Source organism: Meleagris gallopavo, chromosome 2, assembly GCF_905368555.1.
Source record: "Meleagris gallopavo chromosome 2, MGAL_WU_HG_1.1, whole genome shotgun sequence".
In the NCBI taxonomy this organism is placed as follows: Eukaryota; Metazoa; Chordata; class Aves; order Galliformes; family Phasianidae; genus Meleagris; species Meleagris gallopavo.
Genome location: NC_139405.1, coordinates 36,287,378 through 37,191,696, shown reverse-complemented (window position 1 = coordinate 37,191,696; position 904,319 = coordinate 36,287,378). Strand labels below are relative to the sequence as shown.

Below are 904,319 nucleotides of genomic sequence, written 5' to 3'. Positions count from 1 at the left end.
TGTGTCAAATACCTTTAAGAAAGTATTTGGTACTTTCCACTTCAAGTAATGTCCACAGAAGCTCAGCTCTTTCTGCATTGCTGCATCATAGTAATAGTCCTGGGAAGGAGAAAAGGGGAGAGGAGGGGAGGAGAGAGGAGAGAAAGAAGAAGAGGGGAGATCCTCAAGACTGCAGGAACCATAAGTGTGTGCTAGGCATGCTTGGATCTGGCCATGGTTCACACAGTCCTTGGTATTTCTGTGATAGATAGAAGGAGGTCCTGGGCACTCCAGCCTCAGAAGCATTACTGATTACATTCAAGGCCTTCTCTGTTTTGTTTAAGGATTAAATTCTCATTTTCAAGAGTAAACATCCTAACAAAACTCCTCCTTTCCTCCATCTCTACAGCAGAGTCAATGTGTTAATCCACTTGATCAGCATGCGCTATAGAGACTGCTATCGGAACAAAGAACATAAATATTCTGACATCTGCTATATGCACAAATGGAAAAAGTTCTGCTGATTATCCCTGCTCTTAATATCTATAGCAATTTACACTAGTTAGGTTAATTGAGCAGAGGTGCATTTATCAAAGCTGGTGTATTTATTTCTGTGAATATTTACATGCACATTTCCATAGCAGCTGTGTGCGTGACAGACTGTAATCAGGCTAATAGACCAAACAGAGCACAAGAGGCAAAAAAATAGCTCTCCGTGCTGTGATGCCCTAGCAGAGCAGGACTCCCGTTGTGTCCTTTAATTGCTCTGATACTCTTCAAACGTCAGCATCTTCCAAAAAGGTTGGCACTCCTGTGCCAGTTCTTCTCAGACAACTTATGCCTGTGTACATCCCTCAGGCCAAGGCTCTCAGCAGGAGCTGCAGTGGTGCCAGCAGGTCCCTAGGGCCGTGCCAAGCCTCCAGCACATTCTGTGCCTAGGATGGTCACCTACCCACACAGAGTCTCACCACATGGGCTCACATATGGAAGAAGTGGGCTGGGCTCAGCCTCTGGTTAGGGTACTCGTCTTCCCTGACTGTCACAAGCTGTAATACCAACTGCAGGCTACACCTCTGGCTGAGATGTGTGTGATTTCACATCCCCCAAATGCAAATGCATAGACAGGAGAAGCCAGTCACCAAGCAGTACTGCTGAAGAGAGGCAGATTTAACAGCACCCAGTGGAGCTGCCTCATTAAACAGATACAGACATAATAAACAGAAGAGCTCCTAATGATCAAAAGGAGTTAAGCAATGAAAAGTTGCAGAGAGCCAAGCAGCAGTAATGAGTCTTCTTAATGCAAAAAGTAGCTACCTAGCATAGAAGCTGTTTATAAAACTAGAGAGAGAGGAAGAGACAAAATACCTTTTAAGATGATGATTTCAATGTTATTAGTAACCTCCTTTCAAATATTTTTTTTTTCTACTGAAGGTATTTATATAAGTCCTATGGATGGCCACAGAAGATGTTTTAAAAATATACTTGGAAAGCCAAGTAATCAAAAAAATGAGCGTGAACTACTTTCGATAACCCTGCCATGCTCCACAATTATTCTATAAGGAGAGCATGCAAATCTTTTCAGGAAAAGGAGAAGACCCCACAGAACCATTGCTCATGTATTTGTATGTTTGTATCTCTGGCTTCTGGCAGCCCGCAGCACTGGGGCAAGCTGTTCAGAGATACGAAGGGTCCCTCTGCCCAGAATGTCAGCAGCCTGCAGACCTGCACTGTGATGGGAGCCCACAACTGTTCTTTCCTGCCCTAGAAGAGGATGTCTACAGTGCTTCTTCAAAGGTCTCTCAGGCTCTCTATTTCCCTCAAACAGGCTAAGGTGGGACCCACATTAGCACAAACACTGCTGCTGGCTGACACAAACACAGCATGCATGCTGGAACTATGAGGAGCTGACCTGTCTTGCTGCTGCAAAGGCAGAGAGGGCATTAATGTGCAACCACCAGTATTTACGCTGTGAGTATAATGAAAGCAGCCATCTACTTCAGAGGTGGGGCTGAAATGGAAATAATGACTACATGTCATAAGGCCACATCCCAGAGCAAACTAGTTCTCTTCTTTGCCTATAGTCAATAGGATTTATTGTTTGCATAACATAAGTTTTTGCTCAACACAGCCACATGTGGACCCAGATATCTCAGAGTCAAGGTCTCTCTGGCACATGCTGTTGCTGTCACCACAGATATGGGCAAAAGAGGAAGAAATCAAATGTGCCAAAACTAGAAGGAATTTCATTCTTAAGTGACACTGAAGAAAGGACTCTCCCCAAGCAATGCTCCCCTGCCCATATCACTAGGATGATGCTAGGAGGCCCTGCATACTGCCCACTGCTGTCTAGGACTTGTCTGTGTACACATGCGGTATCATGCATCACTTTACTAACTGCTCCAAATGCTCTCTCAGTGAGATACACCATTAATAGTTCTCCTAGTCTTATTACTGACTTGGCTAACTGTGAACAGGACCACCTTTTTCACAAAGCCTTCACAAAGACTATAAAGAGCATTTAGGCACAAGAAGTGGCATCCTTCATTTCAGTAAGCCAGATCTTGCACTTCCAGGATGCAAGTGATCGGTTGCAGACTATGAAAAAGTTTTTCCATTAGCACACATGAATTAGAAATATTTAACTTATTGCTGTATACAAAATTTCAGGGGTCCTTTGGCAGTCCTTTTGTAATTAACTAAAAGATCTTTGAGGAATGAGGGGCTTTGGGTGTTGCTTTTCTGATCTACATTTTTGCTTCTCTTGTCCCCATGTGCTGCTGGTGAGGGGAGAGGTGGGTCAGCAGTCAACAACTACCTTCAGCTACAGAAAGTAAAATGTGAGCAAACATACCCAGGGAAGTCTGGTGTGAAATGGTTGAATGGGTTTTTCCTGAGGGAAGAGCACTGTGGTGGAGATAACAGAAAGTCCAGGAGCTGAGGAGTGATTTTGGAACTTAAAGTTTTAAAGGACAGAGCATAGGAGGCAAAGATGTGTAAGAAGAAGCACAGAGAGAAGAAGAGAGGGAGAGAGACAGACAGGGAAAGCAGCAGGACATAACTGGGAAAAGCAAAACATGCCCTTAGACATGATTTGGATTTTGCCCTGGCCCTCTAATCAAAGGGCACTGCCAACTGTGTTAATTGAGTTAACAAATGCTGGCTTGTTTTGAAAAGGGAACTGCATCACTGCAATTATTTCTGATAGCAGTGCTCGCTTGGAGGGTTAAGTGCCTTAAAAACAGACTCCTCGGCGTGGCACAGCTCTGACCTTGAAGGTTCTGTTGGATCTACTCTATTGAGCAGCTGCTTTGCCTCTTGCTTTAGGGGATATTTGAAGAGATGGCATAAAGGCTGCAATCTTGAGAAGAAACTGACAAACTCTTCCCTGAGAAGGAGCCTATTGCTACTTTTGACCCTGTGCTGGCAAGCCATGGGGCTGCGCTGGCACCAGAAAGTCCCAGCTGGGCAGGAGGGGGCTGGGAACAAGGCAGCAGGTAACAGGGGCACTGAGAGGGCTGTGAGGAGGAAGGAAGGCCTCTGCTTCCGGAGGCAGTGAGGTGTTGCAACTGCTTAGGCACAGCGTGCAACTTTGGGTGCTGAGAAGTGCACAAGCACTTCAAAAAATGCACAAAGTAGTCTGGGTCATGGGGAAAAAAATCACACCTTCCCCCAGCTGGCTTCAGCTGCCGCGCAACAAGGCAGTGCGTGAACTGCTGTGAGAGCAGCTCAGATTTTACGCTGTGGGCTCCATGTCAAGCCCAAGGTGCCACCATCATAAAACAACGAATAATTTGGAAACTGAAATTATCTCTTTGAGAGAGCATTTGCAGCACGTGGGCAGCCTGCCCCAAGATGAGGTGTCATGCTTGCTTCCTGTCCTGGCAGCCAGGCCTGAGCTTTGCAGAGCCACGAGGCTCCGTGGTGCAACCTGCCATGAAGCACCAAGCATGTCCCTGTAGACTTTAAGCACAACCGTGCTGAAGCTATGTTTACAATTTGCTCAGAAAGAAAAACAACAAAAATGTGAGGTTTCACAGGTGGGAAAATGAGCAGGTACAATTAAAAACTCATGCTGTATCCAGAACAAAAGCAGGTGCCTTTTCCATACAGTGTGCCTTCCTAGCCATGCACAGAGAAGGCATACAGAGCAGGACAGAATAAATAAAGTTGGAGGCAAAAAAACCACAGAGATCCTTTTTACATTGAGATGACGCAGGCAATAAAGTCATGACTCACCCTTAACAAGTTCATCTGCTAGCTTCTGACTAATGCATTAAATTATATAATACACTCATGTCCTTCCTTTTCGGTTTTCACTGAAAGCCATTTGTTGAATTACATTTAGATGTAGCAAAATGAACTGAAAAAGCAAGGCCATTTAGAGAAAGGGAAGCAATCAACACTAATGGATTTATTGTGCAAAAACCAATATGGTTGAGGAACCACACACATATATACATATCTGGCTGTTTCAGCTGTTGCTGGAGTCATGATACAGCTAGCTGATGCCAAACAAAAATCCATACTAATATCATTCTTCATTTTCCACTTATTCTGATGTAGATCTTGAGACATTAACCACAAATGTAGCAACAACAGAAAACAGCTAGAATTTCCAAGAGAAAGTTAAATTTGAATAAAGATTAACCAAAGTCCATTCTGAAGAACTTCGCTAACAGATTTGCAGGTCTCGACTACTGAGTCGCAGAGGAACCGTTCCAACATTTGCAATGTCAACAGTGGGGACATTTCCTACTAAAGGAAAGAAAGCTCTTTCCCTCTCTGAACCACAACTCTGACCTCTGCACGTAGGTCAGAAGTGCGTGTACCTTTGTACTAAGCATTATTAAACCAAGAGCACACTTCCAGCAAGTGTAATTTAATGATAAAGCGAGGGACACAGAAGTGCCAAATCTTTATCTAAAAGACCACAAAAAGAAGTTTTGAGGACAGAAAGTAGATAGAAATTATCAGAAAGACAGAAATTTAGCTTATTTATATAGGGTGAACCTATCAGTGTACCCAAACAAATTATGCTTGAAAAAGGTGCATTTAGGAAAACATTTGCTTAGTGTCTGTGAGAAAAAGAAACAATTAAGGTGAACTCTGAGTGCAGTATGTGAATGTTGCGGTGTGACTCCAGAGCTTGGAATCATTCACTTTCCCTTTGCTCCATCCATTCCGGTGCCTTGCATGCTCTAAAGCTGTCCTCTCAGTTAAGCCAGTTCAGGTGGGTTTGTCATTAATTTCATAATATTGAATTATCTTTCATAAAAGCCCAGCTCTTGCATTCATGTGGTCAATGAAGAAACTTCACTTCACTTTAAAGAATTACTCACATTCTCAGAGTCACAGATCAAAGCATGGAAAATGAAAGCCCTAAAGTCTCAAAAAACAGAAAGCTAAAAGATAAATGAATTTTTAGTATTTACAGAAACACTGAGTTTTTTAAGCAAATGTCATTATTTTCTATAGGGAGACTGATTCATGGCTCACAGGGCCCTGCTATTTATACAGAGAAGCTTAAACACTCTTCATCCCCCCAGTAGTTGTGAGCTAAATCATTCTCTGTATTCTAAGGCCTGCTGGCATTACATGCAATACAGTAGGACTTTTCCACCAGAAAGACAGCTGATGACGTGCCCATTTTCTAAAAGTAAAAACCACAAACATACATTTGTTAAAAGCTGCTAAGTCTTGAAAATATTAGGTTCATACATTTCAACCTGCTTAAACATTTGATTGTGCTTTCAAAATATGCAAGTCCTTTTTCTCTGGAATCTGTATTTCTACTTGCCAGCATTGGCTGGCAGAGGTGATCAGAGGAAAGCTTGGAGATGTCAGTCACCACTTACTGCCTTTTTAATTTAATGCTCTTTTTTAAAAATCTCATTCTTAACAAACTCAACACAGTTTTAGGGGAAAACCTTTGGAAAAAAAAAATCACTATCATTTCAAAATTAATGTCATGAAGTTATCCTGAGAAATGGTTTTAAAATGCAATGATTCCTGGCTATTTATAAACAACCCTTACAGATGGCAGTTATTCCCCTATTAGCGGTGACCACACCATAAATAAAACAGTGCCCTACAGAAAAAACAACAAGAAACACGGGAAAATTACATTTTCAATGGTTTATTTGAAAGGAAATGGCTTGGAAAACACTTTTGAAAGGGCAAGTGAGACCATTTGATGTGTTGCTTCAAACTAATGTGTGGAGGAATGTCTCACCAGCAGGCAAAGTCTGGTAACAACTCTGTACGCCTACAGAATCTGCCAGCTTTAAATCGCTATGGCACATTTAACACAACAGGACACACTGAATGAGAAGCAAGATTTATTCATTTCAGTAAAGAGTGGGCAGATCGAGATGAGTTAAATGAAGCTATGCCTCTACGCACAGCATACGTTAATTGTGAGCTCTCCTGGGAAAATAAACAAACACCCTTCTTATCTCAAATTTATGTAACATCTTTCCTCATTAGGACTTCAGTAAGTCATTGACACTGAAATCACAAGGCGGAGAGGGAGAAAAAGCACCCTAGTCCATTTAAAATTACTAATTAGCTGGGCAATCTGATTAGACATTCACAACAGCTGTTACTTTCTGAGGGGGGAAGGGGGGCTCAGTGATCAGCTGTGGAGACAAAGACATATGTAAAAAGAAAGAGGCAGCACTATTTTATTTTTTTTTCTGTGATTAAAAAAAAATCTCAAAGGTGGAAAAATTCCATGATGGTATAGAATACATAATCCTACACCATTAAAATGGTGATTGGTTTTCCTGAGAGGGTTTGAAACACTGAGAATGTCCCTTGCTTTTATGTGATTTACTTCCCTGGAGGGCACCAAGTGCTTTTCTGAATCACAGCCATGTCAGGTTTTACTGCATACTGCAATTCTTTGTTTCTTTTATAATTTTCAGATGGATTTGCATTTTTGGCCACTGTTCCCACTGCAGACAAGACAAGATACAATATTGATTTCAAGGGGATGAAAGTGTTGGCAATTTTTCCATCAATAGTCAATACACACATGTGGGCACATTCTATCTCAGGCTCCAGTTAATTAGTTAAAAATTAAATGTAAAAGAAAACATTTTTTAATTACAACTTTCCCCTGACTCTCAGTGAAACCATAACCAATAACAACACTGACTTCAGTTTCCTTCTCTTAAGACATCACCTCTTTTGCCACTATTGCTGCAGAGGACCGGATGCTGTTGTAGGTCCCGTAGAGCTACAGAATCTTTTTCATGTCGTATCTTAGTAGTAACTGGAACTAAACCACTGAATGATTCTGAAATCCCAGCTCTTCAGCAAGACCATAAAGCTGGCGTGTCACACTTACTCCAATCACCTCTAGCTAATGAGCAGGGCTGGAATCCAGGAAACATACTTGAGTGGCAAAGTTCTTCCAAAATCACAGCCCTGACCACTGATCTAACTTTCACAGAGACGTCATTTCCGTTCTCTCCTCACTGGTGAAAGAGAAGACAGAAAGGATGATGTTCTGGCATTCTAAAGACTAGTTCTTCTGTTCCAGAAGTTAGGGGCTCCAACTTTTGCAAATGAGCTTGTGAAAGTTTCCCCTGATATTATCAAACACCTTACGTATTAATTTCAGAGGTTCAGAGCACTTGCCAATCTTTTTTCTATTTGCAGTCTTGGTTGAACATTAATCATTCCACAGGCTAAAAACCTTCAAGTACTAGTTTCTATACAGAAAGAATTTCCTAGTTATTTCTGGAATGAAAGTATAAGAGCTGAGTATATTTCTAACAGAGATAGCTGTGAGCACTGTCATCCTTTCTATTCTTGACACACTTAGCATCTCTGTCTAATAATACATCTGCACTACTGTTTAGCTTTGATCTCTTCCACCTGCTGTTGCTCTGTAGGCAACATCAATGGACATCTTCACTCATAAAACGTGAAATATCCATTGATCATGACACACTTATCTCCACTCTCATCAGTTTTGTTACTGATGAGCAAGAAGGTGTACATTTTATCCTAAAAGGAAATAAGCTGATCTAAAAATGCTCCATAAGCTACTTTCTGTTATGAAGAACTCTGATTACAACAGATTTTCTGCTATAATTGCCTCTGCTGGCACCATAATCCTGTTACAAACTCAGCAGACTTTATAGTTTGTTTTACAAACACGTTTGTGTCCAGCTCCCGCCCTGTCCAGCAAAGATATCTTTGGAGTCAAAACAAAGACTATAACTAATTGGTATGAGAAGCTTTTTAAAAATTAATTATTTCTTTAAAATAAGGGGGGGGGATGGGAGCTGGGGGAAGGGGGGAAGTATTTGTTTACAATAAAAAAGTAACACAAAAGGGGGGACCAAGACCACCAATGCTGGCTGTCCAGACTGGGTCTGAGAGAGTCACCTAAGTATTTAACAACCACCAGAAACAGGACAATGAGGCAGCTCATCCCAAAAAGGAGGTCTCAGTAGGAGTAGGAGAGAGAATGGCCCCAGAAGCATTTGCAGCATTCAATAACATGATCCTGCTCAGACCCACTCCCTTGCTGAAGCTGGCTCAGGAAATGGTGCATGCCAGATCCAGGACATCATGTCTCAGACATGAACAATTCATTCAGTCACACCAAGACCTCCTGACCTCAGCTGATTCCAGGCAGAAAGAATTCTACAGATATCAAAGTTGCCTCTAAGCATAGTGCCTCAGTCTCTGCAGGAGAATGCAGCAAAACTGAGGCAATAAAGTCAATCTTTTTCTCCACAGCCCAAGATATTGTGAATCAAAAATTTTTGAAAAGAAAGAATAAAATGGAAAGCAAGACGTGGCTGCATATCATCTTAAGATACCTGGAGCCCTCTTCTCCAGGTTTTACTCTGTTAGTCATAGGGACAGATTAACAGATATTTGGGGCCTCGAAGAACCTCCCCAGTCCCCATGACATGCCCTGTGCCAAGTCTAGAAGCAGCACTGGATACTTGTAATGTGAATACCTTTCTTCCTATCTGATAGAAAAACTTTAGTAGAGACCTTAAAATACACCAAATGATAAACATCCACGAATGAAACAAAAAACATTCAAGCAGAAATAAAATTAAACCAAACTAAAAAGTGCAGACTGAATGAGAAAAAAATTTAGGCATAATGAGATCTTTGAATTTTTTTTCCTTGCTTGGACAAATAATATGTTCTTTTTTCTGAAAATAAAATTATTCTTTTAGTATTTTGGCCCAAAAACCAATTGCAGTTTCCAATGACTGAAGCAATAAATAAAGCACCTGCTCCAGAGCTGTGTGACTGTAAAGGTTCTCTCCTGGAGATTGCTGTGCTATTATAGTCTAAGGAAAAATCAGAAAACAAGTGGAAAAGTGTGAGCGCAAGGCTTAATCGAGATTTTAGATAGGCTTTAGATTAGACACAAAGACTTTCAACTGTAAATTGTTCCCTTAAGTCCTGCAAAAGTAATAGACACAATTCTTCCTCTTTGCGTACCAGCTAAACAGGAAGCCACTCACTGTATTTTACTTGATTTTGATTCTGCAGAAAACAGAGGTTGATAAACCGTGAGTCATTCTGTTTGCCTTCTGCTGTCAGCCCCAGGTGGAAAGCCTTATATGCTGAACCACCCAGAGCTTCTGAAGAGCCATGTTTTTTTAAATGTTAAACCTTAGAGACACAAGACAGTTGATCGTGGGGTTTCACACAAGACAGAGGGAGCACACTCCAGAGGGACCAGCGAGAATCAAAGGTACGGATGTGCCAGTAATGGTCTTTGTACCAGGGCAGACACAGCCAGCGCACAGTGTAGGGATGCTTATTTTGTGATGAGGGTTGTGTACTGGAGCTAAAATGCTACACACATTGCTGCAAAAGAGGAAAGTCTTGTGCTATACCACTAATGGCACAGTATATAACCTGTCATGCATTAGGAGAATGCAACCTTTAAAATGAATGACTTCAGTGCATGACTTACGTGTGAACTGCACTTTAGATCATCATGCAGACTGCCTCAATATACAGGAGATCTACCACTGGCTCCTAGGAGTTGTATTCTGTCTCTTCTCAACCAGATAAATATCAGGCTACAAGAAATCCGTGTTTCTACATGGTGAAAGCACGCAGGAGCATTGGCGTGAGCAAAGAACAAGAAAAACTTCTCCAAACCTCTCTGCCATATGTTACAGTGCAGAGAGAAAAATAAAATATATATGCTGTAAAAAGAGGAGCAAAGTCTTCCAAAATTCAGAAGGAGCAGCTTTCATGTATGCTACGTGTTATACCTATGACTAGAATTAGCTAGACCTCTGGGTGAAGGAGGATGCAAACTGAGTCTGAACAGGGCTCAAGGGCTAGACAGGCTGTTATTGGTCAGGTTGTGGATACTGTGCTTAAATGGAGAAGTACAGAACTATGTGAGATAGTGCTTTGTCTCTGCATCCCTTCGTCCATCTGAAAGTATTGATAAGTGGAGCTTCATATACTATAATTATTACAGAGGTGTCCGATAAAATAAATATTTTCATGCAGAGGAAAAGGTGTTTTTTTTTTTTTTTTCCCCCATATAGAGATTGGCCCAACTACCTTTTCTGAAGCTGGATACTGAATCCCTCTTCCACAAACACAGAGCAAAAAAGCTGCAGGAAAAAGAATGAGCTGTGCAGTGCCTTCTGCAGTGGAGGTCCCCTCAAGGGCTGTCAAGGTTCTGAGCTACTGGCAAGTGACAGCCTCCAACAACTCAATTTTCCAGTTTTCTTCTGGCCATAGTATGTCTGCAGTGTGCACATCTGCAAAGTAACCACTGTCATTGAGCAGCAAGAGCGTGGACAATGTCTTTTCTTTTTAACTCTTTGTCTCTACTAAAGGGAATGCAGAGTTGGGGTATCAAGGAGCCAACTCGTTTTGTGTAGCAGCAGGAAGCAGAAGAAACAGCCTTACACTCTGAAGTAGCAACAGCAAACACACACATAGTCAACCTCTACCACCCACTATAAGCAAACAGTGCTATGAGATAAAAACACGTTTCTGAAGAAACTCCCCATGACCTTTTTAGAAATGAAGAACTGCAATTTCTTGAAACACAACTCTTATCTTCCTCTCTCTTTCTACCTTCTACCCTATAACAGTATACATCACCACTGATATTTTGTGAGTATCTGCAAGAAGACTTGCATGCAGAGCACTTTTTACATTGAGGTTATAGATGGATATCGTAGGAAATGTAATTTTTTTTAGTTAAGAAGAAGTAAACAGATTTGAAGCACCTCATGAGAAGTACTAAAACTACAGCAAAACACAGTACTACTTAAGAAAGAACCTCTCTGTAAGGATAGGTAATAGCAAATACAGCTGCTTTAAACGAACGAGGTTTGGATCACCCAAGACAGACAGAGGTCACAATCTGGTAATAAAGAAGAAATCACTCACCCCTTTCCAAAAATCAGGGCTCATCAAAGACTTTAACAGAGGCAATCTCTGAGTACAGATACTTGCCCTGTGGCTGCCTGCCCTCCAGTGAGGTTAGGGAGAGCTGGACCCAGGTCCAGCTGGACCTTCCCTCACACAGGTGAATTGCTTCCACCTGTGCTCCCAGGGCTGACTACATCCCTTCACCAGGTGCTCCATCACTGGTTCGGGCCATGACCTAATGGTTCCCATACTCTCTCCCATGAGATAGAGACAATTTTGTAAGGACATATATAGATAAGGGGAAGAAACCTGATGCAATTCAGTATATTATCAACACATATACCATATATCCAACAACATATTTGCAGGCAGGCATGTTAAAAACAATGCGTTTTCCCTAAGAAAAATAAATACATTACATGAGTTTTGTTGCAAATTCCTATCCTGAGTAGTTTTAGTTAGTAAAAATAATCCTAGAGCCAGTAAAAAAGAATTAACTGTGTTCTTCCCTAAACCTGATAAGCAATCTATTGATATTTAGGGTAATACAAGGTAAATGTTATTGGATTTCTTTTAAATATTAGAAGTACATCAGAACCTCTGAAGAATTCTCTGTGCAGTGACTTGAATCTGGACTTCCTTCATCACTGCTCACAGTTTATTAGAGAATTACAAATGCCTTTAAAAAGCAGTGAAAGGTGATGAGATGAAAAGTTGCACATACTGAAAAAATGAATTTTCATTAGAATCTCGAACTGCTCCTGGAGTCCCACCAGGTATTTTGCACTGAAATTAATTTACAAGAATGCTCTCCTGAGTAGCTACAGTAGCTTCATAAAGAGACTATGAGTCATGTGGAGTGTGCAGCTGACTGCTCATTTCATGCACATATTTCACATTTAATCTCACAGAACCAAGCAGACATGCACAGGCAGATTTCACATCCCTACCCCAAGCAAAGTTAAAGGAAAATACATGAGCAGCTCTGGTACAGGGGATACCCACTTACCACACCGAGAAAATAAATCTTAAGGGCAAATCTGAAATGAAAAGATCAGGATTGCCCACTGGAAACTCTGAAACAGAAATCTCTCTGAGGGATGGTACTTGATGAGCCAAGTGGGCTGGAAGGAAAGGATGTAGTTCTCTGACTTGAGCAAGGGCTCTGGGCAGGGAGCCTGGGTAGCAAACAAGAAAAGTTACATGCTCATTAATCCCTTTTCCCTCATCATCAGTAAGCGTGTGGGCTGTAGCAGGAGCAGCCCATGTTTCAAGCTGCTTGGAGAGCTGCAGCAAAGCCAGTTGTCAACAGAGGAGAGGGAGCTTCTGGCATTGGCTGACCAATCCAATCAGAGGGAGAAGCTCATGAGTCATGGATGCTTTATTGATTTGGAGATTACTTGCACTCTAGAAGAGATGGACTCTCCCACAGTCTTTTCTGCAGGACAAAAACTAAGGCACGAGCCTGATGAAGAGTAAGCAGTAAGAGAGAGTTCCTCATGCAGGTGGTTGTTATAAGAACAGATGAAACTATGTGAAAGTCATTGACACTACGAACACTTTCTTAAACTCAAAGCTGTTTTTTAGTATTTGGTACCACTGACAGTTTTGATAATTCCACTTTGTTTTAGAAACAGAGGTTTACGTTTTTACTGACATATTCTACATCTTCACCAGCAGCTGTTTGTATTTTTTGGACTGAAAGTCCTATAATCATAGAATTACAGAATCACACTGTGTTGGAAGGGACAAAGACCATCTAGTTTCAACCCTCTGCCGTTCCCTGGTTGTTGTTTCTTTTTTAAACATTCCTCAGAAAAGTCCCCAGTTTCATTCTCACTGAAAACGACATGTTCAATAAACGACTTAAAACACCACAGTTTAGAAGACAGAACAGAAAAGCCTTCTGATCCTTGCCAGGTGTAGGAATAAGGAAGTTCTGGGTTTCTTTGCCTGACTGTTTGCGGTCACAGTGAGCTGGGTCAGTGTTCCCACTGACAAACGAGCAGGGGATTCTCACTCATCACGTTGGGAAAAATCTTGAAGGACAAACATGAAACGAGAAGATCACCTCCTCCAAGTTATATGTTTTAATCCTAAAAGGTGAAAAGTGTTTTAGGGATTAAACCGTGGTATAGGGATTAAATTAAACCCAGTTTTTGAAGTTCAAGAGAAGGTCATTATAGAAACGGATTATCCCATTCCTATCTATTGCTTCAGCTTCACCTGCAGCCCCCGCTGGCAGGGGTGGAACAACAGTTAAGAGACACTGAGACAAGCTTTGCACATGTGGGAAGCATTGTTTCACTAGCAACTGCTGTAAATCAGTGTCAGTGACATTATACCATCATAAATTATGACTGTCAGGCTACCTGCTTGCCTGCAGATAGACCATCTGTTTCAGTCAAGGGTGCTGTAGGCTCGAGTCATAAGCCCATTGAAATTACTGGAAAGCGTCCCATGAATCTCTGACTCATCTGTAGTTTATACAGTGCCCAAAACATCAGGCTCATAAACTGCATTCTGTAAGCACGACAGCTAAGGCTTAAACAAAATACAGTTCTCTTACATCAATATGTGAGTATTTGATCTGCTGAATCTATAGCAGAGCTAGTAATAGGGAGCAGGTAAGATGGAGAAAAAAACTGGAATGGATTCTCTGAACTGGAGTGATGCTTGGAAAAAAAAAAAAAAAAGGTTTCTCTTCCTCTTCAAGCCAGAGGAACCAGTTCTGTCTCCATACTTCTGGGCAATACTACCATCAATGGGGACAACGAACCTAGAGGAAAAATGAGAACTGCAATGCTTGAGGAAATCAAACACCTTGGAAGAGGTGGGAGGAAAAAATATCTGAAATAACACTGGGACTAGCAGAACTCAATGGGAGGATTACATAAATAGTCAACTTTAACTGCAGATTCAAGTTGCCTTCCTAAAAACAACTGAGTTTTTCTTTCCCACTCTTCTATTAAAAGGACCCAGTCCTCTGCATGGAGCTCCTTCAAGTCAACATGAGTCACTCAGACTCTCTGGATATACATCCCCAAGAGAGCTAATAATTGCATACAACATAATGAGCTTGCAAGTGAGGTTTTATAAACACCTGCCACTGTTTCATGATCTCCTGTTGAGTAAGCACAACAACCATCAGCCTAAATGACATGGTTTGATATTTTCCACCAATTCTGAAAGTAAAAAATAAAAAGCAAGTCATTATGGCACCTTTACTTTGAAAGATATTTACGGGTAAAACCTGTAGTTTGAAAAGTATGCTCAATTTAATATTCAATCTCCCTTGAGAGCAGGAAGGACTTAGGACTCTTCCATCACTCAGTGGACAAGAACAAGAAAAAGGCCCAAGTGCTCTCCTGGACTTGTATAAAACAAAAAACTCCATCAATGCTGATGGTTCAGCAGAATTCAATCAGTTGAGAAACATAAAATTTGATGGTATAAAACCAGCAGAACAGAAAGGAAGTTTTATTAAGGATAATGCTTATGTGTTGAACTATAGGTAAAAGCATCTGTTGGGCTGGAACTGAACAGGGCTAGAAATCAAGTTCATGACTGCAATCTGTCCTGCCTGCAAAAAATTTGTGTTATTTGGAGACCTCTTAAAACATGATTTTGCTTGCAGTTTAGTTATCTGAGTGATCAAAAGTGGAAGGGTTAGAGGAAGACAAAAGGAAAAGACTTCAGAGGGAGAAAGTGCAGAGGAAATTTCAAAGAGAACAGCTAATCTCAAAAAAACCTGTGGGATCGGCAGCAAAATTTTTCTGGATTACTGGCTATTTATGTACTCAGTAAATCCCCTCCTAAGCAAAACAAAAAAAAAAGGAGAAAGGCAATAAGGACCACGTGATTTTTGCAGGCTCACAAGGTTTCTGAGTCCATCGGCTGTTTTGTGCAGCCCCTACTTTAACACACTTTCTGCAAAACGTATCAGAGGAAGATGCAACCACATACCTGCGTGCGGTGCAGCTGACCCTGTAGGCAGTGCAGGCTGGCACATGCAGAGCTGTGCTTATTCAGCAGAACAAGGCAACAGTACAGACTGACTGGCTCAATGCCCATCAAAAATATTCACGCTGCCCTACTTAGTTGTTATGAGCTTTAACAACTGGACAGTTTTATCTGCTTAAGTTTTATCTTATACAGGAGCAACACAAAAATAAAGAATGCAGCAAAACTGGAACGTGGTACATTAATTGAAGAGGAAATGCAGTCAAGGACCAGGATTTCTGTAGATGTTGCCTTTTGCTTATTGTTACTTCAGGCTTAGCAATGGTAACTTGAAAAAGCAATGATGTTAACAGAACAAAGTTTGTTTTTTCTCTTCCATCCAAACTCTCTTTGGAGTCTTTCCTACGTCCACATATTCTGATGGTGCGAGTGAGAAATGACTCCAGCAAAACCAATGGATATTAATAGCAATAGACAAAGCCAGAATTAAGTTAAAAAATGCAGTAGCTGTATATACCCCTTGGAGCATCCCTACTGGAACCTCCCAAACTCTGGCCACAAGCTAGAGATCCATTCAAAATCCAGCAGGTACAGAAAAACACTTTTCCGGCTCCAGGAAACTCACTGGGCAGAGCAGGCTGGGTTATAATTCACAACTGGCTTTCTTTTTTAAAATAAATTAGCAGGCCAAAAATGTCCCAGTTTAAAAAGATTCCAGAATAAAAGTTCTGTTTAGCACTTGGCAGCAGGAATCTCAGATGCTTTGCTATGTTTGTTACTGCTTATCCAATCCATATACCTTGAAATTACCTGGGAAAGCACTGAGATCAGACATTATCTGGCCAAACTGGAAGAACTCCAGGTCCTATCAGAAATACAGCACTGGCTGCACCTAGTATTTTGTGACTGTATTTATAGGACAGGGATGTGGAAACATTTGATAAAAGAAAATGCACTCTCTTATTATGGCTTGACCAATCCAGAAATTATAGAGTCTATACTTACACTGCTTTAAGAACTGTCTGACGTGGCCTGTCTAAGGAGGAAGATGCCTTCAGCTGAATTGAGTCTGCAGCTGAATTTCCCCCTTCATCCCAGGTCTTTTGATTTTCCTCCAGCTTGCCTCCTCAGCAGAAGGGATGTAATGACATAGGACACTCAGCTGAGCCTGGCCCATCTGGGATGATGGATGATGGCAGTACTTGCCAAAAGCTTGCACACACTGCAGCAATCTTGCAGAAAAGCCCTCTGTATGAATGCCACTATGTGAGGCAATGCCTGGATAAGGCTTTTCCTGAACAGAGAAGAGCATCCTGGCTACCACAGTCAGGAAATAATGAATTCCTGCTGGAATGGATGCGGAGAAGGATGTCAGGAATCTGAGAGTGGCTTATAAGAAACTAAGACAGCTTGTTTGGTCTAGCAAAGCCTGAGAGAGCACATGATCACTTCCTATAAACATTCTGAAAAGAAAAGGAAAGATGGGTTTGAGCAATGGGACAATGTTGGCACAAGGACACATGGCTCTGAACCAGCCACATACAAATTCACAATGAATTTAATGATATTTCTACCCATCAATTATGTTCTGGAACAGACTTTCAGACAGAAAGAGTGGCTGCAAAAGAAGCCTAATCAGTTTTAAGACAAAGCTTGATAAATCCACTTACGGGATAATAAGACTGGGCTGCCTAGAACAGCAGACAACTGGACTCCATATTTTAGAAGATGCCTCCAAGTGCTGGGCTCCCAGATAAACAACCAGAACTCCTCTAAATGAGATGTCTTTTATATCAGGGATACAGTACTACAACAGGAGTTTCTCCTTGTCAGGGAAACAGAAATGCTGGAATGGAAAATAAAGTATGGCCAGCTACCTCAGTGTTCAGCTCCAGTCTCAAAGACCAGCAAAGACCCTGGAGAAAAAGGAAACGTTTTCTTTATTGAACTACATCCTCACTCAGTTGACATATTGACTAAGAAGCAATCCCTGCCTTATTGAGGAAGGTGGCTGAAATCCCAGGCAACCTGAAGAGCCCAGGTGACTGGAATGCAACCGGATTCATTGCAACAACTCCTAGGAAGGCATGCTGGGCATGCTGGCCATTCTTCCTCTCTCAGGGAAGATCTTGGAATTTTTATTTCTTTTTGAACTTAAACAACTGGAGATAGAAGATTTAGGATGTGAATCTTCTGAAAAGATTCATGTCAGATAAGCTCTATAGCTTTCATCTGACATATCTTCGCTGTGTGTGACTGAGGCTGTGGGGATGCTGGTGACCCCACGCAATGACTGCCTGCTCCCAATTGGCCATCACACAGACAGCGTGCTGGAGGGAAAAAAATCAATTTGTTGGGTTTGTTGCATGTTTTACTGGAATTAACATTTTCACAACATGTTGCCTTGCTGTAATTTTGTTTCCATGGGGAATCAGTCAGTAAGAAGCTCAGACTGGCCCTCACCTTACAGCCCTCTGTCCTCAACACAGAGTAGAGCTGAGGTTATCTCACAGATTCACATTTCTCTGGTGCCTGCACTGTCTGAATCTCTCAAGTGGCCAGATTACATCATGTTTCTGTTTGTTCTACTCTTTTGCTCTATAGGAGGCACAGAGTTCCACTCTCAGAACTCGGTCCTCTTTATGTTCCATTTTCTACAGACTTGACTTTCTGAACATCGTATGCTTCCCGGCACTATCTTTAACATCTCCAGTTAGCACACGTTTTGCTGGAAGCTTGGGAGTGCCCTGCTAGTGTAAGCACCAAAGCAGAAGCTCCACGCTTCCAGATTCCGCCCAGCCGCCCCCTGCCCGTCCCACCCGGCTGTCCCGCCTCAGGCCCGCGGAGAGGCGGGCAGTGTTACACCGCCACCTAGCGGCACCTTCCGCTCCCGTCCACGCTGCCGCACTGGGCTTTCATCGAAACATTGCAGTTGCAAAGCCCACCAAGATCACCCGGTCCAACTCCAGCCCACCCCCGCCACGCTCACTAACCACGTCCCTCAGTGCCACATCCACATGTTTTTGCAACACTTCCAGGGATGGTGACCCCACCACCCTCTGGGGCAGCCTGTGCTGCTGCCTCACTGTTCTTTCTGAAAATAAGTATTTACTAATATCCAACCTGAACTTCTGCCTGCGCAACTGACATGCCAGCTCCTCAGGCATCTCAGCTTTGTCGTATGGTTTGAGAGTGGAGCTCTGAGAAGTGCTATGGCACATGCTGGGCACATGCATGGCACATATAGGCTTTCTCGCTGCTACTGCTCTTTCAGCAGCCAACAGGAATAGCAGTACCAACTCTTGACATCACCTTTTCTTGTACATTGGCTGTCTGCCACCTTAGAGAGCCCTGCCCAGACCAACAGTCCTTCCACTGAGGGCAAGCAGCGGAGAGGGCTAAAGCTGCGTTTTGGCAGAAGCACTGCCTCAGCAGAAAGTAAGGTGGCAGCCAGGATGTCTATCTACAAAACAGATCTGACCTTTCAAAACTGCTGTTTTGGAGCAAACTCCAGTTGCACCCCTGGCTCTCCAGAAAGACACCTCATAGGCAGGACCACCTTCAGCCCATGCCGGCAACAGCAGTAGCACCCAGCTTCACAGAATGCCCCAGCTCACAAACTTACCTGCTAACAGTTAATTGGGCTGCAACCAACTCTGATAGGGCATCCAACAAGTAAAACAAGACCAATAAACTCTTTAGACCTGCACACACTGATGGTAGAACAAACAGCTCAGGCACCTTTTTTGAATTAGAGTTACCAAAGAGATGTATTTGCCCTGGCTTCTCACACGACACAGTTCTCTCAAAAGCAGTCCTACCTCTATGTTTCTTTTTAGGCCTTGCTCAAGAAGGCATGAGAAACAGACTAAGCTGAAGCCACAGTAACCTTTTATCCATTATAAATTTCTGCAGATTCACAAATGCTATGCCTTGCTCTGTTGCTGTGCAGGCTCTCAGAAACCAGAGAACAGGAAAGGCATGAAAATGGCCATTCTTTCTGCACCAGAATATAAAAGTGAAGACCAACTTGCAAAAACAAAACAAGTGTCTAATTAATGCAAAATGATACCAGATTCTGCTCCCTTTATTTGTCAGTGTGAAGTGAGAGCTGCAGAGCACTACCATTTGCAATTGAGAAGAGGTATGTGAGTTCTGACCTTAAATATTTCCTCTTTGGCTAAACTCCAGCCTCTTTGCTTTTTCTTTATTATACTGCAGATTTTAAAACTGGAAACGCAAAACAAGGGTTAACAATGCCACCAGCCAAAATATGTAGCGAAAACACCCAATAGTGCGGAGTTCTAACCTCAGCATTCCTTAGAAGGGAACAGAATTCTTTGCAAAATGCTTGACATTTTGTTTCAGCTCATTTTGCAACTCTGCGATTTTTCTTCGTTTGTTTCCCATTCTCCAAGGATCACAACCCCCTAGCTGGGACTGTAGAGTATTATGGGACGATTATTCTTTAGTAGTTCTTTATGTAAAGTATTAATGAAATGGAGACTGCTTTTTGTATATGTGAACTGCACTGTGTCTTAGAGGTCGGGACACACCACCAGCCTCCCTTCTGAAACTTCTCCCTCTGCCCATCCTGTGAAACATTCCTTTCTTCCAGTAATACCATCATTCAAGTCCATAATTAACACTGCTAAAATTGTCATCCATTGCCGTTCACCCCATGCTTTGGCAACTCTTTGCTGATCCAGATGACTCTTCTGTGTTGCCTGAACCATCACGGGTACTCTTCTCAATTATGTTTCTAAATATCCTCAACTTTATCTACTGTTGTTTGTAACCAGTTTCTTGCTCATTCTTCCAAACACTTCCACAGTCTAGTTCTACCTGACAAGAGGCAGATTTTTCCTTTTTAAACAGTGCCTCACGTTACCTTAGAAAAATCTTCCTCTCACAAATCACACTAAAGTTCTTGTGTGCTTTTGAGTTCCTCTTCAAAACCACCTTCTTCACTAGCACACCCTGCTAATTCCAACTTAGTAACAGAGGTAAGCCGTGAAATTCATGGGCACCATTTTTACCCATTTGCTTCCGCTCACTTTTTCCAGACCCAATAATTTCTTCAGGCTCTCCTGCCTACACATCTCAGCAGGATTGAGTGCACGCTCAGAAGTTTGCAGACAACACCACGCTGAATGGTGCAGTTGACACAATAGAGGGAAGTAATGCTATCCAGAGGGACCAGGACAGGCTTGAGAGGTGGGCCCGTGCCGACCTCTCTCAACAAGGCCAAGTGCAAGGTCCTGCATCTGGGTTGGGGCAATCCTAAAAACATATACAGGCTGGGCAGAGAACAGCCCTGAAGAGAAGGATTTGGGAGTGCTGGTTGATGAGACTCAAAATAAGGCAGAACTGCACATTTGCAGCCCAGAAGGCCAATCATATCCTGGACTGCATCAAGAGAAGTGTGACCAGCTGGTCAAGAAGGTGATTCTGTCCCTCTAGTCTGTTCTCGTGAGACTCCACCTGGATCACTCCATCCAGTTCTGGGGCTCTCAACACAAATGTTTAGGAGCCGTTGAAGCAGGTAGAGGAGGGCCAGAAAAATGATCAGAGAATTGGAGCACCTCCCCTATGAGGACAGGCTGAGAGAGCTGCGGTTCTTCAGCCTGGAGAAGAGAAAGCTTCAAGGGAACCTTACAGCAGCCTTCTGGTACCTGAAGGAGGATTACAGGAAAGCTGGAAAGGGATTTTTTTTATAAGGGCATATGGCTACAGGACGAGGGGAAATGGTTTTAAACTGGAAGAGTGTGGGTTTAAACTAGATATTAGAAATTCTTTACTATGAGGGTGGTGAGACTGAAGAGTAAGATAAAGTAAGGAAGTGAAATACACCTGTAACAGGTGATGATCTATTGGTGTTGGGAAAAAGCTTGATAGCAAGATACAAAGTCTGTATCACCTTCCCATGCTTGAAAGAAATAAAGCTTTTAGAGGAGAGGGGCATGAATCTCAAATTTTCTACTGTCAAAAGCAGGTGAAACTGGACAATTCTTTTTGTCAAAAAATCTTGGCAGACTTCAGGAAAAGAACTTTAGTCTATTAACAATATATAACAACTGTGTGCAATTAAGATTGTGATTTATACCTAATTTTAGAATTTGCCTTTATTCTACTGGGAAGAAAGCAACACCAGGAAGCCATACTATCAGCCAAGAGTCTCCTCAAGTCAGCCAGCATAGCCAACACAAAATGGATCACTTAACATCCTGCTTGCAGTGCATAAGCAAGAAGTTAGAAAAGTAATAGCTTATTTATAAATGGCACTAAATGCATAGCAGTTCTTTGTATAAACAGCCAAAATTAACACTGAACTGTCTTCTGCTTTTTTAGATACTACTCTCCCATAGTATCAAAACAGCAGATTGTGTGAAGTTTTAAGAAAGCACTAGGGAAAATTTATGTTGCAAATACCAAAGATACACTTTCCTTGCAGAGCTGCTCTTAAGCACTGCAGGCTGAAAAACCCAACACTTTTAAATGAGAGCAGATAAAAGCCAAAGAAACAAAACTAAAACATAAAACAGTTCCCAGCCCCTAACTAGGAGATAACCAGTTTGAAGAACATTACTGAATTCTTCACATCAGACTGTTCCTCAACAAGATAACCTGGGACAGCATCCACTGGAAAACCATTTCAGATGATAATTGCAAACTACTGACAAGGCAAGAAGCTGATATTATTTCCTGAATTTGTCAATCACTACAACTAATACATTTTTGTTCCAATTCCAGAAAGATCCTCAGCAAGAAGATTCAGTATTTTGGCCATCACAAGCACTTGAATAAGATCCAAGAACAGACTGACACAGGGCACTAATCAGCCCTTTGGCCGTGTGCCTCCAAACAGTGTCAGTTACAGGCACTGTCACCACACCTGCATTAATCAGAAAGCAGCATTCAGGTCTGCTCACTTTTACAGTTTGCTGATACTTTGGGTAAGCACTTTTCCAGCAAGATTTGGCTTTTCAAAGTCTTATTTCTGATCTCCGTAAGATCTTTAAAACTTGGAAGGAGAAGTCTTTGATGTGGGCTCTTGCATAAACAGAAGCAATGATTTACACAGTATCTAACTGCAAAGAAGGCAATGCTGGCCAGGGCTCAAGCAGTGCAAAATGTCCTCTCTAAAAGTAAGGGGAAAATGGAAACAAGAAATCCAAACAGCAAATACCATCACCACTGCTCAATCAAGCAAGCAATAAAGACAATAAAAGCCAGTCTGAAAATAAAAAATACCTTCTTGTGTGTTGGGAAGCTTCAGGTGTGGTCTTGCATCCCTCATTTGGCAGCTACAGTAAAGCCATTCTGATGTGAGGAAAATAGCAAGAAAAAGAAAGGCTAGAAAAGCACTGAATAAAAACACTCAGAGCCAATTAATGCTATAAAACTGTAAAAGTTACTTATTCGGGACCTAGACCTCAACGTGCACTGGGAAGGAGAATTTTATCCTACTTTTACTCCTCTTTTACCCAGAGAGAAGCACGTGAAACGCAACGCGCTGCTCCCCCCGCTCCCAGCTGCTGGCAAAGCGGGCGCCAGGGGGCCTCCGCTGCTCAGCATCAAGCAACGAGGGCATGGAAGTGTGGGCTGAACCAGCGCACTTCAGTCTCAGCAAGAGTAGAAACTATGTCTGCGAGGGAAAAAACAACGAAAGGAGCAATGGAAAAAAGGCACCGGGCTAATCTAGAATGAAACCTGCAGTAAAACGGCTAGAAAATGTGATTCTTTCAATGCAAGGAAAACAAAACAGCAGCAAAAACTTATTTAAATGTGTCACAGAAGGGAAAGGAGTGATTTACAGCTGAATTAATAAAGTAAAATAAATCAGCTTGAGACCTTTTGATCAGCTGATAAAGACAGGTGTTTCGAGCTGCCTGTGCTGCTCACAAAGGAAGCTCAAGTCAAAGATGAAACCCATGACTTCAGGGCAGTTTGATTGTAATTTAAAAGAGCTCTCCTTCATGTTTTCCTCAAAGCCATACCTGCACAGACAAGCACAAGTTAGGCACTTATCCTGTACGATCATTACAAATCAAAGAATCATAGAATGATTTGGGTTTAAAATATTTAAAAATTTTTAAATGTTTCAAAAGTTTAAAATGTTGCATGTATTACACAGCTTGGTGCTATATCTTCTCATCAAGGATTAAATTTGTTGACTTGCACTCAGCTGTGTTCTCCTGAATGATATCCTGGTACTGAACTGACTTTTAAACATCCCACCAGCTCATGGGACCAATGGCAACTCAGAAAGGAACCCATCCAGAATCTGAAATCCAAACATACAGAAAATAAGAGATCTCATCTCTGATCACAGCCTTCCACTACACACAACCATCTCCACATTCAGTGTGTTTTAGATTGCTGTTAAATAATTTTGTCTGCATTATACCTTGTAAGTATTTATAGTGACAGAATCATTTGTTCAAATGTTTCATAAGGTTCCCTTTCCTGTGACAATACCAATTCTAACTTCACTTCAGCATAACAAATCTGCTACATCAAAGTCCTTCTTGCCCCACTGAATTTCTGAGAAAATGTGGTGTTGAGGTCTTTAAGTCCAAAAGTGGTTCAGCTCTAAGATGTTGCCATGAGAATGCATCTCCTGCATCTTCTCCATCTTTTGAGATTTCAGAAGCTGACAAAACAAGGTCTTGAGCAATCTGCTATCAAATCTGCTCTTACAAGGAAGTTGTTCTGGCTTTGACCGGGCACTGGACTGGACATACTGCAGAGGCTCCTTCCAGTCTAAATAATCTTAAAGTGGAGGGAAAAAAATTATAGTGCTGCACTGGTCTTTTTACTTCTGTTTTGGAGTCAAGAGAATTGGGGGTCACGTCTATAAGAGCTGGGGCTTTAGGAGAAAACATTTTTCTTGATAAAAAATTTTGAATTTTAATGTGCTTCTTAATTGTTGTACATTTGTTGCTCATTAAACAATGTCTTAAGAAGTTTTTTATACAAGAACATGCAATTCTTCCCTCTGTGATTCTTCATTCTAGTAAAAATCAAGCTGAAAATGAAAAAAATACAGATTGCATAACTGTAGGAATATAAATCAGTCACAGAACTGGAGAACAAAAATGAATGCAAATTTTCTTGTTCCACTAGTAGTATAATACCCTATCAGAACAAATGTACAATTTAGAGATGTTTTCAGACCCTCGTGGCTGTCCCTGAGAGATGTCAATTCAGCAGACACATTATGAACTGATTGAGCAAATGCAAGTACTGCCAACTTGTATCCAAAAAAGTTTGGATTCCAGGAAACACCCAGTGGGGACTGGGATTTCACAGGGAACATATCAATCACTGACAGCACTTCCCCTGAGAGAAACAATTTCCTCCTCCTTGTATTAATCCATGTTTAACATTGAAAACATCTTTCCTGGCAAAATACAGTCTCCTAAATTCATAAAATTAGTCAGTAAAATCTATCAGACAGCAGAGCATAAGTCACAGACAGCCCCAGTAAGTACATGAAGACCACAGCCATCTGACACTGCTGGAAGTTGTTCCTGCCGTGATACTGTGTAGACGTGCCTACCTGGAGAAGGTACACCACACCAAATCTTTAGCCCAGGACCAAATGCATTTTAACTGCTACAGAGGCTGTACCAGACTTTCTACTTTGTCTTATTAGCTGGGTGCAACACACTACAGGCTCTAGCAAATGATGTGCCAAGATTTTGTCTGAAACAATTTAATCTTCAGATTAAGGTCAGCTGAAAATGCCATCAGGGCATGTCATCATGACAGCTGAGTCACAAGGCAGGTAAGCACAGATACTGACTGCAGCACATCAAACTCTTATTGTTTTGCAGAAATCAGTGTCATGGTCCAAGAACCTAAAAGGACCTCATGTTTATAAGAGAAAGAAATTAACTATGTGGTTTTCCATTTCCACTCGTGTATATGTTTGAAAGGGCAACAGGCCTCTGAGATAAATGATTAAAGTACAATCACTTAAAAATACATTAGATACATCTGCTCAAAGGTTAATAACCACTAAGATAGCCTTCAGTAGTCGACAAGGGAAAGAATCTCATGCTTACAAATGCATCATCAGGGACCTTTGGATTCCAGCTGCTGGAGATGCTTAGCAGATTGGTGGCAGACCATTGCTTTATTGCTCTGGCTTTTTTCTGGGCTAAGTCTGTTCTCTGCATAAAGCAGGGAGGAACCACAGTGCCTAAAGAGAGTGCTGTGGTCAGTGGGATTCTAGTGAGAAAGGAAGAGACTTGAATGGTTTCCAAAACCCACTCATTGACTCTGCAAGTTTATCTTCTTTGCCTACTGCCAGCAGTATACCACAAAAGAACCACATTCCCCATGCTAGCTGCTCCTCCTGCCTTCACAAAGATTAGCAGCTGTTGCCTCAGGATCTGCTTCCCCTTCAGTTGCCTTTCGCCACAGTTGCCCTTTCTCCATAACCTACATGCATCTCCTGAGAAGATTTCCACTGCCATCCTCAATGCCACTAAACAAGTTCCTGGGTCAGATGCACAGCCACTACGTGGCATGGCTCACCAGTATCTATACAGCAGGCTGTGTTTCTCATTATGCAACCCCTTAGTATGCCTCAAGTGTGCTCCAGATAGTGCATCGGGTAGGAAACACTGCCTGCCCAGAGCAAAGGAACTACAAATTGAAATTGTTTTTGGTGAATACTTGAAATAAAGAAGCCAAAGGCTGAAATATGCCATGCTGGCTACCTGTGAGACTAGCAGCTTTCCTCTGTTCATCAAGTCCAGAACCCTTCTGGAAAAAGAAAAAGAAAAAAAGAAAGAAAGGCATTAAATCTTACTGTAGCTCCATCTGCTTTGCCACAAAGCAGCAGGGAATTCCACTTGCTGAGCTGCAGGGGCAGCTGAGCCTCTTGTTCGTTATGCAGAGCCCCAGAGTCCTCAATATGTACATTTGTAGGAAACAGTTTTCAAATCTTTCACCTATTTTACTGACAGATTGCCTCTGAACTAATTTATCAGACAAAGGACAGATTTCAAGTGGGGCAGAATTTAAACAAAAGAAGTGGTTCAATCTCTTAACGAACAAACTGCTGCCAGATCCCCAGCTGGGGACTTGGATGCTGGAGGCAATAGGCCAAGCAGGGGGTGTCTCTCAACTGTATTCCCTGCAAACATGTGTGTTTCACAACCTTTTTTTTTTCTCCCCCAGCAAGATCTCCAAGCAAAAAGATCTCCTTCACCATGTCCTCAGCCCTACTTTGCTTCTCTGAGCACTGCTGGCTCTTGGTAGGGTTCTGCCTCCCTTGAGGCTGCCCCAGCTCAGGAACCCCCCTTCTCCTGGTCACCAATATCCCTGATCGACTGCACAACACACCTCCTCTAATTTGCATTTAACCACAGGTTAAACTGATGCACTGTGACACTGTCATTGAGGGACATTATCCCCTACTAATCATCTGTCGTTCTTAATTATATGTCTAAGAGTTAAAATTGTAATATGTTGTGACAAAATTGTGCAACTGGAGAATTGCAGAGTAAGCAGTTTGCCAACTTGGAAAAATACTGGATGTGATGCTGGGGTTCAGTAAGCCACACTGGACTTTCACCACGAGGAGAGAGTTCTTGAGTAGTTAAAAAGTGAATGAAGCAGCATTATCAAACATCCTTCAGACGGAAGGGGGGCTGAAGCACTCCATTGGTTCATCAGGAAGTCAGTATGACTTCTATAAACTGCAATTTTTTGCAACTTTTTACATCACTGCTAAACGTTTCTGTTTATTATATGTGGTAGAAGATCTGAATGGAAGTATTCAAAAAACATTTCACGTAGCTATGTAATAAGTCTTAAGTATTCTGTCTTTTGTTTAACCATTAAGTGAGTTGTTCTTTCCTGGAAAACCTGGAAATCTACTAATGTTTCATAGGAAAAGAAAAGAACTACAATTACATTTAATCAATCATCTCTTCCAACACCATAACAACAGAAACTGAAACGATTACAGTCCCAGACTATTATGATAAATTAATTTTGAAGAAATCTCATTTTCCATAGATGAATTAGATCCACGTCAGCATGAGAAAGCACAGTGTTATAGAAAGATGCCATTAACTCTCTATGTTTAGAGGGAGGAAAGAGAAAATTCATATTTGTAATGTCTCATTCAGAATACTTGCGAACATTTAACTGCAAAAATTATGATAAACACAAGACAGATGCCCTGCCATGGGCTAATGCCAAAATGTCAAAAGATTAGGTTCTCCCCAGACTACAATTAAAATGAGGAATGCAACACCATAAAACACCTTTGAGGCCAAATATTTAGCAATTCTCAATAAGGAAGCAAACATTTAGAGCAATAAGGAAACTCCAGAGCATCATGACCCAGAGCACACTCCCACCACTAGCAGCTGAGCTGGTTGTCTGAGGCCAGCTGGCTGATAGGAGGTATGAAGAAAGCCCAAAGAAACCTCAGCAGAGGCTTGTCCTCAAACTGCTTCTGAGAGGCCCCACTGAGGGCCACTCTCCTTCCCTTAGGGGCTGCTCTTTAGCTGAGGCTCTCACCCTGAGCCTTGCCAAGAGCTGTGCCACAGCCATGCACCCCATTGATCCTATCCTGGCCAAGAGACCAACTCCCCAGCTTGCCCACAGGCCTACCCTGTCACTACAGACCTGCCTGGCAATCACGGGACAATCTGATCCTGCTCACTGCATCCATATCTGACACTGGCATACTATAAGAGTAAAAGCAAAGGAGTTTAACCTCAGCATCACCACCTCCAATAAGCTGCACAGCTTAGATTTCAACCTGCAGGTACAGCACACTTAACACCACACACACAGCTCACATGCTGCAGCACCAAGTGACAAAGCACCCTGCCACCTCAAAACTCTGCACCCAGGCCATCTTTGAGAAAAGCAATGCATTCTGTCCCTCACTTACTGTAGTCCTTGCCCTGTATTTCCACTAATGCACAAGTGTTTAGTATGGTATAGCTGAATTAGGTTTACCTGACAAAGTTAAACAAAAGTTAACAACCAGTAAAAGGTCTGTGCAATCCAAGTCACAAAACAGAGGAATCTATATGTTCTTCAGGTCCTCTCGTATTTGTTTGGCATAAAAGAATCCTACTGCTTTTAAAATTTAAAAGCCCTTTTCTGTTTCATCTCAGAGGAGAAAAATCATGACTAGATAGCAGAGTTAGCTAAACCCAGACCTGTACAAGAGGAGAATTCAGACACTGCATATCACTTCCGTCTGCAGGCAGGACATTTTTTTTAAAATAGAAAACAATAAAATTAAAAAAAAACAACATTTTTTATTGACCATACTGTAGATACCTGTACAGAGTGTAAACTTTAATATTTCACCAGATATGTGAATAATTCTGGAGAAAGAATTATCAAGCACCTTCATTTCAACACATTTTTGATATTTACAGAAAGAAATACCTGATTAAGTGTATGAGTAAAATGAATTAATTGTTATAAAATGTTACACCAAAATATCTTTAAAATGTTTACATTGTTATTTTATGATAAATACACAATTAAAGAGGAAGATGTCACACATCAAGACTCAGAACTGGCTCTTTATGAAGCTTAACTGCAGCATCTGGAAAGGGAGTGAGGAAATACGGATATTAGTAGCTTACTGCTCTTATCACAGCATTATGAAGTGTACACTGACAGAAGTGTACTTGCATGTGAGCTTGTTTCCCAACACACTGTGCAGAAGCTAAACTTCACTCTTGGTTTAGTATGACATTAAGAATATACATTTTTTACTTTGCCTCCCAACTCCAGCTCACTGGTCATGCTGAAAATGTGCTTCAAGTTTGCTTTGATTTTCAGCACATTTTTTTGCTGTTACTCAGCAATGACACACAAAGGGGATGTAATACTTTTTACCTTTAAGCACCAAGACACAGCCAACCCTTTGGAAATCAGATTTTTAACTGCTATGTTTCTTATATATATTTTTTTTTTACCAAAAAAAGCATAATGTAGTTTGCTAAAGAAGAAAGATGGCTACCATAAAATTCAAAGATCATTTTCAGGCTTAAAGAATCAAATATAGAAATATTATTTTAAAAGCTCTCAGGAAACAAATATGACTCTCTCTTTCAAAAACAAACACCTCCAAATGAACCAATATCTATTCTTTGATGAACTATCAGCATCTGTGATCTAAATCTAAAAGTTTGTTTAGGAGATTTTAGGAAAATACTAAGGAATCTACATCAGATGGAAGAAAAATAAATCTCTCAAACTCCAGTAGAAACTTCAAACACAGCCATTACGCAGTCTCGACTATAAAGAATCACATGAGGGTAGTAAATAATACCCTGACAGCATGTGGATAAAGTATTTTCATAACAACAAGTCAAAAGTTGAGATTCAAGTTTCGAAAATTCAAACACTGGTAGTGGGGATGAATGCAGTTAGGCATTAAATCTGTGATATTACCAGGTGTTCTCACCTACATCTATCCATCCTTGGGACCCTCTGGCTGCTTCTCAGCTGAAAATACAGCCTTCACATATGCAAAGGGCCAAACATGCCATTACACAGATAATTGCTGTGTGTTTTGAGGTACAATCCAGTCTCAAGATCACATCATCCTTTTCTCCATGTTGTATTCAGCTGAGACACACTTTCTCCTAGCCTGACTCAGGTACAACTAAGGCCTCCACATTTTTCTTTCAAAGCAAAAACATTGTATTACAAGGATTAAGATGCAATCGGACCTAACCTGGATGGCTCTGTCTTGCCTAACTGCTACAAAACAGTCATTGCCTGTGTGTCTGCATATGCGCATTATGGCTTGCAGTCAACAGCATGCAGCACTTATCTCTAGGGCCTGATTGTGTTGATAGATCTGAATTGTTTATGGCACATTCCCAGAAGGTGCCTGCTGCTTGAAAGCTTGTTTTAATACTCAGTTTCTTTCTATACAATCCACTCCAACTGTGTTGTCAGGGCAGCGGCAAGAGCGGCCTTCTGGGGTAGCCAAGCAGAGGTGAGTACAACCACCATTATTCACTGTACAGTAGTTATGTCCTGAAAAAGAAGAGACGAAAAATGTTGAAGGAAAGCAAAAGCAAATAATATCTCCAAACAAACAATAAAATCCAAACGCATGTGCAAAATATGCAGATTCATGACTACGCCAGGGAAACAAACTGAGATTGAAAAAACTATGTGTTGGGGAAATCAAAGTCATCAGATCCCTGCTTCTGATATTCACCTCAAGGAAAGCTCCAGATATCAGGACAGAGCAGGATAGGCAACATCAAAAAATATGCTGAGAAATGTACTTCATAAATTGGCTGAGTGGTCACAGACACTAGAATGGTGATAGGGTAAGGAAATGCGAAATGCAACAAATGAGGACCAAATTCAAAATGGTACGGAACTTCATTCCCACCTTTCCACTACAAAAACACTGAGGAATGACTAGCAAAAACACAAAAATAGGGGGTTTTGGGAGGAATGCATTAACATTGAGGGGTAAAATGAAATATGAGGGAGTGCCCAAAGAAATGGATTTGAAATGAAAGACATCAGTCAGAGACAAACATCTGAAGTAAATAGGAAAAAAAATAATGTCAAGGTTTCTAAAATTACAAATATAATCTTTTAGTCACAGCACAGACTGTCATTTTGTTATACAGTGCCTATTGCAATGGAAATATCAATTATTAACTAGTAGTTAACATTATTAAGTTAACTAGTTAACCAACTAATTAACTACTAGGAATAAAATGTCTGATTTCTTAGTTATGAAATTCATATGCATACTTTAATGCTCCGAACCAGACATGCAATTAAGTTTTTACTGTACATACTGAATAACTTGAGCAAATACTCTAACATTTAGGATTTTTTTAGGCCTGAAGTTAAAACAACACAGTTATAAATCTAGCCACATAGTAATAATAAAAAAGAGAACTCTTCTAATAACAGTAATTTGAAAAGAATAGTGGAAGAACTGGACAGTGGTATTGCCTCCCAAAGAGTAAACTTATTTCAAGGCTATCAACTTTCTCTCTTCTAAGTTTCACGGGGGGGCTTTTCAGTAACGTATCTGAAAAGCTTAACATTCAACAGAGCAGAAAGATCAGTCCACCCACTCTGCCACCTGCTGTTTTTTGAACATTCCCATTTTAAAAACACCGGATCTCATTAAGGAAATCTGGAAGACCATTTTTTCTATAGTTTAAAATTAAAAATGAGTAAATAAGACCCTGTTCATAAGTATAGGATTCAATTTAGATACTGACAAGACAGCAGCTTTAGCCATGTCTAACGATACAACAAGACTCCTCTGCCTACTATGATTGGATATGGCAACTATAAAAAAAATTGTAATTTTTAATTTCTCTGAAGACTGAAATCTAAGCAAACCTTCACTAATCACCTATATTGGGTGGCAGTAATAGCTCTCACTGAAGGGCTAAGTTCATTCATGTGCTAAGATGCTGGATTGCTGGAAAAACTTGAGGATCATCTGCATTACCTCCTGGACACTGAGCAAAAGCTGTAGTGATTCCATAGAGACGGGAGCGCTTGTGAGGTTGGAAGTTGTCATTTTCTACTGAAACCATGCGATCCACAGCTACAACAGCATCCCTGACAAATACAAGAGAGAATATACAGAAGTGAGATTAATATAAGAGTACAAGACAAAACAAACAAAACAAAAGAAGGAAGAAATCTAGAATTGCTTCTTTTTTCACTATTAGAGAGTGATGTCTGAAGAAAAATCCCCCAAGACCTCAGCTTGTATGGACAACTCAAATACACATATCACAGCCCTCATCCTAGGCAGCAATGAGATTCAGTAGCAGGGAGCCAACTTAATAATTTTGGAGGTACTTCCAAACACACGTCCCTCTACAGGAACACATCTGTTAGTGGTTTTGATGCATTACATATTCTGCAATCCCGTATTTTCTGTGACACAGGCAACACAGCTATTACACATAATGATTACAATGTATTCCAGGTGGAGCCTCATATTTGGAAGGAACACTGTCAAAAAGATTTTTTCTTTCCTAGAAACCAAAGGGCAGTAACTGACACAACTTCAGCAGATTCCCATTCATCCAGAATAGCATTTCCCAGCTGTTAGGTTCTAGCCTGGGAATCCTCAAACACACTAACAGCTCTTCCTGCTGCAAGTGACAGAATCGTTTGTGAACGAGCTTGTAGATAGAGCCCACATAACTATTTACATCCAGGAAAGACAGTTAAAAATACATGAACTGGATATTTTTTCTGTAAATGCATAGTAAACTCCAAAGTCTCAATTGCATTTCAATGTTTTAGTTTACTTGCAACAAAGGAAGTGTCATCAAGATGGTAAAAATATCCTCTTATTTCTGGTTAAGTATTCAGATAACATCCAGCATAAAAAGCCTTGAGTGACTAACTTCTGCCCTCTACAATGCAGCAGCTAAAGCCTTAAGGGAAACATGTTAACTCCCACTCATTTCCCAGAAATGCTTATAGTTGTATTTTCTTAGAGGACAAATCACTATGCTAGGAAGAAAACTCAATTAAGTGGCAACATCAATAGGTCAGCTGTACAGAATCACTCTGTCCTGCAACAGCTATTGCAAGAAATAGAAAAAAAAATTAAAAAAAAAGAAGAGGAATGTGTGATATGTCAGACATGAGAAGTGCAGTATAAACTTCACTTCCTACCAGGCAGAAGAACAGAATAAAGCATTCCATAATTTCTTTAGCAGATAACATACCTTCTCCAGTCTGTGTAGTACAAATTCTTGCCATAGCTTGTAACACCAAAAGGATACTGAATTCCTTCAACAATCTTTCGTCGACCAAGCTGATTAGGGTTCATGCATTCCAGTCTCTTGGTACCTGGGTGAAGTGAAACAATTCCGTTTCTTCAAAACAAAGACCAAGAGCTCTCATGAGGAAGAAGGGATAAGCATAAACATGCAAGCACAAACAGACTAAAATTTTCTGGATGTCCTTCAGTCTGCTGCTCAGCCAAAGGCCTTCCCATGCCAAATCTCCACACGTGTCAAAGGCTGGAAGGCAAAACACTTTAGTGCTAATGTAATCAGCACAGCACCTAACTTACAGAAGCACAAATGTCCATTGCTCACAAGTTGAAACTCCAGGTACAGAAACCAGCATCTTCAGGCTGAAATAGAAGCTGATAGAAGTTCTCCTCCATTCTGGAGGGATGCTTCAACCACTATCTAGTTCTACCTCCTCTTGAAGGCACTTTTTAAATTGAGCTAGGTAAGAATGTTTGCAAAATAATTGCTAGCTTGGGCAACCAAGGCAAGACTGCAGGAAGAATACCTAATTAATAAATGCAAATAAGGTGTAAAAAGGCCTAGTTTTAAGTCTGCTACACACCTCAGGAACACTGCTAGCAAATGGAAACACCTGTAGAATTTTGTTAACTAGTGGGTTTCAAAATTAGGAGAAAAAAAGGAGAAGAGACAAGTTTGAGAATAAAAGATGGAAAAAAAAAAAGTTAACAGAGTGAGAAATGATTAAAGGCTAGAGAAAGTTTCTTACAGTGAAAAACAGAGGATGATCTTTTTTAATTTATCATTAACTTGAAAGGTGTCTTGAAGTATAAAAGCACCTCCACAGGAAGAGATCTCTGGCAGTCTACAGTGAGAAAGACAGCAAGAGGGAAAAAGAAAGTTTATATGAGAATTAAAAGCACACTTTTTGTCTTTAAGCATAATCAATGAGTCAATGGCAGAATTCATCTCTTGATCATAGTATCATAAAATGGTTTGGGTTGGAAGGGACCTTCAAGATCATCTAGCTCCAACCTCCCTGCTAGAGGCAGGGACACCTCCCAAGAGACCAGGTTACTCGAAGTCCCATCCAGCCTGGCCTTGAATGCTTCCAGGGAGGGGATGCCTGCTGTATCTCTAGACAGCTTTTTGATCAGAACTAAAATCTTTCAGCTTACACAGAACCCAACAGAGGTAGCATGAACAAATGAATTGAGATTACCAACGCCAAAAATCAAGGCGTGAAATCCAAGTTCTAGTCCAAAGAGCTAGAAATACTAAATTGGCTGTGCTTCTTCTCAGGATTGGACGTGCTTAGTATGCTAGTATTATGAAGAGAGACTTCAACACCTATTTACCTGCATCTACCCAACATAACATTGAGGAATAAGGATCAAATGTCAGCCCATTTGGCAATCCCAGATCATCTTTCACAAGAATTCTTCTGTTTGTGCCATCCATGTATGATGTTTCAATTTTAGGAGCTTCTCTGTTCCAGTCAGTCCAATACAGGTTTCTTAAGAGGAAGAAAAAGGTAAAAATAAAGACTGATTGATCTCAAATAACTGTTGTAATCAAGGAAAAAAAAATAGTAAGGATAAAAATAACACTACATCGCCAAAGTAGCAGTTACATTAGTAAGAAGCACCACATTGCCCTTGAATATTGAAGTGACAAAACATCCTGAATATATACTGAATGTTATACTTCTATTAATAACAAGAAAACAATCACACACAAGAAGAAATGCTTTCCATTCTTTGTTTAGGTTATGCGCTAGATGCCAGGCAAAAACACTTCTATTTCAGCAGTTCTGTGGACTGTTTAAAATGTACATCCGCAGCACTCCTTCCACCACCCATCATGTCTACCCAGGCTAAGCAGCAGAAACAGCAACATTTGGCACGCATCTGTGGGATTCATTCAAAATCCTGTTTTTCTTTTCAGCACATCAAGCTGTATACAACGGAATTGATCAGAGTGGTCTAAGGTCAGGGGAGAACTTCAGAGAGGGCCATTAATTCACTGACACTTTATTATTAATGGCCACTTGTTAGTAGTGTTTTTTTTGGCCTTGAATGCTCTTTGTGAGAGTAAGAATTTACTTAACCCCTCTCAGAAGCCAAGCTTTGCATGTGTATTTTCAAAAGGTGTCCATACCCTCTCACAGGATCCACAACAATTGCACGGGGGTTCACCAGGCCAGTGTCAAAAAGGATGCGACGCTGGCGCCCATCCAGTCTAGCCACTTCTATTCTATCAAGTTGAGAGTCAGTCCAGAAGATGTTGCGACCTAGATGATCTAGAGCTATCCCTTCAGGGCTTCCCAGGTCTGCAAAAGAATAGAGAAAAGTATTCATAGACATCACATTTCTTAGCAACATGCGCCTCATAAGCATTCACAACTCTTAACAGAGATTTTTTTTTTCAATTTTCTGGGTGCAGACAACAAAAGCCACATCAGTTGCAAAAGCTTAATAGCTTTTTCGCCCGCCTCCCTCAGCACATTTCCCTCCTTGGGAACACATCTTTTATATAAGCCTTGGATCTCACCTATATTGCAGACGGAGCTACAGCACAGATAGCTCAGAAAGTTAAGATACTCACTTATGCTTCACACTATACATTTTACTGGGCTAACTGTTTTACCGAGTGATAAATATAAGAGCCAAACCAGCACGCACCCCAAGTCTGCAAGTAAACTTGTCTTGAGGAGGAAAGGAAAGAAAAAAAATGTTGAAAGCAGGGAAATAAATACAGACTACGAGAATCCTACTCTAACCTCCTTAGTAAGTCAGGATCTAGAATGATTTCATAGTGTTTAATATTCCCCCTTCTTTGGTAGGTGGCATACATGGCACTCATTTGAAAACTGGATTTTTAATAAGCTTAGCCAAAGCAATACAGAAAGTATGCTCCAAAGCACTAGAGATAATACTATTAGTTAACTGATGGAATTTAGACCCTGTTCCTTGTTTTTGCACAGCAATCCTTTTTGGAATGTATTTTAGTACCGTATGTGCACTATTTGTCTTGGATAGTTAGTTGTTCCAAAAGCAACAGGAAATAACAGATAACATCCTTTCTGCTTCAGCATTAGTAATTTCTAACTCACATGAAAGATGCAAAATAAATATAAAGTTCTTCAAGGTTTAATTCAGCCACTGTGGAAAAGCTGCTTCTACACTTCTCAACATTTGTACATTCATTGAAAAGGAGTGTGAAGGCTGCGTGGGATGCTGTGAGGCCAAAGCCACTACAGATCACTTCTAGTCTGATTTCAGTTCCAAAAGAAGTAGAATTGCATGTGGTCACTTCCAAAACAGGCAGTGACTCTTCATACCAGCCAGCTGTCAAGAAATTTTTAAATTCAGATCTACACAGCACTTAAATGTCCTGCAGCAAAAGAATGTGGCTAATTTTCTACTAGTTTTCAAGTGTATTTACTGACAGCCATTAAACAGTGTGCAACACAAACGGTCCCTGTGAAGAAAAGGCATTAGTGCCACAGACGTGCCCCTGCTGCACTGCCATCAAGGCTGGTACAGTCACAGGCTCTGCTCTTGGAAAAAGACAGGATTGTATAGACATAACTAATATAATTCAAGCAATTACAACGAAGATGGAAGCTCTCCTTCCTGACCTGCCTCCACAGCTGCAGAGCTCAGAAAGCCTCCACAGGCAATACAGCTGCAAGAATAGATGGGAACTGGATGGGGCTCCACAATAAAACATGTTTCTGCGGAGCAATTCAACTTGGATTGCAAGAGCTTTAACAACAACAACCAAAAAAAGTGCATTCCACAAAAATACGTGTGAACTGAAGAAAGCAGCTGCAGCCCTCCAGAGGAAAAAGGCAAAGATCAAAACAAAATAATAAATTCTCATGAGCTTTCTAAGAGCAAGGCTTTTTCCTATTTACTGAAATTTTAAAGGTTCAGTTTTGAGTACCACAGAGATATTCAAATACTGAATATCCAACCACAACTTGTTCTGACTCTTTATCAAAGATCCAGTTAACATTTCCACGCAGGAAGTAAAGAGAAACGTTACTCAAGATCTCTTCAGGAATACCAAACACATCCTATGTGAACAACAAGACAATAGAAATTATGAGATACTTTTACATATAAAGCGTTTTTTGTAGCAGATAGAAAAAACAAGGTTCCTATGCAGCAGTGCTAAGTTTTAAATACTTCAAATTACCTAAAATAATCCAATTTTGTTGAAAGTCTTCACAATATTCCTAAAATATTTCATGTACTGCAAGGCTTTCAAGGCACTCACACACAGTCTCATTAGATAGAACAATTCATACATACACAAAATCTTTAGCAATAGCAATTCCCTTCACTTTTTAAAGTGCACAATCTGACAAAATCCTTGAGGAGTAGATCTTCAAATGGTAGAGACTGGAAATCTTTTCCCCACTGACACTGTAGTTACACATGCATATGCTTACATTATCGCTTAAAGTTTCTCTTAAATCAAAAATGCTAGGATTAAAAGGAAGTTCTACAAATTCCTCAGCCAGCAAGTTGTACAGAAATACAGTCAAGTTGTACAGAAATAGTTGCTGTTGTGGTTAGGGATGGTTAAGTTTTCCCTTAACCCTTCCCAGGACAAAAGCACAATCCAAGCTGCTCCCATCTCTCCATTGCCCCTGAGAGCCTAAATGGAGTACCAAGAAACTGGCTATCCTGAAGCATGTACTTCAGGTAGAGATATGCAACACATCCAAAGAAAACCAAAGCAAATTTATTGTAGAGTTTTAGAACTAGTTAATTATTTTGCTAAATTAATTTCCTACATTTCAATGACAATACCTGGAAAGGGTCAAAAGCAAGAAACTCTAGTATCTTGACTTTACAAGTATTCTAGGATCCCAAGGACACAAATGAGTATGTAAAAAGTGCCTCCCTCTAGCTTCTTTTGCTGTTTCTTTTTTTCCCCTCATGCTCCACATTCACTTGGTTCCCTAAACCTGTCTTTCTTCTTAACCTTTTAGGAAATTTTAAATGCTCTAGGCTTTTTATACCTCAATTCCATCATGAACACCCCTCGTTTGCTGCTACCCTTGTTACTTATCATTTATTCAGCCAATAACGAAGTGTTAGTTCAGCAGAGAACCATTTTAAATCTATTCAGAGGTTCTTTGCAAAGAACTTCACAAAAGCTTTTAAGAAATCCAGCCACACAATTCTTACTGGATAACCTTTATCTGCACATCCACTTCCATGATCTTCCTACATTAAAGAATCATCAAAACTGCAACCCAAATTGTAATGTAGCATAAATATTCCAGTGAAGTGCTACTACACAGGAAATAAATCCTTCTTCATTTTAAGTTACCAAAGCTTTTAGTGTATCATTTATGCAAATAATAGTCACTTGTAATGCTAAAGCTCAAGTAACACCTGTGAATTATTATTAAATTCATGTTTTTAATGCCATTAACAGGAAGTAGGAAGAACTTGGTGCTGTTACCCGTTCTGATGATGGTCGTTGGCTCCCCACCATGCAGGCTAGCTCTACTGATTGAGGGACCACTGATGTCTGTCCAGTAAACCATCTTGTCCATGCAGTCATAAGCAACTCCAATAATAACTTTGTCCTGTTGATCAGCAAGCAAATAAGATCAAGCAGAGAAAAGGACAGTGTGGGCAGTCACTGTAGAGTAGCTTAGAATAGTGCTTCCAATTGTAAGTTCCTTTTAACAAACAGACACTATTCACAGAGCTTACTCCAAAAAAGTACTTATGTTCATCTAAAGAAAATTCTTGCTAACATCTTACTGTATTATTTCTCATCTGCTTTTTTTCCTTTAATTCTTCCTGCATATTCATCACTCCACGCACAGTGGCTGCATTTCAGCAGTTACTTAAAATGTATCAATTGCCACAACAAAGTTCTAGCAAAGTAAGTTCATTAAATAACAGTTTTGGAAATACTCCACAAACAAATCTTTCTGGTGGAATGAACATTCTCATAGGAAAGGAAGTGATTTTTCTGGCAAAAGAAGACAGGTCTGAAGATTTGAGTTTAGAGTGTAAGCTCCTTCCAAGCAAATGAAAGGCACGTTCCAGGTAAAAGGCTAATTTATCATGGATTACTGAGTCTACCTCCTTTGCTCCTTTTGCTACTTAAGATTCTCATTCATTTGATAAAAAATGAAAGATGAGCAGCTTCTTAGAGAACTGGTCCAAAAACATGCACCAGAACAGAGATGACTTATTACTGAGCCTACAATAATGCTATAGAATACTGAACAATCTGAACGTCCTCATGCTGTCACTTCCCAAATACACAACACTAAGGCAACATTAAAAAAAACGCTAATAGCAGAGACTGAGAGTTTAATTAAAGTATTCAAGAAGAGATGTATGTTATCTTTTCTCCTTCCTGAAAATAGTCCTAAGCTAGACCAAGTAAGTAATAAGACTAGCTGACAGAGATTCAGAATTGTGTGCCTACATCATCATAATTCTAATTCTAATAATAAAAGTACTTTCTTTAAAGCGCTACTGCAGCAGAACTCTGGACAAGAGAAAAAAGCTGAGTTTCATCCTTACATCACAGTACAGTCTGTAGTACTATCTACTGAACTGAATTTGTATAATTTAGTCTGTATTTCACCTATTAGGCCAACATGATATCTGCTTTTGCTAACTATTATAAATACTCTCACTCTGGAATGAAAATAGAAATCCCATGTTTCAGGTAAAATGAACATGACAAAACTGGAAGTGGGGAGAGTTTGTGTGTTTCACAGGTAATGGAGAAGAGGTTCTCAACATCAGGGATTCATTTTCAAGGAAAAAAGATTCTCAAGACAGTAGTAAGAAGTGTGGGAAAAATATCTACCACCCGCTGGGCCTGCACATGAAAAAGGAAACAAGAAAAAGATTTTCTGTATATCTGTAGCCAAGAAATGCTGAGAAATGACTGAAGACCAGGAATAAATTAAGATGTATGACAAAAATTTGAGAGGAACAAAAAAGGGCCTCTTTAGATACTGATTTTGCAGGTCTTCTAGATTTTTACACCAATGGAAACGTGAGGTTAGGAGTATTTATACAGTCAACTGTTGGAAGCATATGAGATCACAAATATTAATTTTTTTTGTCCTATGATCTATTCTTTAAAAGCAAATAACTTTTTTCTATAGCTCAGTTATTATTTTTTTTTTTTAATAAATAGTCAGGTCAGAAATTCAGTGACAAAGTGCTGAGATACCAAAATCTTAATGAAAAATAAAAATTGAGTTTGAAACTTAAATTATCAAACAACAAAGATGACAAACAATCACTTCCGTCTGCATTGCAGCTCCTCCAAAACACACTGGTTTTTACAGTAGGTTACTTACTGGAATATGCAAGAGTGCTTTTGCACCATTTTTCTTCATGCTGTTTCCCTCCAATGGAACATGTTCAATTTTCCCACTTTGGGCAAAAAGCAAATGTGTTCCTGGAGGCAGTGGTATTGTGTCTGGTCGAACAGAAGGCCCAATAACAACAGGAGGAGCAGCTGTGCTCAGACCTTGTCCATAGAAAAAGAAAAAGATGGCAACAAAATTAGCTTGTGAAGTGTAACAAGGCTCCTTGTTACATACAGACAATAAGACAATTACAGACAGGCTTCTGTAGGGAAAGGCCTGATAAGTAGATCCTAACAACTCTAATCAGATGCAGAAAGCTTCAGATTTTTTTTAATTTTTTTTTTTTTTGCCTTCTGCCGACAGAGAAGAAGCAATTGACATAATAGATCTTTTCATGTTCAGCTCTGTAATTGCTCCTTCCTTTAAATGTTCAAAAAAGCCTATCTTATTTTGCAGTTGAAGTGATGAAGAGGTTGGAAGGAATATCCTTCATTTCCTGAGGCAGCAGCCATTTACCATACATACAGAGGTTCCCAGAGGGCAGAAACTTATAGGGGCCCCTCACAAATTCAAAGTAGGAAAGAAGTCAGAAAACCATTTCATCACAGTTGTCCAGATGCCCTGGCTGAAGGAAAAGCATAAATGGAGTCGCTGAAGGGCTGCAGCATGGGGCAAACTATCGTTGATTCAAGAGAATCCTGCATTGCTTTAATTCAGTGCTACATCTCAGGGGCCCCATGTTTGGCAGACAGTGTGCATCGGAGAAGAGACACCCAAAAGAAACAAGAGCTTCAGCCACTTACATGGTGGTCGAACTCCCGGGCCACTTCTGGTGCCATCAATCTCATTTCCATCTCTATCCACACACCAACAATATCCAGTGCTGCCATGGCACTGAGTGGGTACGTAATTCCCATGTTCATCACACTGGGGAATGAACTGACCAACTCTTATTTCTCTTTGGAAGAAAGTGCCTCCACTTCCAAGGGCTACTTCTTTCTCACGCTGGCATTTGGTCTTTACCACTCCTATGAAGAAAACAGACCAGTGAATGTTTCTGCTTTAATTAATAACTATGCTCCATTAGCAGTTATCATGTACTGACTACTTATAAAACATGTATTCTCACTATTGGAGGAACATGATACAAATTTAGAAGGTATACATCATTAGTGCTCCTTCAGAAACAGTCTGCCTTATGTAGATCTAACACATTTACCATGACTTTACATAATTTTCAATATTTTTTCACTAAAACAAAACAAGAAGCTCCCTTGCAGCTTCCTACATTGAAAGGTCATAAAAGAGAAGCTGGAAAACATTATTTCTCCTAGAAGTACATTAGCAAGAACATTCTGTCCAGCTTGTGACCTCCAATGTCTACTTGTTTGGCAAATACCCATGGACTTCAATATGTGACTAATTAGCCAGGCTATAGAGTAGACAAAATTTTTTTGTAATGCTAAAAGTCAAGTTTCCCTTCAAAGGGACAAGAGAAAAAAATCATGACATAAAGCAGGTGCTGAGTTCTCTATAGAACCTAGGAAATGAAACAACTTACTGCTCTGATATGTATCAGATTTTTAAAGTTCAGGCATCAAATTTGAGAGCTCACTTGATGCTTTTGGACTCAAGAAAGGAATGGCAGGAACAGATTGCTCAGTTCCTGGTAAGGCACACAAGCGAGGCTGTACTGAAACCTGGAATACTACTACATATACAGAGAAACATGTAATACACAATGGCTGTACATGTTAATACAGAGATACAGAAGAAATTGATTTTCCATATTATCAAGAGATCCAGGGATCAGTTTCTTCTGGTTTCAATTTTACAAAGCGGTCCGTACTGAAGAATAAATCTTCCTTTGCTGTTACATGTCATGTAATAGGGAATGTCACCTAGACAAATATATCCTTTCAGATACCAAATAGCTCAGTGAAATCAACAGAATACAATAACTTTTTCCCTCTCCTCACAAATCTATGCCATGTTGTCCTTACACTTGAGACCTGAGGGGCTCTGCGCAATGGGAGAGAAAGATGTCTAATTATGGGGGAATATCCTCTTCCTGATTTCTATAGACAGCTAGAAATACTTAACACAAACTGTCTGACAAGGAGATCAAGCTTAGATTTACCTCCTCGCTTTGACATTGTCTAGTGGGCAGTGTTAGCTATGTATGGCTCAGAATAAACCTAGTCCAGCAGAGTAAGAATCCAATCCCATCTGCTTACAGACTACTGTGGTGTAATAGTAACACAAGTATCAATAAAAAAAAAAAAAAGTTATGCAATGGAAAAGTTCTGTGCACCTGGACACAATTAGAGAAATACAAATGTCTGGAGAACAGCTCAGTCCAAACAAATAAAATAGTTGGCCTCAGCTTTAGTGTGGGTGGCGAGGAGTCCTGAGTTAAGTTACAAAATCAAACTCTGAAGGAAAGTCTACATTATCTCAAATTTTGTTGATAGCACTCAACTCACCATAGGTTAAAAAAAAAAAAAAAAAAGATAAAAATGAGAAATATTTGAGTCAATGGAAAAAAGTAATTAAGTAGTGGTATTTCTAGCAAGCTACCACACTACCCTAGTTTGGTTTTAAATTTCATTTCTTCATTAGGGCTCTGGAGGAAGATACATAGCCACAGATCATGTCACTTGGAAGAGAAATAGGACACAAAAGATGAGAAGGACAAGACCTCATTACTGGGTAAATAGAGCTCATTAAAATCAACACGCTGACTCAGGCAGTCAAATGAACAGTTACACTTGGAATACGCCACGTACACCAGTTTCTAGAGACAGAGACTTATCTTGGAAAAGAACAACTAAGAAAAGTCATCCGTGAGTAACTAACCCAGTGTGAGCACTACTCTAAATCCTGTGGGGATTGTGAGGGAGCACCACACAGGTATAGAGAAGCAGTGTTATTGCTCTGGGTGGTATTAGTAAGATACGTCAGGAAATACTGGGTCCAACTCTGGTACCCAGAGTTCAAAAGGATAGTGAGAAGTTGAACCAGCGTACAGAAGAGAGGAGCTCCTGCAGCACAGAACAGAAATGCAGACTGCCCAGGATGTGACGTTTAGCAGGCCACAGCTCACACTAGTCTGGTTCCATGGAATGGTGCATCCTGAGCTCAACTAAGTGAATAATCTTCCTCAAAAAAATAAATTTATATTTAATGTTTTCAACATATATTTTTCAGTTGTTTTAGAAACCAGCACTTGCAGCGCAGAATTTAAAACTCTGGAAAACAACACAAAACTTGAAAATAGCCTGGATACTGAAACTGGCCCAGACAAAAAAGACGCACATACACATTCCCCACATAAGCAAAGAAATAAACAGAATTGGGGTAAAAAGCAAACGAACAAACAAACCCATATGCAAACATTCAAAGTCACTTTTGGTCATAAAGGAAAGCTCTTGTAGCAGTACTGTAGAAAATCATTTATGGACTTTTCAAAAAAAAAAAATAAAAGTGGAGGTTGGGAAAGCAGGATGAGGAATTTATGGGACTTCTCTTCCACCTTGCGAGAGGGATTACAGACTAATGCACTATATCAAATTTAATCAGTTTGTGACAGCGTTCAGAATTTTTCAAAGATCTGATATAACTGCTCAAAGAGGTTTTAATTCACAAGCTGAAGACAGAGAAGTGATAATAAAGCTCTGTCCAGTACAAGAGTACCCCAAAGGGTACTTTTTGAATTTCTGGTGTAGCTCACTTTATTCCCCAAATATCACAGTTATACCAGCACTTTTAACTGCCCTTCTCAGACACTGCCATAAAAGGAAGAGAACAAAACAAAACAACACACTGCCCTTTGTCCATTCATTTTGCCTTGCAGTCCTTCACTTGCAGCATTGCCCCATGCATTTTTCATGTGAAACAAACTGTGTACAGAGCACCAGCAAATGGCTCTAACGGTCAGACCCCCAGTCCAAGAACCCAGATTTGTTTCTGTTTAGTAAACAGTGTCTGGGGTCTGCAGGGGTAGAAACACTCAGACATCTGGTTTTTTGAAATGGAAAAATGAAGCGTGAGGAAATAATGAAGTACAGACATTCTTAATAGCTGTGAGCAGTGAGACATTCCAGCATCATTAACTCTTTCATTAACCTATGGGTTTACTCCTACAACATTCACTTACGTACAACTCAAATCCATTTTATTTGTTAGTCTCCTTGCTTTGAGAGCAGCCATTCAGCAGTGGTAAAGTTCAACAGTACGTTCCATATATTAATAAAGGCACCAAACAAACAAGCAATTGAACATATTGTTTGGAAAAGGATAGCAAAAAGAACAGAGTATTCAGATGAATGAAACTTTCCATGCTATTAACAACCAGGAAAGACTTCAGTGAGTTGACTGAGGCTAATTAGATCAAAACCTTATCAGGTAGAAGGGGAAGAAAGGCTCTCTAATGACATCTGAATACAATGATTCTCATCTGGAATCTCCACCCTGAAGTAAGTTGGTTTACAAATTGGGTGCTAAAGTAAACTAAGCTGCTTTTTGCAGAGCTTCAGAAACCTGTTTGATTCCAGCCACCGGCAATGATTAGCAGTTGGATACATCCATTTTAGAAGTACTCAAGCTTTAGCAATAAGATGACGTTCCAAGAGCAGCTATTGTTCTATTAACTCTCAAAGAAGAGAGGAGTAGCCATGCTTGTTGTAAACACTGCCATTGCCACAGACCAGCAGGGCAATGCAGATACTCCTACTTTAGTCAGGATTCAGCCAACAGCAAGACTTCTCATCTATAAAACTTTTATTTCCCTGCTCAGAGAATTTCATGAGCACAATGTGAGTGTTTCCAAAGCATGTCTTCTACTCCTGGTACAAAACTGAATTAAAAAAACAAACAAACAAAGAAGATGAGAGGCATGTATGAAAATTATCAAAATCTGGCAGACGCCCACCTACTAAAACATTAGACATAAGAAAATCATCCATTCAGGTAACTGAATGCAAGGGGAATTGATGATTCAGTTATTCCGCCAGCTTACAAAGATATACCAAGCCTGTTACACAAAAAATTTACCTAGCCTCAGCCTGCAAACAGACAAGCATTCTGAGCTTCAAGCAGCTATAAGGGCCAAGGAGGAGCCAGAGGCAGCAGCACTGCTGCAGAAGAGGCATTCCACATGGTGCTGAGGCCCAGCAGTGAGGCGCCAATAGCCAAGCTGAAAAGAGAGTCATCTCCATTCAAGCTACATTTATGTTGAGTATGAAAACAAAATCAAGAAGCATCTAGGATAAGTAGAAAAATAATATAAAGCTTCAACAAAATAGTACGTTACACTTAGCAGTTGAGTAGATACACTGACAACATGTGAAAAGGTGTTCTCAACAACTGCAACAAATATGCTAGCACATACTCAGAAGAAATGAAATATGCTCTGGTAATAGAACTGATTGAATTGGATTGATTGAATTCAATTATCCATCTGCCAAACTATCTGCTTCAGCTACAAAGGGGAACGTGCCAGACACGAAAGTAGTATTTCTCATTCTGCAATCCTTCTTTAAGAACCAGAAGTCCTAAGCTTTGATTTTGCTTCAAGCTTCTCACATCAAGGTTCTCCTTTAGAAGCAATAATCCTGTTTTTATCAACAGGGTCATTATATAAATGTTTTAATCTTGGTCAGAAACACCAGGTAGTTCTCCATTCATCCGGCATTAAACTGAAAATATGCATGAACATTGGCGCATGAAAAATAAGTTGAAAACAACATTGAAAGACTGACATAAAAATGGAAAAAGCTAAAGCTTCAGAATTAAACACCACCAAACCTCCCACAATTTACCTACAATGGAAGAATCTACAAACACTAGATGATTTGACATAACATATACTGTTGAGCACCTGATGAAGTCATGCAAACATGTTCTAAAACCAGAAATCACTCTGTGATTTGTTTTGTTTTTTCTGTAAGTCATCCATCACCTCTTCATTTTGAGGCATTAGTATCCTACTATACAAGAATGTCAGAACTTCAGAATTAGGGAAGACAGTGGCGAAAGAGAAATAAAGAAGTTCAGCAACACATCAAGTAGAGATTCAGGTCAATCAAACAAGCACTTTTAAGCCAGCAGATCATTTAATAAAAAGAAAAGTCTCAATTTTGAAACATAAAGTATTTTGGACATCATTAAAACAGCGCAGAAGCTGATTTATAAAGACAGCCTCCCTCCTCAGTCCTACTGCTTTTTATTTCTTTTCCCCTTGGCCCTGTGACCTTTTTACTGTTGGCTGCACATTTTGAGTTTCAATCTGTGGAGAGGTGCAGTTTCTTTGGTCTAAGAGCAAAAATCTCAGAAGCTGAAATAGGTTCAAATGTACCAAGAAGGTAAGCGTTATTTGTTTCCTAGATTAAAGTATTCAACTGTCATCTAGGTTTTTCATGCTTTCAAACTGAAATAACTGTAACAATGCTACTTTGAGCTTTAGTATTCCTCACTACTTCAAGGCCCAAACTAGACTGCAAGAGCGGAAGTGTGGAAAGAGCTTTATGCTAACTAGAGAATAAACTGAGTAAATAAAGAAAAATCTAGGAGTTAATTAGAACCAGGAGTTAGTCCTTCTGGACTCTGGCCGACTACACTTGAAATGTAGACATCCAGTTCTTGCTGAATACAATAGTACAGATCCTTTGGTTTCATTCTTCTCTCTTCTGGTGTTCAAGGCCAGATTGGATGGGTCCTGGGCAACCTGGTCTAGTATTAAATGGGGAGGTTGGTGGCCCTGCCTGTGGCAGGGGGATTGGAGATTCATGATCCTTGAAGTCCCTTCCAACCTGGGCCATTCTGTGTGATTTTCTCCTGTACTTGTTGTATTTCATTTACATCGCCAACAGTTCCATGTGTTTTAAGATATGCGACCATTGTGTATGGAAAACAAAATTAGTGTGTGGTCAAATCATTACATAAGGCAAATTCAAAAGGTAGCATCAGCATGGAGCTGAGAACTGCCTGGGGGGGGGGGGGTTACAAACAAAACATAAAACAATAACAGAGCAGGAAAAGCAATAACAGTCAATAGACAGACACTGGCACAAGCTTGGTGTTCAGACCTCAAGGGACATGAGAAAGAACAAAGCCCCCAGTGAGACAATCTACAATTTTTTTCCAGAGAACCATATATTCTCCAATTCCCAAATTGCATTTCTGCTCTAATTTTCAAGAACTATAAAATTTTACCTCCTAACACACACTGGAAACCATCCCCACGATAACCTGCCTTACACTGGCAGCTGAAGGATCCGGGTGTGTTGTAGCAGAAAGCATCTGGATGACAGCGGCCCTGCTGACATTCATCTATATCTGTAAAATAAAAGATCAGTATTCGATAAATATTCCTCATGACGGAGAATAACTAACAAACCAGAGTGAGAATTCGAATGCAAACCTGGCTTATTACTATCAGGCTCCTATTTTAGGTCATATGACTAGAATTAAAGACTTTTGGAAGAATACAGAAATTAAAAGAAAAAGCATGCATATAATTTAGATTCTAGCTGTTGGCAAATCCTTCTACCCTGCTGTTCTCACGGGTACTAGCACAGTAAATTCATACAGTATTTTAGAAATATATGCCCATAAGAAAGGAGAAAGAAGAATGGAAAAAGACATAAATGCAAGAAAAAAGGCTGAATTTGGCCAGCAAGATTTCTGATATGCTTAGGTAAAGCTTCTCTCCCACTGCACTCCAACTGACGTGAAACACAGTATAACATTTTTACAGATTCTGAATTCTGAGCACTATGTGTCACCATCTTAGCCATATAAACCAATACAGAGCAGACAGTTCCAGCAGATGTGGATCTGATCCCCTAGATGCAGCTACCTCATCTTGGACCTTCTGGAGAACAAATATTGAGGAATGAACTTAAAAGCAGGAGAGTAAAGAACTAGAGCTTACAGTGCTTGCCTGCAGGACGTAAGGTACAAATCTTCCTATTTAAATCAGAAGTAACCATAGGAAATTGCAATGAGCAGCCAAGTTGTGCAATAAAGAGTGTGAAAAAACACAGCAAATGGTACTACTCACCCTCACAGGCACGCCCATCTCCAGAGAAGCCAGGGAGGCATGTGCAGATGTAGGCAGACCCACCAGTGTACACGCACTGAGCACGCTGAGGGATGTCGCAGCCATGTGTGCCCGTCTGGCAGTGGTTTACGGCGTATTCAACAGCTGCAGGTGAGACACACAAGAGAAGAGTGAAAGTCTGAATTTTCCTCCACAGTGTTTGAAGCTCGTAATACACTTGTAGAGAGCACAGCTGTGAAGGCACAGAGAAGAAAAAAGAAAAACAGAAATCATTTTGTTTGGGGGGTTGCAGTTTTTGTTTTGTTGTTGTATTTTAAAGCTCTTCCATTACACCAGTGTTAAAAGTTACTGATGTTTTACAAGGTATTGACTGTCTGCAACACCTCATAAATGTTTGTTAGCATAGAGTAGGGCAAAAAGGCTACAGCACCTGGATCCTACAGATCCTAGCAAGTTTTGTTTATAAAAAGGAGTCCTCAATGAAGAAATGCAAGGCATCTCCTAAAGGCACCTCACACATTGGCTGAGCAGCCAGTTAATTGCACTGGGAATTAAATATCCTGCTACACTAACCTAGCATTGACCCAGGGCTGTCGTCACTTGGCAAGAGATGGGAGATGTGACTCACTTAATTGGAGGTAAACACATTTGTCAGCTCTTGGAGAAATTTTGACCAACTGCAGCAGCTGGGGCCAGGCCTGCAGCTTTTCATGATTTTCTCATTGGTGACAGTGCTGATATGCTGCAGGCACTGCTTTACACACAACAGTATTTTAGGTAGTTGCTGGAGCTTTGCCTGTGCTTACCTGTTATGTCAGAGAACAGGAAAGGAAACCATTATATTTGAAAAAGAAAGAGGCAAAATACCACAAAAATGTTAGGGCGAGAAAAATGTGGTTTTGCAGTGAGCACATCTAGGAACAGATTTATAGCTGCTGTAAGAGTCCACTGAGGCTTTCTTTATGCGATTCCTTCCTAGGAGTTGACAGGGAACCAGGACCAGAGTCCACAATGCTCCTTTCATCACAGTAAACAGATGGAAACTACCACAGTATCAGCAGGGGAAAAAAAAAACCACAAAAATCTGCCATCATAGTCGGATCTGGAAACAGACATTTTGTTCATTTCTCTGGAGCAGATGATGTCACTGTAAGAATCATTTTTATCTGTTCTGCTTCACAGAGCAAAATTTAGATTACAAAATAATCTATTCAGAACAGCGTTAGCCTTAGAGCTGGAATTCCTAGGGAGGTCCCAAGCCCTCCTATCCCTCAGTCTACAAATAGATTCATTTACAATTCTCTTCTTAACACAGCGAGTCACACAGCTGCTATGAAAAAGCTGCAGTTCCACATCAAGCCACACAAGCACAAAGAAGGGTGCTGTTGCCCTGTCTCAGGTTCAAGTCATTCAGGGGCTGCAAACCAAGAGATAGAGGAATAAGACTGCTAAGTTTCTTCAGGATTGAAGAAAGAGATCACACTAAAGTCCTTCAAGCCAGGTAAGGAATATCTTGGCACTCTTCTTTCACAATTATGTATTTTATTTCTATGCAAAATCTGCAACTAAGTCATGGTGTAGAAAAGACAGAAGCATTCAATAAACATTTCCATTTTGTACTCAAAAACATTCTGAATGGGGAGTTTTTACGAGACAGAAAACAAAGTTCTTCAGGGACCCTCTTCAATGCCTAACAGATGGTAATCACTAACTGCAGCACAAACTCCTACATTCAACTGGTGTTAGAAGCCAGCATGACCCTAGAAGCCATCATCTGTTCCTGTAAGATAAACTACAGCCCGAAAGCCAGTGGGCAGTGCTTTTAAGTGTGAAACTCACCAACACAAGTCCGCCCGTCTGCTGCAAACTGGTATCCATCAACACACTCACATCGGTATGTTCCCGGCTGGTTATTGCAAACTGCGTTGCTGCCACATGCACCTGCTTGCTCCGAACACTCATCAATATCTAGAACATTATACAAGGATTTCTGTCACTATAAAAACGCATTTTAAGCCGACGACAGAAAAACAGAAGCTGTGTAAGTGTTAAATAATAGCAGGCTTGTGTATCTAATCCACATCTTGGATAGTCTACACCCCCTAAAAATAACTAGCAACCCGAAAATAAGTTTTCAGTTAACTGTGACCTCAGCTAATCTGCACAAAAACAAACAAACAAACAAACAAAAACCACAGGAAAGGTTTTATAGAGGAGTCAGCCAGGAAAGCAGGGAGGGAGGAGAAGCCTTTGGGAAAGAAGATGCAGGATAACTATGAACTTTAGGAAAGAATTCTCCTTCAGTTATCCATACATCAAAGCCTAACATATTAAAAACAAATGGAAGGTTGTTCTTTAGCACAGTAAATGACAAATACACAGAATTTATGTGTATTATTATGTTAAAATCTGAAGTAAATTAATATAAGGGATATAACCGTTAAATTTGGTTCTAAAACACATTTTAGATCATATAAACAGTAATTATTTTATGTGCAAAATCTTTTAATTAATTCCAAATCTAACTGTCTACTAATAAATATACATACACATGTAAGAGGTAGAGATCCCAAGCTCAGAAGCTAAAATGATCTAAGATTTTATTAAACTGTGCAAAAAAACAGATACCATCTGTAGCTTAGTTAAACTGCAGAGATTTTGCTTCACTACTTTTTGCTGCAAGCTGTGTACCTCACGCCCAAAAAATGAAATTTTGGAGGTCTCCAGCAAGAAGGCTCCTGTGAAGTTTATTCTATGAGCTGGAGCACGCAGAAGAAACTAAAATATGAAAAGAAGGAAACTTCATACTGTAAAGGTTATGATTTATCATAGGTTTTATTTTAGTACACCTAGTGACACATTTCCTTGCCAGGAAGATAACCAAATAATGACATGGAGCTTTCATTATTTGGGCAGCTCTCAAAACCCTGCCAAGTAGTACAAAGAGAAGACCGTAGACAACAGAAACACTTTACAATGCTGGGAAACGAACTTCCCTGAAAAACAAGACAAGAATTTGGACCTTTGGTCCAATAGACTTGAACAAAAGGGATTTTCAAAGCATATCCTAAAAAAGATTATTTCATTGGGTTCCAATATTCCATGCCCTGCATACATTCCTCATTGCTTTTGAGAACTTTTAACTTAGTTGACTCATATTTACCAGAGTTTGCAGAATGTTGCAGTTCTTACAGCTAAGTCCCCAAGTCTTATGAGAAGAGGAACTACGTAGGAAAGATGCTTTGTAAACTAGCAAAACATATCCAGGTTTGACTCTTCGAGACAATCAAAGTTACTTACTGTGATTAATCACATACATTAGCTACTCCAACATCCCTTTAACCTACGATTCCTCAATCTTCTTCAAAATGAGAGTCAATACATTCCAAGCAAACCAAATTATACATTTTCTAAAGAAAATCTTCTGATACCATAACAAACGTTTCCATCTCCACGGAACCCAATCGAACATTCACAGGAGAAACGATTCCCAGATCCTGCACGACATACTGCATTGGTGTCACAGTTATGGGTACCAGTGTAGCAAGGATTCCGGCTAATATCAGCAGAACCATCTGAAAAGAAAGACCATATTTAGCCATGCCAACTCTACCCAAATAATAAGACTCAGATAAGGTCCAGAAGGACACTGCAAGACATCAATCTCAAATGACAACATCATTGGTATTTTTCGTAACTTTGGCAAAGGACCATAAAAATTTAAAAGAAGAGTCACACAAAACTCACTAAAAAAAGAAAACCTAACCAAGATAAAGCATCTTCCTGAAACTAACCTAGACTCAAAATGTGATTCTTAACAGCTTGTTTTGCTAATTTTAATTGATTGAACTTTATTTTTTGAACAAACAGAAGTGAGTATCATCCCTTCTGTTCTTACCTGTTATGGATTTTCCTATTGCTCCTTTGTTGTGATTTCAGTAAACACAGAAAAAGTCTGGAATGTTCTTCTAGAAAATACATTTCAGAGGCTTCCTACCTTACAAATATTGTGCCATATATCAAGATAAACTACAGAAACTGGCTTTTTCAAAGGTAGACCTTTTTGCCCTCTTTTGCTCTTTGCTCTGACAACACACAAAACAATTGTTAATAAAGATCTGGGTATCAAGTAAAGACAACTGGCACAACTTTACACATCTAAGCAGCAATATATTCAAGCTAGTATGCTGAGAGTACTTCAAGAAGCTAGACACAAACTCCACTGGATTTCAGGAAGAGATAAATACCCTTCCCCAGGTAAAAACACCAACTGCAACAGTCTCATTTCTCTTCTTAACTGATGATCCAGATCTGCTAAAAAATGGAACTAATTAATTTAATTAATACTCAGCTAATGCAAGCTAAAAGAATACAGAAACATAGTTTTAACAACAGTAGCAACAAAGAAATTCTTTGAATTCATACATACCACTGATGGGGCCAATGGAATTGCTCATAGCATAACGCAGAATTTGCTCGTCCCTGTTATACAGAACAAATATACTGTCCACTGAGAGCTGCTGAGTAGCAGGAGCAGCATGGAGAGTGTCATCATGAATGCATTCATCAAAGGAGATGGTTTGTCGCCACTGATAGGCACCAGTGTACGTGGAAGCAACCCCATCCCTTTCAGGCTCTGTCACTGTGTACTCTCTGGTGGATGATGAAGTGATCACTGCAACACGGCAACATACTCCGATCAGAACAGAAAGCAAAAATCTCTCTTCACTGCTATGTGGATCCATTTTCAGGCAAAGGAACAGGCATTTGGTTAGACTTGTTCTGTGCTCAGCACAGTTGTAAGGGATGGGACACAATTTATTCTGACGTAATTTAAAAATTCAGCTAAAATTTGTGGGTTGCCAGGAAATGAAAGGAAAATTTAACTCAGGAAACTTACAAGTTCCTTTAGATGAATCTGCCCAAACAACTCCTCCAAATCTCTGAAGTTGTTCAGCACAAAGTAGAATCTTCCTGCTGCTTCTACCATTTCACAGCTCATAAGGACAGGCAAAGCAGCAAGAGGGGCTCAGTACCAGATACCAAGGCCAGATAGCAGATATAATGCAATGATGGAGCAACTACACCGCTTTATGCTACCTGCAGCAATCAAAGGGTGCCCCTGGAGCAAAATGCTGCCTTTCTCATATCCAGATGCACTTAGGAGCACTGCTTACTGCTTCCTCTCTGTTGCTCCTTGATGGCTGGGCTGACTGACCAGCAGGAACACTACAACATCACTTCGTTTTTGCTGGGTTGAGACATATGTTATATTATTCAGGAAGAGGAAAGTAAAGAGAGGAATATTCCACTGTAAATGGCAAAATGAAGAACTACTCTCTCACCGCATCTCTGAGACAAGGAAGAGAATTACTGAAGAGACAACAAAGGAAACTGATAATGGAATTAAGAGCCTCCTAATCTTCTAAACAGTTGTTCAAATTCTGCTCAAATAATACTGATAAATGCTTGTTACAGACATAGGGCATGGTCTCACTGAACAGGATTAAAGCCCATTTACAGACATTACTACAAATAGGTATATCCCAGCTCAGCTCCTGCTGAGAACTATGGACTCCACAAAAAGCTTTGCAATTTGTACGACTACAATGACAATGTAAAACATAAGACCAATAAAAGAGAACAGCTAGCATGAGCTCAGACTCACATTTTTTTCAATAGAAAGTTTAGGAATATTTTCACACAAAATCCACCTTCTTTTGGAACCCAATTCTAAGAGTCAAAATCATATAAACTGAAAATCACAAGCACATCCTTAAAGAAGGTAGTGATTATCCTTCTCTCCACTCTAAGAATTGTGCACTTACATGTCAATTCCTTCTTAGGGAATCTTACCAGAACTAGAGGCGTGATAGAGCTCAGTGTAAGGTTCAATATGGACTGATGCACCAGCAGGGACCTCAGGTACTCTGCCTTCCATTTCTGTGCTGATGGTAAGGTGACCATGCTCATCAATTCCACTGAATTTCTGCTTTATAACCACCTTCTCATTGTTGCCAAGAAAAGTGACTTCAGTTTGCCGTGTAAACTCTCCACCTACAGAAATAGCATTAGTTAAACCACTTAATAGTGGTTTCTGAATCCTTCTATTCACCACAACTGCTTCTACTAGATCAAATTAAAACTATTTTCTATAAGCAAGCTTTGATGTGACACAATTGTTAATATTCTGGATCCTTACAGAAATAATTTCCAAAGACAAATTGATAATGTCATAAGGAAACTCTTCTTAAACACTGAATATGCTACACTGTGAGTGTAACTGAAGAAGCAGTTAAAATAAATATATTCAGAAAAGCTAAAAATATTCACCCTTTCCCTCTTAGTGAAAACAGCAAATGAGCTGTGTATTTTAAAGAATATCTCTATTCAGAATACAGAGTTAAAAACAAACAAAAAATCCCCTACATCTGTTTCTAAATCAAAACCAGGTGAAATGTATGCTGTAAATTCTGGAACAAACTTCAAACACACACACACACACACACACACACACACACACAATTAAAATCCCCAAACAATAAGTTATATTCAAGTAGATTCATAGCATAGGGCTGTAAAAAATAAAATTTAAAAAAGAACCATGTGTTCTCCTAAGGCAGATTGAACCTACAGCTTGAATTAAAGTGCACAGACAAACAGATAATGCCCTGGACAGTTTTTTGAAGCTATATTTGTGATCTGAGGCTTCCTTCAAATAAGTTAGCAGGGTCATTTGCATTTCATACAACATTTTATCTACAAAGAATTTCAGATCTTCGAGAGATCAGACTTGCATTGCGCTTTGCTTCATTGGCATAATCAGGAAATAAACATGTTAGATGTCTTATGAATGTAGGGGCAGGGTTTTTCAGCAGCTCTGTACACTCTATAACCAAAAATCAGGTATGTTTTAATAATCTCTTTCTTGTATAGGAATGGGCCAATCTATTCTTCTCTAAGAAATTTACATGCTTGTGCAGAAGCTGTAAGATAAAAAGCCCAATATGTAAACAAGAAAAACAGTGAGAAGTTTGGTAACAAAGCAATCAATTTTCAACTCAGATTAAATAGATTTTTTGTCATATTGCTTCTATATATGCATTTCTTATCTCAAAATAGGGAAAGTACAGTATAATTTTAAAATGTAATTTTAAATTAAGAAGTTACCGGTAATACTGAATCCATTTTTATATCCTTGCTGTTCTACAGCAAACATCCACCCTATTACACCTCCAATAGAGGCAAGAGGCAGCAAAGAATAACCCAAGGCTTCTGGGATTGTGCTGATAGCAGTATAGGCACGTCCATGGTTCATCACAACATACGAGTGGAGATCAGTGTTCTCAAATGTAACTGGAACAGGGTTATTTCCTACGAAGATTCGTCCTTTGACTTTCCCGTTGACTCTCTGAGGAGAACCTGGGAAATCAGTGCAATGCATCAGTACAAAACAACAGTTCTCAAATACTCTACAAGGAATGAGAGCACCCCGTTCAAAGATATTAGTGTCAAAACAAATGGCAAAGAAATGCCAACTGAATTCAGCAGACAGGATACTGTCTACAGAGAGTGTTAGCTTGGTTACATGTGTATTGTCATTCGTTAAGCAGTCAAAATTGCCTCCAAAAGTGCCCTTTATCCTCATCAACAATTTTTCCTCCAAAGAAAACTCTATAAACAGATCATGCTGTTACAGTTTCTCTGACAGTACAAGATCACACTTCATATCAATACCTACTGAATGTAGATTTGCTCATTCCATACCAGAACCCTAACACCACTAGGTGATCAGAGCAATCAGACTACTAGCCTTCAAAGAAAAATTGTTAGAAGACTGGCAGTGTTTTACAGAAGTAATTATTTTTGGTTTATTATTTTTTTCCATATAGTTTTCTAAATGCACACAACTTCAAGTTGCATTACCTTCAATCCTTTTCTTTCTCTGAAAAAATCAGTTTTATAAACTGAAAGCTGAATATTAGGTTTTTCTTCCCCTCTTTATACAACACAAAGTTTGCAGTCAGCTAGTTTAGCTGTTGAAATGCATCTATATTCTGAGTCAAGTCACTACTAGGATTACAAGTGTATACACAAGAAATTCCTTTATGGATCTTACACAGGAACAAAGTTTAAATGGGTATCTAACAAAAATCCTGCAGATTAGCCCTTTAGTAAAGAAGCTTAAGAGTCAGACAAAGAGGAGCCATGGTCTTCATTGATTATCAGAGTTAATTTGTTCATCCCCTCTAGACAGCCCATTTCTAGAGTGGGGGACTATATCAGATTAAAAAACACCAGAACTTCACAACTAATTCTAACAATAACATTGGATGCTATATTATGAAATTATCTCAGTTACAGAATAACTTTTTTTTTCCTAGAAAGTTGCATAATTCATATACTTGGCTACTTAAACCAGTTTGCTTCATTTAAAAAGCAAAACCACCATCTCAGAAAGTATAGCTCACCTAAAACACCTCTCAAAACATCTCTAGTGATAACTCTTCCAAAAACCACGTAACCATGTCTTATTTTGACTACTGAAAATATTCAAGAACATCAAGCGTAGTAGCTGCATATGCACCCAATTTTCAGAAAAGTTACCTTCTGCTACACATTGTCTGCCATTTCCTTTGTATCCAGCAATACAACTGCAACAAAATCCATTGGGGTAATCTTTGCAAATAGCATGAACAGAACACTGGTGGCGATTGTTAGCACAGGTCTGCTGCACGTCTGTGTGGTAGCGGAACACTGTAGAAAACACCAGACATGTATACTAGATGCTTCTTATATCTCTATTAATACATTAATAGCATTCAAACAGTCATGATGAAACTAGCAGATGATCATTTTAACCTATGCTTGCTTCCAAACCAAAGCAAAAAGGAGCCTTTTCAACTTCAGAACAAAGAACATCAGTAAAGGACCCAGGAATATGCACCAAACACATGGTAATCCTAGTTGGCTCATCCATTATTAATATTTCAAGAAACAGTACCTAGGTAGTCAGTCACACTGCTTTGAATTTTCTATAAATACTTCCTTGCAAGTTAGAATTGCTAATTCTGCCACTGCAAAAATTGAGGCCATGCATCCTTACACCAGCCAATGATTTTTACAGCAATCGCTATTCTTAACCTTTATTAAATCACCCAAATTCAGTAACTCACATCAGTGAAAAGAAAAAAGCCAGGTTTCAGAAGAAATGATCATAAAATCTTTACCAGGAACAACCACTTACTGAAGATATTAAAGGTCAGATCATAACTTAAACAACAGTCTTTGATGAAAGACACGAAAAAATCAGTTTCCACTAAGAGCATGTCAATATCAGGAATACCATTATCCCTATGGGAAGCCTTCCTTAGGAGAGAGTCAGGTTCCGCAGGCACTGTGAACCTGCTCTCCTGTGAGCCAGACTGCAGGACTATTTTACTAGACTGGCAGGATGAGTCTGAGGTGACATTCAAGATAACTGTCCCAAATGAATGACACAAAATTGTTAAAGGTCCCCAGAATGTCACATCTGAAAATCTGAATCTTCTTGCTGCCTGTCTGTATTAGAACAATCCAAGCTTTATATAAAAGGCCTTACCTATACCAGTTTCATCAAATTCTTCCACATCTATGACCTGGGGTCCCTGTGGGGGGAACTGCTGGGCTGGGAACTGGCGAGGTGGAGCTTTTGCTGTCGGGAATTCTCGATGACGATAAAAAGATTCAGTCGAAGGTGTTCCTGTTACATCTTGGTATGAAGTTATAAAGTCTTCCACAGCTAACTGAGGAACACTGTATGTAACGTGCTGGTCCTCTTCTGTACTGTCTGTGCTACTGGTGACGTACTGCGGTCTTATTTCAGTGGAGCCATAGTCTGACATGAATGGTTTTGAAGTCAACTCCTGGTCTTCTTCACTGGGCTCTAGGCTCGCCAGAACATTGCTGACCTTGGCAGGCACAATAGTGTCAGATGAGCTGCCAATCTCAAACACCCAGACACCTTGTCTCCCAGCATTGCTGCTTCTATCAGAGAGATCACAGGCCAAATCAAAAAGGTCAAATGCATGTTTTGTGGTATTCCTATCCTACACAAAATGCTATTCTTCACTTAGAAATACCAGGAAAAACAGTTGATTACACGGTCTTAAACTGAGACAGGGGAGGTTTAGGTTAGATATTAGGAGGAAGTTCTTCACACAGAGGGCGGTGTCACATTGGAATAGGTTGCCCAGGAAGGTTGTGGGTGCCCCATCCCTGGAGGCATTCAAGGCCAGGATGGATGTGGCTCTGGGCAGCCAGGTCTGGTGGTTGGCGACCCTGCACATAGAAGGGGGGTTGAAACTGGATGATCATTGTGATCCTTTTCAAATCAGACCATTCTATGATTCTATTACCTTATCTACAAAGCACTAGATTCAACTATAAACCATCACTGATAGTTTGGACAGCATTTTTTCTGCAGAGGTGGAAATAGAAGGAGATACTTGAGTCACAAAAATCTTGCTAACACCTGTTAGAACTGTCTAGCCCACTCCCTTTCCTTATTGCTCATTTATTTTTCCCCACCAAAAAAAAAAAAAAAAAAAAAAAGAAGAAAAAGAGTTAATATGACATAGTATGAAGAGTTAAAGTCTAAAGTTGTCCAATTTCGTAAGGTCCATTTTTAGCAGCTCCTACCAGTGGCAACGGAACTATGGAGTTTTGACAAATTACCCCAAAGTCCTTATATTATTCAAGAGGATGAGTATCAGTAGCAGACTTAGACATTTCTAATGCAATGGCTAATGAAATCTTACTATCTCCTTCTGAGTCATGATACAATTCAGAAAAACATGCAACTTCTTGACGTTTTCTTGATAAATTAAAACAAACAAAAAAACATACTTGTGCAAATTTCTAATGCTGTCTTCATCATTAGCAATGACATTGTAGGATCCTGGATTTTCCCAAAAGTAGTAGTTTGTGGAGGCCTGACTAAAGCCAACCATCGCAGGAATCTTTCCATCATTATTCTTTGAGTATGCACTATAGAACTGCAAACCATCTTCTGGGTAAAGGAAAATAGCATAGGAACTGGAGTCAGAAGAGGCTAAAACAGCCTGGAATGTGTTCCTCTGTAGAAAAAATAAATAAATAAATAAATAATCCATTTACTCATGGAAAAACAGTCAAGATAGACAATAAAATAATTTTCTTTTTTTAAAGCACAAAGACAACATTTGAATTTCTGTAACACATAATGAATGAATCATGTACTTTACAAGGGAAAAAAAAAAATTAAAATATCAATATTATCCAAGTTTATGTTCTGTTGAAGCAGTTTTACAGTCAGCATGCATAAACATTAAGCAGAAAGCATTACCAAAGATATGTTAAATCTCTCAGGACACAGCCATAGAGGCTGCCTACAACATAATACTTCTGAGCTCAATTACATGCACTGCCTGATCTTAAAAAAAAAAGTGCTAAACTAAACTAACTGAGAAGATGTAGAAAACTGACACGAATGTATTGGTAAACAGAATATTTAAACAAAAAGAAAAACATTCAAATTTCATGATGCTGCAATTGCCTTTTGCTGTCCAAAAGCTCCTACAAAGCGTGGGAACCATCAAGACTATAGCTCAGACATCAGCTATTCATTGCTACAACAGTGCAGAGTCATTACTGTGAAAACAATGGTTGTGTCAAGTTAGGTGCAAGAAATTAATCTCTGACAAAACAAGATTTGCTAAATTGTGGTAATATTCTCAGCTCTATCCATTGCGAGCAGGCCCATCAGTTGGGACAATTATAATGCGTAGTTTACCTGTATGAGATCCCTGCTCAACAGTACCTAATATGATTCTGAAAGAGAAAATGGATTGCAAGTAATACAAAGAGTATCCCTTAACTGCTTCTTCATTCAATACTAGCTACAAAGTATGAGATTTTCTGAATGCAGAGTCATCTCTCCAAAACAGATGCTCAGTCTGAAGTTCGTGTTAGTCTTTATCAGGTTTTAGATAGTTTGGTGTCAAAATGACTTCAGAGTCTGTTGAACAATGCAAGCAAAAAGGATTATGTTCCACAGATGGAAGGCAGGAGATAGCCCACTATTTCAGTTATTATTCCATCACAGTTAACATTTAAAGCATGGCAACATCAGGAGATACAAATAAGTCAGATATTAAGATTCAAGTGTTTTCTTCTGAATGAAAACTTGTAGAAGCTTGTGTTCTGTTGCAGCCTTTTCAACTAAAAAACTCATTCTAAATGGTGTTAGACTAACTTAAACACAAAGGAATTAGTCTTCAAAACAGTAGATAACAGTGTTACGCATCAGCTGGACATACATCCGATACGTCTTAGAGCTCTCATTAACATTCACCTTTTCTTCCAAAGTAAGATCTTCTCCAGGTCCCTGGTATGGAGCCACGAGCTTCCAGGTAACAATAACAACACTGCTGGGATCAAAAGCAGCCTCAGGAAACCCCCCTTTGATATAGTCTGATGCGAGTTGTAAGACATCTGAGGATGAATCTTCTCTGTAATAAACACTTCCACGTCCATCCGTTGTATCCAGATCAGCCATAAAAGGAGCAATAGCTCCAAAACTGACTGGGAATTGGCCAAGATAGTTTTCTTCATTCTTAGGTTCATTCACTGCAATAATCCCATTTGTGGCAACCTAATAAAAAAAATGATATTGTAAGATAAATACTGCTTAAAATCATTGTCCTCCAAAGCTGTGTGATCCAGATCACAACACTTTTCATTGCACTTCTAAAAGAAATTGAGTCTGAAGTCAGCCTCATATTTGGGGTGGCCAAAAGTTTCTCTCTCTTTTAGCTGTTACTCCTGTAGAGCAGTCTCACAATGGTGTGACTGAGGACAGGAAAGGTGAAGCAAATTTTTAAGAGTTACTTTATTTGGTTAAGCAGTGATTCTTTTCTGTAGCAGATATGGGACACCCTGTAAATTCCCTTACAGCTGACTGCCCTGCCACCGTGGAAGACTGTCTCTTACTTGGGGAAAAAACAAACAAGAAAACAAAAAAACCTTAAGGGTATTAAATAAAAATGAAACTCTTGGTCTGAAGATACAGACCTAGTAGCAAGGCAGGTTATACCAGCTGCGTGAAGCCAGGCATTTACATCTCCAGAGCTGCTGCCACACATGCAGACAGCTCACCAAGGGGCAGAAGTCCCAAAGCCAACATCACAGGGTATGATGGTAAAACAGCCACCTCCCAAAGGTTTCTCTCACTCACCGTGTGTCCCAGAACAATAAACCACCACTGGATCTTCTCATACATTTAAGACAGTTATAACACTAAATGGTCTTTATGAATGCTTGGATGGGTGTGTTAATGCCTACAGCAGCTTGGGCTACAAGGCCACCCAGCCCAGCAGCCTGTACCAGACTGCATCTGTTGGCTTTTAGGTTCAGAAGTACAAGAGAAGGGCCCAGATGCACTTCTCCAGTCAACCTCTGTCCACACGCAGCTGAAGGGACTCCCTATGCCTTGACTCATCCTCGGTGGATCTCCTTCAAGTATTTGTTAAGTCTTCCTTTCCACGTATCTAAACATCGTGCTTCCACAAAATCCTTTAAAAAGGAATTCTGCAGATCCATGACTCATACCCCGACGTCTCTCCTACTTTGTTTGTTTTTAGTCTGGTTCCCTACTTCCTTTCATGGTCCCTACTTCTTACATTGAGACATATGGCCAAATTTGACCCAGCCTCTTCGCTATGTAATTTCTCCTTCAGATGAAGACCCCTAGGCTAATTTGCTCGCTATGGCATTAAAGCAAGAAGATGTGCTCCATCTTTAAAGTCAAAATCTAGAGTTAAGTTAAAGTTTTTCTCTTTCTTCTTGCTTATGTTTTCTGCATGCAAGCACCCCTACTCCCACTGCTCGGATGGATGACTTGTGTTTGAAATATTTCATACAAACTCTTTGCTCCTCATCACATTTGGCACCTGCAGACCAAGACTGCATGGTCCCCCATCTGCTGTGGCATTTAAAGTAACATTAAGAGAAAACACAATCAGGACTAGTTAATGTCCACTGAACAAAATAGAGATTGTAAGAAATGACCTAAGGTTTGGTCTTCCTCTTTTCTTCCTCTGGGGGTACACTTCTGACTATTTCCTATTGCGCTAAAAACTGAAACGTAATAAGTAATTTAATGCAGGAGAGGCAAAAATACTAGCCATTCTCATTTTGTGTTTCTACTTTATAAATGTTAAGGAGAATGTTTGGTTGCTAGTACTCTATCACCAAGAAAACATTTGCAAGCTATTAGATGAAAATAAATACACTGGCTGATCTGAATGTAGAAAAAGAACATTCAGCATTACTAAAAAATGTTTTTAGTTTTTGCATTTAGCAGTACATACATATTTGCACAGAGAGCAAATTGCATGATTTAATTTCATTTCTTTGAAGCTCACACTGATACGTTGAAGCATGAACCCCAAAACGCAGAGAGGTAATTTAAAATAAGCATTGGATTTTATTAAAGCATGATTGCAACCTGCTGTGGGGAACCTGCTTTGGCAGAGGACTGGACTGATTGATCCCCAGAGATCATCACGTGTTCTGTGATTCTCTGATCATTCTAATTCAATAGGAAAAGGGGGGAAAAGGCACCAGGTGGGCGCTGTCTAAAGGCCAGCTGTAGAGTACGTCTTTCCTTTTAGGGTATAATTCTGTTTAAACGGACAGGAACTAACACAGATTTATTTTTAGCATGTTAAACTTCTGGATTACATGCATAGCTGACATATGTTCATGATCTGTAGCAGAACAAATTACACACAGTCTATTACAAGTCCTATCTTGAGAAATTAAGTGAGGAGAAGGAGGTAAGAAGCAACAAAGTACTTCTACTGCAAGAAAAAGTAGCTAACAAAAAAAGTTTCAGACAAATGGCATTTTTTCCCTCTCCAGTCAGAAGGCTTTTTAAGGATATGAATACTTCTGAGGAAAAAATAAAAAAATAAAGAGCTTAGCAATTGAATTTATTTGTATAAAGAAGAGTCAGTAGATTTAAATCAGTAAAACTTTCTAATTAAAACATGACTAATGGTTAACTTAAGCAGCTAAAAAATTAACAATTAACAAATTGCCCCAAGCTTGACTTAATGGGCTCTGATTCCTCCCTACAAAGAAGTCACTTCCAGTCTTTCAGCTTTTCCACAGCTGTGAGCTCCACTGTGAACTGGAAAAGTCCAAACAGAAGTGTTATAAAAACAAATAGGTCAGAATGGGCTAGCAATAGGATTCAGCATTATAGAGCTCTCATAGAAAAACAGAGTATGTGAAAGCCTCATGTTTCAACTTATGTTAAATAAACATTCTCTTTTCATAGCAGGCAGAGAGAGCTTCGTTGCTGGGGATTTTATGACACATTGATAACAAACAATTGTTCCTCAGAGGTCTTTGCCTTTTTATCTGCACGTAGAAGAAGCTGGTGGGAAAATAGGGAGAATCCAATGATCCATGAACGTTTTCAACCAAATGAAAGTGAACGTTGTAAAAAACAAGCATGATCTTATCATGCAGAATCATACAGAAATATGTACTTCATCCTGAAAACACAAAAGCTGATGAAAAACATCTTTTATGTACTGTATATATGCATTTTATACCATGCTTTCATTTATAAACTTGGTAATATTCACTGTCTGCTGGAAATCCTTGAGAAAATTCTGCTTACTGAATATCATCACAGAGCTCAGTAAGCACTCACTGCCAGCATATAATAAAACTGTGTGCTCTGGGGGTGCATTTAAGACTGCTCAGTACCTTTCATGACACGCAGACTCCTTTCTCCATCCCCACACATTCTCTGCTGTGCTCCCACTGCACAATACTTGTGATGGATTAAAAACGAGACAAAAGCCTCCTGATAACACGCAGACTGATCCTAAAACACCTCTGCTGATCAGATCTGCCCACACAATCGCGCTAAAAGGGCCCAAAAGCTGATTCTGGAATGGCCTCTGCACCCACACTGCTCCTGCCAAAATCCCTGGGCACACCACAGGCCGGTACCGAGATCACCAAGCTGAGGAAACTCAGCGGTGTCACCCAACGTGCTGCTCTTTGGGAGCTCTGTCCCCTCTCTGCCGTTTATCTGACACATCACTGCTATCATCTCAATGCCTGACACGCAGGTCGCTCCGCCATCTTCCAAGAACACATCTGTGCCTTGAAAAGAGCATTTCCGTGTGAGCCGGCTAATCAATGTCCCAGCCAAGAACCTGGCAGGCAAGGCCATGAACTCGGGGACAAACTGGAGGCCGGACACCCCTCACGTGTCCACCCTTCATCTTCACCGCCAGCCTCGGGTCACAGCACCCACTTCCCACACAGGCACAGCCTGAATCCTTCAATCTTTCGGCACAAACTCGAGCACGTGGGAACTACACCCAACCTTGAATGACAGCGGCCACGTGGGGGTCTTGCACTTTCCAAGCACGGAAACTAAAAGGCACGTCCATTAGGATCGGTCCCAACCATCGGGCTCACGTTACTGTAGCCAACACTTCCAACCCCGCCCTCATGAGCCGACGCCTCCGCGCGCACCACAGCGCTGGCGTGCGGAGGCGCGGCGGGGTCTGCCTGCAGCCTCCGGCTCTCCCTTCGCGCTGGTGCTGCGAGCAGCTGCGGTAGCTCGAGAACCTCGGCGTGCTCGGAGCACAACGAGATGCCGGCCGGCCGCACGGAGCGCGCCTGCGGACGGCGCTCATCCCGGACGGGAACCGCACGCGTCGCTCTCCGGACCGCGGACCGCCGCCCGCCCGCGCCGGACGGGACTAGTGCGAGAGGCAGCGAGCGCTCAGTATCCCGCAGCCAACAGCTCATCCCCCACCCCGTCCGCACTCACGTAGAGGGAGCGGACGGCGGCGCCGTAGAAGCGCAGCGTCGTGCCCAGCTCCAGCGCAGCCGAGCGCGCGTCGTCGCCGGGCTCCAGCGCCGCATCTCCGCGGTCGGCGCCGTGCGGCAGCAGCAGTTCCGCGGGCAGCGCCAACGGCAGCGCCAAAGCCAGCAGCGCGCAGGGCGGACAGCGCGGTCGGACGCCCATCCTGACGGCTCCCGACACGGCGGCGCGGCCCCGCCGCTATAAGTGCGGGCAGGGGGCGGGCCAAGGGCGGTTCTGAGAGGGGGGAGCAGCCCCGGGACCCCACGAGGCCCAGAGAGGCAGGGTCTGGAGGAGGTCGGTGAGTGCTGCGGCGGTCTGATGACGTTCCAGCGCTTCGGTCCCGTCCCCTAGCTGGTGGGGTTGCTTTGAAACAGCTGACATACTGAAACGGAGCAAGTTAATAACTCGATGTGAAGCAAAACTTGGAATCCCTGCACCACTTTCTGGAATCACCTTGACACTATCTGCTCATTAGCAGAAGGAAATAAAAAAAAACACACAGAAAAGTGTTTTGTAAATTAACCTCATCCATGCAAGAGCTTAATCCAATTGTAAAATAAAACTCACAAAGCAGTCATAGAATCATTAACATGGTGAGAAGAGACCAGTAAGATCACCAAGTCCAATCACCAACCCATCCCCACTAATGGGGCCACTAACCACATCCCCGAGGGCCACATCTATACGTTTCCTGAACACATCCAGAGATGGTGACTCCATCACCTCCCTGGGCAGCCCCTTCCAATCCCTCACCACACTTTCTGAGAAGAAATGTTTCCTAAGATCTAACCCAAATCTCCCCCTGGTGCAGCTCAAGTCCATTACCTCTTATCCTATTGCTTATTGCTTGGGAGAAGATGCTGACCACTACCTCGCTACAACCTCCTTTCATGGAATTGTAGGGAGTGATGAAGTCTCCTTTCAGCATCCTTCAGAATGTAATAAAGTCTCCATTCTGTAAATGAAAATTCACTGATGACAGGAGTTGTACAGAAAAGAAGTATGGGGCATAGAAATAAACTCCACGCCTTCCTGTTTCACAGCCTAGTCCTGCTCCCAAGAAACACCCAGAATCAACAGAAAATGGATGAATTTCATACATTTTTCCAAAACTCTCAAGCAAAGACATCTCTAGAAAACAGCAAACCAGCAGCATTTAAGGAATATATCTTGTCAAAAATGTATGCTGTGTCATTCCCACAGAATGTTTCATCATCATCATTACCAACAGTGTGTGGTCTATTTCATGAAGGATCTGCTGAGAGACATTGCCCAACACTCTGGGATGATGAGAAGCCTCCTTTCTCTCCTCACCACTCAGTTCACACTGTACTTTCACCTGCAGCCTCCATCTGTGTATTCACAGCTTGTCCATTTGTAACTGGTGGATTTGGTGGATTACCTGGCTAAGGGCCAGGAGTTTAGGGCAAGCCGTGCTTATGGAATGCAGCTCCATAGCAAGAGAAAGCCTAAATCAAAGCCTATAACACTTCCAGCACCTTCTATATACATGCTCAAAACATAAAAACATAAAAACATAATTTCCATTGTGCCCCACTCTTCCTCGATACAAAAGTTAACTTGAGCCAGAGGAACATAACAGCATAGAAAGGAAAATCTGAGGGTGGAGTCTTCCTGCCAGATGCATATGGTTCCTTAATGTAATGTCCAGAATTTGGAGGGTAAGGACCACTGGAAAAACAGAAACTTCTTGTAGCAAATCTGAAATGGATTTGAAGGCTGTGGAGTTAACTATCTGGGCATTTAAAACAGAGTGAGAGCTATGATAAGGCAAATCCCTTGTTTGTGAGTCAGTATACTGTGATTGTTTGGTCTATTTTTAGGTTAAGAGGAATGCAGTGTTTCTGTTGAGTAAGTTTACTGCGTATGCATCTCCCACAGTGATGAGTAATGAGAACTGTCAGCTCTCAAGACTAAAAAGTATTTTGTTTAAGTTGTCCTTTTTAGATCTTCAATAAGAGCCTGAAAAAAAAAGGTAGAGAAGCAAGTTCACATCTCATCATTAATCGGGAAATATTAATTGCCAATGCCAACTAGAATGGAGAATGCAAAATAATTCAGTGAGATTTAGATGGGCAGAAATAATTCAGAGGCAAACTGGACACCAGAATATCCATCATGCAAAATCTTACAAAACATAGCCCTTAAATGCCAATAATATCGCAATTTCAGTGGCTCACGAATTAGACCTAGCAGCAGCTTACAAAACAATGTGGCTCTCAGAGCAGCCAGTGAGATCCTGCACAGTACGTGAGCAGCTTTTATCGAGTTACTCAGACAGAAGTGACCTCTTCTAAAAGGATATGACAACACCACTTTTTCCAGAGATTGCTTGGGAGATCAGAGATCTTGCAGAAGGTGCACTACTGGATACAATTTGGAGTGGAACATTTAAAAAGATTAGAGGATCTGAGGGGCTGACATAACATACATAGCATCATTAAATAATAGAACTGTGTACTTGGCTGAACAACAACAGGGAAAAGATTTGATCTCTCTCTCAAAGATATGAAGCATCTTTCATTCAAGTATCTGAAGGGTGCTGCAAATAGGGAGGAACTGCATCAGTGAGTTATGGGGAGTACAGATAAGCAAAATAACTAAAAGAAAGCATGAAACCAAATAGCAGAAGACATTTCCTTACCATAAGATCTATTTTCAGGAGAATCAGAGATCAAGCATAGTGGAAGCAGAATGATGGGAAGCTTTGAATAGACCATAGCCAGACTGATTCATTGCAAAAACTAAAAATAAGAATATACTGTCATGAATAATTCTATGTTTGATCCTGGAATGAGGCAGCCCAACAGATTTTTAAATTGAGTTTCGACGTTGATGTGGCACTACAATAGCTCACAGGTACACACACACATATTTGAAAGTTTCCATTGCCTACATGTAAGGAGATATGGAAAAGAAGATTGCAGATATGGTTTTATGTGACCACTCCAACCTCTCAGGATCTGTGAGCAGAAAAGGGGTGCCAGAGGATCCTCTGTGCTAGCTTGACTGGAAGAAGGAATGCAGTGACCAGAATCTTCATGGTGATCATCAGCTGCATCAGCTGTTCAAAGATGAGGAAGGATTGTAGTGCAGGGATCATCAAAAGACAGTAACCATTAAGAATTAAACTGGAAGGAACTGACCATTTGTGATAATGCCAGGAAAGAATAGGACTGAGGTCTGCTGAGACCTTTTTAAGAGAGAAGGTCATGAGAATCAGGTCACAAACAAAGGCAAGGCTTGCAGGAAGATGGCAAAGTGAGCATCATGAATTTAAAATGACTGTCTTAGCATTACACAGTTGTTGTTCACTGGAGTGGGAGATCATGAGACTCCCTCTGCAAGTCTAAATGAGCCTATATCATTGTGGGGGTGACAAGATTTAGGAGCAATTTCTAAAAAAAAAAAAAAAAAGAAATATATATTTTTCCAGCAAAACAGAAAGAGACTAATTCTGAAGCTCTGGTAGAAGCTTGAGAAGAGATGCACACAATGAGCAATATTAAATGCAACTCTCTACATCAGTGCAGAGTACAAAAGATCATAAAATGCCTTCATTTTCTCTCACTGGGAGATCTTACAGGGCAACAAATCTTCCTTGGGAATGCACATCCTGCTCTGGAGAGCAGCAGGGCAGCAGTGGGGATGTGTGACAGTTGGCCAGTGACCTGATCAGTACAGAAGAGAGACTGCTGGGATGTAGCAATGCATAGCAGTCACAGATGAGTAGCCATGCACAGTGAGGGAAGAAGCCTGGGAGAAATATTGGTTCTCAAGCCCCTTCCTAAGCCATCTGCTTGGTGGGAACACATTTCCAGGGTTAACCTGTTATGCAGTGAGGTTACACTCACACAGATGTATGAATACTTTTCTTCATCTCAGCCTATAATGATGAAAAAAGGAGATGGAAAATGAAATAGAAAAAAATATATTAATATAACAAATTGGCTAGATAAAAATAGCCTCTGTTCTCCTATCTGTCATGTAGCCACATGGAAAACATGACCGTTTTTATTGCTTCCTTTTTGATATTTTATCAAAATATCCTTCTGGTATCCTAAAGCCTGTTGACAGAAGAATGGAGCTTCTACTCCAGGAAAAACACAGCAATTTTTGTAGTAACAGAGTCAGAATAGGGAAGAAAAGTACCTAGTTAGCCTTCTATTTAAGTTTTGAGCACAGCACTAATTATTTCAAGTCTTACTATTCTGTCATTATCTAGAAGTTCAGCTTTGTGCAAGAAGACTCCAAACAGACCCTAAGAAATGACCTCAAGTTTATTAAAACACACAGGAGTCACAAAGACAAAATGTATGACCAGTTTTTTATACATGCAACTAAATAATTACAATATGAACATTGTTTTTAAACAATGGGAATGGGATATGGAAAAATAATTTGAATGGACAGGAAAGCAGATACGGGAAAGGTATCCTTTATCTCCTGACTACTCTGAAACTAAAGGAATAATAACCTGGTCTTGTACAGATCTTACCATGCGTGCTTCAGAGCAGAAACAGTGAACACAGAAAATTCACCTCCTTGTAATCTAGTGATGACATAGTACTTAATGCATTTCTTGTTAAACCATCACTTCAGATTAAAGTTGCATCCAAATGAATTTAGCATTGCTAAATTTTATATTCTTGTATTTTACTTGGGCAATTACTTTCACTGCAGTGAACATGGATTTCAGTTGGATGTGGGACACAAAAAAAGGAGTGGCATGGAGTCCCAGCAGCAGAGCTTCTAGATGGCAAGCAAGAAGGAAGGAGAGGCCAAGCACTGCTCTGTTGCTGGCAGAGGCTGGAAATTCATTGACAAATGGTTAGTACAGAAGGTCAGCCTTAGCTTCTCTATGAACATTCAGAAGTGCTAGAAAAGTCAGACACTCAGGCACAGTTTCTCACAGCAGCCAAGCTATTTAAGAGTACATGATTTCTCAACTGAGTCTAAATACTCACGACAAGTTAAAAACGAAATATAATTCATTCTTCTCCACCACAACCTGGTGATCCCTTTTAGAAGGAAGAGGGCTTCTTTCTGAAACTTATTTAGTAGTGGAATCCATTGCCTAAGGCAGCAAAACTCAGCAGGGAGGACATATTACCTTGAACAGTTGTGAATAAAACTGAAACCAATTTTCACTAAGAGTAAATGGTGCCTTGGTACAGCAAAAACCAACAGTTTGAATCACTAAAAAAAAAAAAAAAGCACAGCACAGCAAGAGTGGCTGAGGGAAGAAATAGTTAGCACATTTAGCACCTATTCTCATTAAGGGCAAAGTCTCAACATTGGACTGTAATTCACCTTCACATGTAAAGATAGGTGAGAAAGTGAGAAGGTCCAGCACAGATGGAGAAACATTCATCCATGCTTGACTAGACCGTACATTAAGTACCGAACTTATAAGCAACCTCTTCATAAGCAGTATCAAGAATTCACTGTATATTTTTAACCTAAAATTCTAGTTTGTGTGCATGAAGATGCAATGTTTTAAATCAGTTGAATATAATGCCTATAGTCAGCTGCAACATATCATGCATTTCATCTATAATGCTGAAAAAAATATTTTTTTTTCTTTTTATAAACTGTATAAAGCCCGTACATTTTCCTCTGGCCTGAAACAGTCCAGACCCTTGAAAACAGGACTAGTTCCATGAATTACAGCTATTTATTCTTCCTGACCTAAGGACATACACTGCTGTTCACTCCGCTTGGAAACTGCAGACTAATGTAAACAATGGCCCACTCCTTTCTTCCCAAACATAGTTTAGAGTTTTAGCCTAACACGTAGCACTCTAGCTTTGTCACAGAACAATAAAAAAAAAAACCCATGAGGATCTGCACTAAGCAATTCTGCACAGAAACAAGCACACTGCCTGTGAGAAGAGGCAGCACTTGCAAACTGCAAGGTTGATGTGATAACTTATTCATTGAAGAAGCGACAGGACAGGAGCAAGAGTGAGAACTCTTTTTCAGCAAAAGGCTGCTGAGAGTAGTTGTGCTTGCAGCCCATACTCCCAATTAGAAGAAAGAAGGGGTGCAGTTCCTGAGGCCACATGGCAAGGGTTGGTTGTGTCCAAACAGTGTGTACACATTGAGGCCTAGGCTAACCCCTAGGCTTTTCCCGCTGCGTCCATACTAGGTAGCCCTTAGGCTGGGACCTCTGCTGGGTTACAGTAGCTCTAAGACACAACAAAATATTTTTATTTTTCCCCTCAGAACATGGTGTCAAAAATAAAGCAAACCATTATACACCAGTGGTCTAGTTACAGCACAAAACTGTCATGTCTTCCCTGATTCTTAATGCCCCGTGAACTCTCTGAACCAATCATAAAATCCTACTCCTCTACTTTCCCCCCCAGCAGCTTTCAGCTCCGTACCACTATGTCTCTTCCAGCTTCCTTCACAGTCTTTTTCCAGAGCAGGCTTCTATAAACCTTTGGGGAGCCCAGGGCTGACCCACTTCATGGCTCATTGACCAGTTCTCATTCCTTGAGTTTTTTCTCAGAGAAACTCATGTGCCTCTTCCTTTAATTGCAAAATCTTTTATGATTCTCTTAAACTTCCTGCCTGAAAAACATTTGAAAGTTTTCCAGCACTACAAATCTTTCAAACCCCAGTCCTGCCAGTTATGGGCTACTCTTACTTAGGAGTAAGGGCACTAAAATAAAGGGAACGATTTAGGAAAGTATTATTTTAAATAAGACAACTTAAATCTGGTCCTTAATTCTCTGCTTTCTCATTAAATGCATTAATTTCTATAAGTGCATAAGATACATTTAATGCCCTAGTCTCTTTGAACAATGATCTGATCCAGCAGTCCCACACATCTTTAAAGCTATTAAATGCTACATGAAATGGCCGTGTAAAGACCCATATTCAGCATGCATACACAGCTTTAACAGTCTGAAAATACTTGGAAACATTATTAATAAAACCAACAATGTGGGGGAAAAAAAAAAGTATGTTCTATGAGATATGTTTTAATTTATAAAGAAAAATTGGGTTTTGTGGATACTGGTACTTATGTTTTTATTCTCCGAGCAGAGAACCCAAGTTCTGAAAAAAGAGCCACAGCCTTTGAACAAACAAATACATTGTGCTCTTCCTGAGGGATATCTACTGCCCTCTGCTTCTTCCATGTCAGTAAGTACAGTTCAGTCATTGAAGTATGTGGCACTGGACTTTTCCTCATCCAAAAAAGTCAGTGTTTGCTCCAGCTTATTCCCTGCAGCAGAGCTCAATTCAAAGCATATTTTCATACAGCAATCACAGTTTTATAGTGAAAGCACTTCACGATTACTGTGTCAAGTCACAGAACCTCTCCCTTTCACCTGAGGAACAATATTACTCCACAAATAGAAAAATAAAAGCACCAAAGGAACACAGCTGGTCCACCTGGCAAGCCAGAAGACAGACAGGAAACTCAGCAGAGGTTTCCTGACACCAGAAGCAGCTTTCAGAGGCAGAGCAGATCGTGTTTCTTGTCAAGGCAAATGCCAGTTGCAACCAGTAACTCTCTCTGCAGGGATCCAAAGCCCAGCAGCCTCAGGAGAGCTCACCAATTTCACATATTTAGGGGGCTACCGCATGGCAGACTGCGTGAGCAAAAAAAATCACAAGTAAAATATAGAGACAGCTTTTTTTTTTTTTTTAAAGTTGAATATGTAATTGTGTTGCTAGCTGACAGCCTGACCGGAGGGGCATATCGTAAATTACAATTCAGTAAGCATAGAAAGACAGAACATTTGCAGCAGTTCACATTTTGGGAGGAGGAATTAAGAGGCTGGTCTTAGATATCTACAAGCTGTTTCTGATCACTACAAATTGTGCCATAACTTTGAACACAGGAAATATGTTTCAGAGTGAAGTAAAACAAACAGGCTGAGTTCACACAACAGCAGCAGCACATCTCCTCTCCAACAGCACAGTATTTCTCAAACATCCAGCTGTCCAAAGACAACAGAGCACAAATACAGAAGCATTAGAGAGAAGCTTCCGCTTGGAACGATTCTCTCCCAAATAGCACCTTGACATCAAGAACATTTCACATGGCAAACTATGAGCAAACCCAACTTCATGTTCTTGTTTGCTGGTATTCACTTTCACATACCCACCAGCATGCCCTGCACATTTTATCTGAGTGTTCTCAAAAGCCTGGGAACACTCCTGCCTGAACGTTTGCAACCTCAGGCCTAGTATTTATCTCTCTTATGCGTTACACTCACAGAAGAATGTAAAAGTATGTTACTCTTATTATTTCACTGCCACTAACTCTATTTTTTTTTTTTCTTCTATTTTCTAAGGTTTTTGAACATTTCCTACAGTGTAGCATTCTCTCAGTTTCTGACTTCAGCAGAAATCCCATCAAATCACCAAGACCTCTGTCATTTCCAAAGAGTTCATCTTTGCTAAAGGTGCTTTTCTCCTTTGGTAGCAGGCAGCCCCAGATGTCACATGCACTGCCTCAGCGGGGTGGCTGAGCAGTTACTGGGTTACTGTCCCAGCACCAGAGCCAGATGCAATGAGCAGTTGTTGGTGTGGTGGAGCTGGGAAAAGGAAGCCTGTCACTCCTGACATTAAGGACATCTTTTTCCAATTGAGAAGGAATGAATCAGGGTGGGGAAAGAGAGGATTTTGAAGAAGAGTCAAATGAGAATGGACAAAGATGGTGGGAAAGAGGACCTTCACTATTTAAGTCAGAGGATCCAAAACCAAACCCGGACATTGCCAGAATTTGTGCACGCAAATTACTCTATTCACTTTAAAAGGGTGGATCGCACAACAACAGCAAGCAGGAGAAAAAATGTGGGTATCCAAGTCTGCACAAATTCCCAGTACTACTCAAAAAAAATCCTAGTGTTTGCTGGGTCTGCTGGTCTTCAGAACCTGCATGAAATATCTTCCTCCTCTCCCCCCTTCCCCCCCCCCCCCCCCCCCCAAAAAAAAAAAGATAACCCACCCAACCACTAACATATCTCTTCTCTGAGTATCTCACTTATCTTCAGCAAGAAAAGTGAATTATCGAAATGAGCACCTTTGGCTGTGAAGGAAGAAATGCTGTGAGCCAAGTACAAGGACAGGAGTTTGAGGAAAGAAAAGGGCAGGCATCCCTGACTCCTTAGACACAAGAAAGGCACTGGTGCCATCCAAAGTGCAAAAACTGGGTCAAGTTAGAGCCAACAAAAAAGACAGAGCAGCACACAGGAGGCTTAAGGTGCGTATTTAAGAGTTACTTCTTGCTGAGACTGACTTCTGCTTCATGTAGTTTCATGTAACTTTTTTTCTATTTTCAGAATCCACTCAGTGAATGTTAAACAGCTCTCAGCACTGCAGGAACTCAAACTGCATTTCTCTCCAATCAAAGATATAATGAAGCAGACGCTGAGGGCTCCAGATGATTTTCCCATCAGAGGACCCACAACTGTGAAGTCAATCATTAGGGCTCCAAGCAAATGCTCTTCAATATGCATGAGCTACAGTATGGGAAACTTAATACTGCATATCTTGAAACCTCTAAAAAGTGACTTTTCTAAGTTGGCATAGGATTGCTTGAGAACAGCCAAGCAGCTACAACTAGCACAAAGGAAGCAAAAGCTCACCACAAAGGATGCATCCATGCAGCCAAGTTTATGCTACAAGAGGTAACCCCCCACTCCGCAGCTTTGCAGATATACTGCAGCACAGAAACAGCACAGACAAATGCAAACAATTAGCATAACAGACCGAGTCCAGGGGCTGATGTTTCCAAGACTTACACACAGAAAGTCAGACAAACGACCGATTTCTACCAACTTTTTGCTGCCGCAACCGGGACAGAGAAGCAGCAGCAGCACCCTCCGCTGGTGTCTGCCGTAAATGCAGCAAACGAGCCGGTGGGAGCCGCTGCTAGACCTGTTGTTACATTTACAGAAAGAGAGCTTTTCACTCAGCATACCGATCGAGCACTCCCTCTGTGCGTGGTCTGCAGCTGTCTCCAGTCGCTACAGACGTGGGTTTTCTCAAAAGCAAGAGCAGCGATGTGATCGGTCAAGCACAGAACAAGCACATAGAGTTACTAAGTAGTGTCAACTCTGCTCCATACGTGAAAAAGGTACATTCCCCAAAAAGTCAGAAGCTAAATAGCACTTAGAGTAACAGCTTTATCTGGGAGCTTGCAATAACTGATTTAACTTTTCCTTATCATCATCAATTTTCCTTCCTCTGGATTTCAGACCATTTGATATGCATAAAATTCCAATAAAAATAAGACAACCTAAGCAACTGCAGTCCTTATTGTGCCTAAGGAAGACATGCTTAAGAGTTAACTTAAGTGCTCTTTCATTTGATCCAAAAGTAGACAGCAACTCTGTGCTTAGCCACATTCAGCACACACCATCTTGTTTCTTCTTTGAAGATCAGACTAAATTACTGAAAATTATTAAAAACTCATTTTGTATAGCTATAGTAAATCTTTAGTCACGTGGACGTACACAATAAAAAAAGACAGGTGAAGATATGGGGGTGGAAAGAGAGTGAAAAAGCTCCAGAAAGCTTTGAAGCTCTGTGATTTCCCAGGAGAGCTGTGTATTGGTAGAGAACAGCCCAAGTTGCCATATGTGCCCAGATTTGGAGGAAAAAAAAGTAGTAGTAGCTAAAAACATAGCTAACTAAAGTAACTTAAATTTTAAATTGGTCAGATATCTCCCCCCCAATGAGGATATCTTTAATGAATTTCTCTCAATCTGACTATGAGGTGATACACATCTCAGAATATTTCATACACATTTATCAGACTCAAATTCAGCTGCTTGGTTTCATTCATTAAGGTATTTTGAAACTGCGTATATTTTTACATTCATTAATCAAATGACTATATTATATTTACTTGAGATTTACTTTAGTTTTTAAATCTGAGCCATCAGGATGTGAAAAATAAAAGGCAGCAATTCCAGTGTAACATCCTCCATATGGCAGAGTTCAGAGGAAATACAGCTACATACAGAAGCACATCTCTTAAAATGTTTTAACAGCGAAAATGATTGAGGTCCTTTTAGGACACATTGTTCCATAAGAGGATTGGAAATCTGCCATTATATTACTCGATTTTGCTCCAAAATAAACTAAAGCCAGCACAGCTGGAGGTGACAGAAGCATGTCCAGGGTAAATACCTACTCCCTGCCCTCCTTCCCAGCTGTTAAAGCATTCTGGCCCTGCTGCTTTCACAGCATGTAGCACTGGACTGCTTCTACCCTCTCTTCTCTGTAAAGCTCCTCAGCTCTCCTCATCCTCTGCATACTGAAATCCCCCAGATGATGCTCAGGCCAAGAGTCCCAAACATCCTGCAGTCACAAAGCCCTCAGGTGCCCTTATACAAACCCTTGTTTTACCAACCTACACTTCTCTTATATCTTGTACCCTACAAACAACCACATCACTTCCCAACAGGCTGGTTCCTCCCAGAACACTTGTGGTACTCCCCACTCTCATCGCTGAATGAAGCAAGGATCCTGTGGGCAAAATTGCTGAAGGTAACACTGAAAAGCACTTGCAAAGGGGTTCGAAGCAAGCTTGCGCTGACAACCTTAATTCCACCATCTCTTAAGTTTTAAAAAATTAAATTAGTAAAATTATTGTTACTATGTAAGGATGCCTAATTAATATAACAAACTTATATGAATACAGGTTTATGAAAAGAAGCAAAAAAGACAAAGGTTTTGGTATGCTGGAATCTTCAAACAACTTATGAGAATCATACAGACAACTCTCCAGAGCTTAGAGATCTTCACGGGACTTCCTTTCTTCAAGCAGAAGTTTTCTTTAATGTAGTTCCTACAATAACATCTGAAGCTCCTCTTCTTCAAACTCCCTTTTTTTCTTTCTTTCAGTATTCCATTTCTGTTGGTTTTTTTCCACGCTTCTACAGTTCCCTGCTCTGATCCACCCACTGAGCCAAATTTTCCAGCTGGGCCATCTCAAGTCTAATGCATTCAAAGTTCTGTCACGGTATAAACAAGCATAAATAGTCTGCACAATCATCAAACTCAAGGAGCAATCCTTTTTTCTCTTACTGTGGTAGGAGCAGCATTAGCTCTGTTTGGAAACATGATATATTCTTGGCACTCTTCCCCCAACAAAAGCAACACTTTGTTAAACCTGCTCCCGTCAACTTTGTCATATATTTTGATGATTTCAGGGCAGAGTTCAATTTCTGCCACCAAGTCAAAAACTGATGAACAAATTAATTCCTTTAGAAGTGCACAGAACAAAGAATGGGGCAATCCTGGTGACTGCTTTGCAACAGAACCAGCTTGGAAGAGCTGCTGGTTGAGACAGGAAGCCGCCTGTCTGCACACAGCTCGAGGCAGAAGCCTGTAACTGCTTCTGCATCTCTTCCAGGAGAGCTTTATGGAGAAAGCAGACATCTCCAAAGTCAGTACAAAACAAAACAACAAAAAAAAAAAAACAACCACAAACAGATGTTGTTAGGACACACTGAGACAGAGGAAGGAAAAAGAAACTGTGACCTGTCTCACTCTGATCAGTCCTTCTCAGGCGATGAGCAGAAGCAAGCCCACTGCTTCTCCGGGCTCAGGGCTCCTACACAACCCCAAATGTTGCACGTACACGTGGATAACCCCAATGGCACCAACCGCCCTCGGGGCCGGGTTACGCTCCCCAGGTGCGTCCTCGTCAGTCACAGCCCGCTCTTCCGTCGCTAGGGGGCGCTGTGGTACCGCAGCGCTGGCGGCCCGCTGAGCCGGCGTCGACATTTTGGGGCTCTGCTGTAGGGAGAACTCTCTTGCATGAACGTCATGGACGAGTGAACGGCAGCGGGCCCTGCAAGTCAGCCGGCAGCAGGCGGGTAACAGCACAAGCACGTACCTATTAGCGTGCCATACTGCATTCAGAAAATACATGCGCATGAGGTGAGGTGGGTGCTGTCGGCTGAGTCTTTTCTGTTAGGTGCTGAACACACAGCAGCTGAGAAGTGTTTGCTCCTTGGTTTCAGTCCTGGAGTTGCATGTTTCTCAGCTCCTTGCAGATGCCTTACGTACAGATTCACCTGTAAACAAAGCCGCCTCATCCTGCAGGAACTCACTCCTGAGCAGTAGGTTAGGTTTGACCGGTAGTTAAACAGTTCTCTATCCTCTGCAGAGCTACAGCACATTGGAATTCCAGGCTCCATCATCTGCTGCCAGCCAACCTGGTCATCCTTTTCTGCCTTTTTTTTTTTTAAATATCCCAGAAAAGCCATGCTGGAGCTCTGTAGGCCTCTCACTAACAACAACAACAACAACGTGTCTTTATCACTACTCCAAGGGCAATTCTACTGCTGAAAAGTTTCTCCAGTGTCAATCCAGAGGGCTCCCTTGTCAAACACAGCTTCTGAAGGCAGAAGAAACATGAGGCTGCTCCCTAGCATTGCACAACCTTCTGAGCTCACCTGGCTGTTAGTACTCCTTAGAGCAGCTTTAGGATATTGAGGTTAAAAGAATACAAAACCTTTAGGCAATAATTGTAGAAGGAGTGAGCAAGATTCAGGTCCTTTTCTTCCAGAGTTTATCTCCAGCTGTCTGAACTGGCAAATAATCAGGGCTGAAACAGATAATTTCTAACACGTGGGACTTTGTTAACTGGGAAACAGATGCTTCATATTATCTAATTATTAGAAACCAAGGGAAGAAGATAAATTAATTTCCTTTGTTGGTTGTAACTAAAAAATCATCCTTGCTTAAATAGGCTTTTCTTTTTTAAAGACTTTTATGAAGAGAAGATGTTCTCTGCCGGGATGTGTTGTAGGTTATGGGAAATGCCAGACAGAGCAGTGCTAAGCATTGCTTACTCTTCTATCTCCCCCTTTTTTTCAGGCCACACCTGTTCTCTCTTTTCTAGTCACCTCATACCCAACTAACTGAAATATCTAAGGGAATTCCCACTTTAGAGAAGTACCTAGTTTCTATAGTTCCTCTTTTTGGTGTCTTTCCTATGGGGGGAGGGGAGATTGCAAAGAATGGGTAAATCCTAAGGCAGAGGAAGTGCTGAAGGCTAGCAGAGGGGAGGATGTATATACTACTTCAGCTGTTGAGGATTTAATGCCTCTGAGTTACAGAAGCATTCAGGAAACTGAAAGCTGGGAAGAACTACTTAAACAGTTTCAGGGCTTTTTAGTCTTACCTCTACAGATTGTTGAGCCTTCTATTAATCTGCAAGGAATGTACAGCATGGACAGAAATTTCAGAGTTTAAGACTCCTTACTAATATGGAATGAAGAATTCATCTATGAGATTGAGTCTGCTTTTATTGCATGTTGTGCAATAGGGAATACTGCAGAAGAGAGCAAAATCAGTTTATAATCAGCTAATAGAGGCAAAAGTCCAACATAAAACAAAGGCTTTAAAGTTCCAATGCATCTAGTTCATTGAATCGGTCCCTTTCTAGTTTCTACTTGTTGAGTAACATGTTTAATTCTCCTAGAAGTTTGTTTCTCTGGTCTAGAACCAAATGAAGTTATCAAACCACATATTACTTGCTTCAGAGCTACTTTAATTACTCTGATTAGTATGTGAGGGTGAGGTCCTGCACTTGGTGCACAGGCATTATTTCATTGGAAGCCAGTTGAAGTGTTGGCTGCCTTAAGGATTATAGGTTAGAACCCCACATTTGTACTGTTGTACGCCACTGTATGACCTAAATGAGATTAGAATAATAAATCCTGATTTATTATGAGGGCTTTATTTAGATATATTTTGAGTATGAGGGTCTGCGTCAGGATTAATTATGAAATCTAGCGTGCCCCAGCACTGAGAAAGCTTAACAACACAAGGACATTTTTTCCCTTGAGAGCACTAGTTCCCAGCCCTCTCTCTGGCTTTCGTCAGCATTGCTAAGTGTTGAATGGCCCAGAGATGCTGGATCCCAAAGATAGTGACGTAGTCTGGGATTTGGAGATAAGCCCACAGTGAGTGAAGGATGGAAGTATCCCATTGGCAGCCTGAGTAATCATCCTCTGCAATGCAGTAACATTCAAAAGACATCCAGTAAGGTTTTCAGAAGTCAGAAATAAATGAGAAATTACTGTTTCAGGATTTATGTGTTGAGCAGACATTAGTTGAGGTACCTACCCTGTAATTAAGGCAGGTTCCCTCACCTTTTGCAAAGGAAAGTCCCTTCTTCTCAGCTTTGTGGCCCCAGCTCTCATCAGGAAACCTGATACCTTGCTGATACCTTGTCATACAGCACACCAAATTGCAGTAGCCTTAGTATTTGACACAGAAGGTGTGTGCTTGCACAACAGTTAAATTTGTCCAGCTTAATAGGCGTACTACTACAGGCTTAAGAGGAATTTGCCCTTCCAAGTAGTAATTTAACCAGAACGGGTAGGGGGCGGGAATTAAAGTTAGTGAACTTCAAGAGCATGGGACACAGACTGAAGAAAGAGAAGTTTTAAGTGCTGTGGTAAAGCCAGGTGCATTCAATCAACATGAATTACACAGTATTTTTACTTTTCTCTAAATCTTAACACTCCCAATCTCTATCAGCTGGCTGACCAATCTGTCTACAGTAGATTTCTATTCCGCTTGTTCAAAGATTCTTTACTCCATTCAAGATTTAAACCACAAGAACCAGGTACTGGAAGAAATACAATTTGAGAAATCAAGAAGCCTCAAAAGGGTGAAAAGCCTTCCTGTGTAGCTGAGGACAAATTCTCTGGGTTACCACATGCTATGATTGGAAGGATCAACGTGGTTGATATGGCACTACAGGAAGTGTAAAAACAAAGCAACTAGTGAGAACGGAAAGGTGTTACAAAAGAAAAGTAAAGGTGCTCACCTGTTGCCAAAGATAAAGGCTAACAGAGAAAACTCCACAAAGGAGGAATCTCCAACCAGAGATTCTTCCCTAGTGGTAGTCAGCCCTTAAATGAGGTCTAAGAGATGTGCAGCTGAGCTCCACCCCTTCCGGTCACAAAGCTGAATTGCCTTCAGCTGTGCTCCCAGGGCTGCCCAGGTCCTTTCCCCGGTAGTTCAGGCCGTGATTCAAAGGTTCCACACACCACAGTATAGAATCAAATATGAAGGTGGTTCAGGATCTAACAAAATGTTGAATTACTTTTTTTTCTTCACTTCCTAGAGGTGCTCATTTCTGCCAAACCCCTTTTAAAAGGCTTTTTAATTCTACACACAACGTGGTGGGAGTCCTTGGGTGCATGGTAGCACACAGTGATTCACTCACAGTCTTGCCAGCAAGTTCGTTAAGTCCAAGTGACATCAAAGACAAGAACCTTAGACCTCTGCACAGGAGCAGAGCAACACTTCAACTTGCAGAATCCAGATGCTTTGTTATCTACTTTTGATCATTTCAAGTCAAATGGCAGCGTGACAGCCTGGCTTAGCAACCTTTTGAACCCTCAAGCTCCACTCAGGTTTATTCCTTTGGACAGTGACCTTTAGAAAGAAAATAGTACGCAAACAGATCCTCTGGAATTGCCTAACATCCCTCAACTGCAGTGGCTGAACTTTTAAAGGGCTGGAAGGCTGCATGGGTAGGCCTATGAAGAAGCTTCTTGTAATGTTACACAGAAGTTTCTCAATGAAGTTTCGGTCAACTGCCAGCAAGGACACAAGTCTGTGACACTGTGCGACCACTGCTCTTTGCTGTCCCTTGACAACTCCTGGCAGGGAGCAGCAGCTGTCTTTATCCATTTACATCATGCTGCTCCTGGGTTGTGAGTGGGCAATCATCTCTACAGGGGCACTAAGGGAAACCAGTGCTTTGTTGACTGGAAACATCTTCCAGCTTCTCTGTACATTTTATAGTATATTTCAGACACGTGTGTGATTCTGAAAATCTTGGTGTTTTGCTGATGGAGTGTTACGGAACCCTCTACCTTCATTTAGCAAGTTAGAGTCTTAGGGCACAAGCTGTTGTTATAAGTCACTGATAAAAAGCTGTAGAGGGCTCATCACCACCATAGCAATATTAGCCACAAATACAGTCAGAATGTTTGTGCTGAGTGCAGGGTAACCTGCTGAATTTATTATCACTGAAGTCTGGCCCCAGATAGAATGTGCATGTGCTGGGGTTGTAGAGACAGATGTATGCTTATGGCAGGCCTATCAGCAGAACTGGGAAAGGCTAGGAAGAAGCTTTCCTTTTTTTCTAGAAGGAAGTATATATCAATCTAGGGGAGATGTTTCTCTGGTCTGGGACACAGAACCTTTCCAGTTTCCAGTATGTAGCAAAATAACTTTTTTATTTTTTGTACTTACTCTGTCTGTTGTACCTGTTGTCTAAACTCCTGTCCAGGCTCTTTATTTTCCCCACCTTTGCCTAATGAGTACAGATAGCTTTGTTAACAAGCTTGCTTCAGTAACAGCTTTGCTTCCTGTGATCTAGACTGATACTGAGTCAGTTTTTCTGTTTTTGTTTTTTTTTTTTTTTTTTTTAATCTGGGTAATATACAGGATCTAGGAGCAGGTGCTAATTTAAAACAAAGCCCAAGTTTATTTATGTTGAAGTTGTAAAATTCTCTTTCCATGCAAGCTATGACATATCTGTAAATGTACGTGATTCTCAGTGTTTTGACACTTCATATCCTCACTCCTCTTTCCTGTCACTCACTGTGTGCTCTGCGTGTTCCTGTACTTTGTCCAGCCTACACAGCCACCTGGTGCTGTGAATCCCACTGCTTCCAGGGGCTATTCATCCAGGATTCCCAGAGCTGACTCCTCCTGGTAAGGGTCTTCAAATCTTACCTAGGCACCTTAGTAGAAATGACCTAGTTGACAGAAAGAGTGAGAACCCACAGATCCCCTTCCTGTCAACAGGAGCTGACTTTGCTTGGTACCTTTAAAATCGAGCCACTTGTGTTGCAGTACATAAGCATGGGTTTTGGGACATAATCTTAAGTGTTAGGTGTGGATGTTTTTAGGGGAGGATGAGCTTCAATGGAAGATCTTTTTAAGGCATTATCCAAACTTATATACACTGTATTTATATTAATAAGCACAGTTATAATAATTGTCCTTTTCAACAAAACAGTACTACTGAACTCCTTTTGTGGCGAGGCATTAACAATTTGTGTAATTATCATAGTTATTGCCCTGTGCCAGTACCAGCATCTCCGTGCTTTGTGTTGAACATTGTGTTAGTCCTTCCTGCACAAGAAACTCCTCACTAAAGGAATCTGTTCTCACTACTCACTAGAAAGGCCAGGTCCTCCCCAGAGATTGTTCTAGGTAAGAAATACTTCTCATAAGCAGCTTGCTATAAATGGTGGAACAAAACACGACAGTGCTCCTACCATACAGCTAACATCTCTCTCTCAAAAAAAAAACCAACAAATCACCTTGTTATTCAGTGATATGTGTGACCTAGAGATACATTAAGCGTTTCCATCGTGCTGCAAATATCTAAACCACCAAGTTTCAGTTCTCACTTCTCACCCCCATGAGTCAAAGCCAGCAGACTGCCATAGCACCTATTCATGTATAGATTTAATCCCAGGGGCACGTCTGCACACTTGCAAGAAGGAGTGTCTGGTCAGCTGTTGCCACAGTGATAGCACACACAAGCAGCAACCAAGAAGAGAACCTGTAGCTGCATGTATACTTCGGTGAATTTGGATGTTTAGGGGGATTATTTCTTTCTGCATGCAATGTATTTGGAAGCCTTGATGTGCCTTTTCTTCCATTCTAGTGAGAAATCTTGTGTTAGAGGAAAAAAAAAAGACAGTAAATGTGTTAGGTTTGTTATGCAAAATTTTGTTATGAACGCAAAATTATCTGCAATGCAGAGCTGAAATGCTTATTACAATAATTTGAATTTCGTGAGCAGTTGAAGGTGCTTAAAATTGTTCCCGCTGAAGCGCAGCTAAATAAAGTACTTGTGGAACAGGACAAAAAAATCATACAGAGATCCAACGTGGCTGCCACTGGGGAAATGTTAGGTACCTGCTTCTTACAGAAAATAGAACATGACTTAAATAATTTAAAATCCAGAATGTTTTCCAAAGGAAAAAAAAAAGGCAGCTGTAAACCATTTCAGTCCTTCTGCATTTCTTTGTTTCTTAAGGATGGTGGGGATCCGTGCACAAACATCAGCGAAGGGCAGCGTTCGGAGCTGTTCCCTGCCAATTGCTGACAAAGGCAGTCCTAATGAATCATTCTGAATTGTGATCATGTGCTACCAGCCCACAGCGAGCTGCCAAAGAGGAAGTGCAGCTTGTTTTCTTTCATTTTCTTGATTCCCGTGCTGTAGGAAGATGAAAGGAGAAGGAGGAGGAGGAGGCAGCAGCGGCAGCCAAACTTAATAAATAATTCTGACGATTCCTGATATCAAATGGAGGCCCCTGAGTGGGACCCACTGAAAAATGACACCCTTCCACCGACCCTGACGCCAGCTGTCCCTCCGTACGTGAAGCTGGGCCTGACCATTGTATATACTGTTTTTTATTCACTGCTTTTTGTGTTCATCTACGTCCAGCTCTGGCTGGTCCTTCACTACAGGCACAAGAGGTTCAGTTACCAAACTGTCTTTCTGTTTCTGTGCTTGTTTTGGGCCTCTCTTAGGACTGTGCTCTTTTCATTTTACTTCAAAGACTTTGTCACAGCAAATTCTCTCAGCCCCTTCATCTTCTGGCTCCTCTATTGCTTCCCCGTCTGCCTCCAGTTTTTCACCCTGACCCTGATGAATCTTTACTTCACACAGGTAAGCAAGATATTTGATTAAATCTGACAGAAGGATAAATTATTGTTTTGTAAGATCTGTGAGAAGGATGTAATTTCCTAATGTACTTTGGCAAAGCAAAAAGCAAATTTCAGACAGTTTAGTTTGGAATTGTAACGTTTGATTTGTGTGCAAGCGATCAGTGTTACAGAGAACCTGGAGCCTGCGGTGATCATTTTGGGAATGGCAAATAGTGTCTATTGTCTATGAAATGGGTGTCGTTTAATTTAAAGGGAGGGAAAAAATATACAGGAGAGTTTGAAGGCTCGATGTCCAAAATACTGTTCTGTTATTATTCTTCACTATTGTTGTTACTGCTTAGCTTAGGCATCGTAAGCCTCCCGGCTTAACAGACCTCAATCTCAATAATTTTGCAGGCATCCCCCTGCTCAGATTTTTCGTAAGTCAGCTGAGATAGTTCTCAGTGGGGAGATTTCTATTCTGTATTGACAACCAAAATGCAGATCAAGTCCTACTGCAGAGCCAAGTTCCTATAATGGTCTGTGTTACACAAAGCAGTGAGTGTGGGCCCCAGTACGTGCTAGGTGCTGTACAGAGGTGTGCTCTCTGATTCAAGGACTCTGTGATGCAAAGGTAAATCAGCTGTGTTATGAAGGAAGCAGCATCCCTGTGTCAGAAAGACACCTTGAGAACATATCTGTGCTGTGGACAGCTAGGAATCCAGATGCATCAGGCTGTACAGAGCTCTGTGTTGCTGCAGTTATACTTGCTTGGAAGTATTGCTGGTAAGCTTGGGTATATCAGCACCAGGTTGCAGGATGAGATGTCAGCATGCTGAGGCACAGAAAGGCTGCTAAGCTTGCCTGAGATCTCACAGGAAGCTTGCAGGAGAGCAGGGACTGAATTCTCTGTCTCTTCCATCCCACTACAGTGCATGCAGGAGGACACCTAGCTCTCGGATGATTCTTGCCAGAGGCAGCTTTTCCAGTGCAGGGACAGCTGGCAAGGGGAATCCTGGGCAGTGCTCAGGATGCTCTGTGCGTAGCTGAGTGCCCTGCTTGGGACCAGCTCAGTGCCTTGCTCTGGGTGCTTTTATTGTGCCTACAGTGCTTACAGTGCTTTGTAGCTGTGCAGGGCTGTGAACTCAGAACAGCCCGGCTGCAGAGGTCAGGCTGCTTGTGAGAGCTGCCATTCCAAAGCTGAAAAAGCAGAGCATGTAAGCATGAAAGCTCTAAGAGGATCATTTTTGTTGCAGAGAGCATTACTTAGGACCACGTACGTAGTTTTGCACTTAGGTTTACTTCTCTGGATTCAGTGCCTTAAATGCCTGCAACTCACACCACTCCACTCCTCAGGACTTGAAACATATTAAGAGATTAAGGAACCTTTCATCTACATGCTATTCAAATCCAGCTCAGGCATTTAATCACCTGTGCTTGATCCCATGACATTTGATAATGATGCAGTTCTCTTGGGGCTAATGTACATCATCACATAGTCCATCACCATCACAGCAGCTGGGAATAAACTATACCCCTAGGTGAGATTCTTCCCTCAGACACACAGCAGGGCTGCCATGGAAGGCTAGAAAGTGCATCATCCTGGGTTATAGCCAAGAGAAGTCGGGGCTGAACACAGAGCGCGCATTTGAGCTGTACTCTGCAGCATTTGTGCCAGTGCTCAGAGGCTATGTCATCAGTAACTGATTCCTCTATTTAAGGGAGGTGTAAAAAGAGAGTATACAGAATGTGTGCATCTGTCCTTTTAACTTATTTTTGGCACTGCTGTCTGATATCACTAAGGAAGTACAAGACATTGGCTGGAAACACAAATATTGTAAGGCTATTGGCTCTGCCTCTTGCATGTTTTCTGCTTTGTCACCATGAGTCCTCCTGATCTTCCTCTAAGCCTCTCTTCAAAGGAGCAGCATGGTTACCTGTCTTGAAGAGCTGCTATGAGGATTTTGAAACATTTACACAGGACTTTCAGAGCTTGTGATGTATGTCATAATCTCTAAAGATTGTGAGCCACTGTAGACAGGCATATTATTAGTGGTGGTGTTTGCTTTAGAGCTAGTTGCTCCCAGTGAAATCTCATCTCAAACATCTCCCTAACCACAGTGAAGTCTTAAGAAATAACAAGCACAGCCATTGTAGGAATGTAGTGTAAAGACACAGAATAGGCGCATGTATTTTTAATTCACTGTTATTTACTTCTGGCCATTAAAAGGTGGTTTGGCTTGAAATTCAGCATCTTCTTAAGTCTGTATTTTTAATGTGCATCTAGCTTTCCACAGCAGGCAAGCAAGAACTAGCGTGAAAGGGGTGGGGAGAGAAAATTTTGTTTTCAGTAATGGCTTATAACTTCACAGACCTGTTCAGAAGCAACATTTATGCTTCTTTCTCTAGAAGGAAGGAAAGGAAGATCTGCAGCTGTGTCTCACTGCATGAAAACCATGCTACCTAACTGGTGCTTAGCTGTAGGGAAATGAGTGATCTGTGCAAAGTATGGGAACAGAGGATGTGAAGACCTCATGGAATTGGCAGGTGTTTACCTTCTGTCCGGCACTCAGCACTTCTAGAAGAGACACTGCCTTTTAGACACAGAGGTGAGAAAAAAAAGTGATTCCAAAAATACTGCAGATCTTCCTGGCCCAACAGAAAAAAAATTCACTCGGCAAGTGCCTGAGGGCATTTTTCGGAATAATAAGCACCTTTGAAGTTGACAGAAAGTTAGCCACAATTATTCTGTTTCTAATTGGTATCCCAAAGCAATGAGGACATAAATTTGGACTCTCTCTTACGTGTAGCAAGGCAAATAAGCCACAATGGTGTCAGCTCAGCAGGGGTTATTCTTGAGCACTGCCATCAGCAGACACAGCGGAAGCTCTGATGCACTGTGACATATTGCTAGACCAGAGAACCTGTGGACAAAAGAAAAGCTACAGTCAAAATAGTTTTGAGTCAGAACCGCTCCTGAGAATTGCTCTTTGAGTGGGGAGGTATGGTCAGGGTGGTCTTGATGGCAGAATAAAAAGGGTGCTGTAGGTAAGTCTTATGTAATTTACCTTCTTTCAGAAATCAAACACTGGGAAAAATACATGCTATTTCTAATGAGGAAGCTGAATTTCCTAGAATTATTTATTTATTTATTTATAAAGTCTTTATTCAATCTCCTGCCTTCTAAAGGAGAACATGAATGCTAACTTCCCTCTCAGGTTAACTTTCTGTCTTCAACCTAACATCTGCAAATACCTGCATTGTACCAGACCAGGACAGCTCCCAGGTCCATCCAACAGAGAGCTGCAGTGTACGTTTCCACCCACTGAAACAAAAAATCCCATAGATACATCTGCATCTCTCTTGCTCAACAAAGCAAACACCGTACACCAGCAAAAAACGTCTTGTACTTTAACTGAATGCAGACAGCAAGGACCCCAGGAGTCAGGAAGTCTGTTATTTATGTCTTGATTTCCCAAATCTCCCACTCTTCCCAGCCCAGAGAGGGGCCTCAGGCCTTATTGTCAGTTCTGTGGGCATAAGTTTAAATAAGCCTTGGGAAATAAAATAAAACATTGCCCTTTTTGGTAGAGAGGTGGGAAGAGAAGGGTTTGCTTCATTTTGTCCTGTTTCAGGCTTTACATTTCACTGGGGAGCAGGATGCAAGGGAACGAAGAGGCTAGGATGTAGGGCTACCGGCTCAACAAAGTCAAGGCCAAAGAACATGAGCCATTGGGGATGCTGGAAATCCCAGTCCTCCTCTGCAGGCAGGCACAGTGAGCCACTTATTGTGCTGTGGGTTTAACCACAGGGTTGGGAACTCCTCCAGCATCTGGGGAAGGTGGTGCTGAGTTGAAGAACTGTGAGGCTGTATAGGTGGAGAAGGGCTGCTAGGCAGATTCACCTCTCTTTTTTCCTCACTAACCATATTCCATTTTTTCTCTGGCACCCAGACTGAGGAACTTACCCTGCCTCCCAGGCAAGGCTGATAAAATCAGGGACTTTCAAATGAGGGAGAAATTGTGCAGAGTAAGGCAGTCAGACAGTAGTTGGCCATGCTGGAAGTGCCTGGCAGGGCGGGGAGAAACCAGCACCAGGCTTTCAGGGAGGCTGCATTTATCTCTGTGGAGCTGGAGTACATGTTATCTGTGAAGGAAATTGAGAGATTCTTATCCTCTAGTTAGTCTGGCCAGAATTTTAACAGTAATACTACCAATGAGAGAATAGAGAGGGTTTGTTTACAGCATGCTTCATACGTACATAGAACTACAAAGGAGTCCAACTATGGGTGGTAAAGCATCAGCATATGAATTTGACTTTAAACATTGCCCTCTGTATTAGATCTGTAGGAGACAAACTGAAATGGCAGACTGGCTGGCTGTTAGCATCTGACATGAGAAATGACATCATTTGCTTTGGAAAGTAATTTGACAGGAAGGCTATGCATGCAAATTTAGCATGGCCCTGCAATAGCCCTAGCCCTTGTTTTTGCCAAGCTGCACAAGGCTGAGTATGGCAGATGGTCATAGTAGCCCATGTCAGTAGGCTTCTAGGGCATAGAAGGATAAAGTGGGCATACTTGGGAGAATCTGATCCAGGCATGAGGGAACATTTTACAGGAAAGAACAAACATGGAAGAAGGAGAGAAAATAGTCCTGGGACTAGAAAATACACAGGAAAGGAAAGGTGATGGTGAGGGGCTTTGGGCCTGCATGAGGCTGGGTTGTGTTTTTAGGGCACAAAGACTAGTTTGCATGGAATGTGACAGAAGAGAGGGACAATGTTGAGAAGGATTGGGAAGGGAAAATATGCTCTGTGCTCGACATACAGCTCTTTGAAATGAGGACTGGTAAATAAAGCTGAACCTCATTCCTCTGCAGAGGGCCAGCTGGACAGGTATGAGAGCACTTAACACATACCTGAAGGTTTTGGTAAGCTGAGCAGCCAGTAAAAGTGAGTTGAGCCACCCAACACAGAGGTATTCTAGAAGTTCGTGCCTGGATTCACATCAGTGCAGCTAAATCAGACTTAGATTGAAAGCTTCTCCAGTGAGATTTTTTTTTTTTTTTTTTTTTCCTCTAAGAGTGTGTGATTTGGCCCTTACACCTGTTTCATTGATCCTAACATGGACAGGATGTAACTTTGATAACCACAGCTGTAACCCCCATAAGTCATAGCAGCCGGGCCCTGCCTGCCTGCCCTGCTCTCTGCTGAGGCACTGCCCTCCATCCCCACCTCTCTTCTGCTGGGGCTGGTGAAATGCCTTTAAGGTCAGCTGTTTACATCAGTTCCTGAAACACAGGAATTTTCCCTGGCTGTATCTAAGTCTTTTTTGGAGTGCTTTTGTACTGCTGCCCTTTTATACGCCAGACATATACCTCAGGGGAGTGGAGGAGGGAGTGTGAGAATCTTATTTGAGGTTTCCAGTGCTTCAGCAAAAAGAAAGTCAAAAACAGAATAGTTCTCCTTCAGGAAGAAAAAAAAAAAAAAGTGAAAGGGGGAAGAAATAAGGAGGAAAAGCAACCCTTTGCCATTAGAAAAAACAGCAAGACATTTCACAGAGTTTTCCTCGTTGCTATTCCCCCTGGGTTTCTCTGAAAGGTCTCTTTTAAGAGGTCTGCCTTCTGTGAGCTGTTTGGTCTATTCTTAGGAATAGCTGCTTTGCTTTGCTCTGGTTTGCTGGAAGCCTTGCTGAGATGACTCAGATATTGACTGGAAGCTTTCTCAACACTCTTGCAGGGAGGGGCCATTGGGCAACCTTTTCTTTCACGGCTCTTTGGAGTTAAAGAGCTGCACCCACACATCTGAGGTATATTGAGCTCAGCTTCAGACACCCTTACTCCCCACTGAATAGCTCTTTATTCCATGCCAATCACATCGCTTCCAGTGAGGTTACTCATGAAATAAGGCTGTAAAGGCAGCAGAATGTGGCTGCCTGTGTCTCTGTCAGGCAGTCAGTTTGCACGAGTATCCACGAGTTACATAAGCAATGTCCCTCCACGTAGTGTCCTTTTTCTGTGCAGTACTTTCGTCATGGTTATTTTGCTCTGACAGAATTCAGAAGCGTTTGTCTGTTGGGGCAACTCCACCAAACCCAGCATCCCCACACACAGCTGCTTCAGCAATCCCACACTGGGAGATGTGGCCCTGCGTTGTACCAGCAGCAGGAACGTCATGCGTGGTTCTTGCTAAATTAGCTGCGGGGATTCTGCTGAGTGGGGCAGCCTTGGGCTGTTCGATGTGAAAGCAGTGTTCTGTGACATTATGGGGGTGGCTGCAACCTTTTAGGGGAAGTACAGGAGTTGGCATTGAGGAACAAGTGAATTTCCCAGGCTTTGTGGTCCCCGCACAACTCATGAAGCTCTTTGCACAGGCTCTGAACACCTCTGTTCCGTGCTGCTCCTGAAAGCTGTCAGAATTAATGGTACAGCATGTGAGTACTGCTGCTGAGGTCAGCGTTCCCACACCTCTTATACCTGCCCCCTAGGTAGCAAGTAGGTAAAGCAACATGAAACTTGTTCCTGATTTCCTGTGGGAATTCATGATCTAAGAATTTGGAGAATGGATCACAAAGATCTTCTCTACGGGATACTGCCAGAGATGTTATCTACTGGGAAATAATGTCAATGGCTGCAGAATATTTTTAGAGATTTCCACCCTTGACGTTTCCATTTTATTTTCAGCTGTTACTTTTCTAAGGTCTGCTGAGAGGCTCAGTGCTCTCTGCTTGGTTCCGTTAGTACTAAGCAGACTGATGTGTCATAAAAGTAATTTTCAGTTCAAGGCAGCTGCTTCTGGTGAATAGCAGCTAAATGACACGTTGTTCCAGGAGCGCTGGAACAAATGAAGCCTGATTTTCTGCAGTTCTGTGTCTCATGCTTGACTTTGAGCTGTGTCTGAGGCTGTTCCCGTGACGGGGGCATTTCTCCTGGTACTTGCCTGGGCAGTATCTCTCAAATCAGGGGATATGTGGGGCAATTCTGTGGGATTCTCCTCACAGAGGTCATATATCAGATGCATTTCAAGCATGCCTTACTTCTGTTGGGACACTGATTTTCAGGAGGGTGACAGAAGGGTCGTGTCTCTGACTCTGAGTACTTTGGTGACCAGACTGTTTTGAGTCTCCTCTCCTCTGGGCTTAACAACCAAAGAGATTTCAGCCTCTGCTCATACATCTTGCCCTCCAGAGCCTTTGCCATTTTTGTCACCTTTTTTTGGACAGATAAACATGCTGACAAGATGGACACATGCCTGTTATCTACACAGTGATCATATAATTCCTGTTTCCTTGACACAGCATGATAACCATACTAGCTGTTATGGAAGTTACACTAAAGGACATGCGATACTAAGTGAAATGGATAAAGTGGGATGACTTGAGAAGAAATCAATTGGGAAACAACCCTAGGGAACTGCCACGCAGCATGTTATTTTGTAATACTGGTAATCAGTTTGCTTCAGTGGTGGGTGACTGCTGAGTTAAAAAAAAATGTATAAAGGTTTATAAGCTGAGTGTGTTTAGTAACCATGTTAACTTATGAAAAAGCAGTGATACTTCCCTAGATCATTTTTAATAAACAAAATGCAAATTATGCTAATATATTTCTGTACAGTTTCTGATGGTGGTTAAACACCTGTGACTGGTACTACCTGCCTACATTATGTGTTTCAGTATTTTTTTTCTTTTCAGCCTGGTAACTATTGTGCCTGAGTGCTCTCTCTGTAAAAATATATATTGTTCTGTTTGTGAACAGCCAGCCAGTAGAAGCTAAATAAACCTCAAAGTAAAGTGATTTCACTGGCATCCTTTTGGGAAGCAATATGGATGCAAACTGACATCCCCAATTTCAGGCCAAGGTACTCCAGCAAGCTTTACATATGCATACAGCACCAAACCCAATGTGCCAGTATGAGCTGGTTTGTATGAGAGGCATGTACTTACTGGATGTATAAGAACCTAATAATTATTTATCTCTTGATTATACAAGCTCTTGTGAATACTGATATAAAATCTTATATCAGTATGTGATATAAGTGAAAACAATGGTGCAGACAATTTGTATAACAGTATGTGATCATCTCTTGCTGAGTGGTTTTAATACTTTGTTTATATCTTGCCTACCATGGACAAGACATACTGGTGAATCTATCACTACATTTCATTGACATGCGAGACAGGATTCCTGTGGACACAGCATTTTTCTTTACCCATGTGTCCTATGTCTGATGCAGTATTTTTCTGTTTTGCAGGTGATATTTAAGGCTAAATCAAAATATTCCCCAGAGCTACTGAAATACAGGTGAGAACTGTGAAAATCTTTGGAGTGGTGAAGAAAAATTGCCATGTACTTTGAGAAACACTGATAGTTTGTGATGCTCATATCTCTGCTTCTCATATTTAAATACCGGTGTTTCGTGACAATGATTCTGAGGCCAGCTTCTTCCTATTATGTTTCAAAGTCCGTGTCATTTCCCAATACAAGCGCCATTTTTAGACATTCATGTATTTCAAAGGGAAATATTTCAAATGCAAGCAGAAAGCACTGACCTTGCTGGTTTGTCTATAGGTTCATAAAGGACCTGTGGGTGCTAGGTGAATCCAGGCCCAGAACTTCAGTAAAGGTAGCAGGGTGACATATTCGTTGCAACAGGAAGAAGTGGGACTGGATATGTCTTAACCGAGAAGTGAAGTAAGCAGTAATAAAAGGTTCTGGGGAGCTGAGAAAAGAATTATGAAGGGAAGGAGCTAGAGGGAATAGATTCAAAACAGTGGTGTTTTGGGAAGCTTATAGATGATTTACCGTAATTCCATAGAGCTGAGATTATGATGGCTTTGCATTTAGGTGGTAAGATCTGTTTAAGGTCTTGTTTGAGCAGGAATGATTGTCAGGAACTACTTGAAAACTCCTCAAAAGGCCTAGATGTCCAGAAAGTTGAGGAAGAGATCAATAAATTATTTTTTACTGTGGCAATGCCTAAAACCATCGGTCAGGGGAAATATTGCTTAGATAGGGCAAGAGGAAGATAGAGAGAGGTTGTCTTATTTCTAAATAAGGAAACAATCTGAAATCAGGATAGGAAAGCAAAGTAATTTGCATCTGAAATCTGACCCCTTATTTACTGACTATTCAGGAGAAGCTGGTACTGTATCAACAGGTGGAATACTAATATTGTCTGTGCCCTGTGCCCTATCTGGCTAGGTTTTGATGCAGCTGGAGCAGCAACCACCTGGAGCTAGTGCTTGAGAAACCTCATTTGGTAAAATGGCAGGACAGTGAGAGTGGGCTTGGGCTGAGCGGTGCTTGGACCAGTGACCAGTGAGGGTATGAGACATGGTTGGGTACTCCATGATGATAAGCAGCTAATGCGGAAATTCTAAGGATGGAATCAGAGAGGCTGCGTCTGTTTTGGTGGCCCCAGGAATGCTTTGAAGTTAGTTGGTCTATGTGCATACTTTGGCCACATCCCAAATCAAAAAGAGCAAGAGCCAGATGCTCGCTGATGAACACTGTGACATACAAATACATTCTTCCCCCTTTGGGCTCTGGTTTCTGTGGGAAGGAAATCTAGGAGTGTGGGTTGGCAGACAAATATTGCACACACTCACCAGGTCCCCAGCCAGCTCTGAATGCAAGTGAGAGAGTGTGCCTGCCCCTGATGGTACACTAGCCAAAAGGAAGGAAGAGGTTGTGCAACACCTGAGCTGCAGGTAGATCATGGTGTAGGGAAAGTCTATGAACACATTTCCGGTTGGCATTAAAGGTGAGAGATAGCAGCTATGAACCTTGTACACTACTGGCATTTGCGGCAAGGCTTTCTTCTTAAAAAGTGCTTGAAACATGCTTTCTTCACGCAGGGAGAGCTCATGAGCTTGTGATGTTTATTTAACATCTGCTAAGTGAGCACATACTACCCTCTCCTCAACATTTCTGTGTTCATCTAGACTCTTGCCTACTGCATTTCTAACACTGATCATCATTGTTGGATCTGATCCAGCCTTATCTTTCATATTTAGCTCTGTTGGTAAAGGACCACAAGAAGAGTTTTGTTTTAATATCTAAAAGTATTAGTAGTGGTTAGCCTGTGTGAAAGAGCCTAATAAATGAAGCTGACCTCATTTCAGGGCAGTTCAAGTGATGCAAATATATGCACACCTGCAGCAGTGGTCCTGTGTCTTAATTGTACCAGGCTAGTGAAAAATGGATGATTTGGGCCTTCATACAGGGGTTGGGGCCTACACTTAATGAATTCGATTTTTCTTTTCTAAATGTTCAGGGTTTGGATTTTTTTTCCTGTTTTTGTTTGTTTCTTATTTTTAAGGAAGTGTGAGATGTATTACCTGGTGTTATTTCTGCATCATGGCAGGAATGGATGATGGTAACATAAACAGATCAGCAGAGAGGTAGGACTGTGGTCTGTGTATTACACAGGTCTCATAAACCAGAATCATTTCAGATAAGGAAAAAGTCCTATCAGGGTCAGAATCTTAAGTAAACTTTTCTCAGCATAGTCTTCACGATATTAGTCATTGTGGCAAAAAGAGCTCATGGCCAAGTCTGTACCAGCCCAGCTTCATATATAACAGTCTGGGCTTAGGGATTTCTTACAGTCACTGGGTTCGGTTGAGGCTTACTGTGCTATGTGTTTATGCACACAAGCCTCAGACAGTGTATACTTTCTGAGGAACCACACACAAAATGTACTAGTTTCACACATTTTCTAATTAATCAGGGCAAAATTCATTGTGCTGAGTATAAAGCTCAAAGAAAATCTTACTAAAGAGATGCATCCAAGCCTGACAGAAAAAAGGAATGCCTTGGTATGTGCCTTCTCTGCCAAGCCAGGTTACACATAGCTCCTTCTAAGGGACTCGCCCCAAAATGGGAATAATGCACAATAGGCTGTTTGAACAGTTATTGGTGTAATGTGGAAGCACTTCTCCTGACTTGCTTTCTATTTTCTGGAACAAACAAACAAAAACTGTTTATTCATGCTGTATAGGTGCCTGTGTAGATGAGATGTAAGGATGCATTCTGCTTTTAAGTGAGGCTGCAATGCTTTCTGCAGCTGCAGAGACCCTAAAACTGCCATGAGAGACACAGTCTACATCTCCATCAGTGCTTATTCAGAACTCCAACAACAATGCTTCTTTTGTCAAAGCAGGCAGCAAGCAGGCTGTCTCCCCAGCCACATCATGTTAATAAGGGGGTTGGGAGCTCGTTATGTGAAGAGCTGTCATGGCCCATCACTTGTGCAGCTCACACTGGCATACATAGGAGTGTGTGGGCAGGAGAACTCAACAGTGCTTTTTATTTTTATTTTTTGGGATAAACTCTGTCAAGGAGGAGCCTGGCTGGTCATGAGATAGCATCAAGAGCAAGCAGGCTGCATTGGAGCAGAAGTTTCTTCTGACTAAGTTGAGCAAAAAGAGAGTGCATACTTACTGTCCTGCAAGTAGACAGTGTGTAAAATATCACCAGAGCATTTTACTTAGTTACACTAGAGTGAGGGTGCATATGAGCAACGTGGATGGTTGTGAGGCTTTTAAGTCGCCTTTGGAAGGGGAAGGAAAGGAAGACACATGACCATCACATAAAGACTTATGAAATATTAATAGAATCACAGTATATCCTCAATTGGAAGGGATCCCCAGGGATCAACGAGTCCACACAGCACCACCCCAAATCCAAAACCTATGTCTGAGAGCGATGTACAAACGCTCCCTGAACTGCAGCACTCAGGGCCGTGCCCTGTGCAGCCCGTTTCATGCCCACCACCCTCTGGTGCAGCACCTGTCCCCAACCCCCACTGCCCTCCCCTGACACAGCTCCATGCCGTTCCCTCGGGCCCTGTCGCTGTCACACAGAGCAGAGCTCAGCGCTGCCCCACCGCGCCCTGTGAGGAGCTGCAGCCGCCATCAGGCCTCCCTTCAGCTCCTCTGTTCTACTCCAAGCACACCCAGGAGCCCTAAGTTGCTCCTTCACTATGTTCATAGCCTTCCTTTGGATGATCTCTAATAGTTTTATATCTTTGTTATATTGTGGTGCCCCAGACTGTAAAGATAAATACAGTATTCACACTACAAGTGGGAACTGCATCCTCCAGAGGAAGCTGTGTGAAAGAGGAGCTCCAGGACTGCAGTGCTTCTACCATTAGGCTGTGAGGTTTAAAGGAGCTGCCTCTAGCTGCTTATTCTAAGGACGGAGCCCTGCCCTGGAAGAATAAGAATGAGCACAATCTTCCCCCGGAGAGGGAGTTTCCATGACCAGCAAGGAAAAGACAGCAGTCTTGTTTGCTGCCAGATATAGCTGGAAAGAAGGACATTAATTTGTTGACACAAGCAGGCACTCTGAGGCTTCCAGTTTTCCTCATTATGCATCTAAATGTTCTCAAAGGTGTAACTCTTCCTTTCCTGCCCTCTGAAAAGAAGACAACTAGTCTTCTATTTTGTAGTTGGGTAATGTCCTAAAAGGATGTAAACATATGCAAGAAATCTATCACCATGAGGTAAAAGTATTTTTAAACAATCCAAATTTGATTCCTCAGAGACAGTCAAATTCAAAATTAACATCAAACATGAAGGATTTGGGCCAAAACCACTTGTTCTGTGACTGCAGATTATAAATCCTATCAGAAATTGCCTCGGACAACAAAGATAAAGCAATAAGCAAACACTTGAAATGAAAATAGTTTCTTTTTATTTGTTTGTTTATGGAAACCTCTGCAGCTGTGTGTAGGAGTAAAGAGAAGCAGTCTTCCTTGGGTGTATGGCTTAGTTATGTTGCAGGTATCACTTCTGGGTGGGTGGGAAAACAAACCAGTCCAGCTCCTGGGCTTCTGTCACATTTCTGTTCCAGCTCTGCTCCTGTGATTGTGCAAACAAACCCTTTATGTGGCACAGATGGCAAAATGCCAAACCAGAATCAATGTGCATATTTACATTTCTTGATGGTTCTTTTAAGAGGTTGCCCATGACAAAAATATTTAAGAAAAGGGACAGAGAACGATGCTGGGGAGCCAGTAATTCAGAATTTTCCTATGCTTAGGCGCTTCCCTAATTTAATATGAAGTCTGATTGCAAACACTGGTAGTCAGTGATGCTTTTCATGGCAGTAAAACCAGGTTCAACAACAGTCCTTTCCAACCAGCTCAACCTTTTGCAAGTTTTATCCTGTCAGCAAATAGCCGGATGGTTTGTGCCATATATGAAGCGCATGTTTTAAGAAAGTACATGTGTATTTTAAATGATTTGTAAAAACTGGGCTGTTGTATCTCTGCTGCACTCTTCCAAATTTTATTGCGTGACATTAGTTTTTTTACTTACTGCTTATTCTGTGACTGTAAAAAAAAGTCCGAAACTAGCTCTGTTCATCTCTCCAGCAATCCAGAGTGCTTAGATTTGGCTGTGGGTCACTGGTCAGTTGTGGCAGCCCAATATGTGCAGCTTCCATTACTCAGAGTTGCAGCTTCCATCTTGTGACTGACACTTGCTGAACAATGTCGCTAAAACTGTTTTCTCCTCACTCTCCCAGGTTACCCCTCTACCTGGCTTCTCTTTTCATAAGTCTCCTCTTCCTCTTGGTGAACTTAACATGTGCAGTATTGGTGAGGACACAGAATTCAGAGAGAAAAGTCATTGTCTCTGTCCGGGTGGCAATTAATGACACATTGTTTGTGCTCTGCGCTGTTTCACTCTCCATCTGCCTGTATAAGATTTCCAAGATGTCTTTAGCCAACATTTACTTGGAATCCAAGGTAAGGTACATTTACATTTTCAGTTCCTTTTAAAGTACCTTCTGAGAGACATGTGTAATGCAAGGCAGAGGCACATGGTTCTTCAAATCCCCCAAGAGCTTAGAGGCCTTAGACTTCACAGCTTGCACTTGGTTGTACATCCTGCTCAATAAATAAATACTAAGGAGTAGAAGGGGTGCTTTTGTCTAACCCCACAGACCCCAAAATACATATTTAGGACAGAGTTTACAGAACTTCTGGCTGGAGCTCCTCACAGCTGTTTTTAAGCTGGGTGCCACCCAATTACATTTCAGTACTGCTTCAGAGAAGTGGTCTTTACTTCAGTTTGTCAAATTATTGGCTGATTATTCTAAATGTTTAAGGTAGCAGTGTGCTGAAGGTAAACCAGGAAAAGGAATATGAATATCTTTTATAAATTTGCATAGTGTCCAATAGATAATAGTTTTTTTGAAAGACTTAATGTATTATAAATTCATCCAAACAGAGAGAAGGGAGAAAAGGTCTCTCCTGTTAATCTACAAAATATTCCTTCAAGAAATGTTGTTTGCTTCACAGCTTTGCTGGAAGAGCTGGGTCTGCAGGTATCGTAAAAGCTAGCTGTGTTTGTCTTAAGTCAAAATGTTTTGTATCTATACAAAATGAAACAAGGTTTTCAAAGGTCTTTGTATTCACGGTACATGGTTAGATCTTAAAGCAAATGAGTTCAACCAATAGTGCATTACCATTATCACAACAAGCATTCCAAAAATCTAAGTTTTAACTTCCATTTTGAAAATCTTATAATAAAATCCCTCCCTCCATTTGGTTAATCAGATGAAACGAATACTTTTCCTGTTTAATCAAATCTGGCTGTACTGCACAACAACTAAAAGTTCATGGCTGAACAGAAGATTTAAAAACACAGCTTAGTTTGTTTTGCTTCTTTCCAGTCTGTCATTTGCTGACCAAAGGGCACAGGCAGTGGATTATTTTTACTGTTGAGAAAAGTTTATCTACTGCTGCAAGTCACAGAAGTGTAAATCTCTGTAACAAAGCAGTGTTGGCCTACATGAGGCTTTGGTGGATTACTTCGTTCTGTTTCCTCCTTCTGCAGGAAACCTTATCTCCTTTACTTCAAGATATTTCATGAAAAACAAAGAAATTCGAGTGTTATTGCAGAGAGGAAAAGACAGGCCATAGCGCTAATGAAAGTTTGAATGTGTAAACAAGAATTAAAGAGCACTGTACTTCTTTCTGCTGACCTGAAATAGAGTCCCTCTGGGGACTTCCAGTAGGATTTGGCTGCACATACTTAGGGATACAGAAGGCTAGAGCCAGCAGTGAAATAACATCCTGGTTTAATCTGCCACTGCTGTGCTGAAAAAAATAGCTAAAGTTCGGTCTTTGCAGTGATACAATAGAAGCAGCATTGGAGAAAATGTGCATTCTGTGTTGCTTGGAGATGGGGATCAGTGCTGGCAGCCTTTTTATTTGCATTTCCCATCTCATGGCACGTACTCTGTGACCACACACGGAAGTGCTGGCAGACACAGTATCTCCTGCAGGATCTGGTGTGTGGCCAGACGTGGTCCTGAGCCGTGGCCCAGGCAGCATCAGGGAGGTGCAGAGCCCATCCATGAGTGTTGGGCCAGAAACATCATGCACTTGGTCCTGCTACCTACTCATATAGGGCTCCCCTCTTTTCTATGAGCCTGAAGAGGGGATCCTTCCAAGCTTGTTGAGCTGCATTCTGCTTTCCCCAGGTCACCTGACTAGATTTGACTGGCAGTGAAAACAGAACAAGTTTAGTCCCTTTTTTTTTTTTTTTTTTTTTTTTTTATTTTGTGGCATTAGAGTTTGTTAAAGCTGCAGCATATTGAACTATTAAAGAATGACAGCTTTCTGGGGAAACTGGCATGGGGCAGCACCGACCATGTGCTGCTCCTCGCTTCTGTTTTTAAGTGCTGCTGAAGTGGGACATGGTGTGTGCTCATTAGCAGCTTCTCCCTGCTCGCTCCCCTGGGTTTCCATGGCAGCCCTGCTGCTCCTACAAAAGGAGAATGGGGAAGTGTTGAGTGGATGTTTCCCCTTTTTGGCACTTCCTGCTTGCTGCTCTCACTGCTGTGTGCTGGGTGTCTGTTCCAGTTCCCACACGGCAGCCCCCTGGCTCACTCCCGCCATAGCTGCAGGTTGGGCCTGGCTGGCGGTGGTGTCTGCAGCAGCACTGTGAGAAGGTCATCAGGCAGAGACTGACGGCACTGAGGGTTTCATAATACTCCTGAGTATTCAGGCTGTTCTCTGAAGCAATATTATTTTTTGCAGGAATGCAGGCAAGCTATAGTTTCCTGACGGCTTTTTTGATGAGTCTCTCTTTATTGCCTCTGGCCATGGAACACACAGTGTGAGGTGTCTGCTAGGCATTGCCACAGGACAACAACCACCAGCATGTGTGAGCAGCAGAGGGGCCTGGTGGGCTCCTGAAGCCAAGGCGTCAGGGCTAGGGCTAGGGTTAGGCAGGGCTTCGGAATGTGGTGACCTGGTGGCTCGCCCTGACCCATTTTGTATCTGTGTTCTGCCTGTCTGTGCCTGGGGCTGCCAACCTGCTAGCCAAGTACCTGAGTGGGGGGAGAGGTGTAGACCTTGCCGGGGTATAAAAGGTTCCGTGAGGGGGAGCAGCTTCCCTCTTGGCTTATCTGTATCAGCTAGACGAAAAGAGCCCATCTGCATCGTGTAGGTCTCTGCCTGGAGAAGGAGGGCAGGGCTAGTGAAGCAAATAGCTGTATTGTGCTAGCCTAAAGCATGGTTCCTCAGTGCATTTCTCCTTTGGCTATCATAAACACCATTCCAGAGTGAACTGCACAGCATTTGAGTTTCTTCCTTCAGAGCCAGCCTCATTTTGTATGTAGGCCTGCCACCATGACCAGACTCACAGATCCCCATAGCCATGCCTCCTGGACTCCTCTGCTGCCATAATTCCTGTGCTGATGCCTCAGTCCCCTGATTCCAATAAGCAGTGGTCAGGAGCTGCCCTTGTTCCTCACACTAGTTGAGGCTCTTTCCCCTGCACTGTCTCTTTTCTTCTCTGGGCTCTAGGAACTGTCATGACTTCATGCTTTGCAGTCTCATTCCTGCCCTGGTGCTGAAGGTCCCACTTGCATACTACCCAGCCGTGGTCACTTTGCCTATAGGCTGTGCCTCCGCTTTGTCTTCTCTGTGTTGACTTTTAGGTGAGGCAGGATGTTCTGTTCCTGTCTGCGCTGTGTTTAACTGCTGACTGTTGTGTTCTGCTCCTTAGTTAGGAAATAGGTGCACAGCAAGCAGTTATAAAAAGATGCAAGGTTGCATCTTGCCAGTAGAGAGAGTCTGAGATAGGATGCTCAATAGCTGGCATGCAGCTGAATTCTCTAGCTCTATCCAATACTAGGTGTTCTCAGCTGCTTTCATTGCTGTGAAAATGGCACTTGTGCAGCAGTGACAGGCGTTAACAGCAGCCCATCTTGGTAAGGTTGGAACCGCTGCCATTCCACTGTGTAGTACAAAAAAGTGCAGGATATACTGATCAAAGAAGGAAAACATCAGTCAGTAACATTAGTCAAAGCACCATAACAACCCCCCAGACTCCATGCAAAGAAATATTCTTGTCAACTTCCCATGTGACTAATAACCTGTGTTCAAATCTTTTCCAGGGATCATCTGTGTGTCAGGTGACAAGCATAGGAGTGACTGTTATACTACTTTATACCTCACGCGCCTGTTACAACTTGTTCATCTTATCATTTTCCCAAACCAAGAAAGTCAATTCTTTTGATTATGATTGGTACAACGTATCAGATCAGGCAAGTATGAAAATATTTGCTAATGAGAAAAACTCATTCTCATGTGACAGCTGATTTCCTAAACATTATGACAAAAGGCATTAGTATATTAAAATTCAATGTTTTTTTTCTTTTGTTTAATGCTATGAGATTGATTTGCTCCAGGAATACAAATTCCTTGCAATAATAGCAGAATGGAAAGCAGAAAGGGAAAGGAAAAAAAAAAAAAAAACCGCACTGAAAGGAAAACATAACTGATAATTAAACAATTTTAAAATATCAGTCTTTTAGTTAACATTTAATTCATTTTTATTTTACTGTTAAAAACAACATTCAAAAAGACAGGTGTTTTGTTCATTGGAAAGAATGTACTATAGTCGGAGAGCAGAAAAACAGTTCTTGATGCCCCTGAAATGCAAAGTTCCAAGTTCTGAAGTCATCATCAAGTCTCCCATTGGCATTTAGTGTAGAGGAGTTATGTACCTTAATTCTATCAGTAGCATATTTTCCCTAGTTTTAGGATCAGACTGTGATTTTTCACAACTTTTCATTGCAAGTTACAATTCAGATATTGAGAACTAGCAGTGTTAGAAATGCTAAGGGAAATAAGCAGGTAACTCTTACTTGAATTTTATGAAATTTGGGCATTCAGCTCCTTTCTCTGCTTTGAAACACACAGGTCCCAGTAGTTTTCAAGCTAATCAAGGCTTGGAAAAATGGCAGGCCTGTGTTTAGAGCATGAGTAAATATTTTTGGGGCTCAAAGTCCCAGATACACGATGCCTCCTCACCACCGAGCAAGCACTTGCAGAACAAACACAGAGTTCCTAGCTGACCAGGCAAGTGCCTTGTAGTGTCAGGCAGGCCAAGCAAACCTAGAGCCGTTCTCTGTTGAGCAGCAAATAAAATTAGAAATAAGAAGCAGGTAATCAGCAGGATAAGACTGCCCAGAGGATCTCTTTAAGAGTTGTTAGAGAACAGTACGTTAAGGACCTCTAGTCCCCCCTGCTGCAGTGTGGATAGGAGTGCAGCTAGGTGATACCACTGTGCAATAAGAAGACACATATTTTAGATGGAAGAGCAGTACACTGTGATTCATCTCCTGAATCCAACATTTTCCCTCCTCCTGTTGAAGCCTGGAGCATTGGTGGCTGCTGATGGCCTTGCAGATACTAGAAATTTATAGCCAGAATATCTGATCCAGTTTCCCACCTGGAGCCATGATTGTTCATAGGGAGCTGACTGGAATGCTTTAGGACTTGCTGTGTTACTACCTCAGGTCACTCTTCAGAAACATTTCCCTTTTTTGATTCCACACAAAAGATATAAAAAGACAGGACTGCCCTCTGCAAATATGGCAAACAGCAGAGGGGAAATCTAGAGAGAAGTTAGTTCAAAGCTAACGCTAGAGAAACAGTGTGGTTATTCAAGATAACGAAGTGCACCAATTTGAAGAGTTCCAAACCTTAACTTTTAAAGATTGTGAGCAACAACCTTGAAGACCTGGGCATTGACTGTTCTTTCATGTATTATTCCCATCTGAAAAAGGACCAGAAAGGTAGTTTCTCTATAAGTCCATTTTATCACATTCTTCCCAGCCTAAGAGCCTGGCAAGCATCCACTGAACTTTGACTTTGCTGAAGGAAAGACAGAGGATGAGAAAGAGGGAGGAGAGAGAGTAGAAGGAAAGAGAAGTCATGTACTCAACAACATAGAATATTGATTTATTTTTTTTAATATGCCTTTAATCATTAGCCAGGTTAATCCGACTTTACTGGAAAGAGTTTCTGGACATGTTGTCAAGTTTCAGCCAATTAAGTATAGGGCTTCGTAAGAAGACATGTTGGCTCTTGCACTAAGAAAAGAAAATGCCATTTTCGTTTGTAAATATTTTTCTTTTTGACTTTTCAACAGGCAGATCTGAAATGCCAGCTGGGAGATGCAGGTTACATAGTGTTTGGAGTGATCCTTTTTGTCTGGGAACTCTTGCCTACTTCCTTGGTTGTGTATTTCTTCCGTGTTCGAAATCCTACCAAAGATCTAGTGAGTGAAATCTGCTAGTACATTTGTTAATGGGATGTTCTGGCAGGTCTGAGGGGCTCAGCATGCAGGGGAGCTTTTGCTTCTTTACATATTATCTTTTTCAATGTGTCCTCAGCAGAAAACCCAAGTCAATGACCTTGTTATGCTAAGTGCTTACAAAAGAAACTCATCATATTTACCCAGAAGAAAGACAAGTGTGTGTCTCAGGCAATTATCTTAAGAACCAGTAACCTTAAACTTAGGGACATGTTCCTTGTGGGTTAATGTGGCACTATACTGTAGTCAGTTTGTTCAAACACAGAGTTTGTTCATAACATAGAGAGCAGTGAAATGATGGTGTGCTAACTGTTCCATGGCATATATGAATTCTTCAAAGAAATCTTCCAGCTTTGTGTCCATTGAATTGTTTCAGTGCCAAAAGCTAATAGCTGTAATAAGCACTACCTGACATTTTTGCTTGCTGAAATAGCAGAGCACAGATTCAAGTGGGAGTTGTAACAATAATCCTATATATCCTTAATACAAGGCAGTTAATAGATGGACATGAATCTTTTAATGGCTGTAAGCAGCACTTCCAGGCTAGGATATGCTGGTTGACAGGACACAGATTTATCAGCCTTGCACGAGGATTACCTGGGTAATCTGTGGGTCAAACCCAACTAAAGCTAGTATTCCTCCAAGGAGGATGGAAGCAGTAAACTCACCAGAGAAGCAATTCATAGAACACACTTCTAGAGAAGACCATGATTTTTGTTCTCATACACACATTTGCAAAGGCAATGAGAAAGTTGAACTTGGTAAGGAAGTAATAGACACCAGTTATGTGAAGTCCTTCTTACAGTTCACCTGTGATACCTGATATCACACTAGGAAACCTACTGATGTCCATCAAATTGAATGCATTAAAATAAGATCTCAGCCCTACTCCTGCTTAGGAATTAACCAGGATAACTGTAAAGACAAGAAATGAAATGTTTTTAAACAACAGTCTGGTGATGCTGTTCTTCTTAGAAGTGGCTACAGAAAGATCTCATTTTATTTGAGGTGATTTTAGTACAGCTAGACATGCTCTTAAATTCAGGGTGTTAGATTCACAGAAAATGGAAGTAAGAGCTGTGATCTAACCTCTGCTTTACAAAACTGATCACATAAACACTTGGAGTCTTACTCGAATGAGGGTCAGGCAGGCAGCATTCTCTTGCAAGTCAAAACACACTATGTTAACACACAACATTATGTTTTGCATTGTGACTTTTAGAAAGCCTCAAATCTCAAACTGAAAGATAACAGTTGAGGAGTCATTGGTGTCATCACTACTTTCATGGCGAACTTTCTATGGACAGACATTATCTATCATAGTGAAAAAATCAGATATGATTGTTTCTACACAAGATAAATATTTATGCCAAACCACTGGCTGTAATAGGAAAACTGGAAACAAGGATGTAAGAAAGGCAACTGTAGCAAGGCAAAACTGAACTTCAGTGTAAACATGCCACAAGAGGGAGACTAAGGGCCACAGTATGCTCATTAGACTTAAAACAGTTGAGGAGTAGAAAATAGTCTACCCGTAGAAAATACCCATAAAGCATGGGATTGGAATTAAAACAAACTCTTCTTTAGTTTTTAAAAAATCTTAACTCTCATTTATTAAAAATCCAGAATATTCTTCATTTGCTATAAGGAAAAATTCCAGGAAATAGTAACACTTTGGTTTGACATTTCATTCAGGACTTCAGAATGAGAAAGTTTGAGTAGAGGCAGCCTGCATGCAGCACAGTTCAGAGGTAAAGCTCCACGTGGCAGATGATACTACCTGAAACAAGCAACTGCATACTTTGGTGCTGACAGAGAGTAACTGCAGCACTTGGGCCTTTGTTTTGCCATAGCTTCAACAAGACAAATGTTAGAAATGGGGACAGAAAAGGGTATATTTTTTAGTTCATTGTTAAATAATAACTTTAGCAACATCTGAAAAGATAATGAGAAGTTAAAGTGCTCTCCTACCTAAGGCCAAGGAGATGCTGCCATCCTGCCTTATCCACATATACTGGGAATCCCATTCCCTACACACAAGCATTGAATAAGTCAAAGGAGCTCAGCTGGTTCCCAGATGTCTGAGCATTGTGTCCAGACTCAAATAGGTTTTCTGAATCTTGTCTACTCTCCATTTTCAATCCTATGAAAGAAAATGCTCTGTATAAATGAAGGTGTTACATGGGGAAATACTGTTAAGATATGAGATCATCTCTATGCCAGTAGAGCAAAAAACAAACAAAAAACAAACAAAAAAAACCAAAAAGATTTTTGTTGTCTACAGTATATGTAAAATAGCCTGTTTTGTTTTGGAAGTCAGGACCTAAGTATGCAGTGACTTCTTTTGGAAGTCACACACCAAGCAATTTATCTGCTGCAAGTACTAACTCAAGTTTAACCTTCCCTCAGGCCAGTGCAGGAATGGTCCCAAGCCACGGCTTCAATCCCAGATCTTATTTCTTTGACAACCCTCGCAGATATGACAGTGATGATGATCTGGCATGGAATATTGCACCCCAAGGAGCACAGGGCAGGTAAGGTCCAAGAGCTTACTTCCCATAACAGAAACAGCTGGAGGAGAGGGAAGGTGCATGCTGCATAAGAGCAATGAAAATTGTTTAAATTCAGTTGCTGCCTAAATGATAAAGGATGGGGAGGAAGCTAATGTAGCAGCACTGCAGAGCCTCATAGAAACTACAAGGACAAAAGAATGAAAATGGTTACATTATTTAAGAACTGTCTTTGAAAAAGGCAGGTCAGATCTTCGGATTGCATTTCATCCTCTACTTCTTCCGAGAGTAGAGCAAGACATGTCATTTAATAGTTCAGTGTGTCAGCAAGGCACCCTACAATGTAGCTGCTTACCCAGCTTTGAGAAGAGCAGGGTAAAGCTTGAGACTGCAGGCAGGCAACTTGCCATGGTGGTAGTGACAAAGCCTGTCCTATAACATGGCTTAAACATCCCAGGGCAGCTCACCTGAAGTGAAAGGGATACTTACTTGCCCATTTGCTCAAAGTGGATGCAATTCTGCTTAACTTTTGAGATCCCACACAACTCAGAACTGCCATAAGAAGCCTATTTGTGTGTGTGTGGATTTTTTTCTTCTTCTGTGCAACCATGAGGTTTATAAGGATTAACTCATCCTTCCAGGAAGGTAGAGTTCACAGTAAGAACAGCACCTCACTCAGAGGAGGAAAGGCAATGCATCATCCTGTCCTGAGAGGAAGTTGCTGTGCGTTACTTATCTTCTATTCTTGAATCTACAACATGCTGGTATTAGATCATTATAAGTTACCTGAAGATAAGATGCACTGACAGCATCGAATGTACCCAGATCTAGTTCCTTTAGTTAGACAGTCACTCTAGACAATTCCTCTAGTTATAAAGTCACTACTTAGAGTTACCACCCTACTCCTGCATTAGATTTCCATGTAGTAACTCATCCCATTGAAGATGCTGCAGATGGTGCACTCCAGCCACTACCCAGCCTATAGCTAGAGATGCTCTTCCTTACAAAAGTGTGAAAGAATGAGCCACATTAGCACAGCTCCCAGTAGAAACTAAACCAACTGATTATGAGAGTACAGGCAGTACAACAGAGATGTTCATCAAATCCATGTCCCTTCTATACAGATGCAGGGAGGTTCAGATCTGTCACTGACAGCCCATTGCTGTCACAGGATAAGCAAAACACCAACTCTAGCACTCAGATGTTCAACCACCTCCTGGATCAGCAAAGCAGAGAGAGAGAAGTCTTTAGTGAACTAAAAGAATCAGGAAAAAAGTAATGAGTCATCTCAGTATGAGAACCACAACTGTGCAATTGCATTTTGCCCACAGTAACTAACCAGCTATGTACAGAACCAACCTGCCACTCACTAATTCTGTTTCCTTCTCAAGTTTCTCTCCAGATTACTATGACTGGGGCCATCAGAACAACAGCTTCATGGCGTACATAGGATCCCTCCAGCAAGATCCAACATTGGACACAGACAGGCCAAGCCCTATATGACTTCAGTCAACTACGTAGGACATTCCAATATTAAAACAATTGCTCTGAAAAACAAAGCTTAGCAAATTTATTCACTCTTTGGTTTTTAGAAGTGTTCCTATGCACAGATAAACGAAGAACTTGTCTTTGCCACAAGCTTTTCATAGTTTAAGGAAAAGTATAAGCTAATGATTTAAACTTTTAAGACTGTTCTAATTATACATGTCGTTCCAAAAGCAATGCCTCCTCTTTATTTCCATGGAAACTACTACAACTGATACAGAACACAACAACACTATCTGATAGACTAAATTCACAGCTACAAAACACTATTTTTCAGCACAGTCACCAACATTAGTTATGCATTTTCACTGGTGATGAACAAGAGCCTACATGCCACACAAAAATCTGCATAAGCAGAGGTGACCAGCTATCACCACTACTATAACACACCACCCACTGCCTCACTGTGCTCACATCCACTGTTTTGTCTCCAGAAATATTCAGTAATTGTCTGTGAATGTCAATGGATGCAACTTTTTCCACATGGAGGAATTCAACAACACACCTTTGCTTCATACGTACTTCTAAGTCAGACACCATTCTGTCAGACTGCCTCTCTGCTGCCATTTCTCACACAGCAACAAAATGTGACAGAATATTGCTGGGAAAGTTCAACCTCTACTGCCATACCACCACCATCCACCTCTGACACCGTGGGCCAACATGATAAAAATAGGAGGCATTATTTTTGGAGCAGCCCTCATACCACCTTATTTTAAGCCATGGCATTTTTGGCTTTGAACAGAGTTTTCAGAAGGTATAATTTAATCACTTATGCTCATTTTAAAAGAGCAAATTCTGTGAAGTAAAATGGCAATTATTTTCTAAGTATTTTTATTTTTACACTGTGTATTAGGTTAGAAATAGAAGATTATAATAAGTGTACTGTAAATACATGAAAATGTTACTCGAATGCATGACAGTAAGAGATTCTTACGTGCACGTAACAGCCTGTAAGGAAAAAATGCCAAGACCATTAAATATTGTCTTTCCAAGTTACTGCTACATTCTTGAAGCACAATCTCCTGTGGATTGTTGCTAATGACACAGCACAGCAAGATAGTTGGAGGCTAACGCATCTCCTATGCATTAGTTACCATCTGAAAACACACGCTGCATTCCTCTAAAAATAAGAAAACTATCTTCTCAGCAGCCATAGGGACAGTCTTCAAGCAGAAGAGATGATCACCTGCTCAGGCTTGAACAGCAAAACAGGCTGAAAACCTGTAAGCTTGAAAGAATAAAGCTATATGATAATTCTGTGAATCACTTCTAGGTATTTCTTATAGAAGAGTAATTAAAATGGCTAGTCAATGACCAGAGGGATGGATACATAAGGTTCCTTGATTCAGTGGGAGGAAAATGATTCCAGACTTATGCAAGGCTGTTCTGTCACACCTGCCCCCATACCTTGTGACTCTGGACACCTGAAGTCAAGCCTTAAGCATGCAACAAAACCACCTCTGAACTACTGCTACTGTTGATGAATTAATAATACTAAGTATATTAAGACACAGCTGTTCTTAAGGTATTATGCTGTTGCTGCAGAGAGAGAACAGTTATCTGAGACAAGCTGCAAATTGTTTAGGTGGTGGACAGACAGGTGCTGCTTCCTGCTGCAGCACCGCTTGCCTTTTAGTGAGGATGTTCTCTCTTCCTCTGTGAATCAGAAGCACTCCTGGTTATTTAAGATGCATTAAAAACCTGGATTTCCCTGGAGGTGGATGTTCTTCCAGGTTGGAAAGGGAGCCCTTCGAATTCTGCCATGTCTGAAAAAAAAAAAAAAAAAAACAACTTTGTGCAAGAAAATCTGCAGGATCTACATTTTCTTCACAGTAGATAAAGCTGCACTGCAAAATTTTAATTAGGAGAATTCTGCACTTTAAACAAGCTTAATCCTTACACTGCTGTATATATGCATACAGAAAGTGGAATTATAAGGGACTATAGCCACAACAACAAATTTCTCTGGGATACATCAGAGTTATAAGACATCTTTAGAGGAAACTAACTTTAAATTACATTGTTATCATCTGTGTAACAAGTGCAGGTAAAGTGAGGGGGAAACATACACATCAATAATCAAATATGTATCGAGATATGTTAAATAGGTATACCAAATGAAAAAAGAAAAGTTGAAGCCTCTTAGAGGGAATAATTTCACCAATCACAAGAAAAATAATTCCTAAATTGTTTTAAGAAGCTATGCTGAGAAAGGGACAGAACAGATCAGTGTAAGCTTTTTGCCTCTTCCCCTCACACAATAGGACCTAGCTAGTGGCTATATTTATCCAACTTAATACAGAAGCATTTTAATTCTGCCATACAGACTGATGGATGTGCTGGAATATGGAAACAGCAACTGATATGCAGCAGCATGTCTATGAAAAATCCAAAACTGCCATTTATTTTTGGAATTCTTGCCTGTCATTTTAAGCATAAATCACAGAGTGACTGACATGTAAATAATTTAAGCAGCATGACTTCTAAAGCACAGTTGAAACCTACATGAAAATAAACCACATAAATTCAAGAGGTTATAGCAGAAAATACTTTAATTTGTATCTCATAGATTCAAACGTAGCAAAGAAGTGTTCAGATTTCAGTAAGCAGTTCTAACATTGATTTCAATAAATATTACATTTTAATAGCCAAGATAAATGGAGAGATTGTAAAGTGATGAGTTGCTGATTGCTAGTTTATAAACATAAGCATCTAGATTATTTACAACATAATACAGATCACTTCCCAGAAAAGCACAGAGCAAGGTCAGATAAAGACCCAATCATCAAAACACAACTCAAAGTGTGGCACAGTGTATTTCATGCATATACAATGACATAACAAATCACCAGCTGAAGTAGGAGAACACATTATTCTAGCTTAAGTCTGTATAGTTTACTTTTTAAACTCTGTATTCTCACCTTCTTCCTCTGGCACTTAGGAGCAAGTATGTTCAGCAACAAACATTTTAGCTATGTTGTTTGCATCAACTCTTTTAACATTTCGCTTAAGTCTTCATGACTTTGTCTTCTTGCTACCTACATGATTACAATCATTTTGTCATTTGTACAGGGAAATGTAATTTTAATCTGAAATGAATGGCAGACAACGTTGACAAGCTGATCTCCAATACGGAGCTAGAATTTAAAATAGTTTACAGCTCGTGGATAGTGTAACTAACCTTGTTTTTTCATATAAAAACAGATCTGTAAATTTCTAAAATTTAAGTTCACGTATAAAGAAGTTTGTCATCCAACTCACAGAGCAAAACCTCATAGGCAGCATAGTCAAAGACTTGACATCAATACAGTAAAAAAAAAAAACAAAAAACAGATGACAGGAAAATCATTTCAACTCCATTAAGCCTTCAAATGCAACAGAATCTCCCTATACATAGAATTACCTTGTTCAGCTGCACTCATATTTTCATGACACAACAGAAAAAAAGACATCTCTATGTCCTTATCCTAAGGACCCTGCCTGGATTGCACCAACAAACAAGCTTAATCCTTACATTGCTGTATACGTAGATACAGAAAGTAGAATTATAGGTGACTACAGTCACATTAACAAATTACTCTGGGATACATCAGAGTTATAAGACAGCTTAAAGAGCAGGTATGTCCCATAAAGAATTACATGATGCCAGACTGATGCTGCTTCAATGTCCACTGATTTTGGCCAGGCACAGATGGAAGAACAAAAACAGCAAGTTGAATCCCTAGAAGGTTGGAAGCAATTCACTTTCCCCAAAAAGCAAAGTAAGGGAAAAAAGGAAGAAACAATTTTGGGGCAACACAGACAACAATTTGTTTTTCCATCAGAAAATCCTGCCTAAAGCTCTTTAGACACTGCAATATATAATAGCAATTTAATCTTAGCTATACAAGATTTTTCACTTGAGTGAGCCTACAGATTTCCAACCCTTCCTGGTCAATCCAAAAGGGGAGGAATTAATGACCAACTGAAAAAAAGAACACACACAATAATCCAGAAGACTTGAATACTCTGCATTTAACTTATTTGATCAAACACAGCTATATACATTTGAGCTGGTCATCTAAATTTTCAAGTTAATGGAGAAAGCAAACTCTGGGGTGCAAGTTACTGAATCCCAGAGTATGTCAAACCAACCGTGGAAAAGGCCAGGTGAGTTCACCTTGATATCATCTGCTCTCCTCCATTAACTAGAAAGGGAGCCTGTGGTGACTTGCTCAGACAGGTGCCCACAAGCAAGAGAGGTTGTTGAGTTGCATTAGCTTTCACTAACACCACGTTAATTTATTTACTGGCTTAAACAGGAAATAAGGACTGGAAACCAACTGTCAATTTGTGCAACTATTACCAATTTCTTTTTTTTTTTTTTTTTTTTTTTTTAATTATTTCACTTAGCTTACCCCAGTTTGACTCAAGAAGGTTTTGTTTCTCAGGAAACAATACTTTCCTAACAAGGAATGTCAACAGGAGAGCTCATTTCCAGATGATACAAGTTAGAGTCTAGTCTGGAAACAAAGGACAGAGCATATTCCAGCTTTCAGGAATATTTCCTCTGTAAAGGATGATGTTACAGAAGCCAGTATTACTACATTAAGTAATATCAACAGGTCAGTAAATATCCAGTAGGGTGAAAAATGTTTAAGAGCACTTTGTTTCAAGAAGATTTGTATCAACAGAAGAGATGTATCTACACAATACCAGCACTTCCTACATTCATAACTCCTAACTTCATTCTGTAACACAACGGTTTAAAAAAAATCATTTTAAATTTAAACCACATTTGGTTGCTAATAGTCAGTAGTGCTGTTCTGAATTGTGTTTTGGACAATGATAAATTCCATTGACATTTGTGGACAATGATACACAAGTAATTTCTTATTTTATGAAGCTCACATTATTAACATACCCGTTTTATTATGCTGAATATCCTTTTAAAGAAGGTACAGTTAGGGATTGCATAGATACAATATGCAGTATTAAATGTCAGTGTGATTACGAATTCTAAAAAGCATTTTTTTCTTAAAGTGACTATAAAAACAAGTTCCTCCTTTTTGATTTTCTAACACCATTAAAATATAACCCATTACAAGCAAATCCATTTCCAGTACTCAGAGAGCAAAATGTGCTGCTTCAGTATCTTAGACATTAAAAAGGACAACTTCTGGAAACTGAACTGGAACAAACCAAAAAATAAAGTGGGCTAGACACAAACTTGATTGAAAAAAACTTTCCAGCTAGCCATGCTCCACTAACCCTCTTCTCCCCATTCCCTAGCCCTGATCCCTGAAGCAAATGCAGGCTGCAAAAGGGCTGCAGAAGAGTCACGACTGTACTGTGTAATAGAGAAGGTGGTTATTTTAAAGAAAGTAAGAACTTCTGAAAAGCAGCATGAAAGGGAAAAAAAACAACACTTTGATATCAGCATGATGTAAAGGAGCTTGATACAAAGTAAAATTTTCTGCTTGGTAAAATTAAATTTCATATTACAGTAAGAAGACAGGACTCAGCAAGAGCCTTATTTCTTTTTCTGGTTTACTTCTAGACAGCTAGAATTGGCATACCCAGTCCTCAGAACATACTGATGCTCAGCACTTGGGTGAGGTGAGGGGTGAACCATCTCTTGCGGGACAAGCCAAGTCAGGATTGAGGTACATATGTTTTCATATAAAACAACTTTCTCAGAAAGACAAGAAGATGAAGAAAACGTATGGTGTATCAGTACAACAGAACTGTGAGCAGAGAACTTAAGATAAAACAGATCAGCATAATTTACACATTTAAAAACTATATACTTCATTCATAAATATCTTTTCTAATTAATAACCATTCCTAGTTTAAACATAAATATTCAAGTTGGTATTTGATTTTACTTTTTATCAGTTCATGAGAGTCCTGTAAGGATCAGTTCCTTCTGCTCAATGCAGTCGTGTAAATGGTCTTCACTAAGAGGCTGCACAAAGGCCTTCATTACCTTGTTTGCTGTAGTAAAACTTTAAAATTCTGCAGCTCTTTTATACTTGTGGAAAGCCTGCAAAACAAAAACCCCCAAAGTGCTGGTAAGTAAACTGTGCAAAGAGAAGTGCAGATTTTGGCTTTCATGGAGACTTGATTTTTGTTCTTTTAAATTAGAAAAAACAACTCTGGAAGACAGTTGTGTTGTTTAACACTTGTTACTACTTTCTCACAAAAGATTACTATCTAGCTCTCCATCACATTCATATTACAGGGATTAAAATTTACATGCTATGTATGTTAAATATCTAATCATGTGTAATAATGTTTATCCAATTTTAAACAAGAACTGATCATTACATTCAAGATTAGAAGCACCAGCATGATGAAAGACACAAACTTTACTACTCTTTTAAAGCCATTAGGAAGCTATATATTGTAACTCAAACACACAACATTTTTGCTGTATCATGAATTAATCAGAATGGAAGTTTTAGTAAAAACATCTACATCAAACTTCAAATCCAAAAGCCTAAGGGCTAAATGACAGCATTGAAAAAAATCATGTGTTTTCCTTCCTTCTCACGTATACGTATTTAAAGAGAAATACAAAATGTACTTCTGTAGTTAGTAGTTAGAGTACAAGAAGCAAGAGATGTATCCAAAATGTAATGTTTAAAACCATTTAAGAGGTTTATAGAATGAATGAGATTTAAGATAGAGAGGAATTACATGCAACACAGAATGATGACCAAGGCTAATAATCAGTGCCTCACAGACTCCATTTGATGGCACAGAGTTTATCACTAATAATTGTTTAGCCTTTAAAAGTCATAGTTGCACGCACAAGTCTTTTCCACAGACTGTGAGTGCTGACACTGAAGTTTTACTAGTGTGTATTTTTTGTTTATCTGGTTGGTTTTTTTTTTTTGCACTACACAAATTACGAAAATCTTACCTTCCAAAGGCATTTACTAGAGCAACTATTTCTTGACGTGTTAGTTGAAAACCTTTTGATGGGCTATTCTCAGGAAGGTTCTGTATTTCTTTCTCAGAAAATAAAATCTTCAGAGCAGTTCCTAAGCCTTGCGTCTACAAGAAAAACCTCAATATTTTAATGTCAATAAAGTCAATGGGTAAGGTCACTTCTTCCAGCTCTCAGAAAACAAACAGAAAAGCTTTAAGCAAAATAAACATAAAAATACTAACCCATGCAAACTGTAGTACCGATTCTTAGAAGCTGATACTCCTTCAACCCAAATAACTGCACACAAACTAAGATGATAATGCAAACACATGCCATCAATTCACCAAGTTAATTCACTTAAGAATGTGTCTCCTCAGATATACTTACTCTAAACCCTCATGTTTTTAATCTCTTCCTTTCCCATTTCTTTTCTTCTCAGCCAGACCAGATGCATATGAAAGCATGAATGTTACAACACTTCCAGTTCCCTCCCTGCTACAGTACAGATGCCTCAGGAGCTGTGGATCAGATCTCTGCTTTCCTTCTCTCCTCCCCCTACCAAGTCAAACTACGTTTTTAGTATGAGGTGTCACAACACTTCTGCTTTCTCCATCTCCAGTCCCAGTGGAAGACATTGCAGTTTCAGTTTCAACCCCTATTTTATATACAGAAATAGAACAGAAAAAGCTATTCTTATTCCCCGTTTTAATCAAGCTGGGGAAGCAACCACTGGATTTTGATATAGTGGTTGAAGCTGGGTGCAAGACAATTTTGTAGGTCAGGAAATCTGGCCCTAGTTAATTTAGCATAGGAAAAGGCAATAATAGATCAGAAGTATGAATGATACAGAGTAGGCAGAACTCTATATAAACTCAGCAGGAACTACTACATTTTTGCTGCTATGAATTTATTCGAAACTTTAACTCTGATAAGCTTAATGCTGTTGTCAGTCTGGATTTAATGTTAGCATTGAGGGTTAAAATCTTGCTCTCAATAAATTCTCCAGAACCCAGGACTACTTTTCAAATCTTGGCTTTACAGTTTACCTCTTGCAGCATTTTATAATTGTGAAAATCTGAGTCACTTTATTTTTTTTCCCACTTATGCTTCGATTTGTGGAGCTAAATCTCATTAAGCAAAAGTGCATTATTTCTAGAAAGGCTTCCCACTGCTGATTCCACAAAACTCATCTGCTCACTGAATACTCAAAATACTGACTGGAAATAAGACTTGGTCTTGGGGTTACCTGGTCTTTTTTCCCCAGAAAATATAAGCTACATCTTTTAGTAAAAAAAAACACCGAGTGAACAAAATTAAACAAAGCATACCAGTTTAATTGTTAAAAAGCAAACTAAACATAAGTCTATTTTTAATACATACGTAAGGATATCGAAGACAAAACTATACCTGCAGTTTGCCCCACAGCCTGCATTTATCACATCCAACACAATCCATTATGCGGGATATGTTCTTGAAATGCAATCTGAATTCTTCCTAGCAATTAGAAACAAACAAACAAAACGTTTAGCTTAAATTGCCTCTTAGCTTTAGCAAAATTCACTTAGTACCACTAGAATATCAAATTGAACGAAACCACTACCATCTGGGGTCAGGCTATAATAAAGATTCACACAAACCCAGAATCTTGTTTCCAAGCCGTTGCTAATTCTTGACTTGAAAAGTAGGACACAGAATAACACTTGTTATACAGTTTCCAGAAACTTGCTCAAAATTTTGAGCTTTAACTACTTACCTGTTCCCCTATGCAATTTTAACTCAGTTGTTCAAATTCTTTTTGAACCAACCTACATACCCAACAAACCAGCCAAACAAGTGCCAATTCACAAACGACATTTCCCAACCAAAACTGTGGGCAGACAGCTGCTTTGCAGTTTCAGAGTGGAAGCAAATACAATACAGAATTGAGTAATGATTAATTAATAATTATCTAATTCAGATCATTCAAATAAAATATTTCAGGTCAGAAAAGAAACACTGGCTGGGCTGATAAATTACTGGCACCTTTCAAATAGTATTCTTTCTAGTGCGGATGAAATTCTGTATAATACTAATTTCAATAGTAGTAGGTACCAGTAAGTATTAAAACAGATATTTACTGCAATGAAGCACAGACCAGTTGTGGAAATGTAGTGCATACCAATCTGAACAACAGTCTGGTAACACTGGCAGTTACTACATAGTAACAGCATTCACAGTAGGATCCTGTGTCCAAGAACAGTGCCTTCCTAATGTTAAATTCATATTCTATTTCATTGAATTGTGCTTTATGTATGTACTAGCCATGGGTATTTTAAGCAAATGCCACTTCCTGGAGGGGTGGGGAGTGTCCTATGTGGAAGTGATACTATATTAAAAAATATATATTGCTTATACCATTAATAGAAAAATCAACACATTTGTATTAGCACACTCCTGATGGCAAACAAAGCACTAAAACAGAGATTCTAGTCTGCACAACTCAGCATAACACTTTGCGTTCATTTACAGTGAACAAGATTGAGAGGCTTCAGACAACTCCTTAAGTTTTCATCCTTGTCTTCTCTAGTCTACCTCTCAGAAGTATGTTGCTGAGAAGTTCCCTAAAATAACTACTTAATTCTGAAATGAATATTTCAGATGTTAATCAGAAAAGTAGCTTCACCTTCAATGACTTGGCTCCTTTTTTATCTCCAGCAAACATGGACTTCTCATCAAAGTGCATATGGAAGGACCTAAGAAAGACAGAATGGAAAAAAAAACCACAAATGTGGCATGAACTACAGCATAGCTCAAGCTTGCACCGCAGCTGTTACAGAGTAAACACTCTTTCTAATTGTTTCAGATGAAAAATTTCTCCCAAGTTTCACATCACTGCTCTTCAAAAGCATGCTGTTACCAGATGTTTTGCTATTCAATCACTATATCCTGAAACCTGGTACAGTTTTGCTGAGAATTCTCTTCATTTCCATTGATCAAGACTTCTTAAATATACAAGAATGCCTTAATACTTGGCCTTTCCATTGTCTGAACTTCATATTTGTCATCTGAACACATCCTAAACACCTAGCGTGACTGAAGCCACACAGCATGCAACTGATCACAAAAAAAGATGACAAAGAATTGGACTGAAGAGCCTTACAGAGCAAACATTCTTTCTTCTGTTAAGACTATGGTAAAAGCTGGATTACTCACTGGATCATTAATTAAAAGAATATACGTACTATTTTCTTACTCAAAATAGATCATGTATTTTACACTGAAGAATCAGACAAAAGAAACAAAGAGGGAGAAGCCTGGGGTGCTATTTTTTTTTCTCCTTTTTTTGTTTTTATTTAAAAATATAAGTATTCAAGCCTTGGAAATATTTTTTTCTTTCATTATTTTGCTTTCTCATGCTACTCTTCCCTCTCCTATTCAAAAAGGAATTTACTCTCATTCTCACTTGAGAATATAATTGAAAGTTTCCAACTGTTGAAAACAAAAAAAAACCAACCTAACGCCTTTACGCCTTACTTTGTATCCCTGAAGATTTCTAGTAAGAGAGCTTTAGATTCAGCATCCTCATGGCCATTTCCAGTGTAAAGGTCAACAACGGAACGCTCAAAGTACGGTGCAACCTTTGACAAAGCCCGCAGCTCTATCAAATAAAGGAAATACAAGTTTTTCAGCCTTCTTGGTCCTTCTCCCTTGGTTTCAATGGGATCAAAACGACGAGTGAACTCTTTCACATTTGGTCCCCAGCGAGGTTTCCCCCAGGTTTCTACACAAGAAATAAAAAAGTGGAGGGGGAGGAGGTTAAAAGCATGTATTTTGAAAAAAGCTTTTTTGGTAAGAACCAAATATACATAAAGTTTGGGGAAAAAAAAAAATACATTTCAGATAATGTAGTGTTTCATTCAGTAGTTTTACTTCAACTCAAATTACCTTCAAGAAGATAATTGGCACACAGGTGTAAATTAATGCTAGCATGAAGTCCAGAAATAAGTTTATAAAACACCCTTTTCTCAAGGCAAAGACCTGTTGAGGAAAAAAGAAAAGAGACAAGCAAACCTCAGCCTAGGTATTCAAAACAATGCATTAAAATTAGCAGACCTTGACATTTCACCAATATAAGTCTGCACCATTTAACTGTCAAGAATTACTGTTATAGTGCCTCATCATTAATTTCAGCAGTATGTTTTGGAAGCTATTATATTCATAGTAAAAAAAATATATACCTCTTATTTTTATACATGAAGTATCACCAAGAATGAAGTTTGACATTTCTTAGTTGGTTTTTCAGTGTTTTAATAAATACAGTCCAATAAGCATCCAACAAATTGCTACATGAAAGTAAAATTGTTTACGCAACGGACTTAAAATAGTCTTGAATTTTGACTATCTGGAAACCAGAACTCTAGTGTGACCTATCCTAGTTAGAATTAAAGCTATCATTACTTTAGAGTAGTGTTCTTACAAAAACATAAAAAAATCCAGAAAGCCCTACGGCCCTGGAAAACAGCCAAAAATGCTTCTTCCCAGCTGTACTGTAAATTCACTGAAGATTTAAACGCACTGAGCAAAGCCCTAAAAACATGACTTTGATGAATAAAGGCTTTCACAGCATAAAAAGAAATGTAGTGGCAATGGGTGGCCAAAATATAATTTGTATGTAGAAACTGCTTTGAAATACAGCTTACCAAGAGAGAGACTACATTTAGAATTTAGGGGTTTGCTTCCTTCATAAATATATGTTTGGGTGATTCCCCTGTCACTCCAGTTTCTACAAACAGAAGAAGGAAGAGCTGATGGGGAAGCCTGTGAGACTGAGATACAGCCTCATTTACAGCCAGCATATTTTAAGAAGCATGTGAACATGTGCTTTTCTACAATAGAACCGATGAAAGCTTTCTAACAATAGTAGATTTCTGAAAGGCATAATGAACTAAGTTGCAAATTAAGTACATTTAATTCATTTACTTTTTTTCCACACCCTACAAAACAGGATTTTGATTTCTACCACTGTAATAATTTCATTTAAAAATAAACAAATTGTTACACATTTTGAGAAGATCTCTTACACATATGTATTAGCCACAGAACCATTAAAAGCTTTAATACTTTTAAAAGTAGTTTTAAAATACAACTAATAATATTTCTAGCATATGCAAGGATGCATTGCTGTCTAAAGGAGCTGAAAACTCAGTAAGTAATATTGAAATGAATTTCCTCTTTACAAAAGCTGAGAAGTTAGAGTTTAAGGAATTCATCACATAAGAAAAACTCTTCAAATACCCTCAAGGAAGAAAAATGTTCTTTGAATAACACTCAAGTTCTGCACAATTTATTAGTAAGCCTACACTATGAAAAACATTTGGAGAGAAGAAAAAGTACTACCGTGTTCTTCCTAGTGAATTTCAATTATATTAATCCATCTGAAAGAACTTACCTTCTAGCCATGTGTAGAAGGATTCTCCTGTAATGTTAGAAAACACTATTAAAATAAAGAACATTCATTTTCATCACTGAAGTACCTTTATATTAGTGTGTGTACTAACATTAGCTGCCATCTGGACATAAAACTAAACAACTTAGCTACTGAAGCGAGAACAGGCACTGACATCGTTGATCTTTGAAAACACTTAAAATCTGTTGGGGTCAGAACAGGAGAAATACAAGAATAAACATGGCTATGCTACTAGTAAAGTTTATGAATACACTTGATTAAATGCACTAGTGATTAAAAATGTGACAGGAAAGAATAACTGAGAAAAGAGGCGTATGTGTGGAAAGACATTTCACGTACATTTCCTGCAACCATCACTGTTACATATCACAGCAATCACTTATATAACAACTATTTCCAAAAGCAAAGAAACTACTGCATTCTGGAATCTAACAGCAAACTTAAGGTTTGAAGAATGACCCAGGATTCTAAATTACACATTGCCCAGGTACATCAGTTCTTTACTGGATGTGTTCTTAGATTCTAAACTCACAAATACTTCATGCTTATACTATGTTTCACATGGGTAGCCCTTCTGCACTGCACAACCTTTAAGATGATCAGCAACCAAAAATAAAGTGAATTCCTGTACTCAGATCCAAACAAAGAAATACTGAAGACATAGGAATGTCTTCTGATACAGCAGAAATCCATCCAATCAATTTCTGGTTAACTTTGTTAGTATCTGTACAAGCCCTAAAATCTCTCAATTTAAAGATCTGCTGAGGAAAACAGCCAAAAAATTTAAGTGATCAGCACAGAAAGCAACTTTATGCTAACTGATCCTAAACATCAAGGCAATGCTTTAAAGCAGTATTAGCTTTGTTTATATATAAAATGAACACTATTCATTCTATCCGAAAAAGTAAATGTTATCCACTACTACCTCTAAACTACCTTCAAAAGTCAACTAAATTCAAAGCAGAAGAGGAAAAAACCTATAGCTGACCGTTGCAAAATGACTTCTAGAAGTTCTTCCTCAATTACATGCAATAGGTAATTAATTCACATCTTTGAAAGATGAGAAGAAATCCTGTCTGCTGCTTCTAATCCCAACCAGTATAGCACCTTTTCTATAAGCAGTATGCATTTGTATCCAGAAGAGCTTCTTCAGCTCAAGAGGCCACAGGGGATCACTGGTAATCCAGCATAAAACACACAGAAAAGCAGAATAAGATGACTTACCATTATCTCCTCCTAAGAAGTTGAGGTAAAGGAGAGAATAAAAATCCATGAGCATTAAAAATCAAAGCAGTAATGAAATACAAGCTTTACTATAAAAACTGAAGAAGTACAAGAAACCTTATTTACACTACCAAAAATACAGTCTACTTCCCATCCTATTTTTCCTCCTCAAGACGGCCTGAGACTAAACACATAATAATGAAAGTCACTAAGAATTTAAAATCCTAGTACAGCTTCTTGAAAGCCATGTATTAGCTTCAGAAAGACATGAACTTCAGTTCACATTATTCAACAGTCTGACCAATACTCCTTTCTGAAATTCTAATCTCTGAGATAAACTACTCTTGCAACTATTTTTATTGTATCTGCCAGCAGTAGTTATTATGAGCAAAAGCTACACCGAGTTTCTAACATCTGGTGATGTTTTCTAACTACCCGTTGGTTAAATTGCATTTCACAAAAGAGACACACATTGGCATAGCAACACCAATTAATTTGAACACACAGTTCTGAACTTTAAATTGAAAATCTAAAGCCCAAGTCATTATGCTTGTTTGTTTTAAATGAATAACTGAGCCTTCTTAAGTATTATTTTGTCTTAAGATAATTTTATTTCTACGCTTTCAATGAACTAACCATTGTTTACAGAAAGCGTACAGCTACATTATAGTAGGATGACTATGCATTGAAAGGCTTAAATAAAATGGTCTAGAAAAAGAGACAAGGGAAGAAAACAACTGCTGGATTCATTGAATTTTAATTCCTTCCCAGCCACAATATAAAATTACTGTGACACTTGTCCACTGAATAGTTTTAGATGTCCTTTAATCTTCAGGAGGCTCCCCTGACATTACTAAGCATATTCATGTGCATAAAATCAAGCATATTTGTAATCCAACACCACAGTGTAAATATTGGCAATGGATAGTTGCTTCAACACAGGAAATTTAAAAAGCAGACAGCATGCTAAGAGACTAAAGAATATTATTTGTATTATTTGTATTGAAGTCACTATGTTAAAAGAATTGCATTAAAAAAATAAAATAGACAAAACCCACCCCTACTAGGTGCCAGTGGATTTAAAGGACGATAGACAGATCGAGGCCTAGAAAATAAGTTAGAAAACGCAAAATCAGTTCTAAGCTAAATTGAAGTGCAAGTATAAAAGCAACCTTCCTCTCCCACCCAATTACTTGAAACAGTTTTCTTCATAGATGCTGTTCCACACTCTCCAAGCAGAGGGCCCTTTGTATCCTGTGTAACGCTCTGGATTCAGCAGCAAATCCACATACTGTGCATCTGGAGATCTCTCATCTAAATAAGAAATGTTTTGTTATGTATTCTAACTGATCGTTTAAAAAAAGACTTTAAAAGTCACACAATTAAATACAAATAAGAAGTCTTGTATAATACTCTTATTTCTCCAGTGGTATTACAAATACCTTGTACATAAAAACAGCAATATACACTCTAAGCAGAAAGGTAAAGAATATCATCTCTTTCACAGTCTTATGCTGCCACCGTTTCTGCAATTTCTTACCATTTTCTATGTGGCTTCTTCACCTTCACTGTGAACACTCTACGTGCCATGTGCTTTTATGCCTTTCGCAAAGATATGAAAAGTGCTTTATTTTAGATGGGCTTCAAACTCAGGGCTTAGTCAACCACAGTGTTTGGTGTGAAGAATGAATTTTTTTTTTTTTTACAAATGGGTACAATGCAAATATGGTTCCTCAGCAAACACAAAGAAGCACATCTTGGTGGTAGAACAGTCTTTATTAGCTGAATCACTGTTATTTCCAAGATAACCTTGTACAGTTGCATACAGCATGGACCCTATTGTTAACCGAACAAGCCTTCTGTGTAGCAGAAGCACAGACTACTGCAGCCCTGCTGTAGTGATGAGCTGCTGGGATGTACTATTTAAGATATTAGGATACAATTGGATCCTTAATTCCAGTGCTTCTGTTGGAGCAGTGAATTATAAATTATTTATTGGATTACAGTTTACAATGCTTTTGGTTTGTGGCCGGACTTGATGAACTTTAAGGTCTTTCCCAACCTGAGCAATTTTATGATTCTATATTCCAGGACATGCTGTTGGTTACGGAGCAAAACATTACTGAAGCAACATTTCGGCAAATTATATCCTCATCCCTAAAGCTGACTTCAAATTCAGGCAAAACATCCACATTAAATCACTGTCTGAAAACTCGATATGAATAAAAGTTAAATTTTATGTTACAACAAGTAGAAAGCAGGAATAATTCCCTCTCCTTTTCCTCTCTGAAATTCTAGGTCAAGAGCAAATCATGCTAAAGAGACCCATGTACAGTACAGGCCAGTAATCCATACTTATTCAAAGGAATGGGCCAAGCAGCACAACTGTGCATTTCCTCAGATGTTGAAGAGATGAAGAGTGAAAACTGCTCTAAAAAGAAGAAATGACCCTGCACAAGCCGTTTAAGCATCACTTCAGCAGTAGTAGCAAAAACAAAGAAGAGAGACTGACAAGATACACAAGAACAAAGTGAGAATCAGATGGAGCACAGCTAACCAAACTAGTTCCTACACTTCCTGGTCATTTCAGCTCTCCAATTTTTGTTCTCTGTCCATTTACAAATGCGTCTCAGGGGCAGCAGAGCAGAAGGACGGAAAACTGACCTAAGTTGAGATGGTATTTTTTCCAGCTGGATCAATTTCTTTACCGAGTTTATCATTGAGCCCAACAAAAAAAGCCAGTAAAAAGTAAAACTGAAGATACAAATCTAAGCTACAGTTAAGTGAATCAAGAGGTTTGACCCTACCAGAAAGAGAGGTGAGGAAGAGGAAAAAACAGCTTCTCCCTTGTCCCTATCACTCCCAGTAAAGTCACTCTCTCATGTTCCTCTGCATCAGCTCAGGAACTCACCTAATAAGCCATTTCAACCCCAACAGTCTGTGAAATAGAAAGGAGATGTCAACCTTTCAGGTACTCAAATTGAGATTAGCTCACCATGCAGTGACAGGCATGCCAAAGCCAGTGCAAAAAGAACAGTGGAAGCACACAGTTGGGCATAGGCAGTAATCCTTTTTCAGTAGGGCACAATGTTAGAAAGAGATGGAGGTGGAATCAGGATGTACTTAAGCTAGTATTACTTCTGAAAGAAAATGCTCCTAAACTACACCTTTGCCAACTGAGTCCTCTTAGAAATAGGAATAGGCAGCTTGAAGATGGAGACAACAACAGCTTATTGAACAGTTCAGATCTACAGCAATGCTCAGTGAGTATGCATCAGAGAAACAGTTCTGACAAAATTTTCACAGAAAAGACACAGCAGAAGCACTGGAAGAGAAAAGCAGTTATTAAATACGTAACAGCTGCTTTCTCAGGTGACACCAAATATTAGCCTAAAGGTAGATTAAAACACCTTGCACAGAGCCAAGCCCTCCTAGCATGCACAGCTTTGTAAGGTACTTAAGGAAAATGATTTTTGCCTTCCTTGAACTTGGCGGAGCTCATGTTTATCTGAAACACTCCTTTAACCACTGAACATTATATGCAAAATAGAAGGGCTCACACATGGAGCAGAGGGAAGACAAACTGGCAGCCTAATGTTTTAACAATCAGAAGTCTTTACAAATAAGGGCGAATATAATACAGATTGTCTGAAACCAAGGCTACAAGAATGTAATCAGCCCAAGCATAGAGAACAGAAAAGCAGCAAAAATAATATAGTAATAAGAAAAAATTAGGTGTAAATTAATTGTGCTGGATACAAGTCTTTTGTGAGGAACAGCTTTAAAGAAAAAATGCTAAAATCCTCCCATTTGCTTTCTCTTTATTTCTGTAGAAGTCTCCTGTTCACTATATTAACAGTGAATATATATTGTGGGTTTTTTTTTTTACAAGGAGCATTTAGTTCCTTGTTTAGTTTAGTTTTTCTAAACTACTTTCTTCACATGTAAGACAATACAAACTGTCACGTGTCAATGCAGTACAAAATTAAAACTTAAAACAGTTACTTGCAGAGTAACTACAATCTTTTTTTTTATGAGATTAGTAAATAAAGCAAACACTGAAGAAGCTTAAACATCTTACCATCGAGTTCACAAAAATGATCCTGTGAATCATCGTATCTTGCCCAGTCAATGAAAGCCTCCTTACTTTGGTTGCTGAGGGGAAGAAAATACATTTGATTTTAAACTTTCAAATAAACAATGTCAGTAAGAGCTACTCAACAACACAACCCATATACAATAATTAACTTAGAATTTAATTCTGAGCTATTATACCTGGCACACTAGAATATATGGAGTTGGGGCAGAGATACAAGCAAGCACTAATTGTAGTACTTTCTTGCAGGGTAACACTGAACTGACTTCAGAAAGATTTCACCATCATTACTTATGCAAACTCTCCACTGGTAGTGACTTTTCTTCCTTCAGTAAAATTCCATAGCACACATTTTTAGCACTTTCAGAAGTACTTTGGCAGCTGTCATTACAGGAAAAAAAGTCTTTGTATTCCTTAACTCGTGCTTTCAAAGAAGTCTACAATACTTAGCCTTGCTTTTACATGGGAGGCTGAATCTCTAAAGGTTTGTTCCAAGCTAAATTACTCTACGAATATGACTCGAGTCTTTTAAGTAATAACAGTAACTCTACTCACTCTTGCAATTTCAAAGGTGCACTGTACCAGAGAAACAAGTACTTTTGAAGTTCCCATGCTACAAAACACAAGTAGTGCTAATAGCTAAATGCTTTCTTCAATGCATATGTGAGAAACAGAACTATTTCTATTTTGCTGTCAGTAGCGTGGCATAAGTGAAGATTGGGAACTCCGCTCCAGGGTGCGGCAAATTCCCCTAAAATACCAAAAACAACCCATTTCATTTTATTCATTAATCTACCAAAGCACAGTAGGAGACTACACTTAACATTCGGTGAGCCTTACAAACTTTCCTGATGTACCTCCCCACCAATTACTAGCAGGCAAGATTTTATAGTCACAATCAATATAGATGACAATGGAAGACAGCCCCAAACCAAAAGGATTTTGTAACTCTCCCAACTTTTATCAATATGCAATCTTGCAAAAGCCAGTCTCTTTAGCCCTCTGTACATATGCTAAATTACATTACTCTTTTAATCTACAGAAGCAGAAGAGAGTTAATGGCTTCTTAGTTCCTTTAACACTGAGTAAGGCTCTGCCCAGCTTGCTTTGAAATACTATACAAAATAGCATGCTACCTTTTTTTTTTTTTTTTAAAAAAAAACCTATAGTCGCTTTTTATAATGAGCCAGGACAGCATTTTTTGATCAGGTAGGACTGCTGAAATCTATGGCCAAAGGCATCAGACCTCTCCGCTAGTGATAAACTTATTTTTTATTTTTCTATTTCTGCTTTTTCAAAGCAGTGAGTCTAGTAGAATGCAAGCTTTCCTAAACTGTTCTGCTCTTTCCTACTCAAGAAAAACACCATCCTGCAGAATTTGTGCCATCCAACCTCAGCTGTGCCTATCAGTAGGCAAGACCAGGGAACTGATCCAAGCAAAAAATAACTTCACCAACAACAAAAATAATTCACAAGCTCCCAGACCTGGTTCACCAAGTGAGGACAAACAGGCACATCATTGTAACAGAGAGACCTGGACAGAACCCCTTAATTCACCACAGTCATCAAGAAAAAGGCTGATACTGGTAAAAACTGGAAAAGAGTATTTTCATTTGCAAACTTTATCTCCTGTTGCTGTAAGATTTTTTTCAAACAAATAAGTATACTTTAAAAAAAAAAAACTAGGAGCATTTTTAAGACAAGGAATCTACTTCTCACATTATACCTTCAGGTATTTCTGCATCATTTCATATTTACTTTTTAACGGGTTATGGAAAGAATGAAGAACAAAAACCAGCACGTTGCAAAACCAAGACAGACAAAAAGAAATGCTGCTCCCTTGCTACTTTATATATATGTATACAATTTTTTAATTGCTGTAAATTTCAATTTACCTTAAGGTACTGTTGACTGCTCCCAGTTTGTTAGCTTGCTCACAGTCTTCCAATTCTTTGGAATTATTTGCAGCTTTTGAATACTGTAAGAAAGGCCATATTTAATATACAAATAAGTTACCTAAAATCCACTGAAAACAGGTGACGTGAAATATATTTCTAACTTTGGCATTGAACAAGTTAGTATCAGGGAAAAAACCTTGAATTCTGGAAGTGGCAAGTAGTACTTTGGAATACTTATTTTAATTTTCTTCGCTTAATTTTATCAGGTCAATTTTACCCTGCGCATTTAACTGCCAGCTAAAATGTGCCTAAAGGCAGTCATTTGCCACCCACCAGAAACAGTCCAACATCCAGTATTTTCTGAGAGGCAAGTACTTCAGAAAGTCTGTCTACTCCGACTATTTCATGCCGAGCGTGGTGTGATGTTGCATGGAATATCTCTTCGGTTAGTTCAGATTAGCCAACTCAGCCCCTTGACCACCCCTAGCCACTGCTGGAACAGGGAAGAGGCCAGAATGAGAAACAGAGGCCTTTATGCCCTGCAAGCACTGGTCAGCAACAGCTATATTACTGGTATGTTATCAACACAGTTTGAGTCAGGAATCCAAAATACAGTACCATATGTACTGCTATAAAATTAATTATTAGCAGCAAAACCTACGGAACTTCAAAGTAGTGAAAGAGATTAAAAAAAATTTAGAGGTCACTAGAAGAAAGTCCCAAACAACCAATCATTACTCCAAAAAGAACTTCTTGCTCAATTTTCTCAAATTTGCTAGGTGTGGGGCTTCTCTTCATATCATTCATAAGGATGTTAAATGGAAAAATGCAAACAAGGAATGCATCTGTCCTAGAATTAAACAGATACTGCTGATGAAATAAAATACTGAGATGCTGAGGTAAACATTCTACATGTCTAGAGTTGCAAACCTATCCCTACCCTGAAGAGAAAAATATTACTGCCAAGATGATGATCCTAAATGTAAGTTCCCAAACAGAATGAAGTCCAAGCCATCCTTCCAGGCTTTGCTGTTCTCCAGTGTTTAACAACAGCTATGCAAGTCTATTTATTTGACCTCTGACCAAATCTGGACAAAATACTTGTTTTTGACAAAGCAGGTTCTTGTAAAAAGAAAAAGTTTCTGAAAGGAAACAGAAGTGCACAGAAAGCAAAAACTGAAGTTACATGCTATAACCTTCAGGTGCTGCATCCTTGCTTTGAAGTTTAATACACTGACTGTCGTGAGTTCTTTAGTGTTTACATATCAGGCTTACATGACACGGTTTAAGTAGTGGAAGGGCTGCAGGGGTGCCCCCTATGAGCAGAGCTCAGCAGCTGCCCCATTCAGATCAGAGCCAGCTCCAGATGTCTCCAAAAGGGACCTGCCACTGGCCAGAGCTGAGCCACAAGTGACACATGGTGTGTGGTATGCCCCTGGGAGAGCAGATTTAAGAAAAGGGGGAAAAAGATCTGCACAACAGCAGCTGGGAGAGAAAACTGGGAAAAATGCAAGAGTAACACTACTGCAGCCAAAGTCAGAGAAGGCAGGAGGTGCTCCAGGCACTGTGTAGCCCAGGAGAGGCTGACAATGAATGAAGCAGGCTGTCCCCTGCAGCCCATGGGCATCATGCAGAGCGGATCTCCTGAGGACAACCTGTGGAGTAGCCTACAGTGCAGCAGGCGGATGTGGCCTGAAGGAAACTGTAATCCCGTGGCGGGCCCCTGCAGGAGTAGGCCCCATACTGGAGCTGCAGCCCACAAAAAAGAGCCCAAATTGGAGCAGCTCATTCCTGAAGGATCGCACACTGCAGGAAAAGACCCATACTAGAGCAGTTCTTGAAGAACTGCAGCCCATGGGAAACCCATGTTGGATCTCTTCATGAAGGACAACATCCCATAGGAGGAACCTCATGCTGGAACAAGGAAAGGGAGTGAGGAGGAAGGAATGGCCATGACAATGCATTTACCAACTGCCCCATTCCTCCTTCCCATGCACAGTCTGAGGGGGAGGAAGTAGAAGCTGGGTGGAAGGAAAATTTGCTTGTTATTCACTGCTTGACTCTGTTACCACAGTTAATAAACTAACCTTCCCAAAGCACAGTTTCACCCCTAATGGTAATTGGTTGGTGAATGACTTTTCTTGTCCTTATCTAAACTCATAGGTTTCTTTTTTTTTTTTTTCCTTAATATTATCTCCTCCAGACCTTCTGAGGAGAAGGAACATGACTTAGCTACTTACCAGTATTAAGACACCATAGTCCAAGATTTTTCCACTACTCCAATGAGACAAGCCTGCAGAAAGCGAAGCTATTTTTGTGCCTCTCTAGCACCATTTCAATAAGCTTACATTGGTGCCAAGAATTTTCAAGATGTCCTCTATTGCTAACTGCCCTTCTTTCTGTGGGAAGCTGGCCTTCATGGCTAGATGACCTTCCAAAGGCAAAACTGTTCTTTGTGCAATTAATCAACAAAAACAAAAAAAAAACCCTGAAAATGCTAGAAGTTTACAAGCTATGCTCAGGTGAGATAAGTAGTAACCATGGCCATTAAGGGAGGTAGAAATTGCTGGGGAGGATGTAGATAAAGATAGGAATAAGTGTGAATTCACACACAGCCATAGCACTCAACAGTAAGAGCTCTCATTTGGGCCCTGTGGATATTATTACCCAATTCATTGCTAAAGCCCTTATTCTTGGGCACTGTGTTAGGGATTTGGGAATGGAGAAGAGTTATTTGTCACCCTGCTCTGACCCTCTTTTCTAGGTGTATATACAACTTACCTTCCTGGCTTTACTAAGATCACTTAGTGATCTAAGAAGGTTGGCTTGGACACAAGCAAGCAAAAGCCAACAGCACAAACTGACCACTTAAATGTATTATCCTTAGGCTAATGATCTACTCAAGATCAAGATTAGACAAGCCAAAATCACACATAACTTTTTCTTTTTTTTAATACTACAGGTTGTGTTTATATATGCACTGCTACTCATCTCAGCCTAAGCTTTATAGAAGGTGACCTGTACTCAAAGGTACAAAAAATTTTACTTCAGGCATTTTGTGGTGGTGTTCCACTGTCTCTGGTCATTCATCGATTCAGTCTGTACCAATTCTCAAGTTATTAAAGTCTCAGAATGATGCAATGCTACCAGCTACATTAGGAGCACTCTAATTCACAGAAGTACAAAACAACATATAGGAATTGATGTTAACAACTGCATCACTGCTAAGACTAAAGATTCACAATAAAAAGCCACACATCTACTGTAATGTTAAGATTACAAGTCAAAAGAAGCTTAGAAAATAACTGACTACTTACTTTATTAGAGCTCCCAGCTTTAATTCCAACAGGTATTTTGCTCTAAAAAACAAACAAATCTTTTTTACACTGCTCACAGACATTATTATGCTCAATTAAATTATAGCAATTAAGCATCATTCTACACAGAATGATTAGCTAGCATCTGTGCTTTCCCAACATGTTATATTTAAAAGTGTTACATCTTAGACCTGATCATTTAGAGTTATTTGTAGTATTGGTACAAGAATTTCAACTATTGATTACATTTCTTCTTTTGAAACCAAATACATTTGTCACCTTTTTGTTTAAACTTAAGTTCATTAATAGTTGGAACCTAAAATTTTTTTAGCTGATAACTGACTTAAAGTATAGACTAACCTTATCACTGAACTTTGGCATAGTTAATGAAGCCTGCAGAAAATTATGCATATAATGCCTAAGAAAAATTTAATTGTTAAACATAGCATTTACCAAAAGTCAGGGGAAGACTACCTTTTAACTGAAAATGCAGGATTTCAAACAGGCTGAGAACCAATTTGTGCCTCACGTCTTCTGAAAACCCATGCTGCACATCATACACATGCCCTGATCAGTTACTTGAATGACAATAAAGTGTCAATTACTGTCAGCTCTAGTCTCAGCCATAAAGGCTTCTTAACTAGGCTTGCACAATGCTTTGTCATGTGTAAAGGATGAGACCTATATAAATAAACTATTAGGAGTTACTGTACACTTAATATAAAGAATTCTACAAATGGGAAGCTAAGTGCCCATTCTCCCAGTCAGCTACTCACAGTATTATTTCAGAAACCTCTGGTTTTAGACTTAGATTAACGCTTGCTTAGCCTAACAGTGTACAGAACATCTTTCCAATATCAAAAGCAAATAAGTTCTAAACAAGTTTTTTTTTTAATTTAATTTTCTTATTCTTCTTTTTAGTACATAAAGGTAAATTTTAGCAGAAAATTAAAACGCAGAAAAATATATTAAATTAGTGGAAGTTAAGGGAATTTTTTTTAAAGTTATTTGTGTAATTATCTGCGAATGTGTGTAATCAATGAATATACAGATGTCATAATTAAGAAATATACAGGAAAGTTAGGCTAAACAGGTTATCACGCTAAAGAAGAATGGATGGAAAGCTTACCCTTGTCCTGGGCTCGCTGAGAAGACTCCAAGAGGAGTGATCTCCACAAGAGATCCTTCCCCAGTGGTAATTGGGGAAGTTCAGCCTTTAAATGGGGTCTAGGAGAGGTAGAGCCAGGCTCCACCCCTTCCAGTAGCACAGGAGAATTGTCTTCACCTGTGCTCCCAGGGCTGACTCATTGCTCACCTCAGGTGGTCAATCAGAGGTTGAGGCCATGATTCAGCAGTTCTCATACACTATCATATTATTATTTTACATTATATAACCATTTACTTGAGAAAACAATATGGCATAACTAGAAATGAGATTTAAAAAAACAGTCATTTCAACTTATTGAAGCTAAAAAGCAAGGTATTACAACAGACTTCAATTTTATATAGTGGAAAAGTACAATGGATAGAGTTACTCAGTGAAATTAAACAAGCTGTTCAGCCAAACAACCTTTCCCTACTGTACAGTATCTGATGCATACCTCAGGACAAGGCTCTACGTGACAGTCTTTGATAGAACAATGGCCATCATCAGCCCAGAATGGGCATGGTCTCTTTAGATTCACCTAAACATACAAAAACAAAAGGTTATAATCAATACTCTTAAGGCAACATAAAAAAAGAGAACTCCCAGTATCACAAAATCATTTCAAATTAAATAAGAGGATAAAAGGAAAAGGTTAGATTTATTACTTCAAAGCATATGGTGTGTGTGTACACACACACATATGTATTTAAGCAATCTAAGAGTACACAAGCTCAAGCTTACTACACATTGAAGTTTTTAATGGTAATAGCCTCCACAGGATAAAAAAAAGATATTATATAAAAGTCCCAATTAAATCTCTTACCATTAATATTACACCAGAACAGTAAATAACTACAAAAGAAATCAGCGAAATACAGCTATAAAATAGTCATACTTAATCAGTTGTATTAGTATTAGCAGATCAAGGAAATACATCTCATGGAAGACAGCCAGAAGTTTACTGGTTCAAATTAAGTGTTTGGATGATTTCAGATTTCAAGCAATAAAAACAGACTCATCACCACACTTCATAAATATCAAGGAAGAATGAGTATCAAAATACTAACAGTCTCAAATAAAAAAGTTGATGTTGCTTAAGTGTAAATAATGAAGAGAAACCACTTCAGAATCATCACCAGCAAAATTTGTCATGTTTTCTCATCAATGCTGATTTTTCAACAAATGGCACAATGAAATCAGAGCACCACAAGTATTTGTCTCTGCTACACAATAAGAGGCTCAAACACTTGATATAACATTTCAACTGGATTGTCAATACAAAAGTCAGTTAAAGAAAGAAAATAAATCAGTATTCTTTTGCATTAGCCTTATACATATCAGTAAGCATAGTGATGAAAGACTTCAACATCACCACTCCCACATCAGAGACTACAAGATTTCATGCACCGTCAACTACAAACATTGCAGAACTACACTACCTCGGAAAACTAAAATTACAAATAAAATGAAGTAACTATCACTATCTTTTGGGCAAAAATAAAATGAGCTCTACAACTTTCAAAGTAAAAAAAATATTGTTTTTGTTTTCCTTTAGCAGAAAATTGTAGACATTAATGACTATACACTTGAGTTTACAAATGGTATTGCTTACAACATCAAAACTATATGAAAGATGAGGTGGAATTGCACACACAGGAAGTATGATTAATTTCAGAACTTCTGAAATTAAGGTAAGCCCTACATTTGCAAGATGCTGCTGAGTTTTATACAGTCTTGTGGACCTGTTACTGCTCATCTTCAAATATTTTGGTTTGTATCTTCCTCTTGCCTCTGGAGAACCTAATTACCACTTCCACTAAGAGAAGTGGTATTCTCACTGAAGTTGCAAATATCTTATTTCCCCTGAAAACTGTATCACGTAGCAGTAGGAAATTCAAGGTGAAGCTACACTTTATTGCTTACTCAGATTACAAAGGGAAGATCCTAGAACTTCTCCTTTCCTCTCACTCATAACCCCATCTTACATTAATTTAATTCCTGCCTGATTCTAGATCAACAACTTGCTACACACTGAAAAACAAGCAAACAAAATAACATTCTAAACAATCTACCAGGTCAAAAGATTCACTGGTGTAACACACTGTAGGACAAGGCCAAGATCCAAAAGCAAGGAAGAAGCAGGGATGGCCTAGCCAGTCCGAAAGGACTGGGAACTCCTTTTGCCAGTGGTTGGTAATCATGTGATTAGCTCAGTAAAAAATCTAACTTCATTTTCAAGCTCAGCAAACCTGAAACTAAGAGTATCAGTCTTCAAAATCTTATGCTGCTCATCCAGTTCCAACAGTGAGAGAAAATCAGTGTTTAAAGACATAGGAGAGTGCTACCACTCTACTTGAAAATTGATACTTGTAGTTGTTTTTCAAAGAAATAAAATCTTCCTAGCTGGGAAACGCTAAAATCATAACCAGGACGGCAGCTGATAAGAAAAGGAAATGGTTGCAATGTTTCAAATTACCTACATTACTTAGAAGATAAGTGCTGTACAATGCTAACAAACAATCCTCTTTCACACGCAGCAGCACAAAGATATTATCTTTAAAAATACCACTTACTGACTGAATGAAAGAAGTCATCATCTACTGTCACTGACTCCAGGAGTAACACAGACTCTTACAAGTATAGCTGACAACCTGCTCTACAACCAAATGAAAGATCTGTGGGTTTCTAAAAGACAACATAATACAGCTAATCTGGTTCTGTAGTCCTCCCTATATTTTATAGATTTTATTAAAATTATTCAGAAAAAAAGTTCATTCTAATCATACCTTGTAATATCTGAAGTAATCACGTTCTTGTAGTTTCTGTATTTTGGGGAAGATCTTGAAAGTATTGAAGTCATCAATGCTTTCTATGTCACATAAACAATCATCTAGGACACCTGTGAGCTATTAAAAGAACACACGATTGATTTTTTAATCAAGAAATGAAGTGTTAACTACAGAAAAACAACTAAAAATACGGCAGTCAAAACATACCAGTGAAATGCAGTTCCACAGCAAACACTCTCATTATTAAAACACTATATAACATTTCACAATTTTGAGTAAAATAACAAATCACTTTTTAGTTTAAGCTCACTTCCAAATGCAAAGCTGAATCAATGTCTGTCAGACTAGAATTTTCAGAATTGAAATTTGTTCTTAGTTTCAACACACAGAACCTTCTACATAATGGGCAAGCTATGAATGAACATTATATTAGCACATCAGAACCACATATCAAATATTTTCCTCTTAAACACTTATTCATTGGATTTCCTAAAAAAAAATTATAAAAAAATAACAAGTATGTAATTAGCTTTTAAGTACAAAAAAATATTCAGTTTCTTTAACAGTATGGGTAAAGGGGGAGTAAGTACTTTTGTGCCCAAGAAGTCAGTAACCTCAACTAAATTGTACAATATTAGGAAAACCAGGTACAGTCACCTACACTGTATGGCTGTAAACCTATTGTGAAATTAAATCTGAATTTCCCAGGACACATCACTCTTCTTGTGCTAGAACAGGAAGGGGCTGAATTAGCCTAAGACTGTCTTTGTGGTAAGAGCTGCACACAGTGCAGAGTCACCACTGCCAGCACAGGGCAGATAATCTACAAAGTTGTTTGGCTTTAAGCAACCACAACAATTTTCCTAAGACACCAACAGTGTCTTAACCAAAAGACATTAACAGCGAAAATGTGACTCTATGTATATTTGTATAACAAGCTTCCTTATGTCCAAACCAAATACTTATAAGCATAGCTTCTCAAATATAAACGTTCTTGAAAAGACTTTCAAATGCATGTTTGAAGGCTTCAGCATATAAATAAAGAAATGAAATCAAGCACTGCTAGCTACAATTCAGTCATACATGGAATTCATCAACATAACTGATAGTTCACAAAGGAACTAAAACAGGTAAGCCTGCACATTTCATGTTTTACATGGGCTTAGAAGAAAAGATTGCATATAGAAGGAAATTTTTTCTCCATACATTTCACAGCTAGGTTATGAAATTATCTATTTCATGCATGGTAAATCACTCCGCTACTCTACAACAAAGATGTGTTATATAACCAAGCTTGATGTAAGAAAAGTCACTAGAAACTACATTGCATGCTTCTGCTCTTATGATGCATAAAGAAGGCCTGGAAAGCGGATTCCCCACCACGCAGAGACATTGAAGTGATGCTATGGCAATAAAGCATTTTAGTAGATAATTCACCTTCTGCAGCTCTTACTTTTCCTGACACACTAAACAGACTATCACAGTTCTGCAGAGTTTGTAGAACCACACAACGGCTTGGGTTGGAGAGGGCCTTAAAGCCCATCCAACCCCCTGCTGTGGGCAGGGCTGCCATCCAGCAGCTCAGCTGCCCAGGGCCCCATCCAACCCAGCCTTGGCCACTTCCAGGGATGGGGCACCACAGCTTCTCCGGGCAGCTGTGCCAGGACCTCACCACATCACGAGTAAAGAATTTCATCCTAATGTCTAATCTAGATCTTCCTCTTTCAGTCTAAAGCAATTCCTCCTTGCCCTATCACTAACATGCCATGTAAAAAGTCAGTCTCCCCCCGTTTACATGCTCCCTTCAGCTACTGGAAGGCCACAACTAAGCTTCCCCAGAGCCTTCTCTTCTCCACGCTGAAGAAGCAGACCTCCTCACTCGTCTTCAAAGGAGGAGTGCTCCAGCCCTCTGGCCACCACTTATGGTATTGAAGTAACAGTCATTTAAGAGAAGCAACTTTACCCAAAATCTTATTCTTGCCTTCCTTAATATTACTGAATTTCAAGCCTGGGCAAACAGATTGGAAAGACTACATTCACTCACATGATTTTCAAAAAAACCTCACAGCCCACATGACTACTGACTAGGAAGGCAAAAACTATGATTGATCCTTACAGAAATCAAACCTCCACATATTTTAATCTACAACTGCATTACAAAAACACAATTTTCATATTGGTCACACATGCAGAAAATAGATGTGCTATCTTTACACATCCTTACTACAAAACGAACAGCAGTACACTTTACTAGAGTAAAAAAGCCAAAGACAACTGAACATTTTACTCAAGTATGATACAACTTTACTAACAGGAGACATGGAGAACAATCATTTATTAAGATGAAATCAGAGCGAGGATAAGCTGAGAAATTTTCTTTGGACTCGAAAGAAGTAGAGCAGGAAATTATTTTGATGATCACCTCTCACTGCTTCACTGCTTACGAAAATATTTATATCATCTATGCAAAACTCAGTGTTTTTTCAGGTGCAAGTGTTCCAAATAAACATGTGGTGTTACAGTGTCAAGTACATATGGAAAAAAAAGCTGCAGTCCTTTTATTTGTCTAAGATGGTAATCTAAGTGAAGTTACGCCTTTGCCAGATACCTCTGATAACATTTTGATTCTAAGAACACCTTTTAAAACGCAGCAGTTTACTCAGAAGACTATGAAGTGCCACAAATAATCAGGACCCTCAATCTAGAACAGTTCCAAGAAATTTTTCAGAGAAAAATTAATTCAAAGTACCGAGAACAAACAAGTGAAACTCTCAGTTTCTTTCTCATAACTTTTTTTTTTTTTTTTAAAACTGGAACAGTTGGCTTCCTGCATACATAAAACAGGAAAATCAATGTTTCCTTGGAAGGAGTGCTCTAAAGTTAAACTATGCCACATTTGTAGCAAAACAGAATTTATAAAGTCATTTGACAGCACGTGTGAAAAGCCAACACTACACATGAGTGGAGTCAGTTCATCGCATGCTAACACAGCAGCAACACAGACTCCAACTGCCCCAGTTAGGGCTTTTTTATTAGCACGGCTATACTTGCTTAATGACAGAACACTAAGGAAATGTAGAAAACAGTTTCATCCCTCTTAGCACCTGTACCTCTCAGTGAGCTCTTTTTCAAAGTGAAGACATGAAAACAAGAACAACGTATTACACAGTTAAATTCTACGTATGGTACAACCTATTCCACTATTCACACAGTTGGCCTTTTTAAACTATGCTATACCAGTTAACTTGCCCCACAAAAACACAGCAAAACTGACCTTTAAGTTACCACAATTTTTATTACAACAGCCAAACATCAAGCTTAGATTTAAACTGTTGATTACTTTGAACTCTATGATAAACTCTAGAAGCGGTAACTTAATAGAATATGTGAGAGAAGTCAGACAGATGGGATTCTATTCCTTTCTTTCCAACACTCTTACTAAAGTATTTCCACGCATTGTTAAAGCTATTTTAGTTCTTGTAGAGATACCAGAGCTATATTGGAAATGTCAAGTTTATTCAAGATAAATCAACCTTTCACAAGAAAAGGTCAATGTCCAACCTGGCATCAATTTCTCCTTAAGACATCTGTAAAGCAAAAAGTATTTGGCACATCAACACAATGGAAAAAAAATGAACAAATGCATATACTAACAAGCAGCATTTTCCTACAAATAACCTTATTAGCGTTATCAGGTTGCTGTACTTTAATTGCTTCAACAAACAGAAGCCCACTTGGGACACACTGTTTTCTTTCTTAATGTTTTATTTGCCATAGCTGCAGAGCAAGAGAAAGGCTATGGGTAACATGACTCCAAGAGCTAATGGCTAGCTTATCTTTCCTTGGTACAAGTCAAACTCTTGCTGTTTAAACTCTGAGTACAATAAGCTAACAGTTCTGCAAAATAACAAAAGCCAATCTCTCTGCCAAGTACGATAAAGTCGTGACATTTTGTTAATGTCTTCATTAAGAATCACAATTACATTAGTATCCTGTTACACTAAGATAAGTACTAAATAAGGGCTTAATTTTAACCTCAGAAAACATCAACGTGTAACAAGGAGAAAAACAGAGGAGGGGCAGTGGGGCTGGGGACAGGTTCTGCACCAGAGGGCTGTCGGCATGAAACAGGCTGCCTGGGGCGGTGGGCATGGCCCAGAATGCTGGAGTTCAGGGAGCGTTTGTACATCCCGCTCTGACACACGGTCTGATGTTCTGGGTGCTATGAGGAGCCAGGAATTAGACAATCTTATAGGTCTCTTTCAACTTAGAATATTCTATGGTTCTACACACAGAAAAACTGCAGTCAAAGCTATATGTGCTAGACTAGTCACTGCCTCGGGTGGCCACTCACAATACAGCACATCACACAAAAATTTAGAAAATAACAACAATAACAATCAAGGACACAAGAGACAGGCTGCTCCACAAGAGCACAGGGCAATACGTCTGGCCCAGTTGATGCCCTCCTCTACTCGACACCAGCTGTTACTCAGCCACAGCCGTACCGATGAACTCCGCGCACCAACGCCGACCCTTCTGCACGCAGCTTACAGAGAGAAGGAACGCTCATCCTTCCGCGGGCTGACACAAATACAAACCGAGCGCGGGCACCGACCGACACACGGCCGCTCACCGACTCCACCAGCACTCCCGTGCTGCCGCCCCAGGGCTACGGGTTCTGCACACCGCCCACGGCCGCGGCGAGCTCCGCGCCCGGCGACCGCTATACGCGAGTGCCGCTGCCGGGCCCCATACTCCAGAGGCGCCCGCCGCCGGGCCCGGGCTGCAGCACGGCGCCGGCTAGGAGGACGCGGGCTACGGGCTGAGGCCCGGCTTTTGCAGCCCGCCGGCCCTCAGCCGGCATCGCGTCCCCGCTCCGCCGCATCTCCCCACCTGGGCTTCCGCGGCGAGGATAGAGCCCAGGACCGCCAACAGCCGCGTCGCCCACCGTGCCCACGCCGTTATGCTCCGGCCGCCGCCGCCGCTCATGCTGCTCCGGCCGCTCCGCCCGCCGCGGCTGACGGGGGAGGGCGGCCCACCTCTCCACTGCCACAGGAAGCGGACGGGCGAAACGAAGGCCGGCCGCAACAACTCCTCCCGGCGCGGCCGGCGGCGGCGCCGCGCTCCCCCCTCAGCCCACCCGCGCGCTGCCGACACCACAGCCCCGGCGAGTGCGCGCACTAACCCCCGCGCAGCGATAGCCACCGCAGCCCGCCGCGCGGCATGCTGGGGGCTGTAGTCTATCCCGCCTCTCGGCGGCTGTGCAGGACGAGGACTTGGGACGGCGCCCAATAGGAGAGGACCACGCGGGCTTCCAAAACAAGCGGTGAGCGAAGGGCTGCTGTGCGCTTGCGCTAGGCGGGAGGCAGCGGTGAGGGGAGGTTCAGAAGAGGTTTTTGTCTTTCAGTCTCCTATCCCGTTCTTCCTATGTTTCCGGATCCCCCCTCCACGCGCCTGGGTTGCACAGTGCCTAAGCTACTTGAGCCGCCTCGTTTATTTTTCATGGGTAGCGCTTTGCCCAGCAGCCAGCCGAGCTGACTCACCTCATGGCTGCCCCTGCGCTCCTTCTGATCCACGGGTCAAGGCACGTACCCTCAGAGGAAGGAGAGAGTGTAGGGCCACCCCCAGTCCAATAACTGCTATATCTACTTAGCAACATTTAATTCTATTTTATTGTTTGTTTAATTTTTACTGGTCCTTCAGGGCAGAGCTGTTGGCAGTCAAGGGGTTGAAAGTTTTACATGAATTGTATTTCTCAAGCTTTGCTTTGTCAATCGGTAGGACTAGTCTGAGGCACATCGCTGCTGCTGCTTCTTGACTCCTTTTTAAGGCTTAAAAAAAAAAAAAGCCCTCAAACGTTCATAGCAGTTAAGTCCATGGCTGTAATTCACTCCCAGACTTTTGGGGACAGGGGTATTTTAATAGGAAACTGTGAGTATTGCACTGATTTCATGTGCAGGGTTGCTGGAATTTGGATTCTGCTTTCCATCCATGACCAGATTCTTCTCATATTCTCTCTGTTAAAGGAGAATGCTCATTTTCTGGACTATGGAGACAAGCATTAAGATCAGGAAACTATTTCTGTGAGCTTAAAAGGTTTTCTTAAACTGGCCATGTCCCTAAGTGCCAACATGCATGTGTTTTTGCATTTTTGAGAATGACTTGAAAGAATGGTAACTATGAATCATGATGTGCAATCAGTAAATATACAGATGATATAGTATATCCAGGAGTTTAGCTGATATAATTATTATACCAGAGTAGGAAAAAAAGGACACTCACCTTATCCTAGGCTTGCATGATAGACACCAGTGGAGTGGATCTCCAGAAGGGATCCTTCCCTACTGGCAGTCAGCTCTTAAATGGGTCTAGGAGAGGTGGAGCCAGGCTCCACCCCTTCCTGCAGCACAGGTGATTTGCCTTCACCTGTGCTCCCGTGGTTGACTCATTGCTCACCTCAGGTGATTAATCAGAGGTTCAGGCCATGATTCAGCAGCCCCATACACACGGAGACCATGATATGAATAGAATCGTAGAATATGGACTGGTGGTTGGCAACCCTGCACATAGCAGCAGGGTTGAAACTAGATGATCACTGTGGTCCTTTTCAACCTAGGCCATTCTGTGATTCTGTGATGGAAGGAATCCATGAGAGTTATTGAGCCTAACCTCTGGCTCCACACAGCACCACCTAGAATCAAACTCTATGTCTGAATGCATTGTGCAAATGTTAATTGAACTCCAGCTGATTAGGGCTATGCCTACTGCCCTGTTCCAGGGCCTGAGGGCAGCAGTTTTATAGGTTGTAGTAGTAGGTAGCAGTTGTATAGTTTGCTCTCTGAAAGATGTTTGCACTTTTCTTTTCTCTCTGTAGGAAGGGCAGTAGGCATATCATTTGGGAAGGATTAAATTAGAATCTGTGCCTACTTCCAGCAACAATGGACCAATATGTTTGCTAGATATTTAAGAATAAAAGGCAGAAGAGCTAATGGTAATGTTTACCTTGCTGTGGCTGGCTCACACTATTGCTACTGCATAGTTTAAGTATTTCTCTCAAAGGCATTATTTCTGTTTGGCAAATCCCAATGAATTCACTGTATTTGTTTTCATTTTGTAGGTTTGATTTTGGAGCACGTTTTAATAATTATTAAAAACAAACAAAATACCTTAGAAATACCAGTTGTCAGCACTGTGACATGCATACGCTTTGTATTGGACCTATACTTTGTATAGGACTATACAAAGTAGCAATCTATGGGAACTGCTTAGTCATGGCCTGAAACCGCTGATTGAGCACCTGGGGAAAGGACCCAGCCAATCCTGGAAGCACAGGTGAAGGCAATTTGGCTGTGTGATCAAAGGGGTGGAGCCTGGCTGTACCTTTCTTAGACCTCATTTAAGGGCTGACTGCCAGTAAGGAAGGATCTTTTTCCGGAGATTTTTCCTTGGTGAAGTTTTTCTCTGTGAACCTGGAATCTACTGATATGGATGAGCAATTTCTTCCTTTCTTTTATAGCACCTCTATTGTGCCTGTCCTTTTGTCATTGTACCTTTGTTGTGTGATACCTTTCCCTTGTATTGATCTGCTTAATTACTACATGTGGATACAACAGATATGTGGTTGTGTGGATTCTCTGGCCAAACTTGCTTTTAGCTCCTAGGGAGGTCACAGAGGGAACTGAAATTGATAAAGTCTTGCCACTTTTCTATTAGTAGTTCAGTTATTGTCTTTTGATCAGCTCTTATTTGCTTCAGCTGAGATTATGCGCTGTAGTTGTACAGAGTTCATATGTGGTGATCTCTCATGTAAAAATGTGCCTTAGAAATGATTACAGAATCAATTGAATTGAATAAACAGGCAAAATGGAGTGGATTCACATCTCATGTTATGAGAAGCAGAGTAAATCGCAGCTGCTTTGCCGAGTTCATGAGCTAGATTTCAGTAACCTGACACATGGATTTCTGGAAACTTTTTGCCCTTGAAATTTTGCCTTATTTATTTTTCCAAATTAACAGTTGAGTGACTGATTTCTAAAATTAGCAGAGTAAACAAGGAATCAGTATGTCACAAATCCTTCTTCAAGCCTGGCAAGCACCAACAGTAAGAGCACAACCTGTTGGGCAATGGAGTATCTTCCAGTAACTTAGTTGTGAATATCTGAGGATATAGAAAGGTAACAACCTTTAGTGAACCACCTGATAGATGTAGAAAAAGCAGACATTGTGGGATATGTGAGTTCTGTGGCCTGTTAGGACTACTGTATCTAAAAAACTGGTACACTCTAAGCCCTGGGTTTTATTTGTGTGTGGGTTTTTTTTTCCCAACTGTATCATTAGACCTACAGCAATCTTTTTAATATTTCCTTGTAAGTCATACTTGCCTGGTATCTTGTTCTCAGCTGTTGAAGTCTGCTACGAATTATTTTGAAAAGTACCCAAAGTTATCTAGATAAACAAGAGAAATGTGAAGAGTATGGACTAAATGAAATAGTAGGTCAAATTTGATACAGTAATGAAAAGGGAAATTTCATATGTGAAATTTTGCATACAGCAGTGTCTTTGCAATTAGTGTATTAAAAAAGGAAAATAGAGTTAAGTAAAAATAAAGAACTGTGAAGTACAAAGAGAGAACAAATTGAAAAAAAGTTTTTGTAGGTGATGGAAAAACTAACTACATATCTTAGGTATACCCTTGTATCCTGATTCCTATGTTTTAGACTGCTTATATAGGGTGTGACTGCAACACATCAGTCAACAATACAGGTGAACTCTTTGATGTCTTACTGTCATCCTTGTAGCACCTACCCTTTTTGGAGAAGGAACGTAACAAAGAAATGAGTGTAGTGACTGCCAAACTTCTGAATATAGCAGATGAGCACGGACATAAGTAATCTGGTTTCAAAAAACCTACAACCAAACTCTAGGATTTATGCACCTGCCCTTTGTGTACATGTGCTTATTGGCCAGCAAATCTGATGGTGAGGTAGAGGTCTCAAATTATTATATGTTTCATGAAAACAAGCAGCCAGGCAGGGAGAACCTGCTAATGCCTCTTCACAGGGATAAGTTACAGCCTGAGACCAGTCATATTATGGTCAGGGTCACTATGCTGATCTAGAGAAAATGAAGTTTCGCTGTTTGTATGGCTCATGTTTGACTTGGACACTGCACAACCCCTGGAGTGGTGAAAACACTCCCATATCATGTCAGACTAAGGGCAAACAGGTTAGCCACAGACTTTACATAAGATAGTCTGTTTATGTGTCATTCCTTATATTTTCTTTAGATAGTGTTGTTTCAAAAGTCTAAATCGCAACATTTTTGTGCAACTGTAGAAGAACAAACCAATATAATAATTGGCAGAGAAAGTAATTTTAGCTTTTTAGCTACTGGTTAATGATTCCTACTCCTAAACAGTCACAGTGTTTTAAGGAATTGGTCTAGCAACGTATTGAAGCTTCTGACAGCTATAATCTACAGAAGGATACCTGGAAAAGAGAACACCGGGATATATTTCCTGACTACTGAAGTAAGTTAGGTTTATGTTGAAACAGAAATAATCTATTGAGTAAGAATTTACTGAAAGATACCTGAAATGTAAAGCAAACAAATGAAGAAGGATAAACAAAGTTTCTACATGTTACAGACAAGTCTATAGCAACCATCATTATTAGCAGTGCTTCACTGGACAGGAATATATTCTCTATGGGTGGAAAAAGGTTTCATCGGCAGCCTTGTGCTCAGAAGACACACCAAAAAAAACCACCTTTGTGACTGTAGGTTATTATTTCAAACACAAAAATAATTTGCTATGTATTACCAGATTTGTACATGCTTGGGATAAGTCTAATCAAGAGTGGGATGTTTGGTTGTTGTTTTTTTTTGTTGTTGTTGTTGGTTCCTTGGTTGGATTTTGTTTGTTTTTTATAGAACTGAGGAATGGAGAAGAAGCAAATATAGTTTTGGTTTGTAAAAACACAGTTTGAGAATATTCATTCTATTTGAGTATGAACTTAGAAAGCTTCTTTATGTTATTATTAGTTACACTGAATTTAGCAGTTTACAGAGTTGCAGCAAGGTAAGCTGGAGGTTGTGCTTAAGTTCAGAAGTTTGGTTAGAGAGCTAATCCACTGATTTAGAGAATGCCATGGCTTATTCTGTTTATTAATTTTTATGATACGGTTGTATTTTGTTTTGCCAAAATACTTTCTGTCTTTCTTGACTGGTCATTTAGTTAAGTAACAGTATCTCATTTTGTTAAGTATGATGCAAGAACAGGCATGTAGCAATCTAATTAATCTGTACTGTTGACAGTGCATTAGAGATATTTACATATAATTACAGTGTCTTTTTTAAGTACTAGGAAAAAAAAAGTTAAGTTATGATGGCTACCCAAGTTTTGAGGCAGTACTGCTGTCTAGTCTATTGACCTCTATTATAAAATTCCATTATTTTGAAGAGCTCTTTACAAATTTATTAATAAAGAAATTGTTTCAAATTGAAAAGCTAATATAGCTTACAGATGTGCTTAAAAACACATGATTTTTAAGATCATTAAACCAGTTTTGGCTGTTAGCACAAGTGTTGTTATATTAAATTATTATGTTATTATTTACTAAAATCACTTCTGAATACTAATGCAGGAAGATTTCATTTGTATGGCATTTACAACCTGGTGGCTTAACCCCTAAAACCATTAATGTTTGTTTGTGGTTTACGGCTGCCTATCTAATATTAATTCCCTTGGATATTTTGAAGGATGTTAATGGATGCATTTTGTTCTAGCATATATACATACATTTATGCAATGTTCTTGTTACTGACCTTATCTGCTTTTGGCTTTAAGAGCCTTAGTCTTCAAACAGCACACAGAGATGATAAATGTATGCAGGTCTTCAGGGCAGATATGGCATTCATTTTGTTAAGGCATAAATTTAGCAAGGTGAAAGCCCAGAAAAATTCTTCTCTGCTGTGGCTTTGTTGTTGGTTACGCTTACAGAAGAGGCTCCAATTGTTATGCCAGTATTGGTGCAGATCTGTGTTGGTGGGAACATATTTTCTCTTCACTCTAAGTCTCAGCCTGGTTATCTATCACCAAAACTGTTGCCTCTTTAAGGAAATCCTTGAGGGAAACATGGAATTGCAGTTTTGTTTCTAATTAGGCTCAGGGTCAGCCTTTGAAATTAAAAAATTCCTCCCTTCTTTGGAAATGAGTTTTGATACTAACATGGAAGCTGTCACAATCAGTCAGAACCATACAGTGCACAGCTAGACTCAAATGCTATACAAAAAAAAAAAACAACCAAGAAACCCAAACCCCATGCTTCTCCATTGTTTTTACCTGTTATGAATGGTAGAAATATTAGTAATTTGTTAGCTCTGCCTTGGAGATTAATAAACAGCGAGAGTGGAAGACTTCTATGTAAAGCTCAGTGGCAAAGCCTCTGCTTGTATTAGGTGAAATAAGGGCAATGCTTCTTAATCTTCTGAATACTGTGCCATCTCTGTCATTAATAAGATGATTGATAAGCTGTAAAAGCTATCCTTGTAAAGCCTTCCTCAGTCCTGAGAACTCATGAATTCACTACAGTAATCTTGGAAAACCACTAAAATCCTAGATATTGAAAAATTCTAGATGATAGCAAAAAGCCAGGTAGCAGCATGAGCTGTTGTATTTAATCTAAATTCTGAGTATAAGAGGAGCTTAATCCTCATCACAATTTTTTTAAAATGTGTATAATGCATTAGATGGAAATAAACTGCAAAAGCACTTGGTTGTTAATGCTTTGTGTACCAGTCCTCTTCTGGTTACTCCAGCTTTAGTAGGCTGACTGATCTGACGCTTTCCCAGTCCAGTGGAGAATTTGTCTGTGAAGTCACAACCTCCCTAACAAAAAAGAAAGGTAGTTAACACAAATGTATGGCCTGTATGATAGCAAGCTAACAACATTCAGTTGATTTCTTTTGTATTTTCCAATACATTGGTTTCTTTTGTATTTTACAACAAGTAACAACATTTGATATTTCTTATTTACAAATTAATTTCATGCATGGACCTCACTTAAGAAATCTGCAATTACTTCAAGCTTAATGAAACTGTAAGTGAAAGAATGTGGCAGAGATGGCAGTGGCGATCTAAAGCAATTATAGAAAAGAATTTGACATGATGTTTGTGTCATTAAGGCTCGGCAGGTGGTGAAAGTTCTGGAGGGCAAGAGGTGTGAGGAGCAGCTGAGGGCCCTGGGTGTGCACAGCACAGAGCAGAAGAGATGAGGGGAGGCCTGACGGCGGCTGCAGCTCCTCACAGGGAGCGGAGGGGCAGCGCTGAGCTGTGCTCTGTGTGACAGTGACAGGGCCCGAGGGAACGGCATGGAGCTGTGTCATGGGAGGGCAGTGGGGGTTGGGGACAGGTGCTGCACCAGAGGGCGGTGGGCATGGAACGGGCTGCACAGGGCTGTGGGCACGGCCCCGAGTGCTGGAGTTCAGGGAGAGTTTGGGCATACACTCTCAGACATAGGGTTTGGATTTTGGGTGGTGCTGTTGGAGCCCAGAGTTGGGCTCAATGATCCTTGGAGGTCTCTTCCAACTCGGGATATTATGTGATTCTGTTATGCTGGAAATGCCTGTAGTGTAAGAGAATGAACTTGATTTATCTGTCAAAACCAGTGCAGTGTGCGACTGTTACTGTGCAGTACTTCTGTTTATAAACTCTTTTCTTGCCATGTGCAGATATAGGTGAAACCCTAATGGAAACCACCCTTGTCTGTCTGCAGGTAGTTAGCTGGCTGTGTGAGTGTGAGCTCAGGAGAGAACAACCGATCTCCTATCGGTTAGGTGCAGACAGTAACACTGCTTGATGGATCACAGTACGCGCCGTCTTTATCTTTTTCGTTTTGTTAACGAAACACGAGTTTTCACACAGCGAAGCGTGTCCCGCCCGCAGCAGGGCCGTTACGCCCCGGGAGGCCCCACCCCGCCCGGCGCTACCTGCCGTGCCGGGCCGCGGCAGGAAGGGGGCGGCGCGCAGCGGGGCGGTGGTTCCGGGCACGTCTGCGGTCGACGCGCCTTCCTCGTGCTGCGACCCGATGGCCGCTCCGCAGGACCCGCTGCCCCCAGGTGAGAACTGCAGCGGGGAGCCGCGAGGGAGGGGCGGCGGCGGCGGCGCTCAGCCCCTGGGGGTGAGCGACGGACGCTGATCGCGGACGGTCCGTGGAGCCCTGCCGGGTCCGGGGGATCCGTGGATCTTGGGAGCCGGGCTGGGGAGCGCGGCCACGGCTTCTTTATTATTATTTTTCCTAAAAGAATGGTGCTAGTGACTGCCTCCCCAGCTCCCCTCCCCCCCATCACACACGGTAATAATTTATCATGTGTTGTGCTGATGTGATTTAGAGCAACTTGTCTTGTCAAGCCTACTCCAGTGTTTAGTGTATTAGAGTCTTAAAAAGTCTTTTTTCCCGTTTCCCTTTCCTACTTTAAAAATACTAATCGCAGGCTGCGGATGGTTTTCAACCTGTCCTACTTGTGGTGCTTATGACTTCTGAATGCTGTCTCTCAAGTGTGCCAGCCTGACTGTTCTTCCTTACCTGTCTGCTCATGCAGCATCAGAGTTCTGAGTAATTAGCAGTAAACAACTGTGTACAAGTGCTGGTTGTTGAAAACCTAGTGTTAGGTTTTTCAGAGATCTGGATATTCTAATATAATTTTCTGTACCTCTTTTATTCAAATCTGAAATTCCTGTGCTCCGTGCCAAAAGTGTTGTTTAATTGTATCTCTGATCAACGCTAGTGTAAGGGGAATCACATTGGGCTGTACTGTTAATGTGTGTATGGGAGAAGCTGTACAGGCGTGTGGCTGATTGACGTGCTGAAGGTAGGCCTGACATACACTGTGCTTTGTGAACCTCATTCTTCTTAAAGGTCCAAACTGTGAGGCCTTCCAAACCACCTACAGGCTTCCTTGCCGCACAAGGATAAAGGACAATTACAGGCTGGGAAATTGGAAAGTGTGTGCAAACACATGTAAGTGTGTGTAAACTGAGGAACTGTTAACACTGGTAAGTGCCTGTGCCATATCCCCATTAGTCGGCAGCAGTATTGAGTAGGGAGAAGCTGTGCTGATGGGCATAAGTTGGCTGCTGCTGTTGGAAACTGGTTATGCTGGACAGGCTCAGGCAGAGAAGCTGTGAGGAGGAGTATTGAGTGACTGATCTGGAGGTGCTGGGAGCGGAAAGGATCTTTGGGAGCAGCCACCTGGGGCAATTTCAGAGAATGGTGTGGAAGCAAATGTGGGCCAGTGGCTGTATGCTGTCAGTAATAGTGATTTGTTGACAAGTCCTAGAAAATGTTGTTAGCAAGCTCTCCACTGAGATAAGTGTATTTACGTGGTCTGCATTTGGGTAGTCAGTCAGGTGATAGATGTATTTCCTGTCAGCTTTTCAACATGCAAAACTGTGGGTGTTTCACATTTGAGATAAATAGAGAACTTTCCTCCCTGCTGTTTCATGCACCTGTATCCAACTCTGTGAATTGAGCTGCAGTCTGTGGGAAATACAGTGGGGAAAGAGAGAGGGGGACATAGCATTTTAATTGCTTGATTCGCAATTGAATTTTAAGGCTGTGGATCTCATTATCTAGATGACCTCTTCCAACTCAAGTGATTGTATGGTTATCCTATCAGTGGTCAACAGAACTGTGATTACTCACTGCAGGCAGTACATGGAATATTTATTCTCAAGTACAAACATTCACGTGTGTACATGCCACCTGTAGAGAATGCTGGAACTTGGTAGTACTCAGCAACCTTAAAAAAAAAAAAAAAAAAACAACAATGGGAAATAAAGAACTTGAAAACAAGAGGAAATGGATGTAAGCATAGGGAATGCAATACAGTTTTTAAGTAGTATTTTTTTTTCAGAATGTTTATTAATCAAGAAGGATGCAAAGCCACTGATTCTCAGTTACTGTGTTTATGAGATCTAGAAGGCAGCAGTCAATGAGGAATACTGCTCTGTTGCCCCTTGTAGGGTAACCCTGCCAAGTCCTCATTCCAAGTCTCCATGTTCTCAGAGCTGCTCCCATTTGTTCTTCCCTCTGGAAATTAAAGAAACCCTGTGGTGTGAGCCCCTTGCCCAGGGAACACGTGGCCTTCCTGTGAGCACAGAGCTCTGAAATGTGCAGAGGGGGGCTGGGCCCACACCTGGAAACCCAGCTTGTGGGGCTGCATCCAAGAGGCTGAAGGGAGAATGGCTCTATCCTGGTGCCTTTTCTGCCCCTCTGCTGCCACCTTTTTATTTTTGGGCCTGTCCGTTGTACTGTCTTCTCTTGTCGTAGGTTGTTCTTGTAGCTGCTTGAGGCTGAAAGCTTTCTGATGTGCTCTTGTAACGAGTGTGGAGACTTTCAGGTTGAGAGGTGACAGGAATGAAGATCCTATTAGACAATTTAAAATGCTTTTCATAGTTCTTGAAAACAACATAGTTACCAGCTGAAGAGCTCTGTGAGGAAATGTGATGAAGATGTTAAAGTGAAGGCACGGTATTGTGAATCTTGAGCACTCTTGATCAGTACTTGGCAATTGTTTGTCAATTTCACTGTGGATGCAGGGGGTTGACATTTCATGATTCACCTACAAATGCTTTGAGGATTTATGTTTGTATCCTGTTGATGTTAATATAATTGAAGTTCATTATTCAATGATATACAAATAAAAACCATTTGAGGTAAGCATTAATTATTAGGCTTTGTACTATAATCTACCATGTGTATTTGATGTACATTACAGTATATTTTGTTGCGGTGGGCTTGTTTTCTGTTCAAATTATGGCTTTAAGGGGAACAACTCAGTACTGCTACTTGGAGAACAGAACTTACCTTATAGCAGATTTTCTGGGTTCTAGTGTTTACTGCTGAATTGCTTTGTGAATGATTTATTTATTTTTTCTAAAATTAATTTAAAGTTTTCATTTAACTCTGTCTTCGATTAGCTTCAAGTTGAATTTCTGTTTCGTGTAGTTTCTCAACTGTCCCCTAGTGTCTCTGACACTTTCTAGTTTGTCATGTGTTATTGTGTAAATTAAATTTGACACAGTGCATATAATGACTGTCTAGATGTGCTTTGCCTTGGTCAGATACATAAGCAATTCATGAATTTTCAGACAGAAGAATTTTGAGGATTATGCAGTAATAAAGTCTACTTATTTCCAGCAGATCATGCAACAAAAGAGCCAGTAGAGGATACAGATCCCAGCACTCTTTCCTTAACAATGGTATGTATTTCTGTTCTAACAAATTTAAAATCATTAGACCTCTCTACAGTTATGTTATGCAGATGTGATTAAAATACTTAAGTAACTCAATTAACGTGTGTATATTCAGAGGTTTGCTTATTTGTATGACTATGGTAATTTACTCACCCTATGTAATTAAAATAAAAATAGCAATAGATCCATAAGCTATTACAAATCAAGGATTGGTGCTGGCACCGGTGCTATTTATCATCTTTGTAGGCAACATGGGCAGTGGGATTGAGTGCACCCTCAGTGAGTTTGCATATGACACCAATCTGAGCGGTGCAGTTGACACAGTGGAAGGATGAGATGCTATCTAGAAGGACATGGACAGATGTAAGAGGTGGCCACGTGCCAAGTTCATGAAGTTCAACGAGGCCAAGTGCAAGGTTCTGCATCTGGGTTGGGGCAATTCCAAGCACGGATACAGGTTGGGTGGAAAATGGGTTGAGAGCAGCCCTGAGGAGAAGGATTTGGAGTGTAGGTTGATTAAAGAATCAACATGAGCCGGGAGTGTGCACTTGCGGCCCAGAAGGCCAACTGTATCCTGTGTTGCATTAATACAAGAGTGACTAGCAGGTCAGGGGAGGTGATTCTCTCATGAGCCCCCACCCAGAGTACTGTGTCCAGTTCTGGGGCCCCCCATCTCAAGAAGGACATGGAGCTGTTGGAGTGGGTCCAGAGGGCTGGAGCACCTCCCCTACAAGGACAGGATGAGAGAGCTGGGGCTTTTCAACCTGGAGAAGAGAAGACTCTGGGGAGGACCTTATAGCAGCCTTCTAGATACCTGAAGGGAGCCTACAGGAAAGCTGGGGAGGGACTTTTTATAAGGGCATGTGGTACAGGATGAGGGGAAATGGCCTTAAACTGGAAGAGTAGATTTAGACTAGATATTAGGAGGAAATTCTCTACTGTGAGAGTGGTGAGACACTGGAACAGGTTGACCAACAAGGTTGTGAATGTTCCCCTCCTGCCTTAGAGGTGTTCAAGGACAAGCTGGGACTCTGAGCGACCCGGTTTTGTGGGGGATGTTCCTGCCTGTGAAGTGGGTTGGAACTAGATGATCTTAAAGGTCCCTTCTAACTCAAACCATTCTGTGATTCTATGTTGAATTGGGCAGCACCAGTGGGCAGCCCAGTAGTTAGCTAATAGTCATGGAGAGCCAGTAATAGCACTTTTTCATTTTTAGAAAAAAGATTTTTGCTGACATTCTTCTGTCTATATGAGTTGAAAGGGTAAGAAAATCCAATGAAGGCTTAAAATATAAATTGTATTGAGTTATTACTCTTGTACCTATTTCATCTGATGAGTTAAGGAGATAGAAAGGCATGATCAATAATGATACTGGTGCCTTGCAGCAGACATGGTAAAACCTAGGAGAGACCTGACAAGTGCTCTGTGGTGCGTCCTGGCTGAGTAACACAATTTATGACAAAGTTCTGATATATTAAACTTGCCAATATTATGCTAATATGTAATTCTGTGCAGTTTTGTAAGAGTTCTTGTTAATGTTACAATGGATTGCTTCCTCTGGGGGAAAATAACGGTGCTGTGTAGCCCAGAGAACACTTTTTTAGTCTAGCTATATAAACAGATTAAAATGCTCTGTTTTATTTTATGGATGGTGATGTAGCAGGCTATTGTTTTCCCTTCGTGTTTTCTTCCCATTTTGAAGCTTTACTAAGCAACAGGTAGGAAGTTCGCTCTCTGTTGCATAAAGGTAGGATTCATAGTGAAGGAGGTGGATGTTAGGTCTACTAGCAGGTTATAACAGATGCCTGGAAATGACTAGTTGTCTCATTAAGCTCAGTAATAATCGTTTGCTGTTGGTGTCCATTAAAAGAGGTGTTGAAATCTCTTGGTGGGGTGAGGTTCAACAAGACCAAGTGCTGAGTCTAGCACTTTGGCCGCAGCAACTCCAGGTAATGCTACAGGCTTGGAGGAGAGTGACTGGAAGACTGTGTTGGGGGTGTTGGTCAATGCTCATCTGAACGTGAGCCAGCAGTGTGCCCAGGTGGCCAAGAAGGCCAATGGCATCCTGGCTTGTATCAGAAATAGTGCTACTAGCAGGAGCAGGGAAGTAATTGTCCCTCTGTACTCAGCTCTGGTGAGGCTGCACCTTGAGTACAATATACAGTTTTGGGCCCCTCACTGCAGGAAAGGCGTTGAGGCCCTGGAGTGTGTCCGGAGAAGGGCAACGAAACTGGTGAGAGGTCTGGAGCACAGGCCTTATGAGGAGTGGCTGAGGGAGCTGAGATAAAAAGTCTGGAAAAGAGGAGGGGCAGGGGAGACCTTACTACTCTCTATCCCTACCTGAAGGGAGGTTGTAGTGAGCTGGAGGTCAGCCTCTGCTCTCATGTGACTGGTGATAGAACTAGAGGGAATGGCCTCAAGTTGCACCGGGGAGGTTCAGGCTGGACACCAGGACATACTACTTTTTCCAAGGAGTGGAATGGGCTGCCCAGGAAGATGGTGGAGTCACTGTCCCTGGAGGTGTTCAAGGAACATTTGGACGTTGTGTTGAGGGATGTGGTTTAGTGAGAACTGCTGTTAATGAGTGGATGTTGGACTGAATGATTTTGTAGATCTTTTCCAACCTTAGTCAATCTGTGATATGATGATGCATTATGTTTTCTGTATTGGTATCATTCCACTTAAAAGAAAACTTCTTTCCTCATCTCTGTAATATCTGTATTGATTAATACTGTGAATCAGGAATCCCTATTACTTTAGCATGTGCTAAGTTCAGTGTAGTTAGTAGTGTTTCTGCATAAGAAGGGCATTATTGTATCTGATTGTAGGCAGATCAACAAGTATTAACTTTAGAGGTTAAGTATAATTATGCTGTTCTTATATACTTTCTCCAGCAGAATTACACTTAAGATAACAAACATCTGTCTCTTGGTTTTTTTTCTTGTGACAGACTGAAAAATATCCTGTCCAAGACACAGGAGTACCTAAAGGTAAGCACTGTGAATTGTCTTTTAGGTCGTGTGTCACAGATCCTTTTTTTTCCTAGATGTTTGTATTTTAAATGTAGTGTCACTTTCTGTATTTTAAGGTCAATTGAACGTGTGTATATATACACACACACGTTTTCATTTTTCTGCCTAAGTTTAGTCACAGCTCTCATCAGAAGATATTGGTTCTCAGTCTGGAAGAAAAATACAATGATGCCGTCAACAGAACAGTGTTCAGAGGATAGAGATCTTTAAAAGGTGGCTTTGAGGAGATTACTGCTGCCTTCAGATTATCAGAAATACAATTTGGTAATATCTCCCTGTTCTCCTGCCTCTGATGGCATTCCCACCCCTATCACCAGTTAACTCTTCATGCTGTCTGTTACCTTGGGAAGGTATTAATACCATCTGCTTAGAAACTTAGCACATTTCTTTGCAGGTTCTGTATTGCACTGAAGTCAGTTGCTTGGGTTAGGTAGTGTCACCATCTCCTTTATGGCTTCTTTTACATATGGGTCTTTGCTTGTTTAGTGTGCTTTTTTGTAATCCCAGTTTTACCATTGGTTTTTCTCCAGGGATTATGCTGTCAAGGTCTCAGTGAAGGAACACTCTAGAGGCACTTGCTGAGAAGTGTGGGCCAATACACCACTAGGGTTAAAGAGAAGTTAGCATGTTATGCTGGCGGCTTAAATCAGCCAGCCAGAAAAAATGTGTATCTTGTTAGAAGTGTTCAGTGGAGCAGTAGAATGTGAAGGCTAATTTAAAATCATAAACTGCTTCCTGCTTATTTGCAGTCAGGTGATTTGTTCTTTCCAAGCTGTTTACTAACAAATTTCTTTGGACACAAAAACACATTACACTTTTTAATTCCATCCATGACATTTAGTCCCCCTCAGAATTAAATAAATTCCTACAATTCCAATATCATCAAATTTGTTTGAAATTCAGTATTGTATGTTTTAAATACATTTAATTTGAAAATGAAAGTTGTGAAAGGAAATGGAAATTTCAATGCTTTTTGTAGAAAGGAAGTACGCTTGGTGTATTTTTTTATTTTATATTCTGCTTCTTGTCAAATGTAAAGAGGGCTAAGTATCAATATAGCATTTCCTCTTCAGAGTAGGAGGTGATAAAAATACCTCTTAGTCTTCTGTTTATTTCTGGAATTTCAGGTTATTTTTTAATTTATTTTTCAAAATGTTTTCAATGCTGTAGGTTTTGATATCAGTAGCAGATGGTTCCTTAGGTGGTGTTTTCTCAGTTTGCTCAATAAGAATGAATTTTCATAACTATTTCTTTAAGAATACAGGCTGAGAAATATAAACCTGTGAACTAAAAAGTGTCGCAGATGTGCAGACCTGATTCTGTAACAAAATGGTTTGCTTCAGATTTAATGTTTGAATATACACTTCACTGGCCTGAGGTGGTAGTATTTTGTTCCTTTTTTGGTCAGTTAATTTACAAACCATTTTGGGATCTAGCTTACCAAAGGTCTTAGCACCCTCTACTGATGATGAATTAAAGGTGGGTTGTGTCAGCTTTTCATCTTGGAAAATTAGGCTTAATGTTTGCATCATACTTTTGACTATAATTCTGCTTCTGCTCAGATGTTGAGCAAATTTGACAGATAATGTTTTCACACAAATGAATTGGATTTTGATCCCTATAGTCACCTTTTTGGGGGATTTCTTTTTATCTCTGGATCCACAGTTGTAAGGAGAGTAGATGATCTTTAATAAAGGTTTCCCAGCTGGCAGGGGATGTTATTTGCTTTAAGTCTTCAACATAAAAGATGAAAAAGAAGAAAACTGATTTCATTTTCTTCCCTCCTTAAATGTAAGGTTGAATTCTTTGATTCAGATCATATTCTTGAGTGAGATAAGGAAGTATGTCGTCTTTCTGTTACCTGACACTTCACAGAGATAATAGCCCTTCTTTTGTGAGATCTTACCACTTGACAAACAGCAAAATGCTAAAAATCATGTTGCAGTTACGGAATGTTCAGGTGTCTATGACAGGTGTAGAATACAGCCTTTTATAAGCTCTTGCTAATGGTTAGTGAGCACCTCACCTATGGGACTTGGGCAAATGGTTTCTTAATGAGAACCTTACTAAGCGTGTACAGGGAAATTTGTTTATGTGAGGTTCACAAAGGGCTTGTGCATCCTTTATACCACGTTTTGGGGGCTGAAGTGAAGCTTGAAAGTGATCAAAATTTGGTTCATAGTGGCAGGTGTGCTTTTCAATGAACTCCCAAGGCAAATGATAAACATGTTTTTGAGACATTTCAGTGCTTCAGGAAATTGCTGTGTAGTAGAGATAAGTAGGATGAGCCTAATTCACAAAGGAGTAGAAGGTAAACATTTGTGTAGTACATATTTCAACAGTGATCATTATAAGTGTGATCTGAAGAGCAAAGCAGAAAGGATTATATTGATTTGTAATAACCGTCTTCAGCCTGCCTTGATGTATTGGCTTGGTTAATATTCTCTTGGTACTGCTCCTGGTCACCTTCCTGAAAGAACATAACTTTGGCCACAAAAATAATGTTCTGGTTGTTTTTTAAAACACTGATAGACCAGTATTTGATCTCCACAGGGATTATTTTTTTAAACACATGTATTCATGACTGTTGTAGCTACTGCCAATTTATTGTTTGGGGTTTTTTAATCCTGCCTTTCCCTGTGACTGAGCAGAATGTGGAGTTAAATTTTGCATTCTAGACATCTGTAATATATAATTGATAGTCTTACCATGTATATCTGTATTTGAGTGGAAGACCAGTGTTTCTCAATCTTTGTCTTAGATGAGGAATACCAAACAGATCAAGTTACATTGGAAATTGCATCTGTGAACATCAGGAGTCTTACGTCAGATTCTGGCCTAGTCCAGCAGGTAAGAAAAAATTGTAAATTATGTATTTAATTTACATTAATAACTTATGTTAACAAATTATTTTCAGACTCTATGTGGAAAGCACAGAATTACTCAGTAAAATAGACCAGAAATAGACTCTCTTTTCCAGAGTTCAGTGAAGTGAGCTTTTGTGGATAAAAGCGACAAAAGGATATGTAATAATTAATGTTTACTTTGTTCTGTAAGTAGGTTTTGATTAGTGTGTAGATGCTCTGGAGGAGAGCCGACAGAGTTTGTTGGCTTTGTTACACGTGTTCTCCCGCTTCCCTGATGAAGATAGAGCCAGGACAGAGAATAAGGAGGGAAAATCCTGGGTTTCGGACTCTTGTGTTTTTGCCTTAGGGAGGCATTTAATTGTTCTGCTTTGACTTTGGGACATTGCTTGATCCAAACTGAAAATACTCTCCACTGATTGTGAAATCTTACGCTGCCAAACAGTGGGCAATACTGAGCGATCCCTACCATGGTGCTCTGTAGTCAGCATCTTTCAGATGACGGTTATTTGCTAAATTTCAAATTGATTCTCTTTGGGTTGAGCAGAAGGCTTGGAGGAGATAAATGAATGAGCATTGTTCAGCAAAAAGAAGAGCTAAAAGGAGCTCCTTATGCCAGAGTCCCAGCTGACTTTCATCAAACAAACATGAGTTTGGTATGCATTTCACAGATGATGGAGGTAACTCTCTAATTTCCATCGTCAAGAAGAGAACATTATTTACAGTGACTGTATGTGGGCAACTATATTTCATCATACTAGGCTGTTAATAGTTCTACCAAGCTGGAAAACTTTCTGCTTATCTTCAGACTGTGCATAGGTTTATAGCTTTGATTAAATATGTAGAAGCTGATTGGATTTTGGTTGTAGGCAAAAAATTAGTCATGCCTTACATGCCTAATTTTATGGGCAGTGACAGTACATTGTCTTATTTCAATTACATTACAAGAATGCAATCTTGAATAATGCTGAGGGCATACAATTTGACAGAAGTATGTAATAACTGATCAGTAAAAATACCAACCTGGGAAATGGATGAATGACACAAGTAAACATCGTGTATATTTTTGTACTTATTGCAATACTGGCTGCTCCTGTTATCTTTCTTGGTAAACTGTGAGTATAGTGGCATCTCTTGAAGGTTGTTAAGTCTTTAGGTATTAACTTTAACCATACGGTTTGAATGTTCATGAGGTCACAATGTCTGGAAAAGTTTATTGAAGCTCAGAATAGCAACTTAGCTATTGCAAACTATTTGACAAATATCTGCTTTTCCTTTTTTTCCCCCATCCACCTCTGCCTTTGTTTTTGTTTGTTTCTTTATTCCTCTTCAAACGGAGGCTGATCTGTGATGGGTAACACTCCAAATAAACTCTTCTCCAAATACATTACCCTTTGGGGAATTTGTTCCTCAAGACTCAATGCTTTTCTGCTTTTAGAGGAATTTGAGGAAATTGAGATGGTGATTATAATCATCATTTTCAGATCCAATTTTTTTGTTCTTTTCTAACCAGGTCTTCAAATGATTTGGAGATAGTTTACTTTCTTTGTAATTGGACTTTGCATGTATGTATATCCAACAGATGAACTGAAAGTTTGTGTTCTATTTTTAGGGGATTTCTTAGTACTGAAGGTTTATTAGGTAGGAATATAGAGTACTTATTACACTTGATTGTTACACAGTTGACTTGTATTTGCACGCACAGCCTGCAAAATGCTAAGAAGCTTGCTATGATAGTTAGGAAAATCAACATTGCTTTATTGCAGTTATCTAAGGGGAAAATCCCCTCCTGCTTTCATCTTTAAATCCTTAGTAGAAGAAAGCTATTTCATCTGGTTCCACACCCGCATAGTTAAAGTAAGCGCAGCTGCAGTTTCCTACAGTCCTAGGATCAAGCTGCTGTCCTTTCAGTTTTTACATGTTGCTTTGTAAGTTGTAGAATTGAAGTTGCTATCTGTGCTCCACTCTCAAGCTGCTAAATATTGTCACTGTATTTAAGTAGAGTGGTGTTTGCTTCAAACAGGACAGCAGTTAGATGTGAGCCGGTAGAAATGTTCAAGACCACCTGCTGTCTAGAAAAGTAGGGAAGTTTCCTATGTATGTCAAGAAGTTTTATTAGACCAGTGGAACATTCCCTTCCTTTTTATGTTACAGGCAAAGATCTCAGATTTTTCATTACAAAGCATTTAAATCTTCTTAATCAAACCATATGACTTGTTGGACAGTTTTGTACATATCACTTAAAGCTATTTTTTGTGTACAATACTAGCAACTTTTCATGACTGTATATGGTGAGGTCATTTCATAATTGTTGGTAAATGCTCAGACTATTGTTTTTCAAATGGTGAGGGCTGTAATTGGTATTGATTTAATCATAAGTCAAATGTAGAAAACTAAGCAAGAATGAAAAACGTGGACAGGAAGAAAGAGGGATTAAGAGCAAATTATTCAAAAGATGTAACCCCATGGCATATGATCAGTAAGGATGACATTGTTCAGTAGATAAAAATGTGAATGTTGCTTTCTGAAGTAAAAACATAAAAAAAAAAAAAAAGCTACCTAAAATGGCTACGCATTGTTAGTCATTTCTCATACTAGGTAAGTACTCTATCTGATTTTATCAAGTAGATTGGGGATTCTTCTATGTAATCTTCTGACACTTAAAAATGAGCCAAATAGCTATTCTGGTGTTTTGATTTATGTTTGTTCTTTGCTTTGTAGCCAGAAGACAAAGACACTCAAAACCATTCTGAAAAATCGCTTTCAGGTAATGTCAGCTTTACTGTTCTACATATTTTATTCCTACGTTTTCTTTGAAAGGACTTTACTAAAAACTGTCATAACCTAGAAGTACCTGGGTAATCAATGCTTGTGGCACTCATTTCATTACCACTGCCTTTTATAGCTACCTCTTTTGTTCTAGAAGGGGTGGCAATCAATAACACACAGCATACAAAATGAGTAAGTTACTCTGACCAAATGCACCTAGTGCAGCTGCCTTCAAAGGAAGTCTGTAAGCAGCTATTGAGAGAGCAGAGGAGGACTGTGGAGGTTTATCACATAGTGTTTTCAGCTTGGCTGGAAGTTGGTGGCTGATACACAGCCCCGTTGATATAACAGTGAACAACTGAAAATTAACATTCTGTGAAAAAGAAAAAAAAAAAAAGCTTGTCATATAATGTAATGTTAGGATTGTGCTGGTAGGTAGGTCGTGTGCTCTGATACAAGACATCCTGGGAAAGCAGGATTCTCTGTAATGCTTCTGATAATCTGGTACAGCACAAGAAGCAGGTTGGTTTAGTTTTGTTTACCTTTAATTGTGGCCTTTGCTTTCTTTACCCCTTCTTCCCTATTTCTGTGGGAGGATAAAACATAGTCTGGCATCCTTGCAAAGCCGAGTAAGATGAAATTCAGATAGGGTGCTCTCCTGCCCTTTGAGCTCAGTCAGAACTTTTATAGGGTTACATTCATTTTGCCTTGTTTGTGTAAGTAAATCCTAATATGAGTGAGCCCAGTAAATTTTGTCTCACTTCAGTGAGAGCTTAAGATGCACGAGGAAGAGCAGAATTGCTGATATTAAGAAGTTCTTAGAGACCAGCTGTGAGGGCTGTGGAAAACCTGGGAGCAAAGATGTTGCCAGAACGTTTTTCCTTTTAAAAGGGAATCTGAGCTTTTGTATGAAGTTATTTGTCTCCAACAGTGTTGTTACTACACGTCTGAACTTGTTGAAAACATCAGAAGCTGTCTCTAGCCTGCTTAAAAAGAAGGCTTACGAGTAGCATTACAAAAATAACAATAGCCTGTTCTTCTCTTTAAAAAAAAAAAAAAAAAAAGAAAAAGAAAAAATGTTTGCAGATGCTATGTTCACCTTAGCTGCTTTAATCAGCACTAATATTCAACATGAAAAGTGACCCTTTGAAGGTCTTTCTGGAATTTTTACACAATTTAACAGTTAATGCAAATGGAGGAAAAAAAAATTAACTGATGCTGTTACCTGTTAGATTAGGTGGCACTGACTGCCAGATTTGCTCTATTCCAGGGATATAGCTGAAGTCTCTCAGACCAGCACTGATCCAGCACTTATAGATTAGTGTCATGGCTTCCATTGTCATTTGACACTGAAATACTGTCATGGTTATTTTTAATCTTTTTTTATTTATATCAGTTTTCTTGTTGTAGTATTCTTTTTTCAAAGGGTTTCATCCCAAGTAGGACTAATTACTTTGCCGTTTCAGGTTGCACGATGAGAGAGGCCAGAACTTTTAGGAAGTACTTCTAGGCTGCATTCATTATCTGCAGCTCTTTTGGATGTACCAAATTCTCCCTGCATTCAGAAAGGAGCTTGTTAAGGTCATATCTTCAGTCAAAGTACTGAAACAATGCTCTAGGCTACTGCAGAGATTTTAGTATTTAACTAGAAGCATGATTAGAAATGTTTATATATACATATTTCTTTTATAGGTTAGTAATATGTAATATATAATATACATATCTGATAGGACTGAATTGTTCTCAGTGTTAGGCAGACACTGTTGTGTGTGGGAGACCTCTAAATGGCAGTTTTTCATTTGATGCAGATCTTGGAACATATCACCACCTACTTCCATTATATTGGTATTCTTATTTTTCTCACACATGGAGGAGTATGCTCTCTTTCTTTCTGTAATATACATTTAAAATAGGCTTGCTTAGTAGAACAGAGGCAATATTATTGTAAGAGCTCTTACCAAATAAAGGAATATTTCTATCTTGCCACTGTGTTAAGATTCTCCTGGTACAGATATTTAGTGGTGTCATAAAAGCTGCAGCTCAGAAATACAAAACTTTTTTCCTTTGTCCTGCAACATATCTATACAATATGTGCATAATGTGCATGTATTGCTGTTAGTGACACATATGGGGGTCATGGCAGACTGAAGGATGTAATGTAGCTAGCAAAAAAAAAAAAGGAGGGGGACTACCCACATGTAAATAAATTACACGGTGTTTTTAGAAAAGGGTGAAATATGACACTTTCAGAAGTACTGTCCTTTTGATTATTACCCATCATAGAAAAAAAAAGTATTAAGTTAACTTCATGAATACTTCATGAGCAAAAGCAGCTGCATGTCAGTATTCTGACTTCTTCAGAAATGACTCATGGGATTATAATACTCTTCAAACTTTTATGCTTTTAAATTTGTTCCAGTTAAACTACAGCGGTAGATCCTAACTTCTCTCTGTATAATGGTTTTAACTACAGATCTCAAGAGAGCCTGCAAAGAAAATAGTACCTGCTCCTTGTGCTTATTCCGTGCACCGACCATCAGCGACATGCTCAATGACGAGGACTTGTTGTACACAGTGAGGCTAAAGCTGGATCCCTGCCACCCAACAGTGAAAAACTGGAGAAATTTAGCAAGCAAGTGGGGGATGACTTACGATGAATTGTGTTTCCTTGAACAGAAGCCTCAGAGTCCCACCTTGGAGTTTTTGCTACGAAATAGTGACAGGACTGTGGAGCAGCTGATTGAGCTCTGTAAATTTTATAAGAGAATTGATGTTGTCAAAGTGCTGCTGAAGTGGGTGGAGGAGGAATGGCCCAAGAGAGGAAAAAGAAGTTACCAGAACGACTTGTAGGTCGAAGAAAGTGTTAGTTCCTGCTTGTTAAATGTTGGGACTAGCTGCAACTAGTAGGTGGGAAGTTTCTCTTGTGACAGAGAGACAGTCTGTGCTGGCAGTCTGGATACTGTGTAAGCTTTTGTACTGTATACACATACATATGGTCTATGCCCTCAGGGTTGTAAAGGTAACCTCTCAAAAGTGGATAGAATAATGCAGGTTGTGTTTTTGAGTCTACAAACACTTATTTTCTTTGCTGCTGTTTGTAGGCTTCCTAAGCAGAAGAAGAATGAAAAAGCCAGACCAGTGGTATAATTGCAGCAGTTGTGAGCCATGTCAGTCAGTTGTGTGTTGTTGCTGCTGGGAAAACTGCAATTGGAAGGCAAGTCTCTCAGCTTTTCTGGTAGCCTTTCCACAGTTTTTATGTTCTTCCTGCTAGAAGACAAGAGGATATTTCTTTTCTTTCTAATTTTTAAGCTTTATGACACTGTATTTGGTACAAACACAACTTGATTGTCCAAGCAGCAGTTTGGATTTCCATGTTTGAATTAACTGAATGTTTGAACATTGCATTCAGGCAAAATTAAATTCTGAGTCTCTTTTTACAAACAGGACTAGATGTTAAAATAATTGCATGCATCATGGGGTATATTTCCTATGAAGAAATCATCCAATTCAGAAATACTTTCCAGCCTATAAATCCCCTTCCCCCAAACAAACTAACTCAGAAAACCCCACCACAGTTAAAATGCTTTATAGTTAAAATTAGTTTCCATAGCTTTGAATAAGCTGCTCACTCTGAGTGTTCTTTGATATTTTGCTCAAGTGCCTCTCATTTTGCAGTGTGAGGTGATAGTGAATGTCTCACCCACAGTGTATCCTTAGTATCGGAACAAGAACAACTTCCTTGTTCATAAACTGTGGTTTCCTTCACAGCCTTCCTGTTGACTGACCTGCTTTCTGTCCTATACCAAAGTGGTTGCACACTTCCATGAAAGTAGCCAAAGTTTATGTATTGATTAAAGCCAGTGTAGTGGGAAATCCACAGGTGGATTTGCCTACAGGTCTAAGTGGATGGTCATTAAGGCACCTGTTGGTTTAGACTGATATGTATCAAAGGCTGTTGATATACCGAAATACACTGTTTACAGTGAAGATATTTCTAGAATTTTGTTACCATTCTTTGGTATTCTACTGGTTTAGAAAAAAAAAATCTGAAAACTGAAAAATCAGTTGTACTGATTGCTGTAATGCCATGTACACCAACATAGTTACTAAAATATTTCTAGATGTCACCCTTACTAAAACATCTCAGATGGTACTAATATGTACATAGATGTATATAATGTAGCAGTGGTGAGCAGTATGTCAAGATGCTGGGCGAAATTACAGTGAGGCACAGACTGATGTACTGTTCACTTTGCTCAAGTAGGAATTAATGGCACAGCTGAGGCAAGTCTGTCAGATTGCAGTCTAAGTTTCAAAAGTATAGTGTAGTAATAATATAGGTACTGGCACAAAAGGTTACTGAGGAGTTAAATGTAAAGATGAACTTTTGATTTCAAGCACCAGTTCTTGGGATGATGTAAATTAGCTTTACTGCCATGTCCTCAAGAAACTGAAGATCTAGTTGCAAGGTAAGAAGAGTGACCTACAGTTGATGTTTGAGTTTTTACTTTTTTAAAGACTGTGGGAAACTGGAGTTTTGACAACTATTTGTATATAATTTTAATCGTTTCCTCAGAAAAGCTACTACTCTTCAGAGCAGTATGTTTTCTAGCTATATTTTAAAGTGGAAGATTTATTGCTCTGTTTTGAAGGAGCTGCAGCTCAAATGCTTCACTTTCATTGTCTTCTGATAGATGTGTGAACTCTTGCTGCTCATCTTCTGTCTTTAGGTAGGGGTTCTGGAATCAGCTTTAAGGATTGCTGCTGTGGCTAGGCTCTCTGCTAGTTTCAATTCATACAGAGGTATCCACTGTGTACATGCAAATTGCCCATATGCAGCTTGTCCAACATAATCCCTGTATCTTGGGCCCACCACATGCATGATTTATGATCATGTGCCTGTGTCTTAAGTTGTTCTTATGAGTGGTGAGGCTGGCATGTCTACTCACAGCGTTTTTCTCCTGTAACCTAGTACAGTTGTGTGCGTGGTAATGCAGTATGCTTTGCTGTGGATGCAGTCCATTAAGGAATCTAGCTGAAGGCCTTGTGTGATGGCTCATAAATGGGAACACACTGCAGTATCATTTCTGAATCAGGAAGTCCAACTGACATCTACTCTTTTTCCTGTTTTCTGGCTACAGTTTGTAAGCTTTTAAACAAACGCTGTTGTCTGGTGGAAGCTAGTTCTGATCCCCTGAAACTCTTGGAAAAATCAATGTCAGCTGCAAGGATTCATATTGGAAAATAAAGCTGCTTTTGAGAGTTTATATGTGAGTTCTGTGTGAATTTCGCACAGTTTCGCTGAAAACGTTAGCCTTAAACTTCATCACACACTGGATAACTCATTTGTGTACTTGAAATATTTTTCATCTTTGTATGGCATGAATTGAGGTGTACACAATTTTTTTTAGTTTTGTATCTATTTACAAGATACTGGGTCTGAGTGTTCATGTTAAGCATTCTTATCTTCTGTTATAATGTATACTAGTTTAGAAAAAATATAGTTTATCAGTAATTTTATTGTATTTGTTTTTATTTCTTACAGCTAGGAAAACAGCTGTTTTCTTTCTCATCGGTCACCTTGGAACTACTGAACTATCAATTAGTAGTGCTAAGTAAAAGCATCGTAATATGCAAAATCCATAGCTTTTTAGAGCACTTATGTTTGGAACAGATACTGCCAAGGAAGATATATTTTTCATAAAGGAAAGAGAAAAAGAGTATATTGTGATAAGATGTTGAACAAGGCTGCTTATCTAGGAAACTTGTAGTGGTTACTAAGTAAAGAGAGGTATGATGCCTACACTGGGTGAACTTTTTCTGAATTAATAATTAAACTGATAACAAAAGCTGGGAAATTACATGTACACTGTAAAGATTCTGCTAGACTTTTGATTTTATTCCATTATATCTTTCTCTTATTCCCACACTAGACTCGCTCTCCCTTCATGTCCTGTTTTTTTTCTTTTTTTTTTTTTGGCTGCCACCTATACCTGCAGGATGTATGGTGTATAGATATGACCCTTTCCACCCATTTTAGGTTCAGGAAGATGTCCAAACTTCAGTATTCTTTCCATTTCTACAGCATTAACTGACTGTGTGCATACTAACTGTTCTCCAACAGCAAAGGTACAATGTTCCAGGAACCTCTAGTTTTCTTATGAGGCCAGCTGCGGGGCATCACCAAAAAATGAGAGTGACAGAATCCAGTTGCCTTATTCACTACATGCACTACCCTCTGATCTTTGGATGAGTGTGCAAAATGAGGTTTTGAGCTGTCCTTTGGAAACCTACCATAAAGAACAGGGTAATCAGCATGGCCTCAGGTGCTTGCTTGGAAGCAGTTGTACAGAAATTCTACAAATTCTCTTCTTCCTGAAGCACTGTGTTATACTACAGAGCTGCAACTTAAGTCTATGCAGTACCTGGTACAAGGAACCTCATATTTTTCAGTCTCGAACTAACTGCCTCCCACACTTGCAAGTCAAGTGAGCAAGTGGAAAAAATGTAAATTCTGCCTTATGGTAGTGTAAATTGTGGTAACACTGTTGACATGTGGCCACACAGCTGAAAATTATCAGGCACAGCAGAATTGTTTAAGCAAGGTCAGAGAGAGTGCATGGCATTTGTAATAACTTAAAGATCAATCTGATTCTGTAGTTTTTGTAGTATGTTATGTTCTATCCATGAAGAAGTGATTTATTATAACTAATTTTAACACATTTTGTAAGTCTTAAGTTTTGAGTCAGTATTGGACAGTGGGTCAGAACACTATGAAATGAGGACTTGGGCTTGTTGCTTCTTGTGACAGAACTGCATTTCCTGGCCCCTCAGCTCAGGTAGTCCTGTTTGTCTGGCTACAGTCAGTTACAGCCTTAGTTGGGTGGGAAGGGTATGCATCTACTGGGCAAGTAGCTGAATATAAGGAGCAATGAGAATAATTTATTTGGTAAGGTGGACTCCACTTCATAAGCATGTATCTTGGCTGGTGGCATGGGATTGACTCCATCTTATAAAGAACTGATGCAAGGTGAGGCTGATAGACATGAAAAAAGCTCCTTTGTATCATGTGGTGGTGGTGGGAAGGAAATAAAGAGCCAAGCAGACTTGCTAGTTGGTTGGATCTCTGTATTTTACCTTCATAAAATGATGATTCCTGATTTCAAAGAGGTAATTGGGATAAAAAAAAACTTAGTTCCTTTCGGCTGCATCTTTCAACTTCTTGAAAAGAATGTAGTACTGCATGAGATAGGTATGCAACTTTTTTGCTTCCTTTTTTTTTTTTTGAAGAGTTTGTTTCAAAATTATGCAATACTTAGTTTGAGAATGCTTTTTGTCCTCCGCAAATAATCAGATGTTCATGTTATTGATGACAGACAAATACACAGCTATAAGATTCTTAACAGGAAAAGCAGGGATAGGAAAGAGAAATGGGCACCTAAATCCTTACAGTAGCTGTGAGTCTTTTTTCTTTCGTGTTTCATGCCTAATATATGTGAGCATCCCCCTCTCTACTCAGAATTCAGATCATTCCCAATCCTGTGAATAGTTCATTAGGTTTTGGGTTTGATACTAATTCTCTGAACCTGAGGAGTCTATCAGCTCAATAAGTACATTTGTAATTGCTTCTTCTCTAATCATTAGGAAGTACCTACCATCTCGCGGTCAGAGGTGGTATTGCACATGCTTCATTTCTCTTGAAAATGGAGCAACACAGTGGAAATGAGCACACTTGCAGCTGAGGAGACTCAGCGGGGAGATCCAAAGGTAACTGCAGTGAGGATGATGGTGTAGCTAAGTGTGAAGGTGTAGTCCTGGTGATCTTGGGTTTGATCATACTCTGGTTTGGCAGGTATAACAAAAGTTCTTTGCTTTGCACAGATGTATGATACTTCTTGTTTGTTACCTGCCTAGGATAGGAACTAAGGTGTTTATGTTTTGTAGATCTTGGTACAATCACCTGTTGGGAGGGGCAGGCAGAACAGGCATAGGTGTGGGTTTGCTGTAGTATCCATTGTGGTGAGAAAGATGATTATCCTGACTATATATCAGAAGCTCATGTAAAAGCTTGTTACTATCAGGCAGGTTGTGATTGTACGAAAGAATCCAGTTTAGCTGCTCACAGACTGCTAGTCAGTGAGCATTATATTTATCTGAACTAAGAATTCATTGTCACTATGGATTGAATTATGTATGTCCAAAAGCTCTGTTCTAATTATTGGATTGTATTCTGACAATGCTGCTCAAGTGTTACATCAGTCTCTTCTCCAAAGTGGAAAAGAAAAAGAACACATTGTAAATGAAAGTTAATTAGGTAGAAATACGGAGTTTGTAGGGATACTCGAACTCTCCTGCAGCTGGTAACTCTGGGCCAGGGACAGCTGTTAAATTTGCCTTAGCTGAAATAGTTTTGAAAAAGTACGTCTGTTTCTCTAGCAAGCAAAAATCTGCTGGAGTATGTGAAGACAGACTGTGCTAGCTGTGTGCTAGTAACACACAGTCCCAGCAATGTTTGTGTGCTTGGAAATTCAGAGGAATTGTAGTTTTGAAGGCAAATGTTTGAATTAGGACTCCAACTGTGAATATGAGGGAAGATCTTGTGATTTGCCATCACAATCACCAGCAGTAACTGGTGATAAAAGCAGCAATCAGAGGGAATCAGCAGGGAGATGACAGTCTATGAACTAGACAGCTGTACTGCAGTGCAAGGTTGCTCCAGCTGAAGCCCAAATGACTCAATGTCAAAGGCACATTAGCTCTGAGAGCTGAAAAAGGATTTTTCTGCAAATTCTATGAACTGCCTATGACTCAGCCTTCAAAGAAATGGTCAGCACATTAATCAAACTGTTCTGCTTCAATAGAGAACTGGTATGTATTTCAAATCCATTTATTTCCTTTTGGATTGTTTCTTCTCAAATGGGGAAGAACCTTGGGTCAGAAGTAGGAGCAGAATTTTACTTTCTGTGGATTTTCTAGAAATACCTCAGCTTACTGCCCCTTTCCTGCTATGTTTTATCGCTATATTTTAATTGCAACCCTTGAGTATCTCTACTATCTCTGAGCTGGACTTTCAAACCTGCTTTGAGATTGCTTTAAAATATGGAGAAGTGAGGGGGTTTCCACAAACTTGTGTTAGTCTGGATTGTCAAAACTTTGTTCTCTTCAAAATGGAATGTCTTGGAACAATAGCTTCCAATGGAAGCTGAGTGCTACTTTAGGCTCTGGGACTTCATTCTCCTTCAGCTGCACTGGAGTTATGTAGAACATTTCATAGCAGCTTTCTGCTACTGACTATTACTATCTATTTACAGACAACAGTTCTTGGTCTTCTCTTAAATCCCTCTGTGATCCTAAATGAAGCACCTTTCTCCAAGCCATTGGCTTTGCTACTCTCTCATCTTTGTTATCTGTAGTTCTGCTCAGAAGAAATGTCCTTGTCATACCTTTCTGTGAATGAATCCTTGGATGCAGATGAGCTGATGTGTCCTTGAAGCAGCTATCCTACAGCTATTACGTATGGTGTGCAATGTATTTTCTGCTTCTCTCCCAACGTGCTAGTTAAATGTGGAATAGGGAAAACTTTGCTGTTATCGCTTGCTGTGGCACATCATGCGCCTTGTGTGGGGCACAAGGCAGCACTCAGAACGGGAAAAGAGGGGATAAGAGGATAGTGAAGGCTTTGGAGGGTAGGAGGTGTTGAGGAGCAGCTGAGGGCTTCTGGGTGTGCTCAGCGCAGAGCAGAGGAGCTGGGGGGGGGGGGCCTGATGGCGGCTGCAGCTTCTCACAGAGAGCGGAGGGGCAGCGCTGAGCTGTGCTCTGTGTGACAGTGACAGGGCCGAGGGAACGGCATGGAGCTGTGTTAGAGGAGGGCAGTGGGGATTGGGGACAGGTGCTGCACCAGAGGGCGGTGGGCACGGCCCTGAGTGCTGGAGTTCAGGGAACGTTTGGACATCGCTCTCGGACATAGGATTTTGGTGTTGCTGCGTGGTGCCGGGATTTGGACTCGACGATCCCTTCGAGTCCCCTTCAACTCGGGGTATTCCGTGACTCCGGACCTGCCACCGCCACGCCACACCCCACCCGCCCTCAGCTTCCCCGCCGGCCGCAGCGGCGCGGTGATGTCATGGGCCGACGTTGGCAGCGGCCGGAGGACGGTTCGCAGCTGCGGCGGTGACGCGTCAGGGCGGGGCGATGTGTGCGCGGGGCGGGCTGGGCCCCGCGGTGTCGGGAGGCGGCTGGGCATTGAGGTGAGTGTCGGGCGGCCCGGGGGGGCAGAAAGTGGCGATAAGCCCGCGTCTGTCCGTGTGTGGGGGCAGTGGGGAGAGCGGCCGAGGTTTAAGGTTTCCACTAGTGATGAAAGCGGTCCCGGTTGCTCTGTGGCTCTGGTGTCGATGGCTTGTTGTCCTGCCGGGTGTATAGGTGGCCGGGGATCGTGGCCCTGGTTGAAGTATCTTGTTTTCGTTTTTCTTTGCTTTTTTACTTTTTTTTTTTTTTTTTTTTTTTTTCCTCAGAAGCCCTGTGTGCCCCAGTATAAAATCTAGCTGTAGTTACCGCCCCGAGCTTGGCTTTTCCTCCTGAAAGACGTTTTCTGTGTGCCGTAAGGTGCCGGTGCCATAGCCATTGGCCTTCCTTGTTTCTCACTGAACGGGCTTTAACTGCTTTGCACTCTGTGAGATAACAGCCCAGCACGCACGTCTGCATCAGTTCTAGACACATAGGCAGAAACCTTGTCTTAGTGTTGCAGGCTTAGAATTTGCCGTCATGTTTCCAGGCAGCAGTTCTGTGATGGAAGGTGACACAGGACCTGGCAGTTCTGTGCCCATCTCCTGTTTAGCTATATGGAGCCTGACATGCGGCTTCCCCTCCTTGCTGTCACCTTTCCCATAAAACTGCCAAACCAGTCACTTTGCCATATTGCCACCTAGCGTGCCAGGATTTACATCTTTAAGAGTTCAGCTGTATGACACTAAATTGTGGCTGTGGTTCTGTTCTTTGCTCTCGTTCAGGGAGACCTATTTGTGTGCCAAGGAAAGCACAGTGAGCAGGCTGTTGTGCAGCTGGCTTTAGATCTGGGAGTTGTTTCTTTGGTTTGCTGTTGGGTTTGACAGTGTTATACTCAGAACTACTTTTTGTGCTGCCTCAAGTGCCTTATTTTAAGAATGAAAATAGTAGGATTTTCCTGCTTTATCACATTCCTGTTGTGAATCTGTAGTGATATCCTCAGAGAAGATCAAAAGGGCAAAACAGGTGCACAGGGTAGGCCAGACATACAACACGGATGTTCCCTAAAATGTATTTTAGACACTAGTTCTGAGTAAGAGAGATAATGCCCTTCTGGCCCAAATTTCTCTCAAGATAAGCCAGATGTTGCAACGGGTCATGCCACTGATGAGTCATTGTAGAAGGTCACGGACTATTTATTTAGTGCTTAGCAGTTTCACACAATAGAACTTTTTCCTTTGTCTTTTTTCCCTGCCTGCCACTCTTCACCACAGTTTGCTTGTTAACTTATGTGTTTCTCCAGAATGTGCATGAAAGAACAACCTATCAGTTTTGAGGTTGGCTCATGAGCTTTGATCACTTTCTTAGAAGGTGTGCTAAAGAAATGATAATGTAGCTGGATATTCTTACAAGCTATTTTTTCTTTTCTTATTAGTTCTTTATATTTAATGCATGTTTTGTGGAGTTCTGTAGTTATTTGTGGAGTTCAGGATCTGTGTGTGTTGGGAGAAGAAACGCTGTTTAATTCCTGCTGTGTCTTTGGCCAGTATCTTTTAGCTTCATGTACGATAAAGCTGAAAAAAAGAAGTTCATCCCCTGGCACTTATTGCCAGGTTACTCAATGGTAACAACACCAAAAGCGAATAAAAAATAGCTATTTACTTTGGGAAAACACATTTGTACTGTGGATCTTTTCCTAGGCTGCAGGTAGGGCTGAGCTGCAAAAGGAGAGTAGTTAAGGTCTATTTGAGAGTTATCTGTGTTGCCCTGTGCAATGCTGGTTTTTATACAGGATTCTGTCTTGTATACATAGTCTCAGGAAGCAGCTAATAAAACTGTACCTGTGTGTGCTATCCCTTGCTAGGATGGCATGTTACTTCTCTAAGGAAGCCTTTAGTTTTGATGTTTCAAAACTTGATCAAACTTAATGGAAAGATATTTAAAATTATACTTTGGAGAGTTTAATTTCATGTAGTGCTATTTTTGCTTTTCTGTTTAAAACTTTTGGCTTTTCAAAGAGATCCACGCTTCGATGTAGCCAGATCAGTGAACCTCTGAATACGCTCTGAGAGACGTCACACAGGACTGACAGACTTGAACTGGAGGAGGGAAGATGATGTCCTTGGATGGACTGCAGAAGAAAATAAGTAACCCGGTAACTGTTATGTCAACAACTCCTCCCCTGGGAAGTGGAACTTTGTTCTTTAATATCAGTGGTTAGCAGAGCATTCCTATGGTTGGGAGTGTTACTGAGAGCTCTTGGTGTTGCATGGGTGTTTGAGGAAGAACCTAATAGGTGGCTCTAGTATTTCTCTAGTTGTGCTCTGTGGCTGTGGCCTTGCACTGGCATGAGGAATGGGCTGGAGCTGTACTTCTCATTGTCTCTTTAAAAACAGTTCTTTTGAGCCTTCAGGGAATAGATATTTGTCATAGTTCTAGCACAGAATGTTAAGAAACACTGGGTCTATATAGAATCTCTGTGAAATGTATAGTGTCACACACCTATACAGGACTTTGTTATCTCTTGTAGTTTTGCACTGATACAGTCCATTGCCCTCACATGCATCTGATTGTTCAATTCCACTGCTTGTTCATTGCTTGTGAAGAGGATAGACTAATGGGTGAGGGGGAAATAGCTTTGGCTATTTCTCTCCATCTGGGAGAAGAAGGAAGGCTGTGTGGAGATGGAACTAGAGCCACAAGGACTCAATTGCAAAAAGGAGGGAAGATGGGGGTTTTGGAGCCTGATTTTGGTGGAGAAGGAGGAGAGGAGATGTGAAGAGGAGGATTAGTAAGTGTACAGGTGGAGTTCTCTGTGTAAGGAGAAGAGGAATAGTTAGCAAAACTGAATGGCTATAAGGGAAATGATGAGTACGGTGGGTGACAAGACCAAGCTGGAGAACATAAAGAGGTAAAATTGGGGCTTAGGCATCAAGAGCCTAGGGAGGGAATAAGAGCAATTACTTGGGATTGGGAAATAGAAACAGAGGAGTGAAAGGGTGTTCCAATAAACTCAGGACAGCCTCCAGACAAAGTCTGCAAATTGATCTTTGAGGCCTTTCAAACTTGAGCTAGTGTTGGCTAGTTGGCTTCATGGGAAACTTCTGGAGGTTTATGAGAGTTGGGATGAAGAAAAATCAAGTAGCGTAACAAGCATTATATTCTTAATGATGATTTAAAATTAGCACAGTTCTTGAGAAGGAAATTACAGGCATGTGCTGTAATGCTGGAACGTCGTTAAGTCTGTAGTATTATGCCCAGGAAATGCTCTATTATGGCTATGCAAATTCCAACATAGAATTTCTGGACAAAAGATGGCCAACCTTTTCTATTAAATGTATCCTTCTGGATGTAAGAGTTTTCTTGCTACAATGTCTCCTCCAAGTATAAATAATTTTGACCAACTGGAGTATTCAAATCCCAGTATCCCTGGACTGTCTCTGCGTGTTTCTTATTGGTTCATCTTTGGAGACTGAACCAGTAATTTACACCCTGTTGTGATTCTCAAAGCTACTGCCCTCCTCAGGAGCAGTGTGTTTAAACTGTGTTACGCACAGAAAATACACAGAATATATTTATTTATTATTATTTGGATAAAATTGAGCATCTTTGTACAACTTGTAGATTAAGGAAATAATCTACTACACTGCTGCAAGTGAACAAATAAATTCCATCGGTCTGTTTGTTCTTTCACTTGTAATGTCTAATTCCATGTTTTCTTCCTCCTCTACTGCAGCTGGCTAAGCCAGTAAAATTCACAGGACTTTTAACAGTCTGGTCAGTTGTGAGCTTATAATACTTGCGAAGCAAGTCTGTGATATCTCTAATGTAGATGATGACTGCAAAGAGGTTTTGTGCAACATATGGGTAGCTGAGAAGGAAAGGAGAGAGAGAAGGTGCAAATGAACAATACTTAGGATTTCAGAGATTTTTTTTGCTGTCATTCCCACTCCACTCTCTGCCAGAGTTGTTTTCTTTCCAATCACTGTTTTTTGAAAAAGAACAAGCAAAGGCAGCAGCTGTTGTCTAGTGTTAAAAAAAAAAAAAACAACAAAACTTGTGCAAGATACCTCCTTCAAGCATCAAGGACAATAGTTAGTCCTTGACAATGACCTAATTTGAAGAGGAATTCTCTTTATTAAAAGTGAGGCAGTAAAATATTGCTATTATTCTTTTGAGAGCTAGGCATGAAGGCTGTAAATGTTTAGCTTTAATCTAATCTGGGAAGGCTGATCTTCAGTAATGGAAATCTTGGTTTTTCCTTCTGTTGTGGCAGATATTTAATGCTTTATTAATGTTTCATTTAAATAGAATGCTACTTTCTTCCTTTTAATGTGCTAGAGAACCACTTAAATATTAAAAATATTGTTTAAAAAACTATATGTTTTGCCTCCATCACAAACTGTTATTTGTCTTTTTTTCCCTCCTTCTTCTAGGTCATTCCCTATGTTGGGACAATTCATGGTGGCCTTGTTCCTGGAGAGCTGATTGTGATACATGGGAGTGTTCCTGATGATGCAGACAGGTAGTAACTACAGTATCACTTTGTGAATTATCATCAGGTGAACAAACCTGTAACGAATAAAATGTTTCCAGATGTCCTGTGTGGGATGGCAGACAAAGACTTCATCTTTAGTTGAAGTGATAGTGTCACAGAAGAATACAAGCTTAAGTCATTTATGAAAGTTTTGTGATGAAAATTGGAGGATAAACTGATTTTTGTTTTCCATTGATCCTCTCTTCTCTGGTTTTGCTTTGTCTGCTTTGACGTTATTTCCCTGTCATGTATACACATGTCACGTGGAATGAATTATCTGAAGAGGTTATCAGTTGAACTTGTACGTGATTTCTTGACACACTGAATTAAACGTAGTTTGTCTTTTTTTTTTTATGCTTAGGTTCCAGGTGGATTTACAGTGTGGCAGTAGCATAAAGCCTCGAGCTGATGTGGCCTTTCATTTTAACCCCCGCTTCAAATGGTCTGGCTGTGTTGTTTGCAACACCTTGGAGAGAGAAAAATGGGGCTGGGAAGAAATCACTTATGAGATGCCTTTTCAAAAAGGGAGGCCATTTGAGATTGTCATCATGATTTTAAAGGATAAATTCCAGGTGAGTTTAGGTTGATTCTTGTTCCAGTTATCAAATCAATAAAAGAGAGGCATTTAGCATACATACAATATAATTGGAAGCCTTGGTTTCTTTGTTACCTAGGTAAGGTCTAACTATAGAAAAGTTCAGGAGTTTTTCTTTGAAGAGATGTTAAGTAAATCACACCTCATTTTGTCCGGTTCCCTTCAAAGTTGCATGAGTAGGCAAGTAACTTTCTGCCATGACTAATGATTTTTCCACTCTTCTGTTCTTGTCTGTAAAGGAAGACCATACAATAAGCCTATTTTTGTGAGTAGCATAGGACAATCCTCTTGATGGAAATGTGTGGTGCATTTTCTTGCTCTGTTAGACTGCTAGCAGAGCAATTAGGTTATGGTGGCCACATATTATGACCACGGTCATAAGTGATCAAAGGATGAAAACCAAAGGTGTGAAATGCAAATAAATCAAATATCCCTCACAGTAATGGAAAGAAAGACTGAATTGTTCATGAGCTGAAATCAGTTGAATTTCCAGCATGCTATCTGCTTCTGTACCAAAGCACTGAAAATAGAGATACGTGCATATAGTTTGATTCACAGACTGCTTAATGTGACTTTTCCTATTTTTTCCCTGTCTCTTTAGGTGTCTGTAAACAAGAAGCACTTGCTGCTCTACAATCACAGAATTAGCCTTGAAAGGATAGATACTCTTGGAATATATGGCAAAGTGCAGATCAAAAGTATAGAGTTTGTTTCTAACGTAAGTTTTATAAACAGCTGACTTTTAAGATTCCCTTTCTCTGTCCCACTAAAGTTTAGAGTAGGATTTATGGTGAAAAGATAATAAAAAAGCAGCTATTTAATTTATCTTCAGTAATAACGAAGGCCCCTGCCTCTCAACTGCTATCTCTATTTGAGGAAGTAAACCAACAGAGAGGATGTGCAGAAAGAGCGATCTTTTCCTCTGGAAGGGTGAGAGCAGAAAGGGGAGGTTGTAAATACCAGGGAGGTCAAGAAGACAAATGCCTTGCCCCTTCCTTCTTGCTGCTCATTGAGGCAACCTATATTTCTGAGCAATACATTTGGTCTGTTCTGCCCTGCCCTCATTGAATTATGGGCAAAGCTTGGGTCTCCTACTGCCAAACACCAGGTCTATTTCAGGTCATCAGACTAATAACCTTCTCTAAAGGAAAGTGAAGGCATGGGCCTGGCCAAAACAGAGCCTGAGCTTTAAAGATAAGTCTATTCACTGATCATTTGTAAAGCATATGTACAGACTCTCTTATGAGCCCTGCCACTTGGCCTTGGGTATGTTGTGGAGAAATGATGCATCAAAGCTGTCTCTGAGACCCAGTCTTGGAGGGCCAGTTCTAAGATGAGCCTGGGGACAAGCAGGTGCAGTACATTTGTTTCTGTCCTAAGCACAAAGCAAGGAGTTGCTTTAGTCTGTGGTACTGGTTCTGTATCCTTTGAGGAATTTGTCTTTGCTTCTAGTGCATGCTTTTCTGAGGAGAAAGAGTGCTTATCCTGAAATAAACTGAATACAATATGCTGTGGATAGGCTGGAATTTTATCTGTGCATACCTATGTTGTTTATACAGTACACAGTGGAAAGCGACAGATATGGGAAGTGGACAGGAATTCCAAGTACACCCCCACCCCTCCACTCCCCGTACCACCTGTCTATGTATCTGTCCTGCTGCTACTCCTACACCAGCCAGGAAAGCTGAGTAGGAATCCTCAGATACTAATGGGTTAGGAATGCTCTGACTGTTAAATAAGGATTCAAGCTGTAAAGAGGTAGTCTTTTGTGGTTTAACCCAGCAAGCAGCTGAACGTCACGCAGTCATTTGCTTGTCCCGTTGTCCCTCAGTGGGGTGGAAGAGAGAATTGGAAAAAAAAACAAGTTCTTAGTTCTGTCACCTCTCAGCATCTTGTGCCCTTCCAGCCCCTCACAGGTAGTAGAAGCTGAGAAACTGAAACATCCTTGGCTCTGTGCAGCACTGCTCAGCAAAAACTACTTTGAAAACTTCAACATTGTTTTTCTTCTAAAGCCGAAATATAGCATCATACTAAGAAAGAAAAATCAGCTCTGCCCAGCTGAATCCAGGACATCTTTGAATATCTTGATTTGGCATCAGCAGTTGATTTTTTTTTTAAAGATTTTCCTTTGTAGGGGAGCATTTATGGGGGCTTGACAGTCTTTCTGTTCCATAACCCCTAATTTCTACATTAACAATTCAACCTTCAAAGCAACACAGAGCCGTTATGTTTCTAAAACGCCTTTATGTTCTATCGTGTTAGCAATGACATGTAAATATCTCTCTTTCTGCAGTCTGTACAAGGCTCTCAGCCATCATCTGTAGGAGTAACAAAGATAAACACAGAAAATGTACGTATGTTTGTAAAAGAATGAGTCTCCCTGTTGTCTGATAAATTACTTGTATTTGTACAATTACAAATTACAATTACATGTATTTTGTTTTGTTTTGTAGGGGGAAATGCCAGATGGTTTGCAATTTGTAAGTATCTCATGTTGACCTAAGCATGTGAAAAGTAAAAACTGAACAAAACCCTTGATTGCTCAAGGAATAAGAAAAAAACAACAATCACAGAACAAGGGAATTGAGAATCACCTGGCAAATGCTCGTCAGTGAGATTTTAGAGCAATTCACTTTGTTAGTACTAGTAAATACAAAGCTATTTGGTAAACCATACAGAAAACCCAAAGAATAACCATACCAAACATAGTATCCATAGCCCTAAGTAGAAGAATAAACTGTAGAGTGCCTTAAACTTTAAAGGAAGGACCGAGTCATATCAAAACCTTTGTTCAAACAAACATGCTTAGTTTCTTCACATTAGCGATTATTGCAGAACAACTTGTGTTTAAAAATATTTTGCAGTCCTATTAAATCAGATGAACTGATGTTAATATGTGCATCTCAGGACTTGACTGGTTACATATTCTTCCTAGTGACTGATCTGTGCTTACCCTGGATATGCCTCAGGTGGCTGGATGTAAGCATTGCAGCTTAGGGTTGGTTCTAGCTAGCACCTAGCTGGCAAGGAGCATAGGCAGAGTTAGTGCACATCTTTTTGCAAAAAATTGTACAGGAGGACAGCATGCAGGCTGGAGTAAAGACCACACTCAAATTGAAAAGGGATTGGAAGTCAGCAATAGATACAAATAGAATTATGGAGAAAGTGGACTTGCAGGGAGTGCTTTAGTTGCTTTGTCAGTTAACGGTGCCTTCCTTAGCATTCTTAAACCAAATTCTAGGCAATGTTGTCATTTACAAGTGGTGGACTTGAAAGAAGAAAAGAAACACAGAGTATTTATTTTTTTATTTTTACCATTCATTCCTTTTCCCTCATCAAAATAACTTATAGCACAGTGGAAAAGTTGGGTGGGGGTGAGCATTGCTTTGTTTGTCTTCGTGTAACTTCATCGCTATAGCGTTAATATCCTGGAATGTATCAATGGGAGTAGCTTTAGCTGTGAGCACAGATATGAAACTGTAGGCTGGACTTTGTCCTGCTGTAGTAAAACTCAGCTTGTATGTTGGGGAAAAAAAAAAAGTAAGTTAGTCATATTTTTCACTGGTGGTCTACTTCCAGGGAGTTCCTTATGTTGGGAAACTTGTTTCTGCGCTTCATCCAGGATGCACAGTTGCTATTAAAGGAGAAGTGAATAAAAACCCAAAGAGGTAAATCTTAGCGATTTTTCTGCTGTTAACTGACCTGCTCTTGAGAAGGAATAAGCTTTTCTATTGCCTTGGTATATCCTTACTGACTTGCCATTTTGCATCTGGAATCATTTGAAACTACAATGCAGTTTTCTCAGGAACCTGCAGGATGCTGCTTTAGAAAAGACTTAAAGAACAGCTCCATTGAGAAAAGTGAAGGTAAAATCTGATTGTCTTTCCTGCTAAACCTGCATCATTTGTGAGGTTGTGTGTCTGTTCTGGATTTCCATTGTACAAGGCATGCGAGCACACAAGCAGTACAAAGACAGCTTTTATTCTTAAGAGATCTGAGAGTGAGGAAAGAGGCAAAATTGGACAGGAAAATGAGTGAGATGAGTTGCTAATGTGCTTAAATGCTGGACGTTACAAGATTTCTCTGAATGCTTTTTGTTGACTTTGGGGATGAGAAAAGGTGCCTAGCTGACAACAATTGATTATAAAAGCTGATAGGGAAATATGAGCTATCATTTTGATAGCAAATGAGAAACAACAGATTGCAAAGATGTTATTTTCTCATGTAATTTAAAGAAAGAAAAGGGAGCACAGTGTGGTCAAAATAAAGTTGAGGAAATGTCCATGCTTCAGCTTGCCTTTCATTTTAAGGGTGGTTTGGACTCTGTAGAAACATGCCTAAAAATGAAGCACTAAGTGCAAATGACAAGGAGCATGCTTTTTTGCTTGTATGTGTATGCATCCTACTTCTGCTTCCTCAGAACACCTGTCACCTTTCCTGCAGCTATATGGCCCTAACAGTTTACCTTATTACTGGGACACAAGATCTAGAGATCTCGTCTACAAGTCTGAATGGACTTGGAATTGAATGGGATAATAGATACTGATATAGCACCATTTGTTCTTCTTTTGGCTTGAAAAGCTTATTAGCACACTTTAAATGCTGTCTTATATGTGTAAAGAGGCTGTTGGGTGTTAAAGTATTGTTGGGTTGTCTGCTCTTTGCATTCGTGCTTTGGATGTGTAGATTTTTACAGAATTTTGAAGTTATTTAATGCCTTTCACTCACGTCACACAACCATAAGTGTTCCTTGTTCTCTGTGAAAGAGAGGATTTGATAGCTACAAAGTGTGGCAGTTGCTACATTTCATATCTATACTAAGTGGCTCAAGGCTTTCCAAAAGGAGGAAAATGACCTGACTACTGGAGTTAATTTGGTGAGAGGAATATTCTTCAAATGCAGTGAGGTCATTGCAGCATGTTGAAGCATTCCTTTGACATATTGGTTGCTTTTTCCCCCTGAGCTACCCTCACAGGAGCCCTTTGCTGTGGAGATAATGTCAGATTGCAGGATGTTTTGGTCAGCCTGGGCAGAGCTACTCTGTCTACAGAGTAATGCTTTGTATGCATGGTGTCCCACTGATGTTGCACATGCCAGAGAGTCCTCAAACTTCTTCTTAGAATCTAACCAGTTCGTTGGAAGTACAAATATAATGTCTTTAGGTAAAAGAAAGCCTCCCACTCTCCATTGTGCAGGTATATGGAAAAGAGATAGTGGAACAAGTAGCACAGTATGTTTCTGCCTAGTGCTGTAGGGACAGCACTTGGCTCAGAACCTCCTTGCTGAGAGATAAGCAGAAAGCTGTGAGCAATGAAGCAGATGGAACACAGTTACGGTCCTACATTTGCTTCTTCAGCAGAGGTTGTGCCAAAGACAACCTGGTTAGTTCTTAGGTGGATCACAGCCCTGGCTCCAGAGCAGACCTGAGTATTGCCTAAGGGCTTGGTAAATTGTATGGACTGCTTCATGTTTATTAACTCTTGGTCTAATAAACTTATTTTTAAAAATGTCTTCCAGCTTTACAATAAACCTGAAATCAAGTGACTCAAAAGACATTGCATTACATCTGAATCCCCGACTGAAGAATAAGGTCTTTGTAAGAAATTCTTACCTTCATGACAGCTGGGGAGAAGAAGAAAAGGAAATAGCTAATTTCCCTTTCAGTCCAGGGATGTACTTTGAGGTAAGGTTAATTGAAATGCAGCATCAGAGTTGTAATTCTGCTAAAAGAACAGTAGCATTGGTGTATAAATGCCATGCTAATGCAGATTGGATTGAAACTGCTATTCTTGCATTTAAAATGCCTTAATGTTAGGATTTAATAGGATTGTGGGAAGCAAAGATTTGTATTTGTTTTAATGACAGCCGTCTCCTTGTGTTTTCTTATACATAATTGCAAGAATTCAGTGCATGCTCAGGACAAAATTTTAATTTAATGTTATTCATGTTTCACTTTTTTTAATGTTTCTTTTGCATGGAAGTAATATGTCAGAATTTGTATCAGAAGCAGGGCTTGCCCCAAGTCCATGGTAGAGTGTCAGCTTGTTTTTCATGTCTTAACTGAACTGAACTGTTCTTTCTTTTCAGCTGATCATTTTCTGTGATGCCCACCAGTTCAAAGTTGCTGTTAATGGTGTTCACACCCTGGAGTACAAGCATCGTTTTAAACAACTTGAAAAGATCAACGTACTGGAAGTCATAGGAGATGTTCAGTTATTAGATGTGAGGAGCTGGTAGTTCATTTCAGTCAGTACTAAATGAATTAAACCTATTCTTACAACAGTTCTTCTGTCAAGTACAAAGAAAGCAACTAATGCTGAGCCTGCCTTTATCTATCCAGGCTTCAGTGTTAGTCTGAGTTAGGCGAGTACCAGAACTGCTGTGAGATGAAATCCTCCACTAGTTTCCAGTATCCTGGCAAGCTAAATGTCTGCTCAGATAAATCACCTGCATTACTGAACCTAGCAATATGAAATGGTGCGTCGTACTGTGTCTTAACAATTGTGCTCAGTATGATTAATTACTACTAGTCATTCCTTAACAGTGTACTTTCAAAAAGTGAAGTAGAAATTAGATTGAAGTAGAATATGAAGATATGCCTATCCTGAAAGGGCGATGGACCAGTCATAAAGTAATTATAAGATATATCCTGCTTGATTTATATTAGTGATTATAACTTTTTTTGCCATGACTGGTTTTTTTTAAAAAAGCTGACTCATCAGTTCTCATGGAAGGCAAGGAGGTATGTGATCAACTTCTTAGCCTGCTGCTGCAATAGTACCTTCTCTGACTTCTAGGTATGTCATCTCCTGCTTGTAAGTGGCTTAAATCAAACACAGATCAGTATTTCCAGCTTACAGTTTTCCAAAGTGAAACAACTGAAAATAATTTAGCTGGTTCTGATGCATGGACTTTGGAATGCTTATTTGATCAGAAATGGCTCCCAGCTGTGCTAAGATTGCTCAGGGACTAAATTAGATGTCTGTTTTTCATTTAAAAATGTATGAACCTAGATACGCCCCTGAGTTGAGACTCAGATTCTCATCAGTAGAACAGAGAATAAATCCTTTTGCAGTCTTGCATTAAAACACTAGTTAAAAAAAGCAGTTCCTACTCAGTTTTCCTTACAATTGTCAGTCTTAATTTTTATATATGCTTATTTTTAAAAATAAGTAAGTTGCTGCTGGCTATCAGTGCTTGCCTGAGGGTTGTTTCTACTTATTTTAACAGCTACTGAAGGAGTGAAAGTTTTGAGAATAAAATGTACCTGAAAAGCTGTTAAACTACCACACTAAGTGTATAAAAAGCATAAATAAAAATAACATTTGTGAACTATGCTTTTCTCCAAATGTAGTTAAATAGTTACAATCCCTCTTTGGTCTGTTTTGTGTCATTTTACTTACTGACTTATCCTTTTCTCCAAGGTGGCCCTGACTTGAGGCCCATTTCCACTCCAAGTTACAGATCGGTAGAGCAGTCACTGTGAGTAGGCCTGCATCTTAGCTGTGCCACACACATGGCCTGGCCTTCATGTGCTGTCCTCTAAAGATAAACCAAGCTAGCTGACTGGAACAGAGAAGCCTGTAGGCAGCTCCCACTTGGTAAGGGCTGCTATCCCACCTGTACATTCTTGTCTTTATTTTTCTAAAAGTTCAGTGAAATGTTCTCATGTGAACATCAGCATGAGTAGAATTGCTTTCTTTCAGGACCTTCTTGTAGCTTTCTGTTCAGAATCTTCAGTGGGTTAATTTTTTTACTTTGTAAAAATAATGTACATTATGTCATGTGTTACCAGAATTGCAGGGTATGGGTTCATGAGTGAGTACTGTTGTAGCAGGATGGCCCCCACACATACAGCAAGTGCAGATCCCAGCCACAGGGTAGTCAAGGACAGTCTCACATGTTGTCTGTCAGTGAACAGTATCTGTTTGTAGCTTACTTTGTTTTCCTAATGTTAAGGGAAGTCATCTGATGACAAAAAAGTGAACCCTAGATCATCCAGAAGTGATAAAGCCATGTTCTTACAGTATTTTTTATTTAAAAAGTTAAGATCTTAGATCAGATAAAAATCACTACAACAATTTGCCTGTAACACAGGGCACATGTGAAGTTAACACTATTCAGACAAAGTATAAAAACAAAGAGGATAAACTTAAAAGTAACTTTGGAGTGGTTCTCCCAAAATGACTTCCAATTGCTGAATTGTTTTCTGACACTGCTGTTCAACTTCTTCACATTCATCTAGAAAAAGAAAGAAGGCAGGAAGTAAGTAGAAGAGTGATTACAAAGTTATCCTAGGAAGACCTCATCCCTCAAGGTTTGAAACTGTCTTCAAACACCAGGTCTGAAAACATTCAAAAGTATTTTGTCATCACCTCAGGAGGTAGGCAATTCATTTATACTGTAACAGTGATCTAAAATATGTGACTTGGGAGGCTCTAGCACTGAGGAAGTGACAGTAATTTAGCTAACTGAACTTTAGGAAAGGGGTGGATATGAACCATTCCAGGTTGCAACCTGCATAGTTTAAGTGACAGTATACTAATGTATGTAATTTATAGCAACTACAGCAATTATTTTGTCTGAATCTTTGAATTATAGGGACTGTGTTCATTTTGGTCACAGGCCAGTTGCCTGCCTTCACTAAGGTCATTTTAAAATGTTACCTTCCATAAGCTCAGCTAAAAATGGAATAGATTCTGGTAGCAGGACCAAGTAGTTCTCCTTCAGTTTTTCTGCAACTTCGAGCAAAGCAAGCAGAGCAGCAAATCGGACCTAAAACAAAACAATCTGTGTGAGGAAACAAACATCTCCTGAAAACACACCTAGCTTTTAAATAGACTTTTCCCAACTCAAGGAAACTATTCTAAGCTAACTTAAATCTCAGCATCTGGGCTAAGGTATTTTACAAGGAAAAAGTTGCAAGAGGTAGCTATGTTTCTTGAAGTTAGCTGACAGAAGTCTTCAACTTCCCTTTACAATGCCACTTTATTCCACTGTTTCACAATGTCTTAAGTTAGTACAAGGTTAAAAACAAGAATTTCCCATGATATAACCAGTCAAATAGGCAGGTCATGACAAACTTTTATAAAAAAAAAAAAACCCCAAAACAACAGCTCTGACATTTCATAAATAACTATCTTCCATTTTCCCCTCTAAAGTATTTTTTTTTCCTTGTAAATAAATAAATTATTCAAACAGCTACCAAGTAAAACAAACAACACCTTCCTACCACCACAAGCCAACCATATGAAGATCTTCAATAAGCGTAAGAGTAGAAGCACATGTTGCGTACATCTCTGGAACTTGGTGGTAGCATAGCACAATATCAGTATTTTAGTAGTGATTTGGCTAACCCACTTGTTTTTGGGAGACACTTAACATTTTGTAGTGCAACAGAGAGAAATATGTTCTGATAGCTCCCAACCTTAGAACAAGTGTGCCTCATTTTCAGCAGGATGTGGTAATTGAGTGGTTTCCAAAGAGAATCATCTGCCATTGCCACGGAGAACTGAGCTATGCAGGGTACCAGGTGTGCTGTCACTCTTTCCTGGAACTTCTCATCTCCTCCAAGCATGTTCTCCAGCTGTGGAAGTAAGATGTTTGTCATAGAGATCCAGGCTCAGTTAAACCTAGCTCAAAGTGCCGCTTCTAGCATAGGCTTTCAAGTACTGAAGGGATGAATCAAAGCGTACAGCAGTAGGAATGTGCTGAACAACATGCATAAACTTTGAAGACTGAAGAAGTTCAGAAAGGGGATAAAAGAATTAGTAATCCAAAGCTTTCAGTGTAACAATATCATCAGTAGCTGAAAGGCAATGAATGAATTCATCCTTTTGTGTGAAGGGGGAGGATTGAGGCCTGAGAGGTGGCTGTTGGTTGCTTTTTTTTTTTTTTTAATCCTTCAGACAGAAAAAGCAGCTGACACAGCTTGCTCTTCTGAGTTTGTAAATACCTGATCAACTAGAGGCATCATCAGGGTTTCTGCTCTTTCCTTACTCAGGAACTTCTGGGTATCAAACAAGAAGAGCTTATGCAGACAGTCCAAGGTGAACTGCAGCAGCAAACAGCTCTTTTCAGTGCTGTTCTCGGAGTCAAAGAAAGCTTCATCTGTGTATCAAGAGAGGAGCAGAAAAAGAAAAATCACAAAATTAAGAAATGTATAAGCAAGCTAGAAATACTATGAGTTGTAAACATAGCTAAATGTTGTACAATATAGCAATTATGTAGTGACCACTTACAGCAATGAAAGTGGATGCAGTATATTATCTGGTATTATCTGGCCTTTAGCTAATTCCCTAGTAGGTCTGTTTTGCAATGCACAACCAGCTGGTTGATAAAAAGAAATACTTGCAGGCTACAGGAGCAGTAGTTCATGGCTGTACCTGTAGTTATGGAGAATTTATGTAGGTTACTATAAACAAGATAGGGAAACAATTCCCCATACCAAAAAAAGTGTAGTATCTGTTTTTTGCTGGTAGGTAGCAGAGTCTAGGTGCAACAAGTAACAGTAGGCTGGCACATCAAGTGAACAATGAAAAAAACAATAACAAACAAAAGGAAGGGCAAGTGCCAGAAGCAAGTCACCCTCTTTTCACCCAGTTTCATTCTCGTGGAACTCTCTGGGACTGACACTGAAAGTTTTCCTACGTTTCAACTTTGTAACTGGCAGCCCAGAGCCTGTCACAATACAAAAGATGCTTCATTTATGAGAGAAAGAGGAAGTAAGTGAAAGATAAGTGCTGTGAAGTTAATTTCAACAGTTGTCTGTCAGTGCTTCTCTGTAGACAGTAACTGAAAACTTACCAGTTTTTGAAACATTGAGCTGGTTCAGCGTCTCAGCAAATGGCTTCACTAAGTGACCAGCAAACAGGGTAAAGAGACCCTTGAGCTTGTCTGCGATGCAGTCTGCTAACCGGTGGAATGTCAGCAGTCTGTCCTTTAGGGCACTTTCAGTTTTGGACCAGTCAAAAAGCTGAAAGTGAATGGCAGGTTAGCTCGTTCCTGTATCTGTGTGCTGGAGAATACAAAGATGCTGATACTGACTATATTTAAGCTCCTTACCTTGAAGAAAAGGGGTCTAAAAGATGCCTCAGAAAGTTTCATAACCATACTTATTAGACAATCAATAATGTACATCTCTGTTCTACCAACTTCATCCAAATCATCCTAGAAAAATTAGAAAGCACAATTCCAAGTCTGAAATGTAAGAATAAGAGCTTCCAAAACATTTTTTAACTCAGGCAAAATACCTAAACATATTCTCTACCCTCATGAATAATTTCAGAACGTAATATTTACAGCACTAAAAACAACCAACAGAATTGGCATATACAAGCTGAGCTGCCTCTGTTCATTCCCCTAACCAAGCTACCTGGGCATGATCTGTTCGGTAATCCAGGGCTTTCATGAAAAATGCTGTCAGCTCTGCTTGATGGGATATTAGGTGCTCCTTCTCCATCACGATGATGTGCTCCTTCAGAACATTCATAAGGGGACCCAGGCAGTTCTGCTGAAACAAAAGCAAGGCAAAGACAAATGTCACACTGACACAAGAAACAAATAAGGCGATCTGATTTTGAACTGCTTGCATTTACTCGTGAGAATACAAACAATAAAATCATTTTTTACTGTACTTTTTGGGGGGAGCAGTTTAGTTAGTAGTACTTCTGAAGAGAATCTGCTCTCCCCACTCCCTCCCTGGAGATACACTAGTCAAGTCGTCTGAAAGGGTTGCACCTACAGAGACAGGAGCAAAGCTTAAATGAAAGCGACTCCTAACTCATGTTCAAGGCATTTGCAGATGGGATGATCTCTGATGCATGAATAATTTAACAAGCAAGTTTCTCAAAAGGAAGCCATTTCTTGGGACTGGCTGGACATCTGTCTGCCTGTGGCAAATGACTGCTTTTGCACCGCTTGTTTCTTTTGCACTAGTTGAACTGTCTTTAAATCAACCCATTTTTTCCCCCCACTCTCTTGATCTGTCAGTTCTCTTCCCCGCCTTCACCATAGGCAAAGGAGAGCAAGTGACTTACTTACAATGCGAAAGAATGAAAAAATTCTCACCTTTCTGGTATTCGCCACTTCACTGTAACACTTAGTAACTGCAGGCAGGAGTATTCTGGGAGCAAGCTTTGTAGCTAGGATAGTTTTCAATGATGTTACACGTAAGCTTATCTGGGAAGAAGGACCAAACTCAACTGCAATCCTTTCCAAACGGACAACCTGTCAGGAGATCCATCGGAAGTCAGGCAACAACTTATTACGTAACAACTTATTTTTACAAATTTTACAAGTGTAAGCATTTTGGAATTTTGCTGCCTGTAGCATCTGGAGCCCATTACAGTGGGATATCTGTGTACAGTCTTGTTTTCAGAAGACGAAGACTGAAAATATGCATGTGTCAGTGGCAGAGGGTCAGAATCGCCTCATTAGAGTTGTTAATCAGATGCATTGATGAAATAATGGACACAGCAAAATGATCCTTCAGGATTCAGCTCTGTTCCCAGAGAGGCAAACTACAACCTATGAGAGGGAAGAGCAGACTCATATTCAGTATCTTAGTGATCTGGGTATGAACATAAGTGGAAAAAGTAACAGGTAATGAACTTCCACTTAAACGGATGGCACAGACTCTTACTTCAGTTTCAAAGCGAGAAAAAAAACCCAATCATCTCTTTAGCTTCTAGGAACTGGAACAATTTTGAAGGAGCCCTACATATCTGCACAGGTCAGATGGCTCACCTGCAGCAAACAATCTGTGAGGTAAGGACTGAGGAAGTGCGGTAATGTTTCTGCAACCTTCAGCAGAGCAGTCACGGCACTCAACAAGTAAATCTCATTGGAGATCAGCTCCTTCTTATTTTTTAAAGTCTTCAACAGTGATGGCATGAGCCTGTGAATAACCAAGCATAAATACAGAACAGTGAAACCACAGACCATTTGGAGGCACATTTAATATCTCAAAATACAACCTTTAAGCCATTAGGGACAACTTTCACATCCCTTTTTACAAGTGCAATTGGGAAAAATCAAAATTTTGTACTGTTCTTTTTCCACAGATAGTGAAGATGTTAGATTTACTTGAAAGATTTAATGACATTTAAGAAATTTCTATTTGTAATTAGAAATAAGTCTCAAGAACAACAGGTTAGATGCTTGAATTCCTCTTGAGCAGGCGAACAAAATAATAACATGCAGGGTTTTCAATGGTATTGGTTCTCGTGTTTTTAAATATAATCAATTCCAGTAGGGCAACAGAATCCCTAACAGCTATTGTAAAAGTCTCCTACAATTTGCCTGCTAACTTAGTTCCACGGGTAGGGCGTGCTTCAAGCACTACGAATGCCTTTGTTTTATCTACACAAAACACACATGGGTAGACTGCTGTTGTTCAAAAGAACCCAACAATACCTTGGAAGCTGAGGGATTGCTTGGGCCTTCAGTGTACACGTGACCTCAGCTATACAGAGCAAAGCACTTCCCATCACGTTCTTTTCCTCCTTCTCTGAAGAAACCAGATCAATGGCAGTTTTCAGAACAGCTACAAACGGCAATGGATTTTCTGTGCCAAAACCTTTGCAGAGCAGCTTGAGGCTGAACAGAGCAGTCTGCCTGTTGATGACTTGCTCCTCCTCTTCTTCCTTTCTGTTACACTGCACAATAGCAATGAGCTCAGGAACTAGTTCCAAAAGCTGCCGGACCTGAGAGCAAAAGAGAAAACACACTTCAAACACGCAGTTAGAACTCAGATCCCTAAGGTAATTATGGGCAGGTAGCCTGGATCTCACTGCCTCTCTCAGTGGGTGCCTGACAGCCTCGGTACTTGAGGTTACACAATACAAACTGTTCTACAACAATCTCTCTGTTTTTCTGCAAAAGGAATTGATTTAACCCCTTCATCTCACCTGGCTCTTCTGCCACTTTGTGCGCTGCTGTACCTTGTTGTTCAAAAGGTCCATTGCCTTACGTCTCACAGATGGGAGCTGATTTGTCATCAGTCCCCTAATTACAGGGATGAAGGTTTCTGTTGGCAATAAGGCATTGACCTGTAGGAGAACACAAACAGAACAAGGCTATGAATGCAAGTAAGGCAGACAAACTCTCAACTTATTACATGGGTTTCAGAATGAAAGAAGAGGATAAGCCAACAACGCTGTATCTAAGACAAGCAAAAAAAACAAAGGAGGTTCCAGTTACAGCACTTTAAGCATGCTTTTACTGCTAACTAGTCAATATCCAAGAGCTTCAACATTTTCTCAGCAATTTCCTTGTTCCTATATCTATCCTGGTCATTTATCCTTCCTTCCCTTAAAATACTTTCAGTGATGCCCTGTGAATATATCTCATGAAAACTCTAACATACTTCACAGGTAAGCTAAATAATCCAATCTGTTCATAGGAAGACTGAAACATTTCTTCACAGCACTGTTAATGCTACTGGGCAGTCAGCCCAATTCTACAACTACACTTCCTATCAGAAAAAGATGAGGAAGAAAAGCATACTGAACATTTCTCCATTTAAATTCCACGTGGAAACGTACAGCAATTTTTTAAGCATTAGTTAAACTCACTTTATGAGTTAACAGTGAGAAATACTGCCAAAGGGCCACTGTTCTCCACCAGACAGGCACTAAAATGTCTGCTTCCAGCCAGCAGAATACGAACTAGATGAAATAGACATTCCTTATTTCATTTTCTGCTTGTTCTATCTAAGCTGTCATAGGTAGCTGTTAAAGCTCTTAGATGAATTCAAACAACGATGCACCATGCAATCAAGATCATTACTAATCCAGCAAAAATATTTCCGTGATAGTTATAACTGTATTAAATAAAAGCAGAAATGTCCTACTGCTAACAAGGGCCAACAAGACATACTTTATCTAGCATATCATAGGACTTGTTAAGCAGAACCCTCCAAAATTTGGCTGTTGGTTTGTCTGCGTTTCCTTCCACTGAGGATGCCACTGTGTTTATATAGTGAAGTACATCTTCTAATAGCCTAGACAGAAAGAAACAATCTTTCAGTAAATAACAAGGACACTTAGGGAATCAACTTTGTTCCTGGAAAGCATAAAATTTCACAAACAAAATAGCAACAATAAAGGAAAATGAAACACCCGCTGGAGACTGGCAGATCACATACACATATTGACAAAAAAAACCTACGGCAGTAAGGAAAATTATATATGCATGTTAAAGAAATCTACCAAATTAACATCTACCTACCACAGTAGTTCTATTTGAGAACATGAAAACAAAAATAACCTGGAAATATACCATGTTTAAAAATAAGCATTTCAAATGCATCCTACATCCCTTTTCACTTAGAATAAACATAAAATGTCAGCCTCCTCAAAAGAAACCCTCAATTTTGTATTATTGGCTGCTATAACCCAATGATTACAATTGTAATCTGCATTTACTAGTAATTTTATTTTATTTTTTTTTACACCAATACAGGGACATCCATTAATTTTATTTATTTATTTATTTTTAAGAAATGAAGCAATATATCTTTCTGAAAAATCTCAAATTCTTCATCATCAACAATAAAACAATTACAGTCAAGTATGTAAATAAGCACAATCAGAAATACACAGATAGTATCTTTTAGGAAGCAAATATGCCATGTAAAAAAAAATTAAAATGTAATCTTTATGTAATAAATACTGCTTCTTGCTGAATGAAGTATTAAAAGTAGCCTTGAAAAATATTTGGGAAAGAAAAAATACACTGAAAAAATATTGCAGTAAAGGATAAGAACAGCAGGAATGGAGCAAATGTAAAGCATACCTCTGTTCCATCTTCTGTAGCTCTTCTGTTTCTTCACATCCAACTACCTTGTTTAAAAAGGAAGAATGAAAATGTTAACTATGAAAACTGAGTTCTCCACATTTGCAGTTTAGACTGTTCTAGAAGAAAATCAGAGAACTGCAGGCAATTTAGTCATAGAAGTAAATCTACGTTTCACGTTGGTGACTAACATTCAGTTGAAACAGTGGGAACCATTTCTAACTAGATTCACAGACTAATTTTTAACATTAATTTTGTCTTTTTGGAGTTCACAGTGTGAGTCCCAGACTAAAGCTGGAATTACACAGACTGTGAGTGAAACTTCAGACTCCATAAAACCAGTGTGAATTCACTGGGTCCCTTCTTTTTTTTTTTTTTTACCTACACATCAATTGCACAAACCGAGTCTATTTGCAAAGGCCCTATTAAAAAATAATGAAAATTACTGAGATGTTTCAGAGCTGTGTAAATTAAGGTGTCAGTAATATACACTGAACAGTATATTTTTTCCACCTCTGAATACAAAGTCATACTAAAAAGCAAATTAAATCTCATCAATTACAGCATCGCACAGTTACTTAATGTGATCAGTTTAAAAGCAGTCTGCCAGAATTACCTTTTTCACCAAACTCTGAGAAGTTAGAAGTTGTGACATGAAGGAGACTGACAAGTATTTGAAATGTCGAAGTTGTTTGTCTGAGTGAGACTCTACATTAAAAAGCTGCCCATCCTGGTTTTTTAGCTTTGTCTTGCATGTTCTTGATTTTTTTGGCCCAGGATCATCTATTGAAAACATTCCCAAAACAAATTACAGACAGGAAAAAAGGACATCTGATTTCTGATTACAGAAACAAAGGAAAATAACAACCAAGTGGCAATCAAGGACAGTTATTCTGCAGCATCCAAAATCATGGTAAAGTTCCAAAAAAGATTTTCTGAGAGCAGCAGTGTCATCTGATCATTTTACATTAACAATCCTTCTTCTTGGTGCTAAAGCTACAGAAACAAGAGAGGCTTCTGAGGAAGGAAAACAAATACACTATGTAACATATTTGTAAAAACTGCTTTCACTGTCCCTTCCTGCCTAGGAAAACATAAACAACAAAAATACCAAATCCTTCCTTAAAAAGAAGGAACTAATGTTCACCTCCTTCTTTATGCTTAAGCAAAATAAAAACCAAAAACCACAACAGACCAATAGGCCCACAATCATGATCATGTCTGCTATCAATAACAGCTTATTTCAGCTAAATGAATTGCTGTACCTTCTGAGTACCATTTGATTTTAAGTCCTCAAATGAATCTATGATTAAACAAACCAAAACAACCCATATCATAACCATTGGAAAAAAAAAATAAATAAATAAAAAAAAATAAAAAGGAAGAAGTCATCAGAGCAATTCTGTGTTGCCCAGATTTCTATCTAGAAGGGTAAAAGGAAGTTCATATGCATCTGCTGGCTGTTCTGTGGTTACCTTCTTTATTCTCTGGTAGCTCTGTCAAGTACTGGATTATTTTCATCATGCTTTGGAACTGACAATGTACGCTGAATTCACAACAGATGGAAATCCAAAATTCAGTGTCTGCTTCCAGCACAGCATCCTGTTTACAGTTTAGAAAGAGAGACTAGTGATTATTTCAATAATTTATAAAAGCTAAAAGGACCCCACACTCTTCAGTCAGTTTGTGAATATGCCATAATGAGCTACATACTGTGAGGGCTGGCACAAGGGATAACAGCAGCAAGTTGCTGGAGAGAACCTAGCTTCAGAGGACGGGGAGAAAGCGTCAGCCCACTCCATCTGCACTGCAGTATCAGCTTGCTCATAGAGGATAACACCTCATCTTGCTGGCATAAGTTCCTTGTCCTACACCCCAGCTGGTGACTAATGTTGAAATAATGCTTGTTTTATCAAAGATGTCTCCAGCCACTTAATGCCCTGGCTGAAAAACTACTTAAAGGAGAGAGACAAGTTACATTTCCTCACTATTTTAATCAAGTGTAAACTAGACAAAACTTAATCTTTTCTAGGCAATTTTCAATGAATAACTCAAGATATCCTACACGACGGCCAGGACTGACGTATCTCAGTAGTGTCACAACCAAAGTTCAACAAATAAGATCATAGTAACAGGGTGCTTCACCATCAGTTTCTGCTAAAGCACAAGCTCAGAGCTCACTAATTATTTTAGTGAAAACTAGGGTCTTATCTTGCAAAACTGAACAGGAAGGAAGAGATCTTCCTTTGATAAAGAAATTGATCCCAGTGGTCTTCTAACCTTGTCCGTGCTTGCTGTCACAGTCACAGTTTTGGTCACATACTGCTCAAATAGCAGCACCAGGAGAACCCAGAGGAATCTGTCTCCTCCCACTGTAGTGATCAGCTGGACCAGGATGGGCAGGCGCCGGTGCTCTGGCACGTGAGGCAAGGCATCCACAAACACACGGATGATTTTTATCACCACCTCTTCCACACCTCTTGGGGACTCTGACAAATCACTGTCTTCAGCCTATTGACAAACAGGTAGGGCAGTTCAAGCAGATTGCCAAACACAAGTTCTCTCTTGTAAATTCAGCAGATAAGAGAAAGCACATACAGTTCATTTTTTTCCAAGTCCTTTCCATTAGGAGGACAAATTTACCTGTATAAGAGCAGGAATAACCATCTGCACTGTCTTATTTATTACTTGGAATGTGTACGTGTCATCTAGACGCAAGACATTTGCTCCCATGAATGTAAAAATGGGCATGATGTTATGGAGAACTTTATCCTGACAAGAAAAAAAAAAAAAAAAAAAGATGAGATTAGTTTCTTTGAAGTGCTGCTCTGTATGTTAAACCTTAAGGTATCTCTTACTCCTAAAGATGTCACTTGATTTCTATGAAATAAAATGAGATTCATTGCTATCTTCCCAAAATTGGCAATTAACTGATTTTAAATGTATAATATGGGACTATTCCGTTCTTAGTACTATTTAGAGACCAAGATACACTTCCAAGCAAATCATTTAAGAGTAGAAATTAAGTTTAGTTTCATAAAATTATTTTACTATTGAACTCAGTCTTATGGTAGTATGACAAGCAAAAGCAGCTATAAGGAGACCTGCAGCTCCTCTCTGCCCTTTTTATACTTCTGAAACATCTACAATGATACAACAGAAAACTCAATTTAAGTTTTGGCTCTTTTTAACTACACTGTAATCACAGTATTACTTCAATAAGAGAGCTGGAGTGGTTCTGTCACTTCGCTCAAGAATTAGATTCCTACACTTTGTCTCAACTTAGAGCAAGAAGGTGTGGCAACATTTCTCTTTTGGGTTTTGTGAGCTAAAAGTGTTTTAGATTTAAAAAGAAAGGTAAGATTGATGCAAAATATTTGTTTTTATTCTGAACTTGGAAATCCTGCCAGAGTCAATATTAACGCATAATACAAGCTCAGCTTTATAGCAGGTAATAGTAGAAAGATGGTGACAAAGAAAAGTAACTCCAAAAATAAAAAAGGCAAACTCAAAGTGAAACCCAAAATTCTTCCAATAAAAAAGCTCTATCTCTTCAGGTACTACTTACAGGAAACATGCCAGCAACAGCACCAAGGAGAAGCAATGCATGGTGATGTGTCTGGGGCATTTTAGATATTCTGATGCACTGAACTATCAGTTCCACGTTGAATTTTTCTTTGTCAAGGATATCTGCGAGCAGAAGATAATTCATTAATATAAGCTCTAATGGTCAACCATGCTAGAAAAAACACGAGTACAAGCAATGGTTTCAAACTGCAGACCATACCTACAGAATCTACAAAAAAAACAAAACCAAGCAACCAAAACAAAAAACAAAAAACAAACAAAAAAAACCACCAAAAAGCCCACCAAAAAACAAACAAAAAAAAACACACACAGAAAACAATGAAGGTCCCTTGACAACACAGTGTAGACTCCAAGAAGAAAAAAAAATGTAGAATCCATTATTTAAAAGCTGTACTGTTGATGGTACCAGTAAATATATTGGGTATATTTGGCAATTTTTACCTGCTGGGATCTTGCTGCCATCAGGTGACAGTTTCTGACAGATGTTTAACAGGCAGCTGAGGATCAACTGCTTTGTATATTCCATATTTTCTTCTTCTGATGCCAGAGGTTCCAGACACCTATGCATTCAAGAACAAATTCATGGATTGAAACAAGGAGATAGGAAAGTAAGTGATCGAACAACATATTAAAATGTAAATGAGAAACTGCAATCTTTATTCTACAGAAGTTTTAAATTGAGGCTTCTAGAAAGTGGCCACTGGGTATACTGTTGCAACCAGTTTCTCATCCATTAAACAGTCCGCCCATCAAATCCATATCTTTCCAATTTGGAGAGAAAGATGTTATGGGGGACCGCGTACGAGTCCTTAGTGAAGTCCAGATAGATGACATCAGTAGCTCTGTTGTCCACTGACCCAGTTAGACCATCACAGAAGGCCACTAGGTTGATCAGGTAGGACCTGCCCTTGTGAAGCCCTGCTGGTTGTCTCGTATCATCTCCCCCTTTTCCACATGCCTTAGAATAGCTTCTAGGAGGATCTATCTGTTTCATCATCCCTCACAAAGGTGAGGCTGACGTGTAGTCATCCTGGGTCATCCTTTCTACCCTTCTTTAAAATGAGTGTGATGTTGCCTTTCTTCCAGGGACTTCACCTGACAGCCATGTCTTTTCAAATATCAAGAGTGGCTTGGCAACTATGTCAGCCAGCTCCCTCAAGGCTCTGGGATGCATCTCATTGGGACCCACAGACATGTGGATGTTCAAAGCTGATCTTCACTTACAGCAGGAAGGATTTACCTATTTGATGTATCTAGAAGAAATTTTATGTAAAAAAGGCAAACTACAGAACCTGGCAACACAGCAGGGAAAAGTACCTCATACTTCAATGCTTTACAAAGTCTGTTGCAGAAGGGAATGTTTTATAGAGACAAAATTACCGGCTCAGCAGGTTAAAAAGTGCAGGTACCAGTGCCTGTGGACGTTTAAGTTTTTTCTTGTGCTGCAGTAATTCTAGAACAAGCATAACCCTCTGCCAGCTGAAGTTGCTTGTTTCTGGTGCCAATTCTGCATCCGGAGGCTTTCTAAAAAGAGAAGACAAACAATCAGAATATACAGTTCCAAAGAAGACAGTAAAATGTTTCAGAAAATAGAGACATAAGCTAAAAAAAAATATATATATATGTATATACACTTTCTTCCACAAAATTAGTAATATCCCTTACTTTTTCTTCTGGAAAGGTGACAATATTTGTACTAAAACTCCGACATGGATCATTCTAATACGTGATGTTTGTTAAATAAGGCCAACTGAAATAAAGTAAGAAGGTAAGAACAGCTATTCCAGCCAAACCAAGAAAACCAACACAACGTCCTGTTCTAACAGTGTTCAGACAGCTTCTTCTTTATGAGAATGGAGAGAACAAACTAGATGAAGCTGCCTAAAAATTAATGATTATATTTCCATTTTAACTAAAAGAAAATGCTGTCTTTCACTTCACTACCCAACATTTTGAAGAACATTGTTAAGCTCTCTAGCCACGTGTACAGGAGTCTGCCCATACACCTTTAATACTAAAGAAGTTTAATACCAACAAAACCAAGGGCAAATGCCAACATTAAAACATCAGTAAGAGGGATTTTTTTATTTATTTAATTAAATTAGGACTACAGTTTCATCTGTTTTAAAACAGCAACACTGGTTGGTTTTCTGCTGCTGAAAGTAGCTCAGAGTTATTTTACTGAACAAGGGAAATGAAGAAAAAGATATGCATGCTTTCAATACAAGCTGTGAAATATAATGAAATTAGCCATATTTTCAAACTTTTTCAAGACATATTTCTATTTCTAATTATTTTACTTTTGTTGCTGCATCTTCTGCCTTCTAGTTTGCTGAACAGTGGCCAGACATTTGGCTTTCTCAGGAGGCTCAATTTCTGTAACGATCTGCTCAGCACACACAGAAATCTGAAACAAAAGCAATAATGTAATTGCACATGAACAATGCGTCATACCATACCATGCATCTATGGCCCCTCCTTTCTCTTTTTAAATGTGTCCTTTTCATGCACGTATGGGTATATAATCCACATATTCATATATTCAAGTTATATCACCATAATATCTGAACGTCTCTCCTATTTTTAATTCTTGTAGCATAGAAAGTGAGTGATTCAAAGTGCAAGTAATACAATAAATTACTATGTGAAAGCTATGATTAATGTATTTTGGGAAAACTCTTCTAGTAACAATAAAAAAAACCAAACTGTTCTTACCCAGAAAATGATCATCAGTGCAATAGAAAGAAGTGACTTCTACTGAATTTGTTCACATAGTGTAATGAATGACTGATGCATTACTTCTACAGAAATACCTTCTAAAAGTAGCTATTTAAATTTTTATGCCACTAACACAATTATATAACAAGTAGTTCTGACTCCTTTAGTGCTATAAATGATATAAACAATGGGCATTCAGTGTTGCAACAGGGAACCACTGCAATACGTTCAAACAAAATTCTGTGTACTGGAATTTACCACTTACCCCTTTAAACACACTGCTAATCATCTGGGCACAAAGTGGGTTCTTACAATTCAACAGTAAGTCAAACAATATTTTCAGTAGCTTTTGTTGCACCTTCCCATCTGAGAGAGCTGCAAAGAATGGTTTAGTAATCTACAAAGGAAAAAATGAAAAGACAGAGAGTGTTACTGTAAGAAGGCAACAAAATAAAAAGCAATGAAACTTGAGCACACTAGATTATGATGCACCTATCACACTACAGATTTACTTATTAGCTATTTATTTGTATACATAAAAAAATCCTTAAATTAAAACATGTTTCTGAAATACCAGAATATATTTGTTCCTTGAATTTTCTTAAATGCTTCGTCTAATGGAGGGAGTAAACTGCTGTTGCCTGGCATCTATTTCTTAAAATATAGGGTAGTATTACAGACGGAAGGTCTGAATCTGTAGATGTCCTTCAAATAAGACTTTCTTAACTATTATATTTTCTCTTGACATTTTTTTTTTTCTTAAATCAGAGAAAAAGCAGGAAGTTCCTATACCACTGGCAAAAATTAGCCAAAGGAGCACGAACACCAGCATCTGCAGGCAATCATATAGGCATTCACATTGATGCAAATACAACAATATTTCAACTCTACTTGTCCAAGTACACAAATGAAGCCAGCAGCAACATCTCCTTCCAGAAAATTTAATAGCTTTGCAGCCTGTTTAGCTGTTTCAAGGATACGATGGACGCTTCGTAAACTTGTAATGAAACAAAGACAGGTCAAAAGATATAGACTCCTTAACACAGTGTTCTTATAAAATCCAATTCTAAACACTACTATTTTCTTTAGGCACAAAAATAAATTAAAAATCTTTCAGAAAGCCAGACCTGCCCAAGTGCTGTGATCTGGAAAGGTGGAACTTCTTCATAGATTTTTGTGGCAGAATGTAGACTTTTGATAAATAAATCCAGACTCTGCTGATTCTTGCACAAGAGAGCTGCTGAGTGTTCATTAAACTTTCCAAGCATGAGGTGCAGGAGAACAACTTCATCTTTCAACACTGTCTCAGGTTCCTTCAAGACCTTCTCAAGCAACCGGTCTAGGGCAGGCAGAAGATGAGTGAGAATCATCTGCAAACAGAGGAGACTTGTAAGAATAGTTTGGTTTTTAATGCATTCTTCCTTTAACAAACTTCCAATAGCACAGCTTCATTTTACTGCAACATCTGCTTCCTGTAACACCAGACATTATATATTCTATTTTATTCAACAGCTATTAAAGAGGAAAAATATATGTCTTGTAGTCAGGTTACCAGGTATATTTCCTCAATCGCTCCTTTGCTGTTACACCTTTGCAGTACATTTCATGCTTTTGAAGAACTGAGGGCATTTTTAAAAGCAGTTTATGACTACTGTCTCCTGTAAACTCAGAACTGGGGGAGGAACACTCATCTCTATGCAGTGTACTATCCCTTCAAGAAAAAGACAACTGAATAGAATGTAAAAATTCGTAATTCCATTCATTTTCTTGAACAGTAAACTCATATATTCCAGCACTTAGAGAAGAGGAATTCTGAATATACTGGATACAATTAAGTTAATAAGTACTAATAGAATTAAATAAACAGTACTTCCTATGTTGCAATTCTGTATAGAAAACTCTACATTCACTGATATCTAACTTAGATAATCAATTCCTTCTGGAACAACCTTCTTCTGAAACAGGTGTTTTCAGTAACTTCAAAGGAGCTTTCTTAACAACTCCAACACAAAATACTGCATCCCATGCATTCCTGGATAGAGCATGAAAATATTTTGTTTATTAAATCATACTTTGCAGCACTACTGCCTATTATCGGAGTGCCAGTTTAATGCCTAATAATCTATAAATTATAAAGTTATTTAACAGCATTGCTATTACATGAAATTTGAATTAAATTAAATGATTCTTCTGCGTTTCAGTTAGATACAATAATGACAAAAGAAGTGTGAAACTATCAAGGCTGCGCTCACCTCACCATGGACTTCATGAAGAATTTTCATTAAGTTTTTTGCAACATATGATGGGCCAGTAGGGTTTTGTACACAATCAACTATGCTTTCCAAGGCTTCGGACAGTTTTTTCTTCTGGGATTTCTGTTTTGGTTGTGTCTGAAGTTCCTCAAAGAGGATTGCCATAATCTAGTTCAGTAACAAAGTGAAAATTAGGTAATCTCCCTGCCATAAAAATGCCTCAAAACAACATTTATTCAATGCTTTTGTAATAACACAATTCAGATACAAACTGAATTATTCATCTCTAAATAAACCACAGGTTATCATCTCTTGACTGATATTCTCAATTTTCTGTATGCGACACATTATTTGAATATTTTTATAGTCCTTTAAGATAAACAAATAAGAAACACGTCAAAGCTCTTGCTACATTTCCTTTTTTGCAATGCTAGTGGCTATATCAATTCTCATTCATCCAAGTGAAATCCACTGCTTTTTATTTTTCCTTCTATGCGAATTTGGCTGACATACACAGTCTTTTTCCATTTCTCTTGGTAGCCCACTGTCTAAACCATCTGCAAAAATCATATTCCTTCAAAACTGGCAACTTGACAGAAACAATGAACATTTCCAGTTAACTTGATTTCCTCTGGAAAAAATGGAAGCTCACAGCCACAGACAAAACTTGTACCAATGCACACCTTATTAGCAAAAATACCTGTGTTATATACGTAGGGTCAGATATGATCTCCTCTGTCTTTTGCCCCAGATGCTGAAGAATAGGATGAAATAGAGACTCTTTCATACTGCTCAAGGAATGGAAGCAATTGAGAGCAGCCCTTCGAACTTCACTCACAGGACTACCCAAATTAATTAGCAGAGATATCACTACTGCAAAAAGAGAGAAGAAAGGAGGAAAAGATAAGAGAATTGCATGATCAGAATTTTATTTAACTGTCTCTGAAGAGGCACTGATACTACTTTGGAATTAAAAGAGTTGTCTTCACTATAAACCTCTAGACTACAAGAAGACAGCATAGTTCTGAACTCCTTCACCACACCTCTTATATTCATGTTTAAGCTCACAGAATTCATGTATTGCTACTGACTGACATCCTTTTTCTAAACAGAAAGTAAGGTGCTGTAACTGACTTCTTCAGCATATGATCTTGTGTCTTTAACACCTTAAAGATTTAAAAATACCCTTCATGGTATAAAATACAGAAAAATGACATGAAATTTAAAAATACTATGATTAAGACTTAAGATCAGAGAGATACACCATCTTACTTACCTGGAGATGATAGTGATAACAGTTGTTTCTTCTTTTGGTAAGTCTGAGAAACAAGCATTGCATAGCCAATATACAGAGCTCGAGTCTGTAGCATTGCATTTACTTCATAATTCAGATGATTTGAAAGGCTAAAGCTGTAAGTCCATAAAACGGAAAGGAATTTGAAGAGAACTTCTGAATCATTTAGATGCACCTTAAATGTAATGGGAAAAGAGAAAAAAAGAAGAGCATTTGTTTGAAAGCTTTAATTTATTTGACCTAATATTATTCAAAACATCCAGTAAACCATCTAAATCAAAGGAGTGCAAAGAAATAAAATTAAAGAGTCAGGTATATAAATATAGTATATTTTTCCTTCTCATTGCAGACTAAAACCACATCCACAAGAACATTTGTATAATGTGTTAAGTAAGCGAGATTTTTTGTGTGAAAAATAAACCAAAATTAAGAACTTTTGATCTTCTCTTTCGAACAGCAGAAACATTTATATTGCAAATGCTCTAAGGAAGTAGCTCCTGGCTTTTTCATCTGTCATATAAAATGATTTTCAGAAATCCATAAGCCAGTATTTAAGGACTGACAGTTTATCCTCCTTGTGTGGCACAGTTGTCTCTATTGAATATTCACACTAAATGTTATTCTTAGAATTTTTTCTGGGTTTTCCGTCTAAGTGTTTTTATAGAGCCAAAATAAACCCCAAATCATACATGCATTGCTGACCTTCTCAGATACAAGCCAGAGCACACCTGCCTCCTTCCCCCAACCTCTTCAGTAGGTAGCTGCCCCAGAAGATTTGATTCAGTTTTTCACACTGAATCCACATCCAATTATTCCAGCTCCACTTTAGGACCATTCTATCAAAGCTCAATGAGGATAACTTCTGATTTTGAAGCAGTATCCCAAGTGAATTTACAGTTCTCGTTTACTACGTAGTCTGACAACAGCTAATACTCTTCCTGTCTGAAGACTGCCCTCTGGACTCCTCAAAGGTCTCCATTCATTGAACAGGAGTGCCCACTCAGCATCCAGCAGACTGAACAGAGCTTACTGGAACAAAGCGATACAGCCTTTGACATACTCTTCCCTATTGTCCTTCCCAGGATTTCACCAAAATCTAGCTTCTACTTATAGTAACTACTCTGCAGCAGGAAAAAATAATTTTCTTGACCTTTTCAAATTAAACACACTCAAAATCAGAGGTCAGCACTACTCCAGAAGTGAAAGAAGCAAATTATTACTGCAGCTGTGGCCTTCATTACACTGCAAGGACATTACTAAATCCATTCCTTAAATTCTGTGGAGTCTCTTCTCCCATCTTCTTTACTCATCTCTCTTCTTCAAAAGCTTCTGAAAGTCCTCCATTTAATTTTTGTGTTTTAAAAGCTAGCAAATCTGAAAGAACAACTGCTTGGCAGGACCAGAAGCTCTAACTCAAACTTAAGTTTGCACTGAAGCAAATCAGTATTATGTATTCACCTTTGCCCCAGTTTGTCCATTGTTTTTTTACTCTAGTTTTTTAGTACATTCAATCCTGAAGCTTAGGACTCTAATTTGCTCACAGCACTAGCATGCCACAAGCAGCACTGCATGATCAATTCTCAATTTTCTCACTTTTCTTTAAAATTATCTGTTACTGTGTAATATTTGCAAAATACTCTGCATAACAACTCAGAACAATAACTAAGAAAATAAATCTAAAAGTAATACCTTGAATAAGAGATTCATCAACGCTCTGTACTGAAAAGCATCTCTCCCCTCACTAGCTCCACAAACAAGTAGGTCAAATAGCCCCAAAAGGAGGTGCAGGTAGTCCTTGCAATCTTGATTTAGAGATTCAGGATTCCACCAAGTTTCTTCTAAAAAACATAGGTTATAACTCTGTTACAGTGAGTGCATATAACAACTTCAGGAACAATGAGGAAATAAAGAGTTAAAATAAGACAATGCATCAACAGATTTCATACTCATTTCAAACTGATGTTTAAAAGATGACTGTCAAAACCTTAATGCTTACCTTTTGGAAAGGATGGAGGAGGTTTTAGGTCATTAATGAAGCTTCTCAATAAAAACACAAATAAAGCTGACTCCTCCGCATCAACACTTCGGTCACTATTGAGCTTTTCTATATACATAGTTAATAAGCCCACTGGCACCAAACTTTCCTGTATTGCTTCAACAGACCAATTTGAGGGAGTTTCCTGTGAATGAAAATTTATTTAAATGGACACTGTCACACTCTCATCCAACAGAAAATAGAATTTAGCACCAATGTCCAGCAATATTTCACTTCTACATTCAAAATGGATATTCTTAAGAACTGAATTACATTTCTGACTTTAGATTTAAATTTGCATCTGCAGTTTTAAAACCTGTATCTGCTCTTAATACCATGACTAAGAGTGTACACAAGCAAGATAACAAAAGGGTGAAAATATAACTCTCCACAAAATATCTGTTCAAAGACACTGGGAGCTACAGCATTCTGCAGATATCCAGTTTCATTCTTACATCTAGGTCTGCTTGGGAATCATTTGAGGTAAGAAAAGCTAATTACCATGTATTGCTACATGATGTATGCAGGGGAGGTGTACACTAAGAAATATGGCCCTGCTCAAGTGGGTTTCTTATACAGACAAAAAAGAACAAACTGTTTCAGTATTTTAAAACAACATCAGCAACAAACCTGCTGGGAAATATTAATAAAAACAAAGACAGGTGAAAGATGCACAAATACTGTTTCTCCAAGGATGTGCATGAAGCTGTAATTAATATAAGCTCTTTTTCATATTCTGCTGTATTTCCTTCCTTCCCATATCAAGACACCAAACACTTCACTCAACAACTAAAAAAAACTTGCATTCCTAAGCTGAATAATGATACCACATAATACCACAAGGTAGCTGGAAAAAACGGTCCTGACTTGGTGCCAAGCTCACAGCACTGATGCACTGAACCATTTGGTGGAGCATAAGGCAAGAGCTCTTCACACACACACATATACATATTATATATGTATTTTTTTTTTTTTTTTTAAAACAAGGACTCACTGGTGTGGTAAAATGTAACAGCAACTCTTAATGGCAGCTTCTATTAATGCCGCCAAATGAAAGACTTTGCTTTGAAAATAAATGAAGGCAAGACTTTCAGTCCTTCTCAAGGTTTCTGAATTTTATGTTCTTAAGATCTAATACATTTCCTCTGCTACTAAGAAAATGCTTTCTCCAAACTGTTTACATCTTACCTCTTCAGGATGACAAGCTCTGAGGTTTCGTATTTTTTCATCTAAGAAATGAAAGACCCTGAGAGCCACTGAAAAATAGTTTTCCTTCATCGGTAAATTGCAGCAGCATTGAACAAGCATGGAACCAATTACATGTGCAGTTACTTTCTGTCTCACACTGTCAGATTCCATTTCAGCAACAAGTATCAGATCATCAACCTTGCAAATGGGAGGGGAGGAAAAAACAATGAGTCAGTAAGACAGCATGACTTCACTATGACTTTCACAGAATCACAGAATCAGAGGTTGGAAAGGATCTAAAGAAGGTTCCCTTGAGTGTTCTCCATTACTGAGGCACCCACCTCATACAGCAGTGCACCCACATTTTTCCTAGCCTTCCTTTTACTACTGACATACTTAAAGTAGCCTTTCTTGTCACTGACCTCCCTGATTTAATTCCAACTGGGTCTTAGTCTTTCTCATCACATCCCTTCATACCCTGACAATGTTCCTATATTCCTCCCAAGTGGCTGGACCTCTTTTCCACATTCCTTAGACTTGGTTCTTTCATCTGAGTTTTTTTATGAGCTCCTTGCTCATCCATGTGAGTCTCCACCTTTGCGTGATTTCTTACTCTTAGGATGCACCAGCCTTGAAAGCACTTTGGAAGGAGCAGTACTTGAATGTCAGTCAACTTTCTTGGACTCCCTTACCTTCTGATGCTCTAGCCCATGGGATACCTGCAAGTAGGTCCTTGAAGAGGTCAAAGTTGGCTTCCCGGAGGTGCAGAGTTGCAACAACTTTATGGCATGTTCAATTTGCAAGCCTAAATAAATTGCTGTTACAAATTACTGTCTGCTGTAATGGTATTCTTTGGAACCTGGGAATGGACGTGTATTTGTGTGTACTTCTACCCACAGGTAAACTTGTTAGTTATCTAGATTTGTTTTTTTCCAGGAAAAAAAAAAAAATGAACCAAATTTAATTACAAAAATAATTTGTCCAAATAGATAATAGCTTCATTTCTTCTTTTCCTTATGTTAAGACAGAAACGTGTTTTATCTAGAGTGTACTGGAGTTTGTTACGCAATATACATGTATCTCCCTAGAAGCTCGAAAATTCTTCTACACCACATCTGTTCTACTATAGTGACCACCTAGAAACTCAGGTTAGAAAAACCATACCATTTGCAATAGTAAGGAAGAGTCCCCTGAAGTCATGTTTTTAGAAAACAGCAGAATCATCTTCTTGTTGACCACTCCAACCAGTTCCGCAGACTTGCTAGATTTAATTGCCTCCTGAAGAACTACTCCATAAGAAAAACAAATCATAGAACACAGGTATACAAATCACGTATTAAATCACTGATAGCTCAATAATAAGAATTAGTCAGAAAAATACTATACAACTTCATTTTTTAAATGAGCTTTTTAAGAACTCTAATCACAATCCAAGTATGACAGCCTGTTAACAACAGCCAATCTCCCTCAATATGCATTCAGGTTCAATAAGTAATAAATTGTCACAATTCTTTTTTCATCAGATTAGTTACATTGAATACATTACCTTCTGGCCAGTCTTTCAGTAAAGGGTGTAAGGAGCAGAGATCAGATTCTGATAAACAAATGGCCATTTTCCATTCTGAAGATTTTGAATTTGCATTAGTGATCACCATAAAGGGTAACAACTGCATTACTGCCTCATCCAGTAGTTCTTTCTTCTCTTTTAAAATCTCCTCTTTGACTAAAATTTGTATTGCTCTCTCCAGAACCTTATACCTAAGAGAAAAAAGTGATGTTGATAAGCCATTTTTCCGGCATGTCTACTACACTTCTTTGTTTTATTCACCATTTTCCACAATGTTTCTGATGTTGTTTTTCTTTTTTTTTTTTTTTTTTTTTTTTTTTTCAGAATGCAATTAGCAGTGAGAATAAACAAGGAACTCACTGGAAACAATATACAAGTGAAAAATTCTATTATAATTCAGCACAGATAAAGCATTAAAAAAAAGTACTTAAAGTAGAAATTATTTTAAGCATTCTTTGCAGTTACTTTTCTATTTAATTTATACAGAGAGAAAATAGCCTGAAAAAAGACAGAAATGTACCACTTTCCATCCTTTGAAAGATCAGCTCTCTGGAAGATGCTCAGAAGGCTTGAAACCACTACTTCTGGATTTACTTGTTTCCTGAAAATCTGGAAGGTAATCAAGAAAAAGAAATGTAAGTATAATAAAATGAAAAATAGTTTATTGTTCACAGTGGATGACGTAACTGCTATACCAAGTAGAAACACAGATCAAACATCTCTAATGAAACTCCTATTGATGATCGTGTAATAAAAATATAATCGGGGTAAAGTAAAGTATAAGGCTGCCCAGTATGGCCTCTGGATATGCTAAAGTACGGAGAATTTATTAAATGCAGAAATGTTAGGTGAAACTGATAAACAAAGAAACAAGCAAAGGACTCTGAATAAGAACTGCTTTTACTTTACATCTTATCTTTATGACAAAAATATAAGATGCATTAATAAAAGATATTCAAGTTTAAACATAACCACTCACTTCTATTCCTATATTTTAGTAAGGATGAATGAACACAAAAGACCAATTATACTACTGCTAATAATATGTCCCATTACTTCTAGTAGAAGCAATAAAGACAGACCGTTACCCTTGTTGGAAACAATCACTACAATGCATACCAGAGTCCTATCCAGTGAACCTGAGCTGGCGCTCAGTACTGAGCTAATATCAACTGACCAAATGACTCCCATATGGAAAAACTCAGCTGAATATTTCTCACTAGCGCAATGACTCGTCATTGCATCATTTTCCATACGAAAGTCACTTGACATGGCTTGCATTTTTACAGAGATACAGGAGGCACACTTCATAATTAAAGATTCAAATATACTTTAATAGCTACATAAGGAAACATATAAATCCAGGCTAACTACAAACTTTGAGAAAGATGAGAATGCAGAAAACTGCAGGAGATGAGTATGTGTAACAAAGTAAACAATAGCCTCCCAAGTCTGCGCTGCTTCATCTTGTTAAAAAAGCCATATACCAAAGACAGGAGTACAAGAAGAGCAATAAAAGACAAAAGCCATACACCAAAAAGACAAATAAAAGGACAATTACAAAGAATACATTCCAGACACATATTTGGAAGCTGCTAAAATATCACCTAACTTATCAAAAGAAATACACACACCTCCAAAGCACTGAAAGCAGACATGACAACATCTCTGTTGTCATCCTTGAGGCGCCCAAAAATTGCTTCTTCTATGAATGACTGATCAAAGCCTTCCTGAAGAAACTAAAGGAAAGAAGAGCCAAGAAAAAAATACATTAGCACAATTTAATGAATTATTGGAATTGGCTTTTAATGAAGTACTGGAATTGTAGAGCAAGAGAAGTAGTAATGTTTAGATTGAATCACACATAACTGAGAGACTAAATTTCAACAAAAAGAAGAAAAATAAAAGTAACATTGACTTAGATTTTATCTCAATCTTCAAGCAGCTTAATAAATGAGAACTACATACAGACTACAGAACAAAGGAAAATGCTACCAGAAGCCTTCCAAAAATATCATGTCAGGATAACACCTGAATGGTCTAACATATCAGTGGTCTTTAACCAGTACTTCTGGCAAACAGCTTTTAGATGTTATATTTTATATGCTAAATAAGTTCTCTAAGTGAGAGAATTGTGACACAAACCTTTGATGTTTCAATAACATCTTTCAAATGCTGAAGAGCCAGGACTCGCACAGCTGGCTGAGGATGATTCAAACTAAGCAGAAGCGAAGTGTCAGAGTCTTCCAGAAACTGAAACACAGATTTCAGTTAAAAATACTTACAGTGTAAGTCAGGATAATGGAGGAAATTCTTTCTGCAATTTTTTGGAAGAGAACCTGACCAAAAAAACTTCAGAACAATGATGTCGTATAACTGCTTCAAATTTGGTCTTCCTCACTTTGGAAGACAGTTTTTGGAATGCAACCTGAATAGTACAGTAAACCAGAAATACCTTTTTGTCCTAGAAAAACGTTACTCTTATCTAAGGATTCTGAGAAAGCTCCACGACAATGTCAGTGTGACAGACCACAGATAGAAACTGTTAAAAAAGGCAACCCCGCCAGTATAATTGCCTGCCCTTATCTCACAAACTTAAAAGGCCTGAAGAGAGCCATATGCCTTAATTCTGTGTGCCTTGTTTCTTTGCTTAATCCAAGTGGTACTCCGTGACAAACTGTGAGTTCAGAAAATCAGCGCAAAAAAAATACACTAAGCACTTCTTTCCCAAAGTGACTTCACTCTTTCAATCATTAGAAACAATGTTCACAATGCTAACCATCTTTTAGTGATACAAAATAACTCAAATTACTTAAACAAATCTGTTGCACTCGTAGTTACTCTCTGTTAGTTTGAGTTTCAATTACTCTTCAGAAATGGCACAGGAAGCATTCTGTAGATACTTCATTCTTTTTTGTTACTTAATACAAGCATTCATAAAATCAAGGCAACAAATGGGTCTAGCCGTGTTCTCTCACATGCGGTGAAGTTGTCACCCTCTCAGGAAGACATGGATGACATTGACAAAATCTTTAAGTATGATGAGACCTTGCTGGGCACCACCATCTTATCAACATCAGCAAATACACCATACGTAATGGCTATATTTATAAGGAAAAAAAAGTTAATTATAATAGGCAGGTGGAAATATATAAATTTTAAACATGAAAAAAGCCAATACTCATGACTGTTCATGATGAACATGGATTTAAAAAAAATCCAACAGCTTTTGGTTTTATCACATTTTTTAAATCAACAACCTTCCCCCACTTAAGGAAGGTCATGGGCATTTGTGGGAATGGCAGAGATGGAGTTTAAAAAGAGGAAGAGAGATTAGAACTTTGCCACGACATCACTGTTCTGACAGTATAACAAAGTAAGAGGTAGGATGAGGAATTATACTTCTACCTACCTTGTATTTGCCACAGCTTAATGAAAGAGAAATAAACTGGTGAAAAATATTTTGGTTTGCCTGATCCATAGCACTTTCCAGATGCTCCTCCAACACAGAGTCTAAGGCTTTGGGATACCTGTCAAAGACAAAATTCCAAATGTTTTCCACAGGGCATTACAGAAGAGCATGTATTTTTTTAATAGAAATGCCTAGAAATGCAAGGAAAATGAATGCACATGCACTTTTACAAACCATTTAGGAAACTTTGTGAAGGCAATCAATCATTGTGTCGTAACTTAGATAGATGATATGCAGCCCACTGTGTAAATAATGACCAGAAATAAAAATAATGAGCCAGAAGGTATGGCACTGATGATAAAACATGTAAGGACATATCAGTAAAATAAAATTTAAACAATGATCAAGAGTCTGTTGTTTTTACCACATTTTTTAGGCAAGAATATAGTATTTACAACACCCAATAAGCTAAGATTGTAGTTGACATTACTAATCTACAAGCTGTAGGTCTTTCATAGGAAAATTGAGCTTACTTTCTCTCAAGAAGTCTGATAAGAGGAAGCAGCTTTTGACTGATTGCAGCCATTTTGGTGGGATTAGATTCAATCTCTGTACCATAGGAGACAAACTCTTCAAGAAACTTGCTAAAATAACAAATAAAAGAAAAAGTCATTATTTTTCAGACATGGCAGTTTTCACTAAAAACACAATGTTAAACAGGTAACAATCAATATGCATTACATATTGGAAGTACAGATTTGCTCCTGGCCTGAAGTTTCACTCTGTTCTATATTCCTACAAGTGCTAAAAGCATGGTAAAAACATGGATCGTTTGGATTACTATTTTCCAGTTATCATTCAGATTATCAGTTTCGAAATCTGAGCTTGGAGTTAAACGTGTACGTACAAGAACATGACTCTAAAAGAGAGTTGTTATTAAACCAGAAATGACTGTCGTACTCCAGGGAAAAAAATAAAAATTAAAAAAAATCAATCTAAGTTAACTTACGAAGCCAAAAGGTGATCTAAATCCTTTTCCAGTGGTATACTCTGAAGAATACCTTCAAGATGTTTGATATAAATATGATCTTCTCTCTCCTCAGAATCTTCTTGTTCCTCTAAGAACAATGAGTAATCATAGATGATGAACAACAGTTTGAACACAACCTTCTCATACTAACTAAAACAAATCGCTTGTATAGGCAATATCACCTGGTGAACCAAGCACACAGTTTAAAACCACAAGGTCCACTGATTACTTGCACTAACTCTCTGGGAGCTACTAGCAATGTTTTCCACCAATTTCACTAAAATGCCAACAGCTCTATTGCTACCAATAAGCTCAGGTATGCTATGGAATATTTCAGTTCTGTTACCACAATCTATGCCATCAACTTGTTTGAGCTTCCCTTGTCGTTAACTAAAGTTTAGTGCTTTTCAACTAAAAAGCCTTTCCAAACACAATTTGGCAGTTACAACAGTTAACAAAACAAGTAGACTTAGTAGCACAGACACAGGCTACTGCACACTAATCAGCTTCATTGTCCAGGAACATTTCCAGGCACATTTAATTTACTGGGCAAACAAACAACTTCATCATTTGAATTACATACAGAGCACTTGTAATCTATCTAAAAATGATCTATGCAGAGGATTCAAAACATGGATTTTGTGGTACACTACCTCTAACAGTCAGAAATTCAGAACATCAAAATTAAGTTACTTCTGAATACTGAAAATGAACATCTAAGTCAAAGATAGAACAATAGTCACAGTTAAAACAATACCTAAAACAGCATCTACTGTAAGACCTGGAAAAACAGGCAACACCCACACATAAAAGCTCAGCAACACCTTCACATGTGCTGGTGCAGTTTTAGAAGCAGAAACAAAAGAAAAATGATGTAGCTACAACATTCAGAACAGCTATTTATCTTTCTGTGAGACTTGGTGGAACTGTAAATACACATGCTAACTTACCTGCATCACTTTTCACGATGCTGCAGATAAAGTGAGGCAACAAGTAACGCAGAAGAGGAGAGATATCATAGCCTTCTGAAAGGCCTTGCAGAAGTGTTACCAGTTCTGGATTCTTGCAGAGATAATTAAATGGCCTGCACAACAGAATGGGGAGGTGGGAGGGAAACAAACGCATGGTTATCTGGCTTATCAGCACCTTCAAACCATTCCTGAGGATTTGGTTCTTAGAATCAGGTAACAGCATCATTGTAAATAAATGCTGAAAAGATTGTAAGGGTTTCACTTTCAGAGCAGCCCTTGCACTTGAAGTAAATGCCTTCCACAGAACGGACAGAATTTCTTTTTTCTTTAAATAACCCCAAACTTGTGCTGACGTTATTATGCTAGCATCAACTTCCACGATTCCCACTTTAATGAAAACCTTACTGACAGGCTTAAATTTTGCACACTGACAGCAATCCTGGAAGTGGCAGGAGAGAGACCAAACAATGACAATCTTGGACCACTAAGACTCTTTAGCTGTAGTGACCATAAACATTTTTGAAGAACCAAATACACCTCCAAAACTTTGGACACATCAACTACTAACATTTCTGACACGGAAGCATCCCTTTAATGAGTAAGATGAAAAGCTGAAGTGCAACCTCAGCTTTCAAATGGGGAATTTCAATTGATGTAGACTTACTTTTTCCCAAGACCGTCTCCTTTCTGAGTTTGCAGAAGTAGGTTCAGGCAAGCAACCCCTTCCCTGGCTAATGAGGGCACTTTAGATAATGTCTTGCTTATCTGTAACATCAAGGAATGCACCAAGGAGGAATCCACTGTCACTTTTACTGTCATCTGGCATATTATCATATATGTTGCAGCTCTATAATCCTGTATAGAGGACTTCAAGCCCTTGGAAAAGAGAAAAACGAAGATGTACTGTGTCTGACATGCACACTTTTATTAAAAAAGTATATTAACGTACAATTCCTTCTCATCCTTACATCTATGGAACTACACTACCTTCTTCTCCATGTTTTAAGTAACTATAAACTTAACTTTCAAGACAAAAAAGGTGTTGTGCAGGGCTTAAACATAAAGGAAGAGAGATACATAAGAGTCCTTAGAAGTGCTTATCTGGGCTGTGAGAAAGCATGATTAGACAAGGAACTTCACCTACCTAATGTTTCAAACCATCTTGAATGTTAGCAGCAGAAAATTTGTTAGCAGAACGCAGTACACTTTATCACACAGGAAGGAAAACAAAACTTTGGGTACCTTTTGGATGTAGGGGAGCAGCATGGAGACTATACGGTCCGTTATCTTCTCTGCAGCTCCAAGAGCTGAAACAATGGTGGAGGCATAAAATGCAAGAAGAACTCTCAGCTGAGCAGAGTTGCTATCACATTCTGAAAAGACCTGGAACATAGAAGAATTAGTTATTGAGACACCAAGAAAAGTGGAAAGACACATACAGCTTCCCAAAAATGCCCAAGATCTCAGAACTTCAGCACATAAATTCTAACAGCTCCTGCTGCAATAACTGAAGGCATCACTTCTCCCTAGCAGTAAACTTGGCCAAAGGTAACTGCTCCCTGTTGCAGAGAAGGTAGAAAGATATGGATGCTTTTCTTCAGCTATTATACTTGATCATAAAAAGGTAACCTAGACCATTTACTTTGTGTAGTGCTCATGACTGTGAACTGGACAGCCAAAATGCTGCCATGAATCACTGATTCTTGGCCAATTCCTCATAAGAATTTCTGTAAAGTATAATCTATATAGCCAATGATAATTTTTCAGATTGCAAATGACTTTTTAAAAGTATTCAATATACCAAATATTAATAAACATCATAATACTAACACGAAGATGGAAAAAGTCAAGTGACAACACACAAGCATTGTTCTAGAATAAAAGAACAACCTTCACAGATTTTGCCACCAGTCTGCAGATGAAATCCATGAAATCCAGGTCTTTGTAGCAGTGTGTAATGAGAGTACCTCTTGCCAGAGGGACACCAGGTTTCTTTCCAGGGTGAAAAAATAAAGTTAGAACATTCCAAGGTAAAGTGAAATGCCCAAAGTAAATAGTGAATACAACTCTATTAAATTAATCCTATAGATAAGTTAACATCCCTTCAATTGCATCTCCCTGGAATTTTTTTTATATCTACATTAAGAGAGACTATGAATTACAGATACACTATATGCATATCATCATTACATATTCACCATTACGTATAGTATATATTCAAATAAACACATTTTAGTAATTGCATACCTTCCTAGCAGTTGCAAATACTTACACGTTAAAAGCACACTTTAACTTTGTCAAAGAAAAAGTAATTATGATTGAAGCGTTCTGTAACTTCACTTAAAGAAAAACAACTAACAAGTAGGCATTCAGGCTCCATTCCTACAACTAAATCTTTCAGTATACAGTCCTACAACTAATCACATGATCAGGCAGACCATATTCTTAAATCTAGAAAGAGTCAGCTTATTATTAATTAAGTTCTGCACATTTCTCCCAGCAATGCATCTGTTAAGTACTTTACCCTTATTGGATCCAGCCAGTGCCATTTATGAGTCGGGCTTTTTATGTTTAAAAGCTGAATAACTCTCACAAATAGTTTAGTCTCATGATATGGCAGAACACAACCAATCAAACTATCTTGATTGTAGAGGTGGATATGAAATCTAAGATAGAAACAAACACATACATAAACAGTTAAAAAATAACTGGAAGTTCAAAACAAAGGCCCAGCCATGCACTTCTCAGAACATCTGGTTACTTGCTTTTATGCAAGAGAGGACACTGTCACACTGGCTCAGGCATCCAATCTGCCTACAGTCAAGAACCCAAAAGACACTCAGTCCATACATGTAGGAAGACATTAAGGAAAGTACTTCATATCATGATTTTAAGTCCCTAAGTTTCTTCTGTATTAATATTAGTATTAAGTCAAGTTACAATAATGTAGCACAAATTTCAGCACTATATGTACATATATTCAACTGTGATTCAATCTTATACCAACAGAAACCACCCACTCTTTCATGATACAAAACATTACACTTTGCAACTTGATAGGTCAATTTATATAAATAAGGACAACACCTCATAAAAGTACTTGGCTCTTTTTCTTCACACTTTCTTAAATAACCTTGAAATAAGATGACTTCTTGTTATAATACAATACATATAATATCATTCATAGTTCACAGTTTAAACTGAAAATTTGCTATGTTACACAGCTCATTATCTCAAAGTATTTTACATAAACGTCTCTCTAGGTCCTCTATAAGAGGATTAGAGTTGTGCAATTTGGTTGATTGCCAGAGAAATAAGGAATTACATTTTATACAAATTACAACGGCGTATCAAAATTTTTACAGAAATTTATCAAATGACAGAAGTCTAACTGGCAACGAATAACATTTGGCTCCACACAGACTAAACTCAAATGTATTTATATTTTTAATGTATATACAAATACAAATAACATTTCAACCTGTACTTCCAGAAAACTAAGTTATAATTATTCAAAATTATTCTTATGAGGAAAAAAAAATCTCGCATTTCTGAAAATCGAATCCACTGACATGTAGGGTTTTCAGTGGATTACCTGTGAATGAGCCATTCGAGGCACTTCTGCGCAGGCTTAAGCATAAAGTAAGGGGACAGGTGAATCAGGAACAACGAAATATTCTCATTGAGCTGCTGATTAACTGATTTAGTCTGAACACTGCGTTCCAAGCCTTTGGACATGGAACTAAACAAGCTGGACTGGAATACTTCAAAGGAAGGATCGATTTGCATCAACTCCTCTAAGCCAGTGCATCCTGTGGAAAAAAAATGGAAGAACGGTTTAAATGCAACATCTGTAACCACAGTCCATCATCACACTATTGTATCCAAGCTCTTTGCTGGTGTATACAAAACACCTCTATGCTGGTGTATACAAAACAAGGCAAATCAAATAATAAGACTAAAACTTTTGCTACACTTGAAGTATTTCCTAATGAAGAAAATTTTCATTCGGCAGTGTACTTGTTGAACAATGGAGGCCCACAGCATCTTGCTGTGTGTGCAAGAATGTAGCCAACATGCTACAGGAGCTGAACTGCCCCTTCCATTTCACTTTTCTGACACTGCATCTGGAGTAGTAGATACAATGTTGAGCAAATGAGCAAAACTTTGACATTCAGATACAAGCCCAGTAAAGGACCACTAAAATGTCTGAGTGTGAAAAATGACGTGCAAAGCAAATGACGAGAACTGTGTTTGCTCAGCCTTGTGAAGACACCACCAAAAGGAAATCTTACTACTGTCTACAACTCCTTAATGGAGTAGTATAGTTTATCAAGAAGATGGAGCCAGACTCTTCACAGAGATGTACAATGGAAGGATAGGATAGAACAATTCCAGTTGGAAGGGGCGTACAAAGATCATCGAGTCCAACTACCTGACTACTTTGGTGCTAACTCAAAGTTAAAACACCATTTAGAACATTATCCAAATGCCTAAAAAACACAGATGGGCACAGAGCGTTGACCACTTCTCTAGGGAGCTTGTTCATGTGCCTAACAAGCCTCCTCGTAAAGAAATTTGAATGGGATGGAACAGGTGTAACCCGAACACAGGAAATTCCAAGTCAAAATATGGATACATTTATTTATTTAACTTGAGGATGGTCAAACACAGACTAGAGGCCTAGTAATCAGATCAGAGATTGTGAAATCTGCTAATTACAACTGCATCTGAGCATCCAACTAGTTTTTTACCCATCTGGCCATCCTCCGAATTGAATGGAACATCGTAGCATTGACACAAAAATGTTATGGAAGACAGTGCAAAAAAAAAAAAAAAAAACAAACCAAAAAAACCCTCAAAACATATGACACGTGCTGCTCCCTCCTTGCTGCAAACCTACAGTTACACTGTCTCAGAAGGCATCCACAGCAGGCAGGCAAAGAATCATAGAATATCCTAGGTTGGAAGAGACCCACAAAGATCATGGAGCCCAACTCCCAGCTCCACACAAGACCACTCAAAATCCAAACCCTCTGAGAGTGAAGTCCAGAGGCTCCCTGAGCTCCAGCACTCCGGGCTGTGCCCACAGCCCTGTGCAGCCCGTTCCATGCCCACCACCCTCTGGTGCAGCACCTGTCCCCAGCCCCCACTGCCCTCCCCTGACACAGCTCCATGCCGTTCCCTCGGGCCCTGTCGCTGTCACACAGAGCAGAGCTCAGCGCTGCCCCTCCGCTCCCTGTGAGGAGCTGCAGCCGCCATCAGACCTCCTCCCCAGTCTCCACTTCACTGGGCTGAAAAACCCAGGGACTTCAGCTGCTCCTCATACACTTTGCCTTCCACTATCACAGACCTCTTCTGGACACTCTCTAAAAGTTTTATGTCCTTTTTGTATTGATGGAAGGACATGCCAAGGGGCTTCTGCTCATAGAACCCAGGTTCTTAGGGTGAATACAAAAGCATGGTCTCCCCTCTCCCAGAGGCATGATTTACACATAACAAATCCATGCTGACTGTTCCCAATTACCTTACTTTTCACGTGTCCAGAAATGTGCTCCAACACGGCCTGTTCCATGATTGGAACACACTGATTGGAGTGATGCTGACCAGGCTGTATTGCACTGAATTCCTGTTTTGTCCTCTTTTGAATCAAATTCACCTTTACTGTTTAATCTTCTCCAGCTGTTTTTAGATCAATAGATGATTTTTAGAATCCCTGACACGTGAAGAGCCGAACTTACCAATAGCAAAATATGTGTCCCTGTCAATAGCAGCGGCTTCCTTGCAATCGAACAGCAGCGAGGCTGCCTCAGAGCGGTTCAGGAGGCTGGGATCGCTCTGGGGAAGGGCGAGCCGCTTCAGCTGCTCCGCGAGGGACGTCATAGCTTAACCTTTTGAGGATACACACCTCAAAGGAAACCCTGCACAAAGAAACCAACAGATAAAGCCAGCATCCCACACTTCTCTCCAACGAAGAAACTCCTGAAGCCCACCCTTACCCGAGTCCCACCGCCCACCATGAGCGGCTTGTGACCGCAGCGGCCATAGGAACACGCACCCCTCCCCCCCCTTCCTTTCACCCCCTTCCACAGCGGCCGAGGCCTCGCTGCCAGCTGCCACTTAAGGGTGCACCCAGGTGGGAGCTAACCGGAGCCAGACCAGGAGAAGCACGAGAGGGGCAGCGACAGGCGGTGACACAGCCCGATCCATCCCCACGCCCAATCCCAGCGCCCACCCGGCCGCGCACCTCGCCGACCCCCACGTGTCTTGCGCGCGCCGCTAACCCGGAAACAGCCGCCGCAGCGGCACAGGAAGCTCCGGCTGCGAGGCCACGCCCCCTTTCCCCTCCCCTTCCCGGCGCGTGGGGGAGGGCTGCACAGAGCATGCGCGGGGCTCAGCTGTTTGGGAGCCGGGTGGTGAGGGTGGCTATTTGCTGCTGTTGACGGCCGTTGGTCGCCCGCGTGTGGGGGTGCATGGGTGGGGCTGGGGACGTAGCTGGGTCAGGCCGTGAGAGGAGGTGTGAAGACTAAATGCGAGCGAGTGAGAGGTCTTGATGAGGGCTTTTTGTTATGGAGTGCTGCTGGTGTTCTGCTGAGCCCAGCATAACCCCTAGGCTGAGATCTGCTACTCTATCAGGGCGTGCAGCACTTCTGTTGTCCCACATCAGGGTCTCTGCATATCTGAAGTGATTCATACTGCGGAAAATCTAAGAATCCTGAAAAAAGGGACTTAAAAGCTACTGCAGCTGCTGTGGATGAGATTCCAGCTGCAGAACCACGAAGTAATAAGGGTTGGGAAAGTCCTGGAGAAGTCATCTAATTATCCCCAAAGCAAGGCCAGTTTGCAGCATGTTGCTCGAAGCTTGTCTGCTTGTGTTTGGAGCACATTGGGGATGGAAATTCCAGAGCTTCCTTCAGACTCTCATCATCTAAGGTTTGGTTATCCTCAGGTTAAAAACATGCTCCTAACATTTAAAAAAAAAAAAAAAAAAAAGTTATCCTTTACTGGTTTGTGTTCAGGGCTGCAGCGTTTGCACCTTGAAGTAAAAGCCAGAAAGAGAATGTGTGTTGTTGCAGTCCAGGAGAAGCCTGTAAAATTTTTCATGTGAGCAGATGGACAAAACTATGCCAAATACAACAATTCCAGCACCAATTGTGCAGAATTATTCCAAATATTGTTGAGAAACTGTACACCAATGTCAGAAATAGCAAATGATAAAACTGCCCTATGTGACGATAATTTAGCATGCAGAAGAAATAATATATAAAGGTATAAATTCAGCTTTGCAAAATACTGTTTACGTGCTTGATGTTATCCGTTTATTGTTCTCTTTCTGCCTTCTGTAATGATGTAGCAGTTGCTCTTTGTATTTAGACTTCATTGTGAAATGATCAGACAGTGCTCTTCGGCAGTGTTGGTAAGGCCTTGAGGTCCCTAATCCCTTGGCCGTAGGAGCAAGGAGATTAGAGTCACTGTATTATGTATGAATGCAAGTATATCAAACTATATCAAACTAGAGAGTTAAGATTTGCTTACCCCATCTTTTCAGCTACAGGCTTGTGTTTTTTTGTTTTGTTTTGTTTTTTGTTTACTTAAACTAGTAAAGCTCAGGAGTAACTTTTGTGATGTCAGTGGAGTTGTGCAATTGTGCAGCTGATGTAACTGGAGGCAGAAACAATCAAGTGCAGTCCAGTTGTGGTTGAATTTACAGAAAAATGCAGTTCTTGTTGCTGGAACAGGATTTAAGTGAAAATAATTTTTCAGTTGGACCTGAACGGCTGGGAGAAATTTGCTTGCTAGGCATGATATCAGGCATATCATCGACTTACTGACCACTCTGGCAGGCGGTATCATGTTTCCTTGTCTTTTCTTGGAAAATGTACTGCAGCTTCCCCCAGCCATAAATTGTCATGCGTAGCTGCATTCCAGATCTAAAAATAAATAGAAACCCTCTGGATGGGCAGAGAGAAGCTATTTTAGGGATTTTACTATGTTAACAGCTTTATGATATGGTACTACCAACTAAAGGTTTCTAATGAAAATTACTGTAGAGGAGGCTTTAGCATGTTTACTGTAGCAGTGCTTCACCTAGGCACACGCAAAGAAGACGTAGGTTTGAAAGCAGTAGGCAAGGGCCACCTCTCTGTTTCCAAATTTATTTAGCCAAGATAGGTCTACCCTGTCTCAAAAACATCAGGGAGAGTAGAGTTTTTAAAAATTGAAGGAAAGAAACAGTTCTTCCATTGCTGAGCTGCTGACAAATTGTGTTTTTGATGTGTGTTGTGTGTATTGTTGTAAAAATCAGCTAGAAAGTTGGATTTTCATGACTGCACAATTGTTGTCAGACAAAACAGGAAATATCTTGTGGTTGCTGTGGTTATGATAGTTCATTGTCAGGATTTTACATTTATCAGGCTGAAAAAAAATGTTATGTTTTTATATGTTAGCTACCTACTGCTACAAAAAATATATATGCCAGGTACTTCTGAGGGAGAAGATGATGTATATCTGCAATGTAATAGTTCTGAATTCTGTTATTTAATGCACTGGGAGAACTTGGTAATCAGAGCGTGGCAGTGTGGCCTTTTGGGTCTTGGATGTAGTAAGCAATAAGGAGACTGTTGTGTACCAGACGTTTAGCAGGACTACAAATTATAGAAGAGAAACAAAATGGAAGATTGGGAGAAGGTAAAAGTGATTACTAAGAAACCTGCTTTTGAATGTAGCATGCTTTTCTTACTGCAGTGCACTGTCTTGCTATTACCACTCTCAATTGACTCTGTTATTTAAGCAAGAGGCAAGTGTTGGAATAACAGTAGATCTTGTATGGTGCAACAAGCCATTCCTGACCCGCAGCTGTTCAAATCTCTATTTACTTGCCAGCCCAGCCAGTTGCTGTTTTTTTGGTTGTGTGATTTCATTTTTAATTTTTTTATATGCTGAGATGAATCACGTCTTTTTCCCTGAAGAAGAAAAAGTTTCCAGATACATTAAATAGAAATTTCAGCCTTTCCCCAGGCCAGCTGTTGAAGCCATTGCCACTTTCACTGCTTCATTTGCCCCAGTCACTTCCAGCCTATACACCTTTTCCATATCTGATGAACATATTATTTAATCTAGAATGAGCTTGCAACTTTACATGATAATATCTGAAAACAGTAGGATCCATGTTCAGTAGCAGAGGGCAGAAAGCATATGTGTTGTTTTTGCTGCTTGATTATATTCAGTTACATCGTAGAATCATAGGATGGCTTGGTTTTAAAGGGGCTTTAAAGATCATCTGATGGTTCCAAAACCTTTGTCATGGACAGGGCTGCCACCCACCAGCTCAGGCTGCTCAGGACTCCATATAACCTGGTCTTGAATGCCTCCAGAGATGGGACACCTACAGCTTCACCTGCCTCACCACCCTCTGAGTTAAGATTTTCCTCCTAACATCTAGCCTAAGTCTCCCCTCTCACAGATAAAAGCCATTCCCCCTTGTCCTATCACTGTCAGATTGTGTAAAAAGTCGGTCTCCTTCCTGTTAATAAGGTTCCCTCAAGTACTGGAGGACTCCCTGGAGCCTTCTCTTCTTCAAGCTGAAAAAGGCCCAGCTGCTCTCCCACCTTGGGAGAGGTGCTCTGATCATCTCCATACGTTTGTTGTGTTGGAACTCCGCCTGTATGCAGTACTCTAGGTGAGGTCTCACAAGGGCAGAACAGAGGGGGCAATCACATCCCTCTCTGTGCTGGCCACTCCTCTTTTGATGCAGTCCAGGATATTAGGCTTCTGGGCAGCAAGTGCATGCTGCTGGCTTATGTCCAGCTTTTTGTCCATTGGGTCTCCCAGGTTATTCTCTCTAGGGCTGCTCTCTAGGAGTTCTCCTCCCAGTCTGTACATATATCTGGGATTGCCCAACCCAAATGCAACATCTTGCACTTGGCCTTGTTGTACCTTGTTAGGTTTATGTGCTCCCATGTTTCAAGCTTGTCTGGGTCTCTCTGGATGACATACCTTCCTCAATGTATATATTTAGTTATCCACATTGTAAGCTCTGTTTATTTTATGCATCTTTGTGCAGGAATGAATTACATGCCTAACACGGTGCCACTGTGAATACTGGCAACAATGGAACAACTTTTTTTTTTTAATATATGTATGCATGTTTACATATGTATGAGAGAGATTAATGCTAGAATATCTAGAAATTATTGGAAAAAATACATAAGTATCTGCAATTACAGAAATGCCCCCAAACTTGCTTTGTGTTTCAGTACAGTTTTAAAAAATGTTTGGGTTTCATATTTGCATTCCTTGTGCCTTGGAAACTGTTGATGCTCTTATGTGTTTTGGAGATTCCTGGCAGGGGGAAACAAATTGTTGTTAAAAGAAATATTGTATTTGTTTTGGGTATCAAGAACATGCAACTGAGTGTTACTGACAAGCCCAGATCTCTCAATCTGTTGGTTGGCTAGAGGTACCATGTTTTTAGGGGTTAAATAGTGACCCTTTCGTCTTGAGTTGATGTGAAGACTGAATGCTGCCTTTCATGACTTGAGAAGTGGAAATGCACTCGGTAACAGCTAATAATTTAATTACAGAAGTATTTCTCAGTATTTTCTCCAATGCATTTCTTACTCTCTGGCATTCTGTGTGTTTTGTATATGCCAGTGCTTGAAGAGTTCTCTGCAGAGAAACTATTTGAGCTTCTTGAGTAGAAGCTGCAGTGCTTATATTAATGTTAAGCTGCACTGGAAACATTTGTTGCTTTCCTTAAGATGTTGTCTGAGCTTTCTTCCAATTCAGAATTTATTTGTAATTATTTTCTTAATTTATAATGAATTTGTAATCAGTTATAGAGGAGATGGCTTAAAAAAATCGTTAAGATCACAAGGGTGACCCATATAATGGGGATTGTTGAGCCACAGGGAACAAATGAAAAAGTGTGGTGGTGTTCCAGAATCTCATTTGTAACTCAGTGGTCTCCCCTAGAAAAGTCCAAGGTATATTTGAATCGGTACATTTGTACTGCAAGACAAACTTTCTTCTGAATGCGAAGAGCCAGAGTAAAGCTTTGTTGTGCTGGATGTAAGGACAATGTTCTGGAAAAGGAAAACTTGTGCTTTACGTGTTGCAGAAAGAACACGTTACCTATGTTTGGCAGTAATTCATGTTGAACTCGATGCTGCCTTATACAGGACTGAATTTGCCCCATCTTCGTGCAGTAAGGAGTTAGTATTCATTTTTACCAGCTAGCAATTCATTCAAACACGTTGTTGTCTTGAGTGTGTGATTTCACTGGTGTGAGTGAAATTACATTGGTGTATCTGGAAGGAGAAATGAGGGCACAGTTACTGCAACTTGTCTGAGGTCATTCAGTGAATCTGTACCAATGCTGAGATTAAAGCACAGCAGTGTCTGATATCGAGTGCCCATATCCTGTGACCATAATCTCTACTTCATACCTCAGCGATTTAAAACCTGCCAGGTCTCCTCTGTGCCCCCATGATAATTATTGTCTGGAAACTCTGACTTAGTTGACAGCCTTTCTTTCTAGATAAATAAAGGCATGTTGTGTATCTATCCCTTATCTCACGTGTACATCCAGTTTTTTTTTTTTCCCCAGTGTGACTAAAACTAATGCTGACTAATGTCATGCTTTAAAAAAAATAATTCTCAAATCAGTTATGGGTCAAAGGCTGGCTCACTGAGGGATTTTTTTATGCTGGTAATATTACTGAAGTGCAAACTCTGTAGTCAGCTGCATAGCCCAAGTCCCCCGGTTTCTCCCTTGCTTAGTATCTTTGTGTTCTGAGGCTAAGCCAACGTGAAACAGGAATGCAGGCAGGATTCTGAGAACATGATGGTTTTTCTGGAGGTTTGTAATAGGCCGTGCTATACTCCTAGTCCTGCTCTTATATTCTCATCACTGAGCCATTTTTAAAATCCTGGCTCTGCCTCGCCATTTTTTCCAATCCTATGCCAGCACTATTTGTAGTTTCCCCACCTGTTACCCTGAGTATTACGTGGTAACCGTCTGCGTATTGCTCTACAAATTCCATCTGCTAACAGACTGTCTTGCAGCACTGCAAATAAGTTACCATATGCATTTCCCAGTTTTTTGTGTTTGGTGTTACATTTTTAATCTATGCAAAATATCTATGAAATCTTGTGGTTTTTTTTTTTTCCTTATTATCTAGTCTGCTTTTTTGAGTTGTGCCTATCCATACAAGATCCATTACACAGCAGAGGCTCAAAAGATAAGGGAGTTCACATATCGTGGGTTTTGTGTGTGTGTGGAATATTTAATAGAGAAGATAAGAGCTAAGGCTTAATGAGGGCTCTCCTCATCCCTGAAACGTATGATTTTATGTAGTGCTGCCTGGCAGTAGTCGTCACTAGAGGGTTTGTCCTCTGCTGTGCCTTATCTTTCAACGCTGACTTTGGAGTTTGTGATTATTATGTCTCACATACTACTGACAGAGGCCAGATTTTGAATGTTCCTACTGATATTTGTCTTGAAGCATTTCTGGGAGCCAGAACTATCTGCTGCACCAACTACAAGACTGCAAATGTAACTCTAGGAATTGTAGGGACATCCTCTCCAGTGTATAAGGGACCCTGAGTGCCTGATCAAGCCTGACATACTAGCTTCCCCTCAGGCATATTTGGGTGCAGACTAAACACAGACCTCTGAGACAAAAATGGACATGAGGTAGATGAAGCACATGGCAATTAGACTTGTTCTGTAGGCTCATTAGGGCTTTTTGAGATAGAAAGCCTCTGCTCCAAAGAATTTGTGATTAAGGTAGACATGAAGAACCAAAGCAAGCATTGCTGACTGTTTTAAAGATGGGAGAGTGCAGCACGACAAGCTTGTTTCTCCTTCAGTTGGTGGGATCAGTCTGACGTGCCAAGTCTTAGCTTTGGGGAAAAAATTACTTGAAGTGATTTGCTCAACATTACGTAGAACATTTTAAACTGGGGTAGATCACACAGTGTGTGAGCCTCGTGACTTTCCCTCCACACAAAGAGTTGGCAGCAGTCAGTGGTCCCAGTACAGTCAGCATTTTCTCCATACTCCTGAAGCCCTTGTGCTTTAGTAGTATCTGCCCTTCCTATAAATGCTTCTTGCTACACTTTATCCACGGCTGCATTTCAGGGGCAGAGTAAGTTGTTTCTATATATAGATGGCGAAGCACTTCGAGATCTTTTGAAGTCAGCAATGCATTTTTTTCAGTTCTTTCTCCATTTGTATTTCCAATACTTAAAAAAGAAATAGATAGTGCATACTTAGCTTCTATATGATTAATATTACCATGCATGAATTTGGTTCCCACATATATGCTTCTCTTTCCTCCTTCTGCATGTGTTCATTTCACTTGCTATATGCAAAAGGACATCTTAAAAAACAGATACGACGTGCTTTTAAAACAACAGTGCTTTACAATCCATTTAAGCTTCTATTAGTAGATTATGTAGGAGAGCACTCTGATTTTATTTTTAAGTTTTTCATTGTTGTCTTTTATGTAGTCATCCTGTTGGGTTTTTTTCACAGAGAAATAGGCTGTGCCTATGGATAGATAATCACACAACTACTTCTGATTTATAGAGCTCTCATAAGATCTTTTATCATCCTGTGGCCCTTCTGAGACATTTTTGGCAGGTGTGGGCTATTGTGTTTTTTACAGAGAAACGTTAAAACTGGCAACTAATGGTGATCACTTTCACATGAGCTGATTGTTTCACAGATGATTATTTAAGCAGAGAAATCTGGCTTGTTTCTAAAGCTCACTTGGTTCAAATAGAAGAATGATGTGGAGACACACTTGAAATTTTCAGCATTTTTGAAGTTTTTACTTAAAAGTTGAGGTTTTATCTTCTGAGAGTTTGTGAGAGGGAAGAATAAGAAATAGGCCAAAGGGATTGAAACACTGATGATGAACACTGAGGATACAGGAGAGTGATTTCTTGAAAGAATTTTCTGACAGCTTTGGTGGAGCAAATGGAAGTTAAAAATAAACTGTGAAACGGTTTCTTTTTCATTTAAAAAAGTGTGAAAGGCTGACACAGGAGGTGAAAGCTATGCTTTGATTAGTTAGAAAAGCCCTTGGATTCTCAAGAAGCTTAATGCAACTTGTGCCAGGAGACTTGCCTTGCTAAGTTGGAGCTGTGATAAGAAATACCGAGTGAGTTCCCACAGACCCGTTGCTCCTGTTTGGAAAGCTCTGGCTTTCTGCTCCTCATACGTGGAAAGCACAAATCATATCTTATGGCCCTGGTGTTCTCTGGGGTAAGCCCTTATGAAAATTGATGTTGAGGTGAACTACAACTGTATGCCTCTTGTGAAATAAAAAGTAAGAATAGTTGACAATTTAGCACTGCTGTCTCCATTGCTGATCACCTAGAGCCATCTTATTTATATTAATCTGTTTGAAAAACATGAATATTCCTTTTTATCTTACCATATAATAAGCAGTCTGTGTTATTTGTACCTCAAATCTATCTGAATCTCAAAATGTCCTGCCGTGGCAGTTTCAAATGCTTATGTGGGTCACCGTGTTCCTTTTTTCTTGCTTATTTCTGTTTTCTTTTTTCTTGGAGACATGTAGTTTCTTGCTGTGCAACTCTGCCAACTTTAGTGGAGGTAATCTTAACCTACCCAGTATGTGGGGGTAAGCTGACTGAGAGCGTTACTGCCTGTCCATGTCTGCTTAATCTGTACTACTCTGCTGGGCTCAGCTTTCCTTTCTCTAGGTGATCTGGAATGGGCAACTCCCTTTCCACTTTGAATTTGGCCTCATAATTCCATTTTGGCTCTCTTTCCACTGTGGACCTTCATTCATATGCTTCTTATTACCATCTGCACAGTTTATTTATGAAATTAAATTAAAGTAGTAAACAAAATACCAGATACTCCTGCTAATGCTCCGTCTATAAATATCTTCTCTGCCTACTCATGTTGTCTGATTAAAGGATAGTAAGTAGTTATTTAGAGAATCTAAGACAGGCCAGATTCCATCAAAGTAGGTTGTTCTTTTAAAATCAGAATATTGCATTTAGCTGCCTGTTTCAAGCTCGTCTATCTAAAAATGCGTATTGTTAAAGCTGAAGCTCCCTCTTTTGACATTTTCCCACAGAATCACAGAATGGCCTGGGTTGGAAGGGACTTAAAGGATCCTGAGTCTCCAACCTCTCCCACCAAAGGCAGGGCCATCAACCTCCCCATTTAATACTAGAAACTTTCAGAAAGGAAAAAAATAAAAATGCAACCCTGTCCATAGCAAGGGCTTGGAGCTAGATGATCTTTGAAGTCCCTTCCGACCCAAGCCATTCTATGGTTCAATGGTTTTCTGCAATAAAAACTTTTTTTTTTTTTCATTGAGAACATATTAACATAACCTGCCCGATGTGGATTTTGAAGCATTTCTCCCTTAAGTAAAATGTATGATCTTGAACTTTTGGTACTCTCAGACTACCTGAGAGATTCTGTGGTTCTAGGTGTCAGTTGCTTCGTACGATGATGATCTTTTGTTGGTTTTGTTATTAAAGTGATGCAGTTACCTAAGTACAGAGTAAACAAGAAAATAGGTCATACCTTTGCAGCAGTGGCTAGCAGTATGAGAAAAATTCAGTTATTAATATCCTTCTTTCAGAATTCTAGGAGTTAAGGGTAGATTTCCCTTTGATATCCAGAAGTCTAGTGCTAATCCACTGATGATGGGATACTCACTGTCATCATAATATCTCCATTTGTATTTCATGACACAGGCACTCTGGCCCATGTTAAATGATGAGGACCAGAAGATGAACTGTGGCTCCTCTTTGTATGAAGCTATCAGTGACTGCAAGGCTCACCTGTACTGCAAGGGAGATGGTGCAATACCATTTGATATCATCTACTTTGATCCTCAGACAAAAGAGTGCCAAGAAAAGGCTCACTTCTAATGCACTAATGCATTAAAAGGTCACAGGTCTTGTCAGCACAGGAGACAGCTCTGGGCTCGAGCATTATAGTATGTATTCTTTCATTACCTTTTTTTTTTTTTTAATTCCTACTTTTCCTCCAGAAGTTTCTCCTGTGCTATGCACAGTGAATAAGAAGGAATGGTTTTGCTGACTTCAGAGGCTTTAACAGTCCTTCAGGCAACAGGAGGTGAGCATGCCTCACAAAACACAGGTAACTTCCCATCCGTAAGCTTCACAAATTACATCAACATAGGCAGAATGTGTATATATATGTGAACATTCTGCTTATAATCACTATTAGACGTGGGCTGAGAGTTTCCTAAGAGGTGAATCATCTGCATGTAAACAAAAGCCTGCGCACAGCATTCATCAACATCTACTTCATTTTAGAGGGAAATACTATAGCAAATCTGAGAATATTGAGCAGGTGAAAAGCATGCGTTTCTGACCCTGAATTTTATTTTAAACTGTTTATTGCATGGTAGGTACACCAAACTTAGGAAGTTAAGCTTGAATTGATGTCATGAAACAGTTGTGTTGAGTCTTCTTCTGAATTCAAATTTGCAATTTTAGTGCTGCATCTGTGAAGTTTTTTGAGCTGATGGGTAATTGTTAGCTGTGTATATATCTATGTATGATCATCTGAATTGCATGGGCTTACAGGATAGAAGGCAACTTGGCAGAAAGCAGAGCTTTAACTAGTAATACAAAGTGCGAGACGTATGCTGTCTAACTGTTACTTATTCACATTGGTTTAGACATCTATGATTGCCTTTACTGAACATACTTATCCTCTTGTACCTGGCTTTGTCTTTCAGGGCTTCTGAAAGCTCAGCTTTGGTGAGCGTTTTTTCTTTCTAAGTAAGGTTCAAACTGTATCCAGTGTGGATGCTTCTGGAGAGGATGACGTTGGCTGATGGTAGGTGCAGGATGCAGTTTAGTGAACTTGCCAATACCCAAAGAAACATTTAGTTGTCACCAGGGGAGGAAGGGAGAGGAGAGGAAGAGGAAATAAGCTTGCAGTATGTTTGATCTCAGTGCTGTCTTCTCAGATTCTACCCTGTGGAAAACACAGATATTTGGTTGCTGTCACAAATTTGTAAAGGTAATGGTTCCACAGATGTTTTCATGCTCTTTATGGTGTCTGCTTTTGGGATGCAATGAGCGTCTTTCCTAGATGAAAAGTGTGTTGCTCTTCCAAGTTGTGCTTGCATACTCCTGCTCTAACTCCACACCCAATCTCTGCTGTGTTTTATCACTTGGGTGTCCTTTCCTGCGCTGGCTCTGCTGAGCTTTAATCTGAAAAGTGGCTGACCACAGCCTTCAGATTGATGATAAATAATGTTGTCTGACATCAGCAAATCATTACATGGGTCTTGAGAAATAGTATACATGAAAGTAGATTTGAAAAAAAAAAAATCTAATTAGAAAAGGAAGATGATTAGGCAGTGTGTTTTTGTAAGACTGCTTACGGGAGGCGAATCCCCCTGGTCAGCCTCCTCCTCTTGCTGTGACGGTCTGTACTCCGGACAGCAGCAGCACGGCGGTGGGTTCGCCGGCCCCAGCGCGGACCAGCGGCGCTGCTGGGCGCCTCTCGGCGTCTGCCCCGGGGGGGGGGGCGGCGGTGCAAGCGCGGGCTCCTGCGGCCGCCTCTCGGAGCGGCGCTGGGCAGCCGCCGGCAGTCACGTGACGGCCCGGCGGGGATAATAAGCGGCCGCAATGAGCAGCGCTGGGCTTCTCCGGAGGGTCGGCCGCAAGGACCTGCAGCAGCAGCAGAGAGAGCGGGTGAGACAGAGGGAGTGCGAGAGAGGGAAGGAGGATCGCCAGCCATCCGCGACTACCTGACAGTTAAAGCCTCCGCTCTTAGCAGCTCATCGATATTAACATCCTGTCTCCTTGGGAAAGGGAAAAAAAAACTACACGCGTTGCTATCTTCAACCCCTCAGCAACCATACTAAGCTTAAATATATATACGTATTTAACTGTTAATAGGCAAAGCGGTTGAAGCTGATCCCTTGATAGAATGAACAGCATGAACCAGATAGAAACAAACATGCAGTACACCTACAACTATGAAGAAGATGAGTACATGACCCAAGAGGAAGAATGGGACAGGGACCTGCTCCTGGACCCAGCATGGGAGAAACAGCAAAGGAAGGTCTGGAAATAAAGTAATGTGTGTCTGTATATGTGCTTCTTTGCGGAATTCTGGCCTCACTTGTAGCCGTGCTGCATCTGGAATTGCTGGGGCTATGCAGTAAGGTGTTCTTATTTTAGAAGAGGATGTAGAATAAGATACATATCAAGCCGTATGATAAGGGAAAAGCACTCGCTTTCTGTATTCTTAAGTGAAATCTATGTAAGATGATAGTAATTAATGAGAGTCAGGAGTGTGTTTTTATATTTTACTGGGAATAGTTCTGTCAATAGCTCTACATCTGTGTATTGTTCATAGCAATTCCAGTGGTTTTTTTTTTTAACTTCATAGGTCTTCCTTTCACAAAGTAGTTTCTGAAATGTTGTATGTGCCTGATGGCTTCTCTAAAGAAGTACATTGCAGTTATAACCTGGGTGTTGCATGAAGTGGTTCGAAATTGTGCTGAAAAACCATCAAAATTTACATGCAGTATTTCTGAGTTTTATTAGAATTTATTCTCAAGATGGACTGAGTAATTTTAGAAAGATGATGTTGCCTTGAAATATATTTAGCATAGCTTTGGAAAACTATTGAATGAGTTACATTCCCATATGCCATTCTGTGTCTGGGTGAAAAAAAAAACAAGTCTGTAAACTCCTTGGAATATGTTATTGTAGAGGAAACACTCCTCACCTTTTAGGTTTAGGAAGGCAATTGTGTTACCAATTGTGTCAGTTTCTGAACATAGGCATAGGTTGTAGGCTCTTGTTTGTTCAAGAATTGTGTGAATGTGGCACTGAAGGACACTGTCAATAGGCATGGTGGGGATGGGTTGGTGGTTGGATTGCATGATCCTTATGACCTTTTCCAGCTGTATTGACTCTGACTTCTCAGTAGTTGTAAGCCTAGCAACAGTCTTGTTAGCAGTTCGATATTTTAGTAATTGCTGCCCCTACGATGCCTTTAAAATATGAGAGAAGAAATATCTAATTTCAGAACACTGAGTTTTAACCAGCCTATGGAAGAGAGAGATGAGAAATATTGTAAAGGATTTGTTATTTCCTAATGTTGAAAGTGATGTTGAAATTGCAGCTGACAGATCTAGGATTGCAGGGTTATCTACTGGTTACTGGAAGGAAAAAAAGGGAGAGAGGAGAAAGGAGCATTAAACTATAGGGCTATATATGCTTTTTGCTATAGATGGGCAACTCCAGGAAGTTTGATTAGGATAATTTTTAGCCTGTGTCAAATCAAGAAAAAAGTGTTGCAAGGATTGTATCTGAAGTCAGAGTCTGACCCACTGTTATGGTCATGGCTTCTATATGACTGTCAAACTAAGAGCTGTTAGAACTGGTAGGGTTGATGTGTTTGCTTTTCCATAGTAATTGGTAGAGGTGATATTTTCCTCTTGTTTTCACTTGTAGCTTTCTGCTTACTGTGAGTTTTACATGATTTTGCTCATTTTCCTGCACTGATATCTGCTTAGATCCTGTTATACAAGGATGGTAATGAGAAGTTCAGCAGCTGCAACTTCTAACCAATTATTATACACCAACAGTGATGCTCATTTTAGTTTGATGCTCTTTATATAGAGAAGTATTCTTTTATGTTTTGCAGTGAGAATGACAGTGATTTGTTAATGATTAGAAACTGCTCAGCTGTAACAGGCTGTGGTTACATCTGACAAAGATTCAATTGCCTAGCATTTCAAGGAATCCTGTGTTTTCAAAATAAAGAAATAATGGACTGGTTACTAGGCAATCATCACTCTGATGCAACATTCCTTAAATACAAATAAGTAATAAAAAGGATTTGGGTTCTGTAGGCTTTCTTATGTTTGCAGTAAATCTCTGGACTATTACAGAAGAACAGAGAGGAGTTGATATGAGGCACCATAGCAAGTTTTTTTGTTTCCATTCCTCCAAACTAATAATGCTTCAGCAGAAAATCTGGTTTCTACATTCATAGATAAAAGCTTACTTCCATAGGGTAGAGAGATGGTGCCTTTGCTACTTCGTGTTGTCTATTCCCAGTACTTGTTTTTAATATTTAAATGATATCACATTAAAATAAAATTTAAGAGGATGATCCTCAATACTTGCCTTGGAAAAGACTCTGAATTTATTATGACAAGGAAGTAAGTAATTTCACATAAAGGGTCCGAAACTTTTTACAATTTCAGGGCTTCTGTATTCTAAGTAGAACTAAGACGGTTCCAGAAAGTGCATTCTCACTTTCCTTATTTATTAAGAAAAGATTGCAGATACATGGGCACAGATCTTTGTTCAAACTGGTAATATAATATAGAAAAATGATCTCAGTGGAGCCCTGGCAGTTGGCAGCATATATTTTCTGTTAGACAGTCTTGGAACAAACCAAGAAATAAATACCATTGTTTCTATTGTGGGCTGCCCTCTCCAGACTTGCCATTTCAGTGATATGCCTGGTATGAGATCTGTCAACAGATGCTGGTAACACATGATGACGTCCATAGGATTACAATGGCCGTGATGCCTAATTATAACCATAGTTCATAGAGTATTATGGTCTGCTGTTATCCAGTCTCCTTGGTGGCTGCAGGTGTTAGAATAAATATAAAGTATGTTATATGAAGGGAGTCTCGGTAGTAGCTTAGCTGTGACTCTCTGGATATGAACACCAATTTAAGTGCTTTGGTTAGGGTAATATTTAGCTTGTGTCAAATCAAGAAAGTACAGCAATTTGACTGCTGTATTAGCTGCTATTGGTAGGAATTTAAACAGGATCATATAGTTGGAAACTTCAAATGGCAGCTTTAAACAAAGACAGAACAACAGGTCGGTTTGTCTTCATTATATTTGGGACAGACATGCTGTCTTCAGCAGGAACTAGAGAACTACAGCCTTGGTGTCTTTTAAACGTGTAGAAGGAAATGATCAGATTAGAAACTTCTGAATTTTGCTGCTTTTCCCAGTACAGTTTGATTGACCATGTGTGTTTAAGCAGTTGAAAGTTAAGCAGTTGAAAGATCTGTGACAGTGGCCATTTGCTTCTTCAGTACTATGTAGAAATCAGAAAGCAGAATCTGGCTGACCAGAAGGGCTGGGATACTCTTCTTGATTCTTCTACCTTAATCAGGGTCCTTAGACTTCAGTTTTCCTGCTGACTAAAAAGATGACAAAAAAAAGTGATCATTTGTAACCAAATGATAGTTGTAGTTCATTTTATGGTATGTTAGACTAGTCATTAGCCCTGTTTCAATCTCAGCTATGCTGGACTGGAATAGAATTAAAAATCATGCTATGAGCTATAGCTTATAGAGAAAAACTTAAAATCTGGTATTTCTTCTCTCTGTTAAATTTCTCAGCTTTCTAAAAAAGAAATCATTCAACAGATTCTGCAGTTCTTTTAGTCTCATCTCAATATTTTTTGAAGGAACATGGAAAAAGTGCGATTCCCCTTAACTTAGGAAACCTAGGACAACTCTACTTAAAATGCAGATATGCTGTATTGTTCACAGCATGTTTGAAACCCCAAGATTGCTTAGTGAACTGTGTGTTAAACAGTGCTTTTTCTTTTCCCTCTTCTCTTATTAATGCAAGAAAAAAAATGGTACAGAGTACCATTGTATCACGGTATGCAGAAAGAAGGACAGGAATACAGAACAGAGACCAATTGGATGTTCTGACAGTGTTGAACTTAAGAGAATACCTGACAAGTCTAAGAAAGGGAAGGGGTGTTTTTGAAGAATGTCTAGAAATAACTGTAAGCTCATAAAGAAAAAACTTTCTTGACTTAGGAGATTCCATGCAGACACCTGTGAAGAAGTTTATACTCCCACTAAGTGGAAACATCATTATTCCCTAAGTAACAGGCAGTAAAAGTTGTTTACTGATACATTTTATTTTTAGATAACTGTTATAAATAATTTATTATAGGAGTGTATTTCTTTAAACTTTGACATCAATTTTTTTTTTTAAAAGAAGTCTTAAATCTTCAGGACAGAGAAAAGATCTGAAGATTATGAACAGGTGTGACTCCGTCTTCAGGACAGTTGTATTGTAAAGGACTTAGCTGACTCCACATTGATATCTTATATATCTCCTCCAGATGTTTGTGCATGTCTCTGACACTGTTGCACTAATGTATGGAAAGAAAGAACTGAAAACATGTTCCTGGCCTTACTGATATTATTGTAGAGGAGCGTTCACGTTCCAGCTTACTTTATGGTCCTGATACCATCACCTTGTTGATGCAGAAGAGTTTTAATGTAGGTGTCAGCACCAAGAAGGCCAGTGATATTGTGGAGTGCATTAGGAAAAGTGTTGCCAGCGGGTTGAGGGAGGAGATTCTCCCTCTCTTCCCTGCCCTGGTGAGGCCACATCTGCAGTGCTGTATACCGTTTTGGGCTCCACAGTACAAAATATATGCCAGTGGAGGGCTATGAAGATGATTAGGGGACTGGAGTATCTCTCTCAAGAGGGAAGGCTGAGAGAGCTGGAGACAAAAACACTGAGGGACGATCTTACCAATGCATTCAAATATCTTAAGTGTCAAGAGCATGGGACCACACTCTTCAGTGGTGTCCAGCAACAAGATAAGAGACAGCAGGTGTAAACTAAAACACAGGAAGTTCCACCTGAAAATGATGAAGAAACTTTTTTTTACTGTGAGAGTGACAGAGAGGTTGTGGAGTTTCCTTCTCTGGAGATATTCTAAGGCCATCTGGGTATGATCCTGTGCTATGTGATCTAAGATGACCCTGACTGAGGACAGGGAGTTGGACTGAGTGATTTCCAACCTGAGCTATTCTGCGAGTGTGATGGTCTTTTGTGATAGAATAGAATAAAGAAGACTTGGAGTATTTATTTAGCTTGATATTGCACTCTGTGGATACAAATCTTGATGACACTGAGTGCTGTGCATGAGTGATGACTTCAGGAAGGTTTCTCTAGGGTAGAGGTTGACTTTCCAGTTAAACTACATTTTTAGCATGACCTACAAGGACTTATCTGCATTACCTTATTTCACTGATAATACAGCTCCTGTTGTCCTTGCACGTCAAATGAATGAATAAATAAATAAAGCAACAACTGTAGCAAATTCTTTGGAAGGTGCTACCAGAACTGTGTATTATGGACAGAATGCTGCTTTTACTTGTGTTGGTGGAACTTAATAATGTTGAGCAGATTAAAGACGTTGATTGCAGCCTGAAAGAGAGATTGACCTTGTGTTCAGTCTGACTTCAGTGTCTATAAATAGAGTTTCAGTCAACGTCCTGGATTCACTCTGAAGTCTGTGTGGTCTTCTGTGGATGGAATCTAAATCGGTGTCTTATCAGAAACCTTTTCTTGGAAAAAGTCTGCCTGTGAATGAAAAGACGGATAAACTTGTAGAAGCAAACAGCTACATTCCTCAAACCAGGAACAGGAGAGAAATGGCCACGCTTGAATGAGTGAAAAAGAAATGTAAAGCAGAAAAGTGTTGGCATGAGAGGCTGGATGCCACCAGGAATATTCAGTGCTGTAGAATCTGTGGATTTACAGGCTCTGAAATAGTTGTTATGAGGAATATGGCTCTATCTACAGTGTGTACAGGGCATTCCAGCCTGGATCCTGCTTTTTTTGTGATGTTCTATGGAAATAATCAGTTGTGGAGTGTTCTGATAGTTTTTGTCAGACTGGAAAATTATCTCCTTGAATTAGCAGCCTTGGAGTTAAGATCTCACAGCACACAAAGAGTCCATCTGTTTTCATCTCTTGAGGTTTTTCAGTGAGGCGACGCTTCTTACGCTCAAGGATCTATGACAACCAGAAGTGAATGTAGGACTGTGGGAAATGGTGCACTCTTTTCTAACAAAGTACCAGCCTCTTATTACTCATTCCTACTGCTTTCTACTATTAATTGGCTATTAGGAAAATTGGTGCTCTGGGTTGTATAGCTCCAGAACTAATTTCAGAAATAGACTTGCTTACTTATAAATGAAACCTACCGTGTACAGAATGACTGTGTAGAGAAATCATGATACACTGAGTCCAGTACTGCAATTCTGTGTACTTTACTTTTTATCCAAATAGTTTCACATAAATGTCTTGGAATTTCTGCAGGTTAAGTACAGGGTTTTGTATTGCTAATAGAAGTTAGAAAAGCAAACTATTTTGCCTTTTTAAAACATTTTATTTTTTCTTAGTAATTGGAATAGATTACTTGGAATTGGAATAATTAATTGGATTGGTAATTAATAATCTTAGTAATTGGAATTCCATAGAAGTGCAATATGATTCCAAATGGTATATGACACCATAAGTGCTGAGATTGTGCCTCTTGGTAATGTTTTTAGTACTCCAAAGCCAAACGCTTTTCCAGGTTCATAAAGAACTTGTTTTTAAAGCAGCAATTGCCAAAAGCTCTAACATTAAGAACGCACACATGTAAAGCATACGTTGTTTCCTTTTAAGCCCTGCGTGCTTTTTAAGTGACCTTCTTGGTGGTAGATGACCCCATATAGGAGGCCACAGAACTTGGTAGTCAATGGACGGATTCCATTTTTGCTACCAGTTTGTCCTGATTTTTCAGTATACGCTGTGATTATGTTAGATGCTGATGAAACAGAAGAATGTGTAATTGCAGCGTCTCTGGTTCTATGGAGAGTTGTCCTGTTGGTAGCTGGAGTCTGTAGAGAAATATGGGATGTGCTTAAGGCTTACCCTGTACGATTGGCCTCCTAGAGATTAGCACTTGTTAAAATAGTAACATGTTAAGTTCCTCTTGCTGATGTTATTTGCCAGGAATGGTGTTTGAGAAGAACATGCTGAAAGGATAGTAGAATGATCATATTTTGTCAATGTTCCTCAAAACAAATCTTGGAAGCTATCAATGAGGTGTTCAACTGAGAGAACTCTGAATATTGTGCTTGTATATGAAGGGAAATTCAAGCAAAGCTATTATGAAATTCACTGAATGAGAAATCATTATGAAGGTTGAATGAAGATTTTATTTGTCAGTGACAAATGTGACAAATCGATATATTTTTTCTTTTTCCTGTTTAAACTCAACATCCCCTCTCTGTTTTATATTCCCCATTGTAAGCTCCGTACGCTTTTGTTAGTATTGTCAAATGGGTAATTCCTACAGTTCCAGTTCAGCTGTTAATTTCTACCAGCCCCCAAAGATCTGCTTGTAACAAAACCGTAAGCCTTACCAACCTCAGTGTAAAGAACTTCTTCATAATGTATTATCTAAATCTGCCACCTTCACTACTGCTTATCATATTGCTACACACTGATAAAGAATCTCTCCCTATCTTTTTTAGGGTCCCTTTTAAATACTTGAAGGTCACTATTAAGGTCTCCCTAGAGCCTTCTCTTCTCTATGCTGAACAATCTTAACTCTCTCAGGAACTGTTTTGTATACAGAAGCAAAGGCTACTGCCTTCCTGCCTATGCTCACAGATAGGCAGTACAGCTTTCTCTGAAACTCATATAGCAAAATGTCTGCAGATACACCAATCCAATTAGTAAGACAATAAGGATTGGAAGAAAGTATGGATCTAAGTGGGTTTCCATAAGCTGCAACGAAGGTGCTTAAGAGCTAGAGAAAAGCTGTGTTTTAAGCAGTGGGCTTTGCTATAATCTCTTGAGACAAGGTCTGCATCTTTTGCTCTGGGTCTGTGTTTGGGTCATCGAAGAGCTAAGAGCTGAGTGGATAGGAATGGAAAGTTTGGTTGGAAGAGCACTAAGGGTCCTCAGCTCTGAGAGTGCATTAAATGAGTCCAGACTTGTAAAATTTTTAGCCCTGTTTAAGCAAAAATGGGGCTCAGATGCATTCTGTAGATTAGTGAATGCCAGTAAGAAAATATCCTGATTACATCACCAGTTCTCAAATCAAACTAAGATAGCTCTGCAGGCTGAATATTGACTGCTTTTGTCAATGGGACAACACAATTGAAAATCTTCCACCAAAGTGTGTTCATCCTCTCACAAGTAAGAAAAAAGGGATTCATCACTGTGATGGAAAAAGTCAGATACTGAATGCCTAATATAAATTTAGTCACTGTTGCACAAATTCAGACACATTCAATGATGTTTAGTTTAAATGAGGCATAGCAACTGGATTTTCTTTAGTTATAAAAAGTGAATATTATATAGACAGTAAATACTATACAAGTACATTCTGTATAGATAGTGTTTACTTTTCATTGAATAGTATATAAGTACTATGCTTTATATAGATAGTATTTTAGAAATTGTACTGCAGAGTCTACTTATAGAAGGATGCATTGGGTTATGGATCTGAAATGCAGGTGGATCAGTGAAATTTCACTTGTGAAAGTGGAATACAATCAGATAAAAATTTGTGCTGCTGAGCATTGTCCCAAGTAAAAAGAAGTCTCTCCTGCATGTTATTTTATATTGTTGCAAGTAGGAAAATATGAAAATGTTTTGTACAGCTGGCAAAATCGAGTCATTTTGGATTGTTTTACTGCCAAGTACAATTTTTTTTCCCCGAGTCCTAATTTTCTGGATGAACAATGTGTAACCAACATGGTATTCCTCTTGAGTGAGTAGTGAAATGTTGCTGACTCTGAGTAAATATTTTATGGCTATGTGTTATTTATCTCAGCTAGTACTAGAAGAAAAATATTCACATCTAGTACTTCATTTCCTCCTAAATGAAATTTCATTGCAAGTAGCTCAGGGTGATTTTCAAATCTTGAAGTGTTTGAAAAAACATGATTTCATTGAAAAGCTTTGTTAAAAACATGTGACATTTGTTCTTACAATATTACTAGATTTGTTGGGTATGCCTTGTGTTGAAAGGCTGAAGCATAAAGCTGCTTGTAAATCTGTACAGGTGCTATACAATGCTCTTTTTTCCACCTAATACAATGAGACATCTATTTACAGATAGAAGTTACCTCTTTCCACATCATTTAACGAGCAAATACAGTGTAATGACCACTCTCTGTTACTGTTTTTGTACGTATTCTGTTGTAGCTCTTTGTCCTGGTAATACAAGTACTTCTTTAGTACAAATTGGGATAACGTGATTCCAGTAATCCTCAAACTACTGATGTGAGAGGGTTACAGGATAGTTGTTAATGCAATAATGGTTTTCCTCCATTATTGTAAATACTGGAGCAGAGCATCTGCAGAGATAAAGGCAGAGGAATTTGAAAGAGAGTGTTCCATTTCACTGGAAGTACTTAATTGAAGTAGTAACTTGTAGAAATGCATTTGGTTCTTCAGAGGGTGGCAGCAGGAACTGCTAGTTAATAGTGGCTTACAATGTTTGTTTTTGTATTTGGACCTTAAATGTCCATTCATGCTCCAAAATAGTGGTGGTGCTGTGTGCTGGTTTTACGGATGAAAAGTGCTAAATGTTTCTTTTACTTGATGTATATGTTCTGTTCATGTCAAAAGCTTCTTCCCAACTGCTCTTAACTGTCGGAATCTCTTCAACGTGCAATTCAGTGCCAAATCAGTCTGGCCGCTCCTTACTTCGATAACAACTAACTGAACCTAATGTAGAGTACATGGGTTCTACTCTGAGCTGCCTCCTATTAAAGCTTATTCCTCTCTACTACCGTAGCAGGAGCCTGCGGGAAGTGGCTACCCTAGACTAAAATTAGCGTCTGCGTTTATTCCTTAAGCGTCTAAGGAAACGCTCGTATTTTTATAGGTGTTGAACACCCAGGCATTTCCAATGACATCAGGAGGAACCTCTGAAAATCAGTCTGCTATTTTGGTACTCACAGAAAGGCCTAACCATCTAGCATTAAGTGATTTCTTTTTTTAAACTCAGTTTTATGTTTAATCTTGACAGCGGTGTAACTTTTCACTGCTGTGAGACTTAAGATATCACATTCTGGCCTATGAGGCTAGAAGAAAATGAGTACCCAGCTGCATTAAATGCAAATGAAAAATTAAATAAATAGTTATATAGTTCTGGGATTCTTTTACCTAGACAGGTTTCTTTAGCCAATGGAAAATGTATCATCAAAATTGACCTCCAACTGTATTACAGGATGTAGTTCTACCACACATTTTCTTCAATGGAGCAGCTGTCCACCCTTGACTCTACTCTTTTTTTGTAAATTTACAATCCCTTTTTTTTTTTTTTTTTCTGGTACAGTGATTTTAGTCTGCAGACCATATCTAATAATAGAATGGCTTGGGTTGGAAGAGACTTAAGGATTATTTAGTTCCAACTCTCTGCCTTGTGGAGAGTGATGTTGAAATTATTGGAAAAAAAAATAATTTGCAGTAATTCCATTCACATAGTTACCACTCTTTAATGCTAAAGCAATAATGCAGTTTGTGATGCAACATCACAAGCAATTCTAGCTGTACATGTATGCATTATATATAATGCACGTATCATCCACTTGGCATTAATATTAGAAGGCAAACAAAACACCGTAACAGAGGCTGAGGATTGCTTGCTTTTCTTTTTCCTGTGGTCTTCAATTCCATACCCAAGCACAGGTATGAACATAACTCCTGTTAAGGACAGACATACTATAAACAAAGGACCGTGTTCTTAATTGACAAAGCATTTCGCTTATCTCAAAATTGTCTGTCTAAACCAGTTTATGCTTTCAGCAATTTACAACCGCAATTGTTTGTTATTTACCCACCTATTCTTAGCTAAGCCATTGAGAACGTGTTAGTTAAATTTTGTATCCATTTAGAATCAAGCTATCTAAAGAACCTGAGTAGTGTTTTGGAATTTAATCTGTTTGTATGAAAATATCAGTAAAAATAATTTAGGAGCTCTGAAATTTTTCAGGAAGTCTTCTGATTTACAGAATATTTTGAATGTTTTAGAACGTTACTTTATAACTCATAAAAACATGACAGTTTAAAACATAAACCCAGTGTACTTAAGTAGTACCTTTAACAGCAATCAGTCTTTTAAAAAATGTGTTCTTAAACACAAATCAAAATTGAAGAGTGTTATTTCCTAGTCATTATGTACTGAAATTTTTGTATAGATTACAAGCGAAACTAGATTTGTTGGCATTCAAATCTACTACATAACAATGCAAAGACGTTATTTACTGTGTAAATATCTCAGGATCTGACTGTGACTTCTTTTCTCCATCATATGGTGATGTCAGAGCAATACAAAGATGTATGTGCTGGCGTATGTGCAATTCAAAAGTTTTCAAAACCTAAAAGGTTTGAAGAAAAATATGACAGATGTATTTTTATACTTATGGAAGTGTTTTTAAAAATGAACATACTTATATCCCACTTGGATTGGTGATATTGACCAGATTATAATGGATTTACTTACCTGGCACCGTGGTATATAATTCGTGGTAAAGATAGCATGGTGAAGTAAATCAACAGAGAAAGCAAGGGAAAGACATTTGAAAATCCAGTCAACTAAATCCTAGATTAGCCTACTTTAATTAATCCTTCTATTTCCAGAGGGCATATCTTCAGTTCCTTCCACACTACATGGATGCGTGAATGTTTTGTTCATCTCATCCTAAATTGATTTAGTCATTTAAATATGTATTTGCTGAAACAAAAATGTTAACCATCACTACCTGTGATAGTTCAGGAACTCTTAGGAAACCAGGATGAGGACTCAGGGGCACAGTTGGTGAGAGAAGGAATGGAGTCTTGAATGGAGAATGGGAAGTACAGGCCATAAGAAGGCTAATTTGGCACTGATATTGCAGTGGTAATACATGTTCGTTGCTTAATATGCTTAAGAGAAAGCCTCAAGCAAGATAAAGGACATACACCTCACCTTGAAAGCAGACCTGCAGATTTGTCACTCGTAGATCCACCACAGTAGTCGTGATATTTTTTGGATAACCTATGTTCCATTCTTAAATCTCACCAGGGAGTGGCAATAATAAGAGATTATATTTTTGTTTTCTAATTAGCAAGGAATTGACCGTTCATAAAGCTGGAAAAGGAGAATAGAGGGAGAGAAAAAACGAACAAGCAAACAGAAAATTGGCTGTCCTAGAAGTTCTTACATTGCTGAAAAAGTTCTCTTCAGATCTATTGGCATTTTTACTGTGAATTCCTTTGCTCAAGATTTATTGTTGATATTCTTTTAATGCAGAGCATAGAACATGGTGCTCCAGAATTAACTATTTCTGAACCACTTAGAAGTAAATGAATTTCTTTTGACTCTGTAAACTTTTGTTTTGATATTTTGGTCCTTTGATGTGCTAAATAGATTTTTTTTCTGTCCTTCTGCTTCTTAACTTCTTAAGATTTAGATCCAAAAAGTGTTCACCTAGTGTAGCTGTTGTTTCTAACTAGTATTTACCTACCAAATATTGCTTTGTTCAAAAGTGATACAGAAAGCACCAGAGTGCAAATAGCTAACTATTCTATTAACTGTGAATGTTTTCAAGTGTATCAGAATTACCTTGATTGTTTTATTCATCTGAGGTCTGTAAATGGAAACTTGAAGAGAACAGGAAAGTGAGTGCATGAAAGAGTGATGCTTTGTGAGCATGTATTGATTCAAAGTTGCAGTCTTTATTGCATGGATGATAAGAGAGTCCACTACAGCTTTTCTGGTAGAATACTCATTTGCTGCATTCAGCTTTTTGTGTTGTAAATACAGCGTCTACATCTGAAAATAAAAACGATTGACCAAAAGTAGGGTATTAAAAACTTTCAAATTGTACTGTTCCATTAGTCCTTTATTTTCTTCTTTTGTAAGCGTTACTTCTGTTTAACAACAGAAGGTCAGAATATGCTTGATTCACAGATACATTTCTTTTTCAGCATTGTTTTTTGTTTTTTGTTTTTTTTAGACTTGAAAAGTAAAAGTTCTTTTGCTAGCCAGTATTTTAAATTTGCAAAATGTAGATGAAGCTGTAAGACATTGCACAGTCACTCAATTTTAGAGGTGAAATTGAGCCCTCCTAATAATGCATTTGGAACTCTCAATCCACAGGAATGCCTGTACATTTCACCTCTACAGTGGGGTAAGGATTTTGGATGGAGGCGTAAAGAGGTTTGACTTCTTTAAAAGAAGTTGTCCAAAAAAGCTGTGGATATGTAAGGATTCTCTGAATCCTTCAGTGTCTTTACTCACTGTCTTACCCTCATTACAGAAAACAATTTAATAAGAAGGCAGTGTAACTCAAATCTGTTAGTAATTTCAGAACTAACAGAGGATACAGTTTATTTATCATTCTATAGTGCTAATCTTGTACCTTCAACATTTTAATGCATTGAATTATGGTAGATAATTAAAAAAAAATTGGAGATATAAATTCTGTTATAAAAAGAGTCACCAGGAGAAATGAATATATATTAACATATTTCTTTCTTTACATATAAGGCACAGAAAATAGTTATCAGAAAAGTAGTGTATAACTGTAAATTGTGTGATACATATTTTTACTGAAGTAGGAGGGAAGATGTAGAGGTAAGATCATTGCAAACAGAAAGGATTTGCTCCTTATTACTCATTCTAGCTAGAATAAATTAGCTATAGCTACTATAGGACTGCAACTTGTGGCTCTTGGATGAAAACTTATCAAAGAGAGTGCTCTTGGATGCTGCTTGTGACCAGCTTTTTTCAAGAATTTCTGCATATTTGAATAAAGAAACTATACTGCAAAAATAGATGTTCGCTTCCAAGAAAAAGCTGCCTTGCAAAACTCTGCCCCTTGGCACTACTTAGAAAGGTGGTGAAAACATTAATTAAAAGCTTTCCAGTCTTGCAAACCTGACTGGTTACAATATTCTGGTAGCTCCTGTATCCCAAGTCATGTTAGAAAATAGCTTTGTACTGAAGTTGCACTTATAATTTATAGGGTTAGGTTGTATGACTGGGGGGAACCTTTCTCTTTTAGGTCCCTCTTTTGAAACCAGGCCAGGTGAATAACTGACAAGGTTGCTAACACATGCGTAGTGTCTATGAGATGAGTTGTAGTCCCAGTTTAGCTCTCGAGGGCACAGGTGTCCCCATCATTTAAATGACCAGAAATGGCAGCTTCATTGGAGATGCCCAAAACTGGTCTTATTAGTGAGAGGTTGGGGCAGTGACTTTTCATTCTGGAGGTGAAAGCTCAAACAATTTCTATTTGTAAAAATGTGCTCTCAAATTGCATCTGTGGGGTTATTCACAGTCATTGCTGCTATTCTTAACAGTTCCCTGAGTGATTTTTTTATTTTTTTTTTTCCATACCCAAATGGCTGTCACATTTTATAATTCAGGAACTGTTCAAGGAAGGAAAGATAACTGGCATGCAACTAGATTTAGAGTAATAGGTAACGGGTTTGTGCTAAACATCTGACTGATTTTTTTTGAAAGTAAAATTAACTTTGACTGAGAACAGATACTGAAGATGTGGCAGTCTTTTATTTACATGACATAGTTCTATCAATTTTTTTAATCTTTCTTACTACTTTTTCTTTATTGGGATTTTTTTTCAGGATAGCATTTGAGCACCTTAAAAGCTATGCAGTAGTGTTGTGGGATATGAGGAGTTTATGATTCTCATTATCCTTGAGACATGAGACACTTAAAAGCACTCAACTACGTCTAACATCTACTCCTATTGTTGTTAAGTGGTTTATGGTCCCATATAAGAAATCATGGATCATAAAATGCTCAGCTTTTATACCTATGTGTGTTTATATATATGTTAATTCATGTAGGGTGTGATAAAGTTAGGAAGGTGATATAAGTATCGCAATTTCTTCTCCGCAATCACAAAGGCACTGTATGTACACAAGGAATATGTCATTACATCTGCTTTCATTTTAATTTGCTTTGTGTTTAACTTTCTGACACCACTCTCCAGTCTACTGACTTTGATTCTTCTTTATTCTGTTGCATTTCCTCAGCTTTATTTCTTTATGATTCTATCTTCACCCTTCCACTTCCTTTTCTTCAATTTCTCTGCCGGATCTCCCCCAGTACTGTATTTTTTTTCATAAGGGAAATTATGGGGTCATAAAATAGAAGAGGGAAGGGAGGATCACTGCAGAAAAAAACAACCTGATAGCATAGGTTTACAGCTATCTGTTACATGCCAAGTACTTGAATTACTAAATGGTAATTGTCATCTGCTGAATGATTTCTTATTTTGCAGTCTTAGGGCCTCTCTATCACAGAACCTGGAAGGAAAACTAGTTTTGACTATTCTCCCTTTTTAAGGCTGCATTGTAGATGTCAATTAGGATGGGAATCTTCCATGAACGTTGTAGGAAATATGACTGGGTGAATCCAGGCAGGCATTTAGTCTATTCCTCTGCCTTCAGACAGGAACAAGTATACTGTTCTTGACATACTTAACCAGCTTGCTCTTGAAAACTTCCAAGAAGAAAGCTGCTACATCTATCCAACTGATCTCTTTCACTACTCTGCTTATAGAGTTAAAAATTGATATAAATCTTTCTCATGCTTGTTTAAGCTCATGATTCCTCGCTAGCTTGAATGCAGAGAAATGATATATTCTCTTCTCTGTTGTGACTTCTTAAATGGTTGAGACAAGTCTTAGTCTTATTTTGAACTACTGATCAAAGATTTTTATTGGATTCTTGTCCTTTATATTTCTATATCACTTTCTTGGGTGAGGTTTTCTTATTTGAGTGGACTGAAACTTCCAACATGGAAAATAGATTTGGACCATAATTGCCCTACAGGTTGATCCTGAACACGTTTTCGTTTCAAATGGGATTTTGAACATTACATGTACTCCTACTCTTAATGTCAACGTTTCTGATTGGAGATTTGATATAAGCAGAATTATCTACAGCTGATTAAAAAAAAAAAAAAAACATGAGTAGACAATCCTATGGTATTGCTCATATTTTGAGAAGTCACATTCTTGGATCATTTAGGCACCTGCTGCTGTAAAACTTTCATAAATGATATAATCAACAGTAATGAAAAAGGAAGGAGCTTCCTGCAGGAAACAGAGCAGCAGTAGCATTATACCAGTGATTTATTGAGGTCCTGAATTCTATGAAGACTTAACTAAATTTTCATGCTCAGAACTGATTATTCTATTTGACACATTAAGGCTTTCATGCCTCAATACCTCTGTCTTTTCCAGACATGTTAGGTAATTTGATGAAGATATTGTCTGCCTGTTCCTAGTAAAGCAATATCATAACTATTTTACTCCCTTTTAAAGGCCTTATGAAACCTCATCTTCATTCCTTTCATCTTTCTTGAGGACAGTGCATGCAGAAACTCATGCTGAGTTTCTATCACATCTTGCTATCTCGCGAATTTTCTGTTTTATACCAACAAGATGATGTAACTTTTCTTTCAGAGGAGACAATGGAGAAAATGATCACTTTGTAATTACAGACTCAATAATCTTAACATTTCACGGGGTTCAGGCTTGCCGGATTATTCTTGAAGGGTTATTTACGTGCTCTGTTTGGGTTTGTTTGTTTGTTTTTAATAGTGAGCACTGTAATACAGACGTGCAATCATTCACTGCTAAGAGATGGTCACGCATTTTACAGGAAACCCTAGGCTTGCATAGGATTAGACCACCTGCTTTTTAAGGATTGAGGTTTCCCCAAGCTGTTCCATGCAAACAGAACACAGGAGAATGCTAGCATGACTTGTACTGTATTCTGTGTGATGAATGCATCCTTTAGATGATGTCACCAATGGAAAATAAACTTAAGGAACTGGCACAATATCCCTTTAGGAGCTGATCTGCTGGTAGTGGAAAGTACATCAACATATCATCTCTGACACTGTTGAGCTATACAGAGGGATGTGCTGGGGCAGGGAGGGCTTTGCTCAACTTGAGATTTGGGGATCTTGTGGTAAAGCTTCTACTAACTTTCCTTGTGAGATGGTTTAACGAGATGCTTTCTGTTGTTCATAGGAATCTGGCTTTGAGATACTGCCTGTGGTTTGAGGATTTCTTCTTAATGGCTTTTTGGAACATGCTAAACATTTCCTTCACCTTAGATTTCTGGCATTCTTCACCATACTTCCACTGTGCTTCATTTGAGTTGTTACTGTGCTTGAGTCTATTTTAGTGCAATTGAATTGTACATGGTGAGCTACCTCTCCTCTTAGAGTTACTCTTACCTCTCCTCTTAGAGTTACTCTTACCTCTCCTCTTAGAGTTACTCTTACCTCTCCTCTTAGAGTTACTCTTACCTCTCCTCTTAGAGTTACTCTTACCTCTCCTCTTAGAGTTACTCTAGCCGTCTTAATAAGATGTCCCGTGTTAGTAACATGAAACATATTTCAAACATGTACCATCTATTGCAGTGGGAAACAAGGGGACAGTTAATGATTCAAACCAGTAGGATGTAACGTTTTAGTTGTTCTCAGTTCAGGAAAATATAGTTCTGCACTAAATGAGCAAAAGGTAGAACTGCAGAAATATAATCAATGCCATATGTAGTCATTGGTTTACATCAAACTAGTTTATTAAGGCTGAACGATCTTCTGCTGTTTTGCACCTTTGTGCTCCTTTTTGTGGAAGGGAGCAGAATTAAATATTTAAGAGAATGAGGGCCAACACAGACTGTATCTCAAGCCCAGGAAGAAACCCTGATTCTGAAGTCATTAGAATGCTGTGTGGACACGAGCTAGGAGGTCATGTTGCAGGATCATGACTTATATTTTAAAACATGCATAACAGACAGATGGGCAGCTCTTCAAGGGGAAACCTCAGTCTTGCATGTGGGAATGTTCTGGCAGAGCTCCCCTAATGCTCTTACTGTGTGCTCTGAGCACAGTAATGTTCCATATAACTACAGAATGAATCACTGCATCCCATTTAGGCTGGAAGTAATGAAACCCCCCACCTAGCACAAGCAGAGAGGAAAATTGCTTTAGGAGGAGGGCTGTAAAGCACTGTCTTAAGAAACAACTCTATTAGACTGAGATAATTAGAGACAGCATGTGTGTATATATAAATATATTTATACATGCACACAAACATGTTGAATGCTTACAACTGAAACAAATTGTCTACAGGTGTGGTTTCACTCTCTGGGTATTAGACTTTAAGATCTGCTTAAAATGAGTTATACTCTTCTTTTCTTAAGAGATACAGAAATTATTAAGCTTCCTATTAATGCAATCTTTTTCATAAATTTCCTACATTAAAATTGGATTTTTTTTCTTATGTTTTCTTATGTAAAGATTGCAGAAAGGCTAGACATAAAAAACAGTTGTCTTGCTTAGGCCAGTTGTCTTTCTGGTAGAAGAGCAGATAAGCAGGAATATGCATTTTTAAGTCAATGTGATTTTTTAAAACTTATTATAGCAGTCAAATTCGTTTGAGTTTGGAAGTGTGAAAAGTTGTGTTAACCTTTGTTATGAGCTTCATATACTAAAAAAGACATGGGTCTCCAACACTTTTTTGGGCCAGATCCACTTTTGAGTGCAAATGAGTAGATCAAATAAATCTTTCTGAAGTTGTGGAAATTATCTTCTGTGCATATCCCCATGAAAGTTATGTGGTTATTTTGGTGATGTATATTTTAGATTGATTTTAGTTGGATTTAGTATCCAACTAGAAATTTACTGTATATCTCCAGCACGTGCAGCAAATTGTCTGATGATCTCATGATACAGGATAACTGTATTGAAGAGGGTGGTAACTGGTGCTGTCTCAATTGTCTTTATCCCTATTATCACAGACAGATACGAAGCTTCTTAGTATAGTGTCTTTCTGCTTTTCCTGATTTGAAGCATTATCAAAAGTAAGTTATCATTACACTCACATGAAAATGCATGTGTGGACTTTCTCAGGTGTGTAGGACAGTTGAGCTCTCAGAGGTATCACTTCTTCTGTTAAAGCACATCCTTCATTGTGCCGTATAGCAGTGTTTGTACTATGGAGCAGGCACACTGTTATTTCTTGGCATTAGCTGCAATTGACTGATAGTTAATTGGGGTTATCTTCTTTTTCTGTCCTTTGATTGCAATTCTTCTTGTAAAGTGCTTGTAAAATTAAGTGGCCTGAGTAAACTCAAGACAGATATTTTTTTTTTCCTCTGGTTTTTTCTTTGCAGTCACAGGTCCAAATACTGGCAGTCTTCACAGTGAGAATATAGTTGGCATAGAATATAAACTATGCTCTCTTTTTTAGTTAGCTTTTCCAAAATGTTCCTGTGATGGCAATGGAGTTTTAGTGCATTAAGAGGAAATTTGAGGGTCTGCAAATTTCTTGGCTTCCTGGCTTACATTCCCTCCTCTGTAGTCTCTTATCCAACGATGTCTGCTAAGTTTCTCTGGTAGTAATAGATTTAGAAAGGGGGGGTTTGTTTGTTTGTCTTTTGTAGAGTCAGCCATGGTAAATAAATTCTAAAAAGAAATATCTAGCTTTTCTAATTACTTACGGCTTCTGGTATTCAACTTTGTGCCTTCAGTCCTGCCTTATTTCTCTGAGCAATCTGATACTCCGAGATGTGTCCAGCAGAAAAAGGAATTTGCTTTGTGTAAGTCATTTAATAGCTTTTAAATCCCAGTGGATTACAAAGTTGCAGGATCCTGTGTGCTGGCTGTATCTTGATCTTCAGAACTTAAACGTGCTTTGAATTGCTTCTTAATAACTATTAATAGAACTGTTAAAATCAAAGTGGTGAGAATTCAGGTTTGGAGCAAGTGGTATCACGATGAGAAGGGAAGGATGAGGTGTTAAATGAAACGTGAATTGTGGAAAGTGTTAAAATTTGCAAGTAAAATTTAGCGGTAGCTTTAATACTTAGGTCAACTGATTGCATCACTGAAACAAATGTTATTACTTAAGTAATATTCCTATAACTATCTTTAAATAAAGAAAGTAAGCTGACATGGAAGGCACCAGGCTCTGAAGCCATACACAGAAGAGCCTGCTGTAATGTTCTGCATTTACACTTTCTATGAGACACGAAGGGATAGCAGCATTTCATAGATAGGAGTACACTGGTCAAATGATGAAAAACTGTAGTGTAGATAAAAGATCTAAATCTTTTATTTTAGATATAGAAGATAAATCTAGACTATACAAATACAGATAGTCTAAATAAAGAATTTGTGTAGAATGCTTCAGCAGAAGTTGATTTGTCTCGTGAATGGGGGCATAGTAGGTAACTCCAAGTTCATCATTCAGAATGCTACAAGTCTGATGATAAACCCCAGTATTGCTGAAAACAATTGTAAATAGTGTACAGATGTAAAATGGCAGCCAAAAAAAAAAAAAAGGGGAGTGATATAAAATTATTTATTGAAAGCAGCTTGACTGAGCAGTGGTAACATCTCTGTTTATATCATATCAATGCTGGGTGTCTTCATAAAATGATCAATATTGAGAAAAAGTGTGGAAGTGTGCAGATCAGAAGAGAAGAAATGCTCTCTAGTGATTGTCTTCTTACGTAGAGATTCCACTGAGTGCTGGAACATCCAGTGTAAATTTTTAATTTTTCTACCAAGATTCAGTGAGCTTCTGTGATTTAATGCTCTTGTTTTTCTGCACTAAATATGATGAGCAAATTTTCTTTTCTGCTGTTGGGTGTGAAGTTGTGCTTATTCTTTCTGTCACGGTGATCTCAAAAGGCTTACTGGGATTATTTGAAATTGGCACTCTGCAGTCTATCCTCTTTTTTGACTGGCTATATCCCTAGTATATTCATTACATCCTGCATTTTGTCTGTAAAATGTCAGTGCCTCACAAAATGACCACAGTTCCCATCACACCGGGGGAAAATTTTGCATTTTGGTCACTTGGTAGATGCCCAACTGATCCTTTAAATGGAATAAAGATTAGGAACCTGAAGAATAAAAAAAGCAGAGATGAAACTGCAGGTACCAGAACAATGCACATGTCCTGCAAGCTGTTCTTTATCACTGTGGGTGCTCTGAGACAAGCATCCAGCAAGCTGCAAGAATCCTCTGTGTACACTGAATCAAAGAAAACAATAATGAAAATGTTATAGATAGAACGTTTGCACTTTTAAGAGTGCCAGGGAAGGTTATAGAACAGATCATCTTGGGTGAGATCACACGGCATCCTGGCTTGTGTCAGAAACAGTGCAGCCAGCAAGAGCAGGCAAGTGATCATCCCCCTGTAGCTCTGGTGACACTGTACCTTGAGTACTGTGTTCAGTTTGGGGCACCTCACTACAAGAAAGACACTGAAGCCCTGGAGCGTGTCCAGAGAAGGGCAAGAAAACTGATGTAGGAACTAGAGCACAAGTCTTACCAAGTGTGGCTGAGGGAGCTGGGATTGTTTGGTATGGTGAGAGGGGAGACCTTTATCACTCTCTACAACTCCCTGAAAATGGAAGTTGTAATGAGATGGGAGTTGTCCTTTTCTCCCATATAGGTAGCAATAGGACTAGACGGAATGGCCTCAAGTTGTGCCAGGGGAGATTCAGATTGGATGTTAGGAAAAATGTATTTTCTGAAAGAGTGGTCAGGTGCTGGAATGGACTGACCAGGGAGGTGGTTGAGTCACTGTCCCTTGAGGTGTTGTACTAAGGAACGTAATTTAGTAGGGAAATATTGGTGGTAGGTGTATGGTTGAGCTAGATGATCTTGAAGGTCTTTTCCAACCTTGGTGATTCTATGAAAATTTGAGATAAGAATTTTGAACTCAGTGATGTATAAAATGATTGGGTGTTGTACATCCAGATTTCTTAGGCAGTTATGGAAGTTTCTGTTGCATTGTTTACTCAAATGGCTTAGCAGTTGTTTTGGAAAATGTGATGTTGATAAGATTTTAACTATTTATTTTTATTTACTTTTTTACAGACGTTTACAGCTTGGTGCAATTCCCACCTCAGGAAAGCAGGCACACAGATTGAGAACATTGAGGAGGACTTCAGAAATGGCCTCAAACTGATGCTGCTCTTAGAAGTTATTTCAGGTTGGTTAAAGTTTGCTATGTTTGCTTCTCCGTTGTTCTGAGATGTAGTTATCAAGGTACACTGAAAATGCTTCTGAATGGGAAGGGAATGGCTCACGTTCCAGACACACAATGAGGGTGAAACAAGGCTTTTTATGAGATTTTGGTGGAGAAGGTATTAAAATGATCATTCTTCGTGAAATGGAGAGTCATTTTCTAAAATAATTGGTCATCTAAGAATGTAAATTCAACCAAACATGTCAATTTATATTCTGAAATTGGCTAATTACTGCCCTGAATAAGGATGTTAAAAGCTATCAATCTTGGTCACATTTGAGAGGAGTCTACGGCTACTCTGGATAGAGTCCAGGTTTTCTTTACAGTTAGGCAAGTAATGGTGATGTCTAGAATATCCTTCCCTCTGATTGATGAAGTATTCTAAAGTAGATGGTAATAGTGAAATAGAGGTCTAGACACAGTAATCACTTGCATACTTTCCAGATGTTTTCAGTGTTCAAAGCATGCTCATTCTTGAGTTCCACTCACTTGTGTGTCTGTAGCCAAGTGTATATAACAATAAGTGCATTCATTTTGTTATCCTGTAGGGGAAAGATTACCAAAACCAGACAGAGGGAAAATGCGCTTCCATAAGATTGCTAATGTCAACAAAGCTCTGGATTACATCGCCAGCAAAGGAGTGAAACTTGTGTCAATTGGTGCAGAAGGTATGTAATAGAGCTTGATGGTGGGCCTAACTTAGGTTTTAAGCACTCGCATTGCAGAAGTCTCGATAGAGACCCTGGTTCAAACTGTGCTAGCTATCTGTGTGACTCAAACAGCCCTTAACACTGATGACTGGCTTATATCTCTGAAAGAACAAGAGATGGAAATGTGTGGACACCTGAAGAGAGTAGGGGCATGACTGTGCTCTAAGATTTGTTTCTCTCTGAGGTTAAATTGACTTGTCTGTAACTGTTTTAGTGGGTGTTTAAATGACAGTTTGTTCATTTGGAGCTTTACTTTTTTCCTATATGTTATTAAAAATAAATAACTGTTAGAAAGAAAAGGTTGGATTCTGGGCTATGCTTTATTGAATCTAAGATCTTTTTTTTTACCATTAGGAGCTGGGACTTATTTCCATTTCATTATGTGCATGGGAGGTGTGCTTCTAAGATTCAAATGTAGAGTTAAGGGAGTGATCAAAAGAAATTCTAGCAGCCTGAGAGACTGAACATATGAAGAAAGTGGGGTGGAATTTATTAATAAAGTTGTTACTTCATTGATGTTCTGCTGTGCAAGTATTAAAATAAAAACACATAGCTAGCTAAATTCTGATTAATGTAAACTGAGCAAAGGAAGGCAGGCTCTGACTGCAAGTAAACCTAGGCTTTCCATGAGATTGAAATGATGTTATAAAAAAATACAAAGGTCACAGAAGCACAGAATTGCAGGGATTGGAAGGGACCTCAAGAGATTGAGTCCAACTCTCTGCTAAAGGAAGTGCTCTACAGTAGGTCACTCTGATAGGTGTCCAGGTGGGTCTTCAGTGTCTCCATAGGAGAACCCATCACCACTCTGTGCCAGTGCTCCATCACCGTTACCTTAAGGAAATTCTTTCTCATGTTAGTACAGAACTTCCTCTATTCAAGTTTTAAGCTATTACTCCTTGTTCTATCACTGTGTGCCACCAAGAAGAGTCTGGCCTCATCCGTTTGCCTCCCACCTCCCTTTAGATATTTATAAACATTAATCAGGTCCCCTCTCGTTCTTTTTTTTTTTTTTTTTCCCCCTTTCCTCATATGGGAGGTGCTCCAGGCCATTAATCACCTTTGTGGCCCTCTGTTGGTCTCCTTCTGGGAGATCCCTGTCTTTTTTGAACTGGGGAACCCAAAATTGGACACAGTAATCTAAATGTGGCCTCATGAAGATAGGGAAGATCACCTGTCGGGCTGCTGGCTATGCTCTTTATGACGCAGTAGAATTATCTGGTCCATGCATCTGTAGAAGCAATGAAAGAATCTACTAGCATTTGATGATTCTACAACAGATTTACCTAGCCCTCACTAAAAATGTTATGGCTTTGGATCCAGTGCTCCAAACTGTGAAAGAAATGGAGTTTCTCAGGGCAGAGCATTTGGACTGTCTGGACTCACCCTTAATTCGTTGGTGTCTGAAGTGTGTGGGCCATCTGAGTCCAAAACAATGCCATCTATTTTTAGACACATAACAGGAACATTTTTGGGACTATATCATCAGTGGGTGTTGTAGTTTAAATTCATAGTGGTCAGCCAAGCTTCACGCACCCACTCTCTTGCTCCAACCAATGAGATGGGGAAGAGAATCAAAAAGACAAATGTGAAAAAACTCAGTGGGTTGTGATGGCGACTGATTAACAGGTAAAGTAAAAGCTGCATATGCATGCAGGACAAAAAAAGAAATTTGTTCACTACTTTCCATTGGTAAGCAAATGTTTAGCTATTTCCAGGAAAGCAGAGCATAATAGTTATTTGGGAAGGCAAATGCCATAACTCTGAATGTCCCTGCTTACTTCTCCTTTCCCTGTAACTTTTATTGTTTGAACATGGCACCATATGGCATGTTGGGATCAGCTGTCCTGGCTGTGTCCCTTGTGTTCTCTGCCAACTTTTTGTGCACGTCCAGCCTCCTTGCTGGCAGAGGAGTGTGAGAAACAGAAAAGACATTGACTCTGTGGGAATCTTTAAGGTCTCTTTCAACTCAAACCATTCCGTGGTTTATGTTATCAATACAATTTTCATTACAAATCTAAAACAAAAAGTACCATTCAAGATACTATAAAGAAAATTAACTGTATCCCAGTAAAAACTAGTACAGTGGGAAAAGAAAGGCAATTCCCAAAGTCACTTCAGATCTCAGAAGAGCTCTAATGAATTTCAGAAGTCCTTGTCCCCCTCCGTCAATTGTACAGGTAGCCAGGGGCAGCTCAGTTAAATGAAGTGGAATGGAAAAATTTGTTTTTCCCCTAATTCTCTGTGGTTAGGGGTGTTTTATGAATGGCATGGCATTAAGCAGAGGGTACTGAAGAGATAGTTTATGTATAGAAATGAAAATCAGACATACAGGAGCTTGTCTGATAGTCGGTGTGGAAATACTGAGAATACAGAATATAGAGCAAAAGAGTGGTAGTTTCTGTCCTGTTGTGCTGGGACTCCAGCCCTTTCTGACATAAAACAAGAAGGTAACAGAAGGTGACCTTGTGGTGCTTCTCTGATCACAGTTTGCTTAGTAAGGTAGTGTTTTCACTCCTGAATTCTTCAGGCAAGGTTGTAACATATAAACTTAGATGCATCAACTCATATCTGTTGCTGAGTGAAGCAGGCACACCCTCTGCTCTCCTATATCCATCATTTTGCTTAATTATTGCTTCTGGTGGGTGCTCAAAGTAGAGAGTTGCACGTGAGCACTTCCTGCATCATCTGAAAACAAAGCATCTGTGTTTTCTCAGATCAGCCATTAAAAAAGCTTAAGCTAATCCTGCTACTCCCCTTGGAAACTTCTGTTGTGAGTTTAGACTGTCGAAACAGGTAATTCCCTCTGGAAGGGAGGAGTGACAAGGAGCAGTAACCCATTAGAGATGCTCTGTAAGGTGATGTCCATCCATTCTTTAATATTTCTTGCTGCATGTAACAACATGCTACAATAAGGGAGAAAATTAAGGGGATGTTCTTGACTGTGCTGCAGGCTCTTATTGCCTATTTCTGGAATTCTCAATCCGTAGCAAGAGAGGATTAGAAGTAAAGCTTCATTCATTAATATTTTAAAACTATTTAAAACCTTGCATGGAAGGACAGGAGAAAAATACAGTGTTACTGTTATAGCTTACAAGTAAAGAGAAACCTGTCATTGTAAGACATTGCACTATCTCAAGTATGGCTACTAATGCACATTAGTTACATCTGTGTGGGAAGAGCAGATAGATTCGTGTGCCTTCCCCTCCTACTCTAAACAGACCGAACACAAAGCTAGCTTTGGCCGAGACACGCTTAATGCCCTATTAAGTTTACTGCATCCTTTCTGCTAAAGTTCTCTAAAGCACAGTGCTGTGCTGATGCAGCAATCTAGTCTTGCATCTGACTGGATATGGTTTCATGATGTAGGACCTCTGGCACCAGTACCTGTTTAAACATCCCTATTCCCCTTTGTCTCGCATTCTTGCTCCCACACTTCTCTGCCCTACCCTAGCACTTGGGCTGACAACTGTTTTTGTAGCTGTCCTGGGGATTGGATCAGTAACCTGATCTGGATTTAAAACACATTCCACCTCTTTTTTTATTTCGTTAGTTTTTTCAGCATTATTGGCTGGACACTCATAGTATAAGGGTGGAAAGTAATGCCAGTAAGGAGGCAGAATGCAGGTTTCTTGAACAGTGTGCATTATTATGAACATCTTAACCAATATGGTATGTGGGCTTGTCTACACCCATCAGTTTTGGCATTCTCGGAGTTACATGAATATCTGGCATACTTTTTAATTTCCAGAGCATGAAAGTTTTATATCTAAACCTGCTACAGATCAAGTTTTATTATATGAAATACTGAGTGGAGAGCACATTGACCCAAGAGGGCCAACTGGCGTTTAAAATTGGGCCCCCCCAAAAAAGATTAAGCTGACTACAAGGTTGGGGGGGGGAGAGAAGTAGCTATGAGCTTTAATTAAGTTTTGAGACTTGAAGACACTTGAGGTCTTTCAAAGCAAATGATATAGTAATAGTGCCTAGAAGACAGGCAAAGTCAGATTAGAATTCTGGAAAATGAGTGTAGAACCCAAAGAGGAAAACAGAAAAACTAGCCTTTCATTTATAAAGTTGAGTTATCACACTAACAAAGCATAAACATGTGATGGGTAAGATGTCTTCTATCACATTTGTTAATTCCATGGGTTCAAATGACAGCTTCTGTTGCATACTAGTGCGAATTAGTGTGTATCTCAAGTCCTGGGGCCACCAGCTGTTTTGTTTTGTGAAAGTTGTCCCTGGATTCAGGCAACTTAAAAGTAGCAAAGTGAGTTCAGTTCCTTCTGGCACCTCTTTTGACATTTCATGTTAGACTGAGGAAATTCTTTCTGTTCCCTCCCCAGGAGAACATCAGTGGGCCCACAGGCAGCCACAGCTGCTCTACTTCTTGCACGGGGCTGGAGGTGGCTTTCAGGCAAGGGAGCAGCTGGTGCCTTCCATGCCCCACTGCTCATTTGGTGTGACTGGAAAGACAGCCTGCAGCTCCTCTCTATCATCCTCCTACCTCCTTCCCTTCTAGTGCTGGACTCTCCTTATAGTCCACTGTGTTCTTTCAAGTTTGCAGACTGATTTCATGTTATCAACACATTGATTGTTTTGGTGGTATATTTTTTGTAGTTGAAAAACTGAAGTGGTTTTGCTATTAGTATTACAGACAAGGAGCACTGGATTCTGACTGGCTGAAGGGATGCCCCTGTATCTGCGAGAAGGGTTGGAAAAAATATATTGCTAGCACCCTGTAGACTCTAGCAGGCTTGAAACAAGTTGAAAACCCAAAAGTCATAGAATCATAGAACGGTTTGGGTTGGAAGGGACCTTTAAAATCATCTGATTCCAACCCTCTGCTATAGGCAGAATCACCTCCCTCAACTCCCTGATCATGCTTCTCTTGATGCAGCCCAGGATACAGTTGGCCTTCTGGGCTGCAAACACTCATTGCTAACTCATGTTGAGTCTTTCATCAACCAGCACTCCCAAATCCTTCTCCTCAGGGCTGCTCTCAAGCCATTCTCCAACCAACCTGCATCTGTGTTTGAGATTGCCCCAACCCAGATGCAGGACCTTGTACTTGGCTTTGTTGAACTTCATGAAGTTGGCATGGGCCCACCTCTTAGGCCTCTCTAGGTCCCTCTGGATAGCATTGCTTCCCTTTAGTGTGTCAACTGCACCATTCAGCTCAGTGTCATCTGCAAACTTGCTGAGGATGCACTCAATCCTGCTGTTGTGAGGAAAAGATGTTAAAAATCTCACTTTATATTAAAGATATATAAACGTGAATAGATATCAGTGTTGTAAGACATCTACAGTCTCATGGTCATGTTTCTTAACTGCTTGGCAGGAAGCCATGTATCTTAGTCTCTGGAGGTGCTGTGTCCATTGAACTGTTCTTCATATCTAGCTTATGGTGGTACCAAGGGATAGAATTTTCAAAAGGGTCAAAACAATATTGGTGGACTTGTGAATATCATTTTATTTATTTATTAAAGAGGTAATCTGGGTTGTAGATTTCTAAGTCGTTTAAAAATTTCTGCCTCCCTGACAAATTCTTGTTTTCTACTTCATATTGCTTATATTCTGTAGTTTCTTACAATTTGGTGTAAAAGCATTTCTTTTTCCCAGTTCTTTCATATGTGAAAACAGCAAGGCTGATAGTATTTAAGCTTTAAATATATATTTTCCCTTAGGCAATATCTATAGAAGTCAATCTGAAAGGTAACTTTCTGAGATAGTTGCAAATAGCTGGAGAACAGGCTTACAGCAGGGAAGAGATAAAGGGACCATAACCTCAGTAATCTTCTGTCCTACTGTCAGGGTAGCAGAAACACGAGTCTGTTGAAAAATGAATCCAGGTGAACTCTGTGTAGGCAATAAATTATGGTGGAAATATACTTATTTGATACGTATGTTTAGGAGAAAAAAAATGCATTTAAAAATATGATTTTATCTTTTCCACCTTAGAAATTGTTGACGGCAATGTGAAAATGACACTGGGTATGATCTGGACCATCATCCTTCGCTTTGCTATTCAAGATATTTCAGTGGAAGGTAAGTGTAATGCTACAATGTTAAACAGGAAATTTGTTTTAAAATATTAATTAGATTGTATACAAGTGAGATGAATGTTTTAAGAATTAATTATTTTTTCACAGAAAGTGATATGTCTACCTTGTGACAAAATACATTCCTGGAGGGAAGAAGTAATTACTAAGATGGAGAAGTTCTGGGCATGTCTCTCAATTATAAGAGAGATAGAAACAAGTCTACGTTCATGAGTTTCAGTGGCCTGAATCTGTGCTGTATTCTGTGTGACTGTCCTATTTCCAAAATGCTTTTCTAGACCTGTACATTTCTATCCTTTTTTGCAAATATATCTGATTATATTATATCTTTCTGTAATGTTTTTTCTCCTCTGCTTCAGGTTTTTTTCTTAACTTTCACTTCGTAGCTGTCTCTAAAAAGTGCATTGTTGTTACATTATTCTTTAAAATGAGTCTAGCCCATAAAAAGTCTAGGTTTCTAGAAATTAATCTCAGTTTTCAACAGAAGGCATGCCAATTCAAGGTTAGCAAGCTGTCCTGCCTATAATTTGTCGACTGTTAGCTGCAGACCTAGAAGTCTCATTGACTCAGATGCCTACAGCGTGCAAATAATGAGGATAATTTATTCAGAATTTATTCCTTTGCATAATGGATTGAGAGCACAAGCATATTTCATGTAGGCGCCAACTGAATCTGTTATGTTTAGTTCTATTACATTTGTATTCAGTGTTTTTCTCCAAGTATACGTTCTGCTGTCCAATTAATGTAATTTCTTAAACTCCTAATATTCCAGAAATATTATGCAGGCTAAGAGCCTGAGTTGTTCCACTTGAGCTGATGTCTCTGTCCTAATGGAGCATCTTTAGTCCATTTGCATGACAATCTATTAGGATTAAATATTAGTTTATGCTAACCAGTTTTTGATGAATGTCCACCTTTAAGATGAGAAGAAAAGAATTACTTGAGCTCTTTTTACATCTTCTTAAACTCTGGTGTCTGTTACAGAGACCTCTGCCAAAGAAGGGCTGCTGCTGTGGTGTCAAAGAAAAACTGCTCCTTACAGAAATGTGAACATTCAGAACTTCCATCTTAGGTAAATTTTCATTATTTCAAGAGGTTAGAAGCAGTCTTACATATTTTAGGTCAGTTTTTTTTCCCCCACAGTGTGTAGGCATATTTGACAGCAGAATTTCACTCTTCACTGTTAACCTGGGCTTTTCTTCAAATTCTTATGATCTGTATTCAGAGTCTTACTTTGGTTAGCCTTCTGTGTTGTTTATGTTTATTAATATGTACCCTGGTTATGTTTATTTAAAAAAATAAAAAGTCCCTACTCCACACAGAACAAACATACAATGCTATTAGATGTCTCTTGTATATGGGAATATTTAAGTACCACTGCATAATGATTTAGCAAATCATTACTTTCAAGAGAGCCATTGCTAGGTATAGACTTGTCTTGGCAAAAATACTAATGTATTGAGCACACAGATATTTCATTCTCATAATCTTTCCACGTAGATGTTAATCACAGCTCTATTAATTTCCTATTCTTTCCTTGAAAGGTAGTGGACATGAAGTCACAATGAAATGTCAGACTGCAGGCCTGATCTGTCATGTCTGTAAAATGTTTTAAATAAACTAAGATAATTTTTTACTCCATACTTTTTAGGAGCACAACATAGCTGTGTCATTAAAATTATCTGAAATAACTGACATAGAAAAGGTCAATTACTTAAGCAAATTCAAGTAAATTGAAGGTTTGTTCCCCTCTTATTTTTGCACACACATGCTGTAAGTGCAATGGGTGACTGCACTTTCTTGAATGTATACTTTGAGCTATCCTGGAAAGTCGCTTAATTTAAGCAATTAAAATCAGGGTCTGTTTTACATAATGTATACTGCCTAGAAAGTATTATGGAATCCCTAAGTGTGTATAGACAACAAAATAAATTATGCGCTGTAGGAGAAAGTGTACAGTGATGAAAGCTCAGAGGAATGGGAGTTGACAGAACATATTTGTCAGGATTTGTCAAGAGGGGGGTTCCTGCTTGATTTTAAGCTTTGAGCAAGGATGAAACTGTAAAGTGCTATGACTATTCATTACTTTTTTTCCATTCTATTTTTTTTTCTATTGTAAAGCTGGAAAGATGGCCTTGGATTATGTGCACTTATCCACAGGCACCGACCTGATCTTATTGACTACTCCAAGCTAAATAAGGTCAACAGTCTGGATGGCAGAGCATGTTGTCCTGCAGTGATTTGGCTCACTTCTTGTTTGCTCACTATGTTTTCTAAATGACAAGCTGACGAGTGCATACTAATCCTAACTAATTTTCTATGCTCACTGCAAAAAATATTATTTGGAGGAAAGGAGGCTATGACAGTCTCTTTATCTTTCTTTCTCTTCCATTACAATTATTTCAGTACTAATTGCAGAAAATCCATTTCTCAGCAGCCAGGCAGTTTGTTTTTTATGGCATGCTGTAAGGATGTTACATCAAATTCACATTTGATGCATAGTACAGGCCATTCTGCTATGTGTCCACTGTAAATAACTGTGTAGATTGCAGAGCAGTAAACAAGGACAAGACAATTAATTGTAAGATTGATTAGAACAAATTCTACCCTGAGAATATACAATTGTTAGGATTACATAGAAAATATCCCCCAGTTCTTACTTAATATTTCATTATACTTCTAACTACCCTTCCAGAAAATGCAAAGAAGTGAGATACCGTAACTTATTTAGGTAGCATCATATGGGGATTACAGACCAGTTTTGTTACATGGAAAAATGCATTTGTTCTAAAAGATACAAACTACTTTGGATTAAGAGTGAATAATGAAAATCAAGTAGTCATCTTGGAATTTCTGGGTCATTTCTGGGTATTCTTAAGAATAAAAAATGAAAAGACAGGGGCATATTGACGTTTCATGTTAGGTCTCAATAAATTCATATGTTTTTCTTCCTCCAAAATGAACATGTTTTGGATTCTTTTGTAAATAACAGTGAAACATAAAACTTAATCATGGATTTAATTTGTTGAGTGCCACTTCTAATTGGTGAGAGAAATTGGTAAATCATAGATAATATTTTTCATTCTATGCCCCTCTATGATAGATTCATTTTACTAGTGGAATCAGCTCTTATGAGAAAGCCTTTTGTGAGGGAAGAGATGACAGAAAGAAGTAAGACAATTTGAAAACTTTGTCTGCTTTACTGTATGTTAAGTTTATGCTGGGATCCTCAAATTTTAGTGAAAATTAAATTAACTTAAACACACAGTGTTTAATTTAGGCAGTTGTTAAGATAACTGCAGACCTGAATGAAAGGACAAACAATAAACTGTCAGTGCCAGATTATTCTCTAATTCTATATACATACTTTCGTGTGGATGGACAGATGCAGGGAATAGCTAAGCTACCTGTCTCTATTATGTGTACTCAAGCATGGCACAAACACGTTAGTCTGATCGAGTTTGTGCTAAGAAAAATGGAACACAGTACAAAAAACTTCTTGGTAAAACTTGTCTACATATGAGTGCTAAGAAAAGGGAATAGCTCATAAGGAGATCTGCTTCAGCATTACTATTTCCCTTTTAGAGGCTTCCAAAATAAGAACAGGTCAGGTTTCAAATTGAGGCTGAGCTCTGGCACGTAAAGCACATGCAGAAAAATCCTAAAATAGATCTTGCTTTTCTGACCTGGCTGCATTTGACTGACTACTCATTTTGGTTACATTAACAGCTGTCTTGGTGCCATGTTTCTTGGTTTCTTATCTCTTGCATGCTGTCTTTTATTTTTCTCACCAATGTGCTTTGTGTGAATTTATAGCTGGAAAGATGGCCTTGCTTTCAACGCCCTTATTCATAGACACAGGCCCGATCTTCTTGACTATGACAAGTTAGATAAGGTATTTCTCTAGTTGTAGCAGAGACTTTTAGTTACTGTGGCTTATAGTTTTGTTTAAAAGTATGGGTGATTGGGATCTTCAGAATCTGCTGATATTAAATAAAATTATTTCTTTATGGAGCAACATTTACTTATGGACGTAGTACCAGGCACATTAGGAGGTGCCCATCACCCATCTATAAGCAGAGTGTCTTAATAAAGTCAGTAGGTCTCAGATTTAGTGTATTTCTTCCCATTTAATTTCAGTAAGAGTTTTTGTATACACATTTAGTAAATGTTGTATTACATGTAGTGTCTGGTGTAACAGCAGAAATAAGTTAATGGGTTTAAAATATTGAAATATTAAAATAAGATTTCTTCTTATGTCAGTGATGCTCAAAACTGCTAAATGATGATGAAGTGAGAACTTACGATTAGAGTTTGTGTTCCACTATAACCAAATTGTTAGGGCGTTATTACTTATGTTACCTGGCATATATACGTGAAATCTAATAATTACTCCCATTTCATTATAACTAATCTTAATAAGATCATTTCAAAGTAACGAAAGAAGCATGCTTGAGTCTAGATCCTTTTACAGGAAGCTTATTCAAACAGAAGCCCTGTAAGTTCACTGCAGCAAACTTGTTAACTTTTTTCCAATCCCCTTCAGCTTCTCCAATTTTGTTTCTCTGCCCTGTGTTTCTAACCTATCTCTGTAGACATTGACATTGTTCATAGTAGCTGTGATCATTTAGCAGTTTTTGAATATAATAATGGCATTAATGTCATGAATTGCTATTTCACATAGGATATTTTTGCTCCAAGCTGATATTAGAAGCCTGACTTAAGAGCATTCCTTATCTGACATGGTCTTCTGTTGTCAGCAATTGTTGTCTGTAGAAACAAAATATGTGCTGTTTGACTGAATTTTCCTCATTGCTTCCTTTCTTTTCCTTCAAAAAACAAAATCAAAATCTCTAAACAAGAGAAAACTCTTGATTTTGAACAGCTCTAAGATTCAGCTTACACATTAATTTCAAATTTGGTTATCCAAGTCAAAACTAGGAGATTTTGCTCCTTTTGGGTAGCTGTTCTGTTTGTGGTTCCCTTTTTCCATGCATACACTGGACCAGCAGAGAAATTGTTATCTCAATAGAATTTTTATCACTGTAATACAATGTTTACTAGGTGTCAAAGTGTGATGAACTAATTTTGTGATGAACAGTTTAGTATACCCTACTGGACCAGAGACCTTGACTGTATGTTTTACTGCAATGCTTCATTCAGAATTAGCTCTTTATAGTATACATTGCATATATTATCTACATTTCTCTTCAAAATGTATTGGAATGTATATAGAATTGGAGAGTTCTAGTGTCTTATTAATGTTTACCTTTGAAAGAATAGTAATAGATCAAAGGGCCATATACCCATACTCTGCTTTTTGTAGAACAGTAGCTGTGATTCTAATTAACAATTGGGAAAAACAGAGTAAGTTTTAGTGCACCTACTGCAGTGGACTTGCTTGAAAGAAAAATCTGTATTTTTGACTTGTTGTGTTTTCTTTTTTCATGTAGGATGACCCCATAGGAAATATCAACCTTGCAATGGAAATTGCTGAAAAACATTTGGATATCCCTAAGATGTTGGATGCAGAAGGTGAGAGCTATAGTGAAGTTTGCATTACTCATAAGTAAGAGATCATAAAACTTCTGTTGTTTTGTATCTAGCAAATTTTCAACACTCTTTCCACATAAATGGTCATAAAGAAACTTTTTTCTTTGCTTTTTGAAGTCTTTTCCTTCTTGTTCTACATGTAATGAAAAAGTGCGTGGAACTATGCAATATGTCTTATTCTTTTGCTGTTGTTTGTACTTATTATAGCCCTTTGGACCCCAAGTTCAGCATATGGCTCCACTGACAAATGAGGTTCAAATATAGAATGAAAAGATAATCCTTGCCTATAAGAAAGTATAATCTATGATTAATAAAGATAATACAACTGTTAGCAGCTTAAAGCATATTCACATTTCTAAATGAGAAGACCAGGAAGAAATAGAAGTACCTTTCAAAATTTACTACTGATAACATCACTTCTGTGAAAGAGCTTGGTTGAGGCAAGCTTGTTTTCTTCATATTTAGGATCATATAATGATTTGGATTGGAAGGGGACCTTTAAGATCATCCAGTTCCCAACCTCCTACTATAGGTAGAGACGCCTCTCTCTAGACCAAGTTGATCAAAACCCCATCCAGCCTGGCTTTGAGTGCTTCCAGGAAGGGAGCATCCACAAACCTCTCTGGGCAACCTGTTCCAGTGTCTCTCAACCCTCACAGTAAAAAATTTCTACCTAATATCTAGTCTAAATCTACTCTCTTCTAGTTTAAAACCATTTCCTCTCAGCCTGTTGCTTCCTGCCCTTATAGGAAGACCCTCCTCAGCTTTCCTGTAGGTACCAGAATGCTATAAGGTCTCCTTGGAGCCTTCTCTTCTCCAGGCTGAAGAGTCGAAGCTCTCTCAGCCTATCCTTGTAGGGGAGGTGCTCCAGCCCTCTGATCATTTTTCTGGCCCTCCTCTGGACCCACTTCAACAGCTCTATGTCCTCCTTGTGTTGGGGGCCCCATATCTGGATGCAGTACTCCAGGTGGGGCCTCACTTTTGTCTTGAGGCAGCCCAGGATACAGTTGGCCTTCTGGGCTGCAAGTGCACACTTGCAGCTCATGTTGAGTCTTTCATCAACCAGCACTCCCAAATCCTTCTCCTCAGGGCTGCTCTCAAGCCATTCTCCAACCAACCTGTATCTGTGCTTGGGATTGCCCCCATGCAGATGCAGGACCTTGCACTTGGCTTTGTTGAACTTTATGAAGTTGGCATGGGCCCACCTCTTATGCCTCTCTAGGTCCCTCTGAATAGCATTGCTTTCCTTTAGTGTGTCAACTGCACTATTCAGCTCAGTGTCATCTGCAAACTTGCTGAGGATGCACTCAATCCCACTGTCTGTGTCACCTACTAACATATTAAATAAAACTGGTCCCAGCATCAATCCCCGAGGAATGCCACTCAGCACCAATCTCCAAATTGGACATTGTGCCATTGACTGCAGCTCTCTGAGCGTGACCATCCAGCTAATTCCTTATCTAGTGAGTGGTCCATCCATCAAGTCCATTTTTGGACTTGACGTTTGGACATTTATTTAAGTATAAACTTTTTGCAGGAATCACTTTTAATGAATAGCTTCATTATTTGTTTTCTCCAATAATCTTTCTATCTGTCTACAAACAACAAGAAGATACTTATTAATGTTTCCTGAATTTCTTCAAGATAAGCAGCCTTTTGTACTCCTGGCAAAAAATAGTGCAACAATGCTGGAATTTGCTTACGCTAGTTCAAAGCATTCTTCTCCAAGAGACTGCTTCTGGTGACTAGAAGTAGAGTGGTGATAACATGGCAATTATGCAAAACACACAAACTCATCTTGTCCACTTCCCTTAAAGTCTTTGGCAGGAAAGTTAGGCCAATGCAGGATGAGTTTGAAATCCCAGTTTGTAACATCGTCATTGAATATTTTTCTTACTTTCACCTGCATAATTGGTTTTAATTATTTGATTGCAATTCTCCTTTGAAGCTCCACTTAATTATTTTATTCTGAAGCACTGTGCAAAAAATAAATGGACATGATACCTCCTTACTATTGAACATCTACTGACATTCTCCTTTCACTCATTTTTCTCTTGATGTTAGATGCAGGAAAAATTCCTGCGCCTCTTTTCCCCACCCTCACACCCATCAGAATTCCTGTATATTCTAGCCCTTTATATTATTCTTGATAGTTATGTGGGGGGGAATGAAGTCATACTTCTTCTAGCACACTCATGAGTATATGTCATCAATTTTTATTCTTGTATTTTCAATGGAAATGTGTTTTGTTCTGAACCATGTGATAGTGATTCAAACCAGTAAATAGATTGGTCCTGAAGTTAGAAAATCTGTTGTTATTATTAAAATTGTCATCTCATGTATGGATCTTGACACACTACTATCTTTTCACTTCTACAGTGGCAGCAATCTGCAGTTTTCATAAGCATCATTCATCATTCAACTATAATTGTTGTAAAACCACCTTTTTCTGCCTTTGTCTGTCAAATAATCAAAAATGTCATTTTTTACTAATGCATTCATGCATCAGTCACACTCTCTCTATGCTTTTAATCTTCCCTGCTCTAATAGGGATAAAGCTATCAGTCAACTAAGCCAAACTCTTATGTGATTTGTACTGTTAACAAAAGAGACAGACTGGCTCAGGAATAGCAAAATGTCTACTATCCAAGCTTTTCTTAGCACAAAATATATTTCTGAACTGCAAGAATTCTGCAGGTTTCCAGTATGTGTCAGTACTTTGTCAGTCACAAGGATCCTTTGCTAGTGTAGTATATACTCATACTCTGTGACTGTTGATGGCTGTATTTCTTGTAGTGGAATTACTGTATTGATTTAGATGAAGTTGCTCTGGAGTGGCAGTGAATCTACTGAATCCAGTAGATCTATGAGCCATGCCATCTGCTCTAGAAGTTTCCCCAAAACAGATACTAGCAATATCTTTCCAAATAGTCTCCATCTTCAGATGCTATACCATTTCAAAGAGCCTAATATATTTTTCATTTTTGATTCCTAAAGCTTAGGTATCTTTACAATGAAATCAGTAAACTGATTCAGGATGAAGGATGATATTTTAATCCTTGTAGCACTGAGCTGGCATCATCAGCATAATCTAATGGAAGTACCTCGTATGAATTTCTGAGTAGTAAACCCTTTTCTCTCTACACAGATGTAGTAAACACTGCCAGACCTGATGAAAGAACCATTATGACTTATGTTTCCTGTTACTACCATGCATTTGCTGGTGCTCAGAAGGTGAGGTTGTAGATAGATCGGATCTCACCCTCAACCTTCTTTGTCATTTCTTTCAGCAATTTTTGTTTTCTCTCTTTTGATCTTTCCTTCACTAGTTCTTAGGACAGCATCTTAGATCCGAGCTCGTTTTCTGTTGCCTGCTTTTCTCTGCAAGACACTGTCTCTGTAGAGCTAGTGGTAGTCTATCCATTTGTTCTGTAGATACAAACTTTCCTCTTTCATCTTCCTGTATATTTACTGATAATATCCAGTAGGTTTTTGACATCTGATCACTGGACTTGGTAGGACATTATTCAATATCCTTTGAACTTTTGTGCTTTGATTAGAAGCACTTTAAAATATTAGAAGAAAATAAGCTCACAGTAATAAAGCTATTCCAATAGCAGAAATCTTTTTTTACCTGCTGGATATTATTCTTGTTGCATATGTCAAAATCTTCATAACAGATGCTCAGAAAATGAATCCTTTTCTTATGCTTTCAGGATTGTTTTTTAAAATATTAAATACTCAATGGTAAGTACAATTAGCAACATAAAACATCGCTACTATACAAAACAGGGAAATATACAGACATCTCAGAAGAGCTCTGGAATCATGTTCTAATGAGAAGTAGTACAAGTAGAAAAGGCAAGGCAAATCAGAGAGTTGGATATATTTTAGGCATTAGTAACATAAGGAGTACTGATACATAATGTTAAAGTTAAAAACTGATCCATATGTAGCTTCCAGAAGAGATTTCCCCAGATCAAAATCTAGCTTGTCTTTTCTCTGTGTTAGTCAATGAGATGTTCATGCCAATTATTATGCAGATAGTCTTTTTAAAATTAAGGTAATTTCCTCTGTGACAATACTGCAAGATCAAAAATTCCTTATTTTTGGTAAAAATTTGTGTTGAATTTCTAGAGTATGGATTTTTTTTTTCTGTCTACGCTCATTTATTTCAGCTTTGTATATTTTCCAGAGTACATCTATGTACTCTATGTTCAAAAAAACATTAACAGTGACAACTATGTTGTGCTTTTATTTATTCTCCCTATCTTCTACTCCTTGTACCTTTTTTTTTTTTTTTTTTTGTTTTCATTTCTCCCCCATAATATAGATATTGTGAACACTCCCAAACCTGATGAGAGAGCTATCATGACATATGTGTCCTGCTTCTACCATGCTTTTGCTGGAGCAGAGCAGGTATTAATTGATTGTTCCTTCAGGTTGCTGTGTTTTTGCTTGTTTCACTTTTCCACTGGTTTATATTTATAACAAAACAGAAAACAACCCCCCCTCAAAAACCCCAAACTCTCTAATTTTGTATTTTGTTGTTTTAATTAACAATTGCAAGTATTACTTGAGCACTAATACTTGTTTTTAACCAACTCTGAATGTGTTTTAAATGTTGTGTAGCAAGTCGAACCATTTTATTCTAATAGATATTTGCGATTTTAATGTTGATTGTCTTTGTTCAGTGATTGTAAAGACTCTTTCAGAAAAACTATTTGAAGATACTGTGAAATGGAATTGTTTGTTGCTACATCAACTTCTTACGCTTTTGCTGCATAGAAGCATGTTTGACTTTTGGAGACAGAGTATTCTGGAGTTACTTACTCATGCTAAGTAGTAATTTAGGGCTACCTGAAGATGTGGAGAGGCATGGAAGTTGTCCACAGCAGTATTTGCACCTGGCTCCTACTGAAGCCAGTAGAATTATTTGTAGACCAAAGTGTTAGTATAAGAAACAAGAACATCAACAGGAGATCTATCATACGGGATGGTGTTATAACAAATGTTGCATTTCCGACTGCTCTATTTCCTACATTTCTAGACTACAAATGAACACAATTCAACTTATGTAGAGAAAAAAAATGCCTTAAAGTAGTTGATGTTTTTCCTTCTTCCTCTGAGCTGAATTTCCCTTCCTATCTGGTAGGCTTCCTGTACCATATTATAGCACAGCTATGCTGTTGTGCACTCTTCCATCTGGGTGTGCAGGTTTTGCTATTAATAGAAAAGAAAGCTTCCAAATACTATTCCTAGTTGACTGGATATACTTCAGATTCACATTTACATGAAAGTATAAATTTGTGATGTTAAACTATTAATGTCAGTTTTAAATATGGCAGAGCTACAGTGCTTTCAGAAATAAATTTGGCAGGAGTTGCTGTCAGTAGTTAAGTTGTATCTGTTTCCAAGGATGTATGAGCATGTGGATCCCCTGAATTGCATCCAGTGTTTCCTATGTAGCTAACAAACATAATACCTTTTTAGCGTACTTTAAAAAATCTAGGTAACTTAAAGAATGTCCTAAATTGCTTTTGAAAGTAAATTATTTATTAAACAACTATAATGACAGTGTGAAATACCTCCTTGTATAGTAAGGCTTCATTGTATGACTCAGTGACTTCTGTACCAATCTATGCCTCATTAAGACCACCAGAGTCTGTGAGTACAGAAGGAGGGTAACATAGAAGCATAAATCAACAACTATAAACCAATGTGATTTTTATTTGCAGCTGCCGTGTTCTCTTTCTTTCTCCAAGCCTGAACCTTTCTCAGAATATTTACAAGTATGTCCTGTTTATTTGCTATATTTTATAGGCTGAGACTGCAGCAAACCGGATCTGTAAGGTGCTTGCTGTGAATCAAGAAAATGAGAGGTTGATGGAAGAGTATGAGAGACTTGCAAGTGAGGTAAAGACAGCCTTTTCTGTAACATGGTGATAATTATGTTCATGAAATACCAAAAGCTGAAAAAGATTCACGCATTGTCTACAAGATAGAAAGTGAAAATGTAATAAAGGTGAATCTCACAGTTGTAGGATTCAAAGTTCAGTATCCCCAAAATGTCAAATATCAGGTCATTCCTTTGCCACAGATTTCCTGTGTGACCTCCAGCCAGTCATTCAGTCTTGTTTTTTTGTCTTGTTTTTTCATTTTTGGGCCAAAAAGGATGTTTTGCGGACTCTTGTCAGGCTGCTTTAGGGCTAAGCTTGGTGTCTCTGTAACCTCCAATGATAGCTCTTCTTTCACTACACATGGAACATACAGGATTCTTTTACTCCAAGCATGCCCATTGGCTTTATGTACTGTGATCCTCCCCCTCTACTCTGCCCTGGTAAGGCCTCATCTGAAGTACTGTATCCAGTTCTGGGCTCCCCAGTACAAAAAAGACAGGGATCTCTTGGAAAGAGTCCAGCGGAGGGCCACAAAGATGGTGAAGGGCCTGGAGCATCTCCCTTATGAAGAAAGGCTAAGTGAACTGGGTCTGTTTAGCCTTGAGAAAAGATGACTGAGAGGGGACCTGATCCAGGTTTATAAATATCTGAGGTGTGGCGGCCATAGCGGTGAGGCCAGTCTCTTTTCAGTGGTACGTGGAGACAGGACGAGGGGAAACGGACATAAGCTGCAGCATAGGAAGTTCCGCACGAATGTGCGTAAGAACTTCTTTACGGTGAGGGTGACGGAGCACTGGAACAGGCTGCCCAGGAAGGTTGTGGAGTCTCCTTCTCTGGAGATATTCAAGTCTCGCCTGGATGCCTACCTGTGCGACCTGGTGTAGGGAACCTGCTTTGGCAGGGGGGTTGGTCTCGATGATCTCTAGAGGTCCCTTCCAACCCCTACAATTCTGTGATTCTGTGATACTGCAAGCTGCACCTGGACAGGGTCTCAGGGTGTTCACAAAACACCTGTGAACACAGGCAGCCAATGAATGATCAAGGCACACTGCTCGCATTGGTTCTGATTATTACCAGAAGATTGCTTTTTTTCAAAACACAGATAATATAAATTTTCTTCACAAAGTATATACTTCAGACTTTATGAATCAGCTCCTCTTGTCTATTCTTGGTATATGGCAAATTTATTGTGTCAGGACTGCAGATATGTAATGCACAAGTGAGAGTTCCTTTGTCTTTATAACGCACAATCTTCAAAAACATACAGAGATGATAGACACAAAGAGAGTAGTGCTGGATCGGTAAGGACTTCTGCATAAAAATATTTACGTGTCTTGAGTTACTTGATTGATGTCCATTCTGATTTATGAAGTATGACTACTTCAATACATCAATACCAATACTTTTGAAAGCAGCTAGTGATACTGGGTAACTTGTGTTTTAATTAACTGAAGTCACCTTACATGCATGTCCATGTTCATACTCTGAAAGTCAAGGTATTTCCAGAAGTATCTAGAATATCTGAGAAAGGGTTATTGTTCTGTTGAGAAAATGTTGTTCTTACTTGCCATTAGGGCCCTGACTCCAACTGAAGTTAACAACAGTAAGATGGAGCAAACATGATTGAAATTTATGCATTCAAAATCATCTTTTTTTTGGTTGCTCTTCCATTGCCTTAATTTCAGTTGTTTGTGTTGATTTGAAAGCTTTTAGAATGGATTCGCAGGACAATTCCTTGGCTGGAAAACAGGACCCCGGAAAAAACAATGCAGGCCATGCAGAAGAAATTAGAGGATTTCCGGGACTACCGCCGCAAACACAAACCTCCCAAAGTTCAAGAGAAATGTCAGCTGGAGATCAATTTCAACACCCTGCAGACAAAACTGAGAATCAGCAATCGACCAGCTTTCATGCCGTCGGAGGGAAAAATGGTTTCAGTAAGTAAAGGAGGCATCAATATTCCATTCTCCTTTCTACAGACATTCTCACAGAAATTTCAATATGAAGGAGTGACTTACCATTTTGAGCCATCCTCAGAAACTTTGGTTTGCTGTGCTCTGTCAATATCAAACCACTCTCTTAAACATCCCCTTTCTAAAATCTTTCTTTCCCTTAAGTATGCTCCTCACTCTTCAGAAACTTTTCTCAGTAGCAGACTGTCTTGAGACAGAGTTTTCTTTGGGCATGTTAGTTTACTTAACTACTTTTTTTTTTTTTTTTTTTTTTTAAGCAAAACTTTTCACTGACATTTTGCTCATCAGATACAGAGAAACATCTATGGCTTAAAAAACGCTTCTGTTTTTTTTTCTGAAGATAATAGTAGTCTTACTGTGGATCAGAACATTTCTTGTGGAATAAAGCAAACCTGTATCTATACTCTATTGTAGCACTGTACTTTTGTTGCTTAGATTTTACAAACAGATGGTTGCATCACTTGCAAAGGGTAGCTGCCATGCTGCATACTCAGAAAATAGGGGGTGTCTGACTTCAGTTTCCTTCTCATGCCTTTGAGCTTCTAAGGAAAATCACAAAACTTTGTACACTACAGAAAATGAAATGAATTTGTATTCCAGATAAAATGAGGATCAAATCTTCTTGATACTAATGGTTTTGTTATTGTCTGCTTCTGAGAGCACAGCACATTAATTCTGACAACAGACAACTACATCATAAAAGAACATGTACTTGGAACATGAGAGATAAAACTAATGTATCATGAAGACACTGAACAAACAATTTTGCTTGAAAACCATTTGTGTAGAGGATTCTTTCATGACCCTGAATTCTCTTGGTTAGGATGCTTTTGTCAGGTGCAGTTGTTTGGACTATCTAATCTCCAGAGTTGCCTGACAACTGACATTTTCTATGATTCTGGTATTTGGCAAAATCTGGACATCCTGACTTCTCTTTTTGGAGGAAAACTGTGAGCGAGTCAGAAATCTGCAAATTTGGATAAAAAAGAGATTGTGGTTTAATTCACTCTTTCTCATATATTCTCTTAACAGGATATTGCTGGCGCTTGGCAGAGACTTGAACAAGCTGAGAAAGGCTATGAAGAGTGGCTGCTGAATGAAATACGAAGACTAGAAAGACTTGAACATTTGGCTGAGAAATTTAGACAGAAGGCTTCCACTCACGAGCAGTGGGCATATGGTAAGCAGAGATGGCTTCTAACATTTTTCGCATTTTAACCTTCAAGGTTGAACTGTCAGCAATGGATGTTTGCCAGCCACGGGCACTCTAGAAATTAGCTTGGATAGCTTTAGAAAAGTAAAATGCTAACAGATAAAATTGGAGGTTCTCTTTCCTACAGTCATGGTCTTCATTTGTAGACATGTTGCTAATGAAATATAACTGTGAAAATCATACTCTTTTCTACTAAGGGAGTGGGTCAAACCTAATAAGACGATCCGAGAAATGAATAAAGGCTCATATAATGGTAATGCATTCCTATGTATTTGTATACCAATGATCCAGCAAGGAGTGCAGTGAGTACAGAAATTCAGTTCTCCATTTTAAACTCAAAAATAAACTGGGATCTGGTTGGCTAAATGTTGAATTATTAACAGCTCTTCTGGTTGGTAATAATTTGGCCATCTTGATTTTTAATAGTTCACATAAACTGCATAATAATGGACTCCCTTTTACTTTGCTCCATACCCTGGATTATGCCCCATGTGCGGCTCTGTTATTTAAAGATAACCTAACCTTAGATGTAGCTGTAACGGCTACAGGAACATCTATCATCCTTTTTTTTTTTTTTTTTTTTTTTTTGGCCCTGACAACCATTTTCCTGTTTCTGCCACACGTTTGGCTTTTTCCAGCTACAGTCTTTTCACACTGTGAAAGTTAAACTGAGGCTATCCAATAACACAGTTGCTGGAAGCATGCGTAACAGTAAAACGTTACCAAACAGATACTCGAAAAGAAACTACAGTGTTTATCAGCCCTGTGAGCCTATTTTTTGAGGATGTTCTACTCGTGATGACATGGTATGGCTACTATACAGGGAAAAATTCACATAAGACTTGTACATAGCAAGTGAAACAATAGTCCCTTCTGGCTCTAGAATCTGCAAAGCTATGTAATGTCATATGGTGAGATGCAGTTGTACAGGCTGTCTGTATAGATTATTGTCCAACTCAGGAGTTACTGAGGAGCAATATTTCAGTTTCTGATTTCTTTTATGCTTCTCTTGCAGTTATGTTGGCATTTTCCACTTAAAATTCAGTAACTGATACAAGATGGAGCTGTGTGTCTCTGATCTAATTTTGGCAGGAAAGTGCTGAAATTAATAATAAATTGAAAAGCAGAACATGAAAAAGAGTAACAGTTCCTTAGTAGGAGTGAAGCTGAGCATAGCAGTGTGATTTCTGATTTTGTAAATCTGTAATACACTCTAAAAGATTTGTCAGAATAGTTTAGATCCTTAGTTTTTGCTAATATACCACTTTCTGTCAGTTTCTCAAGTAATGCCATACTAGCTATTTTAGACACATATAATCATCTTGTGCAAGAATCAAGGGATTACTGAGAGATCTCTAAAAATATTTTATTTTCCTAATTAACACTGTTAGGCTGACAAATGGTCACTCATCTTATACATGTGCTTTTGACCATGCCTCAGCTAAAAGAAGTTGACTGAATTTACTGTTGTTCTAACCAATAAATTAGTAAAAACAGACCAATAATTTAATTTCCTGTTTCAGGCAAAGAGCAGATCTTACTTCAGAAGGATTATGAATCTGCATCTCTGACAGAAGTCCGTGCCATGTTAAGGAAACATGAGGCTTTTGAGAGCGATTTGGCTGCTCACCAGGACAGGGTGGAACAGATCGCTGCCATTGCCCAGGAGCTGAAGTATGTTCCATTTAAAGGCTTGCAGCTGCTGACATTTAACTTTGCGATAAACTCTTTCCAATGAATTTGATAGTGTCATAGGTACCAACGTAAGAATTCCAGAGATAGCTTCATAAGTATATTATCTGAGCTGGTCACTGAGACCTTTCCCTCATCTCCCCTCTACTCCCAACCAAATATAGACGTGCAACTGACCAAAAATATTTGAAAACAAGCATTTTCAAATTCAATTTGAAAATAATCTTTTCTTTCTACTAATGAGTCCATTGTGTGTTCATGGGAATGCTGGAGGTGTCTGTTTCTTAGTTCGTATGGTTTGCTGAGAGGTACTGGTTATAAATTGTTAACTTAGAAAATAATAGCAGTTAGACAAATAACTGATCAAGCATCTTCAATTTAAAATCTGGTATTTTTCCACAAGTATATTGGTCCTTTAAAAAGACTTGATATCCTTAAATTATTTTTTCTGTATCAGTATTGGATCATGCAGTGACATCTCTGAAGATCTGATTGTCTCTAGTATACTCCAAGGCAAGCAAACACTCAACCTTTCCTTCTCACTCAGCATTCTATGTCCAGAGAACAAAGCTGAGAACAATTCTACAACGTATTTAGCTATATTGACATCAGCTAGGTTGTTCAGAGGTCCTTTGTGGCAAGAGAAACCCTGCGTGTTGGTGCAGTTACTGTGGGTAGGCTCTGCCTTTATCAGTAAGTCTGTTTTTGTTTGTGGGAAAGCTGTTAATTCACATTGGCAAAGCACAATTCTGTCAGCAAAGCTCTGCCCACACTGCCAGGACTGTAGTGTTAGATAATGATGTCTCCATTCTGGTAAAGTAATTTTTATGTGTGCACCAAGCTAGATATGTATATATCTTATATATATATAAGATTTTATAATCTTATGCAGTTAACTGCAGAGGTCTTGTACTGTAAATCAGTAGCACTACTCCTGATCTTAACATCTGGCACATAATTAAATTCATTGCTCACCCACAGCACAAATCTGCAAAGTAAACAGGAACAAATGTGTGTTAGTAGTTGAAACAGGAGCCAGAATCAACTTCCCAGACTCCTCCTTGTGGCTTCAAGCCCCCAAGTTTCAGTTTCTTGATTCCTTGAATAGACAAAACAGCTAGTACTCAAAAAGCAAAAAACATATCCCTTTTTTTTTTTTTTTTTAAACTTTATGAAGGACTTTAAATCATAAACATCTCCACATTCATTAACCATTAGAAAACCAAAGAGCTATCTAAAAATGTTGTTCCTACATGGTAGCAGCAGCACTTACAGTAACTATATAATTAAATTTAATTTATTGGAAAAATCCTACTTTTAAGAATTGATTATATGAGGAAAAGAAAAGTATGGTGGGCAGAGTAAATACTGTTAGTATGTACTTACTATGTAAGAGTAGTTAGTATGAAAGAAAGCTCAAAAATACAGAGGATGCAGATTTCACTGGTTATGTCAGCTTATGAAACACCTTCTGACATATCCTGATCTGTGCTCTAAAGTTATTTGTTCCTTTTATGCTAGCGAATGTTCCTGAAACACCTAATCATTGTTAATTAAGCATTAGCTTTGCAAATGATAAAAACTTTGTGAATGTAGTATATGTAGCACAGCATCTGCTTACCAGCATTTTGAACCCTGTGTCCTTTACCTTTGCTGAGGCCAGTGAACACTGTATCCTGTCTATTTTAGGGTTGTCTCTTCTCAGTTGTTTCAGTAATTTGCTGTATGAAGTTAAACAAGATATCTGTGCCCTTGGCGCCAAAGGTGCTGAAAACCTACTGCTTTTAAGATGCTGTACTTTGATGTCTTCTCTAATCTATACAGTACAGCTATCAGTCCAGTATTTTCAATATTCAGCACTGGTTACTCCTTGAGACTTTGTAGTTCAGTAAGACTTATTGCTTATGGAGAGTACTGAATGAAAGGTTATAAATGTCATGTTTTATTATTGGCTGCAAGCAAATGGGCAGCTTCTGTTTAAATGTTGATTTTAATTATTTATCCACAGCACAGTTCTTCAAAGAGCCATTGAAATTATGGAGAAAAACTAATTTCTTTTTCCAATCATATTTTTTCATTGAAATGTTGAGCAATAATTGAATGCTAAGGAATATGCATTGGCACTTTATCCAAAGCCTAATGAAGTCAATGCAGGTATCTCATTGTTGGTTTTTTTTTTTTTGGTCACTGGATCAGATCCTTACAGGAATCATCATCTGAGTCTAAATTACAAGCCAGTACACCTCCCTGTTTTACTTTAGACATCTCTTGTCTGCCTAATGTTACTATTTGAAACTGGACAATTGCTGTGTGACCTTGAACCACAGCAGTTACTTAAAGCATTTTCTTATCTGCGCTGGTACTCTGCTGCAGCAGTTAAGTCAACCGTGAGATAAAGTTGCTAAAAATTTGTTGATTGGTGTGTGCGTGTGAAGCAGGTAATTCCAGCCAGGATGCTGCTATAGAACTATTATGTGTTCTAGCCTGTATAGAATTGAAAGTCCTTGCCAGTGAAGTATGGAAAGTCTTGGTTGGAACTGTATACAAGGCTGGAAAAAAAAGAGTCAGGGATTTTTAAAATGAGACTTGCCATTTGTGACATTGCAAATGCTAAACAGAAGTAGAGTGAGTCATAATATGAAATGCTGAATTCACCTATGGTCTTGTGTGCTCATTTCAATATTTTCAATAATCAAGATAATTTTTAGAATATCCATCACTTCTAGTATAGCAACTTATTTTCAGCCACAAAGACAACTATCTATAGTTGTTTTGAAGAGTCTTTTCGCTTCTGGAAACCTGGGCTCAAATTGTGCTTACGCGCATGATATTATAACATGAGCCTGGTTATGAAGCAGTGCTAAAGCATGGTGCTCAGCAGGTTATTTTTGTGACACTATCATGATTCGTAAAATGAGCTCATACTTAAATGCTGCTCTGAATCTGGACAAAATCTGACTAAATTTTTAATTCATTAAAGGTAAGACTGAATTATATGAAAGATAAATAAAAATAGCTTCAATATTTTTTAATTCCAAAGGCTGTAGATTTCAAATGATTAAATAGACTGTTCTCCTGGAAGTTCTGTAGCACATGTGCAGCAGCGCTTTGTTTATACTTGATAAGAAAAAAAAAATGGCAATAAATAAGAAATCCAGTGTCTTCACAGCTTCAATGCACGAATCTCCACATTCCATCCACTTAGTGAGCTCACAGCTCACATAGGATCATCACCTAATGACCTCAATATGCTAAAATGCGAAAAATAACTTCCATCTGAAAAATTCTAGCAATAAAACATCATAGCCTGTTTTATCCAAATGTCCAAGCTCCTGACTTAAAATTTCTTAAAAAAAAAAAAAAAACACCATGGTTTTGCATTCCTGGAAGGCTAACAGAAAGACTTGCTGCAGAGGAGGAAGCAAATTTTTAAGTTAAGGAGTCCTTGCGTAGTGTGTGTAGTCTTTGTGGGCAGATCTCTCCTTATACATAATGGGATTTTTTACAGTTTTGAGTTATTTTTTTAATTGCTGTGGTATTCTATTTTCACTTGTTTTTATCATTTTTTGCTTTCAAAGATCAATTGATTTCAGCACATCTGAAGCCTCTTTAAACAAAATGATCCAGATATTTCTCAGCTTTGTCACTAACCATATTGTTCCTACTGAACTTAGAGGAAAAAGGGTAAGCACTGCCCCTGGCCTACGGTGTACCTTCACAGAGGAAAACTGCCTCTGTGATTCTCTAAGTTACTGGAGGAAACAATCTGAACATTCCTCTTGCCACCTGCCTAGAGAAGGATGTTCAAAAGGATAGAACAAATTATATCTGCATTTAACATCTTGTTCAAGCCTTAGAATAAATCTTACCTTCATACTGCCGTATTGTCACATAATCACAATCTCTGCAATGCTTAGTACTGTGCAAAATGTCCTCAAGGAGCAGCCAAGAGCTAAATTCAGTGGATGATGATACACTGATAAAAATGAGCTTCTGAAGTGCCTAATACATGTTTTATTATTGTTATGATGGCTACAGCAGAACCATGGGGATTATCTGTCACTAAGACCCAAAATTCAGTTTGAAATGGTAGAATCTCATTACAGAGCTTAAAAAGTTAGTGCAGGTGGCATAGTAAGTTGTTTTCTGTCAGGAAAATAAAAGCATATTAAGTAGTTGAAAAAGCAGTGCTAACTGCTACATTCCTTTTGGGTGGACTAATTTGCACTGGCAGCAAACCTGACTGGAGATTCCTGTACCTAACCAGTTCTAGTGTGTAAGGAGTTCCTGGAGAGAAAGATGAAAATTGTTTCCTGTTCCCCAGAGTGGGCAGCCCCCATTTAAGGTGGATTATGCTTTGAACACAAGCTGAGATCTGTTTCTCCGTTAAATAAATAGGTTGCTCTGAAAGTAATGCCTCCTATTTATTCCCATGAAAACTACAACAGATACAAAGTGCATAATAACACTATTTAATAGAGCAAATTCTCAGCTACAAAACACTATTTTTCAACATAGTCGCCATCGCTAGCTGTGCATTTTCACCAGCAATGAATAAGAGTCTGCACAACACACTTGTAAAAATCTGCACCAATGGAGGTGACCTACTGTTGCTATTACCGCAGTTGAAATGCATTACCCACTGCCTCGCTGTGCTCACGTTCACTGTCTCTATCAATACTCAGCAAGTATCAGTGAATGTCAATGGGTGCAACTTTTTTTTCGCACATTGAGGAATTCAATTCCACACCTTTGCTTCATACCCACTTCCATGTCAGACACCATTCTGTCAGACTGCCCTTCTGCTGCCATCTGTCACACAGCAACAACATGTAATAGAATGTTGGTGGGAAGGTTCAATTTCTACTGCCATACCACCAACATCTGCTACTAACGTTGTGGACCAACAGAATAAAATAGAAGGCATTGCTTTTGGAGCAGCCCTTATAGTTACACAATGTGTTAGTCTGGAAAGGATTACTGGATTATTTAAAATAAAGCTAATATATTTCAGGCCATTTAGTTTAACACTACCAATCTCCAGGAACTTGATAAAGCCTCAGACTGAAGGAGAGGTTGATTCTGTTTGTGCTGTGCTTCTTGAAATGTGGCATGTTTAAATCATACATGTCTGCATGCGACACTTGCCTACCTGGAGGAGAAATATTGCATAAAAATAGAGGAGAAGAATTACTGAAGAGCAGTGGAATAGCATGCACAACTGTTCCTGTGTCTCAGAAAGCTGCTCAGACTTTTGTCTTTGCTTTCTCTTAGTGAACTGGACTATCACGATGCTGCAAGTGTCAATGATCGCTGCCAAAAGATATGTGACCAATGGGACAGCTTGGGAACACTTACTCAGAAAAGGAGAGAGGCACTGGAGGTAAACAATATAATGATGATCAGCTTAGCTAAGAGGATGAAAAGAAATGACTAAAGCAAGATTAGCAGATTTAAATTGATTTGCAGATAGGTTACAATATCAAAAACAAGTCATTTCATCTGCTAGCCTTGAAAGGCATACATCCCTTTTAATGACTGATATCAAAGTATCTTTAGTACTATTGCCGTAAAGCAAGTGGTGAAATCACTCAATTATATAATCATTTTCTTTTGAAAAAAATGAAGCATGACTTTCTTCATAGGAATGTGTATAGAATTAAGTCTTGCCTCTAATAAAAAGGAATTTACCTTTCCCAACCTATACAGAGGACGGAGAAATTGCTTGAAACAATTGATCAGCTTCACCTGGAGTTTGCCAAAAGAGCCGCTCCTTTCAACAACTGGATGGAAGGTGCTATGGAAGATCTACAGGACATGTTTATTGTTCATAGCATAGAGGAAATTCAGGTAAATGGTTGTCTTTTTTTTTTTTGGCTTAGTCATAAGAAAGACAAGAAAAGAAATTTTTCTTTCTTGGAGAGTACAACAAGGGTAAGATGTTCTATCCTGACATTTACATTGTGATATCTGTAATAAATAAAGCTATTTCTTGATGGGCATGAAAGTATTCTAAAATTGTAGAAGAACCAATAGTCTTGATAAAGTTAATGACACTTAATCTACATGTTAATCTACATGTATTATTTCATGTACATACAGATACATGTAGACAGGATGTCTGGGAATCTGAGAGAAGGAACTGTGCTTATTTATAGCAGATCTTCCAGATGCTGGAAGGAAAATTAGAGTTTTCATGCTCTCCCTCTCTGTTTCTGATTTTAGAGTTTAATCTCTGCACATGATCAATTTAAAGCTACTTTGCCAGAGGCAGATGGTGAAAGACAGGCCATATTGTCAATCCAGAATGAAGTTGAAAAAGTTATTCAGAGTTACAGCATGAGAATAAGTGCAAGCAATCCTTACAGCACTGTTACTGTGGAAGAGATTCGTACCAAGTGGGAAAAGGTAATGTATGCTAAATGCATAAAAGAATGTTGTAACATAGTATTTTGGTTTAGGAATACTGAGACTATTCAGAGAACTTAACAATAAATCTGTCAATTTTTCTAGATCATCAGATGCCAAAATGAACCAATTTCTGTTTTAAAACCGGTGGAACTGGAACAAATGAAATATTTCCTCTTAAATATATTTACTAACGTGGACAGTGGAAAGAGGTTGCAGCATAATAAGTTATCACTTACTATGCTAGAAGCATATTAAATGCAATTAAACACATTTTGCATCCATTAAGTAAAGTGAAAGTAATAGATTGTATGAGAAGCTGATGTTGAGATGAAAGAAGTAGTAAAAAGATGTTAGCTTTCTAATATATTTTGAAATATTTCAGTGATTTCATATTATGACATAGATTTCTGGTTCTGTAGTCTACAGTTTTCTTCAATCATATTTGTAGTTACATTGACAACAAGAACCCAATTGTAGAGACTGTTTCTATTGGTGTCGACAACAAAACTTTCAGATGTTTCATCTGCATCTAAATGAACTCTTTCTGTGATCAGTAGTGTTAATTAAGCTGTCTCTCTGTAATTTGTCCTATACCTCACTCCAACTCCAGTGCCACTCGTACTGTTGGTATTCACTATATATTCCTTTACAGTTTCCTTGTAGTATCTCTTACTGTTCCACCCCTAAATTACTTGGAACTTCCTACAGTATGCATTTGTTTACTAGGCTCACTTCACAATGTTTCCTGCTCCCATCACTCAGTATTACTTATGACTTCTTTTGGCTTCTTGATGTGGCAAGAAAAATGTGTTGGTGCTAGTACAGAGAAGGTGTTTGGGCAGTGGATAGGCCAGTGGTGCTTGCCAGGACAACAGAAAATGACTGAATTCTTTTTCTCAGTATAAGCAGTAGTTCATGTGTCTCTTCTACCCAGTTTCTGCTTTTCACAAAAGCTGTAAAAATCTAGCATCCTTTGGACCATTGATGTTTTGTCCAGTAAAACTGAAATGGGCTGTTACCTTAAAAAAATTACTGGAGAGGGATTAAAGAAAAACTTTATTTCCTTAGGAACCAAGACAGATCATTTGCTAAAGGTGAATGATTTTGTAGAATATACAAATTTACAAAATACCTAAACTTATGTGGACAAAGACATGATCTTTGTGGGTTATAAATACCCATGCAATAAGGACTAAATTTGGAATGTTCCAGGGAAGTCTAGAAGGATAAGTCTAAAAAGTATTTGCAGCATATGAGACACCTTCAGGTATACTTAAGGGGTGGAGGGTGTCTCATTATCCTATCTTAATGGCTCTGATTGACTGAAATATTTTCCACTGTTTATTCTTGGAACTGCTCCTTAGAGATAGAATTTTTTTCTGTGCTTCCACAGAAAAGCAAAATATCTGCTCTAGTAGCAGTTCAAGTTAAACAGTCCTCCTGAACTTGAGTCTTGTCAGAGGTGAGAAATTCAGTCTCTCTAGTCAGGATGCCCAAGACCATGGGAGCAATTTCTTATGTTAGCACAGAGGTAAATATAACAGTGATAGTTTTTCTGGCTTGCTCTGATGTTAATCTTCAGGTCAATAAGAAAAATTAATAACTGTAGAACTTATTTTTTCTATTTGTTTTAGAAGTATTCAGTCATGAATGCTCACTCTTAATGCTTTCTCATTGTAACAGGTGAAGCAGCTGGTACCTCAGAGGGATCAATCCTTGCAGGAAGAACTAGCCCGCCAGCATGCCAATGAACGTCTGCGTCGCCAGTTTGCTGCTCAGGCCAATGTCATTGGGCCATGGATCCAGACCAAGATGGAAGTGAGTATCAGACACTCATGCAGAAGCTGATGAATAAAGTGTTTTATCATTTGCTATCTTTGTTGTACGTACAAGGCATCAACAATGTCCGTGATAGTTTGCCAGCTGTTTAATCACAAAGAATTTAGTACCTGTTGATTCTTAGAACTGTAAGATTGTATAAGTGGCACCCTTGATGGTTAGTAGTACATGTAGCTTTGAAAAAAATATGACTAAACAGCTATTTTGCTTCTGCTATTTACAGAAGAATATTGGGATCACTGGCAACTCAATATTAATTCCAGAAATAAATGAGTCACGTTTTTTTTTTTTTAATGAGTTTTCTACAGTAAAATTTATCATCTCTGTATGAAGATTTTATTACTTTTGCTTCTTTGTCTGAAAATATTAAATATTTTTGTGAATGCAAGTCAAATTAGAAAATCTGAAGCTTACATTTTGCATGGTGGGGGGTGTCTTTTTGTAGGAGATTGCCCGCAGCTCTATTGAAATGACAGGGCCTTTGGAGGACCAGATGAATCAGCTGAAGCAGTATGAGCAAAATATCATTAACTATAAACACAACATTGATAAACTGGAAGGAGATCATCAGCTTATACAAGAAGCCTTGGTGTTTGACAACAAACACACCAACTATACTATGGAGGTAAGCATTTCCTCCGTTTTGTACTTGTTAGCTCATTTTGCCATCTTCTTTCCTACAACTGCATTCCCTGATCTGAAGACTCTGCTATGAAGGATGAGATTTGGCAGATTTTCTGATAATATCGTAAAACTTTTCTGTCACACATTTTATTGTCGCACATGCTGATGAGAATGGCCTTGTGCAAGACTGAGACACAAGATATTTTTAAGAGCTCTTCCTGGGTCTGGTAAAGGTGGAACAGGAATTAAGTGCTTGTTAGTGGAATGTAATTGGCTTGATTTCTGCTCTGGTTTGCTGGAAACAAAAAGTTCAAATGAAAATATAGCTCATCATGACTTGTTTTCCTTCAGATAAACAGCAGTACAGTAGTGGATTTTTTTTTTTTTTTTTTTTTTTTTTTGTTGACAAAGCAATGTTTATCTTTGCTAATTTGCTATGAGAATTTACAGTTTACCCGTGAAGGTCCCAGTGCTGCTGATATGTAGGAGGACAGTTGTTATACACACTCATGGGAGATGGCTTCTCAGTTTTAAAGAATGCTTTCCATGTTTGTCAAGTGACTTGTGAGATTAATTATTTACAGAACGTTGGAAAGTGGCTGAAATTGGTAATGCAGGAAACAATGCTGTTTGAATACAGCCTCTAACTAAAGTGAGGTGATAGAAAATAACAGCACTCAAGTCCAAGTCTTGTCATCCAGAATAAACTCAGGGAACACTTGCTTATAGTTTAAAAAGAAAAAAAAAAAAGTACCCATTTAGAAACCAGTTCCATATTTTCCTGAAGACTTTTTAATGGCCCTGAGTTATAATGTATAGTTAGTGGTATTGATAAGGCATCACAGAAGTGTTTAGAGCTGGTTTTTACTGACTGCATTTTTCATAGTTTTAGAAAAATATATTTGACTCTTTAATGAATCAGTCTTTTCTCTCTCACAGCATATCCGTGTTGGATGGGAGCTCCTACTTACTACCATTGCTCGAACTATCAATGAGGTTGAGACTCAGATCCTCACAAGAGATGCCAAGGGTATCACCCAGGAGCAAATGAATGACTTCAGAGCATCATTTAATCACTTTGACAGGGTACAGTACTCCTACCTTTTCTCATCTAGCAATATTCATTGTTCCTAAAAGCAAGTCTCCTTCCATTCCATATACAATCTTAAAAATCTGCTAGTGCAGTAACAGTGGGCTATTTTAAAAATGATTATAAAGATCAATTAACAAAGTATTTACAACCTTATGAAATCTTCGCATTATACGCATACCCTACTCTCTTTAAATGTAATGCAAATTGCAGTTCTGCTAGTATTGTTGAGTACTTGTTCAAAAAACAGACAAGATTGGATATAGTGTGTTTTGGAAAATAATGTGCCCTTTTACATTAAGGCAGTGCAGCATGGCTTCCACTTCATTAAACTTAGCAGTAATCTTGATTACAATATTTTTGTTTACTTTGAATCACAAGTTGTTGCCCTAGAAGTATATTTGTGGGGAATATAGCTAGGGTACTGATAGTTGCCTAGGAAAATCCTTTATTTTCCTGTTTGTAAGTGGGAAATAAGAGTCTATTTCATTTATCTAATAAGTAATGAATAAAAAAATAGGAATCAAAACACTTTTATGAAGAAACTTAACTCACTCTTTCTGTGATTTATACAGTATTCCATATATAGTGTTAAAAAGAGATCTATTTATAGAAACAATAGCAAAAGAATGGCTCTAATATTCTCAGTTGGAGAACCATTTTTACATGAGTTAGATCTACTAGCTCTGCACTCACAGGAGCACCACCTTCAAAACTCAGTTCACATTTCAGATGCTGAGAAAAGATTACCATAATCCAGCACTGGGCTGCTCTCTTTATTTCAGTATAGATTCCTGTAGTTATCAGACTGTGATTAACCCTTAACTTGCATTGTTATCATGAGTCAGGCTCCTTCAAATTACTTCAGGATGTAGAAAATGCCGTTTTTTTTTTCCCCACCAATATCTTATCCAACTCTATCCAAGTCCCATACTTGGACTTGATGTGTGTTGAACACTGACAGTCATCATTTAAGTATAGTTTAGAATATTCTTAACTGTTCAGGAAGAAAAGCAGAATTCTCAAGACTCTGCTTTTTTGATGAAATGCAGAAGTATAGAAAAGATAAGCCACAGAGGAATAAGGGATGGATTTTATGGAAAATCTTAATGTGATTCTAGTGCAGCATAGTTCTTTTTTGTATAAGCTAAGGAAGCTGAAGATACCATTACAGAAGCAGAAGTAGCTTTCTTGGTTAGAAAAAAATATATTAAATGGTTTCCCCAATGCACTGGAGCAGATGACTGAGAAATTGGAGTGATTAAAAGCAGAGTACCAGGTCTGGATAAATTACACATTAGTATTTAAGATACCCTATTAAGGGAAACTTGAAGATTTGACAGCTTCCTAAAGATAAGGAAGCAAGGTGACTAAATCCTGAAATAGGTTATACTAGGTAGCCATTTCTAGCATCCCTATATCTTTGTAGTTCATAGATAAATTCTCTGCCATACTGGCAGTAAGGCTAGTTCAGTCACTGAGGAGTTACTGTTGGCATCTTTTGGTACCTCAGAAGGTCCTGAAGGAAGATGCTATCTCCTACAGCAACCAGCCCTATTAGGCATCTTAATGCTTTGCAGAAATAGAAAGAATTTGAGATACCAAAGAGTACAATGGAGCAAAGTCTTATGAAAGGCAGTATTGCCTCAGAGAGGTGCTTATGTCACAGAGTGATAGTCAGGCTGGAGATGAGCCATGACAATAATATACAATGCAGAAGTGCTTCTCAGCTCCTAGATTCCTGTCTACCCACATCTGTGTCCTTCTCCTCTTTATAAGCAGAGACATGCAGAGTTTCATGCATGTGTCCTCTCCTCTTTCTTCTGTCACAAGAAGCCTGAATACGAGTCAGATTCTCAGTATATTCTACAACCTCAGCAACCTGGGCCTGAACTGCAAGTTTAGCTGCACACCTTACCTGCCCTCATGTCAGACATAATCCAAATGCCTTAAAAGTAGTCCCGGAATGTTCACATTAAGAGAAGGATGCTTTGCATATGTTCCCCTTAGTATGCTCCTCCCTACAGAGATTGGAAATTAGTCCAGGAGGACTTCTGTGCTGTCACAGTAGAGCAACTACATTCTTACAAGCATAATGTAAGTCTAAGAAAGGAAAAAAATAAGGTCTAAAACCACTCGGTCTTCAAGCTTTCTGTAAAGGACAGACAACAGGAACACTGAAAAAAAGAGAAGCTTATACTGATTAAATTGCACTGTAATTTAAAGGGCAGATATGACGTGATCTGCACAGGCTAGAGGGAGACACTGAGCGAAGATGTCTGAGAGGAGCAGGTTTGTTTTTTATTTTTGTATCCTCCTTGTTCCATTGCACACTTGAAAATTTATTGTCAGTGAAGAAAACCTGGGATGCTTCAGGGATACTTCTGAGTACACAAAATAATGAAGTCTATACTTGGAAATTGGATAGAGAGGGAAGGATTGATTTTTTTTTTTTTTTTTTTATCTTGATCACTTCTGAGAAATGAAGATGAACATAAGCACTAACATGAAAGTACTGACTTCTCCCTGTAAGACAAAAAAAAAAAAAAAAAAGCAATCATTTAGCAGTATATGTAATAATTCTGTTGCTCGCAGGAGCATTTCTGTATACCTGACATAGTTTAAAAAGTACACTGAGAGAATTAGTCTGCAATCCATACTGATGGATAGCCAGAAAAAAATTCAAAAACTAATGCTGTCCTTGACCAGGAGGCTTTAAATACATAAGCAGAACAGAGTCATTTTATGCATGCTATAGCTCTGACTTCTGTGGTGGCATTTCTCCAGTCTTAATGTGTGTTGAGGATGTCAGCAAAATACTACTGTGCAGAGAAGCTCCTTTCTCCATTGTAAAGAATCCATATTAGTACACATAAACCTAACATTTTTTTATAGAGTACTTCTAAAGACAACTTGCTTTAGTTATAAATTTGAGGAAGGATGCCCTTTCTTTCTCTCCAGGAAAGAAAGCGAATAACATGTATGTATGTTTTTTTTTAGTTTATAATAAATCATGGGACTTATTTCTGTACTTATTAGTTCTTTGAAAGATAGCAAAGTTATTGTTTTAAATGGCTTTTACATCTTGAATATTTTGCAAGTTTTTGTTTGGGGCTACATGCCTCTGACCCCTAAAGTACACTGAGTAAGGAGGCACCATGCATTGAAGAATAATAAGGGCAGAATGAGCTTGTGTTTCCTTCAGTATATCCACCAGCACAGCTGTGCTAGTACAAAAAGCCATTAAAAGTCATCTTGTTAAAGTCAAATGGTAAGTACATTATCTCCCTTGAGGTAAGGGGGCAACCCTCTAAGATCTTTTTTCAATTGCAGGCTGACACCCCAGAAGTTATTGCTGAGGGTGTTGCTGCAAGGTAACTCCTTGCTGGAGGTTATGCCTGAAGGCACAGTCTAGTTGTAGGTGTAAATATAAATCTTTAGCGATGCTGGTATATTTCTTCTCTTAATGTGTTTGCTTAGAGGAAAAAAAGAAAGTGGAACGCAATGGCTAAATCACAGCAGTTTAGAAGTGTTCAAAATGGTGCACAGATGAATAATGGTATGCAGACAAATTGGGACATTGAAATAGTTATGTTGTCAGTCACTGATTTTTTAAGTCTTTTAAAGTAGAATCCTTTTTCAGATTCAGGATATTTAGTAGATTCTAAGAAAAATTGTATAAGATGTCTGCAACTGCTTTGTGTGCAATATCCTACCGGCTGTTGATATATCCTACTATCTATTTTTGGCAAACTACAGATTTTAAGTAGGAGTCCTGCATGCAGAACAAGAGCATCCTGCCACCCTTTATTTTACTAACAGAAAAAACAACTTCCCATTAAAAAAACCACATGATCGAGCCTATACAGGCCAATTAATATTCATGAAAATGAAGCACATGTGGAAGATGTGTTACTTTCACTTAAAATCCCACTTTTTTATATAAGGACACATATAATTCATGCAGGAGGAGGAAAGGTTCTCTGGGGACTAATAACGAAACAAGGTGAGACTTCAGTGTTTTAGTTTGTATTGACAAGAAAAGATAAATGAGTCGATTATTTAAATGCTTTACAACGATAATTTCAGTACTTAATGTTGGTTTCTAAACAGTGCAAAGAACCATTTTCCAGTGAGTAATCCATTAAAGGATTTTAGTGGCCACTTAACCTAGAATTTAATAGGGACTCTTTAAAATAACTTTTCAAAGCAAAATTTATAGATCATTAATGAACTGAAAATAAGTTGTCAGGTGTAAATTTCTTTTGAATCTAGGCAATAAATCAGTTGTTCTTTTATTTGACATATGCACATTCAGTTTCTAAGTAATATCAGATTGAGAGAGAAGTAACAGTGATCGAGTGTGGAAAAAGGTTTTGTACAGATTCAGTGATCTGTTTACTGCATCTCAGATACACTGTATGGCAATAAAAAATGCAAGCAGCAAATGGTAGTTCAGCAGAATAAAAATTGCCTTATAAGCAAAAGTGTTAAAAAAAGTACCTGTAGAAGAAGCAGGATTTTAACATTGTAATTGAAGTAAAGCTCCTCTTCCACTAAGGAAAAAACTAAAGCACAAAACTACAGACGTTTCACGTTTTAGGAAATTAATTGCAGTGAGTTAACATTACGTTTCCATTAAGTTTATAAACTTACGGTTATTAATAAAAGTGTAGAATGTTCTTTACTAACCAACTAACCTGGTCTGTAATTTTTTTTCCTTCTTTTCTTTTACCTTCCAAATGCATGACGTGTTTATGGGATGCTAGGATGAATCTGACAATCTACATTCTGATGAATTTAAAGCCTGCCTCATCAGTCTAGGACAGGTTGGAAATGACCTGCAGGTAGAGGAAACTGATGTTATTCTGTTTTCAGATAGGACAATATCATACTTTTCTATTATTAATTTAAGCACCAACGTATTCAGCACAATGCTTTGAAAAGATCCTGTGCCTGGGAAGGCAACTGGGTTAGATGAACTCTCTTTCAGCATACGTTGGAGCCACATTTCTCTGACTGTGCATTTCAAACATTTTCCAGGCTGCTGCTTCTACTTGCTAAGAGACAGCTGTGAAGAACTTTTGGCACCCAGACTTCTGTCCATTTTCCTTTCCTCAGACTCAATACAAGAGCTGTACTGTTCTCTCCTTATTTAGGATTATATGATTCTTTCAAAACCACTGTATTACACTGCAAAACAGAGGAGATATTTATTTACCTTATTACTATCATACAATTTATAAGCCAGGAATGCTGCATATGAGTTACAGCTTTTAAAATTAGCAATCTCCTTTTATTTAGAGTCTTCCAGTTACCTCCTCCTAAGTCTTATAAGTCTCACCCTTTAAGCCAGTATGTTCATTTCTTTGTTATAGTCCAGGTCTTGATAGCCTATAGTCAGAAAAAGGAAAATCTCTGTATTTATTTCTCATATATCAGCAGACAGCTTTTATCATGTACATTTCCTAGCCTTGGAGTGGAGTATTTTAGTCAATGATACATTTCAGACTGTTTTAACTACACTTATATTCACTACACTGTCACTTCAAAAGACGTTGCATATCGGGGAGGCAGTTTGTGCATCTCCTGATTTTGACTAGTTTAGTAACAAATTTTTCTCCTTGCCTTTCTCTTTGTCTTCTCTGGTTGTGCTCTGTGTATTCCTATGTTCTCCCTGATCTCTTCCCTGACTTTTCTTAATGTTACTTCTTGTGTTGAAAATGTCTGTTTCCTGTGTGTGATATGTTAGTTACTTCTTCCTTCTCTAAAACTGATGATAATTCTGATGACCTGCTTGGGCAATGTCAATGAATACTGTTTACACTGGATCCAATTTCCCAATGGCCTAAATTCATCTCTGAAAATGACCGTGGATGCTTCAAATCTTCCCATCCATATTCCTTATGTTGTTTTGGTCAATAGAGGAAGAATGGACTGATGGACCATGATGATTTCAGAGCTTGCTTGATTTCAATGGGTTATGATTTGGTATGAATTTTAAGAAACAATGGCAATTGCTTACAGTTTGTAAAATTAACCAAAGCAACACTAAAGCTTATTTAGGTTGACAGAATACTAATAATACAATTTACACTTTATACTAGTTCCTTGTTTGTTTTTTTTCCCTCCACCTTCAAATGGTGAAAAAGGAAGTTAAATGTAATACTGAACAGTACAAAATTCTTTTAATTCTCACAAACTACCTTTGGACATCGCATTTGATTTCATTTATTTATTTTTATAATTTCCCCCACTCATACCAGTTTGTTCTTTGTAGTAGAAAGATCTGCGTAAATTGAACTGTTTGATATTTAGCATGAAATTTTCAGATTTTTTTCTTAGTTCTCGGTTCAGTGAGGCTGCTTGTGCCTTCCTGGGATATTTTTTCACCTCCCTGTGCAATACCCTAATTACAATGGGAACATTACTGATTTTAGGAAGAGGGTGAGAAATGAAGTGTTAAACCAAGTTTAACAAGTATTAGAATGGGAAAGAGGAGAAGTTGAAGAAAGTTAATTGAAGGTAAATGCTATGTATTTGGGACAAATAATATTTTTTTCAAAAGCACCAGGGCCATTTTACAAAAGATGAGTAGTCACTTAAGACCCCAGATTTCACTGACTGTGACATTATTGTTCCTAAGTCAGTAAGATGCTTTAGAGTCTTTGTAGCCACTGCTCCATACTGGTTCATGAGAGGTATGGGCTGTCAGAGATTGATATTACGGTGACCTTTCTGTTTTTTGTTGTTGTTGTTTTTTGTTTTGTTTTGTTTTTTGCTTGTTTTGGATTCTCTGAAAGGGCGAAGCTGAGTTTGCTAGAATCATGTCTCTGGTTGACCCCAATGGACAAGGAACCGTCACTTTCCAGTCCTTCATTGACTTCATGACCAGAGAAACAGCAGATACGGACACGGCTGAGCAAGTGATAGCTTCCTTCAGAATCCTGGCTTCAGATAAGGTCAGTCATCTAGCTGCTGGCTGTAAGAACTCAGTAGCTCTTCCTTTCAGCCTTTACTTGCAGAAAGCCTTGTACAAGGTTTTTAGTAATATTAGAGCTTTGTTTTCAACTTGTAAGGGTTCAGAGAAAGCATTTACCTTTCCTTCTTCTTTGGTACCAATTCTCTTAGATGAAATGTGTACAGAATTCAAGGATTGATCTGTATCCCCTCACATCACAAAGAGCTGACAAAATCAGACTTCTTAGACAATACTTAAACAATTTTGGTATAATTGATATATTGCACAACGAGCCTATTTCCATACAGCAGCCTTAATTAGAAGGGAACTTATTCTGCATTACAAGATGTTGTCTGGGTGTTTCAGTGTAGTTTGGCCCCGGAACATAGCCTCAGTCAATTGCACAGGACTTCACCTAATTGTGAGCCAGATTGTGACCTGACAGCTCATTCAGCAGGGTGATGCAATGTGGCATTGTCCCATCCTAGGAGGAGGAGAGCGCTTCCTCTAGTAGTTATAGGGTCCATGGAAGAAGATCCTGAATATAGCATGCTTTCCTCCTGACAGCTAGACCTACTGCTGAGTGCCAACACAGTAGCCTCTGGAGGACAGAGGGCTCCTGCTGCCAGAGAACCCATCCTGTGCTATTGAAAAATGAGAGATCACAGCAGTACACATCTATTTGCCCAGGCTCACTCTATTGATTTTCTCATTTCTGGCAGTTTCTACTGATTTTGTGATCTCAGTTATTATGGGCCACATTCTAAATTCAGGACATGTTCTCAGCACAGTTACTGTGGAACACATTTCGAATTCCAGATGTGTTCTCAATAAGTATTCATATGGAAAATGAATGCTGATGTCTCAGAAAAATACAGTTTTCATTATGTTGTTATTTTAAACAATGCTGATTCTGCTAACAACTGATATGAGTGTATCCTTCATATCATAAATGCAAACCATTAAGAGCAATAGTGCATCTTTGATAATAAATACATTAGGCTGTTGAAACAACAGAGTCTAACTGAAAACATGTTGGTCCTGTCGCTGCAGAAGCAGCAGTGAGGCAGTCTGGGGATGAGCTCCTATATTAGCAGCAGGCTATCCATGGCTGCATAGTAAACACAGGCTAACACACACAGTTACATACACTTCAGCCTGAGACTGGATTTTGACCTAATCAGTTTGTTGGTAGGATTGTTTCCTTCAACTCATCATTAAAGGTAGAGTTGACCAAGGAAAGCATATGGTTTCCTGAAAGTAGGCAGAACATCCAAGCTAATTAGTCACATAATTAATATCTTTGATGTCTCTGAAGAATACATACTGAATTTATCCATCATTTCCCCCCTCACAGCCGTATATCCTGGCAGATGAGTTACGTCGAGAGCTGCCTCCTGAGCAGGCTCAGTACTGCATCAAGAGAATGCCACAGTACACGGGCCCAGGTTCTGTTCCTGGAGCTCTGGATTACACCTCTTTTTCATCAGCACTGTATGGAGAGAGCGATCTTTGATTCTATAATTGGCTATATTCACAGTAGACACAACAAATACCACACCTGATTGGCCAGATTGCTTCTCAAAAGGTTTGACAAGCTGATTAAAAAAAAGAAGTTTTACAAGTACAGTAGGTATCTTCATTGTAAAGTTCTATTACTAAAGTAACTAGTGTATGTTAATGTGTGCAGCACGCTAGATTTCTGCAATGTTGGTTTTAGGTTGTCTGTCCTATACAATGCCAGAAAATATTTAAAGAAAAAAAAAAAGATGCAAGTTATTAACTTTGGAAATATCTATTATGAAAATAAAATGCAAGACCTAAGAACACTGAAACTGTCGATTGTTGAGAATCACAAAATATTTATCAATTTTTCAGAATGTTTCAATGCCACATGTGCTTCTTTTAACAGCATTTATAAAACTATGTTAAAATCACGCATTTTACTTTCATGGAGCAACGTTATTTTCCTCATGTTTTCTGATATTACATGCTTCTGCTGGTGAAACTTAGTAAAATGTTAAAATGAAGTTTTTCAGGGAAGAAATATATCAAACAAGTAACTACTTAGTTACTGAAACAATTAAGAATGCTATGTTTTTGTCTCTTAAAGATGGTTTTATATTCTCACAAAGAATTGTAATATAGGTAAAAAAGGCCTGAAAAGCTGATTAAAATTGCAGATTTAGAGTTATGTAAGCAGTGCTTTTCTCTTAAGCCTTTAACTTTTACAACTGAGAGAATACAACTTTTATAATCAGAAATAATAGGGAACCTAATTTTATGTAAGTTGTTTTGTTTTGAAACCCTCATTCTTGTCTGTGTTGGACAGTCTTTGTTTCTTGGTATAAGAAAGCCAGTCCCTTGTTGCATTAGTGGGCAACATTCATCTTCATTCTGCATAATGCAAAATCCCATCTTAGCAAATGTATCGTGGTTGTCTTACAGCTTTAACTGTTCAGTGCTCAACTTAGTTTGTTTTGATTTCTACTGGTTCACAGGCAGTTCAGTCTGTGTTATTGTCTTGACTTCTGCTGGTTCACAGGCAGTTCAGTCTGTACTATGCTCCTGTGCACTAGTAGTTCTGTTTTTTTTCCATCTTGAGAAATTATTAAAGAAAAAGCAGTAACTTTTTTACTTGAATCCTACTGTCACTGAGGAAATGCAATGTAATCAAACAAAACCATTTACAAATGGTGAAATGAGTTGTGCAGCCCAGTGCTATTAAAGCAATGATGTGCCTATTAAATAAAGTCTGCTTTTCAAAACCTTATGAGATTTCTGTCATTGGAATCATCTAGTATTTTCCCCTAAGGATTTGATATACATCTGAAAATTAAAGGAAGTTTGTCTGTTGAAAGTAAGAGTTCTCAAAAAAATGCTATATATTTCTATACACCACTGGAGATGCACTTAAGGCCCCATGAGGTGACATGGATCTAAGAATGAATGGGGTAGTGTTAACACTGAAGATGCTGGCATTAACATTTCTATGTATCTCTTTTTCTTCATGCATGAAAAAGCAATGGTAAGTACACAACAGTGCTTTAGTTGGGCCTTGCTTTGATATCTTTGAGTAGGAAACATTAAAAATAATCACTCTCTGTATGACTTCACTCCTAAAATAAGCATTCTGCAGGTAAGGTGCCTGTGGTGTGAGCAATTTTAAACTAATCCCAGAGGAAGACAATGACCAAATCACTCTTCCTTTACCACCTTGTGTGAAGAGGCCAGCAGATGGCTTCAGAGGGAAAATCAAGGCTAGAAACAATCACATCTTCACCAATGCAAGTGCAGCCTTGCATGTTGCCAGAAGCTACTACCTCCACTGCTGCTACTGACATGGTGCAGCACTGTTCTCTTTTTGTGATGACAGTGCCCATACAAGCAAAGTTTGGAGAGCTCCGCCTTAAAGCAATGACATTTCCACTCTTTAGTGATCTTGATTATCTAGCTGAAAACCAGTAGTGTTTGGTGGATGCCTATGTGACCATGATGAATAGGTAGGGCAGACATTGGCTTTTGGATAGGCCAAGTCCTAATAAAAAATAAATCTGTCTATCTCTAATTGTCACAGTTTAATGCAACTAGAGAGACAGTGCATACTGATGCCAAAGATTTATTCTGTCTTTCTGCTGTTGCAGTGTCTCTGAGAGCTTTTTATTTTCTCTCATTAGGATCTATCATTCCCATAAATTCTCCTGCATGCTATTGGATATGTTTAAAAAACAGGAAAAAAAGTTTGCTGTTTTTTCTTTCATCTTCTGCAAACTGATCCTTAAAGCTTTTGTTTTCAATTATTATCTCTTTATGTTTAACCTGCCAGAATTTTTAATTTCATTTTCCTCAGGCAATCCAAGATAGAGGAGATCCTACCTCCTGTGACATTAAAAAACAAACAAACAAACAAACAAAAAATCAGCAAAACCCAATCGAGTTTTAATAAACTCTTTAGTGATCTTGATTATCTAGCTGAAAACCATTAGTGTTTGGTGGATGCCTGAGTGACCATGATGAATAGGTAGGGCAGACATAATGCCGTCAGACATTAAATTGCTGAGATACTACCCGCCTGCATTTCTGTGATCCACTCAGCCTTAAGAAGACTGTGAACTCTCCAAATTCAATATCTGGAATACAAATATTTCAGAATAAATAATTGGAGTAAATATTTTTCAGGAAAAAAAACACCTAAAAGCATTCATTTATGACTGACCCCATTTGACCACCCTTCAATGCTCTCTTTTCTGGGAACTTGGGCTGATTTTTCATTAAGATGTTGCCTCTTCAAGCCAGGCCAAGGGCACAGGTTGCCCAGTTGTCCTTATTTGCACTGAACACTTGATAGGAATAGCTGCAGCAGAACAAATATTCTGTCAAAGTCCTTTTGGAATAGCTTCTTATCTCAGTGCCTAGCTGAGAGTAGTTACCCCTTTTGATGACGGTGGCATTTAAGTTAAACCTTACTCTACAGACAGAATTTTCCTTGGCAGAGGATGATCATTTGCCTTTTCTGAAGAGGCATAGCTCTTCATGCAGCTTTCCTGTTTCTTCACAGATTACTCCTTTCTTTCTCAGACACCAGCCCCTTTCTAAGATGGCCTTTTCCCACTTCTAACAGCTGTCCTTTAGAGTTTACATTTTCTTGACTGAGGATGCTAACTTAAATCTAGTTTAGTGATCTCAAGGTTCCTTGAATCTGATTTTGATGGGGGACACTTTATTTCTACTTGATCAGAAAGAAGTTATTCTTGTTTTATACAGAGGCAATAAACAAAGCATTGTTCCCTTTGGTCTTACATAGTATCCTAGATTTACCTGCTGTGCTTGGATCACTCTCTAAATTAGACCCCTTGATGGGCAGAACTGGTAGTATGCCTCTGTACTGGCTGTCCATGGAAAGGCATTAGTGCACTGTGTGCAAAATGAAGGTATAACCAGAGACTACCAGCACTTCTGGCACTGAAATCCAGTGCTTGTGGGTAGTTCAGCTCTTTGCAGCAAAGAGGGGAAAGGAGAATGGAGCCTGATTAACACTATCTGCCAGCTCGTACCCTCCTCATACCCTCCCGATGGCTTTACCCTGATCTATCTGCTTTCATGCATGTAGAAGTACAAATAAAAGAGGTAAGAAGGGGAGGGAAATACAGGATATTTTTATGTGCTATAAAACTCAGAGAGACTGTGGGCAGTCTCAAATCTGCTTTCTCTTATAGTCCTCTGAAGACACCTAGGAGCTCAGATCATCAGCAAAAACTCTTATTATGTGTGGTGCTCTACAGTGTGCTATGACAATCTAAACAACAGATGGGACACAGCAATTCTAGTTGACATTTCTGAGGAATTGTCGGAAGATCTTAGACTGCTTAATACATTGCAGACTGTACAAGTGTAAAAGCCCATAAATAAACTTTTTAGTTTTACAGGACAAAAAGAGATGCCAAAAAAACAAAAACCACCCAGCACAAGTCAAAGGGAATTACTGTACATCATAGGGTGTAGAAGAAGCTACTTACATTCACATTGAAAACTAAGCAGAGAATATGACCTGACTGTTGTAAGTAATCATAGGCTGCAAATATTAAGCCTTTAGAGTGACAAAGTACACTCACTTGGCCGTTCCCTGACACCTGTTTCAACATATGAGTAAATTCATATTAGATCAAATAACAAAAGAAGGACTTGTGCTAGAGCAGGAGTCCCTATCAGTGTCACCTGTTCATGCTGTGGTTACTGCCTGCAGATGCAAGAGGCTTCCTTACAATGCTGGGTTAGATTTAGAATCAACACCACCTGTGAGTATTTCTTCATATCTCAAGATCTGTAAGATTTTCATCATTCTGCTCCCCTCTCTATTCTCCTACCTGGAATGAATTGAATGCATTAGATGAGAATGGATAGCAATGCTTCAAACTACTTTGGAGAAAGAGGATATTGTGGCCTCCTGTAAAAAAGGGTAAAGCAAATGTCACGGCTATGACTGTGATCATAAGCAGTTTTCACAAAGGGATAAAATGATTAAATCTAGCAAGTTAGACTTTAAACTAAGCTGATGAATTGTGCAGTTTCAAAGTCCTTTTAAGGAAAGAGGATTGTCTATAAACACACTTTTCTAACAGTTGATAACATACAGGATTGTTTTTCTGTGCAAGTCAGACAAAGCTAAGTAGGACATTGGTCTTTCAAGGTGTTCTACGCACAAGAATTCCCTCTGCCCTTTCAGAAAATCTGTAAAGGTTTGAAGTTCAATGAGAGAAAACAATATTAATTGAGGTTGTGCCCCCACTGGAATGGAGCCTTGGCTGAGAGCTGGGAATAGTTCTGGAAGCTCCCTAAATCTAATCATGTTGCACAACCTGCAGGTGTCCATTTTTTCTTTGTTATGCTTTGTCTTTCCTACCAGTGCAGAATACACACAGTTGCAGTACGTATCTTTGTCTGCACTTCTCGTGTTTTCTGTTTTTATTATGTGGCCAGACCTTCCTACAGTACTCCTCTCTTTTCATGGATCTGAAGCTGTGTTGAATACAAACTGTTGTACTTGGCAGGTTGAGTGCGGTGCCATTTCTAGTGCACAGGCAGCAGGAGCATGCCTAGGCCTTGTACTTAGACAGCCCCCTCAACTGCTTGTGTCTGCACTTCTGAGCGAGCCTGTTTACGGTTAAGGCCCTAAATACACCAGTGGTCTCCAACTGCCCTGAGAATCCTCATTCCTTGCTTGTGCTATGTTGTGCATATGCTGTCTTGTATAGTCTGTGAGACTTGGCCTTGGTCCCATCTCGTGACTACGGATTGTCAGCGTAGTGTGCACTGGACCATTGGCTGAACCTCCTAGGATCATTAGAACTGCTATTTTTGCTTGGCTACTGCAGAACTGTGTCCTTGCCTGTGAGGTCGCTGCTCCTGCTTGCCTCCTGCTCCACAGCAAAATGCCTCTGAGCTCAATGTTCACCAGCTTTTCCTTGGGGCACACGTTCCGTTCTTTCAAAAGAAATAGCTTGCAAATACCTCCAAATATAGTTGAAATGCCAAAATGTGATCTGACTTGAAGATTTATTTAGATAAGGATATCTATTTTGGTTCAGAGTTAAATTCTGTTGCAATGTTAGCTGCACTGAAGTATTCCTACCACCTTCAGAAACCAGGGTGCTCAGCATGATAACAGATGTTTGCATGCATGATAGTGTGTGCAACAGATGTTTAAGGAGGGCTAACTTGGCAGCATTACATTTGGTTTTGTTAGTCTCAAGCTGACGTAGGAAGCAATTTTTGTGAAACTGCATAAAGGAATACAGCTTTGCATCACAACTCTTTGTAATCATAATATGACAATGTTTTCCCCACATGAAACAGTTAGAAAACATCATCAGTCTACAGACTATCCAAAGGAGTTGCTCCCACCTTCTTTTGACAATAGTACACTACCTTTATTGTTTGAGACGTACTCTTCCTTTTTATTTATTTATATGCTGATAGTTCAACCCAATAAATCAGATAAACTCGGGCTCTGGTGCAGAACTGACTTCAGATAAGGTATTTGAGAACTTAAGCACTTTTACAAAATGAATATTTAGTGTCACGTTTATTTTTTGCTACCCTTAAATTTGCTAAAATGAGGTCCAGAATACTTAACAGCCACTGCATTTGTTAGATTGTGTTTGGGGAATAAGCAGCTTCCAAGACCACTATATAGGTTACTTCTAAATACTAAATAATTTCCAAGAACAATGCCAAATTAAAGTTTATTTTGACTACCCATAATGCTCCTAACTCACCATCCCAAAGGGTATGCTGGAGTAGGATGCAAGATTTTCCCAGATGATGGCACCTTTATGTTCTACTATCCTTTGCCCCATTGCTCTAGCAATTCTAAGCTGCATCTGGTGTTACTTTAAATTTCAGACAGGGAAAAGTGCTTAGGCAGTCTAATTTAGCAAAATGACAACAGCACTCCAAAAGAAAAGGAAAAGCACTTTTCAAGTGCAAGGACATTCTCACTGCAAGAAGTTCTTGAAGGTTTCCTGCAAACAAACCCTGCAGCAGTATAAGGACAGTGACACACACACGACTCTTAGCACTGCTGAGTATAGTAATCACTGAAAATAAGTCAAGATAAAGGACTCAGAATCTTCCAATAAGCACCACAAATGATATTAAAGGTAATGTTTCTTCTAACTGCTCCCTTGTTGGATGATCTGGTTTGATAATCACTGCCTTCAGCCAGTCAGTGCTCTTCTGCTGAGCCTCTGGAGAGTATCTGGCATTGGTTGCACTCACTCAGTTGTCCATAAAGCACACAGATTAAGCAGAATATGAAAGTGAAGTGCTGCTGCCTTCTCTTCCTGCTACTGTCCTTTACTAGCTCTGGAGACTGTACAGCTGCAGACGAATCGGATTGGAGAACTGTTCTCACTGAAAATTGACGTTTAAGGAAGTGCTCTGTGAAGGCTAGAACCTGCGCAGTGACAGGCATGGGAACACGAGAATGGAGCAGGATAGAATTTAGGACTGTCTTTTTGCAGTGGTGCATTGTCAAACTCGCTCAAACTGCGGAGTAAACATGACTGTGTGAAATGATCCTTTTCGGGAGCACCTTCAAACTTTCTGCTTTTTTTTTTTTTTTTCCCCACTGACCTACTTTGCAGCAGTTACACAAACAACTGCATCAGCGCACGCATGGACGTGCTGATCTGTGGTGCAAAGATCCATCGCCACAAAGCAACTGTGGAGACTGAGCTTGTAAGCCTGAACTGCTGGCAGAGAAAAATCCCACAGTGTTGTACAGCATGACAAAAAGGCTGGCAATTGTAGAAAGTCAAACAAGGAAATATAGTCCCCTGAAATCACCTGATTGAATGGTGCTTAAAGTGTTGCTTATCTCCAGTAACATGTGAAAATTCTGTGTGAAAGTGGTAAAATTAACCAGTCTATAGAAGTAACTGATTTTTGTACATTAATCCACCTCCTGTGTTACACTTTTAAGAATATATGAGTTTCTAGACCATCAGTAACTTACACAAGAATTTCAGGGCACATTTTGCAGTGAGAGTTTGGGCTGATCACTGGACTGGTTTCCCAGAGGTCGAGTCTGCTCTGTTGCAAATGTCATCATTCAAAACCAGAGCATGGTCTCTACAATGCAAGTTCAACTATGTCCAGTTGATTTTTAGGCTTGACTGTATTTCTTATGAAGCTGAATTAGACATATATTATTTAATCATAAAGCTACATTTCTATATGTACTTGCATCACCGTTGACTGAAGTGAGAGCTGATTTAAGTTTCTAGATCACATTGGACTCAAAGGGTTTGTAACCAACTGGCTTTATATCTTAAAAATTTACTCTCAAAATTTGAGTGTAAATGTTTAGCCTGTAGGATTAATCCGCAGGGAAGGACCTGGGTGTCCTGGTGGACAACAGGTTGTCCATGAGCCAGCAGTGTGCCCTTGTGGCTGAGAAGGCCAAAGGTATCCAGGACTGCATTTGGAAGAGTGTTGCCAGTAGGCTGAGGGGAGGTTATCCTCCCCCTCTACTCTGCCCTGGTGAGGCCATATCTGGAGAACTGTGTCCAGTTCTGGCCTCACAGTACAAGAAAGACATGCAGCTCCTACAGCAAGTACAGTGAAGGGCTGCAAAGATGATCAAGGGGCTGGAACGTCTCTCCTGTGAGGAAAGAATGAGAGAGCTGGGCATGCTTAGCCTGCAGGAGAAGACTGAGAGGGGATATTATTAATGTGTACAAGTTACTTAAGGGAGAGTATCAACAGGATGGGGCCAGGCTGTGACTGAGCACTGGAGCAAGCTGCTCAGAGATGTTGTGGAGTCTCTTCTGGAAATATTCAAAACCCATCTGGATGTGATCCTGGGCAATGTGCTCTAGTGACGATACCTGAAGCAGGAGGTGGACTAGATGATCCCAAATGGCTCCCACAACCTCAACCAGTCTGAGATTTCTGCAAAAGTCTTCACAATTATCACACATAAGCTCAGACACTTAAAGGAAGGAAACAAATTCTGTTCTGTCCTGTTACATAGAATCTGTGGCCTCTGTATCTTCACGTACAGTACAGAATTTTCTTTGTTTGCTGAAGCTACTGAACCGAGGAAAGCAGGACAGGCTGCTCAGCAGTCTATTTTACATTCTTCCATTTTCTTTTCTTGTTTTGAAGATGGAGCTAGTTAAAATGCCAATGCTGTTCATAGTTACTACCGGCATTTGAGCTACTGACATTTGTTCTGAGTGCAGTGGTTATTCTTTTCAGTTATTTCAGCTCTTGGCAAACTTGAGCACTTCTCCTCAGCGGGACTTTTGAGAGGCTGATCTGCTTCTTTCCTTCAGAATCTGTGTTCTCAGATAACAAGCTGAAAGCTGTACTGACACAGCAGAAAAAAAAGTGGAACGCTTAAAACAAAATTAAACACGCTTTATTTGCTTTGTTCAACTGTAAAGCAAACCGTGCCTTAAGTTGCTCATTTCGTACAAATTGGTGACACACAACACGTAAGACAGATTTCTTGTCACGCGAGATGGGTTTGCTTCCTTAGTGCTGTGGAGGTCGTTACGGGCGATACAAGCGTTCTTGCCATGTTCCAGAGGTGCTTTTCCCAGCTTTCCCCAGCAGGGGGCAGACCATATCGTCGGCACGTAACGCTATGAGGACAGCCGGATGGGAGGGAGGGACACGCGGTTTCCCCATCCAGCTCCGAGCAGAGCCGCAGAGTGAAAGCAAGCCAATCCCTCAGCCTGGCTTTTAGCCCATCTGCTGCAACAGCGGCGGCCGTTGCCTCACTCCCGTGGCAGACCTCTGCCTGACCCCCGGAAAGCGAGAGGCTGCGGGCGCGCGAAAGGACTAACGGCCGCGCTAACGGTTGCAGCGGCCGCCCCACTCGGGGCGGGGCTCGCGCGTCAGAGGGTAGTGCGGCGGCCCCGCGGCTCGTGCTCGCCCGACGGGCTGCGTCGTGCCGGCAGCATGGCGCGCGTAGGCGCGGACCCGCCGGGTAACGGGCGCGTGCGCTGTGCGGGGCGGGGAGCGGCGGCCGCGGGGGGCCGCGAGGGGCCGGGGTGCGGGGCCGGACACGTGCCGTCGCTTCGCCCGCCAGGGGGCGCTGCGGCAGCCTGGGGGGCCGATGCTGGCGTGCGCGTGCCGCTCCGAGCGCTCAGCCCGGCCCTGCCCGATGGGGCCGGGTGCGTGCGGCTGCCGTGGGCGCTCAGCCCGGCCACGAGCGGAGCGGGGATGGAGCTGGTGAGGGCGCTCGTTCCGGAAAGCCATCGGCCGCTTCCGTGCGTGCCGGTGCCTCGGAGGGGCTGCGCCCAGACCTGTCCCGTGCCGCCGGATGGAGTTCGGTCGGGAACAAAATAAAAATGATGGAAAACAGAGCCCGCCTTCTGAGGCTGCCGCTTGTAGCGAAGCCTGGGCGTGCTGGCAGCTGTTCCTTGGTTCTAAGCCACAAGTCACATTTCCTGGGTTAAAGAAAACATTAAAAGCGGAGGGGAAGTAAAATCAGCCCCTTTTGGCGTTGGAGTATTTTTAGATGGACAATTCTGCCTGCCACCGCTTTCTGCTCTGTGCAGGGATGTCAGACGCTCTCCTTTGTAATCCTCAGGGAATTCGCTGTGCAACCCCCCCGTGCTCTGGGTGGTGCTGAGCAGGCCTGCCGCCCTTCTGCCCGCCGGCTGTCCGGGTTCCTCCGTCTGCTTACAGCTTTGCCACGTGCTGGGTGCTGTCAGAGCATCGCGGTCCTGCTGCTGCGGAACCTACGCGTGGCTGAAACGAGAAATGGGAAAGGGTTTTTCAGCAGCCGTGAGCTGAGTCCAACTGTATATCCAAGAGCAAGTGCTGGGTCGCGTGCTTTGGTTGCAACAACACCAGGCAATGCTGCAGACTTGGGGCAGAGTGGCTGGAGGGCTGCGTGGAGGAAAAGGATCCGGGGGTGTTGGTTTACACTCAGCTGAACGTGAGCCAGCAGTGCGCCCAGGTGGTCAAGAAGGCCCACGGCATCCTGGTTTGTATCAGAAATGGTGCAGTCAGCAGCAGCAGGGAGGTGACCGTCCCCCTGTACTCAGCTCTGGTGAGGCCACATCTTGAACGCTGTAGTCAGTTTTGGGCCCCTCGCTACAAGAAAGATATTGATGCCCCAGAGTGTATCTAGAGAAGGGCATCAGAGCTGGTGAAGGGTCTGGAGGACAAGTCTTATGTGGAGCAGCTTAGGAAGCTGGGATTGTGTAGTCTGGAGAAGGCTCAGGTGAGACCTGATTGCTCTCTACAACTGCATGAAAAGAGGTTGTGGGTCTGCTCCCGCATGACAAGAAGTAACGGTTTCAAGTTGTGCTAAGGGAAGTTCAGGGTGGATATTGGGAAGCATTTCTTAGAAAGAGTGGCAAGAAAATGAAATAAGTTGCCCAGGGCAGTGGTGGAGTCATCCCTGGAGGTGTTCAAGAAACATGGAGGTGTGGCACTGAGGGATGTGGTTAGTGGCTGTGGTGGGGGTGGGCTGACAGTCAAACTAGGTGGTCTCAGAGGTCTTTTCCAACCTTAATGATTCTATAATTTTGTGATTTGATTGTGATTATAGTTTTTGTGCTTGAGAACAGTGGCTGTTGGAGGAAAGTCTTGTTTCAGATGGAAACAAAAGCTGCCTGTGGGAATGTTTGTGGATCCACACTGCACAGTCATAAGGCAGTAGTTGATGATGAGTATATTTGGCAGTGCAGCAAAGCATGCGTGTTCTCCCTGTCTCTTCAGCAGCAGGGCATGCCACGCAGTGAGACCCTGCTTGGGTAGGAGGGGTAACAAATAGGTTAACAATAGGCTACTGCTGAGAACCTGTCTGCTGACTCTTGCTATGGTTCCTGAAACTCAGTGCTGCCAAAGGGCATCCAGCTGAGGAAGATTTAATTAATCAAACAGCAAGTAATTACAAAGTTGTCATCAGTTGTTTTTGGCAGGCTAATAGCAGGAGCGGTCTTTCTATCTGCTGTTGTCTATGGTTGGTGTTTTTCTGCATGCTATTTAATATATATACTTTTTTGAATGGTGGAGAAAGCTTGGTGAGACCTTTGTGAGTCAGTGTTAGTTTGTTGAATTAAAATACACAATTTGCAGCTGCTCTGCTGATTAGGGCAGAACCTGGTCAATCTAGTGAATGGTGTTCTAAGTATCTAAATCTCCTTGTAATTCCTTAATTCATGTTATTTCACAATAATGTCTACTTTCACAACTTGGTTGGGTATTTAAAACATTGGAAGGAAATTGTAATTCTTAATTTCTTCCCAGGAACTTGTTGCCAGATGACTTTATGCTAATAGACTTATAACACAAGTGCATAAATAATAAAAAGTACCTTTTGAGAATCATAGCAGGTATCAGGAAAAAAAAAATGTTTTAGGCAAATTGAAGGAATGTCTTGTTTCATCCCTTGGGCTGTTGAGCTGCTGCATTTGGAAATGTTAGGTTACAAATGGGCAAAGTTTATAGCTCTTAGTCACAGAACAACTGTAAAAGTAGACAGCTGTACTGGGCAAAATTACTTAGTAACATCTAGAAGTGATAAAAGTTGCTTTAGCTGGTTTCATTTTCTTTCCGGATTAGTGATTCCCTTGTTCATATGACACATCTGAATGAAGAGGGAACCAAATTTCCAGTGATCTTCATAAAATGTTTTTTTTTCCCCCCAACTTCTGGCTGAGCAATTTGAGGTAGGAATAGGGCTTGTAAAGAAAAGAAAATAATAAAAAGAAAACAGCAAGAACAGACTGATTTCCTTTGCTTAGGAACGTCTCCGAGCATTTTTTTCGTTTACTCTTTAGCCAGCTCTTGCATCCTGCCTCTTCTTGAGAGGGGAATTATGAGAGTTGAATGTTGAATGAGGAGGATGGTTCTTGGTTTAGCAGAGCTGACTGCCAGCCTCGCTTTTCTCCCAGGAGTAGAGTTCAGCACTTTCTAGCATTTTTATGAATTGATCCTGCCTTATTTCTGGGCTCTCTTTGGAGCCCAGTAGACTTTATTTCTGACCTGAAAATTGCATTGTCTGTGTGCCAGAGCATGTCTCAAAACAGTGTGGGTTTCCTAATGGATGAAGAGTTGACCTTAGCAATGCTAGGTGAAATGGATTTTAATGAACTTGAAGTTGTGCCATGCATTTGTAGCACAAAGTCTGTCTGGCAGTGGCAGCCACCATCGTGATTCCCACTCTATTTTCTGCAGCCTCTTTAAGATACTCCTGAAGAGGTACAGGTTTTACAAGCTTCTTCAGAGTAAGGCTCTCTTCAGCCTTGGGAGCAGAGATTAAGCAGAAATCTGCTGCTATGCGTAGAAGACAGGACACTAAAATAGTGTATCTTAAGCCAAGCAAGCTGTAGAGAAAGCAAAGCAGGCTGCGTGAGGTGCGGGATCCAAAACCAAAGAGATGGCTGAATGTCTGTGTGCTTCTCAGTGTGTGAGAGAGAAGCAAAAGGGTATGAGGGGCACAGGCCTATGGCATGGAGGAGGGGGAGACTGCAATGGCATGGCACAGCTGGTGAGCCTGCAGTGGTCTTCATGTTGTGTCACTGACCTTGGGACCACTTTAAAGCGAAAGCAAGCTCTCATGTGTGTCTCATTGGGTCACAGCTCTCCAGTGTGAATGAGTTATAATTCATATGAGTCTGCAGTGCAGGCATGCTTTCTGATATGCAGTATTTGGGTCTTGCTTTTGAAAGCCTTTAGATTGAAGATTTATTTTATTTTCATAAATAATTTGATAGTTTAGTATGAATAGGTTTAAGCTTTTGTATAAGAAGCTGCTAAGCCTGCCTGTTTGGTGTTCAAAATTTCAACTTGAGGGTGAGGTGTTTTTTTCCTTTCGGTATTTTTATCTTTCAGTTGCTTCATACTTGTTATAGAGCAAATTTATTTGAAAATTTTATTTGGCTTCTCTTTTTGGGAGAGATGATTTAGAGCAGTTCTTCCTTGGTTTTTGTATAAATATAACCTTGTAATACTTGACCCTGGGCCTCTATTATGCTTCACTTATCAACATGCTTGTAGAAAAATAGGTGGAGTCTAAGAGCAGGATTTGGATTACTTAATCTTGTGTTATCATGGGCAAGATATAGTTTTTTTTTTTTTTTTATTTATTGTGTTAGCTTATGGTTTTGAATTTCTGTATTATATTTGGGCTGGGCTTTCATTTAGATCGTAAAGCATTAGAATACTGTATCTTCATCTCTAATAATTGTTCTGAAACTTCAATTGTTTTCTACTTCAGTGGTAACAATGAGAAAACATTGAGCAAAAATTCTCCAATCCAGTATCTTATAATCAGCACGTGATTAGCCAGATTAGTTTTATTCTGTCATTGCTGCAGAGAAGATCTTGTTGTGGTCGTGCGGAATATTATCTGGCTCTTATCTGTTTGTGTATTGTAGCATCTGTTCACTAACACAAGTGCAAAATCATTGTTTACTATTCTAATGCAAGAAGAGGTCCTGTAACTGTTTGTGAATTTGGGAATCAGTTGAAGAATTGCTTTTGCTTGCTTCTACCTTCTAGTTGGCACTTGTGTATTACTTATAGTATGGTGTTTGATACCAAGAAGCACTTTTGCGTTGTTCAGATGTCACTCTAGTGAAAGTTATCACGCTTCTCGGTGTTGGAAACTAGTTTATATGAGAATTTGATGTATGCCCTTGTGAACTTCTCATACTGATATTTCTGTGGCCAACTCTATGCAGATGACTGTACTGAGGTGAAGGACCCATTGAGCCTAATTCTATTTAGATGGATGCAGCTGATGATGTGATTGGAGCTCTAGATGGAGTAAACCAAATAGTGTTTGATTTCAGTATAGGATTAGTTATTTTATTCTCTTTCTTAAATGAGAAGAACTCAGGTTATTCAAGTGTGTAGATCAGGAATTTCAAAGTTGCTTAAATACTGGATTTCTTTTCTTGCAGCAAATAACCGGGAAAGCGTGGAAGATGAAATTGAATCAGTTCTGCGGGAGCGCATAATGATTTTGGACGGAGGCATGGGTACCATGATCCAACAGTATGCTCTGTCAGAAGAAGATTTCCGAGGGCATGAATTTAAAGATCATTCCAAGCCTCTGAAAGGCAATAATGACCTTTTGAGCATAACTCAGCCTGATGTAATCTGTGACATACACAAGGTAGGTAGTTCAGTCTCTTGACAGCAGAAGGAAGCAGAATTTTGTCTCTGTGCTCCCCATAAGTTTCTGGCTCTCCTGTCTCTTTAGGGATTAGGGAAGTGAGTGCGAGGTAGCCAAGTGAAAAAGAATGAACAGATTTGAGTTTTCTGGTTACGTGACCACAGCATTTGTGTCTTTGTTTCTAATGTCACTTAGCGTTGTTTTAAAATTCCTTTTTGACTTATGTTGCTGCTGCATTTCTTTTAATTGTAGGTTGACTTATTTCACTATTTTTTCCTTTTCTCCTCTTCAGACAGTAGTGAAAATGCATCTAAGTAGGACAAATTTGAATTCTAGGTGCATGTTTCTGTAATTGTGTATTAAAGGGCTGTTAAATGTGGCTGCCTGAAGCAGACCTCTCCATAGGGAACAAATGGCTTTCTAATGAGCATGTACCCTTCCATGTTCTTTTTTTCCTAGATTATTAATGTGTGGCTCGGAGAATGAAACAGTTTATATGTGATCATTAGGAATTTGAAAACAGATTTTCTTATTTCCATATCTTCAGTTAGACTTAAAAAACAATAGCAACAAAACCTTCTTAAATCTTGAGTATTTCTTGAGTTGCAGATATTTCTAGGTCCTTATGCAATAATTTGAACACTTGAAAAGCACTGCAACTAACTGATATTCAGTTGAGGCCTTTTTTTTTTTTCTGGGCGTTTATTATAAAGATTTGTATGTCATTGTTTAGAATCATAATAGGTGTATGTTTGCAAACCTTAGTATTTATTCTGTATTTTTGTGTTTACATTCTGTCAGTCTTTGAATTTTAAGAAAGATGAGTTGAAAAGAATCTTTGACCTATAAAAATTTTAGGAATAAATATTTGTAAATTGAGTTCAGTCCCTAGACTGTCAACTGAGCTGTAATTGTGAACTTTGGAATTTCTGTAGGCTGCTGGGCTTGTACTGTTAATCAGAAAAGCTGGTTTAATAGTTGAATTCCACAGAATTATTAGAATGTTAGCGATGTAGCTTGAGATTGAATATTTTAGGTGAAACCAAATTTATAGTTGGATAGTCATGTAAAAGTTATGGATGTCACCTAAGAGTTAACCTGATGAAAAAGGAAAGGAGAAAAGCAATTGAGAGAGGTTATCAAAATGAAGGGCAGAATATAAAAAGGTATTTCAGTTTGCATTGATTTCAGTTTACTTCATTTGTAATTAGTCAGCCAAACAGCAGCTGAACACTTAATTATTTCATGAATATGGGTCATTAGTTAAACATTAAATGTGATCTGCATAAAACATAATTCTCCTAAACTTATATTCTGTCACAATGCTCTCTTGTGCTATAAAGTTCCCTTCGTAATGTATAAATTTTCTAATCCTCTGCTGTTGTTTAACTGCTGCCTTTCCCAGGTCTGCTCACAGCAGCTCTTGGTTGCTGATGGTGACTGGATAACTCCCTGCTTTGTCCCTGTGTAAAAATCCAAAATGTTCTTCAGGTGCTGAAATTAGTGGCTGGGGTAGTTCACTAAATGTCAATAGAATGTATGATTGACATTAGAATTCTGGAAGGTGATTATATGGAACACTTCTGTTGCTTTGGCCCCATGCCTTAAGCTGAGTAACTGCCTTGAGAACTTGATCCCCTTTGATTTGGGAGGTGATTTGTGAGTTTGTTTTTTCAACAGGTTGAGACAAAATAGTTAGGTAGCCTTTGTTCCAGCTCTGTTCTGAAAATTTTGGAGACTTACTCTCTCATGTTTTTCAGGAATACTTGCTGGCAGGTGCTGACATCATTGAAACTAACACTTTCAGTAGCACTCGAGTTGCACAAGCTGACTATGCCCTTGAGCATTTGGTAAGAACTTTAAATTAATTATATGTTAAAATGTTTTTTAATATTTTTGTCTTAGCAGCCAGAATTAACTTGTTTGCAGGGTCTGTCAACACTGTTTATTGACTGCGTGCTGTCTGTTGGGCCAGGTGGTAGGGTTGCAGCTCATTTCTGCAGAAATAGAAGGAAGATGGTTATACTCTCTCTGTGTGACAGTTGTGGTGTGCCTGTTGCTAATGGAAGCACAGGCAATAATGGTCTGTCCTAGATTTTGTTTGAGCAGTAGTTCTCAGTTCTGTGAATGTGATTGTTTGGCTTCAGTGCTTCTGAAGTATCAAGTGCCACAATGGAAATGTGTTTTTTCCTGGATGTTGTCTGCGTAGTTGACTTTCTGACCTGGAGATCTGTACAGACAGGGTAGGATTGTGTTGGTGTTAATGTGGAATTGCTTTCAAGTTTGCATATATCATACCTATTCTGTGGTATGCGTTCTGAAAATCAAAGGGATTTGCAAAAGAAAATAATTGAACGTATGCTACTTGAATAAAAAGTGAGTTTAAAAGTAGGTTAATTTTATCCTCAAAGTTCTGTTCTTTAGCTTTTGTTGACTCAGTAGGATTTAATTATTACCTTACAAAATTAAATGTTCTGATTAGCAGCTGTAGGCTGACACATGTAGGATGAGATCAGCCATCTATCTCTCTTGCTGAGATGTATAAAGCTGTTCTATCACGAAGCCTTGAAAGGAACTTGTGTGTTTAATTTGTTATAAGCAGTCTTTAGAGTGTATTGCAAACTTCAGAATGGAGGTGTTGTATTTCTTTCAGGGTGTATTACACTGTATTGAGCTCAGGATTGGTTTGTAATTGTCTGTTACTGTTCTAGGCATATCGATTAAACAGAATCTCAGCACAAGTGGCCAGAAAAGCAGCAGATGATGTAACTGCTCAGACAGGTAAACTGTACTTAAGTTCTTATTCATTTGTGGTTTTGACCTGCCTTGCCACAGCCTCTGAAATGTTACTAACCAGAGGAGGAATATAGTCTGCAGACACGAAAATTTCATTTTAGCGATAGCAACTGTTTTATATCATAATTCATACCACAGGGATTTCAGTATGTTTACAGGATCTGATACTTAATGTGATCTACAGTAAAGCTGTCTTGAGCTTGGCTGTTTTAGACTGCAGGCAATGCACATATGCTAAATGTGTTTTAGAGAAGTCAAATTCAACAGGCTATAAGTTATGTAAGTTTGAAAGGTTTAATTCTTACAGAGTTAGGATAGCTGATTATATGTGAATGTGGACTACCAATTACTTCTGGTGCAAATCTCCTGGTTTGATTCTACCCAGCAGATACTGGAATCTGCTTAATATCTAACCATCACCTGTAAATGTGCAGTCTTCTACTTTCAGGGCTTCATGTGAGAAGATTATGACTCATTTCTACTGCTGTGTTTCAAGGGCAAGGAATTTTGTCTTGTATTCTGGCATCAAATTCTATTTCAAACTAAGGTGCTGTTGCAGATGAAAATCTTACTGTTGTAATTCATCCTATGCAATAAAAATATAAGATTTGAAATACGCTTTAAAAAAAAAAAAAAAGAAAGAAACAGCACTTTTAAAATTTCATGAACACATGCCAGACCATTCAGGTCATATTATCTAATAAAAAATGCCAGGATAGTTCTATGCTGTGCATTTACGGTAGTTGAGTGAGGCTTCATGTCAGAGACAAATGATACTTAAAAGAAAAACAAATTGAGCCAATAGGTTATGATTGTCTTTTGCACAGACATTCTTCTGTCTTATATATGTGGATTGAACATCTTGGATAGAATTAAAACAGAAAAAGTTGTCTGTACTGGGTGATCTTATGTGTTAACCAAAGTTCTGGTTTAAGAATAGTTTGACAGTTCTTGATCTTTTTTTTTTTTTTTTTTGCTTTGAGAGGGCTATCATTGTAGAACTAGAGATACTGTATTTTATTTTTCTTTTTCTGCATGTTGGTTTAGGAATTAAGAGATATGTTGCTGGATCAATGGGTCCAACAAATAGGACACTTTCTGTGTCGCCATCTGTGGAGAGACCAGATTACAGGAACATAAGTAAGTATTTATAACCATTAAATTACTTGATTTGGGTGATAGATTGAAACAGATACCTCCAGGTGAAGTAAATATAATTCCTGTTTTATAGCTTTTGATGAACTGGTTGAAGCCTATACAGAACAAGCCAAAGGACTTTTGGATGGAGGAGTAGATGTCATGTTAGTAGAAACCATATTTGATACAGCCAATGCCAAGGTGAGGCTTGTGGGGAAAAAATATAAATTGGTTATACAAATACTTAATGTACTACTAAGGAAATTCAATATGGTACTTGAAAGAGCTATCAGCAACTGCTTATTAAATATGTGTCAAGGCTTCATTTGTTAGCTAACATGAAGAAAGTAAGGAAGTATTTTTTAATGATGAAACAGCCTTTTCCAGAATTTTTCTCTCAGTATGTGCTGTTAATATCTTTCTAGCTGTTTGTACCAGCTGTTCTCTTATTCCCAGGAGCTGTGCTCTATTGCAAAACATCTCCAAATGCATTTGGTATTTTTATTTTTCAGTGTAAGCAAATCTGGTATACTTGTAGTGCACATTGGAGAGGGGATGTTCAGTGTATGTGACTGTGGGAGTGGGAAAGCTTGTAAGGCAGTCTTGCTATTAAAATGTTTGGCTTTTTTTTTTTTTTTTGAGGGAACTTGATACTGCCTTCAAATTTAAAAAAGAAAAATTAGGAGTAGAGGATTAGAAGGATAAAATAGGGGGGATAAATATTTTCTTAAAATTATTCAGTGTAGTAATAGACTTGCTGTGGGGCTTAAAACTTGCAGTTCTACATAGGAAAGTCAGACTGAATAAGCATATAGCATTTCTTCAGGCTTTTGCCACGGAATGATTAATGTGCAGTGTTATGACTCATCCTTTATGGATTTGACCAGTCATCGTGGAGTTTTGGCTAGGACTCCATAGTTTTTAACACTGTGCTGAAGGAAATTCATATTCACATGCAACATTCTTATCCTAAGTAGGCAAGCAATTTTCAGGAACTTCAAGGGGTCATGTCAATCTTTACTGTTAAAAGTTGTATTGGTCAGAATTCTTTGCAAACTGTATTCTGGATAGATTCAAGAGCAGTGAATGTGTACGAAGAGTGGTACATATAACTTGTGTTTGGGGCAAGTGTTGTGTGGCAGACAGGAGGGAGAACTATGTGCTGATGTGATTTGGAGTTCAGAAACATCTTGGTCTCATTTGATTATCCCACAGTACTTGTTTTCTACTTGTTACCAAAATGTGTTTGAAAATCTAGAAGATATCAGAGATAAGGAGGAAACCTCTTGATTGTGGTGAGATTACAGGCAGTATTGGGGTTGCAAGTTGCATAAACAGCCATAAAAAATAACTAAAAATATTAATGAAAATAAAAGCTAACCCCTACAAACAAAAAATTCCAACAAACTGAAGAACCCCCCCCCAAAAACCCGTTAATATTTTTGCAACTTATTCTTCTCTAGGCAGCTCTTTTTGCACTCCACAAGTTGTTTGAGGAAGAATATGCTCCTCGACCCATATTTGTAAGTAATTTGTATAGTACTTAATATTTTACGTATATATAAGCTAGATTTGTGAACTAGATGGTAGTTCAGTAAACCCTTCTGAAATCTGTCTTGAAATGGAGGAAATCAGTGTCTCGGAAAAGTACATTTTTGTGATTGTGAATGGAGAAACTTTAATGTGCAGGGCTTTATCAAATCAGTCTTAGCTGTGTTCAACTAATTAAAATAAACCTAACCCTACTTTGGTTGTCTCATCACTTTGAGTAGACTATAGGTCCATTTGTTTTGATTTTTAGCATTTCAACCTTTTAAATTCTTGTTTTTATTGATTTAATTCTTCTCTCTATTCACTTGATAATTAGGTTTCTGGAACCATCGTAGATAAGAGTGGGCGCACCCTCTCGGGCCAGACAGGAGAGGCATTCGTCATTAGTGTTTCACATAGTAAGCCACTTTGGTAAGGAAATGTATCTTTTGCTTAGTATGTAGTTTGTAGAAGGTGATTCTTATTTTGACCCCTTGTTCATAGTAAAACGGAAGTTACACTGTTTTCAATTTTATTGCATGTATTGCTATTTAGTTCTGCTATGGTTCCCTCAGCAGAAGTTATGTTTCCAAAGAACACTGAACTTTTTTAAAACATTGCTGTAAATAATTTGGTGTGTTGTGTTTGCAACAACCTGGAAATCACAATTAGGTCAAAGCATTTTAAAAAAAAATTTCTGGCATCTCTTACTATCTCAGATTGTGCAAGAAGCTAATCTCTGGTGGGCAGAACCTACATCTTCTTAGAGGGAGGCAGTGTCAGCTCAAAATGTCTCAGGATGGATTGCAAGACGAAATAGTGAGATTTCATTCCAGAGTTCTTTTCACTGAATTTTTACAAAATTATGTTTTTCTCCAAGATGTGCATTTTGGTTTTGAGAGCTCCTGATTCCACCACTTAACTCCTGTTCTTATCTGTTGAGGCCAGAAAGAAAAAGAAAAGTATGAGATTAAGACTTACGAAGATGCATACTATAGCAGATTTTGGTCATTGTACAAGGTCTTGCATGTTAACTTGAATACTATTCCCTATTTCTCTATTCTGTGTTTCTATGCCCTTTTATACTTTTTCTTGCTTCCACTTGCTTCTTTATCTTTTTTTTTTCTTTCAGGTTTGTTCTTCTCACACAAATTTATGAAGAAAACATATGTATTTTTCCTAAGTTATTTTACTTAAAAATGTAATTGGGTGTTAGCAGTGCATACTATGCCTATTGTGATGAGCTATTGTTTGTTTTTACAACAAAATTCCAGTGAAAATGCGCAATCTGTCATTTCAGTGATACAAAAGCAGAAGACTGCATTCACAGTTTTACTGACTGCCCTTGAGGCTTCACTTTCCCAGACCAGACGGTGCTCCAGAAGTAACATATGGAGCCTCTTAGAACAGAGTGGTAGTTGACTCTTTTGCTCAGCATCACAGTTTACTGATATGTATTTGGCATAAGTCTATCTCAGATAAGATTGCTCATAACTGTCTTCTCTCTGAAGGACAGAGAAGGGCACTGGAGCAGAAATTAAGGATTTGTTAAACTATATTTCATAAAAGCTTTCTTATATGTCTGAATGCTTAGGGCCTGTTTCTCATCTGTGCAAAGACTGCTACACTGCACTGTGGCAGAAGGTTCTTAGTTGTGGGAGCAGATTGCATTTAACAGTTCATCTTGGCAGATTGATATTGAGTGTTTTCAGAGTTGAGGAAAAAGCTGATCAGGCATAGTATCCTAGGGATCATGTTCATGTTTGTAGGGACCTGTTCACATATTTCCTTTTTGGTTTGTATTTCCTGTTCAGGGTGATGTGTTGTCCTTCAATCCGTTTGGTTTGGGGTCTCCCTAAAACGTGTGTCCTCTGTATTTAGTTGACAAGATAGCAGCTGAGAAATGCATGAACTATTATTATAAGTGCTGAAGGATGTGTTGCCAGATGCTTGCTGCAAAAGAAGCTCAGGTGTAGAATGAGTTTTGTTTGTGTTATTTCTACTGTGTTACTGTTAAGACATATCCTGAGTTCAGGACTCTCATGTGGTGTTTGTTCTGGTCCCAAGGGCACTCCACAGTCCTAGCTTTCACAGAAGCTGATGTATCACTTATATGAAGCAATGAGCAAGGGAGGGAGATAACCTTCAGAACCTCATCCTGAATGTTATTACATCTTTCAGCACTGTAAACATCTTTCAGGTTTTACAGTGCTTGTAGGATGGTTTCTAGATCACAATGAAAAAGATCTCTTATGCACTTTCTGAAAGATAAATTTTCACTTTTAATATCAATATAGACACTTTGAGTAAAAACTGCATTTTTGTATGTGTGGCTGAATGAAGAAAAACATGATTGTACCTCTTATGTTGGTAGAATTGTGAGAGTTTTAGTCATGCAAAGACTACAGCAGAAGCTGTAGTACTGTCTGCATCACTAAGATGTAAGATAATGTGCTGAGCAGATTCAGTTGCCCAAACTTAGTGCTGCTTTGAGGTGTCCTAGGGGATGCACTGAGTGTCTTCCAAAGTTGACATAATTTATGTATAATTTCTAAACAGAATTATTGAGTTATTCTTGTTCTTCCAACCTTTTTTTTTTTTTTAAACTTAGAACAAGGCTCTTTTTCAGTCTGTTGTTCTCATTACACGTTTTCTTTTGCATTTAGAAAATAGGTATGTTGCTGCAGTTTGAACTGAACTTGGTAAGGAATGTTAAAAACAAGAAGGGATTCTACAGGTACATGGATCAGAAGAGACAGGCCAAAGAGAGCATACCTCCTCTGCTAAATGAGAAAGGAGAACTGGCTATAGCAGATACGAAGAAGGCTCCATATCTGAGTTATTTGCCTCAGTCTTCACTGGGAGCCAGGAATCCCACATTCCTGAACCTCTAGGTGGGAAGTGGGGCAGCAAACATCTTCCCACTGGAAGGGTGGTGACCAACTCATGAGACTGGATATGCAGAATTCCATGGAGCTAGGTGCATCCCAGGGTCCTAAGGGAGCTGGCTGATGTGGTTGCCAAGCCACTCTCCATCATGTTTGAAAAGTCCCAGGGGACTGAAAGAAGGGAACATCACTCCCATTTACAGGAAGAGGAGGAAGGAGGACCTGGGGAACTACAGGCTGGTGAGCCTCATTTCTGTGCCTGGGAAGATGATGGAACAGGCACTCCTGGAAAACATGTTAAGGCATGAGGAACAAGTGGGTAATCCAAGACAGCCAGCATGGCTTCACTGAGGGAAGGTCATGCCTGACTAATCTGGTGGCCTTCGGTGGTGGAGTGACAGTACTGGTGGACAAAGGGAAGACAACTAACGTAATCTACCAGGACTTCTACAAAACCTTTAACGTGTTCCCCTACCACATCCTTACCACTAAATTGGAAAATTTGAAGGGCATGCTATTCGATGGAGAAGAAATGGATTTGCAAGGTTGCAGTCAGAGGGCTGTGGTCAGTGGATCTGTGTCCAGGTAGAGGCCAGTAATGAGCAGTGTCCCCAGGAGTCCATCTTGGGATCATTACCCTTTAACATCTTTATCAGTGACATAGATGGTAGGATTGAGTGCACTCTCAGCCAGTTTAATGATGACACCGAGCTGAGCAGTACAGTTGATAAAGCAGAAGGAAGAGATGCCATCCGGAGGGACCTTGATAAACTCAAAAGGTGGGCTCTTGTGAGAACCTAATGAGGTTCAACAAAGCAAAGTGCAAGGTTTTGCACTTGGGTCAAGGTAATCCCAGATATGTATACAGACTAGGAGGAGAACTCCTTGAGAGTAGCCCTACTGAATATAACTTAGGGGTCCTAGTGAATGAAAAACAAAACATAAGGCAGCAGCCCAGAGGACCAATGGTATCTTGAATTTCATTAGAAGAAGGGTGGCCAGTAGGGAGTTGATTCTCTCTCTCTACTCTGCCCTCTTGAGGCCCCAGCTGGTGTACTGCATCCAAGTCTGGGGCTCCTAACACAGAAAAGATGTGGAGATTTTGAAGAGGGTCACAAAGATGATCCAGGGGTTGGATACCTCTCCTGCGAAGACAGGCTGAAAGAACTGGAGTTGTTCTGCCTGAAAAAGAGAAAGCTGCAGGGAGACCTCGTCATGGCCTTCGAATATTTAAAAGAAGTTTATAAATATGAGGGAAATCAACTTTTTACACAGGTAGATACTGATAGGACAAGGCAGAATGGTTTTAAACTAGAAGAGGGGAACTTTAGATTAGAAGTGGGGGGAAATTTTTTACTGAGAGAGTGGTGAAGTGATGGAACAGGTTTCCCAGAAAGACTGTGAATGCGCCATCCCTGGAGATGTTTAAGGCCAGGTTGGATGGGGCCCTGGGCAATCTGATGTAGTATTTCATCTAGCAGTTGGAACTCGATCCTTGAGGTCCTTTCCAACTCAAGCCTTCTATCATTCTATGCAGTTGCTTTCAGGATGTTGTCTCTTTACTCCTTGATTGTGAAACAAAATTTTGATTTACTGTTCCCAGTTCAATTCAGACTTGTCTCCTTCCTCTTTGCCCTTTTCTTGTTTCTGATGGTTCTCCTTTTGCACAGGTTTGTTTTATAGATGGTAATTAAAGAAAGGGGAGATCAGACTGGTTTTCTTGAAGATGGCTGTGCGAGTTAGTTGTTCCACTACTAACATTCATTTCTCTTGTGTGTAGTTTATCTGACATTTTAATAAAAAAAACAACAAAAACAGTATTTTAATTCTGTCTTTCAGCATTGGCTTAAATTGTGCTTTAGGAGCAGTTGAAATGAGACCATTCATTGAAACAATTGGAAAATGTACAACAGCCTACGTCATCTGTTACCCCAATGCAGGTGTGTTGTGTGTGCATGCTGCTATACTTAGAGGGGAAGAAATGGAACAATTGCATCTCATGATACGAGTTGAGCTACCTAGAGAAATTACTGTTCCTGCCATTAAGAAAAGTTTAACAATTTTCTAAACTGCTTAAAATAGCTATTGTTAGTTCTGTGACAGTGAATCTAGAATGCTCTCCTGCATGATTAATAGTCTGTGAGTAATGATTCCAAGTGTGATAAGGAATTCTAGTCTTCATATAAGTGTAGCTTTTAAAGTATGTCTTTTATGGAATGTAGTTCTGTTCTTGTGGGCTTTAACAAGTTGTAATACAAAGAAAATTTATTTTTCAAGGTCTTCCCAATACTTTTGGTGGCTATGATGAAACTCCAGAAGTGACTGCAAAGCATATAAAGGTATACAATATTTCTTGTTAAAGTGTCATAATTAATGTACTTGTAGACAACAATTCTTTGCTTATATTGGGTGCATATTTGTTACAGTACTGTTTTGTTTCCTCATTTGGCCCTGAATGTCATTTTGATTCCTTATAGACAGTTTACTGAATGATAGTGCATTCGAGATACCAGGTTAGGACAAGCTACTTAAGAAACTGAAAACTATTTTCTCTTTGATTTGAGTTGCCTTGCAGCTTTATCTGTGGATGTTACTCATTTGCGCTTCTACATGGTTATTTTCCTGTTTTGGAGTCATTCAAGAAGCTGAGTAGTTTTTATAAACTTGGTGAAGTTTTACAGAGTTGTTTGGGTAAAATATCTGATGCTTGAGGTGTTCCAGTGCAAGGTGTCTTTTCAAGTGCTACTTGATAAGTGCAGGATAGAACTGTGTGGCTGGTGTTGGAAAAACACAGTATCTGTTGCATGTTAATTCCCTTTTATGCTGTAGTATGTGTGGTCTTCGATATAAGTTTTTACCTGGGGCTACACTATAAAATAGACCAGTTTCAGATGTAGTTTCCTAAAATTAGGTATTGGAATTTCTGGCTAGTCCTGGGTGTCTGCATTTCAGAACAAATTCTAAAGAGCAGAAATAATATTTGTTTCTTCAACTATTTTTTTTTCTTGTTTCTTGTGATCTCCAGAATTGCTTAACATTTAGGGGGAAGAAGAAAAGCATGTATCTGTATACAGGTGTGTGTGTGCATATATGTATGTATAATCAATGGATATACAGATGGTATATGTATATCCAGGAGATTGGCTAATGTAATTGTTATATTGGAGTAAGGAGAGAAAGTCACTCACCCTGTCCTGGGCTCGCAAGATGCACTCCAGTGGAGCGGATCTCCAGAGGGATCCTTCCCCACTGGCAGTCAGCTCTTAAATGGGTCTAGGAGAGGTGCAGCCAGGCTCCACCCCTTCCTGCAGCACAGGTGAATTGCCTTCACCTGTGCTCCCGTGGCTGACTCATTGCTTGCCTCAGGTGAATAATCAGAGGTCCAGGCTGTGATTCAGCAGCCCCATACACACGTATAAACATATGTTTTTTATATATATATATATATATATATATTAATAAAATGCCTGTATTAACATAAAATTAAATTTTCTGTTTCCCTCTGTTTTGCAGAATTTTGCATTGGATGGTTTGGTCAACATAGTTGGAGGATGCTGTGGTACTACACCAGCACATATCAGGTATCTAATGAGCTAGGACTTAATGTGCACTGGAAATTAAATTAAATGCTGCTTCTGAGGCTACCATGGCTTCTTACATTTTTCTGAGAAGATGGATGACTATAAAAAGGAAAAAAAAAAAAAAAAGCAATACATGGAGTAGAACCTGGCTTTCATAGTAATGTCTCATGAAGAATAAGTAGAGACATGGTTCAAACAAGATTATACCTGTGCTGTTTTGTTGTCTGAAATTCTTGTTCTATAATTATTCTTCCTTGTTCACCATTTGATAGAATAGACTTCCTATCTTTTCTTCATTACTCTGTGTGTTCTTCCTTTGAGTGCTTTCTGGCATTCTTGTCATAGTAAAACTTAAGGTTTCCTTTGATGGTTGAAGAAATTATAGTGGTGTGCTGGGCGAGTGTATGAACAAGAGATCTGTTCATCTGTGTTTGTTATTCATTTGCGCTCCTACATTGCTACTTTTCTGTTGGGAAATCGTTCAGAAAGCTGAGCAGTTTTTATGAACTTGGAATTTGGAATGGGAATGTTGAATAACAGCCATGTTGATTGTCCTGGCCCCTCAGAAAGAGTGTTTCTCATCTTTCTTACTATAAGTAGGTCAGTGGAAAAACTTCCCTTTTTCACCTCGGCTTAAAAGAGAAGGGGCTCTTATGGTTTATTTTTACTTCGATAACAAACTGAGAGGCGTGTAGAGGACAGTGTGTGTCACTTCTGCCTGGAGCAAAGAGAAAGATGATAACTCACGATCATCATGAGTCATTCCAGCATCCAAGAAAAAAATCTCAGCTAAGAACAATGTTTACCACTTTTTTTTTTTTCTTTTTTTGTTTCCCTCAGCAATTATGTGGCTTTGGTAAATTAGGAATACAGTAAGTCAGCATGATTAAAGTGAGAGCTGGTGCTAATACTATAAACTTTCCCACTTGTCATAATGTCTTGCATTCCATATTTGATGGATCTTCATTTTTGTAGGTTCCCTGCAAATAGTGGTAATAGGATCTTTTAGTAGTATGTTTTTGACTTTGGCTGCACAAAGTGAAACATGCTAACTAGTCTTGTGTGCTACAGGGCTATTATCTGTCCAGTATATTATGGTTGAGTATTGGTTAGTGTTCAGTTTTAATCAAAAACTTTCCTATTTATTTTCCTCTCTCTAACACAGGAAAATTGCTGAAGCTGTAAAATTATGTAAGCCTCGTGTTCCACCTTCTCTCTGTCAAGGATATATGCTGCTGTCAGGTAAAATAGAATGTGGCTTTATAACTCATGCAGTCTTACTTTATACATTAATTAAACTGTTTTCTCCTGATCAGAATGGTACTATGAGTTTCTGATTCTAACCGAATCCAGCAAGCTTATAATGTACAAGTTTATCTAAATCGTACTTATTGCATTTTGTATAATATAATCAAGCCAACATATTTTACTCAGAAAATCTCAAATATGTTGTTGTGGTGAGTATCTTCTACTCTCCTGCACTGCAAACTAAAGATAAGCTGAGAGAAATTAGGTAATCTGACTGCAGCTGGTGGCAGATTTGGGAAGAGATCCTTGTTCACCTGCAGTGAGGCAGCTGGCCTTGGTTGCCTCGGGTGTGGGGACAGTTGTACTGGGATAGTGTTGCAGTAACACAGATCTAGAACATCTTTTGTTTTAGGTAAAGCTGAGTCTATATGTTAATAAGCCTTCCTTTAAAGTCTTCAATTTAAACAGTTCTTTCCATATAGGTAAATCACTTTGTCATAAATTAAATCATGATTGGCTCATGATTTCATCTAGTAGCCTACTCTGTTCTGCCATAAAGCTTGCTTGTCTCTGAGTTACCTGCTACCCAAAGTTCCTCCTTGGCTGGTTTATCTGAACTTAGGATTTTGGATAAGAGATGCCCTTGTTTCTCTGCCAGTTCAGTGGGCTCTTTCTCTGGTCATGTTAGTCATGAGATAATGTAGTAAGAAACTGAGGCAAGATGTGTGTGTATCTGCATATGCACAGAAGCCTAGAGAATCATTGCTTTGTGTCATTTATTTTGGACAGATTATAATCATAGAATTGTAAGTTGGAAGGGACCTTTAAAGACCATCTAGTCCAACTCCCTTGCAATGTACAGAGACATCCACAGCTAGATCAGGGTGCTCAGAGTCCCATCCAGCCTGATTTTGGGTGTCTGTAAGGACAGGACATCCACCTCATTTCTGGGTAACTGGTACCAGTGCCTCACCACTGTTATTGTATTAAATGTCTTCCTTGTATCCAATCTAAATCTTCCCTGTTCTGGTTTGAAACTATTTCCACTTGTCTTCATATGTTTTGTTGATTGGATGAATCACTGAGGAAGAACAGAAACCTTTGGTGTTTGCTGGAAGTTGCTTTGTTGTATCTCATTGCCAGTTGTTCAGTAGACCTGTGCCCTGATGTGCTGAGAAATCACTATTAAAGTAATGGAAACTTCTGATTTACAACATAGAAGAATGCTATTGTTTTTTTGTGCAGTGTTTTCTTTGTATTTTTACAAATATGTTCAAAAATATCTTTTCAAGGTCTGGAGCCATTCAGGATTGGGCCATACACCAACTTTGTTAATATTGGCGAACGCTGCAATGTTGCAGGATCACGGAAGTTTGCTAAACTCATCATGGCAGGCAACTATGAAGTATAAATTTAAACAATAATTTTAATAGATGATGTTCTCAATTTATTTATCCTTTTTCATTGTTCCACTGTATTGTGTTATTAGTAGTTTGTTTTGCTGGCAAAAAGTGCCGTTCCAGAAAAGTAAGAAAACAAAGAGAATATATTTTCTTACTGTCTTTTGCTTCTGAGTTTACTGGCTCCTAATTAATTGTGCAAGCTTTTTTTGTTTGTTTTGACAGGTGTTACAGTAAACATGACTTTACATTTTGAATTAAATTACACAACAGACTTAGTCTATATGATATACAGTGCTGTATCTAGGAGCAGATTTGCAAAGGAGAGGAAAGTGGTTGTAATCCCTCTTACTTCCAACCTGTCCAGTATGTCTGGTTTGGAATAGTTTGCAGTACTGTGCAGCCCTCTTTATTTCCGTCTAATCTCTAATCTGGTCAGCATTTTGTTTGCATCTGATCTGTATATATTTTGATCACAGGCTCCAGCATGCTAAATGAAAGTTGTTACAGAAAAAAGATGTTTAGACAGTAATTGGTATCTTGAAACAGCAGAAGGGCAGGAATGTGAAGACCAGAGGGCTCATTTTTTAAGTGTGTCAATGGTTACTGTAATATTCAAACAAGCAGTAGAGTAACATTTCTTGGCAGCTGAGATTCTGCCTTAAAGTATGCTTTGCTCTTGATGCAGTCAAAACTAAAGCCTTAGTTTGCATGTTAGAAAGTCTGACTCTTAAGCTCTTAGAAGTCTTGAGGCAGGTTTGACCTATTTAATACAGAAAGCTTCAAACACAGGTTGTCAGGGTCCATGAACAGCTGTAAAACTTTTTCTTGCCTGTTACAGTGACAAAAAAAAAGAAAAGGGAGCTGGCCAGTCCTGGATACTTGGTCTAAAGGGAAAGCTTTAGTTTCTTAGTGCTTGGTGATGATTCTGCAGTTGGAAAAAATGCCAAATAATCTCCAAAAATAAACTACTCTGTGTTATAAAAGAGTGTAGCTTGTGATGCTGAAGACCCTTATTCGATACTATCACAGTCTGTTTTCCTGTAATCATGTGCAATCAGAAGTCCTTGTTACCATGCAAATCTTAGCTCTTTCAATTACGTGTATGACCAGCTGTCTAAAATCAATGCCACATTAAATTTATGTTGTCATGTTTTTGTGAACAAAATAGTTATCCGTTGTGCTGTGCTAGCAACTTTTGTTACATTGCTGTATTAAATAAGTCACTTCCTTATTATTTTTTGGACTGTCCTATAAACTCCTGTTTTTCTTTATTTTGATAATTTGTAGATCTATGCATTTATTTTGGAGAAGTGAAATGTGATGGTGAGAATGAGTAGGCTGTATTCTGCTGACTGCTTTTTGGTTTTAAATCTCTTTTTTAGGAAGCCCTGACTGTAGCCAAATCCCAAGTTGAGATGGGAGCCCAGATTCTTGACATCAATATGGATGATGGGATGCTGGATGGACCTTCTGCAATGACTAGATTTTGTAACTTGATTTCTTCAGAACCTGATATTGCAAAGGTTGTAATGGAGTTGCTCCAAAGCACTAGAGATCACTTTGAATTGGAATTTGCCTTTCAGAAAATTTTGATTTATTATCCGGTTTAGATGCTTAACACTCAGATATAGATGTTACCCAGCGACAGAAAGGTATCCTAGTAGGGAAGGCATCTGAAGGGAATTGAGATTTTAACAGTCTGTATCCAATTTCAGCTAGGTATATGCCATTCTTTTTCATTAATTAGAGAAACTTAGTATAAGTTGCTCTTGCAGCAGTCATGAGTATAAAGAAATTGTCATAGAAATTCTTGAGTTAAACTTGCTCTGAGTTTTCTATTTAAAAAAAAAGGGTATCTACAAACACCATCTGAAAATTTGTTATTCGTAAATGCTGGTAAATGTGCGTGCATTTTTATGTCCAAATAAAGCAAACAAGATATGAAACACTACACTCATAACTTGTACGTATCCTGTTGTTCATCTTTCTGTTCTTTATAGGTGCCACTATGCATTGATTCTTCAAACTTTTCAGTGATTGAAGCTGGCTTGAAATGCTGCCAAGGAAAATGCATTGTAAACAGCATCAGTCTGAAGGAAGGCGAAGAAGACTTTCTAGAGAAAGCAAAGAAAATTAAATTGTATGGAGCAGCTGTGGTTGTCATGGCTTTTGATGAAGTTGGTCAGGTGAGTGTTACAGGAAGGCTTTTTTTTTTTTTTTTTTGGAGTGTATGTCTTCCTTACTCCTCTGCAAGACAAGGTTGTTTTGTTTCACTGGCACAGATGATATAAAGAGGTCTATATGTAGTCTTAGCAGGTGTTTCTTTTACTGGTTGTATGTTTGAGGAACTTCAAGTTCTGCTTCAAAGATAGTTCTGCTAGCACAGATATGTCTCTTGCTCTTCCACTATGCTTCCTTCAGATAATATTTCTTTTAGTTCAGAAACTGAGTTTTGAATATGAATGGAATCTCTGGATTCATTTAGTTATTTCAAAAAAAAAACATATTAAACTTCACATCAGATGGTGGAATAGGAGCATAATTATTTGTGTATTTGTTTTCTAATGCTTATGATGTTGAGACTGGGATTCTGTATTCTTGAGCCAGTTTAATTGTAAATGATTTCTGGCAGGCTTTATATTTTGTGCTGTGTGTAACTTTCACATCAGAATTCTTTTTCTTCACCAGGCAACAGAAACAGAAACTAAGATTGCAATCTGCTCCAGAGCATACCACCTCCTTGTGGAAAAAGTACACTTCAATCCAAATGATATAATATTTGACCCTAATATTTTGACTATAGGGACTGGAATGGAAGAACATAACCTATATGCCATTAATTTTATCAATGCTACTAAAACCATAAAAGTGAGTTTTAAGCTTATTTTAACTCAAAGTATTTTATTGGGATTATTTAAAGGGAAAGCAGACAAAGACTACCAGCACCACCAACAAAAATCATCACTGCAAATAACAGCCATTTTAAATACCAAGGGGACTATTCACCTGGAGAGGAGCCAGCTCCCAGTATTGCTGTATTTCCAGAAGAGTTTTAAATATTTTCATTAATATTTTTCAATCTGCTAACTTTAATGTAAATATACTATATTAATTAAAGAAAGTAATAATCATATTCATTGTTCTAGCTAAAGGATTTCTTTGAAGGCTTGCAAAGGTTGTCCTTTCAGCATAATTTCAGTTACTGTATGCAGTTTTGTGCCATTACCTGACCTTTTATTCAGCTAAAATTTGTGTAAGAAAGAACAATAATGAAGAAAATCAGCTGAACACAGCTAAGCAGCCAACTAGATCAGTCAGGAGATGCTCTGTCAGTAGCAGTCTGGGGTTTGAACACCTTCACAGGATATTTTGTCACCCTTCCTGTTTCAAGAGTAGAGGCCTGTCAGGGGAATGGGAGAGCCACAGTAGTTTGGCAGGGGGGACATCTGGAATGCTGCTGAGGGACAACCTGTGTATTTAGAATAGTACCAATGAAAATGATGGTAGTTATTCACATGTATCTGGAGTAGATCTTTCCTTTTTATTTGTAGCTTTTCCTACAGATATTTTAACTGCTTTTCATGACTTCAAATAATTAGAAGGATCTGGAACAGGGAAGAGGGTGCATAGCCAGTGCATCATCTCTGAGGTGCCCAGCTCTTTTATGACTGAATGCTGTGCTTAAGTTTCTTTTTTGGAAAGCCTTTTTTAAAAAACACTGTGTGCAATTCCCACAGGAAACACTGCCAGGTGTCAGAATAAGTGGGGGTCTTTCCAATCTGTCTTTCTCCTTTCGAGGAATGGATGCCATTCGAGAAGCGATGCATGGAGTATTCCTATACCATGCAATTCGGGTATGATGTGTGTTGGCTTCCATATGTTTGTGCTTGGCAAATGCAGTGCTGCTCTGTTTGGGAGAATTCCTGTATGGTGGTGGGTTTTTTTGTTTGTTTTGTTTTTTAGTGTGGCATGGATATGGGAATTGTGAATGCTGGGAATCTGCCAGTGTATGATGACATCCACAAGGAATTGCTACAGCTATGTGAGAATCTAATCTGGAACAAAGATCCAGATGCGACAGAGAAACTTCTACGTTATGCTCAGGTAACTTCAGATTTTAAGTTTTGGATAGTTGTTTGCTTAACACCTGGGCTTTAATGCTAACAATAGGTAAATGAACCTCTGAAATGCATGTCTGTCAATCCAAAGTATTAGAAGTTCCTGATGATACTACAAGTAGTTGCATTATTAGTGTAGAATAGAATGTGAATTCGTAACAGATTGAGCCCATCCAATTTTACAGTTTCCATAAAAGATCCAAGAAAATAAAATTGGGAATGGCCAACCCACAGCCAAATCAAATTGTGGAGGTGGAGCATAATTGGAAAGCGTGCTGTGGTAGGCAGAGAGTAAACCTATCTCACTAGAGATGATAGCTTGCTTGGATTATATGTAAAAGGTCAATATCCTGGCTTCCAGTTCAAGTTACTCATGTCAGTAAGGATCAGCTGTTAGGTAATTTTGAGATCCTGTCACGGTAGTGTTAGTAAAAGACATGAATTAATCACTTGAAGATTTCCAGTTTATAAGCCACAGGATAACTGGTTGAATTCTGTTCTGAACAGAACCTACAGCAGATATCTCTGTTAGGTGGCTTTTAAGTGTGCAAGTGTCCACTTCATTTCCTGGTAGTATCACTTCTGTGCATGGCTTCATTTGATACTTAGTTTGCACTACAGTGCCTGCTTTTTAGGAACAATGACCACAGTTTTAAAACCACTACAGGAATACTCTCCCTATCCCTTGTGCTTAGGTAATTTTATACGATGTTTATAATTTGTCTAAAGGCCTTCTTTTAACATAAAATAGTATTCGCTAGTCAGAAAGTGCAGATACTATTTTTATTTCCAATTACTGTAGTTTATTCTGCATAAAGAACATAGAATATGTTGTCCTATTTCAAGTATCATACCTCTAATAGAGTGCCAGTGAAGTTTTCTCCTAGTTCCTTTGGGTAATAGTAATGTACCTTATCAGCTGCTTGAATGCTAGACCTTTGGGGAGAGTGAAGAACTTAATCCTTGCAAATTTAAGTTATCAATTTTCATCTGAAGTTTGAGATGAAATTTTTTTTCCATAAAGCTTGTGTAGCTGTAAGCATTTTCAAACAGAAATGTCTCATTTATAGCTATTATGGCAGTTACACCACCAAACTTTTTTTTTTTTTTTTTTTTTTTATCTTTGGGATGCAGTGTAATCATGTTCTTAATGATCTGCATGTAGTTTTGGCCACTGTGGTCTAGTCTCTGCACCCTACATTTCTAAGGGTTATTTTTAAGTTGAAATGGTTCCCTTGCTGAAATGTCTGGCTAGAAGTTCAGGAGCAGTTTGTACATTCTCATGGAATAACAGAAGGGCTGAAGTGGGAAGAGACCTCTAGAGGTCATCCCTTTCAATGCCCCTGCTCAGAGCAGAGTCAGCAAGAGCAGGTTGGTCAGTGATGTGTCCAGTTGGATTTTTAATATATCTGAATATCTAAGGATGTGGACTCTACCACCTCACCGATGAACATATTCTTTCTTTCATTCTGTTTTGACAAACTAGACCTAAGAGCAAATAAGGCTTGGTAATGAGAAGCTGTGAAGTTAGCTAACATCTGATAAAATTAAAACTTGTTCTGATTTCTGTTCTTAGGAGTGAGATCTTATTTCCTTGACTTTTTTTTTTTTTTTTTTTTTTTTCCCTCATGGCTTTATCTTTAAGAAGTTGCTAATGTGCACTCAAAGGTGTAGGAGTTAATTGGGACCAAAAAATTTCAGATAGGTACTTTGCATTGTGAGGGCCTTTTGGCCTTTCCTTTATGCTCACAGCAAAGAGGAAGGGAGATGGGGAGTAAGAGGCAAAGAGCATGTGAGGGTTGGAGCCCACCTATATATGTGCATGACAAACAGTAGTTCTGTAGATCTTCAGATTGAAAACGTATCTGTGATATGGAATAATATAAACTATTGCAGCAGTAACTGAATTATGCCAAATTAATTAGGATTTTAAAGTGAAGTGTCATGTGAGGGTTAGAAATCAATGTAAATTATATTCCCAGAATTAAAACCCAAAGGATTAATAATTTCATCATTTTTAGGAGTGTGAAAGTTATTAGAACTCTTCCCTTTCCACACCTTCACTTCCACCTTGTTTACATCTTTGCTGAGGTCTGTACTCTCTGGGATATAAACGTATGGAGTGTTTGCAATACATCACATGAGTTTGCAGTGTAGTTTGCATGTATATATGAAGAAGAAACACTTCAGAATAATCTGAAATTATTTTGAGAATCAGTACTTAGTTATCTCCATTTCTTTAAAAATGAAATCCATAGATGTAGTTTTTGTGCTGATAAGCTCCTGTGGAAGTCTTTTTCTGTTCAGAATCATGCCCAAGGAGGAAAAAAAGTGATACAGACTGATGAATGGCGGAACAGCACTGTGGAGGAAAGACTGGAATATGCTCTTGTAAAGGTGAGTATGTGCAGAAGGTTGTCCTACCCAAGCAAATGGTCCATGGCTTTAAGAGATGTACAATTTCAGCTTCTATTCTATAAGGACTACTCTTGTCTTAAAAACTTACCAGCTGCTATTGTTTTAAAAATTATTAAGAATAAATACCAATTAAATAAAGTAATGAACAAAATTACTGTGATTTTTCTTTAAACTTCAGAACTTGATGTCTGTGACTTTAAAGTCTTCTGCTGATGTTAGAACATGCTTTGGGTGGTTTGGGATTGGGTTTTTTTGGTTATTATTTGTTTCTGGTAGAGGTTTTTTTGTGTGTGCAGTTTAACAAAACTGCACTGAGTTGCACTTGTGTTGAGGGAGCTTTTCATGTAAATGCGTGGTTCTGTTATGATATGGTTCAGAAAAACAAACCCACTAATACTGGAACATTCCTTGGAATAACTTTGTTCCCCAGAACTATACTCTTTTGCTTGGTAAGGAAACTTACTATAGTTACACATTTGAGTTACTCTTAAAGTCTAGAAATACCTAAGGTTATTTTTTTTGTATGTTCATTGTGGTTTTTTTTCTTTGTTTTGTTTTGGGTTTTGTGTTTTTTTTTTTTTTTTTTTTTTGGTTTGATGGCAGCTAAATATAAGTTTGGTTTTTTGTTTTTTTTTTTTTTAGAAAGATAAAAGCTTTTCTTTTTCTTACTCAGGGCATAGAGAAGTATGTCACTGCAGATACAGAAGAAGCGAGATTGAATCAGGAAAAATACCCTAGACCTCTAAATATAATTGAAGGGCCTTTGATGAATGGCATGAAAATTGTTGGTGATCTTTTTGGTGCTGGGAAGATGTTTCTGCCTCAGGTAAGGAGAATGTTATTTAATGTGTTTTCAAATTTGGCAAAAACTAACGTGAATTGTAGCCAAAACATTCTATGCTGTTTCTTTTTTCAGACATAGTACTTGAATTGTAAAAATTGAGATACTGCCAGATACAGACCCTGTTTCTTTTGTACTTTGGAACTTGATTTTTTTTTTTTATATATATATATAGCTTTGCATTTTTCTTTTCTGAGGCTTTTTGCTTTATTTAAAATGTAGTCTTAAATCTGGGCCATAATAAAGAGCAAAAGGGGAAAAAAGATCCAAGTAAAATACCATTTGATTACAAGCAGGCTGCCACGCTTAGTACCTAAATCTGGGCCTGTTTGTAGCTTCTCATTCTGTTGTGAGTGATCGAAGAGATTTCACAGCCAGCAGCCTATTACCAAACAACGCTCTGCCAAGATGGAATCTAGGTTTGCAAAAAAAGTTTTGTGGTCTAAATGGATTTTAGGGTATTCCTGTATTTTATCTTGATTTTTCTCCACTCTTCTTTTTTTCTTCTTCCATTTATCTATGCAGGTGATAAAGTCTGCTCGAGTTATGAAGAAAGCAGTTAGCCACCTTATTCCTTACATGGAAAAAGAAAGAGAAGAAAGGAGAGCCAAACAAGGCAGCTCAGAGGAAGAGGCAAGACGCAGTCCTTTGTTTAGTAACTCTTCTATAGTATGCAATGTCAAAAACTGAAATTATTTTTTGTTAACATTTACTTTTATACTGTAGAGTTGATCCAACCATATAGAAACTGACAATCTTGGCTTAATTTGAAATTGGTCTGAAGTTCATGAAGTGCAGATTTTCTGAAACTCTACTCGGTACATGCCTTACCTGTTGTCAGAGTGTATTGGAGGATGCCACAACTTTTTATAGGCCTTTTTTGCATCTGTGTAGACATTTAATTCTAGTATTATTTATATCTTCTATTTTTAGCATTGATTGTGGAAAATTTTTCCAATAGCTTTTACTGCTCATGCCCATATTTCCCTTTACTCAGAACTTCCCTCTGACCATTCTCTCAGATAAACTAACCAAACTGCATATTCTTTTTTTTTTTTTTAAAGATATGACACAAGACCTTTTGTTATGATAGAATAGTATGCTCACTGTATGTGTTGCTATGACCAAGCTGTGAGTGACAAGTGCTTTATGAAAAGTTAGTTGTCTTTTCATGTGATGATTGCTCCCGCTTTCTGAAGGCTACTTGTAATATAATACAGTAAACATACGAAGTAACAATATGGAAGCAGAAATACTCAACTGATACAAATAAAAGATAGGTAATAACTGAGTAGATAGTAAGTTCCCAGAGAAAGGATTGTGGTTGTTACAAATAGCAGGTAAGTCAACAGTGTCATATGACCGGGAAACAAACAAACAAAAAAACCAACAGAGTAGAATGTATAGAATTTTCTGCTCTACCCAGCTCATTGATAGGACAAGGAGGACAGCATCAAGTTTTCAAGGTGGTACTCAAGGAAAATATGTTAACCAGTAAAAGCATCTCAAAAGAGACCAATGAGAATGATCCAGAAATGCAGACAGTGAAATCTTCAGTGAACATTTGGGATGCATTGACCTGTGTATAAAGTCTGAGGGCAACAAAATACTGTGCAGTCTTGTTAGACGTACCTGTGGAGACTAAAGAAATAAAGTTTCTGCATCCTATCAAGAGTAAACGGATCTTAAATTTCATTGGAAAGATATTTAAGTTAGTCTGTGGAGGGAACAAAATGCCTTAATGATACTAAAGCATTGCATTATATTGCCTGTGGAAGTTAAGAGCTTTTATTCAGTGACTTACGACGTGGAGAGGCTTTAGTAGGACACCCAACCAGCTCTGTGTTTACCTGAGGCTTTGCCAGTGCCAAATAAAATATGTGGCAGTGGGCTTTGTAGTCTTGTATTGACTTTGAATACCAATTTTGCCCTCTAACATGTATTGTTTAAATTTTTTGCAAGCTGTTGTCCGTTCTACGTTTTCTTTCTATCCTTTTTTATTTTACCCATATGTGTCACGTTTGTAGTACTGTTACTGAATTTTATCTTACTGATTTTAGAAAGCTTATTCAGTGTATCAAGTCGATCCTGAATCCTACTCCTGTCCTTTCACATCCTCTCTCCCTCCCCTAATGTTGTTCTTACATTTTATAGATCATCTTAGTTACTTTGGTAACTTTGGTAATGTAGGTTACCAAATTATTTTCTGATTCTTGTAGGCCTTTCCTTTATAGCATCTCCTATTTGACAGGCAACAACTGATCTCTTTGAGATAAGTTTTATTAATTATCTGAGCATATGCCACAAGTACCTTCTTCCAAATTTGATTGATGGAATGTGTGATGGGAACACTGGAAAATGAAGATATAGGACATCTGTTCTTTCTTGGTACTAGCAAGATTCTGTGCAGTAGAAAAGTTCAGAAGAAATAGACAAAGTCTTAAAATACTCATGTCTGCTATACTGTAATTATAGGTGCAGTTTTATTGATTAAATATTTTTCTTCTACTCTTGCCTTTGTCTGACTGTCAAATTTATGTTGTGCAGCAACTTTTCTTTTGTCCTGTGGAATATTACATTGTCTTCGTGAGTTCTCAGAGGCAATAGCTTTTATCATAATCTGGTGTTTAACACAAATAAGAAAGAAGAATGGCTGAGTCTAGAGAAAAGGTGATATTTGTGTGTTTTCTTTGGCTTTTCTTTAGATTTTTGAGTGGTTTCTAATTCCTCCCTTCAAATGTTCTTACTGTATATCTTTCCATTTGCTGTGAATCTGTTGAGTGATAAGTGTAAAGAATCCAACTAATATTTTAGAAAGAAAAACAACCTGATAATTGAACGCCACTAATCTCAATGGAAGCATAGTCTTTTCTGCATGTAAAGACGGTGTCTTCTCTCTAATGTCTCAAGCAGATCTGTTCTCTTGTCATGAGTCACCTTTCTGTGTGTCATCTCTTTCCTGCTTGTGCTGTTCCTTAATTTAATGTAGATAACAATGCTGGTATTTAGTACCTTCTGGTTTGTTCTGGTGCTAATTGGAATCAGTGAAATTTGTTGCCTTCCTGGGCACTGGACTAGGACCTACTGGCACTTAATTCTCTGAGTAAAATGTGATAAGTGGAATCTAGGTGGTCCTTTAAAAATACCGCAAGAGATTGTGAGTCACTGTGTGTTCCCCTCCTGTGAGGGGGACAGGAGGGGAAAAAGTAGAGCCCCTATCGTTTTATTTCTTCCACATTCTGCTGGGCAAGGGTTTAGACTTTCTTTGTGAGTATTTTTGTCACTGGAGAGAGAAAAACCAGCTGCATTTATCCCCAAATTTAGATTTGGACTGGGACGAAAATGAGTTGCAGACTCTAGTAGCTGATCTGCCTAATGTTACCCAGGCTACTGTAACCTCCAGGATAGTTTTAGTCTCATACTGCCTGGAAATGCATTGTGTTGATAGCTACATTTGAGGATAAATAGCTGTGGCTGTGGATCTCTATCAGGATTAAAAAAAGAAGCATTTTGGATATGTGCCCAGAACTTGAGGACCTCCTTTCTTGAGACAGTTGAAACCACAATGTGCCCTAAATAGGGTTTATTCAAAGTGCTGAAATACTGTGTGCTCTGGCCCATGTTGTTTGTTGCTCAGCTCACATATTCATTCTTCTCATAGGTAATGTTTTTACTTGCATGTCAGTCACTAGTTAAATCACCAGCAGCTCCTGGGGGCAACGTTTTTTGATCTCCTAATGTTTGGTTAATTTATTTCCCAACCTTTCTCTTACATTCCAGCAACTTATTTTCAGCTGCAAAATTTGAATTTCTGTATAGAGACGGCTGACTTGCCTTCATTTTGCATTTGTAGTTCTGTGTTCTTCTGTAAAATGGGAGCACTGGGGAGATGATCTTTAGTAAGCAGCAGCATTGATAAGGATTCCCGATGTCCCAGCCAATTGTGTTAGGACCATGGGAAATGGTAAATGCTATTATCGCTCTATATAAAGCCACCCCACCCCCAGAAAATGAAACTAATTTATAGCGTCAAGGAATTTAATATGCTTTGGCCCTCTGCAAAGGATGTGATGTTCTGGCTGGGCTGGTAGGTATTTTCAAATTCAACGTGCTCAGGTTTCCACTTGATTTAAATTCTGTGCAAATCAGGTAGTCTGCTACTGGCATTTCATCCTGCATCAATGCAAACATGGCTGGAGCTGCTCCAAATGACAATATAAATTAGACCTCTAAAAATGTATCGTGAAGACCCATGTCTTACTGGAAGATTGTAGAGGAATTCCACTACTGCACTTCTGGCAGGACCCTTTGTCAGGGCTGAGTGCCACCTAACTTAGGTTCAGTCTGATAGTGCACATTCCCTTCTTCAAGGAGATTCTTCTTCCCAAGTGTTTGTTCAAACTGGGCAGTCTGAAGTAGCTTGATCAGTGCACAGAAATGTCTCTTGCTGCTTATGTTGCATAAACAGTTAGTCTTTTCTGCTTTTCCTGATTCCTCTCATGGAATTTCTTTCATTCTGCTCAACATTGCATTGGAGAAACATTGCTGTTGATGCATGAGCAGATGTATGATCATGAACCTTCATACCCTATTGTTTTAAATACTTAAAATATTTATTGCTGAGTTTTGCTCTTGAAGCAGAAGTACTTTATAGGATTCCAGTTATTGCACTGCACAGAATGCTATCCAACTCTGATTTTCTTGTGAGTGGTGTTGTTTGTGTTATTTTTCTTAACAGTTTTGAAAAACATGCAGTCAGTTTGCATGAACGTGTCTTGTGCAAGTTTTTATTACCTGCATCTTATGAAGTAGTTGTTGATATTGATTATATCACTTCTGCTGATATTGAGAGAATACTGAAGCTTATGAGTAATTGAATTCTTGTGCCATTTGTTCAACTTTCAGGATCCTTATAATGGTACAATAGTACTAGCAACTGTGAAAGGTGATGTACATGATATTGGCAAGAACATTGTGGGAGTCGTTCTGGGCTGCAACAACTTCAGGTAAAGAGAATAAACTGGGTAGTTGGGAGTATAACTGTAATAAGATAGATAATTAGTATACTAGGCCTACTGAAGCTGTGGAGGTAATAGTTAGAGATGAGTATATATTAGGAACTGTTCTTCCTTCCCATAGCAGTGACAGGAACATAGATTGTACCAGTTATTACAGATATGGAGGCAAGAGGGACCTTAGCATCTTTTTGTAATTCCTTTTTTCTAAGAAGTTGCCGTCAGAGATGAATACAGCTTAATATTAAACTGAAAAATAAGTGGGAGAATTAAGTGTTGCATGTAACATTATTTAAACGTATATATAAAGCCTTAAACATAGAAGTGTATTATCTGAAGAAACCAGACAGGACAATTCCAGAAGGCAAGAGTGCTTGTGTGTTTTGTGGTGTGCTGGGAAAAAAGGATATCTTGGTATGTTTTTCAAGTTGTTTGTCAACTACAAGGTTTTAAAAACTGACTGTGGTACATCTTGTTAAATAAGGGATGAGATTTTAATTCTGAGTTTTAAAAAGTGAAACTTCAAGAAAAGTCAGTACTTTCAAAGCCTGTGTGCATACAGGGTTGACAGCAGTGTTGGAATGAATGGTCATATTTCTGTCAGAGCCCTCTATCGATCATTGTGCGGACCTGAATGCTCTGGAACTCTGTCTTGTCATTCATTCATTTTGTTTTGATTTTGACTTGTTCTTTAAAAGAGAGCAAAGATAATTTCATCATTTTAAAACACAAAGCACTGAGGGAAGTAACAGCATTGTGTATATGCAGTGTATCCTGTTTCATTACTTCTTGAAATTGTTTTTTTTTTCTCCAACTTTCTTGATTTTTATTTTTTTATTTTTAACTTAGAGGAGTGGTGTTTTCTGTCACCATGAATACAAGTGAGACTGAATGAAGCCAGCAGGCTTGCATGGCTCACTTGAAGCAGGGGAATGGGAAATAGGTAGAGATTTTGACAATGGCTTGGGCTAATAGGAATAGAGTGCTGGCAAAGAAATAGCAGTGTCTCACTTCATAAAATGCATGATAAAAAAACAACAACAAGGTCAGTTTATATTCCTAATATAAGGTATGATACCACAAAAATGTTTAGTATTGTCTAAACAACCTCAAATAAAAATTAATCACTAAAGAACCCACCATTTTCTTATCTACTGTGTGTCATTAGTAACTTTAGCGTATTGAAATTTTTTCCAGACTCATAGGTGTTTCTATATTAGAACTCCCAACGGTTGTGTGAAGGGAAACAAACAAAAATTAATCTTCATTTTAACTCTGATAAACAGTAAGAGCAATGTGTTTGCCCCAGAACAGAACTGACTACTCTTTAAAAGAATCTTGTCATCTCACTTCTTTTCACAGAGTTATTGATTTAGGAGTCATGACTCCATGTGATAAGATATTGAGAGCTGCTGTTGAGAACAAAGCAGGTATAGAGAGATTTCATTAGTACTCCTAAATTATTTAATTTCAAACCTTGCTCTCTGCTTTTTTCAGTGTTTTTTTTTTTTTTTTCTTTTTTCCCCTGCTCATTGCATTTCTGTGCTGCCTATCATTTTATCAGACTACCTTAGGTAAATCAAAACTTTTCCATTAACAGTAATAACAGTATTTGGCTCTTCCATGAAACTTAGCACCAAGGAACTGAAACCTGCATTAAAAGGACAACTCTACTTGTAGAGATGTTTTAGTATTTGTTGTTTAGAATTTGTTTCACACATGGATAAATGGAAATAAATGGAAATTTGGAAAGGTTGACTAACTTTATGTTGGGTTTTAAATCAGTATAAGAATTTGGCCTTTCCAAAGCAAGGAAAGTAGGATGAATTATTCTAGTAAAAAAATTGAACTGAGTTATAGTTGTTGTGAAACAGTCTTGTAAAAGATGATTTGTGTGGAACACAGGTGATGAAATTGAAAAGCATTTACTGTTTCTAAGAGCAGAGTTCACAGGCTCTGAGGTTTGAAGTTTGCTAATCAGAAGTATTGTAGTTTATTATGAAACTGGAGCAGTGAGTATTCAGCAGCTGTGAAGACTGAGAAATCTCTTAAACTGAGGATTCAGAATCGCTTTCATTCTTTCTGATTTAGGTAAACCTGTCTAATCTAGAAGATATTACCATGCTTTCTATCTCAGTGTTTTCTATCTGATGCATGAAGCTAGGAATTAAAGACTTTCACTCTAAAATGATGCATAAATTTTTACAGGATTTCCTAAACCTTTTATATGTATGTGTTTGTAAATTTTAAATAGATATTATTGGTCTGTCTGGTCTCATCACCCCATCTTTGGATGAAATGATATTTGTCGCCAAAGAAATGGAGAGATTGGCAATAAAGATTCCTTTGCTGATTGGAGGAGCAACTACTTCTAAGTAAGATATCACCTTTGGGAAGATGGGGAATGCGTGTGATAATAGTGTCAACCAGGGGAAAATCTTTGTAGCCATTTCTCTCTCCCTTTTTCCTTGTTTTCTCCAGATGCACGTGCTTGGTATTTATTTACTTAAGACTATTATTTCTTTTATCAAGTACTGAAATACAGTACTACAGTGTAGTTGGAATAGAACAAATACCAGACACACTTTTTGTTTTTGCAAATGTATTTTGTATCTGGAAATACTATTGTGGTAACTTCTAAAAATTAATGTGCATATTCATATGAATATGGTTCTGTTATTCTAAACGGTAGAATGGGTAGCATTCTGAATATCATAGAATCGTAGAATGGCTTGGGTTGACAGGGGTCCCCAGGATAATCGAGTACCAACCCGCCTGGATCAGGCAGGGCCATCAACCTCCAGATCTGGTACAAGACCAGGCTGCCCATGGCCACATCCAACCTGATCTTGAACGCTTCCAGGAATGGGGCATCCTCCCTGGACAGCCTGTTCTAGCATCTCGCTACTCTCTCTGTGAAGAACTTCCCCCCGACATCCAATCTAAACTTCCCCTCCTTGAACTTAAAACCATTCCCCCTTGTCTTCTTACTGTCTACCCTTGTAACAAGTTGATTCCCCAGAATGATTCCCCAGTGTGAATGATTCTGAGACTAGAGATGGTCATACAGATATCAAGGTGCTATTATCTTTCAGGAAGTTGGTATTTTCCTGAATCATTGTACAGCACTGTGGTGACTGGGTTGAACCACCAATCCTGTTCAAGCAGGGTGATAGAGGATACATTCTAGCAGCTTGCCTTTAAGTAGCTACCATTTTGTATTTGTTAGGCTGAACTTTTTTTTTGTTGATACCTTGTTCTCTCTGATCCATTCCAATGAAGTAATGCAGCTGCTGTGATACCCTAAAGAACGGTGTTGACAGCTTGCTGACATCTAGTATGAGCATTACGACAGATGTGTTTTAGGCATTGTGTAATGGCCTTGTCATACTTTGCTAAGTGGTTTATGTACAGTATCTTTCAGTAGGTGACAGCTCAGAAGGCTGCAGAGGTCATTTCTTGTGTAACTAAAAGCTGTTAGCAGTATTACTTCCTTTAGCAGAGCAGCACATAGTCCATCAGAACCATTAGCTACATGTATTTTGTATTGTTGGCCTTAGCAAACAGGAAATAGCAGGATCGCTACCCGTCTTTATTGGTCCTATGGTTCTTCTTTTTCACAAGCCTCTTTAGCTATGACTTCTGTACTGAGAACAAACAAGGAGTTTTTTTCCTAAACAAATGAAAAAATGGATAGGGCATTTCTAAGTAGAGGGCCTTAGAGAGCCCTTTTTTCTGTCTTTTTAGTGTCTGTAGAGCACTGTGGCATAATAATTGATGTAAAATAAGCAGCATCAAACAGATCTGTAAAATTTATACGTAGAGATGAATGCAGATGGGCAGTATAAATTTTGTCCTTAAATGTAGAAATAATTAAATCATATATAAAATCTGTTTTGTATTCATAAACAATTGTACTCACATGAACTCTATATAAATATAATAGTGCACATGACTGGACACTTACAGTTTCTTTAAAATGTGTCAGATGATGGTATGCTTTATGGAAAACTAGATTAATAGTATGTATTTAATTTCACTTGCACAGCTTTAAATTTAACCTTGTGTATTCTGAAAAGTTGTGTATACATTAGAGCTTGCTAATGAAGAACTATCATTTATTCTCTGAAATAGGTAGACGCCATGATTTGTAATTGGTAGACCATGCGTACTTGGAAAGGCAGAAAATGAGGTTAGTTTGAAAGAGAGAGACTAGATTCTGACTACAGAATCTACGTAATGAAGTTTCACTTCAATTTACAGCAATGTTTGTGTTATTTGCTGTGCTACTTTGTGAAATTCAGATGTTGACAAATAGTGGTGATGGTTTTATTGGTAATGTTTGTTTAAAAAAATACGTACCTGATGATACAGTGCCTGTGTAGGATTATGCTCTGTTTGTTTACTTTTTCTGTTTCTATCAAAATGGATGATAAAGTATCTTTCTTTCTAACAAACTGAGCTGCTAATATCAACAGTGCATCACCTAGAATCAAATTAAGGTGTTCTTAGACGAATGGTTATTGAACTGTTGCACAGTCATCATTAACCTTATGTTCAAGTGTTTTTACTTTTTGATAGAACCTGAAGAAAAGAGAGGTTAGGCCTGCTGCTTACTTTTGATTGGAATATGAGTATATATTAAATAAACTGGGAGTTCTTAATTTAGGTGACTAGGCTGACATAGCAGATGCACGTCTGTTCTGTGTTATTGCCATTGGTAGAATTCCTTTTTCAGGTAAATGGAAAGCTTCTGCCTCTGAAGTAGAGCATTATAGAAATTGAAATAATCATCACTGGAATGCATTAATGTTAATCCACACACCCAGAAGATAGCATGTGGGAGGAAAAGATGTAAGATGAGCAAACAAGATTTTACCTTATTTTTTTCTATTTTTTTGTTAGTGAGAAAGTTCCAAACTAAACCTGAAATTTCTGAGAATTAACCTAACAAATTGCTGACTTTCAGTCAGCTGGTAAGACGCTGAGGAAATATAAGCTGTCTCATTACTTATAAAGCATTCTGATACTCGTTGAAGTAAAGTTTTTATGTAGCTATTATTAAAAATCTGCTGTTCATCAGTGGTTTCTTGTTTTGAAATTCTGGTCTGTGCATTGTCAGGATGTATTTCGTATTTCGCAGGGGCTACTGTTTGTTTTCCTGCTTTTGTTTGTTTCAGTTCTGAAATGCTCACTTTCTTTTTCATTTAAGAACACATACAGCTGTTAAAATTGCCCCCCGCTATAGTGCACCTGTAATTCATGTCCTGGATGCATCCAAGAGTGTTGTGGTTGTAAGTTCTAATTTATAATTTCTCATTTACGCAAGTATATATGCCCAGCTTTTCTTTCTTATGCCTCTCATCTTTCTATCTAAATTTTAATATTATAGCAAAAAATGGAAGAGATACTACACAGACCACTTCCTAAACTGGTGTTGCTTCAGCAGTTTTTTTATAGCCACTTAGTTTTCTCATCGAGCTGATTTACTTACTGTCATTGGATACCTATATTTACATGTCAGTTTGTCTAATTATCTAATGCTGGTGACATGATTCACTCTGAATCCTTGACCGTAGTTCTGAGATGTTTGAAGATGAGGAACGATGTGATTATATGTGATCTCCTGTTCTCCCTTTCGAGTATATTTGTGAGATTAGAGATATGGAAACAGGAAAACAGTACTATGAAGTGGCTGACTGAAGATTTTTGGAATAGGTGCTCACTCTGTTAGACAAATAGGTAGTCTTAGTGGGGAAAAAAAATAAAAAAGAAGTAGCTGCCTGTTGTTTATTTGACTATTCAGCCTGTAGAGACATAAATTATCCCTCTTTTGGTCTTTTGAGAGCAGGATGGAACTCTACTAATATTACCTGTGTAGAAGGGCAATATTCTCACTCATCCTATGTTTAAATATGTTTTGAATATAGTTTACCATTTAGTGGTAAGGCTTAAGTTAGTATTGTCAGATTTAATTGGGTAAAATTCACTGAAAGTAATGTCTAAAAGATAGCTTAGTCTGAAATTCATGTTGTGTTCTCATAGTATGTATTTAGTGTGTTCTCTTTCCTTTCTGCAGTGCTCCCAGCTCTTAGATGAAAGTGTAAAGGATGATTTCTTTGAGGAAATATTAGAGGAATATGAAGAAATTAGACAAGAGCACTATGAGTCTCTCAAGGTACAAATGTAAATAATCTAGTTTTTCTCTTGTTTGAAGTGGTGGGTACTTACATAATTACTAACTCTGAGTTTCAGCTCTTAATGAAGACCTTGATGTATACTTGTGCTGATTTTGAAAAAATAAATAAAATTCTAGCCTGTAGGGGATAATTCTACATGAGTCGAACATACTGCTGGCAAAGTCAAGATTGTCTGAAATGAAAACTCACTGATACCTAGGATAGCTCTATGTTGCTGGCAGTCATGTCAGCTTAACCAGTCTTCAGGAAACCAATGCTCTCCTATGGCAGTAGCTGAAAACAGGGAAATGCACTGAGGTAACTAAAATGACACCAACTGTTTTTGCTGATCCTGTTCTATTGCGTATTTCACACTACCGCATTTTCCTGTTGTGTTTGTGTTGTTTTGGTTAGGGATCTGAACAGCTTCAAAGTAGAGAACTTGTACTGCAATTTTAGGGGAGTGAAGGGAAAGCAGAGAGAAATGAAAGGTGGGGCGTGACAGTGCGTATATAAACTTTGTCTGTTTGGCTTTTCTATCTTTTTATAGAGAAACGTAGAAGCAAACTGAAAGTGATCTGACTCTTAAATAGTCTTTTGATAGACAGAGATAAAGGTTGAGGCCTCCTACTCAGAAGAATGAATCCAGCCAAGTTTAAGACTATCCATTTTAAGATCAGTTCACAAATTGAGATGACCAAGTGCAGGGCTCTCATTTAAAGAGAATTTTGTAGTGAATTCAGTTAGGAGTTTTTGGAATTGAATTTTTTTTTTTTTTTTTTTTTTCAGAATTGCCCTGTAAAAGGTTTTGACTATAATTGTATGACCACTGCGATGGTTAGACTTTGTTATAAAGATGTGTGTTTTCATAAGAGTAACCGTTTTGTGTCCGTACAGGAAAGAAGATACTTGTCTCTACAGCAAGCTAGAAGAAAAGGTTTCCATAATGACTGGTTGTCAGACCACAAACCCGGTCAGTTTATATGTTGTTGGTTGTAGAGGTGGTGATTTTCTTGTGTCTTTGTTTCATTTTATCTGTTGATTTAATTAACTGGATGATGCTTCATTAAACTTCAAGATGTAGTAGCATTGTGTTAGAAATAAGGTAACAACTTGAATAAACTCACGTCTATATGAGCAGACTTTTTTTCATTGCTTAAGTTCCATCTTGCTGATCTGTTTCAACTTCATAATTTTTCACAGTAATTTAAAAAAAAAAAAAAAAAGCAAAACATCTCAAAACAAAAATTAATAAGAAATAGGGGTAAAAATCTAAAACATAGTCACCCATAACCCCATATAATCAAAAATCAGAGTAATGCACCCTTTCCAAAATAATATTGAACTGGCTCATACTGCGAAGCTTATGTACTGCTTCTAGGCAACACTAGTTGTGACACACCATTTTATCAAATTCCTCCTTACAATTTAATGGAAAAAAAGGTAGATATTTTTTTACCTGTTTCTGTACCATTTTTGTTCACTCAATCCCACCCCAATGGGATGGGGAAGAGAATCTGGAGGATAAAATAGAGTCTCAAGGAAATGCTGATTTTCAGTTGCTCATATTAATAAAAGCTGTGTTATAAAGTAGTGAACAGCAGAGATAAAACAAGTACAAAGCTTGTGGCTGCATCATAGCAAAGATCCATATCTCTCTTTCACTTCTGATGCATACACATAACAGTGTGTGATGGTAGCAAAAGCTCTTACAAATTTCATATTAATTGTCGGAGCTATTTTACAATACCATAGCACATTATGTCTGTATAAAGAAAGTGGCATTTGTAATTACATGTGACACAGGCCTATGAAATCTTTTGGGTATGGATAGGTCGATTTTGGTCTTACGTTGAATATTTTGTCCCATGAAATAAGTAGAAAATTCAAACATCAAGTAAGAATTGATTTACAGAAAATTACAGAAGACCTTATATTTCTTATTTTGACTTTTTATGATTTTTTTAAAATTGTCTTTTAAACCCAGAGTATGGTATAACTTGGGCAGGATGTGGCAGTGAGAATTTGAAATTACTTCAGAAGAGTTTATTTGCAGAGGTGGAGGCTGGGAAGCATCAATTATGCTGCACATATTAGTGCAATATTAAATAATTGTCTTCATGTCAGATTGTACTTCTGATTCTTACAGTGAAACCAAAATTCATTGGTACAAAAGTCTTTGAAGATTATGACCTGAAGAGGCTAGTAGAGTACATTGACTGGAAGCCTTTCTTTGACGTCTGGCAACTTAGAGGAAAATATCCCAACCGGGGTTTTCCTAAAGTCTTTAATGATAAAACAGTAGGTAAGTAATGAAATTGCATTTACTTTGTGCGTATGCAGCATTCAGATTGTGAATATTTTGAAATAGACAGAAATGGTGAAAATGCATTCTGGAAGCTGGTTGCCCTGCCAATGGCAGGGGGACTGGAGCCTGATGAACCTTGAGGTCCTTTTCCAACCTAAGCTATTCTATGATTCATTGGCACTTAAATGTTACTGTGTAAAACAACATTTACTGATGTTGTCACATGAAGTAGGAAGGTGCTTAGTCATATTTAGAATTCACTGCTAAAGCATGGGCTGCTATTTTAACAGCAGAAAATGGCAACAGAGCAATTAGCACATATCCCTGTTAAGGGCAAAGATGTCAAGAGGGCTTTTCCTCTCTTTGATACTACTCTGTAGGCTTTGGAATATGTGATGAAGTTGAAGTAAATGTTTTCTATTTCTATAATTCTATTTCATTGTGGTAATGTAGGCACATGCATGCTTTCCATATTGCTCATTTCATTCTGAGTCCTCTGCCCCAGCTATGATGGTGATGGCTGTAACATTTGTTTTGAGATGCATGTTGTTACAGCTGTACAGACATTATCACACTGCTATGCTCACTGTTTGCTCTGGCTGACAGATTGCTGCAGTAGAGAATTTCGTGGAAAATGAAGCAATCTTAAGCGGTTCTTAGACTTGTTCAACTGGTTGTGAATGCTTGTCTTTTCTAAAGGTTCTCTCTCTTTTTTTTTTTTTTTTTCATAGGTGAAGAAGCACAGAAAGTTTATAACGATGCTCAAAATCTTCTGAAAATATTAATTAATCAAAAGAAATTACAAGCAAGGGGTGTACTTGGATTCTGGCCAGCTCGAAGTGTTCAAGATGATATCTATCTGTATGCTGTTGAAGAGGCAGTGGGATCTTCAGAACCAATAGCAAAATTCTGTGGCCTGAGGCAACAGGTAAAGTAACAGAATAATTTTTTTTTTTTTTCTGAGTTGTAGGAGTAGAACAGAAATGCTGTAATAAAATCTATGCAATAAATAATTGCCATTATCTGTCTGCGCTTGTCTTGCCATTTTTTTCAGTAATAACAAGATCTTGCTAGTAATGACCCAAGTATTTCTAACTGTAGTATTTGTTGTAATTTGCATTGTAATAGTTGTACAGAACGCTTCATTGACTTGACAGCTTCAAATCTCTGTTTTCTGTCTTCATTTTATTATTTAAACCGTTCTAAAGCACTGTGCTGTATATAGTCATCATGTCAGTCCTATGTGCTAAGGTAGAACCTAATAATATCCCTGGATTCCACCTTAAATTTCTGTTTGGGTATGTTAAAGATGAAAAATATTTTTAATTATAATATCTGGAAACTAAAGCTCAGTGGAGATAAATGTTTCTGGTAATCTTAGTTTTTTTTATATAAAATTCCTCATAATAAGAGACAGTTGATAATTAGTTTGCTGCTAATTTCAGTTGTGAGAATCATTATTTTAAGTATTTATGCTCGAATCATACTGGCATTTGCATTTATTTTCATAACTTGTACATTTTCAAGATATTCTGCTTCTCTTCCTTCCCTGCATTTCAGTTTGACTTCTTGATAGTTCATATATTTTGTCATCAAATATGGCAAATCTAACAAGTAACTTGAATTCCTGAAATAAATTATTCTTACTCTGTGCCAGTATTGCAAAATTGCACTGAGAAGTACATAGCTTAAAGTTTATCTACCAACTCCTGGAATAGATGATCTATTGCATGGAGACTGATCTTAGTTATCTTCAAGTCCATGGCAGAGGTTTATATAAACAGTTCTCAGAAACATTCAGGGGATGCTGTTCCAGGGCCTAACTACCTAGTTAAACATGTTGATAGCCCATGTAAATCAAGTTTACTACATTTTCTTTTCCTTCTTTTTATCTCATGTGTTTGCGATTTATTGAGGATGTCCGAGAGGTTAGGAGCATGAAACTACATTATTGTGGGTACCATTATTCTGGAATCTCACCCATTTTAGCTAAATGTATTTCAGTCTAGTGTACGTAGTGATCCAGCTTCACCAGAGTAAAATAGAAAGGAGTAATTGTCTTCTGTTTTGTATATAAAATCTTCCCCTCGGTACACAGAGTTCTCTCTATGATGTTGTCATCATTAAGGATGAGATGGAAATCTAAAAGCAGGAGATGTTTAGTATTTTCTTGTAGCTATGATCAAAACAAAAGAACTTTAAATTTAAATACAGTTTTCATCCTCAGCTTCTTGTTAGATGTAAAACTTCTTGTTAGATGCTGTTGTCAGCATTCAGTCACCTTCACCTGTTTCTATTCCCTTTTTTCCATTTTTGGGAAAGGATGTGGTGCGTGGGTCTTTCTTTTTAGCATAAACCCCCTCAAACCTTGTTGGGGTTCAACTTTTCAATAGTGATAGACAAATTTTGTTTCAGTTTGTACGTGGATCATGCAAACGTAATTCCCGGAGTACTGTTTTTTTTTTTTTTTTTTTTTTAATGCTACTGAGCATGTGGTTTGTGGCATAAGAAACAAGGAGTGTTTATAGACTCTCATAGGCATTTCGTAGTGGGAGCTGCTGAAGAATTCTGCAGTTTGCATAGTTGAGGTGCAAGCTATCAACTATCCATTTTGCTGACAAATGTGGAGTCCGAGTGTTACAGATGGAAAATTCCTCTTCATCCCCAGTGGTTGGCACAAGAGTGTTTGCTATTTTGTAATACTTTGTCTGCAGAATAAGCTGTTAAATCTTACCAGCTGTAAATAGAACCAGAACATCTCTACGCCTGTTCAGTACAGCATCTCTCTCTTTGACATTTTGTTTTTTCGGATCTAAACACTCTCAGAAGAGTAGAAATGCTTTTCATCTAATTCAAGGAGAGGAAAGCTGTTGTGGCTCAAAGACTAGTTAGGTATTTGTCAGAAATGCTCCTAGCCCTTTAGTCATAAAAATCCTGGTGTTTGGATCAATAACGCACTAATAATATATTCTTTTAATGTTCTGGCTTGTTTGTTTGTTTATTTTACTTTAGGCTGAAAAAGATTCTGCCTGTACAGATCCATATTACTGTCTCTCAGACTTCATAGCACCACTGGATTCTGGCATCTGTGACTACTTAGGCCTTTTTGCTGTAGCCTGCTTTGGTGTGGATGAGTTATGCGATGACTTCAGGAGACAGGATGATGAGTACAATATCATAATGGTAAAGGCACTTGGAGATCGACTGGCTGAGGTATGAAGTTTTATCATGTTTCCGTGCAAATTTTCTGTGTTCTAGATTTGACAAACTGCTGTCTCAAGTTTTAGTGTAGACTTAAACTGTTGCATTAGTGCATGCCCCATATTGAATCTGGAAGTGAACTGATTCCCCTGAGCTTCTCTTAAGAGAGGGTCATCTTCTGAGCCAGAAGGGAGTCTGCTATCCATACCTACCAGCTGCAAAAACTCCTCCAAGTTCTTTTTGACCGTTTTGATAGTTGATAGAATTTAGTACGTTTTTAAACAAGGCTGCTTAAACAAAACTGTCTTTAAATATTGCTTCACTTACAAGAGAATGAGTGTTCAGACCCAGATTGAAACCCCCAATATTCTTGAGTTGCTTGATATTGCACTGATGTGCTTTCAGCTTTAATGGCAGCCATGGAGATGTGTCCAGGGCACAAGTCTTTTGACTTAATGTATCTTAGACTTAGGCATGCTCTTAAAGCTGTAACTGAAGTGGTTTAGAAAGTTCTATCCCTTCTCTCCAACTCTACCTCTGTCTCCATGCTTATACTGAGTAATCAGTGTAAAATTCATAGGAACTTCAGGGCAAGTGGAATTGGCTGTAGTTGTGTACTTTAAACTATAAGGAGTTTTAGAAATTAGTATTTGATGCCATTGAAGGATGTTTGCCGAAGTGGAAATTTCTCCTGAATACAGAAAAAGAGCAGTAGTTGGTATTTACATCTGATACTAGTGTGGCCAGAATGGCATTCCACAGGTAGATCTCCATTCCACAGGAGGAGATATCCAAAATAGACCTATTGTCTTCAGTGTTATAATAATGTAATTTGATACTGCCATTACCTACTGAACTTCATCTTCTTTAGTTACCGCTTTAGATACTTATTTAGCTGTGTAGCATTTTAAGACATAATAACAAAAAAAACCCACATTATTTACCAGTAAGACAAAAAAACAAAAAGGCCTGAACTAGAAAAAGCAGCATGGTATGAGAATCTTAATGCGATCAAAGTTTTCACCTATTACAAGATCTTACTCTTAAAAAATCAAAGTGGAAACAAGGAGAAAGTCTTTATCATTGTATGTCTTCATCAAATAACTACTGCGTTTCTTTCTACAAAGAAATATATACTTTTTTTGTGGAAACCACATATATTTTTTTTCACTGTATTTCAAGGCATTTGCCGAGGAGCTCCATGAAAGAGTTAGAAGGGAATTCTGGGCTTACTGTAGTGATGAGCAGCTAGATCTTTCTGACCTACGCAAAATTAAATACAAGGGAATTCGGCCTGCTCCTGGTTATCCAAGCCAGCCTGACCATACAGAAAAACTCACCATGTGGAAGCTTGCTAACATTGAGGAAACAACAGGTAACTACATCAACCTTACTAAGACTTTTCAACTTTTTTTGTTTAATTAGAGAATGAAATGTCAATGAAACAAAGAACTAGAGTGTGAAGATCTGCATGTAAAAATGGAACTGACATGGTTCTGGAAATGGCTGCTTTTCCTCTTCCGTTGTTGTTTTTATTTTCCTCGTGCAAGGAAAAAAATACAAAATACTTCCTGTGGTTTTGCTAAAGGAGTTTTATCCTTACTTAGCAAATTACATGCAAATAGGACTTTGCTACACAGAGAGAAAATTCTGGCATCCTTATGGCTACAAGAAGACATTCCATATACAGACAAAATAAAAGCTAATTCTGCAATGTGCTTCCTAGTGCTCAGTAGCCTTGAGATGGTAACTTTTAAAAAAGAGGAAATTCTTTTTGTTTTCCTGTTATATTTTACATATTGAATGTTTCACTGTTAATTCACATCCGAAATAACTTTCTATGTTTCAAAAGCTCTAGTTAGCCATTTCATTTTCAAAAATATCCTCCCTTTTTTTTTTTTTTTTTCCTGTGAACAATTCAGTTACTCTATAGTAATGCTGTAATGGAAGTCTGCAATGTATTTGAAGTTTTATGTATTTTCTTTGGAATGGATAAGTAGATAGTAGTTTTATCTTTTTAACTCGTTGGAAAGCTTCTTAATTGTGAATTTGCTTAAAGCTGTCTGACAGAAAAAGATTCTGAACTTAGACTTACCATCAATCTGGAGAACAAGTATGTTTCCATTCTCTTTTTCAGGAATTGGTTTAACTGAATCATTAGCAATGACACCTGCTTCTGCAGTTTCTGGCCTCTACTTTTCCAGCCCCAAATCAAAATATTTTGCTGTTGGCAAGATATGTAAAGATCAGGTAACTTGCACAGTCTGTTGAGGCATTGTTACAGTAGTCAAAAACAACTTTTGTCCAGATGCTTCAAAAGTTTTTGTCAACACAAAAAGCCAGAGTTCCCAAATTTTCATTGTGTTTTGTGTTCCTTTTGCAGGTTGAAGATTATGCACTAAGAAAAAAATTGTCTGTGGCAGAAGTGGAGAAATGGCTGGGACCCATTCTGGGATATGATACGGAGTAATTGTGAGAGATATATGGGCAAGCATTTCCTTCTGATGGTCCATTTGCCAGAAGGAAGAATAAAGTGGCATCTATTCTCTTTCATCACTGCCCTTAGTATTCGTTGAAAGTGTTTTGTTGTTTTTGTCACTGTTCTGGTCCAAAAAAAGCCAAGAACCACAACTATCCCGACAAACCAAATGAATTCAAATGCAAGAAGAAAATCCTTATTATTGAGAAGTTCCCTTCCATCCAGCTCAGTTTTGGTCTTATTGTGCCTAATTTTTGATCAAGGAGCTTATATTTCAGAAGTGCCAGGTAGATGGGACCATGAGGGCATTACGTATCTTAGTCGTAGCAGTGTGCAGCTAGTTGCAGGGTGAGATGTGGAAGTTTCATTTCCCCTCTTGTCCTTAGGAAGGCTTTGAAATGAAGGCCATGTATTTGTCTCACTGACTGTGGACTGATGCTCAACAGAATTTGATTTCTGTTATTTGAATGTGTATTAGCAAGTCAATGTCATACAGAAATACAATGTGTTTTTTTTTTTTTTTTTTCTGTGAGGTCAGCAAAAGTTTTAAACTGAGTTACCAAGAACAACTGGTGTACAAACAGATCTCCTTTTCTCAAATCTGTGTGCTCCAAATTTAGGTCTTGTGTGTACTGTTGGTTGTTTTTTTTTTTTTTTTTTGGTCTAAATAATAACTCAGGTTTTAAAAATACTTTGTGATGACAACTGTAGTTAAAACTTTCAAAAGAATATAATGTGCTGGAACAATATCAGAGATGCAGTATTATGATAAAATATTAAATGAGATGACTGAGCCTGTTCAGTTGTCTCATGCTTAATTTCAGCTGACCACAGTCTGTTTCTACTCTGTATAAAGTGTAATGAGACTTTCCTGTCTTCCTATCTCACAGTTAGATTCTGAGGATTAATTCATATACAAACAATCTTTTGCTTGTGAAAAGTATGAGAAGCATAATTATTAGAATTATCAGGCATTATGAAATCTTGGAGTTGACCAGTGTTATACAAACTTCTGGCACCTTGATTTAAAAAGCAAATAACAGCAACACTATCATAAGTAACAGTTAATACTATAGGATTATTCTTCAGATTTAACTTTAAGTGAGCTAATTGTTTGTAGCTCTTAATAATCCCCTAAAGTGCCTCAAATATTATTCAAAAGTGAATGTCATAAAATATTATGGCAGGAAAGTCTCATTTTTCTGATCTCTAACTGCAAAGAAAAGACACATTTTATGAAGAAAATTTACTTTTAAGTAGTCTATCTGCAATCTTTTAAGTTATAATTTTTGAAATGTTTCTTTCTGACTTTATGCTAAAAGAATAATCTTTAATTAACAGATTAATAAAGGTTTAGCTGTCAATGCTGTTACCATTTTAGAAGTCTTTCAATGGCAGTAAATATTGCTGCAATGTGAGTAAATGATTTCAAAGTTAGTATACATGTTGTATTATTAACCTAAAAGAATAAATGCTGCTATTGGGTTCTTAAAGTAGTTGAGGGTCATGGTTTTGGCTGGGATAGAGCAAATTTTCTCTGAAGAGGCTTGTATGAATCTGGGATTTGGATATTGGGTGAAAATATTGGTGATAGTAGTGATGTTGTTAGTTGTTGCTGAGCAGTGCATACACAGAGTCAAGGTCTTTTGTATTTCTGATATTGCCCTGGCAGCAAGGAGCTTGGGGTGCATAAGGAGCTGGGAGAGTGCACAGTCAGAACAGCTGACCAGAACTGTCCAAAAGGACATTCCATGTCGTATGGCGTCATGCTCAGCAATAAAAGCTGGGGTAAAGGAGGAGGAAGACGGGACATTCAGAGTGATGGTTATTGTATTCCCAAGGAGTCACTGCATGTGCTGAGCCCAGCTTTCCTGGGAGTGTCTGAACATCTCATCTGCCTGCTCATGCGAAGCAGTGAATTAATTCCTTATTTTTTCTTGCTTGCATGTGTGATTTTTGCTTTACCTGGTAAACTATCTTTATCTCAACCCATGAGTCTTTACAATCCTTTCCTCCTCACCTGGGGGGAGTGAGCAAAGTTCTGTGATGCTGAGCTGCTGCCAGGGTTAAACCACAACACTGAGTGTGTTCTTAACTGAACGCTTTGGAATGTGTCATCCTTTAATTATTTATAAAAATAATATCTTCCTTTCTTTGCATATTAGGAGGCATAAGAAATATCCTTGTTGATCAGCTGATTCTTGTTGCTGGAGTGGTACCTTACTAGAATGCTCTTTTATACTGCCAAAATAGTGGGAGAGAAAAAAGTCATAATACTTATGAAAACTTGGCCTTGAACTATGTAGCCTATAAAAATTGAAATCTGTTTTGGTTTCTTTTTCACACATGCACCTTGTCTCCACTCCACCACTCCGTATCTTCAGCGTTTGAAGAAAAGTGTCTTATTAGTCTGAAATTCATATTGGGAACATGCAAATGTGGTCAGAGTTTGACTTGAATGGTTTGATTTTGTTTGTTTGTTTATTTATTTTCCTGAAATCAATAGCAGATCATTGAGTGAGTACAGCTTTAGTGGATTCATACTGACAAAGTAGGTCCACTTCTGTGTAACCCAATGGAGATGTTACGCTGTATTATAAGCAGTGGCTTTCAAATGCTATTCCACTTAAGTTATCCATACATTGAGAAAGATCTTCATCTTAGCCTGCAAAACTTGTCATTGTGAGAATATGTTTGGAAGAGTTACTCCTTGCTGTTATCCAAATGTTTTTAACTGGGGTGGTTTCAAACTGTCAGTTGTTATCTTGAATAAGAAATATCTATGTTCTTCTTTCCAAAGAGAAGGTAAATTATAAAGGAAGGTGGTATCGTTTTACCAATTGAGATGTTCACTTACATAGCTATACTGAAAAGATATGGTAAGATTTTACCTCTTTGAAGTAAATAAAATGGAACTTGATACTATGCAGGAAAGACGGACAACTTTAGAATGCATACAAGATTTTTTGCAGTACTTTTCTAAGTAATACTAACAAGGATGTAAGAGATGAAAAATTAAGAATGTTTTGTAAACAATTGTTTTTAATTTTCATGAATAATTTACTTTTGACACTCATATTTTGTAGTCGGACCAGCAGCGTGGTGATTAAGTTTTGAGGCAGATAAAATTTATTGGTGACTGTCAAGAGAGAATCATAGAATTATAGAATGGTTTGGGTTGGAAGGGACCTTTAAGGTCATCCAGTTCCACCCCCCTTGCTATAGGCAAGGACACATCCCAGTAGACCAGGTTGCTACAAGCCCCATCCAGCCTGACCTTGACTGCTTCCAGGGAGGGGGGGGAATGCTGTCCCTAAACATGCATCTTCATTATGAGATCTATTTCAGTGCTGCTGTTACTCCTGGGAAGATTGTAGATCAGTTTATCTTGTGTGGGAGTGATACTGATGGTGAGATGATACTATTTCTCCCTACACACCTCCCTGATTTATTTTGTATTTGAGAATATCTCACTGCTTGCTGATGAAATTTGAGAATTATTTGCATCTTTGTTAAGCATTATGAATCTTTGTTCACCCTTGCAGTTAATTTCTTTTCTGAAACATAGGTGGTGTCCAGAAACAGTAACAGTGAGAGGTGGACTTTGAGAATATTAATTGTTAGAAGTTCTGTTTTTCAGAAAGGGTCTAGTTTACTAATAACTGTGGCTGAATTTCATGAAAAATTGATTCAAATGTTGGCTGATTTTCCTGAACGTGTCTTGAAAAAAAAAGGAGTGTTATGTTGTTGGAGCACTGGAGGAGCAAAAGAAGTAGCTTTATAGTTCAGCACATTAGTTCCGTACAGAAGCAGCAGTATGTGTTCTCAGTCACAGGAGAAATTATTCCTTTGTTTTCAGTTATCATATCCTTGGCATGGCAAAGCCTGTTCAGCCCCCTACAAGGTCATTTGATTTGTTTGTCAGGCCTGTGTAGGTGCCTCTTTGAAAATTAAAATATACTGTGAACAGAATAGCAACGTGTTTTTCCCACTTTCCCACTTAATTTGTATGCTGTCCAGTGAAACACAGAACTGAAAAACCAATGCAGTAAGCCTCCATGTTCTCTTGTTCTATTAATACCACTGTGGTTGAATATCTTGAGATTTTTGACCATGCCAACATGCTTGATATAAATAGCTGTGCAAATAGAGCTCAGCTGAGATTACCAAACTTGGTGTTTTGGATTTTTGATCCAACTTGAATGGGGATGTCTAAAAGCAAGCTAGAAATTATCCCTTGTGGCCCTAGTCTGCCATGATGACTGAGAAATTAAAGACCTTGTTTTCAGGAGTTTTTGCCTGACTGCCATATCACCAGTATGGCCTTTGCCTAAAGATCCTGATCTCATGCTAGGGCAATATCTGCCATTCCTTCCTGCAAAAAGAGCATGAAATAAGTGGATGGAACATGGAAGTTTAGATATACATCATCTTAGTTTTTAGCTCATCATCTTTTCTACCTTTTTATCAAACCAGCCAACCTCTTCTGTTTTTCCTTTTTCCTTCGGGCAGCCCCGTTAACCTGAATGTCAGTTTCCTCAGACAGGATCCTTTGTAGACTCTGTCAAACTTGAACCTTAAGATGTTTTTTAAAAGTTTGTTTCAAAGTGCGAAAAGTTATCTGACCTAGGAAGAGATTTTTTTTGCTGGGAAGCATCGGACACTAAAGTCAATTGCAGTCAATAGCTCTACCTTGCAATATCTTCAAGAAATGTCTATGCAGGTAGGATGTGTACTTGTAGTAAAGGAAGCTAGAGGTGTGGGATTCACAGAAGGTAATTTAATTTCAGTAGAGTGGGTAGGCCTGTAGATAGGAGATAGAAGACTGCAAGAGTTGTAGCAAGTGCATTTCTTAAAATAGAGGTATTCTCAGGATTTATCTTATAATAAATGAAAATAAAGACTATAGCCTATATCTTCTGTCTACCATCAAAATATTAGAAATATAATTTGAGAACAAGTCTTAGGGAGTTTACTTTTATGTAATCTATGGATGAGATTAATGAGTTATAGTCATATTAATATGTGGGAGAGAGCAAGGAAGAATCTACTTAAATTGTAGCCAGCTTACATGCAAGCAGTTCTAAAAAAACAACAACAAACCCAACAAAACAACACCACTACCAACAAAAACCACCTCTTGGGAGTTGCTGGAATCATTATGTATGGGAAAGTTCTTGACAGAATGCTCATGTTCTGAGTTTGACAGTATTGTGTTAAATGAAATAAATCATCCTTCTTTTTCCAGGACTTTCAAAGATGTTAAAACTTTATGTTAGCTCTGTATCTGCACAGAGACGTTACCTACCCAGATCAGATCAAAGTTGTGATATATACATCTTCTGATTTTTTTTTTTTTGTGGTTGTTGTTTTCCTTACTCAAAGTGTTTTAAATGTCATTTTTTAAAGTGCACAAGAATGCAATTTCATTGAACGTTTTATTCTTTAGAGCTGTACTTATAGCATTTTCTCCTTTTCCTCCCCCACAATACAGGTGTGAAGATCTAACTCAGCTCTACTAATGACCCACAAGTGCCATGTGTTGTCTCTGTGTATGATTTTCTAAGACAGATTAGAAAATGTATATTACTTTTTTGTTTTTAAATTTCAGAAAGGTTCTCTTCCCTGAGAATGGATAACTGTTTTCCCTTTTAATCCAGCCATCATTTGGGAATCTAGGTTGAGCTTCACAAGTGAAGTACAAACAGAGGGTCTAAAAAGGTGTCAGCTCTCTGTGGTTGGTGGATCTTTCTGTACTTTTGTTCCTGTTATGACCTTGTGAGAACAAATATATACATATCTTTTCATATTAGGGCAGCTGTGGTACAGAAAGTAAGAAAAAGCTGCACTGAATGGTGAAGACTTATTTAGCAAACTGGTGTGTACTGTAACTATTGTCATTGATCAGGGTACATTTTTCAATTGCTGTCTTAATCTTGTCTGTGCTCAGCTGCTTTTATTTCTGGAAATCGTTAATTGTGAAACCTCATGCTTTGCTAATACTTCACAAGGTTCTCTTCGTTTAATCAGGCATTTATAATCAATGGCTTCTCATTAACTGCTGTTGTATTTTGGGCTTTCATAAACCTTTTGTAATTAAATACATTGCTTTCTTTAGAATATTGTTATATAGCAATTACATTGCTTCTCTAAGGCCCACAAGATGAGAGTTGATTATCAATATCTGATCAAACAATTTTATTCCTGGCCAAGTGTTTGCAGGCCAGTCTCATTAGTCAAGAAGTTTGCTGCTTATGAAAACATGGCCATCTTTACACAACTTATTTAGGAAATAAATGTAAGTATTTAATTTTAATATTTTAACTTCCAGATGTTGTTCCTCAAATTGCAGGGCAGCTGAAGGAACAAAAGCCTTAATTCAGTGTTACAATACTGTCTATACAAACAAGTTGAAAAGCAGTGAGACAAGAAAACTTAAAACTTAATATGATGGAAGAGTGTTCCACAAACTTACTTGAACAGTATCTTGTTCTTCAGATAAATATTAGGCAAAGAATCTATAAAACTGGAGGTAGCAGTCAGCTAAGGCTAACAAGATTATAGGCTTGCGGCGACAGGATCAGCAGCATTTCATGCCATTTTAGGCATTACTACATGCTTTGCTTCAACCTTTTGTCAGTTTCTTCCACAACAGAATCCTGCTGCTATATCCAAATCCCTGGTTATTCCACAAGAAGTGTTTGACATGGATTTTGTTGAAGATTTTGATGTGCACTTTCAGGATTATTTTTTCTGAAAGGTTTTATAGCACCATGCTGAAGATTAACATTTTAAGTTCTTGAACTTAAAAATATTTGTACTTCCTTAGAAGATTCCAGACACTGACACATTTTTTACTACTTAGTGAATGGAATGAAATAGACTGAATTTCTTTCTAGCTCCAAGTAGATTGGAGGAGGGAGTAAATAGTGAAAGGAGTTTTCATGGTAGTGTTTTACTTTCAGTCCTTGATTAGCGTATGTTTGCTGTCATAATTGCTGCCTAGGAGCTGAAGTGAGCACCTCTTAGAAGCAGTTCTGGTGTCTGATCCAGCTGCTACTGAAGTCCATGGAAAAACTGCTACTTATTTCAAACGCAACTTTGATCAGTCCTGATGCAATAATCTGGAAAGAAAATTCAGCGTTCAAGTCATGTCAAAAACACTTGAGGATTAACAGGATGTGGTTTTAATCCTCCTTTAGTAGCTCATTGAAATAGATGGCTGGGACTATGACAGTAATTTTTACTTTCATTCTAGAACACTTGTCTGAGAGAAAATGGTCCCCTGTCAGGCCAAGATCAGTCAAGCTTTTCAGCTGTGGGTCTAGTATGATCAATTGTAACCGTCCATCTCAGGAACATTTGATGGAGATTGCTGAACAAAACCAACAGCATGGGTATTTATTCTGTTTTGCAATCTCATTGATTGAAGGTGTAAAAGTGCCCTGATTCAGCAGACAAAGATTGGTAAATGCAGGTGGCTAGCATTTTGCTCCAAAAATATTTTCATGATACCAAATCTCCTGTGATTTTAAAACTTACACTGTTGAATGAGATTTTGAGCTTCGTAGTCCTTGATGCTTACTTGAAAAGTATCTTATTCTTTCTAGATGCTGTTGGAGCTTCATTTAGTGCTTTTAAAAAGCTCCTCTTTGTTAAATTTCCTCCTTAAGTGTATGTTGTTCTGAAATTAATGTCTCCTATTTATTTCCATGAAAACTACAGCAGCTACAAAGTGCACTGTGGCACTATTTGATAGAGCAAATTCTCAGCTACAAAACTATATTTCAATGTATTTTCAAAGCATTCCTTGGGTATTTCATATTATGTAATTCTGCAGATATCAATAAAATCACAGTTCTATCATACTTTTCATGCTGTCTATGTCTGCAGGATGCTGAACAATGGCAAGGCAAAAACTGTCATTATTTGCTAGCAATAGCAAACCTGCTATTGCTGGTCAATCTGAATAAATTTGAGAAACGTGCTATAGTTTATTTCCAGAAAACTCAGCATGAAATATGAAGTGTCTTGCTTTTGTAGCTCAAAAGATGTCTGTAATGATGTGAAGTTCTTAGCAACATGTGAAACATTTTATCATTTTATCTCTTCATGTATTAGTAAAATATGCCTTACTTGTAAGTAGAGTTTTAGTTCCTTCATTCACCCACAGTACTTTTAATGGCTATATACTTCTTTGGAAATAGGTCACTACTCATTTCTTGCTGCTGCTACTTCTATTCTTGCTGCTAGAGTTTTTATTCAGGTCCCAAACTGTTATCATTCTTTTCTACCCTTGCTCATTTGCTGAGTAGAGTGGAAGTCAGACGTAATCCTGATAGCTTCTGTTGGAAATGCCGCCAGTTGTGAAATGGACACTTTTCATTCAGGCTTTATTGTTCATGGGAATCTCTCTAATCCATCCTCCTACTGCACATCTTTGCCTCTATTAGCTGCTAGTTTCCTTCTTGAAGCACCACAGTAGAGGATGGTAAAAGGATTTCCTGTCTCTGCGCTACAGCTTGGTTTCACAATTCAAGTTCAGATCTACAAACAATAAGAAACAACACCCCTCTGTGCCAGGCAATCGTAAGGCAGCCATGGCAGTTGAAACGCTGGGGAGAACAATTGTTCAAGAAGCAGCAGCACTCAGGGAGCTCTTGCTGAAGCAGCTGGGAAAGTGACCTTACATACAGGGCTGGTGTCCTCCTCTCCGTTCCCTGCCTGAGGAGTTGGAGGTGCTGCAAAACTAAGGAGACAAAGTGCATGAACGATACAAACTTTTATTTCACTGAATTTTACAGAAGCCCTTTTTCCAAAAGCTTGTAGTGGTGTGTTCACTGACTGCTAGAAATGCTTGGACTGCTTTTCTATCCCTTTCTGATGTAAGAGTTCTTTACTAGAGAGCTAATAATAATTACAGGATTGGAGAAAATCAAATGTGAGACTTCTATACAATTTAAAAACAGCCCTTAGCAATATTATGTCTGAGAAGTCATGCATAATCCAAAACAAGAAGAAACAAGTGTTCTTTTTTTTTTTTTTTTTTTCCCCTGGAAACAAGTCTTACATAGGATGGTTTGTGGATCAGCATCATGACCATTCTTCTGAAGAAGAAACTTTAACCCTTTACACATCTGTTTCTGTTGTAGCCATCACAAACTTTTTAATTTTTGTGATTTTTTTTTTCTTTGCTGTAAAGCACATGCATATTGTTTGATGGGTATTATGCAGAAGCCAGTATTTAATATTTGTTATTTCTATGTAAATACTAGAATTACAGCTGTCAAGGGAGTGCTGCATACTCACTGTTTTCTTGCTCTCTCCCTTCCCTTAGTGGCAAGCTGCATGCCCTTGCTGTTGTTTGCCTAGAGATTGCTTCAAGTTGAGGGGACAGAATTTTCTCAGCTCTCATCTCTACATCTGCTGTAAGCAAAAAAGAAAGGCCCATTTATTCCAGCATCTTCGGGCAGCTCTGATATTAACTACTGTTACTAGTCCAAAAACTACCTATAAACTTTCATACATTTCATCCAAACAGGCTCATTTTGGTGATTTGTGTATTCTGGGTCTTCCTAGTTCTCTAGTCAGGAATCTGCTTCGCCAGACCCTGGAAACATTCCTGTAAGCATGGAAATATTTCTAATTAAGAATGGCAATCTGCAACTGGATTAGTGAGTGGCAGATACATTTCCATCTTTCAAGTAGAATCCTCACAGCCACAATACTTCTAGATTCAGTTTTGATTCAACGTGATGGAGAGTTCCAATTATTCTGGGGAAAACTGAATTCATTAGGGTTTATGCTCCTACTTATTTAAAGTTATAAGCCTTGAGTTAAAAAGATCCTATAACTTCAAATAGTAGATTCCAGGCTAGCCTGTGATAGTTAAGTCTAACATTTTAATGAACTGTTATGGTCTTCACCTGTGTATCACACATGACTGAATTGCTGTGTGTTTGCCTCATGATGCTGCTACAGGGGAGCATGAGCTGAATGTCAACTGCAGGGCAAAAAAAAACCAACTGATCCATTCAGACTTCCTATGGCTGTATGCCTGACCACGGAGAGGAAAGCCAAGTTTGCACAGATGTATAATTTAGGCTTCCCCTGCCTGACAGCCAGAAATCGGTGAAATCCTGTTCCCATATGAGCTATCTTCTGATTTGCTATGAATCCTAACCTGTCAGTACAGAAGCAGATTTCCTTCTAATAGTTTGCGTGATTTTTATTCTTGATTCTTAGCATTACTGACTGGCTGCTACCAGAGTGCAGCGGCTGTGCAAGTTTCATGTGCTGAAGCAACCTGTGCTGTACCGTATGCAGAGAAACACCACCAGCAAAAGGAGTGGGGACCCAGCAGCTGGATAACCACATGCCAGGGTTCTTGAGATGTCTTGCCAGCCACCAATTTTTTGTTCCAACTTGAGCATCCACTTGAGCATACGATTCATTCATTAAACATTCATGGGGAATATAGTCTGTGTAATGTTTTTCATCCATTAATCAAAGCCCAAACAGTGGCTAAACTCTAATTTGTGATAAAAATGTGATCTGGTTTAGACTACAATTGACCTGGCTTTATGATATATTCTGCTGGTAGAGTAACCATGCTGGCCTTTCACAGTAGATGAAACAGGCACTCAATTACTCTGCTTCAGCCAGATACACTGTCCTATAGTCCAGAGGAATTAATACTGAACCCTAAATTTGAAATCTGCTGTATGTTCTTTAATCCTAAAATTCATGAACCACGGATGTTGGATTACCAGACATAAAGCACAATCAAGTGTGTTATATTTCCAAAGGCATGATAATTTAGGAAGTGACTTCCTGATGGAAAAATGATGGGTAAGCATAAAATCTTTCCTGCTGTCAAAAAGATAACTGGACAGTATTTACATGAGCAGATGAGGTAAGTACGGTGTTTGCACAATATGAAAAGAGTAGACTACATAAGAAACAGTTGCTTTTGGACTGTCAACTTTGGAGAGAAGCAGCCTTGTGGTTCAGAAATATTGCAGCTCCTTAGTGTTGTCAACATCATTTAAGCAGTACCTTTTTGCTTAACTATTTCATAAATATGTATCTAGGAGCTGTGCCTTCCTACAGGCACAGCCTTACGCTCCACAAGGGAGGGCTAGAGGAGTAGAATAACTAATCATCAGTGCTAGTGCTGATCAGTATAAGCATTCTTTAGAAAGAATGAGAATTCTTTATTTAGCTTGAAAGTTTACAACTTCTATAGGCTGTGCCCTCAGAGAATAGCTAAGCATGGTTTGTAAGTTTTCAGATGCTTTGGGGAAGGATAGGGGAATCATCTTTGTTGTTTGTGAAATAGAGTACCAGCCTCTCTTGAAACAAATGTTAATGGAGAATATTTATTTTTCTACTGAGCAAGAACTTAATCAAATGTTTGATTGTCTGAAAAATCCAAGTGCCATAGAAAGAATAGGTGATTAACAAGAGATGTCATTCATACAGAAAGAACAATCTAACTTGGTTGACATTTTAATTATCAAGGTCCTTTGTGAAGAATTCCTACCATCCATCAACCAAAAAGACTCAGTTTCTACTGATAGAAACCCCAATTCTTGTTTACTTCATCATTCCTGATGTTGCAAGAAGTACTGCAAATGTATGTTATGTAGTCACGTACATGTTTAAGAAACCACTTAGCATCAGAGGGTAAACAGACCAATAAATGCATGTAATGTTGCCTGAGTAATCAGATAAACAGTTTGATTTTTTTTTTCTATTTGACTAGAAACAAAGGTTTCTTCTATATCTCTACAGAGAAAATGTTAATATTCCCCTCTTCAATAGGTACCTTATGGAATATTCTCTGCTCAGCTTTACTCTCAGATTCTTATAGTGGTTATTTCAGAAAAATACACTTTGAGTTCTGTGTTGCCAAACTTTCTCATTTTGAGGTATGCTCAGAAACAGAGATTGCATAATTTAATTTCTATGTGTGCTATTACCATAAGAATGTTCTAAAGATCTTGTACTTTAAAGCTACTTTTATTTTGTAAGTTTCTTAAAATGGAGTGCACGTGTCTACTGCACCACCATAGCTTACAGCAAAATCATGTGAAAGATCGTCCTGTAGTTTTATAGTTCAGTAGGGAAGAGAAATTATAGGAGTTACAACATCAATTAATTGATTTCTATTACCTAACATGGTACTGAGTGAGCTCTGGTCATGTTCAAATTTTTAATTTCGGTTACTTCTAGCCCCATTCTTCTCATTTCCGCTGTGTGTGATAAACTAATTAAAAGCATTAGAATAGATTGGGTAAGGACTATACAAACACTGGCAATACTGATCCCAAGTCCCCACTGCACCACTGCCTCCAGAATTTTGCCTTCTTTATTGTTTCCTACTTGAAATAAGAAGTGCTTAGCACACAATTAATGACTTTGAGGAGGTAGATGCTTTGCATGAGATGATGTGAGACTTGCCAAATGCTTATTTAGGCTATGCCAATTCACAGTAGGTTGTGCAAAGCAGAATCTTGCTTGTGGCCTATTGGTGCTGCTTGTGCCTGGAAGCTTGTGCTGTGTTGCCTGGCTCTATCCCCAGCCTCAGCTCTGATCCATGCTGCCACCAGTGCTTGTGACTGATGGAAGGTGCCCCAGCACTGCAAAGCTCACCATCTGCCCACCCTGCTTGGGAAGCCAGAGCAGCTGAAAAATAATCTTGTCTTGTTTTACTATATGGCTGCTTACTATGAATTAAGCATGCAGAGAGAAAGATAGGTAGGCGTGAAGACTGTTTTTATTTGGTAGGAGTGTCAGCTTTAATACACATTAATTTGTAGCTCAGGTAGGTTCTAAGTGGTAGCTGTGGCTCCACAACAGATAAGATGGGAAATGGGTAAAGAAGCAGTTGTCTTTTAAGCTTGAAGGTAGAACATTACTGAAAGGATGCCTAAGTTCCCTGCAGATATCTGTATTCCTCGTTTGCTGGTGATATTTTAAATTACTTAGAAATGCTTGATTGAAATGTGTGGTTATGAGATCTAGCTGAGAAGTCCACAGTTTAAATGTTGACTTTTTTTTTTGGCTAAAAGAGTATTTCACTTAAACCAATTACTATCATTCGAGGATGTTTATTCAGTACTGAAGTATAGACATCCAAGGACTGTGCTTTAGTTATGGCATCACAGTGAATTAAAATGCATAGTAAAAATATCTGTGGAAGATGAGGTTATGGAGTCTGCTGTGGAGATATTCAAGACCCATCTGGATGCTTTCCAGTGTGACCTATTGTAGGGACCTGCCTTAGCAGGGTGGTTGGACTCAATGATCTCTTGAGGTCCTTCCAACCCCTGCAATTCTGTGGTCCTGTGTGATTTTGTGAAATACTGCATAAACAAGTACTTTGGTTCTCAGATCTTTGTCACAATCTGCTTAGTCTAAGCACTGAAAAGTAGAGGCTTCAAAATTGTTGAACTGTTTAAAAGAGGAAATGCAGAAAGAACTCTTTAGAATCCACAAAATATGCTACTTTGGGAAGAAAGATTTTCTGGTAAGATCTAAGGCCAAGCCCTGCCAAAATGTGGAAGACTCCACAAGTATAGTGATTTTCACAAGAGCACGAATGTTGACACTAGCTATATTTCAGTGATAACAGTTAACAATCATCCTTTTAGAGTTCAGCACTATACTCCACAGTCCAGGTCTTAAACTGCTGCACCATGTTCCTGTGAGCTATCAACCACCTGCCTTGCTGCTCAGCTCTGGAGGGCTCTGCTTTGCACAGCAGCATAATGGAACTGCTCTGTACACTACAAGTGCTGCACGATGATGCAGCTATACCTTTGCTCAGTGATTTGTCTCCCACGTCAGTGAGGAGCCCACCTCCTCCTGGCCCTCTTGCAGAACAAGGCCTGGTCTGCAGGAGTCTGTAGATCAGTTGGCATTGAAATGATTGCCGAGAAGCAGGGAAGGGAGAGAGATATAAATGGTAGAAAGAAAATCATAAATTTTAAATAACTAAACTTTATGCAAGTCTAGATCATTGACTTTTGGATATAACCCAGATGTACTCTGTTCTGAACCTGTGTGACTTTTTGGCTTCCCAGCCAGCCATGTAAGGTAAGAGCTGCACAACACTTTCTGTCAGATCCATGTTGTTCACAAAGGTTTCAGCTGAATGCAGAACACTGTCAGTGCATGAAGCAAGACTCTCTGGAAAAGTGCACTCTATTTGCTTCAGATGTCAAAAAGGTTGTTCTGGTTGTGGGTGTAAGTGCGTGCTAGCATATGCACAAGAGCAGTCACATTGTGTAAGTTTGGGTGTCTAAATTAGGAACATAGCTGTGCAAGGATCTCTGTATTGTCTGTGAAGAGAAAAACCTTCCTTAGCGCCAGCTGAACTGTTCTTCTATTCAGCGTAATAAAAATGATGCAGTTCAAATCTCAAATAATTGTTATAAAAGGTCTTTACAGCATTAAGTAGCCTGGTAAATACCTACATTTGCGCAGAGATGTAAGATCTCTGTTTCTTTACCGCTTCTTTAGTCTATTTTGAATCTTTTAATAGGCTGTGGTGTATGGAATGGAAAATTAAAGCTTTTGATTTATGTGCTGCTGCTTTGCCACTTTAAGCCACAGTAAAATACTTACGAATGTTTGATGACAACTAATATTTAGTCATATGAGTAACTGAAGAGGCTGTATCAGGGAGCAAAGGGAATGTATAATTCATCTTTCTAATAGTTTCTATATGCTGGGAGAGACAGAGTGGTTCTGTAGCACAGAAATAAATAGAGAAGCACTCCCAGTCCCTCAATCAGTAAGGGTCAGATAAAGACCAAGCTGCTGCAAAACATGTTTAGGTGAGCAGTGCCAGCATGATGGGCACATTAAGAGTTAGTGCTAAAGTAACAGACAAACCTATGTGCATGAAAATACACATCTTTTTCCCTAAACTTATTGTTAGGCCACTTTTTTTTCCAAAAGTTTTAGCAAGCGTTCTGTTTTTTTTTTTTTTTTTTTTTTTTAAAGATTCATGTATCTTCTTTCTGAATTAGCTTTGGCCTTGTTCAAAAAAGGCAAAAGGCACTGCAGTCTTGATGATTGACTTCAGATGAGGAAAAAAAAAAAAAAGCAAGGCTTTCATGGTTTTTAAGCTGAAAAAAGACTTAAAATCACCATCTGCTCTAATCTCTTCTATAGGCTATAGAATCTTATCAGTTATTTCTGCATAATACCTTTACCTCCTCCTCGAGTTACGTCTTTCTTAAAAAGTCATGTAGGCTGTAGGATTAAAATACGTCTTTAGTTAGTGCATAATTTTTTTCTGGAATACAGAGAGTTAGATAATATGATTTTCTGTTCCTGCAGATAGAGAAACAATTGAAATCTGCAGCTAAACGTTTTCTCTTCCTGAATCTTGCAGTTCATTTCTGCAATTTATTTTCTGCATGTTGTTCTCTGAAAGTAAGGCAGGACCAGCAAATAACACTAGTGATTGCTCATTAACTTTCTCAGTCATCAAAACCTGTTCAGGGTCATTCTGAAACCACTGAATAATTAGATTTATAAATATATTAGAAGGAAAAAAAGCAGATATAAGGAAACTTCATATTCCATGTTCTTAAATTAGTTCTTGAGAACTGATGTAATCAGGTTTTTCTATAAGAATTTACATTTGCAGTGGCTTTCCACTGTGCAAGCATTCAGTAGTTGGGAAGGCATAGATGTGGTATAAAATCCAAGCAAATCTAGAGTTCATGCTTGGTGAGTATGTTTCATTAATTTGTTCTCTTTAGTAAATAGTGAAGGCCAGGCATTTTTAAATACAAACTTGAGCACTATAGTACTATATATTTAAACCAAATAACAGTGTATGTGACACTAAGTCCTCACTTCGGCCATCTCTCCTTTGTAGAAAAAAATAATCCTGTAAAAATTACTAGAGTTTGTTTTTGTATGCCAGAACAGAATAAAGTTCTCATATTCTTTCAAATTTTTATTAGTCTGAAGAATTGCTATTATCAGGTTGTTTTGGAAAATTGGAATGCAAGGAAGTCTCTAAAATCCCAGTAAGATTGTTTCTGAGTTTAGTGGGTTTTTCTTCTTTTTTTGGTGGTGGTTGTTGATTTTTTTTTTATTTTTATTTTTTAATTCAGACAATGTCTGTGAACCTGGGCACATCTCTTCAAATTAGATTTTTTAAATTGACCAAACGTCACTTTCTAAGCTGCTTGAAAAACACAGGAAAATGGTTATGAAGGCTAACTAGAGGAATTGTACTCTGAAAGCTGGGTATATAGACATCTTCTCAATTTTAGAGAAATGTGGTTGTTGATTCAGCATATTATGAGTGACTACTAATAGTAAAATTATTCCATCGTGACTTTGAAACCATTAAACCAGTCCCTAAAAATATCTTATTAACTAAAAGCAATTCTTAGTATAAGCAAAGTGCAACGATGGATTTTCCAGTATTCAGTAATGTGCATGGCTGACCACTAGAAAACAAAATTTAAGATGGAAAAAGCTAATAATAGACTTTGCTGGTAAAATTTAAACTGGAATCAGTGATGAAATTGAGTGGGAGAGCAAAGTAGGCCATCTGAAACAGTAACTGGCATAAAATACTAAACATTTTTAAGCAAGAGTTGCATTCAAGTATATGGAATTTCAAAGTGGCAGCCCTAAGAAGTACATTTTGAAAGTGGATCTCAAATGCTCTTATTAACTAGATAAGAGCTGAGATATTGTGGGACTATTAAGAAAACCAAAAAGGAAAAAAACAGGAGAGTCAACCAATTCTTTATTCATCAAATAGTCAACCCTTCAAATCCATCTCTCTCCAATTTAGAGATGAGGATATGGTGTGGCATCATGTTAAAGGCCTTGCAGAAATCCAGGTCAACTACACCAGTTTTCTAAGTGATGCAGAATTAAGTTTGCTTTTTTACATGACTTCAGATTTTTTACAAGTTCAAGTGTTTGTGTAGATAGCACTGTTACACAAAATGTAGCTGCCACCCGTGTTAAAGCGTTTTAATGAAAATAACCTTAAGTCTCAATAACATCAGCATATTTATTGTGGTTCTTGCAAATGTATCTTTCCATTGTTATATAATTGATGTGAAATAATGTATTTCTGTTAACTGGAGTTAAATGATTGCATGCTAACATGAGAAAAAAGAACTGTACTTGAGACACAGAAAAGTAGCACTAGAGCTGGACACAGCTCTATAGGTGGTTTCCAAGTCTGTATTTCTTCAAAACGTCTAAGAAACCTGTTATGTTCTCTACAGTGGATTCTGGTTTCTGGTAATTATTCTGAGACAGTGGTTACAGAACATTTTCTGCTTGGACGTTTCAGTTAGAGACCTTAGGTGCAGGATGAGAAATTAATAGTATCAGTATCTACATTGTTTAGAAAACAGGGTCAAGTTACACTCACTCATATCACTGGCTGTCCTTAGCTTAACGCTGTTTCAAGATAGTGTTGAAAATTATGGACTAAAAATATCCACTCTAACTGACAACTAAATGGAATCAGACCTATAAGGCTGTTTTATGTAACACAGAAAGGGAAAGAGAAGCCAACAGATTCAGACCAAGAAGGAAACTTTCCACCAGTTAGCATAGCAGACTTGTAGCTTTCATCTCATGAGTTTTATGTTTACTGCTACCCCTAAGTACGTGCATGAGTATCTGGAGAATATTATGAGTCAGGAGGCACATAAAATATACAAACTTTCTGGTAAGTCTAAAATAAATTTTATAACTCCTTACCTAATCAGAGCTAGGGGAAGGGCCAGAGCACAGCTAAGAGCTGCAATTTGTTTGTAGTTTCTGCACCTGTGACCAGGGCTAGGTAAGCTCAGATATCTTAAAATGTACCTTAAAGAAAAGTGGGCTATCTATGAAGGTACCAAAGAAACAAAACATTTAGAGCAGAAACCATCATGCATGGCAAACAAGTACAGTCCTTGAGACACAAAAGTAGTAAGCACGTGAATAATGAAACCCATTCTGCAAGCAAAATGTAGGTTCAGATCTTAGGGACTTTGTCCACTGATACTGTCTAACCTTCTTCTATGCATTTTTCTTTTTCCTATTACTTTTGTGTCTCCGTAGCACAGCTGTTCTTCACTGTTTTGATACATGTTGTATATAGGACCCAGTGTGTCAAACGGCACAGTATCACACCTTCCTGCTATCAAATGTCCTTTGCTTCAAGGACATTAAGTTTCAAGGACATTTCAAAGACATTTCAAGGACATCAAGTTCCAGTGTTGCTTTTTTTGATGCAAACACTGAGAATGTGAGAGTTTGTTGGTGGCAAGGAACTTCCTCCTTGCTTGTTTGTTAAACTTCTATGGTTTTTCTCTTCTCCTTTTTTGTTGTTTTTTCCTTCCAAATCTTATCAAATGAAGCTATTACTTAGTTAACTCATTAAAATATTTTGTTCTTTGCAGTGATTTTTTTCTCTAGGATATCATCTTGAGTGAACTGTGTTGTTTCCAGACACTTTGATGTTCTGGGTCTCACACTTATCTTATAACTTTTCCAGGAGGCAGGGAGTCAGGAGCTGATATAAAGGCTACAATTTCTGTGTCCATGGCACACTCACTCTCTTAATTCAGTGCTATTTAAAAAATGTCAAATTTATTCAGAATAATTGCATGTGCAATTTTTCTAGCAGATAGTATTAACTGTCTCAAATTAACTGAGTGTTGCGGTTATTAATTAACAGCTTATTACACATCTTAGAGATGCTGGGATACTACAGTGTTGAGGGAAAATACTATGTAAAAGGGATTGCTCAGAATTTGTACGGCAACACTCATATATCTAAATATTGCAAAGGACAGCCTTCTAGGATGAGGCCTTATAGATTCTGTAACACACAAAGCTAAGGTAGTTAAAAGATATTTTTCTTTTCTGGCAAATTAGGGAATGAGAGAAAGCAATGGTTGACACCAAAGGGATTTTCTGTTCATATTCCAGGGAGTAGATACACTCTAGAAGCTGTAAGTTGAACAGTAAATCATAACCTGTAGTGAGTAATGCAAACCTTTAGAAACAAACGTATTTGTGTGGGTTTTTTTATGCAAAACAGTAAAAATGGGAAGTTTGTGATTCTTTCTGCACTCTGAGGAAAATTAAAGGTAGATTAAACTGAAAGTAGAAGTGAGATGCCAGTTGATTGGCCAAAATAGGCAGTTTGCTCCACATAAAATAACAATGATGGAAAGTATTGCTATCTTACTATGGGGAAGATATTTTTCACTGAGGCATCTCAGATTTCTACTGTATCAGAGTTATGCCTATGGATGTGTTTGATCTTGCTCCCATGGACTGAAGCTCTCTCTCCCCACTGGAAATGAATACAGACCTAGGGATTTGTACCTTCCAGATATTCACTGCTAGATGTTTTGCTGTTTTGATGATGATTTCTTTCTCTAAACAGGAAAATAAATCCCTCTCTCTCCCCTTTTCTTTGGTTCTGGACTTTCCTTCATCTATGTCATTACTATGTTGCTTTATAAATGAGAAAGATGCAGTTTGAATTGCTACTGAAAGGAAATTTTCATCTCCTCACAGTTCCTCAGGTCTTGATTGGTAAGGAGACCAAGATGTTTATTTTTCACTGTTCTTGAAAGTCTGAAGTGCTTTTTTTTTTTTTTTTTTTTTTTTTTTTGGAAAGGGAATAATGCATTGCTGATATTCCCTCAGCTCTCTTGGCTCTTCTCTCCTGTGACAGTACAGTGCCTGAAATTCTTATCTTGGATTGGAAGCCTAAAAGAGCCCTTAAGTGTATTTATGCTACATAAACTTATTGCTGCTATGCTGCACTCTCCAGGAGGTATAAACCTGGTGAACACTGCTGGCCAGCCTGGTTCCCAGTGGACCACTGCAGAGCTAATTGCTAAATTTCCCTACAGATTAACTCATTTCACCCTATAGATGTGACTTTCTACTTCATCCCTTCAGGTAGCTGTGGCATTGCTTTTTTATTCTGTCATACTTTTCTTTTCCTGAGCATGCACTGAGTTTTGTTTCATTTTAGCAAATAGGCAGCAAATACAGAAAGAGGTATTTTTTTCTGCTAACATCACTGCAGATGCTAGTGTAGTCTTCCTGAGAAATCTACTTTGAGTGTATTTCACTAAATATAGTGAAATAGGGCTTTTTCACAAGTATGTAGCTCCTGTGATTCACACTATGGTAAAAAAGATGGAGCTCATCTGTGTAAACAGATTTTAAAATGAAAATAAAAGTTTATTCAATGAGGTCATCCAGTTTCTGGGCCATGGACTGTGTACATCTGTTGATCCTTGTATATTTTGTCTGTTGCATGGTAGTCAAAAAGTTGCAGACAAAAATTTTTGTTACTCATTCTGCAGAAGTTACACACTACTCAAAAGCATTCAGAGGAGTAAGAGTTGTAGGAGCAGGCCCTTTGTATGAGAATAAAATTCTAATATTCTTTCTACCAAATCCTTGGTAATAATATCTTAAATAATGCATACTTACAAGGAAAATTATTACCTTCATATTAATAAGAATTAACAAAAAATGACATTAATAAAGCAAACTCATTTCAGCTTGATAACTAGTTTTAAAAATTTGCAAGATACATGATTAGTTTCTGTGTGATGAAGTAATACTCTGAAGGAAGTGTATGGATACAAATAAACCTTGACAAAATAGTGCAGAAACGGCAACTGACAATAACATTGGATTGGGTAGAAATCTTTACTATCTCTAGATTTAATCTTCAGTATGTAAAGATTCAATACAATCAAGAATGAATCAAGGGTAAATCCTATTGGACTTTTAACTAGCAGCTTTTTTTTATACTACTGAGCAAATCTGATAGTCTAAGAAAACAGAAAAATAGGCTTTTCCACCTCTCTGAAGAAATGCAGGCAGTGACTTGCAAGATTTATGGAAATTATATGCTTGAAACAATATCTCTGCTTGTGCTGAAACATTGCCTCTAGTATGACTCCAATGATCTGCTTGCTTTTCCCTTGTTTGAATAGAACCAACCTTTTTCTTTCTACTAATGGAGAAGCAGAATGTGTTAAATATTCCATTCAATGAAAATAAATCAAAACATGACTGTTCTTTCTAAATGCATAGGGAGTAAATACACTTCCCCCCCCCCCCCCCCCCCCGCTGCATCTTTGGGCCTACACACACTGAAAATAAAGGAAAGCACAGGTGAGACTGATGGACTGCTCTCATCTGATCCTGACAGATGTCACTGAGGACAGAAAAAAGGGTATCGTCATCCTTCTGAGTTAAGCTAAATCCATGATATCAACTGGAATGTACATAATGCTCAACAGCCAGTTTTTACCATCACCTCCTATCTCATGTTGATTTTCCTTCCTTCTCTCTGTCTGTGTGTCTGTGTTTTCCTAGGAGGTGTGACTTATCTGTTTAAGACTGTGGCATGTCTTGTTTCATTGCAGTAAACCCATGACTAAAAGGGCAGCTAAAAGCAGTGTTGTAATAATCAGCTGCTGTTAGGCATTTGCCAGGTTTTGGAGTGGTTGATAAGACCACATACAGGGCCTGTCCTTCTTCAGTTGCAAATATGAGTTGTGAGTATGAGAATAGCTCTTTCTTTTCATTTTCTGTGCTTTTCTCCTCTTCCTTGTGTTACTGCCCTCAGTTACTTTTCTCTTTAATACAAAGTACAAGGGCTTTCGTTAATGAAAGCTCACTCTAAGGATTGTAGGTTAAGACAATGGAAAATAAAAATGTTTACTGTTCTGCTCAAAGTGCTTTATCTTTTCCATTTCTTTCTTATTGTTTAAGAAAAGATTCAAAGCATTTCAGTGGTGTTTCCACTGTGAAACCAAACTGACATTTTTAAACTTTAAATTTAGATGTTATATACTGCCATGCTCAAATAGATGTTTTTGACTCACCTTTTCTTTACAAATGACCAGCAAGAATTTTTTTTCTGAATACCAGCAAATACTATACAAACTTGGAAAGGAGAAATGAAATAAGCTTATAAGCATTTCCCAGCTCTAATCAGAGACCGAAATATTTTCCATCTGCGTGAAGATCCACTAATATGTATTTTCAAAACGGAGCAAATATAAAGCATGGCTTTGCTCTCCACACCATTTGGTGCATGGGCCTAAGCATAGTACACAAATTGGAGAGATACTGCTTTTAATTTGGTGAAAAATAAAGCTGTATATCATGCCATATGTCATGAAACAAGTAAGTGCTTCTCTGTGAATAAATCTAGCTTTCTGTGCCACTTGAAGTGGATCAAATAGCACTTCTCAGCTGCACTTGCACTCACAATGGGCAGAGCTCATAGGAGCTGATTATGCAAGCACTGCAAGGGAAAATAAATGCACAGAAATATCACTGCAAATAGCTGCCTCCTTGAGATTCAGTATATATTTAGTTCCTGTGTTGTCTCTTTCTTTCACCAGTAGTGAAAGATAATGAGCTTCAAGGACTTTGGGAACCAACAATTGCAGCAGAACTAAGATATCATGCAAAAACAACATTAAAAGGACAACAGGAGATCATGCTTGATGGGAGAGGAAGTGCAGGACAAGGCTTGTGACTACTGGAATGGCAAAGCTTTATGTCAGGACTTATTAAATGCTCTGCTTTGTGCTTATTTTTGTTTGCTAAGACTAATGCGTCATTTGTCATTTGTATGTTTTATCTAGCCCACAAACAATTTTTTTGGTGAATTTTGAAAACAGACCTGAAGTGAAGGGGCTAATGTGTGGAGAAGAGGCATTGGTTTCCCTTGCAGCCAAGTAACATTGAAATACAGCTGAAGAGCCCAACAACCATTGCTCATATAAGCTGGGCAGGGGAGCTTCAGTAGGGTAAGCAATAGCATTATTACTGCAGAGAATAGCAATCCTAGAGCTAATACGAGTTGATGAAGGCAAAAATTGTAGAACAGTTCACTTCCTTCAGTTTCTACTGGTCTTGAATGTGAAATAAACATAGATATGCTCCGTGGCTCAAATGGGAGCTCATTTTCTTGGCCTGTAATAAAGTACATTTCTGTAAGAGGATCAGAGCAGTTTTGGTTCTTCCATTGTGAAACTCTAGTTCAGTGAACAGTGCATTTGGTGCTGCCGTAGTTGCACTGATAGTTTTATCCTTGCTTAATGCACAATGTACTTATCTTGTATTGTAGGACAGGTCAAGAATGTTAGCATTATGCTTTAGAATCCCTAGGCAGAGACTGAAATACACTAGCAAATTATGTAATCTTGTTAGCGGGACAAGAGATGAATAATATTGCCTTCTACTAAATCAGGACAAATCTGAATGCCCCGCTGTTAATTGCTTGGGAGTTCATTTTAAGTTTTCTGTAGCAGTCAACTAAAAGTCTACTAATATTTTCTTTAAAACACAAAATCTTTATTCTCTTCTGCTTGGGTAATGTAGGTGTAAAATATTATTGCACTGTTGTTAGAAAGCTGTACACCCACTTTTTGTTGGTATCAATAACTACGCACACTAAGAGACAAGCGTAGAATCAAACCTTTAAAATAAAGTTCAATAAGCAGATTAGGCAAAGTTGTCAGAGAAAGCTGAGCACCATAGCTGCTGTTAGTGCCAGAAATCATGATGTATTGTTAAGAAAGCAAATGTTAATTGGACAATTCAAATCTCCATTTACAATATGCAAAAAAGCCTGAGGGTTCTGCTTTAAAGTAAATCTGAGTGTTTCAACTGAAAACATGCCTGCCTTGAAATGAAATGCGGAAATTTTATAAAGCTCTCATTTTTAAGTGAGTGGCTCAGTACAGTATCTCTTCCTTGTTTAGGGATATGCTGACCTGTTAGAAATGTTGAAGCTGGATGGTGCTCCATTCTTCCTGTGATTTGAGAACAGTTCTTCTATTCAGATGGAGCCATCCTGCCCAAAGCTGTCCTTTTCATGCTGTGATTACTAAGCATTCTGAATTAGACTAATAAAATCTCCACAGTTATGGAAATGAACTTGGTAGCCTTAAAGAAAAACGGTCTTAGTGTGATTTTCCCTAGGCTTTAATGGAGCAAAACCATTCAGCTCACAATTACTCACTGACAATGTTTCAATAGTTACTTCATGATATAGCTTTTATGTCTGCTCTGTCATAAAGTATACAATTATTGTCATATAAGTAGTTAACAGACTGCACGATGTCTTATTACTGGAAAAGAGCTGTGCACTAAAAAGAGTGAAAAAGGAAAATAATGAAGTGTTAACATTGATTTTACAGTTTGTTTTGTTTTGTTTTGTTTTGTTTTTTCCTAAGCAAAAGTAATGATGGGATTTAACTGATGCACACTCGCTGTTTTAATGAATATGAAATATTCTCTGCCTCTGAACCAGGAAAGTGGGAGCACCTTAGTTAAAAATCTTGGGTAATGCAAGGAAAAAATAGTCCAGGTCTTTTCTGATCCTTTATTGATGCACACCTGCATGAGGAGAATGTATCAGAATATTCCAGTTGTTTTTTAAAGCCCCATATTTTGTGAATTGCAATGGAAATTTGTTAATGACATCAATCCGAGCTACATAAATCAGAGCAGAATCCACGAACTGGGAGAGAGGGTTAACAGGAAGAATAAGGTCTGAAGGAAAATATTTATTACTCCAGAAAATTGTGAATAAGTCTCTAAAATACTAAAGTAGATATATCTGACATCTTACTGGATAGTATTATCACTTAAGAAGTGCAAAATATCTTGATATGATGGACAATTTAGTGTAGTCTTGAACTTAACAACTATTGAATTATTAAGTTGTAACTGAGATGAAAATAGAATCTTGTACAAGATTTTTAATAACATCATGTATTCCTACTAACAAAGATTTTGAATCAGATAGTCAACCACAATCAATTATTTGTGATGAAAGGAGGGGAGAACTAGAGTGCAGTAGATCATTGCTTGCTGCAGAAAGTGACCAGAAACTGGTCTTTATGGATTTTAGATCCTGTTTAGCATGGCAAACTGTATGTGTCTTTAAAATAACAACAGAAAATCCTATATACTTGTCATGGACAATCCTTATTTTCTGAGTCCAGAGTATTATGCTCTATAGATTTTGATTCAGACATGTCCAGTTTTTCTCCTTATTTAATTCAGTAAGCAGTCACTTTCCAGTTTCTAGATGTGAGGTGTTTCAAGTGCCTAAACACTATCAAATAGTGTTGTTCTGCTCTTTGTATCTGTTGTATCCATGGAGATAAATAGGAGGCGATACTTTTGGAGTGACCTACATATATTAACATTATTTTTAAACAAACATTTATTAGTCTTTTACCAATTTGTTAATGAATATATATTTTTAAAAATTATATAAGTGAAAGGAAAAATTGAATGTTGGCTACTTACTATATAGCACTGTCCAGATACCGTACCTACAACAATTAAGTGCTTGCTGTGACTGGAATGTAAGCACAGTGGTTTTGGTTCTTTGCCTCTTTCACTTCTTAATGGCTACAGAGTCTAATCTTGAATTAAGAGCTAAGCATTTTTTTCCACTGCATTACTGCAGTGGTGTTTAGATTTGTGGCTTTTAATGTCCAATAAATAAATAAATAAATATTATAGCCCATGCATTCCCTTCCAGGTAGAGTAGCTCATGCAGGGGACATTAGAATGACTTCAAGGAAGTCCACAGTGGATTCTGGAATCAAACCATCAAAATTATAAAGGAAAACAAATGCAGTACCCTATAAAATTATCATATATTTAAGAAACAAATTAACTGTGAAATCTGTGAGCCTCTGTTTTTGTTGGTCAGTGAAATAACAGTGGAAAAAATTATTGTTAGGACAGATTTTTCCTGTGAGTAAGTAGGGAACATCTATTTTTTTTTTTTTCCCTGCAGTTATCTGCACTGGGATACAAACAGGGCTATTTATGCTTACAGATGGTATTTAACAGTCATCCTACTTTGCCACCCAGTGAAGAAGTAGAAACAATACCCTGTCACTTACGTGACACCATAGACATCATAAATATTCTGAGATAAATGCCAAGTATGTATATCCCAAAATTATGGCCTGAATATTTTTTTTAACACTTATGAATAATAAAGGCATCAGTAAACTGGTTTGCACGTGAATTTTTTCACTCAGACAAGCTAAATTAATCATTTGATTACAATGAACAGTTTGCCTAGGAACAATTGTAATCCTGCACATTTGTTGTCATAGTCACAGTTCAAATGAGATATTTGCATGATCTGTAGTTGTGGATCCAAGTTTTATGTTTCAATTCTTGGTAGTGTTTTGTGTCTTACGGAGAGGCAATATTCAAGTCTTGGTATTTGTTATACATTGTTATACATTTGAAGAACTGTATTAAAAATGATAGATGAAAGGTAAAAAAATATATATATGTGGTGCCAGTCTAATGACATTCTAGTTCCCAGGTTTAATATAACAACTGAAAATACTTTAAAGTTTCCTCCTTCCCTTCATCCACTTTCTCTCTTTTCTAAACTTTTTTTTTTCTTCCTAGCAGCTTCCCAGCTTCTCCTGCTAACATCCTTGCCTCTCATAACGTCTATGAGAAAAATACATTTCAATTGCTGGCATCAAGGATATTAAATTGGAAAATGGTTAGTCCAGCTGAATTTTATAGTGATTACCAATTTCCTTTATCACTAATTCATAATCACTCAAAATAAGTTAAATATTTCTCTATGCAATTAATATTATTTTCATTTTCTCTGAAGACACAGACTTGCCAATAAGTTCCACCTTTGGTAGCCGGTATCTGATTAATACCTGTAATGCAGAGTTGATTTTCCCTTAGCAGAATTTCCACACAGTTCCCAGTGATAAATACGTATAGTTGTCCTAGCAGCCATGGAAATATTTATGTACATCTCCTCAGAGCAAAATGTGAGCCTGCTGTATTGCTGAAACTTTATTTCTTAAAAAAAAAAAAAAAAAAAAAAATAAAAAAAATCATCTTAAACAAGTTTCCTTTGAGACTGACTAATCTCTTAATCATATGAAATCATATGAGTTCATCAAGGTTCCTGGATATTAATCATAATAATAAGGGGTTTCCCTTAGTTTGTTCCAGGTTGTTATTTAGGTTCCTGGTTGTGAACTCATTCAGAACAAATCAGGAATTCTGAATACTGAGATGCTTGCTTGAAAACGTTTTGAAACATCTTGAAAACCTTACTACAACTCTTCGCAACTGTGTTGATTTTTGAGAGACTGACATAAGAATGATGTCAATTATTAGTTAAAAAAAAAATACCTTCTAATTGCTATTTAATTGGTTAAGTAATGGTGGAAATCTAATTTCAAGAATGCTAGCAGAAGAGAGCACCAATACATCTCAATTAGTCAGTAAAAACTTAAGAATTGGTTTTGTTCTTCTGTATAACCACAACCATACAGTACTATTGCATAGTTAAGGAACCTGTTAGAAGACTCAAGCCGCAAGGAAAAATTGTTTTAATGATGGTATTTTGTGTGCACTTTTAATGTATACTATTGTAAACGTAATATCACAGAATCACAGAATGGCCAGGGTTGGAAGGGACCTCAAGGATCATGAATCTCCAACCCCACTGCCACAGGCAGGGCCACCAACCTCCACATTTAATACCAGACCAGCTGCCCAGGGCCCCATCCAATCTGGCCTTGAACACCTCCAGGGATGCAGCATCCACAACCTCTCTGGGCAGCCTGTTCCAGCACCTCACCACTCTCTCTAAAGAACTTCCCCCTGACATCCAACCTAAATCTTCCCTCCCTCAACTTAAAACATTTCCCCTTGTCCTGCAGTTATCTACCCTTTCAAAGAATTGATTCCCCTCTGTTGTAGGCTCCCTTTAGGTACTGAAAGGCTGCATTGAGGTCACCCCACAGCCTTCTTTTCTCCAGGCTGAACAAGCCCAGCTCCCTCAGCCTGTCTTTGTAGAGGAGGTGCTCCAGTCCCCTGATCATCTTCATGGTCTCCTCTGGACCCTCTCCAACAGCTTCCTGTCCTGTACTGGAGACTCCAGACCTGAACACAGTACTCCAGATGGGGCCTTACAAGAACAGAGTAGAGGGGGACAATCACCTCCCTGTCCCTGCTGGCCACCCCTCTTCTGATGGAATGCCTCCAAACAAACCAAAGGAAGAAACTAAAAAAAAATCTTTTGTTCCTCCCAACAGCTTCCAGTGCATTGGTTGGAAAGTACATCAGAAGCTTGAAAAAGTAATAAAGGCTCTAAGGAGACACGAGCATGAAAAGCCAAGCAAACTATAATTCTCCGAGACCTGAAAAAGAAGATTCATAGCTCCTCCTTCATGTTACTAATTTCACACACCATAATGAAAAAAGAGACTAAAAGCTTTGAGCTTTGCCAAGATGGATGCTTCAGACAGTGGTAATTTCATAGTTTAGGGGGACAAGTGTAAATTTTTAGGCTTGGCCACTGCCACGTTCCATCCACATGGCAGTTCGAAATGAGCTCACGATGTTCAGCTGACAACAGAAGAAAAAGTAACAGAGAATGTCTCAGAAAATGGCTATTCATGTCCAAATAAAAAATGCCACTTTTTGGAAGGACTTTCCTATAATTAAACAGGAGCTTAATTTGGGGCTTGCTTTTGTATTGGCTTAAAACCGAAGCTTTTCCTCTTTTGTGAGAACTTCACTGTTATTGTATTCTTACATGAACATTTGTTTGTACAAGTGATATGTACTGATTACAAGACATACACTTAACCACAGACGTGTAGTTTATATTGTATTTTATAGGTTCAGGATGAGCACTACTAAGAAAAAATGCATCATATTTTTGAACTCCGGGGAGATTGCAATAGGCATATATATATGTGCTCTTAGTTATAATTATACTTCCTTGACCTCTGTTAATTTGCAGTGGGCATTTTAAGTTCAATGCACAATCAAGTTTACTCTTTTTGTTCATGTTTTCTTGTCACAGCTGGGATCTTAACTGGCATTGATTTTACGCTGCTTCTATTTCATTCACTTCAGTGGTATTCATGAGATAGAAGGTGGTGAAAACATTTTACTTTTACACCACGTGGAATGATATGCTTTCAGACTAGACTGATATCTGACTGATGGTGACTTCAAAGTCTGACATGCTGTAACAAACAATGTGAAGAGGAAGGACAGTATCTGCCCCATGTCATTCCTACTGGCATTGTTTTATTCTGCACTTCTAGGAAGAAAAAGTTAGCATGGCAGTATCCTCTGGAACAGGTGGAAAACCAGGGGAGCTCCCAGCTGATGTTACTGAATACTCACTGTTTACATTACTTTTATCGTGGACAGTAGACATCATATATTTTACATAGATTACTATTTTGGATAGGTAGACACAAACATATTTCTGCATCTTTTCCTAACACTGTTTCCTAATTCAGATGAATAAAAATTATGAAAAGAAAGTGCTAAAATGTGCGTAATAGTGTCAGTGCATGTTCATTTATGTCCATGCCCTTTTGGTGTATCTCAGATACACTGTTGCACTGGTGCTGCACCACTCCAAGGAAGCCATTTTCAGTAAAGATTAGTACAGGGATACAGTCACAGTATTGCTTCCTCAATAAGCTAAGACTGTAGGAACAAGAAACACTTGCTGTCCAAAAGCAAAATGAACAATGTAAATGGTGTGTCAGCATGACAATTACAAATGTGTACTGTGATGGGCAGACTTGAATAGAATTGTAAAAGAAACATGGCAAAGACAAGACAACAAAAGAAGACCACATGGGGAGAAGCAAGACACACATAATGTAGGGGAAATTATGGACTGAAAATTGGAAAGGCTACTTCTACATTGGAGGAAAAAAGAGCAGACATACTACGTGTGTTATAGGAGAACTGGTCAGCCAACTAAATATACATTACAGTTGCAAGAAATTGCAATTTTCCTGCTACATTTTCTCCTTCTTTCTTATCTTCAGGGGCTTTGTTTTCAAACTAGCAGAATTATTTTGGTAGGAATAGAAACTGTCTTTTTTCTGTGAGCATTTTTGTGTGGAAAGCTCGGCCGTGAGTAGGTGCTAATAAAAATCTTCAGACTTGTGAGAAACAATGAGTATAATCTAATGTAATGTAGATTAAAATTGAGCAAGTGAGAGTTGGGAACACAAAGTCATCTGCCATAGGATGATTGGCATCTTAAATTTGGGACTAGCAGTCCTGTAGCAGACAGCCCTTTACTTTCACATCTATTCCAAAAATGCATTTTCACCAAATTCCACTTGTAAATATCAGCTATGGCAGATATTATCTGGTCTAGAGGGAGGTGTCCCTGCCTTAGCAGGGGGGTTGGTACTGTATTGTAAAGGTCCCTTCAAACACAAACCATTCTATGATTCTATATCTGTTATTTTATTCTTCCTAGCAATTAATCTAAGCAACAATTTTGTGAACTATACATAAACTCCCAATATGATAGATATTCAAAAAAGAATAAGTTGATTTTAATTATTTAACGCAATTCATTCAACATAGCTAGTGATTAGAGTCTTACCCAATTAAACATAGCTACTGATTACAACCTCACACTAGCTAAAGTGCATTCCCTTTAAAACACATCAATCCAATCACCTGAATGTTTTAAGAACACTTCTCATCTTTCCACATGGGTAGAGTAAGGCTTCTTGTTTTGAGTGGAAAGAGATACATATGTTGTAGCTGATTGCTGTGGTTAAGGTAATAAAGAGAAAGTCCATGGCTAAAGAATCTAGTTTTGGCCTTTTTGTGCATGCACTGATTTTGTATTTTATGCATTCTCTATATTTAATAAACAGTATGTAGATGTATGCATTAAAAAGTAAGTGTGTATTGTATGTGCACATATAAACAATAGTTCCTGATGAATAATGTAATGAGATCTCCTTCCAACTACATTTGGTCTTTTTCACCCTGTTCAGAAATTCCTTATACTAATCTTTTATCTTTACTACTTCTTGCTTTGTTTCTTATGCAAATTATGTAGCCTCATGTGGCGTCTCTGTTATCCTTCAACTAACTGGAAAGGTCCAACAAATTTGACAACACGAGAATTTTCAACTGGAGTTTCTATCTTGCAACAACAAGCAGCCTAATTATGAGCTCTAAATCTGTAGGCAACCAGGTATGACCAGTTCCCGAACAAATTTCATTATGTCATAATGTTGTACTGAAAACTGTACAAAGTGTTTCAGTCAATGATGTCATAGTGAACTATTTATAGTTTTTTTGCTTTTCTTCCTTTTTTTTCTTTCTTTAATATGTCCTCACCTTACATGCAGCAAGTCAAGCAGGCATCTCATCTACCACTCACCTTCAGACCAATATAGAAAGTATCCTCCTTGTTCTATGACTGAAACAAGAACTGGATCCTATAAAATGATGTGAACTGACCTTTGCATTCATATGAAAAAAAAAAAAAAATTGCGAATTGTTGTCTGAAATGGACTTATTCTGTAAGTGGGATAAAGTGCAATCAAAAGTATTATTTGATCAGTGCACCTTCTTGAAACATGGTTTGGACTCATGGTTTCAAGATTCAGACTCAAGACTTTTCTCTTAGCAGGAGATTTTTTTAAGAAACATTTTCCAAACTTTATTACTTGGAGGAAGGGATATTTAAGAGACTAGAGTATTGTGACGATATGAAAAGCATTTTCTTGACTATTTTGTCATACTTAGAAAAAAAATATTTTCCATCAGGAACAAGTTTGAGAGCTAAAAATCTCTTGAAGTCAATGAAAGCAGAAAATTATAAAGGAACTGATTAAGGAAGGAGCTCCTTAATGAACCCTGAAGTTCATCTGTAGAACCTTTGATTCAGTTCTACAGGCCTTGTGGATCACGGCTGCATTTGCAGTTTTCAATCTGTCAGAAGAACTGTTTATCCACAGCTGCCGAGATCTGGACAGAAATTTTAGTATTCCTTTCTCACAATGCCTTAAAAGAGCATGAAGTTGAAGACAGCGAGTATGGCTTCTAAGGAACCTCTTGGTTACCACCATGCCTTCTGTTTAACAAAATTATTGTGATTTCATTATGTTTACTGGTTACAGTTCTTCAAAAGCCTTCTGCAGACATGCACCCTTCAATCACTGTCACTGATAAGATGTTCATTTTACTATTTTCTATGCTTCTCCCTTGTCCTCACCTCATGACTGTTGCACCACATGAGCAAAGCTTCTTTGCTGTGTATTTACTCCAGAGTGCTACCGATGCTGGAAGTCTTGCAGTTCTTGCAGGCTGCCAAACTCCTCTCTCTCTTGGAGGCCTGGTTTCCACACCAACAGGAATAAAGTGTGGACCTCGCAAACGCTCACTAGAGATGAGCACGCATTTACACTGGTGACCCTCTGCTGCACCCACGACAGCACGCGCTAGCCGCCCTTCGACTAAAGACAATTTTACAGCCCATCACTGACCCTTCGTTAACCGCACTCGCACGTTCAGAGGCGACGCCCGCTGAAGCCGCGCCGTGCACGCGTAGCTCCGCGGAGCAGCCGGCAAGGGGCGCTGTGCGGCGGGCTCGGCGCGCGGAGGGAGCGGGCTGCGGATCACCTGCAGCAGCGGGGGGGCCGGGAGCTCCTCCCCCCTTCCCGCGGTTAATCGCATCCTCCTCCGCCCGTAGCAGGCACTGGCGGCGCGGCGGGCAGAGCTGTGCACCTGCGGCAGGCGCGCGGGCATCCGCAGCCCGCTCGCTCCCAGCCGCAGAGCGGTGCGGCCGTGAGCAGCGTCCGGGAGAAGAAGAGAGAGAGAGAGGGGGGGAGTCATGGCCGAGGGGGGCGAGGGCGAGGATGAGATCCAGTTCTTGAGAACTGTAAGTGCCGCGCCGGCTTGGGGCAGGGGCTTGCGGGGGGAGGGCGGCTGGGGGCGATGCCCTGAGGAGGGCCCAAGGGGGGGGAGCCGGGTGCACAGGCGGGGAGGCAAGGGAGCAAAGAAGGAGCCCCGCCGGGGCTTTGCTTTCCGCTGAGTAGCCGGTGCTCCCGGCCCGCGGGCGTGGGGGTGGAGGGCGAGTAACCGCTGGCTTCGCTTAACGGGGCTGGAAGGAGAGGTGACGGTGCGGAGGCGGCGGTGCGGGGGCACGCGGGAGGGGGAGGCGCGTGCTGGGCGCCCCCATCGCCTTCGCGAGTATCTGAGCTCGGCTCCTGCCTGCCGCTGTGCTCGCGTACTGCGGATACTCAGCAGGCTGCGCTCCCGGCTTAGGGGGCTGAGACCGCGCTCCTTTTGCAACAGCAGAATTGAACAGATCGCCTCTCGAGGTGCCCACTAACTTGCAGGTGTTCTTCTCGCTGTGCGCAGACTAACACAGCTTTTCTTTCTTGGTGTGAGCATCCTTAGCCCAAAGCATGTAAAGGCGCTGGAGCATTTCTTCTCTGAGTTTAGTTAATTTGTCTGTAGTGCTGCGCTTCTTGCTTTTCTGGATTATTTTACTTCTTGCAGTTCTTGGTTTACCTTCTGGGCCATCTCCCGAGTGCTTTTTGTAGCTGCAATCTTAGTAAGTTTTGGAGATGGGTATATTTGAACGGTGCAGCATATAAACCTAGTCACAGTTCTAGGAAAAATTGCTGAGATATCCATTAGGTAGAGAAAGAGACGCTGAAATGGTGTGGTAAGGCTTATTTTCTTTTTTTTTTTTTTTTTTTTTTTAGTGCAGTCCAATGTAAAAAATGTTAACGACTAATGTGTAGCAACAAAATGTATTTAAAAAGGATGGAAAAGCAAATTGCACAGCCTGTGTGAAGCACTTCACATGCCGTTTGCAGCATTATGGAGCTTAGATCTCAATCTTCTTGTGCTTCTTTTTTTTCTTTCTTTTTTTTTTTTTTTCAATCAGAAGCTGGAAAGTAATAGACATACATCCTGTTATAATAACAATTATTATTTTTGTTTTTGTTTTGAGTTCTTGGGAACTGTGGTTATACAGGGAGGGATAAGGCTGTTATGCAACACTAGCATGAAAACTGTCAACTTTCTTTCCTCTTGGCATTATTTGATTCCTATTGTAGTGTTGTGTAACACCTGAAGACAAACCAGAAGATACTTTGTTGAAAGAAAATGTGTCAAATCAACGTATGCGTTTTTAGTGTTTGTCCTCTTACTGGAAAATGCTTTTGAAACACTTGTGCCGTCACAGACAGGCTTACTGCAGTTCTGTTTGTTAGGCTTAGCTCATGAAATGCTGTTATCTGAATACTTAATAGGGAAAGCGAAGCTGTGGACATGATAATGCTGTCGTGCACATATAGAGTAGTGCTGAACTATAGCACCTGACAGCAGCAGCATGTTACGTAAAACAGCACTCCTGATAATGTGCATCAGGCTTAATAGAATTCTGGCCAACACTGCCTTAGACCACACTTAAAAAATCTGTAGAATGTTGTACTGGTGGAAAATGACCTTGAATGTGATAAACTGAGGCATGAGGGAATTCATATAGTGAAATAATGGAAGATCTGAAAATAGCCTTTTCATGTGAAGTTTTTGAACTTCTGTAGTTATATGCAAGTAAAAATTTTAACTTCTCTTTTCCCTGTGCTTTGTGAAAGTTATGATCATAGCTTGGAAAAGTCAATTGCTTTAAGATGTAATCTCAGTGTTTCAGTTCTTCTGCTTTAAAGTTTGGTTTAGTGTTCTCTAGAGCTGTTGGATACATATGGCTTTCTGAATGATGATAGAAAGCACTGCAACTCAAATGTTACCTGAGAGTTGCCTCAGTTTCTCCTTTTAGTTGTTTATTTTTGAAAAAGTAATTGGGGACAGATGGATTCATGAATGGTTTGGTAGTTAAAATAGAAGATATCAAAGAACATCTTATACCAGCAAAAAAGCTTTCTGTGAGATGAATACCTTAATCATGACGTTTGTAGATCTGCTACGTATAAACAGTGTTCTTTGAATTTTCTTCTTTTGATACGTCAGGATAAACTCTATGAAAATGTGGGTTCTCTTTCTGACACTTCAAAATCTGTAATATCTTTAATTTTCTTTGGAATTTAAGTAGAATTTGTCATTTGTAATATTTCAAGAGAAATGTGAGACTTCCTTCAATAAAAAGATTCTTTTCATTGTAGCTAGCTATTAAACTGAATTTGTATTTGCCATCTATGTGTTGATGTATTTTTATGTGTGTGTATACATATATATAAATATATATATGTGTAAAACTTAGGTTTTCACACATTCCTGTTTGCCTAATGATTCCTCTTCTTCTGGTTCTCTTATCTTTCTTTTTTTAATGAGGTGACATCATGCATTTCCTCCTACAAATTTGCTGCTAAGGTGCTTTATGTTTCTCTTCAGAACAAACTGAGGTTTAACATGTCATTTCTGGAAAGTGAATGTAACTTGTTAATGCTCTGGACTTCTGGAAGTATCAGTCCTTACACTGGTAGGGACAGCTTCAGTTAGACTGGAATTCAGCTCTCCTTAGGAAGCCTTGTATAGTCATGTGAATGACATGCTTCTCCACTGACAGTTGTCTCTTTCATTTGCTGAATATTGTGTGGAGGTTGCTTTATTTTATATATATCCCCTTTAAGGCTTGGACATATGTTACTGTGTCTTCCCCCACTGAAGGCATACGTGCTGTGTAAGGGGAGTGAAGAGGAGCAAGTATCATGCCTTTGCTTGTATTAATCTGGGGCATGGCTGCTTTCCCGTGCAGGATTTTAAATCTTTTTTGATATTAGAAAGTAGAAAGATATGTCCACAATAAATTGTTTAGTGTTCAAGAATGTAAACAATTTGTAATTAACAGGAAAGCAGGAAAGTGATCTGCTTGTTTTCTTTCTTCACTTGCCTAAAGTTAAAATTATTCAGAGTTCCATGAAAGAACATAGTGTGCTTTTGTCAGAGTGCAAAGGCTCCTTCCATAATGTGTACGTGCAAGGAATGTGTGTGGTGGGTGTGGTTTTTTTTTTTTTTTAATAGTGCAGAACCCCCATAAAGTAAGGTCTTTGAAGGGGGAATATAAAGCTATAAAGGCAAGGATGGAATTAAACTAGGTGCACTGTTTCTACAAAACACTGCCTGGGGAGTATCTTGTACATCAGTTAAAGGTGTCCTGAGTTTTGGAGGCTATTCTGTACCTAGGAGTGATAAGAAATGCTGTAATGTAGATATTAGAGCTTCTGCTGTTCCTGATGGCAGTATGTATGGTTTTTTGGAGCTGTGGAATTTCTTCCATTAAAGACCAGTGTTCTTGGTGTTTATGGTAGGAGATGTCATCAAGGCACGTTGAAGTGAGGCTTAGGGTTACAGTCCTCTTCACAGTTACTATTGGAATACTGATGTTCTCCCTTGTGCTCTATGCTGCTGCTTTCTTTTTTCTTTTTTGTTTTCCCCCCTCAACCCTCATTTGTTTAATAGTTTCTCTTGCTCTTGTGAGTGTATTTTGTACTGCCTTATCTTCCACGTATACTTAATTGTTTTGAGTGTGACTGTCAGAGGGAAGTGTAAAGGTACTTTTCAACACTAGAAGTGTACTTTTAAGTTAAATGTTATTGAGGTTTGATGTGAAAAAGATTTTATTAACTTAGTGCTGGGATGTAGTACTTCAGATAATAAAAGAATAGAGTTCATGGCAGAGAATTTCTCTTCACTCAGAATTGAATAATGTGATTTAAATGTGATTGCATTTGAAGAACAGGAGTTCTTTGACTCTGGAATCATTTCTGTTGTAAATGTTCTTTGTTATAAACAGCGTTTAAACAAGGAATGTCACTCCAAATCTGATTAAGAAATCATATGCTTAGCCCATCACGAATGAAGATATTGTGGAACTACAGAGCAAAGAAAGATCCTGGGCAAAGAAGATGTTTAAGTTATTGTAAAATAATAAGAGTTGTTATTCTGTGCATCGGAAATGAATTTTCCTCCTTTTTTTTTTCCCCCTTTCTTCTTTCCTGGGTGCTTTTCATTGCTCATCTTTAAAGGATTTTATTGTAATATATAATATATTAGGTTCTGATGGCTGCAGTCATCGAATATACAAACATAGCTGACAGCATAGACTAAGAAGAATGCTGAAAACAACCTTGGATGTTAGGAAATTTTAGAAGGAGATAATACTAAAAAACATGTTGGCTACCCTTTGTTTATATTAATAAGCCATTCCTGTAACTATCAGTACATGACTTGCAAGGATTCACCAGGGACTGGCACAAGAGACCACGGTTTAACAGCTCATGTGACGAATGGCGTGCCTGCGATTGCAGCATCTGTACCTTCCTCTCTGAGGCACTGCACTGCAGTATGGATACTGAATATGATCTCAATTTCTATTTTGGAATTGAGCTGGACAGACAGTAGTGAGTGTGTTTTAGCTAGGACATCTACTCCATTTTTTACTTGAGAATTGTGTGAATGTTTTACATCCATATATTCTAATGCCAAAACTGTTAGGCAAGCATTTTATACCGTTATTGGAATAATATTACTGGATGAAATCAGTTGTTCTGCCTGCATACTGTCTTGTCCAGTGTTCTGCATCTGAAGATCACCTGTATCAGATACGTGAGAAAGGTTAAAGAAGCTCTGGGGTGAGCAGTTGGCCCACCAGAGAGAGAAGTTTTGTGCTGGTCTTGTGAATTGATTGACTCGTGTATTCTGATGCACAGAGAGTGTCTTTTATTTTCAGTGTCTGAAGATGCACTGATAAATGCTGCTCCTTAGTGTTTTGAAGGTCTGAGGGAAAAGCTATTCCAGGAACTTAAGCTGTGGAAAGGCTGTCAAGACAGAATTCCAATATGTACACTGGTTAACTTTTGACTGTAGATTTAATGCATCTCAAGATCTTCATCTGCCTTTGACTTCTTTATTTTAGTGCTATAGGCATTTTTTTAAAGGTGGTTTTCCTACTACATATCTGTATGGGAAGTGCACGGGATGGTTCTAATCAAGAAATGTGAAGAAATACGTAGGAAAGAAGGCTGCATCTAGAAAGTACGTGAATTAAATTGAAAATCAGGGATCTTTTCCTACTTCTGTTCTTTAAACTTAGGGATGCTTTGTATTAAAATGTGTTGTTTTTTCTCTAAACTCTACACAAATGTTTTCTTCCAATTTAATAAATTGGAACATATAAAATTAAACTTGGCTACATGTAGACAGCAAAAGAGAAGTTAAAAACTGTGTATATGTAGGCACTGAGTTTTCCTGTATTTTCTATTAAAGATCTCAGTGACATAAATTTGTTCAGTATTATTTGATGACACAATTTAAATGGGTTAATGAAAGAAGTTTTAATTTTTCTTAGCGTGATGTGATTTGAATTGTGGTTGATTAAGATTAAGGAGGTCAGCATTGTTCTTTCTGTATTGTTTTTTTTTTTTTTTTTTTGTTAATCCGTGTCCAAAATGAGTTGCCTTTCCAGTTATTAGCAAATCATTACTTGGAAATGCTATAAAGAAGTCTTGCAGAGTGCTCTGCTTAGTAGTATATATGTATGTTTGCTGCCATATGTTTGTTAAATGTTGATTTGCTTAAAAAAAATATTTAACTACTTTTTTTTTTTTAAACATAAACCAAAGAAAAATGTTACTTTTCTTTGATTTGTGATGGATCTCACAATTGCCATAGGTTAATGAAGTGTTCCAGGTCTCACAACTCAAATCCCGCTGAAGGCAGAACCGTTGACTTCAATAAAACCAGGTTTTCATCTCCAGACCTGGACTGCAGGAAGACTGGCTAGAAGTGTGTGTGTGTGTGTGTGTGTGCGTGTGTGTTACAATGTAAATGCAGATTTGCTTCTGAGAATTATGAAACTCTGGAAAAATTCAGTCTTTGGTTGGAATTGCTCCTAGCTATGACATTGTTAGGAGATTTTCTTTGTAGCTTATCTGACGAATCTTTTAGTCAGCACATCTGGGAAATAAAGTTCCGTGAATATTTGGGGATGACTATCTTTCATGATACTAAAGAGAATAAAATTATAGCAGTTCTGTTTGTAATTTGTATTAGTAAGGGGCTTGTTCTTTTATACATAATCAACAAGAATTTTGCCATTGACTGCAAGGGGACAGTTCCTTAAAAGAATAAATTGTCATGACATATTATCAGTAGGGGTGAATGAATAATAATCTCCCGCTAATAGAATTCTAGGCTTCATTTCTGAACAAAAGCATTCCTTGTGAGGAAAGTTCTGTATCTCTTAAGTGGGAGTCATTACTGGAGTATTCTAAAACTTTTAGAAGCTGAGCTCTGGGTTCGATTGAGCTACTTGGTTTCAATTTTGTATTGGAGCATTGAGTGTAGGTGAATGGAAGCAATAAGTACTTAAGTAGATTACCGAGGTATTCTGATTGTTGAGTGTGTCCAGAGGAGGGCCACAGAGATGGTTGGACATCTGAAGCATCTTTATTACAAAGATAAGCTGAGACAGCTGGGCTGCTTCTTCCTGCAGAAGAGGAGGCTGCAGGGAGACTCACTACAGCCTTCCAGCACTTAAAGGGAGCTTATGGAAAAGATGGAGAGCAACTTCTTATGCAACCTGATTGTAATAGGACAAAGGGGAATGGTTTTAGGCTAAAACAAAGCAGATGTAGGTTAGATGTTAGGAAAAAATTCTTTACTCAGAAGATGGTGAGGCACTAGTGCAGGTTGTGGAGAAGCTGTGGGTGCCCCATCCCTGAAATTGCTCAAGGCTGGGTTGGTTGGGGCCCTAGGCAGCCTCAGTTGGTGGGTGGCAGTGCTACCCATGGCAGTGGGGTTGGAGCCAGTTAATCTTCAAGGTCCCTTCCAAAGTAATGTATTCAATGATTCTAATAGCATGTGCATCGTGTCCTGCCCATGAAGGAAGGGAGGGGTAGCCAGGTTCACAAATCCATTTGGTTAGATTAAGGTGAAACAACACTCAAGGTCCAAACACAATCGTCAATTTTCGTGAGAATCTCTGTACTGCACTTAAAATTATTGGCACTCTTACAATTATATCTGTTTAAGCTGTGTGGCTAAGTTATGTGATTCTACGAGGAATCAAAATAAGCCTTGCATTACTTAACAACTTTACAAGCAAAAAAGAAAAGGGGAGAGGGAGTGGATAGAGAAGGAGATGGACAAAGAGATCAACATTCTGGTTTTCAGCTCTGGTCCAGCCAGTGGAGGGATCCTTGGTCTGTGAGAGTGTTCATCCAGAAGTTCCAAAGTCTTGAAGTCACTCCCAAGCTTCCCCAGGAGGTGCTTTTATGCCTGTTAGATTTAGGGTTTGTTAGGGTTTGTTGTCAACAAGTCTGCAGTTAACAACTCCACCTGCAGAAGGGAGTTTTCATCAGGGCAAGGCTGCCCATCTCTGTACAACTCCCTTCTCCAACCATGTTTTCAGCATTTAGTCTCTTTCTACACTGATGGTCTTGGAATTGTCTGGGACAGTCCCAGCATAACGCAGATAAAGTATTTTATTTAGGTCTGTTATAATATGTTATGCAGCTCTCTGTTTCATTTGGACTATATTTTCCTTTGTTTGTATGGATCTGCATTTATATCATGAATTAAGTAGTAGTGTTATTCCCATGTATCATAGAATTTTTTTTTTAATTGAAAGGGACTCTTAAAAGTCATATAATCTTGACTCTCCTGCAATTAACAGGGACACCTACAGCTAGATCACGTTGCGCAGAGCCCCGTCCAGCCTGACCTAGAATGTCTCCAAGGATGGGGTATCCAGTACCTCACTGGGCAACTAGTTCAAGTGCATCCTCACCCTTACTGTAAAATCCTTCTTCCTTATATCCAGTCATTATCTCCCCTTTTTTATTTTGAAGCCATTTCCCCTTATCCTGTCACAACAGACCCTCCTAAAGAGTGAAGCAGAAAGAAGTAGATAATGATATTTTTGAATAACAAGAGGACTGACCAACCTCAAACTAGTAAAATGAATGGAGGAGAAAAAGCAGGGCAGACTTTTAGTTCTAGTGTCTTTTCTGTGCTTTTTCTTGTTTAGAATAGAAAGATTTATTTCTTTGTTGTCATTGGCACAAATAGTACAACTTAAGGTCCACCACTGCCTGCAACATCAATACAGATAAGGTCACTTTAGATTTCTAACAAAAACTAGTAGAAGCTCACGCCTGCTTGTACAGCAGCATAGCTTTATGTTGTGATTACTTTTTAATAAGCCTGAGTTTTGTTAACCTGCTGTGTGTTTACATACAAAGTCTTGCTTTCTTTTCTTTTCCTTCCCTTAATAAAGATGGTGTTACTTGTCAGATTAATTAAACTCAGATATATTGTTTGTTCTACTGTCCAATAATCTGTTATTCAGCTGTAAGTTAGAACAGATGTATGTTTGAGGCATATAGTGGAAACCTTTCTTAGCTTCTTAGAATTGCTTAAAAAACATTAATGTCTATGTGTCTACTGTTTGGAAAATGAAAAATATGACAGGGTGTCAAAACAAAGTTTATTAACTTATTTGTCAATTGCAATTTCTGTTTAATTATATTGTGCTCTAATGGTCACTTTTACAGAAATATTAATGTGTTGAATATAGCTGCTACTGTGTAAGTTTCTATAGACTTTTTTAAGATGGGAACAGTCATTCAATTTTGTGAGATAATATAATTTATAATATTATATATATTATAATATTATAATAAGAATTCCCTGCCTTCCTTATTCTCTTCAAACAGTCTAATTATAGGTAATATAGCAAATTACCTACCTACTAATAAAATAGTTGTCTCAGGGAGACTGTGGCAAAAGTTGTTGAGATGCCATTCTGTACAATGTGTGGATTGATGGATGCAAGACTGTACTTATGTGCATATTCTGAACACAGTAGGACCACATAGAATGAATTACGAGGTCATTATATTTTGTGAGGTGCCTTCCTACAAGACTTAGGATAATTCTGTAGAACAACATACTTTCATTACCAGCTTGGTTTTTTTTTTTTAACTAGACCATGGGAGATAAAATCTGATGGATATTAGCTAGAAGTATTATTACAGGACAATATACTGAACACCAGTGCATCCTATCTACCTCTGTGAAAACTTCTCTAGAATCCTACTTTAATTGTTGAGTGTACTGAGTTTGAAGGCTATCTCTACTTAAATCCTTCCTCTACAGGAATGATGGAAGGAAGCAAAAAAAATTTGCAATGTCCTGTGAGTTTTCCTGAGGATTGTTAGAAAATGAAGTAGTATTAATGGAATTGAACTGGAAAGCCTGTCTCCTACAGCCCCATTTCTTCCTTCCAAACCACACGCATCCAGAAAAAAGAGCCTGGGTCTTGTGTGGGATGCATTCTTTGGATTTATAAAAGGAAGAAGAGGGAAGAGGAAAGTATCTTTCTTTAGTGAATATATCACACAATGGTCTGTATGAACTCCTTCATTCATGTGGTAGCAAGTGCAAGTTCTTCTATAGAAATTTAGATGGAGAAGTGAAAAGAATTTGAAGAGTTTGCAAAGCAGGCCTACATGATGAATGGTGGATCTGCTTCGATCTCATTTAACTGCTGTAACTAATTTACTGATTACTTGATCTTCACTCTACATGAAGAATGTAGCTGTACTAAAGATATTGAAAAATCACTTATGATATGCTTATTTTTTAGTTGTAAAGTGGAATCCCTGTTAGTAGTAGTAGAGACATGTTGAGCATGAACTAGATGCTAAGCCTCTCCATATGGGCACATGGTCTTCATCCCAATGCAGTCTTTGATAAACAGCTCAGTTCCATTGGCAATAATGGCCAACTAAATACCTACAAAGATTGATAAGAAACTTTGAGCCCTGCAACAGTCGTGAGAATACAGTGGAATTCTAATGCTGAAGGTTAGATTGAAAATATGTATAATTTACTTGATTTCCCTCCTCTTTTTTTTAACTATGTTTCCATGTGGTTTTAGAGTAGATTTTGAAACTCTAGTGCATGAAAAGTAATGTTTCTGCAGTTGTCTTGGGAACAACAGTGAGATAGAATATACATTCCCTTTTTCAACAGAAAAGTAGAAACAAAATTTCACAATGTCTAACACAGGGAAATTCTCCCTAAGAGTGAAGTGGAGATAGGAAAACCTTTCCCTGGTTATGACAAGTAACAAAATAGCATTTAAAAGAAGACTAATCAAACTTTTTAGCAGTTAAATACTTGTATTAAATGTCTCAACTGGGGCAGAAAAAAAATTATGGAAAGCAAAGACGTATTTCATGGTTTGACATATGCTAGTCAATTCAGCAGAAAGCCAAAAGACCTTCAGTATTGCATTTATGATTTGTTCATGAAGAGCTATCATAGCAGATGTGGATGAGTGCATCTATTTCTGTTATTGAAGGAAAAAGTAAAGATCAAAGTGTGCCAATAACATTTTATTAATTTGTTTGGAGTCAAATAGGTTGATGAACATTCCTGAAATGTGATTTTAATGGCAAAAAAAAGTCTGTGAAGCAGTGCTAATCCACTTTTAAGTGTGATGCTGGAATATTAAGAATAAAAAGGAAAAGAGTTGTATTTATTGGTGTGTACGTATTGGTATGATCTACCTAATTTCTTCTAGTTTTCGAATTATGTAGTACAGTCCTTCTGAAAGGCTTGTGAGCAAAATAGTAGCTATCACTTTTCTGTAGCTATTAAGTACTATGTAGGTAAAACCTAAAAAGTCCTCAAATGCTGTAAGTGTTCCATTACTGTTGACTGAATTCTATATAGCAAGCTTGTGAAATAATGGTTTGCATACTAAAATGTTTTTGAGTAAGTCCTGGCATGATGGTTTGATTGCTTGTTTTGGTATGTCAGTCCTTACTGACTCTTTAATCACACTTAAAATGTCAAATGAAGGGAACACTATTTTTAATACTGGTACTTTGATGGAAGAAGAATCTTAAATCTTACAAGAGGAAAGAATTGCCAAACAAGTCATAATTAAAGGTCTGAGCAGACCAGGAGGCTTGTAAAAACGTTCTGTAAATTTTGATTTTAATGTGAGAAGGTTTTTCCAGTCCTTTGGAAGAAATGCTCTTGCATTTTAGACAGTTCCAAAATATTTATGAAATGTTTATTTCTCTTAGTCAACATCAAAATTGTGTTAGCCGTATCTCATACTGTATTTATTCTGTAGGTTAGATGCTATCTGCAGGTTCAGTTGCATTTGCTTTTCTTCAAATATGCAATGTCTGAAGATTTTTTTTTCTTTAGTCTTACTCATTCTTCCATTTTATTGTCAGAAGCGCTGAGTGCCCTCTGTGTTTTGGATTTAATTGCTCTTCTTTATATGAAGTTTTAGACAGCTTCAACTGTCTATAGCAGAACTTGCTATTGTCTTTAGTTATGAATTTAAATTAAATTAAAACTCTTAATTTTTTTCTTGCTGTCATCCTCTTGAGAGTTGTACCTTGCAGTCTGGCTTTTCTCCAGAGTAAAATATATGTTTATGTATAGAAACTGTATTTTAATTCCAAATTTAGAGACAAGTAGAAACTTTTTTCTTTCATGGAGGAGAAAAAAGAAATTATGTTGTAAAATTAGACTTTCCTGTTTGCTGAAGGGAGGTATCCTTTTCTAGGGGAAACACGTTGCTCAATTAAAAAAACAGAAACAAATCTCTATACATGTATTTTTAATAATTGAAGAAATTGTGCCTCTTCATTGACTGCAACGAGCTGAGAATGGAGGTTTCTTGTTTTCTACTTTCATCTGTTATTTAGGAATCTTTATAGCTATGTGAATCATAGTCCGGATAGGGTTGGAAGGGACATTAAATATCATCTAGTTCCAATCTTCCTGCAGTAGTCATAATTTACTGATAATAGTTATTTGAATGTAGCTTGATAATCAATTATATAACGTGTAAGATGAACGTGTTAGGCTGCAATGCTGCCTATATGCTGCTGATATATTTTATTGATAATGTTCCAGGTGTCATTTTTCTGATTGTTCTGATTGCCAGAATTAATGTTTAGCTTTCTTTTTTAAATTTATTCTGAGTTTCCTAGTTGAATTTTAGCTTAAAATGTAGATGTCTGCTGCTATTGCAGGTTTTCTTCTTGGGTACTCCTTTAAATCTATCAGCAAAGCAGAATTAGACATTAACTGTTTTATCTCTATTTTTATTTTGCTCTCTGTTCTGCAGTTTGTTTGTTTGTTTATTTATTACTTGATAATTAGGAAGTTAAGAGCATCAGTGATTATTCTACCTTTCCAAGCCAATTTGTTTCAGGGGTTGCCCCTCAGACTGGTTTCAAGGAATCGTACTTGGCGCAGAGGTATATTCTGATTGAGAAAATGGCTAAGTGAGAGAAGCAATATCAGTTTCCCTAAAGCTTTAACCCTGTAAAGTCATTCAATTTATATGGCATGTGAGCAATGCTCAGTCTTCAGAACTTCATGGGAGAGATTTGTTTCCATGCATGGCACTTGCATTTCTGCTTAAATAGGAAGGCCTTTGTTCACTTTTTGGTTTACTAACAGATTAAACTAACATGGGACAGAACACGTTCACTGAAGGCATATATTCACTTGGGTAGCAAGCTGTGGGAGTATGAGGGCTAACAAAATGACGTATTTATGTATTTACGTGATTTCATATTGATGAGTGAGGTTTTTATGATGATTTATGTCTGTTACAGAGTTACAGTTTGACAATTGGAACCACATCTTGGGAAGCACACTTTGTTGTAGTAAGTTCTTATTCAAAAGTTATGGCTTGCTATTAGTAGTTATACCCTAGTCATTTGTTATACTGGGAAGGGCAGAGAAATAAGAAGTTCTGAGAGTTGAAATTAGTTTGTAGCAGCATTGTATACGTTTAAATAAAATAATCAGTTGAAGTAAATGCTTATGTTCCTTACAGATTTTCTACCTGGATCCCATTTTCTGTGACTAAGGAATAATAAGTCATTTAAATGAAATAAATACATAAATAAAGTAGGTTTGTATAACAAACAAAGGGCTATTTCATTAGCAAAAGGGCAGAAGAAAATATTACGGTTTGAATTTATTTTTTGGCCAGATGCTTTACAAAGTCTGCCTCAAATAAAGACATGGCTGTATTACCTATTACTAAAATTCTATTACATTCATAAGGTAAATTAATTGATTTTAATGTTTAGCAGAATAATGCATTCTGTATAGATTAAACATTTTGTGAACCAATTTGCTTGCTCAAAACTTCCAAGGGGAGACTATACGACTGTATATATGTTTCTTTAAGTCTGTTTCTCTTCTCACTGATGTTCAACATCTTTACCAATGACCTGAATAAGGGTTAAAAAGGACTCCCAGCTAGTTTGCTGATGATATGAAGGCGGGAGGAGTGGCTGATAGACCAGGAGGTTGTGCTGCTGTTCAGTGACACCTGGACAGGCTGGAGTTTTGGGCAGAAGGAAACCTGATGTGGTTCATCAAGGGCAAGTGAGAAGTCCTGCACCTTGGGAGGAATAATGACATGCATCAGTGCAGGTTAGGGGCCGATCTGCTGGAAAGGAGGACAATGGGTTGGCCATAAGCCCTTGGGGCCAAGAAGGCCACTGGTATCTTGGGGTTAATCATTCCCCTCTGCTCTGCCCTGTTGAGGCCAAGTCTGGAATACTGTATCCAGTTCTGGGCTCCTCAGTTTAAAAAAAAAAATACAGAGAATTTCTGGAGAGAGACCAGAGGAGAGCCACAAAAATGATGAGGGACCTGGAGCATCTTCTTTACAAGGAAGGGATGGGAGACCTGAAACTGTTCAGCCTGGAGAAGGTTAAGAGGTTAAGATTTTGTCAGTATTTATAAATATTTATTTAATGGATGGAAGCCAAGTGGATTGGACCACTCTCCGTGGTTCCCAGAAACAAAACAAGGGACATTTGGCACAAGCTGAAACATGGAAAGCTGTGTACAAACATGAGGAAACATACAAACATCTGAGGGGTGCAGAGCACTGGATCAAGCTGCCCAGAGAGACTGTGGACTTCCCTTCTCTGGAGGTATTCAGAACCAATCTGTATGCTTTACTGTGCAATCTACTGTAGGCAATCTGCTGTAACAGGGGGGTTGGACTCGGTGATTTTGGAGGTCCCTTCCAACCCCAATGATTCTGTGATCCTGTGATGTCAAATTTCTTCTAGACTTTAATCAAAGCAGTATCACAAGCAAGTACAATTGTGTACTGATGGAATAAACAGCTCTGAATGCACATCCTTTTCTGTGCTCTTTAGTTGTAGTTGTAAACACAGTTATATTTATCTTATTTATGTAACAAAAGTGTGTGGCCTAGTTTTTCTACAATTAGTTTTATGGTGTATATGCCTTGCTAACTATCCTTTTGAATTATTCACATCTAAATTTTGGTAAACTGTTCCAACTTTGCCATGCAGACAGTCTTGTCCAATTCAACAAAGGTAATAATCTGTCATGTTCCTCTTAGAGAAGAGAGCTAGATGGCTCTTACTTTGCAAATCTTCCTGAAATCTTTATTAATAAGCTAAATATTATTCTTCTAGAGTAGTGTCTTTTAGTGTTAGCAATGCATTTTTAAACTGTGTACAGCATAATTTTTATTATGTTATCTGTGGAACCCAAAGTCAGCTCAACTTTGGATTTGAGATTATGTATCCTGTTTAATTTGTTCAGGAAGTCATATGCTATGGTGGAGTACTGCTTTCTAGGTGCTTAACACATCTAAAATACTTTTCTTATCCACTTCTTTTATTCTTCCAGTCTAACATTTTTCTTTAAAAGTTCTTTTTCTTTCACTTTTTTTAATTAATTTTTTTTTTTTTCCTGGTCTGTATTATAAGATTGAAGACCTATCTTGTCTTCAAGCTTTTACTTTTAGGTGAGTACAATTTTTGATGAAGAAAGCTTCAATTACTCTTGAAAGTAAGCAATAATTTTGAAATGATCTGGTAATACTCATTTTCCATCATGTTCCCTGCTTGAAATAGGATATGAGTTGTATACATTTATTGAATTTTCCATAATTAAAACTGAGTCTTCTGTGAACATTTGTGTATTTTGTATCTACATTTATTTTCCTGTTGTCTAGAGGTTTCTCTGCTACTGGAAGCTGAGTATTTCAAATGATGTTTATGGTATATTCTCATTGTTATATTTAATAATAAATTTAATTATTAAAATTAATCATCTAAAATGTTGAGTAACATTTCTATTTTTATTTTCCCTAAGCACTAAAATTAACTTGAAACAGAGTAAAAAGAAGAAAATAATGGATAGCGATATATGCTTGAAAGTACACATTATTTTAGTTTTTCTTGTATATTATTGCTAATTTATGATTGTTCTTGATCTTATATATAACATCTTTATTTGCCTAAACTAAGCTATATTTGGCATCTAAACAAATTTTTAATCCTTAAATTGTTAAAAAATCACACCTCTCTTTATGAAGGGGAATGAACAATATGCACCACTGTCTTGTCTTGTAAAGGATACTGCTGAGGAAAATTGAGTGTTTATAAACACATATTTATTTTTTTAATTTTTTTTTTTACATTTGGACTTAGTGTTCTATTAAGTAGAATAAGTACTTGTACTGAAGACTTTTATAACCTGAAAAGATCAGATTAAAATACCCTAAGTTTATTACAGTATAGTTAAAAATGTTTTTTTCACTCTTTTTTTCTAGCTATGGATAAAGAATTATTTTGAAAAACTTAAGTTTTTAACACTTATTATAGAACATATGGAAATTACTTTTATGCCGTGATTAATACTTGTCATCTGAGATTCTTGTGACTTTTTTTCTCTTTGCAATTCTCTTCTTTGTGCAAGCAGTAGCGCAATACTTTGTCCTGTGAAATTGTTCGTTCTTTTTTTTCCTTGAGGCAGAAAGCTACCTCTATTCTGTAATTAGTGCTTCTCAGTAAGGGGTAGTGCAGTGTAGAAAAATCATAAATATATTTCTTATAACTGGGAACATTTTGCTGAAAGCTGTAGTGCTATTTGGGCCTGAGAACAAAAAAGAATTACAGTGGACATGGATACTTCTAATTTGGACAGTAGCCCAGAACACCTATTTCTTCCACTCCTTATGAGGTGAGGGAAACTGTTGAAAAAGAGATTTTTGTCACTGCTGTCCTGCTTGCAAGATAGAAAACAGAAAGATGAGAATCAGGCTATGTAGGTTTGGTGCTGACTTGGGGAAGAAAATCATTCTCCTTGACTTTTTATTGCAATAGTGTGCACTTTCTCAGCAGTGAGAAAAAGCTGCCATTAAATGGTTTGGTCTTTGGAAGGCAGTTCTCATTGTATATGACCATTTTCTTGTCTGTTTCAGCTGGAAATTTGAACAGTTTACTGCACTGGTAACAGAAGATTCTAGTTTCATACGTCCTTATAGCCAAGGAATAGCTTTTTCACTGGATGTATGAGAGAATTAAAATGAGAAAGTGTAGGGCAGTCAATAACGTTGTCAAGGTTTTGACTGTGTAATTTCCTGTTACTAATAAGTTTTTAACAGCTGTAGTGGAAATGCTAAGTCACAGCCTGAAGCAGTGACTGAGTACCTGGTGGGAAGGCAGAGCCAACCCACGGGGAGTTCAGCTGCATGCAATTTACCTGAGTGATTAGAAGGGGTGGAGCCAGGATCCACCCCTTCCCAGACCTCATTTAAGGATTGGCAGTGGAGACAAGGGTATTTTGCTGGAGATTCCTGTGTACCTGTGGCCTTTGAAGGTAAGCAGATTGTTTCATTTCTGTGCTCACAGCTGTTACATTTGAGCAAATCCTTGCTTTCTGCAGCCTGTGACCTTGCTACTGTGCTGTTATTGCTGTGCTTTTTGTTGTACTACAACATCCTCTCTAGCTGTGATAGCAGTTAGGTCTTACAGCTGTTAGCGTGGTATGTTCAGATTCAGTTGTTTGTGCTGAGGGTGGGATTTCTATGTGCTGTGTTCTCAGAATACTTAGTGAGCAGCGCCAAAGAATACAAAAAGCTTTGTGTTGTGTTGAGGCCTTAACGATTGCAGACAGGGATTTTTGTGGCTGAAATGTGCACAAAATCCACTATCATCATTTCAAGTGTAGTCCCACTCAAGGGCAGGGATGTGTCAATTGAAAGTGTCACTGTAATTGAAGCATTGCAATGTGATGCTCATGAACTAACTGGAGATTAAAAGAGGCTGCTGTTACAAGATTTGGAGATTATCCAGGGGGCAAACAGAATAATATTAAAGATTAGCTGATAGAAGTAACTTTCCCACCTGATTCATGGTCATAATGTCTGTGTACAGCTTTCAGTGTGGAATTCTTCTCTCCAGAGTTGTTTTAAAATGAAGACTTTTTCCTGTATAAAAGGGGTTATTTTTAGTTTGTATGATATATATTTTTTTCAACATGTTAAGTTATTAAGCTTGCTGAAGGGAACTATCAAACTGCTGAAGTTCCACTTGAAAGGCTTTCATGAACTATATATTTTTTTTTTTATTTTTTAGTTTTCTTTCTCTCCAGACTTAGGATATTAGAAATTTGCTGCATTGTTCTGGTACATTTCAGTGCATTAGCTACACAGCTCAGCTGGCAAGATTTTGTTGTTGGCAACCAGGCTATCCAGAGAAGATGAATCATCCAATTTAATATTCTTGGACCATGTAAGATCAAGAATGAAAAAGCATGTGTGTACATATATCTGTTTTCCCCTTGAAGACAATTGTAGAACATCAGAAATGCTTTACAACTGTGAATATACATTTACATTTTTTATTTTTATTCATGTATTTTTTTTAAGTAATAGGTGTTGTGATATTTGTTAGTCTTAGTTAACAAATATATCAAGAGGATTCAGCACATTATCAAAAGTATCTTTGTGACCAGTAGCTCTGGTTTTGTTGGACTCTTGGTTGTGCGTGTGAGTACAAGTTAAAGTAGAGAATGTCTCTTTTTCTCAGTGTCTTCCTGTGTTTAATGTCTGTTGAAATAATTGAAATAATGAGAGGTTTCAGAATGGATCTGACCTCTATACAGACTGGTGGTTCTTTGTTGACCTTTAGTCTGGTAGGAGTTAAAATTGGTATATACATATGGGAAAATTTAGTGTTCTATGTAACATCCGTAATTTCAATTTTGAAACATACATGTTTTCTTCCTTAATCTGTGGTCTTGAAATAAAGTAATGGTGAAAGAATATATGAATTTTGAGACAAACTATGAAGGAAAAGAATTAATTACTGTATGTTTTTTTGAAGAACTGGATGATATCTTCTAGGTATGACAGAGGGGATGAATGGACATTGTTGCTACTGAGACAAAACCTGAAGAATTACAATGTGTAATCAGTTATCAGAGGGAAGATTACAGCTGTTAGTTGCAAGAGGAACCAAGGGACAAAATCTATTAATGTTGTTATTGATTGTTTGTTTTACGTAGTGCCCAGAGGGCTCAGCTGAGGCTAGAGGCCCCTCTAATGCTGCTGTACATGCGCATGTGTCTCAGTTCCTGCCTGAAAACAAAGACTCAAATAGGCCAGATAGAGAAACACTGAGGTGAGATTAAGGGGCAAAGAACTGAAGTAGTGACACAGAGAGGGTTTGTTCTGGACTCTTCAGACTAATGATGATTTAAGATATGGGAACCTAAAGAACTGTGCCATTGAAGATGAATATACAACGTGGATATGATGTGAGAGGATATGTGATGTCAGTGCATAGATTCAAGGCCTAGTGGACAGAAGATGGAATGCAAAAAGGTGAATTTATTTGCAAATTACTGGATAGTCTTTAACAGAAATATGTTAATTATATTAAAAAAAGAATTGTCTAACTGGAAGTTCCAAATGGTGAACGCATGGCTGATTTGAAACCTACAAAGAAGTTAAAATTACAACTGAATAAATATAGGAATCCTCTGAGAATGTTTCCAAGGAGATATGAGTTGTCTTTGCAGGTAACTTTCAATTATAATGTTGTCTCTTCTGTGCTACAATAAAAGACATTTTTTTCATGTTTATAGATTTTTATATATTGTCATTTTGTATTAAAAATGTACTAACATACATGGGTGGTCAGTAGGAATTTTCTTTGTGCTTGAAAAATAGGATTATTTAACTGCCATGTCTTTGCAACTCTATTCTGTAGTTAGCTTCTGTTTAAGGAGTCGAAGCACACTGAAATTTGTTAAGATGGAATATAGTCATCCTTAGTTATGAAAACTTATGCAATGAAAAAGAACAGTATTCCATGCCATCATAATTTAAACTCCTAATTTGCACTATAGAAGCAAAAACCTAAGTACAGTAGCTAGCTGCTGTACTCCCACCCTGAGTTTTGATATATAATTGTTATTGTAGGATTTCTTGGTTAAAATAATTAAGGGGGGGTAATTCATTCTAAGGATCTGTTTATTCTGTTAGGAATGTGTACCAGTGGAAAGAGTGGGAAATCATTTTATGATTTTTTTTTTTTTTTTTTTTTTTGAAAATTAGCAACCTAAAGAGCAATGGGGATATTTTCTGTAAAGCAGTGTTTGTAACTTGAAATTAGAGTAGGGAAAGCACTTGATGGCTTAATACAATGGAACTTGTTCTTTCTGCGTGCTACTTTTTAGTAATTTTTGCACTGATTAGGATTTTCCACTTTCAAATACAGTGGAAATTGTACTTTTACAGCTATATCTACTCTCTGTCTTTTCCAAGTTAACTTAGTTTGTAGATGGCATGTCAGGTGTTAGTGGGATAGAAGAAAAATAGAAGAATGAAAGATTTAATAGTCTCAGTTCATAACCATAACTGGCATTTTCCCTGGATTTAATGACTCACCTGAAATATGAATGCATATCTGTGCTGGTGAACACAAAAGGCAAATAAAAGCAAAGATAAGCAACCTGTAATGCACTGCTTCTAAAATAAGCAGAAATACCATATGAAGTTATAATTTGAAGATTTAAGCAAAATGGGTATGTCACTCAGCATGAAGTACCAACTGTTTCCAGCTTATTTAGTATGCAAGAACATACTTATGGATGACTCACAGCTAAAATGCCTTACATAAGATTACCGAAGTATTTAGTTCACTTCAGGTGATGGAAAGATACCATAAAAATAGTAATAAAATCTTTATCTGGATGCTTTCCTTGATTTATACAGTGTTGTGTTTGTCAGACTCTCTATTACATTCATGTATATATGCTTTTATCCTCTCTATGGATTTGAATCATGCAAATAATGACTTAAAAGGAATAGTTGAAAAGTTACGTGTGGATGTAATTTTGTCTATGATTTAAGGTCACGAGTTCACCCAGCCAGGGAATTAGAAATAGCAAGCTGAAGCAGGGTTGCTTTAAAAGAAAGACTGTTCTATGACTTCAATTCTTGTGAGCATAATGTTTCAAAAATCTGTTTCTACTTCACTCTGCATCAGTACTCTAGTGAAGTAAGATAGACTTTTATCATTCATTGCAGAGCTTTTATATATTGTACCGATTTATTTACTATAGATTAGAAAAAAATAATGGAAGTAATAAAGAAGACCAGGGATTCATTTAACTCAGTATGGTATCTCCAGTAGTGTTCAATAACAGATAATGAGGAAAAAGAGCAAAAGTGCACTTTGTCCCTGCTATGTGCCATCAGCCTGTAGTGATTTGTGATTCGTGTCCTCAGCAATTAGACTCAGGAGTGGTGACACTAAAATTGGTAGCAATATGAGCTTTGCAGCTGAAATGGAGAGTGCATGAAAAAGCATTGCTCTTTGTTTTGAAAATACAAAGCTATTTTGAAGCTTTGTACAGCTATTTTGAAGCTATAGTGTTCAATAACTGATGATCCCTAGTTGTGATATGGGAAAAAGCAGTGAATCATGACTGAAAATATTACTGCATGTGTTTGTAACTACTGTACTAATTTTTGTTTCACAAGCTTTTATGCAAAAGATGCAGTATTTAAAAACAAAATCAGAAGTTTTCAATTTAAAAAGCAAAAGCCCCTTTTTTATGTTACACAGCTGTACAACAGTGACATTTTTTGAGATTTTCTATTTCCCTGTCCTTTTCTTCTCTGTGTATATTTCTTCAACAGTTTTGCATTTCCTGTCTACCTTTCCCCTGATTCTTGGTGTGCCCTTCTGTGGAAGAATTTACACTTGCAGATTTCCTGGCTTTTATAATCAGAGATACAAACAGCAAAATCTGCATGTGACCTGCATTCTGGAGGCTGCCTGACCCTTTGAGCATTAACAGCCCACTTCATCTCTAGCTGTGTTTGTTAAGAATGTTCGGGACATTAGAAGTGCTGTCAAGCACGCTCGTGATTTTCACCTGAAAGGAAATCATTGCTACTTGCTTATTGTGTTTTCATGTTGAAATCTTTTTTGTCATGGATTCAGTGCTAAGCATTTTGATCTCGGCATCTCAGCACGTGTTCATGTGGTTGGGCTGGGTGTGGTGAAGCCCACAGAAATATTGCTGTGAAGGGCACAGAGCGAGTAACTGCAGCCTTGCCCAGTTGGCTGCTGCTGCTGAGGCAGGGAAGTCCAGCATCTGTGATGACAGGATGTGCTGGGTCCTGCTCAGCTGGAGAGAATGTATGGGGTAGGGGTGAGGAGCCTTGAGGAAATGAATACGAAACTAGATGCTGTTTTTTTTTTTTTTTTTTTTTTTTTTTCTTTTAAGGCTCTGTTTCTGACCTTCCATTTGCCGCGTTTTAATGTTGCTGCTTTTGTATATTTGAGAGCCTGATGGGGCTGTGCTGTGACCAAAGAAACAGAGCTGTGGTGGGCAAATTTCCTGGTGCAGTGGTCTGGGAAATTAATGGCAACTGTGATCAGATAATTATGGACAAGTCTGCAGCCTTGTGGGCATCCAACGATCAATGTACTTTCATGCTGGCACAGGCTGGCTATTCTTCAGAGAAGTAGAATCACCTGACATCACTGTTGACAAATGGCAGGAATTTCAACCCCTAGCCTTTGTGCATGCGTAGATGAGCAGAGCAAATGGGGAGTAGGCGGCAGTTATGCAGTGCAGTGAGGAGATGGGTGACTGTGGCACATCATGGCTAATGCTCACTCTTTAATTAAGGTAGAGGGCGAACTTAAGGTCTAAACATTTTATGAGTAAGGCAGTAGAATTTCTTAAGTATCCTATTATTTTTTCCCTTCAGTAATTGTGCTTAGCAATTACTGACACCTTTTCTTTGAGTGCTGGAAAGTATCTACTAGTAAGTGCCGCTGTTCAAACAGTAAGTTTTAGAGGTAGAAAATACTTATTCCAACCATTGTAATTTGGAAACAATTAAAGCAGTATCGGTATTTTCAATTTGATTTTCATTGTAAAGAGCAAGTAGAGCTGCAAGTGGATTTTATTTAACTGTGAAAGACTGCTGGATTGGTTAATATTAAAAGTGGGTTGCTGGCTTGAAATTGACAGTAATAGGAAATAAGAATTTCAATAAAAACAAATGAAAATTAATAGTTGCTACTTCTCCATATGTTTAAAATTAATTATAGTAACTAGCTCTCTGCCTCTCAGCCAAGTAGTCAAAGGCAGGCTCTTCCTGAAGCTCCCAGTCTGAAGTTGGGAAGATGTTGAGCTGAAGGCGATTTCCTCCAGCAGCAAACAAACCAGTGTTGTACCTGCTATTCCTCACTTCCCAACCAGGCAGCAGAGCATGGTTTGTAACACCTCCTGCAAAGATTTAGAGAAGAGAGAAAGCAGCTATTTTTGTGCACTGCATGTGACAATATCTGTAAGTAGGAGGATGCACTGCATGGAAACCCAGCAGCAAACATCTTTGGACTGCTGGTATTCTGAAATGGAGGTCACCAATGTCTGGTTTTCAGTGGTAGCAGTTAATGCTTGTAGATCCTCAGGAACAGAATTAAAAAATGCGTAGCAAGTTAAAAATACTTAATTCTCTGCTGCAATTAGAAGTAAGCTTTTGGGTTCTTTCTGGTTATGAATTTAATAAAGACATGTTTCTAATGTTTGGCAATATATCCTTGTAGAAGATTTAAGATGAAATTATCCTAGAGCAACTCTATTCCATTCATAAAAGCAGTATCTACTGACCAGTATGCAACTTTTCTTTTGTTGTTGAAATTTAAATACAAGGAAAAGCAAACATTATTTTTAATGATTATAAGTGTGTGTGTGGGGGGGTGGGTTTTTGCCTTGATGTAGAAATTGTGATTTTTGAGTTTTAAAAATGAGCAAATAAATATGGACAAAGATAATAATTCCTTACTATGTGGCTTTTTTTTTTTTTTTTTTTTTTGGAGCCACTGGGCTGCATGTTTGTTTTAAGAGGAACAAGGTATGTATCCCTGAGGGATCACAAGTACCCTTTTTCTGGATGTACTCTTTGTGTCCTCAGACTAACAGGGACAATGATGCATTTACATTACTGCTCCATTTAAAGAATAACTGAAGATAAGAAATATTTCATTCCCAAATGGTGTCTGCAATATTTAGAGGCTTGGCTAGTTTTCAAGAGGGTAGGCATGAATTCAGCATGGAAGTGCTGCTGTTTCTGTGGAAAGAATAAGCTGTGCCATTTGATCAGGGACAAAATGGCTATTGAGCAATGGAGATCTTGAGGAAATAGCTTTTAATAGAGAAGAAAAAATGCAATATGTGGGTTGTCATTAACTCTGTCTGCTTGTGTAGAAATTTTCACTGGTTGCTCTGTTCTGCTGCTCGTGTACTTCCATACTAGTTTCTCAACTGGAAACGCCTCTCTTTGCATTTAGGGCCCCTTTTGTAATTTATATTTAATTTTCTTTGAAGCCAAAAAAGTATTGATTTTTGTTGTCCTTTTTGGGCTGATGGAAAGATTGTTCAGTGAACAATAGTGGGAAGTCAGTCATGCCTCTATACAAATGTAATCTTTAATGATCTTTTTCTGGTTTGATAAGGCTTGTGCTACTTGGTGCAGTTCTATTTGAAACTAGCATGATATAATGGCTCAGGCAGACGTTTTGAACTGAGCTAAGTATCAGCAGCTTGTTCAACCAGAGGCTTGTAAGGCTTGTCTCTTGTACATAAGAAGGAAACCATTCTGCACTGAGAAGGCTTTTGCTGTGCTGCCTGGTCTGTAAAGAATATACTCTAAGAATTGCCTGACAGTTAAGGCTCTCATTGACTTCTACTGAAGTGGTGAAGATAGATACGTTATGCACTCCCTAAACCATAGAATCACAAGGTTAGAAACAACCTGCAAGATCATCTAGTCCAACAATCCTCCTGTTACCATTGCTACCACAAGCCACTAATCCATATCTCGTAGCTCATCATCCAGGCGCCTCTTGAACACTGCCAGGGATGGCGACTCCACCACCTCCCTGGGCAGCTGTTTCAGTGTTTAACCACTGAGAGAAAAAGTTCTTCCTTATGTCTAACGTAAACCTCCTCTGGTACGACTTATGGTCATTTCCTCGGGTCCTGTTCGTTGCCTGGGAGAAGAGGCCAAACCCCTCTTCACCCCAACCTCCCTTCAGGAAGTTGTAGAGTGCAGTGAGGTCTCCCCTGAGCCTCCTCTTCTCCACACTAAACAATCCCAGCTCCCTCAGCTGCTCCTCATAAGACTTGTGCTCTAGGCCCCTCACCAGTTTCGTTGTCCTTCTCTGGACATGTTCCAGGGTCTTAATGTCTGTCTTGTAGTGAGGGATCAAGAACTGAACACAATACTCAAGGTGCAGCCTCACCAGTGCTGAGTACAGGGGGATGATTACTTCCCTGCTCTTGCTGGCCACACTATTTCTAATACAGGCAAGGATGCTGTTGGCCCTCTTGGCCACCTGGGCACACTGTTGGCTCATGTTCAGCTGAGCATCAAACAACACCCCCAGATCCCTTTCCTCTTCACAGTCATCCAGCCACTCATCCCCAAGCCTACTGCATGGGATTATTGTGGCCAAAGTGCAGGAAACTGTGCATGTTGTCTTTAAATGAGTGTTTCCTGTCCTAAGTCGTTCTCCTGAAAAATATCATAGCACCTGTGTTTGAATGATGTGACACATGATAGATTTAGCTCTGGCTGCTGAGGCTCGATGAGCCCACTTCTGTCCCACTTCCTGTATTCCTAGGTTTTGGATGGTGACTAGTGCTCACTGAGAGATCTTATGAGACTGAAATCAAGTGTTCGGTGACTGGAGAAATTAGTTGTGCTTGTGAATTCATCATGCCAAATTCAGTAATGTACCTTTAAGCTAAGTCATATTTCTGAAAACCAGTCTGAAACACCTCAACAGCTACATTATGAATTAGTACTTACCCTTGATAAATACGTTCCTGTGGCTAGTTACCCTCACAGTTAAAAAAAACAAAAAACAAACAAACAAACAAAACATGTATCCTTTTCCTCTTTGGCATTTTTCCCTACTTCATCCTCCAGTGCTGACTAATGATTAAAAGATAAATTGAGAGTGCATTCATAATTTAGCACGGTGTGTTTACAGTCTTCCTGTCAAAAATGACAACAGCCTAGTTCACACCTTCCTCAGGTTTAATTTTCTGCGTATGCACAGCTGATTCTTTCCTGCACAGTGGTTTAAACATAGACTGCGTTCAAATAGACTCAGTAATTTATATCCTTTATTACTTACACATCTCAGATGCTTTTGGTAAATATTTTCTACCTTGGGATTTTATTGCAGGAATATTTTCTTCTTCCTAACCACCCCTGCTTTTGATCTTCTAGTGTGTGTGGGATTTCTTTTCTGGAACTTTTTATTGGGTCTACTGACTTTTCAGTTTCTTTAGATAATTCAGAAATGTTTTTTCTTATTTCGTGTAGGTTTTTTTTTTTTTTTTTTAAATTTTTATTCTTAGGTAAGGATCACTGATGCATTGTTTTAATGTTTTGGAAGCTTAATTACTGACAACTGTTTTAAATGCCAAATATGTTTTGACTTTTAGTGTGAGTAATGCTGTATTTCTTATTTTGTTTTACTTGTTTTGTTTACAGTTTTGTTTACCTGGTTAAGAATGTGTTATTTATTCTTTCTGCATTTCAGTAGGAATTTGGTAGGATAATGCTTTTAAAAAAAAAAACAGTGTAAAAAAAAAAAAAGTCATGCACTCTTTTCTGTGTAAAGTATATATATGTTTTTGTGGGTATCTGAATATTTAAAGCAGTTTCGGGGAAGTTAATAATAGTAATAAAAAATATGTGCATTTTTTAATCTTGAAACTCCACCTGTAGATTTTTTTCTCCACGTCTTTCATGTGCTTTTGCTCTGTTCTGGCACAAGTAAATCAAAATGTATGTGTACAAATCAGTGGAAGGATAATCTACCATAGAAGCATGTGGCATTGATCTTAATTTCTAGTATCACAAGTAATCACAAGTAAGCTTGAATGTAGTGCAGCTTGTTATGTGATGTAGAGAGTGTCTATAAGAATATACATTAATGGGAGGAAACTGGCTGGGGTTTCAATTCTTTGGGGCTGAAGCACTATAATTTTTATCAGTTTATCTCCCACTGCACAGTTGAGTTGCTGTTGAATCTTATGACTTAATAAATGTGCTTACAATGGTGTTTGGTCTTCTGCTTTTACTTGCATAACCGTGATCTCCCATAGTTTGTCTCAGTGCATAGGTATCTGGAGCGCACTAGTAATCCTTGCTTGTGTCAGCTGGGGAGATAAATATAGCATATATCAGTGGAGGCAGTATATACGTAATCCTAAAATATGGAGCAACTTAAAATACAGCGTCTGCACATGAACATGTGCGAGTGTCTTGACTTGACATATACACATTATTACAGTATTTGGGTTTTTACTGTTATATTAAGAGGAGGTTGGGCTTGAAATTATGATAAAATCATCCTTTTTCAGAAATGGTATATGTTTTTGTGGTCATGTTCTTGGTTGTACCGAATTCAATTTATCCTCAATACTTGAATTTCTGTCATTTTCCTATGTAATCAGAACAGATATTAAGCCTCCGTATTTCTTAGTCATAGGCAGTACCAATAGAAGCAAGTCAACAAATACATGCTTCTGCAAAACCCTACAAGAGGTCAATTGAAATAAGAAATCTTTCATCCATTAGTTATGTTTTACATCCAATGGGACCTTCATAAACAACTTCAAATTTTCAAAAGTGTTGGAAATAGCCTGGCACCTTTTTACAGTTTCTCAATATGCTATTAGTCTTTGCCATGCTTGGGGTGACTTGTGTCTTTTTGCTTCTTTAGTTGTCAGCAACCTTGTTCAGAGGCTTCAAGGTTAAATTTAAGCTTGTTATAGTGTTTCTTCCTGTCTGAGGTAACAAAGATGTGCCTCTTTCTAATAAAGAACCTTTGTTTGCTTATGTGATAAACCAGTGTTGTCTAGCAGGAGGTTTTAGTGAAGGGTATGTTTGACATAACTTCTCTCCTGGGCTGACTGAAAATCTAGTCTTATTTTTCTTAAGACAGATATTAGTATCTAACCCGTCAATCTGCTAACAATACAGCTGATTTAAGTGAGGATGACACTTTTTCTCCATCTATCAATAAATATGAAATTAGGAGACTGACTTTTCCACTTTTACCTTGGATACAAGAATGTAGGAGGCAGATGTATGAGAGTTGGTGGCATTCAGATTTGATTTCAGAACCTGACTCATTCTCAGAAAACCACTTAATGTCGTTATGACCCCCTGTAGCTATGACATCATTCTCTGAAAATCCTGTTGAAATTTGTATAGGTGCTGCTAAAACTTCAGGAGATTTGTTTTTCTTATAATAATTAAAGATATTTTCTATTTAAGTAGATGTGAGACAAAAAATAATGAACACTCAACTACTGCCTGCTTGTAAGAAAGGAAGAAGAATAAAGTTTTTTGTTAATTGCTGACCAACCATGATCAACAGTGCTCAGTCAGACGTTTTTCTTGTCTATTTTCAGTTTGACTTTGACTAACTAATTGAAAGGAAGTATTTTAAAATATTTGATTTTAGGACCTGAACATATTTGGAAAATTGATATTATTAGTTGTGACTGCTGGGGGGATGGTACGAATATGTGCTTTGTGGACTTGGCCTCTGCAGTACTTGAACACACTCTGTTTGCTAAGACACGGCAGAATTACTGGGAAACAATACTGATTTGAGCTTTCTCTGTCTCTTAACCTAGAATTTCTTAAGTTGTAGAGTTCTCTTCATCAGCCCCTACCTGTTTCAAATTTGCTATTTCAAGAAGAAAAATTCAGTGTTCCCATCCTGCAGAAGGCTGATAACATGTGGATTTTTGTTCAGTTTTAAAACTGTCAGTGAATACATAAGCAAGTGTTGCATGTCTATGAAACTTGCCTGGGAGCTGTTGTAACTTGTCTCGAAAATTCTTTTGACAATGTTAAAATAGGTCAATCCATGAATTAATTTTTAAAATGAATATATATGAATATAAGAACAATGTTGTAAATGTTTTTTTTTTTTTCAAATAGCTAAAATGAAAATGCATCATGGATTTGTAGTGTAAACAATACTTTTTTGAGAGCAGAAGCTACATTTGCATCTATGAAAAGAAAGTAAAATTTCTTACATAAGAAGTATCTAGTACTTTGTCATGAGGCCAACACATAGTTTGCTTGCAAAATTAAAGTTATTTACCTGAAACAAAGATTTCAGCTTTTTTTTCTCAGTAGCTGAGACTACATGTTCTCAGCTTCAATATTTTTCCTCTGCTTTTTATTATCAGATTGTATCAGATTGTGTTTTATGTAGCTGTTAATAGGATATCCAAGTTCTTGATTGCTTGCTTACAGGGCTGGCCTCTTTGCAGAAAGGGACCTGGGCGTCCTGGTGGACGACAGGTTGGCCATGAGCCAGCAGTGTGCCCTCGTGGCCAAAAAGGCCAATGGCATTCTGGGGTGCATTAAAAAGAGCGTGTCCAGCAGGTCGAGGGAGGTGATCCTCCCCCTCTACTCTGCCCTGGTAAGGCCTCATCTGGAGTACTGTGTCCAGTTCTGGGCTCCCCAGTACAAAAAAGACAGGGATCTCTTGGAAAGAGTCCAGCGGAGGGCCACAAAGATGGTGAAGGGCCTGGAGCATCTCCCCTATGAAGAAAGGCTAAGTGAACTGGGTCTGTTTAGCCTTGAGAAAAGACGAGTGAGAGGGGACCTGATCCAGGTTTTATAAATATCTGAGGAGTGGCGGCCATAGCGGTGAGGCCAGTCTCTTTTCAGTGGTATGTGAGACAGGACGAGGGGAAACGGACATAAGCTGCAGCATGGGAAGTTCCGCACGAATGTGTGTAAGAACTTCTTTATGGTGAGGGTGACGGAGCACTGGAACAGGCTGCCCAGGGAGGTTGTGGAGTCTCCTTCTCTGGAGATATTCAAGTCTCGCCTGGACGCCTACCTGTGCGACCTGGTGTAGGGAACCTGCTTTGGCAGGGGGGTTGGTCTTGATGATCTCTAGAGGTCCCTTCCAACCCCTACAATTCTGTGATTCTGTGAAATTTCTAAGCTGTGACCTCAGGGCTCTGTCTATCTGCTGCTGTTCCACTGCTTCTGTGTAACAGCAATTGTGAGTCTGTTCGTTGTGATGGTCCTGTTATCCTGGATTTCCGGTGTGAACTGATTTGGAAGGATGCTGTGTTCTTATAGGTGTAACAGAAACCTCTATTAGATGCATTTCAAACTTGTAAATTGTTATTTGAGTATTTCAAATGTGCTGATTCTAGGACATCTTGGACACTTGAAATTGTCTGGCACGTTTACTTTTGCTTAGTCATGTTTACTTTTCCCTGTTTGTAAAATGAAGACAGGAACATTTTACCTGACGCTTTTCCCATTCATCTGCATGGAATTCTGCCATGCCTATGAAGCTGTGGGTTGTTGGAGCCCTGCTTTCCTATGGAGAGAGTGCTAGGCTGGGTATGAAAGTTTCCAGTGATTGGAATGGAGTGGGGTGCAATAAATATGAGGCACTGAGGCATGTATTGAATACCCAAGGACAAACTATTTAACACTTAATTCTGTGCACTGGTAGAAAACTTCATTCTGTGGGAGGAGGAGATTGCTGCTCATAAAACTATTAAGAACTACTATGCAATCTGTGTCTGTAAGACGGTTTAAAAAAAAAAAAAAAGTATTGCGATGATAAAAATCAGGAAAAATCTAGAGGGAATAATCTAATGTTATGGTAATTGTGTACATATAGAGTGGTCCACTGGAGCAATTACAGCTGTTACGTACAGCTTGGCCCTCTGAGGGTGATTCCTGAATAAGATCAGAAACTATTTACCCTTTGTTTTCCTTCACTTATTTCAGTGCTAATGCACTGCTCTGGTGCTTTCCTATCTGCCATCTTTTTTTAAAGAATACATAAAGAAAAAGTTGAATTTAATTTCTTGCACAAACCAGGATAAAAACTACATAGAGGATGTAGGCTAGAGAATAATAAATTTGCTGGTTTATGAAATAACAGAGCTCTGGAGGTGGATGCAAAACTGTCATGTGTGCCAAGTAAGTTTAGGTGTGGATCAACAGAAATGTTAGGTGAACTCTTAAGTATTTGGATAGGGGTTCTTTGCATTGCTTCCTCTGACAGTGCTTGCAGCCTTTATGTTCAGATAACTGTGTTTGGCAAGGAGAAGCTGAGTGAGATGGATTAAAGGGATAAAGCCTTCAATTCCACGATAAAACTTTTTGCCTTCCAGATGACTGCTGAAGAAACACTTTTTATGGAATAGTTTACGTAGGTTTTCCATTCCCAACACTCTAGTACACCTAAGTATCTTTTCATATTCTAGCAACTCTTATGCTGAATGACAATTAAGTCTTAGAGGCATGGTTTCTGTATAGTTACTTTAGGTCTTCCCCCTAGGAGGGAGAAATAAATCAGTTGGACAGCTATCAAATTCAAAACCTGTTGTTTTATTTACTCTCTGACAGTGTCAGAGAGAAATACACGGTAATGTAGGAGAAATTGTAGATTCATTTTTTTTTTTTTTTCTTCCTCAGAGACTCTTGACTACTTTGACTGCCTCTAGCAAGAGATCTTTAGAAAATTTTCTGCCTCCAGAAAGCTTGCTTTCACAGCAACTGTATATCTTCCAAATTGACTCATGGCAAGAAGTTGGTCTTAAAATCTTTCCAATCTGCCAGCTTCTCAATATTTTACAGGAAGCTCTTCCCAGGAGTGTAATATTCACCCTAGTGTGCTGGTTAAAAGAACTCTGGTTGTCACTGGGACATCTGCCATCTGGAATGAGGAGAGAATTACAGTCTCTAAAATGGTGACTGCTGGAGGATTTGGACCCTCTTTATGCTAGATGATTCCTTTCAAAGAAAATTAGAAAAAAACACTAGTAATCAGTCTTTAGAATGTACTATTAGAATAAAATGGATTAAATATATCAAAACTAAGGATGAAATAATAATAATAAAGCAGAACTAAGGAAATGTGTGAATTACTGCAAGGAAACTACTACAGTTAAGAGTAATGAAACGATTTGTGAGATTGCTAGCTGAGGTAGGTTGATTTTGTTGAAGAAATAATGACAAAAGCACATGAAGTAGCTTTTTACTGAAGTGGTGTTTTAATTGATCAGAAGATGCTTTTATGCTGTAAACAAACAAAAAAAAAACAACCCACAAAACAAAAAACAAAACTTCCAAAATCTGGTCAAAAGTAGATAAATTTTACGGGGGGAAAAACAACAAACAACAAAACAAAAAGCAAAAAAAAAAAAAAAAAAAAAAGCAACCCCAAAAAACAAAAACACCCTCATTTTTTGCAATCCATAGTGGTGTTTTGTGGAGAGAACAGAGTTCTGTGCTTTCTGTCTGTTTTCTCATACTCTTATGTGCTAGACTCTATGTTTACTGCCCATCTCCATTATGGATTTGGTTCTAGCTGGCAACCCAGGCAGCACAGCAAGAGAAGAGTGAAGGAGAAAAGCTGCTGCAGGAGCTACCAGAATTTTCCGGTATCTTTTGTTTTAGTTGGTTTCTGGAGGAAAAAAAAAAGATGATTTGAAGACTGATTGTTGTGGTTTAGTCCAGCAAGCTGCTAAACACTATGCAGCTTTTTGCTCACTTTTCCCACCCTCCACATGGAAGGGGAAAAATAAAGGAGAAAAAAAACCCTCATGCTTTGAGATAAAAAACAAAACAAAACACTTTACTAAAACAGAAAAAGAGAAATAACAGCAATAATAGTAATTTTATTTATTTACAAAGCAACCACTTGCCAACCAATGCCCAGCCAGTCTCTGAGTAGTGGCTGTTGCCCCCAGCAAAATCTCCTCAGTTCTGGTTTTTTTTTTTTTTTTTTTTTTTTCATGTGTTGTCATATGGTATGGAATGTGCCTTTGACTAGTTCAGGTCAGCTGTCCTGATTCAGTCCCCTCCCTGCTCCTTGTGCCCTCCCTCAGCCTCCTCACTAGCTGGACAATATGAGAGGCTCTCTACAGCACAGCTCAGCAACAACTAAATGGTTGTTTTCTTCCGAAAGCCAGAATGTAGCATACTGGACACTATGAAGAAAACCAACTCTGTCCCAGCTGAACCCAGCACACAGATCTCATTAAATGAGAGCTTGAATTCCATATGTGTGATGCTTAGAAGTAATATCCATTCAGAAATTTCCCTATTGGAGTTTTCCCAGAGTATGAAGAAAGTTGGGGTTCTGCTGTTATTTCTTGATACAGAATTTCCAGCCTTAGAATGATCAAGGAGATGGACAGACTGCTGGCACTATAACGCACCCTTCTCATTGTCTCTGTATTTTTATATTGTTTACATACTGATTTTAGCTAAGTGCATTTGTTTTGTACTTATGATTATTAGAGGTTCAATCAGAAAATAAGACGTTTGTATGATATTACTTAGTGTAGCATCCAAAAATGGTTACAAATAAAAGAGTAAACTGGATATTAAGCTTTGACTGCTTTTTAAAAATCAGAGATTTTTACAGTGTGAAAAGTAAGAAAAGTAAGAAAGTGTGTAAATTCTTAACAAGAAGGACTATATAGACAAAATGTATCAAAGTTTTCTCTGTAATAAAATTATTTCAGAGTGGAAAATGCTGACTTAATTGGTATTTGTGGCTCTCTGGAAGGATATTTCTTAACATACTTATGTTTTCAGAAGCATAAAGAAGTTTTATTCTTGCCCACCACTGATCTCAAAGTATTTATACTGTAAATAGGGAAATACAACTGAGTCTGTGTCTTGATTACATAATTGTATTGAAATGGTCATACTGCCTATCCATCATCTCTCTAATACATGAGTTTGTCAGAACTCTGATCACTGGGTACAGCCAGTCAGTGGAAAAGATTATCCTGTGATACCTTCTCCTTTCTGTATTTAATTTTTGAGGTTTTACAGCAGAGTAATATAATTCTTAATGGTGAAAACACTGGAGGATAGTATTCCATGCAGAATATGAATAACCCCTTCATTTGTTTGTGCTGATATAACATCTTAAAAAAAGAAAAAAAAAAAAAAAAAAAAAAAAAAAAAAAGAAACAAAGACCCAACCACACGTTAAGGGAAAGGAAACGTTTGTTTTCAGTAATGTAGAAAAAAATATAAGTCATAGTGGGTAATAAGAGTTTCTGCTATCAAGACATATTTATCTATGTTGTTGTGGGTGCTTTGGGGGAAATTGCAGCAGTTCTTATATTCTGGTAAATAGTGTATTATTTGCCTGTGTTCTAGTTCCCTGCAGGGCATAAATTTTCATCTTTTCCAAAGCTGTGTAGCAAAGTTGAATAAAATGGGTGTATGGGATAAAGGAAAAAAAAAAAAAAAAAAAAAACAACACCCAAATTCCAACAAACAAGCAAAACAAACAAACAAACAACAACAAAAAAAAAAAATAAAAAAACCCAACCACAGTACCCTTGTATTTCAAATCATTGGGAAGGTATAAACCTGGACAAGTACAGATTTAAGGCCTGGAGAGTATCAAGAAATCAGAATTTCTTAGGTGATGCTAATTTTCTTTGGTCTGTTCACTAAATGATGTTGATGAAGCTATAATTTCACACTGTCAAACAAAACTTTCCAACCTTCATATTTCAGTGTCTGGTATTGCAAAGGAACTTGAGTAGGTCAGTGGTTCTCCGAAGGATATGCAAAAGATGTTCTGCTTTTTCCAAATGTGTATTTTAAACAGATGCTTTCAGTATCTGTCTCGATTCCTGATTCAGAAAACACTTAGAATCTTACTTTATACTCAGCAGATTAAAGGTATTTAAGTCAGAATATACTTTAATGTTTGCTTGAATTGAGGTATGAAGAAAGTAGTGTTTTCCCCTTAAGGTCTCATTGCAAGTGCAGAAGTACATCTTTGTTAGAGTAAAAGATGCCTTAATTCTGAAGGAAGTACATCTTTGTTAGAGTAAAAGATGCCTTAATTCTGAAGGAAAGCATCTTGCTGATTTACAAAAAGCAAATGTTAATGGATTACATTCTTAATGACTTATGTACAATACGGGTAAAAAAACAAGAAGAGAAATGCTGAAGAGATTGCAGATTGATTATACCCAAAGTACATTGCTAGTCTCTTTCAGAACAGCATACAATGGGCAGGCTAACGAGAGCTCTCTTTTTCTTAATACAATAAGGTTGTTAACCAACTAGATCTGCAAGCTTTTGTGTGAGCAGTTTATGTTTGTTCAAATGGCATTACAGAGATAAAACAGTTAATTTCTTTTAGCTCCTGAAGTCATATAAGAGCCTAGAAAACTGTTGTGGATGCAGCTATTTTCAGTGATGCGTTGCTTCATCCAGCCTTAGGTCTAAATAATAGCATGAAGCCACTATCTGGCTTTTATCTCCTTTCAGAAATATGTTGCTTTTTCAAATCCCTCATAACATTATTTATGGATTGTTTAGAGTTCATTTCCTTGTTTACATCAGGTTTCAACGAAGATAATAGCAGCCAGAGACAAGACAGCAGTACTGTCTTCATGCAACACTACTTTTGTGCAGCAAAATAATCTTATTACTTCTTGGAATGACACAGAGCAGGTTAAATTATGGGCAGGCAAGTTTGAAGTAGAATGCGGGATTTTACATGTGTAAGTTTAGTGGTGATTAAAATATTTAAGTCAGTCAAAGCTGTTATCTGAGGCTGGTGTTTTTTGGTTAATATTTGTTGGGGAAGGAGTGGGGAATAAGTACAAAGGTGAGGAAGTACCTTTTAAATTGTTATGATCATTTCTACCCTCTTCCCTACCTCCCTGACTGGAAAATGTCCTCAACTCATTCTAAAATGTTTCATTACTGTTTCTTTTTATTTTATGATAAACTATTTCAATGGTCTCCAAAAGCAAAAGATAGCTTTCAGGTAGAGGCGAAAACTGCATCTTCAGATGGTTTCCTTTAGACGCAGCTGTGTCTGTTGTGCTGCCCTGCAAATCCTAGTGGCACCCAACTTCAGTATCTCACTGCTGCCTTCCTGGTCTGATCATAGTGATTGTTAGGAAGACTAATTAAAGTCCTCTGTCAAAACTTCGTGTATCCTTACTGTCTACTTCTAGTGTGTGTCTTTGTCTGATGAGAGGTTTAGGAAGCAGATGCGATGCAGTGCTTCTGATACTATTATGGTGTAGGCTGATCAGTCACTGATATTGCTTTGTGGTGGGTGAGACTGGCATGCAGATGAAGGCAGGCAAGTAACTCAGAGGAGGCATCGGTTATCAGTTTATCGGAATCAATAAATAGCCTTTGGGCACAGTATTGGATGCTGGGGCTGAGAACTGAGTGCCCCTTGCCAGCATGGGATGGGGTGGCTCCTACCTGCCACTGCACTGCAGCAGCCACTGCTGCTGTTATTGCTGTGTGGCCAGCTGGCCTGTGTTGATGTCAGAACTGCGTTTTTCCACAGGGTAGAGGATTCTACAGTTCTTTTTTTAAAGTGGCCTGCTTTTTCTTGAGCTCATTATGTCAGAACTGCAATGTACTGTTCCTCAGATAGTCAGGAGTGCTGATTCTAACTGTATCTAACTATAACAATGTGACTAACTTATTGTTATCTGAGTGCTTTTGAGGTATCTATAGGCAAGAACAGATGCTGGTAGTTCTTTGGTTTCTTTGAGGACTTTGATGTTCAAATTTCTACTAGTTTTCCCCTAACTAAATCACCATGTTTGATTTGTTCAGTCATTCTCCCTAGCCTATTGCCAGGAGCTATATACGATGTAGCAATTTATACACTATGTTCCCCAACTACATTGTCACAAATGGGAAATCATATTTGTTTGTGGCAGTCAGAATGTGCTGGATGCTGCCTTTCACTGGATAAAATACGACAGCGTACCAGTATGTTTCATCTGAAGAATGTGTTTAAAAATAGAAGGTGGTTCTAGAGAATTTCCAGGCTCCCACATAGCAGGCATGCTACAGTTTATCTCCTTTCAATAGAGGACTACTGCCTGAGTGGTAAACTGAACTTTGCTCAAGATAGTGGGGTGTTAGGATTCAGAACAATGCTGAGCTATGAGAAACACCAGGAAAGGTGATTTTTTTTTTTTTTAACATATGGGATGCTACTGAATGCACTGGTGGGATTTGTTTGTATTTAGACACTCAGTGCCCTTATGGTAAATCCAAAACAGAACTTGACTTCTCTTAGAAGTGTCTCAGATGAATTGCTAAAATACTTCTGCAATATATTTCTACTGCCTTTTCCAATCTGATGTTGCCTTTTTTAGTTTTTTTTTTTTTTTTTTTGTTTTGTTTTTTTGGCAGTGTCTAAGAACTTGTATATCACTGCGGAGAACACCTGAAGCACTGGACTATGTTATTTGCTGAAGAAAAAAATGTTTTTACCATGGCTTCTGCCAATATCAGACCCTAGTAGGTGGCATACCCTTAAATTCAGTGCAGCGACCATTCCACTGTTTTATAATCTCTTTGGTAAATCTGTATTTCACTTTAATTAGATAATAAAAATATAATTTTATGGTAAAAATTTTTGTGAAATCTATGTCAGCATACCACTTTGGCAGTGTTGTATTTGCTGGCCATGTAGGCAGTAAAAATAGAGGGTAGAGCTGATGTGATACCAGTAGATGAAAACCTCTGGCTAGTAGTGTCAGAGAAGAGGTGTGTGGTCCCAGTGCAGCTCTGGGACTTCCTAAGTCATTAGAATGTTTTATGATGTGTGTTCTGTCTTAAAGCTGCTCAGCCCTTGTAGGTATCTCAAAGCTGCTGTGTCAGTAACCACGTGTTTCACCCGCTCTTTGTATATGGAGGCTTAAATTGTTTCTTTTCCTCTCCTTTTATGAAAATTCAGTGATTGTATCTGAGGTTTATTTTATACTAATTCTGTTCATACGGATTATTGTACTGTTATTCAAACTTTACTACATTTAAAACAATATTTTTTTATAATTTTTCCCTTCATATAAGTAAAAACTGTACTACTTTGAACTTTACAGCTGCATGTATTAAGCTGTTAGTTTATATAGGTTGTGTATAGTCTTAGTGAAGGCAATTTCATCTGTCAAAGAGCCTTGTCCTTCCTTATTATTCTCAGATTGAATTTCTGTTCAGCAGATTGCAGCCAAAGGTTTGGCAACCCACAGCAAGGGGTTTGGAACCAGATGGTCATTAATGTCCCTTCCAACCCAAGCCGTTCTATAATTCTAGTTTCTAATGAAGATGAGAATATCATAACAGAACCTTCTCTATTGTGTCCTTGAATGTTAAACTAGCTGTTTTTGCTCCCTTCGTATTAACTTTGGATACGTAAGAGAGAACATTATAAATTAAAAACCTCACGAGCAACATTTCATTCTGAAATTCAGTATACACTGGATCTCTGAAGGCCAAGCATATTCAAGAAGCAAAGCACTGTGTCTGAAAGCAGCAAAATCATCTCTGGTATTAGGTATGTAGTATTTCTAGGGTGGCAGATCTTGAAAGAAATGTTTATACTTAGCAGTCAAAGTGTCTCATCTGTTAAACAGTTTCGTGTTCTACATGGTGTGTGGTAGGTTCTCATATATCTGCTGCATAAATATGGAACATATTTACATATTAAATTTCTGAGTTGTTAATGTGAATCTTAATGTAGTGGAGGAATCATCATTTTGCATCTCTTTTTTTACTACTTCCTGTATTTAAAACTTGCCTTCTTGGCATGAGTGTTACTTCTTGGTACTGTTGTAACAGGCAAAGATTTTTTTGAGTAAGGAGAGTCACCCCATGATCTGGAAAGAGAATCAAGAAATCAAGCTGATACCAGTACACAGGTAAATGTATACCATACTTATCTAACCTGTAGTTCTATATTTTTATTGATCCCTTTTTTAATATAAAAAAAAAAAAAAGTTTTGTTACTTCTATACAGTATATATTTTATATAAAGCCCCTGACAATTCCTCTTCACTCAGTATGGCCTGCGCAAGCTAGGACACACATGCATACTTTGAATTTTTAGCAGAGGGTTTTTTTCTTTATTTTAGGCACTTTCTTGCTGCAGAATAAATCAGTACAGCTGAATGAAAAAGGGCATTTACATTTTCCTATTTATGTTTTTAAATTTTGTGTTCGTACATTCTAGGTAGTAAAAAGAAGACGTGAGCAAAAGATGTCAGAGAGATGAGTTGCTTGAAACAGTGCAGCTGTGTAAAAATGCTCAAGCTATATTTTACAGTTGTAGGAAATTAAAGTAAATCTAGTTTCTATCTATATCTCTGTAGATTCAATGGATTGTGTCTATCATTCTTGAGAAAAGGATATTCTATTGTATTAAAGAAATAGTTGAAAAAAGTGATAATTTATCCAGAGTATGTTGTGTTTTAAGTATCTTTGCTCTAAGAATGAGCAGTAAGGGATTTGGCTTTTATGGTTTCTATAGATTTGGAAGGTTAGGTAATACTCTGCATAATGTGGTTTTTGCTAACATAGTATGAAACTTTACAGAGAGATATTTGAATAGCATACAGTTTTGCATTTGCCCTTCTTGAATTCTAATACGGACAAAAGAGGAAACAACTTTTGCCCAAGTTTTCAACATTTGGGAAATTTGTAGTAATTTGTCACCATTAATTAGAGGGAATTTGAGATGGAAAATTATAATGAAAATCATAACCATTGGTCTCTGAACTCTTGGCTGGCAGGGAACCCTTTTCTGCCAGACCAGAATGATGGAAATATTTTCAAGGTCTTCTGGAGAGTAACTTGCCCTAAATTGGCATCTGAATTGCTGTATCTTCCAATAGAAGTTGCTTAATTTTACTGTGGAATGTTAGGAAAAGATTATGCTACGTACCACTTGAGAAAATGTGTGAGATGAAGATGTAAAGGTGCTGAATAATTTGAGGATTATGAAATTAACACTTGAGTAAGAAACAGTGTTAGATTAGTCTCTTTAAAATACAGGGTTAAATGAGTATCCCCTTGGCCATATTTGCATTCAGTAATAATGCAGCTTGAGTTAAAGCCCTACAGTGCAGATATGCACAGCTACTGCAAATGCACTCACAAACAGGTCATATGTATGACAACGCTTACGCGGCTGGTTTTATGAACATACGGAGCTATGTCCAAAATACTTGAAAGAAGCAGCAAAATCTTTTGATCTTTTGAGAAAGTAAAGAAGCAAACTGCTTATTTTCATGTTCTCTGCTTTATTGAAAGCTTTCCATCCTGCATGAACTATTTCCTTCCATGTCTTGTGAATGTATGTAATAGTAGAGTGAAAATTCAGAAAAGGACATAGAGAGTGCTGTTATCAAAATTTCTTGGTTTAGATCTTTATGACTGCTTACCTAGCATGAGAGAACTAACTCCTAGGAAAATGAGACAACTATGATAAAGATGCATGTATGTATATGACAGTCTCTGTAGCTGCAATATTAACACAGTAGCAAAAAAAAAAACTCCTGAGGGGGGCAAAAAAAAAAAAAAAAAGCTAAGCTATAGAAATGAATTCACTTGAAATCATTAGAAAATGGTCTAGTCCATATGGGATCACATAACTGTAACTGAACTGGCTTTTCTTTCTTTCTTCTATATGACTCTCACTCTAGTCTGGGAATAAGAGAGCTAGGAGATTATGTCATGGGGACTCAGACATCCAAAGTTCTTCCTCTGGCTTTGTGGTCTCTGAGTTTTGGACGCCAATGGAACAAGGAACACCATCAGCAGATAGTAAAATGAAAGGGCAAAAAAGGGAAAAACTAAGATCTTGAAGGTCAGTGATGATACAGGCAATGAACAAGCTGAAAAGATTAGGAGAATGTCGATGAAGCTAGAGAAAAAAAAAATCTTTGGGATAAGGTGCAGGGTTAGAAAATGAAACAATAGAGAAAAGAATGAACAGAAACTGGAGAAGTTGGAAGATGCCAGGCCAGAATAAGAAGTGGGGAACGTTTCTGAGAGTGAAAGTAGAGTGTAGTAGAAAGAAGCTAATCTGGAAAGACATTCTTTATAATTTCCATTCATTTTTTTTCACAGGAGAGAAACTCTATGGTAAGGCAGAGTGAATAACCATTTAGTGGTTCCACAGCCAGTGTTGTGTTGTGTGATGTTATCCGAAATGGCTTACTATTTCTCTCTGTCTGCAGGCTTTGATGAAATGAGAATATTTGTCCAGTTAAGAACATACAGGTAGGGCTAGTGAAGATGCTTGTCTAGAATATAGTAGCATGAAACTTTCAAGAAAGAAAAAAGAATGGAAATCCTATTAATCTGCTTAATCATAGTCATTAGGTGACTATACTTTTTGTTCCCTTGCCTTCAGAAGCATAAATCAAAGCTTGAAATGGGCAACAGATGAGTAAAATGAAGAAGGTAGGAGCAGTAATACAACACTGCAACAAATAGATTTTTTTTTTTTTTTTAAATTATAGACTTGAAGGCAGAGTTCTGAGGATACTAGTGAAAACTGGTCATTATCTTCTATTTTGTTTCATTATATGAGGAAAAAATGTCTCTAGAAATGAAGTGCAGTGTATGTAGAGCATAAAAAGGGCAGAAACAGTGAGTTCCATTTTCTTGTAAATACTAATTATTTCAGGTAACTAGGTTTGAAATTAACTGCATAGCTCATGCAAAGAATTCTCAAGAGTGGACTGTTCCCTTGGCTCCTATTTGCCTTATTGCATGTTTTAGTGGAGGTAATGACAAAAATAAAAATTAAGAAGTCATTCACTCTTTAGGATTAGGAAGATCGAGTTGATTCCTTGTGGGGACAGGAGGATTGTTTTTCCTCAGTGTGTTGCGTTATACAATTGATTTAAGCTCATAGCTATTATTACATTTTGTTACCTTTCATTCTAAAGTTACTAATCAATGTAGTTGCTCTAATGCAATAAAAATTGATTTACATGATAGATATTAGCATTCATACAGTTGCTTTTTTCTTTTTTTCCCCCCCTCTCCAAATAGATCATTTATTTGAGACTTTTAGTCTTGAATTTGTGTCTTGCAAGTTTATCTGGCAATTCTTTAACTGGAGTTCAAATAATATTCAGCTTATCAGTGTGTTCAGGATGACGACTTCAATTGTTTTCCTTTTGGTCCAGATCAGAGCGTAAATGGTTTCTCACTGTTGAAAGTTTCACAACTGGAAAAAAATAGATGTACTTATTTGAAGTAGGGGAAAAGTACAGTGTTGCACGTGCAGAGAGAGAATTACATCTCTTTTTTTAGTAATGATAAAAAAAGAATAAATCGTTAACTTCATTTGTACACTTGCACATGCAATGTAGATACAGAAGAAATATTTCAAATTGGATGATTTATTTTTTGCAAAACCAGCATGAGGCATGTAAATCAACTATTCAGTGAAGCTGAGAATAAACCAGTAATGGGATGTATATGTAGCTATGAAGAAAGCAAATGAAACTGTAGAATATTCACAGAATCATATGGGTTGGAAGAGACCTCTGGAGATCATCTAGTACATGTAAGGGGAATGTAAGGGGAAGAATTTCTGGTCGACACAATTATTAATACAATTATCCAAGTTGATGAGAATTCATATTTAATGTTCCCAATTGTTCATGAAATGAGAACTTACAATAGCACTATTGAAAAGAAAGGCTGGGGACTGATTCAAGCAAATGAGAGAGTGTTCTGTGGGTTTTTGGATGAGCTGAGCTTGTTTATCCTAGGCAATAAAAATGTAGTTTACATCCTGTAGGAAACAGGAAAGAATAAGGACTAGTAAGGTTTAAAGACAATGTTGTCACTAAAACAAAAAGAGTAGAAACTGACTTGAATAAACTTAATCTGGAAATTAGAGAAGTTTCTAATTCACAGAAGTGTGAATTAGAATCTTAATCTGCAAGCAGGAGCAGAGATGAGGAACAAAAGAGAGCTGTGTTAAAAGTCTGACCCTGGTAGCTTGATAGATGCTCACAGATGATGTCTGTAGAGATAGAAGGAGTGGAAATAAAGAGCCAAGAGGTTTATTTTTTGTTCTTGTGCATAGAGAAAGACTGTTATCTCACTGGAGTGTGATAACCCAAAAGTGATATGGAAGTCTTTACTTATTCTGGAGTTGGTTCTCATCTGAGGTCTCTATTTATTCTATTTCTGTTCCAAGTCATTGAAGAAATGTAGAGTTGATAGCTCCTTTTCTTAAATTACCTAATTTGGAGTTTTTCAATTGACAAGCTATGCCTCATTAGTGTGCAAACAATTTAAGTGTACATTAGCAAGCTGAAATACTTGAGCAACTGCAGGCCCTTCTAGATGTATGAGCTGTGACTTTGCTCCAGCATTGCCACTAACAGTGAGGTCAGAGTAGATGGGAGGAGAAGCAGCAGCAGCAGCAGAGTAGGAGAGGCAAGATTGAGAACAGGCTGACTGGCAGAGCGCAGAGGGTCGTTGTTGGTGGTGCAGAGTCTGGCTGGAGACCTGTAACCAGTGGTGTCCCCCAGGGGTCTGTGCTGGGTCCGGTCTTGTTCAACATCTTCATCAATGACCTTGATGACAGGATAGTGGCCGCCCTCAGCAGGTTTGCTGATGATATGAAGTTGGGAGGATTGGCTGACACGCCTGAAGGCTGTGCTGCCATTCAGCGAGACCTGGACAGGCTGGAGAGCTGGGCAATAAGAAATGAGGTTCAACACAAGCAAGTGTAGGGTCTTACACCTAGGGAGGAATAATTGCATGCACCAATACAGGCTGGGAGATGAGCTGCTGGAGAGGAGCTCTGCAGAGAGGGACCTGGGCGTCCTGGTGGATGACAGGTTGGCCATGAGCCAGCAGTGTGCCCTCATGGCCAAAAAGGCCAATGGCATTCTGGGGTGCATTAAGAAGAGCGTGTCCAGCAGGTCGAGGGAGGTGATCCTCCCCCTCTACTCTGCCCTGGTAAGGCCTCATCTGGAGTACTGTGTCCAGTTCTGGGCTCCCCAGTACAAAAAAGACAGGGATCTCTTGGAAAGAGTCCAGCGGAGGGCCACAAAGATGGTGAAGGGCCTGGAGCATCTCCCCTATGAAGAAAGGCTAAGTGAACTGGGTCTATTCAGCCTTGAGAAAAGACGAGTGAGAGGGGACCTGATCCAGGTTTATAAATATCTGAGGAGTGGCGGCCATAGCGGTGAGGCCAGTCTCTTTTCAGTGGTACGTGGAGACAGGACGAGGGGAAAAGGACATAAGCTGCAGCATAGGAAGTTCCGCATGAATGTGCGTAAGAACTTCTTTATGGTGATGGTGATGGAGCACTGGAACAGGCTGCCCAGGGAGGTTGTGGAGTCTCCTTCTCTGGAGATATTCAAGTCTCGCCTGGATGCCTACCTGGTGTAGGGAACCTGCTTTGGCAGGGGGGTTGGTCTCGATGATCTCTAGAGGTCCCTTCCAACCCCTACAATTCTGTGATTCTATGTCGTAGGTGGTGACAAGGAGGTGAGAAGACTTCCCTCACCTCGCTGGGCAAGGTTGTGTGAAGTGGGCAGCTCTGTGTGGCCAGGAGAAGAAAAGGGCAACCTTGAAGTGGGCGAGGTGTGAATAAGGGTAAGAGAAGCTCAGAACCTAGGGCTGGGGCAATAGTGAGAGCAACAAAGTACTGAGGAGGAGGAGAAAAGTAGCTGTGAAGCAAATCCAAACAGGAAGGTGAATGGTAAGATGCTCTTGTTGCCTAGTGAGATTGAAGTTGGCTTTATGGAGAAGGATTTTTAAGAGAATGGTATCAGTTTATCTAAGGCTCCTCATTTATACACATAAACTGTCAGTGTTCAAAAAGCATAATGAAGTAACTTCTATTAACTGGTTACTTACCTTACACGTTCTTATATAGGCTTATGTAATGGATTATATAATATGAGGATTTTCCTGTAGTACCATGGTGAGATTATTATTCTTCCTACCAGTACTATTGCTCCTGCATATGTCGTGTTGCTCTCCAGGAGCTGTACCTGAGTGAATCTTTAGGGTGATCTTCAGGAAATAACAGAACAGTAATTGACTCTCTGTACGTTGGTAGAAATTGGTAGTTGAATGCAAGCCTTCTTTGTCTTTTGACAAGTATGCTGCTTATTAGTCCTTGAAAATTAACGGGGCTTGGTTTGCTTTTACCTTTGTATGCGTAACTGATAGCTGTGGCTATATGTTTATGTGGCATGTGAGTGCAAATAAGTGTTGTATAAAGCTCTGCTGACCTTTACGCCACTATGTATCTTAACACTCGAAGGCTGTGGTAGAGAATAGTGGGATAACATAATGCATTTGCTAAGGGGAACTTCGTGTTACCCAAACATAATATTTAAGACCAACACTTCTTCTCTGATGAAAGATGATGCCTGTCATGAAAAGATGCAGCTCTTATCAGCAATGTCATTTTTAAATGAAATGTATGATCTCAAAATTCCCTGATGTTATTCTGGAGCATTATATCTGTATTGATTCAGTGGGATTTCTGCCATTTGCAGAATCATAAGTCCTGCTGGTTATTAGACATCCCATGTCCGTCATGCCAAGCAGTGTAGAGAAGTTGCTGCACAGGCTTTACTTGTAGCTTGTGAGATCTGATATGCTTGGGCTTTGCTAAATAAATCACCTAAAACATATCTTAGAGCAGACTGCCTTGCATTGTGGTACTAAGAAAATTTCATCTATAAGCTCCTTTCCCCAACATTCTACAAAAAAGTTCAAGCTGTACAACCTCATTCTTACATTGCTTTTTAAAATCTTCTCTAGATTAAGGTTGAGGGAGTGGATGAAAAGAGGAACAGTAAGGGTGTAGCTCAGAGAAGAATATTAGGTTAAAGTGTTGTAGGTGTGATTAAAAGAGCAGCTGCTGAGCAAAAAACCCTAACAAAATGGAAAACAAAGCAGCAATGACAAAAGCCACTCAACCCCAAAACAAACTAGTAATAAACAAAAATCAACAAAAAAGCACATCAAAATCCAAACAAATGGAGTTGTAGGAAATGGGATGCAGCAGGATTTTATTTCTTTATTATTTTCCTGGAGATTGGATGCAGTTTCTCTGCACTGCGTGCATTGACTGCTGCTCTCATTGCTGTTTTCTGTGTGCGGAGGGAGATGTTCTTTTTGCTTCCATGAATAATGAATATCAAAAGTTGTCTTTTGCAGATGCTTCATTTAGCATTTTCCTCCATATGGGACAATCGACTACATGTGTGGGCAGATTCTAAGACAGTTCTGTAGGCTTATATTTAATGTCTAAACTTCTGCTAATGAGCAGTGTTTCCAGAATGCAATTAAAGTTAAATGGAAGAATTTCATTTGGAGGAAAGAAGGAAAGAGGTGAAATGAAAGATTTTCCTGCATGGAGTTAGCATGAATATAAAAGCAGACAACTCAGAAAAACTGATTTTCAAGTATTGGTCAGAGTCAAGATGCAGCCATGGACAAGGGTCAAGGATGCCTGGACAAGGCTGTTTCTGACTACAGTGACCAGTGATGTGATGTGAAGCAGCTCTTCCCTAGCATTAGGTTGCATTGTCAGGAGGCGGAAACCATGTGCACCTTGCTGTTGCTCAAAGGTTACCAACAAGCTGACCTACAGAGTGCCGGATAATAGGGACTCTCAGTAGCAGATGCCTAGAATGTGGAGATTAGTGTTATTTCTGTATTTATATAAACGCTTCTCCAGTGTTTCAGAAGCATGTAAAAAAGAAGTGTCTGAACATTGTAATTCGCATCTCAGGAAGATAAGCAGAACTGCGAAGGAGGTGAGATTTTTCCACAATGAGGAGACAAGATATTGCTCAAGTTTCATAACTTTCACTGTCAAATTAAAGTTCCAAATACTTCAGAGGAATCAAGAACAAATCTCAGAGTCTGAGCGCCTTGCTGCTAGTTCAGGCAGGTGGCAGAGCATGCCTAAGTGGCACAGTGCTTGGTAGGTAGTCTGGTGAATCTGGCAGCCCAGAAGGCAGAGGATGACAGGAGGCTGGAAGGCTGCTGGCTCAGCAGCTTGGCTGCAAAGTGGGGAGCAGGGGTCTTGGAAAGTGTGGGAATCCATGTGGTCCTGAGGAGTGGGACTCCTCAGTGGTGTGCAATGGGGGAACCAAGTCACTTAGATATCTCTGGGCAGAGTACAAAGTCAAATTTCCCAAGGGAAACTGAGAGATTTTTCGAGTAAAACCAAAGTTTTCAGGTTTACCTTTTATTATTATTCTAAGATACTGTGTTTTCTGCTAAATAATTATAAGATTGTATTTTAGCGCAATAATCACGTTCTAGTAGTTGAATGTTTTGACAATTTGAAAATGAGTTGTGTGTGTTTACCCTAAAGCTTTGAGAGAGTGTGGATGTATAACATAATGTACAATGAAAGTACATTTCTTTCATACATCCCTTTCCTTTGCTCATCTTTCCAGCCCAGATCACCTTCATCTGTGTTTGTTTCATCTGATGTGCTGATTTCAATTTGTGGGATTGACTGCCTTCTATTCTGTGCAGTGAGGTCTTTATCCAGAATCTCTAATTGTTGGACGTTATCTTCTATGACAATATTTCAGATAAATTCTGATGAGTAAATATATAAGAGGCTTTTAAATTTACTTATTTGTTTTAGATACATGGAAACTTAATTGCAGGGTACAATACATTGAGGTATTTCTTAGTCCATCATAAGAAAAACTTTTCAATGATTTTTCAGATTTTTCCTTTCAGTGGTCAATAAAAGGAGAAACAGCTGCAAAGGTAGTCCTGAGCTGAGCTTTGCTGCTGTAGCAGAAGTACTTTCAGTAAAGTACCAGCAGAACTTGGGGGTAATAGTGGTGCAACTGGGCTTTTTCAGAATCTTATTAGAATTGGATATGAATTCTGAAGTGATATTATTTAGTGGATCAGAAGTGAAGTGAAATCTGTATTTGTAAAGTAATTCCTATTAGGCATAGCTGCTGATCTGGTTTGTATACGCAAGTATGCATTTAACTTTTGTCAAGTCTTAAACATTTTATGTCTTTTTAATTCACAATTAAAATAAGGAATATTCTGTGGTTGATTCTCCAGCAAACAGCTTTCAAATCTCTTGGGCTGGCAGATATCTACTACCTGAACTTATTTGGATACGTAGTGTGTGTCCTTCAGATATTTCATGTGCTACACTTAGTCCATTGAGTGATTTTCCTTGTGTTCTCTCTTCAAGTTGGATACATACAACACTGAGAATATGTGCATGTGAGAATTAGGGCATATATGAATGTTTCTGCTTTAATTGGCCTCACTCTGCCTAATGAGTCTCAATAGCACAGGAGACATTTCCAAATGGTCAAATTAAGCTCCAACAATTTTTGAAATAACGATTGATGTACTACTGAAAAGAGCTTATGGTTATCTAGCTTACTGCAGCAAATAGAAGATTTTGTTTCTTTTTCTTCTGAAGTGTAATTCTATTTTCTGTGGAAAATAATTGGAAATCGATTATTTTACAAAACCATTGAGAAGTAAATGATGCTTTAGAAAGTTATGCAGAAGATGTTTCTGTTCTCACTGTTAAATACAAAAGACCTGGCCACACTGCAGTAAACAAAATAAGCATTAACTACAGCAGCAAACAGAGCACCTCATAATGTAAAATAATTATACGCAGCATGCAAATATTTTACATGGCAAATAAATTCAGTAGAGTTGAGAGGAAGTAAAAATTTTATTTTAGTTATGATAGAGTAAAAAGGGAAACAATAAAAGATTTTGTGTTTGTAGTATCTTTGATGTTTTTTCTTTCATCCTATAAGCCTTGTCTTGTTCTTAAGTAGTCATAGCTTAATCACAGAAGAATTATGAAACTTAAGTCTATATTGATGAATTCTTTCAGAGTTTTCAATAGTCAACAAATGCTCCTTGAGGTATCTTTTTTTAAAGATTTCCTAAGATCCTTTAACTACTTTGATTAACAGTTTTACAGGGTTGTTTTTTTTTTTTCTTTTTTTGTGCGTGTGTGATGGGAGAATGTTTTGTTTTTGCAGTTCTTTTTACCTTATGCTCATGCAGGAGCCAAGCTTTTTTGGAAATGCACTTAAATGATTAATTCTGAGTCTTGAAGACTCTGATCCATTTTAGTTTGATCAATCAGACACTGCTTATCATTAAAAACAAAACAAAAACCTTTACATAACTTAACAAGAGTAAGTTAGAAATAGAGTGAACAGTAGAAGTTGCTTTTATGTGATTCGCCCAGAAAATTTGTACTCAAAAATAAAATCTAAATGCTCTTTAAATCCTGTAGAGTGTTTTCTGCAACATTATTTCAAATCCTTCCTAAAGTGGAGTAAAAATTTGTAGTTTTGATGGTATCTTTCACAACACTACATTCGTTTTCATTTTGATAGTCAGCATTTGACAAACCCTTTTAAGTTCTTATCATTTAATGAATAAAATCAAAGCTGTTAGCAGGAAACAAAAGTTCAAAGGCTAAGTTATATGTCCCATCTCATACTGTGTTGCTTTGGAAACTGTGTATGGTACTGATTGGCAAGGAAACTTGCTTGAAAAAGAAACAACCTTTTTCCTTGGAAGTTAAATAGCCATTAGCTTATATATGCCCTAATTTTCCTTTGTTGTGTGTATGGTGTATACCTTCATTGAGTGTACATTTATGTTGATAGTAAGGTGCTTATTGCACTATAATTTATGCATAAAGTCTCAGATTAAAAAAAAAAAAACATTTGTATGATTTTATATAGGTAATTTTACTGTAGATAATTACATTAATGATATGATTAGAATTGCACTATTTCACATGGAAAGACCAGTCCTTCTGGCAGTTCTATAAGCTACGTGTAGCTATGTTCAATAAATTGGGAGAAACTGAGTTTTTAATTTGTGCAATATGTACAGTCATTCTGATCTCTGATCCTTTAACTTTATTCTTTATGGCTCTCCACTTCATTTATGTATCCTTCCTGTTACCAGCTTCATCCTTTGGAGCCTTAATTGTGCTTAACTTGGTGCACTGGATGCTTCTGTGGTGCTGCTCAAACTGCATTTGTGCAAATGCCTTTGCAGATGTTTGCACAAACCTTTGTTGGAAGTTGCTGCAGGACTCCTTTTGTGTTTTCCATTATTCCTGATAGTGGGTATTATATACTTGCTCTTTCCACGAGACGCAAGTCATTAGAAGTTAGTAACTAAAATAGTCTTTTTTAGGCCACCTAAGGTATGCAAATTAGTCTTGCTCTTGTCTTGTGTCATGGTATATATACAGCTTCCTTATTGCTTTATATGTATTTGTGGAATGGTTCCTGTATTACACTGCCAGCTGATGTAAGAATCTTATTCTGTTTGACTGTCAGAAGGAAATAACATGTCTCTCAGCACTAGTCATATTGCTGCCTTACTGAAGGTCTTTGTTTCACCGGAAAAAAGTGTAAATTGAGGACATTTGATATGCTCTGGATACTAGCTCAATTCTTTCCCGCTTATGAATCTCTTTCTGTGATGTGTATTTATAATATGGATAACTTATATTTTTTTCCCATTACCTTCTCTTTTTCCTTCCAACAGACTACTAACATAAAATTCCTGTTCTAGAGTTTGTTTTAGTGATGGGAGTTTTTCACCTGAGCTGGAAGCAAAAATATCTTTGGCAAGTTGTGCTTTCTGTATTAGTTATCTGTAATGTTTAATAATGTTTGCTAAAATAATTTTTGCTTGGTCAGAGGAAAAAGTAACAGTGCACAAACAGTATTAAAAATACAGTGAAAAATGTAAAGAATGTAGGATAACTAATTTACTGTTAAAAATTGCATTATGACCTTTAATCATTGATTTGGTGCAGTCTTATCCATATAAAAGAATTTCTTGTCCAAATCTGCATATAAATAGTGATTCTAGTAGTGCAATGTTTAACTATTTTCTTAATTGTCATCTAATTGCAATAAAAACATCACCTATATCAATCTTCTGCTCACTGGTATTTGATTATGTTGTTTTTTACATATAGATAAATATTTCTATTGATCATCAGAAACTGTTTACCTTTTCTGTATGCTGACAGGAAACATCAAAGGAAAGCCTGTGTTTTGTTTTGTTTTCCTCCCATTTTACCTTCGAGAGGGTATGTGACTGTATCCAAATCCTGCAGTGAGCATTCAGCATCTGAATGTATTTGTGTCAAATGGCTGCAGCAATAATAGGCTGCGGATGATGCAGTCTGCATTGTGAAGTCTTCAGGGAGTCTTGCTCTGATAAATCAAGCTTTGTTCCACTGCCGCAGTTCAAAGAATAAAGGCAGCAGAAATGAACAATGTTTTAACTTCCAGATTAAGTTGGAGATGCACAATTTATTAAAGAAGTTTATGTCCATGACTAAGTAGACAGTCTTTTATGCGTATTGTTTAAGAAAATAAATGTTGCCTCCCCTGTTCCATGCAACTTCATTTCAGGTTCAGTGACAAGGTTGTTGACTAAAGTTCTTGCCTTTTCACAGTGTTTCCAATGTGCATGAACTGTCTGTTGCCATGAAATAATTAATGTTTTTACTCTTTTGCACTGATCTGGAAAGATTTACAAGGAAGAAATCCCATTAGAAGGATTATTTTATGATAGTTTTAAGCATTGTTTTAATAGCCCAATTAGTAGAACAAGGCTTGACAAATAGTTTTAGCCATAATTATTTGCATAAATTAAGAACTAGCCTGCAATCTTTGAAATACTGCAGTGATCTTATACAGTTTCATTTTATTCCTTTTTTCCTTAGTGTATTGGAATCAACAGTCAAAAAGCTGGTTTGAGTGTTACAGCTGAGAGCACTGAAGGTGCAGTTTTACTACAGAATTGCTGTATTTGTCAATGAAACTGAAATAAGTGAATTTTTTCTTCTGCTTTCCTTTTGTTCTTGTTTTGAATGGGCTGTGAATTCCCATTTCTTTCCAATATTTTCTACCCAAAAACTGATATACCTTATATAATAAAGATAATGCAAATTACTCTAACTTTAATTAGCCAGCTACTAGAATATGGATAGCATTAAAGCTGAAGTTAATTTGTCTCTTTTCCTCTGCTGAGTAATTGCCTCGAATTGCCTACAGCAAGATTTTTGGCTTTAGCTTCTTGATGTAGCTGGGTAGGCTATGTAGCTTCTTTAAGTACTGATACAGTTCATACACTGTAAGATTTTGGCTCTTTTCTGTATATTTCTTTGAGAAAAAATAGATGGTGTGCAAACAGATGTGTTGCAACTCTGTGTAGAGACATCAAGACTCCTTCCAAGGGGTTCTTGGCTGTGTGTAAGAGGCTCGGAGTTGTGTAAGGACCTTTCTGGATTTAGAGCTTTGTTAGCACAGTGCTGTGTTGGTTTCGCAGAGAGCATGGATCTAAAAGGCTTATTTTCTGAACAGGTTTTAAGAAAACATGGTTTTTGGAAAACTTGCTCCTAGTTCTTCTGTTGAAATAAGAAGAGAAGTGAAACTTTGCCAATGAGTATTTTTTGTCTTTGTCTCATTGAGCTGTAAACTTATGCAGTTTGCTAAGTCAGATCAAGTGACCTGTACCTGCAGAAGCAGCTGTAGCAGCTGTAGACATTCAGATCTGTGTTTCAGTTTCAAGAAATACATGTAGAAAAAGTAGCTCCTGAGTATTAGATTTTTTTTTTGGTTGACTTTGAGCATTATCCTATTGCTATGTTGTTATAAAACTCTTTTTTTTCCTCTTGTGATGTTCTTTGTAATTACGAATGTTATGGGTAGAATAAATGTAAATTACTTTTTAGATTGTTTTTCCTGTGTATAATATTTCAATTTATTTCTGGTTTTTGGACATAATTTTGTCCACCAGCCTTTTATCTGTCAGATGAACTTCTATTGGAAACCTCAGTCTGCCATCTCTTAATGGTGCTTCCCATTGTCAGCACAAACAGCTATTTGTTTACAACATTCTCCTCGCATAAGAAACACACAAATTCTGTTCTTGTGATCTTTTCTTGGAATTGCCATGATAATGAAATGGAGGTGGAAAGAAGCAGTGGAATCCAAACACATTTGTATATATATACGCAGTGGGAAAAGTGAGTGTGTGGGTTGTTAGTCACCCAGGGTCTGTGGAGATACACATTAGCAATAAGCACAGCTCGCCGGAGATCTCCTACACTAGTTTTCATCACTAGCTGTTCACATTTGTTACATCTAGGCATAGATTTCTTGAGGAGGTAATAATGTAGCCTTTAAATGGAACAAGATAGCTAGTTGCATATATCTGAGACCATGATATTCTGTGTGATTTTCTGCTTAAACTCTACTATTTGTTCAGCATATTTGCTCGAAAGTAAAATTCATATAAATAAAAAGCAGAATTCAGAAGTCATGTCAAACTGAAGATAGAAGACTGATTTTTATTTTATTATTTTTTTCTGTCATTGTTTTTAAAGCAAGTTGGCAATATTGTAGATACTCTGCTGCCACTTCAGGGGGTGTATTTTTATTTATTACCTGTGACTCTCTGTTCAGTTGCTCTTCTTCTGTTTTCCAATTTCTGAGATTTATTTCTTTCAAATTCTGTATCCAGAGGGTATAATACCATTGTGATAAACAGTAAAAGAGCAAAAGGCACAGTCTAACATATTTTGAGATGTCATAGACGACATGGCCAGGAGGAACTATTGTGATTTTGTTGCCTAACCTCCAGGTTAGGAAGAACATAAAGCAAGGCTGTCTGAGCTCTGTTCCAAATTGCCTATAATCTTTGAAGTGAACAGAAATATAATCTCTGATATGAAATCCCGGTGATGAGTGGCATGTCCTAATTCTGTTACCAATGCCAGTAGAAATCTGTAGATCCATCGTTTAATATTTACAGTGGAATTGTTCTTAATATTTAATTTCAGAAGCCCTGAACAGTGAAGCTCTATGGAAGTAATGTGCTCATTAAATACTTGTATTTTTCTATTCTCTATTTAATCTGGGCATCTTTTGTAATTGCTTACTACTTTTAGTGTTTTTGTTGTTGTTCCTATTATTATTAATATTTTGCCTCCTTCCTCTAATACAGAATACTCTGAAGTAGAATTCAGGCTTTTCTGCATCCATGTGAATCCAAACCTTCAGTTACCACTAATGTTCTCTCGCATGAAACAATGGGTATGTGTAAAAATTAGCCTAGGATGTTAATTTAAATACATCTCTGAATTACATACAAATAAAATATTTTGTATTATGTATATAAAAATCCTATAAAATTGCTTAGAAATTCAGCGGTGTGGATGAGAGAACTTCAATGGATTAGTGCAGTATCTGAAATTAGAACCATAGAATACATATAAGAAACTGATTCTGAGCAGGCACTCTTAAATGGATTGCAACAGATTCAGTCTTTACTCACAATTTTATGAAGATTACTTCACAAGTTTCTATCATTCATATTGAAATATAGTTTTTATTAAAAATAAAATATTTTTCAAATGGCAAATTCTTTGCAATTAAAGACAAATGCAATCTGGATATAGCATTTGTTCTGCTACCTGTTGTGAATCATGTGAGAAAATACACTATATTCAAATATGAAGATGGTCTTATTATGACCATCTTGATAATTTTTTTTTTTCCTTGAAATAAGATAAGTGGATAGAACCTATAAGAAGGTAAACTGAATAAGATAATGTGTATCATCCACGAATATATTTCTCAGATATTTCAGATTTCAGTTTAATTCAAATAAATCAAAGCAGAGCTTGTCTGGATCTTCAGAAGCATTAAACTAGCCTGGGGGATTTAGTAGCATGATGGCAGATGAAAGTTAATGGAAGCACAAGTGAGGGACTCTTTACAATTTAGAATGTGTAATTCTGAATTGTATAGTTTTGAAAGGAAGATTATCTTGCACACAGAAAACTATACAAGAACAAATAAGAAATATTAGAAAAGGGATAGATAATCAGACAAAACCAATTTTACTAGTAAGAGTTATTTGCTGTCATTGCTGTTGCAGTACAGCATTAATGAAATAGTTTTGTGTAAGGATATGGAACAACTGTCATGATGACAGAATTTCAAGTACAATCAAAGTGCATGATATATAAAAGGCAATTTTGCAAGGGTCTGAGCACCTTTCACTCTTGATAACAATAACAATAAAATCAAAATGCTTTGCATGCATGTTCCTTAACAGGGTTGCATTATATTTAGGCACACTTTTTGAACATAAGGTGAAGGCTGATTAAAGCCTACTTTTGACATGTTGCTTACAATAATATGAAGATTCATGGAACATTAATGCATTTTAACTTTAAAAATAGCAATCCTTGCTGCATATGCTGTAGATCTAGTGATGTCTGGAATGTAAAAAGAACTGGACAGTTTCATGAACACCAAATCTAGCTGTGGGCAATTGACTTAAGTCGGCACCAAAGCACCCAGCCAACTGCTTAGCTGCTTACCTGCTCCCCACTCCGAATGGCATGGAGTGGAGAACTGGAAAAGTGAGAGGGAGAAAAGCTTGTCAGGCAACATAAAGCAGTTTAATAAGAGAAGGAAAGAGGTAATAGAGGACGGAGGACAAAAAAAATGTTGGTCACTGCCTCCCATCAACAGTCCAATGCCCAGCCAGTCTCTTAGTAATGACTACTGGGGGAAGACAGCATGCAGAGAGCATCCTGGGGGAGGCCAGGAGAATGGGCCAGGCCACAGCCAGGACAGCTTTATTGAACTGACCGAGGACATATTCCATACCATGCAACACCGTTCTCAGCAAAAACAACAAAGGGTTAGAATGAGAAACAGAGAAATCCTCGCACTAGGCAGGCAGTATTCAGCATTTCCTAGAACTGGTGTGTTAGCATAGTTCCAGTCATGTATCCAAAACACAGAACCATATAGACTGCTAGGAAGAAAAGTATCTCCATCCCAGCTAAATCCTCCATATTCATTGATCCTCTTTAAACCCATCTGAAGTACTCTCTGTAGTAAAGAAACACTGATGATATTGCGTATAGACTTGTTAACTGTGCTCTTGAGGAACAGCATGTTGAGGTTATTTGTACTACTAAACAGGTTGGGACTGCTTGCAAGAAAAGTGTTACTTTCAGCTTTATGCTGTAGAATCAGTGGTGAGAGGCATCTTGATTCCATTCTTGCTGCTGCAGTGCTGTCTACAAGATGGTGAAGCTGTCTGGGTATCGTATTTTGTAAGCTTTATATGCTTGTTACTTTGTAAGCTTTAAAAGTGCTTGTTTTATGAAGTATTTTAAAATACCATCTATTCTTGGATGAAAAATAAGGTTTTGCAATTAATGGGAAAAATTGTGGACCTCATGAAAACTTTCCTGTAGTTTTATTTTATATCTGCTCAATTTCTGCCATTTTATTATTTAAATCTACAAGAGACAATTATAGGAAGAAGCAAATTTTTTTTTAGTGAAACCATTATAGCCATAACGCTATTACAGATCTGTTAAGTATTGTTTTTAATTACAGTTCTCAAATGTTTTGATCTTATTCATAAAAGGTAGAGCGTTACAGTCAGAAAGATTAGTGCAGTGGAAAGGCGATACAGGAGTGGAATGGCAAAAGGGACAAACCGGAAAGGAATGCTCACCCATCTCTGAGGATCTAGGCTTGTTGGGAAAAGCTCCACAAGGGAGGGATCTGTAACCAGAGATCCTTCCCCAGTGGCAGTCAGCACTGAAATGAGGTCTAAGAGAGGTGCAGCCAGGCTCAATCCCTTGCAGTCACACAGCTGAATTGCCTTCATCCATGCTCCCAGTAGTTTTATTTCTAATACGTTTGAGCTTAGCATATACCACGAAATTTCCAGTGCAAAGACTTTCAGAAGTTAAAAATTGATTTTATCAATGTCTTGATAAAATGAAGCTTCTTACAGTTGATGAGGATTCAGCTCCAGTTTCTGTGGATCTGAGTGAGCCTTCCTCTCCATTGTGGTAGAGAGGAGGCCAAGTGAGGAAACACTTCAATGCACAATACATGTGTGAGATTTCCTCCTGAGCCTGAAAATAAGATCATCTAGCTAGGTGGCATGTCCTGCTAAAGGCTGCTTGGCTTTTTAGCAGGACATGGCTGGTATAGAGGGTAGCTGCAGATGGTAGCAGCAGCATGACAATTCAAAGGGAGTGAACTGTGAGCTACATGTTCTTTTGGTGGAGTCATACTGGATACTGGTATATTTTCTTAAACTTTTCTTATTTTTGTGACTTTCAAGTCTGGTTTGGAACCAACATTTTATGCTAACTTGGCGTTATAATCTGTATTCTTAAGATCTTATCTTCCTTACCTACTTCTCAGATGACTGTAAGATAAAGTGATTGTTGTAAGAAGGCATACTATTTTGTATTTGAAAAGCTATTACAAGTAGTTGCTAACAGAAATATTGACAATGTTTAGGAGAAAAAAATTTGCTTCCCGTATCCCAAATTCTGACTGTTACCCAATGTTTATTTTCAAGGAAAATTGTATCTGATCAAAGCAGGAAGGATTTTTTTTTTTTTTTTTTAAATCCTGGAATAAACTTCTTAATTCCTTAGACTGATTTTTTTTTTTTTGTCTACGATTTTTGTAAGAAAATGTAATTATTAAAAAAATATGTTTAGGTTCTTAACATACCTAAAATACATATGTACTTTGAATATTTGTTATGGATATTCTGAAGGATATCAGTGAAGATTTAGCTTGTGAGTAAAATGGGTATATGAAAGAAAAGCTGTTTTTTCATTAGTCAGTATACCAGTTTATAGGCTTGTTCTGTTAATGGCTTCCATTTGGAGACTGATTTACGGAGTTATGAGGATTGATTGAACATAAACCTCGTGGAAGTCTTGTTTTTCTTAAGTGGTGAGAAATAAAGGAACTGTCCTACCTCATATGTGAATTGTATGAAATTTTCACTAAACAGTTTCATGATTCTTTTTCACTCCAGATCTGAAGAGGTAGAAGTCTTTCTGGTAATATTTGAGGACATATAATGTATGTTATTATGTACTACTTCAATGCAGCTACCTATAAGGAAAATACGTACTATTTTGAGTGGGAGGGCAATGAAAAACCAAGGGATTTTTTTTTCTTAAAATGATTGGTGGATTTAGGAACACAAAAATGCATATGAACATCTTACTCTTTGGTGCCAGCCCCTGACTTTGGTTGAGATTTCAAAATACCAGTGGGGAAAGGGTTGTGCCTTCAACCTTCTGTTCTTGGAAATAATCATCTGTTACAGAAAGAAACTGTAAAACCTTAAAATTGTCAATCTTTTCTTTGTTAAATTTATATTAAGAGCACATGAAGTTTTATGGTGTACGATTTTTAAGACCAAGTCTTAGTTCTAATTAGTATTCTAGAGGAACACGTATTAACATTAAGGCAAATTACATCAAATACACAACCACTTCTCTTCAGACTAAATACTTTGGCAGTCAGCCTGAAGTTCCTGCTTACCTTAGTGGCTCTTGTGCCTGTTTGTGTTGCAATAAGGAGGCCAAATGTGACGGATGGTGAAGATCAATCATCTATATGAATTCTCTAGTTTGTTTTAGAGAGAAGAAACAAATGCATTATATTAAGATTCTTACTGTTATTCACCTGCTTAGGGGAGGAAAATGGCTTGCACAAAGCACCTCTATTAAATAAGCAGGGCATGTATGTTAACCTTGGTATTGACCTTAATTGAAGATTATGGTATTTTTCCCTGTCCTGAGGCCAGTTTGTGGTAGCATTTGAAGATGCAGGCTAAAAGGAAATTCAGATTATTTTCCAGATTTTATTCACTTTGATGAGGAATCAAAATGCTTCTAATCCTGTTAACTATGTATTTGTTTAACTATGGTTATGAAAATTTTCCTTTAGAGGTTAGTAGTACCTTTAAGCCCTCTAGATCCCTAAGAAGCTTACGGGTTTCTGTTAGTAATTTACATTGCAATTTTTTTAAATTTTATCAAGTACATATTGTTTTTCAGAGAGTGCTTACATGCTAAAACAAATGTATGCAGTCTGCCCAGTAAAAGTTATTTCCTTTGAAAATGACCAATCACACTGGGTGAAGTTAATATCGCCTTAATATAGTCATTTGAAATAGATCAAATGAACTGCATCGAACAAGAGCCTGTTTTCCCAGTTCTGACCAAAAGGTGACCTGCATCTGATGAGCTTAGATGTCAATATCTACACTGTAGTAGTCTGTAAGAATAATTTCATCTATTTTGATGAAATTGAGGTAAGAAATGTAACTTTCACATTTTTGCTTTTGGTAGACTTGTAATATCCCTGCAAACACATCACAGTCTTATAACATCATCTTGTTTGTTATAACTTGCTTCACTACATGTTCCCCTCATGACAATTACTGATAGAAGTGTCAAGCAGCACATACTTTGGCTTGACTGCCATCAAGGCAGCATTCAGACTAATGTTTTATAAGGCACCATGTCAGACCACTCAAAGTTCGCCAATTCTGTCAAGATTAAACACCACCAAAATTCTTGGCCACAAAGCCTTCCCCTCCAAAAGGGCTGCTGTTTTTTTTTACTTAAAGTACATTTTATTTGTGACTGGAAATAACTACTATTAGTAGTTATTAATAACAATTAGACTTTCAGAAACTACTGTCCTACACAAAATCTAGAAGTCTATTATAGAGTTTGATAGTAGGCTGATGGACACACAAACATCTCTACCACACTTTGTTCCATTGTACTTCCCCATTTTCATTTGCTGTGAATAGAAGAGTTAATAGTATGCTAGAAACGTGTATTTCTTGTTGAGCTTTCCTATCAGAATTCCTTTATTTCAAGCTGCTGTTGCATGAGGAAGTGAAAAAGAGTGTATGCTTTCTGTGGGCCTGTATATTTAAGTTTCAGACAGGGCTGGCTTCCTGCAACTTTCACTGACATAAACTGAACCTGCATGTGCCTGTCATTTTCGACAATGTCTTTTTCTTTCCCTTTTTTTTCTTGGAGGTTTTTTTTTCTTCTTTTTCAATCTAACTTGAAAAGTTACAGCATACTTTGTATCTAGGTTCTTGAAAACAAGGCGTAGGATAGAAAAGTAGGACATGATCTTTAGTTTGGGGAGAAGGAACAAAATATATTCTGATATTATTCCATTTCAGTGTAAAAGATAAGGCAAAATAAACAACTTACTGTACAGTTAAGGGACAAAAGTTAGAGCATGGCTGTGGCCCTGTGCTGTCACAGGGGTAGTTACCATGTAGTCTGAAAATTCTATGTAAATGTACTTCTGGAGGTATAAAAGCTTTCATGTTGCTGTATTCTGTTCCTGCATGTGTCAACTAGATGATGATCTGGTTATTTTATTACTTGTTAATATATTTGATGCTGTTCCAGTGTATGGTAACTAGCATTTAGACTAAAAGAGAGAATTAGACGTGAAATCTGAGAACAGCTGTGTGGCTGAAATTTTAGGTAAATAAAAGCAATTTCTTTCAGTGTTTTAGAATTGGAGTTATTTATAGCCTTATCAAAGTCAACAAAGGATGTATTTGAAATACATTTGTCTCATTTTGCAACATCTCTTACACAAGTGTAAGACTGAAATATTATCACAACTCAAATATTTATAAGTATATGCAAGGACTCCAAAGTTTTTAATTTGGTTTAACTTTTCATCAATAATTAAACATATGGAAATGAAGTCTCAGGAATTTAATAAGCCTATTCGTTCCTGTAATGGACAATTTTGCTCTGTCTTGTACTGAAAAGCAAGATTGAAAAAAAAAAAAAAAAAAAAAGAATAAATTCTGTCTTTCTTGATCTTTAAAAGGAGAGTTCTGATTCTTTCTTCCTTTCCTAGTGTGATAAACTGGAAGAACCAAAAATTATACCTGCTATCATAAGGTGAGTTTAGCATACACAGAACTGCATATTAGTATCAGAATTTTATGATTTCAGAAGCTGTTCAGATGTGACCTTTTATGAAAGATATTTAGTTTCTTAATTGCGGTTCTTATTGTTTGAACCCTTCCCTTTCAATTGCATGCAAGAATTCTTACACAAGGCATTTATATGCAATGTATTTGTTCTTTTTTTTTTTTTTTTTTTTTTTTTTTTTTTTTTTTTTTTTTTTTTTTTTTGAGAGCTGTTGGAGAGGGTTCAGAGGAGAGCCACAAAGATGATCGGGGGCTGGAGCACCTGCCCTATGAAGACAGGCTGAGGGAGCTGGGCTTGTTCAGCCTAGAGGAAAGAAGGCTGCGGGGTGACCTCATTGCAGCATTTCAGTACCTAAAGGGAGCTTACAAGCAGGAGGGGAATCAACTCTTTGAAAGGGTTGATAACTGCAGGACAAGGGGAAATGTTTTAAGTTGAGGGAGGGGAGGTATAGGTTGGATGTCAGGGGGAAGTTCTTTACAGAGAGAGTGGTGAGGTGCTGGAACAGGCTGCCCAGAGAGGTTGTGGATGCCCCTTCCCTGGAGGTGTTTAAGGCCAAATTGGATGGGGCCCTGGGCAGCCTGGTCTAGTATTAAATGTGGAGGTGTGTGGCCCTGCCTGTGGCAGGGGTGTTGGAGATTCATGATCCCTGAAGTCCCTTCCAACCCTGGCCATTCTGTGATTTAATAAGTTCATTGAAAATACTCGTCACAGAAACATGATGAGATTTCCAGGAGTACCAGCTGAGTTACTCCAGTGTCTCCTTTGTCGTTACAAGGAACATCTGATTAAGACAGTTAAGAGTGGGAAAGGAGTAAGAGATTTAACAATCTCTTTGTCAGTGGCAATTGACAGAAGATTGGGATTGATTACAGAATATTTCAAGTTTTCTCTTAAAAACTGGCCACTTCTCAGATTGTGATCAGTTGACCTTCTTTCTCATTTTCTCCATTGTGTAGCTGTACATAATGGCATTGCCTCTAACTGCAATTGTTTTAGATCTTTCATCTTTTGATGAATATATTTTCTTTCTGAGGAACTTAGCAAGATAGAAAATTTATGCAACTGCAAGTTATATTATGTTAGAACATTAATTTTTAGATTAGTTTTAATGGAGAACACTTTGCATACAAATTAACAACAGAATTCTCCAGGCTGCTGTTTGAGGTGAAAAACATAAAGACAAATCTTTTAGATTGGGATGGTTGAGTATGTTTGAAATAGACAGAAATATGATGCATTTCCATCATTTCTTTCTCTTTTAGCATCTGCATGATACTGAATTTGACATGATGCTTATTCACTACCTATTTGGCTTTATTTTTTAAGATGTTGACATCATTTTTATTCAAGTTCTTCGGCAGCTGAATAGTGCCAACTGTCTGTTTTGGACAGTTGTGGTCAGTTCTGGACAGTTGTTTTTTTTCCTGGAACAACTGAAAAGCACAAATGCTGAGTACTGTAGAAACAAAAGGAGTTAATGTTTCTTGATTAGTTAATTATTAATTAATATTTTTTTAAATCATCATTCTCTTTTGATGGTACCCCACTATTTAGTTTGTCATGTAATTATTGCTACAGGTAGAACTATCAACATCATCTACCTGTTCTACATTTAAGGTGAGTTCTATGAAAAGCTTCAGGAAGTTATTCTCATTGACAGAGTTCTGTCAGCATCCTACAATGTATTTCCTTTTTTAATTTTCATGCCACAGCTTTTCCATTGAGAAACCACATCATATGTAAGGATGATGCATATTTATCTTGGTGATTTTTTTGGTTGCTTGTTTTTTTCTTTTGTTTGTTTGTTTGCTTTAAGACATGAGCATCTCATCTAAGATGTTAACATGCAGAGTGCTTAATTAGAATTAATTTCAAATCATCCCTAGCATTAGGAAGGAATAAAAGCAAGGTTGCCTGCTTTGCACTTTTTCCCTGAACCTCATTTTTAAAAGAAAGTTTAGTCTTGATGAACTCACTCCTAAAGAAACCTGTTTTATCAGAAAATATAAACCTCACTACGTTCTCCTGTGGCTTGCACCTTTCAACAGTCAAATAAAAGCTCAAATAATTGCATCTCCATTATGTTGTGATACATTAGGTAAATATTTGATATGTTTTACATATCAAGTAAGTCTATCCAAAGGAATGCGTTGTGCAGAGCTAGAACTGCCCTCTGAGAGAATGGCCCTGTGGGTTTAGCATCCAGGAATGAGCCTGTAGGCTCCCGAAGTAACCAAGGGGAGGTAGCAGTGCTGTCCTGTAGGGGATGAGGGGCTGACCCTGTTGGTGTTGCAGTGGCTGTTCCCTCTTAGTGTTCCTTGTACACTGCTCAGTGTAGCTGCCGCACGTAGGCATGTTGTCTCTTTACATTAGTGGTGTATGCTTAATCTCGTGAGCTAAGTACTGTGTAAATTGTTCAAATGCATCAGTACACCCAGGGTGAGGTCTGTTTAAGCTGTGCTGAAGGTAAAAGTTATTGTAGTGCTTGGATGTCTGGGATTACAGTCTCAAAAATCTGTATTCACCTCACTCCTGTGCACTGCAGGTAGCTGAGCTGTGAAGGAACTGTAAATGTTCCCTGAGATCTAGGTGAATTAGTGCTTCCCAGATCAGATCAGAGTCCCAGATCAGATCAACCCATTTCACTGCTAAGCAAAGACAGTATTTTTTGCAATTCTACTGTTGAATTTTGTACTCTATTCTGTTTTTGCTTGTGTTTTACAATTATCTTCAGAAGCACTAAATGTGTGCACCTCCTGTCAGTGTCTTTTGTACCTAGTGTCTTTGAGAAGGATGATATGTGAAATTCTTGTGCTCTTTTTCCTCCCCAGATAGAGTTGTATGTCTGTAACTCTCCTGGAGTTTTAAAAGTTTGAAAATAGTTCAGAAATAATAGCTTTCATTTATTTATAACTAATGCTCACCTCATGGAAATCGGTACAACACCTTGATGTAGAAATACAGCAACTTCATACTTTGATTATTTCTATGTAACTTCATGTAACAACATACACTATTACTTTTTTAAGCTATCTGCTGTTTAGAGTTGTATTAATGGCAGTTTTCTGGGTATCTGTTGGAATCTTAGTTATTTCTGATGTTTGTGTATTTTTATTTTAATTAAGACAGGAACTTTATTTTGTCCTTGGCCAAAATTAGTAATGTTCCTTCAACTAAAATACTAAGCAACCCTGCCTGTTCCCAACCTGTGGATACTTATTACAGCATATTTTTATGTACTGTTGTATGTTGCTATTTTCTGATGGAGCTAAGTGTTTACTTAAAATCTTCTTGAACAGTAGTGTTGCTTTCAATCAACATACATCTCTTTCAAATACAAAACTGTATTTTTATTTGCTACATGGAATAAAGACAGTGTTTGTTTTTTTTTTCCTTGAAACATCTGATGTAACCTTTGCACTCTCACACTTCAGCACTGAAATGAGATGCATAATTTATGATCTAATAAACAAGCTTATAGCACTTCACAGAATTTTACTTCTTATTTGTGTGCCTTATGCACAACTGCGAGACAATGTACTATTAGTATTTTTTTAATCTATGCTTTTTATTTTTATTTTTTTCATGAGACTGGTAACAATTTTCTATGTTAGCGTTCTGGTATTCTTTTTCAAATCTTTTATACATGTTCATTAAATAAACGTGCATGTGAAAAATTGTAATATTCAGAAGGAAATGAGATATTTCTGAATCTAGTTTTTGCCCTGCAATTTTTCCAGTGAATTAATTTGGTTTCCATGTATGACATATGCTATGGCTATTGACTGGTATTGTTTTTTCCCCCTCCTCTTTTAAAAATGACTGTGGGGAATGTTCAGTAAATACTGTTCTGCAATCACTGGTCTATTAAGATGGAATGCCACCGTGCTGTTTCTATGCATAATGCTCTCCAGACTGGTTTTATGTAGTACTCTATGGTCTTTCTTATGAAGCTAGCCTTTGAAAACGTGTGAAATTAGAAGATGGGGAGCCAAAAATATGAAAGATTGAGAGTTCATTGAGCCTTTCATGCCAGACAGAAAAGATTCACTATTTTCTCCCTAGATGGAGTGAAAAAATATTTTTTAACATAGTTAATTTTGTTATCTTTTCCAAAAGCCTATCCATCGTTATCATGTTATAACTTTTAGTATAAAACAATATGATATCAGAAGACTGTTTATTTTAAAAAAATATAACATTCATCATTGTAACTGATGCTAGAAAATGTGTTAAGGAAATCAGATTTTTCTAGAAATACTGGGAAGTAGGGATGAAGGAAATAAAGCAACCTGAGACCTAAGAGCTTCTGGAGCTCAATTTAAATGTGGTGAAAGAAAAGGCAAAAATCAAATGTTCAAGTTAGTGCTCAGGCATTTTTAAGTCTCTAAAACTCAAGATTGATGTGCTGGAAAGTGTTTATTTCTTTGGATTTCGATGTTATGAAAAGAAAAAAAAAAAGCTATGTTATTGATGTATAAATTCAGCCTTTTCTGATTGTATTTTACACTGGAGAAAAAGCAGTGCTTGCAGTTAGTCAATAAACAAATGCAGAGATTTGAGAAGAGGTAAAAAAAAAGCTGTGTGAAATACTTACATTTCAAAGTAGTGATTGTGTTCTTCTGTCACAGACATTATAGTTGAGGTCATTTTGTCTCTTACGTGATTTTCAAACCTGACTGTAGATTTGGCCAGATATCAGAAAGCAGAAAAGTACTGATTGTGATATCAGTTATTAATGTAGATTTTAAATTATGAAATTATATTAAATATTAAGATAAAATCTTCCTTACTATATGAAATTAAAGGATTGCTAATCATCGTTGAGATTTCTGTTAAGAATGATCTATTTTGCAGTTTTTAAGCTGCAATTCATGTGTTGTATATATTCTATTCAAACTATTAATTTCTAAGTAGAGGAATATTGATGCTGTTGTGCAAATTGCTAGCAAAATTCCATCTGTTCAGGAAAAAATAAAACCAAAGTGGAGCACAGGCAGGGAAAAGTATGATGGAGAAATTCATTTATGAGGTAAATGAGAAGATGGTGACTTTCTAGTATTTTTTAAGGTTAAAATGGAGTGTAATTTCTTTGAGTGTAATAATATATCGGAATTATAGAAGCTGAATATTTTGATATGTGAACATATGCATTGGATTAAAGTAGGACGTAGGGCAGAAATAAAAATAAGTGTCCTAATCACCAGATTTGAGTAGCCTCCCAATACAGATTAGTATAAGAGAAAGTAAATGCACTTTGGATGGATGGAATTTAAAAGAATAGCGTGTTGTGGTATCTTTGGTAGCAGGGAACTTATTCATTTTCCCAGGAAATCCCTTGCACGTTATCTTCCTAAATGATAAGCTTTTCTATTCTAGAGCCTGTATAGAACTTAAGATTTGTTTTTAATGGTGCATAGGAGAAAGTGTAGTTTAAGCACTAGTAATAATTTCTGAAAATCTTTCATTACATTAGTGGCTTTGCCATAGTATTTCAGTACTTCACACATTTCTTAATTTCCCATGCTGGCAATGACTACTACTTCTACTAGATTTTCTTCTTAACTGTGATTTGAATGTAGTATTTCCACAGGATTCATGAGGCACTGAGAGATAAGTTTCTGAGCATTTAATTAAGTCACGCAAATTTTCCTACCTGGCTGTCTCTAAGGCAATGGCTTTTTGCTCTGCTAAAAAGTAAACAAATAACTTCTGAGTGGTGCTGGCCAATGCTTCTCTGCAAATTCACAGGGAATGTTAGAACAGTCTTCATGACACAGCGTCATGAAGCGTCTTGGTGTTTCTGCTGCCAGGGAGATGATCCACTTGGGGATTTTGTAAATCTGGGGTAACTCTACACTGCACTAGGCTATCATTGAACACTGCTAGAAGAACTGAAAAACCTGTGATAAAAGCATAAAACAACACCAATAAAAGCAAAGAAGCCTATTAAGTGATGACTCTACCGGGTCTGAGTTGAGCAGAGTGCTATGTGATAGTCTTCTTGGAATTTTAAAATGAGCAATGTTGATCAGTGACCTAAACCTGGCAAATCTGCATGTTTTTAAACAGACTTGGTATTAGATCTGCAGTTAGTATCATTAACATAATTCTCTATTCAGAATGATTCAGAAGATTTATTTGCTTTGTGTTACAAAGTTGAAGTGTTAAAGATTTCTGGAATAAAAGAAAAGAAGGACCTGAATTATAGAATCATACCTATTTCCTTTGTGTCCTTCATGTTTTCATTCTTCATTAATTGTCCAAGATGGCCAACACTTTAGTTCAGAGATGTGAAATTTAGTCCTGACTTTTGAGTCTTTGCGAAGCTATGGATAGCCTTGCTATGTTGTTTTTCAATTTATTTTTTACATTGTAGCATCACCTAAAAGTATTTTCTGAATTTATATGAACAGTTATGATTTGTAGAAGTACCCTATTGCTATCCTCATTTTCAGTTATAAGCAATAGAGACAGAACATTTGCCCAAATACAGATATTATCAGAAAAGTGAAAATATTTAGTCCATTGTCTTAGACTGAAAGCCATCATTTTTTTGTGTTTTCTGTTTCAGTTAACTACAATATTTCAGAGCTGATAGGCAGCTATCTTTTCCTCTGATACAGCATTTTTCCTGTTACTTTACACTACTTAGTGGTGAATGAGGACAAGCATCAAGCTGGGTTTTGTTCCATACATAAGGCAAGATGGATTCTGGAGTCAAGCAAGGTGCAGACAAGTGAACAGAGGAAAGATATACACATAAAAAATTGTCCATATGATTCCCTCATTGCTGTGACTGCCCAGGGAAGGAATGGATGCAACAATGGAAGATAATTTTGTCATGTATGTCTGTCACCTTTCAAGAGTAGGATGATCAGTGATAATTTTGAGGCAATGCAGCATCTACAGTAGTCTGTTTTCATTTAACTGGGCCATCTGATTTTGTGTTAGTTACATAAGGATAGTACAAACTTCATGAGAATAATTCTAATGCTTGTCACTGGAAATAGTTGTCAGGGAGAAATCCTTTACATCTGGAAGCACTGCTGACCTTCTGGAGAGACAATTATTTTGAAAATTATATATAATACAAGCTAGCTAATATCTTCAGTTTTATTACTAAGCATGACAGTCTCCAGTTATGTTCCTAGCATCACATCAGTCTTTGTTCGGAAAATGCTTCAAATATTCCCTTTCTTTTCCCAAACACAGCTGCAGAGTGATCCACTAGCAACCTAAATTGCTTACTCATGGAAAAATTAACAGTAAGGAAAGAAAACATGCTTTCTCACTTGAATATAATGTTTTGAAAAATCTAAATTATATTACTTTTATTTCTCATGATATTATTTCCCCTGTCCAATTTGCTTTGTACTTAGAATGAGATTTGAGCTGACAGTTATCTCCCACAGCTTGTCTGCCACCATGGAGTGAAAATGTACATGTGGTTGATTTTTCTCTTCGTTCTGTCTTCTTGTTCCAAAAAAATGCTGAAACTGAGAAAGAAACATGACTGGAAGCATTTGCAAAACCTAGGTGCTAAAGGGAAACCTCTTACACCAGCAGGATTTTCAGGGACTGGCTGTTCCCTTCTGGTTAAATTTACACTCTAAACATAGTAACTGTAGCCTCTTAACTTTCTTTCTTTTTTATTATTTTTTAAAAATTGGTTTAGCTTTTTTTTTTTTTTGTTGTTGTTGTTGTTTTTATATTTTCAGAATGATATAATAATGAAAGTGCCATACTGACTCAGACCACTGGTCCATCTAGCCCTGCATTCTGACACTGACAGTAGAAGATGCTAATTGAGGATGGTACATGAGCCTGGTCACTTTCTGCAATCTGCTGCCCTTATATGTCTTCAGCATCCATAGGTGTTTTGTTGGGAGTGTTAGAGGGGAGCATCTGTGGGTGTTCTCCTCAGTGTTTATGGAGAAATCACTGACCACTGGTTTTTGTAATACTTATTTATTCCCACAGACACTATCTACTTATACAGCACCCTGTGAGAAATTTCAGAAGCAACTATGAGCTGTGTTTAAAAAACAAAACCAAACTAAGGAAACTTCAGAAAACAAAGACTCAAAGTTAGGGGAAGCACTTAAGTTTTCTCTTATATCTTGCAAGGATTTCTTCAGATTTTCCTACCCTTTCCCTTTGATTTCCAGTATATTTGACCTGTCATACTTTGTGTTATTTAGATGAGCTTTCAGATTTTACTTTTTACTTTTAAATCTGTTGACTTTTTTCTTGAAGGTTGTTGCCTTTATTTTTCTCTTTGACCTTGAAAGCTGTCTGTCTGTTTGTGGTACTGTACTGTGGTAAGTGGTTTCATCTGCACATCTAATAGGGTGATTCTTAAACAGGTTAGAGGGTATCTTTCTTGATTTCTGGACTCAATTTGCCTTCCTTTTTTCCCTTTGTTTCTTTTGACAGCTTGTACCATTCCCAGGTCATGTCCTTTCTTGAAGTTAATATAATTAAAATAGAACATGGAAGCATATATAAGTTTTCCCATACTTTTTTGTTCACTGTTGCATGTGCCAGTCAGTTGGCATTGGATGAGTTTTGACTTACCTATCTTGTTTGCTCTTCAATTCCCCAGTTCGTAACTTTGACACCATCTTGTGGTTTTATTGAGACGCAACTTATTTCTTGTGCCTCATGTGGATTTGGAAATGTTTCATAGAATCATAGAATGGTTTGGGTTGGAAGGGACCTCTAAGATCATCTAGTTCCAACCCTCCTCCTGTAAGCAGAACCACCGCCCAAGAGACCAGGTTGCTTAAAGCCCCATCCAGCCTGGCCTTGAATGCTTCCAGGAGAGGACATTCACAACCTCACTAGGCAACCTGTTTCAGAATGACGTGAAGCTGCTTGACTTCAGTTTCCTACATAAGAAACTGAATGTAATCTTCAAAACATATCTTTTAGACTTGCCCTCTTCCTAAGAGTACCAACACTGCTGATGATGATGAACATTTCTCTCTCTCTCCATGCCCATCTATCTGGCAAGTCCTCAGTGTTAAATTAGGTATGTGCCAGTCTCCTTGGACTTTGCGAATGATGTCTGCCTGATTACTGAATCTGCCATTACCATCACAAGCTCTTAAGGCAGATTCCCACAGTTTTGGGAGTCTCCTTGTTACAAAGAGATGCTGTGATAATAGTTCTCAGCCCAGTACAAGCACTGCTACTGCCATGGCATTCTTCTCGACTTCATATATGGGCTTCTGTATAATAAAAAGTGATAAAGTAAAATATGCAAGGGACAGGACAGATATCATTTGCTGTTCAGAATGTGATCTGGACTTCTTTCAGTGAGCCTGTGTGAACTTTTTTTTTTGTCGTCTAACAGTATATTAATTGGAAAAATGACAAATGAGAGTGATCATTGGGTAAAGGATTTCTGTGCTTTGTAATTCTTTTGCATTAACTATTCATACAAAATAAGATGAGATAGCTCTGCTATTGCAGTGAAGAAAGTTTTTAGCCTACTATTAACAGTTTGTCTTAGATCTGAACTTCTGAATATTTAAAATGTATTCTTTTCTAATTGATACTTTGAATTCAAGGAACATTTTTAACCTATGCCAATATCACTTGTTCTGATCCAGTGTATTTGTAATTAAAGAAAAAAACAAAACAACCACATAATTTCTTCTATTTGCTGCTGCTATATGCTAATGTGTTCTGATACTGAAATGATGATTATTTCTTTATGATATCACTAATTCTAGCATCTTATTTAATGCTGAGTGTGGAAATGTCAAACGAAAATTTTTTTTTCTAAATTGCATAATGAGTGGGTGGAATTTTTCTGTTAAGCCAAGACACTTTTCTTAAGCAGAAAAATCAGCCAGAAGATGAAAGAGGAACCCCTCAATAAGTACGTTTTCTTGTGAGCATATGAGGGTCAAATGTGAAAAAAGAAATGTAGGAGTTGTAGTAAAATACCAAAGTTAGGTAAGGAGTGAGGGAGTTAAATATATCATCTGTAGTTTTCATTTTATTTAACACTGGTTCTGTGAGTTATGATTTCTCTAGGAAAAAAGAGTTAAAAAAAACGAGAAGTTAGGTTACTATAGGGGAAAAAAGCTTGTTTTATTTTCTTCATAAACCTGGAAAATATTTTGCACAGTAGAAAACCATCAGTTTTTTTTTTAATGTTTATTTTCATTATTAGAAATAATTTAATTAAATACTGTTGTCTTTCACAAGTTAGCTCCAACTGTATTTCACTACCTCTGTGCTTCACAGAATTTAACTTGCAGGTTTAAATTTTAGTTTAGTAAGTTCATTATTTAAAAATTATACTTAATAAAGAGCTTATGACTGGGCTATCATGTACAGAGAGAAAATTATCTGCATTAGTAATGCCTACATATCAGAGACTTTTATTAAAATGATTTTGCTGCCTTAAATATAAGATTTGTTTTTGTTATGCTGTATCTGGTATCACAAGTGAAATGCATTTAAAATCTTAATTGTCACTGTTCGTTGTACAACGCTGTTACAGAATCAATAAATCGTAGAATAGCTTGGATTGGAAAGGACCTTAAAGATCACCCAGTTCCAATTCCCTGCTTGGGCTGGGCTGCCCCCCACCAGCTCAGGCTGCCCAGGGCCCCATCCAGCCTGCCCTTGGGCACCTCCAGGGACGGGGCACCCACAGCTCCTTTGGGCGGCTGTGCCAGGGCCTGAACACTCTCTAAGAAAAGACTTTTCTCCTGGCATCCAACCTGAATCTTCCATCTTCTAGCTTAAAACCATTCCTCTTCATTCTATTACTATCAGATCATGCAAATGATTGTTCTTCCTCCGGTTTATAAGCTTCCTGGAAGTACAGGAAGGCTCTCTAAAGCTTCCTGTTCTCCACGCTGAGTAAGACTAGCTATCATCAAAGCGTCAAGATTTATTAGAGAAGAATTTTAAATATTCAGAAGTTCAGATCTAAGACAAACAGTTAATAGTAGGCTAAAACCTTTCTTCAATGCAGTGGTCTCTCTGGATAAGACCAGCTCCTATAGTCTTTCTTCATAGGAAGGGTGCTCCAGCCCTTTAATCATCTTTGTGGCCCTCCTCTGTTCCTGCTCCAGCAGCTCTGTGTCTCTCTTGTCCTTTGGGCCCCTGGCTTGGAGACAGTAAAGGACAGTAAAAGGACAGAAAAGATGAGGACAATCACCTCTCTCTCCCTGCTGGCCACCCCTCTTTCGATGCAGCCCAGATTACTGCTGGCTTTCGGGGTTCAGTGAACACTGCTGGCTCATGTCAAGATCTTCATCCACCAGAACCCACAAGGTCTTCTCCACAGGACTGTTCTCAATGAGTTAATTTTTTGTTGTTGTTTGTTGGTTGGTTGGTTTCCTCTCCAATTTTCTTAGAAAAGAGAGGCAGATCCTCTCAGAATCAGAATTATTTCCTAAGTCCATCTCAGTTCTTTCATCTGTACTGTTTTAAAAATCATGTTTATAGTAGGCTTTGCTTTCCAGAGATACTTGCATTTTTAATCCATACTTGGCCTCCGTGTTTAAATGTTCTCATTTCTCTTTGCCAGTTTTTTGGCTGATGGATACTGTTTTGATTTCTTCGGGTTGTCTGTTGTTTGGTAGTTAAGTATTAACAGTTTAATGTTAAATTTGCATAATAGCAAGAATGAGTTTAAGCGCTTTTGTTTCAAGGAGGAGGAGACGTAATTTCTTATGTGTGTGGAGGCATGGAAAATGTAACATCATATCAAGAATGTTTATATTAACTCAGTATCTTTATTTGGCCACTAATAAGGGTATTTTTGTGTTTTGCTATAGCAAAAGACACATTTTGCCATTAAAATGTAACTACGTTTAAGAATCTGGAGGTATTACTTTAATCTCCTCTATGTTATAAGACAGAAATGATGGAAAGAAACAAAAGCAATAATTTCAAAATGAAAAGTTTATCTTATTAACCTCAGTCTTTTGCCCTAATTAATCTATAAGCCTTTGCATGAGTTTCAGTAATTCTTAAGTGCTAGGTTTATCAGCAGACTGTTCAGATAATTTTTTTGCTTTTGTGGCTTTATGGAGAGAATGCTTAAATTATTTCTCCTTAATCTCTTATTGCGCTGAGCCTTAGAAGTTGCTACTAGCATGCTTGAAAGTCTTCAATAATTTAGTTCTGTGTGTGCCCTATTTTGTGGTTTAATTGGACCAGACTAGACATCAGACACAAAAATATTCTTTCCTTTCTGTGGTTTTTTGATCTGCTGCCCTTTCTTTAAATATTCTTAGTATCGCAGTGATTTTTTTTTTTTCCCTTCCTTGCTTTGTACAAGGCTCTTTGCAATGTCGTATTGGAGGATCCTTGATTGCAAATGGGTTTAAAGCATTCTTTGGTAAGGGCCCTGGATATTTATTATCTGTAGCTTTCTGATCTGAATTTGCGGTAGGTAGCTGTAGTTGTGGGACAGTAGTTATGGAATCCTCACAAGTCAAAAATTTTTCAACCGCTATGGTTATTTTGTGTCACTGAATTATACTATGTTTCTCTTTCTGCTGCATTCTTTTTCTCCTCCTCCATTTTTCTTCTTTATATTTTATCTCTTTTCAATAAACAACTTGTTAATCTTGTACTTGTGTTTCTCAAGCTAGTAAGTCGACAAGGGAAGATCAATGGATTTTTTTTAATGTTATTTCCTTGAGAACTATTAATATTAGTTAAAATATGAAATAGATTATTTGAACTGGGATAACAAGGAAACCACCATGACTGAGGAAGTCACTGTTTTTTTGTGATTACTTTGGTTTCCATCTAAATGAGTGGTTGTATATGCAGATTTGCAGAGGGGACAATTCTGGAACTTGCAGACATCTTTTGAGCCTGAAATAGCAAGTGCTGTAGGAAGTGTGTTGGAAGGACATGAACAGTACTTTATGTTTGGATGTTGTTTCTGTCAATCCTAAAAGTCACACTTTATTTTACAGTATATGATGCTAAATACAGTGAATTAGGAAAACTCAAAATTTAATGTTAAAGTGCATTATTTGTTACAGTAATATAGTTCATGTTCATATGAGAATTTCTGTGCTAAAATTCTAAAAACTGAGGCAATTGACTGACCGTAGAACTGAGACTGGAAAACCTGGAAATGTTTGTGCCAACTTTGCTATGGCACTCCTGCCTACTAGGAGTCTCAGTCCTCACTGACAGCACCTGCTCTGCAGATAGCAGAGAAGCTGAGTGTCAGTGCAGATTTGGTCACTGGTCTACTGGCCTCTCTAAGGTCTGCCAGTCAGGTAGACAACTGTAATGGTGTTTTTTGTAGATGTGAATGTTATCTCTGTGGAAAGCAGCTCCCTCTATTTTTTTTTTTTTTTTTGATGGCTTATAAAACAAGCATCTGAAGATAAGCATTAATTGCTGTCCTTCAAAACTGGTTTAGATAGGACCAAACATCTACAATTTCTGTTTTTCCAAAATACTGTATTCTGAACCCTGTCTTTTTTTGCACAGGAAGGCAGGAGGCCTGTCATTAATGAGTTATTACTGCAAAGGTGCCTGCAAGAATGACTGTCAGCAGGCAGATCTCGAATGTGCTATGGTGGAGGCATATTTCTCTTATTGAAATAGAAATGAAGATTGCCTGGGGAAGTTGTGGATGCCCCAAAACTTGAAGTGTTTAAGGTCAAATCGGTCCCAGGGGAGCCTGATCTAGCCTGCAGCAGCAGGTTGGAACTGTATGACATTTAAGGTCTCTCCCAACCCAAACCATTCCGTGATTGTATGATTTGGCTTTGTGTTTCTGGTGAAGAGTGTCTTTGGGATGACCTAGGGATTTGTTAAAAGAGGAAGAAAGAGGCATCAGAACATTGAGTGCCCCTGTGGGACTTGTCTCTCACCAGCCTCCATGCAGAATAGGAGTCTCCCTGCCTCTGACTGTTATCTCAGGTGGTCCACGTCTACTTGAACAGTTAAAGGGAACAGACTCATTTGTACTTGCTTTTCTGTGTTATAGCAGTTTATAGCCCAAAATGGAGGAAAATATTTGCTAAATTAGGTTTAGAAATAAAATGGTATTCATAGGATTTGAGATTTTGAAATATGCACAATAAGAGGCAGAACTTGTTAAGTGGAGATGCTTGAAGATGGGCAGTGCCAGCATATCGTGCCCAGAAGATTTCACCAGTGGTTTATGACTCATGAACTCAGAGGTGATATCCTTTTGCCTAATGCAGCAGCGTCTGCTGTGTCGCTGTGTGTGAAAGGAAGGGCCAATTAGTGCTTTTCATGTAGACAGAGCTGATATAAAGTCCAGTTCTGTGCTCACAGAAGTGGCTTGTAACTCATACAAATATATTTGGAGTGGTGACATGAAGATCATTGCCTTCCTGTTCATTACTAATTAACTACTGCTAGCACAGATAGTCCATTAGTATTGTTAAATCTTTTTCTCCATTTTTTTTAATTGAACAACCCAGATGTTGGGTTCCTGGCCTGGGTCTCTTAACAATTATTGAACTAAATTCTAATACTTACACGATTTCTTTTTAGAAGGACTTCAGAAATGACACAAAATATCTAACTGCTGAGTTATATTATTACCTCAATACAAGTACAAACTTACAGTGCAGGAAAATCAACCTCAAAGTCAAGGAAAGGCTCAACAGAACACCAAGGATCTAGTTCTAATGCAATAATCTAATAAGTTGTCAAAATCTTTATTACTAATGAAACAGGTTTTCAGGAACCTAATTTTGAGAGCTGTATGTTTACAAATCAGTAATATTTTGGTTTCTTGAGAGTCTGCACATCTTTCCTGTTTGCCCCGTTAATTCCAGTAGTTTTTAGAATTGTGTATGTATTGCTTCAGATTTCACCTATCTTATTAAATCATTAACTTCCACGGTATGATAAAGTACTGTATTTTAGACCATAGTTCACTGCTTATGTAGCTTTTGTCTTATTTCCACTTTTTGACTTTGAATAAATAAAAGCAAATAAGCTTACACTACTTTAGTAATGTAAGAAGGTCCTCAGCAGTAGTAGAAAAGACTTTATCCTAATTTTAAGTTTCGTTCATTTTCTGCCATAAATGTTTATACTCAGAGATTCAAATACAAGTGGAAGTAGCTATTTAACGTATGTGATCATAACACATAGGCCGTGCTGCCATTACCATTATTTGGTAATAACAGACCCTTACCCTGTATCCTCACTATGCTGGAAAAAGACTCAAGTTTGATTAACTGATGGAGGAATGGTTATGTTCTCCATCGGTGAAAGGCACACAGTGAGGCACTGAATATTCTTGTGTTTGTGCCTGAGCTGGCATGGGCTCATATGCTTTTTTTTGCAGTTTTAACTGTGAATAAGGAAAATCTGGTAGCCTTTCCAGTTATTACTTGATAATGGTGAGTCTATGAAGAGTGTTTTAGAAGGCTGATCCTCACAAGGAAACTGTTCCCCCATCTTGGTTCAGTGTGAGTAGTGTGGGATACAGATCTGGAGTTTAAATCTATCCCTAGGTGGCAAATCAGTGTATTCAGTGTTACTATATGAGAAGTATGGAGGAGGATGATGGGACTACATCTGCTTGTCTTTTTTTTTCTTATGTCTGGCAATACTGTAAAGTATTGTTGTAGTTATTAGAGCTCATGAAAATACCTTATTTCAAAACAAAAACAACACACTACTACCAACAACAAAAAAGCCATGAAGAAACCCACACAGCCAACAACCCTAAAAAGCTCAGTGTCTATTTGGGGTATTTACAGGACAAAAAATGGGCAACAGCAAGAAATTTTCTTACGCTGCTTGCAGTTGCAAATTAAACAATCCTACTCACTATATACATTTTCACTAAATAACTGTATTTTACCTATAGCAGGTAAAAATATGGCACAAATGGGAACATCTAAATCCAATCATCAGTTTTTTTCTGGCATCAGAAAGATTTGCTTAAATGGGCACCTGCATAGGAAAATATGCCAAAAGACAGTGGCAGTGATGAGGCAAAAATGAATCATCTCTAGTTCTTGAGAACCAGATGGAAAATTATCTTCTTTCAACTGGAGATCAGTAATATAGCTATAATAATATCAGAGCCCATTGAAGATATCCGTGGAGAAGACAATTTTAAACAAAATTACTTTTTCTGCTAAATTTTATTTTTTGTATTAACCATTTCTACGTTAAAAATTAAAACATTTATGGGACAAAGTTATTTAAAATGGCTGTTTTAGTACTCATGCATTATGAAAATGGGATCATAGACCAGATTTTAATGTATATTTCTCTTAATAATCTCCAGGAAGTATTAGCCCCAATTAATTAGGCTACACTGAACTTAATATATATATATACATATATATATATAATAATATATATGGAACACTAAGATTAAAAATGAGCAAAACAGGCTCAGTACCATTGCTACTGAAAAGAATAGAGGAAGAACTCTTTCCTTGCCAACCAAACAAGAAATATGTTGTTTTACAGCTGCTTTTATATGTTCTAGAGGGCTTTTTGTGGTAATTACACTTGTGAGAGATTCTGTCTGTGGGATTCAGAGCAGGTAAGACAGGGCTGGTGTATATTTTCTGAGTAAATAGTGAGTCCCATTTCTGTGTAGCATTAAGAAAAAAGAAAAGAAAAAAAACAACAACAACAAACAAAACCAAAAAACATAGAATAACAAAACAAAATCCAAATACCAAAATTATTTGTAAACTAATAAAGGAATTTAGAATAACAATAGGTGAATCATCTGTAATTTATCCTGGGTAAATCCTGGTCAGATGGTTAAAAATGTTGAATGTCCTAATTTACTAAAGCAGAGAAAACATTTAACCGATTATCTGGAAAGCAGAAGATATAAGCCATACAGAACAAAGCCAAGATCACTTTCTCCACAAGCCCCCTTTCAAGAGAGGGAAAGTAGCAAATACTAGCTAACTTCACTTGGTATCTACGCTGTGGTCAGTTTGTCTCCTTCTTGGAAGACTTGGCTGATTACTTGCTTTTGTCTGAGAAAACCTTCTATAGTACATTGTAACAAAGTTGAGAATATCACTCTGTTCGCTTCATGCAAAAAATAAATATAGCTCAGCCAGTCTTCCAGCTGCCTTTACCTTGCATTTGGTGTGGAATCCACAAGAGTCTTTAAAAGCTTAGCTGTTGGTGCTTTGCTGAGCAGCATCTGCATTGCCCTTTGTATCCTTGTGTGTGCTTGCTACCTTAAAGAGGAGAGAAGTGGGTTGAGCTGAAATAAGGATTTTGAGCAAGATGGGCTCCTGAAACAGAGAGGTGGGAAGCATAGTGCTCATGTAGCTTCCTCGTTTCTTCTCTAGAAAAGTTTCAGCATTTGTCTCAGTTTGAATACTAATTGTGTATACTATTTTATCGGTCCAAGATAATTAACAACTGTTTGGGAAGCATCTTTTAATTTTGAATGCGTGCTGCTCATTTGTGTGCAAAAAGCTGATGAAAACGTTTTTCAACAATTTAGAGTTCTAGGTCTTCCTCCATTTTTGAATGTGTTTTTTTCATTTTTGGTTACAATTCTGATGAGAATTCTACATAAGCACAAACCATTATTATTGTAATATTTTTGTCAATATTTATTTTCATGTTCAGATATCTATTTAAAACTTGTGTAATTCTTAGGGATCTTAATCCCCCTGATGTTCATGATGGTTCTTGGAGAGTAGCTTGTTTTCTGTCTCTGCCTTGGTGGTTGCTTAGACATTCTTAGAAAATTGTGTAAGTGTCCTGATTCTTAGCCAACAGCTAGCAAAAGTGACAAATAAAGTGGTTTGTGCTATATTTGTAGATAACCTCTTCTTTTTAAACAGGATTTATTTTAAATAGGAATATATTTACTTCTGAATACAAAATGTTTCCAGTAAATGCTAAGGATGTGAGTAACTGATAGAGCTCTGATGCAGAAATTTTTGTATTGTAGATAGTTTTCCATTTTTAGTTTTATTTTTTTTTTTTTTTAAAAACAAAAACAAAAGACAGCAAACATAAAAACAAAACAAAACAAAAAAAAAACATAAAAAACCAGACAGGCAACAAACACATAATCAACCAAACAAAAGGTCAAAACACAAAACCTGAATATACAAAAGTATGAAATGGCATAAACGTCTTTTGGTTTTAAAAGTGATTTTTTTTGTAACTTCCTGTTCAGCCCTCTTTAGGGTCCCCAGTAATCCTTTTTCTCCTTCTAGGAAGTTAAATTTCAGCTCTTCAGGGAAATAGTAAAGTAAAACCCCTGGGAATCTGTCCTCAAGGACAGGGGAGCGGAGCAGAGCTCTCAGATCATTAAGGAAGTTTTCCCTAGGGCACAAGAGATTTCCAACCCCAGATGTAGGAAGTCATGAAAGGAACACAATAGACCAGCATGGCTAAACCAGGTCAAACTGGAGAGCAAGAAGAAAATGCGCAGGCAATGGTAGCAGGGACAGGTAAACCTGCAATGAGTATAGGAATGCTGCTAGTGCTTAGAATTTAATAAGCTGTAGCATTTGTATATCATGTTTCATTTCAGCAAAACTAGCTTTTATCCACAAATAACAGTTCTGCATGCTCCATATGCCTACCAGTTTCTGGTACAGATCTGATATCCTCCAGTGCCTCCAGTATATACGTTTATTTCAGGCATGGTTGATTATACATTACTTGACAAAAAAAAGTCTACTACTGAAAGGCAAAGTTTGTGTATAGGCCGTGAATAGAGAGACACCCCAGAATCTGTTGAGATTTTGTTTCTGTTGTTGATTTTACTCCCATTTTTCAAGCTGATAAACAGAACTGAACAGATGTGTAAGTCCATCTGTGTAAATGGAACAGATGCGTTTACCAGAAGAGATTTTCCAGGCTGCAAAATAAACATGTTTTTATACTATCTTTTTGAGCAAAATTGATCTTGTTAAGACACACCTTGACTAACTTAATTTTGATATTGCCACTTTAATAATGATTTAAATCTGATTTTGTTAGGTTCTGCCAACCAGTAGCAATATGTTACAGTGCTGTATGTTTCTGCCAAAAGAAGCACCTTCCAGAATGCTCTCAGCATGTCGCTGAAGTAAATATGATCAGTCTCAGAATGGTATATTATTAATGTGTTTCTTGAGAATGCCAAAGATGAGGACTGGAATATATATGCTCTTAAATTTTTTTTTTTGTCAGTTAGTGATTCTGCCTCTGTATTCTTATTACTGCATCTATATATCTTTTAATTTCTGAGTTGCTAATGTATGTAAAAGACTTCAGGCTTTTAGGTCTCAATCATCTGGGAAGTGTTGGGCTGTGTGAGAACTATGAAACACAGAAACTTTTCTAGATTTGCAAATCATCTCTGAAATTATGTAGTCTAAGCATCTCTTCCTAGGTGAGATCTGTTTTACTTCAATATTTACATTTTAAGTAATTTCAAGCTTCTAAATCAAGGGAAAGTTGTTTTTCTGTTTTGTTCTAAGTGTGAGTATTTATACTGAATCTGCTCAAAATTGACTTTATCCACCCATATCTTTCTTATAAGAAAGATATATATTTCATTTTGTTTTGCATTTATGGTATTGAAATAAATGACCTGCTGAGCAAGGTTTATGAAATTCTCAGTGTAGCCATAAATATTCTTAAAATTTATGACACTTTTTTAAACTTTTTATGTCTAATTGTTATTTGAGGTGAACTCTAAGGGGTTGGAGACTAAATAAAACCAGAAGTTGTTAATTACAGTAATGCTGATTTATTAGTAATAAATGCACGCATAAATATAAGTGTGCATAAATCCAGTTCTATTATCTGTATGATGTATTTCTAACAATATGCTCTGGTATGCTTTTTTTTGTTATGTATATTTCTGTGTTAGTATAAGAATCAATGATTTCTGATCTGTACTTTGCAACTGTTATTTAAGTTTTATTGGCTTACATTTGCCCATAAAAACTGTATATGAAGAAAACAACTATGGTAACTAGAGGGGTTCCACAAGGCTACATTTTAGAGCCAGTTCTCTTTAGTGTTTTTATAAATGAGTAGGATACGTGACTCAAATGCATACTTCTTAAATTTGCAGATTACAAAAGGAAGAGCTGTTGACCTCCTTGAGGGTAGAGAGGCTTTTCAGAGAGATCTCAATGAATTGCTAGCTGGGCAATCACCAACCAAATGAAGTTTAATGAGATTTAAATGCCAGATTCTGCATCTTGAATGGGGCAGCACTGGCTATATGTACAGACTGGGGCATGAGAGGCTGGAGAGCAGCCTTGTTGGAGAGCATTTGAGGGTTCTGGTTGACAGCAGGTTAAATCTGAGTCAGTAGTGTGCCAAAAGAGCCAACCGTACTGTGGGATGCATAAGGACATCACTTCGACTGGATGAGGAAAGGAGTTGTCCCACTCTGCTCTGTTGCAGTCTCACCTTTAACACTCTGTGTAGTTGGTGTCTCAATATCAGGATATAAAATTGCTAGAGATCGTTCAAAGGAGGGCTATGCAGAGGTTTAGATGGTGAAGGATTTAGAGGTCAAGATGTTTGAGAAGTGGTGGAGGTCCCTTGATTTGTTTAGCCTGGAGAAGAGTAGCTGAGGGGAGGCCTCATTGCAGCCAACAGCTCCTCCTAAGGGGACCAGAGGAGCAGTGCTGATCTCTGCTCTCTGATAACAGTGACAGGACTCAAGGGAACAGCATGGAGCTGCGTCAGGAGTGGGTCAAGTTGAGGGTTAGGGAAAGGGTCTGCACTAGAGGGTGGTTGGGACCTGGAACAATCCCAGTGGTCATGACCCAAAGTGCTGGAGCTCAAGAGGCGTTTGGACAACATTCTTAGGCAAAGGGTTTGAGTTTTGGGTGCTTCTGTGTGAAGCCAGGTTTGGACTAGAGGATTATTATGGGTCCTTTTCAGCTTAGGCAATTCTATGATAATGCTGGTTATGAGAAGCATAGCACCACTTTTGACTTTCTATTATTAATTTTTTTTCTTCTTATTGTACTAGGGCCATATAAGTCTGCTTCTTAGGATATAATTAATTTGGATCTAGAAGTCTGCCTGATGTAGTTATCTAACTTCTTTTTGTAGTAAAGTAAGTTCTTGAGCAGGTCTCTTTTTCTGACCGTAAACAGAGCCCAAAGAAGGCACCAACTTACACACGGATTGCTGCAGTTAAGCTTTAGGATGTCTAAAGTTTGCAGCAATCCCACTCCTCTTCCTAGGACAACAGGGTGTGTTTTGTTGTCAAGATTTCATCAGCTTTCTTCCCTTTGTTTTCTTCAGTTCTTCCTGCTCCTTCTAAATGTTTTGGAGAACATAGAGCAGCTGAGATATGTCCTGCTCACAACTCATGTCACTTGAAGCTTCTGTGGCTGACCATCTACTGCCCCTCATCTGGGGGCTGATGGTGCTGTATGTGCGCAATTTTAAGTTAATACAAAAATTGTGGAGAACTCTTATTGTGTGACTAATGACTTGAGGTCTTCAGATTGCTAGCTGAAGTGACCAGTTAAGAGTTTGTTGTGATTATGAAGTGTTCCATGTGAGTTGGAATGAAATCCACACACCAAAGTGTACGCCTTTCCTCAGCTTTTATGTAATTTAGCTAGGCAGAGGGCAGTTCTGATTATGTGAAGCCTCAATTTCTACAGTATATTTGATTTGTTTGTTGCAGCGTAACTTTAATTATGCAAAGCTTCTATCAGTTTTTAAAAGTTTGATAATCTCATTTATTTTGAGTTAGTCTTCATGCTGCTGCTGTTTCACTGAAAACATGGGAAATTCTGTAGCATTAATTTCAGTTTTTACTGTTTGGAGAAGCTGCTACAAGTATGCTGAGCCTGAAATTCATCTCACTTGAACTGGAACATTTATGCAGTGGTCGTCCTGGCCTATGCTGATAATTGTAGAGCACATGGAGGAGAGCAGGTACTTGCACAGGGCGCTCATGTTTGTCTGAAATAATAATTTTGTGGGACAGTGCCTCTCTTTTTGGAAAATCAGTCTCTCACCACTGGCTGTAAAGGTAATTTAGGCTGAGTAGATATAAATAAATAGCTGAATGACTAATGATTGTAGCTAAGTAGATTTATTTGGGTGAATTTTAAATGCCTTAAGCTCTGTGTGATGAATCATAATCTAAGTGGTATACAGAAGCTCAGCCGGCCAAAGAGACTTAGTGCAGTCAAAAATACGAGTAAGAGCTTGTGTTTCTTAGCTTCTTTAATATAGGGCTTGTTATCTGCCTTGCTTTGCTGCTGTACTTAGTAGTTGTTTAAATTAACTCTAAAATTAGTGATTTAAGAAGGTAAATGTTGAAGTATAATTATGATCCAAGCTATGTGAAGTTGTATATGTATAAACATGTTTGAGGGAAATGTGAAGGCTTTTATGGGACTTTAAATTAACCTGTGTTAATCTGCAGTAAGTATTAGTCATAAGCATACCTGAAGGAATGGAAAACGGCAATAGAAACTGATGTTTTGTGCTTAATTTTTACACAGAATATACTCAGTTAAATAATTCAGAAGTATTACATTCAAAAAGGTTTTTTTTTTTTTTTTTTTTTTTTGTAAATACAGCTTTTTTGTCATGAACGTATGCAGGAAATTACCGAAATTCAAACCTTGATTTCCTTTGGCCAGATGAAACTACTATTCTGAATCCCCTTTTATTTTTGAAATGTTATTTTCTTTTTCTCATATTTCTTTAATTTCCAGTTAGTGTAATAGTGCAATCTTTAGTAAGAATGGTAGTTGATAAATGGCAGCCCATGAAAGCTTCATAGGAGAATAAAAGTCTTAATTTTGATCTTTCCATTCATGTAGCAATTTTAACAGATTTCTTGGAGGCCTTCTTGTAGTTTATTTATGAAAATCTTAAAATGCAGCTCATATCATGACATGATACTGTTTGTCTCAGAACTCTTAAATTACGCTGTAAGTAATGGCAATTTCTTATATATATTTCTTATATATAATATATGTAATATAAGATACATATAACTATATATATCATATAATATGTATAATATAATTTTGTATATAATATATTTATATACTATATATACTATATAATGTATATAATACAAAAGAAATAATATAATTATATATAATTTCTTCAAAAAAGAGTGAGGAAAAATGAGATCAGTGTATGATCATAAAAGCAGTATTTGCGAATTTGTATTTTAATCTGTGATGAACATACATTCCAGTTATTGTTTGTTGAATGTAGTTTTAAGTGTAATGCAAGACCATAAATTCCACTTTATAAATAAACATGGCCAAATGTTTTTGTGTTTAATTTTTGACCTTTTACTTAGTTGGAAATAAAGTGAATCCCACCTTAATTCAGTGCCATGTAGAATGTATAGAGATTAGTAGAAAATGTGTATACAGTGAGTATTTTTGCATACCAAAAATGAGTATACAAATACGAATTTGTGGTTTATAATGATTGAGTTTGTGCATAACCTTTAAGAATTTGCTCATGAAATCTAGAGTAAAAGCAGTTGAAAGATACTTCTGCTGTTATAATATTATTCATTCATTTGTGATGACTGTTGAGTTTGTTCTGAGGAAGAAACGGGAAATAAATTTAGACTGAACGTTATGCTCTGACGTATGTGAGTTAAGAAGTATATTTTTGCACTTGCTTAGTAACATATTTTTGGGACTCTGTTCACTGTGGCCTTCTGTCACTACATCTGATTAAAATCTGTGAAGAATTACCTGCTGGTGTGAAAACCAGGTGGCAGAAAGCCTCTTTACTAGATATCTGAAGATTTACTGAATTTTTCTTTGTTGTTACTGCGAAATGTATTGCATCAGTTGAATCTCACAGCTTTTCAGCTCCACAGTAATGCTCTTGAAGGACTTGAGATAAATGGCTAAAAATGAAAGAGTATCCTTCAAGCTGGGGTAAAGAGAAAATCTTTGTAAACCAGACATTTTTATTATTTCAAAAGACAGGCTTAGTGCAGATGCATCAGGATCTATTTATAGTTCTGTAAATATCAGCACAGTTTTTAATAACAAATCTTCAACTGCAGTGTGCCATGCTTTTTTTATGCAGGAATCTTCACACTGACCGAAGTAGTGTTATTTTTCATTCTATGAAAAAGAGCACAAAGCAACAACTGTTAAAATTGCTACCCATTTTTTGTAGTACTTTTTCTTTTTTCTTTTCTTTTTTTTTTTTTTCTGGAAGGGGTATTCTTTTGATATCGGGTATTGATTGAGTGGTGGCCAGTTGCAGCACTTAGTAAAGTACTTAGAAATGTAATCTGTTGACTAAAAACTGTGTTTGCTTGATGGTTTGGACCTGAAATCTGCACCAGGAACTTGAATGTTGGCAGATCCTACGTGACAGCAACAGTAATATACAAAATCTGATGTTCTATATGATCATTTTTAGGTGGAAATAATTTAGTTAGCTTAAGACCTGCTTAAGTGTTTTGATACTCTGTGTACTGAAGTTTGCATAGAGATTGCCTGTTTTAGGCTGCTGAGGATCCAGCCCCATGTAAACTTCTGTTCCAGAACTTTTTACTGTTGCCGAGAAAAATCCTTTAGTTTCAGAAACTGCTCAGGAGCCAGCTAAAACACTTGGCACCTGACAAAGTATTTTTGGGTTGTAGCACCTTGCCTGGTTGCATCTGCTTTTTTTTGGAAAACACTTTTGCCACTTTATACCCTCTAGATGTGCTCTTTTCAAAAATAATATGAGGTAAATGACACAGTTGTTGTGGAGACACTGTTGCCAAGCAAGCCCTATGATCATGGCAGGTCTTGTGATGTGTCAAACAAAAGGAAGATTTGTTAGTTCATAGCATTGCATTTTTCCTAGGACATGTCAGGGCTAAAGACTGTTGATGCAGTGGTGTGATTTACAAGCTGTGAATGGCAGGTAGCAGAATCTCACAAAGCAGTTGGATGTAAGACAAGTTTGTAAACAAAACAAGATATAAAATAGGTGACTGATTTACATGGTTAGACATCTGAAAGTGTTGGAGCAAGACTTTCTGGTCTACTTAACAGAGATTCAAAGGTGTGTAGAATAGTCTCTCCTAAAATGGAAATTATTTTTTGTTGCACAGTATGTGAAGAAGTGGCAACATGATAGGTATAATTATTTGTTTGTATATGTGATTAAGATTTGGACTTTCTTATGTTGTTATATGCTGTAATCTGGTACTGCAATTTAGTGGGAAAAGACCCCTGATTTCTTTTTCTTTGTTTTCTGTTTTTTGAATACTGTGAGGTTTTTTGAAGACTGTTGCAAGAATGAATAAAATAGTCTTGCTATCCTGATTCATCACTGGGTATGTGGGAAATGACAATGGCTATTGGCCCTCTATTCCTTTCTTCCCACTGCTTGGTGTGGCAAAGTATCTGCTAGAGTAGTCATGAGGCAGAGGAGAGTTCTTCAGCTGAAAAAGCCTCTCTGAAGTATGTCTAATTTTTTTTCTTGGTGAATGCTGTTGCTTCTTAGTCCTCACTGCTTCATTGGATCCATTCAGCATGAACAGTCAGTTCTGTGAAGTAATGCTCTCTTTATCCGCCATGATCTACTGAGCCGAAGCCCAGGTGGCAGAGAGTGGATACGGCCATCAACCGTCCCTCAGGTCCTACAGCAGGGCACACATCATGGCTTGCATACTCTTGTCTGTTCCATGGACATCCTTGCTCCTGTAGCTTTCTTCTGAAAGGCTGAAAATTCTCCTGAATGTGGATTTGACATCACTTCTTGAAGACATGCTTATGCTTACTAAACAAGCATAGGAAAGGAAGAAAGTTAAAATAAAATAAAATAAAAAAATAAAAACGTACCTTGTAAGGAAAGCTTATGCAGAGGACATCTGTGTGTTCTGATTGCCAGGAAGAAGACCTGATAGTAGGAGCAGATGTGAGAGAAGGGCAGAGAGGTACAGAGATAGATGTCAGCTCAGTGTGTCTGGGTATGGAGTAGTGGAGTTAGAGCTAGGAGGAGCAGTGTGTGTGTGTATATGTAGGATGGGAAAATAAAAGGCTGAAAATAGGAGATCACTGAAAAAACAAAAGCAAAACAAAACAAAAAAACTAAACCAGTGAGTGGCAGAAGGTTGGAAAGTGTGTATAATTTCGTGTGGAACAGAAGGAAGAGATCGTCATGCAAGTAGTGGATTATAAAAGTGAGGAAAAACAGAATACAACTGAGGATTATTTCCCAAGAGATGTCTGGAAGGCCAGAGGCAAATGTGGTGTATTTTTTTCATAGATAGTTTAAACAATAAATGAAAAACAACAAATGAAGTGTTTCATACTGAAGGCAGAATGGCAGTATGTACTTGGTGAACAGCTGCCGTATGGAGCTCTGACCTGCATCAATGTGTAGAAATCAAAATCACTAACTGTTGCTCTCTAAATACCTTGGTCTGTATTTGTCTTACTATGCTCTACTTCTTTTCTTTTGAAGATGAGAGCAATAAGTTGAATGTAGAAGCACAGAAACTTGCCAATGGTAGGTTGAATACTGGTTCTTTTAATGAGAGAAGGCCAGTTTCTTTAATGGGAGATTTAAAATCTCCTTTAGAGATAGTAGTGAAAGTAGCTGGGAATTGTCTTTTCAGTGTTATAGCTTGGATTTTCACAGCAAAATACACTTTGAATCCAGAACAGTGACGTGAAGAAATCAAGTTGGATGGTGCTTTTGTGGCATTTTAAGCTATGTAGAAAATTCATGTTAATAAACTTTTTGGAATTCTTTATGGTATGAGGAAAAAATCAATTACACATCAAAGATACTCAGAAGAGAAGTTGAGAACAGCAGTCTGAGAGAATATTTCAAAATGGAATTAAAAAGTCTAGGAAGCAAGAATTCAGAAAGGTGGTAGACTTATCATGGTGACAAGAAAGCGTCGCATGGGAAATGTGTGAAGTGAGAGGGTGAATCTTGTAACTTAGAGCAGCTTCAAGATAAAAACTGGGTAAAAATACATTGACAGAGAATTGGAAGCAGAGAGATTAGAATGAATCTTTAACATTGGTCCAGAAAAACAAAGATAACACAGTGGCAGGTAAGTATTTTTGGTTGGGAATTAGAGAGGAAAAGCTCTATGATCAATCAGGGAGCTGTGAAATATCAGTTTGGTAGAGAGCACTGAAGTGGAATGAATCAAGGACTATTGCTGAAAAAAGATTAAAGGATGAGAAAGTGATCTAGGATTGAATGTGCAAACTCAAGCAGATGGTGGTGTTACTGACTTAGCCTCCTGAATCTGCTCACAAGATAAGTCTGAGATCTGCTGAATTTATCTCATCTATTCTTGCATGAAATGGATGATACAGAGGGGAGGCGAAGCATTCATGGCATCAGTTGGGGTGAGAGGTTGTGTTGTCAACTTCTTGCTCTGTGGAATCTGTTATTGGGGTAGGAAGAACACAACAAAAGGAATGTGTTCAGTTTGAGTCTAAGTATTGCATGAACTTGGAAAAGTTGTTTTGATATATGCCACTTGCTCAGAGGAGGCTTGTGTAGTGCCTGGCTCAGATCATTAATAAAATGTTCTTGTGTTTGCCTGTGGAATCTTGTGGACACCCTTTCTAGTGTGCTGTCACCTCTGTCTTTACTGGTGCTGATATTCACACCAGTAGAATCAAATATAGCAAAGATACATCCCATGCTGTAATCATGCCTTTGATTGCAGAACAGGAAGCTTGGAACTAGTGAGCGAGGGTGTAATGTAATAGCATTCTTACTGAATTCCTAAAATATGTGGAATTACATCAGAGAGAAATTTGGCACACTGGAGCTTTTAAAAACCTGATAGCAGCTTACCAGCTGTTCTGTTTAATTTGGTAAGCATACTTTATTGCAGATGTTTTCAACCCCTCTCATCTGTCAACTGTGTCAGATACAGAGTTAGCCTCTGTTAACTATGGTTAGATAGATTATTATTAGGCACTGAAAGCTGAACTTGGAATTTTTTAGGATTGTAGGGCTGCAGAGCTAATTGGCGAGAAATAATAAAATGAGTCATCTTGACTGGAAATATGTTCATTTGCAGATATATTTTTGGTAGTAAAACTCAATCAAGAACAAATACAGTAGCACATGCAAAGGCAAGGTCACACAGACTGTGATGTTATTATGTGCCAGTGGAATACAGAGCCAGAAGAGGAAACTTTTGAGTATAGATAGTAAATCAGTTTCGGTTCTGTGCACACTTAATACCACTAGAGGGTGCTCTATTTGAGGATGTTTTTAGCCTATGCGGTTCACTGCAGTGCTCAGGTCAAATGCAGTAATTTGTTTCACAGTGCAGTAGTTCAGAGAGCACAGGTGCTCATATTACTCAGTTGTTCTGACGTAACTCATTCAGATTTGGTCTTTTGCCTTGTGATTGAGTGTTTTATTGCTGCCTGGTGGCTGTGGAAGCCATTGACTGGGATGGGCCCTGTGCCTGTGAGTCTGCTCAGTGTTGATGTGCAAGCCCTAGATAAACTCTACTCTGCCACAGCTCCTCACTCTATTTACATAGCGCATAACAGGTTTTTATTTTTGCCTTGTAGATAGGGATTTCTTTCTGACAGGTCCTTTGTATCATTGTTCTCTAGTGAAAACTTTCTGACAAGTGCTGAATATGAATCTACGTGACTCAAGGTTTTTACATATGTATTTTTAAACTGCTACATGTCTTTATTACTGCAGATCAGCATGACATTGCTGGAATCTGGCAAAATTATTTTGATGAGTAAGCTATAGAGCTCTGGGAAAGGAGGAGTAAATAAATTGGTTGCTATACTAGCAGTCTGCTTCCTGGTACTGTAGCAAGAGCTATCAGCTTCTGGTCCTCTAGAACTCCATCTATTTTGCATGGGATTTTCTGTCTGGAAGGTTCTTTCCTTTAGAATAATGTTGAATTCTTATGAAATTACTCCTCCTACAGGATAAAACTAAAACATGTACCGTAAAGTGTATCCAGACTAATTAGAATTATCTGATTGGAAGAGTCTACTCTCTTCCTTCTCATCCTACAACAAGTTAAGCTATGCATAAATCCTCCAGCATACTTCTAAAAATCTTATAATGATGAAGTTTCTAAATTGGTAGTGAAAATTCTCTGCTGTCCTCAGAAAACTTCTTACCAGCTATTCTATATTAATTGTTTTGATAAAATGAAGAACAGTGTTATCTATCCTTTATGCTGTGTGTTATTGACAACCATTTGTTTTTTGTACAGCTGCCTAGTGGTGTTGACTACTGATCAACATTTGATTCACCATAACCAACAGATCCTTCTCTAGTGCAATGTTGTCTTAGCCCTGCTTTTTATCTTGCATTGTTATGTAAAGGATGAGCACTGTTCTGAACAGTGTTTTAACACAAATTCCTGATGGCTGAGATGCTACTCAGAGGGTTGTAGTATTGTGGTTTAAGATATGATATGGTAATTAAAAGTTTGGGCCCTTTTCTTATCTCTGTCATAGGCCTCATTTGCATTCAGATGCCAGAACAACCATCCCTAATTGGATGGTATTTCAAAGAAGAGCTTGATAATAGTTTCACATTAGTTGGTCATCAAGGATAGAATTAAAAGTAAGTAGTATTAAGCCTTGAGCATTTGTTTTGTTGGTACCTCTCATGGGATTGTTCACAAGATAGTTAATCTATGTTGATAGTGATTCTTACACATTAGGAATGTAGTATTTAATGAACCCTGTGCATCTAGGTTTCTGTTCCCTGTCAGCAGGGATTTTGAGAAAGAAAAGCTCCATCTTAATGTGTTACTTAGCTTCTGCTTTGCTGCATTTTACTTTCAAAATCGCACAGAATGAAACTCTTAGGCAGTTAGTATTAAAGCTCCCATAAATGCTAAAAGTTGTCTCCAGTGCATATATTCTGATGCTTAACATTAAACCAAAGATTTTGTTACTGTTGTAGGTCATACCACAAGGGTCATTTCAGGGGACTAACTTGTAGATCCTGTTATAGCATATGTTTGACAGTAACTGTGGAAGGCTTGTACTTGATGGCTTATGGGACTTAGAATCTTTCATTCTGTTTTATAATTTAATACTTATTCCAACACAACAAAGGGAAGCTGAAGTAAAGTTTTTAAGTCAAGGAGTATTGTATGCTTTTTGTTGGTGGAAAGCAGTTTGTACAGGCTTTATTTCTAATTATAACCTACTTTTAAAGTGTTTTTGGCACTGAAGCTCATTGCAAAGTTCAGTTGCACAGCTGAGCATTAAATGGGATGTGGTGAAGCATAACGCTGCATATGTGGAGTTTGAAGAAGCTATTAAAGATTGAGCTATTAGAGTCTGTGCTGAGATCTTGATTTATAGCATGTGTAAATTGATGGAAATATTCCACTAATTGCAGTATTTGCCATATAAAACAGCATTAGAAGCAAGTTGGAACGTACAAGCAGAACTTAGTAGTTTCAACCTTTGAATACTTTATTTTGCAAATGTGACATTCAGTGTCCTGTATGCTATTTCAGAATTTGTCTAATCTCATAGAAAAGTAGAAGAACAAAGTGTAGTTGACAGAGGTAATTCTTTAATGGGTCAGATAAGGAAAAGTGCAACATTATTTAAATTAGTAGAAATTCATGTTTTACTTTACTGCATCCTCTCTATATATCCTATATATAAGATAAATAAACTAAAATAGCAAAAAAAAAAAAAAAAAAAAAAAAAAAAAAGCTTATTTTTGTCCTGAGTTGGAAGCAAAATGCAATTGTCAAGGTCATGAAGCACTTTGGACTGAAGCACAGAATTCTGAAGTTTAAAAATTATGCATAATTATTGAACATTTAAGATACTGGAACATACAGAAGGGGGAAAAAAAAACCCAAAACCTAGAAGATTTCAGAAAAATAATTAAAATGCAAAAATTTTGTCATCAAAATTACCTGTCTGTATCAAAGCAGTGCTAGCACAGATAACACTGTAGATAATGCCTACCTGTGGCAGTCAGTTTTGGTCCTTTAATAGAACTGATATCTTGAGAAGTTTGAGCATTAGTCAAAATGGACCACAGGACAGGTGTACATTTTCAAGCTTTAACAGGGCAAAGAGACCCACTGTATATTACAAGGAAATATATTCTGTGTTCAGCCATAACTGGAAATTGCCAATCCTGTAAAAATACACCTAGTCAAAACATCCCTATTGTAAAGATGAGGGCATGCTTTGTTCTTAAAAAAGCTAACCTTTTTCTTGACTGGGTAGTATGTGTTTAATGTAATCTTGGAAGGTTTGAACGGATTTCACAGGAGCGTTGAATAACCACAGGAGATGAAAGTCAGTGTTATTAAGGAGCTTTGAGAACTTGCTGTCTTAATCATGCACTGGCAGCAGCCTCATACTCTTCTGTCATTAGTCTCATCTTCTGGAATGCAGTTCTGAGCGTGTGCTTTACCAGCTTATGGTGGTGGCTGCTGCTGCTTTGATTTTAGGACACATTTTTAGCAGTAGACACTACTATGATGTGGGGAATTTATATATTTATTTATAATATATTTATTTATAGTATCTTCTTTAAGGTTTTAAACAACTCCCCTTGCTTTTCAAAAATTGGATTTGAAAACTATCAGGGCTTTGTAACATAGACAGAATCTACCTATTTGTGTAAAATGTGTTTCCAAAAATCAAAATGATAAATGCAGTTGTGTAGCTCGTGCTGTTTGAGTCAGTGCAGATAACTGACATAACATAAGCAGAATGTCTTTCTGCTGGAAGATATGTATCCTTATAATTATGAGCTGATGTACTGGCTGACACGGAAGGGTTTATTGGGATTAATGGATTTCGCCAAAACAGAGCTAGGGCAGGAGAATAGCTTTCTGACTCAGGTTATCAGTTTAGAAATCTGAGTAATGATTCTGCTATCCCTTTAGCAAACTCTGTTACTCTGGGTAGGCAGCATCATCCTTGCTCCTTACTTCCTGTTTCTGGAACAGAGATGACTGCACTTACAAATTGCGAAGTGTGGTTTGAAGAAGTTTAAATCCTGACCAGGAGAATAAATGAGATTGGTAGGAAGAGCCATCTCATATCTGCGCTAAGTGGATAGCTTTTTAGGGTGTGTTTTCTTCTTATTTTAAAGTAAGTGGAGAAATATCAGGCACCAGACTATGTGGCTGTTATGGTTAGTATCTTTCACATCTGATAATAAATGACAGTACCACTTCCTACATAGAACTTGTGGTTACTGGCACTTACTTCCTCTTACTCTCTTGGTACCATTTTTTCCTGTATCTGAAAACAGCAAAACAAAAACAAGTCAAGGCAGCATCTGAGCTTAGTAGTGAAGGCTGCTGTGGTTATAGCAAATTGCTGTGGAAATAATAAGAAATCTTCCAGTTTCCATGGAGGAAACTTGTGATGAGTATTGTAAATTCATGTGAAACTGAAGTGACGAGTATTCAGCAGAACAAGAATAACAGAACTATCTATCAGTCTGTGCAAACATCTGAAGGGCTTTTATGTCTGTGCTATTGCCATTTCTTCCAAACTCCTTTGGCGTTTTTTTTTCTTTTTCTTTTAAATATAGTATATTCCATACAATTTGCCTGTTTTGATTGTTCTGAATATGAACCTGAAAGGGCATGCCATTTTGTCAGTTACAGAAGTATATAGATACTATTTTTAATTAGATTTTGTTTAGATTGAATATCTGTTAACATCATTCCATTGAATATGACAGGCAAACACCATTGTTTATTAACATGTATTATGTTGACTAATTATGTACACTTTACAGCAAAAGAAGAAAAAAATGTTACAGAAATAAATTAGGAAAATTTGTGCATCAGGGAATTTAGGAGTTGCTCTATTCCTTTTCTTAATCTTCCAGCAATTGTCATCTACATAACGTATGTGTGCTTGGTGATAGTGTATAATTGGTTTGCAGTCAACTTGAGCAAGCAAGGTTGTGGTGCATTAGATGGTTAACTAAAATTAAGTTTGTCAGAGACTTAATTCAAAACTGAATTATATTTTTGTAGCTGTCAGTATATAGGGATTTTTGCAGGTAGGCTATGTAGAAATCCTTTCAGACTTTCTTTAAAAGCAGTCTACAGGGGGAGAGAATGGGTGTTACATAATTACGCTGATAGAGATTTACGTAGTAAATGTAGCAGTCTTGCTCTGTTGTCAGTGTTTGTCTGTGGAGATACAATGTTGGTATATTCTCCAGCAACATTTTTTTTAAATAACTCCAACATGGTGGTGTTGTTATGTACCACCATGTATGATGGTGACAAGGTTACTTGGGCTTTACATCTGCTGATGTTATGTAGGAAGAAAGGATAGGGAGAGGAAAGAAAAAAAAAAATGTTTTTGCGTAGTTGTGATCTAACACTGCTTTTTTTTTTTTTTTTTTTTTAACCTTGAAGTAAGCTTTTCTTTTTGAAGTAAATGTAATTGCTATTAGGAAATGATAATTTTGTCCTTAAAACAAAACAAAAGCAAAAACTGTTTCTGAAAAGGGATTTTCCAGTTTGTGGATATATTCCATTGTGAATATATTCTAAATTGAATTTTTTATATATATATAAAATATAATTTTTATATATATATATATATATGTATGTGTATATATGTATGTGTTTATATGTATGTATATATGTATGTATGTGTATATATGTATGTATATATGTATGTATGTGTATATATGATATATATGTGATATATTCCAATTTGGAATATAAATAGGGGTCTGCTTCTTTTCTATCAGGATTTTTAACATCTTCTATACCAATGTTACTGCAAAGATTTAGTGTTTTAACATTTGCATTTTATACTTACTGATTTTTATTACAAGGATAGGTAAACAAAAAAACCCCACATATATAGGAGTTAAAATTATTTTCATTTTTTTGCCCACTTTCTCTAATCAGAGAATTAAAGTTATGCTGGGATTCAATTTGGTTTGTGTTCATGGATTACTGCTTCTAATTTTCAGCAATGACTTTGTATATACTTCCCCAAGTCAGAAGTATAACCACTGTTCTGTGTTTTTTTTTTTTTTTTTTTTTTCCTCAAGGATGATGAAGTGGTTCTGCAGTGCACTGCAACTGTTCTCAAGGAGCAACAGAAATTGTGTCTCGCTGCAGAAGGATTTGGCAACAGGCTTTGCTTTTTGGAATCCACATCAAACTCTAAGGTACTGCTGACTATTTTATATGTTGTTTTTGGAACAAGAATATGCTTATAATGTTGCCAGCTTTGATGTATTATATACAAATCTGTATACCAGAATGGACAAAAAAAATGTACCAATTGTGTAATGAATACTTTATTCCCCTTTGAAGTTTAATCAACTCTTCATGATAGCTCTTTGCTTGTATCTTAGCGCTGTATTTTTTTGTTTTGGGCTGCCTTCTAAACTAACTAGTGTTAGAAGTCCATCTTAGCAATGTGCTTGTTATTTTGGTTACCAGAACTCAGTACAGTACTGCAGTACAAAGACGTGTTTGGTTACTCTAATTTTTAGGCCACAGGAAAGAGTGATTATTCTACTTGTGTGAGTTTTCATTCTGTGCCATTTACACTGATATGATTATTACCTTAAGCTCTTCTGACTCCAGAGTAATGATGAAAGTATCAAAGCTGTCTAATCAGTTCATTATCCAATCCTGCTGACTCTGCCATATGTACAATAGATACAATTTTTTTTTTTTTTGGGGGGGGGGGGGGGGAAAGCATAACAAAGTTTTGTATTTCACAATTATGTATGCTCAAATAAATTTCAAAGAATACAAAGAAGTGCTGCCTTAGGATAGAACTAGTTTTGTGACCAAAAATAATGATTATGCCTGGACTTAATAACTATAGGAAGGCAGGAATGTTTCTTGTTTGCTTTTTCTTCAACTACAATAAAAATATTTGGTGAGAGAATGAAATAAAGTTAGAGCATCTGAAATGACATCTAGAAAGATTTCCTTCCAGAAGTGGTGTTTTTTTTAGCTTGACAACTTCCATAACGTCCCTTTGATTCCCTGGTACATTGCAGAGTAATGCTTCATTTTCTGTCTCATCATTTTGAATGTATTATTCATCACAATAAATTTTTCACTAGGATATTAATGATTCATTGTAATAGCAGAGATCTTGATGAAATCATTCATGCTGCCCTGTTTCAAGTGAATCTTTTAAACAATAAAAATGTGCTGGGATGGAAGAGGTTGCAGTGCTAGTTGCATGTAAGGTCAGAAAAATCTATTTATTGAATTTATCATCACTTGGTAAATTTGGATGTTAAATCTACAGTCTCTCTCACACTATATAAAACTCATGAACGTTCTTGTCTTTAAGAAATACAGTGTAAATTTCATATCAGTTTCCTGTGTTTACTTGTTCATGCAGTCTTTTCTTGACATTTGGTGAAGCAGTATTCTACTCATTCTTTAGGAGCCTGGGGAAAAGAAACAAGCAAAAGAAAACCCAAGCAGCTCATTCTTGCTTTAATTTTTAAGGGCTGATTGTTCCTAGGATGAGATCATTTAAAGCGTTAGAAGAAGCAAGTACTGAGGAAGCCATAAAACTGCAGTCAACTTTGCTTTAAGGATTTAGTAAATAGGAGTAAATAAAAATGTTTTCCTCCCTACTGTCTTTGGCAATGCAATGTTACTGTTGCATTATTTAAGAGAGAGCATAGAAAATATTACAGGAGACATATGGTAATTAGAGGATCCAGCAGAGTTTTTAAGCCAGTTAAAAAATTTCTCTCACATTCTTAAGATTAATTTCTATTTATAATGGGTTGTGGTCCTCTTAATGCAGGCAGTACTGTTGCATATGAATCATAGCTAGGTATCAAAGGCCAAGTACCAATCTAAGGTCAAATATGTGTAATAGGCATTGACTATTGTCCTGGGCTTATATTTTTGAGAATTCCTTATACGATCTCTTGCTTTTCTTAAGCATCCTTCAGGATGTGACTTGCAGGGGCATACCTGATGCTTTATTAGTCCTGTATTTTGCGTGCACTTTCTTGCTCTAGGATCAGTGAATAATTCTTGCTACAAAAATAGTAGTCCATGATACTGGTCTGTGACGCTGAAAGAAAAAGACTCAGCTGTGGGCCAGCCATGTATGTGGTTTTGATGTGCTATGAATGACCACACAGTCAGTTTCACCTTCCTAATGGTATAAGATTTATTTTTTTCCCTCTTGTTTTTATGGCAGATTATAAACTGACATTCCTTAAATCCATGATGCCTGGAGGTATAGACAGAATAATGCATGTCTTTGCATCATCTGTGAATTTGGGCCAGTATTAATAGAAAGAATAACACAACTTAGCACAGTTGCATTGCCAGCTGTAATGCAGGGACTTCTTTTAGAAAAGTAAACAAAACGCATGATATCTTGCAAAGTGTAATGGTCAGTAAGTAATACTATATATATACTATTTGAGAAACACTTTTTCTTATTGTTCAGACTTTGTCTTTTGTTTGTAGCAAATATGTTCTATTCAAAGTACAAGGGCCTCTTTGAAAATAATGCCTTCTACTTTATTGTGGTGGTCCACCACATCAGAGGCAGATGTTGGTGGTACGGCAATAGAGATTGGATTTTTCCACCAATATTCTGTCACATTTTGCTTCCGTGTGACAGATGGCAGCAGAGGGGTAGTCTGACAAATTGGCATCTGACACAGAAATGCATATGAAGCAAAGGTGTGGAACTGAATTCCTCCATGTGGAAAAAATGACACCCATTGATATTTATCAACACTTGCTGAGTGTTTGTGGAGACAGAAGAGTAGATGTGAGCTCAGTGAGGTGGTGAATGGTGTGTTTCAGCAGTGATTACAGTGGCAGTGTCACCTCCACTGGTGCAGATTTTTATGAGTGCAACATGCATAGTTTTGTTCACTGCTGGTGAAAATGTGTAGTTAATAGTGATCTAAAAAAGCAGCTCTGGAACCTGAAAGACACAATCCTATAAATTTTATTGTTAAGAATTAAATGATCATAATGCTTCAAGTGATGGCACTGTATGAAAACATAGTATGAATGATAATGGGTGCATACACTGTATCTGTTACCAGCTAATCAATACAAGACAAATTTTAAATGCTCTTTTTGCTTTTAATTTTCTTGATATATTTTTCAGACTGTTTGGAACATAAGCTGTCCTACAAGAAAAGTAAACCAAAGCTGTATGGTTTTTGTAATTTAAGAAACAAATCATGAGTTGTAACTTCAGCAGTCTAATTTGCAACTTGCTTTAGTATTTGATTGTCGCTTATTAGAAAAAAAATTGAAATATTTACAGAAGCGTGACGGTGGTGTGTGTGGTGGGTGTTTTTATTTAATGTAGAGATGTATGGAATTCAAGTTGTGACATAAAGTGAATAAGATCTGAAGATCCCAGTAAATTAGTTTCCCTTTCCGACTATGTATTTCTGCTAAATTTTCAAGCCTTTCATTTTTTGAGGATGAACATATAAAAAGCAGATATTAAGCTGGACAATCTCAGTGGAGATACTGCTATGAAAATAGAAACATGATGTAAGAAGGTCAGATATGTGTGCAATCCTGTTATTGACTTAGCAAGTGTTCTGCAAGCTGTGAAGACTTATCAGTTTGCTAAGATTTATTTTCAGAATCCTAGTCTTTTCAGTACTTTTCCTTTGAAAAAGAAATTCTGTTATAATTCTGTGATGGCTTTGTTTCCAAATAGTATTAAAGTCTTTCAACTCTTAATAATCTTGATAATTTCTTAATAAACCTTTATAGAATAAGTGCTGAAGGCTGGAAGCAGATTATTTGTCCACCAAATCATTCTAATTGTACAAAAAACTGTAAGCCCTTGAAAGGTTAATAAAATGATACAAAGAGAATATTTAGACTTCTTTTGATGGGAGTTCTCATTTGCTGTATGATGCTTGTATGAGGAGAGACATAGCCAATAGTTGTCCAATATGAGCATGACCACAGCATCTCAAAGCTTGCTGCGTTGCCTTGCCTAGATGACGTTATGACACATTCCACTACTTTTTGAATATTTTCTCTGATAGACTTATAGAAGCATGTATTTTGGTTGTATAAGTAGAATAGTTGCAAAGCAGATTTTAATCAGGCTGATATTTGGTTGAGAATCTGAAAACCTGAAATAACTGACAGCTTCCCAATTCCTTATTGTTCAAGCTAAGAACACATGAAAGTACAAATGCCTATGTCAAGCCCTTTAGACAAATGTGTAAAGTAGAAGTGTTAAGTTGGCTATGCAGCTATATTCAATGCTTGAAATTATGTTATTGTTACTTTGTACTCAGCATTTTTAAGCTGTTGGGAAAATGAGTGCAACAAAAGAGTAGCAAACCATCTTTTTTTTGGGTGCTGACTTGCAAGATCCTTGTCTTTTTGACATGTGACTTTTCTTTGAAAACTAAGGACAAATATTTGTCCTTTTACATCAGTGAATGCTGTAACTTGCTATCAAGAGAGTAATTGAACCATTCAATTCAGTGTGTTTATTAATACTCTGGATTGAAAGGGGGAAACTGAGCAAGTTGAAAGGGATGAGAGGTTGAAGTTGTATGTGTTGTGCCTTCATGCTTGAAATTCAAACACTATGCTAATAAAATACCAGTTGTTCTTCCTAACTTTCTTAATGATGGCAGAAGTGTTGGGATAAACAAATACAGGTGTAACTTTAGCTTCTTAAGCAAAAATGCATTTACTCTGTTTAGTATTTAAAAAAAAATGCTAGATGATAAAAAATAACTACATGTTTAAACTGTATGTATAAATGCAAAAGGTCAGAGTTTGGGCTACTTTTCCTGAGTTTTACTTAATTTTTTTTCTGAAAGTTTGCTGTTTATTTAAAAGTCTGTATGTATTAATGGTGGACCCACAGTTGATAGCAAACCACTTTTATACCTCTAATTCTTTTTTTTTGGGGGGGGGGGAATCAACACTTATGCAATACCTGGTGGACAGGCCTAATGCTGTGGGAAATGACATGCAATGTATAGTTGCATGTTCCCATTCTATCTAATATTTCTTATAATTAATCAGCTTGAGATGTGCTTTCTCTCTCTTTTTCAGTTGGCTTTTCAAAATACCATATACAAGCTAAAAAGAGTTTTATGGTTCCCTGTGCTTCAGCACAAGGATTTTATAAAGTGGGGTTGTGTGGGTCTACTTCTTTGCTGCCTTTGCTTGCTCGTTGGGGAGCTGGGTGAGCTGGAAGGGACTGAAGCAAATGTTTTGCTTGATTAAATGGGACAGCTTTTTGTGTCTCACAGGAAGACAATCTTGTAAATATGGTGAGTTCTTGTAATACCTAATCAGTGCTTTTCAGATTTTACTCCTTAGTCCTCTCTTAACTCCCAATTATAAAGAATACTTGAAGCTTCCAGGTATTCAAACTCTTTTATTGGTATGTTTACAGAGATGTCATCCATAAAAACATTGCCTTTCTATGAGAACTGGCTTTTTAAACACCATTAAAATAAATATACAATTTGAATGTCACCGGGCTGATTTCAAGAGCCTGATAAAATTTTCTTATAACAATCCTGTAAGCTTTTCTTCTGTCCCACATCTGAATGTCTTTTAATGGTAGCAGTGAGTTAGGAATTTGAAGTTTTCTTGGCACTTCTGTATATTCATCAGTTCTAGTTGCACAGTTCAGTATTTGTACCTTGTGATAAATAAGACAGTTATCAAGGGAAATGTGAATAAAAATCACTAGCAGCCATCATTCAAATGGCTTTAGGTTACATAGGATGAATTGCTTAGGATAGTTCAGGAGACATTAAATCATCACAGCAGGGGCAAGTTTGTTTCTGTGTATAGGAGGAAAAGTGCCAAAGCTCTGTGATAGTGCTCACACGATGATCAAAATAGTTAAAAAGAAAAATGAGCATAGGCATTTGCATGAGGAGAATTAACATAGGTCCTAGAAAGCAAACAGATACTATTCCTTGCAATATGAAGTCTAGAAGGATCTGCCAAGAAATCATTTGAGTGCCCAGTGCGTACAAAACAAGCTTAGTTGTAACTGTGATTAACTGTGTGTATGGAAATGAAAAAAACCTTTATCCTATTCTTTCATGCCAGAGGCAACTTCATTAAAAACTGTCTTATCAAAGCCACGGAAGTGAAAGATGAAATTGATTAGCTGTTTAAAAACACCTGTAGTACAGCTATGCAAATGTTAATTTTTAATTCTTGTGATTATTTCTGAACCAATTTGTTATTTGAAAATTCTTCCTAAGAACACAAATACAGAAGCCATTATTTGTGACTACTTATGCAGAGTATTCTTCCTGTGCAAGAAGTGTGCCTGTTAAATTCACTGAAAATTGTCACTTTTTTTGCCTTTAACTAGAGTAATTTAGAGAAACATGGATTCCATTTCAGATACTGGTTTTAGAGGAAAATTGAAAGTTTTTGGAATCTAATTGCAATGGAAAAGCATGTGAGCATCTTTGGGAACAACATGCTTGTTGGTTACGTGTTGTACCTCAGTTGAAGGCAACCTTTAAAAGTTGCCATTACAGATTGGCTAATTTGAGAGAAAAGATGTAGATGGCTTTTGATGGGAGACTTACAAAATGTGCAGCATGGTGCAGCTAAATAATTCCTGCATGAACTTACTTGATTCTTTTTTTTTTAATTTATATGAAGTCTCATTAGATTAAATTTATTCAATTCAGCCTTAGAGATGCAATATGTCATTGCAAAATGATTTGCTTCTCATCCATCTCATGAGATACTAATGTTTTTATTGAAGGGTGATGATGATGCCTATTTAGATCAGAGGAGAAATAAGAGTAACTGTAAGCCTAGAAAAACAACTTGGAAATTTTCAAATAACTAGGTAAAGAAATAAAGCTGAAAGTAAAGCTGCTTATTTCTAGGGGTGGAATTATGTTTGCTGATAACATATAATATTCTTCAGTCCTGTACTAATCTTTATGCGGCAGAAATTCTGTTTATATTTGCAGGATCATATGGACCATAATATATGAACAAGTAATATGTTGTTGTGGGCTGTTAGCACTGTGTGATGCTCAGTGTAATGATAGGGAGAGACTGCATTTTAAAACAGCCTCTTAGTTTTGTGGTCATCATACTATATTATGCTTGTAAATAATAATTCACTGTAAACTGAAAAAGTGCATAACTGAATGCATCCAGTATCCATGATTCATATGTGGGTTGGACTACAGTTACAAATATTTTTAAAATAACATTTCAAAAGCTTTGCTTATAACACCTTTTTAATGAAGGATATGATTATCTAATTTGCAAATCTGCCTTCCATGGAGTAAAACATAATTTACTATGCAAATATTAGTACAGAAAATGAGTGTACACAGGAAGAATAAAGAATTCTAAAATTATCTAAATAATCTAGTAATTACTTCATTAATATGGAAGCTTTAATAATTTAATGTGAGGATTATTTTACTTTTTTTTAGTTTTCAGCCTGTAAGGTGCTGCTACAGACAATGATGGAGTATCAATAGAAACAATTAAAAGTAATTATTTGTTCTTCAAGCAGTCCTGAATCTTCTTTTGAAGTGTTAAGTTCAGATCCTAGTTTATGTTACGTAACTTATTTTTTATCAAGCTGTTTGCTTGATAAAGAAGATAGAAGAAGAGAATAAGATGACAAAGAATGCAGATGATCATCAATGTGCTTATTGATATCTGTTGATCTCTTTCCATTTGGTCATCCTTTTCAGTATGAATTATATTCTACTCGGAATTAATGATTAATTATTATCATTAAACTGCTGAAAATTTACAGCCGGTTACAGGTTGCTTTGATATTAATTAAAAGCATACATCAGTGGTTGGTTGTTCAACACAGAGCAAAATATTTTAAAACTTTTGATAATTTAATGATGTATTCATAGTCTATCAGAGCAATTGTAAAGCTAAGTACTTAATTACTTAATTAATCGTTAATCTTATCTGTGCATCTGACTTGTCCTGAGAAAAGCCAGTTATTGCAAACTTGTTGCTATAGCTTCCCATTGCAGCCCTCATACTATGTGGTCACTTTCAGGACTGGAAACTAAATCCACATGATTTTTCTGAAGATATTTCCTCTATCAGAAATGTTAGACAGCCATATGCACCACAGCATGTCTTTATATTAAATATTCCATTGTCTCTGAGGACAATGTGAAGGAGAACGGAGTTGATGAAGGGGGAGTGGCGTGGTTGTGATGGTTTGTTCGCTGAGTGACATGATGGGGGATTTTTCCATCTTTTAGCAGATATAAAATGTAGGGATAGTTAGTAAAAGTTTTGATAGTTTATGAAATTGTATGTGAGATACATACTATGCCAGGAAAAAAATCTTACTGTAAATGATAGCAATAACAGTTAGGAGCATAGCTACAGTGAATTTAATATAAATTAAAACCAAATGCATGTAGAAAATACAGCCTTGGCTCATTTCTGAGAAGTGTAAGTGTTTTGATTGCCAGACGAGATTGATTAAATTCTCACCAAGGAGAACTTGAGGCGAGCTGGGGCATTAGACTGTAAATTTCTGGGAGACTTTCTATAATGGGGAATTGTACTCGTGTTTATTGAGGAGAAACAACACCTTGCAACCTGCAATCTTTGAATGCTCTCTTTGCCACTTGTAAAGCATGAGATTAAGGTAGTTCTTAAGAATCTAATGAGTTGCCTGTTGGCTTACTGCTAGTATTAGGAGGAGTATTATGATACCTGAGTAACTACTTAAAATAAATAAATAAATAAATAAAAAAGATAATGAATACTTAAAGGTAAACTGGGACCTGATCCAGCCTTCTTCAAGCTGCACAATTTGCATAAATGTGCATGCTTACAACTTCATCAGTAGAAAGCATCCAGTACCTGAAATTCTGTGATTCTGTGTAAAATGAAACTGAAAAAAATGCCAATGTTCAGTAAAAAATATTCCTATACTAAAATATGCAACTAACATGAGAATGAAAAGACAAAGAATGTCGAAAGAGTTTCTGGAAGCAAGAAAAGGTGTGTAGGAGTTGCATTTTTGTCTATTAACACATGAAAAGATAAGATCCTCATATACAGTCTATTTTTTTTTTTCCTTTGTTATCTTTTAACTTAGACATTCCTATTACAGGCCTGTTAGAATTTTAATAGCAATTTCTCTGATTGTCTGGATGATTAGCTTTTGAATAGCTTTTTTTTCTTTTTCTTTTTTTCCAATCACAATAAGTTTTTATTTTTACAAGACTCTTGTTTTAGGCCAGGTGGAATAGAATATGGAGAAGCATACAGTCCTGAAAGGCTGTGAAGGTAGTGGTTGCTTAGCCTTGACACTCACTGACATATACTTCTGCTATAGAAAATTCATTTTGACTTGGAAACCATGACAAGGATGAAATTATGCTACTACTAGTAGCCTAAAGACTCAATATTGTCTCAAAATCCAACCCCTTTAGTGGCTGAGAAAAAATATGATACCAAAGAAGGAAAGCTAAAATGAGGAAAATAATTAAGACATTTCTGATGAATGATAATTAGCATTGTGAGGACGATTTCTTTCAAGTACAGCAAATATCTGAATTGAAAGGGTTGCGGACATGCACAGTGGTGTTCATTTACTAGTGGTTGAATTTTCAGTATTGTCACTGTTACTTTGTCCTTAATTTCTGCTGTTGTCTATGTTGTAATTTGCATTCAATACTGTCTCCCTTCTAAAAGCTTTCTAAAGATAGAAATGTGGTTCTTATCTTTACTTCCATTATACAATAACAGTGCCTTGCTGGTGCAATCACGGAAAAAATTTGTGTTGAAATGAATCTTGGAGAGCTCCTGCCCACTGATTAGAGCAGGTAACCTTATAAGTTGAGGAATATAAATGATTAATTATTTGAGCTCTGAAGTTAGTTGAGACTGCTTTTGGAGCTTTCGCAGATAAGTTTTGAATGCCACTGAGGGTTGAAATTTCATTACTTTTGGTGGCCTTTGACAGTGTTTTCTACTCTCAGGATGAATTTTTTTCTTCACCTAATATCTAATTGTAATTTTCTTTGGTACAACTTTACTCTGCTCCTCTTCCTTTCATGAGCATCTCCAAGAAGAGTCTGGCTTCACTTTCCCTATGAACACCCATAGACTGGTAAAGATCTGCAAGATTCCCTTTCTTCTCCTTCCATTCAAGCTTCCTCAGCCTTTCCTCTTAGAATGGGTGCTCCATCTGTGACTGTCATGGTGATCCTCTGTAGAACTCACTACAGCTTCCTGGTGTCTGTCTCATATCAGGAGGACCCGAACAGGGTCCAGCACCTCAGTGGGGAAGAATTGCTTCTACTCGCTTTCTGGCAAGTCTTAGCTGTTGCAGCCCAGTATGTGATAGTGGCCTCAGACATGCAGCAGATCTCTTGGATTTGCTGAAATTAAGAGAAATTAGGAGTTTTTGAAACTGGTGTTCAGCAGGTGTATCACTAATGTGATATTGCATTTTTGTTCTATCTAGAATGTGCCACCTGACTTGTCCATCTGCACCTTTGTGCTTGAGCAGTCTCTGTCAGTACGAGCCCTGCAGGAAATGCTGGCCAACACAGAGGAGAAGGCAGAAGGGGTAAGTTTATTAAATCTTCACTGTATTTTTTATTTGTAAAATGCAAATTTCTTTTCCACTGTAACACATTCTTTTTGACTGACACAAGCTTCTAGTGTAATGAATTGCTTACATTTAAACTTCTTCCTTGCTACAGAAATAGTCTGATTTTGTGAAGTTCTGAACATTTGCAGCTTGTGCTGGAGCTTGCCAGGATTGTAAATACCTAACCTTTTGAACGTGTTTCAGATCAATCTAGAGTTACAGGAATATTTTTATTCAGTATCCTACATTATGAGAAATATGAAGATGGATCCCTTGTTTAGAACAGTTAAGACTTTTGATGACTTCTAACTGTATCAAGTTAGACTGTCAGGTGGTTTTAAAATGACTTTTGGTATACGCTCAGGTTTACAGCTGAAAATGTAGTGTTAGTGAGTCTCAGTGGAAACTGACAAGTTTCTGCACTCTGCAGAAAGAAAAATATGGGAATAATGATAATTCTTTTTGATTAACAAATAGCTGTTTACAAATAAATCATATTAGTATTATTTTTTGTTCTCTCTTGTGTAATTCATTTGGTTTACTATGATGTAGTTTAGTGTTCCTCATACATGCTGTAGTAGTAGTGATATGAATGCTATGCTTCAATGTAGATCCTTTGAACAGTAAGCAGGGAAGAGTGACATGGGAGTTTTGGCTGTAGGCACAAGAGTTAATCATATCTCTTTCACTCAAGAAAGTGACAGGAGAGAAGCTTGCCTCTGGTTGCTAGGAATACCTTGAGAAACAAACTTTAAACTAATATACAATAGTTAGTCTCACACAATGCTAGGCACTGAGACTGAAAAAGTTATTTGGAAAAGGAAATCTATGAATGTTATCTCATGGATGATCCAAAATGTGTACTGTCCTTGGGAATTTGTTCTCCAAAAAAAGATTGACTTCATCAACGGGAGAATGAGAAGCACATTTAAAGAAGAGGTGGTCCCAGAGTTTGCAGATCAATACTTCTAAATTAGTATCTCTCTTTGTGGTTGGAAATGGCAGTTGTACTGAAAAGTAGTGATATGTGCTTACTGGTCTTCTGAGACACACATAGGAAAGATTAAGCAAAGTCTCTGCATGTATTTGGTAATTACCTTTTTACAGAGTAGTTTACTCTTAACACCTATTAAATCCCAATACTAGCAGAAAGAGCTACAGCTATATCAACCCAGATAGCTGATGTTCACTGAATAATGAATAGGTTTCTACAGCAAACTTTGCCTAGCTTCTGAACAAATACATTAGCAATCTGCCTGTGTGTCCTTTGCATACTGATGGAGGATATGAGGAGAATAACCTCATAAAGTATGGCCTGTATACTGACAAGGTCAAGTAATTGTCAGTGCAATTATTTATCTTTCTAGTAAGTCTCTGGAAGCCAGAAATCATGGTAATACTGGAATTACTGAATGTAAGCTTCCTGATAAATTAACAGAACTGACATTTGATGTGCAATTTCTATCAAAAATATATAAATGTGAATTGATATTTTTCACAGGGTAGATATTTATGTAGGCAGAATCATACTTGATTTAACATTTGATGACTGATGTAGTTACTTAAAGTTTTGTGAGAAGAAGTAATTTGTACATATATCTGAAGCGCTGTATCTTTTTGGTGCGGTGTCAGTTTTTATTTGGACCAACACTATTTTCTATCTTAGGAGAGAAAAGTATAGCAGCTCCTTGAAGAATTGTTACTGTAATCTGAATTCACTATGAGTTCAATTTTCTAGTGAAGAGAATTCTGCAAAGGGAGATATTTTCAGTCCTCCATTACTTTTCTTTACAATAGAAATCGGTCTTCTGCCTTTTTGGGGAGGGGGTAGTGTTTCTGTGTTTATTACACATTATATGTGCTCTGTCATAGAAGGTCCTACAATCTAGGTATTATTATTTTTTGTTATTTTGACTTAGCTTTTGAGGACAACCTTTTATTACTAGGAAAGCAGGTAAAATGTGAAAATGGAACTCCATGGGTTTTATAAGCATTAAAGACCAGAAAACCTCCAGGCCATCTATTCTCAGCATGATTGTTAGATTTTAGTCAGTCCTCTTATGAGCCCGGTTATTTATTTTTTTTCTTTAAGCAAAATGGGTATGAGAGCAGCCCTTCGGAAAGAAATCTGGGGGCTATGGCTGGTAGCAAGCTGAACATGAGCCAGCAGTATGCCCTGGCAACTAAAAGTGCCAACATACCCTCCAGTGCACCATGCCTACCCCTGCCACTGAATGAGGGAAGGAGTTGTCCTGCTCTGCTTTGCTCTGTGTGGCATCACTTCCTGCACTGAGTGCAGATTTGGGTGTCACAATATGAGGACGTAAAACTGATAGAGAGAGTCTAAAATTCCAACCCACTTGCCATGGGTAGGGCTGCCACCCACCAGCTCAGGGTGCCAGGGCTACATCCAAACTGCCCTTGAATGCCTCCAGGGATGAGGCATCCACAGCTTCTTTGGACAAAATGTTCTAGTGCCTAACCACACTGAGCAATGAATTTCTTCTTAACATCTACCTTAAATTTTCCTCCCTTTTGGTTTAAAGCCATCCACCCTTGTCCTATCACTATCTGTCCATGTAAAAATACTCTCCTGTTCCTGCTTATAAGCTCCCTTCAAGTACTGGAAGGACACAGTGAAGCTAAACATTCCCAGCTTCGTAAGAGTGTTGCTCCAGCCTTAAAGTGCTGTGGCTGTTTTTCAGATGGAAATACCAGATTTTGCAAAATTTTCCATCAAGCTACAAGTGTACTGTGACCGTTGCAGAACTTCAGAAGAAAAAAGGTATCAGGACATATGTGACATGGGATAAGAGCAGGTGTTTTCATAGCCTCAGTTGCTTCAAGAAATGTTTTAGACTTCTTTGTCTAAAACTTTTTGAAATCATCCTCGAGCAAAGGTATTACATGACTGGTAATCATTTAAAAAAAATTTAGAGAGATATGCAATTTAAAATGAAGGAAATTAGCCTTTATAAAGGCTAATTGTAGTAATTCTTGATGAACTATTTTTCAAATGTATTATATTTTAGAAACATCACTAGAAATGTTTTTCTTGTAGGGTAAATATGAGGATTCAAAACACTGCTACTGTCTGTACTTGCCTAAGTGACTAGCTTGAACTTTTGTTCTATTCAGTGTATTTATAATTTGAAAGAGATCAATGAAGTTTTGGAAATGATCTGAGTAAATACAGGAAATTAGATTAGTTTGGCATTAAAAGGATATTTTTCTTTCAGTGAACAATCACAAATTCTTGCATATTTTATTTTGCTTAGAACAGAAACATGCCTTTTTTTTTTTTTTTTTTTGAAACCACTTAAAGACTTTTGATTTGTAAAGCTACACTTGCCTTGGTGTTTTCTGAAATATATCCAACAGTCTTATGATATAAATAATTCATTTGCCATGGTATATCTTTTACATTCCTGCATGATAATTCTTGTAATTTAGGAGAATGAGATGTGAAGCATCTGGATTGTATGCTAAATGCCAACAGCTAGTGAATACACTTTATGTATCTGACATATATGAATACACATGGTGTGTGATTTATATTACATGATGTTATATTACATGTTTTCATTGAAGTGATAGAGAACTCATGGTATATTTGGTCATTTACAGAAGTTCTAAGTCTTTCTGTCAGCTCTCTTTTCACTACGATCTACCAAAAGATCAACGCGAGCCAAATCATCTTGATTTTCTTGTTGTATTATCCAGACAAAGCAATAGCAGGAGCACAGAGAGCAGGAGAAGCCCGTCTGGATGAGAGCTTCATCAACTCCTACTTACTGCTTTGTGCTGTGTCCTGCCAGTGTGAAGCGTGCGCATGGTCTTTTCTTGCTTAGGTATATATAGAAGAGCATGAGACTGCTATGTTTTTTTTTAATATCTTTTTTCTTTCTTTTCAATTTTAGCAGCAAAATTCATCTGCTAATGGTCAAGCTTCATACTAAATGAGCTGCTTACTAGTAACTATCACAGACATGTTGAAATGTTGTATTTCTGTGTGGGAATGGTGTGTTAATGACTTTGTCAGGAGAGATGTCCCAAATTTGCTTATCCTATATTGAGCCAGAGTTTTTTTTCTCTGTTGTTTCTGTGCCCAACTGCATCAAACAACAGCTTTTTGTAGCTTACTAGGAAGAGCATGCTGCTGAAATAGGGATCTCTTTGCATGTCATTTGTAGCAAGAATGCTAATGTATAAGTAATTTCTCTGTTGTAAATGACACCATATGCTATGTACAAGGGCTAGAGTGCAGGTAATGTCTTCTATTGTGTTATGGTGGCCCATGATGTCAGAGGCAATGTTGGTGGTATGGCAGTAGAGGTTGAACCTTCCTACCAATATTCCGTTATATTTTGCTGCCACGTGACAGATGGCAGCAGGGAGTCAGTCTGACAGAATGACATCTGACATTCAAGCGCGAAGCAAAGGTGTGGAAATTCCCCCATGCAGAAAAAAATGGCACCTATTAACATTCACTGATACTTGCTGAACATTTGTGAAGACCAAAGAGCAGATGTTAGCTCGCTGAGATGGTGGGTGGTGGATTTCAGCAATGATGACAGCAGATATTCTGAGGCTCTTGTTCATTGCTGGTGAAAATGCATTGCTGGTGGTGGTAACTATGTTGAAAAATAGAGTTTTGTGGCTGAAAATTAGCCCTCTTAACTAGTGTTATTGTATTCTTTGTATTTGCTATAGTTTCCACAGAAGTAAATAGGAGGCATTACTTTTTCGGTGACCTGTGTGTTAGAATAAGCCAGGATTCTGTATAGATCTGTAGCATATTTATATTGAGATGATTTTAAGCACGTTCAGGAAATTCCCCTTTACTTATTTTTGACCTTTGTTACATACAAGAAGTTGACTGTCATTTCTGATAGCCATTCATTTTTTTAATGGCAATTTTTTTTCAAATTTATTCAAAATAAAAGGTAGTGTTAAATCCTCTCACTTTCCTACAGATTAATCTTAGTTGCCATTCTGACTTCTGAACTCTTCTACGTGTTTTTGGTTCGTTTCTTTTTGCATTTTTATCCTTACTATTTGCATAGCAGCTGTACTTAGTAACTTTATGCCACTGAGATTTCCTAGGCACCTAGGAAAGAAATTGAGAATATCCGTACTAAAAGCACCTAGATGAAATTGAATGGTGTGCATGCATCTGCCAGTTTGATGTAGTGAGCTACCATGAAGACTGCTAAGAAATATTGGCAGAGAGATTAGTAGGGGTAGCTCAAGGTGTGCAGTGATTCTCTCAATTTGGGTAAGAAAACAAGTGGATTTTCTGCTTCTCTGGTTTTTACCAATCAGTTCCCTTAGGTATTATCCCCTTGCCATCTATAATCTCTAGCTTGTTAATATAAATGATTGCAACATACTGATGCCATTCAATAAAGATTCCCTTTGAAGTCCTGGAGTAGGTTTTTTTTTTTTTTTTTTTTTTTTTTTTTTTTTTTTTTCCATTTGTTTTGTTTTTAATACAAATTTTAAGCACAGAGAAATTGTAAATAGGTTAATTTTTTCTTAAAGAACCACACAAGTTGTTGCAGCAATATTCTACTGAATTGCATTTTGACAAAATAAAAGATAAACCTTCTCAATTCCTCCTATTTTGTTGCTGTTCCAGTGTGCTGAAGATTGTTTTGCTACACAAACCTATGTAAAGCTAAAGTTATTTTCTTAAAGCTACTGAATAATTCTCTAAATAAGTCAACACAGTAGGTCAGTCTAGCTATAAAATTATTGCCCAGCATGTGAATTCTAACTGATCATTGTATTATTGATCATTGTATTATTCCTGGTTTTATACGTTTTGATACCTCAGGACTAACTTGTCCAGGTGCAGAGTCTCAGAGATGTGCATGCACATGGTGGAAGTTATACACAGAGTGTGAAATAATGTTAGGATCAAGTCCCAGACATCTTAAACTTGACTCTCAGATTTGTGTATATTTTCATTTTAATAAATCTGTGCTTTGGAGTCTTCAGTGTATTTATATTTCATCTGGGATGTCGTAAAAATTGAATATTTGTGAGATTAGTATAATAGTAATTAGTACTGCGATTTGATGACATTTAATTATTATGCTTTTAAAACAGTTTTTTTTGGATGAATATCTGGTACAATGTTTGCATACAGAACAGAGATAATATAAAATAAGTAATCTCTCTGTTCTATATGTTGAACGAGGCAGAGTTCATATCAAAAGTGTGATGATATACTGTGGAAGGCTATGTTATGAAATAATGATGTGAATTGATTCAAATTAAGGTTTATAGATAACTTGTCATTTTCTATCTTGTTAACATTTGCTTTATTGCTAAGATTATTTTGTAAAATTTAGCGTCATTCTCTTGAAAATGCCAAGTCTGCTTTATGTTTAGGAGAAAGGATTTTTGAATAGAAATTATTTGTGGTTGTATATAATACTTTTCTGATAGTGCTTTAAGTGCAACTTTTCATTAATTACCAGATGAGCTCACAGCTGGGCCAAAGTCTTGATAGCATGCTATTCAGGCATCATATTTTCCTCATTTTGTAATGCTCACAGCTGTAATTTGTTTAAACCACACAATATTTTTCAACAGATAGTTTATAACACTATGTAAACATCTCAAATTATATATGAAAAAATATCCAAATTTACATTTGTGTTATGAAAACTTTTTTGCAGACTTTAGCTTTCTGAAATACTCAGCTAGGTTTGTGAAAATTTTCCAAAACAGAGGGATCCTTTGTCTCATTATTGAGGGTTATAAGTGAGTTTAATGTATATTCAGATGGTTGGTACAAAATGCTGTTGGTGTAGGAAATGCATAGCAGCATTACATGGGCTGGGAGTGTGGAAAATGTTAATGGTGTCTGCAGTGCTGTGTGACAAGAAAGTAGTCTGCTATCAGTCAACTCCATAGGACTTCAGAGCAACTGCATCTGGAAGATTACACAGGGGATTAATTTCTTCTCTTGAAATGTGTTCAGTGTGCTGATCCTTCAGGTGATAACATACCAATACCTTCTGTGGTGATTAGTAGATTTTCTTAATGTAGCTTTGTTTCTAACTCTCTTTCTCTGCAGAGTTCTACACCTTGGGGTGCTTTTAGTGATAATGATACTATACAGGCATCATTGGCTTACATATTGTTCAAGTTTGAATGCGTATAGTCCTCCCCAAAGGGTTTGTATTTGAATGTCAGCTACATGTGAACCATTTGAAAGAAGTGCTGGAGCTAAGTCTGTGAGCCTGAATAGTACAGGACAGATATAATTGTTCATGTTGGAAAGGACCTTTTAAAGGTCATTTAGTCCAATTCCTATGTAATGAAGAGGGACAGCTACAGCTAGCATAGGTTGCCCAGAGCCCTGTCCAGCCTGACCTTGAATGTCTCCAAGAATAGGATATCCACCACCTCTCTGGGCAACCTGTTCCTGTGCCTTGTCACCCTTATTGTATAAAACTTCTTCCTCATACCCAGTCTGAATCTCTCATCTTTTAATCTGAAGTGATTTCTTCTTGTTGTATTCTGACAGAGTGAAGAGTCTGTCCCCTTCTTTCTTATATCCCCTTTATAATCCTAAATATAGAATGGGAAGCATCAAAGTTTTGGACGAAGCAGGGATCATGTCCATATCGCTTGCGTGTATTGTCAGATTTGGTGATAAACCTGTGTGGTTTCCTGGACAGTTACCACTGAACAGTTCTAGATATCTAGATAGATAGAGGATACATGTATGTGTGTATGTCTGCAGCTCCAATGACAAAGTTTGTATCCATGGTGGCTATGTCACTAGATGAATCTTTAATGTATCAGCTAAAGTGTCAGGCCCAGTGAAAGAGAATGTTAATTCACACCTAAACATTGTTTATGAAAAAATGACGTGATGCCCAGCCATTCCTTGACAACTAGGTAGTGTTGTTTTGCTGAAAAAGTTTGTTTTCAGTTTTTGGCCGGTAGTAGTGCTGGTGAGCCATCAAATAGTTTTCTTTCAGTAGCAATGTTAAAACCAAAAGCCTCCCAAGCAGGTGTGTCAGTGCCCTTTCTGAGCTTTGTCTACTTATTTGTCAATCAGTTTTTAAAGTGAAATTTAAATCTCTGCTTTTAGAAAGAACTATCAATATGATAAGTGAAAAGGGGCATTATATCCCCTCATTCATTGTTTTTGTGTAAGGTATTTGATCTTCAGTCATAGTTTCATAGTTTCTTTATTTATTATTTTTTAAAATTTCATTGTGAAACAGTTTCTGAGCTTTTGAGGGTTGTCCTCTCTGTCCCAAGCTCTTTCCCTTTTTCCATTGTTGGTTGATTGGACAATACATTGGCCTTCATATAACTGCCATTCTCTCCATGAATATATATAGATAACATTTTTTTTTTTTCTCTTCTATGTGATGGTAGTGGAAGTGCTCTCCTTACTATTCTTTATGGAAACAGATTATGAACTAGACAGTACAGAGAAACTTAAAGGGAGCAACAGGGATGGTTTTAGGTTTCTAGCAGTATGCTTGACTTCAGTTGGGGTTGAATGTTGTCATCTCCTCCCAATCTAATTAAGTTAGGTTTTGAAGCCCTACACTATTGCACCTGATTCTTGTACTGAATATGTTCTTGTGTGATACTTGTGGTGCTATGGAATATGTCTGCAATTATGGCAGTACTTGCAGCTCCCTGTCTTCTGTAGCTGCTAGTCCGTACAGCTACTTTACAGATCTCTTAGTTTTCTTGAAAGAAAATCATCCCTAAAAATACTGTGATGAGTCACAAAAGGTAAGTGTGCATACAGGGAAGAAAGAGAGAAAAGTGGTTTAAAAAAAAAAAAAAAAAAGAAATGTAGTAAATTCATGTAACTTGGTGTCTGTGTTGGTCAAAGTTTTTCAGTTAACTTGGTATTTGTATTTCTAATAAAATTTCATTTTCATTTGTTAGCTTAAAAGCAATTTACTGTGAACAGCTCTGCTTCAGAACTACTTAAGCATTTGTCCGAACTGTAACTGTGTCAGCAGCTGATGCATACTTTTACTGGGAAGAATTTTGGATGAGGTGAATATTATAGCCCTACATTCTCTATATAAAGTCTTGATATTGCAGTCTTTTATACTGTTTGAACATAGAGAAACAGGAAACATAGGAAACACCCTTCAGTAAGGACACCTGGAGATGAAGCCTGCCCACTTAATCCATTCTCAGTCATAAGTATGCTGGCATGGATTGAGAGGAGAAAGAGTGCATATGGTAGATTACTAAGATATCTTTTGAAATCCCAGGATTACTACTATTTTTTTCCCCTAGTGAAATCCTAATCTCTTCATAGGTGATTTAAGGATTTCTTTTGGCTTAATTTAAAACAGTAGGCAAAATAATACCTCAATATAGGTATCCCTTTGGGATATTTAATAGCTAAAGTGGGGGATTAATAGAATAAACTGACCTGGTACTCTGTGCAGCACAAAAATTCTGACCTTGTGCACTAAAACATTTAGGGATTCATTTTTGACATTTGTTCTTTTCTTCCCCCTTCCTCCTCTTAGATTCTCTTGCTCAGAAAGTCTTTCAGCACAGACCACTTTGCAAACATCCTGAGGATTTGGAAGCTACAAACACAGCCATTGTTTTGAGTAGCTGGGGAAACATTTACTAAATTTTTTCTTTCATAATTATTTGGAGTGTATTTAAACCAATGTTGTATAGATTTAACTGCTTCTTTCAACAGGAATTTCCAGCCCTTTTACTTTTTAGTTTGAGCAGACTTTTTTTCTCTTCCATCAGTTTGATTTTGGTTTATTTGCTCAGTCCAGATTGTGAGCAATATTGGGCTAATCGTAGAATCAGAATAGTTTGGGTTGGAAGGGACCTTAAAGATCATTCAGTTCCAAACAGCTGCCATGGGAGATTGCTCAGGACTCCATCTTACCTGGCCTTGACTACCTCCAGATTCAGAAAGAAAAAAGCACTTTCTACTAAAAGGAGACTGGGAAAGTGATGATTTAAGGGAGTAATACGGAGTCATGACGTTCACTCATCTCTAAATGAATACTTAAGCAAATTACTAGCTAAAAGTTCAATTTGTTTTGCAGCATGATGTTAGCAACTTCTGTTGCCTCTATGAATATTTAATCAGGTTCTTAGTAGAAGAAGTGTTGCATATTTGATTATTTGTTCTTTCCAATATAAATGTGATGCATGCATTTCAATATATGATAATGGAAGACAATTTTCAGTTTCTTTTTCATTGGAATATTTTTTCTTATTTAAGGTTATTTTTATTTTGTTTCAAATTTCTTTTGATAAACCTCATTTCCTTTATTTATACTGTAATTTTTGATCTGCTCTGTGCTTTCCATGTCTGCTGGATTGATAGTTTTCTTCCTTTTTTTTTTTTTTCTCATTATTGCTGACAGAAACCTTAACTTTAGACCAGGGCTGAATGATCACTGTTCAGTCTGGTTACTGACACTAGTAGTGTCTGACTTTACTTTCCTCTGTTAGTAACGTTCTGGAATGCCCTTGTTTTGCTCTAGATGCCTGCCTTTCCACTTTTTTTTTCCTTTCAAAAATCAAATTCCTGATCCAAAATAATTATGTTAGGATACTGCGAGGAAAAAAAAAAAAAAAAAGATGAAAAATTGTTTCTAGACAACATGAGAAAATAACCATAGAACAAATACATTCATTAATTGTTAGTGAAATGTTTCAGTTATATTGTACTAAAACACTGTAATTAAATGCCACGAGTTTTTCAGACTTCTGCATTCATTAAATCCCTGCCAGATCTTATTAACTGAACACAAACATTTGGTTGCAAGCATTACGTGCCTATTCTATCTACACTGCATCTGTTTTAGAAAAAAAAATTACTTTGCAACCTCTGAGCCAGTACTTGACAGCTTCATTTTTCAGGAAAGTGTTGTCTGCAGATACCCATCAGTTACAGCAGAGTTCCAGGTAAATTGCATCTTGAGCTTATTAACTCCCATCTAATCATCCAGTCATGGCTGATTAATCATTTTTCCTGGTGCCTTATTTTAATAAAACCATTTTTCTGTGCTACTGACCAGAAAACTGCTGTCTAGTGTTGTGTGGTGTAGTCTTTGCTGAAGGATCAGAATACAACCCTCTTTCACAGATCTGAATGCCCTTGTGTGAAGGAATGATAGAATCATAGAATTATTCAGGTTGGAAGGGAGCTCAAGGATCATCAAGTCCAACTGCAGCCTAACCATAGTACCCTAACTCTAAAAACCCTCTGCTAAATCATATCTCTGAGCACCACATCCAAACGGCTCTTAAACACATCCAGGGACGGTGACTCAACCACCTCCCTGGGGAGCCTATTCCAATGTTTAATCACCCTTTCTATAAAGAAGTATTTCCTAACGTCCAACCTAAACTTACCTTGATGCAACTTGAGGCCGTTTTCTCCTTGTCTTGTCACCTGTCACCAGTGAGAAGAGACCTACCCCGCTCTCACTGTAAGCACCTTTCAAGTATTGGAAGAGAGCAATAAGGTCTCCCCTCAGCTGCCTCTTCCCCAGACTAAACAGCCCAGCTCCCTCAGCCTCTCCTCATAGGGCTGATTTCCCAAGCCCTTCACTAGCCTCGTTGCCCTTCTCTGGACCTGCTCCAGTACCTCCACGTCTCTTCTGTGCTGAGGTGCCCAAAACTGAACACAGTACTCGAGATGAGGCCTCACCAATGCCGAGTACAGGGGCAGGATGACTTCCCTCATCCTGCTCACCACACCATTCCTGATACAAGCCAGGATGCCATTGGCCTTCTTGGCCGCCATGGCACACTGCTGGCTCCTGTTCAGCTGACACACATCAGAACGCCAAGGTCCCTTTCCATCAGGCAGCTTTCCAGCCACACCTCCCCAAGCCTGTAGGGTTGCCTGAGATTGTTGTGACCAAAATGCGGGACCAGTTGGCCCTATTGAAACTCATGCCGTTAACCTTGGCCCATAGATCCAGTCTGTCCAGGTCCCTCTGCAGTGCCCTTCTCCCCTCAGGCAGATCAACACTCCCTCCCAGCTTGGTGTCGTCTGCAATCATCACATACAAGTGCCTTGCATTTGTAATTCTGTATTTCTGTTTAAGAAACAGGGAAAATTTGTGTTTCCTCCCAGAACTGAGTATGTTTCCTGTGCTGCAGAAAAGGTCTGGATGCATTTTGGGAAGGGAGAGTAACTATGTCTGCTGGATTTCTGAATAAGTCAGATCATCTCCAGTTGTGGAGCTCTGACTTCATTAATTACTTAGAGCAAGATTACACACATAGCTGGCAGCTGTTATTTTCTCAGCACGGTATGGGGAGTGAATCCATCTCTCATGAAGATGGAAAATGGTAAGCCTCCCTCTTTCTTAATAGGTGTTGATAAGCCAATTTCTCAAGTGCTTCCCCCAAAAATACTGAAAATCAGGAGTTAAATGTGCTCCTGACAATTAAAACCCTCTGGTTCACAGAAAGCTTAGTTAATAAAGTATCTGTAATCTGAAAACACTTTGAGATGGGCTCAAAATGTTTTAAAGTTTGCTAGCATGACTAGAGGTTTGAGTGCACCTTCAGTAAGTTGAAGGTGACACCAAGTTAGCAGGAAGTATTGATCTGCCTGGGGGTAGGAAGGCCCTACAGAGGGATTTGGGCAATCTGGATAGCTGGACTGAGGCCGATGGGATGAAGTTCAACAAGACCAAGTGCTGGGTCCTGCATTTTGGCTACAGAGTTGGAGCTGTTATGTCCAGCAGACAATGCCTGCGTAGCCCTACTGCAAGATTTGCTCTTCTAAACTTTGAATTTGTGTAACATAAATTCATAGTGCAAAGAAAGAAGAGGGAAAGAAAGGAGAGAAAGAAATGAAGATCAAATCATTTTATATATCTACGAGCCTTTGTATCAAGCAGATGGATGAATCGGCTAGAAGTAGAAAACTTTATGAAAAGATAATGTAATTTAGAAGCTCATTCTACTTAAAGTCTTGATTTTTCTCAGATATTTTAGAGATGCTGCAGTGCTAACAGGAGTAAAAGTTTTGAAGATACTGTCATTTTCTACTCAGTGTAGCTTATTTAGTATCAGACATGATTGTTAGCAAGCCATTTCAAAGGAGGCAAAAAAGAATAAGACTTGGCTTTGATCTGCCGCCCTTTGATCAAATGTAAGAACTGTAAGAAATAAAGGAGTGCATGCACAGTATTTTTGCATTATGTAAATCCTGAGGGAAAGGCAAGGACAGGAAAAAAATCATTATCTATTTCATCTCAAAGAATTGTGACAAGCAAATATTTCTATCCTGACATACATGCTCCCCTTTTGAGTGTGCTGTATTTGGAATGAGAATGTATTTGGGCTGAGGATGCCAGAAAGATGAACACTTTTATCATCCCAGACAAGTTTGCTGTTTTGGAAATAGATGTCAGGCCTTTTTCCTATTCTAACATAATCGTTGGATCTGTAATGTGCTTAAGTTTTTCTTCCCAGGATGATGGTCAGTAGAAGTTGACTCTGTGACAAGGAGAAATTCAATTCTTTCTTTCCAGTTAACTTTTCTGATGAATGTTGCATATGGAGTTGTTGCATTGTAAACCTAACAGGTATATAAGCACAGCACTAGAAGTATTTTCTATACAAAAACCTGCAATGGAAGATAGTCCAGAGAAGAGAACATGCATCATCAGTTACCTTGTTGAATACTAAATGCAGGAAATCAATGTGAGCAGTGAAGATAATCAAGTATTGTAGCAGAAATGAAGACCTTATTTTATCTTACTTATTCTGATTAGAGGATTTTAGGCAGAGGTTTTGCTCAGTTTCCTCAGCTGAGAAATGCAAAAACAAACAAACAAATAAAAACCCCAAAGACCAAAAAACAAACAACCCAAAAGAAACAAACAAAAAAGAAATCCCCAACCAACAACAAAATAACAACAACAAAGCCCCCAAATACATTACTTTTCTCATAAGAATTTCCTATTCCTGTTCAGAAAAATGTATATAAGGGTAGAAGAAGATGCAATGTGTGCTAGCTGGAATTCATTGGTTCAATGAGATTATTTCAGATTACAATCCCATCTGTGGATCATGATAGCATATGTGTTATAGTTTTCACAAATAGTAGGTAATGTTATTAGCCCTGCTCAGCTAAGGTTCTCCTATATAGTCTGGAACAAAGTTCCTTATTGTTTTTGCATGCTGCTCAGCAAGGTAAAAGGAAACAATGCACGAGTAGTCTGCTGAGTGAAGTTTAAAGTAGCTGACTTCCCAGCATTGTGCCCTGCTAATGAAGGGTGCTGTATGAGCCCACGTATGTGCAGTTCTGTGTAGTGTGAGCTTGCTTCATGTCAAAATGTAAAAAATGAGTCTGTGAATGATGCCTCATAGTGGTGGAATTATGCCTCTCTGTTTTGTTTTTAGCTCCTTAGACAGTAGAAAAGAGAAGTAAAAGAGCTATATTCCTGCTGTTTTAACTGGCTTTTATGTCTGGTTAATGTAACATTGGATATATGCATCTCACAGTAAAAACTGTTGGAAAACTAGTCTTCCAGATTGGATTAAATGAATATAAGATGAACACTTGGCTGGAAGACTAGAGTTGTTACATACCTCTGAAAAGAAATCAGCAAATGCAGATCACTGAAGTACTTACGAGTGTACGTAGCTAAAAGAATTTTGAACTTAGAACATCTGTTTTTCCTGATTTTTGTACACATTTGTTGAGCCTGTACTGGGAAAAGGATGGATTATAGTCCATAAATAGGATAAAATAGAATCATTTGAATTGGAAGACACCTTTAGAATCCAACTGCCCTGCAATGAACAGGGACGCTTACAGCTAGTATAAGTTGCCCAGAGCCCTATCTAGTCTGACCTTGAATATTATCAAGAATGGGACATTCGCCTTCTTTCTGGGCAACCTGTTCCAGTACCTTACTGCTCTTATTGTATAAAATGTCTTCCTTATATCCGAGCTAAATCTCCTGTTCTATTTTAAAACCTTTTCCCCTGGTCCTGTCAAAACAGACCTTGCTAAAGAGTCTATCTGCTTCTTTCTTATAGCCACATGTTAGATACTGAAAGGCTGCCATCACATCTCCTTGCAGCCTTATCTCCTCCAGGCTGAACAGCCCCAGCTCTCTCAGCTGAAGGCAGTTATCAGTGTGAAACTGAATCTGTATTTAGAGGTTCTGTGAGACATCTTTTTGCTTGTTAACTGAATTATAGGTTAAATCTAACACAAGTACTAGGATGACGTGCTTATTGTACCTTTTTGTTTCTATTCATGTAAGCTTTACACCTATTTTATCTGTATTAGATCTTGGTAAAGAGTACTTGTAGTTATTTTTAGTTGACTGTACTTCAGCAGGAATTTTGGGGCAAGAAAATACATTATCAAGTCATGCTTATGACTTTTTTCCCTGTTAGAGAATTCCAAATACCTTGAAGTTGGCATGCTTTCCAGTATAAGTTACACAGAGTAAAACCTAACAAAATTTTAATTACGTATATCACATAGGAAAGTTTAGAATTTTGGACAGTGACCTATAGGGAAGAAATGTTGTCTTGTGACTTCAGGAGTTGGAAAAGCACTCTTGTAGATGGGTAGAGAAAAGTGAGCACACCTGGTATGGGAGAGCTCTGCAGATGCACACAGCAGAATGATTGAATGTGATGAAAACTGAAAATTCAGGACTTTATCGTGGTGTGCATTGTGCTGGTGGATGACCATACTTTCAGAAGCAGATTGCTTTGGATTCGTTCATAATATTGTATTTTCATAATTACTGTAGGATTTGACAACTGTACAAAATTGGTTCATATGATTGTCCTCAAGAACTGCTGAGTGAAGGTGCCTTTGGCATATATCAGAGACTATTGATATTCCCTTTGAAGATGGATATACAAATATCTAGTGTGCATAGTTTATAAATACTTGACAAATGCTGCACTTGACTTTTGAACCTAACTAGAGCCCACTAAAATAAGCAGTCAATCGAGCAATTATAAGAAAATTCATTGTACAACTAAAAATGCTCAATGAGCCTTGAGAGGATTCTTTGTAAAACTGATTGTGGTTGAACTGATCATTTAAATTTTGGAACAGTAGCATTGTTGCACAGTCAAATTGTTTGTGATGCGTTGTTCATAATGCATACATAATTTGAACAAAAGATGTATGAAAAGCAAGCTAATAAATAAATAATGTAAAATAAGTTGGCTATTTCTTACTTTTTTTTTTCTTTTTTTTTTAAGCTATAATAGCTGCCTTCTTTGCATTAGGCTTTAGACTGTTGCCAGTTTTTCTAACTTGTCCAGATCTTACTTTTTTCTTATTACATTGCATATGTTTTAAAATACCAGATGTTTTTTAGAAGTAATTTCTGTAACTGAAGTTGGTAATTAAACTCGTGGAACTCCTGTTATAAATCTAAATGCAGTCGACATATCAGAGGAGAGATAGGAATGGTCAAATTAAAAATCCTTACAAGTTGGTATTAATTAGCTAAAAAGTCAGATGGTGTTTTCAAATCTTTGTGTGTGAGCAGAACCTACTGATATATAAATGCTTTAAAATATAAAATGTAAAACCATTGCACTTTAAGGTGTTAAAAAATGAGGAAATATGCTTTGAATAATATTATTTTTAGTAGATGAGAACTGAATTCCTTGTTTTCTATTACAATAATTAAAGAAGCATCTGGAATCCAAATAGTTTGCTACTGGTTTTGATAACGTAGTACAAATTTTGAGTAATTTTCTTCTTAAATTGTTCCAAATGTTGTATATAACATATGCTCACAGAAGGTCCATATGTACCTGTAGCAAAACCACTGAAGGCTTGATATGCTTCAGTACATTCTGTATTAAATCCAGAAAAAAAAATACTTCGGATCTAAATTTTTAGTATTTAGTACAGTACTAACTTTTTAATAGTTGAAATTTGTTCTAGTTCTACTTAGCTTTCCTGATAATATATGATGGTCTAAATAATTTTTAGAGAGAGTTATTTTAAATCAGTTTATTTAATAAGCATGAAAACAGTTTTTTTATCACAAAAACTTAAGCTTTCAGAATGGTTCTCTATTACTGAAAAATGAATGACATTTTGGTTTCAGTTCTCTGTTCTTCTATTTTCTCATGCTGCAGTCTGTTGGGTCCAGGTTTGATGTTTGTCCCCTAATTGTAGGTTTCATACGTTTAGCGTTCATTATATCCACAAACCTTTAATAGCCACCACTAAATCTTTTCAAGTAAAAAATATTCACTTTGGAATATTATTCAAGAGAAGATGGAGAAGTGTTTTTTGTAAAATTGTGTTTTGTAAATTTGTCCAGTTGCTAAAGAGTACAATGCGCAGCTAGATCAGCATCAGTCTTCATTTACTACCCCAATCTGAAATTTAAATGGACATTTTGAGCTACCAGAATTTTAAGTGTTTCTAATAAAATAAAGAGAAAAAAAAATTGAGGCTCTGAAATTTTTAAGAGAAGATGCCGAAACAATAGCTTCTATTCATACACATACATTTTCTTTAATTCTAGATACATTTCCAAGGAAGTGAAACATTAAGTTCAAAGTAGACTTTGATATGTGTATTTAAAGAAAGAGATTTACTGATTTCTTGCTTTTTCTTCCTACAGCTAGTTGATGTGGAAAAATGGGTATGTGATTCTGTCTTTTATTCACTTGATCCCAAATGTTTCATGTTGCCACTGAGTCTAATATGTCTGTTCTTATACCGTGTGCTCATGAATCTCCAACTTGCTTGGCTCAAAAAGGGAGGCAAATATAAGGCCATATAAGATCTGATCATTCCTGTATTTTCATACCAAATTTCATGCTAATGCAATGACTTCTCCCTTTAAATTAGATCTTAGAACTCTGCAATACGCTCTTGTGGTTATTGTCCCTCAGTTTTGAGCCTTGCTGTCTAGTGTTATTACTCCATTCTGTTACCCACCTTGTCTTTTCCAGTACAGACAACATAATTCTAAAATGCATGACAATAATTAATACTAATAAATAATGGGTGATACTGTTTCTAACTGCATCTATTATATGTACTAAGTATTTCAGATGTAGAACAGCTGCTACAGAATAAAAAAATCATACATCACAACAACTGAAGTCAAAGCACAGTTCTCAGATGGATGTTTTGCTCAGAGCTTTCCTAATGTGTCTGTGTATGCCATGCATATTTGTGTGGACATCCAATATAAACCCCTAGTATGGGACATGTTTGCATATGTTTCTCTCAAGTGTAATCATAATGTGCATATGTATGAGTTAGTGGTCATAAAGGCGTGCGTAAAATTGTTTGTTCATGCTAAAAAAAATAAAGGAAAAAAAAGAAGCCTCTCTGAAAGCTTGGACCGTAAAAGGCCTCTATAATTTCTTTGTATTTAATTTGCACTGCACGTGATCAAAAATCACTCAGATATCCTTTGGATTATTGCCAATTGCATTGCTAGAGCACTGGTTTTACTTTCTTTTAGCTAGTGTTTATAGAACTTTAATCTATGGCAATTACATGTTTATAGCAAGTAGTGAATTAAGTTATAGCTTGCTTGACATGCCTGTAGGTAAGTACATATTTTAAATGGTGGCTTAAGGTTTTCAGCTCACTTTCTACTGGTGTGTCTTCAGTTATCTATATCACTGTATATATAAATGCTTGTGGTATTTATTAATGAATAAATGTTGTTAAGTTAATTTCAGTTCATTATATCAGTATGCTGGCATTATTCATGTTCAGTGAATCAGATATTTTTCAAAACCAGTATGGAGTTACTTGGAATGTTTCTTAAGCCATAATGGTGGTTAGATAATTTTCTCATTTTGTCCAACATTTTAATTACACATAATCTACACATTGATTCTACATCTTTGGGTTCTGAGGTTTTATTCCTAGAAACAATTTTGCTGTAAAGAGAAAACCAGCATAATAGGGAAGTTAAATAGTGTACCAGTATATGCAGTTCTCGTGCTCTAATATAGCTTGTTTCTTGACTGAAGTACTTGAATAGTGCATTCTTGGAAAATACAATGTTACCTGAATAAATACAAGTGAGATTTGCCCTATTTTTTTTTTTTTAATTTCAGAATTTGGAAACATCAGAATCTTATCCTTAAGAAAGGCTGCTTTGCAGAAGCATGTTCTTAAACTATGCTAAAATGAGATGTTTCCCATGACATCAGAGCTAAATGTTTCTTTGCAACTTGCATGAGCTGAAGTCTTTTCTTAGTTGATCAGTTAAGTAATCCAGACAGCCTCCTATCTGATGCAGCTGAAGTGAGTGCTGGCTTTACTTCAAATATGAAATCATCTCATTTCAAGTGAGCCCTCATTTGCCCTGTAAGGCAACTCTTAGCACTCTGTAATTCCAGATGATTCCCTGGCAGTTCACAGATATACATACTGAATTAATCCAGAATGCATTAAAGGGACACACAAAACTTAAAGATGCATTTTAATAGAAGTTACTAAAAGCAGCAGAATGCTGTGTGTTGCACAGATGATATAACAGCTGATTTCTGGTCAATGAGGTTAAGTACCTTATTTTAACACAGATCTCTGTAAAACATCTTCCATTGTAGAATGTTCAAGGTCTGTTCACTTATGTCTGTGTATCTGTGGACACCCTGAAGCCCAATCCCAGAGCCTAAGTTAAGCAAATTTAATGCCAAATTAGTGACCAGATCAATAAATGAACTTACTGCAAGCAGTTTCATGGAGTTAAGCTTAACTCATCCACTTCTGGGCTGTTGCTGCCTATAAAATCTGCTAGTGAAATTTTTATAATAATTATTCCAGTTCTGCCTCTCATCACTTGAATTACTATCATTGCTTTAATTTTGTCCCCAGATGCTTATTCCACTTTAAGAACAAGAGTATTGAAGCTATTTTATGGAAGAACTAAGCGAACTTGTGATATTCCTTGAACTTCTGTTCTTTTCCTTTTTTATCTCTGTTGGTATGACTGTAAGTACCATAGGTCTGCATTAGCGCAGAATCAATCATAGAAGCATAGAATGGCTTGGTTTAGAAGAGAACACAAAGATCATCCAGTTCAAACCCCCTGCCATGGGCAGGGTTGCAACTCACCAGCTCAGGCTGCCCAGTGCTCCATCCAATCTGGCCTTGAACATTTCCAAGGATGGGGCATTCACAGCTTCTCTGGGCAACTTGTTCCAACATCTCAATGCCCTCTGAGAAGAAATTTCTTCCTAACATCTAATCTAAATCTCCTCTCTTTTTGTTTCAAACAATTCCTCCTTTGTGCTGTCCTCATCAAACCATGTAAAAATTGATTTTTTTGTCTTTAAGCTCTAAGTGTTTCAAGGCCACAATAAGGTCTCCTTGGAGGCTTTTCTTCTCTGCTGAACAAACACAGATCTCTCGGCCTTTCTTTGTAGGAGAGGTGTTCTCTTAACATCTTGGTGTCGTCCTCTGGACCTGCTCCATCAGCTCCACATCTCTTTTGTGCTCGTGGCCCAGGCTTGGAGGCAGTACTCCAGGTGGGGCCCCCATGAGGGCAGAGAAAGAGCGGTACATACAATTGTCTTCCTCTCCCTGCTGGCCACCCATCTTTTGATGCAGCCATCATACTGTTGGCTTTCTGGGATGCAAGTGCACATTGCTGGCTCATGTCAAGCCTTTCATCCACCTCAAATCTGTAGGACTGTTCTCAATTATTTTCCCAGTCTGCACAAATATCTGGGGCTGCCTTGGCCCATGTGCAACATCCTGTACTTGGCCATATTGAATCTCACTAGATTCTTTTGGGCCCACTCCTAAAGCGTGCCCAGGTCCCTTTGAATGATATCCCTTCCTGTTATTGTGCCAGCTGTGCCATTCAGCACCATTCATCTGCAAACTTGCTGAGGGGTGCACTCTTTCCCATATCTTGATAAAGATGCTAAAGACAGGCCACTGAGGAGCAACACTTGTGACTGATCTCCACCTGGACATAGAACCATTGTCTTCTGATACTTATAGTGTGGCAGACTTCATGATTTTAGATTAGGTTTTAGGCATGTGACACTAATCATTCTTTCCATCATCCTAACTCAATCATTCACTCACAAATAAATAAGCTATTTAAGTCTCTCTTGAGGACAGTAAGGATGTGGTGTTAATAAAAATATTTACAGATTTTGGGGGCTATTATACAATTTGGCTCCTTAGATTTTTGGTTTGCACTTCCAACATAAATTTCACCTCAATTCCTGGAATTCCTGACTATATGGAAAGACCATAATGACAATACTGTATTTAATCCCAAGCTATTCAGGTTAGTAACCTCTTAGTTTAAAGATTCTCTCTTTTGTACTACTGTTGTAGAAATTTGCTTACAAAGAAATGTCAGACTTTGACTCAATGCTATTAAAAAAATATGGAGAACTTGTAAACTGAAAGTGTAGACGTAGCTTAAATTCACAGTACTATTGATACCTGGAACATAGCTTGAAATTCTCAGATCAGTAAAATGAGATGCAGGAGAAATGCCAAGGCTATGCAGTTAGATACAGAGTTAGAATCCTACCGTTCAATTAAAAGAAAATTTGGTCAGATTTACACAGTTTTGCTGTGGAAAGAAAAAAGTTTTTAGAAAATGGTTGTATCACTTTCTCTAGATGGTATGAATTAGACCTGGACTGCGATTAGCATTTACTAAAATGCAGAATATTTTTGGAAATACTCATTTGGAAATGCAGATGTAATTGAAAATACAGCACTAGGTGTGTTTTTTTTTAAACAGTCTTTCTGTAGTTGCTGTATTTGCTATCGCTCTCATTAATAATCATGGATGTGCAATGAATTACTTTAAATGGCACTGAAGTTAAAGTAACTGTTTATCTTCAATTAAGGTTTGTTCATTTTTTAAGTCATGATGCAAGCCATGGAGGTAATCCTCTCGATGAATGCTCAGAGTTTAATTCCTCTGCAAGTATGGCATTTCTGTAACACTAAGCACTTACGCAATCTTTTGTGCTCCATTTTTTTAAATAGCATATGCATTTGAAAACTGAAGTTATTGAAATATGAGTATGCAGTTGTCAGTTGGATTCAGATACCAGTTCTACCTCTCAGAATAACTTTTAGAGAAGATGTTAATGTTAGAGAAATGTGTTCATATAAAACTCACAGTCTGATTTCTTGAACAAGTCATTATAGAGGTTTAATGCTGTCTTTAATGACTTCGGTCATCAGACTCGCACTGATATCAATTTGATGTAGTCCAAAAAGACATCAGAAGTGCAGTTGTTGCACCTTGCTCATTGGCTTCTAGGTGCTCAGTTGAGAAACTCCAATTGATTCTTGAATTTGTTGTAGACAGTGTAGAATTAGCAAGTTATTTAAGCTGATAACTGTAATCAAGACAGAGAATTTGAAGCTTCTGTTGTATGTTTATTTTCACCCTAAATAGAATGGCATCTTAATAAATCTTAATCAGATTAATTTTAGAAATGTCTCTCTTCCTTGACTAGCTGGAAACTATGTAATGCAGATAAATCACATCTTTATTAATTCTTAAGACTTAGGTTTCTTTTCTTGCATGTCATACTGGATATTGCATACATTTGTATGCTTTGTAAGGGTGTATATAATGCAGAATTTCAACCATAGGCATGACCAACCTCTGTTGTCAGGAGTTCAAATTCACAGATTAAGAGATTTGTGTATAGCTAAAGTTATAGGTCATCACAATTTGATCTCTTCTTTTACTTTTAGCTGATGATTGCTGACTAGTGTACAGCAATTCTTTGTTGTACTTGGTGACTGTATCAGACTGTATAATTTTAACATTTTGGTATCAGTCTTTGGTGTAAAACCTTTCAAGAGCAGTGGATGTTGGAATGACTCCAAGAAATTTCAAGTTATAGGTCTGTTCTCTCTGATTAATTTTCAAGTATGGAAACTGTGACAGCATGTTGAATTGCAAATGTTTTATGAGAAATTAATGTGCTCGTTCTTTCTGTGGAATAAAGAGCAATATGAAGGAGCAGAAAGGAAGTTCTTCCTCTACAGAAGATCAGTTGTAGCAGTGTCCTCTGTAACACTGTTGCACACTTGTAGGTTTATTTTTAGGGGTTATTTTTTTCCTCCAAACTGAAAGTTGATGTTTTTTTAAAAGTGTTGCACTTCACCCTGGAATGGATTTAATTTTAAAACATGGGAGAGTCGTCTTGTAGGAGGATGTGACATGAGTACCTGGAACCCTCTGTCCTGTACGTTTGATAATAGCTGGGCGGGTACTGTCCAGTTCATTACAGGTAGCATCTCTGGTTTACCTTGGAGTTTCATAGAGGCATTCACTTCACTTGTCATGATAACTGGCATGTAAGTGTTTGCTGTGAAGAGAAAGCATTCTTATAACAGCAGGCTAAGCGTATTTTTGCTCTGATGGTTTTGGCATTAGGTAAATAAGTAAATGTTCACAGTTACTTATCGACTGTCATTCTCTCACCCTTTCTAGCTTGGGGGTGTGACACATTCTGTCTTTAAGAATGACGTGTAAATGATCTTCAAAATTATTAAGGAGCCAGAGTAACTGAAGAACATAATGTGGCAGCAACTAAGAGATGAATATCGTTTCTCTTTCTCTTGCTACAGTTCACTTAGTAGGTTAGCAGGAGAGAATTAATTGTTAATTCTGACGTTCCAAAAAATCCAGGATAAAATTCTTCTGTATCTTTTTAGTAATCATGAGAAGAGAGAAACTATTCATGTTAATCTGACGTGAGTGAAGAAATTAGATTCAAGCAGTTAAGTTATGGAAACAGAGCCAGTCCCACGGAAGGGCTGCTGCTTAATGTACTTGTCACATGGAAAAGTAACCGTGGTTGCACGGTTCTCAGGACAAAATTTCACAGATAAATAGCAGATAGAAAAGCTTGAGGTCCTTGATGAATGTAGTCTTCTTGACTTCTTTATTGTAAGGGAAATTCAATATTGACAAATATAGGAAAGTTTTTTAAAAATTATGTAATTAGCTGATTTCTCTTTTAGTGAATTTATACACTTAAAGTGTTCACAGCGGAGCAAAGACTTCAGGTTAGCTTCTGAAGCCACTCATTAAAAGCAAACAAAGTATTGGGGCAAGAAATGGGATGTAAAATAATCTACAAATGATCACACTGCTGATTTATGCATATATTTTAAGGAATCAATTTATGAGGATGGTGGACGAGGTTCCCAGTTTTTAGTTTTGCTGAATTTATTTCCAAATGCCTGAACACTAAGTTCCTGATTTAGTGAAGAAGATTTTCCTAAAGAGAAGAATGCTTTGACGTCATTATTTTATACTGTACTCTTTTTCCCATGTATTTAATATTTATCTACAACATCATTTGATCTCTGAGAACAGATGTTTCTGTTTTAAAAGTCTGAATGAAGTGAAAGCACAGTGTTTCCTGGAGGCTACCGACTTAGACTCTTTTCATGTGAGATAGGGATTTACTGCTGGACTTCAGTCCCTAGCTTCAAAATTTCAGATATCAAACCACGAACTAATTAAGAGCAGCAGGGGAAAAGGTGACAATAGATCTTGTGCAGAGAAAGTGGGATCACTGCAAGTAACCTCTCCTCTTACTCTTAAGCATCTCTATGAAAATTAACCCCAACATTTCCATAATTTTCTAACATCAGTTATTTGGTACTTCATTTTTTTTTTTAATTAAATGCATGAAATATTAGTAATATTTTCATTTTCCTAACTTTGTCTGCACTTGTGTGTTATAAATTGTTACTGTAATAGTGTTGCTTCCCAGCATTGCTCTTTGAATGCAAGACTATAACTTGCATTGAACTATTATGCAGGCCAAGTATTTAAAGATGATCAGGTATGGCATCTATTTTGCCTATACTGTTTTATCTTTAAGCTACAAGTATTTAATTTAGTATATTATTTAAAGTAAAAAAATCTTATATAGAAAAACAATGAAGCCTTGTTCTGAGCAGCTGTTTTGCTATACAAGCTATAGTTATGCTAATTACAATGATAAATGTTCCTTTTAACTGCAATTTGTGGTTCTGTGTATCCACTCACTATTTTACAGAAAACAAGTCCCATTTTTAAGCACCTGAAAAGCAAATATTCATTTCACATTTTCTCTTTTTCCCTCCTCTCATGGCTCTACAGAAATTTATGATGAAGGTAAGTAAGTTAAACATTTAGTACTGTATTTTCTGTAAATTTCCGATATCATTTAATTTGTTATTTTTATTTTTCACATCAGCATCTAACTAGCCTTCACTGAAAAAGAACATAATGAATTTTGTAAAACTATGGATTTAGAAACTACAGTGATTCTAGCTTGAATTGAGGTTATGACTTCTTCAGATCACAAAAGCCCAAAAGTAGGCATCTGTGTCTGTGGAGACAGAGCACTGGGCCAGCACCTGTAGTTCTCAGTTCATCATTACTCTTTCTGTGAGAATGGAACACTGCCTGCTGAACAAGGAATCTTGAGACAATGAGTAAACAGCAGAATTCACTGTAGATCACTTAGGCATTTGGCAGATCAGGGACAGCATTCTCTTTCTTCTGAGACAGGGTTGCTGTTGTGAGTGGGCAGCCCATCAGGGCTCAGGTCAGAGAGCAAAAGCTCTGCTTCCTCTCTCTATTTCTCTTTTCCTTTTTTTCTTTCCTTTTTTCTTTACTACTTTATTTTTTTTCCTCTTTAACTATAAATAAGGAGTTTGGAGAGCTTCCAGGCATTCTAAATAACTGACATTTGGAATAATTGGATGTGATTTATCCAAGATGTGCTGGTTATACTCTTTTTACATTTTGCCTTCTAAAATGATTTGCTTACAATTTTCATCCCCAGTGAGCCCACACTTCTGTGATATGGTCTTGCTTGCTTCGTTGTCACTCTGAGTTGGGGAGGAATTTTGGGCTAAATAAGCAGTGCTATTTCAGGCAGTGAATTTAATAACGTCAGAGGAGTTTTCTTCATATGACTCCTCTGCTGATCCATCTTTTCTTCCCACTTGGTTGTCTGTCTTATTCTTTATCTGTAAGCTTCTTTCTCAAGTGACAAGGATGACTCACATTCCTCGTATCATACAGTAACAGAAAAAGCTTTTCCACAGTCCTTACCCTCTGAAAAATGCCTCTCTCTTCCACTTATTTAGATCTAAAATAACCAGGCAGATTTTTAATAATTTCTTCCATCTCCTCTGTAGAGAAAGAGGAGGAGGAGGAGGTGGGAAGAGAAATCTTCACTAGACTAAGGGAGAAATCAATAAATTTCCTCTTGGGCAATTTTCTTCTAAATTGCTATAAGTGCTTGAAAATAGGAGTTGATAATGGAAGCATTACCTCAGCTAGAAATATAAATGCTTATTTTACATAGAGGGCTCAAAACAGATGATCAATATTATTTATTTTTGATTTATTTCCACTGCCATGTTGGCTTTTCATTGATGTGAAGTTCACCATTGTTGGAGAAGGGTAACATAAATGTAGCACTGGAAATATTAAACACAAGGTGGAACTGAAGTGTTTCTATTTATGTGACTGATTAATCTTTTTTCCAACAAATCAATATTATTGAAATTGAGATAATTTAGTATGGTGCTGGGAGAGATGTTTGTTATCATTACCAATTGTTTCAGTTTTTTTAATGTAAGTAGTAAAATATCTGTGTTCTTAATTGAGTAAGACATAGTCATGATTTTTACTGGCCTGTTAATTTAATCAAGTGATATTTATATGAAGTATAATTACACACTGTACTTATTAGTCAACCTATAATTTAACAGAGCTCCTTTCTCTGTTCTTTGGGTTGGCATATTATAAAATAGGAGGTAAGTGCCAATTGTACTGAAAAAGTATGGAACGCCTTTTGATCTTGTGTGTTGCAGATGCCTTCTTCATTAAGTGCAGGGAGGTGGTCTCCTACTTATCTCCTGAATTTTTGCAGCACTTACTATTTTGTAGTGAATTCCTTGAATAAATGTAGCATAATGAAATAGTGATTTTAAAAAAAGGTGTGAAGACTACAATGTGTATTGCATAATATATGTATATAATGCCTTATTGAACTTTCTGTTGTTTTATTTCAGCATAGTATATAGGCTACAGTGAGACATGGAAAGAGGTTTTAAATGGTGTTGAATATGCCCTTCAGCACTGCTGTTACTTGAGATGAGAGAGGTGAAGGATTACATTAGCACAATGCTGTATGTCAGTGAATTGAGTCACTTGACATCTTTAAATTCTAAGTAGCTGCACGCTATGGGTTTGATGCCAGCCTCTGGAAATGGCAGTCCAAAGAACACAGTAATTACAGAAGGGTCTCATTAGCATTTATGTTTTTATGGTAGAAGAATTCCCAGCATCTGTGCCTGGATGTTTTTACTTTGAAAAGAAAATTCTGACATCTTCTCCTCTCCAAATATTTTTAAAGAAAACAGATATTTCTATAAGCAAGAAGAATGTGGAAAACTCCTTGGCTCACACTCCATAGCTTTGTTTGCAATCTTTTCTTCTTGCACCATTTTCAAGTTTTCCAGTGCTGCTGGAGATGTAATTTCCTAGCATTGCTATTGCAAGTGTGAATATATATTCCACTGGTTCTTCAGTTTCCTTAGGCAGAACTAACTTGAGTATTTGGCTTTTTTTAATCACTAAATTCTTTTAGCTATCCCTAAGCTGTTATTGATAATGTTGATATTAAGAGAATCATAGAATCATTAACATTGGAAAAGACTGCTAAATATCATCTAGTTAAACTGTCTACCTACTACCAGTATTTCCCAACTAAACCATGTCCCTGAGTACTATATCTGCATGTTTTTTAACACCTCCTGGGATGGTGTCTCAACTACCTCATTGGACAGCATGTTCCAGTGCCTGACCACTCTTTTGGAGAAGTTCTTCCTAACGTCCAACTTGAATCTCCCCTGCTGCAACTTGATGCTATTCCCTCTCATCCTATTACTGTCACTCAGGAGAAGAGGCCAACCCAAATTTTGCTAGAACCTCCTTTCAGGGAGTTGTAGAGTGTAATAAGGTTTCTCTTGAGCTTCCTCTTCTCCAGACTAAATAATCCCAGTTCTCTCAGTTTGTGCTTCAGATCCTTCACCTGCTTTGTTGCCCTTCTCTGGACGTGCTCCAGGACCTTAATGTCGTTCTTGTAGTGAAGGGTCCAAAACAAAAAACGGTACTTGAGGTGTAGCCTCACCAGTGCCAAGTACAGGGAGGCAATCACTTCCCTGCTCCTGCTGGCTACACTATAACTGATACAAGCCAGGTTGCTGTTGGCCTTCTTGGCCACCTAGTCTCCAGCCACTCTGCCCCAAGCCTGTTGCTCTGCATGAAGGAGACTTTCTCTGTTTTCCAGGTTAGGTGTTGCCTGGTATCAGGAGGAAGCTCTTATGCTGGTTTCAGTGTGAAAAGCATTAGACACCAGTACAATTGTGGGGTAGTCTCCATAAAGCACTTGCCTGTAGTGGTCTCCAGCTTTGGTCAGCTTGTAGGACTGTATCTTCACAGCTGGTTTTAGGTAAATTGGTCTACAATAGATGGGAAAAATGCATGCTAGTAATGGAATGAATTATTCTTATGTTCCTGTGGATGCATCATTTTGAGTATCCTCTACAGAAATGATTGGCGCATCATGTAAAGATTTGTGCGTAGATTCACATAATTATGCTTTTAGAGCATGGGACAGCCTTCCTTCCCATTCCTCCTGATTCCTTTCAGTCTCTGTCCGGTTTCTATCATTTCATTGCTAATTCTGCTGTCATGGAAGTTTTGTTCTCCTGAGTGAAAACTCAAAATCTTTCAAGATCTTTCAGCACTTTTTTTTCTATCTTGCAGGTTACTAAATGCCATCATTTAATTTACTTAACTATCAATCTTAAAGATATTTTATATAAACAGAGCATGTGTTCCTCACCTTGTACTCATAGTTTTCTTTCTAGAGAACCAGTTGAGGCTACATGCTAGCATTGGTCTCCTACTTCAAAAAGTTTTATTTGGCTTTTAGTAAAAGGTGTTGATGTTAACTGTCTTACACTTCTGAGGGCAGCTAGATTCTGGTTAGGAAGAGTGTATGCCAGAGCCTACATACTTTCACTCAGAATGCATCGTTGATGACTTTTTCAAGCCAGTACTTCTTATGAGACCCTAATTTCCAATTTGATTTCTCTTGCTAATAGATCTAAACATAATTTCAGACTGTTGACTGGTCATGTGTGGTGAATGTGATAGCTCCCACATGAGACCCAAAGAATGGAATTTGAGAGACTCTGTCAGTGGTGGCTGCAGTTTTCTGCTTGGTATTTTTATGGTTTTGTTGGTTCTGAACCAACCCCTATAAGCGTTCGAAGCAGGAAATTGAGAGGTATTCTAAGTTTAATAAAATGCTTCTACTTATGCAGTTAAATTAGTGCCTTGATTTAGATAGATTTTTTTTTTTTGCTCATTCTGCAGTTTTTGTATCAGTAAAAATATTTGTAAGATGTATATTATATAGCTTCATGAAACTTACAGCACTCTCTTGGTGAAGATGATAATGTTTTCACTTTTTTTTTTTTTTCCTAAGAGTTTTTAAGGTGTAAGGTGTCATCTGTTTGACATATTATTGTCTCCAGCATCTGCTTTTTGTGTTAGATGAACATAACCATTATAAACAATTAGCTTTTCCCCTCATTCAAACTTGTCAAGCTGATGCTTAAAAATAGGTTTGCAATACCTTTATTTAAAATTCCAAGTTGATATGTTTTAAGTCATTGTACTATTACTACATATTAGCATTTTAAGTATGTGACAAAAATAAATTTAATGCAGAACTGTTTTCTGGAATTATCTTTGGAAACAAAAGATTAATTTAAGCTTTACTTCAGGGCTTTGTTCCATTTTAATGAAATGTAAATACCTGATGCTTTAAAGGACAATGTTTTACTACTGTGTACGTATGTTATATTTAAGACTTTTAACTTCATCTTGCTATATTTGCCTTGGAAGATATTTGTGAAGAAAAATGGTAATCACGTTACTTCCTTTACTGTATAGCCACTCTCAGCTGTAATAAAATTTCATTGCCATGAAAATGGTTTTATAGTACTTTTAGAAACCTATTCAGAGTAATACCTGAATGGCCCTAAGGTTCATCTAGACCATTTGGTCTAACATCTCCTTTGGTTAGGTCTAGGGCACAGAGGAAATATTAGGCAAAGAAACTGGTTGAAATTTACCATTATTATTAACTATATGGATTGGTTTTTTTTTTAAGGATTTACTACCTATGCCTTGTAGTTTATTGTTCAACTGATTTTTAGTCCTTTTAACTTCTTTTTTCTTGTTAACTCTCTCAAAACTGTAGTTGCTTACGATCTGGTTTTTGTAATGCCATTTTCCCTACAGCGTATACAACTAATTCCATTCTGTTCTTATAGGTTCACTGTGAAAGATCTTCCAGGCAATAAAAGCTATTACACAATTCTTAATAACACTGTTTTACCTTGTTTGATTTTCTACAGAGTGTGATTAAGTTCTTATTTTGTTATGACACGTTCAGTGCTAGTGGTTCAAATGGCTTTCCTGGTTGACTAGAATTGTCTGGAACATCATATATTGATGCGAGTGCATTTCTCAGGCATTATAGTTCTGAATAGTGCAAATGTTGCAAAAGATTTGTTTGTGCATGCACAAAGCACTGGAATTACTTTCCTGTTTGAATGAACATGCTTTTTCATTTTTATCTTTTGTTGGTATGTCCCTGAAGGGTTTTTTTTGTGTTTTTTTTTTTAGTTTTTTTTTTTGTTATTTTTTTACATCTTTGGGGATTGCATGGACCTGTGAAGAAAAGATTAGCATTGGTTTGTAGTAGCATACTCTTTGATGTAATAAATCTTTTCTCTAGTAGAAATTAAGCTGTTCTCTTGAAAAGAACAAAAAGCCAATGTCTTTTTGATTAAAAATCTCTTTGAATGTCTAAGGTATTCACTTTTTGTAATTACAAAAGTTTCTCAGTACAAGTGAGAACTTGCCAGAAGGAGGCAAGTTGGAGGATAAAATTCCAAGGAGAGCATTCATATGATTGATATTTCTGAGTGGCATAGATAGTAAAAATGTCAATGGATTCAGCCCTTGATCCCAAATATATTTTTCTACATCCTGCTTTTATTCAGGGAATGTCCAACTTAGAAATGACTCTGAATTGTATGAATTAAAAGTATAAAGCAAATCAAAATCATGGTAGATAATGTGGAACATTTACTTGTAGTAGCTTGTGCAGGATAATTTTAGGAGTTGCAGGTGAAAGTCATTTTAATGAATGTCTGAAATATTTGAAAGCTTTTTACGTAAAGAAAACTTGTAAAACAAAATTTTGTTTGAAATTTCATTATTTACTTCCAGCAAGTCTTATTTTCAATGTATTCTAAAATTTCAAATTTTGAATGCTACTAGAAATTTCCTAAAACTATGATGGTGCACTTCATAGGATTCTAGAATATCCCAAATTGAAAGGAGTCAAAAAGAATAATTGATTCCAACTTTTGGCTTCAGAAAGGACTACCTAAAATTTAAACCATTTGCTTTGTTTTGGAATGTTGCATCTTTGCCATAGAAGTCCAATCACTAAATTGTATTTTGGTTTTCAATTAAGTTTCATTTGTTTAATTAAATTTTATTTTATAAGTTTACGAAGTTATAGAAAATTCAGTTCTCTATAACATTATAGGTAGGAATGGATTCTTTTGAAAATCAAAGACACACTTAGTTGACAATTATGGCCCAATAACTTCTTACTACACACTTTCTGGCATAAAAATGAGTGCTAAATATTAAGTAGATACAAAATGAGCTTTTAAGATAGAAAATTGACTTACAGACATGTATGTAACCTGGTAATCTTCAAAATGAAAGACATTTTCATTGTCCCAGCTTGCTCTTCTGTTCTGTCCTGTATTTTTCTGTGTTTCAATTTTTCATTCTCCTTCTATCTATCTGGCTTGATTATAATTGTCTCTCAGAAATGTTGAAGCAGAAGATATTGCAACTCTTTGTTTTCTGGCTAAAAAAGAGGAACAGCAAACTCCCTTGTATTTTTTTAATTGGTTAAATAATTATTCTTAGGTAACTTTTTTCAAGAGAACTAAAATAATACTTAAACAAACAAAAAAAACAAAACAGTCCCCCCATTAACTGGCATTTTTTGAGCCAGTCTTTCTTCTGATTCTGTAGAAAGGGAGTATTTAGCAAAACAGTTAACAGATAAATCGGTATGCCCCAAATAAGGGCAAGTTAACACAGCTGTGATAATTCCTACATTCTTCTCAGGTTTTGTACAACTGGCAGCAAAATCCATATATATTATGTAAAATTTACGGCTAGTAGTGTAGAATAATGGCAGAAATGTTACTGAAATATCAGGATATTTTCCATATTAGTGATTTTATTGGTTGGATGGCTATGCTTGCTGTTGATAAAGCATCTGGGTAAATCTGAAATTTTAATAAGACAGTTACTTCAGAGTGGTTTTTCTCCACTTCCTCATGCGGATATGTAGCAGATTCTCAGCTTTCTTCTTTGGCATTATGTTCCTGACATTATCAAATGTCTCTGTCCTTCCTTGTAGAAAAAGCAGCAGTAGTAATGGTGGTTCAAAGCTAAAACTTCATGTTTTACTGTCAAGACTGTGTCCATGACAAAGACTCTGACTTTTCTTAATAAAAATCATGTCAGTCACTCTTCCAGAGAGATTGCTGGAAGTGTCTCCTTGCATTTTAACTGGCATTGCAGTTTGTTCAAACTCAAAGTATACTTTGTGTCCATCAGGATATTCTCTTCTTATTAAAGATAAAAAACCATAAATTCTTGGCAGCTGCTTTCTCTTTTTTTTTTCTTTTTTTTTTTTTAACTACTAGATTTCTCACAACCTCTATATACAGGTCAATAGATAACCAAATAACTCAAAGATCAAGAAATATTATGTTAATGGATAAACGTTAAGGAAAGATGATGAGTACATGAAGAAAAGAAATCATGGGTTGTCAGCAGAGCCGTTTGGTGAGATCGATCTTCAGCACTGAAATGAAGATGCCATAGAGATTGCATAGCATGTCTCCCTCCAATTTATTCTGTAATGAATTTGATGCTTCATTCAAACACAAGGTCAGCCTGCTATGGTAAAAGAAAGGGTAGGAATGCCTCATGAAAGGAGCTAAATTAGGTGTCTTACGTGAAAGAATATTCCTTGCAAGTAGAAATAGTTATCTATGGTTGAAGAGCATGATGTGCATAATGTTGTGTGTAGTGATCAGATAAATGTGGATTTAAGCTCCTAACAGTGTGTTGTCAGCCAGTCTCTACTCCTGATTGGTGTCAGTCAGATGAATCTCAGGTTAAGGAATTTGTTGATCTTCAGCAAAACCTGGAAGGTTGCTTGTGCTTTAATGAGATTATTTGTTCTTTTGAGTGTTTAACCTGATTGTAGATAAACAGAAACTGTGATGAATGCATTGTTGGGGGGGGGGAGGGGGAGAAGCAAAAAAACAAAGTAGTTTCTTGAGATAACTTTTATTACCATAATTTATTTCAGAAAAGATTTATACTGCGCTTCTCAAGTGGAACATTTCTTTGGACCTAATTTCTGAATTTTCTGAACTCCTCAAATTCTCTTGAGTTGTCTTGGTTGTCTTTGAGCAGTTGTCTGGCCTAGCAGATAAGGAATTCTGTCTAATAGTATTTAAATGCTGAATCAAATTGTTGAAGCAATCTTAAAAATGCTGTTCATAAATGTGGTTGATAAATAATTAGTATTTTCCAGTGAAGCCAGGGGCAATACACAAGAAGCTCACTCCCTTGGGAGATCTCTTCTGTATAAAAATGAGGAAATAAAGAGAGATTTAAGACTATATAACAGCGTAGAGGGTAGTACAAAGTACAACAGAGCTGCAGTTCTCTGGAGGGTCTTCTACTTTCAGCCCAGGCAAGAAGGATTCAAATTTTATTCAATATATTTTATACCTGACTTGTGACTGGGCACAAAATACAGCATTTTCCATTGTTAGTAAGTTGAGGAACTCTAAATGGAAAAAGTCAAGAGCTTTTAGATATGCTTATCCAGATTCTACCCAGGATCTGTCCCAAGAACTTTAAATGTTCTGACTAAAGCTCTCTATATTCATAGGCAATTAAAACTAAGGTGAGAACATTTAAAAAGCTATGTTCTTGACCTAAGATTTGAGAAGGATTTTTTCAAGAAACATACTTCTCTGTGACAAGGGCAAATATAAATTGTCCAGAGATTGATTTATTTTTTTTTTTTTTAAATTATTTCATTTTTGTTTATTTTGCAAAAGGCCTGACTTTTTTCCAACATATCAGTATATTATTTCTTTTTCAGTCTGCACAAGGTGGTGGTCATCGAACGCTTCTCTATGGACATGCAATCCTGCTGCGCCATTCCTACAGTGGTATGGTATGTAACAAGATTTGATAGCAGTAATGATTTATTTGCTGTATGAAAGCAATGTTTGATTGTACCTAGACTGTTGCCATTTATTCAAGTTGGGAGAACTATTCACATCAAAGAGGCTTTTTACCCTTGCAGAAATGAAGTCCAGTTCCATACTGCTGAGTTCTCTGCTCATCAGTCTATGCTAAATTGATAGTTTTCCATTGCTTTTCCCTTGAATATTACATATTTCATAAGCTGTGACTGAATCAGAAGCTAGCTGGCAACCTATTGGAAAAAGAGTGGGAAAAGAAATTCACTCATGCATGTATATTTTGCCTTACTTTTTAGTTCCCTGAAGAATTATACAGGTTCAGAACTGCTTAACTATGAATGAGTCTTCATGGAACTGAACTTTGACGTAATCTATTTCCGCTCTCGCTATTCCTATCTCAGTGGAAAGATAACCTGGGTAAAGCCTGAGAGCTTATTTTAGAACATATATTTTGATCAAGTGTCCTTGAGAGCCATACAGATTTGCATGCATTTATTTATGTTCTTGACAATAACTAGTTGGCATCATTTAAGAATTGCTGTTGTGTAAGCAGATTTTTAGATTCTAGTGTGTTATCAGACACAAGTGCAGGCACAACAAATGATGTGTGCTTTTTTTCTGTTAGTATCTGTGCTGCCTCTCAACATCTCGATCTTCAATGGATAAGCTGGCTTTTGATGTAGGATTGCAAGAGGACACCACAGGTAAACAATAGTTTTTTAAACTACATAATGAGGAATACTTTCAATCTAAAAATCAGAATAGAGACCTATACAAACACATAAACAACATAAAAATTAAGACTATTTTAAGAACTAAAGAAGCAGAAGTTAATATTCTTGTCTTTTACGCATTCAATATCTACATTTTCTAGTAGACTTTGTAACTTATTTTCTGTGAAATAGAAGCACATCTATTGATATTTAAGTTTAAATTTATAACAGAGAATATAAGTAAAGGAAAATTTTCAAGTTGCTTTGACTGTAGGAGCCTTCTGCTGAGATTTTTTTTGAACTTGAGTTGTTTTTAGTGAAGATTCTATTAACGTTTAAGAACTTTCAGTGATATGGATTTATTTGTATTTTTGAGAGCAATAGAGCTTCTTATGCTGCCATCATTTTGATGGAGATGCTTAATTAGAAATTAAGTTTGCTCATTTTTTAAAGCATTGCTGTCGCTAAGATTAATAATAATAAAACAATTAAGTGAATCCAAAGTGAAATAGCTTATTCTAAGAAGTGCACTTTTCTTGCAAGAAGTGTATCTGAAGACAAGGTTTTATCATGAGAACAAAATTTTTAACTTTAAAACATTCTAGGGAATTACCAAGTGTCAGTAAAAACGGAAGAGCATAATTGAATTTTGACTTTTATTTTAAACATTTAGATGTTTTTTTGTGCATGTTGTTTTCCTTTTTTTTTTTTTTCTTCTCCACATAGTTGTCATAATTCTTATAATTCATATATCTTCAGAATATTTTTCCCAGAACATAGGACACCAAGAAAGTGACAGGGAAATTCTTTAGCAAGGGTAGTCTGGACTGGGTTGCAATGAAAACACAAAGAGCCTCCTTCTTGCCCAACTCCGCAATCTCTGTTGCAGAGGTCTTGTCGGCATGGTTGTATTTTTTAGGTGTTTGGCAGATTAGTGGTACAGGAATGATGCTAATTATTGAAAACACATGGACACTTGTTTTATCCAGCTGAAAACTGGGTCAAAACTTTTGGACTGAGGTAATTGTAAATGTAATAGCAATACCCTTTCATTTTCTTCCCAATTTCTTTCTCTCTTGTTACTCAACAATGATAAAGGTGAGGCATGCTGGTGGACTATCCATCCTGCTTCTAAGCAGCGATCAGAAGGAGAAAAAGTGCGTGTTGGAGATGACCTTATTTTAGTCAGTGTCTCTTCTGAAAGATACTTGGTAAGTAGTATAAGAATCTGAATGGTGCCTTCTTTATAGAAGAACAGTTAAAAAAGGTATTGCACTAAAATTTTGTTTACATTTCAATCTCCACAAAAATATAGTATGGTTTTTAAACTGGTATTTGATAACAAGTTGCAAAAAAAAAAAAAAAAGCACTGAATATCTGCAGTGAGACATTGATATGTAAATTATTTGTTTTGTTTTTGTTTAAATAATGGATAGAAGTTGAAAATTTTTCTAATGAAAGAAAGAAGAAAACTTAAAGAAATCTTCTGAGTTACATAACTGAGATATCAGTAGTCCCTATTAAAGTTGTGAAGTTCACAGCACTGTCATATGAATTAAAACTCTATACTAAATTTTTGAAATGTTTGAAATGGTTTTGAAGAGGTCTATATTCTCCTAGGATTATGAATAGTATAGCATATAATGCTACTGACATACCGTAATTAAAATGCTTAAATTGTTACTTGAATGAATACTTAATTAAATATATGAAAGTATTTTAAAACTTTGAGTTAGCTGCCTTTTATCATTGGTTTAAATAACCTTCTTCCTCATCAAAGTACCTCTTTGGCACTTTAAGATTATTTATTGTTTTGTATTCTTAGGATTGTGAGCACCTGAGCTATTCTGTCTTAAACCAAAAAACCCAACAACGAAAACCAAACCAACCAACCCCAATAACAACTATGAAAAAGATCTAAAAGTAAGAATGTCAGTCCACTGGAAGTTTCTGTAAAAATCAACCCCAGTGATTTGGTAAATGTAGTTACAAATGAAAAAGGAACTGTTAAGAGGGCTTATTTTTAGCACTGTCAAGATGACTGTTACTGTTTACTCTGACTAACATTAATATAGTCTTTACTTCATTTTTATGTTATGAAATATTTCATAGTTTCTATGGTATTTAGAAAAAGAAGTGAAGAATTCAATGAGATGTAAAGTAATGTGATTTTTGTTTTTTTTTGATAAAATTAAACATGCTCTCCCTTCTTTTGAGAAAGCATAGAAAAGTGAGGATAAATTTATAACTTCAACTCCTAAATAAATCATAGTAACTTATGTAGTGAGTTATCTTTGTAAGTGGAAATTGTGACAACTTTCTGTTCATCTTTATATTTTAAAAATATTTTTAATTACTTCTAGGGTAATTATAATTAGATTCAGCGGAAAAGCAATTTACTCTGGACAAAACTAATACTAAACAGTATTTTGGGCAGATACTTCAGAAAAATGTAACCCCTTCCAATAAAGTCACATTTAGTCTTTCCCAGAATTGTAAAGATAATTCACTGACACTAAATATATACATCAAGTTCTTATTTTCTACAATGTGCAGTTGAAAAATTGTAATAATGTATGGATCCTAAAAGTAGTCTCTTACAAAGTAAGCACAGTATTTTCATTTAAAGTGTGGTGGAGTTGAATAGTTCCTATTTTCTGTGACACTTAAGGAAATGTAGTAACAAATACCTTTCACAATTGCTAGGGCTGTGGATGGATGAAGTTTTTTTTATAAATCCAACTTGACATTGAGACCAAGTAGTTTTGATTGAATCCAATTAAGGAATATTTTTTCTCTGATGGTGAGGAGTTCCTCAGATAGATCTTTTGACAGAGTGTGAAGTTTGGCAGGTTTCTGAGGGTTAAATTTATATATGTCATGTACTTAGTTGAAAGCTGAGGAAAAGTCTTATATCCAACCTTCTATGTCATAGTGTTGCAAGGAATGTGGTTGTAATATCACCATTTCCTATTACAGTTATTCCTCTCTTTTTCTAAGCAGTTAGCTATCTCTGAATCAAAAGAAGCCAGTAAACAATCTTGAGGGAAAGACTTGCGTATCATAACAACAGATGGATAGAGTTCGTTCACAGGCCATGACAACTGCCTTTTTCAAAATGTTGCCAGAATGTATTTTAATTTGTATAATGTAGAGCAAGCAGGAGGAATACATAATCCCAAATAATACAGAGTAGAGAGATGATTTGCTATCAATAGTGCTACCACTGAAATTTAAGCCAAGTTCTTCTATTTCATTTCTTGAGGCAATGCAGGCCCAGGAACTGGTGTAATATTTCCAGCAGGTTTTCCTTTCTTGGATATATTAGCATGCAATGCTGCTCTGAGTTTTGCCTCTGCCTATTGTTAATTACACGTCATGATAGCTTTCAAAATTACCGATTTTGAGTAGTTTAGAAATTAAGTTAATTTTATTTTCAGTCAAATTTGTGAAATCTCTGGAAAACGATAGTTCAGGTCTTTTAAACATTCAAGAAAAGTTCCTCAGACGTGAAATCCAAATACAAAATGCATGATAAAAATGAAAATTAGTAGCAATAAGGTCAGTGATATTCAGGCTGAGAAGTCAGGAAAGCAGGAAAGAGAATTAATCTTTGAAACCTTTGCACTGTGAATTCAATAGGAGGCAGAAATTCCTACACTGGAGTATGTGTGTAGTTGGTATCCTGACTAATGCTGATCTGCAGCTATGCTATGCAAATGTGCACTATAAGAAAAGGCTTTAAAGCTTATCATTCTTTAACTTAAATGATTTTCTTTTTTTAAACATTGTGAACTAGTGTCTTATTTCCTTTGAAGTGAAACCTTTTCATCAAGTATATTTATTTGGTCAAGTGATGACACTGATTACATTGTTCTCATTCAAAAATAATATTTTCTCAATTGAAACATATTACTCGAAAGGCGGAGTTGATACCATCTGTTGTGAACAACTGGGCAGCTTCCTGCATGCTGGAAAGGCACTCCTTCCTCATTCACTTGTAGGGACATATTGTTTATTTCAGCTCTTAGTTTAAATTCTTTTATCAGAGATTTTGGACCGCTCCATCTCACAAATAAATATCTGAACCTTTTATCGATGCAACGGGACTAGTTAACACAGCAACGTGTGATTCCTCCCCACTTGCCCAAGTAATTTCATTTTTTTTTTCCCTGATAAGTATGAAACAGTAGCTGGACTTTGTTTTGTTATTTGTGAAAGCACAATTCCATTCAATTTATAGTTATAAATAGGAAAAATGGGGTTTTTAAATATCATTTGAATCAGCATAAGCAAACCTGAAATGAGGGTAATACAGGCAACATGAAGTTGCTCTGTTATGCTGATCACAATGCAGTTCCCACAGTCTTCATACCATTTGAAATGTTATTGTGGAGGCTGGTAGATCTTCCCCGTTATTAAGGCTGTCAAGCTGTTCTGCCTTATGAAATGCTACTGCCAAGTGCTTATAATCAAGTGCTCAAAATGTCAAAATTCACTGAATAAAAACAGTAGCATCTATTTCTTCTTCTTTTCTTTTCTTTTCTTTTCTTTTCTTTTCTTTTCTTTTCTTTTCTTTTCTTTTCTTTTCTTTTCTTTTCTTTTCTTTTCTTTTCTTTTCTTTTCTTTTCTTTTCTTTTCTTTTCTTTTCTTTTCTTTTCTTTTCTTATTTTTTTTTTTCAAACTTATCTGAGATTTTTTAATTTTTGGTTCATCCAGAAGTGGTCAGAAGACATTAAGGCTGAAGGATAAAAAATATGATTCACCTCAGTAAGAAAATTCATCAAATTTTCTTGAAAGCTTGGAGCATCTCATGCTTTACGACCAAAATATGAAATTAGAAAGGGTCATCTTGATATAGCACATGTGTTTTTTGATGACTAGGAAGGAAAAAAAAAAAAGAAAACCACCTCCCCACTGCACCTAAACATAAGAAAAGAAACATTCTGAAATACTGAAGTTTTTCCTTTAGTAGGTAAAGGTCTAGTGATTTTTTTTCCTGTTCTGCACCAGCTAGACTTCTCATTTCCCATGTGATGAAGTGTTGAAACTCCCTCCACAATGAATAATTAAATGCACCCCTACCCTGTTGAAACCAGCTGTTCCTTGTGTCAGTTGGGAAGGTGTGGATGAGGTCAGACACTGTATTGACATCTGAGAACTCGGTGCATCATGTGCTGTCACAGATCTGCTGCCAGTTGAGAAGTGTGGAAAATGTAACTATGAAAAAGTAGAAAGTTCAAAATCCAGGTGATCTAGTAGAAACAGGAACCTGAGACTGAAGTGGTAAAGAGGGAAACTGAGAGGAACTTGGTGAGAATCCCAAGTTAGGGGGATCATAGAATGCCTTATGTTGAAAGAGAACTTAAAGATCATCTGCTTCCAAGTTCCTGCTGTGGTAGAATTTTCAACCAGTAGATCAGGCTGCTCATGGCCCCATCCAACCTGGCCTTGAAAGCCTCCAGAGATGGGGAATCCATAGCTTCTCTGGGCAATCTGTTGCAGTGCCTCGCTGTAAGAGTAAGATAGTTAATCTGAATCTCCCCTCTTTTCATTTAAAACCATTTTCCCTTATCCTGCCACTATCAGATCATGTAAAAAGTTGGTCTCCCTCTTATTTCTAAGCTTCCTTTAAGTGGTAGGAGACTGCAATGAAGTCTCCTCAGCTCCCTCACCCTTTCTTCATAGGAGATATGTTCCAGCTGTCTGATTATCCTTGTGACTGGCTCTGGACCTGCTTCAAAAGCTTCACATTTTTCTTGTGCTGATGTCCCAGGTCTAGATCCGCTACCCAGATGAAACCTCACAAGGGCAGAGTAGAAGGGGACAATCTCCTTCCTTGCATGGGAAACTGAAGGAAGGCAAGCAGCAAAGGATTATTAATATGTCATATGGGACAAATTTTGCTGAAGAGAGAGGAGTAGGCACCTGCTAGTGAAAACTTTTTTAGAAATTCTGGGCAGAAAAGTTGCACCATTCTGACAGGGAGAATTGTAAGAAGAACCAGTGGAATGGGACTTGGAATGAAGAGTGGCATGAGAGATGTTCAAAGAAAGAGTGGTGTGGCTGAGCCCCAGCTGCTGCGCAGAGATGCAGACAGGAATGTCTGGGGCTGAAAGATGAGAAAGAAATTGAGAAGGAGGAATTGTGGTGAGTTTCTGATGCATGGGAAGGAGGAGGCTGAGCAAGAAAAATGCCAGAAGGCCATGCTCAGACTTTGTAGATCTGAAGGTAACTTTTTGATACAGAAGAAAATATTAATTAGGATAGCAGGCTAGGCTGTAACTTGGTTGAGAAGCTGGTTTGGCTAGGTGAATACAGAGTATTGGGAATTAAGATTTAGAGAGGAAAAGAAAGTGGCAGAGGCCTGGAATGATTAAACTAGATAGTTGCCTTCAGCAACTGTCTAGGAAACCTACTGTATTAAAGAACATCTGTCACACATGGTAGTGCTGACAACCTACTCCTCCTGGTGATTTTCTGTTAGTTTAGGTGATGTGTGCCTAAAAAGTTGTTTTAAAAGTTTATTCTCTGCATCTCATTCATGTGGGTGTTAGTGTAATGCCACCTACTATAACTCTGATGGTTTCTTTTTACTTTAAAAATAAGAAGTTGGAAAATGATATATAAAGTACAGCATAAAAATAATTTTCTTACACTTTCAAAAAATTGTAGGAGTTAGAAAATGTGAAAATACCCAGAACTAATATGTGTTATGAAATCACCAAATGTACAGTCACAGTAGCTTTGTATGGAACGCTATCTCAGTGCTGATAATAGAAGTTTAAAGGCTGTGTCAGTCCTTGGTAGCAGAGAAGCTATAGAACAAAAGACTTTGAAGATGAAATATCAAGCTGAGAATTGAAGTTGGAAATGAGCATTATGATGCTTAACTGATTGTTTTCCTGGAGAGTTAGATTCTCTGTCAGACTTTGCTGTGGAATTTACTGAGTAGATAGTCTTTTATAGCAGTCTTGTTTTCAAAGGGAACTGAGTCTTTTTTATCTTACCAGCTGGATTCCTAAGTCATGGCTCTGAGGTCTCCTTCTGCCTGAGGTTGAAGTGCCAGAGTTTCTCAGTCATTATGTCTGTCACAAATGAGAATGAAAACTGTGCCTTAAGTATTAGGGCTGCATAGAATGCAATTTATGGTGGGAATAAACTGTTTTTGCAATCTCAAATTGGGGTACTCTAGGTTAATGAAACTTTCTTAGTGTAAGCTAATGTGCATCTGCTCCTCATTGGGAAATGGTGCTATCATGCTACTCCTTTGAGGTTTTGAGAAAATGATTTCATTAGTATTTGTTTTATTTTTGAAGTGCTGTAATTTACCGTAGCAAGAGAAATGCCTGTGAGGAAATTAATAATTCTCAAGACTTTAAAAAATTGACTGTGCTGAATAAAGTGTGAGGCTACAGACTGAAGATTGAGGAGGAAACAAAATGCTAAACAGCTATTCATGAAATGAGTTCCTTTATCCTGTATTCTTCATTAATTCTATGAGACAGCAGTTCCTTGGAAAAAATCACATCGGATCATGTCATTGGAGAATGTAATACGTTGCACATACTAGAACACCTTCAGTTGCTATAGACTAATTTGATATTTCCTAATTTTTGATGCTTGCTTCTGCAAAATTAATAATGTTTAGTTAATGAAAGCACTTGTTTCTAATTGTAATACATGATAATAATTTGGAATGGTAGTAGCTGATGTACCTTAGTGGTCAATGACTCAATGTCTGGATGGAGCTCTATGACAAGTAGTGTCTCAGAGATCAGTACTGGGACCAGTGCACTTCAGCATTTCATCAGTGACATCACTGGTGGGATCAAATGCATTCTCAGCAAGTTTGTGAATGACAACAAAATGTGTGGTGTGTTCCATAAATCCAGAAGACAGGTTACCATCCAGAAAGACCTAGACAAGCTTGAGCAGTGGGGCCGGGTGAAGGCCCATGTAAGGTTCACCTGGATTGTGACAGCCCCAACTATCAATATAAGCTGGGCGATTGAGCACAACTGTAATAAAATGGTCATAGAATCAAGGGGGTACTGGTGGATGGCAAGTTGGACATGAGCCAACAACCACTTGCAACCCAGAAAACCAACTGTATTCTGGACTGAATCAAAAGAAGCATGGTCAGCTGGTTGAGGGAGGTGAACCTGTCCCAGTGCTGTGCACTGGTGAGACCACACATGGAGTACTGCATCTGGGTGTGAAGTCCTCAGTACAGGAGAGATGTGGACCTACTGGATAGTGTCAGATGAGGGCCACAGAAATGATCCAAGAGGCAGAACAGGACAGACTGAGAGAGCTGAGGGAAATCAACTTTTTGGAATGTTTTGAAACTAAAGAAGGGAGATTTAGATGTCAGGAAAAAGTTTTTTGCTGAGAGAGCGGTGAGGTGCTGGAACAGGTTGCCCAGAGAGGTTGTGGATGCACCATCCCTGGAGGTTTATAGCCAGCTTGGATGGGGCCCCTGGACTATTTGATCTAGTACTTGATCTAATGGCAGGGGGTTGGAACTTGGTGATCTTTGGGATCCTTTGAAACCCATGCCAATGTATCATTCCGTGAGTCTATTGTTTTAGTGGTTACAGCTCATAAAGTGAGCTAATATTAAGAAGGAAAATGCAGATGCCACTATCTGTTTCCTCTGGAGTCTTTCTGCTTTCCTGCCATGCATCTGGATTTTTGCCTGCTGCCAGTCATGTGTTAGTGGATTAGAGAATATGTGGTGGTTGATTTGTAATGGAAGTTTTTGTGCATCTGCGGGCTTCAGTTACTACTCTCCCACTGCTGACATTACCTTTATTCTGTGTGCGGAAGCTGAAAAGGGTTGGTAGAGTGCTGGCTATTCTCCCCTTATCAGTTGAAAAGTTCTCTGTGTTTGCAGATTTACCACCCAGCTGTTAAAGACACTTCAGAGTAAGGCAAAGAAAACAGGGTACTTTTGGAACTTTAAATTCATATGGAATTTCCTGGGTTTTTCCTGCTTTAAGACAAAATTTGGATTTCCATTTCTTTTCTGCAGTGTAATTTTGTTTATATTTGTTCGAACTGTTTAAATCTATAAATAGATGTTTCAACACATATAAATGTCTGGACACTTTGAGACATAAACACTAAAAACTAATGACAAAAATTTTGGACTGGTACAGTTTAACACTTCTGTTTCTTTCTAATAACTCTTCCTTGTGACTGGATAATTTTATTTTGACAGCATCAGTATAACACTTGGAGTTACTTACAAAATATTTTTTTTTATTGCTGAATTGGGTTATAAATTTTAATATAAATGATACCTGATAATTAGAAAGATAACATGTTTCAGGTTCTAGAGGGTGCATCATTGTAATTTTTGGTTTTTGTTGAAGCTTGCCTCTTTTTATTCTTTGTTTGAAGGTTTTTTGTCCTTTTCTAATAAAAAAGGGAATTAAATTCTTGTTTTTTCTCTATTCGTTCTTTTTTCTGTTTGTTTGTTTGTTATAGATACAGTGATGTGCTTTTTTGTCGTCTTTGCCAAGATATAAATATCTCTGAGGTAGATATCTCTCTCTGTTGCTTCGCTTGCTCTCAGGCTGTCTAAAAAAAAGAAGAGAGACGTGTGAAGTTCTTTCCCTCACTGTGATGCATGCATTCTTGTTTGTGTACCTATTATGGGAATGTATCTATTCAGAACTTGTAACTTTCCAGATGCTCTTGAATCACTGAGAAAAGGCGCTTATAATGGTGCAAAACTGAAGTCTGTACTGATCTCTGCAATCATTTTAAGACTGAGAGAAAGGGAGAACAGCAAGGGCTGTCAAAATCTGAGTACAGAGAAGAAATAGACTGAACTTCATCCTTTTCCTGGCTACACACCTGTGGCCTCCATCTCTGCAACAGCTTATGCTAACTCTTATGAAGCAGTAAGGTTGTTGCCACTGTTGTGTGCAGCAATGAGGCATTCTGGGAAGCTTCTGCCTTTTATTCAGTTCTCAAATTGTGCCAGAGAAGAAGCTTTCTCAATTATTTTTCTTTTGCTATTCTCAAATTACAAATCTGAAAATAAAGCTGAAGACATAATAATGTAATGTGCAGATAAAAAAAAAAATAGTGCTAGATGACGTGTTGATATCAATACATGTTAGCTAAGACAAATACTGAACAAAAGATTGGGTGTCTTTGTTTTCCTCTTCACACATATATGTTTTGGAGAGCAAAAATATATATATATATTTTTTCTGGCATAAAGAGTATTTAAGTTGAAATAATTTGTATTTCCAAAGTACAGCCTGTATCTTTTCTCCATGGCATCTGTGTATTCCTTTTGTGCATACTGATAGCAAAATTGAAAATACATCATCTTGTTATTTGCAGATGTAGATGCAGTTACACTGTTGCAATCATTGCTGAAGTGTTCTTATGGAAATTACTTTGGTTCCTTAGCTCCTCAGTGAGCTTGAATTTGCTGTGCTCTTCTTGAAGACTTGGGAACAGAGATATGATTTGTTACTTTTCTACAGAGCAGCATAGAGTTCATAACATGATAGCCAGTTCAGTTGGGAAACCTGTAGTATTCTGGGAGATTTTAGTCTTTGAGTTTAAATGTGAAAAACTGCACTTAGACTGTAATGTTTACTTGTGATCATAAAATGTTGTAATTTATTTCCGAAATATTATTGGAAACCTGTGGCAGGTTAAATGTTATCTTTGGAGATATTTTCACGCTGTTAGGGAAGACAAATTTAGCTTTTTGGTTAAGCTTGGACACTTGTGCAGAGAGAATAATTTTGGAGAGAGAGGATGCTGGAGAACCTGCCTCTAACAATGAAAGCTAGCAGGATTAGAATAGACTCAGGACTCCCACATCCCAAATATTTCTGCATTGAAAATATTGTTCCTTCATACCTGAAAGACACGTGCCAGAAGTGGTCCTCATAGATGACAGCAAACTGCTGCTAGATATGGAGACTGCTCAAGATCACATGGAGTATCATGTCCACATCGTGAATGTTGCATTACAGAATTTTTCTTTTTGACAGTTTTATTCTGCTGAAAGTAGCAAACCAAGCAGATAAGCTCCAAAGAAATTACATATTAAATTAATTGGGCAGCAGATTATTTTCCAACAGTGCTGGGATCCTGAAATATAGTCTGAAAATCTAGGCAATGACAAAGAGGTTGGCATCTTTTTCACTTGTTCCTTTTTCTTTCTTTTTTTTTTTTTTTTTTCCTCCTCTATACAAGTGACCCAATTGACTCCTTGGTTATACACTGACAAATTGCTTCCTCTAGAGGATCAAGGCTTCATTTCATAGTTTGCTGTGGATGGTGTTCAGGGAAAAAAATTAGAACTTCATAGTCAAAGGAATCTTTTTATGTCTTCATTTGCAAGTTGAAGGATTCAGCAACCAGTCTAGGGATGCGAGGGAGAGAAAAGAACTTCTGACATATACTCTCTAATCTACTTTGGTGGTCATGTGTTAAGAAATGTATTCCAAATGTAAAAAAAAATATATAATTCTTCACTTAAGACATCCGTATTATAATCAGAGCTGTAAATGCAGGGAAAATAACTGATAAAAATAAATGGTACTCTCATGAGAGAAGTCAGAGATGAATTTTTGTTCTATGTTCTATCTATAACACTTAGCGTTAATTCAGTTGATACCACTGTGTGTGAAAATAAGTTCATTAACAGTACAAAGCCCCTAGTTATGGTAACTGCTCTGTTGATATCAGATCTAAGTGACATGGTGGTTATCCTCTTCCTCTTCTGCTCACCCGGAATGATATGCTCTTCAAATAAAGTATGCTCTTCGACCAAGCAAGGACCAAACACTTCCTTGCTTGGTCGTGGTGTTTGAATTACTCATTGTCCCTAAATGGATTCTGTGACGTGATCTTAGTTAGACAAAATCTAACAATAAAAGGGCAGGAATGAGACTGGAGGTGTGCTGTAGACTGTAATTTCTCGGCATATTCTGCTATTGATTAAGTTTTGTAATTGTGGTAGGATGAAAGTGGTTGTTTCCTCAATAAACATCCTCTATTGCATGTACTGAGTGACACTGGTGTAGTAGAAAAAAATGGATTTGTGAGTTCTGTTACTTTGTATGTTCATAACTGTAACAGGCATAGACATGAATAAGCTGTTGTGCTATCTCATATACTTGCATGCAACCAGAAGATATGCAGCCAGGAGAACGGACTCTATGCGTGTTGTTGGGAATTACTTCTTTCTGCCCTCCATTGCCATGTTAGTCCTCTCTGTTATTAATGATTCTACCCCAAATGTGTTAATATTGGTCGGTCACAACACACAGAAATAGAGACAAATACTACTGTCTTTATGGTAGATCAATAGAATGATGTAGGACAAAGGCTTTACATAGGTGTGGTGTATAATATGCTAATGTGCCTTGAGCTTAGGACTTCTGAGACAATAATGCCATTGCAGAAGATGAAAATCACACAAACACTGAAAACGAACGAAGTTCTTAGAAGAGAATTCGCAGAAAAAGAAATGCACCAATTGAATTCTTAGGCAGTAAGCAAATCTTTCAGGGAAAAATATTTTCGGATTAACTTGTATCATAAAATATTTCTGTAAGAATATATTTTGGAAACCCCCTCATGTGCCTTGTAAAGTCTGTCATTTTATTTCTTTTATCTAATGACTTAAGGAAGCCAGCAGCCAAAAAATCTTTAAGTGCTGAGTTACACCCAAAATACAGATTAATGACACCTTATAGTATTCAGGCTTCATGGAAAATCCCATTATGTACAAAAGGAAGAGCACCAGTGTAAGATCCCTGCAGCATTTAATAATTGGTTCTTCAGAGTGTTTGCAGTTGTCTAGGACTCCAAAAGAGTTGACTGTTCTGTGTAATCTGTATCTGTTTTTTGAGGCAAATATGCTGTCTTAGTTTTCTAGCTTTATTTCCATTGTCTCCTGAACACAGTTTGTCTTTGTGACTGATTTATAGTCAGGAAAAATGCGTGTATGATATAACAAAGAAAATGTTTAATACTATTACTGTAATTGCAGTGAGATTTGTAATTAAACCCTCAGTAAAAATCTCTCCTTTACTGTTTTTAGCATCTCTCCTATGGCAATGGTAGCTTACATGTTGATGCAGCTTTCCAGCAAACTCTTTGGAGCGTAGCACCAATCAGTTCAGGAAGTGAATTTGCCCAAGGTAAGATTTACTCTAATTGTTGAAAGATTGATGGTAAATGAAGAACCTGAAGAATCAATATTTTTCTGCCAAGTGTGACTGAAATAGAAGACTGAAGTTTCTCTTACATTTATTAATTAAACTGAATATTTAAATACAAATATTCTAAAAACAGAGAGGGAGAATTATGCTGGAAAGCATACTGGTGACTTTCTGCATCATTGTTTCTAAATACTGAAGAGATAATTAAAATCTAATTTTACTAAAGTTATATTCACACAGGTTTTTAAAAGATTTGTTTTGGTCCTGATTTCAACTGTTTACTCAGATTATTCTGATAAATGCAGTCCTGATGCATTTTCCTAAGACTGAGGAAAAAAAACTCCCATTGCTCAAGTGAAAACTTAAGTATGCAACTGAATCTCTTTTTGCATCAGTACAACACTTCTTTAATAGTTAAAAATCTAGTCAAACCGTGAATCTTAAAGAAACTTGGATCATATTAAAAACAAAAAAAAGATGATAGAGCCTGTTAGATAAATTCCCGTGTCCCTCAGGTATATGATCTAAGCATAGATTTTTGAGCATTTTTAGTCTTGGACTGGTTTAGTCTGGCAAGATAAGTGCTAGATTTGATCCAGAAACCTTCGCTTTGTTTTCAGTCACAGTCTCACTGGTAGACTGCCAGATAGAAGGAGAAGAGGGAAAGTAGAGAATTCAAATATAGAAAGTTTGAAACTGAAGGATAGAGAATAAAATGAACTGTGTGTACCAAGATAGGGCAGGGGAAAAGCAGAACAGAAGGTAATGAACTAGATGCTGAAAACTATGTGCTGATTTAAAGCAATCTGTTTCAGTTCAGGGCACATAATACAGAAAAATGGTCTGTATGTAAGTGGTTGGAAAGAATAATGTGTTTGTCCTTAGCGTCTAGAAAATAAGCAATAAGAGTAGGGAAACTAGGCAGGAATGCTGTTGCTGAACACAGGATGGAGTGAGAGAAAGAGGAAAAAACCCACAACATTTGGAAGACTAGTATACCTCTTCAAATAGATTACATTAGAAAGTGGATGTGGAAGGATGCAGGAGGATAAAACTTAACTTGTTGGGCAAGAAGAGAGGACTGAAAGTAGGATATAAAATCCTAGGAACTGAGTGGGAATGGTTTTGTGAGGAACATATAGTTAAGAAGTATGAAAGAGAAGAAAAGGTGGAGAGAAACAGTATAGAACAACTTTCAAAATTTATTCTATTTAAAAGCTAGGATTTTTTTTTTTCTTTTTGATAATGTAAGTTCTGTCAGAGAGAACTAAGTTAATATTAGTTGCACATGAAGAAAAAACTCTCATCTTTTACATCCTGATTTTTCTGTAAAGCCCTATGATTTTTAGATTCTTGCAGCATAATTCCTCTTGTAATAGAATCTTACAGGTCCTTCTGTTATTCCCTGGAAGTTTTGTGTACAACTTTTTAAAAATACAAAACACTGAATCTTTACATTAGTTCTCTTTATTTTTTTTTATTAAGCATTTCTGTTTGCAATTTTGCTTGTTCAGATTTCAGAGAGAGCATGACCAAATCTCTACATACTCTCAGTGTTTTATACTATGGGAATCGTTATGCACATTCAAATCGTCTGAGGTGGCTTCTGTCGTGATAGATTATTAAAAATGCTAATGCATTACTTACTAGTATCCTCAACTACACTGGGAGAAACATTCTGTTGATGCTTTCTACCTTCCAACCTGCATAACTCCATTCTCCTTGTCTTTCCACCAGCACTTTTGTGGAGTTCATATCAGTAAGTCCAGTGTCTTACTAGCTGAGACTCAGGTTTGTGCTACATTACATCTCCCAGATTGGCAAATTTCAATATTAAGGCTTGTCTGGCAATTTGGGACACAATGTCAGAATATTGGGATGCAATGACAGAATTTTCTGTCCACAATGACAGAATATAGTAGTATGTTATGTGTTTGTACCCCCAGAAGATCGTGTGAAAATAACGTAATATCATTTCATTAGCTGTGCTTTTTCTACATTTACATTTCTGTGCATTTGCTTTTCTTTTTTGCTTTACATTTGTATTTCTACTTGTCTCAAATATAGAGCAGTATCTTGTTGAGCAGTATCTTTTTTTTTTTTTTTTTTAAGAGAAGATCAGCTAGAGCTCTGTGAGAATTAGAGTAAAATCTTATTCTAGCAAATCCAGCAAATGCTACTGTAATCCAAGATCTTTTCTTGTGATTGCTGAATGACTATGGCATTTAGTGTGTGTGATCATGCTATATATGCTTCAGTAATACAATATCCAAACTGGAGAAAATTACTTCAAAACAGAGGAAGAGGAAAATAAAGCCAATTTTGTTAGGCTATTCTAGTATTTGATCCTGTCTTAATCAAAACTTCCAATTAACAATAGATTAATAACTTTTTAGCCTTTTGCTATTCTATTTGTGTTCACAGAGAGAAAAAATGCTTTTATTCTTGCAGGACTTTAAAATGAAAATATTGTATACGCAGTCCATAAAATGAAAAAATGTTGGAGTGAGATACATAAATGAAAATGATTTCTTTTTATATGCATTTGTGCAAAACTGCTGTCCTGGTTTTGTCAGTATTTTGTATCATGACATCATATGGCAAGCTGTTTAGTAGTGTCAACAACAGTTGGCATACACAGAAGTCAATTTAACAAGTCAAAACAGAGTTTAGAGTCAGATCAAATAATTTTGCAATTTTTGTACTGTGATGTAAGCGGGGATGAGGTGGGGGGCACTTTTAAAAAACAAGAAAACAAAAAGAAAACTACTCAGGAATGAACACCTCTATATTTATATTGACAAAGTTCAATATAAAAGTTACTAAATATTATTACTGCTATCTGGATATAGCCCTCCGTGTTAAATCAAGAGTTTAAAGTTGAGAAATTAAATGCTGAGGTTAACCATATGAATGCCAATCTGATACTGAATTTAAAAGTTAAAAAACAAAGAAAACAAAAAACCGTCCTGAAATGTTTCCAGATATATATTTGGGGAAAAAAAATCTTGACTGCGCATTAGCATCAAAGTAAACCTATGAAATTTGTATGGTTATGTGTGTTGTCTTCAACACTGTTTTCCCCTACGTCTTTGTCTAACTGTGCAGATCTCTAACTTACATATTGTTTATACAGAAATAGCTTCAAATCACTATTCCAATGAAATTTATTTTTAATATTTTTGCCACAATATTTTTGCAAAGGAATTATATTCCCAAATATTGCTGAAAAGTGGAATTTAATATGAAACAGTTCTAGCAAGAAGGAAAGATGAATTTAAAAATTCTGTGTACTGTAAGCACTTGTTCAGCTGAGAAAAAACACTTGAATTGCACTTAAGAACTACTAAGACTTAGTGCTCTCCAATTACTAGGTTATGATACAATGTCTGTAGGATAACAAATTGAATTCTTTTTAAAGTCACATCTATGGAACAAAGAGGCTATTGGGAAGTCATTTGCTTTATTAATATTTTTACTGGTTAGAATTATGAATTTGTTTTCAGTTCCTGACACCAAATGTTGAGATGCTATGCTTTAATTTTAATGTGCTTTAATTAGTAAAAACATTTATCTGTCCCTGTAAACTGGAGAGCTAAGTGTTTGGCTTTGAATTTGCTTATACGGTGGTAATGTATTCTGTATAGGGGTTTATCTTCGGTGTCCCAGTAAATCATATTTGCATTTGGGACTCAAACAGAGTTTTAAGTAGATCTTTCCAGATTTTCTCACAGGAAACTTGAAAAAACAGTAAAAATAATTCAAAATTTAATGCAGGCACACACTTGTGTATTGTTAGCATTTAAACTGGAATCTGTTTCTGAAATAGAGGTCAAAAACGAGCAGATAAAGTTTCAGCTGGACCAGTCTTTTTCTGAGTTGCGCTAATTCTATATGATCCCTTTTCTGTGACTTCCTCTTGATCTGTTCTCTTTTGCTTGCTGACCTGGAGCTCTTCTCACTTGAGTCTCCAGGGTGTGGGATATCTTCCCTTTCCTCCAACTCTCTTCTTAATGTAACTTCACAGGTCAAAGAAAAAAAAAAAACACAAAAGAAAACTGATTCACTTTATTTTCTTCTCTTCATTAAAGGATATCTGATAGGTGGGGATGTTCTGAGGTTGTTGCATGGTCATATGGATGAATGCTTGACGGTCCCTTCGGGTGAACATGGAGAAGAACAAAGGAGGTAGGATTCCATCTTAGAATAGTATAGTAATGGAAATGACTGATTCAATATTAAATGTCAGTAAAAGCATAAATTTTGGAAGGATATTTTGATGAGATGAATCATTCATAAGAAGAAATGTAGTTGAGGTGAACTTTGCACATTAACTTATTGCTTTTAGTTTTTTTATTTATCAATATATTTCTGGGTGTAAAACAGTGCTATCTGTTGAAAGTGGACTTGGTCCAGCAGTATGAAACAAAATGCACTGAACACTAAGCGTCTGAACTAAACTTTTCATGCTTTTATTTTATTCTTGTTTCCTAGCCTAAAATCAAATCTAGAAAAAGTGCCTCCAACCTTTACATCTGTTATTAGTTGGGTTGTGATGTATAAAATAGCATGTGAACCCAATATTTAAGGTTATTTTCTAATTAAAAATGTTACTACTGTTGTCTGTTTTATTCTTAATCATTTATTATTTTTGATATTATTTTATAGTGATTTTTGATAACATCATCATGTTTACTGACTTAAAAATACTGTGAATGAAATATATTGTTGTCTGTACTGCTTTTTTTTTTTTTTTTCCTATACAACATATAACACCTCAGTACACTATATATGTAGATGACTGCTGAGTCCTTCAAGGCTACTACTATGGGTATCAATCTCAGGTGTACTTGATATAGTAGTGTATAACTTAATTTACAATTATTTTATTGATTAAAGGAATATAGAATGGAAGTAGGGAAGTGAGGATGACTCAGTATATATTTTCTCCTTGAGTTAATTAATAAATCCAAATGGTGAGAAGGCTGGCGCTCAGACTGCAGGTGTCTGAATACTGTGATTGTGTGGGTGAGTTAAAATGTAAGAGTAGAACTAAAATCTCTTCATTTGCTCGAATAAAATATATCGTAAACTTCAGTAGATTTATTCATGCCTTCCTCTTGAAAAATGCTAATTATTATTGTTTATTTGGCAGAAATCTGGAACTAGATGATTTTAAGGTCCTTTCCAATTAAAACCATTCTAGGAGTCTGTAATACTGCTTGTTTAATCCATCATACCGTCAGCTAGATGACTGCATTTCCATGATAAAGTACCATTCATTCTTTTTCAAATGAGTTTGTTTTGTTCTATACCTTGTAAAGACAGGAAAGAATGACTGAACAATGACATTAGGAATAGTAAGACTTGAAGTTGAAAATATGAATGAGAAATCTTCAGTTGTTTCCCAGTTTCAGTTGATGAGTTGGTGATTTTTCTGGGTTTATTTATTTGCTTATTTAAGGACAGCTCTCACTTCTCATTTTTAGACAGGAATAGATTTTAAACATAGAAGACATTTCAAAACTTTGAAAGCTTAAAATGTAATCAGCTCCTGTTTAATGTTATTTATAACGTAGTAGATCCATTATAGCATAGAATTTATTTTCGCTTTTACTACGTCCCCTGGAATATAACAGAGAGGATAAGATAAATAGGATCCTACACTGTTTGCTCACATTTCAATTCAAATCGTGCAAAAATCACATTATTAATTCACAATTGTAGTGTAATTGCACATATGTAAGATGATTAAGCACTTCAGAAATGAACTTTGACTTTTAAGAACACATGAAGAATTACTTGCAACAAGACTAACTTGCAAAAGCTGCAGTAAAAGATTGCTGAATTGCTAGGCAAGAAATAGACCATTCAATTTGCTTGTGCAGTATGTTGGATCTTTTTGTCTCAGTTAGTAGACTGCAGGTCAGTGCCTAGAAGTAGATGATTGTTCTCCCTGCACTGTCTCCCTATTCTCGTGGCTGTACAGTGCCCTGAAGCATTCAGAACACATCTATGTTGTGTCCTTAATTTTATTGAGAGTAGTACCAAGAAACATCATTTCCCAGTGCGTCATATATACCAGCTTTCATATTCTCTTGTTGTTCAGGAGCTTCATTTGATAGACTAAAAATAAAGCTTCGTTTCTTTTTTTTCTCCTGAATTCTGTCTTTTTCTGAACTTATTTTTTTTTATAAATATAGATTATTTTTATGTATAAATGTTAAATATAATCTATGACAATTTTTAATTTTACAGAGTACTTTGTGCCCCACGTTTTATGCCCTAGAATAATGGTTTTATTCTGTCATGTTGCCTGTTATCTAAACCTAGGGATGGATGAATTGTTTTGATTTGAAGGATCCTCCTAGGTAGTTTCTAAAATTAACTGCTGTTTTTCTCTATTCTTAGTATATTGGTATAGGTAAATAAATTTGAATATAAAAGTGTTCCAGAGATTACCAGAAGGCCAAAATAATACAAAAAAATACAACACATTCTCATGCTATTTATACTTTGATGGAGCAGCATCTAGCACTGCAGGGACCTACAGTACAGTGACAGTGCAAAATGTATTTTTAATTACAAGATCTAGCAAAGCTCACTTCAAGGCAAGGTCATCAAAATCTTCACAGGAAGAGGCCTAATACACTGGGAGAAGTAATCCTATAAACAGCTTATAAAATTATCTTGTTTCACAATTTGTTCTGAATATATACTTTGTTTCATCATTTAGTTACTGAGCTGGAGATTGGAAGATTTGTGTCCTAAGAAAGGGCTTCCTTGAAGATCTGCCTGCTCTGCTTTGCTCACTTGTCCTTGAAGACATTTTACCAGGGGATTTTGTTGACTAACTTCCTGAAGAGCTGGAATTTAGCTCTCCTCAAGTTTAGCATCTTGATTTTACTTTTCGTCTGTCCCATATCTCCCAGGACTGTGAACTCCACCACTGCATGGTCACTACAGCCACAGGTCACTCATATTACCAGTCGGCTCACTTGTGCTTGTGAGCAACAGGTCCAGTATTGCATTGCTCCTGGTGGGACTATTACCTGGCTCAAGAAGTTATTCTTGGTGGATTCCAAGAGCTTCCTGGATTGCCTTCAGCATACTGTGCTGCTTTTCCAGAAGGCATCTGGGTGGTTGATGTCCCCCAGCAGGACGAGAGTCTGACACCACAACACCTCTTTTAGCTGAAAGAAGAAGGCTTGACCAATAGTCTCTTCCTGGTCAGGCAGCCTGTAGTAGACAGTAACCACAGGCTGTTGCTTCAGTCTCTATCTCTTACTTTGAAAGCTTTCAATTTGCTCATAGCCATTCTTCAGGGACTTCTCTTCACATTCTATTCCTTTCTTGAAGGAGGGCAATGCTTCCTCCCCTCCTTCCTCGCCTTTCCCTTCTAAATAGCTTGCTAGCCATCAATAGCCAGTCTGGTCATGTGAATCACCCCACCAGGTTTCAGTGATGACAACTGCATCATGGTTTTCTAGTAGCATGGTACCTTCTGGCTTCTCTTGTTTCTCAAGCTGCGTGCTGGTTAGAGTTTGTTCTTTTCTTCAGAGATTTGAGATTCAGATAGCTGCTTTTTTTTGTTTCTTATATACACAGTCCAGACTGTCCTCTGCTATGTCTCTTTCTTCTTTATAAGTTCATAATAAGGTTTTGTAATTCAAAGACTTTTTCTACTTCTACCCACTCACGAGCATCTTCTGTACACTTCGTAACCTAGATATTTTCTCCACCCTATCGATGTGAATCTCTGCTAACTCTGATAGCAAATGGGAATTTTTGTTGGTTATTCACGTCGTTAATAACAATGTTGCATTTATCCTGGTAATATTATTTGATATGGTTTTTACTAGTGTCAATTTCAGAAAGGGTAAATGTGTTATGAATCATACTTCCTTTTCAGAACACATTTTTTCTCAAGATTATATAAAAAGAAATGTGGTGTATCCTATCAATTACAATTCTTATTCAAAGCAAGTATTAAGGAAGTTGGTTTGAACAATCTCAGAGCAGTTTTATACATACATTTTCGTGGAAGGAGTAAAAAGTGAATCTTAGATTTCTTATACAAAAGAAAATGGTATAAGAATGTCTTGATTATGAGTTTATTCAACTGCTGTGGGGTGAGAGTTAGTATGAATATTGTTTTGGTAAAGGCAGTGTGATTAAAAATTGAGATCTTTTACACAAACCTAACTTCTCTACATTTTTCTGTAGAGAAAGCAATATCTAGCTAGAGGCTATGTTCTAGTGCTTTTTATACCTTCAATCTTGCTTATAGAAAGTCTTGCTGCTCCATTCTTGACCCCAGAGTCTGGGCTTTTGCTTTTGCTTCCTGGTAGGGGTCCTTAATCCCAGCTTTCTCAGTCCAAGCTGTGGTATAACTGATTCTTTTGTGGAGAGACTGTCTTTATACTTCTATACCCCTTTATTCATATCAATGTAAGAGATATTTTAAGGATTCTTTTTTTTTTTTTCCTTTGATAAGCAAATGGCCTGCTTGTTTTCTTTCTTTTTCTTTTTTTCATTCTGTCATATTTCCCTTCCTTTCCTCACCTCCCGCCCCCCCCCCCAACACCTAGACCCTTTTCATTTTGTCTTACTTTACCACTGCAGTGCTTGTAAGTTCCCTTGGAACCTTGGAAATAATAGAGAATGATTAAAGGACAAATTTATGTTCACAAGAGGAGGTTTTTCAGATATTTACAATTACAGTGATCCAACTGCTGTGTATAATCCAGAGGTAGTTTCAAAAGAGTACTCAAATACAGAAAGTGGTGATAGCTTCTGGGTTTCGAATGTGAAGAAGAATTTTTTCCCTGAAAAGTAATAAAGTGTCAGTTGAAAAACGGAATACTCTGATTAATTTATGCCTGTGCTTCCACCAAATTTCTTGTATTTGTAATGACAGGAAAAGTGCTGATTAAACTGGAAAATCTTGTATTATGGTGAGTGCAAGAATTCTGAATGTGTTTTTGTCAGAGAGGTTGATATTAAAATAAACCAGAAGTAATCAGAACATGGTTAGCACAGAATAAAGTCTTATCTGATCTGCTATTGTTTAAATGTTACAAAAAGCAATCTCATCAGTTAGTTGCAGAACAACTGCAACAAAGAATAAATGCCAGGTGAGAAGAGAGTAAGTGAAAACAAATATGATTACATAGAAGATTGTTTATCATTTTCATTTTATTGTACTTATGAAGGTCAATTTCTCTAAAAAGTAAGAGTGACTTCTGTTCCCTTGTATGAGAGAAATATGAGAGGCTTACAGGTATTAATCTGTCATCTGCTATCAGCGTGTAACCAGAGTAGCAAGTGACTTATAATAATATTTGGAGAAAATACTTTCTGTGAAATCTAAGGGGGGATTTTGTACATATTTGTACATGTACTTACAATTTATTTTTAGTATATGAAACACGTTTGCTTGTTTTTGTGCATGGATCATGAATTTTTTAGTTTCACTTCACTGTCTTTTAAAAGCACTCAGATTCCTCAATATACGTACAAGAAATGAGAGGGGTTACTGTATATTACAATTTTGAAATAGGAAGCTATTAATTTTTGAGATACGTGAAGATTGCATCAGCGTACTTGTAAAAACTTCGGTGCCATGCCACGATAAGATAAAATACAGTACAAATAGGTAAATCTTCATAATTCAATGCAATAGATTGAATAGTAATTTTTATAAGGTAAGTTCTGAGAAAATACTGCCTTTGTTTAGAATAGCATGCAGTGATAATTAACCCTTATCATTTGATGATTGTTTTCTGTTAGAAAATAGAAATATTGTAATTATCAGCTTTTTGCATTTTTTGTTTTTTTTGTTTTTTTTTTCCCATGGAATCTTTGTCCTCAATAAAAACTGTAAGGTAAAGTCTAAGTGATCACCTATTATATATATATATTTATATAAATAAATAAATATATATATATATATATATAAATATTTAAATATATATATATATAAATATTTAAATATATATATAAATATTTATATATAAATAAAATATTCACAATAATGGATGGATGCTAAGGGCAACTAGATAAAAAATGCTTGAATATTTAGATCTCAAGACTTGTATGGTAAGAGCTGATTTTGAATATGATAACCTTTGGAAGTTGCAGTAGTTGTCTGTGCTATCTTAGCATGAGAGATACAGTTAAATAGACAAGAAAATATGATGGTTTTTTACCACAGAGCTGAACATTTAGTGCACGCTTTTGCTTGTTTTTCAGAACTGTCCATTATGAAGGTGGTGCAGTGTCAATTCATGCTCGTTCCCTTTGGCGATTAGAAACTCTGAGAGTTGCGTAAGTAAAAGCTGTCACAGAAGAATACTCCATTTAGCTGGGTATTTTTAGTACAGTGAGAGTGATCCTATTACATCAGAGTACAAGCTATAAAACCAGATTGATAATAAAAAATCTTCCTAAAAAAATGATACATTGCTTTCATGAAAAATGATCTTGTAGAAAGTGTAATATTGCGGTTTTTGTTAATACACTTGCTGTGTTTTTTTTCTTTTAGTTGCTATAGCTATTGATGAACTCACAATTTTCTGTTTTTATACAAATATGTGATATTGCACAGAAAACTAGTTCTGATTATAATTCATGTGTCACTCCTAACTTAAGACATTTAGATGTCTTGAAATGTAAAAAAAATTACAGAAAGAAGACTACCTTGTAAGAGTATTGGAATGATATTAAGGAGTTGTGCCTTAAAAAGAAAATGGTTTTAGGAATGCATTGTAAAATTCTATTATATGTATTTGCAATTAAATTTGTAGTGACTGAAAAACAATTATTTTTAGAGACTAAATCAGGGCCATTTAAGACAATGTTATACTCTAATGGTGCTTTTCTCTGACTGAGCATTCAATTTAATGGGATGATGGTAAACATCAGTGGTATAGCAGTGAAATTTTTGCTTTGAACAAAAGTTGGTCTTGGAAGTTTTTTAAGTGACAGCAATGAAATAGTGTAGAGGGAAAAACCCCTTTTACCTACAAAGTAGTTACTCTCTTCCTTATAGTCTGACATGTAGAATTTTACGCTTTTACCATTTTGCACTTTTATTGACTAGTAAGCAATGTAATGTGCTTTAAAACATTTTCCCCAAAAGTTAAACTCCATGTCTTGTTTAAAAAAAAAAACAAAAAAAAACCATTTCCTTGAACTTTCTTAGGTGGAGTGGCAGCCACATAAGATGGGGACAGCCATTCAGACTAAGACATATAACAACAGGAAAATATTTAAGTCTCCTGGATGACAAGAGTCTTCTCCTTACTGACAAAGAGAAAGCAGATGTAAAATCTACAGCATTCTGTTTTCGGTCTTCCAAGGTATGGAATCAGTGCAGCATTATTATAATTTATAGTAATTCCAGTATCTTTTCAATGAATAATAAAAGAACTGAGTGTAATTAATATCTAGTAAACTTCTTCTGTCATATTTCATTGGGTAAGGCTATTTTATTTTTTTTTCCTTCTGCTTGCCCATTTTTGAATGGTTTATTTATATTCTCATTTTTTTTTCTTATTAACTTTCCTGATGCTTCACTATTTATGTCTGTGGACTGACATAGGAAGCATTTACGGCATTGTTTTTTGTTGTTTTTTTTTTTTAATTTAATTAGGAAATTGTTATTTCTTTCACTAGGTATGATATTGCTATCCAGTTTCCAATTGCCATAGTTTAAATTTTCATTTGACTTTCAATAATCATTTTAAGTACAGACTAGTACTTATCAGTTTAAAATAATACTATGATGAAGTCTTAATATCGTTTGATTTATCTTACTGATGCTGAAATTTTGACAATAGCAGTGTTGTTTGTTTTTTTTAATTATCTTTAAAATATATGTACTAAGAGTCAATAACTTATATAACTACTTGTATATTTGGGATGATAAGAAATTAATATATACCTGGAAGCAAGTTTACAGACCTTTGAAGTCTAATAATGAAGTCTTTAGAACAGATTGGTTTTGAGATGCAGACCATATATGTAGGTAACTCTGAAAATAATGCCTCATTTATTTCTGTGGAAACTAAGACAGATACAAAGATCAAACTAGCACTAGCTAATAGTTTCTCAGCTATACAAATCTGCTTTTCAACATAGTCACCACCATTAGTCATTCTTTTTTTTTAATCAACAATGAATAAGAACCTGCTATTCTATGCTACTCATATTCTATGCTCATAAAAATTTGCACCAATGGAGGTGACCCATTGTTGCTGTCACAGTTACTGAATTGCACCACCCATCACTTCAGTGTGCTAATATCCACTGTTTGTATCCATAAACATTCAACAAACATAAATAGAGTGAATGAGTAATTTTTTTGGGGGGGGAATTCATAGGCACATCTATAATTGTATGCACTTCCAGATATCATTTTGTCAGGTTGTCCCTCTACTACCATCTGTTGCACGCCACCAACAAAATGTAATGGAATATTGGCAGGAAGGTTCATCCTCTATTGCCATACCACAAACATCTGCTCATGTGTATGTGCGCATATCCAAACAGAAAGGCCATAGTTAATCCATAAACATTCCAGGACAAGGTAGTACAGTTGTATTGGGGAATTCCTATTGCTTTTTTTTATATATGATAATAGTTATTCTTCTTTGAAGCAAAACGAATAAAAGAACTCATTTACTGCTGCTTAAGATGGAGTCTTTAGTTGGAGTTGCACCATAGAGAATGCAACAATGTACTGTACTCTATAGTTTTACTTCATAATATAGATGATTGCATTTCTAGCAATACTGAGAATATCAGTAATCTTTTGTTGATGTGGAAAGATGAGTGGTCTGTATTTTTTAATGAGCGTATACATATGTTGACTTAGATACTGACATTCGTTTTAAATTAAGACTTATTTAGAAGGAACTGTGGAGAAGCCTTAGATGAGTATATGGTAGTCTCTTTTTTTGCTGAAGGTGAATACAGATTATATATTGTTGAAGGAATGCTGTGTTTTATTTCATAAGGATGTTGACATTAGAAAAATGTCTTTCCTCTTAAAAAAAAAAAAAAAAAAGGGAAAAAGGAAAAAAGGTTTAAAATGAAAGATGCAAAAACATAGGCGTCATCCTCTACAGTCTTTCTATGTTTTCTTTTCCCCCAACCATGTATGGACAAACCATATAAACTGGGTAAGACGAAGTCTCTAATCTCCATGGAATACAGAACATTAATAGATTTTTCCTGAATTTGTAGTAATTTCTGCCTTTCAATGTCATGTTCATAATTCTTTCCTTCACTATCTGAAAAGTACATGAAGGTCTTGCTTGTTGTGATACAGAATGTTAGCTCTAAATAGGCAAAAAGTTAAGTGAAAGAGGAGCACCTTTACTTTAATTGCAGTGTTCCTACTCGGAGTTCATCTGTATTTTTGTTCTGTCACCTGTTCTTTTGTAAAATTTTATAGGAAATACACTATTGTCAGCTTAAAAAGCAGTTATGATTTAGCTCTCTCCAGTCAGTGAGATCTGCTAGAATTTCAGTCGTGACTTTGTGCCCAGAAGGTAAATAGTGGGTCAGAAGAAAATTTAAGAAATTGAAATGGCAAGCCTTAATCATGTGAAACTTTTTCTGAACATTGTAAGGAGTGACAGAGAAACATTAGAGTGAAATAACACATGTAAAGCTACACTTAACAGATAAATTTTGTTCAATATTAAGATAAAATAATATTAAATAATTTTGCCCATTTAGCCCACAAAAATATGGGAAGATTGGCCCGTATTCGTGTATGCATGCAATAAAAACTAGGCTTATAACAAGCATGTCCATCTGGAGAAAATGTCACATTAATCAATAAAATCTGTTCATATCCAGTACATTCTCAGTGCTTTGCATCACTAAGGCAGTTTGCAGACTGTTGCAAAAAACAATTGCTTCTTTTTATGTTCCAGTTCACCAAATGAAGATTTTTGATCTTTATTTCCGTAGAAAAAAAGCTTGCATAGTATTCAATTTGATGCGTGTCAGTTATTGTTTTCATGTACATTTTTTTTCCTTCAGGAAAAACTGGATGTAGGTGTGAGAAAAGAGGTAGATGGAATGGGAGCACCTGAAATAAAATATGGAGATTCAATATGCTTCATACAACATGTAGACACAGGCTTGTGGCTGTCATACCAGTCTGCAGATGCAAAGTCTGTAAGAATGGGTTCTGTGCAACGCAAGGTAAGGCCATAAATAGGAAAGCACTTCATTGAATTGGTCTGGTAGGGCAGCAAGGGAAAGTAAAGAAAACTACACTAGGAGAGTGCTAATTTCTAGGTTTAACCATTTGTTTCTTCCAGTGTAAAGTTTTGTTTGTTTGTTTGTTTGTTTGTTTGTTTGTTTTTTAATAATAATGAAAGTCAGATTTACATGACCTACCGAATTCCCTAACTTAAAACTGAACGAAGTACATCTACCTGCCTCTTGATATTAACTCACAAAGACTGATAAATCTGTATATGTTTGATGACAACCTGAAGTACTAGTATTAGGCAGTATTATATGTTAACACTCCTTTCTTCAATGTTTGTTGTAGTTTGGAATAAGTGACTGTTTAGTTTGAAGCCCTTCCATCTTGTGAGTGTATTACTTTTTGGGCTGGAAAATTCAATTCTTGTTTCAAGACCTGAGGAATTTTTTCTTCTAAAGAATAATAACCGTGGTTAAGCAGAAAATTATCTCAACATAATGAAGTGGGAAAAATAATCTTCTGTAACTTAATACATATTCCAGAAGCTATGTGTGTATTAGTATAGCTAATGTTCAACTTTGTGGGGAAACTTTTCCGAAAGGAAAAGAATATTTTTGCCTTCTTTTATGTAAATGAAATAAAATACAATGACATATTGGAATTCTTATCAATAGTGTGGTGTAGAATTTTCTACTACTGTTTTACATGCCACAAGTACAAAGCGGGAGTGAAATTGCTATCATAGTATTTAGGTACTTAAAATTTGTGTGCATAATACCTGTTTATCTATCTATCTACATGCATGTATTTATGTATTCTATAAGTATCTTCTACAAAAGTAGTATATGTTTGGAAGTCAATGTTTTTTATACATATATTATTAATGTATATAATTATAATTTTAATTCTAAAACATTTAAAATACGATTATATTATTGAATAATTCTGTAATTTAAGTAACAAATATTTGTGTATCGAAAAAAAGTTATCTAAAAAATGTTACTACATAGATTAGATTGAGTACTCTTAGAGCCATGGTAGCTAATTACAGATAAAAGTAAGTTATCAGTAGTGATTCGAGGTGTAGTCAGGAAACAAAACCAATAAAAGTATCAGTTTTTTTTACCTTATCTGAACTTGAGGGACCTGCTTCTGAGTAAGTGAACATCTCTTAGGTTGAGCAAAAATTGCTCCAAACCCCTTAGCCTTTTTAAAATATGTACATGTGTTTATTTGTGTGTATATATACAAATAAATAAACATGTATGTGTATATATATATACATCAAATATATTAAAATAATGTATTTTAAATAATGTATCATTCACTTCTCTGCCTTACTGTGTGAATTTTCATACCTCTTATTTATGACACGTGTTAAATTTTGCAGTGATAGCTTCTTATTTTTATACTGCAGGCAATAATGCACCACGAAGGTCACATGGATGATGGTTTAACATTGTCCAGATCTCAGCATGAAGAATCCCGTACAGCACGTGTCATCCGTAGTACAGTCTTCCTTTTCAACAGGTTTATAAGGTATACATTTAAAAAGATCATTTTGTCACTTCTTTATTTTCTTTGGTGTATTCAAAGTGACTATTAATGGTGCATTTTTAATTTGACAGAGGAAAAACAGATGAATAATTCTCAGGCTAAACTTTATGACAGTTCTTTACCAGCAAAGTACTGTAGTGGCCAATTTCTTTTCTCTATCTTGATTTCAACGTATAAAAGTACTGAAAATGGAAAGAAACCACAAAATTTGGTGTAGGCCACAAAGTGCAACATCTAGATTTTTTAGCTCTTTCTTTGCTAAGTATAATGTAAGATTAAAAAAAAAAAAAAGTACTGTAGCTTGAAGTACTTGATACCTTTGTCTAAAAAAACTTAATAACAGCACAATTAGAAACAAATACAAGAGAAATGCAAATGCTGATATGAAAGTATTCTTCTATTTTATATTGACCCACAACATCAGAGGTGCATAATTGGTGGTGTGGCAATAGAGATCGAACCTTTCTGTCAATATCCCACTACATTTTGTTGCCATGCAACAGATGGCAGTGTTGGGGCAGTCCAATAAAATGGTATCTGACATGGAAGTGTGTATGAAGTAAAGGTGTGTCATTGAATTCCTTCATGTGGAAAGAATTGCACCCATTGACATTTATCAACTCTTGCTAAATGTTTGTGGAGACCGAACAGTGGATGTGAGCACAGTGAGGTGGTGGTTGGTGTATATCACCAGTAGTGATGGTGACAGTGGGTCACCTCTACTAGCGCAGATTTTTGAGTGCAGCATGTAGGCTCTTGTTCATGGCTGGCAAAAATGCATAGCTACTCGTGGTGGCTGTTGAAAAATAGTGTTTTGTAGCTGAGAATTTGCTTTATCAAATAGTGTTATTGTGCTCTTTACATTTGTTGTATTTTCCATAGAAATAAATAGGAGGCATTAACTTTCACGGTGATATAGGTGTATTGAAAGTGTCACCAAAAGTTCTCTTAGATATGTGAGTTTATATCTTGTTTCTGCCCTCCTCCTACACATTTCCTCATTTATTCCCTTTTTCTTTCATGGAATGTTTCATTTTGCCCTCTAAGTATATGGTATTTGCATTTATTTTCCTACTCCAAATCTTCTCCGATAATACTGATGGATATTACTTTTCAAATGTTTCATAACTTCAGTAGTTGAAAAAATGTCACACTTGTGAATGTGGTTGGCAGTAGGACATCAATGATAGATAAGACTATATTTAATGAAAAGAGTTTCTTAGGAACTCATTTTTCAGAGACTACAGTATGGGAGATGATGACAAAGCAACCATGTCTTGACATGAATGCACAGTTGAAGATACAGATGTGTCAATTTATTGAAAAATGTTTACTTGAATACTTAAATAACAATGGAGAAAAACAACTGTAAGAAAAGTTGTGTGCTGTGTGAGAAAATACAAAAGAAATCAAAACCCTGGTTAGCTTTATAAATCATATGTTTTCTTAGGACCTGCTAAGAATGCAATAAAAGGTAATGAGAGAGAAAGACAATGTAATGAAGAGGTTTTACAATTCAAGGTACTACTAAATTACAGTAGAGATTTATACAAAGTGCATTGGAAATCCAACATTGTGTTTAACAATTTAGTTTTGGCAGAATGTTACTTTAAAAAGAAAAATGTGAATTGGAGAGGGTTGAAATTATACTCCATAAATGTGTAGCTCTGGAGAAAAATAGGTGACAGTTTCATAAAATATGCACATAATAAAAATTAAGTTTTTAAGATAACTTCTGCAGCTATGTTTTGAAATATTGTATTACTTAATCTAACCAATCTAAAAATCAAAGAGATTTTTATTATTCACCAGCAAATATTTCTACTAGATTTGTTTCCAAACACAGATGTTTTTCAGTTCACAATCTGAGATGAAAATACCAGTTAACATGTCAGTGTTGGTTTTTTTTGTTTGTTTTTCTTTTGTTTGTTTTTTAAAATTCAAAGTAACAAATGAATACCAAAACAAACAAACAAAATCACCCAAACCACCGCAGTTGTGAGTCAGGTTTCCAGGATCCTTTAATGCCTAATGCAGGAAATGGGGGAGATAGTGCAATGGGGTTGGGGGATTCCACCTGTGAATGTGGGTATTCTGTGCCAGCCGAAGCTCAGCAGGCTGTAGATTAGAATAAGGGAAGCACTAATGAACACAGAAAGGATCTTTTTGTTCTGTAACTAGATTATTCACAATCAAAAGCTAGCAAGGTAAACCTTTTACAATGGCAGAAATGAGAATGAGTCCAAACTGAAATCAGGAGTGTCAAATAAGCTGCCTCCTCCCTCTCTCTCCACTGGTGCTATTAGGTGGGCCCTTTTCTTCCCTGCTGCTCTTTACCCAGTGCTTAAGAGCCAGGTTGTCTCATAAGCCCTGCAGCGTTTAATAGGCATCCTCAGAAGTATATTTTCTTTTTCCTTTTTGAGGGTGGCTGTGGATCTGCAGAACACAAGTATCCCTTTTTTTTTTTTTTTTTTTTTTTTTGTGTGTGTGTGTGTGCTATGTGCAAACCCCTCTGCTCATTCCAGAAAGTTCTGGTGAGTCTACTGCTGCCTTGACCTGAGGCAGCAGTCTGCCTTGCCTGCTGCCCACCACTGCCTTCTCCAAGGTCTGTATGGCAGCGATGGCTGTGTTTCAAAAAAGATAAGTTTTAAATGGAGGAGAAAATTATTTTATTTGTTATTATTTTCTTTTTGGAGTGGGGATCTGGAGAGCACAGTATCAAAGAGAAATTGGATTACAAGCTTTGTCTGGGGTTCAGCTAAGCAAGGGTCAAGTTATACATGGAAGAGAATGGTCTGCTCTCCATTTCTGGGAGACAGTGAGCAAGACCAAGCTTGAATTTTGTATCAGAGTTAATAAAAGGCTAATGAAGTGTTGGGACAGACTGTGGGAGAGCTGGATCTCCCAGTGCCTGGGGAAACATAGTCACTGCAAAACATGCTAGAGATGCGCTTGAGATATTTACAATATCTTCTCCTTATCTTCTCTTTATCTTTTGGTCTGAAAATGCTAAACACACAGGTAGAGTAAGAAAATTTGTTTTCTGGAAATATTTTTCATGCTTCTAGTCATGGGAATGACTGATAATGACGCTATGATTGTTTGCTAGGGTTGCTTGAGAAGGAAAATGTGGATCAATAAGTGGCAAATGGGGAAGACATAAGTCACCGTTAAGAAGTTGTCAGAAAAGAAATTGAGCTATGGAATCTAAACAAAGATTACTTTTAAAATAATGAAGTGTTGATAAGGTAAAATAAATGCTTTCCCAGTACTCAGGAGACTTTGCATCTTATTTTAGGGGCCTTGATGCTCTCAGCAAAAAAGTGAAGTCTTCCACAGTAGATTTACCTATTGAGTCAGTCAGTCTGAGCCTTCAAGACTTGATTGGCTACTTTCACCCTCCTGATGAACATTTAGAGCATGAAGACAAACAAAACAGGCTCCGCGCACTGAAGAATCGCCAGAACCTCTTCCAGGAAGAGGTATCTCTGTTTTTCATTTTTTCCCACTGTTTTGTCTGCAAGTACTCTTTTATGGTGTCTGTCATATTGATGTCTAATCAGGAGTAAACTTGAAGAGTCTGTCTTATACAACTCAGACTATTTGCTATATTTATAATGTTTTAAGATCTGTTGATTTTCCTGTGTATGCAAAGAAATATATTAAACGCCTTTAAAAAAAAGTTATATATTAATATAGGCAAACACCCTGGGCTCTGACTATAATTTACTCCTTTAGTGTGAATTAGTTTCTTCTCTTATAGCTTCTTCTCTTGATACAGGATGTTATAGTTTAATAGGCAAGCTTCAACTATTATGCTTAATTATCTTATAAATACCTTATTATCTATTATTTCTCTGTAGGGATAGTTGCCTGTGATTTGTCAGATGGTTAAATGTCTTCTAGAATAGGATGCCTGGAATACTGTGTATTTTTTTTATTTTGATTATCTAATTGGTAAATTTTTATTTTCACAGCAGTTGAAAACATGCATTGGTGCTTTTTTAAAAAATAAATAAACAAATAAATAAATTACCTTTTCCATAGATATTTCTTCTTTGACTCCACCTGTCTCCTTTATTGTTGTTTCTATATTTTCTTAGATACTGGAGAATCTTAGATGTTTGTGTCTAGACAAGGTTTTATTGTTGTTGCTTTGATTTTCTCCTTCTCGTAATCTAAGCCTTTCAATTTTTAGGGCATGATCAACCTCGTTCTTGAATGTATTGATCGCTTGAATGTATACAGCAGTGCAGCTCATTTTGCAGATGTAGCTGGGAAGGAAGCTGGAGAAGCATGGAAATCAATTCTGAATTCCTTGTATGAATTACTAGGTAAGACATTCTGTAGGTTGCTTAGATTCTTTTAGGTCAAAATTGAAAAGAAATATATATCTGTTTTGGTATGGGATAAGTTGGTACCTTACAAAATGCATTGATTTTTGCATTTTTCAGGTCCTTGCATGTGGATAGGAGGAAAGTACACTGAAAACGTAACATCTGTTTTTTGCGCTTTAAAAAAAATACTTAACCGAGTAAATGCTTTTTTTCATATCATTGTGTTGCTGATGTGTCTTGTATGCTGCCCAAAAACATATAAATCAATGGTGTATGGATTTATCATTCTTGTGTTAAAGAGCCATAACATTGTGCTCAGTTTTTTTAAAGGTCTCTGATTTTTCATGTGTATGGCTGTAAAACTGCAAACTGAATCAGAAGTTTACATAACCAAGGCACCACTTATTGGTAACTTAGAATTATTGACTCCAACATTTTACTAGGATACAGGACGTTGAGGAAAGATTATTAGCTGATAGTTGCAGTATAACATGAAGATCTTGTTGAGTTGCAGTTGCTGTATCTCACAGTGTATTCTGTAAATGCTTGTTAGTGTCCTAATCAGTTTTCTATTTAGGTAGAAGTATTCAATCACTTGATTTATTTGCTCAGCAGTTTGAATTGCATGTCTTATTTATGTTCTACTATGATTAATTAAATAGAGCTATTAGTCCACTGCTGTAGCTGCCAGCATATTCACTTCTCCTAAGTTGTTGCTTACAGAAGGAAATTTAACTTCCTAAAGGATCATTTTGTCAGTTCCATGCTTCTCTGTCATCCTCAGCTTTTCTCAGTGCCATAACTAAGCCTAAATATTAACATTAATGCTGACCTTAAGTGACTGAGGACAGTCACATTAAGCATTCCTTTTGTGCAGGCTGCTTCTGTGTGCTTATGTTACTGTCAGTGTTATGCACAAACTGTAGTTGGGCATGCTTTGCTTGTTTTGGCAAAAACTTGAGTTTGGTCCAAGTCTTCTCAAAGGATTGTCATCTCACTTTCCAATAAAGCAGAAGGCATTTGGTGTGTCATTTATACTCATAAAATTCCAATCCTCAGAGAAATGATATTGCAAAGATATGTAATAGTTAATATCGACTCGATTGAAAACTCCACAACTGAATACTGTAAAATTGAGTAAAATTGTTATGAAGTGCCCATATGAATGTAGTGTGTGTAATTGGTTCTTGTGGATGTGCACTGGGAAAAATGATCGTATACTAGCTATAGGAACCATTTTTAGTATTCATTTATGATTGCTACTTAATTTTCTCTTTGTTACGAAGTGTTGTGTTTTTGAATTTTACTTATTGTGAGCCTTTTAAATTATTTTTTGGAAAATAAAGCTATTATCTGTAAGTTCCATTGCTGTTCCATTTATGATTAGTGGTCTGAATAGTTATAGTTATAATAAGTGTTCTTGAAAACACTTTTGTAATAAGGCAAATAAAACATATTATCTTCCTTTCACTGAGAGAAAGAGGTGGAGAAATTTAAGTTAAAAGACAAATAATTCTAGCTCCAAAATTAAAAGCTGTGAGGTCTAGATTTTTTTTTTTTAAATATTCAGCAGTATTTCATGTAAAGCATACTGAAAAATGGCATTCCTCCAGATGTCAGAAGTGCAGAAATAGGAGTTTAAATGACGCGTCTCACTTAAAAATAAACAGATGGTGAAACTGAACTGTCTGGCCTATGAACAAGGTAGTTTATTTGTTTATTTTATTAAATATTACTTATTTCCCTACAAGTAATTGTTTTCCTTTCCTTACTATTCAGCAGCAAAGCTAAGCAAATGAGGCTCAGGCAGACTGGAGGAACGACTGGCTTGAATTCTGAATCATTATTGTATAAGTCTTAAATTTCCTATTGACGAGACCAAAGAATCGCTTTTGTAAAAGTCTACTTGTCCTGTACCAAATATAGATTATTTCCATGGGCTTTTCTTGATGTCCCAGCCCTCCTCAATGCCTTTACATTACTTCTCTTCTTCACAGAGCTTGTCTATAATCAATAAAAAAGTCTATAATAGAAATTAGTATTCCTGAACTCTAGTGGTAGCATTTAACAATATGCTTCTCCTCTTATAATTCCCTGAAATTATTTTCAGATAATACTTGTCATGATTTTCATTAATCATGTAATATATCATGGTATAGATTTGATATAATACTTTTCACCTTACTGAACAGTGGATTGTATTGATTATTTCCATGTACTTATATTTTATGTGTCAGAATGTCAGGTCCTCAAGTAGTGCATTTTATAGATGAATGCAAACTGATTTATGTGTCTTAATTTTGTGACATCCCTCATGAAAAAAATTTAGAAAGTCATCGAGATGATATTCTAATACTTACAGGGTAATATTACAGTACATCTTACTAGAAAATTTGAGATTTGTAGCATGATCCAATACTTGAGAAAAAGAATAAAGTGAAAGGCTGGTTACACATGTTATATTGTCAGGAGAGATAACAGCAACTTATGAAAGATTCCTATTCCAATTATAGAATCTAACATGGAAAAAAATTTTCTTGCTGTTGAAGAAATTAGAAATTTTAATTGAGTTTAAGAGAGCTTAAGTTCACTCTTTCTCTTTTTTTAATTCCCCTCCTCCATCATAATTTGGGAAGAGTACTATTTCCTTGAGTTATTTTGAGATAAATACATGAAGATAAATATATAAGAGATTTTTGTGAAAAATACCACATTTATGCATGTAATTATTTTTTTTCCTTAGTTAAAAAAAAAAAAAAAGAAGGAATAAATCATGGTAGTTTTCTTCTTTCCTACTTCTCTGTTTAAAATAGGTTTGTACTGAAAAATTTTCTTCAATTTATATGCAGTATATTAAGGTATCAGCTGAACTCGAAACTCTGAAAAAGTAAATGTATAATGGAATTTTTGGTGTAAAATGTATTTCCCTTCTGTTATAAGGCCATATGAAAATCTCTCAGTTATAATTTTATCTGATTTATGATATAACTACCTTGGCACTAAAAATTAGAGGCAGAATGCTCTGATAATATTCTCTATTGAAGCAGCTGCTAACACAGGAAAAGATTTTTTTTTTTCTTTTTTTACTTTTATAGTTTATTTATTTGCTATGAAGCAATTTGATTTTGGTCTCTATCCTTGTGATGAAAAACTGTCAGTACAGTGACTTATTTGCTGTGAACTCTGAGAATGCTTTTCCACTTTAAAAGCACACTTTCATATCATACTTAGAACCTTACATAAATGAAAAAGCAAAAAACTACATTTGGGATACAATATAGTAAATTTCTTCAGCAATAAATTATAAACTTTACAGAGTGCTTTTATCTGTGTACTGTTTGAATAAGTTCAAAACAGTTCAGCAACTTTCTTAAATCAAAATTGCTGATATTTATAACTGATATATGATATGAATAACTGATATTTATAAGCGGAAATTGTGATCACCATTGACACTTAGTAGGACCAATAACATCTGCTGCTGAAAACAGCCATGGAAAATTGTCAGCAGAATTGAACAACATTCTTATGATGAGTGGTTTGCACTGTTCCACAAACCAAACAAGCATTAGTGCCTCACTATTTTTTTTTTTCCTGAGAAGAACAGGTGCTTCTCTAAGACCTTCTTCATATGCTAATCCAAGCAAATGCACATACTCCTAGACAGGGAAGTCATTTGCATGCCTGTAGAGCTCAGAGTTTTCCAGTCAGTTATACTCATCAAGTCAATGCATGTGTCCAGTCTACTTCAATCTTCAACTTAAAGCATGAGTTCTAAATCAGTTATCTCCTCCTTACTTCTCTGTTAAAATTTGAGTTTCTGGACGTCTACCTTGTTTAAGTTCTTACTTACTCTTGAAAAAATTATTGCTCATCATTTATGTTATGTTCATTTTCTTCTAGTGTTTCCTATTGTTACAAAAATGCTATTAAACAGAATTTTTTTTCCTACAGTAGCAGCTGACTTTTGTGATGATGTTCTGGGTTTCCGTACTCCATGTAGAATATTCTTCAGGGGTTATGAAATACATTAAAGGTTAATTTGATGCCAAGGGTATTCTTTAAGTGTATCAATTACGTAAGTAATTTAAATTTAACATGAAGAACATCAATAACGAAGGATTAAGAAACTAGTTTACTTGATTCAAGAATCCTTGAAAATCAGGGTTACTTTAATTCAAATGGATTTATAATTGTGAATTCTTTCTTTTTTTTTTTTTTTTCCTATTTCCCATAGCGGCTCTTATTCGAGGGAATCGTAAAAACTGTGCTCAGTTTTCTGGATCTCTTGATTGGCTGATCAGCAGATTAGAAAGACTAGAAGCATCTTCTGGTATGATTTTTAGTATTATAACTTCCTTATTTTTCCAGTTTTTCACTTGTTTAAACTTGGTGATATACTTATTATTAGTTATCGTGAAGTTTTTCCAATGGGAGAGCAAATATATTACTAAATTAGATTTATATGTTTAACACTTTTACATAGTGATTATGGTTGTAGTTTCAGTTTAGGTTCTAGTAATCTTTCCTTTCCTTGAACCAACAGATTAAGATGCAATTGGTTTGTTCAGGTTTGGTGAAACAATTCTGTGTTTTCAGTTTCTAAGTTGTTTTCTTTCTCTAATTCTAGTATGTTCCTTTCCCTTCTCATTGGAATTCTGCATGTTTTTCAGCATTTGCATCAAAGAAGCGTAACAGTCGTCTGGAGTAGATATAGTTCGTGTCATCTTGAAGGAGTGTATTTGTAACGTAGAAGTTCACGTGATTTCTTTGAATATATATCATATATGAATCTTCAGTAAATATTTGATTGTAGAAGAGTTACATCTATAATACACATATATTTTCTTTTTCATCACATCTGTACCCTGGTATCTGACTGATTGAAGTTAGCAAGAAAAAGTGTGCCTGAGACACATTTAGGATTTGAGAATCCAAGTGTCACTTCAACCTCCATTTTTTAAGCTGCCTTGTTTATTTTTATTTGACATTACCTTAAATTTGGCAATTTATTAACTGTATTTTATTATTATTCTTTAATTTTATAAAATATAGTCATATTTTTCTCATGAAACTCTTAGTTTTAATCCCTTAGCATTTCTTGATTAGCAAGATCGTAGCAGATAGAAATGTGCTCGAATTCACCTGCTTAGTGGCTCTGTGGTGTGGTTAGTGTCTGTATTGTTCAAAATTACATGTACGTATGCTGGGCTGTACTGTACTTTCCACTGAAATGGTGAACCTGGCTTCTTCCTCCTTGGAAGCAATCTGTTATCTGTAAATCTTATCTACAAACTAAGTACTTGTAATTTTAGTTTTCCAGTGGATTTTTTTGAAAATACTGGGACTAGACATTGTAAAACAATGTTTTGAACTATATTGGAAAATTATACTAGGTGTAGAATAAAAAATAAATAGCACGAACACTGCACGTTAAATTAATGTAAATAATGACTTAAGAATTTATCTTGGTGTTATGTGGCGTTGACATTGCCAACTTGATAATGTGTACCACTTTGCTGTTTTAAATATAGTTAACTTGCCTATAAAAGGATTCTGTAAAAGGATTCTAAAGGATGCTTGTTTGGATTACCACACTTAGCATGTACTTATTCTAAAAAAAAGAATTTTGTTGTTTATTTAAAGCTATTCTTTAGTTACTTTTTGTTATAGTTCTTTTTTGTTTACATGTTTATTCCTACTGCTGTAAACAGACAGTAGACAAATCTAATTTCATGAAAGAATATTTGCTAAGTGTATCCCAAAGTAATTGAAAAGTTACTGGATCTATGTTTCTGTAATTAACAGTGTTGATTTCATGGCTGATACTTTAGTTTCTTGCCCTATTTCAATGATATAAACACAGACTTTTACATTTTCCTTACATAAAATTTTACTTCACATATTTAATATCTGTTATTGGCATAATCTAGAAGCATGTCTCTCAATAGTTAACAATTAAAAAAACTTAAAGTTGCCCTACTAAAAAGATATTTTTCAGAGTTGAGAAAATTCTTTAGTGAGTCCTCTGAGAAGCATAGTAAGCTTCCATGAAACTACAGACAATTTTGTAATGCTAGCACTACTGGTTCATGTTTATCATTTCACAGCGAGTGTAGAGATCAAGGTGGATTTCAAGGATTTATTATTAATAATAGCACATGGAAGGTATATTAAATCTACAGCAGTAGATTTGGACAATGTTCCATATTTACTGTTTGCTATGCTTCAAATTTTCATTGTCTGCTTTTCTATCTCTGTAGATTTCATTATGTTCTGCTTTGTTTTGCATAATGTTTTCTTTCCATCCCCTCTTCTGTGCAGTCACCCAGTTGGAGCTATTTCTGAGTTGCAGACTAAGAAATATTCTCAAATTGCAATTATGACTTCGTTGTGTTCTATACAATATATGTTGTTGTTGGAAGATGATTGTATTGGAGTCTTTTAAACATTATCTTATACAATTATGTTACAGTAATTTCAAAACAGGAAGACTCATGGGCAAGATAAACAGCAGTGAGAATAATATAATAACCACCTTTCTGTTTGCATATTTGTAATTTTTTGCTATCATTTCTTTGTTTTAGTGCTCTATATTTTGTGAGTAGGAAGGAGCATAATCGTCTTTCTTTGAATAATAATTCTTAGTTGATGACAGAATTGTCCTTGAGAATTGCAAATGGGGAGAGTTATCCTTAAATCATTGTGGCCAAGGAATTTGACTTGTGCCTTCATTATTTTAGCATTTCACATTGACAAGAAAAGTGTGATGTTATGCAGTCATCTCTTATCTATTATTTGCATTCCATTCTCAATTAGCCCCTCCCCAGATTCAGTTCTGCTAAGCTGAATCTCTCCCCAGAGCCACTTTCTAAGTGAATGCATCTACAGATTTTAAAATTCCTAATTTTTAAGATATCTTATATATGTGGATGATGGAAAGGGAAGATGAGGTACTGTTCCAGTATAAAATATGAAATTCATAACAGTATGAAATGCATTAGAGCAACTTAAAATGCTGTATTACATCGTTACTATTATATTTAAAAGAAAAAAAAAACAACAAAACAGAACAGTCACAAGGTTAAAATCAGTCTAGACAATTAAAACGTAAATGTTTATGATGCTACAGTGAAGTATGAGATGAATGCTGTAACCAGAAATCTGTTCGCTCTGTAAGACAGTGAAGGCTTAGCATGTAATGAATCTAATAATATCATGTGAAAAATGTTTCTTTGAACTAAAAATGTTAGGAAAACAAAATAAAGGCATTAAATATATAAACAGTAACTGAGCTGGTTGTACAAATTAGACTGGAAATTGATTAAGTTCATGATCTTCACTGAAGCAAAAGTAAGAAAACTAAGATTTGTCTAAGTATAAACGTGCCTGAGAGCAGACTATGTCAGAATTGAGGTCTGACATGTGCTGAGTGAAAAATGCAATGCAAGTGCTTTTGGATGTCTCTTTCAGTGTATAAATTAAGATTAGTCTTTCCTTCTGAAATGTATTTCAGATGGGATTAACTAGTCTACTAAAATTTCAAAGGATTAAAGCCTACATGAGGAATCATAAGGAAGGCTGGTTATTCAATGTCCTAAATCAAAGATTTTAGGAAGCGCATTATCAGTTTATGAGTAGTTTTTAAGGCAATCTTTTTACTCTAGTATTCTACAGCATGAAATTAGAGAGGTCCTGAAATATATTCTGCTTTTCATGTTAGTCATTAAGAAAAAAATTTCAGCCATCTTCATCATGATATCTACATATGTTTTGTGATATGTATTTTATTCAAACACTTTCTGCTTAACTGCCTTGAGCAACTTCAAAGAAATCAAAGCAGGTCCAGCTGTCTTTAATATAGACAAATCTAAAAGTGAATCAGTCCAAACCAACATTGTATGTTTATATGCATTCTTTTTTTTGAATACAGAAAGTTTGCCCTTCAAAGCTAGTGTATTTGATAGTCAGCATTCAACCACCACAGAAGCTGAAAAAGATGCTGTGGCAGCTGAGTCTGTTTGATAGCATTCATTTATTTCTCTTGAATGTTTGCACCTTTCAAGTATTTTTACTTTCATTGTTGAAAAGATGAAAACTAGACAAGAAAAAATATTTTAAAACAGAATCATTATTATGAATCTACCTGCACAAACCTGATAAGGATGTAGCTATCACACTGACTTTATGTGGTATTGATTCATAATGGATTACTGATTTTATTCTTAGACAGCACATTTTAATCCATTTGTTTCCCTGCATTCGCAGATTACTGTGGCATATGATAAAACAGTTAATCATATTATAGTTTACCTCTCTAATTTGAGGGCTTTTAAGCTCAAGGAGGGCAGATTGGGTACCATGGGGAAATTCTTCACAGAGAGAGTGGTGAGGTGCTGGAACAGGCTGCCTAGAGAAGTTGTGGATGCCCTATCCTTGGAGCTGTTCAATAGCAGGTTGGATGCGGCCTTGAGCAACCTGGTCTAGTACCAGATCTGTAAGGGGTGTTGGAACCTGATGAACTTTGGGGGCCCTTCCAACCCGTGCCATTCTATGATTCTTTTGAAACACTTTTCTTCGGTAGGTAGTTTTAACGTTTTGAAGTGACCCCTGCCTATGTAGCTGGCACTGGGTGGACCATTTTCCTGAACACTGCATTTATTGTGTCCACTGACAAAGTCTGACCTTTTAATTTTTTGCTTTTTTTTTCATTTTACACCTGAATTTTTAGTACAGAGGACACATATGTGAATGAGCCACAATTTTGAAATCCTGAAATTTTATAGAATCATAGAATTGTTAGAGTTGGAAGGGTCCTCTGAAGGCCATCTAGTTCAACTCCCCTGCAAGGAACAGGGACTAGATCAGGTTGCCCAGGGTCTTATCCTGCCTAGACTTGAAAGTCTCCAGGAACGGGGCATCAACCACATCTCCGAACAACCTGTCCCAGTTTCTCGCCACCCTCACTGTGAGATGATTTTTTCCCTTCTGTCTAATCTAAATCTACCCTCTTTGAGCTTGAAAATATTTCCCTTTGTTTTATCCCCACAGACCCTGCTAAAGTCTGTCCCCTTCTTTTCTGTAGCACCCTTTTGGATATCAAAAGGCTGCTCTCAAGTCACCTCAGAGCCTTCTCTTCCCCAGACTGAATGGCTCCAGGTCTCTCAGCCTGTCCTCATAGGAAATTTTGTTCAGTTAGTAGTTCTTTGGAGCCTCCTCAACTTAGGTGGGCTTCCTATTACTCAGCTGTTGGCTTGGTAGTCTCTTTCTTACTTGAGATGGAGGGAAGCCTAGAGTGCTCTTACCAAGGGAATATTTTTATCTGATGCCTCTTTTCACGCTATGGGGAGTCTGCAGTGCTGTGTTTTTCTTTCATTAAAGTGTGGCAGAAGACTGCTGTTATGGATGCTGCTTTGCTACATTTAAGCATGATTTAAATACATGGATAAGGATGGAATGATACGAGATGTGTAGCGTAAATAGAAGTTACAAATATCTAGATTTAGGACTGCTTCTCAGCTTTCCCTCACTGACTTTTTTCACTGTGAAAATTGATAATAATGAATATGCTTAATACTTGTCTTTGCCAAATGTGGTAGCTCCCAAAGCAAGTGACGACTTGATCCAGCAGATGTGGGAACCTATAAAAATTCAATGATTCTAATGGCAAGGGCTGCTGCTTCACTGATACTAGAATTCCACTTAATTGGGAGGCCACTTGTGATTTAGTCATTTTTGCTTGCACATCTTAGTTTCATGTTGGTCTTTATTCCGCTGTTTCAAGACCACTGTTGGCTCCCAGCTTAACTGTTACATACACAAAGAAAATGATACAGAATGGGCCAGTATACTGGCAATTTACCTCTTTTTTTGAAATTGAAGATATAATTCTGTTAATGATTCAAATGGTTTTCTAAGGGGAGAAGCAGAAAACTGTAAATATGGAGAACATGTTTTATGTATAGAATATATATGCAGTGTTAATTCTTCACCTTTTGGGGCCATTGAAAAGCAGTTCTTTACATTTTGAATTTTTGAGCATTGATCATCACGTATTTATTGGTAAAGTTTTCAATTAATTTACATTTTTTTCCTGTCCTTTCTGACTTTTACTACGCTCGCTAATTTTGAGAAATCCAGAAGGATAATACCAATCTTGTTTTGGTTTTATCTATTGTTTACAGGACTTTCTGAAACTAATGAATTTTACTGGCCAAATATTGGAAAGTAGTATTTGTAATTATAATTTTATGTATACTTTGAATTATAATTTCCACTCCCTCCTCCTTCTTCCCCTCCCTCCCCCCCCCCTTTTTTTTTTTTCCAGGAATACTAGAAGTTTTACACTGTGTATTGGTGGAAAGCCCTGAAGCTCTAAACATTATTAAGGAAGGACATATTAAATCAATCATCTGTCTTTTGGACAAACATGGAAGAAACCATAAGGTATGCATTGAGAGGGACATATGTAGTTAAACATTTGTGAACAAATAAACCACTTGCTCTGTACAGATGTCGGATTTCAAATACTTTAAAACAGCGTTCATAGTTAGGAATTAAACTTTTTCTATAGGCAGTTTGAAGATGCAAAGGTGGAGATGTTATTTGGTTTTTGATGAAAGCATTGATACTAACTCAACTTCAAAGGAAGCAGGAAGGAAAAAACAATATTATTAAAAGAATTTCAGAATTGTTGTAAGGATATGAAGTTCATTAACACAGTAACTTTATTTTACGTGTCTTCCATTAATACAGTATAGAGCATTATATTGCCAGGAGTAACTCAGAGTGATTATGATCTCTTTAGCATGAAAAAATATTCAAGATGAAAAATAATTTATTATTTTCCAGGTTTTGGATGTCTTATGTTCTCTCTGTGTATGTCATGGAGTAGCTGTGAGGTCTAATCAACATCTCATCTGTGATAATCTCCTACCAGGAAGAGATCTGCTCTTACAGACCCGCCTTGTCAACCATGTGAGCAGGTAAAAATAAAGTCTTGTAGGCATGAACAAATCAGAATGAAACTTGTAGGTGAAAAAGAAAAAAATATCCACTGCAGAAAAAAAGTTTTACATCCAAAACTTTTAGTAAGATATTTTACTCTCATTAGGATTTTAAATACTCTGCTCAATTTTTGTTATAATCAAAATATCATTAACAGAGTGCTGATGCAAGATAAAGTTGCTCTAAACTATCTTCAATATGTGAAATTATGGAGTCCCTTCAAAAGATTATCGTCTAGATCTAGCTATACTTTCAGAGTATCATCAACCACTGTTTTGTGGTTGCCTTCTTCCACTGAAGTTGGTCAAAAACAAGAATCTAGCATCAAACACTTTTGCCAGTGTCTTAAAATAACCTTGTTAATTTAGGGAGGGCTCTCTACCTCCTTCCCAATGGAAGAATTATGAAAGTCACTTTCCAGCAGATGTTAATAACTACTTGGAATGTAACATCTTTAACCAGTAAAGTCATATTTATAAAGTAAATGTTTATCCAGAGATTGAACTTAGACTGAGGCAGAAGAATCTGGCTGCCAGTGCAGATTCATGTCGTCTTCTTCTGTTTCAAACTTATACCTGTTTGGAAAGTCTGCCATTAAGTGAGAATGAAAATTGAAACATAGAAATATTAATTATAATTTGTAGGAATTATACTTTGTAGGATTTATTAGATGCTGAGAAAAACTAAAAAAATTCAACAATTGTATATTACAAGGAGACCATTTCAGGTAAAAATAAATCTGAAGATGAAATGAACATTTTCTAGCTGACCCATTCACTTACATTTTTTTTACCCATATGTGAACTTACCCCCTCCTCTCAATCCAATACATCCAATAACACACGAACATGGAAAGATGGTGTAGTGAAAACAGTTGCATGTCAGCAATAACTTTGAGCAATTGATGAGTAGGAGGTAATTAAGACTTGTGTTAAAAATGCATGAGAAGAAATTTTAAAGGTAGAGAACTGATTGAGCTTTTGAGATGGCTTGGAAAAGGGGAGGTGGAGCTCTCTCTCTCTCAAATGTGGCTGTAGAAAAAACTTCTGTACTTAATGCAGTTTTTTGCTGTTAACTGTGAATGTGTCATGAATCAGAATATTGATATTCTTGCAGTGGTAAGGAAAAACAATTATTTTTCAAAGATAAGGAAGACCAATTAAATGTTGCAAACATTTAGAGAGAATGAAATTCGCTTGCCTTGCATCACAAATAATTGCCATCAAGGTCTCTAAAATACTGCTGTTTGACAAGCTATTTGAAAGTACTGCAAAATTTTAGTTGCTAATCACTACTTAATAAAGAGTAAATTGGATGTTTAGGTTGATTAAACTGTAGGCTCTGAACTGAGTATTAAAAAAACTGATACTGTGTTTAGTGAAAAATTTGGTAAGTGATTTTGCTAATAATTTGCAGATGATATAGCCTTTTGGGAAGACAGTGTTTTGTTTTGTTTTCTTAAAGAAAAATGTTTGCTTTGAAGAAAAAAAAAAAAAAAAAAAGAGGAGACAAAAGCAGACTTAATTTTACTACTGTTGTTTTAAACAAACACAATGAGCCCTAAATTTGAGTTGAAAAGTCTACAGTATTGCACTGTGTTCTTGAGGAGAGTTTTTAATGTCCACGTTTATACTTTCTGTTTTAGTATGCGACCTAATATTTTCTTGGGAATTAGTGAAGGCTCTGCCCAGTACAGAAAATGGTACTATGAACTTATGGTGGACCACCTAGAGCCTTTTGTGACTGCAGAATCAACTCACCTGCGAGTAGGCTGGGCTTCAACAGAGGGCTACTCACCGTATCCGGGGGGAGGAGCAGAATGGGGAGGAAATGGTGTTGGTGACGACTTGTATTCTTATGGCTTCGATGGTCTGCATCTGTGGTCAGGTACTTTTTCCTTCTTTTTTCTCTTTTTTGTTTTCTCATTATGTTACACAAGGATCTTAAGGTTGGAACTTAATATCTGCTTGGAACAGTGCGTTTTTCTCTGCAGTTAATCAAATGTTTCTGTTGACACTGGAAATATATGAAAAGAGTATCCCACCAGAATATGCTTTAAGTTGATGTTGTATCTTGGAAAAAAAATGTTTTTTACAAAGTAACACAGAATAATTATTTATGCTTCAGCATGAGAATTTTGGTAGTGATAGCTCTTGGGTTTTTATTTAAAACTTCAAATGTACAAAAAATAATTCTATCAATCAGAAGTCTAGGTTTTTAATTCCACTATGATAGTGGGAGAATTGCCTGAGAGTTTTAATTCATACAAATCTTTCTTTTTCCAAGATAATAATAATAGGTATTTGTATAAAAGGGGATTAAAAAACTTACTGAATACTTTTCTACTACAGTTTCATCTTGTCGAGGAAAAAATATTCTCCCATTTATATTTTGCGATTATTGAACCATACAACTGGAAACAGGGCAAGGCTCATTGGACAGACAGTTTGTGCCACTGTGAAAATATGAAGATCCTTAACAGATGAGAGAGACGTTTTGAAGAGTCAGCTCTATGTATGATTTAAGTCTTTGAAGATTTGAGGCATTGTGGCTTGATGCTTGGAAAAGAAGACAGTTTTACACTTCAAAAGAATTTTTCATTAAAAATAGCAAAAGAATGTATTATTAAGTAGTAATTTATCCAGTAAAGTGTCTTCTTGGGAATGTAGCTGCCACTTTTGCTCTCATGTATACTGAAAATTGCTTTGGAACAATGTTGCAATTAATGATGTCAGTAAAGACATGTCATAATCGAGTTTACCAGATAGAATCTTATTAAAGAAGAATCAGAAAATTATGAGCTAACCCAACTCACTTATGTTACATTCACTTTTGAGGAGGAAGCAAAAGGTTACTTAATATCAAAATGATTTTTCTACTCACTGGTAAATTCTTAATTAGAAATATCACATATTAAATAAATAATTATTTCTGTTTCTTTGTTCCATAACCCATCCCAGTCAAAAAATTCAGCCCCCCTTTATAAACACACGTTTTATATATTCATCTCTGTTGTGAATTTGGCTTGTAGATTTGAAAATATTTCCACCTTTTTTGATATTTTCTAAGGGAAATGTAACGCATACATCTGAAACTTTGAATTGTAAGTAGTTGATTGCGAAAAGTCATGGCTTTTCTTCTTCCTCCACAATCCCAGGCTGTATCTTGGTGAGTCTGAAACATTCTGATAATCCTTGGAGCATGAAGGATTTATGGCATTAATGAATAGCAACAATAACTCTCTGAGGTGCTGTTCTGGAATAGTCCTTTTTCAGAGTCATATTTATTTAATTTAAATTTGTTTCTTTAGTCAAAGAATTACTTTCTCAGGTACAAAGATGTGGAACTCATAGGATTTTAATGCCTAATACTTCAAAAAGTGCTTAGACAATTTTGTCTGACTGTATATAAAGTCAAATAACTTTATATGTTTATTTTATCAGCCAGCCCTTCATTGAACCCAATAACTTGTATTTGGCTAAATTCTAATATCTAAAAAGGCATCTGGTCTCAAGTTGAACGTCTTAAGGAAATAATGTGTATACTCTTTTCACTAATAGTTCTTTTTAGTGTTAAGTTATTCTTGCCATAAAAAAATAAATCATTTTCTTTAATTTGAAATTTGAAAACTAGCACTTGACTGTTGTGATGTTTTTATCTGCTATTCTCTACAGCAATCTGTGAGGTTTTGGATGTACAACTGGTAGAAGATAGTTCCCTTGTGAGACAGTTCTTACACTGTGACTTTTACGTTGTTCAGCAGTGTTTTGTGTAAATTTCTCAATTTATGAGGTATCTTCCAGGTTTCTCAGCCCTTGTTCACAGAATAGATTACTTTTAAAGCAAATGAACAAAGGGGTAGATGGAAGGGATATAGTCTTGGAAGGGGTAGATGAAAGTAGCATGAGCATGAGAAAATATTTTCCTTTCTTAACTGTACTGCTGATTGAATTATAGAAATCATGACAATTATGACCAGCTGCCTGTATGAGTGGGAACTGATTTTCCCAGAAATTCAGAGCCAGGTTTAATACATTTATGCTGAAATTAAATGCATAGGATGTTCAACAAGGTGCTTATAAGTTCTGTTGTTTTGGGGAAGACTTACCAGATAGGCATGATTCTGGGAACCAATCCTCCCAGAAACCCATTTCCTGAGGGATGCAGCAGAATAGGAGGTGCTGTTTCTACACCTTCTGAAAAGTCTTCTAGGATCAGAAAGAGAGTATGTTGGACCATTGTTTTGTGTTCAGCTAAAAATGCCTATCTTTCGGCGTTTAGTCATTTTAGATTTTAGGTTAGTCTTTTATGTTTACAGATAGTGGGAACACAGTTAAAAACTCCGTGCTGTGTTCTCACTATCCACTGTTGTTTATCTCATTCAGACATTGCGTAACTTGTCTTTGCAAAACATGTCTAGAGCTATTTAATACAACTTTAATGCTTTTTTTTTTTTTTTTTGTGGATGGTAGTAAATTTCAGAAACGGTGATTTCTAATTTCTGTGTTCTTCTCTAGTTTATTTCTCCTAGTAAACAGGTGTACTTTTGTAAATGTAATTTGATGCAAGATAAAATGATCATTTAGAATTAATACTACACATATTAGAAAAAAATACACATCGGTGAATACTTACGCTTCAAAATTGGTGTTATCTTTGATATATGCTGGAAAAATGTTGTTTCAAGATTTGATTATGAATCTTTGTGGTATCATCTTAAAGAGGTTTGCAAGAGTACTGTGATCTGGCTTGTAATAGCAAAAAATAGTTTGCTTTTCTTAAATAATTTCAAGTAAAATGTTATTCTTTATCTTGAATAATGTATTCTTTAGCTAGATTTCATGTTACACAATAATATTTGTTTTGCAGTTTGCACTTATATTGCTTGTGGGTAATGAAATTTAGTTTTTGTTTTTATTGTTTGTATCAATATTTTCACTTACATTAACTATAAGTTAATTTTAATCTCTTATGATTAAAATATCTTCATGCTTTTGCAGATGCCTTTGTATGCTTTTCTTCATCACATTGCAAGCTTAAAATTCAGATCTTAAAATCAGATATTATAGATTAGATATCTGTGAATTAACACGTGCTCTCTATTGCTTTCTTTCTCTTATTTTTAGTCTGCTGTGAACGCTTGTATAATTCTCAGAAGTTTTTCTAAATATATCTCCTTTATATCTATAGGCTGTGTAGCTCGAACAGTAAATTCTCCAAATCAACATCTGTTAAGAACTGAAGATGTTATTAGTTGTTGTTTGGATCTGAGCGCCCCCAGCATCTCTTTTCGGATAAATGGACAGCCAGTTCAAGGAATGTTTGAGAATTTCAACATAGATGGCCTTTTCTTCCCAGTTGTCAGCTTCTCTGCAGGAATAAAGTTAGTATCAAGTGTGTTTTTTCCTGGGATTCTTGTTTTCATTAGACACTAATATACAAAATTATTTCCCTGGCTGTCTTCACTCTCATTTCCCTTTCTGACATCTGCTTCTTGGGCACAGCTCCAGTTCTTAGTTATTGAAACTACAAAGGAATCCTGAAGAGATGGCTCATCTGTTGTTTTTCATCACTTGAATCAGTTTATTCAAGTGGATTTGCAGATAGGACTCAGAATGTTTTATCTTCACTACAATGCCCATAGATAGATATTAACTTTATGAAACGTATATGGGAAGATAAAAAAAATGATCTTTGATATTAAAAATGTTTGCCCTAAGACAATTGTTAGAAACAAGTACACTATCGGCACTGATCTTAAGAAATATTGGTATGCTTTCTTTCAACAGAATGGACTAATAGAAATTCAGTTAATCTGTACTCTGATTGTTGTACTGATTTTCTACAAAATTTCAAGTCCCACTTGAGGTGCTGAATTTCTACTTTAATGTTTTCAGTAGTATGAGACAGTAGTATAAAAAAAGACTGCATGAAGTTCCAGCAGGAGGATTGACTTCAGCAAAACTGACGAAAGTAGAGGGTGAAAGTTGGTTTCTGCTGGAAAGAAAGCAATGCTTTGTTAGAGATCATTCAGAAACTGTGCTAAACAGTATAGAAGCAAGGAACTAGCATCTCATTCCAGATGCAAAGTGCACTTCTTTAGACTTTGCCATGCATAATACAGTTATGGATGATAAGGTATGGTAGAATTATAGAAGTGAATGCTATTAAATGCAAAACTGTGCACCTGCATGCTTTATCTCCCTAATCAAAAAAACATTTGACAGATACTATTCACACGCTTTGGCTGCTTTTGGAAAATGTTTAGATGTGTACTAATAACAGTTTTAGAAAACACAAACACATAGCAAATATAAAAGAGGACACGTGATTCTGTTGCAAGGCTGGGGTTTCTGTTTTTTTTTTTTTTTTGCTTTTGATTTCTTCTGGTTGGAAATGTACATGATTTCATTCACTAAATTTTTCAATGACAAAAAAAAAAAAAGAATAAATTTGTTCATAATAATAAAAAAAAAAAGTCAAATTTGTAATGAGTAAAGAACTTTTCCTCCTAAGTTTCTACTAAAATGACAGGTGCATGTTTTAGAAAGAAAATAGGGGTGTTATGTTGCATCCTAAACATTTCATTTTCTGTGAGAGAAAAGGAAGAGTCATATTCTGCTAAATTTCCAGGCTCATTTCTCAAATTGTAGGAAATTGAGAATTCCCAGAGGAGAAAGTTGAGTGGTTGCTGATTGATTACTGTAGGTTGTAATCTCAGCCTCACTTAAAATGCTTTTATTGAAGTGAAAATGAGCCAAAATGAAGAAAAATGTTTAGTTTTCCTTACATTTTCTCCCGCACTTGCTCCTCCAACAGTACTGGAGTATGAACACAAACAATGCAAATAAGCTTTTTATTTATTTATTTTTTATTTATTTATTTATTATTTTTTCCCAGTAGCACTCAGTAGTTGTGAAGCTGACATACTGGTTAGGTTTGACACTGGAAGTGTTCCAGTTCTTTAAATTAACTCTGATTTTACAGGGTACGCTTCTTGCTTGGAGGTCGTCATGGAGAATTCAAGTTCCTTCCTCCACCTGGATACGCTCCTTGCTTTGAAGCTGTTCTACCAAAGGAGAAATTGAAAGTGGAGCATAGCCGAGAGTACAAGCAGGATCGAAGCTATACAAGAGATCTTCTGGGTCCCACTCTCAATCTGTCACAAGCAGCTTTCACCCCAGTTCCTGTAGATACTAGCCAGGTATTGAAACTAAAAGATCATACTTCATTTCCCAAACACAGATATTATAAATCTATGTTATTTCTCATTGGACTGAATTTAAGTGTCTCAATTTTTTTTTTTTTTCTCAGAATTTGTTTGATGCATTACACAGCTAGAAATTGAAAAATGGAAAAAAAAAAAAAAAAAAAAAAAGTGAAAGGTTCCGTGAAGTTCTTGTAGTACTCAAATATATTTTCAGTTCACAGACACTACAATGAAGACTGTTTTATCTTTAATATTAAAGTATGTAAAAAAGAGTATTTTAATTTCATGCTTCGTCAGTTGCCACTGTCTTCTCACTAGAAATTTATATTACAGCTTAATTAAAATTACTGAAGGCTTTGATTTAAGACCTTTAGACCAACTTCAGTCCTGTTCCCTTGCTGTCCTTGTAGGTTACTGAGAGTGGCATTCACTGTACTCAGGAAACAGCTCTGAAGTTGTATTCCTAAGTTTTTTCTCATAGTTGTTCTTATATTTGACCAAGTTGTTCTTGGTAATAGGATTTTTGGACAAGATCAAATTTTTGTGATCATGTTTTAACATGTTTAGGAACCTGTCCCTGAAACAGAGGAAACTGCTACTGTATTGCCAATATATGCTAAATACAAGATTCTACATGTGTCCCTGTGATTATTGTTAATTATAAATAGGGTAACACTCAGATCATTCATAGAACTTTCTATTTGGGGTCTCTGTTTTTTTTGAGACAGTATCCAACTGCAAAGTTTGGAGATGATGTCCCAATCTCTCTTTTTCTATTGAGGTGCAGTTCTCAAACTTTTATATTTGTCTGAAGTATTCTGAAGAAAATTACTTTTACTCAGATTTTTACCTTTTTTCCTTTTTTTTTTTTTAATCTGAGAAGTACTCTTAGTTTGAGTCGTTTATAGCCAGCTGTCGTGAACGTGTTCTGTGACATTTGAAGGTATTGGAATTAAAACTGTTTTCCTTTGCTGGTCAAACTCTGGGATTTGTAGATTAGGGTATGTCTTGATCTAAGAATTTTGTCTCACTTTAGGAATGATTGTTTATTATTGATTGTTTTATTGTTATTATTGTTTGTCCTTAATATCGATAAGAATGAATGATTATTTAGGATTAGTTGAGGGATGTGACTTATGTCAAGTTTGACAACTGTGGAAGTCTGTTGCTCTGTTGGGCAACTTCTTCGTAATAACATCTTTATCTTTTCTCTCTTTAGATTGTTTTGCCTCCCCACTTAGAAAGAATTAGAGAAAAGTTAGCAGAGAACATCCATGAACTTTGGGTTATGAATAAGATTGAACTGGGCTGGCAATATGGACCAGTACGTACCTTCTCTATTAATTTTCTGTTAATTACATGATATTGCTTAGCGAATCAGTTTCATTGTGCTAATGGGACTGATTGATTTATTTTTATTATCTTTCCAAGGTTATTAAGATTTTAGACCCTTTCCACTGCAAGACAGTGGGAAAATCAACAGCACTTGTATAACCAAATTTGTATATTGTAGAACAAAAATTCTGAGGTTAAAGTTGTTTGCTGCTCACATTTTCTACCAGTCTGATGGGACAGAATGCATACAGTGGGTTTTACACCTTATATTTGCTATTGGGCAAGACATTTATTTGTCTGGTAGTGTAAGTCAATAAAAACCATGATTATTGGTTCTCTTTGCATGAACTGTCTGACATCTTTCAAAAGTTCCAAACATAATATATTCATGAAAAATAAATATTTTGTATTTTCTGAGGATGGGAAATGCCATTAAATGTACTTCTTTCCATCCATGTCTCCTACTGTTCAGGCTAATATGTGCATTACACTCTTTTCTTGTCTCTTTCATACTTTTCATGGAGTATGACTAAACAATTTCTGTGATTTCTGGCTTTGTTATAAAATGCAATCCAGTTTGTTGATTAGGTTTTTTAATCAATTATAAAAATATATTTTTTAAAAATCTACAGGTTAGCTATTTGGATTCCAGATGTTATTGCTTGTGACGTATTGCTGTGGAGAACATAAAATCATCCAGTAAATGCTAGATATGTGCAAGTACAGAAAAAGAGTATAGTATTTGGCTTAAATACATATATTGGTCATCTTATATGGCTGGGCATAGGTATTGTATTTGGTGTAGCATGCTGAAATACTTTAAAATATTTGATTAATAGAGATTTGTTGACTTTTTTTTTTGTTTGCCTTCCCCACCACATCAAACAAACAACATCAAAAGTTGATGTGACAAAGTATCACATCAACTGTGAAATAAATTGCAAATACTTTCAGTGTTCCAGTACTTACCATCAGGAACCTGACTGTAATTCTGAATGCTATTTTCACTTAATTATATAAGTAATATTGAGTTAAGCAATGATAAATATGAATATGTGCAGTACAAAACAGGGTGTTGAAACTTTTAAGATGTTCTGCTTGCTTTCCCTGGCTTTACTGTTCTGCAGTTCAATGTATTCAATTGGGAATGTAACAAAATATATGCTAATTGTTTCCTGGAGACTGACTCCTTAATCATTTTGGTTTTTCACGTGTGTTTTTGTCAGTTTAAGCCAATGTAGCTATTTTTTGTTACTTGAGTTGATGCATTACAGTTACTGAGTACTGAGGCAAGGTATTTTAGGCAAGCTAGATACTAGGCTAGGTAACTCTATTAATATTGGAAATCAGAATAAAAATGAAGTCCAATATTGAAATTAGCAACACAGAACTAAAGTGGTTCTCCTAACTGGAGACTATTCTCAGACTTATTATTCATGTAGATTACTGTAGGTCTTGGAAAAAATTTGTAAGTAACATTTTTAGTGTCTGCTAAAAGAAGCTTCTTGTTCTGTCTGCTAAATGTTTTGAACAAGTTGCTTGACGGTTTAATTGCTTGTATTGCCTGTCCAAAGAACATTAATTTCATCAAGTGCAGAAAAATATCCCATTGAGATTGTAAATATTTTTCAAATGAAAACATAAACAGCTGTCTGCTGTTCAATTCGATAATTACTGTGTGCTTAGATGAAAATGAAAAAATGTGTTAGTAGTGTTAGAAAGGAGTGTGACTTGTTTTTTTATAAGATTGAATGAACTTGAATGAATAGTAACGTCTAATTTAGATTTTGTTATTAAGAACATAAAACTGAAAATTAGAATATGATAAATAGAAAATAAATTTCAATTATGAATGGTCCATCTTCATGTTCACTCTGTGGATACTCATGTGTAATTAACGTAGGACTTGAAATTACAGAGGCTTTATCAACAAGGTAAGGTTTGAAGATGACAACATTTTGATTTCCTGCTCTAACATATAGTGTTTATGTGTCAATATTATAATTGCTTTACTTTTAGATATTACCACAAATATTGCATTCAGTTTTATTTTCAGGATGCTCTAATATTTTCCTCCTAAGACATTTACAGTTAAAAAAAAAAAAAAAAGTAAAAAAAAAAAAACCCACAAAACCAACAACAACCAAAAAAAATGCAATATGGAAAGCAAGTGATATGTTTATGTGAAATATTAATTCCTTGAAAGTCAGAATTTATATGCCAGTTTATGTGCTATTGACTTTCTTTTTTAAACATAAAATCTGATTCTGTAGGTGAATAATAGATCAGGCAAAATTATTGAGAACAAATTATACCTGGTTTGATGGTACAATTTCACTGAGAAATTCACCACCAGCAGTGGTCTTTTCTCAGTTAAAGTAATTGAAAACCCATTCTGCATTCACTAAAGAAATAAAAACTGATTTGGAAAAAAAGTGGCTTTATAATTTTAACATCCCATTTACCAGCAGAATTATAATTGATCAAGAATTGTCATAATGGTATTTTTGCAATAACTTTCATTTTACATCTCTAAAGATTAATATGAACGGTGAACTTACGGTCCTTGAAATTTTGAGGGCTTCTCCAAAAGTAATGCCTCCTATTTTGTAATGTTGACCCACAACATCAGAGATGGATGTTGGTGGTATGACAGTAGAGTTTGAACCCTTCCCACCAATATTCCATTAAATTTTGTTGCTGTGTGACAGATGGCAGCAGAGGCGCAGTCTGACGAAATGGTGTCTGGCATGGGACTGCATATGAAGCAAAGGTGTGAAATTGAATTCCTGTGTGTGGAAAAAACTGCATGCATTGACACTCATCAGCACTTGCTGAATGTTCATGGAGACCAAAGAGTGGATGTGAACACAGTGATGCTATGAATGGTGCATGGAGGCATTATTTTGGAGCAATCTAAACATTGCTTTAAACAGATTGTGTGCTGAAATGCACTCCACATTGGAAACAGAAAAACATATTGAATAAAAAATTAGAACTCAACTAGTAAAGTGGATATATTTATATTTATACTATGAATACCTTCAAAAATATCGCACAACTACATTATTTTAGTATGTTAAAAATCATTTTCATGGTAGAACATGTTTTTCCACTCTTTGTTAAGTACTATGAGGACCTGCTCTGTGGCAGTAGCTTGTTATTATAGCTTGAAGCCATGGAACTGCTGCTGACCTAGTTGTCTGTGAATTACAGGCACTCAGATAATATGGTGTTCTAGTTTCTGTTTGCTGAGTGTTCGATTTTCTTGGCTAGTTGTACAACAGAGGTGCCCATGACTACATATTTCTGTAATAGTTCTGAAGCTGGTTAAGAAGTGCGATTGCAGGAGTAAATCCAATTACTATTTCTGATTACTACAGAAGAAAGAGAAAAATCTAGTTGAGGACTGCAGCACATTCTCAAAGACTAGCTTTGGTGTGTTACTTTCACACTACTCAAAGGAATAAATGCTGAGCCTTCTACTTCTTAAGTATCAACTTGTCTCAAGCTGGGTAACTGGAATAATAGCCACTATTGGAAAGGGTGTGAAATGGCCACTACCGTTGGAAAGGATGTGAAATTGAGAAGTCTGGCAACACTGGAAAAGAACATATATTTTTCAAGTCCATAAAAATGGGAAACGCTTATTTCTGTGATGCTTTTCTGTGTCTTAAACAAGAATACTCTAAGAGTACAGTTAACTGCATGTGGAGTGAGACAGCAGTAGATAGTGCCAGCTGTTACAGAAGCACAAGACTGCATGAATAGGCTTACCTCTCCTCAAGATCTGTTAAACTGCAAATTGTTTTTGAGAGCTAAAGGAATCACAAAAGCATTTCTGTAGGGTTGTGATGTCCTCTCCTGTGTTGAACTTTTCTTCATGACATACCATGCCATGGGTAGAACTGTTGAAGTGTTCCCCAGCCTATGCCTGGTGAAATGAAACAGGTTAACTTTTGATATCTTGTTGGCTGACTTTCTCTATTGAAAGCTGCAGAGGCGATACCATCTCTGTAGTGCAGCTGTCATTTGTCAAGTGAATAATAACACTGCGTATTCTGGCTGTCAGAGAGAAGGCATGCTTGGATTTATCTCCTCAGATCTGTTTTTTAAACCTTTTTTAAAAAAAAATAAGTTACAAAAAACTTCCTTGCAAACTAGTGACTGCCTTATATTTAGTTCATTATTTCTCAAGCGTGTTGTGTTTTAGTTTCAAATCTGTAAATTTGTAGATTAATTGCACTGAAGCTCTAATAACAAGTGGCAATGGAAAAAAATTACAACCTTCATTATTTTTTCCTGAATCAAAACTTTATTACCAACATTTTCATTTAAATAATTTAGTTAATATTTGCAACTAGTATATTTTTAATCAAGCCTTCTTGAAAGACATAGTCCTAGTAGATTTTGTTGGCTGAACTCTCATGGGTTGAAGATGCAAGTCTGAGAGCAGTAGAATGCTCAGCTATCTCAGCCTTTGAGGTTGCCTTTTCCAACTACGAACAAAACTGGTCTAAAACTGTGTATAGGAAGCTCTGGTTAAAAATATTTTTTATCAGATTTTGAGTTGATAAAAGTATGGGTTTTTCTAAATTACGGTAACTGCTGTTAATGCTGTAAAAGAAAATTAGTGTTCCAGTCATTTGTGACTGCTCAGTTGTTGAATTCTTGTATACCACTGAACATAACTTTGACAATATAGAGATTCAGTGAAGTAAAAGATAGACTAGATTTTTTTTTTTTTTTTTTTGAGTGGTATTCGGTTTGAGTAATGCTGACAAAATCAACCTTAAATATTTAGTATTTTGAACTGTTTTGAAATTTCAGCAAGTTTTAAAGATATACATTAATTTTTTTTACTGCCTTTTCAGGTTAGAGATGACAACAAAAGACAACACCCATGCTTAGTGGAGTTCTCAAAATTGCCGGAGCAGGAAAGAAATTATAACTTACAAATGTCTCTTGAAACACTGAAGTAAGTTGCTCAAGCTTTGAAGCTTACAGTAAGCTTTCAGCAAACCTATGGAGTTGCAGTTTCCAAGTTTATAATTTGACACGTGATGTTTCCTACTGAGTGATGTATTCAAGCTGCATACCGATCTGCGCTTCTTCCATTGAAGATTTTCATAAACGGTTAAATTATTGTGTTAATGGTGTTTTTGAAATGGCAACTCTGACAGTTTTTGTCTAGCTTGGAGGAAAGAGAACTAAATTCAAGCTCTGAAAATAACATTTACGTCTTGTTTGGTTTACTTCACTTTAGTCTAATTAGTTTTAATTTTCTGTGTTGGTGAAGCCTACTTTGATGATTTCATTGGGATTATGTGGCAAGGTTTTGGTAGCGGAGGGGGAAACTCTTCTGTGTGAGAAGAGCCCAAAATCTGTCCCATCTGGCTCCAAAACAGACCTGCCCCTGACCAGATCTAAACCTGTAAAAGAATGAGAAAATATAAGAGAAACAGCTCTTCATACACCAAGGTAACTGCCACAGGAGTTGCTCCAGGCACTGAGCAGAAGTTCCCTGCAGCCCAGCATAAGCCTATGGAGGAGGAGGCTGTCCCTCCTCATCCATTGGGCACCACATGGAGCAGATATCCGCATGCAGCCAACAATGACCTGGTTTGTATCAGAAATAGCATGCACAGCTGGGCTAAAGAAGAGATGGTTTTCCTGTACTCATCTCTTGTGAGGCTGTAGCTTGAATACTGTGTATAGTTTTGGGCTCCTCCCTGCAAGAAAGACTTTGAAGTCTTGAGCATGTCCAAATAAGGGCAGTGAAGCTTTGAAAGATCAGGATAAGAGGACTTATCAAGAGCAGGTGAGGGAACTGGAGTTGTTCAGCCTAGAGAAAAGTAGATTCAGAGAAGACAGATCACTCACTACAACTACCTCAAAGAAGGTTATAATGTGGTGAAAGTCAGTCTCTTCCCAAAAGCATCAAGCAATCAGATGGGAGGAAAAAGTTTCAAGTTGCATCAGGGGAGGGTTAAGTTGGATAGTGGGAAAAGTTGGATAGTGGGAAAAATTGTGAAGGATGGACTGCTGTGGTGTGAACCCCATATTGGAGCAGTTCTTGAAGAGCTGCTGTCTGTGGAAAGCCTACGTAGGATCAGTTTGGGAATACCAGCATCTGGTGGGAGGGAACTCACGCTGGAGCAGGGGAAGAGAGTGATTGTGAAGGTGTGGCAGATGACGACGTGTTATGAGCAGACCAAAAACCTCCACTCTCCTTTCTCCTGTACTGCTCAGAAGGAGGAGGGAGAAGATGGATGTAGGAAGAAGTTGTTTTTAGTTTGCTTTTAGTCTGTTAGTAACAGGTACTAAATCTCCCTATGCTGAGTTTTGTTTTACCCATGATAGTAATTGGTGAGTAATTTCCCCATCTTTATTTCAACCCTTGAACACTTTTTGTCTTTTGAGGAGGCAGGGAGAGAATGGTGTGGTGAAGTTCAGCTTCTCATCAGCGTAAGAACACCATGACAATTTGTTTTGAGACATGACTAACAATTAGCTATTTCTGTCTCTGTGTGTATTGCCATAGAACAGTAATATGCATTACGGATGAGCAGTTAGATGTGTGAATTTCATGAAGCTCTGCAGCTGGAATTCTAGAAAATTTTAGTGGGATGTTAATAGTTGTATCGAAATCTTGCATCTTCTTACAGTGTATTTACTTCTTCCTGTACATAATGTTAGCAAAGAATGACTTTATGCATATAATAATACCTTTCTGGGAAGATTTGTAGTATATTATTCAGAAATTCACTATCTATAGTGTTTAGAATCATAGTCCTTATATTAGGACTATGCATCTTCATACTAGAAAACTAGGTAAAATACTGTTCCTACAATTTTTTTTAATGGATTTCTTTCCTGGTGAGCTTCTCTGTGCTATTTACTGATCCACCATTTCCATAGTAAGTTATTTCGCCTGCTTCCCCAAAAATATGTTTATGAGCCTGAGTGTTAAATAGTTTCTGAAAGAATACTTTTGCATTATTTAGAGATAAAGCATTCAGAGACAAATTGAACTCCATTGGAAGCAAGAAGGAGCAGGCAGACTTCAAATTTATCTTCAGCTAGGTACTAGAATTTCAAGAAAAGCTTTTGAGTCCTTTGTGAACACAGCATTGTGTAGGAATGCAGAATATCTTCTTTTCCTATTCTGAACTTACAAAATATAATATAATCTTTATTAACAGATAGATCTGTTGCTGTATTAATCCATATAATATTACTCAGGCATCACTAAAGTCATTCTGAGTATTGACTGTACACTCATAATGCTTATTTTAGTGTTCCTTAAATGATTACTGGTTCAGGATTAATGTGCTTCTAATCTAACCCTGACATATCTAAAAATCCACTTTGCTGAATAAGCGTACGAATTATGAACATTTTCTGTTTTAGTAATTCTATTAACATAGAGCCTTTTCATTAAATGAACAGTATCCAAAAGATGAAGTATTCTGTCTTTCTGTGCATCTCAAAATTCACATGCTTACTGATCTTAATCTTCATTTTGTTCTTGTATTACTCTTTGCTTTTTTCTGAAGTTTACAGTTTTAATTTTGCAGTATCGTATCGCACTCATTATGTATATATTTGCTGCTCAGGGACTTGAAAATGAACATCATACTTATTTCATTTCTCCAGGCTTGCAAAGGTGAAAAAATAGTGCACTAATTCATTCAAGATTTTACTTAGTATGATAACTTGAATTGCAAACATTGCATTCAGGCACTTTTCAGTTTTCTTGTTTAGCTCTGAAGTGCTTCAGGTATCTTTTGGATTCCACTTTTATAATCAGTCTGTTTGAAATGTCAAGTGAAGTGTAATTAAAAGTCTAACTATCAGCCCACAACTGCCTTTTAATCCCGTTGAGCTTTCTGATTTGAATTTGCAGTGTTCAACTGGATATAAGGTTCAATGTCCTATCTTATGCTACAAGTAGGTTAGGGTTGATGGGGCTTAACTCCACTGCATTGCTTTCTGTTGTTAAATATGTTCTCTTGCTTATGTTAGTGATAGCTGCGTCAGAATCAGATATGGTTTATGTTAAATGAAGGTTTATCTTTGTTATATTTCCTCAGATTGTGTTTTGCAAGAGTTGTCCTCTGCATGTTGACTTCCTGGTATCTAGTTTAACTATCTGAGTTAAAATAGGGTTTCACATAACAATAGCACTTAATCCATGTAGCTAGCCCACTTTATGACTCTCCTTGAAACATTTAATTTGTCTGTAAAGAGATATATTGCTAGAACAGTACTTATGTCCATTTTTTTCCCTCACAGTCATATGTAAAGAGCAATAAATATAGTTAGGACAATTCCAGAAAATATTATTTTAAAGGGAGATAAGAACAAATACATTCTATCTTCCTTACGTGTTGGATGGAATTGGGATTGGAGCCCAGGCTTTACACTTGTGATTTGTCTTTCAATCTAATATATGGGTATAGCCCTCAGATTTTGGCAAACTTCTGAACTTACTCTAAAGTTCTTTCTTGAATTTTGTCATTTCACTCTCAGTATTTCAGTAGTTCATGTAGGTTTAAAGATACTAAGCTTCAATAATCCAGTATTGAAAGTATGTGCAGGAACAAATGGTTGATGATTTACAGATCAAGATGTATGTTAATAGAAATAAAAATAAATAAATATACATATAATAAATATAAATAAATTATAAATAATTATATTTATTATAAATATAAATAAAAATATAAATTTACACTACTGGATAATGTGACTGTATAGAAAGGAGGAGTTTTGAACTTATCCAAAGTCTCTGTCAACCCTGTTATGAGGCATGCAGGGACCATTTGTCTTCTGAAATCAGCTGCATTTTACAGGGTTGGGTCAGAATGTCTTTCCTGATCAAAGCCCTGTACTACATAGCACACTGAATATATCTTAAACACTTTTCTTTGAAGTGGGTCAATATCAAATATCCATATTAAGTATTACGATGGCTGTTTTGGTATAATGCTTGGTGTGTATTTTGCTGTCAAGTCTTTTTTTAATAATGTGACCTAACAAAAACAAGATACAATTGAAATCCTAGAATAACATCATCTCTTTCTGAAGATACATTCCAAGAATAACAAGTGATGTTTCCTGTCTTTTCTCCTTTTATCAGCTTAGGAGTAAATAATGTAACATAAAAAGGTTTCGATTTACAACAATATGAATACATATATAAACCATAGAAATAGGTATATAAAGCAGAAATATGTATTTCAAGGACAGGGAATCTTTTAACCGAGGTCTTGTAAAGATAGCAGACTATATGATGATTACATTTTGAAATAATCTCATATTTTTACTAAAATGTTTGAGAACACCTTGTGGCATTTTCTTACCACCATAAAGCATATTATCTATATAAATGGACAGTGTTTATTTTTCCATGTTATTTTGTCATTCTGTAGGTCTCATTTATTTGTTGTATGGTGTCATTTACATACCTGGCAACTCTGGATATAGAAACATTGGCAGTAATTTGTCTGTGATTCCTGTGTTCTAGAACCCTGCTGGCATTAGGCTGCCATGTTGGAATTGCTGATGAACGTGCTGAAGAAAAAGTGAAAAAAATGAAACTTCCAAAGAAGTAAGTTGAAATTTAACTGCATTTTTTTTTGTTAGGCAGTATAACTATATAGCATAATGGGGTTTGATTTTGTGTAGCTACTTTCGTAGATAACTAAGTATATGTGTATGCATTTATAGGTGATTAGAAATTTATACATACCTATGCTTATATTTTTCCTTTTAGATACTTACAATCTGATGTGTAGACAAAGTTGAGGTTTTCTGTGATTTTGTTGAAACGTCTGGTATTCTATTTATTATTACAAAGTTCTTTATTTATAGAGTCTAGTGCAGCAACTTTTCATTTGTTATTTACAGCAAACTTGTCAATGTATTTTGCCATGCTGTAATTTTTAAAGCAACCCTATTGAAAGTCTTGGAATGACTGTACTGGACCATCATAATAACTTGATTGCAAAGAATCAAAGATTTGCAACCGTATCCATATCCCTCTCCCTCTCTCTCTCTCTCTCTTTTTTTTTTTTTAATTTGAATGAGGACAGAACTCAACTGCTGATCAGACTAAGAAATTTCTGTTTTTGTTGCCAATATTATTATTACTGTCTCTATTATTTTAACATGTCTAAGCATACTTATTAAAAGATTGAAAAAAATTTTGAATCCTGGGCAACTCTCTCTCATTCAGAAAACTCTGTTTTGAAGGTTGTTAGGCTAGAAGTATTTCATAAAGCCTGCAGCTGAAGTGTCATAGATTTTGGCTTTAAATTTGGCAAGTCCTTATATGCTGCATGCATTAGTCTGTGCGTTGTGTTCTTTACTGAAGAAAACCTGGTCATAAGCAGAGTGGGAGATGACTAAGTCTGTGGGAACAACTTCGTAAATGCAAACAACACTTCATTCTTAGGACTGCTGAATGTAGTGAGGAAATTCTTCAAGTTGCGCTTCAGTTTTAAATATTTGCTTCTAAAATTTAAAGGTTATCTAAGGATTGAGATATTATAAAAGAAAACTTACAATAAAGGGGCTTCATGTAATCTTGAGTAATCCATTTAACCTATTCTGTTTTACATCTTCTTACGTAATAGAGAATATTTTCTTCCATCAGTAGGAGGTTTTTAGACTGCAATAATTATTAACAAGACTTCAGAGGAAATAAATAATGTTCATATAAGTATATAGATATGTAACATCTGAATCTATTCATTTAATGTGAGAAAGTACTAAAATACTTCAAAAACATTTTTAGTGCAAATCATTTTGTGTAGCTTTCATTGTTTCTGCATCTACTTCTTCCCATCAAGATACAATTACCTTAAAGAAAAAGTAACAACAAATGTTAGTACAGTATTATTATTTACATTAAAAGACAAATTATTTTTATTGATACATTGCATGCATATAGCTTCTTTCCTTTGCAGTTTCTATTAACTTTTACTTTCTGCAAAATAACTTCAAGTTCTCTGTTTTTGGACAGCTACCAGTTGTTGAGTGGATATAAGCCTGCTCCCATGGATCTGAGCTTCATCAAACTGACCCCCTCTCAAGAAGCTATGGTGGATAAACTAGCGGAGAATGCTCACAATGTATGGGCGAGGGACCGAATTAGGCAAGGCTGGACCTATGGTATCCAGCAGGTCAGTGCCATTTTCAGTCATTTGAAAAATTACTTATCTATTGAGATATTTTGAGAGATTGTTTGCAAAACTTTTGCATAAAATAAATCTGTTTTTATATAGTTTAAGGTACTTGCTTCAACTGATCACATACTGACAAAAGTACCTTTATGTGATAAAATATATGCCACAAAACATTTCAGTATTGTCTGTTGTATCTTTCTATGAAGCTATTTTTTTGTTACTTTGTAAACTATTCAAGAAATCCGTGTTCTGTATTTGTATTTAAGCAGACAATGAGACAATGTTTGTCTTTGCAGATTGGAAGTGTGCACAGTACTCTCTACTATATAGATATTGAAGAGTTTTTGGTTATGGTACAACTCTTCTGCTTAAAATAGAATTAAATTCATTCCTATTTCTGCAGCTTTAAAAAAGGGAAGGTGGCCCTTTGAAGTGCTGTTAGCATTCCTGATATAATATTAATCATGAGAAGTGTTGAAAGTGACAATTTTCTCCTCTATTGTCAACTAGTCAGAGCACATTAATTCATATTGATCCCACTGTGTTAATCCTGTGTTTATGGAGGCATTGCACAATTTGCTTTTAGAAAGCGAATCTGTCTCCAAATGCTCAAAATAAGTATGTTTGATACATTAGAAATGCACTTAATAATTTACACCATGCCTCTTGTAATTTTTTTTAACAACCAAGTCATGCTCAAAAGAAACTAAAAGAAATCCTTGTGCTCTAATTCTTTACTATATAGGTGTAGCTATATATGATCAATATTGAACAGTTCTACCCTACCAGAACAAAGATAGTTACAGGCATTCAGAGAAGAACCCAGATAATTTTAAAAATTAAAAGGTTAACAGCCTGTGAAGATGATCTCAGGGTTGGAAAGCTGATTAATTGGGGTTACAGTTTTACAATCTTGCATACTTCTGTTTTAAATAATCTATTTTTTTTTTGGATCTGACACATTCAAACTGAAGACTTTTGTGTGTTGAGTGGGGCATTGTTGATGAGCATTTACTGCAGTGGTGCTGTGAGCAGTGTCATAGTTACAGTTTCAACATTCAGGTTGTTAAAAGCAAAAGGATCTTAAGAATGTTTATGAATTTTAGGAAGCAGAATAGCAAGATTAACAGCGTACTTCATTCCTCTATGCTTGAAAGATAAATTACAGTAGTCTTATGGGTAAGCAGATAGATGATGTCCTTGAAAACTACTGATACCGTGTCCTGTGGAAGTGGGTATTTTTGCTGATTTGCTCTTAATTCAATTCTTTTTCTCTTTTCAAATAGTAAAGTTCATTTTCTTCTACAGAAATGATAGAGAACTGAATTCCAAAAGTGCATACAATGTCCAGATATCAAATGTCATTTGTATCATTCATTATAAGTCAAAAGCGAAGAGCAAAATAGCAAACTGCCTCGTTCTGGGTGCAGTGCAAATATGTTTCTCTTTCAGTTGACGTACATACAAGACGCTAGCTGCTGTCCACACTGCTCTGTGCTTTTGCTTGTCTCCAGCAAGGGTTTATTTAAGGGCTACATCTTGGTCATCCCATAAAATTACTGTGACATGTTACAGTACTGTAATAAAGTAATACTATAAACTGATCATACAGGGCTGTGAAGCAGTTTTCTAAGGAAAAGAAACTTACAGAAGTTTGAAAGTAGATGGAGAAATGACTGGAAAATACATTATATGGATTAGATCTAGTAGGTCTGTTCCATCATGAGTCCGTTGTGATTTGGGGATTATGAAATATGAAAAATAAAGAGATACTGTCAAGTAGTTCATATTTAACACTTTTTTCTGTTAGATAATCTTTGGGGAAAATGCCTTCCAAGTTCCACATATTTTCTTCCTCTAAATTCACCACTGCTTGTCAGGAATTTTTTATTTGCAAGTGATAGCTGCCATTTGTGCTACGCTGTGCGTACAGTGTTTTTGTTCTGCTGCTGCAGAGCCAGTTGGCAGAAGGGAGTACAAGTTAACTAATAAATTCTGTTCCTAGCACTGTACTGACAACTATGGTGACACTGATCACAAAGAAGTATTTTTCAGTAGGACAGAGTAGCTGTATGGATTTTGACATTACATCTTATTGTAATTCTCTGACTACCTAATTTATTTCATTGATAAGACATTTTCCGTAACAAGCTGATTGAAAAAAGCATTGAAGAATAAAACGATGCACTTGTGACTTCTTATAGTCATAAATATGAAGATATAAATCTTCATAGTTGTATGGAAAACATTCAGAACTCATGTAGATTTATCTATGAGCTTACAATATGGGTTGACTTTTATAAGGCTGCTATTGTGTGTACAGGAGCAGCCAACATTTATAAAAGTAAAGCAGAAAGGGAAAGAAAAGAAAAAAGCTCAGAGATCAGAAAACAAATAAAAACAAAGTTGTCCTCTCCCACTTCCTGAATATATGATTTTTAAGTCCCCACAATGATTTTGGGGGTCGCATCCAAAAATTCTGACTTTAACAATTGGTTGTAAAAATCAGCAACCTAAAAATTTCTTCCCACTGTGTGAAGAGCATCTTAAAAAAGGTTATCCTGGTCCTGGGGCAATTAATCAGGATGATGTTGTCAACTCAGTTTCCTCTTTGGTGCAAATTGCAATGTAAAAGATCAATCTTTTTAAGTCAGGATATTACTTTCTTTAGATTTCTCTAGAAGACACGTGAATTCACTGTTTGATTTGGAGTTGGTCTTCCCAAGATGTCTTGTGCTGCAACAAAGAGAAGTGCTTTTCTGCTAGAAGAAATAGATGTATGGGGAAAAATTGCAAGTTCAAAGCATGTCTCTTGTTTTGTCATTAAAGGTATCTGAAGAGGCATCTTGTCTTTTCAAAAACTATTTGTGTTACATCATTTTCAAATTTTACATTATTTATAATGAAGCATTAGTTCTTTCCATTTATAATAAGGGCACATCCTCCCAGACATTCTGTGTATGGGTACGGTCCTCAGTGTAGGTGGTAGAAGTTGTTCACGTACTTGCAAGGATACACATACTTCTATGAATAGAGCTGAGCTTCTAGAATGCCAGTTTAATAACACACTTTCTTCTTTGGGTAGATACATTTAGGATATTTTTTTTTTTAGCATTAACATGAATATGGTTTTGTGAGGACTTTATAGTGCTTTTGGGTTCTAATGACACTGGAGGCTTGAAGTGGCTTAATAAGTACCAATACTTAATTATTTTTCTCCTTTTTCTCCTATGAAGTTTTTTTTAATTATTATTTTGGGGTTTACGGTTAAAGGTGAACTGTCTTGATAAATGCAGAGAAGCAGACCACTGTATAGGCAGATAAGAAGTGTATGATGCGCATAAATGATCCAGTTCACAGTGTATATACCTCACATCCACACACTGGCTTACTGAGCTGCATTTCCGACAGGCTGCTGACAAGTTCACCAGTAGCAGTTATTGTTGCAGTTGCTCAAAAATCTTTATGGAAGCTCAAGATCCGCAGACATGACAGCAAATTGAATCATTTCGCAGCTATGAAGTGAGGACTTCTAATGGTGCAAACGAAGTTTGAAAAATAACTACATGTCTGTCTCTCACTTGAATATGTGGTGAAATGCATTGACCTTATTCTTGTAATTTAACAGATGTCATTAAGGGAACAAAATCATTTCAGTACCACACAGAATATTTACCTATACAGCTCTAATTCTTTAAATCATGAAAATAACAATCTCATAAAATTATGGTCTTTAATTTTTCAGTGTTTTCTTAACTTTCTCTTTGACAGGCATACTTGATATGTTTTTATGTCTTTTTGCATCTTTTATCCTGATGATATGGACTGTTATGTGCTTTGGACTGTATGGACTCTGCCACTGTTTGTCTTTAACATGACATCTGTCTTTGCAAGCTGCAGTTTGCACTAAATTAGTTATCTACACATCATGTACTCATATTCAGTTATTAAATGAATGAAGTTCTGCACTTCCCAGCGTGTTTCCTCTGTGAAATATTTTGCATCAGCATTCACTACCTGGCAGTATTAAGTCTATGTACAAGATGCCAATGTACTGAAAAAATCCATCACTCTTAGTTAATCAGCTTTCTTGATGACTTCATTGTTATTGTAAAAAGCTCAATCACTGTGTAGGATCCATTCTCTTGGTTTGCTGCACTTAAACTACAGGAGTTCAGAAGATCCTAAGTACCAAAGATTATGATGAGTATAACTATAACAGTTCTTAGTTCAATGATAAATATAACGTTCAACATATAGATGTACAAAATTTAAATAGAAAATAAAGAGGAAAATTATTAAAAGATTAATCCCGACTAATATTCATACTGCCACATTCAAGCTGCCACAGTTGTGAATTGTTGAAAAAGATGACAATGTTAAATAAACTTAGATGTAAAGAAAAGAATCTATAAAATTGAGTGTGTTTAATATTTGCAATTTCTTTCTGCTTTCTTTTTGCTTATTGTAGCTTTGTGCTTAGGCATTCTGAAGGAGCAGGTGCTATGTTTTGTTGTCATGCATTGTTATCTGCTGATTGCCCATATGTTAATGTGAATTAATGATGGTTATGATAATTACCAGGTCATTATTCTAATTGCACTCTATATCATAGATAAGAAGTGTTATAAATTTTTTTCTAGTTATTTCTGATTCAAAATTTTGAAGAAAGTATTTCAAAATGCCTTTTTGAGCAGAGTGCTTCAGAGAAAACTTATTTTTTCTTTTATGATCTTTCCAAGACCAGTAATTAAAACCACGGTGCTTCACCTCCAATGTTCATGTGAATATTCTTTTATCAGGGAAGTAATAATTGCTTATAACATTTATATAAAAGCTTTTTGGTCCTTTCTGTTTTGGAAGCATCCCTTTTCCAGATCTACCAAATGAAATATTGGAGAAAGGGGAATGTCAACTTAAAACTGTTTTGAATGAGCATGGGAAGAAGTCCCTTCAAATAGTTTATCTGTTCACTGCACCCTGACATTTTTGATCCCATTAAATATAACTAGAGCTGCTATGGCATAGTGCTTAGAAATAATACATTGCTAAAGACACTATCTTCTTGTTTGCTTTTCAGCACACAAGTAGTGTCTATCCTGTGATGTTTCTTTACCAAGAATGAAATTCACTGTTAGAAGATTTCATCAAGCATTCGATGATAACTGCACTTCAGTATTTACTCACCATAATGAACCCAAAGGCAGATAGCCTTGTATCTAAGCATTACAAAGACAACAGAAGATGTCTGAAAGTATTTTTCAAAATGGATAAATCATTATCTGCCTACAAGTACAGGTGGAATGAAGACCACATACATTCTTAACAATAGAACAGTAATGATATAAAAGACAGAAGGTACTAGAGGCACTGTTTCCTGAAAGAAGTAGACAGTATTTTTCAATTCTCAATAAGTCCAACCAAGCGTAGATTTCTCCATATATCTTTGGTCTTTGTATCCAAGTAAACAATTATTTTTGATATATTTAATTAAAAAAAAAAAGATATTATGAATAACATAGCTATTTGTATGGTTTCTGTCAGAACATGAGAATAAATTATAGATAATTGAACAGTTGTGTTAGTCACTAAAAATTTTGTAAATCATAGATGTAATCCAGTAGAACAATGTTTTCAAATGGAATAATTTTGAACTGAGGAAAACCTAATCCATGTTAGTTAATAAACTTAAAATGCAAATTTAAAATTTTACTAGTATAGTAATTTCAGTTGGAGGAGAGTCTGTTAGTTACATATTATAAAAGAACATAAAAACATTAATCATATCCTTACGAGAACCTTTATTTTGGAAAAGTAAATATTTAACATATGAAGGCATGATTTTATTTTGTTTTATTGTTTATTAAATAGTATTGTGTATGTTCATATTTTAAAAGCTTATAGATTTTATTTTGTTTATATCCTTTATCTTTTTTTGTTGTTTCGTTTTATACCTTGATTCATTCTATAATCAAAACCCATGTATTGTGCTAATACTTTCTCTCTGAGCTTTAATTAGGTACTGGCTTCTTGTGGTAGCTGCTTCTTAAATAGTGAATAAAAGATAGTCTGTTTGGCTTTTCACTCACGGCACTCTTTGCATTTCTCCATGTTCTTGTTTTAGTTTGTTTCCCTCTAAGCAATTTCTTTGATGGAAAAGCAGCATAAGCCATTTCCTTCATATTTGTATTATTTGGTTCTTGAGTAAATTCACAGTTGTTATTAGTTTCTAGGCCATTGCAACTTCTTAGTGTCCTTACTGTATATACAATATCATGATGTCTGTTGGTATAAATAGTGATTTTCATTCTACTGCTATAGCACAATTTTGTTTATATGAGAAGGTACAGTTCCTGGAATTGAATTGATTTTTCATACTTATGCAGGATGTGAAAAATCGACGAAATCCTCGCCTTGTACCTTATGCCCTTTGGATGATCGAACAAAGAAGTCAAACAAAGACAGTCTTCGGGAAGCAGTCCGCACCCTTCTAGGCTATGGATACAACCTGGAAGCTCCTGACCAAGATCATGGTGAGTAATTTTGTTGTTCTGCTCTTTCTCTTTCAAAAAGAGAAAATAATCTACTTTGCTACTTGATTTCTTGTCCCAGTGGAATAGTCTAAACATTTTCAGTGTCTCCAAAGCTTAAAACCCTTTTCTCTGTCTTATGTTGTTCATACTACCCTTTGAATTTACATTCTTTATTGTTTCCTTTTCTGTAGCATCAGATGTAGTTTTAAAATGTGAAAATATTTGGTGTCTACTGTAATTCAGACACTTTTATTCACAGGTGGTTGTTTTTTTTGTTGTTTTCTGTTTTTTTTTGTTGTTTTTTTTGTTTTTTTTTGTTTTTTTACTTTTAAGAGGAATCAGTTAAAAGCTTAAGTAAATGAAATTAGAAGTCTGAATGCCATAGAATACAGAAAATCAAGGAAACATGTATGCCATCTCAATATATGATGTTATGCTAGGAAAACAATGTCTTAAATATGTGCATAAGTACTTGAAGTGTCCAGTTCAAACTCAGGTTTTTAACGAAAAACTTTTTTGTTAGTACTAGCTTTTTTCTTTCAAGGCAGGATAAGAAGATCATACGTAAGGTCAGCGGATGTTAATTTTTTGTTTCTTCAGTTCAAGTAGTAAAGAATTCTGCAGTTAGCATACAATCCTCTATTTAAACACTTATCTTGGAAATTTTCATTTTTTAGATTTATCTGTATAAACCAATTTTTTTTTATTTCAAACTGAAAGTCCATAGAATTGGACAGCCTACTACAACATTTAAGCTCTCATGATTTTCTTAAGTCTTCAAAATTGAATAGACTCTAAATAAACTTTAAATCACTTCTTACTGATATTTTGTTTGAATTTGCACCATTGATAGTTTAAATATACTATTGATAACCAGGTCAGTATTTTCAGCAGATATGGTCTGAGATAGTGTTGTCCTGGTAAGAAAAATAAATGCAAACTTAATAATAATTTAAGAAACAAATGCACAATATTCACTTCCATTACTGCAGATTATTAAACCTTAAGTAAAATTGTTCAACAGACAATGTACAATTCAACAATAAAATGCAAATAAGACAGACGATCTACAGTTTTTGCCTTTAAAAAACTTTTCTATCTTGCTGAGATCAAGTCACAAGAGGGATTAAGTCAGAAGGATATTCTTGATACTCTGTAGTCATTCTGGAATGCTATACACATAGAAAGGAGATGGTAGCATTTGTATATTAGGTATTATCCCTCGGAAACTGTATTCTAAAATTGTCTTGGAGATATGAAAGTACAGATTAATAAAATCAAAACTGAAACTTACTTGTTTGTAATCTCAGCAGTGTGGAAAATTTGAGAAATAGTTGAAACATTATCCTGCAAATATGTTGCTGAATCAGTGGTTCTTTTTTCATGCTTTTTATAATTCCGTTGTTAAATTTGGACCTGTTTGGACCATAAATCTTCAGTAAATACTTTCTGCAGATCTAACTCATCAAAAATGCAAAAATGAACCTACCATTTTCTTTTTTTTTTTCCTTCCAAAATGCATATATTATCCAATCCTCTGCTTTTATGAGAGGTTGCTATTAAATTACATTTTTAAGTACGAGCTATTGCTATTACCGTGAATGCGTAACGGTGCAGTTGCTGAACATAACCTGTTGCTCTGCAGCGTGTATTGCCTTAGTGGCAAAATGCCATGTCCATTAAATCTGCTTGTGGTTAGTCTGGAGAGTTTAAGGCTGCAATATAGTCTTAATTTTTCCTACTCCTCTTTTGCTGAGAGAAGGAGATTTTTCAGGAGGGAGAGTACAGCTTTGCGTTGCTCTGAGAAGATGAGCTGGCTGGTGCAGGAGGTGGTTGACTCTTACAAAGCTTGATAAAGGGTGACAAGGAAAGCATACTCTTTTCCCACAGTCTTCTCCACATTCCACTGAGCAATATTAATCTCCTTAACTTATTTGCAGCTATGTGAACCAAATGTTCCTGTCTTTCCACAGGAATGATTGGGCTAGAAAATCTTTTTTTTTCTTTTTTTCTTTTTTTTTGAAACCATGAAGAGGATCCTTGAGCTACCTCAGTACATATAGTTACTAATAAAGTGAAAAGAACAAATTTGCAGTCCTTGCATCTGAAAGGTGTCATCAATCCTGTTGCAATATTCCAGGAGGAAAGAACGTGCAGAACAGTGTACTCAAGCAAAGACTGGAATTGCATTTAGTGATAGGTTTTATACTTATTTGGGAGATTTAAGTTTTACAGATTATGAGCATCTGTAGTACATCATGTCAAAAGAATCCCCTTTCATTAGCCAAAATCCATACTGTAATTAAATGATATGTAGAGCCATCTAGTGGTGTTCTGTATCTCCATTAATGAATTTTATTTTTAGCATTGATTTACTGTGCTAAGTCGCATAATTTTTATGCTTTATTGTAAATATTACTTACTGGCTACGCACAGCAGCAATGTGTTAGAGATTGTTTAGAGTACAGCAAGCCTTAAGTTACTTAGAATCCAAAGAGACAATGAATTTTCACTTGCCATGCTTTATGGTGGTTAATCTCCTGTATAGGGGAAATACTGAAGGTCTCCAAAATTGTTTTAAAACTTTCAGTTTGCGTAGACCATTGAAGATAAAATTTTACTGTAAAGGGATAATGTGTCAGAGAGTTAAGAGTTGCTTATAGGAAGTATACTGAGCCTGGGACCACAGAGGTCAAGAATTTGAGTAAGATCTGAGGGGTATGATTTTATAGGTTATTTAAGAAAAGATTGGACCTTGTTGTGGCTGGAAAAAAAAAAATAAGAGCGAGGTTCTTAACATTGGATATCATCCAGTGTTCTCAACAGACTTGAAAGGTGGGCCCATGTGAACATAATGAGGTTCAACATAGCAAAGTACAAGGTTTTGCATTGAGGTCGGAGTAATCCTAGGTACATGTGCAGACTGGGAGAAGAAGTCCTTGAGAGTAGCACTGTGAAGAAGGACCTGGGGGTCTTGGCTGATGAAAAATTGAACATGAGCCAGCAGTGTGCTCTTGCAGCTCGAATGGCCAATGGTATCCTAGGCCCATCAGAAGAGCAGGGAGTTTATTGTCTCTCTCTACTTTGCCCTCCTGAGGCCTCATCTAGAGTATTGTGTCCACATCTGGGGCCTCCAATATATAAAAGATGTGGAATTTTTGGAGAGAGTCCAGAGGAGGGCCAAAAAGATGATCAGAGAACTGGAGAACTTCCCCTGTGAAAGATAGGCTGAAGGAGCTGGGCTTGTTCAGCCTGGAGAAGAGAACACTGTGAGGAGACCTGGAGACCTCATTGAGGCCTTCCATTATTTAAAAGAAGATTATAAACAGGAGAGGAATCAACTTTTTACAAGACTAGACAGTAATAAGACAAGGGGTAATGGTGTTAAGCTCAAGGAGGAAGGCTTAGATTGGATGTCAGGGAGAAGATCTTTACTGAGAGAGAGTGGAGAGTTGCTAGAACAGGCTCCCCAGAGAGGTTGTGGATGCCCCATCCCTGGAGATGTTCAAGGCCAGACTGGATGGGGTCCTGGACAACTTGGTCTTGTCCCAGATCTGGAGGTTGGCGTTCCTGCCTGTGGCAGGGGGTTGGAACTTGATGATCCTTGGATTCCCTTCCAGTGCAAGCCATTCTATGATTGTATGAACAGGCAGATAGGATGTAGACAAGTTTGAGTTGATTAGAGACTCCACACAAGGAGGAATTACAGTAAAAAGACTAGAATAATAAATTTTTAAAGGCTGAGCAGGCTTTCAAACCTTGCAATTTTGTGGGAGACAGTCCAGAATGCTTTAGGCATTCTTTTTTCTAATCTGAGAAAATCAGATATATCCCTGGGCTGTGTGACTTGATTAACAGGAAGAAAACTTAATAGAATACCAGAGAATAGAGTAGCTGAGAGGACTTAGGGAAGAAAGATAAAACATTATTTCTTTGACTTTTTGAAAATATTTTCATCTTTTTAAAATGTAATTTTTGTGATTCCAAGCTATGATATGGCTTGAATTGTTTGTGGGGTCTTGGAATCTTGGAGGGAAGGATCAGAAACTGACTGTAGGACTGTATAATTAGTAAAGAATAGGAAGGGAGGTTTGTGTGTACTTACTTTACAATGTGTTACTTTTTAGCTATTTTAGCAAATGTTACATAAAGAAAATATGTAAAGTATGGGAAGGCAGAGTACTGAGGGAAAAATTCTGCTATTTCCAGTTTTCTATTTTCTGTGAACTTGCTGAGAGTGCATTCTGTTCCATGAAGGTCACTAACGTAGATGCAAAACAGCTTTGGCACCTGTTGTAGGCTACAGTAGCATTGGGGTACTCTACTAGTGATTTTCCTCTGAGGAGACTTTCGGGCTGACTGCAATTGTCTGGGTCTGGCTGTTTTCACCCGGGCTTTAAATCTGCTTCATTGTGTGCTTATTTAACTCGTCCTCTGTGAGCTTTTCCAGACAGTGCCAAAAGCCTTACCGAAGTCAATGCAAAAATATCCACTACTCTCCCATTATCCACCAAGCTAGTCACCTCATTGTAAAAGATTTTCGGATAGGTTATGCACAGTTTGATTCCTTACCAGGTGTCATGCCATGTCAATATTGGCACTCTTAAGTTTACCTGTAAGGCTAGACAGATACCCTGTAATCTTTCTGGATTCCCTGGCCCTGCTTTCTACCTCTTATTCACTTCCTTTTCATGTCTGAGTTCATTTAAGAGCTCTTCATTCATTCATGCAGAACTCCTGCTGCCTTCTTGCTGAATGTACAGCATCTTCTAGTTTGAAGAAAGCCTCATTTACTGCTTCTACAGCAGATACCTGTGACAACAGCATCCGTGTTGGTCTGTCCATTTGTCTTTACCTATAAACTCTGAACTGGCACCTGAATCATCTCAAGGCAGATCTCCATACTATTCTCCATATAAAGGCTACCTCTTCATCAGCTTGCACAGCCTGCCCTTCCTAAAAGACACCTATCCATCCATCGCATTGTCCCAGCCATGTGGGCAGTTCCTCCGTATCTCTCTGATTCCAGTGAGCATCATAACCATGTAACTGCACTCTTTTTTAATTTGTCATGCTGCATGCATTTGTGCAGTTATTTGAGATATCCAAGTGTTCTGATTCTCCAGAAGGGGGCAAGAGAGCCCTATAAGGCTGTTCTGCAGGCATCTTCTTTGCATGCTAACACTCAAAGAGATTTCACTTCAGCTCTTTTGCTTGACTGCTGCATCCCATCTATTCTAATCACTCTGGGCCCTTGGCTGCCTCCCCACCCCTACTTAGTTATTTTCTAAGGAATCGCATCCTCTCTTGTTCCTAGTCTAGAGCTTTTTCAGCCAGATTGACCTGCTGTGGCAAAGATATTTTTACCACATTTAGTCACATGGATCCTATCTCTTTTAATCAGCTTTTATCCTTCAAAAAGGATCCCATGATCATAGAAACTGAAACCTGTTGTCAACAGCAACGAGTTGTTGACCCTCAGGATATTTTGAGTCTTCTTCAGGCCCTTATCCCTCATTGCAAGGAGGACATCACCTGCGCCTTTTGCCACCCCCTCCAAAGACAATGCTTGATGTATCCCAAATAATTCCTGGCAGTATCACTGTTTTCTGTATGGAAGAACAACAGAGATTAGTAGTTAGAGGGTCAGATGAGCGTTGGTAACATATCCATAAGATACAAATGTGAGCACCTGGAAAGGACCAAATTCCAAATTCTTGTCCTAGATTCACTGTTAATGTCTTTGTAACACCTATCTTAACTTGCCTCAGGAATACTATGTGCAAATCTGTAGACTATATTTTGAAAAAGAGCAGGCAATCTTTTAAACCTCATGAATGTATGTATTACATTCTTTCATGCCTGAACTATATTTGGATTACTGTTTCATTGCTTTGCTGATGTGATAATAGGCCATTTGTTCCTCAGGATTTTCTTTTGTTACTACTTAATATTTTTCAACATGCTCTAAAGTCACAGCTGTATATTAATGTGTTGTTTTAACTGCTTGCATTTTGCCAGTAGTTGGATACAGTCATTTCTGCTTTTATTGCTTTTTTTTCCTTTAACTTTTTATTTTTTGATCTTCACAGCAACAAGACTGGATGTGAGCAATGGGATAATGGAAAAATTCCGGATCTTCCGCACAGAGAAAACTTATGCAGTGAGATCTGGAAAGTGGTACTTCGAGTTTGAGGCAGTTACAGCGGGAGACATGAGAGTTGGCTGGACAAGGCCTCGTTGTCTGCCAGATCAGGAACTTGGCTCAGATGAAGAAGCTTTTGTTTTTGATGGCTTTAAGGTTTGCTTATGTTTATCTATAATAATATGAGTAATTGCAAAAGTCAATTTTACATCTTATTGTATGTGCAATAGCCTCATTTACTTGCTTTCTTTTCTTTCATCTATGGTCTGTGGAATTATTTCTCTGTCTCTTTGAGGGTCTGAGTAGAATATGCAGGAAAACAGAAATGCCTAAACTATAAATTAATGTCATTGAAGAAATTATCAGAATTTATCATTTCTAGAATTCTTTTCACAGCTTCGGAAAAGAATTTCACTAGTAAAATGCGTGTAAAGCACTGAAACAGCCTTAATCAAATTCAAAATACTGGCAGAGCTGTAATTAGCTATGAATCCTTTCTTTAAATTTCAACTCAACTCTTTTCTCTGTGAGAAATCCCTGTTAGGGAATAACAATGATGAAGATTCTTTGGTGTGCGTCTTTTTATAGGAATGTGAATGTTACAAGGAATATGTTTGGTTTTTAATGAAAATCCTTACAATTTAGAATAAACTAATTGGCAATTTTTGCTCAAATTCGACTGTTCACGAAGTGGTGACAGGATGAAATACAGTACTTGATAGTAATTAACAGCCTGTTCATGGTCAGGTCAAGCTCTCTAACTGTATTTTACTCATGTATTTGGATTATCTTTTTTTTTTTTTTTCCTTAGTTTTGTGTTATAGAAGGAGAACTGAAAAACTGGTTTTATAAAATATCTATTTGGATTAAGTTAGCTACTGAATTTCTGTGTCTTAACTAAAGTATTTGAGTAGTAGTTTGCTGTCTGCATTTTGGTTTTTGACAACAAAGGTATTTTGTTGTCTCTGATTTTGGTGCTTTCTCTGCTTGGTTCAAGAAAATCTTCATCTTTTGCCTTTCCAGACTACACAGGTTTATTAGGATTTTGAAGAAAGATACAGATGATAAAAATCTAGCAGTGATGGAATATATGAATCAGGAAGATGTTTAGTTATTAGCAGCTTTGTTGTATGAACATTTATAATAGTTCTTATTAGATGTTCATTTATTTCAATTTGAATCCAAGACCCCAGCTAAGGCTACCAATCCAAAGCCCTGCAGTCTTTGACTTGGTCAGTCACACAGTGCATTAATCATGCCCTGATCTATGGTGCTATCTATGAGAAGCTTGGAGAGTTCTTCCCATCCACAGAATTCCATTCCTTCCAAAATTTGGTATGGCAGCAAGTTTAATTTATTTTGCACACACCATTTATAGAATTACACTTAAGGAAATAGTACAATTTGTTTGGAAGCGGTGAATTTATAGACAACTAAATTAAATAAAACCAATATTTTTTAATAAGTTCTTGAAACTGCTATGTAGTATTATAATTGATAGCATATTATTTTCATTATAAGTCTTTAATGCAGCTTCTGTATAATAATAAGGTAAGTTCTTACTTGTTACTAAAATACTGAAGTACAGTTTGCCCTGTCAGCTCACTTAGCAATATTTTGCAATACTGATATGAGAGGTGTTTTACAGGAAATTACTTTTTGGATTTCCATTTTGAAAGTTAACTTGCAGTATTCACAGGCATTGTTTGGGAATGATATGCTGTGGAAGTGTTAATTTCAGTGCCATGTTATTGGAGGCAGATAATTATTAGTTGTATCACTGTGTAGGAGAACACATACATTGTCACTGTTATTTTTTTTTTAAAGTTTTCAAATTCCTTTCAGGCACAGCGGTGGCATCAAGGTAATGAGCATTTTGGTCGCTCCTGGTTGGCAGGAGATGTTGTTGGATGCATGGTTGACATGAATGAACACACTATGATGTTCACCTTAAATGGTGAAATCCTGCTTGATGACTCAGGTTCAGAACTTGCATTTAAGGATTTTGAGGTTGGTGATGGTAAGTACTGTAATACATTGTGCCGTTAATGTAATTTTGTTTCAACTCCCTTTTAACTATGTATTTTCAAAAGAAGAAGAAAAATAGTGCTGGTTTAGTAGGCAAAAGACACTAGAGTTCAGTAGATCCAGCCAGCATATTACATCATTAATTATGATAACTTTTTAGGATTGCTGTGTTAAATTGACATTTATTAACTGAAGATACAGTCCCTATTTCATATCTCTGTTTTTTTACTGTATTGTGAGTTGCCCTTATGTGGAAGAAAATTGCTTTAAAACCTAGTTATAGCATTTTAAATGATTTAAATCTTTGATTTGTATTTTTCAATTCAGAATTTCTCTTATGCTGAGTGGATGCAGATCAACTCTTTGAGTCACTTTGAGACACAGTGTTAGTGAAATTATCAGCAGTCACAAGATTCTGAAAATAAATTATTTTGGATTTTTTCACTCATTTTTCAAATATCTTGTAAACTCGTTTTATTAAAATATATATATATTTATTGTCACATATTCAGTGTATTTCCAAAAACTACAAATAAGTTGATACAGTGAGAGACAGTACATATTAGTAATCTGAGTACTCATTGTTTTTCCCAGGATGCTGAAGATAAAAATCAAGAGAATAATCTGTGCTACTCAGTGTGTTAATACACTAACCTATTCCTTAAAGTTGATATCTTCCTTGTCAGTTATGTTGGTAATATGTTAAGTAAGCAAACAGCACTGTTAGATTTTACTGTTATCATGGCTTTTTCTGTGTGGCCTATTGGACCAGCTTTTGTGTTTTACTCTGTTTGATTGTTGTTGATCATTTGGAAAGGTGTCAGACTAGGTGCAAGGATGAGTAGAGGCGTTTACAGTGAATTTTCCAGCTGTCTTCTATGATTAGACTTTCTGACTCCATTTCATAGAATCATAGATTCACTCAGGTTGGAAAAGACCTTAAAGATCATGGAGTCCAACCCCTACCTACCCATACTACGCTAACTCTCTAACAACCCTCCTCTAAATCATGTCCCTGAGCACTACATCCAAACGGTCTTTAAACACATTCAGGAATGGTGACTCAACCACTTCCCTGGGGAGCCTATTCCAGCACTTAACAACCCTTTCTGTAAAGAAGGGATGTGCAGGGTTGTGTACAGGGCTTTGAATTCATGAGCTTTAACACTTCATCTGCACTTCATCAGGTTACAGCACGATATAAATTTATAAATGTACATATTTTGTCATATCTTGTATGCATCTGATATGTCGGTCTGAGAAAGAAAAATTTTCAACAGTTAAAGTCTCCTATGATGCTTTGGAGTTATTGATCCCTATTCCCATGGGAAAGATAAACACTATATCTATCAATTTGGTATTTCTCTGGTGGAATTTTAACTGCTTGGCTTTTGTCTGGTTTTCAGAGACAAAATCTAATCAGCTTCTTTTCTATATTGTATGGGGGGATACAAAGATTGCTGCTCCCTTACATGAAATACTTGATCTGTGCAGAAACATAAAACATTTTGTACATACATAGAATATATAAAATATAATATAAAGCAATATAAAAAAAATTCTAGACTTGGGAGTGAAATTGTCAGTACTCTATCATCTTAGCAGTAAAAACTGCTCAATGAAGTAGATTGCTTAGATTGCTGTGCGGTGAATTGGCAGTTGAATGAAGAGATTAATGGATATTAGCTTTATTTCCAAAATGATATTTGAGATATGGTACTTAGTGACAAATAGGAGGTGATATGGTACAGGTAACTGCTTGCTTTTATATTGCTTGGATTTATGACTTTTTAAAATTGCACTTAATTGTTTTATGGCAGTGAAAAATTATCTGTTTATATAACTCACATTTTCTTTCTTGTTTTCAGGATTTCTACCTGTGTGCAGCCTAGGTTCATCTCAAGTGGGAAGAATGAACTTTGGAAAAGATGTCAGCACTCTAAAATATTTCACTATCTGTGGCTTACAGGAAGGGTATGAACCCTTTGCTGTTAATACAAACAGAGACATTACCATTTGGCTGAGTAAAAGGCTCCCTCAGTTTCTTCCAGTGCCACAAAATCATGAACATATTGAGGTCTGTGATCCTTATAAAATGTTTCTAAACACTTCTTCTATGAGTCTGTTTTACTTACGTTTCTACTTTAGCACTTCTAGACAAAATTTCTAATTCTGTATGCTGTCCCAATTCTGTATAAATCTTGCACCTCTTTGAAATTTGTTACATTCAGTGGAGTTGATTGATAGTATTTCTTCATCCAAAAAATCTGCCATATGTGTAAACGTGAGATTCTTAGAGACAAAATGTAGAAGATGTCCTCAGCAAGATGAGCTCCTTGAGCAATAAGTGAAATATATTTGTAAAGGAGTTCCAGAAGGCAAGGATTTCTGCTTAACGAATACCATGTATTCTGGTGTGTATGCTTTATAAAGTGATTTTCTGTAACTAATTGGGTTTTACTTTAAGAAATATTTATTAGCTAGTGTTGCTAGTGTTGTGCATCTCGATGAAATTGAATTTGTCTTTTAAGTCTATCATGAAATCCTTCTGAAATTGATGAAATGGCGGCCAACGAGTATCACCCTTTGGTTTTAAAAAAAGTCTGTGTTCTTTGTCATGCATGTATACTTTATTAGTTATGGTGTGTTATTCTTGGATATGTTGGACTTATATTTTAAAGAATTGTGATAAGAATTAACATTCCCTCTGCAGTGGTTTGTGTTTAATGAAGAAACTCCTTAAAGTATTCATTTCTCCTTGAAAAGAGAGCGCGTGATTATAATGCACTTTACTGTTAATAGTGTATGGTTGCAAACTTTGCATGTCAAAAGTGTTTACTCTAGACGCATGAATTGAATACTTAACCAGGGGAAATGCATCAGCTTCAAAACAACTACATTTTTACATTTGATAGGTGATGAGAATTGATGGAACCATAGACACTTGTCCTTGCCTGAAGGTTACACAGAAGTCCTTCGGTTCGCAGAACAGTAAAACAGAAGTCATGTTTTTTCGATTAAGTATGCCCATTGAATGTGCTGAGGTGTTCTCCAGAACAGCTGCAGGAGGGCTACCAGGCACTGGTCTTTTTGGCCCAAAGAATGATTTGGAGGATTATGATGCTGATTCTGATTTTGAAGTTCTAATGAAAACTGCTCATGGTCATCTAGCAGCTGACCGGACAGAGAGAGAAAAGGATGTCACGAAACCAGAGTTAAATAACCATAAAGATTTTGTTCAAGAAAAGCCTTCACGTCTTAAACAAAGGTTTGTAGTGCATTAGATTTTTTTGTTTTGTTTTCATGCTCTTGACTAAACAAAATGCCAATTGGATCTGCAGAGATTGTTCCCTAATTCTATCTTATGTTTGAATATAAAGCAGTAAGAGGAAAAACTAACTTTCGTATATGTACATTGCTTCATATGCAAGATATAGATTAAAACTAAGCATAAAACTAGAGCTTTTTTGGTTTTATTTATTTATTTTTTCTCCCAGCTGTTAGGAACTAGTTGTTTAGTTTATTGATAATGCTTTTTTGATCATTACATGAAATGCACTATCAAAACAATATTAGTACAAAAATGCTGTGTATATATACTGACCTGTTGAATTTCTCATATATATTTTGATTTTATTTATTTTGTTACAGATTTATGCTTAGGAGGACAAAGCCAGATTATAGCACAAGCCATTCTGCAAGGCTTACTGAGGATGTACTTGCAGATGATAGGGATGACTATGATTATTTGATGCAAACTTCCACGGTATGGTAACAAAGGGTTTCTGTCTTAGCCTTTTGTATAACATGTTCTTGCTTTTAAAAGTTTCAGAAACTAATTTTTTGGTAAAAATTTTAATTTAAACACGCGTTTAATGTTTGGTTTGGTTTGACATGACTGTCAATTCAAGCCAGTTTCCATAGAGAAAACCATTAATTAAGTTGAATCTTAGTTAACTTGAGCATGTTTATTCTTTTTTTTAAAGAGATGACTGCTTTTTGGATTTTAGAGTGAATTAAAGTGATAGTAAACGAAATACTAATATTTACTCTTTTTTTTTTTATATATATATATATTTATATATATAGTACTATTATTCAGTGAGAATATTTCCTGGTCAAGAACCTGCTAATGTTTGGGTAGGCTGGATTACATCTGACTTTCATCAGTATGACACAAGCTTTGACTTGGACAGAGTGCGTACTGTTACGGTAACACTGGGAGATGAAAAAGGAAAGGTCCATGAGAGGTCAGTTACAATGTTCTTAAAAGGATACTGATTTTACCATCCTTAAAAGTAATTAACAATTTATAAGCTGTAAATCCACTGAATTTAATGTAATTGACTTGATGTGGGGCTTTTTTGTTGTTGCTTTTTTTTTTTTTTTCCACTTGTCCTCTTTTAACTTTGGTGTTCTCTCCTACTGCTTGTAAAGAAACAGAGGAATAATGGTCTAATCAAATCAACAGACTCTGAAAAAGAGAAGGGTAATGCAACTTTTATATGTAGTTTGAGTCATTCAGACAATGATCCTGTAACTGTTGGTTTTTGAAGAGGTACTAAGTGAAGCAAAATGGCCTTATTTTTGGAATGTTTATTTTGATTTTGAGAAAGCAAGAATTAGTATGAGAATGCCTTCCAGCATTTCAGCTTCTGTTCCGTATCAGGAACTGTTACGCCTAACACTTAGCAATTTAAACCATTAATTTTCAAAATTAGTTTTGTCTCTTGAAATTTTACAACAGATTTGAGTTCCTTTGTGTTTTGTCATCTTCATTTTAATTATTAAGTCTAAGTTTCATTGAATTTTGTCATTGATTAGGGTGACTGCACTTTTCTGGTGCTGTTTGTTGATTACACATGTACAAAGATCTTCTTAGCTGACTAGATCTATATCTATATCTCCATCTATAAATCTATTTCTTTTTTTGATATTCAGTATAAAACGCAGCAACTGCTATATGGTATGCGCAGGAGAGAGCATGAGCCCTGGGCAAGGACGTAATAATAATGGTCTGGAGATTGGTTGCTTAGTTGATGCTGCCAGTGGCCTGCTGACCTTCACGGCTAATGGCAAAGAACTGGGCACGTACTATCAGGTGAGTATTTTTTTGATGGTGTCTTCCAGTGTGAAGGGAAGCAACTGAATCCTCAGATTACATTTTATTAAAAAGTTTGTTGGAAGATTAGAAGGAAAAGTAAGTACCATTGTTGAAATAGTAATTTTCCCCTTTTATTTGTATTTTCTGGAGTTTTATTCAAAGGTTTTCATTTACTGGCTTTCAATATAGTTATTTTCTCTCTCTCTCCTCTCTCTCTCTCTCTCCACACACACACACACTTATATATAATGGTTTTTGCTGTCTTAAGTGATTAAATGTTTTTACATGTTTGATTGTAGGTTGAACCAAGTACAAAGTTATTTCCTGCTGTATTTGCTCAGGCTACAAGCCCCAATGTTTTCCAGTTTGAGTTGGGTAGAATAAAGGTAAGTAATGTTGGGATTTTGTTTTGTTGTTGTTGTGTTTTTGCAGGTTTAGAAATAATACGTGGTATCAGATATTGTTTTCTGTGTTTTTTTTCATAAAAGCCATATTCAATGTATTCATGGTATTGAGCTGATATTTATTATTCCAAGTGTTTGCTCTGTGTTATTTCAATTCTTAATTTTTTCATTTAAAATATAGTATATTGGATGAAAAGGACTGTAACTGATTAACTTTGAAAGAAGATATTGCAAAGTCCCATTGAAGTTTCTGAATCTCATCCTTCATGATGAAATGAAATCACTTGGATCAGGAAGGCAAATATTTTATTCTGTAAACAGAACATGGATGACCAATGTTACCTGCAGGTTAGGTTAGAGTCTCAAAAGAGTTTTGAGATATACTTAAAGAGCACACTCAATAAGACCAGAATTGTCTTTTGTGCTTTGTGTATATGGATGACTTAGAAATTAAAAGAGTTAAAAGAAGAGTCAGATTCAGATCTCTGGTCCAAGGAAGAGAACATATTCAATTGAATCCTCTCTTCCAAATATAGCTATTTAATAATATATATCTATATTGTGGAAAATGTTTGCCAACAGTTACCAATGATTGTACAAAATACTGAAAATTTCATGTTGAACTGTATTCTATTTGAATATATTTCTTGAGAAATATTATGTATTCCTTGGTTGGTAAAGATGATTAAACTGATTGTCTCTTACACTGGAATTCTCCAGAATGTAATGCCATTATCTGCTGGCTTATTCAAAAGTGAACACAAAAACCCAATCTCCCAGTGTCCTCCACGTCTCCATGTCCAGTTTCTGACTCACGTGCTTTGGAGTAGAGTGCCAAACCACTTCTTGAAAGTTGATGTCTCTAGGATCAGTGAACGTCAAGGTTGGATGATACAATGCCTGAATCCTTTGCAGTTCATGGCTCTTCACATTCCTGAAGAAAACAGGTTAACACTGTTTATATATGTATAAGTTTATCTGGGTTAAATTGGGGTTATGATGTTAGATATGTAATAAAGTTTTCTGGAGTAGAAGCCCTTCATCTCTTTTTTTTTTTTCCTCTGTATTTATAACACAAGTAAATAAAGAGTAATGTGTTTTCATTTAGATAATATTAAAAATTTACTCTGATTTTATTTTTCAAAGTTTTAAACCCTACATCCTCCTAGTTTTTCTCCAAACCCTTTAACAGATTGTATAGTTTTTGAATTAAAAAGTAATATTGTTTATAAATTATTAAGGATAATCTGCAAGGTGGGCAAAGATCCATTTCCCTTCTTAGGTTTGCAGTGTATTAGGAAAGTTGGAAACTGAAAAAGTCCATCCCTATAAATGATACTGTGCTAATGTTATCCATAGGAAGAATTCATCCTCTTAAGTGAGTTTTTTCACTGAAATATACTGTATTGTTCTTTTCTCTGCAGAACAATTGATATTTTAGAGCTGACAGAACAAGAAGAGCTGCTGAAATTTCACTACCATACTCTCCGATTATATTCAGCTGTGTGTGCTTTAGGGAACAACCGAGTGGCCCATGCTATGTGTAGCCATGTGGATGAATCTCAGCTTCTGTATGCTATTGAGAATAAATATATGCCAGGATTATTGCGTGCAGGATATTATGACTTACTCATAGACATCCATCTCAATACCTATGCAACTGCCAGGTTAATGATGAATAATGAATTTATTGTTCCAATGACTGATGAGACCAAGAGTATTACCTTGTTTCCTGATGAGAACAAGAAACATGGCCTCCCTGGTATAGGACTCAGCACTTCCTTAAGGCCAAGAATGCAGTTCTCCTCACCGAGTTTTGTAAGCATTAACAGTGAATGCTTTCAGTTTAGTCCTGAATTCCCGCTAGAAATCTTAAAGGCCAAAACAATAGAGATGTTGACTGAAGCTGTTCAGGAGGGCAGCCTCCATGTCAGAGACCCTGTTGGAGGTTCTACAGAATTTCTGTTTGTCCCCCTCATCAAGCTCTTTTACACACTCCTAATTATGGGAATCTTCCACAACGGGGATCTGAAACACATTTTACAGTTGATTGAGCCACGGGTTTTCAAAGAAGCTGTGAATCTGGAGGATGAAAGGGATCTCTCAGAGAAGGAGCTGAGTTCAGATGAATTGAAGTCAGAAGGAGAGGAAGAAACCAGAGGAGAGCAAGTGCCAAAGGAAGGACTCCTTCAGATGAAACTTCCTGAGCCTGTTAAACTACAGGTAACTGCTATGTTAATGCTCATTCCTGTTTCTTCTCAGATCCTTTCTTATTTCCCTGGTAATTTGCCTTTCAAGGAATACAGTAATCTAATAGTGGTTAACTAAATAATTTATTTCTTGAGGGAAATGAGAAGATTTAGTGTCTTTCTGATTACATGAGCTTCTTCACAGTGGATCAAACATCTGTTTTGTGAAACTGAATTACTTTCTTAATGAAATTAACAGGGTGTTTTTCATGTTTGTTCATTCGGACAGAAAAGAAGTGCATTTTTAGCAAGGAGTAAATCTATTGTCCTTTATTTTTTTTTTTATGTCCGTAAATCTCTTGCAGATAGCAGATATTTCTGGTGTAGGATGTATTGATGATCACTTCAGATGCAGTAAATAACTAAAATGAAAATTTCAATCTATTTATTTGAAAGTAACTGCTTCTGAGTAACTGTTACAGAGAAGTCTTCTTGGCTTGACTTTTACAATACTGTTTTCTCAGATGTGTCATCTACTCCAGTACCTGTGTGATTGCCAGGTACGACACCGAATAGAAGCCATTGTAGCATTTTCAGATGATTTTGTGGCCAAACTTCAAGAGAATCAGCGCTTCCGGTACAATGAAGTGATGCAGGCCTTAAACATGTCTGCTGCCTTGACAGCTAGAAAAACAAAGGAATTTCGATCCCCACCTCAGGAGCAGGTATTGTTTGCAACTGACTGTAATTTTTTTTGTTTTATTCCATGTACAGCAGAGTTCCTTTTTATTTCCAAGATTTTCCTTTAGAAATAAGTGTTGTTTGCTTTTCCTTTGTATTCTGTGTCTTAAGATTAACATGCTGCTGAACTTTAAAGATGACAAAACTGATTGTCCTTGCCCTGAAGAAATTAGGGATCAACTCTTGGATTTCCATGAAGACCTAATGACACACTGTGGTAAGTCCTGTTATTGAATGTTCTTCCTTTTAAAATTATAGTAGCTTTAGAAACCGTCTTTCTAGATAATTTTAGGGAAATAAAAGCAATTAACTAGTCTAGAGGTTGCACTATAATGACAATAAATACTGACAAATAAAAATACAGAGTGTGCAGTTAAAAATATATATGTATTCTTATCCTCAAATGTGGTCAAACTATCAAACTAGTATAGAATGCAGTACATTTTGCCTCATGAAGGAAAACATTTTGTTTTGTTTTGCTTTTCCAACTATACAACTCATTAGGAATTCATTCTGGTTTAATGTATTGAGTAAGTCTAGCTCATCTGTTTTTCAAGCAGTTCCTCTGGATCATCCCCTCATCTTTGTGGTCATATGTGTCAGTATAGGGTATCTTTGTTTTAAGAAATGGAGTATGACCATATAACAAGATAACACAGTATTAATGGGTCAGTCTTCTAAGACATGATTAAACATATATACCTGTTGAAACATACTATAAACCTGTTGAAACAGAAAAATTCAAAAGGAGCAGTTTAGTTTATGTACTTTTGATTTCTTCTCTGTATTTGCTAAATACAATTATTAAATTCCTCGCCATATTAAAATAAGAAATACGTTAAAAATTAAATACGAAAATATCAATAAAAACAAAGCAGCAAAAATCACATTTTAAATGTCAGGCTTATATCTGTGAATCAGTAATAATAGTAGTTTTATTTAGAGTATGTGTTTTGTTGCTTTGCTGTTTGAAGGATACCTATCCTTTCATTTCACTTCAATATACTACTTAAAAAGCAAAATGAAAGAGACCCTGCCAGATGGCATGAGCAAACAGGCAGCTCAACATCTTGCCTGGTCAGCTAGAAGAAGCTAGTATAGGGATGTGTGGTAATGTATATCTTAAAGTAATTCTCCTGTCAAGGGAGGAATTTTGGGTAGGAGCACCTCTGCACTTTTCCTACTGAATTTCATTCCTTACTGATCTCAGTTTATCCAGAAATAATGCTTTTAATTATTTACTTGTCTACATTAAAATATACAAATAAATAAAAACATTATCAGTATCTGACATTATAATACATGAATTTCCTCTACTGGTAGAGCAAGGACAGCTGATATCCTGTCTATCATGAGACAATTTGGTTGGATTTGATCCATGTCAAGATTGGTCTTCTGTTACTGAAAAAATTATGGACACATTAAAGTATCGAACACCACTGAAAGACTTCTTTGCAGTCTCTTTCTCAAACTAGGTTCAACAATGAATTCAGACCTGTTTACTGAGTGCTTTTTCAGTTTGGAACTTCAGAGATATTAAGTGCAGAGATGTCTTTGGACAACCTGTTGCAAAGCTTGAGTATCATAATGATGAGTTATTCTTTTTCCTTATGTCAGTTTTAGAATCTTGCATGTTTTAGTTTCACAAGTGTATCTTGTTCACTTCAGAAAGAGCATGGCTACATTGCCCTGACATCTTCCTGGTAGATTTTGATAAACAGTTATTCTGTTCTGCAGGATACCAACTTCAGTTTCTTCATCCTCTCCTTGTAGGATAGTAGTCCAGCTACTAATGATCCTGGTGGGCATTTGTTGGATGCTGTCCAGGTTTTCAGTGTTTTTCTAGTACTGGGTAGCCCTAACCTACTATTTCAGATGTTGTTTCATGGGTTCTGAGCACTGAATCATTTCCCTTGAGCTGCTGATTATGTTTCTGCTAATACAGTATATTTTTATCTCTCCTTACTCTCGCAGTGCCCTGCTGACGGGTATTTAGCATGTTGTTCAACAAGACCCCCTAGGTTCATTTGCAAAGGTTTTTTAACCACTTCAAACCAAATGTTATTGTCACACCTAGTAGGTCTGTCTAAGATGCAGAATCTTGTATTTTTTCTTGCTGAACTTCATGAGTTTCCTGCCAGCTATTCCTACAGTAGCTGAGCTTCCCTTGACCATATTCTGTGCTCCCCCTCTATTTGCTAATACACCCATAAACACTTGAAAAAAGTGTATTCACTTCTAATTAAATATTTTTATTTTGAATGGAAAAAAAAAAAAAAGAGAAAATTTATCAGTTGAGAGAAAACAAAGATGAAATAAATGTTATTTAGAAAAAACATAGGCAAGGCACGTGGACTTCATTGTTCTCTTGATTTTTCCATATTTCTTAAAGTGGAGTTATGTGAAGATGCTTTTTTAAATTTCTTGGTCTAGTTTTGTCATTATTTTTCTTTTCTTTACGGAGATTTAATAATTTGCATAATCTACAAGTAGAAGGTTAATTTTATGGGTCAGACAATGTATTACAGTTGAGTGCCATAAATTAGTCTGTATTCAAAACATGTATACTGTAAAGTAAGTTAAACAGTCAAGTCTCATGTTTGTTAGATTAGCTAAACACAGTTCATATCTAGTGAAATGACTGAGAGACAATTCTGTTGATAGTTTGCAAATCACTGAAGTACTACTACAGCTCAGGGAACATAGCAGCTGTAGGAAAACAGACATTTCATATGATTAATTTCAGAGCAGCTTTGCATTCTAACTGATAAGACATTTCAGTATCTTTACTGTTAATCTGGTTCAAGAGATTGCCATCCAAACCATTGTGTAATTGTAATTCCATGTAAAATTTGAATTTACTGATAATCCTTGGTAGTTTAATATCGGTAACACTCCTAGGACTAAATATAATAAAATAACTTCTAATGGAAATGGAACTGTACTGAATGTAAAAAAAATAATAATAATAAAATAAAAATCATGCAATTAAAGCAATGGAATCTTCGTTAACTTCTGAACTTTTATCAAAGCCTGAAAAAAAAAAAAGAAAAAAAAATCAAGCCCCCCCCAAAAATTCAATGGCATTTTTACTTCGAGCTTATTTTATCATGAGTAATGTATGCAGGTCATGCATCGTATGTATGAAAGAAGAAAGTAAAAAGTGGTATAATGATCTCTTCTGTACAAGAGAGTAAATCCAGTGAGGAACCACAAAGATGTTTAAATTCTTGGAGCACCTGTCATATTACAAAAAGCCAAGAGGGCTTGATTATTCTGAACTCTGGTCTCAATTTTTTGGAATTGTATCTATGCATAAAAAAATATGTACTATTCTATTTGAAACTAAAATATTTATTATTATCATTACTATTATTTTAATTTTTATTGTAAAGATAGTAGGTGGGACTCAAGAACATTTTGACCAAATATGTTGTGCAGTCTCCATCCTGAGAGATTCAGAACCTGGATTGAGTGGTCCTGAGCAATCTGCTGTAGTTGACCAGTTGACCCTCCTTTGAACAGAGGGTAGAGTAGAGGATCTCCAGAGTCTTGCTGCAACCTCAGCAAGTCTATGGTTCTGTAAAGCCTCATGTAATTTTTTTTCTCTTATACTTCTAGAATTTGATATAAAGTATATCACATGAAACAGTTCACTGTGGCTACTTTCTTCTGACTAGTCATTAGAAATTATATTTGTAATTCGAGTTCTGTAACTTCTGTGATTTGTTTTACGTAAAAAATCTCATTCTCTTTGCTTACTATCACTGGAGTCCTACAGTGTCTATAGACAGTATATATATATATAGTTCTGAGCACAGTTCCAAAACACAGAAATCAACTTCAACATGAAAACATCCGTAGTGAGTTGAGCAGAGAAAGATATTTGCTATGTATTTTATGTATCACAATACACAATTTCTACAGTAGGTTAATAGAATAACATGATCCTTGTCTGCATTTTCCTGCCTAGTACATATTCTTCATCTGCACTTTTCCCAAGTTAAATTTATATCAATTAAATTTATATTAAATTTATATCAATTTTTTTTATAGTTGTGGTAGAACAGAACCAGTGTAGTTCAATTTGATTGTTTCTGCAGACAAAATAAAAGGTATTGCTGCAACTTGTCTAAATGTATTCTTTGACTATTTGTTATATATTTGTGATTCCAGGAATTGAACTGGATGAAGATGGAACTTTGGATGGAAATAGTGATTTAACCATTAGGGGTCGCCTCCTATACCTAATGGAAAAAGTTACATATCTGAAGAAGAAGCAAGCTGAGAAGCCAGTTGATGATGATGCTAAGACATCCTGTAAGCAACATTAAATCACAGTTTGTGTCCGAATTCCAAATAACTAGAGAAGTGGAGAAGAAAGTTCCATTTTCAGCAAAAACTAGGTGGATTTTTAGTGAAACATCTGTGCACCTCAATATTTGTAGCTCTGACCCTAAACAAGCTCAACTGGCATAATATTTATTTATATTTTATGATAAGCAGATTTTCTTCCCCAGTGGGATGTATTGGAAATTTCTATTGTGGGTTGCTTTGTTGTTGTTGTTTTTGTTTTGTTTTGTTTTTTTTTCCCCACACACTTGATCCTCATTTTATTCATAATTTTTATAGAACATTTCTTGATTTTTTTGTTGAGTTAATGCAGACTAGTTGTAGAAAGGTCCTCTTTATGAGAACTTGCTTGTAAAATCTGCTGCAGCAGCTCCAAAATGCATGAAAGCTGCTAACTAAAAAAAGACTGCACAATTAGACCATAATTTACAAAGCTACACTTGGAGAAATTCTCTCCATCCAGCCTAAAATTAAAAACTATGATTGTTGCTTTGTAATTTTTGTCACTTTATACTTTTCCATCTTTATAAGAATCGTTACTAGTGGCATCCAAATTCTACATGTGGCAAATGCATTATGGAAGTGGCATCCAAGTTGTGCTTGCATCCAATGGATGATGGAATGTTATTTATTGTTTTATATGTCAGTTATGATTTCTTTTTATTTTTTTGGCCTTTATTATGGTCACAGTACCATGGAATCATAGAATTGTTTGAGGAGTCTGAGCCCTACAATGATCAGGAACACCTACAGCTAGATCAGGTTGCTTAGAGTCCTGTCTTTCCTGACTTTGCATGTCTACAGGGATGGGGTATACACCTCCTCTTTGGGCAACCTATGCCAGTGCTTGATCACCCTTACCATATAAAACTTTTTTCTTATATCTAGTCTAAAGCTCCTCTCTTTTAGTTTGAAACCATTTCCCTTTGTCCTATATTTCTCTCTGCTAAATAGACTGTCCCCTTCTTTTTTATAGCCCCCTGTTTAGATATTGAAAGGTATTCCCAGAGCCTTATCTTCTCCAGACTGAACAGCCCCATCTCTCAGGTTGTCCTCAGCATCCTTTGGATCATTTTTGTTGCACTCCTCTGTATGCTCTCCAACAGGTCCATGTCTCTCCTGTACTGAGGACTCCACATCTGCACACAGTAGCTCTGGTGAGATCTCATCGCTACTGAGTAAAGGGCCAGGATCATCTCCCTCAACCTGCTGGCCACACTTCTTTTAATGCAGGCAGGCATTCTGGGCCGAGAGCGCATTGCTGGCTCATGTCCAGCTTACTATCCGCCAGTATCCCCAAATCCTTTTTATCCCTTTTTGTCCCCTGGCTTGTGTTGATAGTGGGGATTGCCACAACCTTGTTGCAAGACCTTGCATTTAAATTTGTTGAACCTCATGAGATTCATCTGGGCTCTTTATTTGAGCCTCTCTGGATGGCATCCTGTCCCTTAGATGTGTTGACTGCACTCCATAGCTTGGTTTTATCTACAAACTTACTGAAGTTGCACTTCATTCTAGTGTTGATGTCACTGAAAATGTTAAAGAGCAATGGTCTAGATGCTGATCCCTGAGGGATGCCACTTGTCATTGATCTCTATCCAAACATTGATCCTTTGACCTCTACTCACTGGATACTCTCTGTTGGTTCTCTCAAATATTTTAATTTTTGAACCTGCTGTGCTACTATCAGGAGTGAACTTTTAGTTAAATATTTGGCTACTCTACTCGCAGGAATGAATTTCTGGTCTTACGGATTAATTATCCTGAGTTTGGGAGAAACTTGGTTTATTTGATGACTAAAAAGAATACCTAGGGAAACTGGACTGTTAATTTGATTGCTTAATGTTAGTGCTTAATATTATGGGCTATGATTTCAATGTGATTCTTATATAATGATTCTTAACTGCCAGATATTAGTGTTAACTTAGTGATAAGAGGAAATATTTTTCTCCTCCTAAAACTGTACTTTCTAGCTTTGCAGATTTTAACTTATTTCAGTTATCATAATGATAATTACAGACTAGGTTTAAGCAGAATGCCCCGTCCCTAGAGGTGTTCAAGGCCAAATTGAACGGGGCCCTGGTCAGCCTGGTCTAGTATTAAATGTGGAGGTTGGTGGACCTACATGTGGCAGGAGGGTTGGAGATTCATAATCCTTGAGGTCCCTTCCAACCCTGGCCATTCTGTGATTCTGTGACAAATCCTACAATTTCCTTGTTTCATTTTTCTTGCGGTAAGCTTAGAACTCTACAAAATGTATTTGTTTCTCTAACATATTTGTTAGTACAAAGACAATATTATATTGAACTAGTACCACTCAACCTATCAGAGCAAAAAAACATCCACCTGATTCTATGATTCTGTTTTTAACATGATGACTAGGCTATTTATATTCAGCATTGCAAAAAAGATACAGATCCACAAGTAACTGGGATGCAGTATTTGCATTCATTAAAATAAGGAGAGAAACTGGTAGGCTGCTCATGTTATACATCACAAAGAACAAATGCAGCATAATATTGTGTTTTTCCCTTTTTGTTATTGTTTGTTTTGGTCCTGGTACTTTCTAAAATATCGGCCAGAACACATTTCATTATTTCATTTATTTTTAAGGGCTTTTATACTAAAAAATGCTACCTGTTATGATAATGGAAATATCCAGAGTGCAGTGTTTCAACAATAATAGTTAAACTGTGCTCTTTTTTATATTTTTCCCTTACGTTGTATTACCATATAATAGCACAGATTCTTTTCTTTGTTAAACTAAATATTTTCTTCTTCTTGGTCAGTATCTTTCTTTGAGTGCATTTTTTTTTGTTTGCATTTAGAAACTACAGCTAGTTTACTCCAAATTTATGTTACATTCAACATAAAAATTTCTAATTTGAAAATATTTTCTATATTTGTGCTATATAAACAATCTTTTTCAGTACCAGAATGTTTATCTACCAGTTTATTGAACTTCAGCAGCAATTATAAAACTTCCGTTATCAAACTTTCTCTGTTGTCCACTTGATGTAGAAAAAAAATTGATTAGTTAGGTAGCTACCAAAGGCAACATTTTCTAGCGTACAACTACAACTTGAGGGTCCTAGATTACTTAAGTCTTCCAAACCTAAATTGAATTTCCCTTAAACAGGAAAAAAAAAAACAGTATTCACTTGTTTTCAACAAATAGTTTGTCTTAACTCTATGTTCATGAGTAATTTTTCTAAATCACGGCATCAAATCTTAACTGATATTATATATTTTATGTGTTTTAATATACATAACTTTTCCAAACCTTTGCAGTTGATAAATTTGTCTGATCAAGTATTCTCGATATAGATTCTGGATATGAATTTCTTAGAACTTGATTTCAAACTGCAAACATCAATTTCCCATTTATTTGATTGGAGCCTTTTCATTTATTTCTTTTGATGGTCTTTTTCATTTGGTAATAGATTAAATTCAATTGTTTCATTTTGAAAATTACAAAAATTTTGACCGGATGCGCATCTTAGCTCCATAAATAAATGATGCCGCATTTTCATTTGCCACAGTATAATTTTCCTTACCTATATAGTAATATGTATAAAAGAAATAACAAGAGATGAATTCCCTCAAAAGTCTAAAAAAGAATATATATAAATAAATCTGTTCATTTTGTGAAAAGCTTATATGTCTTCATGCTTCTTTTAGGTTATTAGATTTATTCTCTGTATTTTGATTTTAAATGGGGACTTTTGTTGTTGAGATGCTTCTGCTTTTACAGTCTGATTATACTTTTCTTTAGTAGTTTGCTGTAGAAATCCCTAGAAAAAACTGCTTCAGGGACTACTATCAGAGATATGAGAAACTAATGGTAATTTTGTGATGTATTTTCTTCACAGCTACTCTTCAGCAATTGATTTCAGATACAATGGTGCGCTGGGCCCAGGAATCAGTAATAGAAGACCCAGAGTTAGTCAGGGCCATGTTTGTACTGCTTCATCGTCAATATGATGGTATCGGTGGCTTGGTTCGAGCTCTACCAAAGACTTACACCATAAATAGTGTGTCTGTGGAAGATACAATCAATCTCCTGGCATCCCTTGGCCAAATCCGTTCCTTGCTCAGTGTCAGGATGGGGAAGGAGGAAGAGAAACTTATGATTCGTGGATTAGGGTGGGTAATGTCTCTTAATGTACAGATACTTATTAGCTGTCTCATTTATATTAATAAAGTTATGTGTGAAACATGAACGTAAGTAGTCTACATAGATGTAAATGCAGACTTTGGCATTAGTTGTGTAGGATCTTCAGTTGTAGCATTATATGCCTCAGTTTTGGAGAGTGGCAAGTGATATATCAGGCTATTCTTGTGAGAAGATTTGAAAATGTGGAATATCTCAAGTTGGAAAAAAAAAAAAAAAAGAACAAAAGAATCATAGAGTCTGACTCCTGACTCCACACAGAACTACCCAAAAATCAAACCTGAGTCTGAGAGTATTGTCCAAATGCTTCTTGAACTCTGGCATTTTGGTTTTGTGACAACTACTGTGAGGAGCTATTCCAGTGGCTGGTGAAGAACCTTTTCCAAATAACTAGCCTGAACTTCTCTGCACATGGCTGCACAGCTTCATGCTATTCCCTTGTGTCCATATGTAAGAAAAATATATAGAAATAAATATATAAAATATGTACAAAAATATGTTTTGTTGTCATATTTTAAATATTATGGCTGTGAAAATGGACAACTTGACAGATGTTTTTATGTGAATGCAGGGACTAGAAACTGTTGAGCCATACAAATCCGTAGAGCTTTCAGCAAATGGAGTTGAATATACAAATGTCTGCACATGACATCTTTCTATTGTGCTATATGTAGCTGTTACAATTTGAATTATGAAGTAGTTCATGCAGTATGATTTTTTCATAATTATTTCACTAAAATATAGCTTAATAGGATCTGCAGTTGGAGAAAACTGTATAAAGAAAGCATAATCAGCCCTACAAGCAAGAAGTTAATTTTTTTCTCACTTTTTATCCAAAGAAGCATTATCATATCAGGGATATCTGGTGAGATTAAACATCATTATGTTTTAGAAATTCCCAATCAACAGTAGCAATGACCAGAAAAGAGACTGGAAATACATAAAGAGAAGTTCTGGTTGTGCAAAAAACATTTTTCCTTTTTTTTCCCTGCTTACTGAAAATTGAAAATATGCAAATAATTTATATAAATAATTTTTGCTGTTTCATTATGAACTGCTTTGTACTTTTGTACAGCAGGTCCAATTGATTTTCCATTCAATGTACTCGGTGTGAGGCTCAGTAAAGGAGAAAGTCACCTGTTCACAGGCAAAAGAGAATGGCATTTCTATATCCACTTTTGTACTTGTAAAATTGAATTGTTTTGTTTCATTAAGCTAAGACTCAAATAAGTGAGTGATTTTTAGATTCTGATGTGGTTATGTCTGGGGTGGGGTGTGGGAAGCCAATCTCAGTAGTTTTCATTTCATATTCTGCTTTCTTATTGTTAGCATTTGTTTTTCTTACCATTTTTCTACTACAAAGGAATTTATGAGTCAGGCTGATTTAATTCTAACAGTCTGGGGATATGTGAAATTTTGATACAGGGAAAATAAAGAGGTATTTTCTGCTAAGATAGTTTTCTTGCTGCCTGTTCCTCACACCATTCTTAATAGCTTCTATCATAGTCTTATATGTCTCTTAGGTTTCGCAGCTGTACATTTGGTTCTTTTATAGTCTAACCTGAGCTCCAGCTGCTATTTAGAAATGCCAACTGTTTTACTGTGAGTGGAAGACATTCCTTTCTCTCAATTGAGAAATGGAAGACTCGCTTGTTCCTCCTTAAGAACTGTTCCCGCAGAAATGCCATTGAGTTTTTCTGAAGTATGACGTTTCATAATTAAGTCAGCAGTTATGTGCTTTCTGAAATAATGTAGTATTGCTGGATAGTCAATGGGTGATATTTTAAGTTTCTGCATTTAATTATTCCCATGAAATAAAGCTGCTTTAGACAAATAGGAATTTAGTATGCTCTGGCAGAATTCCATCAAGTTCTTCTTTCACAGTTTTCAACATTATTTCAGAAAGGAAATGTGGTATTGATAGTTTTTGGAGTCAGTGTTCATCTTTTATCATCTCTGTCTACTTGGACAACAGTATTTCCTATAGTGACTTGCTAGTCCTTTTCTACCATGACCTGTTTGTCTTTACATTTAATTCTGGGTTACGTGTGATTTCATGACTAACTACAGTTGTTAGAAATGTAATTACTTTCTAAAATACACATTTTCATTGGACATACCACAAATAAAAAATAAAATACTGACATTATAATCCTCAGGAATGATTTCTAAGTATGTAAATCTATTCTGCTAAAATATGTAGAAGATAGTCCTTCGGACTACTAATTCATGAACTAACATTAACATTGGCTAATGTTTCTGATGTTTAGAGGGTAGCTGGATCTACATTCTACTATCTTTTCTTCTTAAGCTTGAAGGCAGATGTCAAGCATTTTGAGGCTGCAAACATTCTGAAAAGAGTGCTTTATCAGAAAATATGAGTTAGTTGAATATAAACTTGAAGCTAATATTATACTTATGTCAGAAAGAAATTTTAGTTTGGGAATGGAAGTAGAGAAGCGTCATACTCAGGTGTAATCAAGTGGTGATTAGAGCAGTAGCTTTAATATGTAAAAAGAAAGGTCAAATACTCCTTTAATGTGCGTAAAGAAATGGAATATCTTGTAATGGTGGAAAAGGGGAGAGCAGAGGTAAGGTGATGAAAGGGTGAGAGAGACTGAACCTGGAGAAGTTCCCAAGGTAATTCTTCACTTTAGATGATGATGAATCACTTCAGATGGTGAAGAATTACACAGTATGTTACCTTTGCAAATAACACAATAACAATCTAGTCACAAAATTGTAATCTGTTTTTTTTTCTTTTGTTTTCCTGTAGAGACATCATGAATAATAAAGTATTTTATCAACATCCCAATCTCATGAGAGCTTTAGGCATGCATGAGACTGTCATGGAAGTGATGGTAAATGTACTTGGTGGAGGAGAATCCAAGGTAAAGCAGTTTACTCTTAGAAGACAGAGAATTTAAAATATAGCTGTTCAAAGGCTTATCCTGTAAGGTGCCAAGCACTCATTTGAGGTACTGAGATCACAACCTTTTACTAATTTTTAATAGCATAATAATTGATCATCATGTTTTTAGAAAATTCCATTCTTCTGTTCTAGAAAAAGATGGATTTAGCACTAAATTCACATGCTTTTAAGAAAAAAATATGTGAATACCTCTTCATATGTTTAATGGATTTTAAAGGGACTTGAAGGATCTTTTTCAAAATTAATTAAAAATGGATGAAATACCACTTTGTAAATCTGAACATTCACATTATTTCATGTCTGAATCTAGAATTTGTGTGAATCCAACTCTTATTTTCAAGTTTGATAATCAGATTTGCGTTATTCAGTGAGCTATTAACTGGCTTAGAGCTCAGTTGAGTTCAGGGTGAAACCTGAAAATAACTTCACTGGTATGCAATGAATACTATGCGTAAATACTAGTATGTTAAATGACTGTTACGTAAATAATCTCTTGCAACTTTTATGCTTGTTTTAGAGGTTGAGCTTTAGTCTGTTTTCACTTGATTTTTAGGAAATCACTTTCCCCAAAATGGTGGCAAACTGCTGTCGTTTCCTATGTTATTTTTGCCGCATTAGTAGGCAGAATCAAAAAGCTATGTTTGATCATCTTAGCTATTTATTGGAAAATAGCAGTGTTGGCCTTGGTAAGTAATGTGTGTGGCTTGTGACGTTGTGAACAAAAACTGTTCTTTCTCTTCTCCCCCTGCTCACATGCTTTTCTCTGTTCCTCTGTGCTTCGTTTCTGTTTGTTTGTTTGTTTTTGTCTCAAAGCTTCTGCTTTACCTAATGAAAAAATATCTTCATTAACTTTATAGCTAACTCCAGACAAAACCATAATATTAACATGGAGTTGAGGTAATATTGTATACACCTGGTGGTGTATGCTTGGACATTAAGGAAGAATTAGTATTTAGTAGAATTGTTTATGGAAGAGAATAAAACCTTCATTTTGATAAAGAGGATCATGGATGAATGTTGGCAGTCTTTAACTATGGCTCATTTCTCACTGCTGAGGCTTGCTGTACTGTTTAATTCTTTTGAGTTTTCAGTATATTTCTATGCCAGTGGGTCAAATACAAAGCTCATTTTGACTATGAGTACATAGGTGTTCAGAATTAAACTTTACAATTTTCCTAAAATGCTTGCTTTGCTAGGCTGCTGTGTTACAGTGAAGATGCTTTCTTCCTTTATTTAATTTAGCCATTTTAGTGCAGAAAGCACTAAAAGCACAAGAAAGTCCTATTTAAATATAAATACAGGACAGAAAAATAAACCAAAATTCCTTTTGGAGAGAAAATGCCCAAGTGAAATGCATTTGGAGTGTTAGAAAGAAACGATTTGCTTTTACTGATACTATATTGACTGCTGTTTTAACAGAAATAAATAACATGTTCTAATATTTTGAAGCTGAAAAATATGTTCAATTTCAGTATATTAGATAAAATGTCATTCTTTTGGACATAAAATATTTTTTAGCTTTTCCTGAAAACAAAGTAACCTCAGTTAAGAATATTGTAAAGAAAAACATCTTTAAACAAATTATGTGGTGAGAATGGGAATGTGTGGGACAGGTTTTCTAGCATAAACATCTAAGTTGTGTTTTGAATTCCTACTAATGTCACATTTCATATGAGTGCAAGATGATTATAAATTGAGTGATTTAACTGATACACTTATAATAATGTGCTAATTTCAGAATGTTATATTTTATTAAGTAGTTTTCATTATTGTACTATTAAATTGTTAGCTTCTATTAAACTACTACTGAAATGAAATGTTATTTCAATAGCCTCTCCTTCTATGCGAGGATCAACTCCTTTAGATGTTGCAGCAGCATCTGTGATGGATAACAATGAACTTGCACTAGCTTTAAGGGAACCTGATCTGGAGAAGGTTGGTAGCTACTTTATCATGCATATTTTTATACCTTCTGGAAAGGTGAAGATTCTTTTGCTCAGGCCCATAAAAAGTAGAATGGTATAATCAACATCCAAGAGAAAATTGTATGGAAATTTTAAATAACCTTTGAAGGAAGATTATCAGAATCTGATTGTTTGCTCTTTCTGCTTATGTTCTGGACGATTGAACTTTGAGATTATGGTTGTTACATGTACAGGTAAAACTGACAGGAATTGATTCAAGGGCAATAGTGGTGTCCACCCTCAACAAAACACCACTGATAAAATCTTTCTTTTTTTTTCTCTTTTGATGATGACTCTTTTGGGAAGATTATAGAACAAATCATGCTAAAAGTAATTTCTGAAAACCTGAAAGACAAGAAGGTGATTGGGAGCAGCCAGGAGGGGCTTACTGGGGGTAGATAGTACCGTAAAATTCAGAAAGGAGAGAGAACTAAAAACTACTGCTGTGGCTGTCAGTCTGAATAACAGTGATTATAAAACAGATTCATGTTTAAAAAGCAAGCAAGAAAAAAAAAGTGAAAAGCAAATTTAAAATAAAAGAGCACACCTGTAAAGTTAAATATGATGATACTTCAAAGATGGGTAGATGTAGTAGGGGACTGTCACCAAGCTGACTAATATTTAATGCTCACGATTGGAAGAGAAATGTAGAGACCAAAGCAATGATGTACAAAGAGAAAAAGTGAAAGCTTTGCAGCTTGCAGTGGTGGAAATAAGGAAATGTTGGGAAAGTGAGCTGAGAAAGAAGTTGCTCTTCTGTTTTGCCTAAAATATTATTTGGTTACGTTCACAGAATCACAGAATGGCCAGGGTTGGAAGGAACCTCAAGGATCATGATTCTCCAACACCCTTGCCACATGCAGGGCCACCAACCTCCACATTTAATACTAGACCAGGCTGCCCAGGGCCCCATCCAATCTGGCCTTGAACACCTCCAGGGACAGGGCATCCACAACCTCTCTGGGCAGCCTGTTCCAGCACCTCATCACTCTCATAGGAAAGAACTTCCCCCTGACTCCAACCTAAATCTTCCCTCCCTCAACTTCCAACCGTTTCCCCTTGTCCTGCAGTTATCTACCATTTCAAAGAGTTGATTCCCCTCCTGTTTGTAGGCTCCCTTTAGGTACTGAAATGCTGCAGTGAGGTCACCCCGCAGCCTTCTTTCTTCCAGGCTGAACAAGCCCAGCTCCCTCAGCCTGTCTTCGTAGGGAGAGTTCCAGTCCCCTAATCATCTTTGTGGCTCTCCTCTGGACCCTCTCCAACAGCTGTCTTTCTTGTACTGGGGGCTCCAGACCTGGACACAGTACTCCAGATGAGGCCTCACAAGTGCAGAGCAGAGGGGGACAATCACCTCCCTGTCCCTGCTGGCCTCCCCTCTTCTGATGGAGACCAGGATACCATTTGCCTTCTGAGCTGCAAGGGCACACTGCTGGCTCATGTTAAGCATTTCATCCATCAAGACCCCAGGTCCTTCTCTGCTCTGCAGGGCTGCTCTCAAGGACTGCCCCTTCCTGTGTGTAGATGCCTGAGATTCCTCCGGCCCAAGTGCAAAACCTTGCACTTTGCTGTTTTGAACCTCATTAAGTTCACCAGGGCCCACCTTTCAAGCCTGTTGAGGTCCCTCTGACAACTGCACCACTCAGCTTGGTGTCATCAGCAAACTTGCTGAGAGTGCACTCAATTCTATCATCGATGTCATTGATAAAGATGTTAAGACATTCAGGATAACAGAATGTTGAAGTCAAATTCAAGATGATATAAGTGGAGACTTCACTTTGAAACTTCTCTTCTCTCTCTCTTTTTTCTTTTTTTTTTAACAAGAAATATCTTTTTTTTTTTTTTTTAACTTTATCTTGTTTTATAGGTGGTTCGATACTTGGCTGGATGTGGATTGCAGAGCTGTCCTTTATTGATTTCTAAAGGCTATCCAGACATTGGATGGAATCCAGTTGAAGGAGAGAGATATTTGGATTTTCTTCGTTTTGCTGTATTTTGCAATGGTAGTATAAAAGCCTTTCAGTTTTATAACTTCCTCTAATGTCTGAATAAATACCTGCATTAAATATTTAATTTAAAATAATATTGCAAGCCAACTTATTAAGATAAATTTATGGTACAGTTAGAGTAATATTATGCAACGCATATAATGACATACATGCCCATTTCACAGTTCTGTTAGGCTCCTTTAAGCCTACTCCCTGATTGTTAGACCTATCTTTTGTCCTTGGAATGGATGCATCTCCATTGGAAGTGGAACAAAGTCTCCTAAATCTAATTAAGATAAAATTTATGCTAGATGTAGAGCCAAAGACCCATCATTTGTTTAAGATTTGAACTGTCCACCTTGTGTTAGGCAGCTATAGCACTCCTGTCATTAGCACTCTCACTTCAAATCATTCATGTTTTATAATTTTGAATAAAACCACATTATAATTAATAATATTAATAATATTAACAATTAATAATTTTGTCATGATATTTAAACAGGTTTGTATTTAAGTGTCTACTTAACCTTAGATCCTGCATTTCTGTGTAACTTTTTCTGACTGTAGATAGAAACTTAAATTTTAATATTTCATGTGATAGGAGAGAGTGTGGAGGAAAATGCTAATGTTGTAGTCAGACTGCTTATTCGTCGACCGGAATGTTTTGGTCCAGCTCTAAGAGGAGAAGGAGGCAATGGTCTACTTGCTGCTATGGAAGAAGCAATACAAATATCAGAAGATCCAACAAGAGATGGACCTTCCCCAATTAATGGATCTAGTAGAACCCTGTAGGTGCAGTGTAATTGCTTACATCGTCATCATATTTATATATCAGTTTCATAATACTAGTCATGAAATGAGTTCTTTATTTTAACATGTAAATTATCAACTAGATTCTTCCATGGAGGGTGGAGAATGATCTATCAAATACTGCTTTTCCCACAGTTACATTTAAATGGCTTTATCTAAATATTGTATCCTCTTCAGAATTCTTTTTGCTCGGTTAAGAATTTGTTCTCTGATTGACAATGAGACAGATAAATTATTACAATGGAGATGTCACAACAGTCTCCTAGCTATAAATTCCATTCTGTGCATGTCCACTAGCAGTGCACTGGATATGAGGAAGCCACCATGTAAAAGCAGCTATAAAAAGTTTTTATTTATTGCTGATGTAAAAACCTTCCTGTATTTTTTTTTCATTGTTTAATTGTTGTATCAATTAACTAATTACAGTGAAATGGAAGAACAAGAAGATGATACTATTCATATGGGGAATGCAATCATGACATTTTATGCTGCTTTGATTGATCTCTTAGGACGTTGTGCCCCTGAAATGCATGTAAGTTTTGTTTCTTCATATATTGGAAAGTACAGACAGTTTTACTGGTTGATTTTCTGCTGTTGGTTTTTTTCCATGAAAACACATGTAATTGGGTACTAAAGCAGTTTTATGACTACATAGTATTTCAGTATAGGTAATGTGTACCTTGAACAAGAACAATGTACACATAAGAACAAACAAAAGCACCAAAATAAGAAACATAAAAAAACATCAAACCAACAACTCTGATACCTGAAAGCATTGTTGTTCAGCCAGGAAGGGGAGAAAAAAATATATTTTTACATCTGAAAGTCTGCTTTTGTTTTTTATTTTTTCTTCTACCATGTGCTACATTTTCGATGCTTTGTTCACCTGTTTTTCCTAACATTCAATTCTGAAAATGGGTCTAATCTTATAACAAAACTCTTAGATTTCTAGTCTTTCCATATCTGCATCCAAAACACAGCAATTAAGTACAGATTCTCTGAAATTTACAATATTAAACATAATGAGTTTGAGAGCAGTCATTCTTGTGTACTTATGGTTTGCAAAGGTTCCACTTGATGAGCACACATACAAGGTAAAAAGAAGACCTGTGTAATATTTTATTTATCTTTTCCTTAGCTAATACATGCTGGTAAAGGAGAGGCCATAAGAATCCGGTCAATTCTAAGGTCTCTGATTCCACTGGAAGATTTGGTGGGCGTAATTAGCATTCCATTCCACATGCCAACCATAGCTAAAGGTTAGATGATTATTGTACTATTTTTCTCCCATCCAATTCTTACATTTTATGATTAGACTGTATACTGATATATATATTTCCTTCAGTATTTCATAACATTCTAGAAATTAAGCAATGTATAATTCATAATAGAAGTAAAATCATGTTTGAAACATGTTTCAAAAATGTTTCTGCATGCAACAGTTAGTAATTCTGTGTATGCTTACATCACTGATGTAAATTTATTGAAGAGATTTTATGAAAGTCTGTTAAATATCTGCAAATGTATACTTTTTTTCTGAAGTATTTTAAAAAAATAATCCTTGCTTATGTTGTTCTAACTCTACTGATTGTTTCTACCAGGTCTTACTAAGACACCAGAGTTGTTCTTCAGCAACTGTGGTGAAGTTATAGATATAGCATACATGTAATTCTGCTTACACAGAATTCCTTGCAATACTTGGGCGTAAAGTGAACATTAATATAAAATGGATATATACATATGTACAAATATATGGTTTTTTTGTGTGTGTCTTTAGAGAAAACCTGGATTGTCTAAAAACTTTCAGCACAGGAATGCCAATAGGTTACAGTAGAAATGATAAAAAAAGATAATCGTTCTATTATACAATTATTTATCTGTATTCCGACTAGTAATAATATAGATCTGAAAGTGCTATCTAAATAGCATAGCGAACAGCTCATGGATACCAAATTATTTTATTTTATTTTGAAAATGAAAATGTAAAGATTTAAAAAATACTTCTATTAATTTTTTTCAGGTATTTTGAAAATTTCCAGATAGAGAGGACTTTGTTGATTCATTGTCATGCATCACAGGTGTGCTTACCAGTGTCTAATTCCTGGGATGTTTGAGATGGAATTATTCTATTACTTTTTAATTTCTGACGAAATGCATAGGTGGTCTAGAGATTAGTTAGTATGATCTGAGTGTTTTTCATCTTGTTAGAATATCAACAGTTGAGAGTCTATACACAAAGTATGAACAAAAAAGTACTTAAGGACTTAGAGTTCTGTCAGAGTAGAATTTGCCTTATGCATTCTTTTTCAGTTAACCACATTATGTTGCCATTGTGTAAACAAAGCCACAAGGAAGATAGTTTCATATCTACAGAGACTTGAAACCTCCAAGTAGCATAAACAGCCTAGTTTGCTGTTGAAAGATGTTCCTTGTCATTGAAGTTTCATTTTTTCCTTTTAGATGGTACTGTGGTGGAACCTGACATGTCTGCGGGGTTTTGCCCAGATCACAAGGCAGCCATGGTTTTGTTCCTTGACAGGGTCTATGGAATTGAGGATCAGGAATTTCTTCTACATCTTCTTGAAGTTGGCTTTCTGCCAGATCTCCGTGCCGCTGCTTCTTTAGATACAGTAAGATTTTGAGTCTTATGTAAATTTTGTTCTTCTATCTTAATGAACACTAAAACAATTTTCACCCCTCAGAGTTATTTTTTAATTTTTTTCATGTTGCCTTCTGCAGACTGGGCTGATTAGTTTCAAGAATATTTGAAAATCAGTGAAAAGGGATTCTTCAGAATAATGCTTTGATTCACATAGTGTCCCCTTTGATACCCATATTCACTGAGAACCAATGCCTTTTTCCAGGAGAATTTCTGACCTTTTACTGTAGATCAGCTGTGCCAGTAAAGAATGTAACTGAAATTCTCTTCCCAGGGATTTTGCTCCAGGAATTCATTAGGGGCACATGCTTTGTTTTTAACAACTCCTTTTTTTTTTTTTTTTTTTCCCTTTTCACTTCTCCTAAAAATAGCTTTCTATATTTTTGCAAGCCTTTTTTCCCTCTATTTTTTCTTAGTTGGCTTGGTACAGAAAGATCAAATTTAGAAAGCTTATATGAGGGCTAAGACATGAAAATTGATTTCTCTGTCTGATCTTTAATTTAAACTTTCGTTTTAATAATTATATTTTTATTTAAGAATGGGTGAGGATCAGTTCCTTGCTTTGATTTTACTGGGTTTTTTAAATGCTAACTTTGCTGGTATTATCTGATCTCAGAATGTTTTTGTAAGCCACTGTGTGACATTCCTTAATGTAAATTTGAAAAATGTTTTGTTTTTGAAATGCTGTCTTCAGTTCACAATTTCATTATTTTGATCATGCTTTCATTCATACAACCATAAAAAAGTGCCATCTGTGAGAAGACGACAGAAAGAGAAAGAAACTAAACATTCAGTATCCAGTGGGTTTCAAATCTGTATTTGTGCTTTAAATATTTCCCCTTTTAATGGCTAAAAAACAAAACAAACAACAACAACAGAATGACAACAACAGCAACAAAAACCTTTAATTTCTGGCAAGATTGACAAAACAAAACTTAATTATTTTCTTTGTTTTGTAGGCTGCTTTAAGTGCTACAGATATGGCTTTAGCTCTGAATCGATACCTTTGCACAGCAGTCTTGCCTCTGTTGACCAGATGCGCTCCTCTTTTTGCTGGCACAGAGCACCATGCTTCTCTTATTGATTCCTTACTACATACTGTGTACAGACTTTCAAAGGGCTGCTCTCTTACCAAAGCTCAGCGAGATTCCATTGAGGAGTGTTTACTTTCTATCTGTGGGTAAGAACGTATTATTGTCTGTAGAGGAATGTGATAAAGTGACCTCCGTATAACATGGGAACACAGAACTGTGCCATCAGTAGCAAAATTAAGAATTTCTGCTGAATGATAAACATTTTAAAAATAATGGTTGTATTCTGCTTGCTACTTTATTAATTGCTTATATGTCTCTGGTTATCTTGCTTTACTGACAATGTTTTGGCATGGAGGATGTATTGCAAAAAACAAAGCTCTGGAAATGCTGAACTGTGTATTCAATGAAGTACAGTTTGAATTTTCTCAGCCTTACAGGCTGGCAATGTGGTTTATGTTCAGTAGACCATACAGTTCGATGAAGATATTTATGTATGTCGTGTTACATTTGAAATCCTACTCAGTGATCGGTATAGTCATACTTCATCAGTGACATTTGATGGAGGATTTTCATCTTCTGTCTACAAGTTTCAAAAACATTTAGTTACAATCACAGGTTTTTGTAGGCTTACAAGATCAGTGTAATGCACTGTTGAATGTAATCCTTAATGACAGCAAATCACCAGAGCTCTTTTAAACGCTTTACTGTAATTATTTTTTTATTAATAATACGTGAATTTATTCAGAAGTGGCATACAATTCAAAACTAAGAGGGAAGAACAAAAGTACCATACAAAAATTTGTTATATTTCATACTGATTGTTCCCTATTTTTCTGGAATGATTCAATGTCTTTGTCATTCTGAAATATGTATTGTATCTATTTCCTCCATTCCTCCAGTTAGCACCCACTACTGTGTGTCTGATTTAATACATCTTAAGAATTAGTGCTCTTATGCCATTGTTAGTTAATAAGATATTTTTCAGTACCTTTGAGGTATCTTGTAAGAAATTCAAATTATAGTCTCTGCTTGTGGACAGAGTGACCATAATATATAGTGTGAGAATTCAGATTTTTTTTTCCTGACTTATTACAACTCTGTCTACAGGTCAGATGTTTTACTGTGCTTTTTTAAAGGTTTTGATTATGACATTCTGAGAAATTTTTCTTTGATATGTGCTTCATTGCTTTCTTTTTGGACACGATTGTTCAATGCTGCAAGCAAAATCCCATTACTTAATGAATCTGCAACTGTGGTGATACATGCTGTTGAAATTGTCTGCTTTTAGGCAGTTGAGACCTTCTATGATGCAGCATTTGCTGAGAAGATTAGTATTTGATGTTCCCCTGTTAAATGAACATGCAAAGATGCCTCTTAAGGTAATTGTATACTTTAATCTTCAGTAGTATTCTTCTCTTGTAAGAAAGCTAGTCTGATTTGCATCCATCTTTGCATCCATCCTTGTAGAGTTATGAAGTCCATATCTAATACATCTAATGTTTATAAGTCCTTTCCCTCTGTCCCCCACGTTTGTTTTTTTTGGTTGTTGTTGTTTTGTTTTTGTTTTTCCCCCAAGACCATATGGAAACAGAATAGAAACATCTTTGAGTGAAAAAAAAATGATGTAGAAGTATATGTAACTGATAATTTGCTTTTACCTTTCGACATCTGTATTGTTTTTTTTTTTTTCCTCTTGGAATACAGACTCTTTTTCTGTGGTTTGTGCTTGGAAATCTAAGCAATATGTTTTTAATTAATCTTTCCTTTTGTTTTCAGCCCTCACCAGTTTTAACCTAAATTTTCATTCTGATTAATTGTGCACAAGAAAAAATGTTTGTTTGTTTGTTTCCTTTACAAAATGGCAAACTCTTTAAAGGTTTTTCAGATTTCATTGCTGGTTGTAAGAAATAAATAATTTACTGCCTGTCATATTGGTGCTTTTCAGCAGCCCTTTTCAATGCTTTATCACCAGCAATTTGAGTGAGATGTGATGTTGTTTCTTATTCACTGTTTCTTTTCAGTTCAAAAGCCACATATCAGGATTAATTGTATTATATATCTGTTTTGTTTGCCATAATACTCTTTAGAATTGTGCAGGATTTTACTATGCCAGTTTATGAATGTCAATGGGTGCAATTTTTTCCACCCACATGGAGGAATTTAGTTCCACACCTTTACTTCACATACAATTCCATGTCAGACACCATTTTGTCAGACTGCCCCTCTGCTGTCATCTCTTGCACAGCAACAAAATGTAGCAGAATATTGGTGGGAATGTTCAACTTCTACTGCATTACCACCACTATCTACCTCTTATTTCATGAACTGACATAATAAAATAGGAGGCATTACTTTCAGAGTATCCCTCATACAAATTGGTTGTATGTATTGTTTTCTGATTGATGTCAAGTTTAGTAAAATTTCACAGTATTGAGTGTATATTATTGATTATCAGGAAGTCCTATTTTTGTACTTCAAGGGCATGATTGTTTATTTAATACCAGTCTTTATTTCTACAAACTATATTATGAATGTCTGCACTTTTCTATGTTGTCATTTGTTTTCACTAGAAAAAAAAAGAGAGCTTAGCAGAGACATAATATTTTGCCGTCATGCTTTGCAAATTGATGTTGAAATTTTTTTTTTAAATTTTTTTTTTTTTTTTTTTTTTTTTTCTTCCTGAGGACCTGTTAAAATTAACATTGAATTAAAATTCTAGCTAACTTCTTCATAAAGAGCACCCTGTGCCTTAGGAAAAGCTTTGTTTATCCACAGATTAATTTAGGTTAGTCTAGGTTTCATACTTCAGTAATATCAGACATTAATTATCATTTGGGATTGCCTTTCATGACAGATGTCCAACTAATTTTTTCTCAACTTGTTTGTGACTCAGGGACATAGACGATCCATTAAATGTAAAATCTGTGTTGTTTTGGTTTGACAAATACCTGCTAGAAGGTCCTTGCACCATTTGATGTCTTAATAATCTGGAATTTTGTAACAATTAACGAGAAACCTGCATGTAATGAATGACAGAGAATAAAGCTCACTGCCAATTTTAAGAAAAGGCAGGAGAGTAGGCTGGTAGCAGATTTTTACAGCTCACAGAAGAGATGAGTCACATCTGTTGAATATCTTTCAGACATGTAAAGAGTAACTGGGAGCTAGATTGTATCATGATTCTGTTATCTCATCCACCCTGCAGCAGTTTTTGGGATAGCAGAATGCTGATGGGGGTGAATTCTGGTAGGGTTCTTGGGGTGGTAGGAAATATGATGCTCTGTAGAGCGTGTTTTTTGCATATGCCACTAATGTTAAAAGTAAAAACTGTTTTTCTTATGTTTTTGTCCACAAACAATTTAAATAGTAAGTGAATATCATTGCTTCTTTGTAAAAGTTAAAATTCTTATGGCAGTGCCTGTAGATGTTGAGTGCCAGAACTGGAGAATATCAGAAGTTATATTTTATTTGCTTTCAAAATATGTTCTGTTTTAGTTGCTGACAAATCATTATGAAAGATGCTGGAAGTATTATTGTTTACCAGGTGGATGGGGTAACTTTGGTGCTGCCTCAGAAGAAGAACTTCATTTATCCAGAAAGTTGTTCTGGGGTATTTTTGATGCTTTGTCTCAAAAGGTAATTCATTTTACTATCCATCTACCACTAATAAAAAATGTATAAATTCTTTTCTGTAATCTGTAACTTTTACCTATCTTTTATTAACCCAGTGTTATCCATCTTAGAGTTAATAATGCATAGTGGAAACATAGACATTAGTAGAATTTTAGTCTTCTAGTTTAAATCTTCCTGTTACATATTCAGATAGGTATACCTATTTGTCTACTCATTAAAAATAAATCTAAAAAAATCTATATCTAACATGGTAATCTTGAAGTATATCTATATAAGTCAACATTTCAGAGCCCTAAAAGCAAACTCAAGAGTCTGAAGATAGCTGAAAGCTGCACTTTTCTGCCAGAGTTGCTGTCCCTCCAAATAAACTTTACAGAGAAGGATCTGCAGGTGCTGGTCAACAGTATGCACAATATGAGCCAGCAGTGTGCTCTGTCAATAGGACAAACTGCATTTTGGGGGTGCATTAAACAAAGCATAGCTAGCTGGTCAAAAGAGGTGATTCTCCTGCTCATTTAGCAATGGTGCAGCTTCATTTTGAATGCTATGCACCATTTTGGTCTCCACAGTATAAAATGGATATTAAGGTACATGCTGTACATGCTACCAGCTGTAGTTCCATAATTTGTTTTGGGCAGTCAGTTGCCTTTATTTTCAGAAAAATTCAATTTCGCAATAAAAAAGCCATTCTATGGCTGCTTGGTTTCACATATATCAGTTTTAGCAATGATGATGATTGCTTCCTTTGACTATTCATTTTATATCCTTTGTGTGGTCTACAGAAGTATGAACAAGAACTGTTCAAACTGGCTTTGCCTTGTTTGAGTGCAGTTGCAGGGGCATTACCTCCAGATTATATGGAATCAAATTATGTCAATATGATGGAAAAACAATCTTCAATGGATTCAGATGGAAACTTCAATCCCCAACCTGTTGATACTTCAAAGTAAGAAATTATTTTGTTGTAACTACTTTTTTTCCATGAGCATATGAAGAAAGGAGTCCACTGTTGGTAAGATGTGAAATTAGTCGTGACTCTTCTGAATTCTCATTGTCTAGGTAAAATGTAGACCTTGAATTTTATATTTATTTTATTTTTAAAATAATAATAAATAATAATAAATTTCCATTTACATTACTAATCTGTTGGGAAACCTAACAGATTTTTAATGCATCTTCAGTCTGAAAATAGAGCTCTCCAGTTACCTTTGTACATCTGCTGCTGACAGCTGAGCATGGTTTTAGGAACTGGAAGCTCTACGTCATCCCTGCCATTATGAACGTGTGCTAAGATACTAATTCTATTGCCTGGGAATAGCCATGTACCTACAGAAAATGATAATGATCATAAGTTCGTATCATCTCTTTTTTACTTTGAATAATGGGGAAATAAATAGGAAGGCAGATCTTCATTCTCTCCCGACTGTCAGATTCTGCCCTTTTAAGTTCATACAAAGAATAGGTATTGGAAAGAGATTTTTTGTCCTAATTTTTTTTACCACAGCTGGGACCATGTTTTCCTTTGTATAAAATAGCCTTACAGTGGTATGGTTGTTCAGTGTAACTCAAAAAATACTATTTGTAGGAAATTTACTTCAATTGCCTTTGTGGACTTTCTTCCAGTATAGACTGGAGTGTAGGAATCACATTTGTCACCACTGAAATTCATCTATGATGTGTTTTATATATATATATATATATATATATATATATATATATAAAGATTTAACAAAATTTAGTGAGGGTATTATATTATCAGTTAATCAATCAGAGATATGACTTCTGGCATCCTTTCAGAGGAATATTGTAAATAGCCATAATATACTCAAAATCTCAGAAGATGTTCCTTAACAATACTAAAATCATTGGTCATCTCATTTCCTTAAGTCACTGTTTTGTGATGATCCAAAACAAGGAAAGCACTGCTTTCATCTGTGTCACTTCCAGCCAGTCCTTTATTCTTTTACGTGTCAATCCTGCAATCATTGCTTACCAGTCCTAGCTCTATTTATATAAAGCTATAAATAATGACCTTGTTGTACTTGTCCATTTCTTACATTTCTGAAATTATGCAAATTATTATATCACTGGTAGTTTCTTCTGAAATGCACACTTTCAAATAAACCAAAAAAACCCAAACTATTGATGATGCTGGATCAGTGCTTTCTGTCCTCTATGTGTGTTTGGGTTCTTGCAAACTGTTATTCTGCCTGTATACCACATCATTTTGTTTTACATATCTGTTTTTTATCACCCTATAAGTGAAAAACTGTGCTCTTCTGCTTTGCAGTAGATGCCCCTGTAACACAGTTGCTGCAAAATTCTTTGTTTAAGGAGGGAAGATTATGCTATTTCTAAGTGATCAGGAATGCAGATAAATACTGTTATTTGAACCATTTTTGGGAGAGGATTCTCTCTGTGTTTGTCTCTTGCTTGACGGTCCAGGACAGCTGCTTTTCTTTTACTACTTAAGAAATTTTACTTAAGGGCTAGCATATTTTTTGCATATTTCTTCTTTTATGTGTTTTTTTTTTTAATAATATTTTTAAGCTGTTCACTGAGGTGTTGGCAAACAAACCCTTAATTTTAATAGATTGATGTTCTTCAAGTATGTAATAAAATTTATAGAAATATGTAAAATTCATGATGTGTTGCAAAAAAGGACTGTTCTAGCTCTTAGTTTATTATGGATGTGTGTAATAAACTACTGCATTTCTGAAGCTATTGCTCATATTTACATATTTAATCACACACACACACACACACACACACGCACACACACAAAAAAGAAAGAATACTAGTCATAGAAATAAGTAGCAAAAAGATTAAGTGTTGGATATCCTTACTGAATTTTCCCTAAACAGTGGGTCAAAGAAATTAAAATCCTGTAACAGCTGTAGTTTTCATTCACAGTCATTAAATAGGTCAGATTTCATCTTTGATATAACTGTGTCTTGGAGAAACAGTGAGGAGGAAAACATCACAATAACATACTTCAAATTGGTGTATGCATTGCAACATTTTTTAAAAAACTTTTCATTGAGATAAGTTTCAAATTTAACATGTGTGATATATTAGCTTTTTTTCCCTTTAACTTTCAGCATTACAATCCCCGAAAAACTAGAATATTTCATTAACAAATATGCGGAACACTCTCATGATAAGTGGTCGATGGAAAAGGTAAAATCTCTCTTCCTTTTAATTCTATTTTTAAATTTTAATTTATATCCACTTAATCTGAAAAAGATTTAAATCTGAATGTTATTGGTTTTCATAATATTCCAAGTTGTTTTATAGGTAAGAAATAAACAAAAATTTTCTTGAAGTAAATTTTTAGGAAGTTAAGACTTCTGTAAACCCACAGAAATATTTCAGGATAGTTTTTCAGCATTTCATTATTTTTATTGCTGATTATTAAGCTAATATATTTGGTTAATTGTTTGAGAGTTTTGCTGACTTTTTCATTTGTAAAAATGTAAAATTTAAAAAAATAAAAAAATACAGACACTTTTTGGATTTGTATGATTTCATGCAGTTTCTGTTATTAAAAACTATTCCTCAACTGTAACATACTATTCTGCTCTGTGGAGTTATCTAGAGGAAGTCAATAAAGACAAAATATCTTGAAATGTTTTCTTCAAGCAGTTACTAATTTTCAGAAAAGGTGTTTTTTTTAATATAATTCTTTTCATTGCATGTGGATAATATAATGATTCACTGAGAAAATTGTAGAAAGGACATTTTAAGAGAACGGATTGGCAGAAGCATTCTTCCACTCCTTTATACAAAGTAAAAATAGGATTTTTCACACTTTTTCCCTCTTTGTTACTGTTTTCAGTTTGCCAATGGATGGACATATGGTGAAACGTATTCTGAATCTGCAAAAGTGCAACCATTAATGAAACAGTATAAATTACTCTCTGAAAAGGTGAGGAATTTGGTCATTCTTCTTGACTCAGGGTGACCACATTTTTTAATTTTTTAATTCCCTTTTAATGTGAAAATATCACATCGCCATTACATTGCTTTTTTTTTTTTTTTTACACCACTTTTTTTTTTTTTTTTTTTGGTCCATCCACTAGTGCGTTGTTGTTGCATTCCTCAAAATCTTAGGGAGGAGTAGTTTTTTATTGTACACTAGACAGGCCACCAGAACAATTTTCTCTCATGGTTCAACATAACTGGCCTAATTTACAGTGAAACTCAAGTGTCATAACACCAGTATACTTTTAGAGCAAGTTCATCCAGGGATGCTTAGTGAAGATTAGATTTAAATCTTTAGTCTTTGTCTGTTCTCCTCCAGCATAGAATCACAGAATCATAGAATTGCTCAGGTTGGAAAAGATCTTCAAGTCCAACTAGGTTAGATTTGAAGACTGGAAAACTTGGAAAATGGAGCAAGTTTGTATGAGCTAGATTTGTTCATCTTAGAACTTAGAAGAGTCTAACCTCAGTCTTGCATTACCTAAAAAGTAGTTGTAGAGAAAATAGTTATTTTTTTCACAGGCATGTACAGTGACAAGGTAAAACATTGGAGTATAAGTTGCTTCACCAGAAATACTTCATTCCTTGAAAATTCCTTGAATTGTTTGACTAGAGAAGTGGTAGACTGGAATTATTCAAGACATGGCACAACAGATTAGATAACTATCTAGATAACTAGATAACTTAATCTTCATAATCTTGGTTAATTCAATTAAGTTAGGTAATCTGACTTTAACATAAGGATGAGCCAGATGATCTCCAGGGTTCTCTTTTGATGTAGACTTTGTTTTTTATGATTCTGTAATTATGTTGTTTTGTTTCATCTAGCAAACACCGTATTACTTCTGATAATTAACCAGTCTACCTTTGAGTTCATATTGAGTTAAAGCCATTAAAACTCTTATTTATCCCTGTGATCATCAGGTTCTTGCCTGGCCAGAATTTTTCTCACCTCTAAAATGATAAATAAACATAAATATTTTGTAGGATTTATTTGCCTAATTGTAGTGTCCTTATGCCACGATTTCAATGCATTTCTTTTCATCTCATTATAATCAAGCAAAGGCACAGTAGTTAAGTTTTTGCTCTGCACAGCTGCATGTTAAACAAGGTAATCGTTGCCTGTGCATCCTTCTAGGAGAAGGAAATTTATCGATGGCCAATCAAAGAATCGTTAAAAACCATGCTGGCATGGGGATGGCGGATTGAAAGGACACGGGAGGGAGATTCCATGGCATTGTATAATCGGACGCGTCGCATATCTCAAACCAGTCAAGTAAGTAATTTTGTTGAAAATTTACTTTCCCCAAAAATTAATAAAAAAACATGCCATTCTTTGATTTTTATAAGTGATGAAATAGTTCTGTAGTGCCAAAATATGTGAAAGGATTTTTTACAAGGGATCATACAATACCAGTTTGGCTTGGATTTCAGTGCTCTGAAGCTTGACACTTTTTCGATGTTACAAAATACTGAGCTAACAAACATTTTAAAAAAAATTAAATATTAAACTAGGTTTTTTTATTTGATTTAAAATTTGCTAAATTATTTAGGAGTATGATTATATTGGGTATTGATGTTTTCGATTACTTTGGCTATGGATGCCTTCAAATAACTAAAGAAGTAAGTAAAGATATACATAGAATTGATTTTTGTCATTTTAAAAGAAGGAAATTGAATACAAATATTAATGTTAATGAAGCATAATGCTGACATGCATTCACAGCCAAACAATTCTGAAAATGTTAGACTTTTTTTTCCTTTGAGATGGCCTTCTTAAAATCAAAATGCTGCTAAGTCAATATAATGATAGCATTTCTCTATTTTATCTTACAGCTGTATATACTTTGCAAAGTTAACTGAATGGGGAAAGTAACTCTCTCAGTTTATTCATAGGGACAAACATGGAACCAGATCAGTGGAGGAAATAAAATGGAGGAGAAAAATCTCCACTTCTTTTCACTCTGCACAATTTGTATGCGCAAGATTGGTAGTGCACCTGTGAAAAATAAGCAGTTGAACCTGCCCCTACACTGTCTAGACTTTAGAAAGTGAATATTATGGGATTTTATATGGGATGAAGTAAAACTAAACTAAAAATTTAGTTTACAAATGATAATTTCATTCTGTAATTCTTCATTTCATTTTCTTTTTTTTGTATTGTTGCCCCCAAACACATATTTTTGTATATACTTTAAGCATAAGGAGTTATTTAGAATTAGTAGCTTTATAATAGGGGTCAAATTACTCTAAACAGAGCTTTTTTAGATAAGCTAGTCTTCCTATACTATAAAAAAATTACAGAACTATATGAGGAGAGTTTCTGAAATCTAGAACACCATAGCATTTCAAGAGTATACTATCACATTAATACTCACTGTATGTTTAAAATGTGCTGTAATCACAGGCAAAATCTAGCATTTTCCCCTGTTCAGCTGAGAAATTGTTATGGTATTTAATCAGTAATGTTAATGTAACAATTGTTTACTTTAGGAAACACAGGAAAGCAATTACCAGATTTTTTTGCTGCTTACTGCGTGTATGTCCATTGTGTTATTGTCTTCTCTATCAGAAATACGTTTTTAAATGGACAACTTCTACGTCTTGCAAATTCTCATATGTGCTACTAAATATAGTGCAAAACAAGAAGAATTCTGTTCTTTTTAAAGGAAGATATTCCTGTAGTGGACATGAGTATATCTATTACAGCAGAATCCAAAGAGGAAGGGCACAATAATTCACTTTTTTCAAGCCACATTTCCTGCAGCAATGGTTTGCCATCCAGAAAATCTCCATCGTTGTTTATCCTTCTTTGATCTTTTATCAAAGGACTTTTGAACAAGCCTGTGACAAATTTAGGCAGTAGAGAGAATGACAGATTGATGGTATTTTCTGACTGAGGAAGAGGGACATATAAAGGATCGTGTATCTTGTTTAGTAGATAATATAGGTAGAAATGGAGTTGAATAGAAAAAAAACAAAGCTTGATTTTTTTTCCTGAATCCAAGGTTTGGCCTGCTTTGTCTTTCTTTGGAAAAAATGGTAAACGCAGAGATATAAATTAAAATTTTAGTACAGAATTATTTACAGTGAGTTCATGTCTTAAACATTTTTTCAAGTGAAATTTGCTTTCAAATGAGCGATGTTTACACCTTTTCCCTACATCCAACTTCAATTTACTTCTATTGGTATTGGGCCATATAGGGAGTCCTTTTGCCCTTAGAGTGATTTTTTTTCCTATGTCCTTTCATTATTTTCAGTATCTTGTTAATGTTCACTTCTTCACATCAAGTACTTACAAATATTTGTATACAACTCCAACAGCTCCATTGTTTTCATGTTTGTCATTCAGATCTCTGTAGATGCAGCCCATGGTTATAGTCCTCGAGCAATTGACATGAGCAATGTTACCCTCTCCAGAGATGTGCATGTAAGTCAGAAGCACTTTTTAACCCTTTTGGTAGTTAAAATGGTTCTTTTTTATTTTATTTTATTTTTTTCTCACCATTGCTCTTTGATTCTCTTTTATTTTTTAAAAAAAGCAGTTCTTTCTGAAAGGCTCCAAAATTTCTTTTATTCCAGATTACTTTTCTAAGCCTTGTTGGCAAACATCATTCATTCTAAAGAGAATTCTGTTCAGACAGGTTTGGAAAATCACTTTTTTTTTTTTTTTTTTTTTCTCCTGTTTACCATTAACTTCACCACCAGCTTCTTCAAGCATTTTGTCATTGTTCATTTTTCTAAATTGAATCAGGAACTATTGATATGACTTGTAATAAGATCATGAGCAGGATTTTGACAGGTTTATCACTAGTTTGCTGTTATTTGGAATATTACTTTTAGTTGGTAAACAAACATGTTTCTGCCTTTAGAAAGTTAAATTTTGTAGTGGTATTTGATGGAGCATGGTGCCAGGTTTTAAAGTCTACTGCTTTACTCTGAGTACAGTTTCAATATTCTGTAGACATGTACTAGATAAGTTTAAATTAGGATGAGATTTGGTATCAGTATAGTGATGGCTTTGAACATGGTGTTCAAAGCTAGTTATAAAAAAACTTTTGAAATGTGGGGACTTTGCCCATGCTGAGCTCTGTTATAGTACAGTGAAACAAGCAGCAGTAATAAAGTAATTGGCTGACTACTTACTGAAGAATTCTGTTACATAGGTCCGTGAAATATAAAGAGTGAAATTTTGAGAAATTCTAAAGCTTCTTATGTTTTGTGGGTATAGAATCATGAACATAGGAGAGGAGAGTTTATGATGTTTTCTCATGCTGTGGTAGTAGTTCCTATTACTTACAGCATGGAGAGCTTTTCTGTGTCATTTGAGATATATTTTTTTAGTAGACTGCTCTGAAAAAGTTTTATAAGAAGTTTGCTGTTCTTTGTTTCCGTTATGAAGTCATTAGGAGGTTTCTTGCTCTCTTTGTTTTGAGAATCAAGTTCCTGTCTGACATACCAGTACTCTTCCTTCTCTATGTGATTCCTTCTGTTTGGTTTTAAGAGTTCTTTTTTTGGCAACCAGTCCCTAATTCCTGCCTGCTCATCCTATGGAAATGCTGTATCATGATAAAAACTCTTATTTTTTTTTAATCATTACAGTGTAATTGTATTTAAACTGCCAATACACAAAAATTGTCATTATATCAACTAGAAATTTGTCCTTCCTTGGGAGCTGACTATTGCAACTTATTGTAAGTTCTCCATTTTTCTAAGGCTATGGCAGAAATGATGGCTGAAAACTACCATAACATATGGGCAAAGAAAAAGAAAATGGAGCTTGAAGCAAAAGGTAACATGAACTATAAGTATTTACTACATTCTAAATTCTGTTTGATTATCTTAAAGTCCAAACTGGAGAAAACATATGAGACAGACTGACTGTGCTACTGCTTCTACAATACAGGAAGAAATCAAAGATCGTGAATAACTTTAAGATACATTAATATATTTTCCTTCTGATTTTTATCTGTAAGACTACTGCTGATTGGGCTCTAATTTTTTTTGGAGTACTGCTTTTTATTGCAGATAGATCTAGAAGAGTGTTTTGAATTGACAAATGAATAAATCTAGAATAGATTCTTGATTCCATGTAAAACAAACTGATTGTGATCTGTTACCTCTATTTACCAAAGGATAAATTTTGTGATATACTGTGTGACTGCTGTTTCTTCTGTATTAGATAAATTTGTTCAACTATATGTTAAAGATTGTTTTTTGGACATTACATTTGCACATGGAGGAAACAATACTTGGGGAAACAACAAATTCTAATTTGCAGATGACTGAATATAGGATTTTGTGTTATCCAAAGGGGCAAAGTATAATATTATGCAACAAATGATTTTTTTTTTTCATGTGCTGCATTTTTTTTATTTGTAAATCTCCAGCAAATTTATGGTAATTAAGATTTTATGAAAAAGTGTGTTTACTTTTCTGGCTTTCATGTTTTACTATAAAATTGAACTACATCACTTTTTTGGATTTTAGTTGTGCATATATCTTGCTAAGTTATATGAATTCTTGTGGTTTAACCCAACAGCTAAATAAGCACCATACAGACTTTCACTCACTCCCCTTCTGAACCAATAGGACTGAGGGAGAATCATAAAGAAAAAGTAGATCTTGTAGGTTGAGATAAAAGCTATTTACTAAAACAGAAAAGTGAAATGAAAATAATGATAATTACTGTCAGAATGATAGTTCTTGGTTTCAGTATGAAATTCTTGTTTATTGAAGTACATTCAGTTTCATTAAACCAAGTTGCAATGATAATGCATGTTCATAACAGTTAAGCACTTCTTCCTATTTCACTTTTTTTTTTTTCCTTTCAATAAGATAGTAGGTCTATGTTTTATCTAGATTATCATTGTCTATTCCAGCCTTAATGATTTCATGATTCCAAGTCCAACATATTTTCCTGGTTTTTGCAGCAGCTGTTTATATTAAAAGCATGTATGTAGCCATGTCTAAAGTTTATATCTAAATATTTTGCAAAAATATAGAGTGTCTTTTTTTGTAAAGAAACAGAAAAATGAATTGTTGGTACTTTCAGGCTAGACTGTACCATAGCATGCTGTGTTACTACAACAGTATTTTTGCATATCAGGTAATACTGTGTCAACAGATGCTCTCAAACTGCCTTTTAATTCTCTTGATATTCCATAGTAGGAGGAGGAAACCATCCCCTTCTTGTTCCTTATGATACACTCACAGCCAAAGAAAAAGCTAAGGACAGAGAAAAAGCACAGGATATTCTGAAATTTCTGCAGATTAATGGATATGTAGTCTCCAGGTAATAAAACTATATCCTATCATCAGCAGTGTTCTTTTTTAGAGCAGAAATATGCAGTACAAAGACAGATATATTTAGTAGGTATATTGCCCTAAGTTGCAAAATAGCTATTTGTAGACACTGTGCCTCTAACAGTGGAGTGCCAAACTGCCTTACTGGTAAAGCATAACTTCCTTATGCTCAATCATTAAAGCGAAAACCAAAGCTTATGTTGTTACCAGATTACTTACAGAAAACAAAAGCCTACATCACGAATCCATTGTCTACTGGTTAATTGTTGGTTTGTTGCAAGAAGATGAACTTTTGGAACATAGTCCAAAAGATAAAGCAAATTACAGTTTTATCAGCTCTTTTTGTTTATACTCTAATTTTTCACAAATGCTAGATCGCTGTTAAAAATTTATTCTTTACAAATAAAATTTTAGGCAAAACTCATGATGAGGGAGACTAAGTTTTTTTCTTGATTGTTTATCAACATGATTGATTAAAGCAAAGTACTTTGGCAGTTTTGAAATTCCCTCAGCCAAAAATCAATCAATGCAAGACATTAAGGCATTAAAGATAGAAATATCTTACAAATAAGGGAAAGTAATTGAGATAATATTAAATTAATCTGAGTCATGAGTTCTCTTTTTCTGTAACCTTCTACCCGAGAAACTTGAATTACATCTTAACAAATTGCTTAAAACTGAAATAAGTGTAAGAGAACTGTTTAATTTAAACAGAACAATTTGTATATTAGTGAGCAGTTTATTATTACTAGAGAAAATGGCCTCAGACAAGGTAAGACTGTTTTTATTCCTTCTGCTAAGTTAAAAATTGACTTGCTCTTATTTCAGAGGACTTAAGGACCTGGAATTGGACACACCTTCCATTGAGAAACGCTTTGCCTACAGTTTCCTCCAGCAGCTTATAAGATATGTAGATGAAGCTCATCAGTACATTTTGGAATTTGGTACAGTACTCCTTGTATAATTTTCTAAGAATTTCCAAGATGTTTGAAATCATAAAAACAACTTAAAAATTTCAAAAATAAATTCTTGGACCAGGATTTTTGCTCTAACTTTCTGCAGTCGATGATGATAACGAATTTTGGAAAGTTATGTATTTCACATTCATTCTAGTTTTCCACATTCATTCTTCTTATCAGATGATAAGTATTCAGCCAAAAATTATAATGATTTTCATTTTTTGAAAAACTAAATAAGATGTTCCCTTGAATTTATAAACAAATTGATAACCTTTCACATGTGAGCATTGGTATTTACTATTCACATCTGTTCTCTTTTTCACAGAGAAAATTAAACCAGTCATTTGTACAAATTTCAACTGTTTTTCTGGAGGAGAAACATCTCTGTGAAGGAAAAATCTGTTTTTCATAAAGATAAAGTAACAGTTTGGCCCAGAACAGATTCTTATGAGAGCAGAAAAAAGGAAAGAATTGGAGCAAGAAACAGCTTTTGTTTGTCCTTGGAATTGCAAAGCCAAATGGTACATCTTGTACCTCACGTCAGGGCATGCGTGCTGTAATTGAAAATATTAAGGCAGGAGCAGCAGAAAGATTGAATAAACCAGTGTTCATCCAAATACTTGTCTGATTTTAAAGTGGAAATTATCAAATTTATGAGTGATTATGTTTCATGATTGCCTACATTACCAAAAATCTGGCTTTCATAAATCACATGGTTACTTCCGCTATTACTACCTAATATTCATGGCTTCATTTTCTACTTAATTAGATAGATTTGACAGAACTGCAAAAGTTGAAATGAATGAATGCTGGAAAACTAGAAACACTGGTGGGACAAACGCTATTCCTGTACTTCTGTGAATAAGCAGAAAGAAGTTAATGAATAAAGGATAAATGTTTTCTGTATGCTGAATTTTCTTAAAAACAATATGCAAGTACTTTAGCAATAGGAGGAAGAGAGGTAAGCTTAATTTCTGTTGGGTAAATTTAATAATTCATTTCGTTGATTAAACAAAGTCTGTAAAAATGCAATAGATATTTTTTTATTTTGTTCTTTATTGTTTCTTTTCTTCTCATGAGGTAGTCATAAAATGTATCTTTAACTTGTATGTTCATTATTTGTAGTATATTAAATTAATATCTAAAGACCACCAATATTTTTTATCTGTATTGTACATTTTCTATGAAAAAATGCAGAGTAGACTATCTAGGATTTGTAATAGGAAATGTAATTTTCTTCTCTCTTCAGATGGTGGCAGCAGAGGCAAAGGAGAGCATTTCCCTTATGAACAAGAAATCAAGTTTTTTGCCAAAGTACAGTATATCTTTGCATATTATTTGTCAACATAGTAAGTAGTTGAGAAAGGATATGTTAGTGAACATGATTATCATTGTTTTATTTGCACTCTTCTGTGTTAACGTCATTGTTTTAATAATTGAAAGCAATAGTAATAAAAATAGCTTGAAAATACTAGAGATGAAGTATAGTCATGATAAAAATTGGAGGATTCTATTCTTACTGTTTTTATTCTCTTACTCCATTCTATGTAATTAATCATGTGATGTTATAACCTCCCTACATTTTCTGTTTGCTGACAGTGTAGTTCAATAGTTTCTTCTACAATCTTTAGGCAGCTAAATGTGAGCAATGTTTATTGGTACCAACCAGTTGTGTGTATCTTTCAGTGTTACTTTCCTTATCTGTTTCCTTGTATTAAAACAATGCTGATGTCTTCATCATAGAATCACAAAATGGTTGAGGGTTGGAAGAGACCTCTGGAAGTCATCTAGTCTAGACCTACCGCAGAGGCAGGGTCGAATAAGGCATAGTTCTCAGGACTATGTCCAGATGGCTTCTGAGTATCTCCAAGGAGGAAGGCTCCACAGCCTGTCAGAGCAACATGTGCTTGTGCTTAGTCAACCTCGCAATTGTGGTTTTTTTGTTGTTTGTTTTGGCTTAATTTGTTTGTTTTAAAAAAGAGTCTTTCCTTATGTTTGGATAGAACCTCCTGTGTTTCATCTTGCAGCCTTTACAACTCTACCTAACTCAGCTTAGGTTGCTGTTTGATTTCTTTGCAGCAGAGACACAGTTGATTTATGGTTAATTTGATGTCCATCTGGATCCCAGGTCTTTCTCTGCAGAGCTATTTTCCAGGCAGTCAGCCCTCACTATTTATTGATCCCTGGGGTTATTCCTCCCCAGATTTGTGCATCCCATTGTTAATCTTTGAGGTTCCTGACAGCCCAGTTCTCCTTCATATGCCAAGGAGAATTTAAGAAAATTTGATTCTTGCTTCAGCACTAAAAAGCTTGTCTGGAATTTTGCGTGTTCAAAGTGCCTTTTCAGTTCATTAGTGAATAGGCACAGGTAGGTATTTGCAATGTTTTCTAACCCTGTTATGTTTGCAGTGAACTGTAATCTCTTCCAGTTCTTCCATAATGTACTATTTTCTGTGCTCATTGACTTTGTCGCTTTTGTGAACCATGTACCTGAAAGGAAGCAATCATAAGAAAACTTCTGTGGACAAGCCCTTAACGAGCAAGGGTATTTTTGGAGTTTTGTTTGAGAGCATATAGTATTAAGTGCCATTAGTGTACAGACAGTTCCAAGGGATTTTTTTACTGAAACTTCCCTACATTAAAGGCATGAACAGCAATAGTTGTGTCCAGGTATGTAGCATTGAACAAATATTAAACTGTGAGGTAAAATGAAATGATGCTTCCTGTTTTATATTCCTCCTAAAGAAAACACAGATCTAGTGTAAGAGATAATGTAAATATTTTTTTGCTGCTTTTCCTGATGATATTTTAAGTATCTTGGATAATAAAGAAAATTTTTTAGAAAATAGATACTAGATAAATATATTGGGAATTTGAAGGAGAAAACATTTGAAATCTCCTGTCTGTAGTGGTGACTTACAAAGAGTAATAGAGGACGTAACTAAGAAAGCGTACTGAGATAACTGCTTCTTTCTGATGTAATTTCAGGTTGTGCTCCCTTTGATTGATCAGTATTTCAAAAATCATCGCTTGTATTTCTTATCTGCAGCAAGTAGGCCTCTCAGCAGTGGAGGCCATGCCTCTAATAAGGAGAAAGAAATGGTAACAAGGTAAATTTTAAAATGATATTAATTTGTATGCATGTAGGTATATGTCTCATTAAATGGTGCAGTTTGTTGTGGGGAGGTGAGAAGTGGGAGGCTGAGAAACATTTTTACAAAAGCAAAAATTAACCTTTTTTTACTGTCTTTTCCTTCTGAGCAAATTCATTGTGTGAAATGAGGAAGAGTCCAGAATTAAGACTATGTGATGTTTTAAAGGTAGTGATGGTGATTTTCAAATGTAGGGATCTTATTTTGTGAGAAACAATACATCTGTTGTATGAGATATATAATTGTGTATCAGTTCTCACTGTTGTAATAGGTATGTTCTGAAGCAATTATTCCTATATTTTATTTAGATTTAAAGGAAAATTTTTCAATAACTGAATTTCAGAAAGGTATCATTATTACTGTCCCCATAAAAAGTAAAATGAGAGTTATATTCTTTCTCCTCTGAAGTTATCCATTATTAGACTATCTTCCCAGAACGTTTTCACTTAATCTCATTTCTGGTTGAATTGAAACCCATTTTTCCTGTTTAGTAGTGAGGACTACAAATTTAACACAGGATCATCTTTGTAACTGCATAGTACAGGTGTCACGGATGCCCCCATGGTTGTTATTGGGTACTGAGCCAGGCAAAACTACATTGTAGCTCTTCAAAGTAGACAGGCAGTTGATCGTGGTACATATATGAGGGGGTTTGCAAGATTGTATGAATATTGAGTAGAGTTTCTAGCAGCAATACTGAGCATAAAAAGTTGCTCTTGACTGACATCTCATGAAATGATTTGGTCTGGTAGCTTGGCTGAACGGCCTTCCTCAAAGAACTAAACAATTATTTTATAATGCATGCATCTAGAGCTGCTGTATTTTGTCTATAATTTACTGGATTAGAACATTTTAGCAGTTGTTAAGGCTCTTCAATAAATCCCATGTCAAACAAGGAAATATGAACACGCTGCATGGATTCAGGAATTCTGCACCTATGCTGTCTAGCTGTATGCATGACATTCTTGAACATGTAGCTCATCAAAAGATCAGAGGTGCTGCTAAACACAATTCAGTTTTTTTCCATCTAGAAGTGTCAGACAAAGTCAATAAAACCCATGCAAATCTGGATAAATCTTGTTGAGTTTATTTCTTAACTGGTAGGCTAATACGACTGCATTATGTAATCCATTTTTGAAAGTGTTGTTTTGGGCTGTTTTAATTTTGACATAATTTTGACAACATTTTTGTTTCTCCCATGCTCTTCAGATTGTAGGAATTTTTTCAAAGCTGATTTTTGGGACCTCTGTTGAGTTTTTGTTTGGGTGAAAATCTTATCTAGACTTTCTTTGAATTAAGGGCAATTTCTGACTGCTGTCTTTTTCCAATGAAGATAAACTTACATTCTTTAAACTGTGAAGGAGTGTCATTTTGATTGTCAGCAAGTGCTACAACCATTCTTAGTTTAGCAAGCACATTAAATCTAGACTAGTTCTAGGGGAACACATGGGTCATACCTCTTTCTGAAACATCATGGAATTATCTTTTACGTATTTGTAACCAGCCTATTCAGGAATGACTTTTTTTTTATTTCTTCTCCATTATACTACCTTAGAATCCTTGTATTTTTGCAATTGTGTCAAATTAGTTCTAGACATGAGTCCAGAAGTACTAAGTAAGTACTAACCATTGGAAACTCTGGATTTTTGTACTTTTTTTTTTTTTTTTTTTCCTTTTTTTCCTCTGAACTTACAGTTGTTACACTGGAGATAACAATTTCAGTTTGATTTTGTGGAGACAGCGTCTGCTGAATGTTACAGTAAGTTGAATAGCATTTGTGTGCTGAAAGAAAAGATAGATTGGAAGCTGATTAATGTCGTTATGGGAAGGGAAACAGGATTTGTACAATGATAATATACCTCTGTAAACCTTTTCTTGTTGGACTAGATAAACCATAATCCTCATAGAAGAATATGTAGTATATGTTTGCCTTGTGATATAGGTGAACAGAGAGCCTGCACCATGCACCAATCAGAATCTTTTCTAAAACAGGGCAGTTGCTGTTGTTATAATGGATCACTATGCACTGGCTAATAAGGTGGATTCAGCAGCACATTAACCTGACCGTTCTGATTCTGGACATCAATATTTCCTTTTGTCACTTGAGCTCTCATCTGTCAATGGAACGACATGTGCAGATCTTATCCAAAGACTGCAAACATGCTTATGTGTCTTTTGCTTTTAAATCAGAGGTTGCTAACTGGCTCATATGACTGCAGTTATAAAATAATTAAATAGTAATTAAAATAGCTTAATGTGTAGGGTGCTCCAAAATCATGCCTCCTATTTATTTCTCTGGAAACTACAACAGATACAAAGAACACAACAACACTAGTTGATAGAGCACATTCTCAGCTACAAAACATTATTTTTCAACTTAGTCACCATCATTAGCTATGCTTTTTTTCCAGGATGAACAAGAATTGTGATACTGTTCTCATAAAAATCTGCACCAATAAAGGTCACGCATTGTCACTATCACCACTGCTGAAATGCACTGTGCTCACATCCACTATTTGGTTTTCTGAAACATTCAGCAGGTGTTGATGAATGTCAACAGGTGCCATTTTTTTCTGCATGGAGTAATGCAGTTATATGCAGTTGCTTCATATACACTTAAATGTCAGATGCCATGTGACAGAATGTCCTTCTGCTGCAGAGCAATAAAATGTAATGGAATATTGGTGGAAGGTTCAGCCTGTACAGCCATATCAACACCTTCTACCTCTGATGTCATGAGCAGCATAATAAAATAAGAGTCATTATTTTTGGAGAAGCCCTCAAAAACAGAGAGAGTATTGTTTGTATCATTCTAGCAGTTGAGGGTTTTTACAGCACAAAAATAGGAACAAAATTTATCATTGTTGGAGAAAATTCTCAGATTGGACTGGTTCATAAAGATTGCACTAATCTCTCCCATATTTGGAGGCCAGGCTTAATATGAGTAGGGCAGTGTGCTCCTGCTTCTATGAATTAATGCAAAATTTCATTCTTTATTGTTTAGAATGGGACACTTCTCATCAACGCAAAAAGTATTTTACACATATGAAGTTAAATCACTGATGGTATTCATTTGTGTTTACTTTTGACCACGTAAGAGGTTATTTTTCACATTGATTTATGTTGTTTTTCATGTTAAGTCATGTTGGAAAGCACTGTATTTAAAAGATTCATGCTGTGATCTCTAGATGGTGAGATCCAAGTTGGGTTAGTTAAACATTTGCCATCAAACACTTCAATTAATTTGATTTCTTTACCTTTTGTTTTCAAATTGTCAGTGACATCCTGAATAGCATCCTACCATATTTTACTTCTTAAAGCTTTAATGGTAATTTCCTTGTGGGTTTTCATATAAGATGCTTTTATATTAGTTAGCTTTGCTTTTAATTTGATTTCTTTTTTTAATTTTTTAAATTACAATATGTGCTTATTTAACCATGTTTGTTAAGGATATGCACTTAAAATCTCTTTCTTTAATACTCTGTCCCACATTCTGCTCAGATAATTGATTCTTTCTGCGTGACATCATGTTGCTTTTCCTGCTCATATATCAGCTGTTATTTTTTCTTTCTTCCCTCTTCCCCCCTTTTATCTTCTTTTTTCCTTCTCTTTTATTTTTCTTTTGTCTTCAGCCTGTTCTGCAAACTTGGAGTTCTTGTCAGGCATAGGATTTCACTGTTTGGTAAGGAGACCCTTGACAAATACTAGCATGGCCATCTCTTGGTTTTATTTGCCATTTTTGCATTGCGTTATGTGCTGCTTTGTTGCATGCTGCATGGCTGAAATGCATGGTCTTCACAGACCACTAATTGTTTAGGCTGATAGATCACAGAATTTATTAGATGAAATTGAAAAGCTTTTGTAGTTACCAGTTTTTTGGGGTGGGGGTTATTTTGTTTTCTGTATGTCTTAACATCTGGATTTCCTTCTTCCAAAAAAAAAAAAAAAAAAAGTCACTGAGTTAATTATAGTAACATATTATAATTCACTTGGAAAAAGCAGAGTATCAGAACTGCATATTTATTGGAAACTTGTTAAGGAAAATTAGTATTGGTTTGAAATGCTTAGTGATGTTCTGTGGAAATCTTAAACATTCACAGATGTGCTTTTACTCCACATACACATAGTTTGTCTACTATATCTCTGGTACTGTGTGAATCTATCAGGGTCTGGGTGTTTGTCTTACTTCATATGAAAATCACTTAATTGAAGTTAATTTGAAGTCTCCATATAGTTTAAGTACTACATGCAATGCGTGGCACAGTCATTTACTCTGCAAATTTTTCTTATGCCACGATAGTAGGATAGTTGAAATAGTGCATCCTATGACATGTAGCTTCTGTAATTAATGTGGGTGCACTGCAAAATTCAGCATTCACGCATATATGTAATTGGGTAATCATCTATCTGACTAAAATTTGATTAAGATAACATGCATCTAACTCAATTTCTACATATTTCATTCAATTTCATCAAAAAATGAAGAGAAGGAGCTAATTTGATGCAGCATTGTGGTGCATAAAAAGCTTACAAACCATTAGAAAAGCCATTAAGCTCAGAAGGTAGCGTAGAAGTTATTTGTGGACATAGCTTTTAAATATGTTTTGGGATGAACTGAGTGGTTTTTGTTGTTAAGTCAAAAGATCATAAAAAGAATTGAGTTATTTGTGCAGCTGTGTGGTGGTGTAGCTTTTTTGAAGGATGGAATATGTCACCAACCTATGTGTAAACTATGGTTCATATACAAGGTTATTTCTTCTAAGAATGAACTAGTTTAGGTATACTATTAAGTTTTTTATCAATATTTTGTTCTTGTTGTTGCTGTGTGAATTTGTTTTTCTCATTATTTTTTTCTCCTAAAATGAATGACAATTCAAGTTCAACATTGAATTCAACATAATTTCTTTGAGTACTAAAGGAAAGACTGTTTCATGTTTCAGCTTACTTAATTTCTGTTCTTGGGTTGGATTCAAATTGTAGGAGGAGTTAGGATAGATGGTGTCGGATGGTGCATGGTGTCCATCGTTTGGTTTTCAACTCAGGTTTCCTAGTATGCAGTAATTAAGTGAATACAAAACACAGAAATGTACTGTGGTTTTCCCATTAGTTATGACAAGATTACAATAAGACTCTGGAGCGTGCTTGCAACTGTGAACCTACTAACTCAAGTCAAAGTCATCTTACAGCTTGCCTTACATTGACAATTAATTAAATCATATTAGAAAACCTGATTGGATCAAAAGGCCTGTGCAGAAGAGGGGAAAATGCTTATGAGGACAGCTCAGAATACAGCTGGAGCCTAGAAGCTCCTTGAATGAACAAGAGTTGCTTGGTAATAAGCTTTTTGGATGTTGTGGAATTTGCTATTTTATTGACATTCCATACAAGTGTTTTATATTTATTGTGAATGCTGAAGATACAACTGCATATGTTAAAGTCATTGGTAAAAGTCCTGTACTGTAAACTCTGTATAAGCCTTGATAAAATGAAAAGATTAAAAAAAATATCTTCTAGAGTGAACTTAAGCATCTGATCTGATATCTAAGATTGTTACTAAAATTATAGAACTGTAATTCAGCATGGACTTATTTCTTGAATGCATAAATTAGAATTTGAAAGTAGAATTTGACCCCAATAATTTACTGTTTGTTTGAAAGCTGCAAACATATTTCTGCATCAGTAGCATTTGCATCTGAGAACTTGAATTTATATTTCTCAATTTAAAAAGCAGGTTTCTGTGAGTGACTTGATTCACTTTTTATACTGTTGAAACTGGTGGTGACCCATTATTTCTATATGAATTTGTAATTAAAAATATCTGTATACAAGTAGTGCAGAGCTATGTTACATGGAACAACAGTTTGTTGAATAAGACATCAGATGAGAATGGCCTGCTTTTGCTTCCTCATTTTGGCTGACTTCAGAAATTAATCAGAAAAGCTCCAAAGAAAAGACAGAAGGCTTTCTCTGCCTAATTAGATCCCGTATCTGTTAGGGTCCTTCCCATCCTGGCATCAATAGCCATGGCATTTTCATAGTAAAGATTCTTCCTTCCTGATATATAAAGAATATTGCTTTCTAAAATACATAGGACAGCACTTCAGATACTGCACAGTGGTGCAGTTCTTGGGATCAGTGTTTATAATAGCTGTTGGGATACATTTAACTTCAGCCTCTTGAACTTGTATTCCAGTATTTGCATGTATCCAGTCTCCACTGATTTTTGTGGATGTTAAGTTATATGAAGATTTACATTAAAGACAGCTCTTGTTTAAGCTTTTATCCTCTGAATTGTACTTATCTGCTCTCTTTTCATGATTGAAAGAAATTCTATATACTACATATTCATTTCTGCAATTGGAATATTTCCTATCAAGCTTTCAGGCTTCTGAAAATAAAAATATATTTAATAAAAATAATGTTAATTTAATGAAGGTATGTATATACACTTAAATTTTGGCAATACTAACAAAACTATTTTTATTAGAAACCGCCTAATTTCAGATCTTATAACTCAAGTTCCAAAAAAAAAGTGCTGCCTTTTGAAGTTCACTTCTGAGCTCAGGTTGGAAGCAAACTGATTCTTGGAATGTTAAATTTAAAAGGATTAATTTCTTTTTTTAATGAATTTTAAAAGTTTTACGTAAAATATACAAAAACTACAAACTACCCTTTGTTGTTGTTTGCTTTGATGAAAACAAGTAAATGCATGACATCAAACAAAAGTAAGACTCAGAATTGCCACAGAATCTAAACCTACATTTCATAGCAAGTTATATTTTCTAATTTTGTAACAAATCCTTTCTGAGCTTATAAACAAAGGGAGACGCTCCAGGAAGGAATTTTCATGACAGTTTAGAAAGGCTGATTTCAGGGTTATGTTTATAAAAATGGCTAAACTGTAGTACATCAATTTTTCATGCTCACGGAATTCTACTCTCATATCCAAGATGAACATGTGAAAGGCTTTTCCAGTTTGCTGAGCACAGTGTATGTTTATTCCTAAGAAAAATGTTTATCTCTTTTTCTTTTACAGTGGGTTAACTGGTTGCCCTCGCTTGTTTCATTAGATGAAATGTAGTATCTCATTAATTTGCCTATACCTGTCTAGCTCCCAAAATCTGCAAATTGCTAGGAACATTCAGCTATGTAAACCCACCTCTCAAACTGATTCATTTTGAAAAGTCTCCAAAATTTGCAAATTCTTCTTAAATAGGGAAAAGAGTTTGTATTATGTTGCTAAACTACAGCTACATCTATTTATGGCAGATGTAGAAACGGCCTTCAGAGCTGCTTTCCAGTGAATTTAAACTAAATGATTCCAAACCGAATGTATGGTATTTTAACTAAATTGTGGGAGTGATTAAAACTGTAGTTTGTTACCACGAAGCAAAATAATCCTAAAATTTCAGGAGATTCAAAACTGCTATTCATCTTGCTTGATGACAGTTAAGCTAGTTGTGGAAATCTTGTTTTGGGGTGAGGCACTGGAGCTGGCTCTTTGAAACGCGTTACCTTGCATAACATTGTAATATTGGTTTAGAATATATTTTTCATACCTCAATAGATTTTACAATAATTTTATTACTGGAGGGGAAAAAAAACCCAAATCCTTCAATGTTACCTGGTAACCAATCTATTTCCGGGAAATAGAATAAATAGAATAGAATAAACATCTCTGTATTCCACTGTAGCTTACTGAATATGCACACTTTGCATGACAGTTTAATTTACAGTCTATACTAGGATTGCCTTGAGTGCTTCCCTCTGACTTTGCTGTCATTACCATGGTCCTGAAATCTTTTCTTTGTCAGTGTTTGCATTCATGTCACAAGAGCAGTAAAATAATAAAGAGAAAACACAGGGATTGTCAAAAATAGGAGTTGACAAAAACCTTAATCTTTATGGGTACAGTTACTTTTTTTTGGTGTAGAATTCATTTGTGATTCCCCAGCTTTATCATTTGGTTGTTATTGTCATCGCATGACCGTTAGTGCCAGTGCAAATAGGATGGGTCTGCATGGCTGATGGCAGTCATAGAAGCTGTGGTTCAGTTTGTTTAATCTACTGTGGGTCTACACTGCAACAGTACCCCTAATTTTGGTAAAATGGGACAGCATTCATAGTACTGCAATAAACCTCCCACTCCTTCCTTGCAGCTTAGCTTTTAAAATCTTTGCTACAATGAAACAGCTGCTTCTTTAAATTTTATGTTTGCTGATATTGTCAAGTGAAATAACCACTGGTAATATAGTACAGCTGACAATATTTTCAGAAATCTATCTTAAGCTTTCAGTCTGTTTCATTTATTTATTATTTTTAATTGAGAAGCTTGAACTATAGGGAAGGAAGAAAAATTATTTTCGTTTTTGCAGTGATTTACATTTTAAAAAAATTACATAAACTGGGGGTAAAATTTTTAAGCCCAAATCTGTCCTGGATTTAAAATGTGAACTTCGAGGTGACATATAGATGCCAACATTAGAGGCTATGCATGTTCATACAAGGCATGTTCTCTTTTTACATCCTTAACTGTAATGTATATAATGGCAGAGACTGCTACTCATGTACAAAGCAGATCTGCTTCTTCTATAAATAGTTACAGTCTATTTGTAATACGGAGCTAACCTTTTTGGTGATGTTTTAAATAAGTCTTCTCTTCACGGCAGAGTTGCAAGAGCAGCGTTTAAGTAGCTTTTATTTTCCTGAGAGGAGAAAGATAAATGTTCTGATAAACTTGGATCAATTAAAACAAAGTTTATAAAATTAAATAAAAACCAGACAATACACTATAACTCTAATTAACCCCACACTTAAGTGCTTCCTTCTTGATTGCCTCAGCTATTTGATGAGAGATGCTTAACTGCCTCTACTTACTGAATTTGTGCAAACAAGGATAAGACAACAAACTGCATGTTTTTTAGCTTGCCTGTCAAAATTTTACAAAAGTTGAATTACTCTTCTGCTATATAACTTACTCATTCATTAAAATCAAAGACACAATTAGCAGACTGTAGATATGCTCTAAAGTATGCTCAGCTAAATTGGTGGGTAATTTTCCTTCCTATTTAGGAAATGATGCAACATCAATTGTCAACTGTCTTCACATATTGGGCCAGACTTTGGATGCCAGGTAATACTGAACATATTTCCTAAAGTACAAAGAGTATAACCTAAAAGAAAACAGTATCCGATCAGATTTGTGTAAGGCTACAGCATTTCAATGGTCAGAAAAGAAGTTACAGTACTGAAAATAATTTCCACTTTCAAAATAGGTTAATTACTTGTTTTACCTATCTAGATTTTGGCAGAACAGTATTTGTAAGTTACACTTCAAGTTTCAGTTCAGATCATTGGTGTCAAGGAACTGCTGACTGTTCTTCCATCTGCTTATATCATGTGATTGTCTCAAAACCACAATAACATTAAAAACATTCCTTTGTTTATGCTGCTTATTAAAAACTAAATAAATCAGGAGTTAAGTGCACCTAGAGTGCACTGAATCTGTCTCTGAGTCTGTCTTCATTGCCAAATTAATCCAGGTTGCATTTTGAGCAAATTATTCCCTGTCTTAAAAAGGATCTAAATCTTTATAGTGGAAAACCAAATAAAAATCCTTATGTTGTGCACCTATGAAACATTTTTTTTCATTAGCTTGTACTGCTATGAGAAACTCTTATAATCTTGGAAGATAAAAGATCTTTCTTCAGATCTTTGTCATCTATTTCATAGAAACCAAGTCTAGAATTTATTCCATGCTTGTCTAATGAAATATTCTGCTTCATTTTCTTTGCATGATATATACAGAACTGTAATGAAAACTGGTCTGGAGTCTGTTAAGATGGCATTGAGAGCATTTTTGGACAATGCTGCTGAAGATCTGGAGAAAACAATGGAAAATCTTAAGCAAGGCCAGTTTACACACAGCAGAAACCAGCCCAAGGGAGTTACACAAATCATTAATTATACCACAGTGGCACTCCTTCCAGTGTTGTCTTCATTATTTGAACATATTGGACAGCACCAGTTTGGGGAAGATTTGATATGTACGTATAATTTAGAAATGCTATGCAATTAATATATTCATAATATATAGTAGGTATTAATAGGCTCTCCTTTCAATTAGAGAAGGGCAAAATTTTGAGTAAAGCTTTGTGATAAATGATCTAGAACAGTCTTCAGGTTTTAGTGGACTTTCTGTAACTGTTTAGATGTAGCTATGAAGGTTTAATTTTTGTATTGTCTCTACTTATTGATTCACTGTTATTTTGTCACTGAGAAAAGTTACTTGAAGTTAATTTGTCTTTGCTCTGTTCATAACTGAGAATACACTGCTCAAGCAATGGTTTCCTGTTATACATTCCCCATCTAGCAATGTCTGTGTGTGCATCTCAGATCATAAAGAAAAGTGGAAGAAATAAGAATTCAGTTGCTAAAAAAAGGAATGTATGTAATTTCATTTCTATGGATACTCTAATTATAGCAGATTCAGTGTTATTTATTTTCCCAAACCCAATCTCTTCAGGACAAAATTTTTTAGTCTGTAACACCAGGAGATGGTGGAGTCACCAACCCTGGAGGTTTTCAAGAAACATTTGTATGTGGTACTGAAGGACATTGTTTAGTGGGAAATATTGGCGACAGTTGGACTGAATGATCTTGGAGGTCTTTTCCAACCTTGGTGACTCTGTGAACACAAAATTTTAATGCTATGTGCTTTAGGAACTCCATAGGAATTCTGCTGGCCAGTGTATGCCAAAGCAAGCTGTTCTGCTTCTGAATAGCTATCTAATTTATGGAATTCTCTGGAAAGAAGACCTTAGAAAAAAGAAGACCTTAGAAAAATCATTATTTAAAACATTGTTAAAGAATTGTTTTTGAAATTTTGGAGTTATACTAATGGATTACAATGTTTTGAGACATAAATATCCAGTTCTTTTAATAAATTATTTCTGTAAAATTCAGGAGTTTCCAACAGTATCCAGAATAAGTGATCTATTTTTAGCTATTACTACCTCATTATAAATATTGTTTTTCAAGCATGAATATGCTTTGTTTATTTTTTGTCCTTTGATATTCTGTGTTTTGGAACTTAATGATAAGCTTTTCATACTTTCTCCCTAGTGAGATTTTCTTCATTATTTATTCCACATATGTCACTTTGGTGTTAAACTCCCAATATTAGAATTCATAAACTAAGAAAACTATTAGTTTAAATTATGCCTAATTATAAGATTATTTTATTTGTAATATTCTGATGACAGGTATCTTGCCTTGGTGCTTGTATTACATTTACAGAGTAGTACATAGCATGATCATGTACAAAGGTGCATTAGTGTACCCAAGGTTGTTATTATTACATAAAAATACCTAGGTCTAAAAGATGAACAGAACTATAAACACACTGTAGTAAAGAATGTGACTATGTTGCTTTGATGAACACTCTTCTAGACTTTCCCAGCACATTATGTGTAAGTTCTGTTTTAGTTCCAAAATTTCATTCAATCTTAGGTAAAAATTATTGCACTGCGGGATAGAATAGAAAAGTTGTAAAATAAAAATATGGAAAGAATTGGAGTGTTGTCCTTGATGGTGCTTATATTATTGTGACACTAGTACTACATATTATACTGGAAACTCTTTTTTTTTCAAATAGATGTTAAGAGGAACCTCACATTTTCATGATTGAAATATTTTTAATTTTGAAACGTGATTTGGTGAAGTATTCAGAAGAACCGAAGGCGTTATTTTTCTTTTTTAATCCTTTGTTGGTCTAAAATTAAGTAGATGCTGTTAACTGCTTTCTAGGTCTAAATTTTAAAAAATATGAACTGTGATTAAAATAATTAAATACATATTTAATACCATTTTGCTTCCTCTGTGTTGTATTAAATGCACTGGTGTTACATTTGTAAATCAATTTTTAAATTATTATTATTTTTTTATGCTCTCAGGAACTTTATTTGGTTTGCCATGCAGTTTTTCAAAGTGGAAGTGCTCAAGAAAAACTAGAAAAGATACATTGATACATTTTCTATAGCAATTAATGGTTATGCAATTAGAAGTTGTTCCTACAGCGTTGCTATGCCATTAATTTCTACTGTGGCACTGAATGTTCAGAAGACTGTTTTTGTGTTTAGAGAATGGTTGCTGTATGTTGTCCTTGATAGCTTAATGTTACTAATGCAGTTGTTGGCAAAAGAATTTTAATGAAGTTTTCTCTTGATACCTATCAATTTTTCATTTCTTCAGTGGAAGATGTTCAAGTGTCTTGTTACAGAATATTGTCCAGTTTGTATGCTCTGGGAACCAGCAAAAGTATATACGTAGAGCGGTAAGATGAAAAATTTTTTCATCTATTTTTATTATCTGTATTTATATTCCGTTTAATGAATATAAGTACTCCAGAAAAGAATACAGGGAGATGTGGTTTTTGTAAACACTCCTTGACAGAAAAAAAATGTGCTCAGATGTTGAGCAGAATCTGCAGAACTTATTGCATTATACTTAAAACATTATATTATACATTTGTCAAATATATTACTTAATTCAACTAAAAATTACAGACAAAATAGTCTGATTTGATTAAAAGCATCACATGATTTATGGACCAACTGAGTAACTGTAAAAATATGACACTCAGTTCATCTATAGTTTTTATTTTATCTAAGAAAAAGTTAATTTTATCACTCAAATACAGGGATCATCATACTTGGTATCTTGACATATCAGTTTATTCAGTGAATTTTTTCTTAATTATAAAATCAGCAAAGCTGATAGGAATATAGTAGAACAAATGTCATTATTGTAATGACTTAGTGTTTTCCCTGCATATTCCTCACTTGCTTTCCACAAAGTAGTCCATCTTTGACATTTTATGTCATGACATTTAATTCATCTATTAGCGGAGTTTGCTGTACTTTTCATTTTCTATTACTTTCTTGTGTTGCTAATTTAATAATATACAGACTTATGTCTTTGAGATGAGCACCTAAGGATAAACTGAAGACTGATTTACAACTACAACGGAGTGTATTCATTCAACAAAGTGTGTAACTTTAATGATGTTTATTAACAGGCAACGATCAGCACTAGGAGAATGTTTGGCTGCTTTCTCAGGTGCCTTTCCAGTGGCTTTTTTGGAAACTCACTTGAACAAACATAATATCTACTCAATTTACAATACCAAGAATGCAAGAGACAGAGCAGGTATTTTCAGAATCTCATGTGATGCTTATGAAAACACAAATTTCACTATGAATGTTTCTTTCCTTAGTAAATGTATTTGCATAGAGTTTGTAGTGCAAGAATTTTATTTTATTCTCTTAATTGCATTCTACTTTCATAAATGAATGGGCAAATTTTAATAAAACTGATTATTCTAAATTTTAAACATACTGATATTTTCATTTGAGATACTATACCCAAAATATGACTTCAGAATCAGTTTTTCATAAGGACTTTATACATTGTTAGAAGCTCAGGTATAGTGTATGAAGTTATATATTCTGATCAATAACTAGTACCTCAGTTTTTGAATGCAATGTTGAATTCCTAAAACACACATAAAAACTTGCAATTGAAGCGAAATATCTTTGCCTGTATACAGGACAGAAGGACAGATATGAGACATTTTTGGAAGTTATAGTATCTTATCTTGCAAGTATGAACACCCATGTTTACTTACCATGTATATTCCAGCTCTTCTTATGTATGTAGAAAGGCAATAAGCTTTGTTTTCTTTGATTTTAAAAGACATTTAAATTTATTTTCCAAAATTGCATTGAGCTATTAATAAGGACACTAAAATGAGTTTGTAAAATCTATTTGAGCCTAGCAAAAAGAAAATAATGCTTTTGGAAAAATACTATATCTAGCCTTAATCTCTGTTGGTACGGTTTTATTCATTGATTGTAGGCTACATTTTCAATATATAGATATCTATCTTTCCCACTGCATATGTATATTAGGATGTCAGAGACTCGTGAGCTAATGGCTGTACTTAAAGTTAACTGTACATGAAAGAAATTGCCAGCAGGAAAAGAAAAAAAAAAAAAAGGGAAATTTCAGATCCCTTTCAGAGGAAAGAACTGACAATTAAAGGAACCTAAAAAGTCTACCATTATAGTCAAAAATTCTCCTCCAGAAGTCATTTTCCCATAATCTTTTCTATTCAGTATTTTAGGGAATGCTTCTTTTTTCTATTAATAAAGCCATGTCTCATGTTATGTGTTGTGGAGAGATATTCATTATATTAATACTTCCGCAACTGCAACGCTCACACTGATTGGAATTTTGAAATTTAATCTTTATTTCATTATTTATTTCATTGTTGAAGTTTCCATTTTTATTATAGAAAGATTTGTTATGGAAGCTTATATATAGCCAGTTTATGGCTAAATAGTGTGAAAGCACCTATCATTTTATTTTATTTTTTAGTTTTTCCCTTGGATCAGAAAAGCATAAATGCAAATGGGGGGAAAAAAAAGTGGTATTGAGTATTACTTGGAGAGAATTATTTGCTTTCTATGACTTAATGTATTAATTTATTTTTTTTTAATTTATTTATTTTTTTTAATAGTTCTTAATTTACCTACTAGCGTAGAAGAAGTTTGCCCAAATATTCCTTCCTTGGTGAAGCTAATGGAAGAAATTGTGGAACTGGCAGAATCTGGTATTCGCTACACACAAATGCCACATATAATGGAAGTGATACTGCCTATGCTTTGTAGTTACATGTCACACTGGTGGGAGCATGGGCCAGAAAACAATCCTGACAAAGCTGAAGTGTGTTGTACAGCCTTGACATCAGAGCACATGAACACTCTGTTGGGTAACATATTGAAAATCATCTATAACAACCTCGGTATTGATGAAGGAGCCTGGATGAAGAGGTTAGCAGGTAAGATTTAAAAACAAAAAGATAAATAAACATGTACATATAATTGGAATATATATATCTATTTATATGCTCTGAATTGCTCCACATTTACCCTGCTGGAGTTGGTTTAGAATAATACTCATATATTTGTTTGTTTTTTAATATGAATCTTGACAAATTAGAACTACTAAGCGTAAGGGAAGAATAGTATAAGCAGTATGTGTTATCTCTTAATAAATAATTAAAGAAATACATTAAACTGCATCTTTTTCTCATTCAGCAGTATGTTGAATGTAGCCCATTCTCATTATATACCAGGTTACCACTTCCAGGCATTAGGAAGTTTCTTGTTCTTTATGAGACCTGGATCCTTAAAAAGCTGTTCTGGTATTTCTGTTACAATGAAATGTGGAAATGCATGTCGTTTTTTAAACATGGCATTACTACTTTGTGATAAGACATTTAACTTTATTTTAATACAGTTTATTTATCAGTGTTGCAATCTTTAAGTAGAAGTCACAGTACTTCAGTGTTGTAATTGCAGTTTTTCAAATAGGCTTTCTTATCATTTTTCGATACTTACTGTAGTAGCTGGTAACAGTTTGGATTCCTAGTCTATGGAGGTCTAGTAATATAATGAAGTCTAATGATAAATTGGTACTGGATATGTTACAAATGGTTTTGCACTAATGGACCCAGACGAAGGGCTAATTTACATTGTAATTTTTATGAGTAGATTTGCAAAAAATTTTGCTAACAAGTCTCAAATGATGGGTTGATGGATAGTTGGATCAGTCTCATTTCTGTCTATGCAAGCCTTCCATCATCCTACTGTACATGAGAAATATAAGCAGGCTGTTTGAGTTGCATTGTAAATACCTGGAGCATCCTTTCCAACCCTACTTTAGTCAAGCTGAAAAGCAAGGTGCAAAAGAGGAACTAATGTCTCATAAAATTTGTGTGAACACTCTTTAGCTATATAGGTATCTACCCTTGCATACCATTAAACAATTTCCACATTGTTCAACAAAATTATGCAGGTAATTATCAATATGTTGCCAAAATATATGTTGTAAATAGGCACCTCAAGATTTATGATCTTGCAGGATTGGTCTGTTAAATTGTTTTTTGCCCCCATAGTTACAAAGTGAATTGACTGCGTGAAATCCTGACCACATTTAATTCTTGGCAAAACTTCTGCTGATTTCAATGGGGGCAGGATTTTACTCTCTACTCTAGAAATAAGACACAAGAAGGAGGGAAAAGTAGAAGTTTTGTTCATACTTTGTGGCCAGCTGTACATTATAATATTGATTGCCTTAAATAGTGTTTTCCCAGCCCATCATAAGCAAAGCGAAGCCACAGCTCTTAAAGACACACTTCCTGCCACTGATGGATAAGCTAAAGAAAAAAGCAGCAGTGGTTGTATCGGATGAAGAGCATCTAAGAGCAGAAGGCAGAGGTGACATGTCGGAGGCTGAACTGCTCATCCTAGATGAGTTCACCACTTTGGCACGGGACCTCTATGCCTTCTACCCTTTGTTGATTAGATTTGTGGACTATAACAGGTATGTGGAGAGGAATAGGTTAATAAATCGCATAAAATCTTGTTTATTGATACCATATCTTATTCTTGGTATGCCCACTACTGAATTAAAGTAGCTTTTACTCAGCCTGCAAATCTTAAAGTTGATCAAGCTGATGCTTTACAGCTCAGGATAAACTAGAGCCTTTATCAGAAGTGGAAAAGTAGTAGGTCCAATATAAATGTGATAAGCTTCAAATAGGTTTATAAGAATTTTAAAAATTCTGAAATAGGACATCAAAAAGTCACTGCTACTGGAAAGGATTTGCATGCTTGGTTTTGGTAAAATGTTGAAAATGGTGTTCAATTATAAAGCCAATAAGGATCATCAGCATTTCTGCCCTTTTACCAAATTTTAGGGCAAAATGGCTGAAAGAGCCCAACCCTGAAGCTGAAGAATTATTCCGCATGGTGGCTGAAGTCTTTATTTACTGGTCAAAATCTCATGTAAGTAATTCTTTGGTAAATATATCTTAAGGTAGTTTTTCTATTAGGCTATCAATTGTATTACTTATATTATTTGAGAAAACACAGTTAATTTCAGAGTTTAAAATGTAGCTGTGGAGGTAGTAATGACTTAATTTTTTTGATACTTCTTTTAATGTTGGCTTAGTTAGGGGGATTGATGGGTGTTTCTGAAGCATAACAATGACTGGATGTTTTTTGTGTATTGCATTATTGTATAATTACTATTAAGCTAATTCAGGCCTATCTCATTGCCATATTTTTAATCAGCTTCAAACCTGTTTTATAATCTGAGTAAATGACTGCCACATTAGAGATGTCTTGTTAAAGAAGAGGACATTTTGTTAAATTGTATAGTCTACATGCTTGAGCCTCTAGACAGAGTTAGAATAAAAATTACTTTGAAAAGATCCTCAATAGTGCTAGTAGAAAGAAGGTTTTCTGAAGGAAGTGCACAGCTCTACTTATTGTGACTTCATTTGTGTTGCAGCACAGACTTTAATAAAGGTTAAATGTACGTAATTCAATTATTAAACATAGTTCTATAGCTGGATTACATAAACATAAGCTAATAAACTGGTATTCTAAGAGCAAGTAGCAGTACATCTTAAAAGCAATCTCCAAATAAGATATTTTACTTATATGATACCATTTAATGTTTGATAAAGTTAAGTATCTCTTCTTACTTGCACTTCTACCAAATATAGAATCCTTGTTTCTCAAGTCTGATTTCTGTTGTGCAAGAACAAGGGAGTCTGGATGTAAGACCTAATCAGGCACTGTCACTGATGGTACAAAAATGAAAATGAAGTATGATTCATGCAGTTACTGGAGGAAAAAGAAGAAAAAACTCAAAACAGAAAAAGACTAAACAATTTCAAGAATTGATCTTGTTATGGACTCTTGTCTGCACTGAATTTCTTTTCTGCCATAACTTCAGTTTTTTCAAGTTTCAGAAGGAAGATGCTTTATTATTTTTGTAGTTGTGTCTGAATTTTACTTTAAGATATATTACAAACATTGCTGTACACTCTTTTCTCTGTAGATAGGAACTAGATCACCAAATTATTTGTGTATTCATAAGTTTGGAGTTTTATTTAAACTTACTTATGTATCTAAATAATATTGGATCTTGTGATGCTAAAAATTGGAATGGATGGTTTTATTAGTAAAGGAAAACCTAAACAAATTTTTATAGTGAATTAGAGATTTTTATTGTGTCTTTCATACCCAGATAAATACCACCTTTTCTCTGGTGTAGAAAAATCACAATAGCAACACAAAATTTTGAGCTGTGTAACATAAATAAAACTAGAATTCAATGCTGTTCTTGATCATCCATTATATTTTTCTGTCCTCATCTTATTTTTGTGAATTTTATAAATTTCCAATTCATCTATGCTTTTAATTTTATTTGGATACTCTCCTCATATATTGTCTGTGCTTTTAGCTGAGATCTTCTATGTGTTTCAGAATTTCAAAAGGGAAGAGCAGAACTTTGTGGTACAAAATGAAATCAACAACATGTCCTTCCTTATCAGTGACACCAAATCTAAGATGTCCAAGGTAGCGTAAATATTTGTTCTCTTTGCAAAGCAAAAGGAGACAAGAGGACTCTGGAGAAGCATTATTATTATTATTATTTTAAATGTTATTTTTTGACCACTTGTAATAAGTTAAAACACTGGGTTGAGAAGCAATATGTAGTCATTTGAGAAACACAGTTGGACTTTGAAGATGCTAATGCAAAATATTTGCGATAATAGCTATTTAGCTGCAAAGGACGTAAGGAATTTAATTTGTCAAACCAGAAATAAGTATGAAGCTATTAGCTCAACTAACTGTTTAATAATAGATTTATTTAATATTTGATATGTTGTATTTTATTTTCCATCTTTGCTTTATGATGTAGGCAGCAGTTTCTGATCAAGAGAGGAAGAAGATGAAGCGGAAAGGTGATCGGTACTCTATGCAGACCTCTCTCATTGTGGCAGCACTGAAGAGATTACTTCCTATTGGCCTAAATATTTGTGCTCCTGGAGACCAAGATCTAATTGCACTGGCCAAAAACCGATTCAGCATGGTAGGTACTCACGTGGCATTTCTAAAAGAAGAATTATTTTACTAATGAAATTTTTCATTCTTTTGCCTCACTCATTTTCACAGTATGGCACAAATACTATGCAATCTTTGTTTTCCTACAACAAGAGCACTTTGTCCGGGAAATGCTTGATCATGTTTCATGATAAACAAGGCTATATAGAAAATATTCTAGAATTCACTAAGTGTTGCTTGACATTGCTCTTTTCACTTCCAATTTCCTAGACGAAGTGTCTGCCCTCGCTATTTTCCAGTGTCTTCAGCCTAGAAAGTGAAAAATTAAGGCTAGAACTAAAGAACTAAATGTCAATTTCATTTGGTCTAGCTTCGTTCAAAGTTGTTGTGTGTATATATATTTGTATATATATGCATATGTATAAGACAATATTTTTTATTTCAAATGCAAATTTAGTCTGTTAATATGAATGAGTGGTGGAATCCAGAATTTGTTCCTGTGAGTTTTGAATATGGCTACCTCATCCAAAAAGACATATTTCCAATGAATTTTTCCTCACTTTTCCTCATTTTTTTCCTCATTGTCAATTTTAATTATCATCTAGGATGAACCCAAGCTTAATGTGTATACAGCACTGCCTTCTATGCCTGATTCACATAATTTATAATTTCTTGACAGAAAGATACTGAGGATGAGGTACGAGATATCATTCGCAGTAATCTTCATCTCCAGGGCAAGGTAATTTATAAGTAGTTTTTGTAAAGATACAATCTTTCATCCGTTGAATTTATTTATCGATACCATATGATGAGAACCTGCCTCAGTTATTTAGGATAACCTTGTAACCTCTTTTTCTCTTCAGTCAGGTAACTTTTTAATTTCAGTATTTAAATGTTTGTTATTTAAGTGCTTATGTATGCATTTTGTAATGTAGCCTGTGGCCTTTTGAATCCCTATGAACACAATTAATATGAAACTGGGCATGTAAACAAGGTCTATCAGAGTTTAAGCTCTACCTTCTAATTATTTGAGATAGAATCTGCAAATGATGTTGCCTTATATGTTTGAATTGAAAGGGAAAAGGAAGCTACTACTTTTGCATATTCTGTGAAGTAAAAAAAACCACTATGTTCTGTCCCTGTTTTTTGGCTTTTTTAGGAAAAAAAAGTATTTTTGAAGCATTGAATTCCAATCTTATCTGTAGTACTCATTGATTGATTTTCTTGTTTTAAATTGATAAGAATTGATTCTGATTTTCCTCATTGTAAATGAGTGAAAAATGACATTCTTAAATGGAACAACACTGTATTTAGCTAACAAAACCAAATAGCTGTTTTATCTAGCTTTCTTTTCTAACTTCACTTTATTTGATATCATATTGGTTCACTAACTATGAAAACCCTGGTTTTGACCTGTATGGGAATGTTCTGCCCATTTAACTATGGGCAGAACACAGTATTCCTAGGGTTTCAAAACTTCAATTTATTATTACATTTGTTAGCTTTATGTGGTTTATTATCTATTTATAAGTCACTGTTTCTCAGTCGCTTGAAATATATCTTGTCTTGAATCATTTAGTGTTGATGTATTCTGGAGTTCAAAGTAAAAATGTGTCTAATTTAATTACTTAAAGATACAATGCCTAACATTAATTTCAGTATTTCCAGACAGTTACTCTGCAATTCTCTGATGTCATTAGTATTTGGTTGCTATATCCTGTGACAGAATTGAGTACACATCAGATACAGTCAGATATCATGCTTCCTGTTAAAAAAGACAGTGCTAATGCGCAATATGCATACACTGCCCTTCTGCACATGATGCAGTTGGATATTAAAGAAATATAAGCTGAATAGTTTCAATTATTATTTAATGTTACTAGCTAATATGTGACTTTGTTGTAATGATGTTTGTGTAAGGTGGCTCTCAGAACAGAGGAACTTAACACTACAGAAAGTCTAATTTTCTTTCAAGGAGATCTGTTAGCATAGCAGTAGCCTCTCTTCAAACGATGTTTTCTTGTTGACCACTTTGGTTTCTCACAGACACTGTGTTCAGTCATTTGTATTATATGTGATTTATCTTGATTTCTTTTTGCAAACAACATTTTTTAATAACAATGCTCCTAAATCTTTAGCTTTAAATGTTGCAATGTCTATTTCATGCATTTGTCTATCTTTGTCTACATTTGTCTTCACCCTGCTTCTGTCTTTCCTTTCCTTGCATGCCTCGGTACCGAGCCTTTTATTTCAAGAAATTCATGCTGAAACTTGCATTCATTTTGACAGGGATGAAGCTGGCATCATCAAAATCTTCTTCCAGCCATTCTAATTCACACCTTGAAATGTCGAGTACTCATACCCTTAGAAAATTACCTATACAAAAAATCTGTACCTTAATAGAATGTGAGGAGTCCTCAGATCAAAAGACATCTCTCCCTGTGCTTAAAAAGTGTTTTGTGAACTATCCTTCCATGATGATACAGTCAAATACTCACAAGAATGTGGATGTGACAGTTGTTAAGAAAAGGAAAAGCCAAAAGGTGGAAGAAAAGACTGCCAATTGTAGCTTTCTAGGTTGTAATAAGTGATTATTGACTGATTGTGTAAGTTTATAATCATTCGTAAATTGTGCATTAGAAGATGTTTTGTGAAGATAAATGAGCATTATTGTCTCTTTTTAGAAACAAATCGACATCTGGATCCACAAAAATATTTTAGAAAAGTAAGGGCTGAGCTTAAGCCTTATTCAGATTCTTGGGGCTTAGTCTCCCAAGGTGTAAGTGTCACTTACACCTAAATTGCACAGTCAGGAACTGGATCACTGATCACAGCTCTCACTAAAATGGTTAATGCATTCCATTTGTCTTCAGTGCCACTGGCACAAAAAATAGTTCTTTTAATGTGTGTTTCATTGGTGTTGTATAGTAGGAGCACCGAGGAGACAAAATATATTAAAAAAAAAAAAAAAAAAAAGATGGGTAACAGTAAAATTGAGAGTCAGAGATCACTAAAATGGAGAAAAATATAAAGAGAAAAATTAGAAAGTGTTTTACTTCATACAACTTTTTATAATTTGTAGGTCAATAAGCAAATGCATCTTCAATTCATTTTTCATAAATTAGCATTAATTTTTTTAGTAATCAGTAAAAATAGGATTTTCTAATAATTGAAAATAGTTTAAATGCAAAAAACAGATAGAAATAATACTTATTTCCATGACTAATATCCAAAACTAAGTTACGAATAACAAAGCAACAATTTCATTGTTATTTATTTTAGTAACTGGAAAGTCGGTATATAAAATTCTGTCTATCTACCTCATATTCATTACTTTTCCTTAGATAGTATATTCATCACTGATAATAGTTGGCCCATGATAATTTGCTCTTTATATGATTATAATTATTTTAGTTCCTTGGAAGCTGTTAACAAATATTGCACAAATCAGTCTGTTTTGTTTCTTGTGTTCTTCCAGTGAACATAGTGGGCACTGTGTGGATTAGGGTATGGTTCAGCAAAATAAAGTGTTTCTTTTGTCCTTTGAAACAATTTCTGTGTTAATTGAAGTGTTTATCGCTCTATTTTGAACATTGGTTACGTGTGAAATTTTTTTTTCCTGCAGCTTGAGGATCCCGCCATTAGGTGGCAGATGGCACTTTACAAAGATTTACCTAACAGGACTGAAGATTCATCAGATCCAGAGAAGACTGTGGAAAGAGTTCTTGATATAGCTAATGTACTGTTTCATCTGGAACAGGTTAGGGATATTTTCCCAATTCCATTGCTTCTTATTCTAAACAAAAGTGTTGTATTTTCACCTGACATATTTAATTTTATATTCTTTTTTCTTTCATTTGATAGCTACTGTTAACATACTTTCCCTTGTGGTTTTTAATGCAATATCTTGTGGTCGTATTAATCATGTAATGGTTTTTCAGCATCTCCAACAATCATTTATTTGGAAAGGATCTAGTAACATCTATGTTTCAGATTCTTTCTGGTGTGTTGCAGTTAACAGGAAGTGATCACTAAATTGTTCCTGCACAAGGAAATGCAAGTAAAAAACAAGATTACTGAAAAAACATCTTTTTTCCCAAGATTCTTCAATTATGTAAATAACAAGAAACTTAAACTATCTATATATTTTGGAGTTGCATATTTGAGCTATATAAAGTTTTATATAAAGTTGAATAGTCAGATTTGATATACAGAGTGCTATTTACTATATACCACTTAGAAAAAAATCTAAGTGCATACTACAAATCAAAGACTACTTGAAAAATTTAGTTTTCACGTTTCACTTACTGCTATGTATTTTTCACTTTTCTGTGGTTTCAATATTTTGGTTTTTTTTTTGTTGTTGTTTTTACTACTTTGCTTATTTATTTGTTTTTCTGTGTAGGTTTTTTTTTTTTTTTTCCCCCAACTATTAATTTAGAGAGTTTGTCCCATAGCTTTATTGCTTTTCTGTAGACAATTGCCCAGGTCTAGTTGTGCTTTTTTTTTTTTTTAAGATTTGTTTTGTTATATTTTCTTTTTTCACTTGCCAAAATTGACAATCCTATGTTTTTACAATATTATTTATTATAATGAACACTGGGACTGTTTCTATGATAATCTGAGGTAGTCCTTTGTTCTCCGCATTCAGTCACTCTGACCTTATGGTACTTGTAAAGATCAGCACTTCAGCTATTTCTTCGTGTTTTCTTTCCATGAACTATTAATTTATTTGTTTTTGTTGTTTTCAGAGATCTGCTTGTGTAGGCCGAGGCTATTTCTTCTGGGAAAGTATAGAGAATTTTATAGTTGTTTGTGAAGACATTACTAATTATCTAACTTACACATTTGGATTTGTCTGACTTCTAAATTGCTAGGACTGACTTTGTTGTGTGTTTGCTGTGATTACTTTTCTATGTTTTCTCATAACAACTCATAACTTGCTTTTTATTTTTTGAAAGGAAGTTATTTTAGTATGTCGCCATTTAATCTTACAAGTGCAATTCCCCAGCTTTACTGAATGCTTTGTGGCATTTTCAGTGTGTTTAATTAAATGTTTATTGTCTAACTGTGAATTATTTTTTGTATTTCACTAAACTAGTGAAGTTACCTCTGATAACTATGTTTTCCTGTTTGAATATTGAGTGTTTATAAACGTTGTCATCACTACATATTCTAAGACAAAATATGTCACTTTATTACAAGTGAGAATCACCAAGTCTTTCAGCTAATGCTAATTTCCATTGACTGTTCTGATGTTGCTGGGAGTCAGAGAAGTTAATATTCCACTAGCAGAACTGTCCAGTTATTCAGTCAGGCTATGCACTTTAGCATGCTGTTGGTGTTCTGGACCACAGTGAGAAACAGGTCCATCATTGTATCTCTCCTGCTGAGACTGTCTACTACCTGGTCCAGGAAGTTATCCTCAGTGCATTTGAGGAGCCACATGGATTGCCTATAGCTCACCATGCTAATTTTCCAGCAGATGTCTAAGTGGCTGAAGTCCTCCGGCAGCTGGAGGAAGAAGGCTTTATCAACAGGCTCTGCTTGATCAAGCAGCCTGTAACATGCACCAACCTCAAGGCTCCCTTTGTTGCCTCAGTCTCTAACTCTCACCCAGAGGCATTTAACTTGCTTATGGCCATTCTTTAGGGACAGCTCTTCACACAATTCGTTTTTCTCTCTTCCTTCTCTCCTTCTACATCTGTCCCTTCTGAACAACTTGCAGCTACCAATAGCCACATTCCACTCATGGAAATCATGTGTGTGGTTTTCTATGATATTTATATTCATGAAAGTGATTTAGTTCTAAGTAAATCACTGTACCTATGTCTCATGTTAAAATACAATTCCTTTCCATTGTAGCTGGTCATGATAAACATTACAAATAAAAGCTTGATAGTGTTTAGAAAAATTCCCTCTGGGCCGCTGTGGAGGTGTGCACTCTAAGTATGTAAGGAGTTGTGTACAAAAGAAAGAGTGAAATTTCTTTGTACTAAAACGTAAGATTTCCTAACAGGTGGGCTTGATGACAATACCCTATCTGAAAGATCTAAGAATTAGGGTTGATTAAAAAAGGGGAATATCTATGCCATAAAAAGGAAGAAAGAGTTTGATTTGATGTTGTTTGGGTTGTCTTTTTTCTTCTTTTTAATTTGTCTCATCACTTGAACTCTGTTTAGAACACATTTTCCCATCTATAATTTTTGTTATCTTTCCAATTGATTTGTTATCTAACATTTTTGTTGTTATTGCTATGCTCAGGGAGTAGAGATACTGTGACAATGTTTATTTTTCTGTATATATTTTATATAACAGGTTGAACATCCTCAGCGGTCCAAAAAAGCAGTTTGGCATAAGCTGCTGTCTAAACAGAGGAAAAGAGCAGTAGTTGCTTGCTTTAGAATGGCACCATTGTATAACCTGCCAAGGTAAGAGCTGTATCTGTTCTATCACTGCCAAATGTGTTTATGTATGTATAATGCTATTTGGTGAGATCTAAAGGAAGAAAAATATGCAAGCAATGCCTGAGAAGGTAAGTAATAACTTACATTTTATGGTGCTTTCTTTTAATAGATCTCTTTAATATACATTTTGAAAAAAATGATGATATCATTTTAAATCTGTGGTTCTCTACTCTTGAACTTGTTCCACCTTTCTGTCCTGTTATGCTCTCTTTTTTGAAAAGTGGATGTCTTTCACAGGAGATAAATACAAAAATAGTCATATTGGGGTCACTGTATTATAATCTTTGGAGATGAATTTTCTCCTAAAATGTAGTGTAACTCTGGTTATGTACTTTTTAGGAAAGATAGGCTTGAAATGCAAGATGGTTGAGGCACTCTATGTGAGAGAGCAATTGGAATGAATCAAATTCTGCCTAGGGATGAATGATGTACAAGTTTAGAACTTATGGGTGAGAATAATGGGGAAAGCTAATACAGGTGACACCGTTGTGGGTGTTTACTACAGGCTGCCTTATCAAGAGGAGGAAGTTGATGAGCCCTTCTACAGACAGCCTCATGATTCTGGGCACTGGTTCTTATGGGGGACTTCAATCATCCTGATATTTGTTGGATAAACAACACCACCAAGCACACACAGTCTAGCAAATTCCTGCAATGCACTGAAGATAACTTTCTGATGCAGGTGGTGGAGAAGCAAACAAGGAGAGGTGTGCTGCTGGACCTTGTTCTTACTAACAAGGAAGGTCTGGGTGGGGATGTAAAGGTTGGGGGCGGTTAGGGATGTAGCAGTCATGATATAGTGGAGTTCAGGATCTTGTGTTGAAGAAGCAAAGCAATAAGTAGGACTGGAACCCTGGGCTTCGGAAGAGACAATTTTGACTTCTTCAAGGACCTATTTGGAGGTATCCCATGGGTAAGAGCCTTGTAAGGGGACCCAAGGGAGTTTGTTGATGTTCAAGTACCCCTCCTTCCAAGATCAAGATTGGTGCATCTCTAAGAATAAGAAATCAGGAAAAGGTGCCAGGAGGCTTACATGGAGGAGCAAGGAGTTCATGGAAAAGCTCAAATGAAAAAAGCAATTCTACAAAAAGTGGAAAAGGGATCTGGTCTCTTGGGAGGAATATAGAAACATGGTGGGATGCCACAAGGAAGGCTAAGGCCCACTTGGAATTAAATCTGACAAGGAAGGTCAAGGAAATGAGGCTTCTTTAAGTATGTCAGTAGCAAAAGGAACATTAGAGAGAAGATGATTCTGCTACTAAATGAGGTGGGTGCCCTGGTAATGAGCACTGAGAAGGTAGAGTTACTGAACACGTTTTTTGCTTCAGTTTTTACTACTAAGACTGTCCCTTGGGAATCTCAAATTCTGGACATGAGAGAGTCTGGGGTATTGAAGACTTCCGTTTGGTTGAGACGGAACTGATCACAGAATGTCTAGCTGAAACCAACACACAAAAATCCATGGGCTCCATCAAGATACACCCATGTGTCCTGAGGGAGCTGACAGAAGTGACTGCCAAACTGCTCTGTCATCTTTGAAAGGTCTTGGAAAAAGGAAGATGTGCCTGAAGACTGAAGGATAGCCAGTGTCACACCAGTCTTCAAAAAGAGCAAGAAGGAACTAGGAAACTACAGGCCAGTCAGCTTCACCTCCATCCCTGGAAAGGTGATGGAACTACTTGTTCTGGATGTCATCCCCAAGAAATTGGAAGAGAGTAAGGTTACATGTAGTCATCAGTATGGATTCACCAAGGGAAAATCATGCTTAACCAACATGGTAGTCTTCTGTAATATCATCACTGGCTGGGTAGATGCAGGGTGAGCAGTGAATGTTGTTTACCTTGACTTCGGCAAGGCAGTTGACACTGTTTCCCACAACATCTTAGTAATGAAGTTTAAAAGCGTTGGATAGATGAGTGGACAGTTAGGTGGATTGAGAACTGGCTGAACAGCAGAGCTCAGAGGGTTTTGATAGGCAGGGTAGTCTGGTTGGAGGCTGGTAACTAGTGCTGTTCCCTAAGAGCTGCTTCTAGGTCTGGTCTAGTTCAACATCTTCATCAGTGATCTGGGTGAAGGCACAGAGTCCACCCTCAGCATGTTTGCTGATGATACAAAACTGTAAGGAGTGGCTGACATGCCAGAAGGCAGTGCTGCTATTCAACAAGATGTAGGCAGGTTGGGGAGTTGGGTGGAGAAGAACCTGCTAAGATTCAACAAGAGAAAGTGTAGGGTTTTCAGTTGGGGACAAATAACCATATGCCTGTCTTGCTAGAAAGGAGCTTTACAGAGAAGGAGCTGGGTGTCCTGGTGGACAGCAGGCTGGCCATGAGTCAGCAGTGTGCCCTTGTGGCCAAGAAGGCCAATGGTATCTTGGGGTACATTAAGAAAAACACAGTCAACATGTTGAGGGAGTTAATCTTCCCCCTCTACCCTTCCCTGATGAAGCCACATCTGGAGTACTGTGTCCAGTTCTGGATTCCCTAAATCAAAAAAGGTTAGGATCATCTAGAAAGAGTCCAGTGGAGGGCTGTGAAGATGATGAGGGGCCTGGATCATCTTTTTTATGAGGATACACTGAGAAACCTGAGTCTGTTCATCCTAGAAAAGAGAAGGCTGAGAGGTGATCTCATCAATGTTTATAAATAACTAAAGTGTGGGAGTCAAATGGATGGCGCCAGGCTCTTTTCAGTGGTGTGCAACTACAGTAAAAGGGACAACGGACACAAACTGGAATGCAGGAAGTTCCATACAAAGACGAGGAAGAACTTCTTTATTGTGAGGGTGATGGAGCACTGGAGCAGGCTGCCCAGGGAGATTGTGGAGGCTCCTTCTCTTTAGATATTCAAGACTTGCCTGAACGCTTTCCTTCTAAATCTGCTGTAGGGAACCTGCTTTTAGCAGAGGATTTGGACTTGGTGATCTCCAGAGTTCCTGTTGAACCCCTGTGTTTCTGTGATTCTGCAGTGTCTTTTGGGAGGGTCTGTTCCAGGCACAGAGGAGAGGCTCACTGGTCTCTAGTTCCCTGGGTCTTCCTTTCTCCCTTTCTTAAAAATGGACTGTCTTTTCAGTCAGCAATGACTTTGTCTGATAGCCACAACTTTTCAAATATGATGGAGAATGTCTTGGCAACCAGATCTGCCAGTTCTTTCAGGATTCCAGGATGCATGTCACTGGACCTTGTAGAATTATGCTCGTTCAGTTTTGGGAGGTGGTGTATTGGACTTACTCTTCTCTTACAGTAGGAGAGATTTTACTCCCACAGTCCCACATAGGGGTTCACAGATATGAGGTTCAGGGAATGTGTGAGAAATGAGAATCCTGTCTGCCACTGAAGACAACTGAGGCAAAGAATTTCAGTATCTCAGCCATCTCCATTCTGTTATAGTCATTTTTTCCATCTCATTTATGAGATGAATTACACTCTCTTTGGCCAGTATCTTCTGATAAATGTACCTGTAGAATCCCTTTTTGTTATTTTTCACATCTCTTGCCAAATTCAGTTCCATTTTGTCTTGGCTCTCTGGATCCTAACTCTGCATGTCTAGGCAGCAACACCTATTCTTCCCAGACACCCATTCCTGCTTCCACTGCCTGTATATGTCATTCTTTATCTCTGACCAGCAAGTCCTTCCTCAGTCATGCTGATTTTTTTGCCTTCTCAGGCACCTCAGAAGAGTGTCCTTAAAGAGTTGCCAGGTCTGCTCTGCTCCTTTTTCTCTAAGGACAGCTTCCCAGGGGATCTCATCTGGCAATTCCCTAAACAGCTGGAATTTTGCTCTCCTGAAGTTCGGAGTCCTGACTTTGTGGTTTTGGCAGGCTTATCTTCCTCAATATTGCAAACTCAACCAGGCCATTCTCACTATAGCCTGAAGTGTCTCCAATCTTAACATCTTTCTTGAACTCCTCTGTGTTAGCTATCAGTGTGTCCAGTAACACTCATCTTCTGGTTGATTTGTCTAATAGTTGGATGAGTAAGTTGCTCCCAACACACTCTATGAGCCTCTGGAATTGCTTGCAGCCTGCTATATTGCATTTCCAGGAGACATCTGGGTGTTTGAAATCCTCCATCAAGATAAGAGCCCGTGAGCACAGTTTCTTGTAATTGAATCAAGAAGGCCTCATGTACAGCCTCTCCCTGATCAGGTGACCTGTAATAGACCCCAGCCATCAGGTGTCCTTTATTAGTCTGGTCTCTGATTTTCACCCATCCATCCCCTGCAATTCTGTGATAACTATTGAATTACCTCTATTATTTGATGCAATATGTTCTATACACAGGAAATAAACTGGTGCTATTTATCTGAAAAGTAGTCTATCTTGAACTTTGAGGAAGAGCATTTCTGTTTTTCTGTTAGGAAATTATGCACATACTATAGTTGTTTCACATATATTCCTGAGGTTCCTTTATTTTCCTTTTGTTCAAGAAAGTTTAGAATCTATAGTCAAATGAGTCTTAAAGTCTTAAGATATTCAAAGGAACAAATGTACAGAAAAAGCAAAGCAATCTGTGTTTTCATGCAGTTGCTAAATAGTTTCCAGAACAATTATATGAGATATATTCAACATAAAGTAATTACTAAGAATGCATATTGTTGTTATCACATTTAGTATGTGTATCTGAGTCTGTCCTGGGAAACACAAGGGTATGCAATATCATACTAACCTGAAATGAAGTTTTCTTGGCAGCTGAAAATAGAACAAAGCTAATTCCATTTGTAGCCTCTTACTTCCAATGAATAGATCACCTGTATGTAACTGACATTCCTATATACTTCAATTGTACTTCTTCATTTTCAGTATATAAGACTGAGAGTTATTTTAGATGATTAAGTAATAAAATTCTTCATCTTTGTCACATGGTCTGCTTTGTATTGAATCCTTAGGGGGAAAGAAACCACACAGCTCATTCAAAATCAAACAATTTAAGATTTGAAATGTGTAAGTCTAATCTTGAACAATTAAAAAAGTTCTTGAGCACAATCCAATGTTATCCATTGCTGTTATCTTAGTATTGAAATTAAAATAATATTTCATTTTAAAATAAAATTCACTAATGTGGCAAAGTTATTTATTTCGTTAAAGTTCTATTTCTATTCTATTTTTTACAGAAAATGTTATTATATCTTAATATAAAATTTACAAATATTAATGTGTAACTCTTTTGAATAGAAAATTTGAATGTAAAGACCAATTTTAAAATCAATGCTTTGGACATGGTTTCCAATAGAAATTCTACTTCTTTTTAAAATGGTAACCGCAATGTATGGACAGTTCTTCAAGCAAAATGAAATCAATATTGACCAAATCTTCTCTTTATGAATTTAAAACGTTTGTTTTAACTATCCTTTATAGGCACCGAGCTGTCAATCTCTTTCTTCAAGGATATGATAAATCTTGGATTGAAACAGAAGAACACTATTTTGAAGACAAACTGATAGAAGATTTAGCAGTATGTCTGGGTGCAAAGGGTTGTGGGAATGTATTATGGATTAACATTCATCTTGTATAATCATAAGTCTCTGAGACATGTAAGAGGTTATCTGAGCTATCACTACTCAAAAGTGTGAGCTATAACCAAGACATTCTGATACATATTAAAAATCACAAAAACACTAGAGATTACAGAATTTCCTTAGGCAATCTACCTCGGGGCTTCAGTAACATCATTATAAAACTTTTTGTCTATGCCAGCTGCTGATATTGCCTTTCTTCAACTGCCCTGTGCAGAAGGGGAACAGTTCGTTGCCTTCTTCACACTTAATTTTTATGTTTTTGAAGACATTATAACCCCTGTTAAAGCCATTTAAGTCAAAAGACTAGAATAGGAAACCAGAGGAGTTCTAGTTTTAGATGAGTCAGTTCCTCAGATATAGATGTGAAAAGGTTGTTTGCTGGACTTATCAGTGCATAATAGTACTATTGGATTGCTGGTCATGGAAATAAGGATTTTTACCATCAGTCAAATGTTAGACTCAATGCCTGATAATCTCTGGGGTGATTTTCAGTAGAGACTTGTGTCCTCATCCTTTTATAATCATCTCTCAGAAAACTAGTTTTATGTGAGGGTTGGGTAAGAACTAAGATAGGGAATGACTGTCCTAGGAAGTTTTTTTCCATCTCTGTCAGGGCCAAGTCAGTCTTCATACAATAAAGAGGGCCCAGGCTCTTCAGGAAGGGGAGAAAGGAAAGAACCTTGAATTGTGTTGAAAATTAAAAGGCCTGGTGTTTCTGAACGGTTCAGATATCGAGTAGAAAATAGAAACAAACCAGGGTTCAGAGAGTGTAGCCAAGAATTCTCATTCTTTAGCTCTCTGTAGTCAGCAACTATAATGTACTACGCCTTAGTGTGTTGTTTCACAGTACTGAGAATTTTAGACTCTCTTTTCTGTTAAGAGGAAATAGTTCAAAAGAAGAAATGCAATGAAAACTCTGTCTGAAAACTCTCTCCTTCCTGACTTTGCCAGACTCAGACCATCCAGACCAGTGGAAAGGACATTTTCTGTGTGTAGGAGATGAATGTTTAAGTGCATGATTAGGCTAACACAGATCTACTTCCTGAATCTTCTGTCTATAACTCTTTTTATACAAATTTGGTAACACCTTTCCTGTATATGAAAAAACTATATGTGAGTGCTCTATTTAAGGAGCTTAATTCTGCTTGTCCTTAATTCTGATTCAACAGTTCAAGCCTCTAGTGAAGCTAGGCTTTTAGAGTTGGAAATGAAAATCATAACAAAATTTAAAATTCTTTTGTTTACATTGGTTTTAGGAAATTTTGAACTTATGTGATAAATTTATTGTTAGTTCGTTGGTAGGCATCACTGAGCCATAATGACTTATGAGAACAACGTGTTTAATAGATGATTAATAATGAGATTTCATTAAAAGTAACTCTTTTAGATCTTAATGCCATTTAGAAATGGCAACTAAAACTTCCATGACTTACTTTTTTTTTTTTTCTTACTTTAAGTGCACTTTAAACTTTTTAAATTTAAGTAACTATAGGGCAAGTGCCAGGAAATGCTTTAACTTAGTGGAGAATTTTATTTATTTATTTATTTATTTATTTGAATTTAATCTCTGGAATCTAATAAATTTCATGAAATATTAACAGAACTTATGACGTTTTCTTCATCAATTTTGGTAATATTAGAGAGGTTTTTTTGAATGATATTGTTATGGAATGCTGCCATTTAATTAAAGAGAAAGATTAGCATCCTAAATGAAATTGAAATAAAGAGCAGAAGAGCATCCCCCATAATGGCAAGATGTAATTCCAATTATATTTTGCTGTGTTCAGATTTTGTTATTGATACTGAAAATATGGTCATGTGAAGTGAACTTTCCATGTCCAGCATAACTGTCTTTACCTATAATAGAAGTAGTCTAGTTAGTGAAACAGTCATTGTGATTACACGTCGAGAAGAAGTGAATTCTCATCTACAATTTATGTTTAGTAGAAGTGAGAGGAAAATGATAACTTCACAGACATATATGAAATGTAATAAACAAAGACATCTAAAAGCGAGGAACATTTTTGAGGCAGCTTCTTGGCAATAAATAATCCTTTTTACTTACACCTGTTGCATGGCCAGTCCTTGTTGATAATAGTTAACATCTGGCATTACAATATTTCCTTTTTACTTCTACAGTCATGACAGTGCATACAATTCTTTTTATCTGTATTGCATTGAATACTGCTAGGTGAAACTTGAGAGGAAGGGTAGGCATAATTTATATAACCAATTTTGTGTGACCTGCAAGATGCTTTGTAAAAGAAAAGTTAAATAAACTGAAGCAATGAAAATACAAAGTCTGAAATATCTTTTGGGAAAAGATGGGAAGTCAGAGGTCAGAATTTGCATAGATCCTTTTAAAACATTGTTTCAGTCATTGACATCATGATATCTAGAAGAAATTTTCTTCCTAGCGGAAGCTAACTAGAGCTGTCTAAACCGGAAAGCAAAATAAACATGGGGATGGGGGGAACAAGAAACAACTTTGTATGTATTCGTATGTATATACAAATAATTGATTGATATAAAACATTTATTATACATTATTGATTTGTCATCATTAAAATTCTTCGTTATTGTTGTTGCTAGATATGGCTCCTTCTGGATAACGCTATTGATGAGCTTCAAGTTTGAATAGTGTTTCTCAGGGAACATTATACATGGCATAGCAATTCAAACAAAAGATTTTAACTTGTCACCTTGTCACTGATGAAGCTTGTTAACATAGAGAGAAACAGACTACTATTTCAGAATTCGAAAATGAGAGCTGATTTCTATGAAGAGAGGAGTTCCCAAGCTTTGCACATAATGTAGTCTTCATGGTGTAGTTGCTTGTCTCCTCCTGACTGACCATGTCAAGATAATGCATGCAAGTGTTTAATGCTTAAGAAAGAGAAAAATAATTTTCACAATAGATAATTTAATATACTTTTTTTTTTCTTAATCTTTATATTATTTTTTTCCCTGAAGAAACCTGGAGAGGAACCACCAGAAGAAGATGATAGCCTTAAAAGAGTGGATCCATTGCATCAACTTATTCTGCTATTCAGTCGAACAGCCTTAACAGAAAAATGGTAGGGGGATAGTGTGAAATAGTATGCTGGGTATATGTGTACTTTCAGATTACTTCTGTATCTGAAGTTATCTGTCTTTAAGTCAAATTGCATGGTCTAGACCAGAACATGTAGATATGTACACATGGTGAGTTTGGATTACACTGAAACCTCTCTAGTCTGTGGTAGTATGTGAAGACATTTTAACATGACTGATAATAAGATTTAGTGAGTTTCACAGAGACACACAGATGCCTCATAAACTTTGTCGTAGACATGGATGCTGTACTTCTGGCAGCATTCAGGAATTATTATCTCTTCTGAGTTCCTTTTATAAAATGATACTCTAATTATTAATTATACTTCTAGACATAATTGAAAAATTAATCATGCTCTCTTCATTGGAATCTGGTTTTGTTTTTTTTTTGATGTCTGGGCACTGTGTTTGTAGGTAGTCTTACTTTTCATTTTGTATTAGTTAATCAAGTCCTCATTTTCAAAAAAGATTTTTGTAATTGTGAGCATGGAAATACTTTAAGTGATTTTTAAGGTGCTTAAAAATATTTTTTGAGTGCCATTTCTACTATTATTGCTCTAATTTTCTTTCTTTTTTCTTTCCCCAGCAAACTGGAGGAAGATTTTCTCTATATGGCTTACGCTGACATTATGGCAAAGGTAACTTTTTCATTACCTCTTACGTCTTTTTTGTTTTAATAACATTAATGATGAGGATCAAGAGAAATTCTGTATTTGCTCAACTAATCCTTAGCCTTTCTTGAGCTTATTAGTAAATGTTTTCTTTTTGTGTATTATCAGAGTTGCCATGATGAAGAAGATGATGATGGTGAAGAAGAAGTGAAGAGCTTTGAAGTAAGATTATACTTCTCTTTCTTTGGTGGTATTTTTCTTGTTGATGTTTGTTTTTTTTTCTGTATTTTTTTTTCTTCTCATAATAAACATTTTTCATAGCTTCCAATTGACATTTATGTTTCTTACATAAATACATTCTTGCATGCTTACTGCAGCTTGTTGTGGCAGTGAACTACATTTCAGAAACTGAATTGGCAAATATAAGTCATAAGATTCACAACAGTAAAACAAAAGCAGATGTTTTGTCACAAAAAGAAGATTTATATATAAATGTAGTAGTTTAACACATCTTGCATGTTTAGTTGATTCACTTTAACTGTTTAGTTGCTGAAGGGGAATATTATGGTATTTCTAGAAGTCTGATAGCAACAGACTATATCTTGCAAGGTATCAGATTCTACTTCAGTTTTTACATGATAAAAATACTGAAATAACACAGAAGCAGAAGCCATTCATATTCAGTATCAGTAATTTATGCAGTATTTTTATTTTTGCATATACAGTAGTACTTGATAAAAGATGATTTTTAATTTTTTTTATGAACGCTGCCAAGCATTTTCTTATCTTGAAAATAGGAAAGCTGTATTTATTGTGGATTAATATAGAGCTTTTAGTGCTCTGCTTTGCAAGAAGAAACACAAATACATGAGTTTATTGCAACAGTAAAAGATGTGAACCCTTGTTTGCTCTGTGATCTGTCTCTCTTTTTCCACCAAGAAAATGAAAATCAAGAGAAATTTGTTATTCTGAGGGACAGTGAAGAGGCTTAACTTGTGAAAACTTTGAGGATATATGATTCTGACATTAAAAGCTGTCTTGTATTTGCTAATCAATTAATACTTGTATTTAGTACACTTACTAAAGCACAGAAACAGGAAAAGCATGATTATATTCTTTTTAATATTTATAGATATAATGATTTATCTGATATGAAACCATGTATGCTGTTTAGATTTTCGAGGAGGGGTTTGGGGCATGCTTACAATTAACTCTCATTGTTTTGTACATATCAGATGCTATGTATGGTTTTTAAATGGTGTATGAAATAGCAAGGAACTGCTGTAGTGTATGTTTCCTGTTTTGCAATATACAGAAGTTAGAAAAAATACCAATTCCTTTTAGTCCCTCCAGAATTGTAGAACAGCTGAATTACAAATTAAACTAATATATCATTTTCTGTTTTGTGATAAATAACTAATTGTGATTCCAAATTTCCATGCTCCTTTTTTTAATTTTATTTTTGGAAATGCAATGTATAACATTATCATTGACTAAACAAATTTCTGTAAGTTTTTGTTAGTATGCTAATGCATGCTTATTAGATATTTAAAAGATTTATGTTTATAAATGCAAAAGTGTATAAATGAAAAGTCATTGAGTTGAATGTACAACATTACAAGTAAGGGTTTAATTAGTACTCCTCATCTGAATTACACTGAGTTTTTTGTTTAGTATTCAAATTTATCTTTTGAAAGATTATTCTTATTTGTTTACATTATTTTTTTCTGTAGCTATGAAACATCTACTCAAATAATGCATTAGCTCTTCAAAAAACAATTTTGTGTATGTATTTGGTCAGTCACTTGCCTGCAGAAAAAAATTTTGGACTTCTTTTTCTTATTGCTATTTCGCTTCTTGTCCTTGCCCTTCCTTAAGGTCACAGGATCCCAACGCAGCAAGGTAAAACAAAAAAATGTGTGTGTATTTGTCTGGGTCTAGTTTTGTGACTTTTAGGCCCAACATCTTGAATAATTTCATCTAAAAGGTCTTGAAAACATTTCTAACATTTTTGTTCTAGCATGACATCTCTCCATCCAACCCTTCTTGTGTGCAGAATCTATTAAAGACAGCAAGAATTATTTAGGAGAAGTTCATACAAAAATGCATCGCCATTTTGGGGAAAACTGAATCTCATTTGGCTTGTTCATATTGTTTTATTTTTCTTGCTTTTTGTGCTTTCGTTATCTTCTTTCTGGTTATAATTTAATTTGAATGATTTATCTGATATACATGGCTCTGAAGGGAAAGTCCTCTGAAGGCACTTGTCTTCTGTATCTTAGCAGATATGCATTTATGATAAAATATCAGAATTGTTCTCCAGTATTTGTCACAATGATCTCATCAGTTATATTGTATTATCTGTGGTTTAGATCACTTGGAGTAGATGGAGATCTTAGCCTTCAGTGTCATCATACTTGATAGAAACTCCCTAACTACTCCATAACTGCAGCGATTTCTTTTTGTTTCATGCTTTCTCTAAAATCTTAGAGGCAATTGGTGCAAAATTTTGCAGTTGTAATTAGTATAGTGACTCAATTTCTTACCTAATCTTACATGACTCTCAACAAAAGTCTCACCACCCATTTCTAAAGGATTGGCCCATAGTTCAAGCATCATTTTATCAGCATGCTTCATGCAAGTAGTCTCAGTTTCCATTGTTGAATCAAACTGCTTGCTGATAATACTGCAAAGCTGATGTTTTGAGAAGAGCTATAGCATGTGTGGTAGCTATTTTTTGGTTCTGAGGCTTTTAAATGGTTATTTGGTTTGTGGTTAATGGAGGCTAGACTAAATAGAGATAGGCTTGAGATAGGAATGCACAGATTTGCCTAATGATGATGTTCCCAGCAGTGGTTTCAGAATTCAGTGCAATATGGCAATAAGGGGATCTAGTTTTCTCCACTGGAAAAAAATCAAGATCTTTGTGGTTTTGGATTTGCACTTACTAACAATCAGCTTGCAAAAGAAAGAATTTCCGATAGAACTTCAGAAAGAGAAGATGTACTTCAAGATCTATTTCATTCTTACTCCTTTGAAAGTTTGCTCAGTTCTGTTACACCTTCATACATTAAAAGCATTAATCTAGAAGATGAATGTACTCATATAGACTTGCAAAGAATTGTTTAAAAAGTATCATAACTGCTACAAACACATCATACTAAAAAAGCCCAGAAGAAAGTGTGTAGTCAGTCTATGTAGTACAGTCTTTATTTCTTCTGCTGAACTATTCAAACAGCACTTGTCTGGCACTTTGCCTACATGGTTTCCATACACGAAATGTTGTATGTTCCTTTAAATGAGTCTGCTTTTCTGATGCAGATGTGATTTCAAAAGGAAAAAGGTACAAATTGTTGCTTCCTTCATGCGTGACAGGAAACTGTTGTAAAGTTGTAAGACTATTTATGCCAAGTGTCTGTGTGCCTTTGTGTATTTCTGTCTGTCTGCTTGCCTATCTTGAAGTACAGTGTTAAGTCTGTACTGGGTTCTGTCCTGTTCAAGATCTTTACTGATTACTTGGATGAGGTATTGATTTCACTCTCATTAAGTTTGCAGATCGCACCAACTTGGCAGGATGTATTGATTTACCTGGGGGTAGGAGGGCCTTACAGAGAGGGATCTGGACAGACTAGATTGCTGGGTTGAGGCCATTGGGATGAAGTTCAACAAGAACAAGTACAGTGTCCTGCACTTTGGCCATAATAACCCCATGCAGTTCTATAGGCTTGGAGCAGAGTGACTGGAAGATTGTGTAGAGGAAATGGACCTGGGAATGATGTTTGACACTTGTCTGAACATGAACCAGCAGTGTTGCCTAGGTGGACAAGAAGACCAATGGCATCCTGGATTGTAACAAATGGTGTTGCCAGCAGGAGCAGAGAAGCGATTGTCCCTCTGTACTCAGCCCTGGTGAGGCTACACCTCAAGTATTATGTTCAGTTTTGGGCCCCTCACTACAAGAAAGACACTGAGGCCCTGGTATGGTGTGTTCAGAAAAGGGCAGCAAAGCTGGTGTGGGGTCTTGAGGGCAAACCTTGTGAGAGGAGTGGCTGAGAGAACTGTGATTGTTCAGTCTGGAGAAGAGGAGGCTTGAGGAGACCTTATTGCTCTCTACAGCTCCTTGAAGGAAGGTTGTAGTGAGGTGGAGGTCGACTTCTGCCACATAACTAGCAATGGGACTAGAAGGAATGGCCTCAAGTAGCACCAGCAGAGATACAGTTTGGGTGTTAGGAAAATCTTCTCCAAAAGAGCCAACCAGCACTTGAACGGAGTGCCCAGAGAGGTGATGGAATCACTCTCCCTTTAGGCATTCAAGAAACATTTAGATGTTGTACTGAGGGACATGGCTTAGTGGGAAATATTGGTGGTGGATGGGCAGTTGCATTGGATGATCTTGGAAGTCTTTTCCAAACTTGCTGGTTCTATGGTTATATTTTATTCCATACTCGTATGCAAGTAAGAAAAAATCTGACATTCACTCAGGATGGGAATAAAGCTCTTCTTGTCCTCTAGACTTTAAGAATGTGGCTGATGTTTGAAGTACTAAATCTTTTCCCAATCAGATCAAACAGAAACATTTGGGCAAACTCAGAATGTGGCAGAAATGAGGAGTGCATTTTATCTGCAATTTTCATGCTCATGCTTTATGCAGTGTAGTCTCGTTTCTCTAAAAATAATCTGTTTCTGAATCATTGTGTGGGCAGTCTGGAGGCCAGAATACAAATAAGCAATAAAGTTATCTATTCTTTGCAAAATCACAGAAATACTGGGGTTCCAAGGGACCTCAAGAGACCACTGAGTCCAACACCCCTGCTAAAGCAGGTCCCTACAATAAGTCGCACAGGTGGGTGTCCAGACGGGCCTTGGATATCTCCCTAGAAGGGGAGACTCCATCACCCCTCTGGGCAGCCTGTTCCAGTGCTCTGTCACCTTTACCATAAAGAAGTTTTTTCTTAGTAGGTAAAGGAGCCATTATTCTGAAACTTGTTGATGTTTAAATAAACCATTTTTCTTTTTTGCAACTGGTATTTGAGTCACCTCAAATGAACCTTTAGTTTGAGTTCTTTCTAGAGAATTTCTGTAGAGATAAGAAAGGTACAAGATGAAAGTTTTCATTCTGTGATTACCTGTAATCTTGCTTAATTTTTGATGCCTAATCCAAAGCTATGAGAATAATTTAGGATAATTTAGAAGGTCTTTTCAGTCTTTCCACTGATGAAGATGTCAGCATGAGTCTGTTAGTCTTGTGGTAGCATTTGGTCATTTCTCTGTTCTTTGAGCAGATTATATATTTCTGTACAGAATGGTATGCATATAAAGTTCAAATAAAACTGAGAATGTTGTTAAGAGAAGAGTCTTAAACTGGAGGACAAGAGACTACGTAGAGCACATTCTGAAGGAGACTATCTGCTGGCTGAGGAATGATGCCATTCACCCCTGGGGTCAGATTGTTGAAGGAATACTTTGCAGATGTTTTTTTCATGAAGAGGGACAAGCTAGGAAGTTGTTATAGCCAGAGTGAATGGCTTTTCTGCCTTACACTTCAAAACACAAACAGATTTACAAAGTGTTACTACTTACCTACTGTGTGACATTGTGTCTCTATTCTTTCTTATGTCACGATGTTGATATTGTGCTATTTTTTATTTCCAGGACCTTCTTTGTCTTGTTTTCTTCGTGTGCTCCCCCATCAACCCGTGCCCATTTTCATCAATCACTTTTTTTTTTAATCATAGACTTCAGCAGAAAATATTTTCTTATGTTTTTTTTCATCCAGTTAGAGAACTTGTGTCCACAACTGGACAGTCAACCCTTCACTTGTCATTTGCTTCTGCCTATTTGCAGTGTTTGGATTCTCCATAATCTAGTTTATAATATCACTGACTTAGGATCAGTGCAATTAATCCTTATTATAAGGTCAGTTGTTTCTCAGTTTTTATTATATGGCTGCTTTGGGTTATATGAGTAACATAACCTACAACCGATTATGGGAAGTATACTACAAAAGTCTTAAAGAGAATCTCTTTACAAAGTGAATGATATATCAAATACCTGTGGTTTTAATTGGGTTTCAATTCAGGAACATGGTAATAAATGATTATTTGAGTCTACTCATTAAGATAATTCAACATGTGTTCTGGCTGCTTTTGTCTTCTGTGTCTGTCAGCATTGCTTCATGCTACGGTGTTCCAGCTGCGCTGATGTGGTATTTTGCAAGAGCAAAGAGCACTCCCAGGCATGCCACAGGGTTCTGTGATTATTTTAGGTGCAGTAATTCCTTAATTATCTTGCCAAACCTATTGCTCTATGGAAGATATGGTGCTTCAGCTAAAGAATTCAGGTCTAGTCATAGTGAAATATTCTAAATGATCCATTAATTTTGTGGAGTTTTTCATTTTTAATTAACATAGAGAGTTAAACATCTATCTCAACTATTCCAAGTATGTCAGGTTTATTACCCACCATTAAACAAGAAGTAATGGCACAGTTTGGAAGTAATGTGTGATTTGGTAGCTATTATTTGTGTCAACAGGGGAAAAAAAAAAAAAAAGAAAAAAAAAAGCTGGAAACTGAGAACACAACCACACAGATTTGAAAGATCCCAAATACAATATTTTTCCTCTTTAAGACTCATAACATATTAATTCCTATTTACCTGAATGAGAATTGATATGATGAGACGTCATTATCGATAAGCAAGAATATGTTAGCAGTAAATAACATATGAAAGAAAAGTTCATTGCAAGAGAGAAAAATATAATTGAATGACAGGGTAAACATGTCATTCATCAGTAAAGATACTGCTGCAAGCGGAAATGAAGAAATTTTTGCAAAAAGGAAATGTATATTGAGGGATTGTATGGAATATTTTTGAATTTATGAAGGTATTGAATTAAGATAGAGTACATCAAAGCATATGTTCACTTAGTAATATTTAATAAACACCCTACTGCAGGAATTCTACCAGAATTACTACATTCAAATTGAGTAGGTTTAGTTTTGAGGAAATTAAAAAATTACTTAGAGACTGCATGTATCTAAGAATATGGCAGTTAATTCATGAAGTTGTTTATCACTTTTAGTGATGATGCTTAAAGAGTACTTTCAAAGGTTTTCAGAAGTATTTACTGATGCTTTACTAGTAGTATCAACTGATAGAAGGTTTGTAAATATGTGGTATTGTGATATATCAGCATTCATTAGCTGTAGAAAAATACATAGAGGAAGAAAGTACAGCAGATGACAGAGAAATGGCTTTAGAATTGCAAAGAACAGTTTTACTAAAAATTCACTTCTAAGATTTTTTTTTCTTCTAGGAATTTAGTAATTTTCTTTTTAACTTACTACTATATTTTGTCATCTGGACTTTCAGAAATTCCTTTTTATTTTTCCCAATTTGTGTTTTTGGCCTGTAATTTCTTAGTATCAAAAAAAAAAAAAAAAAAAAAAAGCTTGAGTCTCTGCTTTCAGTGTGATGAAAATGCTTCTTTGTCATGGAAGCTTGCTGGAGAACATCCGTAATGTGCGAATACATTTCTAAGCTTTTTTTCCATATAAATGTAAAGCACACAAGAAAGTTTTGAATTTATTTATTTATTTATTTAGATTAATTACTTCAAGTATTTCGGATCAGATGAGACATTTTTACTTACTGTTGTTATGATTTTAGTGAATGCCAGAAAATTCAAGCCACTGGTTAGTTATTCTGGTAGTTTTCTTGATGTTAACTGGCAAGCACAATAAAACACAAAACCCCAATCTGTTATGATAGGTAACTATTAGCAATAAGTGTTCCCTATAGAAAAGTGGATAACCTGAGCAGCCAGCAGCTCTATTTGTGTTTCATACCTTCTATGGATTACTTACTAAAAATCAGTGCTGCCATGTAGCAGGATTTATACCGCTCTGCTTTCCCAGCCTGACTTACATTTTTATGTATTAATGTTGCATAGGGAAAGCAACAGAAAGAATGCAATGACAAGCTGAAGAAGGCAGTGTGCTATTTGGTGGGATTTATCACCAAATGAAGGATTGTTTTCAGAAGAAATTGTTGTTGATTCTTTTTTTGAGTTTTGTTTTGTTTTGGTCTACTCTGATTACGTAAACAGCTTGATATCTCATGAGAAATGCCATCCTTTTGACTTCAAGTTCGTCAGCAATATCTGTTTCTTCTGTTCTGCTATAGTGCCATTGCCAGAATTGTGCATACCTACTTTTTTAGTCTGGAGATTATACAACTATATCCTTAGTGTACCCATTTTTAAGAACTCAAAAATATTGTATATGAAAGTAGTATATCTGGTAGTAGGCTTGTGAATAATAAATCTCGCAATGAAAGACAACTTGAAAGATTGTTGGGTCTAAAACAAAAATTAACTCTGAATAGGAAAAGTTTTTTTTTTTAAAATAAACAGTGATTGATGCAAAGGAAAATATTTCATTGTAGGTGTATTGAACCTGTGATGCCACAATTTTCTAGTGGTGTGTGTGTGTGCGCACACATAGGTGCATATGTGTGTATGTTTCTGTTTTGTTTTCATTGAACTCCCAGGAAGAGGTTTAAACATGAAGGCAAAACTTTTAAACTTTAGCATGGCTAAATATAAAGCAAAGCTGCCATATTTTTATTTTTTTTTCTTTTTTGCGCCTCCATCTAGCTCGTTACTTAATTTAAGAAAAAAAGAAAGATACAATTTAACCATAGGAGAGCTAATAGTGTGGAAAAAAAAAAACCCTGATGAATTTTGTTTCCGCAGCACGATAATATCAAAGATTTAAGAAACAAATTTGCCAGCCTCGGCGAGAACTCTCTGGTAACAGCATAAATGTCTGTGTTGGTTTGCTTTTGAGTTAAAGGTTTTCTTCATTCATTTAAATGCATTTCTCTTTTTCCCTCTTCTTTTTTCTTTTATTATTCATACTCTCTATATAGCAAGCCTTCATTTTTTAAACCTCTTCCATCTTCCAATGTCTTTTTTTCTGTAACTTTGATGGAAAGTTTATGGCAGCAAAGCTGTCATTCTGGCTACTTCTGCTGCAGCTGTTCCTGCTTTTAGGTCATACTTGTTTTGGGCGGTGTGATTTTGGACATGATACTAACTGATTGTGTCATGTTCCTGTTGAGTAAGCTTTCTACCACGCCATCTGATGGACTCACTGTCATAGGGCTCTATGCAACGTCCATTTTGCAACTTATACTGCTTAGTCATCCTCAATTGTCCAGCAGACTTCAATTAATTTTGTGAAACTTTAAATTCATCTGGAGTTAACTGTGCCTTTATGTTCGCTCCTTATGCTCTTCTTTGTTTTTTTTTTAGTAGTAGTTTAAATTATAAAGAACAAACTTCACCATTGCTCAAGCAGTGCCATGCAGTATTGTTTGTTGCCGCTATAGGATGTGAAATATAAAAGCACAGTGCATTCTGTCAAATACTCTTTTGGTAGGGTGGGCAATCTGTATCGTGTTGTAATGAGAAGTTGTAAAAAAAAATGTGAAATGCTTTGGTTACTGTGGTATTCAGCAAGAACTTGCAACTCAAGAGCCATATGCTGAGCAGTATTAAGTTATGGTCCCACTGTAGAAGATTGAGTGTCAACTGTTGCACATATGTGCAAGTTTTATATACGCAGTATATATATAATGAATATGGGCTTTGAACTAACCTAATTATTTACAATTGAAATAACTCTTTTCAGATAAACTACTAAAAACATTAAAGAAAAATACCAAGGGGATAATATTTCTTGAACATGTTAAATATCTGTTGGATAGCACTGTCTGTGTTAAGTTGGTCCATGATGTTGCCATAGAGCCCATATACTAAGAGAAAACCAAAAACCTGAAGTTTTCATCTTAAATGACTGGAATTTTTATTCAGGAAAAAGAAATGGAAAAGCAAAAACTTCTGTATCAGCAAGCCAGACTGCATGACCGGGGTGCTGCTGAGATGGTTCTTCAGACAATCAGTGCTAGTAAAGGTAATTTTTTTTTTTAAATTGATTTCATAATATTTCTGATGAACTTTGAAATTGCAGTTTTTAAAAAGTGCTCACAAAGGTCTTAACTCAAGCTAGCTAGCATGAAACGTACTGTTTTACATGAGAAACAGACATGTCCCTCCTGATAACTGTCATTTAAGTCGGTGCATGAAAAACTTGATAGAACATTCTTGCTTTAAAGTGCGATCTAAAATTATTTTTTATAATTTTAAGGTGAGATGGGGCCAATGGTTGCAGCTACCCTGAAGCTAGGGATTGCCATCTTAAATGGAGGAAATTCTACTGTTCAGCAGGTACAGCATTCATGTATTTTCACTCATTCTAGTCAGTACAGAACTTTATTTAAAAAGCCCTTATTATTGTAATGAATTTTGTAGTAAGACTATTTTCAAGGGCTATTTATACTCTTAATGTCATCCCCAGAGGAAACCAGTTTACAAAATAATACCTTGTTTGCTAGATATATTCTTTTTATCTATATACATAATTAATCTGCAGAATGCAAGGCTAAAATAAATGTTTTTCAGTTTGTCTGGAATGGAGAAACTTTATGTTAAACTGTTATGTCTTGCAAAGAATTTTGTGAAATAATTTTTGAGGGAAGTTTGCTATTGTCTTGTAGACAGCAGGGAAAAATTACTGGTCTCGGTATTCACAGATAAATTTTTACACATCAAAAGTACTTAGCTTATACCTTGGACAGTCTTTTTGATAAAAGCAGAGAATTGAAACTTGATTTGTTAGTTTATGGTAACATAATGTAGCGAGCAGAGGGGGGCAAATCTTGTATTTTGACAGTATTCTGTACTGTTGAAGAGAAGTGCCTCATGCAGACTACATTCAGTGTTCTGTAGTAGTTCAAGATTCCTTAGTCTGGAAGATTTCAGACTTGCCATTACTTCATTGCTCTGGGGTGATTTCAAGGAATACAGGAAACTGGGAATAGTTAGTCTGCTCTGTCAACTAATCATTGAAGAACTTGAGGAAAGCCAAACAGATAACCATTTCTGAGGCTATCATTTCCAGGAAGTGACTTGAAAGAACACGAATTATCTAGAGAAGTATCTACTTGAACATTTGCCAGTTCTTTGTATTGAACTGACAGTAAATGACTTAGAAAAATTATAATGTGTACATAATTATTTAATCTGAATTTAAAATACAACAATTCAGTTTTTTTAAATAAAAAAAAATTGTTAAAGTTTTTAATCAGACTTCAGGACAGTTATGAATCTGGTTAATATAATAATTCTTGTAGTCTAAGTTACATATATATATAAAATAAAAGCATCAATGGTAAGAATTGCTATTTTTCAGTTGCCTCATTTCTACACCTTTCCTCAGGTGTTATGTTCACCTTTCCAATTTTTCTTTGGGCCCTAGCATGAACTCCTCAGTCTTCCTTGGGAATAATGGCTGGGGCAGAGGAAGGCACGTGGAAGTAATTTTGAAAAGTCATTTGGTGTTCTTTCCTACAATTAGTTTTGTGTTGATGATGTGGTTTCTTTTTCCACCATCTTGGATCTATGTAAGGTTGTGATAATACATTATGATGTGTCTGATTTTTTTCTTTTTTGTTGGACTTTGCTTATTACCTTTTTTTCCTATTATTTTTGTTACTTGTAAAAAAAGTTTCATCTCATTCAGGAAGTGAATTCTTACAGAATCACAAAATCCCTTGGAAGGGACCTCAAGGATCATGAATCTCCAACCCCCCTGCCACAGGCAGGGCCACCAACCTCCCCATTTAATACTAGACCAGGTTACCCAGGGCCCTGTCCAGTCTGACCTTGAACATCTCCAGGGATGGGGCATCCACAACCTCTCTCAGCAGCCTGTTCCAGCACCTCACCACTCTCATTCCAGTTGAAACTGATCTTTGACCACTGTGATTTTTTTTCACATCTTAGCCTCTGGTTTGATCCTGTATCTTCACTTGACAGCATATTCGTTCCAGAATCACAGAATAGATTCTTGTTATTGTAATCTATTATCAGAAGAGTAGTACTGATTACACTGCAGCTAAAACAAATGTAAAACATTCCTCTGACTACTGATGTGCTATTGCATCTAAAATAAGCTAAAATAAATTAAGGTCATGACAATCCCAGTCTGGTGCTAAATAGTAGTGAATAGAAATGTATTGCTGAGTAGTAGTAAGATCCTATTTATAATCAACACAAAAAATTCTACTGAGTTGACTTTATTTTCCACGTTTTAAGGAGAATTAAACAAAATAGATGTCTTTTTCTTTCAGGGATTTGGCTTTAAATGTTCTTTTTATTTCTGACACCTACACTTTTCTCAGCAAGACTCTTATTACATAATTTGTAAATATTAGAGATATTTTGAAAAACCAATACCACTAGCAATCTAGAATCAATATAGCATTATGTGAACTAGAATAATGTGTAGTGTAAATATTAATTCTCTATGCATGTGATCTGTTTTTACTGCAGAAAATGCTCGACTACCTCAAGGATAAAAAAGATGTGGGTTTCTTTCAGAGTCTTGCTGGTCTTATGCAGTCCTGTAGGTAAGAAAATATCTACCTTAAAAATTCATTATTTTATATTTAGGTTTTATTCTACAGGATATATTCTTTTAAAAAGAATTGGATTTTTTTTTTCACTAACAATACCCAGAGAGTGCCATGTGCTAGATTCAGGATAGAGGACAATATGGTATAAAAATCTTCATATTATATCAATCTGCCTTAGTTAATGATTTGTTTTCAGATATGTTTATGAAACTTGAATTCAGTTAGATTGGAATTCATCAATGTTCGTGTTATTTCTCTACACTTTCTTGCTTATGAAAAAGAATTGTTAATGGCAAGCTAACATGGTAAGCAGTGAAAGTCCAAACCTTTCAATTCGCAGATGGAAATCTATTAAGAGTACAAATTCCTTACATCAGGATAACCGAGTATAGATGCCCTTTTGGCATCTTCAGTTTTTCAGAACGTGAAGGGAGGGAGAGGTGAACTTGAAATGACATTGAATTCTTCTAATTGCATTCTTCTTTCTGCTTGAGGTTAGTCATTTGGACTATAGTATGAAAGCAGTCAATAATGTGGCTTCTTTGCAGCCCCTGAAAATGAGTGTGTGTGCGTATATATTATATATATATATATATATATATATATATGTCATACGCATTCTCTTTTTTTTTCAATCAATTATAAAAAACTAAATTGTATTGTCATTTCCAGGGCAAAAGCATGTTAAGTCTATAGCACTGAGTTTTGTAATCTTATAGCAGACGGGTATAGTAAGCCACTATTTTTGACACTAGTATGATTATATGCTTAAATGAAATCACAAATCCTTTCCTATCTTTCAAAAAATAAAATACTACATATATTTAATTAATCTCTGAACAAATACAATTTTTCTCATTTCAGTGTTCTTGATCTAAATGCATTTGAACGTCAAAACAAAGCAGAAGGCCTTGGCATGGTGACTGAAGAGGGATCAGGTAATAATTTGACAGAAATGATCTGTGAACTTTTTCTTCTATATTTTGTAGAAGAAAATTTGAAAGAAACCTTAAATATGTGTCTAGAGTCTGAAGCTAAGATGTGATATGTAGAAGTATTTTATATGTAATTGGTCTGTTTAAGCCCATACTTGTCAATACTAAATAAATTTCAGTACTGTCTCAAAGGAGGCTTACCCATCATTTTGAAGAAGTGAAGAAATTACTTGTAAAGTTGAAAGCAGATTCTAGTTACAAACAATGTTTATGCATGTATAACATTTCAGAAGTCCCTAACCACTTTCAGCATAAAATGAAATTAAAAGCTCCCACCTGATTTCTTAAATTGATTTGGCCAGAATTTAAACCAGACGATTTAGTTAAACAATAGGTTAAATAGTAGAGGTCAAGAAAACTTGGAAAGAAGTCTTCTGGGAAAGCTGCTTCTTTGAAATAAGCATTTCTGTTGGTCTGTGGTAAAATATTAAAAAAATAAATAAACAAGCTTCACTTTTGACTTTGTACAACTTCAGCTTTCTACTCTCTGTGTTGTCAGTTCACTGTCAGTTTCTTTCTTCTGTTTTGACAGTAAGTTCTTTGATTACCTTCCTATGTTGTCTTGAACGATTAGTCTCATTTTTACCTGACTATTAGGGCTACCAAAGCACAATTTCTCCCCTTATGTACAATATTTTTTACAGTGTATTTTTGTGTTTGAATCCTACAGTGACCAAATCTTTTAACATGTTTTTATCTTAAAAACAAGGTAAAAAAGCTTGACTGCATAATCGTCATTGCATTTTGGGGCTCATAGATCATACCTGCAACACTTCATATCTCATTAGCTATTGTGCCTGTAACTCTTTTATGTAGCATATTTCCTGACTATTCAATTGCTTGTATTAAATCAGCATCATAGAATATTAAATTTGGCTGGATTATTTCAAGACTGATAATAAAATGCTGTTTCTCCAAAAGTGCTCCAAAGTAAAATTATAAGTTAAATATAGACTGCTAGAGTTAAGTGAGTAAACAAAATACAGTGAACTCAAATGGCTAAACTTTAGTCATGTGATTGTAAATTGAACACTGATACAATTATCTGTCATACAAGTTTTTGACCATTACTTTCATATTTTACTGAAAATTATTTTACACAGTGTTTTAAGCTCTTGGACAATATTTCTATTACTAAAAATTTATTTATAATTTGAATTATAAGATGAACAGCTACTTCTGTTTCTAGAAACTCCTGCTATTGAAAGCAGATTAATATATTAATATATTAATATATTAATAATTATTTGAACATTGTATAATTAACTCTACTGATGCTAGAGTATTTTTGTTCTTCCTCGTTTGAGGGATTTTTTGTTGTATTTTTTTCCTGTTTATTTGATCCTTACATTTTAGTATAGTACTAATTTTGCCAAAACAAATACTAAATCAATTCTGTATTTGCTGAAAACAATTTATCAATTTTTTCTTTTTTTCTTGTTTCCTTTTCGTTGAACTAAATGTCCTCCCTTCCTCAGTCATCACTCATGAGCGTGGTAATTATTATACACAACTGCATTTTCTTTATTTTTTCTGTTGTTAGTTTCGTGTCAGCACTGTACAGCTCCTGAACACCATTAGATTTTTTTGTTCCTGTAAGAGTGTTAAACCAGTGATTCTCTCCTATTATTATTATAATTATGTATTCTAAACTTTTTAATTTTTGCATCAACTCTCCCTGCTTTGTTCTTCCTTCCTTTCTCAGAATTTGCACAGTAACTGGCATGCTAGATGTAAAAGCAGCAAGCTTTTTTAAACTTTTTTTTCATTTCTTTTTATTTTATATCCCAGTATTTGCAATGGATGAATGTTTAAAAAAAAATAAAGTAAAGAAGTGTACCTCTACATACACCAAGTCTCGTGCTATAGTCCTCCTGTAGTATTTATGTTGTGTTTTGAATGTAGCTTTATTGCTGCATTGGTTTGTGCAAACACAGGAAATCAGTGGTGGATCCAGTGAGGATTTGAGGGTGGTTAGTGGGGAGAGGACTTGCCACTGGCTAGGTTTAACTAATGTGGTCAGGAGTTGATACCAGGAAGAGGTAGTTCTTCTCTAATTTAGAGGTGTAAATATTTACAGGTAGCTTATCTTGCTCTGAAAACTACTTGATGTTTAAATGTTCCTGTTCCTCAACAGCACTCTAAAATACTATAAAATGTCATGTAAGAGTAGTTGCCATGAGATGTTACCATCAACCACGAGAACTAAGAATTTTAAATAAAATATGGATATGCCTTTCAGCAGAAACACTAAGCTCAAACATAGCAGATGTCTTTTGATCAGCAAAATGTTGAAGGAGGAAGGTGAAAGAATCTCGATTTTTTGCTTGTTTTCTGAGTCAAAATTTCCATTTGGCAAACTAACAGATTTCTACAGTTAGAATAATGTGTTTTGGTTTTCTTTGTTATTGACAAGCAGCAACGGCAATGTCAAGATACAGTAATTACACTATGCCAAAAATTTCTTAAAGCAAAAGGATAATATTTACTAATATTTACTTTTTGATAGACTATTATTCAGTTATTGGAAATTCAAGAAAACAACAGCAAAGCAAAGCCAAATCAAAAAAAGGTTTCTTATTTTCTTCTTACAGTTACTTTATTCTTATATTATGATCCCTTCAAATTATAGTATTTTCTGTATTATAAAGCACACTTTTTTCAATTCACTGAAAAGAAATTTACCTAAGAGCTGTCTAGCTGCTGGTATTAAGACCTGATAGCATTACAAAAGCCCAGCCAGTGCCTGTTTGTGGAAACTCCTATGGTGAACAGTTTTCAGGTATCCTAGATTTTATAGGATACGTGACATCATATGTCTGTTTGCAATCGTATGAATTGCCACTTGTAAAATACTTCCAAGGAAGTACCAATGACAGATGTGGAACTTTCTCCCGTTATTTTTCTTCAAGGGAGATAGTTATTCTATGAGTAATAAATTACTCCTCATTGACGATCATTTTATTAATTCCCAAGGGAATAGCAAAATGTAAAATGCGCATTGTGGCCTGTTTCTCATGTCTTCAGAATCTGGCACAGAATCATATTAATGAATAACTATAATTGAGTTTACGACATGTAAGTCTGAAATTATTCCTGCCAAATTCAAAGAAAGACTACTGTTTACTCATACAGTCATGTTTTCATGAAGGGCAGTGCTATATTAAAGTTTGTTTCTGGTCCCACATCAACTTCGGCAATAGGCAGAAAGCCCTATACTTAGTCGACATGGATTTGAGATTCATTGCTCTATTCCAACTGTTTCTTTGTGCTGTCCACGTTTTAAGCTCCTTGTCCTGGTATTCCTCTGACTGGTACTACCTTCCCTTTCCAAACCCTGGAACCCCCACTGGTAAAAACATCAATGGTTCTTTTGCAAATGTGTTTCTTTCTTGTTTTTGTGATGTACTCAATGTTGTTTCTTCTGTACGTATTCTGTTTTGATTTGATTGTTCGTTTCCTTTTCGGGGGAAAAAAAAAAAAAAAAGAGGATTCAAAACCAAACCAGTGTATAAATATATGCTTATTATCTTGTGATGGTTTTTCATTTTTCATTTAACACTCATACTCTATCATTTCACTGTGAGTCAAAATATTCTTGAAAGTGCAGTGTTTTTAAGTGCCTTGCTTTATGTCTCATATCACGTGGAAAGTTTACGCTTAGTTAATCTTAAATTTGGTAGGCAGTGTTCTAGAAAGATACTTTTAATTTTTAAGTATTTTAAGAATTCATAAAGAAACTTATGTATGTTAAGATGGAATTATTTTTCTTCTGACTGTAATTCACAGTCAGGATGAACCTACTTCTGTGCACGTTATTGTACTTTAAATTTCCCTGCTCTCTGAATAGTTATGAGAAAGTTTGCTTTAAATTGCTGTTTTCAATGAAATGTGTTAAATATATCTGGCAAATTGTACAGATAGAAAATAATAACAAGGATAGTTGTGACTGTCTCTGCTCAGTGCAGCGGAGTTGGACCACGTGGTCTTTGAAGATCCCCTGCAACTCAAACCATTCTATGATCTCTGAAAGTCAGCTAGAATTTAAACAAAACACCCTTCCCTGAAACAGTAATACCTTTCCAGTCTTTTAGGCATTGTAATGAGAAGTATTTCTCCAAATTTTTAATCTGAGGAACTTTTAATGTAGCTAAACCAGGTAACTCTCTGTAATAGACATAATTATCCCAGCTTATGGTTTGAGTTATGTGAAAAGGTGAATAAGTCCCCAGGTGAGCAACATAATTGTTGATAGGGAAATTTCACATCTGAAATTTTAGTCATTATGATTTCCCGCCTCATTTTCTTATTTTGCTTTGCCTTAAGGAGAACACTGCTAGTATATTGAATATTGCTAGTATATCTATGCAAACACAATGTACCAGTCTTTCACTGATACAATTTGTACTAATATTATTGGTTTTGCTGCTCTCAGAAAACAGTGTCTTCAGTGGATATAATGCTAGTATATTGGATTACAAACTTCTGAAATTTTAGACTGTTTTTAGACTAACCTTTTTATCTGTCTAAATTAATGTAGGAATAAAATTCAATTGCATTTAACTAATACTGAATTTGTGAGACATCTTTAAAATATTAACATGAAAATAGAAATTTCAAGATGACCATTTATATTGTTTTGCACCATATTTGACAATCTTTGTCATACGTTATTTTGTCACTTATGGAATTGGGTTAGTTGATTTCCTCCTTCAGAAATAAGTCTTGAATTCAGACAGGGAAAGAACATTTGAGCTGCAAGTGTTAGCTTACTACCATAATACTATCTGATGGCAAAACTCTTATTTTCTTTATTCATAATTAATACTGGCAAGATTTACATCTTTCCTGAATAGGGCTATTATTTTAATAAATAACAACAAAGAGCTTGCAAATCCAAACCTCACTTTTAATTTTAAATAAAACCTATGATTCAGCAGTAATTATTCCAGGTTAAATTATTCAAGAAATCATACTGAAAATGGCAATTTTTAAACAGATAAAACTCACAAGTATAATCTAGATTAATGTCTAGGTTAAAATATTTTAGATGAATGCTGTCAAGTTTAACTTAACACCCCAAATTTTCTGTCATGTGTTGCAAACAGTAACTGTACCACACATGTAGAGATAATGTAATTTTAACACTTAAGTTTATTTTTCAGAGTATGAAGATTTTTTTTTTGTTATTGTTTTATTTCTCCCCAGTTGAACAGTAATAGTAGGTTTTCAGCTAGCTTTTTCATATAACAGAAAGTTACTGTCTCCCCAGTAATACTGTTAGTAAATTGTTGTGCTTTTTTCTAATTAGGAAAATTCTATTTTTATTTTTAGCTATTAATATTGTATTGTGACTTTTTTTTCTTTGTAAGTTCTCAGAAGGCTTATTATAATTAAGTATTATTTTAGCATTGAATTTGATCTGATAGTTAAGGATGTGTTATTAAATTGATTGGGAATGATGCAAATGCTTTGTAATGAAGACAGTGAGAGAATATGTGAGGACTATTTTCATCTGTTAATTACATGAAATAAATAAATAAGCCTTTGTTCTCTGACATAGTCCCACTAAACCTGGTTTTCTAAGTTCATTGTAATTCTCTGTAGCCTACATTGCAGTTGTATTTTCTACATTTATATTACTGGTTTTGAATCAGTGTTTGCATTTATAAGGGGCACTTAAGTAGATTGACTTCAGATAAGTGGTTCTGTGCTTTTCTTTTTTGAATTAGATTCTTGAAGTGTCAAAGGCATGCAGTACACAGAATACAATGCAATATTATCAGTAAGAATAAATTTACTATGAGAGATCTTTGCTCTTGCTTAGCTACATTCAAAAAGAAGTTGTGATCCTTTCTGAAATATGGATGTATCAATATTTCTGAGTAATAGAAGTCAAATGTGTTCCACAAAGGATATTAATTATAAACAATCAAGCAATAACAAAATAGAGAATTATCAAACTTGGACACATGCACTTTCAAGCAAACAGACATATTTCATTTTTTCAATCAAAATTATTTTCATTTCCTGTATAGTTATATACTTCTGTTCCTATACATCACAAACACAGGATATCACTTTTTCCAAAACTACGCACATAAATTTTTCATGTGTGTAGTCATACCATTTACATACAACATGAGCAATGGCAGCATTTAGACTATTTTAACATATGTATATTCTGGCACATACTTTCTTACACATCATATTAACAAAGGCTAAAGAGGACAATGTCAGGACAACCTGTGCCAGTGTGCATGTTTGTAAGTACATTTTCTAAATAAATGTTTGTGTGAGGTGGCATGAACTTGCGTGTGCAACAGCAAAGGTTGTATTCTTAGATTTTATAAAAACAAATGAGTTTGCACTTCAATTCTATAGTTTCCAATAAGGCACTTCTTTCAGTCTGTAAGTAAGATCTGAAAAATAAGACTCCTGACAGTATCGACATTGGTTTTAGTGAGATTTTAGTCAGCTGTAAAAATGGATAACTAGCATTATTTTAAATCTTTGTATGCCCAAGCTGTTGGAAGCAGTGCTTTTTATTTATTCTTTACTTTAAAATAGAGAAAAAGATTATTTTCAAAAGGATTAACTTTTTCAGCATATGTGAGATTACATACATGCAATTTGAGTTTGCAGAATTGTCCAATAACTTGTATTCATTTTTGATTTCTTTATGGTACAGCTGAATAAAATGCCCTCCCAAACCTTTAAATATTAAAATTGGGATTTGTTTTATAACTTTTATAAATTCTAGTAGGTGTTCTAGTAGCCAGGAGATAAATTCTCTGTGAACTCATACATGTAATTGTTTTAAATTCTGACTTTTTATTTTCCTTGTAGTTCTGAAAAATGTGAATTGATGAGAGGTCAGGGGAAAAAAAAGGTTTAAAAATATTTTAATTCACTCTGTAATGTTATCCATGCAAATGACTTTGATTCAGTGATATCTTGATATGTAAAAAACAGATATTTGCACCCTTTATGAGCTTGATTTTGCAAGCTGTAGATATATCAACCATTTTCTCTGCAGTTCTCCTACATTTTTTCATCCTTCCATTTTGCTATCTAAAAATAACACTTGGCCATATATTCAAATCATGTATATTCTCAAAGAAAATAAGTTCTGTGGTTTCCAAGTTTATTTCCATATGCATTCCAAATACTTGTCTGAAGTCCTGAAAGGGGGATTTATTGCAGAACCTTTATTTGTTTTAATCACCAATATTATCTTATTATTATCTTTTACTGGCTGCTGTTCTACCTTTTTCGCAGTTGTGATTGTTTTCACTGATGAATATTTTTTTCTTCTCATCTCACTTCAGCGCACAAAGTTAACTGTAGGTGTTGAAATAATTGAAATAGTGTCGTTTTAATACGAGGCTTACTAGTGTTCTGTTGTCCATTGAAGGATCGTGAAAATTTTTTTAAGATTTATACTTTAGGATATTATCTGTCTACCAAAAAATGAACTTAAGGACCTAAGTCAGTGAAGCACATAGGCATTTGTTCTAGTTCATCGTAAGTTTATTGCTTTATTTTGTCAAGGGAAACAAAAGCCCAAGATCCATTTTATGTCAGCAGCAAACAGGTACTAAATCCTGTCTAAACGATTATTGAGAATGCAGATAGCTATAAGTTTCCTGGGTTATTCTAAGATTTTTAAAATCTTATCATCTATTTGAGGAATGATTTTCATTACCGTTCAATTAATTCTCTTTTTAAGTACTTTGTTTTGTGATAAACAGTAACCAAATTCATCTGATCCTAACCTTTGTTTGTAACGCAGCATTCATGCCTAGAATACTCAAACAAAAATGTAAATCATGGATTATTTCTAAAATGTTGCCATGCTCATGCTGCCATATTTATAAATCCAAAGGTTTTTTTTTGTTTGTTTGTTTTTTAAATTAAGACTTTTTGAAACAAACTATCTGTCAAGCACAAGTCATATGTGCTTCAGGTAGATTGGAGGCTATAAATTTTCTCTTTCCTTCTTCCTTAAAATTAAATATGGAGATTTTCTGCAGGGAGCATGCAATATTAGCTGTCAACCTGTGATAATCTGTGCTTCCCATCTGGACTTTCTGCAGGAGAAAAGGTGATGCAGGATGATGAGTTCACCTGTGACCTCTTTCGCTTTCTTCAATTGCTTTGTGAAGGACACAATTCAGGTTTGTGGGCAGCCTTCCAGATAAGCCAAGGTGGCACTAACTTAAAGATAACTAAAGATAAAAGCTCTTCACTGCTGTAAGTTGGGCAGTCTTCATGAAATATTATAGAATGTAGTGAAGCTGCTAGACAGACAGAAAAGAAAAATACTTATATGTGATAAATTGTCAGGCTGTTTTATCTATTTAAGCTTTGTAGAAAAGATACTGGTTTCCAAACTGATGAATTTTCAGTCTTGACCTGACTGGAAAAGATGAACAATATAGGGAAATGCACATTATTTATAATTTCTAGCTAGTGATGGAGGGGAAAAAATAATTGGCATTAACCATTGGACATATTTATGACCCTGCAATCAGGAATTGTATAAATACGAGACTTGATTTCATTGTCGTTGTCATTTTCATCTGCAAAATATATATTAGGTCTCATTCTCTTGAAATTGATGGAATTCTAAGGATGTAAAATTAGTCATAAATATGGCCAAACTAAATTTCTACAGATGAAAAACAAAAATCAAATGCCTGACTTATCTTTTTTATATGATCTCTGCAATAAAATGCTGAAACTCTTAAATACAAGTAGTGGAAAAATAAAAATCCATTCCTTTAAGGTATACTTTCCTTTATCATATTTAATCAGAATTTAATTAGCAATAATTCTGTAAATTTTGCACTTAAATTTAAACTAAAAGCTTTATTTGAAATTTTAGATTTTCAGAATTACCTGAGAACTCAGACTGGTAACAACACAACTGTTAATATTATCATTTCCACTGTGGATTACTTATTGAGAGTTCAGGTAGGTTAACTTCTGTACTAATTAAGTCGATGACTAAGATGACTGGTATTTATGCAACATTTACCATCTCACTTTTTATGTATTTTGATAATAAGGTAGATTGTTCTATGTTAAAACTCAGAATTTTTTAATTTCCTTGGAATTTCCTTGAGTGATAAGTGGTTCTTTGCAACAAAAAGTTCTGTTTACAGCAAGATCAAACTTCATCCTTAAAGCACTGCTCTGCCAAAAAGGACATGGGGGTTCTGAAAATAAGCCAGCAATGTGCCCTGGCAGCCCAGAACACCAACATATCCTGGGCTGCATTGAGCCAGTAAGTCAAGCATGGTGATCCTACCCTTCTACTTTGTGCTGATGAGACATTACTAGGAGTACTGTGTCCAGATGTAGAGTCCTCAGAACAGGAGAGACAGAGCTATTGTAGCATGCCCAGAGGAGGGCCACAAAAATGATCAAGGAGATGGAACGCTTACCCTTTGAGGATGGCTAAGAGAGCTGGGGCTGTTCAGACTGGAGAAGAGAAGGCTCCTGGGAGATCTGAGAGTGAACTTCTCAGTATTTAAAAAGTTTCTAAAAGAAAGAAGGGGATAGACTCTTTAGCAAGGTCTGTTGTGATAGGACAAGGGGAGTGACTTGAAACTAAAAGAGGGGAGATTTAGATTGGATATAAGAAGGTGCTTTTTTTTTTTTTTTTTTTTTTTTTTTTTTTTTTTTTTTTTTTTTACAATAAGGGTGGTGATATGGGAATAGGTTGCCCAGAGAGGTAGTAGAGGATATCCCATCCCTGGAGACACACAAGGTCAGGTTGGATGGGACTCTGGGCAGCCTCATCTAGCTCTAGGTTTCCCTGTTCATTGCAGAGGAGTTGGACTAGATGACCTTTAATAAGGGTTCCTTCCAACTCAAATGATTCCGTGATACAGTGCATGCAGAAGGTAGGTAGGTGCTAACGGCACAGTTCAGTGCATACAATTGTTGACTGACTCCAGTTTCAGCCAACTTTTTCATCTGCATACTGATTATTTTACCACTGGTCTGTTATATGCATGGCACAAAGTGAAACATAAGAATAGTTCATCATTTCCTAATGGATGTGTGTTGGGGTGAGGGAAAGGAGAAAAGCAAAAGGCTAGTTTAAAAATTTTTCAAGCCTCTACTTTGAAGTTTATCCTTAATCTTTAAATATGAAAGCTTACCATTGTTACTGGTAATGGTTAACTGTACATGATACTCAATCAGTTCTGTTTCATTTTATTTATCTAGCTAAATTTTCTCTTAACTATTTATGTATTGTAGCTAAGAATTCCAATCTCTTAAAATAAGTATTCTTTAAGTTACTGCTGTTATCACTGTTGCTATTTATCTTTACTCTCTGTAGAAGTTGTGGGGGTAATACAGTGATTTCTATTCCATTGCTTTCTTTGTTGAAACTTTTATGAGGTTTCCTTTGGGGAAGACAGAAGACAGTAACAGGCATCTTGCATACAAAACTACATTTGTTCCCTCTACTGAATGGGTATCAAGCGCAGAGTGTAAAGAGAGATTCTTTCATGAGCAGCATGCAGCATCACAGTAATATTGTGTCCTCCTGTTCAGAATGTGAGCAGTTTTATTTATAAGAGCAGATGGCAACCAATCTCATTCCTTTTTTTTATCCTTTTTTTAATAGTTTTTTTTCTTTTTGTCAGTTCATTATTGTTCGTTATTCCTATCAATTCCCCTGTGATGAAAATTCTTGAAGTAATACTTGACAAAGTGTGAAGAATCATTTAAAAACATAAGCTAATTACTTTTCAGAACTATAAGCTTAGCAATATTTTTCTGATTTGATCAAGAATTGATTAGAGAAACTTTGATTGTGTAATCTCTTTGTGGTTCTTGCAACTATTTTTAGGAGTCAATTAGTGATTTCTATTGGTATTATTCTGGGAAGGATGTTATTGATGAACAAGGGCAACGAAATTTTTCCAAAGCCATCCAGGTTGCAAAACAAGTTTTCAATACTCTCACGGAGTATATCCAGGTAAAATATTTCATTATAATTTTATGAATTTGTAAGAAAATGAGTAATGCTTTAGATATAATGTAGGCAAAATGAAGTATAGATAGGGATATAAAATAGATGGAATTATGCTTCAAAATGATTTTAGTGCATTTATTCAAATAAGTTTTGCATTACTGGCACTGCTCTTTGGGGACCTTAATAATTCAGACAAATTTACACGTATTAGTAAATAATCATCCTTTGGTTGTTTACAAAGTACAGGTACTGTGGCAGAGAGGCTGGGGACTTGTTGATCCTTGAGGTCCATTTCAGCGCAAGCCATTCTATGATAGTAGGGTTGTTTTTTTAATTAATTATTTCTGAGGCAGCTTTGGTTTCCTTGCAACAAATAAAAAAATGAAGCGTTTCACTGAATAATTAATCTCAAAATGTATTGAAAAAAAATCTTGTACATATTATACTGAAGTGTGGTAATTTTGTGCTGATTAAATACGAGTAGCAGCAACTTACATACATGTGCATACATATGTTTTTTGTATACTTGTTTGGCAAATCACAAGAAATATTGTTAGCTAGTAGATGTTTTATGTGCTATTGTCTGAGGTTTCAAAAGATTTTGGAATCTTGCTTTTTGGAAATTGGAATTTTTTGAATAATATTTCTTAACACTGTGTTTTACAAGTAGATTTGGTGCAAAAACGATCAGGAATCCTAGTCTCTATCTCTTATAACAATTTTGCGTCTGTACTGTACAAGGTTATTTCTAACTAACAAGTACATCAGCTTGAAGACTTGAACTCCTCTAACATTTGTAGTTTAAAGTTGTGAATAGCTAACCTATACTTTTTGTCCTTCTGAATTGTTAATTGGTGCTTGGCTAAAGCAGGGTCAGAATGGCTATTAGCAATTGGCATTGCTTATGGTTCACGGTGTTATGAAATAGGTAATTCTATTTATGCTTCTTTTTTCAAAGTATTTTTTAAAAGACCCCTATTATACCTCTCTCTTTGTTGTTTTTGTTTTTTTTAATTGAGTTTCTTACAGATAAAACCTGCTTTATTTTTTTCTCTTGTTGCAATGTTAAAAACAGGGGCCATGTACGGGGAATCAGCAAAGTCTTGCACACAGCAGGCTATGGGATGCTGTAGTTGGTTTTCTTCACGTATTTGCTCACATGCAGATGAAGCTGTCTCAGGTATCTTTTTTTTTTTTTTTTCATTTTAAAGTTAATGGCTTTTTAGTAAGGATAAACTGTACTTTTGTTACTGTGTTTGAGTAAGTAAGAACAGCAGTCGGTAGTGTAGATAAGAGGAAAAAATAAAAAAGAAGTGAAATAAGAAAAAAAACATTTCAAGGCGTAAACTATGGAATTAAAGTAGATGTGAATAGCAGACTTATAAAATAACTACTGACCATGGTCTGAAAGCTGATTAAATGAAGCTGAAAATGAAGCATATCACCTGAAATCAGAAAAAAAAAGACAGCCAGCTCCAGTGTTTCCTATCAAAGTTCTGCCTCCTTGTTTTCTTTGATTTTGCACAAACCTTTCATGCAGGAACTGTCTTCCCCATTTAGGTGCCTAGATCAAAGCAGACATCAAAGTCTTCTGTATTCTCAGTAGAGAAAAATTGTAATTAATCTTTAGAATGAGTAAATTGCTTCTGGATGTGAGTACTCATTTCATGAACTACGGAGTATAGAAGACTAGCACAGGCAGCTCTGAAGAGGACTACAGTTGGAGAAGAAGAGCCTTATGCTTAAACTCTGTGTTTTTCAGCTTCTTAATTTTTAAAAAGAATTCAGTTCACCTGATATTATACATTTTTGTTCAAGTGTAGTAATTCTCAGTTTTTTAAATAATTTTATGTTTTCTGAGAATAGTGTAATAATTATGAAAAAGTTTCAGATGTTAAACAATAAAGCTCTGAATGCTATGATGATTTCCTTATTTATTTATTTATAATGTAGATCAAGTGTTCATGTTAAGTATTCTTTGAATATGTTGTATAGTTGAGAATAATCTGGTTTAAATAAGTTTCCTCCTTAGCCTTTGGATTTTACAACTTGAAAAAAAAAACAACCACCTGACCTAAGTCAGTTACTTACTTACTGCTACAGATCTCGATTCTTATGGTTAAATAGATGACACCTTCCTGTAGATGGCATAATATTGAAAGGTGTTTTTCAAAGTGATGCATTGAATTTCTGCCTAAGTCTATTTCCAAATATTTGTATATACTATCATGATTTTGGAATATCTTTATTATATTCAGAATAGAAAAAAAAGTCAATGGTTGGGTAGGCCACAGTGGTGTGACTTTGTGCCTTCTTCCTGAACCACTAAAGCAGTATGGAAAGTGATGTATAAGTAGTAACAGACAGCCAAACAGGTTAAGCTAATTGTTGATTAAGAAACCTGATTTGATTATTAGCAAGATCTGGTTTCATAGCAATGACGAGTGTATGGTTTGAGCTGTGCCAGCATGAATTCATACTGTCTTTTAGCTAATACATCTAGAAAATGATGATACTCACCCTACCTCACCAGTCAAACCCAAGAACCTTTGCTCAATATGATTAATTGCTGTATGCAGTTACTCATGCTGTTCTGCACTGTGACAGAAACAGCTAGCTCCAAATGTATGATAAGTAAAGACAATGTCTTTCTCTTGTATGGAGCTCAAACTCTTAGCCTTTGAGAGCTTGTTTAGTTCCTTTTATAATCATGTTGCACTTTGAGCTCTATGTGCTGCTGCCATGCTTGTTTTTGCAAGGCTTCTAGGTTGTGAACTTGATTGTATCAACAGTAATGCTATTTTAGATGTCATTAATCATTACAGATGCATCACATATGGGCTTGACATACATAGTTATTGCTATATTGCTCTATTACAAGTCTCAATACTAATAACTTAATTTTTAAGTCTTATCTTCACAGGGTGATATTTGCATAAACATATATGAATGTTGGGGAAGTCAATAGACATTTTATTTATACGTTTGTGTTTATTATTTAGGATTCCAGTCAAATTGAATTACTGAAAGAATTAATGGATCTTCAGAAGGATATGGTTGTCATGTTGCTGTCTATGCTGGAAGGTAGGTAAAATTTAATGTTTTTGTTTTCTTTTACAGTTATTTTGTTAATGTTTAGGTTTTTAATTTTCATGTAATAGCTGTCAGAGTAGTTAGGTCTTTAATTGCATGAAAGATTTCTATAGTGTATTTGATATCATTTATATTGCTTCTGCCTGTCATAATTGTTTAAATACCAGCTATAGCAGAAGTTATACTTTGTTTCTGTGAATTTGGCTTATCTTTTGGCTTTAAGTGAGAAATTTCACTGTTGGAGTTGGAATCCTAAATTCTATGAATTGAACAAATTATTTATCGTTTTATTAACAGCTTTAATAGGTTACTATTATTTTTATAGCCATCTTGGCCATAAATAAGAGGCTTCAGTTCTCCTAGAGACTTAGTTCAAAGTCCTTTGAAACTAGTAATTGAAAATTGTCATTCCACAAAGAATGTGATTGTTGTCAAGAAATACATTTATGGTAGTTCCTATCTAGAGGCTGTCAATAGTATTCTGCTTAGAAAGCCACAGACATAGACAATTGAAAGATAGTTTCTCTTTTTTTCTTCTTTCTTGTACATTTATTGTCTTGAAAGAAGTAAGAGGGCAGCAAGTGCAGCCTAAATTGCAGTAAATGGGTTGCTACTGTTTGCTCACATGAAGTCAACCCAGAAGCAAAGTAAATTCTTAGTTTATGTACACAGCACTCTGTGAGGGACTTACTGAACTAGTCATCCTAACTAATGTGATGCTAATTCTGTCTTGCACCACAATAAAATGTGTAGTATTAGTATTGAAAATCTGCCCATGTTTAGTACTTTATTAAGTGTAACAAATGTGCCTCTCTACAGCTTTGTTCTTTATTTCTCTGTTGGCAAATATTCAGTTACATTTTTTCCCAAGTCTTAGGGTAGTGGTATTAGTAAAAGATTTCTGATTTTACAGCTGGTTTCCTAATAAGAGTGTGTTAGCCAGTGGCTTATCAGTCTTCCACTCTGACAAAATGTTTGCTGCTATCAATATCCCTTTCTTCGTGTTATTACATCTAGGTAACGTTGTGAATGGAACTATTGGCAAGCAAATGGTTGATATGCTTGTGGAATCGTCCAACAATGTGGAGATGATTCTGAAGTTTTTTGATATGTTCTTAAAACTGAAGGATTTGACTTCTTCTGATGCATTCAAAGAGTATGATCCCGATGGCAAAGGCATAATTTCAAAAAGAGATTTTCACAAGGCAATGGAAAGCCATAAGCATTACACTCAGTCTGAAACTGAATTTCTACTATCATGTGCTGAAACAGATGAGAATGAGACTCTGGACTATGAGGAATTTGTGAAACGATTCCATGAGCCTGCCAAAGACATTGGTTTCAATGTTGCTGTTCTCCTGACCAACCTCTCCGAACACATGCCCCATGATACTCGCTTGCAAACTTTTCTTGAATTGTCAGAAAGTGTGCTGAACTACTTTCAGCCTTTCCTTGGACGTATAGAAATCATGGGCAGTGCAAAGCGCATTGAACGAGTGTATTTTGAAATAAGTGAATCAAGTCGGACTCAGTGGGAAAAACCTCAGGTAAAGGAGTCAAAGAGACAGTTTATATTTGATGTTGTAAATGAAGGTGGGGAGAAAGAAAAGATGGAGCTTTTTGTTAATTTCTGTGAAGACACCATCTTTGAAATGCAACTGGCTGCCCAAATCTCTGAGTCAGATCTGAATGAAAGGTCAGCAAATAAAGAGGACAGTGAGAAAGATAAGCCTGAGGAACAGGATCCTGGAATGGGTTTCTTCTCACTTGTAACTATGAAGTCAGCATTAATAGCGCTGAAGTATAATTTAATGACTCTTATGAAAATGCTCAGCGTGAAGAGCTTAAAGAAACAGATGAAAAAAGTGAAGAAAATGACCATGAAGGACATGGTTATGGCTTTATTTTCTTCCTACTGGAGCATTTTAATGGGCTTACTGCATTTTGCCTGTAGTGTCTTCCGGGGCTTCTTTCGCATCATTTGCAGTTTGCTGCTTGGAGGAAGCCTAGTAGAAGGAGCAAAGAAAATCAAGGTGGCTGAGCTATTAGCCAATATGCCAGATCCCACTCAGGATGAGGTGCGTGGCGAAGGAGAAGAGGGGGAGAGGAAGCCAGCAGAAACTGCACTGCCTGCTGAAGACTTGACTGATTTGAGAACTTTATCAGAGGAGAGTGATCTACTCTCAGATATATTTGGTTTGGATTTGAAACGAGAAGGTGGACAGTATAAATTGATCCCTCACAACCCAAATGCTGGTTTGAGTGATTTACTGAGCACTCCTTCCGTAGCGCCAATGCCTGAGGCACAGGAAAATGTCCAGGTAACCATACCTTTTATTTGTGCTGTATTTTTCTCTTCTTCATACATGAAGCGTAGTCTTGAAACAAAACTTGTATCTATTTTTGCATGGCTTTTGTTGCACTTCCTAGGGAATCACGTATAATCACTAAAGTTTGCCTTCTCTGACATCACAAACTGGAATACTTACAGCCTTCTCTAAGTAACTGGTAATTTGGTTTGCTTATAATTCAGGGCTAAAATGAAGGATTTTTTTTTTTTTTTCCTCAGAGCTTCAACTGTTAAAAAAGTTAGAATTTTGTACTCTGTTTTTTTCAACTAACTCTGTTCTATATAATAGTGTTTAGATACATTTAAAAAAAATATGTTACCATCTCTAGGAACAGATGAAAGAAGATGAAAAGGAAGAGAAGGAAGAAACAAAATCTGAACCTGAAAAAGCAGAGTATGTATAACTCTAACCAATGATCTTGCAAATGCACTTGTTTCACTGAAAAAATCAACTTGATTTATACTTACTCCATTGCCTATAATTTTGTTTCCATTCACATACCACAGTTTTTTTTTAATCCATCTTCATCATCAAGACATATTTGCAAGCGAAGTCCATGTAAATAATTTCACTCAGATTTATAAATATCGGTTTCAATGAAAAGAGTACACTTCTAAAAAATATCTTGAATCTGATAAATCATTTTATACAGTTTATACTGTTTTAATTGGGCTTAATTTCATCTGTTCAGTTAAGGCTTTCTTGGCAAGTATGAAAATAAGAAGAAAATTTCTTGGAAAAATTGTAAGAGCATTTGTGTTCCAGAGTGGTTATGTCAGTGGTAGAGACTGAATCTGTTTTGCTCATCCCATTTGCTGTGGCATACTTTGAGCTATTTGGATTTTACAAAAGCTTATTATTCCATTATGGTTTTAAATATGGTTTTCAGTTTGAATTACTGAATACTTGCACATTTTTATAGGGATCATTAGCATGTGATAAATAATAATTTGAGGCTTTTTAAGACATGATAAAATCTAATGTTAATGAGATTACTGAGAATAAAAAAGCAAAACATAGTACTTAGCTTTAACCAGTAAAAACATGGCACTCCATCCCTCTTTTTTATGGTTCTTGCTAAGCGTTTGGTTCCTGTTGCTGATATATCACTATCAAAATTCTGAGTGCACCCCTTACTCTCAAGCTATCTCCATATTGCCCTACTGGAATGATGAACTCTTGCCTGTAATTAATACTCTTTCTTGTAATCAGTACAGCAAATTTCTATAAATGTGTACTGGCTGCATTAAAGGTGACTCTTTCAGACTTTTGAAGTTCACTGTTGATTGCACTGTTTGGCTATGTGAGTTGCAATGATACCTGTATTCTTTGTAAGGAGTGCAAGTGTCCGATGCTGTTAGCTGCCCTGAAGCCACTCCTAGCATAAGATAAACTTTCAAGTGAAAGTTGCTGAAAATATCCTACTATGAAGCAGCTTAGGACATCAGTTATTCTGTTTGTAGATAGTCAGATTAATAATGTAACATATAAGTTGTCTCTCACTCTGATTTGGCCTCAAATGGTCTTCTGTGATCCTTTCATCTATCATGATGTCAAGTCTCATTAGCTTCCAAAATAATTCTGAGTTCCTAAGATGTGCTTCAAGAAGGCAGCCTACTGGCTATGATTTTTTGTAAGCATCACAGTGATAATTTCAGATTGAAATGCTGTCAAGCTTTCGTATTCCTCTCTCCTCCTGGAGGGAGTATTTATGTCATCCTCAGCTGGACAGAAAAGCAGAAGTTAAAACATGAAGCTTGATTTGTAAATACAAGAAAAAACAGTAGTCTTCAGTTTGTGTGAAAATCAGATTGTTCATGTGCATGAGGTTGGATAGGAGTGCTCAGACATACAGACAGTTGGACAGACATTTGCCAGCACAAGTATGAACTGCACAACTATGAAACAGAGTTTCAGGTAGTAAGTTTGGAAGATTCTTAGTTACCTGCCTCTACCAGTTAGCAATTCTCACTTCTCTAAGGTGACAAACCAGTAAATTCAGTTATCTGTAGATTTAACCAGAATGTCACAATTGCTAATGCTTTATGTTGAAAATGGATCTTATTATTTGTATGCACTGCATGAATCATGACTACTTGAGCCAAATGAAAAGATGCAGTATCTTCTCATAGGGTGTGGTTTAGTTATTTTTATGTCAATTTTATTAAATTGTCATCTTACTTTGGTTTCAATCGTATCCTAAGAGGCGAGAATGGAGAAAAAGAAGAGAAAGCAAAGGAAGACAAAGCAAAACAGAAATTAAGACAGCTTCATACTCACAGATATGGAGAACCAGAAATTCAGGAATCAGCTTTCTGGAAGAAAATCATTGCATATCAACAGAAGCTTCTTGTAAGTTGTTTTCTATCCTGTGGCTTACATATTATGAGAGAGATATACCACAAAATTATTCCACCAAACTGAAAAAGACGAATATACATCTGATAAGTCTCATTCATTCTTCTACCCCCAGTCATCCATAAATTGGATATAAAGGCAAAGATAAGTGGACTGATAAGCGAAAAACAAAACAAAATTACAAACACAACAACAACAACAAAGCAGTTGCTCACTCACTTTCCCCAGATAAGGCCAGGGAGAGAGTTGGATAGGTAAAATAACGAGAGCTCAGGGTCTGAGATAAAGACAGTTTACTAGCAAAGCAAAAGCATCACATGCAAGCAAATCAAAGTAAAACAAGGAATTCATTTCCTGCCTTCCATGGGCCGCTTGGTATTCAGCCACTCCCAGGAAAGCTGGGCAAATGGTGTTTAATGACTGCTTGGGAAGACAAACACCATCAATCTACATATCTCTTGCTTGCTTCCTCCCTCTTTCCCCTAGCATTTATTGCTGGGTGTGTGGCCTATCTATCACTTACACCAGATTTGGTCAGCCATCCCAGCTGTGTCCCATCTCAGCTCCTTGTGCACACCCAGCTCCTTGTTGGCAGGGCAGTATGAGAAATAGAAAAGTCCTTGGATCTGGGCAAGCACTGCTCAACAGCTAAAAACATCAGTGTTTCGTCAGCACTATTTGAATCAAAAATCCTGAATACAGAATCTTAAGAGTCTCTATGATCCCAGACAGAATCATAAAAAAAAAAAAATAGCCATTTCGCAGGTTGTAAAAATCAAGTAGAAGAATATTAATGTACTGGCAATATACAAAGACCTATATAAAAAAAATGTTACAACTGGTAAAGATAACATCTCAGAAAGATAGAAACAATATAATGTTGCCTTCTTTTAAATGTGCTTGCTTATGTAAAGACTTCTTAGTGTGATAGTTAATTATATGATGAGAGGTAAGGGGTAAAAGTTATGTGGGTGAAGGAAACGCATTTGCAAAATTGGGAATAAATTTTCTTCAAATTTTTCTGGCTTTCTGATAGCACAATTTTGCAATTTGTAATTTTTGATTTTTTTAAACAGTTAATTCATTTTTTAAACTGTTGTTTCCTAGATAAATGGAAAGATATAGATAGAAACTTCTTTGAAGGTGATTCATAAGGAAGTTGTATGTTGTGAAACTTCTTTAAAATGAAGTATCCCAACTGACAAGATGAAATGACTATAAATTTAGATATTGTTTTGAAACTTAAATATTCAGTCCACCATAGAACATAGGTTTAAGCAAGAATTTCCTCACTGGAATAAAATTTCACTCAAGGTTTTCTGTGATTCAACTTTCATTTTTGATGTTCTTAAAATCAGAAGGGATAGAAATATATGAAAAGTTTATTTAATGCATAATTTTCCAGTCTTCTGACATTGAAGGCACTAAAGAAAACTAGCACGGCTGATATCCTACATACCATATAGTCTGACTGAAATCATGGGAAATTCTGAAGCAGAGTGTGAAAAAATGATTTCTTTTTCAGATTGGGATTGAGCATTCATTACACTTCTGATAATTTATTAGTTGTGTAGCTTACTTTCTCTAAAACAATACTTAATAATGAATTTCAGGATTGTGGTATCATTATGAGGCAGGGTGTATTTAAGCTTAATTTTTTATTTCAGAACTATTTCGCTCGAAACTTTTATAACATGAGGATGTTGGCATTGTTTGTTGCCTTTGCCATCAACTTCATCCTGCTTTTCTATAAGGTATGTTCATCATACTGTTGCTTTTAAAGTTAGATTCCGAAAAGTATTCAGGTTTTGTAGACTGTGCTCTGTGTAAAAAAAAAACCTGCCAATCTAATAGAGTTAATACCTTTTTCAGACTGATACTTCAGAGATCTAACAGTGATAGCTTGATGTGTTTGCATGAAATACACAAATAGCTATTTCCTGAGTTCTGTGCTGTGACAAATGCAGCAGAGTGAAAGTATCTGTGCCTCAGATGCTCCATTTCATACTACAGTGATTCAGCCAACTCCAGTTTTCACTGACAATTTAGGCTAATACACCTCAGCTGAGATGTCTTGTGTCCTTATGCTCCCCGAGAGTGTGTGCACAGCTGTGTAGAATATCATGGATCATCTTTGTCAAGGTCTGTAGTAAATATAATACAACTCAAGATTTTTCAGTTCAGTTCATGCTCGTAAAGATTGCATGCAGCAACGTCAGGAGTTCATGGGGTTTCTTCCAGAAGGACTATGCCCTTTCTTGGATTCAAAGTGGTAAATTCAGCATGGCCCACACTTGCAACAGAAAGAGAGTAAAAAAAAATCAACACTGACATAGGTTAGTGTAACAAGATGAAGTGGTCTCTGTGAAATATTCCCTGTGGACTTGGTTCTGAGGGGGAAAAAAAAAGACTTCCTCACAATTCTGTTGCCCTTGATGAGATTGTTTTCAGTTGTACTATTTAGCTTGTAGCAGTATAAAACATATAAAACATCTGTCAAAGGAATACACCTCTAATATTAAGATTTAAGTGATTTAAACAGGTCTCCACCTCTGCTGTGACAGAAGAAAAGGAAATTCCTGTAGTGTCTACTGGAGAAAATATGAAGTTGGACAACTTAGAGAGTGACAGCCAGAGGGTCATTGCAGTACACTATGTCCTGGAAGAAAGCAGTGGCTACATGGAACCCACACTACGGATTTTGGCCATCTTACATACAGTCATATCCTTCTTCTGCATCATTGGGTATTACTGTTTGAAAGTAAGAAAAACACATCACTGTTTTTTCTTCTAGCTGCCAAATTTTTGTCCATTGAGTGGCATAAAGTAAGCAAGTTGGGAAATCATATAAATACTATTCTGCTTATGTAATCTGTAACAAAAACTGAGTTAGGTGAATTGAGAATTCAGAAGGTTCCAGGCCAGAGCCTGATTTGCTGGTCTGGCATTGGATCATAGGTTCACTGTTTTCACAGTTACCACATCAGGCAGACAATTATAGCAAAAAATTCTTGTGACTGTCAAGCAATGTTTGATTTGCCACTACAAATTAAGTTTCTCTGCAAGATCAATAAATTCTAAAAACATTTTTGTGTTTCACTGGTTGGCATGAACAGTGAAGGCTCAGATTTCTGGGTATGGAGATGTCCTTTTCTACTTCATAGCTTTTTATCCTCTTGAACTCTTAATGATACTTTCCCACAGTATTCTTTACAACTACATTTATTACCTGACTAGAAGTGATAGACATTCTTTATAGTAAATAATGATAATAATTGCATTTTTTCCAAATCTAAAAATGAGGAAAGGGCCAAATGTGGTTTCAATATCTGTCTTTGGAGATGCATTGATTTCGGTATTAAAAATATTTTTAGCTGCAGTTCTATATACATTTTTTTCTGGAGAGTGTTCCACATGAAATCCACTACATTTTTCTCAATTAGTTCTATGAAAATAAGATTAGTACTATTGTTACTGTGTGTAATAAATCATCTTAATTTAGTCTTCTTTTCATTGTTATTTTTTCAATATACCCATGAAAAGTCTTGATAGTCATACTGACACCATTGCAATGGTGATGCATTTTGAAGACATGTGAAGTAATTACAGTGGTATTTATTTTCAAAATAAAAACCTAATGAAGCAATCCACTGTGCACGTTAACACAACAAAGCATCCATTTCCATTGGAAACATCCTTCTAAGTAAAAAACACTCTACTGGGACTGCTAGTTATGTCTCCCTTCTCAGAATGTACTTTCGATCGTCATCCAGAGTACGAAAATGAGTTGTAAGAAAAGTTTGATCTTTGCCGTTCAGGTGTTTTTGCGGGCAAAGAAGCACAGATAACAAATGAAATATACAGAATGTGAACAATGTTTAAGGATTTTACTTCTAATTGCTCACAGTCTGTTCTCCATGCTCTTCTCCAGGTGAAACTTCAAGAATTCTTTAACAAATGAAAGGCAATGTCTAACACCTCTGGGTTCCAAAATGCAATCCAAAAGTGTGATCCCAAATGAATATTTTAGAACTAGAATTTCTAAGGATTTTAGGATATTTATTTTTTTATATTTATTTTAGCTCTCTTTTATATGACTAGTTCTAATAGATCCTTGGAACTGTGCAACTATTTTTATTGGAAGTACCTTCAGATTTTTTTTGTCATATTATTGCAGCTGTGCAATGCACTCTTAATTCTGTGATTCTGAATTAACTGATCCATGTGCATCTATAGCTTCAGAGTGTTCTGGCAATTGTCAATTGTCAATTCTTTGAATTTTTTGAACTATTACTTTATACATATTCAGTTTTCATATTTAATTTTTCTAAAGAAACAGCCTTTCTTCTGAGTTTCCAGATATCTCAGTGCGTTTCTAACTAATTTCTGATATGTTTTTTCAACTGCAGGTCCCACTAGTAATTTTTAAGAGAGAAAAGGAAGTAGCAAGGAAGTTGGAATTTGATGGACTGTATATCACTGAACAGCCCTCAGAAGATGATATCAAAGGGCAATGGGATAGACTTGTAATCAACACACAGTGAGTTTTTGCTTAGTCTATCTGTATAGTTTTGTAAGGAATATTCTTTCTTCTTATTATTTAATGTTGAGCTGCATCAAGAGAGGAGTGACCAGTGTGACAAAATAGGTAATTGTCTCCCTCTATTTTTCACTATCTTGGAGCAGCTTACATATTAAAGAGAAAAAAAAACAAGTAATTTCTTTTGACAAGCACAGTGATGATTGTTTATTGCTGTCAGTTCGAATGAGCTATGGCTTGGATAATTTTATTGGCTCTTGAATACTCCTTTGAGAACATATTTAAAAGTCTGACTCTTTGCCTGTTGGAATTAGATGACTTAAATGCTTTGGAACCTTGTCTGGTCACCATCAGCTCAGTTGCCCTTTTGCAGACATGGTAGTGTGATAGGCTCCATGCTATTTAGTATCTGAATTGTCAGCTGATGATAACAACAACACAGTCTGTTAGAAACAAATCAGTATATAATTTCTATATCATAGTAATTATTCTATCTCTTCACAACCATCTAAAATGTGCTCTTTTTTCATCTGCATTTTTCAGGTCTTTTCCAAACAACTACTGGGACAAATTTGTGAAAAGAAAGGTAAGATTTATTTTCAGAAATATATGTGAAATTGAAGCTTTAATGCATGATGTTGGTTTTTTTTTCATTTTTGAAAGAAGTGTAGTCCACATTTCTTCAAATAAAATTTTGATTCAGTATATATATTTCCATATATTTCATTTAAATTATACACACAATTCCTTACCTTATATTAACAGCTTATGGGTGGCTTCTTTTTGTGATTTAGATAGTTATTCTTACAATATGTTCCATACATGTGACTTGTACTATAAACCAGAAATCTCAAATACATTCATGAAAATCTGTAGAGATGTGTACACTTGTTACAGCATTCATAAATAGTTTTGTCTCTGTGAATCTAGTTGCCGCACTCACATCCTTGTATGCACATACAAGCACACAGTATAGAGAGTTCCTTAATCACTAAAAAGTAAGTAATTTTATAAGAAGATAATATAGATTGAGATGATTAGGCACAGGGCATAGCATAACAGCGGCACTGACCAGCAAATGATAGATACCATACTGGTCTGTTTATTCCCTTAGTCCTTTGTTTCCTCACACTTGTTCCTCTTCAAATCACATAAATCCATTCTGTTTCCTACTTTTGATTCCCCTCCATAAAAGGCAATAAGTCTCATGCAATCTCCAAATGCTCTTCCCCTCTGTCCCACATCCCCAGGCAACTTATTACTCTAAAAGTTGATCTGAAAATCTTCCCATGACTCAACTTGGCAAGTTTTGTGCCTGGATATTGGGAGTTAGTCTTTTCTGGAACAGCTCTGGAAGGAACCAGGCAGAAAGTCAATTTCTTGAAAGTCAATAATTTGAGTTCCTGCCTGCTACTGTTCTCTGTTCTCCTCTGGCTTGTGGAGATTGGCCTTTGATGGGCTGATGACTCTGACAACTCCTATTACGGTTCTGGGAGTAAGAGCAAGGTATTATTTGAACTCTCTCCACAGCATTGTCTCTCTGTGCTCCTTGGTAGACATGCGTAAGAGCTTTTGTCACATTGTTGTCTTATCAAAAAATAATTCCTCTGTAACCAGAGGCTTTTGAAGATTTTTTTTTTTTTTCATATGAGCAGTGTGTCAAATGTTTTCTCAGTGTTTTTTCACGATATCATACTGTAAAAAACAATCTTCTTATTGTATTTGGCCATGTTTGAAAAAGTGGATATATATGTTGTTGGATCAGATTTACCCCTCTTTCAGATTGTTTTAATGCCAAACTTAAATCACTTAGGGAACATGTTTTCTGCAATACTAGCAGAAATTTTGCTAGTAGAATTTTTAGGTCTTTCTGTCTAAAAAATATATTTGAGCTGTGTATTTGCTTTGCTGTTTAAAGTATTTTCGGTATCCATGGAGTTGTTAGTGACATTTTCATCTGTTTATCTAAATAAAGAAGAGATGCACACAAATTCCCCATGCTAGTGAATGATCCATAGTCATAAAGCATTGCTTTCAGGCATATGACAAAGAAGGCTAGTGTCTAAAAATTTCAAAAATTAATTCAACAAATTCTTTAAGTATTACTTAATAGAAAGCTGGTAAAATATCTCTCACCTTTGGAGTCACTCAGTTATGGTCTTTTTATCCATAATTTTATACTTCTTTAAGTGCTGTTTTAAAAATGAGAAGAAATTGATGATGTTTAGTGAGGAGCTGTGTTTTTAAGTGAGAATGAGAAGCATAAGTTCTTTTCCAGAAATATTTCCCATGAAACACATCAAATTTTGTAAGAAATAGATGAATAGTTTGAGTTCACTCAATAACATTTTAGCTGTTTTTACCACAATGATGAATTTGCTTAAAAACATTTAACTCTGTTAGAGATCTTGTGATTCTTACATACTTTATCTATATTATATTATTTATTGTATTATTAACTATAATCAAATCATAAAATTATGCAGTGATGTGTCTCGCTCCGATTTATAGGAGGGAGATGAGATTCTTTTAATATTATATACCCGGCGTGAGATTAAGAAACAACGGTTCAAATGTTGGTCCGACCAGTTTATTATAATCCTAATCAGGGAGACGGGGAAGGGAAGGAGGGTGATAGAAAAGAGAGGAAAGAAGCAAGAATTGCGTAAAGCGGGGATAGTCACCACCAGAATCCAGCAGCGGTCCCGTTGCACGATGTTTCGATGGTCCGAGGTAGAAGCAGCGGGGGGGGGGGGGAGAGAGAAACAGCGTGGCCGGCCTTGGGCAGCAAGCAGGTGGCAGAAGGAAGTCGCGGAGCCGATCCAGGAGGAAGCAGCAGGACTCAGGTAGCAGGCCCAGGGGAATCCGCCAGCACGCAGGAATTCCGTGGTGAGGGATCTGATGGCAGGCACCTACCCTCATGGTTTTCGGTTCCTCCTTTTATCCTCCTTCCTACGTGACATCCCTGGGCGCTTGAGCAAGAGTCATGTGAGATGGCCATCATCCTGAGATAAGGCCACACAAAAGACCGCTTTACAGCTATTTAGCTGCAGCTTATCTCTTTCTCCTTGCCCCTGGCCTTGCCCATCAAAGTTCTCCAGACAAAGGATTTCACAACCTTTGCCAAGGACTTGCCTGGACTCGGACAAGTCTATCTGTGTCCCCAGCAAGCTTTGAGACACTGATGTTAAGAGAATAATATCTTACATGGTGCTAGTTAGTAAGTGAGGACGTTTATCATAACTTTTTCATTGTGAAGTACTTCCCTTTAAAGAAAAATCTGAAAGTGTCCATCAACATATTTAAGTTCTTTAAAGAAAATTTAAATGATAAATATTTATTCTTTAGTTTGTTTCTTAAAATAATAATTAGTAAGGGTCAAATACTTCCCTTAAGAAATCTTTAATCAGAACTTTTCATGTAGATACAATAGTCAAAACATCTCTTGCCTATGTGAGCTAAACATACTTTTTCGTGGGGTTTTTATGCAGGTGGCAATATTAATTTAGTTACTCTGTTTCTGCTGAGTTGTTTTCCTCTCCCTATTTTCACTGAATGAGTAGAAACATCTCATTTTTGACAACCTCTTTTCTCTATCAAGTAATTGATATTAAGCAGGAAAAAATAAGGAAACAATATAATAGACATATAGACACAAACAAATGAAAAAGATCATGCGTGTTAAATTTCTTGTCTTCAGAAACCAAACTTCTACCCACTGCTTCTCTTGAATGTTCGTCCTAACTTTAGGTCATGGATAAATATGGTGAGTTCTATGGCCGTGACAGAATCAGTGAGTTACTAGGAATGGACAAAGCTGCTCTCGATTTTAGTGATGCTCGAGAAAAGAAGAAACCAAAGAAGGATAGCTCCTTATCTGCTGTGTAAGCATTTGCTTCTTGTTTGGTTTTGTTTGGTTGGTTTTGTTTGTTTATTTTTGTTTGTTTATTTTGGTGTGGTTTGAGGGCTTTTTGAGGTGTTTTTTGTTGGTGGTTTAAACTGTGAACTCAAAGTTTGTCATTTATGTTTGAATTTTCGTACTATGTTTTGTAAAAAAAAAAAAGGCTATATAAGATAAAACAATTTGCAAATTGAACTTTACTGTGAATTAATTCATTATAGAGCACTTATAAAAAAAAAAAAGGATCCTCTTACTTATGAAGATTCAGATTAATGCACAGCTGCTTGACACGTTATTTCTATTCTAGTAGTGTTGGTACTACTGGGGTACAAACTCACATTTTTTATTTTTTAGCTCAATCAGAATGAAATGATAAAATTGGCAATGTACATTTCGGTTTCAAGGAAATGGTGGAATATATTTAAGTGATATTGATGGTGACTAGTAAAACCTTGGAAGTTGGATGATTAGTCTTTACATATTTTCATAATTTGTTTTCCCTAAACTGCGTACTTGTCTGTACTTGCCAGACATCAGAAGAATCTCCTAGATGTTGAAATAGAGTAATAGTAATCATTTTCATTTTTAAAGAAGAGATGAAGAGATATCCTCAGTTTCTGCAGGGCACTTTTAACGCTATAGAGATTATAATGTAAGGGCATATGGATAATTTTCTATAATAGCACTTACCAGTGTATTTACAAGAATTATATGAAGTAGACATTAGGGCTGCTAGTAGATAAGAATTGCATTCTGGAAAGGGCTGCTTTTGTAAAGATGAAACTGAAAAGTAAAACTGGAAAAGTAAAGCCAGGAAAGAAGAGTCCACCTAAACAACCGAAACTGTAGTGCTGAGATGCAAAGGTTCTGTGGCATAGCAATACAATTTAATAATGTGGCAAAGTTACTTTCCAGAATACTTTCTTGCTTTTTTGCTGTTGGATATACTTGGATTTAGAAAGTGTTCTTTCTTTTTCGTTTTTTTTTTTTTGTGTGTGTGTGTGTGTGTGTGTGCATGTGTGTGTATGTTATTGTTGATAGAAAAAGACAGTGAAACCACCTAATCTTCCCCATGTGCTCATGACTCTTACTTAGGAAGAAAAATAAAATAATATTTGTATTGATATTCTTGGAAAAAAAGAGACCAGAATGAAGTAGTTGGAGAAGACTGATGAAATGCTTATTTTAGAATCATACCTTTCTACTATATTTCTAATGTCTGCTTTATTTCATATACATTAACAGCAACAAAAATAAATTATGATTTCATGCATCTTTCACACTCTCCTTGGAGGAATCATTCCATATTTATAGCGGCTGAATGTGCTGTGAGAAAATAAACAGCTGTGACATAGATTTGCAGAAAATCACATTCTTCAGAAATTTACATTTATCTACTTTATACCAGGTTCAAAACTGAACGTGTATGAAGCTACCCAGACTCATGCATCCACTAGATTCAGTATTTAAATATTTACAGCAAAATGAAGAGTGTAGCATCAGTAGAAGCAGTCTTCAAGCTTAGTTGGGTTCAGTGTTAGCAGATAAGTTCCCTTTGACTTTGCATTGCAGACATTGATCAGTTCTAGGTCTGATGACTCCAAAATAGTATCTAGTAATTTACTTTTCTGCTTTTATTTCACGTAGTTGCCAGAATAAAAGTGAATTGGGAAAAGGTTCTGATGTATTTCAGCTTGAGACAAATAAACCAACTGTAATGTCTTCTGTTTATGAGACAATACTCTTCCTGTAGATCGTGTTGCATAAATTCTTATTTTGTTGTTATATAAGATGTGATTTATTTATTTTTACAGGCTAAACTCCATTGATGTTAAGTATCAGATGTGGAAATTAGGAGTTGTTTTCACTGATAATGTAAGTTTATCTGTATATATATATATATATGTATATATATGCACACATTTATACTTTCTTAAAAATATACTTGAAGTGCTTCAGAGAGCATATGAAATATTCTGAATTATATTTAATTTACTATATAAAGATCTTGGATGTTTAAAAAGAGAATGTCCAAATCTTTTCCCAGTTACATGAGTATTAAGAATCTCAGTTTGTTTTACTCCCTCCCACCTCTCCCCTTCTGAAATATTTATTTATTCAGGAGGAATAAGCAAGTATTGTGCTGTGGAATTGGAAAAGTATTGTATATATTCAAGTTAAAATTTTTCATGTTCATAATCTTTACATCTGCAGTCACTTGAATATTTCTGGAAAAGTCAAATCAGTATATAGTTAATGTGTGTGGAATTACTGTAATTTATATCACTGTTAGTTGGGTTTTACACAAAATGAGGCTAATGATTTTACTCACTTGAAAAATGAGTCTTAAAAAAGGAATGATAAACAAGCCCATTTAAATACCTTACAGCTTAAAATATTGTTCATCCTATGAATGCAAACAGTCTTATGATCATGATTCACCTGTCTCAGCTAATTTTTCTGGTGTAAAAATTGCTGGGTAACAAATCGTTTTGGAAAAAGGACTATTGGAGGATGAAGATGTAATCTGTCTTCAGTCAGGAAGACTGAAATTTGCAGGTTGAGGTTGGGATGGGAATTCACCAGATCCACAGAATGCATGACCTGTAAAGAGTTTGCGTTTGTTCAAGATTATCTTTCCTTTAACAGAATGTCTGAAATTTCTCTTGTAAGTATCTACTTGTCTTTAAGTCCAATAAAATTAAAATGATAGAGGAAAAAGTGAAATTAAGATTTGTAGGAATAGTAAACTACATAGATTGTATTAAACAATTAAGTAGCAGTTTTAGTAGCTTGAATTAACTTTGGAATTACTTTTTATCTTTTTTTTGTCACTAATCTCCTTAGTGTATCAATATTTAAATATAAACATCCAGAAACTTATAATTAAAAAAGTCACTTCAAAATAAGTTTTTCAAAATTGAAATGCAGAATTTGTCAATTTTGACCATTTCTTGTGCATTCCACGTTTGCAGATTTGATATTTTTGAGCAAAAGGAAATTTCTCAAAGACTGTGTAAGAAAAAAGTCACAATTTTCTGTTTAATTGAAAAGCACATTCAAGCAATTCTACTTTTCATAAGTACTGTGAATTAAGTTAGACATAATAATCATTAATTCTATTTTGTAATGTAGTTGTTTTTTCTGTTAGTCTTTCCTTTACCTAGCTTGGTACATGACCATGTCAGTCCTTGGCCACTACAACAATTTTTTCTTTGCTGCTCATCTCCTTGACATTGCAATGGGATTCAAGACATTACGAACTATACTCTCATCAGTGACCCACAATGGCAAACAGGTATCAACTGTCATCTTTTTTCATTGGTCTGTTCAGAAGACCTTCAAGGAAGACAACCATAAATGTATTTTTTTTCCAGCTTGTCCTAACAGTGGGATTACTGGCAGTAGTGGTATACTTGTACACAGTAGTGGCATTCAATTTTTTCCGAAAGTTCTACAACAAAAGTGAAGATGGTGATATGCCAGATATGAAATGCGATGATATGCTAACAGTAAGTCTGTTTGCTTTCTGCTTTGTTTTTTTGTTATTTTTTGTTGTTGTTTTTTTCCAAACAGTTATATTTTTGTCCTTCTCTTTTGTGTAATTCCTGCTCATACAACAGTATCATTGGTCATCAACAGAAAGACTAATGTAAAGGAAAGAATCAAATTCATGAACATCCCTTGAACAACTAGATATACCCTATGCATGTTAAACAAATACTTCTTTAAACAGCTGATATAAATATGATAGTATTCTTTATCATGGTTTCTGCAAAAATGAAGATCAACTTAAAGCCATGATCTCATTCAGTTAAGGGCTGAATCCATAGGTTCAGTAGGTCAGTTACAGGCAAGGAATTTCATGTGTAATTTAAGTTCTGAAATGATTAATTTTTAATATCCATTACATTCCTTTACCAGGAGTTGTTGTGATTATCTTCCTTTCGCTATTCTCTTACTGAAAATTACTTCTTAGCTGCTGAGATGGTGCCAGATTTTGGATAGTAATTAGCGCTTTAATCCCACAGATATCTAATATATATTACTATTAAAATCAGTCTAAAAGTAACATAGAACAAAATCAAATGTATTTTAGTTATTAAATGTATTAAATGTAATGTATTAAATTATTAAATGTATTTTGTTATGCAACCTGAACCACTTCCTGGAAATTCATAGAAGTACCAAGGCTGGAAAAGACCTCCAAGATCATTCAGTCCAACCATTTACCTACCAGTAATATTTCCCATTAAACCACGTTCCTCAATGCAGCATCTGAACATTCCTGGGACACCTCCAAGTATGGTATCTCCACCACATCCCTGGGCAGCCCATTCCAGTGCCTGACCATTCTGTCAGAGCAGAAGTTTTTCCTAATATCCAACCTGAACCTCCCCCAGTGCAACTTCAAACCATTCCCTCTAGTCATATTGCCAGTTACATGGAAGTAGAGGCTGACCCCCACTTCATCACAACCTCCTTTCATGTACTGGCAGAGAGCAATAAGGTCTCCCGTGAGCCTCCTCTAAACTAAATAATTGCAGTTTCCTAGAGCTGCTCCTTGTGAGACATGTGCTGCAGACCCTTCACAGCATTAGTCTCAGACTCTTTTCATCATTAGTCTATCCTCTGAGCAAACATCCTCAAAGGTTGTTCAGTGTTTTTGTTTTGTTTTGTTTTTTATTGGATGGTGATTTTATTGTTCTTGTTTCGTTTTCCTTTTTTTTTTTTTTTTTTTTTTTTTCCCCATTTTTGTTTGAAACACCAGAAATGGGGCAAGTGATTCAATCTTGAGCTGGGGGGAAAGTGTGGTGGAAAAGGGGGTGAATTTGGTGGCAGTGATAACTCCTACTTGCACATTACTGCATGCTGAAATTTCTGTACCTCAATCATGATCTGCTGCTGGCCTTAGGGTAATCAAATACAAAATCTTTTTGAATTGAGACATGAGTACAGACCATGAAGTGCTATGGTTACAGCTTCACAGCAGCATTTATGTTCTCTCAGAAGTGCATGTAACCTGAAAGGGAAATACATTACGTGACATTGTCTAGTTGCTAGGACATAGAACATTTGTGCTAATTACTGAATTTGCTACAATGAATATTTTTAATTCCAGATGCAGAAAACTTCTTAGACTTTTGTTTTTTTTTTTTTTTTTTTTTTTTAGTGCTACATGTTTCATATGTATGTTGGAGTACGTGCAGGTGGAGGCATTGGTGATGAAATAGAGGATCCAGCAGGAGATGAATATGAAATCTATCGAATTATCTTTGACATCACTTTCTTCTTTTTTGTGATTGTCATCCTGCTTGCCATTATTCAAGGTATATATTTTTAGCTTGCAGTGACTGAAAGCATTAATGATACGTGGATTTTAGTGCTGCAGATATTGCATGCGTAAATTTAAACCAGGTCACTAAGGCAATCAAAAAGTGGATTTATAAGGTAAATCACACCAAGATGTTGTTTATCTGTATGCTGTTCTTCTTAGTCTCCACATAAGCAACAGGCTCTGCCTGGATCAGAAAAAACAAAAAATTCATAAGAACACTGATGTCACTAGAGTTTCTGCCTTCCCTTTGTATCTTCTAAAAGACTCCTGTAATGATGTCACAAAAGAAGTGATTAGAAAGAATTATTATCTTCTATCAGCTAACAGTTAGGTAAATCATAAAATTTCTACATCAATAAGAATGCTTTTTCTCACTTCCTTCAAGGGAGTTTAGAAGGCAACTCTGAGCTTCTATTAAGTTTATAACTCTTAAAGAAACAAGTTGTTTTCAAGGGTTGGGGAGGGTGCTTAATTTTTCATAGACTGCAGTAGCATATCTCAAACTATTTATTCAATTTTTGACTGACCTAAGAGTAGAGGCTGTAGCTGTCAAGCTTTGAGTATAATCATCATCTGGTATTCATCAGTTTACAGCTCAGTAGTTTCAGTAACGATCATGCAATTAGTCTGTACTTGTGTTGGTGTAAGTAAAGGGAGAATTATTAGAAATTTATCATCTGAGCCACTGAGTCTGTGGTTTTTCTTCTTTCTGTATCTTCCTGAAATGGGCACTTACTTCTGTAAAGCTTTGCCAGTGGAACCTCAAACTAAATGGCAACCATAGTGACAGTGGGTGCATTAGATCTGGGCCTCTCTGCATCTGCTGTGTAATAAATGCCTGAACACTGTTATATGTACCATAGGGTTCTTTCTTTGTTAAAGCTTCCATCATTGTAAAATCACGTGTCTTTTCATACTGAGTCAAGATTAGAGTTCTGCGAATAAAACAGAAATCTGCGTATGCAATATTTTATAATTCCATATTATAGTGACAGTTACAGGTAGCTGTTTTCTTTAATTAGCTCATATTCCTTCATATATCTAGATGTTTTTGTGTTTTCTTGAAGCTATAACAGTTTCTACTATTTCTATACAAGACTATTGTTTAATGTTGTTTGTTGGACCTGTCCCTGAATTTCCAAATATTCTTTGTCATGGTTCTTGAGCATTAACTATTATTCTGTCTTAATTTCTAGGGTTAATTATTGATGCTTTTGGTGAGTTAAGAGATCAGCAAGAACAAGTTAAGGAAGACATGGAGGTAATAACATACGATTGCTGATCTCTATTCTCTTTTCAGGTTTTCTGAACATCTGTGTTGAGTCAAAGGGTGATACTGAAAGGAGAATAAATATATGGTTCTTTACAGAATCCAGTGCTCTCAGATGAACTGAGATGTAAAAGTAAATGAGAGATAATTTACTTATTGTTTTCATTTTCCATTTTATTTAATTATCATAAGTACTCATCATAGAATCATAGGATGGTTTGGATTGAAAGGGACTTTTAACATTATCTAGTTCTAACCCTCCTACTACAGACGGGGCACCTCGCTCTAGACCAGGTTGCTCAAAGGCCCATACAGCCTGGCCTTGAATGCTTCCAGGGAACATTCACAACCTCACTGGTTGTTCCAGTGTCTCACCACTCTCACAGTAAAGAATTTCTTCCTAATATCTAGTCTAAATCTACCCTTTTCCAGTTTGAAACTATTTCTCCTCATCCTGTCACTATGAGAAGTCCCTCCCAGCTTTCCTGTAGGTTCCCTTCTGGTATTGCAAGATCACTATAAGATCTTCTCGGATCCTTCTCTTCTCTAGGCTGAAGAGCCCCAGCTCTCTCAGCCTGTCCTCATAGGGGAGGTGCTCCAGCCTTTTGATTATTTTCGTGGCCCTCCTCTGGACCCACTCCAACAGCTTTATGTCCTTATGTTGAGGGCTCCAGAACCGGATGCAGTACTCCAGTTGGGATGCTCATGAGAGCAGAATAGAGGGGCTCCCTTGTTCTTATGGTCACACTTCTTTTGACGAGAAAACTCTGCTAGAATGCAGGTTCTGAATAACATTTACCACTCTTTGATCTGCACTGTGAAAGAGGCATGCTGTTGACAGTTCTTAACTTGTATGGGGCACAAATTGTTTGTGCTGTAATGAATTCCATATCCATGACTATTTAAGTCTTTTGAATCTTGTGACTAGAGGTGTCTAGCATCATTAACACTGTGATGATACAATTCATCTCAGGTGTAGTTTTCTTTGATTAATCTATATGTGCAAATGTCCAGTACTTGCTGGTTTTCTGTTCTGTCACTTAAGTGTGTATATGAGAAATCAGAAATATGTTGAGAACTAATGTGTTTTGTAATATAAAAGTATATTCAGCTTAAAAACTCAAGCATTAAGGTAGATACTGCCTTGCATTACAGTGCGTAGTGCTGACGGTGTTCAAAGGAAAAAATAATAGGCTTTGGCTGTTCAGTGCCATTCATTCTTCTTACCTGCTCACCTACTGGTACCAGGATTTATTGGTTGACTGAACATTAATATGTTACTTTGATGGCAGTTAATCTTCTGTTTGGGTGTTTTGGCTGAAGCATTCAGTCTCAATCATCAAAAGAGAAGCTTTTCTGTTCAGTTCATATTATAGTTGATACATTGGTATTTTGAAGAAAATTACTGCATTTGGGGTGTCTGTTCTCAAAAGGGTGCAGAGATACATTATAAATAAATGTTGATGTAATCTGTGTTCTTTTTTTTAGACAAAGTGCTTTATCTGTGGAATAGGAAATGACTACTTTGATACAGTGCCCCATGGCTTTGAAACTCATACACTGCAGGAGCACAACTTGGCCAATTATTTGTAAGTATGGTAAAAATGAACATCTTGTTAACTCCTGATTAACTCTATTACATAAATAAGAGTCATTATAGATTGGCTTTGATGTGCACTCATGTTGTCTGAATGAACAACGGAGATATTTCCTTCTTTTTTTTTTTTCCTTCTTTAATAGAGTCCATGAGAGAGAAAAATGTTTGATATTAGCAAAGGTTTTTTTTTTTTGCCTTACTGAAGTGATAGAATTTCTGTGGAGGTAGGAACAGGAACTTTATGAACTTAATATATTTTTTCAATTTTGTTCTGAAACACCCATTTTGTGTGAGCAAGGAGATAAAAATTGTGAACCTGATATGTGACTAGTAAATATCCCCAGTTTCTTAGTTATATTATGGATTTATTACTTCTCTTTTTTTTTCTATTCTAATCACTATTCTCTATCTGCAAGTTAGAGTTTGTAGGCAAGAGATGTCTAGTATAATTTTCTGACAGAAAGCTTAGGAATTCTTCATATGAGGTAAGTAGTTATTGCAAGTCAAATATTGTGCATTTTGGTGTATTTTTCATTGAATAATAAGTGCATATTATAAGTGTGGGGAAACTATGTTTAATATATCTGAGAATATCATCATAAGTATAATTTAGAAACTTGTAAACCCAGGAACAGCATTTTTTTCACTGTACATGACATATTGAGAAATATACCTGTATCTGTAGATTGACTAGTGCTTCCAAATACTGTATTCACAACTCTTTTTTTTTTTTTTTTTTCCATTGTAGGTTTTTTCTGATGTATCTTATTAACAAAGATGAAACGGAACATACAGGACAGGTAGGTAAACAACTCTTTGAATAGTTAATAGATAGTTAAAATAACTTTGAACAGTTAATAAATAAAACTGATTCTAAAATAAAAATCATTCAGACTTGCCAAAACTAAGAGTATTCTAATGAATAGCATTCTATGTGGGAAGTAACTTAATTGTTATTCTTCTGAACATTTCTGGGGACTTTGGTTGCTTAATTTTAGATTATCAATTCTCTAATGCTTTTGTTATCTGATCTGACTTTTTGAAGTATTACTTCCGAAAAATATAAATAGAATCTGTGAACAGAAATAATGAGAAACATTTAAGCACCCTGTGAAAGCAACATTCTTTTCACCCTGTTGAATCTCTTGTTATTGTCTTTGACCTTTAATATTCATCAGTTACATGGTCTTCTGTGTCTACATTTCTAGATAGAGCAGTATGAAAGAACTTATGCAAGTATTTGAAAAGAAAGCTGGGGAACAATTTTAAGAGGATTTTTTTTTCATTACTGTTTATTATTCTTTCAAATCTTTGAAATCCATTTTATTTTATGCATTTTTGCATGCTTTGAAAGGACTGATGCAGAAAGTCAGTGAAATTTCTGTGACGGAAAAATATTATACTTATGCTAGTATTTGGTCTTGTGACCAGCTTTACTTAAGCTTTATAGTGCTCCTGGATGTGAAGTGACCTGGTCCTCTTCTATGTGTTTTCTCTTTTGTTTTTTGAACAGGTGACCATATGTAAAATCTACTCTAAACTCACCCAAAAATTAACATGATTTTATAAATTGATGTAGAGAAACCAAAGAATCAAGGAAGGGAAGCAATGTATTTTGGTTTATTTGTTTGTTTGTTTTTGAAGAGGCCTGCCTGATTCTTTCTCATTGAAGCAATTTAAGTCACTTAAATTTTGTTTATTTCAGGAATCCTATGTATGGAAAATGTATCAAGAACGATGCTGGGAGTTTTTTCCTGCTGGTGATTGTTTCCGAAAACAGTATGAAGACCAGCTTAATTAAGCAAAGACAAGGATTTCCATTTGAAATATGTCCATGTGTTTTCCAAGTCCTTTGGGAATGTCCAATGGATTTCTTAAATCCCCAAAACTCTGTGGTTTTAGAGCACCAAAGCTCTGTTTTTAATGACCCAGCTGCGCTTTTATTTTCTTGTGTATTTGCTTTGAGAATACTGGAGTAAAGAACAACTAAAAACAACAGCAACTCTGGAAAACAGATTACACAGACAAAAGATATCCATATAAATAACATGCACACAAAAGAAGAGACTTGAGTCAGCTTCTTTCTGAAACTGCCAGATTATGCCCTTATCTATAAAATCACACATGGGGTGACACAGTAGCAACACTCATTCAATCTATTTGTTTCATCATCCTGGAAGGGACTATATGTAGTTCACAGAGCACTGTAAAAGATTGTTGTGGACACAAAGTTGTTGGGAAATAGTGCCTTACTATATGTGGGTTGAGCTATGCAGAAGATGAGTGCATGATGACATTGTATTTTTATTTTTCTTTCTGTCTTCCTTTTCTTCCAAGTTAATATTTATTTCGTGATTTTGATGGGTTTGGGTGGAAGGGACTTGATTGTGCACATCTTTTTATTAAGACTGGAGTGTCTCAGGACAAGATTAGGTTATTGTCATTGAGTTCAATTCACATTTACCTTCCTCTTTAGCTTTTGCTTTTATTTTGGTAATGCTCTGATACAACACTGCGACTTTATGAAATCTTTGTATGAAAATGAGAAGACTGCAAAAAAAAAAAAAAAAAAAAAAAAAACACTTTAACAAGAAATGTTTCATTGCATGTTTATTATGCAAGTTTAAAACAATCAAAGAAACAACCTTCAAAAGCAAGTTGATCAACATGAAAAAAACATTCACAATAATTATCTCCATAGTAATAAAGTGTTGTGGGCTTTATTGTACATCTGAAACAAGTGTCATCAGCCAACAATGTATATGTTATGAATCTAACCATAGTTTTGGTTTCTTTTGTTTTTCTTTTTTTCATTTCTGCCACCTGTGATTGATAGTGGAGTTGAAGATTTTCTTGTTAAATTATTTTTTAAAATCAAAGCTGAAGCAATATCCATTCAGGGATCCCATCAGTTGCATCATAAAACACCAATGATGTGTACGTCACTCCATTTTGAGTCCTTTTCAATTGTAATGCCAGTCTTTACAAATAAAAAAAGAGATTCAGAATGGAAACAAGATGGTCTTGGGAGCATTTGAGGTTTTTCTTATTGAGTCATTTTATTAATCCCTCTATTAATTGCATCCACTTCGACACAGACCTGAGCTTCTGTTTCATAGAATCATAGAATGTCTTTGTTTGGAAGGGACCTCAAGGATCATCGAGTTCCAAGCCCCTTGCCACAGGTAAGGGTGCCAGCTGCTGGCCTTAAACACCTCCAGGGCAACCTGTTCCAGCACCTCATCACTCTCTCAGTAAAAAAACTTCCCCCAACATCTAATCTAAATCTCCCTTCCTTTAGTTTCAAACCATTCCCCCTTGTTCTATCGCTGTCTAGCCTTGTAAAAAGTTGATTTTCCATCATGTTTTTCATGTTTATAAACTCCCTTTAGATATTGGAAAGGTACAATGAGATCTCCTACACACTTCTCTTTTCCAGGCTAAACAAGACCAGTTCCTTCAGCCTGTCTTCACAGTTGAGGTGTTCCAGCCCTTGGATCACATTCGTGGCCCTCTTCTGGACCCTCTCCAAAATCTCCATATCTTTCCTGTCAGGGGCCCTAGGCTTGGATGCAATACTCCAGCTGGGGCCTCACAAATGCAAAATAGAAGGGGACAATCACTTTCCTCACCCTGCTTCCATCACTCCACTTTCTGATGGAACCCAGGATGTTATTGGCCTGCCAGGCTGCAAGCACACACTGCTGGCTTATATTAAGCTTTTCATCAATCAGGACTCCTAAGTCTTTCTCAGTAGGTTGTTCTTAAGGAGTTCTTCTCTCAGTTTGTATGTATACACCTCGACCCAAGTGTAAAACCTTGCACTTTGCTTTGCTGAACATCACTATGTTTGCAAGGGCCCACCTTTCAAGTTTGTCAAGTTTCCTGAATGAAAGTTTTATTCCTTCTAGTCTTCTTGCTATCCTGTTGCTCCACTTCATTTTCTTTGTCATAAAAGAAATCGACTGCATCAGTATTCCATTAAACTTAGAAAACTTATAACTATTGTTTAAATAATAATTTAAAAATGATAATTCTTCAAAGTCAAGCTTTCAGTTCAGTGGATTATGAATAGTGGTACTCTGAAATTGGCATCCTGTAGAGGATTCTGATTTTCAATTGCCTTGAATTCTATGGTATTTGAGGCCAAAGGATGGATAGGCTGGTGATGGTGGGTGGAGTGGGTATAGTGGCTAAAATTTGTATCCAGGTTTTAAAACATCCCCACCCAACTTCTAGTATTCATTCTAGCTTTATTTCTTCTCTTTGGCATAACTCTATAAAACAGTTTGAATACATCTTTCTTGGCTTTGCATATTTGATTTAGAAATCAGGGATTGTAATAATGTTTCTTTTTCGAGTATAAAGCATAAGAATGGTTTTCTGATGAGACAGACATTTATTTGATTTTGGACACTGTTGAGAAATAGCTAATGATTCTGCGTCATGTTTCAAAATCCTCTTGTTTTGAAAGCAATTTCAACTGGAATCTTTGGGCAAATAGGAGAATTGAACTGGCGTATTTCTTTAACTTCTGTGTCTCAAGGCTTCTGGAACATTCTTCTAAATGTTGTATACTGTGAGATAAATACATGTGAAGCAGCAGTTAAGCAGCGCGTTCTTTTGGTATGGCATCTACTGATTATCTGGTGAGACAAATGTTTCCTTGTAAATATTAAAAGTCTTTATTTATTGACTGAAGCTAATTAATAGCTTTCACAAAAGGGACTTCCAGTAACTAAGAATTTGTTTGTTAAAATTTGCAAGATTGTGTTGCTGAAAGTGATTGGGAATTGGCTTTAGCAGAACCTCAAAGCCTGGTCATACAGCTCCCTGTGGAATGACTGGAATTTTGGATTCCTGATGCATGGCATTTCCTCTTTGAGTCAATGCACAAAAAGTTGCTAGAAGATTTTCTCCTTTTTTAATGCTTAATATGTCCAATTCAAAAAAAGAAACTTGCTTTGAAATTAAGAGTACCTGACATAGGAGAATAGTTCATTTTGAAACTACATATTTCCTGTAATTCATATGATTTCCTACCCTGATGTCCATCCAGGTAGGTCACTTGGTACATGATGCAGACTGAGGTATCTGAGCTAGTACTGTTTTAGAATTAAAAAAAAATGTGAAAAGAACGGTAAAGAAATAGAAAGTCTTTGCTGTCCGTCCATGTTGTAAATGTCCCAAGTTTGAATTCAAGACACAATTGCTGTGGTGCAAGCTCTCTTGGACAGAGGGATGGTAGAGTTCTTGATTCTTCGTGGAGCCAGGAGAGGGGACAGCAAAATGACTACCTTGGACTTCTAGAGGGTGAAATTTGAACTGTTCAGGACACTGGTAGGGAGAATCCCTTGGGATTCAGTCCTGAAGGGCAAAGGGTTCCAGGAAGGCTGGTTGCTCCTCAAGAAGAAAGTCTTAAAGGCACAGGAGCAGTCTGTCCTCCTGAGCTGCAAGATGAACTGGCAGGGAAGAAGATCAGCATGAATAAACCAGGAGCTTTTCCTGAGGCTCCAGGAGAAAAAGAGAAGGTACCTCCTGTGGAAGAAGGGACAGGCAACTTGGGGAGAGTACAAAGAATTTGTTGGGCTGTGCAGGGAGAAAATTAGAAAGGAAAAAGCCTAGCTTGAATCTCAACTTGGCCTTTGGGATAGAAGAGAACAAAAAACTTTATGAATATTTTAACAAGAACAGGAGGGTTAAGGAGAATTTCAGCCTGTACTGGATATAGTGAGGAACACAGCCACTGAGGATAAGGAAAAAGCTGAGGTTCTCAATGCCTTCTTTACATCTGTCTTTAAAAGTCAGACCAGTTATCCTTGGGGTACTCTACCCCCTGATCTGGAAATCTTGGATGGGGAGCAGAATAAAACCCCCACTATTCAGGTGGAAACAGACCTACTGCTCCACCTGGACTGCTGCTCCAAGTCCACGGGGCCCGACAGGATCCACCAGCTGAGAGAGCTGGGGAGGTGAGAGCAAAGCCACTTTCCATCATCTATCAGCGTTCCTGGTCAATCAGAGATGTCCCAGAGGATTAGAGGCTTGCCAATCTACAATAAAGGTTGAAAGGAGGATCCATAGAACTACAGGTCCGTCAGCCTGACCTCAGTGCCAGGTAAGGTTATGGAGCAGATCATCTTGAGGGAGATCACATAACATGTGTGGGACAACTGGAGGATCAGGCCTAGCCAGCATGGGTTCATGGAAGGCAGATCCTTTTTTACCAACCTGGTGGATGATGGAAAGCTGTGTTCACGTAGTATACCTAGACTCCCTCAAAGCCTTCAATGCCGTCTCACCTTGTATTCTCCTGGAGAAGCTGGCAGCGCATGGCTTGGACAGATAAACTCTGCTGGGTAAGGAATGGCTACATGGCTGGGCCCAGAGAGTAGTGAGGAATGGAATTAAAACCAGCTGGTGACACATCACGAGTGGTATTTGACAGGGATCAGTACTGGGGCCTGTCCTGTTCAATTTCTTAACTGATGATCTGCATAAGGGCACTGAGTACACTCTCAGTAAGTTCACAGATGACACCAAGTAGGCAGAAAGTATTGATCAGCCTGAGGATAGGAAGGCCCTACAGAATGATCTGGACAGGCTGAATTGCTGGCTTGGGGCCAGTGGGATGAAGTTCAACAAGACCAAGTACCGTGTCCTGCACTTTGGACGCAACGACCCCAGGCAATGCTACAGACTTGGGGCAGAGTGGCTGGAAGACTGTGTAGAGGAAATGGACCTGGGGATTTTGGTTGAGGCTTGTCTGAACATGAGGTAGCAGTGTGCCCAGGTGGGCAAGAAGGCCAATGGTATCCTGGATTGTATCAGAAATATATTGCCAGGAGGACCAGCGAACTGATTATCCCCCTATATTCAGCCTTGGTGAGGTTGGGACCTCGAGTACTGTTCAGTTTTGAGCCCCTCACTACAAGAAAGACACTGAGGCCCTGGTGCGGCGTGTTCAGAAAAGGACAGTGAAGCTGGTGAGGAGTCTGGAGGGCAAGCCTTGTGAGGAGTGGCTGAGGGAACTGTGATTGTTCAGTCTGGAGAAGAGGAGGCTTGGGGAGACCTTATTGCTCTCTACAACTGCCTAAGGGAGACTGTGTTGAGACAGAGATCAGCCTTTTCTCCCATGTAACTAGTGATAGGACTAGAGGGAATGGCCTCAAGTCACACCAGTAGAGATTCAGTTTGGATGTTAAGAAAAATCTTCTCCAAAAGAGCCAGCCAGCACTGGAATGGGCTGCCCAGGGAGTGGTGGAATCACGGACCCTGAAGGCATTCAAGAAACATTTAGATGTTGTACTGAGGGATGTGGTTTAGTGGGAAATATTGATCATAGGTAAGCAGTTGAACTGAATGATCATGGAAGTCTTTTCCAACCTTGGTGATTCTATGATTCTATGTGAATCACAGCTAACAGTTTTTCTGAAAATTGATTTATAAGTAAAACAGATTGAAAAGTAGAATTTTTATAAAGCACTTTTTTGGTGTAGGTACACAGAGTCTCATTTTTAAGGCTTTCATGAATTATTTTAAAATTATTTTGTGCTATAAGTGAGCTTCACAATCCAAATCATGATAAAAGGCCTTATGGTATCAGCCACCAAATATGTTCATAACAAAGCAATGTCTTAAAAAACAGAAAGCTTGAATAAAGGACAGGAGAAAAAAAAATTCAGTGTATTTATATGAAAGATCAAGGTCACTGTGTGATAATGCTGTGAATACAATAGGTAATGGTGAAAAGATCTGCCTTATTTTCACCTGCCTTATTATTCAACTTTTTATACTTCTGGAAAAAAAAGAATGGTAGGAAGACAGGCTTCTTGGCCTTACGCATAGTAAGTTTTTCCTATTATTCTTTCTCCCTTCACTAAGTTGTCACTGCATAAAATCCCTCAATTCCTGCTTCATTACAGGTTGGTTGTTTTGGTGGGATTTTTTTGTTCCATTTTTTGTCAACATCCACTTAGTATATGAGATTTGGAGAGTATGCTTGCTTTTAACCTCTGGAAAGCATTAACATTTTCCTAGTGTTCTCTGTTTGACTTACAGATGAAGATGAACGTTTTGACTGTTCCTCCGCTTGGTGTCTTTAAAGGAAGAATATCTTATTTAACTACTGTGTTCGTGAACAAAAGAATTATCTGAGTTGAACAAAAATACAAAAGAAACTTATCTCACTATCTTGGATTTCTAGTTTTGGTCCAGGTGAAATAGCTTGCATATTCATTTGAAAAGGTATTTTTAAATTTCACTACGCAGGAATGTTCCTGAAACTTTAGGTATAAGTCATCTTTTTGCACTAAAATGTGGAGAACTTTAGAGGGAATCATTTAAATGAATTCCCGAATAGGCTACTTCTTTGTTATTGATTGACCATAGTGATGGTGTCTTCCATTAACTTCTCTGACTTTTCTTTCCACAGTATTTTATTTACTTATTTATTTATATTTACATATTTTTTAATCTATAAGGTTTATTGCGTAAATTGGATGCTTATAGGAGCTCAGAAAAGCAGAGGTTTCAGTCATGCTGTTGCATTTATTGCACCAACAAGTTCATGTAAAAAATGTATTGATAGAAAATATTGCACTGACTATGTAGGCATTGCTCACCTGGTTTTGTGTTTCTTAAGCTGAAATGACTTTCTGAGTTGTGGCAAAAACCATAATTTATACCATTGCTTTGTCACTGTTCTAATCCCATGCATGTTATGTAAATATGATGGCTGCCATTTTACAGTACCAGAACTGCATTAACTCAAGAAATTCAGATTGTTCTACTTCATTAGAAAGGAAATGCTTGAGTTTCTCATAGAAAATCCATTTAGAGTTGTTCTCAGGTGGCACCCATGGAACAGCTACCACATAACGCTAATACACGCTCAATTAAATTGATGTTTTTATTTTGTAACCTGTACAGTGGTATTATAAAGTGATAAATGAGAAGAGTAAGCTATTTCAAAGTATAGAGTTATTTGATGGACAGAAATGTTTATTTATTTATTTATTTATTTTAAAGCAAAATAATATTATGATTATGTGTTGTATGAGGGCTGTTAAAATAATGCCTCCTATTTTATTATGTTGACCCATAGCATCAGAGGCAGATGTTGGTGGTATGGCAGTAGAGGACGAACCTTCTAAACAATATTCCATTACAATTTGTTGCTGTGTGATAGATGGCAGCAGAGAAGAAGACTGATATGGAAGTGCATATGAAGCAATAGTGTGGAACTGAATTCCTCCATGCGAATAAATTGGCACCCATTGACCTTCATCGACACTTGCTGAACATCAGTGGAGACCAAACAGTGGATGTGAGCACAGTGAGGCAGTAGGTGGTGCCTTTCAGCGGTGGTAGTGGTGACAGTGGGCCTTCTCTGCTGGTGCAGTTTTTTATGAATGCAGCACACAAGGTCTTGTTCATCACTGGCAAAAATTTATAGATAATGGTGGTGAGTATGTTGAAATACAGTGTTTTGTAGCTTTCCACAGAAATAAGTAGGAGGCTTTGCACTCAGAGCAACCTGTGTTGATAGTCTGAAGCCATTCACAATCCTACAACTGGTTGCTCAGTGTCACCTTGCATTTTTCTCTGTTACAGCAAATGTCTCTTAGGTAAAATAAAAAATGCAGTAAACCAGATCAATAAATACAGTGAGGCTTTTCAGCCTGGCAGCAAGTTCTTGAGCTCACACTGCCATTGTAAAAGTGAATGTAATAGTACTGTGATCTGGAAATCAATAATGCAGAACAAACATATATACCAAAGAACAAGCAAAATACATACTTAGTAGTTTTTTCTAGCATATATTCAAGATACTCTAAAATAAGTTTATTTCAAACTTTTAATTTCTAACATCTGATGATAGCTTTGTAATTGCACATGGTAACTAGTCTACTGAGTAACCAGGAGCAGAATGAAACAAAGACATATGTTTTTGAACAGCATTTACTGTTTTTTACTCCAAAGCTGGAGAAGAGTTAGTATGTTAACAGATTTCCTTTAAAAATAAAATCATTCTTCTGTCTTCAGAAAATGGAAGAGAAATGCAGGATTCGAGTTCTATGTCTAGCGAAGTTCAGACGTAACCTTTTAAAATTACCATGATTAATCCTCTCTGTTCTAGCTTACTTTCAGTCGAGGAATAAAATTTTGAAATCTTTTTGTCTTCCTACTCATGACATGATCAGCTTTTGAGATATGTTAGAACAATGCTGTGAATTGCTTGAAAATTGGTATTGAACAGAAGCCTAGTCATTCACAGTCCATTCTTTCTCTCAAATTCCCATGCAAATGTCTTGTGATACCTGCAGTTTCATCTTCCATAGCATATGGTAGCAGAAGAAAGAATTCAGCAAAGTATAAGGCTTTCTTTATTTTAGTATGTGATTATTATGTCAAAAAAGCCTAAATGTTTTGTAAAGAAAAGACAAGTGTGGGGAAAAAAAAAAAAAATGGAATTGGCTAGGAAAAGCTGCTGAGAACTAACTTCACCATGTTAAAGTTGAGTATGCACTGTAATGAGAAGTGGATAATTTGATTTTGAGTCATAAAGTAGATAATAAAGTTAGGGGAATATCTAGGAATATCAGAATCCTTAGGGAGCTCCTAGTAAAAGAACATACTATATCTTATGAACGCATAGCAAGTGTTTTGTTTCCTGCAGTTGGGGGGGAGGGGTAAAATGGTTTGAAATTATTTTAAATTTTTCAGAAACTGTAAGTGAATAAAACATGATGCACATGATGTGATGAACTGAGAGAAGCAAAGACTCATGATTTGCTGTTATATTTCTTTGGAGATTAATGAATTGTAGAAAGTACGATCATCTTTAAGCCATAGCATGCCCACAGTGCAGATAAAAATTAAGGAAGCAGAATGGATGAAATCTGGATTAAACAGTGGCATCCAGTGAGGTTGCTGCTCAGACCTGTGCCCAACCTAGGCTAAGAGCATTCAGCTCTGGAAGGCTCCCTTCTTTATCTACCTCAGTACCAAGGAAAGGACTGCAAGTGACCATCTGTGTTTTCTCAATCACATTATTGGCTCTGTCATCTGGCAGCAGACAGTATCCTAATATGACTACTGATACTCAGGCACTTGCAGATACTTCCTAATATGAAGTAGTTAGATTAATTAGGCAGTTGCTCAGCCCTGATGGGAAGGGCTTATCTTTTGGTCCACCATAATGGAAAGAAAAAAGTACATCAACTGAGTATAAGATAAACCAGTGATCTGACCAGACTTTGTCCAAAGATGATAAATTTTCAGGCACTAAGAGAAATGTTATATATATATTTATATATATATTTAATATATATATATTTATATATGTATATATTTATATATATATATATTTAAGTATCTACATTTTATAGCAGATTAAGGGGCATTGCATACTGCTGTAACTATTGGGCACTTTCTAAGTGTTTCACAGTACTAACCTAAAGTGTTAATAAGCCTGTTAATCTAAAGTGTTAATAAGTGTTAGTAAGTTTTTGCTATTGAATGTTAGTATAATAATTAAATCCAAATCTTGTTTTGTTATAGTTCCTAGTTTTTAAAAAGATTATTCTTCTTGATCCTCATCAGTGTACACTGGAAAACTGTTCATTGTTTAAATAGATAAGGCATAACAGAATAAGCCTGGAACAGGAAATATAGACATTGCATTTCTTCTTTATGTTAGGAGAAGTGTCAAATTAATAATAATTTAAAGATGATAAAGATAAACCCAAAATCTCACAATTTACCTGTCCCTGGTTCAGACTTCAAGACAATCTATCTCTCTCTTCATTATTTTTGCCCTTAGTGAGGCAAGTTTTGTTTTCTGCTTGATCAGAATTCTGCTCAAGATCAAAAGTTTAATAGAAAATATGTTCATACCAGACATCACATTTTGCATATTGAAAACACTATTTAATTTCAAATTGGCTTCTATTTCCTCTTCAGCAAAACTTTTGAGAGAAGATCCAAAAATATTTTGATAAGTAGCATTATTGATACATTACTTTTTGTTTATTCCTCACAGTGTAACCTGCTCAAAAAAAAAAAAAAAAAAAAAAAAAGAAAAGACAAGACTGCTGCGTTGGCATCCTTATTTGTCACATCATACCGGTTCAGAATTTATTTTTCATTAAAGATACATTGATTTTTCTTCTAATATGAAATTAATGGATAATAATTGTAGACAAGACATATTAGTACATCCATTTTCTCCAACTGTTCTGCAATTTCAAGACATTAGTATTTTTAAGAGGCTGTTAGAAAAGTGTTTCATACTGGTACTAGTTCAGAGAAGGTTTTGTTGCAGTGAGCAGTCATAATTTACAAGAGTTTATTTGATAGTGACAGGTTCTCTTAGTTGGTAATGTAAGCAGCCACATGATCACAAAAATAAATAGGTGAACTCAGTAAAACCTATTCTGTCTGATAATCATAATCAATGAAGGAAAGATGATCAGTAATTACAATCAAAACTTTTTCTGGGGAAGAAGGGAATGACTTTAGAAAATGCATATTTAATGACGTGGGTAATTAGATATCTCCTGCAGAAGTGCCAAAAAGCAAAACTGAAAGCTCATTTACAAAGTATATTCTGAAATATAATTGTTGCCTGAAGGAAAAAAATATTTAAAAAGCCAGTTTTCTGGAATAGTTCTTTTGTAAGAACAGGGAGCAACCTCCAGTGACACTTGCAACAACAGTGACAATGAGGAAATGATTATTTTTCAACAATTTTAGAAATGACTGAATTTGGTAAAGCGCAGATATATCATTGAGCACAATTTGTGTGGCAGTTTTCTGATATGCCTACAAACTCTGTAATTCAGGACCTGCATAGTCACTTCCCTGAGTGCTGAGAAACTTTTACCCTCTATTGTGTGCTCGATTGTGTGCAATGCAGCAAAGATGGACTGGGGTTATGGGAAATTACAGACATAATATCAGGAGGTCATGTTTATAGATGCAGAGAAACCAAAATTATTACCAGGATGAATTAACAGAGAACTCCGGAGTCTTTGTAACTAAATGACACTCTAAAGTCATTGAAACAGTCTACCCTACTTTTTCAAATTCTGGAAGAAAAGTGTAGGAGCAGAATGCTCTGACACTCTGACAGATCTTTGGACATCTAGGTTTTAAGATAGTGAGAAATAAGTGGACACATCCCTATTTTCTGAGAGGACAATAAAGTGTTTTTCCATCCTGTGAGTCCTTCCTATCAAAAGCTTCCTTCTTTATGCTATAATGCTAGATAAAACAGTATAAAAAAGAGCCTGATGTCTCTGATTAATAATTGTAAATAAAATATAAATAATTTGAGTATATAGTATTTGAAACTGGATATTTGCTAGTAACCTTACAGTTTTTAATAATATGACTTTTGTGCTAGAAGATTGAAACAAGAGGGCATTTTGTTTGTTTGCATGTTTTTAAGGAAATCGTCATAAAATTGCTAGATATTTCATATCTTCATTAAAAGAAACAAAATTCAACATGTTACATTCCTACATGCATTTCCAGCACATCCAGGTGAAGTGCATGTTAGTTACTGAAGTTTCACTGGACCTGGTGCTCACCAGCTCAGAGGAGGTCATTAAGGAGGTTAAGATCAGAGGCAGCTTGGACTACAGTGACCATGCCCTGGTAGAGTTTGTAATCTCAAGGAATATGGACCTACCTGTGTGTGGAGTCAGGATCATGAACATCAGGAGAGATAAATTCCAGCTGTTTAAAGAATTATTGAATGAGCTGTCTTGGGAAGATCTCCTAAGGGGCATGGGAATGGAATAGAGCTGGCAGCTATTTAAGGACACCTTTCTGTGTGTACAAGAGCTCTCTATGCCCCAACAGAGAACCTGCAGCACCTGCCTGGTGCTGGGGGCCATAAGTACTCTTGCTCAGGTTTGATGCCTTGGTATTAATGACACACACATTCTCACGTGCTTTCAGTTTTCAGATACTAGTTGTTGGCATTTTTGTACAATACCTCTAAAGCAATGAATTTTGTTCTCTCTTGACTAATTTTAGAGCTGGCTGCTTGTGAGGTTTTTTGAGTTTTTTTTTGTTCCAAGGGATTAAAATGGCTTTACACAGTGAAGTGCTCATCTGTGTTATATTATAGCACAAGCACATAGCACTACCTGATGTAGTAATTTTAGAGTAATGTGTTTATGAATCCCACACAGATCATTCAAAACAGGCAGCACTGGTATTTCAGACCAGAAAATAAACGCCATCTAAAGCTTGATGGAAGTAAGCATCAATTTAAATATGTAGGAAACCACTGAACTGTAAAGCTGTGTAGTCTAAGTTGCTATTCAATACCACTCTGTTTGTTGTTGTTTTTTTTTTAAGTCAGATTAGAAACTCTTTCCTTTTGTTTACAAGCTCTGCAAAGTCATTTTTTCCAGTTTGCTGATTTCCAATGCATGAAAACTGATGTTAGAATTTTGCTAAATAATATATTAATTATAGAAATGGGGAAGAAGTTCCTATTCAGAACTCCATATTTTTCTTGGAAAAAAAAAAAAGTCAAGGTGAATTTCTTTGACTTTACATCACATAATTCCTTTCTCACCAATTTTTATTGTTTCAAATGGTATATTTTTTTTTCTTTATTCATTTCTCATTAGTGTTAAAGCTTTTCATGCTGAAGCTTCTATCAATTTCAAAGTTATTCAGCTGTCTTCTTGAAAGATTGACTTCCAATATATTGGCTGGAAATTTCTTTTTATTTTATATTTTTTTGTATGTCTCTTAAACATTTATTTGGGGATGCAATTGGAATAAATGCTGCTAAAAAGCACTATATTCTTTATACCATACTTTTCTACCTTTTTTTTTTTTTTAAATCTGTGGAGTCTCTTTGGATACTAAACAAACATTTCAGAATAACATACACTCCACTGTAATTAATGTAATGCATATCAGATATGACAGAAGAGAAAGTAATTTAAAATAAAAATCCAACACCATTCCTAATTATTACTTCTATCAACCACTTAAGTTTGAATGTTATTACATACTTACAGATATAATAAAGAACATCTCCAATAGAGTAGTGCATAATGTTCCTGCTCTGCTAATGTCAACTATGTGTAAGGTTGTTTATACAACAGTTACACTTAAAGCTTCAAATATAACTCAATGTAACATATTTTCTTCTGTTGGATTCCGTTCATACATTAGGGGAAGCAAGAGAGAAGAATAAACAGGAGCCTAGAAATCTGTCTATTTTCTTTACTATTTTTTTGTGTGTGATTTATTTCTCTCACTAATACTGATGGTTATGTAGTATAAGATCAATAAATGTTTATTTTATATTCATTTAATATTCTTAGAAATATTCCAGAGGTGTTGGTGTGAAATGGATTTGAACTCTTTCATGCATCCAAGTTCTTGATATGAAAAACTTCTAAAATCACAAAAGAAATCATAAATCAAGATAAAATTTAGATTCGGGGCCTATATTCTGTATAGCATAGACTATTATATTTTATACTGTTGTTTCTAAGAATTCGCAATTGAAGAAAACATCTTACTCAGAAACCTTATTTTTCAGTTTTGGAGGTAGCAAAATACGGAATTAGACTTTGTCTTATTTATTCCAATGCTTAGTCACCCGCAGTTGTAGAAATTAAATTCTTATAATGTTACATCATCAAGAACAGTAAAAAAAAGTATTTTTTTTCCGTGCTTATCTAAAGCACCTTTTCATACCCTGTTTTTCATGCCCACAATGGTACTTATGCTCTATTGAGTCATCTCTCAATTTTCTTTTGACCAGTGAAGTTCACTGAGATCTTCACATCTTTCTCTGTTAGATTATTTATTCAGACCTCATTAACCGTGGATTTTGAAAAACATATTTTTTTCAAATGTGGGCAGCAGAAGCATATGCACTGTAGAAGCATTTTAGTATATCTCTATTTAGTCTCATATAGAGAGAATCAGATGGGTATTTGTATGGCTTATTTATGCTGCTAGATTTAAATCACTTTTTATTGAAGGGACATGCTGAAAATATGCATGTACCTTCTTGAAAGACTGATGCCTGCATGTTTGCCAAAGACACTCTTTTCCAGGGTAAGGTGAGATTGTATTCACTATTAATTAGTCTGTAAACATAAAAGTATGTGATGACCAAGTTGTCAAAAATCTAAAACTTTGTATGACTCTCCTTTTTAATATCTACATTACTACAAATTTAAGAGTTTTTCAGCTGTGTGGCCTCTGATTATGATTTTAAAAATAATTTCCATTGCTGGCTACCAAATCAAATGCCATTTCCATAGAGATATTTTCACTTCTAGATCTTCAAAAATATTGCAAGAATACATCCTAGGTAAGTTCATGAAAACTGTAAACAACTTATGCTTCCTCTTTGTTCAAGGCCATGCCTCTGAGAAGAGTCAGCACTTGATTCTAGGGAGTGCTTCTCAAACAAAAAAAATCCTTGTTCTTCTTTACTGTGTACTTCATTTGGAGGACATGATGTTACTGTTACCCTTAGAGCATCATTAAAATGGGAGGAGTATTTAGAATTGAGATTCCTGAGAAATGTCTTTTCAAAAGTCATTTAATGAATAGGAGGCATTAGTCATCTCTTTTGATGGATGACACTTTCTTTTCAAAGGAGTTGATCTTTCCGTTGACATATGTTATTGTACTTTTCTGAGTTCTTCTCAGAATGTTTAGAAATCCATGAGGAAAAGACATTTTAGATGACATTTGGAAGGCAGGTTTTTTATTACTTATTTAATTTGTTCAGTTTTCATTCGCGTTATTCATATTTCCATCCAAATTAATTTCCATATATTTAGTTGCACTGATATTTTGACTGTTATTTCAGGCTACTAGATGAATTCTCCCTTGAAACCTGGTAGCTGCAGTGGCATGTTCAAGAAAGACTGTAGTGTCTGTGCTTTACACGGGAGTGTAAAGTGCTTTATCACGGGATAAAGCACGTGGCCAAATGCCAGGCCTACCTGCCTTCCCTGGGCTCTCTCACCACTAGACCGTGCAAATTGTAATTTGGGTATGTAAGTCATAATGGCATCACCTCCCAAATTTCCCTTCTGGAGATGTAGAGGTTAATATCTACATTTTTTAAAGTGTGAATATGTACCAGAAAGTATTCTAATATTCTTATTCTAGGAAAACTTTTGCTTCTATAGGGCTCATATAATTTAAAAAGATCTGTTAAAAATAATATATGAAAAATACCATCAGTATGCACATCCTGAATCCTATGTTTATGAACAGTTGTATTTTGCATCAGGAAAATTAACAACTGAACTTACGTACTGGTAACATTAATATGAATTCTGTTTTCTTCTTGCGCTTGGAAATAATGAGTGTCAACGTTCATTCATTAGAATGGAGTACAGTAATCATTCAGCTTTTACAGCAGAGCTGGAAATAATGGGTTTTCTTTATATTTTAATGTTGTTGATGTTTACAATTTATTGAAAGTGTCTGCTTTCTAAAAATCATTATTAATATTTTCTTCCACATACTTCAAGATTTTTAAACCTTTTAAAAATTCCTTGAAAATATGTCTTGGATTTATTTACTATAGTTTGGATCTTTCTGTCTTTGTTCAGTTCTTTTGCCATACTGTATTATTCAATTAGGTGATAAGCTAAGATATGTATTATATTTTCAAATCGTAATTAGAAGGAAATTGTTGTTTCTCATTGAGTAACTTTTGATTTATGTGACAAAGAGACTATTTTGGATTTGCAGTATTTAAGAGGAGACAAGAAACTTATGTGTGTATAACTTGCTATAACAACCTGGGATTAATATAAGAAAAGATTACGTCATCCAACTAGTGGTCCATTCATCTGGCTCCTTTTGTAAGTATCATGCAACAATCCTTATGTCACCTAAATTTTTCTACTCTATATTCTAAGGCTACTCTACTAAACATTTTATATTACTTTGTTCCGTGAACTTTGACTATCAACTTTAAATGTGTCAAGTATTTGATTTCTGTTATTTTTCTGTTAGAAATGTGGTATCTATTTTCTGACCTCTTGACGTGAGCACTTCACTGTAATTCTAAAGCAAGGATATCATAACCCAAATGGTGTTTCCACTACTCAGAAATAATTTAAAAAATCTTCACTATATTTATGTTAACCTGATTCTGAGTCATCCAGTGCTTGAAACAAAGCAATTTTGTGTGTCAAAATAATTATGTAACATACTGATTCTTAAAATTAAAAACTTGCATAATAATTAAAGAGCTGAGGCCTAACATCATTTAATGACTCTGAACAGACCTGCTTGATTAAAGATTCCTAGAGAAGATTAATGACTGCAGTAAGTATTTGACCTTATGGGATCTCATAAAATTATTCTCTGAAAAGTTTAATGCAGGCTTAATAAACAGGAATTGTTGCTTTGCTACCATATGGTTGATACCAGGTAGGTGAGAGTGGAATCCGTTTGAAATACTGATCACAGGCTTGTGTAAGTTGAATAAAAACATTAATTGGATGTATCATGAAAAATGAGAGCAATTGCTCCTAGGGGATTTATACTTACTTTCAATGGCAAAAGAATTGAGAAATGTTAAGAATTTTTATTTCCTTAAAAATTTTTGTCCAAGAACAGCAAAGTATTTGAAATATTGATAATTATTATTTCAATTTCAAAGCTGTTAGTAAGGGAAAATAAGGGCCAACATTTAAAAAAGTTATTTTGGTATGTAAAAATACACATAAGCATGCAATCTGATTTTAGTGAACTGTGTCATAAGATTGTAAGTGCTTGTTCTCCTGGGCATCCACTGAATTCAGTGGAAGCTGATCAAGACCTACTTTAGTGCCAAGATAAATACTAGAACATACTAATGGAAAAATAATACAAGTACTTCAGACTCTTCTGGAATTGTATTACAATACTGCACACTAAAACTAGGACTCCAAGCCCTGCAACTTAATGAATTTTTCCAAACATTATTCATGTTGAAAGCAATCCAGATTGCTTAACTTTTAGTCATTAACTGAGGTGATAGGAGCCAAGCAGTCTTGATAGACTTTGCCTGTGGAGCTTCCTTTTAAATTATCTGATCTGTCCTCTGAAGAAAGACAGCATTTTATGACTGTGGTTTTATGGTCTCTTCAGTCCATGTGCTTATCCACAAATTGCTTGTGTTTTCCTCATTGAGTTTTAACTCAGTGGTAAATAATAGTTCAAAACAGGAAAAAAATTACAGGAAATTTGCAGTACTATTGCAAATTTCACCACACAGTGAATAGGGGCTTTTTGCAAACAAGAATCTGACTTCTTGTGCCTTTCTTACTAGAGGAAGTTCTGTGAGTGTGTAGTTCTCTGTTCTTGGTAATTACTGCATAGGAAATGTATTACCATGACACTCTTTTGCAGTCCTATTGAAGCTCATTTTGGAAATGGAAAATGGGCATTTTATTTTTCATTTAACAGTTCTCATTCAACTCAATTCAAAATGTATACATGTCTGCAATTTAACTGATGCATATTTTGTCAGTGTGGAGAGTAATTCTTCAACTTTAGTAGCATTCATTTTTTGCTACAGGTAAACCTCATTTTTTTTTCCAAGCACAATCTGGTTTTATGTCACTAAAATTGTTAGTAATGTTGCTGAAGTTATTGTATGTGTCTGTAACAACAGTTTATTACGACTACATTATTTTAAATAAAATATTTGTCTAATAAGCTCGAGTTTATCTGCTGGATTTGTGAAGCACGTAATTCTAATCTTGATACGACTCTTGATGTTAGTCTATTTACAGCTTTGTTTCATACAAAGAGAATACAACTAGTAGTTATATTAGTGATCAAAGAAAGAAGTGTATTATGGTCATGTCAGTTATTTTTTATTTAAAAGTGTTGGTAACTTTGCAGTATTTTACTGCGTGAATAAAACATTATCTTCCTTGCTTCTAAGTCTCAAAGGATAATCCAGAGTTAAAATGTGCACTCAATAACGTGCCCACACTACAAGTTGGACATACTCTCTTTCTGGCTTCTGCATGGTCCATGGCAAGGGTATAGCCATTTGCTCCAGACTATCTCAGCACATGGAGAGCTGGTGCAGTGCTTCAAGGTTGACAGTGTAGCAGAGTCATCTGGGCTGCAAATGTATAAGGAGAGAAAGGCATGTGGTTTGTGACCACAGCATGTAGAAACTAGGCGGACAGATTGACTGGCCTATGGGGATACCCCTTCTCTGCATCTGTCTCCACTGAAGTCATCCTCCAGCTCTCTCCTCTGCTGTTGACACTTCTGCAGTGCTTCATTTATCACATGTTATGCTCGGGTTACTTTGGTCAGCTGTCCTCATCCTCACTGATAACTTGTTGATCTCTTTCCAGTACTACCTCAGTTACCTCTGCAGTGTCCTGCAGTTCACTCTGATCTGTTGTGAACTTCAATGTAGCTTTACTGAGGACAATTAGTCTTCTAGATCCTCCTCCTTGTTACCTTCGAATCTTTTCTCTCCTTTATCCATATTAGCTGTGGCTACTAAACAGAAGTTCTTATCTTTCATCTTGTTCCTCCCTAACCCTCCTCTCCCTCTACGTTTCTTTATGTTGATTTTGCTTCTACTTCCAGCAACGTCCTTCCAGCAGAGAATTTATTGTACTTTATTTGCAAGACCCCTCAGTTGCTTGTATAAAAATTACCTTTCCACAGCTGTCTTAGTTGTGCTACTTTCTATGAATCAGGTTGACATATACAAATTATATATCATCTTTCTTTTCTCTCACATCTGTCTGCTTGTCTCTTTGCTCTTGCTTTATTCTGTGCATCAATCAATGTGAGGCTAATTATTTTCTGAATGTTCAAAATATGCTTAGAGCAAAAAATTCACCATGCTTTTTTTTTTTTTTTCCCCAATTTCTGATTATGTCCCTGAAATGAAGACGATGACACAGTGCTAGACATTAGCACCTGTGGCACTGGTTTACATATAACATTTTAAAATAGGGGATATGCTTATTATCTCTATGTTAAACAAGATCTCATCTGGTTTGACAGTAATTAGGATTTGGACAAGTTACTCAAGAGAGTTAGGGGTTTTCTATCCTATGTTTCATTTGACAGAAATTCTTTTGTACTGTGCTTGTTTTAATGTGTGAAGTCAGTCTGTGGAACCTCAGATCATTAATCCAGTCATTTCCTTATTCTCACCAGCTCATGTGTTCATGTTTATCAAGCAGCTCCCTGTTTCTGGCCTGTGATATTACATCCTCAGAGTACTTGAGTATCTCTGGTTTTTCCTTTCTTCTCCATTTCTGCCTTGTAATTTTTTTTCATGTTATCTTTAATACTCAGAAGTTTTGTTCCTGTCAGCAGCAGTGAAATTAGAGCTCAACATTTTTTTATATGTATAGTAAAACACAGTATTTAGACATGTAGAAGCAAAGAAAATCAACCATATTATGTAGCAACCTGTGTATAACGTGTTCAGGAATGGTAATGACTAACGTTGGCACACTAAAACAGTGTGATCCAGGACTAATGCTAGATTTACAGGGAAAAGACATATACTGGCACTACAATAGTCACTAATTTTAAATGGGAGGGGGTGAAAAGCACTGTTACTCGGTTAGAGTCAACATTTGAATTATTGCTTGAACTAACAGAGCTATGAAGACAAGCTGTCTTGCTGACTAATTACCTGCAAAAGATGTTTTTCAATATGCCAGGCCATTCTGAGACAATCAGTGCAATGTTGCTGTTCCCCAGATGTACTCATTCATCTGCAAAACTTTTAGCACTGACTGTAAATTTGTAAACAAATTATTCAACAACCCCAGTGTATCACCAGAATGATAGACAAACAGATGTGATACTCTATCTGAGATGGCTAATTCAAGATTTGATCATTCTTTTGCACACACTGCTTAAAGAGTAGAGAAATGTCTACTGGAAAAATGTTTCTTCTTAAATCCAGCTGGCCTTGGGAATCTTATATGTATTGATGATAAAATCAGAGAAGCTGTTCTAATACCCCCCTTTTTAAATATGCTTCCATTTCTGTCAGTGTAATTTTAAAGAGCTTAGGTGATTCATCTGAAGTCTCTGATCTCACTGTGAATTTGCCTCAAACTTGCCTTATTAAGGAAAAAATTTGCAGAGCAATGAATGAAACCGTATGTTTCTGGAAAAGATTGTATTTCTCTGTTTTACTTCTAAATACTCCTCTATCTCTGACTCTGAAGAGATTTAAAGAAATGTGGTTTAAATCTTGCTTGTTGTCTTTCATTTTGTCTGGATAGCAGCTGCTCATATGTGATCTAATGGCTTAAAAAATATTATTCTCTATTTGGAGTGTATTTCAGATTTTCCCCAGATAGTAAGGCATTATTTTGAGCATGCAAAAGGTAAGGCTGATTTGCCTGTGGTTAAGTTTCGTTGCTAAGAAAGAGAGTGTGAGGGGCTCAGATTCCTATGCTTTTAATATATTATTACATCACACTAAAACTCATCTGGAGGCAGATTTTATTGTCATTTGCTCCCTTTCTGGCTATTGGCTGATATGTTCTTGGCAGCATGTGCAAGTGGAATCCTCCTAGGCTGTGAAAGAAACTTAAAGATTGTGTCTCTGTCCTATGCGAGTGGGATGTTGTGCAGAAGGTGATCAGTTTTTTTGACTGAAAATTGCTAGCAAACTCATTTTGTATTGCTTACCAATAGGCATTGCAACTCCAAATTTTAGCTATTAAGTCCAGTACCTTCTCAGGTGTTTGCTGTCAGGAAGATGTCTCTCTCATCACCTCACATTTCACCCTGTGGCATTTGCTTATTTACACAGGAGTGGTATCAATGGAATGTTGCAATTTGATGTGTAAATACCAAATATATGTAAATTTTCTGTCTCCTGAAGTCTTGAATTTGAAGATCCCAAATTTCTTTGTCAGTGTACTTCTCATAGAACTCTCTTGATCTGTCAAGTGAGAAAAGCAAATGAGAAAATGTTCTCATCAGTATTCATATAAGCCCAGATTTGTTTTTAAATTTAAAGGTGTAAATAAGTAACTGAAGATAATGAAGTTACAAATATAGATCCGTATATGAAATAAAGAAGCTGAAAATCGTGTTTTTTCATCATGTTATTATGGTTGAGATTTTATTTTAGCATTGCTTACACAAAGAAAGCAGTGCAATAATGAAAATAAAAAAATGTTACCATGCTTTTCCTTAAGATTTAAAGTAGGTATACAGTAGTAACCATTACTTGATTCTGTTTCCAATGGGAGTACATCTTGCTTTATTTCTGTGTACTTTTTGCCAATAGACGGAGATGTGTAAAGCCTCTGACTGAATCTTTTTAGCTTTTTGTAATTCATTACAGAGTTAATAATAAAGTCTGACTCTGTTTTCAGTGAAATTAAGCTAAGTTGATCATATTAGAGGAAGTAGAAGTACATTGTTATTATTCCAAGAAGCTTGCTGGCTGCTAAATTTAGTTTTAACCATCCCAGAGATCATGAATGACTTTTTTGATTTTTAGATTTTTGATGGTCTGTGCCATGTTTATCTCAGCTAGGCCTAAATACTTGTCAAATTGATATCAGTCCATCCCATACTATAGTCTCAGGAGAGCATTACATTTCGTTTCTTCTTGATAAGGGTGTTAATACTGGTACAGCCAGCCTGCTTCTGATCTATGTGACAGACAATCCACCTTCTAGAAAGGTTGCTAGATTGTCACTGAAAAGGTGGATAGGAGAGTTGAAGGCAGTCCTAGTTGTTACACCATCCTTGCTACTACTGTGCACTGGAGGTTATTGAATTGTTACAGCATGTCCAGAGGAGGACGACAAGAATGATCCAAGGGATGGAACACCTCCCCTGTGAGTACAGGCTGAGGGAGCTGGGGCTGTTCAACTTGGAGAAAAGAAAGTTCTGGGGGTATCTGATAGTGGCCTTTCAGTACCTGTAGAGGGGCTGTAGGAAAGTTTTTTCTACAGTAAGGATGGTGAGGAACTAGAACAGGTTGCCCAGAGATGTGTCAGATTTCCCATCCATGCAGACATTCAAGTCAGGCTGGATGAGATTCTGAGTAACATGATCTAGCTGTAGGTGTCCCTGTTCACTGCAGGGGAGTTGGAATAAATGGCCTCTAAGAATTCCTTCCAATTCAAGATATTCTATGAGACTGATTCTACGCATACTAAGAATTTTAAGATTTTTACCCTACAGATACTAGTCAGTGTTGAGGGCACATTAACATGGAAGCAATTGACTCTGGAAATTATTTTGGACTTCATCTTGGATGCCAGGGCACACTGCTGCCTCATATTATGTCTTCTGTTGACCACAACCCCCAGATTTAACATCAATCTTATCTTTATACTACTGACATTGCTGTAATACATTGATCAACATTATTAATTATGGACTGTATTCTACCTTTAGGTGAGCCCATGGCATTCTGAGTTCATCTGTGTTTATATGTTGTTTAGATCCAAATTTATATTTCACATTTATAACTCTTATTAATCTCAGTAGGAGAAAAAATTGTGCTCCTGCTTCTGGTGTAACAAGATCCTTAACCTGTTACTTGAAGACTACTCCTGAATTTAGCACTTAATTTCCTCAACAGCAAAATAGTATTTATCTTTAATGTGAAAAATACTTTCACATTGGGGACCTTGGCAATAGAAACCCACGTTACTTAACTTCGAAAGTTAGAGAGCTAAAGGCAGGATTGGAGCTAATGATTGTAGTCTGGAGCATAAGGAAATTTAGTCATTAATGTCTTGGAAGTGTTTCCATGAAAGCATGGTGGTTATGCAACAGATAAACCTAAATTCAGAGGAAGTACTCTATAAACAACTTAACTTCTATATTTTCACATGACCTAATAGTTGTATTGCACTAACAGTTTAGGATAGCACTTACTTTTTTGGGGGTACTTTGCTGCAATTTTTATCTTACTATGAAATGTTTGTTTAATCTTCCCATAAAGAACATTGATACAATAAATGGATAACTCTAATCTATGAACTTTATTTACAGACACAAGTAAGGTAATAAAAACTTGTTAATGATCCTTAAGGCCTTCTATGAATTTTTACAAAATAAGATTTCTATTTAGTCTTCCTAGAAAAGAAGAAAGAGTTGTTATTCTTTAATTAGATTAGTATTATTTGCATGTGTTCTAAGAGCTGTATATGTTTTCAGAGATGCCACTGCAATACCTGTCCCAAAGGCTGACCCATTAAAAGCTGTTAAACTGTGATTCATATTCTGTTGATAGCATGGAAGCTGTTTTTGAAAAGACATGTGGATGCTGCCCATCTAGCTGAACATATGCTACAGCCCACAGACCATCACTGTTGGTAAACTCAGATGTTATTCTGGTAAGTAAATTCAAAGCCCAATCCTTACAGATTAGAATCATTGCTTTTTTAAGGCTGCAGTTTTTCCACTGATGATAATAGACATTGATATGGTCAGTGAGGAAAGAAATATGTGCACATGCAGACTACTGTAGACAGACATCATTCTGTTATGCTTTTTGTGTTGGGAAGGGCTAGCTCTGGACCTGCAGTCACATAGCTACTTATGGTGCTGGTTGAGGGATGTCACCCTGACTTATCAAAGGCTGCTCGGAATTTCTTACAGTATTTCTTTTCAATATAGATCTCAATTACCATCCTCCCTCATCTTACTCCAGTATGTTTTCAATATTTTATTTTTGAAGTACTTTGTTGTCCTTTTTCTTTGTCTATTAATGTCTTAGACTACTTGAAATAATTATCTAAAATTTGGATGATTTCCATCTGGAGCCCCAGTAGTTCCTGCATTTCATTTTCATAACTGAGAAAAAGTCTTATAATTTTTAAACTTCATATAAATCGTATTATTCATTAAAGATTATTAACTCTTTCTAATGCAATCACTTGGTAGTGCTTGCTCCAATTCCTGTTAGAATTTCTGACTCTTCAGTTTTGCTAAAATATTCTATATTCACAGAATTTTCCTTATGCATCTCTATCATTTTCAATCATTTTTATAGGCAAGTAGTAGCATGTTTGATAGAATAATGTAATGTAGCCATTTGCTATTATGTTTGGTAATGACCTATGAGTAATTTCTGAGTAGCCATATGTGTTCTCTTTAGTGAAGCATCAAGCTCTCATTTGTCATCTCTTCTGAATGATAGAACTAATTATTTTTATTCCATTTTAATTATACTATGGAAAAATCTCATTCTCTTCTCGACTTTCTGCCTTTAACCTTATAATCATTATGGATATCTGCCTTATTATGTACCAGATAACTTTCTTGTTCTTTATAGGATAACGTTTCTTTCATCTTCTATTTCTTCAGTGGATGCATTGTAGAGATGATAGTGCTGCTTCTTGCCACCAACCTTTTTCTCTTTTAATAGCAGATTCATTTATTAATAGTTGCAAAGGCCATAACTTATGATAAGAAGGTGCCTTTCACTCTGAAGCCTGTTACAACCACATATTCTGTTCTTTCAGGTACTGTTTTCTCAGGCATCTCATGGTTTGTGGAAATGCAATGAGCATGTGTATTAATAGGTTTTTTTTGGTTGCAGAAAGCTCTCAGTCTGCATCAGCTCCAAAGACTGCATGTTCCCTTTTGATAGCTCAGATAATTTAGTAAGATTACACTGAGTTTTGAATGCATTGGTCAGTTTCTGAGCTGGACTATTTTTGATTATTTCTTCTGCTGGCTGAGCTCTAACTTCTTCAGCTGGGAGGAGTCTAAAAGCGACAGAATGGAAGCCAATGCAACAAATGCATCTCATTGTGATCACACCCTTCACTATGTTCACACTCTACACTAGGAAGGGTAAAAATGTTTTCTGATGGAATACCATGATGACTTAATGATAGATATATACGTATGTACCCGCACACATACACACAAAATACCTTTTGTTACTGCTTTCAGTTACATTAATTATATTTGCAGACTGGTATTGGAAAAAAAAAATCTCTACATTTGTTTTTAGTATTCAAGATAGTTGTTTATTCTTCACTTTTAGATCTACTATAATTTGTAACTGTCTGGCTGATTTTGGTAACTAGGTTACAGTACCTAAACTTGTATGTGGGAATCCCACTGAGGATAAAGAAATTTAAAATACCAATTTACAGTATACTGTCAAAGTTTCACAAAACCAGGAAACAATGAAAACCAAAGTACAATTTGTGGGAGAAAAGCTGTATGTTATATTCAGGCTGCACAGGATTCTTTTTTTTTTCTGTTTTACTCCAAAGTTTCTGCATATTCCATTTGATCCTACAGCATATGACAATTGGTCTATGAGAATAGTAATATTTTTTTCACATAAGCAGGATATTTTATAGTAAATGCAGAAAATAAATAACATTTCTACAGGTTTGTTTTCGGATAGTCATAAAACAACTCATTCCTGGGTCTCAGCGTTAATATCTTAGTTCAGTGTATGCCCTTTATTCACTCTGGTCCATTTATGGTAGACTGCTTTAGTTAGCAGTGAATTGCCCTTTTTTTTTTTTTTTTTTTTTCCAAACTTACTCTAGGCAAACTTTCTGTCTACTTAGTTCAGTATTCTCTGTCTGTCTGTCTCTCCGTTTATTCAAAAAAATAGCTTTTGAAGTCAACAGGAATTCTCATAATCTACCAAAACCCAGATATTTACAGGTCTCTAAATCTTGTGTCTCATGATGTGTGCTTCTCCTTTCATCTCTTCAGTTCTTATTCAGAAATGAGTTTCTGTTACTTCCTTCGGAAAATCTAGTCCATCCTATGACTATCTTTTTGGTAAATAAATTTATCATCTATTTTATTAGGAACTGGATCTATCTCAATGTCAGTTCATGCTTTCCAATTTTTCTGAAGCTATTTTATGTGTTATTCTCTTTTCTTATGGCAATTCCTCCTTACTAAATAAATTAGTTAGAAGGTTCAAAATTTCCAACTGTTTTTCTGACAGAAAGATATGAGGAAGCAAGTCCGAGCCACAGACAGTTCGATTTGGCTCAACAGAATTGACTTTTAAAAATCATCTCCTTTTAGCTTCATCCTATTCTCTTGTACACATTGTCCTCAGGAGATTCACAATATGATGGTGTCTTAATTTCTTCCAACCAAAGCCAGCCCCACTCTGTAGGGCATGGACCTCACTTTATGCTGCATGGAGGAGGAGGTCTTTCCACCTTCCTATTTCCTTGCTGTTTTTCCATTTTCTCATGTTCTGGTACTGTTTGATTTCATAATCTTATTACCTCAGATCATAATAGATATCTTATGTAGTTTGGCATCTGCACAATTTTTCCTGTTTTAATTGACCGATGTTAACTAGGTGCTTTTCATTTCAGTTGTATCTTTTTTAAATCCATATTTCATTTAAGAAGCCATTAGTTTCTAATTTTCACACTCATGAATTCAAATTATACTCGATTCCTTGGACATGTCAGCAATCCTGTAATGTGCGTATTCATATAGCAGCATACGAATGCTTTTTAGAGAAATTAAGTTTCATGATGGGTAATAGCTACAGTGAGCATATACTAAATGAGATTTTAGGAACTTTAAATGATGTTACTGAATTTTGATTCATACTATATTTTACTCATCATTCTGCAATTGGATCCTGCATACTAGGTTGTGAGAAGCTTAAAGAAAGTACATCTAGGATTACTTTTAAGACCGTCAAAGCCATCATAAGAGTTCAATAAACTTCAGGCTAGCAAAATGCAGTTTCACTGACAGTTGTATTATGAGGATGGATGATACCATTAGTTGTGTTTTTCCCTTCACATCTGCCTTCACTTTCATGCCAGAAGCTGATCCACAGTGCAGCATGAAACAACAATCATTCTTGCTTCAGGATGAGATCCATCTTGAGGCTTCTCAATAAAGTGAGCAAAATTAATGTTGCTTCCCCACATATGATGTGTTAATGCTGAGCTGTTCCTACCAGGGGAGACGGGGCAGAGCAAGAGTACAGAGGTTTAAAATCATGGCAACAATCATTGCTGATTTTGGAAAAGGATGTTTGAAGTCTTCTGCGGAAACTGCTGTTCTTCACCATCCTACTTGTTGCTCAGTGACAGAGGTAGCACTAGGAGCCCTGGTTTTCTGGCACTGACACAGTCAGAATAATGTCATGATATGACATGAACATTTTTCAGCTTAAAGTTGTCTGCTGCATTTAGAACGTGACATTGTAGAACTGCAATAATTTCATCTTTCCACAGAATTAGTCCTATTAACTTTTAATAATGTATCTCTGAAGGAGAAGTGGGAGAGTTGTTCTCCTCTTGACTGCTCATTGCAATGATCAATCCCTAATTTCTTTCCTGTGACAGAATATGATGTAAGCATTTTTGTTCTTATATTTTCACCCTGATATTTTATACTGAGGTGTGATATAGTTGGTACACATCTATGATCCTATTTACTTGAGAGAGCTCAGGAAAATTAAGCCTAATAAGTTTTTAAAAGTAGGTTAGTTAAGCAATGCTTGTATACATGATCCAAGTCAGAATAGAAATTATTGCAATTCTACTCACTTTAATTGACTTTGGAAAGAATTAGACTAGGTTTAATTGTCTAGTTTCATTCTGAATTAGCCTTTTAACATAGTGTATATACACTAGGGAAAAAACTTCAGTTCATTTACATTGATTTTCCTTAATGACTCCATGTTGGTAAGCCTGTGTTTACACGTTTTCATAAGGAAAGAAATTCTTAATTGTTAAGTTTGTTAAATGACTCTCTGATGTTCATGTTTTAGCAGCTCTTCCTACCTTACCCCTCTCCTCGCTTTTCCTAATTATTTTCTTAATAATGACTTTTGAAGCCTTATCACACCATGAAAGACTCTGGAACTTTTTGTTATTTAGATAAATTTTGAAACTAATGAATTTGAATAGTTTGTATTTAGCATAAAACCGTTTTTTATCCTAGAGTTATGAAAATATTGCATATTTGTTTTCTGGATTCTACAATGCTAGCTACTCCCACTCATCACTGAAGCAGTCCTGCGTTTGTTTGATTTTCACACAAAGGAAAGAAGAAAAATATCTGTTGAAAGCTGTGTCATATGTTGCAAATTTTAGGCAACGTTAAAGGTAAGAAAAATATTTGTTTCACAACTGAAATTAGTTTTGATTTCAATTAATTTATCTCATTCTCAGTCTAATTTTGTAGAATTCAGTACAGTTAAAGTAGGGGTAACTTTAGCCCTGTATGTTTGGAAACAATTGTAATTTTGTACTAAAATATAACGAAAACATGTTATTATTTGTGTGTGGTAGTTTGTAAGGTTAGAGGCTTATTATTTTTGCTGACCAATTTCTAATAGATATTCTGCTGTTGTCAATGATCAAAGGCAAAACATACAACCTTGTTTCAAATCCTGTCTTTGTGTGGGAACTGTTTTTTAACTGCATTTTTCCTAAATTATTTCAGTTCAGTAAGGAAATGTTAGTTCAACTGTTATACATATCTTTCATTACATTTCCAGAATATGCTGTTGGGCCACTGGGAAAAGGAAAATAATCCTCTGAGAAAATCTGTCCTTTTTTGCTAGATCCAGGTGCTATAGCCTTTTGCCACCCTTCCTGACATTTATTTATAAATGCAGACCTGAGAAGTCAGGAAAATACATGAGAACATCTAGTTGATTTTTTACTCTAGTTTAGCTTTCCATTATTTTTTTACAAATTTTCTATTTTTCTTCTCATTCAATCTCTCTCTCTATATAATCTTGAAGACCGATGAAGCAAGTCCCTCATCTGTAAATCCTGAATATGTAGAGGCTCCTCAGGACAAGGCTGCTACATAAGGAATTTCTGGCTGAAGAATTAGTTCCTTTTGTAATCCCTTCAAAAATAGCCTATTGAAAGGCAAGCATTAAACATCTCTAGTGCTGAGTGGTATTCATCAAGATATTAAATGTTACTGTAATTCTTGAAAACACTAATTAAGTCATCAAAAATCAAGTGAATGGAGACTTAATATTTACTGAATCTTCCTGCATTTCTCTGAGAGAATTATCTTCCCCAGCCGTGTATTCTCTCTCACCTCAGAACCCAAAGCCTTCAGGGAAGGAGTAGGTATGCTTCAGCGCACACAGCAGATTATTTTATGTCCAACAATACCAATATTAATTGTGCTGTTAATGGTATGTTAGTCTAAGTATGTAATGGGGAAATGATAAATTTGAGAAACAACGGTCCATAAATCATACTCAAAGAGTAGAAAAGCTGAAATCTAGGCTATCATGTTAAGAGAAAGAAAGATTTTACAGATATCATCATCAATTAAATCCAATTGCTGAAAACGTACAGCAGCCATCCATTGTTACATCCAACGACGTTTAAAAGAGCTTTGCTTGTGTTCGCTCTAAAGAATTGTGAGGAAAGATGTATGAAGCTGTTTTTAATATGTCCCATGACTCTGCACAGTGTTTCTGCACAGAGCCTCCTGACTTCACAGAGCTCTCGTGTCTACTTATATGACCTACATGTGTTAGTTACTTGCTAGAATTTGTGGATGTCTTCATTTTCATCATCCTGTCCAGATCTTTCCCCTTGCTGACCTTTACATTCAAAACCACTCTGCCAATATACCTTTGTTCTTTCAACCTAAGACTGTTTGAACCTGTGTTCCCAAAGGTAATGAAATGTTGATGTTGCCCTTGGCTTCCAGAAGAGAATTTCACTTATGTGGTCTCCTGAGAGAAATGCAAATGCTAGTTCATAGGCTCATTCTATCAACCCTCTCTCCTAGGTGGAAATGGACTTATAAAATTCACTTTGTTGACCCTTTTCATTGAGGCTGTGGTGTTCAAATGATAGGATGCATAACAAAGTTCTCAGACAATGCTCTAACTTCAGAATTTGAGTGCTATGGCTTGATTACAAAATGCTTCTGCCAGAGCACCTAATTTTTAGGAACCTTAGTATTTAATGCAATTGGCCTTGAGATATGCTGTCTATAAAATTTATGGAGAGGATTCTGTCAACTGAGGATGCCATAATATAAAGAGTGTTCCACCAAAACTGGAAAGGAATTGCTTGAAGCAGTGAATGTGAAACGTTAAGTACTTAAGTACTTAAATTTACTATGTGGCATCTCTGTACTGTGAAGCTCCACAGTTACAGTCCTTGTTACAGTATGAATGGATATGCTTCCTTCAGAACACGACTCTAAAGGAGGATCTCAGCATTCAGATTTCTGCTGGTAGATCTCACTACTAGGCTGTAATGTCTCACTTCTAACTTTTCTATTTTACTATTCCAATAAGTACATAATGAGGTAGATAAAATGGAAGCTTGAATGAACAGGGAAAGAGCAGCCCAGTAACAGAGTAGGTAATGACTATGACATTTATTCTGTGGATATGTTTAAAACTGCTCTCCATTTGTTGAGGAAGACTAACTGCTCACCTGTGAAGGCTGCAGCAATGGTAACAGGCTCTCTTCCTTAGACAAATTATTGTGAAGGATCTCACCTGTAGTTATAGAAATTATTCTATAGAGACATGCTGAAGTTTTTATCAGTGCCAAGGTTCAGGCAGATCTTTGGGCATTAGATAAGTATATATATATTTTAAAATGACATCTTTTAATAAGTCTTATTTAACAAGAAAAGTATAAGGAGTTTGAAACAGGTTTAGGGCATTGAAGTGTTGCAAATTACAGTTCTGGTTATACTCTGTTTCTGCTTGTAATGAGATTGTTTTGTGAAAATGCCTGCTAGGAGAATTAACTTAGTGAGCATGTGTGGTGGCTAATACTAAGACAAAACCTGCTTTGGAAAAGAAAACTCTAAAACCACACTTACCCTGCACTAAAAAAAAAAAAAAAATCATTAGCAGAAGATAAGGTAATTGATGTATTTAAGATCTACTTTTCTAATTTTATAGAAATTAGTTTAAATTCCTTTTCTTCTGCCTTCACTTTGTGATTTGTCTGCTTGCTGATGTAACACTGAGTCCCAACGGAATATTGCTGTCAATTTCCATTGTACTGCCCATATCTGCTGCTACAGGGAAACTGGAGAAACTGCTGCAGGTTATACAGTAGGAGAATATATTTCTACTGATTTATCTGTACAGCAGATACAGGTTTTTGTTGTTGTAGCTGCTCTTGTTACTTTCCTTTTTGTTTTGATCATTTTGTTCTGGTCTGAAGAGGTAACTTTCTGAAGAGGTAACATTCATAACTACTAGACTTATATACCTGACTAGGGATGAGGAAACTGATCTGAGAGCTGTTAAGCAGATGGAAGAACAGATTTTTGCTCTACAGTAGAAAGCTGCTTTACATAGACTCTGTGGTTAAAGTTGAATGAAAAATTCATTTTATCTTTATAAAATTTTATTTTGTAAATGTTAAATGAAATCGGAGACTCAGTAAATTAATCAGTTCAGACATATAGTTAAAAAAATCCTCAAGCATTTTACAGAACCCCCAGAAATACCTGATGCTATTGATATTTCCCCTTCATTTACTTAAATTCTGCTATTTTCATTATCTCTTTAGCTTGCACCTGCTTTTGAAGTTGTACATGTGTTATAATGGGAGCAGTAAATTGAGTAAACTGATTTGACTTTTGATCCTAGGAGGTGGAAAAAGAAATCAATGCTCATTGAATACCTGGAGCAAACAAATTTTAAGGTGAAATACTTCCTGGATGAAGTTTGATAGGAATATGCTAGGTAAAATTTGTGGGAACAGACTGACAAAGAGATCCTAAACAATCACTCAGATCAGATTGATTTTATAAACCCAACTAAATCAGGTAAATGGAGTACAGGTAGAACACTTGTTGTGTTAAATGTATTTTCTATGTTTTGCTCTTGTGAAGTATTTCAACTTGAGGAAATTATTCTAAATCTTTATGGAGCTGCAGGTCATATATCCTGACTGGAAGATGAGTTAATTTCCATTAGTTCTGTTGATTTTTTTAAAATGTTGTATAAGCAGGGTGGTGGCCAAATATGTTTTTATCTCTTTTGAAACAGTTTATGCTGTGACATTTGTGAAATCTTGTGGTACAAAGGAAGGGATAATGTAGGATAATTATAATTCCAGTTTGCTTTATCTTGACGTCTTCTTTGAGAGTAAAACAATCATGGATGTGTATAAATAAAAATTGATAAATACCTTCACAGAATTTCCTCACAGATAAAATTGAAATGGATATGCAAGTACTCCTTGCTGTGTATGTGTATATACAAAAATTAATTTGGCTAAATAACACTTTGCTGTTGAAACAATCCGATTTATCTTTGCATTAACTATTGTAGTAGGTGAAGAATACAAAATACGGTGAGAACAATAGTACTTTACGGATGTTAGATTTAAAAGTGACTTCCTTTTAAATTTTAAAACTACTATAAATGGTCTGCTTATTAGAAAGTTTTTAAAATGTAAGATACTAGGGTAGTGGAATTTATGGCCTATTGCCATTTCTTGTTCTTTTTGTGGGGGATTTTATTTAATTTAAACTTGCCTATTTTTTAGCCAAACATACTGCATTGAATGCACAATTTAGTTCATTAAATTAAAGAACAAAGCTAAATGCAATATAATTATAAAGCATAATGGAAATCATATTTCATTCACAACTGGAACTTTTATAGAGAGGGTCTGTCATGCCACTATGGGATACCACTAATATCTTGTGCAATAAACATAAACCTAGGTATAAAAACTAATACTGGAATATGACAAATGAAAATGCGATATAGCAATAAATCTTCTGTAAATATGTTCCATACCCTCAAAGCATGACACTAAGACTAGTTGGAATATTTTTAATAGGAAAAAAAATCTGAAATTAACTTTCAGAAATTAAGAAGTTTCTTCCTTAGACCTGATTGTATATGTCTAAATATGCAATCTTTCATTTTTTAATTATTTGTTTCCTTTTTGTGTGAAGTTCCAACATGCATTATAGGTAAATCAGTTTTGCATTAATGTATTTTCAAGTGTAGCAATGTTATATGCTAAGATGGAATTGGATTGGATAATTAAGCTAAGCCCTGAAATAAACTAAGTGACTAGTGGAAAAATACACTAAAATAAAACAGTATTTTTTTCTGGCAATATTAGGGTAGGATTCATTTTCCTTGCAGGATTTTAGCAGTTTACATCTCGTTCCTCAAAATGTGTTAGTTTTTCCTTGCATTGCAAATAGCAGTCAGCTGCATTTGTGTATTGGAAGTTTCCTTCCTTTTTAAAATGTTGATCTCACATGTGTACAGGAGTATCCTCTTCTCCACCTGTCTCTGTTGCCCATGTCCTGTTGTCATCCAGGTCCCCTTGTCAATTTCAGCCCACACTCTCTGTGATGCCTTTCGTTGTAGCAGGACCAGACCATGAGAGCCTGTGCAGACTGCTTGGTAGGGAGGTTCATCATATAGAGCAGACAATAGCAGATAAATGTGTGCTAATTTGAGCCTCTGTGTTTGTGGAGAATGTGCATGGAGAGGCAGATGGATTAGCAATGAGAATTTAGGTAACACTGGCACATTCATTGGTCAAGATTAGATAGTGGTAGGATTTGGTGGAAACACTGCTGTGAAAGCGTGGAGTAAGCAATAGATACTGTTGCATTTGTGTTGATGCAGTCTCCAGTACTGTGTTGCATCTTAAAAGTAAAGCAGAAGAAACAAATATACATACACTGTTATTTAAAATTCTTATTTAGTTATCCCAGTTATTAAGCAAAAAGGTGTTACTGGTTGGTGAGTCTAAAGTGGCCAAGTGTGATGGGGGCAAACCAAAAAAGCAACCCTCTTTTTTTCTATCAAAGGACAGTTTAGGACTGCTAGCATGTTGTATCATTGATACTCGACTGAGGGATACATAACTTCTCTGTTCCTCTTACTTTTGTTCTTGTCCTCAGAGAGGGTGTTACAGCTGTTTCTATCTCCATTTTACTTCTGTCAAATACAGGCTGTGCAATATGTATCCAAATGTCTTTGGATATTTGTTCTTTGATCTCTTTGTTGTGCCTTGAAACTAGCTCTACTCTGCTCTCAGTCTTAAATTCCTTTTGTGACTTGTAAGTGCCATTTATTTTTCTGCTTGTATTTTGAGGAAATGGCTTTCCTCCTGTGCTGGTAGTTTTGGGGAGCCTCTGCTACAACATACTGGACAGATAGACCAGGTGCGAACCCAAAGTCATAGAGGCAATGAAGCAGAATAAGCTGAGAATGAATGAAAAGAAGAAAAATATGTTAATGGTGAAAATATATTGAAGAAAACTTTGGGTAAGAATTGATGGGGTTTGGCCCAACTTCATTATGGTATGACACTTCTTGAATGGGTAAAGGAGGCTGAAAAGACATATGCTGTGTCTTATACTCAGCTTACCTGAAATTACAGCTAAGATCTGTGTTCCTTGATCCTTCAGCACTGTCACTACACAATTCTATGTGATCTTATTTTGGTGAGATGGAGACCACCTCATAGGCCAACTTACCAACCAACGAACCAAACAAAAAAGCCCTAGTAAAAAAATGAAAAGATTCAAGTAATCTGCTATGAAGTGCAGGAAGAAAGATCTTATGCTTATCTGGAAGATTTCTGTGTTGGGGAAGAGAGGAGCAAGAATCTCATTGCTGACAGCGTAAGCAAAGCAGAGTCCTTTATAGTTAATCTTATATTATAGCATCTCCAGTGTGGAATAAATCTAGTCTCTGGCAGTCTGTGTTAAAACTATGGCCATCCTACTTGACATCTGAGACGGAACAAAAAACAATGCTGCAGTGATCTGCACATCAAGGAGACTCAGACTTTTTTCTTTGTATGACCTCTTTGCATGCTGTTTCTTTACCCTCAGGTGGTGTTACAAGTGGCAGAGGATTATCTGTCTTTCTATGGGTGGAGGGAACTTGGTAAGATCTGTAAATAAGTGTCCATGGAGCACAAGGGAGGAGGCCCCATGCTACAAGTAATACTGGGGAGAAACTCCTCTGCTGTGACAAAGAGTAGTGCTGTTCCTCACCTCTCTGCCTAGATGGAAAGGAAGGCCTCTGAACTCTGTGATATTCTTGGAGCAGTCTGAAAAATACATGCTGCCTCATCTGCATCTGTGGGAATAAAAGTGAAATGATTGTCTCAGAAGAGGAGAGCACAGGTTTTTGATAGAGAGAGGGAGCTTGAACTGACAGCAGGAAACTTGTCTCTTTTGTAAACCTGACCTGCTTTTCTTGGAACTGCTTTCCATGTGTGAAGGAAAACCATCTGTGCCCTGAATGCAAAATTTTCTGTCCATTTTCACTAGAGCTGAAACTACAAAAAGCATGGGCTAAGCAGTTGTTCAAAGGCAGAACCCAGCAGTAGACTGTGGCTGGACAGTATGGGGACTACCCCAAGCATGGTATGACAGTAGCACCGTGGTCTACTTGTAGCATATTGCATATAGCATGTCTGGAAATTCTGTGGGCTGTATTGATACAGTGTGAGGGACCTTCCTCAGCTTTGGCCTCAGGCTTGCTGACTGCTGAACATCTAGTTATGTATATAATTTACTTGTAATATTTATTTGAAGTTTAAGAAATAAACCCAATAATTTATCTTTGATGTGATATCTTTGCTCTATCATATAGAGTTACCATGCTTTTGGTATCCACTGTAGTTTCCATGGAAATAAATAGGAGGCATTACTTTTGGAGCTATCTATGTTGTTATATTAAACTCTAGAAATAAAATTGCACACATCAATCTCAGAAACAAAGATCTATTATTTTCATGCTAAAGCTACTTTAATAGGAATTATATGGAAATTAAGAGGTTGAGGTGGAGTGCTGCTTGATAAAAAGTGTATTTACATTGTTAATATTGCTACTAGATTTATGCCTGAGGAAGAAAAAAAGAGAGTCCGTGTGAAGTCAGTTACCACATGCAACCAGTTAATTATCCTGAGAGGATCATCTAAGTTTCATTTTTCTGAGTCTTTTGGTAGACAATTTTTTCTTTGTAAGATTCAAAATATCAGTATCATACACACACACTCTAAATTTTCCCCTGTAACTAGGACTTAAAGAAGCTATTGTCATGAAAAAAAAATTCTGGAGGTCATTTAAATAATAGTTTTTTCAGCTACTGTTGTAATAGTATGTATAATAAGCAAATATAATAAGCAATTTTGTTATTTCATCTCATGAATAAAACGTGGAAACAACTTGACCTAGAGTGCAAGGAGTAGTACATCATCAATAACTATGGAATCCATTCATCAATGGAAGACATTTTATGCTGGAGAATCTAGAATTGGAAAAAAGCAAGCAATTAAAGAAAAGTTCTATGTATCATATCACAGTCATCTGGCTACAAATGCAGGCAGAGTGGTTACAGAGATTTGTTCAAAATCCAATCCTAATTAATGATGGATTGTAAAAATGCTTTTTTTTTTTTTTTTACCAGGTTGGCATCTCTTTCTGCAGGAAATACTTCTTTCTCCTCATGATCTGCTCAATATTCACAGAGGCCGGAAATTCTATCCTTTCTATCCCAGAGTAATCATTATGTTTTAAATATTTTTCCTTCTACCACTGACTTTTCCCACCCCATCTGTCTCCAGCCAAATCTAGCTTCTTTTGCATTTATTGTTGATAATTTATTTCTTCAGGCAGGAATTAGCTGGCATTAAGTCATTAATTACATTACAGAATTCTAAAGGAGCTCTTGTTTTCCCCTTGTATGCAAATGCATTATTTTTATGCATGTACTCTAGCTATTCAGAACTGTGATTAGTGAAGCCAAAAATGCTCTTAATTGTAATATTCTTCTAATTTATCCAGTGGTTTCCTATTAACTTCGCCCTGTTAAAAGCTCACTATTGCAATGTCATTGTGATAAAGATCTTCAATGTATAAAGAAATCATGAACAAATGCTTATCAACCTTTTTTAAATGGCAGCATTTGTTCTTCATAAATCTTAATTTCCAGCCCAAAAAGCATAAGGCCTCCAAATATATCCTGTCTTAAGAGTTCAGTGTCTGATGCTGACCCGCACACTGCGTAGCAGCTGGTCTCAGTGAGGATACATGCAACATATGCAAAACTATGAAAAAGTTGTATAAAACTGAGTTTCATTCTTGGTTATTTCAGTCAGTGGAATATATATTAGTGCTTCTTTTACTAAGATCTTTGTGATGTCAAGACTTTAGATTCTATTTAATAAGGATCTTTAAAAGATACTAGTAACGCAGACAAGTACCTTGTTTCCCATACATGTGCGTTCATGACATTCGAACTCATGTTCAGAGCATTAAAATGTTCAGAGGGGTCTTAATTCACTTAATTATAAAGAAATTGACAGTGACTCCACAGGTGCTCATAGCTCAATTTTTCTAATCACCTGATTGCACATTTTCACTAGTTCCAAGCCTTGATAATCTGCAAGGAAGGGATGTCACTCTGACATTGATTTGAATAGAAAAAATTTATACCATCTGCTGGAAAGCAGGAAACCATTTGGTGTTAATTTAACTACCATAGAATCATGTTTAAATATAGAGACAAAAATTTTCTCCTACCTTCTCATTAATTGCTCAGGATATCTGACCCTTGGAACTCTTGATTAGATTGTGCTTATTTAAGGAAAAGTATTTATCTCCTTTTTAGAAATGTTAAATGCTTAAAGATCAGTCTTATGTGTAATCAGTTCTATTTAAAGTACCAGATCATAAACCTATTTTTAATTATCTACATATAATTGTTAAGGTCTTTGTTGGTGTTACAGTGAACAAGCTGAAGGCAGAATTGCCTGTGAGTTTAGCCAACAGCAATTACAGCTTCAGTTTTCACTGGTGAATTTCTGTACCATTTGTTTGACAACATTCTGTTCTTAACCAGGGACAGTGAACTGTGTTGAGAGAAAAATTTTCTTTCTTCTGGGGCTTTCATCATGGCCACTAAGGGCACAAGTGCAAGAAAGACATTACTAAATGTAACAAGATTCAGAACAAAATTTTGCCAGCTCCAAAAAGTGCCTTATGAACAGTGCATTTCTCCAGAAATTGAATATATTAATTTATCTATAGAAGAAGCAGATCTATATAACAATCTGGGTATAAAATTTAAAAAAATAAAACAGAAAATGTATCAGTTCTTCCATTCCAACAGTTAAATGAAAGAGAATTTCAGAGTACAATTGTTGAACTAGAGCACTTTTAAAGAAATCTTTCCCACAGAAAGATGTTCTTCAACACTAGGAAAATCCCGTGAAGTCCTGTACAGGAAAAAAAAAAAAAAAAAAAGGCAATAATATTTCTTTTAGAAATTATCTATATACACTCTTTAATTTCTTGAAATTTAATTTCAAATTTAATTTGAACAATGAAAGGAGTATCAGCTGACCACATGGTAGAAAACTGGCTTTGAATTGTATGATGAGAGTACAGTACAGTGATAGCCACATTTCTGTGGAGGAACGCTGTTATTAGTGGTCAAACATTCATTGCAACAAATAGCCTCACGGTAAGACTTAAGCAATCTTAGTTGTACTACATATACTGCATTAATGCATTGTTATGGTATATATAACTTAACAAGAGTTAAGCTATTTGATCTGAGATTTTCCAGCTAAGTGACAATTCAAGGCAAGGGAGTAAGAAGAAAGTAAGAATGATATAGAAAATGCTTTTTCATCCAAAAAGAGACCTCTCAAATAGAGTTGTTTGAAAAAAGTTCTGAAATTTGGAAGAAAATGGAATTGCAGAGCCAATCCAGACAACAAAAACTGAAGAAATGGAATTGGTTTCTTCCCCCAAGACAATTGTTGGGTGTTTGTAGTGGAAATCACTAAATGTAACGAAAATAATAATATATAAGATGACCCTGGGAAAGCTTGTGTTGAATACTTCTGTGTAAGGAGCCGGGCCTGATTATGATGCATAGAAAGGAGCACATTGAACCACCAGATTTAATCTTACATTATAGCTGCTCACTTTGTGAATGCCATCGATGGATTGCACTACAATTTGTAATGCAAAGAAGCCTCAAGGAAAAAAATAGTAGGATAATGGAAATAAGAACCATAGCTGCACATAAACACAAATGTAGTAAATCTACACAGCACAATCACTCTTAAAACTGATGCTTTGGTGGATTTTTGTTGTTGTTACTGTTTTCTTTTGTTTTTAATGTTTTTTAATGTCCTTTTTTCATGTCCCCTTACTATTGACAGTGTTATAAGTACTACTAGTACACAGACTGGCATCTCTTTGAGTGGAGTTGTGGGAATTTCTTCTTCCCAACAAGAGAAATTCATGCTGTGAGCTACATTTTCAGGTACATCTTTTTTTACCCTTCCCTTTACCCTTCCCTGTAAAATGCAAAATCAACATTTCAACCAACTGCAAAAAGGTGAACTCAGCATGTCTTTGTGTTATGAAGAGACAGAAGATATCCAGCTGCAATCAGCATGTATTTGCAATTAGTAAAATTCTATTATAGGAGAAGTTGTCAGCCTTAATTTAGTTTTAACTTTTTATATGTTTCCCTTTTAACAAATATGATTTAAAAGGAGAGTCTAGGTTTACTTGTAATTAGCAGTAATCAGCTCTATAACTAAATGATGTAGATGGGAGGTCCGCCTTGCTGCTCATCAGAGTTGAAGGGAATTTGTGACCTCTGTGGGAAATAATTTGTAGCATGTGCTGAATACAAAGACAGCAGAATCTCAAAATACTCTATGAAAGGTTCAGTTTGGTAAGTCAGCCACTGCATAGGAGCTGTCATAAAATATTCATTCATGATGGGCTGGAAATTATGCAGTTTTTGAAATTTACCTTTCTTGTGAACTTAGACAAAAAAGAAGCTTTCATGGAGTCTTTCAGCTTCTTATGCCTACACCTACTTGTTTCAAAACAACATCAAAGCACTACAAAGGCAGGAATTATTGCAATAGCCAGTAGTGATAGCTGTGGCTTGCAAGACATGGATCAAATTCCTGGTGAGAACAAAGGAAATGAAGACATGGGAAATGCTCCAAATTATAGTTTATTCAGTTCTTTTAAAAATCTACACATAAAGGAAAAATAGGGAAACAGAAAAGAAAGATGTCTTGGCAAGGGATAATTAGACCAATTCATTACCCGTACCACATCTCAAAACATGCAGCTATTAATTCTTCACTTGAAGCCATAGGAATCATCTGGGGAAAGTGTTGCCAGGAAGGGATGAGAGTGGAGAGGTTACTTCTTTTGATGTTTTTGTTTGATATTTTGGCTACCATGGCTTCAGTTTCATAGAATGGAAAGTCATGGCCAGTAGTATTTGTTTTAACATTTGCTTTGTCAACACACAGAGGCACTACACTCCTGATTCAGTTAAAGCGTCATGGAACATAATCAAAACTAGTTGTGCTCTGAAGAATATTTCAGCAATGGTTAACTGTAAGTAGCCTATTAGACCTGAAGAGGTCATTAGAATATGATAATGTGCTTACAATTAAACTAAAGGACATCAATATCTGTGCAAGACTCTTCAGGAGTGAACTACCATCTATATGTTACAAATGTGCTTTTTTCTCCTGTCCCCAACATATCTATCTTTCTGATACAACATCATTTTTCCTTTATTTTTCAAAAATTTTTAGGATCCATGAAAACATTTTACAAGGACAAATTTGGATAACAGCTGGAGGCAGATTGTTTTGGGAACTGAGACTAAAATTGGCTGAGATACTAGATAATAAATGGATGTAATCTATGCAATACTAAAGACTTACCTTATTAAAATCCCCCACACTGGCACTGATTTGATAAACACCTTTGTTGGGATGCATCATGCAGTATATTAAAAAGCTGTTAATGAATAATGAATATTGCAGTGCCTTTTTGGCAGGAGGAATCAATATGCTCTTTTTAATAATTCAGTTTGTTCCTCAAAATATCATTTTCCCCCTAGAATAGAAAATAAGAGAATGAAATAATTACCAAATTCAACCTTTCCCTGCTCCTAGCAACTCACTTCTTTCTACTGCTTCCTTCCTTAAGTAAGTTTTTCTGGAATTAAATTATAATAATTCAAGAAGTCTTGCTTTTGACCTAAAGAAACATCTATGGTTTTCTGAAGAACTTCAATCTGAAAGATTGATCTTTAGTTTTTTACCTTGATTATTTTATTTTCTCCGTGGAAGATCATATTTAACAAGCAAATTTATGAAGCTTCCCATGTCTCCCTCATTTAGGGGAAAATAAATATTAGATTCTTCTTGTTGCCCATTTCTTTCTTTAAGAAGTCAGATGAACATAGTGAATCATCCCCTGATATTGGAAGATTATCACACTATGAAAAATGTTCTATCTGATGTTGTTGTTATATTTGTTTGCCCCCCAGGCTGGCTGGTTGGCTCTGTTTCTCCTTTGATAATGATCTTAATGGCCCTCCAACATACTCTGCTGCATTTAATAAAGGGTAGTGAGCTTCCAAGCTTCCACAAGCTGCATCAAAATCGGTAGATAGATTAGAGATGAGAATTCATACCCATGCTGATCAAAGGGCTGAACAGTGAGATCAGACATCATCATTCCTCCCTAGTCCGCTGTGCTCAGTTGGCACTGGAGCACAGCATGATGCTCTGTGGAAGCCCAGGGGTTTGCAGGGTCTTGCTCATGGGTCTTGGTTGAACAAAGAAGAAAGTGGAAATACTGCTGGTTGCAGTAAGGGACAGGCTGAGTGCCTGTGTAGGATGGAGACATAAACAGTATGAGTATAAGTTGCATTGCTATGATAGTAGAGACAATTTAGGTGGCATTAGGCTAAATCTGTAGAAAAGGAAATTTTTCATCTCACAGTGCTGTTTTGCTTAACATGAGAAAGCAAAAAAATTATTCAGGATGTTTTCTGCTTCGAAATTGTATATGAATATTAAGAAATACTGCTACATTCTTAATTCCTCTCTTCTAGACAAATTGAACTGGGCAAAACTGAAGAGATATTGCTTTTCTCCCTTATCATTTTCATTATTAGATTTGGTAAATCTTCATCATTTGCGACATTTTCAGCACCACACTACCAGGAAACATCTAGGTGGCTCTTCAATTATTGCAAAGTGTGAGTTTGCACTTGTGCACGTGTTGACTGTGGAGTTTTCTCAGCCAGTCTGATAAATTAAGATGATTTTTACTGTGCTCATGATGGAGAGTCATTCTGTTCATAAGTAGAGAATCGAGTATTTTGGATTTGCAACTTGAGTTCATACATCTGCTGTCATGAAGGTCAAGCCAGGAAGTATAGTTAGCTTTCTTGAATAGTTACACTCAAATCTATTAAAACTATCTTAGGAACAGCTGCTCTCATAAATATGGATGTTTGTTGCAAGCCTTTTTCTTATGACTTTCTCTATTGCTAAAGGAAAGCTTTGTGAACTCCGAATGCTTCAGACTGTTAGCATTCAAGGAGTTACATCAGTACTACTGGGTTTCTATATGATGTACAAGCTGTCTCTTGTTTGCTTTGGGGCAAATAGGAAGAATATGCATATAGAATTATAGCAATTTTATCAGATGATGGATGCACTTTCAAGAGATTGAAACAGGAGTGATAGAGTGCCTCCAGATATAGTTGTCTGCTTAAAAATTACTTCTGCCATAAAGCCATTAATATTCTGCTGCTCCTGACCTATTCAAGCCCATAATTACATTCTTTTTTTTTTTTCTTTTTTTTTAATGTACTCTTCACTCTAACACAAAGACACTATTATTCTTGCAAGAGGAAATAATGTCTTGTTTATGTAGTTAGATGTTAGAAAATCTATTCCACTTTTTCACAGTGTAATGGCTTAAACAAAGTGTGGCTCTATTAGGAAAACAGAAGTGTGAAAATATAACTTGTCTCCCCTAAACGTGTAAGAAATATTAATAATCAGTAGATATTTATTTCATAGTTTTGATAGACAAATTTTCTTAAATAAGTCTCTGACATTGTAGATATTTTAATCCTTTCTTTTCTGAAGCACATTAATAAACATTGAGTTATTTAATAATATTTTCACTTACTTCTTATGGACTATGGGCAAGGGGAGAAATAAAGCATGGAAGAGACGAAAAGTGCAAGATTTGCCCTGCTGAATAAGGACAAAAAAATGCAAAACGTCGGAGAAACTATCTTCTTCCTGTTTATGGAGGATGACACATGTCATAGGAACTTACTAATGCAAGAGAATTTTAGACTTTTTTCAGCTAATAAACTGAAACCTTATGTCTAATTTGTATAGAAATTATGGAATGGTAGGTTCTGTAATTGCATTTTTTTTTCCTTTTAAAATTTTTAAATATATTTTTCAGGTTTTTTTGTAATGCAGATGTCCCCGACAAAGGCAAATAGAGATTGTAATAGGCTTTTCCAAACCTCAGTGAAGTCTTTCATCCTCATTTTTTACCTTGGACGGGGAATAAGTGATTTTTTTCAGGACTATCATCCCATATGGGTAAATATCCTGTATTTTCACTTGTCTCAAGGTATGTCAGTGGAAGTGTTTAATCACTGAATCAAAGAAGGAAGGAAATAAGTATAAAGCCTGAGCACCATTTTCTGTAGCAATCGCAAACTCAGGAGCAAAATTAATTTTTAAATACCTTAAGTGGACTTCATTTGCTATTAGCTATCTTATGTTAGTTTTTCAAGAGCATCATACCAATGTTCTAACCTGCATTGTGAAAGTAATATCAGCTTTATTATGTGTGAAACTTAAGATATTAAGGTACTATTTGTTGTGATCGAATCCTGCAGGCTGCTCAGCACCACACAGCTGTTTGTTCAACTCCTTCTTCAAAGTGAGATGGGAGAGACGACATGGAAAAATGATTAACCTTGTGGGTTGCAATAAAGACTGTTGAAAAAGACAGAGAAAGAAATGAAAATAATAGTAATAATAATAAAATAATGTAAACAAACAAAATAGTGATACACTATGCAATTTCTCCCTGCCTTCTGACCATTGCCCAGCCACACCCCAAGCAGTGTCTGCCCCCACTGGCCAACTCTCACTATCTTCAGTAGTTCATCATGAAGCCATATGATATTGGAAAATCCCTTTGACCTTGTTTAGGTTAGCTGTCCTGGCTCTGCCCCCTCCCAACTCCATGTGCAGCCCCAGAGTCCTCACTGGCAGGGAAGAGAGAGTCAAAGGAAAGACCTTGACTTTGTGCAGCACTGCTCACAGTAACTGCTGAATCATTGGTGTATTATCAAAATTATTCTCATCCTAAATCATTACCATGCCAGCTACTAGGATGAAAGTTAACTCTGTCCCATGATATTATGCTGCTTTAATAACTGGTAGATGTGAAGTGCATGTATTGTTTTCCCCTTTTTCTGCTTACATACGCGTAATATTATGCACAGATATTGAGGAAGGGTGAAAACTTACATCAGAGAGATATTTTTAAAGGTGGTTCTTTAAAGCTGTCCATCATTTGGAATATCAGAGATATATTGGTGAGCTCTGTAGTCAGAGAAAGGAGATGAGAGGACATAAGTGGTATAATGCATGCAATTGAATTATATCTGCGAATTGTATCATAGGGATACATTCCATCATTATGGATATATGTGTAACAAATGCACCATCTTACCAAGTGCTGTGTTTTTTTCACACAGTGCAAAAACTCTGTAACACATTTCCATTGGAGGTCACCAAATAGTTCTTATAATGGGTTTGGAAAAATGGTAGAATATTATCACTGACACTATTATTCAGAATAAAATAAAGGAAATCAAACATCATGCTTCAGAAGAGAAACTGATAAGTCAAGAAAAGTCTCACTGTCAATTTATGTTATGGATTAGACAAATGGTGTAGAGAAGGGTTGTTGCCTTCCTTCCCAGTATGAAGTATTTATTCCTTTACTGGAGACAACCAGTATACCCACTGATTAGACTGTCCTGTAAGGTACTGTGATGCAGTTATATATGCTTCCAGTAGAGCCTCTGACCTTTGTTTCTGTGTTGTACTTTTTGAATTATTTGGACCTGAAGCCAAACTTTGTTTATTGATCTTCATTTTTTGGTATTCTTGTGCTGTAAATGATATCGGTCTCTGTAAATTTTCTGGAATCTATGGAATGATTTTACATCAAGGTTGCATTTAAATTTTTGTGCAATATGTAAGACTGTTTCTTACCAGATTATTCTGTAAGTGCTATAAATAGAAATGAGAAATGATAGAGCAAAGCTAAAGAAAAATGAAGGGGAAAAAAGGTGAGAAATGTGTGAAACAATCATGGGTTACTTTAAGTTAAAATCATAAGGACGTTGCAACAATACAGCTTCCTTGAGATTTCTGCATGTGTCTCCTACTTCATTTAATTTTCATAATGCTGAAGTAATGACCAGGTCCTAAATAAGCCAAGTCAAGCTCAATCAGTGTCTAGGTAAAATACTTTGTAGGCACTGTGCACGTATTACAGTAATGGGGGAGATATATTCTCATGAGACTTCAAGCCTATATTAATGCAATTCACTTTGCTTATATCTGGTATTTTGATTTTAGATGTGATGTTGAGGAATTGTAATGGCCCATTGTTTCTTTTTTTTCACTTCATAATAGGGGTCACTTCAGTCATATTGAATTATTATATGAGATGGTAATTCTCATCTTCATTTTTGTGGAAGGGACCGATTGGTCAGGGTTTCCATTCTAAGTGCTGAGCAGTCATGAGATCCCTTTGCGTTATTAAAATGATGCTTTTTCTTTCTTTTCCCTGCAGTAACAAATTACAGCTGAGAACAATTTAGTTCAGACACGTGAACTTATATTACTCAGTTTTTTGCTACACATCCTGGCAGTAAAGCATCATGAATGTTAATGTGGCTTTTACCTTCCATTATGGCTGTATGATTTACTTCATGCTTCATTTGCCAACAGCTTCTACATTGCTTGTGCAAGCAGTCTTTTAAAACTGAGATGCTGTCTTCAGTAGTGTAATCTGGATTTGGGTGTGAATTTGAAAAACTTGTTGGAGTTTGACTTGTGCTTGCTCTCATTTCAAAGACTTTGTAAAGAAAAATGACACTGTGGCTTAATTTAATTATTACTTCTCTGCTTATCACAGCTATAGATGAAAATGCATGAATGTATTAGCCTAGTGGAGCTGATAACAAAGATGTAGAGAGAAGGAAAGTGCTGTATAATAATGAGAGAACAGTTTCTTAGAGTGAGGGAAAGTGCTGCACAATAATGAGAATTAAAACAGCTGATTAGGACTATATAATTCAGAGGACCATTCAAAATGCAAAAAGGAAAAATCATATAAAACTAAATATTTATAGCTTAAATATTTTCAAAGAAAAAAATTTTACTGTAACTATGATAGCTGTATTCATAATACAATTAATTTATTGTTTTAAATCAAAGAAATCAGACAAAAATGCATATATACATACATGGTCTCTTTCCCCCTTCACAGTGTATTCTGCCAATGGTTTGCTGTGCTCCCCCAGACAAGCATGTTTCTATTGTATTGTATTACACCTGGTTTAATAGTGTTGCCATGCAATAGCATATGAGTTCTTAATAGTTTCATCAGTCACTGTTTTCCATCTGTACATGTACAGTACAACTGCACTGGATATTTCAGTAGAGTACTGGAAGATATTTGGCTCCAGTCTGGTTATGCTGGCAAAGTAACTTTTTCAAGCAACGGAGATGTATGTATAGCACAGAGAATGAAACATATAAAGAATTCTCTGTTTTCAGAAATCACTCTTCTGCTGCATTTAAACTATGATTAAAGCTACTCAAAATTTCCCTTGTTTAGAGAATCAGCATACAATAGTAGATGCACTTGTGGATGTTGCTTAGTTGGATAGTAGCATTTCCCTTTGCAGTTGTTAAAATATTTAATTCAGATTGCTACCAGTGAGAGAATAACAATTGCATTATTTACCAAAGAGCAGAGAAAATTGTTTGATGGCAAATGGTATGTTACTGTTAAGGTTTTTAAAAGATGCTTCCTTTCTTTTTCACCTTTATTTATTTTCTGGAGTAATGTTCTATACTTACTATTGGGATCTCTTATCTGTCCAGGTGACTATGGCTGTTTCGTTTGCAAATTGTTTTTTTCAGTATGAAATTTATTTTTTTTTAATTGATTAATTTATTTATTCATTTTGCAGGACAGCTATCAGGTTGAAGTAAGACCTTCCTGAGGAGGAGAAAGATTTCTGTCTGTCACTGCAGATGATTTCTGGGGATTCTCAGCATATAATAGAGCTTGTTCTGTATGTATACATCTTGTTGAGTTTCAGAAATTTCAAGAAAAAGCAAAATATCAATCTAAATTCTCTTACTAAATTAGGCTCTGGCCAATTCATTTCTAATTGAAGAAGAAATGAAGAATTGAAGAAAAAGAAGAATTCATCTCTGTTGAAGAACTGATGAGTTAGACATACACACAAATGACTGACATTCATCTTGACATGACTACTTTGATATACACAGATGTAGAAATACGATTGAACTTTATACAGATATAAATGATTGCAAAGACTCCATATTTTGTAGGATTAAAAACCAACCAACAAAAAAACTTGGAGCTGTTATGTTTAGAATTGTTTGTTTGTTTGTTTTTTTCCAGTTCTGCCTTACAGGTTCTCTGAACCCAAGAACCTTTCCAGCTGAAGAATTAAAGAAGCTTCAGACAGTATGCAGAGTACTGGATCAGTAATAGGATTGCATTTAGAGAAGATCAGTGGCATTTAAATCTTCTTGCAAATATAAAGGCTAAGAAACTTTCACAGGGTGATATTATTTTGGTGAACCAGGTGAAATGAAGAGATTCTGCAAAGAGTAAAATCAAGAAGATGAGAAAGATGAAAGGCTATTGCAAAACTGAGACAGATGATCTTTTATGCATTTTTTGCTTTTCCTGATTATTGATAAAATACAAGAACCATTTCTAGATGCTGTCATTTTGGAGATTTACCTATATTTGGCTGTATATTTAAAAACAACAGCAATAGTCAATAATGAAATATTTCCTAGTAATCCTCTTTTAGCTGAAGTGTCTGCAAGTCCTCTTACAACCCCAAAGAAAGGAAAAACTTCAATCTGTTAAGGTTGGCATTAGTACAGATGTTGTGTTTGTTTTTTTTCCCCATCATTCTTAATACACATCCCCAGTTACTCATGCTGAAAATACTCTCTTTTTTTTATCCTTGCTATTTTAGGTTATATTTAGGCAGAGATCACTGTTATGATACATGTTGACAACATCTGGTCTACCTATGATTTTGATGATCTGACTACACCTATGGCTATCACCATAGGCATCCCAGATGTTTTCCCTACTGCCTTATTATTCACAAGATACCATTAAGGAAAAATGTCATTTGGAGACTGTATGATCATACTTGAAGTATGATAAAGCCATGCCAGATTACTGAGATAATGATCCCTGCCAGACTACAATTGTCTCTCCCTGCTAGTTAGAAATTCATGTATTTGTTCCAGTTTCTTGCCCATTTCTCCTTCACTGAGCAGACCCCCTCAAACGTCTGCTGAAAGTTATTTATTTCAAAGATAAATGCAAGTGCTCAGTCACAATTTTGAAAAGTCTTAGATATGTCGTTCAATGCGCCAACTACATAAGGAAGAATTTTATTCTATGCTATTTATTCTCTTTTTCTTCTCCTGCATTCCTTCAAATACTTTTGCCCTAGAAAACTATGTTGGAAACTGTCCCACTGACATCATATTGCTGTAGAGTTTAGTGATAGGATGCAGATTTTTACCCTGCTTCTACCCAAAGCAAAAAAATGCTGACTATGCCCTGCTTGAAAAAAAGACTTCCATGGTACAATAATCTTACAGTGACAAAATATGATTACAGAAAGCGATTTCCCTGAAGCGGTCATTGTTAGTGCTATTGCAGTGCCCAGTAGTCAAGTTTCTCAGAATATCATTCATAGCCCAGTTTTTACCTGCTCCTTCAGTCATCATTCCACATTTGTGAGAGCATCTATTATTCTAGATATGAATATGATGTGACAAATTTAACTTCATGGCTAGAGCAATAAGCTATTCAATAATTTGCTGATCACATTTTAAGGGACAAAATGTCTCCTAGACACTCCCCATCCCATTGATTATTTAAGTAACCATGCTGCCTCACTTTTATGATTGCATATTGTTTGCTTGAAATTTCAAAAGAAAGTATTAATATTTATGTATGAAAATACATAATGACTAATATATTTTTAAGAAAGAATGCTTTATTACTTTCTTTAGTGAATGCTTAGTAATTAGTCACGGATGATTAAGCATAAATCATTATTTTGTGATTGCTTGCATTATAGATAAACAGTTTGCAGCTTCTCTGTTAAAGTAGTGTGAAGAAGATTATAGCATTGTGATTGTGGGAGAATAGCTAATTATACCTAGAAGCTTAAAATTAAGCAAATTATGAAAAATATCTGTCTCATTCTGCATCGTTACATAGCAGGCCAGTTCTATCTGCTGCATAACATACAAAGTGACTCAGTGTTAGATTAGGGTGCTACAGCAACAGCCTCTTAAAAATGATGTAAAAATAAGAGAGATTAAATATATAAGATTGCCTCAATTTCTAAAATTATTATTTTAAGTCATTTTTAACATACCAATCTATATGTCATTTCACAAAAGATTTCATATTCAGATTTCATAAATCTGAATTTTATGTTTAAAAAAATTGTTCAAACTTCTTATTTAGATATTTTAAAGTACCACCATTTATCTCCACAGTACCTTGTTGTAGAGAGTGCTGGCGGCTATGATTAGTTCTTACACAGCATGAAATAAGGTAATTGTTCCTTTGGACACATTTTTTGAACTTGAATGAGTATGAAACATGAACTGTCCCTGAAGAAGGAGTCAAACATTATGTTTTTAGATTTCTCCTTTTAGTTATTTGCTGTAGAAAAACAAACTAGATTTGAAATTATAAAACTCTACATATGGGATAAGACAGTCAGAGCATTTTTATCATGTGATTTATTTCTCTTTTGTTAACAGAGCAAAAGACAAAATTTATGTGGGGCCTAACCTTGGAGAAAAGAATAACTATGCCAAAAGTAAAGGGATAACCTTACTGTGTAAAACTTTTGTAGGATTACATCTCATATGTGAGCATCCTAGGGTAAAGGCAACATTTCTGTCTTCTTTCTTTTTTCTTTTTTCTTTTTTTTTTAGTTTAAAAAAATTGTCAGTTGTCAATCTACTAAGACTATCTAAGCCAACAACTTGGTGTCTTTTAGGAATTCTTTTGACAGCTCACTACCTCTCTACAAGGAACCAGGTAATCTTTAGGTGTGGATTTATGCCCTGTCTGTAGATGGTGTAGTTTTCCTCCTGGTAGAAGCAAGGTTATAATAACGTTGTTCATTCCTGGCTTTATTAATTTTAATGAAGAGCTGATGTCCAGTACATGTGTAACCTGTTCACTACTCTAATGAGCTCTGTTTATGGCCTGCTGAGTTGAAGAGGATGTTTGTATTTCTAACCTTAAAGTCTTTTGTGATGTTACAAGTAACAGCCAGATCTTATGTGATTGGCAGAGAGCAAAATACAGTCTAGTGCTACCTTTCCTTATACAGAAAATGAGTGGATCCAAGTCACACACCAGAGCAGAAAAAAAATTATAATGGCTATAGTTTTTCTTAGAACACAAGTCTTTGCTGAGTTCTTCAGCTCCACCTTTAATTCTCTCTCAAGTGGGAACACTTCCATTGTGTAGAGGGGTCAGGGTCTTTGTCAGATCGCTAGCAATGTCCACAGCTGTATGTTTTGTGTAGAACTAGAGGTCAAGATTTGCTTCTGTATATCTTACTGTATCTATCGAAAGCAAAACAAACTCCTTATATAACTTTCCTTCTCTGAGGCATGGAATATGGCAAGGAGAAGGTTTGTGATGACTCTACAGCAAGCTAGAATGGTCAGTTTTGAAACATGTTAAGAAAAGCTAAACTGTTAGCTGAAGGAAGCCAGAATAAAAATTCAGCAAATCTGCATTGAAGTGACTCACTGTGCTCTACTCAGCAAAGATTATACCAACTTTAAATACAAAGTAAAATAAATTAATTGTTTCAGGAGTACTCTGCAGTGTTCCTGCAACAGCACCTGAATTGCAATAAATGAGTTCCTGCTCCTAAGCAATCTAAGATGGAAAAACTGCCAACATTAATTACCATCTTCTTGTTAAGGTGATGAAGTAATACATACTGATGAAATTTAGCTCTTTGACTTGAGAGCAAAATCTGTCAAGAGAGAGAAGGGACTGATTCATTGAGGAAAGTCCCCTTGAAATCAATAGGACACTGAAAATAAATTTGGCAACATGATGCAAAAATTGCACTTATGAACTAACTGTTCATTCCCTTTAAATCCAGGCTGAAGCCTGGGATTTGAGATCCAGGTACTGTCAAATCTGAATTAAAGGAATATAAAGTATTATAAAGTGAAAATATAGCATTTTCTAACAGAAAGAGTTTCAAATTTGAAGCTTTACTGGAATCATCAGGGACTGAATGCATATGGAAAAAGAAAGATTTGCTAATTATCTTGGCTAGTGCAAAGACAAATTAATTATTCTAAAAAATGAGGAAGAGTAAATTATTTTTGTTGGCACTAGATGAACCAAAGATTTCATTATTTTTAGTGCATTATGAATTGAAATGCTAAAAATGGAATTTGTGGAATCAAATGATAGGCGGTTATGTAAATGAAAGTTTACAAGAAAATGAATAATGGAAGTAATTCCATAGGTATGCAGTATGTACCGTGAGTTCAGTCTGTTGAACTGCATGAAGGAAAAATCAGTTGTCTTTTCCTTGCTTATCTGGGAATAGAGGAGTATTCTTGAGAACAGGTTAGTTGAACTAGAAGAAAAAGTTGTTGCCTTTAATTTGTTAAGATGGTTAATTATTTCATTATGGTTAAAATGCCAGTTTTCAATAAAGAGTTCCTATATATTGTTTGCAATCTCTAGTGAGCACTGATAATATGACGTAAATTTCTGAAGGCAAGTACACTGTGTTATCCTTTCAAAGACTTTTTAAAAAAACTTTAAAAAATAGGTCTCAAACTCAGGACATCTGTGCTTTCTCCCTGACTCTGTCATGTGACATGAACATAAACAAGTCTTTATGTAAATCTTTAATTTACAGCTCTCTTTTCTCTTGTATTAAAGACCACATTTTACTTCATTTTCTGTACTAGCAGCATTTCTGATTTCACCAAGCACTATTTTAATCTCTGATGTTAGGAGTTGCCCTCAAAACTATTCTATGTAGAGAACCAATGATGAATACAATTCATAGCTGCATATGAAATTTATAAATGAAAAATACCAAACATACCTTCTCAATGAATTTGTTAAAACGAAACACTAGTTTTGCATGATGTACTGAAGTAAGACACTTCCATCCAAAAGAATCCTTAAACCAAGAGTTTAGTTAATGTAGAAGTTTCAATTAAGTATCATGAGATATTGCCTTAGCTTTCAGGAGAAGATTTTTGTTTACTTTAGGGTACGTGATAGATTATGTGAATGTCTTTGGGGAATTTTAAGAGTGAAAAGTTACAAAGCAGTTAGACAAAAACAACTGTATCTCCAGACCAAGATTTTGTTCAATGAATAAAATAGAGCAGAAGAGAATCCCGTCCAAGGACTGGAACTGCTCTCAGTAAGCTTCATGAAACAACTTTGACTGAATTAGGAATACAGGTATGTGGAAAGCGTTTTTTTTTTTCCTTTTTTCTTTTTCTTTTTCTTTCTTTTTTTTTTTTTTTTTAAGATTTCTTTAAAAGAGAATATATATTTCTGTACCTGCTCACCAATCCTTAAACCTGGCAGTTTTTTTGTTCAATACTTTCCAAAAGAAGTATTTCATGAATGAAATGTGATAGTGGGAAAATTAATCTTAGAAACAACACAGAAGCATAGTAAGTACTATGGCAATACTAGGTTGAAATTGATGCTGCAAATATACCTCTTCTCATCTGCTAAAGCTGCTTCAGTTTGGATTCTGGTTATACAAAATTCACACCCAGTAGAAAATATGGGCAAGATTATTTGTCTAAATGAGACAGTGGGAAGATATTTGAATGGTGAGGGTCGCTTTGATTTATTAACTTAAAGATATCTGTGATCATACTTGGAAAATGCTTGCAGATTACAGAGTGGATACTACAGACATATGTGTAAATGCTACAGTTTCTTTGCTGATAAAGCCCACTGATATAAACCCATTAAGCAAATTTTATTTCTATTACTGTGTTAGCCAATTAAAATGCATATTAATTATGCATTGCAAAGGTTTATTATTAGTTATTCAAACATATAAAAAGTAATTTCATAATTTCAGGATAGTCTTAATACAGTTTTGTACTAAACATTATGTGCTGTAGATTAAATTTTCTGCTCCACAATTTATATTCATTTCTGGTGTTGAACATCAACAAATATAAAAAGCTATTTATTTTACAAGAATTGGGAGATCAATAAGCCTTCTTTATTAAGTAGATATAGCAGTAGTCCTAACAGTTGAAAAGATCTAAAGAGAGCTATTAGTAACCTGAGAATTCAGCTGCATCCTTAATGAATATGGCTAATTGTGTGCCAACACTAACTATTAGGGCTATTTCTGTCCATTTCTTTTTCTTCCCATGATTGAAAGAAAGGACAGAGCTATATTATGCTGGTTCAGCTCTTTTAAGATAAATTATTTCAGACCTTCCTGCCAAGTCAGGAAGAAAAGTTGTAGTTTCAGCAGAATCAGTACTTCTCACTGTGGGATGTTTTGTGGTATAAGTGTGTATTTGATATCCATACATAGCAGACAGATATCTGCAGTTTAGAATTGGCTAGTGTCAGCCCAAGCAATTATACTAATTTTCATAGCTCACATTCTCTTATTTACTGAGAAACTTTCTACTATGTCATGTCTCCTTGGAGAGGAGGCAGGTTCAAATTGCATTCTCTTGAAACACAATTCCACTTTTCCATCAGACTTCAGTATTTCAGCTCTTAAGGAGTTCAAATAAGAGATTATTGGCTTTGACACCACAACTCATCTTTACAAAGCTGCTGTTGTACATAGAACCTCAATTGGAATAGATCAGAATATTGGAATATTCTCTGTATTGGAGAATATAGAGGAGGGCCACAAGCAAGATCAGAGGGCTGAAGCACCTGTCCTATGACGAAAGGTTGAAGGAGTTGGGATTTTTCAGCCTAGAGAAGGGAAGGCTCTGGGGAGACCTGATTGCAATCTTCCAGCATCAACATCTTACGCAGTTTAATAGTGATAGCACTAGGCAAAATGGCTTTAAACTAAAAGAAGGTAGATTTAAGTTGACATAAATTTTTTATACAATAAGGTATTGTATACAATATTGTAAGTACAATTATGTACACATATATATCCAACCTAAATATATACAATATATACAGGTACTTTAAATCTTTTTGACCATGTTTGTGAGCTACATAGTATTTATAAACTATTAAATAATTGTGTATCTGGTTGGGTATTTTCAATTTCATGCTGTAACAATGATCAAATCATAAAAGATAATTTTTACAGTCATTATTTACATAATCAAAGAATGCTCATCAAATTGAAATCACTTTGATTTCTTGTTTTTAGGTTGTTTTTTTCAACCTAAGATTTTCAACAAACTAATTATTATTTCGTATACTTAGCATACAAGACTAGGATTTTTAAACTTCTTTTCAACCTCAGATTGAATATGTTTCTGGAACTGAGTGATACTTTCATTTTTAAAACAGTTATTTAATTTTCATTCATTCATTTTAATTTTTAAAATATAGCATTTGAGCAAGTGGTGAAATACTTTGTGCTCAGGGCTACAGCCAATGTGTTATTTCAGTGCTTGTAGAGCAGAATTAGTTAAAAGAAAGACATTTTTAACTCCAAGAGAAGCAAGATCCCAAATGTTTTCTGAGTCATGCTGCAATCAAAATTTCAGTTGCCTTGCAAAATGCATAGGAAAGATCACACTTCCCTTACCATTTACTCTATCACACACTCACTTCCCCACTTTTTCCCTTAACATTTTGTGATGACAAACTAAAAACTCTACAGACATACACCAGGAAAGCAAATTAATAGTAAAAACTGAAATGCAGAAATTTCCAGTTTGTTATTGTAAAGCATCTACTCTCACATACGTGCATTCAGCCTTTTTTTTTTTTTTGATAGATGTGTCACTGCAAGTTGTTCAGAATGAAAAAATACTCAAGAAATCTTAGCTATCCGTTAGATAAATTGAAGACAATTTTCATTAACATTGCACCCTTACTCATGTTCATAATGATCCATTTTGTAGGACATTCAACATTAGTTTTGGTATCCCATTAACTCAGTTAATGGGTGAGTTTGGTGTCAAAAATAGCCATCAAGACTTTTGCTGTTTGAGGACTTTCTTCCAAGACGCTGAAATATCCCACCGGAAAAGCAAACTCTAAAAGGGACTGTCTTATCCTTGCATCATTGCTTCCCCTGTATATCCTACTTACAGATAAAGAAAATTTGGTCACTTATGAAAAAGTTTTTCCTTACAGATAAAGAAAATTTAGTCACTTATGAAAAAGTTTTTCCTTACTGGTATTCAAGGCCAATCATAATAAAAAATGTATCCATTAAACAAATACATTCTCCTTTCAACAGATCTGTGAAAATCTTCTGTTACCTTTCTCTTCTACTGAAAAAAAAAAAAAAAAAAAAAAAAAATTGTTCACAGGCAAAAATAAACATTCTGACTGGATCAATAGCATCAGTACAGGTCTATAAAAAGTGGGGAAAAAAAAAAAAAAGAATTGCATTTGAATCTTTGTATAATGAAAAGAATTTTTACCTGGAACCTCAGGATTTCACTGCTTTGTTAACCAGCCAGAAATGGAAGAGCCTTGACATTTTTTTTGTAAAGGTGTTAACTTTGTAGGGTAACAGTAACAAAATACACGATTCTATTTATAATTGAATAAATCTGACATAGAAACTGTGGAGACAAATTATTTATGACTTCGCAGTCCAATTATTTATGGACATTGCAGTTATAATTAAATGTGCACTTTGAATGTGAACTCAGAGCCTGAATTGGATAAGTCTTTGATTCAATTTGGAAGTACATACTAGCTCTTTACTTTGGCATCTCTGAAATTGCACTCTTGAATAGATGAAGAAAAAACCGGCAACTCAGCGTTCATTATGACTTTATGTGTAACTGATTTAACATAAAGAAAGGAAGATAAATGATTTAGAACTGAAGACATAAATGATATATTTATAGGCAGAATTTCTAGTATTTCTTTCATGCTGGCACCTGTTAAATATATAGCATATTTCATGCTTGCAATACAAACAGTCTAGGAATTAAGATCTGAAGAAGAAAACATATGTAGATGTTTGGGGAAAATTTGCATGATCTTTCTGAGGTGCTTGTTGCATTTCTGAGGAAATTTCTATTAAATGTAACTGGAGTTTTTCCTTTAAGTTCAATTTTGGGAACCAAGGCTTCAGTCTCTTCTTACTGCCAGAGAAAAATATTCTATGTGAAGAAAAGGAAAAGTGAAAAATTATACTTAGAAATAAGAATGAAAAAATTCCATTGCTAAATCAACTTTTATTTAAAAGTAAGAACGTATAGGTCATGATTCTTATTTCACATTGGGATATATCTTCAATCCCTCTGCCGGTACCATTGCATGCATATTTGTGCTGCTTTCTCATTCAGGGAAGTTGCAAGCCCTGCTAAAAGAGATATTGAATTCTGCTTAAAAGACATTTTGCATTGTAGAAAAAGAACAAAGCAGCTGCAAAGTCACAGTACATCTGACTCTTTGAGGTCAAACTGACATAAAAACCAGCATGTAATCAGTTTAGGCTCAGCACATTTAGCATAGTGTCAGGGGTAAATCAGATGGAAGAATACCAACATAAAAACAATTTTAAAAAAATCATCTTGTGGCACGAGATTGTTTGTAATAAGCAATTTGAGTATTCTGGTGAACCTGTAGAGATTATCTCCAAGTAGACTGTCTTAAAGTGTAAGTCAAATTGTGCTAGATAGTCACAAACTACTGCAGGAGAACACAGGTATTTGTCTTTGAATTCCTGATCATAAACATCAAGAAATTCACAAATGCAGAAGCCTTTGATTTAAGTAGAAGATTATTCACTAAATGCACCATGATTTGTTAGCTACCTTCCTTAATCACACTCAAAATAATAATTGTTTGAGTAGTTTCTCATGATCAAGTAAACCCAGATATTTTAACTACATTATACTGTATGTACTGAATTGATAGAAAATAGTTTGTTTTCATTTTTTAAGTAGAAATCACATTTAGACAAGTACGGTGATAGTGAAAAGTTCTAGCAGAAACTTATTGGGAGGTGTCTTGAAATACAAATACTTCTTTAAAAGATACAAACTTTTTATACCTTTTCTAGATTTAACTCTAGAATGCAAAATAATATTATAACATGCTCCTAAGTAATCAGTAAATGATCTAATTAAAATAACTTTTATTCCACTGATACTTTAAACTGATATTTTAATTGAAGCTAGAGTATATTCAGTGGAGATACGTAGAAATGAATTTGTAATAACATCAGAACAGTATTTTAGGACTTGTGGAAGACTTGCGGAAGTCAGCTTTATTGAACTAACAATAAAGTGCATATCTATTTTCATAAGCCACCTCACCAGGTTTACAAGGTGACTAATGAATGGCCTTGAAGCCTGTGCAAAGAAGAATGATGAAGAATTTAAATCCTAGTAAATTAAATATTGTTGGAAGGTTTAGAGAAGAACCTGGCGAATATATTCTAGCTTTTCTAAAGCAATGGGACTCTAAGGAAGTGAATGTGCTGCAGAAAGCAAGGCTGGAGAAAACATTAGCTTTTCTGTAAAGGAAAACAGTGAGCACAGAGTACAGTGCAGCCATGGTCCTCCACGAACTTAAATAACATTTTAAGAGTCTTGGATTAAAAGTCCAGGAGCTGTCTTTGAAAATAAACCAATTTCTTTGAAAGAGAGAAAGAAAAGGAGGATTTTAACACGAGGTAAATTACATGAGTAATTCTGAGCACAGGATTCAGAGCAGACATACTCAAACATGAATGAGATGAATGAGATGCTGAAGGAAACAGATGTCCCATCAGGTCATTCAATCCAACTCCCTATGGAAGCAGGTTTTCTTTCCTATATCTCCTCTGGTCTCCTTCCCAGTATACGGAACAGAGACCTCTTTTGGAAATGTCATATAATAACAAATATTGCCCCCACAGTGATATTTCTGTAGGAATGATTTTATTAACATTTCTTATCATCTTAATATTAGCTGTTCAGGTCCAAGAGACTACAACACTCCAGTTCGTTTGTTAATAACAGATAATGTTATTATAATTTCTACATGCACTGTATTTCTCTTTGTATTGCTATAGTATCAGAGAGGACAAACAGAATGGAATGGAATGGAAGTGTAACTAGAGGATAGCAAAGGACATCGACATATTTTTCTGTATTTCTTCTGCCTGAGAAGGTTGCCATGAAGATGATGCATTTATACCATGTACCATGTAAAATCTAACAAAAAGTGCAACTTGCATGTGATTCCTCAGAAAGACCTTTTATTTTCTTCTCATATTTTTATTCCTTTTAAGCTAAAAGGCTTATTGAAAATTATGGGAAACTAAATGAACTAAATCCTGCCAGTAAAGAAGCACCAATGACTGTTACCTCTATCAAGCAGTTCATTTAACCACCTACTTTCTGCAAGTTTGTAAATAGTTCCCTTGTAGATTACTCATAGACTTAAGCCCAGCATTTCTTTGAGTGCTTTACTGGATTACAGCCAGACCACTCAGCACTGTATACAATCCAGTCCTTTTCATGCGATGGAAAAAGAGCAGTAGCCTTGACTGTCTAAGCAAAATATGAGTTCTGAATGCATGGATTTTTGTTCATTCGTTGCTTCTTGTTCTTTTGTAGCTCTTTAGATCACAGGTATCTGGGCATTTTCCAGTCTTGTGGAAGCCTTCAAACAGGATCATATTCCAACTATAAGCACACAGAGAGGTATTTTTCTTGACCAACACACAGGGTGTCAGTGACTGGCTGAGACTGAAACACTGCTATGCAGACGACCCCAGTGCAAGATCCTGCTGGGAAGACAGGCATCAGCCAGGTGGGAAAGTGTTAGCTTTGGCTGCTTCCTGCCACAGCTCAGTGCTTGAACCTGATAATGTGCTGTCTTGTGGCTTCTACCTCTTTTTAAGGGCATTTTACCTTTATGTGTTTGTATATTAACCCTGAGTTTTACTACCAATTCAGATTTTTTTGATGTTGCTGAATTAAGTAAAGATTTTATTCTCTGAACATATTTTAGAAATTATATAGGCATACAGGAGGATTTCACATTAGTCATTATTTTTTTGCATTTTTTATTGGATATAAGAACTGTCATTTTAAAGCTGAGTGAAAGACAAGTTCAGTTCAGAGCTGTGAAACAAGTTTTAGAGTATTTTACTATTGGAATTGCTTCTTAGATTCATTTTGCATGAGTAATAATCAAAATTCACTGTAAAGTGTTTATCCTTTGGTGGCTTCTGTGAAAGGTTTTTGTACCTAGTCCCTTGGGTAATTTATTCTTGACAAAACTCCTGCAGTGACTGACACAATCCAGAGTGTCACCTTACAGGGTTGTGAAGAACTACTCTCTTAGAAGTACAGATCAGGTCTTTCCATTCAGGAATGAAAGTCGTTGATGACTCATTTTGTAGATACTCTTTGCAGATACCCTCAGTCAATGCACTTTGGGTATAATTTTCTTGTATTTCTTAGAAGAGTGTAACAGGCATTTTTTGGTGTGATTTTTTTTAAATTTTTTTTTAGTTAGTTTGTTTTCTAAAGATCACTGCTAAATATGTAGGAAAAAAAAAATCCATGTAAAATAGAAGAACCATAAATGAAATCTGTGTGGGCCAGAAGACTTTCAGCCCAAAAGGTATCTAAATATGAGCACAAAGAAAGTTGATATTGGTGTTTGTATCTATTGTCCAGATTCTGTGCTATGGTAGGTGAATTTTTCTTATTTATTCTATTCTTTGAGTTGAATAATACTTGTTTTTTTCATTCATTTGGATGAACATTGATACAAGTGTTATGACATACTATACTGCACTCTTGAGAGAGGAATTTTAAAGATCATATTTTGCACTCCATTGTGTATGCTCAAGGACCACATTAGTGATTCTGGTAGACCATTTCAAAGTGTGTTTCTGACATCTTGGCACTAATGGAGTCTATCTGTCAGAAAGAGCTGACACTGCTCTGTGAAGGGACTACCATTTGGAGCTTTCCTTTTTTTTTTTTTTTAATTATTTTTTTTCAAACTAGCAGCCTTGTTGTCCTTTGAGAATTTCATTTGGTTTTCATTCCCATTTCTCAATTAAGATGACTAAAAATAACACATTTTTATTTCCACCCTTCTACCATGATGTCTCTGGATGATCATCAAACATTGCTGTGCTCCTGTATGCTTTTGCTGTCAGCTGGGCAGAGTGCTCAAGAATAAAGATGTTCTTTCTGCAGCTAACTGGCAGAGACAGAACAGCACAGTCATGTAAGAAGTGACATGGTGGCAGACTTCTTGGGCCAGATTTTTTATCAATTATAAATTGATTATTATAAATGTAAATAAAATGCCATCAAATCACAATAGCTTTATGTCGTGTTTGTCTTGTGTTGGCAGTATCAGTCCTACAAACCACAAACAAAGCAGTTGAAAAACATGTCCTTGAATCTCATGTCTGAGGCACTGATTCCCCATAAATGGCTTCAGCACCAAAGATCTTACATCATCTAGTGAGGCATGTCTCTCTTGATGTTACTTACTATTTTTATTGCCACTCATTTATACCATTAGTTTCTCCTCCTAGGCATTTCATGGCATCTTCATACTCTCATCAGTTATTATACAGAAATCTCCTCTGGGAGCAGGTCTGGGTGCCATTACCTGCTATGTCCAAATTTTGACAGTGGTAACAACCATATACTAAAGCAAAAATTTTCTCTTCTGTGAAAGCCAGTTCAAAATTTTACAACAAATTCTCCCCTGCTCAAATAATAATAATGATAATTTAAAAAATGGGATGAAAATAATTAGCTTTCTAATTGGGATTTAAGCATTCTTCTGTTGCTCCTTTGTGAGCAACAGAGAGTGTGTCTCTGAATCAGATGAAAGGAAACATTATTTGGCAAGATTCTAATTTGATTAATGGATGTGCTGTAGCACTGAGCAACACAAGGAGGTCCATATAACATGTCTTTAATTGCAGGAGCACTTTGCAAGAGCTGAGAGATTCCAGAGTGGCTCAGAGTACTGAGTAGAGTAGATGCAATCTGATGGGATAATGCTCCTCTGGGACATTTCCAATTAACCTATATCTATAGCTAAGCCCAGGTAAAAGATAGGCTTCTCTATTGCATAGTACAAGGCTGTCTTACTAAAGTCCTGCTTAATGGACCAAAGCTAAGGGTCTCAGTGATAGAGAGATGCTTTCCTTTTCCCTTTCTCTGCTCCCTTTAAGCACCCACAGAGCTGCTCCAGTTTGAGAGGCTGCAAGGCTGTGTAGTGGACACAAATGTGGAAGTTTGTGCTAGAGAAAAAGGAGCTGTGGGGAAATGAGTAAAGGTGAATTGCAGTGTTGAAATTCTCTCCTTCACATGCCAGCCTAGAGAATCTGTGCCTGTAGAGCCCAGTTATCAAGTGGATAGCAGGTCATCTGGACCAGACTGAACTCCATCCTGCTTCAGCTCAAGATGAGTGTTCATAGACATAGGTTGTGTCCTTGTGGTATACCTCACATTTTCAGGTTACATTAGTGCCCTTTATTGTGCACAGCACACTATGATGGCAGAGGAAATTTATGTCTGAAGCTGCCAAGAAAGCAGAAATTTTGTTAATCATAGCTGTATCAATGCTGTGTAAGTTGGTGAAAGAAATAATGCTGGCTCCACGTGGTAGAAGGAAAACATATGGGTACTTCAGTATTTTTTGAAGACTCCAAGGTTTTTTATTATTGCACAAATTCCCAAAACAATTATAGATCTATAGCATGCATGGTGTACAAATATTTTAATAAGGCAGTAGATTTTTTTCCCTCAGAGATGTAAATGCACATTCTGTATGGAGGCAAAAGACAAGTAGAAAAAAAAACTATTAGTAGCCCATTTTAAGCACAGAGAAGATGAATGCTATGGGAAGTGAACCTGCCATTTGACAGAAGTGCTTATACCCAAAGCTCCTGTTTGATGCTTAAGGATAGACAAACTTCTGGCCATTTGCATAGAACTGTGCAAGAAGTGAAGAGTAACCTGTGCCTTTTTTTTTTTTTTTTTTTTTTCCTGAAGAACTTTTAGCTTATTTATCTTAGATGTCTTTGTGGAAATTTGCAGAAATCAAAGTCTAATGATCAAAGTCCAGCTCTATTGAAAATTTGATTATATTAAATGTCACTGAAACAGATGATATGTACCTAACTTTCTGTCATGCAAATGTTTAATTATGATACAGAGAAAGATATTAATTTGTTTTTTCTTCCGTTAATTTCTTTACTTTATATCCTCACTTCTCAGTATTTAATGTGGTCATGGTAAAACAAAAATGTTTTAAAATCAAATTTTCCAGAAAAATATAGACAAGTGTAGCTGGATTAAGTACTGAAGGTGAGCAAGTCTTTCTGTTCTCTTCCTGTTTTCTTCTCTTTCCTGTGGAAATAATGGGGTAGTAAAAAATATTTCTGTAGTTATTAGTAGGTGTATACAAAGACTATTTGCTTTTCTGTATTCTTTCAAATGAGACTTTATCTGTTTTCTCAGCTGGTGACAGTGGAAGTCTTCTGTGCAGGAGCCAGTATTCCTTATGTGGAATCCAAATTAATCAGATTCCACTGTGTAGGAAACTATGTCTTTTATCTTTGCCTTCTTCTATTCCCATTATTTAAGCACCTGTGTTAGCATAGCTGTAGAACTTAGCCTGGGGGGTGTACTGGAAAATAATAGGGACTTTTAAGAGTGACAGCTCTGTGTGTTTGCTTTGCATGACCCTCAACCACATGAAAGGCTGGCTTCCCTAGCAGGGCTTGAACTGAGACCTTAAGTTCAAAAGAAGTAACCCTTGTGTACAGCATGAAAGAAATGGTAGTTACGCAATCACTTCTCTGCCTCCAGCTAGTACAGTCTCACTACTGATGTCAGGGAGGTTTCTGCATAGTAATAGACATAAAGTGTTTGTTTTAAGACATTTTGCAGAAAATAAAGGTTAAGCAATGCTTCTGAAGAAGATTCAGTAGCTGTGTCTGAGCATTAACCATGCTGGCTTTTGGTATCCCTGTGGAGATACTATAGATGAGGCTGAGAGGGGAAGCATACTGGGAATTGAGGCTTATTTTCTTTGCACCTGTTAAGTCTTTGCAGTCATCTGCAAAGGGCTTCTCCTTGATGTCAGAAGATAAAAGGTACTTCCTTTGGTTATGGAGTCCTGACTCTCCATGTAAGTAAGGTGCCTTTTGGCTGCTATACAGTGTTGAATTTGTTAGTATCAGTCAGACAGCTGTTCCAATGTTTTCTGCAATTATGTATTTTAAAAAACAACAACAAACAAACAACAACAATAACAAAACAAATAAACCACCCTTATTTTCTGGTACATTGAAGCATTTTTATTTAGAAGTGTTTTCTTTCTCAAGGCATATCCAAATCATGGAAGAAGAGCTATGCAACAGGTTCTGGAATAGGACTGTCATCAAAACAGTTCTACATACATTTTTATGCAATGCAGAGTAACCAGGAAAAGACTCTTCTGCTTCTAGACCTCATTTAAAATACCTACGTGGTGCTGAATGCTCATGGGCTTTTGCACGGGTATAGCTTGGGAAATGTCTAACCAAATTATGTGTAAGTATTTATACACACATAATTGTCTGTAGTGGGTTAGTAATACCTTGAATTTTTCTGGACAAAATGTCAGGCTTCTGGAATTTTTAGAGAAGGTGAAAGTAGGGCTTTGCTTATGGATTTCTAAAGAAGGGGATCCAACTAAGAAAAACACAGTGATCAGAGGCAGAGCCAGATGGGCAGAATGAAGCTTCACTAAGCTGATATTTCTGTTTTCAATATGAGTAATTTAGAAATGCATATCACAAATTCCCCTGGAAGTCAGTGGAACAAGACACTTATTTTTCTTTTAAATATGTAAATTAGGCTTCTAAACTATTTATGCACTTCTAAAAATCATTTGCAAATCACCTGGAGTCTATGGCTGTACTTATCACCTCGGATAGTTTATCTTTGGAAAGAACCTACTGGGTGATTCTTCTATAGTTTCTTTTTTTTTTTTTTTTTGCTTGTTGATATGTATTTGACCTTGAACACATACAGACAAAAGATCTTTGTTAATCTTGCCACCAAAGTGCCTTTGGTGGCAAAGATTTATATCAAACCAGTGAGAAAAAGTAGGAAACCCACCAATTTCAGCATGTGCATTAACTTAAATTCAGTAATTCCTTCTTCCCCTGCACCAAAGTATATCTGTCAAAGGTTTAAAAGAACAATTAGGATAGCAACTCTTTAGACCTCAAGAAGAAACTACTTAAATAACCATAATAATTTAAAATTACTATCCTGAGGCTGAAGCTTTACTAAAGACATTTCCATTCTAGGAACCTTGCTGTTATAAGTGACATGGTGACAAATCTTTTCTTTGCTGTCATTATTTTTCTAGAGATAACAGATTTGTCTCACTAGATTGTTATAAATCATTATCAGCAAAAGCACTTTTTGGTCAGAATGAATTCCACTTCTGTTATGTGGACTTGCTTACGTGGCTGTGCTGACAGGCCTTAACTAGTTTACACCAAAAACATGGTCCTTGACAATATGCAAAAATAATACTTAAGCAGTCAGCTCATGAACAAAGAGAGAACTAGAAACATACTTTTCAGTCTACAAGTTTTGTTTACATCTCTTTTTGAAATCTTCTGCTCTGGTGAGACCATAATCATTACACTTGAACAATTTCTGCAGTTCTATTAGTTGCGAGATTACTGGAGTAGGCTGAGATCAGTTGCATCAATGCAGTTTTAGGTCTGCATTGTAGCATCCAGGTATTTCATCAAGGTCAAGTATTGTTAGGGAGGACAGTTCCCCTCTTTTCACGTTGTTTTGTTTTTTGTTTTTTTTTTTTTTCCTTCTTTCCTTTCAAGCTACTTCTACAAATTTTCTGAATGTTGCTCAGAAAAATCATGTACTTCCAGCAATGTAAGATGGCTCAGTATCTTGTCACAATATTAAATGCCATCTAAAACCAAAGGAACAGCAAAATTTTCAAAGTACTTAGAGACACCTAAATTATTAATAGTGGAAAGCAGAAGGATTCAAACCTTATTTTTAGGTATTTGCAGTTGTGCTATTTCCATATGATATCAAATAGCATCTTCTTTCAAAGACTAACACAGAAGATATTTGAAAAGCATTATTATGAATTAAACAACTTCTGAGTGAAACTGTACATGCTTTTGAATGAAAATGAATGTGTATTAGGGAAATTTTATTGAGGCACCAGAACAGGTTTTCCAGAGATGTGGTACACGCCTCATCCCCAGAGACAGTCAAGGTCAGGCTAGGCTGTGCTCTGAGAAACCTGATCTAGCTGTGTATCTCTGTTCATTACAAAGAAGTTGTACTAGATGGTCTTTAAAGAGTCCCTTCCGATCTGAACAATTCTGTGACGTATTCATAGAATCACAGAACCATAGATTCACTCAGGTTGGAAAAGACCTTCAAGATAATTGAGTCCAGCCATGACCTAAGCATACTATCCTAACTCTAACAACTCTCCGCTAAATCATGTCCCTGAGCACCACATTCCAAATGGATTTTAAACACATCCAGGGGTGGTGACTCAACCACCTCCCTGGGGAGCCTATTCCAGTTCTTAATAACCCTTTCTGTAAAGAAGTGTGTCCTAATATCCAACCTGAACTTACCCTGGCACAACTTAAGTTCATTTCCTCTTGTCCTGTCACCTGTCAGCAGTGCGAAGAGACCAACCCTGCTCTTGCTGTAAGCACCTTTCAGATATTGGAAGAGAGCAATAAGGTCTCTCTTCAGCCTCCTTTTCCCCAGACTGAACTTTTCCTCAGTTCCTTCAGTCTCTCCTCGTAGGGCATATTCTCCAGGCCCTTCACAAGCCTTGTTGCCCTTCTTTGGATGCTCCAGCACCTCAATATCCTTTCTGTACTGAGGTGCCCAAAACTGATCGCAGTACTTGATTACAGGAGCAGGATTACTTCCCTAGTCCTGCTCACCGCACCATTCCTGATAGAAGACAGGATGCTCTATTCTATGAAATTGTACAGCTTCACGCTTTCTACTTTCAATAAACCTTTCACACTTGAAAATATGAAGTAACAGTTCAAATTTTCCCAAGAAAACATCATGTTGACTCATACATTCCACAAAATTAGAGCAGAAGAATGAGAATCCATCAGTTTTTTTAAGTAAGGATTTTTCTTTTTTGAGAGTGCCTGTCAAGGTCTCTATTGTTGCCTCTATTGATCTCTGAAGTGATTATTTCCCCTCTTGATTACTTTAAGATTTCATAGTATAGTAAAACCAGTTATTTCATTTAGATTATACTAAAAATTTATGACCATTATGATTTTTGAACAACACTATTACAATGACTGTGCTTCTTCCCTCATTTTAAATCTAGTCTGTCATTCCTCCTGGAAGTGTATTAGTTTTTCCTATTATCCATGGATGCCTGGTATTACGGGAAGTACCTGCTATATTCTCTCACATTGGAGACAATTAAACAAGCATTCAATCCACAGATTTTGGATATAATATGCTGTAACAACTCCAGTGTGGCCCTTTGGGTGTATCCTGACAATGTCTGTTTGGGGAGACATTAGACTCTTTCATATAAACGTGATGCATTATAGAGTTCCTTGGGTGCAGTTAGTGCATGTTATGTTAATGTAAACTTAGGGATTCTTTAATTGACTGATGTAGGAGAATACTTATGTAGCACACTGAATATCTAGATGCAGCTGCTGATTGTGCAGTCAGTACATGCATAGTACCACCACATATATACATGTATATATATTTCATGCTGCAAGTTGGGTCAGTGACTTGATTTATTACTTAAAGACTTGTGACTGTTTACGTCTTACATTGCATGAATCTCTAGCTGTAACTCTAGGTGTTTCAACAATGCAACTGAACCAACGCAAGATTTTTGCTTTCATAGCAGTGACATATTTGCATCCACGTATTCCCTCTCCAGAGAACTCTTGCTATCTCTTATGCTGATGGATTCTGGTCTACCATACTTGCCTGATCATATTGAAATAGCATGCTACTTACTCTGCACTTCTTGTATGACTCAGTGGTTCATCACTTTTTCCTTAGTTCTTTAGTTTAATTTTATTTTATTTTTTTCTGCTTAGAAACAGCACCAAAAAGTGATTTCCCCTGATGATCTCTCTGTAGCTAGCAAGCATCTCATATATCTGATCCATTTCCTTCTTTTCCTGATTCAGTATAATCTTTGTCTGTCCTTCTCTGACTTTGGTCTTCCTTATTTCCTGCCTATTATTTTTCTAGTTGCTTTTCTGAGACTCCAGGGAAAGACATCATCTTATTCCTCTCCTGTTTCATGGTACTGTCTGCTTTCTTGAAGTGTGCTGAAGCCTCTCCCCTGATGGTCTAGATCCCTGAAGCATCTGATTATGATTATGTGTTTGTCCTGACCTACTCTGTTTCATTCATTTTATACAATTATGATGACCCTCTTGGCCCATGAAAGAAATAGGCTGCACAGCTGTATGCAGGTGGAAAAATACTTTTTTTTCCCTTTCACACCATTAGCACTAAGAACAAAGGAATGCTATATTGTGTGTTTGCAACAAAATGGAACACATTTCTTCCCTTCTTCCCAGTTTTCATTTTTCTTTCTCTCCCTTTCTGCTCCCGCCCTCTCTCCCTCCCCCCCCCCTTTTCAATCTTCAAATGACAAAAGAAGGAAAGACAGAGAGAAAAAAAAGGAGAAAGATCAACCAAAAGGATTTTGCAAGACATATTTCTCATCTTTCTTAAAAGCTTTTCAGTAAAAACATTTTAAAGCAATGTTTGTTGCTGTTTTTGATAATTGATTTTAATTTCCTCAGACAGAATCCTTTGTTCATATATACACTTTGTCTCCTTTCTCCTGTACGTCTGGACAGTCTACTTGAACCTCATTGCCCATGATATGAGGCAGACTCTGAATAAAGATCTGAGGGCTCTAGCAGCAGATCTAGCTCTCAGACCATGACTTGTGGAGAATAGAATCTGTCCATTTTATTCTGCAAATGTAGACCTTTAGTATTTTCCCTCTTCATCTGGCTTGCCTTGTCATGCTTGCATTCAAGGAAGTTTCTACAACCTTCTTCAAGTCTTTGCTACTGATTCTGGGGGGCCTTATATTCAAGCTCCAATGACAAACCATTTGCTGATACGTTCTTGATTATCTTTGTGATAGACCTTCACCCAGTATTCAAATGCTTATGGCAAAATTTGCTCTTTTTTTTCCCCAATCTTTGGCTTCCTGGCTGGCTTATCACAGGTAAGCAAAAACCTGAGTCAGCTCTGGGATTAAATATTTTTCTTTACATTCTCCATTATTGCTCCATTGTATTTTGATTTCTGTTCTGATTTTAGAATGTGAAAATGTTGCATTTATTCCTCAGTTTCTATTAATAATTATATTTTAAAATTCTCTCATAATATTTAAGAAAGCAGGTATTACAGTTTTCATTGTTATTTTAGGGACACTGAAGAATTGTGAATGTTTGACACACATCAGTGGAAATTAACAGGGGACTTGTAATGTTTTGCACAGTTGAGGGAAATAGTTTAGCATCCGACATCCGACAACATTCCAGTCTAACACTAACTGGCTGTTAATCTGCCACCAAATAGATTTACAATGATAGCTTTTCCTTTCTCTGCAGGACAAAGCAAAATTTGAAGCATCAGAGCTTCCCTCAGGACTCAAATTTTAGCTCTGATTTGCTGTAGTTCAAATCTTTTGGTTCCCAGTGTGGTGATCTGTCCCTGACTATATTCCATAAAATGCCCAGCCAGCTGCAAGACAAGCAAATTGTGAAGTTTCCCCCTCAAGCTAATCCTAAGTTACTAGAGTCACTTGTGACTGTATTTCTTCTTTGCTTTACCTTTTGTACTTTTGTATCTATCTTACAGTTTTCATATGAGGTTCGTGCAGAACTCCTAATGAAGGTAGAGTAGAGATCACAGGTAACTGAGACTGCTGGATTGTCAGAGAATACACTCTCAGTGACAAATTCAGCCTGTGTTTAAAATAATGATAATTTTTGTTTTTCAGGTTGCTCACTGCTTCTTGTGCTTTTGCAATATGCATTTAAAAAATGTTGCTTTATTCTTCTGTGTGTAAGACTTCAGCAGCAAATAAACCTCATCGTCTAGCAGAAGAGAGGGAAGAATATGCAGTGATTGGAAGAGCATGTCAGTTTCAAAGTAAGTAAATATATTTACTTTCTGGTCTTAGTTGAGTTAACCTGTTGTTTGTGAAAATTATTAGCTGAAAATCTACTAGAGATGAGGAATTTTTCAGAAAATCTTCAAGATTCCTCTCACACGCAAGAGCAACGAATTGCCAGTAGCTGTTCTAACAAAATCAGAGAAGGTGTTCTGGAAGAATAAAAATTGAGGCTCGGGCCCATTTATGCCAGCATCACTCCTCTTCCTCCGGGCTAGGACAAGAGAATAGGCTCATGCATCAGGAAGAGCATGAGAGTAGGAAATAGCAAATATAAGAGTTATAAATTATGTTTCTTTTCCTTTTGTCCGTTATGTGTTTGTTCTGGAGTTACGACCACTTGGGAATGATTATTGCAAATATCAGGCAGACTCATCCAAAACAGTGAGCACTTGGGATTTTTTCTTTCTGAAAACAAAACCAAGTTTCTTTCTCTTCTTGAAAAGGAAATTAAAAGCTTTACCCCTAGCAGGTATGAATTTACGATCGGCTGGTGATACTGACTAGGGAGCTGACCTGAAGTCTGCATGTAATGGTATAAATGAAGGATGGGAAGGCAAGTTCCTGTATGATTGGCTTGGCAGATCTGAAAATGTACCCAAGAATACCAGAAGAAATACTGATAAACAGATCACTAAGATTTGTACTAGTCAGGCAATCTAAATAATATAGAAAAGAAACTATTTAACTGTGTCTATTTATGCATTACAGAGGTGATTCCTTCACTTGTTACACATAAGCTCTTTTGTTTTACTGAAAAGATATCCTGGGTTGTTCTCAAATACTTAAATAAGGTTGATGTTTAGCTTCAGGCACCAAACACTACAAATAAAATCATGAATCTGCCTTTAGTTTAATCTTAGTGTGAATTTGCTATCTGCTGTAGAAGATGTTCAAGCTGCTGAGAAAACATAAAGTATGTGACTGTAAAAAGGCTGTACTTTAATCTTCATGGTGAATCTTTTCTGAGCATATCAGCACATTTTCTTCCCTCTAGTTCGCTTTGTAGAAACTTCTGATGTCAGTTATTGAGGGAACTTTATCCAAAACTTGTTATCTAAATTCAGATTTTATAATGAAGGTGCAAAATGCAATAGGAATCCAAGACTCTAAGACTTAGGCTAATGGTTTTGATATAGTCAAAGTTGGTTAGTGCTCAATAAACTGAACTAAAGCAAAAGTACACTACAAACTCATATGATGAAGGGAGAACTTGCTACTTCTTCATCTATCAGATTTTTAAATGTATATGTATTTGTGTTTATTCACATTAGCATATGTCTTCATCAAGTTTTTTGAGTAGCTTTAAGCATAATGAAATTTATGAACAATTGACATTTCTTGATATTAAAGTAATGGCAATAAACAAGCAAATCGCAAGGAAGCAGTTTCTGCAAATATTTTAAAAGATGTGAAATTAATAGTAATAATGAATATTATCATATTCCAAATACCACTTAACATTCAGTTGAAATAACTCGTGTCAGCTTCTTCTTTAGTTCCCCCTAAGAAATTGGTAAATAATTAATACAGTAATTCAGGATGTTGAAGTAAGACAATGTCTCCCAAATGTTGAGGTAAAACAGAATCCTTTTAAAGGCAGGGCAGCCATGGAAGACAGCCATGGAAGATTTGAAAACCTGTGATACTGTCATTTGTGATGGGAAAGAAATGTGTAGGACGGCAGACAAGAAATGAGCGAGATTGTTGGCATGTCTTGGTTCTCAGCAAGACAGTATGTAACTTTAAAAATTACATGTCTATAGGTGATGAAGGGAATCATGCAGCTAACAGTATTTACAATATAAAATAGAAAAAATAATAAAATGCATCCTTCTCTTTGATCTGGTAAAGTTTATGTAGAGTTAAAATCATGATATTGAAGATTTATCAAAATACATTTCTTTTTTTTTGATAACTCCTGTTCTGTGATATCCAGGCTTTAATATATGCTTCTCTTTCACACACATGACATTGTATATGGAAAAAATGATTGAAGGCCATCAAGTCACAGAAAAAAACTGAGTTTGTAGGAAAAGGAGGAAGGAAATAGAGTACTATTAAGGGTAAATACATTTTAAAAAATCATAAATTTCCTCAAAAATCGATAAATGAAATTAGTTGAATCTTTTCATAAAATCTTAATCTATCAGAAGATATTCAACTTGAATGCTAAAAAATGGTAAAGACAAACACCTGAAAACAAAGCTCTACAATGAGAGTTGTGAGAAAACCTAATTATAAGTGTTGTGAATGACAAAGTCTAGGATAATTAAACTTTGAATTTTTAATTGGAGTAAGGATAAGCCATCTGGCAAAATTATTCTGTGTAAAAGTTCTTAATCTCAAATTGAAGAGTCTATATTAATTATCTCATAAAGGAACAGCTGAGATATTGCTAAGTGCATTGTCCTTATAGCACTACTTAGCTAAATTTGAATGCTGACATATGTGTGTTGTTGTTTAGTTATAATTGGAAAGAAATTAATGCTCTACAGACAAGAATACTTCTGAAGATGTGAAAGTCTATATTTTTAGTAAAATTTATTTAGCTAAAATACTGCTTCTTGAAGTTGATGACAGCTAGAAAGCAGGGTGTGTTTAGAAAAAGAATCAATTTTACAGTAACATTTTCTCAGAATGAAATGAAATATAGAGGGGAAAAAAATGATGGTACACTGAAGAGTAATATATTAAAAACCAGGACGGCCTCATTGTTCTATCATTCAAATATGTTGCCTATGCTGCCTGAAAAGTCTAGTGTCTCTAAAGCATAAACCTGCTTCATGCTGTGGGAATTACAATTCTGAGGCTGTCTTAAGTCTACAGTGAGAATCTGATAAAAGAACAAAAAGCACTATGTGCAGATTTTCCCATGGCTTTCTGCATGATCAGTGCAAAAAGGAGAGGCTACAGTGACAAGCATTCTATGCTTTTGTCTGGCAGGATCTGAGAAGATCTGAGATATGTTGAGTTTACAGTGGAGGAAAACTGATGTACAGCATTCTAAATGTTATTCTCAGAAAATAAGCTGGGAGACACTTTGCTGTGCATCCAGTCCAAAAGTTACAACCCAAATCCCATTTCAGAGCACTGCTAATCTTAGCAGCAGAAACAGAATGTGTACAGAGATAAAAGTGTTCCAAATCTACAGAAAAAGAAAATGTAACTGGAAAGATAGGTTGCGTTTCATCCAGAAAGGATGAGACAGTTGAGCAATTTTTGCATCAGTAAATCCCAGAGAAATTCTTCAAGCTGTGAGAGCAAAGGCTTACAGACACTTTTAAGAAATTGTAAGCTGATACAGGAGAAATAGTTCTTTGGAAATTGAAATTAACCTCCTCTGAAAACAATTCTTTTGTTTTGGCTCAGGAATTTGATCCTGATTTATAAACACAGCATACAATAATGAAGGAAAAGAATGGATATTTTGCTGTCAAGTTTTACCTGGTATCTTGAAAGCTCCTGAGATTTAAAATATTATAGGATTAAATGTGAAAATAAACAGAAAAAAAAATCCCCTTTAATCAAGTAATGAGTCACAGTGGTAGCTTTGGTCTCCTCTGAGTCCTGTAATGTGAGGAAAGAGAATGAGCAAGCAGCATAAAGAGCAACTAGCTATTCCAAGATTTAGAAACAAGAGACCTACCTTCTATTTAGTCTTCAGCTCAATACAGAGTCCATGATACTTCTCATTCTTTTACTGCTCAGTTCTCCATCCCAGAAAGGACAAATCTGTGATTTTTATTTTTATTTTTTTAAGGAAGGAAAACTTGTAGACATAGTAGCTGATGTTCCCAAGACAAAGCATGCATTGCAAGGACCATGATCTTGCAAGCTGTAGTAAAAGGAGACCAGGATCCAAGGAGACCAATTCATTTATGTTTTCTTGTATAAAAAAGTACACATTGTCTGTTGAAAGTAAATTAGGACAGGCTATATTTCATGGATGTAGTGTAGATATTTACCCTTCCAGCTCTGAAATAATAGAGTGATCTGAGTTTTTTTCGTTAGAAATTACATCTTTTATGTAAAATGCAATGGAAGTAATCTCCCTTCAAAGAAGAGGGTAGGGAAATAAGTTAGACAACGTAGAAGAGAAAACAATTTTTTTATCTTTCTTGTCTAAGTGGAGTATTTTGAGTTGATTTCAAGCATGGTTTTCTGACTGTTCCCTCCATTACTTCTTCTCCATGCAGAGTTAATTTTACTTCTAGCATTCTTATCATATCAACTTACTAAAGTTCTGATTTAAACTCAGAACAGAAACACATTACAATCTAATACCTCTGAAGTAAAAAAAATATATCTTTCTTAATCCACTGATATTTTTTCAGAAGCTCCCCTGCTAGGATATAGTCAATATAAAGCACAAGGCTGCTTGGTACTGTAATACTGAACATGGTGAAATTTTTTTCTAAACAGGTTGCTATATCTTTCTTTCCTGTACCAAACTGTGAGGCTAGAGCCCTCAGTTATTTTAAGAAGAACGTAAACTTAAATAGAAAATTCTTTTAGTTCTCACTGAGTACTTTTAGATTTTTATACGGAGAATCAAATCAGTTGAAAACCTTCTGTTCATAGCAGGCATTTGATTCACCATGTAGTTTTTTTCCATTATTGTTAAGCGTGTTTATTTATTCCCCAAACTTGGATTGCCTAATGATATATTTCCAGAAATATTACAGTAATATATTGCATATAAAAGGTTTGTAGGATTAATTTACAAAATCCATATATCCATTTCCAAAATATCTTTTTTTTTTTGACTATATAATCTCTGAATGTCCTTTCTAAGTAACATTTATCTATGTTCTATCACAATCAATCCATGTCCTCTTAATAAACTCCCTTTAAGTACTGAAAGGCTACAATGAGGTCTCCCTGGAGCCTTCTCTTCTCCAGGCTGAACAAGTGCACTTGGCCTCCTGGAACATCTTCAGGTTCTAGTGGGCCTCCTTTTCAAGCCTGTCTTGGTGCCTTTGGATAGCCACCCTTCCTTCTATTGCATCAACTGCATCATTTGGCTTAGCGTAATCTGAAAACTTGCTGAGAGTAAAGAAACTCCTTCCACTAGACCAGGTTGTCCAAAACCCCATGCAGACTGGCCTTGAGCACCTCCATGAGTGAAACTATGTCAGCTGAACAGAGCAGAGGCATGGAAATGCATGCTCAGTGATACCCCTGATGATGAAATTTCCTCCAATGCTTTACTGCAAGTCAGAGAGCTTTCAAGTGCTACCAGCAGCCTTTACAGAGACAATTCTGCACCTACTGACACTCTTTATTGTTTGTCTAGATAGTTTCGCTGGAGGTCCAGTCTGTCACTTACCCATTCAATGCAGTTTCTGTTGCGCTGAGGGGACCAGGTTCAGTGTCCCACTTGTCTGCTTGTAGTTCTGCTGCACACTTGTGAGAGAGCTACTTTGTTGTTATTCTGTTATGTTACACTTTGGTCAGGTTGAGGAAAATAGATGAAGATTTTTTCAGAATATCCAGAATAGAAGATGTATTTTAGTACAGCTTTTCTGGTACACTTTTAATTAATCTTCCACAAGTATCTATGCCTGTGCTATTCTAGCTAATGTGAATTGCCAAAAATATGTAAGACTATATCTGAAAGATGTTTCCTCTCTCGTTGTCAGTCATGCTGCCTCCCTTCTGAAATGTCAGTAGTCAGAAGGGTGTGGCTGTGCATATATGTTCTTCTGCTCTTGGTATATCGTGCTAGCTCTCAAAGCCAATCTCCTCCATCTTCTAGAGGTTTGAAACCTGAAAACTCATTCTGTCCCCTCAATGTATAGATAATCTGTCTCCCCTCTTAAAGAGAATGGGGGAACAATCTGGGCACCCTTTTAATGACAATAAATGTTGCTTCCTTTTTTCACTGACTTTTGACAGAAAGCAGATGTAGTAATTAGTTGCTCTAGAGATGACAGGGGCTAGTGGTGGCAACTGTCTACTCTGAGATATACCATAAGAATAGTAACACAGAGTAAGATGATTGTGATACAACAGATTTCTATCAGGAATCCACTGATTATTGATTACCCATTGGAGATCTTACTAAGTATTGAACTCAGATATTTTTATAATGAAATGAGCTTAGCATCACTGTCATTTTTTCTGACGCGAATGATCTTCAATACCTGAAAAAATTCAGATACCTCAGTGCATCGATGTTAAACTGTTACTCCGGAAACATAAGGGCTACTTAAACTGGTAATAAATCAACTGAAATTGATAGAAATGCACCAAAAAGAATTTGACCTATAGGTAAAACTTCAGTAAACATCTTCTAAATAACATCTTTCTCAATTTATCAGTAATCACAGAATCACAGAATAGCCAGGGTTGGAAGGGACCAAGTATCATGAATATCCAACCCCCCCTGCCACATGCAGGGCCACCAACTTCCACATTTAATACTAGACCAGGCCATTTAATCCTTTTAATCATTATTATTATTATTATAAGAATTTCATCTGTAGATAACGAACAGTGTGTTTCTGAACTATTTTTTTCTAGTTTGAAAATTGGCAGCATTATACATGTTGTCAAAATTCTTCAAAGCCATGTGTGTGTTTGCTACATACATAGGTGAGCTTCAGTAAACAGATATTCTCAGAGAAACATTTTTCTCCTGGGGATATTTTTACTCTCGCTGCCCATGGAGCTTTCATATCTAACTCAAGAGGAATTAGTATGGCTGCCTCCCCTGTAGTAAATGACCAAAGCACAGTATTTTATTCATTTTGCAATCTGTGGTTATTGCAGGGAAGGTAGAGTTCACTTGTCTCTTAACATATGATGCTGGTTAGAAAGAAGTATGTTGTTAAGACTTGAGCAGTTTCATTCTGTGTCAACTTTTCCTTTTGAGGAGATTACTAATAAAAGAGAGACAAATAATTTAGTCTAGCTGAAGTATTTATTTGGCTCGGCCCTAGTTTTTCAATGGTGGTCAAGTAAAAGGAGCCTATGATTGGTATTTAAAAAATGCAGAGTTGACTCTTCAGAGCTATGGATGACTTTTGTGTAATTTTTTTCTCTTTCTCCAGATTTTGAAAATGCAAGCTTTGTGGGGTAATAAGGAAGCATGAGTATAAGAAAATAAATCATAGAAAAGGCTTCACAATTCTGTGAGTCTTTTTTTTTTTTTTTTTTTTTTTTACTGATCTGCTGTTGTGGAATCAGTGTGACCATTAATAGTTATACCTGTGGAAAAGTTAGTATTGTAAATCAAAATAAACTAGACAATGTCAGTGATTTCTAACTGTGTATGGTCATTCTGTTTTAATAGCTTGTAATACACTTTAACTAGACTACTGAGTTTTGATTCAGCATTTATGTTGTAATGTACTATTATATATATAAAAATATATACACACACACACACATGCATATATGGAAAGTATAGATCCAAAAAAAGAATTTGAAACAAAAATTTTAGGTTGCAATGGAATGTTAAACTTTATGAATTTATTATTTTTTCTCAAACCTTTTTGGCTGAGTTGTATTCTTACATATAGGTGACTAAGAAGGGCAGGAACAGGGAGGAAAATTCATTGCCCTGATGTTGAATCGGAAAGTAATTTTCCATTTTTCCTCAATTTTGATGCTATATTGGTGAGGATCTTCTGAACTGTATGGAGAGACTGAATTAATGCTACAAGTATTTTCTTTTTTCTTTTTCTGGCAGACAGCTAACAGTCACTAAACAGCAGAAAGTTTCCGCTCAGGTGTTAGGCTTGGACTCAAGATTCTCACTGGCAAGGGGCAGCTCCCTGTCATTCTTAATGGACGAAAGCAGCCCCAAGCCAAAGGTAGGAACTTTACTTTTAATGTTCTCCAATGTGTCACTTGCCTAGTTATTCCTCTTTTGGACTTTTCACATCTTTTGCAAAACACTTCTCTACTGTGCCAGAAGTCTCTGCTATGATTTCCTCTATCGAACACAGCTGTCATGAGCTTATTAGTGCAGAAAGATCAGTGTGAATGCAGGGTAAATCTCCAGTGCCTCTCAAAAAGGGGATTTTCTTGAGTGTAATACCACAGGGACACACTGTCTGTGAAATCTGTGGGGACAGCATGTAATACTGAAGTTGGATGGCAATAAGCTTTAAGGACAAAAATCTCTCTCTAATGATACATCAATTAAAAAAAAAAAAAAAGGGTTAGATAGTTTCAGAATCAAGTAGTTAAATTAGCTTGAGCATTGGTAAAGCTATAACCCACTCATTTTTCATTAGGATTTTACAAAGCCATTATTACATATCAATTAAATATTCACTGAAAGGCAATAAACCAATTGAATTTTGACTGCACGCCATAAAGCATTTTCCTACTTGCTATGTCATTAGTTTAAAACTTCCAAAAGTACTAAGAGCAGAAAGTAATTATATTCTTCATACCATGCAACACAACCCACAGAGAACAGATAGGGTTCCATAAACTTGAAATTGCAGTGATAAATCGCCAAATGCTAATTAGCAAAAGTCTATCTTAATGCTTTTCTTGATTCAGATTTCTTTTTATGTAACAACTTAAATATGTTAGATGTCATTTTTAGTAGCAGCAAGGGGAAAGATACTGTGTGGGAGCTGATATTCAATATTTCCACACTGTAATGTGTGTGTCCCAACCATTAGTCCATACAGGCCTGCATTTTTCTTGACTGGCTGATTTATGAAAATGAAACCTTTTATAGAGTGCATTTAGAGGAATTGCACTGGAACTGTGACCTTCTAAAATAAATTTGCATTATTAGGGAAAGCCTGATAAGATGCTGGATTAGTCTGGACTTTACTTAGTCTTATTGCAAGCAGTAAATCCATCTTAGATCCATGATACCAAAGAAAGATGTAAAAGAGTAAACTCTGGTTCATTTTGCATGATGAGAATGATTAATGGAGAAGAAATTATTAGGAATTTTTCTAACCACTAAGGCTTCCATTTCTTAGTGCAAAGCTTCCAGACAGAGTGTCAGTCTATGATCATATTGTTTTTCTCTCATTCCTTTTCAGGGTGATTCAGATTCCTACAGTGTTCTTATCTTATCAGTGCTATCCATTGCATGCAAAAGATGTAAATGATCTGTGTGTATTTGCATCAACCATCCTATTGTTGGCTAAGTAGTTTGGTTAATTACCCTGAGCATCTTACAGATGGTCAATAGAAAGAATAAATATTTACTGAAGGGGAATCTGAGCAGGAGATGAACGTAGTAACTCCTTGCAATTGCTCTCTGCGTATCATATTTATTTCCTACTGTAAAAATAGGGATATTAACAGAAAATTTGACCTAGAAGGTTGGTGAGAAAATGATGGATGGTGTAAATATACATGACCTTATTGCATTTCTCTATGTACAACAATTTCATTTCTGTTGAAGAAATTGGCATGATATTCTATTATTTCTATTTCCCTCAAAGTTCATTTAATCTTTCTTGTTACGTCTGCCTCACTCATGATGATGCAGTCATCTCTGATTTCCTTGAGTGTTCTACCTAAATAGGAGGAAGCATGTCATAAGCAGCTTGCCAGGGAATTTCAGAACATTCAGAACCCAAATGCAGTTTAAAAAAGAAATCTGGAAGGAAAAAGGAACTTAAAGTTCTTACAAAACCCACAGTGTGTGTCTGTGATGTCCTAAGTGGTTAGTTAACTTTCTCACAAATGTATTATATCTTTCACCCCAATTAAGCTTTGCAGAAAACAACTAATCCCCAGGGCATCATGCTATGGAAAGTTGGAGCCAAAGCTAAATTTTGTTAGCGGTTGTACACTCTGTGAAGGATCTTTTTTTTCTTTTTTGGTACAAGTCTGTAACGGTACTCACTGGAGATTTTGTGAAGAATACTTCAAGGTATGTTAACTGAAAACTGAAATTAAACAGACAGCACTCTGAACTTATGTCAAAGGGATTCTGAGGACAAGGCTGAGCAATGAAAAAAGATTCATCTCCTGAATAAGAAAGACCATAGGCCAGTATTTTAGAGCATAGTACTTTTTTACATGTGATTATTGAAACATGCAACAGATATTTGGTAGACATTCACAGTTCATATCCCATTAGAAGAACAATACAAAGATCTTTCACCTGTAAAGCTTTTTATTGCCATTTAATGATTTGTTAAATGTACCTTCTAAGCTATTTTGCCCTGTATCAACCAGTTTCTGTTAATCTCTATCTTAATATGATGCATTCACTACATCATGAGCTAAATGGGCTCAATTGTGGAATAATAATCTGTTCACATTTAGCAGGGAAAAGCACTATTTTTCCTAAGAACAACTAAAAATATGAAATGGGCATTCATAGATTGCCTATAATTACATCTCATGATTTTAGACACGAGAACAAAATAAGTCCACATTTTTTGAAGAGAGATTTCTGTCTTCAGGGCATAGGTAATTTCAAATTGTTTTTGGGTTAGCTTAAAATAAAATTAGAGTCAAATTTTACTTACAGAGAAATTACTCCATATTTCTTCAGAATGTCATCTACCCAGTTTTTTTCTCGGTACCTTACGTTGTTTATAATGAGAGGATCACATTCAATGTTTTTTTTTTTTTCAGTCAAGACAATAATCCCACAATTCTAAGGGCAAAGAAAGACTAGCACAGAGCCAAGTGTTATTGTTTTCCTGTTTGCTATGTCGTTTGTACTCATCAATATTAAACCACCTGGGTAATGGACTTTTTTCCCCTATCCTTTCTGAAGGGAGTACTTAATCTATTTTCAGGCATGTTCATATGCATCTAGTCGCTTACAGTTCTTCTAGGATTTTGAGCTCAGATTAGGAAACATGGCAGAATGAAACTCATTTGTCAAATTAATGACTTTAAAATAAAATCAAGGAATGGCTTAAAATAATATATTTTAAATAAAATAAGACATATGAATTGTGAAGTTCCATGCTTAATGTATACAATCTTTTCAATGTTTAGAAATGAATAGTATTTGCAGAAAATGTACCTAGTGAATAGTTTTTGGAGTATATTTTGTCCTAGGTACCCATGGGAAGTAGAAGTATTAGTGAAACAATCTATCTCTTTTTGCTATGTCATTTCTTCTGGGAAAAATTGGCATATTTCTTACAACTCCCAAGATGATGAAGGTATCTTCATTGAACAGACTTTTTTTTTTTTTTTTACAGTAAAAAGCAAAAAGCTTTTTGGTTGTTACTCAGCTGAAGAAATGACTCCTTGAAACATAGACAAATAGCTATATTCTACAACAAATCAAAGAAGCAAAGTCAGAACGCCGCCTAGTACAAACTTTTATGAGCTGGACGCACTGCCTCTTCAGGTCAGTAAAAAGTCATTGATTCATTTGCAATAGGCTTTTAATACCCTTTATTATTTATAACAAATCACACAGAAGATAATATATTTTATGTAAAATCTATCTTCCCACTCAAGTAAGCGGCTATACTTAGTGACATGGTGTGATTCTGTTGCTTAAAAGTATTTCATGACGGTGTAATTGATTTAAGGCATCCTACAAGTTCTCCAGCCTTTGCGTTGGGAAGGAGGGTATGTGATTCCCCTTAGCTTCTGTCCTATCTGTGAGGGCTGTACTGAAGTCAAAAAGTTTATTTCTAGATTATTCATGTGCTTTCCAAACTGAATTGTGCTTTCACTGTCTGAAATATTATCTCTATTACTATTAGTGCTGTTAAGGAACAGTATATTTAAAAGTAGTTTATTTAAAAGAATAAAAAATCACGACTCCTCTGGCTTTGTGTCTGCATCTAGCTTAAATTCAGTGTATCTTCCTGCAGAAATACCTTTTTTTCTGTAACCTGAAGATATAATTGCAATTATTTGCAATTACAGTAGAAAGTATCGTCTTGCAATTTTAAACAGCATAGTAGATACTGTATTTTACTTAGATATCTCTGTTTTTTTTCAAATTTCTTTTATGTCTATGAATAACAATTGTTTTCAAACAGAACGTCAAAATGTTTTACTTTAATAACTTGTTCAGCTTCCTGACTGTAACAAGGAATATAGCTATATTTGAAGAATAATATTTATATATTTATATATGCCTAGTGATATAACTGGGTGGAAGTAACACAGTTTTAATGTAAAAACAAGTGTCCTGTTGCCATCTCAGGTAGATGCAGTTATCTTACAAGTCCTGGGTGTCTATATATGGATGGATATGCCTTTCCTTGGGGGTTTTCTATTTAGAGCCTAGTTCCTGGAAATATAGCCACAGTATTAATTTCAGTTGGAGTTTCTCCAAATCGTAGCTGAGACTGAACTGAATGAGAGAAGACATGAAGTTTTCCATTAACTCTGAGTGATAAAAAAAATTGTAATGAAAACAAACAAACAGAACCCTACAATTTTGTGGCAAGAAAATAAAAACAAGGATATTTCTCACTCTTCCTTGATAGCTACTTTATCCAATGCATTTTTTACACTGTAACCCAGACAAATCTTCTTATCTCTTGGGTTCATGCAGCAGTTTTATTTTCTTGAAGAAAATGAAAACAGTTGTCTCCTTGCCTTGGAAGCAAGAGGGATTAGAAAACAAAAGAAAAAAGGAAAAATTCTACATCTCTTGTTACTGTACCTCAGTTTATGATCCTTCTCCTTTGTAGGACAGAGATAAGGGAAGTGGATATCCCTGGGGAAGATGATAGCTGCAGCTCAGCAAGTTTGGCCTGCTAGTCCCCACTCTCTTGCATGTTTTGTAAACTGTACCTCAGACCTCCATTTTCCAACACACTTTAATAATCTGACAGCTCAGAACTAAAGCCAAGAAAGAAGATAGACTAGATCAAAACCCATAGTTAAAATGGTTATCTAATTTGAAATCTTTCCCTCATTTCTACTTGTTGCTCATTGTTATTACTAATTTTAAACCTTCATTACTATGCTGAATTCCAGGAAACGTCCTCAGAAAAGTCCAGATAAAAAGCTACAAAAATAGGTAAATGCTTTACAAAAATAGGTAATAGGTAAATGCATTACAAAAATAGGTTAATGTGTTAAGTTTATAAGAAATCACATTCGATTCACAATTTGAGCCCCTTTCTTCCTTCTTTTCCTTCCCTTTCTTCCCTCCCTTCCTTCCTTCCTTCTTCAGGACACTGCATCCTCTGTATCTAGGCCTTTCGTTCAGGTTCCCCAGGGTTTCTCTTCATCCACACCTGCAGGAACTGAGAGTCTGTCTTCAGGGAAGCTTAAAGAATGCTGTTCAACAAGGCCTGTTCCCTTCTGACTATATGGCATTTGAAATCACCACTCAGTATTATTTTCTTCTGCCCAGTGTTGTACAATTGTGCCAGTGAAACGAGTCTCTTGGTCAATCTTGGCTGCCTACAGGACATCTCAAGCCATCATCAACTTGACGAAAACCTTGGTGGGATATGCTAGTTTGCTCTTGGCACTGGATAAGCCTGCATTAGCCCACTTGCTGTGTGGATGCAGGTCAGGGCATATCTCATCACATTACTAGGAGATCCAGAGCTCATTTTTGCTTCCTTCCATGGCTCAGTAGGAGTGTTCTGCCATGACAGGCTGCAGATATGTCCTGGAGATATTTTGTTCCTGCCAAAGCTGACAGGCTTTAGAAGGGCAGGTTACTGGAAGAGGAAAGCTCCAGCAGTCATCACCGGCATAAATTATTCATCTTGCTTTGCTTCTAGTGTTACAAAAAGGGAAAATGACATGATAGGCAGCTTTGTCTATCTTTTTCTTCCTCACCCTCTCTGTTTCCCTGGGGAAGTTGAGAACTGACTTTCATGTCAATGTGAAGGGCCCCAAGTAACCAAAGAGGCCAGTTATCTTATGCATATTGGTATGGTAGCACATGCATCTCCTCCTGCCCGGCCCTGCCATTCACACAACGAAGAGTGGTCGACATGAATGTGATGAGGGGTATATAGTTTCATTTGGAGACACAAGTTAAAGCAACTGTGTTACACCATGCTCCCTGCCAAACTATTTAAAGCATTATACAAACACTGTATATTATCCCTACCTCAGCAATGCTCACTGGAAAGTACCAATCTGACAAAACCAAAGTCTTTTATGACAATGTATCAATTCTGTCCAAACTTTCCAATAAGGCCAGTCAGGAAGATGGAGCAACTGGTCACTTTGTCCCCCTACTTCATATGTTCTCTCTTCTTTACTGGGCTTTCCACTCCCTTTCCACTCATATGGGGAAACGTGTTGAGCCCCTGCTCCATTGCTTCCAGACAAGTGGGCTGCTGAAAAACCAGGAGGCAGCAGCCCAGCCTGTGCCACGGATTCTTCACCCTGCTGAGCACCTGCAACAGTGGCCAGGGAGTAGCTTTGTTTTCTGACTTAGCAATTATTTTTTCACAACAAGTTGGCAAAATAAGGGGAAAGATGTTGGGCCTGAACACCTTCTTGCTGGTTCTGAAACAACAAAATGTGGTGAAATTCTCTTATTTATTTATTCATTTTTAAATTCTCATGCAAAACGACTTTTCTCTATAAAATTATGTTTTCCATGGAGAATTATACCTATGATTCCCAAAGAGCTTGCAATTGATCAAGAAAACTACACTTTAATCTTTTCTTGATAAAGAAATAAGTATCTTAAGCTTTCTCTCTAATGTTTCAGGAGGATCAAAGAAAGAGCTGAATTGCCTTAGCACAAATAATTAGACTTGGGAAACTTTGTTGTGAAGATTAAGGATGACCTTTGTTATTGATGTGCATTTTCTTTGAAACTGCAAAAGGACTTAGTAGATATCATTTTTGTTTGTCTTTCACACAATATTCAGAAAAAAATTTGGTTGAGTCGAATGAGTTGGATTATTTTATTTTATTTTTCTATTTATTACTGGATGGTTTTCCCATTTCATTTTTCAAGACTTTGAAATTCTCTTGTTATGGTAAATGCAAACCAGAGAAATAAAATCAGAATCAAACAGTGAATTAGGCCTCTTTCCTTAGATGAGATTTATTTTTAATATTTAGTTCTATTTTGCCGAGTGAATGTTAGGACAACTTTTCTTTCAAATTGAGTTCAGTGGCAGAGCTTTTATTCTAGTAGAAGAATACTTATTTAAACATCTGCCCATTTGTGCAGTGTACTGCTAGAACCATTAGCAGAAAAATGACAGGACTGAAATCTGCTATCAGAGTGATGACTGTCAGCACCTGAGTTTTCTCTTTTTTTTGTATGCAGTAATTCATTCATTCGATCAAATATGTTTGACTCTAGAAGTTCTAGGCATGCATTCTGTGTATATGTGCAGGTTTTAAAAATTATATCAAAGGAAACTCACAATCAAAAGTCTTGTTAAATCCTCAGAGACAGTAAATGTAAGTAACAAAACATTTCAATTTTCTAATAAAGGAATGCGACATAAAGACATTTTGTTTCCTTAGGGAACATGTGAAAAATGTTTTTTGTTCAGTAATCAATACAGAAGTTCTTTGCATGCTATTTCCTTTAATGTAATCATATGGTGAAACATTCAGTTAATTTATTACGTAACACATCATGTCTGAAAATCGCTCCTTTCTTGTCTGAGTACAGGAAGCAATCCAGAATCTTTTTTTTCTTTTTTTTTTTTTTGAGGTTCTTCTTTCCAGCCCTAAAAAATAAAAGAAATCTAAGATTCCGATTATTATATAGCACAAAGCAAGCACATTGAAAAACAAAGAATACTTGGGTGAAGATTGGCACAGGCTTGAATTAGCATGAATGAAAAAAAAACATCTTTCTATTCAAATAGGGTTTTCAAGAGATCCATGGTAGGGATTCAGCCCAGTTTGTCATGGCAGTCAGATCTAAACATTCACTGCTGGAGTTGCGTTGTGTCTTCATTCCCTCTTGGAATTCTACTACTGAACCTGAAAAATCTTCTTTCATCAAAACTGGCTTATTGTCTCACAAGAACCTTTTGGTTTTGCCAAACAAGTCATTTTCTATATTAGTTCAGAATTTCATGATATGTTCTAATTAGAAGAATGGTTTACCCAGCATGCTGAGTAACATTTTTTCAGCAAGTTGATATTTAGACACTGCCGCACACGTCTCCCTTGCAGCCAAATGCCATTGAGAGATACTCACCCAGTTCATCAGAAGCCAGGAGAAAAAAGGATATAAGCTATCATTATCCAAGTGGGCAGGTGACCCATGTTTTTTCATGAAGCTGCAGAACCTGATGAGTGTCATCACTTTGTGCTATTCTGTTGTCAATATGTTAAGTTAACATAACAGTTAAGTTGGATATTCCAAAGTTTGGTTTCTCCAACTGTCAGGTCTCCAAGGTGTTCAGTAGAGGCATTTTATGTACGGAGCACTTTCAGTGCTAATTCCTCTCTACTCCTGCATGGAGTGCACTGTAGACATTTTCCTTGTGGGCAGCATTTCTGTTCTGTTACACTGAATTTTACTTCCTACAAATGCATGCTGTGATTAGAGAATGTAAACCAACAATCTACACAATCACTCTTCTCACATCAAGTTCTGAAAAATGTAATTCCCACAGGAACAGGGAAAGAAAAATGATACTGCCTTCTCCTCCATGTTCAGTTTGCTTTATTAAATTTTCACTGCTTTTGGGATAATTAAAATTTTGTCACTTTTGCACCTCATTACTTTGGTAATTCACAGTATGAGATGTGTTCTCTTATGGCCTGAAGTATAATTCATTAATTGAGGTCAAACTCTGTGTATAAGAACAGAGTTTACTCCATCACTAGCTTAGCTAGCTGTCTAGAAGGTGATATGTTGCTCATTTCTTAGTTTGTCATAAAATGACAGTTATACATGATAGGAAAGCAGTGCCTTGTATTTGCTTTATAGTCCATTGTAGTGTATTTTACAATGGAGAAAAGGATACCTAATTCTTATGTGCTCATGAAGAGTTCATAGCCCAGATTGTGCAAAGCTCTGTGTGATGCATCTGGAAAATGAGGCCCTGCAGAAAGGTGAGCTAACGACTATGCTTAATAAGGATTTTGTCTGTCTTAATCCAGCAGCTACTGGGAAAATCATGGGAGGGGATGTGACTTAACCAACTCCTCTGAAAATGTTTTTATCTTAGGTTGTGCATGAGGAGACTTAGATGCCCAGTGTGGAAATGAAAATTGTACACAGTAATGATGTCAGCTGCTAAACAGGGATCATAGTGATTCAGGTACTCCAGCCCAGAGAGGTTTAAATGTCTTCACTGTTGAAAATACCCTAATGTCCAGGCAGGAAAGCTGGGGATGAGGCATCAGAGTACTTTCATATTGTCCAGTTGAAGATAGAACACTATTCATCTCAAATTGCTATATAACAAGATTTGTTGGATAATGAACTAAATAGAGCCTGACTCTCTTGTCAGGTGATTAGTTTAGTCTACAGCAGGGATATTTTCTGGCTTATATGCTGAGAGAAAAAAATCAATAAGAAGCCTGACATCCTACAGCTAAAGGAAAAATTAAATATGAATGGAAGACTAAAAACAGCATGACATGCTGACTCTTATCATCTACTGTTTTGCTTTGTCTGGAAGTTTTGCAGGAAGATATTTTGCTCTTACTCTTATAGAATTCAGCATTATAAAGGTGGAATGATTATGTTTCAGGAACAATGTACAGATAAAGAGACATTTTTCTTGGAATTTCTTGTTCATTACATGTCATTTCAAATACTATAGCCAATAATGTTGTATAATTTGATGGTGCTTTTGATGAGGAGCAGTATTTTGGCTGTAATGAAGTGTATTATTCATTAGTATTTTACTGCTGATATCTTGTTTGGTACTGAGAATCAAGTTCCCACTGAGTATCATTTTTCTTTATTGTTGTGATTATCACTAGATAATTCAGTGTGATTCATGGATTAAATATGATTTTATTGCTGTAGGTATTTTAAAGATAAATAACTGCAGAAGATGTGGAGAGAGAACTGATTTAAACTTTAATTAGTTGAATTGGTGTTACCAGTTTCACTGAGCTATATTCTTATTTCACAACTCTGATGAGTATGACTGTAAGGAAATGTAGCAATTACAAATAATACAGCAGTATTGTAGTGATCAATAAAAATTCGGCTTTAGCTCTGTGTCTTGATAAATAACATTTTTAATTAATGGTTCTAGCTTGACTCTCCTGAATGCGAGATTTCACACCACTGATCCCTTCAGGTTTTCAAAAGCACCGACTTTTAGCAGGATTGATAAGGAATAATTACTCCATAATGACTCCAGCATGCTTGGCAGTGAGGGAACTTTTCTGGGTTCCTCTGCATCCCCGATGCCTCATTTGGCAGATCTACAGCACAAAAGGACTAAAGGGCCGAGCTGAGAAGGACTTGAGCGATTTCAATAAGTGTGGAACTAAGTAATTCCCACTCCCTTTAAAGGTGTTTGTGGAAAAAAATTATCTTTTGTTAATACACCTAACACCCCATGGAGTGTTTTTGTTAACAATTCCTATTTTAGTACAGTTATTCCTTCGAACTTAAAGATTTATTTCTGGACTTGGCTATACCTCACTTATTGAGTATCCTGGGTTTTATCTTATTTATAGCTCAAGCAGAGTCCAGAACTTGTGTATTCTTCCAGTGACCTCTGGAGCTCACTAGCAAACTGCGTTAATTTTCCTTCCAGAAAAACCCCAGAGTCTGACACAATTAAGTATACATCTTCATTGCTCACTATCATCCATCAGTTACCTCGCATCTCTTTATGTCTTTGAATACAATAGAAAATGTGAGTAGTAATATTCCAAATCTATATAAAGTTAGATATTAGGTTATTTTATTAGTGTAGACAAGGCATGAGATTAGAGCAGTTTGTACCAGACTGATCTTTGACTGACATGACCTTACTAGTTGGGTTTCAGGAAAGTCATTGAGATGGGATAGGTGAAAGAAAACGTTGATGTAGGCAACAGAAGCACAGCAACACTTTTAATACATAGTCTACCTCAGAGACATGTAATTGTTTATGTAAACCAGTGAAGATTTTTTTTTTTTTAAGTTTATATAATTTCTTTTTCACCTTTGCAAATTCAATTGAAATGTTATACCAAAATATCAGCACACAGGAAAATTTTCAAATTTCAAATTTTAGGGAGGATTTAAAGGTCTTTATTCTACATGCCCTATTTCTTTCTTTTTTTTTTTTAAGTCTGGGTTCCTTTTTCCTGTGCATAGGTGATAAGAATTGTAAATTGTTTCCCTGAAGAAGCCTCACCAGGGACTCAAGTAATTTCCTGTATCACTGGAAATAGCTTTTGAAACTGATCTTTCCAAGTTTGTATCACATTGAAGCATTATGTTTTTTATTGTTCTTGTCTACTATATGCAGAGTTCATATTCCTCTTTTATCATTGCCAATTGCCAAGGGTGCAGCTTACAGCAGAAGTTCTTTCTATGTATTTCTAACTGTTGTACATTTGGATTCATGTGCAGTTCATGCCAGTTCTAAGGATTAGCCAGTTCTTTCTCTCTGAAACATTGCACTTCTATACTTTCTACAAAAGTGAATTGATACATTTTTGTATTTTGTTTTTCCAGAGATCACCTTCTGATGCATGTTATTAGTGAATGTTTTTAAAGCAAAATTTCACTTTTTAGAGGAAGGAGTGTTTGGTTCAAAGGGTTTTATTGATGGAGCAGGATTGTATTAATGATTACACATTGCAGGTGAGAGTGATAAACATTCAAACTGAACAAACTGACTAATGGGAGGATATAAGAAACAAGTGCTACTCTGAGTATATGGGTTAAAGTGAAGAGATGAGAACAGAAGTTTTAAAGATGTATTCATGCAACAAGGATAGAAATAAAACCTTAGTGGTTCTATTTTGATCTAGAGTAGGAGACAATTTGTTCATTTTCTTTTTTCTTTTTTTTTTTTTTTTATTTGAATGTTTAATAAAATGTGGGCTTCTTAGGGAATAGTATCTTACAGTTGGAAAGATTGATTTTTTTTTTTTTTGTCTTTAAAAATGTTTGGGCTCAAGGGAATAAAATGTGTTTAAATTATTCTCTATTGCAGTTCTTCCTCTTCTTAGGATTTACTCAGTTTCTAAGGTTTTATTTTCAATAGCTGAACCTCCTCTTTGCTGAAAAAATTAACCCTTATCTATTCAGATGACAAGCCTTGCGGACATTCTTCAAGCAGTCTAACAAGGAAACCTGAGAGGCTAAAACTTCATTACTCAAGAACATAAATATTCTTCTCATGCAAAACTGGGAACAGATATCTAGAAAGAACGGTCAGTCTCTGTAAATGGGCCAAAGCCAATCTATAAAAGCAGTTCAGCTCTCTGATAGTTGACTTTTTCTGCCCTCTTTCCTCGGTGGTCTCCAGCAGTATGACCCAGTACATATGCCTCTCCCTGACTACACTGCTGTATGTACTATCGAGAGATGATTACCCATTTGACAATAGCTCCTGACAGATGAATTTCTAGAAAATGTGCTTATCAACACTGGGACAAGCACATAACTAGTCACAAGTCTGAAAACTGAAGTGGTGTACCCTCTTTGAATGGCCCTGTTAGAAGGTAAGAGGAAGATGCTGGACAAAAGTTTGGGCACTTCTGTGCTGTTACTAGGAAGAAAAGATGACAGAAAGGGGAAAAAAAGAGAAAAGTTTCACTTTCTTTCATTATTTATTTTTCAAGATTTTTGAATCAGAAGGGAAAATATCCCTTCCATTTTTTTCTGTTTTACCTAATTGATGCTAGGTAAAGCAAGACTTAGAGCAAATCCTGTCACATAGCATTTCTTTTCAAGGTGGATTTGTAATGGATGACCTTGATAGCAGTGGGCTGACAAACAAGAAAAATATTGACTGCAAATGCCAAAAATCACAAGAACAGAGCAGGGGTAGGTGTCAAGTTCTTCAGGGGACATTATGGCAAGTATTAAGCCCTTGTGTTCAGCTCAAATGAAAAATTATTATGTAGGCAGTAGTACAGCAGCAGTGGACCACAAGGGGGAGCAGATAATTCCTGGGCAAAAACAAAATATTGTTTTCCTTTCTTGTGCAGTATTTTAATCCACAGAATTCGAAGTTGGAGCATTAGGACTGCTGAGAGAATGAACAGTAAATACAACCAAAGAAAGCAGCAACTAAAAGATCAAGATCTGGGGGAAAACATGTCTGTACTGAGAATAAAGTCTGCATGATTTCAGGATAGAAGTAGAATTACACCCTTAGCATTTAGAAATTTTATCCTGCAAAATGACTGACTTTTAATGTCAGTTGCAGATAGCCCGATAGCCCCTCATGTTATATATTTTCTCCCTCTGGTATATCCCTGTGGCATGGTAGGCATGACGTAGCACCACCTTAGAGATTCTCAGGGTCCTTTGGACCAAAAAAAACAGGCTACACAGGGAGAAAATATCCATAGAATAAGAGCTATAAAGTGAAATCAAAAGTATAGGAAAACATCTTATTTGAAGTGACACGAACACTTTTATTTCCCTTTCAAAGTATCTTCAGCATTTTTAAATGCACAATTACCACAAACCTTATTCATTCTTCCAAATGGGACTTACTGTTTTTCTCTTTATTTCAGTGCATTATTGTTTTGATTTCTAAACAAACAACAGTTCACTGACATGAAATAAAATTGTAGTTATGGGTGGTGTGAGAAGTTAGAGTGGGACTCCTCTGATTCACAGAGCTTGTGGGAATTTGAAATGTGACTTCTGTGCTAGAAGAAGGTCAGCAGATGATGCTCATGTGAGGATGAGTGTTCACTTCTGATCTCCAATGGCATAAGAGCAGTGGGATCTGCTGTGTCTTCAGCGCTGGTCACGTGGGGATTGAGCAGAAGCAACTGCTCGGGATGCCACAGAGGGATTCTGTTATATGGGAGTGTAAAGCTGGCCAGGGCTGGCAACCACTGTACGGCCATTTTCTTGATGAGAACATTTGGAGCAGTGACACAGCTTCTGCTAAGCTCTGAGTGTCCCCTAGCTCTACTGTGTACCATTTGCACACAGCCTTTAGCTTCATACCACCTTTGAAATTTGCATTTCTGTAAAAATTAGTTCATATTTTTCCAGAGGAAACACTTGAACTAACTCAGGATTATCTATTTCATATATTCATTCAGTATGTGTGTCTTTTTGATATCTCTTTCTCTCTCCTGCTTTTCCATGTCTTTTCAGATAAGAGCTTTCGTTCTGTAACAGTTCTTTGTTGTGGCTTGCTCATTAGTGGATGCTTCGTGTCCTAAGATTCAGCATATGCAAGACTGATCATTTTAACACTCTATTTTTTTTCCTCTAAAAATTATCATTATTATTACTATTATTATCATTCATTTTAGTCAGCTTCTCCTCTTCCAAAGTAGTTCCAATAGAATCTGGGAAATATCATTTTTTTTTGTAAAGTGATCTCAGAAACCCTGTTCTCTTCCACAGATTGAATAAATATTGCTCTTTTTTCTTTCTCTAGTTACAAAGTCTGGTGCTGAATTATACTTTTCAGGTAGCTTGAAGCAGCCAGAGAAGCAGTGCAGCAAAACCTTGCATGGCTGGCATCCCTGGATGTCCTGGGTAAAGGATTCTCAAATGTTGACAGAAGACTTGACTGAACAATGTTTGGCTTCCGTTGGGAAGAGCTGCTTTGTCATGCTGTTTGAAAACCCTAACTTGTAAATAGCAGTTATGCCCATAAGGGGGGGAATGTTGTTTTCATAGACATCAATGGACCATCTCAGATGTTTTCTTCCTGGAATTCTTCCTCCTTACTTAGATAACAAATGTAATGTAAGAGTTCTGGATGGAAGTCTGAAACATGACTATATTCACTGTTTGTATTTCAGAATGGTGATACTATGTCATATTAGTAGTCTCAGAGATAAATTTTCTCTCTACATCATTTGTTCCAAGAACTGTTGTTTCCTTTTATTGAAATACCAGTTTCTTCAGACTGAATCCTCTGTGAGAAAAAAATACAAAGATCAATGATTACTCCTCTGGCTCTGCAAAAGTATGATTGCATACTCCCATTATATGATAAATGAATGGAAAGAGAAGTGTCCCTAAAAATAAGGAATGTTCCTTAAGATAAGAGACTAGGATAATTTAAGAGTGGAATGCTGTACTAGAGTTTGGTTGTGCATTCCTGGAAGACAAAAGTTGGAATTTCTTTTTGCTGCTCTGAAATGCACTGAGGAACAGGAAGTCAAGATGTAGTATCACTTAAATCGCAAAATTAAAAAAAGTCCTGAAACACTTATGACAGTGCATGACAGCAATCAAAGCCACAAAATATTCACCTTTCTAAAGTAAATGAATATGTATTTTAATCTTCAGGTTAATTGATGAGAAGTGTAGATTTTCAGATTATCCTGCTGGTGAAAAACATGCTTTTTTACTTTACAATCTTTTCCCTAGTTTTCACTACTGGGCCAATACTATCCTTTGCAGGAGCACATGAGGAACTGGAGCTGTCTGGAAACTCAAAGGAAAGACTGTATCTTTGTATTAGAAACATCCCATCCATGCTCCTGGCACTTCTTAAAAAATGTCTTCTAATGCAAATGAGATCATAACCAATTCTCCAGCTTTAAGCAGCAGATACTTTCTTCATTGCATTTTATTTTTAACATCTGTTCTTGAATGCTTTTCTGCAGTAGTTTCTGCTACAACTTTTAACTAGCTTGACATAAAAAGCTATTAATTCTGATATTGGAGCACTGAAGTTGAGGAGTTGGATTTCTGGCATAACTGTTATCTTTGCACTATCTATGCTGCAAGAAAAAAGCACCATGAATTTTATCATGAACAGAGGTAGAGTAAAAATATTCCTCTTCTAAGCCACCTGTGGGTCTCTTACCTGCAGTGAGGATTTCCATTACTTTTTTTTTTTTTGAAGTAATTTTATATGGATGAATCACCGTGATGACATGCAATTTCAGTGCTCAGCTGCAGACAATATTCATGATAAGTCTCCTGTGCACATAGAAAATGTAGACTTGGAAGGGGTGAAAGTTACTTATGGGATATGAAACACTTGCTGGTATGGTAAGTACTCAAAAATAACTTAAAAAAAAAAAATTTCATCATAAGAAGAAATATCCTAGTTACATGAAAAAAAAAAAAAAAAGGGAAAAGAGATCATTTTTCTGAAAAAGATGTTCAAAGGAGACTAAATTCTAAGCTGAACAGGAATAAAAAACCAGAATTTCAGAATGCAATATGACTATGTTGTAGATATCCATTGCTTGATTAAGAATCAGCCCTTGGAGTCTTTTTGAAAAGCTTGGCCTAACATCCATTGCGGTTAGCTACAAGCTATCGCTGAAAATCTCCTTAATAATGAGAGTGAGAATGCAAAATGCACAAGTAGCCATATTCTATCAAGGGATATATCTCACTTTGGGGACTGGAAAGCAAACTGTGAACTACCTTCCTCACGGTACTGCAAATGTGCAGTGTGAAGCAGCTGTGTTAAACTTGGGAAAAGATTTCAGGAGACTGAATATATTGCTCTGTGTTAACTTGAAAATTTTGCTGGAACTGATGCACAACTTTGTGTCACTAATGTTTTTTTTCCCCATTTTACTTGAAGTAAGTGGTTGACTCATTTATTTGACATTCTATAATGCCAGAAGCACAGACTGAATGCACTGATTCTTTCTCTGCGTATATGTACCATGATGTTAGTCATCATGACTCAGTGTGTGTTTTGACCCATTTGAGATGTGTGTTTCTTTCTAAAACATAGCTGTGGATTAATTCCTGGGGAAAAGATAATTTAATGCTTTTGGATAAGTTTTTCAGGAAATAATTTAAAAACCAAAATCAGTCTAACAAATAGCTATGAAGCTATGACTGAAAATGATGGGCAGTTTCCTAGATGTTACTCTTTTCAGTCTGGTGATGAGCTCACAATTCCTGCAGGTATGTTTGTTATGTAAGCTGGACTGGAGTTCAAGAATGCTCTTCTTGCAAGTCTGCGTTGTCACGTTTTTTTTTTTGTTTGTTTGTTTTTTTGACTATTCAAATCTATGTTGATCCCTCACTTCTTTTTCTCTATTAATTTGGCCGTAATTCTGCTTAGTATCTGACATTGTCAAGAAGCCAATTCCTGATTCTCACACTGAAACTACTGAATTTGCTCTGTGAATTGCTATAAATATGTGTTGTCTGTAGTTCACAGAGCATATCCTATGGAAACTGGCTGATACCTTGTGTATGGGGCTGCTGAATCACGGCCTGAACCTTTGATTGATCACCTGAGGCGAGCAATGAGTCAGCCACGGGAGCACAGGTGAAGGCAATTCACCTGTGCTGCAGGAAGGGGTGGAGTCTGGCTTCACCTCTCCTAGACCCATTTAAGAGCTGACTGCCAATGGGGAAGGATCTCTCTGGAGATCTGCTCCATCAGGAGTTCATCTCGCGAGCCCTGGACAGGTTGAATGACTTTCTCTCATTTCTCCAATATAAATTATATTAACCAAGCTCCTGGATATATATATACACACCATCTGTATATCCATTGATTATACACCTTGTCATTGTGTTCAGGGGTCACAAAAATGCTGAAAAGCTCACATTAGGTGGCCTCTGAGAGATTTATTTACATTCCTGTCTGGATATCTCTAGCACTATATGACTCTGCCATGGACAGGTTTTGATTTAAATGTTGCTTACAGGAGGATAAATTTAAATTGAGACTATCACTTAACTTGGATTAATTATGAAAGTGTCTAATTCTCCAGTTCCGTGCAATGGTAGTTACCACAATAAAAGTTTGGTATCAGATGTGATATGTACCCATTTCCCAGAATGATTATCTCACAGAATCACACAGAATTGCAGGGGTTGAAAGAGACCTCAGGAGTTGAGTCCAGATCTCTGCTAAAACAGGTACCTACAAGAGGTCATACAGGTGGGTCACCAGCTGGGTCTTGAATATCTCCATGGAAGGAGACTCTGTAACCTCTCTGGGCAGCCTGTGCCAGTACTCCTTCATTCTCACTGTAAAGAAGTTCTGCATGTTAGCGTGGAACTTCCTATGTTCAAGGTTTAGGCCGTTACTAATTGTCTTATCACTATGCAGAACTAAGAGGAGCCTGGCCTCATCCTTCCTAACTTCCCTTAGATATTTATAAATATTTATCAGATCCCCCTGTCTTCCTCTCCCCAGGCTGCATGGACTCAGGTTACTTCAGCATTTCCTCATGTGAGAGATGCTCCCAGGCCCTTGCTCCCCTTTGTAGTCCTCTGCTGGACTCCTTCTAGGAAATCCCCATCTTTTTCAAACTGGGAGCCCAGAATTGAACACAAAGTTATTGCTAAGTTTTTTAGAAGAAGAAATATATAGTCCAGATATTCAGTGCTGCCTGCTTATCATACAGCTTCTTAATTATTTTTAGATGGCTCTTCTCTACCCTTTTTACTATAATTAAGTATTTTTAACTTGATGTGGAATATAGGTTCTGTGAATTCAGACAAAAATAGTAAAGTTTAACATATTCAAAGGTATGTTAACTGCAGAAAATGAACGTCTACTCTACACTGTTTTTGGAAAACTCCAAGGCATCCACCACCTCCCATTGTCTGACCTGTTAAACTCTCAGATATGCTCTGAAGGTGCACAGACATTTCTGATGGGAGCTTTCACTCCAACATAAACCTTTCTTAACAGCATGAGAAGACATTAGACAAAATTACTGATTAATTAGCTCTAAGCCCTTCTGTATAATGTATGCCTTAGGGTTTTAGTAACATTTCCAGACTAAGTGCAGTTTCTGTAATGAAGAAATTCATCTACATAGAGCCCCGTGTGCTATTGCTGATGAGTATTGAGGTCAGCTTGATGCAAAATTGACATCTTCACACATTTGTGATGCCAGGATTAATTACAATTAAAGGTTATTTATTAGGCTATGATTTACAATTAGTCCCAAAATTATTTCAAAGTAATGTATTTCCAAATAATGTTTGAATGCTGCGACTTCGCATTTCCACTATAGTAACTTTATTGTTGTTGCAGGTATCAGTTTATCAGTTTAGTATTCTCTTGACAAAAAAATCATAAAATATCTATGTTTTTACTGTTCACTGATCAGACCTGAAAACTCAAAATGTCAAATGATTAAACTATTTGCACTTACAGTAGTTCAGGGTTTGCAGTGCACACGATGAGTGCTCTGGAAAATACCCAGCCTGCTTTGCAGAGGTGAAACCTCAGGCGCAAATCTGTATGGATATGAGTGGGAAGCTGCTGGCTACAGGGGCATCAGGACCTTGACTGCTACTACTTGAGCAGAGGAGCCAAGCAGATCCTTGTCCCACGCTGGTGTCTTTTTGACTTGGCTGTAGAATTGTATGAGTTTACTTCTGTGTTTAGATGCAGAAAGAGGCTGATCTGCAGCAAAGTTGAAAGAGTGCAGTGAGCGCAGCCTGAGGCTGAAGCAGTTATAGCTTGGCTGCCTACAGCAGTGCTGATATGCATGTCATGCTTTGAGTAGTCCCCTGAGAACACTCTCTTGCTGAATGATGTCTGCCTGAAAGGCCTCTGCCCCCTACTTCTGTAAATTATGCATTACAAATCTACCACCACATTTTCAGCACTCAGGTTTCCTTCATGGTCTTGAAAATGTCCCTTTCTATCACTTTCCCCTGTCAGAATCGGGGGTCTTCTAATGGCAATTTGGATCAGAGTTGCTATGACCTCAGAGCAGGAACAGATCTGTGCTCAGAAACTGTTATGATTCTGTTACACAGTGCTGTGTTCAGAACTGTTACGATTCTTATGGCCCTTACCCTGGGAATCATTTGTCTTTCAATGTTTTTTTGACTGGGCTCTTTTTCTTCTTTAGCAGTAGCAGAGATTTTTTCTGCACATTTCTCTTAAAGTTTTACTGAGGCCTGCAACTGAAGTAGCAATGTAAAATGACTGAGTTTTGGTTGCTGAAATTAACCAAATAAATTGGTTCAAATTTCTATGTTGATGGTTTTATCCAGGTCAGTTTCTTATTGAAATTATTATTTGATATCCTAAGTTACTGCAAAGTATGCATGATCAGATTTATGGAGAAAAGCAATTTTTGTTTTTTTTTTGCCATAGTGTACAATCAGAGAGATAAAGCAGTCATTTATTAACAACATAGGTTAATGAAAAAAAAAAGTCACAGGTCAAAGAATGATTCATCCTCTTTGATGTCTTTATTCTGTAACTTGCATTTTATCTCATTTTACCGTAGGTAGTAAAGTAGTGGAACTCATGCACTGAAACACAGATGGAACAGATTCAAAGCTGTTACAATCTGCAAAATATCTTCTGCTATAATCAAATTCTTGCCTTTGCAGTCACTATAAGGGATGCCTGCTGGTTTACCACTCAGCATTCTCTCAGGAAAGGTGTGTTAGTTTTCTTTCCCACAAGGTTTAATCACAAAGGCCTGCAGCTTGAGAATTTACTTGAGGACTTCACAAGCCTTGCAGATAACAGTTGCCAGCAAAAGCACTTGGTCTAGGGTGATGTCACAGCCACCTAACAGTATTTTTACCATAAATTAGTAAAGTACCAGCAAAAAAAAAAAATCAAGTTTACTTCAAGAGGCAGCTGTAATAATACAGTGTTCTCCTTGGTTCCTTGGGCCTGGTCCCGGGGCACATAATACATAGATTATTTATTGTTACATAGTGCATTTATTACTGGTGTAGACCACTTATCAGTAGTTCTCAAAAGAAAGAATTGTAAACAGGGACTAGTAATATCCTGGTATTTTTTGGTGCGTTGTAGTATCAGCTATCCCTGTAAGAAAGACACAGTACATTGAGTTTCTCAAAATCTACAAAAGAATACACTATTGGATTGCCACTCATAACAGAAATTATTTAAATGTTTAATGAGTATCATGTTTCCAATGCATTTTTCAGTTTTCAAGTGACAAACTCTAGTGATATACTTATAAGTACTTCTAGAAAGAAAATACTTCTGTAGCAGAAATGCTAAGGCATGGCCTAAACCAGTGATTGAGCACCTGGTAAGAAGGCAGGGCTAACCCAGGTGAGCTCAGGTGCAAACAATTTGTCTGAGTGACTAGAATAGGTGGAGCCAGGATGCACCCTTTCCCAGATTTCATTTAAGGGTTGGCAATGGAGGGGAGGGTATCTTGCTGGAAATCTCCATGTATCTTAAGCCTCCTAAAGGTAAGCAGTTGTTTTCTTTTGTTTCAGTGCCTATGGCTGTTGCATTTGAGCAAATGCTTGCTTTCTGTAGCATCTGTCTTTGCTGCTCTGCTCTTTTTGCTGTTCTTTCTGTTGTGTTGTGGCTTCTAAAAAGCCGCCATTTTATGGGAAAGTGATTAAAATATCCTTAAGAAGAAGCTATTGGGTTAAAAGAGGCCTGTTCAGATGCTAATATATACCAATGATACTTGCCTTTACTAGCGAGCTAGGCAGAGGCTGAAGTTTGACTATGATCTTCTGTCATAAGGCAAGGTAAAAACAGTGAGGTAAGAAGAGACTGAAGTTGAGAGCTTTTTTGGTGATTTATGTCTGATTTTATTTTGTAGCAGAAGTCAAGATAGTTTTGGGTTCATGTCAACAGTGTGTTTTGGAGCAAGTTCTAAATTTTCCTCTTGTTATTGCATTTTAACTCACATCGTGGGATCATTTCAAAGTCTGTAAAGGATTTTTTTTCTTGGTGAAGCTACATAATGGACATTCCAGTAATGGACATTCAGTGAGCAGACTAAATCCAATCCTGAGTAATCCCCCTCAAACCAGAAATGTCTGAAGAATGAATAGGCTCTTAGAAGTTTGCTGCTGTCTTAGATTTACCTCAAAAGCTATACTTCTGAGCTACAAGACTTGCTACTGATAACACCTCTTTACCTTGTTGGTTATTAAGTCTTTTTTGGTTTTCTCTTTCTTTCAAACCTGTCAGTATTTTAAAACTTTCAAACAATTTGAACATGATTTTTTTTCTAGTCATCTTTGTTTTGGATAGTGTGTCAGGAGCAACTGATATGGGAACACGAGATAGAAAACTAGATAGGTTGGTTTTAAAGTTAAATCAATTAATTTCTCATGTCTATTCCTCAATTACTGTAAAATAAACAATTAAGTTAATTTTTCTTTGCCTTCTTAGTAGTTGAATGTGGGCACTTAATTGGGCAGGGATGACCTCCAAAGATCCTCATGGCAGGCTCCAGGCAATGAAGAGCCCAAACTATGTCTCCTTCTATCCATTCTACTTATTAGTACTTGTACTTCATGACAGCCCCTATTCTTGTGCAGAGCGCTCACTTCAACAATTGCATTTTTCAGCCTGATTGCTGGGCACTGTACCGGAGAATTTAAACCAGGTGGTAATTTTATACTATTTATGTGATTTATTGGAATAAGCAATGACTAGAAAGAAAAGATCTGTGTAGGCATTTGGTATGGAAGGTGTAGTGGTTGTGTGACAATGGAACTTTGGTTTGGGAGCTTACTGAAGGTTCTAGAAAAAGAGCTGCAAAAAATTAAGCTAATTATTTATCTGTAGAAGAGTTAACACCTGTGTAAAATCTTTTGTTTTGAATAAATAGGAAAAAGTAACCTCTTTAGTAACTCCTGTTCAGAGCATGGCACTGCTTTTTTTTCTTCTATTCTTATTTAAGGTTTCTCCATTGTTTAGGTCAGTAATTCTTTTTTTCCACATTATTCTCCTGAGATTTGTCCCACTGTTTTAATGATAAATATGAAACAGACATGGTAAATTTTTTGCCTTCTTTTAAGCTTTTTCAAGAACTATGGATTTGAATATTCAAATCAACCCTGAAATTCTTAGTGTGGCTTTTTTTTTTTTTTGACAGACTGAATGAGGAAAAAAAGTAGAGGCTTTTCTGGCAGGTAGTACTGAAACTGTTCTAAAAGTTCTGCTAATAAGGCTCAAGAGAGTCAGGGAATGAGGAAGTTTGGATGAAAACATGCATATGAGACACTGACACCTCAGTCTATGTGGGGGAAGATTCTCAGCTGCTCAGCCCACATCACAGAGCTTGGCATTCAGCAGAAGCTGCTTATATGACATTTAAAACCAGATTCCCTAGAAAAATGGCAACAGTAGTAAGTGAAGGTGGCACTTTCCTAATAAAGAAATGAATACTTGGTTTTAGTGAGCTGGGATTTACTTCATCAAATTTTTGGGTAAGGCAGAAAAAAAACTGGATGATTTTTTTTTTCAGTTTTCAAGTTAAGTTTTCCACTACTTGATTTGAAATGGACATTACATTTTGAAATTTTTTTTTAAGGTTAAAACAAAAACAAAGAGCTTGCTTATATAGCTAACTTAAAAATATTCACTTTTAGGTTGTACAAAAATTACATTCTCAACGCTTTTTAATACTGAACACCATGCTCTTTGGAGAGCCTGATAAGAGCACCACAACTTGTCCTTGACTGAATTTCAGAATGTTCTTTTATCTAGCGTGTAAATATACCTTTCCATAAATAAGAAAACAACAAAGTAACAAAAATAATGTTGCCCGAGAAAGAAAATATGTAATGTGTTTTGTGATCAAATACCTCCATTGTGCACTAGGTCTTGTGCAGATTGACAGATAGGGAAATAACAGTGATGGGAACTGAGCGTTGTTCTGCATGCCAAGAAGTCTCTTGCTAGTAAATACAGATCTATTTAGAGACAAAACCATTATTTTCTTTTTCTATGTGTTGTGGGATAAGGAAAGCTTGAATGGTTCTCTGCTGGTTCCTGTCAGAGACACAGATCTTTTAAATTTATATTTCTGGGAACAGCATTAGGCCATATTCTGCAATCTCTTTAATAGCTACTAGAATATTTCTGTGCTGTTGTGCGCCTTGTTTCCATTTCATAATCCATAAAGTTCACTTTTACCAGAGAAACAAGAAATAGGTTAAGCTATCTGTTTCATACAAATATCACAAAATACTGGGTGTATGACAGAATAGAAAGATAGTGATAATCAGGCTTTCTGTATTTGGCACTTGAGTTGCTTTTTTTTTTTTTTTTTGAAAATTTGTACTTGGGGGAAATCCCTCCTTCTTAAACTTGTAATCATATTTATAGAGATTGCAATTTGAAAAATCTTTGTGTGTTTGGTTTAGTAAAATCATCACTTAACATTTTCACATGTCAATTAACTCATGAGTATTGATAAATTTTCATTCAGTATAAATAAATCAGATTGTGAAATAGTTAATACCGTGATAATGGTAGTATCCATTTAGTCTGATTTGTATATGTATTCTGCTAGTTAATCACCAGTCAGCTTGAAGTGAAATGTTTTAGTGTGGTATGAGTTATATTTTCTTTCAATTGGTTGAGAGATAGAAAGATATGGTGTGGTAGACTTGAGACACTGCCCTGCCACAAGAATTAATTGTGGTTTATAACTGAAACTTTTATTTTCACCTTAAAATGCAGACCTCAGATCAGTATATTATCACTTTTTACTCCTCATGGCATTAAAGTGTCTTGTAAGTATGTCTTGTAAGCTTTTGAAATTCTAGTGGCTTTGGCTGGGCGTATTTAATCCTTGTCATGGATACCCTTTGCACAATGTCTTTCTCATCATGATTTTTAAGGTATGATCATTTGGTGATGAAAGCTGTCAGAACAGAGGAGACATTCAAGTTAGCTGCTAGAGACTTTTGACTACAAATGTCTTTTGTAAATTTTATTTTACTCTTTAAAAATACTAATTTTTCAGACACAGTTGAATTATGATCACTTTATAGATTTAGGAATTATCTAATTTCCTGTGTTTTCAGCATCTGTATAGGCAGAATCTCATCTATAAGGAATGTCTTGGGAATCTTGTTGGGTAAACATAACAAAGGCTTGTTTGTACTGCAGTGATTCTAGATATAACAAGAAAACTAATCGTAAAGTGTTAGAAGGATGTCAAAAGCTGTATGCAATAAATCCCCTCATCCAGAATTATCTATACATTTAAAGTAATGGATTAAGAAACTAGTGTTATGGAACTAATTAAAACATAACTCACTCACACATCTGATTTAGCTGCTTTGTTATCTAAACCTAAACCTTTCTTAAAGGTTAGATAAATATTGTGCCAGCCTAATGGTTATATTTAATTATTTTTTTTTTGGAACTGGAAGGCATTCAGAGATGGCTGGTGGGGCATGATGTCTTCCTTTGTCACAAAAGATACTCATGCAGCTTGAAGGAGAGGATAAGAAAGGGATTTCTGCTCCCACATGGGATCAGAGGTGTGGTGGCTGTGTGTGTGTGCCGACTCCAGGTGTGTGGGGTATGTTGCCCTTGACTGGGTACACTGTCAGTAGATAAATGTTTATGCTGTTTCTTGATAAAATTTTCAACTATGGTGTGTCATATAGCTGGTAGGTGGCATAATTTGTAGTTGTTCTTATGCTGTATAGAATCTGGAAGCTGCAGTTGTGCAGGATCTCAAGATCTTCAGGGGAGAATTTTTGGAGCTTAATTTTCTTCTAGCCTGGCATTTTTAATGTCAAGTTTACTGGCTTAAGATCAGGTTGTAGGACAAATCCTGGATGCCATAGATGGAAGAATGAGTGAATGTGACCTCTTCTGGAATAGGAGACCTCGATGTTTTCCTCTGTAGTAAGAGGATTTGTATTTATGGATTCCCTGATGAAAGATATATTTTTGTAAAGATTATTGTTAGAAAGAACACAACTGCTTCCTGTCTGTTGTTTTAATAACCAATTTCTATGGGCATCCGTCCTTGTTAGACACTCTTGGGAATTAAAGGGAAAGGAAAAGGAAAGATTGCATTGATCCTGAATGCTATGTGCCTGTCAATTGTTTCTGTAAGGAGTCATTTCATGTAACAGATAGGAACTAACACTAACCTTTGTAATTGGCTGCTCACTGATTGTTCTCAGGAGATGCATGCTTTTTAAAGGAGGAAGGGACTTGCCTTCAATTCAATTATAGTATGCAAAAAAAAGTTCAGGGTTTATCCAAAGGAGACTGGAAAAAGTGGTGGGGAAATGTTAACAGCTTATATTCTCTTCTGAGGGAGGCTGGTTTGCTAGAGAGATGATTGATTTTTACCTAAGATTACTTAATACCTACCAATGCACAGGATATTAGAAAATGTAAGTTTGAAGACCATATTGCTTTTTCATGCCATTACCCTGCCTAAATATATTTTTTTCTTAATCATCAAGAGTTCAGTTTTTTTTTTTCAGTGTAGGATATACTCACCAACATTGCTGTGGGTATCCACAAGCTCCAAAATAATTACTTTAAGTAGCTTGAAGTGAAGGGTTAGCTGTGAAGTTCAGGTTTGATTGATTCAAGTGACAGCGCATTTCTTGGAGCCAGGCAACTTGGATCCACATTTCAGCTTAATTATCTATCAGACCAAAGCTTGCAGTTCAGACTGATCTTTGTGTTGAAAACAACCATTTTAATGCATTAAACATAAAAGCAGGTTACACAAGTCAATAAATGTAAGAGTACACTTTGCGGCATTGTAGTTAAAGTGAATTTTCTACTCAAATATACATTAAGTTAGTTTTGCATGTAGGATTTTTTAGAATCAAAAAAGAAAACCATCTTAGATGTAAAGCTAAGAATGATAGTACTGTAACTGAAACCTTAATAAATGAATAAAATAATTATTAATACAGATCTAAGGAAAAGGAAAAGAAGAACGTTACTGCATGGAAAAAATTATAGTAGTAAGAATAAAGTTTAAATTTTTGTGCACCTATTTTCTAGCCCTTTTTGTTGTGTTGTGGTCACTTTTCCATTACCCCTCTGTACTCCAAGGCTGCTGGCAGGGTGTAAAAGGGAGAATAAGTCATTAACATCCTGAGCCCTTTGCTTCAAATAAAATTGTGTTTTCCTTTTCCTCCCTCTGGAATCTGCTTAGGGTCATTTTATGTATTTGTAATGTACATTTACAGCTTATTCTTTCCTCATTGTTCTGTAAGTTTATGATGTTTAAATTTTACTATAAATGTTGATTTTTTTTTTTTAATGGAAGTTATTTGTATTTTGTTTTATTTGCTGCTTCTACAATTATTTTTCTTGGACTGTAGGTTTATATCTTATCAGCTGGCCACTAATGAGTTTGTAGTTATGCCCCCTTAGTGCTAGCCCGTGCCCTATATCCCACCATCCTGTCCCTGTGCTCCTCATGTTCTCTGCTTCTTTAACCCTTGGCTGCCACACCAGGGTACTGTTTCTTCACACTAAAGTTTTTTTTCTGTTGCAAATTCATTATTACAGAATTATTCTATGCTGCTGTCTGTACAAAGAACTATGATTCTACTCTTCAAAAATTTTAAAAATGAGTTACTCATAGTCAATTTTTCATGTGATGAGCTGCTTTTACAGCTAAACTAACTGACAGCAGAGCTCCAGGCAGGTCATGACAAGTGCAGAGCAAGCCGAGAATCCTCAGAACAGAGGTTTTACAAACTCAATACATGCCTGAGGCCAGCAGCTGGCACTGGTAGTATTGCATCACTGGACTGTCTTGTCTCCTGATGGGGAAACTGCCAGTGCTTAGAGATGCTGCAGGCCATATAATAGATCTGCTAGAAAAATAACACTCATACACCTGAATGCTTCAACACTAGAGGGAATAGTTCAGTATAAGTCAGTGCTATATATGTTGGAGACATTTCTTTTTCTCACTTTTTCCGGCGGAGTAATACCTAGAAGACTGTGCATCACTGTTCTAAAATGCAAATGGAAGATTAATAAATCAGTTTCTGACCTGAGATGGATATACTGAACTAGAGTTTATTTTTGTGTTCTCAACAACAGAATAGATTAGATATAATTATGTCTCTGGGGAGGTCTGTATTCCATGTGAGCAGTCATCATGCTAAATTTTGCCCTTTGTGGATGACAAACTGGCATCAACAGATTAATATGTCTTTGCATATTATAAATGCAATCATTTGAAAAGAACAGATTCTACTTTATTTCTGCTAGAGTACTGAAATTTTTACCATTAGCCATGAGACTACCAAAGTTGCTAAAACCTCTCATGGTCAAGAAAGAATTCACTGAAGATTAAATAGTTTCTAGAGTACATTTGACAAACGTTGTTCAGATATTAAGGGTTTGTGAGAGTAATACAAATCATGTAGCAGGCAGAAAGATAGCGCTTCCTTTTTTATAACTCATTTCATCTTCACAGGATGCATGGGAGCAGACCAAAAGACACTTAGACTGGTGCACCAAGGTGATGGTTGCAGGGAAGTGATCTATGGGCTGTTTGATGTAGTACCGTAACATAACTTCCTTTGAAATCTTGAGATGAACACACAAACTAGAGTAGTCTGAAGAAGCTGGTGTGTATTTTGTTCCCTTTGTTGATAAATGTATGCAGATATCATTACATTCTTTTCAATATTGATTAATTAAGTTTGGCTATTTTATAGACACTTTTACATATGGCATCACAGATGGTTGTTTCTCAAGTTATGTCGGAAAGAGGCATCTTGTGACATTGACTGTATGTGTCAAATAGAAGTGACATTGTAAATACAAGATGTATGCTAACTGGAGAATTTCTATGGCATAAGCTGCCTGGCAGCTGTTATATTCTGAGGAGTCCTCAGAGGGAATGGTTAATGCCCTGTATTTCCTTAGAAACTTCAAATAGAAAAGTGCAAATATGGTTCTTGGCATAGTGGCAAAGATAAATGTTCCTAAAATATCGCTGTTTTTTCTTTTTTTTTTTTTCTCTCAAATAACCTTCTTTATATTCCAAAAACAACTAGAGTTTCCTGCATGATCAACTGGAAATATAACTTATATTAATGTTTGATATTGATATCTGCTTGAATTGAGTATTGTTTAGGAGAGGATATTGGCAGATGGGCTTATTTTTTAAATGCTGATGTACAGCATTTTCCTACCAGAAATGCTGATTTGTATTTTCTTCAATTTTTACCCTCTTCCTTAAGATAGTTTATGATGGTATTTCATATGTTTTCTGAAGGTTAAAATGTTATGAATGGGGTAAACTTTAGTATGCTAATAAAATAAAGGTAGGCACTGGAGTCAAATGCCAAAGATTTGTCAGCTACACTCATTCTACTGGCTGCCAGCACCTATACTGTCAAGTCCCTGCCCTTTCTCGTCCTCCACTTTCAGTCACTGCAGCCCTTTATTGATTCTTGAACGCATTCTCATTATGGTCTGCTTCACCATGATATTTTGAACAAGCCATTTGTCTGATGTGCTTCACGTGAATCGGTCTCCATATAATCTTTTCCTGGTCTTACATCTCTTGTCATATTGTTTACTCCACTGAGGATAGCCTCCCTCACACAAAATTTCTTCCACCACATTTCTTCTTCTAGTAGTATTTATCCTTATTTGTCATCATCAGTAGTTTTCTTCTATTACTGTCTTCTACTGCCTTTTATAAAAGTACTATTTTTTCATACAGTTTCAGTTTATGAATTTAAAAGACAAAGGGTGTGGGTCTGATGTGTGGCCTAGCTGTATTTCAGAAAAGATTAGTTAGTCTGACCTGTGTGTTATACCCTTAGCTCCTGTAATCTATGTTCTTCAAGTTAAGTTGGACTTCAAATCTCAGAGGGTCATGGCATGGAGTCTAGCTGGAGGCTTGTAACTAGCGATGTTCACCTGGGGGTCAGTGCTGAGTCCAGCCCCATTCAATGTACTTGTCATAGATTTGGATGAAGGAATAGAATCCATCCTTAGAAAGTTTGCTGATGGTACAAAGCTAGGAGGAGTGGCTGACACACCAGAAATCGTGCTTCCATTCACTGAGACTTAGACAGCGAACTCTGGGGAGTTGGATGGAGAGGAACCTGATGAACTTCAACCAGAACAAGTGTAGGGTCCTGCACCTGGGAAGGCATGACCAGACACATCAATATGTACTAAGGCCTGACCTGCTTAAAAGGAAGAAGGATCTGGGAGTTCTACTGGATAACAGTTTGGCCATGAGTCAGAAGTGTGCACCTGTGGTCAAGAAAACCAGTGGGATCCTGGGGTGCATTAAAAGGAATGTGGCCAGCAGGTCGAAGGAAGTGATCTTCCACTCTACTCTGCCCTGATGAGGCCACATCTGAAATACTGTGTCCAGTTCTGAGATCTTCAGTTTGAAAGAGACAGGGAACTTCTAGAGAGTCCAGTGGAGAACCACAAAGATGAAGAGGGATCTGGAGTATGTCCTATATGAAGAAAGGCTGAGTGACCTAAGACTGTCCAGCCTGGAGAAGAAAAGGCTGAGAAGGGACCTCCACACTGTTTATCTAAAATGTGGGAGTCAAGATGATGGAGGCAGCTTTTCAGTGGCATGCAGCAATAGAAAAAAGGGCAACAGGCCAAAACTGGAACATATGAAGTTCCATACAAATGCTAGGAAGACCTTTACTGTGAGAGTGACAGAACATTGGAACAGGTTTCCCAGAGTGGTTGTGGAGTCTCTTTTTCTGGCGATGTTCAAGACCTGTCTGGATGCTTTCCTGTACAACCTACTCTGCTTTAGAAGGGGGGTTGGATTCTACAATCTCTAGAGGTTATCTCCAACCCCTAGATCCTGTGATTCTGTGCAGCTGAGAATTCGCTATATCAAATATTGTTATTGTGCTCTTTGAATCTGTTGTATTTTCCATGGGAATAAATAGTAGGCATTACTTTCAGAGCAAGAGGCACACATTTTCTATGTGTGTGGGCTTATTAGACAAAACTGACCAGTGGTAAATGTCCTTGAGAGACAATAAAATCTGTGCAAGAAATGAAACAATGCAGTTGCAGCCTTATTATTGGATACCCGCTCTGTTTTAGCTTGGATTGATTTCACCCTTGAAGCATCCAAAACTTCAAACCCTTCAAGAAACCTAGTGAGACCAGAACTCTCGGCTTTAACTCAAGTCAGGGTGCACAGCAATGTTAGCTGGTATGAGCTGACTGCATAGCGCCACCACAACATGCCTGAGGATATACACCCAGCAGGTGGCGTGCTTGGGCAAAAACGAGACAACCCTACTCCAGAAGAACTGTATTGTTTTGTTGTTTTTATCTTAACTTCCCCGCTCCTGAACCCCCAAAGGTTTAGAATTAGGGCTTTTTGTTTGCATTCTCTTTGCATTCTCTTTTTCTTCCTCTAAGTCTTCTAAGCATCTCTCTTTCTCTTTTTTCCCCTCTCTTCTAAACTGAATAATCTGTGCAAGCAAGTCAAAAGCTGTTGAGCTAATAGAAAAAAATTGTTTCTGAACAACTTTTTTTATTACTACTTTGTCTAGAAAACAAGAGGTAGAAAAACTTGGTATAGTAATTTTTGAGTAAATTAGTAATTTATTGGTTTTGAGATAGCAGTGTCATTAAATTACTTACCATATTTGTATATCTTTCAGGGGATTTTGTACAAACAAATGAGTGTTCTGTGTGAGTGGGGATACATTAAGACATTAGTTCATGGTTTTATTATATTCTGTAATATGAATTCAGCAAACAGGTGCCACACCATCTGTAATCCTCATTTTTGGCTGTGACTGCAAAATGAATACAGGCTGGACTTATAGATCATGAACAGTTTGTGTGGGTGGCTCCCACTTCAATTCATGCACTCAAAATCATGTTTGCATACTCACAGATTATACACAGAAAAATACGAAGTAGAGACATGACTTTCTTGTTCATAATGTTTTAAGTAGCATGCATTATACGTTAGATCAAGAGCTACTGTGCTAATTGTGGTGTAATTCTTGGAGCTTGTGGAATTGCATAAGCTCCCTTGGTAGTAGCAAGATGAATAGCAAGATGTACAAGCCTGTAGTACATCCAGAGATCTTCAGACTTCAGTGGATTACTTTGATTTTTTGCTTGAGAAAATGTTGTCTGTCTCTTCAGCGTGATGATCTCTCCAAATATTCCAAGATAGTGAGGAGTAGTCTCCTGGAGCACCTGAGTTTCTCCAGCAGCTGAAGGAAAACCCAGGAGATGCCAGACAGTCAGTAAATGAGAAGTGCAGGCATTTTCTCTATACCTTCATCTAAGACTTCATCTCTAGAGACTCACCTTCAGGTCTCAATCAGAATTATGTTAGAGTTATGTTTGACCTCTTGTAGTCACTTGTATGTTCAAGGCTGGATCCAGACTAGGACCCTACTTCTGATCAGTTTGTGTGGTACAAGGTGTGGTGTAGATTGATAGCAAAGAGAAGAGAAACTGGATGCTTCAGCACTAAGAAATGGGGTTGAAGGATTTTTTTCCAACCTTTTTTTAAAATATAAGCAAATAAAGAAGCATCTTTCTTAAGCTGGATATAATTAGGTAATAATGACTATAGCTTATGCTATACTCAGCACTGTCAGCAATGCTGAAATGCTTGTCTCTGCTTAAGCTGTTATGATTCCTACTCTCTAATAATGGCAGCAGTAATTGTCTATGGAAACACAATTTTTCTTCCATCACACTTGTTAATTTCTTTATTCTTTCTTCCTGCCTGGGGAAGGTGTGGTACTGGAAGGAGATGATAGCTTATCTCTACAGATGACAGCATCCTGGATTCCAGTCCCTGAATCTGTCCACCTTTCATATTTTGCAGTTACTGAAGGTTTAATCTCATGATGTTGATTAAGATTATCATGTTTTTTGTATGTAGGTGAGCGGAACAGGTGTTCGCTGAGACCCATAAGTTATTAAATAACATTTCTTGTGCTCATGGAGGATGAAGTATAATGACTCATAATGATAGATTGCAGATCTATCTTTCCAGGTAATTTTCATGCTTTTCTTATTCTGGTCATAAATAGAAATAACAAGAAACAAATAAGACAAGCTTGTAAAGATTGTAGTGAGTCACGTAGGAGATTAAACTTTTTTAACGTAGTAATTGTGTACTTCTCTCGCTTTTAATACAGAATCACAGAGTGGCCAGGGTTTGAAGGGACCTCAAGGATCATGAATGTCCATCCCCCCTGCCACATGCAGGGCCACCAATCTCCACATTCAATATTAGACCAGGCTGCCCAGGGCCGAATCCAATCTGGCCTTGAACACCTCCAGGGATGGGGCAGTGTTGTTGTTTTTTTTGTTTTTTTTTGTTTTGTTTTGTTTTGTTTTTTTAATTACTTGCGGGTTTTTTTTTTGGGGGGGGGGGGGGGTGAAGGGGGAGGGGTTGGTGCCTTGGGACGAATATGTTAGTCTCTTGTGATACTGTTACTTGGATTCTACTCTCTAAGCAAAAAGTTCCGTCGTGTATGGAAAGCTCTGGCTATTATTCTGTGACTAATAGTGGTGCTATCCTTGAGCTGTGAACAGACATGGAATTAGACTTAAGTTTCCTTATTCTATAGTATGCTTTGAATGCAGACAATAAGAAATACTGTTCCAACTGGTGAGGAGTAATACCCTATCTTCTCCTTTGCCAATATGCTTTTGGAGAATGTCAATCTGTACAGAATCTGGATTAGCATATTTTAACTCCAAACATTCATACCATTTTGCATGCTGTCCATGTGAAAGATAATGAAGGACAGAGGAATGGAATGTCCTACATCAGAAAAAGAATTTTTATTTAAAGAGGGAATTGTCTTTAGAAACGTAAGAGGGCGTTTAGCTACCTATTAATTCATGAGGTGGTACTAAAAATGATTATACTGTATCGTTGCTACTAGTAGTAGTTGTGTTAAATACAAAGATTCCTAAATAGCCTGTCCTAAAGACAGTAGAATCTTTTGTTAAATAGATTTCTGTGATAGAATCCTATCCAATCTTGTAATAAGAATGTAGTACTTTTTCCACTGCCTTTTCCTCACGTGTGTGAACTTCTTGTGTTCTAAACATTAGTCTGCCTTCTGGTTCATCTCCATCTTCCCATTAATACACCCCTGTATTTCTATGTCTCTGAAGCATTCTTCAGAGACTAAATCAACCCACACACAAAGTCCTGTGCAGGCACAATGGGGAATCAAGGGATGGGAAGGCACAATCCAAGGGTAGCATAAAGTGCTGAGAGAGCAATGTAGTGTTTTCATTTGGAGAAATACATTAAAGTGCAGTGAATATTTATGGTTATGTTGGTCCTTGAGAAATATCAGACGAGGTAATGGTATAAGAACTTTTTTTGTAGGGACAATAAATAAGTATTATAAATAAACCTTGGAGCCATAAGCATCCCTCTTTGGCCACCTGCAAGCACCTATATTAGTACTATTTGATAATGCTCTATAAATAAGGGTTGTGGTTTTTTTTGTTTTTTTTGTTTTTTTTTTTAGACCAAAGCATATGATACATATGAGATTTTTGGATCAAAGTCATCCATTTTCCTAAGGGGTAATAAAAGATTATTTACTGTAAAATTCAGGTTTTATATATATATTTACTTAGTTTCTGAAAAGGAGCTGAGTCCCACCTTTAATTTCATAGCTGCAGGTATTTTTAAGCTCAAAGAAACAGTGTAATCAATGAGATTTGGATGTCTGCCACCAGGTTGGTTTATATTTCTTTAGAGAGAAAAAACAAGCAAATCTCTTTCTCTCTCGGGAGATACGGAGAGACTGCGAAATGCTTCAGAGCAGTACAGAATTGACCATGAAAGCACTGTCTGCCTGTTTCTTCTTTTAAGGTAGAGCAATTGGTGCTGAACAGCATGGAAAATAGCTACTGGAAAGCAGAGCCCTTTCACGTGACAAGCAGAAACAATGTGGTAAGTATTATTTGTGCATATGCACCACAACACCTTTCAGCCTCAGAAACATTATCATTGTTGTTAAGTACTTGTAGATACATTTATTTAGTTGTGACAGCATCAGACTACAGCTACTCTTATTATAATTTGCAGTTATTGCCACTGAACAACTGTATCAAGATAAGTGGACAGCTATTAAAAGCAAATGTTACTGAGCCCTCTTACTACTTGTAGTTCAGCAGTGCATAAGAACTGTATGTCCATGCTGAGAGAAAAGATAATAACAAGCCTTAAAGGATCCAGCTGTTATCATGCATCGTCTTTTGGCATCATGTATCAGGAAGAGATTCCAGGAGTTTTAGTCCTTATTTCTTTTCCTAGTAACTCTTCTTGATTAATGAAATTCTCAGCACAATGTCTGTCCATTTGACAATCTGGTGATCTCTTGGGAAAGAATGTGACACGCTGAATTGTGTAGTGTTTTACCAGATGAAGTTTAATGTTGTAATATTTTCTTTGCCAAATGTTTACATTCTTACTGCAGTATTCACAGAATGGAAAAATGTCAGCTGTTGGTGAACTGAATATGTCATATCACTAGTCTTTACTAATCATGTCACATTCCTAGATGATGCTTCTGGCCACCAGTATGCGGTATACACACTTTAGACTTCTGTTGGAGAAACTACCAGCAAAACTGCTGGTAGGGAAACTTTTATTCATTCTAGTCAAGTGAGTCTAAACCATATTGAACAATCCCAGGACCCATTGTCTCACTCTGAAACAAATGAGTGTGTTACACTACCTTATTGTTCAAAACAGAGTGGTTGTATCCAGATGGTCTCATAGGAAATGTCCCATGACTTTGTCTGGGTGCGTGTTACTTGTCTGTGGGTTTAAAAAAATGTTAATAATTTTCCAGCAGTTACGCAGTTAAAGAGACCATGATTAAATATGAAGATGCTGGCACTATTGAATTCGTTGATTTAGATATAGCCAGTAAGAGTTGGATTACTCTGAAAATACAGTTTCAGGATTCTGGGCTAATTCTAGTGTGAAAGTAATCTGAGTGTGCATACATTCACTTATGCTGTTTTACATGTGTCAAAGAGTGCTGAGGTCTAGTTTTTTAACTAAGTTGAAATAAAATAATTTTATTATTTTATTTTTCTGGTTTGGCTACTCCCAAAGGCAAGACAAAATAGTTAAGTTTCCCAAGCTTTCTTCTGGTTACCTATCCTGATGACTTGATTACTGCAATAGGGTTTGTTCCCTTCCCCCACAGTCCCTTCAATGATAATGACTGGGTGGAGGGACTCTTCTAAGCCTATTGCTCAGACACATACAGGTGTACCTGACAGCTCCTGTGAATAGGAACTTAAACTGCAACATCTACGGACTCTAACCTCAAATGCTCCCTTTGCCAAGAAAGTGGTCTGAATTACTTTAGCACTTGCTGCAGCTTCCTGAGCTTGAATGCACTACTTCTGTGTCCAGAAGGATACAGCAATAACCAGCTTAATGAAGGCTACTGGGGTGTCTTGGCAGCTTTGACAGACACTTCTACTTTTCTTTTGACCTCCACATCTTCTTTCTGATTGAGGCATGTATAACTTGGATTACTTGAAAAGTTAATCTGGTGGCTTCCTTCCCAGCTCTCAGATTTCCTATTTCTGAGAGGCCCTGTAATCAGTCATTCAGGTATCTAAATCTGGGTAAATTCATTTCAATTCATATATGAGAACTAAACAGCCTCTAGGTTATGGGGATCCAGCTTAATTGTGCGAGAAACAACTTTGTACCATCTCTTCAACATTACCAATACTTTCTGTTTGCCAGGAGCAGCACCACCATCCTACATAATATGCAGGCCTGGACTCCTTACCATGATCTTCAGCCAAGCTGCAGCCACATGCTGGCTATGAACTTCTAAGATTCTCTTTGCGTAACGGTTCTAAAAGGCAGACAATGTTCCATTTCCTCTGTTAGATCCATCCCTCATTCTTTCCTAATTTGAGAATTGCAACATCCTGTCATCTTGGTCTGACAAAGCTCATCCTGTTCTGCTTAGATTTATCTACTACAGTGCTTAATCCCACTACTTTCCCTCTTTGGACCTCTCTTCCCTCTCCAAGTATCATTCTTTCAGCTTTGTATTGCCCACTACATCTGACAAACGTTTTGCTTGGAGGTCATTATTGGATTTGCCCTGTGCCAGCACACAGGAGACAGTGCAGAAATCACTGTCCACATTACTTAACTGTTCAAACAGTTAAGTCCTCTATGTAGTTGGCTAGCAGTCTGCCAGGTAATTCCTGGGAGAGCTTAGCAATTAATATTGGAGAAACTCCCAACCATGGCTGTTTGGATGTGAGCATCCTATTTTCAGGCCAAGTCTAACAGCATGAATGTGACTAGACTATGCCAGCTGGTCTGAGGATGAGTGAAGGGGCTCTGGCATTACTTCAGGGCATCAGTGTTGTCTTCAGGCTTCCTAGGGATATGAAATAGTTGTGGAATTCTACTGCAGAAAACAGAAGTGTAAGGTAACAAGTAACTAGAAAGTGTAATAAAATTGTCTTTGTTAAGTACTTTCTCCTGGGACATAAACTCCCAGCTTTACTTAATTACTGCTGCTTAATATCTACTCTCTAAACAATCTCCTGGTTCCTCTGAGATTATTTCAGCCACCTTTACCAAAGATTAATGTTCCAAGCAGTGATTATAATTTTATTATCTAGTAATTACTCTGTAAAATAATTGAGTCTACAGCCTTTCATATATGGTGACATCTACCTACAAGCTGTTTTTCTCATGAAGGGAGAGAGATTATTTGAAATGATTCTACAATACTATTTTCAAAATCATGCTGTTATAGTTTCTTCAGCATCAGCCTTGGACTTGCCTTTCCCATGTATGATTTGCTTTCTATATTTTTTTACATATGGTTTATTTTTGGGATCTATTGTTGTACTTATTAATATTGAGTTAAAACTTGGCCTATAAAAGGTAGGCTATCTATGGCTAGATACATAAATCTCAGAAGAGAAATAATAAAAAATGTATTAAGATGGATGAGAGGATCTACTATGAGTAGTAAATTTTGTTAAAACATAATTATGGAGATCAGCTGTTTTTCTAGCTCATTGCCATGTTCTATTAATTATTTTGCAGGCACTGTGAGTGTCAGACATTGTAAAGACTACTGAATGTAAATTATGCAAAGAGAGCCTTTGGTTTTACAGATGTATGAATGATTTGGCAAAGTTGTCCTCTGGTTAAAATATTCAAATAGCCCATAATTTACTACTAAGGGCAGGAAACTGGGCTGGGATTCAGGAAACCTGGATTTTATTTCTGAAGCTGTATCAGCCTTGATGGAGGATCCTGAGCAGGCACTTTTTCTCATCTAGAAAACAATGTCTGATTCCTTCTTTACTATGAGAGTGGTCAGATGCTGGAACAGGCTGCCCAGCGAGGCTGTGGATGCCCCATCCCTAGATGTGTTCAAGTCCAGATTGGATGGGGTCATGGGCAGCCTGGTCTAGTGTTAAATGGGGAGATTGGTGGCCTTGCATGTGGCAAGGGGGTTGGAAATTTGTGATCCTTGAGGTCCCTTCAAACCCTTGTCAGTCTGTGATGAAAAGCAAAGCATAATAGATGTGATTATTATTATTTGTCATAAATGTTAACCTGTACTTCATAGAACTTTTTTTTTTTTAAGAAGCAATTTCAGATCTTTTTCATTAAATATGATACCATACAAATTAGTGTATGTAGCTGGTTTTCTTCCATTGCTGATTCTGATTTTTAGGAAAGCATGCAACTTTGAAGACAAAGCATGTTAAGTGGAGCTTTATTACAGATTTCAGTTGTTTGCAAGTACTTATCAATATTCTCTAACTTCTCAAACTAGAGGTTGTTCCAATAAGTATGGTCTTGTATATTTGCAAACTAAAATAGTATTTATATTCCCCATGACATTAAGTAGTGAAAATTGCATTAGAAATTGTTTATTTTCTAATTCAATTATCAACACAAATGACAATGTGATTCTGGTAAGACTGCTGCTGTCTGAGCTCTGTGCATTCCACCCTCTGAAGCTCCAAGTCATGGGCTCTGTGGTGCAACCCCAGAAGCAAGCTGCACAGGCCAGGTGATAAGTATTGGCTCCTACTCCTCCTTTCAGGACTGAATCTATCCCAAATGCTAAAAAGCAGCTCTGCAGGTGGAATGGTCAGTGACTGACAAAGAAATCAGAAGGGAGGAGAAAATGTTATCTTTCATGGCCTGATTCCAGTTCATACAGACTCAAGAGTCAGGTAAGGGTGTCTCACACAAAAGGCAGAAGTTTAACGTTCAGTTAATTTTCTAAATGTATTTTTTCTTCTCCAGTTATCTTCATATCTCCAACTTAATGTTTTCTTTTTTTTTAACCAGCAGCAAATTTTTAAGGTTTAAACAGTAGAATAGTTGATGGGATTTGTCAGAGAAATCCGCAAAATGCGGACACTTATGTGTAACGTGTAGGAAACTGTTTTTCAAAGTGCTCTGACAGATAGAGCTGATACAGGAAAATGAGCAGCCATACCCCAGTGATAACAGTGGTGCTCGGGAGCCCCTGTCATTCTCCATTTGCTGTTGTGGTAAGTCTTGCACAGACACAGCTCTTTGTCACCAGGACCTGCACCAGCTGCTGTGTCAAATCTCTCCAAACCTTTCCTTTCCCATGCCAAGCTGAGTGTGCCTGGCATAAAGCTAGGATGGGCTGTTTCTTTGTTACCAGACAGGGCTGGAGAGAGATCAGCGGCATTCGTTATGAATGCCCTTTAGTCGTACCTCAGACTCATTTCTATTTCCTCTATAGCTGGTGCAGAGAAGGGCCTCTGAGTTTATTGCAGTGGCTCAGCTAATTGTTAGAGGAACACAGGAAGAGTTGGGGTTAATGCTGATTAAATACTCTGGAGATCTTTCTCTGTCCTCATTTCAACAGAGGAAGTCAAGCTGATATCCAATTCAGTGCATTAGCCATTTTCACTCAAGTCAGTGGGTAGATTACAAACTCTCAAAAACATTTCCCAATGCATCTCTGCCAGGTAAAAAGGCAACATCTCTGCACATCACAAGTCATTGATCCTTAGGCACTCATACAGATATATGTATATGTATCTCAGTTGTTCCTTTAGATTCAGGCAATGGCTTGTTTAAAATACTTAACTGATTGGATATCTATCCTAAGTTCCCTTACAGTAATAAGTTGCAAATACACAGAACAAAATCAAAGAACTTGTGAAGTACTTTAAGTTCCTTAATCATCTGTGAAAATTAGGGCAGTGTGTTTTTGGCAAGAGCAAATAACATGGTAGATAAGGATCAGCCAGATAGGCTTTTATCTGCCTCCTTGTGAAGGAGTAGGATATATAAGTCTTTGTAGAGGAGACAGAAGACTTTTCTCCTTAGGAGGCTTCAGTGCACTGAAAACTTTCCATTTCCATTTTATCCAGATTTAACTCAAGATCTCCACATGAATTATTCAAATGAGGAAGCACATCTTCATTTGGAAAAAAATACAATAAGAAATGTCATAATACTGCAGTAAAATGCTATATCTTATCTACTGAGACAAGTTACAAAACAAACTTGTCTAGAACAAACTTCTTTAATTGAAGCTTCTGTATTTTATCGCATCTTCATGATATCTAGCTATCTACCCTGTGTCTTTAGCCTTGCTAACATAATTTACAAAAAAAAAAAACAAATCCAAACCCCTTCTTGATCATTCCAAGACAGTTGTATATGTAAACAAGACAACCAAGTAGTAGCTTTGAAGTCTAAATGAGACATCCATTGCATCAAATGAGGGGAAAAAAAATACTTGTGTTTATTTTTCCTTAATAACTCTAAATTCTACAGAGAACTTTCTTCACAGCATATTGACTACTTCAGGTAGATATCAGATACAGATTTTCTACACAATGAATTGAATGCCATATATGAAAAAATTCTTAAAAAACGTTTGGTTCTGTTATTGGAAACTGTGGAGTACTGCTTTTGTCTCATCTAGGATCTTGTAAGAACTGGATATATTGTGAGTCACTTTCCCTGTTCTGTATTGTTTCCCATTTTCATAGCACCTCCCTTCCTGACTTCGGCAAAGCAAGTTCCTAAGTACTGTGGGAAAGATTGTGCTTCTAATGATAACACCAGTGATATTTTCAAAAGTGCAAAGCTATTTGAGTATACTTGTTAACACAGATCCAGAAGCTCCTTCTATGTCAGTGGGATCAGGAGTGAAGCCACACTTGAATAAAAGCAGTTGATATATGCTTTCAGATTTTTGAATCTGTTTTAAGCACATGAGGAGAAATTTAGCTGATGCGAAGCAAGTTGAGGGAGGTAAGGTACACCTACTTAATATGCAGTACAATATTCTACTGCTTGTTAGATCATAGTTCAGCCCATTAAAGAACTTTGCACTACCTCAGTGAAAATACCTAGCTGACAACAAATATTAAGATATGTAATATCTGCAAAAAAAGGGTATTTTTTTTCTTATATGGTATAAAGAAGTGACAAAGAACTAACAGGCAACATGAAAGGAAAAATATATCCATTGCTTAAAAGCATAATTTAGAAATAAAATGAACAGAATCTTGTGGAATTCACCCCTGAGTTCTTGTTGTACCAGATATCAGTCCATCTTGTAGCTACGTATAGCTAGCAATTTTTGTATAGCACTCACTTATAAAGGACAACACAGTTCTTGGAACAATGCTTTCTTGCCGAAGTGCTGTTAAATGTTAGTGATCATTTCAGTAGTTTCAAAATCAGAAGATGTAATATTAGCAGAGACTATAGCTTTTGCTACTTACTTTTTTAGACTGAATACTTTCAGTGTGTCAAGTCATTAATTTTCTCTGTTAATGTGCTTTTCAGCAGACATCGTATGAAGTCAGTATTTGGAGAAAATGTGATTACCACCTGAATAATTTCTGTTCTTTACATGTTTAGTCTCTTCTTCTGATGCGGTATATACTAACTTACATGTTAGTAAACATGGCAGACTCCCTACTTATGGTAGCCCATTGGCTTAAATGGAGATCTAGTTTCAGGTAGACACTATGCAATGCCAACCAGATGCAATGATAAGGCCTCTGTGTGCCCTGATACCCTGGCATGAAGGGTGTGTTTAGATCCTGGATTCATTTCTCAGTTGAAATAACTGAGGTGGTACTGGTAGAGTAAAGCAAATCTACTTCTGCTTTACAGCTAAAGACGCGAGGAAACTGAGCAAGAAAATGCATCTTTATCCTCTGTAACTTATACAGTTGTTCTCATAATGCTATCATAATTTCAACAAAACACCTTGAGAAATGACTGTACGCATGGTTGTATGGCTCATTTTACTTGGCTATGTGTTTAAAGGCAGCAGTCAAATGAGCAGAACATCAGATATAGGCAGTTTCTATAGTGTAAAGCAATCAAAATGATTTCTACTGTTAATGAAAGGTCTGCAGGTATGGTCAAGAGTGTAATAAGAACTGAAATCTTAAATGCAGATTGTTGTTTTTTTTCCTTTAAATTACCATGCAGTTCTTGCATTGTCCTCATTTTGTTACTGTGCTCTGTACTTTTTTCTCTTTAGCAGTTAGATTAATGATCATTCTATACCAACTATAATATAGAGATTAAAAATCTTGTGTAGAAGTTCTTTTTTTTCCTAATTAGAAAAGCTAGTAAGAGCTTTACAACTGTTCACCAAATCTGCAGGTTGTTTTGTAATTTGAGATGTCATCCAAAAATACTTATTTTTAGAAATGTGAGGGTTTTGGGGAAAACTTAGTTATTTTCCACTGTCATATGAGAATAAGAAATTGAAAGTTACAGCAGAGTAAAAGTTGTTTTGTTGATTTTAAATTTAATGATTTGACTGCTTTCTCTACCTGGCAATGTGTGGTTTGATTTAAAATAAATATAAGGTAGAAATAATTAAAATGTAAAAGTACTTGAAGTAATTTCATAAAAAATAATAATTGTTAAGAGAATGAGTTATTTAAGTTACTTATTTGTATTACTTATGTAAGAAATGAGTGTCAATAAGAGTTTGCAGCAGAGGAATTTAAAATAGCTGAACCATAAATGTAACTATTTGATGACATTAGTTACATTTTACTGCAGCATAGCCAGCTAAAAAATGCGGGCAATTTAATTCGTACATAATTTGAAAAGAACAGGGATCTCAAAATAAGAGTACTTAAATAATTAAAGGATATGGATATTACTACTTATCTGTATAATTTGTATTTTGAAGTGAGAACATACCATGAAATGCTCCTTTTTTCATCCATTAAAGCTAGTTTTATCAGAAATGTCAGTGTTATGAAAAGATAGTTCTGATCTAGAAATGCCTGGTTTATGTTAATATATATTACTAGGTAATGAAAGATGATAAAATAGAAATATCTTCTGTTCTATTTTGTATTATTTGCTGTTATTCTTCTTCTTCAGTGTCAAAAACTGGATCAACCTCTGCAACAGCGTGACCTTTGCAGAGGATTATATTCCATTTTCACCATTTGTGGAAATAAGTAGCATCACTTAGCAGTATGCAGAATTGTTTGCTGATTGATGGTAGCAGTCTCACTGAAACTAAGATGGGTAATTTCAGCTTGGGCAGAATGCAGAAATAGTTGCAGCTCCATGGAACCTCCATCTGACATCACAAGAGGAAACTGTGCTCTGTTTGAATTATTGATCTACGGTGTCCATGAAAGGCATTGAAGACCAAATCTTGGTCTTTTTCAAAAACAAACAAAAACCAGAAAACTGTTTCTGCTCACAAAACAAGATAGAATTTGTAGACTCAGAGGCAAAAGAACAAAATACTTAAAGATTATTGAATTGTGCTCTAAAAATGTTTAATGGAAGTAACTAGCTTAAAGAGTCAGTTTTTTCTGCTGTATCATTTGAAGGACATTCTATATGAAATTGAATGTTTGACTGGCAAACATTTGACTTTGCACTTCTTTAAGATAACATAATGGAAAAAATAAAGGACCATCTACTCATCCTGAGGTACTCAGTATGGTTCCACTCCTCATAATGTTATTTAATATTCAAATGTAAGTAGGAAGGGGGTAGAAATAATTATTCTATCTCAAAACAAACAAACAAAAAAGCAGTTTTAGCTTTCATGTTGAGAAAATAAAACCAGAATGTTTTGTTTCAAATTCAGATCTAAGGGCTTTGAATTGATTAGTTAACTGAGAATACTTAACACGGGATGATATTTCCTAGCAGTGCCCAGGGTGTTGTTTGGGAGTGCACTTGTCTGTGTGAGCTGAACTGTAAGGAGGATTACACATAGTGAAGAACTCCCCTTTAAATAAAATTGTATGAAATGCTCTGAGATAAGAACAATTACGAAGATATAGCTTGATGAGGTGATTTGTGTTTTAAGTCATGTTATGTACTGCATTTTAATATAGTTAAAATGACATGTTGTACATCAGCCCTGAACTGAACATTTTTGTTTGCTCAACACTTTTAAAATGAAGCATTTCAGCATAATTCAAACAAAATTCTTACCATATGAAAAGATTTGCTGTTCTAAATTTTCTTTAAGATAAGAACTATGTATGAAGTATACATCTTACCATGGGCTGGAAATTTGAAGTTTGATTAACGTTAATGAGACTACATTTTTCAGAAGGCTCAAATATGATTGGTGCTAAGTGACGCATTTCTTTAAGCCCATGCATGGGAGGAGAAAATTTATGATGATATGCTGGTGCTGAAAATTCCCAGAAGTACACGGGACTTTTCTCAGATCTGTCCTCTGGAGTAATCTTGAGGGGGATAAAAAGTTACTTCAATGTCGAACCAACAGTCAAATTAGCCAGTTTAAATTATAGTGTCCACAAGATAATCACTTGGATACATCAAGTGACTATGCAGTTTCTATTGGATAATCGCTAGTAATAAACTGTACACATCTTGTTAGAAGATTATGAAGTACATTTCGGCATGCGTTGTTCAATCATGTAGTGCAACAGATACTCAGACCAGACCAGTAAAGTCTGGAAAGAGCAGAGAGACAGCAATAGCTACTTAACATTATTAGAGTCACAGGTATTAGATAAACTACAGTTATAATTTCTTGCCTTTCTAAGCTGGAACAATTATATTTGAAATTGTCTAGAAAAGTATCGTTGTTTAATTTGTCTCCAGTTTTAATCACTAACTTAACATGATCCAGACAACAAGAATGAATGTTCTAATTTGTTAATGTTACAACAAATGTATATTTTAAAAATAATGCTTTTTAATGTGAGCATAGTTTGTTCCAATGCATTGCTAAATGTCAGCTACTCCAATCTCAAATGATGCAACTGAGCATTAGGCCATTGATTTCAGTGATGTTATGCTAATTGACATGAGCTTAGTAGTTTCATTCCATATATTCCATAACCAGAGAAAGAATACAGATTTGTGGATTTATTTTATTTAATAGTATCTTGTAGTTTGTTTTTCTTTGCTAGATTTATGGGTAATAAACTCATAAACCAGTATGAATTAAAATAAATGTAATTACTGAATACTACCTATGCGTTTGCTGCTCAGAAGTTGTTTTAATTAATTACTCTGCTGCTTGTTCAGCATGAATCTACCAGATACATTGTCATCTGTGAGCTTCCCTGTTTCTTGAACGAACAGATTTGTGAGTGTTAAGTTTTAATAACTGTGTCCTGCAGCTCTGTCCTAAATGAGTTTCAGCATGTGAGCCAAGAAAAAGCTTCAGGCTCTGTACAACCTGGTTGGGGTCAGTAAATGATAATAGCACAAGCTCCAAGAACTAGGGATGAAAAGAACAAGATAAACCTTAGTGTTACATGGTAATCACTAGTTTTGAAAAGAGTATGCCATTCTTTATTTTGGTTGACTATGTTTTAATGGTGTTTTTCATATTTTCCTCTTTAATTATTTTTCTGATGTGCAGGTCTGACATTTTTATGCAGTTGAATTGAAGTCTGAAACATTGGTCACATGGATAGTTTAGTGTCCTTTAGGAGATTAAAATCAAGGATGGATCATAAGAAGTGAAAAATGCCACTCATCTAGAAAGATCACAACTTCCTCTAGGAACACCCTTGCTCTCCCTCAAGAACTAATGCCCAAAATTCTAGCCTGTAAGGCATTGACAGCCAGGTACATTGCACACCAAGAAAAAGACGAATGTGCTATTGCTTACAGAGAGAAAATTGCACAAATGGGTAGGAGGAATAATCCTACTTTAGTAAATACCAACTTTAAATACAATAACTACTATTTACATGGGGTAATTACATTTTTTTTCTTCTATAAATATGAAAACTTTTCATACAGAAATTGAATACTGGATTTATGTTGAAATATTTTTTTTATCATCTGTTTGCTGTAAAAATACTGTAACTAGAGAACTGAACACCATAAATCTTGGCAGAGGTGTCTTTTTTTTTTTTTTTTTTCCCATGAGTTTTGTATTCACAGAATCACAGAATTGTAGGGGCTGGAAGGGACCTCCAGAGATAGAATCCAACTTTCCTGCAAAGCAGGCTCCCTACAGCAGGCTGCTGAGGTAGGCATCCAGGTGGGTCTTGAATATATGATTAGGAGAATCGAAAAATTATTACAAAAATTTATGAATAGTCTTAGTGCTTACTGTCATGTTTAAGTTAAAATGTGCCACAAGATAATTCTGCCTACGTTTCACGTGGGGAAAAACTATTCCATTCATTCAGAGAGTTTACTATAAATTCTATGGATTTTCCTCTAAGAGTTCAACCTACATGAGACTTCTCCAAGCTTCTTGACAATTATTCAGGTCAGAATTGTCATTATTGCTTGTTTAAATGTTGAACTGCAAGTCAAATTTTGAAACAAAAAGGAAATATGAATTATAACTGAAATTGAAACTAGCAAGTGCTTAAAATGTCCATGATTAGATCTAAGATATTCAGCACTCAAAATCAGGTTTTGTTTCTAAAGGCTTTTTCTTTATTTTTTTTTTTTTTTATCGAGGTAGCTGGTCATAAAGCAAATGTTGCAGTTTCACCTGCCTTTGCTTCTTGGGAACTTATTCTACAGTAAGAAATATTCTTAAAACATATTGTAATAGCGTTAACTACTACTTTACACCTAGTATGGACAACTACTGGTCTGATATGTCTCCAGTTTCTCACCGTCCATTGTGCTAATGCTTTACATCACATCAGTAGATCGCAGATAAGCTCTCTCAACTTTAGGCTCAGTAGTTAGTTCACTTATAATCACAGTGACAGGGTTAAAAATAGTGCTCAGGGGATTATAGAGTCCTCTGTACATGTAATCTAGTGTAAAATATCTTCAAGTGAATATTTTATACATAACATTAGCATACATTACAGACTCTGACTTTCTGTGTCATGGATGTTTTCAGTGAGACTGTGCTCCTTGATTGCTAATCATGTAAGTAAGGAGTTACCTTACTATTAAGATGACATGGGAAAATTTCTTCTATATTCAAGTCTATGAAAACACAACATCGAAATAGTTTTAAGTTAAATATGCCAGTGTATATCTTAAAGGTTGAATGGGGTCTGGACTTTTTTTCATCTTTTCATTAGGAACTGAAGAGAACTGCTCTGTTGGAGACAATCAACTACATATCAGATCAGACTCAGGCTGCCTTTCATTCAAAGCCTTGTATTTTGCAGTTTTTGTGTATTAAAATAAAGATCACACAATGTGGGTAATAGCACACATAGATTTTAGTCATAGGACTCATTATTTGGGATCACAGGCACTGCCAGGATTTGCTACCAATCTAGTGCTCTTTAAAATCCTTTGAAAATCCATGAAGAAGAGTTTACACATTCTGGCTTGTTGATTTTTTTTCTATTAATATTTTTTTTGAACAATGGAGTAATCTTTCAGAGAAGAAAGATTCTGTGAGAAGCTTGCTTTCTGCAGGTCTAATATAATAGCTGGAACAAGCTGTCATTATAAAACCCTCTTTGTAAGGAAAAATTGCAGAGGACTTCAATTTTAAGTAGTATGGATTCAAACTCATTGTGAAGTATGTTGGAACACCTATGAAGTAACTTTTTTGCTTTGGCTCCTTGTTTGCACAAGTATTTGGTGATATACTTAGTTCTTCCTACTAGTTTAGTTCTTTCTACTTTCATTTTGAAACTGTCTTTCATAATGCATCCTGACTTACTGAGGATGCACAATTGCAAGGTGTTTTCTGTCAAAGTAAGTTGAAGATATAACTGGAGTCCTCTTTGCCATTCCTTTCCTGAAACCCTTAAAGGAAATAACAGATTGTTGTTTCTGCTGAATTGGAACTGTAGCACTCTGCTTATAGGAAAAAATAACAAAACAAACAAAAAAATTGTGTGTGTGTGTGTGTGTGTGTGTGTGTATATATATATGTGTGTATGTGTGTGTATGTGTATGTGTGTGTGTGTGTGTGTGTGTGTGTGTATAAAAGAATTAGGATATAAATGTGTACTTGAAGATTCATTTTGATCAATTCAGTTGCATGAGAAAAATTTTCGAGAGATTTTCCTGGTAAGAACTTCTACAGGAAGAGAAGCATGCCCAGTGGTAGTCCATTTTGGTGGCAATCAAGGAAAAGAAGATTGTTCTGAGGTAGCTCTAAAGGCAGCCGCTTCACATCAGTCTTTTTGGCATGGTGAAGAATTGACCACTCGCATCCTTCAAGCACACGATGATTACCAGTAACTGAATTTCCATGGTCTTGTAACCTCTATCCTCTGGTATCTTCTGGGAGTAGAAAGGGCAGTTACTACTGCTGGGCATGAAAGATTCTGAGGAAGAGGTGTGCTCAGAAGGATCAGTGGGGCTCCATGCTTGAGAATGTCCAACAAGGAAGCGAAGCAGTCTTGCTGGGAGCAAGGAAGATGCAAAAACTGTGATACAGCAGACAAGATGTAATCTTGTCTGGTAACCAGTGATGGGCTGGGTGGCAGACCATACAGAAATTGCTACTGCTGAGCAAGTTCTTCAGGGGTTATTGTACTGATAGCATACAGGAAAGACAGGAATAGGAATGCATCTAATTCTGAGAAAATTAATTTTTAATTTGGCCAAACATTCATTTTTAATTCAGTTATTGTGACTGGAGCACAGCTATTCCTGAAAAGCAAACAATGCAGATAAACAGGAGAAAAGTCACTCCAGGAATTGGGTAGGAATTAATAGAAAAAAAGGCTGAGAGAGCTATAGAATGAAAATTTGAGAATAAGATAATATTTTCAAGCCACGAGTTGCTGAAGAGAATGTAAAAATTACCCATTAAATCACTTGGGTTTTGTTAAGTACTTATTATTTTTGTTTTATGCTTTTTACTTTTAGTACAATTATGCTGTCAAATATTAGTTTATTAAGTCTAGTTTTTTTTATTTCTGTGATGGACTGCCAGTGTTTTGTTAATTCAGGCAGGCTACTTCTAATGCCTGTTCTTTGTCAGAATGTTTGGGGAGAGACAGCTTCTCTTAAACTCTGTATTTCACATTCTCTTAAATCCTCAGGACACTGGCTTTTCTGTCTGTCATATTCCCCAGATACGATCCACCTGGTGATGAGATATTCACTGGCAGACATAAGAGAGACTTATCTGCTGTAATTGGAGAAAATATTTTATGATGATTCTTTGATGTTTATAGACAGTTCAAAGTTACTCCCATTTTAAACATGAATGAATGGAGAAAAGAGTGAGAGAAGTGACATGGATATGAAAAGCTGTATCAGTTGAACAGCTGCTATTATATGCTAAAGCTGCTCCTACCGTTTCCTTCCAATCAGCATGCTTGTCGGCTTCTTGCTGAAGTTGAGCATTTGTCAGAATTTCATAAGTAAATGTCACTGTTGGATGCAGAAAGGTACAAACTAGGGTGCAGTGAAAGGAATCCATGAGTAAGAAGTGTCTGGTCTTAATCTAGTAAGGTATGCCCATTAATTTATCTGAGTTGAAATTCAATCTCTGTGAGCAGAAAGATATTGCAACACTCTTTTATTAATTGCAAGCATGTGAGATAAACATCTTTCTGTGAGATTATTTTCTTTACCCTCTGCACATTAAAGGTCTTGATTTCACCCTTTTCATGAGGATCCCATCCCACCTGGCGCTTCTAGACTGTTAGACTGTATATCTCAGGAAAACAGTTGAGTCAAAAATTTGTGAAGATATCCAGAGATCTGGGCTGCCTTCTCACATATTTGTGGACAATCTTTTGCATGATGACCATGTGGAAGGAAGGAATCACTTAAGTGAATCACTGCACATATAATCCAGGCATGGTAGAGCAAAATGAGGTTACTAGCTATGGTTTTCAGATAGCAGATAGATCATGGAAGACCCACTCTGATATATAACTAAGAAATAAAAAGACTTTGGTATGGAACTTGTTAAGTTAGTACTTGAAACTTGTATAGGAAATTGAGACAAAGAACTAGGTATGCATTACTCATGTATACTGGGTACACAAAGGACAGAAACAAACCAGATTGTTATATAGTAAGTGGTAAATAAATTTCATTTAGTGTAATGTCTTTGATTTGAAATCCAGGCCATTGAATTTAAGTTATCATTTATAAGAAAGTTTCCTGTGCTTGAAGGACTGGTAAATCTTTATCAAGCAATATTTGTTGTTGTTTATCAGACTTTCCCTTACTTTTGCATTAATATTTGCTTTCATTAACTTTCTTTTATCGTTTCTAGCTTTCCACTCTACTAGTAATTATGAAAATGTTTCTTTCCTCTACATATTTGCTATTGGTATAATGGAGACATGATCTGGAATGACTCTTGGAATGTGGCCCTCACTATTTCTGTGAACATGATGGTCTCAAAGGAGAAGAAATATGGGGGGGGGAGAGAGGGAATAAACTCAAAAACCTAGCTACTTCATCTCGCTGCTCATAGAGATCAGGTAGACTGTCTTAGCCACTGCTTGTGCTGGGCATTTTTGAGTCAGTGACCCACTGAGCTGTATCTAAGTAGGATTTAATACTCTTGTTTCTGCAGGGGAAAAAGAATCTGTCTCTACTTCCATGTGTGCCATTGCCAGTTAGAGGAAGAACTATGGCTGGGAACTGATTTGCTTTGGTATCATAAGTTTAAACAAACAAAAAAAAAAAAAAACAATAAAAACCCAGAAAAGTAATGGTTATGGACAGTGATTTACTCTGTGAGGGCACATCCACAAGATAGAGACCCCTGCGTAAAGAGAAACTTAAAACAATTTCTGTTGACTACTGTACATCATGGCTGTGCTATCTATAGATCCAGGCTGGTTAGTTCAAATGATCCGAGTGTCCCCACAATTGTCTAAAAGCATAGTTTATTTACCTTAGGAATAGTGCAAATGACTCATTTTATTGAGTTGTACTTGGCCTCCTTTGTGATTTATATCTGTTCTGTACAAAGCCAGGGCGGAATCCTCCTGCTGCATGGCCTGGCTGTCGGATGGCTGGCAGCACAGACCACCCTGGGCTGTGACAGGGAAGAAAACTTCTGGCTGTTGTGACCCCTTTTTGGTAAATTCTCCCCCATTATCCTGGCAGACTGTGTGTTTTTATGTTTCAGTAAGCTCAAGATTTTTAAATATTTATTTGACTGCTTTTTTATTAGAAAATAAGGAGGCAGTCTCTTCTAATATCTGCAAGGATCTCTTTATGTTGTGATATCAAGCTTTATTAAATTATTAAGAACCATCTTTGCAGAGAGGGATGTGGAAAAAGTCAAAATGTTGTAAAACTGTACTAGGGACATAGAGTCAAACAACTTTGAGTTTGTGTCCAAGCTACAGGGCTGTCCCAAGCTTGTGATTTATAAGTGGTGCTGAGGAGTTATATTTCTGTAATTAGCAGCTCATCTTTGTTAGTGATTTTCCTTTTTGTAGGAAAGCCAAGTCTGGTAGGATACTAACAATACAGAATGAGAAGAAGATGGCCAGCAGCATTGAAAATAAAATTCTGCCCACTGAAAGACAGTTTCTGCTTCTGGAAAGGAATAATGCATCCTGAAGCCGAAGGAAGAGGAGGAGCCCAGGAACAACTCTGAAGAAGGGATAAATAAGGCAAGTAGAGTTAGTAACTGAAACTATAGAAAGCAGGTAAGAGGAATGGCAGAGGTGTCTAAAACACTGCATTTCAGTCTTGGATAAGCAAAGAACCAATATATACATAACAATTATATATATGTATTTGTATTTAAATGAAAATTTGTGTATCTGCCAGATGTTAACACTTCAGCAGCAGGATTAAATGACAGAACAACAGACCTCTTTGACCCCAATAATTAAAAAGTGTTCTAAAGTGTGATTTTGAATCTTTGCTCATTCCATATGTGCCAAATTCTTCAATAACCACAAAATGATGTAGAAGATGAGGAAATTGAAATTCCCATGAAGATAGTAGTTTGCAGGTGTAGTCAAAAATTAAAATGTGCAACAGTGTGTGTAAAATGATTATGTATGATATTCATAACTGGGTTAGTGTGACAAATTTGAAATAATACTGAAAGCAAACTGACGTTGTAAAATAGTCTGGATAAGGCTTATTGGCGTGCTCTGTCTGCTTGGTGCTTCATTGGAGTTTAAATCTTCATGCTATTGAAGAAATGGAAAGCAACTAGAAGTTAAAAGAGGAATGTGGGCCAGCTTGTTTTTTTTGTTGTTGTTGTTTGTTTTTTTGAAGTATTAGAAACTTTAATGCAAATACAACAACACAACAGCACACAGATTACAAAGCTTACTATCATCTCTATAGTCACTTTGATATGACAGACTGAATTTTCATGGAAACCTACAGATATTTAAAACTAATATACAAATTACGTTGAACAGTAGAACAAACATCCATCCACAGGCTGTCACTCACCATTTCTATGTAAGTAGCCAGAGGTAAAGAAAGCATGACTTACAGCCAATAAGCAAGCAGATTGATTGCTGGAATGGGTATGCTCATTGTGGGCCGGAACCTCTGCTGTCATCCTGCCTTTTTCTATTCTATTTGAGGGAATTCCCCTGATTTGGAGAATTCAGTTGTTGCATGGAATTTGTATGTCAGGCACTGTGAATGATTACAGTGAAGATCTATATCGTGTTTTTGCTTGCTGGAGCATCTTCTGCATGCTGTACGAGGGAGCTGGAGGAGCTGCTTTTCTGTCCCAGTTGAGATCAGTGAAGGGCCCTTTATTTCAGCCTTAACAGACTCCACATAGGTGCAGCTCAGGTGCAAGAGGGAGAGCCCAATAGATTTCTGATTTTTAGAACACAACCACCACTTAAGATTTTATATATATTCACTAGGATGAGAGGGATTAGCAGCTAATCTTTACTAATCTCAAGGACACACTGGGGCAAGGGTGACGCTTTGGTCATAGCTCCAGTCTCCTTAACCCCACGTGTGTTCTAAGGGTAATGATTTTCTTATTTGTGATTATTTACAGCTGATGATTATATACATGAAAACTCATGGCATTAATATAATTGATGTTACTGCCTTAACTGCTCAGTACAAGTGTTCTTTCAGAAATCATTTTTGCTTCACGTGCCAGTGAAATATTGTTTGATTTCAGGCTTGCTTCAATTCAATGGACTTTGCTTATGTAAATACTGTGTTTTGACTATTTAAACCAACATATCTCATTTTGAGTAAAACAAATTGTAGAGTGATTGCCTCAGAAAGGCTGGTCAGCAGATGGAACTGAGAAGTGTCTTCCAACTGATGTCATCTGGGAGTGTTAAGGTTTTTAACTGGTGCGTGTGCCAAAAGAATGTGTGTACGCTAGCTTGGCAAGCCTTCTGGAGCGTTCTCATCTGGTCATCTGCACAGTGCCAACCATAGGCTTCTGGTTGGGAATCAAAGCCTTGTTCTAACAGAAATAAAGGCAAACAATGTGGTTCCAATCACCAAGGGAAAGACTGTGTGTGGTTATTTATTTCTTTGTCTCCCCTTTTATGTTAACTTCCATCTACACAGAGAAGAGAAAGAGGTCATTGCTAAATTGTGCAGAAAAGCATTCACTGAATCAGTTAGTATCTATTAACTAGAACTGGAAGAAAGTGAGAGAGCTAAGGAACGTGGAACAGTTGCAAAACAAGTTCATAGAAAAAGAATTTTAATTTAAACAAAGCAGGAATGTGTATTTAAGAGTTATGATTTTTTGTTTCTTTCTAGTTGGATTTTGTTTAGTTCTTATTTTCAGGGAGGGCTATGTTTTTAAGAACCTCACTAATCTCTTTCAACTTAATCAAACTGCTTCACTAATTAGTGAAAGCAAAGGGAAAAAAAAAAAAGGGATCTAACATTCACTATATTACAATGAATGACTGGATTATAAAACCAGCAGTCAGCACCACCCTACTGTGGTAGGACCTACCATGGATACTGAAGAAGTGATCACACTGTAAGTCAGACGCTGCTAAACTGGGTAACTGAGAAAATCTTGTTCTGTCTTGTAGTTGACACTGCGATAACAAGTATACAGATATGGGTCAATTTTTTTTTAGTGAACATGCAGATTAGAATGTCAGACGCTCTGTTTTATCTTTATTTTTGCTGATTAATAAAGAAAGGGTGAGATATGACTTCACAAGGTTTCAGATGTTCCTAGTGTTTGAGACAAAATTCAGACAAGAAAGAACTGCCTTATGTTTAGAAATCAGTAAAGGATGAAAAATGCTCTATTTAAGGGAACTGGAGTAAGATATATCTTTGGAAAACAAAGGAAAACATTGGGAATTTCTTTCAGAAGTTGAAAGCAGGGAGGTTGATTGCATAGATGTCACTCTTGTATGAATGAGTGTCTTGACCACGGGGGGGGGGGGGGGGAGAGGGGGGGGAACAGTAAAGGGCAACCGATCTTGCTTTTAGTTTAACAAAGTGGATTTTTATTATTGGTGTTACTACACAGGATAGTGCATGTAAAAGAAACTTGCCTTTTGATGTACAAAATTCATGAGAAATTTTGTTGGTATTTAGATTCATTTTTCTAGAACCAGTGCACACAAAGTTGTGCCCAAGATGTCCATTTGTTTTATATTGTTTTCTTTTGATTTTAATTTTTTTTCTTTGCATAACAAAGCTGAGAAGCGAGGTTTCACACCAAGCCATAGTGAAAATGTGTTGACAGTTTGTTTACCCTTTGATACATTTTCAAAGAAACATCAGCAGGAGTATTCTACTCAGGAAGAGTATCAGAGCTCCTGCAAAGCAAGTGTTACAGTTGTTAATAAACAGTTAAACAGAGGACATTAATTTCTTTCAGAAATAGAATAGTTGATGGCCTGTTGCCTTTGAGGTTGCTGAGAAATTTCTGTCAATTTGTTACTGGGGGTTTTTCCCCATTAGTTATCTCAGTTAACAAAACAAGTCCTTCTATGATGCATTTGCATGGAGATGGTTAGAAATTCAGTTGTGTTGGCAAACTGGAACACAAAACAGTCGCTTGAGGTGACAAAACAGCCATTTTGGTTAGCAGGCAGAAGACTTCCAAGCCATTGAGTATGTGAAGCTGGAGGAAAATTGAACTGATCTATTCTAGGTCTCGTGATGGAGTGAACCTATGTGAAAAAGGACTAATTTAACAGATCCTCAATACAAATGCTAACCTCTTCTCTACCACCATGAAAGACAGTGTATTAATACTAATTTTTTTTCCTGGGATTAATAGAGAAAACATTGATATTAGAACACTTTTACTTAGTATTCACTCTTCTCTTTGGCTTAGATTTCTTAATATGTCAGAATTTGTGTCTATGTAACTTGATTCATAATAGGAGAAGCAAAGTATTCTATATATAGCTGTTTCTATTTCCCCAACAGTCCGATTTTCTTCCCTTCCTTGCACTACAAACCAAATGAGCATCATAATTGCAGTGACTTCCAGAAATGTTAAGTTCTCCTACTCTTATAACATACATCAGGTTATAAGACTGTAAAAAGGAATATAGAAGACAGATTAATCTTGTTGCACAAGAATCATATGACCTCTTTAAGATACAGAAACAGAACCAAGACTTTAATAACCCTGGTCCTAATAATATTTTCATTCTAACAGATCTGAGAGAGCTTCTGCTGAGGAGGTCTGTGAGAGATGCACTCGTATAAAGTTTTCCATCGTACATATTCATTACATTTCTTATTACATTACCTCTCTGAGTTGAGGCATAATATCTGCTGTGGTAGCCTGTCACACTATTCTCTAGCTCTTAGTAAAAAGAAAATGAAATAAGGAAATATTACAGCATACTAGTATTTTTTTTATTCTCCAAATAGTTTAGTGGGGACTATTTTACAATAAGGTTAAGAAAATCTTTGTATCCTCATTTATAATTACGTCTCTCTATCTTCTCACAGATGTGACAGCATAGCATCTCCATGGCATTTTACAAATGCTTACAAAGAAAAGCAATACTTAGAGGTCTTCTAATAAATTTTTCCTGTCCTCTTAAATCCTGCATTCCTCTTGATACAGTTGACCTGTGCTGAGGCTATCAGCAGGTGATCAAGCTCAGCTGAAGAAACTGAAGCAGAAATTAAAGGACAAGGGGAACTAGGACTCTTCGAGTATGTTGGTAGCCTTGTTGCCATAAAGTTAATGTTTTCCTCAGGATGAGCATTAAAGATATCTGGAAGCTGCTGCCTTTCTGAGGTAGTCTGTGAGTTCTATTTCTTTTCATTTTGTTTCATTTCACGAAACAGTGAAGAGAGAGAGAAGGGCTAGACAGCTCAGAATGAGCTCTGAATGAGGAGTGAAGTTGTGTTCTCTGGATGTGTTTGATCCCAAGTATCAGTGGGAGTGATCAGTAGGTTATATGATGAAGCTGTCAGCATAAAATGAAAAAGCAAGACTTTTTGAAAGGACCTTGTGTTCCTTTTAAAGAGTCTTTTACAGACTGAAAATGTAGAAAGCCAAGTTCTTGCATTGTCAGGCATTGCTTCTTACTTTCTATTGCAGGCCCAGCACTTGTTCAGCTGGAGTTCAGGTTGTCTTTAAGAAATCTTTATTCTATTCTTCCAGAGGTGTGCTATCATGCTCTGTCAGAGAATCTGAATAATCTAAACACCACAGAAATCTTACACAACCTACTCAAGGAGAAAGTTCAGTAGCTCTAAGGCTGAGGAGGAATAAATCAGTGACAAAAGAAAGAAACAAAGTCACCACTGACACCTGGAGATTTTTGTTTGTTTTCTGTCCGTTTTGAATTCTGTCTTCAGGTGTAAACTCAGAAACTACAAGTGGTAAGTTAGGATAGTCAAAATATGAAAGAAAGAGGACAAAAAGAGCAAGTCTTATACTTTAAACTCTGGTTTTGTTTCTTTTTAATATTATTTAATGCGTATCTGAGGGAGTACTGTAATATATGTTTAACTGCTTACTAAGAGGAATGGGGAAGCTGAGTTACAATATATATTTGGGAGGAGCACAAAAGTATCTGTTTTTACTGCTATTCATAAATTTTTTTGCTTCTGGGGCCCCCCTGCTGTGTATTGCAAGGAGACTGTTCAAATGAATTTCCTCAGATTTCCCTAAAATCACAAGAGCAGCAAGATACTACTACTTGCTAATCTTTTGTTTTTTTGACTTGTGCATGAAATTAATTTTTTGCAGGAAGTGATATGTCCTTAAGGCCTTTTTGAACACAGGTGATGTGCAGAAAAGTTAAACTAAATTTGTGCTAATGAAAAATTCTGTATGCATCTTGATGAAAGTATGTGGAGAGAAAGATATGTTTAATATTTAAACACTATTATTTCATGTATTCGTATAAAATACATTTGTTTTTATATATTTACATTTGTATTTGATCTGTTAGTATCCTTATATTTCTCTTGAATTAGACTGTTCATATCCATGATCTTCTAAAAAGGCGTTGAAATCTTTCAGTAATTTCTTAGCTACAAACTTGCTGTAGGGTGTGCTGTAATCTATTATAAATTACTACTAGTATGTAACAGTCTTTTACTATTATGGCAACTGTACTGTCGAAGTTAGTTTTCCTTCCCCTTGACTTTGAGCTGATATCAATTGAAAACCAAGTGGGGTACGTTCCCTCGTGCTTGCTGCTTGTATCATGTTTGAGTAGTTTCTTGGAATAAAATGAGCTCTTCCAAGATGGAAGTATTGCTACTGGTTACAACTGTAATGCTGAATTTTTAATACAGAGGTAAGTCACATAGGTAAGAGAAAATAATTTCATACCTTTGTTCTTAGTCCTATTTAGAGATTGGTCAAACCCAGCTGTAGCTCATTTACCTGCACAGTTCACACTTGCTTGTGTCTACCGGGTAGTGTTTAGCCATTGTGTTTTATGTGTCTGCTGTCTATGGTGCCTGGCTTACTGTGAGTTAGCATATTGCTTTGAAAGAAAAAAAATGTCTTTTTTTAAGTTGATAACTAGAAAGCCACTAAGACAAGCATTACTTCTTTCCGCTTCTAAGTTTTCATATAGAATGGGTGTCATTTCAAATGACAGCAGGTGTCTTAGCAGAAAGACATGAATATGTCAAATAATGAGTTGTGCCACATAACCACAATCACATTAAATAACATAAAATGATACCAATTTTTAAATCAGCTATCACACACACAGGTACTTCTTTATTTGGTGGCTTGTTCCATGAAACAAAGAGAAATGCTCATTTTGAAAAAGATTTGTTTTCTTCTATTGTAACATTCTTGGTATATATGTTTTATTCTGACTTTTCAAGCATAGGTAAATCAGACTTTTCAGGACAAGAAGGAAGTAAGCTGTTGTTCAAATGCTGCATCTATGTCTTAAGCACAAATCCATAATTTGACGTAAGTATTCAAGCAAGAACTCTGAGAATATGTAAAATCCAACTTGTTTTAGTGGAAACATAGGCTCATGGATAAGTACTTTTCAAAGCAAGAAGTTTTGCCATTTAGCCACATGATGTCCTCCATAGTTTAGCCACGCGCTTACCTGTTGCTTTAGATTTAGAATTCTTGCAGAAATTAAGTCTGCGAGCAGATTGGATGAATTCACTCCTCTTTTTTTATTTTTTTATTTTTATTTTTACTGAAAACTTTTTACTGGCTGGAATGTGATGCAGATTCATCGATGTAACAAATTTAATGTAGTGGTCCTTACCTGTTCTTCTGCATAACTTCTATAAATTCTATAAAAGTGATGGAGAAAGAAAATGAATAAGGTTGTCTTTAGACCTTGTAAAATAATAAGAAAAAAAAAAGCTAGAACATTTTTTTATGAGCATTTCAAATATCTATACAGGAGTAATTATTCTAATATGGTTATTCTGGATAAACTGCCTTACATGTTCTTTCCTTTTGAAGAAATGACAGAGATAAAATATCTCAGGGAGTTGTAGCTATTGGATTTTAAGTGAACTTCCCCTTCCTGCTTCTTACTGGTGTATCTAAGGTCACATCTCTCAGGGAAGGCATATAAAGAGAGGAGAAAAAGAAAAGAAAAGAAAAGAAAAAACCTAGCTCGACAAAGTAAGTAGATTTTATAAAAATGCAGTTGATAAAAGACTATGCAATAAGTAGACCTTTTTAATGTCATTTTTTAACGGTAATTTAAATTTTTTGTTTTTAGAAAACTTTTTTAACAGGGCATCATAAAAGAGCACTATGTCACTCGTTACTTTAAGAAGATGGGAAAGCATATTCAGACTGATAAAGGAATGAGACAGCTTATAAGTGCTAAAGCAAGCAGAAGAAAGGAAACCTCTCTAGATTTTAAAAATTATTTATGATTGCAAAATGAAAAGAATTGCAAAAGTGTATAGACCTTTTAAAAAGTGCAAACATAAATTGCAGATTTAAACAATTCCTGTTTAATGTCTTGAATTCAAGTTTTGTTTTTAACTTCATAAGCTACAATTTGATGTATATTTAATATATCACTGGATTGAATGATTATGTAAGTTTACTAGCAATTAAAAACATCCTCTGAATTCTCACATAAGCTATTTCCTTGCAGTGTGAAGTGGGTCACATTGCTAAGTTGACTGCATTTGTACAGATGGTTTTGTACTTCGATTGCAAGTGTGTGTGGGCAGGGCCATACTTCCTGCTGTTTCTGCACAGTTTTAACATTTCTGGACACAGTTATGAACAAAGACCTTACAGCTAAGTCTCAGACCTTATACCTGAATTTATACACATTATTAAGTCATTTGAGATCAGACTCAATTACCCTATGCACTTGTGTTTCCACAGGAGAGAGACATTTATTTCCAGATGGTAACTGTTACCAGGTACAGTTTATTCTGGCACCTGTCTTGGGATGTGGCAATGTGGTATTGTGTCCTTTCTCTTCTTTCAAATTTCTTGCACTTCTGATTAATGATAAACATTTTCAAATAGTAAGTGATTCGTCTTATCATATTGCTACAGAGTACATTTAAAACTATTGCCTTGTTGATAGCCTTGCCTGTTTGGCTGCAATCCAGAAGATACAGCAGTATGCTGAACAGGTATGAAATTTTTGATGACTTTATTCCTGCATTATTTTTAGAAGTACTGGATAATTGATTGAAAGATCAGTGAATGTTGTGTAAAATTTCTTGTGTAATCATTTGCTCATAGATCTGTGGAGTTCTCCAAGAGCCATTTGTGAAGATAAAAGCATATGTGGATAGCTATATTAGCAACGTATCCATTGCAACTATGGCAGATAATGTTGTAAAAAAGGCCATCCCTTCTCCAAACTGAGTGTAGAGTTAAAATACTGTGTAATAGAGAAAAGCAATATTATATTCAAGTATAGAAGATAAGGCAACAAAACTGTATCTGAACAGGAGAACTAGTATGGTAGTAGAACAATAACCCAGAACAGCTTTATCTACTTTTTCCAATTAATGAAAGACAGGGTTTTTTTGCTCAGTTTGTGTTGTCTCGAATACCCTCCAGCTATTATGAAGTCAAGTATGCTTTTTACTGAGGTTTGTTAAAGCTTATAAACTGGTGATAGACTTCTTACTTGAAGATTTAGAGAACATGTGTCTTGTTCTCGTTACTTGACTGTAACTTTTCTTGCTTACCTTAGCTATGTTACATCACAAAATGAACAAATACAGCTACAAGGGTATCTGATAGTAAATATGATGCTTGGCTGCTACAGAAGTTATTTGGAGACACATTGGCATTCATAAAATTTGAAAGCTTATTCCCAAAAAACATATTTTTTTTTTTTTGTTTTGTTTTGTTTTGAATGCAGAGTGATTTGTGGTCCAGTCTAAAATGCAGATCTTACACAGGCAAAGAAGACTCCAAAGGACATGACAAGATCTTAAAGATAAAAAGTAACATGGAAGCAAATTGTGTGGCACACCTTTAGGTTTTTTTTCTCCCAAATAGTCTTTATCTTTAGTATTTAAAGTTATAGTTGCTCACTGCTACAGACAATGTGCTTTCTGAAATGTATAGGTTTTTTTCTGTTATGTAATGTTTCAGAAATCCTGATGGTCAGTTTTACAGTCATGAACTGGGGAAATAAATTGTCTCCTGGATGCTAAAGGCACTTTCACTTTCTTTTTCATTCTGACTTAAAGATATCTATTTCAAAATCTTTCTTCCATCTCTAGATTATTATTTTTTTGAGATTTTAATATGCAAGAGCATCATTTCTTCAAGTTTGCTAACTAACAGTTCAATAAAGTGTTGCAAGTTAAGAAGATGCACTGAATGAGAAATTTGGCTTAGAGTTTTTTGATGGGATGGTTAGTAGCACAAGATGCTTTTTTGAGCCACAGCCATCTGTGACACCACTGCCATTGAAAGTAATTCTTAGTCTTCTGCTTCACCTGATGTGGAAAAAGAACATGAGACCAACTGCAGATGCATCTCTATCTGTCTAATCATTTTGCCTACAAGTCTTCTGTCACCTATAGGACATAAAGAGAAAGTAAATGGCAGACAGTCAAAACTCTGTAATTACCAGATGAAAGAGCAAGTGAACTCTCTTCTTTTTAAAGTATTTTTTAATTATTACTTATTTATTAAATGGTGTTTTCATCATTCAGGTGTACAATTTTTTTACAAATTATTTTTACCTTGAAAATTATCTAGAGTTTCAGATAAGTGAAGGAGAATTTACTTAAAAATGGAGAGGTTTAGTGGATTTATTAATTCATTGTAGTTGTGTGACAGAGACTTGGTCATTTTGAATACTCATCTTGGATTTAAATCATATCATAAAGCTTATCTAACTTTTGGGCTATAGAATGGCATCAGTGGGGCTATTAACAAGTGTGAAGTTGTTATTGAGCAGAAAGTTTTATATGACCGATAAAAATGGAAGCACAGCTGTATGACTTTTTAACAAGCCATCTGGTGTCATACTGACAGCAGAATATAAGCCTGCTTTCCTCAGTCACTGTGGGAAGCAGAACAACTTGAAGGAGGACATTGTGGTAGAAACATATAGCAGCCTGACTTTGAGAGGAAATGAACTGAGAAAATAGTTGACCAAATATCCTTAAACTGGAATTCTGTTTCCATGTGAAGCAGGAAGAAGAAGGGTTCTCTTTGTTAGTCTGTTCATAAAGGGTAGAAAGGCTAAGAAATTCAAGTATTAGCTTTATAAAAGTAAGATTTCCGTGCATGTGCTATTTCTTTTGTCATATCTACTGTCTTAAAACACTTTGAACAGAATTGCACTTCCAGAAATCTGTATAAGATATTTGTTTCATGGTATACAGAAAGGAAGTTGTTGTTGTTGTTGTTGTTGTTGTTGTTGTTGTTATTATTATTATTTTTAAGTGCATTTGGGTGAGGCAGGGGCTGAGCATTTCCTTTGCTTTGTTTTATAGTGGGCACAGCTTGTGGTTAAAAATAACACAATATCCAGAAGCCAAACTGTTTTCATTGGGTATGGAAAGTTTACTTTTTCATCCTCAATGATAGAAGTGTTTACATTTGTTTGTATCGTAAAGGAGCTTAGTTTTCTCACCTAAATAGTAAGTAAATGGTGAAGTTTTCCAGATTCTGATGCTTTAAAGGAAAATGTCAGCAAATATAGAACAGTAGCTTGTACACTGAAAAATTGCATATATTTTTTAAAACCTCTAGTTCCTGAAGTCAGAGTTTATATAGGTTTGCTACCCAGTACTTTACGGTTAATAACTTTGTTAGTTAACTGTGTGATGATGTTGGCTTAGGGTAAACATGTAAATAACCTCACAAAAAAATGACAAGTCTTTTTGCAGTATAACTGTATTCAGAAGCAAGATAAAGCAGTTCTCTTTCTATCATCTATCACTTTCTTAAAAAATTGTCTTTTTTCTTCCTTTTTTATCTATTTATTAAATGGCCATTTCAGGCAGAGAGGGGTCCATCGGAAAAATGTATCAACATGAAAGACCAGCCTCATCAATGATGCCTCTTGGGTAGAATTTATTATATCATATTCAATGCAAAGAATCTTCTCTCTGAAATTAGCGCACAATCATTTTGATATTGTAAACTAACAGAATAAGTGTGTTTGTCAAATCCTTTTGATTTTTGAAAGTATACATAATTGCACTACCAAGTGGGTCTGCTGACAAATATGAAGATATTACTTTAAAGAGAGGTTTTCAATGAAGAGACTATAAGAACAAGTATTCGTTTCCATTCTTAAGGAAACACAAACCATGTTGTTTACCACAGCATTATTTTCTGTGCAGTCTCTATCCGGAATGTTTTCAGGCAAATTCTAACTTCATTAAATAAAAGTGAAAAATGACTAAATTATGGCAAAACTATATGCAAATTAAAACAAATTTTCTCAATATAAAATATTACACATTTCACTATGTGCAGTTTTCTATTACAAGTCTGTCATCATTTACTTTCTAAAATAGTGTTTCAAAGACTTTTAGAACATGTTATTTGGGCCTACAGGACTACATATTTTCTATTCTAGCACTCATTTATTTGAAGAACTGATGATTTATAAAATTATTTGGATTCTAACAGAATGGGCAGTTTCTCTGGAGTTATAATATTTTATTGTAAATTATAAATATTAATATTAGTTATGTGCATCAAGATTCCCTTGCATATTGTCATTATTTTTAACAAAAATTTACATTCGCATTATTTTGTGATTGGAAAGAGACTTCTCTGAGAGTTTCTGGGTTAACTAATATTTTCAATTCTTAATTAAAATTAAAAACTAAGAATTAAAAATATTTCCAATGTGATCTCTGAAAGCTGATGGTTTATATTTAGAAACTGATGTGGAAACAATTAATTATGCTTTTTCTTTTAAAATTAATTAACTTTTCATTAGGAAAAAAATGACAATTTGCAGTGCTTAAGATGAATAACAAAGTCTTATCAATGGTACAATTTCTCTAACATTTAACATTCTTTAATTTCTTTCAGGAAGAATTCACTGTATGCCATGTGTAAATCTGAAGTCAGGAGCTGACCTGCTGAAAATTTGACAAGTTTATAGAGTTTAAGATTATTGCGAAGTTCCTATGAATGTCTGTGAGTGACAATTACTACTGATATTTCTAGAAAATATTTATAAAATAAAATGATCTTCTCTTTCTGTAACAAGTTTGTCTAATAGACATGTCCATTTTTCAAGATAGAAATTTCATTCTTAGTGGAAAGGCTTTTCTGCTCAGAAGACAGAGTTTTGTCTCCACAAAATTACAACCAGTATCCTTGCAAATAATTACAACAGATTTTAATATAATTTTGTTGGAATAGACTTTACTGAAGTTGTGGACAGTTTCAGTTGGTTTAGAACCTAGTCCATGAAACATTTGCAATTCATTTGTTGTCTAGCAATAAGCCATGCCCTTGCACGTACCAATTCTCTATTCAGCTGAATGCTGCATGAAGGATGGGATAATGGAAGAGCAACGTTTTTCCAATCAGATTTTTTGTGATATATTCTCTGACTTCTTTGGTAACTATACAAAACCAAAGGTCCAAAATCAGAAGGGAATATTTCACTAATTCCCAGGGGAAAGAATTGACATAAGATAACTAGTGGGGAAAAATTATGTTCTTCAAGGAAATAGCTTGTTTCATAAAAACACAGAAAGATGGAACTGTGTATTTTAAATTTTACTGCAAACATATTATAGTGTCTTCACATATACATAGACTCATTAATTCAGTGGATTGTCTCCAATGCTAAATCTAGTCCCCTTCAAGTTGCATGAGAACGCTTACTGCTTTGTCAAGTAAACCTCTGGAGTATTTAGCCAAGCTCAGAAACCTCTACAAGTTGCGTACAAGTTTTGTGGATATAGTTTAATGAATTTTAAACTGTCTTTGACATAGATGTTGTTTCTTTAATTGCTAGTTTTTGATAAATTTCTGTACAAGAAATATTGTATTCACTCCAATTCCCTATTATGCTCATCTTTGGTAATACTTAGATTCACATATGTGTGCATGTGTCTATGTGCACAAAGAGCCAGTCAGAAGTATAATAATTCCATGTAGGAGAGAATATTATATTGCTTATCCCCAAAATGTAACTACCAAAGTTTACCAAAATACATCAGCATATGAAGTATGTCAGCAGTGGCATTTAACATTAGAAACTATGTAGATGAGGAATGATCATTCAATTTAACTTAAAAGTTCAGTCATCTTGACATTATTCTCTGAAAATGATCAAAGACGTGATAGCTATTTAAGACTCTGTGTGGATAAGGTTAAAAAAGTGCTGTGGGGCTAATCCCGTTTCCATCTGTGACACTGCTGAACCTGTTTTATTCAGTCACAGCAGATATCATCATGATTTTTAACATCCTCTCCAACACTCCTGAAAGACAACTGAGGAGATGTGGTCAAAATAGAAAGACAATTCACCTTGATGGGTGAAAAATTAATGAAATAACTGTATCTACACCATAAGAAAGTGGGATAAAACACTGCTGTGATCTTTATATAGGGTTCTTTATGACAGCTTTACTGTCTTCTCTACTGGAGAGCTAAAAACGAAAAATTTACTTCAGGATTGACGGACATATCAATAGACAGTGTGTTAGGATAAGAAATGAAAACAGATGCCTTGCCTTTCATGAACTTAAGAATGTAAGTGTCAAAAAGAATCCTGATGTACAAAAAGCATGAGGAAAACAAAATTATCCAAATATGGTCATTTATTTCAAAATATTTAATTAGTATTTTAAACATTTTATTTAAGTGTTTTTTTTCTAACACTAATCCTACACTCCTTATTTTTCTTTTCTTTTGGCTTATAATTGCTAAAGTTAGACTTGGATTTGGAAAGTCTTTAAAAAGTAGAAAAAAAGAAATTCCTTGGAGTCTTGTGACTAAAATATAGCTTATCTGAGGCATGTCCAGTCAAGGTCTGCTATTTTTAAAGATAAATATTCTGACTTACTATAAAAGCTTCAGATCTAATTCTGACCTGACCTGGAGCAACTCTCTTGCTGGCTGAAGGTTTAAATTCAATCTCGTATTTCAGTCTCAGTTGTAGAAGTAGTTCAATGTCTGTACTGCCCTTGAAGAGAACAGATATTGGGGCATATATATTAATAACTAACCCAAAAAGAAAAGGAAGGAATTCCAGGTGTAAGTCAATTATTAATAAGATGACGACAGTTCCATTGGCATAGATATTATGATGTCCTGGTCAAGCTGACAAAAACCAAATATTTAAAAGGCAATGAACTATATTAATGTCACCCTTAATGTGATTATAGTTTACGAAAAACATCTGGAACAATAAGTGTAACTGAAAATATGATTCTGAATTTTTTTTCTTCTAGATAAATTCAGAGATGAGATGGAGTGTCGATTGTTTCTTGTTTAGTTTCACTTTTTAGAAAAAAAATTTAGATTGGAAATCAACTCTTCAGGTGTAAAACCTATTTCTGTTAGATACGTAGATCCTGAGCTTTTCTACAAATACATGGCATTAAATATCTGAGAACATTATAATCTACTGATAACACTTAATGTTTTCTTCATACACAGGAAGTAGATTCCAGAGAACTGCTGATCAAATAGTGTTCAATACATACTCACTGAAAGGCAGTGGAAATCAAAGCTTTTCTGTGCTAGAATGTTACACAGCTTTATTTTTCCTTGGTTTTAAGTTCAAGGACTGCTTTGTATTGATACAGTTATTTGCTGTTCCACTTTGGAAGGAGAAAATATCTTACCAATATATATCTGTTTTTACAGGGACTGTTCTAAGACCTTTCCTTGTGTAATAAATTCAAGAATACTTATAAAGAAAACTTAAAGCGCAAGAAAACTTTTTTTTCCATTGATTTCAAGAGTATATAACTCCTTTATGATGCTTGAAAAAGTGTTAATGCATGATTTATTCCAATAAGAAGAAGCTGTTTAGAGGATGTGTCTGAAGGAGAGACTTTAAATAAAACAGAATAAAACCTAGATATTGTGGCATTAAATTAACTACTGCTCTTACAAATGTGTACTTAAGCAGCAAAGCGTTTACTTTAAATTCTTTAAGATCATTTTCTATTCTGGATAGAAACAGGAATTAGTTTCATGGTAGTTTAAAGCTCTGTCAAGAACCTGAAGAACAACATTAAACTTAAACTACCTTAAGATTTATCTGAAAAATGATTTTCAGTCAATTTGACTTTAATTGAAAAACTTTAGAAAGTAAAAGAAATATTTTGGCTTCATAGGACATGAATTTTCTGATGCAGCACATCTGAGGCTTAAACGTAATCTTAGACATCCTCACATACTGCCTCAAAGTCAGAAATACTGTCCCTCTGTCAGAAGTGTTTTCAAGTCTATTTTTATCTGTAGCATTAGAATAGGCTTATTCTTTGCAGATGCTGAATTCTTCTGCAAGATAAACACACAAATTCAGAGAGTTTGAGAATAGACCTGGTTGTGTATTCTATTATTTTACCTGCTCAACTCAAATACAAAGATGAGAAGGTGATTATCCAGTTACTTAATCAGAGTTGGATCAAGGCAATGGAAAAATGGAAGAATAACAGGGAAGAATACTCCAAGGAATATAAGTGTATGTCTCCTTTTTTTTGTTTGTTTGTTTGTTGGCTCTGAATATTGTTTTCATCAGAAAAAACTTTTAGCTTATGTCAAATAAGGCAGTTTATCTCCATATGACAGCAGGTTTCCAGAGAGTTTCAGATCAGATATAGTGAAGTAGTCCAGGTACTTTTTATTTCTTATTTTAGATTCGAAGGTAATTTTTCTACAGGAGTTCTAGGAAAAAGGTAGCCTACTGTATTTTTCTGTTGCTCCTGCAAAATAGTTTTATCATTAGTCAAAGCTCTGCAGAAGTGCAGATGTTCAATTTTGGCATCTTCTAATTTTCCATTAAACCCTCCACCAAATCATGTCCCTGAGCACAGATCCAAATGGTCTTTAAACACATTCAGAGATGGTGACTCAACCACCTCCCAGTGGAGCCTATACCAGTGCTTAACCATCCTTTCTAGTTGCTGCAGAGTTGAGTTTTTAGTTTTAAATTCCTATATGCATCTTTGGTAGTCTTCATCTTATTTGAAAGTACCTTCCTGAACTGTTTTTAAAAAGGAAGAACTGAAAGATAATTTAGAAAGCTGCCTCTCTAGAAAACTTTCTTTGCCATAAGATTTGCAGCTCTATGCACAGAGTGACTACAAAGCAATAACCAGCCCTTTTTATTTGAGTGGAATCTCAACCTACTATGTTATTCCTCTTTCCTAAAGTAACGTATCTATGTTTATTCTATAGAAAGCCTATTCATTTACTTATCATTTATTAACAAAAACCACAGAAACACAATGAAAAAAAACAAGCCATAAAAATACCATTCATGCATGAGGATAAGTGAGCCTATTCATTCAATTGTCCAATCCTGCTGGTCACGGATGCTTTAATATGAATTATGCACCTGTAATGTGCACCTAATCTTCCTTACAATTACTGGACTTCTAAGTTCTATGTTCTTCCAGCACAATTGATCAAAAAATCTCTGGGTGGAATGCAGGGAGATACAAATGCTCCTTTGATTTGAATTATGCAGAATTCTATGCATTTTTTTCACATACTTTTTTGCCTATGCAAAAAGGTGCCGAAACACTTGCATAACCAAACCTGAATAACAAAGAATAAAATGGTTATTACACTTTTAACCACTTCAGTCTTCAATTTTTTATATAACTTTGTACTTATATTGTATATATTGGCCCTCACAAAAATTACTTGTATTTGCCCTGTATGTACTTGTTGACTAAACAAAACAAACAAAAAAAGATTGCACTCAAATGCAGAGGATAAAATATGGTGAGGAATTAACCTCTCATAAACATCTGAACAAGAAATTGATGGCTATCTTCCTTCCAAATGCTCAGCTGAGCATAGCACTTCCAGATTGTCAAGATCAACTGCTCAGAGATTAGCAAAAAGCAGATTAGATTGGATAGCTCTGTAGTGAATAGACTAAACCTGCATTCTTCCTTCACCACTTATGAACAGATGTTCCAACAGTCTAACCACTCCAACCTGCTCTTACATGAAAGTTTTCCATTGGCCCTATTTACATCTTCAGTAATGTTCAGTACCATTTCTTCCAAAACCGACACTTAAAGATTCACAAGTGTCCTTCATGTTTACACATTCTTTTACACAGCTGTGGAAACAACTTTGAACTCCAAAGGTATCAATATTTGTTGTAGTACCTTACATTTAGCACCTGACATTTTCTAAATACATTTGCTGTTTGAGACATTCAAATGCCTGTTGGCACAATCTTTAACTTTCTAATTTGCAAATTCATAAGATGAAGGAAATAAAATGTAACTTGTGATCTGTAGTTGGTTTTTTAGGATTGTAATGATGATGTTCAGTTTTAGAAGCACAACCAAGTATTAATCAGTCCAAACAACTCAAAAATAAAAACATTTCACATGGAGTATTTGGACAATATTGAAAAGATCATTGTTGTTCTAATGGTTATATAATTGGTAAATCTTACAATAATGTATCAGAATACCTGAATTCAATACTAATCAGAAATTAGGGATATTTTATCTACCAGATTGGAGTTCTCTATTGGTAGTCTTTGTTACAAATTTCTCAAAGCTTTTTTATTTTTTTTTGTAGACAATCTTTTTTTTAAATTTGTTTCTATTGTTATCAACATTTAAAGAGGCTCACGAACAAATATTTGGTTTTCAGTTTGTTACTTTTTCCTCTGATAAAATTGGAATGCCAATTGGAGCTCCAAAATCTTGGTGATTGGTTTCTGTCTTTATGAATATTTAAATTTCATGATTACAAGTACTTCATCAAAACAATCTCTTCTTTTCTCCTTTAGTTGACAAAAGAAAAGAAAAATATATATATATATATAAATAGAAAAAGCAGACATCACAAGTATTGAATGTGGAATTGAATGTGCTTCCAAATTTCAAAATGATTCCTTTTTAAGTTGTGTGAATTTGGGAAAGTGTCAGGATTTTATTTTATTATGCGGTTTCAACTCTATCCCAGAAATTTTCATGAAGCTTGCCTATGTTGTACAATAGATTCCCATCTACCACTTACAATCTTTGCTGTGTGCTAAGAAACTGTCTTAAATAACTTCATCTGGCAGAACCAATGTAAATGACATTTAGCAGTTTCTAGGCAATGATGATGTCTCAGGACGATTTGCAGGGAAAAGGATCGTAATTTGTCAGAATGTTTACATCTCAGTGATAGATAAACACAAAAATTGATTGAGTAGCTGTTAATTAAAAGCAATCAAAGCGCATGAGCTTTGTCAACAAAACATTTTGTGTTTTTCAACAAGAAACTTAGGATGGCAGCTTGCCTGTTTTACTTGATTCCTTAGTTTTTCATTTACAATGTTGTATTATATTTTGCCATTTTTACCAGGGCAAATGTATAAGGAAATAACTTTCAACACTTCTTAGGCATCACAGATTAAATTGTATAAAAGTAAAATGGCTGCATTCCTTATGCAAAACAGTCAGTCTAGCTCTTTGTAATTTTGCTTCTTTCTAAAATCAGATTTCTCTGAAAATTAAACACAATGGATTGTATGCATACCTAGAGATAAAATCTTTTTAGTTCAGTCATCAGGGGAAATGTAATTGCAGTATAAATATTTCTTTCCATCATTTATCAAAAAGCTTTTGAACTTAAAAATGTTTTCCTTTGCATTGACACTTAAATTCTTCATTTTCCTAATTACAACAGTTAAAATCCCAAACAAAACTTAAAAAAAAAAAAAAAAAAAATCAAAGTTCCAGAAATCGTGATGAATACAGGTCATTGTTTACTTTGAGTTATTAAATTCAGAATTTGATCTGAATTATCTGTTTGGGGAGCTATGTAAAATGAGGAAAATATGATTGATACAAATAAAATGAACATAAACAGAACATTCACTTTCTCAAAATGATACATTTAGGGAAAGAGAGCAGAAATACTGTTCAAAATCAGCACCAACTCTACATTTCCCTTTTCAGATGCATTGCTTGCCTTTATCTCTTCAGCAATGGCTTGCTTCCTCCAACACAACATTAAAGGATAGCAATCGAAACCTGTGTTAACAGCCCTTTTTTTAATTTTGCTGTGTGCTTTGCTTATTTCATCAGCATAAATGAAGGGTTAGTCAGGCTAACAAATCATCTTTGTGATCAGTTTTTTAGAAGCCTCAATCCAAGGTCTTCCAAACCATCAATCTGCATCTGTTCTGGGATTCTTAAGTCCTTTTGCTTTCCCTATACTTTTTCACCAGTCTGCCTCATAATCTTGCATTGCTGTCTGGAAAGCCTATGAATTCTCATCAGCCTACAAAGAGAACAAGGTTCACCTACCAGAGTCAACAAAGAAGAACTTGTCTTAACAGTGCCAGGGTATTTTCTTACCTTCTATGGCTAGTTTGAGTGGCAGAACTAGAAGGAGTGTCAGACTGGGAACTTGAGATTAATAAGTTTGGAGGCAGAAATCTCAAGTGGAAACTATTTAATTTATAATGGGTTAATTAACTGTTGAACCACAGGGGAAAAAAAAACAAAACAACAACAACAACAAAAAACAAAACTGCTGAACAATGTTCTGAGGAAATCGTGTGAAAGATTTCCATTCCACCTTGTGGTGGTGGGTGTTTAATTACTTTGTGCCATCAGGAGATAGATAAGAGGCTGAACCTGTTTCCTTTACTTTTTCCTGAGTGCCACTATCCTTCTTCATCCTTCCTTTCCTTATTGGATGGTTAATGAAAACAGACAAAACTAAACAATTATATCAGGCAGAGAGAAGCTTGCTCTGTACCAGAATTTTTTAGCATAAGAGTCCAAGAACCTTTTAAACTGTTGTCTCTTTGCTCTTTTGTGGGTGTGCAGATGAGCTTTCATCACGTAATATGACAAGAATTACTCAAGAAATGGATTTCATTCCATGAAATTACTCATGTCTCCTAGTTTAGGCAGTAAAGGACATTGCTATGCAACAGAATTTGGTATTGCTTCTGTGCCTCACTGGATAGATCTGTTTCTGTGCTTATGTCCTCCTCTTTGAAATTTAGACATGCAAAATTTAACCTTTCATCTGGAATTACTCTTTGCCAAGAACAGAACTGTTTTAATAGACAAATAATGGATTTCACAGTAATGAGCACTAATGACTGCAAACACACAAAGAAATTAGGTTTAATTAGTGCTCTGAGCAAGTCATTACCATTTTAAAGCAGTGTAAAAGATACAGCTTAAATAATTAGCTTATGTACTTATAGCCCAGTGATGACCATATCTTGTATCTGCTTGTTCAGGGGTTGTTGTCAGCGTATCACTCAGGCAATGTGCCGATTCATCTGGGTCATCCCAGGTCAGATAGCACAACACACACTCAAAACAGATGCAGAGAGTGCTGTGTCTTGCAAAGTCAAATATTTAAGTATGGATTTATTTCTCCACTCAGTGGATAGCAGGCTGCAAACAATTCTGACAAAGAGCACGGATGAGCTCCTTATTAGTTGTGCTTGTCCCTAGTACTGACCCAGGCAACATTAGGGAGCCTTGAGAACAGCAGAGAAGGGTCTGAAAAGAGGGCATGATGATGTTTTAATTCAATTTCAGGAAAACAAAGAGCCATGATGGCTTAAAGCATCCTTATCACCTAGTAACTCACCTTCCTCCTCAGCACTGTTTACACATATTTTGGAAGGGACAGGAGAAGAAAATGTGTGTACATGCCTTTCTGTTGTACTTCTGTGATCCTAGAGTTGCTGGTAGATCTGTTGTCAACTGGGAAATGCACTCTCTTCTTTTTCTGCTGCTGTTATTACGGCAGTGTTTGGCAGAAGGACAGGGTGGACAGATGGAAGAGTAACCTCTTAAATTGTCTTGCCCAAATTCATAAGATTCATCTGTCAGAACCCTCCACAATTCTGATTATTAATGCAATATGGGGTTTCAAATCAGTCAGAAATTCAAAATATTCTGCTCAGTATGTCCAGCTGATTATTTTTCCATCTATTCCCTTTCCTGGCAGTCATCAATGTGTTGTAACAAGATAAAAATTGTTTAAGTTTCTAAACTAATTTATTTGAACTGTTTAAATCAAAACTCGGAGGGGAGGGGGGGTGGGGGAGAGGAGAAGGGGGGAAGGGGAGAAGGAGGAGTCAAGCTTGCCTATTTCTCAGATATATTCTAATAATTCTTTGTTTTATTTTGGAGACTGTCAATCTGAAGAATTCCTTTAGTACACAGTTTGATAGGGACAGGTCTGTTTTTGTGATTACATGTCTGAAGTAATAAGTAAGCAACAGGATATGTCAGAGACAGAATGCTTTGTTTATTCTGTGATTTAACTTTACCAAGAATTAAAATACTGAAGTAGAAGAGAGAGATCCAGGAGCTGTCAACAAAAATGACAACAAGGCAGAGGAGGACTTCTAAAGGTAACACCAAGGAAACAATTTTCATGAGAAAGAAAAAGAAAACCAAAATCGGGCGATGATGGTATCATGCACACCACAGAGAACAATCTTTAAGGAAAGTACATTTCTGAAAATACTAAGACAACTGACAGTCCATACAGACTAACCTGAATAGATTCTGTGGTTTGGAGAATAATTCTTACAGATTTCAAGAACAAAAGACTTTGAATCCTATTGGTAAATGCCTAAAATAAAACTGGAGATATCTCCAGGGGAAATACTGCAGAATTAGCAGTGAAAGAGAAAAGATTAGACGACGCTTCATAGGCAAATTGAAGCTGGGCTGATATGAGTTACTAAAGGTAAAAAATAACCTGTGACAGAGTAAAGGCCAAAAGTATGGGACTGTATGAATGGCTTAGCCTACAGTAAGACAAACTGGTCTAATTGAAGCAACCCTTGCAGCAGAGCTTTCTGAGTGAAAATGTACTCATCAATGAATAAGGGAAACTTGTCAGATCTCTAAATACGTGCCAGCCAGCTTTCTTTTTTCTCCTTCAGATCCTAATAGTCTGTGAGAGATTTTCCCTGATGTTACATTTAGAGCCTGCTGTGCCTGTTCATACATCCCTATGTGGAGAAGATGCTGAGGGGAGAAAATATATGTGGGTGGAAGAGAAATCAGGAGAGTAAACATTTCTCTGAGGTAAGAAAATGACATTTCAAGGTGAGGAGGAAAAAAAAGAAAAAAAGAAAAGAAAGAAAATATAGTAAAGCTGAAGAGATAAAATATGTTCCAGGTAACACTAATGAAATGCTCTGCAACAAAATCTATTTGGTCTGGTAAGGTGGGTTGGCTCAAGGTAGCAGAGATGCAGGTGCCATTATGTGTTGCTCAATAAGGGTGAGGTGATTTGTGGGGATGAGAGATTTCCTTTAGGAAGTAAGCTGGATGTGGGATGTCAGCCTCAGATACATGATACTTGAAAGACTTAAATGTTTACATAGGTATTTACGGGTGTACATTACAATTACTGATAAAAATTAAACACAACATTGTGAGATGTTACAATTCAGTGAAACTCAATTTCAGCTTTACAAATAGAACTAAAGGTCAGAACTTAGAACTGTTGAAAATACAGTAGATGTTCAGAAATGACCCTTCATTGACCTTCTATTCACTGATCAGAAATGGTGATAAAATATAAAACTAAGTAAATGAGTTGGGCTCAAGTCTCTCATTGTAGGAACACAAAATCAAGACAGAATCATCTCAGTCAAGTAGTTAGGGGAAAATACTTTTTACTATATTTAATAAGAGAATTTCAAAGCTGAGGAGTTTGTAGATTGCAAACAACAGTTGAACTACATCTGACCCTAAAGTTTACGAGCTGTACCATCTGAATATAAATGTGGATAAATCTAGGTCCAAGAAAAACAGGACAGAGTTTTCAACAGTTAGATCAGCTAGATGATAAAACTGTGGTTCAGCTTGGAAAGCAAATAGTATCCTGGACTCCATCAGAAGAGGGGTGGCCAGCAGGGAGGTGATTGTCCCCCTCTACTCTGCTCTTCTGAAGCCCCATCTGGAATACTGTGTCCAGGTTCTGGAGCCCCCAGTATGAGAAAGGTAGAGAGCTGTTGGAGAGGGTCCAGAGGAGGGTCAGAAAGATGATCAGAGGACTGGAGCATCTCCTCTATGAAGACTGAGGAAGCTAGGCTTGTTCAGCCTGGAGAAAAGAAAGCCGTGAGGTGACCTCATTGCATCCTTTCAGTACCTAAAGGGAGAGGAATCAGTTCTTTGAAAGGGTAGATAACAGCAGGACAAGGGGAAATGGTTTCAAGTTGAGGGAGGGAAGATTTAGGTTGGATATCAGGGGGAAGTTCTTTACAGAGAGAGTGGTGAGGCGCTGGAACAGGCTGCCCAGAGAGGTTGTGGATGCCCCATCTTTAGAGGTGTTCAAGGCCAGGTTGGACGGGGCCCTGGGCAGCCTGGTCTAGTATTAAATGTGGAGGTTGGTGGCCCTCCCTGTGGCAAGGGATCGGAGATTCACGATCCTTGAGGTTCCTTCCAATCCTGGCCATTTTGTGGTTACTGTGCTGCAAGAAATGCAACTTTCACTAGAGCATCCTTCCTGTGGTCCTGGATGTTTCCAACTGCATAAGGTAACATTTGTTTACTTAGTTCTCTTTTTTATATAATACACTGTTTCCAATGCAAGGATCAGATCTACCCTATTCTTGAGTGTTTTCCTGTTATGTTACTTTCAGTAACTTGTCTCCTGCTTTCATTTATTTCTTTTCATCTCCAACATTAATTCAGTCCACACTGGAAATTTTCCAGACTGCTCTGCCATTTGTTTTTGCAAGTGATTATATGAACCAGTTAACTTTGGCAGAGAAAACATGAATGTTTAAAAAAAGAATGTTTTGAAGCACTGCAGTTCATCTGAAGTGTTTTCCTGGAACTTACTAGAAATAAAAATCTGATCCAGAATTTTTACATTCAGAAATCTGTGAAATTTATCAAACACTTTGGCCGAGTGAACATGACTCCAGTCCAATAGGGCTAGAGCAGCATATATGAAAATCAAAACTAAACATGTAGGAAAACAGCATTTGCATAAACATTTTAATGTATTTATATTCCTAGACTAGCTCAGTGTGAATGCAAACAAAAGACAAAGTGCTCATTTTCAGACAGGGAAAAACTGACTCTCATCTCTTGTACAAGAGGTATCTAAGAGCCTAAAGGTCTTGGATCATGTTAACAGATACTGCTTTTTGATTTGAATAAGATAATGTTTTATTTTAAATTACTGATTTACCAGTGATCTTGATGAGGGGATTGAGTGCATCCTCAGTAAGACTGCAGGTGACACTAAGCTGGGAGGGAGTGTTGGTCTGCCAGAGGGTTGAAAGGCACTTCAGAGGGACCTGGATAGACTGGATTGATGAGCTAAGGCAAACTGTATGAGTTTCAATAGGGCCAAGTGTCAGGTCCTGCATTTTGGTCACAAAAAACCCCAGTCAACCCTATAGATTTGGGAGGAGTGGCTGAAAAGATACCTGACAGAAAGGGACCTTGGAATACTGATGGACAGTTGACTGAATATGAGCCAGCAGCGTGCCCAGGTGGCCAAGAAGGCCAATGGTATCCTGGCTTGTACTAGGAATGGTGAGGTGAGCAGGACAGGGGAAGTCACCCTGCCCCTGTACTCAGCACTGCTGAGGCCCCACCTCGAATACTGTGATCAGTTTTAGGCACCTCAATACAAGAAGGACATGGAGGTGCTGGAGAAGGTCCAAAGAAGGGCAACAAGGCTTGTGAAGGGTTTGGAGAATATGCCATACGAGGAGTGACTGAAGGAAATGGACTGTTTAGTCTGGGGAAGAGGAGGCTGAGGGGAGACCTTACTGCTCTCTTCCAATACCTGAAAGGTGCGGGGGAAGTCTCTTCTCACAGCTGACAGGACGAGGGAAATGGCTGTAAGTTGTGTCAGGGAAGGTTTAGGTTGGATATCAGGAAGAATTTATTTACAGAAAGGGTTGTTAAGCACTGGAATAGGCTCCCCAGGGAGGTGGTAGAGTCATTCATGAATGTGTTTAAAAATCAGCTAGAGGAAGTGCTTAGGTACATATTTGGCAGAGAGTTGTTAGTGTTAAGGTAACATAGTTAGGTTATGGTTGGGCTTGATGATCTTGAAGGTCTTTTCCAACCTAAGTGATTCTATGATTTATACTAAATACTTGCTTTACTGTATTCCAGCGCATCAGCACTATAGAAATACTCTCTAAAATCTTTATAAATATTATAAATAACGATCAGAAATCTTGATCAGGTGACAACTAGGAAAACTTCATATTCTGTGATTTTGCATTTACTGAGCTGAGTTATATCTAATACAGTCCTGATTGCTCCTTATTTCAGAAAAGCTGGATTCGTTTATCCTTTACTGCACCACCAGATACTAAATCTAGGATTTGTTGGAGATCAGAGGATGATGGATCATTTTGAGAGCTGACATCAATTAAATAGAAATTTATCCTCTTCTATCTCTGTCCCCTGTGTGTTTTATGTCTACAACCTACATAAATGAAAACCAAAAACAGGGATGCAGAAGCTGATGGTTTCCTGAGTGATTGCTCTATTTAATTATCCCTGTGATTGCACTCCTACAAGATTTATAAGCTTGTTAAATATTAAAATTTGAGAGTAATATTCATATCTTAACATGATTTACAAATAGTAAATGCTGTATAAGTATTAAATTCAGGATACTTAGCCAAGTACTTCAGTGAACATATAGTTGCTAAATTTAGTTATAAAATTTATTCCTGGTAAAGTCAACTGGCAAATTTAATCAGAACTTTAATCAACTTTTTAATGATTTTGCACTTGTCTTGCACATGGCAGAGCAAAGAAAGGCTGGCAAATTGTATAATACTATAATTAATGACTTAATTAGAAGAATAGATAACATGTAGAATTAAACATGCATCTTAAGAAAATCCTGATTTTCTTAACTTTTTACAACCTGCTTTTGCATACTTGTGGTATTCTTCCACTATGCACTGTAATATGCACACATGGGACAGATATTTATAGCTGGTCTGTTAAGCTGCAGAATGTGAGTACTCTGTGCAGCCTGTAGCAGGAACCACTGGAGATGCGATCACAAGGCAGCAAAACAAAAATAGTTTTGTCAGTTCAAATGACAGATAATGAGGAAGTTGTTGAAAATGAATAGTCTCATGTTTTCATACAGAATATTTGGTAAGAAGTATTATACAGATTATTTTTTCAGCACTTAATATATGTAGAGTACCATGAATAAAGTGCAAATTACTGCCAGATAATCAAAAGAATGAACATATAGTAATGCCGTATGTAAATAAAGCAAATTGTAAGTTGTTCTTAAAGGTACACTGAGAATAGTGTGAACATAAGTTCTCGTATTGCTTGCTGTATCTGATGTCATTTAAATATGGCTGAGATTTCAGTTGATATGCATGTATACTTCAGAGCTGCCACAGAGATTGACTCTTGGCAAAAAATGGAACAGACCATCAGGAGCCAAAGAACAGTAAATTCTGAAGAGCTATTCATTTATAAGAATCTTTTTTACAATTGCAGACATCACAATTAAAGTATTATTGAAGGAAAGTGTATGTGATTGTTAAGATAGCCAAATGTAATCATAGAATTATAGAATGTTTTTGTTGGAAGGGACCTAGAAGATCACCTACTTCCAACCCCCCTGCTATATGTAGGGACACCTCCCTCTAGACCTGGTTGCTCACAGCCCCATCCAGCCTGGCCTTGAATGCAGGGCATCCACAACCTTGCTGGGCAACATGTTACAGTGTCTCACCACCCTCACAATAAAGAATTTCTTCCTAATATCTAATCTAATTCTACCCTCTGTAATATTCATTTTCTTTTCCAATCAAGTGTGAGAGTCACTATGCACTGCTATCTGTAGTAAGGTGTTAGCTTGTCATCTTTAGCAGCTGCTAACAGTACATTAGTCTAAGTAATTTTAAATTAGCACGTATATACAGGATTTTCATTAATATGACATGACAAAAATTCGTACATGAACCCTGAGCTGAGCTTAGGTATAGAAAACCTAGAGTTATAGTAGCAGCAGGATCATATATGTGTATATGTGTATCAAATACTGTAGTAAGTTCCAAGACTTATAAAAGTGCAGGAGATATACACCATTAAAATAAGATTTTAAAACCTAGAATGTAATAATAGATGGATTTAATTTGAGGGATTTGAATTCAAGTTTAAATTAGTAAATTTACTAATCATAGTCAAGCTGGTAGCTGTTCTGTATTGGAGACTTTAAGGAAATAATCGCTCCACCTACATCGGTTCTAAACTAATGGCTGTACTGATTCTGCCTGTTCATAATTTTCATTGCCAAAAGGCTCATTCCTTTTTTGTCTTACTTTCTGGGATGCAAAAAAAATTTTTAGTTATTTCTGAAGGGTATCTACCACTACAGAGCTGAGTAGGAGGACAGAATTATAGATCACATTAACTTTTTTTTTAAATCTTTTTCTTGATCTGTAACCTTTAATCACAAGAGAAATACTGATTGCAAGATAGTGTTAATATTAGGACAACTTCAGATAGTACTTTATACTCATTATGCATTTAATCTTTCACAGAAAATTGAACCTGCTATCTTTGATAGCAATGTTTTCCTGAAAATTATTTCACTTTTTCCTTTATCTAGATGTGCTAGGTTACTACCTTGTCAACTACTTCTGTCTTGTAAGAAGTAATGTGCTAGTAACTATTGCATACCTTGTGCCAACAAATGTCTCAGAAAAGAAAATAGTTATATAAAATGCAGATGACCTAGCAGCAGTAAGCAAGAAGTAAAATAACAAGGCTGTGTGTGTGTGAAATAGCATTATAGACTTTGGGTTTTGTATATACTCTTTGAATTTTAGGAATATATTTTCCATTTCATCCTAGATATCAAAGGTAAATTTGAAGAAAGGAATTGCTTCTTCAAGACAGGAAGAGCCAATTGCTGTCACGGAGATCATTAAACACCACCTGTGAGCATTTTATTTACCAGGCATGTTTCAAGGGTTTTCTGCACTGTGAAGTGGTAGAAGTGTTTCACAGAAGGGGATAGTCTTGGGGTTTAAGGGACTGATTCATTAGCTTTCCATGGTTTGAAGGTCCGACTGTAAAGGTACATTAGTAAACAGAGCTCCTGAACACAGGAAGGTGAATACCCTAAAATGCAGTAACTTTATTTGTACTTGCTCTTGGCTGAGTAACCAGGTAAAACTATTCATTCTTCCTGAAAAACTGAATATATGATTTAGCACAGTGAAGTACAAATGGATATAAATTTCGTTTGTGTATCTAAATCCTATAAAGCAAAGGTTCCATGAATTCACACGGAATATTCTGCTTAAGACATTGTATGGCATAATGACTACTTTTCTTTCCAAGAGTCAGAGATTCTAAGGTTATCAAACCAGAACTTTCTTTACTTTCAGATCTTGTTAGCAAGGAACAGCTTACACTAAACTATATGCAATGGCAACAGGGCTTAAATGTTGAAGGAAAATCAAACTTACAGCAATTCTTCTCTGATACACTCTTTTCATTTATGACACCAAAAACTTTGAACTGTGGAAGGGTGAGTTCAGGTGTCATAATGCAAGCAGGATCCAGTGTATAGGGAAAATAAAAATCACAGTCTTGTGTGGTAAATCCACAATTACATATCCATAACAGCTTGGATTTACCTCAACGAAGTCATGAACTGGAGTGTGGCAAATTATTACCTCATACTGGCATCTTTGCAACTCCAGCAACTGACTTTTGAGATTTGTAATTCTAAGATCAAGCAGAAAATTGTTCACCAGCTGTGAGGATACAGCTAAGCCACGGAATGAAAACTCCTCAGCTTGCTTTCTGTGAGCTTAAATTTTTCCATAAGAATTGTACACGCAACAGTTATGATAACTCTAAAATATAATTTTTCTCTTCTTTCCAGCAAATGTGAATTGTGAATCATAAAGAAGGAAATGTACAATCTCTGAAAAGATTTTATGTTGGCTAACAGCATCAGAGGAAGCTGATGGTGGTTTTTCAGTAGGCTGAACCTTCCTGCCAATATCCTCTAACATTTTGTTGATGTGTGACAGATGGCAGCAGAGGGACAGACTGACATAATGGCATCTGATATGGAAGTATGTATGCAGCAAAAGTATGGAATTGAATTCTTCCATGTAGAAAAAAATTGCACCTTTTGACATTCACTGACACTTACTGAATGCTTCTGGAAACTGAAGAGTGAATGTGAATACAGTGAGATGGTGTGAGTGGTGACAATGACAGTGGGTGACCTCCACTGATGCTGATTTTTGAAGTATGGCATAAGGAGTCTTGTTCACCACCCACAAACACATAGCTACTGATGGTGACTATGCTGAAAAACAGTGTTTTGTAGATGATAATTTGCTCTAACAACTAGTTAGAGCTCTTTGTGTCTGTTGTAATTTCTGTGGAAATAAATAAGAGGCATTATTTTCAGAGCAAATGGCACATACACAATTTTAGAAACATAACTTTTGATATTGCTGCTATTTAGTGTTTTTTATTCCTAACTGCATATGCAGGAAAATTTTAAATTATACTGATCCAGGCTGAGTGGAATTATGCCTGGAGACTTAGCAGACATTATAGCTACCACAGAATGCAACTTCTTCCTTACCTAGACATGGTCGTTCAAAAAGAAACACAACTTTTTGATGGTTGCTGGGTTTTATTTAATTTCCAGGTGCTTTGTAAAGTTTTCCAGTACTTGATCCCAAAATTTGGAAAGCTGAGGTTTAAAATATAAATGATGGCCTTTTCTTTTTAATATTTCCTTCAAGAACCATAAGGATGTAATTGGCTTGTTTTTTCAAAAATTTCTACGAGTAATGCTTATTTTAGGTCTTGGAAACTGAGCCAGCCACTGAATCTTTTCTTTCCAGCCTCTGTGGTTTCAAGAATAATGAAAAATAACTAAAAAGAAAAACTGAAAGACCTCAGTGAAGCCGTTTTTGCTGTTGTTGAGCTCAGCTCCATGATTGAGGCTGTCAATACCCTGAATGAGCTTACATCAAAAATAGGTTAGAGAACAATTTGAGCAGGGTAAGTCTTGCAGAGGAATCAGCTGAACAAAGGAAACTTTGTGTCTTCCACTTAACACTATCTTCATTTCTTAGTATTGAGGAGACATAAACCTGCTAGTGTGCATCCAGAGGAGGGCCACTAAAATGATCCAAGGGATGGAATAAGATGGAATGACTCTCCAATTAGGACAGGCTGAGAGAGCTGGGGCTGTTCATCTTGAAGAAGAGAAGGCTCAGAGGTGAGCTGTAGTGGCCTTTCAGTTTCTAAAAGGGATCTACAGGAAAGAAGGGGACAGACTCTTTGGCAGGGACTGTGGTGATAGAACAAGGGAAAATGGTTTCAAGCTCAAAGAGGGTAGATTTAAGTTAGATAGAAGGAAAAAGTCTTTTACAGTGAGGGTGGTGAGGCACTGGAACAGGTTGCCTGGAGATGTGGTGGATGCCCCATCCCTGGAGATTTTCAAGATGAGACTGGATCAGGTCCAGAGCAACCTGATCTAGCTGTGCATGTCCCTGTTCATTGCAGGGGAGTTGGACTAGATGTCCTTTAAAGGCCTATTCCAACTCTAAAAGTTCTATGATTCTGTGATTTAAAATAACAAGTGAACAAACCTGAAATATTAACATGAGATAAATGTAAGAACAGAAAATATTAAGATTTGCACTTTCAGAAAATGTATTTATTTAACCATTTCATATTGTTGCCCTTATTTTTTGAGATATGGGCACTTTACTTATGCTGTCTTTTATACTTGTGGAGAAAGAACAGAGAAAGGACAGTGAAACTTTGAACTTTTGAATAACTTAAATTTTTAGTTCTATGGATTTATTTTTTTTTAAATCACATAAAATCTTTGTTATAAAAGTAAATGATATAAAACTTTTCCTTAAAATGATGTAGCCACTACCAAATAGGAGTTAAGTACCCTTGTGTTAGGGATGTGTAGTCCAAAGTGGAAAGGGCTGTCTGCCATGCCCAAAAAAAACCTTCCTCTTTGCTAAAAATCTGAGCCAACTCCAGGTGTTTTCTTGATAAAATTTTAACAAGCTTTCTATCTAGACAGAAACAAGGTTAAAAAACTTTATGTAAAACTTAAAGATACCTTCTTGTTGTGGTAGCTCTGCCGTAGCTGCAGCTGTTTTCATGAATAACAAATTCTCCCTGGAAGGGAATATGTCTTTACATTTGTTGTTTCTCTGTTTAAATGTCATGTTTAGTGTCTCAGAGTTCTGGGGGGGAAAAAAAAAAGAAAAAAAAGGTTTTTGGATACCAATTCAGTAGATTATTTTTTTAAGAAATTGTTCACAATATGCTGACAGAAAGTCAACAACAACCTTGTGTAAAGCTCCTTTCCTTAGTAATCCAGCCTACCCTGCAGCAGGTTTCTCTCTTAGCACCTGTGCCCAGAGAATTTCTTACAACTCTGCACCCCAGAGTTTTTATTCTTCCTAAGAGAACTTGTTTTCATTGCTCCCACAAGCATCATCCTATCTGAAGTCCTGCTGCAGTCTGAATTACTGACTACTGCTTTCTATTAATTTGCTGAATTAATTAAATTAGAATCCTTTCACCGGCACTAAGTGTCATGCAATGTTTCTTCCACTGGATTGATAGCTTGCTCTTTCACTTAAGGAGACTTCCTTGTTCAATGTAATAGATTACTGCCTCTTTTTATCAGTTTTTCTATTTTGTTTAGTGAGTGGATTGTTCATCGTTCACTATTGCTAGCACTTGACCACTTTCTGCCATTACAAATGAACCTGTGAAAATATTGATTTTTAATTTCTGCTGTAAAACTAAAATAACTATTTAAAAAACCTACCCCAATCAAAAAATATTTTCTTCTTTTTGAAGAGAGATCATGAGATAAGGCATTTAATTTAATATGAAGAATTCCGTTTAACTTGAAAAGCAAAGTTAATGTGTCTTGATTTGTCAGCCTTCTAAAAGAAGAGAGGGTTGTAGTTCTTCCTTGTTCTAAAAGCTTAATAAGTCACATTGTGAAACACTGTCTTCACAGGACCACGGTGAAGATAATTTTGGTTTGCACTGCAGCAAATATTTATTTTTAGACTGTGTGTATATGTAAGTATGCATGCATGCATAAGTCTATATCTATGTATATATGCATACATACATACAGACATATGAACTTACAGTTACTTATATATTGTATTGTAAGTATCATTTCATTGCTTATTCATGTGAAGTTAAAGCAGGAAGTTACAGATCACTTCTCTCTCCAAAGCAGAATTTCTGTCAACTCAGGAATGCTACCCAAAGCCTTTCAATTTGGGAAGTGTAGGAGCTGACACCTGCGCTTGCACTTGAGTGCTTTGACAAAAGATCCTTAGTAAATGTGGAAGTGTCATTCTTCTGCTTTATAATGTCAATAAGAAATAATCTCAGCTAATGTCATGTACTGAACTGAATTTATTTGCCAGTGCTAAGCCCAGTACTGCTGCATTGAAACAAATCCTCAGCTACTTAAGGCAGAAGTAAGAAGAGCCGCCATATTCTGTTATTTATTATTGAACTTTATTAATATTTCCTATTGATTATTTTGGGACTCCTTTGCTAACCAGTCTTATGCACTCCATATGCTTTCACCCACTAAACTCCCCTTTCTCCTGATTGTGACTACTCCTGTCTGAGTTTTAAGGGTCTTTTCTGATGGTTAAATCCTAGGTCCACTATTTTGTTTGAACTTTCCCTGTTGTCCATGATGTTTCTGACTTTGAAGCATCACCCCTTTCAATTTTCCTTCTGACTTGTTTTCAGTGGTTTCTTCCTCCCTCTATCCTTAAAACTTTGAGAGTTCTTTCTTAACTTCTCATTTTAACTTCTTCTTAAATGAGTAATTAAACACTGAGAAGATTGCTTACTTTTTAATGTACCAAATGCAGAATGATTTGTGTAAATATAAAGATCCTTATGTGCAATGATATTAGAAAATGAGTCATTAGTTTATCTATTATGTTGTACTATTCCTTCAACAGGTTTTTCTGTTTAGACATGGAATCCTTAGACTTCTGTGTACAAATATTGTAAGTGCCTCTCATGTAATGAGAACTAACAGAATGGCATTTGTAGTTCATAGCCATCAAACCTGTGTATTTCATTTCAGTTTATCATTGTTGTTAGATGAAACTATTGAGTAGACTGAGAAATCCAAAAATCAGAGTTTGCACATATACCTAGAAATGTCACTCAAAATATTCCTGTAAATGAGTTTATATATCTTTAGTGAGAAACAGATCTAAAGAAAAAAAAAAAAGTACTTAACGGTATCACATGGTAGTTTGCTGACTAACAGGTGAATTTATGGAGAAATTTGACTAAAATGTTATCCCTTTGGAGGATAAATTGTCTTTTGCTATAATAGAAAAGCAAACACCATGAAGACAGTATTTGCTTGAAATGAGATTACTACAATGATGCAGGACACAGTCATGCCTTTGAGGCAGTGAATTACAGCAGGAGCACTGCAAGGTTACCAGAGGTACAATGCCTAATAAATTTCCTGGAAAATCAAACTGGACCTATTTGCTCTGAGGATGGTACTCTGAGATTTGAAAGGTCTGGGTTCAGTTCCTGTCTCTGCTACATTTACTATAGTCAAATACTGAGCAGCAGGCACTGATAGTGCTCTCTGATGAAAGTGATGGGAACTGAGGGAATGACATGGAACTGAATCAGGAGGGGGCCAGGTTGGGTGTTAGGGAAATATTCCTCAGCAGAAAGCTGTGAGTGTGGAACAGGTTGCCCAGAGCAGTGGTCAAGGCCAAAGCGCTGGAGTTCAAGGAGTGTTTGGACAACTTCAGACATAGCATTTGGATTTTGGGTGGTGCTTTGTGGAACCGAGAATTGGGCTCGACAATCCTCATTGGTCCCTTCCAACTCGGTATATTCTATTTTCTCCTGCCTTGCAAGGGGTTAGTGAAGATGGGTCCATTAATGTTTGATGGTGCCAGTGCTAGGGAGAACTTGCAGTGAAGGGAATTGTCTGGACATCCATGTGAAGATTAGATGTGAGCAGAATCTTTCTGGTTTTCTTAGTTTTGTTTCTGTGAAGCTTATGTTATTTTTTCTATTGAGACTTTCTGATATTTAGTGGTAGCTGACTTGGTGTGATGTTTATCTGCTCCTCACCTCTACTGTTTACCCTTGGATGAATGCAGCAAGCGTTCCTGATTCAACAAGCAAACAAAAAATGAAAACTACTCCCTTCTCACTCAGCAGTGTTATTTAAACAATTTTTAGATGACATCTTTTTTCAAAACTGTAAAATTCTTCTTAAAACAGTTCTCTTGAAAGCTGCAAAATTGACAGAATTAATATGTTAACTGAGTACGACACCTCTCATGTACCATATACAATGTTTGACACATGTGAATGACCAAGCAAAGTGTTACATCTATTATCTGTTTTTATGTTCCAGAGTTGCAATTCCAAATCCTCTTTAAATTTCAGTCTTCTTCCCCCAGAAGCAGCTAAGAGGACACTATGGAATTTCTCAGGAAAATCCATCCAAATGGAGCACAGCGGTGCTATGTTATGGACATTTGTTTTACATTTCATCAGAAATTTTATATTATGTAATAGTCAAAATATGACTAGTATTTGTACAAAAATTGCCTGTGAGCCATGAAATCTTACAGTGCAGAATTTCAATCTTCCTACTTAACACATTTTTAAAAATGCCAGATAACTGAAGAGATGAATTTGAACTCGTCTTGACCATGGCATTAGCAATTTTGAAGATAAAATTATTAGTAGCATGCCAGCTAATGATCCAAAGTATGTATTTTTCAAACTCTGTGGGTTTTGCATTTGTAGTTCCTAGAGAAATTATTTTAAGGAAAAGTAATTGGAAGAAAATTCATATTTACCATTCTTAAATTCCCTGTTTTCTGTAAAAATTATTCACAATTGATGCTATTATATAAACAGTCCTGAGAGATAATTTGAGGATATCTTCTATTTCATTTATCACTTAGTAGAACAATAAATTCTTCCAAACTATCAGTCTCCAGACGTTGGAAGTTATAGTTCTGCATTTAATTCTTAACACCCCATTCATGAATGTAACAGTGCCTTTTATTCATTTTAAATGACAAGATTAACATCTGTCAGCTACTATTCTTTCTTCTTTTTCCCTTAACTTAAACGTGCCTCTTAAATGGTTTAATTGAGATCAGTTGGAACAATAGCAGAATGAGGTGCAATTCAGTACAATGTGAGAACTGGAGTTGATATAATAAAGTATAATGAGACAATTGACTTCTCTGAACACGTGTGCACCAGAGAGTAAAAAGTGTCAAAGAGCCCTCCCTTCTACCTCTTTTATGGCTGCTAATCAAACTGCATAGAACCAAACATAGTTAAAGCAAGTTGACAATAATACAGTATGGGATGCTTTCTCTGCAGCAGCCTGGATTCTGTTCAGCACATAATTTGGCTGTATCCTGTGTGGTGGAAGAGAGGAAAAGTCTCTATATTTTCTTAGGAAAAAGAACAAAGACCTTGACCTTATATTGTTTTGGCTTTCCAGTATTCCTGTAATGTTGATCTGTGCTCTGTAAGAGCCAAGACAGTATTCTATGCTGTGCTTAGCCTTTTTGTATTATAGATATATTTCTCTGGTTTTATGTTTCTTGGTGCTTACCCTTTCTTAAGAAAAAAATTGTATTAACAAAAAAATCTGCAGTAACCAAGGTTTTACACAAGCTATGTTATAGTGTCAGAAGAAATGTTGTTGTTTGGATATAAAAATCTATTGTATATTACATAAATACATTTATATTTTGCAAGTGTACTTTCATAGGAAATAGCAATTACATATTCACAGGTGAAAGGAGTAAAGTATAGCAGTGAGTCTGGAGTAAGGCACTATTAGAGGTAAGAAGAGTAGATTTTTGTCCTTGGCACTTGCTCAAAATAATTTCTTTAAAACCTCACCCAATTTTTGTCAGGGTGTTTACTATTAATAAGGTAAGGCAATATTTTTCCTTCCAATAGTCACTGAATTTTAACATGAAGCAATAATGTGTCAAAAAGCCTCCTTGCTGAGGAAAGTTGCTTACTTTTAGGTCCCAAGTAGAGGCATCCACACATGCAGAGAACCACTGCATGGAGTAGGGCAGAAGCAGAACCACTGCATGGAGTAGGGCAGGAGCAGCACCACTGCATTAACTGTAAAGGCTGTCCTGAGTGCACAGTGTGCAGCTCACCCTGTTACAGGTGACCTTGCCCACATTATGTATCCTGGAGTGTAGTCATAAAAAGACAACTGTTAAGATCAAGTCCTTATCAACTAAAGCATCACATTCTGTATATAAAGGTAACAAATCAGACATAAAAAGTGTATTGGGCATTCAGATATTACTTAGTTATCTCTCTGAGCAATCTGAGCCCTGCATACAGAATTTTTTTAGCGCTAAACAAGTGTTTGTTTAGTGCCTTAATACTTGGAGATTATAAACAAGGCACAAACTTTTAGTATTCCTATAGATCACATCAAATTTAGTAAACTTTTTTTTTGGAGCAGATTCTCTAGCTTGCATCATAGACAAATCACAACTAAATTTACTTTGCTATAGCACCTGCTTTAAATAGTGACATATACTTCAGTATATGTATCTATACAATTTTGCATCAAAGTCAGAAATGTAACACTTAAAATATTTTAATATTATTGAGACATCTAGCTACAGACCTAGGAAACAAAGAAGATTAAATCAAAATCACAAATCAGTCTTTCTTTTGTAAACCCTGATAATCTTTTGCTTGGATTTTTGCAAATGAAGAGACTATTGAACTTGAATTTATGTAATTGTGGGATGAATGTATCCTAAACTATATAGGTACAGAAAACTAGAGAGGCAAGTGTGCCTAGTGGAAGCTGCTCACTTTCAGTAGTTAAAAATACATATTTTAACAGTCATCTGTACCAATTTTAGACCACCTTGAATGGGCTCTGTGCAATTAATGTGTTGGAGTGTACAAGTCAGAAAGTGAGCTATTGTGTTCTCAGTACTGATCTGTGAAGAATTATATCATTGAGTACTTAGATTAGCTCTCTTACCTAGAAGTCTTCCTGAAGTTCTAACCTCACCTTTTCTGCACTTTTATTTCATTATAATGGCTTAATCCATTTACTTGAGATCTGAATAAATGAGCTGCTCAAGCATCTATTTTGAGCCCATTTCATTTATTATTTATAGATTCCCCACTGAACAAGTTATGAGTTCCGTTTCTTTAAATTAATGAAAATGTGGTTGTTCCAACTTATTTTTACCATTAGAAAAATGTTTTCCAAAATATAACAGTAAAAAATGTCATTTCTTTTCACTGAAACATTTATCAGAGGGTAACATTCATTTTATCCACCCAAAAGAATATGTAATAGGACTTTTCAAAGTTTTGACAGTTTGGGAATTTATCCACAGTACATTTTAAATGTCATTTTGCTCTGTGAATAACATCCCAGCATGTTCACCTTTAATTATAACCTTCATTTTGAGGAAGAAATAGTATCAATCCACAGTGGGAGCAATGATTCCAGAACTTATTTTTCTATGAGGCTTTAAATTTGTTTGCTTTTATGCAGAGACCCTCTAAAATAAAACATTTATATGGAGGATTATTCTGTGAGAAGATATGAAATCTGCCACAGTATCAACTCCAAGACATAAAACCTCCAAAACAAATTTGATTTTCCTTATGCCAAAGAATCTCTGTGTTCACTTCTGTTCTGAGTAATTGAACAAGATGATGAAATGAAAGTCAGGATTTCTCATGGAATTACATGCAGAATGAGAAAGAACACTCCTGGTCATATAAGTACATATTAGAAAAATGCTCTCAAAAGAGGTGCAATAAACATACCATACCACAGCTACAGCTCTTCAGAGAAACCTCAACATTTCTGTTAGGCTGATTAAATTTCAATTTAATTATATATATTTAAGATATATATTTTAATAATTACATACATATATACAAGGGCTGCTCCTAAGGCAGTGCCTCCCATTTTATGATGTTTGTCCATGACATCAGAGGCAGATGTTGGTAGTATGGCAGTAGAGGCTGAACCTTCCCACCAATATTCCATCACATGTTGTTGCCATGCAACAGGTGGCAGCAGAGGGATAGTCTGACAAAATTGTCTGGCATGAAAGTGCATATGAAGCAAAATTGTGGAACTGAATTCCTCCATGTGGAAATAATTGCACCCACTGACAGTCATCAACAGTTGTTGAATGTTTATGGAGACCAAAGAGCGGATGTGTGCACAGTGAGGTGGTGGTGGTACATTACAGTAGTGGTAACAGTGGGTCACCTCTGCTGCTGCAGATTATTATGAGAGCAGCATGCAGTTTCTTGTTCACTGCTTGTGAAAATGCACAGCTAGCGGTAGTGATTATGTTAAAAAATAGCTCTTTGCAGTGTTGTGCTTTTTATATTTGTTGTAGCTTCCATGGAGATAAGAGCACTGCTTTCTGAGTGACCTATGTATATACATACATATATAGATACAAACACACACACACACACACACATTCCTCCTTTATTGTAGTAATGGAGAGTGCCTTTGTAGCGTAAATTCACAGAATCACAGGATAGCCTGGTTCAGAAGGGATCATAGTTTAACTGCTGCATGAGATTGAGAGTCTAAACCTGGCTGCTGTGTAATATGCCAAACAGATAACTGGAAAGAAAGAAAATAATTGATAACACTATCAGGAAAACAATTCCTGGACCACTTGGTAAGTAATTAAAAAAGACTAATGATTCTCAATTTCAATTGCCATTCCTTCAGGAGAAAATAAAGGAAGATATCAATGTTGCAACAGCTACTTTTCATCAACAATTGCTCATTTATATAAGTAATGGATATAGAATAATAATTTAATTTCCAGTAGCATCTATCCACTTCCAACAGCTTATACTAACACAATTTTCAATTCACAGAGTAAAGAATTTGTACTGATAATATCTCATTAATAACTACTGTACTGATAATCTAGACCTTAGTGCAATGGTGATTCAGTGACCACTTTCTTTTTCAGCATCTCAAATGTAGATTCATATTTAGATCTGCAAGAGCTGTCTCCTTGGTCTCTTGCTGCTTTCTCCGAGAAGTCAGTAAGATTTATTATTGCCTTCAGGAACCAAGAGCTTGCTTTTACTTCATTCAAAGCTGTGTGTACAATTTCAGTATTTTCTTCTGATTGCTTCATTGAATTTTAAGTAACTAAAGCTTCTGATCTGGGAAATAAATATTACTAGGGAATAAAACCTGTAGATTTTGAACAGCTGAGTAAAAATATGTAGCATGTTGAATGCAGAATGGATAGTTTACTTATTTGAAGTAGTTTTATTTATTTCACATATTCCAAAATTTGCAAGAGGAGAATGTAAAGGATTATGTCTATAATTGCAGCTACCACAACAGATCAGTACTCCAGCCCTCCTCTTTTCTCTAGGACAGAATGCCTGTTAGCTCTGTAGCTGACTGTCAAATGGCCCTTATGTGGGACAAAGGATGTAAGCAAATAGGAAAGAAATCTGCTGTTCCTGGCATATTTCTACATTCTTAAAATGTGTTTCTTAACTCAGACTTATTGATCTTCAATGTGAGCTGAAATATAGGGGCCCATTAATTCAGTGAATTAGGTTTACTGCACAATACCTGAATGTGAGAAGAATGGAAGTGCAGCTGCAAAATTCATACTGAAAGTATTTGGAAAAAAAAGCTATTTAAGGAGGAAAAATTTGCAAAAGTCTTGTTTGTTTGTTTGTTTATCACGTTAGTTAATATTTTTTTAGTGGAAAAAAATTATCCAAATCTAGAAGGTACATAACTTTCTTATCTAAAGGGCCAGATGATACTGAGCTGTACCTGATATCATAAGGACCTGTGAAGAGAAAGACTGCAGAAGGGTTATGGCAGTAGTGTGAGAGTAAAGTACTGTGAATTCTGGAGAAAAATATGAGCTTTCAGTTGTTTTTCTGATGGTAAATCAGCATTTTCTATGGAATGAAAAAAAAGAACACGTTTTCTGAGTCATTCTAACAGGATTGTTTACTGTTACAAAGATATTGAATGATCTGAAAACGGAAAGCCAGGAACTTTCCTTGAGATTAGCTGAGAATATGAAGGATAAAAAGAAATTGTCCTGGGAGTACTTCAAATATAAGCTGTCACATCACAGTGATGAGAGCTATGTTCTCACTTCTGAAGATTATATAAATGTAGCAGATGTGCTTTCTTTTTGCCTTATTTTAGGAAGAGGCCAATCTAACTTATCCTTCTGGGACCAAGACATTCATTCTCGTTCTTTCTAGTTAAGTTATTACATTCAGCTGAAAAAAAGAGTAAAGAAATGGATGTTGATAGCAGTGAGTGTCTTATGATAGCATTGAATATCTTACATCTAATGACACAATAGAAGAGAGAAACTCCACCGAGAAGGACCTGGATATGCTGGGTAAGTGGATGCATGAGAATCTAATGAGGTTTAACAAGGCCAAGTACTAGATGTTGCACTTGGGTCACAGCAATCTCGCATATGAGTACAGACTGGGAGAAGAAGTCTTTGCAAGCAGTTCTGCAGATAACGACTTCGGGGTCCTGGTGGATGAGAAGCTGGCATGAGCCAGCAGTTTGCACTTGCAGCCCAGAAGGCCAAATGTATCCTGGGCTGCATCTAAAGGGGGGTGACCCCTTCTATTCTCTGCCCTAGTGAGGCTCTATCTGAATTACTGCATCCAAGCCTAGGGCTCCCTGTACAGGCGGGAGGTGTTGGAGGTGTTGGAGCGGGTCCAGAGGAGGGCCGTGAAGATGATCAGATGGCTGGAGCACCTCTCCAGGAGAAGAAAGGTTGAAGAGGCTGGACTTGTTTAGCCTGTAGACAAGAAGGCTCTGGAGAGATCTCATTGTGGCCTACCAATACTTGAAGGGAGCTTAGAAGCAGGAGGTGGTCTGACAGAGATAGGAGAAGGTAGAATGGCTTTAAACTAAAAGAAGGGAGATTTAAGATGAATGTTATGAATAATTTATTTATTTATTTTTACTCAGAGGGTCTTGAGGCACTGGAATAGGCTGTCCTGTTGTGATAGAGTCCTATGTGAAATACTGTGAATGTCCCATCTATGGAGGCAGTCAAGGCTAGGCTGAATAGGGGACTGGGCAGCCTAATCCAGTGGGTGGCAATCCTGTTCATAGCAGGGGAGATGGAACTAGATGATCTTTAATTTCTCCTCCAAAGCCCTTCTATGAGTCTATGTTTCTATTATCTCCGGGGATTCTTTTTCAATCACTTTTGTAGGCTGTTAATGCTATTAATAAGTTGAGATAGTTGTTAGTATTTGAGTTGGATTGCTTAGTTTCTACTAAGCATGTAAATTGCATTGTTTCCATTCTGTTACTGCCCTGCAGTGTAAATATCCATGATAATGACTGCAAATTTCATATTATGATCAGTCGAATCAGTGATTGAAATGCTGCTTCTGCATGTGTTCCTGCTGTCTCTCATTTCCTAAAATACTCACAGGAAGGAAACAAGAAGAAAGACAACGGTAGTTGTCTTGTGGATTTGTTTACAACTTGCAATTTTAGTATCTGTGGAATCTAATTGCTGTGCTCTTTTCTTTGCTGACAGTGTGCATTTTTTTTTATAAAGCCAA

The 904,319-nt window shown here is 36.9% G+C and overlaps 9 protein-coding genes and 1 long non-coding RNA gene across 25 annotated transcripts; 7 read left to right on the top strand and 3 right to left on the bottom strand.

Moving 5' to 3' along the window:
• Positions 1-28,623: 28,623 nt before the first annotated feature.
• Positions 28,624-65,703, bottom strand: NID1 (nidogen 1). The gene is made up of 20 exons (XM_085219685.1): positions 65,448-65,703; positions 60,936-61,235; positions 59,450-59,679; positions 58,164-58,588; positions 57,170-57,319; positions 55,733-55,984; positions 54,419-54,619; positions 52,992-53,237; positions 51,994-52,137; positions 50,402-50,530; positions 48,563-48,706; positions 47,713-47,835; positions 41,301-41,525; positions 40,486-40,658; positions 38,607-38,733; positions 35,280-35,451; positions 34,478-34,635; positions 33,090-33,213; positions 31,847-31,959; positions 28,624-30,387 (listed from the first exon to the last, which is right to left on the bottom strand). Exons 1-20 carry the CDS (start codon positions 65,643-65,645, stop codon positions 30,266-30,268), a joined length of 3,756 nt encoding a protein of 1,251 aa, XP_085075811.1. The 5' UTR covers positions 65,646-65,703; the 3' UTR covers positions 28,624-30,265.
• An 18,989-nt stretch (positions 65,704-84,692) lies between these two features.
• On the top strand, positions 84,693-108,880 carry GPR137B (G protein-coupled receptor 137B). Its single transcript, XM_085219674.1, has 7 exons — positions 84,693-85,206; positions 93,435-93,484; positions 98,717-98,939; positions 102,605-102,758; positions 104,651-104,775; positions 107,221-107,345; positions 108,713-108,880. Exons 1-7 carry the CDS (start codon positions 84,838-84,840, stop codon positions 108,822-108,824), a joined length of 1,158 nt encoding a protein of 385 aa, XP_085075800.1. The 5' UTR covers positions 84,693-84,837; the 3' UTR covers positions 108,825-108,880.
• An 803-nt stretch (positions 108,881-109,683) lies between these two features.
• On the bottom strand, positions 109,684-140,889 carry ERO1B (endoplasmic reticulum oxidoreductase 1 beta). 4 transcript variants are annotated; one of them, XM_085219670.1, is made up of 17 exons: positions 140,599-140,889; positions 135,700-135,819; positions 133,368-133,451; positions 131,767-131,808; positions 128,447-128,529; positions 126,537-126,610; positions 123,649-123,769; positions 123,514-123,560; positions 122,456-122,467; positions 121,214-121,240; positions 119,710-119,802; positions 119,299-119,545; positions 118,448-118,517; positions 117,193-117,279; positions 115,777-115,910; positions 114,838-114,894; positions 109,684-110,635 (listed from the first exon to the last, which is right to left on the bottom strand). In XM_085219670.1, exons 1-17 carry the CDS (start codon positions 140,692-140,694, stop codon positions 110,563-110,565), a joined length of 1,467 nt encoding a protein of 488 aa, XP_085075796.1. In that variant the 5' UTR covers positions 140,695-140,889; the 3' UTR covers positions 109,684-110,562. The 4 variants fall into 4 exon arrangements, with proteins under 4 accessions (XP_085075796.1, XP_085075797.1, XP_085075798.1 ...); XM_085219671.1 differs by lacking the exon at positions 122,456-122,467; XM_085219672.1 differs by lacking the exon at positions 109,684-110,635 and having other exon boundaries at positions 111,404-114,894; positions 140,599-140,885.
• A 10-nt stretch (positions 140,890-140,899) lies between these two features.
• EDARADD (EDAR associated via death domain) lies at positions 140,900-166,140 on the top strand. 5 transcript variants are annotated; one of them, XM_085219683.1, is made up of 7 exons: positions 148,721-148,821; positions 149,622-149,758; positions 151,908-151,966; positions 154,911-154,950; positions 157,754-157,842; positions 160,578-160,623; positions 163,099-166,140. In XM_085219683.1, exons 3-7 carry the CDS (start codon positions 151,964-151,966, stop codon positions 163,473-163,475), a joined length of 555 nt encoding a protein of 184 aa, XP_085075809.1. In that variant the 5' UTR covers positions 148,721-148,821; positions 149,622-149,758; positions 151,908-151,963; the 3' UTR covers positions 163,476-166,140. The 5 variants fall into 5 exon arrangements, with proteins under 5 accessions (XP_085075810.1, XP_085075807.1, XP_085075806.1 ...); XM_085219682.1 differs by having other exon boundaries at positions 151,905-151,966; XM_085219684.1 differs by lacking the exons at positions 148,721-148,821; positions 149,622-149,758 and adding an exon at positions 140,900-141,031.
• A 3,330-nt stretch (positions 166,141-169,470) lies between these two features.
• On the top strand, positions 169,471-183,313 carry LGALS8 (galectin 8). Of its 4 annotated transcripts, none has more exons than XM_085219678.1 (10): positions 169,471-169,493; positions 172,865-173,001; positions 175,283-175,371; positions 175,745-175,955; positions 176,580-176,696; positions 178,272-178,328; positions 178,432-178,458; positions 179,558-179,646; positions 181,496-181,661; positions 182,066-183,313. In XM_085219678.1, exons 2-10 carry the CDS (start codon positions 172,960-172,962, stop codon positions 182,213-182,215), a joined length of 948 nt encoding a protein of 315 aa, XP_085075804.1. In that variant the 5' UTR covers positions 169,471-169,493; positions 172,865-172,959; the 3' UTR covers positions 182,216-183,313. The 4 variants fall into 4 exon arrangements, with proteins under 4 accessions (XP_085075804.1, XP_085075802.1, XP_085075803.1 ...); XM_085219677.1 differs by lacking the exon at positions 169,471-169,493 and adding an exon at positions 170,740-170,872; XM_085219679.1 differs by lacking the exons at positions 169,471-169,493; positions 178,272-178,328 and adding an exon at positions 170,740-170,872.
• Positions 183,314-183,996: 683 nt separating this feature from the next.
• On the bottom strand, positions 183,997-218,173 carry HEATR1 (HEAT repeat containing 1). Of its 3 annotated transcripts, none has more exons than XM_010706987.4 (45): positions 218,079-218,173; positions 217,573-217,752; positions 215,427-215,643; positions 214,356-214,497; positions 213,722-213,823; positions 213,074-213,214; positions 212,496-212,707; positions 211,811-211,944; positions 210,840-210,948; positions 210,364-210,474; positions 209,831-209,948; positions 208,564-208,671; positions 208,053-208,157; positions 206,939-207,027; positions 206,398-206,609; positions 206,016-206,137; positions 204,852-205,049; positions 203,625-203,808; positions 203,318-203,466; positions 201,611-201,803; positions 201,035-201,207; positions 200,335-200,502; positions 199,210-199,452; positions 198,348-198,479; positions 197,665-197,771; positions 196,745-196,888; positions 195,806-195,924; positions 195,345-195,466; positions 194,420-194,548; positions 194,057-194,287; positions 193,252-193,378; positions 192,393-192,559; positions 191,777-191,823; positions 190,859-190,982; positions 189,889-190,029; positions 189,395-189,684; positions 188,726-188,876; positions 188,048-188,206; positions 187,353-187,490; positions 187,043-187,147; positions 186,785-186,953; positions 185,934-186,088; positions 185,406-185,564; positions 184,645-184,753; positions 183,997-184,219 (listed from the first exon to the last, which is right to left on the bottom strand). In XM_010706987.4, exons 2-45 carry the CDS (start codon positions 217,712-217,714, stop codon positions 184,131-184,133), a joined length of 6,486 nt encoding a protein of 2,161 aa, XP_010705289.1. In that variant the 5' UTR covers positions 217,715-217,752; positions 218,079-218,173; the 3' UTR covers positions 183,997-184,130. The 3 variants fall into 3 exon arrangements, with proteins under 3 accessions (XP_010705289.1, XP_010705291.1, XP_010705290.1); XM_010706989.4 differs by having other exon boundaries at positions 187,353-187,487; XM_010706988.4 differs by lacking the exon at positions 218,079-218,173 and adding an exon at positions 217,980-218,070.
• Positions 218,174-229,506: 11,333 nt separating this feature from the next.
• On the top strand, positions 229,507-294,576 carry ACTN2 (actinin alpha 2). 3 transcript variants are annotated; one of them, XM_085219669.1, is made up of 22 exons: positions 229,507-229,940; positions 251,622-251,736; positions 252,321-252,440; positions 258,447-258,533; positions 259,532-259,619; positions 260,669-260,747; positions 264,001-264,082; positions 268,434-268,519; positions 269,924-270,016; positions 271,707-271,937; positions 273,006-273,153; positions 274,710-274,860; positions 280,153-280,261; positions 280,588-280,728; positions 281,104-281,286; positions 282,973-283,107; positions 283,574-283,753; positions 284,692-284,838; positions 289,612-289,689; positions 290,768-290,833; positions 291,646-291,804; positions 293,161-294,576. In XM_085219669.1, exons 1-22 carry the CDS (start codon positions 229,806-229,808, stop codon positions 293,317-293,319), a joined length of 2,772 nt encoding a protein of 923 aa, XP_085075795.1. In that variant the 5' UTR covers positions 229,507-229,805; the 3' UTR covers positions 293,320-294,576. The 3 variants fall into 3 exon arrangements, with proteins under 3 accessions (XP_085075795.1, XP_003204057.2, XP_085075794.1); XM_003204009.3 differs by lacking the exon at positions 289,612-289,689; XM_085219668.1 differs by lacking the exons at positions 289,612-289,689; positions 290,768-290,833.
• A 7,773-nt stretch (positions 294,577-302,349) lies between these two features.
• MTR (5-methyltetrahydrofolate-homocysteine methyltransferase) lies at positions 302,350-350,588 on the top strand. 2 transcript variants are annotated; one of them, XM_085219665.1, is made up of 33 exons: positions 302,351-302,802; positions 307,739-307,953; positions 309,714-309,803; positions 310,665-310,734; positions 311,797-311,889; positions 311,981-312,087; positions 313,350-313,409; positions 313,754-313,848; positions 318,144-318,244; positions 318,582-318,643; positions 319,818-319,885; positions 321,051-321,127; positions 322,426-322,538; positions 323,919-324,059; positions 324,537-324,722; positions 325,225-325,404; positions 326,274-326,390; positions 326,500-326,640; positions 328,962-329,051; positions 329,746-329,898; positions 330,439-330,546; positions 334,819-334,919; positions 336,291-336,358; positions 337,183-337,303; positions 340,141-340,222; positions 341,008-341,106; positions 342,005-342,080; positions 343,257-343,412; positions 344,147-344,343; positions 346,428-346,628; positions 347,799-347,991; positions 348,754-348,866; positions 349,000-350,588. In XM_085219665.1, exons 1-33 carry the CDS (start codon positions 302,775-302,777, stop codon positions 349,084-349,086), a joined length of 3,789 nt encoding a protein of 1,262 aa, XP_085075791.1. In that variant the 5' UTR covers positions 302,351-302,774; the 3' UTR covers positions 349,087-350,588. The 2 variants fall into 2 exon arrangements, with proteins under 2 accessions (XP_085075792.1, XP_085075791.1); XM_085219666.1 differs by lacking the exon at positions 326,274-326,390 and having other exon boundaries at positions 302,350-302,802.
• A 16,074-nt stretch (positions 350,589-366,662) lies between these two features.
• Positions 366,663-379,898, top strand: LOC146544937 (uncharacterized). Its single transcript, XR_014882131.1, has 2 exons — positions 366,663-366,829; positions 377,268-379,898. It is a non-coding gene; the product is annotated as an uncharacterized LOC146544937 (long non-coding RNA).
• A 1,809-nt stretch (positions 379,899-381,707) lies between these two features.
• RYR2 (ryanodine receptor 2) lies at positions 381,708-733,785 on the top strand. The gene is given in 105 exon segments (XM_085219664.1): positions 381,708-381,904; positions 476,190-476,309; positions 486,620-486,724; positions 504,391-504,411; positions 521,123-521,197; positions 521,854-521,932; positions 523,040-523,152; positions 535,032-535,131; positions 539,244-539,340; positions 545,407-545,481; positions 546,359-546,515; positions 549,211-549,375; positions 550,803-550,924; positions 554,241-554,424; positions 555,141-555,276; positions 559,517-559,612; positions 565,607-565,725; positions 566,131-566,264; positions 567,932-568,173; positions 571,477-571,669; positions 573,274-573,490; positions 574,716-574,820; positions 579,706-579,809; positions 584,364-584,447; positions 585,864-586,023; positions 592,413-592,452; positions 592,455-592,559; positions 598,652-598,860; positions 600,550-600,724; positions 602,601-602,809; positions 603,648-604,000; positions 604,384-604,498; positions 604,822-604,982; positions 605,674-605,833; positions 606,136-606,222; positions 606,961-607,187; positions 607,665-608,463; positions 608,954-609,154; positions 609,282-609,387; positions 613,347-613,490; positions 617,396-617,669; positions 620,474-620,588; positions 621,183-621,315; positions 622,461-622,564; positions 624,458-624,593; positions 625,180-625,366; positions 625,815-625,920; positions 626,527-626,647; positions 627,849-628,018; positions 629,007-629,227; positions 630,370-630,460; positions 632,577-632,717; positions 633,497-633,660; positions 635,816-635,894; positions 636,553-636,642; positions 637,837-637,974; positions 640,051-640,128; positions 641,415-641,490; positions 642,867-642,993; positions 643,833-643,948; positions 645,213-645,277; positions 646,952-647,073; positions 650,748-650,797; positions 656,188-656,248; positions 656,923-657,161; positions 659,368-659,449; positions 660,194-660,324; positions 661,697-662,017; positions 663,324-663,564; positions 663,941-664,028; positions 665,520-665,612; positions 665,959-666,129; positions 666,781-666,840; positions 669,727-669,861; positions 670,853-670,889; positions 672,421-672,532; positions 677,921-678,017; positions 681,055-681,158; positions 681,761-681,812; positions 681,954-682,007; positions 691,664-691,763; positions 691,998-692,077; positions 694,244-694,320; positions 695,191-695,264; positions 703,421-703,501; positions 704,212-704,300; positions 706,195-706,323; positions 707,396-707,500; positions 709,323-709,404; positions 710,431-711,734; positions 712,093-712,157; positions 713,969-714,116; positions 715,790-715,876; positions 716,665-716,883; positions 718,532-718,662; positions 719,206-719,248; positions 722,413-722,546; positions 724,378-724,438; positions 725,715-725,861; positions 725,941-726,075; positions 727,737-727,893; positions 729,098-729,162; positions 730,660-730,760; positions 731,517-731,568; positions 732,474-733,785. Coding segments are annotated over 105 exon segments (14,886 nt in total). The 5' UTR covers positions 381,708-381,856; the 3' UTR covers positions 732,570-733,785.
• The last annotated feature ends 170,534 nt before the right edge of the window (positions 733,786-904,319 follow it).

Bases quoted from the DNA above. Each gene is read 5' to 3' on its own strand.
- NID1 (XM_085219685.1), bottom strand. From the start codon at position 65,645: ATGGGCGTCCGACCGCGCTGTCCGCCCTGCGCGCTGCTGGCTTTGGCG. The intron at 52,138-52,991 runs GTATGTATGAAT...CTTTCTTTTCAG, and splicing joins TTCCATTGGCCCCATCAGTG to ATGGTTCTGCTGATATTAGC. The intron at 30,388-31,846 runs GTAATGCAGATG...CTTCTTTTTCAG, and splicing joins TTTTGCTCAGTGTCCAGGAG to GACATAACTACTGTACAGTG.
- GPR137B (XM_085219674.1), top strand. From the start codon at position 84,838: ATGGAGGCCCCTGAGTGGGACCCACTGAAAAATGACACCCTTCCACCG. The intron at 85,207-93,434 runs GTAAGCAAGATA...TCTGTTTTGCAG, and splicing joins TGAATCTTTACTTCACACAG to GTGATATTTAAGGCTAAATC. The intron at 93,485-98,716 runs GTGAGAACTGTG...TCACTCTCCCAG, and splicing joins CCAGAGCTACTGAAATACAG to GTTACCCCTCTACCTGGCTT.
- ERO1B (XM_085219670.1), bottom strand. From the start codon at position 140,694: ATGAGCGGCGGCGGCGGCCGGAGCATAACGGCGTGGGCACGGTGGGCG. The intron at 115,911-117,192 runs GTATAGTTTTGT...TTTTTCTTGTAG, and splicing joins GGCTGTGGGGCAAACTGCAG to ACGCAAGGCTTAGGAACTGC. The intron at 110,636-114,837 runs GTAATGAAGGCC...TTTTTTTTTCAG, and splicing joins GTTTTACTACAGCAAACAAG to ACATGGCAGAATTCGAAGGG.
- EDARADD (XM_085219680.1), top strand. From the start codon at position 148,791: ATGGCCGCTCCGCAGGACCCGCTGCCCCCAG. The intron at 154,951-157,753 runs GTAAGCACTGTG...TCTTTGTCTTAG, and splicing joins AGACACAGGAGTACCTAAAG to ATGAGGAATACCAAACAGAT. The intron at 160,624-163,098 runs GTAATGTCAGCT...TTTTAACTACAG, and splicing joins TTCTGAAAAATCGCTTTCAG to ATCTCAAGAGAGCCTGCAAA.
- LGALS8 (XM_085219676.1), top strand. From the start codon at position 170,744: ATGTCATGGGCCGACGTTGGCAGCGGCCGGAGGACGGTTCGCAGCTGC. The intron at 170,873-175,282 runs GTGAGTGTCGGG...TCCTTCTTCTAG, and splicing joins GGAGGCGGCTGGGCATTGAG to GTCATTCCCTATGTTGGGAC. The intron at 175,372-175,744 runs GTAGTAACTACA...TTTTATGCTTAG, and splicing joins GTTCCTGATGATGCAGACAG to GTTCCAGGTGGATTTACAGT.
- HEATR1 (XM_010706987.4), bottom strand. From the start codon at position 217,714: ATGACGTCCCTCGCGGAGCAGCTGAAGCGGCTCGCCCTTCCCCAGAGC. The intron at 210,475-210,839 runs GTAAGTTAACTT...TTGTTATTTTAG, and splicing joins TTAGATCACCTTTTGGCTTC to CAAGTTTCTTGAAGAGTTTG. The intron at 201,208-201,610 runs GTAAGTAAGATG...CTCTTTTTGCAG, and splicing joins GTTATCACTATCATCTCCAG to TAGTGATATCTCTGCTAATT.
- ACTN2 (XM_085219669.1), top strand. From the start codon at position 229,806: ATGAACAGCATGAACCAGATAGAAACAAACATGCAGTACACCTACAAC. The intron at 283,754-284,691 runs GTAAGCATTTCC...TCTCTCTCACAG, and splicing joins ACACCAACTATACTATGGAG to CATATCCGTGTTGGATGGGA. The intron at 289,690-290,767 runs GTAGAGGAAACT...TTTGGTCAATAG, and splicing joins AGGTTGGAAATGACCTGCAG to AGGAAGAATGGACTGATGGA.
- MTR (XM_085219665.1), top strand. From the start codon at position 302,775: ATGGCGCGCGTAGGCGCGGACCCGCCGG. The intron at 313,849-318,143 runs GTAAGGAAATGT...TCTGTCTTTCAG, and splicing joins TCACATAGTAAGCCACTTTG to CATTGGCTTAAATTGTGCTT. The intron at 326,391-326,499 runs GTATGATGTGTG...TTTGTTTTTTAG, and splicing joins TCCTATACCATGCAATTCGG to TGTGGCATGGATATGGGAAT.